We start from the raw sequence: 1153433 nt of genomic DNA, 5'->3' as shown, positions 1-1153433 counted from the left end.
AGAAATTACGAGAAAACAATGGACGATAATGTTTAGCGCAGAACAGGAAAGGGTACAACCACGAAAGAATAATATGTCAGCGCTTGGGGAGTTTTCATCCAAAAGTTGTGAAGGCAGCGTCAATGGTTGTAGAACTTTATTTCGTTTAACCAAATGCAGCCAATCGGGGAGAAGGACGTTTTGGTTCGCAACTGAGAATATTTGGGAGAAAGTTTCCAATTGAAACGTTCCCCTGGAAGACAAAGGTAGTTTATAGTAAACCACGATCAAAACAGAGAGGTTGGAATTATTTTTTGTCGAAACAAAAATTAAAAATGCATATGTGTCAGTGCAATTCAGTGTAAACAGACAGCTATCTGAAACTGCAGTAAGAATGGCTCTTTGTTTCAGTTCATGAGTAAGTCTCATGGTACGGAATTAGTTAGTCATAACTGTGATTTTTTTCTTATTTTAATAAAATAAATATTGGAACTGATTATCTCGTTATACTAAAAGTCATAATCCGCATCAAAGTTCTATAGGCCTACCCTGTCAACGTGGTCTACTCTTCTTAGAAGATCACAGAATGAGCATCGGTGTTCTGATTTGAACGGACTTACAATTATAGTGCGATGAATGAGGTTCTGAACAGATTCAAAGATGTAAGGGAAGCAAACGGTCGCTGGGGAAATCCTGAGTTTAGGTTTCAGTGTTATGAAATTCCGACGAGGTCCGCTAATATGAAACATGTAAGAGAAAGAATGTTGCGCCAGAGGCTAACAGCAAGGCTTTCAAAACTTTGTTATGAATATTGCAGAACAGAAAGCGCCTGTATCCAACTGACAGTGTAGTACTTCCAGTTTGGGAAGCTGAAAAGCTATGTATAACTCGGACGCACTCTGGTATGCCATTGGGAGTGGCCGAGATACCGAACGGGTGGAGCAGCTACAAGCAGCCGTAAATCACGTGACTAGAAAGCGGGCTCCCGTGGGTCTCAACGTCTAACTGGCGCCAAAAACGACTAACGCGAGATTTCCAACAATCCACAATTTAATGTACACTCCAAAAAAAAGCTAAAGTGCGTTATTTATTAAACTTACTTAACATTTAATAAATGCAGAAAATTTATGTTTCAGGTTTGCAAAAAACAAATATTCACGATAATATAATATTTTAAGACTTTACTCGTTTTTAATACGTATTACTTTATGTCTTTCGATATGCATTTCAGCATGTGTATGTGTGTGTGTGTTTCACATCTCTTTCTGAACCAAAAAACTACTGGATTGCTTTCAATTAAATTTCGTACATCTACTGCTTATTGCTTGGAAAGAAGTACTGTGGGGAAAGAACTACCTACCTCTCATAGAGGAGCCGGTGGTGGTTAAAAAGTTTGGTAAGATATGAGACATTTAGGCTACCCTGCACAACTAGCATGTTGAGTAGGTAGTGTTAGAATGTGTTTCCAGAGGATATGCTTGGGTGTGGCTGATCAAAGTTGGACAGAGAGGGGAGGGAGTTGGACAGAGAGGGGAGGGAGTTGGACAGAGAGGGGAGGAAGTTTGAGATGGACAGAGGAGGGAGTTTGGACAGAGAGGGGAGGGAGTTTTAGATGGATAGAGAGGGGAGGGAGTTGGAGATGAAAAGAGAGGAAATGGAGGAGATGAACAGAGGGGGCAGAGGAGATGGTCAGAGAGGGGAGGGAGAGATTTGCGCAGTTTATCTCCAATACATGTAAAAGGACAAAGCTGCAATGAAAAACGTAATTGAGTGAAATTTTCACACTGCAGCCGAGTGTGTGGTGATACGAAACATCCTGGCATATTAAAAGTGATTGCCAAACCTAGACTAGCTCGGGACCCAAGTTAGTCTCTGTCTGACAAACAGTTGCAATCTGGCAGGAAGTTTCAAAATCCTAGTTGTAAATATAATGCTCGTCACTAGGACAGAGAACCATGGTCAGCAGGAGACGAAAGTGGCAGCCAGTAGGAAGTAAAATGAGAGGTAAGTAGTGGGGGAAAAGGAAAATAATCTACGATTGATTAGAAGGACAAGAGAGTAACTTGTGCTGGGAAAGCGGAAGAGTGGGGAACTTTGTTTACCGTCGAGAGAATCAGCTCTGTCTCGTAGACGTGATTTGATCAATTGTATAGATTTTGGTTTCTGGACGGCAAGCAGCCACACATGAGAACTTGTGCTTTAGACTCAAATGGGTGAGAAACTCTGTGTTCACGATGAGTTATTGTGAAGTTTTCGTATTTGATTTCTTCGTTGCAAGTGGCCAGGTATAAAACTGAGAGTCCACTGTGACATAGAATTTTTCCTAAAGTGTGAAGTTCGATTTTATGAAGGCAACTTTGAAATATTTCACACGAAGTTCAGATTTGGAGTAAGTTATATGAATCAGAAACATGGTGGGAAATGTTTAAAATAATTATTCCAGTTTCCGTGGCACTGCAGTCGCTTACTGCCACTAGTCTTCCACACCATCCACTAATCTGGAAAATTCAGCACACGTGTTTAGTACACCTTAGTGAAAGGCTGATCTCCATGAAATATCATCAGAGGTCCAGAATCCTCAAGCAGAACAAAATTGTCTTGCACAGTCGAATGTAAGCATTAATCCCCTCTCAATGCTTATTATTATTACACATTGTATTTATTTGTATGTTTTTCCATAGTTTTTGTTTATAATTTCTATCTCAGTGGAACAGCCGCTTTTGTAGACGATGCAGGGTCTGACATAAATGAGCAGTTGTAGAAATCAAGTCACCACACAGACCACGTGATACAGCTCTTGATATGTCGGAGCAGTACACATAATTGTTTCCAGACTTCGAGTTTCCTCTATATGCAACATCTGCACCTATTCCCGAGCCACCAAAATTGCAAAGTGCACCTGATATATTGGAGCATAAATCAATTCATCATGCAGAATCGCATAAATCTGAGTTTTCACTATCGCCAAAGTCTGTACCAATCATCAAGTAATTAGCATTGCTTAGTGCATCAACAAATGTGATGTTAATCTCTGCAACGTTCGTCATGAATGCGAATGACAGCAAATGTGATGTTATAGGCTTGTCATCTGATCAAGTGATCAGTGTTGTAACTTGAGAAAAACCATGATTTAGTGACATGAAAATAGCACTATCCGATTATGAATAGCATCAATTATTCCAGAATTCAGCACAAATAGCTACAATGTTCAGTTGTGAAATTTCAGCTATGTTACTGGATTTCCATACAGTAAGTGTTGGAGACTACACAAAAACACTGAAAATATGCAACAACGAGAATACTACGCGCTCACTTTAAGGAATCTACATTCAAGACAGCGAGTTAGCAGGAATGGTGACCTATTTTAGTATGAATCTATTTGGATCAATTATAGTTACTTGGAGGGGTTGTAATAGAGGGAACCTCTTTCCGATGTATGTATCACCGTAATGGACTAGCTAGAACTCTCACACATATGACCCTAAACGAGTGTGTTTTTCCTTCATAGGTGGGTAGTGATCTACAAGCAAATCGATTACTATACAGTTAGCAAATTAGAGTTTCGCTATGCATTCATCGCCCCTGAGGTAAGCAATCAGAAACTGTATACAATCATTGCAAATTCTAACAGCAGGAAACCAAAGAACAGGCAGATGAACCATACAAGAGATCTGTGAGTCAGGTTCTAACGCGCCGTAACATTTCCTGTAGTAAAGCCATAACTGCCATTCCGTACATCCACAACAGGGAAGATTTTATATGCAGTGTGGTTTCCTGTCAGAAATTGTTATAATAAGTAATATCAATCTTCTCATACTGAGAAGGTGGGGCATTACCGAAACTGGTAGCAGTAATAAAGGATTAATATAGTTATTTCATAAAATAAAATAAATCATTTGGAAACTTTCCAACACAGTATCAGTTTGTGCAAAATTCAGATACTTTTCAAGGTCACATACGGCATTACTCCTCGCCAGCTCGTCGGCAATGGCGTTGAGGCAGTACGCTGCATCTCGCTGTGTGTTTTCAGCAACCGGAATGTGCCTGCCTGTCAGTTTCCATTTAAAAAGAAATCTCAACCAGCGCTTGCCTCATTGCGCACTGTTAAGACGGAGTCTAGTCTTAGCCATGCATTCATTCAGTCATCTTGAAGACGGCTTGTTTACATACATTTTCCTGGGAATGTGTTTTGTTTTTCCTATTGTATACCGTCAACTTTTTGACCAATAATTAATACTATTCCAAATGATTCACTGAATGCGAATTTCATGACAAGTGAAATGAATATAGACGTATTACCCAGTTGCGACATATGAAAATTTGTGCCAGACTGGGACTCGAAACCAGATTACCCACTATCTGTGTCCGCTTCTCAGCCCTACCCAAACCTTCATATGTCACAGTCCTCGTACTTATCCTTCGTACGTCTTGCTTCGAGCTCGAGACATTATTCAGTGCATTGTTGACCAGCTTGGTATGGCAGGTGAAGACAGCAAAACGAAATACAGTTTTATTTCACGTTCAGGAAATCGTTCACCCAAGGGAATCGTGCAGTCAGTCATTTGATCATCGGACAGACTCCCATATGGACGACATAAAACTAAGCATCCCTAGCGTAGAAAAACAGCTGAAATATTTGAAAGCAAAAAAAAAATCACCAGGTCCAGATGGAATCCCAATTCGATATTAAAAGAGTGCTCTACGGCAATGACCCCTTACCTAGCCTGCTTTTATCGCGGATCTCTCACCTGGCACAGAGCCCCAAGTGACTGTAAAAAAAAGCAGGTGACTCCCATACATATTAGAAGGGTAGAAGAACTACCCGCAGAATTACAGACCAATATCTTTAATTTAGGTTTGCTGCAGAATCATTTAACATATTCTCACTTCCAATACACACACATCAAAAACAGTTTTGCATCAACCTGGTTCCCAGAACTAATGAAGATAGGTGTTGCCTGTGGATGTTGTATCACAGACACTGTCCCTTTGCCTGGACCAAATCCGCCCAAGGATGTAAACAACCATGCATGAGCAGCGCCTATCAGACGGATGGTGTGCGACAGCCGATCGGTTCCAGTCATTCCACCAGGAAGGAGGTACATGGCTCGTGTTGTCTGTAGTTATCCATGTCTAGACGGTCGATACCGCGGTTCGATTGCGTCCGAGTTGTTACTTTGTGCCAGGAAGGGCTCTTAAGAAGAGAAGGATCCAGACGTCTCGGAGTGAACCAAAGCAATGTTGGGACATGAATGAGATACAGAGAGACCGCAACTGTCTATGGCATGCCTCGCTCAGGTCGCCCAAGGGCTACTACTGCAGTGGATGACCGATACCGACGGATTATAGCTCGGAGGAACCCTGACAGCAACTCCAGCATGTTGAATAATGCTTTTCGTGCAGTCACAGGACGTCGTGTTACGACTCAGACTGTGAGCAATAGGTTGCATGATGTACAACTTCAGCCCCGACGTCCATGGTGAGGACCAGCCTTGCAATCACGAACCATGCAGCGCGGTACTGATGGATCCAACAACATGCCCAATTCACTGCTCATTATTGGCACGTTCTCTTCACCAATGAGTGCCGCACATGCCTTCAACCAGACAATCATCGGAGACGGTTTTGGAGGCAACCCGGTCAGGCTGAACGCCTTACACACACCGTCCAGGGAGTGCAGCAAGTTGGAGATCCCCTGCTGTTTTGGGATGGCATTATGTGTGGCCTACGTACGTCGCTGGTGGTCATGGATGGCGCCGTAACGGCTGTACGATACGTTAATGCCATCCTCCGAGCGACAGTGCAGCCATATCGGCAGCATACTGACGAGGCATTCATCTTTATGGACGACAATCCACGCCTCATCGTGCACATCTTGTGAAGACTTCCTTCAGGATAACGACTAAAGTGACCAGCACGTTCCCCAGACATTAACCCTATTAACCCCTAGGTTGAATAGAGCTGTTTAAGGACGACGTGTGCCACCAACCACCCTAAGGGATCCACGGCGAAACACCGTTGAGAAGTGAGTCAATCTGGGCTGACAATGCCTTGATGGGCTTGTGGGTAGTATGCCACGACGAATACAGGCATGCATCAATGCAAGAGGACGTGATACTGGATATTAGAGCTACCGGTGTGTACAGCAATCTGGACCACCACCTGTGAAGCTCTCGCTGTATAGTGGTACAACATGCAATGTGCGGTTTTCATAAGCAATAACAAGGGCGGAACTCTCGGAACCGAGGTGATGCAAAACTATTTTTCATGTGTATTAAACTTTCTTGAGACTGAGAAGTTTACTGTATGTCCACGAATCAGCATAGTTTTAGAACGCATCGCTCGTGCGAAACTTAGCTTACCGTTATCTCACATGATATACATAGAACTATGGATGAAGGGCAGCAGGCAGATTGTTTATCTCTAGATTTTACGAAAGCATCTGACGCGTTGCACCATTGTACTCTGTTAATGAAGGTACGAGCATATGGAAGAAGTTCACAGATATGTGAATGGCTCGAAGACATATGTAGCACAACTCTGTATGTGGTCCTCGACGGCGACTGTTCATCAGAGACAATGGTATCGTCAGGAGTGACCCAGGAAAGTGTTCTCTATATATACAAATGATTTGGTGGACAGGGTGGCAGCAATCTGTGGTTGTTTGCTGATGATGCTGTGGTGCACGGTAAGGTGTCGAATTTTCAAATGTGTGTAAATTCCTAAGGGACAAAACAGCTGAGGTCATCGGTCTGTAGACTTACACAGTATTTAAACTAACTTAAACTAACATGTTAAGAACAATACACACACATACCTCCGGCGGAAGGGTCCGCGTAATACGTGGCATAGCGCCTCAAACCGCGCTGCCACTCCGTGTGGCTGAGGTGTCGAAGTTGAGTGACTATAGGAAGAAACAAGATGACTTAGACAAAATTTCTAGTTGGCATGATGAATGGCAGCTAGCCCTGAATCTGTAAAAATGTCAGTTAATGTTGATGAGTAGGAAGAACAAACCTGTAACGTTCGGCTACAGTATCACTAGTGTCCTGCTTGACGCAAATCAATCGTTTGAATATCTGGGCGTAATGTTTCGAAGCGATATGAAGTGGAACGATCGTGTGAGAACTGTGATAAGGAAGTCGAAAGGTAGACTTCGGTTTATTGGGAGAGGAGATAGCATACAGGATAGAGGAGATAGCATAGAGGAGATAGCATACAGGACGCTGCTGCTACCTATTCTTGAGTACTGCTCGCGAGTTTGGGATCCGTACCAGGTAGGACTGAAGGAATATAGCGAAGGAGTTCAGATGCGGGTTGCTAGATTTGTTGCCGGCATGAAAAAATTTCTTTTTTTAGTTTCTGATACAGTCTCTTAAATCTTCGTTCATAGGCAAAATACGATATTATTCACACAAAATCATTCTCTAGTTCATAGCTACTGGAGCTACAAATTACTTCTGTAAATAGTTTTCAATAAACACTACGGTTTGGAGAGCTGTGTAATCGGGAGGAAATAATTTGCATTATCGTATACATATTATCTGCGGTTGAAAATTGCTCAGAATGAGTATTCATTTAACGAATTGACTCCCAAGTTTATCTAGGCAGCATTTGCCTTGCAAATACAGTACATGGTCACACTAAAACATGTGTTAGACATATGGTATCAACCCTTTGTCTCCTTATTTGACAGTCCCTCTCACTAATTTGAAAACATAATTAAATCTTTCTGTCTCATATGTATGGAAAGTAACTTCTTATCCACTGACATATTTCGATTTTCATCACTTCTACTCTCAATAAATGAATAGGTACACATGTGAGTTTACAGTTGAGTTGTTAGCAAAAAAGACAAACAAACAGTGTTATTTAAAGCTCACGTAACAATCCCAGTTCATTGTTGGAGATGCGCATAGAAGACTAAGCTTGTTCGATACATATTCCGTCTGTATAATTTCATTTACTTTTTCATTTATGGTTTAAACTCTGTACCGCTTCCAACTCTGCCCCCACCCCCACCAGGGGACATCATCCCATAACCTAACAAACTAGTAATCTCACAACAAATTTAAGTGATTTTATAAGGAACACCTCCTATAGCTGACACCCACTGCACATACACAGCCAGTTTCTGGCACTGCCACACACTATAGTATTCAGGGTAGTGGCAATCACCCTGTAAATTGACCATCATTGGCCCACCTAATATTATCAGGGGTTACCATGATGAGGGTAAATCCAGGTACCATCTGAACTGACAATCATAACCTCAATAATACCCACAATCATATCCACAAAGCATCTGTGGTAACAGTAGTCATCATGTCAACTGACCATCATTACCCCCAATAATATCCACCATACATTCAGAACACTGGTCTCCATGATTGGGGTAACAGCTGTCACCGTGTCAACTGACCGTCATTCTCCCAATAGTCTCCACCATGTGTCTGAGGTAGTGGCAGTAACCGTGATCGGTATAGTGGCAGTCACAGTCTTAACTGACGATCATCACCCTAATAGAATCGACCATGCATTCAGGGTAATCGCAGTCACCCTCCAAACTGTTTGGAGTAGTGCAGGGTAGTGGTGGTCCCCCCATAAGCTGACCATCATTCGCATTGGTGAGTGCAGCCCAGCAGCTTTCTCAGTTTAAGTGGCAAAATGCGAGCCATCTTGATACTTTTTATTTGAATGTTGAGCAAGATAGACTGGTTTTCTGTTGTAAAGAAAGCAACAGCACAGAATACAATTAATTATCAAATTATCTATTTCACTGTTCCTCATGGCATACGAATGACTACACAGCATCATTGCAAGCCCCACATTTGTGTCTCAAACACCATCTGGTAAGTTATCTGGATTACCTATGTAATTTCGGAACTGGCAACTACATGTCATGGGAGGTGAACTCGCCATTATGAAAAGAGGCGGAGAAAATTGCATTGTCAGTAGTGAAGCAGTAACAGTAGACTGGAGCGGTCAGGAGATCTCAATGACGTCAGTGCTAATCGACGCTTGAGGTGGTGTACAGAGAAGCGCCACTGAACAGTGGATGACTGGAAACGAGTGATGTGGAGTGGTGAATCACGCTACATCTTGCTCAATCCAATGGAAAATGCTGGCTGTCATCACGTATAGTGCCAACAGCGAAGTACAGAGGGGACGGTGGTATGGGGTTATTTTTTGTGGTCAGGGCCTCATTCCCTCACTGCTCTTAAGCAATCACTAAATGAGGATATGATCACATTTTACAGCATTGTGCGCTGCGTACAGCAGGGGGAGAGTTAGGAGGCGATAGTTTAATCAGTATGACAATGCACCATGTTATAAGCCAACATCGGTGAGGCAAGGCTTTGTGGACTAACATTCCTGAAAGGTACTAGCCTGCGAGCTGAATTAAATAGAACACCTGTCGGATAAGTTAGAACGTTGACTTCGCTTCAGATTTTAGCGTCATACATAACTACATACTCTGGTTTCCGCTGTTGAGGAAGAATGGACTAACATTTCACCAAACATTGACAACTCGTTCAAAGCATTCTCAGCAGATTTGAAGCCATCTTATATGTGGTCAACAGACCTGCTAATGTCCACTATTAGCTAATTTTGGCTCGATGTTGTTTCTTGTAGAGGATATTAAGCATGTTGATTTATAATTATTGAATAAAACCATGCATCTGGGGTAATGATTGTCATCATGAGCGACGGGTGGTGGCACTCATTCTATAATTTATCAAGCAATGCCCTAATAGTAACCATTTCTACACATTTATTTTAATTTTTTACGTGGAAAAAATGTGTAAGGACGTCAGAAAAAGCTAAATGGCGTTCATATTTTAAAAATGCAAAACAAGTTGTTACTGAAGGTTTACGCTACAACATTTTAGAGCACCTTTTAGCTCACCTCAAGTCAGATTAAAGAATGCATGTGAATTAGATCTGATCTTACAAAGGAAGTGTGGTCTCCTCCTACACTGACACAAGAATACCTGTTGTTGTTGTTGTTGTTGTTGTTGTGTTTTTCAGTCCTGAGACTGATTTGATGCAGCTCTCCATGCTACTCTATCCTGTGCAAGCTTCTTCATCTCCCAGTACCTACTGCAGTCTACGTCCTTCTAAATCTGCTTAGTGTATTCATCTCTTGGTCTCCCTCTACGATTTTTACCCTCCACGCTCCCCTCCAACCATAAATTCGTGATCCCTCGATGTCTCAGAACATGTCCTAACAACCGATCCCTTCTTCTAGTCAAGTTGTTTCACAAGCTCTTCTTCTCCCCAATTCTATTCCATACCTCCTCATTAGTTATGTGATCTACCCATCTAATCTTCAGCATTCTTCTTGTCTAAACTATTTATCGTCCACATCTCACTTCCATCCACGGCTACACTCCGTACAAATATTTTCAGAACGATTTCCTGACATTTAAATCTATACTCGATATTAACAACTTTTTCTTCTTCAAAAACGCTTTCCTTACCATTGCCAGTCTACATTTTATATCCTCTCTACTTCGACCATCACCAGATATTTTTCTCCCCAAATAGCAAAACTCTTTTACTACTTTAAGTGTCTCATTTCCTAATCCAATTCCCTCAGAATCGCCCGACTTAATTCGACTACATTCCATCATCCTCGTTTTGCTTTTGTTGATGTTCATCTTATACCCTCCTTTCAAGACACTGTCCATTCCGTTCAAGCGCTCTTCCAAGTCCTTTGCTGACTCGGACAAAATTACAATGTCATCGGCGAACCTCAAAGTTTTTATTTCTTCTGCATTGATTTTAATACCTACTTTTCTTTTGTTTCCTTTATTGCTTGCTCAATATACACATTGAATAACATCGGGGATAGGCTACAACCCTGTCTCACTCCCTTCCCAACCACTGCTTCCCTTCATACCCCTCGACTCTTATAACAGCTATCTGCTTTCTGTACAAATTGTAAATAGCCTTTCGTCTCCTGTATTTAACCCCTGCCACCTTCAGAATTTGAAAGACAGTATTCCAATCAACATTGTCAAAAGCTTTCTGTAAGTCTACAACTGCTAGAAACGTAGGTTTGCCTTTCCTTAATCTTTCTTCTAAGATACGTCGTAGGGTCAGTATTGCTTCAAGTGTTCCAACATTTCTATGGATTCCAAACTGATCTTTCCCAAGCCGGCTTCTATCAGTTTTTTCCATTCGTCTGTAAAGAATTCGCGTTAGCATTTTGCAACCGTGACTTACTAACTGATAGTTCGGTAATTTTCACATCTGTCAACACCTGCTTTCTTTGGGATTGGAACTATTATATTCTTCTTGAAGTCTGAGGGTATTTCGCCTGTCTCAAACACCTTGCTCACCAGATGGTAGAGTTTTGTCAGGACTGGATCTCCCAAGGCTGTCAGTAGTTCTAATGGAATGCTGTCTACCCCGGGGGCCTTGTTTCGACTCAGGTCTTTCAGTGCTCTGTCAAACTCTTCACATAGTATCATACCTCCCATTTCATCTTCATCTACATCCTCTTCCATTTCCGTAATGTTGTCCTCAAGTACAATGCCCTTGTATAGACCCTCTATATACTCCTTCCACCTTTCTGCTTTCCCTTCCTTGCTAAGAACTGGGTTTCCATCAAAGCTCTTGATATTCATGCAAGTGTTTCTCCTTTCTCCAAAGGTCTCTTTCATTTTCCTATAGGCAGTATCTAGCTTACCCCTAGTGAGATAAGTCTCTACATCCTTACATTTGTCCTCTAGCCATCCCTGCTTAGCCATTTTGCATTTCCTGTCGATATCATTTTTGAGACGTTTGTATTCCTTTTTGCCTGCTTCAGTTATTGCATTTTTATATTTTCACCTTTCATCAATTAAATTCAATGTTTCTTCTGTTACCAAAGGGTTTCTACTATGCCCTCGTCTTTTTACCTCTTTGATCCTCTGCTGCCTTCACTACTTCATCTCTCAAAGCTACCCATTCTTCTTCTATTGTATTTCTTTCACCATTCCTGTCAATTGTTCCCTTATGCTCTCCCCGAAACTCTGTACAGCCTCTGGTTTTTCAGTTTATCCAGGTCCCATCTCCTTAAATTCCCACCTTTTTGCAGTTTCTTCAGTTTTAATCTACTGGGTGTTACAGAAAGGTACGGTCAAACTTTCAGGAAACATTCCTCATACACAAATAAAGAAAAGATGTTATGCAGATATGTGTCCGGAAACGCATAATTTCCATGTTAGAGGTCATTTTAGTTTCTTCCACCTACGCTCAATGACGCACGTTAGCATGATCTCATACGGGATACTTCACCTGTGCTGCTAGAACATGTGCCTTTACAAGTACGACACAACATGTGGTTCATTCACGATGAAGCTCCTGCGCATTTCAGTCGAAGTGTTCGTACGCTTCTCAACAACAGATTTGTTGACCGATGGATTGTTACAGGCGGACCAATTCCATGGCCTACACGCTCTCCTGACCTCAACCCTCTTGACTTTCATTTATGGGGGCATTTGAAAGCTCTTGTCTACGCAACCTCGGTACCAAATGTAGAGACTCTTCGTGCTCGTGTTGTGGACGGTTGTGATACAATACGCCATTCTCCAGGGCTGCATCAGCACATCAGGGATTCCATGCGACGGACGACATTTTGAACATTTCCTGTAACAAAGTATTTGAAGTCACGCTGGTACGTTCTGTTGCTATGTGTTTCCATTCCATGATAATGTGATTTGAAGAGAAGTTATAAAATGAGCTCTAACATGGAAAGTAAGCGTTTCCGGACACATGTTCGCATAACATGTTTTCTTTCTTTGTGTGTAAGGAATGTTTCCTGAATGTTCGGCCGTACCTTTTTGTAACGCCCTGTATAGTTCATAACCAATTGATTGTGGTCAGAGTCCACATCTGCCCCTGGAAATGTCTTACAATTTAAAACCAGGTTCCTAAATATGTCTCACCATTATATAATCTCTCTGAAACCTTTTAGTATCTCCAGGATTCTTCCATGTATACAACCTTCTTTCATGATTCTTAAACCAAGTGTTAGCTATGATTAAGTTATACTCTGCGCAAAATTCTACCAGGCGGCTTCCTCTTTTATTTCTTAGCCCCAATCCATATTCACCTACTATGTTTCCTTCTTTCCCTTTTCCTACTCTCGAATTCCAGTCACCCATGGCTATTGAATTTTCGTCTCCATTCACTACCTGAATAATTTCTTTTATCTCATCATACATTTCATCAATTTCTTCGTCATCTGCAGAGCTAGTTGGCATATAAACTTGTACTACTGTAGTAGGCGTGGGCTTCGTGTCTATCTTGGGCACAATAATACGTTCACTATGCTGTTTGTAGTACCTTATCCGTACTCTTGTTTTTTATTCATTATTAAACATACTCCTCCATTACCCCTATTTGGTTTTGTATTTATAACCGTGTATTCACCTGACCAAAAGTGTTGTTCCTCCTGCCACCGAACTTCACTAATTCCCACTATATCTAACTTTAACCTATCCATTTCCCTTTTTAAATTTTCTAACCTGCCTGCCCGATTAAGGGATCTGACATTTCTGCTCTGATCCGTAGAACGCCAGTTTTCTTTCTCCTGATAACAACGTCCTCTTGAGTAGTTCCCGCCCGGAGATCCGAATGGAGGATTATTTTACCCCCGGAATATTTTACCCAAGAGTACGCCATCATCATTTAATCATACAGTAAAGCTGCATGCCCTCGGGAAAAATTACGGCTGTAGTTTCCCCTTGCTTTCAGCCGTTCGCAGTACCACAACAGCAAGGCCGTTTTGGTTAGTGTCACAGGGCCAGATCAGTCAATCAACCAGACTGTTGCCCCTGCAACTACTGAAAAGGCTGCTGCCCCTCTTCAGGAACCACACGTTTGTCTGGCCTCTCAACAGATACCCCTCCGTTGTGGTTGCACCTACAGTACGGCTATCTGTATCGTTGAGGCACGCAAGCCTCCCCACCAACGTCAAGCTCTATAGTTCATGGGGTGAGGCAAGAAGCCCTAGCACATGTTAAAACACCTGAAGCTACAGTGTGTTTGGAAACGGATTCAATAATCATGCACTTAAACTTCCCATTAAGACACATTTCCAAACATAGTAAGTAAAAGAACAATTATTTACGTGGTCTTTGCCATTGCTATATAGGGATATTATTCTCAACTGGAGACAATTATCCAGTTGAACCTTGTGTAATATATTTAAAAAAATCTCACCACTTTTTGTTGAAATCTTGACAAAATACCTACAAAAAGCCAAGCCGAAACAGAGTTTGTGCTGGGAAAAGCGTTTAAACTCGTTTCTCAACCACAGCTATTCCAAAAGAAGTCAGACCAAGATGAAGACGTTAAAGCTAAAGAACACAAAATGTTTATTAAACCAAAAGGTGCAGATATTGAAGGAGGAGGAGCAGGAGAAGGAGGAGAATTACGATGAGGAATATTACGGTGATGAAGAAGAGGATAGTTACAATGCAGAGGACAACGATGATCAAGAAGAGAGGATGATTATTACGAGGAAGATGGTCATCTCTGGAAGGTATTGTCTAACAAATCATCAAGACACATAGACTATTTGCATTGGACTAATCTGATTAAATTCCAAGAGTGATTAACTTTCTTGCCAGCTTTGGAAGCAGTAGTCAGTAATTCACATGACAATGAAATGTTTTAAAGAGGAATGGTGAGAAGCATCGCTTACTGCTTGAAGTTCACAATGTCTGCAGAAAATAAAGTGAAAGACTCAACTGCTGAACAGGAAAGTAGCATTTGAGAACATTCCGACAATTTAGACATCCACAAAAGGTTCAGTCCGCAAATTCGAAAAATATTTAAACAGCACGTAATTAGTGAATACATTTTTGCATGTCGAACAGCATGCTCTGGATCTTGGGAACAGATGGCGAGAGATCGTATTTCATTACAAAGGAGAACTGAACTATAGGGAGAATTATAGTGCCAATATTACGAGCTGGTTGTGACCGAAAGTGAGTCTTTAGCAGGTTCACGTGTGCTCGTATTATATACGCTTCGCTCACAAAATGCAGCTCTATGACATTTAGGTTTTCTTAAGGCAGATACAGTTGTCAAAACTTGGTTAGCTACGGAGATCTCAAATATTAAATCATAATGATCTACTGTTTACAGTAGATGATGTTCTAAAAAGTTGTGAATATTAATTATAATGTTTATTAAATTAGTTCCCACTGTGTGACAGCATAAAATTACAAACTATTATGCTACAAGTCAGTATTTTTGATTTTACTGTGTGTGTAAATCACGTATAACGATACAAAAGTAACACTGAAAAAATTATAGTGAAACTCCTATAGGGAATACTTGTTGTGGCTTTTTCTCCTTCCCATCCCTCTCTGTAGCATGTTATAATGTAGACATCTCATTCAAGTCACCATTACAGAGAAAGAAGAAGTACATTATAGACAGAAGTTTACTGATGAAGCAGGTGAGTATATTGTTTCCATGACAGGAGTGTCGCTTGACGAATTACCGAACAGTTTTGAACGTGGCGCCAGCTCAGGGGAAGAAACTGAAGGAAATAGTGTAGTGTAATTGGATACATTTGAGTATGGCGCAGAAATAGAATTAAGATTCTTTTGAACACAGCAGGCTATACATACTGATTGGCAAAAGATGCTACGCTGTCATTGCTTGTTTCATTTAAATGAAAATTTTTCCTCTCTCACTATCATGCACATTTAAGCGATGTGACTGGTCGAAAAATTTTTTTCCCACCAACGCCGTCTTGGAATTTTTTAAATTTCCCACCAACGTGACTCCACTGAGGAAGTGGGCGGTTTACTTGTGACTTCACAGATAAGGGAGAGTGACTTGATGTCACAAATGTGTACGAACTAAAACTTTTTTTACTTGTGATCAAAGTGTACCAGGTACTTAATGGATGTACTACCCCCTGTCCAACAATGTTAGCTACTATCTTCGTAATAAACTGATTTATTACGTAACACAAACGACGATTCGTAAAGTCTCATATTGCACTGGCAGTTATGTCAAACACATGGCTTGCAATATTCGAGCGAATCGTTTCCGGACCAAGTTTCTTTGTCAGAGAGCAGTACATTTGCTCTTCTTCATGTCCTTTGACAGCCTGAATTATCCAAATTTTGGAAATTTATAGACTGTGAGGTGTAAGATTTTTTTATGGTATCAGGAAGGTAGGAACTATTCATTGGATGTTTTCCTTACTTCAAAAACTACAAATTATCTGCAAAATAATATGAAATCTTCATCCAGGAAAAAAGATGTCCAGATACTACTGAGAAGCTTTGTTTTTAAGCAAAAGATAGTATCATATTACTTGAAAGATACTGTAGGCCCGTTTATACAAAGTACTTTAATTTGTAGAATGCAGATCGCTAGTCAATATAGCCAAACAATTTAAGTGGTAGTAAGAGTGGCTTATTCCTGCACTTCGAAGTTAGTAATAGTCTGATAAGCTGCACATGAACTCCAGTCTTGTAAATGAAGTGTTGCAACCGCATAAACTGGACATAATTTCCATACACGACCTCTGACTTTCCTGCAAGTAAGGAACCCGAAGTACCATGAGGACCACATAGACCATTCCATTTTGGCCACAATGCTCTTCCTGAGTCAGTGCACCACCTCTACCGGATTGGAAAACTAAGCTGACTGCGCCTCTTCACTCCTCTTCTAAGTTCCAGCCTCTACTTCATGTCTTGAAGGACTGCTACACCTGGGAGAAAGGATACAGAGGAGATTAACTCACAGGTTAATGGTTCTTTACCGAAAAAATATTTTTCTCTGCAACACAATGACACTTCTTTTCGTATTAAATTTTGTGATGGCGTGATTCAAAATCTGGCCCTTCTGTTCCACATCCAGCTATGTTACAGAAGCCAACGAAAAGAAAGGATCTTCGTTCGAGTCCCTTTGACAACACATTCGATTCATAAAATCACAAACATCCATCTGTTGTTGGAGTATTACATGTTATTTAGAATATTATGTCGCTGTACTTATATTTTCTATCATTGTGATCCTATTATAATAGTTATTGTTTGGATATCATTGTCATGTGATCCGTACGAATTATTGCAGTTTGTGTAATTTTCGCAAGAGATATATCATGTGCACTATACAAATACAAGAGGTTGTTTAATTTGTTAGCAAAAGCCTCGGAAAGTCCTCGACCGATGTACTTAAAACTTCAACACGATGATCTAATAAGCACTCGGAAGAACGTAGACTCCATATTTGTTTCATATATGTAACACATGAAGGGGAAGAGTTATTACCAAAAATCTCGGAGAGTTCTAGACCGATTTACTTCTTATTTTTACACGATACTCTAACAAACATTTAGGGGGACATAGGCCATATATTTTTCTAAACGGTGCAGAGGTGTTCTGTGAAAATAAATTTTGTGAAAGAAAATGTGCTGCCGTGTTCTGAAAATAAGTGGTTTAATTCTCTCTCGCATTCAATTTTAACATAAAACAGGACAGCTGTATTTATGGTTTATTGGTTTATGGTTAGAATACTACTGTGGCATCTGAATCGTCCAAAACTTTTAATTCTACCCATCTGCAGGTTAAAAACTAAGCGACATACTGTTTCCGCAATGTATGAAAACTCAATGAGACTAGTTATATTGTAGAATATGCAATAAGACATCTGGTTAGACACATTCATCCAGAACGCTGTACCATAAATTTTCGTTCCATGGAGGAAGTTAATGATATTCAGCTCAGTGTCAACAATTTTCCTACGAACACAAAGAAACTGCAGACTATATTTGACGTCGTCATTAAGAGGAGGCAGAAGACACTTGATATTGAGCATCTGTATAGGCAATTAGTGAAGACACAAGGCCGAATTGTATATGATTACATGTCAGATTGGCCTCATTTCCGTTCAAATCGCACCCCAACGATAATTGAACAGAGAAAAATGATTAAAGTCTGCCAGATAAACGGAAGCGCAGTGCCCGGTGATTCAAGAACTCAGAGAAGTTTAGAGAAATCGGACTTAACGCATACTATGTATACAGAGCTATATTCTAGAAACGGGACATTACCCAACATACAAGTTACAGCTCAGATCATAACATCAGGTCATCATCAAGGGCCGCAATAATGATGCAAGATAAAGACGTTACGGTGACAGAGGTATAGCAACTCTGTGACGAACGCCACGAGGTGACAATACAAATAGATTGCCTCTACATCACATCATATCCGCAAGCCACCTAATGGTGTGTGGCGGAGGGTAGTGCGTGGGAAGAATGATTGTCGGTAAGCCTCTGTACTGGCTCTAGTTTCTCGAATTTTCTCCTCGTGCTCAATACGCGAGATGTATGCGTGGGGAAGTAATATGTTGTCTGACTCCTCCTGAAAAGTGCTGTCCCGAAATTTGAATAGTAAATCTCTCCGTGATGCACAGCGCCTATCTTGTAATGTCTGCCAGTGGAGTTTGTTTAGCATCTCCTTAACGCTCTCCGCTAGCTAAACGATTCCGTGGCGAAACGCACCGCTCTTGTTGGATCTCCTCTATCTCCTTTATCAGTCCTACACGACAGGGATCCCAGATAGATGAACAATACCCATGCGCCTTGTAAGCCACTTCTTTCGTAGATGAGTATATTTCCTTAAGATTCTTCCGATGAATATGAGTCTGGTGTCTGCTTTTCCCACTATGTGTTTTGTATGGTCAATCCACTTAAGGTCTCTCTGGATGGTTAAGCCTAGATATTTTACAGTTGTCTCCAGCTGTTGGTCATCTATAGCTGTACAGCAGTGGATTTCTTTTCCTATGTACGCGGTACATGTTACATTTATATACGTTCGGGGTCAACTGCCAGAGTCTGCACCATTCTTCAGTTCTCTGCAGGTCGTTCTGCGAATTATTACTATCTTCTGGCGTTGCTACTTTGGTATAGACAACTGCATCATCTGCGAATAGCCTTAAAGAACATCCGACGCTTTCTGCTACATCATTTACATACAGGGTGATCATAAAAGTCAGTATAAATTTGAAAAAAACTGAATAAATCACGGAATAATCTAGATAGAGAGGTAAAAATTGACACAAATGCTTGGAATGACACGTGGTTTCATTAGAACCAAAAAAATAAAAAGTTCAAAAAATGTCCGACAGATGACGCTTCATCTGATCAGAATAGCAATAATTAGCATAACAAAGTAAGACATAGAAAAGATGATGTTCTTTACAGGAAATGCTCAATATGTCGACCATCATTCCTCAACAATAGCTGTAGTCGAGGAATAATGTTGTGAGCAGCACTGTAAAGCATGTCTGGAGTTATGGTGAGGCACTGGCGTCGGATGTTGACTTTCAGCATCCCTAGAGATGTCGGTCGATCACGATACACTTGCGACTTCAGGTAACCCCAAAGCCAATAATCGCACGGACTGAGGTCTGGGGACCTGGGAGACCAAGCATGACGAAAGTGGCGGCTGAGCACACAATCATCACCAAACGACGCGCGCAAGAGATCTTTCACGTGTCTAGCAATATGGGATGGAGCGCCATCCTGCATAAACTTCGTACGTTCCAGCAGGTGTTTATCAGCCAGGCTGGGGATGATGCGACTCTGTAACATGTCGGCGTGCCTCTCACCCTTCACAATAGCAGTTACCTGCTGTTCAGCGCCATCTGTCGGACATTTTGTGAACTTTGTTTTATTTTTTTTTTTTTTTTTTTTTTTTTGTTCTAATGTAACCCCATGTCATTCCAAGCATGTGTGTCAATTTTTACCTCTCTATCTACATTATTCCGTGGTTTATTAAGTTTTCAAATTTATACTGACTTTTTGATCATCCGGTATATTGTATACAGCAAGGGTCCTATCACACTTACCTGTGGTACTCCGGATATTACCTTTACATCTGTCGATTTAGTTCCGTTAAGAGCGACGTGTCTGCAAGAAAGTCATGTTTGCTCCGATACTCCGTAAGCTCGTTTTTCTTTTTTTCCATTAAATGCCAATGAGTGACGGAGTCAAATGCCTTACTGAACTAAAGGAACATGGCATCAAACTGAATGCCGTTGTCCACTCCATTGTGTATCTCATGGATGAACAGAGCGAGCTGAGTTTCGCAGGATCTATGTTTGCGGAATCCATGTTGATTTTCTATAGAGGAGATGTTCATTTTCAGAAAAATAATTTTTGAGCGTAAAACATGTTCCATAATTCTACAACAGATTGATGTCAACGATATAGGTCTATAACTGTATGGATCTGTCTTACGGCCTTTCTTAAAAACGGGAATGTTCTGCGCTTTTTTCCCAGTCGTTAGGTACCTTTCGTTGCTCAAGCGATCTACGATAAATTATTGCTACAAGGGGAGCAAGTTCTTTCGCATAATCTTTATAGAATCTTATAGGTATCTCATATGGTCCTGAAGCCTTTCCATTACTAAGCGATTGAAGCTGATTTTCAGTTCCGCGATCGGCTATCTCAATATCTGTCATTCAGACGTTCGCACGACGGTTAAAATGAGGGACAGTGTTACGATCAATATTTTCAGTACAGTAAGGAGATACAACCACATATGGAAAACATAAACACAGCAGTAATACTAGGTCGGCATGACAGACACATTTTCGTAATGGATACAAACACGAAATCAACATCGCGGCATAGCGGAATACTAGATGAAGGAGGACTCTGCCTTCTGTACGCTATAGAAGAACTTGGCCGTCAAATCATTAACAGGCCTCTCAATCCACCTACTTTCCTAAATCGTGCAGGTGCTGCAACAAATACGGATATCCCCCTTACAAAATTGAAAGTCAGTGATCACATTGCCAGCTGGATCGTCTGTGGTGGACTTACAGGTGGCCATAATCTCATTTAGTTCACAATTACAAATGCAGAAAATGCCATAGACGCTAACATCCAGCCCGAGTGACTATACAATCCACGGAAAGCCAATTGGGAACTTCTAAAGGTAGAATTCAAGACATAACGACTGCAAGGTTGATGCGAACGTTGCAGACGGCGCTAGACAGGGCTACCCCAACGTTTGTTAGGAAGTCAAAAGACACAGATCAAGGCAGGTGACATCACACCACCAAAGATCCTTTAGGGAAATAGAACGACAAAGAAGGCTGCATTTGTATGGTAAAGTCAACGAACAACAATATAAAGAACTACTTCACCAGTAGAAAAACGGGAGCCGTAAAATAAGGAGCAACGTAACAGATGTTCGAGGTTTTCCATACAAACATGCATCAAATAAGGTTCGATCACTCGCTGTATTATCAACATAAGAGACTTGAAGGCACGGTGACGAGAGATGGGAGACATCAGTGCAGCACCTACTCAGAACAATGTTGCCGAATGATAAAACGATGGAAGACGCAGAGTACCATCAGCTTCTTCGGATTGACTTACTAGAGTAGCATGTGGATAGCAACGTTTTCATTCCATTTGCCCAGGAGGAAGTTAAAGTCATTTATAAAATACTGGCGGAAGTGCTGCATCAGCTAGTTGATAAATTATGTTATTAAACGAATACCTTTTGTAGGGTCGGGTGCCCAGAATCTAGAAAATCTTGAATAGCATTATACGAAAAAATACTGGTCGATTTGCTTGGTATATGATGTAACCAAGTACAGGAAAAGTTCTGTGCCGTCCACTGGGAGACCACAGGCAATTGATAGGCATTAGGCCCCTGCAGTACGGTTCTAGTAAAGGTAAATCCACAGAGGATGCGATAAATCACGCAAAGAATATTGTGGACACCTCAGACATGAACGTTATAAGCATCATGTTTGATGTAACTGGGGCGTTTGCCCTATTCAAAAGCTGAAACAGATGGACTGGCCCAGGTGTCTCTATAATATTTTACAACATTATTGCACAAACAGTCACGTGCAGTTAGAATGTCCACGAAAGGAAATTGTAAAAGTCATCACCAAACACTGCCCACAGAGCTCTGTTTGTGGTAGAGTTCTGCGATGTTGGCACGGAGTAATCACTGAACAAGCTTCAGAATATAGAAAACACTAGTGGTTGCATCGCCTACGCATACGATCTGCTAATTATTTCGTCTGCTAACATAAGGGCTAAATTAGAGGAAAATAGTGAGGTGGGTCTTGAAAGACAAAGCAACTGTGTGCAGAAAACAAACGATAGCAACGCACAAAATAGTTTACTTGTTACTAAATGAAACATTCTCAAGAACGAGAAATCGCACAATCAGAACAAACGACAAACCGGTGAAAAGTATATAGGTACCTTGGAATTAACGTCGACGAAAAGCGAAACTTTCACATGTAGAAGTCTTCTGCGCGAAAGGCACTAACATCCACAGCAAAATAGCAACAATTGGCCAAAAATGTTTTCAGCCCGTACTAAGTGCAAGAAGAGCGTACCACAAAGAAATCTGTCCCGCTATTGTGAGTTACAGATTGACCGTTTGGGTTCATATAGCCTCAAAAATAAGGTCAGCACAGGCTCTACGAGGCGCACAGAGAGGTGTACCCCTGCTGCTGAAGGCGCGTGTAGAACGACAGAAATGCTGCTGGTGATATTAGGTTTACTGCCTCTAGAACTACAAGTAAGAAAGAGAAGTGCACGACATTGGCTCAAAAAGCGCGAATATTGCGAACAAGGGCTGTTTCAAATAAGGAAATGAAGGCACGCATTGATAGAGAATGACTGGAAATGTGGGACAGGATCGAAATATGGAGGCGAAGCTACCATTGTGCCTTCTAGGCTCCTAATGAATAGACTTCTGAGAGCCAAATGGTAATATATCATTATTCCTCTTCTGTATTCTACATATATTTCCCTCCCCCCCCCCCCCCCCGTAAACAGTTATTACTAGCACACCTGAAATTATGTTAACATAGAAACACCAAAAAAAGGTTGCATCACCCCGATGCACAGAACTCCTGAAGATAGACGTTGACTGTGGATATTGTATCACAGTCCCTTTGACTTTTCAGAGATGTCACTAAACCCGCCCAAAGATGTAAACAACCATGCATGAGCAGCGCTTATTAGACGGAGGGGGTCTGACAGCCGATCAGTTCCAGTCATTCCATCAGCAAGGGGGAATACGGCTCATGTTGTCTGTAGTACAAATATGCCTAGACGGTCAATACCGCGGTTCGATCGCGTCGGTATTGTTAATTTGTGCCAGGAATGGTTCTCAACAAGGAAAGTGTCCAGACGTCTCGGACATGGAGGAAAAATGAAATGATCGTATGGCATTGTTGACTGGGCTGTCCCAGTCGGGTTCGGCCGCCAAGAGCAAGTCTTATTTCAGTCGCTGCCACATTGGGTGACTTGCGGCCGATGATGAGAATGAAATGATAATGAGCACAACATAACACTCAGTCCACGAGCGGAAAAAATCTCCGATCCTCCCGGGAATCGAACCTGGGTACAGTGCAGGGCAGGCAAGCACGTTATCACCCAGCTAAGCAGGCGGACGGAGATGGAGGAGATACAGAGAGACAGAAATTGTTGATGACATGACTCGCTCGGGCCTCCCAAGGGCTATTACTGCAATGGATGACCGTTACCTACGGATAATGGCTCGGAGGAACCCTGACATCAACGCCACCATGTCGAGTAATGCTTTTAGTGCCGCCACAGGACGTCGTGTTACTACTCAAAATGTGCGCAGAGGCTGCATGATGCGCAACTTCACTCCCGACGTCCATGGCGAGGTCCAGCTTTGCAACCACGACACCATGAAGCGCAGTGCAGTTGGGTCCAACAACATGCCGAATGGACCGCTCAGGATTAGCGTCACGTTCTCTTCACCGATGAGTGTGTGAGATAACGAGCATTGCGCTCTCATTTAAATATAGGGCCGAAAGAGTCAGCCTACATCAATTGTGAAAAGAACCTGACGTCCAGGACCGCATGCCAAAAATGGTGCAGATTCACCACGAGCCGGGGAAACTCACAGGCGTCTATTATCTATTGAGGCCTAAGCGCTGTACTGTGCGAGTGAGACAGACGAGAACCTACGTCATAGGGAAACCCAGTAGAAGGCTTTTGTCGCCAAGGAGACGTAGCAGTGTTAAATATGGCGGACGCAAGATCGGCCATAGAGGGAAACATTTATGAAAACTATTTAATTCTGTAGTGGTTCAGATGGCTCTGAGCACTATGGGACTTAACATCTGAAGTCATCAGTCCCCTAGAACTTAGAACCACTTAAACCTAACTAACCTAAGGACATTACACACATCCATGCCCGAGGCAGGATTCGAACCTGCGACCGTAGCAGCAGTGCGGTTCCGGACTGAAGCACGAATTCCTTCGAATGAGTCCAGACAGTTTCCAGTTTTTTTAACAACTAGTGGCAACTACTATGACATATCAGAACACAAATTTTCGACTTTCTGCTCCTCTTGCTGCAAAGCTACTCACTTGCAATAAGATAAGTTGGAGCAAGTCTGAGTGATATTAAAAATGCCACTAAGAAAAGTTTTTTGTTTTTGGAAGTTTGTGGAACATCTTATGGGACCAAACTGCTGAGGGCATCGGTCCCTAAGTTTACACACTACTATATCTAACTTAAACTAACTTACGCTATGGGTGACACACACACCCATGCCCGAGGGAGGACTCGGAACTCCGATGGGGGAAGACACGCAGACCGTGACGACGTGGCCTAGACCGCGCGGCTAGCCTGCGTCGCACGAAAAAATTATGTTTAGTCAGAACACCTAGTAAAATATGTAAATAAGGATTAAGAATGAATAAAGCGGATAGTATTTTTACACCTGTTGACTTTCGCAAAGTAGAATGTGATTAAGACGATTCAGATGAAACGTTGTTGGATTTGGGAATCAGACACTATCGACTGTGTAGCAGTAAGTAATGAATTCTGCAAGGGAGTAGACAACGTGTCTGAAGAAACGGATAAAGCCTATGATTATAAGGGAAATCCTGACGTGTCCTTCTCGGCTTCGTCCAGCTGCTCATTCAGAACCACAGGAATATAGGTTCCAATTCTCCTTCACATTTGTCGCTAAGTTTCCTGATATCTCGGAGCACAGACTGAAAGAACATCCAGTCAGCACAATCAGCAGATGGTTCCCGGTCTCTCTTCATCTTCATTTCATTTCCGGCTCTAGACTGTATCGGCAGAATACGAAAAACACAAACGCTAGGCAGCTCCACACTCCGGATAGCCTCTCATGTGGTGTACACCCGTCAACCTCCAATACATCCCACCTACTTTCTCGAGAAAGGGAACAGGTATCGCTCTCCCTGCACCATTAAAAACAATTTCTATATGCTACTTATGTTTTGTGTGCAGCAATACAGGGCGTAAAACATGCCACATGTGAACTGTTCAGTGACTAAATTCAAAATTCCAAACTTTTCAGAATATGCTGGGTGTTTTACTCATGTTCCAAATATCAAAAGAACGATCAGTAGTAGCGAAAAGAAAACCAGTTTAGTATCAATTTGCGATGTAGTACTAGAAGATGCAAAAAATCAATTTTTTTACAGAATAGTTTCCTTAGAATCGAATGAGAAAGACTGCGTATTGGAGAACACATGCAAATCTAAAATCTTCGATTTTTAATTTTTTACGAAAGTAAAATCTGTATCTAGAAACTAAGTAGAGATATGGATGTAGGTTTGCTTCATTTGCATAAAACATTTTTTTTTTCGAATCACATGTCGTGACTCGAAATTTTTATTGTATGACGAAGTTATGCGGAGCAATCAGCAGTTACTTCAACGCTGGACAATACAGTAGAGATACACTGATCAGTTAGAACATTACGTCCACCAACCTATTAACGTTATAAACCTATGCAGGTGACAGAAGTGACACCTGTTGAGGAATGGCTGGTAATTAGACACATGCATTTAATATCAATGACTCTGTTGTTCGTGTGTAGAATGGGAAAGGTAGTGCTGTGGTGAGTGTTACAACACGTGGCGAAAGCAACGTGAAACTGCAGCCAGATGTTGAGCACTGGGCGGCCACCCCTCATTAAAGATGTCGGATGTCTCAGGCTCGGCAGTCTGGTAAAACAGGACAGGTAGCGAACTGTGGCGGAACTGACATCAGACATTAACGCTGGGCAGAGTGTCTGAACCCACAGTGCACCGAACACTCCTAACGATGGCCTCCGCAGCCAACGATCCATGGATGCGGCAATGTTAACACCACGTCATTGACAGCTACGACTGAAACGGACGCTTGACTATTGGCACTAGACGTTGGGGCAGTGGCAGAACGTTGCATTGTCTGATGAATGCCAATACTTCTTCATCTTGCCGATGGGAGGGAGCGAATCCGACGTCTTCCAGGAGAACAGCTCCTTGACATCTGTACTGTGCGACAAGATAACGGCGGCTCCATTACTCTCTGGGAAACAGCCATGAGTCCAGTGGAGCTCGTGCAAGGCACCATAACGGCCAAGGAATATTGTACACTGGTTGCAGACCAAGTACAACCCTTCATCACGATCATGTTTCCCAACGCCAGTGGCATTTCTGAATAAGATATTGCGCCATGTTGCATGGCCAGGAGTGGCATGGAGTGGTTCGTGGAACACAGTACCGAGTTCCAATTGACGTGCTGGCCCCACAACTCGCCAGATCTCAACCCGACCGAACATGTCTCGGATCTGATTGAACGTACCGTCAGAGCTCATCGCCCTCCTCCCGGAATTTACCGGTATTAGGTGACTTGTGTCTACAGATGTGCAAGGAGCTATACACCTCCATCTAGCGTACTACCAAGGCCTCATTCCTTCCACGCCACGACGCGTCGCTGCTGTTATCTGTGCGGAAGGTGAACATACTGGCTATTAGGTATGGGGTCGTAATGTTCTGGCTGGTCAGCGTACACGTGTGTGTAGTATTGCCGTCGTCCCAGTGTGAAGCAGTTAGGTCGCTTCTGCCACTTTCCTATGCAATCCACCAATGTTGGTTGCTTCTGTGTCATATCGTGAATCACATTGCATATCATGCCGCATATAACATCGCCTCAGTGAGAAAGGCGTGTAGTAGCCTCTCCCCAACCAGATATCACCAACCTTTATTTTAACATACCATTATAGCTCATCTCATTCCTTCACCACCAGTCTTTCTAATTCGTAACATGATTATATCACGAGACCAAAAGACTTGACTCGGCGTTTTGTTTATTTCTTGTGACGCCAGCTAAGTAACTAAAATCATTTTATCTTCAAGGAACGTTTACTACATAGTAGTGGGACATGGAATGTGTTTAAGCCCTCCTCATGCATACTGACTGATAGAGATATTGGCTGCAAGCAAACTGGCATGCAACGGGAGCTACGGACGGTGATTAAAGCCGTGCCCTTCGTCAATACCAATCACTCTGTAATCCCCAAGACATGCAACCATTGCTATTTTCTCGTATTATACGGAATTTTCCTTTAGTTGTACACAGTTAAGTCTCTGTAATGTCCGCAGAAGTGAGTAAATTACTTTGCTTCGTTCTAAAGCCCCTTACTGTTATCCAAGAACAACATTTTTCTGTTACTAACTGAGCGTGTTACAAGTAATTTGAATATTCTTTAGACTCCGTTTGTTCATTATTGCCTTTTAAAGGGAATTCTCTGGTCCAGTCTTCAGTTTTAATTCATTACCAACAATCCTAATAGCTAATAATCTGCTTAGGCTAATAGAACTAATTGTTGACTAGTTGATCCATGCAAATAATTTGCACTCTGTTCTGATCAGTTATCGATAGGTAATATACTTGTAGTAATTGAGAAATAAGTAAATGCAATTACCTATTAAGAAACGGTGTTATATTTTCAACAGTAGGAGCAAATATGATGTCATTGTACAATTCGATGCAAGGTACATCGTGAGCTACATCTTTTGTGTATTTAAAGAACTGTGCATACGGGTTCAGTGTACCAAGCATTGATTGCAATATAAACATTACTTCCCTGCAGCATGTTCTATTGGCTGTATTTTCGATACGATGGTGTAATGCAGTACGAAACTTTATAATGAAGTGCCCAGAGTAGACTGGCGCAACTCCTGCAAGAGGTTGCAAACTTCCTACCGTGTGATACATTTTCCCATGTATTTAAAACAATGTGGACCACTACCAGGAATATCAACAGAGTTATATAGAAATGACGCAAATCCTGAGCATTGTTAAATTATCTAATATATTCTAGGCAGTTCTTAGTAACGTCATTGTTCTGCGCTATGAGGTTTCGTAGCTTTTCACAAACTTTTGTGGGATCCAAGTTAACCTTTTGCTTTGTGGCAACACTTGACAGTTTATGTGTCACTGAACTGCCCTGCAGTCAACCTTGCAGATCAATGTACGCACGTTTGGTCCATATTATCAACACTGTGTTTACACTTTGTCTTTTGGGAAAAGACGGGAAAAACTAAATGTTTTTGGAAGTCTATGTATTTGTCTTCTTTAGCTGATGTTTTGATGGAGGTGAAGCAGGTGAGCTGATTGCATGAAGTCGCTGTCTTGCACAAATTGTTGCCGTTGATCGTTGAATCGTTTCGTATCTGTTATTGCACAGTGCTTCTTCATCTTTCTGATGTCAATGAGCCGTGCACGGCTTGTGTTCGTGCCACTTATTGTTTGTCATCTTCTATTACGGTACTGCCACCTTGTTTTCTTATTCCATTTGCTGGCGCCACTAACTTGTCCGAGAGCGGCAGCAGCAGCGCGTATCGATAAGTATACTGTCGTACCATCTTTGGGGCGACTGATTATATTTCCGGGTCGTGTGTGTCTGGCAGTCGGTTGGAGACGGACCAGCAGTGCAGTCGAGACGCAGCAGCAACGAAGTCGGGACGGAGCGCCGGTGAGGCAAGGACAGCCAGTGCTCGCCGACCGCTGGCGACACACGTGATCTGTCCGACGGAGGGAGATTGGAGCGCGACGACCGTTGGTTGGTCGTTCGGTTGATCGTCTCATCGGCCGACGTATATTTGGTCCTTTCACCGTTTCCGGGCCAGGGCCTCGGCAATCGGTCGGTTGGCTTGGAGCAACAAGGAAGTCGCCGTCGTGCGTACACTGGCCAGAGCCACTGGTGGTGTGCACGCGCGGTTGCAGTGTGAGGTGCTACGGTCGCACTGGACATGAAAGTTGAGTCCTCACTTAACCTACTATCGAGCCTCAACTGTTTACATTTCTTCGCTTGGTCCTGGTTGTCGCTTTTGGGTCATTCCCGTGTGTGTATTTAAATCACCCAAGATTGCAGCCGTCTTCATGTGAAATTTAACCTAACTTATTCCCTGTTATGGAAGTTCACCAGCGGTATCTTCTGCCTTGTGACCGTTGACGTTCCGGTTACCTGCCATGATCGTTGACATAATTTTCAACAGTGCATTTTCCTCGTCGTGTTGTTCTCGTCTAGTTCGACCACTGAGGTGGTGTTGGTCGCTTTGGGAGCCAATATTCGGTGTGTCGTTGTATTGAAATCTTGTGGTCGTTTTGCTGGTTGCGTGGAACGGTACTGATCTTGTTGATTGGTCGGTCAGCTGTCTGTCGGTTGGGTTGCCTTCAGTCGTTGGACAGGCTGCCTGTCTCACCTAAACGGGCGTTAGTGTTACAATCCCAGGCCGACCCTTGGAAACTTCTGAGCGCCGTTCCTTGTGTGTTATGTAGTAATTTCCCTGTTTGGGCTTTAGTAATTCGGGTGATGTGTGGCCTTCAGCAGAGTATCAGTATCTGTTAAATTCATGTCTTGCCCTTAAGGCAAGAAATTGTTATTCTTTATAGGGGCCTTCAGCCGAATTTTGTATGAAACGTTTTAAGATGCGGCCTTCTGCCTTTTAAAATTGAAACTCTTCGTTCTAGGGCTTAAGCCGTTAAACTATTTGCTGATGTGCGGCCTTCAGCCGAGTTTTAATATCTCTTTAATTAATATTCTTGTCTGCCCTTAAGGCATAATATTGTTATGCTTTTGTATGGAGCCTCCAGTCCAATTTTGCATGAAATGTTTTAAGATAAGGCCTTCTTCCTTTTGATTGAAACTCTTCTCATTGGTTAATATGCGGTCTCCAGCCAAGTTCCATTAAAATTAAATTTCTAAGGCCTTCAACCGGTTCGGATTGAAAATTTAGAAAATATTTTTGGGTGAAGCCTCCAGAAGAACCTCGTATTTCAATTTCTTGCTTAGGCCTTGTGTCTTGGATCTTGAGTGTGGCCTACAGCCGATGTGAACTTATTCGAAGGAGGTCGATTAAAGTTTTGAGTGATTTGCAGCCTTGTTGTAATACTGTTTGTTGATAAATAAAGTTGTATGTTGAGTGCAACTGACAGCAACTTATTTTGGCCCCTTTCCACAATCTAATCCGCTCTGTCCTGCTAGCCCAGGCATTTCAGTCGAAGTTGCCTTTGTTTGTCACAATGTCTGGCATTTATTCTTCTGCTTTGTGTGGCACGGTTCAGTGATGTGGAGCGTCTTCTGGTTGAAGGTCTCCCTGACAGTCTACAAGTTGAGCACCATGGTAACTTGGGACCCTGAATTACAAATGAAAAAAGTGTTAACAGGCATTTTGCAGTTTTTAGTTTTTCAAATGACTCATTTGGTAAGAACAACCCGTAAGAAGTAAATATTCCCGGCAGTAATTTTTTGTTTTAACCTTGCTGGTGATTCAGATTAATGGTACTGAAGTTAGGAAAACTGTAACATAACGTTGCAACGCTGTAAATGTAATGATGAACAAAATGTTAAATGACGTTATAAAAGTACACGATACTTACATGTGATGATGAACGTTGATGTAATTCAATTCATTCGGACAGTACACAACGCTGGTTTAAAGCAAGTACACAACTCCAGCCGTTGTTGTGCATAATAGTAAAATTAGATTGTCGATAGACGCTGTCTCCTAAATTATTTACATCGACGTGTATGATCAGAGTGGCGTGACAGACTACGCTTCGTAAGTCCCGGATTATAGGGAAGCGGCCCAGCAGAGTAGGGCGGGCCGCGTCTAGCAGCTGCCGCGTCGCTAGGTCGCGCCCACGTGTAATGTGTGGCCAGCGGGCGGCGCGCCAGCAGGCAGCTGCGCGTGACTGAGTGGGCGGCAGGAGCGCAGGCCGGCCCATCTGCGGTCTTTCTCAAACGATTTTAAGAAAACTACCAGGTAAAAGAATTTGATCCTCGCGCATATCAAAACTTTACGCTTTATGATGAACTGCTTATCATTTCGTTGAAATGAAATGATCGTACGGCATTGTTGGCCGAGAGACACCATGCGGGGTGTTTGGGCGCCAAAATTGCAAGTCCTTCTTAGCTGACGCCACTTTAGCGACTTTCGAGTCAATCATGACACACAACACGCAGTCATCTCGAGGCAGAGAAAATCCCTGACCCCGCCAGGAATCGAACCCGGGACCCCGTGCGCGGGAAGCGAGAACGCTACCGCAGGAGCATGAGCTGCGGACACCTTTTCGTTAATCGCCATAGTTACTGTGATATTTCAAAATTAAGCAAGCAACGCAAAAAAGAAAAAAAATCGTTTGCAATGAAAAATAGAGATCGAAATGAATTTATGTTTGGTATGCGTTAGATCGAATGTTGCTGCGTACCAAATGCAGTTAACTAATTAAAATAATCTATAAACTTGTGATGCGACATATACTGAAGAGTTGAAGAAACTGGTACACCTGTCTAATATCGTGTTGGGCCCCCGCTAGAACGCAGAAGTGCCGCAACACGCCGTAGCAAGGACACGACTAATGTCTGAAGTAGTGCTGGAGAGAAATGACACCATGAATCTTGCAGGGCTGTCCATAAATCCGTAAGAGTACGAGGGGGTGGAGATCTCTTCTAAACAGCACGTTGCAAGGTAATATACTCAATAATATTCACATCTGGGGAGTTTTGTGGCCGTCGGAAGTGTTCTTGGAGCCACTTTGTAGAATTCTCGACGTGTGGGGTGTCGCATGGTCCTGCTAGAATTTCCCAAGTTCATCGGAATGTACAATAGGCATGAATGCATGCACGTGATCAACCAGGATGGTTATGTACGTGTCACCTGTCCAAGTCGTATCTAAACCTTCAAATGGCTCTAAGCACTATGGGACTTAACATCTGAAGTCATCAGTCCCCTAGACTTGGAACTACTTAAACCTAACTAACCTAAGGACATCACACACATCCATGCCCGAGGCAGGATTCGAACTTGCGACCATAGCAGCAGCGCGGTTCCGGACTGAAGCACCTAGAACCGCTCGGCCACAGCGGCCGGCCCAGATATGCTCAATAATATTCACGTCTGGGGAGTTGCGTGGCCGTCAGAAGTGTTTAAACTGAGAAGAGTGTTCCTGGAGCCATTCTGTAGCAATTCTGGACGTTGGGGTGCCGCATTTTGCTGCTAGAATTTCCCAAGTCCATCGGAATGCTCAATGGACGTGAATGGATGCAGGTGATCAGACAGGATGCTTATGTACGTTTCACCTGTCAAAGTCGTATCTAAACATATCAGGAGTGCCATATCACTCCTACTGCACATGACACATATCATTACAGAGCCTCCACCTGCTATAGCAGTCTCCTGCTGGCATGCAGGGTCCATGGATTCATGAGGTTGTCTCCATAATAGTACACATCCATCCACTCAATACAATGTAAAACAAGACTCGTCCGACTAGGCAACATGTTTCCATTAAAATGGAAATGCCTCCTATCGGGTAGACCGAGCGACAGGTGCCAGTCTTTCGAGTTGGCGCCACTTAGGCGACTTGCATGTGCTTCGGTAGCTCAGATGGTAGAGCACTTGCCCGCGAAAGGCAAAGGTCCCGAGTTCGAGTCTCGGTCGGGCACACAGTTTTAATCTGCCAGGAAGTTTCATATCAGCGTACACTCCGCTGCAGAGTGGAAATCTCATTCTGGAGAGGCATTATGTTCTAATTTCACTTTCTTTTCCAATCTGAGTAGAATGTAGAACCACATCTGAGTGACGCTGTAAGAGATGAATGAAGATAGATAAGGGTTTAATGTGTTGGTAACATCAAGATCATCAGAGACGCTGTAATCACTCAATTGGATGAAGATGTGAAAGGGAATCTGCCATGTTATTGTTCAATAAAAAACCCAGAGGAACTGTACGAGATGCGTTTCGGAACTTCAACACCATTATAATACAAGTTCTAGAGATTACACATTACCATAGACTGTTTTCTATAATAACGAGTATTTTCTTAATTTTCGTAACAGGCAAACAGAACGTATCAAATTCGTATGCCGGTTAACCTTTTGCCAATTTGATATATCTGCTAGAGTCTAATTTACGATTCTTCCAGACAACTGTGAGTAGTGTAACAGAATAGGTATGACATTTGACCCATTGTTCTTCTCACGCCATTAAATTGGCGACTTTTCTTAGCCTCCTTATGTAAAAATAGTAATTATAAACACTCGCTTGTGCTCTTAGGTTATGGTTATGTAAATTAATATGCCTTAATGTAAAAAAACTTTTCACTTGGCCACCAAATGTTTTCAGTCTTATGTAAACAAATAACGTAACTTGGGCTCTTACGTTCTGTTTATGTAAGTCAAATATATCCTTTTAGCCTCACTCAACGACCATAATTTATGCCACAAGAACTGGCCACCTGCATTTCGCCCCTTTCTCAAACTGGGTTCTGTATAAATGGTGGGGTGAGGTGAATCATTATAATTTATAACTCAAAAATGGCGTCATGGCGTAAGATGCACTTTGACATTGGCACTCCTTCCAGTGCTGTTCACAGCTCTCGGCAATTTGTTACAGGTTTTGCTGAAAACTGCCGATTTTTCCCAGTATTCCAAATACTCACATTCAACTACCTTCCAAATTCTTCATCCCTGGACTTACTTGGATTATGATAAATCCTATACTTATAACTTTTTTTTACATTTTTCACAGTGCATTATTTAAATGAGAGATACTTGACAATACTGTACTTATAACTATTTAATAATTATGGACAAATTATAACATTACAGTAATGTGTAAAAACGTTCATCTAATACTTCCCCCCCCCCCCCACTTCTGTAGGTCAGCTGGGTGAATGATTTGGCATCACCATATTGGATGATGCATAATACCATAGCACATACAGTGGCGTTATCGTAATTACTGTAATATAGGAGCAATAAAGTGGCTAACGCTAAGGTATCACTATCAGGCTTCCCAGAGTATGTTAGACACTACGTCATAGTAGCAAACTTGTACTAGCGTCGTTCAATAAATAACGCCCCACATTTCTTTCTCAGAACGTATTTATTGTTAAGAGTCAGAATTTGGTGACATTATATACACATCAAAAAATGTTTTGCATCACCCTGGTTACCAGAACTCCTGAAGATAGACGTTGACTGTGGATTTTGTATCACAGACAAAGTCCCTTTGACTGTTCAGAGATGTCACTAACCCCGCCCAGAGATGTAAAAAACCATGCATTATCAGCGCCTATTACACGGAGGGGGTCCGAAAGCCGATCAGTTCGAGTCATTCCACCAGGAAGGAGGTACACGGCTCGTGTTGTCTGTTGTTCATCCACGCCTAGACGGTCAATATCGCGGTTCGATCGTGTTCGCATTGTTTTGTGCCAGGAAGGGAAGTGTCCAGGCGTCTCGGAGTGAACCAAAGCGATGTTGTTCGGACATGGAGGAGATGCAGAGAGGCATGAACTGTAGATAACATGTTTCGCTCAGGCCGCCCAACAGCTACTACTGCAGTGGATGACCGCTGTCTAAGGATTACGGCTCGGAGGGAGCCTGACAGCAACGCCACCACGTTGAATAATGCTTCTCGTGCAGCAATAGGAAGTCGTGTTATGACTCCAACTGTGCGCAACAGGCTGCATTATGCGCAACTTCACTCTCGGCGTCCAGGGCGAGGTCCATCTTTGCAACCACGACACCATGCAGTGCTTTACAGATGGGACGAACAACATGCAGAAAGGACCGCTCAGGATTGGCATCACGTTCTCTTCACCGATGAGTGTCACATATGCATTCAACCAGACAATCGTCTATGTGTTTGGAGGCAACCCGGTGAGGCTGAACGCTTTGCACACTCTGTCTAGTGAGTGCAACGAGGTGGAGGTTCCCTGTTGGTTTGGGGTGGCATTATGTGGGGCCGACGTACGCCGCTAGTGGTCATGGAAGGCGCCATAATTTCTGTTTGATACGTGAATGTCATCCTCCGACCGATAGTGCAACCATATTGGCAGCATATTGGCGAGGCACTCGTCTTCATGGACGACAAATCGCGTTACTTGTGAATGACTTCCTTCAGGATAACGACATCGCTCGACTAGAGGAACCAGCATGTTCTCCAGACGTGAACCGTGTCGAACATGCCTGGGCTATGAAACTTACTGGCAGGTTTAAACTGTGTGCTGGATCGAGACTAGAACTCGGGACTTTTGCCTCTCATGGGCACGTGCTCTAAATTCTGAGCTACCCAAGCACGACTCACGCCCCGCCCTCACAGCTTTACTTCCGCCAGTACCTCATCTCCAACCTTTCAAACTTTACAGAAGATCTCCTGCGAACCATGCAGAACTAGCACTCCTGAAAGACAGGATATTGCGTAGACATGGCTTAGCCACAGCCTAGGGGATGTTTCCAGAATGAGATTTTCACTCTGCAGCGGAGTGTGCGCTGATATGAAACTTCCTGGCAGATTAAAACTGTACTGGTGGAAGTAAAGCAGTGAGGAGGAAGCGTGAGTCGTGCTTTGGTAGGCCAGTTGGTAAAGCACTTGCCCGCCAAAGGCAAAGGTCCCGAGCTCGAGTCTCAGTCCGGCACACAGTTTTAATCTTCCAGGAAGTTTCAAGTTATTGATTGGCTAAGCAACTAACAGGTGGTTTAAGACTACAATGGACAAGGATCCTGGGTGGCAGAAGTGAGTCAAGTATGAGGGCTTAACGGGTATATTCCTGATGCCCTAAATCCGTTTTCTGCTACCTCCACAGTCTGTGACTTGTAGCAGGCCATCCCAAACTGTTCGGCGCTCTCCATGTTTGCATTTCCCTCATCCATATCTGCTCGATGTAATAGGCTTTCAAAGGAGTCATGAAAGTTCTATCCAGCGGTTGCATCTCGTGGCAGGCACGAGCAGGCAGACACAAAATGCTGACTTAGTTTTTTCGGGCAAGATTTATAACATCGATTTATGGAGTGGCTATAATGCGCATCTAGAATCAGAAGCACCGGTGACTTCTGTTGGCGTCACCTTTCTGAGGAAATGTTGAAACCGATCGGTGGAGAACTGGCGTTGAATCCATCCAGATGTATGGCATGCAAAGATAGGTGTGGCATCTCTCATTAGCTGATTATTCCAGTCTCACGAGGGAGTATTATCACTGGTGGGACAAAATTTCCTGTAGCACGCATGCCGATGCCAACGGTCACAAGTGATACACGCTCTGCAGACGAGATGGCTGCTACTTCTCGCTTTCCCTTTCTTGCAACGACGTGGGGAACTTTGCTCTGCACAATGCTTAGACCAGTTTCGTCGACACTGTGTGTTCTGAGCGATGGAAAGCTATTTTTCGCCACCCTTGTGAAAGCTGACAGAAAAGGATTGCCACATTTTGTCTTGTGAAACTTATAGATCTATTAAATGAGGTTGTTGTGGGTTTTCGAATCGAAATATCCTCTTTGTGCCACTTCAAGAAAAGGCATAACCAGCTTATTCACCCAAAAACTGATTCTGGATATTATTGGATTTGTCAAATTAAAATTTCATCTGTTGGAGAACCTTTCGGGTAAGACAAAAACGTTTACTTTTCATTTTCATGCTATATTCAACCAGCTATTATTCTTGTTCGGGAGACAGGACCGTTTTTCGCCAAAGTTTGGCCTTCCTTGGCTAAATTAGCTGGTAAACCTGATTTTACTTGCGTAAATAGTGTTCCTGGGAACTTGGAATGTTTTTGCCACGTTTACTACTCTGACATTTTTAACTGCTGTGTACACAGCAGACTCAGCCCACTGCTTTCTAACTCGTGAAGTCATTTCTCAAGCAATACCTATAAATAAAGCAAATTGTGAAATTTCGGTACAAATATGGAATACAAGGGCACAAAATGGAGTACTAGTATTTCATATTAATGACACAGCCATCTTGAAATTCAGAAACGAAAGTAAAATCGGAAATTAAATTTAAATAGGTAATAACCACGTCCTTTTACAGCTTAATGTGTTAGCTAAACGTCTGTTTCGAAAATGCATTAATCATTTAATCATTTACGTGTTATATACACAATGAAACTGAAAACCACCAACCGGCAACAATTATTCCTACCACTGAATTCGTTAAAACAGCTTCACCCACTCGCAATGGTTACTGTATGTACTCAAGTCGATTATAGACCCACACAACCAGTTTCGCAACTTTTAAGCTGCATCTTCTGCTGTTCACCTGTACAGAATAATTTGTTTTCAATTAACGCTTTGATAATGAGGAATTGAAGTTAACTCTGATATCTTAAAGTACGAATCATTATATTGAAGTATGGAAAAAAACTATCATGCATCAAGTTAGAAAATTACGTGTGAATCACATACGCCCCACAAGGAATGGGCCTATACATATTTAGTAAATGCGGTTTGTAATTTAATTCCAGAAGACGATTACTTACAAATGCCATGTCATATGGTGTGGGGAGTAGCTACAGAATGCCGCAGAGTAATAGTTGGCGTGGCTAGGATCTCCTCAGTTGATCATCATTAAATATGAACGTCCCGTCTAAAAACGAAAGAACAGAGTTAGGAGTCACAACTGATCCTTGACTAAAAAGCAGTGAAGCAGTAACTCAAATTAAAAATAGATGGGGACCGTCTCCATGTGACGTGGAAGAACTCCCAAAAACGGACCTGACCTGTGTTGAAATCACGAACTGTCATCACTTTACCGATTTAAACAGCCTTTGCACATCATTAAAGTTTTACAATATATCCATATTGACACTTATTTTTTGGTAGGATCTACCATTTAAATAATGCCTGCTGTAATTGTCAAAAATTAAAAGTCTACGGTGATCTACAAGTGTCTTTGTATGATGAGCTTGAAAAGTAGTTGAAATGTGGTATTTGGCGAGCAGTCCTAAAGCATCGGCTCCACACCGACAAGCGCAGCGGCGCGAAATGGCATCAGGAAGGTGCTGACCCGGGCACCAATGTAAGAGTTTAGCGCCCCCTGTCAGCGTCCTCTGGTTTAACCAGCCAGCCATAGCTGGTCACCCCAGTTCGGTAGAAGATTGTATTTGTTCGAAGGAGGCACAGGAGGTATCAAGAGAAGTTAATTTTATTTCATTTTTAGAAATAGAGAGTTCAAGTAATCTTCAAGTGATTTGTACAGGCGATTTTGGATTCCTGCCCCCGGCCATCGCAACTTCTGCCTTGTTTGAGTCGGTGCTGACACCCACAGTAGCCGACGCAACAAACCGACAAGGTTTCAGCAAATATTCTAAAAAATTTCCCCAAAATCTGTAACAAATTACCCAAAATGGTACATTGCAGTCATATATTGTAGTGCCAATATCAAAGTACGTCATTTTCTCAGTCATAAATAATAGTATTTCAACCCATCTACCATTGTATATGACCCAATTGTACGTAAGGAGTGGAAGAGAAGGAGGTGGATAGTTTTATGCCCTAAATTATGATCATTAAAATTAAAATGAAAGTATCTGGTCACAAATTAGACTTACGTAAATGTAACATAAGAGCACTTGTGCCGGCCGCAGTGACAGAGTAGTTCTAGGCACTTCAGTCTGGAACCGCCCGACCGCTGCGGTCGCAGGTTCGAATCCTGCCTAGGGCATGGATGTGTGTGATATCCTTAGGTTAGTTAGCTTTAAGTAGTTCTAAGTCTAGGGGACTGATGACCTCAGACGTTAAGTCCCATAGTGCTCAGGGCCATTTCAACCATTTGATTTGAGCACTTGTGCACAGTTTGTTTACGTAAGGCTGAAAGCATCTGGTAGGCACTTTGTTTACATGAAGGCCACAGGCAAATGAGTGGTTTATTTACATTAGTATCAAATGAAACTTACATGACTTAAGAACACAGATGAGCAGTTTCTTTAAGTAGACCATTACATCATTTGAAACTGCACATCCCTAAGGTGGATTCCGGGTTATTGATGCAGAGGCAGATCAAAATGCTAAATTCTTTCACCCAAAATTGTTTCAGTGAGGAAGATCTTACTGCAGTTCTTTTAAACAGACGTCTGAGTGTGAAGATGACAGATATCGTACGAAATGACCAAGGGATGTCAACATCAACTGAAATCGCTCAACAGATGGTTTGAGACTGGATCTAATGATCTTATATACAGTATGCGAAAGAACTGGCTTCTTTTCTAGCAGCAGTGTACTGTACATATAAATGACGTAGCGGATGACGTCAGAATTTCCTTCAGGATTTCCAAGGATGATCTTATACATAGACTTCGCAATGCTAGAAAACGAAGCGAAATGCAGGCAGACCTGTAGAGGATCATCTGTTTTTGCAGTGATTATCAGTTGGCCCTCAACATAAACAAATGTGACGCACTGCTCGGCAGACGGTCAGAAAGACACATTACTGCATGATCACACCATTTCAGAACAATCATTGGAAGCAGTCACATCCACAAAATATCTGGCCTTATGCGTCGCTTAGAAGAGATTTTGCAGAGCTTGTTATATGAGGATCCACAGTCGCATTATTCTGCCCAACACCGCCGCCATAGCAGCCCAAATCGTTGATTACCTCCGGGTAATGCAGTGAACTAGAACTATATTACTACACTTGAATTAGTGTATCCTGGCGTTGTTCGGTATAAGTGTTGTGCTTCAGGTATCTCTTATCGGCATCACTTCACCTATCTTACGATCCTATTCATAGCCCATGAAAAGTTCCGAATGCTCATAAATGTGAAATTTGTTATTTAAGCAGTTCAGTAATTTATTTGCCAAAGTATGCTTAATATTAAGTGGAGCCACCTTTCTAATATGAACGGTTATTCTATCTTAAAGTGCTTCAAGTGTTCATCAGTTACTCTTAAACTTGCATATTGAAGTAATAGCGCATATTTTTGTATTTACTAAACAACTTCGAGCTTGAAAAGTGTTTTGCAAAGTAGGTTGTATACCTCACCGATTTAAGAGTCCCCCTCACATTCTAGATACTACGCAGATTTATAGACAGTGAACTTCACTACAAAGCAGCGTGTCTATATTTCACAAACCATTTCAGAGGAAAAATGTCTGTTGAAGAGCGTGTAGTATAGCATAATGGTTTGAGTATAATGGCCCTTTCACTTTCGACAGTGTGCATAGTATTACTCAGTGAAATTTCTGTAAAGACTATCTTGAATAGGCCTTAGACATTTGTATAAATCGAAAATTTGGCTAGAAGTGCAATTATGTACAATGACAGATTCATATTCCCATGTGTCAGTTACTGTGTGGCCGAATAGTCAGTTAACTTCCATATAACAACAGTTTGGTTAAGCTCTTTCTCTTTGTATGTAATAAAAAATTTGCTCAAAAGTGCAATGGTTCACCATAAGAGATTTGGCTTCCCCATGCTGAACATTTGACGACCATTAATGAATATAAAGGTTATCTAATGTGAAAGTTAGTACAATTAGTGTTACAGAGTTCATTGTTTTATTCATGCTCATCAACAGAGGAATGCAAGGTGATGGTAAATGATTGATGTTGCTAGTTTATTCTCATCAGATTCCAGTTTTGTTTTGCGTTCTCAGGTAGAGAATCTTACAGTCTTGAAGTATAAAGTTTCTAAGATTCGTTCTGAGATTATCTGCTCGACTTGCACTTCCAACAATATATGTTTATCTCGTCATATACAGTTACTGTTGTCTGAGGAACATTGGTGTGTATCCCATTATTGCTTCAGTTCATCCCTTTTAATACGAGGCTACATTAGGAAAAGGAATTCATAGTCCGACTGCTCAATCCCTTAAACGCATGTTCAGTCATTTACAATCCTTTAAAGGGATTAACATGAACTGAATTTACCGATGCACTGCTATAACTGTAATCAGCGAATGTTATGTTTGCCGTTACCGTGACAGAACTGTATTGTTTCTTGTGTTACCATGACAGAATCAGAAATATAGGTTAGTACTGTACGTAGAACAGGAAAGGGGAAAATGACGTGCTAGGCAAAGTACACATCACCCCACACCATAAGATAGCTAGCATAGTCTAGATGTTGATGCAGAAATACAAACACACACAAGATTTGGACGAGTCTCAGACTTGTAACTAATGTGAGTTCCCGTTCCGTCTTCAAGTAAATGATGTATTTACGGAGTTGGCATCGCTGGAGAAAATATGTAACAAATGCCATATGTTCAATGAACGACTTCTACTCGACTGCTAACGCTGGAAATGTAAACATTTCCAGCTAAGGGGGAGGCTGCAGGATCCTACGTGCTCTTAACTTCATATGCAGACTTTCCGAAACAGACGGAATGAAATGAATTGTACGTTCCAACTGTAGCTCATTTCGCAGCATACCTATCCTAAATAGAGTCCATTCTGTTAGAGACATATGAAGGGGAGAGAGCTAAAACTTTCCCTTAACCGTTAACGGGCTGGGGGCTTAATGAGAGCTCGATTTTTATCAACAAATTTCCGCTGGAGCTTGCGGTCTCCAGGAACCAAGGAACCATCAGCGGTCTGTTCTGTTCCCTACGTTACAGCTGTGCCAGTGCAATCTGCGGCTGTACTTTGCTGGTAAAGTAATTAGAAATTTTCGTTCATCTGTTACTTCCACTTCACCGCGCATTTGCCGACCGCTGTGCCAACAGGGAGGAAAGTTTCCCTTGCAGGAAATGGCGAGAACGCCATTGTCTGTCGTAGCCACGGCGTTTAATTCTCTGAAGCAGCGCAGTGCTACAGAGACGTGGCAACATCGTTACGTCGCCACCTCGAGTTTCCGAATAAGCAGTTAGAAACCGGTGGTAAAAACTTGCATAGTACAAGCACAGTTTCTAATGAAAGAAGTGACGGACGTTTATGATTGTAATAACGTCAGTAGTTTTCCGTGCTCCAGTTTTACTCACCTCAGGAGAAGAGTGCGTGACTGTCTTTTATAAGTAGCTAGAAGCGAAGTTTTGCAATTTTCTTCACGCTGCTTCAAGAAGTAGTAAATAGAAAGGTCAGAGTCACAGTGCATTCAGTCTAATGGTTCAATAACTTCGGTAGGTACATTATATAATCGATTATCAAGATATAATTTAATCACGGCATTTTCCAGACTCTGTTCAATAAGTTGGAAATAAAGTACGCTAGCTTCTGTGAGTGTGACAGTACTTAGATACTATTTTGCTATTGAGAATGAACTTTGTATAAAATATTACTTATCAGACCTACAATATTTCGTTCTACGTATTCTAGCACGCTTCAGATCCAAGCTGTGAAGAACCCTTCCCAATTCTTACTAGAAAGCAACATCCTCATATTTTCCTTTTGAGTCATCAGGCTTCTAAGCAGTTTCGATGTGTACCACCATACATTCCTCTCTTGTTCCAATTTCTGCACCTCAGAACAGCACTTGCAGCCGACGTACTCAATTATTTGTTAGGCACATTTCTGTCACTGTCTTCCCCTACTGTTTGTACTCTCTACGGCTGCCTCTACTACCATTAAAGCCTGAACACATGTCCTATAGTACTGTCACATGTTCTTTATTCACTACCATACAACGCTGTGCTCCAAATGTACGTTCTCAGAAATTTCTTCATCCAATTAAGGCCTATGTTTGATACTAGCACACTTCTCTTGGCCAGGAAAGTCTTCTTTGCCTGTGCTAGACTGCCGTCCTTTCCCTTTATGTCATCCTTGCTTCGTCCTTCATGTAACTTCGTCCACATCAGGGTCGCCAGTTTCAGTGTTAAGTTTATCGTTAATCACACTACCACTACTCGTTAATTTCATCTTTCGTTGGCTATTCTCAGTCCACATTCTGCACTCGGAGCAGATTTTTAATTCTGTTCTATCAATGTCATCAGCGATCCTTAAAATCCTTTCACCTTAAATTTTTATCAGAACCTTGAATCTTCCTTTTATTTCCTTCGTTGCTTCTTCGATGAATAGGTTGAGCAGCGCGGGCGAAACAGTGTATCTCCACCTTTCAACTCCGTTCTTAGTCTTCTTATCTTGTTTCCTCTTTGTTCTTGTACATATTGTATATTATCCATTTTTCCCTATAACTTACTCCCATTTTACACAGAATTCCGATCATCATTGACGAACGATTTCTCGAGGTCGACAAATCCTATGTAGGTATCTTCGTTATTCTTAAATCATGCTTCCATTATCAAATGCAACCACAGAACTAAGTCTCTGGCCCCTTTATCCTTCCGAGTGCAAAACTGATCGTCTTACAGCAGTTCCTCGATTATTTGCTTCCATTCTTCTCTATGTTATTCTTGTCAAACAAGTTCGGTGCATGACCCGCTAAGCTGACTGTACAGTATTTCCCGCACTTATCTGCCCTTTCTATCTCTGGTGCTGTGCGGATGATATTTTTCGAAAGTCTTAAGGTATTTCTCCAGTCTCAAATATTCTAGTCACAAACTTGAATAGTCGTTTAGTTCCGCTACTTTTAGGTATTCCGATGGTACGTTATCTATACCTTCCGCATTATTTGATGACAAGTCGTTCACAATTCTGTATTCTAATATTGGATTCTGCCCGCACCAACTTTTTCTATCAAGTCAATAGACAGTCACTGCTCCTCCCAGAGGCATTTAGTATACTCTTTCCACTACCCACTCTCGCTCCTCTGCGTTTAACAATCGAATTATCATTGCTCTTTTAATGCTGGCGCCCTAGCTTTTAATTTCTCGGGATTTTATGTAAATAAGTTATACAAAACTACAACCAGTCACTTTTTTGAATAATCATGTTTTATTCTATGACCCGGTTTTCGAACATTTTCAGGTTCAACTTCAGATGGTTTCAGGAAGTTACATCATTATTGCTAGCATAATGCTGGGTGCTGGGTGCTGGCTTGCGACAGTATAGGCAGCTTTTTTCGGTTAGTGTCCATCTGTCTGCCTCCATTTTGATGTCCAGTTCTTATATCACTACACACACTTCCACGCAAACTATATTAATTTACACTTTTACAGCGAGACTTTTCCAGCATCCAGCATGCTGTCGCAATCCAGCACCCAGCATTATGCCATTAATAATGATGTAAATTCCTGAAACCAGAAAAGGTTCGAAAACCGGTTCATGGAATAAAACATAATTATTCAAAAAAGTGACTGGTTGCAGTTTTGTATAACTTATTTACATTCAATATATAGTCACGGTTCTAAAAAATCCGTAATGGATAAGCATAATCTCTGGATTTTGGTGCGACTTTTCCATATGCTGAATCAGCTCTTACTACGACCATTTGTTTTTACACTTCTTCGCATTTTTCCTGTAGCCTTAGCTTCCCTGCACTTCTGATTATTTCATTCCTATATAACTTACATTGTCGTATTCTTGTCTTTTCCTGAGTAGTTTTGTACTTCCTTCCTTCATCGATCAAATGAACTTTTTCTGCTGTTATCCAAAATTTATTCACCATTGCCTTTCTGTACAACTTCTGCGATTGCCCTTTTTAGGGCTGTCCATACCTCTTCAACTTAACTGCCTACAGTGGTATTCATTACAGCAGTATCTAGAGCTTTAGAGAATTTCAAATGCATCTCATAATTTCTCTGTTCTTCAGTATCTCATTTCTTTCCTCATTGATTCTTCCTGACGATTTCTTAAACTTTAGGCCACTCTTCGTCAGCTATAAATTGATATCAGAGCCCATGCCGCTCCTTGGTAAAACTTATAACTCAGCTTGATCACGATGTAATTCAGCTGAAATCTTCCCTTGTCTCCGGGCTGTTTCCAAGTATACCACACATTCTTGTGATCCTTCAACAGTGTATTAGCTATTACTGGTTGACACTTACCACAAAACGTTGTTACTGTTTCTGCTCTCTCATTTCCAATCCCACCTATAATTCACCTTCTATTCCTTTCCCTACTACCGCGTTCCAATCCCTCACGATAATTTACATTTCCATCTCTCTTTACATACTGAACCGCCGTAAAATATCCTCACATACATCCGCCACTGCTTATCTTCTGCTCAGGACGTCAGCATACCTGAACTATTGTTATTGTCATCGGCTTGATGTCGAATCTGATAACAATCCTATCACTGAACTGTTCACAGTAACTCTCTGTTCTACCTTCCTATTCATAAGGAATCCTATTCTCCCTTTAATTTGCTAGTGCTATTGATATTACCCTATATTCCTCTTGTTTCCATTTCACTTCACTGACCACTACTATATATAGCCTGAACCTTTGCGTTTCACGGTCTGGCTAGAAGAAAATTACTCTTTCGTTCATTATTTAGTCTTTTTGTCATGGTTATCTCCTACTTAGCGGGACCTTCCCAGACATTAGAAAGGGGAACTAATCCAGAATCTTTTGCCAGTGGAGACACCATCATGACACGTTTTTAGCTATAGGCCACTTATCCTGTGGATACACATTGTGTGTCTTTAATTCAACGGATTCCATTGCCCTCTATATCCTATCCTGCCGTTAGTAACTGGTGATTATATCTGAATTTAGGGGCGGTTTACCATGCCAAGAGGATGCCCCAAACCTCTGTCAGCTTCGCCGCCCTCTTTGAGAAAGCTATTGGCAGAACGACGGTGACTACTTATGCCGGAAATCTTCGGCCGCCAATGCTGATGATTTTCATTCAAAATTTAAAAAGTGGCTGGAATCGAACCAGACACCTGCGACGTCTTGATTACTAGTCAATGAAGCTAACCTTGTCTCTTATAGAAAACGCTAAGCCTTTCCCTTTTTTAAAAGAATTGTTTACTTCTTTTACTACAAATGTATTTCCCAGGTATAGTTTACAGTGTATGCACAATAATGGAAATGCGCCGCACACTATGGCTTGTTCTTCCGTGTCCAGGTATTGCAAAGGGAGAATTAATCACATGAACGGTCAGTTACGTGTGACAATTTTGCGTTTGATAAGGATATACCACATTGATCACGCTGCCGCTGATAGCAGTGGTATAGTTGCCAGATATGAGCCAAGCTCTCGTTGGTTGTGTGATTTCCATGACAATGCTGTCGTGATAATTCACCAAGCAGCGACAGATCTCCTAAGTCGTGGGTGTTCTCATGGAAGATACTTCTGGACGAACGTAACTATAATCCACAAAAAAAAGGCTACATGTGCAATTCATCTATCAAAATTGGTGTTATGGTGTGTTTTCGCTGTTGCAAATTTGAAACCATCGCTCACAGATAAAGAGTCAAATCTTAGAAGCGAACGTTAGTAGCGTGCCACACTTGATCTTAAAATATTTCCCATTACTGACATAGCACCCAAAGGCAGCCATGAGGTGATCCGCGATAGCCTGCAGTGTCGGCAGGATCTGGGCTAAATGTGGCAGTCGTGATCTCGTTGGACCGTATCGAGGGCTCTCAACGAATTGTTACGTATAGGTAATCGAACATTCTGAAGCAGCCGCCGATAACTCGCCATCGATGACCGACACCAAGAACGAGTAAATGTTATTTCTAGGCAACGCAGCGTTTCCACCGTCTGTAACAGTTCCGGCACGTCTTCCAAACCTCACCCAGTGCGTATTATTCTGGGCTTCGTCATGTTAACGATACCACCTGCCGCCGTCCCTTTAGTATTGAGGTGCCCGATAGCCTGACGCACTTCACGTCAGCCTACGAGCAGTATCACGTCCCATGTAGCGTTATTCCAGTGACAGAGCGTCGCATAACATGCATCAGCGGCTCGAGTGCTATCGCAAAAAGGACCCATGAAAGCGATCACCCATGTCGAACCGAACTGTTAATGTCAATAAGACTACTTCTCGACCGTTTACCGTCACCTTTGATGTGATGACGTTTGGTTTGTGGGGCGCTCAACTGCCTGGTCATCAGCGTCTGTACAAAGTCCCAATTTTTACACAGTCCATATTCTTTTCACAATCCAATCTAGTCGACCTCACAAATGATGATGATGATGAAATGATGAGGACAACGCAAACACCCAGTCGCCGGGCATAGAAAATCCCCAACCCGGCCGGGAATCGAACGTGGAACCCCGTGATCCAGAGGCAGATGTAGACCGGTGAAACCACCGTACTGCTCATAACTGACGATAAAACATCACAATTTACGCTACCGAGTGCACGATTAAAGACCACCGACCTTAGAGCTGCTCGCATTCGAGACGTTTCTGCAAGGGCTATGACATCACGATATTCACTTAAAGCTGAGTGGATATTGTTTCTTACCCCTAGATATGCCTGATCAGGGGAGATAGTGCCAGATGTCGCTAATTTAAGGCGAGACACTAGCAGTCGTGCAAAAATTTTGTAGTCGTTATTTAGCATGGTGACCCCGAAGTTACCGATTCGCGCTGCGGTTACCCTCCGACTTCGGAATGGGAAGAATAAAACCCGTCACAAAATCCGGCGGCACGCGCACATCGTGATCCGTCAGCTCATTGTATACCGACACCTATTATGGCAACACCATTTCCGCGAATTCCCGACAAAACTCTAACGTTAGCCCATTCGGCGCTGGGGATTTCTGTGTCGCTCCTTTCTTAAGTGCGACTATTATTTCATCCTCTGTGAGTGGCTCCATTAGCGCAGCCTTATCCATCTGTCACTCGCGTTGGCAACTGCTGCAATATGTCTTCCCCCATAAGGTGGTCCCTCGGTGCGCCAGCAAGGAGGTGGCGGAAATGCACCGAAAATCCACCCTCAACAACTCTTTCGTCATCAGTTGACGACTCTCTGAGTCATGTAGCACTGTGACTATTGATTGGAGGCAACTTTTCTGATCTCGTGACACATGGTGCATCGAGGTCCGTTCAGAAGTGATGATGTCTAGACATCTTGTCCGGATCGGGATGCCTCACACTCGACGTCGCGTGGTCGATAGGATACTTGCCTTGACAAGATGAATATCTGCATGATTTCTGGAGATAGATCCCGAAATGACTAGGCACAAAACATCACGTAAAATAGCCAAGAGTGTTCCTTATACGTCTCGTCTTACCTCCTATTGTACATGGGCTCTTCACATCATCAGTTTAGCACATACTAATCACCAATGAAGCACCGAGGCGTAAGATGGAATGTGGCGTTGACTCGTCGCCCATGCATCCTCGACTCGCTGAGAACATTCAGTGTCCGCCAACAGTGATGAATTGAGTTTCCATGTGTTGCGGCGTCTCCACACATTTTGTCGAGGGAGGGATATGTTACACAGATAAGTTAGATGGTATGCAAAGACCGGGCACCATCGATCAGCATCGAGCGTCCTGTCTCGTAGGTCAACAGACACACATAACCGATCACGTGACTAGTAAAAAGCATATCCCTCTAAATTCCCATAAATTCTGTCTCATGTTGCGGAACAGTCTTTTTCCCGGCATATCGTTCGTAGTTCACGACAGGTATTGTAATGTGGAGTATGATTCCTTGGAGTTAATACACACTTGAAGTCTCCATCTATCATTCAGTGTTCGAATCCGTCAGTAAAAAAGGACAGATCTCTTCCGAATAGTACGTCGCACTTGCTCGTCTGTGTTTTTGTGCCGTATGAGGATCGAACGTTGACAATATAAATGCCATGAACTGTTATCACTAGTCGATGCCAGCGAGGCTCTGTATTATACTGGGGGCTGTACTGGTATGTAGTGTTCGTCAACTTCCCATAGCATCATCGTCTGCTGCTGAAGGGTCGATGGACGCCTGAGGGGACGGATCGTCGGAATGACCCGACATCTTTTCACTATCTGACCCCTCCACTTTTGTATGCATGCCTGGTGTTGTGAAGTAGTCCTCATGATCGGTCACCTTCAGTGTCTGGGGCTGGAGTGGAGTAGGAGCCATCTCATCGTTATGATGGCCCCATAGTCTCTCCGCCATTTGCCACCTGCTGTGTTGGTTCGAATATACGCTCTGTTCTGGTGTCACCTCCTTGCGTAGCTCCTACGCGTATGACAGCGGTAGTGACGTATGGGTGAGCTGCGTCAGTAGATGGACGAGTCTCTTCTTCATGCACTCAGATCGAAGATGTCCTTCACCACAACATGAAGAGTACATCTCGGGTTGCCCATCATAGATGACAATGGCTCTAAAAGGGCCTATATTTAAATAGGAGTGCATATGTTTTGCAAGAGCAATCTGCAGCTGACGAACCCTGTTAAGCATTGGATACTTGCTAAAACTTGCCCAAAGTTCGGTTACATAATTACTCTGTCGTATGCCTGGAGTGATTCAGTTATCAGTTATTCGAGCAGTTCAAAGAGGTGTGCAGCAGGGGAGTGTCGTAGGACCGTTGCTATTCATAATATACCTAAATGACCTTGTGGATAACATCGGAAGTTCACTGAGGCTTTTTGCGGATGATGCTGTAGTATATCGAGAGGTTGTTACAATGGAAAACTATACTGAAATGCAGGAAGATCTGCAACGAATTGAAGCATGGTGCAGGGAATGGCAATTTTATCTCAATGTAGACAAGTGTAATGTGCTGCGAATACATAGAAAGAAAGGTCCTTTCTCATTTAGCTACAATATAGCAGGTCAGCAACTGGAAGCATTAATTCCATAAATTATCTGGGAGTAGGCATTAGGTGTGATTTAAAATTGAATGACCACATAAAACTAATCGTCGGTAAAGCAGATGCCAGAATTGGATTCATTGGAAGAATCCTAAGGAATTGCAATCCGAAAACAAAGGAAGTAGGTTACAGTACACTTGTTTGCCCACTGCTTGAATGCTGCTCATCGCTATGGGATCCGTACCAGATAGGGTTGATAGAAGAGATAGAGAAGATCCAACGGAGAGCAACTCGCTTCGTTACAGGATCATTTAGCAATCTTGAAAGCGTTACAAAGATGACAGATAAACTTCAGTGGAAGACTCTGCAAGAGAGACGCTCAGTAGCTCGGTACGGGCTTTTGTTGAAGTTTCGAGAACATACCTTTACCGAGGAGTCAAGCAGTATATTGCTCTCTCCTACGTATACCTCGCGAAGAGACCACGAGGATAAAATCAGAGATATTAGAGCCCACACAGAGGCATACCGACAATCTTTCTTTCCACGAACAATACGAGACTGAATAGAAGGGAGAAACGATAGAGGTACTCAAAGTACCCTCTGCCGCACACTGTCAATTGGCTTGTGGAGTATGAATGTAGATGTAGATGTAGAAAGAGCACCTCGAAAATTCGAATAGTGCACATACTAAGATACACATGAGCCATTACACATCACTAATATGACTGTCAGAGTGTTGAAACAGGAGTCATCGCTTGGCGGCTTCTATAATCATATTACATGCTTCGTCTTCGACCATCTTGTTATAAACAGTGCTGCTCACGATTCCATGTAATCAATGTGCATCTCATTCCTCATGAAACGTTCGAATTCGAATGCTTTCGGTCTTGTGTACTCATAAGAGAATGCAAAGTGTGCTTTGGTTTTTTGAAACGTATGTGCCATTGCTATGGATTTAAGTAGTAACACACATGAATACCAGTGGTGTAAGCACTGCCGCTTGCTTGCCCCACATGCCTGCAGTGCGACCAGGTGGTATCCAGTGTCGCACTGATCATAATATTTCGGCTTATTAGCGTACATACATCCAACACTTAACACAACGGGTTAATATTTGTCTGAGACAATGGGCAACATTGTATACACGGTGAAGCGAAATTCGCCCACTCGGTCTTCGCAGCGGGACTCTTCACATGCCAGAGATAAAGAAATCTGTCACAAAATTTCGTCCAGCGAGTGCATCTAGCACAAAAAGGACATTAAAGAGTGGCAGTCTGGCAATATTGTAACCACATGTATGGCAACTACCTCTATCAGCACGTATTGGTAATACTATACAGCTGGTGCAGTGGACGAGTTTTGGGTAGCATTCAGGGGGGTCGAGTATTCGATACTTGGTTGGGACGCCTTTTTTTTATGTCCTAATTTCATTCCGAAATTTCATACTATAATATACACCTTTTCTTAGGTCACATGTATCATTCTAAGTTTACAACAGTTTGTAACAGTGGACATAACAAATACATGGTTAGACAATTAAGAAATAGATAATTGAAACAAATGACCTGTCATAGGACAGAATAACTACAAAAACAATATTAGTTTCGAGATGCTGAAGATGACAGCGCAGTACAGTAACACATCTACTTCTCATTTATACTACATGTAATATGGGCGCTCAGATGTCGCACATTAGTAACCAGTGACAATAATGATGTCCATATTAATGATTGCATGACCTCCACAACAGAACGCGTTGACCTCGAAACAGATGCTGAAAGGTACCTCTGTTCACGCCCAAACATTGCGCAACACGCTAGATCATACGGCTCTGGACCCTTCGCAACAAAGCTGTATCCACAGTAACAAGCGGAGCATAAACAGTTATTACCAGCTCTCCCACATTCGTAGGTGTGGTCGAGCACACATGCTCCTTCAGGTGTCCCCACAGGAAGAAATGCAGGGGATTTTGGTCGGGTGAACGCGGTGGCCATACAACTAGACCTCCACGTCCAAGCCATTTCATTGGAAATGTTCTGTCCAAATACTATCGCACATTAATTCCATAGTGTGGTGGAGCACCTTCATGCTGGAGCCATATACTCTACCGAACACATAGTAGAACATCTTCCAGCACATCAGGCAGATAGTTTGAGAGGAATGCATTATACCTTCGTGCAGTCAACTGCTCAGGCAACATGTACAGGCCAAAACACCTGTCGCCCAATATTTCGACCCAGACGTTGATATCAAAACGAATTCGATATCCACAGTCGCTGGTAACGTGCGGGTCAACCTCACACCAATGGTGGACATTGTGTATATTGAAGGCACCCTCACGAGTAAATGCTGCTTCATTCAACCGTATTGCAGTGTTCACAAAGTCGTCATTGACTTCCTGTTGTTGCTGGAACCAGTCACAGAATTGCATATGTTGATGGTGATCTGCAGATTTCAGACGTTGCGAGAAAGCACCATGATAGGCGTGCAGCCCATGCTCGTGCAGCACGTTAACGACTGTGCGTTCCGAGACACACAGCTACCTTGCTACGCAACGTGTACATTGCTGAGGTTCTTGGTGTATGATGAGCTCCAGAATAACTGGAATATGGTGGGTCCTTGGACAACCTCTGGCCCACGAGGGTGGAAGGAGAGAAATGACTCTCCAAGGCGCAGCTCCAGACGACGAAATACATTTTTATCTGGATGGCATCGACGAATATATCTAGCAGCATCCCGGTTATCAGATGTACCAAGGAACAGAAGCATAGCCACATATTCATCGTTTGTGTATGCCACTCGTCTGCCACAGTGGTTTAGAGGTTTCCAATGGGAAAATTCGACACGCGTACACATGTGCATTGGAGTCTCTCCTGGGCGTGTTACTCCGCTCGCAACTAGTCCCTGACTGGTGGACAGCACCTGTAGTATAATCACGCTGTCAGTCCTACACGTTAATCGACTGAACGTCCATTGCCACTCTGACAGATATTGTTCTGCATGATTCCTCCCGACACTGATAATTGTGAAATGTTCAGTTTCGAATTACACTGTTTCCCTAACGGTAACAGACGTGATGTTTCCACAGTCACATCGAGAGACTAATAATAATAATAATAATAATAATAATCATCATAATAATACACTGAGATATGTACTAAACAGCATGCAGTTCCCAGACTCAATGTTGAAAGGCGTAATTAGTGGGACCATGGTGATAAGGGCCCGCCCGGTTGTCCGTGCGGTCTAACGAACGGCTTTCCGGGCGGGAAGGAGCACCTGGTCCCCAGCACGAATCCGTCCGACAGATTTGTGTCGAGGTCCGGTGAACAGGCCAGTCTGTGGATGGTTTTTAGGCAGTTTTCCATCTGCCTCGGCGAATGCGGGCTGGTTCCCCTTATTCGGCCTCAGTTACGCTATGTTGGCGATTGCTGTGCAAACAAGTTCTCCACGTACGCATACACCACCATTACTCTGCCACGCAAACATAGGGGTTACATTAGTCTGGTGTGAGACGTTCCCTGGGGGGTACACCGGAGGCCGAACCGCACAGTAACCCTATGTTCGGTGTGTGGCAGCGGAGAGTTGAAGTGGACTGCGGTAGTCGTAGTGGGGTTGTGGACCACTGCGGCTGCGGCGGGGAGGAACCTCTCCGTCGTTTCCAGGTCCCCGGTTAACATACAATACAGTACACACAATGGTGATAAGACATACAAATAGTGACAGAGTTGGGACATTATTTGCAAAGCATGCTGCTAGTCCTACTGGTAACGTAAGGCCCTAACGAAATGTGATGGACCTGAACGAGACCAGACTAATAGTTGTTTATAGTCTGTGGGACCATTGGAGGAGGGTAGAAAGAAAAAAGGTTTCGCATCTAGTAGATGAAGTGGTAGGAATAAATTCACGGTCATGATGGGGAAAGGGCTTCTGTCAAAGCTGACCAATCTTCCATTTCTACGATTGTAGTATGTAAATGCAAATGTTTTCTAGAGGACCCACTGCAATTGTTGTTGACATGCCAGATATCGTACCACCTGAACAACATTTACCAAATAAAAAACATGTGCGTCAACCCAGAATCGAACCTTCAATCTCCTGCACGCTAACCCAAAACTACATCCACTGCACCAGCTGCACAGCACGACTAATAAGTGCCGACAGAGGTAATTACCATACATGTGGACAGTGTTGCCACACTGCCACTCTTTAACGTCCTTTTTCTGCTGGATGTACTTGTCGGATGAAATTTTGAGACAGACTTTTTTATCGCTGGCATGTGAGGAGTCGTGCTTCGAAGCCAGAGTGCACAAATTTCGCTTCACCCTGTATACACAGGCGAATACTCGCAGGACCTGCTGCCAGCAACCCTGCTGGTAGACTGCACATTTCGAAAAAAAGTTATCGACCGTAATTTGGATACACATACATGAATACTTCTACTTTTAAATTAGATTTTCATATTTTTATCTTAGACATGTCATTTTTCTAGCCTTTCATCCAAATTCAGGTTTGACGCATCTGTCCATACTAGCCAATTATGTGCCAGTCCACTATGCATAAGCTTCTTCATATCTGCATGACTATTGCAATGTTTCATCCATTTGGGCCTGTTACTGCATTCAAGACATGATCTCATCCTGTAGTTTTTAGCCAGCATACATCCCTTCATGACCAAACTGATGAGTCCTTGCCTTCTGAAGATATTTCCTTTCAACTGAGCCCTTTTTTATACTCAAGTTGTGCCATAAATTTGTTTTTCCCCAATTCGATTCAGTTAATTATTCAATCTACCTGTCTAATCTTCAACATTTGTCTGTAGCCCCACATTTCAAACTCTTCCATTCTCTTCTTGTCTCAACTGTTTATTGTCCACTTTTGACTTCCACACAAGGCTAAATTCCAGCTAACCACATTCCCCTGGCGCTACCTGATTTAACTCTCCTAAATTCCATTACCCTTCTTTTACCATTGTTGTTGTACATCTTATAATCTCTTTTGAAGACACTATCCATTCTGTTCAACTGCTCTTCCAAGTACTTTGCTGTATCTTGCATTACTACAGTGTCATTGCAAACCTAAAAGTTGTATCCCATTTCCAAATCCCAATTTAGATTTCTTTACTATTCGCTCAAAGCACAGATTCAGTAACATCATTGATGGACAACAACTGTGTCTCACTTCTTTTTGAACCATTACTTCCATTTTATATCTATCTACTCTCATAACTGAAGTGTCATTTCAGTGTAAGTAGGGTTTTAGCACTGCTGCCTTCAGAATTTAGAGTGTATTATAGTGTACAATGTTAAGAGCTTTCTCTCAATGTGCAAATGTTGTTATAAACATGCGTTTGCTTGTTTAACCTGTTTTCTGTAGGGTCAGTATTGCCTTGAGTGTTACTACATTTCTCAGGAACACAGACCGACATTCCCCGAGGTCAGCTTCTGCCACTTTTTCCCATTCTGGTGCAAATAATTCATGAGAGTTATTTGCAACCACGGTTTATTAAACTGCTAGTTAGATAATATTCACAACTTTCACCATCTTCCTTCTTTGTAATTGGAATTATTACATTGCTCCAAGTCTGCCTCAGATACCTTCCACGCCAGGTGGAGCATTTTTCTCATGGTCGGCTTTCCCAAGGATCTCAGTCATTTTCAGGGGACGTAGTCTACTCCAGGGTGGTTCTTACTACTTAGGTCTTCCATTACTCTGTCAAATTCTTCCCGCTGTGTCATATTTCCCATGATAAATACTTTGTCCTTTGTTTCTATAATATTGCCTTCGTTTCCCTTGTGTAGCCTTTGTATATATTACTTCCACCTTTCCGCTTTTCCCTTCTTTGCTTGGTGCTGGCTTGTCTACTGAGCTCTTGATATCCATACAGTTGCTTCTGCAAAGGTGTCTTTATTTCTGCTGTTGACGGTATCTATTTTTCCCCTACTCATGTATCGTTCTACAGCCTTGCACTTGACCTCCAACAATTCAAGATTAATCATTTTGCATAGCCTGTCAGCCTCGTTTATAGAATTCTCTGTTCCCTTCCACTTGCTTCTTTTGCTGAATTTTTATATTTCCTTCTGCCATCAAATTCAAAATCTTGTAAATAGATATTCATATAATGAGACTAATTTGTTTGAGTAATTTTCTCATTAATTTTAGCTGTACTGTATAATATCCATGATTTGTCACTGTTGTAGGTTAAAGCTGTTTGAATTACTGTTGTGTGTTCATATCTTACTTTGTATTAAATTTATATCACATTCATTTTTCTAGATTTAGAATGATGTTTTCATTTATATTATTTTAAAATGATGTGTGTGGTTTTAACGTGAATTCTAGAAGAATATCTATCGAGGACTAATTTAATTACTCATAAATTTAATTACTTTCATGCATAATCAACAAAACATATGCGAACAGTCCACTTTCCCTTGGGAATGCAAAGTACTGAAACAAGGGAATCCGCTACAATCTCTCGGTGACAAGTGACTGCTTCCGTGCACAGATGAGTGCGAATTCCGTATCAAAGTTGTCGACAGATTTGTATTTTGCGCTGCCCCCCTCAATAGTTCGAAGTTCAGGCTAAAAATCATGCTCCAAAAATAAGGCTATGTAAAGCTGTGTTCAACAACAGCAAGATTTTCTACATTTCTGTATTTGCCGGATTCTCACAGAGAAGTGCACCGAGAACAGTTAATATGACAAACACATAGTGAATGACTTCGTGGCTGCATTATTTGTTGATTGCCCACAGCAACGTAAAGTGCAAAACTGTGAGTAAGAATACGTTAATTTCCTGGTGTCAGCACTGTTGGCGGTTATTATATTACAAAAAAAGTCAACAGGGGAAGTAGTTGAACGCTAGTGCTACACTTTGGGTGGGGGCGAACCAATGTGCAGAAGGCAGTCTGCAGTCAGCGACGTGAGCCGCGAGAGCGCGGAAGAGGCTCTGTCACGCGGGTTGCCTGCACACCCGATTATCGCCCCCTGATTGGCTGCCGTATGTCCGCTCTCCCACCCTACTTGGGCAGCGCGTACCCGGGAATTCGCGGCTTAACTCCAGGCGGTGTTGCAAAACGCCTCTCCCTCCCTCCCTCCCTCCCTCTCTCCCTCCGCAACCCGACCAATCCCCTCTCTCTGCACTCCGCATGTCATTTGTCCTGTTATTCGGAAAATCCTGCGTGACGTGCGCCGCTGAGTGCTGATAGTATTATGTCGTCTGCTGCACACGCTTCTCGTTTTATTAATCTCTCACGGGACGAGCTCCAAATGCAGAGCCTCGACGTTTGGCGCTGCTGCCTGAATGAATGTAATCCTTCCGAAAACCGTTGAGCAGATTTATCAGGTTGAGCAAAAACAGGGCTGTTCACCTCTAAATCACCTTTTGCCGAGATGCGTTATGCGTGGGTTACGCAAAATGAAATGGACGATGAGCAAAGAGAAAACCCGCACGAGAATTCCATGAGTACCCGCCTCTCATAGCTACTTCGAAACCCTTTTCCACAATCTACAACGAATAACGGGGCCAATATCTGTAGCGTACTAATCAGCAAAAGAAAAGAGAAAACGAGAAAAAACTACATCTCAGATTCCACAATGTTATACACTATAACAGTCATCATACCAGAGTGTCTTTATGGTGCTGAACGTCATTTTAAATATAAAGAGAGAGAGTGAAGAAAGCCGGCCGGAGAGGCCGTGCGGTTCTAGGCGCTACAGTCTGGAGCCGAGCGACCGCTACGGTCTCAGGTTCGAATCCTGCCACGGGCATGGATGTGTGTGATGTCCTTAGGTTAGTTAGGTTTAAGGAGTTCTATATTCTAGGGGACTGATGACCTCAGAAGTTGAGTCCCATAGTGCTTAGAGCCATTTGAACCAGTGAAGAAGTCCAAAGGAGAGAGTGAAAACTAATCAACAAAATTGTAGGTCCATTTTATTCTAAAGAAACAACACACAGACTAATAACAAGTAAAGAAGCTGGAAAGTATGTCAACATTTGTTCAGATATGAAAAAAGGCAGGCTAAAATTCCATGGGTATATTAAGGAATGGAATCAAGCAGATTAATCTTATTATTTGACATCGTCAGTGGGGTATATATGCGATCTGTTGATTTAAAACATGTGTGGATAAAAATCCGACATCATATCGCACATTTTCCATACTGATTACCGGGTTTCGGCTCATTACCGAGTCATCTTCAGTGTTAAAAATACATAAAGTTGCGTATAAAAAGTGAACAATAAAAAATACATTCAATACTTGAATTTCCAGTATGTAATAAATACCGATTTAGAATGTTGTTCTGTGTCTGATACTTATTACACATCGTCGAATTTCACAGTTAAGTCACCCTAGTTAAATAAAAAATCTTATAGACATAAAGGAAAAATATTAAAACGTGTCAATAAAAGATGCAAAAATATGTGGTGAGTAATATGAAATACTTTATCTAAAGTGAAAATCTTACTTAGTTAAGCAAATTGACAACGTTCATCACTAATCAAATGTTATTAGAGTGCTCAGTTTGCGACACGTAAGTACAAACGATCGACAACAGTGGTAACTGCATCGCCCGTGAGTGGATGTAAACACGATATCTTTCCTGAGATTCATATCAGGAACAAGTAACTGTCTGACAACTGTCAGCCAACTGGATGAGATGTAGCGCCACGGCTGCATGAAAACTCTGCCTGCTAAACAGCGCTGCCATCTTAGTAGTATAATACAGACATGACTGTAATAACTCAAAGAATGTTAATATGTTTTTTCATAAATTTACGTTATATAAATGTAAGAAATTAAATTTGTCAGTTCGTTTGTAAGAGACAAACACCGAGTATTCCCGGTTCGTTAAATAACAAAAAAAATAAAGAATACAGGAAGCGCTACGGTCGCAGGTTCGAATCCTGCCTCGGGCATGGATGTGTGTGGTGTCCTTAGGTTAGTTAGGTTTAAGTAGTTCTAAGTTCTAAGGGACTGATAACCACAGCAGTTGAGTCCCATAGTGCTCAGAGCCATTTGAACCATTTGAACCAATACAGGAAGCACTGAATATCAGGGAATTACGTCCAAAAGTATGGCTTGAGATAGTGCATTATTTTAAATACAGGAAAATATAACATTATTACTGATCAAAAAACATAAATTCGTAATATTGAATGTTGGGACGAAATAATATGGTAACCCGAGGTCTGGGTACCAGATTCAACTAGCTCGATCAATGGCTGTGATGACCAATTAGTATATATGTGCCTAGCCAACAGTAATATAATTGAGCCACCAAGTGTTTTTCTATCTTGACATAAGATTTTTATCCACACACGTTCAAGCAGATTAACTACAGAGGTATTGTAATCCTAAGAAAGTCGCGGTAAAGCTAAAATCGAAACAATGAAATGAATCAGGGCTGTAACAGAAGATCTGAAGGAAACATTAATAACAGAACTTGGAAAAAAATTTAAGCAGAACGGTTACTATTGGACAGCCGACCTGGCTGAACTCACGAGCGGAAAATGGTGGCTCGTTCTGGGAGAGTGAATGTAATATGGACACAAGTGAAAACTGAAACAAAATTCTCAAATAACTCTTCAGTGTACTCCACGTCGTCCAGTCGGAACCAAATGTGAATAACAATAATAATAAACAAAGGGAAGGGAATAGATAAAGGAATTGGAAATTGCTTCCATAAGTCTTTTAGATTCCACAGAATGAAACATCATCAAACTGAGACAGCTAAGGTAGATAGTGTCTTTGATACACATTCGACCAAATTGCAAGTTTGACGAATATCCCCGTGCAGTGGTGGAGCAATTAGCATTTCAATAAAGTATGACCATAAGACCCCCATGATGACGTACCCACAGTGCTGTTACGATACCCTATTACACACCACAGAGTTCTCATTCCGTCCATTGGTTGGTCCGAATTGTTGTGTTAGTTGTCGTTCGGGTACGAGGTATTCCTACCTTTGTTACGCTTTAAATAAAAATCTAGAGATTCTTTCAGCTGTCTCGCAGCGTTTGTCGTCCACCGGTGTACCATTCTGTAGATCGTTCCGTCTATCGTCTTAGCAAAAACTTATTGAAATTTCGTAATGTAATGAAAAAGTTATAATACTTGGGTTTTCTTTGTCCAATAGTGTACTATCAAGGAGCTACTTTTAACGATCGTGTGTAGAGAATCTTATAGCATTATTCCATTGTTCAGTTTACTAAGCGTTAGTGACATACTGAGTAAATTTGAATTCATCTGTAATTTAACGTATTCGTGTTATATTAGCCTCTCAGATGTCCGTAAAGTTGTTTTACTGAAATTTACATAGATCATCGAAATCGAAACTGCATGCACGGATTTCGAAAACACCATTATCTTTAAAGAGATTAAAGGGATAATACGCTACTAACATGGCAGCTGTTAAAGACTCTATACTACAATATATACCTTCGCCCATTGCCTGTTTCATGAAAAAGAAATATTCCCACACAACTATGGAATCCACTGATTTCACTGGACATCCTTCGTAGGGAGCTGCTAGGAATTCACCTTAACTATTCGCCATAGTGCAAGCCAGAGTATAGCACATTGTTAAGACACACTATTTTTAGTGTGAGTACAATCGTAACTAAAATCGAGTCTCGGAATCCGTACGACAACATACGTATTACCACAATCACTACTGAATCCACTTTCATCTATTTTTCGTTTAATGTTACACGACAAATCACTCAAATCTAAAGGCCGTAAATTCAACTAAATACCTAGGACTTACAGTTACGAACAACTTAAAATGGAAAAAGTGCACAGAAGATGTTGAGGGGGAAGGCGAACTAAATACTGCGATTTATTGTCGAAGCACTTAGAAGATGCTTGTGCGTCCTCTTTTGGGGTACTGCTGCGCTGTGTGGGATCCTTACCAGATAGTATCGAGAAAACTCAAAGAAGAGCAGCACATTTTTTACAATCGAGAAATAGGGGGGAGAGTGTCAAGGACATGATCCAGGATTTGGGATGAACATCATTAAAAAACAGGCATTCCTAGTAGCGGCGGGATCTTCTCACAAAATTTCTATCACAAACTTTCTCCTCTGCATGCGAAAATATTTTGTTGTCGCCGACCTACATCGTAATAAAATAAGTGAAATCAGAGCTATCATCTAAAGATATTGGTGCTCGTTTTTAACGAGCGCTTTTCGAGAGTGGAGTAGTATAGAGTTATTGTGAAGGTGATTCGATAAACCCTCTGCCAGGAACTTCAGTGTGATTTTCAGAGTATCCAAGTAGATGTAGATGAAGAATGTTGATCATAATACGTCTTTCACAATAATTTATGGTAATTCACGTGCTAATATGACGATATGACGTACATACATTGACGAATTTTAGACTTCATGGTGTTCAAAGTGCCTAATTGTAATAATTGATATATGCCTTGACGAAATTTTTTATTGCATCTGAAGATGGCAGCTAGGTGCCGAAATCAGTAATGTGAACGTTACTTATTTTAAGTGATCATGACATCATAAACTATTATTCAAACATATATGAAGATCTCATGCTTCAGTTTGGCAGCATGTCAGTTTTTAAATAATAGTCTTGGTCTGGTAAATTTCTCCGTTGTAGACACCCCTGTAGAACAGGAGCATCCTGGCACACAGGAGAGGTGAAGGCAAACTCTGTCCCTTAAGCTTCGTCCGTTCCTGTGGTTAGCCAACTACACTCATTGTTTAGATTCAGATGTCGACTGACTCAGCGCCGTCCCCACCACATTGTGCCAATGGACGTCACTGTAGTGAGGAGTGAACTTGTTACGGCGCTTACCGCTCCGTTAATGAGGAAACCGCTACTCCCTTATAGTATGTCCATTTATCTTCAAGGGAAATAAACGTTCCCGCAGGCACTCCTTTGTTTATTTATTCCATCAGAAGCCGTTTATAGATTAAAAGTCGTTATCAGCCGTATGCCGACGGTCACGTAACGGCTCTGAACGACACCTATGTCCGTCCTTTGCAGACGTTGTGCACTCCTGTGTGCTCGCTTGACATTCTAGCCGTGAAGTTACAGCGGCAGCTCTGTGCATTTGTTTAAATGTGCACTTCATTGTGAGTGTGGTCCTACAATAGCACCATTTTGGCCTCTAGTACGACTTTATTAAGGCATGTTTCGTTCATTTCGATTATTTATTTAGCACTGAGTGAGCGTTTATACAATATAATGTTGCTAGTTTTTGACTAGGTCTCTGCGGTTTCATCCGATTCGACGCGTACCTCAATGTAACACAGAGCCGTTTTATTGGTTTTAGCACGTCGTAAAAGGAAAGGTCAGTAACAATTCCTTACTCACATTTAGATTCGTGCAAGCTATGAAGATACCCTAATTTATACTTATTTTGTTATTCCTATAGATAATCTGAAAATGCCTCACGAAGACGAAACGCGTTGTTAATAAAAGAATAAGTTTCCATCAAGCCTGTTTCTTAATTCAGATATTCTTCATACGGTTACTGTATCAGACAGCCTATTGAAGTGAAAGAAATTTTTTGTTCTTTTTCTTCATCATACAGCCCTAAAGATTGTAAAAGCCTAAATATGAGTATGATTGACAGTTATATTTGGTGCGACACATTCTTCGCTATCTTCTGCAGTCTCACATGGAAAATCATTGTAGTTCTGCACCTGAGAATGACATTTCAGAAATTTGACAGCTACAGTTGACTTCTTTCTTTATTTATCGTTTGGTAACCAGTTTCTAGGTCAAAGTCTCATTACAAGATGACAATGATGATGACCATCATCATTTATCATTAACCTTTGTAAAGAGGCCACAAGGCACCGAAATGAAAAGCCAAAATCTTCTCGTACAAAGTTACTTCTGCAGCACAGGGTTGATATCACATTTTAATGGACCTCCCACTAATGGAAACAATGTTGGCCCGTCTGCCTCAGCAATTATAGTTATTGAATTTATTATGGGACCAGATCCCAGAACTGACTCACGAGGAACACTGAGCTTCCAAACAGACAACACCTTACAAAACCGCCTACATTATTGTCCTGTCACTGCATCTGTAATTACAAAGTCTACAGACAGATTACGAATGACATTCGTCTTGGTTAGCCGGACCGCCTCCACATCCCCCTCCCTTCGAAAACTCTGTACATATTTTCCCCTAAAAAACATGCTCCAGGTGGTAAAGGGAGCACTGATGCTGACGTCAGATGACGGCGACTACTGCTTGTCAAACCTTCTGGATGCTGACCACTGGGGTATGACTCGCTTGGAGGCACTCGCAAGGCGGCGCAACTACTGGCCCGGCATCACGGAGGGCTTCGTCGTACATTCCTGCGAGACCTGCCCGTCAACCCAGTCAGCGCCCCTCAACGGTTCCACACCTGGCCAAGACCGCAGCGACCTTGAGAACACGTCCATATGGATTTCGCGGTCTCATTTCTCAGGTCGTATACTTATTTTACACGTTTCCTTGTGAAATTCGAATGCCAAATTCTACAGCAAGGCAGACAACAAGTGCCTTGCAAATAATACTTGCCATAGAAGTGGCCCCAGAAATAACCGCTTCGGTTAGTGGAACTCAATTTTATTCCAGTATAAATCGCTTTCTGCTGAGGGCAAGCGCAGCTGAAGTAATCCATGTTTCTCAAACAGACCGCTTTCAGCTGTATATGAATTCAGGTTCAAATGGCTCTAAGCACTATGGGACCTAACATCTGAGGTCATCAGTCCCCTAGACTTAGAACTACTTGAACGTCACTAATCTAAGGACATCACACACATCCATGCCCGAGGCAGGATTCGAACCTGCGACCGTAGCAGCCGCGTGTTGCCGGACTGAAGCGCCTAAATCCGCTCGACCACAGCGGCTGGCATGAATTCAAGATTTCTGCTCTCAGAAAGGTGTAACGCACCTGTCAACGGCACCGTTCCACTCAACCTCCAGGGCCGACTGGAGTGGCCGAGCGGTTCTAGGCGCTACAGTCTGGAACCGCGCGACTGCTACGGTCGCAGGTTCGAATCCTGCCTCTGGCATGGGTGTGTGTGATGTCCTTAGGTTAGTAAGTTTTTAGTAGTTCTAATTTCTAGGGGACTGATGACCACAAAAGTTAAGTCCCATAGTGCTCAGAGCCATTCAATGTCCAGGGTGAAGCCGAGCAGGTCGTCTGCAACAAAGAAGCTAGCAGCTGTACACAGGATCGACGTCCTGACCCAGTTCCTGGCATCCAACAGAACCTCACCGATACAGGGGTGCACTCCAGCTGAGCTGAAGCAAGACCACCGACACCAGACCCTCTGAAGCCTCCTGAGGCCACGGACAATGCCAGGCCAGCCGTTGTGGCCACTATTCACTTAGCACAAGAGTTTTTGCCTTGCTTCTTTGGCTCATCCTCGTACAGACACTAGTCGTCAATGGAACCGCTAGGGGACGACAAATGTAGACAGTGGAGGACAACGGCGTGGGGTTGGCAAGACGCACCAACCAACCAGCTTCGCTCATGTTTAACGACATCCACCTCAAGACAACCACCTGTAGCCAACTCTATACATTTTCAGAGACGTGGCACACCCACATCCTCGGATTCAGCTGTTGGAGTTGTCCCCCCATGGAATGTGACCCTGCTTCACCTCTGCAAGAGTGACTTCCAGCAAAGATCCGGAAACCGGGACAACAGCTCCAGCCGTCACCAGCATCGGCACCACGCCTCTGCTTCAAGTAGAGCAAACAGCAACACCAGGTGTCGAGATGGACAGCAAATATTTACTTTTTTATTTAAGATTAAACTCCTCCAGCTGTACTTAGGATGTCATATTCATTTAGCTACTAATTTCGAAGTTGCGTCTACGCCATCTTCAGACCTGTACACTCTGATGATATCAATTGTGTGCGGCTGAGTACGAGACGTCCGCGGTGAAACCAAAACCTGCTCCACATGGATGGCGGGCAATAACTAGTTACTAGTTACTAGCGACTAGTGACTAGTAACGTGACACTAGTTACTGCTCGGCATCCATGTGGTCTAGACGCGGACTTCTAGTACTGAGCCGCACACAACTGATATCATCAAAGTGTACGTGCCTGAAGATGGCGGTGACGCAACGTCGTAACAAGTACCCAAATAAATGTGAAATCCTAAGTAAAGCTGGAAAAGTTTTATTTTTAATTAAATTATACCAGCTGATGTTATACCAGCTGATGTCCCACCATCATCCAATTTAAATATGGATGTACGAAGAACTTTTACTTTGGTTGCCCACTAACACCTCCCCCCCCCCCCCCGCCCCCTCCCCCCCCCCCAAGTATTATAATGATGATACTGACAGGGTCAAATCTAACCCTAAACGCCGATTAGACGGTGGAAAGATACTATATACAGGGTGTTACAAAAAGGTACCGCCAAACTTTCAGGAAACATTCCTCACACACAAAGAAAGAAAATATGTTATGTGGACATGTGCCCGGAAACGCTTACTTTCCATGTTAGAGCTCATTTTATTACTTCTCTTCAAATCTCATTAATCATGGAATGGAAACACACAGCAACAGAACGTATCAGCGTGACTTCAAACACTTTGTTACAGGAAATGTTCAAAATGTCCTCCATTAGAGAGGATACATGCATCCACCCTCCTTCGCATGGAATCCCTGATGCGGCGATGCAGCCCTGGAGAATGGCGTATTGTATCACAGCCGTCCACAATACGAGCACGAAGAGTCTCTACATTTGGTACCGGTGTTGCGTAGACAAGAGCTTTCAAATGCCCCCATAAATGAAAGTCAAGAGGGTTGAGGTCAGGAGAGCGTGGAGGCCATGGAATTGGTCCGCCTGTAGTAATCCATCGGTCACCGAATCTGTTGTTGAGAAGCGTGCGAACACTTCGACTGAAAGGTGCAGGAGCTCCATCGTGCATGAACCACATGTTGTGCCGCACTTGTAAAGGCACATGTTATCATGTTCTAGCAACACAGGTAGAGTATCCCGTATGAAATCAAGATAACGTGCTCCATTGAGCGTAGGTGGAAGAACAAACTAAGATGAGCTCTAACATGGAAATTAAGCGTTTCCGAACACATGACCACACAACATCTTTTTTTTATTTGTGTGTGAGGAATTTTTCCTGAAAGTTTGGCCGTACCTTTTTGTAAAACCCTGTATATCTACCATGCGATAGCGGGTGTCACATTGACCTGGCTGCTTACGTCAAAACAAAGACGAAACTCAGCCACCTATTTGCTGAAAGGCACTTCGAATCGCGTTGTGCCAAAGTTTCTATCTCGCTTGTACCATACTTTCGCGGCCTCGCTGTTAACTGGGTTTCAATTTTGAATTGTCGTTCCACAACTGACGTAGTTCATTGACCCAGCAATATCTGGATTTTGCTCTTGCTGTGTTTTACAATTTGCGATGATTCGACGCGGACTGAAATTGCGAACTTTATAGTGATTACAGTGGTTCAGTCTTTTCTGTGTAATAGTCTCTGTTGCACAGTAGAAAAGGTAAACGTTTGCTTCACCAATATTCTAGGACAGATAGTACAACTGTTTTATTAACATACTCGTTTGAGGACATTCTATTTCCCCGGTATCTTACCAATGAACCGAAGTCTGCCGCCTACTTTAACTGCGACTGAGGATATGTGATCATTTCATGTTGTTGTTGTCTTCAGTCCTGAGACTTGTTTGATGCAGCTCTCCATGCTATTCTATCCTGTGCAAGCATCTTCATCTCCCAGAACTTCCTGCAACCTACGTCCTTCTGCATCTGCTTAGTGTATTCCTCTCTTGGTCTCCCTCTATGATTTTTACCCTCCCCGCTGCCCTCCAATGCTAAATTTGTGATTCCTTGATGCCTCAGAACATGTCCTACCAACCGGTCCCTCCTTCTTGTCAAGTTGTGCCACAAACTCTTCATCTCCCCAATTCTGTTCAATACCTCCTCATTAGTTATGTGATCTACCCATCTAATCTTCAGCATTCTTCTGTAGCACCACATTTCGAAAGCTTCTATTCTCTTCTTGCCCACACTATTTATCGTCCATGTTTCACTTCCATACATGGTACACTCCATACAAATACTTTCAGAAACGATTTCCTGACACTTAAATCAATACTCGATGTTAACAAATTTCTGTTCTTCAGAAACGCTTTCCTTGCCATTGCCAGTCTACATTTTATATCCTCTCTACTTCGACCATCATCGGTTATTTTGCTCCCCAAATAGCGAAATTCTTTTACTACTTTAAGTGTCTCATTTCCTAATCCAATTACCTCAGCATCACCCGACTTAATTCGACGACATTCCATTATCCTCGTTTTGCTTTTGTTGATGTTCGTCTTGTATCCTCCTTTCAAGACACTATCCATTCCTTTCAACTGCTCTTCCAAGTCCTTTGCTGTCTCTGACAGAATTACAATGTCATCGGCGAACCTCAACGTTTTTATTTCTTCTCCATCGACTTAAATACCTACTCCGAATTTTTCTTTTGTTTCCTTCACTGCTTGCTCAATATACAGATTGAATAACATCGGGGACAGGCTACAACCCTGTCTCACTCCCTTCCTAACCGCTGCTTCCCTTTCATGCCCCTTTCGGTCCCTGTATTTTACCCCTGCCACCTTTAGAATTTGAAAGAGAGTATTCCAGTCAACATTGTCAAAAGCTTTCTCTAAGTCTACAAATGCTAGAAATGTAGGTTTGCCCTTCCTTAATCTATTTACTAAGATAATTTGATGACTTTGTTATTTAAGTCGACAGCTCGCTGTGGAGGAATTTGCTGTACGAATTCGACGGACATGGCGCAGTAGTCAATATAATGGACTGATATGTGAGTAGAGTGGAGTTCAAATGTCGTATGTGCGTTTGGTGTCCAGCCACCTCTGTAACGCTTGAAGATACTTAGCCTACCAGAGGAGAGGAATACCGAGTGTATGTGAACCAATTAAGGAAATTTTCTTTTCGGAGATAATTTCATTGTAGCTTGCCTGTGGCAACAGATGACTTTTAATCTCGTGAGACGTCGGAACCTTTTACCGTCAAACATCAACGACAGGGACTCCATCGATAGTGTTACAATGTGTTGTAGCAGATCTTTAGCTACCTTGAAATGTTTCCATATGGTATTGTTACTAAGAAGGTCATGATAACATGATAATTTACGCCCTTATGCCTGAGAAGTACTAATTTTTGCCTTCTACACACTAACGGTTTACTACGTAAATAGGGGTAACTACTCAAGAGCCAATGTCTTCAATAAGACTTCATATGTCTCTCGTGGTGTGAGTTTCTTCGTAAATTGTTATTCCTAACTAGCATTAATTTCCTTCATTTACATTCCCATCATCTTGGCAGGCTTCGAAAAGGGGCGAGTTTTGTCATGTGGCGACACATTTTCGTGTTGTCATATTAATTATCGGCAAAATTTTCAGATAGTATGTAAGAGTCAGAATTTAAAAGAGCTTTGGATGACTTGAAATTAAATGAAGCAGAAGGGAATTCCGTCGAACTTTCTAAAATCAGTGCATGAAGTGGCAACCAGACGACTGTTGCAGTTGGTGAGTAGAACGTATGAGACTTTCGGAGAAATATCATCCACACAATTCCTGAAGTAGCAAGGGTAGATAAGTGAGAAAACTGTCGCACAATCAGTATAAATGCTCATGCATTCAAGTTTCTGCAAATAATAATTGCATGAAAAAGAAAACTGGGGATCCGTTAGATGACGACTGGTTTGGCGTTAGGAAAGGTAAAAGCACCAAAGAGGTTGTTACGGCGTTTCGCTTGATACTGGAAGCAAGACAGGAAAAATCGAGACACGTTCATAGCATTTGTTGATCTAGAAAAAGCGTTCGACAATGTAAAATTCTGAGAAAAACAGGAAGATGTCATAGGGGAGGAACAGTAATTTTAATATTTACAACAAACAATAGGGAACATGAAGCCTGAAAGACCAGGAACAGAGTGATCTAATTAAAAATGGTGTAAGACGAGGATGCAGTCTTTCGGTCTTATTGTTCAATCTGTTAGTTGGCTGAATTGGGGCAGGGGACCAAACAGCGAGATCATCGGTCCCATCGGATCGGATTAGGAAAGGATGGGGAATGAAGGTGGCGGCGCGCTTTCAAAGGAAACATCCCGGCATTTGTCTGAAGCGACTTAGGAAAATCACAGAAATCCTAAATCAGGATGGCCGGACGCGGGTTTGAATCGTCGTCCTCCCGAATGCCAATCCAGTGTGCTATTCACTGCGCCACCTCGCTCGTTACTGTTTAGTCCGTACACTGACGAAATAATGAAGGAAATAAAAGAAAAGGTCACTAGTTGGATAATAATTCAGGGTGAAAGGATATCGATGACAAACTTCGTTGACGACAAAGTTCCTGTCAGTGAAGGTGAAAAAGAATTGAGAGATCTGTTGAATGGAATGGTTGGTCTAATGAGTCTAGAATGTGGTATGAGGGTACACCTAAGAAGACGAAAGTAAAGAGATTACCGATAAACTTACATCATGATGTAGATGAAATTAAGGAACTCTGCTACCTTGAAAGTAAAAATAGCAAATGACGGACGAAGGAAGGAGGCCTAAGAACGAGACTAGCACAAGCAAAGAGAGCATTTCTGCCAAGAGAAGTTTACTAGTATTAAACATAGGCCTTAATTTGAAGAAGAAAATTATGAGAGGTACATTTGGAGCACAGCTTTGTATAGTAGTGAATGATGGATTACGGAAAAATGAAAAAAGAGAGCTGAAGCGTTTGAGATGTGATCCTGTAGAAGGATGTCAAAAATGAGGTGAACTGATAAAATAAGGAATGAGGAGCTTCTCCTCAGAAGAAAGGAACATAAAAACCCCAGAAGAAGGGAGAGAATGACAGGACACGTTTTAAGACACAACGGGATAGCTTACGCAGTACTAGTAGGAGCTGTAGAAGGTAAAACCGTAGGGAAAGACGAAGATTGGGAAATAGCCAAGAAATAATTGTGGACGTAGGATGCAGGTGTCACTGGGAGATGAAGAGATTGGGGGAGGATAGGAATTCAAACGAGTCAGAGAAACAAGCAAACAAAAGTGTAATAATATATTACTGTAGCGACATTAGGAATAAAAGTAAGCAAGAAATGTAAATACTCCTTAATGACAACGTCTTTTGTTATTGAAAGACTGTTACTGAGTCCTGAACATCTCAAGAAGGGCCGATAGCTAATTTTCCTTTCTGGCAGCCATGTCGTCACAAGTCTTGTTTTTCAAGACAGAACACAAGTGGACCGTGCTCTTGGAATTAGTCTGTGCGTCACTGCTTTCTTGCCCTGAATGCGACGTCTACGTTCAGATATTCGCCAGACGCCTAAGCTGCTGCCAGGTTATTTGCAGGGTTACCCGCCCCTCGCATGCTTCGCAGAACGTCGGCATGTGCGTCACCTCCTGGCGACGCTGTTTCCCACCACGGCTGCCGGCATAATGCCGCCCAGAGACGGCAACCAGCACGACTAATTACAGAACTGCGCGCAGACAAACAGCCGAAAGCCTCGCTGCGCCTCCTAACACCAGCGCACAGCACACAGCCGCGGCGGGCAGCAGGCGTCTCGCACGTTATTGCGGGGGTTCCATGTTGCTGCCGCGACGCTGAGGAGTCAGCACGCCACGGCACGGCTGTCCTTCCCGTCAGTGCTTTCGCCGCTGCCTTTAACCCTCATGCTGTGCATCATGAAGGTGATGATTGTGTTTATCGTGTATGAAGTACCACTGGGCTGTGCCCGACTGACTTCAGAATGGTTAAAATGGCTTAAGGGGGGAGGGGGGCAGGACGTCAAACTGGCCGACTTGGAGCAGGAGAGGCCCCACAGGACATTTTAATTTCCACTGTCTATACTTTTACAAATAAATTCATAAAACTTTGTCAGCATCACCAGGGAGTAACCAGGATTCACGCTCATAGCAGTGGAAGTTCAAAAATATAACAAAATATATATTTTTTACATGTGAAATGTCATCATTTTTTCACTTACTATTGTCTGCATTCATTGCTATAGGTACACTTTTCTTCATATAAAAGGGAGATTCTTCGATTAATTTTGCACAGCGTACAAACCATACTTAGAGGTGTATGAAACTCTAGAATTTTCCGCATCTATTAAAAACTGTGCTAAAAACTGAGATAATTAACCATGAAATTTGATTTTTTTCTAAACATGAAGTTTAAAATGTAACAGCTCATTCATTTTTTCATTAATTAAATAAATTCTAGAGTTTCATACACTTGTAGGTATGGTTTGTATGCTGTGCAAAATTCATTGAAGAATCTCTCTTACTTGTGAAGAAAAGTGTACCTATAGCAGCAAATGCAGCCAATAGTAAGTGAAAAAATGATGAAATTTCACACGTAAAAAAAATAATTTTCTTATGATTTTCAACTTACATTGCTATGCGTTTGAATCCTGAATCCTTCCTGGTTGTGTTCAAAAAGTTTTATGAATTTATTTGTAAAACTATAGACAGTGGAAATTAAAATGTCTTGTGGTGCCTCTCCTGCTCAAAGTCGGCCCATTTGAAGTTCAAAATGGCTCAAATGGCTCTGAGCACTATGGGCCTTAACATCTGAGGTCATCAGTCCCCTAGACATAGAACTACTTAAACCTAACTAACCTAAGGACATGACACAAGTCCATGCCCGACGCAGGATTCGAACCTGCGACCATAGCAGCAGCGTGGTTCCGGACAGAAGCGCCTAGAACCGCTCGGACACATCGGCCGGCACTGACTTCAGAATGCTCTTGGGGATTTCGTGAAGGTCAGGGATTGGGATTGTGTGTGTGTGTGTGTGTGTGTGTGTTTGTGTGTGTGTGTGTGTGTGTGTGTGTGTGTGCTTTCAGTGCGTAATCTTGTGTCTGATATTTTGTCTGTGTGTGTTATTGCTCTCTTAAGTGGCGCGTAAGGATTAATTTTAGGCGTTTGTGAGAAGCTTCTGCTGGCTCGTGTCCTAAATTTTGAATGAGCGAAGTTTGTGTTGTTTCGTAAAATTTTGTGGATTTGACAAACTGCCTATTTGTATTTTGTGGATTTGTCCTGAATGAGTGTGTAAATGGTGGGTTGGCCTGAGAGGTCTCTTATGTGTGTGTTGGGACTTACCTGCCAGCTCCTGAGACGACTCGGAAAACTTTGCTTTGAAGACGGTGTAGTCGTTTTAGCGCTGTGTCTGAAGCCATAGACCACACTTCCGAGCCATATAAAACGACCGGAAGTATGAGCTGGCGCCAGAGGAGGAGTTTACACTGAACGGTTAATTCGTCACCTTTCAGGAGGGGACACAGCCAACAGAAACGTGTGAAGAGTTTGTTTTTGCATTGTTGCGTCGTCGATCTATTTCGAAGAGAAGGTAGATTATTGAGTTTCTCCAGGTCAAGTCTCTGCCATTACTTGTGAGTTCGTCAATTCAGGGAGCCTGATTTTGGAGGTTATCTTTATCTTCTGTCTATCACACCACTTTGTAATCTTATATGGATATTGTGCCCGTTCTTTCGGACATGACCGAAAGGACATAGACCATGTAAGTATATAGTTCTGGCAATACCGGCCATGCCCTTCTTCTCCTGTGCGGGTGCCCACATATTCTCCGAACTCTTACGGGACTTGGTAAGAATGTCTTCCACGAGTAATGAGTGTGTTGGGATGGTACACTACGAATGTGGTGTGTGCACATACAAGGTGAGAATGTGGGTCTCGCGGGAGGCGTGCGCGAGATAGTCCTTGCAGGTGCACTATCCGCTGTGCCTTCGGTGGCTCAGATGTAAGCAGGAGATCCCGGGTTCGAGCCCCGGTCGGGACACACATTAACCTGTCCCCGTTAATATGTATCAACGCCCGTCAGCAGCTGAAGGTGTTAATATAATTCTAAATTTGTAATCTTGTCCACGCGTTGCTGTAGGTGGCGGCGTGTGTGGAGGAAGCTGCGACTACATTTTCAATGCCGGTTTCATCGGCACAGAGAGCAATCTCTCCACCCATCTACTTAGGAATATCATTTGTGTATATGGTAGAAGAATTATCGTCCTGTAAGGAAGGTGTCAATGATCCAGATAATGTTACTGAGCACCCCATCTGATCTACATTATAACACGGTGTCGTTTAACCCTTAAAGTCCCAAGGACGGTCTCGCAGACCGCTAGAGTTAATTGTTACTCTGTTGCTAATGCATAATGGTGGGGTAGGAGGTCACAGCGCAGTGTAGTTGCTCTTTCCCGAAGCTGCCGCGGTTTCCTTTGTCAGTAGCCGCTTGAATATGAGGTGGTCCTATACTATTACTGCTTATTTCGTGATAGCGGTCCCTGGGACTTAGCGTTAAGAGTTCATGTTTAACGGGCCCTGACTTTGGGGATACTGTTTTGACCCTTAGCTTCCCAGGTCGTTTTCTGGTCGCACACTGTCACAGGCGCGGTCTGAGTGACCGCTACATTTAAATAGCCATAAAAATTGCATTCAGCGATTTTATTGGAACAGTTCAGATTTTACGTAAAAGGTTACATTAATAGCACAGAAAAAATATATATTCAAATAAATTTTAAAAATTTACTTTTACAAAACAAATGCATTTAAACAGAGAACTACACAAAATAAAGATAATGCTATGAAAACTCAAGTACTCTGTACCCTAAATTTTACTTTTTGCTACATTTTCATTGTTTATTGCACATTTAATAATAAAAACATTAAAAAATCCCACGAAACATAAAAAAAGAATATTGCACTGGTACATTTTAGGTGTTTAGTTTCTCCTCAGAGGTTTTCTTTGCACTCGCTGGAAATTTCTGTAGAAATTTCTAGTCAGATCGGCTTCTTCCAAAGACGGCAAGTATAAGATGTCCTTCTCTTCTGTTTTGGGTCACAGATGGAAAATGTTCTGCGTTTTTCCAATAATTCTACAACGACTTCTTTTTTTCTGCTACACCCAAAACACGATGAAGGATGCATGAAGTACACACGTTGCATGATACTCGTCGACTCTCTATTTATCTGTGGTGTCACTATCGAGTTTACAAGCTTCTTCAAATATTAAAACGGTTAACTTGATTATTGTCTTCGCAGGAACTGCCAAGGACAAACGCATTCACCCCACTTACGTCCAGCATGCGGGAAAACAATCCCATTGGCCTTCGTTGAAAAAGCTTCGACGAGCAGTGATATTTTTTTTCGACCTAATGTATTTCTAGCGGAAACTGCATCTAAAGGTTCAGTCTCAACACTTCTGTCTTCGTCACTGTGATCTCTTGTTTTATTCAAGGAATTCACAGGTGGCAAAATAAATTCACAGGTGAGAAAATAAATTCACTATCTGATTCAACATCACTTCCTAAACTGTCCCAAAACCATTTGAACTACAAAGAAGCAGTTTTAGTTTGGATGCAGATTTATAAACCTCCACATATGCTTTTTATGGACTTTGCATTATAACTGGGTAAAATATTTATGGTTATATCTTTGTGTGTAATACAATAATTTGAAATTTTTATAATGGGGGTCCTAAAATATCACAGGTATACAACATGTGATTTTCAATTTCAAACTTCAGTTTCGTTACGAAAATAAAAAAAACTTGGCAACAATACATTTTCTAAACCGACTTTAATAAGTCTGCTTTGTAAACTACACGTAGAAAATACGTACATGTGCATTATTAAAACAAATTCACAGTTATAAAATGCTTTACATTGCTTGAAACGAGGTGTTACGTTTTATTCGTCATGGATAACGATGCACGTTTTGAAAGGGGCTACATTCTCCAGCAGGATTTAGCAGATTTTACAGTAGAGTGATACTAATGAGCCCGCCGTGGTGGCCGTGCGGTTCTGGCGCTGCAGTCCGGAACCGCGGGGCTGCTACGGTCGCAGGTTCGAATCCTGCCTCGGGCATGGATGTATGTGATGTCCTTAGGTTAGTTAGGTTTAAGTAGTTCTAAGTTCTAGGGGACTTATGACCTAAGATGTTGAGTCCCATAGTGCTCAGAGCCATTTTTTTTATACTAATGATGATTCACCTTTTGGAAATGAGGATGAGAGTGACCTGATGTAGATATGATGGAGTAAGATATACAGGTTGGAGACGAATTGGATGTGAGCGAATGTGAAGAAGATGATTATGGTATCATAAAAATAGGTCTCCTACTCGTGTCTCTAGAAGGGGATGGATAACATACTACATAGAACTACTTGAAGTGCGTAAGAAGATGTCAAGGAATGTGATACACAGAACTGATATATTCCACGTTACCTTAGACCACAATTACAGACAAGGGCAGATTGTCTCCCTCTTTGTATCACCAATCACATGCAGAGTGTAATGGTAATGTACACCTATAATCGTGCGAACGACAGTAAAATACTACAGCCATATCATGAACGCTAGATGGAACTTGATTCTACAGACCTGCAGGCGTTCTTTGGTCTACTAATAATAGCTGGCTCACACAAGGCGCATGGGAAACCTTCGAGTGAAGTTTGGTCGGATGAGAATGGCATACCTATTTTTCGAGCCACAATGAGACTTTCAAGATTAATTAATAACAATATTGTTACATTTTGTGTGGTACATGAATACACTCATGCTCATAAATTAAGGATAATTCCGACACATGATGAAACAACGCTCAGGTGGCCAGTTTGCTGCTTTAAATCAACACGGGGTATGAACATGCGGTGCATTTGACCTGTGGTTGTCGCACGGTGGCGCTGGCAGCAGTCCACACACGCAGAGGTGTGTTGGTGCATGTCAGAATATGGTGCAGACGTTTTCAGAAGTGTTAATGGTGACTGTGTCTTGAAAGTGGCTCATAGAACATACATTGATGACGTTATGAGGGGTAGAGCACTAGGGCGACTGGAGACTGGTCAAACACAGCAGGTAGTAGCACGGGCCCTCCGTGTGCCACAAAGTGTAATCTGAAGATTGTGGCAACGATTCCAGCAGACAGCAAACGTGTCCAAGCACTACAGTATGCGACATCCACAGTGTACAACACCACAAGAAGACCGATATCTCATCATCAGTGCCCGCAGACAGCCACGGAGTACTGCAGATAGCCTTGTTCGGGACCGTACTGTAGCCCTTGGAACAGTTGTCTCCATACACACAGTCTACAGACGACTGAGCAGACATGGTTTATTCGCCTGGAGACCTTCCAGGTGCATTCCACTGACCACTGGTCACAGGAGAGCACCTAAAGCTTGGTATCAAGAACACAGTACATGGTCATTGGGACAGTGGTCCCATGTTATGTTCATGGATGAGTCCAAGTATAGTTTGAACAGTGATTCTCGCCGGGTTTTCATCTGGCGTGAAAAAGGAAACAGATACCATCCTCTTAATGTCCTTGAAAGGGATCTGTATGGAGATTGTGGTTTGGTGGTGTAGGGTGGGATTATGATTGGTTCACACACACCCCTGCATGTCTTTGACAAAGGAACTGTAACAGGTCAGGTATATTGGGACATCATTTTGCACCAATATGACCGCCTTTTCAGAGGGGCAGTGGGTCCCACCTTCCTCCTGATGGATGATAACGCATGGCCCCACCGAGCTGCCATTGTGGAGGAGTACCTTGAAACAGAAGATATTAATCGAATGGAATGGCCTGCCTGTTCTCCAGACCTAAACCCCACCGAGCACGTCTGGGATGCTCTAGGTCGGCGTATCGCTGCATATCTTCAAACCCGTTGAACACTTCAGGAACTCTGACAGGCACTGGTGCAAGAATGGGAGGCTATACCCCAGCAGCTGCTAGAGCACCTGATCCAGACTATGCAAACCCGTAGTGCGGCCTGTGTATATGTGCATCCTGATCATATCCCATATTGATGTCGGGGTACATGCGCAGGAAACAGTGGCATTTTGTAGCACATGTGTTTCGGCACGGTTTTCTCAACTTGTCACCAGTTCTGTGGACTTACAGATCTGTGTCGTGTGTGTTTCCTATGTGCCTATGCTTTTAGCGCCAGTGGAACCACATTCTGCAATTATCCGTAATTTATGAGCATGAGTGAATTTGTGCTAAAATAACTTTTGGAACTAAACGAACTAAACAATGCATATGTTTCCATAATTCAAACATAGCTAGTATATAATTACAATTTATATGTAACTTGTAATATCGACATTGTGCATGGGTCTATCAATATATCATTATTATTTTTCTGGACATATTTTACGTTTTGTCGACATAAAGTTACCAGAATCACTCTGCAGTCGAAAGAGACCCCAGGTGTATAATGTTTTTCCATAGCCGCACCACGTAAGAGTTAACACGCTGACTGCCACGAGCCCGCCGGCGGTCACAGCAGAACTTCACGTCTAGCAGCGCGTGTCGTGTCTGGCCTCGCCTGGCTGTGAAACATCCGTCACTATGCGTGCGGCAGTTAACGTGTTAAAAGCGTCATCGCCCAGGGAAGAACGATGAGTGCTGTTCCCAACGCCCAACAGAGACTAAAAAGAGGTATTTTGACCAGCAGAGAGGTAACGCATGTCCTATCTGGTCAATAATTGATGGTGTACAGTCGAATCAAATCAGGTGAAGCTGACGGATCTACAGGGTGATTCGACTGCTCCTATCGCTGTCGTTTTATGCAACCCACAATGTTATATCTAGATTTCATAAACCAGGCGTGAAATGTTCATATTATCTCGTTCGCTACGTGCAAACTATTAGTTCTACAGAAAAATAATGAGCAGGGAGTTTTTGTAGCAAATTTAATGTAATTAATTTTCGTATTGGGATATGGTCCACAGCTTGTGGTTTCGCGGTAGCGTTTTCGCTTCCCGAGCACGAGGTCCCGGGTTCGATTCGCGGTGGGGTCAGGGATTTTCACCTGCCTCGAGATGACTGGGTATTGTTGTGTCGTCTTCATCATCATCATTCATCCCCATTACGGTCGGAGGAAGGTAATGGCAAACCACTTCCACTAGTTCCTTGCCTAGTAAGGCGGTGCGGGTCTCCCGCATCGTTCCCCTATGCTCTGTCAAGGAGTATGGGACTTCATCACCATCATTGGAATATAATTTCGATGAGTCCCCGCTTTTCGACTTATTCAAGAAAAAATTACAAATGTGACCTTCAATACCACCTCCGTCCCACATTGATCCGTGACCAGTCAGGATTTCTCGTATAGTGTTGATAGGACTCCCTCCCACCACCGACTAGACGAACTATTACCGAACTTCGACCTTTCTCGACCTCAAATGTTTGGACTATTAAGCCACCAGCAAAGTCGGTTATTTCGTTAACGTTATTAAATTAAACTTTCCTGTGAAGGTAATGAAAGAAAAACTACTTTTGCAAACGTTGCTCTAAAGCCAATTACGTTGAAAATTCGATCCAAACTTCACCCTTACAAGCACAGATGTTTCGTAGTCAGAAAATCTGACGAATACAACGATGTAATAGTTTATTTTATGCTGTTAAAATTCAGAAAATTATCAGATAAAATTTACAGAAACAACAAGTTTACAAGAAATGATAATTAAATTAAAACCCTAAGCTGTCGCCAGGCGTTAATATACATCAACGGAGACAGTTACAAATGTGTGCCCCGACGGGGACTCGAACCTGGGATCTCCTGCTTGCATGGTAGACGCTCTATCCAACTTTTTTTTTCTTTTTTTTCCATTTTGTTCGGTATTGTTCGCTGCGTTTGGTCTGGGTGGACGTCACAAGACATCCTTTCAAGTTGATCGTTGATTCCTTAACTCAGTTTCTTTGTTACAGAGGGCGAGCACCCCTCTGGCCGAACACGCTGAGCTACCCAGCTACCGTGCCGGCAATCCATCTGAGCCACCGAGGGCACAGAACATAGTGCGATTGCGGGGATTTATCCCTTGCACACACACTACATTCGTAGTACCCCTGCCCATTACACTCATTACTCGCGACAGACAATCTGAACGATCCCGTAAGCAGGAGATCCCGGGTTTAAGTCCCGGTTGGGGCACACATTTTGAACAGTCCCTTTTGATGTATATCTACGCCTGTCGACAGCTTAGGGTATTGATTTAATTATCATTTCATTCTAAGAGAGCTGCATGGTCACCGATGGCATTTGTTATTTTGGACATGTCCGAAAGAACAGATACCATCTTCATATAGATAAGGCTAACCGGCCATTGACCTTCTTCTCTTGTGCTGCATGCACACGCATTGCCCGAACTGTTACTGGACTCGGTAAGATTGTCTGCCGCGAGTAACGAGTGTAATGGGCAGAGGCATTACGAATGTAGTGTGTGGACATGTTGGGATTGTGGGTCACACGGGAAGCGTGCAAGAGATAAAACCCTGCAGTCGCGCTATGCTCTGAGCCCTCGGCGGCTCAGATTGATAGTGTCTGCCATGTAAGCAGGAGATATCGGATTCGAGACCCGATCAGGGCATACATTTTCAACTGTCGCCGTTGATGTATATCAACACCTGTCGACAGCTTAGGGTGTTCATTTAATCATCATTTCATTCTAAGAGATCAGCATGATCACCGATGGTATCTGTCCGAAAGAACGGATAGTGCAGTGGTAGGAGATAGTGCTATGAACAACATACTATAAATCATGATCGGTGGGGACTGAATGTGGGAGTGGGGAGGCATCTGAAGGTCACATTTGTACGTTTTTGTTGAATAACTGGAAAACTACGGCGTTTAGATAAAATGTATCCCAGTACAAAATTTAACTACATTAAATGTACTACCAAAAGATCTCATTCCTTTCTCTGTAGAAGTAATACATCGTGCATTGCGATTGAGAGAATATGAGAATCTCGCGCCTGATTTATTGCAGATAGTTTATTGCAGGTTGTATAAAACGGCAGCGGTAGGGGCAGCTGAATCAAGCTGTATGTTGAGAAATGAGACCCTAAAGGTGACACAGTTGACTGCAATAGTCGGGCGCTCACTAATCAGGTAGATCCGACAGTCCGATACGCATCAGACATTTTCGTGTATTTTTGCCTTCACGCAATTGGCAGTACAGTCGGACGCCTTCGAGAAACTGCAGAACCGTTCGGCACGTCGCCTCGTCAGCATCAATTTTCTGCCTCTCTGGGCGATTATATTCTCAGCAAGATAAGCAATGTTCATTGTTAGCTTTTCGTTAGTATCAACAATTCTTCATTCACTTGACTTAAGTTTGCAGTACTTCATTTGCATCAGTGTGGTTTCATTTAATTTTTTTAAATAATCTGCTATCAGTATTGAGATACTTGTTCTACTGTCAAATCAACTACAGCAGAGAAAAAAGTACGTCGTGGGCTGAGGCTTCTGAAGCCCGAAACACTTTTGTGAAATTCGTAAGAGTAGCCAGCTACACAACGTTTCTGACGAATCTGCACATCATAGAAGATAATTTTGGTCGAAAAGGAGTTCAATCCAAGAAACAGTTTAGCATTTCTGCCAAAGAAACAGCTACACCTGCCTAATGTCGTGTAGGATCCACGCGAGCACGCAGGAGTGCCGCAATACACGTGACATGGACTCGACTAATGTCTGATGTAGTGCTGAGGGAATTGACACCATGAATCGTGCAAGGTTGTCAATAAATCGGTCAGAGTACGAGGGGGTGGAGATATCGTGTGAAGAGCAAGTTGCAAGGCATATGCTCAAGTGAGTCTTAAATCTCAGAAGAGTGTTCCTGGAGCCACTCTGTAGCAATCCTGGACGTGTGGGGTGTCGCATTGTCATGCTGGAATTTCCCAAGTCCGTCGGAATGCACAATGGACCTTTATGGATGCAGTAGATCAGACACATTGCTTACGGACGTGTCACCTATCAGTCGTATCTAGACATATCAGGGGTCTCATATCATTCTAACTGCACTGGTCCCACACCATTACAGAGCCTCTGCCAGTTTAAGGCCCCTGCTGACATGCGCTCGATACAATTTGAAAGGAGACTCGTCCGACAGGCAATATGTTTCCAGTCATCAACAGTCCAATGTCGGTGTTGACGGGTCCAGGCGAGGCGTAAGACTTCGTGTCGTGCAGTCATCAAGGGTACACGAGTTGACCTTCGGCTCCGAAAGCCCACACCGATGAATTTTCGTTAAATGGTTCTCAGGCCAACACTATTTGATGGCCCAGCATTTAAATCTGCGAAAATTTGCGGAAGGGTTGCACTTTCGTCACGTTGAACTATTCTCTGCAGTCGTCGTTGGTCCCGTTCTTGCATGATCTTTCTCCGGCCGCAACGATGTCGGCGATGTGATGTTTTACCGGATTCGTAGTATTCACGGTATGCTCGTGAAATGGTCATACGGTAAAATTCTCATTTCACTGCTACATAGGTGCTGTGTCCCATCGCTCATGCGTTGAGTATAACACCACGTTCAAACTCGCTTAAATCTTGATAACCTGCCATTGTAGAAGCAGGAACCGCTCTAATAACTGCGCCCGACATTTTTCTTATATACGCGTTGCCGACCGCAGCGCCGTATTCTGCTTGTTTACTTATCTCTGTATTTGAATACGCATGCCAATGCCAGTTTCTTTGCTGCTTTAGTGTCTTTTTCCTTTAATTAATTCTCTTTCTAAAGTCTTCTTTTCTCTTTGTTTAGTCAGTATTGGCTTTTCTTTAGGTGGCTAGGCTCAGATTTTACTTAATTTATGTCTGTTTAGTAGACACTATAGTCAGTCATTTTCGCCATGACGGGTCCACTCCTTCCTTGCCCCTCGCAAACGGCGAAGCGCTCTGGGTTTTTCCAGCCACCAAGCACAAGCAAGTGTTTACCCGCCGCTCTCCCGCAGCCATGGCATTTCTCATACCCTGTTTCCGCCAGTCACTGAGTCTGAATAGCTATTGCCTACTTCGTCGTCCTGACAAACGCTATAGCTCTGACTCGCCACTGAGCCCAGCCTAGTGAGACCGGCAAACTCCCTCAGACACTCGTGTGTACTCGTATCTCTCTATAAAAGTTCTGGCCTTCAGACGTATCGGTCTACAGGGTGAACAGTTCTGGGAGGTTGTAGGGGACATCAAAACAAATATTTTCCCTAATGTCATTTTTTTCTATCTGGATTATTTAAACACTTCATCGCTACCTCGGAGATGGTGTACCCCATCGCTCATGCGCCGACTGTAACACCACGTTCAAACTCACTTAAATCTTGATAATCTGCCTCAACAGTAACCGATGTAACAACTGCGCCAGACGCTTGTTGCCTTATACAGACGTTGCCGACCGCAGCACCGTATTCTGCCTGTTTACACATCTCTGTTTTTGAATATGCATGCCTATACCAGTATCTTCGGCGCTTCTATGTGTAATCGGCAGCAGTTAACGCACCATCACCCAGTTGTTCACAACTCTGTACCTCGACTGGAACTCCAACAGCAATCTTGTTATGCTCGTCATCTGCTGAAGCTGTTCCTCGAATTCACTGCAGTGCACCGCGTGTCGCCAAAGGATAGATCACGTGCTCCCTCCACACGACAGCCATCCGCGCACACCGTCGTCCACCCCGTATCACCCGGCACCAAATCCGTGCGGCCCGTGGACTGGACTCTAACAGACTGACCTTGTTCGTGTCTCTCCAGGAATTAACCACCCCTGCGGCAACTCAGCCATGCCGACAGCAAACAAGTATGGCCCTTTCGCAGTGAAAGGCCCCGGCGCCGGCTCTCAGCTTGTCAGACACTACCTGCAGTGGCCTCCTGCACTGGTTAAAGGAGAAGTTGTTGCTTTCTCTCGGTACAGCATAATGACCACCCCATCTGTCCGCTCTCCTAGCTGTCCCGTAGCAACTGCACTCTGGCAGCACCACTGTCACATCTCCAGCCGGCTGGTGTGGCCATGCGGTTCTAGGGGCTTCAGTCTGGAACCGCGTGCCCGTACGGTCACAGGTTCGAATCCTGCTTCGGGCATGGATGTGTGTGATGTACTTAGGTTAGTTAAGTTTAAGTAGTTCTGCGTCCTAGGGTACTAATGACCACAGATGTTAAGTCCCATAGTGGTCAGAGCCATTTGAACCATATCACATCTCCAAAAGCAGGACCGCTGGCGCCGTGGAAAACAGCCGTGGCATTCGACACGGCATACTTTGACACCACTGCTCACTGAGGCTCAAAAACATCCCCCGCTGATCTCATGTCCGCCTTTAAGCCAAATTATCCACTGGAGAATTTACGGCTTAGAAATAATCTTCTCCCACAGAAAATTTATGCAAACACTTGAAAGTTGGATGTAGGCAGACGTCATGTTAAGCAAGTTCAGAGATAGAATGATGGCAGGAGGCCGATCTCATTCAAGCCGGGTGGCCAATTATTTGGAATGTTGGAATAACGAGCAACACAGTGGTGAAGGTAATAAGACCCAATGAAAATTTTCAGTTCTAACAAACCTGCCACCGTCCTCCTTATAAATTCTGAAGCAAAGGTATATTTCGTTATGAGGAGCAGTCAAATGAAAACCAAACACCCACTACAACGGGATCATGGCATAAATCCATTGAAAAGTAATCAGCACACGCGTTAAGACACCTCTAGCACTGCGAGAGGAGACGATCAATACCTGTTTTGCAGAGCGCTGTCGGCCGCTGACGTATCGACATCCGCACCCATTCTTGCACTCTCTCGTTCGACTGAAATAGACATCCGCGCATGTCTTTCTTCAGATCGCCAGAAATGTCATACTCAGAAGGTAAAAGATCCGGGCTGCAAGGAGGGTGTTGCAATGTTTCCCAATTGCTGAAGCGTAGTCCTCGTCCGATTGACTGTGTGAGGGTGGGCATTACCGTGCAACGCGATGATTCCGTCTTAGAGCATTCCTTGGCATTTTTTCTTTGTGGCAAGTCGAAGTTTTTGAAAAGTGTCTCCATAGCGCTGCGTTTTGATTGTGGTTCCACACTCGAGGAACTAGACGAGCAGACCGCCCCTGCAGTCGAAGGTCATCATAATCTTGCCGGAACCATACCATGGTTCTGTTGTGGCGGGTGTTCTGTTTTCATTTGACTGTCACATATAGTACTAGGTAGCGTATTTCTGTTTTCAAGGCGTATCCTTTTTTTTCTGGTCATCAGTCTACTGACTGGTTTGATGCGGCCCGCCACGAATTCCTTTCCTGTGCTAACCTCTTCATCGCAGAGTAGCACTTGCAACCTACGTCCTCAATTATTTGCTTGACGTATTCCAATCTCTGTCTTCCTCTACAATTTTTGCCCTCTACAGCTCCCTCTAGTACCATGGAAGTCATTCCTGTGACCCATCGCACGTTGGCTAGGGCGAGGCAGCACACACAGTTAAGTAGTGTTATTGACTTGGTACGGATGTAACGTGTAATGTTAATAAATTTTATGGGGACCTGCCGTTGTGGGTGTTCATTTTAGAAATTGACTATGCCCATTTAGGCAAGCTGTTTTTTATTTTGTTCTGAAGAAGGCGTGGTTATCCACGTTGAAACCTGGGTAAACACCGGGAATTTTCGCAATCGAGGCGGATTATTCATAATTTATTTAGATAATTACGATTGCTGACGCGCTGCAATGCTGAAAGGAGCGTTATGGCCTGGGAATGTTTCCGTGGCATTCCCTGGCTGATCTTGTCATTGAGGAAAGTACTATGAATCGATACAAGTATGCATATATCCATGTCAGCCCTTATGTTATTTATTTCTTTCTCAACGCAAGAGCATTTCCAGCACGACAACGCGACATATCACACAGCAAGCAGTGCACATGCGTCGTTCGACTACCACAGGGTGAGTTTACCGTACTTCTCTGGTCACCAAACTCTCTGTATTTAAACCCAGTTATGGTTCTTTGGGACCAACTCGATAGGGCTGTACACGCCATTGTTGTGTCCCGAGAGGGAGTTACATCAACACGTGTTATACTCAGGGGTCTTACCTCGTTCGTTCTGCTCGAAGAGTGGAAGGAGGCGCGGGCAGCTTCTGAAACTCAGACATCTAGAAGGAGTAAGCTACTGCTAAGGTGCAGGATACGGAATTCGGTGAGGAGAGGTTACTCATTCATAAGTTTCCTAGAGCTTGACAACTGAATAACCCTACTGGTACTGCCGGCATTAATTTTACCAGTTAAACCCCTTGATCTGGAATCTACCTACCTGAATGCTACGAAGCCGAGGATGGCGAATCGTACTAAGTTCCCACGTCTGCCGTAGAACGACACGGAGCTTGCGTCGTTATACTCCGCAGATCCCGACTGACCACTGGGTTCTCCTGATCCCCTATTTATACTTCTTTCGTGAGTCACAGCCTCTAGAATATTCTATATCTCCTGCCGAGAGACTGACCACATACTTGGTGTATTTTCATCATAATGTGATGTGTGAAAGCTGCTTGGATCTCTGTTTTGAGTCCGGCCACAGTGGTCATTTAGTCCCGTAATGTTATTTGTCTCCTGGCGCCGCTTCGTCGCCGCTGGTCAGCATCATCTACAAATACTGTTGCAATGCTTCGAGATTGAGCTTAGCTGCTTTTCCAGCTGAATAAGTCTTAATACACTTAATTTATAATTGTCGCTGATTGAGATTCGCAACACCATGACTCCTCAACCGAGAAACCTAGCGCAGCTTGCCACGGCACTGGAAGCAACAGGGTTCCACAACGCTATCGGTGCCTTCCAGAACACTGTTGATTCACTTCGTGCGCGTCTGCGCTGCAAAAGTAGGTTACTCAGGCATTTCTTAGGCCATCACATTAATGTGACTGGACAGCGGGATACCTTCTAACACACAGTGGTGACAGGTCATGGTACACCTCCTAGTATAGCGTTCAACATCCTTTTGCCCGAAGTGGAGCAGTAACACGACGTGGCATGAATTCAATAAGTCGTTGGAAGTCCCCTGCAGAAACACTAAGCAACGCACCCGCTATAGCCCTCCATAACTGCTAAAGTGTTGCCAGTGCAGGATTTTGCGCAAGAATAGATCTCTCGATTAAGTCCGATAAATGTTAGATACGATTCATGTTGGGCGATCTGGATGGCCAAATAATTCAGTCGAACTGAGCAGAAAGTTCTTCAATCCAGTTGTGACCGGTTGTGGCTCGGTGGCATGGCGCATCGTCATTCACAGAAATTCCATCGTTGTTTGAGAACTTAAGACCCATGAATGGCTGCAAGCGTTCTCCACGTACCAGACATAACCATTTCCAGTCAATGATCGGTTCAGGTGGATCAAAGAGCTCAGCCCATTCCACGCAAACACAGCTCACACCATTATGGAAGCCCCACTGGCTTTCACAATGTTTTGTTGATAGCGTGGATCCATGGCCTCGTGGGAGCTGCGGCACATCTAACCGCACTATAAGCTCTTACCAACTGAAATCGGAACTCATCTGTCCACGCCAGGTTTATTGTCGTCTCTGATCCAACCAGTATGGTCACGAGCTCTGGGAGACGCTGGAAGTCGTGTCCTGCTATTAGCAAACGCAGTCGCATTGGACGTCTACTACCATAGCCCATTAACACCAAATTTCGCTTCATTGTCCCAACGGATATGTTCGTCTTAAGTCCAACACCGATTTCCACGGTTATTTCACTCTGCATTTCCTGTCTGTTAGCTCTGAAAGCTCCAGACGCGGCTCGACCGTTAAGTGAAGGCAGCCGAGCACTGCGTTATCCGTGATGCGAGGCAATACCTGAAATTTGGAGTTCCCAGCATACTCTTGAGACCGTGGATCTCTGAATACTGGATTTCTTAACCATTTCCGTAATGGAATATCCCATGCGTCCAACCCCACTACCATCCCGCTTTCAAAAGTCTTAATTCCCTTCGTGCTGCCATAGCGGTCGTAACATAAGTTGACTGGGCTATGTATGTATATGACACCAGGTTTTGATTTCTCAAAAGCAAAAGAGATCCAAATACGTAACCTAAAAGAATCACAAATGCCATTTAACAATAAACAATGCTGCAAATTGTTTTGAAAATCAGAAACTACAGATGACATAAAAATATCAGTAGGGATGTGAAAAAGTATCGAGCAACGGGATATTAAATCAAGGAACCGCTACCGAAAGCCAGACTGTAACTGGTGCTTTTGGTGACAGTGAAACGGCTCATCCTATCAGATTCCATAAGACTACAACCGACCCTTGTTGTAGTCGTCTTCAGTCCTGAGACTGGTTTCATGCAGCTCTCCATGCTACTCTATCCTGTGCAAGCTTCTTCATCTCCCAGTACCTACTGCGACCTACATCCTTCTGGATCTGCTTAGTGTATTCATCTCTTGCTCTCCCTCTACGATTTTTACCCTCCACGCTGCCCTCCAATGCTAAATTTGTGATCCCTTGATGCCTCAAAACATGTCCTACCAACCGATCCCTTCTTCTGGTCAAGTTGTGCCACAAACTTCTCTTCTCCCCAATCCTATTCAATACCTCCTCATTAGTTACGTGATCTATCCACCTTATCTTCAGCATTCTTCTGTAGCACCACATTTCGAAAGCTTCTATTCTCTTCTTGTCCAAACTGGTTATCGTCCATGTTTCACCGACCCTGAGTACATGTAACTGCCATCGGAGGATACCAACAACATTAACGTCTCCACCGATGACTTATGGGCGTCCACAAGCCAAATCAGCCAGTGCCCCCCGCTCCACCGCAGCCACGCGCTGTCAGTATTCCAGCCTACTGCTTGCTGCCCAGTGGAACTCTGGCAATGGGCGGTGCGTACTTCTGCACCTCGGACAAGGCGATGACAGCAGCGCCCTCTACATCGCCAGCGTCCTGGGTGGGCAGCGTCGATGGGAAATTCAAGTCGAACTGAACTGTGCCCTGCCCACTACGCAGTATCGCTCTTTCTCTCACAGCCACAGTTCGCCCCCTTAAACTATTCGACCGACGAACCATTCCTGGAGAAACACAAGGAAACATTTTGGAAGATTATCTCTTGATTCATGAATAGTTTAGTTACAGATCCGTCAGCACACGTGGAGGCCATTGCGTGTGCCTGACCGATTCTCAGGTACCCTGTCAGCTACAGTTGTCGAAATTTTATGAATAGTAAGGTATACTTCATGAAAACAGAAATAGGCTATCTAGTGAAGACACTTATTAAGAAACTTCGACTTTGCCACAAAGTGAAAACGCCAAGGAATGCTCTCAGATGGAATCATCGTCTTCCACGGTAATGCCCACCCTCACACTGCGAATTGGAGGAAGTCGGGAACCCTTTCACATGAATCACTTTAGTACAAATGATATCTCCGCCATTGCACTGCCTTACAATACCTATTGTACGTGATACTACCGCCATCTGCATATGTGCATACATGTATGCTATGACTTTACACTCTCAGTGTATTTGATACTGGACAAATTATTATCAGGTGTATTGCACGCTTTCATCGTAGTTCTCCCACTCCTCTCCGCTTGCTGTCACTCACTGTACCTGCACGATAAAAGAAACTTCGTTATTTTCTCTCCTTTCTGGTGTTGCGGTTTTAAAGGCCGTCAGTGCAGATATCGCTTGCAATATGTTAATAGTACACTTACGTTTACCGCAACTGAAGTGACTCTTAATGCAGCCAGGTGTACGCACTTCAGTGCGTTAGATCTTTGCCCTGGGATGCAACATAATCTCTTTCAGCGTCCGTAACGCCAATAATGACATTTCTATCGTGGCAGTGGTGGCGTGTTCGCAACACAATCCAATGGTAAGCTGCTTTCGTGACACTTACACCCTTAGCACGGAGAGACCGTAGACGCCTTTGTTGTTCCTTCCACGCCGAGTCTGCAATGCTCAGCATCGAGTAACACAGCAATGAAGCGCTCTGCATCGCTCACGCTAAGCCATGCTGATTAATTCCCGCCTCCGGATTGTTCCTATTACCTGCCGCCCTTTATACAGCAACGCTTCCTGCGCGCCCTTGCGTGTGGCATTGGTCTCAGACAGCGGCGTCGTGAGCCGCTTTATTGTGTTCCGTTCCGTTCTGTTCTGTTCTGTTCTGTTCTGTTCTGGGGAGCCAGCGGCTGCGCAGCCGACACCGTGAGGTCCCCTCAACCACAGCCACGGCCGTCAACTAAACGCCGCCTGTCTCCTCTCGCGTCAAACGCTTTAATCACGGTTTCATGTGGCGTTTTCCGGCAAAGAATGTCGCCAGGCACCAACGATGTCGTAACTAGCGCGTAGTGTCATAGTCATGGAAATATATCTCCACCGCTCACTCGCTTGCGTATTTAGTATTTGCTAGCAGTTTGCTACACATATTTGGTGAACACACTGAATGTCTCAACTAAGCGGGAGAAAAGCACAACTTGATGTAAAATATCGACTGAGCATCTAGCCACTTCGACTGACAAAGACGCTCCAGTCCAATTTTCTGTTTGATTGATTCAAAAAGAACCGCCAGTTCCGAGGTCTACAACGCTTCCCGTCAATCACCTAAGTTAAGCAGTGGCAGGTGTGGAGAGTACTAGCGTGGGTGACCGCCTGGGTAAGAGGCGCGCTGGTTACTATTTTCCCCTTTGCAGCAGAGGGGACGGGAGACGTCGTGACGTGAAGTGCCTGATCACGAGTCCTTACGTCAGTGTGCGGCATTAAAATCCAAACCTCTCGGCACTGCCTCATGATGTGAGGGCATGCGACATTGTTGGTGGTGATCCGTCCGTCAATTGGTTACGCTAAACTAGGCGTCCCCACTACCACTCTTTGCAAGGAGTAGGATATGTGCCGGCACCGGGTTTCACAATCTCCCTTCTCTCAACGTCTTCAAAACGATCATGACACTACACCTCACATACAATCAGAGACCATGAAACTTTGTGATATTTGGACAGTAGCACTACAGAATTGCTAGAAAGTTTTATCTGAGACGAGATTCCGATCGATAGTTAAGTTTTATCTCTAACAAAGATTATCTCTGCATATCACGTGTAACTCTGGCCACGCCCACTTTCTATGATATATAGGTCGCTCACAGACGTCCGACCCGTCAGTCGGCAAGACTCACCGGAGGAGAAACACCCCTCTGAAGACGTCCAGCGCAGCTCTGGACGAAACGTTAGGAGCTGAAGAGTTTCATGGACCACGACCTTACATCCCGGAAGGTTTACCAGAAGATATACGAGAAACATTTTCCAACACACATGTGCAAAGCTTCATCGGATTTTCACAGTGGTTTCCATTTCGTGACCGATCGGAACTTTCCTAATAGCCCTCGTATCACATATATGGAGTCCGGTGCCCAAACTAATAAAGTAGCGAGTGCTTTGATCTTTCTTGTATAGTACAGTATTAATACAGAAATTACTGCCTGTTACTGAGCTTAGAAAAACTGTACAGACGGTCAGCGTCACGACGCCAAAATAGCAGCTCTGCAGACATTAGAGAACTGGCGGAACATTTTTAGAATGGAATGTTGGCTGCTTATCATAAGTGCCTTAATGTTGATGGAAATTATATGTTGGAAAGTAAGTATACATTCACTTGGCTCTAAAATTGTTTTAAAAATGCTCTTCCGTTTATTTAATAAATAACCATACCGCGTCGCTACAATACGTTACGAGGCAGGTTTAATAAAAAATAAAGAAAAGTTAATGGGGTGGTTTTACCGCATCAGAAGTTCAACATAGTTTCCCAACACTTGAGTAAAACGCACACAATGTTCACACACTCATATCAGACTTTCACAAAACTCCTCCTTTGGAGTAGGATTCCACCGCCAGTGTTATCTTGACTAAAATAGTTTTGCATATTAGGCTGCGACGTTATAAAACATTGAAGCAGCCAAACGGCTGATGTTTCGACCGCCCTGAAGAGGACCGCAGAATGTCGGTCGAAACTTCTCCAATTAAGTTGCATTAGTGTTTTACGCTGGGTGATAAAAGCCATGGAATAGTGACATGAAAATACACAGATGGCGGTAGTATAGCTTAGGTTTAAAAGGGCGGTGTATTGGCGGAATTGTCATTGATAATCAGTTGATTCACGTGAAACAATTTCCGACATCGTTCTGGCAGCACGACGGGAATTACAGACATTGTATGCGGAATTGTAGTTGTAGCTGGACGCACGGGACGTTCCATTTCGGAAATCTTTAGCGAATTCAATATTCAGAGATCCACAGTGTGAAGAGTGTACCGAGAATACCATGGACAACGCAGTGGCCAACGGCCTTCACTTAACGACGGAGAGCACTGGCTTTTGACCAGAGTTGTCAGTGCTAACAGACAAGAAACACTGCGCGAAATAGCCGTGAAAACGATGTGGGACGTACGACGAACGTATTAGTTCGGACGGTAGGGCGAAATATGGCGTGAATGGGCTATGGCAGTAGACGACCGACCTGAGTGCCTTCGGTAACAGCACGACGTGGCCTGCTACGTCTCTCCTGGGCTCGTGATCATGTCGATTGGACCCTAGACGATTGGAAAACCGCGGTCCTGTCAGATGAGTCCCGATATCAGTTGGTAAGCTGTGATAGTAGGGATCGGGTGTGGCCCCTACCCCACGAAGCCCTGGACCCAAGTTGTCCACAAAGCACTGTGCAAGCTGGTGGTGACTTCATAATGGTGTGGACTGTGGTTACATGGAATGGTATGGGTCCTCTGGTCCAACTGAACGGATTATGTTCACTTCATGTTCTAAAACAAAGGTGGAATTTTTATGGATCACAATGTACCCTATCAGCGGGCAGCAAGTGTTCGCGACTGGTTTGAAGGACATTGTGAACAATTCGAACGAATGATTTGTCCATCCAGATCACCCGACATGAATCTCATCGAACATTTGTGCGGAATAACGCAGAGGCCTGTTCATGCACAAAATTCTGCACCGCAACAATTTCTCAATTGTGGACAGCTATAGAGGCAGCATGGCTTAATATTTCTGCAGTGGACTTCCAACGAGTTGTTGAGTCCATGCCACGCCGAGTTGCTGCAGTAAACCGGGCAGGAGGAGGTCCGGCACGATATTAGGAGGTGTCCCATGACTTATGTCACCTCCGTGCATAATGACGCGGCCTGATACGAAAAAATTATTTCCTTATTTGGCATGTTGCTCACTTGGCTTACCTTCAGAGACTCATTCTGCACTGTGTTATGTTGTAGTAGATTCGTATAGATTACACTAAGTCCCGCCATCCCTACTGTCTTTTTTCCAGAAAAGAACTGTCCACCTTTTTCACCAGTCAAGTTGCTGCACGCATCCACGCGTTTCTGTTGGAGGTCAAGGTGTGCAGCCAAACTTTGCATACGCTTTTCTCTTCTTCAAAACGTTGTGGAGAATGTCCTAAACACTTGATTTAGAACTGTTTAGCTCAATGCTACATTGAGATTTGAGAGACAATAACGTTGTAACGGCAAAGGATAGTAACGGGTAGAAATTAGAAAATTTTATTAAAATTCTTCAACATTGCCACAGTCAAACTCAAGTCATGCCAAAGACAGAGGCGGGAGCAGGAAGGGAGTGGCTATGATTGCAAGTGGGTCACGTCGACGATATACTACGACACTGTCAGCCGAGTGAAGATCTGCATGAAGCAGAAACGAGACTATGACAGAAAACCAACGTAAGCGAGGCAAGCATATTCGTTAGCTCGTAAAACATGCTGCAAGGACTCTATCTCTCTCAAAAGAGCGCACAGTGAGGAAACGACACAGCAGTCAACAGCCTGTTAAATGTAAATAGCAGAATAAGGAGGACACATGCGGTCATTACAAGCCGACCCTTGCGTTATAGCCTTACGCCAAAATCAAATGGCTCTGAGCACTATGGGACTTAACTGCTGAGGTCTTCAGTCCCCTATAACGTAGAAGTACTTAAACCTACCTAACCTAAGGACATCACACACATCCATTCCCGAAGCGGGATTCCAACCAACAGTTCCAGACTGTAGCTCCTAGAAACGCTCGGCCACTGCGGCCGGCGTCTTACGCCAGTTACCTCTAAATGCTCCAGCTCTCGTCATGAGTTGTTCATTTGGATCGATGGCATTCACAGTAATAGCACTCGATTCAATGATTACGATAATGTAGTGAATCTATGTCCTAGACGCTTCCCCTCAGTCTGTAAACTAGCCGAAGATGTACTGAAGATGATGGCATTTACCTGATGAACCTAATGTGCCTCGCCTCCTACCATCTATTGATGGAAAAATTGTCTTTCGACAACACAACATCGCAGAGAGCTGTCAGTACCACACTTCGGCGTGGAAGCCAGCAACATGGCACCATAAGGTCCACGTTCCTGTTCAGCACTCAGGGGCCTGACACCTGCCAGGGGACAGAGGAGATCAGCTGACCACACCAACACAGAAACCTGGAACATCGCAGGTGGATTATCAGAGGTCATCGTAGAATTGCAGTGGGACCGAGTACACTTAAACAGCCAGCTCCAGTACCACTCTGACCTGGGCAATAGTCGCCCCTGTTCACGGGTACTCCGTTGCGACACCTGAGTCGTTTACATTATCTCCGGGGCTATCCCACCTTCACCCAGAGGTGTCTGCGCTTAGCCCTCTGTAGCGTTGACACACTACAGCTGCACCCTATTTACGCTGCCTGCTCACAACTGCTTGGTCGAATTCATACCTGTTGTTTACAGTTGCTAGTTCAAACTGCAGTCGCCTACGTCGCTTCTACGCCAGGAATAAAACAAGTCTTGGAACTTCTTGGATGGACGGTGTTCTTACTTAAAAAGTATGTTTCGTAGTTAGGTTTTCAGACAGAAAAAAAGAAATCACAATAGTGATGTATTCACGTCTTATAAATGGTTATTTATCAGTAGATATTAAGATAGCAAAAATAACAATTTTGTCAAGGTCCGATCACTCACGAAATTAATAACATCATGTAAATCTGATGATGCTTTGCGCAGATGTGTTGCGCGGGGTCTCTTGTATATTTCGATCGCATCACGTAGCACTTTTCCGTTCTGAGCATACACACTGAGCGCGTGGAGTTGCGTAGAACAATAGTGTCTCCTGTGAAATGTGAAGCATGTGCCCTCTTTAGATTTCTTCTTGCTGAAGAATTCCGCCGGATTTCGTGCACCCACATAACGTAACTACAATGCTCAGCAATGGTCCTGGAACTCTGAAGTACGACGTACAGACATTCATGATGGAGGCGGTCAGGGAAGGAAGCGAATGTCAACCGATGATATTGTTCAGCAAGTTCAGCAGGCGATTCGAGATGATCATCTACGAAGAGCAATTCAGAGCAAGCGAAGAGGAATGTAGGAATGTTGCCATCAGACATTGCCCTTCTTCATGAAAATGCTCGGCACACACAGCAGCTGCAATAAAGACGCTCCCGCATCGTTTTCTATGGGAATTGCCATACAGCCCAGGCTTCGCTCCCGCTGATATTCATGGCTCAAATGGCTCTGAGCACTATGGAGCACTTACGACTAATTAAACCTAACTAACCTAAGGACATCACACACATCCATGCCCGAGGCAGGATTCGAACCGGCGACCGTAGCGGTCGCGCGGTTCCGGACTGTAGCGCCTAGAACCACTCTGCCACCCCGGCCGTCCCGCTGATATTCATCGCTTTGCTTACGCGCACCGGTGGACATGAGGATAGCATATTCGCACAGACAAGAAGCTGCAGACCAGCGTACAGAATTGGTGGAAAGCACAAGCGGCTGCCTTCTATAACGACGGTTTTGGAAAGTTCGTACAACGCTTCGACAGATGGCTAAGTGGGAGCGGCTACTATGCAGTTATGTTTATACAAGGTGTAACCAAATTATTTCAGATAAAACATTTTTGATTTTCACTCTATTTTCCCTTTTTGCGACCGATCGGACTTAAACGCGCGCGTTTGCAAAAGCTACAGTCACTGCAAAACAGCACCTTGTGCAGTGTAACCACAAGCACAATCGGGACATCTTCATTATGTAAAATCATTTTAAATAAGTCAAAAAAATTGGTTTTGCATTTCGCCCAAAGAACCATTTCATTCTTTACGTGCACAGCACCTCGACACTTCAAACAGTCTGAAAGATAAATCACACTGCAAGTAGGAGCCACATCTAGCTAAGCTGTGATTCTGACGGGTGCAACTCAGTAGTGTTACGGCGAGAAGGAACTAAACATTTGAGACTGCTGTTTTGCAATGAAGCTATTTTTTTTTTCAGCTGTTATGCAGTACAACAGTGCATTTTCGCCTTACATCGTGTTTCACACTGAGGTGAATAAAACTATTGGATAGCAACCTCATCATCTATAAACGACTGTAATATCGCGTACACTAGGTATAAAAGGGCAATGTACTGGCAGAGCTATCAGTTGTACTCTGGTGATTCGTGTCAAAAAATTTCCGACGCGGTTATTGCGGGAATTAGAAAACTTTGAACTTGGGATGGTAGAGCTAGATGCATGGGACATTCCATTTCGGAAATTGTTAGGGAATTCAGTACTGCCAGATCCACAGGACAGAAAATTTCTAGCATTACCTCTCACCACAGGCAAGGCATTGGCCGACGGTCTGCACTTAACAACCGAGAGCAGGGGTGTTTGCAAAGAGTTGACAGCGCTAATAGATAAGCAAAATTGTGTGATAATCACGGAAAACCATCTGGGATATACAACAACAAAAAATGTTCAAATGTGTGAGAAATCTTATGGGACTTAACTGCTTAGATCATCAGTCCCTAAGCTTACACACTACTTAACCTAAATTATCCTAAGGACAAACACACATACACACATACACACACACACACACACACACACACACACACACACACACACACACACACACACACACACACGCCCGAGGGAGGACTCGAACCTCTGCCGGGACCAGCCGCACAATCCATGATTGCAGCGCCCTAGACCGCTCGGCTAATCCCGCTCGGCGGACGTACAACAAACGCATCCGTTAGATAGCACGTAGATTGGCGTTAATGCACTGAGACATCAGACGATCGAGTCTTTGCTAAATCACGACATCGCCTACAGCGCCTCTTCTAGGCTCGTAACCACAGATGACTGCCAAACCGTGCCCTGGTCAGATGAGTCCCGATATCAGTTCGTAAGAACTGATGGTAGCGATAGACTATGGCGCAGACCCCACGAAGCCATGGACCGATGTTGTAAACAAGGTACTTTGCATGTTGGCGATGGCTCCATAATGGTTAGTGCTTTCTTTAAACAGGATGGACTGGATCCCATCGAAAATTTCTGGGACATAATCAAGAGGTCATTCAGATTAAAACTGTGTGCCTGACCGAGACTCGAACTCGGGACCTTTGCCTTTATAACGTCCCCTTTGTAAAATTTATACAAGACTGTGCTCAAACTGACACACAATATTTTTAGTGCAAAGCAATCTGACTTCCAAAAATCCCTACGAAAGAATGGCCCTGACTAACATTAACCTATACGTTTCACAAATCACTTACCTCACAAAAATCTTCGTTACTCAAGCTACTGCAATACAGCGAGCGCCACTACTGCCAGCTAAATAAAAGATTCAAACTATGGAAGTCACTAACTACTGATAGGCACAGTTAGCAAATGAAAGATTTTAATGGAGAACAAACAATGTATTTACCTTTATAGTCATAATATATATATCAGTTCACAATACGAATTCTTACAAATTTCAAAACTCCGCCACCTCTCTCCCCACGTCCACCACTGCTGGCGGCTCACCTCCAACTGCCCAACGCTACGCGCTGTTAACATCCAGCTGCCGCTGCCCAACACTACAATGGCAGACAACAATGCAAACTAGCCACAGACTGCGCACAGCACAGCCAGTGATTTTTCATACAGAGCGCTATGTGGCGTTACCAATAAGAAAACCTAAACAGCCTACTTACATAGCCCCCATGCTCCCCACAAAAAAATTTACAAATTGTTTTGGGCAGTGGCCAATACAGATTTGAAATTTTTTTCATAATTACAATAACAAAGAAATGAAATGCACACACTTATCGATACAATGTTGGTCAAAAGCTAAAATTTTCTCACAGTCCATAAAGACAGTCCTGATCATTCATCAAAGTAAAATTGCAGTGTTTTTCTCAAAGTCTGAGTAGTAAAAGAAAATGCACACGGAAGTAGTGAATTTCCATGCAGTCTTGAAGAAGTAGTGTTGTCCTTCCAACGGAACGACAGTGCTGGCTCTTGACATGCAGACAGGTAATTGGCCACAACAGAGCAAACCCACAGCAGAGTCAGTCGAAGTTGAAGACTATTAGTACTTAGGTCATCACAGAGGAGACCCATTGTAGTCCTGGTAGAGATTAGGGTATTGGTGGGCCATCAGAGATGCAGACCCATTGCAGTCCTTGTAGAAATAATGGTATTGGTGGGCCATCAAAGATGCAGACCCACTGTAGTCCTTGTAGAGATGGCCAGCAGCCATCTGTTGCGACTGCGCAGGTGCACAATCACCATCGAAGAGTCTTGCAGAGAATACAGCAAGTCCATAAACCACCACGTGTGCACTCACAATTTTGTTATATGTCCTTAGAACCAGCAATGCTTTTATCCAGTCCCTTGCTGAATTATTAACGCACGTGGAAACACTATCAGTCCCTACTTCTCACATATTGTCAATATACTATGACCAACAGAAACGTGTGCAGTGAAATGTAATTTACAAGTTACTTAATTTGATGAACTGGTGTCAATTACAATTTTATAACATAAGAATACAATAACAAAGGTACAAAATACATCTTTAAAGAACATAACACTACAGATAACATTTGCAGTAGTACCGGCTTTACAAAAGAATCGAAATAGCAAATACATCAGTATTACAAAAATTACGACATAAGTACATACATAAAAGATCAGAATAACTTTTGAAACATCGACTTCACACTTGAGCATTAGAACAAAACAGAATAAATAATGTTTAAACATCTTTACAAAGTAAATAGCATGTTATTAATGCAAATTATATTTGAGGATAACAGTATTTCTCATCATAGTCAATGTAGCTTAGTATTAGAAGAGAAAAAATTCTATGAAACAGTACACAGAGACAGGAAGAAAAGAAATACACAAGGGTACACAAACAAATAGCAGGATAACACAAAAGGAAAGGACAGTGTTTGTTTTCAGTGTAACATTTGGTACTGCAGTCAAACCCAAAACGTCATTCTGTAGATCTTACGTCTTATCTCAACATTTGTTTCCACCAAAAATATCCTATCCAAGCATGCTTTCTGTATTTTGTTCACATCCTCTTTCAAAAATAGTTTTTCTCCACTGTACACTACTTTTTTGGCAAAACCATTTTCTCATAGCTTCTCAATGCTTCTCTTCCAATTCATCATAGTTAGTTTCTTATATAGTCTACCCCCTCTTAAGCTAACTTAAATCTACTGAGCTCAGATGCTTAACTAAGGGACGAGGCAATGCAGCAGCACAAAACAATTAATCCAAATAGCAATGATAAAAAAATGCAAGTAAGCAAAGCAAGCAGCAATAAATGTAATAACTTGTACCTAAACATGACAAAGCTGAAGCAGAAAAAATATTACAGTAAAAATGTGTAATACCTATGTCACATCTTAACACTAGAGTGATGCATCACTAGAACATACGCTAGCAGATAAGTTACCAAATCGTAAAAAAAATTATTTTTGTAAGTCCTGTGAAGGGAAATGTCTATTTGTGCTCTCTTTTCTAAGGAAGTACATCATAAAATGATTCTTTACTGGGTCTGTAGACAGAAAGTAGTTATATTAGTACATGTATTAAATTTCAATTTAAACAATGCTGCGTTGCAACAAGAAACTAGATATTAAACAAAATAGGCAAAGCAAGGCGTGAAACGTCATTCGCTAGCCATAAGGCATTTCATAATGCAGTAAACAATCTTCCAGCTAGCAAGACAATAGACATGAAACGTTTCTCATCATTTCATTTCAGTAAATATCATAAATTAAGAACTCTACAGTGTAATCATGTTTTCAAGTTTGAGGGTGTCGTATTTACGATGCTTTCTACAAAGGAATGTCAATAGCGAGGATAATGGCCTCTTTTTTTTCTCCACCTGTGCCTCTGACAGGCACACACTAATGGCTTTTTTTCCAGGCGCCTGTCGCGCAGCTGGGTGCCCACGACGCATTACGTGCAGGTGGTCACTTACCTTTCTTACTGAAAAATTTACGACAGCAGTTTCCGCTACAGTGACAGTCTCTTATAAAAATATTTTCACAGGTTAAGAATTTGCGTTATAAATGTGTAGAAAATAAAATCCTATAAATATAAGAGTGTCCAAAAAATTTTCGTCGGCATTGTAATACATTCACGCATTTACATACATTTCATAACTCTTAAAGTACAATTCTTGGTTTCCAACCACCTTTTTCACAAACCAGAGTCCCTAACCACTACTCATTATTCCTTACCTTATTCGTCGACACTTCTTCAATATTTCATCATAACAGATACGTAGCATAATCAAATAACTCATATAGCATCAGCTTATTGATCATAAACATACCGCAACAGCATAATACACATAGTCATCGTAATAATGTCATAACACCTCAGTCAACTCTCCAATAATTTCAAAACCTAAAAAAAAATTCTCTGCTCATGTCAAGTGTCATCTGCCTCAAACGTACTTTAAAAATCATGATCCCATACCAAATACATCATTCCAAGCTCTTATAGTATCACAATGGTTCTGAAAAAATATAAACAGTTCACAAAGTACAGACAAAATACAATTTCGTAAGTGTGAAGTTATCCAACTGTGTAATTACGTAAACATCTGTCACTGATGTAGTATAATAAATGTTTGTTTCTCTCACTTAAATGATCAGATAGCTGGGTAATTTATGTGTTAGAGAAATATGGTACCGATGTGTAAAGTTGTAGAAGCAAATACCATATTAGCTAGGGCTCCTTGTGCTTGCCACACACATGGTATACCAAGTAAGCGTGTACCCCCCTGAGGATTAATGTAATTATATCCTCAGATGTTACAGATTACAGCAATGGAATGAAATGTATCACGGAAAACCTTTGTATCATTGTATTTCAAATATCTTTAAAAATAAATGTTTTAAGTAAAAAATTAGTCACTCAAATACGCGTACTGTAGCGCTAAACTGTGCGTCGTGTTGTAAGATAATCTCTGTAGAAGTGTCGTAGTTATCGTCCTCCGAAAGCTAAGTTCTACAGAAGTCAATGTACTTACCTCATGATAAACAAAAGTGAAATGCTTTGCGTATAGATATCGTAGTTACTACGCTTATTGCCGTGATGAAGTAAGTACTGTACTGTAACGTACTGTTGTGCTACAGAAAAGGCTGTCTCATTGTAGCTATACCACAAAGTTACTACTAAAACATGTTTTATTTTCCAGAATAATACAGAAAAACTGTGCAGATATAAAACAGATACAGTGCAACAGCAACATTGTAAATTGTCACTCATTAGTAGCGTCGTGATAAAATCGTGTAGCTGTCACATAAACTAACCACTGAGTCATCTGGTATCTCACAGAAAGTACTTTAAATCCAGAATTTATTTTCAAGTAAACCAAAATGTTGCATTAAAATCTCATTAGCAGTACTGCTAACTGTTCTAAGTATGTCAGCCTTATAGTCGTTACGTAATCGTGCAACTAACAAGCAAGAATGTACACGCACAATAACACTGTGACGTCTGTTCACTATAACAATGCATTCGTAATTTCTGTTTAAATAAGTTCTCTTGGTTCTTGACTGGATATTTAACTTCAAACATGGTTGCATGTTAACAGATTCTAAGTCTGACAAATTGTACTAGTAGCGTGAAGTGAAACATTTTATGGCAAAGACAAAGTTAAAAAACAGATTATCTATCAATAAACGGTTTTACATGTGAAATGTGGTGTAAGCCTTTACTCTTCCTAGTACGCAGAGTTTCAACTTCAACGCAATTATCATGTGGTATACGTCGAATTCTGTAAGGTCCATTGTAAACTAGAAAGAATTTGTGACTCAAGTGTTTCTTCTTATGTGACAATGAATGAGCTTTAATGAGAACTTTCTGACCAATATATAATTTCTTTGCATTTGCTTTAGCGTGTAATTTTCTCCTTTTGTCTGCAGCAGAATTTATATTTTTAATAGCCAAATCAATTATGCCTTTGTGTCGAAGTTTACGTGTATTCGGAAAAGGTACAAGCTCTCTGATTCTGTTCGGTGGTTCTTTATTCTTCAGTACAAGAACAGGTGGTAAAGCAGTGGAGTCATGAGGCATTTCATTCAACACGTTTTGAAATATGTGTAAATATCTGTCCCATTGCTGATGCTTTCTGTGACAATAAAGTCTGCAAAGCTTATTGATTTCTTTCATAATCCGTTCAGACGGGTTACAATGTGGTGAGTACAATGAAATAAAAACAGATTTGATTTTATGGTTACGAAGCATGCGTGACCAAACAGCAGATCTGAATTGCGGTCCGTTATCTGAAATTACTTTACTAACGTGTCTAACTTCACGTAAGAAATTTTTAACAAAGGCGTTGGATATAGACCGTCCAGTGGCTTTACGTAACGGAGTGAAAGAAACAAATTTTGAACTAGAACGTACGAAAATCCATTCGATGTTCTGACAAGCGGTCCCAAGAGATCAACAGCAGCAAATTCTTTTAATTTAGAAGGAATGATAGGAAACAATGGAGCACGATGCGACAAAGTTTACAAATAGACAAGACTCTTCGAATTCTCTTTTGCATATTGTTAAAATGACAAGTCGTTCGAAGAATATGATAACATTTTCGTGGACCAAAATGTGCATAGCTGAAATGAATGTACCAAATCAGCTTATTAACGAAATCGTCTGGAATGCAAAGTACCCATAGCTTTTCATCAACAGTGCAGCGTTTGAACAGTATGTTGTTCCTAACCAGATAATAATGCCGAATCTGTGTATGTGTCTTTTCATGCCATTTACTTTTGATGTCTTTCCAAATCGGATCTTTATCTTGTTCATGAGCAATGTCCTTTAAAGATGTGGTGATGAAGTTTTCAAAGGCGACTTTCTGAATGTAAAGAATACTGAAATTTTTATCGAGGTTGCTTTCTGTGCTACTTTTCTCGAGCCCAGCCGATGCTCGTGACAGTGAGTCCGCAACAATGTTCTCCTTGCCGGGAATGTAGACTATTGTGAAGTGGAATTCTTGCAGAAACAATGTCCAACGTTTTAACCTGTCATGATTTAATTTTGAAGACATAAGAAATTGTAATGAACGATGGTCACTGTATACTTTTACGTGCTTACCATAAAGAAAGAAACGGAATTTGTTAAATGCCCAAACGATAGCTAAAGCTTCTTATTCAGTAACGGAATAATTTGTTTCAGATTTTGTTAGCACTCGGCTAGCTAAAGCAATGGTTTTCTGAATAGTAATGTCATTTTCTGTGGTTTCTAGAAATAAATGGGTACCAAGACCGACTTTAGAAGAATCCGTGCTAAGGCAAAAATCTTGTGAGAGATCTGGATGAGCTAGTATTGGCGCGTTAAGTAGCGATTCTTTCAAAGAATTGAATTCCAACTGTGCTTGTTCGTCCCAGTTCCAAATAGTATTTTTTCCAGTGAGAGAACAAAGTTTTGGTGTAACTAGAATTTGCATATTCAGAAAACGACGGTAAAAATTTACGAGGCCTAGAAAACTGCGGACTTGTTTTTTTGTGGATGGAACTGGAATGGCTCTGATTGCTTCTAACTTTTCAGAATCCGGCTGAATGCCTTCAGAAGAAATAATATGTCCCAAAAACTTCACCTTTGTCCTACCGAATTCAGACTTTTCCAAGTTAACTGTAATTCCAGATTTTGCAAAAATACGTTCACGCTGTTGAGGATGCGATTATGTTGTTCCGATGAGGCTTCTGCTATCAGAATATCGTCCACATATAAGGTGATGTGACGTTTTAAGAACTCAGGTAATATGGAATTTAGCCCGCGAATGAATGCTGCCCAGGAAATGTTCAAACCAAAAGGAAGTTTCCGAAACTGATAACAAACGCCGAAACAAAGGAAAGCTGTGTATTTTCTACATTCTGGATGAAGTTCGATCTGATAAAAGCTGGATCTGAGATCAATGGAAGACAACACTTTTACACCATTAAAATTTTGAAGTAGTTCTTCCAACGTTTGCGGCCTGTCTGTTTCAGGAATAATGATAGTATTGATTTGTCTCGAATCTAAGACAAGCCTGATCGATCCATTTTTCTTCTCAACAACATGTAATGGATTGTTGTATGAGCTTACTGCTGGCTCAATAATGCCTTCGTCAAGCATAGATTGTATTTCTGTTCTAACACGGTCCCTATAATGTGCTGGAATTACGTATGGTCTAACACAAAATTTAGTATGCTCACGAACACGAAATTGGTACTGAAATCCTTTGATTGTTCCTGTATTGTGTGTAAAAACTGTGGAATGTGCTTGTAAAATCTCAAAAAGGTCCTGCCTATCAGTGTCATTACAATTCTCAATTGTTTGAATTTTATTCTGAATTAACTCATTAGTTTCAAATATGCCGTCGATATCATCTGTGTCAGTACTTGCAGAGTGATTATTAGTGTCTAGTTCCGTAGAAAATTCCGAACTGTTGTCTAACAGAAGGTACAGCCCATTAATTTCCTCGTCATGGTTTGAGAGCCAATCTTCAAATTTCAAAGCTATTGACTTACCTTCTTTCTCTAAACTTATTTCAGCATCGTGAAAGTTTAAGATTGCTTTGTATTCATTCAAAAAGTCTACTCCCAGTATAATTTCCGTCGACAATAATGGAACAATAAGAAAGTTCATAGGGAAGCTGTGGCTTTGACAAAAGAATTCTAAGTTGGTTTGTTGACGTACATCTACACTTTTTCCAATGACTGCACCTTGGAATTTAATCTTGCGTAACGGAAGCGTGGGGCAATCGTTCGATTTGTTGCATTTGCTAAATGCTGTTTCACTAATTACTGAAATGGGACTGCCTGAGTCAAGTACTGCCGTAAATTTTACGTCATTTACAGTAATGTGAATCACAGGATATGCAATGTTGTTATGTTTTACGTCGTGTTCCTGGAGTAAGATGTCCCTAATGTCTTCCATTTTTACGTAATTACTAGCTACGGCAGCTGAGTCGTCAGTTTCATGCGTACGTTTTGTGGCTGCCAGCGGTATGAGTCATTGCCTATTGTGTCTTTGTTGGCGCGCGTCGTTATTGGGATTTGGAGACCTAACTTCTACAAATTCACCTTGTCGAGAGGGCACTGCTCTGTTTGAATCCCGCCAGTTCTGCTGCAATTCAGGTCTGTCGTTACGATCATATCGTGTGTCGTCATGTCGGTAGATTCCATAGTTTCTTTCTTGTCGGTCACGTGGTGGAGAATTTCTCCCTAAATCGTAACTGCGCGCTGGACCGTTGCGTCTTAAGTTATTCTGTCTCGCTTGATAATAATTATTTTGGTTTCCATATTGTCTGTTTCTCTGATTGTCTCTGTGATAGTCATTACTATGGAAATGCGATCTTTCTCTGTAACTATTATTACTCCGCCAGTGGTTGTCATATGGGTGGTGTCTATTTTGGTCACTATTTGCGTTGTAAGAATAGACTTTTCGTATCCAGTTATTGTTTCTGTCGTCACGGAATTGTGACGGATGTGAACTATAGTGATTGTTTTCCTGTTTTCGCAACCCGCGACTGTCTGTGTCAATTTCTAATTCTTGTAAGAGTCCCTGAAAAGCTTCAGTGTCGTCTTTGCAACGCCCTGCCAAAATAATATTCCTTAAATGTTCAGGCAATTTCATTATGCAAATGCGGATGAGTTCTGAAGGGCTATAAGGGTTTGAAAGATATTGGTTCTTATGCAACATGTCTTATGATGAAGCCACGCTTGTGGATGAATGTCGTTGCCAGAATTCTTAAATGTGTTGAATTTACGTGTACTAATGAACAGCTCATAGTCAAAATCATCATGTGGGCGAGTCGCATGTCGGTCATTGTTACGTCGTTTCGGCGGTTCCATCTCAAAATTCGGTGTACCTTGCCAATTTCTTTCATAATTTCCGAAGTGCCCAGTGTTATTATTTTGTGGCTGTTCCGTATTTCTATGTCCCTCTTCCCGTATTGGAGCGCGAGTGTCCTCTGAAATACGTAATTGTTGTATTACCTGTGTCAGCTGATCTTTTACTTCCAGGATTTCTCTTTGGTGTTGCGTACTAATTTGATTCAGACTTTGTTTGAATTTCCTAATTTGTTTGCACTCTTCTGTGTCATTAAAGACTACCGGTTTTGTGCCATTCAGATTATCATCTACCTTCGTAGATAAATTAGTGAACTGATCCGAAACTTCGGCTACTTTCTCCGATAGTGAACACATTTCCTCAGTGTGTTTTTCTGAACCAAGTTTCAGAGTGTCTATTTGTGTTGAAATCGAATTTACTGTGTCCTTTAAGTTTTCCTGAGTTCTTGCAAATTGCGTAACCGAATCGGTGGATGCAACTGAGTCCATTTTAGTTTGCAAGGTGTCGTGATTTTCACGAACAACAGTTTGCAATTCTTTTATGGCTCCTTCGTGATTCTGTAATGCGTTTTCATGCCGCAAAAAAATAGGTTGAAAATGCTCACAAATTTGTGTTTTTACGTCATTACAGATTTTTTGACATTTCGATTCAATGTTATGTAACTCGGTAGTTAAATCTTCACGTGTTTGATGAAGTGTGGTGTCTAACTTCCGAAGATTTTGTTCCATTGTGTCTAACTTTTGAAGATTATGTTCCATTGTGTCCAACTGTTGCTGTGTTTGTGTCTGATTTTGTTCCATTGTGTCTAACTTTTCAAGATTTTGTCCCATTTGTTTCTGATTTTGTTCAAGCGTTGTGTCTAACTTTTGTAGCCTTTGTCCCATTTGTTGCATTAACTGTAATAACAGTGCACTGGTGTCTGAAACATGTTCCTCAGTGCTTTTCGGCAGTGCATTTGAAACGGCAATATTCGCATTTTGAAAAGCAGAAAATGTGTCTTGATTTATTTGAGAAAACGGTGAGGACGTAAAATCTGAATCTACAGTATTTGCAAGATTGTGTCCTGTCATTGCGGAATCCTGAGGCGAGCTGTTGCCGACTGATCGATCGATAATGCTTCCCTGTTCACTACCTGTTTCACTGTCTACACCATTATTTGCAGCCCGCTCCATTTCCCTATGCACAACTACCAAATTACTACTTTGAACATTAGTTAATTCATTACATGGTGGCGCTAACACACTGCTTTCGTCTTCACTGTCATTTCTCAGTTTACTTTAGAGCCTAGTATTACGTTTTTCACACGCCATTATTGTCACAATTTTTCACACGACAACACAGAAAAGCACAATTTGAAGAACAAATATAAGAGAACACATTAACATAGCACTGAAAATAATATCTAGTTAATTGCAAGCGCAGCTGCGAAATACTTCGTGCAAAACTACATGCATGCCACAACTATTTTACTGTACAACAATGAAAGACTGCAACTACAAAGGAAATTCTCTCTATGATTACGCGCTAGCAATAAACAAAAGCTACACTAATTACACAAACTACAAGAAAAAATCAGAAGATTCCAGTGAGGTATCCTTGGCTAAGGGTCGACAAATGAAACGTCCCCTTAGAAAAATTGTACATGACTGTGCTTAAACTGACACACAACAATTGTTCGCGCAACGCAATCTGACTTCCAAAAATCCCTACAAAAGAATGGCCCTGACTAACATTAACCTATACCTTTCACAAATCACTTACCTCACCAAAAATCTTCTTTACTCGAACTACTGCAATACAGCGAGCGCCACTAAAAAAATGGTAGAGCACTTGCCCGCGAAAGGCAAGGTCCCGAGTTCAAGTCTCGGTCGGGCACACAGGTTTAATCTGCCAGGAAGTTTCATATCAGCGCACACTCCGCTGCAGAGTGAAAATCTCATTCTGGAAGAGGTCATTTCCTGCCCAAAATCCTGCATCAGCAATACTTTTGTAATTATGGACTGCTATAGAGGCATTATGAGTAATTATTTATGCAGGGCAATTTAAAATACTTGTTGCCACGTCGAGTTGTTGCACTACGCCAGGCAATAGGAGATCTAGCACGGTGTTAGGCGATATCCCATGACTTCTGCCATCTCAGTGTATTATTTTATGGGAATGAACCACTGTTTTTAATCTAGAATTAGTATGGATCACAACATGTCTATTATTTGACACGCCCTGTATCTGCACTGCGTTGAGTGGTTGCCGTCTCTTCCAGTGCATTGCTTTCCCATGGCTAGAGAATTATTACCTGTTAGGAAACGCGATGTACGTCGAAATTAGCTGATGTATTACCTCATGAGATACAGTGCTTTTCAAAATCTTTTGAGGCCAAAAACAGTATAAACCCGTAATCATTATGAGGCGTGTGCGGCTCGTGTTCGTGCCGTTTATTGCTTGACATCCTGTCTTTGCGGTACTATCGTCCCGTTTCTTATTCGATTTACTGGCGTCACTAAGTTTCTGGCTTGCCTGCCCATGAGTGGCAGCAGCAGCACTTATCTGTAAGAGCACTCATACTATCTTTGGAGCGACCGCTTGTATTTCCAGGTCGTCGTGTGTCTTGAGTCGGGACGGAGCAGCAGTGAGGTCCGAACGGCCATGACTCGCCCGACCGTTGCCGACACACAACTGGTGTGGGGACGACCTTGGTTGGTTGGTCGGTCTGTCGGTCTGTCGGTCGTCTCATCGGACGTCGTGTATTTGGTCGCCGACCGCTTCTGGTTTCTCCGTGTGTGTCGACTTGTGATTCGTGCTTGTTCTTCCACGGTCACTGGTTTCAGTGTTGTTCGAGTTGTTTGTGGAAGTGTTTCGTGGAATCGTTTGTAGTTTGTGTGGTTTGACTGAGCAGCTATTTTAATGCTGTCTGCGTGCTGCAGGCACTCGAGCGGTTGGGACAGAGAGGCAAGAAGTCAGGCAGAGACTGTTGGTGGTGTGCACGCGCGGTCGCATTTGTGAGGCGCTGCCTGCGAGAGCTACGAAGTTCGTTGCCCACCAGACCTGGACACTGAAGTTCAGTGATCAGTTAACCTGTTATGAAACCTCAACCGATATGACATCTCTTCATTCATGCCAGTTGTTGCTACCTGGGCCGTTCTGGCTAGCAGCCATGTGTGCTGTGTTGAGGTCAGCGAAATTTTGCAGCCGTCTTCCTGTATGGTTAACTGGTTGTTGCTTATCAGTGAAGTGCACCAGCGGTATTTTCTGCCTTGTGGCCGTTGACGCCCCCGTTACCTGCCCTGGCCGTTAGCGTAGTTTTCCGGCAGTGTGTTTTCCCTCGCCATGTTTATGCTGTTTGGCACGACATGTAATTGGACAGCCTTTTAGTTGTTCATTCATAGTACTGCTGGTATCTTCGTCATCGCCTGATACTTTCCATTGCCGTGCCGTTGGTCGGGCGGAATGGAAGTGATTAGATTGTTGGTTGGTCCTTCAGCCGTCCCTGGGTCGGTTTGCCATCTGGTTGTTTAACCTTACTTTTGGCTGCCTGTCTCACCTCATCTTACATTAGAACTACCTCCTCAGGCCAAACCTTGGAACACTTCTGAGTACCGCTGTTCTATTGGTTTTAGATTGTGATTTTCATTTTAGTCCGAAGCACTGATCGAGCCCTTCAACCGCCTTAAATTAAAATTTGAAAATTGCTTAGTTGAAAACTGAGTTGTTCAGTGTCCTGTATGTGGCCTTCAGCCAATTATTTATTTTCTCTTTTAAAGGCCTTCAGCTGCGTGTATTCTTTAAATCAAATTTTAATAACTCATGTTCAGGCTTTAGCCGCTCTTGTTTTTGGTGTGGTTTTGGGCCTTCAACCCAGGAAGTATGGCAAGTTTTCTTAACTAGGCATTCAGCCGTATCGTTTTAATTTGATCCTTTTAATGCAATGTGTAATTAAGTCGTTCTTAGGAAAATAAAAGTTTGTTTGTGCAACTAACAGCAACTCATTACAGCCCCCTTTCCACAACCATAACCTGATCCGCTCTACCCTGAAAAACCAAATTTCACATTAAATACGACGACAAAACGCGTTACAGTCGTGTTGAAAACCATTTCGGTGTACCGAGAATGAACACTGTGTTTATTTTTAGAAGATGGGCTAGCAGTAACCGTGAAAGAGGTATAAAGCATATGATACTTTTGTGGATCTATAAAAAAACACTCTACAAGATCGAAAAGCAACAGATAAAAGTGCAAAATTATTAATTACTATTGACTGCAGAGGCGTGTAATTCACCGAAGTACCTAGTAAGAACCAGAACGTTTTTTGTCAAAGAGTGATGTAAATAGACTTTCAACCTAATACAAATGGTAAATGACCACAACTGTCTTTTAAAATGCTGTCGGCGAAAGAGGCGCACTTTTCCGCTTATGAAAGTGTACATGATCGCAGCTGTTCTCGTTGTTACTTCAACACACGAATCACTGACTAAACAAACGCCGGCTGTGAAAGAAAAACTAATTTTGCTGACGGCAATGTACAACGTAATAAAATGCGCCGTATCTGCCCGGGATTCTGTGAAACCTGCATCGCGCAACTGTCTGTATTTTTCCAATTATTCCCGGCAGATAGCACAGTGACTAATACACAGGGCTCAATATTCGGTAGGACAACGGTTCAAATTCCTGTCCGGACATCCTGATTTGCATTTCTGTACTATCCCTAAACCCCTTAAGTCAATACCGGACTGACTGCTTTGAATGGACTCGGCTTGTGCTCTGTCCCTAGTAGGACTTTAAACCTTAATTTTTCTTTCCTTCCTTGTTCTAATTATTGATTCTTCAATTTCATTATGTTCATATCTTAAAATGGTTCAGTTAAAATTAAAGGAGAAAACTAGGGTTAGCAGTTTTTGTAAGGTACCTGTCGTTTTTTAAAAAGAAAAGGTTTATTCTCCTTTCTTCGCCACACAGTAATCTACAAGCTTCCATAGCTCGTCAGTAGATCGTAATGTTACTCCATTTCGAGCTGAGAGAATCAGAGAACAGTAGGTAAACTCGGAGGTATATGTAAGAGCTCTTCGATCCATCATAACTGAACTGCATCCAAACAAGGAATTTAAAAACTATATTTTCAAAATTTAGTAGCTAGAGTTCAAGGAAGGCAATCAAAGAACTAATAACTCAAGCATAAAGCCAACACAACGCCTAATGAATTTATTTGACTTCCTTGGAAGTACCAGAAATAACTGGAAACTGGCGGACCACATGGTGCAAAGGTCTGGACATTGGTGCACCACGTTGAACTACCTTAATGAAATGAACGCTTATGTATACTACTGGCCATTAAAATTGCTATGCCACGAAGATGACGTGCTACAGACGCGAAATTTGACCGACAGGAACAAGATGCTGTGATATGCAAATGATTAGTTATTCAGAGCATTCACGCAAGTTTCGCGCCGGTGGCGACACCTACAACGTGCTGACATGAGGAAAGTTTCAAACCGATTTCTCATACACAAACAGCAGTTGACCGGCGTTGCTTGGTGAGACGTTGTTGTGATGCCTCGTGTAAGGAGGAGAAATGCGTACCATCACGTTTCCTACTTTGATGAAGGTCGGATTGTAGCCTAACGCGATTGCGGTTTATCGTATCGCGACATTGCTGCTCGCGTTGGTCAAGATCCAATGACTGTTAGCAGAATATGGAATCGGTGTGTTCAGGAGAGTAATACGGCACGCCGTGTTAGATCCCAACGGCCTCGTATCACTAGCAATCGAAATGACAGGCATGTTATCCGCAAGGCTATAACGTATCGTGCAGCCACATCTCAATCCCTGAGTCAACATATAGGGACGTTTGCAAGACAACAACCATCTGCACGAATAGTTAGACGACGTTTGCAGCAGCAGGGACTATCAGCTCGGAGACCGTGGCTGCGGTTACCCTTGACGCTGCATCACAGGCAGGAGCGCATGCGATGGTGTACTCAACAACGAACCTGGGTGCACGAATGCCAAAACCTCTTTATTTAGGATGAATCCAGGTTCTGTTTACAGCATCATGATGGTCGCATGCGTGTTTCGCGACATCGCGGTGAGCCCACATTGGAAGAGTGTATTCGTCATCGTCATACTGGCATATGACCCGGCGTGATGGTATGGGGTGCCATTGGTAAAACGTCTCTGTCACCTCTTGTTCGCACTGACGGCACTTTGAAATGTGGACGTTACATTTCAGATGTGTTACCACCCGTGGCTTTACCCTTCATTCGATCCCTGCGAAACCCTACATGTCAGCAGGATAATGCACTACCGCATGTTGCAGGTCCTGTACAGGCCTTTCTGGATACAGAAAAAGTTCGATTGCTGCCCTGGCCAGCACATTCTCCAGATCTCTTACCAACTGAAAACGTCTGGTTAATGGTGGCCTAGCAACTAGCTCGTCAAAATACGCCAGTCACAACGCTTGATGAACTGTGGTATCGTGTTGAAGCTGCATGGGCAGCAGTACCTTTACACGCCATCCAAGCCCTGTTTGACTCAATGCCTAGGCGTGCCAACGCCGTCATTACGGCCAGAGGTGGTTGTTCTGGGTACTGATTTCTCAGGATCTATGCACCCAAATTGCGTGAAAATGTAATCACATGTCGGTTCTAGTATAATATATTTGTCCAATGAATACCCGTTTATCGTCTGCATTTCTTCTTGGTGTAGCAATTTTAATGGCCAGTAGTGTATTTATCCCACTTCATTTGTCTTCTCGGACCAGTTTCACAATTTTAACCAATAAATTACCAAGAATAATACCAACAAGCGCTTGGACATCGAGCTAGTGTAAACAACGGCTTCGATTTACTTTAATTTCGAGCTGCTTGAGGATAGAATTTTATTTAGAGTTCCTCTTCACTTTTTGTTTTTCAAAATTAGAACACATACATTTCTGATGATTCCAGTAAAACACTGAGGATGCCTCTATAAAAATGTATCTTAACAAATTATGTTTTTAGGCTATAAGACACAAATTTCTCTTTAATTTTGTAAGATGGAGAAATTGTTAGAGAGCTACACGAAGAATAATTAATATTTAGAGGAAGGAGAGGAACAAAGAGTGCTACTGGACTGTTAAGAATGCCTGGGGAAATATTTCTTGAAAAATCAAATGTGTATGCGTGTGTTCATTTAATAGAGTGAAATGCATGTATCATATAGGGAATACTGCAAACCACTGGAAAGAAGAGACATTATTGGATGATTTCCATGAGCAATAATAAAAACAAGATCGCAGAAGAAATAAAGGTACTGCTAATCATAAGTAACCTTTTTCAACACTTATGTGTAAAATGCCGGGATAGTTCCTCTGAAAGGGCACACCAGATTTCCTTCCACAACCTTCTCTAATCCAAGCTTGAGTTCTGTCTCTAATGGCTTCGTTGTAGACAGTATGCTAACTCCTGATCTGCCTTTCCTTTCTTTTTCTAAATATTGGTTCTTCACATTCATTATTTTCAATTCTTAGGAAGGATTTAAAGGAGAAAATTAGGTTCAGAATTTTTCGTAAGTTAACTCTCATTATTTACAGTAGAGAATTTTTTTTTCCTTTCTTCGTCACACTAAAATTCCTCTACGAGCTTACACAACTCATCACTTGGTGGTAGTGTTACTCCCTTTAGAGTTGACAGAATCAGAGAACTAAAGAGAAAATTGAAAGAATTTGTAGAAGCTCTCCCATAATGCATGTAAACAACTAATGTAAAGGAAGGCGAAGGATTATTCTCTTAGTTGTGTTCTCAATAGCAACGTATTTTGAAGTATCAAAGATAACAAGAGGAAACTGGGGTAGCAAATGGTGCAAAAATTTGGACAACGGCACTTCACGTAGATCTGCCTTTAGAAAAATTTTCTGTAATCAATAGTTATTAATTTTTACCTAATTCCTTTGTGTTATTGGATACAGTTCCACAATTTTAACCAGTAATTTTTTGAAAAATAATGCCAGCAAACGTTAGGGACAAACAACGACTTCCCTTTGCTAAAATCTGCCCATTTCGAGCTGTTTACAGGGTACAATCTAATTTTACATTTCCAACTCACTTTTTGTGTTTCACAATGGCAATACCTATTTACATTTATGAGCAGGGATATTAGTCCCATGATTTCACCGAAACACTGATGATGCGTCTGTAAAATAAGGAATTTTTAAAAAAATTATTGTCTGTTACTAGACACAACTTCCAATGAATTTTTGGTGCTAAAGCTGAAAGATAGCTACACGAAGAACGATCAACATTTAGAGAAAGAGAGAAAGGAGAGGAAAGAGGAGTGCAAGTGGACTGTGGAAATACTTTATTTCTTGATGCGAATGTTTGTGAGCAGTATTTCTGGATTTGTAAAAGCATCCAATAGAGCGAAAGGTATGAAAATCCAGGAGACCATAAGAGAGAAGGGACGCTATTAGGCTTCTTTTATGGGCCACAATAAAACCAAGAGCAGAAAACAAATAACGGTACTGCTAATTACAAGTAAAGTTTTTTAACATTTGTTTGGAAAAAGTATCACAAATGTCTCTTGGTAAAGAGAGACAAGGCAGTAAATGCAAAGGTCGGGTATAACAACACATAATATTCTGATAGTGCTGAAAATCAGCTTAAGAGGAGCCGTTCATAAAAAATAAAAATTTAATTTACTCTTTGACATTGCGAGAAATGATACAGAATGAATCTTACAGCAGCGTTTAGAACCTTTTGAGAGGTCAGCCTCCAGGAACTTACGAAAAATTAATTTATGAAAAAGACAGTGAGAGAAAAGTACTAATAGCATTTTAAGAGTACGCAAATACAATGGCTGGCGTACTAGACGTAATCAACACACGGAGAAAAAAACGTGTGCAAAAGCTCATTAGGGAAAAGGTATCACATTACAGAAGATAATAAATTCGTCGTACTATGAGACGGAAAGGAACAGTGAAATCGAGAAAGACTAAAAAATTAAAAGCTTGAAAAGTATGCCTTTCTCGTACGCTACTGTATTTGAGTAAATCGAGAACTTTGAATTCTTTGCAAAATGCATCCTCCAAGATTTCTCATTCAATTTGGAAACATTGTGTCACAGCTCAAATTGATGTATTTTGACATGCTGTTATATCATTTATTTACAGACCTTTCCTGGGCATATGAGTATAGTTTGCGATATGACCGAGTGAGGTGACAAGAGTCATGGGATACTTCTTAATAGCGTGTCCAATCACGTTTCCCCGACGTAGAGCAGCAACTTCACGTGGTATGTACTCAACAAGTCTTTGGAGGTACCCTGCAGAAATATTGAGCCATACTACAATTGCGGAAGTGTCACCTCTCGATTATGTTCCATAAACGTTCGTCGGGATTCATCTTGAGAGATGTGTGTGGCCAAATCATTTGCTCGAATTGTCCACAATGTTCTTCAAACCCATCGCGAACAACTGTGATCCAGCGATATGGTGCATTACCAGCGTAAAAATGAAGTCCATCAATGGTTGCAAATGATTCCCAGTCAATGATCGGTTGAGGTGGACCAGAGGAACCACTTTATTCCAAGTAAACTTAGTCCACACCATTCTGGAGCCACAACCGGCTTTCACAGTGGTTTGTCGACAAATTTGGCCCATGGCTTCTGGGGTCTGTGCCGCACTCAACCCTATCAACTGCTCACACCAACTGAAATCGAGACTCATCTAACTAACCCACGATTTTCCTGTCGTCTAGGGTCCAACAGATGTGGTCACGAGCACAGTAGAGGCGCTGCAGGGGATCAGGTGCTGTCCACATGTGCACTCGCGTCGGTCGTCTGCTGCCATAGCCTGTTAAAGCCAAATTTCGCGTCACTGACTTAACAACTACGTTCCTTGAACGTCCCACGATGATTCCTGCAGTATTCCTTGTCTCCTAGCACTGACACCTCTACGCAAACGCTGCTGTTCTCGGTCGTTAAGTGAAGGCCACAAGGATGTGCGTTGTACGGGTTAATGCCGAAACTTGGTATTTCGGCACACTCTTGACACTGTGGGTCTCGGAATATTGAATCTAACGATTTCAGCGTTTAGAGTCTGTTAATTCCCGTCGTGCGGCCATAACCACGTCGGAAATTTCTTCACATGAATCATCTGAGTACAGATGGTGGCTCCCTCAACGCAATGCCCTTTCATATCTTGCGTACGCGATGCTACTGCAATCTGTTTGTGCATATAGCTATCCCATGACTTTTGTCACCTTGGTGTACATCGCTGCACAAACTACAGTTACCTGGGACGTCATGTGGCGCAGTGGTTACATACAGAACCGTCTATTCGAAGCGGGTTTGCACCGAATATCTGTAGTTCCTCTACCAAATTGAGTTAATGTTTCGCAAAACTGAACAGCATTTCTCAGCCACTTCTTAGTTTCATATTTCAGACTAAACTGAAAATTCTCAGTCCTGAAAGGTTTTACTTTATCCTGTAAGTTCATAAACGACCATGACCCCTTTTTGCAATGCCCTGAACTTCACACCTTTACGGGAAATATAACCTATAAGTGAACAAAGGCAATCTGACTAATTTATTTTAGATTTCGCAGTTACAAAGAACATTCTCATAGCACAATGCAATAATTTGGGGGGGGGGGCGGGAATTAACATAATCTAAACCAAGTAATAACCGCAACTACAATCTTTACAACAGATCTCGTGCACCTGCTCACTAACTATGGATGTGAAGGACACATAGCTACAGTTCGTGCAATGAAAATGTATTTTATCTCTATGTTCTACACCTACTAAACTGAAAATATTTGAGCTAGTGTGATAGCCAAATATCGAAATTCCCTTCACCGCAACCAAGTGCCTCAAAGTTCCACTATGCAAGAATGTACATGGCTCTCTGAAACTTTTATTCAAAAATAAGGAAGTGCCATAAGTGCTGAAGTAATAAAGAAGATGTAATAATCCACATTCGCCCAACATGTAGCAGAAGAAGAACATCAAGTAACAGACATATCCCATAACCTACAAGTTCTCCACTTAGCCAACAAAGGAAAAAGAATGAACCTCCTAGAAGAAATCGAAATTTATTCACATAAACATGCATCCCCTTCTGACATACTTAACGACCAAACAGAGCTGCCAAACCGAATATTTCTAAAAAACTTCCACACTCTACTTATCAAACCACTTACTAAGCACAATCAACAAACAACATAATATGTTATAAACCCAGCAAATGCATGTAAAAAACATAAAAATCTTAATTCTAATATCTTAATTATATCTTTGTTATATTGTAAATGTATGAATTACTGCTTTGTATAAATGTGTTATGTTAGACTACTTCTATCAGCCAAGTCAATATTTAGAAAACAATAGCTTATCTTAGAACCTCAAAACTTTCGTAAAAATATAACTCTGTCCATAGATAAACCATTTGTATGTAAACAAAAACTGTCAGTCGACAACATGGCGGATAACGCAGTGCGCCTGTGCAAAATACGTGATAAAAAGTGTTTGTGTCGTTGCAATAAAGAAGAAAAGCCAGGAAAAAACAAGGAGAGGAGAAAGTAAGTAAAATGAACAGCTGATAGTGTGTGACTTTAAACTCGCGAAATTGAAGTAACTGATTGGAGTCGTTGCTTTGCACAGGCTTGCTGCAGCATCCAAACTGCTGTCGAGATTGTACTACTGTAGTAACTGAAGATCCATGTAATTTGCCAGCTGAAGATGGGTGCAAACCCGAAATGCATATTGGCGTAAATAAAAAACGCATTAAAAAGTGGCTGGTTGCCGTATTTTTTCAGTGAAATACTATTATCCACGGCCACGGAGCTCAACAGTCCAAATAAAATGGACAAATTGTTATTGACACTACCTAGCCAGGTACTAAGAGCTTTACATGACTTCAGAAAGTACAAAATTAAGTTAGAAAGAACAATTCTTAGTATCAAGTTCAATAAAATGTGTTTAAGTGCGAATGTAACTCCAAAATATGTGAAAGTGAACATCAACAGTCAAAGCAAAGCAGCGAAAATAGCTAAAGAAAGAAGTGAAATTATATGGCTCCAATCTGAAATCCGAAACCAACACAGAAAGAAGCAGTTTTTAAACCACCAGTTATATAGATTACATTTAGAGCTAGGTAAACAACTTACTCCTACACAATTCAACCATGCATTAGATTTTGTCACTATAATAGCTATGAAAGAACAGCATAAAGTCAGATGTAGGCATAACAATAAGTTGAAAAAGCTTATGTCACAAATTCCTAAGGTGAATGACAAATTACCTCCCACTAATCATAAATTCTCCAAACGTCTAGTAAATTCAACTAACATCATCTTCAGTGATAAAGAAGTAAGTTTGCTGAATAAAGGGCTTCAACATAATATCACCCCATCTCTGACTGAAAATAATATTAAAGAATTAATAGTAGGCACCAAAATAGCCTGTGATACTGCAAATCTAACTCAGAATGATCAGATTGCCATAGGCCACAAAGTTAACAATTTTATCACCAAACAAATAGAGAAAGCAAATAATAATAATAGTATAAAGCACCATGACAGAACAATACTTAAAAGTGTTAATAAGAAACTAAGTGACAGTAAAGCTTTAGTAGTAAAAGCAGATAAAAGCAATGCTATTGTTGTAATGTATGAAAGTGAATATGTAAGAAAAACCATTGAATTTTTCAGTAATAATAATATAGTAGAAATTAAGTCTGATCCCACTCTTAAGTTACAGAATAAACTTAAAAATATGATGAAAAAAAGTAATTTCCTCTTAAATGCAAAAGATATACATGAATGCACTGTTATGAACCCTTATGCACCACGTCTACGAGCACAACCTAAGACCCATAAAGTTAACTGTCCCATACGTCCAATTGTTAATTCTCGGAGCAGCCCAACTTATAAAATCAGCAAGAAACTGAATGAGGTCCTTAGCAACACATTCAATTTGAAGAGACATACTCAGTAAAGAACAGTTATGAACTTATTAATTGTCTAAAGGAAATTCAGATTCCTGATACTGCTAGGTTTGCATCACTTGACATCACAAACCTCTACACAAACATACCCGACAAAGAAACAATACAAATAATTAAAAACAATTTACTTAAACATAAAAATTTGGCATTACCAGACATATATGAATTCATTGATCTATTAACACTAGTACTATCACACAACTATTTTTCTTTTAATAACAAAATGTACCAGCAGAAAGAGGGCCTGGCTATGGGTAGCTGCCTTGCCAGTTTGCTAGCAGATATTTTCATCAATAACTTAGAATGTAAATTTTTTAAAGAAAACCCCCAGATGGTAAACAAGATAATTTATTACAGAAGGTATGTTGATGATATAATAGTCTTATTTGATGGCACAGCAGAAGAAATTGATAACCTTGCAAAAGAAATGAATAAAATGCATCAGAACATCATCTTCACTGTAGAACACCAAACAGAAGTAGGTTTAAATTTTCTGGATCTCTGCATAAGTAGCTCCAACAACAAACACAAATTTCAAGTATACAGGAAACCAACATACACAGATAACACAATTAATAAGTCATCCTGCCACCCGGATCAACATAAGACGGCTTCATACAGAGCAATGCTAAACAGAATGCACAAAATACCACTACAACCAGCTGACCAAATAGAAGAACTAAACACCATCAAAGCAATTGCTTACAATAATGGTTACAATGCAAAATTAATAGATGAACTAAACTATAAGATAAATCCCCACATAAACAAACACAATAACAAAACTACATTAAAGAATACCACAACACAGGCAAAAGAAAAATATGTAAGCTTGCCATTTGTAGGAAAGCTGTCATATAAAATAGCAAACTTGTTCCGAGGAACAGATATCGAAATCAGCTACTATACAAATAACAAAATAAAGGACAAAGCTATCCATAACATTAAAAATAATACCAAACCGTACAATCAATCAGGAATATACAAACTTAACTGCAACTCATGTCCAAAAACATACATAGGTCAAACAGGGAGAAACTTCAGCATACGGTTTCGAGAACACATGGATGCTCTTCGTTTAAAAAACTTACATAAATCCACATTCGCCCAACATGTAGCAGAAGAAGAACATCAAGTAACAGACATATCCCATAACCTACAAGTTCTCCACTTAGCCAACAAAGGAAAAAGAATGAACCTCCTAGAAGAAATCGAAATTTATTCACATAAACATGCATCCCCTTCTGACATACTTAACGACCAAACAGAGCTGCCAAACCGAATATTTCTAAAAAACTTCCACACTCTACTTATCAAACCACTTACTAAGCACAATCAACAAACAACATAATCTGTTATAAACCCAGCAAATGCATGTAAAAAACATAAAAATCTTAATTCTAATATCTTAATTATATCTTTGTTATATTGTAAATGTATGAATTACTGCTTTGTATAAATGTGTTATGTTAGACTACTTCTATCAGCCAAGTCAATATTTAGAAAACAATAGCTTATCTTAGAACCTCAAAACTTTCGTAAAAATATAACTCTGTCCATAGATAAACCATTTGTATGTAAACAAAAACTGTCAGTCGACAACATGGCGGATAACGCAGTGCGCCTGTGCAAAATACGTGATAAAAAGTGTTTGTGTCGTTGCAATAAAGAAGAAAAGCCAGGAAAAAACAAGGAGAGGAGAAAGTAAGTAAAATGAACAGCTGATAGTGTGTGACTTTAAACTCGCGAAATTGAAGTAACTGATTGGAGTCGTTGCTTTGCACAGGCTTGCTGCAGCATCCAAACTGCTGTCGAGATTGTACTACTGTAGTAACTGAAGATCCATGTAATTTGCCAGCTGAAGATGGGTGCAAACCCGAAATGCATATTGGCGTAAATAAAAAACGCATTAAAAAGTGGCTGGTTGCCGTATTTTTTCAGTGAAATACTATTATCCACGGCCACGGAGCTCAACAGTCCAAATAAAATGGACAAATTGTTAATAAAGAACTGAAGAGTGAAAAATAAGTTCGTAAGAATGCTAAATTATGTGGTTACTGAATATGCATTTAAGTGCCAAAGAAACTGGTACAGATATGCGTATTCAAATAGAGATATATGGAAACAGGCAGAATATGGCACTGTGGTCGGCAACGCCTATATAAGACACCTATGATCATCGGCAGCCATAGGTGGCTTCCACCAGTTCCCCCTCCCTGATGACGCCCTCATCCCGTCCATCTACTCCTCCTATCAACTTTGATACTCCCCTTCCACTTCCTGTGTTTCTTCCTTAGGGCACCCTCTCTCCCTTCTCTCCCTCCTCCCTTCCTCCCCCCTCCTCGCCCTGGCTCCACCTACCCCCCCCCATACCTTCTTTCCTCTCCCCATCTCCTCTGCCTCTGGCATCTCCACTCTCCCCTCTTCCTCCTCCCCCCTTTTCCCCTTTTGGCAGGTCCCCAGACTCGCACACGTCACGTGAACATTAGCGCGCCGGAAGATCATCGCCATCGGTTTTTGTGTGTTTGCCGTCATGTTTGTGCTTCCGTGTTTTCGCCGCCCACGCTCCATCGTTCATGTGTGTCCTCTCACTCATCAGTGTTTGTATACAGTGCTGACAGTTTCTTTGTTTTTCTTGAAAAAGGAAAGGCAGAGGAGGGGTATACAAATGGACTCCAGGGGGGGAGGGGAGGAAGAGAGAGGTTAGGTGGGGAGAAAACAGTATGGAAAGGGGGGAAGAGGGAGCCCAGGGAAAGGACAGGAAAGGAGGGGGATGAGGATCAGGGTTGATAGGAGGGATAAATGAAGGGAGAGAGGGCATTATCCAGGAGGGGGAGTTGACAGAAGCACCTTGGGAAAGGAGATGAAGGGTGCAGAGATGTAGGGTAGAGGGGGACACAACAGTAAAGGCATGGCAGGGGGCGGGGATTGGAGAGGGGAGGAGCAACCAGGGGGTGAGGGGGATCAAGGCGGCGGGAGGTGCAGAGTATGCGGATATGTTCGAGGAATAGGAGCAGATGGGGGAAAGGAATCAGGTTGTAGAGGATCTGCGTGGGGGACAGGAGGCGTATACAGAAGGCGAGGCAGAGTGCATGATGCTCGAGGATCTCGAGGGACTTATAGAATTTGGGTGGAGGGGGGGGGGGGGGTGGGAGAGGGTCGGATACCCAGGTGGGACTGGCATAACAAAGGACTAAAATGTGCTTTGGTCTTACCTTAAAATATGTATTTGTAAATTAGACAAACAACTTATTGCCTGATGTGTAGGCGTTTTTTTTAAATTTGCGCAACTGTTATTTTTATGATTTTTTGCAATAAATAAGGGCAATTTTATTCTGTAAAGGTATTCAGTAATTCTTTGTAAAAATTGCCAATGATCCAGACTGAAGACGACTGCGTAATTTCAAATTGTTGTATTCGTGTATGCTAAGTTGCTTACTTAAGCCACGTAAGCCACACAAAGCCGTGGCTCTCGGCACACATATTTGTGCTCCAACGCCCTCTAGTGAGCGCCATGTCTTTTGCAGCGCAGACAGATCAGCTTAGCACTAATGTTCTAGCCTCAAGCCAGTGAGGTTCCTTGTTGCCATTAAATTTTTGATTGATAAAGCTTAACCTTCAATTGGCGATACACGACTACACGACTAATCTGTCAAGGTCGTGAAGCGCGGGATTAGCCGAGCGGTCTAGGGCGCTGCAGTCTGGTCCCGGCGGAGGTTCGAGTCCTCCCTCGAGCATGGGTGTATGTATCTGTCCTTAGGATAATTTAGGTTAAGTAGTGTGTAAGCGTAGGGACTGATGACCTTAGCTGTTAAGTCCCATACAATTTCACACAAATTTGATTTTTTTTTGTCAAAGTCGTGGCATGTATTAGAGATTCGCTTGTTATTACTCTCGACTGTTATTTTATTGCAATGACTATTACAAGATACATGTAATATATGTCATATGTAAAAAGAAATGTTGCTTATTTATCGGGTCATAAGATATTGGGATAATCCCGAAACACGTCATAACACAAAACAATAAATAAATTCACAAAAGAAACAGTGATTTTTTTCTTTGCAACTTCATACCGTTTCAGATACTCTTTCATAATTATTGCGATAATTGTTTCATTATTCTTTAAGGATTTTCAATTCAATTTAAATTTGTTACTTCCTGTTAGGTGGTAAATTAATCCCATTCTGTTCCTTGAATTCAAAGCCTGTTTGTGTTTACACGCAGTGTTTTGTTACAATGTCACTTCTTTATAACGCAAAAAGTTAACAAAACACGTGAGTCAGTCACATACGGGACGGTGCATCGGCCGACATCTTTTCCCTTGCACCTTTAGCATCATGTTCATATTTCTGTTGTAGTTTATTCATACGGACTTTGGAAAGTAAGTACACATGTCCCACTTTAGGACCATTGCGCAACAAGAGTGTTGCATTGTCAGAAAAGAGTACATGTTCCCGGTTTCCTACAGAGACAGTTCTGCTGCGGCACGGATAACAGGCGCATCACAGTGTGCGAGTGAAATGGCGTGGCAACTGGGAACGTACTCCAAAGCTGAAGCCCGTGGGGCAGTACTGTTATTGTGGGCAAATATTAAAAGTGCACACTGATTCACCGTGAAATTCTGGCATTGCTGTGTCCAGCCGTAGTGAAATGGTGACAACAATTTCACGAACGCAGCGTAGACGTGGGTGACACTGATCCGCAGCACAGTCCAGATGCTGCACCACGAGAATTCCGCCTTTTCTGTAAAACCGAAAGGAAGAAGAGGACGTTCACACAGCGGTTCTCGAATGGCTCCGTGACCAACGACCAGATTTTTATTCGCTGAACACTTCGACTGCTGTTTACTGCGACTTGGTGACTATGTCGACAAACAGTGACAAGTATCTGTGTCACTTTCAAGAGTATTAACAGAATTCAATAAAAGTTACGTCTCCTGCCAGAGTAATGTTTAACTTACTTCTTGAAATCCCGTTGTACTTTAGGACATTTTAGTCAGAAACACAAGAGTAGTGGACATCCAGAAGTTTCAGCTAGTACACGCGTATAGTTAAAATGTTCAAGAAATCAGTTACCACGAACCCAATCAATCTGAATTTGGCCAGTGCATGACGCTGTACGCCTTGTACTAGTGAAACTGCCGTGCACCTCTGTCAAGCAGGTTGCCGCTCCTCGAGTTAGTAGGCGTTATTCAGTTCCGCAAATATACGAAAGTAAGAGCCAATCGGTCGCTTTATGAAAACAACTGTGAAAATTAAATTGCAACCGTCAGCTACACCTTCCTGCTGCTTCTATACGTAGTCGTCGCTACGACTTAAACATCAGTCGTAGTCTTGTAGTAACTTTCCGGTGCCCTCGTCATAGAAGACAATCGCCTGTGCTTTCCGCCAATTCTCTATGCTGGTCTCCAGCTCGTTGTCTGTGCCAAAATGGTATCTCCGTAGTCAGCGGACCACGTGAGCAGCGATGAAACTCAGGGAGAGCCAAGTACGGGCTGTGTGGTGGGTAATCACACACTTTTCACCGAAAACGGTCCTGGAGTGTCTTCACTGCCCCTACAGTGTGCGGCAGAGAACTGGCATGGAAAAGGAGGCATATCAGGTACGTACGCTATGTGGGCTGCGTAACATAAGGCGGAATCTTTAAACAGGCGCTAATACTTGGTGGGATACATTCCTACGTGCACACTGTAGGGTCAGAACTAAAAACAGCGACGTGCAGTGATCGACGGGCATTGTGGAGGCACTGCCCGACACATCGGTACAAGCTTCATCGGATTTTCACTGTAGTTTTCTTTTTGCATCAGATCGGCTCCTAATTTCCGAACAGCTCTAGTAACATTGTTGGACTTCCGTTAACAATAGATTTACGTTTACGTAAACGACGGTTCGGTGGTTTTGCTAGACTACATCTACATCTACATCCATACTCCGCAAGACACCTGACGGTGTGTGGCGGAGGGTACCCTGAGTACCTCTATCGGTTCTCCCTTCTATTCCAGTCTCGTATTGTACGTGGAAAGAAGGATTGTCGGTATGCTTCTGTGTGGGCTCTAATCTCTCTGATTTTATCCTCATGGTCTCTTCGCGAGATATACGTAGGAGGGAGCAATATACTGCTTGACTCTTCGGTGAAGGTATGTTCTCGAAACTTTAACAAAAGCCCGTACCGAGCTAATGACAGTAAATGGTAGGATGACCGGCAGTATTTGTAGCATTGGTAGGGAAAGAAACATCAATGAATTGTGAGAGAGGAATTGGGAGCCTACAGCTTCTCTTAGTTTTCTTTTTGTTTGATTGTTTTGCACATAATTAGAACCGACAATTTTTCAGTGATAGCCCATTGTGTATTCTATAACCTTATAGCATATAAATTGCATTTTATAAGTAAAAACATTAGATTCTCGCGTAACTTCTGCACTTTTGTGTAATAAAAACCACAACTTTCGAGATAAGAACAGTTTACACGCAAAACACAATAAGCCTGTATAATTATTGTTGTTCTTTTATATTCAATAGAACGTTCTCCATCATGGACAAAAGCAAAAGCAAGAGTTTCCTGTTATAAGTATCAAAGTTGTTTAGCAGTATCAGTAAAATGTTTCATACACTGAAGCGCCAAACCAACTGGTTTAGGCACGCGTATTCGAATACAGAGATATGTAAACGGGCAGAAAGAGCGCTGCGGTCGGCAACGCCTATACAAGTCAACGAGAATCTGGCGAACTTGTTAGATCTGTTACTGCTGCTACAAAGGTAGGTTATCAAGATTGAAGAAAGCTTGAAACTGATGTTATAGTCTGCGGAGGAGCTATGGGACACGGCATTTCCAAGATAGCGATGAATCGGGAGTTTCCCCATACGATCATTTCATGAGCAGCAGCTGGAAAAAAACTCCTGCAAAAACGGGACCAACGACGACTGAAGAGAATCGTTCAACGTGACAGAAGTGCAACCCTTTCGAAAATTGCTGCAGATTTCAATGGTGGGTCATCAAAAAACATTCAACGAAACATCATCGATATGGGCTTTCGGATCCGAAGGCCCACTGGTGTTCCCTCCGTGACTCCACGACACAAAACTTTATTCCTCGTTTGGGCCGTCAACACCGACATTGGACTGGTGATCAGTGGAAACATGTTGCCTGGTAAGACGCGTCTCTTTTCAAATTCTATCGAGCGGGTGGGCGTGTACGGGTATGGAGAGAGCCTCATGAATCCATGGACCCTACATGTCAGCAGGGGACTGTTCAAGTTCATAGAGACTCTGTAATGGCGTGGGACGCGTGCAGTTCTAGTGATATGGGCCCCTGATACGTCTAGATACGACTCTGACATGTGACAGCTACGTAAGCATCCTGTCTAATCCCCTGCATCCGTCCATGTCCATTGTACATTGTACTTGGGCAATTCCAACAAGACAATACGACACCCCACCCCTCCATAATTTGCTACAGAGTGAATCTAGGAACACTCTCCCGAGTTTAAACACTTCCGCTGGCCAACAAGCCTCATTGAGCATATCTGGGATGCCTCGCAACGTGCTGTTCAGAAAAGACCTCCACTTACGGATTTATGGACACCCCTGCAGGATTCGTGGTGTCAGTTCAGAACTACTTCAGACATTAGTCGAGTCCGTGCCACATCTCGCTGTAGCACTTCTGCGTGCTCGCGAGCTCCCTACACAACATTAGACAGCTGTACCAGTTTCTTGAGCTCTTCACTGTATAACCTCGACGAAGTGTTCGATATTTTTGTTTAGTATTTTCCTTTAATTTTACCTTTTCTTGGGATAATTGCGTTTTGTAGCGTTATATGGTAAATCTATATTTTTTAATTATTTTTAGCTCAACATCCCACTGTTTCACGCTACAAATCAAAAAATTTCGAATGTAACTTTAAGTATAAAATGACAATATCAGTTTTGCTACAAATACTGTTTATTTTTAACTAACAGACAGGACAATAACTATGTAGAACAAACATATTTGGTAGGTTACGCGGAGCTCTATATATCCTCACTCCTCACTCCGGTTTCTAATGGAATTTACTAAGAGTCTGTTGTTGTGGACTTCAGTCCAGAGAGTGGTTTGATGCAGCTCTCCATGTTACTCTATCCTGTGCAAACCTCTTCGTCTCCCAGTACCTACTGCAGCCTACATCCTTCTGAATCTGCTTACTATATTCACCTCTTAGTCTCCCTCTACGATTATTCCCCTCCAATCTGCTCTCCAATACAAAACTGGCAATCCCTTGATGCCTCATAATATGTCCTACCAACCGATCCCTTCTTCTAGTCAAGTTGTGCCACAAATTTCTCTTCTTCCCAGTTCTATTAAATACCTCCTCATTAGTTATGTGATCTATCCATCTACCCATCTAATCTTCAGCATTCTTTTGTAGCACCACATTTCGAAAGCTTCTATTCTCTTCTTGTCTAAACTATTAATCGTCCAAGTTTCACTTCAATACATGGCTACACTCCATACAAATACTTTCAGAAACGACTTCCTGACACTTAAATCTGTACTCAATGTTAACAAATTTCTCTTCTTCAGAAACGCTTTCCTTGCCTTTGCTACTATGCATTTTATATCCTCTCTACTTCGACCATCATCAGTTATTTTGCACATCAAATAGCAAAATTCATTTACTTCTTTAAGTGTCTCATTTCCTAGTCTAAATCACTCAGCATCACCCGATTTAATTCGACTTCATTCCATTATCCTCGTTTAGCTTTTGTTGATGTTCATCTTATATCCTCCTCTAAAGATGCTCTCCATTCCGTTCAACTGCTCTTCCAGGTCCTTCCTCTGTCTGGCAGAATTACAGTATCATCGGTAAACCACAAAGTTTTTGTTTTTTGTCCATGGATTTTGTTTCGTTTACTGCTTGCTCATTATACAGATTGAATAACACAGAGGTAGGCTACAAACCTGTCTGACTCCCTTCCCAACCACTGCTTCCCTTTCATGCCCTCGACTCTTATAACTGTCGTCTGGTTTCTGTACAAATTGTAAATAGCTAGAATTAAATTTTCACTCTACAGCGGAGTGTGCGCTGATATGAAACTTCCCGGCAGATTAAAACTGTGTGCCGGACCGAGACTCGAACTCGGGATCTCTGCCTTTCGCGGGCAAACGCTCTACCGACTGAGCTACCCAAGCACGACTCACGCCCCGTCCTCACAGCTTTAATTCCGCCAGTACCTCGTCTCCTACCTTCCAAACTTTACAGAAGCTCTCCTGCAAACCTTGCAGAACTAGCACTCCTGGAAGTAACGATATCGCGGAGACATGGCTTAGTTCGAGTCTCGGTCCGGCACACAGTTTTAATCTGCCAGGAAGTTTGTAAATAGCTTTTCGCTCCCCATATTTTACCCCTGCTACCTTCAGAATTTGAAAGAGAGTATTCCAGTCAACATTGCCAAAACCTTTCTCCAAGTCTATAAATTCTAGAAACGTATGTTTGCCTTTCCTTAATCTATCTTCCAAGGTAAGTCGTAGGGTCAGTATTGCCTCACGTCTTCCAACATTTCTACGGAATCCGAACTGATCTTCAGCGAGGTTGGCTTCTACCAGTTTTTCCATTCGTCTGTAAAGAATTCTTGTTAGTATTTTGCATCTGTGACTTATTAAACTGATACTTCGGTAATTTTCACATCTGTCAACACATGCGTTCTTTGGGATTGGAATTATTATATTCCTCGTGTAGTCTGAGGGTACTTCGCCTGTCTCATACATCTTGCTCACCAGATGGTAGAATTTTGTCAGGGCTGGCTCTCCCAAGGCTATCAGTAGTTCTAATGGAAAATTGTCTACTCCCGGAGCCTTGTTTCGACTTAGGTCTTTCAGTGCTCTCTCAAACTCTTCACGCAGTATCACATCTCCCATTTCATCTTCATCTACATCCTTTCCCATTTTCATAATATAGTCCTCAAGTGCATCGTCCTTGTATAGACCCTCTATATATTCCTTCCATCTTTCTGCTTTCACTTCTTTGCTTAGAACTGGGCTGCCATCTGAACTCTTGATAGTCACACAAGCGTTTTGTCCTTCTTCCAAAGGTCTCTTTAATTTTCCTGTTGGCAGTACCTATCTTACCCCCTATTCCTCTACATCCTTACATTTGTCCTCTAGCCATCCCTGCTTAGCCATTTTACACTTCCCGTCCATCTCATTTTTGAAAAGTTTGTATTACTTTTTGCCTGCTTCATTTACTTCATAATTATATTGTCTCCTTTCATCAATTAAATTCAATATTTCTTCTGTTACCCAAGGATTTCTACTAGCCCTCGTCTTTTTACCTACTTGATCCTCTGCTGCCTTCACTATTTCATCTCTCAAAGCTACCCATTCTTCTGCTACTGTATTTCTTTCCCTCACTCCTGTCAATCGTTCCCTAATGCTCTCTCTGAAACTTTCTACAGACTTTGGTTCTGTCAGTCTATCCAAGACCCATCTCCTTAAATTCCCACCATTTTGCAGTTTCTTCAGTTTAAATCTACAGTTCATAACCAATAGATTGTGGTCAGAGTCCACATCTGCCCCTGGAAATGTCTTACAATTTAAAAACTATTTCCTAAATCTCTGTCTTACCATTATATAATCTATCTGATACCTTTTAGTGTCTTCAGGCCTTTTCCCTGTATACAACCTTCTTTCATGATTCTTCAACCAAGTGTTAACTATGATCAATTTATGTTCCATGCAAAATTATACCAGGCGGCTTCGTCTTTCATTCCTTACACCCATTACATATTCACCTACCACGTTTCCTTCTCTTCCTTTCCGTATCATCGAATTCCAGTCACCCATGACTATTAAATTTTCGTCTCCCTTCACTATCTGAATAATTTCTTTTATCTCATCATACATTTCATCAATCTCTTAGTCCTCTGCGGAGCTAGTTGGCATATAAACTTGTACTACTGTAGTAGGCATGGGCTTCGTGTCTATCTTGGTCGCAATAATGCGTTCACTATGCTGTTGGTAGTAGCTTACCCGCACTCCTATTTTTTTATTCATTATTAAACCTACTCCTGTATTACCCCTACTTGATTTTGTATTTATAACCCTGTATTCACCTGACCAGATGTCTTGTTCCTCCTGCCACCGAACTTCACTAATTCCCACTATATCTAACTTCAACCTATCCATTTCCCTTTTTAAATTTTCTAACCTAACTGCCCGATTAAGGGATCTGACATTCCACGCTTCGATCCTTAGAACGCCAGTTTTCTTTCTCCTGATAACGACATCCTCCTGAGTAGTCCGCGCTCGGAGATCCGAATGAGGGACTACTTTACCTCCGGAATATTTTACCCAAGAGGACGCCATCATCATTTAATCATACAGTAAAGCTGCATGTCCTCGGGAAAAATTACGGCTGTAGTTTCCCCTTGCTTTCAGCCGTTCGCAGTACCAGCACATCAAGGCCGTTTTGGTTAGTGTTACAAGGCGAGATCAGTCAATCATCCAGACTGTTACCCCTGTAAATACTGAAAAGGCTGCTGCCCCTCTTCAGGAACCACACACGGTCTCCTATGGAGTCCGAGGAATATAAGAGATTCGTGAATCCTTTATGTCGACTACAGCCGTAATTCCCTATTCATGACAACTGTGCTCTGCTAACCAATGTGAAGTCCGTGGCACAGGGAACTCCGCATTTCATCTCGTAAGAGGGTTTCTCCCCACTCGAATCGTGAATTGAGCTCGCCACTGGAAGCGCGCTAATTAGCCTAATCCAATTAGTCTAATCTCGTCATCGTGGTTCCTACCGAGTACTGTAAGTATTCTTATACTCCTCACTAAATACTAGTTAGTTAAACTACGTAAGTAGTCTTTTACGGGATAAGTTTCACGAGCGACTTCAGGTGTTTCAACATTTTGTTTACTCTCTGCATTGGACAAACGTGTGACTATTCGTGCTGCCCTTGTTTGTATATGTTCAACATCCCCTGACAGTTCTATGTGGTTTGGATCCCACACAAAAGGGTAGTATTCTACTTTTCGCTCGACTGCGTTGTAAATAATCTCCTTCGTAAAAACGTATTTCTCCTGTATCCTACTAATGAACCCAAGTCTGCCAACTGCTTTACCCGCTGCAAAGTCTATTTGATCTTGTCATTTGGTACCACTTCATATTGTTACAACCCGATATTTCCAACAGATGACTGTGCTCGTAATATACTACATTTTCAGGTTTCAAAAGTACAATTTTGCATTTCATATTCAAAGATCTGTTTGAATATTTATGCAGCTTCTTTCGTACATACTTTCATTACAAATAAGTACATGATCTACAAAATATCTGAGATTAATGTTACTGTCTGCCAGTCCTTAATATGATAAATGAATACCAAGAATCCTAACGGAATGTCAGCGTTCTTTGAAGCGTTAGTCACAGCTGTTTTTCTTTTTCTCGGAATCTACGATAGATTTTGGTCAAAAGAGAGGTACCTCCACTGCAATGTCTGTATACAATGTGACTGGGTCTGCTAGCTAAGTGGTCTGACTGCTATGCCAGTAACTACGGAGCACTTGGTCACAATTCCCGTACCTCCACGGAGTTTTCTTGGTGGGAGGTCTGAAATTGGGAGCTATTTGGATGAGAAGCAGCTGCTGTAAGATTTGGGGAACTGACAGCGGCCTGGAGAGTGGCACGCTCCTCCATACCGCATCTGAGTGACGCCGGTGGTAAAGGATGACACGGCAATCGGTCGGTGCTAATGAGCACGGCAGGGCTAGGACACATAATACTCCTGTATCTTCCTTTGGAAAAAAACTTTTAAAACGGCGTTGACCTTTTCTTCCCTACTCTAAATTTCAGTTTTTGTGTCTGGAGCCTATCTTTGGTGCCAGTGATGACCAAAATCTATTTGGGTTTTGTGACACGTCTTTCGATAAGATCCTGCCACAGTAGTCGAAGGCTTTGAGTATTACCCTTTTGACGGCCTGAATCGTTTCATTTAACGTATGTAGCAATAGTTTTGTGATTTATTTTACACGTGCTGTGCAGTATTTCTTGTTACATATCTCTCCAGTGCTTGTTCACCTGTTCCTCTAAGCTTGAGCTTCAGTTTCTAAACTCACTCCTGCCCGCAGCCTATTTTTTCATGTTCATCTTTGAGACATAGCATTATTGTCTCTTTATCTAATTTATTGAAAGTACACCCATTCGTTTTCGTTGCCTTTTCTACTTTTTTAATTATTATTGCTGTAACTGCCCATAGTGTCTGATGCTAAATTCAATGTGACATCCTCTAACGTCTGCGTTACCTTGAGCCACATTATGTTTCACCGGTGGGCTGACATTCACGATTTTACAATGAATGAATAAAAACGTCATATATTTTTGGAGGTAATTGCCTTTGTTTATAGAGTACAACTCTTTCCATGCAAACAGCCACGCCTATTAAACATCTGTGTCAATCTCGTTAAGTTGGACGACACGTGAAAAATACTCAACGCCAAACATAGTCGAATGACTATAGCGCATCCTCCAACTTTTATCATTTTTTAATAAGTAAATAGAATTAATGAGTATACTCTTTCGAGTATAAAGCTGTTTTGTGCTTATATTTATTAATTCTATTAATAAATATAAGCGTAAAACAGCTTGATACTCGAAAGAGCTTATTATCTACCGTGGCACAATGCCGGAAATGTGCACAAAACAGAAGACACTCGCTCCAGAGAGATATTTCCTCTATCTTACGTGAACACTAAACAGCAAGAAAATTTAATGTTGTAGAAAACAATACTGCCTAGGTAAATATCCATGGAAGTAGACGTAGAGGAAACGCATGTTAAAGACAGTGCACTTAGCAACACATTATCTTTTCTATCGGTGTTTCAATCTAGTGATTGGTTTTAGAATCAGATAAAGGAACACGCACTAGAGACCGCCATAAATAGTTTCCAATATTTTCTACTGTTTTTGTTCCTACAAGAAATGGGGCTGTGATTTGTGGATCCTTTGTAAATATTTTTGGTTGAACACATTTAAGTGCTGTACAGTATTTTAAAGCTGTTTGGAATGTATTGTTAGTTCTTCAGTTACAGAATTGTACAGTGAGTAAATTTCTATAAATTTTGAGAGATAGTTATACATAGGGCGTTCAAAAAGGTTTGCACAGTCGTCTCTAATTCTTTTATTTTTTGCAGGAGGAGAATGAAATTTTTGTGAATATACTTGGGACATTTAGCTACCCGTTGGTGTATAAAAGTATTTTATTTACAGGCGACTGTGAAGTAGATGTCAGGTTGCGACAACGGTCGATGATGGAGTTCCTCTTCGAGACCTGCGGTGATTCTGCCACATTGATTCACAGGAAGTTGCTCCCTGTTTATGGGGAGGACATAATGGATCGCAGCAGTATCCAGCGGTAGCTGCAGAGGTTTAAAGAAGGTGATTTCTCTCTACTGGACAATCCATGATGCGGTAGACTATCGACGGCAGTGAGTGATGTGAATAAGGAGACCATTAATCTTCCAAAATGACAGATGTGTGACGATACGACAGATTGCTGCAATGATTCGTCCGTCATTGGGTAGTGTGAATAAAAACGTTAGAGTCACCAGGGTACAGTAAAATCTGTGCATATTGAATGCCTAGATTATTGACAAGAGAAATGAAAATTATAGGGAAGAAGGTGTGCGAGGTCTAATCAAGACTTTTACTGAAGAGTGAAAACAGTGTTTTGACGGCGTCATTACCCAGGCTGAAACTGGGTTGTTTTTGTCCGAACCTGAGAGCCAAACCCAATCCATGGAGTGGCGTCATCCGGGTTCTCCTTGGAAGAAGAAACCAAGACTTTCTTGAACAGCAGGCCGCAAGGTCATGGCCTCATTCTTCTGGGTTCAGTGTGGTGTCATTTTCATTGACTTTTTGGAACCTGGTTCCACAATCAACCAGGACCGTTACTGCTTGTCATTGGACAAGTTGCGAAGTGCCATCAAGACCCACACACCACAGCTTCAGGGTCAGCTCATCAGACTACACCTTGACAATGCCAAACCCAATACAGCCATTATGACGCAGGAGAAAATCAGGAAAATGGATTGGAAAATTGTTCCTCATCCTCCCTACAGTCCAGACTTGGCTCCGTCTGATCTTTACCTCTTTGATAGTCTGAAGATCCACCTGCGCGGTAAAACAAAATAGTGAGAAAGACCTTAATTACTGTGTCAAGCAATGGTGTAAAAGTCGATCCCCAGAATTTTACCAAAGTGCATTTACATCATGGAAAGAACGTTGAACCAGATGCTACATTGAGCAGGCTCAATGTATGGCTAAATGTTCCAAGTATGTTCACAAAAATTTTCATTGTCCTCCTACAAAAAATAAAAACATTAGACGACTGTGCAAAAATGTTTGAACGCCCTTTGTATAAAGTGTAGAACATTAAGCCACATTTCATCGATAATGTATCATCTTGTAGCTTAAAACAGATCATTAAACGCCAAATATTTGCAACTGAAGTAAGTTTCTTTATTCTCTCAATAGTTTTACCTCTCTTGAAAAAGAAAATCTGTATTGGTATGCAGCAGCTTATGTTTCAAAATGTATTTAAGCATTAACTGGTTTCTGATAATACTTCTACCCAATTTAATGTCACTTACTGATTATTGGTGTGTAGTATAGAAATAACGTAGAAGAAGGTCATTAAATTCAGTACTGAAAAGATTTTCTCGATGGCAACGCTTTTAAATTCCAGTAGCGTATTTGTTGCTAGATACATGATCATGTTGTACCCTAGAACACTTTTTCACATTTGGCGTAATTTTTGTAATTTCAAAAAAACACTGCAGCGCACATTAAGTAAATGGCGTCGTTTAAAAATGTAATAAGAAAATACATTAAATTTTTGATATAGAGGCAAAAGTTGGGAAAGTGTTTCAAGTTACAACATTCTCCCCTACTTCAAACCTTAGAATGTGGCCGATACCGACAGCCAAGATATTCTTCTTCCCATGTCCATGTCTCGCGTTGCTCGAAATTTCTATCTATCTATCTATCGCTTGTGCCTTATCCCATGGTTGCGCAAGGTCGGCCATGGTTAATCGGATTTGGCATGTTAATTTAAGGGGTGGTCGGATGCCTTTCCTGCCGCCACCAGATACCCCACCCCCTCCCAGGACGGAATTAGTGCACCCCAACTGTCTGCATTTAAAGTAACCCATGGAATAGTGTGAATGTGTTCAGATATCTATGAGCTGTGTAACTGAGGCGGAACGTGGGGACCAGCCCACCATTCACCTAGTGGGATGTGGAAAAACGCTTAAAAACCACATCCAGGCTGGCCGGCACACGGCCCTCGTCGTTAATCCGCCAGGCGGATTCAACCGGGTCCGGCGCGCCTACCCGAATCCACGAAGCAGCGCATTAGCGCTGTCAGCTACCTTGGGGCGCCTCACGCGTTGCCTCGAAATACTTCTACGTTATGCTGCTTACTGCCTATTACTTTTGCCCATCCTGTAGCATACTGTGTTAGATTCATTTACCCAAGTACTCCTGGGTGTCCCTCTCGGTCTCTTACCAAAATAAACAGGATGGGCCGTAATAAAACCGACCGGCTGCAGGGACAGTTCCTGACTGGAAGTGGACGAAAAAAGTTCCTGTGGACATGCGTCCTGTGTTTCTACGGTAGATGGCGCTCACGAATGAAAGTTCTTCGGACCACGTGCCGATTGTTCCTTGTGAGTTGCAGGGTGTGTGATGATGCAGCGCACTGTAAGCAGGAGAGTAGTCCCGTATTCATGTTGGGAACAAGCTGAGATGGTGTTTGTGTTGGCCAAGCAGATGGAAGCGGTCGAGATATAGCACGGCTATGCCAAAACAGTACCTTCACAGACACCAGTCACATCACACAATATCTGAAGGCCTTTTTGGGCGTTTGTATGATCATCGGTCCTTTCAGACAGCCAAAAGTGCAGAGAGGCGGCGGCCTGTGCGCACACTAGATTTGGAGGACCAGGTTGTATGGAATGTTGAGACGAACCCTAGTACAAGCTACAGGCAAGTGGCTCGCCAACATCGTGTAAACCAAAGTACTGTCATGGTTATCCTGCATGACAATCGCTACTATCCCTGTGACCTGCAATCCCGTGGAGGCCACTCTGAAGATCTCTTGTGACGTGGATGCTATGAAGCTCTGCACTGTGTTCCGGGATTCTAGTCAGAAATGCGTCCCTGTAGTTTGTCGGTGTCACGGTTCACCCTGTTTAAATATTCTTAAAACGTATATCATCAAACAAAGCCCATCCTTCATAATGTGTCATAGTGCGAAGGCTTGTGGCGTTGAGACAGCTTGCCTTCTCCACACACATCTTACTCTCATTTCTTTTTATAGCTCCGAAAGACGTTCGACAATATACCACGTGATCGACTGCTAACCATGTTCGTTATTTTCACAGATATGCGACTCAACCCACTACGCTATACTGGGCGTCGAAAGTTCTAACAAACGGAATTAATAGGTAAGAGTAATAGTGCCTCTAGTGGCCCGTATACATAAACGATTTATCAGGCAGGGTCAACAGTACTACGGGACTGTTTATTGACGATGTTCATTCCTACACGAAAGTATCGCCGTTAAATGATAGTAATGAAATCCAGAATGAACTGAACAAAATTTCCGCTTACTATCAAGTATTGCACTTTAAGACGTACGCTGCAAATTACCTCGCTAAGTATTGTTGCCACCAAACCCGACCAACTATACGCAACGTTCTTGTTGTAAATTGTTGATCTCGAGCCCAGTTTATAAATTGAAACAATAATCAATAATACGAACACTGGTTTAAATTATTCCTGTTACTTTTAAAATGTGTGGTTTGATTTCACTTGTTTGGCTACGTTGATGGGTGGGGGCTGACCAAACGCGTTTGTCGCATTACGCTGATGATAAGTTACACAAAAGTTCAATAATTCAAAAATGTACAACCAGAATTTGGTATACGGTGAAAATTAAATAATGTTCTCAAACCTTAATAGTTTTTTGTTTCCTTTTTTAATCAGAGTCAAGATAACAGCTGTGCTAAAGAGTTAAAATAAAAGAAACCAGGGCAGTATGACACGCCAACTAACGAGTATTGCTAGCGAACTGCTGAAAACTGCTTTAAGGTAAATAAGACGGTTCAAAATTAACGTTCCACAATGGAAAACAACTTAAAATCGAAAGTTCACAACGCTCAGAATCTCGCAAAAATGTTTCATAAGTCTACCCTTCTCCTCATGTGAATTATTCTAAGCTCGAACTCTTGCTAATTCACCGAAATAATCCTAAGTCCACACGACCATATGACCGCACATTTTCCAAGTATTCACCGCCGCCACGCGCGAAATTTAACAAGTCCACGACTCGCACTTACAAAATTTCTGAAAGCTGAGGAACGCACGACTGAACTCGGCCATAGGCTATTTATGCCTTCGCATTGTCGTTATGAAATTTCGCACCCTTCCGTACATAAAAACCACTAACCTTACTCTACGCATGTGTATGATATAACAGATAAAGTGTAAATTTTCCCAGATTTCCGCTGACGTCATTTTTTTACTGAGTTCACTTGTTCGCTACATTTTATTCTACACTGGAGAGCCTTAGAAAATGGTACACCTGTCTAATACCGTTCAGGGCCCCCGAGAGCATGCACAAGCGCTGCAACAAGACTTGGTATGGACTCGACTGATACCTAAAGTAGTACTGAAGGGCATTGACATCATGAATACTGCAGGGCTGTCCATAAATCTGTAAGAGTACGAAGGGGTGGCGATCTCTTCTGAAAAGCACGTTGCAAGGCATCCCAGATATGCTCAATAGTGTTGTGTCTGGGGAGTCTGGTGGGTAGTGAAATTGTTTAAAGCCAGAAGACTGCTCCTGGAGCCACTCTGTAGCAACTCTGAACGTGTGGGGCGTTGTATTGTCCTGCTGGAAATGCCCAAATCTGTCGGAATGTACAATGGACAAGAACGGATGCAGGTGATCGGACATGAAGCTTACGTACGTGTCACCTGTCAGAGTCGTATCTAGACGTATCAGGGGCTCATGTCATTCCAATTGCACACGCACTACATATTACAGGGTCTCCACCATCTTGAACACTTCCCAGGTGACGCGCAGGGTCCATGGATTCATGAGGTTGTCTCCATATCCGTGCACGTCCATCCGCTCGATAGAATTTGAAAGGAGACTCGTCCGACCAGGCTAGATGTTCCCAGTCATCAGTAGTCCAGTGTCGGTGTTGACGGCCCAGGCGAGGCGTAAAGCTTTGTGTCATGGAGTCATCAAGAGAACACGAATGGGCCTTTGGCTCCGAAAGTCCATATCGATGATATTTCGTTGAATGGTTCGCACGCTGGCATCTCTTGATGGCCCAGCTTTGAAATCTGCAGTAATTTTCGGAAGGGTTGCACTTCTGTCACCGTGAACAATTCTCTTCAGTCGTCGCAGGTCCCGTTCTTGCATGATCTTTCTCCGGCCGCAACGATGTCGGAGATTTGATGTTTTACCGGATTCGTAGTATTCACGGTATGCTCGTGAAATGGTCATACGGTAAAATTCTCATTTCACTGCTACATAGATGCTGTGTTCCATCGCTCATGCGTTGAGTATAACACCACGTTCAAACTCGCTTAAATCTTGATAACCTGTCATTGTAGCAGCAGGAACCGCTCTAATAACTGCGCCCGACATTTTTCTTATATACGCGTTGCCGACCGCAGCGCCGTATTCTGCTTGTTTACTTATCTCTGTATTTGAATACGCTTGCCAATGTCAGTTTCTTTGTTGCTTTAGTGTCTTTTTCCTTTAATTAATTCTCTTTTTAAAGTCTTCTTTTCTCTTTGTTTAGTCAGTATTGGCTTTTCTTTAGGTGGCTAGGCTCAGATTTTATTTAATTTATGTCTGTTTAGTAGACACTATAGTCACTCATTTTCGCCATGACGGGTCCACTCCTTCCTTGCCTCTCGCAAACGGCGAAGCGCTCTGGGTTTTTCCAGCCGCCAAGCACAAGCAAGTGTTTACCCGCCGCTCTCCCACAGCCATGGCATTTCTCATACCCTGTTTCCGCCAGTCACTGAGTCTGAATAGCTATTGCCTACTTCGCCCTGCTGACAAACGCTATAGCTCTGACTCGCCACTGAGCCCACCCTAGTGAGACCGGCAAACTCCCTCAGCCACTCGAGTGTACTCGTATCTCTCTATAAAAGTTCTGGCCTTCAGACGTATCGGTCTACAGGGTGAACAGTTCTGGGAGGTTGTAGGGGACATCAAAACAAATATTTTCCCTAATGTCATTTTTTTCTATCGGGATTATTTAAACAAGTCGGGGCCGTATTGCGCTCTTCAGTTGCTAGGGGCCATATTACGACCTTTAGTTGTTAGAGGGCGTATTACGCTCTTCAGTTGTAGGCAACTGCTATCCACCAGTATAATAGTGCATTGCCTCTGTTTACTAATGGAGCGATACACCTGGAGTGAGTACACTGATATGGTTGGTGCGTACTACGTTGCGCACCACAACGGACGAGCTGCACAGCGGGTTTATCAACAACCATATCCTAATCGCCGTATCCCGCATCATACGACCTTTGCTGCTATGTACCAACGTCTGCGTAAGACCGGGTCATTTAGCAAATTACCTAGACAGGGACGCCATCGCACGGTAAGAACGCTGCAATTTAAGAAAGCTGTCTTGCAGCATGTGGAGCGGGATCCTTCAATCAGCGCTCGTGCAACTGCACGTAACATGGGGACGAATCAGACGAACGTAAGAACAGTCCTTCGAGAGGAATTGTTACGTGCATTTCACTTACAGCGTGTCCACAACCTGGAACCAGTTGATATCCTTTTAACTTACAGCGTGTCCACAACCTTGAAGCAGTTGATTATCCACCCAGAGCACAGTTTTCGCAGTGGTACCTGGAACAGTGTGAAGTGCATTCTACATTTCCATCCTCTGTGTTGTTTACCGATGAATCAACGTTCGGGCGTGATGAACTCTTCAACATGCACAATTCTCTTGTTTGGAGTGACGATAACCCACATGCCACAGTTACTAGCCCTTATCAAGTGCGGTTCTCCGTTAGTGTGTAGGTCGGTGTCGTTGGGGACTGTTTAAATGGGCCGTATCTGCTACCTAGGCCATTACATGGCAGGCACTATTACAATTTTCTCTCCAGAGCATTGCCAGAATTGTTAGAATACGTCCCGCTCCCTACAAGTCAACCAATGTGGTTCCAACATGACGGGACGCCGGCACATTTCAGTCGTCGTGTACGCCGATTCCTGGACCGACAGTTCCCAGAAACGTGGATTGGCAGAGGTGGTCCTGTACCGTGGCCAGCTCGATCCCCAGATATGTCCCCTCTGGACTTTTCTTCGTGGGGAGAGATGTACAATCTTGTTTACGCAACTCCTGTAGCATCAGAAAAGGATGTGGTTGCCCGGATAGTAGCAGCAGCACGAACAATTCAGGATACTCCTGTGGTTTCTGCCCGTGTCAGAACATGATCCGACAGTGTAACCTTTGTTTACGTGTCAATGGAGGCATCTTTGAAAATCTACTGTAATTGAAATTTGGTTGTATTAATGTGTTGGCTCTTGGTCACAAAAAATGGAAAAGTATTTATTGGTTTAATTAATTTGCCGCCAGAGAAATCTTCCTCTACCGGTTTAAATACTTCTCAGAGGAAAAAAATAACATTAGGGAAAAATATTTGTTTTGATCTCCCCTACAATCTACCAGAGTTTGTCGGTTTAAATACTTTTCACCCTGCATATCCTCAAAACCTCTAAATATGATTATATAAAAGATAATGCCCACAAATAGGAAAAGCAAGTGGTATCTGATTACTGCATTAATGACAAATATCCAGACTACGTCACAGCGTTCAAATAAACTCCTGGAAATTGGAATAAGAACACCGTGAATTCATTGTCCCAGGAAGGGGAAACTTTATTGACACATTCCTGGGGTCAGATACATCACATGATCACACTGACAGAACCACAGGCACATAGACACAGGCAACAGAACATGCACAATGTCGGCACTAGTACAGTGTATATCCTCCTTTCGCAGCAATGCAGGCTGCTATTCTCCCATGGAGACGATCGTAGAGATGCTGGATGTAGTCCTGTGGAACGGCTTGCCATGCCTTTTCCACCTGGCGCCTCAGTTGGACCAGCGTTCGTGCTGGACGTGCAGACCGCGTGAGACGACGCTTCATCCAGTCCCAAACATGCTCAATGGGGGACAGATCCGGAGATCTTGCTGGCCAGGGTAGTTGACTTACACCTTCTAGAGCACGTTGGGTGGCACGGGATACATGCGGACGTGCATTGACCTGTTGGAACAGCAAGTTCCCTTGCCGGTCTAGGAATGGTAGAACGATGGGTTCGATGACGGTTTGGATGTACCGTGCACTATTCAGTATCCCCTCGACGATCACCAGAGGTGTACGGCCAGTGTAGGAGATTGCTCCCCACACCATGATGCCGGGTGTTGGCCCTGTGTGCCTCGGTCGTATGCAGTCCTGATTGTGGCGCTCACCTGCACGGCGCCAAACACGCATACGACCATCATTGGCACCAAGGCAGAAGCGACTCTCATCGCTGAAGACGACACGTCTCCATTCGTCCCTCCATTCACGTCTGTCGCGACACCACTGGAGACGGGCTGCACGATGTTGGGACGTGAGCGGAAGACGGCCTAACGGTGTGCGGGACCGTAGCCCAGCTTCATGGAGACGGTTGCGAATGGTCCTCGCCGATACCCCAGGAGCAACAGTGTCCCTAATTTGCTGGGAAGTGGCGGTGCGGTCCCCTACGGCACTGCGTAGGATGCTACGGTCTTGGCGTGCATCCGTGCGTCGCTGCGGTCCGGTCCCAGGTCGACGGGCACGTGCACCTTCCGCCGACCACTGGCGACAACATCGATGTACTGTGGAGACCTCACGTGTTGAGCAATTCGGCGGTACGTCCACCCGGCCTCCCGCATGCCCACTATACGCCCTCGCTCAAAGTCCGTCAACTGCACATACGGTTCACGTCCACGCTGTCGCGGCATGCTACCAGTGTTAAAGACTGCGATGGAGCTCCGTATGCCACGGCAAACTGGCTGACACTGACGCCGGCGGTGCACAAATGCTGCGCAGCTAGCGCCATTCGACGGCCAACACCGCGGTTCCTGGTGTGTCCGCTGTGCCGTGCGTGTGATCATTGCTTGTACAGCCCTCTCGCAGTGTCCGGAGCAAGTATGGTGGGTCTGACACACCGGTGTCAATGTGTTCTTTTTTCCATTTCTAGGAGTGTATTTAGCGGTAATGCTAAGAAGTGATATGAAATGCAATGAACACGTAAATTCAGAGAGGCGCTATTAGTATCGCTAACATCGCAATTGGTCCTTGTAGACTACTGTATCTCCGACCGAACAGGATTCGGAAGGCCGAGCAGTACTGACCGGCCGCCGTGTCGATCTCAGCCGATACGCATCACTGGATGCGGATAAGGAGAGGCATGTGGTCACTACGCCACTCTCCCAGCCGTTACGAGTTTTCGTGAGCAGAGCCGCTACTTTTCAGTGGCTCTTCTGTTGGGCTCTCATTGATTGAGTGCACAACGCTCGCCAACACTGCTCGGATGACTCGGACAGGCGCCATCCAAGTGCCAGCCAATCCCGACGGGACTTAACTTCGGTGATCTGGCGGGAACCGGTGGAACCACTGCGACGAGGCCGTTAGCAATCAGTGTAGCCCATACGAAAATGTAACTCACCTGGTCTGTAGCCTGTTAATTTACTTTTGTTACAAACAGAAATGATCCGCCCTGTTTTTGTTTCATGAAACTATGCACAGCAGGAGAGGTTCTCCATTAACTGATCTAGGAAAGGGGCTAATTCTGCAGCCTAGTCATTGTAAAATCTGTCTTAATTTTCCTAAAATACTGGGGATGTTGGTATCAATATTTCTTACACACACTTCGCAACAAAATTAAAGGGTCACTTTTCGAAAAAATGTAATTGTCTTCCTTTGCGATGCAAAAGTTTACATTTGGCTCAAATGTGTCTACAAACTTACTCTGTAATGGTGCAAAAGCGTGCTGCCCTCCGACCCCACATTCGGGTTTGGTAATGCTTGGATCATCCAGGTATCGACAGTTGCAAAGAAATGGCCGAAGCCCAGAATTTCATGTGAGGTGTAAGGTAGGTCAATGACGTCACATTGGTACAAAATTTCACCACCTTCGACGTGTCATAGAATGGAAAGATCCTCATTCCCCGCTCCGCCCCCGCCCTCCTCCTCTTACCCATGTATCATCATTCTTTCAGTGCCTCTAGGATGGGGATTAGAACCGCAAAGCCCAGCCATGTTGTCGTACGTCCTACCTTTGTATCTGCACATGGAGTGTACTAATGTGTGCAAACTTAGCTTACCACTTAGCGCGCAAAAGGACAAAACATCTGACACAGTCTTCTCAGGCCCAAGGTGTCAAACAGATAATCCAAATAAATATGAACCTGGCCCTGTAAGGCAGCTAATATCAGGTGCGGATTGTGACAAGAATCATTGAAAATATTTCTGTCAATAACTTCAATGCATGAATTAATAAAAGTGCAAGTTTAGGGTCTATTCTAGAAAGACAACACAGCTATTCCCTTGTTTAGTCTTCACATAATTTATCAACTGTTGCAGTGGTCAAGCGATAAACAACAATCAATTTCAATTACTTTTTTCACTCAATAACAAAATATTTAATTCTTGGACATACTGAAATGACAATTATTAAAATCGTTATCTCTACAGATGAAAAATTTTTATAAGAGGAAAGAATGATTATTAAAATTCCTCATCAGCTCCTCTAAAATTATGTTGCCATAGCTGGTCAAAGCACTGAGTTGGTGGAAAATAAATTTACTTTTTGAACCAATTAAAAAAAACTCTCATGTACTTAATGTGGGGGTAGGTTAGTATCCTTGCTTTTAATATTCAATGGTCAAAGCATACACGAGTTGGAGTGAGCAAAATCTAGAGTCAATCTTTACTGTGGCCTAATGCATGATGGTACTTTATCAAGTGACATCTGCAACGATGTTTTCTCCATGCTGGATCTGAAATGCTAATTCCCTACTCTGGCCTTGACTGAAGTCACTCACTTTCCTGCATTCAATAGAATGTTTATCTTTCCCTAGTCGAAATAATGGCCATTGCACACTCACTGTGGGTTGGAGCGATGTACACAATTTCTTTGCCCACAAAAATTCCTGCAGGAATAATTAACTACTGCTTTGCTATCTGTTGGCACGATACTTTAAGGGTATTGTCCCCACTTCACAGAAAGCAAAGCTCTCAAGGCCCTCACTTATTTCCACACACTTGCGCAGTCTGTCGCGAGACAAGAGCGAGAGAGATAGTAATTTTAGGTCTCAAAATGGTTGTATATAACGGGGATCTCCCCACCGTGTCGCATCTGCTTCGCCAAGTATGGCTTCAGCCTAACGCCATCTCGCTAGAGGTGAATACATTTTAATTTTTCTTGCTGGGTCACAGCCTGGCCCCATTAATGATGTGCACTTACCCACAGTCCCAGCCTTATTTACATTAAAAGGAATAATGTATTGTTCTAGCCTTATCCCTTTCTGCACTGAAACTCGCCGTTTTCTTGGTAAATGGGAGTTTTACGATATCATTAAACACCTGCTAGGTTCGTCTCCAAAATGTTCCATGCCATTGTCCATTGGTAGATATTGTTTTGTTAGTTTTCGCTACATGAAATTAACTGCAGTTGCCTTTCGTTGATATAATTACTATTTTCTGAGGATCTCATACTGTATTCTCCTGTTATGGATCAAGCTCATGTAAGGTCCATAAAATCCGGACACCTTACACATACCGTCCCTTCCAAATTAATTTTGTGTTGCTGTGATTAATCGTTGAGCAATTTCTCATTGCAGTGCAAAATTATAAATTCAAATTATTTAATTATTGTCCAGCTACTTGTCTGTCTCATGCTATATGATGTCGTTTTAACATTGTATTTTGATTGGAAATGTATTGCTTTACATGGCATTTTCTATTTAGATGATTATTATATGGCTTTCCAGTCCTTTATAGTAGTTATTTGACTAATCTTACAACATTTTTCTCTAGTATTTGTGGTTAACTCCTATTACAATGGTTCATCCACCCTTTAGATTCTCTCTTTACAGAAACTTCAGGCATTCCTAATACTCAAACATTCATGATACTGATGCTTGTGAAAGATGAGTGAAGTTAAGGAAGTGTTTGTTTCTCTTATACCTACTCTCAACATTTAAATGCTACATCACTATTGAAAATTGCCATAAACATACCTTTATATACTTAAGTGGACATAACATATTTAGAATATTTAATTTTTTTGCGTATTTCCATACACATTAACACAAACTTTATATTCATTGACATTATTTTGTCATTAAAAACATAAGTTTTCAAAAAATACACAAATTTTTATTAACATATATTTAGATTGAATGAACATTTACAAATTCCACATGAAATACAAAATATAAAACATGGTAAATTTATGAATATACGTTAACAACTTACAAATCGAATTACGGAATACAAATGAAACACATAAAGTATTAATTCTCAGTGGTACAGGTGCGAATGAATATTTACAGGCATCACAACTCCTTGCTGAAGTGATTATCTTATGCATTCTTTAATACAAAACTATTAATTTGTCACATGCATCACTTTCTTTCTTGACACACTTTACACTTTAAAATTTGAGTTGGTTTTGGTTCTCGATGCTGATGTCAATCAGTGGTGGTTGATGCTGTTAGTCAATTGTAGACGCTGTACGATGTTGATGAAGATTATCGACATTAATAGTTCTGAGTGCTCGAGAACGAATGCCATTACATGGTCGATCTAGGTTGCAATGTTTTGACGACAAACTGGTCGTCCAAGGCAATGCCATGATGTGACAACATAGGTGGCATAGTCCTTTATTGGTGTAGTTCCCATCGTGGTTGAAAATGTAGCCCCTCAATCGTTGCTCCATTTTGATGTCCCCATTATGCGTTCTCTGTTCGATGGTTTGACCGCCTTTGGTTGGTTTGATAGTTAGAATGAAATAACTGTCATGGATATATTGATCCTGCCAAATCTCACACTGGGTTAAGTTAGATGATTTAGAAAGGAATCTTGCTGTCTTCTGCCCTCATCTCGGGACCCTTTCTTTTCTTCGTTACTTGCTGTGTCTTCATGTCTTCTTTCTTGGAAATTGGAACTTCTTGGGCATAGGGGTAGGATATGTTATTCAACAAAAGTTATTCGGAAGGACTACCAGTTATGTTGTTATGAGATATGGTCAAGTCTGAATCGATAATTTCTGAAGTTCTGTATCTGTTTTCAGTTATCAGCTTCTGGTTCTGGAATATTAAGAGAAATATTCTAAGTTTATTTTTCTAGGTGGTTGTACTAATAAGCTGTTGTAGACGGTTTGTTTGAAACGTCCCCTTATAACAATTGTACAAGACTGTGCTTAAACTGACACACAATATTTTTTAGCGCAACGCAATCTGACTTCCAAAAATCCCTACAAACGAATGGCCCTGACTAACATTAACCTATACGTTTCACAAATCACTTACCTCACAAAAATCTTCGTTACTCAAGCTACTGCAATACAGCGAGCGCCACTACTGCCAGCTAAATAAAAGATTCAAACTATGGAAGTCACTAACTACTGATAGGCACAGTTAGCAAATAAAAGATTTTAATGGAGAACAAACAATGTATTTACCTTTATATTCATAATATATATATCAGTTCATAATACCAATTCTTACAAATTTCAAAACTCCGCCATCTCTCTCCCCACGTCCACCACTGCTGGCGGCTCACCTCCAACTGCCCAACGCTACGCGCTGTTAACATCCAGCTGCCTCTGCCCAACACTACAATGGCAGACAACAATGCAAACTAGCCACAGACTGCGCACAGCACAGCCAGTGATTTTTCATACAGAGCGCTATGTGGCGTTACCAATAAGAAAACCTAAACAGCCTACTTACATAGCCCCCATGCTCCCCACAAAAAATTTACAAATTGTTTTGGGCAGTGGCCAATACAGATTTGAAAAATTTTTTCATAATTACAATAACAAAGAAATGAAATGCACACACTTATCGATACAATGTTGGTCAAAAGCTAAAATTTTCTCACAGTCCATAAAGACAGTCCTGATCATTCATCAAAGTAAAATTGCAGTGTTTTTCTCAAAGTGTGAGTAGTAAAAGAAAATGCACATGGAAGTAGTGGATTTCCATGCAGTCTTGAAGAAGTAGTGTTGTCCTTCCAACGGAAAGACAGTGCTGGCTCTTGACATGCAGACAGGTAATGGGCCACAACAGAGCAAACCCACAGCAGAGTCAGTCGAAGTTTTAAAGAATATTGGTAGGTAGGTCATCACAGAGCAGACCCATTGTAGTCCTGGTAGATATTATGGTATTGGTGGGCCACCAGAGCTGCAGACCCAGTGCAGTCCTTGTAGAAATAATGGTAGTGGTGGGCCATCAAAGATGCAGACCCACTGCAGTCCTTGTAGAAATAATAGTATTGGTGGGTCATCAAAGGTGTAGACCCACTGTAGTCCTTGTAGAGATGGCCAGCATAACAATAACATCATAACACCTCAGTCAAATTCTCAAAAACGTCATAGCTTTCTGCAATAATTTCAAACCCTAAAAAAAAATTCTCTGCTCATTTCAAAAGTGTCATCTACCTCAAACGTACTTTAAAAATCATGATCCCATACCAAATACATCATTCAAAGGTCTCATAATATCACAATGGTTCCGAAAAAATATGAACTGTTCACAAAGTACAGACAAAATACAATTTCATAAGTGTGAAGTTATGCAACGGTGCAATTACGTAAACATCTGTCAGTGATGTAGTAAAATAAATGTTTGTCTCTCTCAGTTAAATAACCAGATAGCTGTGTAATTTATGTGTTAGAGAAATATGGTACCGATGTGTAAAGTTGTATAAGCAAATACCATATTAGCTAGGGCTCCTTGTGCTTGCCAAACACATGGTACACAAAGTAGGCATGTACCCCCGTGAGGATTAATGTAATTATATCCTCATGTGTTACAGATTACAGCAATGGAATGAAATGTATCACGGAAAACCTTTGTATCATTGTAGTTCAAATATCTTTAAAAATAAATGTTTTAAGTACAAAATTAATCACTCAAATACGTGTACTGTAGCGCTAAACTGTGCGTCTTATTGTAAGATAATTCTGTGGAACTGTCGTAGTTATCGTCCTCTGTAAGCAAAGTTCTGCTGAAGTCAATGTACTTACCTCATCATAAACGAAGGTGAAATGCTTTCCGTATAGATATCGTAGTTATTACGTACCTTACCGTGATCAAGAAAGTACTATAATGTAACGTATTGTTGTGCTACGAAAAAGGCTGTCTCATTGTAGCTATACCACAAAAGTTACTACTAAAACATGTTTTACTTTCCAGAATAATACAGAAAAACTGTGCAGATATAAAACACATACACCGCAAAAGCAACAATGTAAATCGTGTCACATATTAGTAGCGTCGTGATAAAATCGTGTAGCTATTAGAGAAACCAAATGCTAAGTCATCTTTAATCTCACCGAATGAACTTCAAATAAAGAATGTGTTTTCAAGTAAACCAAAATGTTGCATTAAAATCTCATTAGCAGTACTGGTAAATGTTCTAAGTATGTAAGCCTTATAGTCGTTACGTAATCGTGCAACTAACAAGCAAGAATGTACACACACAATAACACTGTGACGTCTGTTCACTATAACAATGCACTCGTAAATACTGTCTAAATAAGTTCCTTAGGTTCTAGACTGGATAGTTGACTTCAAACATTGTTGCATGTTAACAGTTTCTCAGTGTGACAAAGCATACTAGAAATGTGAAGTGAAATCTTTTATGGCAAAGACAAAGTTAAAAAGCAGATTATCTTTCAATAAACGATTTTACATGTGATATGTAGTACAATCCTTTACTCTTCCTAGTGTTCAGAGTTAACTTGAACGCAATTATCATGCGGTATACGTCGGCAAAGAATACTGGAATTTTTGTCAAGGTTAGCGCCTATGTTATTTTTCTCTGAGGCCGCCGGCGCACGCGGCTGCCTGCGGTGGGAGTCATTGTCTGTCCTCTTTGTTGGCGCGGGCCGTTATTGGGATTAGGAGACCTAACTTCTACAAATTCACCTTGTTTGAAGCTCGCCAGTTCTGATGGAATTCAGGTCTGTCGTTTTGTCGGTAGTTTCTGTAATTCTTTCTTGTCGGTAAAGTGGTGGAGAATTTCTCCCTGAATCGTAACTGCGCGCTGAACTGTTGCGTCTGAAGTTATTCTATCTCCCTTGATAGTAATTGTTTTGGCTCCCATATTGTCTATTTCTACGATTGTCTCTGTTATAATCATTACTACGGAAATGCGATCTTTCTCTGTAATTATTATTACTCCGCCAGTGGTTGTCATATGGGTGGTGTCTGTTTTGGTCACGATTTGCGTTGTAAGAATAGACCTGTCGAGTCCAGTTATTGTTTCTGTCGTCACGGAATTGTGACGGATGTGAACTGTAGTGATTGTTTTCCTGTTTTCGCATTCCGCGACTGTCTGTGTCAATTTCTAATTCTTGTAAGAGTCCCTGAAAAGCTTCAATCTCGTCTTTGCAACGCCCTGCCAAAATAATATTCCTTAAATGTTCAGGCAATTTCATTGTGTAAATGCGGATGAATTCTGAAGGGCTATATGGGTTTGAAAGATATTGATTCTTATGTAACATGTCTTCAAAATATTTTACGAGACAGGAAAATTCAGATTGTTCAAAGTGTTTCATCATCATGATGCTATGTTTTACTCGGCCTTGTGTAGCTTGAGACCAATATGCTGAGAGGAAAGCATGATAAAATTCTCCTTCACTATGACAATCGTGAATGACCGATCGCATTCTTACAGCTGGTTCATTCTCCAAGTAGCCACACATAAATTCTAATCTGTGCTCTAATGACCAGTTGGGAGGAAAACAATGAGAAAATTGATGGAGCCACGCTTGTGGATGAATGTCGTTGCCAGAATTCTTAAATGTTTTGAATTTACGTGCAGTAATGAACAGCTTATAGTCAAAATCATCGTGTCGGCGGGTAGCATATCGTTCATTGTTACGTCGTGTCGGCAGTCCATCTCAAAATTCGGTGCACCTTGCCAATTTCTTTCACAATTTCCGAAATGCCCTGTGTTATTATTTTGTGGCTTTTCCGTATTTATAAGTCCCTCTTCCCGTGTTGGAGCGCGACTGTCCTCTGAAATACGTAATTCTTGTATTACCTGTGTCAGCTGATCTTGCACTTCCCGGATTTCTCTTTGGTGTTGCGTATTAATTTGATTCTGATTTTGTTTGAATTTCCTAATTTGTTCGCACTCTTCTGTATCATTCAGATCATCATCTACCTTTGTAGATAAGTTAGTGAACTGATCTGAAAGTTCGGCTACTTTCTCCTATAGTGAACACATTTCCTCAGTGTGTTTTTCTGAACCAAGTTTCAGAGTGTCTATTTGTGTTGAAATCGAATTTACTGTGTCCTTTAAGTTTTCCTGAGTTCTTGCAAGTTGCGTAACCGAATCGGTGGATGCAACTGAGTCCATTTTAGTTTGCAAGGTGTCGTGATTTTCACGAACAACAGTTTGCAATTCTTTTATAGCTGCTTCGTGATTCTGTAATGCATTTTCATGCCGCGAAAAAATAGGTTGAAAATGCTCACAAATTTGTGTTTTTACGTCATTACAGATTTTTTGACATTTCGATTCAATGTTATGTAACTCAGTAGTTAAATCTTCACGTGTTTGTGGTGTCTAACTTCCGAAGATTTTGTTCCATTGTGTCTAACTTTTGAAGCTTTTGCTGTGTTTGTCTTTGATTTTGTTCCATTGTGTCTAACTTTTGAAGCTTTTGCTGTGTTTGTCTCTGATTTTGTTCCATTGTGTCTAACTTTTGAAGATTATGTTCCATTGTGTCTAACTTTTGAAGCTTTTGCTGTGTTTGTCTCTGATTTTGTTCCATTGTGTCTAACTTTTGAAGATTTTGTCCCATTTGTTTCTGATTTTATTCAAGTGTTGTGTCTAACTTTTGTAGCCTTTGTCCCATTTGTCGCATTAACTGTAATAACAGTGCACTGGTGTCTGAAACATGTTCCTCAGTGCTTTTCGGCAGTGCATTTGAACCGGCAATATTCGCATTTTGAAAAGCAGAAAATGTGTCTTGATTTATTTGAGAAAACGGTGAGGACGCAAAATCTGAATCTACAGTATTTGCAAGATTGTGTCCTGTCATTTCGGATTCCTGAGGCGAGCTGTTGCCGACCGATCGATCGATAATGCTTCCCTGTTCACTAATTGTTTCACTGCCTACACCATTATTTGCAGCCCGCTCCATTTCCCTATGCGCTATTACCAAATTACTACTTTGAACGATAGTGAATTCATTACATGGTGACGCTAACACACTGCTTTCGTCTTCACTGTCATTTCTCAGTTTACTTTGGAGCCTAGTATTACGTTTTTCACACGCCATTATTGTCACAATTTTTCACACGACAACACAGAAAAACACAATTTGAAGAACAAAAATAAGAGAACACATTAACATAGCACTGAAAATAATATGTAGTTAATTGCAAGCGCAGCTGCGAAATACTTCGTGCAAATCTACATGCATGCCACAACTGTTTTACTGTACAACAATGAAAGACTGCAACTACAAAGGAAATTCTCTCTATGAGTACGCTCTAGCAATAAACAAAGGCTACACTAACTACACTAACTACACAAACTACAAGAAAAGATCAGAAGATTCCAGTGAGGTATCCTCGGCTAAGGGTCGACATATGAAACGTCCCCTTATAACAATTGTACAAGACTGTGCTTAAACTGACACACAATATTTTTTAGCGCAACGCAATCTGACTTCCAAAAATCCCTACAAACGAATGGCCCGGACTAACATTAATCTATACCTTTCACAAATCACTTACCTCAGAAAAATCTTCGTTACTCAAGCTACTGCAATACAGCGAGCGCCACTACTGCCAGCTAAATAAAAGATTCAAACTACTGAAGGCACTAACTACTGATAGGTATAGTTAGCAAATGAAAGATTTTAATACAGAACAGACAATGTATTTACCTTAATAGTCATAATATATATGATAGTTCATGACAACCAGTCTTACAAATTACAAAACTCCGCCATCTCTCTCCCCACGTCCACCACTGCTGGCGCCTCACCTCCAACTTCCCAATGCTACGCGCTGTTAGCATCCAGCTGCCGCAGCTCAACACTACAATGGCAGACAACAATGCAAACTAAACACAGACTGCGCACAGCACAGCCAGTGATTTTCATACAGAGCGGTACGTGGCGGCGGCGTTACCAATAAAAAAACCTAAACAGCCTACTTACATGTTACTGTGTATCGCTGTTAATGGGTTTGCTTGACTTTACTCGTAGGTGTGTGGCCTTTGTGTCCATCCCTGCTACTGGGTTTTCCCGTCCTCTCGCTATTGGGGTGAAGCGTGGGACAATATTTTTCCAAATACACCTGGCTCGGTCTCCATACTAATATGAAGTATGAGACATTTTATTCCTTACTTATGTCTTTAGTTTGCCACCAATGCCATATTGTGCAAACATATAAACTCTCACTTTCAGACCATAGCTACCCATCGACTTCCTGCTTCTGTCGTCAGTTTGGCTCCCTTCCCCCAGACGACTGTAGTGATGTTGTGTTGTGTGCCTTCTTTGTTTCATTTGTTTTACAGTGACTTTTGCTTAGTGCTACTACTTAAAAGTTTCTTTACCTAAATTTACTAAGAGCTTTACATTTGAACATTGGCATGAATGAGGCAAAATCAACCTATAAGTAGTTTATTCAGTACTTTACATAAGAAATTAAAATATATTTCTGACACATTGAGTTACTTCATTCTAAAACGGTCCCTCTACTTCTCAAATGAGCATGGATTGATGATGTGTAGGTTAGTTAATTAGTACAACATGCAATTAGTTTTCTTTTATTTTTTCTAACCTACTTTAATAATTTAAATGATTAATATTATTGTGCCTATATTTGAATACTTACATGTTTGTAGCTCATCCTGTCTGCTTCTTGAGATCTGCTGCAACCTGAAATGTATCTACTTTTTTGCTGTATCATCTGTGATCCATTTATATTTTAGTTTTCGTGTCTAATTCCCATATGGCCACTGCAAGAATTATCATTCATTATAAGCCTTAAGGTGGCTGACATGATGTAGACCTATATTTTTTCCCACTCCTGGGTTCACCAATTCTACTGCATTTGCATAACCACTTTACTAATTTTCGTGGGTCCCTTATAAATTAGATAAAATCTATGTCAAACCTGTTTTCCTTTATTACAGAATAAGTGAGTTCCAACAAGAACCAACTGTCCCACAGTGAATAACCCATTTGGATGCACCTTTGTCTGCTCTGTGCTTTCTTTTTGCAGCTCCTCGTTGAATGTTTTCGAGTGCTAATTTTATTATGTGCTGATGTGATGGCCTTCTGGGTGGAGGGAACTGTACAACTTGTCTTACCCTGTCCAATGCGTCTGTAGAACAGCACATTCTTCAGCAACCGATTTCTTGTCTTTCCAATTATGTTTGACCATTAGTACCTCTGGGTCTTTGTTCCGTTAGTTTGAAATGTTTCAGAAAACTGTTGTTACGTAGTTTTCAAAAGGAACTCCTCTTATGTAATATATACCAATTTAGTCTTCATCGCCGGCCTTAAGTGGCCGTGCGGTTCTGGGAGCTGCAGTCTGGAACCGCGAGACCGCTACGGTCGCAGGTTCGAATCCTGCCTAGGGCATGGATGTGTGTGATATCCTTAGGTTAGTTAGGTTTAACTAGTTCTAAGTTCTAGGGGACTAATGAGTCCCATAGTGCTCAGAGCCATTTGAACCAAACTTCGTGTTACTTGGGGTTGCACCTTATGGACACTGGGAAAGATAATCTGCTAAGGTGTTTGCCGGTACTGGGATATGTTTTACACAGAAACCATACTCTTGCAAGATGAAAATCCACCTTGCTACTTCCTTTAAGTTTGTCTGCTCGTCACACATCTGTGTAATCGTGTTTAATTTGGATTTTAGAGCCTGGCAAGTATTCTTTAAGTGTGACAATACTTAACATTTAGTTTCTAGGGAGTCGGCAGATTCTACGTTAAGTGTGACTGTATTCGCACCGTGATTCAACTCGTATATTTGTTATCTGCCACGGAGAGTTGCAGATTCGAATTTTCAGCTGTGTCGTCATTTATTACGACGCTGTTTTCTGTGTATGGTGTGATGATTACATAGTCTCGGTAATACTGTCGTACTATGTCCTCGTATGTGCCAAAATGGTATACACTTGAATCTGATTTATCAGACTGTTCACATACTTTATAATCTGGTTCGCTTTCCCATCCCAACGGGATATTTTTCCCTGTTATTTTCCTCTCCATTATCAACTCGTTCTTCCCGATTTTGTTCTATTCCTGCAATCCACAATGCTTCAGACTCTTTCTGCTTCTTTTTTTTTTCAATGTTCTGGAAGGATTTCTTTCTATAACCTGTATTAGCCGTTTTTGTCGATTAATACTATGGTTTTGATGCTTCATCATAATCAAATGGTTCCAGAGTTCATCCTCATCCTATTTCAGTTGTGACTTCGTCCCTATTTGTAGTATCTGTGCGGACCTTTGATGATCTTTCTCTCTTTCCTGTTTCCAGTTCCGACTCTTGTACGTCACACCTTAACCTACTTATTGCTGCGGACGCCTCGTCATCCGTTTTTGCAGAATGTGTGTTATCTGCCAATACCTAACGTCAGTCAATCCTCACGCTTCCCAGGATTTGGTGGTCGTAATTCAACCTCTATCTACGGTTCGTGTCAGCGTTCTCGCACCACCTCACCATCTGTTTCCTCTCCATTGACCTGGGGATTCCTGATTAAAGTCAGTCTGTCAGTTATTCTGAGTTCTCCAGTTTCCATTCCTGTTTTCGTCTATATTCCGCCAGTTCCAACCACTATTAAAACCATATCCATTACTCTGTGGTCTAGTGTTTCCACTACTCACATTGCCGTAATTATTCCCATATCGTGCAAAATTCAATCACGATACTGGCCTACCATCGCTTCCATTATTATTATTCTCCTTACTATTACGTGTTCATTAATAATTACGCTGTCCTGAATCGCGACGTCTTTGAGAGTCGTTTTCATACATGAATTCTACTTCTCTCAGAACGTCTTTGAAAGTTTCTACATTATCGGCCCCACGTCCTATCAAGGCTTGTTGATACTTCATTGGCAGTTTCGTTTTGCATATTTGAATCAATTTTACGTAGCTGTATGGGTTAACTAAGTATTGGTTCCTTTTAGCCATATTCTCAAAGAATCTGACTGCTGTTTTCTTACGCAAATTTTTGAATGAGACATTTTGTAATAATCCCTGTTTTATTCTCATCTGAGCCTCAGGAGACCAGTACCTTGCTATAAAGGCGGCTCTAAACGAACCATACGAATCGCAAGTTTCTGCTGTCTTCTGCATAGTTTCAGCAACACTTCCATCCATATGTGCGCAAATAAAATCTAACTTATGTTTCAATGGCCAATGTATCGGTATTCCTTCTTAAAATTGGTCAATAAACGTGCGAGGGTGGAGAATATTTGCATCTTCCTCATAGTGCTAGTATTTCCGCACTGTAAGAAAGTGGTTGTCATCAAAACCTCTCTCTTCTCTTTGTGATGTATCTGCTGGGTTTTGAAGAGTTGAATTCTGCCCTTGGTTTGCGTCAAATCTACACAAACGTGTGTAACTTGGTACATTCTGTGTGACATTTGTGCCGTAGAGTCACATGCAGGTCTCACTGCGCAATATACGTGCATAACGCTCGCTACCGGCTCTGTATCTTGACGTGTAAGCAATTCTGGCTCGTTAGACGCCGTACTGTAACCCGTCGGTATTCGTCCCATAGGTTGTGGAGCTGCGTAACGCGCCCCTATGGTTTGATCAACGTATATCACGCTTTGTCCTTGACGTACTGAACCTTGCTGCAAGCCACGCTCTCGTATTCCAGATTCATCTGCTATTCTTTCTTGAACAAGTGGTCGTAATCCCAACTGTTCCCTGCCGTTACCGTGATGTTCTGGCATACGCTGGTTTGGACTAATTTCCCGTTAGCGGTTTGCGGTTTCGGACTGGCATCCAAATGTGCCTTTCGCCTACCCTTTCAGTCGTATTATCGACAACTGTTTATTACCGAGCGAGGTGGCGCAGTGGTTAGCACACTGGACTCGCATTCGGGAGGACGACGATTCAATCCCGTCTCCGACCGTCCTGATTTAGGTTTTCCGTGATTTCCCTAAATCGTTCAGGCAAATGCTGGGATGGTTCCTTTGAAAGGGCACGGCCGATTTCCTTCCCAATCCTTCCCTAACCAGAGCTTGCGCTCCGTCTCTAATGACCTCGTTGTCGACGGGACGTTAAACACTAACGACCACCACCACCACCACCACAACTGTTTATTTTGCACTATTCACAATAGTATCTACCGACACTAGAGTGGATTCTGTCGTCGTCTTCAAATCCTCACTAACGCTTACAACGTCACCACGACTTTCGATCGAACGTAAAACTTCCGATCTCAGCCGTTAAAATTGGTGTTCATTTTTCTCTTGTATTTTTAAAATACGAGCATAGAATTTCTTTAATGCTGCTTTTGTCGATCTTTTATGAGACTTCGTCTCAGCAATGACATGTTTCGCTTTAGTCGTCGCTTTGATGGCAAAAGCTTCGCTTTTGTTTAACCTTTTGGACGGTTTGTTGCGTATCTTCACGCATCTGTTTGGACAGTTTCAATGTCTCTTCTCAATTGTTTGTGCCCTGTGTTGAGCGTCTGCAGCGTGTTTGCGCTTCCTTAACTTCAGCTCGCATTTGATCTAATTGGCCTTTAATATTATCACACTTTTTTTTTATTTCCTTGTTAGTTTCTTTCAGCCTCAATGTTATGCGCCCTTCTAATTCATTTTGCCCTTGTGTTATGCATCTTCTACACGCTTTTCTGATTCTTGAAACTGTGTTGTTTGATGTGTTACGCGCCTCTATACGCTTTTCTGATTCCTGAGATTGTTGAAATAAACCCTGCAACATTCCAAATATGTTGGCGTTTTCATTGACACCATTTTCGCCACTTGCCATCTGACGCAACCGTTCCCTATCTCGTTTTTCGTGAACTGTTTCCTTCACGTCCGGACGTAGTGTAGGAGCACTAACACTCTTTCTTTCATAAAATTGAAAGTCTGACTGATGCAATATGATTAAGTTTCGTTCAGTATACTGCAAAGCACCATCTACACACCCAGCGTCTGATTCCTTAGCAACGCCGTTCTCATGTCCATTCTTTGGACTGTGTTGAAGAACACGTGTTGCATTTTCGATCTCATAGGGTATTTCTACTTGTTCTGTCTCGTGTTGTTCACGCTAATCTACCTGTTGCGTGTCCAACTCGATCCTATCCAGATCTTCCATGACTTCTGTTTGTGTTAATAGATTATTCTCTGTCTTTTTTGAGCCTTCCACTAAGCGTTGCTGTTCGCGAATTTTCCTAACCTGACCACGCTTTAACATCTGATCATAAGACTTGATTCTACCCCAAAATATCATCCACGGTCGTATATTCAATATTTGAACCTATTTCCTCGTCTTTTATATAGCCTTTTGTTATCTGGAGTTGAATCAGATCTCAACAACCCAATTCAATGATGTGGTAAGCCAGAAAATAAGAAATACATGCACGAAATTGTATCTACACTTACTACACAGCTGAATCACATTTACGTTTACTTTTTTTTTTTTTTTGCTCCAGTTTGGGTAAGCTTATTATTTGGGAGGTTCATGTGTTTTGTACCAATTAAAAGCAAACCCTCAATCTATCACAATGCTGTAATTGGCAGCGTCGCCATTTTGTCATACATCCGACCTTTGTATCTGCACAGAGAGTGTACTAATGTGTGCAAACTTAGCTTACCACTTAGCGCGCAAATGGACAAAACATCTGAACTATCTTCTCAAACCCAGGGTGTCACACAGACATCCTAAATAAATATGAACCTGGCCCTGTAAGGCAGCTAATATCAGGTGCAGATCAAAAACCATAACAAATGCTGCTGTCACGTAACTATAATGCAAGAACTAATATAACTGCAAGTTTGGCGTCTACTCTAGAAAGACAACACAGCTATTCCCTTTTTTATTCTACATATAATTTATGAACCGTTGCTTTCAGTGGTCAAGTTATAAACAATGATCATGTTCAATTGCTTTTGTCACTCAATAAGGAAACATTTATTTCTTGGACATATTGAAATGGCGATTATTAAAATCGTTTTCTCTACACGTGAAAAATTTTTATCACAGAAAGAATGATTATTAAAGATCTTCATGAGCACCTTTACAACAATGTTGTCATAGCTGGTCAATCCACTGAGTTGGTGGAGAATAAATTTACTTTCTGAACCAATGAAAAAAAACCTCATGTACTAAATGTGAGGGTAGGTTAGTATCCTAGCTTTCGATATTCAATGGTCAAAGTACACGTAAGTTGGAGTGAGCAAAATCTAGACTCAACCTTTATTGTGGCCTAATGCACGATGGTACTTTATCAAGCAGCATCTACAATGGCGTTGTCTCCATGCTAGATCTGAAATGCTGATTCCCTAATCTCTGGTAATATTTCCCTAGTTGAAATAATGGCTATTGCACACTCGCTATAGGTTGGAGCGACGTACACAATTTCTTTGCACATAAAAATTCGCACAGGAATAATTGATTACCACTTTCCTATCTGCCTGAAGCGTATCGTCCTCACTTCGCAGGAAACGTAGCTCTCAATACCCTCATTTATTTCCACACACTTATGTGGTCCGCGAGAGAGAGAGAGAGAGAGAGAGAGAGAGATAAAAATTTTAGGTCTCAAAATGCTTTTATATATTGGGGATCTCCCTACCCTGTCGTGTCTTCATCGCCAAGTATGGCTTCAGCCAATCACCGTCCCGCTAGAGGTGAAGACATTTTTATTTTTCTTGCCGACCCTCAGCCTAGCCCTGTAAATGACCTGCTGCCACTTACCCTCGGTCCTGACCTTATTTACGTGAAAAGGAATTATTGTTCTGGCCTTATCCCTTTCTACGATGACGCTCGCAGTGCTCTTGCTAAATGGGAGTTTAGTGATAACATAAACCACCTGCTCGGTTCGTCTCCAAAATGTCTTTCGTTTAACTTGTTTCTTCCATACCAATGTCCATTTATTGGTAGATATTGTTTTGTTAGTTTTCGGTTCATGAGATTAACTGCAATTGCCTTTTGTTGACATAATGTAACTATTATTTTCTGAAGATCTCATACTGTATCGCCCTGTCGTCATGGATGAAGCTCGTGTTGGGTCCATAAGATCCGAGTGCCCTACATTGTAATCAATTGGTTTTCCAGTGAGTAGCCAAGGAAAACATTTCAGGCACACCTCAACTTATAACTGAAACATGCCACATGGAGTGGCATAAAAGACGACACTGAAACCACCCCTTTCCTAGGGTCGTTGATTTCCACACATTTCATGTTCGAAAGATATTTCACAGTGCGACGGGCAACAGGATGTCGTTCTTGTCAACCTTTGGCGCTAGTGACACTTCCGGGACAAATCAAGCATTCCCCAATTACATGATTACTTTTCAACTCACAATGAAGTAATGGCAGAGGGTTCATCGAACCACCTTCAAACCATTTCTGTGCCGTTCCATTCTCGAACAGCGCGCGGGAAAAAGAACACTTAAATATTTCTGTACGAGTTCTGATTCCTCGTACTTTATTATTGTAATCATTCCTCGCTATGAAGGTGGGCGACAACGAAAATTTTCACGCTCTGAGGAAAAAATTAGTACCTGAAATTTCGTGAGATCCTGCCGCAACGAAAAACGCCTTTGTTCTAATGACTGATGCCCCAATCCCTGTGTCCATCATGATGCTCCCTATCTGCTCAGAATTATTCGTGCTGAGAGAAGAAAAAGTAATCCGTGGACTAGCAGTAGCGTCTTTGATTCGTAATCGCCCTCGGTCCCGGGTACGAACCCCGCCGCTGCCTAAATTTTGAATAAAAACCATCAGCAGTGGCCGCCGAAGACTTGTGGCGTAAGTCACCCTCATTCAACCAACAGCCTTCTCCCTGTATCCATCATGACGCTCCCTATCTGCTCAGGATTATTTGTGCTCAAAAAACAAAGTGATTGTGGACTTATGCCGGAAGTCTTTGGCCGCCTCAGCTAATGATTTATATTCCAAATTTACGCAGTGGCGGGGTTCGAACGCGGGACCGAGAGCGATTACGAATCAAAGACGCTACCGCTAGTCCACAGGCAACCTCCCCCCCCCCCCCCCCCCTAATAGGGAGCATCATGATGGATACAGGGACAGGGACAATCAACCACAAGGTTTTTGTGGCAAGGGCGGAGGAGCGGACAGAGATTGAGGGCACTCTCTTGCCCTTGAGGTGGGGAACTGCTTCTAAAGGCGGAAGAGCCAGCAATTATCAGCGGCATGAGGATGCAGAAGGTAATGGGAACCATTGCATTGAAGACACATAATCTGTACCCAGAGGACATGTGGCCTGCAAGGGAAAAAAAGGAAAAAAAAATGTGTGATGACGATTTCTCCATTGATAAAATATACCGGAACAGTGCACCATTCGGATCTACGGGGAGGACTGCCAAGCGGGAGGATGACCATGACAACCGATCAACGAAAGAATAACGTTCTACAAGTCGGGGCTGCAATGCCAGAAGTTTGAACGTGGTTGGGAAGCTAAAAAATACAAATGCTAAGGCTCAATCTATATTGGAGACCAGTAAAATGTATTGGAAAAAAGACAAGGATTTATGGTCAGATGGTGGTGCTGGTTAGTGTTTAACGTCCCGTCGACAACGAGGTCATTAGAGACGGAGCACAAGCTCGGGTTAGGGAAGGATTGGGAAGGAAATCGGCCGTGCCCTTCTCAAAGGAACCATCCCGGCGTTTGCCTGAAACGATTTAGGGAAATCACGGAAAACCTAAATCAGGATGGCCGGAGACGGGATTGAACCGTCGTCCTCCCGAATGCGAGTCCAGTGTGCTAACCACTGCGCCACCTCGCTCGGTTTTTGGCCAGATGAGCGCAGAGTAATATCAATAGCGGCAGAAAATAGTGTAACGGAACTAAGATTCATTATGAATGGGAAGGTAGGGCATAGGGTAAGTTACTGTGAACAGTTCAGTGATAGACTTCTTCTCACCAGAATCGATAGCATACCAACACCGACAGCAATAGTTCAGGTATACATGCCGACGTCGCAAGCCGAAATGAAGAGATAGAGAAATTACATGAGGGTATTGAAAAGTAAACGCAGTACGTAAAAGGAGATGAAAATCTAATAGTCATGGCGCACTGTAATGCGATTGTGGGGGAAAAAAGTAGAAGAAAGGGTCACGGGAGAATATGGGCTTGATGCTAGGAATTAGAAGAAATACATTGGCTTCTGTAATAAATTTCAGTTAGTAATAGCGAATACTCTGTTCAAGAATTGCAGTAGGAGGAGATATACTTGGAAAAAGTCGAAAGAGATGCGAAAATTTCAGTTAGATTACGTCATGCTCAGGCAGATACCGGATTGTAAGGCGTACCAGGAGCAGATATGGAATCAGATCACAATTTACTAGTGATGAAGAGTAGACTGAAGTTAATCATTTCTCACAACGCATGCTGTTACAGCGTGAGTACCTGTAAATACCACATTCCTGCAATAAATGCTCAAAATGATGTCCGTCGACCTCAATGCATTTGGAAATACGGGTAACGACGTTCGTCTCAACAGCGAGTAGTTCGCCTTCGTAATGTTCGTGTTCGCACATGCATCGACAATGCGCTGACGCATGTTGTCAGGCGTTGTCGGTGGATCACGATAGCACATATACTTCAACTTTCCCCACAGAAAGAAATCCGGGGACGTCAGTCCGGTGAACGTGCGGGCCATGGTATGGTGCTTCGACGACCAATCCACCTCTCATGAAATATGCTATTCAACACCGCTTGAACCGCACGCGAGCTATGTGCCGGACATCCATCATGTTGGAAGTACCTCGCCATTCTGTCATGCAGTGAATCATCTTGTAGTAACATCGGTAGAACATTACGTAGGAAATCAGCATACATTGCACCATTTAGATTGCCATCGATGAAATGGGGGCCAATTATCCTTCCTGCAATAATGTCGTACCATACATTAACCCGCCAACGTCGCTGATGTTCCACTTGTCGCAGCCATAGTGGATTTTCTGTTGCCCAATAGTGCATATTATGCCGGTTTGCGTTACCGCTGTTGGTGAATGACGCTTCGTCGCTCAATAGAACGCGTGCAAAAAAAATCTTGTCTTCGTCCCGTTATTTCTCTTGTGCCCAGATGCAGAACTGTACACGGTATTCGAAGTCGTAGACATTCAATTCCTGGTGCATAGAAATATGGTACGGGTGCAATCGATATTGATGTAGCATTCTCAACACCGACGTTTTTGAGATTCCCCATTCTCGCGCAATTTGTCTGCTACTGATGTGCGGATTCGCCGGGACAGCAGCTAAAACATGTACTTGGGCATCATCATTTGTTGCAGGTCGTGGTTGACGTTTCACATGTGGCTGAACACTTCCTGTTTCCTTAAATAACGTAACTATCCGGCGATTGGTACGGATACTTGGATGATGTCGTCCAGGATACCGAGCAGCATACATAGCACACGTCGATTGGGCATTTTGATCACAACAGCCACACATCAACACGATATCGATCTTTTCCGCAGTTGGTAAACGGTCCATTTTAACACGGGTAATATATCACGAAGCAAATACCGACCGCACTGGCGAAATGTTACGTGATACCACGTACTTATACGTTTGTGACTATTACAGCGCCATCTGTCACTAAGCGAAAAAAGTTGTCCAACTAAAACATTCATATTTCTTTACGTACTACACGATTATGTAATAGAAAATGGGGGTTCCTATTTTTAAAAAAACACAGTTGATATCCGTTTGATGTATGGCAGCGCCATCTAGCGGGCCAACCATAGCACCATCTGGTTTCCCCCATCAAGCTAGACGAGTTTCGTGCTTTGTAGTTTTTTTCGTTTGACGCTTATTTCGTGAGATATTTGGCCCGGTCACTATCAATGGACCACCCTGTATACATATAATATATATGTACAAGAACCAAGAGAGAACAATAAGAAGGAAAGACAAAGAACGAAGTGCTCGGATTAAAAAGTGTGTAAGACAGGGATGTAGTCTTTCACCCCTACTGTTCAATCTACACATCGAAGAAGCATTGAACGAAATAGAAGTTCGAGGCGGGAATTAACATTCAAGGTGAAAGGATATCAACGACAAGATTTGCTAATGACATTGCTGTCATTAGTGAAAGTGAAGAAGATTTACATTATCTGTTTAATTGAATGAACAGTCTAATGAGTGCCGAATATGGATTAAATTAAACCAAAGAAAGACGAAAGTAATGAGAAATAGCAGAAACGAGAACAGCGAGAAACTTACTAGGATTGGTGATCGCAAAGTAGACGAAGTGCCTGCTATCTAGGCAGAAAAATAAGCTATGAAGGGCGGAGCAAGAAGGACATAAAAAGTGGGCTATCACTGGCAAGAAGGCCATTCCTAGTATCGTACATAGGGTTCAATATGAGGAATAAATTTCTGAGAATGCACATTTGGAGCGCAGCATTGTGTGGTAGTGGAACGTGGACTCTGCGAAAACTGGAAAAGAAGAGAATTTAAACATCTGTGGTAATACAGAACAATGTTGAAAATTAAGTAGATTGATTAGGTAAGAAATGAGGAAGTTCTCTGCAGAATCGGAGGAAAGGAACACATGGGAATAATTGACAAGAAGAAGGGATAAAATGGTAGGACATCTGTTAAGACATCAGGGAATAACTTACTTGGTACTAGATGGAGCTACAGAAGATAAAAATTGTAGAGGAAGACAGAGATTGTAATACAGCAAATAATTGAGGACGTAGGTTGCAAGTGCTACTCTGAGATGAAGAGATTGGCACAGGAGAGGAATTCGTGGCGGGCCGCATCAGATCAGTCAGAAGACTGATGAGTCAAAAAAAGAAGCCAAGTATGTTTTCACAACCATTTACACTTCTGGTGGGCTCCTGAACTAATTGTTCAAAATACTTTACTGAGAACGCATGCAGAACGATTTCGGAAGACGTTTCATGCCTACCTCCGACTTTAAGCATGTATTTTCGTCAACACAAAGCAGGTACAATAATTTTATCTTGGAACTCTTCCGTTTGGTCCGTGTTTGCATAGAAAACAGTAATATCAGAAATTGAGTCCGCCTTGATTCAAAACACCTTGTTATTCGTTTATTTTTTTATTCTCACAAACTAGTTTCGGCAACAAATATCACTATCATCAGAAACTGCGAAAGGAAAATGAATAAAATTATGGAAGTATTCTCCAAATTAGCCTACAGCGTATGGACTTTTCTGGTCACTGTTGATTCCATCGAATCTTCGTTTTCATGCAAGTTGAATAAATACAAGTCTGAGATTTGAAGACGTGGAAAGTATTTTATTCACATACAACTTTAAGGCGCTAGCGCTCTCTTCTGGTACCTAATGTCAGCTTCTTAAGCTTAATTCTGGCCTCATCTGTTCATGACGATTAACGCCGGCCAGTGTGACCGAGCGGTTCTAGGCGCTTCAGTCTGTAACCACGCGATCGCTACGGTCGCAGGTTCGAATCGTGCCTCGGCCATGTATGTGTGTGATGTCCTTAGGTTAGTTAGGTTTAATTAGTTCTAAGTCTAGGGGACTGACGACCACAGATGTTAAGTCCCGCAGTGCTCAGAGCCATTACAACCATCTGAAATTGATTAACGCTGTCTTATCTGAGATACTGTTAATGCGCACAGTCGTGGCAGTGACGAAACTGTTTCGCACTCCGTGCATCTAATTATTTCGCTTATGTTAGTACTCTGTCTTCTTAGTCAGTGCTTACACCCTTCATTTCACTCCCAGTTCATATGGCGTTACCAACATATGCGCCATTTATCGTTACTCTAAAAAGACAAATTGTCTGTGTTCTTCCATCTTGTGTGTGTTACCATACTTCTTACCACTATCTGGTCCGTATAAGAGAAACGTCATAGCAATACGAGCATCATTCTTCGGCGGAACTCGTGAGAGTTGCGCCCTTCGAGGATTGATTTCCGCAATCGTCGAAGCGATAGGTTTAGCAGCAGTAGCAGTTCCAGTAGCGGTTCCCGTCGCAGTTCCAGCAGTTCCAGCAGTTCCGGCAGCGCAGGCACCAGTGTCAGCAGCAGCAGCAGCAGCAGCCGCCGCCCCCGCAGCGCGACTCCTGTCGCCGGTGCAGCCCTTCCTGCTCGCCGTCTCGTCGCCGGCTGACGCAGTCTGCCCCGTTCGTCGTCATCGCCGCCGCCGCCGCCTCCGCCAGCCCGCCGCCGAGCCCGTCCTCCTCCGCCGCCGCAGCAGCAGGGCGGGGCCCCGGACCCCGCTCCCCGCCGTCGCAGCAGCAGCCGCCGCCGCCGTCTTCGCCTTCCCGGACTTGTGCAGTGTAGTGTAGTGTTCGTCTTCATCTTCGTCTTCGCTGTCTGTCATCCTTAGTGTTTCTTTTTCACAGCCATAACTTACACCTCCCCCTCAGCAGCTGCCACCACCATTACTTGGTGTGCTCAAACACCCCCCCGCCCCCTACATCCCACCCCTCCTCACCCTTCCCTCCCCAGCTCCCTTTGTCGCTCCTTCTCCCCCAGCCACCTCACCTGACCCCTTCCCTCCAATCCCCCACGCCACTTCATCCGCTCATGCAGCCCCCGCCAGGGTTGTGGCTCGGAGAGCCACCACCCGTGCCGCACCTTCACCAGCACCTGCGCCCGCACCTGCATCATCTGCAGCACCGGCCCCAGCACCACTGCCGGGACCTGCCTCCCCCCACCATCTCACGGTTGCTCCTGTACCCCGCCCCTCTTCCCATCCTGTAAAACGTCCAAGTGGCACCCCTGGCCACTCCACTCCCAAGAAATCACAGCCCCTTCCCCTTCCTCCCCCCAAAGATGAAATGGATGTCTCCCCGCCCGCCCCTTCTACCGCTTCCTCTACCACCCCCTCCTACAGATACCTCCTTTCCCATCCGGATCCCTCTCTCCTGGAGGCCCGCTACCTCACCTTGCTCCTCCGCCAACACTTTCCTGGCGCCCCTATCTCCCTTCTCACCCCCCGTAGGGACTCCGTCCTTATCACCTCCTATAGCCCCACCCTCCACACCGACATCGTATCCCGCATCCCCATTACCCACTTCGGCCCCAATGCCTCTCTCGCCCCTGCTCCTTCCCCTTCCTCCTCCCATCAACCCCAACCCCTGCGTCGCCCTCCAACCCTCACCGCCGTGATCACTCGGCTTGGTCCGACCATCACGGAGGAGGAGGTGTTGGCAGAGCTTAAGGCGCATCCCTGCCTCGATGTTCGTGCCGTTCGCCGGATCCACAACCCTGCCGGCCCCGCCCGCCTTATGCGGGTTTTTTCTGAGCACGCTCCTTCGATCGACCTTCTCCTTAAGGAGGGTGCCCTCCTCTTCAACCGCCGCTACAAGGTCGACCCTTCCCGCTCCCCTCCCCAGTCCATCCGATGCCAGAGGTGCCTGCGCTATAATGCACACCTAACATCTGAGTGCCGCGAGGCCCCTGTCTGCCCGCACTGCAAGCAAGCGCACTTCCTCCGGCAGTGCCCCAACCTTCAGTCCCCTCCATCCTGCAACACCTGTAACCTCCCTCACCCCACATACTCCCAGAAATGCAAGGCTCGACCAGCCCCTTCCACTCCTGAACTCACCGTCCCTGTCCGCCCTCTGGATGACCCTACCCCCCTGGTAACTCCCTTCATCCCCCCCCCCCCACTGCTGAGGACATCATCCGCTTTGTCACCATTGTCCTCCAAAACGTCCATCCTTTTCAGCGCCCCCACACCCTCCAGCAGATATCCCTCACCGCACGCTCCGTGTTCCATCTCAATACCTATGCCACCTACTCCCATAACCAGGCCCACTTCACCTTCTCCCGTCTTGACACCCTCGTCTAAATTCCCATCATGGCGCGACAGCACCGTATCTTGTTCAATAACATCCGCTCCCTTCCTGTCAACAAGAACCTCCTTCTGCATACCCTCACGACCCACCGCGTGGATGCATTCCTCCTGAACGAAACCTTTCTCCAGCCCCACATCACCGTCCACACCTCCCCCTACCTCGTTCATCACTCCAACAATCCCCTCCCAATAGCGCGTGGTGGAGTCGCCATTGGCCACCACCGCCAGATCCCTGTTCGGCTCAAACCCCTCCTTCCTGACCCCACAGAACATCTGATCCTCAGCCTCTTCTTCCCCGGCCTCACCATTACCTGTGCCACCATTTATGTCCGCTCCACTGCCCCTATTCCTTTCGACTTCCTTTCCCACATCGACCGTACCTTCTCCTCCTACGTGATTGCCGCCGACCTTAACATCCATAGTCGCTCTGCTGCCCAGCTACGGCGGTGGCATCGGTCCCTCGCCACCCTCCAAGGAGATGTCCTTCCTCTTCCCCAACACACCTGCCCTGAATCCAATACCACTCCCGATGTTGTCCTGGCCACCCCCAACCTCCTTGGCCGCATAGCGGTGGACGTCCTTGATCCTATTGGCAGTGACCATCTCCCTGCCCTCCTTACCATATCTGACGGTCGTCGCCCCCGTCCCGACCCTCGCCTTGACCCACCCCCCCAAGTATGTCCATGATTACTCCCGTGCCGACTGGAATGCCTACCGGGATACCCTTACTGCCCGAGTCGATAGCCATCCCCTCACCTACCACCAACCTGATGACATCACCCATGCCGCGTCCTTTCTCCAGCAGACCTTGTCTGAGGCCATGGAGGCCCACATCCCTACCGTCGCTATCCACCCGCACCGTCCCACTTTACCCCCACAGGCCGTTCTCCTCCTTCGAGAATCCCGTCGTCTTTACCGTGCCTTCCTTCACACGCCTGACCGGGACACACTACGACGCCACCGGCAACTCCTGAGACACATCCGGAACTTGCTTGCGGCTAAGGAACGCCGGGACTGGCGACAGACATGCACCCGTCTTAATGCTACCCTACCTCTTAACTCGTCCAAGTACTGGTCTGCCTTCCGCCGCCTTACCGGATCTAAACCCCCCCCCCCCTTACTATCCTCTCCTCCATAATGACCGTCCCTTTCCTGACAACCTTAGTAAGGCCAACCATTTTGCCTCCTACCTCACGGATATCTTTACCGTCCCTGACGATCCCCAGTTCGATTATTCCCTCTTCCCCGATGTCCGCGATCGAACTGACACCTCTGTCCCTCCACTCGCTCCTGGCTTCCAATACTTGGACAACACTACACACACCGAACTCAATACCCCTATCACTACTCAAGACATCCTAGCTATACTCCGCACCAAACGCAACACCACTCCTGGTCACGACCGTGTTACTTACCATCACCTCCGTGAAGCTCCCGCCTCCTTCCTCTCCACCCTGGCCAGACTGTACACTGTGGTCTTGTCCACCGGCTTCTACCCCGACCTGTGGAAAACCTCCCGGATCCTACTGTTCCTCAAACCTGATAAACCACCTTCCACTGTCTCCTCCTACCATCCTATAAGCCTTACCTCGGTCTTCAGCAAGGTCCTGGAATCCATTCTTACCCGCCACATCCACCAGCACCGCTTCCTTCCCTCCACCCAATGTGGCTTTCGGCCATCCTTCTCTGCCGATGACCTTCTCCTTCACCTCACTCACCTCCTCTCAGAACAACTCAACTCCCATTGCTCTGCCATCTTCCTCTCCCTCGACCTTGAACGCGCATATGACCGTATATGGCATTCTGGTCTCCTCTTCAAGCTCCAAACCTTTGCCCTTCCCATAAACTACGTCCGTCTGGTCGCCTCCTTCATTTCCCACTGTCCTTCCTATGTCACCATCCACAACACGGATTCCTACACCTTCGACCCCTCCGCCGGTGTGCCCCAAGGCTCCGTCCTTTCCCCTCTTCTTTACCTTCTTTATACGGCGGACATGCCTCTGGCTGCACCCCCCCCCCCCTACACCTTCTCCAGTACGCCGATGACACCGCCTTCCTAGCCCTCGCCCCCACCCTGCAACGCTCCCAGCACCTTCTCCAATCCCATCTTGACCGGTTCACCTCTTGGTGTAACCAGTGGTTGCTCAAGGTCAATCCTTCCAAGACCCAGGCAATCATCGTAGGCAAAACCATCCCTTCCTTCCGTCTCCTTGATTTCTATCTTACCATTTATGGCCGTCCTATTCACCTCACCCTCACCCTCAAGTACCTTGGCGTCACCCTTGATCGTCGCCTCTCCTGGACCCCTCATCTCCGGACAATCCAAGCCAAGGCACGCTCCCGACTCCGCCTCCTCAAGCTCCACTGTCCTCCACACCTATAAATCCCTCATCCGTCCTATCCTTTGTTATGCCCATCCCGCCTGGATCTCCACCCCTCCAACCTTTTACCAATCCCTTCAAATCCTTGAACGCCATGCACTCCACCTCGCCTATCGCATCCGCCTCTCTTCCCCCACGTGGATCCTCTATGCCCTCATCCCCTTCCCACACCTCCTCCTTTTCCTCGAACGGATACGGATCCTCTACACCTCCCGCAAGCTCGATCCTCCCCACCCGCTTGTCTCTCCCATCCTCTCCCACCCCAACCCGCTGCCTCGCCTGTACTCCTGTATCCCACCTGCTCTCCATCTTCACACTCTCCACACCCTCTCCCAAGGTGGCTTCCGCCAACTCCCCCTCCCGGATGGTGCCCTCCTCCCCTCCATCTACCCCTCCTACCAACTTTGAGCCTTGCCTTCCCTCTCCTCTCCATATCCTGTGGGCACCCTCTCTCCCTTCTCTCCCTCCCTCCTTCCCTCCCCTCCCCCTCTCCCTGGGCTTCCGCACACCACCCCTCCCTCTCCCATCCTCTCCCCATTGGCATCAACCCCTCCCCCATTCCCTCCTACCCTCACCCCTTCCCTCTGGCAGGTCCCCGGCCTTACTCGTGTGACAAGTACATCACCAACCGCCGGAGATTGTCACCGCAGTGCTTATGTGTTTTGTCGTCCCGCTAGTGCATCCGTGTCTCTTGTTCCGTGCTCCATCTTTCACGTGTGCTACTTTGTATCTCTCCGTTATGTGCTGTGTGAATCACTTTTAACTTGACTGCTCCACAGTGAACGGCTTCTGTTATTTTACTCTGTTTTGTCTACTGTTTTTTAACCTCCATGTCTCTGTGTGTCTATTACTGCTTGTACTATGTTCATATCTGTGGCCGAAGAGCGGATTAGTTACGCCGCTGCTGGCCTACCTATGTATAGGTTTAAAATAACAATAAAGAAAAAAAAAATACGAGCATATGTATGTGGAAAGATGGAGGATAGTATTGATACTACTATTGGAAAAGAAAGAAATAAGTAAATAAGAATAGGAACGTCAGGACCGAAAGAGAAAAGATAACAATTCCTAAAGACAGCAAAATAGCTCTGCGAATGTCTCTCAGTCCATGATATTCTGATGTCCTACGAAGGCGAAATACTTCATTATAGCAATATTTTCGCGACCTACACTGTCTTACTAAAAAATACATGTACATCCACATATACATACATAAAATCCACCATACGGTGCGTGGCGGAGGGTACCTCGTACCACAACTAGCACCTTCTCTTCCTGTTCCACTCCCAAACAGAACGAGGGAAAAATGATTGCCTATATGCCTCTGTACGAGCCCTAATCTCTCTTACCTTTGCGGTCTTTCCGCGAAATATAAGTAGGCGGCAGTAAAACTGTACTGCAGTCAGCCTCAAATGCTGGTTCTCTAAATTTCCTCAGTAGCGATTCACGAAAAGAACGCCTCCTTTCCTCCAGAGACTCCCACCCGAGTTCCTGAAGCATTTCCGTAACACTCGCGTGATGATCAAACCTACCAGTAACAAATCCAGCAGTCCGCCTCTGAATTGCTTCTATGTCCTCCTTCAATCCGACCTGATAGGGATCCCAAACGCTCGAGCAGTACTCAATAATAGGTCGTATTAGTGTTTTATAAGCGGTGTCCTTTACAGATGTGCCACATCTTCCCAAAATTCTACCAATGAACCGAAGACGACTATCCGCCTTCCCCACAACTGCCATTACATGCTTGTCCCACTTCATATCGCTCTACAATGTTACGCCCAAATATTTAATCGATGTGACTGTGTGAAGTGCTACACTACTAATGGAGTATTCAAACATTACGGGATTCTTTTTCCTATTCATCTGCATTAATTTACATTTATCTATATTTAGAGTTAGCTCCCATTCTTTACACCAATCACACATCCCGTCCAAGTCATCTTGTATCCTCCGATAGTCACTCAATGACTACACCTACCTGTACACGACTGCATCATCAGCAAACAGCCGCACATTGCTATCCACCCTATCCAAAAGATCATTTATGTAGATAGAAAACAACAGCGAACCTACCACACTTCCCTGTGGCACTCCAGATGATACCCTCACCTCCGATGAGTACTCACCATCGAGGACAACGTACTGGGTTCTATTACTTAAGAAGTCTTCGAGCCACTCACACATTTGGGAACCAATCCCAAATGCTCGTACCTTAGTTAGGAGTCTGTAGTGGGGCACCGAGTCAAACGCTTTTTGGAAATCAAGGAATATCGCACCCATCTGATACCCTTCATCCATGGTTCGCAAGATATCTTGTGAAAAAAGGGCGAGTTGCGTTTCGCAGGGGCGATGCTTTCTAAAGCCGTGCTGATGCATGGACAGCAACTTCTGTGTCCCAAGAAAATTCATTATATTCGAATTGAAAATATGTTCGAGAATCCTGCAACAAACCGATGTTAAGGATATTGGTCTGTAATTTTGAGGATCCGTCCTTCTATCCCTCTTATATACAGGCGTCACCTGCGCTTTTTTCCAGTCGCTCGATACTTTACGTTGGGCAAGGGATTCGCGATAAATGCAAACTAAGTAAGGAGCCAATGCAGTAGAGTACTGTCTGTAAAACCGAATTGGAATCTCATCAGGACCTGGCGATTTATTTATTTTCAACCCATTCAGCTGCTTCACAACCCCAGGGATGTCTATCACTATGTCCTCCATACGGGAATCTGTACGAGACTCAAACGGCGGTATGTTTGTACGATCCTCCTGCGTTAAAGGTTTCTCAAAAGCTAAATTTAATATTTCAGCTTTCGTTTTGCTGTCTTCCGTTGCCAGGCCAGACTGATCAGTGAGTGACTGGATGGAAGCCTTCGACCCGCTTATCGATTTTACGTAAGACTAGAATTTCCTCGGGTTTTCAGCAAGATCTTTTGCTAAGGTATGACGGTGGTAGTGGTTGTATGCTTCGCGCATCGCTCTTTTTATAGCACCACGAATCTCTACTAACTTTTGCCTGTCCTCATTCTCCCGATCTTTCTTGTACCGCGAGTGCAACTGCCTTTGCTTCCTGAGCAGTCTCCGAATTGCGCTGATAAACCACGGTGGGTCTTTTCCGTCCGTAACACACTTTTTTCGGCACATACTTTTCCAATGTCTGATTAACAATGTGTTTAAAATTTGCCCATAATTCTTCCACGTCCATCGTACCGGAAGTAAATGAAGTCGATTCATTTACTAAGTGGGACGCTAACAACTGCTTATCTGGTCTTTCTAGTAAAAATACACTCCTAGCCTTCTTGAGCTACTTTTTAACTTTCGTAACCATGGTCGTAATGACAACATCATGATCACTAATCCCTGTCTCAGAACTGACACCGTCGATGAGGTCTGGTCTGTTCGTGGCTACCAGATCAAAAATATTTCCATTACGCGTTGGCTGTCGATTTAGCTGCTCGAGACAGTTTTCGGATAATGTATTCAAAAGTACTTCACACGACGGCTTGTCTGTACCACCCGTGATGAATCCATAGACATCCCAGTCTATACAAGGTAGGTTGAAGTCGCCTCCGACTAATATAGCATGATCCGGGTACTTCTGCGATACAGAGTGTAGACTCCCTATCAATGATTCTAGAACTGTCACTGTGGAACCTGGTGGCCGATAATAACACTCAACAATTAACTTAATGTCTCCTAGCCCTGTTAAACGTGTCCAGATAACTTCACAATCACACTACTTCGACCTCAGTAGACACAATATTTTTGCCTACTGCAATAAAGCCACCACCTCCTGCGGCGTCTAAGCTGTCTTTCCGATACACGTTCCAGCCCTCACTAAATATTTCAGAACTTCTTATCTCAGGGTTCAGGCAGGTCTCAGTCCCGAGAATAACTTACGCGCCACACGCTTCCTGGAGCGCAGTAAATTCAGGAACTGTATTCCGAACATTCTCAAATTTTACTGCTAATATCTTGATAGCTAAAGTGTCTTTACACTGAGCGCGTCCTGATTTCCCTGCCTGCACGTCGACTGTTGAGTGTTCATCAGGACACCTCGCACTACTGTCTAGTCTAAAAAAGAAAGCCACGTGCACGCCACAAGTACTCTGCTACCCGAGTAGCCGCTTCCTTTGCGTAGTGCACCCCTAACCTATCTAGGGGCGTCCTACAATTCCCTACCCAATAGTGCAAGTCTAGAAATCCGCAGCCAAGACCGTCACAGAGTCGACGAAGCTTCTGGTAGAGACCCTCCACTCGGCTCCAAACCAAAAGACCCAGATCCACTCAGGGAACGATGCTGCAAACAGAGAGCTCTGCTTGAACCCCGCGTGCGAGGCCAGCGGTCTTCACCAAATCCGCCAGCCGCCTGTACGAACTGAGGATCGCCTCAGAACCCAAGCGACAGGCATCATTGGTGCCAACGTGAGCAACTACTTGCAGACGACTGCACCCCGTACGCTCGATAGCCGCAGGCAAGGCCGCCTCCACATCTTGGATGAGGCCCCCCGGCAGACAAACCCAGTGCACGTTGGAATTTTTTCCAGCCCTGTACGCTATTTTCCTAAGGGGTTCCATCACCCGCCTAACGTTGGAGCTACCAATAACTAACAAGCCTTTGCCCTCATGCGCCTGCTCGGGCCCTGCTGAAGGAGCGGCCACCTGCCCACTGACAGCAGGATGAACGAGCGAGGCCAGCCGGCCAGCCTCCACATTGACCCTCCGCCTCGAGCGACGCGAACGCGCTGCAGACCGCACTCAACCTTAGGTACACTAGAAGGTGCCTCGGTGGCCGAGTCAGCGAACGCAGCAAGCGACACCTGGGGTGTCTCAAGCGACGCGCCAGACCCTCCGCCGTCGCTGTACTTCGAGGCAGCAGCCTGAAGGCGGCTGACGGTGGCTCAACTGCTCGCGAACCGCGGCCAGTTGTATAGAGTTGCGACAAATAAAACAGCAATATGCGACTACACAGTTGCGTCAGCAGCGCCAGATTGAGCTGCGATATATGAACAATTACTTACGAACCAAGCAATCAAATGAACACGACTACGCCACTATACAGATATTACTATGCGACCCTACCCCTGTCTTAGTACAAATGAAAACCGCCTTCGCGATGTTACATTCTACCGTTATTAAATTTGATACTACCCCTTTCGATCGAAAATACGCAAAGATACGAAAAATTTCACCGCGCAAGCACGCAAACACACAAAGTAAGTTGAATTAAACCTGCGGAACTAATACGAAAAACTGAATATACGACTAGTTTCTGCTACTGCTGCTCGCACACGTCACTCTGCCAGCACAGATGAAACTGCACTGGCCTCTGTCTGCTGCTAACTGACTCTACGAAATAAACAGAAAGCACTGGCTGTCCAAAACAAACAACTGACTAATGACTCCGCGAATTTATGCTTTACAGCTATCAATAAGCAATATTACTCCTCTCAAATACGAGAATGCGCAAGGATTTTACGTAATTAAATATGCAAGCGCACAGACACTCGGAAAGAAATTGAGAATCAAACTACAAAACAAATATGAAAGCTAAATATGCGACTCGCTACTGCATTGCTGCATATAATCTTTATATGGCTGCCATACCAATCGGGCACATGCAGTAGGAAATGTTGTATAATTAATTCTGTTCAGCAACTCGATAGCAGCAATTGTCTTAAATCGCAAGTGCATAATGTATCACAGTCAACAATAGTGATCATATGATTACGTAGCTAGACACCAATGTAGGGTAACACTTTTTGAATGAAATCACTAAATTGAAATGGCACCCAGATCGAAACACGAGCAAAGTACGAGGAAACAGAAGCTACGCCACATGCCTTTATTTTCTTTATAGGTGTCTGAGTATATTAACGTATATAGAGCACGATTTTATAGAATTAAAACACGCGTTAGTTTCACAAAATCCCGAACATTAGTTTCTCATAACGTTTAGCACTGAGCTGATAGTAAGTCTCGACAGTGTTACCACTGACATGCTTTGTTTTCCGATAATCTCAGACTCAGTTAAAGTCATTCTTCTGCAGGTTTATTGCATCCTGAAAAAATAACTTTCACTGCCGCACTCTCTGCTAAAGGCAGGAACCATCAGCGCCACCGGAATTTTAATTCCCCCATGATAGGGTCCACGACTGAGGCAAGCATCTGAATTATAAATTCGGGGAATACTAGAATATAGTGTCTTTATCATGACTTTGGCACTTTGGTTCTTCTGTCACAATAATTTCTTTATTCTTCGTCCAACCATCGTACTTCTTGTCCAACGTAAACGATGAACTCCAGCACATAACTAACGGCGTGAGTAACATTTCGCCTGACCTGTTACTCATAGCTTCAGCGTTTTCATGACGCCCTTCATGCTGTCATCTCAACTGAAGGTGCCGTTTTGTGTCCACCAACTATGGTGGTGATAAGTTCCTATGGGACCAAACTGCTGAGGTCATCGCTCCCTAGGCTTTCACACTACTTAATCTAACTTAAGCTAACTTACGCTAAGGGCAACACACGCACCCATGCCCGAGGGAAGACTCGAACCTCCGACGGGGAACGCCGCGCGAACCGTGGCAAGACGCAGAGACAGCGCGCGGCCACTAATAATGCCGATCCTACAACCACATGGTGCTCGCGCCGGATCCGTTTACCTGATTGCCTCTACGGCTAGACGTTGCACTTGGTTTTTAAATATCGAGCTCTTTTCTAGTAAAGTATTTGACTTTTGCATTTCCTGGAGTGGATAAACCCTCTTTCCCCAGACATGTGTCATTGAATGTTTATGATATGAAATTCACATTTCCTGTACGCCATCTATTAATTTATCTGAATTATTACCCAACGGGGGTGCGATAAGATACGTTACTGCAATTAATAGTTTACTAATCATAAAAATAACTGTTAAATATTTTTACACTTTGATTTTAAAATACATATTTCATTATTCAATTTTTCTCTGCGCAACACATTAGCCAGACATGCTCCAGCAGTTGTGATGCTACGATTTAAATTGGAACAATCAATTGGAACAATCAAACAAGCAATGTTGCCATACAGGCTAGTGTAAACAATTTTATGGTACCTGATGGTAAGTTGATCGAAGTTGCTAGTTGAAGATGATTTATCTCAAAGGCAGCTCTTCATGCTTGTGAAGCATGGCTTATCACCCGCTTACTGAAAAATATGTGGTACCAGAAAACAGCGAGAAGTTACCAGAGAACAAACTCCGCATTCGGGAGGACGATTTGCCTAAATCACTTCAGTAAAATGCCTAGATAGTTCCTTTGAAAGGGCACTGCCGACTTCCTTCCCCATCCTCCCTTCAACCTATGGGACCGGTGACCTCGATGTTTGGTCCCTTCCCTCAAATCAACCAGCCAACCAACAAACAAACTCAGCGCATTTCGATTGAAATCTTCCTATCTCCTCCTTCTGAAGTCCAATGAACGTGCCCTCACATCAAGAAGCATATTGGCAATTGGATACTCTCTCTAAAATCCTATTCTTCAGTAACTGTTTTTATGTGAATGATAGTCCCTCTTAATCTAACGAGACGGGATTAAATAAGGCAATTCCTACATCGCTAATGAGATCCCTTTTCCTGTCTGGACTGGGCAGGAAGAAAAACCAGCTCCAATCACTTGACGTTTCCAGCAGTCCTCACTTAATCTTCCAAGCTTGTGCGGCGGGTTAAAGTAGTCTCGTTATAACAATTGAAACGTTTCAGTACCAAGAAGTCGCACAGAAACAAAACACTTAATTTAAATCCAGTCAATTCGACTAAAATCTATGCTTTTTTCTCCAGAAACTAATATATACTCTCTGCCGAAACGTATTACACCCCTGAAGTAAATCACACCTTCTGCTCTAGATGTCGTGCATGATGCCAAGCATGTGCGTTACACTCCACAAGGATCTGTTGTCCAACTCTCAATTTGTTAGAACTCTAGGAAAGTGCGTCTCGTCCAGAAAGGAGACCGTGTACAGATCACATCTGTGTCCAGTTCTTGAGCACTACTCGAGTGTTTGGGATCCCAGCTAGGTCGGATTAAAGGAAGACAACGAAATATTTCAGAGGCGTACTGCTACATTTGTCACCGGTAGGTTCGATCAATACGCATTACGTAAATGCTCCATGAACCCAAATGGGAATCCATGGAAGGAAGACGACGTTCTTTCCACTAAAATCTATTTAGAAATTTAGAGAACGGACGTTTGCGACAGACTACAGAGTCATTCTACTGTCACCAACGCAAATCTCGCTTAAGGATAGCGAATATATACGCAGGAGAAATCAGGACTCTTTCCGAAGTATAGTCAGACGTTTTTCCCTCGCTCCACTTGCAAGTGTAACCCGAAAGGGAATCAAAAGCGTGCTAGAAGGTACCTTACACCATGGACTTCATGGCAGCTTACGGTATGTTTATGTAGCCGCAAATTTGGAAAAATATTTAGTTCAGTGCAATCCTACAAAATCGTTTCACGTAGCAGTTAACACTGCAGTTACAGATCACATTTAGTAACGGACATTTCCTTTCGTTCCCTTGCTCCCCGCTCCCCTCCCGCCCTCCCCATTTCACTGTCTTATCCACTTCCATGTAATGTTAATTCTCTGGTTGATGCCGCCCCAGGCATGACCTGGCACTACTAATATTTACATTCAAACGTTTCATCTAGCCGCCCAGATAGCTGAAACCGTTAAGGTGCTGTCCAGATCGAATCCTCCACGTGGATTAACGATAAAGTCTGGTGAGTCGGCCAGCCTGGATGTGGTATCCATATCCATCTAAGGTGAATACCTGACGGTACCCACATCTAGCCTCAGATTCACGCTACGCAAACATATAGAAAACGTTCTCGCTTCTGTACATGACATTTACTCTAGATAATGCCGACACCGTACAGCAACATTTCATTTGATACCATTAAAGTAGTGTGGTAGTCTGGCCACTTGAGTTAAGGTTGCAGGAAGACTATATAAATACAGAAAACCTTTACCGTGTGTCAAATTTACCCTCCGAGTGACGCATCTCGCAACAATGCATTCCAGAAAAGACTGCTGCGGCCTCAATGACAAGAAACGTTGTCCGCACTAGGGTAGCCTCTCTACAACACTGTTCCCTCAACAGCAGAACTAGTCCTGGCACGGTAAAAGCCATCATAACACTACAGGCTAATATTAAAATAGTATTGTGCCGATAATGTTATTCCTGTGAAAGGATACTTCTTTGACCGTATCGTGCTTCATGGAAAGACACCGGTCTAATTTTGCTTCTCTAAAGAATTCTGCTGAAATCAAGCAGTAGCAAGATAAACGGGAATCGAAACAAGTTTCTATTAGTAATCAAGTAAATTGTAATTACGCAAAACAAAACGGTCGCCAGCCTAATTAGGTAAAGTTATACTCAGTACTAACATGGTTCAGAAAGAAAGTTAGCTATTGGGACTGACTACTTCATACTGAATTTCTGCTTTATTGATAAGATGCAAGACAGCACAATTTAGTAAGTACTGTACCAGTGATTTGACCTGAATAGACAGGAGGAGTATTAAGGCGTTTAGGTAACAACAGGCTCTCAATAACACTTACTGTCTGTACAGCACAGTAGGAAGATAATGATAATTAACGGTAAATGCTAATGGTGGAGCGCTACTGGCTTGGACAAGAGGTTCTTTTATCAGTTTAACTATATGAAATTATGCTATTGAAATAGTTATGAAGTAATTTTATTTTTGTACTGATTATTATTTTCATTATCAAGGAACATTCATTTCGTTATTTATCTAGCTCAAGTGGAATGTGTGATACATGAATCTATTATAGTTCGAACATTTGTAGCCATTGCTTATGTTTGATTTCTGTTATTGTAATATGACATTTAAAGCTGGCCCAACTATTAGCTTGGGGACCCATAAACTAATCTATCTTAAGACGCAGATCGAGGCTGAACACTTAAGATACAACACAAAATGGGAAACACTGTAAACTACGCAACACATGAAATTGTGTGCACTATTATTTCAATAAGAATAATTTTTGAACTGAATACTTTAAATATTCTCTTTGTACTTGTACTTTGATGAAACTTTAACTGTCCATTTATGAAAACTATGTGGAGTATTTCAGAACGCATGCTCACTAAATAAGTATTTACTTTACAACTCCACAAAAATTATAAATTTTTGTTAAGGAAGATAATTGCTCTTCAGTTCAGTAAATTATGATACTTGGATTTATCGTAGCACTTGGGAGAGGACCCTGTCTGGGTAAACGATTACGGATAAAATACGGTGGCTCAAAAGAATGTTTACATGAAAAAATTATCACTGAAAATTAACCACATAAATGGTCTACGCAGTTATGCAGTACTTAACCGATAGTTTGAAATGATGGTAGTGGCAGCGTCCATCTCCTGTGCTATTAAAAAAGACGGCGAATGTATTCATGGCTCGCCTAACAAGCTCTGAAAATTCTCTTCTTAGCGGATTTTCATAGTGCAGAGCTAACCAAAGTATGCCATGATTAACAAGCGAAATTACTTCATCACCAGAGGGTATATTATATAATCTTGCAGTTCTTCTCGCCTCTTTCTGTTCACAAGATGCGCACCTATTGCCTGCTATCTACCGACTGACTCATGCCACAAAGGAGCTTCGCAATTCGACCGCCAGATCCACCTTTCAAATTCCTGCCTAGCTAGTGCCGTTGCGGAGGGACTTCTCGCCAAGTTTCACATGATCACAAACCTACTTTCACTATGCGTGAACTAGCATTACAATCAAAGTTTCAACTTTTACATTCATAGGTTACAATTACATAAATTATCATAAATAATTAATAAAACATTTTCGTGTTACATCAAAGAGCATGGTTATACAGAAGTCACATTAAGTAAAAATTTACAATGAAGTTAGATAAGACCATTATAAGTAATATCAATAACACTGTTACACCTCGCCGAACTATAAATGTAAGTACAACCACTCCTAATTAAAGACACATTGGATACTTTACTATTTCCATGGGGGTGATTCAAATGAATATTTCGGTTATTTATTGCTATACAAATCAGGTAATACAGAAAAATTACAGACATATTATTTTCCGATGGAGAAACCATGATCTATAAGGCACGCATTTCACCATTTCGGAAGAGCAGTGATACGTCGTGAAAAAAGTTCTTTTGTTCGAGAATGCAGCCATTTTTGTATTGCGGTTATCACTTCATCATCGTTCTATACCCTGTCTCCTTTATAGATGAGATACATTTGCCTAAAATTCCCCCAACAAACTGAAGTCGACCGTTCACCTACCCTGCTAACGTCCTTACGTACTCGTTTCATTTTATATCGCTATGCAACGTTTCACCTAGATATTTAGTCGGCGTGACTGTATCAAAACATCACACTACTACTATATTCAGACGTACTGGATTGTTTTCCCACTCATTGGTATAAAGTTAGTTTTCTGCATTTAAAGCAAGCTGTCATTAGCCAGATTAACTAGAAATTCTACAGTCACTGGCACCGAAGCAGAATCAGCTCTCATAAGAAAACACAACAGACCTCCAACTAGCCCTCCAGCGAGCTCTCGCTAGACACCACTGAAGTCGCAAATGATTGCCGTCTGTGGAATGAATGCTACAGGGCATCCAGCTCAGAGCCGTCCTTGAAGTAATCGGTCTATAACAGTTCGTCATGCCACAGTGGTGTCAACGTCTGCTCAGACTGCTGCTGCGATTGCAGTATGAGAGCCAGAGTCATACACAGAACACTATGGTCTTCCCTCTCGGTAGAGCCACGTCGCCGTCCGGAGCCCGGTCTTCTTGCGACCGTACACTCTTGTACGAGTAACAACTGCTGCCAGCAGTCATGTACAGCAACTACAGCCAGCCAGGTCTTTCTGCATTATCGCAGAGGGAATGTCAAGCTTCTGGAAGTCCTGTTATACTATCATCATAGTGACGCTACTAGCGCCATCTTATGCAGCTGGCGTGAAGTTTCAATAGACATCATCTTTAAAATGTACAAACACGCCTACCAACTTCCTTTATTTGCTTTTTTTTTTCATCAATATACACTCATGCTCATAAATTAAGAATAATGCTGATGCATGGTGAAACAACGCCGTGGTGGGCGGTTTGCGGCTTTAATTCACCTCGGGGTATGACCAACGGTGCATTTGACCTGCGGTCGTCGCACGGTGGCGTTGACAGCAGTCCACTACGAACAGGTGTGTTGGTGCATGTCAGAGTAGCGAGTAAGTTTGCAGGCGTTTTAAGACGTTCTGTTGGTGACTGTGTGTTAAAAGTGGCTCAAAAAACACATAGTGATGACGTTATGACTGTTAGAATACTAGGGCGACTGTAGGCTGGTCAAACATAGCAGGTCGTAGCACGGGCCCTCCGCGTGCCAAAAAGTGTGATCTTAAGATTATGGCAACGATTCCAGCAGGAAGGAAACGGTCCAGCCGCTACAGTACGGAAAGTCCATAGTGTAAAACACCACAGGAAGACCGATATTTCACCATCAGTGCCCGCAGACGGCTACGGAGTACTGCAGGTAGCCTTGCTCGAGACCTTACAGCAGCCACTGGAACAGTTGTCTCCACAGTCTACAGACGACTGAACAGACATGGCTTATTCACCCGGAGACCTGCAAGGTGCATTCCACTGACCCTTGGTCACAAGAGAGCCCGTAAAGCCTGGTGTCAAGAACACAGTAAATGATGTTCACGGACGAGTCCAGGTATAGTCTGAACAGTGATTCTCGCCGGGTTTTCACCTGGCGTGAACCAAGAACAAGATACCAACCCCTTGGTGTCTTTGAAAGGGACCTGTATGGAGGTCGTGGTTTGATGGTGTGGGGTGGGGTTATGATTGGTGCACGTTCACCCCTGCATGTCTTTGACAGAGAAACTGTAACAGGTCAGGTGTATCGGGACGTCGTTTTGCACCAGTATGTCCTCCTTTTCAGGGGTGCAGTCGGTCCCACTTTCCTCGTGATGGATAACTCACGGCCCCAACGAGCTGCCATCGTGGAGGAGTACCTTGAAACAGAAAATATCAGGCGAATGGAGTGGCCTGTCTGTTCTCCAGACCTAAACCCCATCGAGCACGTCTGGGATGCTCAAGGTCGACGTATCGCTGCACGTCTTCAAACCACTACGACACTTCAGGAGCTCCGACAGGCACCGGTGCAAGAATGGGAAGCTACATCCCAGCAGCGGCTCGACCACCTGATCCAGAGCGTGCCAACCCGTTGCGCGGCCTGTTTACTTGTGCATGATGATCACATCCCATATTCATGCCGGGGTACATGCGCAGGAAACAGTCGCAGTTTGTAGCACATGTGTTTCAGGACTGTTTTCTCAACTTATCACTTACTGATCTGTGTCGTGTGTTTTCCCTATGTGCCTATGCTATTAGCGCCAGTTTTGTGTAGTGCCACCTTGTGTGGCACCACATTCTTCAATTATCCTTAATTTGTGAGCATGAGTGTAGTTAGTACTTTAGCTGTTGCAGTACGGACAGTGTATGTACCACCAAAGTTGATTGGTGTAAACTGTGTGTTGTGTGACAGTTAGGCATTAACAAACGTGTAACCGAACAACTTCCAATTTGTAATGTGTGATATAAGGGTACAAGCAACACGTTTATGTGTTCTAATAGTACAGTACTATATCAGCACATAATCTCTTAACGTATGAAAAGACAGGAGACAAAGGAAGTTCCCATTTTTTCCTGACTCGGTATATATAGTGTAAGCTATAAAATGATGACAGCGAAAGACAAAATTATATCTTGAATATGCAAGCCGGTCATCGTTAAATCACTTAGAACAAACGAAAAAAAGAGATGCAGTATTTTCAGAATTCTGTGGCGGAATCTCAGTTTTAAGACATGAGGTGTTTGTTTGTGTGATTGAGAGGAACATGCTGTGGTACAGTGTCTGTGGTAAGTCCATATAGAGTGGTGGACAGGCGAGGTTTGGAGCGCGACGCTCATAAAGCAGGCTGTCACTGCCGTCCCCAGACCGGCGTTCCAATAGCCACCCAAATGGAAGATTCTCCGATGACGTTTGCAGCTTAACCTTCAGCTTCTGGAACAACTAAATCCAGCAGATTACGGCCAGCGAGTGGAATTTTTAGTCACAGGGCAGAAAGTATTAAGACATCAATGTGATTTTCAGCCATGGAGTGACATTTCGCTCGTGGAAAGAGAGTTAAACTGCGAAACTGGGAGGATAAATGAAACTGAAGCGACTCATCATTCTGTGCGGTTGAACATGATTTACGGAAATAAAAGATTTTGTATGATATTGCAAGTGAGGTTAATTTTTTGTTTCATCGAAAACAGTACAGCGTCACTGTTCTTTGCAGTCACAGTAGTATCATTATGTCCGATGTCAAATACTGAGGCGAAGAATTACGTCATCCAGTGGGATAGGCAACTTTTCTTTATGAATCAATGTCCATTGTATAATTGTATGACAATAGGAAGAATGTCTGCATTTGACGTATGCAGTTATCGAAGACGATAATTAAATTCTTTGCATGCACGCTTTCCGCTTCGGTCTTGTTGCTTGATTCTCTAACAATAATAATAAGAAGAATTTTTTTCAAAATTTGCGAGAAATCCATTCCCTCTAACGCCTTTGCAAAGCGCGAAACTTCACCAGCCTTTAGTTCCAGCATTGTTCTGCTGAAAAAGTGAGTTCATTACGGATGTCAATTTTAAAAACAGCAGATTGCAAAGTTCGTGATGTGGTAGAACGGAGAGAGAAATTTCTAGCCTGCTTTGTGTCAAGTGACGCATATTGAACAGCTCACTATACACCGGAGAAAAAGTACCAAGTAATGGATGGTGCCTCATGAATGGCGGTGGAATACCTACACTAATAACATAACTGTAAATCCGTCGTGTTTGTATGTTTTTGAACACTTTAATCGCCAAAACTATCAGACGATTTTCTGTGGTGTTTTCACTGATACCTTCAAAGTAGCTTGGGGCAACGTATAGGCTTTATGTAATGAAAATCAGACCACTAAAAACTCTCTGTCTATCAGTTTGAACACGAAAAGCTTCAAACCTACTACATGAATTTTCATGGCGTTTTCTCAGATAAGTAGAATACAGCTTCGGGCACCGTAAAAGCTATATTGCAGCAAAATCGGATAACTGAACAAAAGATTATAAAAATGTATGTTTGCATGTATGTGTCTGTACCTATGTTCCACATCTCCTTCAAAACCAATGGACTGATTTCAACCAAACTTGTTAAACATATTACTTATTATCTGGGAAGAATCACTGTGGGGGTAAGAACCACCTACCCATCAAAAGGGTACGGGTGAAGCTGAAAAAGAAGTGTAGGCCACGACGTACGAATACCCAGATTTTATTCACCCAGTATTTGAGAATGAAAGCACTTAGTGGCTTACAACAAACTTTATACATAATTTCAAAACTTTACGTAACTTTTTCTCGCTACCATCCTACGCAATATGGTGAAAGTAAAAAAAAATTAACGCTTCTACATTTTCGCTGTTCATATTCGTTATCCGCGTGACACTTAAATTTATTACTCCTTTACTACTAACTTTAGTTGTGACACCTTTTGCAGACAATCTTCACATATATGACTGAACGTAGCTACAAAATTGTATCGTTGTACGACACATAGTTCAAGATACATGACGTCATAAGCACTGAGATGAGTGAAGAATTGCCGCATTGTGCATGACGTTTATTTATCATTACTAACCCGCTAAACCAACTTCTATTAAATGTGGTGACGAGTTTGCTTGAATCCTGGGGAAGAACGTTGGCTACTTTAGGAAGTGAGTAGTACGAGATACTTATTGATTTGAATATTCATCCAGTATTTGAGAATGAGAGGACTTAGTGACCTGCAACAAACTTTACACATAATTTGAAACTTTTACCTAACTGCTTGTCGTTTGCACGCCCCAAAAATTATGATATGCTGTAAAACTCTCGCATCAGGCATGACATCATGACATTTAAATTTGTTGCTTTTTTGCTGCCAAGTCTGTTCGCAACACATTTAGCAGACAGTATCTATATATGCTGCTGAATGTACCTACAAAATTGTATCATTCTACGACGCAGAGAGAGAGGGGAAAGAAAATGGACAGACAAAAGAGAGAGAAGGAAATGAACAGAGAGGAGGCAGAGGAGATGGGCGGAAAGACGGGAAAGGAAGAGATGGACTACTATAATTGAAATAAGTAAATATCTGGGCAGCGCCGTTCTAAATAAACGAAGAGGCCTGTTATCACCAGTAACTTGCTTACTGCACAGTAAATCCCGCTCGCACATTATTTTCGTGCACAGAAACAGTTTTAGTCATTCGGGCATTCATTGTGCAGTCCACATGTCGTGCGATGCCAACGGGACTAGCACCTAGGCTTGCAAAGTATATGTAAGGCGAGCATGTCGAAGTGTGCTGCAGCCACTCATCCCCTCGAGGGTTAACGGCTGGCTGCTCCGCTTCGTAAGATTCACAAGATTACGTTTTATCCAGGCGGGTGTGACTTTCCTGGTTTATGTTAGGCTACAATATAAAAGTAAATCATATGAAATGCACAGGTATCCTTCTGCAAATACACTCCTGGAAATTGAAATAAGAACACCGTGAATTCATTGTCCCAGGAAGGGGAAACTTTATTGACACATTCCTAGGGTCAGATACATCACATGATCACACTGACAGAACAACAGGCACATAGACACAGGCAACAGAGCATGCACAATGTCGGCACTAGTACAGTGTATATCCACCTTTCGCAGCAATGCAGGCTGCTATTCTCCCATGGAGACGATCGTAGAGATGCTGGATGTAGTCCTGTGGAACGGCTTGCCATGCCATTTCCACCTGGCGCCTCAGTTGGACCAGCGTTCGTGCTGGACGTGCAGACCGCGTGAGACGACGCTTCATCCAGTCCCAAACATGCTCAATGGGGGACAGATCCGGAGATCTTGCTGGCCAGGGTAGTTGACTTACACCTTCTAGAGCACGTTGGGTGGCACGGGATACATGCGGACGTGCATTGTCCTGTTGGAACAGCAAGTTCCCTTGCCGGTCTAGGAATGGTAGAACGATGGGTTCGATGACGATTTGGATGTACCGTGCACTATTCAGTGTCCCCTCGACGAAAACCAGAGGTATACGGCCAGTGCAGGAGATCGCTCCCCACACCATGATGCCGGGTGTTGGCCCTGTGTGCCTCGGTCGTATGCAGTCCTGATTGTGGCGCTCACCTGCACGGCGCCAAACACGCATACGACCATCATTGGCCCCAAGGCAGAAGCGACTCTCATCGCTGAAGACGACACGTCTCCATTCGTCCCTCCATTCACGCCTTCGCGACACCACTGGAGGCGGGCTGCACGATGTTGGGGCTTGAGCGGAAGACGGCCTAACGGTGTGCGGGACCGTAGCCCAGCTTCATGGAGACGGTTCGAATGGTCCTCGCCGATACCCCAGGAGCAAGTGTCCCTAATTTGTTGGGAACTGGCGGTGCGGTCTCCTACGGCACTGCGTAGGATCCTACGGTCTTGGCGTGCATCCGTGCGTCGCTGCGGTCCGGTCCCAGGTCGACGGGCACGTGCACCTTCCGCCGACCACTGGCGATAACATCGATGTACTGTGGAGACCTCACGCCCCACGTGTTGAGCAATTCGGCGGTACGTCCACCCGGCCTCCCGCATGCCCACTATACGCCCTCGCTCAAAGTCCGTCAACTGCACATACGGTTCACGTCCACGCTGTCGCGGCATGCTACCAGTGTTAAAGACTGCGATGGAGCTCCGTATGCCACGGCAAATTGGCTGACACTGACGGCGGCGGTGCACAAATGCTGCGCAGCTAGCGCCATTCGACGGCCATCACGGCGGTTCCTGGTGTGTCCACTGTGCCGTGCGTGTGATCATTTGCTTGTACAGCCCTCTCGCAGTGTCCGGAGCAAGTATGGTGGGTCTGACACACCGGTGTCAATGTGTTCTTTTTTCCATTTCCAGGAGGGTAGGTCACGTAGTGGAACACCTATTTTAGCCCTTCACATGCAAAATCTAAAAGTTTATGTATACTAATTTTAAATACCCTCAATGAACCATAGACCTTGCCGTTGGTGGGGAGGCTTGCTTGCCTCAGCTATACATCTGAAAGTGTTTGTAGTAGTGGAATGTAGTCGAATTAAGTCGGGTGATGCTGAGGGAATTAGATTAGGAAATGAGACACTTAAAGTAGTAAAGGAGTTTTGCTATTTGGGAAGCAAAATAACTGATGATGGTCGAAATAGAGAGGATAAAAAATGTAGAATGGCAATGGCAAGGAAAGCGTTTCTTAAGAAGAGAAATTTGTTAACATCGAGTATAGTTTTAGGTGTCAGGAAGTCGATTCTGAAAGTATTTGTATGGAGCGTAGCCATGTATGCAAGTGAAACATGGACGATAAATAGTTCGGACGGGAGGAGAATAGAAGCTTTCGAAATGTGGTGCTATAGAAGAATGCTTTAGATTATATGGGTAGATCATATAACTAATGAGGAGGTATTGAACAGTATTGAGGAGGAGTTTGTGGCACAACTTGACTAGAAGAAGGGATCGGTTGGTAGGACATGTTCTGAGGCATCAAGGGATCACCAATTTAGTATTGGAGATCAGCGTGGAGGGTAAAAGTCGTAGAGGGAGACCAAGAGATGAATACACTAGACACATTCAGAAGGATGTAGGCTGCAGAACGTACTGGGTGATGAAGAAGCTTGCACAGGATGGAGTAGCATGGAGTCTCAGGATTGAAGACCACAACAACAACAACAACAACAACAACATTTTTAAATATTCGGTTCGCTTAATTTTATTGGTGGAAAACTTAAGGCAGTGACGTAAACCACTGTTTTTCAGGTAGTATAAACGATAAATGAATTTAATTGCTCGTATGTCACTCGAATATCGATGATATTCTGGACATTTTCAACCTGGAAATGTTCGTACAGTTACTACGTTATCATATAACCCAAAAGCATTTAATGCACTCATGGCACTCTCAGTCACACATTGGGTATATTTAACATACAGTACTTCCACGATGAATCCTAACGCTACGTAATTTTTACCTTATTGTACGACGGCGCTCGCAGCCATCCAGCGTAATAGAACTGCGGGTAGCCTACGCCATAAACCGCAGGGGCTATTTGCCTATCAGAGCGCACACGCCTCGCGTGCAGGCAGCAGTGGTATTGCTAAGAAAGGGCGCATTCAGCTCGGACCTATTCGCTGCCGCAGGTTCAGGAGTTCAAAAATGGTCTTACCTTATCCTTCCGATTCAGCAGCATTTATTTAGGCCAGTACACGGCTACGGAGAGTCAGTTCGCCACGGACGAGCTCTCTAGGCCATCAGCCTGACCACTGCAGCAGTTCCTCAATCACAAGTTATTCTCGAGTTATCCAGCGACGTGTCGTCCGACGTCATCTTACTACCGGGAATCTCCTCCAACGCTGTGACTTGTTTAGTTTAGTTATGTCATGTTCCGTAGAGCATTTTCACGATTATTTTATCGATATCATGTGGAACAAGTCAGATTACAAGATATACACACACACACACACACATGAATAGTGCTAATATTAACATTACTGAAATTTTTACTTCACACATGCAACTACATTTAGATGTACAAATTAAAAAAAAAAGCAGCCAGCTGCCGTCTTCGAGCTACCTCTACACCATGGACCCTCTGGACTGGGTATTTTTGGCCGACACAGTGTTTCTGTGTAACCTGACATTCCGTTCCTCGTGAAACAATAAACTGTCTCTAGAAACTGGGATTAAGTTTTCTGTGGTTTACATTCCGCTGGACTTACAATTCTTGTCACTTCAAAGACAGCGACTTAATTGAGAACTGCAAGTTGTGTTGTAAATACACTCCGAAGGAGGTGGACTGACGTTTATATTCGTTTTAATAAACATACGTTCCATTGTTTAGCTGAGCGTTAATTTCTCTGCGCCACAACAGATGTGGGCCACTTCTTTTCATACGTTCTGTTCCCTGTGCCGGAAATACTTCAAGATTTCTCGGTGGTAACCATCTTACAAGACAAAACGAAATTATTTTGGTGAATTATCATTTCACCTTGATTCCGTAACCAGTATGTAAAGCACACTGCAAATGCGGAGTATGAAGCCAGTTGTCATGCTGTACTCTCCCATTCGTGGGTGGACTGACCGTCATTTCTCGTCCTCGCTTTTGCGCCCGCACAGGGGCCAATGAAGTTGCGAACTGCTGCGTCGCCCTGTTTATCGTTCCTGGTAAGCCGCCATAGCCCCGGCGGTACGCGACCAAACAGTTTTGCAACTGATGTAGCTCGTGCGCTTTAGTTTAACCTCATTCGGTTGCTTCCATTGGCAGAGCAGCACATCCTGAGGCTTCCAGTGATCCTCTCTCTCCGGTCATCTCATGGCCGTGGTTGTGTGCCGGTCCCTTTCACTGTTCTACAGCTACATGTACAGGGTGACTCAAAAGTCATTTGAATATGCACTAATCCACAAAATAATGTAGGTATATGTAAAATTTAACACACATATCTGAAATGCTATATGCTTTAATTGAAACCGAATATGAGTGCAGAAACCGGCCAACATATAGCGTTGGACAGCAATATGTCAGTAAAGCCGCGTGGGAATCGTGTGTAAAATGAGTTGTAATGAGAGGTGGAATCAGATGCGCCAGCGATGGCGGCGTATTGACTTTGCCAGAAAAGTCACTACCCGTAGTGTGCGACCAGTCTCAAGGGCTACTACTGCTGCTTAGAAAGTTTCCTTCTTTGTTTTTTAGTCATCTGTGTCCTGACCCATTTGATGCCACGAATTCCTCTCCAGTGCCAACCTCTCCATCTCAAAGTAACACTTGCAACCTACATCCTTAATTATTTGTAGGATGCATTCCAATCTCTGTGTTCTTCTGCAGTTTTTACCCTCTGAAACTGCCTCTAATATCATTCCCTGATATCTTAACAGAGGTCCTATCTTTCTGACCCTTCTTCTTGTCAGTGTTTCCTTTCCGATTCTGCGGGCAAGCTCCCCATTACCTACCTTATCACTTCACCAAGTTTTTTCTAGAGCACTACAACGAAGACGTTTCGATTCTCTTTTGTTCTGGTTTTCCCGCAGTCCATATTTCATTACCGTACAATGATATGCTCCAAACGTACGTTCTCATAAATTTCCTCTTCGAATTAAGACCTATGTATGATATTAGCAGCCTTCTCTCGACCGGTAATGCACTTTCTTTCCGCTCCTAGTCTGCTTTTTACGTCCCCCTTACTCCGTCCGTCGCGGATTGCTGCCTAGGTAGAAGAGTAATGACCAATTCTGATGTTAATTTTCACGCTGTCCTCATTTTTTGCTACTTCTCATTACTTTCGACTTTCTTCGATTTGGTCTCAATCCATTTCTGTACTCGTTAGACTGTCCATTCCTTTCAGCAGATCATGTAATACTACACATTCCCTGAGGATAGCAATGTCATCAGCGAATGTTATCACTGATATCCTTCCACCCTAAACTCTTGAACCTTTCTTTCATTTCCCTTCTTCGATGTATAGATGGAACAGAAGGAGCGAAAGACTACACCCTGGCCTTACAAACTTTTTAATCTGAGCACTTGGTTCTTTGGTCGTCCCCTCTTATTACTCCCTCTTGGTTCATGTATGTATTGTATGTTACCCGTTCTTCCCCCTACCTTTTTCAGAAATACGAACAAATTTGCATCATTTGTCGGAAGCTTTTTCCAGGTAGACAGTCTAATTAACGTGTCCCGACTTTTCTTCAGTCTTGGTTCCATTATCAGCCGCAAGGTCAGAACTGCAAATCTGTTGCCTTTACCTTCTCTAAAGCCAAACTGACCGACATCTAACACGTCCTCAATTTTCTTCTCCATTCTTCTGTATGTTATTCTTGTCAGCAACTTGAATTCAAACGCTGACAGTGGGATAATTCTCGCATTTGTCAGCTCTTTCTGTCTTTGATTGTGTGGATGATGTTTTCCTATCTCCACTCTCATATCCTACACATGAACGTGATTACTCGTTTTGCTGCCACTTCCTCCAATGATTTCAGAAATTCCAATGAAAGGCTATCGACCCCTTCCGCCTTATTTGATCATAAGTCGTCCAAAGCTCTTTTAAATTCTGATTCTAATACTGGATCCCCTATTCTTCCTTCTCGACTCCTGTTTCTTCTTGCATCACGTCATCAGACAAGTATCCCCCCTCATAGACCATTTCAATGTTATCTTTCCATCTATCCGCTCTCTCGTTCGGATGTAACAGTGGAATTTCAACTGCACTCTTAGTGTTATCCCCCTTGCTTTTAATTGCATTGAATCTTGTTTTGACTGTCTTGTATGCTGAGTCTGTCTATCTGATAATCGCTTGTTTTCCGATTTCTTTACATTCTTCACGCAGTCATTTTCTCCTAGTTTCCCTGTGTGGCGCGGCAGGTTAATAATGATTAGTACTCAGTCAATAATCATAAATAGTAGGAAACTGGAAATATTGTTCGCCGTCTTTTACGATAGCCTGAAAGGTATTTCTGTGGTCAACCAGAAAGCAATGGAGAACATACTAACCATAGTTCCCAGTCTGCAAGTCCACATTCTCGTCCAGCCCACTGAAAGAAATGTTTCTATTCTCTATTTGCTCAGCGGAATCAGGACTATAAGTAGAGATTTTGAGTTCTAATTGACACATTGCTACAGAAGAATGCTGAAGATTAGATGGATAGATCACATAACTAATGAGGAGGTACTGAATGGAATTGGGGAGAAGAGGAGTTTGTGGCACAACTTGACAAGAAGAAGGGACCGTTTGGTAGAACATGTTCTGAGGCATCAAGGGATCACAAATTTAGCATTAGAGGGCAACGTGAAGGGTAAAAATCATAGAGGGAGACCAAGAGACGAATACACTAAGCAGATTCAGAAAAATGTAGGTTGCTGTAAGTACTTGGAGATGAAGAAGCTTGCACAGGATAGAGTAGCATGGAGAGCTGCATCAAACCGGTCTCGGGACTGAAGACCACTACAACAACAACAACAACAATTGACACATATATTTGGTGAAGTTTCACAGGCACAACATCGTAATATTCATTATGTAAATACTAACAATAAATCTCTCTATCTGAAACAGCACTATGAACAGTCCAGAGTTCCTATTCAGTTGTCCTTCGCCCTGACTTCAGATAATCAAAATAGTGTTCGCCACAAAAGTGGAAAATAGCTGTCACCACTTGCTTCACGGATTTGTTAACCTTACGGGCGGCACACTAAGTTACTTCTGCGAAATCTAAGCGGTCCAGGACTGTGCACACTCCTCGCGAGTTTACTTCCTATTATTACTGAAAAACATGAACTTATTTGCAGTCTGGCTGTGACGTTATCTGAGGCATCGCGTACTCCGGCGTTTGAGTGACGTGGATCGTACGGTGGCTGGATGCTAGTCTCACCTCTCGGGCTGAATTTATATACTGACGCAGAAGACGGCCAAGACAACATCCTGCTGTTATCCGCTCTATGCCCACGGTATCAGCCTCTAAATGGCCGCTTTCTCGTTTAAACATTAATATATTAAATAATATATTAAATAATATATTAAATAACGTGCTGACAGAGTTTGGAAAAGCAACTTTAACTTTCAGTTCCATGGTGCAATACACGTTGTGGTGACGTGGCGCTACTAGCAGAGGACTGGTGTAAGTCCCGGCACAATCGCTCGCCTCTGTATCTTTCAAATGATACAGCGCTTGTTTCGCCACACCTGCGCTTCTTATTTATTTCGTTCCTATATGATTTGTATTTATGTATTCCTGAATTTCCTGAACATTTTTGTACTAACTTCTTTCGTCTATCGACTGAAGTATTTCTTCTGTTATCCACGTTTTATTCGCAGTTTCTTTCCTTGTACCTACAGTTTTCATTCCAAGTTCTGTAACTGCCCTTTTTAGAGATGTCCATTTCTCTTCAACGGAACTGCTTACTGTGGTATTCATTATCACAATACCTACAGCCTCAAAGAACTTCAAGCTTGTTTCTTCATTCTTTAGTACTTTCGTATCCCAGTAATTGTGCACTGATTAATTCTGACTAGTGTCTTAAATTTCAGCCTACTCTTCATCATCAATAAATTGCGATATGCTCCTAGGTACGCCTTACAATCTAATACCTGATTTCGTAATCTGTGCCTGAACATTATGTAATCTAACAGGAATCTTCTCGTATCTCTCAGCCTTTCCCAAATATAACTCCTTCTCTTGTGATTCTCCTACAACCACATTCCATTCCTGCATGACTATAAGTACTGAATTATCCGTTCAGTATCCTCATATCTCCTAATCCTCTGCTTGCGACGTCGGCATGTATTCCTGAACTGTTGTTGTCGACGTTGGTTTGTAGTTGATTCTGATGAGAACCATCCTGTCGCTGAACTGTTCGCAGTAACTCATTCTCTTACCTACCTTCCTATTCAAAACAAAACCTACTACCGTTACACCATTTTCTGCTGCTGTTGATATTACCCTATACTCATCTGACCAGAAATCCTTGTCTTCGTTCCATTTCACTTCACTGACCCCCATGATAGCTAAATCGAGCCTCTGCATTTCTCTTTTCAGATTTTCTAGCTTCCCTAGCACATTCAAACTTCTGATATTCCATGCCCCAACTCGTAAAACGTTACCATACCGTTGGTTATTCGGTGCCAGTGATATTCGTCAGTGATAAAATCGACCGTCATTACGCTCTGTTAGCCACCGATTTATCGACGCGGAGAGCATTTGCCACGTAGACTCTTCACTGGTTGTGTAACATGTTGTGGACAGACGAAGCCCATTTCACTGCGTGGATATGTCAAAATCTAAAATTCAAGTATCTGCGCTACCGAAAATCTTAGAACTGGCGTGGAAACCCCATTACATGACGAGAAAGTCAATGTGTAATGTGGATTAATCTTGGCAGTCGTGATGGGATTCTTTTTCTTCGAGGAAATGCTGGGTCCAGCTTTTCAAAATGTCAGTGTGAGAGCGCAAGGTACGCTGGGAGGCCGGCCGTGGTGGCCAAGCTGTTCTAAGCGCTTCAGTCTGGAACTGCATGACGGCTACGGTCGCAGGTTCGAATTCTGCCTCGGGCATGGATGTGTATGTTGTCCTTAGGTTAGTTAGGTTTAAGTAGTTCTAAGTTCTAGGCGACTGATGACCTCAGATGTTAAGTCGCATAGTGCTCAGAGCCATTTGAACCATACGCTGGGTACGTTACAGAACAGCAGCATCCCTCCCCTGACTGATAAACGCTTGCTGGATGGCACGACCATTATGCAGGATGACGAAACAGCCCACATTCCTACACGTGTGAAATATCTCTTGCACATATCGTTTGGTAAGAATCGCGTGCTGAGCTGCCACTTCCGTCGTGCTTGGTCTCCCAGGGCCCCAGACTTTAACCTGTGTGATTGTTGTTTGTGGGGTTACCGCAAGTCGCAAGTCTACCGCGATATTCCAACCCCATTAGGAATGCTATAAGACACCCGTGGTCCTGGGATGCCGGCATCGTAGCTCAGCGTTTTCGGTTGAAGGGTTATCTGAGTGACTGGATCAAAGATGAACATGATGGTTGTCATGGGACGTCCGCCCCGAACAAATGCAATGACAAAATGACGCCAACACAAAAAGGGGGTAGCACTTCTAATTAGTAATCAAAACGTAGCAAAATAACTGATGATGGTCGAAGTAGAGAGGATGTAAAATGTAGACTGGCATTGGCAAGGAAACAGTTCCTGAAGAAGAGAAATTCGTTAACATCGAGTATAGATTTAAGTGTCAGGGAGTCGTTTCTGAAAGTATTTGTATGGAGTATAGCCATGTATGGAGGTGAAACGTGGACGATAGACAGTTTGGACAAGAAGAGAATAGAAGCTTTCTAAATGTGGTGCTACAGAAGAATGCTGAAAATTAGATGGGTAGACTACGTAACTAATGAGGAGGTATTGAATAGAACTAGGGACAAGAGAAATTGGTGGCACACTTTGATTGGAAGAAGGGATCGGTTGGTAGGACATGTTCTGAGGCATCAAGGCATCACTAATTTAGCATTGGAGGGTAGCGTGGAGGGTAAAAATCGTAGAGGGAGACCAAGAGAAGAATACACTAAGCAGATTCAGAAGGATGTAGATTGCAGTAGGTACTGGGAGATGAAGAAGCTTGCACAGGATAGAGTAGCATGGAGAACTGCATCAAACCAGTCTCAGGACTGAAGACCACAACAACAACCAAAACGTCCTCGGTCTCGCGTTCGAACGCCGTCCCCGCTTAAATTCTGAATACAAATCATGGCGGTCGAAGACTTCGGGTATAAAAATCATCCTCATTCTGCCAACAACATTGTCAAAGAGGGCAGAGGAGTAGACAGAGGTTCAGGACACTTTGTTGCCCTTGGGGTGGGAAACCGCCCATAAAGGCGGAAGAACGAGCAATGATCAACCTTATGAGGATGCAGAATGCAATGGAAACCACTGCATTAAAGACGCATAACGTGTTTCCGCAGGACATGTGGCATGTAACTGAAAAAGTGTCATGATGACATCTCCATTAGCAAAAGATTCTAGACGAGTCCTCCATTTGGATCCTCGTGAGGGGACGGCCAAGGGGTAGGTGACCACGAGAAAAAGATTTAATAACCAACGAAAGAATATCGTTTACGAGACAGGGCGTGGAATATCATAAGTCTGTTCGAGGCATAACAGAAATCTGAAAAGGGAAATGAAAAGGCTGCGTCTAGATACAGTGGAGATCAGGAAAGTGAATTGGTTAAGGATGTCTGGTCAGATGAGTATAGAATAATATCAACAGTAGCAGGAAATGGTATTACAGGGGTAGAATTCGTTCTGAATACGAAGGTGGGGCAAAGAGTGTGTTACTGGAACAGTTCGGTGGTAGGGTTGTTCCCTTCAGAATCGACAGCAATCCAACACCTACAACGATATTTCAGGTTACATGCCAACGTCGAAAGCTGTAGGTGAAGGGACAGAGAAAGGAAGATGTAAATCTAATAGTCATGGGGGACTGGAATACGGTTGCACAGCAGGATGGTTCAAATGGCTCTGAGCAATATGCGACTTACCTTCTGAGGTCATCAGTCGCCTAGAACTTAGAACTAATTAAACCTAACCAACCTAAGGACATCACACACATCCATGCCCGAGGCAGGATTCGAACCTGCAACCGTAGCGGTCGCTCGGCTCCAGACTGTAGCGCATAGAACCGCACGGCCACTCCGGCCGGCGGTGTACAGAAGGAAGTAGAAGAAAGGGTTACGGTAGAATGAGGACATAGTAGTAGGAAAGAGAAGGGAGAAAGACTAATTAACTTCTGTAATAAATTTCGGCTGATGATAGCGAATACTCTGTTCAAAAACCACAAAACGAGGTAGTATACTTGAAAAAGGTTGGGAGGTACGGGAAGATTCCAGTTAGGTTACATCTTGGCAGGCAAAGATTCCGAAATCAGATACTGGATTGTAAGGTGTACCCAGGAGCAAATATAGTATCAGACCTCAATTTAGTAGTGATAAAGAGCAAGCTGAAGTTTAAGAGATTAGTCAGGAAGAATCGTCACACAAAGCAGGGGGACACGGTGGTGCTAAGAAATGAAGACATACGCTTGAAGTTTTCTAGGGCTATAAAAATTGCAGTAAGGAACAGTTCAGTAGGCAGTGTAGTTGAACAGAGATGGACATCTCCAAATGGGCTATCACTGAAGCTGGAAGGTACAAAGAAGGTAACTGCGAAGAAACCATTGGTAATAGAAAAAATAATCGATGAAAGAAGTAAGTCCAAAAATGTTCAGAGAAATACAGGAACACAGATATACAATTCGCTGAGGAATGAAATAAATAGGAAGTTCGGGGAAGCTAAGGTGAAATGGATACATGAAAAATGAGAAGAAATCGAAAAAAATTACTGTCGGAAGGACTGACTCGGCACAAAAAGCGAAAATAACCTTTTGTAAAATTAAAAGCAAGGGTGGTAACATTAAGAGTGCTACGGGAATTCCACTGTTAAATACAGAGCATATAACAGATAGGTGGACAGCGTACATTGAAGGGCTCTGAAGGGAAGATTTGTCTTATGTGACATAAGACGAAATAGTAGTCGATTTAAAGGAGACAGGGGATCTAGTACTAGAATCAGAATTTTAAAAAGCTTTGGACAACTTAAGGTCAAATAAGACACAAGGCATAGATACCATTCCATCAGAATTTTTCAAATAACTGGAAGAAGTTGCAACTAAAGGACTGTTCATGTTGGTGCGTAGAAAGTATGAGTCTGGCGACATACCATCCGACTTTCATAGAAGTAGAATCCACACAATTCCGAAGACTGTAAGAGCTGACAAGCGTGAGAATTATCGCACAATCAGCTTAACAGCTCATGCAACCAAGTTACTGATAAGAATAATAATTATAATGGAACCAAGACTGAAGAAAAATCAAGATACGCTAATTAGATTCGTCGACCTGGGAAAAGCGTCCAACAACGTAAAACGAAGGAAATTTGTTACAAATTCTTAGAGAAATAAGTACAGGGAAAGAAGGGTAATGTACAATATATACATGAACCAAGAGGGAACAATGAAACTGGTAGACTAAGAAGGAAGCGCTCAGATAAAAAGGGTATAAGGCCGGGGTGTACTTTTTCACCCCTACTGTTCCATCTACACACCGAAGAAGGGAAATAAAAGAAAGGTTCAAGTGTGGGATAAAGGAGAAGGAGAAAGGATATCAATGATAAGATTCGCTGATGACATTGCGATCCTCGGGGAAAATGAAGAGTTACATGATTTGGTGAATGGAATGAACTGTCTAATAAGTGAAGAATATGGATTAAAAGTCAGTCGAAGAAAGAAGAAAGTAGTGAGAAGTAGCAGAAAAGATAACCGCGAGAAACTAACATCAGCACTGATTGTCACGAAGTAGATGGAGTTAATCAATTCTGTTATCCGAGCAGTTCAATAACCAATGACAGTTGGAGCAAGGAGGACATCAAAGGAAACTAGCACTGGCAAGGGTATTTCTGAGAAAGAGAAATCTGCTAGTATCAAACATACGCCTTAATTTAAGGAAGAAGTTTCTGGGAGTGTACGTTTCGAGCCGGCCGCTGTGGCCGAGCGGTTCTAGGTGCTTCAGTCCGGAACTGCGCTGCTGCTATGGTCGCGGGTTCGAATCATGCCTCGGGCAGGTTTGGTAGGTTTAAGTAGTTCTACGTCTAGGGGACTGATGACCTCAGATGTTAAGTCCCATAGTGCTTAGAGTCATCTGAACCATTTTTGTACGTTTGGAGCACAGCATTGTACATGGAGTGTGGGAAAACCAGAACAGAAGAGAATCGAAACATTTGTGATGCGGTGCTACAGAACCTACCCTACAGTTTTCGGCTGAAACGACAACGAGGGACGTTTTACATGACTCTCCGGTAGCCAACTACCAGAAATGAAGTTAATTTTACTATAAGTTCTTTACAAAGAAATGAGTAATTTTGACAAAATATATTTGTTTTCCAAAAGAAGACACTGAAGAAATTGATAGCAACGTAGAGACTGATTTTAATGATAACGATAATGTTGCTGAGTCTGACAGCTATTAGAAACGTACATTCTTTTATCTTTCGATCAACTATATTTTTTGAAATTGATCCCACTTCATTTTTGTGCCATTTACTTAAAAAATCATTCGGTGCGATTGTTCCGAGTAAGACTTCAAGTGCTGCAGGTTATTCATTGGCTTGCTAGGTAAATTCTCATAAATCACAATATGATCTTGTAACGTTTATTGAGTACCTCAAAGTTGTCTGATTAGTCAGGTCCTGCACTGAATTTGTCTGATACCAATTTTTTCTGCATCTTATTTTGTCATATCCAACGATTTTCTGACGCAACGCTTTGTTACCGATCGGTAAAATTTTTTAACATATTCATAACGACATCGTATTTTCTTCTGACAAATTATTTTTGCGCGTTAATTGACGCAAATCTACTAGTAGGAGAAATTTTCAGACTGTCTGTTATGATTTTGTTTTTGGTTCAATTTTTTATTGTTTTAAATGGTACCCTAGGTTTCTGCTACTCTACAGGCATCTGAAACACATGTTTTTGGTGTTTTAAAGCTATCGTTCAACTACATTCCAGAAATAGAACGTTTTTCTGTGACACATTTCGATAAAATTTTTTGACATTTTTGAAAATGTGTTCAGATCAGACGTGAAATTTCTGAAATTACTGTAGAATTTTTGTTTTGTTTACGATGATCTAATATATCGATTTTATATGGTTTTGGCCGTATTGCTATAAGGTAAAATTTTCGTCCTGTACTATGATATGAGACTTCGAGCAACGCCACGGAATCTAGATGACCGAATGGAAAGTTTCACTCATATGACTGAGTCCGAAAGACCAGTCATCACGCGTAATCCGCAACTATGGTAAATGCTGTGTAAATTGAATGTAGGGGATAGAGCGAAAAAGGAAAAGCAAGAGACAATTTATGTCAGCTGTTCCGGGACTTTAAGCGGAATCAGCGGCGACGAGTGAACATATGTGCCGGATCGGAACTCGAACACGGGGCTTCCTGCTTACTTAGCAGTTGCGTTAATCATTGCGCTACCCGGGCACTGTGTTCAACACAACTGCGCGGACTTTCTCGGCATGCTAGGCGGGAGTGTCGATAGGCCAGGAAGTGTACCGAGATAGTTCGCGGAATTACGATAAACACTGTGCCTGTACGGCGCGGTGGTTAACACAGCCGGCCAGATAGCAGGAGATACCGGGTTCCCAATCCCGGCCTTCCACGTATTTTCACACGCCGACACTAATTCTACATAAACTCCCAATACAGCTGACAACAATAGTTCCTTCCCTTTCCTTCCTTCTCTCCTTCCTCCATCTTCAGTTTACATAACATGTAAGTTTCACTACCACAAATAAGAAACGAAAGATATACGTGTCACTCCCACTATGAACTATTGTTTCACTTTAAGGGTTGTAACGTTACTAGTTATAAAAGAACAAAAATGCCACCAAAAATGTTTGTTTGTTCCTTAAGTCCCATGTGAGACTGCACGAATCGGCTTAGGGGGCCAATCAAACGCATTTATCGCTATTACTCTTGATAATTCTTCACAGACGTTAAATGCTTGAAATATGAAGGTATGATAGAGCGGAGAAAAATGATCAATGTACGCAGCTCACATTTACCTTTCAGTTACATAGGACTGATTTTATTAATTTCTTTTCAACACCAAATAAAGGTAACGACTGTCCGATGTATGAATGCTTAAAACAATGGAAAAGATCTTGGAAATAGGAGTTAATTCAGAGAATGATTTAAAGTTAGTTCCAACTGGTTTGTCCACATAAAACCAAGCCGGCCGCGGTGGTCTCGCGGTTCTAGGGGCGCAGTCCAGAACCGTGCGACTGCTACGGTCGCAGGTTCGAATCCTGCCTCGGGCATGGATGTGTGTGATGTCCTTAGGTTAGTTAGGTTTAAGTAGTTCTAAGTTCTAGGGGACTGATGACCACAGCAGTTGAGTCCCATAGTGCTCAGAGCCATTTGAACAATAAAACCAAAAGCTCAATTCATTCACAAAATAAACCCCGGAAACATTTTTAAAGTTCTGTCCTCTTCATCTAGCGTGAATTAGTTCAGTTCACGCGCTGTCTCAACGCGCTGAAATATCTCGAAGTATTCGTAGCCAACGTGAGCGAAAACACAAATTCCCCAGTTACCACTTATAATTTTTTTGTAGACTACCGAAAGGCGATCTAATCGCCGCACATACGTAGGTGTTCATCGCTCTGTCTCTGGCAAACAAATAACGCTAGGCAAAATGGCCGCCAGTAGTTTACGCACCGTCGCGAGTAAAGTCAACATCCTTCCGATTTCCAATACAAACTTATAAACTACTAGATTAGCGCCCGCTGCTTCACTTGGGTAGACTGTATGGTGCGTACAATTTTTTTTTCTTTTAATGGATTTTTATATTGTTGAAAGATCTTCAAAACTGTGCACGGTAATCAGGATCATAGAACCATGGTCTATTCCGAACGTACTTCTGGCCAAAACACGTTTCTGGTAGCTGGAGTCGGAGTCTTTTTTAATCCCGCCTTTTAAGTCCTTGTAGAGATATTTCTGCTGGGCGATGATGTGTCAGTCAGTCAGGGCATTTCCTTTTATATCCACTGAGAAAGGTCAAGCACATAGCGATATGCACATACACAAGTGGCGGTAGCATTGCGTACACAAGGTATATAAAGACAGTGCATTGGCGGAGCTGTCATTTTTACTCAAGTGATTCATGTGGACGGTTTCCGACATGATAAGCGCCACACGAAAGGAATTAATGGACTTTGAAGCGAAACGCATAGGCCATTCCATCTCGGGTATCGTTAGGAAATTAAAATTTGTGCTAAGGTCTTATGAGACCAAACTGCTGAGGTCATCGGTGTCTAAGCTAACGCACTACTTAATCTAACTCAAACTACCTTACGCTAAGGACAACATACACACCTATGCTCGAGGGAGGATTCGAACCTCCGACGGGAGGACCAGCGAGGACTCTGACAAGGCCCCTAGAACAAGCGGCTACCCCGCGCGGGGTATCATTAGGGAATTCTATATTCCGACGTCCACAGTGTCAGGGGTGTACTGAAAACACCAAATTTCAGGCGTTATCTCCCATCACGAACAACGCAATGGCCGACGGCTTTCACTTAACAACAGCTAGCAGCTGTTTTTGGGTACAGTTGTCAGTGCTAACAGGCAAGCAACACTGTGTGACATAATCGCAGAAATCAATGTGTGAAGAACGACGAACGTATCCGTTAAGGCAGTGCGGCGAAATTTGCTGTTAATGTGCTCTGGAAACAGGCGACCGACGTCAGTGCCTTTGCTAACTGTACGACGTCGCATGAACTCCTCTTCTGGGCTCGTGACCATATCGGTTGAATGCTAGACGACTGGAACGGCGTGGCCTGGTCAGATGACTGCCTACTTCAGTTAGTAGGAGATGACGGTAGGCTTCAAATGTGGCGCATACGCCACGAAGTCATGGACTCAAGATGTCAACAAGGCACTGTGCAAGCTGGTAGTGGTTCCATAGTGGTGTGGGTTGTGTTTATATGGAATTGACTGGACCTCTAGTCCAACTGAACCGATCGTTGGCTGTAAATGGATATCTTCGCCTAGCTGGAGACCATTAGCCACCCATGGACTCCATTTCCCCCAACAATGATGGAATTTTATGGATGACAGTGCTCCATGTCACCGGACCACAATTGTTCGCGACTGGTTTGAAGAACATTCTGGACAATTCGAGCGAATGATTCGTCTACCCAGATCTGCAGACATGAATCCAATCGAACATTTATGGTACGTAATCAGGAGGTCAATTTGTGTCAAAATCCTGCACAGGCAATACTTTCCCAATTATGGACGACTATGGAGGCAGCAATGCTCAATATTTCTGTAGGGGACTCCCAGCGATTTGTTGAGTCTATGCCACTTCTAGTTGCTGCATTATGCCGGAAAAAGGAGATCCGACACAATATTAGGAGATATTCCATGACTTTTGTCACCTCAGTGTATATAGAGATCTACTCTACAATACATAAACTCCATGCTTTCGACTGCAACCAACGCTGAAAAAAAATAGTTCAGGTATACATGCCAGCTTAGCAAGCAGAAGATGAAGAGAATGACGAAGTATACGAGGATGCTGAACGGGTAATTAAGTACGCAAAGGGAGAGTACTGGAAGCCATTTTCAGGAGAAGCAGTAGAAGAGAATTACGGGAGAAAATGATCATCTTAGAGGGTTTAGAGCGGAGAGAGATTGAGTTCTGTAAAAGATTTCAGCTAGTAACAGTGAATACTCTCTTCAAGGATCACAAGAGGAAGAGGTGTACTTGGATCAGACCAGGGGCAGTAAAAGCTTCCAGCTGGATTATATCATGGTCAAACAGAAATACTGGAATCAATTATTAGATTGTAAGGCTTATCCAGGAGTAGATATAGACTCAGATCATAATTTAGTGATGATGAAGAGTAAATCGAAGTTTAAGAGAATCATGCAGAAGAAGCAGTATGAGAGGAAGTGGTGATGTGGATATTACGATAAGGAATATTTCAGTAGGCAGTTCAATTGAAGTGGACATCTGTAAAAAGAACAATCACAGATGTTGGTCAGAAAACCATAGGTACAAGGAAGATTACTGGAGAAATACTTCAACTGGTCGACGAAAGAAAGAAGTATAAGAGTATTTAAGGAAAGGCAGTAATGTTGAAACATAGGAATAAAGTGCAGGAAAGCCAAGGCAAAATGCCTGCAGGAAAAGTGTGAAGAAATAAAAACAGATAATCGTCGAAGGTATTGGTTTAGCAGACAGAAAAGTCGGAACAACCTCCGGTGAAACTAAAAGCAAGTCGGGGAAGAAGGCCAGTGTTCACTCTGTCTGCTTGCCGGGGGGTCTCATCCGAGATGTGGAGGAGGCCCTACCGGCGGCAATAGAGAGCACTGGGTGCACCCGACTGCAAATTGTTGCTCATGTCGGCACCAATGACTCTTGCCGTCTGGGTTCAGAGGTCATCCTCAGTTCGTACAGGCGGTTGGCGGAGTTGGTGAAGGTGGAAAGCCTCGCTCGCGGGGTGGAATCAGAGCTAACTATTTGTAGTATCGTTCCGAGAACCGATCGCGGTCCTCTGGTTTGGAGCCGAGTGGAAGGCTTAAACCAGAGGCTCAGACGATTCTGCGGAGAGCTGGGGTGCAAATTTCTCGACCTCCGCTATCGGGTGGAGAAATGTAGGGTCCCCCTGAATAGGTCAGGCGTGCACTACACGCCGGAAGCGGCTACGAGGGTAGCGGAGTACGTGTGGAGTGCACATGGGGTTTTTTTAGGTTAGAGAATTCCCTCCCTAGGCCCGACAAGACGCCTCCTGAGACGCGGCAAGGCAGGAGTAGGCAAAATGCAACAAGGAATAACAATATTAATGTGCTAATAGTAAACTGCAGAAGCGTCTATAGAAAGGTCCCAGAACTGCTCTCATTAATAAACGGTCACAACGCCCATATAGTACTAGGAACAGAAAGTTGGCTGAAACCAGACGTAAACAGTAATGAAATCCTAAACTCTGATTGGAATGTATACCGCAGAGATAGGCTGGACAGTGAAGGGGGAGGCGTGTTTATAGCGATAAGAAGTGCAATAGTATCGAAGGAAATTGACGGAGATTCGAATTGTGAAATGATTTGGGTGAAGGTCACGGTTAAAGCAGTCTCAGACATGGTAATTGGATGTCTCTATAGGCCCCCGGGCTCAGCAGCTGTTGTGGCTCAGCACCTGAAGAATAATTTGGAAAATATTTCGAGTAGATTTCCCCACCATGTTATAGTTCTGGGTGGAGATTTTAATTTGCCGGATATAGACTGGGAGACTCAAACGTTCATAACGGGTGGCAGGGACAAAGAATCCAGTGAAATATTTTTAAGTGCTTTATCTGAAAACTACCTTGAGCAGTTAAACAGAAAACCGACTCGTGGCGATAATATATTAGACCTTCTGGTGACAAACAGACCCGAACTATTTGAATCAGTTAATGCAGAACAGGGAATCAGCGATCATAAAGCAGTTACTGCGTCGATGATTTCAGCCGTAAATAGAAATATTAAAAAAGGTAGGAAGATTTTTCTGTTTAGCAAAAGTGACAAAAAGCAGATTACAGAGTACCTGACGGCTCAACACAAAAGTTTTGTCTCAAGTGCAGATAGTGTTGAGGATCAGTGGACAAAGTTCAAAACCATGGTACAATATGCGTTAGATGAGTATGTGCCAAGCAAGATCGTAAGAGATGGAAAAGAGCCACCGTGGTACAACAACCGAGTTAGAAAACTGCTGCGGAAGCAAAGGGAACTTCACAGCAAACATAAACATAGCCAAAGCCTTGCAGACAAACAAAAATTACGCGAAGCGAAATGTAGTGTGAGGAGGGCTATGCGAGAGGCTTTCAATGAATTCGAAAGTAACGTTCTATGTACTGACTTGGCAGAAAATCCTAAGAAATTTTGGTCCTATGTCAAAGCGGTAGGTGGATCAAAACAAAATGTCCAGACACTCTGTGACCAAAATGGTACTGAAACAGAGGATGACAGACTAAAGGCCGAATTACTAAATGTCTTCTTCCAAAGCTGTTTCACAGAGGAAGACTGCACTGTGCTTCCTTCTCTAGATTGTCGCACAGTTGACAAAATGGTAGATATCGAAGTAGACGACAGAGGGATAGAGAAACAATTAAAATCGCTCAAAAGAGGAAAGGCCGCTGGTCCTGATGGGATACCAGTTCGATTTTACACAGAGTACGCGAAGGAACTTGCCCCCCTTCTTGCAGCGGTGTACCGTAGGTCTCTAGAAGAGCGAAGCGTTCCAAAGGATTGGAAAAGGGCACAGGTCATCCCCGTTCTCAAGAAGGGACGTCGAACAGATGTGCAGAACTATAGACCTATATCTCTAACGTCGATCAGTTGTAGAATTTTGGAACACGTATTATGTTCGAGTATAATGTCTTTTCTGGAGACTAGAAATCTACTCTGTAGGAATCAGCATGGGTTTCGAAAAAGACGATCGTGTGAAACCCAGCTCGCGCTATTCGTCCACGAGACTCAGAGGGCCTTAGACACGGGTTCACAGGTAGATGCCGTGTTTCTTGACTTCCGCAAGGCGTTTGACACAGTTCCCCATAGTCGTTTAATGAACAAAGTAAGAGCATACGGACTATCAGATCAATTGTGTGATTGGATTGAGGAGTTCCTAGATAACAGAACGCAGCACGTCATTCTCAATGGAGAGAAGTCTTCCGAAGTAAGAGTGATTTCAGGTGTGCCGCAGGGGAGTGTCATAGGACCGTTGCTATTCACAATATACATAAATGACCTGGTGGATGACATCGGAAGTTCACTGAGGCTTTTTGCAGATGATGCTGTGGTGTATCGAGAGGTTGCAACAATGGAAAATTGTACTGAAATGCAGGAGGATCTGCAGCGAATTGACGCATGGTGCACGGAATGGCAATTGAATCTCAATGTAGCGAAGTGTAATGTGATGCGAATACATAGAAAGATAGGTCCCTTATCATTTAGCTACAAAATAGCAGGTCAGCAACTGGAAGCAGTTAATTCCATAAATTATCTGGGAGTACGCATTAGGAGTGATTTAAAATGGAATGATCATATAAAGTTGATCGTCGGTAAAGCAGATGCCAGACTGAGATTCATTGGAAGAATCCTAAGGAAATGCAATCCGACAACAAAGGAAGTAGGTTACAGTACGCTTGTTCGCCCAATGCTTGAATACTGCTCAGCAGTGTGGGATCCGCACCAGGTAGGGTTGATAGAAGAGATAGAGAAGATCCAACGGAGAGCAGCGCGCTTCGTTACAGGATCATTTAGTAATTGCGAAAGCGTTACGGAGATGATAGATAAACTCCAGTGGAAGACTCTGCAGGAGAGACGCTCAGTAGCTCGGTACGGGCTTTTGTTGAAGTTTCGAGAACATACCTTCACCGAAGAGTCAAGCAGTATATTGCTCCCTCCTACGTATATCTCGCGAAGAGACCATGAGGATAAAATCAGAGAGATTAGAGCCCACACAGAAGCATACCGACAATCCTTCTTTCCACGTACAATACGAGACTGGAATAGAAGGGAGAACCGATAGAGGTACTCAGGGTACCCTCCGCCACACACCGTCAGGTGGCTTGCGGAGTACGGATGTAGATGTAGATGTAGAAGTGTGACAACATTAAGTGTGAAATGGGAATCCCACTGTTAAACGCAGAGGAGATATAGGATAGGTCGAAGGAGTACATTGAACGACTATATGAGGGGAGGAATTGTTTGATAATAAAATAGAAGAAGGAAGAGATAGTGAATCCAATATTGGAGTCGGAATTTAAAAGATCCATGGAAGACATGAGATCAAATAAAGTAGAAGGGATGGATTATGTTCCTTCGGTATTTCTAAAATCATTAGGGGAAGTGGCAACCAAACAACTATTCGAGGTGAAGTGTCGAATGAATGAGAATGTGTGACAAACCATGAGACTTCCGGAAAAATATCATCCATAAAATCCTGAAGACATCAATAGCATATAAGTGTAAGAAGTATCGTACAATCAGCTTAACAGCTCATGAATTCGAGTTGCTGACAAGAATAATACAGAGAAGAATGGAAAAGAAAATTAAGGATCTATTAGATGGCTATCAGTATGGCTTTAGGAAATGTAAAGGCACCGGACAGACAGTCCTAAAGTTGCGACTGATGTCGAAAAATTTAGGAAACCTAGGACAGTCTGTAAGATTTTTCGAGATAGAAAAAGCATTAGATGATGTAAAATGGTGCAAGATGTTCGAATTTCTGAGAAGAATGGGAGAATAAGCCATAGGGAACGACGGCTAATATACAATATGTTCAAGAATCAAGAAGAGACAAAATACAGGAAGACCAAGAATGAAGTAATCGTATTAAAAAGCGTGTAAGACAGAGATGCAGTCTTTCAGTGGGAACGGATGTCAGTCATAAGATTCGATATGGAATTGCTACCCTCATTGAAGGCGAAGAATTAGATAATCTGTTGACTGATGTGAACACTCTGAGTACAGAATAAGGATTAAGAGTAAACTGAAGAAAGAGGAAAGTAATGAAAAGTAGCAGAAATGAGAACAGCGAGAAACTTAAAGTCAGCATAAGTGATGACGAAGTAGACAAAGTTAACGATTTCTGACACCATGGAAACAACATACATCATGACGGAGTAAGCAAGGACGACATAAAAAGCAGACCATCACATGCAAACAAGTCATTCCTCACTAAAAGAACTCTGTTTCAAACACAGGCATTAATTTGAGGAGGAAATTTATGAGAACTTACGTTTGAAGCACAACATTGTGTATAGTGAAACATGGACTGTGGGAAAATCACAACAAAAGAGTACAGAAGCATTTGAGGTATGGTGCTACAGACTAATGTTGAAAACTGGGTGGACTTATAAGGAAGGAGGAGGTTCTGAGCAGAGTCTGAGAGGAAAGGAATATGTGGGAAACACTGATAAGAAGAAGGAACAGGATGCTAGGAAATGTGTTAAAGCTTCATGGTACTAGAGGGAGGTGTAGAGTGCAAAAGCTATGAGGAAGACAGAGATTAGAATACATCCAGCAAATAATTGAGGGTGTAGGCTACAAGTAGTACTCTGAAATGAAGAGGTTGGCAAAGGAGGTGAATTAGTGGCGGGCCGCATCAAACCAGTCAGACTGTTGACAAAATCCGACGTCAGTTTCTCACCATACCTGCTGCTATCTTGTACAGGGCTGTTCATAACAATTTCCCTAGTGATAGCTGATGAATGACGTCGAACATGTTGAGAATTTGTTATAAACAAATCAATTTTTATGCTAGTTATTGCTGTTGTAAGGTATGAAGCGCCATCTGTTGGTCATTTTGTGCACTTTTTCCTGGTTTCAGTAAAACCCCATGTCATTTCAGGCGTGTGTGTCAATTTTTATCTATGTACTTGCTTTATTCCGCGAGTACTGAATTTTCAAAAGTTAACAAATTTTTAAGTGACTGTGTACACTCGTCGAGCCACATTACGAAGTCTAGTGGAGAGTACAATTTTTACCAGTGTCACTTTCCCCTTACCCTGTTCCAGTCTCGCATGGTTCGCGGGAAGAACGGTTGCAGCAAGCCTCCGTATGAGAACGAATCTCTCTAATTTTATCGTTGTTGTCTTACAGCGAGATTTACGTAGGAGGAAGTAATGCATTGGTTGACTCTTCTAGGAACGCATGCTCTCGGAACTTTAACAGTAGAGCATGCTGTAACGCAGAGCGACGCCCTTGCAGCGCTTGCCACTGGATTTGTTCGAGCACCTCTGTGACGCTTTCGCGCTTACTAAATGAATCTGTAACGCAACGTGATGCTCTTCTTTGGATCTTCTTCATTTCCTCTGCCGGTCCTGTCTGGCACAGATCCCGTAATAACGAACAATATTCAATTATTTGTCGAACGACTGTTTGGTATGCTACTATCTATGTTGATGGGCAACACTTCTTGAGTATTCTTCCAGTGAATCTGACTGGCAGCTGCCTTTCCTACTATTAGTTTTATATCGTCGTTCAACTTCAAATCGTTCGGTATGCAGTTATGGAAGTAACTGCTTCCGGTAATTGTTCTGCAATTCTGTTATCAGACAATTAAGGCTCTTTCTGTCTACGTATTCACAATACTTTACACTTATTTATGTTTAGGGTCAACTGCCGCTCCCTGCACCAATCTCTGTAGGTCTCTCTGAGTTTCGCTACGATTGTCCAGAATCGCTTCTTCCCTATATGCAACAGCATGGATCATCCGACGTTATCTACAATGTAATTGCATATGCTTCGAAAAATAATGTTCCAATAACACTCCCCTGAGTACGCCCAATGTTACTGTTACGTCTGAAGGCTTCTTTCAATTCAGAATGACATGGCGTGTTCTGTTTGTTAGAAACTTTTCAATCCCATCACTCAGCTGGTCTGATATTCCGTACGCTTGTATTCTGTTCACTACACGTCAGTGCGAAACTTGCCTTCCGGAAATCAAGAAACCTGGCATCTGTTGCTTTCTGGGTCTAGTGGGCGAATAGAACGAGCTAGGTTTCAAGCGATCGTTACGTGCTCCATACAGAGGAGATTTTCGAACTCCAGAAATTCCATAAGAAGAGAGCATAAAAACATGCTGGATTCAAAAACTTTTGGAAGCCCTGGCAGGAAGCAGCACTTTTGCACGATAGCGCTAGTAGTAGTGCAGGGTATTGTCAACTGAAGCCCTGGGTGTAAAATTATTTCGTGGATTTCACAAAATGGAGTAATTGGCCGGCGCCCCTTGTGGGATGAGGGAGACAGGTTTCTTGTCCTCTTAGAACGGAGCGTATTCCGAAAATCGGTAGTCAATGATCAATAAAGTTGTTCTGCCCGTACGGAGAGTTTTGAAAGCGTTCTCTGGCATGAAACTTCCTGGCAGATTAAAACTGTGTGCCCGACCGAGACTCGAACTCGGGACCTTTGCCTTTCGCGGGCAAGTGCTCTACCATCTGAGCTACCGAAGCACGACTCACGCCCGGTACTCACAGCTTTACTTCTGCCAGTATCCGTCTCCTACCTTCTAAACTTTACAGAAGGTGACTGGAATTCGACAGAAGGAAAAGGGAGAGAAGAAAACATAGTAGGTGATAATGGATTGGGGATAAGAAATGAAAGAGGAAGCCGTCTGTTAGAATTTTGCACAGAGCATAACTTAATCATAGCTAACACTTGGTTCAAGAATCATAAAAGAAGGTTGTGTACATGGAAGAATCATGGCGATACTAAAAGGTATGAGATAGATTATACAATGGTAAGACAGACATTCAGGAACCAGATTTCAAATTGTAGGACATTTCCAGGGGCAGATGTGAACTCTGACCACAATCTATAGGTTATGAACTGCAGACTAAAACTGAAGAAATTGCAAAAAGGTGGGAATTTAAGGACCTGGATATGCTGACTAAAGCAGAGGTTGTACAGAGTTTCAGGGAGAGCATAAGGGAACAATTGACAGGAATGGTGGAGAGAAACACAGTAGAAGACGAAAGGTAAAAAGACGAGGGCTAGTAGAAATCCTTGGGTAACAGAAGAAATATTGAATTTAATTGATGAAAGGAGAAAATATAAAAATGCAGTAAATGAAGCAGGCAAAAAGGAATACAAACGTCTCAAAAATGAGATCGACAGGAAGTGCAAAATGGCTAAGCAGGCATGGCTAGAAGACAAATGTAAGGATGTAAAGGCTTATCTGAAGAGGGGTAAGATAGATACTGCCTACAGGAAAATTAAAGAGACCTTTGTAGAAAATAGAGCCACTTGTATGAATATCAAGAGCTCAGATGGAAACCCAGTTCTAAGCAAAGAGGGGAAAGCAGATAGGTGGAAGGAGTATATAGAGGGTCTAGACGAGGGCGATGTACTTGAAGACAATGTTATGGAAATGGAAGAGGATGTAGATGAAGATGAAATGGAAGATACGATACTGCGTGAAGAGTTTTACAGAGCACTGAAAAACCTGAGTTGAAACAAGACCCCGGGAGTAGACAACATTCCATTAGAACTACTGACGGCCTTGGGAGAGCCAGTCCTGACAAAACTCTACCATCTGGTGAGCAAGATGTATGAGACACGTGATATACCCTCAGACTTCAAGAAGAATAGAATAATTCCAATCCCAAAGAAAGCAGGTGTTGACAGATGTGAATATTACCGAACTATCAGTTTAATATGTCACAGCTGCAAAATACTAACACGAATTATTTACAGACGAATGGAAAAACTGGTAGAAGCCGACCTCGGGGAAGATCAGTTTGGATTCCATAGAAATGTTGGAACACGTGAGGCAATACTGACCTTACGACTTATCTTAGAAGAAATATTAAGGAAAGGCAAACCTACATTTCTAGCATTTGTAGACTTAGAGAAAGCTTTTGACAATGTTGACGGGAATACTCTCTTTCAAAGTCTGAAGGTGGCAGGGGTAAAATACAGGGAGCGAAAGGCTATTTACAATTTGTACAGAAACCAGATGGCAGTTATGTCGAGGGGCATGAAAGGGAAGCAGTGGTTGGGAAGGAAGTGAGACAGGGTTGTAGCCTCTCCCCGATGTTATTCAATCTGTATATTGAGCAAGCAGTAAAGGAAACAAAAGAAAAATTCGGAGTAGGTATTAATATCCAGGGAGAAGAAATAAAAACTTTGAGGTACGCCGATGACATTGTAATTCTGACAGAGACAGCAAAGGACTTGGAAGAGCAGTTGAATGGAATGGACACTGTCTTGAAAGGAGGATATACAGGGTGTTTCAAAAATGACCGGTATATATGAAACGGCAATACAAACCAAACGAGCAGCGATAGAAATACACCGTTTGTTGCAATATGCTTGGGACAACAGTACATTTTCAGGCAGACAAACTTTCGAAATTACAGTAGTTACAATTGTCAACAACAGATCTCGCTGCGGTCTGGGACACTCTATAGTACGATATTTTCCACATCTCCACCATGCGTAGCAATAATATGGCGTAGTCTCTGAATGAAATTACCCGAAACCTTTGACAACGTGTCTGGCGGAATGGCTTCACATGCAGATGAGATGTACTGCTTCAGCTGTTCAATTGTTTCTGGATTCTGGCGGTACACCTGGTCTTTCAAGTGTCCCCACAGAAAGAAGTCACAGGGGTTCATGTCTGGCGAATAGAAAGGCCAATCCACGCCGCCTCCTGTATATTTCGTATAGCCCAAAGCAATCACACGATCATCGAAATATTCATTCAGGAAATTAAAGACGTCGGCCGTGCGATGTGGCCGGGCACCATCTTCCATAAACCACGAGGTGTTCGCAGTGTCGTCTAAGGCAGTTTGTACAGCCACAAATTCACGAAGAATGTCCAGATAGCGTGATGCAGTAATCGTTTCGGATCTGAAAAATGGGCCAATGATTCCTTTGGAAGAAATGGCGGCCCAGACCAGTACAGGATGCAGGGACGATGGGACTGCAACATGGGGCTTTTCGGTTCCCCATATGCGCCAGTTCTGTTTGTTGACGAAGCCGTCCAGGTAAAAATAAGCTTCGTCAGTAAACCAAATGCTGCCCACATGCATATCGCCGTCATCAATCCTGTGCACTATATCGTTAGCGAATGTCTCTTGTGCAGCAATGGTAGCGGCGCTGAGGGGTTGCCGCGTTTGAATTTTGTATGGATAGAGGTGTAAACTCTGGCGCATGAGACGATACATGGACGTTGGCGTCATTTGGACCGCAGCTGCAACACGGTGAACGGAAACCCGAGGCCGCTGTTGGATCACCTGCTGCACTAGCTGCGCGTTGTCCTCTGTGGTTGCCGTACGCGATCGCCCTACCTTTCCAGCATGTTCATCTGCCACGTTCCCAGTCCGTTGAAATTTTTCAAACAGATCCTTTATTGTATCGCTTTTCGGTCCTTTGGTTACATTAAACCTCCGTTGAAAACTTCGTCTTGTTGCAGTAACACTGTGTTCTAGGCGGTGGAATTCCAACACCAGAAAAATCCTCTGTTCTAAGGAATAAACCATGTTGTCCACAGCACACTTGCACGTTGTGAATAGCACACGCTTACAGCAGAAAGACGACGTACAGAATGGCGCACCCACAGACTGCGTTGTCTTCTATATCTTTCACATCCCTTGCAGCGCCATCTGTTGTTGAAAATTGTAACTACTGTAATTTCGAAAGTTTGTCCGCCTGAAAATGTACTGTTGTTCCAAGCATATTACAACAAACGGTGTATTTCTATCGCTGCTTGTTTAGTTTTTATTGCCGTTTCAAATCTACCCGTCATTTTTGAAACACCCTGTAAGATGAACATCAACAAAAGCAAAACAAGGATAATGGAATGTAGTCGAATTAAGTCGGGTGATGCTGAGGGAATTAGATTAGGAAATGAGACACTTAAAGTAGTAAAGGAGTTTTGCTATTTGGGGAGCAAAATAACTGATGATGGTCAAAGTAGAGAGGATATAAAATGTAGACTGGCAATGGTAAGGAAAGCGTTTCTGAAGAAGAGAAATTTGTTAACATCGAGTATAGATTTAAATGTCAGGAAGTCGTTTCTGAAAGTATTTGTATGGAGTGTAGCCAAGTATGGAAGTGAAACATGGACAATAAATAGTTTGGACAAGAAGAGAATAGAACCTTTCCAAAAGTGGTGCTACAGAAGAATGTTGAAGATTAGGTGGGTAGATCACGTAACTAATGAGGAACTATTGAATAGGATTGGGGAGAAGAGAAGTTTGTGGCACGACTTGACTAGAAGAAGGGATTGGCTGGTAGGACATGTCTTGAACCATCAAGGGATCACAAATTTAGCACTGGAGCGTGGAGGGTAAAAATCTTAGAGGGAGACCAAGAGATGAATACACTAAGCAGATTCAGAAGGATGTAGGTTGCAGTAGGTACTGGGAGATGAAGGAGCTTGCACAGAATACATTAGCATGGAGAGCTGCATCAAACCAGTCTCAGGACTGAAGACCACAACAACAACAATTCCATTGAGTGCCTTTTGCTCTTAGCTGGAAATGAAATAGCCGGATTTGGTGATGGACTGATGACTTTCTGAGACAGCTGTGAATAGCTTCCATAGAAACTTTGTTGATGAACGTTACGTAAAATTTTTTCATCTTCCCTATCAAAAGTTGTGGAACCTACCGACAACAATTTTTCCTGTGTCACAATAGTTCATTCATAGTTAAAAAAGACTCCTTATCATATCAACGATATGGTGCTTGATGCTCCTCTTATCAGTATACTCATAATTCTGTATGAGTTTGTCGGTGCCTGGTATTTGAAATGATTAGGCGTTGTCTGAAGTCTTTACATAATACTGCAAACAGTAATCTAAATGTGTGATTGCTTTATCTTCCTATAGCACAGAAGAATAATTGGCATCCTATTATCTGTACTTAAGAAAATATATAGTTTTTTTCCTCTTTCCGCCCTTCTCAGTACACTTAAGTTAAACTTTTTCTTTATTGATAATATAGTTTCAATGTGATGCAACAAGGCATGTCTTGTTAAGCGCTTTTACCCTCAACGGCTTTTCAACCAAGTCTTAATGAGTTTCAATGTCGTGGAAGATATTTCTGCTGTTACAATTGACACAGGAAGAGCAGATCCAATTGAAGGGAAAATTTCTGTAGTGGAAAACTGCCATACTCATAGCCTGGCAGAACAGTTGCATTTGCAGCAACGAAAAACGTTTTGCCATCCAGAGTTTGATCTCTGCCTTAGATTAGGAATGCAGTCACTTTCGTACTCCGTAATTACTTCCCAGTAATTTGTAGCCAGAGTTTTTGCATCCCTAGCCACTGGCCCCATGGACTTTGTTGATGGTGAGCAGATCTTTTCGTAGAACTGTGTAGAGACTGTGGAGACAAAGTCTTTAGAGAATCTTTTTTCTAGATTGGTATGTATTAAGTCAAGAATAGTGATAAAGACATTCATCGTTAAAGAAGTTTCCGTATCTGATGTAGCAGCGTTAGGACTGTTAATTTGTCGACAAGCGATCCTGAGTGTTTGAATGGTGCTTTCTATAATATGTGGCAATTTTTTGCTTGATCGTACAGCAGCCTGAATTTCGAACCACATTATCTCTCTTTGTTTTCAAAGCTGAGAAACTATCGGTGAAGACCTTAGTTGCCTTGCTAACATCAGTAATCTCTTTTTAGAAAAACCTATCGAGAGGTAATGTTTCGATGAGCATATCAGCAAGACACGCGAGAGTTACGATGAATTCTTCATTACTGATGGCATATAAAATCATCCTAGTTGTTACGCTAGATGTTGTTGTTGTTGTCTTCAGTCCTGAGACTGGTTTGATGCAGCTCTCCATGCTACTCTATCCTGTGCAAGCTGCTTCATCTCCCAGTACCTACTGCAACCTACATCCTTCTGAATCTGTTTAGTGTACTCATCTCTCGGTCTCCCTCTACGATTTTTACCCTCCACGCTGCCCTCCAATGCTAAATTTGTGATCCCTTGATGCCTCAAAACATGTCCTACCAACCGATCCCTTCTTCTAGTCAAGTTGTGCCACAAACTTCTCTTCTCCCCAATCCTATTCAATACCTCCTCATTAGTTACGTGATCTATGCACCTTATCTTCAGTATTCTTCTGTAGCACCACATTTCGAAAGCTTCTATTCTCTTCTTGTCCAAACTAGTTATCGTCCATGTTTCACTTCCATACATGGCTACACTCCAAACAAATACTTTCAGAAACGACTTCCTAATACATAAATCTATATTCGATGTTAACAAATTTCTCTTCTTCAGAAACGCTTTCCTTGCCATTGCCAGTCTACATTTTATATCCTCTCTACTTCGACCATCATCAGTTATTTTACTTCCTAAATAGCAAAACTCCTTTACTACTTTAAGTGTCTCATTTCCTAATCTAATTCCCTCAGCATCACCCGATTTAATTTGACTACATTCCATTATCCTCGTTTTGCTTTTGTTAATGCTCATCTTATATCCTCCTTTCAAGACACTGTCCATTCCGTTCAACTGCTCTTCCAAGTCCTTTGCCGTCTCTGACAGAATTACAACGTCATCGGCGAACCTCAAAGTTTTTACTTCGTCTCCATGAATTTTAATACCTACTCCGAATTTTTCTTTTGTTTCCTTTACTGCTTGCTCAATATACAGATTGAATAACATCGGGGAGAGGCTACAACCCTGTCTCACTCCTTTCCCAACCACTGCTTCCCTTTCATGCCCCTCGACTCTTATTACTGCCATCTGGTTTCTGTACAAATTATAAATAGCCTTTCGCTCCCTGTATTTTACCCCTGCCACCTTTAGAATTTGAAAAAGAGTATTCCAGTCAACATTGTCAAAAGCTCTCTCTAAGTCTACAAATGCTAGAAATGTAGGTTTGCCTTTTCTTAATATTTCTTCTAAGATAAGTCGTAAGGTCAGTATTGCCTCACGTGTTCCAACATTTCTATGGAATCCAAACTGATCTTCCCCGAGGTCGGCTTCTACCAGTTTTTCCATTCGTCTGTAAATAATTCGTGTTACTATTTTGCAGCTGTGACATATTAAACTGATAGTTCGGTAATATTCACATCTGTCAACACCTGCTTTCTTTGGGATTGGAATTATTCTATTCTTCTTGAAGTCTGAGGGTATTTCGCCTGTCTCATATATCTTGCTCACCAGCTGGTAGAGTTTTGTCATGACTGGCTCTCCCAAGGCCGTCAGTAGTTCTAATGGAATGTTGTCTACTCCGGGGGCCTTGTTTCGACTCAGGTCTTTCAGTGCTCTGTCAAACTCTTCACGCAGTATCGTATCTCCCATTTCGTCTTCATCTACATCCTCTTCTATTTCCATAATATTGTCCTCAAGTACATCGCCCTTGTATAAACCTTCTATATACTCCTTCCACCTTTCTGCCTTCCCTTCTTTGCTTAGAACTGGGCTGCCATCTGAGCTCTTGATATTCATACACGTGGTTCTCTTCTCTCCAAAGGTCTCTTTAATTTTCCTGTAGGCTGTATCTATCTTACCCCTAGTGAGATAAGGCTCTACATCCTTACATTTGTCCTCTAGCCATCCCTGTTTAGCCATTTTGCACTTCCTGTCGATCTCATTTTTGAGACGTTTGTATTCCTTTTTGCCTACTTCATTTACTGCATTTTTATATTTTCTCCTTTCATCAATTAAATTAAATATTTCTTCTGTTACCCAAGGATTTCTACTAGCCCTCGTCTTTGTACCTACTTTATCCTCTGCTGCCTTCACTACTACATCCCTCAGAGCTACCCATTCTTCTTCTACTGTATTTCTTTCCCCTATTCCTGTCAATTTTTCCCTTATGCTCTCTCTGAAACTCTGTACAACCTCTGGTTCTTTCAGTTTATCCAGGTCCCATCTCCTTAATTTCCCACATTTTTGCAGTTTCTTCAGTTTTAATCTACAGGTCATAACCAATAGATTGTGGTCAGAGTCCACATCTGCCCCTGGAAATGTCTTACAACTTAAAACCTGGTTCCTAAATCTCTGTCTTACCATTATATAATCTATCTGATACCTTTTAGTATCTCCAGGGTTCTTCCACGTATACAACCTTCTTTCATGATTCTTAAATCAAGTGTTAGCTATGATTAAGTTGTGCTCTGTGCAAAATTCTACTAGGCGGCTTCCTCTTTCATTTCTTAGCCGCAATCCATATTCACCTACTATGTTTCCTTCTCTCCCTTTTCCTACACTCGAATTCCAGTCACCCATTACTATTAAATTTTCGTCTCCCTTCACTATCTGAATAATTTCTTTTATTTCATCGTACATTTCTTCAATTTCTTCATCATCTGCAGAGCTAGTTGGCATATAAACTTGTACTACTGTAGTAGGTGTGGGCTTCGTATCTATCTTGGCCACAATAATGCGTTCACTATGCTGTTTGTAGTAGCTTACCCGCATTCCTATTTTCCTATTCATTATTAAACCTACTCCTGCATTACCCCTATTTGATTTTGTGTTTATAACCCTGTAGTCACCTGACCAGAAGTCTTGTTCCTCCTGCCACCGAACTTCACTAATTCCCACTATATCTAACTTTAACCTATCCATTTCCCTTTTTAAATTTTCTAACCTACCTGCCCGATTAAGGGATCTGACATTCCACGCTCCGATCCGTAGAACGCCAGTTTTCTTTCTCCTGATAACGACATCCTCCTGAGTAGTCCCCGCCCGGAGATCCGAATGGGCTAGATATGCCACTCGAAAAACATGACCAATGTGAAATTTCCTCAAGGCATGATACGATTATATCAATGATTCTTTAAAAAAAAGAAAGAAAGGAAAGAAAAAACCAATTACAGACACAAACCTTTCTATACACCTTGTTTCACACTTCGAGACTAGCTGGTTCCCTACATGCTTAATGAGTATACCATTTCTTTTTGGCGAAGCTGAAGGAAAACTGGCAACTTATTTTACGAACCCAATTCAGTTTCGCTCTAACAATACGTCAGAGCTTCATTCGAGGCCTTTGTCGTCTTCATCTGCTTTATCTTTGTCTCAAATGTTGTCATCTTTCTTCTAAAGATTCCTATGGATTACTATCACTTTCAGAAGATGAAGAGAAATCTTCCTTTTTTTCTGGCTCTCGACGTCTAATGAAACCTATGAAATTTTCTCTGATCACATCTCGGTAAGTAAATATATCTCAAAGAAAATCAGTGGTCTCGTCAAACCCAATACTGTAGAATCCGTTTTCTTGGGTTTTGTGGAATATTTGCGAAATAATTTCTTCGCAGTAGCATTCAGTCAAGTCAGTTTGCACAGTTTTACTAAAAAATGTACTTCTTTTAGTATCAGTGCTGCTGGCTCAGTATCTGCACATTCTTCGACATGAAATTTCACTAGTTCTCTAAAGTTACCTTTATTTGATAGACTGGGATCTTTTGAGATAACAAAGCCATCACCACGATACCCTGTACAAGGTATGTTCTGTCCCTCAGGAAATATGTTTTGCAAAGAAAATGACAACTTTTTTTCGGTTTTCTGTACGCGTCCACTTGACTTTCAACCGATATCTCGGTGGTTTTCTACAAAACTAGAAAGTCATTAGCTGTTTCTAAAGTTTGCTCATGATGCAGGGTTTTGCTGAGGCATTCAGAATCACAGTCTTTTCCTAGTGACTTAGAGAATTTTGTGAGGGGTTCGATCACTAGCGTGGTTAGCTTCATTCCTCAATGACGATCTCCCTTAAGAACAGGGACAGAAAAAGGACAGTTTTCAAAATACGTCCTTTTTTGATGATGAAAAAATTAAATATGATTTGTATCTACCTAAATGTTCTTGTTTCAAATGTCTTCTTTCAACCTTCTATCTCTTGTTGTGGTCAGAATATGGAAATTCGTATTCAGCAGGGGGTTCCCAGTGACTGAAGTATGGTGGCAAGTACTCCGTCTGGAGGTTTACGAGGAGAACACGACAAGTACCACAACCCGTTTTCTCAGAAACTTCGCTCTGTGAAAGAGCAGTGTGAATAAGTGATACGTTCCTCGGCTTATCCGCAGATATTCGACCGTTTCTGAGAAAACGATGGTCGAAGTTTTCGGCACAATTTAGATGCCTTTCACTGTGCGATACTCTCAGCCGAAATGGTGACGGAGTGGCTAGCGTTGCAATCTCCCACTCATGCGTCTCGTGTTCGAAATCCGATTATTATTTTTATTTATTTCTTATTTACCTACCATGTCCGTAGAAGGCTACTACACGAATATTTCTCACGATATTAGGGGCGTTTTACTAATTGTAAAATTACTACTTGGTTTCACTAAAAGTGTCGTACGCGTATTACACAACCTGTGTTTGGGATTTTAAAGGGTTTCAATCTTTTTAAATTTTCGTATTCCTACATTTCATTCTTATACAAATTCTTACGTTAATTCTTATATTTTATTCTTCTGTGTATTCTTCAGGAAGACCTGTGCATACCCATGGGTAATACCGATCGTAGAAACGTTAGAAAAGTAGAAGTTCTGAACACTACAAACATCGGGCGAAGGCAAGTTTTCCGTAGTAACGTTCTTCGTATGAAACTCTCTATGGAAAGAAACGTCGTTCAAACTGCCGAAGATTTCAGGCGTTGGAAAAACTTTGCGGCAAACAACGCAGAATGGATCGTTTTACCGAAAAGTGGAGCTTGCAAGTGATTATGAATCAAGATACACTACAGGAATTTCACTGAAAACAATTTGAAATGATTTTCTCATTCATTTATTGTCTTTACTTTCCATTCATTAATTTATTCATCAACGTGCGATTAGTAGATGAAAATGAGAACCTTATTCCAATATACACTGGAAAACATTCATGTAATGATCTTCTACAGACGTGAATAGATGATTGAAAACCTAAAATAAAAATAATAATTAGGTTTCAAACACAGGGCACAAATTTGTGAAGCCGCGATGCTAGCCAATGTGCCACTACCTCAGCTGAACTGTGTCGTCGCTCAAAGACACGTAAAGTACCTCGAAAACTTTGAGTGTCTCAGAAACGGTCGAGTATCTACGGATAGGCCGAGACACGTGTTCGCTTAGATAGACCCCTTTTCCACTGAGGGAAATCAGGTTATAGCACTACTCTTGTTCTCCTCGTTAGTCTCAATATGTGTTCATAATTCATGCTTGAGGCTGAAGTATAATCCGTAGTTAATGAAGCTGAGGAACAGCTGATCTGACCATCTTGGGCCTGAGATTGGTCGCCCATTGGAAGGTCCGAATCCTGAACATGCTCATTTGGTCTGCAATCTAAAATGCGTATGTAGCTCCAAAATCATAAAAGTTGTGTGTTTAATGCTTTTGCCACATAGGGATAGACGTGCAACGAAAAGTTAGTGCATGCATATATGCGCTGTAACAGTTCGTTGTACATTTTTGACACGATTTTTGCATCTTCGGAAATACTATTTTTGATTATGTTACGATGATTTGAAAATGGGTCTAGGCCCGAAACTAGTCATCGAGTGAATAAAAAATGTAAAGTTTGCAACTCTGGTCTGATTTTTTTGTTGTGATGAGTAACAGAAGCTGCTGCCCACAACTATTCCAGCATGCTGAAAGTTCGAAAATATTTTATATATTACACACACGCAACACTGCAGATACTACTCATAGTTCCATGTAGGCCATGATGTAAATTACCCTCTTACTCACATGCCCCATTTCCTTTATTTCGGTTACCATAATGTCTCTCGTCGTTTTTAAGAAAATGTTACTTCGTATAATCACCGCTGCTTCACTCACTTGCTTAATATAGCTGTTATATCTTATCTGTTTGCAATTTAGAACCTATTAAAGACAAGATTACTTTGTTCACTCACACCTTTGGAGTATGTACAAGTGATGTAATTTGTCTACATTCCAGTAGTTAATGTGTCGCATAGTTTCTTAGTTAAATGATCTTACATTATATTTAGATTGTTGTTTTATTCCTAATTCTAACATTAACACTTTTCATCTTTGTAAATAGAGATTCTCTGTACATGCACCAGTTTGAAATCTTTGATCCAACAAAATTTCACTGGCCCACATAGTTATCTTTGTATCTGATGATGGCGCACCAGCCGAAAACCGGTTCGTGTAATAAATAATAAATACTGTAGAATATTACACCAGTGTTGTGTGCGTTTCATTCACAAAACTGATTTGGTTTGATCAATTCATCTGATCCATTTATTACCTTAAGATGATGGATGACCATCAAAATACTTTGTGCGTTTATCAAAATACTCTCTACTTCCTAATTTAGCTTTAAAGCCGCAGTCTCAGAAACAGTCCACTAACAATGAGAACTGTTGAGTAATCTCATAAAACTAATATTAGTTTGAAATAATGTTATTTTAGTAACCTAAATTCCGAAATTAGGTAAAACAAGAACGAAACACACTGGTCCATATAATGCATCAGGAGACACTCTATAGACTTTTAGAGAAGAAAGATGCTATTTTTTAAACTCTTTTCACGACACACGAAACTGAAAAGCTCGACACTGTCAAGATGGACTGTTTGGAAAGGCAACTGAATGCTGGGCGAGCAATCCAACAATAGTACCAACGACAACAACAGGGGCAAAATAGACAGTGCCGTATGGACGACGTCAGTCCTTGCCGGCGCTCGCAGTTTGATCAGGACGGGGATCAGAAGACACTGGTACGTTCTCCCAAGCACTCATAGCGGCGTGACTCGAGGAATACGGAAGGAAATGACTAAATCAAGTTACCTACACTCTAAATTTGCTTGCTGATCTTTGACGTAGATTACAACACTGTTGGTATTTGATTTAATTTACCTTTACCTCTCGGTGGGAGAAGGGGGGAAGGGCACCTTTTAATCCGCCCTTGGTGATATCCAACGAAACAAAAATTACGCATTTGCCTACTTCTCACCATTAACAGGCTGCAGTGACTGTAGCGTTATAGGCTGACTTTTATTGCATTCATAGTGTGGAACTGATGCCTCATGGAAACCGGATTTCGTTATGTAGTATCACACAATGCATAAAGGCTTGCGCTGCTGCCCATTAGCAAGCAGACAAGATCAGTAGAGCACCCCTTCCCACAAACAACAGATGGCCGGAGATCTTGGGAACAAGGTCGAATAGTGGTGAAGTTCACACAGATAAAGCTGTGCTACACGCATTATTCATATTTATTAATTCATATTTACTGTTATTCATATTTTGACTATCCATATTTACTGTTCAAATGTTTGCGTAGAGTTCCAGGTAGGCGGATCACTTATCCACACTGCTGGCTGTCTAATTATGCTTTCAATAACTCTAATTTCGCGTGCGAAAAGTAGTTAGAGGTTTAATTTAATTTCATTAAATAAACCGACCAGCCGTGAGTGGGCTGGCATGAAGCTCAAACTACTTCACTAAAGTAGTCTAAAAAATACTTTCAGGGAGGCATTATGTGTGTGCGGAGAATGCAGTTCATCACGCACTTTGTGACTAACTTTCAAGATAATGGTATGTGTGCATTACATGTTCTAGTATCACGTACTTAAAAGTGACTTAAGGGTTAAACCAGTCTCCGAATGTGTTCGTACATGCAGTGAATTGCTAGTTAAAATGTCTTCGGGAACATTCTCGTGCTGTTTCCACATGTAGATAAACTCCTATGATGACTGTTGTAACATATTATTAGGGTGCACTATAAGTGATAATCGGGTTGTGCGGTCTCTTACGCAAACTTTGATGGTAAACTGGTTATTAAGAGATGAAAGCTATTTCAAGTTTTCTGATTTTGTTCAAAAATGACTCTGAGCACTATGGCACTCAACTGCTGTGGTCATCAGTCCCCTAGAAATTAGAACTACTTAAACCTAACTAACCTAAGGACATCACACACATCCATGCCCGAGGCAGGATTCGAACCTGCGACCGCAGCAGTCGCACGGTTCCGGACTGCGCGCCTAGAACCGCGAGACCACCGCGGCCGGCCTTTCTGATTTTGTAATAAAAAGTAGTAATTAGGTGACACACAGGAACTGTTAAATTGCATTGTCGTTGTATTGAATACTCCCCCACACTACTCCAAAGATTCAGTGTCCAAAGCGTGCACGTCTGGATCTGCGACCGACGGAGATGAAAAGTGGGGACAACGAGACAGCAACACAAGACTCAAGGTACGCGTATCACCCCAAACTCCCGCTAGGAGATGATCTGGGGAAAATACTGGAGGTTATCTTACTAATTACTCAGCGTAGCCGTCCACACACGAAACGACTCGCAAGGAAAAACTCGCGCAGTAAGTAATGTGACACTGCGGGAACATTCCGTATCTCATGCTAATTAGTTAATTAGTCATGCAAGGAACCGCTACACTTGGAATCCTTCAGGCAGGGAAAACTGCCGTTAAGCAGTGCATATTTGGTGGAGCAGAAAATATTCTCAACATTGAATGTAAACTACTACGCTTCACATTCTTTTGGAGAAAAATAGCCGTTAAATAGTTCATAATTGGTGTAGTTAAAATTATTCCAAACGTTGATACTGCGTGTGAACTTTGAAAGAGTCACTAAGCAGTACATTTCGGCATGAAATATTATGAGATAACGATTAAAGCATGTGAGCTTTGGAAACGATTACCAAATAGTGAACATTCAACATGAAAAAAAAATCCATTCTGTGTAACTGATACTGAACATTAAAAAAGAATAGTGATTTTTCATTGTCGTCGTGGAATGTTTCATGATCAGTAAATGTGTGGATGTCCATGGCCAAAAATAACGGTAAAGGCTATTATTTTATCCATTTTGGTTGGAGAACATCGCAGATTTTTTCGTAAATTAAGCTGTAGCAAATACTGCAACCAGCCACAAATATTTTTGAGATGATTATATTATACCATTAATAGTTTCGGGTCTGAGCCCATCGTCAGATGGTAGCTTTGACTTCTTTTACATTTGTGTCCGAAAAAATATAAAATTTGTATGACGCAAAAGATTTTATATTTGCGTCTCAAAAATTTAACCTTTTTTCGACTTACATATTTTTGCGCTGTATAGGTTGTACTTACATCCTGAAAAGCTCTCCTTTACATATTATAGGGCAAGGATCACTTTCCTTTTCAAATCCACGTTGATCAAGGTACTGAACTAAAAACAAGATGACGGACATGTTTGTTTAAATCGGCTGCTGATTTGATGTGACAAAGGACGTAATATGTGTACAGATATGTTGTACTTCCAGAGTTACCAATAAAAGAAACAATCTCAGTAATTAAAAATAACTTCCTCAAATATAAAAGAATCAGTCTACTAAAAATTTATGAGCTTGCTGAACTGCTAACTTTAATGCTATCACATAAGTGTTTCAGCATTAACAAAAAAAATTATGAGCTCGAAGATGGCATTGCAATGGCAGTTGCCTAGCTAGCCTGCTAGCCACCATTTACATAAATCACATAGAAATATCCTTTGTCAATGTCAATTTGACAATAAAGAAAAAGTGTATTACAAATGCTATGGGGATTACACACTTATCTTGTTTGATGGAACGGAGAAGAAATTGATCAGTTTGCAAAAGAGATTAACAAACTCCACAAAAAAAATTACTGTTGATAATGGCAAAAATTTCTTAGATCTAAAACTTAGTAAATACAATGATAAGCATACAACTACAATATACAGAAAATCCACTACAACAGATATCACAATGGCATCATATGGGACAATGCTTAACAGAATTGAAAAAATCCCTTTGGGCACTGAAGATAAACTGCAAGAACTAAAAACAATCAAAATAATAACCAACACTAATGTTTGCAGCTCTGACACCATCACTAAACTTCACAATAGAATTAAGAAGAAGTATAGAAACAAAGACAGCTCTGAGTCCAAATAAACAGCACTTTAGCACAAATAGCTCCTCAAAATTCTGTGAACTGTCTGCGTACCATTCACTGGTAAAGTGTCATATCAGACTGCAAACCTATTCTGTGCCTAGAATAGCAAAATTAGTTTTTCCACAAACAACAAAATGAAAAACAAAACTGTTCAAAGCATAAATTTAAAAACTAAAGTAAATCACATATCTGACATTTATAAACTAAATTGTTCTGAGTGCCGCAAATTTTACATTGGCCACACTGGTCGGAGTTCCAACGTACGATTCCATGAACATATGGGTGCTCTCAGGCTCAACAAGTTAAATAAGTTAACTTTCACTACTCTCTTGGTCCAACACAGACGTAATCATGGAAGAAAACTTAAAAATATTACAGTTGGCCGAAAAAGAGTATAGATGAATTTGCTAGGAGAATTAGAAATATGCGACCACATCCACAATAAACCTCACTGCTAACTGAATGATCAACTAGAATTGAAAAACCATAGGTGCCTTCAAAATTTTCTACAACTCCTATAATTTGAAACGATAGAAACAATAATTAATGACAGGGTGAAAATTCTTAATTGGCCATTACCAGCGTCTTTCAAACCTACATTATTAAATGTCTAACTACATAAAATTATCTGTAACTTGTAGAAGTATCCTTGAAGTAACTCCAGAAGTATAACACATCTGTACGTAATTACGTTCTTTAGCATGTCAGATCAACAGCCGACGTAAAAAAACGTATCAGCCATCTTCTTTTTAGTTCAGGAAAAAGGAAATCAATCGCCTGTCCTATGGTATGTAAAGGAGGATTTTTCAGTATGTAAGTACAATGTATAGAGCGTATATAAATGTAAAACTATGTAATCACTAAAATTGTTAAATTTTAGAACGTAAATATAAGCTCTTTTATAAATTACTAATCGCAAAAAATTTGTGTATTTTAGGACAGAGGTGTAAAGAAGTCAACACTATCATCTGACGATTGGCTCAGATCAGAAACAAGTAATGGTATAATAAAATCATTTCAAGAAAACTTGTGGATCGTTGTACTATTTCCTACAGTGTAATTAGCGTAAAACCTATTTTTATAGTGGAGTAGAATCGCGTTTTTGCGAACTTTTGGCTTCTGAGTGACTCTTAAAATACATAGGCATCATCCACAGAACACAGGATTTAAAGAACTGCCTGACCATGAGTATGGGCCACCTCTGCGATAAAATACAGGGTGGTTGTTGGACTGCCAGACACTCCTGCCTTGTTTTATTTTCGAAGCATTGCCAGCGACCTGTAAACATATTTTGCTTCTTACTGTATGTATGTACTATATCTGTGATGAAATAATTTCGAACATTTTTATATATCGCAGTTTATGGTGTAAATCTCCTTCTGTTAAGGTTAAAAAGGACTTTTCAAAGGTCAGGTTTTAAAAAATTTTGATTCCACTTACAACTTTATGGGGCGCTTACATCACGTATGGGCCGCGATGGAACTGCATTGGTTATCATGTACACATATATGGATGTGTACTCTACATTTCTGTGCGCGTTTCACTAAATGCACTTTGCTTGTGATGTATTGGTGTTGATGGGGAGAATGGATAAATTATACTTTAGTATGACGCTGTTCTATATCTCATTTTGTTCTTGTTTCACTAGCCCATATGATCATTTGTTTGTTATTTACACTACTCTCTCATTCACTGCAAGGCGTTTTTGTAGATTATACTTCTTTAATGTTAACAGCTTTCTGTTGTTGTTGTTCATTCTGATAACTTTCACATCGTTTTCCATGTTAGGTGGATCAATACCATGCTTTTTCTTTATTCGTACTTCCAGTTCCTCACATGTTCTTTGTTCCTTGTTTTCATATTTCTGTATGTCGTGTCCAGATTACTGATTTCACATCGCTCAACTGGTAAATACTTACTCCGTGATACATGTTTGGTTCTGCTATAGATGTGTGGAAATTTGACTCCAGTATGTTTCTCATTCTGCGTGCTATGTGAAAACCTCCTTTCTTTAATGTATGTACTGTCCTATGTCTTGATTTGTGTGTGTATTGTATCCAGGACTATTTATTTTTGTTACTCTTGTCATTAGCATATAAACTGCTCTCGGTGCACTTGTCTCATGAATTCACTATCAAAATCCAAACTTTCGATAACAACCACTACTGTCTTCCTCAAGAAAGTAACTGATTACCGAAGCAGTAACAGAATCACGCAGATATAGTGGCTCCCATTGATATCAGAGATTAAATTGTCTCCAACGATGAAATGTAACTTAATAGCGCCTTTGTCTCTGTTTGAATAACGAGCTAAAGTGGTCAAAAGAAATGTAGCGTATTGTTTTATTATCAATTCTGGACGTAATAGGAAACAAAATTGATTTTTTTTCTGTCAGATATAGTCGTAAGAAAACATAAATAAAGAAGATAAACATATTTCCATTCCATAAACACAAAGAAAATAACAGACGTTGTTTATGAACGAATTGGCCCTACTAGTAATTGGACATACTTCCGAATTCGGTTAGGAGCACTCTTTACCAAACTGTCCTGATAAGCCTCTATGATGCCCCGTAACGTCTCTGACGGGACTGGACGATTGCAAACCGTTCGTTTTACTATGGTCCGAGCATTCTTAGTGCAGCTGAGATCTGAAAAATATGGAGACTATTCAAACTGACAGACTCTGTGCTCCACTAGGAAAGTTTTACAAAATTGTGATGATCGGGGCGTCCATTGTCATCCATCAGTGGGTATCCCACTCCAATATGCTCACCAAGTGGAGCCACAGTGCGTGCAAGGATGGCGTCCCGATACTTCACACCATTCATCCTCCCATGTACTGGCACAAGGGGTGTGCTGCAGCCCTACATGTCTCCATACTAAACGTGACTGGACCACCTCGATAAGGGTGGCGGTCTACGTCACAGTTAGGGAGTACAACTGTCTTTGTTGCCTCCACACACGAATATCACTGTTGTCAGGACGCAGACTGATGCAGGTTTCGTCAGCTAAGAGCGTCTTGTTCCGTTGCTGCGTAGTCCACGAAGAAAGGTTTCTCTCCCATATGATAAGGGTGCCGCTGTCTAATTTAGAAGTAGCAGCTTTGAGAGGTGTTCTGGCACAAGTCTTGGAGCCCGTTCCGTATCGTTTATGTTGACTCCTGCACTCCTGCAGCTGTTTGGAACTGCCATCACACAAGTGTAGCATCAGCAAAGCGTCTTGCTGTTAAACTCAGATATCAGTCTTGCACACCCATTGTTTCCCTTCCGCGACCACTTCTGTGACGAACCTTAACTTTCGCCAGAAACTTAGTCCAGGTTCTAGAGACACCACTTTGACTCACAGCGATATTTTTTGCGACGTCCACATGACTCATTCCTTGCCCCATTAGAATGGCTATACGTAGTCTCTGATCGTATATTTTTTGCGACGTCCACATGACTCATTCCTTGCCCCATTAGAATGGCTATACGTAGTGTCTGATCGTATATTTATTGTTATCTGAACCATCCGGAAGCATCGAAACTCTCGTAATGACACACAGTAGAAGTACTGCAATGTCTATGGGTGACGCAGTTCGTATAGACTGCACATGCAGCCCCCTCACAGTAGAAACGTGAACTGTTACCGCTAGAATTAAATTACTATCAAGCCAATGTATTGATCCCATAACGTATTTATGGATCACAACGATCAGTATTGTAGTTTCATCTATATGTAACATTTATTTTGACCACTGTATAGTACGGGACACACTCTTATGCTATCTCTCGGTGTTAAGCTCTTGCCTTCATGCAGCGCGCTGTGTGATTGCCGTTTGTTGACACGCATTTTGAATTCCACAGTCATGTTCATGACTGAGTCTCAGTACATGTAAGCCTGGTCTAGAAACAAAGCGACTGCAAACGACATGTTGGACACCACCTCATCTGTGGTATTCCGTTACTTCTTAGACATCAAGTCGCTTTGCTGATAAGATTAGCCATACTCCTCATTATAAAATATCCGTAATAAGGAGATCCTCTGGAATGTACAATATGCCAGAAAACAAGAATACGCGATAAACATTTACAAAGAAAAGTAAATGTCCTGAAGTACTGTGGCCCCACATTATGAAAAAAATTATTAAATTTATAGGATCATTTTGTTGCCCGTCTGTCTGTCTGCCTGCCCCCTTTTTCTCAGGTATTGGTAGGGTTGGAATTTATAACACACGCCAAGGTGCACATCTCAAAAGTCTTAAACATATTTTCATTTACAAGGTAAAAGCAAAAATGTCAAAAAATGTGTAAATGTTCATCTCATTAAGGTGCATGCGATAATTCTTAGGCTGTTGTAGCCATGCAACATCGAATAGAAAAATAATTTTACAGCACTTATTTACAGTGGTCACATTACCCCGCTGAATTTGTACATAATTCAGATTGAACTAACATTAAAGTAAGGGACTTTGAATCTTTTTGAAGATTATTTTCATTTTTAGTATTGATTCCATGAGCTGACCTGTTACTTTGAAAAAAAGATATCTTTAATGGCATATTTTATTTAGGAATAAATGTATTCGAAAGCAGTAATTAGTACTTCCAATTACCTAAACAGGTCTCTGCACGAGACAATGGTGGATATTGTCGAATTCTCTAATTTTCGTAGAGAATTAATACGATAAGTGCACCAAGAACAGTTTATACAACAAATCCGTCACGAAAGACGTGTTTCTGTCGCTGATTGTGAGTTCTGTAGTGTCATTGTTACGTCTGTAGTTTTTTTTTTGTTTTTTTGTTTTTTAGTTCACTTGATCCCCTTATGTGGGTGCTGTACTAACTGTTTTTCTGTGTGTATTGTATTGTTTCTATTTGCTCATAGTTAAGTCTGTTAGAGGGATCACATTTAGTATTTGTGCAATGTCCATGCAGAAGGCGATATACAATAAGAAGGCACTAATAATCCATTTCGAAACTAAGGAACGACAGAAGACATATAAAGTTAATATAAATATTTACTTATGGAGATTAGATACGGCAAAATTTAACGAGTGTCACAATTTAAATAAGTCAGTAAAACAATTCACGAAGAAACCGGGAAAGTGCGAGTAGGAGTCGCACTTCGAGGGTTCCATATAAACATAGCTATGTGTTTAGATAGTTCATGCGCCCCTGGTGTCTAGAACATCGAAGATTTTTCCCTGTTATCAACTGTGAAACTGGCAAGATATAGGAATTCTAAGACTTTCAAGAATGTTTTAATTTCAGTTTTAAATTTTAAATTATGTGTGTAATTTCACATTCGCTTTTGTAGTTTTTCATTTATTTTATTAATTTTGAAGTTATACTAATGTGTTATGATAACAGGCAGTGGCAGAGTCATTGATTTAGATTGTTTTCGTTCCTATTGTGATTACTGGCAAGATTTTATGGAAGTCTCCAGAAGTAAAACCATATAGCTGGCCACATGGCTATTGTTACTACGCTAATGACGAATTGTTCTGCGGAATGTTTCTCTGTATAATTTATGGGATATTGGAACTTCATCCCAAACAATGGAAGCGCAATCCTGCATCAGTTGCTAATGCAATGTAAGGAATTTAAGTCAAAAAATTAACAAATTTCGGTTTTTCCGTTACTTGTACGGTGAAATCTTGCTTCTTGCCAAGTTTTATAACTGCTGGTCGACAGGAAGTACAATACAGGTTTTTATTGCATTGACTTAGGAACTTAATTTTTTAGCACCGTCAAAAGCCCATGAACATTAATGTGTGATATAAATTCCAACTCTACCAATTCCCGAGAAAAAGTGGGCAGGCAGACAGACAGACGGGCAACAAAATGATCCTATAATTGTTCCGTTCTTACCGATTGAAGTATGGAACACTAAAAGTGGAATCCAAACAAAAGCAAACAGAGTTAGATGCCAAGACCTAGAAACCGTATAAGACTTACCCAAAATGTCTACAGTGAGAGCTACGTCTCCAAGCACACTGATCCGCGGACGTGCTCATACCGATTCCGGCCGTTGGTTGAACGTCTCTGGTTCATTCCCTAGCGACAACCTTCCTGGCGTTACTTTAGGGGGCTGCCTTGCTGCTTGAAAAGATTTTTACAACATGCTTAGCTTTCTGGAGAGTCTTGTCTTGCAGACTGTTCCACTCGCAAAGAGGGCTCGCTCGTCGAGGACAGAGGAGAGGTCGCCTTGGTTTGATTGGTGTCTGTTTACTGTGGAATGTATGGCGACGCTATCTGAAGAATTAATGCTCCTCAGCTTTCGTGAATGAGGGTTGCGTCTTCTTAGTCGGTCAGTTCCCACTTCTAGTGCCTTGATTTATGGGTGTGGTCCTTTCAGTGTTCCTTTTTGCCTGCAGAGTACGGTGTTTAAATAAATGGTGATCACTTGTTTGCTTATATTATGTGTTGAATGCGATTTGCGGAAGCCCCCCCTCTTTGCTGCGCCCTGCTAAATGAGACGTGTTTGTTTCACTTCTATAGCGTGCATAGCTCTCCTTGTATCTGTTATTTGACCTCGATTTTAAAGGTTGATGAGCATCCTTGGTAACTGAAACATGTCAGATTTATTTTTCAGACAGTTGCAAAGGGGGTTTCTTTTGGCTGACGCTGGTTCAATTATTATCTGATTAAATTTCAGGCTTTCAAGAAAATTAATGGTGGCCCTCAACTACGTACCCTCAGACTTCGTTGTCTAGGGGCTGGGATACGTAGCTGCCGCATTACAAGCCATATATTGCTGTGTCTACAGTATACAATATGAATATACAAATGAATCGAATGGTCAAAGGTTCCTATGATTAGGCAATTGCGAATTTTGAATGTGACGTAGAAATTTATAAATGAAAGATAGCAATTACAAAAAATTGCACGTACTATTTTTAACGACTTTAAATGATGAGTATGATAGCAGAAGTACCTTTAAGAATGTCGCTTACTACTGCAAAACACTTATTGTTATCGATGGTCCAGCAATTAAATAAAATATAAGTTGAATAACTGGAAAACAATACATTCCTTCTGTCGCGTCCCAAGCGTGGGTTTTGCGAGGGATTGAGCGACACGGTTCGTAAACGGGAATTAGCCGGTTGACCTAATTGAGAGGGAGACTTTTGATCTGGCTAAGATGTTAAATTCCCTAGTGTGAAGGTACAAGGCTAGGATGTTGGTAGAAGTAAACTCGTATGGACGTTATAAAAGTTCTAATTTATTCATAAAGAATACAGATCACCCTAACTGCGTAGTGATTGTACCTACAGAATAGCCAAGCCCATTACAGAGACGGTGACAGACTTCCACCGTTCTGGCTGCCTGATAGAACTTTCCAGCACTTTGCTGCCCACACTAGCACCCTACGTCAGAGTCCCGCGGTCGCTGCCTAAACGCTCATCGGCGACTATCTCCAACTGTCTGCCTGCAGCCCGCCCTCAGCCCAAGTCGGCTGCTACTCACGCTGACTGCCGTCGCTGCCTAAACCCGAGAGAGAGAGATCCCCGGAGCGGCGTGCCTCCGAGTTTTGTTAGCTCTTCCCCTTCGACCCCGCCAGCGCTTGGCATGACGTAGCGTCGAGTGCAACTTTTCCTTATTAGGGATTGTTTTAGTATTAACTTCAGTACTTTTCTTCAGAAGCTGGGTGGAGGGGTAGAGGGGCCTCTCCCTATATGGTCACGCACTGCGTCCTGAGCCCTTCATTGGCTCCTCATGACGTAGTGCGGTCCCCACCTAGGGCCCTCTTTCTTTCTCTCTCCGCTCCCAGACTTCTCCCTCTAGCCAAGAGTGTTGATACTGTAAGTTATTGCTTATTAAGGGACCTGCCCAGAGCGCCCTTTTTATCTTAATAGCTGAGTCTGATTCCTTGCTTATCACGCGCAGCTGCCTGGCCGCTTGGACCGCCGCCTCGGCTATCTGGCTGCGTCGTTATCTTTTGTGACCCCTCTGACACGCCTGGCGTCCCCTGTTAACTCTATCTCCCCGTATGATTTCTGGTGTATCGTCTGAGAACAACTGCATTTAGACTTGGCTTTTCTGTGGTTACAACACTACTTCACATAATTAGTTATGAGCAACAACATATCTCACGAGATATACACTTGCAAACGCATACCACGTCTTCACTGCAGAAGCCACGGAAATCTGACAAGTGCACAAGTCGGCACTACGAAATATTTCTGTCTCCCGCAAATTCGCGCAAACTGCTCAAATGGCTCTGAGCACTGTGGGACTTAACAGCTCTGGTCACCAGTCCGCAAACTGCCCAACACTCTCCAAGTATTTTCTGCGGCCGTCCGTCGCATCTTCCCGTCCAGCAGTCCCACGTGTTCGTGTCCTCTGCAACACGATGCTCCCGCGGTAGAGCGGCCTGAGGTGGCGAGGCGAGCGCATCGCTGCCGTTGCGCGCTACGCTAACTCGGCCGTTGAGAGCTCGTGAAGAGGTTTCTGTGCTGTGGGAGCCGCGCAGAGCAAATTGTCGTGCGTTGTTTTCACAACGCGTGCAGATTGTCGTGTTCCGCGCCTCACAGCATGGGAAAGAAGGGTGCGCAGAGGAAACCTGCCGTTACGAAGGGTCCTTCGGTTGCGCAACTCACTGAGTCCGCCGACCATGCAAGGAACTCCCGAGAAGACGAGTCGCGGCCTGTCCCCCCTTTATACATCAAGTGTAAAGGTGGGTGGACAGCGCTGTTCGACACCATGACGAACTGCGCACGGAACGAAGTGGTCTACGAGTCTGTCGATACAGACTCGCTGATCTGCGTTCGAGCTGCAAACGTGGCCGACCACAGGGCGATCAAGGTCGCAGTGGCCGACCACATCGTCGACGCGCCGCCGGCGCGTGAGAAGGCACCTTCCGTAGGAAGGATGAAGACGACCGAGGCACTCCTCAGGGGGCTACCTTGGTGCTGTGACGAGGCAGCAGTGCGGGAAGGGTTGCTGCGAGCCGGGTTTGGTGGTGTAGCCGCAAGGCTGCACAACCGGACCAACAAGAAGAGGGCGCCGCTCTATGCCGTGACCGTGCATACGGTCGACGGCGGGAGCGACATCTTCGACTTGCGGAAGCTGCTGGGCTTCCCGGTGACGTCAGAGGCTCTCCCGACCGCCATGCACCCCCAGCCCCAGTGCTTCAGGTGCCAGGGCGAGGGCCATGTTGCGAAGTATTGCGGCAACGCGGTGCGGTGCGTCAAGTGCTCAGGGGAGCACGACAGCCGCGCCTGCGACCGCGGCAGCAACGTTCTGCCGACCTGTGTCCGGTGTGGCGGCCCGCACGTCGCCAGCTGGCGCGGTTGTGCTGCTTTCGCAAGCCGCAGCCGTGTCGGGGGCGGCGAGGCGGCCGCGGCCGCACCGACGCAGCGGAAGAAGCGGAGACGACGTCAGAAACGGAGTAGGGCGCAGAACAGCCCGGCGCAGCAGACGGACGGCGCAGCAGCAGCTCCACCTGCCAGGAGCAGGGAAGACCGCTTGGAAACGGGCGGCCAGGACGCAGCCCGCGCTCCCGAGAAGATACGTGACCTCGAACTCGGCACCGCCGTGAAGGAGGCCACTGCAGCCCTCAGAGCCGTCATTGCGACAGAGAGGGCTGCCTTCGCAGCCGCCGTGGCTGCAGAGAAAGAAGAGGCCTTAAGGCAGCTGCGAGCAGTCTTCGCCCGAGGCCCCGGCGCAGTAGTACCTGCGAACACTCCTGCGACCTCGCAGAAGGACGTCCGCGCGCCTGAGCCAGCGGTTGCCCCAGCAGCACCGCAGGTGAAAGGTGCTGAGAAGAAAACCGCCGCCCCAGCTGAACCGGTGGCAACGCCGATCGCTATGGGAGCGGATCCCCCATGGGATCTAGAAGCCAAAAGGGCAGCCTTTATCGCCCAGGCGCGAGCGAACGGCAAAACTTCCTCGGACGCTGAACTGTCGCAGCTCTTCGAACAATCGGAGCTCATTGCGAAAGGGCTGCGGCGTGCAGTAGAGAAGGACGCTGAACGGCGGCCGATCGCTGCCGTTCTGCACCAGCCTGATGAAGCTGCACCAAGTCACCGACGACAAGGCGCAGCAGAGGGCCTAACAGCAACGCATGCGTTGCCGCGCCGAACTCTTATGTTACAGGGAGGAAGCCACTGCAGCCGGCCCAGGGGACTACAAGCGAGCCCAGCCGCAGCACCCGGACTGACCCAGCTAACGGACACGCAGCACATAGGTAACGATGCACGATACCTCACGCTAACCTGACCTCACCTTGCATGCTCTATCGCAGCTAGCAAGCCGCTACTGCCCTTACTACCCGTCCTACTGTCGCAGAGGTTTTTTTCCCTTGGCGCTGGCCTTGGCACTTTTTTTTCCTCTGCCCTTACAACCGCTACCCTTCGATCGCTTTCGACCACTTCTATCTCCTGATGAACCATGTAAATGAGTAATCTTACCCAGACGCATGGACAACATCACAGCCTGCATCCTGTGACGCCTGATTCAAAACTTACATGCTTACGGAGGTGACAGTAGAACTTTTGGTTTGGTCACCACGTTGGTGCGGGCGTGGAGGGGCCCCATCCTATAAAAAAAAACGATGCTCCCCCACTTCCATACAGTCTCTCCACTGAGAGCGCTCCCACCGTGTCTCCAAGCCAATGCACACTCACAAACATCTTGAAACACAAACTAAATACTGGATTTACATTTAAATAACATGAAATTAAATAAATATTCCTACGGCTGGACCATAAACACGCTGTAACACAGATTAAATAAACATATATCATACGAATAGAAACAAAAGTAGGCCAGTAGCCTAATGCCTCTGTGCTTTCTAAAACACAGTAAATATTTGACAAATTTCTTCATGAATAGTATATATCGGATATTAACAAAGACATAGACGAATAAATATATTTATAAACATGCTGCTACCGTTTTTTAGTACAACTGTGGAGTACTTATGGACTGACGTGATCAATAGTAATCGGCCACTTTGACCTCCAAAACGCATGTACTATTCAAGTCACATGTCTGTAATTCATACCAGTATAGGTTTATACTAATAGCTTTCTAAACATACGTCGATCGACAAAATCGGATGAACCGTTTAGATTTAGGAAATTCTTTGCTGGGTGTTACTTGTATAACTTATAGTCAGATACTAAACTTTCAACTAATAAAGATATTGAAAATCTGATTACATCATCAGAATTACTGTGCAAATAATGGTAATGCACACGTTTCTTTATAATGTATCGTGATTCCTCTGGCTATTATTAATTTCTACATGAACTGTGAAATGACTGCCACTATGGTTCCAGACGTCCGCCATCTTTGGCGCTCCTGGCATACAAATACGCTACTGGCCATTAAAATTGCTACACCACGAAGGTGACGTGCTACAGACGCGGAATCTAACCGACAGGAAGAAGATGCTGTCATATGCAAATGATTAGCTTTTCAGAGCATTCACACACAAGGTTGGCGCCGGTTGTGACACCTACAACTTGTTGACATGAGGAAAGCTTCCAACCGATTTCTCATACACAAACAGCAGTTGACCGGCGTTGCCTGGTGAAACGTTGTTGTGATGCCTCGTGTAAGGAGGGTGAATGCGTACCAACACGTTTCCGACTTTGATAAAGGTAGGATTGTAGCCTATCGCGATTGCGGTTTATCGTATCGCGCCATTGCTGCTCGCGTTGGTCGAGATCCAATGACTCTTAGCACAATATGGAATCGATGGGTTCAGGAGGGTAATACGGAACGCCGTGCTAGATCTCAACGGCATCTTACCACTAGCAGTCGAGATGACAGGCATCTTATCCGCATGGCTGTAACGTTTCGTGCAGCCACCTCTCGATCCCTGAGTCAACAGATGCGGACGTTTGCAAGACAACAACCATTTGCACGAACAGTTCGACGACGTTTGCAGCAGCATGGACCATCAGCTCGGAGACCATGGCTGCAGTTACCCTTGACGCTGCATCACAGACAGGAGCGCCTGCGATGGTGTACTCAACGACGAACCTGGGTGCACGAATGGCGAAATGTTATTTTTTCGGATGAATCCAGGTTCTGTTTACATGATCATGATGGTCGCAACCGTGTTTGGCGACATCGCCATGAACGCACATTGGAAGAGCGTATTCGTCGTCGCCATACTGGGGTATCACCCGGCGTGATGGTATGGGGTGCCATTGGTTACACGTCTCGGTCACCTCTTGTTCGCATTGACGGCACTTTGAACAGTGGACGTTACATTTCAGATGTGTTACCACCCGTGGCTCTACCCTTCATTCGATCCCTGCGAAACCCTTCATTTCAGCAGGATAATGCACGAACGCATGTTGCAGGTCCTGTACGGGTCTTTCTGGATACAGAAAATGTTCGACTGCTGCCCTGGCCAGCACATTCTCCAGATCTCTCACCAATTGAAAACGTCTTTTCAATGGTGGCCGAACAATAGGCACTTCACAATACGCCAGTCACCACGCTTGATGAACTCTGGTATCGTGTTAAAGCTGCATGGGCAGCTGTACCTGTACACGCCATTCAAGCTCTGTTTGACTCAATGCCCAGGCGTATCAAGGCCGTTATTATGGCCAGAGGTGGTTGTTCTGACTACTGATTTCTCAGGATCTATGCACCTAAACTGCGTGAAAATGTAATCACAAGTCAGTTCTAGTATAATATATTTGTCCAATGAATATCAGTTTTCATCTGCATTTCTTCTCGGTGTAGCAATTTTAATGGCCAGTAGTGTACTTCATTGACAGAAAGTCCATTCCTGGACACAGCATCAACATGGAATTCCCAGCCATGCAGTCGGCCTGAACCATGCGCTGTGGCTACCCCTCTTGCTCCAGTTAATGTTCGTCACCAGGCGGTTGCTGAGGGCCCTGGCTTACCGAGCGTCGCGTGTGGCCATGCCAATTCAGAACTTAGAATATTTTCAGGGTGCCACAGCTCACCCATTACCTCACAAAGTACAGACATTGTTTCTTTAGAATCTGTACCTGTGCCTTATTTTGAATGCGCAATGGTTCAACCTGGAAATATCTTTTGTATTTCAAGCACTAGTGAGTAGTGGCACAAGGAGAGAATGATCCCAAAGATCGCTAACATCAACATCAGCATTCCAGGAATTTATGACATTTACAGTTTTCTCAGAATTGGTGACACCAGCATCCAACCCTCGGGCAATGATATTACTCCTGGATTTACCTCCACCCACCCTCTCACAAATAACAATATATATATATATATATATATATATATATATATATATATATATATATATATATATATATATATAAGACAGTAATCTTTTGGCACAAAAGTTCTTGTAAGGTGGAAACACTCTTAAGATTAGTGTAATTGTAGTGTGTATGATGAATTGTGGTAAACACTGGAGTTTCTTCTGAGTGGTTCTAGGTAAGTAGGAATATGTGTTATAATGTATTATAGACTGTATATGAATTGTTGCACTAAAAATGTTTGTTTTGTGTCTGTTTCATGATCCACAATCGACTTCAGCTTGCTGTTCCAGTGCTGTTCTGTCAACACAGCAGAGGGTGTACCAGATACTATTGGACGTCAACCGATGGACAGCAGGTAGCAGACGACCTGGAAAATATTAATGACACCAAATTTAATTACAAAAAGTCTTGCTAATGAATGAAATGATGAATTGTGTTCAGTTTTCTATCTGAGAGCTGACTGGAAGCCTTAAATAGTTATGATATATTGGATATGTATATGTTGGTAATTCATGTATGTAGTAAGAGCTCGGAATGTATGTTTAGGTCTCTTTTGTGAGAGTTACTTAATATGAGAATCTTTGATTCTGAGATTGTGAGTTGCAGAAAGTTTAGCCAAACAACTTTAAATAGAGGTTTTATAACTCAGAAGAAGTAAATTACAAATTTAAATTTATGTTTAAATGACAGTAAATGTTCTTATGCATTATATAGGATTGGAAGTATAGCAAAATCTCTGACAGTTAATATTGCAAAGATTTAGGTTGATTCTTTTGCTCTTCACTAACCAATACACATAGAAGTGTAAGGAAACTTTATAAACCATTATGGTAATGGATATTTAAATAAAAATCAATCAACAGTATCACAATGGTTGTTAATTCAGTGCATATGAGTTGCACTGACTGAATGAACTTAAGAACAGGTCTTTCATTGGCACCAGAGATTAACATATTGTGGGGACATGTATGGAATCTTCGTTTGTTCCAAAATATCGCACCTTTGCCTATGACCATCGTACATCCAAATTATCTATGAATTTTTCCTTGTTTGAGAAAAATTAAAGAATATTATTGCATGTTTGTCTGAATCCTGGTTAAACTAAAATTTGCACCTGTGCTGTTCTTACACATGGCCACAACAGCAGCTACACGAGAAATAAAAGTCATTATCCATTAATTAATTCATTGCATTGACATCAGGAGAAGAGGGACAGTGCATGATGTATCCACAAAATCAGATACTGCATGTCATGTATAAAAACAATAAATTGCCTGAGTGTGTGTATCTATGCATATAAGCATTCTCTTTTTTAAAAAAAGAATAATTGTCAAAAAAGTATCGTAAATAAATTTAAAACATTTGTTGTTAATGATAATAAACCACAAGTTAATTTGTTATATAAGTGTTATTATCTATAAACTATAAATTAGTTCTTTATATCTGTGTTGTTATTTGTAAAAGCCTATAATCTTATATACACAGGGTGTCCCATTTATCTTGACCACCCTAAATAGCTGTTTGTCTAGATGCAAATTACTAAATGTTTCAAGCAAAAGTTCTTTAGCTGTCAGGAGGACATCAATCAGCATGATATCCTTCGTTGCAGTTTCGTTTTCTACAAAGATTTGAACAGTGGTATGACGTTTTTAAATGGAACCCTGTATTTTTTATTCGGTAATTCATTTGCTCTCCTAAGGACCTATTCAAAAATGTATCACAGTGTACCATTCACTGAAAAACAACGTTATTAATTACATAACACAGCATTGGCTTTGAGCACAAACTCGTCCACTTGCTGGAGTTGTCAGGAAACAAAAGAAAACCAAGTAAGTACATAACAAAAATTGACTTTGACTTTCCTGTACCATTGCCCAGAAGTAGGACATTCAAAGGTGTTCCAAGTGGTGATCCTGGACACCGATACACCGGTGCATTCGTTCAATGAAGTTTGCTGAAGAGAATTACAAGCAAGCACAATACGTTCCTGTATGTCCTCTGGAGTTGTTGGAATTTCGCTATAGACAACGCGCTTAACGCATCCCCAAAGAAAAGAGGATTTAAATCAGGAGACCTAGAAGGCCAAGTAACTGTTCCTCCTCAATCCATCTGGCAGGACACATTCGGTTCAGAACACGACGTGCACGCTAAGCATTATGTGGTGGACATCCATCGTGTTGATACCAAATAAGCATTCTGGTTCTTAGCGGCACTTCATCCAGAAGAGAAGGAATAATTTGTCTGAGGAAGTTGACATAAGCTGTGCCGTTTAGACTACCACTGATTAAAATGAGCCAATAATTATAATACCAAGTATCCCACACCAGGAGTTAACTCTCCATTGACGTTGATATTCCACCTGTCTAGGCCATCTTGGGTTGTCGCTGGACCAATAATGCATGTTCCTTTGTTTGAGAAGGAAAGTTCATCGGTAAATAAAACATTGGAAAGAAGTTCGAGTTGGCGAGGATTTGCTTCTGCACCCACTGACAAACTCTACACGATTCTGGAAATCATTCCCATGCAATTCTTGATGTAGGTGTACATGGTAAGGATGGAGCCGGTGACGGGTAATAATACGATGTACACTGGTTTTAGGAATGCCAGTCTCGTGTTCAAGTTTCATTCATTCATAGCAACGGAAGCGAGGACAGTAAATTCGGCAGCTTCGTCTGTGCGAGTGCTATGATGATTGCGTTGTCGTGGGTTGAAACTTCCTATTTCCTGAAGCATCGCAACAAGACGAGAAAACATCAGTCAGGAAGGTGGGTTCTTGTCAGGATATGGCTCTCTGCACAGTTCCGCTGAATGCGTAGCATTTCGCCTACCTACAACAACAATAATATAAGAAACGTTATGTCGATGTTGTTTGTAGGAACTACAGCCTTTACTGTATGGCTACTCTACACAACAGTATTTAAAAGGACTAAGCTACTGTACTAAATGTACCTGTACATAAGAAAACAGTATTGCAAGTACTGTTCTGCTAACTTACATTCCCCAAAGATGAGTAGCATTTCTACCTACTCTTCGTTGGTGTACATTCTTCTCACACAACTCTTCGACTGACGACGGTTAACGGAATGACGGATGTGCATTCTACACTTGTCCTCTGTCAACGTCAGCACGTGGATGTGTTCCATTACCCTGAGTACCAGCACTAAGTTCTGGGAGCGTCAACGTCACTGTTGTGTTATGTAATTAATAACTTGTTTTTCAGTGACTGGTACACTGTGATACATTTTTGAATATGTCTCTAGGGGAGGAAATGAATTACCGAATAAAAAATACAAGGTGCGATTTAAAAAAGTCATAGCACGTTCATATCCTCATAAAAAACAAAGCTACAACGAAGGCAGTCATGCTGATTGATGTCTCCCTTAAGGCTAAAGAACATTTTCTTGAAACATTTTGTAATTTGCATCTGGGCAAACAGTTATTTAGGGTGGTCAAGATAAATGGGACAAGTGTGTGAGAAAAAATGTTTACATGGTACATACAATAACGATACATAAAATTTGCAAGCACACATAGTGTGCAGTCATTCGCATGCATACACATGTACACACAGCGAGTCAAATGCCTCATCTAGCTATTTTGCATACAAATACATGAAGGCACTCTCACATGAATGCAGACACATCAAATGGTTCAAACGGCTCTGAGCACTATGGGACTCAACTGCTGAGGTCATAAGTCCCCTAGAACTTAGAACTAATCTAAGGACATCACACACATCCATTCCCGAGGCAGGATTCGAACCTGCGACCGTAGCGATCGCTCGATTCCAGACTGTAGCGCCTAGAACCGCTCGGCCACTCTGGCCGGCTGCAGACACATCAATCATTCTTGAGTGTATAGTTTGAGAACAAAAGGGTCCCAGTCCCATCCAGGCAGATGAAGCATTTCTTCTCATGGTGTAACAGACCAACTTTCATTTGTAGTGCAGCATACAGCTTACAGCCCCATAACCAAAGAATTACTTGACACATAATATGCAGAGATACATTGCACTTATCCAGCCACTCCTTGTAGTCTACATCTACATCTGCATCTACGTGGATACTCTGAAAATCACATTTAAGTCCCTGGCAGAGGGTTCATAGAACCATCTTCACAATTTTCTATTATTCCAATGTCGTATAGCACGCGGAAAGAATGAACACCTATACCTTTCCGTCCGAGCTCTGACTTGCGTTATTTTATCGCGGTAATCGTTCCGCCATATGTAGGTCGGTGTCAACAAAATATTTTCGCATTCGGAGGAGAAAGTTGGTGAATGGAACTTTTTCGATGTACTCCGTCAGTCCTATCTGGTAAGGATCCAACACCTCGCAGCAGTATTTTTGATCATGAGAGGCTGTGAGGCTGCACAATGCTCAACCTTAGACTTAGCATGTATGTGGCATGCATACATGTTGGATTTGAGCCTTACAAAACCCACAATATGCGAAATATTCGCTTAATTTTTTGTCAGACCGATAATCTTCTTCCTCTGTCGTGTTAGTAATAAAAATTATAAGCTTCAATGTCGAATACCTTGGGATTGTACCTAATTACTTCATAGGATCATAGCATTTCATCTAATAGAAGGAACTGTCCGTATCCATATAAACTAACTTGACATCAGTGAAGTTTGGTGCTGCAGCTACTTGTGGCGTTTGGGTAGGTCCAGAATACACATACCGATATAGGTAGGCTTCATGAGCTCCACAGAAACCTTAGCCATCTCTGTAGCAACTACTTAAAATTTGGCTTGGTGATGTAAAGCTCATCCCAATGGTAAAATAAATTATGTGGTGGGTTCAAACGTTCTTCGTGGTTTTGCCGAAAGGAGAATTATTCATTAATTTACAAAAATCTTTTTCAGAATCCTACATAGCAATAGCCCTCTGTTCGGTATTGAGATTAATGTGCTCCTTCAACCAGGGATGTTGGTTGAAGGGGGTACTGCCCATGATTCCAACAAGTTTCATCCCCAACCTGAGACATGTCTGCAAGTTTTTATAGTGTAGAATGTGTCTCTGCTTATTCCCCAGCGTTGTCATCAGCCTGGGAACGAAACTGTTTCATTGGACTAGGCGCTCTGGACACAATGGCAAGTTTTTTTTATATGAAACGTATTTTAACAATGGACCGTTTATTGCCCATTTAGCAGTTATACAGAACAGTAATCATTATGGATACTATTGACATCCATTCCTAAGGTGCCAATGTAGAAACAGCATACAATCATATAATACTTCACCAGTGATGTGTTATACGTTTGGTGTTGTTTCTAGCTTGGCATCTTAGAAATGGATGTCAGTAATATGTCATAATCACTATTGTTCTATATATCCATCACAGTTAATAAAGATGTTTTGTAACCTAATGCCTAGGCAGTTTTTGGTTCTGTTTTTGTACCACATAGAGCAACACATTGGTTTTGACCTTAATGTTTGTTAATTTAATAATTATTTCTTATATATGGATCACTAGCCTCCTAAGAACCATTCTAGTAATTGGTTTTATGTGTAACCATAGTAATCTCTATTTACTGATCTGATGATTGTTCTTGGACTTCTAAGAATAGCTCTTACAATTTGAATTGTAGATGATTTTAGGGTTGCAGCTGGATAATTACACATTGTTGTTGCATTACCTGGGACTATATAACTGATCGTCTTCTAACGATGTTCACAATTATATAGCACTGTTTGTTTTAATTTAATACGTTAGATGCAACCTCTTTTGAAAAATATCATCTAGTTAAAAGATACTAGGTGTTTCTAAATTCGCACCCTGTCACATGTGTATTATCGCATAGAGGGTGTTGCAATTGGAGCAGATATGATGCTCACTTTCTTGTTAAGCACTAATGTGATTTCGGCTTGGAGAATGATAAGGCCACTGTCATATGTGACACTGGAGAAAAAACACATTTCATTCTCCAAGCAAATCACATCAAGAATATTACCCTGTTTCCTGGATTCACTATGATTCATGCACCCGCCTCTTCAGGAAGGTGCTGAGACAATGGATTGGGAGGAATGAATATAACAAAATTGATGATGCAAAGTTTCAACTTGTGACAAAGAAGGTGGTCTTTCGTATACATCTCACACTACATACTCCCGTACCCCGCCCCCAGCAGTTGGGAAACGGAATACATGTGATCTTACTTCATCTGTATGTTATTGTTAGTATCTTATTTCCTCTGTCATGGCAGCTACACTATATCTAGATGCCTCCGAGACCACCATTGTCAGTGGGTGAACATGCAATGGTTCTAAGTTCTGTTTGTTCCTTCGAAATTGGGGGAAGGGGAGGAGAGGAGTCAGTAGGTTTCCTGTGTATCCGAAAGTGGCACACTGTCTTGGAATATCATTATCATCAGTGAAGAGAGTAGAAGCTGCTTCAAAGTAAAATGATGAAAATATAGCACCCAGGTCAAGAAAAAAACAGTGTGTTTGTCCAGAGTATACGAAAATTCAACTCAGTGATTTTACTTTGTGCACAATATGAACAACTATTCACGATTTTTACACAAATAAGGTGTTCCCCGTAGTCAGAAACCTCCACCTGAAACTGATATGGCAGACTTTTACCAATATTTAATTCTCTTCCCTTTTAAAGCAGTTAACAGATTCGGACTGCGTTTCAAATACTTAACAGAAAACCAGTGCTAATGGTGTCGTGACAGCTGCTGCATCTGTACATACCTTCCTTCGAAGAATGAGAGAGCAATGAACACAACGCTACCAGATCTTCTTTACAGGAGTGGACACACACAATGAAGTATGGGTGGCAAGAAGATGTGGTTCAACTTTTTTTTGGAAAATAGCGTTGACAGCTGTAATCAGTAATGAGGATATGTTCAGAAAATTTAAGGATGGTGTAGTGTGTTCAAGACACCGCCTGGAGTTGAAAAATGCATCATAATTTTATACATTGTAAATTAGGAAAGACTTTTTGTCGGTCCAGAACTTCTTCTTATTGGGAAGAAAGAAACCGAAGATTATTACAACGAAATGAATTCGGCTCACTATCATGAACGCTTCAAGAATGTCCGCAATTGAGCCTCAAAGATCAGTCGTTGTTATAGATCGGGCGCTATACCATACGATGGTCGATTCTTCAATTAAAATCCGAGCTTGTCATGGCTGAAAGGTGAAATCATGATAATTTTAATAAATTCACTAAAGTACAGCTGATACTACTGTTGTTGTTGTGGTCTTCAGTCCTGAGACTGGTTTGATGCAGCTCTCCATGCTACTCTATCCTGTGCAAGCCTCTTCATCTCCCAGTACCTAATGCAACCTACATCCTTCTGAATCTGCTTAGTGTATTCATCTCTTGGTCTCCCTCTACGACTTTAAACCTCCACACTGCCCTCCAATGCTAAATTTGTGATCCCTTGATGCCTCAGAACATGTCCTACTAACCGGTCCCTTCTTGCCAATTCTATTCATTACTTCCTCATTAATTATGTGATCTACCAATCTAATCATCAGCATTCTTCTGTAGCATCACATTTCGAAAGCTTCTATTCTCTTCTTGTCCAAACTATTTATCGTCCATGTTTCGCTTCCATTAATGGCTACACTCCATACAAATACTTTCAAAAACGACTTCCTGAGACTTAAATCTATACTCGATGTTAACAAATTTCTCTTCTTCAGAAACGCTTTCCTTGCCATTGCCAGTCTACATTTTATATCCTCTCTACTTCGACCATCATCAGTTATTTTCCTCCCCAAATAGTAAAACTCCTTTACTACTTTAAGTGTCTCATTTCCTAATCTAATTCCCTCAGCATCACCTGACTTAATTTGACCTTAATTTGACTACATTCCATTATCCTCGTTTTGCTTTTGTTGATGTTCATCTTATATCCTCCTTTCAAGACACTGTCCATTCCGTTCAACTGCTCGTCCAAGTCCTTTGCTGTCTCTGGCAGAATTACAATGTCATCGGCGAACCTCAAAGTTTTTATTTCTTCTCTATGGATTTTAATACCTACTCCGAATTTTTCTTTTGTTTCCTTTACTGCTTGCTCAATATACAGATTGAATAGCATCGGGGAGAGGCTACAGCCCTTTCTCACTCCCTTCCCAACCACTGCTTCCCTTTCATGTCCCTCGACTCTTATAACTGCCATCTGGTTTCTGTACAAATTGTAAATAGCCTTTCGCTCCCTGTATTTTACCCTGCCACCTTCAGAATTTGAAGGAGATTATTCCAGTCAACATTGTCAAAAGCTTTCTCTAAGTCTGCAAATGCTAGAAACGTAGGTTTGCCTTCCCTTAATCTTTCTTCTAAGATAAGTCTTAGGGTCAGTATTGCCTCACGTGTTCCAATATTTCTACGGAATCCAAATTGATCTTCCCCGAGGTCGGCTTCTACCAGTGTTTCCATTCATCTGTAAATAATTCGCGTTAGTATTTTGCAGCTGTGACTTATTAAACTGATAGTTCGGTAATTTTCACATCTGTCAGCACCTGCTTTCTTTGGGATTGGAATTATTATATTCTTCTTGAAGTCTGAGGGTATTTTGCCTGTCTCATACATCTTGCTCACCAGATGGTAGAGTTTTGTCAGGACTGGCTCTCCCAAGGCCGTCAGTAGTTCTAATGGAATGTTGTCTACCCCAGGGGCCTTGTTTCGAATCAGGTCTTTCAGTGCTCTGTCAAACTCTTCACGCAGTATCGTATCTCCCATTTAATCTTCATCTACATCCTCTTCCATTTCCATAATATTGTCCTCAAGTACATCGCCCTTGTATAGACCCTCTATATACTCCTTCCACATTTCTGCTTTCCCTTCTTTGCTTAGAACTGGGTTTCCATCTGAGCTCTTAATATTCATACAAGTGGTCGTCTTTTCTCCAAAGATCTCTTTAATTTTCCTGTAGGTAGTATCTATCTTACCCCTAGTGAGATAAGCCTCCACGTCCTTACATTTGTCCTCTAGCCATGCCTACTTAGCCATTTTGCACTTCCTGTCGATCTCATTTTGAGACGTTTGTATTCCTTTTTGCCTGCTTCATTTACTGCATTTTTATATTTTCTCCTTTCATCAATTAAATTCAATATTTCTTCTGTTACCCAAGGATTTCTACTAGCCCTCGTCTTTTTACCTACTTGATCGTCTGCTGCCTTTACTACTTCATCCCTCGGAGCTACCCATTCGTCTTCTACTGTGTTTCTCTCCCCCATTCCTGTCAATTGTTCCCTTATGCTCTCCCTGAAACTCTGTACAACCTCTGGTTTAGTCAGTTTGTCCAGGTTCCATCTCCTTAAATTTCCACCTTTTTGCAGTTTTTTCAGTTTTAATCTACAGTTCATAACCAACAGATTGAGTTCAGAGTCCACATCTGCCCCTGGAAATGTCTTACAATTTAAAACCTGGTTCCTAAATATCTATCTTGCCATTATATAATCTATCTTCCATGTATACAACCTTCTTTTATGGTTCTTGAACCAAGTGTTAGCTATGATTAAGTTATGCTCTGTGCAAAATTCTGAAAGACGGCTTCCTCTTTCATTTCTCTCCCCCAATCCATATTCACCCACTATGTTTCCTTCTCTCCCTATTCCTACTCTCGAATTCCAGTCACCCATGACTATGAAATTTTCGTCTCCCTTCACTACCTGAATAGTTCCTTTTATCTCATCATACATTTCATCAATTTCTTCGTCATCTGCAGAGCTAGTTGGCATATAAACTTGTACTACTGTAGTAGGCATGGGCTTCGTGTCTATCTTGGCCACAATAATGCGTTCACTATGCTGTTGGTAGTAGCTTACCTGCACTCCTATTTTTTTTTTATTCATTATTAAACCTACTCCTGCATTACCCCTATTTGATTTTGTATTTATAACCCTGTATTCACCTGACCAGATGTCTTGTTCGTCCTGCCACCGAACTTCACTAATTCCCACTATATCTAACTTCAACCTATCCATTTCTCTTTTTAAATCTTCTAACATACCTGCTCGATTAAGGGAACTGACATGCCAAGCTCCGATCCGTAGAAAGCCAGTTTTCTTTCTCCTGATAACGACGTCCTTTTGAGTAGTCCTCGCCTGGAGATCCGTATGGCGAACTATTTTACCTCCGGAATATTTTACCCAAGAGGACGCCATCATCATTTAACCATACAGTAAAGCTGCATGCCATCGGGAAAAATTACGGCTGTAGTTTCCCCCTTGCTTTCAGCCGTTTGCAGTACCAGCACAGTCAGACCGTTTTGGTTAGTGTTGCATGGCCAGATCAGTCAATCATCCAGACTGTTGCCCCTGCAACTACTGAAAAGGCTGCTGCCCCTCTTCAGAGACCACACGTTTGTCTGGCCTCTCAACAGATACCCCTCCGTTGTGGTTGCACCTACGGTACGGCCATCTGTATCGCTGAGGCACGGAAGTCTCCCCACCAACGGCAAGATCCATGGTTCATGGGATAGTCAGCCCTTATTTTCAAACACTAATAAAGAAACAGGAAAAAGTAATTAAATAACTTCGACCAGACGTAAAACTTGTTTTGTTTGCAGAGGCTCACTGCCAGCTTAACCCACTCTAGCTCATATGAGCTTATGTAAAGGGAAAAGTAGCAAAATTAAATACGAATAACATATTAGGAAATGGTAGAAGTAGGGAAGCATTTAACGCTTCGTGCTTAAAAAGGCTTACATGCTCTGGACAATGTGTAGTGGACATGCCAGGGAAACTAATTACTGGGAGAAATTTGAACTGTTTGAAAATGTTCCTCATATCAAGCCTTTCATAATCAACATGAATGACAGCAGTTCTTAAACTTAAAGAACTGGAACATTGTGATTCTTCAGATGAAAAATATTGATAGATATAAGTAATTAATTACCTTAAAATGCGTATATAATGTAAATAGCTTTTATAAAAATTGTACAGTATGACATTTGAAATTGGAAGGAAAAAATTTTAAACCTACTACAGGAGGTCCAAACCCTCATGAGAAGAGGTGATGGAAAATGGATTTTATAATACGACAAAACAGAATCAGTCTGAAAGTAAAAATAAAACTATGTTCCTTCCGAGACGCAGTTGTTCGTGGCAACATAGCACCTGTTTCTTCTACGCACCCACACCTAATTGCACAATCAAACATGGACACAGTGACTCTTCGATTTTGCTATCACACTGTATGTATGGTAACAGTGGTTGTTGCTTTTGCAGCCACGAAAGAGACATTCAAGCCGGCCGCGGTAGCCGAGCGGTTCTAGGCACTTCAGTCCGGAACCACGCGGCTGCTACAGTCGCAGGTTCGAATCCTACCTCGGGCATGGATGTGTGTGATGTCCTTAGGTTAGTTAGGTATAAGTAGTTTCTAAGTCTAGGGGACTGATGACCTTAGATGTTAAGTCCCATAGTGCTTAGAGCCATTTGAACCATTTTTTGAGACATTCAAAACAAACCCTTGCTTTCGGTTATATGTTTAACCTGGGCTGAGAACAAGTTACTTTAGAAAAATCATAAGAACTTTTTTTGGGTAATTGAAAAATTCTGTAACTAGAGATTTTTACTACCAGTATATATGCCTATAACCTATTAAAATTTCATTAACAATGAACTAATGCATTTCAAGCTACTGTTCCTAGCGAAAACATCCAAAATTGGACGATCATTTCTACAATCTAAAAGAAAAATATTGAACGTTAAAACCAGCCTAATGCAGAGTAAAACAAGAAAAATATTGGAATATCTCATTTTTGAATGGGCCTATTGGCTCACTTGAAATTGAAGCCTAAACTCGAGCCTCCACAGTAAAAAAGTCATTTAGTAGTATACACTCAAAGTCAGCGCATTCAACAAAGGAACAGCGTTCCTGGTGGTGTGCATTCTTCAGCTTAAAGAACGTCTTACCCCCAGAGGGGGAAGGAGCAATCAATCAGATATCTTTCTAAATACTCAAGCGTAGCAGAAGAGTTGAATTTTGGTCGGAAAGTAAGCGGGACAGTTTCTTCATCCAGACATAGTGATGCTTCCCGCTTTCAGAAAATAATTGTAAATATACATATTTGGATTGAGGACCTTCCGCTTTAGAAAAGGAGAGAGATCAAACTACGTTGTGCTTGACATCCCCTGGCCTGGTATTTTTTTTTCTTTTTTTCTGGTCTATAGCCATACTGTAAACGTGAACCAATTAATTATGGCCCTGCATCCGGAATGTTGGTAGGTGTGAGATTGTTTTGGGGAATAAAATGCCTTTGAAGTTATAGTACTACTCTGCAATTGACTTACTCCGCAACACGACACCATTTTTCCCCCAAATTTTGATGATGCTCTTCTCTTCGACAGTACTGCCTTTGTTTGAGAGGATGCGTCAGCTAACAGAAGAAAACTGCTTTGCACTTGATGACGTGATACCACTGCGTGTTGATGATTTCACGGAGCTCCCTTTCCAAAAATGAATGAAAACACGAAGGAAGGCAGCCGGATCTTGATATCCCACGTTGCTGTCGTCAATGTGGGACTGCAAGAGCCAATCACTGAAAGCACCGGCTAATTTAATGGTTCAAATAGCTCTGATCACTACAGGACTTAACATCTGAGGTCATCAGACCCCTAGAACTTAGAACTACTTAAACCTAACTAACGTAAGGACATCACACACATCCATGCCCGAGGCAGAATTCGAACCTGCGACCGTAGCGGTTAGCACCTAGAACCGCTCGTCCACATTAATTTAATGATTTACCTGGTTTTCATTAATAAGAAAGGGTGGATGAGCCGTACTGCTGCTAGACCAAGGACGTTACCATGATGATCGGTTGCAAAATGAATACATTATGCAGGACTATCCAGACCAGGGTGATAGGTTCGCATGTGGTGGTGATCACGGCAAATGTGCTGGAGTCGATGCTCCAGGCGTTGGTGCTTAAGGCCGCTAATTTGAGGAACCAAGCCTGAAAGGTGGTGACGATGATGATGGGCACATCGTAGGCCCAGGTTGCAGCAATGGGGTACATGCGGAGAGCGTAGCGAGTGTGATGATGTGGATTCTGATGCTTGCGGGTGCCAATTTGAGGGACAGGCTGAGCTGATGTATACATCAAATACGAGTAGCATGTTTAGACCACCTCCAGATAGCTGCAGTGCTTTTGCAAACGAAGAAATGAGACTGTTAAGTGTCAGGCAAACACACACGTCAATAATAATAATTTCTGATACACTGTGCTTCACAAAGTGGCTTTAACTGCTATTCCCATTTACGTCATTCACAATGTTATTAGACATATGTTCGGATATTTTCTCATTCAATAAAACACTCACACTACCAGCTATGTTGTCATCAGGTGCATCTAAAAGAAAATACTCATCATGAGCACTCTATGCAAGTGTCAATTATTATTGGTAGATCGATGACATCGGCCACAAACTTTAGGTAGAGAATGGGGTTATGGCCCACAGCAGTTCAATGTCGGTAGCTAAAATAGAAAGAAATGGGAGCACATAAGCAGTGTATGCAAGAATCGGGGAAAAATTAAGAGAAAGACATACAAATTAGGTGTACTTACACTCGCCCTTCTGCAGATCACCCATTAGGAAAGCCATAGCTTCGCCATCAAGCTGTAGTAACGGCATGTTACTGTCTTGCTCACTCTTACGTATGAGAGAATTCAGATCATCTAGGGAAAAACAGCGTCTTATAAGTACTGTCCACAGTTTTTTTTTAAGAAAACGCATAATTGTGTAGTAGTAGTAGTAGTAGCAGCAGCAGCAGCAGCAGCAGCAGCTTTATTCATCCGTACATCTCTTTTTACAGGGCTATAGGACATGTCAAAGTATTTACAAGTTTAGATCAATTTAAAATAAGCTAATTCATATACACATATATTTACAGACTTTTAGTTAGACATATTCATTAGATTTACTCCTGGTATAGAATACTTTTTTTTTTTCAAATAACTTATTAAAATAATGTAATGCCATACCGTTCACTCATAACTCACTATCAGTCACTGCACACACTACACACACTGTTGTGGCTGGCAGGAGAGCCAACCCCTTGGTACTAAAGGAGGCCGAAATGCACGCGTTTTAGCTCACGCAGGCTGGCGTGAGGTCTGGAACATGACAAGGGAATTAGAATTGAGAAAAACGGATGTAGCTAGTGGAATACTTAACTTTAATCCATTAATGGAGAACGTCGCTCTTTATGGTACATGATTCACAATATCAATAGTACGGATACTGGCGCCTTGCTAGGTCGTATCAAATAACGTAGCTGAAGGCTATGCTAACTATGGTCTCGGCAAATGAGAGCGTGGAAGTCAGTGATCCATCGGTAGCAAAGTCGGCTTTACAACTGGGACGAGTGCTAGGAAGTCTCTCTAGACCTGCCGTGTGGCGGCGCTCGGTCTGCAATCACTGATATTGGCGACACGCTGGTCAGACGTATACTACCGGGCCGCGGCCGATTTAAAGGCTACCACCTGGCAAGTGTGGTGTCTGGCGGTGAAACCACACACACACTGTTCATTGTTCCATAACACTTAACTTACTACACACACACACTCACACACAGACACACAGACACACACACATTCCTGGTGAAGAGCCGTCAAAGATTGGTGCTGGCATATCTTTGTCGCCAGATAAGCAAGGATACTTATCTGCACCATCGTCATTGGCAGTGCCAGACTGAAGCTTCATGCTCATACAGTGGTTGACGATGATAATCGTCTGGAAGAGGGGCTGCTCAGCCGTCATATTCGTATCCAGCACGGCCATGCATTTCCCATCCTGCGCTGGCTGATGTTGCACTCATCTACTTGCTCGTATCATATATTATCGAACGTTCTACAAAGGAAAAAGTGCGAATCTGCGATAGTATTTTTCGTGGTACGAAAGTAGACGGCCTGCATATGTGCAATTTCAAGAATTCAAATCACATCACCAATGCTAGTCTTCAGTCAGCTTGCGGATACCGCATATTTCACATCTTGACATGTCCTCAAAGTACGACAGCAGTCGGTGCAGATAAGCGAGAACTCGGCGTTGTTCTTTTTCCGCGCTGTTGCTAGCTGTGTGCGTGCGCGCGGTTACAGGAAGTCGATTCCGGCACGGCGCCCTCACGTGGCTGTCGCGGCGCGACCAATTTCTGGCAGCTGAGCGGCCCTGGCTGGCCGCTGTTGGCTACCGATGCTCGCCCCGTGCAGCGCGCCTGTCAGCGAGGTACGTGGAGAAAGAGTTCACTCCTCACATGAGGTGTGTGCATCGATTCATGTATTGGATGCCTGACATTCTACCATGTACAGAGAGGGCTGTGTTTGAATACAGCAGCAGGCTGCCGTCGCCCGCCTCCGATTTCAGTGCAGTATAGACTAGTGTTTGTCAACCTGAATCGTACCGCACACTAGAATGCGTTTCAGCTATCGTCTGGGGCTATAGGTGGTAGTGGTTTTAAAAAAATTCATTAGATTTCCAAAAAATTTGACTCTGCAGGAGAGACACTCAGTAGCACGCTACGGGCTTTTGTTGATGTTTCGGCAACATACCTTCACCGAGGAGTCAAGCAGTATATTGCTCCCTCCTTCGTATATCTCGCGAAGAGACAACGAGGATAATATCAGAGAGATTAGAGCCCACACACAGGCATACCGACAATCCTTTCCACGAACAATACGAGACTGGAATAGAAGGGAGAACCGATAGAGGTACTCAAGGTACCCTCCGCCACACACCGTCAGGTGGCTTGCGCACTATGGATATAGATGTAGATGTATATGTAGAAGTACTTGATAAGTAATTATTGTTATTTACTTCAACTTTCTGTAGCTTTTCATCATAAATTTTACAATAATTATTGTAGTTTACTTTAACTTTCTGTAACTTTCTATGATAAATTTTACAATGTAAATTTAGTTTCCTATTTATAAAGCACCATTAGAGTCGAACAAGTGGATGGTTATAAAGTTTTACTGCGAACAGAGATACGGAAGTTGTTCATAGGTAAAAAAGATTACTGCCCTTGCTCTAAGCTTATTTTCCCCCATGCTCTTCAAGAGAAGTATAGGCAGCATATGTTAAATATTTACATGAAGCCTGAAAGTGATTGATAAGCCGACTTAGAAGTATCTGTACATTTTCTGAAGCACGCATATAACTGCTGCTGCTGTTGTTGTTGTTGTTGTATCAGATCAACATTTACACCGGAAGACGCAAGTACCAGCTGTCAGGCTTTCCTTTTTTCCCAGCCCACTTTCTAGGATCAGATACTCGCTATTCAGTCGATCGGTACAACAACGTTTTTATTTGCAATGATGCACTGACAATGGCTCTATCTTTCCTATTCTACATAAGAATCATTTTTTTATTAATCCGATGTTGCTCTATCACACTTGAATAGTCATTCAAGGGTACTTTTTTGTGTGAGAATATTATGAAAACACCTATTTCATGAAGCGTTTCTCTATGTGTCGAATAATAATCGATCTGATTTGTCTTATGTGCTGCTGTCACACATAAGCCACTGGCGGACCTCCTGCCACTCTGACCATGCTTGAGAAACAGGAAATCAGGAGTTTCAGTAATTCTCGACGTCCAGAGTCTAGGACATCCTTATAATGGCGACACAGCACACACACACACACACACACACACACACACACACACACACACACACACACACACGCACGCAGTGTAGTTGAACAAAAATTTTATTTACGTACGTCTGGTTTAGACGTAACAGTGAAGGCTACGACCAGCAGGGTAGTGGTATAGAGTGGGTTGCGGCATGCTTTGTCTAAGTGGTTTACTGTGTTGGAATGTTGCATCTGCATAACAAGCTAGAGACTTCATCTGCATTGCATAGAGTAACACCAAATTCTCTGGCGCATTCTGCAATGCTAGAGGCATTCACGAAACGCCCTATGTTACAGCAATATCACACGCAAAGACACAATGGATATAAATTCTTCTAGTTATGGAGTATTTTCAGTGTGCGGCTCGCCTCTTTTGCTTCGTCACGTCAGTCATACACTTTGTTTGATAATGTAGATTCTATGTCGCTGATTAACTATATTTCCAGCAACATTTAAAATATAAACTCGTTTATACATCGACGACACCGACAGCTTACTAGCAAGTTTTAGTAAAGATGCTAACTTCTTTTTTAATACGATGGGCGGTAGTTACGAGTTTATATTTATCACGTATAGTTAGTCTAATTTTCTTATTAGTTGCTGTATCTGAGCCGTATGGATCATGGTCCAGCGAATTTTTTTGCAACAATTTGTGGACTAAAAATACCGCATAGTTTATGTTTGGTTATCTACCTTGGCCAATAATTTGAATCAACAGGGCGCCTATTATCTTCCAGGAGACAGTGAGCATATACTTTTTCAAGGTAATCGTCTAGTGAAATTCACTCCACAGACTCCTGATTTTTACTCGAGGTTCACTTTCGAATTCAGTGTGTGACAATTCAGGTGATTCAGTGGCTACCACACTGGATTCGATTTCGGGAAGATGATGCTTCGGCCTGTGTCTGTAAGTGTTCTTTAGAGAGACGAATACGTTCTTAAGGTCTATCTTAAGCCACGAAAGGTGGTACAGACGGAACATATACTGCTGAACGGAAATGCAAAGTTTTTGAAACTGATCTGTTCTACTGTCAGAAAAAATGCACCGAACTTGCAGCAGCAGCAGCAGCTCTTCACACCACGTCCTATGTGTTGCTTTCTTTGATATATTTCATAAGGCTCGAACACGATATGTGTTTCGAATTCTTACAGCAAATTTGATTCAGTGATACTTTCATATGTACTGAACAAATCTCCAGTCTTTAGCTATAGACCTTCAGTTTAGCGACAGGGTGTATATGATTATTTAATGTTAACGAATTTCATCAGTGGACCTCCGAAAACACTTACGTCGTATGCGGTCCCGACTATAGAACTTGACGCAACCGCTGTCAGCTTGCTGTTTACATGGATATACGGTTAAAACACCGATTAGAAATCATGTGTAGCGTACTGTGGGAAATGCCTTCTAGCCAGTTTACAGGATGCACTGTTGCGAACGGCAGATGTTCAATACATTGCAAGTATAGGTATGTTTCAGGAGGCTTTCTCGTTAATTTAAATATCTGTGGATAAGTAGGAATAGTTCATTTGCCATACAGTCTCGATATATGCGACGTGCTTACAGAAAAATGCCAAATATTTGGTGCTAGATAGGAAAGCCATTAATTATAGTAATATTATCGGAGATTTTTAAGCAGTCAGAAACAATTCACCTAGAGGAGTGATTCGACTAGCATTGAAATTATATGTGCAAGGGTCTGGTATTAATTGACTGAAGCTAGAAGTGTAATAGGACTGGTCTACACAAGGCAATAGGCAGAATGTTCATCCTAACAAGCTGGGGATAGAAAAAATACCTGGTCAGTACTTCTATCATTTTTTGTATACATCACACATTAATTGCGCTTAGATTCTCATAGTATCTTATGTTAATATTTATCACACATTTACAGGATATGCTATGATGTCATACACATTACAGTGTCAAAGTCTCTCATCTCGCCATTTTTTTTAACTCATCGACTCTTTGTGGGGTAGTAAAAATTAGTCTTTCTTTCTAGTGCATGTAGAGGCCTTAATCGTGCTATCGGAATGTAAAGTAGTTAATTCTACGATCTTTAGTATATTCCACGACATTTTACGGCTGGTTACACTTGACAAGTTCCACTTTCAAATTCGTATAGCCTAGGAAACATGTTTATTATTTAAGATGATTCGTAAAAACACCATCATCCCAGCTGTTTTCTTTGCTAGCGTAAGAATAAGGACACAACCTAATAAGAGGAATGCAAAGAATGACTACTCATCTCTTGAGACCTGACTGGTTCGCTGAGAGACACAGATATCTAAAGGAGCCAATGTGCCGAGCAGACTTAACATAATACCTATTATGCGCTCGTAAGCTGGATACACGACCATAACGTCGCCTTTAGTTCCTTAATGGTTGTTGTCTACACCATATACTTCAGTTTTCGTTCTTGACTTCGATGCCCCACTTTTTTAGTTTTCGTTTGATTGGTAGTAAAAGTTTGTCTTTCTTTTTAGCCGAGGCAGTGCCCTAATCGTTTTATCTTAACGTCTGGCAGCTAATTCTAAAAATTTGTTTTTACGCTTCCATTTTCGTCTGTTCCACCACTTATTTTACTGCTTGTTACACTTGAGGAGGGGGAGGATATTGGTGTTTAACGTCCCGTCGACAACGAGGTCATTAGAGACGGAGCGCAAGCTCGGGTGAGGTAAGGATGGGGAAGGAAATCGGCCGTGCTATTTCAAAGGAACCATCCCGGCATTTGCGTGAAGTGATCTAGGGAAATCACGGAAAACCTAAATCAGGATGGCCGGACGCGGGATGGTTACACTTGAAAAGGATGACATTTGGTCATGCTAACGTCATAATGACATGTGGTCATTATTGTGAACTACGTTCTTTCTGCATACAGTTTTAATTAATTACACTGTCACAGAGGTGCTACATTAAAGCAGGAGAAATATATTATTTTTACCACACTACCTGCAAACAACATCTTTCCACCGGTACTGCCTTTCCTATGTACGTAATTTCGTCATCTAGACATGTTCTATAAGAGTCAATACTTTTTTTAACAGTCACAGACTCGGTAGAAATGTGTGTATGTAGGGACGGACTGTGACTTGCAGAAATATGAGTTCAGTTAAATATTTTAATGTAGATATGCACAGAGGGCAGTGCAAAACGTTTTTCTTCGATATCCATACCCTAATCCGCTCACCAAAGACCAGTGGAGCAACAGCATATGATTGATAAATAATTTAGATAATTTTGTGGGCTACGTTGTGACAATGTAATAAACTCCTGCTCAAGTGCTGTTTTTGCTGAAGGCCTACGCTTAATATTAGGCAGCTAATTATTTACAATGCACGAACCTTTTTTGTGGATTTACACAGTAGACATATAAGCATACATCCACACACAGGTCTTTTTTATGGAAAGGTGGGGGGGAGGAATGGGCTGGTACATCTGCATTTTGGCGTATCCTACGAATTTTTCCACCTGTTTCCGAATTTGCTGCCACTTGATTAACATTTTGCAGACCACACTATGATATCATTATTTTTTAATACTCAACAAGTACCTGAGCACAACATTGTTCAAAAACAGTGGGAGCCTCTTCATTCTCGTTATTTATAAAAGAACCTGATTTTAAAGACCATGCTACGAAGTCCTTTCATACTGTCAAAGTATCTTACCACAGTGACGATTGCTAAATATGCATGTCTAAATTCCAACAAAAAAACATTGTTTACAGTATGTTCTCTGTACTGTGTACCAGTCACCTCCATCTTGTGCTGTAAATTATAATGCAGTCACCAACATAGAAGAATAGGGTTACAGGCAGTTGTCATAACAGCATCTCAGTAGTACCAATTCTGAAACTGCACGTTATGTATGTTTAAAGAGAGCGTTTCTATGTTGCTACTAATAAATCAGATTATCTGGATAGGACATCAGGGAAATAACAAAAATATTTTGGTGTTGAAGTGTCATTCGAAAATTTTTAAAACCGTTGTCAGTAGTCTTGAGCACCTGTGGGTTAATTTACTAAATGTTTGCTACATTTGAGAACTTGAGCTTCTTAAAAATTGAAAATAAAAAAAATCAAAGTATGAAATGTTTGATTCTTGTATGCCCAGCACCTTGCCACTCGCCGATTCAGGATTTCTGGCATTTATCAAACAAAACTCAGACACTGCAGTACATCAAGTAAATTAGAAAGCGTCTGTGGATCACAAACACTAATATTTTGAGCGGGAAAACATCAACAAGAAGAAAGCCACAACCGTAAAAAAAATGGTGTCCAAAATTTGTAGACGAGCAATACCGTCTCAGAAGCAGTAAGGAAACCCAACAATACACAAATATCCCTACCGACATTAAAAAAAGGAGGTTAAGGTTCTATGATTACATTAAAAGAATAAACCAGGCAATATCCTTTCTGTGCTGGTTCTGCAAGGTTTTCAGGAGAGCTTCTGTGAAGTCTGGAAGGTTGGAGAGGAGGTGCTCGGGGAATTAAAGTTGGGAGGGCGGGGAGTGAGTCGTGCTTGGGTAGCTCACTTCGTAGAGCACTTGCCCGCTAAAGGCAAAGGTCCCGAGTTAGAGTTTTAATCTGCCAGGAAGTTTCAACCACTCAAGTTTTTTGACAATTGTAGTAACGAAAGCAGGCACGATGAAATGAGTTGGCGAGATGAAAATTTATCTGAAATTGGGTGGAATTACTCCAAAAGATGTCCAAAACTGCGAATTCTTTAGGTCAAAAATTTACAGATAGCAAGATGACCAAAGAAGAAAACTAGAACCCAACATGCTCTGAAGAGAGAAAAGTAGCCCACAGAAAGTAAATGAAAGAAATATGGGCAGAAACGAATGCAAATTTCGCACCTGTAAGTACTCTGTGTATTCCTCATGGACGTATTCGCAAATAATAAATACACTGCCGGAAAACAGTCAGTACGACGTCGATTTTGGTGCGATGACAGCGTATGCCACCTGGGGGATAGTACATGTACTAATAAAGGTTTCAAAGTCGTCCGAGTAGTGGAATAGCTACCAGGGGGCCATTTGTGTCTACACTTTAATAGGGAACGCTCACAGCCAGAGGGCTCAGTGTGCTGCAAACGTGTGGAGCAAGGAGGAAACCATGCCACCGAGAGGCACTCGTGCTTTCGACAGCCAACTGAGCGAGTGGTGGGATGGCCCTTTCGAAGAAATGCAACGCAACTTGGAAGTGCTGCACCAGTTGTGCAACGATGCTTGTAACAGAGGCCGCGTGAACATCTCACACCCCTAGAAGAGGTTCTGGACACCCACGATCGTCTATTATAAGGGCAGAAGTGGCAGATCGTGCAGCTATCACAGCACAGATAAGAAGGCTTGTGAGCCCAAACGTGTCAACACGAACTGTTGCGAACCGGTTACGAGGGCCGTTTGAAAAGTCCATGTAAAGTCCGAGAGATGGCACCATCGGCAAGTATCGAGGTCATGTTTAGTTATTAGCATCTTTGGAAAGAACGCACACCAAGTTTCAGCCGTATTGCTCTATTTCTTTGTGTTTGGCATTCGTGTCATTGTCAAAAAATGGACGAAAAAGAATTTCTTGTGGTGGTTAAACATAACTTTATGAAAGGCAAAATTCCTCAGGAAACTAAAGAGAAGCTTCATAAACATTACGGTGACTCTGCACCTTCGATTAAAACAGTTTATAAGTGTTTCTGGACACCCTGAGGAGGTTACAACTCCAGAAATCATTGATAAAATCCATGATATGGTGATGGATGACGGAAGAGTTAAGGTGCTTGAGATTGTTCGTTCTGTGGACATATCGAATGAACCGGTACATAATATTTTGCATGAATATTTGGACATGAGTAAGCTATCCGCAAGTGCTCACATTTGACCAAAAACGGAATCGTGTGAGGTGTTGCAAGGATGTTTTGCAGCTGTTCAAAAAGAATCTGCAGGACTTTAAGCGTCGTTTCGTTACTGTGGATGAAACATGGATACATTACTATACTCCTAACACCAAACAACAATCTAAACAATGGGTTACCAAGGGAGAATCTGCACCAAAAAAGGCGAAGACTATTCCTTCGGTCGGAAAGGTTATAGTGACTGTCTTTTGGGATTCGCAAGGGACAATCCTCATCGCTTATCAGGACAAGGGTAAAACTATTACAGGTGCATATTATTCATCGTTATTGGACCGTTTGAAACCGAGCTGCAAGAAGAACGCCAGCGACTGGACCGCAAAACGTCCTTTTCCATCACGACAATGCACCAGCACACACCTCAGCAGTTGTGGTCGTAAAATTAATGCAAATAGGAGTCCAACTCGTTTCACATCACCCTTATTCTCCAGACTTGGCTCCCTCGCACTACTATTTGCTCCCCAATTTGAGGAAATGGCTGGCGGGACAAAGATTGTATTCAAACGAGGAGGGGATTGCAGCAACAAATAATATTTTGCAGACTTGGACAATTCCTATTCTTCGGAAGGGATCAACAAATTAGAACAGCGTTGGATGAAGTGTGTAAGTCTAAAAGGAGACTATGTCGAAAAATAAAAGAGGTTTACTCCAAACACGTAAGTAGTTTTTATTTTTGTACTGACTTTTCAAACGCCCCTCGCATATTAGCAGTGGGACTACAGGAACGCAAACCTCCAGCCCGTCTTCCATTCTCTCCATGGCATCGACCGTGGTCTTCAGTAATGAAAGCTGATTCTGCCTGCATGCATGTGATGATCGTCTGCCCGTATGACGTAGACCTGGTGAGCACTGTCTCGCAGAGGACATTCGTCCGAGGCACAGTGGCCCAACCGTAGGCCTCATGGCCTGGAGTACGATAAGCTACAGTTCTCTTTCACCTTTGGTGTTCTGGGAGGCCACGCTGAGCACCGTGCGCTCGGTGCAGAGTGTTGTGAGGCCCATTCTTTTCCCTTTGTTTCAACAGGAAGATGAGATGTTGTTCCGGTAGGATAATGCTCGCTCACACACTGTCGATGAAACTCGACGTGTTCTCCAACACGGGCAGCAACTGTCCTGGCCAGCACGATCTCCAGACTTGTCTCCAGTCGAGCAAGTGTTGTAATGTGACAGGACTCGTGAGGCTCATTGAACCGTACAATTACTGCTGTTCACCAAAGGATATTAATCAGAATTAATGCACAAAATGTAAAGGGGAAGTAGGTGCCAAGGAATAACTGGTGAAATTACACACAATTTTCAGTAACACTCTTTATTCGCATTTGGTACAAGACTTCACGATATTTAAAAAAAAAACAACAATCATTTAACGAATAAGTCACAATTTACGATAGGAAAGGACTTTTAAGTTATTAAATTATTATAAAAAATTTCACGCCAGTAAAAGGCAAGTACAGGCAAGCAGTTTAACATATACAACGCGACAATGTATAATATTTCAAGCTCAGCTAAATTACAATCTGAATATATAACTTCACCTTTGGGCAGACAAATTTCCCATTTGGTTACAACAGCCGTAGCTACGGCCGCCCGTAACAGCCTCACTCAGGTTCATTAAATGGTGCAAAATCTGACTTGTCTGCAACATATAAAGACAATCCTGTTTACTAAAGTTCTCAAAATAGAAAAACCAAAAACATTAAAAAACGAATTATACAAATTTATGCCAGTTAACTTACGGCAGTCACACACGCTCGCAAGGTAGGGCTTGAGAACTTTTACAATATTCTCTTTTCAAGACAACAATTTCTACCCGCAATGAAATGGCAAACTTTTGCATGGCAAAAAAACACACTAATAACCAACTACCTGTATAAAACACATAAGCACTTTGAGTAAAAGCCTTAAAAGGTATTAAATTGGAAAAACAAACAACAGTTTTTGCTGACTAGAGACAATATTTTAAAAAATCCATTACGTCGTACATTAACAACCTTGCTTGATTACAGCCAAATATACATAAACACAAATTTACGTAAGTTACAGCTTCCAGATGAGCAGGAATTCGTATGCAGTTGATTAGTTCTTACCACGAGGCAAAAGGGGTTGTTCTTCTTTCTTAGAGTAGCTTTTACACGTGAGTCTAGTAATACTAATTATGGCAGGCGAGAGAAAGCATCAGGTCTTAGTGCCTTGCATTGTAAACAGTACAGCCATTGGTGCCTTAGACTTTCACAGACATGGCGGAGGCTAACAGTCGAATAACCCGTAGGTAAGCTGGGAGGGGAAAGAAGCAATCCGAACCACAGATTGAATCCCCCCCCCCCCCCCCTTTCGTTCTCAAAAGGGGACAAACGGACCACCCATTCTGATATTACCACCTTCCCGCGGTGGGCAGACGAGAAAGAATGGCGGGAAACCTGCAAAATATACGGCTGGTATAATTAAGAAGAATAAGTAAATCAAATTCAGTTAAACTTCATAAAATCTGTTAACGATCAATACTCAACTTCTGGTGCGTTACGACTCCCAGGGCTGAACCAACGCAGCACCTCCAAATGCTCTGCCGAGCCGCCCGCTGCCAGCCGTTTCAACAGACGCAGGAAGGCGCGCCGATTTTCAGAATCTCGACGAGCAGTTAACGCCCCATACCACGGAGCCGCTGCTCGCGTCGCTTACGCTGAAGCCGCGGTCTGCCTGCTGTCCCTCTAGCATCGGCAGAGAAGTCGCTTCTTTGCTCCGACTGCCAACTCCCCACGAGAGCCCATACAGCCACTTTTTAAACCCACGCGAACAGCCCATTTTTCCTCTTTCCCGCTAGAGGGAGACACCGAAGTCTTCAATTACGACAACGGCGCCACCGCCAGAAAATGGAGGGAGACTGCTTCACGCTTCGCGCTGCGGCGCGCTTTTCAAAGCTAACTTTACTACGGCTCACTCCCAAAGAAAGCAGGTGTTGACAGATGTGAAAATTACCGAACTATCAGTGTAATAAGTCACAGCTGCAAAATACTAACGCGAATTATTTACAGGCGAATGGAAAAACTGGTAGAAGCGGACCTCGGGGAAGATCAGTTTGGATTCCGTAGAAATGTTGGAACACGTGAGGCAATACTGACCCTACCACTTATCTTAGAAGAAAGATTAAGGAAAGGCAAACTTACGTTTCTAGCATTTGTAGACTTAGAGAAAGCTTATGACAATGTTGACTGGAATAATCTCCTTCAAATTCTGAAGGTGGCAGGGTAAAATACAGGGAGCGAAAGGCTATTTACAATTTGTACAGAAACCAGATGGCAGTAATAAGAGTCGAGGGACATGAAAGGGAAGCAGTGGTTGGGAAGGGAGTGAAACAGGGTTGTAGCCTCTCCCCGATGCTATTCAATCTGTATATTGAGCAAGCAGTAAAGGAAAGAAAAGAAAAATTCGGAGTAGGTATTAAAATCCATGGAGAAGAAATAAAAACTTTGAGGTTCGCCGATGACATTGTAATTCTGCCAGAGACAGGAAAGGACTTGGAAGAGCAGTTGAACGGAATGGACAGTGTCTTGAAAGGAGGATATAAGATGAACATCAACAAAAGCAAAACGAGGATAATGGAATGTAGTGAAATTAAGTCGGGTGATGCTGAGGGAATTAGATTAGGAAATGAGACACTTAAAGTAGTAAAGAAGTTTTGCAATTTGGGGAGCAAAATAACTGATGATGGTCGAAGTAGAGAGGATATAAAATGTAGACTGGCAATGGCAAGGAAAGCGTTTCTGAAGAAGAGAAATTTGTTAACATCGAGTATAGATTTAAGTGACATGAAGTCATTTCTGAAAGTATTTGTATGGAGTGTAGCCATGTATGGAAGTGAAACATGGACGATAAATAGTTTGCACAAGAAGAGAATAGAAACTTCCGAAATGTGGTGCTACAGAAGAATGCTGAAGATTATATGGGTAGATCACATAACTAATGAGGAGTTGTTGAATAGAATTGGGGAGAGGATAAGTTTGTGGCAAAACTTGACCAGAAGAAGGGATCGGTTGGTAGGACATGTTCTGAGGCATCAAGGGATCACCAATTTAGAACTGGAGGGCAGCGTGGAAGGTAAAAATCGTAAGGGAGACCTAGAGGTGAATACACTAAGCAGATTGAGAAGGATGTAGGCTGCAGTAGGTACTGGGAGATGAAGAACCTTGCACAGGATAGAGTAGCATGGAGAGCTGCATCAAACCAGTCTCAGCACTGAAGACCACAACAACAACAACTCATCATGCAATAACGCCTACAGATATATGTATACAGGTCGATGAAGAGTGGCATAATGTATCCCAGGACAAATTCGCCTTCTGTACGATCGATTAGATGTCAAAGTCAGTGCATGCATTTCCACTCATGGAGGTTGCGCCACGTAGTAATATGGGTGTTTCACCATGGTTGGATACCTGGTACGTCAGAGTCGTTTGTGCCATTAATCTGTAAATATAATTTCATTTACTCCTTATGCACTGTTGCAACAATAAAACTTGCGGAACTGGAAACCTCTAAAAGGATGCTTTTTTTCAGCAGTGTATTTGCCGAGAAATGTTTTTATGTAATGTATTGTTTCGAGCGATTTTGAAGTGGTAATCAAGTGCCAGTGAGGCTACCGTTTCGCCTTTGGTCATGCTGTCGGAAGCAGCGCTATACTCGGTAAGACCTCGGCACGCCCACCTGCTGGCTGCCGGCGGCTGCGGCCACTGCCGCCCCCTCGCCGCGGCCTCCCGCTGGGCAGCGCACTCCAGCGGCCGAGCACTGCGCATGCGCGCCCGCTGCTCCCTCGCCGCCACCAACGCCGCCGCTGGAGTCGCCAGTAGGTTGCCGCCTTGCGGTCGAGCTGGTGATGTGAAGTGTAGCTGTGGAGCAGGCCGACACTGCCCGACTCCGAGCGTCTCGTCTCGCCTACGAGTCTGACATGTGACAACTACCGTCGCCCGACACGACGCTTCAGCTGTTACGTCATCGAAAAGGTAAGTGTCAAATGAGCGACTGCGTTAGCTAATAGTGCACTCTCTGGAGACTACTGTCTCAGCGAGTGTGCTACCTGTGTCTTGGGCTGTGAAGGCCACGTCAGGCTCTAGGCACGAGGAAAAGACACGCCACTTGACAGCAGGCAGTGCTTCACAGTGTAGACTCCGACAGTGGATACGTATTTACACCATACAGCTCGCTTATCTTGTACACAGCAACCGTCGATGCAGACAATACACTTCTTTTTATGTCCTATGCCGGATCTTTAGACTTCTCACTATTTTGACCAATAGTGCCGTAAAAAGTTTATCGTATAAAATTTCTTGTGTTTTAGCAAAATTAGAACATATTCTGAAAGCCATACTTTATTGGCCGATGCTGTAATAACTTGAAACATAAAAGCTTTTTGTTTTCCTCTACACATAGGTAGCTGTTACCACCATCACAGTTCGATAACACGACAATACCAATGAGAACTTTTTCTGGCTTCTATTGTTCTACCTCACTTTCTTTTCGTTACGTGACACACACTTATTTTTCAGAGCACACCTGCACCTGTTTCCGCTTACATAAAATGCCCAACTTAGAACAATCGCAATTATCTACCAACACAAAGCCAAGCACCTATGTTGATGAAATGAAAGCAAGTAATGTACAACCGATAGACTACGTGTGGATATTACCTGAGAGTGAAACATAGGCTCAGAAACGCGTGGTAATATATAAGACGAGGTGAAACAGTGACATCTGCTTGATCCTACCCTTCATTATCTAATTTTTCAATGCATTTCACTCTACTGAAATAAATGTGAACTTTGATTTGAAGTTAGTCTATTTGCATTAGATTATTATTAGATTTTGTACAGTGGGTACCGCTTAATGTCTTTCGTTGTCAATCTGAGTAAAGTGCATGTTGTTGTTGGATACCATATGATACACTATATGATACAAATTTTCTAAAGCCAAGATCACATAAATATTTCTGTATTTACAACAACCGATTTCCACAGGCATTGGCGTTATCTTCAGGACTTCAAAAAGCTTTTTTGTAAAACGGGTTCATTTCGATGTGGAACTTCATGCCTAGTTGTCATGTTAGTGGCGTGAGGTTCCAACTCAAAATAAACCCGCGTTATAACAAAAATTTTGAAGACGTGAAGATGATAGCAATGTCTGTCGAAACCGGTTGTTGTAAATAATGAAATATTTATGCGATTTTGCCGTTAAAAAGTTTTTACCAAGTAAATCAGATAGCTCCTTCTGATTTCTCAACATGAGAAAATTCGATGGGAGTTCAAGGTCTATGTTTGACACACCGTATCCTCGAAGCAGAGGAAACAAAGATCACGTGTGATTTATTACTTGAATCTGGTTAGTATAATTATTCTGTATTGTGATACTTTATAGAAACGGAAGAATAAAAAGCTAAGATGTTGAGATTGTTTCTCTTCGCCTGCCCCACTACAGAAGAAATAATCAACTTACGCTGTCATAATCCGATCCATGATAGCGCATTATTTTGCGTTTGAATGCCTGCCCGGCTCGTGCTAGCGCATACAGATGACATTAAGAAAGGACTGACAGGATCGTCAATGAGAGAACCTGAGAATGGCTGCGGCGAATGAAGAAACTAAACCTTGTATACTCTGTTATTCAAAAGCTTTACCACTAGCAGTTTTTCCATTGTAATCGAAAGGCGTATGATGTTGGATGTCCCGTCTAACCTTGAATCATACCCACTTTCTGCTTTTTGTGAGTTGTTTACAGGAGAAAGTGACACTAATTAAGTTGACGAGGCCCTTTTTCTTCTCTTGTTGGAGTTTTAATAAGTGACCACGAGAAGAGGTGTTTTGGATTCAGACCTATTCCGGGACACACCCGAAACTAATCAAGATCAACACTCAAGACTGAACACCATCACGCGATGCTTGGTTAATTACTGCGTGGATACCAGACATTGTACAACAGCTCACGAATCAGATGTCACGATTCGGCGGATCGCTTGTCTGGAATATTATTGTGAATATTACTGTGCTTGCCGTTGCGCTCGCCAGCGCTTTCCACCGTGCTGCCAGTCGGGACTGTGGTCCCGTTAGACGGCAGGTCTGTTCTGGTCAGAACGCCGACCCCCGTGGCCACCTCTCCTCTCCTCCCCCCCCCCCCTCAAGTCCCCCTTCCCACCGCCCCCCCCCCCCTCCACCTCCCCACCGCACCTGACGCGGCCTCCTCAAGAGATCCGCGCCGCGCGTCCGGGAGTGCCGTGACGCCACGCTTTCTTACGCGCTGATATCACCGCCTCTGAAATGTCGCTGTGGCTCAGTGCAGTGTTTTACGTCTGAGTAATAGCAGCAAAATGTTGAGTGGTGCGGAAAAACGAAACAGTTGCGCAGGAGAAGAAACAAATCCGCAGGTAGCCGTGGGGGAAAAGTGTGGTAACACGAGAGGCAACATTGACCCTACGAATTTTAGTAGGGTATAGCTTGGAGAGAGAGACAAGTCTACCTTTGAAACTTCCTGGCAGATTAAAACTGTGTGCCGGACAATGACTCGAACTCGGGACCTTTGCCTTTCGCTACAATCTGAGCTACCCAAGCACCACTTATGCCCCGTCCTCAGCTTTACTTCCGCCAGTAAGGCTGTGAGGACGGGGCGTGAGTCGTGCTTGGGTAACTCATAGGGTGCCGGCACGGTAGCTCAGAGTGTTCGGTCAGAGGGCTGCTAGCCCTCTGTAATAAAAAAAACTGACTAAAGAAATCAACGATCAACTTAAACGGATGTCTTGCTACGTCCGCCTAGACCAAACACAAAGAGCAACACCAAACAAAATGAAAAAAAAAGATGGTAGAGCATTTGCCCGCGAAAGGCAAAGGTCCTGAGTTCGAGTCTCGGTTCGGCACACAGTTTTATTCTACCAGGAAGTTTTAAATCAGCGCACACTCCGCTGCAGAGTGAAAATCTCATTCTGCAAGCCTACCTTTGTAGATTTAGAAAACGCTTTTTACAACGTTGACCTCTGTTCGCGAGAACTACTATACTCGGAAAGAATTATATGAATCTTTTCACTGTCAGGGCATTTGTTCAACAGTTTATTCATTAGAAGTGATTAAGATAACAGACAGATTGCGTACATGTAGGGTCAACAGTGCCCTCTTTTGTATGTCCCTACAAGTAACTGTTACGTCAGGATCAGTCGGTGGGGAGAGCAGTCAAACGAAGTGGAAATGTGCGAGCAAGTGCCGTCATGCCTGATCGATGTCAGAGGGCGCAATATCAGCACTAAGTTCAAACGGGTAGAATTATTGGTTTCAGACAACGGCTCGTACAGGGCAAATTGCTAAGATAGGGATGCGTATGTGGAACCAGAGAGTGGAAGAGGAAGAGGGTGGTGCACTGTGACGAGAAGATACCGAACCATACGATGTGACCACAGCGCGGATGACAGCCTTGCCCACAGAGTTGAGTTGACGTGGGAGTACTGCAACGAGTGTGGACATGGCTACATTGACGGTTCGACGCCTTTATGAGGAATGAACAGTAACACGCATGCCATTGTGTCGGCTTTTACTGACCGAAAGTTATCAATGGCTCAGAGTGCGATGGGTACGTCAGCGCCGTCACTGGCGTTCTGAGTGGCTTCAACTTGTGCTACAGAGACTGGCAGCGTGCATGTTAGACGCTACCGTTATGACAGTTACCGAGCTGACTGTATCACTGAGCGACTCAGTGTACAAAAGTCAAGTGCGGCGGTTTGGGGCGCCGTTACGTACTGAGTGCAATCTTAACGGCTACCGCCATATCAGTGACGTCTTACAGCCGAGGCAATGCCCTCCCTGCAGGCAGACCCCACATGCAATATTTCCTCAGAACAATGTCCAGCCACGTGTGTGTGGGGGGGGGGGGGGGTAAGTGACGTGCAAACCTTCATCGAAGAACAACGGTTACCACTCTTCTCTGGCATGCCTGCCTGACATACCACCCATGGAACCTGACTAGCGAATGCTCAGCTGGCAACTTTTAGGTTCTGGTCCTGCTGCAAACACTGCCAACGCTTTGTGGACATACCTACAAAATACGTAGCAGTGTTTTCGACAAGTGCATACCAAGGCCCTCTCTGATTGCGTGCCATGAAATTGGGAAGACCACATAGATAATATGGTGGGGAAGGTGAAATAAAGACTGCGCCTTGTTGGCAGAACACTTAGATGATGCGACAAACCCACTAAAGAGACAGCCTACATAACATTTCTCCGTCTGCTGGAATATTGCTGCGCGGTGTGCGATCCTTACCAAGTAGGATTGACGGAGGACCACGAAAAAGTACAGAGAAGGGCAGCTCGTTTCGTGTTATCGCGCAATAGGAGTGAGAGTGTCACTGACGTAATACGCGAGTTGGGGTGGCAGTCACTGAAACAAAGGCGGTTTTCTTTGAGGCGATATCTGTTTACGAAATTTCAATCACCAACTTTCTCTTCCGAATGAGAAAATATTTTGTTGACACCCACCCGCGAAGGGAGAAATTATTATTATAATAAAATAAGCGAAATCAGAGCTGGAAAGGAAAGATTTAGGTGTTCCTTTTTTCCCACGCGCCATTCGAGAGTGGAATGGTAGAGAAGTAGTATGAAAATGGTTTGATGAACCCTCTGCCAGGCACTTAATGTGAATTGCAGAGTAACCATGTAGATGTAGATGAGTAGGCACGACCTTTAGAGGCTGTGATGGCAGTATCTGTGGGCTGCGCACTCTACTGAATCTGAGTATTCGTCAAACCAGGAAAGTGCGCGTTCTACCCTGTTAAACTGGATGTTACCGGGGACAATGGGTGTGTCCACAGCATGCTCGGCATGTGGAATTTAAGGTCACCACTACGTCATCGAGAACGTAGAGATATACATCCTGGTTCATGTTTACAGTAACCTAAATCAGCGGCTCAATGGTGTGAAGAACACACCGAAAACATCACAGAAGCACCTTCCGTCTGTAGTACACACCCTCCATTCACTGCGAGTTAAACGCCTTCTATGGCGTTGGGCTGTCGGTGTACTCAGCACATTGCTCGATTCGCAAAGAGACAAAATAACGACTCCTCCAACTACACTACACGCCTCCAGCCAGCTACAGCCCGTTTACTATACTTTACCCACTGAAGAGGTGCAGCTTTAGGCGCTGCTGTGAGCAGTGGCCTTTTTCGAGGTACCCGACATCAAATGTCCACTGCTCTTGCAAACTGGTTAAGAAGGCCTTGAATTCGGCACATGTAGCAATTCCTGTCGGATTTGAAACCAATTTTCATTGACAAGACGTGACATTCGATTCCCACATATGTCGTTTAGGACCTTTTTATGACCACTGTTCATCCTCCGTATTACTTGTTCGCAGTTGCAGAGGATACGCCGTTCCTTGTAGACATGCCGGACTGCCCGTCCAAAATCCATAGAAGTTCATTCTTGGTGTTCTCATGGGCATATTCAAACGCGATGTCTCCTTTTGCCTGCGTAATGCAGCAATTCGACCTGGCGTGGACTCCACATGTCGTCGGGATTTCCGTGCAGAAGCATTGAGCCATGTTGCCTCTATAGCTGTCCATATTTACGGAAGTGTTGCCGGTGCAGCATCCCACGCACGAAGTGACCGCTTGATTGTGTCCCATTTCGGACGATCTGGGTGCCCAGATCTTTCGCTCGAACTCTCCAGAATGTTCTTCAACCAAATCGTGTGCAATAGTGGCCCTGTGACATGGCGCATTGTCATCCATAAAAATTCTATCATTGTTTGGGAACGTCAATGGCTATAAATGGTCTACAGCTAGCCGAACGTAACCATTTCCAGTCGATGTTCGGTTCAGTTGGACCAGAGGACCCAGTTCCTTCCATGTAAACACAGCCGACAAGCCGACATCATTATGGAGCCACGATCGGCGTGCACAGTACCTTGTTCACAACTTGCGTCCATGGGTTCGTGGGTTCTGCGCCACACTCGAAACGTACCATCAGCTCGTCCCAAGTGAACTAGATTCTCACCTAACCAGGCCACGGTTTTCCAGTCGTCTATATTTTAACGGATATGGTCGTGAGCTCAGGAGAGGTGCTGCAGCTGCTTACATGCTGTTAGCACAGGAACTCGCGTCGGTCGCCTGCTGCCACAGCTCATTACCGCCAAATTTCGCCACACTTTTCTGACGGTTAGTACTGCGTTCGTCGTAATCGTACGTTGATTTCTGAGGTTATTTCGCGCACAGAAAACTCTACGCAAACGTCGCTGTTCGCGGCTATAACTGACCACGTCACGTTGTGCCGACTCCACTGTAGCTTGAATGGATTCTTAAGTTTGTTTTATATGCCCGACTTCTAATTTCACCACACAAGTCTCCAGGATTGAGCAGTTATTGCCCAATGACGACACGCAATACAGTTTGTTAAAGAGGAGTTCGCCGTTATTAATTACGTATTTAGATTTAATTTTATTACCTGTACAGAGACTCAACGTTCCTTTGTTTAACAGCGCGTCGTCAAAATAAGTATGAAATGCTCATGTATTTGCAACACATACTGTCGACTATTGAGTTAAAGTTCGTACCTATTTTGCCATTTTAGAGAAGAGAAACCTTAAGCGCTTCTGCTTCTATAGTCTCAGTATCAAATGTTCACTAATTTCAATTTACTTCCTACCTCAGTTCAGTATTTAACACAAATTATATATCAATATCATTTCAGAGATATTACGTCGGTTTCACACTAAGGGAATAACACGTAATTGTCATTTAACATCACTTTTATTACTAATCCTTTTTCTTATGACATAAGGCCGGCCCTTGTGGCCGTGCAGTTCTAGGCGCTTCAGTCTGGAACCGCGTGACCGCTACGGTCGCAGGTTCGAATCCTGCCTCGGGCATGGATGTGTGTGATGTCCTTAGGTTAGTTAGATTTAAGTAGTTCTAAGTTCTAGGGGACTGATGACCACAGATGTTAAGTCCCATAGTGCTCAGAGCTATTTGAACCATTTTTTTCTTATGACGTAAATGTTAATGAATGATCACTACATCTACATCTACATTTATGGTGTGTGGCGGAGGGCACTTTACGTGCCACTGTCATTACCTCCCTTTTCTCTTCCAGTCGTGTATGGTTCGCGCGCTCGAATCTCTCTAATTTTACATTCGTTATCTCCTCGGGAGATATAAGTAGGGGGAAGCAATATATTCGATACCTCATCCAGAAACGCACCCTCTCGAAACCTGGCGAGCAAGCTACACCGCGATGCAGAGCGCCTCTCTTGCAGAGTCTGCCACTTGAGTTTACTAAACATCTCCGTAACGCTATCACGGTTACCAAATAACCCTGTGACGAAGCGCGCCGCTCTTCTTTGGATCTTCTCTATCTCCTCCGTCAACCCGATCTGGTACGGATCCCACACTGATGAGCAATACTCAAGTATAGGTCGAACGAGTGTTTTGTAAGCCACCTCCTTTGTTGACGGACTACATTTTCTAAGGACTCTCTCAATGAATCTCAACCTCGTACCCGTCTTACAAACAATTAATTTTATATGATCATTCCACTTCAAATCGTTCCCCACGCATACTCCCAGATATTTTACAGAAGTAACTGCTACCAGTGTTTGTTCCGCCATCATATAATCATACAATAAAGGATCCTTCTTTCTATGTATTCACAATACATTTCATTTGTCTATGTTAAGGGTCAGTTGCCACTCCCAGCACCAAGTGCCTGTCCGCTGCAGATCTTCCTGCATTTCGCTACAATTTTCTAATGCTGCAACTTCTCTGTATACTACAGCATCATCCGCGAAAAGCCGCATGGAACTACCGACATTATCTACTAGGTCATTTATATATATTGCGAAAAGCAATGGTCCCATAACACTCCCCTGTGGCACGCCAGAGGTTACTTTAACGTCTGTAGACGTCTCTCCATTGATAACAACATGCTGTGTTCTGTTTGCTAAAAACTCTTCAATCCAGCCACACAGCTGGTCTGATATTCCGTATGCTCCTACTTTGTTTATCAAGCTACAGTGCGGAACTGTATCGAACGCCTTCCGGAAATCAAGAAAAATAGCAACTACCTGGGAGCCTGTATCTAATATTTTCTGTGTCTCATGAACAAAAAAAGCGAGTTGGGTCTCACACGATCGCTGTTTCCGGAATCCATGTTGATTCCTACAGAGTAGATTCTGGGTTTCCAAAAACGACATGATACTCGAGCAAATTAAAGTTTATCTAGGAGGAAAGAGGGATTGATCCTAATCATGAGATAATAGCTTTTAATGAGCCCGCAATCGTTAATTGAATAAAAAGTCACGTTCAAGGATGATATGCGAACAACTTTCGTTACATCCGTTTTCACGTATCTGTCAAAACTAATCCTGTCGCCCACAATTCAAATTAACTCTGAGGTTAACCCGTTTTGTCGGAACAGCGAATCGTAACTATTATGTGAAAGTTTATTCTAGTCCCCGAATTAATTCCTTTCAGATACGCGCACGACCGAACAGCAGAACGGAACACAAACGACTTTTTTTTAACAACCGAGTAATGCAATGACGTTACATTACGACAATGTCCGCCTAATGAACATCTCTTTGACTTTATCTTTCGTACTCCGCTTAGTTAAATTATTCCTAATTGCAATTTATTCAGCTATTTAACGAAGACATCTAACAAAAATTAAAATTTATCCCAACGTAAAAGATCCGTTATACGGCCATTAAGTGGATACCGTCGGCCACTATGTTGTTCATGGTGACAGGTAATGCATGAAATTTGGTATTCTCAGCACACTCTTGACACTGTAAATATCGGAATATTTATTTCTCTTAACGATTTCCGAAATGGAATATCCCATATCCAAGTACTATTTCGCGTTCAAAGCCCGTTAATTCCGGTCTTACGGCCATAATCACTTCGGAAACCTTCTCACATGAATCATACAAATGAGAGCTCCGCCATTGCACTACCCTTACACACTTTGAGTACGCGATACTACCGCCATCTATATATGTGCATATCGCTATACCGTGAACTTTGCCGCCTCATTGTATCTACAAAGCTTTAAGGCGACCCGAGAGTTATTGTACGGAGCGGTTAATATATGGAGCGATCTATTTAAAGCGACCAGCGTGTTATTGTACGGTGGGGTTAATATATGAAGCGATCAAAAAGTTTCTGGTTGAGGGGGCTGCAGCAGCATATACGCAACGTAGTGTGATTTCGATGAGAGATAGAAGCACAGACTTGTAGGAAAGCGATTAGTGTGGCATTCGTGTCTTTCCGACGTTTGTGTGGTAAATACGGAAGCGTGAGTTGTCCGCGACGTTATTACCAAATGCATCGAAATAGGACTGACGTGTTGTTATTCTCTTCTTGGTTACCGAAGGACGAGCACTGGTAGATATCCATCGGAGAATGAAAAATGTGTGTGGGGACAGCATGTTCATGGAAAGGGTCCTGTTTCATGGTAATGTACGTCTCCGTTAACGTATAAGTTACATCTCAACTGGGATACCTTCCAGCACAAGTCCTGTAGTCCTGGTCTGCCCCCATGCGATTATCACATCCTTGGTCCCTTAAAAAAAGCTTTGAAGGGCCACGATTCCTATCGGACGCGAATGTGAAGCAGGTAGTTACGGACTTCTTCCCGCAGATTGACAAGTTACCAGTGCTGTAACGCTGTTGCGTCGATGGGATGATTGCCTCAGTGCTCACAGCGATTTTAACAGATCGGCACACCGGTTCTGGACCGTACGGCCTTCGACCGGAAAGCTTTTGATCACTTCTTGTATTTTATCGGGTAAGCTTGGGGTGTTCGGAAACATCAGTTTGTATACAGCAGATATTTGATTCAGGACACATCTGAATACAGTTCAAGTGTATATGCAGCACATTAAGTCGCTCTAACACGGTCCATTAAGCGTATACAAACAAGGGAGGAGCAAACGATCGTAAGCGTTCTTAAGTGGCAAGAGAGAGTAACAAAACTGCTGGAGGACCACGGTTCAATCCCGTGTCCGGCCATCCTGATTTAGGTTTTCCGTGATTTCCCTCAATCGCTCCAGGCAGATTCCAGGATGGTTCCATCGAAAGAGCACGGCTGGCTTCCTTTCCTAATCCGATCAGACCGATGACCTCGCTGTCTGGTCTCCTCCCCCAAAACGACCCAACCCAACCTCTGGTGGCAGACACTCGGAATCTACTCGCGAGATTCTGCTCATAAGACGTCATAACTGCCTCACAGGGTAGAAAAAGGGAATATTCTTCAGCAGCCACGTGTTCATCAAGCAGACAATACTGGTCGTTCATCGCCCAGTATACAGGGTGACCCAGAATTCCAGCGACAAATTTTAAAACCTGTTCAGGGATATCTTCTGAGTATTTTGGCATAAGGGATCCACGGTCACCGGTGGCTCGGTACTGAGTAGCAATGTAATTATGATTTTAATGTTTTGAACATGGCTGTGATCAGCAACCGTAATTAATTACAATGTCACAAATTTCCAGCCAACCGGTTGCAAATATAAATTAAAATTCTTTAACTAGTTTCCAACCCCTACTAGAGGCGCCTTCTTCAGAAGAAACTGTTACCTTACCTAACAATATCACAGGAAGGTACATTAATAGGCGGTAGGCATTATAACAAACACTTAATTTTTACAAATTAAATTGCATAAAAATACTCACATGTGGTTAAAAGGAAATTTGATCGACATCGCTCTAGTCAAAACATTAAAACCATAATTAAAACATTTTCCAACTGAATACAAAACAGGTATAGTCAAAATTTTTAAACAATGTATAAATATGCCACTGCGGGCACTACAGTGGTACAGGACACCAGTGAGTAACAGCGACTGCGCCAGCGGGCCGTAGCAAATGACGACGTGAACAAGATACAGCTCGCGCCACCTAGTAGCAGAATTTACAAAGGTTTAACAACATCTATACCAAATTAATATAATAGTGATTTACAGATTAACAGGATGTAAATGATAAAAGGAAGGGAGAGGAAAACAGTATTTAAGGGTCTAACAGGGAAGCGGATAACCAACATTAGCTATCAGACATCTTTAAGTAACGGCTTTAAGCCACTGAAAAATTTTTTATTACGCGACTGCAGTTGTTGTTCTGTATGACAACGAGGCAACGAGGTAAGAACTCAGAACGGCATTACTGTAGTCATCAGCGGATAATGCGAGCGAATGGAAGCAAGAGTACAGAGTTGCGTTCTACCAAAACCATGGTTCGGTAGTTTTGGTACCGTACATAAATGACGTAGCAAATAGTAGGATTATCGGCAATATTGTTAGCATTGGTAGGAAAGAAACGTAAATGGATGTGTAATAGAGGAGCTCGGAGCCGATGGATCTTTTTTTTTTTTTTTTTTTTTTTTTTTTTTTTTTTTTTTTTTTTACATAACTAGAACCGCACATCTTTCAGTCCATTGTGTATTTTATATATCTATTGAACATAAATTACATTTTACAGTTAATAAAAATTAGTTGACAGCGTAACTTCTGGGCTTTTATGTAACCAAAGCAATTACTTTTGAAGCAAATACGGCTCACACGCACAAAATAAAAAAATCTATATAATTATTGCTATTTTGTACTCAATAGCACGTTCTTCATCATGATGAAAGGCAAGAGTTTCCTGTTATTATTGGTAAACGCGAAAGCTGTATATGAATAACAGAATCACGATTTATGTACACTCTACGAAGTATTGAAGCGGTGTTTGATTTATTCTTATTGTGCGGTTTTTTTTAATGTTATCTCTTTCTGAGGAAATTGCGTTTTCTAGCGCTATATGATAAATTTGTGTTGTTTTCTTTAATTTTTACTACAACGTCCTCAGTTTCACGTTACAAATCAACAATTTTCGAATAAAAACCTGAATGAAATATTGACAATTTCAGTTTTGCTATGAATACTGTTTATTTTTAAGCAACAGACAGGAGGATTACTATGCAAAACAAAAATGTTCTGTGGTTTACGCGGCCTTTTATATACCGTAGCTCAGTTTCTAGACGGTTCACTGCTTCCCGTTTCTAGAGAATATATTAAGATAGTGATCGCATACGTAAAGAAAGTGATCGATGCGAGGTAAGGATCCAATAGGTATGCAACACGCCTAGCGTAACACGGGTTCGATCTTAACTTGCGAGGAATACTCAAAATGGTTCAAATGGCTCTGAGCACTATGGGACTTAACATCTGTGGTCATCGGTCCCCTAGAACTTAGAACTACTTAAACCTAACTAACCTAAGGACATCACACACATCCATACCCGAGGCACGATTCGAACCTGCGACCGTAGCAGTCGCGCAGTTCCGGACTGAGCCCCTAGAACCGCTAGACCACCGCGGACTGCTAAGGGACTTATCATCTGAGGGACTTGTCATCTGAGGGACTTGTCATCTGAGGGACTTATCATCTGAGGGACTTAACATCTGAGGTCATCAGTCCCCTGGAACTTAGAACTACTTAAACCTGACTAATCTAAGGACATCACACATATCCATGCCCGAGGCAGGATTCGAACCTGCGACCGTAGCGGTCGCGCGGTTCTAGGCTGAAGCGCCTGGAACTGCTCGGCCACACGGCCGGCGCGAGGTCTACTGGGGAAACTACCGTAGTCCACAGTTACTTATGATTACGGGAGCCTACGGTAGTTTTGTAACACAAAAAAAGTCACACGGCGCATACCTTCGACATTTGCACTGTTTTGCACTATTTTCAGTGATTTACAGATACAAAGCTAACTGGGGTAAGAAGCCAAATGAAATGCGATAACCCTGTAACGAGCTTCCCGAGACCATCGGTTCCTTATACCAGAATACCCAAAAGCTACCCCTGAACAACCTCTGAGAGTCTGTCGGTAAAGTTCTGGTTCACCCTGTATAATGGCTTTCGGAGTAGAACAATAAAAGCATAGTGGTACCACATAACTGTGGGTATGGTGGCGCCATCTATTGGTAGAAGGACTGACACGTGCGCACCGTTTGATGTTGCATACCGCCAGTGTGGCTTCACGCCGAAGAGAAGGTGGTCACACAAGTTATCGTCCACTACCGAACATGCGGGCGAGTAAGCAGGAACAACGAGGAGCGATTCGACTTTTGGTGGCGGAGGGAGTTGGAGGCCGTGAAATGTACCGACGGGTGAAGGCTGTGTACGGTGGATACAGTCTGAGTAGCTCAAGTGTTGTGGAATGGCGCAAACGATTCCTTGAAGGGCGCGAGTCACTGGAAGACGATGCTCGTCCTGGACAGGCTCACCGTGTCATCACTCCGGAAATGGTTGCGGAAGTAAATGCTTTAGTGTTCGACAACCGCAGAATCATCGTGGACGAGATCCATTGGTTACTGGGTATTACTGTGGCCACCGACCACGCCGTAATACATCAACACTTGAACTTTCGAAAAGCCTGTGCGCAGTGATTTCTCCACCAACTGGCCGCCGAACAGCGCAATACTCGAATGGCGTTGTCTCTGAGTCAGGTGCAACGTTATCGTGAGGAGGAATACGGCTTCCTGTAGCGTATTGTCACAGGTGACGTAACATGGTGTCATGGTTTTCAACCGGAAAGCAAGCGCTAGAACAGGCAGTGGAAACATGCGACCCCACCAGCTCCAAAGAAATGAAAGGTCGTGCACACCAGTTCTGGTGAGGTCATGATGTCCTTTTTTGACCACAAGGGCCTACTGCTTGTCGAGTTCCTGGAACGGGGAACACCATCAACGACCAGCCTTATTAACCCATCTTACATAACCTTAGACGAGCCATCAAGTCCATACGCCGAGGCATGTTGTCCAGTGGCGTTATCCTCCTGCATGATAAGGGCCGCCCATACACGGCCAGTGCGGAGAAGACGACATTGCAGCAGTTTCGGTGGGAAACGCTGGAACATCCACTTTATGTGTCTGAACCTCCAAAACGAGTTATTCGCGGACATCGGTTCGCAACGGACGACGAAGTGTGTGACTGCGTCCAAGCCTGGAACCGACAGCAGCCTACTAACTTCTTTAAGGATGGAATCGACCGGCTTGTGTCGCAATGGGTTAAATGTGCCAACAGTTCTGGATACTATATTTGACTATGTGTACTGTGTATAAGTACATTTTCGAGTTAATAAAATCTTCACGGTAAATGATGACAGCCAAAACAGATGCAGGATAAAGATTTATTAAAATTCTTGACGACGGTTTCGGTATATCTAAATATACCGTCATCAGAAGTAAAATACACTAAAATCACATCCTGCAATGGAGATTCAAAAAACAATTGTGCCAAAGGCGTCGTCAGTAGTTAAAATATCATCTCCATTTATACAACATAATTATGGACAATTGTTTTATGAATCTGCATTGCAGGATGTGATTTTAGTGTATTTTACTTCTGATGAAGGTATATTTAGATATACCGAAATCGTGGTCAAGAATTTTAAGAAATCTTTATCCTGCAACTGTTTTGGCTGTCATCATTTACCGTGAAGAATTTCAACAGCTGCTGTTTCAGCCATGTTTAAAATCTTGTTAATAAAATCGTTACCGTTACTTTATACAAATGACCGGGTTTCATTTGAATGCTGCATATAATTTTGGTATAATCTTCCCGTAAGTGAACATTTTCAATTGTTAATACAGTATTTTTCGATATTGTTTGTAATGGAAGCAATCAGATGAGATTTAAAAACGCTTAAATACAACATTAGTGTGCCGACATAAATGTGTGAAGGGCAGTAATACATTATCCTATTATTCACATTTAAATACCATTATGTTCGTAATGACAGACGAAACGCGTTAGTCTTGAGAGAGAGCTACACATCTACGTGAAACGAGAGTAAAATTGCTCACAATTGGAGTGGCCTGCACGTCACTACCCAACCACCTTTACGCCCTGCATTCAAACCGTGAAGTCGTGAACTCATTTAAGGGATCGCCGCGCTAACGATGTTAACGAGCGTGGACTTCATATCTGACTCATTAAATTTCCTGTGGCAAAGATGAACAGAAGGCAACACGACTCTCTCATCTCGCCTCTGAATTCGTGTAGAAAGATTACGGGTGGGCGATGTGAAAGAGTTAAGCTAGTGTTCTTGACGAGCAGTGGCGACACAATTTCTCCGCGATATCCCTCCTTTTAGCAAAGTATGCAGAACAACTTCTGTGAAGTTTGGAAAATAGGAGAGAGATAGTGACAGAATTCATCCGAAAGATTCGTTGTGGCGAGTTGCATTGTCAGAATAGGCTCGAGAACTTGTACGGATGTTGAGCAGTCAAGCAGGCGATTGCATCTGTCGCTCATCTTTGTAATTGTTTTTGTCTCTGACGATCAACGTGCCGACGGGAAGTTAAACAATAACAATTCCTCCTCTTTGGATGAATTTCTTTCTACTGTACAAAGAAGCGCACGCTACGATGAACATTTGAGACAAAGTAAATCTGTGTAACGGTCTGAGATCCCTGCCTTTTCGTAGGCAGTGCGCAACCAATTAGTACATCTGTGTATACATCTCTGACCGATCCGTAGTTTTGTTCCTTGTCTCCTTCGCTTGCAACGAATGAACAGGTCACAAGAGATACTTTAAGTTCGTCTGCGGACTAAAATTGGAATGCAAAAGGGTGCACAAATTCTAAGAATTTAAAAAAATCCTAAAACACGGGCGAATGTATCAAGCTAAAATTTTTGCTCCCCTGATGGCGAGTATGAATGAGCAAACGTGTAGAGCTGCAGCGTCATTTCTGGTATTGATTCATGTTATATGACGTAATCCTGCAAACTCGTTTTTCACTTACGTATTGTCGATATTTGTCTCTGGTTTTGAACACTGTGTGTTGGGGCGCAGCAGCTGATGTCGTGACGCCAAAGCAAGTGCAAAGAGACCACATCAACAGCCGCAGCTCCGAGGAATACATGAGACTGAAGATTCCTTGCACCCTAATGAACAAGGGTAACTTTCTGCAAACGTGATGTCATTTTGACGGCATGTGCAATATCGACGATCGCATGATCGGCTATCAACTATGTCACAAGAAATAGTGTAATATGAATGTTATTGCTCCTAGAGTCACTCGAAACAATTTAAGCTGCCCACTTAACGTTTCGGCCTAAAAAAAGCTTGGAAATCGCTACATCCTTCATTCTGAAATGAGACGGAAATGTAAATAACATCTAATATTGCAGAAAATACTCGTATTACATTCATAAGAAAGTCCCAGTATGTGTTAACAACCCTAACATGAACAAAAAACAGAGTGTGGCTAGATGCGAACCTATATCTGTTTAACTCCAGGAGTCACGACGTTATACATTGCGCTAGCACTTATTCGTTCCACCTTTATGTAATGTCTTGGATATCATAGTATCTTTTGAAGGCTAATAATTATCATTAAGTGTCACTTAATAACGCATTAACGATGTGACTTCTGCGACTAACTTTCAGTGATTGGTTATTTTGAAACGGCATACTGAAAATTATAATAGTCTTGTTTCATTATAAATTATTGACGACAGCAAATCTCTCCTGAGAGAGCACTCATAAGAGTGAACGCATTGCCGGTAGGTAAATCATTATGCTACATTTAATTAAAGCAATAATTATAATAAATAACTCCAATAATGATGTGTTTTTATAAATCTCCCATACGCTTGCATGAAGTCTTGTGAGACTCGCATTCGGAAGGACGACGTTTCAATCCCGCGTCCGGCCATCCTGATTTAGGTTTCGGGATGGTTCCTTTGAAAAGGCACGGTCGATTTCCTTCCCCGTCCTTCCCTAATCCGATGAGACCGATGACCTCGCAGTTTGGTCTCTTCTCACAAACAACCAAACCATCTTGTGAGAGGCCCGTATCGAACGCTAACGAAAGTCCATAGCTGTGCCTGCGGTCGTCGATATTGTGCGTGACGTCATGTTAAAATGAGTGTTACCCAATGAACAATACTGAAAAAGAAAACCTCGAGTTTGGAAGCATATTTTAAGTAGTTTCTTGTGTGAAGTCTCGAGATGGACCTTTCTTGTGGTAGCATCGCAAGCGCAAACACATCATACATCACAAATAAATTTGCTAACTAGAACTCCAGTGTACCCATTTAAGTGGAAAAGGTGATTAACTGTTTTGCGCAGCGCTCTACGGCTCAAGAGCGGTACGGAGTACTGCACTGTCGTCACGGGCAGTAATGCAGTATCACCAACAAATGCGAGCGGCATCCCCGCAGATGATACACAGGAGATTCGCCTGCCCCTACGGAAAAGCAACACGTAGAATCGTAAAAGAACGAAATGAATGGGGATAGTGCAATTGGTATCGGACTACTCGAAGAAAGACAAGGATCTAACAACGGGAGGCCACGACGTTTGGAACGCGGATTTACTGCAAACTTCGTACACTCGTAGTACTCCACGAGGACAGCAAAATGTGTAAGCAGTAGCGCGTACTTCTCAAGCGTTACTGAGGAAATCGTAAGATAGTTTCGGTCTTCAAATACACACCTGTGCGTGGCCATTTTTACCACGAAGCGGCGGCAGCCGAGTGGAGCCGGCGCGGTAGCTCAGCATGTTCGGTGTGTGGGCTGGTTGGCCTCTGTAATAAAGAACTAAGTGGACGGGTCAACAAACGAACTTGACCGGATGTCATGTGGCGTCCGCAACGACCAAACACAACAATCAACTACGAACAAAATGGGGAAAAAATGGTTAGCGTTCAAGCCCCGTATTCGCTGGATCGAGTCCCGTTCGTAATTTTTTTATTTGCAACACAGTCATTTTCTTTACTATTTATATTACAATTGATATAATGGGAAAAATACGCGCAATCGGCCGAACTCTTATTAAATTCATAATGATATTTGGCAGTCTACAAATTTTTTTATCACAAATAATATAATATTCGTAACTATCGACTAGTAAACGACCAAACGCATAAAGTGATACTGAAAATGTATGCTTGTCCGTGTCTTCAAAATTGTTCGTATTTAATCGAAAGAGAACGAGAAATAGCTTCTCGTGAAGACGCTATTAAAATACACTCGATACTGCAGGACCAATTATCAGCGCCGATATTTAAGGAAATGGTGCGTTATGCATGGTTTGCTTCCAAAGTATCGGCTGAAAGAAAAGTTTTTGAAAATGTTGACGAAGTTGGTTTTTCCACGGAAAACCTCAAAAGACCTTGCGTATGCGGAAACATAGCATTTATTCAATGCAGCTGGTGACGTTTAACTTTATACTTTCCATGCTATTACGGAAAATACCATCCTGCAACTTGTACTCGTAATGCCGAAAGCGACGATTAATTGCACATCTTTCGAATGCCGTCTCTGCCGGTCAAAACTTGGAGGTAACAAGTCGTTTCGGGCTCCTTCCAGGTATAAGGGATTTCTCAAATCACGGACAAGCGTACATTTTCAGTATCTCTTTATGCGTTTGGTTGTTTACCAGTCGATAGTTACTAGTATTCTATTATTTGTGATAATAAAAATTTGTAATAACATTGTAAATTTAATAAAAGTTCAGCCAATTGCACGTATTTTTCCCATTATATCAATTGTAATATAAATAGTAAAGAAAATGACTGTGTTGTAAATTAAAAAAAAAGTGACGAACGCGACTCGATCCAGCGATTACGGGGCTTGAACGCTAACCACTTTTTCGTTCGATGTAGTTCGTTGCTTTTGGTCCTGGCGGACGTCACAAGACATTCGTTCAAGTTGATCATTGAATCCGTGACTCAGTTTCTTTATTACAGAGGCCAACTAGCCCTATGACCGACAACCTTTTTTTATCTCATTTTGTTCACTTTCGTTCGTTGGATGTGCTCGGGGCGGACGTCGTACGACACCCGTTTAAGTTCGTCGTTGATCGGTTAACTCAGTTTTTTTATTATTATTATTACAGAGGGCAACTAACCCCTGACCGAACACGCTGAGCTATCGTGCCGGCATACCACTTGGCTGCCGCCGCTTCATGGTAAAAATGGCCACGCACAGGTGTGTATTTGACGACCGAAATTATCTTGCGATTTTCTCAATAACACTTGAGAAGTACGCACTGCTGTTTACACATTTTGCTGTCCTCGTGGAGTACTACGATTGCACGGAGTTTGCAGTAAATCCGCGTTCCAAACGTCGTGGCCTCCCCTTGTCAGTTCGAGGTCCGGCCCGGCAGATAATTTTAACTTGTCACAGATTATTATTTTTTTCACATTTATTATGCTTTTTTGGATTGCAATATAGATTTTAAAAATTATATTCCTTTCGTGCAGCAAATGCCAACTTAAACGGTGTTGATCCCTAATTAGCCTATGAAATATGCTCTAATTGAACGTCTACGGTATGACAGATACTTGTTTTCACGAATTTTATAAAGCGTTGTGGAACTGAAACCTGCACGCTTTTTACACATTAGACGTGAACTTTATACCCATCGACCGTCGCCACCATTCACCTTCAGCTGACCGTTGCCATGTCAGATGTGTTGCTAGTAACGAAACAGAACGATCGGTAAAGCTTTTCAAAAATTAATGGGACCGACGGCCTGGAAACATCACTGACTCATTTTTTTTTTTGTCTGAATCATCTGTCATGCTCCACTAACTTGTTTCATTAGATGGTGGCAGTGCGTTAAAACCTAAGACACTCATCAATCACAGGTGCCTCGTTTGACATTAATACGAAAAAAGTGGGACGCGTGCAATAGATAACAGTAAGGAGGTGAAATATTCATGGATCAGTTATGTATTGCAGGTGCCCCACGTTGTTTGTTTTAAATTCTATAACTATTTTCGTAACTACTATAAATTCACGAGCACAAATTTTCAAGACTACCAGTACGCAGTAAGGAATCTGGACGGGGCTACGATAAATTATTTAATACTCTTTAGTTCGCTTTAAAAACGTGCTATATTACAAATTTTTATAGAAACAGTTATTTTCGTCTTTTTAGTCTTGTGTGCGTCAAATTTTCAATCGATTTCGAACGTTTCGATGAGATTACAATAGAGACCTGTGATAAATTCCAGGATTCTTTCAGTTTCTCTTCCCTGAGCCAACCAATAAAATGCTTCCTATTACGATTATGTCACGAAAAGACCTCGAAGAAACATAACAAGAGGGAAATAGCAGTAGTACACAAAGCTCCCTTCGCTGCAAACCAGACACGAAAGCGAATTAATACTGCATTGTTCATTCAGTTCTGAGCATGATGAAAATTTCAATTATCTATCTCTTGGGGAAGTTAGTTAAAAATCAGTTGCAAAAATTTCACCGAAAACAAACAGACAAGAAAGCGATCTAATAAAAACACCTTAAAAAATAAAACAGAGATACCGGTACGTGCCGTTTCATATTTGAAAGAGTCCACAAGTTTCAAAAGAGAAACAGCGGCGTGAAGCTCTTCTGAACCAAATCAGCAGTAGAGGCGAAGAAGTAAACTCAATCAGTCAGTGAAAATAAAAATAAATTGTCTGAGGAACCTGTGCAACTGCATTCAAAAATTTCAAAAGGTGTTCCTGGGGAGAAATAAGACCTTCAAAGTCCAATTAAAACAGTATTCCAGAAGCATGATTCATGATGGGGCACACATCGTTTATGGAATTGGAAGAAAAAACTTGCAATGTATTCCTTTGTCTAATTTTTTACCATCTGGCACAATTATCCACATATCATCTGATAATGAGACTGAATATCTCGAGATAAAATACAAAACAAAAGAGCCCTAATTTTGCCTGTAAAAGCGTTATTCAGCATCTTACAGGTTTAACAGAGAATTCTTTTTAGTAAAATACTAGCCGACAATGACACGACTTGAGATGTAATGTCATACACAAAAAAACGCTTCACGCCAGACAATTAATGTAATGCAGAAATACATAGTACAACGTTCTGATCCTACAGTTGTGACTCACAGTATGTAAAGTTATACTGGACTGTGAATGATTACACTCTCGTAATAAATGTATCAATACGTATCACATAAGGGAAAGTGGAAGTGAACGGGGACACAGTGCGCATGTAAGCAGAAAATTATTCTTTTGACAAATTCATAGTCAGTAATCCTAAGCCACCTGCATGTGAAATTGCTGTAGTTTCTCTACTTTTACTATAGTAGAACGTATTACACGTAAAAAAAATCAGTACAAGTGAAGTTTAACTGAAAATATCAACAAGATGCGATTGTGCACGATTCCCCACAGCGAGAGGTAATTATCAGCGGCAGTTAGGACACTGTGCTAAGCTTGTATTAAAAACTAGCTGACAAACGCGGCATTCCCAGGTCTTCATTTTGCCAATTTTCTGGTAGAAACGGAAGCAAAAAATGAACTCTGTTACCGAAAAAACTTAATTTCTACGTTTTCGTGGAAACACCTTAGAAATTATGAAACAATCGTACAAAGAAATGCGCACAATGCACAAATGTATAACTACGGCTGCTTCGCGTGTCTACAACGCGATTTTGTAAAAGTCTCTATGATAACGCATCTTCATAGCCCTATAGCCAGCTATTATTTTCGCCTAAAGCCGTTCGCGCTTCGCAGATGAAAGCCATTAAAAGCGCTGCCAGGTGTCAGGGATTTCCGTAAGGTGGCTCTACGGCAGGAGTGTCTTAGTAGTAAAGAATAAATATCTCGGAACTTCATGCATGATGTGGCTGTATTAAAACTTCACACACGATGCGACATTTTTTCACGCTTCTCAGTGTTTGACGTCATATCTCTTGAATTAAATGTCGAACAATGATGATTTGTGGAGGTACATTCAGCGGCATAAGTGGTTACTGTCTGCGAAATGTGTTGCGAATAAAATTAATAACAAACAAATAAATAATGTAAAGGTCGTGCATGATGCGGCTGTTTTTCATGCATCGCACTGTTTAAGACTTCATATCTTCTCATCGCACTGTTTAAGACTTCATATCTTCTGATCTGTGTGTGATACAATGATATAATTTTTAGGTACATTCAGCGGTATGTGTGGATACTGTCTGCAAAATGTGTTGCAAATAGATTTATTAGCAAATAAACAACAAATTTAAACGTCATGCACAAAGCGGTTTTTCATGTCTCACACTATTTATGACATCATATCTCCTGACCTACAATAAGTAGGTGGCTTTTGTCCCGACAGCGATTGTTGCCTGATAGTAAGGGACATTGTTCCAAATATTGTTGAAATCGGTGGTTTCGGAGCAAACGTGCAGCGCGCGCACACACATACACACAATATATATATGGATACCAAAGTGAAAACACTGTCAGTTAAAAGTATATGGCATTATCTGTTAGGACATTAGAATGGATGTGGACTTGTTTAAACAGTAATATGGAATGTGTAATCACTTTCATTTTCACATTTCCTCAATTTTTAGAATTTTAATTTCTCGTTTAAGTAATTATGACAGACATACTCTTTTTGAATTCTTCCCTCTCCAGTAAATGCAGCATGATTTCAATTAGAGCACACATCGCACCTGTTCCATAATTCTTTGCCTTTACCAGATTCTCCACAGATGCAACCTAACTCATTAGGTTGTTTACTACTTGCTGGTTGTAAGCGAAAGGTGGTATCTGCATTACACATTAACAAACTTCTCTTCGACAGACACGCTTTTGTTTGATACAGTTTACAATTCTGTGCTCAATCTGAGTGGATTCTTGAATCCCTGTATTTTACCAGGGTTGCTATAAAAAAAACTGTAAATTTGTTTGTGAACGTGTGCAGAACATTGGTTTGCGCAGCTATAAATAGTGACTTCTAAATGTTAGTTCAAATGGTTCAAATGGCTCTGAGCACTATGGGACTTAACTTCTGAGGTCATCAGTCCCCTAGAACTTAGAACTACTTAAACCTAACTAACCTAAGGACATCACACACATCCATGCCCAAGGCAGGATTCGAACCTGCGACCGTAGCGGTCGCGCAGTTACAAACTGTAGCGCCTAGAACCGCTCGGCCACTGCGGCCGGCCTCAATGTTAGTAAATGTAACAGCGAGGCGACACGCTTTCGTTGCTGATGTATGTGCTCTTATTTCAGTAGTTTCCGCAAACTGTATTCGCTTTGCTTGTTCTAATTGTTTTATAATGCATTAGAAGTTTCTGAGAAACAGTGATGACTTTTCAATCATTTCACAAAATTTTCCCAACGTTCACGTGTTACAAATCATGTTTGCAGTTGACGTGATTTAATTAACGTATATATATATATATATATATATATATATATATATATATATATATATATATATATACTGACAATAACTAATTGATTATTCATGACGTCCTCCTATGCAACTGGTGGCCTGTTTTCTGTGCAATTATTTGGTTTTCCTTTGTTTACCGTAATTTTTACGACTTATTGTGTGATTCTTATCTAATTTTTTCGCCTTTATTTAGCTATTTCTTTGATGAAACTAGTCAATTTTGGTAACATGTTGCACACTTTCACTCTCTGATTAGGCTTTATATTTCCAAAACGTTAGCCTTAATTTTCGAACTCTTAGGTATACACATATACGGTCATAAGAACAGTCGATCGGAATGGGAGCTCTGTTTTGCCAATGTAAAGGGAAGAAATGAGAGTGAACAAAAGGAAACAGAGGATAATATCATAACGGTGGACAGACTACAGGTAACAAGCAAATAAATAACTTAGAGGACGCCGTGCATTGTAGCCGCGTGGTTTAGAGCGCCTTGCCACGGTTCGCGCGGCTACCCCCGTCGAAGATACGAGTCCTTCCTCGGCCATGAGTGTGTGTGTTGTCCTTAGGATAAGTTATGTTAAGTAGTGTGTAAGCCTAGGGACCGATGACCTCAGCAGTTTGGTCCCATAGGAACTTACCATAACTTAGAGAGCGAATGTTGTGTGTAAATACCTGGGGAGCAATTCGTGGGGGGGATCAGAATGCCGTAGAAACATTTTATTTCACGTATGTACTGACAATTACTGCACTGGCGGAACTGCGTTTCCCCCATTCAGTGGGTATCAGTGCCCAATTGTCCAGATTCACGACTATTTTATTTCGCTCGCAGTCTGTTCCGCTGTTCTGACAGCCGCCTCCAACCGGCATTTCCACTCCAAATTAGATCCGGCCACACTTCGGATTTATAAAAAAAGAAGAATAAAACAAATTGTGACTGACACGGGAGATACTTTTTCTTTATTTGGCGCGAGCTGCCAATCACTACGCGGCAATTCGTGTGTGTGAAAAATTGTGTTCCATGACAATTTTCATGAGAATTATTTTTTGTCGCCTCTGGGGCTTTGTGTCCATAGCTTGCCGCCTTTGAGTGATGGAACCAATTTCCTGCGTTTGATGTCCTTGCCTGTAGCACTTCGGTCCCAGTACACACTACAGCCTCGCCGTGAGGACTATTATGGGAATATTTTCCTGTCTATTTTCTCGCGGTTCCAGTCATACATAGTTGAAATATGTTAGTAGTTTCTCGCAAACAACTCGACCTCTTCACATTCGTGAGCTTTAAAAGAATAAAATTAGGCGATTACATTTTATTTCCTTGTTTTTTTTTTCTTTTTTTTACGTCTGTGTCAGTGACGCAATGTCATAATATGCACGGAACTCACTAAATCTAAATAAAGCGGACCAATAAAACGCTGGACTAAGAAATTCCAGAACAAAAAAGTACCAGTATAATGTACATACAAATAGGTATCATACGGTTGCTTGCAGAGTACGAACGTGTGAAAATCATGGAAAGCAAAAATAGGAATGTCCGGACCAAATTAGTGAATCTGTATCCTCAGTATTGTTCACTGTTCCACTTTTTTCAATGATTTACGTCGCCATAAGACGGTTATACGGACCTGACGAGGACAATAAATTTTTGAAGAGAAAAGCTTCCAACATGGGTTTTAAAATTTCCGGTTTCTCAACAACTACTTTCAACTCTCGCAAGATGAAGATTTTTCCTGTGAGTTATATTCACTAATTGTTCGCCGCTGTTCTGTTTAAAACATTTCACTGCCCCAACCATAGATCTGATAAGCGAGAACATGTATGCGATGTCCATCTAAGAATCTCCAGCTCGATAGATATAGTTCTTTCTACACGATCTTCGTGAATTAACACCACGTAGGTAAGGACGATTCGCTTTCTAGTTACGAAAGCCATTTATTGGAAATAAATGACATTCTCTCGAAGCGGGTCAGTGATTCACGTATTGCGAGCTTGCGTGCTTTTTTTTTTCAGACAGTCATGTCCTATGAAAGTACCGGTTCTATGACATTACCGGTTTTGGTGAATGTAAGCCAAAATCGATTATGATTGTGTTACAAATTAAATTAAGTTCTCTCTACGCTGAGTTGCCTCGAAGTATTATTCCATATATAAGGCATGAGTGTATGCAGAGTAAACAATATTTAGAGTGTCATCTGTGCCGACAGTGGACAATATTTTGATCGGACAGGTATCTGAATTCAGCTATTGAAGTCCGTGGAGAATATGTGATCTTACTATCGCCAGAAATCTGACGTCTTCGGCTTTGCAACTTGTGTCACCATTATAATGAAGTTAAACATCGACACGAACAGAACTGTGTGTAAATGGTAGTTCTTTATTTTACTGAAATTAAAACTCGGCATATTAACTCTGAACCAAGAGCTGCTTCATTCCAAAGCATAATTTGCTACATCATTTTGCTTTTGAATTGAGTCTGTAACAGTTAGCTTCTATCACCCACAAACGAAACAGTTTTAGGGATTTCTGCTCCAGTTAAAAGCAAGACGTTAATACATAGGTGATGTTTGTGCTTAGAAAGTATTGACATTACAACACCCTAATTGGCTGTTACCTTATTCCCCATTAAGTGGGAGTTAAAAACAACCTTCTGTTACGCACTGCAAAAGATAAGATCGAAACCACCTAAATATCTTTTCCTGTATCCACAGCATTGTCATACTTTTAGCAATATACTGTAATCAACACAATGAAAATCATTTCTTGTGCTTATGGCGTATAAACTGGTGATATACTTGTCAGGTGTGCAGCTGGATCATACAGTTATCTAGACACAACAATTCCCGGCCTATCTGGCTACCATCTTCAGGCGAGAAAGCTGTTTGCAATTCTCATCGGAACTTACTCGTCCCGTGCATGGTCGATGTTGTGATACGCAAACAGAAGGACAACAGCGCTCCTGCTGTCCTTCCAGTCAACGTCTCATTGTTGGGGTTCACAGTAATGTGATACCTTGCAAATGACGTCGTGGTCGTCTCTTGACTGGCAAATTATTTATTTGTAAAATCCAATACTGCAGTTTCGATCGTGTGGCCATTGTCATGCGGAAATAATCGTGCTTTAGCACACGTCGAAAATTAAAAATCGTCTGACATGAAGTGACACAGAACTATTTCCGTCGCATTCTGTTCCTGACCACGACCTTCTTGTGAGTATTGCACTCTTTGAATTGCTTTGTAAATACGTTGCTTGTATTCTGCTTAATTTTTACTCACGCCCGTAATACTGCGTGTAGTAAATGATTCCACATTTTTCTTTCATAAAAAACAGTAGCTGATTTAGTCGGCGGTATTCTGTGGACTCATACCTGTTGTTACTACTTACGAATCCATGTGTGAACTGCTCGATTTAAGTGCATTGCTCGTAATCTACGTTATTTATGTTCTCGCCCGTTTTTCGTTCTTTCTCGCACTTAACGTGGGCCTCCAAAATGTACATCCACTGTAAACCACTGTGAAAAGCATGGCAACAGTGGCAAGAAGCATTTAAAAATCGAGCAGTTTTCACACAAGAGTCAAAGCAGTAACAATTATACATACGTTCACAAAACACCATGCGACAAAATCAATTTCTGTTTTAGAAACGAAAGCAAGTACAGAATAGTTTACTCCGCCCAATATTACGGATGCGTGCAGAAATCAAGCAAGATACGAGCAATATATTTACAATGCAATTCAAAGAGTGCAGTACACACCTGTCGTAAACACAAATAGAATATGTTGAAAAATTGGAAATTTGCGGTAAGATCTTACGGGACCAAACTTAATCTAACTTAAACTAACTTACGCTAAAGTACAACAAACACAACACACACACACACACACACACACACACACACACACACACACACACACACACACACACACGCGCGCGCGCGCCCGAGGGAGGACTCGAACCTCTGACGGGGGGGGGGGGGGGGGGGGGCGCAGACGGTGAGAAGTTCCCCTACCCCGCGCGGCCAGGATATGTTGAAACTATCTTCGGCGGACCACGAGAGGAGAACAAATATGGAGGACTTCAAATCACCCCATAAGAAAACAGGATTATTAAGGAACGATAAGCTTGCAGTGCTCCAAGTGGGCTGGGAGCGCGAACAAAGCCGTGTTATCGGAAGTCCCTACATGAGTTTCACACCCGGGTGGACCATACTTTTTTTTTTTTTTTTTTCTCTCCTGGTAGCGAAATGGGCGGTTCGAGATTCGCCCCATGAAGAGACGAGGTTTTATTCAGTCAATTATCAGACAAGCTGATAGTGGAGCAAATGGGGGATCCCAGCCGGCCGTTGTGGCCGAGCGCTTCTAGGCACTTCAGTCCGGAACTGCGCTGCTGCTACGGTCGCAGGTTCGAACCCTGCCTCGGGCAGGGATGTGTGTGATGACCGTAGGTTAGTTAGGATTAAGTAGTTCTATGTCTAGGGGACTGATGACCTCAGATGTTAAGTCCCATAGTGCTTAGAACCATTTGAACCACCATTTTTGGATCCCAGTTGGAAATAAATGAGAGGTTTAATTTGTACATCACAGCACTGAAGAAGATAACTATGTGATTAAAAATCGTTTTGCTGTCAATAAACCATCAATACTACGGCCCACGCTGACCTTCCGTCTAATGAAATGGGAAGTGCTTGCCGGTTTTACAACAAAAGGAAACCTGCCGAAAACCTACTTCATACTGCGTGCGGCGGCTCTCTTATACGCCGCGGTAGATGAACTGCTCGTCCGCCAAAAATTGTCGCTGCTGCCCCCTAACGCAAGCGAAGGTACAGCACCAAAGTGTTGAAAGCTGGAAAAATCAATGAACCGCTATCGAGTATCGCTGTCAATAGTTTCTGCTAGTCGAGTAAAAGAAACTTGTTTATTAATATCAGCATACAACTATACATATAGTGACAAAACTGGCAAACACTGAAGTGACAAAAGTCACGGAACAATGATAGTTACATGTACAGATGGCAGTGGTATCGCGTACACAAGGTATCAAAGGACAGTGCATTGCCGGAGATCTCGTTTTTACTCAGATGATCCACGTCAAAAGTTTCCCACGTGATTATGGCCGCACGATGGGAATTAACTGACTTTGAACTCTGAATTGTAGTTGAAGCTAGACGCACGGGACATTCCGTTTTGGAAATCGTTAGGGTCTCCAATATTCCGATACCTACAGTGTCAAGAGGGTACCGAAAATAACGAATTTCAAGCATTACTTTACACCACGAACAACACAGTGGGCGACGGGCTTCATTAAACGACTCAGAGGAATGGCGTTTGCATAGAGTTGTCAGTGCCAACAGACAAGCAACACTGTGTGAAATAATCGCAGAAATCAATGTGGGACGTACGACGAACGTATCCGTTAGAACAGTGCGGCGAAATTTGGTGTTAATGGGCTACGGCAGCAGACGACCGATTCGAATGCCTTTGTAACAGCACGACATAGTCGACAAAGCCTTTCCTGGGCTTGTGACTATATCCGTTGGACCCTAGGGGACTGGAAAACCGTAGCCTGGCCAGTTGAGTCCAAGCTGTAGTTGGTAAGGGCTGATGGTAGGGTTCGAGTGTGGCTCAGACACCACGAAGCCATGGATCCAAGTTGTCAGCATGGGGCCCATGCAAGTTGGTGGTGGCTCCGTAACGGCGTGAGCTGTGGTTTCGTGGAACAGACTGGATTCTCTGGTCCAACTAACCGATCACTTATTCAAAATGGTTATGTTCGGCTGCTTGCAGACCACTTTCAGCCATTTATGTTCCCAAACAAGAGCGCGCCTTGTCACCAGCCCACAATTGTTCAAAAAATGGTTCAAATGGCTCTGAGCGCTATGGGACTTAACTACTGTGGTCATCTGTCTCCTAGAACTTAGAACTACTTAAACCTAACTAACCTAAGGACATCACACACATCCATGCCCGAGGCAGGATTCGAACCTGCGACCGTAGCAGTCGCGCGGTTCCGGACTGCGCGCCTAGAACCGCTAGACCACCGCGGCCGGCAGACAATTGTATGCGAGGTGTTTGAAGAACATTATAGATATATCGAGCAAATGATTTGGCCATCCAGATTGCCCTACATTAATTCCACCGTTCATTTACGGGAAGTAAACGAGAGATCAGTTAGTGCACAAAATCCTGCACCGCAATTATGGACGGCTACAGAGGCAGCGTGGCTCAGTATTCCTGCAGGGGACTTCCAACGACCTGTTGAGTTCATGCCATGTCGAGATGCTGCACTGCGCAGGGCAAAGGGTGTCCAACACGATACGGTACTCAGAGTATCGCGATGGTACGTTTAGAGTGTAATCTATGCAACCAATGGATCACCGATAGCTTTTTTTCTGTTCTTGTGTCGAATGACAGGCTCTGAAGGACGTAGTGACCCTGCGCTACTCATATTTCTCTTTTTTTTTGCGCTGACGTGATTGCGTGTCTGTGGGCGTAATGCATTGAGCGTTTCAACGCGGAACTGAGCGAGATAAAGAAGCTGTTCCCTCCCGGCCATCTGGTGGCTCACAAGTGGTACAAGGTCGGCCGCGGTAGACGCCGAGCCTCAAAGGAGATGAAAACTCGCTGGCGAGATGAAACCAGAGAACTGCTCTCAAACTACAAATTTCTTTAGCGACGGCCCATAGAGACGGGCCCACGGCCAGTGGCTGAGCGTAAATCTTGTAAGTAGGATGTTTAGGTTTTTTTATTGGTAACGCCAACGCCATGTAGCGCTCTGTAAGAAAATCACTGGCTGTGCTGTGTGCAGTCTGTGGCTGGTTTGCATTGTTGTCTGCCATTGTAGTGTTGGGCAGCTGGATGTAAACAGCGCGTAGCGTTGCGCAGTTGGAGGTGAGCCGCCAGCAGTGGTGGACGTGGGGAGAGAGATGGCGGAGTTTTGAAATTTGTAAGAATTGGTTTCATGAACTGCTATATATATTATGACTATTAAGGTAAATACATTGTTTGTTCTGTATTAAAATCTTTCGTTTGCTAACTATGCCTATCAGTAGTTAGTGCCTTCAGTAGTTTGAATCTTTTAGTTAGCTGGCAGTAGTGGCGCTCGCTGTATTGCAGTAGTTCGAGTAACGAAGATTTTTGTGAGGTAAGTGATTTGTGAAACGTATAGGTTAATGTTTGTCAGAGCCATTCTTTCGTAGGGATTTTTGGAAGTCAGATTGCGTTGCGCTAAAAATATTGTGTGTCAGTTTAAGCACAGTCGTGTATAATTTTTCAAAGGGGACGTTTCAATCTGCAGGGTGGGGAATGAAATAAATTCGTTACGATGCTGCAATTCTCATGCAGGTACATAAGCGCCGACATTTACGCAAGGAATCGGCGTGGCATTCGTGTCTTGACGGTGTGTGTGCAACAAGTGCAAAAACGTTGAGTATGACGACTTTACTGCCAAAACATCCAAACAGAACCAACGTACTGTTAGTCTTTTCTTCATGGTTCAAATGACTCTGAGCACTATGGGACTTAACATCTATGCTCATCAGTCCCCTAGAACTTAGAACTATTTAAATCTAACTAAATTAAGGACATCACACAACACCCAGCCATCACGAGGCAGAAAAAATCCCTGACCCCGCCGGGAATCGAACCCGGGAACCTGGGCGTGAGAAGCGAGAATGCTACCGCACGACCACGAGATGCGGGCTCTTTCCTTGACTGCCGAAAGAATATACAGGGTGAGTCACTAACTATTGCCATCCACAATACCCCTTTTTTTGCTAGGTGGGTTCATGTCGAAGATAAGAGGCGAAACTTTGTCTTTTTAAATGGGATGCTATAGTTTGGTACTTATTTTCTGATAGCGGCTATCAAGACGAATCCAATGATGTGTAACGGTAAGGTCTTTGAAGGTCAACAAAGGTCACAAAGGTGGCATGAACGTCCATTTACAGAAGGTGTTCGAAGTGATGACCATTGGTATCAATGCTCTGATGATTCTCTCTTGTATATCGTGCAAACACTAAACATTCGCGTATGGTTCAAATGGCTCTGAGCACTATCAAACTTAACATCTGAGGTCATTAGTCCCCTAGAACTTAGAACTACTTAAACCCAACTAACCTAAGGACGTCACACACATCCATGCCCGAGGCAGCATTTGAACCTGCGACCGTAGCGGTCGCTCGATTCGGGACTGAAGCGCCTAGAATCGCTCGTCCACAGCGGCCGGCCATTCGCGTATGCATCTAACGTCCCATTGACATGTAAACACCATTCAACGGTTTCGCGATAGAACCCTAATAGGAATGGTAAGACGAGTACCGTCGAATCAAGCGAATGTGAATGATGTATTCCTTCGAAGATCAAATCGATATGCTTCTCATTCACGGAGAATGCCAACGAAATTCAGTGGCAGGTAGAGACTTACACACTGAAAGATATCCTCAACGTATTCACCCTACACGCCGTACGCTGGGTCTTTAACGCATCTGGAACATATCCGGTGAAGGAAAGTTACTAGCGAGGAAACGGAAATTGGCACTCTTACGACTGTGGTTCGAGATCCTTGTGTTAGTTCGCGTCAAATCGCAAAGGAATCTGGCATGCGCCAGAGAAGTGTTGTTCGTGTTCTGCATCACAACTAATATCATTGTACGTGTCGCACTGAATTCTGCCGATGGGCTCAACTTCAGGTTCAGAGGGATGACACATTTATTAATTTTATTTTATTTACGGCCGAGACTACACTCATGAACGACGGAAACGTTAAATTTGCATAACATTCGTTATTGGGCCACCGAAAATCCCTGTTAGCTGCGGTAAGATGCACACCAAAAACCGTGGTCGGTGAATGTATAGTGTGGGGTTCTCGAGGACTGAATTATAGGCCCGTATTGAATCGAAGGAAATCATAATAGCATGAAGTACACTACATTCCTGCAAGAAACATTAGGTGTGTTATTGGAAGAAATACCTTTAGGATCACGAAACAGAATGTGGTATCAACACGGTGGGTGTCCGGCACATTTTTCGCTGAGGGCTCTAAATGAGTTGCCGAAACAATTCATAAATCGTTGGATTGGACGTGGAGGAGATGTCGTGGCCGGCTCGTTTGCCAGACGTGTGGGGATTCGTAAAAGATATTGTTTATAAAGACGTTCCAACTACACCTCAGAGAATTATCAGAGCATGTGCTTCGATAAGTGCCGATGTGATAAGAAATACAACTCAATCCATGATAAGAAGATTGCAGCACTGCATTGATACCAATTGTGATCACTTCGAACACCTTCTGTAAATCGACGTTCATGGCACCTTCGTAACCTTCGTTGACCTTCAAAGATCTTGCTGTTATACATCACTGGATTCGTCTCAACAGCCACTATCAGAAAATAAGTACCAAGCTACAGCATCCCATTTAAAAAAACAACCCACCTAGCAACAAAAAAACCAACGTCATATTATGGTCCCCATTGTACCGTGCAGCTTTCGTCCCATAAGCCGGCCGGTGTGGCCGAGCGGTTCTAGGCGCTTCAGTCTGGAACCCCGAGACCGCTACGGTCGCAGGTTCGCATCCTGCCTCGGGCATGAATGTGTGTGGTTAGGTTTAAGTAGTTGTAAGTTCTAGGGGACTAATGACCTCAGATGTTAAGTCCCATAGTGCACAGAGCCATTTGAACCATTTCGTCCCATAAACTTTTTAGCTCCTGTCATATTTTCGGAGTTATGCTTGGTGGCAGTAGTTAGAGACTCGCCCTGTATATAGGACAGCATATTTGTCGAAAGCCACCGTTGTGGAAACTCTCAGAATGTGTGCTGCAAGTTCGTGGCAACTCACGTCCACACATTGCAAATACAACGCAGGAGCTACGCCAACTCAAGTGCGAGACACTGTAGCACCCGCCCTATAGTCCTCATGTCTCCCCATATGATTATGACGCCTCCGGTTCACTAAGAAAAGCTTTGAAGAGTCGACGACTCCTGTCGGATACGGGTGTGCAGCAGGCAGTTACGGACTTCTCCTCGCGGCAGAACACGCTGTTTTTAGCAAAGGCGATTCTCCAACCTGGTGCGCCGGTGTGATGATTGCCTCAGTGCTCAGAGCAGTTTTGCCTGATTGCCTGGACTGTAGTGTCCCTTATTATGGGTCTATATCGCTGACGTCAGTTTGTTATAGAATTATGGAACATATTCTGTGCTCACGCATTAAGATGTTTCTGGAGAAAGCGAATCTCCAGTATGAAAATGGACACGGATTCCGTAAACAGAGATCTTGCGAAACACTGTTCACTCTGTTCGTGAGTGAAATCTTGAGCGCCGTAAGCAAAGGCGCCCAAGTTGATGCTGCGTTCCTCGACTTCTTGAAGGCGTTCGATGTAGTACTGCTCTGTCGTTTAGTGAAGAAAACACCGACTATGAGAGCTGATTTGTGACTCGATTCAGATCTTCCGAAGAGATAAGGCTCCATACGTTACTCTTAACGGAATTGTCCGCAGCTCGTGGTCGTGCGGTAGCGTTCTCGCTTCCCGCGCCCGAGTTCACGGGTTCGATTCCCGGAGGGATCAGGGATTTTCTCTGCCTCGTGATGACTAGGTGTTGTCTGATGTCCTTAGGTTAGTTAGGTTTAAGTAGTTCTAAGTTCTAGGGGACTGATGACCATAGATGTTAAGTCCCATGGTGCTCAGAGCCATTTCTTAACGGAATTAAATCTAAAGGTAAGTTTGTGGTGTACCCCGGAGGAGTGTTAGAGTCGTTACCACAATCTCCAGCCACATTGTGAGCACCTGTAAAAAATCTGAATAACCAGCTTTTGCAATGTGGAACACTGCGAGACGTGCACGAAGACAGTCAGTGAGGGGGGATGCATGGCGCGAACACTCGCCTACCATCACACACTCTTCTCTCGGCTGGACCCGATTAATGTTGCAGGGCCGTACACGTCAACGACCATCTGTCGTATGGAGCAAAAACCCCACATGTCACCACTCAGTGGACGTCCAGTTGTGATCTAACATGCAAATTCCAGCGTTCATCGGCGAAGAAAAGCGGGCAGACTGAGTCCTTGAACCAGGCGCCTGGTGCGGAGGCCCGTACACAGAAACGTTTGCTGAAAGGTCGTTGAGAAGACACTTTTGGTACCCCCTTGGTTCATCTGGCCGGCCATTTGCTCGACAGTTGCATTTCTATTCGCCCGTACACATCTCTGTAGCCTACGTTCACCCCTGTCGCCTATACATGAAATTCACTGTTGCGACCATGAACAACCATCAGCTATATGACAGAATGAGAGCGAAAATTTGTGTCGGACCGGGACAGAACCCCGATTTCCCGGTTATCGCGAACGGTCGATTGACCGGTAGGCTATCCGAGCCCGAGTCACAGCCAGAATCAAACTTCCATATGTCGCCTTCCATGTGTCTACAACCTGCACTCGTACATTCATTAAGTATATTTTCGAAAAGTGAAGTCGTGCCCGGATAGTCTAATGGTGACCGCTCGCAAGAAACGGGAAATCCGGATTCGAGTTCCAGTTAGGCACAAATTTTCACTGTCGTCATTCCATTATTCAGCTGATGGTTGTGCCTGTTCGCAACTGCAAATACTTTACATATTTGGCATAACGGCTGGCCGGCAGCCGTGGCCGAGTGGTTCTAGGCGCTTCAATCCGGAACCGCGCTACTGCTACGGTCTCAGGTTCGAATCCTGCCTCGGGCATGGATGTGTGTGATGTCCTTAGGTTATTTAGGTTTAAGTAGTTCTAAGTCTGTGGGACTGATGACCTCAGATGTTAAGTCCCATAGTGCTCAGAGCCATTTGATTTGAACCATAACGGCCTTAGTCACCGCAGTGCAAGTTCCTTTGGACATGCATGCACGTCTGAAGGAACATTGCGTCGCACTTCTGAACAACGCAGTACTGCAATATCGTACCTGCCATCCATACCCCGTGATGGAGCACAGTTTCCTCGGTGCCGGTTTCGGATAGCGCCAAATTTCACCGCACGGTATAATTTAACCACGGCGGCGCGCTAAAGTTTACAAACTTAGCTATTTCGGAAATGCTTACACCCATGATCACAAAGCCAACTGTCATGCCCTTGTAGACGTCAGATAAACCGCTCCGTTGCCGCGTTATGACAACGATTGCATTTTTTTCCGCGGTCGGCTGACACGCTTTATATACCGTCCATTGCTACTGCTGCCACCTGTCCCCTATGAATCGTTGTGACAAGTTGACGTCGAACTTAGGCAGTGGTCACATTTATGCGAATCGACCGAGTATATAAGTGATCAAGTGGATAATGACAGAATCTGAGTGACGCCTGTCTACAGAGAGGTTGCGACGCCAGATAACTGTAGCGGAATGCAGGAAAACTTGCAGAGGATCGATGATTGGCGCACAGACTAACAGTTGAACCCGTTACACAAATGAATGTAACATATTGCGCGTTAATAGGCCAAGAGGTATATTACTGCCCGATTACAGTATTGGTGGAAAGTCACTGGAAACGGCAACAACTGCTAAGTAGATAGTGATAACCATCGTGAGTGAACTAAAGGGGAATGAGCACATGAAACCAATATTAGGAAAAAGCAGATGCCTGGCTGAGATTCAGAGGGAGGTTCAAATGGTTCAAATGGCTCTGAGCACTTTGGGACTTAACATCTGGGGTCATGTCCCCTAGAACTTAGAACTACTTAAACCTAACTAACCTAAGGATATCACACCCATCCATGCCCGAGGCAGGATTCGAACCTACGACCGTATGTCTCAGTGGAATGTAATTCACCCACCGATGGAAGTAGCTTACAAAATGACCGCTTCTTGAGTATAGTTCATCAGTCTGCGACCCTTAACAAATAGGAGTATCAGAAAAGCTAGACAAGGTCCAACGAAGAACGGCACGTCTTACCACGTTGTTGTTTAGAGCGCCACGAAGATGCTCTACTAACACCTGTGGCATGCGCCACAAGAGAGACATCACGGAGGAGGTTCGTTACTGTTTAAATTCTGAGACGCTACGTCCGAAGAAGAATTGAGCAATATATTACTGCTTCCCGCTACATCCCGCGAATTTACCACAACGATAAAATCAGAGAAATTAGAGCTAATACGAAAGTTTTCCGACAGTCTTTCTTCCCTAGCGCCACTCGCGAATGGAACAAAGAAGCGGGGATCAGTTAGTGGTAGAGGAGATGCTCTCTGCCGTACGCCGTAACATGGCCTGCGGAATACCTAAGGGACGATCAAAACGTTTCCGTACGAATGCGTTGCTGCAACTTACATGCAACGTAGCGCGACTGCGATGCTGGTATATAAGCACCGACATGTAGGCAAAAGATTAAGTGCAGCATTCGTGTCATTCCGACGAGCGTCTTGTGAATGCGAAAACGTGAGCTATAGTGACTTTATTACCAAACGCATCCAGACTGGTGCCGTAATCATCCTTCGGAGAATGAAGAATGCGTATGTGACATCATGTCTGTCGGAAACCAGCGTTGTGGAATGGTGCGCAAAGTTCCGTTCTGGTCGCAGTACGACACAAAACGCAGGTCGATATGGGAGGCCAGCTTCAGGCATTAACGAAGACTGGTGAGAGACACTCGAGCACACGCCCTTTTCCTGACCTCTTCCCATGTGATTATCACGTCTTCGGCCCCTCAAAAAAGGCCTTGAGGAGTCGACGATTCATGTCGGACGAAGATGTGCAGCAGGCATTTGCGGACTTCACTCAGCTGGACACCCGTTTTACTAAACGCTTATCTTCAACCTGGTGCTCGGTTGGATGATTGCCTCACTGCTCACGGCGACTTTTTCTGATTGGCATACCGATCCTGGACTGTACGGCTTTCAAACGGAAACTTTTTGATCGGCCCTTATATAATAGCGTCAGGCATTACGTTTTAATTTATTACTTCCTTACTATCGATGTATGGTATGGGAAACGTGGAGAGACGGTGAGTTGGGAAACGAACAATTGAAGCCCTTCGAGCAATGCATGGCAGAAGCTTGAGCGGTGTCCAGATCCAACTAGGAAGAACTGATCAGTTTAGTTAGGAATGCTACGTGTTTGGACAAGGAAGTCAGTAGTCAGCATTATTATTTATGACAATGCTGGAAGAAATTGTGAAAGAGACAAAAGAGGCTACAGAGGAAGGCAGACATTGTTATTGCTATTTACCGACGATACTGTGATGTGGGGAACGAACACCATGGAAGTAAAAAAACAAATAGACATCTTAAATAAAAAAATCGAGAGATATGGATTGAAATGTAGTGTAGATAAGAGCAAGAATACATGGTACCAGAGGAAACAGAGAAGGCAGAACAAAAAATAACATTGAAGGACAGGTTACTGCAAATGATAACTTTTATTTAAATAACTAGGGAATGCGACGATGGAAAAATGTCTTAATGGAGGAAGAAATTGGCAGAAGGGTACATCAGAGCAATGTACCGGATGATCAGAATGTCAGTATAAATTTGAAAACTGAATAAATCACGGAATAATGTAGATAGAGAGGTACAAATTGACACACATGTTTGGAATGACATGGGGTTTTATTAGAACCAAAAAATACAAAAGTTCAAAAAATGTCCGACAGATGGCGCTTCATCTGATCAGAATAGCAATAATTAGCATAACAAAGTAAGGCAAAGATGATGTTCTTTACAGGAAATGTTCAATATGTCCACCATCATTCCTCAACAATAGCTGTAGTCAAGGAATAATGCTATGAACAGCACTGTAAAGCATGTCCTGAGTTATGGTGAGGCTTCGGAGTCGGATCTTGTCTTTTAGCATCCCTAGAGATGTCAGTCGGTCACGATACTTGCGACTTCAGGTAACCCCAAAGCCAATAATCGCACGGACTGAGGTCTGTGGACCTGGGAGCATGACGAAAGTGGCGGCTGAGCACACGATCATCACCAAACTATGCGCAAGAGACCTTTCACGCGTCTAGCAATATGGGGTGGTTCTAATAAAACCCCATGTCAGTTCAAGCTTGTGTGTCAATTTTTACCTCTTTATCTACATTATTCCGTGGTTTATTAAGTTTTCAAATTTATACTGACTTTTTGATCACCCGGTATTTCACCAGTGTGTGAGAGGCTTAGTTCAGGTAAGGGAGGTGCCAGCGAAATGTAATGGAGTGCAGTACAAGACGTGCTTAACACCTGTGCTAGCATATGCATGGCAGACCTGAATAATGTCTGTAACGGAGGATACCAGAATCCAAGCCACTGAAAAGAAATTCCTAAGAAGTATATTAGGAGAAACGAGTAGACAAAGAATAGGAAATGAAGATATTAGGAACGAAATTCGAATAGAAAAGGTGAATGAGAGAATTGAGAAGAACAGGTTAAAATGGCCTGAGCATGTAAGGAGAATGGAACAATACCAAAACGAACAATAGAGGCAAAGTTTGAAGGCAAGAGGGAGACCAACAACTAGATGGATTGGTTCAATAAAGATGTGTTTAATAAGAAGGGATCTCGACTGAAACAAAACAGTTACAGAATAAGAATGATGGAAACACAGAAGAAAGTGGAGAAGTACCATAAATGTCCCAAATCAGCCTGATGCTGGATAAAGGGGTAATCAAGATGATGGTGATGACGTAGACCCTATTCGCAACGCCGGTTGCAGGCAGTATCTATACATGCAAAATTAAGGTCACCATACGACAGAGTTCATGTTAAACATTGACATAAGGGAATAAGTTGCTTTTGCTTCAAATGAAGCTCAAATTACTGGACGATATTCATACAGTTTTTCATAACGATGGCACTTAGCGATTCCGAACAAACTCTGAGTACAATTTCAAACCTTTCCTAAACTTTTTGTCGCTTATATCCTGGAAATCAAATCTTAACACATTCACTCATTCGCTACCCCGCTTTTGGAAGCTCTTTTATACACGTAACTTCGATTCTGTAAGGAACCAGGGGTTTACCATTTGATGGAGATGTAGTAAAATTTTGGGCAATAGATCTGCCCGAACAGAATCCATGAGTGCCGTGAAACGTTCTTAATAACAAGTTGACACTATCAATTGAAGCCATAAAGTCTGAAAATGAGTCTGTGATCATATTTTTAGCACTTTATTTTACAGGTTCGTCTTGATCACACAAACTTTTGCACTTCAATATTACCGGTTTCGGCTACTGCCATCTTCAGCACTTACTATATACCTACAGTTTATTTTGACGTTGATACTATACCAGAATATTTTATGATCTGAAGATGGCAGTGGCCGAAACTGGTAATAGTGAAGTGTTAAAGTTGGTGATCAAGACGAATCTGTAAAATAAATTTGACACTATTTTTAAATAATGTACGAGTAGTCTCGTTATTCAGATCTACATTGAAACTCACAATGTCTTTCCAATCGAACGGCAGATTACAATATCTGTATTGAAAATGTCGATTTCAAGTACAATGAAGTGAAAAAGGTATGGAATACTTCCTTTTCTCTGGCGTAGCGCAGCAGCTCGACACGGCATAGGTCCAACAAGTCGTTCGAAGTCCCCTGCAGTAATACTGAGTCATGCTGTCTATACAGCGGCCCATAATTGGGAAAGTGTTGCCAGTGCAGGATTTTGTCCTCGAACTGATGTCTCCATTATACCACGTAAATGTTCCATGGGATTTTCTTCGGGCGATTCTGGGTGGCCAAATCATTCGCTCGAATTGTCCTCAAGGTTCATCAAACTAGTCACGAACAATGGTGGCCCGGTGACAGGGCTCACTGTCATCGATAAAAAGTCCATCGTTGTATGGGAACATGAAGTCGATGACGCTGAGAACGGTCTCCAAGTAGCCGAACCATATCCAATCAATAATCTGTTCAGATGGACTATCCGGCCGGAGTGGCCCAGTGGCTCTAGGGGCTCTAGGGGCTTGAGTCTGGAAGCGCGCGACCTCTACGGTCGCAGGTTCGAATCCTGCCTCGGGCATGGATGTCTGTGATGGCCTTAGGTTGGTTAGGTTTAAGTAGTTCTAAGATCTAGGGGACTGATGACCTCATAGTGCTCAGAGCCATTTGAACCATTTCAGATGGACTAGAGGACCGAGTTCATTCCGTGTAATACAGCTCACACCATTATCAGGCCACTACCAGCTTGCGCAGTGCCTGGCTCACGACTTGGGTCCCTGACTTCGTAGCGTGTGCGCCATGCTCGTTAAGTGAAGGCCGTCGGCCACTGCGTTATCCGCGGTGAGATGTAATACTTGAAATTTGGTATTTCCGGCACGCTCTTGACGCAGTGGCTCACGGAATATTGAACTCCCTAACGATTTCCGAAATGGAATGTCCTACGCGTCTGGCACCAACTATCGTTCCGCATTCAATGTCTCTTAATTCCCTTGATGCAGGCCGGCCGCGGTGGTCTCGCGGTTCTAGGCGCGCAGTCCGGAACCGTGCGACTGCTACGGTCGCAGGTTCGAATCCTGCCTCGGGCATGGATGTGTGTGATGTTCTTAGGTTAGTTAGGTTTAAGTAGTTCTCAGTTCTAGGGGACTAATGACCACAGCAGTTGAGTCCCATAGTGCTCAGAACCATTTGAACCAGCCTTCGTGCAGCCGCAATCATGTAGGAAAAAAATTGGGATGAATCGCCTCAGTACAAATGACAAGCCGTCCGCCAGGGCCGAGCGGTTGTAGGCGCTTCAGTCCGGAACCACGCGGTTGCTACGGTCGCAGATTCGACTCCTGCCTCGGTCATGGATGTTTGTGATGTCCTTCGGTTAGTTAGGTTTACGTAGTTGTAAGTCTAGGGGACTGACGACCTCAGAAGTTAAGTCCCATTATGCTTAGAGCCATTTGAACCATTTAGTACAAATGACATCTTCGCCAGTGCATTGCCCTTTTATGTGAACGCAATCCTGCCGCCGTCTGTAAATATGGCTATCGCTATCCCATGACTGTTGTCGCCTTATATTACGCGAAAGCTGCAATAGTGTCTAATTCCCTGCTCGGTTAACTACATTTGTTGCGCACTTGAAAGGCAATAAATAGAAAAGAGGTTCGAAGTAACATCAACTCAATGGTTCTGTATTTGGCAGGTACTTTCGTGGGCGGCATATCATTGAATGACGGACATGTACGAAGAAAAATACTGGGCCGTAGTTTCTCCTCACTGGTCGTGCTTCCCTGAAATAACACCAGTCTCTTTCATGTTGTGCAATGGCCAACAGCTGGTGACGTGCCGCTAAACCCTGGAAGTCTTTGCTCACCCACACACCACGCCACGCCACAGCGCGCCTCGTGGCTTGCATGACTGGGCCAGCCGGTATCGGCTTGGGCCTGCCGTTACTACCGGGGCCGGCGAACGGCGGACCGCTAGCTGCCTGCCTGGCTGGCGCAAGGACGGCGCGCCTGGCCCACATTCTGCTACACGTAAGCCTCAGCCCACGTCCGCCGTGCACACGGAACTCCAGCCTCTATGGCACAGCTGGTGGTGTCGCGGCCGGCCACTGGCGGCGAGCTGTAGCTAAACTCCCCCTTGCTTGCATTACTGCAAGCCACTTTACGGTCTCACTTTTCTCCACTCCTGTTCAGTCGCAAATGTTTCAAGAGAAGGACGAGTACTGGCAAACGTCAATGTACATTCTCTCTAATTTTACCGTCATATTAAACTGATAGTTCGGTAATTGTTACATCTGTCAACACCTGATTTCTTTGGTATTGGAATTATTATATTCGTCTTGAAGTCTGAGGGTATTTCGCCTGTCTCATACACCTTGCTCACTAGATGGTAGAGTTTTGTTGGGCCTGTCTCTTCCCAAGGCTGTTAGTAGTTCTAATGGAATGTTGTCTACTCCTGGGGCCTTGTTTCGACTTAGGTCCTTCAGTGCTCTGTGGAACTCTTCACGCAGTATCGTATCTCCTATTTCATCTTCATCTATATTATTTTCCATTTCTATGATATTATCCTTAAGAGCATTGCCGTTGTATAGACCCTCTATATAATCCTTCCACGTTTCTGCTTTCCCTTCTTTGCTTGAACTGAGTTTCAATCTGAGCTCTTGATATTCATGCAAGTGGCTCTCTTTTCCCCAAACGTCTCTTTAATTTTCCTGTAGGCAGTATCTATCTTACCCCTCGTGAGATAAGCCTTTACATCCTTACATTTGTCCTCTAGCCATGCCTGCTTAGCCATTTTGCACTTCCTGTCGATCTCATTTTTGAGACGTTTGTATTCCTTTTTACCTGCTTCATTTACTGCATTTTTGTATTTTCTCTTTTCATCAGTTAAATTCAATATATCTTCTGTTACCCAAGGATTTCTAATAGCCCTCGACTTTTTACCTATTTATCCTCTGCTACCTTCACCATTTCATCTCTCAAAGCTACACATTCTTCTTCTACTGTATTTCTTTCCCCCACTCTTGTCAATCGTTCCCTAATGCTTTCACTGAAGCTCTCTACAACGTCTCGTTCTCTCAGTTTATCCACCTGTTTGCAGTTTCTTCAGTTTTAATCTACAGTTCATAACCAATATATTTGGGTCAGAGTCCACATCTGCCCCTGGAAGTTTCTTACAATTTAAAATCTGGTTCCTAAATCTCTTTCTTACCATTATGTAATCTATCTGAAACCTTCGAGTATCTCCAGGCCTTTTCCATGTATACAACCTTCTTTTATGATCCTTGAACCGAGTGTTAGCTATGATTAAGTTATGCTCTGTGCAAAATTCTACTAGGCGGCTTCCTCTGAAACGTCCCCTTAGAAAAACTACTGAATTACTGTGCTGATAAACCTCTTACATTATTTGATTTTCAAACAGCTGAGCAAAACTGAACGTACTCAGACATTTCGCTCTTCACCTGTTCTGATCAACACTAAACTGACACACAATATTTTTAGCGCAACGCAATCTGACTTTCAATAATCCCTACAAAAGAATGGTCCTGACTAACATTAACCTATACCTTTCACAAATCACTTACCTCACAAAAATCTTCGTTACTCGAACTACTGCAATACAGCGAGCGCCACTACTGCCAGCTAAATAAAAGATTCAAACTACTGAAGGCACTAACTACTGATAGGCATAGTTAGCAAATGAAAGATTTTGATGGAGAACAAACAATGTATTTACCTTAATAGTGTTCAAAAGTCATAATATATATAGCAGTTCATGACATCCATTCTTACAAATGTACTGTTTCTGATGGACACACGTCCAGATCATCCGCTCTCAAAAATCCGCCATCTCACTTCCCCACATCCACCACTGTTGGCGGCTCACCTCCAACTGCGCAACGCTACGCACTGTTAACAGCCAACAGCCCAACACTACAATAGCGAATATTACAACAATGCCACCCAGCCACAGACTGCACACAGCACCACCAGTGATTTTCATACAGAGCGCTACGTGGCGTTACCAATACAAAAACCTAAACAGCTTACTTACAATGTTATCGGTCAGTTCCAGTCTTCCCTTACTATTAAATTTTCGTCTCCCTTCACTACCTGAATAATTTATTTTATCTCATCAAACATTTCATCAATTTCTTCATCATCTGCAGAGCTAGTAGGCATATAAATTTGTACTATTGTGGTAGGCGTGGGCTTCGTATCTATCTTGGCCACAATAATGCGTTCACTACACTGTTTGTAGTAGCTCACCCGCATTCCTATTTTCCTATTCATTGTTAAACCGAACTTCACTAATTCCCACTATATCTAACTTTAACCTATACATTTCTCTTTTTAAATCTTCTAACCTACCTGCCCGAATAAGGGATCTGACATTCCAAGCTCCGATCCTTAGAACGCCATTTTTATTTCTCCTGATAATAACGTCCTCTTGAGTAGTCCCCGCCCGGAGATCAGAATGGGGGACTAGTTTACCTCCGGAATCTTTCACCCAAGAGGACGCCATTTAACCATACAGTAAAGCTGCATGCCCTCGGGAAAAATTACGGCTGTAGTTTCCCCTTGCTTTCAGCCGTTCGCAGTACCAGCACAGCAAGTCCGTTTTGGCTAGTGTTACAAGGCCAGATCAGTCAATCATCCAGATGGTTGCCCCTGCAACTACTGAAAAGGCTGCTTGCCCCTCTTCAGGAACCACACGTTTGTCTGGCCTCTCAAGAGATACCCCTCCGTTGTGGTTGCACCTACGGTACGGCTATCTGTATGCTGAGGCACGCAAGCCTTCCCACCAACGGCAAGGTCCATGGTTCATGAGAGGGGGGGGGGGGGGGGGCTTCATAGAATAAGTCGGGGGATTGAGTAGGCCAGTCCATTCACCGAATATCACCTCGTTCCATCTGCGCCGTTCGACGGCGTCGTGCATTGTCATCCATAAATATGAAGTCAGGACCGAATGCATCAGTGAGAAGGCGCTCCTGGGGAAGGAGTAGGAGTACAGGGCCACAATAACGTTGACTGATGAGTGTACCGTGTTCAGAGATTTGGAAGAGAGCACCCCCATGCTACATTATGCCTCCACATACCCTAACACCTGGACCACCAACAACTATCACGTCCGACAATGTGTGCATTACATGTTCTCTCTCTAGTGGCCTATGTCGTGGTCTAGAAAACATCCAAGGTAGCCGTAGCTATGCAGTAACAAAACTAAATAAGCGCTCGTATTTTTGTATCTCGCTAGTAACTCTTCGCATTGTTTCCCTACAGTGCTCAAGTAATGAATGCTATAAACGGAGAAATTATGGCACCCTTAAAAGACAGTCATTAAGCTTGCTAGGCAGCAATGAACTTGTTAAACGACTGGAAATAACTAAAGGTTTGTATCCTTTATTTTCGGGAGTTAAAGCTTTACGGCTTCCTCATCGTCGAGTATCGTTTACACAAGTACGATCTTGCATATACTGCTATGTAGCCAGTGACAAAAATTGCAAGGTATGAAGGAAACTAGTCTAACAGCTTTATTTCACGGGCACAACTAAGAACCAAAAGTGATGTGAGTCATACAACAAGTTAGACTAATGTAAATCGCTGGAGACCAACAACTGTGGCAATATAACTCACTAGGAGTCTTTCTTTTATTTATTTATTGAAAATAACTTCCGGGTATAATCGATGCAACCCTTTTCAGACATGATTGTCTTTTCAAACTTATAATGTTGTCGCATACACAAAAATAATTCGTACAGTAAAATGAGAGTCCAGTATAAAAATAGAATCCACCACCACACGCCCGCAGATACACTGCCTACTCGCGTTATTTTGATTGCCAGTTGGTAGCTAGAGTAACCACCACAGTAGCTGGACGAGTTGTTGAGTCTTCACGCATATCTGGAGCAACTCTGTTCAGAGCTACTTCCGCCGCTATAGGAGGCATTGTGACGGAGGACAGACCGCGAAAAGTTCACGATCGACACGCCGCCACAAATATTTAATTGCTGAAATTTACATGAAAATGCTGTGAGACGAGGCAGCCATTTGGATGAACTTTTAATAACTTTTCTTATGTCTTTACCATACTTTTATTTTTCCAAAAACCTTACGCGTTTCGGAATCCCGTCATTTTCAAAGGCAGTGTTACGTCAGTCATATAAAATTGTTCATTAGATACATTATATCACATAAACATTCTCGATTACGAGACAAGTGGAATATTTAATTCTGTTTGAAGTAATCTGTTGGCCAGAGATGTACTACGAAGTCCTTCCTTTCACCGGTGACAGTCCCAGACGCTCCTTGCACTACTGAGCAATTGGGTAAGCGATAACAATAATGAGTTGGTGCCGAAGTTTACAGCATTTTTGTCTTACACACGTACTATGAGGGTACTTTCCCTTTTTTCACGGTACGATTGGCCAAGAAATTAAATCCACAGTGAAAATCCGGTGAACCTTCTCTGCGGATGTGATGGATGGTGTCTCTAGGACGTCTGTCGGTCGTGTCATGTCCCAGTTTTCAAATCTGAGCACCCAATGAGTTCGTGAAGATGCCTAGCACGTGAAGACGTCTATAACGATAATGCCTCCTGCCGAATGTGCAGTGCGTGATGTCATTCGCTCTCTTCTTGTTGAGCGATTGTGCCTGATTTCATGCAGCACACATAACGTGCGTGCCTGACAGCGAAGTGCGGCAGTGGTGCAGGAAATTTAAATTATGATGTACAGACGTTCCTGATGCAGGCAGTCAGGGAAGGGAGCGAGTGTCAACCGACAGAGTCTTGTTCAGCGAGTGGATCAAGTGATTCGAGAAAATTGGCCACAGAAGAGGTAAAGAGGCTCTGAGCACTATGGGACTTAACATCCGAGGTCATCAGCCCCCTAGAACTTAGAACTACTAAAAAACTAACTAATCTAAGGACATCACACACATCCATGCTCGAGGCAGGATTCGAACCTGCGACCGTAGAGGTCGTGCGGTTCCAGACTGAAGCGCCTAGAACCGCTCGGCCGGCTAGGCCACGTAAGGCGGTTCAGAATAAACGGAGAGGAGTGTTGTCATCAGGCATTGCCCATCTTCATAACAATGCTTGGCCGAACACGGCAGCCGCAACAAGGACGCTCCCACCAAAGTTTCAGTGACAAGTGTTTGATCACCCACCAGACAGCCCGGACGTGGCTACCTGTGATGTTTATCCGAATGCTCACATGAATCACTGGCAAAGAGCACAGCGTTTTGGCAGAAACAATGAGCCGCAGACCACTACAGAGAATTGACGGAAAACACAGACACCTGCTGTCTATGACGAACGTACTAGAAAGTTGGTGCAATACTACAATAAATGTGTAAGACGGAGAAGCGACTATGTCGAGAAGTAGCTAAAAGTTGTAAATAAAACATTTTCAATTTTCATTTTGGTTTCCATTTCTCGACTGATGGGACTCTGAAAAAAATAGCACTCGTGCTTCCAACAAGGTGGGTCATATTCTAAAGAAACGCTATGTGAAATGAGCTTTTCAACTTCTGTGTAAATTTAGGGCCTTTATAGGTTTGTAGAATAAAATAATGGTTTCCAAAAGCCCGGTGTTCATCATATCCCCTGCAGTTGTCGCCTGTCATACATCAGCCGGGACTGTGAAGGACTGTTACATAGAGCATAAGCATACACGCTTATAGTATCGGGGCAAATCCGCGACTGCATGGTACGTCACAGTATGGAGTACAAAAATACATGTATTCTGGCGTTTACTTCGAGGTATTGTGACAGGGTTATTAGGAAGCTCTAGAGATTAAACTGAAAAGAGATTTTTATAAACAGACACGTAGGTTCCTGCATAAATTATGCTTACAGTCCGGCTCTCTTCCAGCTTAAACAATATACAGTGCCTGACAGAGCGAGAAGACGTGGTCAGACGTTAATGTAATTTCGTACTCCACCACTGTCGATGGGTATGTAAATGCTTATTGTTGCAATTCTCTGCTACAGGTAGAGCAGTCACCAGAGTGCATCAGTGTTGTTCGTATTTAGTGTGGTTACCAGGTAAGGTATGTAAGAAATGTGAACAGCGTCAGTGGTCACTGTGAAGGACACGGAGGTGCCGTGTACTCGTGTGGGACAGCTTTATCAGTTCCTAACGAGAGTTAAAAATGGGTCTCATTGTGCATCTCCATTTCACCGACTGTTCCAGTCGTGCATTATCCAGGTTTGTGGGGCATTCGGATGTAACAGTGGCCTGGTTTGCATGGAAATATGAGGCAGACAAACTCCAGTCGACTACGTCTGGCAACCACAAGGAAGGATAGACGTATTCTGCACCAAGCGCTTCGTAACCCCGTCACATCTGCACCTACCATCCGAAAGCTAATGGTATCTCTGGAACGTAATGTGACATCCACATCTTTGGTCAGAGACTAGGCGCAGCAGGACCAGGGAATAACCGTTCTAAGCGTTGGCTGCCGTGTACACCACAACACAGACGGCTTCGTTTGGAGTGATGCCGAGAGCACGAAGCATGCACTGTTGGTGTATATGTTAGAATGTGTTCAGCGATGAATCGTGGTTCTGCACTACCACTGATGAGCCTCATCGCAGAGCGACCTGGGGAGAGATCTCGTTCTTTCAATGTATTGGAGAAGCACAGCGTTGTTACTCACGCGTCACGGTGTGGGGAACCATAGGGTATGACTTCAGGTTTTGGCTGGTAGTGACTGTGGGTACTGTGATAGCACAAAAGTACATCAGTAGCATCTCGCAGCCTCGCGTGTTACCTCTTATATGACAGTATCGTGGTGCCATTTTTCAGCAGGACGATGCTTGTCCGCACACGGCACGCATCTCTATAAACTGTCTACGTGATGATTAAAACTGTGTGCCGGACTGAGACTCGAACTCGGGACCTTTGCCCTTCGCGGGCAAGTGCTCTACCAACTGAGCTACCCAAGCACGACTCACGCCCCGTCTTCACAGCTTTACGTCTACCAGTACCTCGTCTCCTACCTTCCAAACTTTACAGAAGTTCTCCTGCGAACCTTGCAGAACAAGCACTCCTGAAAGAAAGCATATTGCGGAGACATGGCTTAGCCACAGCCTGGGGGATGTTTCTAGAATGAAATTTTTACTTTACAGCGGAGTGTGAGCTGATATGAAACTTCCTGGCAGATTAAAACTGTGTGCCGGACCTAGACTCGAACTCGGGACCTTTGTCTTTCGCGGGTAAGAACCATCTTATCCCGAGTTGGGGTCTCGGTCCGGTACACAGCTTTATTCTGTCCGGAAGCTTCAGAGTTGGTGCTGCATGCTCATTATATGTAAATTGAAGGTGGAGGGGGGGGGGGGCAAGCGAAAGGAAAGGAACGAGATTACTGATGTCAACTGAACCGGGACGTTATCAGCGGCGACGAGTGAAAATTTGCACTGGTCCGGGATTCGAAATCGGGATCTCCTGTTTACTCGTTTAACTACTGCGCTGTCAGGCACACAGTGTTATCGCAACTGCACAGACTGTCTCGGCACGCCTCATTGCCGACCCACTATCCGTAGTCCCTGTCCCTTTCGGACATGTCCAAAAGAACAGACAGCCTGCATTTATACACTCCTGGAAATGGAAAAAAGAACACATTGACACCGGTGTGTCAGACCCACCATACTTGTTCCGGACACTGCGAGAGGGCTGTACAAGCAATGATCACACGCACGGCACAGCGGACACACCAGGAACCGCGGTGTTGGCCGTCGAATGGCGCTAGCTGCGCAGCATTTGTGCACCGCCGCCGTCAGTGTCAGCCAGTTTGCCGTGGCATACGGAGCTCCATCGCAGTCTTCAACACTGGTAGCATGCCGCGACAGCGTGGACGTGAACCGTATGTGCAGTTAACGGACTTTGAGCGAGGGCGTATAGTGGGAATGCGGGAGGCCGGGTGGACGTACCGCCGAATTGTTCAACACGTGGGGCGTGAGGTCTCCACAGTACATCGATGTTGTCGCCAGTGGTCGGCGGAAGGTGCACGTGCCCGTCGACCTGGGACCGGACCGTAGCGACGCACGGATGCACTCCAAGACCGTAGGATCCTACGCAGTGCCGTAGGGGACCGCACCGCCACTTCCCAGCAAATTAGGGATACTGTTGCTCCTGGGGTATCGGCGAGGACTATTCGCAACCGTCTCCATGAAGCTGGGCTACGGTCCCGCACACCGTTAGGCCGTCTTCCGCTCACGCCCCAACATCGTGCACCCGCCTCCAGTGGTGTCGCGACAGGCGTGAATGGAGGGACGGATGGAGACGTGTCGTCTTCAGCGATGAGAGTCGCTTCTGCCTTGGTGCCAATGATGGTCGTATGCGTGTTTGGCGCCGTGCAGGTGAGCGCCACAATCAGGACTGCATACGACCGAGGCACACAGGGCCAACACCCGGCATCATGGCGTGGGGAGCGATCTCCTACACTGGCCGTACACCTCTGTTGATCGTCGAGGGGACACTGAATAGTGCACGGTACATCCAAACCGTGATCGGACCCATCGTTCTACCATTCCTAGACCGGCAAGGGAACTTGCTGTTCCAACAGGACAATGCACGTCGGCATGTATCCCGTGCCACCCAACGTGCTCTACAAGGTGTAAGTCAACTACCCTGGCCAGCAAGATCTCCGGATCTGTCTCCCATTGAGCATGTTTGGGACTGGATGAAGCGTCGTCTCATGCGGTCTGCACGTCCAGCACGAACGCTGGTCCAACTGAGGCGCCAGGCGGAAATGGCATGGCAAGCCGTTCCACAGGACTACATCCAGCATCGCTACGATCGTCTCCATGGGAGAATAGCAGCCTGCATTGCTGCGAAAGGTGGATATACACTGTACTAGTGCCGACATTGTGCATGCTCTGTTGCCTGTGTCTATGTGCCTGTGGTTCTGTCAGTGTGATCATGTGATGTATCTGACCCCAGGAATGCGTCAATAAAGTTTCCCCTTCCTGGGACAATGAATTCACGGTGTTCTTATTTCAATTTCCAGGAGTGTATAACTACTTACTCACCTTTTCACTAATATTTCACAATCGATAAAAATCTGACGTTGGCCTCTTTGGTCGTGTGGTGATGCCAGTCGTTTACTGTGGGTGTTGTCTTTCTACAAGTGCCTCTTCGGTTTTCCCGTCGGTGCAGCTTCGCGGGACTCAGGTTTTCAACTGCCACGCGCTATCGTTGCATTTGTGCCATGAAAGAGATAGGGCATTCGGCAGCTGAACTATCGGCGGTTGTCGAAGATGCTGTCCGATTGTATTCCCGTAAGTTATTTGAACATTCGATTCATCGGGAGACGCTCTAAGTTGTATTGTACCACGTACATCTACGGGATGTCGTTTCTACATCCAGCAACTTTTACTGCTTAAAGTGACACCCTGTGGCGGCGCGGTTCCTTCCGTCCCTTTACGACGAACCTGCACCTACCTGTGAACATTGTCTCAGCAGATCATCTGTAGCGAAGCCGAGAGAAACCTACTGTACTTCGACGTGAATCAGGCTGCAATTAAAGTCACTAATCTACGTTTCGGGAGAAAGTTTTCACACGAAATGAAAGGTTGGAAATTTTGTCCTTAATATATTCTGAAACTTAGATGAACAAGTATCATTGTCAAGCCCGTACTAGTCTTAACACAGTCACTCACAATCCCTTTCACTCGCGTTAGCAAGTTTATGGTGTTGCATTTCCCGAAAACCTAATAGCTACAAAAATACGGAATATTTTTGATTGAGAATGCTCGACAAATATTAAGTCTGTCGGTACCTAATGCAGTCACAGTTTTTAGCCACCGACCTGCTCAATACGCCACGCGGAATTTGTATCTTTTCTCGTCACAAAATTCACTTAAAAATTCTAAAATTTCTACACACCCATCGGAATAATTATGCCATCCCTTTATAACACTTTTGATGCATGAAACACTGCTAGATCCGGCAACTTATCATTTCCATCGGAACTACTACTATACACGTTCGAGCTGTTTCTTGGCTAGGCTCCCGACTCCTCTCTACAATACTCCAAGTCTTCTCTACCAGCAGCGAAAGGCGAGCGAAGAATATTGCTTTACCATTGGTCAGTTTACTCAACAGCCAATAGCAAAATAACATTCTCCCGCGTCAGCCCGAGCTTTTCATCCATAACCAACCGCAAAATAGTAAACCTAACGACTGCACTTTTTACCGGCGTAATTACCTAATATGCTGAAGTTTTGTTTATGCATAAAGTTATTTACTATTTGATTAACTTCTCATGGTTGGGATTCACAGTCATATAATATTTCTAAATGACATCATAGTCGCCGTTGACTGTATAATACAGGCAACGGCGACTATGATGTCTTTTAAGAATTATTTTCTATTGTTATTTATACCTGAATTAACTTTCCCTGTACCATAAATTTACTTTACAAATTTATTCTACAAAAATCCCCTTTGTCCACATCCACACTTCTTCGAAATGTTCCCACACTAAATCCCACTACATAACTCGTTAAAAAATCATCTTCATATTAACCTTAAACCACACTCACGCATCATTCAAACTGCAAAAACACATTTATAACATTTTACATACACAAAAAGACATAATAACACTTTATGGAAATACTAGAACAGTTTATGAAAAACAATCTATTACTTTAGTGCACTCTAGTGGGCACAATCGAAACTAAATCACAGTCCCCCATCCAATACTGTCCTCTATCGGCTGATAAATAAACTACATCTACATCTACATTTACACTCTGCAAGCCACCCAACAATGTGAGGCGGAGGGCACTTTACGTGCCACTGTCATTACCTCCCTTTTCTGTTCCAGTCGCCTATTGTTCGCGGGAAGAACGACTGTCTGAAATCCTCCGTGCACGCTCGAATCTCTCTAATTTTACATTCGTGATCTCCTCGGGAGGTATAAGTAGGGGGAAACAATATATACGATACCTCATCCAGAAACGCACCCTCTCGAAACCTGGCGAGCAAGCTACACCGCGATACAGAGCGCCTCTCTTGCAGAGTCTGCCACTTGAGTTTGTTAAACATCTCCGTAACGCTATCACGCTTACCAAATAACCCTGTGACGAAGCGCGCCGCTCTTCTTTGGATCTTCTCTATCTCATCCGTCAACCCGATCTGGTACGGATCCCACACTGATGAGCAGTATTCAAGTATAGGTCGAACGAGTGTTTTGTAAGCCACCTCCTTTGTTGGTGGACTACATTTTCTAAGGACTGTCCCAATGAATTCAACCTGGTAGCCGCCTTACCAACAATTAATTTTATATGACCATTCCACTTCAAATCGTTCCGCACGCATACTCCCAGATATTTTACAGAAGTAACTGCTACCAGTGTTTGTTCCGTTATCATATAATCATACAATAAAGGATCCTTCTTTCTACGTATTCACAATACATTTCATTTGCCTATGTTAATGGTCAGTTGCCACTCCCTGCACCAAGTGCCTGTCCGCTGCAGATCTTCCTGCATTTTGCTACAATTTTCTAATGCTGCAACTTCTCTGTTTACTACAGCATCATCCGCGAAAAGCCGCATGGATGTAGTGCGCGTCCAGTCTCGCGTCTCCATCTGTCACCATGCAGCTCTGAGACACATCTCCCACTTAACCGCCTCCAAGGCAGGATCGGTATACGGCGCTACGCCTCAACCCAAAGTCTTTAAAAGCACTCGTTTGTTAAATATTTAGTCCGTTCGTGACGATCTGTGGTATCCAATCCTCGAAATACCACCATTTTAGTTCCCCTTGTTAAAATTATCGTTCTACATTTAGCGGCAACGTAGCCTAAGCTGTTATCTGAACAGCACATCTGATTACTGCTGTAATTTTAGCAGGCCATGCAGGAGGCTTCAATAGAACGCAAAGTAATTGCAGATGCCAGCCGTAGTTCGCGAAGTGCAGACAGCAGCAGACGTCCTCGAGACGAAGCGGTGGCACACCACCACTACAGGGCAGCCTTTAGCCGCACGATCACGTGACCAGATTCCTGAGGCGGCGAGGCGGCCGGTACAGATCGGCGCAATGCCAGCTGCAGCCACCGCCTGCCCGCTTGCCTGGGTGACTTCCCGGCCCCGTGCGTCACGGTGCTCACAACACGCTCACTCTATAGGCTCCAGTCCTGCCCTACCGCAGAACTCAGCTTACACCGCGGCCCGGTGTTCATATGTCCAGTTCAACGGCTGCTGCTGTGTCACGCCACTGACTGCGCTCTGCGTACATTAATGATAACGCGACCTGCAAATGGAGTGGCAATTTCCCCGGAGGACAGTGACGCACGTAAAGCTGTGACCTCTGTTACTGTGATAGATTAACTGTTCCAGTCAAATAAGCTCTGGGAACTCACGACCTACCTTCCAGAACCTCTAGGAAGTCATGACCTACCTTCCGAGTGCAGCTACCCAACCGCTCGTTATGACCTCAAACAAGCTTACATCGCTTAAGCAGCGTCAAAATTGCGACTGTTTCTTCGTGCTGTATACGTAGAATGCGCAAAAATAAATTATAAACGCAATAAACCCCTATTCTGAAAGTTACCTGTTACCAGCCGCACAGTGCAATTCTGCAAAGCAGAGATCTACACTAGAGTCGGCCAAAGATCCCTGACAGGTTTCGTTAGGAGAAGCTCAAACGGCTGCAGGCGAAATAGTCGTCTACAGTTCAGCAGCCTCCATACAGCGAAGGTCAGTACGCAGCGCTGCACCCACATAGTGCAAGTATGACAGCCGAGACGTATATTTTCACATCAGTAAGGCCGAACGAAGATTCATTAATTTTAGAAGCGTTTCAGTATTGTTTGTTAGTAAAAAGAAGGACGCAACAGCTAATCGCAATACATACGAGGGTGAGTCAAATGAAAACCTTAAATATTTTTAAAAAATATCATTTCGCGTGCAGAAGTGGTACAAAGTTGTATCACTTTTCAACATAATCTCCCCCACGCTCAATGCAAGTTCTCTAGCGCTTACAAAGTGCATAAATTCCTTTAGAAAAAAAATCTTTTGGTAGTCTGCGCAACCACTCATGCACCGCATGGCGTACCTCTTCATCAGAACGGAACTTCTTTCCTCCCATTGCGTCTCTGAGTGGTCCAAACATATGGAAATCACTTGGGGCAATGTCTGATGAGTATGATGGATGAGGAATACACTCAAAATGTAGGTCTGTGATTGTTGCAACTGTTGTACGAGCTGTGTGGGGCCTTGCTTTGTCATTTTGCAAAAGGGCACCTTCTCACAGCAATCCAAGTCGCTTTGATTTGACTGCAGGCCGTAGATGATTTTTAGGCGATCTGTTTATGATGCACTGGTGACAGTGGTCCCTCTAGGCATGTAATGCTCCAAAATGACGCCTTTCTCGTCCCAAAAGAGAGCTATTCGTTTCCGGTTGGTGGAAGAGAACCCAGGTTTCGTCCCCAGTAACGATTCTTGCAAGGACGCCATCGCCTTCTCCTTCAAAGCGCCGAAGAAGTTCTTCACAAGCATCAATAAGTCATTCTCTCATGTCAGGAGTCTGCTACCATGGCACCCATCTTGCAGACACTTTGTGAAACTGGAGCACATCACGCACAATGTGGTATGCTGACCCATGACTAATCTGAAAACATGCTCCAATGTCCTTCAGTGTCACTCGGCGGTTTTCCTTCACTATGACTTCAATTGCTGCAATGTTCTGTGGAGTCACAACTCGTTGTGCCTGACCTGGACGAGGAGCAGCTTCCACTGCAGTCACACCATTTGCGAACTTCCTACTCAATTCGTAGACTTGCTGCTGTGACAAACATGCATCACCGTACTGAACTTCATTCGTCAATGAATTTCAATAGGTTTCACACCTTCACTACACAAAAACCGAATATCACAACTCTGTTCTTCCCTGGTCCAAGTCGCAAGTGGGGCGGCCATCTTTACACTGATACTGCGCGGTATGTGTGCATCTGCACTATGCTACCACCTAAGGGGCATTTTGCATGCTGTTTGTAGCACGCTTACAAACTTACAGGATAACGGCGTCCAATTTCGATTTGTTATTACAAAATTAAGGTTTTCAAAAAAAAAAGGTTTAAATGTCTCTGAGCACTATGGGACTTAACTTCTGAGGTCATCAGTCCCCTAGAACTTAGAACTACTTAAACCTAACTAACCTAAGGACATTACACACATCCATGCCCCAGCAGGATCGAACCTGCGACCGTAGCGTTCACGCGGTTCCAGACTGAAGCGCCTAGAATCGCACGGCCCGGCCACACCGGCCGGCTAAGGTTTTCATTTCATTCACCCTCGTATATATACATATATATTCGATTTTACCTTCCAAAGAGGTGCCTGGTTGACAGAAGACTGAGTCGAGCAGTAAGCTGAGATCGGTTGGCTGAGTGTGTTAAAATTGCTACACCGCGAAGATGACGTGCTACACACACGAAATTTAACCGACAGGAAGAAGATGCTGTGATATGCAAATGATTAGCTTTTCAGAGCATTCACACAAGGTTGGCACCGGTGGCGACACCTACAAAATGCTGACATGAGCAAAGTTTTCAACCGATTTCTCATACACAAACAGCAGTTGATCGGGGTTGCCTGGTGAAACGTTGTTGTGATGCCTCGCGCACGGAGGAAGAATGCTTACCGTCACGTTTCCGACTTTGATAAAGGTCGGATTGTAGCCTATCGCGATTACGGTTTATAGTATCGCGACATTGCTGTTCGCGTTGGTCAAGATCCAATGACTGTGGGCAGAATACGGAATCGGTTGGTTCAGGAGGGTAATACAGAACGTCGTGCTCGATCGCAACGTCCTAATACACCAGCAGTCGAGATGACAGGCATCTTATCAGCATGGCTGTAACGGATCGTGCAGCCACGTCTCGATCCCCGAGTCAATAGATGGGGACGTTTGCAAGACGACAACCATCTGCACGAACAGTTCGACGACGTTTGCAGTAGCATGGACTATCAGCTCGGAGACCATGGCTGCGGTTACCCTTGACGCTGCATCACAGACAGGAGCACCTGCGATGGTATACTCAACGACGAACCTGGGGGCACGAATGGCGAAATGTTATTTTTTCGGATGAATCCAGGTTCTGTTTACATGATCATGATGGTCACATCCGAGTTTGGCGACATCGCGGTGAACGCACATTGAAAGCGTGCATTCGTCATCGCCATACTGGCGTATCACCCGACGTGATGGTATGGGGTGCCATTGGTTACATGTCTCGGTCACCTCTTGTTCGTATTGACGGCATTTTTAAGAGTGGACGTTACATTTCAGATGTGTTACAACCCGTGGCTCTACCCTTCATTCGATCCCTGCGAAACCCTTCATTTCAGCAGGATAGTGCACGACCGCATGTTGCAAGTCCTGTACGGGCCTTTCTGGACACAGAAAATGTTCAACTGCTGCCGTGGCCAGGACATTCTCCAGATCTCTCACCAATTGAAAACGTCTGGTCAATGGTGGCCTAGCAACTGGCTCGTCATAATACGGCAGTCACTACTCTTGATGAACTGTGGTATCGTGTTGAAGCTGCATGGGCAACTGTACCTGTACACGCCATCCAAGCTGTGTTTGACTCAATGCCCAGGCGTATCAAGGCCGTTATTACGGCCAGAGGTGGTTGTTCTGGGTACTGATTTCTCTGGATGTATGCACCCAAATTGCGAGAAAATGTAATCACATGTCACATGTCAGTTCTAGTATAATATATTTGTCTAATGAACCCGCGTTTATCATCTGCATTTCTTGTTGGTGTAGCAAATTTTAATGGCCGGTAGTACATATATACGATTTTACCTTTCAAAGTCTTGCCTGGGTGACAGAAGACTGAGTCGAGCCGTGAGCTGAGATCGGTTGGCTCAATGTGTTACGTACATGTACAGTGACTGCACATTTAATTAATTATAAGCAAGCTCCAAGAAATTACAGAAAATATTAAGCTCTGATAACAAATGTTGCCCCCCATGAACCATGGACCTTGCCGTTGGTGGGAAGGCTTGCGTGCCTCAGCGATACAGATGGCCGTACCGTAGGTGCAACCACAACGGAGGGGTATCTGTTGAGAGGCCAGACAAACGTGTGGTTCCTGAAGAGGGGCAGCAGCCTTTTCAGTAGTTGCAGGGGCAACAGTCTGGATGATTGACTGATCTGGCCTTGCAACATTAACCAAAACGGCCTTGCTGTGCTGGTACTGCGAACGGCTGAAAGCAAGGGGAAACTACAGCCGTAATTTTTCCCGAGGACATGCAGCTTTACTGTATGATTAAATGATGATGGCATCCTCTTGGGTAAAATATTCCGGAGGTAAAATAGTCCCCCATTCGGATCTCCGGGCGGGGACTACTCAGGAGGATGTCGTTATCAGGAGAAAGAAAACTGGCGTTCTACGGATCGGAGCGTGGAATGTCAGATCCCTTAATCGGGCAGGTAGGTTAGAAAATTTAAAAAGGGAAATGGATAGGTTAAAGTTAGATATAGTGGGAATTAGTGAAGTTCGGTGGCAGGAGGAACAAGACTTCTGGTCAGGTGACTACAGGGTTATAAACACAAAATCAAATAGGGGTAATGCAGGAGTATGTTTAATAATGAATAGGAAAATAGGAATGCGGGTAAGCTACTACAAACAGCATAGTGAACGCATTATTGTGGCCAAGATAGATACGAAGCCCACACCTACTACAGTAGTACAAGTTTATATGCCAACTAGCTCTGCAGATGACGAAGAAATTGAAGAAATGTACGATGAAATAAAAGAAATTATTCAGATAGTGAAGGGAGACGAAAATTTAATAGTAATGGGTGACTGGAATTCGAGTGTAGGAAAAGGGAGAGAAGGAAACATAGTAGGGGAATATGGATTGGGGCTAAGAAATGAAAGAGGAAGCCGCCTAGTAGAATTTTGTATAGAGCACAACTTAATCATAGGTAACACTTGGTTTAAGAATCATGAAAGGAGGTTGTATACGTGGAAGAACCCTGGAGATACTAAAAGGTATCAGATAGATTATATAATGGTAAGACAGAGATTTAGGAACCAGGTTTTAAGTTGTAAGACATTTCCAGGGGCAGATGTGGACTCTGACCACAATCTATTGGTTATGACCTGTAGATTAAAACTGAAGGAACTGCAAAAATGTGGGAAATTAAGGAGATGGGACCTGGATAAACTGAAAGAACCAGAGGTTGTACAGAGTTTCAGGGAGAGCATAAGGGAACAATTGACAGGAATAGGGGAAAGAAATACAGTAGAAGAAGAATGGGTAGCTCTGAGGGATGAAGTAGTGAGGGCAGCAGAGGATAAAGTAGGTAAAAAGACGAGGGCTGCTAGAAATCCTTGGGTAACAGAAGAAATATTGAATTTAATTGATGAAAGGAGAAAATATAAAAATGCAGTAAATGAAGCAGGCAAAAAGGAATACAAACGTCTCAAAAATGAGATCGACAGGAAGTGCAAAATGGCTAAGCAGGCATGGCTAGAGGACAGATGTAAGGATGTGGAGGCTTATCTCACTAGGGGTAAGATAGATACTGCCTACAGGAAAATTAAAGAGACCTTTGTAGAAAATAGAGCCACTTGTATGAATATCAAGAGCTCAGATGGAAACCCAGTTCTAAGCAAAGAGGGGAAAGCAGAAAGGTGGAAGGAGTATATAGAGGGTCTAGACGAGGGCGATGTACTTGAAGACAATGTTATGGAAATGGAAGAGGATGTAGATGAAGATGAAATGGAAGATACGATACTGCGTGAAGAGTTTGACAGAGCACTGAAAGACCTGAGTCGAAACAAGGCTCCGGGAGTAGACAATTTTCCATTAGAACTACTGATAGCCTTGGGAGAGCCAGTCATGACAAAACTCTACCAGCTGGTGAGCAAGATGTATGAGACAGGCGAAATACCCTCAGAATTCAAGAAGAATATAATAATTCCAATCCCAAAGAAAGCAGGTGCTGACAGATGTGAAAATTACCGAACTATCAGTTTAATAAGTCACAGCTGCAAAATACTAACGCGAATTCTTTACAGACGAATGGAAAAACTGGTAGATGCGGTCCTCGGGGAGGATCAGTTTGGATTCCGTCAAAATGTTGGAACACGTGAGGCAATACTGACCTTACGACTTATCTTAGAAGAAAGATTAAGAAAAGGCAAACCTACGTTTCTAGCATTTGTAGACTTAGAGAAAGCTTTTGACAATGTTGACTGGAATACTCTTTTTCAAATTCTAAAGGTGGCAGGGGTAAAATACAGGGAGCGAAAGGCTATTTACAATTTGTACAGAAACCAGATGGCAGTCATAAGAGTCGAGGGACATGAAAGGGAAGCAGTGGTTGGGAAAGGAGTGAGACAGGGTTGTAGCCTCTCCCCGATGTTATTCAATCTGTATATTGAGCAAGCAGTAAAGGAAACAAAAGAAAAATTTGGAGTAGGTATTAAAATTCATGGAGACGAAGTAAAAACTTTGAGGTTCGCCGATGACATTGTAATTCTGTCAGAGACGGCAAAGGACTTGGAAGAGCAGTTGAACGGAATGGACAGTGTCTTGAAAGGAGGATATAAGATGAACATCAACAAAAGCAAAACGAGGATAATGGAATGTAGTCAAATTAAATCGGGTGATGCTGAGGGAATTAGATTAGGAAATGAGACAGTTAAAGTAGTAAAGGAGTTTTGCTATTTAGGAAGTAAAATAACTGATGATGGTCGAAGTAGAGAGGATATAAAATGTAGACTGGCAATGGCAAGGAAAGCGTTTCTGAAGAAGAGAAATTTGTTAACATCGAATATAGATTTAAGTGTCAGGAAGTCATTTCTGAAAATATTTGTTTGGAGTGTAGCCATGTATGGAAGTGAAACATGGACGATAACTAGTTTGGACAAGAAGAGAATAGAAGCTTTCGAAATGTGGTGCTACAGAAGAATACTGAAGATAAGGTGGATAGATCACGTAACTAATGAGGAGGTATTGAAAAGGATTGGCGAGAAGAGAAGTTTGTGGCACAACTTGACTAGAAGAAGGGATCGGTTGGTAGGACATGTTTTGAGGCATCAAGGGATCACAAATTTAGCATTGGAGGGCAGTGTGGAGGGTAAAAATCGTAGAGGGAGACCGAGAGATGAGTACACTAAGCAGATTCAGAAGGATGTAGGTTGTAGTAGGTACTGGGAGATGAAGCAGCTTGCAGAGGATAGAGTAGCATGGAGAGCTGCATCAAACCAGTCTCAGGACTGAAGACAACAACAACAACAACAAATGTTGTGCTTGACAAACTTGAGAAAGCAGAAGCTAAATCCCTCTTATCTAACCATATTTCACGTTACATGCTGGGTCGAAGAACTTCATTAGGACGTAAATTTCAGAATAATAATTCATGGTTTGATACGCGTTTCTTATTTTAGCTAACAGCTCCAATCACATACACTGAAGGTGACAGCAATCAAGGGATATCTCCTAATAGCGTGTCAGACCTCCTTTTGCTGGCGTAGTGCAGCAAACCCGACGTAGCACGGACTACACAGGTAGATGGAAGACCCCTGCAGAAATGTTGCTGCATGCCCCCTCTATAGCCTTTCATATATGCGGATGTCTTCCCGGTGCAGGATTGTATGCATGAACGCACCTCTCGATCATGTCCAGTGTCGGGCGATCTGGGTGATCAAATATATCGCTCGAGTTGTCCAGAATGTTCTTCAAACCAATTGTGAACAGTTCTGGCTTGGCGACAGGGCGCATTGTCGTACATAAAAAATGAATAACTGTTTGGGATCGTGAAGGCCATGAATGGCTGCAAATGGTCACCAAGTAGGCGAACATAGCCATTTACAGTCAATGATCGGTTCAGTTGGACCAGAGGATCCAGTCCTTTCCATGTAAACATAGCCCACACCGTTATAGAGCCATCATCAGCTTGCACAGTGCCTTGTTGACAACTTGGGTCCATGGCTACGTTGGGTTTGCAACACACTAGATCTTACAAATTGAAATCAGATCTTACCATCTGAAACCGGGACTCATCTGACCAAGCCACCGCTTTCCTGCCGCCTAGGGTACAACCGATGTGGTCACGAGCCCAGGAGAGTCGCTGCACGCGATGTCGCGCTGTTAGCAAGGCACTCGCATCGATCGTCTGCCGCCATAGTCCATTAACGCCAAATTTCAGCCCACTGTTCCAACGGACGCGTTCGTCGTACGTCCCACATTGATTTCTGCGTTTATTTCAGGCAGTGTTGCTCGTCTGTTGTCACTGACAACTCTATGCAAACGCCATTCCTTTCAGTCGTTTAGTGGAGGCCGTCGGCCACTGCGTTGTCTATGGTGACAGGTGATGCCTGAAATTCGATATTTTCGGCACACTCTTGACGCTGTGTGCCTCGGAATACTGAATTCCCTAAAGATTTCCGCAATGGAATGTCCCGTGCATCTAGCGCCAACTACCTACCATTCCGCGTTCAAAGTCTGTTACCTACCGCGGTGTCGACATAATAACGTCGGACACCTTTTCACATGATTCAACTGAATACAAATAACAGCTGCCTTTTTGTTCCTTGCGTACGCGGTATTACTGCCATGTGTATATGTGCGCATAGCTAGCCCGTGACTTTTGCCTCCTCGGTATACATCTCTCGGCCTCAATGCACCAATCTTCATTTTAATTCAGAATTTCGCTAAACCGGCGGACAGCGCCATGAGAGGATAAGGGAGTTGGGGTTCTGATCCTCTGTGTCGTGACCTATAAGAGCCTAACTGACGCGACTGTTAAACATTTTTTAATGGCGCAACATAGATTAAATAAAAATAGTACTTGCTGTACATTCGACTTTGGTTCGTAAGTCAAACTTTGAATGTTATGAAGGGCAGTTCGTCAATCGTGCTTAGATAAGCTCAGTCGACAGAGCACTTTTTTCGGGAAAGGAAAAGTTCCCTGGTTCGAGTCCTGGTCCGACACACAGTTTTAATATACCAAGAAGCTTCATACCAATGCAAATTCATTCTGCATTTAATGCTAAAAAATGACAAATCTCCCAACAAAGGGGGCAAGGAAAGCTGTTTTATGTGCTTGGCGATTTATTACGTATATAACTCTATTGTATTCATTCATAAGAGTGCATAACAATATGTTAAGTTTGTTAGAAACTGTACATCACTCTACCTTCCAATGAAATGTAGTGTAGACGCCGCATTATAAATGCTTTCCCAATGTGTAAGTAGTTCCCTGCGTATGGACTGTTACACTGACAGAAAAATAATCGGGACAATAAAAAATAACTAATGTTGAGTAATGAAATTTCGCGAATACATTTGTCTAGATGACATACTGAAGTGATTAATATTACAAGATGACAGGTTAACGTAAGCACGAGATAAGCCATTGCAAATGTGAAATGCTGATACATTAATAACGGATGCAATCGTCAGGATGCTTGCTGCAAGCATTCAAACGTGCATGCATTGCGTTGTATGGATGCCGGATGTCAGTTTGTGAGATGGCGTTCGATGCCTGTTGCACATGATCGGTCAATGCAAGGGCGGTTAATGCTGGTTGTGGATGGCGCTGGAGTTGTCGTCCGATGATGTTCCACCTGTGCTCGATCGGAGACAGACATGGCGGTAGAGCAGTCGAAGGCACCATTTCGACACCTAGTAGAGCATGTTGGGTCACAACAGCGTTATGTATGCGAGCGTTATCCAATTGGAAAATAGACCCTGAACTGCTGATCATGAATGGCAGTACAACAGGTCGAATCACCAGACTGACGTACAAATTTGCAGTCAGCGTACATGGGATAACCTCGAAGCTACTCCTTCTGTCATACGGCATCCCACCCCAGACCATCACTCCAGGTGTAGATCCACCGCGGTTAGTAAGCAAACAGGTTGGCTACAGGCCCTCAACTGGCATCCTTCTTACGGACCTACTAGCATCACTGGGACCGAGGCAGAACCAGTTTACATCGGAAAACATAACGATCTCCACCCTGCTCTCCAGTGAACTCTCGCTTGGCACCATTGCAAATGGCGGTAGTTCGGGGTCAGTGGAATGCACGCTACGCGGCGTCTGGCTCGGAGTCCTTGAAGCAACCTATTTGTAGCAGTTCGTTGTGTCACTACAGTGACAACTGCTGCACAGACTGCTGCTGCTGATGTTGTGCGATGTGCCAGAGCCATACGCCGAACACGATTGTCCCCCCTCTCGGTCGTGTCACGTAGCAAACCGGAACATAGTCTTCCTGCCACTGTACATCTGCATCCCTATCAAGTCTTTCTCCAATATCACAGAAGGAACACCCATCATCTCGTAGCCTTATTACACGGCTTCGCTCAAAATCAAGAGGTGTTGACGCTCACGACCGTTACAGCGAGTATTTAACCTGATCTCCATTCTCATGATGGCGCTACTAGTACCATTGTTATGGTGCGGATTTTGAACAGACATCGTCTTCCAGATCTAGAAACACGTCTACCAACTTTTGTTTGTGTCGCACAACTCCTTCTCTTTCTCGTTAGCGTTGATTCAAATGCTATAATATGGTACTACCTATGTTGAAATTATTTTTGTTTTTGTTTTCGTAGTCCACTTAGAAGCCTTTAAATAAATTTTGTGATGACTTTTTCTAAGAAATTTTTGTAACGAAATGGACGACCTCGAAGAGTTCTACGACAGGAATCGTCCTGCTCCTGCAAGGGACTGACTGCACATTAAACTTCCGCCCACATCCTTTTTGACACGTGACAGTTCACAGCAGCTGCCGACAACACGCCGCTCTCCGTTCCGCCCCAGCACTATCGCGCATTGTCGAAAACGCTCTACAGCGTATGCTGTGGTGCCCGGAAGGTCTGTGCGTCAGCCTTAGGCGTTGCGAATTGCTGTAAGGTTAAAGCCGACAGTAAAGGTGGCTATGTATCCTATGGCAGGGGCACATGTATGGTTAATAGAGGAACCCTTCGGAAAAAGGGAATTCTCACGGAACCAACAACGAAGTTGAGTAATTATACATCTTCTGTCTTCGAGCATAAGCATCCGTACTAGAAGTACGTAAGTGGTGCAGAGTCAAGTCCTACGAGTGGTTTAGTCCTACCAGTGGTAATTGCGAAGACGCGAGACGCGAAAACATCACTGGTCGGAGGTGGAGCGTCATAGGTTTGGCGCATCTCTGACTCAAGTCGAAACAACTGTGTTTAAAAACCCTTAACGTTTCATAGGCTAGGACTCGCTTCTCTACCTTCCTCTGAGGTGGGTAGAGGCGGCGAAACCCTCGTGTCTGATTTCGGTTGGCGTCACAGGACTATCCCAAGTGTGCTCGTCGCCTTAGTGTGGCGCCGCGAGGGATAGTTCCTCGTCATTTTTGGTGCACGTAATATTAGCAACTGTCACCTGTACGACGTTTCGTGGGGACGAGGCTGACTTTCGTTGCTTCACCGTTGCCGTATTGCGAATCCCCTGCTTGAAGCCTTTGTTCAACGTTCCCCAGCCTACAAGACTGTGGTTTATGATTTCGCATTAGTGGAAGTTAGCAACCATGTGCTTACAGCAGGCCTGATAGGAGTGTCGCTGTTATTATTATTATTATTATTATTATTATTATTATTATTATTGTTTCGTGTCAAGGACGGTACAGTACAGCTATTTACAAATTCAAAATACTACAATATCTACAATTTACACATTAGATTTTGCATTTGTTAAATTGACTTTGAGGTCAAAAATTTTGCAGTCTTGGTTGCTGAAACATTAGCTGAAGCTAGTCCTCCTTCTGGCAACTTCGGGTAAACCAAGAACTATTTACTAAGTTCTCCACATCTGCAGTAATGTAGACCCACCGCTTCAGTTGCCTTGCTTCGCCACCTATTCGGCGAGTGGAAGTTGTCGATGTACTAGCTTGGGTTGTTTCAAGAAAGCTCTTTCTCGACTTCAGTCTAGGACGTGATGCTTCGTTTCCATACATGGTATGTCTGGAATCATTTTCCTGTTTCTGCTTCTCAACCTCTGTCGCTGTTGCTCGTCTAATATCCGGGGGCGCTAAGCCTATAAGTGGTATATTCTGTCAAATGGAGTTGGGTCGCGATGTGCCGTCGACTCCAACTAGCGTGCGAAGTCCTGAAGGCGTGGTCCACCAAGTGGCGGCTCAAATTTAACGCCGCAGGGAGCCAGGCGGTCGTCTTCACTTGGAGATGGCTGCCTCCTGCCCGCCGCCTGTCACGATCTCGGGAGGCCTCATCCCGTGGTCACCATCCGGCAAATACCTCGGTGTGACGCTGGACAGGCATCTCACCTGGATGCCGCACATCCGAAACATCAGGGGAGGAGCGATTGGGCGTCTCCTGGCGCTTTACCCGCTGCTGAATCCCGCATCCACCCTCCCACCTCGGCACGGCCTGACTGTGTACTTGGCCCTCATCCGGCCGGTACTCGAGTACGCCGCCGTAGTGTGGGGGAATGCAGCCCCGTCACACGTTGCGATGCTCCAGCGTGTCCAGAAACGGGCGCTACGACTCGCTCTCCACAGCCACCTCGTTACTCGACGAGGCTCCTTCATGAGGAAGCAGGAGTCCCGCTGCTGCGGGATCGCTTCAGGCAGTCCGCCAGGGTGTTCTATGCCTCTGCAGAACACTCTGGCAGTCGTCTTATACGCGGACTGGGACGTCAAGTCCACCACAGGCCGACCACGCGTTGGCCTGATCTGCTGCGGGAGTAGTTTCTTCCGCAGCCCCGATGAGCTTTTGACGAAGCGTCCGCACCCATGCGGCCGCTCACATAGGCCAATCCTACCCGTGAGGCCAGAAATAGTTCTTGAAGTATACGCAGGAACAGCAGCTCCGCTGCATAGCCTGTCTCACTCCTGGTAGATGTAACCAGAGATTTGCAGTGCAGTGCAGTGCAGTGCAGATGGAGTTGGTCGTAGACAACTAGTTATAATGCAGCCAGTCTCCTTAAGAGTGGTGTCAAGGTGCCTGGTGTGTGGAGTTCTACCAGGCTGGTGCAGCCTACTCTGCCCAGATAAGCAGAGAAAGAGAGAGAGAGAGAGAGAGAGAGAGAGAGAGAGAGAGAGAGAGAGAGAGCAGACATACGTAGAACATTTACTTAAGGGGCACCCCCCCCCCCTCCCCCTGTGTGTTGTTTAGTGAGCTTGCTTATAATATTATTTCTGCTACAGCCTGAGATTCAAGTCTCGCAATGGTCTTTGAAAGTAAGTGGGCGGCCGACCTTTACTCCGAGGTATGTAGTGGTATCCGTGTGTTGTAGTTGCTTCCCCCTCAGAGTTACTTCCAGTTTCTCAAAGTTACTTCCAGTTTTCTCGTAGCTTGTCTGTTTCTCAGGTGAAACACATGGACCTTGTTTTGGAAGGATTAGGCTTTAGGTGGATATTGTCATAGTATTCAGCCAGATCTTCGAAGACTGCAGTGCAGTAAGTTTCATTCCTACCTCCTCCAAGTTCTTCTTTGGGCTGCAACCGCTGTGTCGTCGACATATACGACAGATCTTGTATCTGGTCCGACAGGCTGGTCTCCGGTGTAAATATTGCACAATGGCTGTGCTGACACATTGCCTAGAAGACCGTTCTTCTGCATTCTCCACCGGATATTCTTATTGTTCATGGTGACAAAGAACCGCCTGTTTTGCAGTAGGTTTTGAATTAATTGCGTTAGTCAGCAGTGCTTGACGATTGTATAAACCTTCCTTTCGAGCTTGTTACGATTTACTGTGTCATTCGCCGCAGTTAGGTCCACAAATGCCAGGCCTATAATCTGCCCTCGTTTGTCTCCGTTGTCAATATGATGAGTTAGGTTGAGGTTCCGGCTACAGCATGATTTTGTTGGGTGGAATCCTGACTGTTGTGTAATAAGGGTCTGGTCTACATATCCAGATATGTGGTTCAGACTCATTCTTTCCAACAGTTTATATAGCTACCAGAGAATCGAGACTAGTCGAAAGTTCTTGGGGTCTATAGGTTCTTTCCCAGTTTTCGATAAGGCTACCACTTCAGCTTAACGCTAGATTTATGATATTTGTAATTTCGAGACGCAGTTGTCAATCAGACTTAAATCTACTTTTTAATACCTGACCCGACTCTCTTTATTTTGTGTAATTCGTAGGTCATCTAAGCCAGGAGCTTTGTTATTCTTCATGCAGCATATGGGTTTTGCAAAAACAGACATAATGTCTGATAGGATAGCCGCAATCAGTGATTTTACAATGTTACTTATAAACCGTCTTGATTGCAAAATGTTTTTTTCATATTGAAACGTCCCCTTAGAAAAATTGTGCAAGACTGTGCTTAATCTGACACACAATATTTTTAGCGCAACGCAATCTGACTATCAAAAATCCCTATAAAAGAATGGCCCTGACTAACATTAAACCATACCTTTCACAAGTCACTTACCTCACAAAAATCTTCGTTACTCGAACTACTGCAATACAGCGGGCGCCACTACTGCCAGCTAAATAAAGGATTCAAACTACTGAAGGCACTAACTACTGATAGGCGTAGTTAGCAAATGAAAGATTTTAATAGAGAACAAACAATGTATTTACCTCAATAGTGCTAAAAAGTCATAATTTATATAGCAGTTCATGGCATCCCGTCTTACAAATTTCAAAACTCCGACATCTCTCTCCCCACATCCACCACTGCTGGCGGCTCACCTCCAACTGCGCAACGATACGCGCTGTTAACATCCAGCTGCCCAACACTACAATGGCGAGTATTACAACAATGCCAACCAGCCACTGACTGCACACAGCACAGCCTGTGATTTTCATACAGAGCGCTACGTGGCGTTACCACTATAAAAAACCTAAACAGCCTACTGACAGTATGACCGGTTTCGGTTCCTCTAGAACCATCTTCAGATCTGATATTTCGCTGACGCAGCATGTGAAAGTTGCTCTGTTCGGACGGGTTACTCCTGAATCCGAAATATCAGATCTGAAGATGGCTCTAGAGGAACCGAAACCGGTCATATGAATAAACATTTTGCAATCAAGGCGGTTTATAAGTAACATTGCATATGGATTTCTCTAGTTCTATTGAAGTGAAAGGCTAAAGTCATTTTCTTCAGCACTGGAAGCCTTAATAACATAGAAGGACGTTTTCAAACGCAGAAAAACATCGGGCGACGTATCGCTTCCGGTGATAACGTAATCGGTAAGCAGTGGGTTATCAGTGTGAATTCTGGGACAGATAACAATCTCATCTCAGGTCGCTGATAAGTACATCCGATGTCAGATTACAAACTTGGTGACCCCCCCCCCCCCCCCCGCCTTCCGCAGGGAGCTAGGGGCAAGAATATACAGGGGAGCTTCCATACAAACCAAACCAATTCATCACTAAGTGTGATCGACCAACGGGTCGGCAATTAACTAATGGTCGGCCTTCCTGCCCGCCACGGCTACAAACACATTATTATGTCCAGTGGAAACTGCCAGTTCATGCATGATCTCCTTGACGTAATAAAAAATCAACCTGTTTACTCGGAATCGCATATTGAAGTTGCTTAAGCACCTGCAGCCATGTTCGTTTTATTCTAACGCTACTGATTAAGTTTAAGGTGGTACACTGCAAACATAACGAATTAGCGCGATGACTGTTTTCGGGTCCACGTATCGCGTTTTCAAAATGAGTGGAACAGTACCAAATGTTTATGAATAGCAAACTGATGAGCAAAATTACAAATAGACCAGACAGCATCTTCAGTGCATTTCTCAGTATTTCTTTATTTTTTGCAGAACTTCAGGGAGGTACAGTGAAAGCTAAATAGCGGATATGACCAGAGCCATGTGACAGAGAAGCACTGGCCCCCTCTTCTTCCTCCCCCTTCCCACCCTCTCCACCCCCCCCCCCCCTCACCCCCACCCCCCAGTTTGATCGACCAGCGGGTCGGCAATTAGCTAATGGTAGGGTAGGCCTTCCTGTCCGGCACGGGCTACAAACACACACACACACACACACACCAGCTGCGTCCAATGTTTTCGCCCTGCCTGCCGGTACAAGATAAACGAGGCCGATCGTATAGGTCAGCTGACTAGCGTGTTTCATAGCGAGTGTCGCTGCAATTTCCTACCAGAAGCCATCAGGGCCGCCGCCAACTCGTGTCACCGTGGTGCGTTTAGATAACTACGACGTCGCTGCATGGCCCGGCAATGATGAAACAAGTCCACTCTAGCTTACCGGTGCACTTAACCTGCACCATCACTCTCGCTGTCATCCTCGGAAGCGAGGATATCAAGCTGGTTTGTCGTGTGGTGTCCATCCTTTCGGACATGCCCGAAAGAACAGAAATCACACGTATAATAATAATAGCTATTCCTTGATAGTTTTTTTTTATATCCTCAGTGTGGATGCGCACTAGGTCCGACCCCTTGAGGGAATCATGCAAGATGCTGTGAATAATGTGGAAAATGGACAGGGGGCGTTACGGGAGTACTCTACTGGCCATTACAATTGCTACACCAAGAATAAATGCAGATAATAAACGGGTATTCATTGAACAAATATATTATACTAGAACTGACATGTGATTACACTTTCACACAATTCCGGTGCATAGATTCTGAGAAATCAGTACCCAGAACAACCACCTCTGGCCGTAATAACGGCCTTGATACGCCTGGGCATTGAGTCAGACAGAGCTTGGATGGCGTGTACAAGTACAGCTGTCCATGCAGCTTCAAAACGATACCACAGTTCATCAAGAGTAGTGACTGACGTATTGTGACGAGCCAGTTGCTCGGCCACCATTGACCAGACGCTTTCAGTTGGTGAGAGATCTGGAGAATATGCTGGCCAGGGCAGCAGTCGAACATTTTCTGTATCCAGAAAGGCCCGTAAATGCGGTCGTGCATTATCCTGCTGAAATGTAGGGTTTCGCAGGTATAGAATGAAGGGTAGAGCCACGGATCGCAAGACATCTGAAATGTAACGTCCACTGTTCAGAGTGCCGTCAATGCGAACAAGAGGTGACCGAGATGTGTTAACCCATGGCACCCCATACCAACACGCCGGGTGATACGCCAGTATGGCGATGACGAATACACGCTTCCACTCTGCGTTCACCGCGATGTCGCCAAACTCGGATGTGACCATCATGATGCTGTAAACTGAACATGGATTCATCCGAAAAAATGATGTTTTGCCATTCGTGCAGTCAGGTTCGTCGTTGAATATACCATCGCAGGCACTCCTGTCTGCGGCGCAGCGTCAAGGGTAACTGCAGCCATGGTCTCCGAGCTGATAGTCCATGCAGCTGCAAACATCGTCGAACTGTTCGTGCAGATGGTTGTTGTTTTGGAAACGTCCCCATCTGTTGACTCAGTGATCAAGACGTGGCTGCACGATCCGTTACAGCCATGTGAATAAGACGCCTGCCATCTCGACTTTTAGTGATACGAGGCCGTTAGGATCCAGCACGGTGTTCCGTATTACCCTCCTGAACCCACCGATTCCATATTCTGATAACAGTCATTGGATCTCGACCAACGCGAGCAGCAATGTCGCGATACGATAAACCGCAATCGCGATAGGCTACGATCCTGCCTTTATCAAAGTCAGAAACGTGATGGTACGCATTTCTCCTCCTTACACGAGGTATCACAACAACGTTTCACCAGACAACGCCGGTCAACTGCCGTTTGTGTATGAGAAATCGGTTGGAAACTTTCCTCATGTCAGCACGATGTAGGTGTCGCCACCGGTGCCAACTTTGCGTGAATGTTCTGAAAAGCTAATCATTTGCATATCGCAGCATCTTCTTACTGTCGGTCATATTTCGCGTCTGTAGCACGTCATTTTCCTTTTGTAGCAATTTTAAAGGTCAGTAGTATATGTGCGACATGTTGCGAATTTAAGGTGGATGGGTAGCGTGCACTTTTACGGCCACCGCTGGCGTAAAGCGGAAAATCCTGTTTCGAATCCAGGTTCCGGCACAAATGTTCACTTTTCGCCACTGAATTATTTCAATGCCCTCATGCGGCTGACGTCAGCATTTCTCATTCATCAAGTTGGTTTATATTTGGAGAAGCGCTGTCGTGAACTTTCCGAACAGGGGCTCAGCGACCCGTGGCGCCAACGTTGTGTTTCCGAGCAGAAATGTTTTAGCGTGATTTTTACGACCGTCAAACGAAGCCGCAAGAGTGGGGTAGGCTCTAGTCGGAAATGCGACAGTACTAAACTGGTTGGTGTTTGCCACGGCTTTTTTTCACATTTTATCTAGGCTTATAATTGGCTACGCGCAAAGTACATAGGCATCTTTAAATGTTCCTTTTACTTTTTTATTTTTCTTCTGATTGAAAAAGGCATTAATGACTTTTATATTATTGCTTCTCATAGACTTAGAACTAATTAAACCTAACTAACCTAAGGACATCACACACATCCATGCCCGAGGCAGGATTCGAACCTGCGACCGTTAGCAGCCGCGTGGTTCCGGACTGAAGCGTCTAGAACCGCTCGGCCACCTCGCCCGGCAATAAGTTATATATCCGAGGTGTTGTTAGACAGATACCTAGCAATACAGCTTAATGTGAGTGAAACAAACAGCAATGCCGCGCGGGATTAACCGAGCGGTCTGGGGCGCTGTAGTCATGGACTGCGCGACTGGTCCCGGCGGAGGTTCGAGTCCTCCCTCGGGCATGTGTGTGTGTTTGTCCTTAGTATAATTTAGGTTAATTAGTGTGTAAGCTTAGGGACTGATGACCTTGGCAGTTAAATCCCTTAAGATTTCACACAAAAAAATGGTGCAAATGGCTCTGAGCGCTATCGGACTTAACATCTGAGGTCATCAGTCCCCTAGAACTTAGAACTACTTAAACCTAACTAACCTAAGGACATCACACACATCCATGCCCGAGGCAGGATTCGAACCTGCGACCGTAGCGGTCGCGCAGTTCCAGACTGCAGCGCCAATAACCGCTCAGCCATTCAGGCCGGCGATTTCACACATATTTGAACATTTTTGAACAAGCAGCAATGACATTTATATTCTTACTTTTCAGAAATACTTGTCTGTTCTTTTTCGAAAAGTCGCGATTTACGAGGGTGTAATTAGGCAGGAACCTAATAACACAGCTCAAATTTCTGGGAGTGAAATGGGAAGCAATGACGGTATATCTCTCTGTTGCCGCGTCAAAAGAACTGTGGAGGAAACTCTGGACGGAAAAGCCACGGTGCAAAAGTAGGTAGTCGGAAGTGCCACGGTACCTGCGGCACCCACAAGAAAGGGTCAGATATGCTACGGTCGGAAAGTCCACAGAGCCGGAGCAGCGATCGTCGCGGCGTTTCTGCAATCTGAGCTGCGACTGGCTGCTTGAGGCCGACTCTAGCAGCGCCGTTTTTTAGTGAACTGGTCCGCATCCACACGGTTTCTCGTGCACCACACATCTACATCTAAACCGCTCAGTGCATGATGAACGGTGCTTCCCCTTCTACCACATGCACCGTGCAGTCACATTAATGTGTCGACCACCTATGTTGGACTTCGACATGTAAAACAACTCTCAGACGACGGTGGTGGTACTAGTAATGGAGGGTGTATAAAGCGTGTCTGGGGGACGCCGGTAACAGTGTAGTCGTTGTCGTAATGCGGAAACAGAGCGATTTATCTAACTTCTAAAAGGGCATTATCATTTGCATTCGGGTTAAGGGTGGAAGCATTTCCGAAAAGGTTAAATCTGTAAAGTGTTCATATGCCGCCGTGGTTAAAGTATACAGTGCACGGCAAAATGGCTCTTTCCCAAAAGGGCGCCGAGGCAAATGTGGTGCATCAGAGACCATAGATGACAGGGGTGAATGTCAGCCGCTGAGATGTATACAGGTGAATAAACGTGCAGCTGTTGAGCAACTTACCGCGCAGATGAACCAAGAGGCTACCACCAGAGTCTCCAACAGTGCCTCCTCAATTACCCTGTAGCGCACGTTTCTGCGTCGGGACCTCCTAGCATGCAGTCATTTGACGACGAAGGCCGGAATTTGCAAGCCAATACCGCATCTGCAAGACAGGTGGCCTTTCACGTGACAGATGGCTGTTGGCGTGTGTGGCGTGGAATGTCTGAAAGCAAACACGCTGCAGAATCTGTCGGAAGGGTCAATACCGGATGAGGGAGCGTAATTGTGTGTAGAATTTTTTGTACTATTCCCTGGATACTCTCGACGTTCTGAAAGGCACAGCCGGCCGCGGTGGCCGTGCCGTTCTAGGCGCTTCAGTCCGGAACCGCGGGACTGCTACGGTCGCAGGTTCGAATCCTGCCTCGGGCATGGATGTCTGTGATGTCCTTAGGTTAGTTAGGTTTAAGTAGTTCTAAGTTCTAGGGGACTGATGACCTAAGATGTTAAGTCCCATAGTGCTCAGAGCCATTTGAACCATTTTAAAAGGCACAGTGGACTAAAACAAGTATGCAAGTGTGCATCTATACTTGGTGACCAATGAAGACTATCCTGTGTTAAACGTGGCTTGTAAGTTATAAAATTCCTCGAAATTTTCAAGACAGTTCAGTTTCAGGCTACTTCGGTCTCGAAAAGAGAACAGAGAAATTTGGAAACTGTAAAGTCTTCGACCAAAATGGTGTTTGGAACGAGGGCGGGGGTGGGGAGGGGGGCGGGTGCAGGATAGCGCCAGAAATACACTTCTCTTTTGTGGAAGCTCGCCATATATCTTCACAGGTATCTCACACAAAATGAAGAATTAAAAATGGCTCTGAGCACTATGGGACTTAACATCTATGGCCATCAGTCCCCTAGAACTACTTAAACCTAACTAACCTAAGGATATCACACACATCCATGCCCGAGGCAGGGTTTGAACCTGCGACCGTAGCGGTCACGCGGTTCCAGACTGAAGTCCCTAGAACCGCACGGCCACACTGGCCGGCAGTGAAGAAATAGCCCTTCATCATCAGTTGCTAATGAAATACTCTTCCATTTTTCTATTGCACAGATTAAAATAAACAGCAAAAATACAAAATGTAACTCATATGTTGAAGTTTTCCTTTATTTTTGTTTTGAAATAAATTTTCGACGAGCTAGTGAGATGATTTTTATTTATTTTCCGAAAATTTTGACTCTTGCCAGTGTTACTACTCTGTATATTGTGAAAATACCAACTGTAACTATATTTCTGATTACACATTAAACTGTAGCTTATGTGCCCACATAGCTCCCTCAGTGCGTGGTGGTTCACAACCCAAAGCAAGTCAAAATCATTTAGACGTAAAGAGGGTTCAGCTTCTGTCTCGTCGAGTTCCTTACAAAGATAGAGCGATTACTTACCTGCAAACGATATTTACGAACAAGGATCCACCCTCACAGCTAAATTTCAAATCCAGTCGTACTATTCACAGGTCAACTGCGTTAATATTTAACGAGTCAGAAAACTTAATAAACACATTTATATAATATTATCAGTTCTCCTCAAATTTGAGAAGCCAAATTTGTGTTACCTAAAAACAGAACAACCAGATGTTGGGGACGAAGTATTTTAAAATCAACCGAACAACTAATTTAAGAAAGCCACGAGATCGTCTAAGCCGGTAAAGAACAGGGACGGTTGATTACACATCGTAGCCGCAGGCAAATGAGAGCAGGAGACGTTTTGCTGGCGAAGTCGCATTTCTGGCGACACCACAGCACCAGGACGTCCAACTATGCGCCAGAGGGTCTTCCAGTCCCGCTGACCAAAAAACTGCAGCAACAACAGTCAAGAGTGTCCCCCCCCCCCCCCCCCCCCCCCCCCGCGCGCGCTTGGTTAGGATGAGTACAGGAACAACTTTTTCTCAGAGTAGGCACTCCGCTGTGTTTCCTCCGAGACAATAAAACTACGGAAAGCGGCAGCTTTTTGACGGAGCCACTCTTACGCAGACTTACGCAAAATATTGTCAGTGCTGTATAAGCGTTGTTGTGGAAGCCAGCGCCAGCAGTAATTAACTTGACATGGTTTCCATTACTTGGGAATCAGGCCTGTGTAAAATGACATCGGTCGAATTGCAGTTGGACCTCTAAAGTTGTAGGCGTGCACATCATCCGCCGTAACTGCGCGAGCATGCACCGTGCTCACACTGATGCTAATGGGACAAGAATTGCTTTCAGCGCCGTTTTTCTTCGTGTCTTGTATCTCAGATCATAAGTTGGTAATGGTGAAGAGTAGGCTAAAGAGTAGGCTAGTCAGGAAGAATAAGTGCGTAGAGAAGTCGGTTACGGAAGCTCTGAGGAATGAAGAGATATGCTTGAAGTTCTCTGAGACTGAATTGCTAAGGGACCAAACTGCTGAGGTCATCGGTTCCTGGACTTACACACTACTTAAACTAAGTTAAGCAAACTTATACTAAGAACAACACACACACCCATACCCGAGGAAGGATTCGAACCTCCGGCGGGAGGGGCCGCGCAATCAGTGGCATGGCGCCTCAAACCATGCGGCAACTCCGCCCGGCATCCAGGTTGCTGACAAGCATAATATACAGAAGAATGGGGAAAAAATTGAGGCTCTGTTAGATAACGACACGTTTGGCTTTAATAAGACGCCAGAGAGGCGGTTCTGACGTTGCGGTTGGTAATAGAAGCAAGACTGAACAACAATCAAGAGACATTCTTAGGATTTGTTGACCTGGAAAAAGCGTTCGACAATGTAAAATGGAGCACGATATTCCAAATCCTGAGAAACATAGAGGTAAGGTGGAGGGAAAGACGGGTAATATACAAAACGTACAAGAACCAAGAAGGAACTCTAAGCCGGCCGGAGTGGCCAAGCGGTTCTAGGCGCTGCAGTCTGGAACCGCGCTGCTGCTACGGTCGCAGGTTCGAATCGTGCCTCGGGCATGGATGTGTGTGATGTCCTTAGGTTAGTTAGGTTTAAGTAGTTCTAAGTTCTAGGGGACTGATGACCACAGCAGTTAAGTCCCATAGTGCTCAGAGCCATTTGAACCATTTGAAGGAATTCTGAGAATGGAAAAACAAGAACGAAGTGCACGGATTGAAGAGGTTGTAAGACAAGAACGTAGCCTTTCGCCCCTTCTGTTCAATCTATATGTCGAAGAAGCAGTGACGGAAATAAAAAGAAAGATTCAAAAGTGGAATTAAAATTAATGGAGAAAGGAATCAGTGTTAAAATTCGCTGATGACGTAGCTGTACTCAGTAAAAGTGTAGAAGACTTACAGATCCTGTTTAATTGAATGAACAGTCTAATGAGTACGGAATGAGAAGTGATATTAAATCGAAGACATAAAAGGCAGTTTAGCACTGGCAAAAAGGGCATTCCTTGCCAAGAGAAGTGTATTAGTGTCAACATAGTCTTAATTTGAGGGAGAAATTTCTGAGAATGTGCGTTTGGAGCACAGCATTATATAGCAGTGAGACACGACTGTGGGAAAACCGGAACAGAAGAGAAGCATTTCAGATGTGGCGCTACAGGAGACGGTTGAAAATTAGGTTTCCTGATAAGCTAGGGAATGAGGAGGTACTCCGCAGAATCGGCGAGGAAAGAAATATATGGAGAAACACTGAGAAGAAGAAGAGACAGGGTGATAGGACATCTCGCAAGCTGCGACATGGTCGCGAATAAAACAGTGACCAGGATATAGAATAAATTTCTTTACTTAACGTCTATGCTCGGATAACTTCCATAGTACTAGAGGCAGCGGTAGAAGATAGAAACGGTAACGGAAGACAGAAATTGGGATACAGCCAGCAGATAATTGAGGTCGTAGGCTGCTAGTGCTACTGTGAAGTGAAAAGGTTGCCACAGGAGGGGAAATCGTGGCTGGCCACATCAAACCAGTCAGGAGACTCATGATTAAAAAAAAAAAAAAAAAAAAAAAAAGGTCGTGGTCAACAACTCTACCTCATGTACGTTACTCCTGATCTTTAGATCTCCTTATGTACTGGATGATGTGTTATTTCTTGTTCCATTCTTTTTACCGCCGGTCGTTGTGGTCGAGCGATTCTAGGCGCTTCAGTCTGGAATCGCGCGACCGCTACGGTCGCAGATTCTAATCCTGCCTCGGGCATGGATGTGTGTGATGTCCTTAGGTTAGTTAGGTTTAAGTAGATCTAAGTTCTAGGGGACTGCTGACCTCAGAAGTTAAGTCACATAGTGCTGAGAGCCGTTTGAACCATAACTTATTTGCCCTACGCGGGACCCGCTATCCGGCGAGTAATCCAAAACTGTTGATTCAGGTATTCACATGGTGAAGCAAGGCTGTTTCGTATTCACATGTTTTGAAAGTTGTGATCACTGTCTTAAGGTTCGTTTGACGTAGTATCACGAATCAACACAAAGACAAGTGATAGACCAAGGGGAAATCGAAAATTCTCTCTGGTCAAGAAACAAATCTATAATTGTACAAGACGAGCGAGTGCAATGCTCGTTCCGTCTTCGAATTTTTAAGTAAATGATTGGTGAGTTTGGCCCCTGTGGACAACGAAAACTCTGTCACTGTGAGGTCAATAGCTTAGAAATAAGTAGGCTATATTTATTATTTCTGGGTCGGCTAACGATGGAAAAGTTGTAAGACAGTAGGGGATCTTGAAATCTAAGTGAAGACTGTAACACATTTATTTCGTCTTAACGACTAGCGTAATTCACATAATATTGACACATAGCCAAGTTCTCTAAAAGCTACAAATGAAATTACAAAATTACGCTAATACTCTGTGGAGATATCAAATTAGATGGAAGACTGTACGGAGCAAACACAAGATCTCCTCATGAGGGTAACTCGTGAACTGAGAGTTAGTGAGATATAACAACGAATTAAGCAACAGAAGTTGCGTGGCAAAAGTAAATAACGCGCTACTGAGAACCTGGATCGTGCTACAGCAATAGCGACGCTTACATGTCCCGAAAAATTTAGGTAGAGTGCGTCGATCAGCACCAGTCGATGACGAGGAGACGAATAGCCAAAAATCATAGATCAAAACCTTCAATTCGTCACTTTCAGGACGGTTCGTTGCTGTGGACAATGTGACGAACGACAATACTGCTTAGTTTAAAAAAATGTAGGGGGAACACAGCAGAAACTACCAACTCTTGCACTCATGGTGTACAAAATGCACATTAACAAACTCGTGGTTGGTACTGCTCTGGAACAGTATTCCTCTATTGGCCTGCCTCTTTGTCCCAGTCAGAGCTGCGGAGTGACTCATTCGATTGCATATACAATCATTTTCGAGTGAAAGCAACAGAATTTCCCATGCTGGTCGGGCTGCGCCGCGGCGTCCTGCCCTTTGATGTACGCACAGAACAGGCGTACATGTCATGCGCAATTATTCTCTGGGAACGGCAGTGGTGGCACGGCGTCCTCTTCCCTGAATGAGGGCAGGCTCCGTCTCCGCCAACAAAAGCACGGAGCCGGCCACAGCCTAACTTCCGCACAAACTGAATATCTCCCCGGCGATGCTCGCCACTCCTAATGAGAGCCCGGAGCCGGTTTGAGGGCCAAGTGAAACAAGCCGCAGTTTGGGGCGCCGAGGTGCTGAGGGAGACGCCACGAGGTCCCAAATTCAAAATTAATATGCAGCTGCGAAAACTGACATAGGTGAAAGTCTACCAGGGAAAATAATGGGACGAGGGCGGCCAAATGGTAAGCCGCTTATGTGGAAATATGTCACCGAACCAGCCCTGTGAGACTCACTAACTGCTTCCTGCCTGCAAACGGGAACTGAAAATATATCGGGAGTGCAACTTCCTAGCGAGAAAAATGCAAAGTTTTCCTCCCAAACACACGTGTCCACTCAGTAAAATAACAAGGAAATAGTGGCAGCAATTGAAACAATATCGCATAGCGGTATGTAACAGTCATGTCACAGTGTTTGCAAAAATTGTATGTATAATTATTCCATTAATTTACTATTTTGTCTGTTACAGGTTTGTGACCTTCTCGTATCATTCTGGTGGGAAAACCTCCTTAAGTTCGTCACGGTCAAGAACAGAAGATCTGAAATCCTTCATCTGCTGGTAAGGAAGTGATGTCAGATAGGACAGCTAGTTCTATGCAGTTAATGTCTCTTACACAGTCGATTTTATCTCGCGCACAGTACACTGTGGTGAAACCAAGTTTAGTGCCAATGATTGGTTCACACCACCTGTCTGTACCGAATACTGGAAATATTTAAACATTGCCAGAAATAATGAAACTAATACGTGGGGACACAGTCTCTAGTTGCATTACATCTACATCTACATAGTTACTCTGCAATTCACACTTAAGTGCCTGGAAGAGGGTTCATCGAACCATTTTAATACTACTTCTCTACCATTCCACTCTCGAATGGCGCGTGGGAAAAAGGGACACCTAAATCTTTCCTTTCGAGCTTTCTCTTATTTTATTATGATAATCATTTCTCCCTTCGTAGTTGGGTGTGAACAACATATTTTCGCATTCGGAAGAGAGCTGCTGATTGAAATTTCGTAAATAGATCTCGCCGCAAAGAAAACCGCCTTTGTTTCAGTGATTACCACCCCAGCTAGCGTATCATATCTGTGACACTCTCACCCCCATTTCGCGGTAATACGAAACGAGCTGCCCTTCTTTGCACTTTTTCGATGTCCTCCGTCAATCCTATCTGGTAAGGATCCGTTACCGAGCATCAATATTCCAGCAGAGGACGGCCAAGTGTAATGTAGGCTGTCTCTTTAGTGGGTTTGTCACATCTTCTAAATGTTCTGCCAACAAAGGGCAGTCTTTGTTTCGCCTACCCCACAATGTTATCTATGTGGTCTTTCCAATTTAAGTTGCTCTCCCGGTGAAAGAATCTTCCACGCACGTTTTCGTACACTGCTCTACGTTTGATATATATATATATATATATATATATATATATATATATATATATATAATGACGAAATATTTTGTACAGACACGAATCGTCAAAAGTGTCTGTTCTCCGAGACATGGATCTAAGTACAAAACCCTAGGCAGGCACACGACGATAACAACAATTGTTGCGATTCGACGTTATCTCATTCTCCCTGTTGCAAGAATGCAAGTAATGTTGCGAGCGTTAGGTGAAGAATTTAGTGGACTACTGGATGTAGGCGGGGTGATATGTGGAAGTTTGGGTCGAACCGGAGAGCGTGCACGGATAGCCGAAGTGGTTAAGGCGACCGCTCGCGATAAGCGAGAAATACGGTTTCGAGTACCTGTCCGGCACAAATCTTCATGTCACTACTGATTAGTAGATTTACTGCTAATGCAGCTGATATCAAGGAATTCGCAATCAGCGAATTAATTTCGAAATAAAGTTTTAACACCGTGAGGGCGATATCGAATAAAAACTACCATGAACTGATCTACACGCTTAGATACATAAATGATTAGTGTTGCAGCGCAACCTCATACCATGTATATTCTGTACATAAGAAAAGATTAACAACGGGTTTCTAGTTCAGAAATCTCATTTGAATGGTGATTCAGAATGGTTCAAATGGCTCTGAACACTATGAGACTTAACATCTTAGGTCATCAGTCCCCTAGAACTTAGAACTACTTAAACCTAACTAACCTAAGGACGTCACACACATCCATGCCCGAGGCAGGATTCGAACGTGCGACCGTAGCGGCCGCGCGGTTCCAGACTGAAGCGCCAAGAACCGCTCGGCCACAACGGCCGGCGAATGTTGATTGTTTATGAGAAGATCGGGTTATGCCTCGTGTAAGAAGAAAGAACGTCTTTGAGGACGTGTCAGAATTCGTCAGCGGCAGTATCTTGGCCTATCGTTCTGAGATATTGCTGCTCTTCTTGGTCTGAAACCCCTCACTGTCTCGCGAATATGGGACGTATGGGTTCAGGAGGACCATACTCAACGACACGAAAAATGTCAAAGGTCCCACGCAATTAGCCCCATGCAACTAGCGCTCGTTCGTTCAACCTTGCTGGTTGTTTAGGCTGTGGCACATACCTTGAGTCACGGAATAAGCTTGATTGCTACAGGAGAAGTACCAACGCGGACAGTGTGGCCGCTGTCAGCAAGGCGACCACCGCTCGGCCTCCCTTGACGAGGCAGTAGAGAATGGGACGTCAGCAGTGGTGCGCCCTACGACAACATTGGACAGAGGAGCGCTTCCGTGTCATCTGTTCAGACGAGTTTATGTCCAGCTTACAGCATAACGACGGACGCATCCGTGTGGGGAGGCTCAGCAGGTGGAGGGGAGAGCACGTGGCCGTATTGCGTCAGTCATTGTTATGGTGACTAAGCACCCGGCGTGTTCGTGTGGAATGCCATTAGGTACACAACTCGATCACCTGTGGCTTGCACAGCTGGTAATTTGGGCACTTGTCGTTATTTTTATGGCCTCTTAAGACCGTTGATGATAAGAGCATTGACTGTGACCTATCTTCGAGGTTCCGTGTAGTTATTTTCCAAGGTGTCGCAAGACGGTATGTTGTACTCGTGTCTTGGCCTACAGAGTTTGTTCGATTATTGCTCTGGCCAGTACGTCCTACACATATCTCACCCACTGGAGACATCACGTCATGGGCTGCTGACAGACTGGCTTGCCACCGCCTGCTCGTCACAATGCTAATGAACTCCGGGGTACAGTTAAAGCAGCACCGAATGACGTACCGGGTGTGCTGCTACTAACAGAGGTCCAGTGTGGGCTGTAATTATCGTGTGGCAGCGAAACTTGGTAGATTTGCTAACGCGTTAATGTAGAACCGATTTATGAGGAAAAGCCAATTAGTTCTAATTGTGGCCACGAGGTGCAAATCTGGCCCTGTACACTGTTTGTATGAATGTATCACAACCATTCCACGCCATAACATGACTAAACGGTGTGACTGTCGAGAAGAGACAGTGCGCTGTTAGTGAAACTGTTTCGTGTGAACGGCAGCAACTACAGTGCTCCATTGAGACAGTATCGCCGATTGAAAAGTCTTAGGAGAGGCCCGATGTCATTAAATGTTTTAAAGAGGATGATAAAGAAATTCGAAAATACGGTTGAAGCTGGTATGGCACCTGGAAGAGGAAAGCGTCCTATCTCGGTGGGAGTTATTAACGAGATTGTTGTTCCTGTAACTGACCATGCAGCAAGCACCCCACGTACACACTCAGCATTTGCAGGTCAACCGTGAGAATTACATCATGTCGTCTCAGGGTGTTAGCACCAGAGCATCCCACTGTGCAGAGTGAATAAGACGGCTTCGCTACATTGAAGATGGGGTGCTTGCTCGTGCAGTGTCACGGGAAGTTTGCAACCCGTGATCAACAATACGGGATGCTTTTCGATCTATTTTATAATAGCTCCCGAACAAGATCCAAACGGTGCAGAACCGAAACCTCATGATCCGCAACAGCGTTCTGAACTTGTTCTTCGGTTTCTGTCACGGATCGAAGCTGATGAAAACACAGAACTGTCGATTTTGGGATATTGTTAAACCACGAAGAGCTGTTGCAGTCGCCGTATGTGACTGTCTGGTGTGAATTCACAAGCACCTTTTTCATCGGTCCGTTCTCCTTTCAAGAGACCACATCCGGAAGACCTGTTAGGTGTAGAGCGGCGTCTGTACTTATCGAGACCCCCTTGTACAGCATGTGATTCCTGCTTTGGAAGAGCGCAACGGTGTGGAAACCACTGTTTTCATGCAAGATGGCGGCAACTCCTTATGTCGCTCGCACAGTGACAGATCTGCTTAATGCCACCTTCCACGAACATGTTATCTGCGGAAATTTTCCAGATGGACGGCTTGCAACATCACCTGATCTGAATCCACGCGAGTTTTGGGTTTTGGAATACCTAAAAGGACACGTTTACGAGGGCCTGCACCTGATCTGAAGGCCAAACCACGTTGTTCCGATTCCACCGGAACTGCTGAGAGCAACTGTTGATTACGTCGTTTTACGGATGCAGCATCTCGACGACGTCTCCGCTGCTCATATCGAAAAAACTGTGTAAGCAGTAGTTAATAATAAAATCAACATTATGCCTTTCTTACCTGTCTGACATTTCCTGCCCACGTCTCGTTCCTAATTCATTCACATATAGAAACATTTCTATACGTCTTTATTGCATTGACAGCGCCAGAGTTGCATCTGGTGGCCAAAATTGGAACTAAATTTTTTTCCAGCGAGAGTCGGTTCCACATTAACGAATTAGAATATCTGCCAAGTTTCTCCCCCACACGATAATTACAGCCCACATTGGGCCTCTGTGGTAGCTGCTTCGATTATAACCATACAATCGGTACCTATCTGTTTTCCTTGCTCACTTCGATGCGATGTACACCCGCATTAGAGCCATTGTTCCTCTGCCTACTAAATTTCGTGCCCTGCGTAACCCCAAATCACCTACAAATTTAACCGTGTATTCTTCGTGCTGTACTGTGTACGTGCCAAGAGTAAAATTTCGTCGCCTCCTATCCTTCCTAATGTTGCCAATTTTAATGGCCAGCAGTGTAATTGGAGTGGGCGACTCCGATGTAGTGAGGGACTTACCCGGTGCTCACGTTTCCAGCCTACCTCCTTTAGCGGGTACAGAAGGGAGACGTGCCTGCGGCTACCCACTGCCGGGCTTCGTCTGCTGCGAGTGACGCAATCGATAGGTTGCCGACACCTGCCGGAAGACTCGCGGTCCCGACTGCTCTTCCAGCACGTAGCGCCTCGGCCGGACAAGGGCCCTCTAACGGGAGCGGCCAACACTATCCACTGACCACCAAGTGAAGCATTCGCAACGGGAACCTTCCGCGTGGGATTGCCAGGTCCAAAAGTAGAAAAGCAGTAATATTTAGCAGAAAAGCTGTTATATTTAGGCGGACATTTAGCCCTAAAAACCGGTTTACTTATTTTCAATGTAATTAAAGTCAGATGGGTAATTTTTATCGTTTGTGAATAATCAATTACAGCTAGTTTTTTGCGAGATCAGCCTTGCCTTTAATAGGACAGTTATGACAGCAACAAAGTGCTCAGATTTCTTAATTACTCAGGCTTCTTCGTAAGATCATCTTATGTTAAAAAATTACTCAGTCATCTTACTAAGATAATCGTATGTCAATAAAAAAGTTCTTAATTACACAAAATAAGAATAATCTAATCTTCTGGGATGGAAAAGGAAAAGATTTTCAATAAATTTGGCCATGTCAATTAGATTTATAGATGATGATTATTTCTATAGCTTGTGACGAGGGCCTCCCGTCGGGTAGACCGCTCGCCTGTTGCAAGTCTTTCGATCTGACGCCACTTCGACGACTTGCGTGTCGATGGGGATGAAATGATGATAATTAGGACAACACAGTACCCAGTCCCTGAACGGAGAAATTCTCCGACCCAGCCGGGACTCGAACCCAGGCACACTGACCACTCAGCTACCGGGGGCGAACATAGATGATGAGGTCCCATACTCCGAGGAGCGTAGGTAACGATGCGGGAGACCCGCACCGCCGACTAGGCAAGGTCCTAGAGGAGGTGGTTTGCCATTGTCTTCCTCCGACCGTAATGGGGATGAATGGTGATGATGAAGACGACACAGCAACACCCAAACGTGTCGAGGAAGGGAAAAATCCCGGAGACCGCTGGGAATCGAACCCGGGATCCCGTGCGCGGGAAGCGAGAGCGCTACCGCAAGACTACGAGGTGCGGACAGATTTATAGAAAATGACAATAATTCGTAGCCAAGTATGTAACTTTTCTAAACACAAATTAATGTTTATTTGTTGTGAACTAAGCTTGGGCTGGACTGGTTTTGTATTCTGTATAACTTCGTGTTTGTGTCTATGTCGTAATGATGAACAGTGCAAGCGTTACAGTATCGGAAATTCTGTATGATTAAATGAGTCATCAAAGCTATCTATTGTTGTGTGTATAACTGTATTTCAATAGACTTTTAACAATGTAGCGAGAAAACTGGAAACCGTATGCTAAAGAAACAGTCCTGTGAAATTTTGTATCGTGCGGTGCAGTGAACAATGACTACAGTGGGTGACGTCACAATACGTGACTTGCAGTTTTACCACGTGTAACGAACACAATAAAAATCCCATTTTGAAAGAATTCCAATGTTTCTATAAAAAATCATTGCGATACTAGGTAGGCAAACTGTCTACATAAAATTCCAAACGTTAATAACGCACACACGAATGTAACACTGCACCGTAAGAATGTAATAGTCTGCATAAGAAGTGAAATCTGGACTAATTTTTACTTAAACTGAACCTGATAATAATTCTGAAAAGCAACGACTCACTTCGAATGATCTTACTATATTCTGTTGTTATGTAAAAATGGCCGTAACTAATTTTTTGGCTTACCTGCGGCACTGTTAGAAATTGATGAACGTTGAAATACAGCACAACAGCAAACCAGCTAAACAGGAAAGAAAGCCCAGTGCAGTGCAAGGATGTCCAACTATGTTAAGCAGATCGCTTCGCTAACTGTGTTGTGCCAAGTGCATTGCAGACACACAATTTGTGAGGCAAGGGTGGCAAAATTTATATTTGTTGAATGATTGAAAGGGAGCTAACTTTTAGAAACTATGAACTCTCATACCTCCCTTAACAATTATAATCATCACTACGAAAATTATCTTTTATTAAAAATATGACTATGCCATGAAATTAATTATTGAAATGGTAAAGTACTGGTAAATCTGTAACTTCTGAATGCAAACCATGTGTCTGACAACTTTACTTAATTACATCTCAACAAGGAAGGTAACTAACCCGAACCAATAAAGAAAAATCCCACTAAAACTTTCCGTTTTCCAAACACATCATAAATTATGCGCAGGCAAGCAACGCAGCTATAAATCAATCTTAACTCAACCATATTCCAAAGTTCAACATTCTCTTTATCTTTATCTCTGTGGTCCGGAATCTAGTTCCAGACCCACCTGACTCACTCACACCTTCTCACTTTCTTACATGTCATATATCACGCCACAGATGAATGCCACACTACAGGGTGTATTATGATAAACGTTTACAGCTAGCAGTGAAACATTGCGACTCATTCAGCTGAGATACAGAGACTCCTTACTAGCTTCTCTCAGAATGCTACAGTAACGACGATGCTACCAGCAAGAGAAGGTCACAGTGCTTGTTCTCAAGACCTCTGTGGCGTAACATATCGACTGTTGAAAACTACTATTTGAAAAATGTCCAGAGTACAAATATGAAGTATGACATATCGCATGAAAACACAAGGTCATATCACTTTTCTTGAATACCAGAATAAACTAGTATCCTTAAAGTATTATTATTTCTCATTTGAACCAAGCTTATCAAGAACGTTATTTTTCAGGGAAATAATTTCCTGAAACTCTTGGCTGGATAATTTTAAGTTCTTAGGCTTCCACATCCAGTGTCGTTTTGAATAAAATAATTTTGGTACTAGGCCACATTATTGGTTCAAATGGCTCTGAGCACTATGGGACTTAACAGCTATGGTCATCAGTCCCCTAGAACTTAGAACTACTTAAACCTAACTAACCTAAGGACATCACACAACACCCAGCCATCACGAGGCAGAGAAAATCCCTAACCCCGCCGGGAATCGGACCCGGAAGGCCACATTATTATAACAATTAGTTGCTTTAGTATTTTATGGCGTGGCACAGTTCCCAAAGTTACTTTACTGAGAAGAATAATTTTCAATTACAAAACAATATTATTATCTTTGTGATAGTGTCGGTTTGCAGTTTATTGCGTTCCGCTCTCCTTTGGGTGTTTATGAAAGAGAACGTCCTCTCAGCGTTAGCACTATGGCATGAAATGACAAAGTAATATTTTGCCAGTGTCAATAATTCTGAATAAAATTCATCATTATGAGGTGATCTGAAATAAGCTGTCCATTTTTCACGAGCCAAAGTCTTTCTCTTGTCCCATGAATTTCGTGGAATTTTGCCGCTGATCAAAGAATTTACTGTAATCCAACTTTGTTTTTTTCTAAAATAGTACTGATTGGTATATCTGTATATCATTGTAATATACCTCCTTATCCTTCCTTATGCATCTTGTTTACGTCGTTATCTTAGAATGGGCATTAGTTGTGCGTTATCAGTTCCATCGCCAAAAATCCTTACGAAAACTCGGCAGGTGGCACATGACCGTGAAACGTCGGACGCCTGATTACCCTATTTTAGTCTTCTTTTGCGCCGCCCTCGCTTTAATTATCGGTAATTGGCTACAGCCTCAATGTTCTTTGGTATCTGTGCCAGTTATTCAACTTCGCACTTTCCTTTTAAATGTTGCAATGTATTAGCCCATAATTATTGTCAGACTAGCTACGCTTGACTAGCAACCAAACGTGTAATTTGCCTTTCACTCTCTGGATAGTATGTTAATATCCTTGGCGATTGGGGAAGAGTAGAGTGCACATATTCGTCCGATTATCTTGATTCAGGTTTTTATGGTATCCATAAATCACTTCAGACGATTGCCAGTACCTTCAAAACAGAGAGTAGGGCCGATGTCTTAACTGTCTCCTTGTCCATCTGCTTCTCTGATTGGTTACTCCATTTTCCATAGCGTTGACGGCGATTTAAACTTCACCTTTATCTTCCCATACAGCTGTCCATTAATCATCAATACGCTCTTATTTAGTACCACAATCAAATGACTGCATCGTAAAGAGGGAAACAGCGCGCGTTTACGGATACAGTTAGTAGAGCGCTGACACAGGGAAAACTACTATCACCAACAACAAACCTAAATTTTACACACTAAGGAGTTAAAGTCCATCAAACATGTTTCTCATCCAAGCGCCAGACACATTTCAATGCAAAAAGAAACCTTAGAGAAGACGAGCAAAATAATGAGCCGAGGAGTGTTGTAACAGTAGTAGTATTTAAATAAAAATAACAAAGTGGAAAACAGCCCAAAGAGTGGTAATCTTATTTTAGACCTAAATTTTCGAACCATACAAAACTAAGCACTGTAAAGAAACTATTATTAGTTGCAGATTGCGAACTGTGCTGAAGATAGATCCAACGTAAACATTAAAATATGGTGTTACGGCTTGAGTTTATGTTTAAACACTCTTTATGAATACGGTGATCACAATGCCAGCTCGTATGTTATTACGAGGGTCAGTCAAAAAGTAATGCCTCCTATTTTTTTTCTACGTTTAATTGTCAGGAAATTTAAATGCAATTACATAGGTTGAAAACCACAACATTGAGGATCATTTTGTCATTTTTCAATGTAATCTCCGCCCATCTCTACAGTTTTGGTCCATCTTTGAACAAGGGCATGTATCCCAGCATGGTAAAAATCACAGCTCTGCTTCCTAAGCCATTGACGCACGGATGTTTTGACGGCCTCCTCATCTTCAAAATGAATCCCACGATGAGCTTCTTTTAGTGGCCTGAACAGATGGAAGTCTGATGGTGCCAGGTCAGGGCTGTACGGGGGATGAGGCAAAACTTCCCATCCAATTTTGACAATCTCGTCAGAGGTGTGACGACTGGTGTGTGGTCTTGCATTGTCATGCAAAAGAAGAACATCTGCCATTGATTTTGTTGGGCGAACTCGCTGAAGACGTGCTTTAAGTTTTTTGAGGGTTGTGACGTATTGAACAGAATTTATTGTGCATCCCTGCTCCAAAAAATCAACCAGAATCACACCCTCTGTATCCCAGAAAACTGTTGCCATAACTTTCCCTGCCGATCGCACAGTTTTGAATTTTTTCTTCCTCGGCGAGCTTGTGTGACACCACTCCATTGACTGCCTCTTTGATTCGGGTTCAAAAAAATGCACCCATGTTTCGTCCCCGGTCACAATTTTTTTCAGAAACTCATCTCCCTCCAAACGGAAGCGCTGCAAGTGTTGGGAGGCTATTGTTTTCCTTGCCTCTTTATTCTGATCGGTTAACATTCTTGGAACCCACCGTGCACAAACTTTTGAGTACCCCAATTGCTTAATAATCGTGATCACACTGCCTTTACTAAGAGAAATAATACGACACACTTCATCTGCAGTCACCCGACGGTCACCACGAATGATGTCATCAACTTGCTGAATGTTGTGTGGAGTCACTGCACTCACCGGCCTGCCGCTCCGCTTTTCGTCAGTCAACGGTGTTTGCCCTTCAGCTTCCTTACAACGACGAACCCATCGTCTAACAGTGCTGACATCCACTGTCACAACACCATACACCTTCTTCAGTCTTTCATGAATGCGTATGGGCGTTTCACCTTCTGCATTCAAGAATTCAATCACACAACGCTGTCTCAAACGAACATCGATGTCGGCCATCTTACAAACTTCTGCTGTGCTGCCACCTGTTGACACAGAAAGTTACTACTGCAGTGGATTGCAGAAGAAGGTTTGAGGAATGGCGCCAAATTCAAATTTTTCACTTAACTTAATTTTTTTAAGTAGAAAAAAAATGGGAGGCATTACTTTTTGACCGACCCTCGTATTATTACTGTTCAAATTATTATTTCTATAGGAATCTCAATTATGACTAATTAATATCATGGAAACTATTTGGTTCGCTCGAGGTGATTTTTCAGAGTTTCTTTACAATTAAAATTGTTTTAATTCCTTCGCCACGTTAAAATGGTTCAAATGGCTCTAAGCACTATGCAACTTAACACCTGAGATCATCAGTCCCCTAGACTTAGAACTACTTAAACCTAACTAACCTAAGGACATCACACACATCCATGCCCGAGGCAGGATTCGAACCTGCGACCGTAGCAGCAGCGCGGTTCCGGACTGAAGCGCCTAGAACCACTCGGCCACAACGGCTGGCTCGCCACGTTATCAAGGCTCATAGCTCATTTATAAATAGTGTTGTGATCCGGTCATATTGATTTCGCAAGTCCTCGTAGAGTTTTGGACCAGAGCCGGCGATCGTTAGATTTCATCTGCTTAAGGTGGCCTTCAGCGCCTGCACTGTTTCGTTCCTACCTTGATTCCTAGTTAGTAGAACTTCATCAAGTTTTCGTTTCCCATATTAGTTCCTTAGCAGGTTTCTTTCTCGTAGCTTTTTCTGTTTTGTCTGTACGGTGCCTTAAACAGTTTCTTCCATTAGATCGTAGAAGTGCAGGGGTTTCACTCCATCGTAAAGACGCGTTGAACGAGGGTATCAACGCACGGCCATACCATTTTCTTTCGTACTGTATTTGAGCTTTTAAGAGCAGCCTATACCCTAGGTAAAGCTTGCAAAAAAAGGGTTGTTTCAGTACTCAGAATAATGGTCAGTAAAACACTATGGCGATCAAATTAATAATTTGAAAATGGACTCATTACTTTTGTTACATTTAACAGTGTGCTACATTTTTAACACTGCAGTGGAATGTGCGTCTTTCGCACGCAAGTACTGAGCTGTCCGCTTACGACTCACTATTTGCCCTTACAGCTTTACTTTCGCCACTACTTTATCTTATTTACTAGCGGAGAAATATGGCGTCGCCCAATTATTTATTTATACGAGAGACGTTCAATAAGTAATGTTACAAATTTTTTCTTCGGTCAGTTTCAAAAATTCGGATTTGTTGTGGGACATAGTGAAATATTCCTGCTTTCCCCCCTATAGTTTCATGAAGTACAGATTGATGGCAGCGCTTTACGTATCCTTCTAAACGGCTTCTCTGAGATGCGTTCGAAGCAAAGAGTTACCATTCAGTTTATTTCGGTGAAAACCAGAGCATCACAGATATTCATACAGAATGTCTACGGAGAATTGGCGTTGAAAAAAGCACGGTGAGTCGTTGGGCGAGGCGTGTGTCATCGTCACAACAAGGTCGCGCAAACCTGACGGATTTCCCGAGAGCCGGCCGGCCGCACATACACTCAGGAAACTGAGGGAACGACTTCATCGTGTTCGTCGAGACAACAAGTGAAACGAACTTCTCCTTCCCCATAACACTAGTCACACTAGTCTGCGCACCCGCGATGAGCTCACAAAACTTCACTGGACAATTTTTCCTCATCTACCCTATACTTCGGATCACGCACCTTGCGACTTCCGTCTGTCTGACCCAGTGAAGAACACACTCCGCCTGAAGCAGTACGTGAATAATGAGGACCTTATTGATGCACCAAGACGTTGGCTCCGACATCGATCAGTGGAGTCTAATCAATGGCACAGTTCCCTTAGCAAAATGTTGTGCCATTCCTAGGTGTATAATGAAATCCACATTGTACAATGTATTGATAATGTGAGGCGTCATTACAAGAAACCGCATATGCCAGGCGAATTAAACTGTAACCACACGGTCCAGTCACATTTACATGACCACCTGTCAAAAGCCCGAATAACCGCCTTTCGCAGGGCGGACATTCAGGTAGAGTGTCAATGAGGTTCTGGACTCGATTGAGGCGAACAAACGGATAGAGGTGGTCCCGCAGATTCTCGACCGGCTTCAAATCTGGGAAATATGGCGTCCAGGGGAATATGGTTAACTCATCCTGATGCTCTTTGAACTGCGACCGTACACTGCGAGCTCTATGACACGTTGCATTGCCTTCCTGGCAGATTCCATCGTGCAGGGGTGGACATGGTCCTCGAGGATATATACGTTTTTTTTATCCATTGTGTCTTTCAGAATGTCGAGATCACCCAGGGAATGGCATCAAAATATTCTATAATGCTCCCTCACCCGGAATGGATCCTTCCGACGATTGTTACAGGGTTTTACTCTCAGATGTTTCATACCGAAGATGCCAGCGGCCATTGTCCGATGTAACACAAAACGTGATTCGTCTGAAAAAAAACCCGTGTCGCCTGTCTGCTGCGATACTGGCGAGCAAATTCTAGCCTTTGTCGCCGATGAACAGCGATCATCATGGGTGCATGAACCAGGGGCCTGCAGCGGAGGCTAATACGCAGCAAAATGCGCTGCACGATCTTCGAAGAGACACTGTGCGTAGTCCCTAGGTTTATCTCGGTGGTCATTTGCTCAACAGTTGCACGTCTGTTCTGCTGTACACATCCACATCCGTCGTGGCCTGTTGTCCAGCACAGTTGCCTTGCCGGTGGTTTTCGTTAGCGCCGTTTTCGTCACGCACGGTGTACTTCAACCACAGCGGCACGTGAATGGTTCACAAACTTGGCCGTTTCGAAAATGCTTCCACCCTTCGCCCGAAAGTCAACGGTCATGCCCACTTTGACGGTAGGTAAATCGCTACGTTTCCGCTTTACGACAACGACTGTAGAGTTTCGTGCCTGCCTGCAACAAGCTTTATATAACTTTCGCTGCTAGAATTGCCACCTGCCGTATGTGAGTTGTTGTTGCACGTTGGCGTCGAACATAGGCGGTAATCGCAGTAATGTGACAGGGCCGTGTATATCTACATGTACATGGATACCCTGCAGATCACATTTAAGTGCCTGGCACAGGGTTCATCGAACCACCTTCACAATTCTCTATTATTCCAATCTCGGAAAGAATGAACTCCTCTGTCTTTCCATACGAGCTCTGTTTTCCCTTATTTTTATCTTGGTGATCATTCCTCTCTATGTAGGTCGGTGTCAAGAAAATATTTTCGCATTCGGAAGAGAAAGTTGGTGATTGGGATTTCGTGAGAAGATTCCGTCGCAACGAAAAACACCTTTATTTTAATGATGTCCATTCCAAATCCTGTATCATTTCTGTGACACTCTCTCCCATATTTCGCGATAATACAAAACGTGCTGCCTTTCGATGTCCTATCTGGTAAGGATCCCACACCGCGCAGCAGTATTCTAAAAGGACGGACAAGTGTAGTGTAGGCAGTCTCCTTAGTAGGTCTGTTACATTTTCTAAGTGTCCTGCCAATAAAACGCAGTCTTTGGTTAGCCTTCCCCACAACATTTTCTATGTGTTATTTCCAATTTAAGTAGTTCGTAATTGTAATAGCTACGTATTAAGCTGAATTTACGGCTTTTAGATTAGACTGATTTATCGTGTAACCGAAGTTTAACGGATTCCTTTTAGCACTCACGTGGATGACCTCACACTTTTCGTTATTTAGGGTCAACTGCCACTTTTCGCACCATTCAGATATCTTTTCTAAATCGTTTTGCAGTTTGTTTTGGTCTTCTCATGACTTTATTAGTCGATAAACGACAGCGTCATCTGCAAACAGCCGAAGACGGCTGCTCAGGTTGTGTCCAAAATCGTTTATATAGATAAGGAACAGCAAAGGGCTTTTAACACTACCTCGGGGAACGCCAGAAATCACTTCTGTTTTACTCGATGACTTTCCGTCAATTATTACGAACTGTGACCTCTCTGACAGGAAATCCAGTCACATAACTGGGACGATATTCCAACTAACTCCAGATGATACAAATATATGGACAGGTAGCGTTAAGAACCGATGTCGCCAACTTGTTATCATAAATCAGTACCCTGTTTATATATATTTTGTGACAAGTTGGTTATTACCTCTTCAAGGGATAAATGCTTAAGATTTTTTTACTTATTTCACATGAGTTAGGAACGCTTTCTTATATAAATATATTCATGTATTATAACAAGTTCTACATATCGTTAGTTGTACCACCGCCAAGGCAGTGACAGGGGTGATAACGGCTGTGGATGCCTACAGCCGAACAGACGTGCAACCGTAGATATAATGTAAAAAAGAAATCTAACGATTATAAAAAACACGAACGTGATACCTCTCTTCACAAAATTCGTATGAATTAAGAGTTATCCGCCAATCCCAAGTTGTCCACTTCAGATCGATAGCGAGGTAATGTTTGCTGCCCATTTAGCTAGATATTGCCGTTGTAGCCTCCAAGTATCAGGAGACACCACAAGAAGATGGGATGAGATGGGATGGAACACGGCTGGCCTGCAGTGGACGCGGCGTTTGCCGAGATTCCTCGAGGCGCCCCTATTTTGTCGTCAGGAGACCCCCTGGGGGCTGCACACCCTGCAGCTTGTTGCAGCCCGCCACGCGCGTTTTGTTTCCTTTGCTCGCAGCACCACCTCTGGGAGTCCCCCTTCTCATTCTCTTCCCATGAGCGGATCACCTCTTTCTGCGCGATACTGCTCTTCGGTTCATACTTTCCGCGGTAATTTTGTCTGCAGTTTCCTCCTGCTACAGAAACGAGGAAATCCTCGGGGCTGTTGGAAGAAATTTTCTTCTAAACTATTTCGCAGTTCAGCTTTTCTTTCGTTTCATAAACTACAAAAATTGAAATACGGTTAAGCTGTTACGCATAATACTGAAGTATTCATTGCTTGTATCGCAAACTCAATAATTCTGCATGCTACCGAAATGTGGGAATAAATGTAGAGTCGCGTAACTCAGTTGTAGTGAGTCGTGCTTAATTCTTCATGTATCAACCCTGTGCGGATAGTAGTAAATGAAAAATCAAATATTTAAACAGTAAATGACACTTTGAAGGTGTCAACATTTTAGGAGAAGTTAAAACTACTTCGTGAATTTGATATTCTTATTTTGGATGCCTGTCTGCCTGTTCTGGCAGCGCTGTGTTTAGTCGACGTGGCTTGGCTGGAAGAAAACTAGATATTGGTTTAACGCCGCGTCAATAATTTGGTGAGTATGGATAAAAGAGTTTGACCATTGGGTAGGTTGTCTTTTAGTATAGCAACCATATCTACGATTTAACTGTGTTCTTGTGTCTTTCTGTTCTGAGTTTTTAATAGACGTGACTCAAAAAAAAAAAAAAAAAAAGGTTCAAATGGCTCTGAGCACTATGGGACTTAACATCTATGGTCATCAGTCCCCTAGAACTTAGAACTACTTTAACCCTAACTAACCTAAGGACATCACACAACACCCAGCCATCACGAGGCAGAGAAAATCCCTGACCCCGCCAGGAATCGAACCCGGGAACCCAGGCGTGGGAAGCGAGAACGCTACCGCACGACCACGAGATGTGGGCGACGTGACTCCGTAACAGGTTCAAATTCCAATGGCTCTAAGCACTATAAAAGGGCAATGCACTGGCGAAGCTGTCATTTGTACTAAATGGTTAAAATGGCTCTAAGCATTATGGGACTTAACGTCTGACGTCATCAGTCCCCTAGACTTAGAACTCCTTAAACCTAAATAACCTAAGGACATCACACACATCCATGCCCGAGGCAGGAATCGAACTTGCGGCCGTACCAGCAGCGCCTAGAACCGCTCTGTCACAACAGCCTGCTCTTAATAGATGTGACTTCGAGTTTAGTGTTCAGTCAATAAGTTGGTCATTATGTACGTAACATTAATACAAAAAGACAGTGAAATGAGAGGGAGAAGAAGAAGACGTATAAGAAAAAGAAGAACAAGCACGAGGAGGAGGAGGAGGAGCACAAGGAACAATAAGAGCCAGATGCAGAAAACGACGAAATCTGCAAATCTACGAACGGCGTTTCATAAGTAATGTAACACTTTACTTCTCGACCAATTTCGATTGAAAAAATGCGGAATTTTTTGCTTCAGGCCCTGTAGTTTCATGAAATTCCGATAGGTGGCTGCGCTACACGTAGCCTTCAAAATGGCGTCTGTAATGGAGGTGCGTTCTAAGTAGAGGGCTGTCATTGAGTTTCTTGTAGCGCAAAACCAGAGCGTCGCAGATATTCACAGGCGCTTGCTGGGAGTAAACAAAAGCACGGTGAGTCGTTGGCGAGGCGTCCATCACCATCACAACAACGTCCCCCAATCTTGCCCGATCACCCGCATTCTGTCCGGCCGAGTACAGGAGTACAGTTGTGACTCCTGCAGCGTTGGAACGTGCGGACACATTCTTTCTAGGAGATCTACAGGTCACAGGCAAATACCTCGCTACACAACTGGACGTCTCTGTTGGTAGTGCTGACACACTTGTCCACCATTTGAGGTACCCAAAGGTGTCTGTCTGCCCGCTGGGTTCCTGGCCACCTAACAGAAGACCACTAACAGCAACGAAGGACCATACGTGCGGAATCGCGTGCTCTTTACAAAGCTGATTATGACAATTTACTGTCGAACATCGTCGTAGGCGATGAAACACGGGTTCATCACTCCGAACCAGCAACGAAACGGTAGTCCATCGAGGGGCGCCGTACCGCCTCTCCTCCGAAGAAAAAGTTCAAAGTCACACCCTCAGCCGATAAAGTCATGCCAACGATCTTCTGGGACTCTCAAGGGGTTATTCTGTTTGGTGTCTTCCCTCATGATGCAACGATCAACTCTGAAGCCTACTGTGCTACCCTCAGCAAACTCAAGACACGACTTCAGCGTGTTCCTCGCCATAAAAATACAAACGACTTCTCGTAATCCCTGGCTACGCAAGGCCTCACAGAAGTCTGCGCACCCGAGAGGAGTTCACAAAACTTCACTGGACTGTTCTCCCTGACCCACCCTACAGCCCAGATCTCTTACCTCGCCACTTCCATCTGTTTGGCCCTACGAAGGATGCACTCCGCGAGAAGCGGTACGTGAATGAGGGGGAGGTTACTGATGCAGCAAGTCATTGACTCCGGCGTCGATGAGCAGAGTGGTACCGTGCGAGCATACAGGCGCTCCCAGTAGGGTGGCGTAAGGCTGCCGCATTAAATGGGTATTATGCTGAAAAGTGGGGTTTTGCAGCCAAAAGTGTGGGGAATAATATGGTGTATTGGAATTTTGAATAAAACCAACCTACTAAAAAAACTGTTGTATTACTCGTTGAACTGCCCAAGAATTATGCTACATGACTGAATGACCAACACCGGTTATGGAGAATGAATATAATGAAGACTGAAAAAACTGCATCGACAGTGAAAAAGATTTTGTGTGAACTGTGGACCTCAGAGGCGGTCGTGCAATTAAATTCGGACAAAGGTAGAGAAACGCATCGTACTGGGAAGTCATATTTATTGCAGTTCTGCTAGGGAAAAAACTTAAATTGCGGAGCAGTGGTATTTCTAAGACAGTGGCCAAGAATGTTTCCCGCAACGGAACCGTTTGAATTGACGGCTTCCGCCGCGTGCCTGCACGTTGAGGCCGCATCCGGAGTAGCAATAAGAACTGCATGGACAGAGCGTTCTGGGATGATGACGTCACCCAACAACGGCGGCGGGCCTCGACACCAGGAATGAAGCCGAGGTTGCTCGTCATGTCAGGTGCAAGAGGGAAGGTTCAGCATGGAGAAGGGATAGCAGAGGCTGGCTTTGTCACTTTACATCATTCCCAGTCATTACTACAAATTTTCACATCCTGTGTTCGCCGTGTCAGTTGAAGGTGAACATCGTAAAAACCAAGACAGTGGTTTTACATTGAAATATGTTTTTCGTATTTGCACTTGTGGTTTATCGAATCTATTTCTGTTGCGAAACTGAATTAAATCCAGTAACGCCGGCCGCGGTGGTCTAGCGGTTCTAGGCGCTCAGTCCGGAGCCGCGCGACAGCTACAATCGCAGGTTCGAATCCTGCCTCGGGCATGGACGTGTGTGATGTCCTTAGGTTAGTTAGGTTTACGTAGTTCTAGGCGACTGATGACCATAGATGTTAAGTCCCATAGTGCTCATAGCCATTTGAACCATTTTGAAATCCAGTAACAATATGGCAAACCAAGATTTACACTTCAAGATCACATGAGTCAAATGACAGTGATGTTGATATCGAGTGTGGTTCTTGTGATGATTACGTGCGATCCTCTGGTCAGTCAGTTAGTGAAGTTACGTTTTAAACTTAAAACATATAAACTTGAGTAAAAAATGTTATATAATGTTCCCTAAACGCGTGCGATTGTGCGAAGTTAAGGTCATACGTGAAAATTGACTAACTGCAAGTGAGAACTATATAGTGGAACGCATACTATGTACATCCATTCCTAAGTGATTATTAAGCCGATTAATATCAAGAATATCATGAGCGTCCTGAACATGTGAGAACAGCAGAAGGTTTTTAATCGCTGCCAACAGTTATCTGCCCGATTACATTAATTTCAACCACATTCACAGCAAGCTGAAATGTAACCCACACCTTAACCACCCAGAAGATATTAAGAAAATTATCAAATCCGAAAATTCGATATGATCGAAATGAACCAGATGATTTCTTTAGCTACACAGTTTAACATCAGTTAAAAAAGTAAAAACATCGCTGGACAAATTGCACCTTGCATGAACACAAGAAGCATCACAATCAGTTGGATATAAGCCGAATGTACTGCACACACACACACACACACACACACACACACACACATGCGCACGCGCGGGCGATGCTGATGTGAAATATTGCTGCTACGGTCGCAGGTTCTAATCCTGCCTCGGGCATGGATGTGTGTGATGTCCTTAGGTTAGTTAGGTTTAAGCAGTTCTAAGATTAGTGGACTGATGACCTCAGATGGTAAGTCCCATAATGCTTGGAGCCATTTGAATCAGATCGTACCTCTGCGACGTGATACCTTTTGACGAAGGGGCCACGGGATCGCAGGCTGCTTCAATCTGTTAAAGCATAGAAGAAAGTCATATCCGCCATATCACGTGTGGGGTAGTCGGCTTCCATTTGCGAACAAGTAGCGGACTTAACCATTCGTACGTACAAGCAGCAGAATAACAGTAAACAAGAAAGGAAGGCCATTTATGTAAGAGAGAGTTGGATAATCGTGTGCAATGGCTAATCGTACTGGTTCAGTATTTGAAGCTGGCAATGAACATGACGACTTTCGATGACTGCTGCCATTGCTGCTATAAGCGACGTTGATTGAACACTTCTATGATTGGTGAGAGATTTGGTACTGTTTCTCATGTTCATTTAATTTCAGTTTTCCTTTTGATATGCCCACGGTAAATACAGGGTAGCGCAAAATGGTTGTTGTCGTTTAATAGCTCCGAAAGTTTTTTAGCTCACTCGACAATCTTTCATTTCACTTTCCAAAGTGGAATCACGAACGTTGGAACGGTGTTTGTTCATCGTAAGGAAATTTTACACAAATTCTGGATGTAGTGTTATGGTGTGGCACACATTCAACAGCACATTTGATCCAAGAACAGCACCATCCAGAATGGTCTCTTCTCTGTGATATTACAGTACTGAAAGCAAGTCCGGTTGCGATGAGCAAAATTTAAGCATCCTCTTACGTTGATTTTTGTGCAACGTTTTCCCTGTCGTTTTACAGGTTGATAAACGTTCTGAATAGACTGGACCCTTACACGACTTAAGGAAGCGCCACTCAGGACGACCAGCCTCGGCTGAAACCATGGGGAATGCGAAACAAGTGCGAACCCTATTCAGTGAGAAGCCCACTACATCAAAGAGACATTCAACACGGCAGATCAGAGCGTCACGAATGTCTCTCCTAAGGATAAAGGAACAGAAACCAAACTTTTTCCCTAAAAAATTCAAATGTGCCAACCTTTGGAGGACAGTGACGTGGAGCAGCGGTATTCTTTTGCAAATGAGATGACTGAGGGCTCTGAAAATCGAACAGGTTTTAGGGACCAGGTTTAGTGGTCAGGCGCAATTCCACCTGTTAAAGCATAGTAGAGTCAACAAACGAAGCTGGATCGATTGGGGTACTGTGAATCCACAGGTTCAAGCTGCTGGACGTAGTGTGCAATGACCCATTGTACTTTGATTTTATCCATACTGGATGAGAGGTTGAGGTTGTGAATGTCAATGTTAAAAAATATATCGGCTCAACCACTTATTCATAGCGTAAAACACTAAGATTGACGCGTTTTGGAAGTCAAGCTTCCATCATAAGAATAATAAAAAGTAAAAGAACCTGTTAAAACTCGCTAAAATAGAACATGACGTGTTTGGCTACGTGGTGTGGTATCAACGAAGACGCACGGGCGGTTTAAGACGATAGAGGAGGGAGCCATGTGGTTAGATGTTGAACACCATAGGCGACACCATTTTAAAGTTTTTTATACTTTGACGACTACGTGGAGATGCACCTTGGAAGACATGACTGCAACAAGGGAAGTAGCCACGATGTTTAAATTTCATTATCAGTTTTATTGCGGCTGCAGCATGTTCCATTTTAGCAAGTTTTAACAGGTTCTTTTACTTTTTATTATTCTGATGATAGAAGCTTGGCTTCCGAAACGCGTCAATCTGAGTGTTTTACACTGCCGATATATTTTTTAACATTGGCCCCATTATAGTCCCAATCTCATCCCATAGTCTTGGAAGATGCAACTGCAACATCTCAGGACTTTTGTACTACAACTTCCAGAAATATCCATGCAGTCAAAAATGGTGACTCAGTTCACGACTCTGCATACTCGCTGCAGCAGAAGGAAAGCACTTCTCTATTAAATTTCAGGATTTCACGCTCTTTGCTATAGCATAAATGTGATAACAAGAAGCTATCACTCCACGTTATGTTATAGTAGATAAAAACTTTCCAAAACCGACTTTGCGCCACCCTGTAGTGGTGCTATGCAATAAAATGTAAGTGTTCATTGTGTAGGTAATGCTCTACAAACTCTTTCCAAATGGTTCAAATGGCTCTGAGCACTATGGGACTTAACTTCGAAGGCCATCAGTCCCCTAGAACTTAGAGCTACTTAAACCTAACTAGCCTAAGGACATCAAACACATCCATGCCCTAGGCAGGATTCGAACCTTCGACCGTAGCGGTCGCGCTGTTCCAGATTGTAGCGCCTAGAACCGCTCGGCCACCTCAGCCGGACAAACTCTTTCCAGTTAGTAAGTTTGATTCACAGTTCGATATTTTCCATACGAGACGGCATTTTTCTTAAATGAGAACGTATTCGGCTTTACTTTTGCAAACCTAGCGAGAACGCTAGAACCTTATAACACAATTTACAGCACTTTGTTTAACGTCAAATACTGTTAGTTCACGCCAAGTAACGTAGAGGAGTGTGATCAGGTGAGCCAGCGATGAGGTCTAACCACCTCTAAAGTCTCTGGGAGGCCGGAGCGAGAAACTGTGGAAGACAGGTGAAAGTTTTCTTCGCAGTCTTCGGAGGCGTGGCAGAAGTTGGCAACTCCGGTCGCAGAGCAAACTGTTCCTGTCAGCTCCGTCTTTGTCACAGCCAAGTGGCCGCCAACTTGGGTAAAACCGCTCAAAAACGCCCCTCCCGTGCGGCACTAGGCAAACTGCGCCGGTAGTGTGTGTCGCTGGCGGCAATAAGGGGGGGGGGGGGGGGGGGCGGGCGCTGGGTGGCGCAACTTGGCGGAAGGCGTTGTGTGCGCGGCAGGCAGGCAGCTGGCTGTGGCAGCTCTGCCGGTTACTGACCCTATGCAGGCGCCAAAGGCACCACTTCCCAAGTTCCGCCGTCCGCCGACAACTCCGCTCCGGCTGTACCAACGACCCCCCCCCCCCCCCCTCTCACCTTGCCTCCCACTCTCTCACAGAGTATTAGCTCACTAATATTACAGCGCAGAAACGCATTGGGAACAGAACACTGAGGAACGTGCGACTGTGTAGAGTTATCCTGCGTAATGACTCTTTCTAGTCTTGCGGCTTGCTGCCGGACGCTGAAATCAACCTGATTCGATATCTGGGCCATCGACCTGTCGGCCGTCTTCAGGAGAGACGCAGCTGCCGTTCAGTCCCCCTGAAAATTGATGCCAAAGCGGGAAACCGACCATCTACACACACGGGGGAAAAATCCGAAGAAGAACTTGTGCGAGATAATGAAAGTTGGTACGCGTATTTCAGCATCTGAGAGAAGCGCCTATTCAAATTTTACGAAAGCCGCGTAAGAGTGGCGCTAGTGGTGCCACTATGAGAATGCAAATCAGGCTCGCTTTAAATACGAGCTAGCCGCGCTGTCTGGGGGACCTGCCACGGTTCGCACGGCTCCCCCCGTTGGAGGTTCGAGTCCTCCCTCGTGCACGGATGTGTGTTGGCCATAGTGGTCCAGTATCACTAGCAGTCTAGATGACAGGCATATTATCAGCATGGCTGGAAAGGATCGTGCAGGCACGTCTCGATCCCTGAGTCAACAGATGGGGACGTTTCCAAAACAACAACCATCTGCACGAACAGTTCGACGACGTTTGCAGCAACATGGACTATCAGCTCAGAGACCATGGCTGCGGTTACCCTTGACGCTGCACCACAGACAGGAGCGCCTGCGATGGTGTACTCAACGACGAACTTGGGTGCACGAATGGCACAAAACGTCATTTTTTCGGATGAATCCAGGTTCTGTTTACGGCATCATGATGGTCGCATCCGTGTTTGACGACATCGCGGTGAACGCACATTGGACGCGTGTATTCGTCATCGCTATACTGGCGTATCACCCGGCGTGATGGTATGGGGTGCCATTGGTTACACGTCTCAGGTCATGTACGGTCCTTTCCGGATACAGAAAATGTTCCAATGCTGCCCTGACCAGCACATTCTCCAGATCTCTCACCAATTGAAAACGTCTGGTCAATGGTGGCCGAGCAACTGGTTCGTCACAATACGCCAGTCACTACTCTTGATGAACTGTGGTATCGTGTTGAAGCTGCAGGGGCAGCTGTACCTGTACACGCCATCCAATCCTTGTTTGACTCAATGCCCAGGCGTATCAAGGCCGTTATTTCGGCCAAAGGTGGTTGTTCTGGGTACTGATTTCTCAGGATCTATGCACCCAAATTGCGTGAAAATGTAATCACATGTCAGTTCTAATATAATATATTTGTCCAATGAATACCCATTTATCATCTCCATTTCTTCTTGATGTAGCAATTTTAATGGCCAGTAGGGTATACACGCGGGTGAGTCAAATGAAAACCTTAAATTTGTGATAACAAATCGAAATTTCGCGCCGATATCCTGTGAGTTGGTAAGCGTGCTACAAACGGCGTACAGAATGGCCTGTATGTGGCCGCATAGTGCAGATGCACGCATACCGTCGGTGTATCAGTATAAAGATGGCCGCCCCACTTGCGACTTGCACCAGGGAAGAACAATTTTGTGTTATTCGGTTTTTGTGTCGTGAAGGTGTCAAACCTATTGAAATTCATCGATGAATGAAGGTTCAGTACGGTGATGCAAGTTTGTCATAGCAGCAAGTCTACGAATGAAGTAGGAAGTTCGTAAATGGTATGACTTCAATGGAAGATGCTCCTCATCCAGGTCAGGCACAACAAGTTGTGACTCCACAGAACATTGCAGCAGTTGAGACCATAATGAAGGAAAACCGCCGAGTGACACTGAATGACATTGCAGCATGTTTACAGATTAGTCATGGGTCAGCACACCACATTGTGCGTGATGTGCTCCAGTTTTACAAAGTGCCTGCAAGGTTGGTGCCACTGCAGCTGACTCCTGAAATGAGAGAACGACCTTTTGATGCTTGTGAAGAACTTTTTCGGCGCTTAGAACGAGAAGGTGATGGCTTCCTTGCAAGAATCGTTACTGGGGACGAAGCCTGAGTTCACTTTCACCAACCGGAAACGAAGAGAGCGAGCAAAACCAAAGAAGTTTCGAACAGAACCATTAGCAGGGAAGGTTGTGCTGACTCTCTTTTGGAACGAAAAAGGCGTCATTTTGTAGCATTACATGCCTAGAGGGACCACTGTCCCATCTTACACAAATCTCCAAAAGAATCATCTGCGGCCTGCAAACAAATCAAAGCGACGTGGATTGCTGTCAGCAGCTGTCCTTTTGCAACATGACAATGCAAGGCCCCACACTGCCCATACAACAGTTGCAACAATCACAGACCATACTCACCAGACCTTGCCCCCAAGTGATTTCCTTTTGCCTGGACCACTCGAAGACGCAAGGGGAGGAAAGAAGTTCTGGTGAAGAGGTATACCACGCGGTGCATGAGTGGTTACACGGTCTACCAAAAGAATTTTTTCTAAGGGAATTTATGCACTTTGTAATTGCTGGAGGACTTGCGTTGAGCATGGGGGAGATTATGTTGAAAAGTGACACAGCTGTGTACTACTTCTACACAATAAATAATATTTAAAAAATATTTAAGATTTTCATTTGACTTACCCTCGTGGTTAAGTTAGGTTAAGTAGTGTGTAAGCCCAGGGACTGATTACCTCAGCAGTTTGGTCCCACAGGAGCTTACCACAAATTTTCAACAAATTTAGATACGAGCTGTAGCGGACGTGAGCGATAGCTACCTTTGAGGTGGGACGTAGTGAATTGATATTAGTCGAGAATACCTGTAAGATGGTGAAGACGCCATTATCAACTGCTCACTGCGTTTGAGCCAGGTCGCCTAATAGGGCTACGAGATGATCGATGTTCCTTCTGCGTTGCTGCAGAATGACTGAGCAGGATTGCAGACTCGTTACATGACTGCTGGCAGTGGTGGTCACGGGAAGCTACGGTCTCTGGCAGTGACGCATCGTACTACATCTGCAGCAGCAATTAGAGCAGCAGTTGTCACCACAGTGACACAATGAACTGTCACAAATCGGTTATTCAAGGACAAATGTTCAAATGGCTCTGAGCACTATGGGACTTAACTTCTGATTTCATCAGTCCCCTAGAACTTAGAACTACTTCAACCTAACTAACCTAAGGACATCACACACGCCTTGCCCGAGGCAGGACTGAAGCGCCTAGAATCGCTCGGCCACACCGGCTGGCATTCAAGGACAGTCCCGAGCCAGAAATACTGAAGCGTGCATTCCGCTGACCCCAAAGCATTCGCGAGTTCAGTAGTATGAAGCGAGAGCTCTTTGGAGGGCACAGTGCGGTCTCTTTTGTTTCCTGATGAAAGGCCAGTCGAGCATTCCAGAACAGCATTCCAGGGGGTATTTTCCAAGAGGATAACGTTCGCCCACTTACCGCTGTTGTGACCCAACATGCACTACAGGGTGTCGACACGTTGTTTTCGGCTGGTCGATCACCAGCTCTGTCCCCATTTGAGCACATGTGGGACATCATCGGACGACACATACAGCGCCATCCACAACCAGAATTATCCGTCCCTGTATTGGCAGACCAAGTGCAACAGGCGTGGAACTCCATCCCACAAACTGACATCAGACACCCGTACAACACAATGCCTGCACGTTTGCATGCTTGCAGTCAACATCCTGGCGGCTACATCTGTTATTAATGTACCAGTATTTCATATTCGTAATCGCTTTAATCGCGCCTACATTAACCTGTGATCTTGCAATGTTAATCACTTAAATATATTATCTAGACCAATGTAGTCCCGAAGTTTCATCACTCTTTATGGATCTCTATCTTATTTCAAGGACTACGGACTTTAGCCAATAATACATATGAGAAAAAAGTACCACCACAACTGTATCTTGGGAATTTCTTTATTCTATCAGACGACTGGATTCGGCGGCACATTACTGCCATCCTCAGGCCCCACCACTGCTAAAAGAGTAATTTGTTTACTTGGCGGATTTACTGTGGGATCCTTATTACTAGCGGCAATGGCCTTGCCGCAGTGGATACACCGGTTCCCATCAGATCACCGAAGTTAAGCGCTGTTGGGCGTGGCCGGCACTGGGATGGGTGACCGTCCGGGCCGCGATGCGCTGCTGCCATTTTTCGGGGTGCACTCAGCCTCGTGATGCCAGTTGAGGAGCTACTCGATCGAATAGTAGCGGCTCCGGTCACAGACAACCATTATAACGACCGGGAGAGCGGTGTGCTGACCACACGCCCCTCCTATCCGCATCCCCCTCTGAGGATCTTACGGCGGTCGGATGGTTCCGATGGGCCACTTGTGGCCTGACGACGGAGAGCTTGTTACCAGCACATGTTGGCTAGCTTTCATCAGGAGTCTGTATTATACATAGTGCCAATGCCATTGCAGACAACACGGTGTGTCTTATAGACTCCTCATGAAAGCTAGCCCACGTGTGCTAGTAACGAGGATCCCACAGTAAATGCGCCAAGGAAATGCGGTAACCTGCCGCCGAAGCTTGTCGTGTGATAGATTAAAGACATTCTCAACATACAGCTACGGTGGTACATTTTCTCATTACTCTGCATTAATTATTTCTTGATTAGTCAATTATTTTTCCTGTACCGTGTACCGTGCACCGTGCTGCAGTCATCATAGGTGCTGACCCCAAGACTGAGCTTGTGGGGCCGCCCGTAATACATAGAACACCGGCGACAACGACGGACCACACTCAGAGTCTATCGTTAAACCCTTGACCCCAGCGCACCAGAGAACGTAGTGGTTCAAATGGCTCTGAGCACTATGGGACTTAACATCTGAGGTCATCAGTCCCATAGAACTTAGAAATACTTAAACCTAACTAACCTAATGACATCAAACACATCCATGCCCTAGGCAGGACTCGAACCTGCGACCGTAACGGTCGCGTGGTTCCAGACTGAAGCGCCTACAACCGCTCGGCCACTGCGGCCGGCAAGATCGTTGTGCTTTGATGCCGTATAACAAGGGTTTTCACAGCACACTAAGAGGAAAACCATTGTCTTTGTTAATCACGGTATCTTGCCATCCTAATTTCAATTACTCCTTATAGACTGTGCCAAAATACGTACGTGTCCCTCGTTAAAAAATGTGCCGAGTGTTTAGATTGTTGCAGTGACGACTGTGTTCCAGGTGCCTGCTCTGAACTATCCGAATCGACCGGGCAATATAAGCCTTTCCACATAGACACAGTTTTGCTCCCTGAGCCCCGACTCATTGATGACAGAACCGATTAGCCCTATAAACTTTGCAGGTGAACAGAACACATTTCCCCGTCCGCAGCTCATGGTCGAATGGCTAGCTTTTCTGCCTGTGGATCACGGGGTCCCGGGTTCGATTACCGGCGGGTTTAGGGATTTTCTCTGCTCGGGGACTGGGTGTTTGTGTTGTCCTCATCATATCATCATCATTCGTGTTAGAAGCTAGATTGGACTGTGTAGAAATTGGGCTGTGTTAAAATTGGGAATTTTGTAGGGCAATGATGACACCCAGATGAGGGCCACACAAACCAAACATCATCAGAACATTCCTAGTATAAGATTTTGACGACGTGCCTCCAGCAGAAGGAATAAAGGCCACAGATCAATGCGCCTCTGCATGCGCTCCGGGGAGGCTGCAAACTCCATGGCCGGACGAATCTCCTTCTCGGAGAGTTCCATTTCCCTTACACATTAGACGCCAAGTGTGCGAGTTCCTGCAGACAATCTGCGCAGGAAATAGTATATTACGCTGAGCCTTCCAAAGTCCTAAGGACGCCACAGTGTCCGCACGCTAAATGGCAATTCTTTTCATGCAGATATCGATAGGTACGAGTATGTACATGTTTTCGATGAATATCGTATCCCAGAGTACGATCATGTAATTATAAGCATTTAAGTCCAAAAACGGAAGCTTCCCATCGCTTCTAACCTTCGTAGTAAATTTATTGCTGGGACGAAGACAGTTGAAGTCAGCCTACTAACGAACGTGCTTCTGGAGAACACGTCCCAACAACTTTTTAGTCTGGCCCCCATGGGTGACATTCTGTTAACCAACTTCTGGACCACTTCAGCTTTCCATTTTGATTATAATAGTCATTACCAGCAATATTTTAACTGCAATGGGGTCCACAGCTGAAATAATTTTTTTTTATGACAATAATCTGCCGCTGTGATTTCTTTGCAAGTAGAGCATCATTTTCTTTATTCCTTTTCACTACTGCAAGTGGTATGACATGCCAAAGCTATTCAGGAAACCTGTTGTCATGCTGTTTATTTTAAATTCTGGTCCCTTAGCTGCACTGTACCAATGTGTGACTGTAACCTAAATATACCTGTTTGATGGGTTAAACCATACCCTAAAAATAGATACACAACCGCAGACAACAAAATAAAAGGATATTGTAATCCAAGTTACGACAGGTAGCGCAGCAATTAATGTCATTCAAAAAATTAGCGGAGAATTCTGCTGGCGTGAGTAATGTTTCTTGAGTACTGTTTGCATTTTAAGGTTAAGCATTTCACCGAAACTTAACATATTTGTAGTAACTTTTCATGCTTTCCCGACGGATCTGTTGCAAATACAGTTCTCGGGTTTGCCGCCGGATCGTATTGTGTAACTAGCACGATATTTCATCGATGCAACTGCTCGACATCATCAGCAGGTACCACCATCTGATGATGTCGAGCAGTCGATGAAATATTGTGCGAATTACATAATACGACCCGGCGACAAACCCGAGAAGTGTATTTGCATATAGTTTCTTTCACAGAATTCGACCATTATTATATCGCTGTCAGTCGACTGACGAAGCTGGCGAAGAAACAATAAGCTGTTCTGTAGTTTTACGTTAATCTGATTTGATAAGGCCAGCCGACCGAAAAATGGCACTGGGGTTTTTCAAGTGACTTTCTTCTTGGATGTTCTTACGGATCATTCTGCCGGGTACCTATATATCTGTCATCTGCTTTCGTCACAACTTGGTCTACATGTTGGAAATATGTCAGTAACAGATAAGATATTTTATTCATCTGTTTATGTCGAATGCGTTCCAGATCTGCAAACCCACTTATAAGGACAGACAAAATTTCGCGAAGTATGAGTGTGATTGCTGAAGTTTTTACACATTCTGGAGCCGAACATGGCTGAAGAACTGAAACGGATATACACTACGTGATCAAAAGTATTTGGACACATGGCTGAAAATGGCTTAAAAGTTCGTGGTGCCCTCCATCGGTAATGCTGGAGTTCAGTATGGTGTTGGCCCACCCTTAGCCTTGATGACAGCTTTCACTGTAGCAGGCATACGTTCAATCAGGTGATGGAAGGTTTCTGGGGGAATGGCAGACAGTTCTTCACGGAGTGCTGCACTGAGAAGATAGGTATCGATGTCGGTCGGTAACACTTGGCACTAAGTTGCGTTCCAAAACATCCCAAAGGTGTTCTATAGGATTCAGGTCAGGACTCTGTGCAGGCCAGTCCATTACAAGGATGTTAATGTCGTGTAATCACTCCGCCACAGGCAGTGCATTATGAACAGATGCTAGTTTGTGTTGAAAGATACAATCGCCATCCCCGAATTTGTTCTTCAACAGTGGGAAGCAAGAAGGTGCTTAAAACATCAATGCAGGCATGTGCTGTGATAGTGACACGCAAAACAAGGGGTGCAAGCCCCCTCCATGAAAAACATGACCACACCATTACACCACCGCCTCCGAATTTTACTGTTGGCGTTACACACGCTGGCAGAGGATGTTCACCGGGCATTCGCCATAGCCACACCCTGCCATCGGATCGTCACATTGTGTATCGTGATTAGTCACTCCACACAAAGTTTTTCCACTGTTCAATCGTCCAATGTTTACGCTCCTTACACTAAGCGAGGGGTCGTTTGGCATTTACCGGCGTGATGTGTGGTTTATGAGCAGCCGCTGGACCATGAAATTCAAGTTTTCTCACCTCCCGCTTAACAGTCATAGTACTTGCAGTGGATTCTGACGCAGTTTGGAATTCCTGCGTGATGGCCTGGATAGATGTCTGCCTATTACACATTACGGCCCTCTTCAACTGTCGGCGGCCTCTGCCAGTCAACAGACGAGGTCGGCCTTTACGCTTTTGTGCTGTATGTGTCCCTTCTCGTTTCCACTTCATTATCAGATCGAAAACGGTGGACTTAGGGATGTTTAGGAGTCTGGAAATCTCGCTTACAGGCGTATGACACAAGTTACACCCAATCGCCTGACTACGTTCGAAGTTCGTGAGTTCTGCGTAGCGCCCCATTCTGCTCTCTCAAAATGTCTAATGACTAATGAGGTCGCTGATATGGAGTACTGCTATGGAGTACTTGGCAGTAGGTGACAGCACAACGCACCTAACACAAAAAACGTATGTTTTTTGGGGTGTTGGATACTTTTGATCACATAGTGTAAGTCTCAAAATCATATCAGTCGTTAAAAATGGAACTGGACCTAAATGATGAATTAAACGTTGTTATTGCACACTGTGTATTGTTACTGATAATAACGTTTCTAGCAAATAGTCAGGGTCAGCCCTTTGTACGTCACCCGGGTAAAAGTATCGATTCCGCTTCGGATGATATCGACATCATCCAGCGACTGGGGCTGCGGTCCCTGTGAATCACCTGGTCCCGTCACCTAGAAGTCGAAATGCCTTTATAACAGCGGCGAGGAGCTCCACAGTCATATCGTTCTACGAGTGTAGACTGTATACATCATCCTGGTGACTCGTTGTTGGAGCCTGCCTGCCTTCTACTGGATTGGACTACCTACTGTTATACGAACTATTTATCGTTGTGCTGATAACGACTCTGCGTGGACTTCACGGATTTTCTGGTGTTATTCTTCCACCATGAAGTTCGCTCGCTTACGGCTTCCAGTTAATCTAGGTTTTTGTGAACTTAAACTTGTTCTGTGTTTAGCTATGAATTAACACAAACTGTGCACTTTGGTACTCAGGAACCAAAAAGAGTGTACAAAACAGCCCACAACGAGAAAAATCTACTTGTAACGCAGACCTATAAAAATCGTTACACCCTTTTTCGCTGTGGATATACCCTACGTATGTGAGGGCGGCGAGTATTTTCCGATAACGTAATCAAACGATGTCTGCCATTCTCGCCTGTTTTTTATGTACGGCGCCAGCCGCCGCATGAACCGTCGTTTCATATTCTGGTTTTCCTTAATTTTTCGAAAATGTTAGAAATATGTGACCCCTCCATAAGCAACTGCGTCTCATTTTCTAAGAAACCTTAGAGCCACGTATTTTTGTTGCAATACGGATACTTCCAGAAGGTCAGCGTCAACAAAACGGGAAAGCTAGATTTCACTCGACTGGTAACTCGGTGTCACTGTCAGTCGTTATGGAGCTGGGAATGGATTGAATATGCGGTTAGACGCAAACAGAATCAGTGTAGGCGTGCAAGGCTCGAGTGGTTTGTGGACCGGCGGTCGGGTCGGCTTTGTCCGTCACACGTGGGTTGGCACCGGCGCCCTCTGGTGTCGCCGCGTTGTTGCGGAAGTGGCGTGAATGCAGCGCGCGGGGCGTGAAACCGCCGCTAACTGCGCCATCCGTCACAGCCCCTGACGTCACACCGCTGGCCGCTTTGACGCGCACCGCGCCAACTGCCCGCTGCCGTCACAGACACAGGGCATTAATCTCTCTCTGCGTATCTGAACACAGCTCGTTGTACGGCAGCCACCAGCCTAACGTGATACAATTCTCACCCTACCTTCACATTTTGACTGGTATCGCGTTGTTCTCGTCTCTTCCCGTGCTAATCTCATCTCTACGTATCTACTACACTTAATAATTCGCACACAGGGAATCACAAGTGTTAGCGAATGACCTTGATGTAACTTGACGGGTATGAAAACGAGGCAAAATAATGCGATTCAAATTTTTTTGTTTGTGCCCAGTTTCACTTTTAGGAGGTAAAACACACCCCGAAAGGTAATTTGGCATGTTAGGTATGGATGGAATATCCTCGAAACTGTGGTATGTGAAAGATGTTTCTCGCATACTAGTTGATATGTAATTAACGGTCTTGAAAACTGTATAGTCAGATTTTGTAATAATTTGAAATTTTGAAAAATACCCCTCTACCATTAATTACTTTTTGAAGATGGAAGCTTTTGTTACAGCATAAATTAAAGTAGTTTTCGAGCTACGTACTTCGACGTGTAAGTAAGGTGATTTCTGAAACACCATTTTTGGAAAATTAGCTGTACACAATGTGCTGCCAGAGTATTTTCAACATACCTAACTAAAACATCTAAACATTCATTGTTAGTCTAGTTATATATTCTTATATTTGTTGTACATTTAAATTGTTATTTTATGTCTTACATTCATTATTATTGTTTGTTTATTTAGTTTACGGTTTCATATTCGAGTATTTTGTTAATTACAAATAATAAGTAGTTCATTATTATGGTACAAAATCATTACTGAACCGTGATTTATTTTCAAGGAATATTCGTAAGAATTTATTTTATTTACTAGTGATTCATCAAGAACATTAACACATTTAATCGCACTATGTGAGCGTGGAAGTAGTTGCCAGGGAGTAACTGATGGAATCCTAAGCAAATTCCTTTTTAACAAATGGTAATTTATTCACTTTAATGGTGCCTAAAGCATTTTTTTAAAAAGAAACAGATTTAAAATTATAATTAGAAAGCACCCTGTAAATATCAAGTTACAATTTATTTAGAGGCAGAAAGAGCTTTTGGGCTGAGAACCTTGCCGCTCCCTTTTGACACGGCCGTATTTACGACCGGTTACAACAACCTCTGAAAGACTACACTGGTGCAAATCTGCAACACACCAGATAACTTAAAATTAAGAGTTTTAACAATTTACACAAGCACGCAAACTATGAACCCCCTCCCAGTAGGAGGGATGGAAATGGTACAAAACACTAACAGTTAAATTATTAACCTTGTCACCGAAGGTGCAACTTGATTTTAACTTCTAAGAAAAGTCTTACGGTGAAAGGGTGGCAACTTTATATACTAAAATGATCATTTAAGTAAAAGCCCATGAAATTTAATCTTATATAAAATTCTACAAGGTTGGCCAAACAATAGTTAACATTCTCTACAGTACACAGATACCGCCTCTCAAGATCATAGGCAATAATATCAAAGTTTGCAAAGATAAAAACATATTTCAGGTATTAGGCCGTTACACTACAAGCAATAAATTCGTTAACACACCGAATCCGACAAACAGGACACAGGCAGCTACTAACGTACAGCAGATTGATAGGGAGATTACTAAACAACCCGAACAGCAAATTGCTCTAACCCGCCCCTACTCCACAAGGGAAAAACGGACCACCCAATTCATAAATACCCATCTTCCCGCGGGTGGGCAAACGGAGAAGAATGGTGGGACGACCCCAAAACAAACCGGCTGCTGACCTCACCAAGAAAACAAGTACAATTTAACAAGTAAATGAAACAAGATATCACCAATCGCTTCTAATAAACTGCGATTTCTGGAAAAGACCTGGCGCAGCACCCCCAAATCGCTCTCCCGAACCGCCCGCTGCCAGCCGCTTCAACGGACGCAGGAAGGCGCGCCGATCTCCCGTCTCACGGCGTCGCAGCTCGCACCGGCCAGACTGATGTCGTGGGTTGACTCCTGTTGCTCTCGTGTCGGCCGCGAAGCCACTATATCTCGCTATACGCGACCTCACATGCGCCGACGCTCAAGGCGGACAAGTCATCTCATTGCGCGACCGACCAACCGATGGATCCAACCGCCAATGACCATTGCCTGAGCAACTCGAGCAGACTGGCGGCCTAACTCGCAGACTCAGATGCAGGAACTAAGGCCCGACCGGGCGACGGCTCGCTGAGTTCTCTTACTGGCAGAGTGGAAAGACTCATTTATCCGGCTTTAAAGATTGATCCGGAAGAAAGACATACTAGCACTCCGGACGACAGACCGACTGCGCCACAAATTCGGAAGAGAGACAAACAAGCTGGGGACGAGAGACTGACCCAGATTGCCTGACTAACCCAGACTGACCGACTGACCCAGACTGACCGACTGACCCAGACTGACCCCTCCCCCCACTGACTCCTGGCGAGCTCATAGCGCCCCTTAAACGCAAGTGAACAGGCAACCTTTCCCCTTTCCCACCCAAAACGTCTTCCGAGATTGTCCTAAATGCATTCTCCGAAAATTATTTCGAGCAGTTAGTCCACGAACCCACGCGAATTGTAAATGGTTGCGAAAACACACTTGACCTCTTGGCAACAAACAATCCAGAGCTGATAGAGAGCATCATGACTGATACAGGGATTAGTGATCACAAGGTCATTGTAGCTAGGCTCAATACCATTTCTTCCAAACCCATCAGAAACAAACGCAAAATAATTTTATTTAAAAAAGCGGATAAAGTGCCACTAGAAGCCTTCCTAAAAGACAATTTCCATTCCTTCCGAACTGACTATGCGATTGTAGACGAGATGTGGCTCAAATTCAAAGATATAGTAGCAACAGGAATTGAGAGATTCATACCTCATAAATTGGTAAGAGATGGAACGGATCCCCCGTGGTACACAAAAAAGGTCCGAACGCTGTTGCAGAGGCAACGGAAAAAGCATGCGAAGTTCAGAAGAACGCGAAATCCCGAAGATGGGCTAAAATTTACAGACGCGCGAAATGTGGCACGTACTTCGATGCGAGATGCCTTTAATAGGTTCCACAACGAAACATTGTCTCGAAATTTGGTAGAAAATCCGAAGAAATTCTGGTCGTATGTAAAGTACACAAGCGGCAAGACGCAGTCAATACCTTCGCTGCGCAGTGCCGATGGTACTGTTATCGACGACTGTGCCGCTAAAGCGGAGTTATTGAACGCAGTTTTCCGAAATTCCTTCACCAGGGAAGACGAATGGAATATTCCAGACTTTGAAACACGAACATCTGCTAGCATGAGTTTCTTAGAAGTAGATACCTTAGGGGTTGCGAAGCAACTCAAATCGCTTGATACGGGCAAGTCTTCAGGTCCAGATTGTATACCGATTAGGTTCCTTTCAGATTACGCTGATACTATAGCTCCCTACTTAGCACTCATATACAACCCCCCCCAGGGGGCTCGCGGTCCTTTCGTGAGTACGTGCGTGGCGAGCACGGGGCCCCGAGCTATTGCAGCCTTCCTTCTTTTTCCGGGCTGCATTTCCTTTCCCTTCCCCTCCTTTCCTGTCCTTCATCCTTCCCTCCGACCTCTCCTCTCCCTCTCTTGGTGCCCCTACTTATGGTGTCCCTCCTTATGTTGGCCCTGCTATTCTCCTGGTTCTGCTGACCTTGCAATTCGGCCTTGTTCTGTAATTCCTTCATCCTTTTGGTATTCTCTGGTCCCCTCTGGGGTTTGACCTCCATCACTAAATTTTCTTCCGTAGTGTGAGCCATTTGGGGAAGAGCACCTTACCTAGTGTCTCCGGCGTGTGCCATCATCATTGATTCCATCGTTTCCTTTACGTCGTTGTTTGACGCTAGGGTCCATAGCCAGCACGGTAGCCAGCCCGTGTGGTGGGGTCGCTATGTACCCTTTTGGTTGAGCCCCCTGAAAACACAGGGATCACACGTCTGATACCTGAGCTGTGACCTCCTCATGTAAGCCTAGGAGTGGTTGCTTGTCGTCCTGGAGCATCGGAACTCCCAGCAATGGCCGCCGTGCCAGACGGCCCTTGCTGTGGCTGGGTGGCGCCCATGAGGAGAGCCCCTGATCGGAGTGGGTGGTATCAGGGCGGACACTATGCTCATGAAACGCATAAGAGTCCACAACTCTGGCCGTTCTCCGGCCGTCTCTTTGACTGGAAAAGATTCTTCACGTGCTGCTTCCTCTGCCCCTTCCGCCTTCCCTTCCGTGGCTACCCCCTGGGAGGAGGGCCAGGCTCGTCGGCTGGGGGCGAAACCTTTCCCTCGCTATCTGGTTTGCGCCAGAACTGATGGGGATACTTTTACTCATACGAAACCTATGTTTTTTGTTGAACATATCGAAGACAAGTTTGGCGAGGTGGACTCTATCAGCAAGATGCGGTCTGGGTCGCTGTTGATTAAAACCGCTTCAGCTACCCAGTCTGCAGCCCTCCGTGCCTGTACCCATCTTGGTACGATTCCTGTGTCAATTACCCCACACCAGTCCTTGAACATGGTGCAAGGTGTAATTTTCCATAGAGACCTCCTCCTTCAATCTGATGAGGAACTTCGGGACAATCTAAGCCGGCGGGGGGTTCACTTTGTTCGGCGGGTTCAGAGGGGTCCGAAGGACAACCGCGTTGACACTGGTGCCTTTATCTTGGCCTTTGAAGGGGACACCCTCCCTGAGAAGGTCAAGATTATGGTCTATCGGTGTGACGTGAAGCCATACATCCCACCACCTATGCGATGTTTCAAGTGTTTGCGTTTTGGCCACATGTCTTCGCGCTGTTCGCAGGCCCCCCTCTGTGGTGACTGTGGACATCCGTTCCATGAGGGAAGTTCCTGTGTTCCCCCTCCTGTGTGCGTAAATTGTCGTGGGAATCATTCTTCACGGTCACTGGATTGCCCAGTGTATCAGAAAGAGAAAAAGATACAGGAGTATAAGACTCTTGATCGTCTCACCTATACCGAGGCCCGTAAAAAGTATACACGCCTTCATCCAGTGACCCTGACAACTAGTTATGCTTCAGTAGTATCTTCACCCCCTCCTCCTCATTCCTTACCCCAGTCCCGAACCCCTTTCCTCCCCCCTCCCCCTGCGGTTCCCACACCATCCCCTCCGGGCACCGCTTCCTCTCCCCGGCTGGAGAAGTGTCCTGCTTCTTCGGCGTCTGCCGGTCATGGGCGCCCCTCGCGGGATCCCCCTTCCCGGCACCTTCCAGGCCAAAGGTCTGCTGCCACGCGGCCACCACGAGAACCACGGTCTGCGGGCCCCCAGATCGCCCGCTCTCTTTCTGTTCCCGATATTGCTGTGGCTGGCTCCATTTTGTTGCACAGCCCTCCACGATCCCAAACAGAAAGAAAGAAGAAGCACAAGTCCCGGGACAAGGAGTCTCTGGTGTCGCCAGAGGTCTCGTCCCCATCTTCACAACCTGACTCTGACCTGTTATTCATGGATGTCGCCCCCTCCTTGTCGGTGATGGGTGGTGACCCACCGGCATGACTGACATTAGCCTGTTCACCCCCCAATTGACTCATCGTTCTTTGGCTATCCAATGGAACTGTAATGGCTATTACCGTCACCTACCGGAGTTGCAATCCCTTCTTTCGTTTTACTCTGCGGCTTGTGTGGTTCTACAAGAAACTCATTTTACTGGTGGTCACTCACCAACCCTCCGTGGCTTCCGTGCTTTCTGTCGAAATCGGGTCGGCCCCCTACGGGCGTCTGGCGGAGTTTGCACGTTGGTCCGAACGGACATTGCCAGCACGTGGATTCCTCTCCAAACTACATTGGAAGCAGTTGCTGTTAGGATCCACCTGGACTCTGGGGTCACAATTTGCAATCTGTATCTCCCTCCTGACAGAACTCCTACACCTGCCTCCTTAAGTGCCCTCCTTCAGCAACTTCCTCCTCCCTTCCTTATACTTGGCGATTTTAATGCACATCATCCCTTGTGGGGCAGTGCATTTCCATCTAGTCGGGGTCATCTCATTGACCAGTTTATTACCGACCACGACTTGTGCCTTCTTAACGATGGCTCCCCTACCCATTTCAGTGCCGGTCATGGTAGCTTTTCTGCCATTGATCTTTCTCTCTCTTCTCCCTCCCTCCTCCCTTCCCTACAATGGTCACCGCACGACGACCTTTGCGATAGTGACCACTTCCCGTTGATTCTCTCGCTCCCTTCCCGCTCCCCTATGGACAGATCACCTCGTTGGTCCTTCAAACGTGCCAATTGGCCTCTGTATACTGCACAGGTCGTTTTTTCTCCCTCATTGTCGGATGGTATTGATGATGTCATACGTGACATGTCTGACGCGATTGTTCACGCTGCTAGCCTTGCTATCCCGCGCTCATCTGGACCATTTCGCCGCCGGCAGGTCCCTTGGTGGAGTTCGGACATTGCCGTTGCCATCCGTGATCGCCGTCGAGCTTTGCAACACCTTAAGAGGCATCCATCCGTTGCCAATCTTATTACCTTTAAACGCCTTCGCGCAAAAGCCCGTTACTTAATCAAACGGAGCAAACGGATGTGTTGGGAACGCTTTGTTTCTTCCCTCGGTTCTGCTGTCCCTCTGTCGCGGGTATGGGCTACACTTCGCTCTCTCCAAGGTTGCCATCGGCAGTCTACCCTCCCGGGTCTTCACCTCCCGGATGGCCTTTGCACGGACCCGTTGATTCTCGCGGAACACCTTGCGACCCATTTTGCAACAGCGTCGGCATCAGCCTCCTATCCGGCTGCTTTCCTTCCCCAGAAACAGCGGGCCGAAGCTTCCGCCTTATGTTTTACCCCCAGCCAGTCAGAATCATACAACGACGCTTTTACTGAATGAGAACTTCTTTCCGCACTCTCCTCTTCTCATGATACGGCCCCTGGCCCAGACTCCATTCATAACCAACTGCTTCAACATCTCAGTGCTCCACAACAGCGACATCTTCTCCGGGTATTTAACCGTATTTGGCTCCAGGGTGACTTCCCTTCTCAATGGAGGGATAGCATCGTGGTTCCCGTCATTAAGCCCGGTAAGAACCCCCTGTTCGTCGACAGCTATCGGCCAATTAGTCTGACGAACGTTGTTTGTAAGTTACTTGAACGGATGGTAGCCCGTCGGCTCACTTGGGTCCTCGAATCTCGGCGTCTGTTGTCCCCTTACCAGTGTGGCTTCCGAGAGGGACGGTCTCCGATCGATCATTTACTTCGCTTGGAATCCGCAGTTCGGCAGGCCTTTTCCCAGCGCCGCCATTTGGTTGCTGTATTTTTCGACCTTCGCAAGGCCTATGATACGGCTTGGCGCCATCATATCTTACTTACACTTCATGAGTGGGGTCTTCGGGGCCCACTTCCGATTTTTATCCGCCAGTTCTTGTTTCATCGTTCGTTTAGGGTTAGGGTTGGTACAGTTTTAAGTTCTCCGCGAACCCAGGAGAATGGCATCCCTCAGGGTTCCGTATTGAGTGTACTTCTGTTCCTCATTGCTATATATGGACTTGAGGCCTCCGTCGGTCCTTTGGTCACTCCTGCTCTGTATGTGGATGATTTCTGCATTTGGGTTAGTTCCTCTTCGATGGCCGCTGCAGAGCGGCAGCTCCAGGGTGCTATACGGCGTGCCTCTGCATGGACCATCTCACACGGATTTCAGTTTTCTCCTTTAAAATCGCGAGTGGTCCACTTTTGTCGCCGTGTGACAGTCCACCCCGATCCAGAGCTCTATCTCAATGCACAACGATTACCTGTGGTCCCACAGTTTCGTTTCCTTGGCCTTCTTTTCGACAACAAGCTCACTTGGCTGCCTCATATCAGACGCCTGAAGATAGGATGTTTCCGTAAACTAAACGTCCTTCGCTTCCTTGCCCACACCTCTTGGGGTGCTGACCGTTCCACTCTCCTCCACCTTTATCGGGCCTTAGTGTTGTCTCGCTTGGACTATGGTTGTCAAGTTTACGGTTCAGCTGCCCCTTCTACATTGCGCCTCTTGGATCCGGTCCACCATCGTGGTATCCGTTTGGCCATCGGTGCCTTCCCGACTAGCCCTGTTGATAGTCTCCTGGTTGAGGCTGGGATCCCCCCCCTTTCCGTTCGGCGCTCCCAGCTTCTGGTTTCGTATGCAATCGCTGTCCGTTCCTCTCCCACTCATCCTTCCTATTCTATCCTGTTCCCTGCCCAGGGAAGTCGCCCACCTGACTCCCGCCCTCGGGCGGGTTTACCGGTTGGGCTCCGCCTAGCGTCTCTTCGCCGTGATTTTCAGCTTCCTTCCTTTTCCTGTATCCCACGTTCCCTCCCCAACACACCTCCTTGGTTAGTTCCTCGGCCCCGAGTTCGGATGGATCTCTGCCGAGGTCCGAAAGATTCCGTTCCCCCGATGGTGTTCCGTTGTTTTTTCCGCCGCATTTTATCTGAGTTTCGGGATGCTGTTGTTTTTTACACTGATGGCTCTTAATCTGCTGATCGTGTGGGCTATGCCTTCACCTCCTCTGTAGGCATGGAAAATCATCTCCTGCCAAATGCATGTGGGGTGTTCACTGCGGAATTGATGGCGGTCTCCCGGGCCCTGGCCTTTATTAAACAGTCCAAGCTCAATCGCGTTTTGTTATGTACAGACTCAATGAGTGGCCTTCAGGCACTTGACCAGTGTTTCTCCCGTCATCCCTTGGTCTCCTCCATCCGTGACCATCTCGCTGATCTCCACCATGCTGCTTGTTCTGTTAGCTTCCTTTGGGTCCCTGGCCATGTGGGCATCCAAGGAAATGAGCTTGCTGATCGTTTGGCTGGGGGAGCAGTCACTTACCCCCCATTCCCTGTCACCCCTCCTGTGGCGGATTTACGGCTTCATCTCAAATCCCACTTTGCGCAATCATGGGCCACATCCTGGGAGGCTACCTCCTTGTCTAATAAACTTCGTGCGATTAAGGTGACACCTGTCCCATGGCGTTCTTCCTTACGCCTCTCGCGAAAGGACTCAACCACCCTCTGTCGTCTTCGCATCGGCCATACCAGGCTGACCCATGGTTTTCTTTTGCGTGGTGAGCCACCCCCACTTTGTGGTTGTGGAGCTTTCCAGTCAGTGGCCCACATTTTGCTGGAATGCCCCCTTCTTTTAGCTCTGCGTACTAAGTACAGACTTCCCTGCACTTTACCCTTAATATTAGCAGACGATTCCCGGATGGTTGAACTGGTTCTCAGTTTCCTCCGTGAAAGTGGTTTTTATTCTCAGTTTTAAGGATTTTCATCTCCCTCTGGAGTAGGGGCAGGGCGGTGAGGGTTGGGATGTCTCCCACTGTAGGCTGTGCTTGGAGATTCCTGACTCCCCTCCCTGGCCATGTTCCTTCTTTTTTCCCTTTTACTGTTTTTATCGCCTTTTAGGTTTGTTTAATCCCTTTTACAATCCGCCCTTTTACACTCTGGCGGTTGAACGCTTTTAAATAGCATGTGGTCTTGCTTGTACTGCATCACAGGTGGGATATTTCCTCTCTTGAGGTTGCCCATTTACTGACTTCCCTCCTTGTGTTTTTATCATTGACGACACAACTGCACTTTTTTAGCCTTTTACCTTTTACCTTTTACCTTTTATCGTTTTTGACTCTTCTGAGCTGTCCCTCTGTCGGAACTGACCGCCTTTGTAACAAGGGACTGATGACCTTGCTGTTTGGTCCCTTCAACCCCAATCAACCAACCAACCAACTCATATACAACCGCTCGCTCACCGATAGATCTGTACCTACAGATTGGAAAATTGCGCAGGTCGCACCGGTGTTCAAGAAGGGTAGTAGGAGTAATCCATTTAACTACAGACCTATATCATTGACGTCGGTTTGCAGTAGGGTTTTGGAGCATATACTGTATTCAAACATTATGAACCACCTCGAAGGGAACGATCTATTGACACGTAATCAGCATGGCTTCAGAAAACATCGCTCTTGTGCAACGCAGCTAGCTCTTTATTCGCACGAAGTAATGGCCGCTATCGACAGGGGATCTCAGGTTGATTCCGTATTTCTAGATTTCCGGAAAGCTTTTGACACCGTTCCTCACAAGCGACTTCTAATCAAGTTGCGGAGCTATGGGGTATCGTCTCAGTTGTGCGACTGGATTCGTGATTTCCTGTCAGGAAGGTCGCACTTCGTAGTAATAGACGGCAAATCATCGAGTAAAACTTTAGTGATATCAGGTGTTCCCCAGGGAAGCGTCCTGGGACCTCTACTGTTCCTGATCTATATAAATGACCTGGGTGACAATCGGAGCAGTTCTCTTAGACTGTTCGCAGATGATGCTGTAATTTACCGTCTAGTAAGGTCATCCGAAGACCAGTATCAGCTGCAAAGCGATTTAGAAAAGATTGCTGTATGGTGTGTCAGGTGGCAGTTGACGCTAAATAACGAAAAGTGTGAGACGATCCACATGAGTTCCAAAAGAACTCCGTTGGAATTCGATTACTCGATAAATAGTACAATTCTCAAGGCTGTCAATTCAACTAAGTACCTGGGTGTTAAAATTACGAACAACTTCAGTTGGAAGGACCACATAGATAATATTGTCGGGAAGGCGAGCCAAAGGTTGCGTTTCATTGGCAGGACACTTAGCAGATGCAACAAGTCCACTAAAGAGACAGCTTACACTACACTCGTTCGTCCTCTGTTAGAATATTGCTGCGTGGTGTGGGATCCTTACCAGGTGGGATTGACGGAGGACATCGAAAGGGTGCAAAAAAGGGCAGCTCGTTTTGTATTATCGCGTTATAGGGGAGAGAGTGTGGCAGATATGATACACGAGTTGGGATGGAAGTCATTACAGCATAGACGTTTTTCGTCGCGGCGAGACCTTTTTACGAAATTTCAGTCACCAACTTTCTCTTCCGAATGCGAAAATATTTTGTTGAGCCCAACCTACATAGGTAGGAATGATCATCAAAATAAAATAAGAGAAATCAGAGCTCGAACAGAAAGGTTTAGGTGTTCGTTTTTCCCGCTCGCTGTTCGGGAGTGGAATAGTAGAGAGATAGTATGATTGTGGTTCGATGAACCCTCTGCCAAACACTTAAATGTGAATTGCAGAGTAGTCATGTAGATGTAGATGTAGATGTAGAACCTGCGATTGCCACAGCGGCGGCACCGCCAGAAACGGAGGGCGACTGCTTCACACTACGCGCTGCGGCGCGTTCTTCAAAACAGCAAATTTTTACCACGGCTCAATTACTATAATGATAATCTGTAGGCATATGCTCAAAAAAATTGATTATGTACTAGTGACTGCAGCTTAATTATATTGTTTATCAAGTGGAGATTAACATCAAAATCATTCAACAAACTAGATCTGAAAATCTCACCAAGTTGTTTCAACGTCAAAGGCTGTTGCCGCATCACTTCGATACCTGTGCCGACGAGTCCTTTGCGCAGCTGTCTAAATGCGGAATGAAGTTTATCAAGTACCATAAATCTGTCATTGACGGCTAGAATAAATGTTGAGACACAATTGCAGTTTCCCATGTGCACCTGCTATAATTTCGTACTGCTTGTTCAGGCCTGTTACGATCGTAGCAGCATGGCTCTGAATTCGTTCCAGGTCTGTTGTCACGCCTACTTGTGAAGGACTACATATTCTGGAACAGTACTCTAGAGATGGTCGTGCTTGCATCTTGTATTCCACTTCCTTTACAGATGAATTGCCCTTTCCCAGAGCGCTTCCAACAAATCTGGGTCTTTCATGCACCTTCGCTAGTACTGATTTCGTACCATTCCGTATCACTTCTTAGTATTGCACCTAAATACTCAGACGATGGCTTGCTTGAGGTGTTCGCCAGTAACCTTGTAGTGTAACACGGTGAGTTCCCTCTCTTTCTTGCCGGTGTTACTTGCATTTATCCACACTTAGAAAGAGCTGCAGTACGTTAAGTCAAGTGAAAATTCTGTCGAAGTCAACATTTCCTTATGGTCGTCCAATCACAATACTTCCCCGTAGGTGGCGTTGTCAGGTCCAAAAATAGAAAAGCCGGACTGTGTTCTGTTTAGCCGGACACTTTGTTCTAAAAGCCGGAATCAATTACTGGCAGTTTTTGCGGGATCAGCTTTAAACGAGCACCATTGGTTTGATACCCTCTTTCGCCACAGACATCTTGAAGCCCAACACCTGCCTTGTAATTTGGCAGTTATAACAGCAACTAAGTGCTCAGTCTTATACCTAGGATAATCTTATGTCAACATAAACTCAGAGTTCTTCATTAAACAAAATAAACAATTAATTATTCATCTGGGACTGGAAATGAAAAAATACTAACTTTGGCCATTTCAGTTGGGTTCTAGGCGCGCAGTCCGGAACCGTGCGACTGCTACGGTCGCAGGTTCGAATCCTGCCTCGGGCATGGATGTGTGTGATGTCCTTAGGTTAGTTAGGTTTAAGTAGTTCTAAGTTCTAGGGGACTGATGACTACAGCAGTTGAGTCCCATAGTGCTCAGAGCCATTTGAACCATTTCAGTTGGTCTTACAAAGCAACAACAACAAACTGTAGTAATGATGGCAAGAGTGGGTATTTTAGTTATGAATAACGGTATTTCTTTGGTCTTGGTTATAACAGTTGTTATTATTATTTACTAATAACCGGTAAAACTGAAGCATCAAATACATTGCGTAAGAACTGGTGCAGCATTGCCTGGACAGTAGTACCTGTTTGCATGTGGAGTGGCCTATTAGATGGTACGCGTATACAAGCGGTGTGCAACACTTGTCATATCTGACCTATTTTGTAGTTTCTCATCTCATTACAGGACATAATTGTATTAGTCCTGAGGATATAACAGAAAACCGGTTGTTCCGCCGTCCCTAACCTGCAGTTGCGTATTAATATCTCTCTTTGAAGCCCACTTTACTAAGAACGTAATACTTTTTGAAATCATTTCTTGGAAAGTTGTAAACTTCGTTCTTTTCATCATCTTATGTGAGCTGTCAGCGAAAGGAAGCTTCGCAGAAGTTTGAAATTATGTGCATGAGGACATGCAAACAGTTTACAACTGTAATACTTATCTTCCTGTGTTGAATGCTTCACAGAAAATTATACATCTTAATGAGTATATTATGTCAGCATTTTAAATTTAGTCAATTTGGACACTATTTATATGACATGTTGAAAATCAAATTTTTGTTGCCCCAGGAGGCCGTCAAACTGATGATCACTCATTGTAGAAGGAACGTAGTAGATTTAATGTGTTAAGAACAAATCAGTTACGTAATTTGAAAAGTTAATCATTGTATATGATCATATCATAATTATCCGTCGACGTGTTGTGTGGCTTAAAGAACATTTCTGAACTGTGGGAATAGGTACCTTCGCGTTTACGGTCTCGTAAGAATATATTGAATGTTTTTAGCCCACAGTGTTTCACGCGATTGTTGTAGAGAACAGAATAGGTCCTGCACCTTTACACTGCTATCTATACAATAATAACAGCCAAAAGATCATTCAATTATTGAGGAAGCGGTAAATTCGCATTCGGCAATGGTAATTGTAATTGTCCTATTTGACAGCTCGCGTAAAAAGACATTTCCTCGTACTCCTTTCATCGGGTGAGCGTTCGTGCGTTATTTTGAAGGGAAGAAAACGTACCAGTTACGTATTTTGTATGGACAGAACCGTAATGAGCAGCTTTCTCAGAATTTTGCAGATCAGTGGTGTGCACGGGAGAGCAATTGTCTGTGCTCTGCAGCAAGTGTCAATGTCCGTCTGTTCGAAAACGTTCAGTCCCTACTGTGTGTGTGTGTGTGTGTGTGTGTGTGTGTGTGTGTGTGTGTGTGTGTGTGGCTTGTTTTTTATTTCGTACTTTCTTCTGTGACAGAATTTTATCAACATTTAGCAGTTTCTCTCTTCCATCTATGATTTTTTTGCGTTGGAGTTCTCCCCAGTGAATGTGACTTCTTACTCCTTTATGCCCGTATGTGGTCTGTGTATCTGATGTTAAAATTCCTGTATGGCTGGCCACTATACTACAAGGGATGATCAAAACGTTTCCGTTTCAGGGCGTCATTGCACCGTATTAGCAACATAGCGCGACTCCGAGGTTTGTATAGAAGCACCGACATACAGGGTGTTACAAAAAAGTACGGCCAAACTTTCAGGAAATATTTCTCACATACAAAGAAAGAAAATATGTTATGTGGACATGTGTCCGGAAACGCTTACTTTCCATGTTAGAGCTCATTTTACTATTTCTCTTCAAATCACATTAATCATGGAATGGAAACACACAGCAACAGAACGTACCAGCGTGACTACAAACACTTTGTTACAGGAAATGTTCAAAACGCCCTTTACCAATCCATCGGTCACCGAATCTGTTGTTGAGAAGCCTACGAACACTTTGACTGAAATGTGCAGGAGCTCCATCGTGCATGAACCACATGTTGTGACGTACTTGTAAAGGCACATGTTCTAGCGGCACAGGTAGAGTATCCCGTATGAAATCATGATAACGTGCTCCATTGAGCGTAGGTGGAAGAACATGGGGCCCAATCAAGACATCACCAACAATGCCTGCCCAAACGTTCACAGAAAATCTGTGTTGATGACGTGATCGCACAATTGCGTGCGGATTCTCGCTAGCCCACACATGCTGATTGTGAAAATTTACAATTTGATCACGTTGGAATGAAGCCTCATCCGTAAAGAGAACATTTGCACTGAAATGAGGATTGACACATTGTTGGATGAACCATTCGCAGAAGTGTACCCGTGGAGGCCAATCAGCTGCTGATAGTGCCTGCACACGCTGTACATGGAAACAACTGGTTCTCCCGTAGCACTCTCCATACAGTGACGTGGTCAACGTTACCTTGTAAAGCAGCAACTTCTCTGACGCTGACATTAGGGTTATCGTCAACTGCACGAAGAATTGCTTCGTCCATTGCAGGTGTCCACGTCGTTCTAGGTCTTCCCCAGTCGCGAGTAATGGGCTGGAATGTTCCGTGCTCCCTAAGACGCCGATCAATTGCTTCGAACGTCTTCCTGTCGGGACACCTTCGTTCTGGAAATCTGTCTCGTTACAAACGTACCGCGTCACGGCTATTTCCCCGTTCTAATCCATACATCAAATGGGCATCTGCCAACTCCGCATTTGTAAACATTGCACTGACTGCAAAACCACGTTCGTGATGAACACTAACCTGTTGATGCTACGTACTGATGTGCTTGATGCTAGTGCTGTAGAGCAATGAGTCGCATGTCAACACAAGCACCGAAGTCAACATTACCTTCCTTCAAATGGACCAACTGGCGGTGAATCGAGGAAGTACAGTACATACTGACGAAACTAAAATGAGCTCTAACATGGAAATTAAGCGTTCCTGACACATGTCCACATAACATCTTTTCTTTATTTGTATGTGATGAATGTTTCCTGAAAGTTTGGCCGTACCTTTTTGTAACATCCTGTATACGCCAGAGATTAATGTGGCGTTCGTATTTTTCCATCGTGCATGCTGTAAATGGGGTGACGTGCAATATGGTGATGTTATTGGTTGCCGAGGGAGAAACAGCGGCAGACATCCATCGAAGAATGGAGAATATGTATGAAGCAGTATGTCTGTCGAAAACCACCTTGTGGAATGTTGCGCCAAGGGGTGCTGTTGCTTCGTGATAACACACGTGCCGATATCGCAAATGTTGTAAGGCGGAAGTTACCTAAGTGGGAGACACTGGAGCACCAACACTATAGTCGTGATCTCTTCCCACGCCATTACCACGCCTTCGGTCCTTTAAAAAAGCCCTTGAAAGATCGACGATTCTTCTCGTACGAGGTTGAGCAAGAGGTAGTTACAGACTTCTTCACGCACCAGGGCAGCTTCACATTGTTCTTTATCAACTACATTATGTAGCAGCGGTTGCACTTGGAGGAAACACTTTCAGAAGTGGAGAAGCATCATAGACAAATCAGACAAATCACCCACGGTACGACACCCAACCCTGAAACAAACGAGTAAAGTAAGCTGTCATCGACCGTCACATCGGTTTGAGAACCATAGTTCTGTTCTAGGTATGGTGCTATTGCAGATAGCTGTTACCTTCCTCCAATCTTTGAACTCACGTACTACAGAAGGCTGACAGAAAGTTGGCTGGTTCTCCGCAGATCGGTCCAGAGGACGCGGGCCCACGATTATGAAACATCTGCCCATTTGGGGTCTTCGGTTAAGCCCGTGTAGATTGGTTGGTTGGTTTGGGGGAGGGAACCAAACAGCGAGGTCATGGGTCCCATTGGATTAGGGAGTGATGCGGAAGGAAGTTGGCCGTTCCCGTGCATACCGGCATTTGCCTGAAGCGATTTAGAAGGCCCTGGATCTGCAGCTAGCTCGGTACAAAATAGCGCGCAGAGTCGTGTGCCGCGGGAGAAAGCGGCCGCTAGCCGCGCAGCGGGGCCGCTTTGTCTCGGCAGCTAACAGCCGCCCCACCCACTCCTCCCCCCCTATCCCCACCACCCACCCACACCGTGGCTTGAGTAACCGGCGCGGGCCTTCATTTAGGCACGCAGACCGCAGTAAATAACCGCTGTCTCGCTGCGCGGCGGGCCTGGTGCCGTGCCTTCAGTGCTACAACACGCACTGAGTGACAGATGTCTCCATCGCGTTCTCCTGTCTGCGTTATGTATTGACAACAGTCGTGGTTGATTTGTCTTTCTTGTACAACATACCTTGGTCTTTCCTTGATAAGCAAGCACGCCAGATAAAAAAATGTCACACCAAAGGGCGAACGCGCCAATACAATGTAACACCGCCCATAGACCTGGTAATAAGTTCCATCGAGTTTCTAGGCGCGCAGTCCGGAACCGTGCGACTGCTACGGTAGCAGGTTCGAATCCTGCCTCGGGCATGGATGTGTGTGATGTCCTTAGGTTAGTTAGGTTTAAGTAGTTCTAAGTTCTATGAGACTGATGACCACATCAGTTGAGTCCCATAGTGCTCAGAACCATTTGAACCATTTTTTGAACTTCCATCGACCGAGGAAAAGCGTCCACAAATTTCCTCAGGTATGCCATATCCAGCTGATAATTTATTCCTTAGAACTACCGAACTACGGGGACGTTCATAGCTCCGTCACACCCACCGTTCCAAACAATCATTTCTACAGGATTTAATGAGAGGAATCAGCTGGCCATTCGAGATAAGATAGGGTGCCTGAGTGTTCTGTCCACAAATCAGCATGGACTTATGGGAAAGTCATCTTGTCCTTTTCCCAAGCCGGCCGCTGTGGCCGAGTGGTTCACGGCGCTTCAGTCCAGAAACGCACTGCTTCTACGGTCGCAGGGTCCAATTCTGCCTCGGCCATGGATGTGTGTGCTGTCCTTAGGTTAGTTAGGTTTAAGTAGTTCTAAGTCTAGGGGACTGATGACCTCAGATGTTAAGGCCCATAGTGCTTGGAGCCATTTGAACCTTTCCCCAAAAGATATCCGGCGGACAAGGACAAATGGCAACAGGAAGCTTCCACATTCCTAGATTTCCGGAAAGCGTTACACACGATGCCCCTATGCAGACTGTTAATGAGAGCCCGAGCATAAGGATTTAGGTTGTCCCATATATATGAATGGCTCTAAGACCTGTAAAGTATTAGAACCCAGTACATTGTACACAAATGGTCTGATGGACAGGAAGAGCGAGCACCAATCTGCAGTTGTTTGCTGATGACGCTGCGGTGTGCGGCAATATGTTGTCGTCGAGTGACTGTAGGAGGATGCGAGAGGACTTAGAATTTCTAGTTGGTGGAATGAACGATAGCTTTCTCTAAATCTAGAAAACTACAAGTTAATGCAGATGAGTACGAGAAACAATCCCGTAATGTTCACATACAGCATCAGTAGTGTGCTGCATGAGGCAGTCATGTCAGTTAAGTTGCAAACCTATATAAAACGGAACGAGCACGTAAGAACGATTGCAGGGACGTTAAAAATGGTTCAAAAGGCTCTAAGCACTATGGGACTTAACATTTGAGGTCATCAGTCGCCTAGACTTAGAACTACTTAGACCTAACTAACCTAAGAACATCACACACACTCATGCCCGAGGCAGGATTTGAACCTGCTGCTGCTGCGGTTCCGGACTGAAGCGCCTAGAAGCGGTCGGCCACAGCGGCCGGCGACGGTAACCGGTAGACTTCCGTTTACTGGGAGAATTTTCGGAACGTGTAGCTGATTTACAAAGGAGACAGCATGCACAACATTTGTGTGACTTATTTTTGAGTGCTAGTCAAGTGTTTGAGAGCCCCAACAAATAGTATTAAAGAAGGACATCGAGGCAATTCAGAGACGTGTTGCTATATTTGTTACCGGTATGTCCGATCAGCAGGCAATTATTATGGAGTTGCTTCGTGGACTCGAATGGGAATCCTGGAGGAATTAGGACGTTCTCTTCGCTAAGCACTATTAAGGGAATTTAGAGAATTGGCATTTGAAACTGGCTGCAGAACGATTCTACTGCAGCCGACCATTTCGCTTAACTATCACGGAGATAAGAGAAATAAGGGCTCGTTAGAGGCGTATAGACAGTCACTTTTCCCTTCTTTTACTTGCGAGTAGCCGGCCCGAGTGGCCGAGCGGTTCTAGCCGCTACAGTCTGGAACCGCGCCACCGCTACGGTCGCAGGTTCGAATCCTGCCTCGGGCATGGATGTGTGTGATGTCCTTAGGTTAGTTAGGTTTAAGTAGTTCTAAGTTCTAGGGGACTGATGACCTCAGATGTTAAGTCCCATAGTGCTCAGAGCCATTTGAAGTTGCGAGTAGAACAGAAAAAGTAATGGTACAAGGAACCGTCTTCCACGCACCATCTGGTGAGGTATGTGTGTAGATGTAGATGTTAGTCGAACCACGGACGTATAGGTGCAGCTTTGTGAACACGGCTGTTGTATCAAGCCGCCACAACACATACACAGAAGCGCCAAAGAAACTGGTACAGGCATGCGTATTCAAATACACAGGCACGTAAACAAGCAGAATACGTCTCTGTGGTCGGCAGCGCCTATATAAGACAACAAGTGTTTGGCGCAGTTGTTAGGTCGGCTACTGCGGTTACAACGGCAAGTTATCAAGATTTAAGTGAGTTTAAACGTGGTGTTATAATCGGCGCACGAGCGATGGGACACGGCATCTCCGAGGTTGAGACGAAGTGGGGATTTTCCGTACGACCAGTCACGAGTGTACCGTGGATATCAGAACATGAAACCCCCGACATCGCTGCGACCGGAAAAAGGTCCTGCAAGAACGGGACCAACGAGGACTGAAGAGAATCGTTCAACGTGACAGAAGTGCAACCTTTCCGCAAATTGCTGCAGATTTCTGCGCTTGGCCATCAACAAGTGTCAGCGTGGAAACCATTCAAAGAAACTTCATCGATATGTGCCTACAGAAAGCTTTATGTCCGTCAACACCGACATTGGACTATTGATGACTGGAAACATGTTGCCTGGTCGGACGAGTCTCGTTTCACATTGTATCGAGCGGATGGACTTGTACGGGTATGGACACAACCTGATGAATCCATTGACCCTGCATGTAGCAGGGGTTTGTTCACACTGGTGGAAGCTCTGTAATGGTCTGGAGCGTGTGCAGTTGGAGTGATGTGGGACCCCTGATACCTCTAGATATGACTGTAACAGGTCACACGAACGTAAGCATCCTGTCTGATCACCTGCATCCATTCATGCCCATTGCGAAATCCATCGTACTTGGGCAATTCCAGCAGGACAACGCGACATCCCACATGTCCAGAATTGTTATAGGGTAGCTCCAGGAACACTCTTCTGAGTTTAAACACTTCCGCTGGCCACCAAGTTCCCCAGACATGAACATTATTGAGCATATCTGGGATGCCTTGCAACGTGCTGTTCAGAAGAGAATTCCATTCCCTCGTATTCTTATGGATTTATGGACAGCCCTGCAGGATTCATGATGTCAGTTCGCCCCAGCACTACTTTTGATGTTAGTCGAGTCCATGCTACGACTTGCTGGCGCACTTCTGCGTGCTCGCGGGCGCCCTACACGATATCAGGTAGGTGTCCCAGTTTATTTGGCTCTTCAGTGTATAATTGCTTGTGAAATTCATCATGGATAATCCATCACCCTTTGAGAAGAACAGTATTGTCCATGTCGACAACATTAGGGGACGAAACGACCTATATTACCCATTGTTAAAGCTGTCAGCGGCTCAGAAAGGAGTATAAAATGCAGCAACAAAAATTTCTGATCATTTGCCCAATAACAAAATGTCTTACAGGTTGAGAAGCACGTTTTAAATCTGATTTACAATCATTTCTCCTGGGCAACTATTTCTACCCCATTGACGAATTTCTACTTAGAAACTCGTAGCTAGTAAAAAAAATTTATGTAGTTGCATTAGTAAGACTAAAAACAATGTGTTCATTAATGTTAACACATATAATGTATACATACCCTGTAAACTGACTCTTTCCCAATTCATTTCGATAAAACAATCATTCAAATAATCTACGGACAACTAACTACGCTGATTCCACACACACCACTGCACTGCCACGATTTACGTCAGTTGAGGATCACATGACCGCCTGGTACCAGTTCTACACTATACAAAGTGACCACTGACCTCTTGTAAGAGGGCGATTAATAATTTTTAAAAATTTCTCTCTGAGCACTATTGGACATCTGAGGCAATCAGTCCCCTAGAACTTAGAATTACTTAAACCTAACTAACCTAAGGACATCACACACATCCATGCCCGAGGCAGGATTCGAACCACGACCGTAGCGGTAGCGCGGGACTGATAATTTGTCCGATGATCACATTATATACCTCCGAAACAGCACGTAAGCATCGACCATGCACGTAACGAGACGAGGGTGACGTCCCAAAAACCTCAAAGTGAGTCCGTAGCTCGTGGTCGTGCGGTAGCGTTCTCGCTTCCCACGCCCGGGTTCCCGGGTTCGATTCCCGGCGGGGTCAGGGATTTTATCTGCCTCGTGATGACTGGGAATTGTGTGGTGACCTTAGGTTAGTTACGTTTAAGTAGTTCTAAGTTCTAGCGGACTGATGACCATAGATGTTTAGTCCCGTAGTGCTCAGAGCCATTTGAACCTCAAAGTGACATGAGTTGTTTTCGCAAGACCAACGCACACTCCGGAACCGTGCGACTGCTACGGTCGCAGGTTCGAATCCTGCCTGGGGCATGGATGTGTGTGATGTCCTTAGGTTAGTTAGGTTTAAGTAGTTCTAAGTTCTAGGGGACTGATGACCACAGCAGTTGAGTCACATAGTGCTCAGAGCCATTTGAACCAACGCACACGCTGTGGTATTAAATTGCGTACCTGGGTAGTTAAAACGTTAATCATTTATGTGTGTGCTCTTTAGCAAAAACTGCGAACACTCAGGTTGCGCGCGTTTGACCGGGTATTGCACAACATGAATTGTTTACGGGCGACTTTCACCCTTTTAACAAAAAGCGCGAACGGTTGCGGGTCGGCTGCAGTAAAATTATCAGATTATGCGCTCGTCCGTCAACGCTGGTATGGGCAGCACTTTTTAATCAGGAGCACGATAGGAGTGTCTAAATATATGCGCTTTAACTGGAACATTAAATCTTGCGAATGAAATACTGTTATTTCCATACGTGAATTGTCACTACGCACTCGTAACAAGGGACATATGCAACAGCGAATGAGACTAATATACTTACACAGGTTAAGTGCCGCCCTGTCAGAATTTGAATGCTTACGTGCTTAAGTAACATAAATAACAGCATTTAGTGTAAATTACTGTTCCATCTGGTTGTATTTTCGTACATGTTATGAAACGTCCCCTTTGAACAATTATACATGACTGTGCTTAAACTGACATACAATATTTTCTTTTAGCGCAACGCAATCTGACTTTCAAAAATCTCTACAAAAAATGGCCTTGACTAACATTAACCTATACGTTTCACAAATCGCTTACCTCACAAAAATCTTGGTTACTCAAGCTACTGCAATACAGCGAGCGTCACTACTGCCAGCTAAATAAAAGATTCGAACTACTGAAGGCACTAACTACTGATAGGCATAGTTAGCAAATGAAAGATTTTAATAGAGGACAAACAATGTATTTACCTCAATAGTGTTCAAAAGTCATAATGTGTATAGCAGTTCATGGCATCCAGTTTACAAATTTCAAAACTCCGCCATTTCTCTCCCCACATCCACCACTGCTGGCGGCTCACTTCCAACTGCGCAACTCTACGCGCTGTTAGCATCCAGCTGCCCAACACTACAATGGCGAGTATTACAACAATGCCAACCAGCCAGTGACTGCACACAGCAGAGCCAGTGATTTTCATACAGAGCGCTACGTGGCGTTACCAATAAAAAAACCTAAACAGCCTACTTACAGTGTGTCCGAGTGCTTTTTCGCAATTCTTTCATATTTATAAGTCTAACTGATGTTTAAAGTAGTAAATCATGAATAGAGTTAAACACTGCCATGCCAATATGGAACAAATGGATTCGTGACCGCCTTAGTCAACGGTATGCAGGGTTTCAATGGCCACACGCGACTGGCGCCCGAGAGGATGTTACTCTCTCGTCCATATAGGACCGGACCGTCATGTCACGTACCTTGAGTCACGAAGTAGACTTGCTTGAAGCAAGACAAATATCCAGACTGACGGTGTGACGACATTTGCAGTACCGTGGACTGTTAGCGCGGCGATCTTTACTGCTATTTCCCCTGTCACGGCGTCTAAGAGAGCCGCGCCGACAGTGAGGCGCCTAACAGCAAGGGAAATCACGAGGTTTTTTCATAAGTCTCGGTTCTGCGGACAGCATCATGATGGACATATCCAGAGTTAGGCTGCGAGGGGAACGAACCATGGGTGATTGCAATCCATATGTGCACAGAACTGGTCTAGTGGTATGAGCTGCCTTCGGTTACACACCTCACAATCCTACACCGCCGAGCAAGTAACATACTCTCGGGCGCCAGTCGCGTGGGACCTACGAAACTCTGCATGCCGTTGAAGTAAGGCCATCAAGAACCCACTGATTCTATATTTGTATGGCAGAGCTTGTCTTTATTCTTGATTTACTATTTTGACCATCAGTTTGATTGATAAACACGAAATATTTACGGAAAAAACCCTCAGATACATTTTCGAAAATACAAATAAAAGGGAAGGTAATTTTAACAAACGCTCCTACATTTCTGACATGGTGCCCTCTCGCCGGATACTAATCATGTTCCGTGCCTATGGAGTATCGTCTTAGTTGTGCAACTGAGTGATTTTCTCTCAGAAAGGACATAGTTCGCTGTAATTGACGGAAAGTCATCGAGCAAATCGGAAATGGTATCTGGAGTTCCACGAGGAAGTGTTGTAGGACATCTGCTGGTCCGAATCTGTGTAAATAATGTAGGAGAAAATCTTCAGCAGCCATCTTAAAGTGTTTGCAGGTGATGGTGTCATTTACCGTCAAGTAAAGTCATCAGAAAACCAAAGCACATTACAAAATGATTTAGACGAAATACGAGAGCGTATTGAAAAGTGATGTCCGAGAATTTTTATGTAAAAACTCTTAAAGCTGTTTGAATAAAACAAACGTTATCAACATTCTACATCGTTATTTTTCCTGTCTATATTTTTGCGCCCATTGCCGCCGGATTGCATCGAGTTGTAGAGTGCAACATGGCGTGTGTAACGCAACTAAGTCGGTGCATGAGAAAGAGCGTGCTGTTATCGGGTTTCGAATTCGAAGAGTTCGTCCACTCATGGAGCACTCCCTCCATGAGCTTGACAATGCCAGACCACCCTCGAGCTTACCCGCATCTGCAGCAGTCCGATGTCTCGGGTTCGTCGTCATCGGTCATCCTCCATACAGTCCCGACTTGGCCCAATCCGATTTTCATCTTTTAAAAAACTCCTTCACTTTGATGATGATGAAGCGATCCAATCAGATGTGACGTTGTGGCTGCGTCAACAAAGTCTGCCGTGACGATACCAACAAACTGGTCTCTCTTTGGGAAAAAATGTTCGACGCCAGGCTGATTATATTGACAAACAAACATGTAGGCGTGAATAAAAGATGTAGAATGTTAGTGTTGTGTACATATGTAGTTCCGCATAGTCAGCGCGTACACAACTTTCCCACTAGAGCGCGCCCCGCTAAGTACAACAGCGCAAGCGCAGCGCTCGTCCGTCTCCGCACTACGAGATGGCGCTGTCTTAGAGACGGAACAAATTCTGCTTCCGCCGATCCGCGTATTAATATGTAATGCAGCCAATGAGATTGCTGCTAACGTAGAACCTTTTCCCCTAGCGGATCACACTCGAGCAGTGATACCTGAACGCGCGAGGTATTACAACGATTGTACAGACCTCCGATTAGTCAGTGTGCATCAGTCTGCATGAGTCTGCATTTATCTGCACCAGTCCATAGTCAAGTTTCAGTCTGCACTTAATAAGATTACCATATTCCTGTACATAGCCATGAAGATAAATGAATAGATACTTTGTCAAGTATCAGAGATATGTGAGAATAAGATTAACGTACCAAGACCAAAGAAACTTCAGATTGTCAATTGTAAATAGCATCCAGAATCAAGTTAAGTAAGGTTTATGATAGTTGTTATTTTAATAAATGTGTGTGAAAATTAATCAAGTTCTGTTTAAAGTTGGTAACCATCAATCTGCTACTCTAAGCGTGCAAGTGGCATTTCAATCGTCTGACCTAACGGCAGAAGATAAACATGCCACGATAAGACCACGAGACATATTGCTGACACTCGCCTACTTCGTCAAATAATCTAATGGTGTGTGTACCGAAGGTCTTACAGTACGCACACCACAGTTAGTAACTTTTGTTTTATTAAAACAGTTTTAAGAGTTTTCACGTCAAAAATTGGGAGGCATTACTTTCCAGCAGGCCTTCGTAACTGTATGGTGCTAGAAGTGGCAATTGACACTAAACAATGTAAAGTGGGAGGAATCCGTTAAATTTCGGTTACACGATAAATCACACTAATCTGAAGGCTGTCAGATCAACTAAATACGTAGGGATAACAATTGCGAACAAGTTAAACTGGAACGAACACATAGATAATGTTGTGGTGAAGGCCAACCAAAGACTGCGTTTCATTGGAAGGACACTTGCATTATCAACGAATTCACTAAAGAGTCTGCGTACACTAAGCTTGTCCATCCTCTGCTAGAGGATCCTTACCAGGTAGGATCTAAAGAGTTCAAAGAAGGACAGCTCGTTTTGTACTATCCCGAAATAGGGGAGAGAACGCTACCACGCATATGATATGCGGGTTAAGGTGGCAATCATTAAAACAAAGGCGCTTTTACTAATTTCTAGCATGTTGCACATGTTGCACATTTTTGACATGTTCTGAAATGCCATTTTCGACTTTGTTACCATGATTTGAAAATGGGCCTCGTTTTTCGTTCTACTGAAAGGTATTTTTCGCCTTGGCGAAATCTTGTCATGGCATCTCCAACTTTTTTCTCTAGATGCGAAAATATTTTGTTGACGCCGGTCTACGTAAGGGGAAGTGATCATCGGGATAAATTAAAGCTCGCACATAAGATTTTAAGCGTTCGTTTCTCCCTCGCGGTGTTCGAGGATTCGAGAGAGTAACGGTAGAGAACTAGTATGAAAGTGATTCTATAAACCCCCCGGCACTTAAGAGTGAACTGCGGAGTTACATAGATGATGTCACCATGACGTTATCTTTGTACAAGATCGCGCAATACCACATGTTGCCCGTGCTGTCCTCACGTATCCTAGATACAAAGGCAGGTCGACCATTGTCCTTGCCAGCATGTTCACCTGATCTCTCACTCACATCTGACCCTAGGTTCCCGAGGAACCATCATTCATCAGCCACTATGATTGATAAATTCTGGCACAGAGTTGAGGAGGCACGGAATGACGTACCCGTATCTGTCATTCAGTTCAGTTCGACTCGATAGACAGGCAGTTCGGAGAATTGTTGTTACTAGACGTGGCAGCTCTGTGCTCTAAATTTTAGAATCCGTCCAAATCACCTACAAATTTCCGCCCCTGGTAGCTGAGTGGTCAGCTTGACGGAATATCATACCCAACGGCCCGGGCTCGATTCCCGGCTGGGCCGAAGATTTTTTTTCCTCTCGGACTGGGTGTTGTGTTGTTCTAATCATCATCATTTCATCCCCATCGTCACGCAAGTCGCCGAAGTGGCGTCATCTCGAAAGACTTGCACCAGACGAACGGTCTACCCGACGGGAGGCCCTAGCCATACGGCATTTCCATTTACCCACAAATTCATCTATTTTTCCTGCTATAGCATATAAACACTATAGGAGGCGTTATTTGATATCCTTCTTGGCCATACATTTTTAATAGGTGCAGGGAAATTTTGAAATCTTATAAAATAGTACGCCAGAAAGTGTTGTATGCTTTTTTTAAACAAAATTATGTATGGTTATTCTACTGATTCAATGAATCCATACATCCATATCCACGTCCATGTCCATCTATCTTATTATAAAAGTGGAGAGTGTGTGTATTTTCCACATTTCCTAAGCCTCTTGGTGATTTCAACCGAAGTTGATAAACTTATCAGTTGCTATCTGGAAGGAAACACTATGGAGGTAATAACCACCTACCTCTCAAAGGGGCTGAAAAAGAAGCGTAGCTCACGACTCACATATAGCCAAGCTATATTCATTCAGTACTTGAGAGTGAGAGCACTCAACACACAATTTCAAACCTCTGACACTCCCAACAAAATGATGAAAGTTTATCGCTTACTACGTTTTCGTTGTTCATGCACTAAAACTGTTGCATCAGGCATGACCTCTTAATTTATCACTTCTTTACTGCTACCTCTATTCCAAACACATTTCGCAGCAGTGTCCATGCGTACAATTGGATGTACGTGCAAAATTATATCATTGTATTACACATATTTCAGGAGATATTTCGCCCCCCGATAGCTGAGTGGTCAGCGCGACAGAATGTCAATCTTAAGGGCCCGGGTTCGATTCCCGGCTGGGTCAGCGATTTTCTCCGCTCAGGGACTGGGTGTTGTGTTGTCCTAATCATCATCATTTCATCCCCATCGAGGTGCAAGTCGCCGAAGTGGCGTCAGATCGAAAGACTTGCACTTGGCGAACGGTCTACCCGATGGGAGGTCATAGTCACACATTTACATTTATTCATTTCAGGAGATATTACGTCCCAAACACAGATGTGTGAAACCGAAACTGCAGGGCGAAATTCACTAGATATACAGATGAAATACGTGTACAAACGTTTGTGAAATATACGTGACTTGTGCGTAGGCGCGCAAAGCCAGGAGTAAAAGTCTCCCCGTAAAGCCCTGTCTCGATTTCAACCAACTTACAGTCTGGAAATCAATACTGTGAGGATAAGCCACCTCCTAATGGGGTGGGCGTGATAACATGGAAAGGGGGAGACAGAGAGAGAGAGAGAGAGAGAGAGAGAGAGAGAGAGAGAGAGAGAGAGAGAGAGAGAGAGGGGGGGGGGGGGGATGGACAGAAAGGGAAAAGCAGAAGATAGAAAGAAGGAGTAGGGGGAGATTGACTTATAGAAGTTGCGGTGAAGATAGAGGGGGCATGAACAGATGACAGAAGGGAGAGAATCATATGAACAGAGGGGGAGGCGTAGGAGAAGATAGACAGAAGACAGAGGGGGGGGAAACAAATGAACAGAGTGAGGATGGAGGAGCAGATTGACGAAGAGAGGGACCGGAGGAGGTGGACAAGAGTGAGGGCGAGCGGAAGATGAAGTAATAGGAGATTGGAATAAATGCGTACCCGGACAATGAAGGGTTCTCAGTATGCTATAAAATGTTGACCCGTTAATAGGTCCTCATGTTTTCCCTCGTCATCACCCCATTGTACTGTGTCAGCGCGCTACATATGGGCACTGGATGCGTCTCTTCTGAACAGTTTCTGTAGTCTCCCGTACGTTTTGCTATTTCTCCTCCCTTCACTCAACGGACCGTCACGGCAGTTAAGTAAGTCATATTACTGTGATCATTTCCTCTTAGGTACACTTCCTCTCCCAGTGGCAACTTCTTTCTTGCTAAATTGCATATCGTTCCTCCATACGTGGATAGAATACAGTCGGCAGTGATTAAGGGTTACCATCTTTCACGCACAGTGTAGTGATTTAAGTACGTAGGCATAGGAGTAAGCCTATGCGAGTCAGCTTTTGTGCAGTTGCCCGAGGCTGTTTGGAATGGGAGTGCACAGAGCGGAAATGAACTACTGCCCAATCTTCCGGATCTGGTGCAGACGGTAGCAAATTGTGGCCGCCAGAGGCGCCTGACGCTTCGGCCGAGGAAACAGCCTGCGGCGTCTCCGGGGCGCCACTTGACGCGCTCTGCCAGAAGCAGAAGCAGCGGCAGTTGTGAGGGCGCCGAGATCGTAAAGCGGGCGGTATGCCGGGGACGGCGTCGCGACGTCAAGGCAGAGGTGACGGTGGAGGGGGCTCGAGCTGGGGAGGGGGAGCGGGAGGGGTGGAGTCGACGGCGCCGGGACGGCTGGCGCCGCAGACGGGCGTCTGTTGTCTTCTCTTCATGCACGACGGTAGGTGGAGGGGCGCTGAAGCACGCAGACACTTGCTCCGCTGAAACAACGGAACCTAGAAACTCTGTTACAGTACCGAAGGGGACTTCGTATTATCTAGCTGAACAGTGAAAGAAGAAATCGTACAGTAGCCAAACTTTGCACTACAGCTAGAGCCGAAGCAGGTCATTACTCATTTCCGCCTGAAAATAAAATGGCATCATAAGATAACACGTTACTACCAAAGTATATGGTTAGATACGCCTAGGAGTGGACTAAATAAAAATGGTGTAGAAACTCGTCGTAACTGGTACTAATTCAGTAAGTACAAATCACAAAATTGAAAATCACCAACGGACACAGTCGACAACTGTCCACAATTATAAGGGTTTGGACAGTCACTATGCAATTTTAAAACTGTATGGAATATCTATGATGTATGTGTAATCATGGGTGTCCATGGTGTACTTTCTAGCCAGAAAGTACACTGTCCCTCTACACATACTGTGCCAGTCCTTCGCTGCAGTCTGGAACCGCGAGACCACTACGGTCGCATGTTCGAATCCTGCCTCGGGCATGGATGTGTGTGATGTCCTTAGGTTAGCTAGGTTTAACTAGTTCTACGTTTCTAGGGGACTAATGACCTCAGAAGTTGAGTCCCATAGTGCTCAGAGCCATTTGAACCGTTTTGCCAGTCCTTCCTGACTTTCAGGACGCTGAAAGCTACCTTGTTTCCTGCTTGGTTGCCTTGTGGCACAATAAATCTGTTTCTGGTATAGCAGTCGCCTAGCGAGATGGTTCTTCCCAATGCTGCCTATTTCTTCCCGATGGAGATTTTCGAAGCCGTAGGACTGCAATGCAGTTGCAGGGAAACGAGTAGGAGACAATGATGCTTATCTCAGCCAGATAAGCATCAGACACACATCACATTCGACTGATGAGATAAGGAATTCCGGTGAAAAGACAAGGGGGGGGGGGGGGGAGGGTTCATGTTGCACCTGACGCAATTAGACTTGTTATCTCCAAAGTTAACACTCAGTCCCCTCCCCCTCCTGGGGATTCCAAGGAGGATCAGGGGCGGGGGATGGTGACCTTGAAGATAACAAGCCCAGTTGCCTCAGATGCAACATGATACCCCCTCATCTTGTCACTGGAAGTCCTCACCAATGGAATGTGATGTGTCGCAGGATGGTTATCTCGACGAGAAGTACTCTGCCCCTTAACTACTGGATTTTTTAGGTTGCGGAGGTGGAAGAAAGGTGTCCATTAAACCATTTCTTATTCTTCTAGAATAACTTGGAGGGAGCAGAAGAGCGGGAGGGGGCGGGGGGGGGGGGGGGGGGGAGAAGTGCACTCGGAACCTTAATCAAGACGTGTGACCAAGGGTTAGAACCGACTCTTCAGCCAAAAATGAGTGCACTGTGACACCTCAACACCAGGGCTGCACTTAGTACGATGCAATTGCCACTATTCGCCCGCGCTGTAGACAGCGTAAGAGCTAGTGATCCACAGCTCACGCGAAGGTGACACAATAATGATCGATAATCTTGATTGGAAGACGCTGAGATAAATATGATGTATCTTCTCTCTCAGACGAACAAAGAAACACCGGGTTGAAAATAGAGAAACTCAACTCTTACTGATGTGCACCAACGACCCTACCCGCGTACCACCTGTGCACGCAATAGCAGCTGCGGGGAACTAAACGCACCCTGTAAACTGTGCGAGATTCAGTCACAGAAGCTTTTCGATGCGCCTCCACCGTATCGGGATTACTCTACTCCTGCTCTGTGACTGTGGTAACACTACAGCAGGTGATATCAATCATATCGTCTTTGCACGTGCAAAATGGGAGAGGCGCAGACAATATTTTTTACAAAAGTTGAGTTGTCTGAAAGTACAGTTTCCTGATAGTATCATCATTCTACTTTCTTTGAATAATGCTGCAAATTCCATAGAGCTTTTCAAAGTTTCACAAGCTTCCAAGATATCTTTGTAATGAAATGAAATGATCGTATGGCAGTGATGGCTGGGAATCCCCAGTCTTTGCAGTTGACGCCATGTTGGGCGACTTACGTGTCGATGACGATGAAATGATGATGAGGACAACACAACACTAGTCCCCGAACGGAAAAATTTCCGACCCGGCCGGGAATCGAATCCGGGCCCGCTGCATGGCAGCCAGACACTCTGACCAATCAGCTAAGGGGCGAACGACTTTGTAATAATAACGCAGCACTGAACTACGCTAAATATCTTGCTAATATGCATTTCATGTATATACTTATTTCAATTTAGGCTCTGAACAGTTGTGTTAATAGTGCTCCTACTTTTTCTCCGTGTGGTGCCATGTAAAACTGGTACACAGCATATTAAACACCTTTGTTAATTGTATACGTATTTCTTTATTTATATTTGTGCCGCTACAGCAACGTTCATGTTTTATATCAATCTATCGTTTGTACTACAGTCTCTTATTTAACTTTTACGGCTAGATGGCCGTAAGCAGCCGGAGGCTACATAAATAAATAAATACAAATAAATGTACCCTCGGTCACCCACGTTGAGGAGTTTCAGCGCATATGTTATCTGTCCATTATTGACTGATTGGTGCGGCCTGTGTCTGATAAATAATGCAGAGATTTAAAACTGTGTTCCGCATAAACCACGCTTTTATTCGACGTCCACGTGTTTCATTGATCACCTACCAGTATCAGGTTGACTACTTCTTGTTTTCCGTTCTGAAGTCCGTCACTGACATGTACAAGTGCTGTTTCTCAGGCAACAAAGGACGTTACAAAAACATCAGGTGACGTCTTGCGTGATGCCAATGTTGCTCTCAGTTATGGTACTAAAGGGTTTCACATTTCCTCGTTATCCATTAGGAGTTACAGATATGCTGCAGGCAGGAGTTTGCACGGATGTGGATATTTACTTTGGGGATAGAAGCTTGAGCCGGCGCGCAAAATAACTGTTGTGAAGTTAAAAGTTAAAGGACAGCGTCAACATGAAGATTTTCGTCTACTTGAACTAAATGCACAAAAAAAAGGTTTGTTGTAAAGTCAGTGAAGCTGTCAACGTTCCTCTTGATGATATTTACAGATAATACTGTAAAGGTGTTTAAACTGAGAGTTGAGACACGTCAATATGATTTTACAATATGCGAGATGTGAGAATTTACAACAAGACTTCATCTGACTTCCCAGTGTTGCTGAAATCCTCCGAAAACTTTTTACAAAATAGTACGATAGAAAGTTATAACTTGCGAACATGACAGGCTAGGTTGTGTTAAAATGAGGCTGTGATCGGCATAAGCGTCCTTCGTCAGTGACGAGGTCCGACTTCAGCAAGCGAAACTTTAGGCTAGTCACAAGCTTACCGTCAGAGCTGCGGTGTCCTAAATGGGTTAAAGTGGTTCGCAAAATTTTAATGTCCGCGGCTGTGGATGCCGATGAAAGAATTGCGGATGGGTATTAGGATTTTTCCGGATGCTGTGCGAATAGCATTTCTCTTTGGCTAGCTTTAAGCGATCACTAAAACTAAATTCCACCCGAACAGGCCATGAAGGCCCAACCGTACCGACCGGCCGCCGTGTCATCCTCAGCCAACAGCCGTCACTGGATGCTGATATGGAGGGGCATCTGGTAAGCCCACCGTGTGTCAGTTTACAAGACCGGAGTCGCTACCTCTCAGTCAGGTAGCTCTTCAGTTTGCCTCACAAGGGCTGAATGGACCCTACTTGCCAACAGCGCTCTGCAAACCAGATAGTCATCCTTCCAAGAACCAGCCCGGCAGCGCTTAACTTCGGTGATCTGACGGGAGCCGGTTTTACCACTGCGGCAAGGCCGTAGGCTTTAAGCCGTCACAGCATTCAAAAAGTGTTACATTGTGGGCTGCATGTTTGAAGCAACATGAACCGCTGCTGGATTTAAAGGTTGCATTCTATGATTGGCACAAAATAGCACTTAACTTTACCTCGTATAATATCTCCTAAAACAAATCGCATGTGAATGCCGAAGATTGAATGGGTAAGTCGAGGAACTAACGGAATGGTACTGGGTCACATTGTAAAGAAAATAACGTGATGACACAGCTTGACGTAAAGATGGGATATATTGACAGTACACTGCCTGAGGCATCAAGGAGTGGCTAATTTGGTAAGGGAGCAAAATGCTGGGCGTAAAAATTGTAGAGGGAGACCAAGATTTGATCACAGTAAGCAGGTTCAGATGGGTGTGGGTTGAGCTAGTTATGCAGGGGTGAGGGGGCTTGACACCATATAGTAGCGTCGAGAGGTGCATAAATAAGTATGCTATAAAAAATCTTCCCTTGAGAAAAAAGTTTTCCTCCGTCAGTATACGTTTCAGTGATGTTTCACGTTATCTGTGGATTTCCCTTTAGCTTTCTGTCAGACAATAATTAAATTTTGCATGAGAATGCATTCAGTTATGAAATGTGGTCATCATATTCGAAAAGCCTTCAGAGAAATATACAGGATGACTTACCTAAATTTGCCGCCTCACTTGTATCCGAAGTGAAACAAAATGTGAAAAAAGGAATTGGTCAGGGATGCATCTATGTCAGGGGCCCATACAATGGGCAGGAATGCAAAATCAGTACAAGTAATCAAACATCACTATGAAAACTAAGTTACGTTTTTGTTAATGACACATGTGTGTTTTTTCTACTGAAAAGGAAATTAGAGATACAGCTTGTGAAGATAGACTTTGTTTCACTGCTCTAAACCGTATACTTTCTGGAATACGTAGACTATAAATAATGGAATCCGTGCCAGAGTATCTGCCATAATGCGGTTTGCCTCTGCTGTCTTGAAGCCTACTGTAGGCAGCTCTTGCTGTGCTCATTACGGCAGAAACTGTGGCCCCGATTCCAACCTTTAAGTCTACATGTTTCAGAAGTTATGAGGTTTAGAACAGAGAAAACAAGTTTGGCTTTCCTAATTGCACCTCTAGTTTACATTTCCGTAGAAATAATATACACGTGCTATTAAACAACCTAGCTTTGTGTTGAAAGTCATGTTTTTTAACATTAATGGATTTTGCCCTCCTTACCATTGTTTGAGCCCTTTGCAAAGGTATATCCTGGCCGACTGCATTTTTCACATTTTGTTTCGCTTCAGCAATGTGTGAGGTGTACAGCTCGCACAGTACAGCAGATATTTTTATACATTTCGTCCTCTGCAATTTATAGAGACTTCTTTACTGTACATCGTTTATATAAAATCAAAATATTTACGTCTTAAATGAAAATTACTAATGTCTAAGTTATTTTGCGCTTTGATAATTGTTATTCGTCTTATTGTTTGTAACTTCTTCTGTCAGTACTGCTGTACAAAGAATATTTATCATTTGTTTGGTAATTTATTGTAATTATTTGTGAAAAAGTTTGCTTGTTTGTTAGTTTAGAGGATGTGATGTGTTACTCGTGCTGGACTTCGTTAATTTATTGAGTATATGAGGTAGTCGTAATTTGTTTTAGTTCAATTTTTGTGACATCCAGGTTGTCAAAATGTATTCGCAACAGGCATTGTGCAACTGTTTACGATACGTTCATTTGTTCCGCTATCCTGTTTTCTGAGCTCTGGACGGGTATTTCGAACTTCGTTTTGGCAACAGACTTCGAAGAATTCTCTCTTTCCCTCTCCCCCCCCCCCCCCCCCCGCCCCTCTCTCACCCTCTCGCTGTGTGTGTGTGTGTGTGTGTGTGTGTGTGTGTGTGTGTGTGTGTGTGTGTATGTGTTTGAGAGAGAGAAAGAGAGAAAATTTGAATTTTCTGGCAGTGACTTCATTTCAGGGAACATAGATCCACTGCAGAGAGCTTTTCCTTCTACTATGGTTTTATGTAAGTAGCAGCATTCTTCAATTATTTGTTTATTTGGAGGGCTGTAACAGCTTTTAAGACTTTTTGCGTCAGTCTTGATGTCTGTTCGCTTAAGCATTAAACCATTCGTCAAACAACGCCACAGCAAGACGTGAATGTACTCACGCAGCTCAGGATGTGGAACCCAAAATAATCCACCTACTGAAGCGTCGTACTATCTAAGTGCGTAATGCACTGAGCTGACGGAAATATTGGGAAGTGATATGCACATATGCAGATGGCGGTAGTATTGCGTACACGAAGTTCAAAAGGGAGTACGTGGTGAAGCTGTCATTTGTTCTCAGGAGATTAATGTGAAAAGATTTCCTACGTGATTATGGCCGCACGACTATAATTAACAGACTTTCAACGCGGAATGGTACTTGGAGCTAGACGCATGTAACATTTCATCTCGGAAATCGTTAGGTAATTCGATATTCCGAGATCCTCAGTGTTAAGAATGTGTCAAGAATACCATATTTCAGACATTACCTCTCACCACGGACACAGCAGTGGTGAGCAGCCTTTACTTAACGACCGAGAGCAGCAGTGTTAGCGTAAAGTTGGCAGTGCTTACAGACAAGCTACATTGCGTGGAATAACCGCAAAAATCAATGTGGAACGTATGAAGAACGTATCCGTTGAGGCAGTGTGGCGAAATTTGGTGTTAATGGGCTCTGCAGTAGACCACTGACGCGAGTGCCTTTGTTAACAGACGACATCTCCTGCAACTTCTCTTCTGGACTCTTGGCCATATCGGTTGGGCCCTAGTCAACTGGAAAGCCGTGGCCTGGTAAGATGAGGCCCGATTTCAGTTGGTAAGAGCTGATGGTAGGGTGCGAGTGTAGCGCAGACACCAGGAAACCATGGGCTCAAATTGTTCAAAATGGTTCAAATGGCTCTGAGCACTATGGGATTCAACATCTATGGTCATAAGTCCCCTAGAACTTAGAACTACTTACACCTAACTAACCAAAGGACATCACACACATCCATGCCCGAGGCAGGATTCGACAGCATCAGTCGCGCGGTTCCTGACTGAGCGCCTGAACCGCTAGACCACCGCGGCCGGCGGGCTCAAATTCTCAACTAGGTACTGTGCAGGCTGGTGGTGGCTCCATAACGGTGTGGGCTGTGTTTACATGGAATGGACTGGGTTCTCTGGTCCAACTGAACCGATCAGTGACTGGAAATGGTTAGCTCGGATACTTGGAGACCATTTGCAGGCATTCGTGCAAATCATATAAACATGGAATTTTTATGGATGACAATGCGCCATGTCACCGGTTCACAATTATTCACGACCGGTTTGAAGAATCTTGTGCACAACTCGAGCGAATGATTTGGCCACCTAGATCATCCGGCAAGAATCCCCGTGGAACATTTATGGAACATAATCGAGTGATCAGTTCGTGCACAAAATCCTAAACCGGCAACACTTTGGCAGTTATGCATGGTTTTACAGGGTGAGTCACCTACTATTGGCACCTAGAATAACTCCAAAAGTGTGATAGTAGCTGAAAAGTTTGTGGGACAAATGTTACATGAGACAACTGGTCAACTTTGTTCTTTTAAATGGGATGTTACAGTTTGGTACTTATTTTCTGATAGCGGCTGTCGAGACGAATCCAATGCTGTGTACCAGTAAGGTCTTTGAAGGTCACAAAGGTGGCATGAACGTAAATGTACAGAAGGTGATCGAAGTGACACCACTGGTATCAATGTAGTGGTGCAATCATCTTATCATGGATTGGATGGTATTCCTTATCACTTCGGCTCTTATCCAAGCGCATGCTGTGACAGTTCTCTCTCGTATATCGTGCAAATAGTAAATATTCTCCGAATACGGCGTATCCATCTAAGTGCCATTGACATGCAAACGCCATTCGATGGTTCAGTAATACAACACTAATAGGAACGGTAAGACTAGGATCATCGAATCAAGCGAATGTGAATGATGTATTCCTTCGAAGAACAAGTCGATATCCTTATCATTTACGAAGAATGCCGACGAAAATTGTGATAGCTAGAGACATAGTCTGAAAGATATCCTCAACGTACTCACGATACACGTCGTACATTTAAATATGTGTATGATAAATTGAGAACAACTGGATGTTTAACGCGTCAGAAACATATCTAGCAAAGGAAAATGACTAACGAGGAAACGGAAATTGGTGCTCTTACCACTTTGGTTCGAAATCCTTGTGTTAGTTCGTGTCAAATCGCAAGGGAATCTGGCATGAGCCAGAGTAGTGTTGTTCGTGTTCTGCAATGCCATAAATATCATCCTTACCATATCAGTCTCCATCAAGAATTAACTGGTACGGATTGAATGCATCGCATTGAATTCTGCCGACGGGCTCAACTTCAGATTCAGAGGGATGACACATTTATTAATTTGATTTCATGTACTGAGACGCTACATTCAGGAACCATGGAAATGTTCATTTGCATAACATGCATTATTGGGCGACTGAAAATCCGTGTTGGCTGCGACAAGTTGCACACCAGAAACCATGGTCGGTTGATGTATGGTGTGGAATTATGGAAGACAGAATTGTAGGCTCCTATTTCATCAAAGGAAATCATAAGAAGTACACCACATTCCTACAATAAGCATTAGGTCTGTTATTGGAAGAAATACCTTTAGGAACAAGGAACAGAATGTGGTATCAACACGATGGGTGTCCGGCAAATTTTTCGCTGATGGTTAGAAATGAGTTGGATAGGATGTGGAGGAGATGTGTCGTAGACGGCTCGTTCGCCAGGTTGATGCCTCTGCATTTTTTTCTTGTGGAGATTCGTAAAAGACATTGGTTGTAAAGACATTCCAACTACATCTGAAGAAATCCGAGAGAGAATTGTCAGAGCATGTCCTTCGATAAGTGCCCATGAGATAAGTAATACTCAATCCGTGATTAGAAGATTGCAGCACTGCATTGATACCAATGGTGATCACTTCGAACACCTTCTGTAAATTTATTTATTTATTTATTTTATTTTCATTTACACGTCAAGTTCCGTAGGACCAAATGGAGGAGCAAGTCTCCAAGGTCTTTTAACGTGTCAGTACATGCACTTACAACATAAAAGTAATAACAAATAAAAATAAATGTTGATGAACCTGAAAAAAAGTCAGTCCATAAGTTTAAGTAAACGCTGTCAGCAATACAGTAAGAATCAGCTTAATCTTTCAAGGAAATCCTCGACAAAACAGAAGGAGTGACCCATGAGGAAACTCTTCAGTTTCGATTTGAAAGCGTGTGGTGTACTCCTAAGATTTTTGAATTCGAGTGGCAGCTTATTGAAAATCGATGCAGCAGTATACTGCACACCTTTCTGCACAAGCGTTAAGGAAGTCCGATTCTAAAGGAGGTTTGATTTCTGCCGAGTATTAACCGAGTGAAAGCTGCTTATTCTTGGGAATAAACTAATATTGGTAACAAGAAACGACAATAAGGAATATACATATTGACAGGCCAATGTCAAAATACCCAGACTCGTGAACAGAGGTCGACAAGTGGTTCGTGAACTCACACCACTTATTGCCCGAACCGCCCGTTTCTGAGCCAAAAATAGCCTTCTGAAATGGGAAGAGTTACCCCAAAACATAATACCATACGACATAAGTGAATGAAAATAAGCAAAGTAGTATAATTTACCTGTCGAAGTATCGCTCACTTTTGATACCGTTCGAATAGTAAAAATGGCAGTATTAAGTCTTTTAACAAGGTCCTGAATGTGGGCTTTCCACGACACCTTACTGTGTATCTGAACACCTAGAAATTTGAACTGTTCAGTTTCACTAATCATATGCCCGTTCTATGAGATTAAAACGTCAGGTTCTGTTGAATTGTGTGTTAGAAACTGTAAAAAACTGAGTCTTACTGTGATTTAACGTTAGTTTATTTTCTACAAGCCATGAACTGAGGTCATGTAGTGCACTATTTGAAACCGAATCAATGTTGCACACATCCTTTACTACCAAGCTAGTGTAATCAGCAAACAGAAATATTGTAGAGTTACCCATAATACTAGAGGGCATACCATTTATAAAGGGTGTTACAAAGAGGTACGGCCAAACTTTCAGGTAACGTTCCTCGCACACAAATAAAGAAAAGATGTTATGTGGACATGTGTCCGGAAATGCTTAATTTCCATGTTAGAGCTCATTTTAGTTTCGTCAGTATTCACCGCCATGATTTCATACGGGATACTCTAACTGTGCTGCTAGAACATGTGCCTTTACAAGTAAGACACAACATGTGGTTCATGCACGATGGAGCTCCTGCACATTTCAGTCGAAGTGTTCGTACGCTTCTCGACAACACATTCGGTGACCGATGGATTGGTAGAGGCGGACCAATTCCGTGGCCTCCACGCTCTCCTGACCTCAACCCTCTTGACATTCATTTATGGGGGCATTTGAAAGCTCTTGTCTACGCAACCCCGGTACCAAATGTAGAGACTCTTCGTGCTCGTATTGTGGACGGCAGTGATACAATACGCCATTCTCCAGGGCTGCATTAGCGCATCAGGGATTCCATGCGAGGGAGGGTGGATGCATGTATCCTCGCTAACGGAGAACATTTTGAACATTTCTTGTAACAAAGTGTTTGAAGTCTCGCTGGTACGTTCTGTTGGTGTGTGTTTCCATTCCATGATTAATGTGATTTGAAGAGAAGTAATAAAATGAGCTCTAACATGGAAAGTAAGGTTTCCGGACACATGCCCACACAACATATTTTCTTTCTTTTTGTATGAGGAATGTTTCATGAAAGTTTGGCCGTACCTTTTTGTAACACCCTGTAAAAATAATATCATTGGATTCGTCTCGACAGCCGCTATCAGAAAATAAGTACCAAACTATAGCATCCCATTTAAAAAATAATGCGACCCCACCCAGCAACAAAAACCCAACGTCATATTATGCCCCCTGTTGTCCCATGCAACTTTTGTCCCACAAACGTTTCAGTTCCTACCATACTTGCAGAGTTATTCTTTGTGGCAATAGTTAGTGACTCACCCTGTATAGGGTGCAAGGCTCATCATTTCTGCAGAGGAGTTCCAACGACTTGACGAGTCCGTGCCACGTCGAGTTTCTGCACTACGCCGGGCAAAAGGAAGCCCGACACGGTATTAGGCGCTATCCCACGACTTTCATCACGTCACTGCAAATGGAGTAAAAGCGTAACTGGCAGAGAACGTACTTAGATGAAAAAGAGGTCCAAAATGAAGGTGACTCCACTGTGTAAAAACGTGCGGTGTGCGAGACGTAAAAGAGCCCGTAAGAGCTGACGTGTGGACGGCAAAGCGTCAGGAGTCCTGTGGAACGGGTGCGAGATGGCTGGCGGGTGGCACGAGTGTAGCGCTCATGTGAGCGCAGCAGCAGGGCAGGGCAGGAGAGGACAGAGTAGCAAGACCCGGCACGTCTCTGCGCTGTGGGCGGCCGGAGCGGGCGCGCCAAACAAAAGTTTTAATTAATACCCGCGTCCCCGCCCCTGCCTCCGGGGCGGGCAGCGGCTTGTCGCCACGCAGTCGCGGCCGTGTCGCCCGCAGGGCCGCCGCTGTAATTTTAATCTGACCTCGAAACGGCGCCGGCCCGGTAGCCACCCTACAATCGATGCGGCCCACAAAAGCACTTCGTGCGGCTCAGCTGTCCGAGACAGCGCCGCGCAGTCGCCTGCCCTTTACGCTACAGTTTCTGCGTTTTCGCCCGGCAACAGGTACAAAGCCGCGATCTAGCGCTGCGTAATCCTAATGGAGAGTGCCACCACACAATGGAGCTCAGCGGAGGTTTCCAACGAGACCCAGAAGGATGGCGCAGCGATAAAGCGTTCGGACCGTTGTCTAGACAAACCGGCTTTGTTACAATGTTTCGTCACATTTCTGCAGCGGAAGGCTTAAATACTCTCTCCTGAAAAGCGCCAACTACAATCAAAATGTTGGTTCACTCTTCGTTTCTTTTTATTCATCCAGACCTGTTCCGTCCCCTACGTGTCATCTTCTGTGGGCGAAATCATTTCTTGTAAAACATGACACAAATTTTATGGTCGTCTGACTATTGTATGCCTAAACAAATAAAATGTGAATTTTCTTTTGTTTGGATTGCTCCCTCCTTCGGCTCATTGTTGTGGCTAATTAATTATCCTTTATACCTGTAGCAGGCTTCTCACCTTCATATCCGTTTTTGAGGCAATAATATTACATAGGATTTTACAGTGTCAGTGCTGTCCTTAAGAACAATGCCTAGTTCTTCTTAACAACACAGGAACTGCAATATCGTATGTATCCGCCAATATCAGGCAGTAACTTTCGATTAAAACGTCTCCCCACACTTTAAGGGAATTACAAAAAATGGTTCAAATAGCTCTGAACACTATGGGACTTACCTTCTGAGGTCATCAGTCCCCTAGACTTAGAACTACTTAAACCTAACAAACCTAAGGACATCACACACATCCATGTTCGAGGCAGGTTTCGAACCTGCGACCTTAGCGGGCGCGCGGTTCCGGGCTGAAGCGCCTAGAACCGCTCGGACACTCGGGCCGGCTAAAGGAATTACATATTTGGGTACGAGTACATGTTGTAACACGGGAACAACGACTTTTCGGAGTTTGCGATGGCCGTGAGTCGTGCACGGATAACCAAAGCGGTTAAGGCGACCGCTGGCGTAAAGCAGGAAATATACACTCCTGGAAATGGAAAAAAGAACACATTGACACCGGTGTGTCAGACCCACCATACTTGCTCCGGACACTGCGAGAGGGCTGTGCACGCAATGATCACACGCACGGCACAGCGGACACACCAGGAACCGCGGTGTTGGCCGTCGAATGGCGCTAGCTGCGCAGCATTTGTGCACCGCCGCCGTCAGTGTCAGCCAGTTTGCCGTGGCATACGGAGCTCCATCGCAGTCTTTAACAATGGTAGCATGCCGCGACAGCGTGGACGTGCACCGTATGTGCAGTTGACGGACTTTGAGCGAGGGCGTATAGTGGGCATGCGGGAGGCCGGGTGGACGTACCGCCGAATTGCTCAACACGTGGGGCGTGAGGTCTCCACAGTACATCGATGTTGTCGCCAGTGGTCGGCGGAAGGTGCACGTGCCCGTCGACCTGGGACCCGACCGCAGCGACGCACGGATGCACGCCAAGACCGTAGTATCCTACGCAGTGCCGTAGGGGACCGCACCGCCACTTCCCAGCAAATTAGGGACACTGTTGCTCCTGGGGTATCGGCGAGGACCATTCGCAACCGTCTCCATGAAGCTGGGCTACGGTCCCGCACACCGTTAGGCCGTCTTCCGCTTACGCCCCAACATCGTGCAGCCCGCCTCCAGTGGTGTCGTGACAGGCGTGGATGGAGGGACGAATGGAGACGTGTCGTCTTCAGCGATGAGAGTCGCTACTGCGTTGGTGCCAACGATGGTCGTATGCGTGTTTGGCGCCGTGCAGGTGAGCGCCACAATCAGGACTGCATACGACCGAGGCACACAGGGCCAACACCCGGCATCATGGTGTGGGGAGCGATCTCCTACACTGGCCTTACACCTCTGGTGATCGTCGAGGGGACACTGAATAGTGCACGATACATCCAAACCGTCATCGAACCCATCGTTTTACCATTCCTAGACCGGCAAGGGAACTTGCTATTCCAACAGGACAATGCACGTCCGCATGTATCCCGTGCCACCCAACGTGCTCTAGAAGGTGTAAGTCAACTACCCTGGCCAGCAAGATCTCCGGATCTGTCCCCCATTGAGCATGTTTGGGACTGGATGAAGCGTCGTCTCACGCGGTCTGCACGTCCAGCACGGATGCTGGTCCAACTGAAGCGCCAGGCGGAAATGGCATGGCAAGCCGTTCCACAGGACTACATCCAGCATCTCTACGATCGTTTCCATGGGAGAATAGCAGCCTGCATTGCTGCGAAAGGTGGATATACACTGTACTAGTGCCGACATTGTACATGCTCTGTTGTCTGTGCCTATGTGCCTGTGGTTCTGTCAGTGTGATCATGTGATGTATCTGACCCCAGGGAATGTATCAATAAAGTTTCCCCTTCCTGGGACAATGAATTCACAGTGTTCTTATTTCAATTTCCAGGAGTATAGGTTCAAGTCCCGGTACGGCGCCGGCCGGTGTGGCCGAGCGGTTCTAGGCGCTTCAGTCTGGAACCGCGAGACCTCTACGGTCGCAGGTTCGAATCCTACCTCGGGCATGGGTGTGTGTGCTGTCCTTAGGTTGGTTAGGTTTAAGTAGTTCTAAGTCTAGGGGACTGATGACCTCAGATGTTAACTCGCATAGTGCCTAGAGCCATGTGCTGGGGCAGAAAAGGCTTTACTGTATGGCTCCTCATATTCGTAACTGCGAATGCACTTCAAATATTACATAGAGTTCAATGTTGTGTAGTCTTGCTACGTGCAACATTTCTTCTTTCTCACTTTAGCAAGCTCTTGTCGTCTTTTCTACAAATATCCATCCCTTTCGTTTCTTACTCAGTTTTAAATAAGTGGCCTTAGCCATGTAACACATCTGTTGATAGTTTTCGTTGAAATTAACAAGGACTTTAAAGTACTATCTCAGTGTCATAGCCCGCATCTCGTGGGTGTGCGGTAGCGTTCTCGCTTCCCACGCCCGGGTTCCAAGGTTCGATTCCCGACGGGGTCAGGGATTTTCTCTGCCTCGTGATGGCTGGGTGTTGTGTGATGTCCTTAGGTTAGTTAGGTTTAAGTAGTTCTAAGTTCTAGGGGACTGATGACCATAGATGTTAAATCCCATAGTGCTCAGAGCCATTTGAACCATTTCAGTGTCATACTGAATCATTAGAAGGATGAGTAGTGTGAGAAGAGTTTTAGCGGAACACGGCAGACAAAAATTAGAATACGTAAAACATTGCCTACGCTGAATGCATTCGGTATGTATAGACTTAGAAAGTTGGGAAACGCGAGTCACACTGCAGAAATGATAGATCGATCCAAACGGTGAGATCTGAAGAAAAATGTACCACATTTCTGCTCAGACGAGGTTGGGACTAAAGACAAGTACGGCAGAACTCTTGTATCTCTCGTACAGACATACCCAGGATCATTTATCGCAATAACCAAAACACTGATAGAAACCATTAACATATAGAAAAACATTTGCAGTACTATCATGTTGTTACATTGTTTACATAGACACTTAGAATGCACCATAGCTGAAACAGTAGGTGCTATACACTTTTGCATTATGCAGTTGGTAAAGTCTCAAAATGGTTCAAATGGCTCTGAGAACTATGGGACTTAACTTCTGAGGTCATCAGTCCTCTAGAACTTAGAACTACGTAAACCTAACTAACCTAAGGACATCACACACACCCAAGCCCGAAGCAGGATTCGAACCTGCGACCGTAGCAGTAGCGCGGTTCCAGGCTGTAGCGCCTAGAATCGCTCGGCACACCGGCCGGCTGTAAGGTCTCACACGGTAATTATGTTTCCTTTAACTCTCTCACACATGAAGTTCTAGCCGTTAACAGAGTGATTGTCATACAATGTCAGAGGCGATTGACACGGACTCATATTACGCCCGTTTTCTAAATGAATTTCTGGGTTTCATTTTAAGCTGAGAAGGTGCAATTTCTTAACCCTTGAATGAAATCTCTATTATACTTAAGAAGTTACGAATGAGCCAGAACAAAAGAAACTATTAAGCAGTAATCACGGAATTTGAATTCAAATTGCGTCGGCGTGACACAATAACAGAAGACGCGCGATGCGGCACGCGACAGAAACAGCACACTGCCCCCCCCCCCCCCCCCTCCCGTCCCTGCAGCATGGAGAGGCAGCAAACGCCGCTTGCCACACCGGACAGGCGCCGTAAACAGCTGTCACTGTGCCTGATATTGGAATAGTTCTAACTGCCTCGCCAGCATTGGCTAACTCGTTTTGCTTCGGACACATAAAGCGCCTAAGTGGCGTTCATTTGAAACTTTTGCAGCTGCTTTGAGCGACAATGAATTTAACTTGCTTTTATGTTCAATTACACGAAAGTCAGTTTAAACGTTACATGAAATCCAATCCCATTTTCCACACTCTAATGCTTATTTCACATTTTTGTCATAAGATATGTATTGTATGCAGCTGCAAAATCAACTCGCAAGTGTCCCGTGAGAAAGCATATTAGTATTTCTGCTCTACCCCGAATGTCTGAATGGCGCAATTGAGAATATATTCGCAACAAATACACTGCTAAACGAAAAATAAATCTCATAAATTCTCTGTCACCTAGGATAATCTTTCTTTCGCAATGTAGAGCGGAGAATATTATTTCGACACTTTCAATGAGACAAGTTGGAAGTATTAAAGTAAGATCATTTACATATTACTCACTGAAGTAATCTCTGAGTGTTGCGTAATTATGCAAAATCGCCTGGGAAGAGCAACTGTTGACCCTTATGTCTAGTACTGCAGTTGATTTTAGTGTCTGAGCGGTGCACTACACACCAATTCGGCTGGCAATATCTGGTTTACGCATGAGAGCTCATAACTATGGACAGCAAAATTTCGCGAAAGATACCGCGAAATTAGCGGGTTTTAGCGAAATAACACAAAATATCCTAGTTTTATGAGGTATGGCGAAATTTATGATTTTACCGTATAAAAGTTATAGATCTGAGAACAGCAGGTTACTAATATTCGTTACTGATAGTTACTGAAAGTTAAAATTACAGTTTGCCTTATAGTCGCCTCAAGTCGTTCTGTATAATTTTAAAATAACAGTTCATTTCCCAATAAATGTACTTTCCTTCGCACCGAGCTCGGCAAAAAAATAAAAAAAGGATTCGGCAAAAAAATAACACTGCTTTCGGCAGAAAATATACACCGATTTGGCAAAAAAATAACAACTAATTCGGCAAAAATAGCGCCGACTTCGGCAAAAATAATAAAGAATTCGACAGATGAAAACACCCAATTCGGCAGAAAAAAACTCCGAATTTGTCTGAAAATAACACAGAATTCGGCAGAAAATAGGACCGAATTCGGCAGAAAATATTACCGAATTTGGCCCCAAATAGCACCGAATATGGCATAAAATAGCGCCAAATTCGGAGAAAAATAACACCGAATCCAGCAGAAAAAACACCGAATTCAGCAGAAAAAGCACTGAATCCAGCAGTAGAAACACCGAATCTGGCAGTAGAAACATCGAATCTGGCAGAAAAAAAACACCGAATCTGGCAGAAAAAACACCTAATTTGGCCAAAAAATGTTGTTGTTGTTGTGGTCTTCAGTCCTGAGACTGGTTTGATGCAGCTCTCCATGCTACTCTATCCTGCGCAAGCTTCTTCATCTCCCAGTACCTACTGCAACCTACATGCTTCTGAATCTGCTTGGTGTATTCATCTCTTGGTCTCCCTCTACGATTTTTACCCTCAATACTTAATTGATGATCCCTTGATGCCTCAGAACATGCCCTACCAACCGATCCCTTCTTCTAGTCAAGTTGTGGCACGTACTTTTCTTCTCCCCAATCCTATAACATCGATTATTGGCAAAAAATAACATCGATTATTGGCAAAAAATAACATCGATGTTTGGCAAAAAATAAATCCGATTTTTGGTAAAAATGACACCGATTTTTGCCAAAAAATACACCAATTTTTGGCAGAAAATAACACCGAAACCGGTAAAAAATACACCGAATTTGACAAAAATAACATCGAATTTACCAGAAAAATAACACCGTTTTTTTTTTGTTGCGAAAAACACCAAATTTGACCATAAAGCGCTACGGTTGCAGGATCGAATCCTGCCTCGGACATGGATGTGTGTGATGTCCTTAGGTTAGTTCTAGGGGAGTGATGACCTCAGATGTTAAGTCTCATAGTGGTCAGAGCCATTTTTTTTTACCATAAAGTAAAAAGATTTTGTCGTGTCCCCTCTTATAACTGACTGGACAATACATAAGTCATTTTGAAGTGCTGTAGATAGTGTAGACCTAGTACCAGGCGCTTAAGTGACTCTCCATCCACACGTTAGTCATGGCAGTGAAGTGTTGTGATTGTACCAGTCGGTTGTATGGAATCAGCGCTGTAAGACTCGTCGAGTTGGTGACGTGACACACTGACAGAACGGAGCCCATGAGAAGCTGCCAGATTTGTCGTATCAACGCATATTGTCCAACGGTTCTACAAGGATTAGTGTACCACTGATAGTGATTTAACATAGCGTAAGAACAGTAGTGAGAAATTGTGTCTTTATGCTAACACGATGAAAAGACAGGAATGGCTGAGGCCAGGAAAAACGGCAACTCCCCATGCAAAGCCTTGCACACAACCACAAAAGATATTGTTATGCATTTGATGGAACAGTGACGGCGTGGTGTGCTACGAATTCCTTCCCCTAGGTTTAACCATCACTACCGGCATTTATAGTCAACAATTGAGACGTGGCGCCCAAAGTTTGTATCAAGAGATCTCCAGAACGATTCGCCGACAGAAGAACGTTTCAAGCAATCGATCATCGTCTTAGAGAGCATGGGACGTTTAAGCCCTCTACTCACGACTGGGGCGGGTAGAGAAGAACGAGAACTCCTCAACTGGAGGAGGAACTACTTCGTTGAGTTGTCGACAGCCCTAGCGCCAGCGTTAGACAACTACCCGCAACAAGTAATGTTGCCCACATGACTTTCTGGAGAGCGCTGCATGCTGTATCTTTACCATGTACATCATATGCTGGCACTATCAGAAACTGACTTTCCCGCACGGTCGCCCCTGTGTGAATGTTTCATTCAGCAATGTGTCAACCCTTACTTTAGCGCAAATGTGCTGTTCGTGGATGTTCGTTTCAGTAATTGTAGACCCTGAGCTCTGACGTGGGAGTAATGCGTTTCCGGACCCATATCTATATAACATATTCTTTCCTGAACGTGTCGCAAATGCTTCGTGAGAGTATGCCCATGTCTTTTTGTTACTCCATGATTTGCTATCTGCCAAGATCGCAACACCCGTGTTCACACTGTTTGACGAACATTCGGGCACCTTATAAAATATAGAAAGTCAGGGATATTTTGGAACAAGGGTTGAGACCAAAATCGCCGTAACTTGGTAGCTCCACATGATTCAATCATCAATGAGATACTCCAGCTGAATATGCATGCGTGCGGAAACTTGCAAGTCTTTTACGTCGAACTGAGTCCATTATCGAGTCTAGAGGCTGTATTACTCAGTATTAGCATGATGACAATAGGGGTGATTAATTTTTCGTCCGTACTTATTTGAAGAACAAGGGGCTGTAGCTGTACATTGCTGTGCAGAAACTTCATTTCTCATCGAGGAACTTGCTGCAGCAAATTAAGAGACCTTGAAGTTGGAAAGAGCGTTCCTAGCCACATTTAACAGACCTGTCGCCTGTCACAACAGTTCCGGTGTTTATCGAACCCGCCTACGAGTTTTTTTTTTCGCTCCGCCTTTGTACTCGAGTGCGGCACTTCGCGTAATTAGGAGTAGCACACAACAACAGGACAAGTTAGCAGCTGCGAAACTCAGCAGTGCGCGGGACTCTGAATACCGCTTCAAGACTTCTTCACAGAACAATTGCTGGAACGCACAGTAAAATGAGACTCGACAATTTCTGAATTTTTGTTCTTCCATTTATTTTGCTCTGTTACTGTTACCGATGAATTATCGCTTGCAACAGCGTTATTACGGGAAGTAAGATAAATCCCTGTGTCTCGGTCTTTTGTCTATCGCTCTTTTCTCTTTATTTTAAAAAAAGTGACTAATTACCGGGCGATAAAAAAGTCAGTATCAATTTGAAAACTGAATAAATCACGGAATAATGTAGATAGAGAGGTACAAACTGACACACATGCTTGGAATGACGTGGGGTTTTATTAGAAACAAAAAATACAAAGTTCAAAAAATGTCCGACAGATGGCGCTTCATCTGATCAGAATAGCAATAATTAGCATAACAAAGTAAGGCAAAGCAAAGATGATGTTCTTTACAGGAAATGTTCAATATGTCCACCATCATTCCTCAACAATAGCTGTAGTCGAGGAATAATGTTGTGAACAGCACTGTAAACATGTCCGGAGTTATGGTGAGGCATTGGCGTCGGATGTTGTCTTTCAGCATCCCAAGAGATGTCGGTCGATCACGATACACTTGCGACTTCAGGTAACCCCAAAGCCAATAATCGCACAGACTGAGGTCTGGGGACCTGGGAGGCCAAGCATGACGAAAGTGGTGACTGACCACACGATCATCACCAAACGACGCGCAAGAGATCTTTCACGCATCTAGCAATACTTTTTTTTGTTCTAATAAAACCCCATGTCATTCCAAGCATGTGTGTCAATTTTTACCTCTCTAGCTATATTATTCCGTGGTTTATTAAGTTTTCAAATTTATACTGACTTTTTGATCACCCGGTATATACTAATAATGCCTTCGGCTCAAGATACATAGTCGTGGTTCCTGTTTTTCGCTTTTAAAAATTGTTGTTTCATTGCTTAACAGAGACTTATCCCAAAACATTTCGAAACGTCGTTAAGTCAAATACTCAAATTTTATCAGGTTAGTTCCTTATCATCCTGCTCGCTACTGGCAATCGGACAAATACGTAAAAATAGCCTTTCTTTCCAAGCTGGCAACACAAAATCAATACATATTATGCAATTTACATATGTACGTATGTTTCATGTCTGCTCCTAAACTACTGGACCGATTTCAACCAAACTTGGTACAAGTATCACTTACTGTCTGGAAAGAATCGATGTGGAGGAACCAACCACCTACACATCAAAGGGGTTCGGGTGGCAGTGCAAAAGAAGTGCAACCCACGATGCGTTAATACTCAGAGTCATTCATCAAATATATTGAGAATGAGAGCTCTTAACTACTTCCAACAAACTTTACACATCATTTCAAGCCATTACATTTTTTCCTCGCTTACACACCGCCGCCCCCCCCCCCCACCCCCCCCCTCACCCCTACAAAAAAAATGATGAAAGGATAACAGTTTATCGCTTACTAGCTTTCAGTTTTGCTGTTCATGCAATAAAACTCCAGCATCAGACACGGCGTTTTAATTTATTATTGCTTTACTACTAACTTTATTCGCAATACACTTTGCAGACAGTGTCCACGTATACTCAAGAATACACCTGCACAATTATACCATTGTACAACATATAATTTAGGAGATATAATGTCATAAACACTGAGGTACATGAAAAACTGCTGCACCATGCATGACGTTTAAATCTGTTATACTTCTTTGCTACTAATTGTATTCGGAACACATTTCGCATACAGTGTCCACATATAGTGCTGAATCCACCTACAAAATGATTTCATTATGCAAGACGTAACTCAGAAGTTACGAAGTCATAGACATTGAGCTGCATGAAACCGAAACTCCAGGTCGAAATTCGCTAGAAATAGAAATGAAATATGTGTAGAAATATAAATGAAATATGTTAAAAATATGTGACACTTGCGTATGCCGATAAAGCCACGCTTACATATCTCCTCATAAGTGTATGGACCGATTTCACCAAACCTGGTACACATCTTACTTACTATCTGCAAAGAAATACTGTGGGATTAAGAACCAACAACCTCCAATTTGGGGGGGGGGGGGGGGGGGGAGCGGTAGCGTGAAGAGAGAAGGAGGGGAGGAAGAGACAGGTAGATATGGAAAAGCAGGAGATCGACAGAGAGATGGGGAGGGGAAATGGACGGTGAAAGAGAAGAGGAGATGGACAGAGAGAGAAGAGGGGGAAATGGACAGAGAAAGGAAACAGGAGGAGATGGGCAGAGAAAGGGGTGGAAGAGATGACAGAGAGGGGAGGGCGGGGCTAGAAGGAGAAAGACAGAGCGGGGGGAAGAAGGAGATAGACAGGAGAGTGGAGGAGACCAACGAATACAAGTGTGATAGATACAAAACAGGGCAACACCGGGTACTCAGCCGGTTACATGCACTGAAGCGCCAAAGAACCTGGTACAGGCATGCGTGTTCAAATACAGAGATAAGTAAACAGGCAGAATACGACACTACGGTCGGCAACGCCTAAATAAGACAACGACTGTCTGGCGCAGTTGTTAGATCGGTTACTGCTGCTACAATGGCTGGTTTTCAAGATTTAAGTGAGTCTGAACGTGATGTTACAGTCGGCGAGCGAGCGATGGGACACAGCATCTCCGAGGTAGCGATGAACTGGGAATTTCCCAGTACGACCATTTCACGAATGTACCGTGAATGTCAGGAATCCGGTAAAGCATCAAATCTCCGACTTCTGCGGCCAGAAAAAGGTACTGCAAGAACGGGACCTACCCTTCCGCAAATTGCTGCAGATTTCAGTGCTGGGCATCAACAAGCGTCAGCATGCGAACCATTCAACGAAACATCATCGATATGGGCTTTTGGAGCTGAAGGCACACTCGTGTACCCTTGATGACTGCACGACACAAAGCTTTACGCCTCGTCTGCGCCCACCAACAGCGATATTGGACTATTTGTTGATGACTGGAAACATGTTGCCTGGTCAGACGAGTCTCGTTTAAAATTGTATCGAGTGGATGGGCGTGTATGCATATGGAGACAACCTCATGAATCCATGGATTCTGCATGTCAGCAGGGGACTGTTCAAAATGGTGGAGGCTCTGTAATACTGCGGGGCGTGCGAAGTTGGAGTGATATGGGACCCATGATATGTCTAGATGCGACTCTGACAAGTGAGACGTACGTAAGCGTCCTGTCTGATGATCTACATCCATCCATGTCAATTGTGCATTCTGACGGACTTGGGCAATTCCAGCAGGACAACGCGAAGTGGATAATAAACTCCTCAGACATGGACATTACTGAGCGTATATGGGATGCCTTACAAGGTAATTTTCAGAGGAGATCTCCACCTCCTCATACTCTTACGGAATTATGGACTGCCCTGCAGGATTCATGGTGTCAATTCCCTCCAGCACTACTTCAGACGTTGGTCGAGTCCATGCCACGTTGTGTTGCGGCACTTCCGCGTGTTCACGGGGGCTCTACACGATATTAGGCAGGGGTACTAGTTTCTTTGGCTTCTCAGTTTATAAACATAAAGATTCTAAGAGAAAAGAGGAAGTATTGAAACTTGATTATATAAGCAGTGGACAGCAGCTGTATGGAATCGATATATAAGTTTTATGTTTGACAGAAGACAGTTAGTTTTATTTCTGAGAAGCATTATCTCTTCCGATCACGTGTAAAGTTCTGGTACGCTCCGTTTTTCATGATATTTATTTCATTCTCCGTCGTCATTCGGCAAGACTCATCTGAACAACGAATACTTCTGAAGACGTTCAGCACAGATCTGGACGGAACGTGAGGAACGGAAAAGTTTCATAGACCACGACCGTACAACCTGGAAGATTTACGAGCGGCAACGAATTATTGGATCGATATTTTTCACCAAACCGTAACTTCTAATAGATGGAAGAACAATATGTTGCAACCGTGAAAACAGATAAATCGCCTGCCACACTGTTCCAGCAACGCACTGGAGTGTAACTGGCGATCGCAGCCCTACGCATAATCTGCGTCGCGTATGGAACGCCCTGGATGTTCAAACATGGAAGTACCTTAGAGTTTTCGCAGAAAGTGGCATCATATTCGTTTAGCGCACGTCGAATGGAACAGCATTGTTTCGGTTGCCGGGGAACCGTTAAAAAAATACTCCCGGCTACGTGTAGGAGGCAGCGGACCGGAGCGGAGAAAGCCAGGCGGCGAAAGCAGCCCAGTTGTGCGTTTCCTACCCGCGGCTCCGGAATCGCCGCCACCCGTGTGCGGTCGGATAAACCACTCTGCTTACGACCATGACGCCACTGGCTTCGGTAAAGATTGCGTCATTGTGATGCCGTCGAGGCCTACGAGAGAGACAGACTGCGGCGCCTACGTCACGAGAGTGGGCCCGAGCTAGCTAGCTCGCTCAGCTGAGCAGACGAAATGCGTTTCTACCCGTGTAACTCGTAACTGCTTGTTTCCGTTCTAACGAGAATGGCATACTCTACTGAAATCTGCTTTATAGTGTATTTCTGATCACTAGTACTACAAAAAAATACACAACTGTGCAGTAGCTGTAATTTAAGACCTATGCTCTGCATAAATGGTACAACGTCTTGTTTATAACATTTAGTCTATACTGCTTAAAAGTCCTCATTTAATACAAGATGTGGTGCCTCATCCAACCAATAAAATTTTATTATACCCAGTATATCCGTAACAATTTATTAGTAGGCAAATGGACATTCGATCGTTGTTGGACAAATAAGAACTAAGACTCCATAAGAGTAGAAAATCTCGTACGTAAACAGGCTATTACGAGCTCACAGGTGCAGAAGCGTAGTTCGTCAGCTCAGCTGAGCGAGCGAGCGAGTCAGGCCTACCTTTAGGACGTACGCGCCGCGGTCTGTCTTTCTCGTGGGCCTCGGATGCAGTGTGCATACGGGGCTACTCAAAGGTAACTCGTTTACAACGCGAGTCACCTGAGAGTTTCTTCCAGTCTGAGTCAATGGTATCCCACTTAACGACACTATCAGCTAGAAACCCACAAGAAACCAGTTTGTAACCAGTTCCGAATAACTCGCAGTATCGGCTGCTAGTGCCTGTAATTCCGAAAAATTAAATGCGATGTTAATACAGTTTGTGAACAACTTTTTAGTATTACATTTTTCTGGCGCCATTCCAACTGCCCATCCAACCGATTTTCTTTCACTTCATCATCTACGTCATCTAACGGTGTGTGGCAGAGGGTACTTCTGGTACCACTAACTAATCCCCCTTTCCGTGTTCTACTCGCGAATGGCGCGTGGGAATAATGAGTGTCGGTAATCCTCTGTATTAGCTCTTAACTGTTTAATATGGTGTTAAATTTTTTTTCAAATCATCCAGTATTTTCTGGTTAGCGCTTTCATCAAATATCGTGGCAAAGGGAGTGCTTAATACTCTACAAAATAATAGAGAAAACGACTATCTACCTCATAGTACACTAATTTGGAAGGTATAGGAATATCAAGGTCTGCACGTCCTGTCCAATTCTATCACAGAAATTAGTCCACAGCACCGCAGCTTACCATTAACAATGAGGAGTGGTATGAATTGTATTGTTATGTTGAATAATCAGTTGCCAATTTATGTTTTTACAGCCTCAGCTACGAACATCCAATAGCGGTCTCTTCTCGAGTAAAATACAGTCAAAGAGAAAGAAATGCGCAGCTCGCACCCAAGCATCTGTAAGATTACACTATTCGTTTAACTCGCAACTGTCTAAATTGTATTCCAATTTGAGTTCCTAAGAGTGATGTCAATTCTTTGCTGGAATTCATATAAAAATGGAAGCACTTACGAACTGCCTTCGTTTGGAACCTGAACGCTTACATTTCTTACTGCGGGTATAAATTAAATCAACGCAATGTAAGCCCAGAGTGATTAATGTCCCTTTCCTGGAGTAAAACATTTTCTCGTGTGGGTATTACGATGCATTCTGATGACGAGAGAAATAGACTGTACTAAATTCTGTTGCGCTGTTTAGTCGTTCTATAAAAAGCTAGGCCTGTTGCAAATGGCCTGCAGTTTAGGTTTTTCTGAATGTTTAGATGAATTATTAACCTGAACTTGAAAATGTACTGGGCATACCAGATGTTGCAGTGCAAAAGCAAGCAGTCATCAGTGTCTACATCTACATTTACATGAATACTCTGCAAATCACACTTTTAAGTGTCTGGCAGAAGGTTCATCGAACGACCTTCACAATAATTATCTATTATTCCACTCTCGAACGGTGCACGGAGAAAAAGAATAAGCATATATTTCCGTGCGAGCTCTGATTTCTCTTATTTTATTACGATGATCGCTTCTCGCTGTGCAAGTCGGCGTCAACAAAATATTTTCGCACTCGGAGCAGAAAGCTGATTGTAATTTCATGAGAAGATCTCGCTGCAACGAAAAACGCCTTTGTTTTAATGATTTCAACCCCAAACCTTGTATTATGTCCCCGACATTCTCACCCCTGTTTCTCGACCGTACAAAACGTGCTACACTTCTTTGAATTTTCTCGGTGTACTCCGTTAATCCTATCTGGTAAGAAATGTAAAAACAACCAACTCTCACTCACTCAGTGACATAACCTGTAACTTATTCATGAAGAAATGCTTTCGAATAACTGTGTAATTGCAGCTTACTCCCCAGAAAACAAGAGAATGTAAACATATATTTCGTTCCTGGGAAACACATATTTCTGTTGTCTGTTCTTACCATGATGTGGACTACCCTTGACACGTAAAAACTTTTTATGTAGTCTAACGATTCGTCCGTTCTTACACTTCACTCGAGTTTCTAATATATGAATATTTTTGTAAATGTTTGTACTTTTGCTTCAAAAGATTTTTGCCTTTTGTGGTTCAGATGTAAAAATTATTGTCTAATTGGTTTTCTCATGTATGGGAGTTTTATTTCCTCTGATGTTTTATCATCACGTCTGTGTGATTTTCCCTTCAGCTACAGGCTCGGTGGCTTATTGTTTACGTTAAGTAAAGTAAATATTATACTCTTCAGAGGTTCCTTAGTTCAACATTCACTGATCTGAAGTGTAGCGAACAAAACTTCGCGTTGCAAGGTAGATACACGACGTCTTTTTGCAAAAGGTCAGGTCCTCTGACTTACACTAGCAATTTTTTGTTATTTAAGGAGAACGACATTCTTCAGTAAATATCTGTAAGTTACAGGAGAATCAGAAATGAACTGTCCTGTAAGGTTTCGTTTCCTTCGGAAACTAAATAACGATAAATGTGCTGTCTTTTTCTGTTATTGTCTATTTTTATTGCACTACATATGCTGACTATTGTGTAAACTACGTTATAAATCAACATAAACGATAGTATTCGTGCTCAAGCGATACTGCGTACAGAAGTACCGCATGCTCACTGCTTGGCGCGCTGCTGCCATATTGGTTAATAAAAACAGACAGGTGTCGCGACTGTTATGCTAGACTGTGATAGTATCTTACTATTTTGATAACGCGTGAGGAAAAATTCACGAAAGTCAAGGAATAAGTCACTTTTTTAGAAAAAATGAAATGTAACTTGTAAAATAATCACTACTACAGTTACCACAACTAAATTCATCAGAACCGCATTGAACGAGCCCTAATGTAACATATCATGTCACTCGGCCAGTCCAATCCGTACTATCCACACTATTAAGTCACCTCCAAAGGTAAGTAACAATAACACAATTACACTTTCACATAAGCCATACAAGTGCTCCGTCAAATCGCTGTCTGCTCTGAAAATCATTAACCACAATCAGAATGAAGTTAAAGAAAGCTCGACGCTGTAAGATCGTTACAAGAATCATGAGGTAATAGAACTGTCTCTCTATTTTTTTGATGTTTTATATTAATTTTCAGGAGGGACTGTCAATAATCTTTCTCTCTGGCGTCACTACCATTCTTGACCGCCACAGTTTATACTCGTGCGTCGCCAGTGGCCAAGTGCTCAATCCTCTGGTCGTAGCAGGCAACTTTGATCGCAAGTATCCCTCCACTCTGTAACATATTTCTTAATGCTAAAACAAGAAAATTCCTCCTCTAGGACCAAGTTTGTACAATCGGTTTCCCGTTTGCAATTTATATCATTCAACTGATCCCTTCACTAAAATGTAACGTGAAACGTAGTAACACCTTGGCAATAGGCGAACCCTTACGTAGAGAACGCCTTCTTTATCCTACCAGTTGCGTGCCATGTTCCTTTATATGAGTGGCCAGAACCTAATGTAAAGGATGTCTCTTGTTACGTTAGGTCTCAGGCTGTTTCGATGTCAATATACTCGTAATACATTTGTTAACTCTCTGGGTGACTAACATGGATCGTCACAGATTAAAATAGTGAGACGATATTCGTTCAAGTCCAGTGCTCATCCAGAAAGAAGAGAGTATGCCTCCTGGAATCGTCAGAACCATTTTCGTGCCCTTACTTCCATCAATAGTAGCCTGCCCGTAGGTATCAAAAATGCTTTAGAGTCACCCCGATGTTTTTTTTGTAGGTCATAAGTTGTACTCTAAACGAACACTTTCAAAGAGGTTCATTTTATTTCCGATTGACGTACTTTTTTCCCCTAACATCGCATACAGCACAATCCGGAAACGTAAAGGCGCACTTACAAGCTCCACACTCCAAATAACGATTGATAGAATGTCCTAGCAACGCTGTGTTATGTTAACGAGTACAAATGCTGCGAAAGTATGTAAGAATATAAAAGGCCCGTGGTTATATATATAAAATCATGTCACAGTTCCATTACGCTGATTATGTCTGATAGTAGAACTTTCTGATGGGCATCAGAAGATTTATAGCTCATGACATTAATATTTCAGCGTCCATTTAATGCGTTGTTTGTTGCCCTATGCTGCAATTTCTTCTATCTGACGTTTCTTTTTTTACATTAGTCACACTAGACTGCTCGTAGCTTTCAGGAATATAGTTGGCAGCGGACTGGTTTGTGTGTTTACTCAGGAAATGTAAAGGGCTTTGCATAAAGGAGGTATCCCGGATTCCAGATCTGGAGGCCCTTTTGAAATCGTTAATGTTATTTGGAAACAACTTTTTTTTTAGCTCAGATGATAGAACGAGCGATTTGAGATACGGCCATCGTAGAATTCGGAAGAAGGTTATAAGTTCCACTATTTATTTTGCAACCAAGGGAAATCTCACAAAAACCTTGGTCAAAACTGCGGTATCAGAAGTACTTTTATTTTGTTTCCAGACAAAAATATGAAGGCTTAAGTGTGAGAATGCGCATCTATAAGAGTGTGTAATACAGTCGATGGCTTGTTTCAGATGTGCCGCATTATACCCACCACGATCTCCACAATTTTTGGAAATGTAATTCCTATCCGAATGAATGGACGCAAATTTCTCATCGCTGAGCGAACCAGCACGTCACACAATCTTAGTGTGTGAAATGTACCGCTCAGCTAAAAGACAGCTAGCGTGAAGGCCTAGGCGTCCAAAAGGTGGGTGTGAGGCGATGGGGAATGGGGTTGGGGTGTATGCTTTTGATCACTGCAAATTTCTCAAACGTTTCTTGAAACGTCTGTCTCTCTGGCAAAGCGTAGTTTTCCCGTAATTTGGAATTACGTAGCCGAAAACAATGGAAAACGTTGTGGATTTACCAGTTGTGTTTTTTAGGCTTCATTGGAGTTCGCGGCAAATTATGTCGTTCCCTTGGTGAGGTGGTGGTTTCGCCGCCCTGTGACCAACGCGGATGAGAAACTTCACAGAACAATGTTAAAATGGAGTACCTGACTTTCTCTGTCGCCTGTTGACGTGTCGAATTGAAGGAAAGGATGGGCAAAACGCAGCCCCCGATGTCTGCTATAGAATCCCAGGACACTCCCGTTCTGCCTAAACAGTGGAGCAGAAATGCGGCCTCTAGTGCATCTGGCCGACGTTCGAAGCCAATGCCCACAGTAAACACCGCTGCAAAATGAGCACGATGGCACTTTCTGTCCGAAACAGAAACGAAATCAGAGGCGGCGTAATGCGACTATATTCAGGGCCCTTTTAGTGGATCCTGGGGAAATTGATCAATTACACTGCAAGTGTGCTGCATTATAGGTCTAACTGCACCAGCAAACATCTCATTTTTATAAAATCAAACTCCCAAGTACAAAACAACTCCAAACATCTGATTGCTATACAAATGAGTTAATGTATTAAATATTTGACGTTCAGCATGTAAGCAAGAAAAAGTTTAGAAGAGGTTTGAAATAATGCTTAAAGTCTGTGAAAAGTCGATAAGTGCTCTCATGATGAAAAAAATGGATGAATATAGTGTGGGTAATTTGCGCTCCATATTAAGCAAAAACTAGTTTTTCGCACTTCAATGTTTATGACGTCATACCTCCTGAAACATGTGTCGTACAATGATACAATTTTGTAGGTACATTCGCTGGTATATATAGGTACCGTCTGAAAGTTGTGCTGCGAATAGAGTCGGTAATAGAGAAGTAATAAATTAAAACGTCGTGCCTGATCAAGTTTTACTGCATGAACAGTGAAAATTTAGTAAGCGATAAACATTTTTCCTCTCTTCATATTGTAGGGGTAGGGGGGGGGGGCGAGCGGGATGAGCGAGAAAAAATTTTGGAAAAATTTGAAATTATGTGTAAAGATTGTTCAGAGTCGGCAAGTGCTCACATTCTCAGATACTGAATGAATAAAGTCTGGGTATTTGCGCGCCTCAGTTACGCTGCCTTAATACAAACCACATAGCTTCTAGCTACAATACTTGCCTTAATGTGTTAAACTTTTAGTACAGGATTATACCTCTGAATAAGTAGACTATGATAGCATTTTAAATTTTTAAATTTTTCCAATAATTACGAGACATATTGAAAGTCAAACTTTTGTTGAACCTGGGAACGGTGAGGAATTAAGGGGAAGGGACCTGGATAAGTGGGTTGTTGAGAGTTCAGAGGGAGCATTAGTTAACGTTGAACAGAACTAGCAGAAAGGAATAAAACAAAACAAGACTGGGCAGCTTTGAGGAATGAAATGGGGAAGGCATCAGAGGATCACACATATGAAAAAAACAAGGCCTCCTAGAAGTCCTTATATAGCACAGGAGGCACTCTTTGTGCAAAATGAGGACATGAAAATGCATCAAATGAATCAGGCGAAATGACGGAACATGCAAAATGTCTAGGCAGGAATAGCTAGAAGCAAAATGAACGGCAGTAGAAGCATGCGTGGCTACGGGAAAGTTAGATGCTGCCTACGAGAAAATTAAAAATAACTTTGGAAAAAAGAGAAGAAGCTGTAAAAATATCAAGAGCTCAGATGTCAAGCCAGTACTAAGCAAAGAATGGAAACCTGAAAGGTGAAAGGAATTTTTAGTGGGTTTGTATGGAGAAAAGAAATTTGAGGACAACAATATGTAAAGACAAGAGGAAGTAAATGAATATGAGATGGGAGAGAGGGTACTGCGAGTAGAATCAGAGATAGCTCAGTCTCTAATGACGCAAAACTTAATCTTTCGTTCTCATCTTCTTCCTTCTGATAGAGCACTGAGAGACTTAAGCGGACGTAAGGCCACTGGATCAAGGCGAAATTTCCTCAGAATTACTGAGAAACTTGGAAGAGTCAGCTCAGTCAAAACTATTCCACCTGGTGTGCATGATATATGAGACAGAAGACTTAAAGGAGGATTTAATAATTACAATTCCAAAGAAAACTGGTGCTGACAAATACGAATACTAGCAGAGCATTACTTCACTAAGCCTCGGTTGCAAAATATTGACACGAATTATTTACAGAAGAATGGAATAACTGGTTGGAACCGATATCGGGCTCTGGAGAAGTGTAGGAACACGCGAAGAAGGCAGGTTAAAGAAAGGCAAACAGACGTTTTTAATGTCTCTCTAGTTAGGAAAGGCTTTTGACAGTTTTAACTGGAATACATTCCGTCATACTCTTAAAGCATCTAGGACAAAATACAGGGCTCGAAAGGTTATCTACAGCTTGTACAGAAACCGGATTGCAGTTATAAAGTCGAAGGACATGAAAAGGAAGCTGTAGATGAGAAGGGCATTAAGTAAGGGCTGTAGCCTATCCACGACGTTAAGCTCAAGGAGAAGAAATAAAAGCTTTGCGCATCGCTATTCGACACTTCAGCACTTCATCTTTGGAAAAATAGAGGAATATATGAAGTAACTTTTAACTGTGGCGAATTCTATATAGGTGAGTCTGGCAAGGCAATATCCACCCGCTTGAAGGAAAACCATAGAAAAGATGCACAAGCTTACACTTCGATCACTTTATTCCTTTGTGCGATGCGCTGTAGCTTTCAGGAAGATATTTTGTTATTTACAAGAACGCTTACTACTTACCAGTAGTGAAGACGTGTGTGCAGGAGCGCATACGCGCGCTCGTTTGTGTGTGTGTGTGTGTGTGTGTGTGTGTGTGCACGAGCAGTTGCATGGTGTGTGTGGTGTAGAACAATTGAAAGTCTTCATTTGAAATATTAACTACACAGCTACGAACATTCGAATACGCATTTCCAGTTATTAGAACACATTCACACCTCAGTAACGAAATGATGGTTTGATTTGACATTGCTGTTATTGGGTTATCTACTTCATTAAGAGCCTGATAGCTGTAAATGCGGCCATATTGTTCTGCAACACAAGGTAGTGATCCGAACTCTGGTATTTTTTTTTCATTGCAGTTTAGAGTTCTGTTTCTCTCTTTTTGTATTTATAAAACTTGCATGCTAAACTAACAGATCTACGACTGTTAATGACATTTAGGTCTTTCCACAAAACTATGAGGAATTATTTTTCTGAAATAAGTACACACATCTAGAGATAAACTCTTTGGAGACAACCTCTTCGTCTCCAAAACATTGTGACGTCGCTGACGGAAAAACAGAAGTGTATTAACGCGTTACCCTAACTGACACAGTACGTTGTTTGAACGCTCCAGGTGCTGGTTGCTTCACAATTAGATCCTCCGCGGCGGAAGAGAAATGTAGCAAAGCTTTAATCTGGTGCAGTTTTGAATTTCAGATTCAAACTCTTATCACAAAATCGATAACGGTTTTCAGCGAGTCTGGAGTAGAAAGAAGGAATAGATGATATGTAAAATGCAGTTTGAGCTGCATTTTTATGTGAAACAAGTATTCTGTTTACTGAAAGAATCCTTCACGCTGCAGTGGAATGTGATTTGTTACAAAACTTTTGTGATTCGCTATTCATAAACTTTCAACCATTTCTTCTATAATTTTGCTCATCTACTGCACACATGACACTCTGATAACAACAATAATTCAGTCCAAAACAACGCGTTACCAGTTTAAAGGTTCTGAATATTTGATGCGTTTCACAATTGCAGTTGAATTTTTGTATGTACCTTATCTAAAAGTAAAATAAAAAAAAAACAAAAACAGAAAAAGAGTGTAACTTATCATTCGTCAGAAAAGTAAATAGCCCACAATCTAATGAAACAAAATCGCTATACTTCAAGTAATTTTAATTTCATAAGTTAACCAACAGTTTCTTTGTTTCCAATTTTCAATTTTCAGTTTTTTGTCTCCTTACCGTTGGAATCTATTACACAACTGGTTCATTGGATGATAACTGGGAGCAACGAGTAGCTAATCTCAAAATGGAGTCCAACATTGATGAGAAGGTTTTGAGAGAAGGTGCCTTACTTTCGAAAAAATATAAGTTGCGGAAAACAAATCCACAGAAAAGGAGCAACTTTCTCATTATATTTAAAACTTCGCCCTCAATCATGCCTTTGCTTATGGTGTTTTTTTTTCTTGTCACTCCTGCTTCTTTTTCTGAATACATCGTCTCCTTCTTTTCTCTCTGGCGGCCTCAATACACTTACGTTCACTTTATTTAAATGATATAACATCTTGGTTTTGCAGCGATGCAGTACACCAACCCCCTGCTTCCATGCCCATTGCCTCCACAATTAATTTGTAAGATATATAGCCATCACTGCAAGCAGAGATCGTATCCAGCTTACGAATATACAGGATGTGACAATTGACAGAGCCTCTTGTTACACTCCCTACCGCCCACACTTCCCAAAAATGTATTCATAACAAGTGCACTAGTGCGGGTAATATAGCGAACTTTCTGACCAACATAAGTAATTTTTAACGTATGTAGTTGCAGAATTATGACACCGAAATTTGTTAAATGGAATTACTTATTGAAAGGAGTGTTCAGAGAGATCTTCACCAAACATAATGTGTGTAACCTTATGAAACGGTAACAAGACAACAGCGCCACAAAACGAATTTCCACCATCAGGAGTAGAGTTCCCGTAAATGCCTGACCCTTCGTATACAGAATATTTTGAAAATAATTTTATTGTAGGGCTTCTTTCCCATGTAACCGTAAGGGGCAATCAGATTAAACGAGACAGATGGAAAAAAGTAAGTAGACTGTTTATTGTTTTAATAGTAACCGCCATAACGTTGATACATTTATCTCACTGTGAGACAAAAAGTTCAGTGCCTTCATGGAAACATGTCTGCGGTTGCATCTCTTCCTCCGAAGCAAATCGACGGCCACGGATGCTTACCTTCAGGGCGCCAAAAATATGGAAATCGAACGAAGAGAGTTTGAGACTGTATGGACAGTCCACATATCGCCAAGATTGCTCCGAGTACCCTGCAGAAGTTCCACTGGCTAGCCTTTACACATTCTCCTTACAGTCCCGATATCTCCCCATGCGATTCTCATATGTTTGCAGCTCCGAAGAAAGATATTTGGGCTGTCGATTTGCTTCGTACGAGGAGGTACAGGCAAAGGTTCATTCATGGTTCTTCAGGTGATCGCAAACATGTGCATCTTCATATTTTCGTGGCACAATGATTGTTCCATAAAATTTCGGGCGTCCAGCCGTATAAATTTCGCTTGTTGTTCTGATATTTCGGCTGTACACCGTCCAGCCATCTTCAGAATGAGACGGCTCACCGTGAAGGTGGCTGGATAGAATACAGCTGAAATATCAGAAGAAGAAGTGAAATTCATGCGGCTGGACGCCCGAAATTTTATGAAACAATAGCAAACATTTTATCCATGAATGCATGGAGCGTCTAGCCTAACAGTGGGAGTGTAATAAATGTATTAACAGTTATGAAGATTACTTTTGAAACAGTAAACATGTAACTTATTTTTTCGATTTGTCTCGGTTCCTCTCTCTGAAAATTCTACATTGTGCGAATCAGTTGTGTTCTGAACGGAAGCCAGACAGATATGTGGAGAAACAATTCGTGAATCCAGAACAGAATTTAGAGAACATCTGAGCTAAACCTACTCGAGCACTTCATAACTCAGAAAGTTTAAAAGATATTTGTTTCAAACTATTTTTCTTGGCAGTTATAATCTCTGCTTTACACAAAATTGAATAGTGAAACTCAATTCTTTATCATCAAACGTGGCTATTGCTAACCCTCCATAGGGGTTACGTGCAGCGACGACCAAAGACAGGCTCGAGTCAGTTAGATATCTCTGATTTAACACGCCCCAAAATTACTTCAGTATTTAAAACTTTGGTAGAAAAACATACGACATTTCTTATTATGTTAAATAGTCTCGAGACGGAGATGTATACTATACGTAGGAACGGAAACAATCCAGTAGTTGTCTGTTCTCATGTTGCATTTTTTCCATGTAGGACAGGCAAAATAAGATTAGAAACATTACAGCCACGTACAGGCACTTTCGTATACTTGTCGCGGAACTGTGTCCGCAATAAGAGATAATGTGAAACCTACTGCCCGGAAATATTATGTCCGCGTAATAGCATTAGGTATAGTTCCAAATATTTACGATTGTTTCTTCTTTCTTTCATAAAATATTTGCTTTCTGACGATTTATTGATTCATGTCTTGATTTTTGTTAGCTCTAAAAACATATGTCGCTTGTTAACGAGTATCCTTTCTCCATAGACATCGTTGGTAAATTATTCTAATTCAAATGAAATTCGTGGTCGTCTCATTGAAACGAAAAACTGTAACAAAGATATAAAGAAAAATAGTAGTCGCTGGACTCTACCGTGGGGCGAAGGAATGAGGTAAATGAAACACAGAAATGATACACTCATGGAGAACCTTATACCAGACAACTCAGAAGTTTTATTATAAGGTCTGATGAGAGTTGTTAAACTGAGACAGCTGAAATAAGTTTTCAGTAATTATGATGAATAGCGAAGCTCTGAGAAAGTTTCATCGGACTTCCACCGTTCATCCTTCCCATTACTAAATGTATACCGCTACATCAGCTTTTCCGTAAACTGTGACGGGGCGAAGTAATTGAAAGAACAAGAACAGACTCAGCTTTTAGAAACAGTTACGGTACAGTGGAAAAATACCAGAATAGTGAGACCGTATGCAAAATAAAAAGAGTAGATGGATAGCAGTATATCGGGACAAATTGTTAACTGAAGTGAGACAGGTGTAAGATTTTCCTGAAGAAGAATAGCGGAGAGACACCGTTAGCTGGAAGAGTATAGAGCAAACGGTAACTTATACTGCGAGATCGAGGAAAGTGTATTTTTATCTGGCAGGTGTCTACGATATTTCGTAAAGATACAGATGAGAAGAAAGAATCGGCTTCATCTGTCAGTCATTACATGTCACTATCCATCTGTATATTTCCAGAGACGATCAGTGACTACATCCTCTTTATGGTTTTTTTTTTTTTTTTTTTTTTTAGTCTTATTATTGTATTCACGAATGGAACGTGAACAGCGGGTATCTCCTCTTCACCGTCTTGCCCAGCCTCCGATCTGTTTTCTTAACAAAGTATTCATTGAATCGTGAGTCGCATCAAATGCTAATTCCATGTTAGAATTTAGTGTAACTTATCGCTTATTTAATGGTTGAAGAGAAGATGTAGTACAGAACAATTTTTTCCCATCCACATTATCTTCAGGAGACAGCTCGGAAGAAAATAGAAACACGCAGTCAGACAAGATAAACATTTTGTATTCTTAATAGCTGACAAACCCAGAATTGTCCGAACTGAGTTTGTAGTGTGATATCGAAAAAAATTTCATTTTCATGTAGGCCTATTCGTGAAAATATTTTGAAGTTATGAAACAGCCGCACAGGCAAATATGTATAAGGTACAAATTTAGATATAAGTACAGTATCCATATTAAGAAACACGGTATTACTGTAAACGAGGCACAGCTTTTTCGCGATTTTGTAAACGTCTCCAAGGCCACGCCGCCCCGTAGCTCTATAGACGGCTATTGTCTTCGGCAACAGCAGCTTGCACTTAGCAGTTGAAAGCTGTCCAAAACGTTGCTAAGTAGCTGGGATTTCCGTAGGTTGACTCGTCGGTAGGAGTGTCTAAGGACTTATGAATAAATGTATTAAAACTTCATGCAAGATGCGACATTTTTCACGCATCCTACTGTGTATGTCGTCATATCTCATAATCTATGTGTCAAAAAAAAAAATGGTTCAAATGGCTCTGAGCACTATGGGACTCAACTTCTGTGGTCATAAGTCCCCTAGAACTTAGAACTACTTAAGCCTAACTAACCTAAGGACATCACACACATCCATGCCCGAGGCAGGATTCGAACCTGCAACCGTAGCAGTCGCGCGGTTCCGGACTGAGCGCCTAGAACTGCTAGACCACCGCTGCCGGCATCTATGTGTCATACAATGATATAATTTCATAGCTACATTCAGCGTCATATGTGGATACTGTGCGAATTGAGTTAGCAGCAAAGAACCAATAAATTTAAGCGTCATATACAGGGTGTTTCAAAAATGACCAGTATATTTGAAATGGCAATAAAAACTAAACGAGCAGCGATAGAAATACACCGTTTGTTGCAATATGCTTGAGACAACAGTACATTTTCAGGCGGACAAACTTTCGAAATTACAGTAGTTACAATTTTCAACAACAGATGGAGCTGCAAGTGATGTGAAAGATATAGAAGACAACGCAGTCTGTGGGTGCGTCATTCTGTACGTCGTCTTTCTGCTGTAAGCGTGTGCTGTTCACAACGTGCAAGTGTGCTGTGGACAACATAGTTTATTCCTTAGAACAGAGGATTTTTCTGGTGTTGGAATTCCACCGCCTAGAACACAGTGTTGTTGCAACAAGACGAAGTTTTCAACGGAGGTTTAATGTAACCAAAGGACCGAAAAGCGATACAATAAAGGATCTGTTTGAAAAATTTCAACGGACTGGGAACGTGACGGATGAACATGCTGGAAAGGTAGGGCGACCGCGTATGGCAACCACAGAGGGCAACGCGCAGCTAGTGCAGCAGGTGATCCAACAGCGGCCTCGGGTTTCCGTTCACCATGTTGCAGCTGCGGTCCAAATGACGCCAACGTCCATGTATCGTCTCATGCGCCAGAATTTACACCTCTATCCATACAAAATTCAAACGTGGCAACCCCTCAGAACCGCTACCATTGCTGCACGAGAGACATTCGCTAACGATACAGTGCACAGGATTGATGACGGCGATATGCATGTGGGCAGCATTTGGTTTACTGACGAAGCTTATTTTTACCTGGACGGCTTCGTCAATAAACAGAACTGGCGCATATGGGGAACCGAAAAGCCCCATGTCGCAGTCCCATCGTCCCTGCATCCTCAAAAAGTATTGGTCTGGGCCGCCATTTCTTCCAAAGGAATCATTGGCCCATTTTTCAGATCCAAAACGTTTACTACATCACGCTATCTGGACATTCTTCGTGAATTTGTGGCGGTACAAACTGCCTTAGACGACACTGCGAACACCTCGTGGTTTATGCAAGATGGTGCCCGGCCACATCGCACGGCCGACGTCTTTAATTTCCTGAATGAATATTTCGATGATCGTGTGATTGCTTTGGGCTATCCGAAACATACAGGAGGCGGCGTGGATTGGCCTCCCTATTCGCCAGACATGAACCCCTGTGACTTCTTTATGTGGGGCAACTTGAAAGACCAGGTGTACCGCCAGAATCCAGAAACAATTGAACAGCTGAAGCAGTACATCTCATCTGCATGTGAAGCCATTCCGCCAGACACGTTGTCAAAGGTTTCGGGTAATTTCATTCAGAGACTACGCCATATTGCTACGCATGGTGGATATGTGGAAAATATCGTACTATAGAGTTTCCCAGACCGCAGCGCCATCTGTTGTTGACAATTGTAACTACTATAATTTCGAAAGTTTGTCTGCCTGAAAATGTACTGTTGTCCCAAGCATATTGCAACAAACGGTGTATTTCTATCGCTGCTCGTTTAGTTTGTATTGCCGTTTCAAATATACCGGTCATTTTTGAAACATCCTGTATGATGCGACAGCCTTTCACGCATCTCATTGTTTGTGACGTCATATGTCCTGAACTATGATAGGTAGGTAGTTCCTACACTCACAGCGATTGTTGTCTGATAGAAAAGGGTATGTGCACAAAGTTTGGTTGAAATCGGTGGAGGAGATGTGGAACATATGTACAGTTAGCGAGTGTGTTTTCTGTAAAGTTGGCAGGATCAGCTTTGCCTCGTGCGTTAGAAAGATACTGCTGTCACGACAAATTCGTCAGTCTGCGCTCCGCATTCTTAAGTCGACATGGCGCCTACTGCGCTCGGTATAAGTAAATAGTATTTTATTGGTTTTCTTCGGAGACTGCAAATATTTGCTAAAAGAAGGCAATTTATTGAAAAAGTCAATGTTTAACTGCTAAAGTGTAAATAAATAAACAATCAAACATAAGGTGGCATTAGACATTCTGGATTTGGAAAGCGGTGCATCAGGTAGAAAAGATTGGAACACAGAATAAAAAGATACATATAAATATATTGAAGTTGAAAAATCGTTTGTTAAAAAGGCAGATGTCGATCGGACCGAATTTTCGGCATGAAGAAAAAATTTATTTTTTACTATATTTCATGAGTTTTCTCCGAATTTTCCAGTTCAGGACACAGTACTACCGCCTTTAATGGGGATGGTTGATCTGTAATCTCTTATATTGAGCAGAATAATAGTGTTATTACATTTCAAAAACTCCGGCTTGTGTCATTTTAACAAATTTTGAAAAAGTAGTAAACATAAATTAAAAAATAATTATTTTATTAGCAATTTAATGCATCTACATGACGCCACTTTTTATTACGCTTGGGAAGGAAATTAAAAAGAAAAACATGTGTAACCAATTCATATTAGTCCTCTAATTCGATATTTTCTTCATCAAAAGGGGCATTCAGAGCGTCCGCATAACAGTCACTGCAGCTGTCTTCCACATACTGAATGAATTTATGAATGTTCTCCATCTTTTGTTTTTTATGGGCACTTTACGAGAAGGATATCATACATTTCTAGGTAGTTCAACATGCTGGCTTAGGCCAATATTACTGGTATGTTTGAACAGACCATTGACGAATGGCATTCCAGCAACATAGCCCGGATGTCTGAGTCGTAAATGAAGTGATGTAGTCAACGATGCTAAAATGAATACCATCATTCTTCTGTTTGAATGACGTTTCAACGGAGACAGCTCTTGCAGAAATGATTTAACTTAAGAGACAAAAATACTAAGCAATATGAGATTACTTGCACTCTTCACCAATTATTTTGAAATCTATATTCTTTGCAGAGTACTCTTATAAGATGCTCCTCTGAGTCTTGCTTCCTTTATTATAAACTGAGGAGACAGAAGTCGTGAGATGTCTCAAAATGGTTTAAAAGGTTCTGAGCACATTGGGACTTAACATCTGAGGTCATCAGTCCCCTAGCCTTAGAACTACTTAAACCTAACTAACCTAAGGACAGCACACACATCCATGCCCGAGATAGGATTCGAACCTGCGACCGTAGCAGCAGTGCGCTTCCGGACGGAAGCGCCTAGAACCGCTCGGCCACAGCGGCCGGCTGGAATGTCTCCTACCATCTGGTCCTACCTCCTGCCCGGCGTAGTGCAGCAACTCGAGATATTGAGACATGCTAGCCTCTATAGCCGTCCATAATTGCGAAAGTGTTGCGGTGCATTATTTTGTGCGTGAACTGAGCTCTCGATTATGTTACACTACTGCTCGGTGGGATTCATGTCGGGCGATTAGGGGAGCAAAATCATTCGCTCGGATTGTCCAGAATGTTCTTCAAACCAATTGCAAACAACGGTGGCCCAGTGACATGGTGCATTGTCATCCATAAAAATTGTATCGTTGTTTGGGAATATGAAGCCCAAGAACTGCTCCAGATTGTCCCCAAGTAGCCGAACATAACCATTTGCAGTAAATTTTCAATTGGAACAGAGGACACAGTCCATTCCATATAAACACAGTCCACAGCATTATGGAACCACCATCAGCTTGCACAGTGCCTTGTTGACAACTTGGGTCCATGGCTTCGTGGGATCTGTACCCACAAGACCACTACCATTAACTCCAGCCAACTGAAATCGGGATTAATTTGACCTGGTCACGGTTTTCCAGTCATCTAGAGTACAACCGATATCGTCTCAAGCCCAGCAGAGGCTCTCAGGTGATGACGTGCTGTAAGCAAAAGCACTCTCTTCAGTCGTCTGCTGTCATAGCCCATTAACGCCAAATTTAGCTGCACTGACCTAAGGGATACTTTCGTCGTACGTCCCACATTGAATTCTGCGCTTATTTCACACAATGCTGCCTGTTTGTTAGCAGTGGCAACTCTACGCAAACGCTGCTGCTCTCGGTCGCTAAGAGAAGGCCGTCTGCCACTGCGTTGTACTTGGTGAGAGGTATTCGCAGCACACTGTTGAAACTGTAGATCTCGGAACATTGAATTCCCCAACGATCTCCGAAAGTTCCAACTACCATTCCGCGTTTAAAAACTGTTAATTCACATTGTGCTGCCATAATCACCTCATAATCACCTGAGTACAAATGACAACTCCGTCAATGCACTGCCCTTTGATAGCTTTCGTACGGGAGAAATCGCCATTTGTATACGTGCATATCGCGTGACTTTTGTCACCTCAAGTGTATTTATCTTATAACTTTAGGGGTTAGATTTTCTTTTCCCTCCAAGAAAACCTTTATCTTCCTCTGAGGAAACCATGGTACTTAATGAGGTTCCAGTCAGTAAAATATTACACTGATTAGCCAGAACATTATGACCGCCTACCTGATAGCCGGCATGTCCACCTTTAGCACGGATAACAGCGGCGACGCGTCGTGGCATGGAAGCAGTGTGACCTTTTTAGGTTACTGGAGGGCATTGCCATCACATATGCACACACAAGTCACGTAATTCCCGCAAATTCCGGGAAGAGGGGCGCTGAACTGTGACTCAATCACATCCCAGATGTGATCGATCGGCGAGTTGGTGGGCCAGCGCACCAACTGGAACTCGCCACCGTGTTTCTCGAACCACTCCATCACATTCCTGGTCTTGTGACATGGCGCATTGTCTTCATGAAAAGTGTGACTGCGTCGGGAAACATGACCGTCATGAAGCGGTGTAGATGATCTGCAGTGTGCGATACTTTTTGCCCGTCATGATGGCTTACACGAGCTTCATCGGACCCACGGATGTCCACATGAATATTCCGCAGAGCACGGTGGAACCACTGCCAATTTGTCCCCGTCCCACAGTACAGGTGTCAAGGAGCTGTTCCCCAGGAAGACGACGGATCCGCGCCCTCTCATGGGCATGACGAAGAAAATATCGGGATTCATCAGACCATGCAACGCTCTGCCACTGCGTCAACGTTCGGTGCCGATGGTCACGTGCCCATTTCAGTCGTAGTTGCCGTTTCCAGTCATCCACTGTCGAGTGGCGTCGCCCTTTACTCCGTCTCAAGTATCGTTTAGCATTGACTATAGACATGTGTGCCTATGAGGAGCTGCTCGACCATTCTACCCCACTATTTCCAAGTCCCTTCGCACATTCATTAGCACATGCATGTGTCGTCGACTGCGGACGCCCATCGTTAGGAGTGTTCAAGGCACTGTCTGTTCAGAAACACTCGTACTCAGCCCAGCATTAAAGTTAGTTCCGCAACTGTTCGCCGCCTGTCCAGTTTTACCAGTCTGCCCATCCTACGACGTCCGACGTCTGTCATGAGGGGTGGCCGCTCAAGCCCACGACGTCTGGACGTGGTTTCACCTTGGTTTCGCCACGATTTGAAGACTTGCACCATAGCACTCCGCGAACACCCGATGAGGAGTGCGGTTTCCGAAACGCTCGTGTTGAGCTCCGGGCCATCACGACCTGCTGTCCGTCACACTCACAAGGGGAGGCCAGGACGTTGGGATCAAAGAATTGGCTTCAAACTTTGCACCCCTTTTGTAGGCCAATAAAAGAACATAATGTGCAAATAGTAAGACGCACTACTCTGGTAATTCCGAGAAAAACTTAAGCGAAGTTTTACGCGTGTATTATGTGACTTACGTATCTGTGCGTAGGGGACGGACATTAAGAGTTCATGGAGGTCAAAGTGGTTAGCGTCTGAGCATCATAAGACTGAGTGTGTGAGGCGACGGTTCGACTCGCGCTCAATCTTAATTTTTAATCTAGATTTTTTCATTCTATCCTATGAGTAATTGTACATTACTTTTGTGGTCTGGCGCACAAAAACTTTCTACATAATTGAATAACATGAGTATCATTATTTATCGAGGTTTGACTTGGATTTTCCAAGCCTGTCTCTCGTCCTTGAAAATTTAATTAAAATAGTATATAGTCAAATAATACATGAAATTCACTACAGCTTTATGAAAAAAAAATTTTTCATTATATTACCTCTCAAATGTCATATAAATTATATAATTTAAACAGTGATGAGAGAAATATAAATTTAAAAAATGAGTGTAAGCGGGATCAGAACCGTCGTCTCGGTCACGACCTTCCTGTATTGCGCGTACGTAACTACTTCACCACAATAGCTTTTTTATTACCGGCACTTTCGGACACAAAGATCAGTTACGTAACAGAACGTAAAACTTCTCTTCCTATTTTCTCGGTGTTGCCAGAGTAGTGCACCTTACTGCATGCACATTATATAGTTTTAATGGCCTGCTAAAGGTGTAGAAAGTTTGAAGTAAATCCGTGATCCCAACGTCCTGGCCTACCGTTGTCAGATAGATCGCGCGTCTTTCCCATTCTTCACATGGACAGCACGTTCACTGATACTTCATGATGAGGATGATGATTGGTTTGTGGGGCACTCAACTGCGCGGTCATTAGCGCCCGTTCGAAGTCCCAATTTTTACACAGTTCAATCTAGCCGCTGTTACGAATGATGATGATAATGATAATGATGATGGAATGATGAGGACAATACTAACACCCAGTGCCCGGTCAGAGAAAATCCCCAACCCGGCCGGGAATCGAACCCAGTACCCAGTGATCCACAGGTAGCAATGCTAACCACTAGACCACGTGCTGCGGATTGATGATACATGCACCATGCGTGTGTCTGACTAGCAGTAATTCCTCGCCAGGTGACGCTGCTGACGCCTGCACGGTTTTATCTCGATACTAGGTCGGTTGTCATAGTGTCCTAGCTGATCAGTGTACACAATAACGCAGATTTTATAATGAATTGTTGTGAAACTTCCTGGCAGATTAAAGCTGTGTGCCGGACCGAGACTCGAACTCGGGACCTTTGCCTTTCGCTGGCAGGTGATCTACCATCTGAGCTACCCAAGCATGACTCACGCCCCGTCCTCACAGCTTTACTTCTGCCACCAGTATCTCGTCTCCTACCTCATATCAGCGCACACTCCGCTGTAGAGTGAAAATTTCATTCTAGAAACATACTCCAGGCTCAGATGGTAGAGCACTTGCCCGCGAAAGGCAAAGGTCCCGAGTTCGAGTCTCGGCCCGGCACACAGTTTTAATCCGCCAGGAAGTTTCATATCAGCGCACACTCTGCTGCAGAGTGAAAATCTCATTCTGAATGCATTATTATGTTCTCCACTTACAGGTGCCAAAATATCTTGTCAACTCAACAACAAGGTAATATTTTGTTAAAAAGGCCGATGTCCAGGACATTTGACCTTTTAACAAAATACGAAGGAATGACAGCATTTTAAACTTTTTGCAATAATAATATTGCTGCCCTTGTAACATAGAACGAAGGGCCTGCCTTTGGGATGAAAAAGTGAAAATCGTAAAAAGTCGACATTTGACATTTTAGCAAATGGCTATTCATTTATTCTTGACCTCACAGAGCGAAGGTTATAGCACACAACTTTAGCTTGCTCCTTTTTCCATTTTCTGTGGTATGAAAGTCGTATAGTGTATTCAGGATTGTGCTTCGTGTTCAGAATCGCGTGGTTTGCTGTTCTCAGACGACCAGCTCCCTCTCTGTGTTTCACCCGGCGCCGTAAATCCTCGCTCCGGGCTAGCTGTGAGTTGCGCGCCTCGCGCTCGGATTCGGTAAAGCTGTGAACTCCGAGCAGGAGGTGGCGCGCCGCCTCTGTGTGTGAGACGCAGCGTGCGTCGGCCGCACGCCGCCCGCCGGCGCTAAAAGCCCTTTCAGCCCGCGTCTCATTTCTCTCCTGTTGAGCAGTTTTGAGCTAAGCCTGCTGAAAATATATCTGCTTAAGCGCTTCTCGAAACGTACCGTCTAGCTGTAACAAAGTTTGCTCTACCCTTTCACCATCTTAGAGGTTCACTTTGGCCCTTTTTCCTCTATCCTTTGCTCCCGAAAGTAGAGTAAAGGTGCCTTCTCGCCAACTCTGAACTACTACGAATAAAACCAGAGCCCCGCTAACACAGGTTTCGAAATCGCTTACGACAGGCTGTTTCTCAGCAGATTAAGTGACTTTGCTACAAGTTATTCACGTAACTCGCTGAACCTATACAAACAGGCCTACGTATATTTTCGCTTTGCACCACGATAGTTGTCTATATATTGTTGACTGTAATCCAGTTAACACAACTGCGAAGTTAAATCAATTTCTCAGTTGAGAGAGACAGTGGTCAAAGATAGAAGAAACGTTTGATCTTTAAGGAATATCTGTCAGATAAGTTCGGATGAGGAACTATGTTTGGATTGAAGTGATCCTCTTTTTAAGCCATAAGAATTCCCCTAACTCCCGGAATCGACGACTCGTTTATTGTGCAAATCCTGAGGCATTTATACGGAGCGAGGTGACGAAGTGGTTAGCACACTGGACTCGCATTCAATCCCGCGTCCGGCCATCCTGATTTAGGTTTTCCGTGATTTCCCTAAATCGCTCCAGGCAAATCCCGGGATGGTTCCTTTGAAAGGGCACCGCCGGCTTCCTTCTCCGTCCTTCCCTAATTCGATGAGACCGATGACCTCGCACTTTGGTCTCTTCCCCCCAAACCACCCAACCCCCCTGAGGCATTTAGTGGTAGCGTTCCAATGCTGAAACTGTTGTTGTTGTTGTTGTTGTTGTTGTGGTGGTGGTGGTGGTCTTCAGTCGGTGTTCAGTTCAAAGGCTGGTTTGATGCAGCTCTCCATTCTACTCTATCCTGTGCAATACTTTCATCGCCCAGTAACTACCACAACCTACATTCTTCTGAGTCTGCTTTTTCTATTCATCTCTTGGTCTCCCTCTACGATTTTTACCTCCAAGCTTCCCTCCAGTACTAAACTGGTGGTCCCTTAGTGCCTCAGAACATGACCTACCAAACGATATCTTCTTCTAGTGGAGTTGTGCCACAAATTCTTCTTCTCTCCAATTCTGTTCAGTATCTCCTCATTAGTTACGTGATCTACCCATTTGGTCTTCAGTATTCTCCTGTAGCATCACATTTCAAAAGCATCTATTGTCTTCTTATCTAAACTGTTTATCGTCCATGTTTCACATCCATACATGGCTACACTTCATACAAATGCTTTCAGAAAAGACTTCGTGACACTTAATCTACTCGATGTTAACAAATCTGTCTTCTTCAGAAACGCTTTCCTTCTCATCGCCAGTCTACATTTTATATCCTCCCTACTACGAGCATCCTCAGTTATTTTGCTGTCCTAATAGCAAAACTCATCTACTACTTTAAGTTTCCCAGTTTCTAATCTAATTCCCTCAGCATTACCTGATTTAATGCGACTACATTCTACTATCCTCGTTTTGCTTTTATTGACGTTCGTGTCATATCCTCCATTCAAGACTCTGTCCATTGCGTTCAACTGTTCTTCAGAGTCCTTTGCTGTCTCTGACAGAATTACAATGTCATCGAAAAACCTCAAGATTTTTATTTCTTTTCTCTGAATTTTAATTTCTACTCCATTTTTTTTTTGTTTCCTTTACTGCTTGTTCAATGTACAGACTGAATAACATCGGTGATATGCTACAGCCCTCTCTCACTCCCTTCTCAATTGTTGCTTCCCTCTCGTGCTCCTTTTATCCTTATCTTTACGCGTTTGTGGAATACATAAATTTTGAAGTGCATTTACAACTCATGTACATAATGTCCTCGATCTCCTACATGACAATAGTGCCAAAAGACACTTGATGTTAAAAAAGGCGTATGAAAAAATCAAGACTGTTGAGAACTAACTTCAGAAATGTACAAGGTTGACCATCACCAAAGATTCTGTTATTGTAATATGTCACCATGCAATTAATCCATAGTTATATTATAAGGGGCAGTGAAATGAAAACCGAATACCCTCCACAACGGGATGATGGAATGGTTTCATTCAAAAGTAATCACCACACGTGTTAAGACATTTATCGCACTGGGTGAGGAGATGATCAGTTCTTGTTTCGTGTAATACTGTCGCACGCTGACTTACCCACAACCGCACCCACTCGTGCGACTGAAACCGATGTCCACGCATGTCTTTCTTCAGTTGGCCAAAGATACGAAAATCACACGGTGAACGATCTGTACGTGCAGTCTTTCCCAACCAAATCGCTGAAAAGTAGCCTTCGTCCGACTGGCAGTGTGGGGGCGGGCGTCATCGTGTAGCAGGATGATTCCGTCCATGGTGGTGGTGGTTAGTGTTTAACGTCCCGTCGACAGCGAGGTCGTTAGAGACGGAGCGCAAGCTCGGGTTAGGAAAGGATTGGGAAGGAAATCGGCCGTGTCCTTTCAAAGGAACCATCCCGGCATTTGCCTGAAGCGATTTAGGGAAATCACGGAAAGCCTAAATCAGGATGGCTGGAGACGGGATTGAACCGTCGTCCTCCCGAATGCGAATCCAGGGTGCTAACCACTGCGCCACCTCGCTCGGTGATTCCGTCCAACACCATTCCTGAGCGTTTTGACTTTATGGCGAGCAGCAGTTTCTACAAAGTGTCTTATAGCACTGCGCATTGATTGCGGTTCCACTTCGTAGGAGCAGAGGGCCCCTGCAGTCAGAGAAGAGTGCCATCGCGGCTTGGTTGAATAGCTTTGGATTTCTTTGGCGGGGGAAATGTGGGATGCTTCCATTGATGGCTTTGCTGTTTGCCCTCGGGCTGTCGTACTGCTGTCAGATGGAATCATCCTGTTTCACAATAACGCCCGACCCCAAGCTGCCAGTCGGAGAAAGGCTACGCTTCAACGATTTGGTTGGAAACACTGCAACATCCTCCGTACAGCTCGGATCTTTCACTGTGAAATTTTCAAATCTTTGGCGACTTGAAGAAAGATGCGTGGACGTCAATCATTAACTGTTGCTCCCACGTGGTGCCAGCAGCACAACTTCCTCAGCATGACGCCTTCACTGTGGAGGGATCTTTTGCTGGGTACCTTCCCACATCGGGATACAGGGCAACGACATGGCCGACAAAGCCGCCAAGGATGGTGGTGTCCATCAATGTCCTATCCCGTTGCACGCAATCATCTCATTTTCTGACAGATACATCGTGCGTCAGTGGGAGACTGAATGGTTGCTGGTGACAGAAAACAAACTGCGGTCGCTCAAATCGACCACAAAGGTATGGCGGACTTTATGTCACGCTTGAAGGAGGTTCTGCTTACCAGACTGCGTATCAGACATGGCTTCCTATTCCAGCAGGAGGGCCCACCACTCTCAAGTTTGTGGCGTGCCACTTTCAGTTTAGCATATTTTGGCAACGTGTGTCCTGTATTCTGGTATTACGGCAGCCCTCCGTCTCGATGGAGATCTGCTCACCATCCTCGCAGATACTGATTCCAGTCTTACAAAGGTAGTAAAATTTTGTCAACTGCCAGTCCTCATCCCCCATTTTGTGGGGAAGGAAGGGGGACTTTAATACATTATAAAATGTTCCTGATTTGGGGACAGCCTCCGTTCCCATCTGTGAGAAGAGCATGCTGACTTATCGTGAGGGCGCTGATGACCATGATGTCGAGCGCCCCTCACCTCAAATCATCATAAACGGTAGGGTCAAGTAGCATGAAGTCTACTGTGCCACTTATGTGTTTAGACTGCAAAACAAGCTGGATCCCAGTGAGGCTCAGCTCCTGCCGCAGGTTGTTTCGAAAAAAACGGCGGACTGTACAGAGGTCTCTGCTTTTCATAACAGCCTAACCTTGTGCGTTTAAAATGTTTCGGGCAGGCCACTTGTTACGTTAGGTTGCCAGGCACTGACTTATTGTAACGGCCAGAACCGCTTCTGTGGCGCCTCTCCAGTGTATTCATGCGCGAAGGGCCATTGAAACTTAGCACAAAGGCGTCCCTTCCAACGGGAAACGCCATTTTGGCGAAAATTACTAACTTCTGACTCAATTTCAATAAAGACCAGCAAAAATTGTGGACAACACCTGCATATCAGCGCGTCATTATTGTATAATTGTAACCTCTAGTCCCTCGTTGCAACACACAAAAAACCTCGATTGAAATTATAGTCAGAATTAATTCGTTTTGTAATACCATCGCTTCCTTTTTCTCTCTTTCCATCCCTATGAGTGGAGCGGGCCGTTATAAATCCGGCCCATTGAAGAGTCGCGTTTCTGTTCAGTCAGTTATAAGACAAGCTAATGGTGAGGAAAATGGGGGATCCCAATTGAAAACAAATGGGAGGAGCTTACCAGTTCCTGTGTACGCCTTGCAACCCGAAAACCTTTGTCGGAACCGGGGAACTGAATACATATTAATTTATTTCTGGTACAAAGTTCTTCTGCAAGAACGTAATTGCTCACACAACTTTTTAATTTTTGGCTGGGATAACGTTCTCACCGAAGGACGTTGTCCCACCCAAACATTAAAAGCTGTTTATGTGTAACGTATATATATATATATATATATATATATATATATATATATATATATATATATATATATATATATATATATTATACCAGCGTTTATATATTACTGAAAGCAAGAATTAGTCTCAAGGGCTATTCAATCTGTAATTAACCTAATTCTGCTTTGAGAATAATAATTTGCCGCCGCGCGGGATTAGCCGAGAGGTCTGAAGCGCTGCAGTCAAGGACTGTGCTGCTGGTCCTGGAGGAGGTTCGAGTCCGCCCTCGGGCATGGGTGTGTGTGTTTGTCCTTAGCATAATTTAGGTCACGTAGTGTGTAAGCTTAGGGACTGATGACCTTAGCAGTTAAGTCCCATACGATTTCACACACACAATAATTGCCAGCACTGGAGAATATGGCATCACAACCTGTCATACTGATGCAGCACATAAGGAGTGTACTGGGTACTCCGTTTTTGGCGAATGACTGGCAGCCTTTCCCATCACTGGTAGCTCATAAATTTTTAGTTCCCGCACACTACGTTTACACGGAGAGCCCAAAACCAACTTCCCATTACCGCTTCTTGTTGGTTATGTAAACACTCGAATACTGATTGGAAAAATCACACAATCGAGTTTGGCTCCCATGTAAACGCACCAACTGCTTCTGAAACGCGCTTGGTTTTTCAGGTTACGTCTAAAAATTTTCCGCTAATCTGGACAGTGTGACTTTTTGTCCAGTGAAGAAGAAGGACAAATAGAAATATTACACTGAGCATGAAGTTGTTTACCTCCGATATTTAACTGGAGAGAAACAGCCATTGTGCTGACTACGTCTGAAAGCGGAACAACATATTTTCAGTGGACATGTGAGTAAAAGACAATAGGAAAATCAGTACTCATCTGTCTAGCTAAACTGCTTCGGGCTTTAATATTTAAACACGCTACCTAGAAACGGTTTCTGAAATTGGGCTTTCATCTTCCGAAAGTTGTACGCTATTTAAACGTAGATACAGTGACCACCGCTAAAGAAAAGTCAGCAGAGGTGTGTTTATCGTGAACTGGCGCGCACAGTTTTCCATCTCCTGTAAACATGAAAAGGAAACAAAAGACCCTGCACGCGCACCTTGGAGGCTTGTAACTTCGTATTTCCATGAACTGTTTTATCGAATTAGTGCCCGTTTTACTTTCCAGGATAATACGCTTGCGTCCCTTACTGGCTTCTTCCCTGTTTAAACGTGTGTTGTGTTACTGGTCTGATATTTCCAATGCTTCATGTTTTCTGCTTCAGTTGATTTCCATGATCAATTTAGCGAGTATGTCCGTACTCTTTGTCTTAAGGAGCTCACTGTGAGTGGCTCACGAATGTCGTTACGCAGTGCACAGGCCGCACACTGACGCATCGCCGTCTTTCTGCTGTTTTAGGTGAGTGCTGCCAAGAAGCTCAGACAGAACCGCCACCATCGCCTGTGCTGTTGCTTCTGACACACACGCCACGCATCGCCAAGTCTCCAGTTGAATTCCGAGAGCAGCAGACCTACCTATACCACTACATCCACAACTGCTGTGTAAGTGCACGTATACAGTTACAGCGATTGGACAGAATATGGAAACACATTCTTCGACTTAAATACACATGCTAGCCAAGCCTACACGTTGCGGTGCTGCATTTGACCACGAACGGCCTCTGAGCAATGTCCTCAATACGTTGCAGTTGTTAACCTTGGGAGTGTTCTGTGTAGCTGTGATTGCTTTATACCAGAGCTAGCTTAGTTCGAAGGTGGGAAAATTGTCGGTGCTCGTATGGTGGATTGGTGGATGCTCCGGTAACCATGTTAGCCGGAATGCGTGGTGTTTCACGACGTAATGTATCGAAGATTTATACCGCATGTAGATAAAGCGGAAAGACGTTATCCGCTAAGTAAAAACGTGGACGGAAGTATGAGTTAAGTGATCGTGACACACGGCCATTGAAGAGGATTGTGATGAAAACTAATAAAATATAGTGGCGAACGCCACTGCAGAACCAAATGTCGCACTCGCGAACTCTGACAGCATCAAAATAACACAGAGATCCACAAGCAGCGAATTCTACTATAATACACTACAGCATAATTCCGAAACCATTAATCAATGATGCGCGTAACAAGAAAACGAAGTGCCGAAGCCATAACACCTGGACTATGGATCAACGGAAGAAAGTAATTTGGTGCGATGAGTCTTTTACAGCGGGGATCCGCTGATGATTTGGGTAACCATATCGCGGTATTTCATGGGCCCCACGGTTACTCTGCAAGGTCGCGTTATGTGGAGTATGTGGCCATTTTGGCTGATTCATCTTTCTCTCTCTCTCTCTCTCTCTCTCTCTCTCTCTCTCTCTCTCTCTCTCTATCTATCTATCTATCTATCTATCTATCTATCTCTATCTCGAAAACTACACATTGGACACCACCCTGTGGGCGGGTGGCGCGGGCCAACTTTGAAATCTTCAATGCTACCCCCATTAATTGCATATTACGATTCTTCGGCAAAATCTACATACGTCTTCGCCACAGATGGCGCTGTATTCGAAGATATAGAATGGGTACACAATCGAAATTTACGACATGCTACACAATAGCCCCTGAATATCCATCTCCATGCTGCGGTGTAGGACAGGCCAGTATTTCATAAATTCTAATTGTAAATCCCAGTCACAACGTTGTTTTCCTCCGACTTGTCGAATAAGGAACTACTCGACAAACAACCTTAGCCGTGTAGCGAACTACGACGTATCATAACACCCCACGTCACATAATAAAGTGATCCGGGATAACAGAGAGTACACAGCTACCGGAGCTCACGTATGGCGCAGGCGTAGAACAGATGGAGGCTCTAAGCATTACAATACCTGTGCAGTGCTTATTGCGTGCACACCTACCTATCATCCGGAGAACAGACGTGCAAGTGGACGATGAATGTTGCAACCATAGAACAAAGAACTGAAATGATCGTGATTTACAGAGAATGTAGGAGGATCGTTGAGGCTGCTGTTGCTTTGTATGGCAAGCGTTTTCCTCAGACACATATCTTTCTTTCGTTTTTATTACAAGTTTGTGAACGCCATTATGTCTGATGGTGGCATACAGACCGTCAAAAGGAAACGAAACAAACGTGTTACAGGGGAAGGTAATGAAATAGCCGTACTAGCGACCGTACGCCACAACGCACACATAAACGCCCGGTTATTACACCATGATTCCGGTATGTTCGTAGTTAGTATTGTCACAATGCTGCATCGTCCTAAGTATCGTCCATACCACGTGTTACTGCATCAAGAAGTATCATTAATACCACGTGTCACTGCATCAAGGACTTCGTGGCGCCGGTTTCCATAACGGGGTAGTGACTTGTGAACGGGCACATCAAAAAATGCAAACGACCCCCATGTTACTAGCTTCCGATGAATCGACTTTCACAAACCTTGGCATCGTTAACCGGCATGACAAGCGTTACTGGAGTGTAGACGATCCCCACAAGTTATGCAAGGTAATCATCAATGTCATAGGTCGGCTAACGTATGGTGCCGCATCTTGGAGAACAATGGTCCGTATATTATCAACGGCACTTTGAATGGGCGCAAATAATGAAGTTTTTGGAACAGGAAGTATCGGTACTACTGCAGAATGCTGCCCTGGACATTCGACAGCGTACGTGGCTTCAGCATGATGCTTGCCCAGTCCATTACGCAATTGAAGCTCCGGAGGTATTAAACAGTGTTTATAGTGGTCGGTGAACAGGCAGAGTTGGCCCTATCAATTGGCCCTCCAGGTAGCCGGATTTGGCATAGCTAGAATTCTTTCTGTAGCGATATTTAAAAGATAAGGTGTGCCAATAGGCCATGACGACAAGGTCGAATGCATCAGAAACGCCTGTGTGGCATTCCCGCAGATATGCTTCTGTCCTGTTTATGTTTATCTGAAAAGCTGATCACTAAGTGTATTGAAGGTGGCCTTACTATCTTTGAAGACTTATTCTAATTTTAAAACTAGAGTGGTGTTCGCCTCGAACCACGGCCACAGTGGCGCATCGAGTAGTCCTCGATACGTCGGAGGAATACAACGTTACGAATGGGGTTCCCAATTAGAAGTTATGAAATCCTGGCCTTTCCTACCCTCGAGGCATGGAGGTGGAGTCCCACGTGCCATTGGATATCCAAGGGGCATTGAGTAGCATGGTGTAAATTACGATTGCTTATTCGTTTCTATTACTCTTGCTACAGCGCCATCTCTAGCGGATACGTCGGAGGAATACAACGTTACGAATGGGGTTCCCAATTAGAAGTTATGAAATACCGGCCTGTCGTACCCTCGAGGCATGGAGGTGGAGTCCCACGTGCCATTGGATATCCAAGGGGCATTGAGTAGCATGGTGTACATTACGATTGCTTATTCGTTTCTATTACTCTTGCTAAAGCGCCATCTGTAGTGTAAGAAGAAAATTTTTGCCATAGAATCGTAGTCTGCAACATAAAGACTAGATTCCCATTGAAGATTTCTAAGTTGCCTCGCCACCTACGCATGGGGTTGGATAGTGGATCGAGTGTGGTATCATTCGATGTCCCCCGGCAAGACATGAATTGGAATTACAGCTTTATTTTCTCTGATGTGTAGTTTCCGAGACATTTCAATGTCTTCAGGTAATATAAACACCCTATATATAAATATACACTACTGGCCATTAAAATTGCTACACCAAGAAAAAATACAGATGATACACGGGTATTCATTGGACAAATATATTATAATAGAACTGACATGTGATTACATTTTCACTCAATTTGGGTGCATAGACCCTGAGAAATCAGTACCCAGAACAACCACATCTGGCCGTATTCTGGGCGCGCAGTCCGGAAGCGTGCGACTGCTACGGTCGCAGATTCGAATCCTGCCTCGGGCATGGATGTGTGTGATGTCCTTAGGTTAGTTAGGTTTAAGTAGTTCTAAGCTCTAGGGGACTGATTACCACAGTAGTTGAGTCCCATAGTGCTCAGAGCCATTTTTTCTGGCCGTAATAACGGCCTTGATACGCCTGGGCATTGAGTCAAACAGAGCTTGGATGGCGTGTACAGGTACAGCTGCCCATGCAGCTTCAACACGATACCACACTTCATCAAGAGTAGTGACTGGCGTATTGTGACGAGCCAGTTGCTCGTCGACCATTGACCAGACGGTTTCAATTGATGAGAGATCTGGAGAATGTGCCGGCCAGAGCAGCACTCGAACATTTTCTGTATCCAGAAAAACCTGTACAGGACCTGCAACATGCGGTCGTGCATTATCCTGCTGAAATGTAGGGTTTCGCAGGGATCAAATGAAGGGCAGTGCCACGGGTGGTAACACATCTGAAATGTAACATCCACTGCTCAAAGTGCCGTCAATCGGAACAAGGGGTGACCCAGACGCGTAACCGATGGCACCCCATACCATCACGCCGGGTGATACGCCAGTATGGCGATGACGAATACACGATTCCAATGTGCGTTCACCGCAATGTTGCCAAACACGGATGCGACCATCATAATGCTGTTAACAGAACCTGGATTCATCCGAAAAAATGACGTTTTGCCATTCATACAGTCAGGTTCGTCGTTGAGTACACCATCGCAGGCGCTCCTGTCTGCGGCGCAGCGTCAAGGGTAACCGCAGCCACTGTCTCCGAGCTGATAGTCCATGCTGCTGCAAACGTAGTCGAACTGTTCGTGCAGATGGTTGTTGTCTTTCAAACGTCCCGATCTGTTGACTGAGGGATCGAGATGTGGCTGCACGATCCGTTACAGCCATGCGGATTAGATGCCTGTCATCTCGACTGCTAGTGATACGAGGCCGTTGGGATCCAGCACGACGTCCCGTATTACCCTCCTGAACACACAGATTCCATATTCTGCTAACAGTCACTGGATCTCGACCAATGTGAGCAGCAATGTCGCAATACGATAAACTACAATCGCGATAGGCTACAATCCGACCTTTCTCAAAGTCGGAAACGTGATGATACGTATTTTTCCTCCTTACACAATGCATCACAAGAGCGTTTTACGAGGCAACGCCGGTCAACTGCTGTTTGTGTATGAGACATCGGTTGGAAACTTTCCTCATGTCTGAACGTTGTAGGTGTCGCCTCCGGTGCCAACCTTGTGTGAATGCTCTGAAAAGCTTATCACTTGCATATCACAGCATTTTCTTCCTGTCGTTTAAATTTCGCGTCTGTAGCACGACATCTTCGTGGTGTAGCAATTCTAATGGCCATTAGTGTATATACACTGACCAGCCATAGCATTATGACCACCGACCTACTATCGACATAAACTCGTCCAGGCGATAGCAGCGTCACCTGGCGAGGAACGACTGCTGGTCAGACACACGCACGGGGCACGTAGTATCCGTGGGCGTGCTGTGCGTGAGTAGAATGGGGAAGACGCTATCTATTCGACGTTGAGGCCAGATTGTGATGGCCCGGAGACTAGGCACGAGCATTTAGGAAACTGCACGACTTGTCGGTGTTCGAGGAGTGCTGTGGTGAGTGTCTTCAACACGTGGCGAAACCAATGTGAAACCACGTCCAGTCATCGTGGGGCTGGGCTTTCAAACCCTCATTTCAGCTGTCGGACGTCGTAGGATGGGCAGATGGTAAACCGGGTCAGGAGGCGAACTGTGGCGGAACCAACACCAGACTTCAATGCTGAGTAGAGTACAAGTGTGTCTGAACAGATAGTGCACTGAACACTCCTAACGATGGGCGTCCCAACAGCCGACGGCCCGCGCATGTGCCAATGTTAACGCCACGACATCGGCAACTACAACTGAAATGAGCATTTGACCATCGGCACTGGACGTTGACGGAGTGGCAGATGGTTGCATCGTCTGATAAATCCCGATACCTTCTTAATCATACCTCTGGGAGGGTGGGAATCAGTCATCTTCCAGGGAACGGGTCCTTGAAATCTGTACTGTGGGACAGGAATAAGCTGGCGGCGGCTGTATTATTCTGTGGGGAACATTTACGTGGTCATCCAAGGGTCTAGTGGCGCTCGTGCAAGGCACCATGACGGCCAAAGAGTACGCTGGTTGCAGACCACGGACACCCCTGCATGACGCTCATGTTTCCCGACGGCAGTGACAATTTTAGCGAGATAATGCGCCATTTCACAAGGCCAGACGTGTGATGGATTGGTTTCAGGAACACAGCGGCGAATTCCAATTGATGTACTGGCCCCCCAACTCGCCAGATCGGAATCCAATCGAACACTTTTGGGATGTGATTTAACGTGCCGTCAGAGCTCATCGCCCCTTCCATCCACCCGGAATTTACGGGAATCAGGTGACTTGTCTGTGTGCAGGTGTTGCGCCAAACCTCCCCCCCCCCCCCCCCCACACGAACCCCCCCCCCCCCTCCCGCCGCCAGCGACCTACCAAGGCCTCATTGCTTTCATGCCACGACTCGTTGTTGCTGTTATCCGAGATAAGTGTGGGGATACCTGTGTTATTAGGTAGGTTGTCATAATGTCTGGCTGATCAGTGTACATCATGTTTCGTGCATACTATGGTCAAGAGTGGTAGAAAAAGCAAACAGCCTTATTAAGCCGAAAGCTGTCCTTCAACTTTAGGATCTGTCAAATACAGTGGCAAAGAAAAGCATTCCCAATGCCTTTGCTTATGATGTACCTTCTCTTCTGTATTTATGTTTGCGGCAAATGTGTGTGAAATCTTATGGGACTTAACTGCTAAGGTCATCAGTCCCTAAGCTTACACGCTACTTAACCTAAATTATCCTAAGGACAAACACACACACCCATGCTCGAGGGAGGACTCGAACCTCTCCGGGACCAGCCGCACAGTCCATGACTGCAGCGCCTTAGACCGCTCGGCTAATCCTGCGCGGCTCTGTTCGCCAAATCGCGAGCAAATAAAGCACTACACTTACGTTCCCACCATCTAAGCGAATAAGTGAGATGAAGCAGCACATATGCCTGCAATGGCAACATCAAGAAGGCGTGCACAGTGCACCAGCCGGAAATGCCACACATGTTTCCTTGGACTCTGCATGAATAATAGTAAGTTATTTGCAAACTACCACAAGATGTGAACAATTTTTGCTTTGCCAGTGGCTGCGTTGTGAAACAACATACAATAAAGATCAGGTAAACCTCTTAAAACCGCTTTTATGAATCGTGATTTGCGTTCTTGACTGCACCTATGTTAATAAATAAGAATTCTGACAAAGAATTTATTGCTCGTCAAGGAGAATCAACCTGATCCATTAGAATTCGATACACGAAGTGTCTCAAAACTTGCATCGGCCAGAACTTCCGTTTCACTTTTCAACACTACACTGACAGGCTATTGCACATTTCACCGGACTAGCACTCCTGGGAATGATTCAGCCACAGAAAATAATTTTGTGCTCTTAATAAATGCAGTGTTTGCTCTATCGGTAGAATAGTGTACAAGTCACTACAGCGTCCCTATATGGCAATAGTAAGAGACTACTAACAGTAGCAAATGGCAGCCACTCACATCTCACATGCGTAAGACTAATGTCAGTCAGAAGACGACGCTCTGGCCTAAAAATTAACGCTGCGGGAAGGAGTTCATTCGACTCTCCAATCTGCGTCAATTTGTTTCTTGAAAATGTCTACTGAGAAACGGCGTTGCTCGGTTCCCTTCGTTAGTGTACATTACCTACAGTAGTCCAAAGATCGGAGAAAACTGCAACTGCGATAAAGATAAATCTATTCGAAATGAATTTAACATCCAAACTCAGGCGCATGACAGGATTTTAATGACTGTAGTGTCAGAACAGTAGGCGTGGCTCGCTGGCTAAGTAGATGACTTACACATCTAAACGTCCGGGTTCAGCCCTCAGTGTGTCCTACCACTTACCTCTTCTTTCGTGTCTGGCAGTCTCTTGAGTATGTGAAAAGTGTTACGTTCTACCACCCAGTGCCTCTCAATTCGTACTGAAAAGAGCAGCACTTTAAAAATTGTAAACTTAGTTTGTATCCTCATAGAGTGGCGCGAGTAGAGGCCAGTTTCCAGACGAAGAAACATGCCTACCAATTTTCATTTGTCTCGCACAACTCCTTCTTGGTGTAGAGATTTTTTCCGTCAGTATATAAAAAGATTTGTTTTAAATTTAAGAAACCGTTATTTTTGGTAGAATGTGTCCACAATGAGATGACTGCATTCCTCTATTTCAGTGGGCTTTTGAGGTGAGAGCATTTACCTGTCCTTCTGCAGAGAAGTTCAAATGGTTCTGAACACTATGGGACCTAACATCTGAGGTCATCAATACCCTAGAACTCAGAACTACTTAGACCTAACTAACCTAAGGACATCACACACATCCATGCCCGAGGCAGGATTCGAACCTGCGACCGTAGCGGTCGCACGGTTAGAGACTGAAGCGCCTTGAACCGCTCGGCCACAGCGGCCGGCGCAGTGATAATCACTTAAGTAAGTTACCTAGAGATATGCGTTCCCAAAATTTTATTACGCTACATTTATTATTTCTTGATGTTCGGATTTTTTCCGTTAGTGTATAATGGGTGGCTGTTGGCAGCCTATTTCAACCATTTTTACACTGTAAAAAGCTCTGAGGAACTCGTTTATATAAGCACTTCATACAGAGAAAAACATATCGCTATGACATCCACCTATTCGGCTGTGTAAATTCAATGCTTCAGTAATGCATGGTTACGAGATCGCTCATTCATCTGCGATACAAAAGAACGATCGGTATGTCATCCGATTTGGCACTGTTTTGCGTTTGTTCGCAGGTAACGGGCATGATAAATTCCAACAGCATATCATTGATAATGTAGTCAAAGTAAAACGAATTCTGTGAGTTCATTTCGGAAAATACCTTGTATTCACCGGCTTTCAAAACAGTTTTCAGTTATGTAGTAGAGTGAAGTGTTCGTCGTGGCTGAATCGATATCGGAGGAATGTTCCCTCCCTAACACCATGATGGAATTTGTTTCGCGCTATACGTGATAATGAATTCCTACTGGGAAGGTCATGTAAGTCGCAGCTTGGAACGCCAACCAGCAAAAACCGATACTGCATACGAGCAAACGGCCAATAATAACACTTGCTGGTAATGGAGCGAGTAAATACCGAATGCAGAACTCAATTTCAGCTTAACGCTGCCGGTCGTTAAAGTCATAAACGAAGACAAAATACGTGAGCATAATTTAATGAGAAGTACTTCCATAATCGCACCTCAACTGAAAACCGAGAGACCCACTCTCTGAGCAGAGCCACAGATAGCTTTCCGCTGGGACCCGAACTTGAGAAATGGAGCTGCCATAGTCTCGTCTGGTAAATTGCTTTAACCTGCTCGCGAACACTGTCTTCTTCTTACAGAAAGAGTCCAGTCACTGATGTAGTCCACTCGGTTAGACATTTGTATCGTTAGGTAAAAATTAATGTTATGTAAGCTGTCAGTTAATCTACTGGTTCGACGCCGTTTTCTGTTTCTTCCTATTGTGATCGCATGTCTGCACAGGATTTTTTTTTTTTTTAAGGAAAGGTCACATATTGCTCAAATCCTGTTGAGATATAGGCCAATCTGTGCCCTCATTCTCATGTATTTATTGCGTAGAAGTAGACACCATACGCAGTGCTTCATTTGGTTACTACACATCCTAATACATAATTCAGCCTTTTCTCGGTGTGGATCACCCACTTTTTGAAATACACCAGGCTCCATTCGTCACACGCATTGGTCACGTACTCCTGTAATCCCAGCACAGTGGCGATCGGCTGCGCAAACACCAATGCTTCCATAGCCAGAAATCCAACGGATTCAGGTCGAGTGAACGGGGCGGCCGTGCTACGGCTCCTCCTGTATAAGTCGATTTCCCATGAAACGCTATGATGAGTTACTGTCAGACAGTTCGTAGAAGATCGGGTGGTTCCTCGTCGTGCACACGCCTCAGTCGTCGTCTTTCTGCAACGGCAACATTTTTCAATAGCGCTGGTAATTTATCGTACAGAAATCGGTGGTACACAGCACAGGATAATCTGTTTGGTAAAGCGGATGGCCCAGTGAGACTGTCACTGGTTATTCCTGTCCAAACACTAAAACTGAAGCGATCGTGATATCTCACCTCTATGACTGCTCGATGGTTTGCATCTGTCCAAACGTATTGTCGTAATCCGCTATGCCGTCACTTGTCAATCCAGTAAATAAAATGCAGTCTGCGAACTACGAATCTTCAACGGTCCATATCTCGACAGGTATTACTTCTCGGACGTATCATTGTAGAAACTTTTCTCGTAGTTTTGTCCAGTTTTTCCTCCTGCAGGAATATGTGCTATTGGTTTTTAAACAACCTGTGTATCACCTGCTCGATAGAGTATGTTTACATATTGTATTCTTTATTTGCTTCATATTTCGTGTTCCAACCAGTAGTCGCAACCCCGATTTTTATTTAAAGAATTGAACTTCCATCTACATAACAGCTTCAAATGACTGGTTATAAAAAGTTAATGCGTTAAATATTGGACGTTACGCATTACTTATGTTAGTTTCATTAGTTTCGTACTAGTACGTTTCAACAAAAGCTAATTTTTCACGCATCTCAATGCTTATGACGTCACATCTGCTGAACTATGTATCTTACGATTATACAATTTTGCAGGAACATTCAGGGATATATGTGGATACTGCCTGAAAAATGTTGCGAATAGAGGTAGTAGTAAAAAATAAATAAAATAAATAAAAATAAAACGTCATGCCTGATGCTGAAGATTTACTGCGTGAACAGCGGAAATGACGTAAACGATAAACATTTTTCCTTCCATTATCTTTTCTTCGGTGGGGGGGGGGGGGGGGGGGGGGTCAGATGTCAGCGAGGAAAAATTCTCAAATACTGGATGAATATAGGCTGCGAAATTTGCGCGCCATGAGTTACACTGGCTAAGACGTAAACACAATTTCCAACATTAATACTTGACTTATTGTGTTAAACCTTTAACGCAAAATTATACCTCTTAATGAGTAGTTTATACACCCAATCCCCCATTTCCAAGGAAATGAAAAGTAGGATTCGGATTCTGGGGGAAGCAAAGGATGAGTCAGAGCACTCTGAAACCTGCTTTAAACAACAAACCCCTAAAATAAATCACAGAAACATAAATTACCTGGCCACTTTTAATGTGATTTCTCTCTCAAAAATAGGTAAACTTAAAACTTTAATAAACTTTCTGAAGGAAAAAAGTATAATGATGACAGCACCACAAGAAACAAGATTTACTGGTGAACAGCGTTTCGATTCAGAAGGATTCAGGATATTTAAGGAAAGCCAGGAAAAAGAGTTATGAAATACGTACCCCAATTTGGAACAGGTTTTATTGTAAACAAGAACATATTAAACTCAATAGCAGAATTTAAATCAATTAATGAAAGACTATCCACACTAAAATTTAAATAACCAAATAAAGTTGACACTATTTTAAATACACATGCACCAACAAATGAGAATGAGAGGAACAGAACAAAGAGAGGGTAAACAGAAAATGTTTGGTAAACTATGTCAAACAGCCTAGTTCACATTCCATCGAAAAACACAGTTATAGCCCGCATCTCGTGGTCGTGCGGTAGCGTTCTCGCTTCCCACGCCTGGGTTCTCGGGTTCGATTCCCGGCGGGGTCAGGGATTTTCTCTGCCTCGTGATGGCTGGGTGTTGTGTGATGTCCTTAGGTTAGTTAGGTTTAAGTAGTTCTAAGTTCTAGGGGACTGATGGCCATAGGTGTTAAGTCTCATAGTGCTCAGAGCCATTTGAACCATTTTTTTAAATACAGTTATACTATTTGGAGGCTTTAATGCCCAAATTGGTGGAGAACGACAGATGAGATCAATAGCAGGAAAATTCCTGCACGTTAAAGATCCAACGCAGATGCAGAAAGACTCTTCAGCCTATGCAAGCACCATAACATAGTACTAAACTATACGTTCTTCAAAACACTTGCCGGCCGCGGTGGTCTCGCGGTTCTAGGCGCGCAGTCCGGAACCGTGCGAGTGCTACGGTCGCAGGTTCGAATCCTGCCTCGAGCATGGATATGTGTGATGTCCTTAGGTTAGTTAGGTTTAAGTAGTTCTAAGTTCTAGGGGACTAATGACCACAGCAGTTGAGTCCCATAGTGCTCAGAGCCATTTGAACCATTTTCAAAACACTTCCTAGAAAACAAATCCGATTTGTGATGAAAAACAACTCTATCACGTTGCTATAACCAGACACTTTGCACTGGAGCTACTCAATGCGAAAGTTGCAAGAGCACAGCGTTAAATTCAGACCACTACCTATTCATCGTTAAATTCAAGCTTAGACCGATACTAAGAAAAAAGAACCAATACCAACCCAGAAAGTTTGACATGCAGAAATTATCTGTAGAAAATGATTACAAAATTTAGTTGGAAAAAAGAATATCTACATGTTGGGAACAACTTCAAAAAGACATTATTGACACTATAGAAGAAACCATACCCCTTAAAAAGAAATGGAAACATGCTTCGTGGTATGACGATTGTAATGACTTATTTATAAAAAGACAACGAGATTAGAATAGCTGTAACGCAAATAAAAATGATAAGAACAGAAAAAAACTATAGAAGCAAGGAAACATGCATCAAACGGTCTCAAAAACATCAGAGTACAACGTATAAAAGATTAACTAACGTCAACTGAAACGTACTTTAAAGAGAAAAACGCAAGGAACTCTTATAAAACATTCAAAAATAGTTTAAAGATACATACACCACCAAGCTTACATTTTATAAAATCAAATACGTGAAAGACTAGAAATAATAACACGGAGAACTGCGTAATACTTGCAGACTACTTCTAGTAATTACACAACTGCAATCCACCAGAATATAGAGAAACAAAGAAATCATAAAACAACTTAAAAATAACAAGGCTTCAGAAGAAGACAATGTTATTTCTGTACTATGGACACACTCTATTGGCAACAATATTCTATATATAACAGAACTCATTAATAAAATCTGGACCATCAGAATGGACAACGGCATTAACACATCCATTACATAAAAAAGGAAAGGAAGCTAATCCCAACAATTATAGAGGGATCTCCCTCTTACCAACGTCATATAAGATCTTGTTCATGGTACTTTTAAAGAGAGATGTGCAGAGCAGATAGTAAATCTGAAGAATGTAGTAGAAATGAGGAAACTGAGAAACCTAACATACATGATAACTTCCGTGGAATTTATTAAAAGCATATGACTCAGTTGATATAAATTCACTGATCAATATCAGCATCTTAAAAACCGACAGGCAGCTAGAGCCCTCAAAATCACCTAGGAAGATCCCAGATACCTAGAGGTCACCCTTGACCGTGCATTAACATATAAGAGGTAGTGCCTAAATACCAAGCAAAAAGTGGCAGCCAGGAACAATATTATCAGAAAGCTAACAGGCACAACGTGGGGAGCACGCGACAACACTGTGAGAACCTCTTCCCTTGCATTGTGTTACTCTGCCGGAGAATACGCAAGCCCAGTGTGGTTCAATTCTTGCCATGGCAAAACAGTAGATGTCGCTCTTAATGATACTTGTTGTATCATCACCGGGTGCCTAAAGCCTACTCCTCTGGATAAACCGCGAACTGTACCGCCCGATTTCCGCCGAGAGGTAGTAGCAAAAAGTGAGAAGAAAAAGTCAAATATCTGAAGATACCCCCCTATATGGCTATCAACCAGCAAATCCACGACTAAAATCCAGAAAGAGCTTCCTCAGATCTACCGAGGCTCTAACTGGATCACCACAGCAATGCCGAATTGAACTATGGCGTGCAAGGCTTACCAGTACTGTGTGATGGATTGCACCAAGCGAAAGACTACCACCCGGCTACACAGAGAATTGGACTACATGGGATGCCTCAACAGACTACGCTCGGGTGTCACGAAATTAAGAGGAATTTGACTTAATGGGGTTCCCTAGAGGAGCCGCAGACGACCTTCCACCTGCTCCAGTGTACCCAATGTCCAGCAACATGCACAACAGAAGACCTGCTACATGCAACGCTAAATGCAATAGAGATCGCTAACTTCTGGGCGGCAGAAGTATAAATAATTGTCTTGTAAATATATATACACTCGGCATGTAAACATTGTACATTATTTTATACATCGTAAATGCTTCTGACACTAATAAATAAATAAACTGATCAACATTTTAAAAGAATTCAGACTCGACAATGAAACAACAGATATAATTAAAGGAACATTAACAAACACAACATCAAAGGTAAAATTTATGAGGGAACTGTCAAAACATTTCGAAATAAAATCAAGAGTAAGACAGGGAGGCTTTTTAACTGCGCATTAGAGAAGGCAGTGAGAGAATGGAGAAAATCCATCAATACTATGGGTGTTCAACTAGGAAGAAACCCAAATAAAATCACCATAGATTGTCTGGCTTTTGCAGAAGACATGGCGTTAATTAATGACTCACTGGGCAGTGCTAAATAACAAATCACAGAACTACAAGCAGACAAAGTGGGACTAAAAGAATCATTTGAAAAAGTAGTGTGTAAGCCTAGGGACCGAAGACCTCAGTTCGCAGCTCGTGGTCGTGCGGTAGCGTTCTCGATTCCCGTCGGGGTCAGGGATTTTCTCTGCCTCGTGATGACAGGGTGTTGTGTGATGTCCTTAGGTTAGTTAGGTTTAAGTAGTTCTAAGTTCTAGGGGACTGATGACCTTAGATGTTAATTCCCATAGTGCTCAGAGCCATTTTTTCGAAGACCTCAGCAATCTGGTCCCATAGGAACTAACCACAAATTTCCATTTCCGGAATGCTTCTCGTGTTTTCTTCTTTACTTCAGTTTACATTTCGCTACGATACAGCGTTGTACGCCAGACGCACATTTCCTTTCACAACTGCATGGCACATCTAATGAGCACATATCTCTTCGCCTACGCCTCTTCTGACATGCTTCGACCATCTTGTGTAATCAGGTGCTTCCAAGTTGGTAAAATTATTTCACTTTGTACAGCGTATGCAATCCATTTTGCGTGCTTAACAGATACGCAGTCGTATTAGTGATCATTTTATTTTTATCTTGCTTTATTCTTCTCCCTAATTCTTTTCTAAGGTGAATGGCCTTTACTTCCGTCAGTTCTGATTCCTCCTTATTTCCGCGCAGCTGGTATACGTCAGCGCAAACCCTCTGTTTTCCTGCTGTTATAGACAATAGACGCGCCATTTCGTATGATGTTGACCTTGTTGACACCTTCTTGAGCAGCCCCACCCGGAGGTCGGTAAGAGCTACTAGGAATTTTTTTGCTAAGCAAAAGTTCATTACGATAATACTCTACTGGCCATTAAAATTACTACACCACAAAGATGATGTGCTACAGACACGAAATTTAACCGTGTAAGGAGGAGAAATGCGTACCATCACGTTTCCAACATCGATAAAGGTTGGATTGTAGCCTATCCCGATTGCGGTTAATTGTATCGCGACATTGCTGCTCGCATTGGTCGAGATCCAAAGACTGTCAGCAGAATATGGAATCGGTGGCCTCAGGAGGGTAATACGGAACGCCGCCCTGGATCCCGACGCCCTCGTATCACTAGCAGTCGAGATGACAGTCATCTTATCCGCATGGCTGTAACGGATGGTGCAGCCACGTCTCGATCCCTGAGTCAACAGATGGGGACGTTTGCTAGACAAAACCATCTGCACGAAAAGTTCGACTAAGTTTGCAGCAGCATGGACTATCAGGTCGGAGACCATGGCTGCGGTTACCCTCAACGCTGCATCACAGACAGGAGCGCCTGCGATGGTGTACTCAACGACGAACCTGGGTGCACGAATGGCAAAACGTCATTTTTTCGGATGAATCCAGGTTCTGTTTACAGCATCATGATGGTTGCATCCGTGTTTGGCGACATCGCGGTGAACGCACATTGGAAGCGTGTATTCGTCATCGCCATACTGGCGTATCACCCGGCGTGATGGTATAGGGTGTCATTGGTTACATGTCTCGGTCACCTCTTGTTCCGATTGACGGCACTTTGAGCAGTGGATGCTACATTTCAGATGTGTTACCACCCGTGGCACTGCCCTTCATTCGATCCCTGCGAAACCCTACATTTCAGCAGGATAATGCACGACCGCATGTTGCAGGTCCTGTACGGACGTTTCTGGATACAGAAAATGTTCGACTGCTGCCCTGGTCAGCACATTCTCCAGATCTCTCACCAATTGAAAACGTCTGGTCAATGGTGGCCGAACAACTGGCTCGTCACAATACACCAGTCACTACTCTTGATGAACTGTGGTATCGTGTTGAAGGAGCATGGGCAGCTGTACCTGTACGCGCCATCCAAGCCCTGTTTGACTCAATGCCCAGGCGCATCAAGGCCGTTATTACGGCCAGAGGTGGTTGTTCTGGGTACTGATTTCTCAGAATCTATGCACCGGAATTGCGTGAAAATGTAATCACATGTCAGTGCTAAGATAATATGTTTGTACAATGAATACCCGTGTATCATCTGCATTTCTACTTGGTGTAGCAACTTTAATGGCCACTAGTGTAATTTTAGAAGACTGCGTGTTCTGTGAATATTTCTTTGTGTTGTGAAAACAGTACTTATCCTTGTTTTGTTTGTGGTATTTGATGGTTGTAGATTCTCCTACCTTAAAGGCACATTCGCAGCAGAAGAGTAAGAGAATACTCTGAATTACTATCCGCTCGTCCGAACGTTGCCTGTAGGTTGTTGACTGAATGGGGGTGAGACCTCCAGTCGCACATGGTTCACGATATTTAATTCGGAGCCTTAACAAGGCTGGGGATTAGTAGGTTCATACTTAATAGTCACTGTCGCTAACTACTATGACACTAGGCAGAACTGAACGTTTAATCAAAATCAATAGATTTTTTAAGCATCACACGTTCTGGCAATTTGAATGAATGAATGTCGTGTGACGAGGGCCTCACGTTGGGTAGACCGCTCGCCTGGTGCAAGTCTTTCGATTTGACGCCACTTCGGCGACTTGCGCGTCGATGGAGGTGAAATGATGATGATTGCTCGCAATTTATTTTGTTCATTCGTTGTCGACTATATTTCCAAAGCTGAAATCCGCTTCGGTACTTGCAGATCAAACTTTCAGCCAGTATCCGATAATCTCACTCACGAAGAGCAGTACAATGTAGTTAACAGCAACAGACATCAACGCTGAATACATTCACCATAAACTCTGCTGTGTGTAACCTTGCAGTTAGCTCCACGATGACGACGCCGTTTTGCATGGAAGTTACCAGCGAAAGGACGGCCGGCAGCTACGTTCCGCTCATGAATCTGTAATGGACAAACATGACTTGGCTCTTCAGCAAATGCAGCGACGGCTGCACAAAGGAATCTCTTAGCGAAAGAGAATCAAAGCCTGGAAGCACTGTTATTAAAAACTAATACGAGCTTCCTGGAGAAAATTGTTCCGCCTATCACGAACGGCGGGCATCGAGTTCCTTTGCGCGATATGTCAAAGAGTGAGCGGACTAGAAGATAAACAAGAATTATGTAGCAGGCCGTCACTGTCGCTAATAGCAGGACAGGATTTTTTTGTTCTTTTGCGTTGCTTTTGGATTGGTAAATTATCACTTTGTGACAAAAGAAAATTGTTGTTCGGAAACACAAAAGAGGAATAGAGGGTGAAAAGTATTTAAACCGACAAACTCTGAAAGGTTGTAGGGGACATAAAAACAAATATTTTTCCCTAATGTCATTTTCCTATGAGGAGTATTTAAAACGGCAGAGGAAGATTTCTCTGGCGGCAAATTAATTAAACCAACAAACACTCTGCCTCTGCCAATCCGCGTCTCTGGGAACCGTCGGTCCAGGAATTGATGCACATGATGACTGAAATGTGCCGGCGCCCCGTCATGTTGGAACCACATGCGTTGTCTTGTAGGGAGCGGGACATTTTCCAGCAATTTTGGCAATGCTCTGGCGAGAAAATTTCAATAGTGCCTGCCATTTAATGGCCTATTTAGCAGTTGTTGTTGTTGTTGTTGTTGTTGTTGTGGTCTTCAGTCCTGACACTGGTTTGATGCAACTCTCCATGCCACTCTATCCCGTGCAAGCTTCTGCATTTCCCAGTAACTACTGCAACCTACATCCTTCTGAATCTGCTTAGTATATTCATTTCTTGTTCTCCCTCTACGATTTTTACCCTACACGCTGCCCTCCAGTACTAAATTGGTGATCCCTTGATGCCTCAGAACATGTCCTACCAACTGATCCCTTCTTCTAGTCAAGTTGTGCCACAAACTCCTCTTCTCCCCAATTCTATTCAATACCTCCTCATTAGTTATGTGATGTACCCATCTAATCCTCAGCATTCTTCTGTAGCATCACATTTCAAAAGCTTCTATTCTCTTCTTGTCTAAACTATTTATCGTCCATGATCCCTTCCATACATGGCTACACTCCATACAAATACTTTCAGAAACGACTTCCTGACACTTAAATCTACACTCGATGTTAACGAATTTCTCTTCTTCAGGAACTGTTTCCTTGCCAGTGCCAGTCTACATTTTATATCCTCTGTACTTCGACCATCATCAGTTATTTTGCTCCCCAAGTAGCAAAATTCCTTTACTACTTTCAGTGTCCCATTTCCTAATCTAATTCCCTCAGCATCACCCGACTTAATTCGACTACATTCCATTATCCTCGTTTTGCTTTTGTTAATGTTCATCTTATAGCCTCCTTTCAACACACTATCCATTCCGTTCAACTGCTCTTCCAAGTCCTTTACTGTCTCTGACAGAATTACAATGTCATCAGCGAACCTCAAAGTTTTCATTTCTTCTCCATGGATTTTAATACCTACTCCGAATTTTTTTTTGTTTCCTTCACTGCTTTGCTCAATACACAGATTGAATAATGTCGGGGAGAGGCTACAACCCTGTCTCACTCCCTTCCCAACCTCATAAAAAGAGAAGGTGTACAGATCAAACCCACACACTTTAGATGAACTTAACTGCCGAGAGTAATGAGCAATTTCCTAAGCAGGTGTCAGTAACGCTTGATCAACGAAGGAAGGCCGTTCCAGCACTCATAGCTTAACATATATAACTAATTTACTATTCTTTTTAAGTGTTTATGTTTTGTATATTAGAAATAACTAACACGACAAATTGTACCTACCACGTTCCGCGCCATGGGTACAGCAGCCGTCCTCGTTGGCCGGCGTCATAACGCAAAAGCGGTTGCGTTAACGATTGATCACCCCTGTACTTTTATCATAGATAAAGTGAAGTTATCTTAATAAATGAAGAACATAAAGAAGATTACGTGAATGCCCATCTCTTCATTTTACTTCTGAATTGTATCTTTCTAAATATATAGTCTGTTTATGCATGTTAAGTTGTTGCATTCATAAAAAGAGAAATGAATTCCAGTCATAAATGACAAATAAATGCATAAGCTAACCTCAGTTTTACAGTTAAATACTAAATCTGAATGTGAGAATGTAAATGAAACATGCCCTTTCTGAACCAACACAGTCTGTTGCAAAAGCAAAAAGAAGACTCTGAACTTTATTGAGAACAATTGAACTCAACACTGTTAACTGACCCTGTGAAACTGGAATGTCTCTTGTACTTGGCTTACCCGTGCCGCAATCGAAAACGCCGTGCTACTGCTCTCGTAGAAAAAGAAGAGGAGGCGCGTCTCAATTTCTGAGCTGCTACTAATTACAGAGAATCGCCGTAGTGCAATGTCATCTCTTAAATACATGCAATACAAACTTGATTCTCATTAAATTGATCTCTCATAAAAAGAATGTTCATCAGGTAATAGGAGCTAGATCAAGATGTAAGATAATCTGGGTTACTGTCTAAACAAACAATTATTCTTCTCAAGAAACTATATTTAAAAAAAATCATTTAAAAAACGTTCTTAACATTATTCCATTTACAAAATTTGACCATTGGAGGCTTAGCAAGCAATAAACAATATTTCATTACAAATTACAATTGCGTTAGATCAACATGGAGAAATACAAATATGTAACTCAACATGAACATTTATTCTAACACAGAAGTCTTCGTACTTATGATTAAATTCTTTTCGTCTTTTCAAATCCATTGACAGTGACTTTGACAAAACTTTATAAAATTAGCAAGAATTTCCTGATTTGGATGTATGTGTCGAATCAAGAATGCCTAACTGAATGGTGCAGCAATGAAGTAAAACATCATACTACTTCATTACCTTAAATCCCAACGTTCTCAAAATAGTATCTATCTTAGTAAGTCCATCTCATTCTATGCGAAATGACACCATTCTTTTCGTAATACCATCTTCCATCAGATCAGTATAGCAATTTGAGCACAATGTTCTTCGTCCTTCCCGTACAAGCTCACAGCCACGTCAGCCATTTTCGGAGAGCAAAGATGACCTAACTAGTACCCGGGCAGCGGAGCGTCTCTGACGAGGCTGCACGCGCGTAACTAAACGATACAAGTATTACATGCGCATCCTAAGACATACAAAAACAAGAAAATTACCTGTAAAATCATATACGAAAACCTTTCAAAAGTGTGAATTGAAAAGATAAGTCGATCATCTGCAAATGTTACTATTTGTTACTATCAATATGGTCTACCAGATCAGAACGAGTATCCAGGTACACTTCCCTGGGGCTCGCCTGACATATCCCTTCGATGACCATCTAAGATTACAAACTGCGGTCTCGCTAACGAGAAATTCTGAATCCAATGAAAAAATTTTTGATACCCCTATGTTATTCTACTTTTGTTAAATACGTTAGTGTGGCTAAGAGAAAATACTATACGAAAGTCAAGGAACACAGTATCATCTCGATAACTTCGTCCGATGGCTTTCAGGATGACACGCGAGAAAAGTGCGAGGTGACCATTGTTACCTCACCAGCTGGTGAGAAACAAAATAACTCCCAGAGTCCCATGCAGCGGGCGCAGCTACGGTGGCTGCTTAGGGCTGATAAACAGAAGAAGGAACGACTTCCGCGCTGGGCGCAACGCCAGCTAAGGCCAGGGTCCCTCTGACGTCATCCACGCACAGTATATTGCTCCCCCCGCCTATAAGACTCGCTGAGGGGGACCAAGATTTTATGAAAGTGTTTTCGTGCGACTTCCACTTCCACATAAATTGTCAGAGTTGCCGCCCCCCTCCGCTTCCCAAGAGCTCAAACTGTCTTGTCAGACTTGGGGTTGTTTTGCCAGTGACTGCATCACTGGAGTGGATTACGTCCAATGAAGGGCAGAAAAAAGTGCGAAGATCCTCCAACTGTTTCTCTCTTTCTTGCAGTCTTCATTCTTCCATATACAGGGTGAAAAGTATTTAAACCGACAAACTCTGACAGCATGAAGGGGACATCAAAACAAATATTTTTCCCTAATGTCATTTTTTCCTATGAGGATTATTTAAACCGGTGGAGGACGTATTACGCTCTTCAATTGTTAGAGGCCGTATTAGGATCTTCAGTTGTTAGAGGCCGTATTACGCTCTTCAGTTGTAGGTAACTGCTGTGCATCACTGTAGTAGTGCATTGTCTCTGTTTACAAATGGAGCGATACACCTGGAGTGAGTACACTGATAGGGTTGGTGCGTACTGCGTAGCGCACCACAACGGACGAGCTGCACAGCGGGTTTATCAACAATAATATCCTAATCGCCTTATCCCGCATCATACGACCTTTGCTGCTGTGTACCAACGTCTGCGTGAGACCACGTCATTTAGCAGATTACCTGGACAGGGACGCCGTCGCACGGTAAGAACGCTGCAATTTGAGGGTGCTGTCTTGGAGCATGTGAAGGGGCATCTTTCAATCAGCACTCGTGCAATTGCACGTAACATGGGGACGAATCGGACGAATGTAAGAACAGTCCTTCGAGAGCAATTGTTACGTCCATTTCACTTACAGCGTGTTCACAACCTGGAACCAGTTGATTATCCACCCAGAGCATAGTTTTCGCAGTGGAGCTGGAACAGTGTGAGATGCATTCTACATTTCCATCCTCTGTGTTGTTTACCGAGGAAGCAACGTTCGAGCGTGATGGAGTCCTCAACACGCACAATTCGCATGTTTGGAGTGAGGATAACCCACACGTCACAGTGACTAGCGCTCATCAAGTGTGATTCTTCGTTAATGTGTGGGCCGGTGTTGTTGGGGACTGTTTAATTGGACCTTAGTCGAAACAAGGCCCCGGGAGTAGACAACATTCCAATAGAACAACTGACAGCCTTGGGAGAGCCAGTCCTGACAAAACTCTACCATCTGGTGAGCAAGGTATATTAACAGTCGAAATACCCTCAGACTTCAATAAGAATATAATAATTCCAATCCCAAAGAATGCAGGTGTTGACAGATGCGAAAATTACCGAACTATAAGTTTAATAAGTCACGGCTGCAAAATACTAATGCGAATTCTTTACAGACGAATGGAAAAACTAGTAGAAGCCGGCGTCGGGGAAGATCAGTTTGGATTTCGTAGAAATATTGGAACACGTGAGGCAATACTGACCCTACGACTTATCTTAGAAGCTAGATTAAGGAAAGGCAAACCTACGTTACTAACATTTGTAGACTTAGAGACTGACTGGAATACTCTCTTTCAAATTCTGAAAGTGGCAGGGGTAAAATACAGGGAGCGAAAGGCTATTTACAACTTGTATAGAAACCAGATGGCAGTTATAAGAGTCAAGGGACACGAAAGGGAAGCAGAGGTTGGGAAGGGAGTGAGACAGGGTTGTAGCCTCTCCCCGATATCAAGCGATATAGCTGTCAACGTTTTTTTAATTTAATTTAAAATGGCTCTGAGGTCATCAGTCCCCTAGAACTTAGAACTACTTAAAACTAACTAACCTAAGGACATCACACACACCCATGCCCGAGGCATGATTCGAACCTCCGACCGTAGCGGTCGCGCGGTTCCAGACTGTAGCGCCTAGAATCGCTCGGCCACCCCGGCCGACAGCTGTCAACTGCAGCACTCCTTAGCGATATGCCGTCCATCGGACACTCAAGTGGAATATCTCGCAACGTGACTGCTGTATCTCATAGTAAGAAGGCTTGCTGAAAAGCAACGCCCCAAAATTTTTTAATTCTGTTCTCAACATCGGTTGAGGTATTACATGTCATGCATATTACTCGGTAGACTTTCCTGCATCGCTGACGCAAGTTGCAACTCTCTGTCGCTACAGGGCTCCGCATTGTAGCGTGTAACGTGGCGGTTTGTTACACAACTGTGTCCAGACGTGAGAATCGGCTCGCTGCAACCAATTTCAGAATTCGAAGGTTCGTCAGCACATGGATAACCCCCTCGTTCAGTATGACAGTGCCAGACCACACACGAGTACTGCGACATCTGCAGCAATCCGACGCCTGTCCATCGACCATCCTCCATATAGCCCCGGCTTGGCCGCATCCGATTTTCATCTATTTCCAAAACTTAAAGAACACATTTGAGGACATCACGCTGATAGTTATGATGAAGCGGCGCAAGCAGAAGTGAGGCCGTGGCTCTGTCAAGGAAGTCAAACGTTCTAACCTGACGGTATCAACAAACTGCCCTCCCGTTCAGAGAAATGTGTTCGTCACCAGGTTGCATGTTGAGAAATAAACATGTGGACATGAAAAATAAAGATGTAGAATGTTAATAACGGTTATTTCATTCAAAAAATTTTAATAGTTCTCACGCAAATTCGAAGAGACTTCTTTTCAGCACGTCCTCGTAGTTTTACTCAGCGTCATAGAAAACCGAGCGATGTACTTTACGAATTCGGTGGAGCCATAGTGTATTCCCAGCAAAGTGAAGCTGCTCTCAACGGCAACCACTACATTTGGGAACCGTTTAGACTATGATGTCCTACCCTCATTTCAGATAGTTTATAGATCTATACACCAACTAGATCGAGTTCATTCATCTGTTGAGAGCACTCTCGGTAGTTATAGCCTACTCACCTAGTATATTGGCTCACGAGATTGGACTTCCATCGGTTTGTGATATATTTATGCCGCTGAATAAGCAGCCAAACAAGCTGGCCTGGTAGGCATCGCTTAGGACTGAAGTCATCGCCGGTTTCTTTAGACAGAGCAACGTGAAGAAGATGATGTTTGGAGTGTGAGGCGCTCAACTGCGCGGTCATCAGCGCCCGTTCGAAGTCCCAATTTTTACACAGTTCAATCTAGCCACTGTTTCGAATGATGATGATAATGATGATGCAATAATGAGGACAACGCAAACACCCAGTCCCCTGGCAGAGAAAACCCCCAACCCAACCGAGAATCAAACCCGGGACTCCGTGATCCAGGGGCAGCAACGCTACCCACTAGACCACGAGCGCATCATGTCGTTTTTGGAAACCCAGAATCTACTTTGTAGGAATCAACATGGATTCCGGAAACAGCGATCGTGTGAGACCCAACTCGCTTTATTTGTTCATGAAACCCAGAAAATATTAGATACAGGCTCCCAGGTGGATGCTATTTTCCTTGACTTCCGGAAGGCGTTCGATACAGTTCCGCACTGTCGCCTGATAAACAAAGTAAGAGCCTACGGAATATCAGACCAGCTGTGTGGCTGGAATGAATAGTTTTTAGCAAACAGAACACAGCATGTTGTTCTCAATGGGCAGACGTCTACAGACGTTCAACTAACCTCTGGCGTGCCACAGGGGAGTGTTACGGGACCATTGCTTTTCACAATATATATGAATGACCTAGTAGATAGTGTCGGAAGTTCCACGCGGCTTTTCGCGGATGATGCTGTAGTATACAGAAAAGTTGCAGCATTAGAAAATTGTAGCGAAATGCAGGAAGATCTGCAGCGGATAGGCACTTGGTGCAGGGAGTGATAACTGACGCTTAACATAGGCAAATGTAATGTATTGCGAATACATAGAAAGAAGGATCCTTTATTGTATGATTATATGATAGCGGAACAAACACTGGTAGCAGGTACTTCTGTTAAATATCTGGGAGTATGCGTGCGGAACGATTTGAAGTGGAATGATCATATAAAATTAATTGTTGGTAAGGCGGGTACCAGGTTGAGATTCATTGGGAGAGTCCGTAGAAAATGTAGTCTGTCAACAAAGGAGGTGGCTTACAAAACACTCGTTCGACCTATACTTGAGTATTGCTCATCATTGTGGGATCCGTACCGGATCGGGTTGACGGAGGAGATAGAGAAGGTCCAAAGAAGAGCGGCGAGTTTCTTCACGGGGTTATTTGGTAACCGTGATAGCGTTACGGAAATGTTTAGCAAACTCAAGTGGCAGACTCTCTGCAAGAGAGGCGCTCTGCATCATGGTGTAGCTTGCTCGCCAGGTTTCGAGAGGGTGCGTTTCTGGATGAGGTATCGAATATATTGCTCCCCCTACTTATACCTGACGAGGAGATCACTAATGTAAAATTAGAGAGATTCGAGCGTGCACGGAGGCTTTCAGACAGTCGTTCTTACCGCGAACCATACGCCACTGGAACATGTAAGGAAGGTATGACAGTGGTACGTAAAGTGCCCTCCGCCACACACTGTTGGGTGGCTTGCGGAGTATAATGTAGATGTAGATGCAAGGTGCAGAAGTAGCCATCGCTGCACGAGGCGGTTTCAGGATTTCTGGCTTGATATCCATTTATTGATCATATACTTGTGTCACTCTAATATTTGGACGAAATGTCGTTCATTTGTGATAATTCCTTGATTGTATTTCGATTTTCACAATCCCCAGGGTATTAAATGCACCAGTTAATCTTTTGTGTGTCTGTATGTGCGTGTGTTTTAACACACTCATTTATCATTTGTATATCCGTTTAATTTAATCATTCAGTGTCCGAAAAGCGGATAAATCGATGCACGCCCGGCTCGTTCTAGAAATTAAGAGAACAATAGCCCGGAAAAAAGTAGCTTCGTTTGTTGCTTCGAGAGACAGCTATTACCACACCCCTGTCCGCGTTCTCGTGACTGATCCGGAAAGCACGGTTTTCCGTTCTGCATGTCCTGTAAAACAAGCAGCCACGTTCTGTCGAAGACATTTAAGCTTTTAATAACATATCATGTATCGCTATGTGAGTTATTTGAATCTGTATCATTTCCCAACGAATGATAACCTAATATCTCAATACATATAAAAGTACGTCTGCACTATAGACCATTATATATCAATTTTAGGGTCTGATCTGTAGCAACAGTGGATCTTCCAAAACATTTACAACGTTGTCCACCAGATGAAACGTACGAAGTGCTCTTTCCGCAAAAAGAAATTGCAAAACATCTGTATGCAGTAGAACCCCTCTAATCCGACCTTGGATGGTCCGTCACTCCGGTTAGTCCGACCATGCTGAAGCTCGCCAGCCTGTGTCGACTTGACACTGACTGGACGCCTGTTGGGCCATTGTTGTGGTGTCTATCGCTGTGCATGTTGTTATACTGCATGTTATTGTGCAGTTTTATCCTTTGTTGGGATTAAAAAACGTCGTTGTTTGCTTTATTCCGTGTTCTCTACAGTACTTATTATGTAGTTTCATTGTGTGTACAGTTGTTGGTTTTTAAACATGTCTGGATTCAAACGTAAACACGTAACTCTTTCACTAAATGAAAAATTAGCAGTGCTATAAAGACTGGACGAAGGAGAATCCCTCCAAAAAATTGCAAAGGAACTGAATGTGAATGTTACGACAATTAAGAATTGGAGGAAGGATAGGAAAGATATTGAATCCTATACAGTTACGATTGATGGTGAAAACACTCTGGAGAATAGCAAAACATTAAAAAAGCCTAAACTTGAACTGCTTAATAACACATTGTGGATGTAGTTTTGTCAAGAAACAAGGAAAGGAACTCCAATATCCGGGCCAATTCTCAAAGAAAAAGCGGTAGTTTTGCGCAAAAAAGTGGAAGCCGAAAGTAAATTTGCTGCCATTGAAGGCTGGATTGATCGTTGGAAAACTCGTCATGATGTCCGATTTGTTTCTATTTCCTGTGAAAAACTATCTGCCGATGCCGCAGCTGCTAAGTTTTCTGTTAAGTTTCAAGAAATTGTAGAAGAAAATGAACTGTTACCCTGCCAAGTGTCTAACATCGACGAGGCAGGGCTGAACTTTAAAATGTTGCCAACAAAAACGCTCGCAGTTTCAAATGAATCCGTGCTAGGAACGAAACCTATAAGAGATAGAATAACAGTCATTCCTTTTAGCAACGCAGATGATACCCACAAGCTGCCCTTGTTCGTCATTGGCAAATATAAGAAGCCAAGGACATTCAAAAGTATAAACTTATCTTCCTTGCCAGTTTATTACCGCAATTAAAAATCTGCTTGGATGGACTGAAACCTTTTTAAAACTTGTTTTTTCGAAGAGTTTGTGCCATCGGTCGAAAAAGACTTGAAGCAAAAAAATCTGCCTGTTCGTGCTCTACTGCTTTTGGATAACGCACCATCACATCCATCTGACCGAGCGAGGTGGCGCAGTGGTTAGTACACTGGACTCGCATTCGGGAGGACGACGGTTCAATCCCGTCTCCGGCCATCCTAATTTAGGTTTTCCGTGATTTCCCTAAATCGTTTCAGGCAAATGCCGGGATGGTTCCTTTGAAAGGGCACGGCCGATTTCCTTCCCAATCCTTCCCTAACCCGAGCTTGCGCTCCGTCTCTAATGACCTCGTTGTCGACGGGACGTTAAACACTAACCACCACCACCACCATCCATCTGAGGAAGATTTGGTGAAAGGGGACATAAAAGCTCTCTTTCTGCCTCCTATTGTGACCGCACTTATCCAACCAATGGATCAGGGCGATATCGAATGGTTAAAAAGGCGATATCGCAGAAAGTATATCAGCTTAATCGTGGAAAAATCTGAAGGAGGTCATAACTTATTTGAGGCAATGAAATCCCTGAACATCGAAGATGCTATCTACACAATCGCTGCAGCACTGAATGAACTGTTGACACACTGCGGAAATAATGGCGTAAAATTTTGCCACAAGTCATGACTGAAAATGAGCATACCGAAGATGAGCAGAACAACGAAACACTGGAAATCGTTGAAGATCTACAAACTCTGGAGCCGAAAGCCCCTGCCAATGAAGTTGAAGAGTGGATCAACGAATGTGACGCTTTTGAAGAGCTCAGTGACGACCAGATGGTTGCCGCTGTTAGCCAGGAAACTGTGAATGGGGACTCGGACGGCGAAGACCAACCCCCCACCCGGGCTTCACACAACGACGCAAAAAAACGCTTTTGACATTGCCCTTCAATACATCGAACAGAACACAACTTCAACTCCAATGGACGTTTTGTGGATAAAAAAGTAGGGACATTGCAGCTAAATCTAGAATAACATATGCTAAACAAAAATGTATCACTGACTTTTTTTCCAAGCAATTTGTTTTCGTTTTTACTGTAAAAACAATGCATACAGTACAATCATGTCTTAGTTTATACATACAGTAGTTTATTTCTTTGTATAAAAATCCTTTTTTTTACACAGTGGTATAAACATTTTTTAGTTTACAGTATATATCGTTTATACATTATTAAGTACAGTTCAGTAGTATAATTTCTTTGTCGTTTTTCCTTTTAAAACCAATACATATTAAAGTGTGTGTAGACGTTTTTTTTAGTTAATATATCGTTTAACACTGTGTAAAAAAATATCATTTTATATTACTGTAGACGTTTTTTAGTTCTTAAATCGTTTAATTTTTTGTACTTAATGTCTTTTTATACTTTTTTCCAATAAATAATAGATTTTTAGGATAATCCGACCTCTTTTTCGTTCCAACCATGGTCCCGGTCCCGAAGGTGACGGATTAGAGGGGTTCTACTGTGGTTCAAATGACTCTGAGCACTATGGGACTTAACATCTGAGGTCATCAGTCCCCTAGAACTTAGAACTACTTAAACCTATCCAACCTAAGGACATCACACACATCCATGCCCTAGGCAGGATTCGAACCTGCGACCGTAGCGGTCGCGCGGTTCCAGACTGAAGCGCCTAGAAACGCTCGGCCACACCAGCCGGCAAAACATCTATATGAAAAAATACTAAAGTTGTACCTGTAGGAAATATCATATGAAAACGATTTGCAGACGGAATGGCAAAATGTTTGTCGCTGCAAAGAAAAAGCAATAGATTCCCTTGAGAAAAAGAAGAGAACGAGGAAAAGGATATATCGAGGCATATGGGACGACAAAATTGAAAGAGCTGTGAACGTTGCTTAAGTGAATAAAAAGTGACTGTAAAGGATATAGTGATAATAGATTTGATTAATAAAGATCAGTCTGTGGAGCACTGCAAAAACTTATGGTATCAGCACAGAGAATAGAAAGACCGACAAAAAGAAGACAACGAAGTTGATACGGAAGAATAGACCCAGAAACTTAACCGATGCTTTCCGATGAGCAGTAACTGGAAGGTGTCGTACACTTAATGAAGGCGGATAAAACCGAGAACCCACAGGATAACTCCACAACAGTTACAGACCGAAATAATGCACTCTATAAGTAAAATTGCAGTGAGACATTTAGTATTGTGTAGAGATTGGTAATGAAGTAAAAAGTGAATTATGATCTCTACATAAATACCAACGACGAAAAAGAAAAATGGGAAGTGGAGATGGATTTAGACGTTTTCCAACTCTTCCTTGCAGGTTGCCATCCAAGCTGTTTGTTTTGTTAATCGAGAAGACAATGGCAGAACCGACAGAAAGATAACTCACGAATCACATTGTTGTCTGCATTAAGCTAAACTTAGTTTACGTTAAACACAATCCAAAGAAAAACATAATTCTTGCAAACTAAGAGGACGAAGAATAACAACCAGGAAAACTTTAGTATTGTGGGAGATGTGCTACAAGAAGCGAAAGCAGTTAGTTAGCTAGCAAGGGGTATCGTACGGAATGGGTGTAACGTTTCAGTACTGGGCAAGCCAACATTCGGTAAAAGAAAATCGATGATATCAGACATTTAGCTAGAATCAGGAATAAAGTGAGGAAATATTAAGCTGTCGTAATCACCCGATCGCTTTGACCCATGATATCATCAAACATGGTGGACATGAAATACTCATCGAAGCACAATATGCATAAATACGCATCAAAACAAGAATTATAGTTATGCTCATGGGGTCACATTCGTTGGCATTACGAACTCAGTCACATTTCAACCTATCCTAGACTTCGAGCGAAGCTACATACCACATTTAAGATTTCATTTAGAAATTTGTTGTTTTCACCAAATCATAACAAAACTGTGTTTCCAACCTATCGTTCACATGATTCTGTTATCTTACTTTTTTTTTTGTCATCAGTCTCCCGCCACGAATTCCTCTTCCTCTCAGAGTAGCACTTGCAACCTACGTCCTACGTCCTCAATTATTTGCTGCATGTATTCCAATCTCTGTCTTCCTCTACAGTTTTTGCCTCTACAGCTCCCTCTAGTGCCATGGAAGTCATTCCCTCATGTCTTAACAGATGTCCTATCATCCTGTCCCTTCTCCTTATCAGTGTTTTTCACATGTTCCCTTCCTCTCAGATTCTGCGCAGAACCTCCTCATTCCTTCACTTATCGATTCACCTAATTTTCAATATTCGTCTGTAGCACCACATCTCAAATGCTTCGATTCTCTTCTGTTCCGGTTTTCTCACAGCCCATGTTTCACTACCATACAATGCCCTACTCCAGACGTACATTCTCACAAATTTCCTCCTCAAATTAAGGCCGGTATTTGATACTAGTAGACTTTTCTTGACCAGGAATGCCCTTTCTGCCAGTGTTAGTCTGCTTTTGATGTCCTCCGTGCTCCGTCCGTCACTGGGTATTTTACTGCCTAGGTAGAAGAATTCCTTAACTTCACCTACTTCGTCACCTTCAATCCTGATGTTACGTTTATCGCTGGTATCATTTCTACTACTTCTCATTACCTTCGTCATTCTTCGATTTACTATCAACCCATATTCTGTACTCATTAGACTGTTCATTCCGTTCAGCAGATCATGTAATTCTTCTTCACTTACACTCAGGACAGCAATGATACGTTTCGTATCATTGATATCCTTTCACCATGTATTTTAATTCCACTCCTGAACCTTTCTTTTATTTCCATCATTGCTTCCTCGATGTACAGATTGAAGAGTAGGGGCGAAAGGCTACAGCCTTATCTTACACCCTTTTTAAAACGAGCACTTCGTTCTTGGTCGTCCACTCTTATTACTCCCTCGTGGTTGTTGTATACAGGGTGTTCCATTGATAGTGACCGGGCCAAATATCTAACGAAATAAGCATCAAACGGAAGAAATGCAAAGAACGAAACTCGTCTAGCTTGAAGGGGGAAATCAGATGGCGATATGGTTGGCCCGCTAGATGGCGCTGCCATAGGGTGAACGGATGTCAACTGCGTTTTTTTTTTTTTTTCTAATAGGACCCCCCCCCCCCCCCCATTTCTATTGGATATTCGTGTAGTACGTAAAGAAATATGAATGTTTTAGTTGGACCCTTTTTTCGCTTTGTGATAGATGGCGCTGTAATAGTCACAAACGTATAAGTACGTGGTATCACGTAATATTCCGCCAGTGCGGACGGTATTTGCTTCGTGATACATTACCCGTGTTAAAATGGACCGTTTAGCAATTGCGGGAAAGGTTGATATCGTGTTGATGTGTGGCTACGGTGATCAAAATACCCAACGGGCGTGTGCTGTGTATGCTGCCCGGTATCCTGGACGACATCATCTAAGTGTCCGGTCCGTTCGCGGGATAGTTACTTTATTTAAGGAAACAGGAAGTGAAACGTCAACCACGACCTGCAACAAATGATGATGCCCAAGTAGGTGTCTTAACTACTGTCGCGGCTAATCCGCACATCAGTAGCAGACAAGCTGCGCGAGAATCGGGAATCTCAAAAACGTCGGTGTGGAGAGAATGCTACATCAACATCGTTTGCACCCGCACCATATTTCTATGCACCAGGAATTGCATGGCGACGACTTTGAACGTCGTGTACAGTTCTGCTACTGGGAACAAGAGAAATTACGGGACGATGACAGATTTTTTCACGCGTTCTATTTAGCGAGGAAGCGTCATTCACCAACAGCGGTAACGTAAGCCGGCATAATATGCACTATTGGGCAACGGAAAACCCACGATGGCTGCGACAAGTGGAACATCAGCGATCTTGGCTGTTTATGTATGGTGTGGCATTATGGGAGGAAGGCTTAATTGGCCCCCATTTTCTCGATGGAAATCTAAATGGTGCAATGTATACTGATTTCCTACGTAATGTTCTACCGAAGTTACTACAACGTGTTTCACTGCATGACAGAATGGCGATGTTCTTGCAACATGATAGATGTCCGGCACATAGCTCACATGCGGTTGAAGCGGTATTGAATAGCATATTTCATGACAGGCGGATTGATCGTCAAAGCACCATACCATGGCCCGCTCCTTCACCGGATCTGACGTCCCCAGATTTCTTTATGTGGGGAAAGTTGAAGGATATTTGCTTTCGTGATCCACCGACAACGCCTAACATGCGTCAGCGCATTGTCAATGCATGTGCGAACAATACGGAAGGCGAACTATTCCCTGTTGAGAGGAATGTCGTTACACGTATTGCCAAATGCATTGAGGTTGACGGACATCATTTTGAGCATTTATTGCATTAATGTGGTAATCACGCTGTAACAACATGCGTTCTCAGAAATGATAAGTTCACAAACTTATATGTAACCCACTGGAACAACCGAAATAAAATGTTCAAACATACCTACGTTCTGTATTTTAATTTAAAAAAACCTATCTGTTACCAACTGTTCGTTTAAAATTGTGAGCCACATGTGTGTGACTATTACAGCGCCATCTGTCACAAAGCGAAAAAAGTGGTCCAACTAAAACATTCATATTTCTTTACGTTCTACTCGAATATGTAATAAAAAATGAGGGTTTCTATTTTTTAAAAAAACGCAATTGATTACCGCTTGACCTATGGCAGGGCCATCTAGCGGGCCAACCATAGTGCCATCTGGTTTCCCCCTTCAAGCTTGACAAGTTTCGTTCTTTGTAGTTTATTCGTTTGAAGCTTATTTCGTGAGATATTTGGACCGCTCACGATCAATGGACCACCCTGTATATTGTATATGACCCGTCTCTCCCTATAGCTTACCCCAACCTTTTTCAGAAGTTAGAATATCTTGCATCCTCATTTTTTTTTTTTTCATTCTCCTGCATATTATTCCTGTAAGCAACTTAGATGAATGAGCCGTTAAGCTGATTGTGTAATAATTCTCGCACTTGCCAGCTGTTGCCGTCTTCGGATTTGTGTGGATGATGTTTTTTCGAAAGTCAGATGATATGTCACCAGACTCATACATTCTACATACCAACGTGAATAGTCGTTTTGTTACCACTTCCCCCCAATGATTTTAGACCATTACAGAGCTTCCATCAGTTTGCACAGTCTCCTGCAGACATCATGGTCCATGGATTCATAAGTTTGTCTCCATTCCTGTGTACACGTCCATCTGCTCGATACAATTTGAAACGAGACTCGTCCAACCAGTCATCATGTTTCCAGTCATCAACAATCCAATGTCGACCCTGGCAAGGCGTAAGGCCTTGTGTCGTTCAGTTAAAAAACGTGAGGTCATCAGCCCCTTGACTTAATACTAACCTAAGGACATCACACACGTCCATGCCCGAGGCAGGATTCGAACCTACGACCGCTGCAGTAGCGCGGTTCCGGACTGAAGCGCCTAGAACCGCTCGGCCTCAGCGGCCTGTCGTGCAGTCATTAAGAGTACATGAGTGGGCCTTCGGCTCCGAAAGCCCATATCGATGTTTCGTTGAATGGTTCGCACCCTTATTGATGGCCCAGCATTTAAATCTGAGTAATTTCCCGAATGGTTGCACTTCCATCACGTTGAACAATTCTCTCGTGAAGTCCCCACTTCATCGTTACCTCGGAGATGCTGTGCCCCATCGCTCGTGTGGCGACTATAACACGGCGTTCAAACTCACTTAAATATTACCTGCCATTGTAGCAAACAGTAACCGATCTGACAACTGCGCCAGACACTTTTCGTCTTATATAGGCGTTGCCGACCGCAGTGCCGTATACTGCCTGTTTACAGATCTCTGTATTTGAATACGCATGTCTATATCAGTTTCTTTGGCGCTTCATTGTATATACTCTTGTATATACTCCGCGGACGTCTTCCTGTCTGCATAAATAGTGTCGCCACACATACACAAGATGCTCTGCTGAAGAGCCAACGTAAACCCTGTTGAAGTTCCTTGTGACGCTGCTAGGTAAAGGGAATGGGATTTGTATTCTGTCTCAGTCTTGAGGCTGCCAACAGACTGTAACACAGGCTTCAGTGAAAACAGTAGTGCCGATCGTGACGATGTTCTCCATCATCGAACAATTTATAGCGTGACAGAGCACTGGTTTCGTTCCAGAGTCCCGTGCACTTTGGACAGGCGCCTGCGGAACACTTTACCCCCGAGATGACGAAAGGCGCCCTCAAAAGACGTCCATTCGACGGTGGAAGAGATTAAAGAAAGTTTCTTCTGGCGTAGGCACGTCCGCTAGTCGAGAAAGATAAAAGTAATTTCTCTGTTTCTCGTTAAATTTAATAATTCTGCCGTCTTAGCACCTTCCTACTGCAGAGTGTTAATTTAAAGAACGGCGTCTGCAGTGGGTATAGGAAAGCTTGCAGAACTTGTTACTATGAGGAACGTGGGCTGGTTCGCTTTATTACTGCGGAATTTCTGAATTTATCTGACGGTGACAGCGCTTCTTCAGCAATGAGTGGAAAAAAGGAAGACTTCTGTCACCTTACCAGAGACCTATTACCGGGGAGTTGATCAGGGAGCGAGAAACAGCTTTCCGCCACCCGGTTTGGAATGACTAATCTCCGGCTGTCTGGGAGCGCTGAAATAGCAGTTCATGAGCAGCAGCCAGAAATAGGACCAGTGCAGAACTCTGCTGCATCTATATTGATGCACCCTCATCGAGCCATATACTCTCTCTTATAACGCACACCGTATACAGAGCATACACACACACACACACACACACACACACACACACACAGAAAAGCGCGCTCGCACACAAGCACGCAAGGGCGCGCGCAGTGTCTGTATGAATCCTTACATCATGCCCAACTCAAAATTGTGAATAGTTTACTGTTATGATGTATGTATCACAAATATCAGAGGTAACGGAAGAAAATCAAATCAAAAGTTTCAATGTAACGGTATTGGTTAATCTACGAAAAGACTAGCTTGCTGACTCAGTCAGATACAGTAACGTGAGCACACCAGTATGGGAGAGATGTGTACTTTAGGTGTACTTCATCTAGGAAAACGTGATGTTACGTGGTCGATTTTAGAATCACATGAAGGAATGCGCACTGGAACCGCAAGCACTTTCCGGTGTTTTCTACCGTTTTTATTGCTAGGAACATGAGGTTGTGTTTTGTGCAGCATTTGTAAATATTTTGAGTCCTACACGTTTAAGTTCCATATAATATATTAAAGCTGTTTGGAAGATATTGTTAATTGCTCCTAGCTACAACACTCTCCCCTACGTATTTTTTGCTTTGAGGAATTTCAGAGCTGCCAAAATTATTCTTACTAACTGTAAGTATTTCGATCTAAAAATTGGCATATTTGGCGGGAAAGGGATATTTTAATAACTCAGCCGTACCTCATTTCTTGATCTGCCGGTCACGTTTCACTTTTGTAGCGAACAAGCTACATGCTGTTAGTTTCATGATTTGCATATGTTTCGTTGTTGAATTTTATATTCTTCTACTCCACATGCCACCCTACGGTTTGTGGTGAAGAATACTTAGAGACAACTGTAATACGCCTTTTCAATGCTGCATATTCAATGACTCTCCTCAGATGAGGAATTAGAAATTATTTTGAAGTGAGTTCTATGCAACATACAGAGAACTTCTAACATTGCAGCGCATCAGCAATCGTGAATAATTTAATGATTGTCAAGAATCCGCCTCGACTATAAATAGAAACCGGATGTTGACCTAGTTTCAGTGTGTTCCAAAGAAGGTGTGGTTATCCGCACCGAAACCTAGGTCAACATCCGGTTTCTATTTGCAATCGAGGTGGATTCTTTATAATCATTAAAACATACAGCCGTCGAATAGTGTTACCACATAGTAAAACATACAGCCTTTACTTAGCTGATTGACTTGATGTTAGCGTCGTTGTCTTTTTCAGATGCACGATACAGTCGCAGGCTGGCCTAGTACACAGAAAATTAACTGCTGAAAGAATCGTCAAAATCTCGTAATTGCGAAATGAAATAAAGTTCCTGAACTATTAAACGTTTGTATTCTGAAACTTTTCACACATTGTAATGACCCAGTACGAATTAAAATTACGCAAAATACGTCTGCTTTCTACAGCCTCACACAAAGACTTGTCCATCATTCATCCCAACTTTTCGCGAAGCTTTGTAGGCGATGATGAAGAGCAGAGATGCTATACAAGGCAAAGAGTTTACATCTTTGACAAAAACAATCGCTGATACATATTTAGCAAACATTTGTGTTAAAATATCAGTATTGTTTTAAATGAATGGAACATAAATATTTAGGTGTGACATAATTAATGTTAATGGCCACAGTTATTATGTAAACTTTTCTTTTTGTAAACAAAATGCCGATACCCGATGGTATCGTACTATTCCTAACTTGTCATTAACTTAATTACATTACACTACTTATCATATTCTCGCTCTTCTCCTCATTTCCTTTGTCGTTGACGAACAGTGCGTGGGAAGAAATGGTGTCGGTAGACGCCATGTTGTTGTAGTAGTCTTCAGTCCTGAGACTGGTTTGATGCAGCTCTCCATGCTACTCTATCCTGTGCAAGCTTCTTCATCTCCCAGTACCTACTGCAACCTACATTCTTCTGAATCTGTTTAGTGTATTCATCTCTTGGTCTCCCTCTATGATTTTTACCCACCACCGTGCCCTCCAGTACTAAATTGGTGATCCCTTGATGCCTCAGAACATATCCTACCAACCAATCCCTTCTTTTAGTTAAGTTGTGCCACAAACTTCTCTTCCCCCCAATCCTGTTCAGTACCTCCTCATCTAATCTTCGGCATTCTTCTGTAGCACCACATTTCTAAAGCTTCTATTCTCTTCTTGTCCAAACTACTTATCGTCCATGTTTCACTTCCATACGCTCCATACAAATATTTTCAGAAACGACTTCCTGACACCTAAATCAATACACGATGTTAACAAATTTCTCTTCTTCAGAAACGCTTTCCTTGCCATTGCCAGTCTACATTTGATATACGTAAACCCCATACGAGCAAGAATTTCACTGATTATTCCCGTCAGCCTCACCTCGCGATCTTTGAATGGAAAGAAGTATGTTTTGCTTTACCTACTGCTAGTTCTGTGCCGTCGTCTCTCTGTATGTGGCTTGTTAATATCTCCAATGATTTACGGCTAATCTTATAGTCGATTAATAACGGGTCTACCTTTTTATCCGGTCTACATTAAATTTATTTCTGGTGAGGCTCGCATGAAATGTTGATCCTCTGCAGGTCTTCTTACATTTTGCTACACTTATCTGGTTTTATAACTTTCCCAGTTACGGCACCATCATCGACGAACAACCTCAGGGAGTTCCCAATGTTTTGCACCGAACCATTTACGTATAAGCAACGGCCCTGTACCTCTGCATTATGTCCAAAGTTCCTTTGACAAGTAAAGTATATGTACAGATATTAAGGTTTACGTCTTTAGTTCTAACTACTGCAGTCCAAAAAGCAAACAAATTTGTGGAAGAGCGTGGATTTGACTGCTAGCACAGTATTTTTGAAACACACAGCCTCCATCTTTGCAGAGTTTGTCCTTAACGTTACCGACATTTCAAATTATTTGACGGGTTTATTTTATGCTCTGGATTACTAGACTCGCAATCGAATGATGAATATTCGGGAGCAACTCAAATACACCGCTAATGTTAGATTACGTAACGAACGTAGCTCCTGTCAGCACGAAGCGAACGTCAAGTTATCCAACTCTTACCAGTTCCCAGGTTTCGAACTAAATGTTTGAAACGTCCCCTTAGAAAAATTTATACAAGACTGGTCTATATGAAACGTCCCCTTGGAAAAATTATACAACACTGTGCGTAAACTGACACACAATATTTTTAGCGCAACGCAATCTGACTACCAAAAATCCCTACGAAAGAATGGCCCTGACTAACATTAACCTATACGTTTCACAAATCACCTTACAAAAATCTTCGTTACTCAAGCTACTGCAATACAGCGAGCGCCACTACTGCCAGCTAAATAAAAGATTCAAACTACGGAAGGCACTAACTACTGACAGGTATAGTTAGCAAATGAAAGATTTTAATAGAGAACAAACAATGTATTTACCTTAGTAGTCATAATATATATATCACTTCATGACACCAATTCTTACAAATTTCAAAACTCCGCCATCTCTCTACTCACGTCCACCACTGCTGGCGGCTCACCTCCAACTGCGCAACGCTACGCGCTGTTAGCATCCAGCTGCCGCTGCTCAACACTACAATGGCAGACAACAATGCAAACTAAACACAGACTGCGCACAGCACAGCCAGTGATTTTTCATACCGAGCGCTAAGCGGCGTTACCAATTAAAAAAAAAAAAAAAAAACCTAAACATCCTACTTACATGTTATACGTTGGAAGTACCAAACCTGAATAACGTGTAGCGAAACAATACGTAAAATCGAATCTCGTTGTCGAGAACTTGCGCATAATATCAGATTCACATTGAATGACGTACTGTATTTCTTGTGAAGATGGTGCGTTTTACTAAATCGCTTGTTAAAGTTTATGTTTTCAAGAATTGCATTTTCTCTAATCTTTCACCACTTATGTTGTCCAGTTTTATTATGTGATTTGGACATAGTGTAGGCATGCATTTGGTCGATATGCAAGCTTTCTTTCATATTTCATAGGAAACATAAATTTCTTCACCATGCATAACACGACTCTCCAATGGTCTCGTCGTTAAACCGGCCGGCCGAAGTGGCCGTGCGGTTCTAGGCGCTACAGTCTGGAGCCGAGCGACCGCTACGGTCGCAGGTTCGAATCCTGCCTCGGCATGGATGTGTGTGATGTCCTTAGGTTAGTGAGGTTTAATTAGTTCTAAGTTCTAGGGGACTGATGGCCTCAGAAGTTAAGTCGCATAGTGCTCAGAGCCATTTTTTTATGTTAAACCCTTACCTTCCTCTTGTCCTTTTACTTAAAGCTGCTCAGCGATGACTGTTGGAGAAATCTGCTATGTATTCTGTGCTCGAGAACTGACTACAGTTATTTTAATAAAATTCTTCTGGGAGTATGACTGCTTGTGGTTTCCAGCTGCGAAAACCTGCGCTCTTATAAGGCTACAGGTATTCGATCATTTTAATTTGGGTGATGAGCTGGGCTGCCGGTGTAGCCGAGCGGTTCTAGGCACTCCAGTCTGGAACCGCGCTGCCGCTACGGTCGCAGGTTCGAATCCTGCCTCGGGCATGTATGTGTGTGATGTCCTTAGGTTACTTAGGTTTAAGTAGTTCTAAGTTGTAGGGAACTGACGACCTCAGAGGCTACGTCCCATAGTGCTCAGAGCCATTTGAACCATTTGAACTAGCGTGTCTCAGTTAATTTTTAGTGACACCAGTATAAGTGTAGCTGTCGATATTTGACAATAACATTTAACATAGCTCTTTCATTAGTTACAATCTAAATGTAATACGATAGTAGAAAAAAATTTTCGCTCAGTATTAGTGTTTCAGTGGCACCAGTATAAGTGCAGCTTCCGATATTTGACAATAACATTTGTAGACAAATTTTACAAAGCTCTTTCATTCGTTTCAGTCTAAATGTAATTCGACAGTAGAAAAAAATGTTTCGCTCAGTATCCACCGAGTTCTTTAAAATGTTTCTAAAATTAATAAAAGTGGTTTTAAGATTTTCTGAAGTTCATAAAAGACGCTTTAACAATACTTATTCTACTTTGTACTACCCACAACCTCAAGCGCTGTTGTGCGCGTTTACAGCCCACAGTGCACTGCGTAGTGCTACTGTTTATGTACTTTAGTATTTGGGTTGGGTTGTTTGTGGGAGATCAGACAGCGAGGTCATCGGTCTCATCGGATTAGGGAAGGACGGGGAAGGAAGTCGGCCGTGCCCTTTTCAAAGGAACCATCCCGGCATTTTCGTGGAGCGATTTAGGGAAATCACGGAAAACCTAAATCAGGATGGCCGGACGCGGGATTGAACCGTCGTCCTCCCGAATGCGAGTCCTGTGCTAGCCACTGCGCCACCTCGCTCGTATTTAGTATTTGTATTTTACCTTTTGGCTAGTGATGTATTCAAACGTGATGATTTGAAACTAGTCACCGATAATTTAAAAAAAATCAGAAAAATAAAGAAAGAATAAGATTAAATAACGTTGTTGGTCATTGTGCCAGTGCAACGTTGCAATGGTCATCAACAAGTTGCACGAAAGACTCTCTTTCTCCCCTTCTCTTGCCTGCCCTAGACTTGCCCCCGCCTCCACTCCCAGTCGATAGCAATACAGGAACAGCGAGCGGTATGCAGCGGTCGCAGTGCAGGGCTGTGATCGCGATGGCGGGTCCACGGTCTGCAGCCGCTGCCACTTGACCCTTTGGCCGCAGCTTTAGTGGCGTGGGTAGCGTTACGTCTACCTCACAGACGCTCTCAGCATGTCAAGTGTGCATTGCCGGAGGCAAAATGTCCCACTACAACTACACTGGAACACTGCACTTCCAGTTTGCCTGTTTACCATGAGTTAAACAGAGGTGCCCGATTAGCACTTCGATCGTTTATCGCGAGGCGCCTCAGGCTACCCGAAAGGAAGAGTCTATTGTTTCTAAAATAAAAATAAAAACTGCAGTAATCATCTTGTGCAAACATTAGACCCTTACCTTTCTCGTATTGTAGTTGCTTGCTTGCTTTTTATGTGAGGCGATTGAAATTTACTGCGAAAATAAAGTTTCCTGTCGCAGATAAACTATGATCCGTAATTTTGCTTCTCCATGCATAAACACCCAGTGCGTCTAAGATACGCAGCTAACCGATAGACGTCCCGAACAACGTTTTCTGGATGTTTTCCTTGGTTATCAAGAGAGTGACGTAACGGGAAACCGTTTAAATAATACTGATCATGTCCAGTCAAAAGTCGTCGATGACATTTATAGCAACTGTGTTTCGGTTTCCGTCACAAGCAGGTGTGCTTTTGGTTAATTTCACGGAGCGATGAAAGGTTAGGGTTTAACGTCCCGTCGTCGATGAGTTCATTACAAACGAAGCACATACTCAGACTGGGCAATTATGGGGGAGGAACCATCCCGGCATTCGCCATAAACTACAGTGACTGAAAAAAATTGCAACACCAAGAAGGTGTTATGTGACATAATCGACATTTGGTAGGTGTGTTTCTACGTCTGAAAGACAATATCTGTTCCAATTTAGCGCCAGTGGTAGAAGACTAGAGCCCTATGAGGAGATTGAAAATCAAGTTTGGTTTGAATATACGCTGTAACGATCATGAGCGTCAATAACCTTTGAAACTGAACGTGGTGAGTTGATGTTAGTCAAGACTGTATTTAAGGCGACAAAGGCGCAATTTTCAACACCTCACTGAGTTTGAACGAGGTGATGCATTACAGCTTCCAGTAGCTTGATGTTCCTTTTGCGATAATGCAGAAAAACGTGGCAGGAATGTAGCCACTGTACATGATTGCTGTCTGCTGTGGTCACGAGAATTTAAGTTCACGAGAAGACCGTGCTCCGGCCGGTCACATGGCGCTACCAAAGGGGAAAACAGAACTTGTAAGGGGTGTCCCACGAGTATATGCCTAACATACGATGACAAGCAGATAGAAGAAGTGGACAGTGTTAAATTCTTGGGATTACAGCTTGATAAAAAATTCAACTGGGAGGAGCGCACCCCAGAACTTCTGAAGCGTCTTAACTAATCTTTATTTGCAATGCGAATTGTGTAGACATAGGGGACATAAAAATTAAGAAGCTGGCATACTATGCTTACTTTCATTCCATAATGTCATATGGGATTATTTTTTTGGGCTAATTCATCAAGCCAGGCTAAAGTTTTCCGGGCGCAAAAACATGCAGTAAGAGTTATATGTGGTGTAAACTCAAGAACATCTGGCAGAAGCCTGTTTAGGGAACTAGGGATACTAACTACTGCTTCCCAATATATATTTATTCCTTAATGAAATTTGTCATTAAAAATATATCACTTTTTCAAATCAACAACTCAATTCATAGAATCAATACTAGAAATAAGAATAATCTTCACAAGGATTTAAAGTCACTTAGTCTTGTGCAAAAAGGTGTGCATTATTCAGGAACACACATTTTCAATAACTTGCCAGCAGCCATAAAAAGCTTAACAACCCATGAAATTAGTTTAAAATAAGCCTAAAGGATTTATTGGTGGCCAACTCCTTCTACTCCATTGATGAATTTCTCAGTAGAACCAACTGATTTGTATATACACTCCTGGAAATTGAAATAAGAACACCGTGAATTCATTGTCCCAGGAAGGGGAAACTTTATTGACACATTCCTGGGGTCAGATACATCACATGATCACACTGACAGAACCACAGGCACATAGACACAGGCAACAGAGCATGCACAATATCGGCACTAGTACAGCGTATATCCACCTTTCGCAGCAATGCAGGCTGCTATTCTCCCATGGAGACGATCGTAGAGATGCTGGATGTAGTCCTATGGAACGGCTTGCCATGCCATTTCCACCTGGCGCCTCACTTGGACCAGCGTTCGTGCTGGACGTGCTGACCGCGTGAGACGACGCTTCATCCAGTCCCAAACATGCTCAATGGGGGACAGATCCGGAGATCTTGCTGGCCAGGGTAGTTGACTTACACCTTCTAGAGCACGTTGGGTGCCACGGGATACATGCGGACGTGCATTGTCCTGTTGGAACAGCAAGTTCCCTTGCCGGTCTAGGAATGGTACAACGATGGGTTCTATGACGGTTTGGATGTACCGTGCACTATTCAGTGTCCCCTCGACGATCACCAGAGGTGTACGGCCAGTGTAGGAGATCGCTCCCAACGCCATGATGCCGGGTGTTGGCCCTGTGTGCCTCGGTCGAATGCAGTCCTGATTGTGGCGCTCACCTGCACGGCACCAAACACGCATACGACCATCATTGGCACCTAGCAGAAGCGACTCTCATCGCTGAAGACGACACGTCTCAATTCGTCCCTCCATTCACGCCTGTCGCGACACCACTGCAGGCGGGCTGCACGATGTTGGGGCGTGAGCGGAAGACGGCCTAACGGTGTGCGGGACCGTAGCCCAGCTTCATGGAGACGGTTGCGAATGGTCCTCGCCGATACCCCAGGAGCAACAGTGTCCCTAATTTGCTGGGAAGTGGCGGTGCGGTCCCCTACGGCACTGCGTAGGATCCTATGGTCTTGGCGTGCATCCGTGCGTCGCTGCGGTCCGGTCCCAGGTCGACGGGCACGTGCACCTTCCGCCGACCACTGGCGACAACATCGATGTACTGTGGAGACCTCACGCCCCACGTGTTGAGCAATTCGGCGGTACGTCCACCCTGCCTCCCGCATGCCCACTATACGCCCTCGCTCAAAGTCCGTCACCTGCACATACGGTTCACGTCCACGCTGTCGCGGCATGCTACCAGTGTTAAAGACTGCGATGGAGCTCCGTATGCCACGGCAAACTGGCTAACACTGACGGCGGCGGTGCACAAATGCTGCGCAGCTAGCGCCGTTCGACGGCCAACACCGCGGTTCCTGGTGTGTCCGCTGTGCCGTGCGTGTGATCATTGCTTGTACAGCCCTCTGGCAGTGTCCGGAGCAAGTATGGTGGGTCTGACCCACCGGTGTCAATGTGTTCTTTTTTCCATTTCCAGGAGTGTATATATAACGTCTGCACAATTTCAGTGCAGTAATGTGTTCATTGTAAATAAGTGTGTGGTGTGTGTGTGTGCCGCGCGGGATTAGCCGAGCGATCTAAGGCGCTGCAGTCATGGACTGCGCGGCGGGTCCCGGCGGAGGTTCGAGTCCTCCCTCGGGCATGGGTGTGTGTGTGTTGTCCTTAGGATAATTTAGGTTAAGTATTGTGTAAGCTTAGGGACTGATGACCTTAGCAGTTAAGTCCCATAAGATTTCACACACATTTGAACATAAGTGTGTGTGTGTGTGTGTGTGTGTGTGTGTGTGTGTGTGTGTGTGTGTGTGTAAGCACAATCTAACTTCTGCACCAGTTCAGTGGAGTAATTTGTTCATTGTAAATAAGTATTTAGTAGTCATATTACACGTTTATTACCTTATAAATAAATAAAAAACATTTTTATTCTAAATTCAGTGCATTTGTATTTGTAAAATGACTCTTTCATACAGCGTTCATTAAAAAATGACGACCATGCCACTTGGGACCTGTGGAATGGTACATTAGCTAATGTGTTTGAGTTGTAAATATTTGTCATGTATTGTTGTTTTTCTGATATGCTGTACATCCTGGAGGACCTCCTGACTACATATGAATTGGAATGAAAGCAAATATAACCTATATCTAATCTAAAACCATAATTTCGGCATATGGCTCTGCCGCATCGTACTGCATCTGCAGCAGCAATTTGAGTAGCTCTTGGCACCACAGTAAGTCAAAGAATCCGTTGCTTCAAGGACTGCTCCGAGCCAGACGCCTTCTAGCGTCCACCGACCCCAAATCACTGCCTTTTGCCACTTCAGTGGATGTCAAACGAGAGCTCATTAGAGGGCAGGGTGGAGGTCTGTTATGTTTTCCGAGGAAAGCTGGTTCTGCCTCGGCGCCAGTGATGGCTGAGTGTTGTTTCGAATGAGGTCAGTTGAGGCCAGCAACCAACCCGTCTGCGTACTAGAGACACTGTACCTACACCTCGAGTTATGAGCTGAGGGGCGATTTCGTACGATAGCCGGAGCACTCTCGTGCTTATCCCACGCACTGCGACTGTAATTTTGTACGTTAGTCTGGTGACTCGACCAGTTACCTGGCATTCATGGACAACATTTCAAGATGTGCTTTCCAACAGGATAATGCTGGCCCACGTACCGCTACTGTCGCCCGACATACACTACAGACTGAGGACGTGTCGCCTTGGCCTGTTCGATCACCAGATCTGTCTCTAATCGAGCAAGTATGCAACATCATCGAACGACAACTACAGCGTCATCGACAAACAGCATTAACCGTTCCTGTAATGACGGACCACGCGCAGCAGGCACGAAATCCCATCCAGCACCGACATGTACGTTTGCATGTTTGATCCAAAGCTCGTGGTCGTGCGGAAGAGTCCTCGCATCCCGCACCCGTGTTCCCGGGTTCGATTCCCGGCGGGGTCAGGAATTTTCTCTGCCTCGTGATGACTGGGTGTTGTGTGATGTCCTTAGGTTAGTTAGGTTTAAGTAGTTCTAAGTTCTAGGGGACTGACAACCTCTGCTATTAAATCCCACAGTGCTCAGAGCCATTTGAACCATGTTGTGGGAAGTCGTGGAATATTCCCGCTTCAGCTGCAGTAGTTTCATGAAGTTCCGATAGGTGGCATCGCTATACCTAGCCTTCGAAGGGCGTCGGTAACGGATATGGTTTCCAGGTAAATAGATGTCACAGAGTTACTTTTGGCAGAAAACCAGAGCATCGCAGATATCCATAGGCACTTGCAAAATATCTACGGTACGGAGACCTGACATTCAACGAAAGCACGGTGAGTCGTTGGGCAAGGCACCTCATCATCGCAACGAGGTCACGCGCGTGTCGGTCGGCCGCACACAGCTGTGATTCACCCAATGTTCTCCTGCGAATAAAAGGTTCAAGGCCGCACCGTCAGCTGGTAAAACAGTGACGATGGTCTTCTGGGACTCACGTTCCTCCTCACGGTGCAACAATCAACTCTTGAAGTGTTTGTGCTACGCTCATGAAATCGAAGAAAGGACTTCCGCTTTTTCGTCACCACAAAAATGCAGACAAGCTTCTGCTTCTCGATGACAACGCAAGACCTCACACAAGTCTACACACCCGAGAAGAGGTCACAAAATTTCATTGGACTGTTCTTCCTCATCCATCTTACAGCTCGGATCTCTAACCTTCCGAGCGGAAACGCGTCTTGTCTTGTATTGTAGTACGTAACCACAACACACACTGAGTGATCACTGGTTTATTAGCTTCTCACCACGTTGTACGCTGACCCCCTCCAGTCAATCACATTTACGTTACCGATAGTCTCACTGCATTGATTCTTTATCGTATGATGATACAGATCTTGGATCCAATACATAATTTTAAGAGTATACAGTGTAAGAAATGACAACCAAAATACATGTACAGAATCAAACGTTCAAAGTATTATGCTAAATTATCTACACATTACACAAGTTCTTAGATTTCTAAGTCCAAGCTGTTAATCCAGTTGAGCCCTTCAGGTGATGCATGGTGGATGTCATTTATTGATTCCCCAAAAGCTCGTTTCGGGCATTCACCAACAATGTGATTAATTGTTTGCAGGGCAGCTCTACTGTCACAATCTGGAGATGTTGCCCAGCCCCATTTGTGCTTAAGATATCCACAGCTCCCTTGTCCTGTTCGGATGCGGTTGATGGTTCTCCACTGTCGTCTGGGGAGTGTCAAACCTGGAACTCGCATGGAAGGCTCTTCAACTAGATGACAGTTGAACACTGACGATTCTTCCCACTGACTTCTCCATACTTCGTTGATGTTAAAGTCGGAGGCTACAAGATGTTGTGCAGTTCGCCAAGGTGGTTTTCTTGACCTCAGATGCTGATGTTCTGCTATTAATATATCGCTGTGTACGGGTAGCTGGGGGTTCTTCTGAATGTTTCTCCAGGCCTTCAGGAGAGCATCCGATCTTCGTAGAGCTGGAAGTTGGATGTTACTTAAGACTGATAGCCATGCAGTTTGAGTGCTACGTATGTATCCTGTGATAAGTCGCATTGTCTGGTTGAGTTGCGTATCTATCTTGCTACAGTAAGCACTGTCCATCCAAGTTGGACAGCAGTATTCAGCAATAGAGTATGATAGTGCCAAAGCAGTTGATCTTAGGGTTTGAGCGCTGCAACCCCAGGAGGTACCAGCAAGCTTCTGAATGATATTATTACGGGTCTTCACTTTTGTGGCGACGTTCGAGAGATGTTGTCGGAAAGTTATTGCATTGATGATTCCTTTGAAAACCACACTGCAGTTTTCCAACCCCATGACTGTCAAAGTTCAGTTCCGATTTCGTCTTTAATTGTCTTCGATGGGACGTCAAACTTCTTTGTATGTCAAACTTCTTTGTACATTCGCTGTATTGCATTCTTCCTGGCAGATGATCGCAAAAGCCTAATGCATAGCAATGCAATTATTCAGGCGCTGTATGTAAGCGTCCGAGTGTGATAGGATAAGAAGGCATTTATGAATATTTGATCGAATACACTCCTTGACCTTTTCGTGTAGCTTAACGCGTAGCCTGCAAGCTTGGGGGACAGCGAGGTGAAGGAGACGCGGATCGAAGCCGCACAACTGTTGGTCTGGTAAGGTACATCAGCTAGCTTGAGTGTGTCTGTTAGGTGGATTTCAGTGCTCGTTTAGCCAATGCTGGGCTGGGGACCATGCTGTAAACCAAAAACATTAAACTTAGCTGGTGGTCATATGTGCGTCTCTTTCATTACACTGCTCTTCCTCATCCATCCTACAGCCCGGATCTCTGACGTTCCGATCGGAAACGCGTCTTGTATTATAGTACATTATCACAACATACACTGAGTGGTCACTGGTGTGTTAGCTTCTCACTGCATTGTACGTTGATCCCCTACAGCCAGTCACATCTACGTTTCCGGTGGTCTCACAGCATTGATGGTTCCTTTGAAAAGCACACTGCAGTTTTCCATCGCCATAACTGTCAAAATTCAGTTCCGATTTCGTCTTTAACCGTCTTCTTGGAAGTGTATGGGTTGAAGCGAGAATATTCGACAATTTTTCACAATAAATTACGCAGTTTTTCAACCAAAATTCATCGAGAAAAATAAATGTGTTGCATTACTTATTGGACGACTCTCCTAATAACCATGTTTCTTTTAATTTCATCAGCATCGCCTTACAGCTGATGTCTAAGTGGCTTTGGGCAACATTTCTATAAAGTAAACTAGGCTTGCGCTTCTTTTCAACAGTCACTTCAGTTAGACTGAGTGGGTGGCAAAGGACTTAAGAAACACGTTCGTATTCGTAATGAGCAGAGTACACTCTTGCCTTCCATATGCATTTAAGTGGTTACACGTCTCCGTTCGTAGACCATATACAAAGTCAAAAAATAAAATAAACCATAACACATTGACAACTATTACTGAATATTTGATAACGACCATGATGTTAAAATAAGTTACAGCAAATAAAGATATTCGACCTCAGCGGAAATACGTCTTTATTTAAATGTTAATTATTATTGCTAACTTAACTATATTTGTAATGTTCATTGATACCCAGTTCTAGAGATACTGTAAATGTCACATTGATGGGTATCCTACTGTTTTCTTTGTTTGCATTTTCCCTAGCCTTTTCAGACATTTTGGGAGGATTGAGGCTGCTGTGTGAGCAACAGGCACTAGTAGACACCTCTCATAATACAATACTGACACTCGAAAATAATGTCCCATTGTGTTTGCTCTGTTTTCGTATGAAGTACCTACTAAAGTTTAAGTAGTTCTAAGTTCTAGGGGACTGATGACCTCAAATGTTAAGTCCCATAGTGTTCAGAGTCTTTTTTTTTTACCATAACTCGCCTCCAGAGGTAACAATAAGTTGAATGATTCGCGTAATCTGAAGCCATAATACTAAGCACAAAATTATGACACTACAGACGACTTTCAACAGTAACAGCACTAAAGATGTTACTTCGTCATCACAGCTGCCAAAACCACGAACACTTGCGGCTTTTCCCAACTCAGATATAGGAAGCCAAGTGCTGAAATTAAGTGAAAAAATGATACAGTTGTTCGGTGGTAGGTTGTGTCGCTGGATTGGCTCTATTTCTTCCTGGCTCTGAGAAATATCGTGCATACCAGTTCGTCAATCGGATGCAGTAAATATTTGTTATGCATCATGTGTGAGACAGTTACGTCTCTGAAGTCCGTCAGTTGTTCGTAGGTAGGTCATCCTCACAGCGTGTGTTCCGCTACGCCACTTAATACTGCTCTGCGGGTGGATGTCTGACATGTTCATTGTTGTTTCCAAATATTTCAAATTCATAGCTTTTTCAGTATTTATATTACATTTACATCTATATCTTACTCGGTGTGTCGCGGAGTGTACTTCTGGTGCCTCTTCCTTTTCTGTCCTTCTCTGTTCTATTCGTGAATTATGGGCCGCAGTATGTGCTGCAATTTCTAATTTTTTTAACACCTCTCTTGTAACTTTGTTGAACATCTCCGAAATGCTGGCGCGTCGACAACACGACACAGTGAATAAACGTGCCACTCTTTTAGCGTCTTCTACTAATCCCACTAAGAATCCCAAACTAAGCCGCCGGCCGGGGTGGCCGAGCGTTTCTAGGCGCTACAGTCTGGAACCGCGCGTCCGCTACTGTCGCAGGTTCGAATCCTGCCTCGGCCATGGATGTGTGTGATGTCCTTAGATTAGTTAGGTTTAAGTAGTTCTAAGTTCTAGGGGACTGATGACCTCAGAAGTTAAGTCCCATTGTGCTCAGAGCCATTTGAACCATTTTCAACCCAAACTAAGCCACTGCTTTCGCGGTTGGAAGAACTCCTTTTCCTGCAATTTTTTTATGTGGTCATTCCACTTTAGGTTATTCCGGATGATTGCTCTTAGATATTCGCTGTATTCGAATTACCAACTCTACTTGTTAAAACAATAACAAAATGATTAAAAATATAAATGCGAATCGCGTAGTGCGGAGTTTTGCGAAGACGCAACACAACCGACGAACTCTCGCAGGCAAGCAAACAGGGATCATCTGTAAGCGGATAAGCAGTCAGGTCAAGTCAGGACAGCTCCTATGGCCCGCTAGCTCCCCACGGCGCTCTGCCTACTAACAACGCCGCAGGTCGCTCTCCAGTTCACAGCGACGTGACTCGACGCCCCGCCGCAGGCTCAGCGTTGCTTCGCAGTGTGCGGCGTATTCAGGCTCGTTGCGTGAGTGGCCGTACCGACTCGAGTGTAGCTTTGCTTTCCACCGACTGAGGTACTTTCACGTCGGTATCAGCCAGTGTGCGACACGTGTGAAAGCGGTATACTTACACCCAAACCTTAGATGTTAGTCAGATCGGTATCAAACGTACGTACGATGGAGTATCAGCCAAAACTCCCATGTATTAGGTTGGCGCATAACTTCATAACGTTTTTCCGTAAGTTTAATAAATACAGCACACGCATAACAGAGACGTCAGTCATCAATAATATGTTCTCCTTCACTATTTACAACTGTCAGCCAACGCCGGGTAAATATTCGATTCCGTGACTGTAGAGACCACGTGGTTTTGAGACGAAGAACTCGTCGAGCCATTTTCAATGCTCATTTTCATCTGGAAAGAAATTCCTTGAAGGTTGTTCGACATAGAGCGGAAGAGGTGAAAATCCGAGAGCGAAAAATCAGGTGAGTCAAGTGCGTGCGAAATGGCTTCCCAACCAAACTAATGTATAGTGTTTTTTTTCTTTCTTTCTTTTTTGTGAGTCTATCAGAATGCAAGTAAGCGTTATTGTGGAGAGCATCGCTTTCCGCAGTCTTCCTGGCCGTTGTTCTTGCAAGAATGGTTCAAAAGGCTCTAAGCACTATGAGACTTAACATCGGAGGTCATGAGCCCCACAGACTTAGAACTACTTCAACCAAACTAACGTAAGGACATCACACACATCCATGCCCGAGGCAGGATTCGAACCTGCAACCGTAGTAGAAGTGCGGTTCCGGACTGAAGAATTCTGCCAGACGTCTCAATTCTGAGTGATCGTTAAACCTCGGGGAAGCAATTCGAAACAGCACACAGTCGCTTTTCCTCCAGATGGATGCCGGCAGGTCTTTGCACGGGCACTTGCTTCTTTGTGTAGGCTCAACCATTCCTTTCTTTTCCTGACACAGGATAGAAATGGTCGCTATTGTTCACTAGCCAATTGACGACGAAGAAAGAGACGCACATATGACCAGCTAATTTTAATGTTTTTGGTTTAGAGGATGGTCCCCAGCCCAGCATTTGCCTAAACGAGCACTGAAATCCACCTAACAGACACACTCACGCTAGCTGATGTACCTTACCAGACCAACAGTTGTGCGGCTTCGATCCGCGTCTCCTTCACCTCGCTGTCCCCCAAGCTAGCACGCTGCGCGTTAAGCTACACGTAAAGGTCAAAGTGTGTTCGCGATCAAATATTCATAAATGCCTTCTTTTCCTGTCACACACGGACGCTTACATGCAGCACCTGAATAATCGCATTTTGTGATCATCTGCCACATAGCAATACAGCTAATGTACAAAGAAGTTTGACACTCCATCGAAGACTATGGGACTTAACATCTGAGGTCATCAATCCCCTAAAACTTAGAACTACTTAATCCTAACTAACCTAAGGACATCACACACATCCATGGCCGAGGCAAGATTCGAACCGTAGCGATCGCGCGGTTCCAGACTGAAGCGTCTAGAACCGCTCGGCCACACTGGCCGGCTCTCCATCATCCATGACTCCTTCCCATGGAGTGCCAAACAGATGAAAGTTGGAAGGCGCGATGTAAGAAGGAATGTGGGAAAACCGGACTGTAGGGTGGATGAGGAAGAACAGTCCAATGAAGTTTGGTGAGCTGCTCTCTGGTGTGCAGACTTGTGTCAAGCCTTGCGAGGAGGAGAACTGTACTTTTTTGTGGCGACGAACATGCTAAAGTCGTTTCTTCAGTTTCCTCAACGTAGCACCAGACACTTCAGAGTTGAAAGTTGTACCATAAGGGAGGACATGAAACAGGGTAGCCCCTTCACAGTCCCAGAAGAACGTCGCCATGACTTCAGCGGCTGAGGGTACGGCTTTGAACTCTTTCTTCGCAGGGAAGGTGTTGTGGCGCTCCATGACATCCGTTTTGTTTCCAATTCGAAGTGATGAACCCATGCTTCATTGCCTGTGATGATGTTCTACAAAACTGTCACGATCAGCCTCATAACGCGCAAGCAATCTCGCACGCATGGTCCTTCGTTGCTCTTTATGGTCTTCTGTTAGGCGGTGAGAAACGCAGCGGGCACACACCTTTGAGTATCCCAACTGGTGGACGAGTGTGTCAGCACTAACAACAGAGACGTCCATCTGAGCAGCGAGGTGTTTGTGATCCGTCGGTCACCTCGAATGTGACTACCCGCACGTTCCAGCATTGGAGTCACAGTTGTATGCAGCCGGCGTGCACGCGGGAGAGCGGACTTATTTGCGCGATCTTGTTGCAATGAAGATAGATGCCTCGCCCAACGACTCACCGTGCCTTTGTTCACTGCCACTTCTCCGAAAACACTCCGCAAGCGCCTATGAATATCTGCGATGCTCTGGTTTTCCGCCAGAATAAACTCATTGACAACTCTATGCTTGGAACGCCCCTCCGTTACAGACGCCATTTGTAAGTCTGTGTATGGCGCAACAACCTATCGGTGTGCTCGGAGCCATTTTTTGGTGATGGGGAGGTTATTGTTGCAGCAAGACGTTGGCTCCAACGTCGACCAGTAGAGTCTTACTATGCGCAAATACAGGCTGTTCCAGTAGGGTGGCATTAGGCCTTCACATGGAACGGAGACTATGTTGAAAAAAAAATGATTTTGTATCCAAAAGAATGGGAAATAAAATGGTGTATTACAGTCATGAATAAAACCAATCTGCTTTCAGAAAAAATGTGTTGCATTACCTTTTGTGCGCCCCTCGAACAAGTAGCACCAAAATTATCTTGCACTAAATAAGAAAACGACAGTTAGCTGCGACATAGTTTATTGTACTGTTGTACAAATAGCTGAGTGTAACAGTTAGTAGAGATGTAAAAATGGGACGGTCACTTAGTCACAGGAAAAGCAATAACTTCGGTTCAGTGGTAGAATACGAGGAGAATGCAATCAGTATACAAAAGACAATGCGTAAAAAACACTCGTGTGACCCATATAGCTCAGCTGCGTGGAAACCTCACCAAATAAGACCAACAGTCGACATTAAATAGACACAACGAAGAGCAGTACGAAAGGTCACAGGCTTATATGACCCATCCGAGTGTGTCACGAAGATGTTGAAAAGACTGAACTGTCAGACGCTTAAAGGCAGGCGCAAATGTATTACATGAAAGCCTACTTAGAAAGTCTCTAGAAACAGCTTTAACTGATAAATCTAAGAATATACAACAGGCCCCTACGTATCGCTCCCGTAGAGATTGCGAGGCTAAGAATAACGTAGTTACAGTGTGCTCAGAGGCTCTTACACAATCGTTTCGACGCTCCGTATGCGAATGGAACGGTAAAAGGTCCTAATAACTGATACAGTGGGACGTACCGTCTTTGATGCACATCACAGTGGTTTACAGAATACAGATGTACATGTAGATTTCATGTTACTACATGTTTCGAGTGAGATATTCTTCAACAAGCAGCAAGTACTCGTTTTGGGACTGTACATTATGCATTAAAGGTACGCTAGGTATGTTGTACCGATATCCAACAAAATTTTAGGGCTTGATTTCCTTCCTGACGTCATCAGCAATGTGCTCCATATAGCATCACGGGCCAAGTGTAACTGTCGCTGACAGCACTATGTTTAAAAAAAAACACACAGGGATAAAGTGTGTCAAAAACGGAAGTGGGTGAATAGAGAGTTTAAATTCCGCCCGGCATCAGCAGACGACTGTAACGCAGTGCGAGCACTTCCGAAGAGCTCGGTCACAGGTAGAGCAGTGTTCAGCACACTTTTTTTGGTCAAGAGCCAGTACTGAAATTGTGGGGCGGCGCCTCCGCCGCATATACAAGGTGGTCCATTGATAGTGACCGGGCCAGATATCCCACTAAACAAGCATCAAACGGAAAAACTACAAAAAACGAAACTTGTCTCTAGCTTGAAGGGGTAACCACAAGGCGCTATGATTGGCCCGCTAGAAGCTAGATCAAACGGATATCAACTGCGTATTTTTAAAAAAATAGGAATCTCCGTTTTTATTACGTATTCGTGTAGTACGTAAAGAAGTATGAAGTTTTAGTTGGACCACTTTTTTCGCTTTGTGATAGATGGCGCTGTAATAGTCACAAACGTGTAAGTACATGGTATCACGCAACATTCTGCCAGTGCACACTACGCTTTATTGTTTGGTCTCATGTTCAAAATGGTATATTTAAGTTTCATGAACAGTGTTTACCGCCGGCCGGGGTGACCGAGCAGTACTAGGCGCTCCAGTCTGGAGCTGCGCGACCACTACGGTCACAGGTTCGAATCTTGCCTCGGGCATGGATGTGTGTGATGTCCTTAGATTAGTTAGGTTTAAGTAGTTCTAAGTTCTAGGGGACTGATGACCTCGGAAGTTAAGGCCCATAGTGCTCAGAGCCATTTTGAACCCAACGGGCGTGTTCTAGTATGCTGCTCGGTATCCGGGACGACATCATCCAAGTGTACGGACCGTTCGCCGGATAGTTACGTTATTGAAAGAAACAGGAAGTGTTCAGCCACATGTGAAACGTCAACCATGACCTGCAACAAATGATGACGCCCAAGTAGGTGTTTTAGCTGCTGTCGCGGATAATCTGCACATCAGTAGCAGACAAATTACGCCAGAATCGGGAATCTCAAAAACGTCGGTGTTGGGAATGCTACATCAACATCGATTGCACCCGTATCATATTTCTATGCACCAGTAATTGCATGGCGACGACTCTGAACGTCGTGTACAGTTCTGCCACTGGGAACAAGAGAAATTACGGGACGATGACAGATTTTTTCATGCGTTCTATTTAGCGAGGAAGCGTCATTCACCAACAGCGGTAACGTAAACCGGTATAATATGCATTATTGGGCAACGGAAAATGCACGATGGCTGCGACAAGTGGAACATCAGCGACGTTGGCGGGTTAATGTATGCTGCGGCATTATGGGAGGAAGGATAGTTGGGCCCCATTTTATCGATGACAATCTAAATGGTGCAATGTATGCTGATTTCCTACGTAACGTTCTACCGATTTTACTACAACATGTTTCACTGCATGACAGAATGGCGATGTTCTTCCAACATGATGGATGTCCGGCACATAGCTCACATGCGGTTGAAGCGGTATTGAATAGCATATTTCATGACAGGTGGATTGGTCGTCGAATCACCATACTATGGCCCGCACTTTCACCGGATCTGACGTCCCCGGATTTCTTTCTGTGGGGAAAGTTGAAGGATATGTGTTATCGTGATCCATCGACAACGCCTGACAGCATGCGTCAGCGCATTGTCAATGCATGTGCGAACATTACGGAAGACGAATTACTCGCTGTTGAGAGGAATGTCGTTACACGTATTGCCTAATGCGTTGAGGTTGACGGACATCACTTTGAGCATTTATTGCATTAATGTGGTATTTACAAGTAATAACGCTGTAACAGCATGCGTTCTCAGAAATGATAAGTTTACAAAGGTACATGTATCACATTGGAACAACCGAAATAAAATGTTCAAACGCACCTACGTTCTGTATTTTAATTTATAAAACCTACCTGTTACCAACTGTTCGTCTATAATTGTGAGCCATATGTTTGTGATTATTACAGCGCCATCTATCACAAAGTGAAAAAAGTGGTCCAACTAATACATTCATATTTCTTTACGAATATGTAATAAAAAATCGGGGTTCCTATTTTTAAAAAAAACGCAGTTGATATCCGTTTGACCTATGGCAGCGCCATCTAACGGGCCAACTATAGCGCCATCTTGTTTCCCCCTTCAAGCTAGACTAGTTTCGTTCTTTGTAGTTTTTTTCGTTTGACGCTTATTTCGTGAGATATTTGCCCCGATCACGATCAATGGACCACCCTGTATGCTGATGTTATTATTGATTGTTTTGTCGATGTGAGGGGAAGATGAAATGAACCACAGACATGAAATAAGAAAGATTCGAGTGTACACGGAGGCCTACCAGTAATCTTTCTTCCCGTGAGTCACACTCGACCGGAACAGGAAAAGGGGGGAGGGACACTGGTGCATAAAGTATGGTTTGCGGAGTGTAGTTGTAGATTAATAACAATAATTGTACTTATACTCAAACGCCTTATGCAATACGAGACACGATCACAAACGTTTACTAAATGCTTCGAATGTCATTTTTATTTTACTTATTGTGTTGTTTTACAACAGCCTTAATTTGATTTCGTGTTCCTTCCTATAAATATGTACCACATTTGAAGATGTGAGTGCCTGTAAATCGCGTTGACGAATCCAGGTACTTCCGTGTCGAAATTTATACCAAGGCAGTTGATCGGTATGACTCGCTCACGCCCCGAGTTGTCAGTACTGGAAAACAAACGGTAAACAAACGGTAAAACATTCCCCATCTCACATCAGCTAAGCCCCCAGTGGACTCGCTATTTATCTCACTGCACCTGAGGTAAGCGGCCAACTTCACGCAGCCCACGTCCGAATTCACCAAATTCAATTAAAATTAAGCACGTCTTAAAATACTGTCTCTGTAAGTATTTATATAAGTACTTTTCTACATCTACATCTACATCCATACTCCGCAAGCCACCTGACGGTGTGTGGCGGAGGGTACCTTGAGTACCTCTATCGGTTCTCCCTTCTATTCCAGTCTCGTATTGTTCGTGGAAAGAAGGATTGTCGGTATGCTTCTGTGTGGGCTCTAATCTCTCTGATTTTATCTTCATGGTCTCTTCACGAGATGTACGTAGGAGGGAGCAATATTCTGCTTGACTCTTCGGTGAAGGTGTGTTCTCGAAACTTTAACAAAAGCCCGTACCGAGCTACTGAGCGTCTCTCCTGCAGAGTCTTCCACGGGAATTTATCTATCATCTCCGTAACGCTTTCGCGTAAACAAACGGTAAAACATTCCCCATCTCACATCAGCTAAGCCCGCAGTGGACTCGCTATTTGTCTCACTGCACCTGAGGTAAGCGGCCAACTTCACGCAGCCCACGTCCGAATTCACCAAATTCAATTAAAATTAAGCACGTCTTAAAATACTGTCTCTGTAAGTATTTATATAAGTACTTTTCTACATCTACATCTACATCCATACTCCGCAAGCCACCTGACGGTGTGTGGCGGAGGGTACCTTGAGTACCTCTATCGGTTCTCCCTTCTATTCCAGTCTCGTATTGTTCGTGGAAAGAAGGATTGTCGGTATGCTCCTGTGTGGGCTCTAATCTCTCTGATTTTATCTTCATGGTCTCTTCACGAGATGTACGTAGGAGGGAGCAATATTCTGCTTGACTCTTCGGTGAAGGTGTGTTCTCGAAACTTTAACAAAAGCCCGTACCGAGCTACTGAGCGTCTCTCCTGCAGAGTCTTCCACGGAAGTTTATCTATCATCTCCGTAACGCTTTCGCGACTACTAAATGATCCTGTAACGAAGCGCGCTGCTCTGTGTTGGATCTTCTCTATCTCTTCTATCAACCCTATCTGGTACGGATCCCACACTGCCGAGCAGTATTCAAGCCGGCGAACAAGCGTACTGTAACCTACTCTCTTTGTTTTTCGATTGCATTTCCTTAGGATTCTTCCAATGAATCTCAGTCTGGTATCTGCTTTACCAATGATCAACTTTATATGATCATTCCATTTTAAATCACTCCTAATGCGTACTCCCAGATAATTTATGGAATTAACTGCTTCCAGTTGCTGACCTGCTATTTTGTTGCTAAATGATAAGGGATCTATCTTTCTATGTATTCGCAGCACATTACACTTGTCTACATTGAGATTCAATTGCCATTCCCTGCACCATGCGTCAATTCGCTGCAGATCCTTCTGCATTTCAGTACAATTTTCCATTGTTACAACCTCTCGATATACCACATCATCATCCACAAAAAGCCTCAGTGAACTTCCGATGTCATCCACAAGGTCATTTATGTATATTGTGAATAGCAACGGTCCTACGACACTCCCCTGCGGCACAACTGAAATCACTCTTACTTCGGAAGACTTCTCTCCATTGAGAATGACATGCTGCGTTCTGTTATCTAGGAAACCTTCAATCCAATCACACAATTGGTCTAATAGTCCATATGCTCTTACTTTGTTCATTAAACGACTGTGGGGAACTGTATCGAACGCCCTGCGGAAGTCAAGAAACAGGGCATCTACCTGGGAACCCGTGTCTATGGCCCTCTGAGTCTCGTGGACGAATAGCGTGAGCTAGGTTTCACACGAGCGTCTTTTTCGAAACCCATGCTGATTCCTACAGAGTAGATTTCTAGTCTCCAGAAAAGTCATTATACTCGAACATAATACGTGTTCCAAAATTCTACAACTGATCGACGTTAGAGATATAGGTCTATAGTTCTGCACATCTGTTCGAGGTCCCTTCTTGAAAACGGGGATGTCCTGTGCTCTTTTCCAATCCTTTGGAACGCTACGCTCTTCTAGAGACCTACGGTACACCGCTGCAAGAAGGGGAGCAAGTTCCTTCGCGTACTCTGTGTAAAATCGAACTGGTATCCCATCAGGTCCCGGCCTTTCTTCTTTTGAGCGATTTTGATTGTTTCTCTATCCCTCTGTCGTCTATTTCGATATCTACCATTTTGTCATCTGTGCGACATTCTAGAGAAGGAACTTTTGTTTGTTACTGGACAGAAAAATTACATTCTCAAGAAGCTCTTAACGTTAAATGACGTTTTCGGATTGAATTAATCGTTGCTATATGTATATTATTACAAAATATGGCTGAGAAGCACGGGGTCGCTCGAATACTTGACTCGAACAGCATGCGGCCTGAGGGCCACGGTTTGACGACCATTGATGTAAAGGGTAGCATAATATTTGCGCCTGTCTGGCTGTGAGTTTTTGACAGCAATCTTATAGTTACACGAAGAAAAAAAAACCGTACAACCAGTTGCTGCGATTATTTTCCTTTAAGTAAGTTGAAAGTAAGACTGCAACATAAAAAGAATCTGTTACAAGTCCCTGATGGCACGTACACGACACGGCCGCCTGTCAGTTTCTATGCTCGCGGCTCCGTACTAAACGCTCGGCGCTTGCTATTGTAGGATCTCGCCTTGGAGCTGCTGCTTCGTCCTTGAGTCAGCCCACACGGTACAGCGCAGACCTCAGAGGCTGTCTGGAGTGAAAGCTCTGCGCACGGCTGCCAACCTGACAGCCAGGTACCTCTATACGGACGGCGAGAGCCGTATACAGTATACAGCAGGTATGCGGGTACCAACTGGGGCACTTGTAAGGCTCTGCTCTCTGCTTTACGTGGAGATTTCCCGAGCCCCCTACCCCAACTTCCTCAGTTTCCTTCATCACCTAAGTCGACAGCACCGCTTCATTGGCCCTCTGCCGGCGCCGTTGCCTTATGACTGCTGTAAACCTGAGTGTGACAATTGGTAGGCATATGGAACGGAGTGATTCAGCCCAGTCGTAGGTAAAGCAGTTGGCAGTCTTCGGTTCGTAATATGATACTGCAAAGTATATTGCTTAGCAAACACTTGTGAGACCCATCGTAGAATGCTGTTCAACTCCGTAGGACTCGTGGCAGACATGACTAACAGGGTATACTGCACGAATGATCACAGATTTGCTTGACTCGCGGTAGAACGACGCTTGAAAGCTGAGAAACCTGAGGAAGCAGGTACCTGAAGATAGAAGCTATCGCCCCAATGCCCATTTTTCTTTAAAAACCAGTATTAAGTGAAGAATACGGGAATGTATTGCTACCACCTAAGTATCACAGCCATTAGAATATTTTTCCCGCTTCTGCTTGCAAAGTATGTATATAGATGCACGTCTATGAATTTTGAGGTGAAAATGTATCATCGATACCCGCGGCGTGGAAAACTCTCCAAAATTAAGCAAAAATAGGAAAAGGTGAAGGTTGTCGTTATAATGTTTTAAGTGTCCTACGTAGTCCCCCGCCCCCTCCCCACATTAACGTACAACGCAGAGAACGTTCATAGAACCATGTGAAACAGTCAGAAAAGTTCTCCTTTTGGATATAGCTCAACCCGCGCATCATATCGCCTTGAATGTCGTTTATGACGTCAAAGCGTTGCCTCTTCATGCGAACTTCTGCTCTTCGTCGTTTTGTGGTAGCTTCGTGTTGATAAAGCCAGGCCTTGTCACACGTGATGAATTTTTTCTAAGAAAAGAATTGCTTGCGTTTTGCATTTCAATCGAGTCGCGGCAGGCGTCCACGTGTCGTCGTTTTTATTCGGGAGTAAATGTGTGCGGGATGAACTTTGCACACATTTTCCTTTTCTTCAAAACATGCTGGAGAATGTTTTGAACACTTGATTTAGAGATGTTTACTCATTCCGATTTGAAAAGGAACAATCCACATAACAACTCTGACACACTACGGCCGCACGTCCACTAGTTAACTTGTTCACAACTGACTGATCGAATACACATTCTGTTGTTCACAGTTGTTTGTTCAAGCTGCCTCCGTAGTTACTACACTGACGTCGCGTGTACGCCAGGAACGAAACCAGTCTCGGAACGTTTTAGACGGACGCTGTAAGCAAAACATGAAAACATAAATGTAACAAATGGCGAATTTTGCTCGAAAACTTCTTCGTGTCACCTCTTACCGAAACCCTCTTCTTATTAACCTGCGGTGCGCCGTGCCCAGTGCTGTGGACAGCTGTTAACGGTCGTTTGAATCAGTCCTGAGGCTGCAGTGGGCACTATCTACTGGTGTTATTCCCTGCATGCATTTACAAGCTCCGTAACTGATTGAAAAAGCTAAAGAAGTGACCATTAAAAGCTTCCCACTGCAGGGAAAATGTTGCCTCGCGGGACTAATACCGAAATAAGGTTTTTGCCAAGTTACAGAGGGCAAAAGAGCTCTCATTTTGCTGCGTGATTAACAGTCGTTACTTTTTAATTGGAACAGGATATTTTTTAAAAAATTTTTCGTGGTTTCAGCGGCAATAGCTAGATCTGTGAAAGTGGAAGTCTTATCAGCACTGGATGCGATGTTTACATGGCAGTCAAGGTGAAACTGAGCTCTCATGTCTTGGACCTCATGTTTTAGACGCTTTTTTTTATTTATTGTATTTAAATTCCCCCAGGGCGGGGGGCGGCGGGCTGGCAGTAGCGTAATACGCAGCTCTGCAGCCTACAGATACGGTTAAAAAACATGATGAGCAGATATAATAACTAAAACAGGTGATGAAACGGTGGCTGCTTGAAACGAACATGCTGAAAAGTTGCGAAGAAAATATAAAAAAACAAAGGATGAGCGATGCTGATTAAAACACATAGTAATTGAACAGGAACAGTTAAAAAACACGGCGAGAGTCTGGCTTCTGTTCACACCACTTACAAATGCAGATAGGGGGGGGGGGGGGGGAGGGAAAGGAAATCAAAAAAGGGGGGAAAGCCGACGGAGGGAGAGGACAATGTAGAGGCATACTCTTTTTTCGTAGCTGTCAGAGACTACTAAAAAGAGTGCACCTTCTATTATAATAAGCTCAGCTCTAGTAAATAAAACTGTTTCCTAACAAAATAATCTGTAGTTTGCACTTTACCACGTGGACAAAATCTTATTTCTAAATGAAGAACTGTTCATGAGAAATTATTAATGTCATGTTCTGTGCACAAACTCGCGCACGATACACAGCTGTAACCAGTGGGCGATAGCAGCCAGGCATTCTCCATAGTGGGAGCAATATTGTTCCGATCAGCCGTCACACTGGTGGCCCACATGACCATGAACCTTATTATGCTCCCATCAAAAGACAGTAGAGTAGACCTGTCAGCTGATAGTTAAATTTGGTGCCAAAGAGAGCTCTGAAAGCAAGAACTATTTTGTACATCCGCCAAATACAGCGCGGATTACGATGCTTCCGCTAATCGCCGATATGCAGATAAAAGCCCCAGCACACCTTCGTTCGGCCAGTTACCGATGAAATGTTCCAGTTGCCGAGTAGTTACATATACAGCTATTTTCTTCTTTCGTTCTTTCATTATTTTTTGCTTTGGGCAGCAAAGACCATACAGCCGATTATAGTTACAGAAGTGCAATGTTAACATAATTGCAATTTCCACAGTACAACAATAAAAAGAGGTCGATATACAAACATAAGTACTTAATTAAAATAAAAACAGTAAAAGACGAACACCAGACAGCCAGCAGTAGTTACAATACTACCAAGTGAATGTTAGTGCAATTTTCACAACAGAACAATGGTAAGAGTGTGAAGTTAGTTGGTTGCTTGATTCTGGAGAGGTGACAAAACGAGTGTGAAGTACAAAGAAAAGTATATAAATGAAAGAACACAGAATTACGACCCAGGCTTAGAACAGTGCCGATTCCAGAGGAGAAAGGAGTCCACAGCAACTTATAACTGAAACCTGGATAACAGCTCGTTTACAAAGATACGTTCTTAATGCAATGTAAAACACAGACGTCCCACCGCCTATGCGGCCGAGTGGTTCAGATTTGTGACCTCCGTTGTTTCCTGATCACAATGTCCGTAAGCAGTGATTTTCAGCAGCCTCATGCTGCACCGAGGTTAACCACGGCCGAGAAGAGAAGTTCGGCTGTTTGATCGCCAGATGGCCACCCTTACAATGCTGGGATACGTGCGCCATTCACGATTCCAGTCGTGATAAGCAGCTCTTCTTCTTCAGTTGAAATCCCTATAGGGGACTGCTGTTGGGCAGAACTGTCATTCCGTAATGCTCTTCTTAGCGAGGCGGTCAACAGTTTCATTATGGAAAATGCCTTGATGCCCTTTTATCCAAAGTAAGCGGGCGTCAACGGTCGTTTTCCGTGCGTCTGTTATGGCTTCCAAGACATCCAAGACATATCTGTTAGTCTGTTTATCAAACGCCGGATGTTGTTTCTTTGGGAGTCCGTGAAGATCAATGCGAGTCGGAAAGTATGTGTGCCATAATATAGCCTCCCTGATGGCTGGTAATTCCGCCGCGTAGATAGACGATTCAGGTGACTGTGCAAACATTTCATATGTATCGCTATAGAGGGTGAAGAAGGCATGCCCCACACCCGTCTCAGTTTTTGATTCATACTTGTAGATGTAAGCATACTGTGGCCATTGTCGGGTAAGGAAGTGCTCCAGGTAGTGATAAATGTTCGTTCCTGTTCTGAAATCGGATGGCAAGTATGAAACGGCTGGGGTTTGCTGCCGCGATCAATGAGTGATTATTGGCCAGTTACCGCCGAGATTCAAAGTTTTTATCTTATTTCGAGCTTGAACTCTGAACTGTGTAACAGCAATCCGGACTAAAGTATTAGATGAGTTAGTCATCACAAGTAGGTTCAGAGGTTTTACTACAGTGCTATACCTGTTAATCACACAAAGATGAGTGTTTATTTTCCCCGTATTACAAATGTAGTTGCAAGCGTGCTAACCCGCCACTAAATACAGTAAGCCGGCTGCGTGGCCGAGCGGTTGTAGACGCTTCAGTCTGGAACCGCGTTGCTGCTATGGTCGCAGTTTCGAATCCTGTCTCGGGCATGGATGTGTGTGATGTCCTTAGGTTAGTTAGGTTTAAGTAGTTCTAAGTCTAGGGGACTGATGACCTCAGATGTTAAGTCCCATAGTGCTTAGAGCCATTTCAACCATTTCTTACAGCAACTACTTTTCAGTGGTAGCTATTATGTTCAGCGCCAGATTTATTTAGTGAATAAAATGTCATGTTATATGTGAAATGCAACAGTGAGAGCATTGCTAACCCCTGACAAGCTTTCTTGTTATGCACGCGACGTTTACTCTTCTTCTTGACGATCGTAAGTAATCAGTGGCATTCGGGACGGGCTTTGCCCTGCTACACGACAAATGAATAGAAAAAGAAGTATATCCTTTCCAGGTGTACTGGGAGCTCAGTTAGAATGTTGAGGTTGTGATGGTCCTTGAGGTTGTAATGGTCCTTCAATTACAGAATAATCATTACGGCAGCTCACCTGAACTTCTCGATACCAGCAATATTCTACTGTGTTTCTGTAAAGTAGTTAACATATTTCTGAGACAACATTCAGATTTGACTTCCTTAATGTAGAGGTACTTTAATACATCGATATGTTCATGTTGAAATGACATTATTCTTATGTGTATTCTTTCTTTTATCACTATGATCTTTGACGTACTTGTAACTCGGAATTTTTGGGCGCGTAAGCAGTTAGAGTCGGACCTTGAAAAAAGTCAAGTCTTGGACGTCATGTTGGAAAGACGTATATTGTAGTCAGCTTATAAAATGTGAACTTTAACAGTGAGGAAGATGTTTTCAAGTATGTTTTGTATTGTGAAGTGATGTTTTGTGTGTTACGTGATATTGCAACAAAAGCAATAAAAAGGGAGTGTAACTTAAATTCGGAGTGCTGATTATTTTTTACATCACCATTTTTCAAAGGTCTAATCTCCAAGAATGGTTTGTGATACACATCTATAAAACTTTTTGAGTATAGCAGAATAAAACCTAGGCCTCTTTGGATCCGAGCTTGGAATCATCACCACCTATATTTTCGACGATTGAGCCATGATTTTACAACGAGACCAGCGTGGGAAACACGAAAAGATGAGTGCCTAGTTTATTCTTTATTACATGAAATGACTTTATTAACTGTGCTCTAATGACACCTGCCACATAATAACTTTGTTGTCGCCCGAAAATGCATTATTTATCAGCGTGAGCAACTCCACAATCATTATTAAATTTTGCCCTTTGTTGTGGTAGGGTTGTTAGAAGGTACAGTGAATTACATGACGAAAGAACGAAACTCTGCAGATTAAGTGAAGTGCATAGCAGAACTGCGGGCTGCAGCTGTGCCGTTACAGGCGTAGGCACAGGTGAAAACCCCACTCGTTGATTAGTAATGGACGCAGTCGGACGTATGGTGACCTTTACGAGGTCAGGAGGCTACACGTCACATCACATCGTGGTAAGGCGAAGTGGAAAGGCCGCGGCAGGAATAGTAGCGCTCTGGGCCGTGGACCGCCCCGCAGACAGCAGACAGCAGACAGCGCTGCTCTCGGCCGCCCGTCTGTCTTATGTCTCTGATACGAGTGTGGGTGGCGGAGGGGGGGGGGGGGGTGTTTCCCTTGAGAGACGGCGCTGACGAGAAACAGCGGTCGCCGCTACGTAAGCTTTTCCAACATTAACTTCATTAACTTCTTGCTGCTCCCTGGCCTTTGTTTTGCGTTTCCTTCTCTTTCTCGTATCGTGCGATTTACACTTTCAGTGTCTGCCAATTTTCCCACTCTTTCCTCTGCGTTACATGTTAGTGCTACCGCATTCGGTGCTTTTTTTATAATCTTCGCAAGGCCTATTCGCTGATTAGTTCTCTGCGTCCTTTTCTTTTTTCTTAAGGTCTTACGTTCCGCCGCCCACGTTTTTTTTTTAGGTCGACCTCGCTATACAATGAGGCGAAATTAAACACTGGTGCTTCTCTTGTACTCTTTAGAGGAGCAGTAAGATGTCTCATTTATGTTATTGTCGTCTCTTCATATCTTACCGCCAAATATTAAGCGCACAAGCTATAATATAGAAATGTTCATTGTCACAATATTTGGTCACCTCCACAAAAGTACCAATTACATTTCTCGTTAGCCTTTTCTTCCCGTTTTTCAAATAGTTGACATAAAAACATCACCGAAAGACAACGACACAAGGCTATTTTATAGAACGCTTGGCTGTACAGTGTTCCGACGTCTGACTGCTGCATGTCTCATACTGGTTAACGCAATGAAGAAGTCCCACAGTGCAGCCGTAGTCACTCTTCTGCAACTTGGCTCATAGTCTTCCTTCCCTGTACTTTATCTATATGTAGGAGTTCCTTAACATTCACATAAGCTCTGCATCGCTTCTGGCCAATTAAGATATGAAACCAGGTTCTGAAACTTCCCATTTCCGTGCAACAGAAACAAAACTGTAAAATTCTGTATTCCATGTTTTCAGAGAAAAAAATGGCGGTAATTTACGGAGACTGGCAGTAATTTCACATTTAGCGAATTACGTAAGGTAGAAGAGTGCATCACGCAAACCCCTGTGTCATTAGTTAAACGGTTTACGGTTTTATTATTAATCAAATGGTTCAAATGGCTCTAAGCACTATGGGTCTTAACAACGTTTAGAGTTGCGCTCTACCAAGGCTACGATTCGAGGGTTTTGATGCAGTACGTAAATGACATTCTAAATACACTCCTGGAAATGGAAAAAAGAACACATTGACACCGGTGTGTCAGACCCACCATACTTGCTCCAGACACTGCGAGAGGGCTGTATAAGCAATGATCACACGCACGGCACAGCGGTCACACCAGGAACCGCGGTGTTGGCCGTCGAATGGCGCTAGCTGCGCAGCATTTGTGCACCGCCGCCGTCAGTGTCAGCCAGTTTGCCGTGGCATACGGAGCTCCATCGCAGTCTTTAACACTGGTAGCATGCCGCGACAGGGTGGACGTGAACCGTATGTGCAGTTGACGGACTTTGAGCGAGGGCGTATAGTGGGCATGCGGGAGGCCGGGTGGACGTACCGCCGAATTGCTCAACACGTGGGGCGTGAGGTCTCCACAGTACATCGATGTTGTCGCCAGTGGTCGGCGGAAGGTGCACGTGCCCGTCGACCTGGGACCGGACCGCAGCGACGCACGGATGCACGCCAAGACCTTAGGATCCTACGCAGTGCCGTAGGGGACCGCACCGCCACTTCCCAGCAAATTAGGGACACTGTTGCTCCTGGGGTATCGGCGAGGACCATTCGCAACCGTCTCCATGAAGCTGGGCTACGGTCCCGCACACCGTTAGGCCGTCTTCCGCTCACGCCCCAACATCGTGCAGCCCGCCTGCAGTGGTGTCGCGACAGGCGTGAATGGAGGGACGAATGGAGACGTGTCGTCTTCAGCGATGAGAGTCGCTTCTGCCTTGGTGCCAATGATGGTCGTATGCGTGTTTGGTGCCGTGCAGGTGAGCCCCACAATCAGGACTGCATACGACCAAGGCACACAGGGCCAACACCCGGCACCATGGTGTGGGGAGCGATCTCCTACACTGGCCGTACACCTCTGGTGATCGTCGAGGGGACACTGAATAGTGCACGGTACATCCAAACCGTCATCGAACCCATCGTTCTACCATTCCTAGACCGGCAAGGGAACTTGCTGTTCCAACAGGACAATGCACGTCCGCATGTATCCCGTGCCACCCAACGTGCTCTAGAAGGTGTAAGTCAACTACCCTGCCCAGCAAGATCTCCGGATCTGTCCCCCATTGAGCATGTTTGGGACTGGATGAAGCGTCGTCTCACGCGGTCTGCACGTCCAGCACGAACGCTGGTCCAACTGAGGCGCCAGGTGGAAATGGCATGGCAAGCCGTTCCACAGGACTACATCCAGCATCTCTACGATCGTCTCCATGGGAGAATAGCAGCCTGCATTGCTGCGAAAGATGGATATACACTGTACTAGTGCCGACATTGTGCATGCTCTGTTGCCTGTGTCTGTGTGCCTGTGGTTCTGTCAGTGTGATCATGTGATGTATCTGACCCCAGGAATGTGTCAATAAAATTTCCCCTTCCTGGGACAATGAATTCACGGTGTTCTTATTTCAATTTCCAGGAGTGTAGTAGGATTACCGACAGTATTGGTAGCGTCGGTAGGAAAGAAACATAAATGAATGTGAGAGAGGTACTGGGAGCCGAGGTTTGTTTTTTGTTTGTTGTTAGAACCGCACTAGGTTCAGTGTTAAAACATAAATTCCATTTTATAAGTTAAAAAATTTGCTCCTCAGGTAACTTATACTCTTTTTATGTAATCAAAACAATTACTTTAGATGCAAGTACATTCATAATAACCAAAAAAATTGTAATAATGTTGTTGTTATTTTGTATCTAACTGAACTTTCATCATGATCAAAGACAAGAGTCTCCTGTTATAACTGATGATTGCGAAATCTGTTTAGCAAGAACAGAAAGATGTGTTACAGCTCAACGAAGTACTGAAGCTATTTTTGATATGTTTTCGGTTTGCTTTTTTTTAAATACATTTCTTTAGGAAATAGCGTTTTCTATTTGTGTTGTTTTTACTACAAAATTCCTCCAAATCAGGAATTTTCGAATAAAACCTGAACAAACAATGACAGTTTCAGTTTTGTTACAAATGCTATTTATTTTTAAGTAGACCTAACAAACAGGAGGATAATTGTGTAGAACAAAAATGTTCTGTAGGTTACGAGGTCCTCTATTCATCCACACTCAGTTTCTAGACGGTTCACCGCTTCCGGTTTCTAAGGGAATCTAGTAAGACACTAACCGCACATGCAAATAAAGCGATCGAAATAAGGTAACACCCGATAGGTATGCAACACACCTGACGCACATCTAACGCGATTACGATCTTAATGCTTACTTACGATGGTCTACGGTAGCCTACAGTAGCTATAGACCTCTAGCTACGTGTGACCCCTTAAAAATTTTCACACTCATATTCTGGCGAAAGATTTGTCACAAAATTTTGCAACGCTCTGGTCATACGTAAGTCAAGAAACGGGTCGAAACGTTCCATTCCATGTTTCGTGGATCGTCTGGTATTGATGACACAACAGATAGAAATAAGAAGTATTAAATTCCGCATTTAGAAACGAATTCACGATAATGTTATTACTGTACCAAATTTCAACTGCCGCAAAAACTCGCAAATGAACATGAGCGATCGGCATTGTGGGCCGGGCGTCCCCCATTCGGTGGAGTTCGGCAGCCGAGGGCAAGTACTTGTTGCATTTGACGCCACACTGGGCGACTTGCGCGTCTGAGACATAGTTATTAACACCCCTGGTATGGAAAATTAGTAAGAGTACTTAAACAGGGCACCAGGCCTTGAAGGAATAAGTTAGATTTCAAACTGAATACACCGCGGAATTCGCTCATATTATTTGATAATCTGTTCCACAGCGAATAGTCCCCTGAGACGACCAAAGCGCGTCTGTTTACAAAAAGGATAAAAGATCGGATGAACAGAATAAGAGGCCAACCGCTGATACTGGTACGATGTACCCTCTGCCACACACCGCACATTGGATTGCAGAATATACAAGCAGGTGTAGGCATATATTTCGTTCCACTAGGAACACCGGGTGTGGCGTTTCCGTACGCTCGGGACCCGTCTACAGTCTTTATGCGGAGTTGTGATTGTGGCGAGCAGAGCGCGTCTTTTGCTGGGCGTGGCAGGGTGTGGGCGGCGGAGGGATGAAACGGAAGCCGGCCTATTGGAGGGGCGTCGCGGCGCCACTTTCGCCGGCAGACTCGATGAGATCGCAAGTGCACCGGCCCCACATCGGCTCGCTTCGCCTCGCCTTTCACCGGCCGGCCGACACGCACTTCCGAACCGCCGCGTAACACTCCACGTCAGCTGCCGCAGGCAGTCATCGTATCTGGCCGTGGCGCTGTCTCGTAACGCTGACGAAACGCCCCGTGTCAGATGCAATTTCACAGCGCGTCTTCCGTCACGGCATTGGCCTACACCAGTACCAGTACGCTGACACTTGAAACATTCCTTCGACTCCTCCTCAGGGATAGCGTGGCGTTGTGCGAGACAAATCACACCACCCTTTTGCTCTGTTAATTAACATGGAAACGTTTATCGGCGAACTCGGATCAATATTCTGCACTGACATTTTTTTCGTTGTCTATTGAAAGGAAGAGATCCAGCCCATAATAGAGTCATGGTTCTTTTCGCCCAATGGAACCATGCAAAACCGGCAGTCCCCGTTGAGAATATTTAAAAGAGGATTTCCAATTCGAACATTAGCCATATTACCAAAGGAAACGCTTCGATCGATAACCTTGGTCGGAACAGGTGAGGGTGAGGGGGCATGAAACTGTTTTTATTTTTTTCTGGGACAATGTGTTACCGATGAAAGCTGAAAGATAAAAAAGCTTTCTCTCTTAATGTGTGTGGAACACTGCGACTTTGATGAACAAAGATTATCAGAAATAACTGGTACTGTAGGGCCGGCAGACGTACCAGCAGAAGCTCGTGGGAGCGGCTCTGCTAGCTGAGCTATAATACCACACTGAGACAGATGCCAGGTGCGGCGGGCACCATTGTGTCGCAGGCGTTGTGTCTGGTGTCTCTGTCAGTAGAACTGCAGTCGCGTCCCACTGCGGTAACGTCCTCAGCCTCGAGAGGACTAGAATTCGTGCCACAAGTGAAATTCTAAAAGGATAATTATTTATCCAAGGCCTCTTTTCAACAAACTATGTTATAAAATCGGTGTGAATGTCAGAGACGTATTGAAATTGGAGGTATTTATGTTCCACTGGCACGATTTTATTTTAGTTTTAGAACAATGAGACACATGCTACACTGAATGAACGACTTTTTTCTCATACTAATTTAGAATCAAAGGCTGCCTTCAGATAGTTGCATATGTCCCACGTGGAATTTTGGACGTTCCATTTTGCATGTCTTCTGTAAGCTCTTTTTTGTACAGTTTCCGCCGTGTCTCTTATACGACGAATGTGTGCGGTGCTCGATGTTAGAACTGGAAATAGGCGGAAGTGCAAGCAACATAGACTTCCGCGCCGGTTGAAGAAATGAGACCCAGTTGTAGCATTGTAGCCGGCCGGGGTGGCCGAGCGGTTCTAGATGCTACAGTCTGGAACCGCGTGACCGCTACGGTCGCAGGTTCTTATCTTGCCTCGGGCATGGCTGTGTGAGATGTCCTTAGGTTAGTAAGGTTTAAGTAGTTCTAAATTCTAGGAGACTCATGACCTCAGAAGTTAAGTCCCATAGTGCTCAGAGCCATTTGAAGCTTTTTTTTTTTTTTTTTTCAAAATGTGAAGGCAGATTTCTCAGAAGCTACCTCGAAATAAATATCGGGAATTAACATTTCTGAGTCAACTACAAGTTTCGTCAACGTGTTCAAAAGTTAACGACGATGTACAGGGTGATTCAATGATGATGGTACAAACTTTGAGGGATGATGGAGAAGCGTAAATTTATCTGTTTGAGGTAAGGGACCCTTGTTTAGAGACGAAATAGTAAAAAGTTTTAAACGAAAATTGTTCTGATACCTCTGAGAGTGGAATACATGTACCGGTACTGTTCTCGTTGAGATTTTAGGGTAAAGAACTTTTAGAGGTGCCAGTATGAACCAAAACAGGAAAGCAAATTGTAGTAAACATCTGCTCTGAAATAATATGCCTTAAGGATTATAAGCACTTGTTCGTCTCCCCTACTTTCAAACCTATCTGTCCTACTGAACAAGTGCCCATAGCTCTTAAGCTGTGCATTTTAGAGTCCATATTTACTGCATTTTTTATTGGGTTGATCCCTCCTACCTTCTCCAAAAATATAGAAACCAAAGAGTTTGCAGCAGAAGATATGTATTTCACAGTCTCGAACATTTACAGGAGCGCATCACTCTCAGGATATGCATTTTAGAGCCCAGAATTACTACATATATTTTTCTTGTTTTGATTAACATTACCACCTCTGAACTTCACCTACGCGGAAATCTTAGTAACAACAGTACTGGTACATGTATTCCACTGTCAGAGGTATTAGAACAACTTTCGCTCATAACTTTCGACTCTGGCGTTTCCGGAGCGTCAAAAAGGAAAGTTCATAGTTCTCCGTCCCATCTACGATATCATCAGGGACGAAGCACAAGCGCGCACGGAGAAGGATATCGGCCATTGTCAAAGCACTGTCCCATCATTTCAGTAAACTTAGTGAGGTAAACCGCTCGAACAAGGCAGCCGCACTTATTTTGCAGTAACTAATATCACTGAACTGACGAAATTAATCGAAGCACCGGCAAAGGTGACAACAAATTTGAACTTCGTGATTATTTCACTTAGAACAAGTTCAACTACAACACCTACAAGCCAAAACGGTTCACGACAGTGTAGCCTAGTCGTTTCTGACTGTAGTGTAAGAAGTGTAAACAGGCTGCGTTTAACATCACGTGGAACGTTACATAGTGATTAGTGCATCAGAACAACCGGAACAGTGTCAATTTTCAGCATTTGCGATGTTTTAAGTCGGGTGCAGCAGACAGTTTCAACTTTTCACACTACACTGCAAATTTCATTGCTGTAGGTGTACAGTATTTACAGGATTCGAGGCTGTTTATTATGAAAAAACGCACTCCGTCTGTTGCATAAGCATTTACTGGCGATGACACTGGCAGCAGCACACAGTCCCAGAAGCACCGCTGTCAAAACAGGTCCTTCGGCAATATACAGGCGCACGGTTAAATATAGTTGATTGTTCTCTTATTTCTTGGTGGGTATCTTGTGTGTTAATACATTTTACATGGGGGCGTACCGGCGTTTATTACGTACAAGAACAAAAATGGAGTACCATAAGCCTTCCATAAATTTGAGCTTTGCTTATTTGCGTAAATTAGCCATGTGATAGAGAAGTGTCAGTGATTGTTAGTTACCACACTATAAATTTGTTAATGTGTGTTGTTTTGTATTTCACCCTAATGTCACACTAACAGTATCAGTGCCGAGTTCTACTCCTTCGTAAGTCATCATTACGGTAGTAGTGGTAAGTTCCTATGGGACCAAACTGCTGAGGTCATCGGTCCCTAGGCTTACACTTAATATAACTTAAACTAATTTACGCTAAGGACAACACACACACACACACACACACACACACACACACACACACACACATACACTCCTGGAAATGGAAAAAAGAACACATTGACACCGGTGTGTCAGACCCACCATACTTGCTCCGGACACTGCTAGAGGGCTGTACAAGCAATGATCACACGCACGGCACAGCGGACACACCAGGAACCGCGGTGTTGGCCGTCGAATGGCGCTAGCTGCGCAGCATTTGTGCACCGCCGCCGTCAGTGTCAGCCAGTTTGCCGTGGCATACGGAGCTCCATCGCAATCTTTAACACTGGTAGCATGCCGCGACAGCGTGGAAGTGAACCGTATGTGCAGCTGACGGACTTTGAGCGAGGGCGTATAGTGGGCATGCCAGAGGCCGGGTGGACGTACCGCCGAATTGCTCAACACGTGGGGCGTGAGGTCTCCACAGTACATCGATGTTGTTGCCAGTGGTCGGCGGAAGGTGCACGTGCCCGTCGACCTGGGACCGGACCGCAGCGACGCACGGATGCACGCCAAGACCGTAGGATCCTACGCAGTGCCGTAGGGGACCGCACCGCTACTTCCCAGAAAATTAGGGACACTGTTGCTCCTGGGGTATCGGCGAGGACCATTCGCAACCGTCTCCATGAAGCTGGGCTACGGTCCCGCACACCGTTAGGCCGTCTTCCGCTCACGCCCCAACATCGTGCAGCCCGCCTCCAGTGGTGTCGCGACAGGCGTGAATGGAGGGACGAATGGAGACGTGTCGTCTTCAGCGATGAGAGTCGCTTCTGCCTTGGTGCCAATGATGGTCGTATGCGTGTTTGGCGCCGTGCGGGTGAGCGCCACAATCAGGACTGCATACGACCGAGGCACACAGGGCCAACACCCGGCATCATGGTGTGGGGAGCGATCTCCTACACTGGCCGTAGACCTCTGGTGATCGTCGAGGGGACACTGAATAGTGCACGGTACATCCAAACCGTCATCGAACAAATCGTTCTACCATTCCTAGACCGGCAAGGGAACTTGCTGTTCCAACAGGACAATGCACGTCCGCATGTATCCCGTGCCTCCCAACGTGCTCTAGAAGGTGTAAGTCAACTACCCTGGCCAGCAAGATCTCCGGATCTGTCCCCCATTGGGCATGTTTGGGACTGGATGAAGCGTCGCCTCACGCGATCTGCACGTCCAGCACGAACGCTGGTCCAACTGAGGCGCCAGGTGGAAATGGCATGGCAAGCCGTTCCACAGGACTACATCCAGCATTTCTACGATCGTCTCCATGGGAGAATAGCAGCCTGCATTGCTGCGAAAGGTGGATATACACTGTACTAGTGCCGACATTGTGCATGCTCTGTTGCCTGTGTCTATGTGCCTGTGGTTCTGTCAGTGTGATCATGTGATGTATCTGACCCCAGGAATGTGTCAATAAAGTTTCCCCTACCTGGGACAATGAATTCACGGTGTTCTTATTTCAATTTCCAGGAGTGTATGTCTGAGGGAGGACTCGAACCTCCGACGGGGGCAGCCGCGCGAACCGTGCAAGGCACCCAAGAGCGTGCGGCTTCCCCCCACGGCAGTCATCAGCAGATGACGCGTTTAAATAGAAAGGAAAAAAAGATAATAGTTTTTCACTATGAAACTAAATCACAAAGTCAAGTTAATTTCTACATAGCCACTCGCACTTCAAAACGTTACTGCATTACCATGTAACATGTTCAAGAGGACGGTATGGCGTACTGTCTTTAGATACCAGTGGATTTGGATAAAGATGCTGAAGCAGAATAAATATTTTCGGTTCTGTAAGAAGTGTCTGCAAAAGAAGTTATACCAAGATACATAATTGTAAAAATAAAGTGCAAATCAACGGCAGCTATGTAAGTGAAGGCGTACAGTGAAAAACTTTGGATCAAATAGGCGCTATGTACGCAGAAAGTGTGACCATCTTCCACGTTGGTTTTACAGATGCTTGAAAGTGATTTATGATAGAAATTAGCTACTCGCACGATTTGAATAAAGAATGTTTACGTTACAACCTACTACCGACAAGAATGTTTCACTGTATGTAGAAAGTAGTTTAATTTTGTAATTTAATTTCCTAGTACTTTAATATTCCCTTTTTCCTTTCTATTTAAACACTTACGAAGAAGTGGAAACCGGTAATGATACTATTTGTGAAACCTAAGGGTGAAACACTCAACAAAAAATATTTAAAAATCATAATGTAATTACTAACATTTGTTGGCGCTTCCCATCACATGATTAATCGAGACAAATAAGCAAAGCGTAAATGATTGAAGGCTTATGATACTCCAATTTTGCTAATGTAGATTCTAAATGTTTTTTCCTAGTCTACGTAAGTGTCTTTGGTGATGAAGAGAAACTGTTGCATTAGCCGTAAAAGTTGTTTGTGATTGTAGCGGAGCACTGAAATACTTTATTTATTCGTGCAAATAAGCCCCTTTACTTTTTTAATAATCCATGTAAAACGCAGAACTTTATGAGAGGAGTATGTTACCATCTGAAGGGCTTGAGCCTGTAATTAGGTTGCTTTGTCTTCATGTCGTTATAGATTTAATATTGTTGTTCGATATTATTTCAATGATTCCCCAAGTCGTCTTCGTCTGTGGCTTCAAGATGCGGTTTCAGATGTTTTCGCAGTCTCATGGTGCGTCCACTGTGTTCTTGCAGCGGAGGCGAAGAGATGGGCGGTGGAAAGGGAGTAACAAGGGAACTGTAAATCCGATTAGACTTACGTGAATTTTTCATTTACCTCCGGGAGAGCTGCAAAATCAAAGGTCATCTCGTTCCTTTCCTCCTTTCTGGCTTCACCCCGCCATTAAAGGACCCACACCTGCCAGGCATTATTACTCCTGATACTTGTACCTGCCGTTTCTTCCTAAAGTCAAAGTATCACTTTGACCTATCAGCAGAAATGCCCGTGTTTACTGTTACATCCTTTACACAATTCGATTGTGTTTGACATCGTCAGATCCTCTAACCTCGTTCACACATGGAGTATGAAAGGGATGGCTATTACATGCTTTGCTGGATGTAGAATTTGATCCGATTTTCTCTTAGCGACTAGCGTGTGGTGGTCCAAGTGAAGATCCAGGATATGTCAAGACTTGTGACTAATACTTAAAGTGCTAGCCCTGCGAGTTTCACAGGAAAACTTCTGTGAAGTTTGCTAGGTAGAAGATAAGCTACGGACGGAATTAAAGCTCTGAGGACAGGTTTTCATCCGTGCTTGGGTAGCTCAGTCGGTGGAGCACTTGGCCGCGAAACGTAGAGGTCCCGATTTCGAGTCTCGGTCTGGCACACAGATTTCACCTGCCAGGAAGTTTATAACAACAGTTCTGCTGCAGAGTGAAAATTTCATTTAGGAGGGAATCAGTAAGGCATTGTCTATGGCAGTCTAGTTATACCGTCCATGACGTGAATATGTATTGAAAACGAGTACTTCATTTTATCGAAGAAAATAATTTATAGTTTAATTTTGAAAAATTAAAAGGTACTTTGAACTGAAGAAACAGGGAAACAGATACTGTACCATATTTTGTGAATATTGTGGTGTTCGAAGTGTTTTAACCAGGTTTTGCGATTGTTACCGTGGATGAGGAGTTTAGATTAGCTCTGACATGGGACTGTCTGTGATTATTATTTTCCTCATTTTAGTTGAGACAATACTATAGCGCCGTAGTAGCATCCCCAAAAGCTACTCCAGACTTTGCTGTTCGGCATTGCATGTTAGAATCCACAGCCTACAGATAAGAAATTAAATGGGGACACCGAAACAGCTTTACAAAATACGAGGTATACAAGCCTCCACTTGGACATCTAGGGAAGAAACGAGTGCAATTTGCTTGAATTTCCCTTGGCTGTTCTTTCAACGTAGCCCTCCACATGCAATCTTGCTCAAGCAACTTGGCGCGTTAGGAAGTCCGACGAAGTTTATGCGTCAGGGCAGGAACATCTCGTTTTCAGTGTAGCAATTTTTCAAAGAGAGGAAGCGCTACAGCGTTTCAGGACGTGCCCTTATCGTCCTCAAAGAGGCAAGAAAGCGCTTTTCGCAATGTGACTTCATAGGAAGACAGGAACTGCAAACTACATAAACTTGAACTTTCAGCTGCACGTCGTGTGAATCACCCGAATTTCCCACAAAGACATCTGTAATAGTCTTACAAACATACCACTTATTTTTACATATGCAATGTTGTGGACGAGGGTGATCCTAGAATTAACGATCGTTTGGCTTTATAAAAACAGGAAACTAGAAATATGTCATCTCCAATGTAGAAGCGCATTTTATTTTTCCAAACAATCATCTCCATTATATAACCGTTTGTTATGAACTTAAAATTTCCTGTGTTGTCAGCTACAGCTATCCATTAAGCATTCTTCCACTCGACAGCACTTTGAAAAACGTGTTCCCATCGAGAAAGTGTTTGAGCTTCGTGAAGAGGTGTATTAACTCTTAGGGTCATCTGTGATCGGTGATGGACGTTAGAGACAAGTTTGGTTTTGTCCTTTTGTGGGTGATTTACTCATTATTTCATCCCAGCTTCTCACATTTCCTTCATTCGCTACTATATCACCAGGAACGTGCTTCAGTTGATGTTAATAGCTTTCAGCTTCTGAGCGTTAAAAAGGAATAACTTCTCTGACCCTACAGTGTGTGGGAATTTGTATTAGTTCATTTTAAACAATCATAGAATATACAATAGCAACTTCTTTCGACCTGTATTCACACAACATTGCCTGAGTCAAAATGTCGAGGAAACCAGTTGACGTAGGATATATGCAGCAAGGCTGCACAATAGGTTGATATGTATGTATTAGCCCATTAACCCACAGCTTCACTATCATGTACATTCAGCACGTATATTGAACACATCACCTCCTCTGCAGCTCTGTGTCCACCACCTCCTGCCTCTGAGCCCACCTCATCCTCCTCCTGTCTCCACCTCATCTTCCCACATCTACTTATCTTTTCATCTCCATCTCCACCTCTTCTCGCTGCCTCTCTACACCTCCCACCTGCCTCATTCATCTCCACCTCACCTCTCTCTGAACATTTCCTCCTCCCCCTCACACTATCCGTCTGCTTCTCTATCCATCTCGTCCCCAGCCATGCTAACCGGCACATATAGTCCCTGCAATACAGTTCAATAAATCAGGCTAATGCTACCCCAAAACGCCTGTCATGCAAGGCAGCCTACATGCCAGGGCCCAGAAAATTTATTGTTCCCCTAACATGTAGGCTGACATGCAAAGCAGGTTGACGTGGCAGGCCGATACTGTTTCCACACAACATACCTGTCATGCAGGGCACCCTATATGTCAGGGGCTGGAGAAAAAACATTGTTGCTCATTTCTCTGCACCTATTGGAGCTAGAAAGTTATTAACCCCAAAGTGTTGTCACTCATGCTGCTTGCTTATTGGGTGCCAACTGTAGTTGAAATCGATCCAGGGGTTTGGGAGAGTATCCCAGGAATACACACATACAGTATATATATATATATATATATATATATATATATATATATATATATATATATATATATGGATTTATGTGGAGTTGTGACAGATTGGCAAAAAGGAGCTATTGCATTTGCATGCGCCCACAATCCCACAATGACTGCAGTGCCGAATTTGTTGTTGTACTAATGCACACTATTCATTCTGTCTACAAGGATTGGTGTATCACTCCAAGCCAGGACACATGGCATAAGAACAGTGGTCCTAAAAATATTCTAACCAATAGGAACTAGAGAGGTGAGTCATGCCTGGTCAATGGCAATTGGTTTCAAGCCTGACAGGAAATTGTCGTTGTCAGTGATTGCAAGTCCATGTCATCCAGTTCCCCGGCGATTAGTGGGAAGAGAAATGCGCAGGCAATGGACGTTCAAAGCTGGGTATCTCACAAAAGACCACAGCACACAGCAGGACACTTTTGCACCTCTTCAGTAGGCCAAACAACATACAAACTGGGGGGTATCTGCGTGGAGGTATGCAGTGAGGTCCAATATGTCGCATTTGGTCTCTTTTCCAATGATAAAAGCCGTTTGGTGCACCAACGGCACAGTGAGCTTAACTCACTGTGTGTGTGTGTGTGTGTGTGTGTGTGTGTGTGTGTGTGAAGGGTGTGGTTCAGGGCAGTGATGGTTCTATTATAATTTGGGGCCACGACTTGGGCCCTCTCATTATCGTGAACATGAAGCTAGATGTTTATCTCAACACTGCCCATGCTCAATATTGCTCTTTCTTCTATCTCGTCATAATAATTATATTGAGGACAGCTCCATCATCCCAAATGACAACAGTTGCGTCAACAGAGCTGGAAGCATACATTCCTGGTTTGGCGAATATTCAGGCACCCTTTCCAGTCTTTACTGATCTGCTGATTCTCCTGACCGTAATCTCATAAAAAATACTTGAGAATATTTGAAACAGCGGATAAAACTTACAAATTAATATCCTCCTGATCTGATAGCTCTATACTCTACCGAATGTGATAATAAATGAGACGCTACAACTGGATATTGCATACCTGAACAAATTTGTGAACTCGCTGACTCTAAAAATTTAAGCTGTTGTCAATGCTAGAGGCCGAACAGCACGGCCTTAGCGTAATGTCTCATCGGTGTGGCTAGTATTCTATCCGCTGGAGCACCGTGCTGCTGCAGTTATATCTTTGGGTAGAACAGATACGCTAAGGAAGGAAGATCACTGTTTGAGCCGAAACTACTTTACAGCCCCGAGGAAACGCGGCGTTTACGACGCGACCCGTAACGCCATTAAAACGCAAATAAATTAGGGAAAATCGCCCCGGGGTCGGGAAATTTGCCCCGTAATACGCTTAGCAGCTCGTTAGCCCCGCGGGGGCAGTATAAGGGCGCGCTCTGCCATCCCCCTCTCCGGACAGAAGCCGAGCGGCGGTAACTCAGCAGCGTGGGAAGCGACGCACGCGCCACCGCTGAATTATTCGCTACGCGTCTGTGTGCAATGGTGCTCGCCACGTCCCAAGCACGCTCCAGCATACGCAGGAGTAACCAGGAATTTCGGCTACACGCTACAAGTGATCACTGCTTAGAAGTTGGTCTGTATGTAGCTCTCAGACTTACGAACACAGTGCTACTTCTGTAGAAATTTTGTAAATTTAGTTTCCTTCCAGCAGCCGAATCCTTCGCGTATGTAACTGCACTGTGTGTAGCAGCTGTTAGATGCAAAATAACAACCCTCTAGTTCACCAAAGAAAACGAAATGAATATTACAGAATTCGAATCAATAATTGCTGTCAACATGAATAACTTAGAAGTAGCAAAGCAGCTTACATCGATTAATGAAGGTAAGTCCTCCAGTCCACGTTCTGTACTAGTTAGATTCCTTTCAGTGTATTCTGATATAATAGCTCCGTACTTAATCATCACGCACATCCGCTCGCTCGACGTAAGATACTAACCAAAATAATGGAAAGTTGCACAGGTGCACCCTTACTCAAGAAAGTAAATAGGAATAATCCGCTGAATTAAAGACTGATGTCACTACCGTTGATTTGTAGTAGAATTTTGGAACATATACTCTGTTCGAACATTTTGAATTACCTCGACGATTTGTTGACAAATAGCCAACATGGATTCAGAAAATATCGTTTCTGCTAAACACGACTAACTCTTTATTCACATCAGGTAAAAAGTTCTATCAACAGGAAATATTACATTGATTCCATAGTTCTAGATTTCCAGAGGCTTTTGGCGAAGTTCTTAACAAGCGATTTCTAATAAAATTGCATGGGTATGAAGTATCGTTTCAGTTGTGCAACTGTATTCGTCATTTTCTGTCAGAAAGATCACAGTTGGTATTAATTGACAGAAAGTCAGCAAGTAAAACAGAAGTGATATCTAGCGCTCTCCAAGGAAATGTTATTGGCCCTCAGCTCCTCCTGATCTATACAAAAAATTTTGGGGACAGTATGAGCAGCCTTCTTAGATTGTTTACAGATGATACTGTCATTTACTGTCTAGTAAAGTCATCAGAAGATGACTCGCAAAATGATTCAGGTAAGATATCTGTCTGGTGCGAAAAGTGGCAATTGATGCTAAATAATGAAAAGTATGAAGTCATCCACATGAGTAATTCGTTAAACTTCTGTTTCACAATAAATCGTACAAATCTAAAGAGTATCGTTTCAAGTAAATACCTATGAATAACAAATACGAAAAACTTAAAATGGAACTGTCACGCAAATCATGTTTTGGGGAAGGTGAGCCAAATACTGCGTTCTTTTCGTAGAACACTTATAAACTGGAACAAGTGGTCTAAAGACTACTCTTGTCCGTTCTCTGCCAGAGTACTGATGTGGAGTATGGGATCCTTACCAGACAGCTTTAAGGAGGACATCCAAGAACTTCAAAGCAAAGGCAGCTCGTTTTGAAATAAAGGAGAGAGTGTCACGGACGTGAGACGTGACTTGGGAGTGTGTCATTAAAACAAAGGCGTTTTCCGTTGCAGCGATATCTTTTGACGAAATTTCAATCTCCAACTTTCTACTCGGAATACGAAAATATTTTGTTTAGCGCCCACCTATACAGAGAGAAATGATGGTTTTAATAAAATAAGAGAAATCGGAGCTCGCGCGGAAAGATTTAAATGTTTGTTTTTCCCGTGCGCTTTTTGAGAGTGGAACGGTAGAGAAATGGAGTAAAAGTGGTTCGAAGAACCATCTGCAGGCACTTAAAGTGTGAACTGCAAAGCAGTCAAGTAGTTGTAGAAGTAGATATAAAACATGTATAAGCAACTGTTTTGTTGTAGGTGGTAGGGTCTATAAAATTGATCAGTGGAGGTTATATTAATAGTGCCATCCCCAATATTATAATCGCTATCCCTAATGTTATTGATGGTGGTGGTGGTTAGTGTTTTAACGTCCCGTCGACAACGAGGTCATTAGAGACGGAGCGGAGCTCTGCCAAATGAGCGTGAGTCGTGCTCGCGGAGCTCAGTTGGTTGAGCACTTGCCCGCGAAAGGCAAAGGTCCGGAGTTCGAGTCTCGGTCCGGCACACAGTTTTAATCTGCCAGGAAGTTTCTTATCAGCGCACACTCCGCTGCAGAGTGAAAATCTCATTCTAAAAACTTTGAGGTTTGCCGATGGGGTAATAATTCTGTCAAAGATAGCAAAAGACTTGGAAGAGTTGTTGTATTGAATGGATAGTGTTTTAAAAAGAGGTTTATAATATTAGAATGAACAAATGTAAAACAAGTGTAATGGAATGTAATGGAATTAAATCATGTGATGCTGAAGGAATTTGAGTAGAAACGCAGACACTAAATGTAATAGTGAGTTTCTATATTCGGGCAGCAAAATAATTAATCATGGGCAATGCAGAGAGGATATAAAATGCAGACTGGCTATAGAATGAAAAGTATTTCTAAAAAAGAGGAATTCGTTAACGTCTAATACAAATTTAAATCTCTGCAACTCTCCTCCGAGGGTTTTTGTCGGGAGTGTAGTCTTGTTATAAAGAGACTGCCTATATTACGTTTGTCCGTACTCTGCATCCTTGCCAGATGGGATTGACGGACATCAAAAATTGTTCAGTCAAGGGTAGCTCGTTTCTTGCTATCACGAATAAGAGGAGAGAATGTCACGAAGATGATACATGAGCTAGAGTGGCAATGATTATAACAAACGCGTTTCTCGTTGTGGAGATATCTTTTCACGAAATTTCAATCACGGACTTTCACCTCCGAATTCGAAAATATTTTGGTGATTCCCAACCTCATAGGGAGATATGACCTTCGTAACAAAATAACTGAAATCAGAACTCGCACGGAACGATTCTGCGTTTGCTTTCCCCACGCATCATGAGGCATCAAGGTTTCGTCGATTTCGTTATGGAGGAAAGTATGAGGGGCAGCGGGTAAAAATAAAGTAAGTAGGTTCAGATATATGTATCTTTCAGTAGTTATTAGGAGCTGGACGGAAAAATTCGCAACATCATGAAGGAGTTGTGCGATATCACCTGAAAGATGATGTGTGTTCACATTTCACAGCAGCCGCTTAAGAGTGGCGGTAATACTGCCACTATGAGGATGAGAAGCAGATTTGCCTTAAATAGACGCTGTAACGGTCGTGAGCATTAGTTACATTTGATATTGGACGTAGTGTGTTGATGTTAGTCAAAATACATTGAAGGAGGCGAACACGCCATTATTAACGAGGTCGTGTAATATCGGTACGAGAGGCTGGATGTTCCTTTGCGATGTTGCAGAAAGACTTGGCAGGAATACTTCCACTGTCCATGACTGATGGCTGTAGTGGTCAAGAGAATTTTCGGTCGCAGGAAGAGCGGGCTCCGGACGGCCACATGGCACTACCGGGAGGTAAAGCCATCATGTTCGGCGTATGAATATAGCTCATCGTACTGCACCTGCAACAGCAATTTGAGCAGCAGTTGGCACCACAGTGACAAAACAAACTGTTATCAGTTATTTCAAGGACAGCACTGAGCCAGACACCCTGTAGCGTGTGTTCCACTGACCACAAACCATCACCGTTAGCGACGTTAGTGGTGTCAAAGGAGGACTCACTGGAGGGCAGTGTGGAGGTCTGTCGGGTTTTTTGAGGGAGGCTGTTTCTGCCTCGGTGCCAGTGATGGCCGTGTGTTGGTTAGAAGGAAGCCAGTTGAGGGCCAGCAACTAACCTGTCTCTTTGCTAGACACACACTGGACCTCCACCTGGAGGTGTGGTCTGGGGTGCGACTTGGTATGACAGCAGGATCTCTTTGTGATTATCCCACGCACCCCGACTGCAAACCTATAGGTCAGTCTAGTGATTCGACGTGTTATGCTGCATTCCAGGGAGTGTTTTTGAACAGGATATCGCTCGCCCACATATCTCTGCTCTAATCGAACATGCTCTACAGAGTGTCTATATGTTGCCTTCGCCTGTTCCATCAGCAGATCTGTCTCCAGTCGAGTACATAGGGGACATCATGGGACGACAAACCCAGCATCATCCACAAACAGCATTAACCATCCCTGTATTGACCAACCACGTGCAGCAGGCATTGAACTCCATCCCACAAACTGACATCCGGCACCTGTAGCACGCAATGCATACACTTTCCCATGCTTACATTCAACATTCTGGACATTACATCGGTTGTGAATGTACGAACATTCCACATTTGTAATGGCTTATCTCTCACTCACATTAATCTTTGACCTTGCAATGTTAATTACCTCAATATGTTATCTAGGTAAATGTATTCTAGAAATTTCATTACCCTATATTACTTATTTTTTGGGATTGCGATTTTTCTCCGTCAGTGTACACTTCTGTGTGTGCGGGAAAATGAAAGCGTTTGTGATAATTTCTTACGTCAACAATGACAGTTCTCTAGACATTTTCTAAGTATAGTATCCCTCTAGCAACCGCATTCATCATAAACATTTATAAAAACTTTGTACTATTTTACGTAAAGAATCCCTATCCATGTTTTGTATGTTGGCGAGCAGGTCGGTAGCAAAGTGCGTGTTGCAGACTACAGAACCAGAGGTTCGGGGTACACTGCTCAGCCGTCCAAAGCAATTTTTATGTCACTTATGTCTTCATTCACCCCTGGCAATGTTTGTTGATGTGAAAAATGGCTAGTATCACCGTCAGTCAGAGTCCACGCGAAACTGTAGGACCATCTATTACTTACTCGCTAGGTCAGACCAAAGAACGTACCACCCCAAACATCTCCTTTTCTAGTAAAGTTATGTGGTGTTCAACTCAGCTTTATGGTTGGTGACAGCTGCTAACTACCTCACAGAACGGATTTTTTTTTTTTTTTTTTGGGATTCACAGTCATACAATATTTCTTAAAAGACATCATACTCGCCGTTGTCTGTATGAAATATTAATCATTACGATTGCAATCTTGGCCTTAGGGCTATTTTCAAGTAACACTGCAAAAGTTACATTCTGTCAGAATGTAAGACTATCTGATATCGTAAAATGTTGTTAAATATGTGCTGTATTGTCAATGTTACCATGTTGTCAGTGCACCTGAGCTTTTATTTGTGACAGATTATTAGAACGTTGGTAACATTGACAATACAGCACATATTTAATAACATTTTACGATGTAATAAGTGTCGTACTCATCGGATCCTGTGGGACTCTCGCAATCAACTTTATTTATGTCAGTCTTATATTTTGACAGAATGTGACTTTTGCAGTGTTATTTGAAAATGTCCCTAAGGCCGAAATTGCAATCGTAATAATAAATATTTCATACAGTCAACTGCGACTATGATGCCTTTTATGCAATTTTTTTTCTCCCCTCTGATCCCTCTCTCTCTCTCTCTCTCTCTCTCTCTCTCTCTCTCTCTCTCTCTCTTTCTCTCGCCCTCCCTATCTCCGCTCCCCCTCTCTCCCTCTGAAACACACACATATTCGCACTTTGTCTCTCTCAGAAGAAACAAGCACTGAATGGATACCTTTCATGTGGAGTCTTTAGAAGGAATTTTTCCGACCGAAATTAAAAGAAACCACACACGACGTTCAATTTGTTGTCTAATCAAGTAAACAAAATTACTTTAGAAGATGAAGTGGTCGTTAATCTCGTCGTTTCATAGTACAGTTAGTCATATTTAGTCCAGAATCAAAGCAGTAAAAAGTTGTAGGATTTGCACTGTTCAGAGTTAGTGATCCATATGAATAAGATATTTAAAAAAATTGTAATTACGTTGTTAGAATTGCCAAGACGCATACTAAAAAGTCTTGTTTGTTAGCAGATCCGGGTCCGATAGGATGAGGTTTATTTCAAACTAAAATCAATGAGTTCATTTTCTTACTTGGCTTTACTGGATTCAAATCGAATGGCAAATAGATGAAGTGGGAAGTCAGGTGCGAATCATGTGGGTATACAAGGTGGTCCACTGATCGTGACCGGGCCAAATATCTCACGAAATAAGCGTTAAACGAAAAAACTACAAAGAAGGAAACTTGTCTAGCTAGAAGGGGGAAACCAGATGGCGCTATGGTTGGCCCGCTAGATGGCGCTGCCATAGGTCAAACGGATATCAACTGCGATTTTTGAAATAGGAATCCCCATGTTTTATTAGAAATATGAATGTTTTAGTTGGACCACTTTTTGCGCTTTGTGATAGATGGCGCTGTAATAGTCACAAACATATGCCTCACAAGACGAACAGTTGGTAACAGGTAGGTTTTTTAAATTAAAATACAGAACGCAGGTACGTTTGAACATTTTATTTCGGTTGTTCCAATGTGATACATGTACCTTTGTAAACTCATCATTTCTGGGAACGCATGCTGTTACAGTGTGATTACCTGTAAATACCACATTAATGCAATAAATGCTGAAAGTGATGTCCGTCAACCTCAATGAATTTGGCAATACGTGTAACGACATTCCTCTCAACAGTGAGTAGTTCGCCTTCCGTAATCTTCGCACATACATTGACAATGCGGTGACGCATGTTGTCGGTGGATCACGATAGCAAATATCCTTCAACTTTCCCCACAGAAAGAAATCCGGGGACGTCAGATCCGGTGAACGTGCGGGCCAATGCTTCGACGACCAATCCATCTGTCATTAAATAAGCTGTTAAATATCGCTTCAACCGCATGTGAGCTATGTGCCGGACATACATCATGTTGGAAGTACATCGCCATTCTGTCATGCAGTGAAACATCTTGTAGTAACATCGGTAGAACATTACGTAGGAAATCAGCATACATTGCACGATTTAGATTGCCATCGATAAAATGGGGGCCAATTATCCATCCTCCCATTATGCCGCTCCATACATTAACTCCCCAAGGTCGCTGATGTTCCACTTGTCGCAGCCATCTTGGATTTTCCTTTGCCCAATAGTGCATATTATGCCGGTTACGTTACCGGTGTTGGTGAATGACGCTTCTTCGCTAAATAGAACGCGTTCAGAAATTCTGTCATCTTCCCGTAATTTCTCTTGTGCTCAGTGGCAGAACTGTACACGACGTTCAAAGTCGTTGCCATGCAATTCCTGGTGCATAGAAATATGGTACCGAGCAGCATACATAGCACACGCCCGTTGGACATTTGGATCACAGTAGCCATACATCAACACGATATCGACCTTTTCCGCAATTGGTAAACGGTCCATTTTAACACGGGTAATGTATCACGAAGCAAATGCCGTCCGCACTGGCGGAATGTTACGTGATACCACGTACTTATACGTTTTGACTATTACAGCGCCATCTATCACAAAGCGAAAAAAGTGGTCCAACTAAAACATTCATATTTCTTTACGTACTAGACGAATATGTAATAAAAATGGGGGTTCCTAATTAAAAAAAAAAAACGCAGATGATATCCATTTGACCTATAGCAGCGCCATCTAGCGGGCCAATCATAGCGCCATCTGGTTTCCCCCTTCAAGCTAGACGAGTTTCGTTCTTTGTAGTTTTCTCATTTGACGCTTATTTCGTAAGATATTTGGCCCGGACACAATCAATGGACCACCATGTATATGAAAATGATAATTTGGTCTCATGTTAGTACTGTTCGGAGATACAGTCTCAGAAACATTTATCATAGAATTAGTCATAATTTTTATTAGTAATCAGTCTATAGTTATTAATTCACTCAATGAACTGAAAGTGTACAACTTATTTTCTTAAAGCTTCAACTTCATTCAGCAGCATGTGGTTTTTGAATCTAATTGAACACGTTTCAGGAGTATACCGTCTCAAATATTGCTAATTTCAAAGTGTAGGGAATGCCATCCTGTTGAGAGGACCGTAGCTGGAAAAACCGATTGTGTCATAATTTGAAACAGATGAGTCGCGAAATAACATGCGTAGCAGCCGTCTCAACAGCCCTGTCATTTCCGTTTAGCTGCGGTAATGCTCGGCTTCTGTTGCGCCGCAGGACTTGGCATGAGCACTGTAAGCACTGCATTGAATCGTAAATGTCAGCACTGGCGATAATATACGGCGTGTGATGCTCCGTCTTTAATTTCCGAGTAGATGACTTAACTCTATAAAATTTCTTACTTGGCTGAAAGGGATCCGGTGTTCTGTGTTGATGGGTGCTTGCGGGCGCTCAAAGGCGAGGTTATCAGAGCCGCCCTTCGAATGGGGAAGATATTCACATGGGGTAGGCTTGTGCCAGCACCGTCCTTTTGCTTCTCCTTCTTTCTGACCATCAGCATAATCATCGTCATCATCATCATCATCATCTTAAGCAACAACAACACAAAGCAGTACGACACTACCCTCTGCACGCATTCATTACAGATGACTACACCAATTACTGTTCACAAAGTATGTAAACGACTTAGTGATCTACATCGGAAAGACCACGAGGCTTTTCGCAGATCAATCTGTTGATTACAGAGAAGTAATCGTAACGAAGTGAAGGAAGGCCTGAAGTGGATCAACGCTTGTTGCAGTTATTGGCAGCTGACGCTCACCTTCAACAATTGTTAACGTTTTTAGAACAAATGGAGAAAAAGACTCATTACAATATGATTATAAGACTGCAAAATAATCATTGGAGGACGTCACAGCCATTGAGTATGTGTTAGTATGCGTGTGTAATGATTTAATGTGAAATGGCAACATGAAACTAATACCAATAGAGGCATGTACCATACCAATATTTATTGGAAGGGTTCTTAGGAAGTGCAGTCCGCCCCCAAACGAGGTAGCTTTACCGGAATATGGCTCGTCTGTCTGGGGCACATACCAAATGAGATTAATAGAGGAAATAGAGAAGATCGGAAAAAGAGCAGTGCTTTTCGTCATGGGTTTATTTAGTAAGCACGAAAGGGTCACGGAGGAGGGGCTCTGCCAACTTGTTGCAGACACTATAAGACAGGCGTTGTGGATCACGTTGTGGTTTGCTGTTAAAATTCCGACAGTGTATGTTCCTCGAAGTGCCAAACAATATATTTCTCCCATGCATGCGTATCTCGTGAAAAGATCACAAAGGTAAAATTTAGAGAGATTCGAGATCTTCCCATGCGCCATTCACTACTGGGACAGAGAAAGTAGGGAAGTGACCCGGGTACACAAAGTACCCTGTGCCACACACCGTAAAGTGACTTGCGGAGTATAGGTGTACACTTAAAACATGCAAATCATATTTATATGTCAGGTCAATTGCTGTCACCGTACACTGCCGTTTCATTCAACATTAATTATTACTGGCAAGCTATACATTTCCCTTTTTAACGTCACAATGCCTCTTTTCTTTTTATCTTTGAAGTTTATTATCTGTCATTTTTCATTTTCATGTAAGATACACATTTCTAAAGTAACCTGAAATGGTCTTTTAGCAGAGATAGGTGGTGCTGTACTTATGCTTTCGACGTCGCTGGTCCCATCGACGGTGATTAGATTAAAGATCGAATAGGGCTTGAATGAGGAAGCAAGTCGATCGCATTCGTTTCAGAAGAGCAGTTCTGGACAGTCGGATGGAATTTGCACGCCGCTTCTCCTGCACGTGAATCCAGTGTCTTGGACGCCTACCTCTCTTTCTGTAAAGAACAGTCCTAAGGCAATGAACAGACGCTGTCCAGAGGGGAGACAAGTGGAAAGTTCAGAGCAACAAAGAAGTCTTAAGAACACGAAGAGAATGTCGGCCGCCACAAGAAGCAACAGCTAAAGTTTTTCTGTGACTCGTCGGAAAGAATCTGAAAGAGACCAGCCATACACTCAACTACCACTGAAAGAAGTGGCCTATCGCAGTACTGATTAAGGGGGCTCAGGAAGCCAAAGTCTGATATGAAAAAAATGCTGTATTATAATCGAAAGTTCTCAACTCATTTGTCAAAAAAGCACCGATGTAAGACTGTTAGCTATAACGTCTCACACTTTCCATTACATCCAGTTTCACAGCACTGTGGTGCAGACGCAGAGAGCGTTGTGTGAGAGTGTTTCAGTATCTTCCTGAAGAGTGTAACAAAATTCGAAGCCAATCATTTTGATTTAAACTTTTCGCTTCCAGTGAATGCTGTAATAGATCCTGCTACAAAGCTAGCGCGGAACCCATTCCTAATCCTTTTGCGTATCAGCTACATGAACATGGTATCGACTTGCAAGGCGAAACTATGGATGGTTCAAAAGAATCATTCGACTGCACAAGAAATCTCCTAAATGAGTGAAGATGACGACTCCAGTTAAACTTTCTATTCCAGAAGAATACGTACAATTAGAGATACTTTGTACAATTCTTTTACGATCAAAGTTTGCATTTATCTTTCAAAAATGTTCGATGTGCCCTCCAGCGAAAGCACGAAAACTGTCCAGGCAATAGTCAAAATTGTCCCATACTTTTGCGAGCATGTCTGGAATTATTGCATTCGCTGCTGTTGATACGCACCGTCGCAGGTCAGCCAGAGTTGTTGGAAGGGGAGGCACATAAACATAACGTTTGTAAAACACTCATAAGAAAAAACACCACATACCGTTAGATCAAGTGATCATGGTGGACATTGGCGCAGCGCGGCATCCGCATACCACTTACCCCAAACCATCGTTGAGGCTACTGACCTTTAGGACATGTTCTTACCAGGAGGCGCCAGTGCGACGGTGCTCCGTCCTTTCGAAAATGGAATTTCCCAACATGTCTCGTAAGTGTGGAAGGAGCCAGGTGTCCAACATACCCTGCTACAAGGGCGTCCATAACCGATGGCAAGGTTGAGCGGGGCGCTCTCCACCCCCACCACTCCCGCACCCCACCCTTACCACTCCCTCCAGGCTCAGGGAAATGAAAAAAAAATAGCATGTTCTACTGTTTTCCTTTCAAGATAATTATTTAAAAGTCCGTACTGTGCAGGTTTATAACAGGGTCGGAACTGGAACTATTTTGTGGCTGGAATGAGATTTTCACTCTGCAGCGGAGTGTGCGCTGATATGAAACTTCCTGGCAGATTAAAACTGTGTGTCCGACCGAGACTCGAACTCGGGACTTTTGCCTTTCGCGGGCAAGTGCTCTACCATCTGAGCTACCGAAGCACGACTCACGCCCGCTACTCACAGCTTTACTTCTGCCAGTACCTCGTCTCCTACCTTCCAAACTTTACAGAAGCTCTCCTGTGAACCTTGCAGAACTAGCACCCCTGAAGAAAGGATATAGCGGAGACATGGCTTAGCCACAGCCTGGGGGATGTTTCCAGAATGAGATTTTCACTCTGCAGCGGAGTGTGCGCTGATATGAAAAGCCATGTCTCCGCTATATCCTTTCTTTCAGGGGTGCTAGTTCTGCAAGCTTCATAGGAGAGCTTCTGTAAAGTTTGGAAGGTAGGAGACGAGGTACTGGCAGAAGTAAAGCTGTGAGTACCGGGCGTGAGTCGTGCTTCGGTAGCACAGATGGTAGAGCACTTGCCCGCGAAAGGCAAAGGTCCCGAGTTCGAGTCTCGGTCGGGCACACAGTTTTAATCTGCCAGGAAGTTTCATATTTTGTGGCTACTTATAAGCCGCGATTCGTTTTCTACCCCTTCCCCCCCCCCTCTCCCCGCGTGAAAACTGTCGCCTATAGGTGTCCTTGCCCAGATATGTAATTCCGCGTGCGAGAGTCCGAAGAAGCTAGCTCCACCTGTGAAAGCCCAACACCAACTACGAAGACTTCATAATAAAGAATGATCATAATTTTTGTACGGTCATAAGATTTCGCGCTAGAAATTAATCTTATGGTATTCTGTACATAACAAACACGTCGTACTATTAAAAATGGCATTCCGGTTTCCGCCTGTGACATGCGGACAAACTAGGACGTGCTGAATATCGCCTGCTGGAGCAAAGGAGGTGACGAGCAGTGAAGAGTAAGCGCCTTCGAATTTCTGCTTTCGTCTCAACAAATCTTCAGCTAAGACCTATGAAGTGTTGCAGGCAGCTAATGGAGAATGTGTTCGTTCCTACAGCGCAGCATGTGAGATGATATAAACTGTTTAAAGAGGGGAAGCAGTTAGTTTCGAATCAACAAATAACCTTAAGAACGCTTCCTGAAATTTTCAAAATTGTATTGGGTGCCATCCACAAACTGTTGGCAGATAATTTACATATGACACGTGTCGGTACGCGGTGGGTTCCAAGAATGCTGGTTCCCGATCAAAATAACATTCGCGTGCAGTCTGCATATAGCTGAAATTTATGTTAGAGGAAGATCCGAAGTTTCTTTCAAAGGTAATCACTGGCTGGCTCTGAGCACTGTGGGACTTAACATCTGAGGTCATCAGTCCCCTAGAACTTAGAACTACTTAAACCTAACTAACCTAAGGACACACACACACATCCATGCCCGAGGCACGATTCGAACCTGCGACCGTAGCGGTAGCGCGGTTCCAGACTGTAGCGCCTAGAACTGCTCGGTCACCCCGGCCGACGGTAATCACTGTTCATGAAACTTAAATATACCATTTTGATCATGAGACCAAACAATAAAGCTTAGTGTGTTTTCCTCCTTCACCGAAAGTGGCTGCTTCAGCAGGGAGAGTTATGCTCACTTCATTTTTTGATATTCAGGGAACGGTTTATCAGCATGTTGTACCTGCACACAAATCAATAACTGGACAGTGCTATAGGGATGAACTGAAAACTTAACGAGTCCATACCAGGCACAAAAGACCACTTATCAGTGAAACAGTCGGGATGTCGCATCACGATAATGCACAGCCGTATATTGCAAACGTTGTTACTCATACCTTCCAAAACGTAATGTGAAGTGCATCCTCGTCCTTCCTACAGCCCATATTTGAACCCGTGTGACTTTTTTGCATTCCCTAACTTGAAAAAAACACTTCCCTGAGAATCATTTTCTATTATTAGTGAAGGTTGTGAAGATGATTCTGAAGGACCTTTCAAAATTAATTTCCAGCATGTCTTTGCAGACTGTCAGAAACGATTGTCCTGTGCATCGCATACAAAGGACACTATTTTGAAAACGACCATCAAAATTATGAGGATGACTCAAGCTATTGTAAGTTCCCCCTATGTGTTTCTTTATGAAAGTAAGCCGAAATTTACCTCTCACTCTGTAAAAAGTACGTAACCAAAAATTATCATCCAACTTGATCTTGTGTGCTAAGCTTTGACTAACTGGTCTGAATACAACTTGTGTTTATACTAATGCGCAACTGAAGTAAAGCAATTATCTGGTCCTAATCGCCGTCCGCGGTAGTCTCGCGGTTCTAGGCGCGCAGTCCGGAACCGTGCGACTGCTACGGTCGCAGGTTCGAATCCTGCCTCGGGCATGGATGTGTGTGATGTCCTTAGGTTAGTTAGGTTTAAGTAGTTCTAAGTTCTAGGGGACTGATGACCACAGCAGTTGAGTCCCATAGTGCTCAGAGCCATTTGAACCATTTTGGTCCTAATCAAAATATCTTTTTATCCCGCGTCTTTATAACATAGTTGTATATTTCTCTCAAACAGAAAATCAAGCAGCAAGCAGCCAACGGCTAAGCTAGATTTCTGTTTTTAAATAAATTTTACAAACAGAAAAGCAAGTATTGTGAATGTGTCGTTCGGTGTTACTTACGATTGCCAGCGCTGTTAACACATGTATGTGTTCCTGGAGATGTATTTGTCTTCATACTCCAACTTGCTGGTTTCTGGCGCTGTTTATCGACATACACTCCTGGAAATGGAAAAAAGAACACATTGACACAGGTGTGTCAGACCCACCATACTTGCTCCGGACACTGCGAGAGGGCTGTACAAGCAATGATCACACGCACGGCACAGCGGACACACCAGGAACCGCGGTGTTGGCCGTCGAATGGCGCTAGCTGCGCAGCATTTGTGCACCGCCGCCGTCGGTGTCAGCCAGTTTGCCGAGGCATACGGAGCTCCATCGCAGTCTTAACACTGGTAGCATGCCGCGACAGCGTGGACGTGAACCGTATGTGCAGTTGACGGACTTTGAGCGAGTGCGTATAGTGGGCATGCGGGAGGCCGGGTGGACGTACCGCCGAATTGCTCAACACGTGGGGCGTGAGGTCTCCACAGTACATCGATGTTGTCGCCAGTGGTCGGCGGAAGGTGCACGTGCCCGTCGACCTGGGACCGGACCGCAGCGACGCACGGATGCACGCCAAGACCGTAGGATCCTACGCAGTGCCGTAGGGGACAGCACCGCCACTTCCCAGCAAATTAGGGACACTGTTGCTCCTGGGGTATCGGCGAGGACCATTCGCAATCGTCTCCATGAAGCTGGGCTACGGTCCTGCACACCGTTAGGCCGTCTTCCGCTCACGCCCCAACATCGTGCAGCCCGACTGCAGTGGTGTCGCGACAGGCGTGAATGGAGGGACGAATGGAGACGTGTCGTCTTCAGCGATGAGAGTCGCTTCTGCCTTGGTGCCAATGATGGTCGTATGCGTGTTTGGCGCCGTGCAGGTGAGCGCCACAATCAGGACTGCATACGACCGAGGCACACAGGGCCAACACCCTGCATCATGGTGTGGGGAGCGATCTCCTACACTGGCCGTACACCTCTGGTGATCGTCGAGGGGACACTGAATAGTGCACAGTACATCCAAACCGTCATCGAACCCATCGTTCTACCATTCCTAGACGGGCAAGGGAACTTGTTGTGCCAGCAGGACAATGCACGTCTGCATGTATCCCGTGCCACCCAACGTGCTCTAGAAGATGTAAGTCAACTACCCTGGCCAGCAAGATCTCCGGATCTGTCCCCCATTGAGCATGTTTGGGACTGGATGAAGCGTCGTCTCACGCGGTCTGCACGTCCAGCACGAACGCTGGTCCAACTGAGGCGCCAGGTGGAAATGGCATGGCAAGCCGTTCCACAGGACTACATCCAGCATCTCTACGATCGTCTCCATGGGCGAATAGCAGCCTGCATTGCTGCGAAAGATGGATATACACTGTACTAGTGCCGACATTGTGCATGCTCTGTTGCCTGTGTCTATGTGCCTGTGGTTCTGTCAGTGTTATCATGTGATGTATCTGACCCCAGGAATGTGTCAATAAAGTTTCCCCTTCCTGGGACAATGAATTCACGGTGTTCTTATTTCAATTTCCAGGAGTGTATATGTGTGTTTCCGGTGTGTAGTGTTTCCAACTGTTGTGTGTTTGTCTGTCTTTTGTTTCTGTTATGTTTGGTGTTTTTCATTTGTTGTAGTTGTTGTTTGTGAGTGTTGTGTGTGTGTGTGTGTATGTGTGTGTGTGTGTGTGTGTGTGTGTGTGTGTGTGTGTTGTGTGTCTGAATTGCTGTGTGCAAATGTAATTTTTTTTAGAATAAACATGAGTTTGTGTTTGAGTATGTGTGTGTGGGGAGGGGGGGGGGGGCGGTATCTTGTTGTGTGCAAATGATTTTTCTTGCAATGTCAGAATGTCAGGAGCTTTATGTTGTGATTATTCACTCTGATAACTGCCATGTCACATTTCACGTTGGATGGTTGATGTATATGTTTTATCAGGTGTTCAGCGAAGGTAGAGTGCCTGTTTTCATATTTCCAACTTCTTATATGTTCTTTATATCTAGTTTTAAATTTTGTGGTTGTCATCCGCAGATATAATGATTTACATTCTTGGTAACAAATAAACTGCCTTTATTTAGTTACATAGACGTTACATACCTCCTCGAATAGAAGAAACAAGTTCATAATAACGAAATGAAAGAATTTCAATCATGTTTACATATCTAAATGTACACACTCGTCTCAGATAACGCAGCTTTTCTCGTTGCAAACTGGTGACGGCAGGACCAGCAGTCTTTTCTTGCTCTTTTGGTCCCCTTTCCTACTGCAAAGGACACATCGCATCAGATTTGGCAGATCAGTGTGCTCAAGATTTTTATCAACAACAATATACTTTTTTTCTAAATTTTTACTGCACACCTCTCCTCCAAGTACGGTGTATACCACACGAAATAATTTTTTCGTCTCAATGGATACCCTCTTGCACGAGAACTTTCGAGGAGCTTCTTCAAACTAGCTCCCTCCATTTCAGTATCTCCATCTGTATGCTCTTCCTCTCCTGTGTTATGTGTAGAACCTTCTTCTTCAGTAGGAAAATTCTCCTCATCGCTTTTCAACAAACTCCTCACGATTTTCGTCCACTTTGAGCAACTCCTCGCATATACATCGAGTTCGCAGATTGTTCACATCTAATTATATGCATAACATGTTTCCTATCGCACAAAAAATGGACAACATAAAACATAGTATACTTACTTTATTTTTCACTCTGATGCCAAAATATACTTCAAATGAAATGCACTTAAATGTCACACATTCCACCTACTTGACAGTCTCGGCTGTCGGCAGGTTCAGTCGAATGTGGACGGTTACCGTAGATGGACTGACGCTTCCACTGTAATTCCACGGGTTATCGAACTCATAACAGATGGCGTCATAGACCTGATTTTCTCAGATTTAAACTCAGCGAAAAGGGAGGTTGAGGTGTGCTGCACCCGTGTGTGTCAAACAACAGACCTTATATTACACTAGATCGCGTGTTTATATTTGGTAGAAGTAGAGTACAAATCGCTGGCCGACCATCTAGATACAGGTATCACACGTGTTCCTGAAATACTCATCGCGAACGTCGGAGCGCTTCCTTTTTCAACACCACCACCAGTTCCAATTCTAGTGGTTGTCGAGTACGAGCAACTGCCCTGTTTCCAGCGACCTCGCTGTAACCTTCGGCCCTTCCACTTCTTCACTAACGCCATCAGGCATCAGACTGTGCGCGCAGTAAGCGCCCTATCTCACGCAACTTGTGTTGTGATCTAAAGCAAGAGTGATGGGATTGATGCACCTCTTACGATTATCGAATCGATTTTAGGAGATATGACTCTCACTGTGTCCTACTTTATATCGATAAAATTTCTATTTGTTGACTGCGTGATAAACAGAATAAGGTAATTTCAGGGCCGTGTCGGAATACAACATGGTTGTTAAGCTCGTACAGCTATGTAGACGGCTGTCGTGTGGCTGCTCTCTCCTTGAAGGCGGAAGCGAGCAGCACGCGCGGTTTTGTAACGACCTCAGTCACTTTTTGAATTCCTCCGTCAGCTCCCACACGTGTAGACCAAGACAGCGCCTGCTTTCCGTTTCCCAAGCTTTCCACATCCCCTCTTCCATTCTGCTAACTGTTCCCAAATTACGACAACGTGCAGCATGTTCTCGTTAGTGAAAGCAAGTTGTCGCAAAAAATTCTGTTATTATAGCTACGAAATTCAACTCCACTTAGCCAAGTTCTCATAATGTATAGTGTTTTCTAACCTTTTATGTCAATTATATTACCCAGTCTGATGAAAAACAGTCCACTAAAGGTAAAATATGTCTGATAAATGCTCGCTTCTCAGTATCTGTAAAGTAATCCATGACCGAGACATGCACTTCGTATCGCAACCGACCTTCAGCGAAGGGTAGAACACAATTACCGTAGATAATCTAATATGTCTGGGTAAGAAAAAAAATGGTTCAAATGGCTCTAAGCACTATGGGACTTAACATCTGTCATCAGTCCCCTAGACTTATAACTACTTAAACCTAACTAAGGACATCACACACATCGATGCTCGAGGCAGGATTCGAACCTGCGACCGCAGCAGCAGTACGGTTCCGGACTGAAGCGCCTAGAACCGCTCGACCACAGCGGCCGGCATGTCTGAGTAACCATCTCTTGATTTTTTTATCAGAACAGTGAAACCTGTGTCTGAAAACTACGTTCCTGGTTCAAAATTTTACATCTGCAACGAAATCATTGTGCGTCACAGCTGTTTAACAGCCACACAAACGCCAAAATAAAACCTGAATATGCATAACAAATTGCAAGATTCTTGCATGTGCAGTATAAATAGAAGGAATGACTTCTTTTTATTTCATGCATTTCGTGCTGAATGTACTTCCAAATAATCGGCAAGGAAGACAGAATCCTCTCAACGACAACTAAAGTAGCGCCTGTGGACGGTAAACTATACGTTTACCCGCGCGAAAATAGTGTTGCTCCTTCTTTTCAATGGATTTAGAAACAAATATTCGCTAGTGCTACGCTCTAAATTATACAACGTGTACATATAAATATGGTTAATCCTCGTTTTCCCACCAGCCACGAATTCCTTTCTTGTACCAACCTCTTCATCTCCTAGTAGCATTTGTACCCTACGTCCTCAATTATTTGTTGGATGTATTGTAATCTCTGTGTTCCCCTACAGTTTTCTTCCTCTGGAGTTCCCTGTAATGCAATGGAGGTTATTCCCTGATGTCTTAACACATCTCTACAAACCTATCTCTACTTCTTGTCAGCGTTTTCCGTATGTTCCTTTCTTCGCCAGTTCTTCGGAGAATCTCCTCATTCCTATCGTTGCACCTAATTTTCAACATCCTGGTATAGCTTCAGATCTCAAATGCTTCGTTCGTATTCTTTTGAGGTTTTCCCAAGGTCTATTATTTACTATCATAGAATGCTGTGCTCCAAACATACGAGAAATTTCGTCCTCAAATTAAGACCAATGCTTGATATTAGTGGAATTCTCTTGGCCTGTGCTAGTCTGTCTTTTACGTCCTCTTTGCTCCGGCCGTCATATATTATTTCGCTCCCAAGATAGCAGAATTCCTGAACTCCCTATACGTCATGGTCACCAAGTTCGCTGTTCTCGTATCTGCCGCACTTCTTAATTTACATCTTTCCTTGGTTTACTCTCAATCCATAATGTGTGTTCATTAGACTGTTTGTTCCATTCATTAGGTCCCGTAATTCTTCCTCAGTGCCACTGAGGTTTGCAATGTCATAAGCGAATCTTATCATTAATAAGATCATCCTGAATTTTAATTCCACAATTCAAACTTTCTTTTATTTCCGTCATTGCTTCTTTGGTGTATCGATTGAACAGTAGGGGGCGAAAGACTGCATCCCTGCCTTACGACCTTTTTAATCTGAACATTTTGTTCTTGGTCTCCCATTCTTATTGTACCCTCTTGGTTCTTCTACACATTGTATGTTACCTGTCTTTCCTTACAGCTTACCCCTATTTCTCTCAGAATTTCGAACTTCTTGCACCACTTTCAAGTCGAGAAATCCTATGAACGTGCCTTGGTTTTTCTAGCCTTCGTTCCATTATCAGTCGCAACATAATAACGGCTCCTCTGGTGCCTTTACCTTTCCTAAAGCCAAACTGATCGTCCTCTAACAGATCCTCAGTTTTCTTTTACATTCTCCTGCATATTATTCTTGTGAATAACCTGGATGCAAGAGATAGGTTTGATTGTGCGACAGTTCGCACACTTAACTGCCCTTTCTGTCATGGGGATCGTGCGAATAATTTTTTTTCCCGAAAGTCCGATGATATCCCTGCACACTTATAGAGTCTATACACGTCCTTGGTTACCACATCCCCCAATGATTTCAGAAATTCCGAAGGGATGTTACCTCTTCCTTCTGCCTTATTCGGTGGCAAGTCTTCCAGAGCTCTGCTAAACGCCGGGTCGGATGTTGGGTCCCTTATGTCTTCTATATTGACTCCTACTTTTTCCTCAATGACGTCATCAGACAAGTCTTCCCCCTCACACAGGCCTTCAATGTACTCGCTTCATTTACCTGCTCTCTCCTCTGTGTTTAATAGTGGAATTCCCATTGCACTCTTAAAAGTTGCTGTCCCTGCTTTTAATTTCGCCGTAGGTTTGACTTTTCTACACGCTGAATCAGTCCTTCCGACGAGCATTTCTTTTGCGATTTCCTCGCTTTTTTCCTGTACCCATTTCGCCGTGGCTTCCCTGTACTTCCTATGTATCTCATTCCTAAGTGATTTGTGTTGATGTATTCCTGTCTTTTCCTGAACGTGTCTCCACTTTCTTCTTTCGTCGATCAGTTGAAGTGGTTGGTCTGTTAGCCAAGGCTTCTCCGCCGTTACCACTCTTGTATCTATGTTTGATTGCCCAACTTCTGTAATGTCCTTTTTGCTGATGTCCATTGCTCTGCAACTGAACTACCTACTGTGATATTCATTACCGCAGTATCTTCAGCGTTTGAAAACTCCAAACGCTTCTCATCGCTGGCAACAATGCAGTACCTCACTTCTTTCCATATGGATTGGTCACGACGATTCTCTTAAACTAACTTCAGTCTACTTTTCATCATTACTAAATTATAATTCAATATCGTATCCGCTCCTGGTATTTGCGGTTAACACCTGAATTTTATTACAGAACTCAGTTAGTATTTCTCTTCTCTCATTTCTACTGTCAAGGCCATATTGTTCCGTAACTCTTCCTCAGTCGCTTCCCCTACTACCACTAACCAATCCCCCATGACTATCAGATTTTCTTCTCATTCTATATACTGAATTACCCTTTCAGAATGTGCCGGCGAGTACTTGTCATTGTTTGACCTAAGAATCAGCTTCCTTGCTGATAGTAATAACGACAATGTTGCAGAGTTGGTAAGGGTGTCTCCTTAGTTTGTATAGAGTTGGGGGCACAGCTATTGATATCAGTTTTAGCTAATCGCAAAATTGTAAAATAACGTATACTTGCTACCGAAGAAAGACAGTGTAAGCACACACGTGATCATCTGAGTGAGCGACATAGCGATGCGGCAGGCATGGCATCGCACGCCCAGACCAGAGTGTATAGAAGCCCCGACTCGCACAAGGGACCGGTTTCGCTTCCAGGAAACTTGGAACCCGAGCGCTGGAGGAGGCGCCCCTAGCCACCTGCTCCCGCCTGGCGCAGCTGCTGCCTTGTTGGTGCGCACTACAGGCACCCAAGCTACCGAAACTTCTGCTGTGAACCTCATAACACACCATCTGCTGGTGTCAGTGGTAAACTAGCACTCCCATCGCCGCTGCTGGTAAACGCTACGTCCATTTATCCTTGCGGTTACAGTGTCGTTGATGACTGTAAAAACTGAATGCTTAGCTTTCAGTCATCGACGACATTATAACTGCAACTCGATATAATCAGTATCATCGTTCGCCTGTTTGACATACACTCATGGGAAAAATCTCCTCCAGAGTTCTCCGCGACCTTTAATAATGCACACTGTTCCAATAGGTCGTCGTCTCGACATTTACGTAGCAATTGGAATTCAACAAACAACTTCCTGTTCTCCAACTACTGCCCAATAGCCTGGCTATATGCTCCGCCGACCTTTGTTTGACTTCCATTACGATGAGTGCGTCCTCCAATCCACTTGTCCCTCGATACATTTGTTCGTTTCCTGCCCCTTCTAGTTATTACCATAACCCATTTCTCCGTTGCTCACTGAGCAATCCTTACTTTACATACGCTTTTTGAACTAAAAGTCTATGCCTCATTATCATTTGTCGGAATTGATCGTTTGTACGAATTGTAAACTTTTCGATTCTGGCACATAGGAACCTTCGTTTCTAGAACCGTTTAGTTTCGGTTTATGGGAAATGATTCCCATTTCCAGATGCGTTTTTCAAGCGTTATGCCACTTACTCATGATGGTTTCGATGTGTGAGGTACTGCATAGTTCTGTTGCCTTTACCGTAACATATAGACGCGTGAAATCTTGCAATTAAGGCTCGATCTTCATATAGAGTTAATGATTAATTTCGATAAAAACTGTTACATACTGCTTTCCTGTTCTCCACTTACGCAGAAACTCATACGTATTTAACATCTCACACAATATACTGCGCACAACTCGCGTTGAAGACAGCAAATAAACAAAAACAAAATAGTACGTTAACTTAAAACTTTCTCAGTTGAATCCATATCGTTCAATTTTGCTCAGTTCATAAGGAAAACAAATTTCACTATTGTTATTAACTGCAGCTCACAAAATCATAATTTTATAACTGTCAATCCAGATTGCCATAAATGTGACGTAAATATGCTTGCAACTTCGTGAGCGTTCTCTCAAAAGAATGTCTTCTAATTCAGCTCTGCATTCGCCATTTCCTACAATTTATTGCCTAGCTACGGGCAGTCAGTCGATAAGGATTAAATACTGACCGACAATTTAAGCACTACAATTAAGTTTAAATTGGTGCTGACTTATAATAAATTAAACTGTACGACTTCCGTAATTTTCCCTTGCTGATTATCTTTCTTGTTTGCCGTGGCCCCCTTTCTTCTTTGTTGGAAGTACTCTTGTCGTTTATTATAGAAAGAGTATACATGAAATATAAATATGCATGCATTAGTTTTCATATAAATAAATTACAGTTATTACTTTAAATTTATTCTATCCCAAATACCGAAACCAAACATTCAGAATTCCGTCTTAGTGTACGCCGCCATACTGCTTCTCAGTGACAGAGAGTGGCGGAAGAAAACTTTAGATTGCTTAGTTCGTATTATCAGATTGTCATCTTGTTTTTGAACGTAGGTTTAAAATGATACAACAGGTAAATAACTGGTGTCGTTTATACCAATGCATTTTGACACTCGTCGCTCATTTTTGCAAAAATATTACAAAAACTTGAGGGGGCTCTCTCTGCATCCGCTCAACTCCACAGCTACCAGGAGAAAACCAATAAACTGCTGCCTCTAGCTCCTCTCATTTATTTCAAGACAACTGAAAGTGAGAATGCAGCATAGACAAAATCTGCTCAAAAGAGAGCCTAATCGACGATAAAAGATTTTTGACGAGAAGAAAAGGACGGAAACTTTACACAAACTAAACGTAAAGAATTATGCAGCAACCAGGGGAGGTGTGATACTCTGAGGTGACAAAAGTCATGGTATAGCGATATGAACATATATAGATGGCGGTGGAATCGCATACACAAGATACAACATGGCAGTGCATTGGCGGAGCTGTCATTTGTATTCAGGTGATTCATTTGAAAAGGTTTCCCACGTTATTATAGCAGCACGAAGGGAATGGTAGTTGCAGCTAGATGCTTGGGGAATTCCAATTCGGAAATTCCAAGATCCACAATGTCTAGAGCGTGCATGGATCACTATATTTCAGGCATCACCTCGTTCGAGAGCAGCGACATTTGCGTAGAGTTGTCAGTGCTAACAGATAAGCAACACTGCGTGAAATAATCGTAGAAATCAGTGTGGGACGTACGACGAATGTATGATTTAGGACAGTGCGGCGAATTTTTGCCGTTGTGGGTTGTGGCAGCAGACGAACAACGCGAGTGCCATCGCCTGCAGCGCATCTCCTCGACTCGTGACCGTATCGGTTGGGCCATAGGCGACTGGAAAACCGTGACCTGGTCGGATGAGTCCCAATTTCAGTTAGTATTGGCTGGTGGTAGGAGTCGAGCGTGGCGCAGACCCCACGAAGCCATGGACCCGAATTGTCAATAAGGCATTGTGCAAGCTGTTGGTGCTTCATAATGCTGTGTGATGTATTTATAAGGAATGGGTGTGACCTCTGGTCCCACTGACTGACCATAAGTGGAAATGGTTACTTCATTTTCCCCAACAACGATATTATGTCACCGGGCCTCAGTTGCTCTCGGCTGGTTTGAAGAACGTTCTGGGCAGTTCGAGCGAATGATTTGGCCACCCAGATGAACTGACGTGGATCTCATTGAACTTTTATGGAACATAATCGAGATGTCAGTTCTCGCACAACATCCTGCAACGGCAACGCTTCCGCAATTATGGTGGCTATCGAGGCAGAGTGGCTCAGTATTTTTGCAGGGGACTTCCAACGACTTGCTGAGTCCAGAGCACGCCCAGTTGCTGCTCTGCGCCAGGCAAAAGGAGGTACGACACAATATTAGAAGTTTTCCCATGACCTCAGTGTATATTACACGTGTTACTTGGCCTGTAGGCCGTCGCCATCTTCCCGTGTTACGCAAACGTTGGCCTTTGGTTGCCTTCCGATAGCGTGAACCCCATAGATCATCGATGTTCCGCGAATAGTAAACGTCATACTCGATTTTCGAAGGCTTTCACTTTCAGCACATAACGCCCATCACGTCGTCCTCTGTGACCGACCTTGACTACGCGTATGCTGTGTTGACCATTCCAGAACATCGACAATAGTGGGGCTGAGTGACCCTGCTGGGTCCTGTTCCAAAACCCTGTCCCAACAGGATAACACCATATTGTCAGGGTAGGCACTACATTCTTTTTCCATTCTAAACGACCGGTCCTACAAAAGCCGTTGCCCGTCATACAAACGAGTTCTGAAGGAACTCTTCAGACCTGTTAGGATGCCATTATCTGGCTCGTCCTAATCGCCGACTGCCCCCCCCCCCCCTTTCAGGAAGGTATCACTGCGCTCATAGCGTCCTAATTCAAACCAGGGAGCCTCGCTTACGGCCACCGCCATCTTGGCGACCACCAACGATTATAGTTTCAAAAGTGGTTAAAATGTCCCTAAGCACTATGGGACTTAACATCTGAGGCCATCAGTCCCCTAGATTTGGAACTACTTAAACCTAACTAACCTGAGGACATCACACACATCCAAGCCCGAGGTAGGATTCAAACCTGCGACTGTAACAGCAGCGGGGTTCCGGACTAAAGCGCCTAGAACCGCTAAGGCTACAGCGGCCGGCTAGTTACAGTTTGAAAGGCGTTGACCTAAAATTAATTTGACCCAAAATTACTCCTGTGCTGAGGGAAAGGTGATTTATAATGTCCCCCTCCCTCGTCTGAGTCATGGACGTCTGCAGAAATTCTAAGACGGCCATTTTTTATATAATTGCTTCGGCAGTTTTGAAAAGATACCATGCGTCAAGAACTAGAAGTGCCAGGCAGTCCAGAAAACGCACTGCCTCTCAAACGAGTAATAGGTCTCGACTTTATGTTGTTGAAGTAGTTTACTTCGATACTTAAATGGTAAGCACATTCCTTAATATGCAGGGTGGTTTTTTGATAGTGATCAGGGGAATATCTCACGAAATAAGCATCAAACGAAAAGCTACAAAGAACGAAACTCTTCTAGCTTCAAGGGGGAAACCAGATGGCGCTATACAACGGTCCGGACACTTGGATGATGTCGTCCAGGATACCGAGCAGCATACATAGCGCACGCCCGTTGGGCATTTTGATCACAATAGCCATACATCAACACAATATCGACCTTTTCCGTAATTGGTAAACGGTCCATTTTAACACGGGTAATGTATCACCAAGCAAATACCATCCGCACTGGCGGAATGTTACGTGATACCACGTACTTGTACGTTTGTATTACAGCGCCATCTATCACAAAGCGAAAAAAATGGTCCAACTAAAACATTAATATTTCTTTTCGTACAACACTAATATTTAATAAAAAATGGGGGTTCCTATTTTAAAAAAAAAAAAAAAACGTTGTTGACACCCGTTTGACCTATGGCAGTGCCATCTAGCGAGCCAACCATAGCGCCATCTAGTTTTCCCCTTCAAGCCAGGCAAGTTTCGTTCTTTGTAGTTTTTTCGTTTGATGCTTATTTCGTGAGATATTTGGTCCGGTCACGATCAATGGACCACCCTGTATATGAAGTACATCTTGTTACATTATTAGAATGCCGACTTTTTTTATTCATTGTTTTGAAATGAAATTTTTCGTATAATTAAATCCAGGGTACCATTCAAGTTATTCACAGAGAAAAAAACCATCGACTTGCTTTGAATGACTCTAGAACTGTCACAGCAGACTCGAGCGACCAGTAAAAACATCCGACAATTAGTTTACTTTCAGATAGACCTGTCATACGCGAACAGTTAGTTTCACTGTCACACCCATTTTCGACCTCAATAGAGAAAATATTTTTGCCAATGGCGGTGGACACTTCCCCTCCCTGGCCTCTGCTCTGTCTTTCTGATACACGTTCCATGACTCACAAAATATATCAGAGCTTCCCACTTCGAGTTTCAGGCAGCTCTCGTTGCCGAGAACAATTTGAGCGAGAAGAGTTTCCTGGAGGGCAGTAAGTTCGGGAACTTCGTTACGAAAATTTCGACAATTTACTGATAAAATTATGATAGTCGAAGTGTCTTTACTCTGAACGCGGCCTGACTTTAATTGCTGCTTATCGACTGGTGAGTATTCATCAGAGTACCTCAAACTACTGCCGGCCGCTGTGGCCAAGCGGTTCTAGGCGCTTCAGTTCGGAACTGCGCTGCTGCTACGGTCGCAGGTTCGAATCCTGCCTCGGGCATGGATGTCTGTGCTGTCCTTAGTTAGGTTTAAGTAGTTCTAAGTCTAGGGGACTGATGACCTCAGACGTTAAGTCCCATAGTGCTTAGCCATAAAAAACATCAAATACGGCCTAGCCTAAAAAAAAACCTCATATGCACTCCACAGGAACTGTGTTACAAGAGTAGCTGCTTCCTGATCTATCAAGGGGAGTCCTACAAATCCTCAAGCGATAACGCCTGTCAAGAAATCTGCAGCCAAGACTTACACAGAGTCGTCGAATCCTTTGGTTGAGACACTCCTCTCTGCTCCTAACCAAATGGCTCCAATCAACTCTGGAAATAAAGTTACAAATCGCGACCTCTACTTGCACCCCACGCGTGAGGCTTGCGCCCTTCACCACTTTCGCAATCCGCCTGTATGAACGGAGGATAGTCTTAGAACCCATGGCACAGGCGTCGTTGGAGCCGACATGAGCCACAACTTGCAGACGACTGCACCTTCTACGCGTGGTAGCCACAGGCAGCGCAACCTCCACATCCCGAATGAGGCCACCCCGGCAGACATACCAAGTGTAGGTTGTCATTCATTCCAGCTCTGAAGGCTATCTGCCTAAGGAGCTCCATAACGCGCCTAAGCTCCCGATAACTGGTAATCCCGTCCCCCCACTTGCTTCCTCGGACCCTACTAAAGGAGCGGCCACCTGTCGACTCTGAGTGAATGGGCGAGGCCAGATGGCCAGTCTCCACATTAGCCCTCTGCCTCGAGCGGCGCGAACGATCACCCACCACTTACACTGCTATGAGGATGGATCCACAGAGTCACGTATTCTAGTAGGTGTCCCCATAGCAGAGCTCGTGGATGAAACAAGCGACACCTGAGGTGTCCGATACACCGCGCCACACTCTCCGCCACCGCTACACCCCAAGGCAGCAGGCTGAAGGTGACTGACCGTAGCCAAAAGCGCGTTCAGCTGTTGGCAAACTGCGGCCAGCTCCTTCTGAGTCCGCCCACAGCATGCACACATCGTATCATCATAGTAAGACTAACTGAAGAATTAGAGTGTAAAAATAGACAGAATGCTAGGTATGGAACTTGCTACTTTCCTGATGTGTCACCAAAGGACGCTGACGCCTTACTGAGCTATGTAGCTGGCTGTTTAGAAGAAATTAAAGTTGCGCTACAGTCTGCCCGAATTTACACTTACAAAAAGCGAGCTTACACCTCGTACACGCAAACATGCACGAAATTTGAGAAATATACTACGAGGGAAAGACAGGAAAAGATAAAAACTTAGCTAGCTGCTCTGTAGATCAGTATCAGCCGCGAGCTGGGGCCTCACTGACTGGTTTACTAACCGCTCGGACGCTTGTCTTCCAAACAAAACAAATAAGCAACTGCTACGCCACAATGTGAATGAATTTGCACTTACAAAAACGCGAGATTAAAACTCTTATTAAAGCCGGCGGGTGTGGCCGAGCGATTCTAGGCGCTTCAGTCTGGAAGTGCGCGACCGCTACGGCCGCAGGTTCGAATCCAGCCTCAGGCATGGATGTGTGTGATGTCCTTAGGTTAGTTATGTTTAAGTAGTTCTAAGTCTGTGGGACTGATGACCTCAGATTATAAGTCCTATAGTGCTCAGAGCCATTTAAACCATTTTTTGAAACCTGGTAAACAGAAAAACGCGCACCCTGGTAATGGTTTGTATATGAGAAATATTTCACCGAATTATAGACAGAAAGTTAACTGCAGGCATGCGGCCCCAGCCCAGGTTCTCCATTCTCTCTCTCCCGCCCCCCCCCCCCCCATTTCCCGTCCATCCCCCGCCCCCTACCCCCTCTACACACACCAGTAATGGACAACTTTGGAAGTTCATGAAATGTATTCGCAGTTGCGAATATGGACAACCATCAGCTGTATAATAGAACAAAATTGTGCCGTACCGGGATTCGAACCCTGATTTCTCGCTTATCAGGAGCGACTTTAGAAGTCGGACTAAACTAGTTGTTTAGTACTGCAAATACTGAAGAATTCTGACATCAGTACTAAGCTCCAGAACGACAGCTAATTTATTTACGTTGATACAAAATTAAAACACAAAGAAGGTAAGCTACGTATCTGAAGGAAAGCGCCGATTTGGAGCAGTCAGGCTCATCTTCACATTGCTTCACAGGTCTACGTCGTGACTTCGTACTAAATTTATCGAACGAAGAATTTATAAAACGCTACTACTGTTCAAATATTTCCCATTGGTCTCATCAGCTACGTGCAGGTAAGTGTGTTCATCCGAGAGAACGTTTTATCCTCTTGATTAAAGTGACTTGGTGGCCACTACAAGTTCAAAATGGTTCAAATGGCTCTGAGCACTATGCGACTTAACATCTGAGGTCATCAGTCCCCTAGAACTTAGAACTACTTAATCCTAACTAACCTAAGGACAGCACACAACACCCAGCCATCACGAGGAAGAGAAAATCCCTGACCCCGCAGGGAATCGAACCCGGGAACCCGGGCGTGGGAAGCGAGAACGCTACTGCACGACCACGAGATGCGGACCACTACAAGTTCAAGTGGGCCCCTAGTACAGCTTATCGAACGAAAACCGGAAGAGCTGTAAATTACCGTCTGATTTGCGGATTTAAGCAGTTTCCGTGTCCTACTATAATCGGGAACAACATCATGAAAATTATGTCTAATGGCGCATCTCATTTGCTTGTCAGACCGCACGTGCCTCAGTTTAGTTCGCAGATCACGAAACCCGTAGTTGTTTAACTGGTTTACGTTTCCAGTACGAGAGATAAAGACTGTTAATGTGTCAAATGAAATTCACTAAATCTCAAAGATGCTGTAAAACACCCTTTGTTTTCTGTTGCAGACTTCTGCTGAGAACACCCACTGCCTAACGTGCGAGGTCTGTTGAATGCGTAAGTTAACCTTCCACTTTTCTTTACCAGTCGGCACCTCTTCAGTTACCCTAGGCCGGCTCATGCTGAAGTTTTATCGGCCTAGTCCTATGCCGTGATTTATTATCCACCCTTAGACCGCTACTTATAAATGCTTTTATCCATTCTTCGTCCAGACAGGTTCGCCTGAAGCTTTCCATTTAACGTTCTAATTCTCACGGCGACGCGTGATCTTGCCTCGTTCTCTACAGTCGCTTTCCTGAGAGAGCGTAGCATCTTTTTTCGTCCGGATGATGGAGAAGAAGCATCAGTATGGATTTCACTCGGCGTCCGTAGCGTTGTAGAGCCGCGCTGATCCATGAGCTCATAACGGCCGGCAACAACTCAGGGTGACGAAGCGGTACAGAGTCCAAGAGGCACTCCCGTGCCTCGAACGTGTCCCAGGGCGCCACAGCGGGCTTGAGCTCATGTGACTCAACGACCGGGCCAGTACTGTTATGTCCGAGTAGTGTTTATGGAATCATTGTGCACAGTTCTGAAGTAACGTCTCTCTGAATATACACTTAATTACACAAAAGCCGACCGCACCTGAAAATTGAGCTACCCCAAGTTTTACACTACTGGCCATTAAAATTGCTACACCACGAAGATGACGTGCTACAGACGCGAAATTTAACCGACAGGAAGAAAATGCTGTGATATGCAAATGATTAGCTTTTCAGAGCATTCACACAAGGTTGGCGCCGGTGGCGACACCTACAACGTGCTGACATGAGGGAACTTTCCAACCGATTAGAATGCACAAACAGCAGTTAACCGCCATTGCCCGGTGAAGCGTTGTTGTGATGCCTCGTGTAAGGAGGAGAAATACGTACCATCACGTTTCCGACGTTGATAAAGGTCGGATTGTAGCCTATCGCGGTTGCGGTTTATCGTATCGCGACATTGCTGCTCGCGTTGGTCGAGATCCAATGACTGTTAGCAGAATATGGAATCGGTGGGTTCAGGAGGGTAATACGGAACGCCGTGCTGGATCCCAACGGCCTCGAGATGACAGGCATGTATTCCGCAAGGCTGTAACGGATCGTGCAGCCACGTCTCGATCCCTGAATCAACAGATGGGGACGTTTGCAAGACAACAACCGACTGCACGAACAGTTCGCCAACGTTTGCAGCAGCATGGACTATCAACTCGGAGACCATGGCTGCGGTTACCCTCGACGCTGCAGCCCAGACAGGAGCGCCTGCGATGGTGTACTCAACGACAAACCTGGGTGCACGAATGGCAAAACGTTATTTTTTCGGATGAATCCATGTTCTGTTTACAGCATCATGATGGTCACATCCGTGTTTGGCGACATCGCGGTGAACTCACATTGGAAGCGTGTATTCGTCATCACCATACTGGAGTATCATCCGGCGTGATGGTATGGGGTGCCATTCTTTACATGTCTCGGTCACCTCTTGTTCGCACTGACGGCACTTTGAACAGTGAACGTTACATTTCAGATGTGTTACGACCCGCGGCCTTACCCTTTATTCGATCCCTGCGAAACCCTACATTTCAACAGGATAATGTACGACCGCATGTTGCAGGTCCCGTACGGGCTTTTATGGATACAGAAAACGTTCGACTGCTGCCCTGGCCAGCACTTTCTCCAGATCTCTTACCAACTGAATCGTCTGGTCAATGGTGGCCGAGCAACTGGCTCGTCACAATACGCCAGTCACTGCTCTTGATGAACTGTGGTATCGTGTTGAAGCTGCATGGCCAGCTGTACCTGTACACGCCATCCAAGCTCTGTTTGACTCAATGCGCAGGTGTATCAAGGCCATTATTACGGCCAGAGGTGGTTGTTCTGGGTACTGATTTCTCAGGATCTGTGCATCCAAATTGCGTGAAAATGTAATCACATGTCAGTTCTAGTATAATATACTTGTCCAGTGAATACCCGTGTATCATCTGCATTTCTTCTTGGAGTAGCAATTTTAATGGCCAGTTGTGTACGTAGGCGCCATCTGATTACATAACGTACAGTATTGCTCGCAAAAGAAAAATACACAAAAAAAGCTGAACTGTCTCATTCCTAGATTACAGACGCAGTGAGGTGCAGTCATGGATGGAACAGCGGCAACAAATAAGTGCCCGATGTTTGTATTACCAGCGTGACGTCTTCGTAGCTCAGCGTGTTAAATTATCGCTGGAATGTGTCCGCAAGGCTAATGCTTAATTGGCTCCCAACTGAGGCATAAATCCTTTTAAACAAATTGTACCTCAAAGACCGCAATACGTGATATTTTGCCACTTGCTATGTGGTCCAGAACCAGTTGACTTCAGTAATCATCCATATCCGGCGAGAATAGAGGATATTAACAATAAATCGTTCACATATCTAAACTTTCCACCGTTGGCGGAACCACGGAAACGAAGTCGAATGATAGGTTACGAGTAAGAACGAATTGCCCTCAGATTGCAGTTAAATTATCTCCAATTTTTAATTTTAACATGATCGACTTCAAGGCTTCTAGTCTCATCCTCAAATGTACCTGTTCATACTAAAAAATTACAAAAATCTAGTGCTTGTATAATAAAATTGAATTACTTATTGACTATGTATTGACAACTTCCTTGATCACTTTCCGTAGTGACATTAATTAATGACCTTATAGTCGAGTTAAAAATGTAAGTAAAATTACAATTTCATGTAGTCGTGGGCAGGAAATATTATACAATGACACTGTCTAATTTACGTATGTTGAGTATCACCTCATGATCTTGGAAATTAGTTTATACCTTAAATTATGGAACGTTTACAAGGAGAGTTTGTTAGTCACGCACCACTGTCATTGCGCCTTTCTGCGTTACAAACGAAGTCAAAACATACTAAAAGGTAAACAAATCTAAAAATCGTGGCAACTCAGTTTCCAAATGCCATGGTGGAGTTGTACTACTAAAATGTTGTGGAAATATATCCAATAGCCCCGATTATACGCTGCAGGCATCCTATTTACAACATGCTATTCTACCACGTAAGACACCGTACTTGTGGGACGTTCCACCCGTCTTCATGTTTCTTCTTTTTCCTCACAATGTCCCGTGTCTTTATAGGTACGGCATGTCAATTCGGATTTTTCAATGTTTGTAGTAGAGAGTACGACGACTACTCAGGGACTGAAATTGTTTGCCCCCGCCTGTTTGCGTCTAGTGTTGTCCATGTGAAAGTGTGAGAACGTTTTCAAAATGTTTGCTGGGGCGGGACGTGGGTGCCAGGTTGGTATCACCTAGTCGCATATGGGAAACAAGACGTTCCATCCGTGACAGTTGAAAACTGATACTATTTTATATTACATGAGCTACAAGATCATAGATAAACTTACGTGTTTGTTCATTTATGACTAACAGAATGAATAACAGTCGCTAAACCCAACCAAGCTCTGTAATATTGTGTATTAAGCATAATAGTCGGGCTTATTGAAATTCTTTAATTTGAACAGGTTTATCTAAATATTGGGCTAGAAACTTCGAAATAAATTAAGTTAAAATAAAAATTAATCATTTAATTTCAGTCTAAGGCAAATTCATTCCTATCCTCAATATATATCTTTCGTTTTCTGCCGCCGCCTCCTAGGCAATTTGTGTGACGATTGAAACATCAGCTCTGATTTTTGTTCAGTTTTCTCACATCGTCAATTTCGCTTCCGTTCAAAAGTTTTCGAAGACGCTGAGGTTGACAACCATTAGAGAACATCAGTTTAGTTCTGCCATGCAAAGCAGTCCGTATATCATCGCTAACTAGTGTGTTAGAGACTGGTCCTGTTGGAAACTAATGTCTCTTCACGATACTGTAGTACTGTACGATACTGCAGTGGTACTGACGGAATCACAACGTTACTCATAGATCAAGCACACTAAGCAGCATCAACATAAATCCGAATTCCTCTCCCGTGTAGCATCTGATTTGTCTACGTACCAGAAGATTCGTACCGAAACAGCACCAGTCGATTTATAATGTTTATTTAAAAACATGTATTTGTTCATTAGCCAGCTTTCCAGCCACTGCAGCCGGCCGCTGTGGCTGAGCGGTCCTAGGTGCTTCAGTCTGGAACCGCGCTGCTGCTGCTGCAGTCGCAGGTTCGAATCCTACCTCGGGCATGAATATGTGTGATGTCCTTAGGTTAGTTAGATTTAAGTAGTTCTAAGTTATAGGGGACTGATGACCTCAGATGTTAAGTCACATAGTGCTTAGAACCATTTGAACCGTTTTTTTTTTTTTTTTTTTTTTTTTTTTTTTTTTTTTTTTTTTTTTTTTTTTTTAGCCACTGCAGTCTCATCACCAGGTGGTAGGTGTTTACAGGCACTTTGTTTTGCACCAAGTACAGCTAGTCGCTAGGATCGTAGTGATGGTGAAAACTGTGGGGTTTTGTACCAATTTTACCGAATTACGCACAGAAATGAATATTTTACGATAGGGACGCAATAGGACGTTAACTTAGCAAGTGAGAGCGGACAAATTATAAGATTTTCGACTCACTCATATCAAAACAAAACTCTATAAGTAAAACCTTGATCGTTCGTGTTTGGAGAACTAACGATGGCGCTCATCTAGCTACTCCTGTCTTTTTGTTGTTCGACGTGTGGCTACAGAACTGCCACGAAGAGCGGAGTGGTCTCAACCTTATAGCGAGGAGATTACGCTGCATAGCAGAGTTGCTTAAACCATACCATCGTGAAATTTCGGAGCTAGTGTGTGATGTGCTAGACTGTGCTCTCTTTAGCCCTTGTTAATTGGAAGTAATTGACGACCTGTCCGGTCGTCCACGTGTCACATAAGGCATTTTTTTCCCGGCGATGATTTCATTGCGCGGCAGATTAGTTAGTTACCTTTGATGCAGTGGCACCTAATGAAGCTAATATTCAACTGATTGTGTGTAGAGCTTTCTACGAATCATGCACCGGTGACGTGAACATGCGACCAGTCCAAGAACTCGCTACATCACCTGTGATCAGGCTGGAGAGCTATCACCCACTTGGGTCTTGCTTTGAGCATCACACACACACACACACACACAAACACACACCTTGTATGTATGTTCTTTATTGCCTAACTGGTCTTACCCCTGTGGCATCACATCTCTTTCCCTTCTTACACCTATTCCTCCCTCTGTCTATCTCCTCCCCCCCCCCTCTTCGTTTATTTCCTCCCCCTCCCTCTGACCATATCTTTCTTCCCCTCTCTCTTTCCATTTCTACCTCCCCTGTTCCTTTTCCACCTGCCCACTACCTCTCTACATCTTCCAACTGTCGTATGCATCTCCCTCTAGCCCCTTATATCAACCGCTCTCCAGTCATGCTCATCGGCACATGTAGCCTCTGCAATACAGCTCACTGAAGCAGGCCAATACTACTCCAACACACACCTGTTACGCTGGGCAGGCTGCATATCAGGGGCTTATAAATCGTGTATACAAACATCTCTGCAAAATACCTCCTAACACTTAATATTTATCTTAAATGATTACAAATTTCTGTTTTTCAGAAATGATTTGTTTCTAATAGTAAGTCTATATTTTATATCCTCTCTAACATTCAGCTCTCATCTCTTATATTGCTGCCTAAATAGCAAAACTCACCTACTGCTTTAAATGTCTCATTTCCTAATGTAATTCCCTCGGCATCACCTGTGTTGATTCGTTTACACGTTATTACCATTGCTTTATTTTTGTTGATTTTCATCTAACAACCTCCTTTTCCTTGAGAGCGTGGATGGCGCAGAAGAATGCTGCCTTTGACTACTTTATCCGTCTTCGGCGCTCTTTGAATGGCACGTAAATAATAAAATACAAAAAACAGGACTTGTCATCTAATAAGTCTTCTTAAAAAATAATTAAAACTTTATATTCTGAAGGATTATTCAGGAAAGCAAAAAAGTGTACATAATTCTACCGATAAAGCTTGTTATTATATATCCAAAATTAGTACGACATTACACCTACACGCTCGACTAAATTATTTGTTTCCAAACTTTGGGTTCAAAGTACCCTCACACCCTGGAGGAAACATTTAGTGAATGTGAGAAAATATGTAAAAACAATGTAGTTAACGTTCCATGTTCTGGCCGTGGACGGGCCAATCGGGTTCCGACCAACCACCGTGCCATGTTCTACTCCTGACGTCATCTGACGCGGTACGGAAGGTCACGTGGTCAGCACACCGCTCTCCCTATTGTTGTCGGGTTTCTTGACCGTGGAACCGCTACTAATCGGTCGGGTTGCTTCTCCGATAGCTTGACGGGGAAGAGTGCACCTCGTACCAGTCCTCCAGAGAAGAAAAATACCTGGCAGTCTCCAACATGTCAGTCAGCCGCGTTGGCCCCGCGGCTAAGGAGGCGAACGTTGAACGTGTGTATGCGGAATGAATCTTCCATTCTACAGTGACGTGCTCGCTGTTCTGAAATTTACTAGACCAAAGCTGTGTTCCGAACCGGGACTCGAAAGCGAACCTAGCCCTCTGCGGACAAAGCTCTTACCGACGGAGCTATTCAAATACGACTCAAGACACGCCCTTGCAACTTCATTTCTGCCAGTACCACTCTCCTGCTTTTCAAATTTTATGCAATTTGCAGTAGCAACCACCGTAAGAAAGATTAGCAATATTGCTTACGCAAAATAACCGGCGGGATAGGCCAAGGGCAGATTTCCTGACTGGGTAGAAAATGGAATACTCCGATTAAGACTTATGTTACGGAATTGAAGATTTTTAGATGCTTGGTGAGGTTAGCCTCGACATGACACATGGTTACATGTGCCTGGAGATAATAATCAGTCTTCCATGTTTTAAGGAGTGTCTGAAAGCCATAAATAATCAATTATTGTACAAAGGTGACGTAATCCTGAAAAGTTGTCGTAAAGTGGGCAATATTGTTAAGCATTAATTAATTTTAAATGCAAGAATGGCTTCTTATAATTTGCAAATGAGATGAGCTGATAAAGATTATACTATAAACAGGACTCACTAAAGTACAGATAATATTTTTCGCTGTAAAAAATCTTAACTAGTCTCAAAATACTCCTGTAAATAAGTTGGTCGGCTTAGCAACAGATGCATCTCTTGCGATAGTAGGCGGGGAAGAGGGATTTATAACTTGTGTCGTAAAGACCACAGCTTTCCGAAATTTCTAACTTACTATTGTGTAATACACTAGCACTCACTGTGCGGAGGGTTTTTAACTACGAACAATGTAGTGAAAACCGTCATCACAGTAGTGAACAAAGAGCACGTGCAATTCATAGTTCGTAGCACTGACTGATGAATTAGATTGCTGATACGGTGATCTACTGCTTCATACGGAACTTCGTCGCCTTCTAAGATGCGGAGTTTTACATCGTTTTGAAGAAATGCTTCCTGACTTAGTGGAACTTAGCAAAGAACGAAGCGAATCCTTCCATGAAATAGAAGATGCGGTTTTGTTGCGGGATTTTGCTTTTCTCGTGGGCAACACTTCAAAGTTAAAAACCGTTGACATGTAGCTTAGAGGTAAGGACAAAGATTTTGGCTGAGCAATTTCAGATGTTAGTTTATTCTCAAAGAAACTGGAACTGTGGGGGGAAAATCTCATCCAGTGGGAATACAAACACTTTTCCTGCTATAAACAAACACTTGACAAGCAAGGCTCATTAATCCCTCGTGATAACAACAAAAAACACTGTTAAATTCTTTCACATGTGAGAAATTAGTTCAGCAAGTGCTTCCAAGATTTCAAAAGCATTTCAGTTGTTGCACAGTTTCTCTAATGGCCTTTTATGAAGATTGATGCTGAAGAGTTCTGTACGTGTGCCATTAAGCATTTTGATTTTCAGGAAGACAATGTTGCAGTGGCGTTAGAACTGATTGATTTTCAAAATGACGGATCTTTGAAATAGCTTTCTTCAAGCTCTGAAAATATTTGACCTCTTGTTCCTAAAGAAAACACCGAATTTTGGCCCAGGTCGATCTCAAAGTGAAGTTCAGCTCTACATATCTGTGCGAGGTTGTGAGGTTTCTTCTTCCAGGATGAAATTTACAAAAAGCAAGTACAGAAACAGCCTGCATCATAAACTGAACAACTGTATTCGAATGGCAGCCATTAGCTAATCTCCCAATATTGAAAAATTTGTTGTAACAAGAAAGAGTGCCATCCTTCTCACTGAAATTAATAAATCTGATAAAAACTCTCTTCACACACTTGAAATTTATTACTAACTGCCGGCCGAAGTGGCCTTTGCGGTTCTAGACGCTGCAGTCTGGAACCGCTAGAACGCTACGGCCGCAGGTTCGAATCTTGCCTCGGGCATGGATGTGTATGATGTCCTTAGGTTAGTTAGGTTTAACTAGTTCTAAGTTCTAGGGGACTAATGACCTCAGAAGTTAAGTCCCATAGTGCTCAGAGCCATTTGAACCATTTGTATTACTAACTACACTTCAGTTTTCTTTCTTATGTTCAATTTCAGTTCCTTTCTCTTGTACACAGTTTAATTAAAAATCATATGATATTTAACAGAAATGTAAGTTTATGGGCAATAAAAATGTAAGGTTTTTTAAAGGTTCTTATTTGTGCTCTAGTTTCTTTCGGTAGTTCACAGTAAGATGTAAAAACGATACGGTACGTTAGAATCCTCATGAGTTTAGGGACAGCTAGTGTAAGATAATTTAAATCTAATATTCCGAACGGAACTGTAAAAAGAACCTCAAGATTGTGTATGAGCATGCAATAAAAAATATTCCGATGTTTTAATCTGATAGCTCTGTTGAAAATAGAAAATTCGCAGTTTTTAGCATAAGCTAGAATTTGCCCGTGGTTTCTGTTGTCCTTCATGTAGAAGCTATAGCCTTGTGAAATCGGATCAATCTTTTTGTAATAGCCTGTCTTCTCCCTTTAGAATGCCCGTATTATCAGCTATCGTATGTACGTTCTCTCATGAAATGCGCAGTACACTCTCAACCGTGCTGCTAGTCCACAAGTGGTTTGATGCATTCAGTGGCTGGCTTTAATTACGCGGACGCAGAAGCAGTGACCGCAAGCCGCACATCTGCTAGCTACCTCGGAGGATACGGCCGAAGTTGGAAGCTTCCCTGCAACAGGTAGAATCATGCTGCCTGCTGCTCTCTCTCTCTCTCTCTCTCTCTCTCTCTCTCTCTCTCTCTCTCTGTCTCTCTCTGTTTTCTTCCCCCCCTCCCCTCCCTCTCTCCGCCCCTGCCTCACCCACACGCGCACAGACCGTGTGTTGCGTCGCTACTGCTGCTTTCCGGCCTATACAGGGTCGAGAGCCGTCCACGTTACGTTAAAACACCAGAGGCTGACGCACGAGGCACGTCGCGGAACCGTAAACACGGACGCGGTCGCTTCTCGTAGCTGAGCCAGGTCGCACAAAGCAGCTCCCAGGTACTGCGGCCACTCTCCATTCATTCTGCATGCACGGAGGGAGGAAAAGAGAGAAGCGCAAAACAAGGTACCTAACTAGCGCGGGAGCCCGGTTCCTTGCTTCCCGGAGTTTATTTCGGACTTCTGCCCTGTTCTTGTTCTACTCTGCTTAATGATGTCTTCGTGCCTTGTCAAACTCATTTCAGTAAAACCGTTGTACGAGGGTAATTTGGAAAGTTCTCGGACTAGAATAGAGACGACATAACATCACTGAAACTTTATTTTTCAATGTAGTCTCACTGTACATTAATGCACTTCGTCCAGAGATTTCCCAGTGCCTTGATACCATCTCGAAAATTAGATTCCTCCAGGCTTGCAAAATACCCGTCAACGTAGGATGCCAGTTCTTCGTTTGAAGAGAATCTCCGTCCACTGAAGAAAATTTTGAGCTTGGGGAAGAGATGGAAGTCCGGTGGAGCCAAACTGGGCGAATAAAGCAAGTGTGGCGAAAATTCGTATCTTAGCTCATGTTGTCATGGCAACGACACTTTTGTGTGGGTGCACATTTCCTTGCTAGACTTGGCCTTTTTCACGTATCTTTTGCTGTAGTTGGTTCTGGGGTTAGTGTAGTATTGTCTCGTAATTGGTTGACCAGTGGGAAAATAATCTATCAGCAGAAATCCTTACGCATCACGCAAGATTGATACTACGACCTTTCCAGTCGACCTTTGCTTTCTTTAATGGTGGTGAATTTTTCATTGCTCTGACTGTTGTTTTGTCTCTGGCGCATAAAAAAAAAGTTCAAATGTGTGTGAAATCTTATGGGACTTAACTGCTAAGGTCATCAGTCCCTAAGCTTAGACACTACTTAACCTAAATTAACCTAAGGAAAAACACACACACCCATGCCCGAGGGAGGACTCAAACCTCCGCCGGGACCAGCCGCACAATCCATGACTGCAGCGCCTTAGTCTGGGGTATAGCAGTGGACTCAGATTTCATCTGTGGCGACAAACCGGTGATTAAAATCGTTTGGTTGCCCTGAAAACGGATCAAACATTGTTCGGACATTTCCATTCTGAAGCGTTTCTGATCCTGCGTCAAGAGTCACGGCACTTGTCTAGCAGATCATTTTCTCATTTCCTATTTCACTGCTAAAATGTGGTATCTCCGTTCAGTTGACAACCTTACAGCTGCGGCAACTTCTCGCACCTTCAGTTGACCATCCTCGATGACCATTTTACGCACTTTTGTAATGATTTCTGGTGCAGTGACTCATCTTGACCGATTACTATGCGGATCATCACCTAAGCTATCCCGGTCCAGGTTAAATTCCTTAGTCCACTTGGCCACAGTTGAATATCAAGGAGCAAAGTTTCTCAATATGTTCTACATCTACATTTACTCTGTAAATCACATTTAAGTGCCTGGCAGAGGCTTCATTGAACCACCTTCACAACCCTCCATTATTCCAATCTCGTATAGCGCGCGGAAAAAAACTAACACCTATATTTTCAGTGCATGCTCTGATTTCCCTTATTTTATCATGGTGATCGTCTCTTCCTATGCAGGTCGGCGTTAGCAAAATGTTTTCACATTCGGAGGAAAAAGTAGGTGATTGGAATTTCGTGAGATGATTCCGTCACAACGAAAAACGCCTTTCTTTTGATGATGTCCACCTCAAATCCTGTATCATTTCAGTTACACTCTCTCCCTGTTTCGCAATAATACAAAACGTGCTGCCTTTCTTTCAACTTTTTCGATGTACTCCGTTAATCCTACCTGGTAAGGATCCCACACCGAGCAGGAGTATTCTAAAAGAGGACGGACAAGCGTAGTGTTGGCTGTCTCCTTAGTAGATTTCCTAAGTGTTCTGCCAATAAAACGCAGTCTTTGGTTAGAATTCCCCACAACATTTTTTGTGTATCGCTTCCAATTTGCCGGTCGGATTGGCCGTCGAATGGCGCTAGCTGCGCAGCATTTGTGCACCGCCGCCGTCAGTGTCAGACAGTTTGCCGTGGCATACGGAGCTCCATCGCAGTCTTTAACACTGGTAGCATGCCGCGACAGCGTGGACGTGAACCTATGTGCAGTTGACGGACTTTGAGCGAGGACGTATAGTGGGCATGCGGGAGGCCGGGTGGACGTACCGCCGAATTGCTTGACACGTGGGGCGTGAGGTCTCCACAGTACATCGATGTTGTCGCCAGTGGTTGGCGGAAGATGCACGTGCCCGTCGACCTGGGACCGGACCGCAGCGACGCACGGATGCACGCCAAGACCGTAGGATCCTACGCAGTGTCGTAGGGGACCGCACCGCCACTTCTCAGCAAATTAGGGACACTGTTGCTCCTGGGGTATCGGCGAGGACCATTCGCAACCGTCTCATCTCTTCATCCCTTTCAGATATCAATAACGTATCTGCTCTTTCCTGGAAACTGTGTACTACAGCCAACACGGTCACACTACGTCCCGAATGGGTAATAAAAGTGTCTTAAGACAGTAATAATTATCACTGCCTGTCATATGTAGCCAAACAGACGAAAATGGTAGTGCTGACATTATGTTTTAAGTTATAAACACAAAATAATTATTATTGAAGATATCCGCAGATATATTCGTTGATATTCTCTCCGCACAGTTCTCTAGCAATGGGTATATCCGTAAGTCTCTTGAGGAAAAACTGACAACTATTTCTGAAAAAAAAATGTTGAAATGTGTGTGAAATCTTATGGGACTCAACTGCTAAGCTTACACACTACTTAGTCTAAATTATCCTAAGGGCAAACACACACACCCATGGCCGAGGGAGGACTCGAACCTCCGCCGGGACCAACCGCACAGTCCATGACTGTAGCGCCTTAGACCGCTACTATTTTCAATGACTTATGAGCAAAGGTGCGTGGTGAATTATAATACCAGTGAAGTTACATACATATTCAACTTTGTAATAAATAAAGTTTTCTCCCCTTATATTTTGCCCTACTGCTTTTTTATTTTACTTTCTGGATAAACCTCGCTCTGCTGTTTTAGTAATACCCACACTTTTTATGGAGGAATTCTTATCTTGCAACCGAATACCAGGTAAAACCGAAAAGCCCGATAATTACAATAAGTAGGCGGCCGCTTTCGGTTTATCGTAGCGCCATGGGACCACTTCATTTAAGGCGGATGCTCTTTATCGCAGAATGGAATTACTCTCAGTTAACGAGACTGCGTTTGGGGCGAGAATCTACATTAAGGTACTTCGAGTCGCTTCAGATTCAGATGCGCATTTATATACAACGATTCGAGATAGTGCAGCAGGATAGCGTTCCGTTTTATTGTGGCTGCTGCTGTGGTCATATTCTGCCTTCGGAGTTTTATCGGTTCGAATTCCGCGGTGGCTTAAGGCCATTCAGCGTCGCCGTAGCTTCTGCCATAGAACTGTGTTAGTTTCCAGAACACCTGGACGCGCAAGTAGACGCTCTAGGCCAAGAATGCAGAACTTGACATCTATTCCGTTTCACACCTTCCATAAATAAATGTTCACTTCGTTTTCCCGTTCAACGATAGGGATCGACCGTAGTTCATCATTCTAGCGATGAATGTGTTGAGCAAAAGTTGCATAGTGTCAAGATAGGAAAATATTACGACCATAAAAAGAAGAGTAGAGACAATTGTTCGTATTGCCATCAAGGAAGAAAGAAGCAATCTGAGATTGTACGCGCATTTAAAAATAGCTAATTGATTGCATCCAGGAAAAAGAAGAGGACCAATAAGGACATGGGACAATCAGTAAAAGAAGCATACATAGCAGGGAGCCAAAGGAGGATCAAACCCACAACAGTTCTTTTTGTGATATCAGATATAAATTCCTTTACCGAATTTCATTAATTATTTGCATATTTATTTACATCTATTAGCCGTTTATTGTGTTTCTGCACATCTCCTTTATTGCTATTTTAGTTACCTTATGCTGTACTTATTCTTAGTGTCCTACCTTCTTGAACTTTTTTTTAAACTAAGGATCTCGTGCCAATTTCAGTTCCTTGATCGTTGTTGTCTTCTGTTCTACCAGTACTCTTTCATCTGTTCGCTGTGTTTTTTCTTCACGTCTTCTGATAATTTCATATCAGATTTTTTCTCTTCTGTCTTGGAATCCTTCCATAATCAATAATTTTCCCCTTATACTTCTCAATAAGTTGCTTCTTCAGCTTTTTTATTATTTTTCTCTAAATCATTTCTTGTATTGTATTGTATGTTAACCGGGAACCTAGAAACGACGGAGAGGCTCCGTCCACGCCGCAGTCGCAGTGGTCAAAACCTCATGACGACTACCGCAGTCCACTTCACCCCTCCGCCGCCCTACACCGAACCCAGGGTTATTGAGCGGTTCGGCCCTCGGTGGACCCACCAGGGAACGTCTCACACCAGACGAGTGTAACCCCTAAGTTTGCGTGGTAGAGTAATTGTGGTGTACGCGTACGTGGAGAACTTGTTTACACAGCAATCGCCGACATAGTGTGACTGAGGCGGAATAAGCGGAAGGAGCCAGCATTAGCCGAGGCAGATGGAAAACCGCTTAAAAACCATCCACAGACTGGCCGGTTCATCGGACCTCGACACAAATCCACCGGGTGGTTTCTTGCCGGGGACCTTCCCGCCCGGAAAGCCGTGCATTAGACCGCACGGCCAACCGGGCGGGCCTAAATCATTTCTTACTTCATGGATCGAGCTTGCTGTCAACTTCTTATTCCACAAATATTTGAAGATCCTTTTGATCAAGCTACTGTCTCGCATTCGATATAAATGTCCGAAAAATGCCAGTCGTCTCTTTCTCATTACTTTTCATATGTTTTCAATCTCTCGACAAATTTCATCATTACTACGTAATTTCCAACCGTCCTTAGTCTTTTGTAGACCTAATATTTTCCTAATGATTCACCTTTCTACTATTTCTTGTTCATCTGAGCTACAGTTTAATGCTAGACATTCGGTTGGATGTTAACATTCTGGCTTTACTTCTGTACTGTAATGCCTTATTTTTGCAGTTTTATGCAGGCGATTTTTTGTTGTAAAAGTCTTTCTTTATACCATATGATCGATCCATTTTATGTATGCTTTCCTCCGTAGCAGCTTTCGCCAAACCATTTTCTTGGATTATTTCCACAAATATTTAATTTCGGTGCATTTTTAAGGTTTTTACAGAATTAGTTACTTCGTTTTAATTATTTTTATTTTCCTGATTAACGTTGGTTAATCTGTATGTTATATTATAGTTCATGGGACTTATGGGTAGAGTCAAATAAGGTATTATAGTCTCCATGCTGGCCGTTGTGACCGAGAGGTTCTAGTCGCTTCAGTCCGGAACCACGTTGCTGCTACGGTCGCAAGTTCGAATCCTGCCTCGGGCATGGATGTGTGTGATGTCCTTAGGTTAGTTAGGCTGAAGTAGTTCTAAGCCTAGGGGACGGATGATCTCAGATGTAAAGTCCCATAGTGCTTAGAGCCATCGGTACCATAGTCTCCATATCTTGCCGAATCCTTACATTATCTCTCATTTGAGTTAACTTACAGTACACTTTAGTTGTTGGTTTCATAACTGTATCTCTAATATCTACATCCTCGCTGACTGCCCTAATTGACATCCACGAGGAGATGCAGAGCATCCATCGCAACCTTGTTATCCTCAACATGGATATCCACAGGTTGTATTTCCTCTTCAAAAGTAGCTCGTCGGATACGAAGAAGGGGCTGTGGGCTTCCAAGAGGCTATGAGTCTTCTTTCCCCAGAGATGTTTCTCAAACAGCCAGTTAGTATTTTTTGCGATCTTGTGTATATTTTATTACTCTCTTAGAAAAGCGTACGTTTAATGGAATTGATAGCTTTACATGCAAGCCATATTTAACAGATGGAATGCACGAAGTTATGCTGAATAGTTCAAACAATGTTGAAAAGAGAGAACATTTTAGTGACCCAAAATAAATCACGAAGGAAATCGCACAGGATTCAGTTATGGCTTCAATCCTATACCTAATATATGTGAATAACCTTCCACTTAACATTGAACAAGCAGAATTGGAACTTCTTACTAAAGGTACTAAAGGTGTTGTAATAAATCCTAACTGAGTGGAGCAACAGAAGAGATGGTTAATGATGTTTCCCAAAGAATTATTAAGTGGCTCTCTAAAAATGGCCTCACTCTGAATATTGAGGGAAACAAATTATATTCAGTTCAAGTCTTACCAACAATTGATGTAGGACTTGAACAGGAGTCAGTAACCAGGGTAGAACGCTTCAGTTTTTTGGACGTACATACTGTTGAAATTTGAACTGAAAGAAGCATATTACTGACAATCTGAAACAAAAAAGTTTAGCTACTTTTGATCTTCGTATGATTGTCAGTCTTCGACTGACATATTTTGCGTATTTCGATTCAATAATGCTTTATGAAATAATTTTCTGGGAAAATTCATCACTTACAAAGAAAATACTGATTGCACAAAAGCTAACATTAAGATTAATTCGTTCCTTTTCCGTGGTCGTCATGTAGTTACCTCATCAAGGAGTTGATCATTTTAATTGGACCGTCACAATTCAGTAAATGTATTCTCTAATGAAATTCGACACAAACAATTAAGCACAATTTGAGAAGAATGATTGTATCCATGTCATCAACAATACAAGAAAAATGACATTTATTACCCATTATTGCAGATGTCAGTGGCATAGAAAGGAATTCATATGCAGCAACAAACATTTTGTATCATTTGCCCCACAACATAAAATGACGGACAGGCAACAAAGCACGTTTCAACTATGACCTAAAATCGCCTTTCCTGGACAAATCGTTATATTCCATGGACGAATTTTTATTTAAAAACTGACAACCTGTAGAAAAACGTTTTTTAAATGTAGTTGCAGAAATAAGACTATACAATATGTTTGTTAGTGTTGCAACTAGTCATGTATACATATCCTGTTAACTGACTCGTTCCACATCATTTCGATTAAGGAATCGTTCAAATGATCTGTACGACTTGCAGCTAACTGGCTACAGTAGCTTTCTTGTCTCTGTTCAAAGAGCACCACGGCGTTACGGTGGAAATTCTGACCGTGAACTGGTGTTCACCGAATAATACATATCTATGGTCTTTCCTGTATTCAGTTCCATTTTGATGCACTGACGTAATCTTCAACATTATCCATATTGCTTTACAGACAGTCTATGTTGCGTCTGCGTGGTTCAGAAGGTGATTCGAATGCGTGGTTCAGAAGGTGTTTCGTCTGAAAACTGGGCAATCCTGTTCTTTCGTGTAGGCCGAATGTTCGCGTATATGGAATGAGACTCCCACTTCAAGCAACTTTTGGCTCAATAATGATACTTGTAATCATTATTCATCAAGACCAACAGAGGCCAAAGACCGACGCGTTTTTATAACTTCTTTTACTGCCAAGATACAGGCATTAACTTTTTTTTAAAAAAAAAAATGAAACTTCAGTATTTTATTCGCCAAAATAACAGTTCTCCATGGCGCAAATTAAGCGCTATAACTCTTTTTTAGGTCTGACAAGAAATTACCAAGTACAACAAGGCGCTTTTAATGCTTAAATATTACCTTTTTGTGCCAACATTGGGTCGTTACAACGGCGCACAGCCGGTAAGCTCCCTGTCCCCTCCACAGAAACTGGAGCCGCGGCGTCAGCGTCACGTGATGTTTACACTTTCTTGACGGAAACTTAGGTTGTCCAGCCTATAAATGCGGCTGAATGACTTCCGATGAATACAATTTCATCTCTCCATCAAAAATTTCTGAAACATTGTTTTGTCTAAAAAAAAAAGGTTCAAATGGCTCTGAGCACTATGGGACTTAACTTCTGAGGTCATCAGTCCCTAGAACTTAGAACTACTTAAACATAACTAACCTAAGGACATCACACACATCCATGCCCGATGCAGGATTCGAACCTGCGACCGCAGCGGTCGCGCGGTTCCAGACTGTAGCGCCTAGAACCGCTCGGCCACCCCGGCCGGCTTTGTTTTGCCTCAACGATGAACCAGGTCTCTGCACTTCATCCTGACGGAGGAGTTTGTCATGGGAAGTAGTATGACATTCGGGATGCAGTGCAAACGGCCGCAACATCAGCACAAAAATCAGTTTAGTTTCATTCCTTTATTTCTTGTCAGACCTGCAAAACAGTTATGTCATTGAATTTGTTTAACACAGATGCGCTATTGTGGCACAAAGAATACCGCCCATTAATTTAAAAAAATTTGCTTCTCTCCTAGCGATTAACAAAGACGCGAAAACCCATTAACATTTGTTCCGTGAACAATTGGTTGCTATTCGTCTAGGCGAAAAGATGTTATAAATACCTTTATCGACTGAAAAATCCCTTTTTCGCAACCTCGGTATTCTCCTCCATTGCGTCGCAGAAGTTTGAATTTTGTCTCAGGAGCGCTTATAGTCTTATTCTGTAATGGGGCAAAAGCGTGACACCCTACAAAATCACGCTTGGTCACGGCGACGCTTCAAACAGCTCAGAAAATGAGGTGTAATGTGGCATAATGAGGTCACATTAGCACCAAATTTCATCAACATTTGTCCCAACGCCACCGTGGACGCATCACATGATAGGAAGGACGCCACACCTCCTTTTAAACACGTTTCACCGCTTCCCTGGGCTGTTCTGCGATGGAGCTCAGAACCGCGACGCCGAGCATTTTCTTATGGGTGCCTGAGAAAAATCCGTTTCAGACATACCGTAGCTCAGAACTGACATGAAAATCTCAATAGGTGGCATAAATGGTGTGAACGAAGTGCATTGTGCGTCAGAACGATATACTTGACAGCTTCGACACTGCTGACACCCACTGGATGATTCAGCCCTTTCCTAAGGATACTGTAGGGCTGCAACCCCATTGAACGTGATCAGAGTGTAGTGCAACTGCAGTTTTTGCCCTGATATATAGGGTGGAACCACTAGAGAGTGTTGAACCATTCGCCGAAATTTGTGTGCAGTCCGAAGCAACTCAGGGTGTTCATGCTATTTCAGGCCTCCTGTTTAGCACCTTCCAGTGGCGTGATCACAGGGGAATGTGACATTTACATGTGCATGAATAAAACAGCATAGGGTCAAAGGGTCCCTTAAACCCCCCCTCCTTTCCTCCCCCACCACCCCACCCCGAGCGCGATTCGTCAACACCGACACTACCACACACCTTCGTTGAGCACTTTAAGAAAGCAAGCAGCTGCACGGAGACAACCGTTGATCGATTCCTAGGCGCCTGTGGTCGGGAATGCCCCTCGACACACCCGATTCCACATGCCCACAAGCGAGCGCTAGGGCAGCAGTGTGGCGCCACTCAGCTGTAGGTTGGCGAAGGGGTTGCCTGCCCGCAGATGCCTAGGAATCAGCCAAAGTTTTCTCTGCAAAAGTATATTTCTAAAGTGCTTAATATAGGAGCGCGAGTTGCACTGAGGGTCCCTTTGTCATTTTATTCATACGCGTGTCAACGTTGCAGCCTCCACCCACAGCCATAGGAGAGCGCGGAAACAGAGTGCTGAAACAGCATAAAGACCCTATGCTGCTTCGGATCAAGTTCAAATTTCACGCTTTGAAGTGACCCTAGCAGTTCCTCTCTGTATACCAGAGCAAAAAATGGGGTTGTGGTACACTCGGAAGTGGTCAGACCGTGTTCAATGGAGATGCAGCCCACCATATGCATAGAGAAGGGGTGAATCGACCGGGGATGTCGGCAGTGTCAAAGATTGTCGAGAACGGCGTTCTGTTGCACAACACACAGCAAACTATCGTTTCTGGCTGCGAAATGTGCGTAAACGAACGCTCCAAGTGAACGGGTGGTTTCATTGACACCGTCTGTACCACCTATTGCGACCTTTCCATGTCAGTTCTGAGCGGATGTGTGCAATACTCTCGCAATACACAAGGTGGGGGTGGGGGTATTCACGGCGTTGGGTTATTTGGGAAAGGAGTCCAAACAGCGAGGTCATCAGTCTCATCGGATTAGGGAAGGATGGGGAAGGAAGTCGGCCGTGCCCTTTCAAAGGAACCATCCCGGCATTTGCCTGGAGCGATTTAGCGAAATCATGGGGCGGGACTGAACCGTCGTCCTCTAGTGTGCTAACCACTGCGCCACCTCGCTCGGTAGCAGGGGTGTGTCTGAAATGTTTTCCTCAGCCACCCAGAAGAAAATCGCGTGACTTCAACGCTAGGCTCAAAATTGCTCTGAGCACTATGGGACTTAACATCTATGGTCATCAGTCCCCTAGAACTTAGAACTACTTAAACCTAACTAACCTAAGTTACAGCACACAACACCCAGTCATCACGAGGCAGAGAAAATCCCTGACCCCGCCGGGAATCGAACCCGGGAACCCGGGCGCGGGAAGCGAGAACGCTACCGCACGACCACGAGCTGCGGACTCAACGCTAGGCCTCGCGGCTCTACGCTCTATCACAGAAGCCTCAGGAGAAGGGGCGAGATGTGATTAGAGGGAGAGTGATGTAAGGACATTCCCGTTGTGGGACGCACCGATGGTAGCGTTGGGCAGAATTGTGGTGAAGTTTGGTGCCAGTGTGACCTCATTAAGCCACCTTCTACCTCACATGAACTTCTAAGCTCTCGCCTTTTTTTCGTGTATGTCGATTTCTTGCTGTCTGAAGCGTCACCAAGCCCGAGGGTGACGTCGCAGGACGCCAAGCGTCTGCACCGTCTCAGAGAAAGGTTGTAGGGACCTTTGAGACAATTACAAACCTCTGCATCGAACGGGGGGGGGGGTTTCAGAAAAGTAACTTTTTAATTCTTTTGCGCACTGTATTTGAAGTGAAAAATTTTAGCGCCTGATCCTGTACATTTAACAGAGAAGGCCAGAATATCGATCCTTGCGGGGTTTCCTCGTCTTGACGCTAGCCTACTGCTCACAGCATCTACTTTTGTGTTATGAGGCTGCACTTGGAACGCTGGCAAGCGATGCGTTTTGAGGATGAGCCATCAGTCAGTCGTCAGCCATTTGGTCAGAGCTCGTCTGCGCCGTAGGTATTTTGGCAATATACTTGCCCAGCCGTACGAAGCACGTACGAAATGTGGCTCTTTACCAAGAAAATAGCTAGTGGCTGGATTTTTCCTGAAGTCTTCAATTCTTTTTCAAACCATTTTTTACATGAAACGTGACTGATTTCACTGCAAAATAACATTTAGTCAAGTGTAACCAATACAAGAGAGCGAACACAGTAAGCGCTAAAACAATAGCCAGCCGGTGTGACCGACCGGTTCTAGGCGCTACAGTCTGAAACAGCGCAACCGCTACGGTCGCAGGTTCGAATACTGCCTCGGGCATAGATGTGTGTGATGTCCTTAGGTTAGCTGGGTTTAAGTAGTTCTAAGTTCTATGGGACTGATGACATCAGAAGTTAAGTCGCATAGTGCTCAGAGCCATTTTTGAGCTAAAATAATAACAGCCTGTGACCGGCAAGTCGCTCATGCGGCGTGCTGCAGACTGAGGTCATACCTTACCTGCTAGAAGTGGCGGAAGCTGCCTGCTGTCATCGTACCTTCTCAGCGGTTAAAATAACTAAGTTTTCTATTAGAGCTCGGCGATGTTAAACATAATTATTAAACTAACGCTTGTTCTCAGTCGTACGTGTTAAACGAATGATACATTCCATGCTGGACTCTAAATTGTTAACGGGGTAGGGGTTTGGCCGACAGAAAAGAGTTTTCACCATTTATCACCATTCACCGCGATTTTGGATAGCGTGACGAAGCTATTCAGTTTTTATCTGAATTGTTTTCTTCGCGCTGTTGAAATTTCAGTAAACAAGTTACTTTCGTGCAGTGTCGCTGTAACAAGCAGCTTCAGATTTCGCCTCTCTAGCTATTACGTACACATAGCTCGGTGGAGTCAGGCTGTTATTTGCGCGACTGCAGCGTATTCCATCGAACGTTCCACCGCAGGCATTCCGCACTGCAGCCGTGACTCATTAATAGCTTACTGTGGTCAGGACGCTACTCGTAGTTGGATCGTATACGTTCCTTCCAAACAGTTAACAGTGCCGATTCGCTTTAGCACGCAAACAGTGTTCGCATTCCACCGTGGAAGCTGTGGCACGTTTACTACAGTTCAAAGGGTGTTGCTTGTTCTTCACTGCAGTTCGCTACTCACGTGCTATGCAGATTTGATATCTTATAGGAAAGTCAAATATACAAACTTTACATTGTTCAGTATGTTGATTTGTGTGGTTATCGACAATGAATAAACACCTTTTTATTTGTGGTGTTATTTTCATCTCCAAGACGAAATTAACAAAATTTCACAATAATATAAATGTGGTCAAACATTAGTTTTCGAAACGATTGTGGGTAACATTAGAAAGCTATCGGAGTGAGGGGATGAGGCAATAAGTTTAACAATTCACAATTATCCGTTGTGTCGGCCAGCCTCGTGTACCAGATATGCAAGCACGCTGGAATCCGTGCGGAATACCGTAAGCAGGCGGGTGCACAGACGACAGGGCACCCGTGGAGAGAGCGATAATGATGAGGGTTACGAACAGGCGTTGTTGGGGAAACGCGGAGCGCTGGACAGGAAATGCCGTTCTAAACTGATGCCTACGCTAACATGTTTTGTAAATATTAAGTGGGACCCTTCCAGACCTACACTTGCATGGAGACCATTCAAAAAGATGTCACCTCCGCTTTGGTTAGTACCTAACAAGAATTCCGCCGAAAATGCTGCGATTCATTTTCACTTGGCTTGTAACTCTCAGAGAATCGTCACGAGTGGCGAATTTTGAGTAAAACCTACACATTTCTCTGGATGACACGTTAAAATTTGCATTGTTTGCCAAAGCACAGCAGCATTAACACAGTCTCACCTCACAAACATGTTGTGCAGATACAATTTCGAGAGAATTCTGAAACAGTGGTTTATAAAGTTTATTGAGTGAGGAACTTGGGAAAAGTAAAGTCAGTAGCTTATGAAAAGTACATCCTCGGTACAGAAAAACGTGTAACGTCTTTATTTATGGTGTTCCAAAACCCACATCATTTCTCATTTCACCAGTTATAGATGGTCCTTAAAAAAGTACATTGTTTTGTCGAAAAAAGTCGTAGTTAGTGGAATAACACGGTGGATAATAAAGTTTTGCATAATAATGATTTGGTAAAATACTTTCGTCTTTGTATGCTATCATTAGCCAAAAACTCATTTCGATATCTGTAACCGTCTATGAAATATGAAGAATGTGAATATTTCACTCTGGCTTTATCGCTGGCACTGCACGATCGCAAATGAATGTTCTACATCAGATCAATTTTCCCGAGATAAGTGTCAGACAGACGCCTCTAACAAAGTCTAAAGAAAAGTCCTAACTGATACGTTCGTCGTACGTCTCCCATTCATTTCTGCAGTTATTTCAAGCAGTGTTGCTTGTCTGTTAGCACTGAAAACTGTAACACCACTGCTCTCGGCCATTAAGTGGAGGCCGTCGGCCAATGCCTTGTCCGTAATGAGAGACAATTCCTGAAATTTGGTATCCTCGGCACGCTCTTGACACTGTGGATTTCGGAATGTAACAATAATAATTGCATTGCGACTATTCGGGAGTTTTTTTTTGTCTAATATGTGTAACGCTGTGCGTTTATTTAATTTCTCGAACTCTACTGAACGGGAAGGACCAATAAAGCCGTGGGTGGCAGTGGTTCGCCTCATAAGTATTTACAAACAGGAATCGTCACTTCAATTTCGTTCCATTCAGTAGAAACGGATCGAGGCCTAGCTGATATTATTACCATACAGATCTGAACCGGCAGCAATCAAGTTTACAGGATTTCGGGGGAAACTGAGTGTGACGGAAGTGGTCGGAACAGGGGCTGTCCGGTCCCAGACCCCGCGCTCTGTGCCCGAGCCGCCTGCTCCGCTCTGGGTTATCGACATGGTCGCCGCTCACTCGCCACAGCGCACTTTGTTCGCCGTTGAAATTTGTTTGCTCAGCGAAATCGAAACCGGTGTGGGGACAGAACTGTAAGGAAACAGATCTCGCCGCGGGAAACAGAACCATAGTAAGAAACAAGATCTCCCGGAGTGGACTGCGACTACCGAAATGTCTGACGCAGTGCAGTACAAAATTTGATTCCATTGTAAAATTTATCTACATTAAATTCCCAACAAAAAGGTCCTGTTCATTTTTTTTCTGTAGGACTAATAGTCTGAGCGTAGTGAGTGAGAGAATATGAAAATTTTGCGGGTGGTTTTTGCAAGTCCAGATGTAGCACTGCAGGTTGCAGAAAACGACATCGGTAGGGGCAGCTGTATTGGCTCTGAGCACTATGGGACTCAACTGCTGTGGTCATCAGTCCCCTAGAACTAGGAACTATTTAAACCTAACTAATCTAAGGACATCACACACATCCATGCCCGAGGCAGGATTCGAACCCGCGACCGTAGCAGTCGCACGGTTCCGGACTGCGCGCCTAGAACCGCGAGACCACCGCGGGCGGCGGGCAGCTGTATTGCCCTGTGTATCCGTATTATAGTCGCTCTAGGTAACTTTTTGATTACTGCTTGTAGCAGAGAGAGATGTTCGAGATATGACCCATTACAGAGTTACTTTCAGTCGAATAGCAAGCGAGCTGGTACTAGGGCAGAGGGGGTCGCAATTGGGACAACGGGTAACATTTGGTCAGGTATTTCCAATTCCAGCATTTGCCTTGCAGCCTAGACAGACACCCCGAAGATCTTAGTAAGCTCGGGAAAATTTTAGCTGTTTGTAATTTATTTCTGTGAAAATTTGTCCCAGACAAAAATTTGAAGAGCATGTAGACATTACTTTCTTCATATGTGGACCAACATCCTCGACGTAATTTTTGAAGGATAAAACCATTTTAAAGCTTCACTGTACACTGGCAGACTGTTTGTACATTCTGACATTTATTTCATTGTGTATTACATTGCATTACTGACCAGTTTCGGCCTGTGGCCATTTTCAAATGCCTGTACTAAAAATATCAACAAACCAAAGATGTAAACTATTCATTTAACATTGCTACACTATTCATACTGTGATATCGTCAGGTCATACGACCACACCGCCGCCTGAGAGATCGATCCACCGGATGCGATTCTCTCGATAAACGGAACAGAAGAACGGCTGTGCTACCCAAAGAGTACACAGCCAGTCGCAGTACTAATGCTCGCCGGGAGGCGCAGCTAGGCCACTTCATGTGTCAATTTTTAGAGTGAACAATAATCAAACCTTATTATTATTTTGGAGGATTTATGTGTCCTGGAATCCGGCGGCTGTGGCCGAGCGGTTCTAGACGCTTCAGTCCGGAACCGCGCTGCTGTTACGGTCGCAGGTTCGAATCCTGCCTCGGGCATGGATGTGTGTGAAGTCCTTAGGTTAGTTAGGTTTAAGTAGTTCTAAGCTCTAGGCGAGTGATGACCTCAGATGTTAAGTTTCATAGTGCTTTGAGACATTTGAACCATTTTTCTATTCTGAAACCGGTAGACTAGTTATCGGACGTGGTGCTGTGGTTTGTTCATGAAGATCCACCTCACACAAACACTAGAGAGAACTGAATAACTACGATAGTCGTATGGCTTGTATATTTCATCAGTGGTGCTTTACGCTTTGTGGGCGAATGTATCCAGCTATTCGGCACGCGGCGATGAAAGGGCAATATGCCACTGCTCAACAATGATAATCGGTTATTCATCTTCCACACTGCCGACGCCTGTCACTGGCCAGTGTCATTGCGTGTGTGTGGAAGGAATGCAGGGTTCTTAATACTGCTAACAGAAATGTTCCACCAAATATACCATTTGGAATTATCTTCGTGGAAACTGTGGCAACACCTGGCGCGGGCGACAGGTATTCACTCCATGTGCAAACAGAAGAAGAATCTTCTGGATTAAGGGCTCCACTCGACCCCAGATTTGTCCTTAACGCATAGTGTTCCGCCATAAGCATTATGACCAGTGCCCACCATAAACTTGAAAGCCGCCCGGTGGCCTTGCGGGCAAGGGACGCGGTAGCAAAGGTATACAAACGGCCCAAAAACAAGTCAGAGACCATTCTAGCGACGATACGGAACGCGAATGGAGAAAACCACTGACAGAAATAACTTCATATTAAACCATATGGTTCTAAAGGCCTTTCCAAGCCTCAGACATGATGTACTTATTCAGGCTGGGACGAAGAATGAAAATTTGTACTAAGGTCGGGGTTCGAACCTGGGTCTTCTGTTCACTAGGCAGATGCGCTAACCACTACTCCACCTGGCACAGTGGCTTTACGCAACTACACAGCCTACCCTAACACACCTTCCTTCTCAATCCAAATTCCCATTCACGCCTCACCCCCCTTTGATGGAGGAGAGAAGTGTCCCATGGTAGTCTGTGCAGTTGTGCATAGCCGCTGTGCCAGGCTAGTGTAGTGGTTATCGCATCTGCCTGGTGAATAGGACACCCAGTTCGAATCCCGACCTTAGTACAGGTTTTCATTCGCCGCTTTCACATTCATATATACATCAAAATAACCTCAAGTAAGGGCACATTCTTAAGGTCCAGCACCTGGAATGAGCATCTACGATATGGCGAAGCTGATCGGCTGTTTCGTGTGCTACTATGGTGAGCATATGTGGAGAGTGGCTGAAGGACGACGAAATCACGAGTAGGCGATAAGGTGCTGCACGTCCACGCCTCATCACAGAACATGGAGATCTGAGGCTTGCACGCTCTGTAACGCAGGATAGACAACCATCTGTGGCAGAGTACAGTGCTGGTGCAGGCTCAGGGTTCATCGAGATCAATTGGATGAGTCACGTTTCTTGTTACACCAGGTTGATACGTGTCTCAGGATACGCGTCGTTCAGGCGAACGGCTGATGACCCCAGGCCGATGGGGCTGTATTATCATATGGGAGACAGTCACCTGGGTTTCCATGGGACCTTTGATAGTAACTGAAGTAGCACCTGTAGTCTACGAGAACATTATTGCGGAATAACTCCATCCCTTTATGCTTGATGTTTTCCTGAGCGAAGGTACCTTCTAGCAGGATAAATATGCATGTCAAAAGGTCATAATCTTGCCACAGTGGTTTGAGTAATACTGAGCTCAGATTGATGCCTTGGCCACTCAGTTCGCCTGAAGTGAATCCGATGGAACGCGTATGTGACGCTATCAGGCGCCAGCTCCTCTCCCACAAACCTCAGATGCGAAATTTACGGAAACCGCGTGACCTGTGAGTAAACATGTGGTGCCACGTACCTTCTGAAACTCCGCAACGATTTGTCGAATCCATACGACTTGGCGTCGCTGCTGCATTTCGTTCAAAAGGTTTACGCTGGGCATAATAGGAGGGGTATCCAATAAGTTACGCAACATATTTTTTTCCTAAAAGCAGCTAGGTTTTATTCAAAATTCCAATATACCATATTACTCCCCGCTCATCTGGCTTAAAAACCCTATTTTCCAACGCTATCCCCGTTCAATACGACGGCCTTACGCCACCTTACTGGAAGGGCCTGTATGGCCGCGTGGTATCTCTTTACTGGTCTACGTCAGAGCCGACGTCATCCGGCATCAATAACCTCCCCATCATCCACGTACCGCGCGTTGTTGAGCCAGACTCAGTGAAGTCGGAAGGTGCGAGATCCAGACTGTAAGGTTCAAAACGTGATGGCTGGGTGTTGTGTGACGTCCTTAGGTTAGATAGGTTTAAGTAGCTCTAAGTTCTAGGGGACTGATGACCATAGATGTTAAGTCCCATAGTGCTCAGAACCATTTTTAAAAAGGTTCAAAAAAGGGCTCTGAGCGCTATGGGACTTAACATCTGAGGTCATCAGTCCCCTAGAACTTAGAACTACTTAAACCTAACTAACCTAAGGACATCACACACATCCTTGCCCGAGGCACGATTCGTACCTGCGACCGTAGCTGTCCCGCGGTTCCAGACTGAAGGGCTTAGAACCGCTCGGCCACCAACGGCCGGCAGACTGTAAGGTGGATGAAAAACAAAACTCTAAAGTTTTGTGAGTACTACCAACAGAGACGACCAGTTGAGCATCGCAGTGTTAGGTTGTGATCCGTCGATGACTTCGAATGTGTATGGCCGCCCGCCTTGCAGGAGATTGGACAGACTTGCGCGAACTTGTTGCGATGATGATAGACTCCTCGCCCAACGATTCACCGTGCTTTTCTTCACTGCCAGGTCTCCGTAGACATTAGCAAGCACCTGTGTATATCTGTGATGCTCTGGTTTACTGCCAAAGAAACACAATGACAGTTCTCTTGGTGAAACGCAACTACGTTAGGTACCGTATTGCGTTTTGAAGACGACATAGATCGCCGCCACCTATCGGAACTTCATGAAACAATAGGGCCTAAAGCGGTAACATTCCACGTTGTCCCAAAACAAATACCTCATTTTTTCAGCCGACACTGGCCGAGAAAAGAAAGTGTTCCATTATTTATTGAATCCCCCTCGTATCAGAATGGATGTACTCAACAAAGTCTTGCACATTGTAACAGCTGAAACAAAATATTTCGGAGAAATTATTTCTGGATCTCTTGGCCAATGCGTTCCACACTGAGGCATTCCGCCTCCCCTTATTTATGGCAGCGAAGGATGACGACTTATAAGACTGCTTATGATGCATTGCCGGAACAGTTAATGTGGTATCTAAGGAAAGAAGGAAGATTATGTATCCACGTCCGGTCGAAGATGAGATCATTAGAGATGGAGCACATGTCTGACCTGGGAAGGAATAGGGAATTCTGTCCACCTCGTTTTCAAGGAATTATCAAATCAAATGGTTCAAATGGCTCTGAGCACTATGGGACTTAACATCTGTGGTCATCAGTCCCCTAGAACTTAGAACTACTTAAACCTAACTAACCTAAGGACATCACACACATCCATGCCCGAGGCAGGATTAGAACCTGCGACCGTAGCAGTCGCGCGGTTCCGGACTGAGCGCCTAGAACCGCTAGACCACCGCGGCCGGCAAGGAATTATCCCAAATGTGTTAACTGACTTCGGAAAACCACGGAAAACCTAAATGTGAATGACCGGACGGCGATTTAAACCACCGTCCTCCCGAATACGAGTCCAGTGCCTTCATCACTGCGCCACCTTTCTCAATGGATTATATTGAATTAACATTGCTAGGACCAGCTTATAATACTGTACTCAGGTATATCATACGGCAAGAATAGGATTCAGTTTCCCGTTTCTGAATGGAGTATACCGGTTGCACCCTCACACACACACACACACACACACACACACACACACACACACACACACAGAGAGAGAGAGAGAGAGAGAGAGAGAGAGAGAGAGAGAGAGAGAGAGAGAGCTTTCCAAATATTATGAATACCGTATCGATACTGAGACGCAATCAAACCAAAAAATAACGAACTACTTAGTGTTCTCACTTAATATGAGGTCGCAACTTATAAACCATCTGAAAAATGTAAGCCGGTGAGTGAACGTAGTGTGAGTGCATCAGTTAACTAGATTGTTTTCCACCATCAAGCAACAGTATTTACAGCCTTATGTTTAGCAACAGTAATTTCTTTCTTTTTTTTTCCTATTGCTGTTTGTGACTGGCCACGGTTTTTCGTGTTACGTTCTTTCATGTCCAGAGAAATTAAAAAGGATAAAATTCGCACAAAGCAATGTCAGTCAATTATATGTAACACTGCTATCATTAGTGTGAAATACAGGATGTACCTTGGTCAAATTCGTGCACACAGGCATCGCCACTGCGTAAATTAAAACATATCAACGACGGCAAACGTATCGGCCCAGTCCACTTGAAAAAACAACCCGTAATGAAAGCGTTACATTACCGCGAAAGTCATCGTAATTTTCGTTCCATTATGCTGTCGACAATTCAGTAATAACCGAGTACTCGACAGCTGATGGAACGATCTTTTCCTATGCTCAGTAAACGAAATTAAATTTTTAAACTGGTTGTGACCGATTTTTCGGTAAGTGCAAGTGACAGCCTCAGATTTCTGATTTCACGAGGTTTAATTTAAATTTTCTGCCTCAAAATTACGGACATCTTATTTCATATCAACTGCTTGCTTGCTTTTTAAGAAATATGTTTCATTCGTTAACGCACAACTGAGACAGGATGTAAGCAGCTGTTGAAAGCTATTTCTTATTTAATAACCAGTATTTTGAACAAATGGACCTTGTCTCATTGGAAGTTCCCTGTCTCTCGTGGTGGCCAACTATTTTCAACTATTTTACGGAAAGTTTTGAGGAAACAGCACTGCGATCGACAACCAAAATGTTCAAATGTTTGTGTATTTCTAAGGGACCAAACTGCTGAGGTTATCGGTCCCTAGACTTACACACTATTTAAACTAACTATTTCTGAACGCTTTGGTTAGAAGAAAAGCTGCCTGCCATTTAGGAATAATGTTCCAACAGAACGGATTTTTCTGATAAACAGAAACGTAATAGATTTCAATGTAAGCGACTTCATGTAGGGATGTGAATGGAGATGGCAAAGGCAACAGCTGCAACGGACTTCTTGCCGTATTTGGGTAGCGTGTCTTCAGGAATCGCAGGGACCCACAATAAATACGATGTTAAATGCGTTTTTCGCCCACCGGCAAAATTGAGGAACTTGTCATGTTCACTCAAAGACGACATTTGACCTTAGAAAATGCTTTGACAGCGTGGAAGTCTTATATTGGGCACTATGTCTCACAATGGAAGAACGTAGTGCTGAAGACCAGTGACACACACACCTGCGCCAACCTGACGAATCAACTGTGGCGGAACACTGCCTGAACCAGGGCATCGCACGTTCCGTGAAATTTTATCCTCATAGTCACTATTCTGAGATTGTGCCTTTAAGGCCAAACATTTTTACTTATTTCTACGGCAGACAATCTTATCAACAAGAAGGTAGAGTTTCAACTAAACACTGCCTTGAAACCAGCACTGGCCGCCTTTACGCTGAAACGGCAGAAACAAGAACGTCCAATTTCTGACCCGTCGCAGAGCACTGCTGAGAATTAAGTCAGCTTTTAACTAGAGAAGCATCCGCCAGCACAGCGATTGCCTACCACGAACGCGCAGAAGGCCTCTCTTCGGGTCCCGGCAGGGCACTACTGTATCAGCAATACTTTAATCACACCGTGAGCGTCTACTCCTGTCACACATAATGCCTGCTCCCGGGGCCCTGTTCTATATCGTTCGTTCCGATCGGTGCTGAGGTTAGTCTCGGTAGTGAAGTTATTTTCGGTTCTTTATCCGAATTTCCTATTCAGTAAGTTTCTGAGACCTGTTACCGATTTCCGAGAGTGTGGTCAGACAGCAGTCTAAGAGCACAACGTAAATACTCTAGCTTGTCACACGTATTTATCTGCGATCAAATCGTTAACAACAATAGACAGAGGTGAAAGGTTCCTGCCAAAATATTTTCAGACTATACTACCATATATGACACATTTTGATTCATCGGATGCATGTTATAAACTACAACGAACTTCTATAGCTGCACTCGCCACACGCTCTTGAGAAGGCGATTTTTTAAATTTTGTTTTTATGAACCAAATCGTTGATGTATCATACAGGGAAGTAGGCTTCATCATCATTTGGATCTCTAGGAGCGAGCTATAACCATATTCAATGCATTTTCTTATTCTTTGACACTCTCTTAAACAATTTTTCGGGTTCATGGAGATGTGTTCCGTCTATGCAACAAATTGAAGGTAGTTTAATCCCATACGCGTTTCGCTTCTTTTATTTGTGAAGCATCGTCACGAATAAAGGAAGCGAAACGCGTATGACAGTAAACAAACTGCCTTCAATTAGTTGCATAGACGGAACGTACCTCCATGAAGTTTGAAGCCACTAAAGAGCTACGGAAAACAGAAAAAAATGACGAGTTTTTCGGGTGTTTCTATAGATGTATTTGTACAATGTGGTACTACACTCCGTTCCTAACTCATATTCCGAAACGTAAAATCCAAAACAAGACGTCGATGTGAATGAGAATAAAATGACATAATGTGACATTTATTCTATCGTTATCATGCATTCATGGAAGTCCATCGTCAGCGAGATTGTGAAGAATGGCAGGCCTGTGTCGGCTGCCAGCAACTCCCGAGTTCCTGCCGCTGTGGCGGTGCAGTGCGCATGCGCGGATCTGAGGCAGATTGGTTCTCATTGGTTGACACGAGGAGAACTGAGAACAGCGTTTCGGTTCCCTAGGACTGTTCGGGCATCGCTTTCGAAATGCTTACTGAATAATTTTGGGGCTCTGCATCGTAAAAAAAGACCGTTTGGTGCGCTCGCGTACCGAACCGATCTGTAAAATGGCGGAAAGATACAGAATAGGGCCCCTGGCTGCGATAGATTTCGACGCCGAGTTTCACCAGTCGCATCCAGCAGTCGTGACCACAGATACAGCCATCACCTGAAGATGTCGAACAGTTGTTTCGATGAACTAACAGCATCATCTGGCAACATACGCGAAAAGTGTATTTGCAACAGATCCATCAGGAACACCTAAGAAACTAAAAATATTCTATTGTGCATCTGATTAGGTCAGTTGGGACGAAATATGTAATAATGGTGAAATTTTCTCTCAGAGTATCCAAAGTATAGATATACTGTTTATTTTTATTTGGAGGTCTAGAGATGCCATGAACAAATAGATCACAGGTAATGAACACACAACATGTACACTGGACTACAAACGAGTACAGCTCCTCTCATATAGGAACCCCCTTGCTTAGCATGAAGGGCGACAGCGGTCTACATTTGATGTGGTGAGAAGCTGGAAGTGAGGCTGGCCACTTTCGAAAAGTAGGGTAGAGTAGAAGAGGTTCAGGTAGACTCTCATGACTCATCATCTTTAATGTGACTGTACTGATCTATACAGATATCTTCACTCATTTCAGAATGAATTTTCACTCTGCAATGAAGTGTGCACTGATCTGAAATTTCCTGTCGGATTAAAACTGTATGCTGAACCAAGACTTGAACTCGTAAACTTTGCCTTTTGGCTTCACCACGTTGCTAAAGTGAGCGACATTTATATTGGCGGCCGAGTTTAGGTTCGTTCTGCGCATCTGACGTCATAAAACACAGTCAGCCAATGAACAGATAAGACGTTGCCAGATCTCGACGGCAGTGCAGAGCACGGACGAGTGTCCTCAGTTTTAGAAATGTTCAGTCATAATTAAAGTAATAGAACAAAAGCAATGTCTTGATAGCGGACTTTCTTTTATAGAATGTTTGGAAAAAGCATTCTTTATACCAATTGCTTCATATTCTATTAATTAATTAAACCAAACAAGCAATAAGACTCCTAATTCAGGCAATAGCAAGGAAAGGTGTTTCTATTAATCTCACGAACCGCTTTTTCGCAATAAAGAACAGCGGTAATTGTTTATTTCCTATTGTACTTCGACGAAGCGTGAGTAATTCATGGTCATACCAACAGTGTTTGGCAGTGTTTTGCGTGACGTGTTACAATCCTCATGGAGTTTAGTTTTCAGAGGAGTTGCGTTAGTGTAACGTTTTAGGTGTTGGGATGCTAAGCAACAGTTTAAGAGTTCAATCCTTGCGCGGTGATTAATATTTTCATTATTTAAAAACAATATTGAAGTGCCTTACTTCACGAATTTTAATCGTTGAATGCAATTTTTTGAAATTTCTAGTGCTTTGTCTCTTCATTAACCCTTTCGCTCCCCGCATTCCGCGCTGTGCGCGATTTTGTCATTACTACACTGTTCGCCTGTGCAGACATATGGTGTTCCCACTGCTTTGACACACTTATCATTCGATTTCACAAAAACTGTTTGGCACCAAAAATTTGATTTTTTACACGTCTTTTTTACTGATACCTTCCCCCCATAAATGATTTAATTTTGTTTCGATCTTCAACGCAGTTATTGTGCAGCATTAAATGTAGTAAACCATTGCACGAAATTTTGAAGAGTTTGCAGGTGAAAGTCCATAGCGTATACTTTCCGCATGGTCGATTTTAGTTGCCACAATGTTGAGAATGAAATGTGGACAAGATACCTAAATTTCATATAAAATTTGCTGTATAAGAATATCATTTAATTTAAATACCACATAAGTGTCGTATGTAATATTGAGAAATATTCTGTCTTTCGTGACTGTAATAAAAGTTTTATTTACAACAGGCGCGTTTGGCTTTATTTTAAAGCACTTCAATTAATGAAAGGTATGGCACATACACAGTGGTATTCATGTTCTCTTTCTTGTTTTTGTTCCACAGTCGCAGTTTTACCAATGGTATTGAAATATATTCCTCTTCTGCAACTGTAATACGCGACTTACTTAGACCAGATGCTTTTCTCTCTTTTGAAGCTTCATCAGTGGACAGTATTTTGTCTCCTCCATTGCCAAGTCACCTTTCGTAGTTTTGTGCAGAGGTAACACAATATTCAACGTTTTTGTTGGCTGATGAGTGTGTTAGCAAATAAATGCTGTTTGTGTGTGCCACACACAAAAATTGTATTTGACAGCTCAGAGCACTTCATTGATAGATGGTATTTCAAGTCCTAATGTTTTTGTAAGTCCACAGTTTTGTTTAATGTATTTTGTCTACTTCCTTTTGATTGATTGAAGTGCTTTAAAATAAAGCCAAACATGCCCAGTGTAAATAAAACTTTTGTTACAGTCGCGAAAGATGGAATATTTCTCAATATTACATATGACACCTATGTGGTACTTAAATTAAATGAGATGTTGTTATACAGTAAATTTTATATGAAATATTGGTATCTTGTCCACATTTCATTCTCAACATTGTGGCAACTAAAATCGAACATACGGAAAGTGTACTCTATGGACTTTTATCTCTGCAAACTCTTCAAAATTTCGTGCAATGGTTTACTATATTTAATGCTGCATAATAACTGCGTTGAATATCGAAACAAAATTAAGTCATTTATGGGGGGAAGGTATCAGTCAAGAAGATGTGTAAAAATCTAATTTTTGGGCCAAATAGTTTTTGTGGAATCGAATGATAAGAGTGTCAAAGCAGTCGGAACACCATATGTATGCAGAGGCGAGCAGCGCAGTGACAAAATCTCGCGGGGAGCACGTCTGTGTAGGAGCGAAAGGGTTAATGCGGCTGTGGTGGCTGTACTTCATAAACTGCGCGCTCCCCCCTAAACTTAAGCTTGCGAACTATGCTATACTATGGCGCTGCTTCTCTTGGCGCGTGCGTCGTGTGCAACTGGCAACGCAGCAATCTCCCGCGTCTGGGCGGGCAGGCGCGAGCCGCCAAGATAAAAGAATTGAACTATAGTACCCCTCTCCTACACATTCCACTGCAGAGTGCAAATTCATTCTGGAAACGATCCGTAAGATTGTGGCCCAGATATTTCTTTGCAATGTCCTTCCTTCAAGGAGACCCACCCGGATGCTGTGCATATTAATCTACATCTACATCGATATTCCGCAATCCACCTTACGGCGCGCGGCGGAGGATACCGCGTACCGCTACTACTCATTTCCTTTCCTCTTCCACTCGCAGATAGAACGAGGGAAAAACAACTGTTTATATGCGTCCATATGAGCCCTAATTTCTCGTATCTTATCTTCATGGTCCTTACGCCCAATGTATGCTGTACGCAACACAATCGTTTTGCAGTCACCTTCAAATGCCGGTTCTCTAAATTTTCTCAACATTGGTTTCCGAATAGAACGTCGCCTTCTCCCCAGTGATACCCATTTGAGTAACTGAAGCATCTCTGTAACACTTGCATGTTGTTTGAACCAACTAGTAACAAATCTGGCAGCCCGCATCGATGTCGTGCTTCAATCCAACCTGGTACAGATCCCAAACACTCGAGCAGTACTCAGGAATAGGTTGAACTAACGTCGTATATGTGGTCGCAATTAATTGAAGTCGACCATTTGCCTTTCCTATCACACTCCTCACATGTTCGTTCCATTTCATATAGCTTTGCAACATTATGCCCAGATATTGAAACGAAATGACTATGTCAAGCAGGACACTATTAATGCTGTGTCCGAAAATTATTCGCTCGAAATTACAATGAAATGATTACCCCTGGCTGCATACTGGCGTTGATATAAGTCAACGGGGACAGGTGAAAATGTGTGCCCCGACCTGGACTCGAACCCAGGATCCCCTGCTTACATGGCAGACACTCTATCCATCTGAACCACCGAGGACTCAGAGGATAGTGCGAATGCAGGGACCCACATTCCCAACTTATTGTCCCGCACTAAATACGTAGTGCCCCTGCCCATTATACTCATTACTCGCGGCTTTACTGCCGATTCCAGTAAGAGTTCGGGCACCGTTTGTGCATCTGCACAGAAGAAGATGGTAAAATGGAAGCTGAGCCTTAACTATACATTTTTCTACATTTAGAGCTAGTTGCCATTCATCATACCAACTAGAAAGTTTGTTCAAGTCATCTTGTAGCCTCCTATAAAATGTTGACCAGTGGGAAAATAATCTATCAGCAGAAATCCTTACGCATCACGCAAAATTGATACTATGACCTTTCCAGTCGAATTTTGCTTTCTTTAATGGTGGTGAATTTTCCACTGCTCTGACTGTTGTTTTGTCTCTGGCGTATAAAAAAAAAAGTTCAAATGTGTGTGATATCTTATGGGACTTAACTGCTAAGGTCATCAGTCCCTAAGCTTACACGCTACTTAACCTAAATTATCCTAAGGACAAACACACACATCCATTCCCGAGGGAGGACTCGAACCTCCGCCGGGACCAGCCGCACGGTCCGTGACTGCAGCGCCTCAGACTACTCGGCTAATCCCGCGCGGAGTAGCCTCCTATAGTCACTCAACTTGGACACCTTTCTGCACATCACAGCATCATCAGATAACAACAGCAAATTGCTTCCCACCTTGTCATTTATGTATATTCAGGGTGTTTCAAAAATGACCGGTGTATTTGAAACGGCAATACAAACTAAACGAGCAGCGATAGAAATACACCGTTCGTTGCAATATGCTTGGGACAACAGTATATTTTCAGGCAGACAAACTTTCGAAATTACAGTAGTTACAACTGTCAACAACAGATGGCGCTGCGGTCTGGGAAACTCTATAGTACGATATTTTCCACATATCCACCATGCGTAGCAATAATATGGCGTAGTCTCTGAATGAAAGTACCCGAAACCTTTGACAACGTGTCTGGCGGAATGGCTTCACATGCAGATGAGATGTACTGCTTCAGCTGTTCAATTGTTTCTGGATTCTGGCGGTACACCTGGTCTTTCAAGTGTCCCCACATAAAGAAGTCACAGGGGTTCATGTCTGGCGAATAGGGAGGCCAATCCACGCCGCCTCCTGTATGTTTCGGATAGCCCAAAGCAATCACACGATCATCGAAATATTCATTCAGGAAATTAAAGACGTCGGCCGTGCGATGTGGCCGGGCACCATCTTGCATAAACCACGAGGTGTTCGCAGTGTCGTCTAAGGCAGTTTGTACCGCCACAAATTCACGAAGAATGTCCAGACAGCGTGATGCAGTAATCGTTTTGGATCTGAAAAATGGACCAATGATTCCTTTGGAAGAAATGGCGTCCCAGACCAGTACTTTTTGAGGATGCAGGGACGATGGGACTGCAACATGGGGCTTTTCGGTTCCCCATATGCGCCAGTTCTGTTTATTGACGAAGCCGTCCAGGTAAAAATAAGCTTCGTCAGTAAACCAAATGCTGCCCACATGCATATCGCCGTCATCAATCCTGTGCACTATATCGTTAGCAAATGTCTCTCGTGCAGCAATGGTAGCGGCGCTGAGGGGTTGCCGCGTTTGAATTTTGTATGGATAGAGGTGTAAACTCTGGCGCATGAGACGATACGTGGACGTTGGCGTCATTTGGACCGCAGCTGCAACACGGCGAACGGAAACCCGACGCCGCTGTTGGATCACCTGCTGCACTAGCTGCGCGTTGCCCTCTGTGGTTACCGTACGCGGTCGCCCTACCTTTCCAGCATGTTCATCCGTCACGTTCCCAGTCCGTTGAAATTTTTCAAACAGATCCTTTATTGTATCGCTTTCGGGTCCTTTGGTTACATTAAACCTCCGTTGAAAACATCGTCTTGTTGCAACAACACTGTGTTCTAGATGGTGGAATTCCAACACCAGAAAAATCCTCTATTCTAAGGAATATACCATGTTGTCCACAGCACACTTGCACGTTGTGAACAGCACACGCTTACAGCAGAAAGAAGACGTACAGAATGGCGCACCCACAGACTGCGTTGTCTTCTATATCTTTCACATCACTTGCAGCGCCATCTGTTGCTGAAAATTGTAACTACTGTAATTTCGAAAGTTTGTCCGCCTGAAAATGTACTGTTGTCCCAAGCATATTGCAACAAATGGTGTATTTCTATCGCTGCTCGTTTAGTTTTTATTGCCGTTTGAAATATACCGGTCATTTTTTAAACACCCTGTAGAAATTAATAGCGGTCCTATCACACATCTCTGGGGCACTCCTGACGATGCCCTAGTCTCCGATGAACACTCGTCGTAGAGGACAACATACTGGGTTCTGTTACTTAAGAAGTCTTCGAGCCACTCACATATCTGTGAACCTGTTCCATATCCTTGTACCTCCTTTAACAACCTGTATGGTGCACTGTGTCAACCGGAAATCTAGAAATATGGAATCTCCCCGTTGCCCTTTATCCATAGTTCGTAGTATGTTAAAGGGCAAGCTGAGTTTCGCATGCTCGATGCTTTCGAAAACCATTCGTGGACGTAATCTTCTCGGTCTCAGGAAAATTTTTTATATTCCAGCGGAGAATACGTTCAAGGGTACTGCAGCAAACCGATGTTAGGGATATTGGTCTGTAATTTTGCGGATCCTTTCTTTTTTCCCTTCCTATAGTCACCTGCGCATACAACTACTATCACCGTCACACCTTAGTGAAACATCTAGCAGAGAATCCGGTCCTATGTAAAATCGATTGGTGAGTCTAAGGCTTCCATCCTGTCACTTGTTGATCAGTCTGGTGTGCCAGCTGAAGATAGCAAAACGAAAGCCGGAGATTTAAATTTCGCATTCAGGAAATCGTTCACGTAGGAGAATCGTACAAACATGCTGTCGTTTGACCATCGAACAGACTCCCTTATCGACAACACTGTAATGAGCATTCCTCGTACAAAGAAACAACTGAAAGAGTTGAAAGCAAATAAATCACCAGGTCCGGATGGAATCCAAATTCGGTTTTCTAACAGTACTCTACGGCATCGGCCCCTTACTTGACTTGTATTTATCGTGAATCTCTAGACCATCGCAAAGTCCTGTGCGAGTGAGTCTGGCTTCAGCTGCCAGAGACTGTAATCATGTGTGTGTGAGTAGCGTTTGCGTGTGTGAGTGTGTGTGTCTTGTTTATTTTCGACTAAGGCCTTGTTGACCGAAAGCTCAGCTTCCAACAGTCTTTTCGTTGCGCATATCTGCGACTCAGCATCTCCGCTGAGCAACTATCCTTTTCATAATATTGTTACATTCCATCCTGGATTTTCCATTGTTTAATATTAATGTTGAAAGATCCTTAAGACATATTTCAAACAAATTCTAAGCATGAACGTAGAATCGTGAAATGTAAGCTTTAACGGACAGAAATGTCATAATTATTAAAATATGCCAGACTTTGTGAGTTGGTTAAATGAGTTCCTTGGAGAAACATAGCGTTTTGTTATCATCTGCGAAGTACAACTTCAAGAGGTTTAGTAGCTCCTACGAAGATTCTTTTCACATCCCGGTGTCGTCCGAAAAAAAGTATGTCCTTTACAGATTTCTCCATGAAATTCAATAGACCACAACCATGGCACAACAGCATGGAATGTTTCAATATGTATAAATGTAGAATATTCATCTGAAACTGCGTTGATGGGCAGTATTTGAGATGTAGTACCGTACATTTATCAGACTCAAATTCGACAAATTTCTTACTTAGCTGTAATTACTTTGTATTTTTCTTTTATGTATAGAAACAATTTCATTTAGGTGCAATTTTCTCTCTCTTAAGACGTTAGATAGCTGTAGGTTAAAGATAAATTTGTAGAACTACGTACCTTTTTTTGGTGTCATTTTCTAAAATCAAAGTTTTCGTTTCATTTGGAGCCAGAACAATTCATTTACATTGTACTGCAACTGCTTCGTAGTTAGTTATGGTAAGACAAGTATACTACTACTCGTGAATCTCGTGCATAGCTAATTGTAGTCGTATTATCGATTGCACCACTTTTGAATGTTTATTTTGAAGTCTAACAACTGTCTATTAATGTTGACGGACTTATAAGGGTCAGTTTTTTCTTTCATTTGTGCAGCGGTTTTAATTTTTGTATGATTTATTCTGACTGGACAAGGAAATGTCAGCGAAAGAGTTTGCAACGTGCAATACTTATGTTTAAGCACAGTCTCCCGTAGTCTTCATATACAAACTGTGTTGTCATCCACCTTACGGGCTTGAAAAGATAGTTTTCGAAGCATGACAATACTGTGCTTTGTTTTACCATCAAGATGGAAGTGAGCTCCTTGCGTGGTGATGTTTTGTTTCAGAATGATTAAATGAGAGTATTTGCTTTTTGAGGCGTAAATTACTATTTTCCACTTTGTTTGTGAGCACCAACAGTTGATATCTCCTAATCAATTTCTTTACGGTCCTATTATAATCAAACAACTGCATCGGAGGTGCACCGAGTGCATAGGCAACCTAAGATTTTCGTTTACAAATAAACAATTGTAACCAACTGTGCAAGAATAAAACTGTGAAGTTATATCTGAGACAAGATGATTTACAGAATCTTTTAAAAACTAAACGACAGGTCGAATTACGGATACCAGGCTCAATTGCGGCGAATCATTGATGGTTTCGCTTTTACTTGTCGGATCAGGTACCTGGTGCCCTTGTTAGTGTGTAACACGCCTCTTGTATATCGAATTTCCTTGCCGTACATGTTCGGATTTCGCTGAAAGCTTTTGTTCCCCAGCACAATGGCGAACCGCAGCTCGCCGTTCTGAGCTCAACAGCGGCTGCTTGCAACAAAGGAGAGCAGCCGTAGCTACTGCGTAGTCGCTAGCTGGTCGGTTAGCGAGCAGCTCTGTCAGTCAGACTGCTCTTTGTGACGCTGCCGAGCTGTGTCTGCAGAGCGGGGATCGCTAACAAGCTGACACGTGGATAGCCCAGACAATAATCGGCGCTTCACGGTGTCCATACCAGGTCAAGGGAGAGGACTTTATGCGAAACTTCTATCTGTACTTCATTATAATACAACCAGATGCTCAAACATAAATTTAAATAGTATATGTGACTGTATAATCACGTGGTGACTCAATCTTGTTATGTTATAATGAACAACCTTAAGTGTGTTGATTAATTCCATATCTGTCATTCCGAGGAGAAATTAATGAAATTAAATACGCGGTGTGACAATAAAGTAATGAGACTGATATGAAAAAAAAAATTGCTTACCGTTTTAATCAAGTTAAATGTTGAAACCTCTTGGCAGATTAAAACTGTGTGCCCGACCGAGGCTCGAACTCGGGACCTTTGCCTTTCGCGGGCAAGTGCTCTACCAACTGAGCTACCGAAGCACGACTCACGCCCGGTACTCACAGCTTTACTTCTGCCAGTATCTCATCTCCTACCTTCCAAACTTTACAGAAGCTCTTCTGCGAACCTTGCAGAACTAGCACTCCTGAAAGAAAGGATACTGCGGAGACATGGCTTAACCACAGCCTGGGGGATGTTTCCAGAATGAGATTTTCACTCTGCAGCGGAGTGTGCGCTGATATGAAAAGCCATGTCTCCGCTATATCCTTTCTTTCAGGGGTGCTAGTTCTGCAAGGTTCGCAGGAGAGCTTCTGTAAAGTTTGGAAGGTAGGAGACGAGGTACTGGCAGAAGTAAAGCTGTGAGTACCGGGCGTGAGTCGTGCTTCGGTAGCTCAGATGGTAGAGCACTTGCCCGCGAAAGGCAAAGGTCCCGATTTCGAGTCTCGGTCGGGCACACAGTTTTAATCTGCCAGGAAGTTTCATATCAGCGCACACTCCGCTGCAGAGTGAAAATCTCATTGTGGTAAGTTAAATGTTGTCTCCTTCAAAGTAATTCCCTTCTGATTGCACACACCTTTTACAGCGCTTCTGCCATTGATGGTAACATTTCTGGAACGCATCTTCTGTAATATCCTCCAAGACCCTGGTCACAGTTTTATGGACATCTTAATTGTTTGAAAATGGTGTCCCTTGACAGCCGTTTTGACTAAAAAGGTCGCACGGAGCGATATCTGGTGAATAAGGTGGCTATGGTAGTACTGAAATTTGTTTTGTGATTAAAAAAAAAATTGCTGTATTGACAGAGCAATATGGGATTGTGCATTATCGTGATGCAGATTGCAATTATCAGCAATGTTGGCACGCACACGAAGAACTCTTTTACAAAGTCTTTCTAGAATGTCTCTGTATTAATATTGGTTAACGGTTTGTCCAGGAGGTAGCCACTCTTTATGTACAATTCCCTTGGAATTAAATCCGTCCATGAAGTTGATGGAAGTCCACTGCAGTCTTCATCTTCAACATTCGTTCTGCCTTCACTAAACACAAACGAAAAACTTGAGCTCTTGAAATAACCTCCTCTCCAAAAGCCTTCTGAAGCTTACCGTAAGCTGTCGTCGCGTTTTCACCCAATTTCACACAAAAAGAAATGGCATACCGTTGCGCAATATTACGCGGTTCCATTTCCATAACGAGACACACAAACACGTGTTAACTTATTACAGCACAGCTCACGTCTGAGCAGTTGCATCGATGTGCCACTTGGACTAGAAGCAGCTTATAGACCAAGGTCAAAGATATTGTGCCTACGCAAGCCAGCAGGGTTGCCACATCTTGCAAAGAAAATCAGTCTCATTACTTTATTGTCGCACTTCGTATTCTATCCAACTCAAAATCATGTACACGCTCTGCACCCTTACCACAGAGTACAAAAGCAGGATCCAGAATATTAAATAAACATCTTTCTCTGATATTAACCCTTAAAATGATTCTGGTAAGTATACACTGACGGAAAAAATTGCAACGCCAAGAAGAAGTTGTCCGATGTAAATGAAATTTGGTAGGCGTGTTTCTACACCTGAAAGATTATGTCTACTTCGTTTTCGCGCCAGTCACATAAGAATGGCGCTAGTAGCATTCTATGAATATGCAAACCATGTTTGCTTTAAATAAATGCTATAACGATCGTGAGCATTAGTTACCTTTGATATTGGACGTGGTGAATGAATATTAGTCATGAATGTCTTTAAGGCGACAGTACTTCACAGAGTTGGAACAAGGGCGTGTAATAGGACTACCAGAAGCTGGGTGTTCTATCATGCAGAAAGCCTTGGCAGGAATGTAGCCACTGTACATGACTGCTGGAAGCAGGGTCACAATAATTTACGGTCGCAAGAAGGCCGGGCTCCGGACGGCCACGTGACACTACCGAAAGGGAAGACCATCGTGTTCGGCGTATGGCTCTGGCGCGTCGTGCTGCACCTGCAGCAGTTGGCACCACAGTGCCACAAAGAACTGTTACAAATCGGTTGCTTCAAGGACAGCTCCGAGCCAGACGCTGTGTATGACACAAAAGCCGCTGTTTGCGACTTCAGTGATGTCAAACGAGAGTTCATTAGAGAGCAGAGTGGAGCTCAAGTGCGTTTTCTGCCTCGGTGCAAGTGACCGTTGTGTGCTGGTTGGGAGGCCAGCTCAGGGCCTGCAACCAACCTGTCTTCGCCCTTTACACACTGGACCTACGCCTGGAGTTGTTGCCTGGGGTGCGATTTCGTATGACAGCAGGAGCACTCTCGTCGTCACCTCACGCACCCTGACTGCAAATTTGTTCGTCAGTCTGGTGATTCGACCTGTTGTGCTGCCATTCATGAACAGCTTTCAAAACATGGTTCAAATGGCTCTAAGCACTATGGGACTTAACATCTGAGGTCATCAGTCCCCTAGACTTAGAACTACTTGAACCTAACTATCCTAAGGACATCACACACATCCATGACCGAGGCAGGATTCGAACCTGCGACCGGAGTGGTCGCACGCTTCCAGACTGTAGCGCCTACAACCGCTCGTCCACAACGGTCAGCTGTGAACAGCTTTCCAGGGGATGTTTGCCAAGACGATAAGGCTCGCCCACATACCGCTGTTGTAACTCAATATGCTCTACAGAGTATCGACATGTTGCCTTGGGCTATTCAGTCACCAGATATGACCGTGGAACAAGCTGAAGTTTTGAGTCATTCCTTTTCGAGTGCTCGGGTGGCCTAACTGGAACGACTTTGACTTGAAATGGGAGTGTCATTGTTCCAATAGTGCTCCAATATGTAACTACAATTTGTAGCGCTGTGCCCACTTATATTTTCATTTAACAGTAGGAAGAAAGTGTAGGGATTAACTGCAGTGTAGTGTCTCAACAGCCGCAATTAAAAATTAACTCGCAAACTGCGATTATGGTTCCACATTTCATGTAGAATATTTAAGAAAATTTAAAATTGTGCCGGACCTGGGCTCGGATCAGGAATTAACACTTGTCGGGAGCGGTCGCCTTAATCACTTTGGCTATCCGAGCACGCTTCCAGGAGCGGCCCAAATCTCCATTTAGGAGTTAAGATCTAGGTCATTGGCGTTCTCCCTCAGTTGATCAAGAGTGGGGAGAGGGAATCATGTATGGCCTTGTTCAAGGAACCACCCTTGAAATTCTATTAAGTGGTTCAGAAAAATTGTGGAAATCCCAATTGACCGTGTATGCGCGTGAATTTTCAAATCATATGAGTTAGAACACAAACAGTACTGGCCATTAAACTTGCAAAACCAGGAAAGCGGCTTGAAAGAAACGGAAAACTGGCGAGAAATGTTCCAAATGCTTGGATATGCAAATAATTAGCGTTCAACGCAGTCACACAAAGGAGGTAGGAGAAACGTCATTTACATTCCGTACAAAAAGAAAGATTACGAAGCAGCGCACCTAAACGGACGTTGAGACGAAATGTGGAGCACCGCCTACTATCAGTATGGCGACAGTTACCTGCGGCTTCTATTGACGCGGCAGCAGAGGCAGGTTTGGCATCAATGATACGCCCAACGAGAACGCTGAATACAAGAGTCACATCACGTCACACACATCGGACATGCCCGTGTCCGTACAACATCTCGATGGATGTGTCCGTGTCGTGAGGTTTCGAAAGGAAATAAAGTTGCCAGATTACGTTCGTCATCGTCATATCCTGACACGTTCCATATAATTACCAAGTGTCTGATTCATGATCTATGGAACAAGTACTAATCTAATCTAATCTAACCAGCGCACTACCATAATGGTAAACGGCGCCTTTTGGTACACAACAGGATCACTCCTGGTTCGCACAGCTTTGTAAATTGGACAGCAGCATTTACATTCCTGACATGCTAAGGACTTTGGCGGCACCATATCTTCGAGGTCTTTAATACCATATCACCGACATCTTTCATCAAGAACGTCTGTTGACCGCGCTACTCTGATCTACCACGATGCATAGGGTGTTAGACTCTTGTCTTTTCTTCCGGTCTCTCACCTCTTGATAACGTTTGGTCGTGGCACGAAACCATTCGCCACCCATTACGAATATTGAACTCCTGGCCAGAGTTGAAGCAGAGTGGAGTGGCGAACCAGTATCTGTCATCCAAGCTCAGTTCGACTCGACACACAGGCGCGTTAGAGCTTCTGTTGCTCCTAGAGATTGCTGCTCTGCCTACTATACTTCACACTCCATATCATCTACAAATTTCAAAAATGGTCAAATGGATCTAAGCAATGGGACTTAACATCTGAGGTCATCAGTCCCCTGGACTTAGAACTATTTAAACCTAAGGACAGCACACACATCCATGCCCGAGGCAGGATTCGAACCTGCAACCGTAGCAGCAGAGTGGTTCCGGACTGAGGGGCCTAGAACCGCTCGGCCACAACGGCCGGCATCTACAAATTTAATCATCTTTTTTCCCTACTGTGCTGATTCAATAAATAATGTGTTTCATGACATTAATTGAAAATCATGCCCGCCATTATAAATTACAGTTCTGGTTCCTGGCTGTTTATGTTGTTGTCTTCTTCTCAGAGGTATGATGGTCTCGGACATTTTTCTGTACGACGAAACATAATATATTTAGGTTTATCGAATTGGTGGTTTCATAGCTACGAAATAAAACAATTTTTTCATTGAATCCGCTGGAGATTTAAACTTTCAGATGTTTCGTTCACGAAGATAACAGGACTTCCACATTCAGATAACGTTTAAATGTTCACAAAAGCTAGTGATTGCAATCAGTAAACATAGACCAGTCTACCTTAAAATCCAACGCAACTCCGCGTTTACAACTCGACATGCCAAGTGCGAGCATCAGGGCCAAATATTCTATTATATATGCAAATGAAAGAATTTAGTGATGGTGACAGATACGCAATAGCATGTTCAACATTGTTCTTACAAAAAAAAAAATGGCTCTGAGCACTATGGGACTTAATTGCTGAGGTCATCAGTCTCCTAGAACTTAGAACTACGTGAACCTAACTAGAATCAGACTGAAGCGCCTAGAACCGCTCGGCCACTCCGACCGGCATTGTTCTTACATAAATCGGTATGTACGTATTATGAAGTTTCCTTAAATATTTATGCAGATAGCTTTCCAAGTTCAGGAAATTTGGGTTTTAGTCAAGTTAATAACGTAAGTGTTAAATATGTATTGAATGAAATGACAGTTTACAAGCTGTAAGAATTGTTTTATTCAAAGTTTCTTTTGAATTTGTATGAAGAGATCGATACCGGCTGGTATCGTAGATTTCATAATATGCGTAAGTCTTGATTACATCACAATAATCTCGATAAATAAAATATCGTTATTTGCTATTTTTCCTGGTGTTGCACTCTTAATGGACAGTAGTGTATTATACGATTAACTTGTCTTCATATTTCTTTCGTGGAGGCTGTGCTGGTGTGGAGGTTCTCTGCGGGCCGGGCACCACGCCCTGCACTCGTCGGTGCTCACGCAGCGTTAGCCGCCTTCTTTGCAGCGCGCTGTCCCTATTAGGGCAGGGAAAATACGAGTGTGGAACGGCAACTACCACAATTCCGCCGCTGGCGCCCCGTACGTCCGGAGCGCAATGCGGCGCATAAAGCGAAGTAACACGGCAGAGCGGCGCACCGCTCCGTAGCTACGTGCGTCCCCGTCTGCGCCGCCGTACGGAAATTGCAAATTAGCCGGCGCTGTGCGGGCGTGGGTGCGGGCTGTCACGATAGCGGCCGCTCTGCCCGCCTGGCTGCGCGCGCCTATCTGTACGACCACACTCGTCCTCCCTCTCCCGTACCGCTCCTCTCTACTCCGATCGGCGGTGGCCACATGTCACCATACGACAACCAGCTTCTCGTAGCCTTATTATACGCCTTGTTCCAACTCAGTGAGGAATTATCGCCTTAAAGGCATTCGTGATTAATATCCATTCACCACGTCCAATCTCAAAGGTACATCTACATCTTCATCTACATGGTTACTCTGCAATTCACACTTAAGTGTCTGGCAGAGGGTTCATCGAACCATTTTCATACTACTTCTCTACCATTCCAATCTCGAATGGCGCGTTGGAAAAATGAACACCTAAATCTTTCCTTTCGAGCTCCGATTTCTCTTATTTTATTATGATGATCATTTCTCCGTACGTGTGTGGGTGTCAACACGGACTGAGGCCTGATAGTCAAGGGAAGGCAGAATTCGGTTACGATTGTAGACGGGCCCGTAATCAGTTACTATTGGTTCCTTTTTACAGTTACACACAATTTATTGTAAACTAGTTATTCCAGACTCAACAATAAATGAAATACCACAGGTTATTAATGAAGGAATAAACAACTGTGCAAATAATAGTTTTCAGTGAGCTACAATTTAGCAAATCACCATTAAATAGCGCGGGATTAGCCGAGCGGTCTCAGGCGCTGCAGTCATGGACTGTGCGGCTGGTCCCGGTAGAGGTTCGAGTCCTCCCTCGGACATGGGTGTGTGTGTTTGTCTTTAGGATAATTTAGGTTAAGTAGTGTCTAAGCTTAGGGACTGATGACCTTAGCAGTTAAGTCCCACAAGATTTCACACACATTTGAACATTTTTGAACCATTAAATACTGTTGTTGTTGTTGTGGTCTTCAGTCCTGAGACTGGTTTGATGCAGCTCTCCATGCTACTCTATCCTCTGCAAGCTTCTTCATCTCCCAGTACCTACTGCAACCTACGTCCTTCTGAATCTGCTTAGCGTATTCATCTCTTGGTCTCCCTATACGATTTTTACCCTCCAAGCTGCCCTCCAATACTAAGTTGGTGATCCCTTGATGCCTCAAAACATGTCCTACCAACCGATCCCTTCTTCTAGTTAAGTTGAGCCACAAACTCCTCTTCTCCCGAATCCTATCCAATACCTCCTAATTAGTTATGTGATCTACCCATCTAATCTTCAGCATTCTTCTGTAGCACCACATTTCGAAAGCTTCTATTCTCTTCTTGTCCAAACTATTTATCGTCCGTGTTTCACTTCCATACATGGCTACACTCCATACAAATACTTTCAGAAATGACTTCCTGACGCTTAAATCTATACTCGATGTTAACAAATTTCTCTTCTTCAGAAACGCTTTCCTTGCCGTTGCCAGTCTACATTTTATATCCTCTCTACCTCGCCATCATCAGTTATTTTGCTCCCCAAATAACAAAACTCCTTTACTACTTTAAGCGTCTCATTTCCTAATCTAATTCTCTCAGCATGACCCGACTAATTCGACTGCATTCCATTATCCTCGTATTAAATGCTGATACAACAGATAATGTTATAGAAACAAGAGACTGTGATCTGGGCAGAAGGCCTTACACGCTGCAACTTACAAATTACAGGTATTGAAATATTAAAGGCAAGTCGCCACAAACACAGAAGAAGGCATCAGACGCCAGGAATGGCAGTAAATAAGATTTTAAAGGTTACTATGTAAAAACAAATACCAAATTAGAATTTTAAGACAAGTGACCACAATCACAGCTGAAGGGCTTACACGCCAGAAATGGCAATAATATAAAAAATTTAGAAACCTGCTGTAAAATATATACAATAGCAAAGATTAATTGAGAAAACAAGTAACTGATCACCAAACGGGTGAGATAAGATGATGGTAAACTTTGTAACACAAGGGGCTACAGACGGTGCTCCAGGACTGGACCTCTGAGAAGGTCCGGCAACAAACACTTTCGCGAGCGATGAGATAGACAGCCAAGAGTTGCATTCACTTCACAAGATGATAATTCAGACTAGTGGCAGTCTAACGACTGACTAATGATAGTCTTGCTGAAGCAGGCAGACGTCCGATAAACCAAATGCAACGGTGGAACAATACGCGAAAGCCGGAACGCAGCAAATAGTAATAAGAAGTCAAGGAAAGCTAATCAGATCCGCCTTCCCCAAGCACTCCACTCGCTGTTCTTCGCCTCGGCGACACTACGAGCAGCAACACGAACCCAAGTCAATGGAGAATCGCGAGATATCGCAGTGGTGGAGGTTTCTCTACTTGGACTGAAATGCACTCACCTTAAAGCTTGCTGGATCCGGTTTACGAGGAGGAGGTGCACCCTCGTGACCACAGCCCTTCCACCCGGCAGTCCATGCGTGCCGCCAGCGGTCCCGGCGTGTTCGCGCACTGCTCGGACCTGGCTCCTCCTGATTCCCCAACCAAACTCGCCACTCACACGACCCGGCAAAACAACGACGTCGCCCCAAACATAGGGCAACAGTTACTACATATCAATAACAGCCGCTGCTGCCACTAACGGACAAGCAAAGCTTGCGGAACCGAGTGGCGCCAGTCAACATGAGAAGAAGACAAACAACCGCAACCATGCCACCTGACTAATAGATGTCAGAGACATTGCAACCCTCCTAAAGCCGACCAAGTCAACTGTTGGTGATGTGGTTGTTGTGGTGTCAACGTTAGATACCACGCTAGAGGTTGCGATAATCGATAGCGGTCCAGCACTTGCAACCTCTCTGGTCTCGCTGGCGCTTGCAGCGCCGCCGTATGGCACGGACAGAGACTTGCAGATCGCACCGGCCGAGTCAGCGACAGGTCGTGAGCGAAGTCAGATTAGGATAGCCTTCAGCTCGCTAGATTCGTAGCCTCTAGTTCACGCATGTATTACGCATAATACCAGAATCGGTTGTTTGCAGATGACGCTGTCGTTTATCGACTAATAAAGTCATCAGAAGATCAAAACAAACTACAAAACGATTAAAAAAAATATACGAATTGTGCGAAAAGTGGCAGTTGACCCTAAATAACGAAAAGTGTGAGGTCACCCACATGAGTGCTAAAAGGAACTCGTTAACTTCGGTTACACGATAAATCAGTCTAATCTAAAAGCCATAACTTCAATTAAATACCTAGGTATTACAATTGCGAACCACTTAAATTGGAAAGAACACATAGAAAATGTTGTAGGGAAGGCCAACCAAAGGTTCCGTTTCATTGGCAGGACACTTAGAAAATGGAATAGACTTACCAAGGAGACTGCCTATACTACGCTTGTCCGTCCACTTTTACAATACTGCTGCAGAACGGCAGCATGTTTTGTATTATCGCGAAATATGGGAGAGTGTGTCACAGAAGTGATACAGGATTTGGGCTGGAAATCATTAAAAGAAAGGCGTTTTTTGTTGCGACAGAATCTTCTCACGAAATTCTGATCACCAACTTTCTCCTCCGAGCGCGAAAATATTTTCTTGACACCGACCTACATAGGAAGGAACGATCACCACGATAAAATAAGAGAAATCAGAGCTCGTACGGAAAGTTTTAGGTGTTCATTCTTTCCGCGCGCTATACGAGATTGGAATAATAGGGAATTGTGAAGGTGGTTCGATAAACCCTCTGCCAGGCACTTAAATGTGATTTGCAGAGTATCCATGTAGATGTAGATGTGTTATCTTGCTTGTTGTATAATCCAGTTAATGATTGTTAATGAGTCATTTGTGTTCAAGAAAGGTAGATGTTATTAGTTAGCCGGCCGAAGTGGCCGAGCGGTTCTAGGCGCTACAGTCTGGAACCGCGCGACCGCTACGGTCGCAGGTTCGAATCCTGCCTCGAGCATGGATGTGTGTGAAGTCCTTAGGTTAGTTAGGTTTAAGTAGTTCTAAGTTCTATGGGACTGATGAACTCAGCAGTTAAGTCCCATAGTGCTCAGACCCATTTGTTATTAGTTATGTTCCTGGAGTGCAGTAGCAGGACAAAGTTAAGTAAAAGTTATTTATATTCCAGTACTAATCATTATAGAATGTCCCAGATTCCTACAGCCACCCCACTCGTGCTAGCCTCTATCGTCCCAATGCAAATTCCGGGGGTACCGATCAAAAGCATCCTGCATTTGTGAGAGGTCGTGACTTGCTGCCATCGACCTTCACAACAATTGTGAAGCGGAAACGCGAAGAAACATTCATAACAAAACCTAGACCGGGCCGACCGCACGTACTGACGGATAGAAACTGTCGAGCATTTCGGAGTTCGGGTTGTTAAAAATTGCGTGAAATGAACGGAAGAAATCACTCAGGAGTTCCAAAGTACTTCAGCAGTCCAGTTACCACAGTCAATGAGCGTAAGGAGTAAATGAGCATAAGGAGTAAAGGCTAGGCGACACTTCATTTGGAAGGAAGAGCGTAGCCACTGGACTGTGGATGACTGGAAACTAGTGATTTGGAGTAGTGAGTCCCATAACACTGCGGCACTTCGACGGAAGGGCTTGGGTCTGGCGAATTCCTGGAGAACGTTTCCTGCCATCGTATGCAGTGCCAAAAGTGGGGTACGCGGCGGTAGTGTTGCAGTATGGGGTGTTTTGCGTTCTCAGGGTGCTGTGTAGTTATTGTGCTTAAAAAAAAGGCTAAATGAACATATGCTACAGCACTGTGTACTGCATACTGTTGAGGAACAGTTCGGAGACAATGATTATGCTAGAATGACAATAGACTCTGTCACAAAGCAGCATCTGTGAGGCAATGGTACCTGGTCAATAACGTTCCTGAAATGGATTGGCCTTCCTAGAATCCCGACCTGAACCCACCTTTGGGGTAAGTTAGAACGTTCACTTCGCTCCAGACCCCAGCATTCAACATTACTGCTTTCTGCGCTTTGGTCTCCTGAGGACGTCTGGGCTGCCATTCCTCAACAGACATTCAGACACATTGAAAGTGTCTGCAGCAGAGTTCAAATCGTCATAAGGGCAAAATGTTGACGCACTCAATACGTCGACTATGTTTCTGCTGTGTCCATAATAAATAATGGCATTTACTCCGAGTAAATTTATTTTATTGACAGTTACCACACGTTCTGATGTAGTCATCGACATATTTTTTTCATTTCCTTCTTCGAGCCATATCTCTTTGGCGATCCTGTGTTCGGTTAATTCCCTGATGTCTATCCAGTGGATTGTCGTGTACTTACTTCATAATTTCGGCCTTCCGTTCGTCGCTTATCTCTGCATGGTCTTCACTTATTTCATTAGTCTCTATTATTCCTTGTATGGGCTCTTGGTTTTTCCGTCACCTATACCTGTACATCACTTTGTCGCATTCTACTTAATGCACCTACATTGGCATTCAGCCTGCCCGGTTTATGTATAATACCGATTGAATATTCTTCTAGTTTCAGTCCCCATTTTAATAAACCTGGGGAGGGGTATTTTAAACTTAAAATCCAGATTAATGGCTTATGGTCTGTTACGATTGTGAACTTCTCTCTGTACACATTTGGTCGAAATTGTTTCGTTGCCCTATTAACGCCAAACACTGCAGCTCGGTGGCTGAACAATTTCCCTCCGCTTTATTCGGTGACATAGACACTTACGTTTCTGACCTTGCTTTGCGTTAATATCACATCAAGTGCCAGTCCACGTGCGTCCATCACAATAAAAAAAATTCTCAGAATCAAGATACTGAGGTATGCGGGACTGATTAACTTCTTAGTTATTCAAATGTCTCTTGCTGTTTGCTTTCCCACTCATAATTTTTGGTGTGCTTTAGCGACTTATGCAAAGGTGCTGCAATTTTACTGAAATCTTTTAGGAAGTTACTGTAGTATCCTACTAAACTTAAGTATCCTTTTAATCCTTTCTTTGTCTTTGGTACTGGAAATCACTTCGACTTGTCTTCGTTCCACCCATCCGGTAGTACTTGTGTAGCAATTATTCTATGTCCTAAAAATATTACTTCCTTCCTTAAAAATTCACACTTGTGTGGCTGTAAATTTCGACAATGTTCCCTGAGTTGGTCGAAAATATATCATAATTTATCATAAGGCTCTCATAAAGAATTTCCATAACAGATAATATCGTCCACATATACTAAGGAATTTCCCTGTAATCCTGACAGTGCAACGTTCATTAGTCTCTGAAATGTACTTGGTGCCCCTTTTAATCCCACCGGCATCTTCTTGTACTCATAGTTCTGATAATTAGCTCTAAATGCAGTTTTATCCCTGTCCTGGAGTTAATTAGTATCTGGTGGTATCCGATGGCAAATCCAATATCGCAAAATACTTAGCTTTTCCTAGCTGGGATTGGAAATGCATCCCCAACTCAAATATCTTTTATTTTACGATAGAAAATCAACAGACTGTATTAGACTTTCCCACTTGCATCTGCACACTTTCTTCCGAATTAGCAAATCTGACGGCTTTTTGGATGCGGTAGCTTTTTTCTGTTGTTTCAAAGTTGTACAGATGATTACAGTGTCTTATTTTCTGGAGGCTTTCATCTATGCCTTTGGGGTGATAGTTGTTTTTACTTGGGTACTATCCTAATGTAGAATGTATGCTGTCGCTTTTCAGTGCTCTTAAATATTCGGTATATCTTATTCTGAAATTTACATGTCTTTCCGCTCTGTGTTGACTATAGTCTTTGCAGATTAGGTGCTACGTGCCTGCTTTGTTGAATTTATCTATTTTGGTGTTGTATGTTTGTAATCTTTTCATGAACAGTAAAATAAAAATCCACTGAGGGCGTCACAGCCGTGCTGAAAAGTGATTGGGTATTAAATCAAAACAATAATTGTGTACTTGCGTCGTTATTACCTCCGAACTATATGACGTGGTTGCCGTTTTAAGCACCTCAGTTATGGATAAAATTAAGCATAGAATTTTAGCTGACGGAGCCACTACGGCAACTTATTGATGAGCTGTTTGATTTGTTGTCGTAATGTTCTACATCGCCAGTGAACATGTGCATTACCGCCTACAACTGCTGTGCTGACTTATCGGCTCTTTTGTGTGTTGCAGGCGCGGCGGCGCACTCGCGCCCAGGCAGAAGAGGATCACCCAGTGACGTGGCTTCTGGCAGCCTTTGAACGTAAGTACCGCAGCAGGGCGCAAGGCGCGTCTGATATGCTTGATTTGGGGCTTATCATTCCAGAATCGGGATAGCTCCACCGAGTTTCTGTAAACGATATCATCTATACACAGGGTCGATCAGCTAAAACTTGCATCGTAAAGATTGCGGAAATTGAAACCGCTGTTTACATGCGGTTTTCACTGAATGGATTGGTAGTCAGCGGCTCGTACTGTTAGCCTATCAACACATTGCAATAACACTTAGAAAGCGAATTTTTTGTGCACACATACACTTTCATAAATGGAAAAACGTCTGTTGACATTAAAAAATTAAAATTAGGGTAAATTAGATTGTCAGTGGTATTTGTTGTAGGATTCTAATGGGAGTTGTTGAAGAGATATCGTATTTTGAAAAGTTCCCACACTGAGACTTGTACAGTATCTGTTGTAGCACACACCGAAAAACAACAAAATGGTATACACCATTTATGTGGATTCTGACCAGTAACGAGACAATTGGCCATCATAGATTGTGTTCTAAACGACAACCCGCAGCAGCAGTACACACTGTCAGTCTGGCACGGAACGACTGCTGAATACGTACTAGGATTTCAGCGAAGATGCCCGAGCAGGGTGCAGTAAAACGTCGCTGCATGTAATCGGGTGTAGTTGGTATGTCGTCCTTCAGCTTTTTCCACAGAAAAAAGTCTACAGTCGTCAAATGCAGGGAATGGGTCGGCCAAGGTACAGATCCCCTGTGTCCAGTCCAACGACTTGAAAACAATTCCTAAAGATGTGCTTTAGTCCTTCGTGCAGTACGGGTTGCACACCCATCATGTTGGTACCACAGGTTCCTAGTATGCAGGGGAACGTCTTCTAGCATCCGTGGAAGGTAGTCTGTTATGAGCCTGCAATACTTGCGTGCGTTCTGTAGACAATAATAAGATGGTCTGTGAAAGGCGGGCCTACGAGCTTTTGATTCACTATCCTGCACCATGGACGCTGACGTTCCACCTGATGAATCAAACAGGGAATGTCAACAGACCAGTAGTTCATATTTCGCCGCTTTACCTGGCAATGATTGGTAAATGTGGCTTCATCGCTAAAAAAGATACATGATGCATATGGAGTAGCCTGTCTTAATGCATATGTACAGAAGTTAACACGATTCTCATATCATTTCGTCCGCCCCGTTAGCTGAATGGTCAGCGTGACGGACTGCCGTCCTAAGGGGCCCGGATTCTACACTCCTGGAAATGGAAAAAAGAACACATTGACACCGGTGTGTCAGACCCACCATACTTGCTCCGGACACTGTGAGAGGGCTGTACAAGCAATGATCACACGCACGGCACATCGGACACACCAGGAACCGCGGTGATGGCCGTCGAATGGCGCTAGCTGCGCAGCATTTGTGCACCGCCGCCGTCAGTGTCAGCCAGTTTGCCGTGGCATACGGAGCTCCATCGCAGTCTTTAACACTGGTAGCATGCCGCGACAGTGTGGACGTGAACCGTATGTGCAGTTGACGGACTTTGAGCGAGGGCATATAGTGGGCATGCGGGAGGCCGGCTGGACGTACCGCCGAATTGCTCAACACGTGGGGCGTGAGGTCTCCACAGTACATCGATGTTGTCGCCAGTGGTCGGCGGAAGGTGCACGTGCCCGTCGACCTGGGACCGGACCGCAGCGACGCACGGATGCACGCCAAGACCGTAGGATCCTACGCAGTGCCGTAGGGGACCGCACCGCCACTTCCCAGCAAATTAGGGACACTGTTGCTCCTGGGGTATCGGCGAGGACCATTCGCAACCGTCTCCATGAAGCTGGGCTACGGTCCCGCACACCGTTAGGCCGTCTTCCGCTCACGCCCCAACATCGTGCAGCCCGCCTCCAGTGGTGTCGCGACAGGCGTGAATGGAGGGACGAATGGAGACGTGTCGTCTTCAGCGATGAGAGTCGCTTCTGCCTTGGTGCCAATGATGGTCGTATGCGTGTTTGGCGCCGTGCAGGTGAGCGCCACAATCAGGACTGCATACGACCGAGGCACACAGGGCCAACACCCGGCATCATGGTGTGGGGAGCGATCTCCTACACTGGCCGTACACCTCTGGTGATCGTCGAGGGGACACTGAATAGTGCACTGTACATCCAAACCGTCATCGAACCCGTCGTTCTACCATTCCTAGACCGGCAAGGGAACTTACTGTTCCAACAGGACAATGCACGTCCGCATGTATCCCGTGCCACCCAACGTGCTCTAGAAGGTGTAAGTCAACTACCCTGGCCAGCAAGATCTCCGGATCTGTCCCCCATTGAGCATGTTTGGGACTGAATGAAGCGTCGTCTCACGCGGTCTGCACGTCCAGCACGAACGCTGGTCCAACTGAGGCGCCAGGTGGAAATGACATGGCAAGCCGTTCACAGGACTACATCCAGCATCTCTACGATCGTCTCCATGGGAGAATAGCAGCCTGCATTGCTGCGAAAGGTGGATATACACTGTACTAGTGCCGACATTGTGCATGCTCTGTTGCCTATGTCTATGTGCCTGTGGTTCTGTCAGTGTGATCATGTGATGTATCTGACCCCAGGAATGTGTCAATAAAGTTTCCCCTTCCTGGGACAATGAATTCACGGTGTTCTTATTTCAATTTCCAGGAGTGTAATTCTGAGAAACCAGCAGCAATGAGATAACAGTAATCTTGATCATTTTACGCTCCTCTGATGTCAATGGAAAACCACCACTGCAGGATTTCTGGTACATATATTACGTCGTAATCTGTTTGATCTAAGTGAGCATTTGAACTTGACCAGAAATTCACGAAGTGGCAGAAACGGGCCGGTTGTAAGAATTAGTTGCAAAGACGTTTGGTGAATTTTTGGTCACCTAGAGACGTTTTCTTAGGAGAAAACAGACTGCGGCGTACTAATCGTACCTGAAACATAGCTGTGCCGTTTTTTATTACAGTAAATGGAGAATGCTTCAAAACAATCCGTTTCGCCGGTGAAATTGCCTTAGTGGGAGTAAATGGAGAGGAGCTACAGAAGTAGCTTCACCAGATGAATTACATCGTCATATAGGAGTGCAAGACAAAGATTAAAAGAAGCAAATCTTCTGGTAACTAGGAATCTGTATCATAACGGATGGTAGAAATACAACGGATATTAAAGCGCGGACAGCCCGAGCAAAAGAAACGCTTATCTGTAAAAGAACTCTATTGTTTCCTTGACTAATAGGAAACGATTTTTTGAGCATATTTGTATTTGGTCGCTGAGGAAGAGGGAAAAGAAAGGACTACAACTTTCGAGGTGTGGTGTTGGAGGAGAACGGAATTACAGAAACTCAAAGGAAGAAGTGCTGAGAAGAGCAGGAGTGGCAAGGAGCCTAATCAAAAAAAGTCACTGCTAGGAATAACAACACGGTTAGCTACCTAATCTGCAGTTCATCGCATTTGACTACTCTGTTTGAAGGAATAGCGGAGGGAAGAAGACAGAGAGCACGGTCGGGACATCGGTGTATGGATGAAATGAAAACTGCAGAAGATACGAGAACACCGAGAGACTAGCATCTGGAAGGGAGGAAGTATGTGCGAGCCAACTGACTTCCAAGCTGCTTAGAAAAAGGTCACTTTAATAAATACGGTACTCCTTTTTAACTTCATTTGTGTCAAGTCTGTATTCGTGTTCTGCACGTTGTCAAAAGGATCAGTATAGTTACATATTTACGTCATTTTGTTTATTAAGTTTTAACTGCTGCAGCTGCCTTGTGCAAAATAACAGTTTCTTTAGCCATCTTGTTTTTCGAGCTGCTTATTATTGTCTACACGACTTTTGAGATGTACTTACTTTCATGTTGCGATCAACATCCCTTTATTTTTCTAGCCTTATGTAAATATTGTGTGTACTTTCTTCGTGAGCTACTATTCATACTTCGAACAGTATACGCAGTTATACTGCTAGATGCGTCACGTACCCGTCATAAACGTTCATTGTAATCGGGATTAATGTGTTCGAAAATCACCTCTGAAGTCAGTTGTGATATGTAAATCAATGCTGGAAAAAATCAAACTTCGCATTAGTATGTATATGAATGGAAATGTGAAGCTCTATACGATGTCAGATTCATTATCTGATGATTTCTTTTTTTATGTGTGGCTAAGGTGTGTTCACCTGCGTAGCTGAGTGGTTACTCTAGATGTTTGCCGTTCGACACTTGGTACTACCAAGGAGTTTTCCTTGGTGGTAGGACTAGACCGGGGAGCACTCAGTATTGAGATTTAGCGACTCCAAGGTCTGAACGTTGACCCCATGCCCCACCATACCGCATCCCGCATGACCGCACGTAGTACAGGACTACACAGCGGCCGATAGACATCGCATAGTCATCAGGGCCCGATCGCGGAGTTTCGTTTCTTCGTGACTACGGTGTGAGCCGATTTGAGGTAAGCGATTAAGAACAAGGAAAAACTAAAACACAGTTTTACTTAAACAAATAAATGTAAATACAAACACCCAATGATAAATTTGTGTACTTACAAGTAGTTTACAGCTAATGTCGTTTCCCACTTTTCAGCTTCCCCGGTTTACGGCGTTCCTTAACACCTTCTTAGCGATTGCTGAAGTCCACAGCCTCCTTAACATCTGTGAGCCATCTTCTAGGCCTTCGATGTCGTTTCTCTTTGTTTCTTCTGGTATCCTCTTCCATACTTTCTTTAGCCATCTAATACGGCCCGTTCTTTCTAAAAGAACCTCTTCATGACATCGTATAGAGCTTCACCTTTCCATTCATACACATAGTTATGCGAAGTTTGCAACCTCTTCATTTCAGTAGCATACATGATACTCCCCTCTATTTTCATAATTTTTCTTATTTCTTCCTTTCTCGTGTGGTATTACTTTAAGACCATAACGAGAGCTAATTTTACGTTTGTTTGTGTGGCCATCTTCCGCAGCAAGCGTATAAATACTTGTTTTGCAAATCAAACTGTCTTTTCCTGTTGCTATTTATTAGCAGCAGGAAAGGCAGTTTGATTTACAAAAGAGAGCTAATTTGTTTTAAAGCTAGATTGTTGATGATTATGAAGACAATTTTCGATTGCTCGAATAGAAAAATAACAGATTGCATAGATAACTCAAAAGTTATACCATATATTCTACATCAAGCTACTGAACTGGATATCGGACAGGAAAAACAGAAGAAAATTTATTTAAATTTGTCAAATCTGTACTTGGTGAGTAAATGTTATTGATAATTTTTGTTAGGGACACTTTTTTGGATAGCTCTGTTTTATACCCCAGGATGTCATCGGAGATACACGCTTGTGAGAATGAATTTCTGTTTCTTCGAGTAGATCATCCTTTCACCTTCATTGGCCAGACGTAGAATTTGATGACTGCTGAGGGCAGTGATTCAATTCACAGCCGCGTTCTTATCCACTATTTTCAGTCAAAAAATAAATCAGAATGTGCACATCGTTTAGCTCAGAAATATTTGCAATGTAAAAGAAAATTCGAACACTGAAGAAAGAGTTTTTCTAAGATTTTGAGGGATGTAGGGCACGTCCAAGTACTTGGATAAAAGAGCATCTGAAAGATTTAGCATATTAAGTGGAAGTTATTGAAGACCTTATACACAGAGGCTATCCTGGCGTGGTGAGCTCAGCACAGTGAGAACTGTTCGGTAACGCGTCCATAGAGATAGTTGAGGAGTGGAAAAAGAGGAAAATCTGGAGGAATAGAATCCAAACTGTCTGCAGTCGAAAATTTGGCATGGTCACAGAAAAAAGCCGGCATGACTATGCGTTGTTTAGCAGGACTCCTTCCTGCTCCTTTGCACCGTGGTAATTAGTACAGAAAGTATTTACCCTGCCAATGCGCAGAAAAATCGAGAAATCGAAGGCGTATTGTGCAGAACTCCATGAAACGTCCGATATTCATACGAATTTGCAGGTAAATGTGAAGCCTGCCCTATGGCCTGTGTTAATTAATGAAATGTCAGAAACAACAGTCCTAAAGCAAAAAGAACTGCAACGCACGTAGAGAAGGGTTAATTACTCAGCGAGGAAGCTATATAATACATGATATGTGCGAGGATTAATCACCTAAGCATCTCAAAACTTTCAATGGAAATTAATTCTTTCGTAATCCAGATACCTCGAAATTAGTCCACATTAAGTTCATTTGTACCAGTTTGTATGTAATAATACGGAAACTTTTACGGCGAATGTACAGACGTCTTTGCTTTTCTAAAAATGTAAGAAAACTACAGACTGTTAGAAGATTTATAGAGAACAAAGCTCAACGGCCCCTCTCTAATCACCAAATAGCAGTGAAATAACAGTCCGAAATCAATTTCATACGGTGAGACCATCCGAAACATACCCAAGAACGTAGTACGCTTTATAACCGCCCTATTAAATTGTTAAAAACTTAGTCAGCCGGTGTCGCAATTTTGAAATGAGAGTTCGTATGAATGTCGCTTGATAAATATTTCGTGTCAAGCGCCGTTGCGACAGAAGGAAAGGTCAACTGTAGAAACTAAGCCACTGAATGTTATAAATAACGTTATTAAGGAATAAGCCCGACTGACTACACAAAATAAGAGGGCATGTACATTCGCGAGTGTGTGGTTCAAAATAAGAGTTAATACTGTGAAGAAAATGGGTCATAAGTATAGTTACGTCTGTACACACTCAGTTGTATGCGAACGTACGATTGGGGGTAGAGGCACGTTCGTATTATCGTTCCCCGTGACATGGGTAAAAAGAATTGTGGTTAAAATACATTTATTCACCTAAGAAAGAAAATAATCGGACTTCGTAATTAAATGAAAAGAAAGTTTGCAGGTCCTGAATGTCGTGCAAGTATGACCTAAATATTGAAACTGACATTGGCCACCACGAAGGGAAAGATGTTAACACATTCACGTACCTCTATTGTTGAGCAGCGCCGTCGTGTAAATCGTCGCCTCCATCTAAGTTCTCCATACAAAATTGAAATAATAACCACCTTCCAGAGTTACAGGAGCTGGGATCCATGGTATCGCAAATGAGAAAGTCATATTGTTTCAGAAACTGCTTTCATTATTTAGCACAATTTCACTAGAAATTACACAACACTTCGCTTGTACATCTTCTCACCAGGACATGCGAACAACGAGAGGTAAGTATTACAAAAACTAATAAACGAAGAGCGTAAATTTTCTTTTGTCCGTCAGTGTTAAATACTTTTCAAATTAACCTTTGGTACGAGAGTCAAATATTTATATACACATTTATCAATAAGAAAAAAATTAAGTTCCTTTATAACTTGATACCAATTTGACGTTCACTACTGCATGTCGCCTAGAAAGGAATGTGCGCGCGAAAAAAAAAAAAAAAAAAAAAAAACCTCCCCGGTCGTCGTAGCTAGGTGCCCGGAGGAAGCAGACGTGTGGTGACAGCTTTAAGGTAGGATTCGCGCTAGGCATTTTTCAGGTTGTACACTGAGCAAACTTTAGCACGTTAATGGGAGAAGCTATAAAATGATTTCAAAATGGTTTTTGTTAGACAATGTTCAGAGTTAGGATTTGTAGTTGCTCATCAAATGAAAGAACGTAACGAAAATGAGGTCTCTATGAAATATGTATGTGCAGTTCATGGTTTGAAATCGATTTTGGTATAACTAAGGTTATCAGAGCAAAGTTGTTTCAAATAACTAATTTTATGCCATTGCACAACTCGCATTATTCAAGTCAAGATATAATTTAATTAAGTAAACATCAGGGCCAAAAGTTAATTTTTCAGTACCACCTTAATGCCATTGCAGAAACGGCATTATTCTCTTGAACTTGATTGCTGAGTCAAATACATGTTTCATTACTGGCAAAATGGAGGAGTGGACGAAACAAGTTCCAAAATGGAGAAGTGGATGAAACAAGTTCGCACATGTAGTCAGATGCAGGTTTGTTGAGTAATTATTTTGGAACAATTTTATCTTTGATACTTTCAGCCTTCATGAGTTTGCAATTTTATTGACCTGCAATACATAATAGTGAATCACCAAGAAGCCACGATCGGATATCAATGTAACTTCGTATACGTACCTACCATCAGCAGGTATGTAAATAATTATAGTTGATATTCTCTGTAACAGCTAGTGGCTTTTTTATTTTTTTAGTTTTATTATTATTATTATTTTACCAGGCGTGGTAGGATATATGAAAGACGTGAACAGCGTCAGATATTGAGTGATCGCTGATGGACAAGGGAGATGCCGTGTAGTCGTGCGTGGCAGCGTTGGCAGTACCTTACAGAGTTGGAAACGGACCTCATTGGGGGTATTCGTTAGGTCGGTTGCTCGAATTGTGCAATATCCACATTTGTGGGGCATTCGGATGTGACAGTGGCCCGATGCTTGGGGGCGTGAGGGCAGGCATACTCCTCGTCAAGGTTTCAGTCGAGCACATCCTACAACCACTTGGGGAGGAACACCGTACTGTGCACCAAGCACATCGCAGAGACTTCAAATGTGTGCCAGTAATACGAGAACAAGTAATGGAATCCGTTTCCTGCAACACTGTGCGTCATCCCACACCTTTGGTGGCAGACAACTGGACTATGGAATTACCGCCCCGAGCATAGGCTACCGTCAACATCGCAACACAAACGACTGCCTTTGGAATGTTGCCGCGACCAGAAAATATAGACTGCTGATAAATGGCACCACACTGTGTACAGCTATGAATCTTGGCTCTGCAGTACCAGGGATGGTCATTATCGGCGAGTATGGCGGCGGCCTGGGGAGAGGTCCAATGCTTCCAGTACCTTGGAGCGGCGCAGCTATGTTACTCCTGGCATCATGGTCTGTGGAGCAATCGGATATTACTTCAGGTCTTGGTTAGCAGAGATTTCGGAAACTCTGACCTTACAACGGACGCCTCGGACATCTGCGTCCTCACGTGTCACATCCCATGCGGTAGTATCGTTGTTCCATTTTTCAACAGGACAGTGCTGCAGCACACTAGGCTACGAGTTTATGAATGGTCTGCGCGATGTACAGGTACGCTCGTGTCCAGCAAGATCCCCAGATCTGTCCCCGACAGAACATGAGCAGGATCAGCTCAGACATCAACTACGTGCCAGTGCCAGTATCCAAGACACGAAGTACAAATGATAATAGTTGTGGTCCACCTTGCCTCAGGTGCGGTATGCAGATGCATGTGGTCAGCATGCGGTTCTCCCGGTCGTTGTCGGGCTTCTTGAACTTGGAGCCGCTTCTGATTGCTCGAGTAGCTCGTCAGTTGGCCTTCAAGAGGCTGAGTGCAGCCCGCACTAACTTTGCAGCCAAGGAAAAATCTCTGGCTGTACAGGGTATCTAAACCGGATGCTGCCCCCCCCCCCCCCGCCCCCTTTCCCTCCAGGCAGTCAGCTGTGCTGATCACTAAGCTACGGAGGTGAATTTTTACGTAGGCTATATAGGTTTTTTTATTGGTAACGCCACGTAGCGCTCTGTATGAAAATCACTGGCTGAACTGTGTGCAGTCTGTGGCTGGTTTGCATTGTTGTTGGCTATTGTAGTGTTGGGCAGTTTGCTGTTAACTGCCCATAGCGTTGTGCAGTTGGAGGTGAGCCGCCAGCAGTGGTGGATGTGGGGAGAGAGATGTCGGAGTTTTAAGAGCGGATGATCTGGACGTGTGTCCATCAGAGACAGTAAATTTGTAAGACTGGATGTCATGAACTGATATATATTATGACTTTTGAACACTATTAAGGTAAATAAATTGTTTGTTCTCTATTAAAATCTTTCATTTGCTAACTACGCCTATCAGTAGTTAGTGCCTTCAGTAGTGATCTTTATTTAGCTGGCAGTAGTGGGGCTCGCTGTATTGCAGTAGTTTGAATAACGATGATTTTTGTGAGGTAAGTGATTCATGAAAGGTATAGTTTAATGTTAGTCAGGGCCATTCTTTTGTAGGGATTATTGAAGGTCAGATTCCGTTGCGCTAAAAATATTGTGTGTCATTTTAAGCACAGTGATTTATAATTTTTCTAAGGGGACGTTTCAGATTCTCATTGTTGACAGTTATTGGATGAAAAAAGTCCAGGTATTTGCTCGCCATCAGTTACATTGCCACAAGTCACACACATATCCTCAAACTGTAATACTTTTAACATCAGATTACGAGGTGCGTAAGAAAAGTAATGAGAGTGACAATCCAGCGAGCGATCTGGCAACGCTGTGTCGCTCTACTTGCGCAGACCGGTGTCTTCATCACTTCCAGATGCTCAGTTCGAGTTGCAGATCGATACAGCCATCATGTGACTTTTGGGAGCGCCGTCATGGAAATTGTGTCTTTGCTGTTGTGTTACGAAAATGGAACAGCGAAACTTAGAGCAACTTTAGGGCATCAAGTTCTCTGTTAAACTCGGGGAATTCGAGAGTGTGGCTTTTGCAACATTGGAAACAGGCCTATGGGGAACATTCCTTGTGAAGAGCACAGGTTTTTTTGCTGGCACAAATTATTTTTGGAAAGCCGAGACCAAGCTGAATACGAACCTCGCTCAGAGAGACCTTCAACTTCAAAAACCGACGAAAACTTTGAAAGTATGCGTTGTCTTGTGAGATCAGACCGGCGTTTAACAATAAGGATGACGGCTGACCTGTTAAACACTTTTGCCGTACATGAAATTTTGACCTTAAGAGTTGCACAAGCAAAAATCTCACAACTGAGAAGGCCAAATGAAGAAACGTGAGCGTTGGTCTTCTTGAGAGGATTGCCAGTGATCACCAATGGTTGAGTCGTGTGATCACAGACGGATAAATTCTAGATTTTTGAGTACGACCCTGAGACAAAGTGGCTAAGTAAGGAGTGACACTTTGAGACATCTTCTTGTCCAAAACAAAAATTCGAATGAGTAAATCAGACATCAAAACGATACTGATTTGCTATTTTTACAGTAGGGGAATCGTGCATAAAGAATATTTTCCTCCAGGACAAACTGTCAACTAAGTGTTTTACAAAGATATCTTTGAAAGGCTCAGGAGAGGGCGAATCAAATGAGACCGTACATTGCAGACAAGTGGATGCTACATCATGAGAGCGCCTCATGTCGCACGGAATGTTCCACAACCCCATTATTCACCTGATCTGAGTTCTTGTAGGTTTTTTTTTCTTTTCCCGAACTTTAAAGTCTTAACATGACGTCATTTTGGGACTCTGGAGAACATTGAAAGACAAGGGACCGACATTTTAAAGGTTCTACTAGTTGTAACCTCTCAGCGCTGCTAGCAAGACTGGGAAAAACACTCCGCCAATGATAGTTATTTGACACAAATATAAACTTTGGTAGTTGGAAAATCAGTCTCATTAATTTTCATACACAACTCATTTACGTCTTGATGAGTCGATTATGACAGCATTTTCAGATTTTTAAATTCGGTCGTAACTAAGCGAAATACTCAATATCAATTTTTTGTTACCCTTAATAGTCGGTAAATAGACAAGCTACAACTGATACTGGGTTCCAAGATTGTCATTTAGTAATTTAGATGTAGATACATAGTTGGGACAAATTTTACCTAATATAGTGGTTGTCACTATTGGCTAAAACAGCCATTTACTAATTTAATTTTAATTAATTTGTGGTAAGGTCCTGTGGGACCTAACTGCTGAGGTCATCGGTCCCTAGGCTTTCACACTACTTAACCTAGCTTAAACTAACTTACGCTTACACACACCCATTCCCGAGGGAAGACTCGACCCTCCGACGGGGGCAGCCGCGCGAAGTCATTTATTACTTGCGTAAGCAGTTACATGTACGTAGTTACAACAGCATCATTTTTTGACAACATTAAAACGCGACGCATTTCGATTGCGTGTCACTTAACAGCAGGCGTATACCGTGTAGTTACCATTTTTGCTACTAAACGGAGACCTAAGCTACGGATTAGCCCTATACAGAATTACATTGCTTGGGTAGGGAAGTGATGTTCGCAGTTTCACTTTCTTTACTTGTGTGCTGTCATACAGTATCGATATAACACCAGCAGAATGCATCCCGAGGTTGGCAGTAAACCATATAACGGCCTCGCCAATCTGCCGGCAGCTTGCAGGCACACCTTCGGCTGTACGCACACGTGGCGCCACCATCGTGCAGGGACGGGAAAACTTCCAGACAACTCTACAAGCAGTTTACGAGCTGAGTCAGCCGAAGCCTCAGCAGTTATAGTAGTCTGTCTGTGAATGTATTTGATTACGACAACTTTACCTGTATAACGCACTCTCTCTCTCTCTCTCTCTCTCTCTCTCTCTCTCTCTCTCTCTCTCTCACACACACACACACACACACACACACACACACACACTTGGGTTTGCTGTTGTAGCTGACTAAAGACAGCGCTATTCCGTTTACTCGTACTTCTGTTCATTTCCGCTTTCTGTCTAAGTGCTCACCTATTCCTTGCACTCACTTCCGGCGGAACTACAATTTGCGTATCGGCTTTGTGCCTTCTACGACGTGGCCAGTAAGCCCGTATTAAATGGCAGACTGATATTAGCATTAAGGAATTGAGTATGTGGGTGCGTAATCTCTTCACGAAACACTTAACATCGTAACTTAGGCTTTTATGTTCAAAGTTCCCGTCATTTTGTACACTTCGCTCATTTTTTTAAACCACAGTGCACAACGTGTTGTTTCTATGTTCGATACTGCTTTAGATTCCAACGCCGGCCGGAGTGGCCGAGCGGTTCTAGGCGCTACAGTCTGGAACCGCGCTACCGCTACGGTCGCAGGTTCGAATCCTGCCTCGGGAATGGATGGTGTGATGTCCTTAGGTTAGTTAGGTTTAAGTAGTTCTAAGTTCTAGGGGACTGATGACCTAAGAAGTTAAGTCCCATAGTGCTCAGAGCCATTTGAACCAGCCAACTGCTATTTTCATTGTGATACGCCTCACACTCAACGTTCTTAACCATTAATCCGTCATGTATGGAATTCTTATCGTTCAAAGCTTACACGCTTTTAAACACATCAATAGAGTGGTATATATTTCAGTATAACACAGCTCCAAAGAGTTTCTCTACAGAATATAGTGACTAGTCTTTTATCGTTAATTTTTGCTTTGCTGTAACGTATACTTATAGTGAATGATAGGAGAGGTGGACCTGAGACAAATGCGTTCTCGAGACCGAAGATATTCAACTGAAATTACGGGGGTTACCCAGAAAGTAATGCATCGGTTTTTTTTCTGAGCCGAAAACAATACTACGAATGCGAAATGTTATATGTGTACTGTTTCAAGTCCCCTGAGTGAGCGCCCCAAGTGTCCGTCACTTCCGACAGGTAGCGTAGCTACAGGACAGTTTCAAAATGGCGTGTACGTTAGAAGCAACGTGCCGTCATTGCGTTTCTCACTGCAGAGAAAGAAAATATTCACAAATGCTTGTGCAAAGTCTGTGGAGCACCTGCTGTTGACAGAAGTACAGTTAGTCTCTGGGCGCGGAGGGTGAGGTCATCAGAAAGCGGTTCGGCGGAACTCCACGATTTGCAGCGGTCGGGGAGACCATCCACGGCTGTCACACCTGACCTAGGACCAGTCTCGCCATAGTGAGACAGCGGCTACGACAGACATGATACGAGCTTGATCATAATGCCAGGAACCTGCTGGTGTGTCATCTGTCCTTGTCTTCAACATTGCCACCATTCGATTGGGAGTTGGTGGATGTAGCTACGGCAGCGCAACAACATACAAGTTTCTCCAAGGCAACGTCGAAGCAATGTGCCAAGTTCGACCGACTAGATCACGGAAGAACTGTTGTGAAACCCGATAAGGCCCATAGAACGGTTGTTAATCTTTCCAACCAAGAACTGGACGACGGCTCTCTATCGGCGCTGAGTAAAGACCTCAACTTTTCTCCAGCTCCACGACGTCTGCCAATATTGGACATATGATCCACATGAGTTCCAAAAGAAATCCGTTGGAATTCGATTACTCGATAAATAGTACAATTCTCAAGGCTGTCAATTCAACTAAGTACCTGGGTGTTAAAATTACGAACAACTTCAGTTGGAAGGACCACATAGATAATATTGTCGGGGAGGCGAGCCAAAGGTTGCGTTTCATTGGCAGGACACTTAGAAGATGCAACAAGTCCACTAAAGAGACAGCTTACACTATACTCGTTCGTCCTCTGTTAGAATATTGCTGCGCGGTGTGGGATCCTTACCAGGTGGGATTGACGGAGGACATCGAAAGGGTGCAAAAAAGGGCAGCTCGTTTTGTATTATCGCGTTATAGGGGAGAGAGTGTGGCAGATATGATACACGAGTTGGGATGGAAGTCATTACAGCATAGACGTTTTTCGTCGCGGCGAGAGCTTTTTACGAAATTTCAGTCACCAACTTTCTCTTCCGAATGCGAAAATATTTTGTTGAGCCCAACCTACATAGGTAGGAATGATCATCAAAATAAAATAAGAGAAATCAGAGCTCGAACAGAAAGGTTTAGGTGTTCGTTTTTCCCGCTCGCTGTTCGGGAGTGGAATAGTAGAGAGATAGTATGATTGTGGTTCGATAAACCCTCTGCCAAGCACTTAAATGTGAATTGCAGAGTAGTCATGTAGATGTAGATGTAGATGTAATTAGTGGAATAGAGCAGTGCATTAGGAATCTTTCGCAGGATGCAGCTGAGGACGTCAGGCTAACTACCAGCCATATTCTGGCGAAAGCTAAGCTACCAAAATCTAATATAAGCCAGGAGGAACAACGTTGCTTACGGTTATTACGTGAGAATGAAGAATGAATGCGGCAGATTACCACCTGAAGATGCTGCATTTATTAGAAGACACCACGTACCGCAAGCTTAGTCGTGATCCCACACAGGCCATTGTCAGAAAGACGGGTAAGTCATTGAAGGATTCTGGCTTACCAGATGAAGTGGTGAAGAAAGTAAGGCCTGTGAAGAAATTAAGGCCTCGTGCCGCCAGACCTCCCAGGCTTTATGGATTACCAAAAATACACAAGGAAAATGTTCCCCTGAGGCCCATTGTTAGAGCAATCAGTTCGCCTGCCTACAGACTTGCTAAACATCTTGCAGGATTATTAGCACCAAAATTGGGACATTGCGAACACCATGTTGTCAACTCGCAGAAATTTGTTGAGACACGCAAGAGACTGAAGATAGGCCCAAACGACCTAATGGTTAGCCTGGATGTTGTGTCACTTTTTACGAGGGTGCCAATACAAGATACGCTAGATCTTTTGGCCCAACATTTTCCTTCTGGAATCAATAAGTTGTTCCATCACGTCCTAACGACAATGTACTTTTTGTACTGCGATGAATATTATGAGATGACTGACGGCACAGCCATGGGATCACCACCATCTCCAGCAGTCCCAAATTTCTTCATGGAGCACTTTGAGGAGCAGGCCCTGCAAACTGCGACATTACGGCCATCTTGCTTTCTACGATACGTTGATGACACCTTCGTGATATGGCCTCATGGTGAAGATACACTACAGCAGTTCGTCGATCATATGAATGGTGTGGTCGAACATATGAATGGTGTCCATCCCAACATTAAAATTACTGTCGAGATGGAGAAGCACGGCAAGCTACCATTCTTGGATGTTTTGGTTGAGAGGAAGGCAGGAGGCCAGCTTGGTCACTCAGTGTATCGGAAACCTACACACACTGATCGGTACTTGAATGCCAATAGTTTCCACCACCCTGTTCACAAGAAAGCTGTCCTTAACACGTTGGTTCATAGACCCAAGATTATCTCTGACGACGACCACCTACAGTCTGAATCGCAGAACTTAAAACGTGTGTTCGGGGGAAATGGATATAGCAAAAAAGACATAGCAAACGCTTTCAAGAGCCGCCGATCAAAGACAGCTGGTGAATCAGAAGAAGAGGCCAAATGGACTGTATTCCTGCCATACCGTGGAGCAACTAGCAGTAAGTTAGGACGTCTGTTACAGAAACATGGGCTAAAACCAGTGTTCCGGCCCGCCCCCAAGTTACGAGATATGTTGCGCCCTGTTAAGGACGACATTGCTCTCCGAGTGTCCGGTGTGTATGGTGTACCGTGTGAATGTGGCAGCATGTTCATTGGACAGACAATTCGCAGGGTTGCGGAGCGTTGTACTGAGCACAATCTCCATATAAAACAAAGGGAGCTTGCCAAGTCGGCCATAGCGGAGCATTGCCTAGAAAACGGACATAAGATACAGTTCGATAATACAAAAGTGCTGGCTCATGCTTCTACATATTGCGACTCCGTTATAAAGGAAACGGCCGAGATTCGCTTGAACAGAAACAAATTCAACAGAGACCAAGGATACACACTCAGCAGGGCATGGGGACGAGCGTTGGACATCGAAAGAAAGCAGAGACAGATGCGCGACGCGGGAGCGGCAGTTTCAAACGTGGCGCCTCCCCCTGGCGCCACCTGACGTCACCGGTGCTGCCACGAGCTGCTCGAATTACGCGCGCGCGCCACATTGGATCGATCTGATTGGCTGCTGATGATGTCATCATGCCTTTACAAGCGAGAGACTGTAACAGCCCCGGCAGTCAGTGAACTACTGACGACGATGGAGGAGATGGCCATCGAAAGCTCGAGCATTTTATTTGAATTGACGCGGCTGGAAAACCGAGAACGTTTTATTCATGTATGCCGTTGCGATAGACTGCGAGGACACTGACCTAGCCCCCTCGTACTTTCATTTGTTTTTACCATTAAAGGATGCCATTCGTGAAAGACATTTTGAGGACGATGCGGAGGTGATTCACACAGGGATGCACCGGCTCCGCCGCGATGACAAGGACTGTGGATAAAACACCATTCTTTCGTGCGTGTAATTCTCATTGTGTTCAGTAAAGAATTGTTGAAGATAAAATGCCATGCTTTACTTTCTGGGCAATCCTCGTATCTAAACCATTTGAACGCAGTACAGTGAAATGGACAGTCCTCTCCAAGCGCTGGAAATATTACTACGAAGCCCAGATTTACTTAAAAATGGTGGCAGCAAATTACTACACTAAATTAATGGCCATTAAAATTGTTACACCACGAAGATGTGCTACAACGCGAAACTTAACCGACAGGAAGAAGATGCTGTGATATGCAAATGATTAGCTTTTCAGAGCATTGACGCAACGTTGGCGCCGGCCACGACACCTACCACGTGCTGACATGAGGAAAGTTTCCAACCCCGATTAGAATACACAAACAGCAGTCGACCGCCATTTCCTGGTGAAACGTTGTTGTGATGCCTCGTGTAAGGAGGAGAAATGCGTACCATCACGTTTCCTCCTTTGATAAACGTCGGGTTGTAGCCTATCGCGATTGTGGTTTATCGTATCGCAACATTGCTCCTCGCGTTGGTCGAGATCCAATTACTGTGGAATCGGTGGGTTCAGGAGGATAATACGAAACACAGTGCTGGATCCCAACGGCCTCGTATCACTAGCAGTCGAGATGACAGGCATCTTATCCGCATGGCTGTAACGGATCGTGCAGCCACGTCTCGATCCCTGAGTCAACAGATAGGGACGTTTGCAAGACAACAACCATCTGCACGAACAGTTCGACGACGTTTGGAGCAGCCTGGACTATCAGCTCGGAGACCATGGCTGCGGTTACCCTTGAAGCTGCATCATAAACAGGAGCGCCTGCGATGGTGTACTCAACGACGAACCTGGATGCGCGAATTCCATAACGTTATTTTTTCGGATGAATCCAGGTTCTGTTTACAGCATCATGAATGTCGCATCCGTGTTTGGCGACATCGCGGTGAACGCACATTGGAAGCGTGCCATACTGGCGTATCACCCGGCGTGATAGTATGGGGTGCCATCGGTTACACGTCTCTGTCACCTCTTGTTCGCATTGATGGCACTTTGAACAGTGGACGTTACATTTCAGATGTGTTGCGACCCGTGGCTCTACCCTTTATTTGATCCCTGCGAAACCCTACATTTCAGCAGTACAATGCACGACCGCATGTTGCAGGTCTTGTACGGGCCTTTCTGGATACAGAAAATGTTCGACTGCTGCCATGGACAGCACATTGTCCAGATCTCTCACCAAATGAAAACGTTTGGTCAATGCTGGCCGAGGAACTGGCTCGTCACAATACGCCAGTCACTACTCTGAGGAACTGTGGTATCGTGTTGAAGCTGCATGTGCAGCTGTGACTGTACACGCCGTCCAAGCTCTGTTTGACTCAATGGTTCAAATGGCTCTGAGCACTATGGGACTTAACTTCTGAGGTCATCAGTCCCCCAGAACGTAGAACTACTTAAACCTAATTAACCTAAGGACATCACAAACATCCACGCCCGAGGCAGGATTCGAACCTGCGACCGTAGCGGTCGTGCTGATCCAGACTGTAGCGCCTAGAACCGCTTGGCCACTCCGGCCGGCTTTGACTCAATTCCCAGGCGTATCAAGGCTTTATTACGGCCAGAGGTGGTTGTTCTGGGTGCTGATTTCTCAGGATCTATACACCCAAATTGCGCGAAAATGTAATATGTCAGATCTAGTATAATATATTTTCCCAATGAATACCCGTTTTTCATCTTCATTTCTTCTTGGTGTAGCAATTTTAATGGCCAGTAGTGTAGCTGCTCTTGTTTCTTAGAGAGCAACGTTTCTTCAAGCTGTGAGTTGTTTAACAACTATGGCGAATGTAATGATAGAGTTCGCACAAAGAAACTCGGACTGTGTGATGTCCTTATGTTGGTTAGGTTTAAGTAGTTCTAAGTTCTAGGGGACTGATGACCATAGCTGTTAAGTCCCATAGCGCTCAGAGCCATTTGAACCATTTAACTCGGCCTGCACATGCGCAGACATCACTGTAGGGGAAGGGACAACGGTGGTGGTGGTAGCGGTGTACGAGCAGCACCCAGCAGACAAGGTGCAATTTGAGAGCTCAGGCCTATGCTCCAACATATATCACGAATGACATGAGGTCTACAGCTAGCGAGTCTGCAAGCTACTGTCGTTCAGAGTCAATTTATGGCTTACCTGTTTATGATCAGAATACTACTACGGAATCTGGGTCGACTGGAACTTCATAATTCTATTAGTTCGCAGCTTAAGAGTGCGAAATACTGTCATAGAGGCTACTATCCTCGCATATGCGCAGGAGGAGAGGTCTCTCATACCCTACGTACCGATGATCCCAACCAAGTTACTATTTTTAAGGTACAGACAAAGTTTCGTTGCAAATAACATGGCTCAGTCAAGGTCAGAGAGAGGAAGGGGAGCGGAATAAACGGACACAGAGAGGCGGAAGAAGAACACGGACGGAGAGAGGGGAAGGGGAGGTTGAAAGAGCGGGGTGGGAGGAGGAAGTGGAAATTCAAATGGTTCAAATGGCTCTGAGCGCTATGGGACTTAACTTCTGAGGTCATCAGCCCCCTAGAACTTAGAACTAGTTAAACCTAACTAACCTAAGGACATCACACACATCCACGCCCGAGGCAGGATTCGAACCTGCGATCGTATCGATCGCACGGCTCCAGACTGTAGCGCCTAGAACCGCTCGGCCACCAGGAGACATACAAAGACAGAGGATGACATTGACAGAGAGAGAACGAAGAAAGGAATTAGAACGTGTGTCCAATACCGACGCATATTTAGCAATTGCAAAGCACTGCCAGGTTCGCAAGTGTTAAGTAATCAAATGTGTCACATGGTAGTTATGTGCCAGTGTCTTGATAAGCTGTTCGGCAGTATTACATTTCTGAAATAGTGAGGCCTTTAGGAAGCACCTTTAGCTGCCCCCACCCCCTCCAACCTGCTTTTCTCTATTCTCTGTAGTGAACGACTGGAATTGCTGGCAGTTCACGCAACACCGTCACGCACAGTATTTAATGAGATTTTCGTTTGCTCATTAGCCTTTGCCGACAAAAATTTAATGGCATTGCATATAATCACACGTTGCTGATTATAGAGAATTTTCCCTGCACCAAATCTGCATGAAAACAGTGGTATCACGCTACGCAGCAAAGAGATAGGAATGTGGAACTTCGAAGAGTGCAATTTGGCAGGCGACAGTCAATTTAGGCCGTCGCCCCTTTCGAACACTGGAAAGGAAACGCCAGGCGTTCACAACGAGAAAGCGTTTCTGCGCAAATGTCGTGTAACTTTGTGCAAACTATGGCACAGTTCCTGACTGTAGCGCTTGTAGGTAAAGATTTTAACTAGCTTACACGCAGGTTGTGATTTGTTCGCCTGAAACCTTTCGATATGGACGCCATATTATAGTGGCGTCAGTGAAGATTATAACATCATAATTACCACAGTATTTCTCAAAACGTGTGTTCTAGTTCACCACTGGTCCAGTATGCCTATGCTCATAGTTCGTAGCGTTATTCCAGAATTTAAAAAAAATTGTATGTGGAAAACTTGTTACGAACCCACGTTTTTGTTGTAAATTTGTTGCACTCCAATACGTATTTCAGAAATTTTGTGTAGCAGCGTCCATGCCTCACACTGTGAAAAGAGAAAAAGCTGTGTCTAAAGATCTGAAAGCGAAGTGTCATCAACCACTAATAAAAGATCAAGCAACTGATAATGCAGTTTTTTTATAGTATGTGAACTATGAACAGAAACACAGCGAGCGAATGGGGGAAGTTTGGGCAGCAGAGAAGGCAGCAAAAGGAACTGGCCATGTAGTTTAGTTTAAATGCGCTCTTTAAGGGCAAAACACCAATAATAATAATAATAATGTGAACTATGAACTTGCTGTGAGAGATATAGATTTGAAATGGAAGACACTTTTCCAAATGCAGTGATACTTTGTTAACGTAATTTTAATGGAATTTTTTTGTACACTACTTTTTCCAGTAAATGGGAAAACACTCTTAGAAACTTTCATCCAGCGCCACGTTTTTTTCTCACACCTCTACATCTACATCTACATCCATACTCCGCAAGCCACCTGACGGTGTGTGGCAGAGGGTACCCTGAGTACCTCTATCGGTTCTCCCTTCTATTCCAGTCTCCTATTGTTCGTGGAAAGAAGGACTGTCGGTATACTTCTGTGTGGGCTCTAATCTCTCTGATTTTATCCTCATGGTCTCTTCGCGAGATATACGTAATAGGGAGAAATATACTGCTTGACTCTTCGGTGAAGGTATGTTCTCGAAACTTTAACAGCAGTCCGTACCGAGCTACTGAGCGTCTCTCCTGCAGAGTCTTCCACTGGAGTTTATCTATCATCTCCGTAACGCTTTCGCGATTACTAAATGATCCTGTAACGAAGCGCGCTGCTCTGTGTTGGATCTTCTCTATCTCTTCTATCAACCCTATCTGGTACGGATCCCACACTGCTGAGCAGTATTCAAGCTTTGGGCGAACAAGCGTACTGTAATCTACTTCCTTTGTTTTCGGATTGCATGTCCTTAGGATTCTTCCAATGAATCTCAGTCTGGCATCTGCTTTATCGACGATCAACTTTATATGATCATTCCATTTTAAATCACTCCTAATGCGTTCTCCCAGATAATTTATGGAATTAACTGCTTCCAGCTGCTGACCTGCTATTTTGTAGCTAAATGATAAGGGATCTATCTTTCTATGTATTCGCAGCACATTACACTTGTCTACAGTGAGATTCGATTGCCATTCCCTGCCCCATGCGTCAATTCGCTGCAGATCCTCAAAGGCTGGACCATTCGGTATGTCCGAATTTCAGGTCTGTGCAGACTGACTCGGCATGGTGGAGGGAAGCACCGTATTTCACCCGAAAGGTGAAAGTCGCCTCGCGCCACGTGCTCACCCGGCTGGAATGCTCGGCCGCTCCGGGCGGGTACTTTTACTCACGAGCCAGCGTTTAACTATGCCTGACGTCACGCGAGGCCTACGAGAAAGACAGGCCGCGGCGCGTCACGAAGGTAGTCCTGCGCTCAGTAGCAGACAAACTACGTTTCTACACCTGTTAACTCGCAGCTAGGCATCTCTGTACAAACGAAAACTGAATCTCCTACTGGAATCCGCTATTGTGGAATCTTACTGTTGTTGTTCTTGTGGTCTCCAGTCCTGAGAATGGTTTGATGCAGCTCTCCGTGCTGCTCTATCCTGTGCAAGCTTCTTCATCTCCCAGTACCTACTGCAACCTACATCCTTCTCAATCTGCTTAGTGTATTCATCTCTTGGTCTCCCTCTACGATTTTTACCCTCCACGCTGCCCTCCAATGCTAAATTGGTGATCCCCTGATGCCTCAGAACATGTCCTACCCTTCTTCTAGTCAAGTTGTGCCACAAACCTCTCTTCTCCCCAATCCTATTCAGTACTTCCTCATTAGTTATGTGATCTACCCATCTAATCTTCATCATTCTTCTGTAGCACCACATTTCAAAAGTTTCTATTTTCTTCTTGTCCAAACTATTTATCGTCCATGTTTCACTTCCATACATGGCTACACTCCATACAAATACTTTCAGAAATGACTTCCAGTCACTTAAATCTATACTCGATGTTAACAAATTGCTCTTCTTTGGAAACTCTTTCCTTACTATTGCCAGTCTACATTTTATATCCTCTCTACTTCGACCATAATCAGTTATTTTGCTCCCTAAATAGCAAAACTCCTTTACTACTTTAAGTGTCTCATTTCCTAACCTAATTCCCTCAGCATCACCCGACTTAATTCGACTACATTCCATTATCCTCATTTTGCTTTTGTTGATGTTCATCTTATAACCTCCTTTCAAGACTATGTCAATTCCGTTCAACTGCTCTTCCAAGTCTTTTGCTGTCCCTGGCAGAATTACAATGTCATCGGCGAACCTCAAACTTTTTATTTCTTCTCCATGGATTTTAATACCTACTCCGAATTTTTCTTTTGTTTCCTTTACTGCTTGCTCAGTATACAGATTGAATAACATCGGGGACAGGCTACAACCCTGTCTCACTCCCTTCCCAACCGCTGCTTCCCTTTCATGCCCCTCGACTCTTATAACTGCCATCTGGTTTCTGTACAAATTGTAAGTAGCCTTTCGCTCCCTGTATTTTACCCCGGCCACCTTCAGAATTTGAAAGAGAGTATTCCAGTCAACATTGTCAAAAGCTTTCTCTAAGTCTAAAAATGCTAGAAAAGTAGTTTTGCCCTTCCTTAATCTATCTTCTAAGATAAGTGGTAGGGTCTGTATTGCCTCACGTGTTCCAACATTTCAACGGAATCCAAACTGATCTTCCCCGAGGTCGGCTCCTACTAGTTTTTCCATCTTACTGTTATTAGTCCTATAATGATGTGAAGTCCATGGGCCTACTTATAATTTGTTACGGCTGTGCTGGCGTACAATAAAATAAAATCGTGTTAAAATGAATAGCAGATTCCAGTGGAAGATGCAATTCTCGTTAGTACTTAAACGCCCAGCTGCGAGTTAACAGGTTGAGAAACGCATTTTGTCTGCTGAACTGACGTACGCTCCGCAGCCTGTCTTCTCGTGGGTCTCGGACGTCACGCGGATGATCCCAAACGTCGCTACATACTGTATGTACCTGACTCCTACGAACTTCTCGAGTTATAGAATTTGTATGTAATTAAAATACGTTGCATTTTAAAAAGAATAAAATACACTAACGGAAAAAATCGCAACAGCTAGAAGGACTTGAGCAATAAAGCAGAAGTTGGTAGGCGTGTTTCTACATCTGAAGGATGATGTCTAATGTAACTTCGCGCCAGTCGCATTAGAGTGGCGCCAATGGCTTCACTATAAGGATGCAGGTCTGGTTCGCTTTAAGTACACGGTGTAACGGTCGTGAGCGTTAGTTACCTTTGAGACTGGACGTGGTGATTTGATGTTTGTCAAGAACGCCTTTAAGCTCTAAGGCGACAAAAACATCACACTAAATTTGAACTAGGTCGTGTAATAGGGCTACGAGAAGATGAATGTTCCTTCGGTGACATTGCGGAAAGATCTGTCAGGAATGTACCCACAGCACATGATTGCTCGGCCGCGAGAAGGCGGGAATACCATAGAGTTCGGCGTATGGCTCTGGCGCATCGTACTGCGACTGCAGCAGCTACTTGAGCAGCAGTTAGCACCACAGTAACACAACGAACTGTTACAAATAGGTTACTTCGAGGACAGCTCTGAATCAGGAGCCCTGTAGCGTGCATTTCACTGATTCCAAACCACCACCACTTGCGACTTCAGTGATGTGAAGCGAGATCTCATTGGAGGGCAGAGTGGAGGTCTGTTGTGTTTTGTATGTAAGCTGCTTCTGCGACGGTACCAATTATGGCTGTGTGTTGGTTAGAAAGAGACCAGTTGAAGACCTGCAATCCATCTGTCTTTGTCCTAGACACACTGGCCCTACAGGTCTGGGCTGAAATTACATATGAATGCAGGAGCACTTTCGCAGCTATCCCACGCACCCCGATTGCAAATTTGTTCGTCAGTCTGGTGAAATGAAATGTCGTGTGACGTGGGCCTCCCGTCGGGTAGACCGTTCGCCTGGTGCAAGTCTTTCGATCTGACGCCACTTCGGCGACTTGCGCGTCGATGGGGATGAAATGATGATGATTAGGACAACACAACACCCAGTCCCTGTGTGGAGAAAATCTCCGACCCAGCCGGGAATCGAACCCGGGACCTTTGGATTGACAGTCTGTCGCGCTGACCACTCAGTTACCGGGGCGGACCGTCAGTCTGGTGATTCGACTTTTTGTGCTGCCATTCGGGAACAGCATTTCAGTGGGTATTTTCAAACAGGATTACGCTCGCCCGCATACCGCTGTTGTAACCCAGCATGCTCTACAGAGTGTCGACATATTGCCTCGGCCTGCTCGATCACCAGATGTGTCTCAACCCGTAAATTTGGAACATGATCGGACTACAATCCAGCATCATCCCCAACCAGCATTAACCGTCCCTGTACTGACCGACAAACTGCATCAGGCATGGAACTCCATCCAACAAACTGACATCCGGCACCTGTACAACACAAAGCATGCACATTTGTGTACTTCCATTCAACATTGTGGCGGTTACACTGGTTATTAATGAACGGTACTTCACATTTGCAATGACTTATCTCGTTCTTTCATTAACCTGTGATTTTTCAATGTTAATATCTTAAATATGTTGCCTATACAAATGTATTCTCAAAATTTCGTTACTCTACATTAATCTTTTTGGTATTGCTATTTTTTCGTCAACGCCTATACAAATAAGCTACATAGCAATTAACAGTTAGTAAATCGCTTCAGAGAACACTGCAGCCCTGATTTTTACCTTCTTCATTGTATGTGACGTTGGCTTCAGCAACCTGAAACTCATATGATATTAAAACATATCATGCTATTACAACAATGGTTTATCGTTTATGTTTTATTCGCAACGCTCCTGCTCAATTTTGACGAAGTAGGTGACGAAGACAGTGACTTTGAAGTAGTGTATTTCTTTGGTAAATGCAAAACGGTTCTACTGCCGGCTACTTACATTTCGCAGAAGGTCCTCGAAGAAAAGATGTAAGAAATTAGCCCTCTTGTAAAGGCATGCAGATAATCGTTTCTCCCGTGCTCTATTTGTGAATGTTACAGGAAAGAAATGGCCAGTACTGGTAGAAGATACCCTCGGTCATGCACCTTATGGTGCCTTGCGGAGTACGTAAATGTAGACTATTAGATAAATATTTTCGCATCTCGTGAAGAGAATTATGATGAATATCAGCAATGTTGTGCACAAGTTTTGTAAACAGTGGCTAAGGCAGAGTGGACTGTAAGGGACAGTGAAACCAGCGAGTTGTCCCGACGACTCGTCAGCTTCCAGAAGCCTTTGCCTTACATTGCCGGAGTCGCGAATCAGAATACTGAAACAACTCACGAGGCCGGATTTCTCCTGAAATAAACGTCAAAAAAAGGAGGGGAAATGTCATTGTGGCACACTCCTGAGCTGTAATCCTAATCGAATTAAGGGTATAACAAATTCCTACAAAAACAGTACAAGTTTTTACAGGCTTTGAACTTCTTAAACTGTTTCTATACTTTCTGATGTTACAAAAATAAATATGCAACTATTACTATAAGCAACTGAATGTCAAAAAATAGAGACCACAATGAAAGTAGTCACATGTAGTTGAGAAAAACATGACACAATGTCGCTAACTCTGAAGAACTGTGATTCGTGGAAACGTTCAAAACTGAAAAATAGTCACCAATACCAATACTCGACATGTTATGTACAGAACTTCGTCGTGTAAACAATTACAACTAAGTTAACTTTCTGTTTGAGCTATGGAAATTAAATAAATTTACCAAATACTAATACTTGATCATGATCATTAATCGGCGATTATTAATCGGTGCACTCAAGTAGTATGCTGAAAAAACGATAGTTCTACTTTCTGGCACCAGGGGAAAATATGACGCTGTAAGCAGTCAGAATGCAGTATGGGAGCAGTAAGTAAAATGCCGCATCTGTAACATGGCACTGTCGACAGCACCATATACGAAGTAATTAAGAGCGATATGTTGTATGCATCCTTCAGATCGGGAAGAGTCCAGATACACTCCTGGAAATTGAAATAAGAACACCGTGAATTCATTGTGCCAGGAAGGGGAAACTTTATTGACACATTCCTGGGGTCAGATACATCACATGATCACACTGACAGAACCACAGGCACATAGACACAGGCAACAGAGCATGCACAATGTCGGCACTAGTACAGTGTATATCCACCTTTCGCAGCAATGCAGGCTGCTATTCTCCCATGGAGACGTCGTAGAGATGCTGGATGTAGTCCTGTGGAACGGCTTGCCATGCCATTTCCACCTGGCGCCTCAGTTGGACCAGCGTTCGTGCTGGACGTGCAGACCGCGTGAGACGACGCTTCATCCAGTCCCAAACATGCTCAATGGGGGACAGATCCGGAGATCTTGCTGGCCAGGGTAGTTGACTTACACCTTCTAGAGCACGTTGGGTGGCACGGGATACATGCGGACGTGCATTGTCCTGTTGGAACAGCAAGTTCCCTTGCCGGTCTCAATGGTAGAACGACGGGTTCGATGACGGTTTGGATGTACCGTGCACTATTCAGTGACCCCTCGACGATCACCAGAGGTGTACGGCCAGTGTAGGAGATCGCTCCTCACACCATGATGCCGGGTGTTGGCCCTGTGTGCCTCGGTCGTATGCAGTCCTGATTGTGGCGCTCACCTGCACGGCGTCAAACACGCATACGACCATCATTGGCACCAAGGCAGAAGCGACTCTCATCGCTGAAGACGACACGTCTCCATTCGTCCCTCCATTCACGCCTGTCGCGACACCACTGGAGGCGGGCTGCACGATGTTGGGGCGTGAGCGGAAGACGGCCTAACGGTGTGCGGGACCGTAGCCCAGCTTCATGGAGACGGTTGCGAATGGTCCTCGCCGATACCCCAGGAGCAACAGTGTCCCTAATTTGCTGGGAAGTGGCAGTGCGGTCCCCTACGGCACTGCGTAGGATCCTACGGTCTTGGCGTGCATCCGTGCGTCGCTGCGGTCCGGTCCCAGGTCGACGGGCACGTGCACGTGTTGAGCAATTCGGCGGTACGTCCAGCCGGCCTCCCGCATGTCCACTATACGCCCTCGCTCAAAGTCCGTCAACTGCACATACGGTCCACGTCCACGCTGTCGTGGCATGCTACCAGTGTTAAAGACTGCGATGGAGCTCCGTATGCCACGGCAAACTGGCTGACACTGACGGCGGCGGTGCACAAATGCTGCGCAGCTAGCGCCATTCGACGGCCAACACCGCGGTTCCTGGTGTGCCCGCTGTGCCGTGCGTGTGATCATTGCTTGTACAGCCCTCTCGCAGTGTCCGGTGCAAGTATGGTGGGTCTGACACACCGGTGTCAATGTGTTCTTTTTTCCATTTCCAGGAGTGTATATCCCTGATAGACACTTGTCTTTCAGATAGCCTCACAACCAGAAGCCACATGGATTTCGGTCGGGGTATCTGGAAGGTCATACGTCTTGAAATTGTCTGGAGATGACGCGGTCTTTGCCGCAGGTCACTCAAAGCAAATCGTTCACCGGGAAAGCGACATGTTTACGAAGCTGAAATCATGTGTTGCACATGGAGGTCCTTATAACGCACAGATGTCACTGTACAGCAATCAGGTCCGTGAGATGTCATCTCCTCGCCGGCCGCTGTGGTCGAGCGGTTATAGGCGCTTCAGTCCGGAACCGCGCTGCTGCTACGGTCGCAGGTTCGAACCCTGCCTCGGGAATGGATGTGTGTGATGTCCTTACGTTGGTTAGGTTTAAGTAGTTCTGAGTATAGGGGACTGATGACCTCAGATGTTAAGTCCCATAGTGCTTAGAGCCACTTGAATTTTCATCTCCTCGAGGAAAAACGGGCTGAGAATAAAATTGCTTGTGAAACCACACCACACAGTCAGGGAGTGAGCCGAGTGCAGCGGATGTTCCTGCACAACGTGTGGCGGAGTAGAACACAGTACGTACCGTGCAGAATAAAATGTACTTCGTCCATCCAAGGAATATTCCCCGGCCACATATCTTCCATTCCCATCAATGCCAAAGAACGAAAGGCAATATCACGGCGTCGTAGCCCGTCTTGGTTTTTGATCAGATGAACATTCCTAATAACCTTGTAGGGATACCAGTGTTAAATGCGCCATAAAATATTTTGAATTGTTGACACAGCTTGAGCACTGGCTGCAGAATTTGAGGCGTGTGTTGCACGGTCGGCTATAGCTACAGTAACTTCATCAACAACTGCCATGGAAATGGGCCGTCTCCCTCTCCCTGTGGCACCACATAATTCACCTGTGTTTTCAAATTTTTTGATCATAAAAACTTTACCACCAGTGCTGAGGTTTTCTACTCGGTAGCCATAGCGTCTCGTACGGAAACCTTCAAGCTTCTTCAACTTGTACACCATCACAAAAGAAGCCAACACGCGTCGCCAAGAGATAAAAAGCATACTGACATCACCGCGGGAAACATTTCACATTCTGATTGCTTACAGCGTCATGTTCTCTCCTGGTGGCAGAAAGTGAAACTATTATTCTTTTCAGCATACCGCACGAGCACACCATTTAATGAGCATACCTACGATGCTTCAGTGTCCTGTGCTGCATACAGCGCGCGTAGCAGCACTCGGAACACCGTCTGTTTAATTATAACCACCAGGTAGATACTTATTCTGAGTACAGGAAACAAAGTGGTTCGTTTCGCAATTAAGTGAATTCATTCTTCAAAACTGGAGGAATCATTTTCGTAAAGGTGCGGTCAGTATTAACAATTTGTAGATGTGTCACGGTCACAAACGCTGTTGGTGAGCAAATCTTTTCGAAATTAAAATGCCTGAAATTTTTTATGGATTTTCAGTTATACACGAACTACAGGAATCACTTGTCGTAACAACTGCTGAAAACGCGGCTTTATAGAAAATAATCTTCAAAGATGTCATGAAATATTTTATTCTGAAATAATTGAGGTAAGCGAGTGTATAATATACATAATACAATAGTATTTAGTTTCGAGTTTGTAACAACACATAGAAACCTTAAGCAGTAATTCTAATGCATTTTTTGTAACAGCGTAACTAATTGTTGACATTTATTTTGCTAAACGAAATTTGTTTGCTAAACGTATTTTTTGCCTATATTAAAGAGTTACTAAGAAATAATTTTGGAGGAGGGCTTCTGATTCGAATATCACATGGTTTAATCCGGCTCAGTAAACATGGAATCCAAGTGCATCCCGATATTCACACCATTTCCATCCGCAACTCTTACTTCGTCAACGCAAACCTTGGTTGAATGATTAATGAAATAATTTCTTTTCTAGAATCAATCTAGTAATTTAATTATCCTACCTCATCTGATCCGGTATAGTCGACACTGAGAAACTGAGTTAGGAACGGCTACAGAAATTCAGTGAAATTTAAACTCTGCCCTGGGCTTAATAAATTTTATCACGTTCACCTCGCAGGAAGCGAGAAACGGTAGAAAGACAAACAGAGAAAAACCTGCGAAGTCTTTCTTGTACAGCTCAAGAGAGTCTCTAATTGAAATTGCTGGCTGATTAATATTCATACTCTGTCATCTTCCGACCGGAGCGCTGTGGAGATGTCCGCAGGAGGGGCAGACCGCTCGTTTTGCAACCGCAGAATACAAGACGGTCACAAATTATGGGCGTTATTCAGAAGGCTATATTTCCGCCTACACCTGACGTAGCGCCGGACGGAGTGGCCGTGCGGTTCTAGGCGCTACAGTCTGAAACCGAGCGACCGCTACGGTCGCAGGTTCGAATCCTGCCTCGGGCATGGATGTGTGTGATGTACTTAGGTTAGTTAGGTTTAATTAGTTCTAAGTTATAGGCGACTGATGACCTCAGAAGTGAAGTCGCATAGTGCTCAGAGCCATTTGAACATTTTGAACCTGACGTAGCCTTGTCACTCTCTCAGAAAGTATGAAGTGTTATTGTCTCCTCAGATGCACCCCACTCGAATCAGTTGTCCAAGCGGTAGTAGCATTCTCGTCGGGATCTCTGAAGTACGCCTCGTGCAATACTCTCGATGGTGAAGTAACGGACCTTCTCAATGTTGGCAATGTCCACCTCGCTAGTGCCGGCACGGTAGCTCATCGTTTTCCGTCAGGAGGCTGATTGCTCTCTGCAATAAAAGTAAAAAAAAAAAAAATGAATGAAGCTTTCAACGATGGAATTTGAGAGGTATCATGCGACATCTGTCGCACTGTATACTTAACGAAAAGTAACAAAGACACAGACTGAACGAAAAAACAGAAAAAGAAGCAAAAAAAGGTAGCTACGTGGTCAGTGCGGCAGATTACTAACCGAAGGGACCCGGGTTCGATTTCCATCCGCGGCAGAGTTTTTCTCAGCTTGTTGACTGTGTGTCTTCGTATCGTCATAATTAGCACGGAAGTCGCCTGCATGGCGTTACGTGACAAGTATGGGCCTATGTAATTTCGTTCCAGGTTACGGCCTGACGCTAACATTCCGAATTATAGAAGTGCATTGTCGTATCGTCTTTCCACTGGCTCCATGGGCACTTACCGAAAGCAATATATTTTTTAAAAAATCCGACAACATAATCGCAAGTTCTTGGTATTATGTCAAGTATTCCCACTGAGAGATGAGGCTTATCATGTATAGGTCTGCTGCTTAGGAAAAAAAGGGCAAAGCTGCTGTCAATTCGCATATTGGTTGCAACAGGGTAGTGCTTCACTAGACTCGATTCCGCTTAGGGATATGCGATACTGTTAGGAGTTTAAACATCGATGTTGCAATAACGATACTGAAGTACTCGTAACATTGTTAACATCGGTGTTAAAGATAAAATATCAATCTTCGATGTTGAGGAGGGAAAAAAACAAATTGCTTCTTACCACGGTCAATAATTCTTTCTTCATTTAAACGAATATATTTCTGATCGTATAACGGCATCAGTGCAATGGATAAAGCAGCAGAAATAGCATGTGGTGGAAACAGTCATATATTGTGTTTTGCTCACATGCTCTAGTTGGTAGAAAACGTTCTATTGAAAGACTGACAAATTGCCTGAATGAAAAAGGTTCAATGTAGTTTAAATAAAGTACACCGGATCCCGTCAGATGACCGAAGTTAAGCACCGTCAGGCGTGGTTGGCACGTGGTGGATGACCATTCGGGCCGTCACGTGCTGCTGACCTATCAGGGTACACTCATCCTCGTGATGCCAGTTAACTCAGTGGTAGCGGCGTGAGGTCACGTAAACTGACAACGGTCATGAGAACGGTGTGCTGACCCCACGCCCCGCCAAATCCACATCAGATGATGCCAGTCGTCTGAGGAGGATACGGCGGTCGGTCGATACTGTTCTTCCTTCTGAGGCCTATTCGGGCGGAGAGAGAGAGAGAGAGAGAGAGAGAGAGAGAGAGAGAGAGAGAGTAAAGAACATAGAGTAGCAAATGATAACCTAAGGTAAGTATTAGACTTCACACTAATTCAAGAGGTATCCACTAGAAACAGTTCAAATTACAGACTAGAAAGATTTTTGACCGTCTGGATTAGATATTCTACAGTTTCGCTACATCGCTTAAAGCTATAAGTTGGTCACAGACAGTGGCAGTCGAGTTTATCTTGTTCTCCGCGTCTGTATCTCATATTCTCCGACAGCCCATGAGCGTTCAGTGGTGTTCTGAACACTCTGTTGTGAATTCCGTGGTCACTGCAAGCATTGACCATGATCGTAGTAAGTTATTTCGTGAAATGTTATTCCATTTGTTGCAAGTTGTCATCGCAGATAGTGGTAGTAAGCTACGAATCCTTCCGAATACACTGTCCAGTCGCATTAATGTGACCATCGCATACGTTCGAGGTCAACATGCAATAACAACCCATAGGACGGTAGGTGGCAGCCTAGTAGCGGAGGGTGTATAAAGCGTTTCGGGAGGACGCGGAAAATGGTGCAGTCATTGGCCTAATGTGAAAGTGGCGAGATTTATCTGACGTCCAGAGGAGCATGATCATTGGTTTTAGGGCCAAAGGTGTAAGCATTTCCGGAACGGCTAAGTTTGTAAGCTCTTCGGATGTCACTGTGGTTAGGGTATACCGTGCATGCCAAAATCACGCTATCCTAAGCTGATGCTGTGGCAACTGCGGCGCACCACAGCCATAGATGACAAGGTTGAACGACTTCTGCGGAGATTTTTACGGGCGAATGGACGTGCAGCTGCTGAACAACTGACCGCCCAGATGAACCAAGGGTGCACCAACAGTGTCTCCACAACGACTGTTCAGCCTACTTTGCTGCGTATTGGCCTCCACAACAGGAGCCTGTTTCATGCAACGATGCTGACTGCCGTTCATCGGCGACCGCAGTTGGAAGTTGACTGTGCGGCGGCAGGTGGCGTTTTCACACGAAGCACGTAAAGCTCTATCGAACTGAAAACAAACGCACTATAATAATCATCGGAAGGCTCCAGGCCGGAGGAGGGAGACTTCTGGTCTAGTAAATGTTTTCGTGGCATTCCCTGGTTGATCTCGTTTTCTTGGACAACCTAGGTAACGTGTGGGCGGACTGATGTTTCGACTACGCTGCAGAAGATTCGCTGCGAATCCCTTACACATCAGCGCCGACGTCTCCCCATGCTCAGTCCATATTTTTGAAGCCATGAAGAAAGCCCTTTCGTAGCTGTAGATTTGCTTCGGACGAAGAGGTGCATGACTGGGTATAATGATGGTTCCATAGGCAACCGCAAATTTAATTTTGAACCAACAGCCTCAGTTGCAAGGATTTCTAGATTTACCTAGGTTTCAGTCGGGGTAACCCAACCTTCTTCAAAATAAAAGTAACTACCGTTTGTCCAAGTTGACATCGTCAAGCTAAAACTACAAATCCATAAATTATCGCCAGATTGTAAAAACTTATCTGAAACTGCTTCGGACCCGCTTCGCGGCCGACCAGGGTGGCCGAGCGGTTCTAGGCCCTACAGTCTGGAACCGCGCGAACCGCTGCAGTCGCACGTTCGAATCCTGCCTCGGGCATGGGTGTGTGTGATGTCCTTAGGTTAGTTAGGTTTAAGTAGTTCTAAGTTCTAGGGTACTGATGACTTCAGAAGTTAAGTCCTATAGTGCTCAGAGGCATTTGAACCATTTTTGAACCAACTTCGCGACCGCGACGCGGCAGCCACGAGTGCTGTACTGGAACAGTCCCAGTCGCGAAGTGGGGCCGAGGCAGTTTCAGATAAGTTTATATTGTATTACACAGAAGTTTATATTATGTTGCACAGGGTGAATCACTATTGCCACCAAGAATAACTCCGAAAATATGATAGGGGCTGAAAAGTTTGTGGGACAAAAGTTGCATGGGACAACTGGGGCCATGATATGACGTTGATTTTTTGTTGCTAGCTGGTGTCGCTTCAGAGATATGAAGGTCAACTTTTGCTTTTTATATGGGATCCTATATTCATTATGGGATGCTGTATTCATTTCTTGGTCTCTCTCTCTACGATTTTTACCTCCCACACTTCCCTCCATTACTAAATTGGTGATCCCTTGAAATCTCAGAATATGTCACACCAACTGATCTTCTAGTCGGATTGGGCTAAAAATTTCTTTGCTCTTCAATTCTGTTCAGTACCACCTCGTTAGTTACATGACCTACCCATCTAATTTTCAGCATTCTTCTGCAGCACCACATTTCAACAGCTTCTATTCTCTTCTTGTCTAAACTGTTTCACTTCCATTAACGGCTATAACCGATGCAGATACTTTAAAAAAAAGGATGCAAATACTTTCAAAAAAAGACTTCCTGATACTTAAATCTAGACTCGACTAAATTTCTCTTCGTCAGAAACTCTATTCTTGCCATTGTCAGTGTAAATTTTATATCCTCTCTACTTCGTCCATCATCAGTTATTTTGCTGATTAAATACCAAAACTCATCTACTATTTTAAGTGTCTCGTTTCCTAATCTAATTTCCTCTGTGTCATCTAAATTAATTCGACTACATTCCATTGTTCTCTTTTTGCTTTTGTTGATGTTCATCTTATATCCTCCTTTCACGATACTGTCCATTCCGTTCAACTGCTGATCCAAGTCTTTTGCTGTCTCTGATAGAATTACAGTGTCATCGCAAACCTAAAAGTTTTTATTTATTCTTCCTGAACTTTAAATTCCTACTCCACATTTTTCGTTTCCTTTATTGCTTGTTCAGTGTTACAGACTGAACAACATAGTGGATCATTAAGCTGCAACCCTGTCTCACTCCCTCCTCAATCACTGCTTCCCTATCCTGTCCCCCGACTCTTGCAGTTGCCGCCTGTTTTCTGTGCTACCACTGCTGCCCTCAGAATTTCAAAGAGAATATTGCAGCCAATATTCTCAAAAGCTTTACAAATGCTATAAACATAGGTTTCTCTTTCCTTTACCTATCATCTTAGACAAGTCGAGGGTTCAGTATTGCCTCGCATGTTCCTACATGATTTGTAAAGAATTCGCGCCAGTATTGTGCAACATTGACTTATTAAACATACAAACAGCTGTGTTCCACGGAAAATTGGCCGCAGCTGTACCTGACGTCAGCTGTATATGAGACTGTTTGGAGGGAGATGTGAATTCTATTTCTTCCGAGTATGAATCCAGCACTGATAGCTGACTCCGATTGTTTTCTGTCTCTCGTGTCATTTGTCCAGAACGATTTCGCCAGAACGATTTCGTCTTGCAGCTTTGCCAAGGAAATGCAATTCATCTACGGAGGAGATAGCTTTAAAAACATTTGCACGATCGGTTCTTAAGTGTTGTTCGTCAGTATGCGACTCTTAGCAGGAATTAGAGAAGATCCAACAAAGAACAGCCCGTATCGTTACTGGTTCGTTTAGTAAGCGCGAGAGCGTTACGGTCATGCTCAGAGAACTCTAGTGGCAGATGCAGAAGTAGACCGTGTACGAACTGACGCCTGTATGCATATAAATGGCGGTGGGACTTTCATCTGGAGGTTCCTAAATTTCTTGTGGGAGTTCAATAGGTCCGTTACTATAATCACACAGTTCCTTGTTGTGTTTATTTTGCAAAACATTGCATTCTCCTGTGGCGGGTAATACGCGATCTGTCGGCTAAGCGCGCAACGTCGTGTTAGCAGTACATCCGTCACAAGTGCATCCGAGTAGCACACGCAGCCCCACACACCGTTATTCAACTACCATTTTCACTAGACAGAGTCTCCAGCCTTAGCTTCTGCCCAGTAACAGCTACCGACGATCCATATATCACTCTGAACGCCATAGATGATTCCAGTCCTGTTCACTGATGGGCATTTTCTAATCGCAAGCTCAATCTACTTCACAGTCCCAGAGCTACTAAAATGCTTAACATTTATCGTAAAACTAATCAATAGTTTGTGACGTCTCTGGAATACAAAAACATTTCATAATTTATTATTCGTACGTCTGCTCTTAAATCACCTAACTGATTACTCCCGACAGTCGTGGATTCGAATATCCTTTCCCAATTATCATATGCTCAGATGCATTGCAGTACGTACAGGAAATACACACATCAAAAGAAGTTTTGCATCACCTCGGTTCCTAGAGTTTCGGAACCTGTACAAAAAACTGGAATAGAGATCAACATAAAACCGAGCGAGGTGGCGCAGTGGTTAACACACTGGACTCGCATTCGGGAGGACGACGGTTCAATCGCGCGTCCGGCCATCCTGATTTAGGTTTTCCGTGATTTCCCTAAATCGCTCCAGGCAAATGCCGGGATGGTTCCTTTGAAAGGGGACGGCCGACTTCCTTCCCCGTCCTTCCCTAATCCGATGAGACCGATGACCATGCTGTCTGGTCTCCTTCCCCAAACAACCCAGCCCAACGCAAATCAACGTAAACATCATTTCGGCCCTTTTTATTGCTCATGAAAACCACACATTGCATGTTGTACCACAACACAGCGAGGCCTTCTTGGTGGTGGTCCAGATTGCTGTACACACCTATACCTCTAATACCCTGTAGCACGTCCTCTTGCATCGACGCATGCCTGTATTCATCGTGGCATACTATCTATAAGTTCATGAAGACACTGTTGGTCCAGATTGTCCCACTCCTCAACGGCGATTCGGCATAGATCCCTCAGAGTGAAATGTTCGATAGGGTTTATGTCTGGAGAACATGCTGGCCACTCTAGTCGAGCGATGTCGTTATGCTGAAGGAAGTCATTCACAAGACGTGCACCATGGGGGAGCGAACTGTCATCCATGAAAACGAATGCCTCGCCAATGTGCTGCCGATATAGTTGCACTGTCGGTCGGAGGATGGCATTCACGTATCGTACAGAGACATGTAAACAGGCAGAAGACTGCGCTGCGATGGGCAATGCCTATATAAGAAAAGTGTCTGCAGCAGTTGCTAGATCGGCGACTACTGCTACAATGGCAGGTTATGAAGATTTAAGTGACTTTGAACGTGGTGTGATGGTCGATGCACGAGCGATGGGACACACCATCTCCGAGGTACCGGAGGTACGGCCAAACTTTCAGGAAACATCCTCATACACAAATAAAGAAAAGATGTTGTGTGGCCATGTGTCCGGAAACGCTCAATTTCCATGTTAGAGCACATTTTAGTTTCGTCAGTATGTACTGCACTTTCTCGATTCACCGCCAGTTGGCCCAACTGAAGGAAGGTAATGTTGACTTCGGTGCTTGTGTTGACATGCGATTCATTGCTCTACAGTACTAGCATCAAGCACATCAGTACGTAGCATCAACAGGTTAGTGTTCATCACGAACGTGGTTTTGCAGTCAGTGCAATGTTTACAAATGCGGAGTTGGCAGATGCCCATTTGATGTATGGATTAGCACGGGCAATAGCCGTGGCGCGTTACGTTTGTATCGAGACAGATTTCCAGGAAGACGTTCGAAGCAATTGATCGGCGTCTTAGGGAGCATGGAACATTCCAACCTATGACTCGCGACTGGGGAAGACCTAGAACGACGAGGACACCTGCAATGGACGAGGCAATTCTTGGTGAAGTTGACGATAACCCTAATGTCAGCGTCAGAGAAGTTGCTGCTGTACAAGGTGACGTTGACCACGCCACTGTATGGAGAGTGCTACGGGAGAACCAGTTGTTTCCGTACCATGTACAGCGTGTGCAGGCACTATCAGCAGCTGATTGACCTCCACAGGTACACTTATGCGAATTATTCATTCAACAATGTGTTAATCCTCATTTCAGTGCAAACGTTCTCTTTACAGATGAGAATTCATTCCAACGTGAACAAATTGTAAATTTTCACAATCAACATGTGTGGGCTGACGAGAATCCGCACGCAATTGTGCAATCACGTCATCAACACGGATTTTCTGTGAACGTTTGGGCAGGCGTTGTTGGTGATGTCTCGATTGGGCCCCGTGTTCTTCCACCTACGCTCAATGGAGCACGTTATCATGATTTCATACTGGATACTCTACCTGTGCTGCTAGAACATGTGCCTTTACAAGTACGACACAACATGTGGTTCATGCAAGATGGAGCCCCTGCACATTTAAGTCGAAGTGTTCGTACGCTTCTCAACAACAGATTCGGTAACCGATGGATTAGTAGAAGCGGACCAATTCCATTTCCTCCACGCTCTCCTCACCTCAACCCTCTTGACTTTCAGTTGTGGGGGCATTTGAAAGCTCCTGTCTACGCAACCCTGGTACCAAATGTAGAGACTCTTCATGCTCGTATTGTGGAGGGCTGTCATACAATACGCCATTCTCCAGGGCTGCATCCGCGCATCAGGGATTCCATGCAGTGGAGGGTGGATGCATGTATCCTCGCTAATGGAGGACATTTTGAACATTTCCAGTAACAAAGTGTTTGAAGTCACACTGGTACGTTCTGTTGGTGTGTGTTTCCATTCCATGATTAATGTGATTTGAAGAGAAGTAATAAAATGAGCTCCGACATGGAAAGTAAACGTTTCCGGACACATGTCCACATAACATATTTTATTTGTATGCGAGGAATGTTTCCTGAAAGTCTGGCCGTATCTTTTTGTAACACCATATATATATATATATATATATATATATAGAGTTGATTGACATCGTTTGTACAGACATGCCACAGCTGATGATAACAATTACGACACAATGAGACGAGAAATGATTTGGAAAGTGATATTAAGGGCACCTGCTTGTCATATAAAACGAAATACGTTTTCGCACACTTCGTGTATGAAGTGATGCAGTGTTGCCTCCCAGCATCCACGTTCTCACTGAGTGTCAGAGTCACCCATTGCGCCGCTGAAAATATATTTCTATCAACAATACATTAAATATCCACTTTTTAGGATAATTATGTGCAGTTCTGGGTATTACACTTGGTCTACTTTGTACTTGTCTTAGAAGAAAGGTTAAGGAAAGGCAAACCTACGTTTCTTGCATTTGTAGACTTAGAGAAAGCCTTTGACAATGTTGACTGGAATACTCTCCTTCAAATTCTAAAGGTGGCAGGGGTAAAATACAGGGAGCGAAAGGCTATTTAGAATTTGTGCAGAAACCAGATGGCAGTTATAAGAGTCGAAGGGCATGAAAGGGAAGCAGTGGTTGGGAAGGGAGTGAGACATGATTGTAGCCTCTCCCGGATGTTATTCAATCTGTATATTGAGCAAGCAGTAAAGGAAACGAAAGAAAAATTCGGAGTAGGTATTAAAATCCATGGAGAAGAAATAAAAACTTTGAGGTTCGCCGATGACATTGTAACTCTTGAAACGTCCCCTTAGAAAAATTGTACATGACTGTGCTTAAACTGACACACAACAATTTTTAGCGCAACGCAATCTGACTTTCAAAAATCCCTACAAAAGAATGGCCCTGACTAACATTTACCTATACCTTTCACAAATCACTTACCTCACCAAAAATCTTCGTTACTCGAACTACTGCAATACAGAGAGCGCCACTACTGCCAGCTAAATAAAAGATTCAACCTACTGAAGGCACTAACTATTGATAGGCATAGTTAACAAATGAAAGATTTTCATACAGAACAAACAATGTATTTACCTTAATAGTCATATATAGCAGTTCATGACATCCAGTCTTACAAATTTCAAAACTCCTCCATCTCTTTCCCCACGTCCACCACTGCTGGCGGCTCACATCCAAGTGCACAACGCTATGCGCTGTTAGCATCCAGATGCCGCTGCCCAACACTACAATTGCAGACAACAATGCAAACCAGCCACAGACTGCACACGGCACAGCCAGTGATTTTCATACAGAGCGCTACGTGGCGTTACCAATAAAAAAACCTAAACAGCCTACTTACATAGCCCCCATACTCCCCACAAAAAATTTTACAAATTGTTTTGGGCACTGGCCAATACAGATTTGAAATAAATTTTCATAATTACAATAACAAAGAAATGAAATGCACACACTTCAATACAATGTCGGTGAAAAGCTAAAATTTTCTCACAGTCTATAAAGACAGTCATAGTCATTCATCAATGTAAAATTGCAGTGTTTTTCTCAAAGTCTGAGTAGTAAAAGGAAATGTACACAGAAGTAGTGGATTTCCATGCAGTCTTGATGAAGTAGTGTTGTCCTTCCAACGGAAAGACAGTGCTGACTCTTGACATACAGACAGGTAATGGGCCACAACAGAGCAAACCCACAGCAGAGTCAGTCGAAGTTTTGAAGAATATTTGTAGGTAGGTCAACAAGAGTAGACCCATTGTAGTCCTGGTAGAGATTACGGTATTGGTGGGCCACCAGAGGTGCAGACCCACTGCAGTCCTTGTAGAAATAATGGTATTGGTTGGTCATCAAAGGTTCAGACCCACTGTAATCCTTGTAGAGACGGCCAGCAGCCATCTGTTGCGACTGTGCAGGTGCACAATCACCATCGAAGAGTCTTGCAGAGAATATAGCAAGTCCAGAAACCACCACTTGTCCACTCACAAAGAATTTGTTTGATATGTCCTTAGAACCAGGAATGCTGTTATCCAGTCCCTTACTGAATTATTAACACACGTGCATACACTATCAGTCCCTACTTCTCACATATTGTCCATATACTATGACCAACAGAAACATGTGCAGTGAAATGTAACTTACAAGTTACTTAATTTGATGAACTGGGGTCAATTACAATTTTATAACATAAGAATACAATAACAAAGGTACAAAATACATCATTAAAGAACGTAACAATACAGATAACATTTGTAGTAAAACAGGCTTTACAAAAGAATAGAAATAAACATCCACATCAGTGTTACAAAAATTATGACATAAGTACATACATAAAGATCAGAATAACTTTTGAAACATAAACTTCACACATGAGCATTAAAACAAACAATGGCTAAACATCTTTACGAAGTAAATAACATATTATTAATGCAAGTTATACTTGAGGATAACAGTATTCCTCATCATAGTGAATGTAGCTTAGTATTAGAAGAGAAAAAATTCTATGAAACAGTACACAGAGACAGGGAGAAAACAAATACACAAGGGTATACAAACACATAGTGGGAGAACACAAGAATAAAGGGCAGGGTTTGTTTTCAGTGTAACATTTGGTACTGCAGTCCAACCCAGAACTTCATTCCATAGATCTTCCGTCTTATTTCAACATCTGTTTCCACCAAAAAAATTCTATCCAAGCATGCTTTCTGTATTTATATGTTCACATATTTCTTACCTCATTATTTATTTTTCAGTATCTTACCTCATCATTTATTTCCAAGAAAATCCTACCTAACCCTGTTTTCCCTAAAACCTACTGTTTTTGTTCCTATCCCCTTTCAAAATACTTTTTTGGCCAAACCATTTTCTTATAGCTTCTCAATGCATTCCTTCCAATTCATCGCTACTCATTCTCTTATATAGTCTACCCCCTCTTAAGCTAACTTAAATCTACTGAGCTCAGATGCTTAACTAAGGGACGAGGCAATGCAGCAGCACAAAACAATTAATACAAACAGCAATGACAAAAAAATGCAAGTAAGCAAAGCAAGCAGCAATAAATGTAATAACTTATACCTAAACATGACAAACCCACAAGCAGAAAAAAATAGTACACTAAAGACAACAATGCAGATAAGGGAAATGTATATTCACATCTTAATGTCTATATAATTAAAGTGGTGCACAACAAAAAAACTATTTTTGCAAAAGATATTACCAAGTAGTTGAAAAGAAAATTAAGTATGCAGTTACTGTTATTAATCCCTTCTTATTGTTCTTTCCTTTCAAAGTGCTCCTTTTTCGAAGAACGTGGATCATAAAATGATTATTTAATAGATCTGTTGACAGAAAGTGTTCACATTAGCAAATGCATTTAATTTTATTTTATAAAACCAATGCTGCAACACAGCTGGAAACCAGATATCAAATGAAATAAGCAACTATGAAAGGCAAAGTATAAAAACATCATTCAATAGTCATGTGACACTTCATAAGTTAGTACAAATACTCTCAGCTCTCATAGAAAGACGCTTGTCGTTATCAGGTGTGCAGATGTAAGAAAGTATCTTTTCCAAGTAATGAGCGTGTCGTTTTTGCGATGCTTTCTACAAAGTAATGTCAATAGCGTGGATAATGGCCTCTTTTTTTTTTCTTGTGCCTCTGAAAGGCACACACTAATGGCTTGTTTCCAGGTGGCTGTCGCGCAGCTGGGTGCCCACGACGCATTACGTGCAGGTGGTTACTTAACTGTCTTACCGAAATATTTACGACACAAGTTTCCGCTACAGTGGCAGTCTCATATAAAAAATTTCACAGGTCAAGAATTGGCGTTACAAATCTGTAGAAACAAAATCCTATTGATATAACAGTGTTCAAAAAATTTTCGTCGGCATTGTAATACATTCACGCATTTACATACATTTCATAGCTCTTAAAGTACGATTCTTGGTTTCCAACAACCTTTGTCACAAACCAGAGTCCCTAACCACTACTCATTATTCCTTACCTTGTTCGTCGACACTTCTTCAATATTTCATCATAACAGATACGTAGCATAATCAAATAACTCATATAGCATCTGCTTATTGATCATAAACATACCGCAACAGCATAATACATAACGTCATCATAACATCATAAAACCTCAGACAAATCTCAAAATCATCGTAGCTTTCTGCAATAACTTCAAAACCTAAAAAAAATTCTCTGCTGATGTCAAAAGTGTCATCTACCTCAAACGTACTTTAAAAATCATGATCCCATACCAAATATGTCATTCAAAGCTCTCATAGTATCACAATGGTTCTGAAAAAATATGAACAGTTCACAAAGTACAGACAAAATACAATTTCGTAAGTGTGAAGTAATCCAACTGTGTAATTGCGTAAACAATGTGTAACTGATGTAGAAAAAAATTTGTTTCTTAGTTAAATAATCAGATAGCTGTGTAATTCTGTGTTAGAGAAATATGGTACGGATGTGTAAAGTTGTATAAGCAAATACCATATTAGCTAGGGCTCCTTGTGCTTGCCAAACACATGGTACACAAAGTAAGCGTGTACCCCCCCTGAGGATTAATGTAATTATATCCTCAGGTGTTACAGATTACAGCAATGGAATGAAATGTATCACGGAAAGCCTTTGTATCATTGTAGTTCAAATATCTTTAAAAATAAATGCTTTAAGTACAAAATTAATCACTCAAATACGTGTACTGTAGCGCTAAACTGTGCGTCTTGTTGTAAGATAATCTCTGTGGACGTGTCGTAGTTATCGTCCTCCGAAAGCTAAGTTTTGCAGAAGTCAATGTACTCACCTCATGATAAACAAAAGTGAAATGCTTTGCGTATAGATATCGTAGTTACTACGCTTATTGCCGTGATGATGTAAGTACTGTACTGTAACGTATTGTTGTGCTACAGAAAAGGCTGTCTCATTGTAGCTATACCACAAAGTTACTACTAAAACATGTTTTCCTTTTCAGAAGAATTCAGAAAAACTGTGCAGATATAAAACAGATACACCGCAAAAGCACAATGTAAATTGTGTCACACATTAGTAGCGTCGTGATATAATCGTGTAGCTATCAAAGAAACCAAATGCTAAGTCATCTTTAATCTCACAGAAAGTACTTCAAATAAAGAATGTCTTTTCAACTAAACCAATCTCATTAGCAGTACTGGTAAATGTTCTAAGTATGTAAGCCTTATAGTCGTTACGTAATCGTGCAACTAACAAGCAAGAATGTACACACACAATAACACTGTGACGTCTGTTCACTATAACAATGCACTCTTAAATACTGTCTAAATATGTTCCGTAGGTTCTTGACTGGATATTCCACTTCAAAACATTGTTGCATGTTAACAGTTTCTCAGTGTGACAAATTGTACTAGTAGCGTGAAGTGAAAAATTTTATGGCCAAGACTAAGTTAAAAAGCAGATTATCTCTCAATAAACGGTTTTACATGTGAAATGTAGTACAATCCTTTACTCTTCCTAGTACGCAGACTGTCAACTGAAAAGCAATTATCATGTTTTATACGTCGGTAAGGAATGCTAAATCTTTTTTCAAGGTCAGTGTCTGTTATTTTTCTCTGAGCCAGCAGGCGCAGGTGGCTGCCTGTTTCTTTGTTGGCGCGCGCCGTTATTGGGATTAGGAGACCTAACTTCTACAAATTCACCTTGCCGAGAGGGCCCAGCTCTGTTTGAATCCCGCCAGTTCTGATGAATTTCCCGTCTGTCGTTACGATCATATCGTCTGTCGATATGTTGGTATTTCCTGTAGTTTCTTTCTTGTCGGTTAAGTGGTGGAGAATTTCTCTCTGAATTGTAACTGCGCGCTGGACCGTTGCGTCTAAAGTTATTCTGTCTCCCTTGATAATAATTATTTTGGTTCCCATATTGTCTGTTTCTCTGATTGTCTCTGTGATAGTCACTACCGCGGAGAGGTGATCTTTCCCTGTAATTATTACTACTCTGCCAACGGTTGTCATACGGGTGGTGTCTGTTTTGATCACGATTTGTGCTGTGAGAATAGCCTTGTCGTGTCCAGTTATTATTTCTTTCATCGCGGAATTGCGACGGATGTGACCTGTAATTGTTGAGTTCCTGTTTTCGCGTTCCGCGATTGTCAGTGTCAATTTCTAATTCTTGTAAGAGTCCCTGAAAAGCTTCAATGTCGTCTTTGCAACGTCCTGCCAAAATAATATGCCGTAAATGTTCAGGCAATTTGATTAAGCAAATGCGGATGAGTTCTGAGGGGCTGTATGGGTTTGAGAGGTACTGATTCTTGTGCAACATGTCTTCAAAATATTTCACAAGACTGGAGAATTCAGATTGTTCGAAATGTTTCATCATTATGATGCTATGTTTTACTCGATCTTGTGTAGCTTGAAACCAATATGCTGAGAGGAAGGCACGGTAAAATTCTCCTTCACTGTGGCAATCGTGAATGACCGATCGCATTCTTACAGCTGGTTCATTCTCTAAGTAGCCACACATAAATTCTAATCTGTGCTCCAATGACCAGTTAGGAGGAAAACAATGAGAGAATGGATGGAGCCACGCTTGTGGATTAATGTCGTTGCCAGAATTCTTAAATGTTTTGAATTGACGTGCAGTAATGAACAGCTTAAAGTCAATATCATCATGTAGGCGAGTAGCGTATCAGTCATTGTTACGTCGTGTCGGCGGTTCCATCTCAAAATTCGGTGCACCTTGCCAATTTCTTTCATGATTTCCAAAATGTCCTGTGTTATTATTTTGTGGTTGTTCTGTATTTCTTTGTCCCTCTTCCCATACTGGAGCGCGAGTGTCCTCTGAAATATGTAATTCTTGTATTACTTGAGCCAACTGATCTTGTACTACCCGCATTTCTCTTTTGTACTGTGTGTTGATTTGATTTTGATTCTGTTTGAATTTTGTAATTTGCTCATACTCTTCAGTGTCAGTGAAGGCTACAGGTTTTGTGTCATTCAGATCATCATCTACCTTTGTAGATAAGTTAGTGAACTGATCTGAAAGTTTGGCTACTTTATCCGATAGTGAAATTATTTCCTCTGTGTGTTTTTCTGAACCAAGTTTCAGAGTGTCCATTTGTGTTGAAATCGTATCTACTGCGTCATTTAAGTTTTCCTGAGTTTTTGCAAGTTGCGTAACAGAATCGGTAGATGCAACTGAGTCAATTTTAGCTTGCAAGGTCTCCTGATTTTCATGAACAATAGTTTGCAGTTCGTGATTCTGTAATGCATTTTAATGCCGCGAAAAAAAGGTTGAAAATGCTCACAAATTTGTGTTTTTACGTCATTACAGACTTTTTGACATTTCGATTCAATGTTATGTAACTCATTAGTTAAATCTTCACGTGTTTGTTCAAGCGTGGTGTCTAACTTTTGAAGCTTTTGTTCCATTGTGTCTAACTTTTGAAGATTTTGTTCCATTGTGTCTAACTTTTGAAGCTTTTGCTGTGTTTGTCTCTGATTTTGTTCCATTGCGTCTAACTTTTGAAGATTTTGTCCCATTTGTTTCTGATTCTGTTCCATTTGTTGCATTAGTTGCAATAATAATGTATTATTGTCTGGAATCTGTTTCTCTATGCTTTTTGTCAGTGCATTTTCACCAGCAACATTCACATTTTGACAGGGAGAAAATGTGTCTTGACTCATTTGAGAAAACGGCGAGGACCCAAAACCTAAGTCTACAGTGTTTGCAATATTGTGTTCTGTCATTTCGGATTCCTGAGGCGAGCTGTTGCCGACTGATCGATCGATAATGCTTCCCTGTTCACTACCTGTTTCACTGTCTACACCATTATTTGCAGCCCGCTCCATTTCCCTATGCACAATTACCAAATTACTACTTTGAACATTAGTTAATTCATTACATGGTGGCGCTAACACACTGCTTTCGTCTTCACTGTCATTTGTCAGTTTACTTTAGAGCCTAGTATTACGTTTTTCACACGCCATTATTGTCACAATATTTCACACGATATCACAGAAAAGCACAATTTGAAGAGCAAAAATAAGAGAACACATTAACGTAGCACTGACAATAATATCTAGTTAATTGCAAGCGCAGCTGTGAAATACTTCGTGCAAAACTAGATGCATGCCACAACTGTTTTACTGTACAACAATGAAAGACTGCAACTACAAAGGAAATTCTCTCTATGATTACGCGCTAGCAATAAACAAAAGCTACACTAATTACACAAACTACAAGAAAAAAAATCAGAAGATTCCAGTGAGGTATCCTCGGCTAAGGGTCGACATATGAAACGTCCCCTTAGAAAAATTGTACATGACTGTGCTTAAACTGACACACAACAATTATTCGCGCAACGCAATCTGACTTTCAAAAATCCCTACAAAAGAATGGCCCTGACTAACATTTACCTATACCTTTCACAAATCACTTACCTCACCAAAAATCTTCGTTACTCGAACTACTGCAATACAGCGAGCGCCACTACTGCCAGCTAAATAAAAGATTCAATCTACTGAAGGGACTAACTACTCATAGACATAGTTAGCAAATGAAAGATTTTAATAGAGAACAAACAATGTATTTACCTTAATAGTCATATATAGCAGTTCAAGACATCCAGTCTTACAAATTTCAAAACTCCGCCATTTCTCTCCCCACGTCCACCACTGCTGGCGGCTCACCTCCAACTGCGCAACGCTACGCGCTGTTAGCATCCAGCTGCCGCTGCCCAACACTACAATTGCAGACAACAATGCAAACCAGCCACAGACTGCACACGGCACAGCCAGTGATTTTCATACAGAGTGCTACGTGGCGTTACCAATAATAAAACCTAAACAGCCTACTTACATTCTGTCAGAGACAGCAAAGGACTAGGAAGAGCAGTTCAATGGAATGACCATGAAAGGAGGATATCAGATGAACATCAACAAAAGCAAAACGAGTATCATGGAATGTAGTCGAATTAAGTCAGGTGATAATGAGGGAATTAGATTAGCAAATGAGACACTTAAAGTAGTAAAGGGGTTTTGCTATTTGGGGAGCAAAATAGCTGATGATGGTCGAAGTAGAGAGGATATAAAATGTAGACAGGCAATGGCAATGAAAGCGTTTCTGAAGAAGAGAAATTTGTTAACATCGAGTATAGATTTAAGTGACAGGAATTCGTTTCTGAAAGTATTTGTATGGAGTTTAGCCATGTATGGAGGTGAAACATGGACGATAAATAGTTTGGACAAGAAGAGATTAGAAGCTTTCAAAATGTGGTGCTACAGAAGAATGCTGAAGATTAGATGGGTAGATCACATAACTAACGACGAAGTATTGAATAGAATTGGGGAGAAGAGGAGTTTGTGGTACAACTTGACAAGAAGAAGGGACCCGTTGGTAGGACATGTTCTGAGGCATCAAGGGATCACAAATTTAGCATTGGAGGGCACTGTGGAGGGTAAAAATCGTAGACGGAGACCAAGAGATGATTACACTAATCAGATTAAGAAGGATGTAGGTTGCAGTAAGTACTGGGGGATGAAGAAGCTTGCACAGCATAGAGTAGCATGGAGAGCTGCATCAAACAAGTCTCAGGACTAAAGACCACAACAACAACAACAAATCAGCTTTGACAGTTTTATTTTAATAATTTATGCACCTTTTGCAGAAACGAAACCAGAGAGACAGTAAAACTTTCAGCATATCTAAAGGAAGGAATGTTTCCATTTACATGGTGCGGTCATCTTATAATGTATTGAAATATTGTGTTTCTCTGGTAGTAGGGTATTTCAACCAATGTTACAATCAATGGCTTTAGGTTAATAACTAGAAATGCGTAAACAGTCCTTGTCCACAGCTGGCGGTCTAGTGGCTGGCGTTGCTGCCTTTGGATCACGCACGATCCCAAGCCGAGTTGGGAATTTTCTCTGCCAAGCGACCGGGTGTTTGTGTTGTCCTCATCATTTCATTATCATCATCATTCGTGACTGGCTAGATTGGACTGTGTCAAAATCGCACTGTGTAGAAGTTGGGACTTTATACGGGCGCTGATGACCGCGCAGTTGAGCACCCCAAAAACCAAACGTCATCTACATCTACATCTACATCCATACTCCGCAAGCCACCTGACGGTGTGTGGCGGAGGGTACCCTGAGTACCTCTATCGGTTCTCCCTTCTATTCCAGTCTCGTATTGTACGTGGAAAGTAGGATTGTCGGTATGCTTCTGTGTGGGCTCTAATCTCTCTGATTTTATCCTCATGGTCTCTTCGCGAGATATACGTAGGAGGGAGCAATATACTGCTTGACTCTTCGGTGAAGGTATGTTCTCGAAACTTTAACAAAAGCCCGTACCGAGCTACTGAGCATCTCTCCTGCAGAGTCTTCCACTGGAGTTTATCTATCATCTCCGTAACGCTTTCGCAATTACTAAATGATCCTATAACGAAGCGCGCTGCTCTCCGTTGGATCTTCTCTATCTCTTCTATCAACCCTACCTGGTGCGGATCCCACACTGCTGAGCAGTATTCAAGCATTGGGCGAACAAGCGTTCTGTAACGTACTTCCTTTGTTGTCGGATTGCATTTCCTTAGGATTCTTCCAATGAATCTCAGTCTGGCATCTGCTTTACCGACGATCAACTTTATATGATCATTCCATTTTAAATCACTCCTAATGCGTACTCCCAGATAATTTATGGAATTAACTGCTTCCAGTTGCTGACCTGCTATTTTGTAGCTAAATGATAAGGGACCTATCTTTCTATGTATTCGCATCACATTACACTTGTCTACATTGAGATTCAATTGCCATTCCGTGCACCATGCGTCAATTCGCTGCAGATCCTCCTGCATTTCAGTACAATTTTCCATTGTTGCAACCTCTCGACACACCACAGCATCATCTGCAAAAAGCCTCAGTGAACTTCCGATGTCATCCACCAGGTCATTTACGTATATTGTGAATAGCAACGGTCCTATGACACTCCCCTGCGGCACACCTGAAATCACTCTTACTTCGGAAGACTTCTCTCCATTGAGAATGACATGCTGCGTTCTGTTATCTAGGAACTCCTCAATCCAATCACACAATTGATCTGATAGTCCGTATGCTCTTACTTTGTTCATTAAACGACTGTGGGGAACTGTGTCAAACGCCTTGAGGAAGTCAAGAAACACGGCATCTACCTGTGAACCCGTGTCTAAGGCCCTCTGAGTCTCGTGGACGAATAGCGCGAGCTGGGTTTCACACGACCGTCTTTTTCGAAACCCAGGCTGATTCCTACAGAGTAGATTTCTAGTCTCCAGAAAAGACATTATACTCGAACATAATACGTGTTCCAAAATTCTACAACTGATCGACGTTAGAGATATAGGTCTATAGTTCTGCACATCTGTTCGACGTCCCTTCTTGAAAACGGGGATGACCTGTGCCCTTTTCCAATCCTTTGGAACGCTTCGCTCTTCTAGAGACCTACGGTACACTGCTGCAAGAAGGGGGGCAAGTTCCTTCGCGTACTCTGTGTAAAATCGAACTGGTATCCCATCAGGACCAGCGGCCTTTCCTCTTTTGAGCGATTTTAATTGTTTCTCTATCCCTCTGTCGTCTACTTCGATATCTACCATTTTGTCAACTGTGCGACAATCTAGAGAAGGAAGCACAGTGCAGTTTTCCTCTGTGAAACAGCTTTGGAAGAAGCATCATCATCACATAAACAGTCCTTAGTTACACACAGGTCGATAGAAACCTTTCGTCTGGCTGCAATACGGATGACGTGAAGTTGCCGGCACGAGGAAGTTCTGTGCTCCAAATGTGAGTGTTCTCCATCCACATAGTATACAGATCACTGACCGGTGGGTTCCTCCGCCGACACGCCAAACGCTCCAAGTCCAAACTACTCTATGTCACAATACGACCCAGCAATATTCTACCCGCAGTCGTAAGTAGCCTGAACTTGCGAAACGTTCTTCGGACGTAAGAGTGCATCCATCAAGCTGAGGACTGCTTTACTTGTAATAGTGTTATCAGAGATGATACGTCCTTGCCTTCCTCAGACCTGGGAAAGTCAATTCCTGTCTTCTGCAACCTTACTACGATTGTTTCCAATTCTGGTACATCTCGCGATGTGAATACTATTACATGGATACCGCATTGAGGGATCTCTGCAGCGTGGAAGGGTGTTCATTTCATTTAAGTGCAATATCGTGAAATTACTTAACTTTGTTAAATATAGTATTACAGTCGTAATTAATTTCAAGACTTTCTTTCCACTGAATAGAAGGAGTTACGCAAAAGAAATTCCTTCATTCAGTTTCAAACTACAGTATATTGTAAGGGTTATATATATCGATACTACTACGGCGTATCAAATCTTACCCTTACCCATATCTGCTGGAACCAACATCACAGGTGACGCAGGGTTGCCTCCCGTCAACTAGGGAGTGGGCTGAGCTTTTGACGCCTACAGAGAAGGCGCGTAGGCTCTTAGTATGAGAGATTGGCTCATGGATTGTAGAAGTACGAATCTGATCACGAATCCGTTGGCCCGAACAGGAGCCCGAGATATTTCTTCAATGGTTAGTATTCAAGCAATAGGGAACAGTATATTTCTCTTTACGAGGAACGAAGTCTTACAGGGTAGTGAGTGTGTTCATGTAAGATGAGTGAACTTTAGATCGACATAGAGCCTTCTTATGAACTCAAATTTAAGAAGTCCACTGGTTATCATAAACTGTTTAATTTCAAGGTTCCTTCTCATCATAGTATGTTTACTCAGCTACATATATTAAACACTGTCAGTAGCAGATTGAGAGGACACGTGTCGCATAGCCACAGTAGTATCATTCACACTTCGCATTACTTTTAGGGAAAAATAAATGTTGGTAATGGCGAAAGATCTTGATAAATATATACGATCTTATCAAAAGTATCCGGATACTCTTACTGTATGTAACGAAGAACTGATCACTAAGTGTCATCAAAGGTGGACTTACCAGTATAAAAGTAGGCAGTCCCTATGGAAAATTTTTGGGAACACAATATTTCGTCAAAGCAATCACAGAAACATATTATGGAAGGCTCAGACATGGTTCTGTGTAAACAGATTCAAGGGACTATGTATGCAGCAAATGAAATTTACTCTGTGACTGAATGTTCGTTCCAAAAAACACGATGTACACTGCTCAACAAAAGTTCGAAATACTACCGTCAAATGTGGTTAACGACACTAGAGGTCTCATTGACCTAGGTACTACGTGCATTATCCAGTTAGAGCCCATATGGTATTGTATGTTAACTGGGGGCCTATAAACGACGGAGAGGCTCCGTCCCCGCCGCAGCCGCACTGGTCACAACCACACGACGACTACCGCAGTCCACTTCACCTCTCCGCCGTCCCACACCGAACCACTCTTTCAGGGTTATTGTGCGGTTCGGCCCTCGGTGGACCCCCCCTTCCCTCCCCACCCTCCCCCCTCGCCCCAGGGAACATCTCATACCAGACGAGTGTAGCCCCTATGTTTGCGTGGTAATGGTGGTGTACGCGTACGTAGAGAACTTGTCTGCGCAGCAATCGCCGACGTAATGTAGCTGAGGCGGAATAAGGGGAACCAGTCCACATTCGCCAAGGCAGATGCAGAACCGCCTAAAAGCCATCCACAGACTGGCCGGCTCACCGGACCTCGACACAAGTCCGCCGGGCGGATTGGTGCCTGGGACCAGGCGCTTCTTTCCATTCCGGAAAGCCGTGCGTTAGACCGCACGGCTAACCGGGCGAGAGCTCATATAGTAAAGCGTGCTTTGTGGCTGTTTCCCAGTCATGTAAACATACCGCTGCCGCAACGACACACCACGAGGAGTCCAGTATCAACAATAGCTTCATTCAGTTTGTGTCCAGCACTGCAGTAACACCCCACATAGGGGCATGCAACACTCTGACAAGGTCAGGATAGTGGCTTTACTTTCTGCAGGTCATACACAGCAAGACGTTGCCGATCGGTTACGTGTCAGCCAAAGCGATGTGTCTAATGTGTGGAGAAAGTATAGAGAAATGAGAAATGTGAACGACAGGCCTCGCAGTGATCATCCTCGCATGACAACACCAATGCAGGATCGTTTCCTCCAACTGTCGGCTCGCAGGCGCCCAGCATCAGCTGCCAGAAGTATTGGAAATGACTTCTACCTGGCAGCAGGGATTCGTATCTCAGTGTGTAAAAGATTGCATCAGGGGGTTATTTTGCACTGAACCAGTGGAACCGATGCAGTCGAAGGACCTGGCTCTCGCACATCAACACTGGACCATTGGAGAATGAAGTAATGTCATGTTTGCTGATGAGACCAGGATTGATTGGCGACCGGACACTAGACGTGCTAAGGTTTGGAGCAGCGCTACACGACACCAGAAACGCCGATACTTTCAGGAAGTCCACCCGTTTGCAGGTGGAAGTGTAATGTTCCGGGCGGCAATGAGGATGGGACAGCGGACCCCTTTATCCCGACTACGGCAGTTAGACTGGTCCCCGATACCTCCAACAGGTCCTACAAACGATTATAAGGCCCTAAAGTCGTGAAGTGGGCGACAACACCAGCCTTGTCGATGGAAATGAAAGAGCGCACCGTACTCTAGCCATGTCTCGGTATCTTCATATATGCAGCGTCAACCGAATGCTTTGACCAGCATAGTCTCCAGACATGAATGCAATTGAGCATGCATGGGATCTGTCGAAGGTGGCTTTGGCATAGCGTCCGAATCCACCTGACAATTTTCAGGACCTCAGTGAAGCTGCCACTGAGGAGAAGGACCTCATACGCCAAGATAAACTTGATTGTCTCATCCAGAGCACGCCTCGCAGAGTGGCAGAACTCACCCGTCTGCGAGGAGGACATAATGACTACTAAAGACTGACAATCATCATCATGCCCTCGGCTCGTGGTTTTGCGGTACCGTTCTCGCTTCCTGCGCACGGGGTCCCGGGTTCGATTCCTGGTAGGGTCAGGGATTTTCTCTGCCTCGAGATGACTGGGTGTTGTGTGTCTTTCATCATCATTTCATCCCCATTCACTCGCAACTCGCCGTAGGGGCGTTAAAGAACTTGTGGAGCGGCGGCCGAACCGCCCCGCGATGGGTCTCCCGGCCACCAATGCGATACGCTCCTTATTATTATCATCATCATGAGATAAAGATTTTCACTGTTTTTGTTTTCAAGATGTACACTTAGAAGGGAGCCGGCCTTGTTTTGTAACTAACCAAAATAGTTCTTGTTTTCAGAAGGAATTATGTTTATTTTGCCAACAACGCATTGCACAAAGCTTAATTGGGGTACTATAAGAAGTAATTGCAGTAAACTTTTGTTCAGGTGTGTACTTATTGAGTACAAATCAGTGATAGCATAAGCTGTAAGAAAGCACTCCTGTTTGTACCGGGTGATCAAAAAGTCAGTATAAATTTGAAAACTGAATAAATAACGGAATAATGTAGATAGAGGGGGACAAATGGACACACATGCTTGGAATGACATGGGGTTTTATTAGAACCAAAAAAATACAAACGTTCGAAAAATGTCCGACCGATGGCGCTTCATCTGATCAGAATAGCAATAATTAGCATAACAAAGTAAGAAAAAGTAAAGATGATGTTCTTTACAGGAAATGCTCAATATGTGCACCATCATTCAAATGGTTCAAATGGCTCTGAGCACTATGGGGCTTAACTGTTGTGGTCATCAGTCCCCTAGAACTCAGAACTACTTAAACCTAACTAACCTAAGGACAGCACACACATCGATGCCCGGGGCAGGATTCGAATCTGCGACCGTAGCGGTCGCGCGGTTCCAGACTGTAGCGCCTACGCCGGTAGCGGTGGTCTCGCGGTTCTAGGCGCGCAGTCCGGAACCGTGCGACTGCTACGGTCGCATTTTCGAATCCTGCCTCGGGCATGGATGTGTGTGATGTCCTTAGGTTAGTTAGGTTTAAGTAGTTCTAAGTTCTAGGGGACTAATGACCACAGCAGTTGAGTCCCATAGTGCTCAGAGCCATTTGAACCATTTTTTGTAGCGCCTAGAACCGTTCGGCCACTCCGGCCGGCCACCATCATTCCTCAACAGTAGCTGTAGTCGAGGAATAATGTTGTGAACAGCACTGTAAAGCATGTCCGGAGTTATGGTGAGGCATTGGTGTCGGATGTTGTCTTTCAGCATTCCTAGAGATGTCGGTCTACCACGATACACTTGCGACTTCAGATAACCCCAAAGCCAATAATCGCACGGACTGAGGTCTGGGGACCTGGGAGGCCAAGCATGACGAAAGTGGCGGTTGAGCACGGGATCATCACCAAACGACGCGCGCAAGAAATCTTTCACGCATCTTGCAATCTACATTATTCCGTGCTTTATTAAGTTTTCAAATTTATACTGACTTTTTGATCACCCTGTATTTGCGTGTGTGTGTGTGTGTGTGTGTGTGTGTGTGTGTGTGTGTGTAAGAGAGAGAGAGAGAGAGAGAGAGAGAGAGAGAGAGAGAGAGACCTCTCAGAGAAAAATGTTAAATATGTCTAATATTTGTTACAATATCTTACTCCACACCCAGCGTGGCCCACGCTGCCTCAGCACTGTGGGAACTCTGTTAGGATGCAGAAGCGTTTGACTGTGCGCCGAGGCCAGAGCCCGGGCTTTGGCGGCGCCATTCGCGGTGGCTTCGGCTAATCCGCCGCCAGGCAGGACCCACACCCGGCCGCCACGTTAATGTGAACACGCCGTGACAAGCCGCCTCTTTCCTTTGTTGCAGAGTGCCGGCAGATGGAGCGCGCGACGCTGCTGGCTGTGCTGCTGCTGGCGTGTGCGGCTGCGCCATGCGCTGGTGAGTACTGCCACGAACGGATCCTACTTCTGCAACAACGCTACTTTGCTGTGCCGACTGATTCGTAGTTGTTCGAGCAGCGCATCTGATTTCACATTAAAATAAACTGACCAAAAAATATTTTGCACCATCCCCCCGAGTGTGTTTCTTAATTGGAAATGACTTTCATGATGCTCTGCACTGCGGACAGGCCGCCCGTGTAATGACTTTAAAAGTAATCCTTTGGTTAAATAGAGTGCCCTGTGTCTCCATTCGTGAACGGAACAATGCGGCACGTGTCAACACGCCTCAAAGGGCCATCTCAAATTCACACCGTACATGCATTTGATGGCTTAATGATGTCCAATATTTGACCAAATCTAGGACCTCGCTGTAGATTTGATCAAAGAAGTCGCTTGTCTTCTGTTCACTGCAATGTGACATGTTACCACATGGAGCGCTAGCATCGCTGCAGCGTTCTGCCGTCTGTAGTGTTTTTTAAACATTGCCGGTTAATACAATTGGTGTGTGCCGACAACTACAAAATTAGGAGAGATGTATGAAGCTGATGAGGCACTTTACAATGCCAGTCACCCTGAACACAAAAATAGATTAAGAAGATTGGAGACCTGACCTGACCTAACCTAATCTGACCTGACCTGACCTGACCTGACCTAACCTAACCCTCTCCTGTAGCAAGGAATCAGAGTGTTACAGTGAGCTAGTCTTCTGCAGATGTAGAAGTTCTCAAGTGAATATTGTGCCTTGTGATATGAGAATACACTTCACTGAGCACATACAGAAATGTATGCTCATCCATTCTTAAGTAATTGATGTACGACTTGACGTCCTCCACTATAAGCTCGCATAACAAGTTTTGTTCAGTGCTTTTATCGTATCGTCGTAAAACCCACGGCTTCAGCCAGGTATGTTTTCCTTCTTTCTTCCGCTTCTCTTCCGCATGTGCACACAGTGCAATTGTGGTACATGCAACTGCTGCGGTTAATAACAAGTTGTTGTTGTCAGCCATCTTGAACTTTGACGAAAAATATGATGACAGTGGAATTCCCCTTCTAGCGCTACGTCAAAGATCTTTGTCAAATATATTTGATCACATCTTTGATCAAATCTTTGACAAAGAAATTTGATAGTGTAATACCGGCCTTAGTGTTGTCAGTAGGGAGGTGAACCACGGAATAAGCGTATAACAGAGCGACGTCGCTCGATCGTTGAACAGCTGCTGTCAGCCACTGAACTGAAAAGAACCTCGTACCGATAGCAGCCGACCAAGAGTTAAGGTCTCTACAAATCATACCTTTTAGGCATCACGAGTCGGGCCTAGTTGTCAGATCTGTTTGAGCGAGCACATGACGAATCTGGGTCCCGCAACGAACTTGTGACGTCACACTAGTCGCCTTGTCCGCAATGCGTCACGAGTGCTCGGTTGTGTACAGACCCCACGGGAAATCGGTATGTCAATGAAAGGTACCCACTAAAGGTCTTAACTTGGGCATGTGCTATCAAGAGCTCGAATGCATTGAAACAGGCAGTTAAGGATTATTAAACCCATCTGAAATACACTGCAGGAAAAAATTGGTACATACGGAGAGAGGACGTCAATTTTGATCAGATGACAGTACCTGTAGATGTACAGATAATGTTTTCATCTTCGTTTTTCAGCAGATAGCGTAGTGGCACAGCTACAAGAGCGTCATCTGTGTCTGAACTATAATGGGGAACGCTCACAGCCAGAAGGCTCAGTACGGTGCAAACGTGTGAAGCAAGCAGCAACCAATCCATGGAGACGCACTCGTGCTTCCTAAAGCCAAGTGAATTAGTTATAATGGGTTAATCTGGGACCTTCCGAGTGGCGGTATGGTCCTTTCGGAGAACTGCCACACAAGCTGGATGTACCGAGTCAGTTGTGCAACGATGCTGGTGTCAGCCGTCACACGAACGTTCTCACACCCTTCTGGAAGTCCGCTACTGCTATACCATAACCTCAAAGCTGGAGGCAGTTTGTATAATGAAATTATTTTTATTCAAGCAATTATAGTATAAAGAAACAGAGCAGTGTTACCCTCTGAGAGGAATTTTGTTATTTTGACCGTGTTGTACCTGACGGGGGTGGCTTATCGGAAGTGAAAGTGAAAATTACGTAAATACAAACAATGTTTTACCTATCTACACTATTCGAAGAATAAAGAAAACGGTCGCCAGCCTAATTAGGCATGAGAATGATTAACATTCTTGTTTAAGAAAGTAGGTATGAGTAACTTTAACGGACAAACACACGCGAGTGCAATGAACTCTGACACCTGCATATGTTAATGTTAAGTTTGGAGTTGACAGATAGAGCAGAACAAACTATTTGAATAAATATAACAGATAACGATGCACACTACTATCTTCAGGGCTTAGTCAAACTGAGTGGTTTCAATAAAATTACTATACAGTGCACTTTAGAATAAAAAAATATTACTTTACAAACATATTCCTATCTGACATGAAATATAGATATGGCGTACTGCAAAATTAGTTATTGTGCATAGATTAAGTCTCTCACTACTAAACACCTTTTTAGTTACAATGAAAATTAAATGGAATTCGCTAACAGATTACTTCTCACTGTATTTTGAATAAAGAAGTTACCTTTCTCATAGATAGTTGCCTTTGTATTGAACGTTATGTAGTATGAGCACAATAGTCAAACTATGGATCCTGTTACAACATTAATATGCACTTTTAATACACAAGAGGAACCCAATATTGCACAGAATTTGACTTGAATAGCAAGAGTAATTGAACCTTTCTATAATTAAGTAACTTTCAATGGAGGGGGGGGGGGGGGCTTAATCTTGACCTCCGTAGGAGAGCAAACTAAACACACTTTCATTACATCAGTGAACCACTTAGCAAGCATGAACGTATAACTCTCAACAGTTGCAGTTCTGAACTTTTACTGCAGTGAAACAATTTGAGGTATTTGTAAGATCCTTTCAACAAACAATATTAATTTTAGCACACTCTATTTCCATATTAATTTCAATATACCTTCAATAAAGGACACTCGGTAAACACTTTAGCGTGGGAGGGACCCTAAGTGGATATGTCAGAGGATAAATTTTGGTAGGTACAAGAGTTCAGTCAAATTTCGCCTTATATTTGGGTACACTATAACATCCTATGAGCTGATCCTTCACTGTGCATTACTATAGTGTTCCATTACAGTGACTGCGCAATGTGATGGCGATTGCATGTTGGTAGGTGGATTTGCAGGTAGAATTGCTGGACTCTGTCATTTCTTGGTGCCGATGATAGATACCAATTCCAGAATAGTTCCATCTCTTCATCCATCCATCCGAAGCATTGGAAAGCGCCAGAAAAAGTCTCTGTCTCGGAACCAGCCCAATATACAACTTTTACATGAGCAGTTGATATTTTGGTACCTCGTCCCCAACTGAATCTTGGTCCACCTCTTCTACCTATGCTAACCACAATTTGCGCGCTACTAATTCCGTTCCGGAGGGGAACCACAGCACCTTTTACATACAAAAGTGAGGATCAGCAATTACATAATAATAACCAAACATATTAATTAAAGCAGAACATTTGCAATATTTATATTTCTACAAAAAAATTATCTAAACAAAACTATTCAACCTCAAAGATAACCAAAGAGATTATATGAGGAAGACAAAACATCATCAGCTCATATTGTCATATTACAGAGATTACTCTTCATTACAGTATTGAATTAATCATATACTAATTACAGAAATTCAACGATGGGATGTTGAACAAAATAGAAAGCTACATGAATCAACAAAAGGTATGTAGTGTCTAAGCTATGGTGTTACACACGCAGCACAGACATCCGCTAGGATCGTCATATTTTGAGGCCAGCAGTGACAGAACGCACAGCTACCGCACCACAGATAAGAGGTCTTGTGAGCCAAGACGTGTCAACACGAACTGTTTTGAACCGGGTATTGTCTTGGGACTACGGACAAGTCCGTCTCTAGCCACTCAAGCTACAGCATCAACCTGCGCGACTCGGTTGGTGTCGTCAGAAGATCACTTAGAAAACGGCATCGCACGCCGTGGTCTTCAGTGATGGAAACAGTATCTGCCTGCACACAAGTGATGTTTTAGCGCCCGACACATCTACATCTGTAGAATGCATTCGTCCAAGAGACACTGGCGCCAGCCCATTCCTTATGATCTGGCGTCCGATAAGCTACAACTCTCGTTCAACTTTGGTCTTTCTGGAGGGGTCGCTAACCAGCGCTCGGCACGCACAGAATCTTGTTAGAGCCATTCTTTTGCCGTTCCTGCAGCAGGGAGGTGACGTGTTGTTCCAACAGGATAATGCTCGCTCGGGAAAGTCAACGTGCTCTGCAAGACGTGCCGCAACTTCTCTGGCCAGCACTGTTTCCCGACTTGTCTCCAATCGAGTACGTGTGGGATATAATGGAACTCGTGCTACTCGTGAACCAACAACTCTTACAGAACTATGTGAACAAGTCGACCTGGCGTGGCATAGCGTATCCCAGAATAGAATTCGCCTTTTGTACGATCCACCGAGTGAGATAGCGCAGTGCTTAGTCACTGGACTCGCACTTGGGAGGACGACGGTTCAAACCTGTGTCCGGCCATCCAGATTTAGATTTTTCCGTGATTTATCTGAGTCGCACTAGACAGGTACCGGGATGGTTCCTCTGAGAGAGCACGGCCTATTTCCTTCCCCATTCCTTGACACAACCCGATATTTTGCTTTGTCTCTAATGACCTCGATGTCGACAGTACGTTAAACTCAATCTTCCTTTCACCTGTACTGTCGACTGGTCGACAGAGTCGGCGCCTACAGTACGGCCCGTGGAGGCTACACCAGATTTTAAAATAAAAAAATATTCTAATTTAATTAAATACCATAGAGGAGAGAATTGCCTTTGTAACAGTACATGCCGAAGTGGTAAACTTTTGCTTTACTGCAAGAAAAGAAGATTATTGTTTTGTAATTACACCCAAAAAGGACTTTCAGGTATGAATGTTTCTCAAAGAAGATTCACTTTATGCCCAGAAGAAGTAGCGTTTTTATTTGTGTTTGCAACAAAAACGGAATTAAGAATGATTTAGCAGTAAAGCGTGTGCGTGGAAATGAAAGATCGCGGGATCGAATACCTATGGGACTACGGAATTTTCAGTTTAAACTACACTTCTGGCCATTAAAATTGCTACACCACGAAGATGACGTGCTACAGATGCGAAATTTAACCGACAGGAAGAAGATGCTGTGATATGCGAATGATTAACTTTTCAGAGCATTCACACAAGGTTGGCGCCGGTGGCGACACCTACAACGTGCTGACATGAGGAAAGTTTCCAACCGATTTCTCATATACAAACAGCAGTTGACCGGCGTTGCGTAGTGAAACGTTGTCGTGATGCCTTGTGTAAGGAGGAGAAATGCGTACCATCACGTTTCCGACTTTGATGAAGATCGGATTGTAGCCTATCGCGATTGCGGTTTATCGTATCGCGGCACTGCTGCTCGCGTTGGTCGAAATCCAATGACTATTAGCAGAATATGGAATCGGAGGGTTCAGGAGCGTAGTACGGAACGCCTTGCTGGATCCCAACGCCCTCGTATAACTAGCAGTCGAGATGACAGGCATCTTATACGCATGGCCGTAACGGATCGTGCAGCCACGTCTCGATGCCTGAGTCAGCTGGTGGTGACGTTTGCAAGATAACAACCATCTGCAAAAACAGTTCGATGACGTTTGCAGCAGCATGGACTATCAGCTCGGAGACCATGGCTGCAGTTACCCTTGACGCTGCATCACAGGCAGGAGCGCCTCGATGGTGAACTCAACGACGAACCTGGGTGCACGAATGGCAAAACGTCATTTTTTCGGATGAATCCAGGTTCTGTTTAGAGCGTCATGATGGTCACATCCGTGTTTGGCGACATCGCGGTGAACGCACATTGGAAGCGTACCATACTGGCGTATCACCCGGCGTGATAGTGTGGGGTGCCATCGGTTACACGTCTCGGTCATCTCTTGTTCGCATTGCCGGCACTTTGAACGGTGGACGTTACGTTTCAGATGTGTTACGACCCGTGGCTCTACCCTTCATTCGAACCCTGCGAAACCATACATTTCTGCAGGATAATGCACGACCGCATGTTGCAGGTCCTGTACGGGCCTTTCTGGATACAGAAAATGTTCGACTGCTGCCCTGGACCACACATTCTCCAGATCTCTCACTAACTGAAAACGTCTGGTCATTGGTGGCCGAGCAATTGGCTCGTCACAATACGCCAGTCACTACTCTTGATGAACTGTGGTATCGTGTTGAAGCTGCATGTGCAGCTGTATCTGTACACGCCATCCAAGCTCTGTTTGACTCAGTGCCCAGGTGTATCAAGGCCGTTATTACTGCCAGAGGTGGTTGTTATGGGTACTGATTTCTCAGCCGGCCTGTGTGGCCGAGCGGTTCTAGGCGCTTCAGTCTGGAACCGTGCGATCGCTACGGTCGCAAGTTCGAATCCTGCCTCGGGCATAGATGTATGTGAAGTCCTTAGGTTAGTTAGGTTTAAGTAGTTGTAAGTTCTAGGGGACTGATGACCTCAGATATGAAGTCCCATAGTGCTCAGAGCCATTTGAATCATTTTTGAACTGATTTCGCAGGTTCTATGCACCCAAATTGCGTGAAAATGTAATCAGATGTCAGTCCTTGTATAATATATTTGTCCAATGAATACCCGTTTTCCTCTGCATTTCTTCTTGGTGTAGCAATTTTAATGGCCAGTAGTGTAGAATTCACTTCCCAGTGCTGTGAATATTCGACAGAAACGACATGAGGTCCGGATTCGACGTCAACGGATGGATAGCTCTGATAGGTCAAGGACACGCAAGTAGTCGAAACAGCGTGCTGTTGGAAGACTGGCACCAGGCCACTGAGCCACACGACATTCAGATACCGCGAGGAGAATGCGAAAAGTAAAAGTCCGCTAAAACGAAGCAGGCATGCAAACCCGTCGGGTTTTCATGGCTGACGAGTGCAAGATTTGTCTGATGCCTGATTAACATCGTTGGGAAGATTGTAGACTACCAGATACAAAGGCACGTTTCTGTCACGGTGTCCCGCTGGTTCAGCAGGAAACGGGACAGTAAACTATTGGTGCTAATAGTACACACGGACGCCGAACATCTCTCTTCGCCACCTATGAGAAATTTTAGGACTGTGCAACAACGGAAAAGGATTCACGAACTATTGTTCAGCTGCAGCCAACACATCCGAGATGATTTCGGCTTCCAAGTCGATAAAGCACTATCCCTCAACCACGCCGCCTCCTGTCCACCTTTGTCCAGGAGACAGAAATCAACTGAACGGCATGGCCAGGGGCATATGATGGCAAGAACCCAACTGAGCGTTCTTCGGGTTTGTTGAAATTTGCGGTGTGTCGTTGCGGAAACCCCTCTGATTTACTGCATGTGCCCAGGAGTGTCGCTGTGGAAGTGTCAAACAGACTTGAGGAGCAGTGTCTGGATGACTGTGGGACAGCATGCCAAGGAAGAGCCAACCGCGTCACAGTGTACGGGGAGGAGTAACGCGATACTCTGTATTACCCAGCAGCAGATGTTGATTTAAGAGGAGAACAAACAGCCTTTATTTCAGTTACTGTTTTGTTTTATTTATAACGCTTTATGTTGATTTTCATACAAATTACACTTTTATTTTCTGATCTCTTCGAACAAAAGATCACAAACGTTCACGGATGTACAAGTAGTGCATATACGGGGTGGACCATTTTAATCCATAATGGAGAGCTCGGGATGGAGATCAGATACAGCAAAATGCTTTAGATAAAAGTTGTTGGTGGCGAAGAGAGTCACGCATACCGAAGGTTAATTTCAAGAGGTTTTGTTGGTTAATGTATTGTTTTTTTTTGGGGGGGGGGGGGGAGGACCCTAATATTTGATTCAAAATTTGAAAAGACCGGCAAATTTTACGTAAAAGATGACGCATTATTCTAAGTCATGGCTAGTTCAACGAAAGTCAAATAAGCAAGTATGTTTTAGTTCTAATAGAGATTAGATAGGAGGAATATAGCAAAGTACTCGTACAATGCTAGATACAAATTGGAAGGGGTATTCCGAGGAGTAAGAGGTGTGGGGACTCATCCAACAATTTGTAAATCAATGGTCTCGTTTTATTGATGTTTGTTCAGTCTTGCAAATGCCGCAATAACATTTATACGCTGTGATGTATTTATTTTTGCAAATAAACACGTTAATTAAAACTAAAGCTCCAATCTATGTTTTCTCTTACCAGATCCGATATCAGAAATAGGAGTTTCCATGAAACAAAACTCAGTCTTTGGATGACCTTCGATAATTATACCCCTTCCAATCTGCGTCTAACATTATATTTTCTGTATCCTTACTCTATTCCGAGTTAATCCCTACTAGAACTAAAAACGTTGTCATTTGATTGAACCTTGTCATGACCCTGAATAAGAATCGTTTCATACGTAAAACTTGCCGCTCTCTCGAACTGTAAATCAAATCACCTTGAAAATAACGTTCAAGTTCACGGCCATTAGTAGCAATGTGTGATCCTCTTCGTCACTTACAACTTTTATTTTGCTGTATCTTACCTCTATCCCGATTTATTCTCCATTATGGATAAAAATGATCCATCCTGTATGCCTACTCAATACGCTTATTATAAGAGTGAGTAACATTCATGATAAGGACATATAATGAGTGATCTTAGAATTACTTGGTTTCCATACAAGAAAAAAATTACAAAAACCGAAACATGACTGAAGGTAGATCAACTGACAGGGTAGGCTACTGCCACAAGTTTGTATTTCTGTGTAACTGATTCTTTTTTAGTCCGAATGGGCAGTTCTAAACACATTCCTCAGAAGCCCGCTGCCCAAATTGCTACGCAAACTGTTGGATAGCCTGTAATCAAGTTATAACAGCTTATTAAGAACAAGTTTTATTTCTTGAGCAAAACTATATTTAAACGCAGCACACAGAAACCTAGCAATTAACAATGCTAATAGAAAAACGGTGTGCAGGGAATCATGTGTCAGTTAGAAGTGCCAAAGATAAAAATTACATCAGATGTGACTTATATGTATAACGGACAGTCAAAAGAATAAGAGAAACTTGGGAAAAAATAAATAAACTATTTATTATTTCAAAAGTAATCGCCAAAACTGTTAATACATTTATTCCACTGTGAGACATGACGGTCAACGACTTCACGGAAAAATGTTTCCAGTTGTCTAAGGAATCATGATAGTACCCTGGTGTGCTCTTCGTCCGAAGCGGATGTCTTTCTTAAGGGCTTCAAAAATATGGAAAGCCTGTGGGGAGGGATCGGGGCTGTATGGGCAATATCTACGGGCTTTCCAGCGGAACTTCCGCACTGTAGCCGTAATAGCCATGGAAATATGTCGGCGGGCGTTACTCTGCAACATAATGATCTCGTCTGTCAACATACCTGGGCCTTTGGACTATACAGAAATTTCTTTCGGAAGCTCTTACATATACCTACACACAGGCAGGTCAAGGATAATCAGCACAATAAGCTGTTCTACGCAACAATCCTACTCTTACTTTCTAATTTTAAAGACTCAATTCATAATGATTTGCAATTACTTTAAAACTTTTATTTTGAAAGTGCTTTGGTGAACATGTCTGCCAACTTATCCCGTCTTGTAACACTGGAAAAAGAATGGGACCATCTTTTATTTTCTCGCGAACGTAATAAACTTTAAGTCAGAGTGTTGTGTCATTTTGTGTTGTTCATTGTTTTTCATTAATTTTAAGGCATACTAGTGGTTCACAGAAAGTTGGGATGGTTGCTCCATGTTGGCACTAAGTTCCTGTAAGGACGTACGAACCCAGGGGATTTCAACAGCTGTATCAGATGCTGCGACAACGATGGGTCTTCGTCGGGATTTCTTCTTCCCTGGTGTTTTATGGAGTTTAAATCTTCCAATTATTCTTGTCTTTCTTTTTACGCTTGTTCTTGTTATTCGTTATTGTTTATTTGTCGTCTTGCTGACCTATTTTCTTCACTCTCTTCTGGTGCTGGCTAGAATGACGCTAGGAAACATATTTTGTGCTCAAACCCCTGGATCCTTCGGGTTTCACGAGGCCTGCGTTTTTCTGTAGAATGATCATCCAGTCACGCGGTAACGTTCAGACAGATATTGAACGTTAGCAGTTTGGTGTACGATGTCTGATGGGACATGGTGCTCCACATGCACCGTTATCCTTAGCACTCGATTCTGCATAGTTTGGAGCCTTTGACATTTTCTGCTGTGTTGTTTCATGCTGTTTCAGCTTTCTCGAGTAGAGGACGAAACAGCGTCTTGGACAGTATAACGCAGAGATCTGGAGGCGATTCCGACTTTGGATTGAGCACTGGGTACAAGGTGATGAGCCTTTCAGTAGCCTTTATTCTGATGTCGACAATATGCTGATGCCCCCTTAGGCCCCTGTGCAGCGTGATGCCAAGGTAACATGCTGTATAGCCTTGGAGAACTCTGCTGCCAACGATGCTGATCTGCCGAAGGTCCGCTAGAACTGGTCGGCAGGTTATTATGATGCACTGGGTTCTGCCGCCTTCAAACCTGAGCCATCTCTTGACTGCCCAACTGGCTGTCTCACTAAAGGCGCTCTACAGTCGAAGCTGGAGAATGTACGTACCCATGCTATGGGCGACCATATCCGTAACATTCCGATATAGCGCCAGCTGTATGCAGTCGGTCCTGGATGAGTCGGTAGTGTACATATTGTACAGGATCGACCAGAGAACCGATTCTTGTGGTACATCTACATGGATTCTGCGTTCGGTGGACGCGCCGTTTTGTACTCTTGCGTGGAACATCTGGGCTGTCAAGTAACCTTGGAGCATAAAAACGTACGAGAGCCGTCATGTCACTGTCGAAAGCTCTGGAGGTGTCCATGAAAACGGCTCCAAAGTACTCCTGGCGATCCACGGCATCGAAGGATTCCTCTACCAACCGTAGAACTGATATTCCTTCGAGTGGCTCCACTGCAACCCGGATTGTTCTCCAGCTGTAAGAGCCACATCTTCGATGCGGCACAGGAGACGACGGATTCCTTCAAAGGTCTTCCATATTGTACGCGAAGATACTTGCCATCATTTGGTATGACTACTGATGGCTCTGAGCACTATGGGACTTAACATCTGAGGTCATCAGTCCCCTAGAACTTAGAACTACTTAAACCTAACTAACCTAAGGACATCTCACACATCCATGCCCGAGGCAGGATTCGAACCTGCAACCGTAGCGGTCGCGCGGTCCCCGACTAAAGCTCCTAGAACCGCTCGGCCACACCGGCCGGCGGTATGGCTATTACCTCAGTACATTTCCCCACCACAGAATAGCAACCGACCCTGTCAGTAAAAATATCTGCCCACTGTGCAGTGGCAATAGAGGATTGCTGATTCAGGATAGTGTTAGGAATGCCGTTCAGTGCTCCTGCATTCTTGGTGTTGACGTGACGCAGTGAAGGTGCAACTTATTCAGCGGTAACAGGCTGAATCTCGTCGCCATGATCACGGTCTGCGAGATACACGGGCCAGCCACATTAATGTGACCACAGCCTGTGTTCGACATCAACGCAGACGTCAGGTGGCAGCATTAACAGTGGAAGGTATATAAATAGTGTCGGAGAACGCGGAAAACAATGTAGCCACTATTGTAATGCAGAAATGGAATGATTTATCTGAAGTCCAAAAGGGAATGATTATTGCCTTTCTGAAACGGCTAAGTTTGTAAACTATTCATACGCTGCCTTGATTAAAGTGTATTGTGCATTGCAAAATTGTACTATCCAAAACGCACGCCAATACCGCAACTGGAAGTCAACTGAGTGACGACAGGTGGCCTTCTCAGGTGGATAACGTTTTTTGCTTCATCAGACAGATGGCCGTTGGCGTGCACGGCGTGAAACGTATGAAAGCAAACACCTTGCAACAGTTGTCAGGCGAGACAGAACGGAGGGCATTCCCTGGGTGATCTCGTCATTTTAGAACGCTCACACACATACATCTATCTTTGGGGCCAATGTCCACCCCTACATGCCATTTGTTGTTCCTCGGCACTGTCCCACCATCAGCAGGACAATGCAATGTGTCACACAGCTCGCAGTGTACGTGTGTGGTTCGGAGAGCAAGAGCACCAGGATCAGTTTTCTGTACTCCATGACCACCAAACTCCCCGGATTTAAAGCCAATCAAGAATCTGTGGGACCACCTGGGTCGGGCTGTTCGCGCCATGAATCCTCAACCGAGAAACCTAGTGGGGTGGCAGCAGCACTTAGCATGGCTCCATTCCCTGTCGGTACCTTCCGAACCTCACTGACTGTCTTCCTGCGCGTCTTGCAGCGATCACCGCTGCAGAAGATGCTTGTTCAGGCCTTTGACAGGTAATCACATTTGTGTGGCCGGTCAGTGTGTATGGGCGGCCTTCTACGTCTACATACATACTCCACAATCCACCATACGGTGCGTGGCGGAGGGTACCTCGTACAACAACTAGCATCTTATCTCCCTGTTCCACTCCCAAACAGAACGAAGGAAAAATGACTGCCTATATGCCTCTGTACGAGCCCTAATCTCTCTTATCTTATCTTTGAGTTCTTTCCGCGAAATGTAAGTCGGCGGCAGTAAAATTGTACTGCAGTCAGCCTCAAATGCTGGTTCTCTAAATTTCCTCAGTAGCGATTCACGAAAAGAACGCCTCCTTTCCTCCATAGACTCCCACCCGAGTTCCTGAAGCATTCTCGTAACTCTCGCGTGATGATCAAACCTACCAGTAACAAATCTAGCAGCCCGCCTCTGAATTGCTTCTATGTCCTCCCTCAATCCGACCTGATAGGGATCCCAAACGCTCGAGCAGTACTCAAGAATAGGTCGTATTAGTGTTTTATGTGCTGTCTCCTTTACAGATGAACCACATCTTCCCAAAATTCTACCAATGAACCGAAGACGATTATCCGCCTTCCCCACAACTGCCATTACACGCTTGTCCCGCTTCATATCGCTCTGCAATGTTATGTCCAAATATTTAATCGACGCGACCGAGCGAGGTGGCGCAGTGGTTAGTACACTGGACTGGCAGTCAGGAGGACGACGGTTCAATCCCGTCTCGAGCGATTGTGATTTAGGTTTTCCGTGATTTCCCTAAATCGTTCCAGGCAAATGCCTTGATGGTTCCTTTGAAAGGGCACGGCCGATTTCCTTCCCAATCCTTGCCTAACCCGAGCTTGGGCTCCGTCTCTAATGACCTCGTTGTCGACGGGACGTTAAACACTAACCACCACCACCATTTAATCGACGTGACTGTGTCAAGCGCTACACTACTAATGGAGTATTCAAACATCACGAGATTCTTTTTCCTAATCATCTGCATTAATTTACATTTATATATATTTAGAGTTAGCTGTCATTCTTTACACCAATCACAAATCCTGTCCAAGTCATCTTGTATCCTCCTACAGTCATTCAACGACGACACCTTCCCGTACACCACAGCAGCATCGGCCTTGTGGCTACCGTGGCAATGGTATTGTCCACAGGATCTTCATATGGTCGGAAGTTATCAGTAAATGTGTCTGCGAGGATGTTGGCTTTCTCATCAGGACCGCAAACGGTTCGTTGGCCGTCATGTGGAATTCGCTGGGCGCTAACGTGTTCAAATGTCATAGAGTGGCTATACGTCCGCCTTCCTTGAAACAAACTGAATTCCCGTCCGCCATTCTTTCTGAAGTCAAGAACGTTGTCTGCTTTGTCACGCCCCCTTGGCATTAGCTTTAACTAACTTTGTGTAGTTCATGCTAGCTTTACTTTTTTGTCGAAAAACAGTAAACATCGGTGATTTCTATGCAGGTTGGCAGCGACAAGTAAAATATGGATAAACGTTTCGACTTAGTCAGAACCACAAGACGACTCAAAACATGTTGTTCTGCTAGCGATAACTTCCTGTTGCTCTCAGACTGAAAGTAAATCAATGCAATATCATCAGGTACTACCTGAAGATTATATAGTAAACTTCGAAACGCATTATGGTAGCTAATAGAAACTGCGACTGACACAGAAATTCTGTATTTTTGATTGTATTTTAAGCTTCTAAAACCAGTCCACTATGGACGAGAATATTTTTAAAAAATTATTTGCTACTAGTGATTAACACAAGTAGTAAATAATAATAATAATGATTTATAAGACAGTAGAATACTTTATTCAATTTCATTCTCACAGTGTTTTATTATACTTCACTTCTAGAATGTTTTCACTGGCTTTTCATTTTTACAATATTTTCATTGACATTCTATTTTTTTAACGTTTTCACTGACCTTTAAATAAAATAAGCTCGATCAATACTTATCTTGCAACTTTAACTTTCTCTTAAAAACATTTAAATTTAAACAAATGATTTATCCTGCATATAAAATAGTGCTTGTTGTGCAGGTTTATGTTTCACGTAACGAGCTTCTTCCCCAAACTAAGTTGCTGTAAAAAGATGGACACTGTTTATAAATAAGGAACTTCTCAATAATAGCAGTGAAGTGTTCATGGTTGAGATAATTTAATAAACTTTCGCAAGTAGCTCTACGCCCTCGTAGAATAAATATGAAGGGTCAGAGCCAATTTCCTTACTTGCTGAGATTATTGTAATACATTGACATCACCCTGAAGTTCCAAATGCTCCTTCAACAAATCCGTTACGTTTTCACTATTTAAAATATCAGAAACTGAATTATATAGTCTTAAAAAAATAACAATTCAAGTTTCTAACTGCAATAATGTTCTTTTGTCTCGGACACTAATTTGCTTTATATACTTCTCCAGTAGCAGATTCTCCGCTTGTACTGTGCCATATTGCACTTTCAGCTTTTTTGGACTTGGAAGCTCGTAACTGTGACCATCATAACAGGTGTACTAGGTGCCAATTCCACCAGAAGATTATATTACTACTTGTACCGTACAAAAAATAGAAGTTATCAGGATCCGTCGGTATCTACAGACAATCAATCCGGGAATTGTAGAACCTGATTTTTAACTCGTTGGACTGCTCTTAACCTTCTGACCACCGTGGAGTTAACGTTGGTTGCTGCAAGGACTGGTGTAACTCGCATTAGCCGCTCTGTGAAACTGAAGTTTTAACTCGTTGCTGGGTGCACCTAAGGAAGCTTTTAGAAAGAGGCCACTAAATTGCCTGTCTGCTTCCATCACTGAATTTATTTCGCGGCGATGGCGGTTTAGCGACCTCTTTGTCGTAGGTTGTCTCGTGAGCTGCCATTGCCTGAAGACACGATTCTTGTCCGTAATGGATGTCAGGCGGCAGCTGTCGCGTATTGTCTCGTGCTTTGAGGCGGGCTTTACGAGGCTGAGTCTGCCACTCTCAGCGTTGCCTCCGTGAAGTGTTCACTGGCTGTTTCAGTGACGTTGCCAGCTGGGGCTCGTGCTGACAAATTGTTTCGGAAAGATAGTCTAGAAATGTGGCTCATTGCTGTTCTTCAGGTTGGCGCCTTTATTGGAAAGCTACACTTCTCTTCTATTGCTCAGGTGATAACGTGTAAACTGTGTTCTGTCGTGGAGACAGACGTAAAGGTGCTTTGCCCCTATCGCGGCGGCAGACGTAAGTCGTCTCACTTCTTTTTTTATTAATGTCTCTTTTTTTGTTTATTTCAGTTACTGATTATCGGACTCAAGTATGGGACCTTTACGTAAAGATCACGCTTCGTTACGTAAATAACCTGACCTTGTGCCTAATACAAACATGTGTCTCTTATACTTTTCAAATATTGAAGATGTCTGTGGATTCAGTACAGGTGGTACAGACAAGCTGTCGTGTGAATTACTTTTGAACACATTATCCGAAAACTGTCTTGAGCAGCTAAATCGACAGCCAATGCGTAACGAAAATATTTTTGATCTGGTAGCCACGAACAGACCAGACCTCATCGACGGTCTCAGTGTTGAGACAGGGATTAGTGATCATGATGTTGCCATTACGACCATGGTTACGAAAGTTAAAAAGTCGGTCAAGAGGGCTAGGAGAGTATTCTTACTAGAAAGACCAGATAAGCAGTTGTTAGTATCTCACTTAGTAACTGAATCGACTTCATTTACTTCCGGTACGATGGACGTGGATGAATTATGGGCAAATTTTAAACACATTGTAAATCACGCATTGGACAAGTATGTGCCGAAAAAGTGGGTTACGGACAGAAAAGACCCATCGTGGTTTAACAACGCAATTCGGAGAATGCTCAGGAAGCAATGGCAGTTGCACTCGCGGTACAAGAAAGATCGGGAGAATGAGGACAGGCAAAAGTTAGTAGAGATTCGTGGTGCTATAAAAAGAGCGATGCGCGAAGCATTCAACCACTACCACCGTCATACCTTAGCAAAAGATCTTGCAGAAAACCTAAGGAAATTCTGGTCTTACGTAAAATCGGTAAGCGGGTCGAAGGCTTCCATCCAGTCACTCACTGATCAGTCTGGCTTGGCAACAGAAGACAGCAGAACGAAAGATGAAATTTTAAATTTAGCCTTTGAGAAATCTTTCCACGCAGGAGGATCGTACAAACATACCGCCGTTTGAGTCACGTATAGATTCCCGTATGGAGGACATAGACATCCCTGGGTTTGTGAAGCAGCTGAATGGGTTGAAAATAAATAAATCGCCAGGTCCTGATGGGATCCAATTCGGTTTTACAGAGAGTACTCTGCTGCATTGGCTCCTCACTTAGCTTGCATTTATCGCGAATCTCTTGCTCAACGTAAAGTCCCGAGCGATTGGAAAAAAGCGCAGGTGACGCCTGTATATAAGAAGGGTAGAAGGACGGATCCTCAAAATTACAGACCAATATCCTTAACATCGGTTTCTTGCAGGATCTCGAATATATTCTCAGTTCGAATATAATGAATTTCCTTGAGACAGAGAGGTTGCTGCCCATGCACCAGCATGGCTTTAGAAAGCATCACTCCTGTGAAACGCAACGCACCCTTTTTTCACATGATATCTTGCGAACCATAGATGAAGGGTGTCAGACGGATGTCATATTCCTTGACTTCCGGAAAGCGTTTGACTCGGTGCCCCATTGCAGACTCCTAACTAAGGTACGAGTATATGGAATTGGTTCCCAAGTATGTGAGTGGCTCGAAGACTTCGTAAGTAAAAGAACCCAGTACGTTGTCCTCTATAGTGGGTGTTCATCGGAGTTAAAGGTATCATCTGGAGTGCCCCGGGAAGTGTGGTAGGTCCGCTGTTGTTTTCTATCTACATAAATGATCTTTTGGATAGGGTGGATAGCAATGTGCGGCTGTTTGCTGATGATGCTGTGGTGTACGGGAAGGTGTCGTGGTTGAGTGACTGTAGGAGGATACAAGATGACTTGGACAGGATTCGTGATTGGTGTAAAGAATGGCAGCTAACTTTAAATATAGATAAATGTAAATTAATTCAGATGAATAGGAAAAATAATCCTGTAATGTTTGAATACTCCATTAGTAGTGTAGCGTTTGACACTGTCACGTCGATTAAATATTTGGGCGTAACACTGCAAAGCGATATGAAGTGGGACAAGCATGTAATGGCAGTTGTAGGGAAGGCGGATAGTTGCCTTCGGTTCGTTGGTAGAATTTTTGGAAGATGTGGTTTATCTGTAAAGGAGACAGCTTATAAAACACTAATACGACCTATTCTTGAGTACTGCTCGAGCGTTTGGGATCCCTATCAGGTCGGATTGAGGGAGGCTATAGAAGCAATTCAAAGGCGGGCTGCTAGATTTGTTACTGGTAGGTTTTATCATCACGCGAGTGTTACGGAAATGCTTCAGGAACTCGGGTGGGAGTCTCTAGAGGAAAGGAGGCGTTCTTTTCGTGAATCGCTACTGAGGAAATTTAGAGAACCAGCATTTGAGGCTGACTGCAGTACAATTTTACTGCCGCCGACTTACATTTCGCGGAAAGACCTCAAAGATAAGATAAGAGAGATTAGGGCTCGTACAGAGGCATATAGGCAGTCATTTTTCCCTCTTTCTGTTTGGGAGTGGAACAGGGAGATAAGATGCTAGTTGTGGTACGAGGTACCCTCCGCCACGCACCGTATGGTGAATTGCGGAGTATGTATGTAGATGTAGATGTTATTCAGTTAAAGACTGAAAAATGTCACTTTGAAATGATAACAGTTCAAACCACTTGTGTTTATTGTTCCTTATACACAACATACTTCCGTAAAAATGCCTGCTTTCATCGAGTCTCGTTTCCGCACTAGTCCCGTTGGCAGTATCCTCGCAGAAGCGGGGATTCCCCCTCTACAGATACACGGAGCCAACTCCTGGTTTCTTACGCAATCGCCAGTGGCCAACTCCCTGAGCATCTCGTGTACTCTGTCCTCTTTGCAAACGAGGGATGTCTCCCTCCTGACAACCGCCCACGGGTGGGATTGCCGGTTGGCGTGTGTCTCACTTCCCCTATCGGGATCTCCACATCCAATCACTGGAATGCGCCCTTTGTATTTTCTCTCCGCTCCCCCCCCCCCCCCCCCCCCCCCCCCCACCACCGTTCGATGGTGCCTAGACCACGGTTTAGGACCGACGTATTCCAGGGTCCTGAGGTCTCTGTCGCCCCTACGGTTATCCAGCGTCTTGTGTGTGCCATCCTTACAGAGTTCCAGACTAGCACCATCTTCTATACTGATGGTTCTAAGACAATCGATAAGGTGGGAAATGTTTTCACGTCCTATACTGGCTTAGAACACCATTTATTGCCGGGATCACGTAGCGTGTTGACAGCAGAGCTTCTAGCCATTCACAGAGCCCTCCATTTGTTTCTCTGACCTCCCTCCACAGTGTTTTAATTTGTACTGACTCGATGAGCAGCCTGCGGGCTATCGACTGATGCTACTCTGTCACCCTTTGGTCTCTGCTATCCATGACCTCTCTGCCCTTGACTGTGCCGCCTGCTCAGTTGTCTTTCTCTGTGTCCCAAGCTATGTGGCTTCCCAGAGAATGAACTGGCTGACCATTCGGCTAGAGAAGCAGATGCTTACCCCATTTCCCTTTCATGATGCCAGCTGCAGATATGTGGCTCTACGGCACATCTCTCTTTGCCCAAAAGTGGAATGACGTCCGGTGTACTACTGTTCCTAGTAATGAACTCCGTACAGTCAAGGAGTCTACTGCAGTTTGGCGCTGTTCCTTCCGCTCGTCTTGGAAGAATTCCACTGTTTTATGCCGTCTACGCATTAATCATACCGGGATTACCCATTGTTTCCTCCTGCGTAACGAGCTACCTCCACACTGTGGTTGTGGAACCAGACTGACGGTATCCCACATATTAGTGGAATGTCCCCTTCTTTTGGCCCTTCGTGCTATGTATCGTCTTCCAGATTCCTTAAATTCACGGATGGTTGAACTGGTCCTCAGTTTCCTCCGTCAAAGTGGTTTTTATTTCCAGATATAAAGTTTTGCTTTACTCCTGGAACAGGAACAGGGTGGTTGTGGTTGAGACCTCTCTTCATGTCTTCCCCGTCTGGGGCTCCATGGCCACTCCCCCATGGAAAGACCGCCCTTTTTTCCAGTTTTTAGATTTGGTTTCACCATTCAAGCCGTTTACAGTGTGTGTTTTAACTTCATTATTTTATAATTTGATTCCCATGACTGGATCCGTCTACTTTTAGTGGACCCCATTTCTTCTGGGAGTAATTTCGGAATCGCGGGACTGATGACCCATTTATCCTCTCAGTTAATCAATCAATCGTTTAACAGTTACGTTGGTTTCTTATTCACACCGATGTACCCATTGCTACGTTGCGTTTTCACATTAATTAAACAGGTAATCACTGATCACGGTAGCTCCACAACAATGACTGATTCTCAGACACGACACTTATCAACAATAAATCTCTTACTTAATCTCTCCGAAGAATAACTGAAATACTTTTCTCCTATAGACCGACGTAGCTCTTTTTTTAGCTGTTAACTCCACTTTCTACCCAAATTCTGCACGTTACTTATCTGCGGCGCGCAGCCGCTCCGCGGGAAATCTCAACACCGACTCTCCTCCCCAGGCGAGGAGGGCGTGGCCACTAGCACTACTGAGTCCGGAACTGCGCTGCTGCTACGGTCGTAGGTTCGAATCCTGCCTCGGGCACGGGTGTCTGTGATGTCCTTGGGTTATTTAGGTTTAAGTAGTTCTAAGTCTAGGGGACTGATGACCTCAGGTGTTACGTCCCATAGTGCTTAGAACCATTTTGAAACTAGCACTAGACCATTGTTGTCATTATACGGCAAGATCTCTTGGAAAAGGCGTTCTAGGCTCCGAAAGTTCCAGAAGTCAGCGGTTAGTAAGGAATTGTGAAATCAAAGTTAGCAGTGCTCCTTGCAGCATCGATCCTGTGAAACACAGGCGAGTCGTCAGTCGCTAAAGCATTGCGCAGTGAAGTGTAAACACTCTCTCCTACGCCACTGATAACTGTTATGTGATCGATGTGATCAGGCCTTCCCCCGTTTTATGGACAAATAGTTGGGTAATAGCGAAAAAATGGTTCAAATGGCTCTGAACACTATGGAACTTAACATCTGAGGTCATCAGTGTCCTAGAACTTAGAACTACTTAAACCTAACTAACCTAATAACATCACACACATCCATGCCAGAGGCAGGATTCGAACCTGACCTTAATTGTCTCGTGGCGTTCAGCGACGCGAAGGTGCCGCCGGCCGCTTGTGTCGAGCTTGAGTTTCCAAGCCGTATGTTTGACATTCAAATCTCATTCAGATCTCCGCCAGAAAGATTTTGCAGCGGTATGACAGCTGTGCGGGAGAAACATCAGGGTCCATTGAAGTGGATGCATCCCATTGATGTTTTCACAACCATTCCAGTGGCTTTCAGTAGCCATAACGCTGGTAAAGCGGTATGAAAGCAGCAAAGGGAGCTGCACATGAGGCAACATACCCTGCTTCTGTTGTAGATCTGACAAGGTGGCAGGTTGGCTGGTCAATGCACAAACGTAGCCCGCTGGGTGAACGACGAGTACCTGTTATCTCCAGCAACACTTGAATCTTAAGTGCACATAAAATTTAAGATTACTTACCGCTGTATTTAATACTTTTGTCTCTTATAGCTTCAAGATATTTTATCATGTGTTTTACAGCAATCCAATGTTCAGGTCGAGTGTTGAGAAATCAATTTACTTCACTGAGTGAAAATGTTAGGTCAGGTCTGCCAGATTGGCAGCAAAAATCAACCCGTCTACAGCCCATCGAAATGAGCATTTTTCACGGATTTATTGTCTTTATTAACTAGACACTGTCTCAGCTGATACCGTAAACTGCAATCAGTAGGTGTTGTATTGAGCTTGCAGTTGTTGCTGTTGAGTTTTCCTCGGACACAACGAATATAGCCCTCTTGACGGATTCAAATGGCTCTGAGCACTATGGGTCTTAACATCTAAGGTCATCAGTCCCCTAGAATTTAGAACTACTTAAACCTAACTAACTTAAGGACATCATGCATATCCATGCCCGAGGCAGGATTAGAACCTGTGACAGAAGTGGTCGCGCGGTTCCAGACTGAAGCGCGTAGAACCAGTCGGCCACTGCGACGGGCTCTTGACGGATGAACAGTTCTTTACTTTCATTCTCTCTGCTCAAAACAATTGGGATCACTAACGATTAATGCAATATGGATTCTCAATTCTTCAAGAGTTTTATTTATGATTGTACACTGTCAAGTCACATTAATGTAACCACCCGTCAAAAGGCTGTGTAACCACCTTCTGCAGTGCGGACTGCAGGTTCTGGAAGATACTGGCTTGGATTTGGAGCGATTCCAACTCGAGTACCATGGCCAGCTGTGCTAGGTTTCTCGGGTGAGGATTCGTGGTGTGAACAGCCCGAAAAAGGTGGTCCTACAAATTCTCTGTTTGGTTTAAAGCCGGGGACCTTGGTGGCCAGGGAAATACGGTAAACTCGTCCTGGTGCTCTTCGACCCCTCACGTACACTGTGAGTTGTGCCGAGGAAAAACAAGCTGAATGTAGAGCTGGATATGGTCCCCAATGGTAGATGCCTACTTGTGTGCTATTGACAAGGAATTTCAGATCGATTCTGTATTTCCAGAAGGCTTTTCACAACGCGAAATCCTGAAGATGGGCTAAAATTTACAGACGCGCGAAATTTGGCACGTACTTCGATGCGAGATGCCTTTAATAGGTTCCACAACGAAACATTGTCTCGAAATTTGGTAGAAAATCCGAAGAAATTCTGGTCGTATGTAAAATACACAAGCGGCAAGACGCAGTCAATACCTTCGCTGCGCAGTGCCGATGGTACTGTTGTCGACGACTGCGCCGCTAAAGCGGAGTTATTGAACGCAGTTTTCCGAAATTCCTTCACCAGGGAAGACGAATGGAATATTCCAGAATTTGAAACACGAACATCTGCTAGCATGAGTTTCTTAGAAGTAGATACCTTAGGGGTTGCGAAGCAACTCAAATCGCTTGATACGGGCAAGTCTTCAGGTCCAGATTGTATACCGATTAGGTTCCTTTCAGATTACGCTGATACTATAGCTCCCTACTTAGCACTCATATACAACCGCTCGCTCACCGATAGATCTGTACCTACAGATTGGAAAATTGCGCAGGTCGCACCAGTGTTCAAGAAGGGTAGTAGGAGTAATCCATTTAACTACAGACCTATATCATTGACGTCGGTTTGCAGTAGGGTTTTGGAGCATATACTGTATTCAAACATTATGAATCACCTTGAAGGGAACGATCTATTGACACGTAATCAGCATGGCTTCAGAAAACATCGCTCTTGTGCAACGCAGCTAGCTCTTTATTCGCACGAAGTAATGGCCGCTATCGACAGGGGATCTCAAGTTGATTCCGTATTTCTAGATTTCCGGAAAGCTTTTGACACCGTTCCTCACAAGCGACTTCTAATCAAGCTGCGGAGCTATGGGGTATCGTCTCAGTTGTGCGACTGGATTCGTGATTTCCTGTCAGGAAGGTCGCAGTTCGTAGTAATAGACGGCAAATCATCGAGTAAAACTGAAGTGATATCAGGTGTTCCCCAGGGAAGCGTCCTGGGACCTCTACTGTTCCTGATCTATATAAATGACCTGGGTGACAATCTGAGCAGTTCTCTTAGGTTGTTCGCAGATGATGCTGTAATTTACCGTCTAGTAAGGTCATCCGAAGACCAGTATCAGCTGCAAAGCGATTTAGAAAAGATTGCTGTATGGTGTGTCAGGTGGCAGTTGACGCTAAATAACGAAAAGTGTGAGATGATCCACATGAGTTCCAAAAGAAATCCGTTGAAATTCGATTACTCGATAAATAGTACAATTCTCAAGGCTGTCAATTCAACTAAGTACCTGGGTGTTAAAATTACAAACAACTTCAGTTGGAAGGACCACATAGATAATATTGTCGGGAAGGCGAGCCAAAGGTTGCGTTTCATTGGCAGGACACTTAGAAGATGCAACAAGTCCACTAAAGAGACAGCTTACACTACACTCGTTCGTCCTCTGTTAGAATATTGCTGCGCGGTGTGGGATCCTTACCAGGTGGGATTGACGGAGGACATCGAGAGGGTGCAAAGAAGGGCAGCTCGTTTTGTATTATCGCGTTATAGGGGAGAGAGTGTGGCAGATATGATACACGAGTTGGGATGGAAGTCATTACAGCATAGACGTTTTTCGTCGCGGCGAGACCTTTTTACGAAATTTCAGTCACCAACTTTCTCTTCCGAATGCGAAAATATTTTGTTGAGCCCAACCTACATAGGTAGGAATGATCATCAAAATAAAATAAGAGAAATCAGAGCTCGAACAGAAAGGTTTAGGTGTTCGTTTTTCCCGCTCGCTGTTCGGGAGTGGAATAGTAGAGAGATAGTATGATTGTGGTTCGATGAACCCTCTGCCAAGCACTTAAATGTGAATTGCAGAGTAGTCATGTAGATGTAGATGTACCACACAAGCGGCTCGTAGTGAAATCGCCTGCTTATGGAACATCGTCTCAGTTATGTGACTGGATCTGTGATGTCCGGTCAGAGAGGTCACAGTTTGTGTTAATTGACGGAAAGTCATCGAGTAAAACAGAAGTGATCTCTGGCGTTCCCCAAGGCAGTGTTATAGGCCCTTTGCTCTTTCTATCTATATAAACGATTTGGGAGACAAGCTGAGCAGCCGTCTTCGGTTGTTTGCAGATGACGCTGTGGTTTATCGACTAATAAAGTCATCAGAAGATCAAAACAAACTACAAAACGATTTAGAAAAAAATATCTGAATGGTGCGAAAAGTGACAGTTGACCTTAAATAACGAAAAGTGTGAGGTCATCCACGTGAGTGCTAAAAGGAACGCGTTAAATTCCGGTTACACGATAATTCAGTCTAATCTAAAAGCCGTAAATTCAACTAAATACCTAGGTATTACAATTACGAACAATTTAAATTGGAAGGAACACAGAAAATGTTGTGGGGAAAGCTAACCAAAGACTGCGCTTTATTGGCAGGACACTTAGAAAATGTAACATACCTACTAAGGAGACTGCCTACACTACGTTTGTCGGTCCACTTTTAGAATACTGTTGCGCGGTGTGGGATCCTTACCAGAAAGGACTGACTGGGTACATCGAAAAGTTCAAAGAAAGGCAGCACGTTTTGTATTATCGCGAAATATGGGAGAGAGTATCACAGAAATGATACAAGATTTGAGCTGGAAATCATTAAAAGAAAGGCTTTTTCGTGGCGACGGAATCTTCTCACGAAATTCCAATCACCAACTTTCTCCTCCGAATGCGAAAATATTTTGTTGAGACCGCGTTACATAGGGATGGACGATCACCAAGATAAAATAAGGGAAATGAGAGCTCGTTCGGAAAGCTACAGGTGTTAATTCTTCCCGCGCGCTATACGATATTGGAATAATGGAGAATTGCAAAGGTGGTTCGATGAATCCTCATCCAGGCACTTACATGTGATTTGCAGAGTATCGATGTAGATGTAGATGTGTTGGTCCAGTGCGCCTTCCATAATGACGAGGCCACTCAGGGAATGGCACGGAAACATTTCGCAGAACATAAGACTCTCTCCTCTGGTCGGGAACCTTCCGACGATTGCTGCAGGATGTTTGCCATCTGTCCGATTGAGCACAAAACATGATTCATCTGAAAAATCCAACAGTCGCTACTCAGTGGACGTCCATTTGCGGTATCGGCGTGCAAATTCCAGCCTTCGTCTCCGATGAATGGCAGTCAGCACGGGTGCAAGAACCAGCGCCTTCTGCAGAGGCTCAGACGGACCACCGCCCTCTCAACAATCGTTGAGGAGACACTGTTGGTAGCTCCTTGTTTCATCCGGGCGGGCAGCTGCTCAACAGCTGAATGTCTGTTCGCCCGTACACATCTCTGCAACTGTCGTTCACCCCTTTCATCTATGACGCATGGCTCTGAGCACTATGGGACTTGACATTTGAGGTCATCAGTCCCCTAAACTTAGAACTACTTAAACCTAACTAAATTAAGCACATCACACACAGCCATGCCCGAGGCAGGATTCGAACCTGCGACCGTAGCGGTTTCAGGCTGAAGCGCCTAGAACCGCTCGGTCACAACGGCCGGCACGCTTAGTGCACCACAGTTGACTCCACGCCGGTTTTGGACAGCACCATTTTGTCACTCACTGTATCCTTTAACCACGCAGCGGAATGTTTATACAAACTTAGCCGTTTTGGAAATACTTCTACTCTTGGCCCGAAAGCCAATGATCACGCCGCTTTGGACATCAATCTCTCCGTTTACGCATTACGGCTACGACCGAACTGTTTTCTCTTCCCGCTACACGCTCTATGCACTCTCCACTGCTAGTGCTGACACCTGCCGTCTGTGTGTGTTCATTGCGCATTGACGTCAAACATAGACGGTGGGCGTATAAATGTGACTGGACCGTGTACCCATAGCTGTTATTGTCTCAGCTACTGCGATATCATATATATTTCTGAATAAAATTCAGTCTACAGTTGTACAGTATATATTATTTATGTCGGCGATTGATTTACTCAGAATTAGTCCATCATCAACAAAAATAGCTAAAGACTGTTCTTGGGCATCAATTTCTGCGGGAAAAATGCAATTATCTGCATAAAGAAACTGAAATCAAAAAACGCAATAAACTGAACAAACTTTTAATTCTAACAACGAGGAGATTGCTTGAGTCCATAAAGGCATTTTCTTTTTTTAATTTGCTGTGTCAGGAAAATATTTTCCTGCCATTACCGTTCAGAAAGACATTTTTCACATCAAACTGCTTGATGCCCATATTATTATCTTTGATCACAGTCAAAAGAACTTAACAAGAGTGAAAAAGTTTCTCCTTAATCAAGCCCAGGTTTCTAGGAATATACTTTTGCAGATACTCTAGCTTTATATCTCATTACTCTACCATCTGGTTTTCTTTTAATTCTGTACAACCAGTTCAGAAAAGGCAGCCTGGCAGTCTGGAAGTAGATTCACTGAATGCCAAGTATTATTTGGTGTCAATAAGGACATTTCACCTCCCTTACCTTCGCAGCATTACTCACAATCTATGGATGCTGTCGCCGCCTTGATAATTCTACATCTACGTCTACATCCACACTCCGCAATCCACATGACGGTGTGTGGCGGAGGGTACCTTGATTACCTCTATCAGCTCTTCCTTCTATTGAAGTCTCGTATTGTTCGTGGAAAGAAAGATTGTCGGTATGCCTCTGTGTGGGATCTAATCTCCCTGATTTTATCCTCGTGTTCGCTTGGCGAGATATACGTAGGAGGGAGTAATATACTGCTCGACTCCTCGGTGAAGGTATGTTCTCGAAACTTCAACAAAAGCCCATACCGAGCTACTGAGCGTCTCTCTTGCAGATTCTTCCACTGGAGTTTATCTATCATCTCCGTAACGCTTTCGCGGCTACTAAATGATCCTGTAACGAAGCGTGGTGCTCTCCGTTGGATCTTCTCTATCTCTTCTATCAATCCTATCTGGTACGGATCCCACACTGGTGAGCAATATTCAAGCAGTGGGCGAACAAGTATACTGTAACCTATTTCCTTTGTTTTCGGACTGCATTTCCTTAGGATTCTTCCAATGAATCTCAGTATGGTATCTGCTGTACCGACGATCAACTTTATATGGTCATTCCATTTTAAATCACTCCTAATGCTTACTCGCAGATAATTTATGGAATTAACTGCTTCCAGTTGCTGACCTGCTATATTGTGGCTAAATGATAAAGGATCTTTCTTTTTATGTATTCGCAGCACATTACACTTGTCTACATTGAGATTCAATTGGCATTCCCTGCACCATGCGTAAATTCGTTGCAGATCCTCCTGCATTTCAGTATAATTTTCAATTGTTACAACCTCTCGATATACTACAGCATCATCCTCAGAAAGCCTCAGTGAACTTCCGATGTTATCCACAACGTCATTTATACACTCCTGGAAATGGAAAAAAAGAACACATTGACACCGGTGTGTCAGACCCACCATACTTGCTCCGGACACTGCGAGAGGGCTGTACAAGCAATGATCACACGCACGGCACAGCGGACACACCAGGAACCGCGGTGTTGGCCGTCGAATGGCGCTAGCTGCGCAGCATTTGTGCACCGCCGCCGTCAGTGTCAGCCAGTTTGCCGTGGCATACGGAGCTCCATCGCAGTCTTTAACATTGGTAGCATGCCGCGACAGCGTGGACGTGAACCGTATGTGCAGTTGACGGACTTTGAGCAAGGGCGTATAGTGGGCATGCGGGAGGCCGGGTGGACGTACCGCCGAATTGCTCAACACGTGGGGCGTGAGGTCTCCGCAGTACATCGATGTTGTCGGCGGAAGGTGCACGTGCCCGTCGACCTGGGACCGGACCGCAGCGAAGCACGGATGCACGCCAAGACCGTAGGATCCTACGCAGTGCCGTAGGGGACCGCACCACCACTTCCCAGCAAATTAGGGACACTGTTGCTCCTGGGGTATCGGCGAGGACCATTCGCAACCGTCTCCATGAAGCTGGGCTACGGTCCCGCACACCGTTAGGCCGTCTTCCGCACACCCCCCAACATCGCGCAGCCCGCCTCCAGTGGTGTCGCGACAGGCGTGAATGGAGGGACGAATGGAGACGTGTCGTCTTCAGCTTTGAGAGTCGCTTCTGCCTTGGTGCCAATGATGATCGTATGCGTGTTTGGCGCCGTGCAGGTGAGCGCCACAATCAGGACTGCATACGACCGAGGCACACAGGGCCAACACCCGGCATCATGGTGTGAGGAGCGATCTCCTACACTGGCCGTACACCTCTGGTGATCGTCGAGGGGACACTGAATAGTGCACGGTACATCCAAACCGTCATCGAACCCATCGTTCTACCATTCCTAGACCGGCAAGGGAACTTGCTGTTCCAACAGGACAATGCACGTCCACATGTATCCCGTGCCACCCAACGTGCTCTAGAAGGTGTAAGTCAACTACCCTGGCCAGCAAGATCTCCGGATCTGTCCCCCATTGAGCATGTTTGGGTCTGGATGAAGCGTCGTCTCACGCGGTCTGCACGTCCAGCACGAACGCTGGTCCAACTGAGGCGCCAGGTGGAAATGGCATGGCAAGCCGTTCCACAGGACTACATCCAGCATCTCTACGATCGTCTCCATGGGAGAATAGCAGCCTGCATTGCTGCGAAAGGTGGATATACACTGTACTAGTGCCGAAATTGTGCGTGCTCTGTTGCCTGTGTCTATGTGCCTGTGGTTCTGTCAGTGTGATCATGTGATGTATCTGACCCCAGGAATGTGTCAATAAAGTTTCCCCTTCCTGGGACAATGAATTCACGGTGTTCTTATTTCAATTTCCAGGAGTGTATATATTGTGAATAGCAACGGTCCTACGACACTCCCCTGCAGCACACCTGAAATCACTCTTACTTCGTGGCACATCAATGACTGCTGTGCAAGTCAGATACACTACCTGACACAGTGAAGCGCCCACAAGACATGGTCCGAGGTCACTGTAATTTCGTACAAGTGCACATCATCTACGGGTTTGTAAATTATGAGTAGAAATCCCCTGTGACAGGTAGAATGGTCGCCAGAATGCGTTGGTGTTGTTCTTGTTTAGTGTTGTTGCCAGACCTGGTACGCTATATAAGGCACGTGAACCGCATCAGATGTAGAGCTACCACTGTGGAGGACAAGGAGATGCCGCTTACTCGTGTGAGTTGGCACCTGGCAGAATTTAAAAGTGGCCTCATTGTGGGTCACCATTTGCCCGACTGGTCGACTCGTGCAAAATCCAGAGTTTTGGGGGCAATCGGATGTGGCAGTGTCCAGATGTTGACTGCAGTGAACATGACGACAAGTACACTCATCATCAAGGATACAGCCGACCACATCTGATCGCCACAGGGGAGAATCGCCCAATGACGCACCAAGTACACCATAACCCCTTCTCATCGGCGCCTGCCATCAGAGAACAAGTAACGGACTAGCAGCAGGTGTCATCCTATACCACTGGTCGAAGATTACCATCAGCTGGCCCGGGGAATTACTGTCCCATGCGTAGGTCACAACACAAAAGGCTACATTTAGCGGGAAGCATAGACTGTAGACGGCCGGCCCGCATTGTGCTCACTGTGAAGCTAGCATCTACGTTACCTCGAAGGACCAACACCGGCGAATAGGGCGGCGACCTAGGGAGCGTTCCCATTCCTCCAGTATTTTGGAGAGGCAAAGCGATGTTACTCGTGGCATTATGGTGTAAGGCAATTGGGTGTGACTTCAGTTCAAAGGTGGTAGTGATTGACGGTACTCTGACGGCACAATGGTACGTCACAGACATCCTGCATCCTCATGTGTTATCTCTTATATGACAGTATCGTGCTGGCAATTTTCAACAGGACAGTGCTCGTCCACAAATTTCATATGTTTCTATGAACTGTCGGTGTGGTGTCGAGGTAGTTCCTGTAGAACTTGTTTGTGCTCAGCTCGAACGTCAACTCAGTCCTTGTGCCACTTTACAGGATATCAAGGGCCAGTTACAACAGGTATGGCCAGCTCTCCCCAGGAGATGGTATAACGGCCTTATGACAAGATTCCCAAACCGAATCACTGCATGCTTCCACGCCAGAGGTGATGTAACGTCGTATTCATAAGCGGGCTTACACTGCCAAGTTCTTTGTGAATCTGAATAGATTTTGTAATAGCTCAAATGCCATCACATACCCTCTCTACCCGTGAAGTTTCCTTTCCTTTGCTACTCCCCTTCTGGATATTTCACTTTTTTTGTTAGTTCATCACGATTTCTATGATTGATTCCGAAATGAGCAACCTTCTCGGTAGCTCAGGGTTCTTGGTGTTGCGCAACTTCGTCTCCATTTTCAACAGGCTGCATCTCCTTCTCCATCTTTTGCTAAGTCGGATGTTTACGTAATGTTACTAATCAAGAGTTCTGTGAGATACCTTGTGGTACTTTTGTTGAAGATAACGGGTCGTGGTACAGTTATCCTTTGATTATTCATCCTAAAATGGTTACTATAACCTTCCACTACAATCCTCTTCGAATTGCTTTGAATTTTGGACGGAAACAGTTTTGGAGTGTGCATAAGATGGTTCAAATGGCTCTGAGCACTATGGGACTCAACTGCTGTGGTCATTAGTCCCCTAGAACTTAGAACTACTTAAACCTAACTAACCTAAGGACATCACACACATCCATGCCAGAGGCAGGATTCGAACCTGCGACCGTAGCAGTCGCACGGTTCCGGACTGCGCGCCTAGAACCGCAAGACCACCGCGGCCGGCCGGAGTGTGCATAAGACATTCGGCTGCAGACATACTTATATGCTTTAGTGATATTTCCTCCCCAAACCAATTCTCATAAGATACCTTACATGGACGGCGATTTAATATATAGACTGGCGTGTTGACAGTTTCTTCTTCAAAGTGTCTCGAGAAGGCCACAATCGAGAAGCATTGTCCAACCACTTTACATCTGATTTCACACCAAAAAATGGTTCAAATGGCTCTGAGCACTATGGCACTTAACATCTGTGGTCATCAGTCCCCCTAGGATTTAGAACTACTTAAACCTAACTAACCTAAGGACATCACACACATCCATGCCCGAGACAGGATTCGAACCTGCGACCGTAGCGGTCACGCGGTTCCAGACTGAAGCGCCTAGAACCGCACGGCCACACTGGCCGGCCTGATTCACATTCAGCTTTACCAATCTGGTCAGTTGCAACGGTGAAATGGTATCATGAATGATCCTAGTCTTCTGGAAATGATTTTGAAGTTAGTCATTAACAAACTCCGTCCCCTTGTCATCTAATAACGTTAAGTCTGTTCCCTGTCTGCCTTTCCACCAACGGTGAAACTCTAAGAACACAGGAACATCACTTTTGTTCCTAACGAAATATGCAGATCTATATGAACTTCGGTCGTCTTTACAAACAACTAAGGAGTAGGCTCCACCTAATATGTGTGGCATCTCCCACAAACATCAGTATGAACAAATTCTCCTGGAGCACATACAGAAGTTTGAAAATTTGTTCTAAATCACTTCCTATGAGTTTAACCCACTGACTTGATTCACAAATGAATTTCCTTGAAATATTTGATTTTAAAACTGGAATAGAGATGAGCCAGACGATGCGAAGTCTGCTTGTTCAAAATTCTTCACATAAAACAGCATTCTGTAACACTAATTTTCAGCTTTTATACCAATTACCACTAGCCTCTCACTAAAGTCCTCAATATTGTTGTTGTCAAACAATGTGATTTTTAAATCTTTACTGGCTGCTGCTCCCACGCTAAACACATTTTTTTTTCTCAACCCAGGTACGTACAATGTATCCTCCAGTCCCCAAGGTTACCATACACGGTTTAATAATGCATTTACCTTGACTGATACAATACCTTCAGCACAGACAATTCAATTATTACCTATCAAGACAGGAACTTTCCAAATTTTCTATTGTTTTAAATATTGAAAACTATTCCTTGCGCGAAGTAATGTGCTTTCACGTAGTGCTATTACCAAGCCAAACATTATCACAAATAGTAGCCAAAATGTTTCTATTTCTGCGCTCAGAGCTTGATGCTTCAGTTCTTGACTTTCTCTTGACAATTTAAACGGCCTTTTACGGGTCACAGTCGTATAATGACTTCTTGTGACAATAATAGAACTCAACATTCATATTCACAGAACTTTTGCTAACTTTTTATCCATTTTGTGATTAACCTTAACAGCGGCAAATGAAGTTGGTGTTTCTTTAATCTGCGTCAAAAGCTGCACTTTTTTCATTAACTTTGCTGTTTAAAAGTATCGAAAGTAGGCTACCGCCTGGTTTCATCACCGTCGTTCCAATTGAACCATACATCACAGGAAGTCCAACTAAAACTTTATCTTCTTCTGTATCTCCTACTGGTTCACCTACATCAGCTTTACTAATATGTTGCCGAATAATATCATAGTGTGACGTTTTGTAATTGAAGAACTGTTGTTTCAGTGTAACTTTATTTACTGCAGATCGCTGTTCATGAATTATCTTAAGCCGATTCCACATACGATTTGCTGGCTTAATAATATCTGGTCAAATTCCACAACAGATGAAATAAAATGCATTGCTTGCATTAACCTCATCCTAAAGTTCTGTGGCAGCTCTGCTTTCAACTGGCCTGGCTTTACATCCGTCAGTACAGGCGCGAAAGGTAATTTCCCTTTGATGTACCCGTAAATGAAAATTACCTATGTCGCATATGTGGATACTGACAAGCTTCTTTCGATCCATATTTTACCGTTTCTTCACTTTATAAGTAAAAATGCATCGATGTAACTGAACTCGCTTCAGAGACTTGTTTGACGCGCAAGAAATGAAACGCTGCTCTAGTAAATAAATACGTTTTCCTAGGTTCAAAATGGTTCTGAGCACTATGGGACTCAACATCTTAGGTCATAAGTCCCCTAGAACTTAGAACTACTTAAACCTAACTAACCTAAGGACATCACAAACATCCATGCCCGAGGCAGGATTCGAACCTGCGACCGTAGCAGTTCCGCGGTTCCGGACTGCAGCGCCAGAACCGCACGGCCACCGCGGCCGGCTTTTCCTAGGTCCATAACCTGTTGGACAGACTATAATAAAATTATAACTGTCTATGATGAATGAGTTTTATTTCGATAATAAAAGGCCACTTAAACACAAGCCACAGAGCAGTAGCAGTAAACAGTGCTAACAGGACAAGTTACCCTACGCAACATAAACCGACAAAAATATTGCGTAATTTCAAACTCATAATAATCACAAAGCAAATCACAAGTTATTACAAAGGTGCTCCTGTAAGTGCAGCTACTGTATGGCCTTTGAGCTTTTACTTGAGATTCAAAAGAAAAAGATCATTGCGACTAAGTTGATGAACAAACGTTTCAAAGTGTTTAAATGTCACATACCGCTTTGACGACAGGGCCCGTTAATAGATTTGTACATCATGACCTGCTCGACATTGAACAGCCTCGTTCACAAACTGGTGTCCGGGACCAACTGCATAAAAAACTTCGTTCTTCGAGTATAAAATTTCACACAAATGATCTGTTATTTTATGTACATTTTTGATCGTTCAGTAACTGTAGCAATGTATCCCTCATCTCCGACTGGTCACTTACTAAAGCAGAAGTTGGCAGTCATAGTTGGCCACCAAAAAGCCCCACTTCTGAAAGAAAAGGTTGTGTTTTATTTGCTGATACATCTGCTTTTTGAAGCGTCAGCCACAGAGAATTCGTTGTATTCCCTGCATGATTCAGACTGCTGAAGTTTCTGTGGTTAATTTACAGAACATCAGCGTCTGTAATTCACAGACAGCTTCAAAAAAATAAAAAATAAAACTCTAATATCACTAAACTATGGCAAATAACCTCCGCTTTTTGAGGCTTCCACACATAAAAGCCAAAAAATATACATGGTTATTAAAATAATTTTAAACATACATAGTAAAATTATAATTGCCACGTTTGCAGTCGTTAATACACAAGCCGGCCGCTATGGCCGAGCGGTTCTGGGCGCTTCAGTCCGGAACCGCGCGACTGCTACGGTCGCGGGTACGAATCTTGCCTCGGGCATGGTTGTGTGTGCTGTCCTTACGTTAGGTAGGTTTAAGTAGTTCTAAGTTCTAGGCGACTAATGACCTCAGATGTTAAGTCCCATAGTGCTCAGAGCCATTCGTTAATACACATATCATATATATATATATAGGTTACTAATGGCATTAAAACTGATCTATTTTAACATAGATTAAACGTAGATTCAGATGTAGTGGCACGATTCCTCTTGCACATACAATTATTGGAGTGCAATATATGGAGAGGAAGATATTTACAACTTACGTATTTATTTACAAAGCAAGTATTTGGTACATATACATATTTACTTATGATACTCACGAAGTTAACAAATTTCAAACTGCATGGAACTTTCGTGTTTAAATCAGACGGCAATTAGGAAGGCCATTCATGTTGGTTCTGCTGCGGTTATAAACATGGTAAAGAGTCGCCGCCTTTACGAACATGGAAATATTTCTATGATCCATAACTGTTTATAAACCATTTTTAAATTAACGTAAAAAAGACATTGAAATTGCCGTTTTTTAGGCGTTGATGTACGCATGTCGTCCTTATAAATGTTCATTAAAATCATTAAAAACCACCTACAACTAAATGTATACAGGGTGTTACGAAAAGGTACGGCCAAACTTTCAGGAAACATTCCTCACACACAAATAAAGAAAAGATGTTATATGCACATGTGTCCGGAAACGCTTAATTTCCATGTTAGAGCTCATTTTAGTTTCGTCAGTATGTACCGTACTTCCTCGGTTCACCGCCAGTTGGCCCAATTGAAGGAAGGTAATGTTGACTTCGGTGCTTGTGTTGACATGCGATTCATTGCTCTACAGTACTAGCATGAAGCACATCAGTACGTAGCATCAACAGGTTAGTGTTCATCACGAACGTGGTTTTGCAGTCAGTGCAATGTTTACAAATGCGGAGTTGGCAGATGCTCATTTGATGTATGGATTAGCACGGGGCAATAGCCGTGACGCGATACGTTTGTAACGAGACAGATTTCCAGAACGAAGGTGTCCCGACAGGAAGACGTTCGAAGCAATTGATCGGCGTCTTAGGGAGCACGGAACATTCCAGCCCATTACTCGCGACTGGGGAAGACCTAGAACGACGAGGACACCTGCAATGGACGAAGCAATTCTTCGTGCAGTTGACGATAACCCTAACGTCAGCGTCAGAGAAGTTGCTGTTGTACAAGGTGACGTTGACCACGTCACTGTGTGGAGAGTGCTACGGGAGAACCAGTTGTTTCCGAACCATGTACAGCGTGTGCAGGCACTATCAGCAGCTTATTGGCATCCACGGGTACACTTCTGCGAATGGTTCATCCAACAATGTGTCAATCCTCATTTTAATGCAAATGTTCTCTTTACGGATGAGGCTTCATTCCAACGTGACCAAATTGTAAATTTTCACAATCAACATGTTTGGCCTTACGAGAAACCGCACGCAATTGTGTAATCACGTCATCAACACAGATTTTCTGTGAACGTTTGGGCAGGCATTGTTGGTGATGTCTTGATTGGGCCCCATGTTCTTCCACCTACGCTCAATGGAGCACGTTATCATGATTTCATACGCGATACTCTACCTGTGCTGCTAGAACACGTGCCTTTACAAGTACGGCACAAAATGTGGTTCATGCACGATGGAGCTCCTGCACATTTCAGTCGAAGTGTTCGTACGCTTCTCAACAACAGATTTGGTGACCGATGGATTGGTAGAGGCGGACCAATTCCATGGCCTCCACGCTCTCCTGACCTCAACCCTCTTGACTTTCATTTATGGGGGCATTTGAAAGCTCCTATCTACGCAACCCTGGTACCAAATGTAGAGACTCTTCGTGCTCGTATTGTGGAGGGCTGTGATACAATACGCCTTTCTCCAGGGCTGCATCAGCGCATCAGGGATTCCATGCGACGGAGGGTGGATGCATGTATCCTCGCTAACGGAGGACATTTTGAACATTTCCTGTAACAAAGTGTTTGAAGTCACGCTGGTACGTTCTGTTGCTGTGTGTTTCCATTCCATGATTAATGTGTTTTGAAGAGAAGTAATAAAATGAGCTCTAACATGGAAAGTGAGCGTTTCCGGACACATGTCCCCATAACATATTTTCTTTCTTTGTGTGTGAGGAATGTTTCCTGAAAGTTTGGACGTACCTTTTTGTAACACCCTGTATAATTGCAGAAGTCGAACATAGCGTCATTATTCGTCTAAAGATTACATTTTATTAAGGTGGCAAAACGGAATGTTTTCCCAATTGCGCCATACGAAATGTTTGCGTTTAAGCGAGAGAGCAAATACACCACTAAGAGTGGCAGTGTTAACAGCACTGTGATGGTAATGAATCACAGCTTTTACGGGCATGAGTGCAAATATCGAAAATTAACCCTTATTCGAGAATGACATAGTGAAAAACAAATTAAAACTGTAATTGCCGTTTTAACAGGAGATATGGTGGTAATCACAAAAAGCAGTCATGGTGTCATTAACAAACTGGCACTATCATATTTTTCAATTTTTATGATTATAGTGTGAAGATGATCACATTTACTGAGATACTTCGTTCCCATTGTAGTTCAGTGTGGGACAGGCATAGAAGTAAGTTTTCTCCCTTGTGAATCTTCTCTTTTAACTTCTCACAGTGATTGGTATGCTCTTGCTCTCATCCTACTTTTGAATAGATTTACCCACCAAGTAATAGGAGGCAAGTGACGTGTCGCGGGTTTTACCCAGTTAGGTTGGTAAGTTAATAGTGGACATCTATTTAAGGCGATGCTTAGTTTCTTTCCAGCATCTTGACACTTGCAGTTTTGATGAACTGATTATTTTTGTAGTAGTCGTGGGAGCTTCCAGCGGCACCCACTAGAGGCTTTTCTACCCATTCCAATTAGTCTTACTGTGGAGCCGGAACAAGATCGACAGCGTGCAGAGAAGACATGGTGTTCTGAGGCCTAGGCCAAGTTTATCCATTTAGCATTTGCTACAGACCCCAGGCTATCAGGGTCTCACAGCCTCACTGCCGAGTTCTTACCAGAGGAAAATTTACCGTCATTAGCTCCAAACTGAAGATAATAAATTTATTATTAACAGCTTCCTGGAGATGTGGTTCGTCTATGCAATTAAGTAATAATGACAATCTGTTTGTTTTTGTGTCATACATGTTTCCCTTCTTTTTATTTGTGAAACATCCTCAGTGAGCTGCAACAGATGTTGTTGTGTGTATTCAGGGTGTTAAGAAACAGTCTGAAAAGCTTGTAAGAGAGTTCCAGGGGAAGTTGTGCTCAGAAACAATTGTTAAGAAAAAATCTATACGTTGCGCCGTTTCCGAATCAATTAGCCAATTGAAGTTAGCCAATCAGGCAGTTGCGCTCGCAAATTCAAGCGGCCCGCCAAATACAGTTAGCGTCAGATGTTCTCATAGCGTAGCAGTAGATGATAGTGCACGACACGGCTCACCCTTTGGCTCGGGTTAGGACCTTACCATCGTCCCTTCTCCAATTTTAGTATCTCTCCCTTGTTCGATTTTAGGAAACCAAACGAATACTTTGGCGACACCATGTCTGGTTGGCCGCTTGAATTCGCGCGCGCAACGGCCTGATTGTCTAACTTCAATACTAATTAACTCGGAAATGGCGCAAAGTACCGAATTTTTTGAGAACAACTATAACATCCTTACAACCTTTTGAGATTGTTTCTGGACACCTATATTAAATGTGTTTCCCGGTTATACTATGCTGACGTTTTTTCGTTAAGAGAATATTCTCTTGTTGTTATACGAGGGGGGGACTCAAAAGAAACCGGATTGTTGTCATAAAAGATTTATCGATGAAACTTTTTACAAAATTATTTCAGTCATCTTCAAAATACTCTCCATTACATGCGATGCACTTGTCATGTCTCTTTTCCCACTGTTGGAAGCATGTTTGCAACTCTTAAAGTTTGATATTGTCCAGTGCCCTTTGCGAAACTGTTTTTACCGCCTCCACATCGTCATAACGGCCCCCTTTAGCGTGTTTTTCATTCGTGGAAATAGGAAGAAGTGGTACGGGGCTAGGTCCGGCGAATACGGGGCGTGGGGAACGACAGAGCACCTCCGCGATGCCAAATAGTGGGTCACTCGTACGGCCGTGTGTGCTGGAGCGTTGTCGTGATGCAGAAACCAGTCATCTGATAGCCAAAGTTCCGGGCGTTTCCTCCTCACATCCTCTTGCAGACGCCTTAATACATCCAAGTAAAAGTGCTGGTTAACGGTCTGGCCAGGGGGTACGAATTCCCGATGCACAATTCCACGAATGTCAAAAAAGACAATGATCATCGTCTTCACATTTGACCTCACTTGCCTTGCTTTTGGTCTGGGAGATTTGGAAGTCCTCCACTGGCTTGACGCATGCTTGGTTTCTGGGTCATACCCGTAACACCAACTCTCATCCCCTGTAATGACTTTGTTCAAGAAGTTTGGATCACGTGCAATCTCTGTTTTCAAGTCCTGATACACATTCATGCGGATTGTTTTTTGCTCCTGTGTGAGAAGGCGCCGAACAAATTTCGCAGCAACACGTCTCATATGCAAATCCTCACTCAAAATCCGCTGGCACGAGCTCCAACTAATTCCTATTTCAGCTCAAATTTGGTAGATCGTTTGGCGACGATCCTCGTTGATCTTTTGGCGGACCTTTTCAATGTTCTCATTTCGCGATGTTGAAGGGCGTCCAGAGCGACCTTGGTCTTCAACACACATCTCACCACGTTTAAAGCGCCCAAACCACAATAAAACCTGTGTGCGGGTCATAGCGTCCTCCCGGAAAGCTTCCTGAAGCATTTGGTGTGTCTCTGTTGCATTTTTTTTAAAGCAGGAAACAAAATTTCACACACTCTCTTTGTTCTTTTAAAGTTGCCGTAACGACTTCGCAGAGGTAACCCGCCAACAGTCAGAGAAACACAATACCACACTTGCTCGTTCAGCTCTACATTGACACCGTCTGCACAGCTGTTTCATGAAGGTCTCTACTAACACCATCTAGCGTGAGAACCGTGCACTACGTCTACGAGTGGCAGCGCTCTCGGAGTCCGGTTTCTTTTGGGGTCCTCCCCCCCCCCCCCCCTCGTATATGACACAACTTTTTAGAGTACGAGTTTCATAAGCTTAATTTGTTGTTTAGGTCTACTTACGACGTTTTGGAATCATTGTCACATATGTGTCGGCCTCGAACTGTGTCTCGTTGCCCTCTGTACACCAGGATATTCGATTTTCGGCGTGTTGCGTGCACACAGGGATTTTTTCTGCCTCGTGATGACTGGGTGTTGTGTGTTCTTGATCATCATTTCATCATCATTGACTCCCAAGTCGCCGAAGTGGCGTCAACTAAAAAGGACTTGCAATACGGCGGCCGAACTTCCCCACGTGGGACCTCCCGGCCAACAATGCCATACGATCATTTCATTTTCATCCGAACAATTCACTACAACTGTTTGCTTTGTTGAACACATGTGGTGGTTGTGTGTGTGTGCTGTTTACAGTGCTTTGTGCTTTTCGGTTGTGCGATATTCGTTTGTTATTCTGTTCGTGTGTGCGTTATTGCGTGTGGTCGGTGGCGCTCCGGGTGAAGAGTGGATGAGTGTGGGGGAGAGAGGGGACGAATGAGGGAATCACACCGCCTTACATTTTGTTGCATGTACGGATCGCAACTTCAAGAATATATAAATACAGAAGCAACTAAGAAACGAAGGAAAAATCGAAAATGACGATAAAAATATTGCCAGCCGTTGTGGCCGAGCGGTTCTAATCGCTTCAGTCTGGAACCGCGCGACCGCTACGGTCGCAGCTTCGAATCCTGCCTCGGGCATGGATGTGTGTGATGTTCTTAGGTTAGTTAGGTTTAAGTAGTTCTAAGTTCTAGGGGACTGATGACCTCAGATGTTAAGTCCCACAGTGCTCAGAGCCATTTGATAAAAACACTGCAAACTCCGAGGAATGTCCCATTGTCCTGTTGGAATTGCACAAGTTCGTCGGAATGCATAATGGATATGAATGGATTCAGGTGATCAGGCAGGATGCTTACTTACGTGTCACCTGTCACGAGTCATATGTAGACGTATCAGGAGTTTCATATCACTCCAACTGCACACGCCGCACGCCATTATAGAGCCTCCACCAGTTTGAACAATCCCCTGCTGACATGCAGGGGCCGCGGATTCATGATGTTGTCTCCATACCCCTACACGTCCATCCGCTCGATGCAATTTTAAATGAGACTCGTCTGACTGGTCAACATGTCCCCAGTCACCAACAGTCCAATGTCGTTGTTGACGGGCCAAGGCGAGGCCTAAAGCTTTGTGTCGTGCAGTCATCAAGGGTACAGGAGTGGGCCTTCGGCTCCGGAAGCCCATATCGATGATGTTTCATTGAAAGATTGCCCACTGGCACTTATTGATGGCCCAGCATTGAAATCTGCAGCAATTTGCGGAAGGGTTGCACTTATGTCACGTTGAACGATTCTCTTCAGTGGTCGTTGTCCCGTTCTTGCAGGATCTTTTTCCGGCCGCAGCGATGTCGGAAATTGGCGTTTCCCCAGATTCCTGATATTCACGGTACACTCGCGAAATGATAGTACGGAAAAATCCCCAGTTCATCGTTACATCAGAGACGCTGTGTCTCATCGCTCGTGCGCCGACTCTAACATCAGGTTCAAACTCACTTAAATCTTAATAACCTGCCATTGTAGCTGCAGTAACCGATCTAACAACTGCGCCAGACACTTGTCTTATATAGGCGTTGCCGACTGCAGCGCCATATTCTGCCTGTTTATCTCTGTATTTGAATACGCATATCTGTGCCAGTTTTTGTGGCGCTTCAGTGTATGACGGTATTGTTGGAACCTTGGTACAACGATGCGACTGATGCGTAAGTCGGAGCGTCAACTGTACAGAGAAGTAGCGAGAAGGTGTAGTTAACTGTTGCAAATAAAACAGTTTCGATTTTCATCGTGTTTTCCGTTTCGAGACCGGTCGTTCCTTACTTTCCGACTATCACTCGTATTTCTTTTTCTGGATACCTTGTTTAGCCATTGCAGTTTTAGATCTTATTTCTTTTTAATTCGTCCAGTTATCACTTAGTATCTTTCCCAAATATTTGCACTGTGCAACCTGTTCAGTTTAACCTTCTGTTGGTTTCGTTTTCGTGTCCTCTTTGTCGTGTACTCTAGTCATTTTTGTTTTCTTTGTTGATTCTCATTCCGTACTCTTGCCTTCTGTTTTCCAGTTTGGATAACGTTCTTAGAAGAGATATTGTTTTATCTCCAAGCAGTAACGTGTCACCGCCAAATCTGATGCAACTGATCTTTGGCCTCCTGTGTTTACTGTCCCTTTCTCTACTTCTAACGTTTTCACTACCAAGACTTCGATATACATGCTAAATAGAATGGTGAAAGACAACATCCCTGTCTTACTCCTCTTCCGATTTCATACCAGTCTGTTATACCATTTCTTAGATTCATTATTACTTTTTGTCTTTCGTATAACTGCTTACTCCTTCAATCCTTCCAGTTCACCTTCTTCAATTTTCGACCTTTCATCATGTTGTTTCACTTCACTTTGTCGAAGGCCTGTTCTAGATGTGTGAAGCGCAAACTCATTCCTTTTCCTCTGTCTATATATCTTCGATCGATTATTGTGATCAGTGCAGTAGAATATCTTGTACATCTCCCTTTTCTGGAACCAAAACTCTCTTTCCCTGCGTTCTCAACGATTACATGTACCAATTTACGATCCAGCACCCTCAATATAATTTTAGCAGCATGAGAGATTTGGGACACATGCACATCCCTCCAGTATTTAAACAATTAAATATGATGAGTTTAGATTAACCAATGCGGAGATAGGAAATCACGGGAACAACTAAATAGCGCATCACTTCACTGCAATTTGCATTTATTGTGACACTTGATAACAGACTAAGGAAATGTCGCCTGTTACACTTGACGGATAACAGCACTAGAACAATAATAAACACCTGATTCAGTAAAATTCGTGGCAAAATTGTTAGGAAAGCTCCAACCTATGTTATGCTTAATGGTGGAAGCTGGAAACCTGACGCTGTGACATTGGGTGGGAGAGAACGGGCACACTGGCCTCTGTGCAGTTTAGTTCAACAGGGGATCGCACTTTTAAATTCTCCCATAAATATAAATATGTCCGTAGGTGCGTTAAATAATTGGTTATGGAACGGTCACTTATAACGTCAAGGCAGGCACACTCCATGTAAAGAGAAAATAAAGAGCAAGTTTGCACATTGACTAGAAAATTAAAATAAATAACAGCAAAGTGCACCGTCCACAACACCTTACGGCGACAGTTAACCTCCACTAAGTTCTTTTCTTTACAATATGACAGTAAGTACAGTTCAATAGTAATAAAAAAATTAGATTCCACACACACACACACACACACAATTAAAAACTGGTGGAAAAACAATAAATTGGAAATTGACAAATCTATACTCAAAGGAGCCGCACTCCATCTAAACACCCCAAAACTGTCAACTTAATGGCTACCTAGAGTTACAAATTAAGAATAGCATGCTTATAGATTGACTAGAATAAAGGAAAAGATAACATATCATGGCTTTTGACGGCCGGCAAACTGTGTTGGGCTACTGAGTAGTGATTAATTTAAAATAGCCACAGCATGCGCTAACCAGGTTAGCGGCGTATTTAAAGACAAGCGTCGAGCAGGGATCCTGGTCAGAAGGTAATAAAAACTAGCAGGATTCCCTTACATGGCAGAGGCGCCAACACATCCGTTCATACCCCAGAATCAATTAGCGCAACATAAATCATTGACACATGTCAGATAATATTTTAAAACAACATACTTAAGTACCTTTGTTTACCACAAGCCTTAATTAGTTAACAGGTTATGCTCTGTTATTGAAGCCAAGCAAATGAGGTAGCAAGTTAAGATCTACAATTATATTTTGCCATTTAACACGCGTCGTGACGAGGAAAAGGAAGAATCCAGCTAATTGATTGAAAGTCACTACTTGGATCCAGTATTTGACAATGCGCTCAAAATCAACAGACAAAGGTGAGAGTCAAGTTCACACTCTATTTACCACGGTTGGGCGAATATTGGTAGAGTCACTGTATTCTTTCCATCACTTTCTAAATTCTTCCTCCTGTTTCTTACCATTTTCAGCCTCAGTGTATTTTTCCCTGCAGTATAAGGATATCTAACAAAGTGCGAGAATATGTCCCAGCAAGACAATGGCAAACAGTGTGACAGACGACATGGCATCTGCTACATAGTACTAATGCAATAGTGAGCATAGCGTACTGTGTATGCCAACATCAAACGGATAATGAGACTGTTACGCAATTTTCACAGGACTCTGTATGTTTACGATTTGCATGAAGACATAAATTTTAATATTACACGTATTTGGACTCTTTTAAACGTTTTTTTTTATTAGGAGCAGCAACGGTGAATAACTGTTTGCTGCTAAACCGAAATATGTCGTAAGAGAAAAAGCTACTAATATATACATGCCAAAAAGGTTTAATTACAGTTCACGCACTTGTAAGAGACGCTCTATGTGTTGAAAAATCTAGAGACTCACTGTAATTAAGCGTTAATACCGTATGGCTAATTTATGTGATTGCGTGGTCAAACATTTACGAAATAGTGCTAGATAAATTCAGTAGTGTGGAAGTTTGCTACAGTCAATCTGTTGAATGTGTACACGTTTTAAGCAATGTTCATCCGCAGATAAGATTTATGCATGACAGTCGTGAGTGAGTTTCTCCAGTTTATACAGATCTCCAAACCATTTTTCTTATGTAAAAGCAATCACAAGAGGAAACTAGGCTACTACTAGGTAGACAACCTATGACCTGGAGAAAGGACATTAGTAATTATGGGGGTGGTTTGGTAAGCACAGTAAATTTCCGTGAAAGAAAGGAACATTTTTGTTGCACCTTCATGGTTGACAAGCTCGAGAAGGAAAGACGTATGGATATATATGCCTTTCAATTTGGATGACCAAACAAGAAAAGAAAAATATATATTTTTTTCAAAGGTAGCCCAAAAACTTATAGTTAAGTCGGGAAATAGCATGAGAAAATGGTAAAAGTAGCTTAAATGATATAATTACTGATGAGATAATGCTCACATGAAAATGTGACTACATTTAAAGCTATTTCTTGTAGAGGTAAAGTGGAGATAAGGGATCAGAAATTTTTTTCTTGTATTTTGCAGCCAACCAGCCACCAGTACTGACGAGGGATATGGATGGGCTGGTGGTGTCAGAGGGTGTGCCATTGGGAGAAGAAGTGTACCAGTTGCAGGGCAGTGACCCCGAGGGATCACCACTTCGCTATGGCCTCTCTGGCACTGACCGCCTCGCCGTCAACCCCATCACAGGCTCCGTCCGTGTCGCTAAGCCTCTTGATCGTGAGGTGAGTACGTCCAATGATAATAACATAAGGTACAGCAGCAGTGAAGCCGTAATTCCCTACCTGGTTGTGTGCGAGTGCTTCCACACTGCTAATAGTCTGTAGACACCCATTGCTGTTTGTTTCAAAGATCCCAACCATTTAAGTGATACCATGTAGAACTCTCTTTGTTTACTGGTAGAATGTTTAAATCTTGATGAAGGCTTTTCATTGGGATCTTCTACATCAGATTCAGAGGTAGGCTATGGATCACATGCCAAACACAGTGAATTAAACAACCTGAGTTTCTCATTCCAATAGTTACATTTCACAACTTCCCATAGGATACTGTGTTCTTGTTGAAACAGTTTTTATGTATTCTGTGTTGGTTACTACTTAATCATAGAGTTGCCCATTATGTTACCGCCAGATGGTTCTGATCAAACAAATTACCTGAATTTGTTGCTAACAGTAATTCAATGGTAGAGAAGTTTGTTCTGCTACTGCTTGAATATTTAGTTCTGCACGGACATAGTTCTCCTTCAGTCAAATCATTGGAGCATCCATTATTGCACCCACCATCTGTGAAATGGTACAGAGTTTCCATTGTCAGTCAGTAAATTCCTTTCTCATCCAAGGATCATCTTGGAGCTGTTTCATTTGTTATGTATGACGTGACCAGTATGAGGTTTGATGTACAAGAACTCACTCCCAAATGAACAAGGAACAAAACATTTATTGATAATAACATAAGATCACAGTTCTGTAGCAAGCTGTTGTTTGAGTTGACACAAGTAAGTCCTAACAAATTATGTTTGTGAAGATAACAGTCTCTGCCTGAGCACTTCAGTAGCCTGATAAGGGATTGTAACTGTTTATCATAGCTGACAAATTCACTGACTCTAAAGAGGCAAAAGCCTGTCTGGAAGGACCACAGTTCCTTAACTGTGTTCAAGAACACAACACAGTAATACCAAAGTCCTGGTGCCAAGGCTAGTAAGCAGGCGTCAACTGTTGTACACTGGCTGTGCAGTGTCTTAAGTATAATCCTGGTGGGAGAATCTGTCGCAGACTATTTGCAGCCGCATAATAATGTGGAAGTAAATAGAGCTGCACCAGTTGCACATCCTAGGGATGATACAGCTGCTGCCTGTTGGCAAGGTGGGCACATTGGGTAACAGATGCCTTTACAACAAGCCATGATTGTTGTCATTCAGAACTCATGTTGTTTTGGCTCTGTTTGGTGGGACCCCTAAGAGCTTGTATATTGGCTACCTTGGATGCTCTCCCATTATGTTGGTGGGCTGTGTGCCCATACATGGCAATGCATGTATTTGATTATTGGAAATTATGTAAATTTACTTGAAGACTTAGTAATGCAACCCTACTTAAAACACTAATACTGATGTAGAATGGTTTCGCTCAGTTTCCTGTCACCACAGCAAGCCACATACAGGTATTCTGCAATGGAGCACTAAGATGATATTTGTGATATCAGAAGTAGTTTTGTTCTTAAAGGTTCATTAATGTGACTGCTCTGTATTAGGCAGAAAGCTTAGACATCTCATCTGGTCCTTCCAGAAATATCTTTGGCAAGCAGTTTTGTTGGTTGAGAGTGTGAAGTAAAGCATCTTTAGGAATGAGCAAGTATGGGGCAAGAATTATAAGTATTAGGAAGTGTACAAAATATTTCAGGGCACTGAAGGAAGAGACCAGGGGCTTTGCTTATTGCTTCAAAGTGACACCCTACTTGGCCTATTAAACTGATATATATTGGCTGAAAGAGCACATCTTAATTTTTTTATGACATTGCATAAAGAATAATGTTTTTTCACAAATGACAACGACATGTTAAACTGCCACTAAGTCCTTGAAGAAATTATGAAGTTCCTATATATTTGCATTTCTGGACTTATTTAAATGTCCAGTCAGTAATTTCACTGATGGTCATGATGCAAACTTTAGTGCCACAACAGCTTTTATGCAATGATCTAAGCTGTGACATTACAAACGAACATCAGTTCTAATGTAAGAAGTATACAAAGAATAAGTTTGAGACCAAATGTACTTATGTACATTTGTTGTTGTGTCATCAGTCTGAAGATGAGTTTAATGCAGCTCTCCATGCTAGTCTGTCCTGCGTGAGCTTCTTCATCTCTCTGTAACTACAACAGCCTACATTCATTTGATCCTGCTTACTACATCCAAGTCTTGGATTCCCACTGCAATTTTTACCGCCACACTTCTTTGCATTACCAAATTGATGATTCCTTGATTCCACAGGATGTGTCCTATCCACTGATAACTCCTTTTACTCAAGTTGTGCCATAAATTTCTTTTTCCTCAATTTGGTACAGTCTCCTCATTAGTTCCTTGATATACCCATCTTCTGTAGCACCATATTCCAAAAGCTTCTATTCTTTTCTTGTTTGAACTGCTTATCGCCCATGTTTCACTTCCGTACAAGGCTACGCTTCAGACAAGTACTTTCAGAAGGGACTTGTAATATTAAAATTTTTATTTTCTGTTAAAATTCACTTCTTTTGGAAATTTCTTTTTGCTATAATTAGTCTGCATTTTACACCCTCACCACTTATGTTGTGTCAGTTATTTTGCGGCCCAAATGGCAAAACTTATCTTTTACTTTTAGTGTCTCATTTCTCAACCTGATTCTATCAGAATCACCTGATATGATTTGACTGAATTCCGTTACTCTTTGTCGTACTTTTTTTTATGTTAATTTTATAACCTCTTTTCAAGACAGTATTCATTCCATTCAATGGCTCTTACAAGTCCTTTGCCATTCTTTTAGAATTACAGTGTAATCAGCAAACTGCGCAGTTTTTATTTCTTCACTCTGAACTTTAATTCCTTTTCCAAAGTTCTGCTTGGTTACTTTCACTCCTTGCTCAATACACAGATTAAATGCCATTGGGGAATTGATACCCATTTTTAAAGCTGTTTGTATCTATCATTAAAGTTGTGTGTTTTTTGTGTTATTGTAATGTTTTATGCCAATAATCCAGAAAAGGTTTATAATCTAATTAGAAATAAAAGACTTTTGTTTTAAATTTCTGATTTCTTGCATTAATATGCTCACTATCAGAATTTTGGAGAATTTGACTGTTGCCTCATGAATGTCAAACATCTAAGTGTACCCTTTGTTACAAAATATTCTCTTCGGTAATTTTTAGTAAAAGTTTGTTCTTATAACTGTTTAGGTAAATACTAGTATAAAATAATATGTGAAATTAACACATACACTTCTATGTATTAATTATTATACTCTTGATGATAGTACTTACACTGAGTGCCCTTCCTTGCGACAGGTAAATGACACCCTGAAGCTGTTTGTGACACTGGAAGATGAAGTGGAAGATGGGAATAACAACGTAGTTACAGTGCCAGTCACCATCATCATTGTTGATGAGAATGACAATCCGCCAGTTTTTAAAGGTGTAAGTAGATTTATGGATATATGTAGGCAAGACAGAAGACCATTGCCTGAAATTCTGTCTCAGAGAGAATATGCTTTTAAACTGTATTTCTATGAAAGTGATCAGTGGTCCAGGACACATGCAACATAAAGTGACCAGTGAATTTAAATATCAGTGATGTGGAAGGTAATATATCCACAGGTTGGGAGCAGATACATACATACATATGCCTGTACATGTACACATCCACATCCACTCACACACACGTGCACGCGCGCACACACACACACACACACACACACACACACACACACACACACACACACTAGGGGCTTCTGCTTCTTCTTCTTCTTCTGACACCAAAGAGAATAAAAGAGACTGGGAATGGTTAAGGAGACAGGGAAAGTCACCCATGACCCCTGGCCAAGGAAATTTATTGGAGGAGACGAAAGGGGATAACAGATGGCTGTTTAAATAACATATGTCATGACAAGTAACTGCCTGAAATTCAAATTCTTTAAATAAATTCTTCTGAAACTGTGCATGTTGAATTGACTGCTTCTTGAAGTAGGAAAACTTTATTTAGTTTACTCTTCACTAATTTTAAATTCTGTCAACTATAGCCAGACTGGAAGTTTACAAAGTACACTATGCTCATACTTGTGCAGTTTGAAGTTGTCCTTTATAAGTGATTTTTAACTGATCGTATGTAATCAGCATTAAAGTTTTCTTTTTATGCTTTTCATAAATGTTACATTAACACAGAACATAGAAAATGAAAAAAAAACTAATAACTAAACAATTAAAGTATCAGTCGCTTAGTTATTAGTTTTTTTCATTTTCTATGTTTCTCACAGGAGTGGTATACCAATTCTTATGTTTTACAGGAGCCCTATGAAGTGGTTGTTCCAGAAGACACACCTGTGGGTAACACTGTCTTCAGTGGAATTCAAGTTGAAGATCCTGATGTGATCGGTGAAGTGCTAGAAGTGACGTGCCACAATCTTCCACAGGTATAAAAATCTTGTAATTGTAAATGACTAAGTAATAATTTATTTATAATATTCTCTGTGATTAACATAACTATTAGAGTTTCCCCATACTGGAAGACTCTGAGATAAAAACATTAGATTCTATTTCAGAACTAATTATATTAGGCATAGCCTCTTTTGGCTTTATAGGAAATTACCAAGGCTCTCCACTAAAATGCTTGGAAATTTTAGAATTTTTATTATAAAATGTTCAGTATTTTTACAGACAACTGGCTTTCTCAACGAACACCACTGATAATACAGCTTTGTACATAGGTAAATGCTTAAATCAGTTCAGTAATTTTCACATCTGTCAACACCTGCTTTCTTTGGGATTGGAATTATTACATTCTTCTTGAAGTCTGAGGGTATTTCACCTGTCTCATACACCTTGCTCACCAGATGGTAGAGTTTTGTCAGAACTGGCTCTCCCAAGGCTGTCAGTAGTTCCAATGGAATGTTGTCTACTTGCGGGGCCTTGTTTTGCCTCAGGTCTTTCAGTGCTCTGTCAAATTCTTCACGCAGTATCATATCTCCCATTTCATCTTCATCTACATCCTCTTCCATTTCCATAATATTGTCCTCAAGATGGAAAAACTGGTAGAAGCTGACCTTGGGGAAGATCAGTTTGGATTCCGTAAAAATGTTGGAACACGTGAGGCAATACTGACCCTACGACTTATCTTAGAAGAAAGATTAAGGAAAGGCAAACCTACGTTTCTAGCATTTGTAGACTTAGAGAAAGCTTTTGACAATGTTGACTGGAATACTCTCTTTCAAATTCTAAAAGTGGCAGGGGTAAAATACAGGGAGCGAAAGGCTATTTACAATTTGTACAGAAATCAGATGGCAGTTATAAAGAGTCGAGGGGCATGAAAGGGAAGCAGCGGTTGGGAAGGGAGTGAGACAGGATTGTAGCCTGTCCCCGATGTTATTCAATCTGTATATTGAGCTAGCAGTAAAGGAAACAAAAGAAAAATTCGGAGTAGGTATTAAAATCCATGGAGAAGAAATAAAAATGTTGAGGTTCGCCGATGACATTGTAATTCTGCCAGGGACAGCAAAAGACTTGGAAGAGCAGTTGAACGGAATTGACATAGTCTTGAAAGGAGGCTATAAGATGAACATCAACAAAAGCAAAATGAGGATAATGGAATGTAGTCGAATTAAGTCGGGTGATGCTGAGGGAATTAGATTAGGAAATGAGACACTTAAAGTAGTAAAGGAGTTTTGCCATTTAGGGAGCAAAATAACTGATGATGGTCGCAGTAGAGAGGATAAAAAATGTAGACTGGCAATAGTAAGGAAAGCGTTTCCGAAGAAGAGCAATTTGTTAACATCGAGTATAGATTTAAGTGACAGGAAGTCATTTCTGAAAGTATTTGTATGGAGTGTAGCCATGTATGGAAGTGAAACATGGACCATAAATAGTTTGGACAAGAAGAAAATAGAAGCTTTTGAAATGTGGTGCTACAGAAGAATGATGAAGATTAGATGGGTAGATCACATAACTAATGAGGAGGTATTGAATAGAATTGGGGAGAAGAGGAGTTTGTGGCACAACTTGACTAGAAGAAGGGATCAGTTGGTAGGACATGTTCTGAGGCATCAAGGGATCACCAATTTAGTATTTGAGGGCAGCGTGGAGGGTAAAAATCGTAGAGGGAGACCAAGAGATGATTACACTAAGCAGATTCAGAAGGATGTAGGTTGCAGTAAGTACTGGGAGATGAAGAAGCTTGCACAGCATAGAGTAGCATGGAGAGCTGAATCAAACCAGTCTCAGGACTGAAGACAAGAACAACAACATATTAATTACGTACATTGCACATATACATGCACATTTACAAATATAAATACAGATATTTACACATACTTATGGCTACTCGAAGCACAGTTCTTGTACATCATTCTCCATGAATTTTTCCATTGAGTAGAATTCATGCTCTTTTCGTCAAGTTGCCAGAACTTTTTATATCTTTTGTAAGAGAGTCAAGGTAACTGTTTTTAGCAATTTGTTGAAGAATTTCAAGTTCATACATTTATGCCTATTTTGAGTGTGAGAAAATCTTGAGGGTGGTAAGTGTACCTTGTGGCTATTTCTTGTCTTAGCCAAATGAACATTATTTCTTAGTCTAAGTTTGTGTATTTTCTTTGATATAATTTAAAGGACTATAGAAGTAGAAGTTCGGACTATCATGATGTTAAGTGATATGAACAGATTTGCACACATTTCTCTAGGAGGCATACGTGGAATACACCTGATGGGTTTCTTCTGTTACTGGGAACAGTAAGCTGACTCTGATGCTTTTCCTTGCGATGGTATCCAATTGTTCAGGTGTGAGTGGGAGAAAGTGTAATAAGAGTACAACAGCAGCTTGTAACTGACATTTTGCTTTAATTTGTAACAGAAATAGTACTCTTGCTAGTTTGTTGCTTAAGTAGTTTATTTGTCCAGTCCATGCAGGGGTGCCTCCAGGTTTTCATGTCACTACACGCATTATTTAGTAAATTTGATGACATTGTTATCTGCTCATCATTTTCTCCTACTTGTTTCTACAGTACAGTTTTAGGATGCGGCTAGTGTTGTACAGATAAAAAAATGTAACAGAATAGTTACAGTAAAACCTGTTTTTTCATTCTCAGATTTTACATTTTCCTTCCCTGTATGTTATTTTCTGTTGGTCTTGTAGTGAGCACTGTTCTCTCAATTAACTGTTTTCCTGCCATCAAAAATTTTGTATGGATAACATTTACCACATTTTATACTTTTGAACCACTACCACAAGTTTCAACATTATTTTTCAAATCAATTTATGTGTAAACTACATCATGTTACCATCACGGATAAGCTGTAGGATATTGCAAAATATAGAACTGTACAGTTTGTATGAGAGTCTAAATCATTTTGGGTTGTCTGTGAAATGTAGGTGACATTTTTAGGGACACTTTCAAAATGTTTCTGCAATGTTTTATGTCTTACTGTATGCTATACTGCAATAAATCATTTAAAAAAACACCACTTTAATTTGTTCTTCTTTTTAAAGGGAAGTCATTCTGTTGGCATTACGAGATGTACTGAAGCTGTAAAAATTGAGTGATGGAATGAGTAGGAAAGCAGTGAGAAACTTCCTGGTAAATGTGCAGAAGAAAGCACCAAACACTATGCAAGAAAAACTGATTTCATCTTTGTGCAATCAGTTTTTACCACTTTTTCAAAAATTCTCACTGATGAGCTCTTTCACAGTCATATTTGGTTTGTCATAAAGCTAGAAAAATTAGGTGACTTTTCAATTGCATTTTGATGCCTTTTGAAAGGCATATATATTTTTGCAGTTTAATGAAACTTTTTGAAAAAGTTGCAAATTATAAATGCTCCGTGATGACCGTAATTCATTATAAGTGGCCACAGCACCACACACAATTTACAAAGCAAACAATTAACAGCTTTAGAATAAACCAGCCATGGATATAATCACAGCCAGTTAGATCAAAATGTTCACATTACAACATATGTGTTACTCTTGAAATTATAATGTTTGTCAGATTGCCATGAATTCAGTAAAATCTTTCAATAAAATCTTGTACTTTAGGGAATCATCCTTTTTTCCCAACATAATTTCTGACATCTGAAATTGTTTGGAGTGCACCCAAGAGATTTTTTAGATTAAGTGACTCTCCATCGAACACAGGTAACGTTAGCTCTAGGAAACCGAAAAGTATCAGTGTAAGACTGAAAAAAATGCCTCCCAGAGGTGAAAATATTAAAATCCTAATGATTAATTGCCGAAACATTTGCAACAAAGTGGCAGAATTTGAAGTGCTTATGAAAAGCAGTGAAGTTAACATAATACTAGGTACAGAAAGCTTGTGTAACCTGAAATTGATAGCAGTGAGATTTTTGCGGAAAATTTAAGTGTATATCGAAAACATAGACAGATGGGAAATGGAGGTGATGTATTTGTCACAGTAGACAAGAAACTCAAATCCACTGAGATAGAAATTGAAACTACATGTGAGATTGTATGGGCAAGAGTCAGTGTCAGGGTAGGCATAAAATGATAATTGGAACCTTTATTGCCCATCAGACTCATCTCCTGATGTAACTGAAAATTTTAGAGGAAACCTCAGTTCACTTGTATATAAGTTCCCCAATCATACTGTGATTGTCACTGGAGACTTTAATCATCCAACAAGTAATTGGAAAACTACAGTTTTGTTTGTGGTGGTTGTGATAAGACATCATGTGCAACATTACAAAGTGCTTTGTCTGAAAAAATGTTACAAAGTGCCTTGTCTGAAAACCACCTAGAACTGTGAGTTAGGAACCTCACTCATGATAAGAATATTTTGGACCTACTGCCAAAAATAGACCTGACCTCTTTGAGGATGTCCACGTCAAAACCGGTATCAGTGTTCACAATGTGATTGTGGCAACAATGATTAGTGAAGTACACAGGACACTAAAACAAGCAGAAAGATATATGTTCTTCAGTAAACTAGGTAAAGTATCAGCAGTGTCATATCTCAATGAGAAATTAGAAACTTTCAGCTCATGGCAGGAACATGTAGAGAAACTATGGCTCAACTTTGAAAGAATAGTTGATAATGCACTGGATAGAAAGGTACACAGTAGAACAGTTCATAATGGGTGGGACTCTCCATGGTATACAGTCACTGTAAAGAAACTTCTAAAGAAACGGAGGTTACTGCGTAATTGGTGTAAAACAAAGCATAGGGCTATAGATAGAGAGATAGTGAACGAAATTCATTAGTCTGTCAAGAGTGCAATGCATGATGCCTTCAGTAACCACCACAGCAGAATATTGTCAGAGGATATTCCACAAAATCCAAAGAAATTGTGGTCACACGTAAAGGCTCCTAGTGGCACCAAAGTTAGTATCCAGTCCCTAGCAAATGAAACTGAAGGTAGCAAAGCAAAAGCTGAAATGGTTAATCTCATTTCAAATGCTCCTTTACAAAGGAAAACACAGGAGAATTGCCCTATTTTATCCTTGCACCACTGAAAAGAGGAGTGAAATAACCGTTAGTGTCAGTGGTGTTGACAAACAGCTGAAATCGTTAAAATTGAACAAAGCTCCAGGGCCTGATGGAGTCTCTATCAGATTCTTTACTTAGTTTGCAGTTGAGCCAGCCCTTCTTCAAACTATAATCTATCATAGATCCCATGAGCAAAAATCCATGGACAGTTCTTGGAAAAAAAGCACAGGTCATATCTGTCTACACGAAGGGTAATACTAGTGATCCACAAAAGTACCACCAATATCCTTCACATTGATGTGCTATAGAATGTTAGAACATATTCTGAGCTCACACATAATGAGTTATCTTGAACACAATGACATCAATGCCAGCCAGCATGGATTCTGAAAACATCAATCATGTGAAACCCAACTTGCATTCACAGTTTTCTCACATAACATATTGAAAGCTTTGGATCAAGGCAGTCACGTAGCTGCAATATTTCTTGATTTCTTAAAAGCATTTTACTCAGTACCACACATACGCTTATTGTTAGGGAGGATGCAGCATGTTATCTTGGATGGAGAGTCATTGTCAGATGTAGAAGTAACTTCTGGTGTGCCCCAGGGAAGTGTATTAGGAGACTTCCTGTTCATGTTGTATATTAATGACTTTGGAGACAATATTAATAGTATCCCCAGACTTTTTGCTGATGGTGCAATTATTTGTGATGAAGTACTATTGATAGAAGCTGCATAATTATTCATTCAGGTCTTGATAGTATTTCAAAGTGTTGCAAAGATTGGTTACTTTCTTTAAATGTTCAGAAATGTAAAATTGTGCACTTCACAAAATGAAAAAAAAAAACAAACATAGTGTCCTAGGACTGTAATATCAATGAGCCACTGTTGGAATTGGCCAACTCATGTAAATACCTAGGTGTAACACTTTGTAGTGATATGAAATGGAATGATCATAGAGGCTCAGTTGTGGGTAAAGCAGTTGATGAACTTTAGTTTATTGCTAAAATACTGGGGAAGTGCAATCAGTCTACAGAGGAGATTGCTTACAAATCAGTCATGTGACTCATCCCACAATATTGCTCAAGTGTGTGGTAAGTGTACCAAATAGGAATAACTGTGGATATAGAATGTATACAGAGAAAAGGGCAGCACAAATGGTCACAGGTTTGTTTGATCCATGGGAGAGTGCCACAGAGATACTGAAGGAACTGAACTGGGCGACTCTTGAATATAGACTTAAAGTATCCCGAGAGAGTTTCAAGAAAAGGCTTTAAATGATGACTGTTGGAATATACTACAACCCTCTACGTATCGCTCACATAGAGATTGTGAAGATAAAATTAGAATAATTGTGCACACACAAAGGCAGTCAAACAATCATTTTTCCTGCACTGTGTATGTGAATGGAACGGGAAGAAACCCTAATAAATGATGCTGTGGGACGTAACTCTGCCACGCATGTCATGGTGATTTACAGAGTATAGCTATAGATGCAGACATAGATGTAGATCAGAAATGCTGACTAGGAGACCACTATCCTTTTCACGTAAGGACTGGAAGCATGCACAGATATTGGTGAGGCCTACATTTTCTTCTTAAGTCTAATTATTGAGATTTTTAATAGAGATGTTTGACTGATACTTTTCTTGTGATATTTTATCACAGTTAGTATATTTTTCAATTCTCTCACTTTCATTTTCAATAAATATTGGAAGATTTTCTAATTAGAAGCATGAGTTTTCTGACAAATGCACATTCCTCAGTTTAGAACCTCTGCTTAAAGACTGTGAAAAGGAAAGTTGCTACTGACCATATAGCGGAGATGCTATTGTCAAAATTAGATGACAAACACACACGTACACACTCCCACAAGTGCAGCTCACACACACATGACTGTAATCTCAGGCAAGAAAGTCTCAGGAAAGGTCTTGTTGGCCGAAAGCTATATTTGTGACTGTCTTATTGTTGTGCCTATCTGTGACTCAGCATCTCCTTTATATGGTGAGAAGCAACTTTTCTTTTCACGTTATTGTTACATTCCATCGTGGATTTTCCATTGCTTGATTTTTGCTTGAAGACTCTCATATACTGCAATAGCTCTAAGATGGTTATGCAACATTTTTCACACACATTCATACACTGAGATTTCTTGAATAAAAATGTAGTAATTTTAAATTATTATCCTTTTAGTAATTTCAGTTTCAGTATCTTATAAAGTTTTCCATTACTCTTGTAACTCTCTTTACATATGTTTTATATACTTTTTATGTACTTTTATTGATTTTTCAGGTCATTTTAGTAATAATGTTCCAGTATTTTAAGTCATAAAAGACACATCCCATGTGTTTACAGCTCTTTTTTCATATATGATTGATAAAATAAATTAATTCTCACTAACCACAGCCCGCAAGGTACAGCAAAGGGCACCAAAGCCCATAGCCTTGCTGCTGTGGAACACTATATTTTCCAATGCTCAACTGATCCCAAACCTACCCTCTCCTTCTGGTGATTACCAACCATATCCTCAGAGACTATTACTTCTCTTTTGAAGGCATCATTTACAAGCAGACTCATGATACAGCAATGAGTATGTATCCAACCTATGTGAACTTATTCATGGGCCATCTGGTTCAGATTCATTGATGACACCTTTATCTGAATTGCTGGAGAGGACACCGTATCTACATTCCTCCCAAACCTCAATGCCTCCACTGACTGCTTCACCTAATTCTCCTCAGCCCAACAAACCACTTCAGATGTGCCAGGGGCCTCACTGAGGCCTTCACAGAGCAAAATTATCCTTCCCGCCTTTTCCAGGAACAGATCTCCCATCTCTTGTCTCCCCAGTCAGCTACCATCAAGCACATACTCACTGTAAAGACACAAAATGGCCTCCATTACTCAGTTCTGTGCAGGACACAAGCAACTGAATCTTGTTCTCTACCACAGTTTTGAATACCTCTTGTCATGGCCCGAAATAAGAAATGTCCTTTCCACTACCCTCCCACCCTTCCCACAGATGTGTTCCACCACCCATCTCTCTTATGCTATATCCATGTCTACCCCTATTCTATTCCTGCTCCTGAACCTTTGCCCATGGACTATATCCCTGCAATAGACCTAAAGGCAAGTCCTGTCCAACACACCTTTCCATAACCACCTACTCTGTTCATGTTACAGGGATCTCCTGAAAGTGGCTGTGTGACCTATCAACTTAGCTGCAACCAGTGTTATGCATTCTGTGTGGGAATGACCACTAACAAACTATTTGTTCAAATTAATTGCCATTGGCAGACAGTGATCAAGAGACAGCTTGGCCACCCAGCTGTTAAGCCTGCCTGTGCCTGATTTCAACATCTGTTTCACAGCCTTTGCCATCTGGATTCTTCTCACCAACACCAGTTTTCTTGAATTGAGCAAGTAGGAGCTCTCTCTGCAACATATCCTTCCTTCCTGTAACAGTGCCCAGCCCTTCCCTGCTCCCACTCCAGCTCTAAATGTGCCTTGTGTCCCACCAGTGCACATCCATAGTCCTTTCACCTTCTCTACTTCTCTCCCCTACTCCTTGACACGCATAAATACTGAAAATCTTTGGTAATCATCAAAGAAATCAGAACTTGCAAGTGCAAATTACTTAGATGGTACAGTTAGGTACAAGTGTAGAATCAGATATTAATATTAGTTATGTTGAGATTTTGAAATTTTTTTTATTTTATTTTTTTAAATTTAATTCAATTTTTTTTTTTGAGGGGGGGGGGGGGTGAGTGAATGAGTGAAATAAATCTCAAAATATAATGCTCATAGTTTTATGGAAGTACCAGATCTGTGTACCAATTAGACAATCAGTTAAACAAACTCCCTGTTCTGGTAAGAGCAATGTAAGTTTTTGAAGGCTTATTTCATTGTTCTAATTGTCAGGCATTATCAACAGATTTCAGTGATCTTCCCCACACTTTAAATTCAGCTGAATATATGTGGCGATGATCTCCTTAGAAACACTGAACATTTCAACATTTCTTTTCAAGTTATGACCCAAGAGGGTTCCATTGTTGGATTCATCTTGAACAATGTACTAAATGTCATAGCCAGTTATTAGATGGATTTGAATCAACAAAACAGATGATGCCACTTGAACCGTCATGTATTCCTCACAAGTTGGTGCAAAAGTTTCACTCTACCAATATCTCTCTCACATATTTTCAAATTCTCAAAGACTGCCCTCTGTACTTTGTTGATATTGTATACCTGGATGAAATTTACTGAAAATGTATAGGTTAGCTACAGCTTAGGTAATATTTCCAAGCTTCATGCAGACTCTTTGTCAGAACTTGAGACAATTAATCCAACAACTATTCAGTTTTTGAGAGAAAGAAATTAGGGATATGAGAGTTAAAGAGATAACTTGCAACTATTGGAGTATTATATTTATTAATTTAAGCATTCTCTGTTTCATTAGTTGCAAACTGTGAAATGAACTTATTATAATAAGTTCATAATGCGAACATTCATTTTCCGTTTGCTAGCTGTTCTGCTCAACAGCAAGGATGAAAATTGTTACAATAAAAAATTGTCAGCCAATTGCTGTACAGCTGTGATACTTTATTCTTGTTGTATGTATCAAAGTGTGGTGCTGTGTAGCAGTTGTCATAAATCTTCACCATAATACAGACTTTTGAGACTGGTGAGATTGGGGGTGTAGATTAATTCAGTAATCATAACTAATGATCAGCTACATAAATCAATTTGGGGCAAGATTAAGTTAGCTTTCTTATCAGCAAAATCTAGCAAAGATTAATTTTTGTTCTGTTCTATTTCTTTTCAGTTTCCAGATTCCTGTACCAAGTTCAGAGTTCTGCCATTGAATGCAAGTGAGAGAAGTTTCAGTGGAGCCATCATCCTCCAGCAGGCACTGGATTATTCAGAGCAGCAAATCTACCAAATACTGCTAGTTGCTAAGGTATGATAAGTCGTATCCAGGCTAATTCCTAATCACTATTTTAGTTTGAGCCTAGTAAGGTGATATTTAATGTGTAATGAGTCACCTGTTGTATGAGTGTCTTTAACATGCTAACTGCTGACTATTAATTATCTTGTAGCCTACCTTAATGTGTGGCTGCAAGTGCCAACTGTGAGTCAACTCAAATGAAATGAGTTTCTGTCTACAGCCATTGTGATCAAAAATCAAGTCATTTTATTGATGGTGGGCCTTAAAGCATTTTTCTTTATAAAGAATCAGCTGTTCATCACAATTTAGGCAGTAGTAATGTGATTAATGAGATTTCTTCTGTCAAATGCTAACTATGAACTATTTTGTTAGCCTTGTTTATTTCTCATGGACTACTATTGCCTCTGAATTCTCGCATAAGTGACTAGCATTAGTGACTATGAGGCAGTTGTAACAGCAATTATTGCCAGACCTCCAAGGGGCAACTAAAACAAGTAGAAAGATTTACTGTATATTCTCACTTAACTAGATAAAGAGGCAATAATGTCTTGTCTCTAAGAAGAAATTGAACATTTAGCTCTGGACAGGAGCATGTAAAAAGCCTGTGATGCTAGCTTTGAGGACCAAGCACTAGACGTGCAAGTACCTAATAAAACAGTTCATGCTTCCAGAGGTGCTCCATGATATACAGCCTCCATACAGAAACTTTTAAAGAAATAATGAACACTGCACAATAGGTGTAAAACAAAACATAGGATTCTGAGAGAGATCCTAAATGAAACACATTTGAATGTAAAAAAAATGCAATATGTTACCAGCAACTACTGTAATGGCATTTTATTGAAAGACCTCTCACAAAACATCGTATGAAAGCCCATTAGTGACACAAAAGTTAGTGTCCAGACACTCACAGGTAATGCAGGAACCAAAAATGAGGGTTGCAAAGGAAAAATAGAAATTCGGAGCTATGTTTCAAATGGTCCTTTACAAGGTAGACACAGAAGGGCTGCCCAATTTAATACTCGTACCACTGAAGAATGAGTGATAGGGCAATTAGTGTTAGTAGTGTTGAGAAACCGCTGAAATAACTGACTTGAATGAAGCCCCATGACATGATGAAATCCTTCTCAGATAGTATATAGAATTTTCAGCTGAGTGAGCCCTTCCCTTAACCATAATAAACTGTAGATTCCTTGACAAAAATCTGTGCTCAGTTGCTGGAAAAGAACACAGGCTACACCCATTCACAAGAAGTAGCTTAAACAAAATGACATAATCCAGGCCAAGCACCATGGATACTAGAATCAATAGATATGCAAACCCAACTAACTTTTCTCTAACATGACATCCAGAAAGATGGATTAAGACCATCAGGTGGATGCAATGTTTCTTGACTACTGGAAAGCATTTGACTCAATACCATACCAACACTTAATAATGAAAATGTGATCGTATGTGGTATGTAATAAATTTTTCACTGGACTGAAGCTTTCCGGGTAGGTTCTACAGATGTAGGTGCAAATTCAGATATCCTAAGGGATGTTCACAATTTATACTGTTATTAGTGATCCCAGAGAAAACGTGACCAGTAACCTCAAACTTTTTTCCAGATGATACAGTTATTTAATGAAGTATTCAGTTAGATCTTGATGAAATTTCAAATGGGTGTAAGACTAGCAACTTGTTTTAAATGTTCAGAAATATGAAACTGTGCAGACCACAAAATGCAAAAACATAATATCCTTCAGTTTCAGAATCAATAAGTCACAATTGTAATGAGTCAGTGCTTAAAAATAACTGATTGTACATAATATCTTTCCCAGAATATTGCTAAATTATGTGTGGTCAGTGTCATACAAGGGTAACTGTGGTAACACATATACAAAAAATGGAGCAGGGTTTTTTGACTCAGGGGACAGCAACACAAAAATGCTAAAAATTCTAGCTGACAGATGAATGACAAGAGACAGTACCCTACGAAAGCCTACTTGTGAGTTTGAACAATTGACAAAAAGTTAGGAGTTTAGGAATATATTACATATATAACATTTCAGTAGGGTCCATGAAGACAATAGTGGACTAATTCAGCATACACTCAGGCATTTAAGCAGTCATTCTTCCCACAATTGATATGCAAATGGAACTGTAAAATACCTAAAATGTAGTACAGTGGGAATTACCCTTTGCCATTCACTTTACAGTACTTTGTAGAGAATGGATGTAGTTGGTAGGTGAACAAAGAAACCTGCTTTCTGTTCATTTTTCTTCAGAGTGACCAATGTCTTGTCCCTTATTCTTTCCTGAGTGAACTTTTTCTCTAAACGACGGAGATCTGATGGAGCCACCACTTGTTTGTGTGTAATACTGTGTAAATATTTTTCCATAATATATATAATAAGCATTTTCAACAATTTAACAGTGTTTTGCAGAACTAAACAATGGGAAAGGATTTGGCAGACTAATCAGTTCCACTTATGGTGTTGCAATAGTCTGACTCTGCATTAGGTTTTGAGGAAACTTTGTTATTTTGATTAATAACTTTGACAATTTCATCATGGTGTGTGTTAGAAGTGGTGAGACTTCACTTTTGTCATTCCACTTGAAAACATCTAAATTGTAATTTCTTTTCTGTGAGAGAACATATTTGGCAGTGCTACAAAATTATAAAAAAAAATATTTTATGTGAAGCCCATATCATTTTTCAAATAGGTTTATATCAAGTACAAAACAATTCCAGATGCTCAGCTTGTCTCTCCTTTTTGTTTTTTCCTCTGATTTGTTGCAGCAAATTTTTATTGTCAGAGCTGCTCTGTTAACTTCACAAAATTCACAAATTTTCACATCATACTTGTGATTCTAGTGTTTGATATACTGCCTGAAAACAGATTTGTTGATGCAGGGCTTCTTAGCTGGAACATAATTATTGCTTATAATGACACAGAAATGGAACATAACTTTTCTAATTTTATAGTCAGTCACAGGTTGAAATGAGTTGAATGAAAAGTAAAGATATCTCAATAACCGGTAAAATCAACTCCTTCTCATAACAGATCACAAAAATATAAAGGGCAGGAAGAACCTGTATTTCAGTAAGTTTCTATTAATGACAAACAATAAGGCCACATGTGCAGGTACACACCTTCATAAATACATCAACCGTATCCCTCAATCTTAAGAGTCTGATTGATCTTCCTCTCTCACATTTTTATATTTCCTGTCTTGCATGTAGAGCTGTTTGTTCAACTAATAATGCTAATAATGCAAGGAACTCTTCAGGGGGAAAAATCAACAAATACATCAATGACACCTATTAGCTGAACATAAATACTGATGGATTGTTAAGAACTTCTCTCTGTTTGTATAACCTGTTACTGGACCAACATAATCATCTTTTTCACTGTATTCACTGTCATCTGGTTCTGAATACTTGTCATAATGCTTGTTTGAAGATGGTTTGTAGACACTCATTGCAATCTGATTCATTCATATTAAATATCTGTTCAAGTTCTACTTCATGTAGCTTTTATTATGACGGGCTGTTTTTTTAGTAAAACTGACCAAAACAACTATAAACATCAGTGAACCACCTGCAATGAAGACTAGAACAACTACTGATGCATAGCAACAAATACATGTAGTGCAGACCTGTTCTCAAATACATCTAAAAAGAACAAGCTGGGAATGAATTGTTATTGGATGGACTTTGAACTCCCTGTACTGATTATGAGATAATATTACAAGTTTTACTATCCCACCAAAAGAGAACTTTTTACTCACAACTACGCAAATTGACTGCAAATGATATGATGAATAAAACAGTATAAACTGCTTAACAGTTCTGTTAATTTCACTGAAGGTTGCCAGTGCTACCTCTAGTTGCTTACATTTTCGTGAAATTATATTTTCAACATCTCCCCTTACTTGTTCAATAGACTAATCCCACCTTATTTCTGATACTCTACTTAAGTGAAATGATTATTAAAAATCTTCAGAATTTCTGAATTATCAGTCACAGTGTAGTCACTCTACTTAGTTTCAGTACCATCTTATCACTGTTTTCTTGCCTCTCATTGTACTATACTCTATCATTTTAATTTTATTATCAGCAATATTAAAATGTATCAGTATGTGCATATGTGTGAACCTTTCCATATCCCTTATTAATATATTGCAGTAATTTTTTTTAGAAACATGCTCAAGAGGGTTGTTCACCTAACAATTTTAAGCTAACATCTATCATTCTCATTGTATCAAGATAGTTTTCATCGTTCCCTCACTCACAGTTCCATTTATATTTGTGAAACAGGTGAACAAATTTGAGAACTTCAGAACAGTTATTCTGTAAACTTCCTTTCTCTTTTCTTAATATATGGAAAAATTTTCATGCAGCTCTTTTCAACTGTGAAGTTTACAACTCCACAAATATCTCTTCTACACATACACTGAAACACTGAGGCATGCTGAAGCTTGTACTATTCACTTTCTTTCTTATGTTCTCCTCTTTAATGAATTTATTTATTTGTTTATTTACTCATTCTCCAAAGACGAATGCAAGATTTGTTTTTGAGCCCCATGTTTCAGTAATTTGTAAACAATATTATCTTCAAAACTGATAAGAGTCACTAATAAACTTCCTCACTGGTGACCGGAACTGATTAACTGGAATCAAACTATTATCAGCTCTTTTCATCCTACCATTTGCCCTGTGTCACATTCCATTTTTAGATTCAAAATTTTGTGGAATATATTGGTGCTATATTTTCCCAGTTAGATGTTCTATGCTTTCACACCCTCTCACAGTTGCGTTTCTGTTACTTGACAATCATAATTAAAGTTTATTTTTTTATGTTCTGTAAAACACATACGCAAAGGGGCACTAAATTTCTCAACTCTTTGTTTGTGTATCTGTACACTGTCAAAAACTTCTTATAGGTTGTAAATATTTTGTCTTTCTGTATACCATTTTATATTTCACCAACAACTTTCAAGCTATATATATCATTTACTGTGTGCTTGCAGGATGGTCATTTCAAGAGCAGTACAGGAATGGAACTGAGAGTTGGTGATGTCCAGAACACTCCACCAGTGTTTCTTGGCTCTCTCACAGGTGTGGTAAAAGAAGATGCTCCCATTGGAACTCTTGTAATGACAGTCCAGGCTCGAGATGGTGATCGAGGACAGCCTAGGAAGGTTGTTTATGAATTAGTGACAAGTATGTACAATGTGCCCATATATTTTATTTCCTTTGTTTATGGATAGTCAAAAATTGAATCTTTTGTTCTGCACAGGTGTACACACAATTATGAAATACATTCACCCTTGAAACAATTTGTGGCAAAATCATTACCCACCATAACCAGTCGAGCATAACTTGTGAAACGCAAGGATCATTTTTAGAGTCCCAATCTGGCACACAATTTTTGGTGTGTCAGAAAGTTTTATAACAATTTTCCATTTATTCAGATTCGTTTCATTTGTTATTATTACTGTCATACATCTATATGTTTGATAACTTTCTGTTCTTTTGCTACTATGCAAATAATGGATGCTGTTCATTACACTGAAGTTAGTTACATCTAATTTTAAGTCCTGATGCGGATGAACAATTTCATTTTGCTTACTATGTGCAAGGAGAGAATAATCTGTCTGTAGGTCACTAGTAAAAAAATGATCTGTTACAATTCTTGTAATGTAAATCTCTTCTAGAAATCTAAGTATCAGCTAAATAGCGCTTGCACAGCAGCTCTGCTTGAAGTTTTAGTGAATATACCAAGCAGTCGTCTGCTGAAGTTGCTAAGATGTGTGATGACAGAAAAAAATTAGCATATTGGAATCTTAATTATATTAGTTTTTATTCTTTGTTAAATACAATGATCACTTCTTTATGGAAGTAAAACATATTCCGGGATAAAATTTTCACTCTGCAGTAGAGTGTGTGCTGATACAAAAATTCTTGTCAGATTAAAGCTGTGTGCTGGACAAAAATTCAAACTGTGGATATTTTCCTTTTGTGAGCAAGTGCTCTACCAACTGAGCTACTGAAGCATGACTTATGACATGTCCTCACAGCTTTACTTTCACCAGTACCTCATCTTCTGCCTTTCAAACTTCACAAAAGTTCTCTTGCAAAACTTGTGGGACCATTACTCCTGGAGGAAAGGAAGTTTGAAAGGTAGGAGATGAGGTACTGGTGAAAGTAAAACTGTGAGGATGGGTCATAAAGCATCCTTGGGTAGTTCATTTGGTGTAGGGCTTGGCCATGAAAGGCAAAGGTTCTGATTTTGAGTCTCAATCTGGCACACATTTTTAATTTGCCAAGAACTTTCGTAAAACATATTGCATTCGCTAACAAAATACACATGCATTAGACTACTTTGGCAGATGCTGCACTCATGACCAGAAGACACTAGTTTCAAAAATGCAATCCCTAAAGAGATTCAATAAAAGGAAAAGGAAGAGAAGGAAATGTAGTAGGTGAATATGGAATGGGTGTAAGGAATGAAAGAGGAAGCCCCCTGTTAGAATTTTGCACAGATCATAACTTAATCGTAGCTAACACTTGGTTCAAGAATCATGAAAGAAGGTTGTATACATGGAAGAAGCCTGGAGATACTGGAAGGCACCAGAAAGATTATATAATGGTAAGACAGAGATTTAGGAACCAGGTTTTAAACTGTAAGACTTTTCCAGGGGCAGATGTGGACTCTAACCACAATCTGTTGGTTATGCACTGTAGATTAAAACTGAAGAAACTGCAAAAAGGTGGGAATTTAAGGAGAGGAAGGGTTGGAGGTTAAGGTGGTTAATGGCAGGGAGCAAGAAGCAGCAAGTGCGTGGAATAGGAATGTTGCACTGACGAGCTGTATGCATCATGATTTGGAATAGTGGCCTGGGTAGGAGAAAGAGATAGTGCAGAGAAAGAGAGAGACTGCAGAGAGGAGGGTGTGAGTATACAATTAATGAAGTAGAGAATGGGCTGATGGGGACAGTGATGGAGGGAGGTATTGGTCAGGCTCTAGCAGCTATTGAATCCAGTAGTATTGCTAGATAAAAGGATGCGCTGTAAGGATTGTCCTTACAGCACATCCTTTTGTCTACAAAGTTCAGAGAAACTGGGATTTGGAAGGAGGATCCAGATCACGTGACATGGGATGTGAGGCAGCCATTGAAGTCACAATTGTTGTGCTCAGCTGTGTGTTTCACCAGTGAGTTGTCATCAGTGCTATTGGTCATAATTTGCCTGTGGTCATTCAGTTAAGTAGACAGCTGATTTATTGGTGGTCATACTCATAAGAGGCTGTGAAGAAACTACAGCAGAGTGAGTGGTAACCAAGTAAGTTATCATTAAGTACAGCATCTGAAAACCACATAAAATGCTGATAATAGCATGTCATTTTGAAAAGCATGAACAGTACACTAGGTAAAATTGTAAGATAGAAAGAAATATCCCCTATATTGCCCTGCATACCTTTTCATCCACTGCCACTCCACAGCCTCCATGAATCTTCAGTCCCCCTCCACCACACACACACACACACACACACACACACACACACACACACACACACACACAAAAGCCTCTTCCTGGGCACCTGCTTGCAAACTGTCAGTGATGCCCTGGTCACATGGTAGTACAGTTGTGTGTGTGTGTGTGTGTGTGTATATGCATGTGGTAGTGTGTGAGCTAGAAAAAAGTAATAGAATTAAGTTTCTTTGACAACTGCCCAATAAAGTTTAGTTAGATTTGTCTATACACCACCAGTTAAATGTACTGTTGTGTCCCAGTGAAGATCCTAATGTATTTCTTTTATATTATAGATCCATTAAACTACTTCCTGCTGGACCCTGAAACAGGAGAGCTACGCACAGCAAAACCATTGGACAAAGAAGCTCTAGAGGATTCCACTGGTGTTCTGACACTTACTGTAAAAGTGAGCATATTTTCTTTTGTGTAAAATTTTAACTGGTATTAAAAATATTTATTTTAGAGTTTTCATAATAATAAAGATTATACTTATGAGTTTCTATATCTTCACTGCTCCTTAGTCGCATATAGCAAAAGAGTCATTTTCATCAACATTGAAACAGTTAAAGATGAAATTTGTACACTTTGCTTTTATTTTAGAATAACAATTAAACTTCTAATGTGGTTGTAAACATAGCTTTAATTCCTTACAGAGGTGTTAATATCATACAATTCAAGTATAAGTTGTTAAAGAAATACATAGGTAAAACATTTCAATGTAAAATGCACCTACTGAGATTTCACTGTATAGTGAAATCATATATAATTTGTAAATAGAACACAGAATACTATCATAACTACTGAAGCCACTTCGCAGCACAGCTGTGAGAATTGTCAGAAATAAAATTTTTCAGAGAGTATATTAAAGTTGGTCTAGATATGTTTCACCTTGTTTTGATCTTCAACTATATGGTGTGATTTGGGTTGTTAAGTCCAAAAAATTGTATTATTTGGTAGGTGATACCTAGTGTCAATTTTTTCCTGCACAGAATACTCATTTTGTGATGCAGATTCTAGTTTTGCAATAATTAATGATGATTATAATAACATTAGTAATAAACTGTATACAAGAAATTTAGATCTTATTTAGAGCTCTGGAATCATAGACCTGGTAATAAGTTTAAATACAGTGTTGATAAACTGGGATACTTATGTAACTAACTTATAATTTATGAATAATCATGTATTCTTTCACAGTATTTGATTTTTTGACCTTTGGTTACTATGTATATCTGAAGTGAATCAAAACTAAGATATGTCTTTTTCATTAAAAAGGCTCGAGAAGTTGTAAAGGATATAAGTGAAAATGATCCACTAACAGTTACCACGGCAAAAGTTACAGTCACTATAAAGGATGTTAATGATGAGGCTCCAAGGTTTAATAGCCGTGAATACAGCATTACAATCCCTGAAAATGTGCCAGAAGGAACACCGTTGCCGCACTTGGATATGAATGTGGAAGACCCTGACGTGGTAAGTGGGTTAAAAAAAAATAGTATATAGTTTCAAGTGTTGTGTAATAAAATAAGCAACTCAAAAAAAACTTTGTCCGTGCATTGTTTGAAATCTTGGTAATGTTTTCAGTCTTGTTTATTGCCTCTCACCTGCTCAGTGCCACAACTGTGCAGTGTAAATAACTACTGTTACTCTGTCCATCATTTGTACCCAGTACTTTCCATTATCATACTACTCTATAAAATATTTTTTTATCTTATCCAGTTGTTGTTACAGGAAGTAAAAACAATAATAATTTTTCCATAAATGACACACTAATTATTTTGTGTATTAAATTATGGCTGGTTCAAGGTATGAAAGCTTACTGGTTAGCACTCTCCTGACCTTACATCAGTGGTTTCTCATTCAGATTTGGCAGGTTTCTCAAGAAAACACAAAATAAAATGTTTATTCTGTCCATCTCATTTGAGTGTAAACATTGCCGAATTCTGTAAATAATAATCTCAGACTACGGGGACAATGAATACAAAAGGTTCCTTGTCAGTGTTGGGAATCATACGTCTGCTAAGTGTGTCGCAGTATTAAAGGTAGATGCAAAAAACACTGATGCATTGTAAGAGTAGGTTAGTCAGAAAAAGATATTGTTGCCAACTATTATCCAGGTACAGGGCACAACATGAAAAGCGTATAGACCAATGCTCTGTCAGTCACATCAAGTTATTGGGACTTCATTATTAAAGATGCATTCAGCTTTTATATATGCCTACATTGTAAAAAATCCAAACTTAGGACGTCTGCCTCCATCTGCTTCTCCTGAGTGAAAGATAAGATTAATAAAATACTCAAAACAGCAATTCAAATGAAGTGACAAGATGTGATTAAAAGATTCACCGAGACATTGGAAATATCTGATCAACCACCTGCAGGTTACCTTCATCTCCAAGCATGTAATATTCCCACCCTCATTTCATGTTAGTGTTTACTGCAGAGGCTGTGGCTCTCACACAAAGCCTTCAGTTCATCAAGCTTGGACTGTACAAAATATTGATCATATTTGACTTAAGTGTACTATCAGCTCTCAACTCCCCAGAAACTTGAAGGGACTAAGATGTTCATCTTATGAAAGTAATGCATAATGCATATGGTGGTTAAGCTACAAGGGTATGGAACCCCAGTAAACTTTCTAGTGATTCCTTAACACCAAGGCCTGCATCAAAGCAAGTATGTGAACCTCTTATAAGATATGTTGCTTAGCCTCCTTAATTATATTATAGCACAGGAGGACATATTCATTTGTATCAGTACTGTAGGAAGTAACTTGCGTTTTAACAATGCAGGTGTACATGGGCGGCACCTAGTGCTGTCCTCCAGTGACCCTTCTATCTGAGCTTTCTGGAATAAAATATAGCCAACTGTTATCTGGACTTGGCACACTCTTGGTGAATGTTGGAATCCCTCTTGTAATGTGGAAGGTTATTTGCTATCTCAACTGGAATTATCATGTGCCATCATGCCTTACGCGAGGCATCACTACTAACTCCATACTTTGTGGGAAAAAGCAAGCAAGCTGATATACTTAACTTAGTTCTCGATATTTTTGTTGGTGTTGAAACCACATGGTTGCCTTCTCCAAGTTCATAATCTCCGCCATGCAGTTCAGGGCATAATGGATCTATCTTATCACAAATAAAATGCTGGTCATAAATTTAGTAGAATTCTCTAATTTTTTCAGCCAGTGTGTTTACTTCAACTCAATATGATATATGTTCCACCATAATCATTACTACTATGCAATACTACAACTTAATGCATCTAACAAAAGTATGTCTGTGCTCTGTAACATCCAAATAATGTATCTTTGTCTGGCTTGTTCATACCAGATATGGCACATTTAGTCCAATGACTAATAAGTTTACAGTTTAACATCCATACATAGGTGACAAATGAAAAAGATGCGAAACAGACGTTGTTGGTTTTCACACAATACTTCTGCATTTATGTAATGATCAGTAATAATTTATCATTACTGTCTTTGACAGTACAATGAACATGAACTTAGAAATTGTTTATAAAACTTTATTGCAAAGTCACATTTTAATGTTTACTTTCCTTTGAAAGTGACTTTCTATGATTTGTATATTACATTTGTGTTGTAAAAATCCCAATAAAAATCTTTGATCAACATCTGTGAAAACTGTGTTTTGGTATTCTGAGTAACAAAGCAATTTAAATATTTCATGTTTCGATAATAGCTCAACACATTAAGTTTGACAAAATTTAAAGTGCACTTTAACTACACCATCACAATACATATAATCACTTATGAAATTAATCATAAATAATCCCTCACAGTTTTGGAAGAATAGTGTTGTCTGCATCTACAACACCAGAGGAAGCTATCAGTGGCTCAGAAAGGAGTTCAATATGCAGCAACAAATATTTCTGATCACTTGCCCAGTAACATAAAATGTCTTACAGCTAGCAAAGTAACTTTTAAACCTAAACTAAGCTCATTTCTCCTTCTATTCCATTGACAAATTTCTATTTAAAAACTGATAACCTGCAAACAAAATAATTTTTAAGTTTAGTTGCATGAGTAGGACTAAAAAAGAAAGTGTTCATGTATTCTACATCTATATCTATACTGTGCAAACCACTGTGAAGTGCATGGCAGAGGTTTTGTCCATTGTACCAGTTATTAGGGTTTCTTCCCTTCCATTCACATATGGAGTGTGGAAAGAATGATTATGCTTGCTGTAATTATACTACTCTTGTCCTCACGATCAACATGTGAGCAATACATAGAGGGTTGTAGTATGAGCGTTGGAACTTTAATAGAGGCAACTATTTAATTACAGCTTGTACAAAGTTGATACATGTTTCGAAGTTTGACTGACCTTCAGAGTAGTCACCAGCATTGTGTATAACCCGTTGCCAGCGATGTGGAAGTCGTAGGATACTCTTATCAATGCCAGTTGTGTTGACAGTTTGAGCAGTGCGGTATATTGCCCAACAAATTTGTAGCAGTTCTGAAGCGAATGCTGTGAAGTGTTTCCTTCAGTTTAGAAATGGAGTTCAACTTACAAGGGCTTAAGTCAGGGGAGTGCAGTAGGTGGCATTGCACTTAGCAGCCCCATCAGTCACACAAATCAGCAACAGCTTGCACTGTACGTGCTTGAGCAGTGTTCTGCAAAATGATGGTCAGGTCCTGCAGAAAGTGTCATCACTTCTGTCTCTATGCTGTTCATTTTTGCAACACAACCTACGACCAGCTTAGAGTCAGAAGTGATGACACTTTCTGCAGGTCCTGGCCATCATTTTGCAGAACAATGCTCAAGCACATACAGTGCAAGCTGTTACTGATTTGTTTGACTGGTGGGGCTGCTAAGTGCTATACCACCAACTGCACTCCCCTGACTTAAGGCCTCGTGAGTTCAACATGATTTCTAAACTGAAGGAAACACTTCACGGCATTCACTTCAGAACTGCTACAAATTCATCAGGCAATAGACTGTGACACTCGAACTGTCAACACAACTGGCACTGCTAAGAGTATCCTGTGACTTCCACATCGCTGGCAACGGGTTATACACAATGCTGGTGACTACTCTGAAGGTCAGTAAAACTTTGAAACACATTTCTATTTTGTACAAGCTGTAAATAAATAGTTGCCACTATTAAAGTTCCAACACTCGTATATGACTAGAGTCATCATTTAAAACCAGTTTATTTCTATCTTCAAGAGTCTACCAGTTCAGTTTCTTCAAGATCTCTGTGACACTCTTCCATAGGTCAAACTAACCTGTGACCATTTGTGCTGCCCTTTTTTGTATATGTTCATTATCTGCTATTAGTCCTATTTAGTATGAGTACCATACACTTGAGCAGTATTCTAGAATGGGTCACACAAGTGATTAATAAGCCTTGTAGAACCTTTGTAAGCCTTTGTAGACTGATTGCACTTCCCCAGTATTCTACCAACAGACTGAGGTCTTCCACTTGCTTTAACCATCGACTGGGCCCATGTGATCATTCCATTTCATATCCCTACAAAGCATTACCCTCAGATATTTGTATGCGTTAGTTATATTATAGATACAGGATACTCTTTTCTTCACTTTGTGAAGTGCAGAATTTTACATTTTTCAACTTTCAAAGCAAGTTGCCAATCTTTGCACTGTTTGAGATCTTATCAATATGAGACTGAATATTTATGTAGCTTCTTTCAGACAGCACTACATCATAGATAACTATGGCACACATGAAGTTACTTATACATCTGATGATGACTCTCCATCCAAGATAACGTGCTGTGTCCTCTATGAAAAAGTCCTCAGTCTGGTCACAAATTTCATGTGATATCCCATGTTATTGTACTCTTTACAATAATCATAAGCATGGTACTGAGTCAGACGCTTTTTGGAAATTGAGAAATACTACATCTACCTGCCTGCCTTGATCTAAAGTTTTCAGACCGATGTTTTTGGAATCCGTGCTGGTTGGCATGGAGCAGGTGATTCTGTTCAAGATACCTCATTATGTTTGAGCTCAGAATGTGTACTAAGATACTACAATAAATAAAAATCAAGTATATTGGATGGTAGTTTTGTGGATCACTTCTTTCACCCTCCTTCTAAACAAGTGTGACATGTGCGTTTTTCCAAGAACTGGGCATGGTTTTTTGTTCAAGAGATGTACAAGTTGCACCTTGGAGCTTTGTTCAGTTTTAAGGATTTCGGCTCTTTCTCAACTCCACTGGCACTAATACTTATTTCATTCATATTGACAACCAGGGTCCATGTCTTCATGGGGTCTGTACCACATACAAACCCTACAATGAGCTGTTACAAACTGTAATTGGGATTCATCTGGCCACAATTTTCCTGTTGTCTAGGGGCCAACCAAAATGGTACGAGAATTAAATCATGTCAATTCTTCTGGGTTTTCCTTTGTAATGGAACATTTGAAAACAGAGTGAAGGATTACAGCTTTTGCTTTGCTATTCTGTTTCATTTCCTTTATAGTTTTCTGTTGACTAGACAGTAACTTTGGTGCAACTAACAGCCTTTGGGTTTTGTGAAAGATCATTTGTCAATCTTCCACTACTGTAGGCATTGAAGGCTTCGTGCATTGTTCTCTTGATAGCCAAATGAGTTTTGTTGAGCATATCTCTATCTACCGTCTTTTACTGTGTTTTACACATATTATACAGTATTATCTGTTCAGATACTTTTAGTGTCTGTATACCATGGAGTGCCCCTCCCATTATTAACTGTTCTACTGGGTACACATCTATCCATTGCATGGCCAATTGTTCTTTTAAACTTGAGCCATATTTCCTCTTCATGCTCCTGCCATGTGCCTAAAGTTTAAAGTTCCTCATTTAGATGTGACACTACTGCTTTTTGTCTAGTTTACATGTATTTTTCTTCTTGATTTAGTTGTGCTTTGTACACTGGTAATTATTGTTGCCACTACTGCATCATGGCCACTGATAGCAGTTTCAATGTGTACATCCTCAAAGAAGTCAGGTTTGTTTATTGCCATCAGATCCAATATATTTCCATCATGAGTGGGATTCCAAACAATCTGTTCAAGGTAGTTTTCATAGAAGGCATTTAATAATGTTTCACTGCTTATCTTATCACAGCCATCACTAACAAAACTAATTTTTCTAGTTGATTGTTGGATGATTAAAGTCTTTGCTGATGATTACTTATGTAAAAGCAGACTGAGATTTTATCGAAAATTCTCAGTTGTGACATAGCGCATTGTAATCCATAAAAATTCTGTCATTATTTGGGAACACGAAGTCCATGAATGCCTGCAGATGGTCTTCAAGTAGCCAAATGTGACCAGTACCAGTACCAGTCAGTGATCAGTTCAATTGGACCAGAGGACCCTGTCCATTCCATGTAAATGCATCCCATACCATTATGGAGTGACAAACAACTTGCAAAGTGCTTTGTTGACAACTTGGGTCCATGTCTTCATGGGGTCTGTGCTACACTCAAACCCTACCATGATCTGTTACCAGTTGTAATTGGGATTCATCTGGCCACAATTTTCCTGTCGTATAGCGGCCAACCAATGTGGTTACGAGCCCAGGAGAGGTGCTGTAAGCAATGTCGTGCTGTTAGGAAGGTATTCGTATTGGTCGTCTGCTACCATGGCCCATTAATGCCAATTTTGCCTGACTGGCCTAATGGGTACATTCCCAATATGTCCAACATTGATTCCAGTGGTTATTTCACACAGTATTGCTTGTCTCTTAGCACTGACAAATCTATGCAAATGCCACTGCTCTTGGTCATTTAGTGAAGACCATTGGCCACTGCATTGTCCATGGTGATAGGTAATGCCTGAAATTTGGTGTTGTCAACACACTCTTGACATTGTGGAACTCAGAATATTGAATTCCCTAACAGTTCCTGAAATGGACTGCACATGTGTCTAGCTCCAACTACCATTCTGCGTTCAGAGTCTGTTCATTCCTGTCATGTGAACATGATAATTTCAGAAACTTTTTCACATGAATCACCTTCATAAAATGACAACTCTGCCAGTGCACTGCCCTTTTATACCTTGTGTATGCAATACTACCACCATCCGCAATTGTGCATATCGCTATCCCGTGACTTTTGTCAGCTCATTGTAAGAAATATCATGTTCAGAACCTACACCTGATGTTAGATCAGATTACCATTTAATATCTTGTAGTTAGTACTTAGCACTTTTTAAACTTACTTTTGCTACCTGGAACTATGACACTGGTAAATTGTATGAAAATGTATCAAGTTCACTACCATATGTGTAAAAGGTAGCAAGGCTTTGCTGATTAATATTAATAGGAAGATCTTTCAAATAAGAAGTTTTTAGACTTATACACTGCTCACCATTAAAATGACAACATTGTGAAGTCAGCATGCAGCTAGCATCAAATAAAGTGTGCAGTGCAATACTTGTGCAGCCTCACACCTCCAACTATGATGACCAACTACATAAAAAGGAGAGACATTCATGGAATTACCAACCTCAGTTACCAGTGCATCACCAACATTTACTCTGCTTACAATGACTGTACTGTGTTTACTCTCTTCTTACATCCCTTATTTCATCCATCATTTTCTGTCTTTTTTATGATCAGTATTTACATGTCCAACCTTATTTTACATTTCAAACCTTTTTTTTCTGATCTCTTTCCCCTATTTTTTCTTTCTTTCCTTTACTGCTGCCCATTTTTATATTTCTGTTCTGTTATTTCTTTCCAAATGACTCACAAGTGGACATATTTGCTTCATCAAACTTCTTTGATTTTCAGATCCTACATGTTGCCACCATTTCATTCATCAATTTCATTATTGTCTACACTTCTGTGTCTCCTGTGACTTAGAGTCCAGGGTTCTGTCATACTTTCGTATTTCATCTCTGGAATAGGAAACACATTCTCATCTCTTGCTGGGCAAGGAACCTCTGCTTTTGGGAGCTAATATGTAGGGTAAAGTACCCAAATTACGTACCCTTAAGATGTTCTGCCAGTACCTAGAATCTGATAAGGAGTAATAATGTGGGAAATTTCATAAAATAATATTGAAATATTAGGAAACGGGTTTTATAATCATTAGATTATAAGAAATGAATACAAAACAATTATTAATCAAAATCAAACATAGTTGCAATTTAATTTTTTTACAAAAGTATTCCTGATTTTGCCTCCATATATCATCTTAGTACCTTCAAATACAGAGAAAAACACTAAAAAATTATAACATAAATCACTGATCCATAAAAAAATCACATGAGAAATTCCTCTTCTTGGGCATGGATGTGCAGACTTCATGACACCAGTTAAAATGGCAAGAACATTGAAGCCATACCTCTCTTTGGTATCACTTGAAAATGGTTTACCACACATGGGACATTCTACATCCTCATCAGAATCCTCATCATATGTTGATACATAGGGGATGTCTGATTCATTCAATGAATCTTTTTCCAAGTCCTCCTTTTTTGAAGATGTGTCAATACTGGTGACTGTCCAATCCTCTTTTTCAACATTTCTTCAGGAGAATGAAAAGATTTGATATAGTCTTTCAGCATGCCTCTGTGTACATTGAAGGTTTTTGATGCAGTTTTGTAACCCATCTTCTTTGCTGTTACAACATTTACTGCTTCAACCATTGTTTTATGTTTCCAGTCTTTGCATGTTCCCATTGAAATATGCACAATAAATGAACAAATTACATCAGCTATAATTAGGTCCTAACAGATTTATAAAATGAAAGCTGTTCCAAATTTCAAAATTAGGACCCTTAAAGGGGACAAAATTAGATTAAATGTTCCTTTAAAACATTGTTGCCGATTCCAACAAAACCAAAAGAAAGACTATAATGCCACTAGACATTGTTAAAAAAAGAGAAAACAGACTATACATAGACATTTGGTACGCGGATAATTTTTACATCTTTATTTGCTCCATTATAGTTTTTACAAGAATATTTTTTGTTCATTGCCATTGTAGCTAAATCCAATGGATCCACCAAGAACCAGAGAACAGCTTCTTTCACCTTGAGTATAAATAATTTGTGTTTTTCTTGTGTTGCTCTCAGGGCAACAATTCTGTGTTCAGTTTACGACTGGAAGATGTCTCTGGAGCGTTTGATGTTGAGCCAAAATCAGCAACTGGATCCACTCCTGTAAGCATCCGAGTTTCCAATGGCTCACTGGATTACGAAAATCCAAATCAGAGAAAATTTATACTGCTGGTTAGTAGCAAATGCATTGAAGTTGCATCTTTTTTATTAATATATATTTTAAACAGCAAACAAGCTACAAATTAAGAAATGTGAATGCAGCATATCTTAACTATTGAAAAATGGAATATAAATGTCACGAACCTCATAATTAATTTTTTTCATTTTGCTGATCACAACAAATACTTGAAAACTATTCTGCTGATTATTTAGATCAATGTGTATACCTCAGCTCAATAAACAATTGTGAATAACTCTGACCATAATGATGGGTAACCTCACAGGTATCACTTAAACATTTTTTTTTTTTTTTCAATGCAGGTGATAGCTGAGGAGCAGCTTACTAACCCCAGACTCTCTTCAACTGCAACTGTCACTGTAACTATCACAGATGCTAATGACAATGACCCAACATTCGATCGTGAATCTTACACTGCATCTGTGTCTGAGACAAGTTCACCGGGCACTGTGGTCACAACTATTACAGCAAAGGACAGAGATAGTGGGCAGTTTGGCGAAAATGGCATTATTTATCAGCTGGATGGTACAGGGGCAGACAAGTAAGATATTTTATCATTTAATGAATTATTTATTAAAGTTGAAATAAATAAAAGAGAATTCAATAAGTTATCAAAAAATGCTGTGATATGAATCCCACATATATGTTTCTGTAAAATTAAATTATACATTCATCCACTGTGAATTCCCAAGCTGATTATCGAATCGAAGCAAAATATCTGCAACACTATAATTAACAGTATTACAGTGAAGACAATACATTTGTACAATAAGAAGAAAAAGGTCTCTGTAATGAACTTGGAGACAGAGCAAAAGTTTGGGTTATTTAGGGAACCCAAAGAAAATCTACATCTGTACAGTTGGATAGATAAGAAAATCTACTCACCAAGTGGCAGCAGGAGAAAACACTACAAAGAAAGGTTTTACGTATGCAAGCTTTCTGAGCCAGTGGCTCCTTCTTCTGGCAGAATGGTCAAAGGGGGATGAATAGGGGCAGAGGAAAAGGACTGAAGAGGCTTACGAAAAGGAGAAGGGTTCAGAAACATCACCCAGAACCCTGAGTCAGGGGAGATTTACTAGGCAAAATGAGAAGATTTTTTTCTCATCCTGTACAGTAAGTTTTCCCTGACCCAGAATTCTGGGTGCCTTTTTCCAAACTCTGTCCTTTCTCCTAAGCCTCTCCAGTCCTTTTCCTTCATTCCTCTTCTGTCCCCTTCAACCCTTCCTCCAGAAGAAGGAGCCATTAACTCCAAAAGATTGCAACGCAAAACCTTTTTATTATATGTGTGTTCTCCTGCTGCTGCATGGTGAGCAGATTTTTTGTGCATCCAATTACATTATATTGTTAAAAATTGATCATTTTCATCATTATACATCTGTATAATGTAAATTGGCTGACTGCTAGAGGGGGATTTGCAGTGCAGAGGAAGTGAGGCCCTCTCCCACTGTTACCAACAACTGCCTCCCACAGTGTGATGTGCTTCATACTTCTGCAGAAGCAGAAGTCACGCTGTGAGGTAAAGATTGCTTAACTGTTATTTGTAATCAAAACTAAATTATCTTATGTACTAACATGTTTAACCTTCTAACCAAAGGCAATTTTCCTATTTTGTATACAAAAGGCATTTCTATTGAATAATTAGAATAATTGTAAGGACAGAATTGTAGGAATTTAACAAGAAAACCAAAACAAACATTGGAGTTGATTTTTAATTCACATGTAATATAATTCACATTCAACATTATGAAAGAAGAATACACATATTGATAATATTTCTCATTAACATATTCTGTATTGGTGCCAACAAGGTCAGTGAATGACTGGACAAATGATTCAGATCCACTTACTGACCTTACATAGTACAGTTTTCAGAACACTTGTCTCACCAGTTCCTGACTATGGTAACTGTTTTAATTACATGACTCTACCATTATATTGCTAGAAACTTGAAGTCGTGCACTATTGGAAGAGCATGATTAGGAAACTTATGATATTCTCCAATGCGCTGTGAAGAGCACTGCTGCTGTTTTTCTGAGTAGGTGATCCATAAAATCATCAAATACCCATGTTTAATCCATCTTTGATGCTTATCTTTATCCAAACTGGTCCACATTCATAATCTCTAATAACTTTGCTATGTATTATTGAGTTCTTTTGTGGCAATAAATATGCTGCCCACAATTTACGTCTAGCATACACTTGTGATATACAGGGTGGTCCATTGATCGTGTCCGGGCCAAATATCTCACGAAATACGCATCAAACAAAAAAACTACAAAGAACGAAACTTGTCTACCTTGAAGGGGGGAACCAGATGGCGCTATGGTTGGCCCGCTAGATGGTGCTGCCATAGGTCAAACGGATATCAACTGTGTTTTTTAAAATAGGAACCCCCATTTTTTATTACATATTCGTGAAGTACGTAAAGAAATATGAATATTTTAGTTGGACCACTTTTTTCACTTTGTGAGGTGCTATAGTAGTCACAAACATATGGCTCACAATTTTAGATGAATAGTTGGTAACAGGTGGGTTTTTTAAATGAAAATACAGAACGTAGGTACATTTGAACATTTTATTTCAGTTGTTCCAATGTGATACATGTACCTTTGTGAACTTATCATTTCTGAGAATGCATGCTGTTACAGCGTGATTACCTGTAAATACCACATTAATGCAATAAATGCTCAAAATGATGTCCGTCAGCCTCAATGCATTTGGCAATACGTATAACGACATTCCTCTCAACAGCGAGTAGTTCGCCTTCCGTTATGTTCGCACATGCATTGACAATGCACTGACGCATGTTGTCAGGCGTTGCCGGTGGATCACAGTAGCAAATATCCTTCAACTTTCCCCACAGAAAGAAATCCGGGGACATCAGATCCGGTGAACGTGCGGGCCATGGTATGGTGCTGTGACGACAAATCCACCTGTCATGAAATATGCTATTCAATACCGCTTCAACCGCACGTGGGCTATGTGCCAGACATCCATCATGTTGGAAGTACATCGCCATTCTGTCATGCAGTGAAACATCGGTAGAACATTACGCAGGAAATCAACATACATTGCACCATTTAGATTGCCATCGATAAAATGGGGGCCAATTATCCTTCATCCCATAATGCCGCGTCATACTTTAACCCGCCAAGGTCGCTGATGTTCCACTTGTCACAGCCATCATGGATTTTCCGTTGCCAAATAGTGCATCATATTATGCCGGTTTATGTTACCACTGTTGGTGAATGACCCTTCGTCACTAAATAGAACGCGTGCAAAAAATCTGTCATCATCTCGTAATTTCTCTAGTGCCCAGTGATAGAACTGTACACGGTTTTCAAAGTCGTCGCCATGCAATTCCTGGTGCAATGAAATATGGTACGGGTGCAATTGATGTTGATGTAGCATTCTCAACACCGACGTTTTTGAGATTCCCGATTCTCACGCAATTTGACTGCTACTGATTTGCGGATTAGCCACAACAGCAGCTAAAACACGTACTTGGGCATCATCATTTGTTGCAGGTCGTGGTTGATGTTTCACATGTGGCTGAAAACTTCCTGTTTCCTTAAATAATGTAGCGAACGGTCCGGACACTTGTATGATGTCGTCCAGGATACCGAGCAGCATACATAGCATACACCTGTTGGGCATTTTGATCACAGTAGCCATACATCAACACGATATCGACCTTTGTCCGCAGTTGGCAAACGGTCCATTTTAACACAGGTAATGTATCATGAAGAAAATACCATCCGCACTGGCGGAATGTTACGTGATACCACGTACTTATACGTTTGTGACTATTACAGCACCATTTATCACAAAGCGAAAAAAGTGGTCCAACTAAAACATTCATATTTCTTTACATACTACATGAATATATAATAAAAAATGGGAGTTCCTGTTTTAAAAAATGCAGTTGATATCCGTTTGATCTATGGCAGCACCATCTAGCGGTACTATGTGAAATAAGAATTTTCATTCAACAGATCAATGAATTTAAACTATTTCAAATTCAGTTACAGTGGGTACTTGTTTAACTTGACTGACTTGTCGTATGTCATTCGAATTGTTGAAAGTCCAAGTAATTGAACATGTAAAAAAAAAAAAAAAAAGCAATTTTTGTATTGTTAACTCAAGAAAGATAACCTATGCTACCAGCATATAGTTATCTCTTAGATACATTGTCATACGGTTATCTTTCTTGGGTTAATACACAGTGTTAGGTGTTTATTAAAAACAACAAAAGCAAATTAAACTTATGAAAATCAACAAAATTAATGTTTGTTAAGAGAGTAGAGACACATTTTCATACAAAAGTACACATTTTCTTAAAATTAATAAAATACTGCAGCCTTAATCATGAACTACCTAACAAAGGTCACATTGGATAGTCACTGTAGTTTAATTTTGTTTAAAATATTTGATAATTGTCATTTGACATAAACAGTTTTTCTCTTCATTGCTGCTACAAAAGAATTCATTTTAACCATAGAAAACTTATGGTACCAAACTCTGTTTGTTTTTAGAACCATTTAAGAGCTGTTTTCAGGGTTTGAAATGTTTTCATGTAAGATGGTATTGCATCATTTTCTACATCTACGTTTTCTTCTGTTTCATCTTCTTGCATTTCCTGCTGTTCATTTGCTTGCAATATGTTTTCAGCAACTTTGTCAACAGACATGATCTGGAAACCTTGATCGTTACTGTCATAAGTGAGCCACTCTTTCATATCAATGGCATCACATTCCTAGCATATTTGTATGTTTGCAATTAGTCATTTATAGCCACTGAAACAGAATCATTATTGAACTTTTGTGTTCCCATTAAAGTGTTCTGTTGCAAGCTCTGTTCAAAGTCTTCCTTTCAGTCAAATCCTATGCATGTACAGGGGTGTAACAACTCTCCTTTAAACATACACAACATCACGCAGCCATTGGCAACAGTCTAACTCAAAAAATAATTAAATGCATGCTGCGTAACCCAAACAATAATGAAGCATGCAGTGCTTAACTCAAACAATAATGAAATGCATGGAGCAGACATCGCATGACATGTCCATGTGCATGCATGGACTAGACTACAAAAATATTTGATTGTGGTTGACAATCCAGATAACCACAAATCTGTTAATTGAAGTCTGGATAATTGAGTCGCCACTGTATGTGTAATATTTCTATGATCTCTAATTCAGTGTGTTATGCCTGTCTTTGTTTCTGAGTATGTATACTTAATGAACTTACTGACATCTCTTAACCATGATTGACTATGTTGGCTGTGTCAAAAAAGCGGTCATCGTCGAGACCAAGGCCATCTGACTTCTTTCAATATAGATATGCCCATCAGCCACTGCACTGTAGCTCTTCTTAGAGTGAATAATTAATACTGTGCTACCTGACTAGTCATTTCCTCTATGTAATGTGTGCCTGACTTACAGGAGGGAGGGACTCTACAGTTATGTATCTGCTACTGGAGGTCAGGAAATCACATCCAAAATCAACATAGAATCACCTGAGCCTCTAGCTTCCAATTTATATTCAGTTCTAAATGAGATGATTGTGATCAGTTCTGGATGGTGCAAACAATAAGCCATATCTCTATCCCATGTGTGATGCTAGCTATCTTCAGTAATTTTAACTACTATTTGTAGGAATTAAGAGTGCATTTCTGATGAGACCTCCCAGAAGACATATTGAGCTCACATTGGACTTCTCTCCAGGCCCATTACAATAACACATTAAAAATTGAAAAAAATAAATGCACAGTTCCCAAAAGTATCAGGTACTGTAGACATTAAGACATTATATTCTCTGTAATTTTTTGTTATGTGGTTGTCTGAGGACATTTGATACTTCCGACTTACTTCTCCTTGTATCATTTGTGTTTTATCTGTTTGCAGGAATAGCTGAAGGTGATGCTGTTCTATAAGTTGGACTGATTACATTTGATTTAAACATGATCTAACAAGATGTGATGTTATTAATATTTCTTGCCCTAGCTTATTTTGTAATATATTTTCTGAAAGCTATAATCAGAAGTGAAAACAATGTTGGTGTTACTAACACAGTGATTTTATTGATCAGCAGTCATTCCTGTGCCTTAAAAGCATACTGCAAGATCAAGAAAAGACTACTAGCAATGAAATATTTATATTTCTTTCCATGGTCATGCGTCACTTTATTAGAAGCAGACAAAAAATTGAACAAATCACATTTAACCATTTACCCAAGAGGGAGGAGGAATTATACCAACTTCTATTTCCCTGGGGGGCTCCATTTCCTGCCTAACAAAGCTCCTAATGAGCAACACATCCACCTTCTGTGCTTTCCCAGACTGGGGATGAAATTCAACTACTGTCCCAATAGACGAGGGATCCCATGCTGTTTCAGATGAATCTTCAACACAGGGCAGCAACTTGAACCTGGTATACTAAGGTATAAGAAGGTGGTCTTGTGACTAGTTCCTGCATTCACATTCATCCCAGAGTCACACAATCCCAACACTATTCACAAAACATCCTGAAGTGAGCAAAAAACTGTTGTGTATTGGAAGACACAATGACAGTAGGGTTTCCAAGGGACTCTATTGGCACGAGAGGCTTCACGTCTGTTACCGTTGGGTACCTTCACCTCACTGCAGCTTGTAGCCTATTGATCATGTTCAGCGCAGCTTGTAGTTGTTATGCAACTGTGGCCAGTTCAGTTTGTATCTGCACATATCAAGTGTTGTAACTTGGGCACACAACACAACCAAGTATGTTAGTACAACTTTATTAGACTGTGGGATATATGTCAATCACCATAACATACACTGAACACAATAAGATGTCCGCAGCTCGTGGTATTGCGGTAGCATTCTTACTTTCCATGCACGGGGTCCCGGGTTCAATTCCCAGTGGGGTCAGGTATTTTCTCTGCCTGGTGATGACTGGGTGTTGTGTGTTCTTCATCATCATTGATTCGCAAGTCGCCAAAGTGGCGTCAACTAAAAAGTACTTGCAATACGGCAGCCAAACTTCCCCACACGGGGCCTCCCGGCCAACATTGCCGTACGATCATTTAATTTCAACACAATAAGATAAGGCAAATGTATTCAAGCAGTAATAACATGATAATCGAGCATGAGGATAGTGCAGAAGGTTTTAAATAGGCACTAGCCTGTGGCAGGCTCTATTGGAAATCCACAGTATTGCTCTTTTGCAGTGCAATCTTGTGAATGACTACACACTGCTAAGGTGCACAGCTTTCAAGTGCGCGTACACTGCCTCATTCCTCTTCCCTTGGGGAACAGCTCAGATTTGTAAGATTTACACAGCATCTTCATCCACGTGGTTCTGACTGAGATGACATGCTGATAAAGAGGTATACGGCAGGAAGTACTTTGGGCATGAGCAGTGTTGCAAGCCACTGGCGGTAGTTGTACCCTGCAGTTGGTGGCTGAGACAGAGAAGGTGGCTCCAGTGTGGACAGCAACTACAACAGTATTGGTTGCAGTATTGGAGATGTTGTACCAGGTTCATCCACTGGAGGCAGGGACCCCTCAAATGTTGTGGCAGGGACACAGCCAAATCCAGTGATCCATCAAGCAACGCAAACAGGCATGGTGATGTTGGTGTCCTGGGTAGGGTTGTCTGGTCGGTTACATGCAGGTGCAACTGTTCGTATCATGTGCACAGAAGCCCTCTCCATACAGACATCACAGAGACAGAGCTTTAGCTATGGGAAATGATGGCAGTAATCCATTTTGGGAGAAGACCAAACCCATGTGTCCAAACAGCCACCCCAGGCTAGGAACGGGATGATGGCTACACAGGTTGGTGCCCCGGCTGGGCCCCTGAGATGCAGGAGCTTCCAGGGTTGACGCCTGTGGAGCAGTTCAGCGGGGCTGTTGTTGCCAAATGGTGTGAACCGATAGGAAGATAGAAATTCATCTAACATTGGATGGGGACCAAGTCAGACGCTTTTTCATCTGCGTTTTGGGATGTTCTGACTAACCTTTTGGTCTCACCATTGAACTGGAAGTTGTGAATCCTGTGTGCCTTTCAGAAGCAGGCGAATTCCTCCAAGACAAAGTCAGGGCCTTTATCAGAGACCAGAGTTGCCAAAAGTCCCTCAAAGGATATATATATATTTTTTTTTTTTTTTTTTTTTTTTTTTTTTTTTTTGACAGGGCTGCTGCAGTGACAGAGGCTGAAGTCGACAGGCAACTAACAACATATGGGAACCAAAAGAATGCATCAATTATTATTAGCCAGTATGCATTAAGGAAAGGGCCAGTGAAATCGATGTGGAGACGATCCCAGGCCTGCGAAGGTTGTGACCACCGAGAGAACATTGCCCGCAGGGTAGCTTGTTGCAATGCTCATTGAGAACATGCCATAACCAAATGAGTCATGTCACTGTTCAAACCAGGCCAAAACACATGACGGTGGGCTGACGCCGTGGTGTGTGACACTCCCCAGTTTTAAGCATGCAGTAGTTGCAAGATCTCTGAACGCAGAGCCGAGGGAATCATTAGGCGAGGAGCTGAATAGTCTGTATAGAGGAGTAGAACACCACCAGTGACAGAGAAATGATGCCAAATCACATATTAGTTATGGAGAGATCAGCTGTGTGTGATGGAGGTGCCTCAGGCCAGTCATGTTTAATGCAATGTATCCATAAAATCAGATTGGTAGGACTAGGCTGTATGATCTGAGGACTAGCAATTGGAAAACCATTGACAGTTTGTTGAGCACATTCATCAAAGTGGAATCAGATTAACTCCTACCAATCAAAAACTTGGTCTACAGCGGCCGGAAGAGGGGAGATTGCATCAGCATTCGCATGTTTAGCCATGGGGCAGAAGTAAATCTCTTAGTTGTACCAACAGAGGAACAGTGCTCACTGTTGAAGGCAATGTACTGCTTTGTCTGGTAATGACACTGAGAGGTTAAACAATGATACTAATGGTTTGTGATCCATGACGAGATGGAATTCTACACTGTGAAACTTCTTTTAGGCATAAACAATGGTGAAGGCTTCTTTCTCTATTTGTCAATATCAAGTGTGAGCCAAATTAAGCATCTTCCACATGTATGCAATAGGCCGCTTGGAACCATCAGAATATTTATGAGCTAAGACCGTCTCCAGCCCATGCTGGGCTACATCTGTTGCTAACACTAAATGTTTACTCGGTTGATAGATTATGAGGCAAGGTGCGTATTGCAACATAGACTTCAGTCTGGAAAGTGCCATTTCACTTGCCTGCGACCAGTGGAAAGATATCTCTTTATGCAGCAAGACATGTAACAGTTTTGCAACTGGCAAAAACTGATGATAACAAGCAATATTATCTAAAGAAACTTAGAGTTCCTTGACCGCCTTAAGATGTGGAAGAGCCACAATGGCTGAAACATTCTGACGAGGGGTTTGATACCAACAGTAGAAACCTCAAACCCAAGATAAACAATAGAATGCTGAAATAAGTGGCACTTTTCCAAATTGCGTGTTAACCTGGTGACCTGTAACATCAAAAAGATCGTAAGTAAGTTGTTGAAATGTTCAGAAGTGGAGGAGTCGGAGATCACAATATCATCAAGATAGTTGTCAAAGCCAGGCACAAACCTTGTAAAATTGTTTCATAAACTGTTGAAAAATCTCTGGGATGCTGGCTACATCAAATGGTAACCACAAGTATTGATACAAGCCACAAAACATGTTAACGACCAAGAGTTGTTGAGAGTCAGCATCAACTGGAAGTCGCAAATATGCATAAGAGAGTTGATTTTGGTAAAACATTGACCACGAGCAAGCTTAGCAAAGAGTTCATCAGAGTGCAACAAGGGATATGTGACAATGATTGAACATTGACAGAAACTTTGAAATCGCTGCTAAGGCATAGCCACCCTGAAGGCTTCTTGACAATTACTTAGGGGTTAACCCATTCACTGGATGCAATCAGTTGGACCACCCCAGATGCCTTAAAGTGATCAAGCTCTGCTTTGGCTTGGTCATGGAATGCCATTGGCAATGGGCAAGACCAAAAAAAAAAAAAAAGACAAGAGTCTAGCCAAAGATTTCATGGTGATATAGGCTTTGAGATTACTGGCACAACCCAAACTCGCAGAAAACAGTATGGAAAATTCAGAGCATAAAGAGTCGAGTTGTGTATAAGGCACTTGATCAGAGATGAGATTAACTTCATCAGAAATAGTAAATGCAAAAAAACAAACAGATTTTTGGTGTGGCATTGTTCAACACCAAAACAGTTGGCAGATAAACCACAGATTTATGTGACTGGAGCCAAGAAACTATGTAATATATGGGGCATTCAAAAAGAAATGAACCGGAAGCATAATTACAGAAACCAGTATCTGTATGTTAGAAGTATTGACCCTGGCTGTTGAGACACTTCTCTGACTGTTACACAAGGTGGTGAATGGTTGTCTCATAAAATTCCCGGGGCTGCGATGCTAACCAGTTCCGCACATACAGCTGGACATTGCCATCCACACGAGTGCAGGAAAGGTTATGCTGACATTCTTCTTTGACCAAGATGGCCCCCTTCTGATTCACTTCCAGCAGAATGAGACGACAGTGAATGCCCAGCATTACTCACATACCTTGACCACCTTTCGCAAAGCGATCAAATCAAAACGACCAGGCAATTTCAGCTGTGGGGTCATTGCGCTCCACAACAATGCAAAGCCTCATACACAGTCGCGGCACTCCTGCAGAAATTCAGATGAGAGGTTCTTGGCCATCCTCCATACAGTATGGACTTCTCTCCCTGTGATTACACCACTTTTGATCCCCTTACAAATGTTCTCAGGGACAAACAATTCACCTCGCACAACAATGTACAGCTGTACATGCGGAATTGGTTAACATCACAGCCCCTGGAATTTTATGAGACAGCCATTCACCACCTTGTGTCACAGTGAGAAAGGTGTCTCAACAGCAAGGGTCAATACTTCTAACATACAGGTATTGGTTTCTGTAATTATGCCTCTGGGTCATTTCTTTTTGAATGCCCCTATATCAGAATGTTTTGTTCATCGTAAGTAACTAATGTACATGATGCTGACACTAAAGGGGGAGAACCCACGTCCATTTATGTTTGCAGATTGTGTGGTGACATAGCAGCACTGTTGTTGACTTACATGTGCAAAACATTCTGATAAACCTTGACATCAGTAAATAGCTTATTGCTGATAAACGTTTGACATCCATTTAAGTATCTGCAACAGGCTGTTGGAATTTTGCATTACAAACAGGAGCAATGGGCCTGTCTTGTTGCACTGGCGGCAAATGCCCCACAACTTAGGACAATCCAGCCTATCATGAGTGATAAAACACGACAGACAAGAGGGAAGTGTGGAGTGCTTGCATTGTAGTTCGTTACCAGGTTTACTGTGCTGCTGCTGCTGTGGCCGTGGCTGCCACAGTGGGTTGGTCCAGCTGCCATGATGTTCTGCTCTCACGTGGACCACTGCCACCATATCATCCCCCTGTGAACCACCTGACAAATGGTGGGGGGAAGTGGGTTAACTTCTGCAACCTCACATCAAAATTCAATTTGAATACCTGCGGCCCTCAAAACCTCAAACAATTGTGCAATAGTCAGAACGTCGGAGAGAGAGGGGTTATCTCATTGAAGGGCTCACTCACGAACCTCACGGTTGGGGGCCAACCGCATGATTACATCACTAACCATTTGGTCAGCATATGAGCCCTTATGTACATCAGTGACAATGACAGCTTAAACCTTGAAGCTCATCTGCCCAAGTATTAGAGGAATGTTCCAGTTTCTTGTGACACCAATAGAACTGAACTCGAGCAACAGTGATGTGAGTCCATTCACCGTAGTATTTTGAAAGAAGGTTGCACACGTTATCAAAAGAGAGTGAAGATGGGTTCTGGAGGGTGGCCAGTTGGCAAAGGAGTTGATACATGCAATCAAACCAAAAAGAAAGCAAGGCATAAGATAACATCAGTCAGTCCAAATGCATGAAAGTGCTGGGGCAACCATTTTTCATAGGTTTCCCATTCTTCGACAGACTCACTGTAAGCCTGAAACAGTGGAGGATAAAGAACCAGGGGAGTGAAAGGCTAAACAAGACGTGCAAGGGGTGACACGGCAGGCAGCATAGATTGAGGAGGATGCAAACCGGCCAAAATAGAGGCAGGCGTTTGCAATACATGGGTTTGGTTTTCTTGCATTGTGGCGAACACCTCCTGCTATTGACTGAGATGTTGTAATGCCACAGTAAGAACCCCTCAATGATCAACCAGCCGGCATATAAACTCATCAGTAACTCCATCAGACATTATAGATGCAATGGAGGACCAACCAGAGACTGAAAAAGTTCAAATGGAGCAATCCCACATTTGTCATCACTTGTGTTGTAAGCTGGGCACACAACACAACCAACAATGTTAGTACAACTTCATTGGACTGTGGCATGTATGCCAGTCACCATAACATACACTGAACACAATGAAATAAGGCAAATGCATGCAAACAATAATAACATGATAACTGAGTGTGAATGTAGCATGGCAGGGTTTAAATAGGCACTCGCCCTTGGCAGGGTCTATTGGAAGTTTGCAGTATTGCCTTTCATGGCACACTCTCACAGATAACAACACGCTGCTAACACAAACAGCTTTCAAGTGTATAGAGGTCAAAATATCTAACTGTGCTACTTTAGGTAGCAGATACATATAAAACTAGCTCTAGAATCTACAGTACAAAGTGAACTTACACAACACTAATGATTGCAAAATACACACACTCAAAATTCAAAATTAATAATACTACCAAAAACAAGTAAATAAATAGTTACTCTTCACTTATTTCAGAAGCAAGCTACTAAATTAAATGATGTATATGAACTAACTACTGTTGCTGTTCCAACAAGTTCCTCTTACACTATGACTACCCAAATCTGCATGACCAAATGAGAATTTGAATTCCACTTCTGCTTGTGAGTCAAGTGCCTTAAGCACCGAGCCATTTCCATCTGTCAAAATGCTAGTGTTCACTTGATGTGAATATTTGCATGCAAGGTATACTGATAGAGACCCATCATCATGCCAGTGCCCACCAAAAGACACAACAATACCATTTTTTGATGGCTGTTTCCTTAGAATTATGGATATACTTTAAATGAAACAACTTCCAGACCTTTATCCTCTTTCTTGTTTTCATGATTATGTGTAGCTTTTCAGTGCAGTATCTTATTTGGTATGCCCAGTCAAATTGCAAATCTTAATTCCATGTATAGATTGCGTCCAAAATTGGAACAACCCACCTATTTTCAGGTTTGACTTTTTAATCATTAGTATGTGACATGAGGTAACAGCTCTTACTCTGTATGCCTATATATGTGCCAGTACTGTGGCTATTTACGTAGGCTTGAGAATTCTGTTTCAGTCTGCCATTGTTTTCTGCAGCAGTATACAAGGGTGTATTCAGCAGGACAGCCAAAAAGACTCAGTGTTTTGAAGGATAATTAGGCTCTTTAACAATTATTACATTTAGATTCTTAGAGATGGAGTATTAGCTGAGTTCGTTATGTATGAGTGAGGAAATTTGTAATGTACTGAAGGAACACTTTGGATATACTTGATGAAAATTGTTTAGAGAAATCACAAGAAACTTAAGTGAAGATTACAAGGTACTCACTCATGAATGTTAATCCACTTTCACTGTATCAGCATTACCTCACTTTTAGAGTTGTACTCTACTGAAACTATTGTTCAGTGGTTTTGGTACAGTATGTAAATGACATGGTAAATGTTAGGATTACTAGTAGTATTGCTAATGAAAGAATGTAAATGTGTGAGAGAAAAACTGGGAGCTGATATTGCAATGAATATTTCAGAACACAACATCCACAGCAGAATATGACACACTGTAAGGAATTTCAGTACAAAAGGTGTGGAATATTTTTGTTCTCTCCTAAGGGGTGAAAGTTGGAAATATGTAGTGACTGTAATGATACCAATGAGAAATATGATAAGTTTATGGCTACATTCAGACATGTTTTTAAAATGGCCTTTCCCAAGAAAATAGATACTTTAAATTCTACTCAAAAAACAAACAAGTGGATTACAAAAGGGATAAGGATATCATGTCAAAACAAAAGGAGATTGTATTAGTACTCCAAGCAAAATACTAATCCTTACTTTATTACATATTTCAAAAAACACAAAAGAATACTAACACGAGTTATTTCAAATGCAAAAAAAACTAAGAAATGACAAAATATTGTGTAATTAAAAGAATAAAACTAAAGCAACCTGGTAAATTATAAGGAAAGAAATTGGAACCAGGCCAGTTAACCACAGTAATATAGAGCAGATTATGAATAAAAGTAAACTGTCTGACCCCAAACATGTGGCTAGTGCTTTCAACAATTATTTCCCTATTATAACTTAGCAGTTAATAAATACACACTTTGACAACAGCCAGCCAGTCACTCAGGTAAAAAAATTCATCCAAACACATTTTTCATGACTCGAGCAACACCCGAGGAACTGTCAAGAATTCTAAAAGAACTACCTAATAAGTATTCAGTGGGTGTTGATGAGATACCACATGCTATTATAAAAATTAGAGCAACATTTATTGTGGAACCACTGACAGACATACCAAATTCATCTTTTGAGGGAGAGGTGTTTGCAAATAACCTAAAAATTGCAGAAGTAACACCTTTGCATAAGCAGGGTGCAAAAAGTGTTATTGCTAATTATAGGCCCAGTTTGAGTATTGTCAGGCTTCAGCAAAATTGTGTAAAAATTTTTCCTTGGAAGAATTTAAAAAAAATAAAAAAATAAAAGAGTGGTTGATAAGTGACTCCCAACATGGAAAAGTCAACTCAGACAGCAAATTTTTACCTTTTAAATGAAGTATTAAAAGGGGGGGGGGGGATGATAAGCAACATGTATCTGTGATATTTCTGGATCTAAGTAAAGCCTTCAGTGTAATTGATCATGGCATTCTCTTGTGTAAATTAAGTAATTATGAAATTAGAAGCCAGTCTGAAAGGTGGCTCCAGTCATACCTCAGTAATCAGATTACAGAAATAAAACACAAAGATAGTGAATCAAAAATTTTTTAGTTTTTACAGTGATGAGCAGAAAAATCAAGTATGGAGTCCCATAAGGGTCAGTTCTGGGACCTGTCCTGTTTGTGCTGTATATGAATGACTTGGCTAGTAAAATACATGATGGAACAACTGTACTGTTTGCAGATGAAACTAATACTCTAATTAAATCACAGATTGAGAAAAATCTGCAGGAGGCTGCAATACCAGTTATGCATACCTTAATGCACTGGTTCTTGACCAATAGGCTCATCATAAATTATGAAAAAACTGTGGCACTTAACTACCACACCACACAAAACCTACATCCTGCAAAACCTGTTTTCGCTATAGAAGGAAAAAAATGTGTCAAAGTCCAGTCATACAAAATTTCTAGGCATTCATGTTCAGTCAGGTCTTAAGTGGGAGGTGGACCTAAACGTTTAAATAAGAGACTGAATTTACTCGCATATGCTGTTAGGATCCACACTCAGAATACAAGCTGCTCATCAGTGCTGACAATGTACCATTGTAGTATACAGTTGCTACTTATGCAAAGAATAATTTTTTGGGGAATTCCACAAATTCTACAAAAATCCTGTAGATCCCTTTTTAAAACTCTCAAAATATTACCACTGCCTTGCTTGTATATATACGAAATATAAATTTTCACAAAAGGGAGCATCTTAAAAGAAGGAAAATCTACTCAGACACGACTATGGAGGAGGAGGAGATTAGTGTTTAACGTCCCGTCGACAACGAGGACATTAGAGACGGACTGCAAGCTCGGGTGAGGGAAGGGTGGGGAAGGAAATCGGCCGTGCCCTTTCAAAGGAACCATCCCGGCATTTGCCGGAAGCGATTTAGGGAAATCACGGAAAACCTAAATCAGGATGCCCAGAGACGGGATTGAACTGTTGTCCTCTCGAATGCGAGACACGACTATGACATACACATGTATGAAACTAGGAAGAAGATGAACCTACACATGAACATGGTAAATACAAACATATGCAAAAGAGGAATGTATCGTACTGCAGTTATGTTATATAACCATTTGCCTTCTTACCTCAAATGCATACCAACATTAAATGCATTTAAAATAAAGTAAAACAGTACTTGCTTGACCACAGCTTCTATTCATAACATTGTTTACATGTCATCTCACTAAATAACTGCTATTGTCACATGTAGAAGCAATGTAGGACACCAACCTACATCATTATGCATTTTGATAATGTCAACAATGTAGTTAAAATGGCTACCATGTTGTAAATTAACTAGGTTTACCACTGTCCTATATCACATGTACAAACAATGTACTAAAATGATTCTTGGGCAAATAAATAAAATAAATAAATAGGTATCTCCTCATTGTTTGTTCATTTGTTTTGCACACAATTAGAGCTACACACCATACAGTGTGAGCCCATTGTGTATTTTACATCCTTACAGGTATAAATTGCATTTTATAAACAATAAGAATTAGGTGATTGTGTAACTTATGCACTTTTATGCAAACAAAGCAATTACTTTGATGCAAGTGCAGCACAAATGTGAAAAATATCTTTGTAATTAATATTGATTTTTGTACTCAATAGAACATTCTTGATCATGGTCAAAGGAAAGAGTTTCCTGTTATTATCGATAAATGTGAAAGATTTTTATGAGCAACAAAAACATGTTTTAAATAAGATATTCCATAGGTTACACAGTCCTTCAAATATCCTCACTCAGATGGTTCATCCCTTCCAGTTTCTAGGGAATCTAGTAATACGTAAACAACACGATCAATATGAAGTAATACCTGATATTATGGCAATATGGATACAACTTTAACTGACTGTGGCTACTAGGAAAACAACCGTAGTGTACACTTACTTGTGATAGTGTACAGTAGCCTACAGTAGATTTAAAACTCTACTCACTTGACCAGATGACCATAAACATACTTTTCAGTTGTAAAACTTTCCAAAATGTTACTGACCATAACTGAAGAAGAATCAACTTTTTTCAAACCGGTGCATTTCCTGTTACACATTGACTTGTTTGACATCCTTGAACATTTTCCTTCAAGATAGGAACATAAAAAATAAATGAATTAATGCAGCACATGTGTTGATATGATATGGCAATGCTATTTTTGTGTGGTATCTCCTATTGCTTTCTATTGCTGGACAAAAAACAGTAGAATCACTAGAAACATCTGTTCGCATAGGTTTTAAATTTTTGTCATCACCCTGAAGCATTTTAAACAACACAGTTTTATGTAATTATAATCAGCTACAAGCTAGTTCAAATGAATGATGTTCAATTTATTTTATTTACAGATTTATGGTTAATAACCGAACAGGAGTGATAACAGTAGCAGATTGTGCAACTCCTGGTAAGGACCCATGTCTAGATTATGAATCAAGGCATGAGTACTTGCTGACGTACAAGGTAAGATGAATGCATTTTCTGATTGTGTTGTATGCAAATATGTAAAAAAATATTCAGCCCATGATGTATTGTTAAAAGGAGACTACCAACAAGAAATGCTTTCTCTGAAAATTATTTTGAACTATTAGTTCAGGAGGCCACTGAAAGTATAAATTGTTGCAAAAATATACTTGACATCTTAGCAACAAATAACTGTGAGCACATAAGAAGCATTATGACAGATACAAGGATTAATTATCACAAGATCATTGTAGTGAGACTGAAAACCACAGTACCCAAATGTACCAAAAATAAATGCAAAACACATCTAATTAAAAAATAAATAAAAAAACAGATAAAAATTCACTTGATGCCTTTCTAAGAGATAACCTCCATTTGTTCTGAACTAACTATGAAAGTGTAGTCCAGATGTGGTATAAATTCAAAGAAATAGTATCAGTAGCAATAAAGAGATTCATACCAGGTAAATTAATAACTGACAGAACTTACCCCTCCCGATGGTTCACAAAAAATGTCAGAACAATGTGGACAAGCAATGGAAAAAGAATGCAAAACCTCCAGATTGGCAGTTTTACAGAAGCTCAAAATTTAGTGCAAACTTCGATGTGATATGCAATTTAATAGTTTACATAACAAAACTCTGTCTTGAAATCTGGCAGAAAATTCAGAGGATTCTGGTCATATGTGAAGTTTCCTAGCATAGGAAATATTGTTGATGACAGTGTCACCAAAGCAGAGTTACTAAATACAGCTTCCAAAAGTTCTTCACCATATAAGATGAAGTAAATATTCTTGATTTTGAATCAAGAACCGCTGCCAGCATAAGGAACTTACAGAAAATTCAGAGGATTCTGGTCCTATGTGAAGTTTACTAGCATAGGAAATATTATTGATGACAGTGTCACCAAAGCAGAGTTACTAAATACAGCTTCCAAAAGTTCTTCACCATATAAGATGGAGTAAATATTCCTGATTTTGAATCAAGAACCGCTGCCACCATAAGGAACTTAGAAGTAGACACCCTCATTTTAGCAAAGCAGCTTAAATCGCTTAATGAAGGGAAGTTCTCTGGCCCAGGTTGTATACCAATTAGTTTCCTTTCAGAGTACACTGATATCATAGCTTCACACTTAAGAATTTTATACAACTGCTTGCTTGACAAAATATCTGTACATGAAGATTGGAAAGTTGCACAGGTCACACCAATACTCAAAATAGGGAGTAGGAGTAATCTGATGAACTATAGACCCATATCATTAGCATCGATTTGTATATGATTTTGGAACATCTACTGTGTTTTAACATTATGAATTACCTCGAGAAAAGTAATCTGTTGACACACAGTTGGCACAGATTCAGAAAATATTGTTCTTATGAAACACAACTAGCTTTTTATTCTCATTAAGTAATAATTGCTATCAACAGGGCATGTCAAATTCATTCCATATTTCTAGTTACACAGAAAGCTTTTGACACTATCCATCACAAATGGCTTACAATCAAGTTGTGTGCCTATGGAGCATCTTCTGAGTTGTGTAGCTGGATTCATGTTTTCCTGTCAGAAAGATGACAGTTCTTAGAATTTGATGGAAAGTTATTATGTAAAACCAAAATTATACCTGCAGTTCCCCAAGAAAGTGGTGTTAGTCTTATGCTATTCCAAATCTATACAAATGGTTTAGGAGCCAGTCTGAGCAATCACCTTAAATTTTTTGCTGATGATGCTGCCAGTTACCATCTAGTAAGGACAACAGGGCATCAAAACCAATTTGCCAAATGATTTAGACAAGATATCTATGGTGCAAATGTGGCAATTAACCCTAAATAATGAAAATTGCAAAGTCATCCACATGGAACTAAAAGGAACCCAATAAATTTTGGTTACATGATAAATCACACATATAGAAAGGCTGTCAGTTCAATTAAATGCCTAATCACACAAATCTAAAGGCTGTCAGTTCAATTAAATGCCTAGGAATTATGATTATAAACAACTTAAACTGGAACAATCATTTAGATACTGTTGTGAGGAAGGCTGAATACTTAGAAGTCTACTAAAGAAGTGGCCTACATGACACTTGTCTATTCTCTTCAGGAGTACTACTGTGCAAAATGGGATCCTTACCAGACTGGATTGATGGAGGACATCAAAAAAGTTCAAAGAAGAGCAGCTTGTTTTGTATTATCATAAAACGGGAGAGAGTGTCGTGGATATGATATGGGAGTTGTGGATGGCAGTAATTAAAAATAAGGCTTTTTCATTGCATTAAGATCTTATCATGACATTTTAATCTCTAACATTCTCCTCTGAATGCAGACTTATTTTGTTGACAACCACCTATATAGGGAGAAATGATCATTGTAATAAAGTAAGATAAACCAGAGCTCATGCAAAAAGGTTAAATGATAATTTTTCCTGCATGCTGTTAGAGAGTGGAACAGCAGAGAGATAGTGTGAAAGTGGTTCGATGAACCTTTTGCCAGGCACATAATTGTTAATTGCAGAGTAGTGATGTAGATAAAGGTATTCAGAAATCATTAAATTGTGATTTGTTATCCAGTTGCTGTTGCTTTGAGTTTAGAAGTACAGAGAAATCTAAATACTGTAATTTGATTCTGTTTTGTGCACATGTCACTATAAAGTGTGATGTGCTTCAATTAAGTTGTCAAGAACTGATTTTCCCAAATTGTCGTATGGGTTGTTTTTGTCTCAGATACTGTTATCAAAGGATAACATATATCCTCACCAAGTTTTATTAAATGGAGAATGAGCTGTTAATTTTGATCACATTTGTTCCTCTGTTGAATTACACATCAGCTACTGTTTTTAATTATTATTATATTACTTACCTTAGTGTGGGAGGATGTTTTTTAGAATACTGTCAATAAAAATATTGCACATCATCTATGAAAAAAGTATATACATTTTCATAGTATTGTAGTTCCTTTTAAGACCACAAGCCTGTGAATACTCATGTTCTGCTGTTATTCTTAGTTCAACTCCACATTTGCTTCTTTACTATCTACCATTCATGATTTTACTTATAAGCCTAGTCAACAGCTCATCACTCACTCTAAATATATGCCAGCAGAAATTCCTGAGTATGTGAGCTGTGATACTTTTATCAGACTGGAGAACAGACTTCGACATTCTGTATCTTGTTCCATTCCATTACTAGATGGCAAATTTTTATTCCAACACCTAAATAATTTAATTACTTAGAGGTGGTTTTGGTTTATTGTCTGTATTTTCTCTTTGATCTGCACTGGATATGTGAAAGACTTTTTCAGTAACTTTAAAATGTAGCTAGAAAAAAATGTTCATTCGCCATTTGGCATGTGGGATCAATATAACATAAGGCCATAGAAAATATTAGATTAGAAACCTCTAGAAACCAGAGGTTTCTTCATTTGAAGTGAGAGGAGGATAGGATTAAGGCTGCATGAAATGAGACTAAACACGAATTAGACCCTTAGGTAGGAAAAGTAAATGCCAATTATTAACATTAAAAAATGCACCAAAAAGCTAAATAATTGAAATTCCTTGGGAGATAAACCAAAAAAATAGTTTGTAAAAAAACTGCTGTATAAAAAAAGGATACATAAAATGGTAAAGCATATGGAATAACTACACTACAATCTTTACAATAAAAAATTAAAAACTAAACTCTGCCCAAGCAGGCCATGAAGGCCCAGTGGTACTGACCGTCCTCCGTGTCATCCTCAGCCCACAGGTGTCACTGGATGCCATTATATGATGGGCATGTGGTCAGCACACCACTCTCCCCGCTATATATCAGTTTTCGAGACTAGAGCTGCTACTTCTCAATGAAGTAGCTCCTCAGTTTGCCTCACAATGGCTGAGTGCAACCCGTTTGCCAACAGCACTCGGCATGTAGGATGGTCACCCATGAAAGTTATAGCCCAGTCCGACAGCACTTAACTTCGGTGATCTGAGGGGAACAGGTGTTACCACTGCTGCAAGGCCATTGGCTTACAATAAAAAAATGCCCATCTGTAAATGTAAAAATAAGGTATTACTTCCACGGGTCATGGGTAATATACTTACCACTAACTGTATTTCCATACTGCATTCATTTGGATAGGTCATATCACCACTGTGTGCTCCTGGCAGGCAGTGGCAGACCACTGCAACAGCTGTAGTTTCTGTTTGTTGTGAAATATAGCCATTTTGATTGTGAAATGTCTCTTGTGCCTTTCAGGGTCCTTGAGAAATATACGTACCATCAAATAATGTTGTTTTAAAGCACAATGGAAAGTATGCCTATCACCAAATTAATTTTCCCGTGAGACTTGGGAGCTATACTTACTACAAAACTAATATTTGTTTTGTGGCCTGCATAAAACCTACTTAGTTGTTTTATTGCATCGTGGGAATATACCTTGCCATCTGTGGATGTGGCTGACATCTTGTGGTAGTATGTAGTACTAGGTGTATAAAAACTGCTACAGTAATCAGTTTCTGTTTGTTATGAGATCATTACTGTTCTCACTTTTGAAATCAGAACACATTGCTCTGTTTCTACAGTGTGTGCTGTTGTGACCTGTATCAGCTCATTTCCAGGTGCTAAATATTTTTTTAACAAAGCAAAATAAAAACACCACATGTCATATTTTTTTTATTTTTTCACTTGTAATGGCAACTGATAGCAGCTCACAAAAGGGCAATGGGAAGTATATTTACCTCTGTAGTTTAACAGCTCACAAAAGGTGAGAGGGAACTATAATTACCACTGTAGCTTTGATTCTAAATCAGAAACACAAAATCATCAAAAATTAAATGTACTCAATTGATTATGATTCTGATGTGGTAAAAAATAAATAAATAAACTTCACTGAGCCAGTACAGATTAACTTTTTTAAATTGATAAGTTTTTTAAGCACTGTAATTTTATAGCTTAGTATTCCCCTGATTTATCTCTAACCTTGTAATTTACATTGAAATCTCTTCTTCTAGGTCCAAGGAATGTATATGCAACTTGCAGAAATGCAAAGAATTAGGTTCTCATTAGACTGTGGTGTTGAGCATCAAATGGATGACTTAGATTTCAATTTATCAGTTGTAAAAAACTGATGTAATCACTTTTGATGGCATATTTGAAAAGCTTTCAAAATTTATCAGCAGTTTCATTGACTTGAGCGATTATTACTTTGCTAGAGATGGAGGTGTAATTCAAGTTACAGTGTTAGGATTTGAAACAGTTAAATAACAGTTACTTGGATGCATGGAGAGAGTTTGAAATATGATTTTCACCACTTTGGAATTAAAAGTTTTCCTTTAAAAAAATCAATCATAATTATTGCAGGATTAAAGTTTTGTAACTTTACTCGCAATTAATACATCATTCATATATTTGTCCAAATGTTGTAACATATAAAAGAAATAAATTATTTTTTAGGCAACAGATGACAATGGAGAGGGCCATACCACAGCTGTTCCAGTCAGAATCCTACTCATTGACAGCAATGACAATGCACCACAGTTTACAAATAATAATTATCTTGTTGCCATTGATGAAGGCGCCAGTAATTTTGAACCACCACTGCAAGTTCAGGTACAGTAAAGCATGCAACAACAAAATAAAACCCAATACAAAATGAGAATTCTGTATCATTCACTATTGATGACTGTAAATTTAAAGTAAATGAAAAATATTGCTTGTTTCAGGCAAGAGACACTGATGTAACTTCTGAGATAACATACTCAATAGTAGAAGGAAATGTTAAGAACCTGTTTGAAATTAATCCTCATACAGGAGAAATTACAGTTCGTGCAGCTAGTGGCCTTGACATGACCAATGTTACAAGTGATGTAATTACATTAACAGTACAGGTACGGCAGATTAAACATTTTTCTTTTAGTATGTCTTAATTATTACAACAAGCTGGTGTACATTAGGTAATTATTATGTGAGGGATTGGACCAAGAATTGACATAATTTTGTGCTAATTGGTGAAAGGAATGGTGCAAGTAAGAGATATCAAATGCACATACATTCCTTCATTTTAGTTTAAAACTAGGGGATCAATCAGACAAATTCAAGTAAACCCATAGACAAATGTGTCAGATATTGTTGCCTGAGATATGGGTGAGTTAATAGCTCAGATCAGTAATGTAACAGTGAGTTGAATAGGTTAGGTAATTTGTTAAAGAGCTCCTGTAATTTGCAGCAAATGTCACAAGCTTTGTCAATAACCTTAGTAGAGTAGATGGTTACTATAAATTTTACAGCCTTCAATTTGAAAATAAATGCAAATGGCAAGCTTGTAAGTGCTTAGCTTGTTTGACAATCCATTTAGTCGTCTTTGTCATGTGCTATAGGCAACAAATTTGTGTGTTCACTGCCTGAACCTAAACTAGACTGCAACAGGGTGTTAGTGCTGAACGGCTGTTTATACTCAAGTTTGACACCTGACTACCCACTATGTATTTTGGTGACCATTTTAATTCAGAGATCACGTCTGTGTACCACTGAACTACATCCCTTTGATACTTTTGACTTCAGCAAGTGAAGTGGTAGTAAAGTCTTTATAAAAAGAGTGAAAAATCTCAAATTTGCTCAAACAGACATCACGATCCTTGTGTTTCATGCTATAGGAAGGATGTTGACAAACCTTATAATCTTGGCTGGAGAGTTCATTTTAAGGAAGTCTCTCTGTCAGTCAGGAATGGGAAAGAGCTGTATGCTTCATGGACTAAATCCAACAGTTCTAAACAATAAATGTACACAGTGAGGTATCAAACTTGGGTCTAAGTATCAATGTGATGACAACTATACTGAACAATATGGTTGAGGCACATGGAGTGAATTCACATAAGACAATAAATCACAGTGACTCATCTCTGGTATATTAATCCAATTAAGCATTGTATTACTGTAAAGATTTGAAGGATCACTGCCCATATCCCAAAAAATCAGGTAACCTACATTCATTAAGTGCTATAATACACGGATAAAGCACCAGCGCACTCCAAATTTTGTTACATCACAATGACCTTTAAGCCAAATGATAATCATCGGTATTTAACTCAAAGATAGACACAATGAAAAAGACTGCTAAAATAATTAAGATTTCTGATTTAGTCCTTCTGAAATAGAAAACACAGACACATTCACACAAAGTGCACTTCTGTAAATGTGTGTGTGTGTTTTGTATTTGGGAAGAAGAACTTTGTGCTTGTTTGAATGTGTTTGTGTTTTGTGTTTTGGAAGAAGAACTTTGTCCAAAAGCTTAATTAATTTAGCAATCTTCTTCATTTTTTCTGTCTGTGACTCAGTGCCTCCTCTCTGTGGTGAATAGCAATCTGTCCTATCCCATCCTGAACTTCACATTGTTTGAGCTCATCAGTATTTAATTTACACGCACTTCAAAAATTAATGCACAGTAGTTGCCAACACTTACAGCTGTGGAACCATTTACCTGAAAGCATCCACAAAACTACATTTAATTTTAGAGCTTTATAGACTATGGTGCCTCAAAGAGTTATCCTTTCTGTACTTGTTATCAAAGTCAACAGAACACCAGTGCATCAAACAGCTCAAGTAATTTAATTACCAAACAGATGTTCTTTATTGGTCGATGACATCAAGTTTGACTTTGAATTTTAATAGCATTAAAGTAGCTGGTGGTCAAACTTGGATTACCTTTGCTTTCAAACAGCGTGATGCAGTTTTGCTAGAAACTGCAAGTTTGCAAAGGATGCCTTCTTGATGTACCATGGCCTGCAGAACTGTAGTGTTACAGTATTCACTTTGATGGAAAGCTTCTGTAATTGATAGTGGTGACAAATCATTTTGTATTCATTCTTGGAATTTAATTCATGAAAGGAGAAAATATAAAATCGCAGTAAATGAACCAGGCAAAAAGGAATACAAACGTCTCAAAAATGGTATATGATATTGACAGGAAGTGCAAAATGGCTAAGCAGGGATGGCTAGAGGACAAATGTAAGGATGTAGAGGCTTGTCTCACTAGAGGTTAGATAGATACAGTCTACAGGAAAATTGAAGAGATCTTTGGAGAAAAGAGAGCCACTTGTATGAATATCAAGAGCTCAGATGGAAACCCAGTTCTAAGCAAAGAAGGGAAAGCAGAAAGGTGGAAGGAGTATATAGAGGGTCTATACAAGGGCGATGTACTTGAGGACAATATTATGGGAATTGAAGAGGATTTAGATGAAGATGAAATGGAAGACACGATACTGCATGAAGAGTTTGACAGAGCACTGAAAGACCTAAGTCGAAACAAGGCCCCGGGAGTAGACAACAATCCATTGGAACTACTGACGGCCTTGGGAGAGCCAGTCCTGACAAAACTCTACCAACCGGTGAGCAAGATGTATGAGACAGGTGAAATACCCTCAGACTTCAAGAAGAATATAATAATTCCAATCCCAAAGAAAGCAGGTGTTGACAGATGTGAAAATTACCGAACTATCAGTTTAATAAGGAACAGCAAAATACTAACGTGAATTCTTTACAGATGAATGGAAAAACTAGTAGAAGCCGACCTCGGGGAAGATCAGTTTGAATTCTGTAGAAATGTTGGTACACGTGAGGCAATACTGACCCTACGACTTATCTTAGAAGCTAGATTAAGGAAGGGCAAACCTACGTTTGTAGACTTAGAGAAAGCTTTTGACAATGTTGACTGGAATACTTTCTTTAAAATTCTGAAGGTGGCAGGGGTAAAATACAGAGAGCAAAAGGCTATTTACAATTTGTACAGAAACCAGTTGGCAGTTATTAGAGACGAGGGACATGAAAGGCAAGCAGTGGTTGGGAAGGGATTTAGACAGGGCTGTAGTCTCTCCCCCATGTTATTCAGTCTGTATATTGAGCAAGCAGTGAAGGAAACAAAAGAAAAATTCGGAGTAGGTATTAAAGTCCATGGAGAAGAAATAAAAACTTTGTGGTTCACCGATGACATCGTACTTCTGTCAGAGACAGCAAAGGACTTGGAAGAGCAGCTCTTTAAAGGAGGATATAAGATGAACATCAACAAAAGCAAAACGAGGATAATGGAATGTAGTTGAATTAAGTCGGGTAATGCTGAGGGAATTAGATTAGGAAATGAGACACTTAAAGTAGTAAAGGAGTTTTGCCATTTGGGGAGCAAAATAACTGATGATGGTCGAAGTAGAGAGGATATAAAATGTAGACTGGCAATAGCTAGGAAAGCGTTTCTGAAGAAGAGAAATTTGTTAACATCGAGTATAGATTTAAGTGTAAGGAAGTTGTTTCTGAAAGTATTTGTATGGAGTGTAGCCATGTATGGAAGTGAAATATGGGCGATAAATAGTTTGGACAAGAAGAGAATAGAAGCTGTCGAAATGTGATGCTACAGAAGAATGCTGAAGATTAGATGGGTAGATCACATAACTAATGAGGAGGTATTAAATAGAATTGGGGAGAAGAGGAGTTTGTGGCACAATTTGACAAGAAGAAGGTATTGGTTAGTAGGACATGTTCTGAAGCATCAGGGGCTCACAAATTTAGCATTGGAGGGCAGTGTGGAGGGTAAAAATCGTAGAGGGAGACCAAGAGATGAATACACTAAGCAGATTCAGAAGGATGTAGATTGCAGTAAGTACTGGGAGATGAAGAAGCTTGCACAGGATAGAGTAGTATGTAGAGCTGCATCAAACCAGTCTCAGGACTGAAGATAACAACAACAACATAACTTGAATGCTAATGACTTTCTGTAAAAGATTTTTTTATTATTTTATGATGTTACAGAATTTTGTTTTGTTGATCGTTTAATCAATATCTCAATGTGTGTTAAATGAAGGAAAGCATAGAAAAGCTTTTATTATGGTTATGGGTAGCAGCACACAAGAAATCAGTCATTAGAATATTATGTATAAAAACAAATTTGCCTACCTGCTTTGATATCCATAAAGACCTAAACTATCAATTGCACTAGAAAACATCAGAAATTGCAAACAGAATATTACTGAGGATAAAACTGTAATAATCTGTACAGCATTAGTCAATATTGCCATGAGCTGTGCTGCATGTAGTATGGTGCAGCAGTTAACATTGCTGGCTGGTGTGCTACGAGTTGCCAGTTCAAACCTGACCACAATCTATTTGTGATTTTAGTATTTATCATTTCTTGGAGCCTCTCAAAGTTTCTTATGTTTGCGATGTTTGTATGTTCTGAAATGTTTAATGTTTGTATAAATAGTAGCACTCTGCTCTCGGGAATTCACCTCTGTTTTATCTGTACATTAGAGTTTGTAATAAACATGCTTTCTGTGCTGATTGTTCTACTTCATTTATGATCCTGCTGTCAGAGTTTGACTTCATAGTGGTTGCCATGTGACAATATTTCTGTTTAGTTTAGTTCCATAATAAATTGCAAATTTAAGTCAAACACATAATGCTACAGCTGCTGGCTGATATTTCGTAACAAAATAATTTGCATCTAATTTTAAAATTTTCATATGTTGGATAAAAGTCTACGCAAGTGTAATGAATTTAAAATAAAAGTATTTTCAAAAATGGTTCAGATGGCTCTGAGCACTATGCGACTTAACATCTGTGGTCATCAGTCGCCTAGAACGAATTAAACCTAACTAACCTAAGGACATCACACACATCCATGCTCGAGGCAGGATTCAAACCTGTGACCGTAGCAGTTGCGCAGTTCCGGACTGAGCGCATGGAACCGCGAGACCACCTTGGCCGGTTAAAAGTATTTTCATTGGATAATTAGTAGCCTTATTTTACATAACAGTCTTAGTAAATAAATTATATTCTACAGTAGTGTAATCAGTTCATGCCAAGGGTATAAGTGTGTTAATCATTGCAGCTTGGTCTCTGTTTCCATAAATTGTCTTCCACAGTCACCCCATGCACAGTAGCTAAGATCTCTACTCAACCTAAGTAAAACCAAACCAATCAAAATGGCATGGTTGCTAATGCAGTCATTTTTGTTTTGGATGAGTGTATTTAAAACCTTTATGTGGCCATCCTACTTTTAGTTTTCTGCAATTTCCATAAATCATTTCAAGTGAATACTGAGAGAGTGCTTAAGAATTGCAATTGTCCATTTCTTTCCTCACCCCATTGTGACCTGAGTGTGTGTTCCATCTCTAATTACCTTGATAACAATATTATGTCAGACTGTAACATTACGTCCTTGCACACGCCAGCCTGCCAGCAACATTAAGAGTGAGTACGTATAAGAATGTACTCTGAAGAAGGATGTTACTTTGACCACAGGGATATAACAACCAACACTTGTTTAAATGCTTATCTACTTCTTGTACCCTCTGTTAAATAGTGACCAGTTGCCTTTTCTCAGGTCATTGTTTATATTCCATCCTGATTTTATCATAAACATAGTAATATAGATTGTGCATTTTTCAGTTTCCTTAACACATGTCAATGAGAGATCAGTAGATTAGATTAACTGTTGGAACAATAGAACCAAAGTGAGGAGAGCTTTGTGGTTGTGGAATATATTCATAACATAATTCTTAGGCTGTTGCAGCCTGGCATCAGTTAAAGAAGAATTGCAAAACTTACTCACATAGATCATATTGGTGCACTGAAACTGTGCTGAAGTCAGTTATCACTTAGTAACATTCATTTTATGTGATATCTACAGTTAATAATAAGTATGTTTTGGTTCTACTATCAAATTCATGAGTGGAGTAGAGGGATTTGGCACCAATAAACCATTTAGTCTCCTCTGAAACAGTACTTTATTTGTACATATTTTTTTGTGCTTGCTGATGAATTATTCAACGTGTGAGTTACTGGATAAGGGACACCTTTCTGGGTAAAGTGAATGATATTAAATCTTTGTGAAGACTGTTCTTATTCTTGACATTGATCCAATGAACTGAGCTATTGATTCAATGAACTGTGCTATTGCTTTGAGAGAGCTTGTATTACTTTCGACAAACTTAATTAAGGAATAAATGTTCTGACAATCAGTTGATATTATACCCAGTTCTTCAAACAGGCTGTGCAAGACACTCTTGATACTACAAGGAATTAACATTATGTGCTTTTGGAACAAGAAAACTTCAGTTTCATGTGATGAGTTATCCCCAAATATGATACCATATGAGAGCATGGAATGAACATAAGCAAAGTATGCCAGTTAAAAAATATATGTATCATTTGTGTCTTTCAACATTTGCATTGTGAATAGAGATTTATTAAAACAATGGAATCTCCTGGTTGGATATCAATAATATTAGATAAAGGAAACATTTCTACTCACTGTAAGAATGATGCATTAAGCTGCAGACAGGCACAATGAAAACACGGTTACAGTCGGAGCTGCCAGTGGTAGTGTTCATGTGTGTGTGAGGTTTGCTTGCTTGTGTGAATGTGTATGGGTGTGTGTTTTCTTTGCTGAAGAAGGCTTTGGCCAAAAGCTATAATGTGTAACAGTCTATTTGTTGTGCCTGTCCACAACTCAACAGGTCGTCTTTATGGTGAGTAGCGTCTATCCTTTCCTAATATTACAAATTTATTTAAGTGTTTCAGCAGTTCTGTTCTATGATCCCCAAGTTTTAATTCTAGGGTTTCATGTGGGAAATCTCTTCTACCTGCATATCCTCGTGTGTTATTCATGTGTCAAAATATGTGTGTGATTAGTTATGATGTATTAAGTAATTATGACAAATTATGTATTTCAGGCTAGTGATGGAGTATTTGCAAATACAGCGACAGTGCGTATTACAGTTCGTGATGTAAACAACAATAGCCCAGTGTTTGAGAGGGAGAGTTATGTTGCTTCAATACAGGAAGATTCCCCCATAGGTAAGAATACAAAAATTATGTATGCACATACAGAAATCCATTTACATGTTTCACTTCTCATATCTCAAAAACTATCGGTTCTTTTTTCTATCAGATCTTGTCTCACCCAATCCTCATTATATTTCCTCCAAAACTTTCTGTCTACAGTAGAATTCTTTTTTCATTTTCAAATGAAGTGAGGAATTACAACAATATGGAAAGAACAGATTGCTACTCACCACACAAAGCTTTCACTGAGTTGCATACAAGCATGGTGAAAAGAATACTAGAAATATTCAGCATTTGGACAAAGTCCTTCCTCAGATGTAGAAAACTCGCACACATTCACATAAGCTCAACTCACACACACACACACACACACACACACACACACACACACACACACACACACACATCCTGCATAACTGGATAACTGTGAGTGTAATTGAGCAGCAGTCTAGTTGGGGTGGATAGTGGAGGTACAGAAGGGGTGTGGGGCAGAGAAGGGGAGGGCTAACAGTGTAGTTGTGGGAGTGTGCAGAAATGTGGTGGGGCCAGTATAGGACTGTTACGAGCAGCATCAGGAGGTTGTACTTGGGATTGAGGATGAGAAGAGAGAAGTAGAGAATGGAGCGTGTGTTTGGAGGATACAAGTCATGTGTAGTACTAGAGTGGGTGTGGGGAAAGGGATAGAAAGGTGGAGGGCAAGGGATAGCAAAAGGTGAGGCCAGAAGGGATGAGGAGTTATTTCATTAATTTTGAAATAGTTGCAGTCCCCATTGACAGTTTGTAAACAACTAAATTATTTATTTCATTAGAGTCATTTATTTTTCACTATGATGCCAAACAAATTGTAAAATGGTAAAAAGATACATCATGAAGGAGTTACGCAAATGGTTCAAATCGATATTCGTACAGTTATTGAGGGAAAATGCAAAATCATAAACTTTGGCAGCTGATAGATGAATGTGTGATGGTGCAGTGCAATTTCACCACATAGGTGGCAAGGATAATAAACAGGGGACATGTTGATATGTAGGCATAACGTCTTTGTGAATTTCATTCTGTGTGCTCAGTTGGACAGCAATCACATCTCGCAGGCAAGTGCATGAACAATATACATAGATATCAGCATTTGAGAGGGTGGGCCCAAAAAGCCAGTAGGAGTAATTGACAATTTGTTCAACATTTGAGTAGGAACGATGCCACTATTCAACAAAGTTGGCAGGGATGGGTGTACCATGACTGAACACAGCATCAAGAAAGATGCGGTTGACCTACAGAGATGAGACGATGTGAGGATCAAGCAATCATCAGTGAGGTACTCAGGGTGAGTCTGACATGTGAACTGGAGCTTCAGTGACCACAAGGACCATCAATAGGTAGCTCACAAAAATGGGGCTGAGCTCATAGCACCTCTTGCTCTGACTACTATTCATCTTTGTACACCAGCAAGCCCATTTGCAATGTTCTTGGGCACATTTGACCTGGACTGTCATTGACGGAGTAGAATTGTCGTCAGTGATGAGTTCCACTATGAAGTGAGTCCTGATGACCTGTGAAGACATGTCTGGAGATGCCTGACAACCAGGAGTGATAGTTTGGGTGCCATTTCATTTCATAGTAAGATTCGGCCACACACTGAAAGAGTTTCTACAGCTTGCCTTTGCGCTTGCAAAAGCCTACCTTGACCAGCAAGGTCACCAGATCTCTCTCCAACTAAGTACATTTGAAGTGTTATGGGCAGGGCCTTCCAGCAAGCTTGGGATTTTGATGATCTAACACTCCAAATGGACAGAATTTGGCACAATATCCCTCAGGAGAACACCCAACAACTCATCTCCACTAAAGAGACAGCTTACACTACATTCGTTCGTCCTCTGTTAGAATATTGCTGCGCGGTGTGGGATCCTTACCAGGTGGGATTGACGGAGGACATCGAAAGGGTGCAAAAAAGGGCAGCTCGTTTTGTATTATCACGTTATAGGGGAGAGAGTGTGGCAGATATGATACACGAGTTGGGATGGAAGTCATTACAGCATAGACGTTTTTCGTCGCGGCGAGACCTTTTTACAAAATTTCAGTCACCAACTTTCTCTTCCGAATGCGAAAATATTTTGTTGAGCCCAACCTACATAGGTAGGAATGATCATCAAAATAAAATAAGAGAAATCAGAGCTCGAACAGAAAGGTTTAGGTGTTCGTTTTTCCCGCTCGCTGTTCGGGAGTGGAATAGTAGAGAGATAGTATGATTGTGGTTCGATGAACCCTCTGCCAAGCACTTAAATGTGAATTGCAGAGTAGTCATGTAAATGTAGATCTATCAATGCCAAGCTGAATAACTCATTGCGTAAGGCATGAGGACCAACACATTATTGACTTATTCAAGTTGTGAAGGCCTTTCTCTACAATAAATCATCCAATTTTTCTGAAATTATAATCATTTATTTTTCTGTGCATGCACATCACATCTACCAATTTCTGTTCCATTTGGATAATTCCTTCATGGTGGATCTTTTTTTTTATTTTTTTATTTAAAAGAGTCGATGTTTAATATTTAGTGTTTTTCCTGTCTCTGAGTGAGAGTAAGTTACTTCCACGTATCAGACAAAGCTCAGTACTTGATATCACAAATATGATTGTATCTGAATCATTGAGAACCATAAGGTTTTAAAGCACACCATTGTCAAATGGAAGATAGTTACATGTATGCATTTCTTGACATCTGTTGATTTATGGTGAACTATGTATAGTCTTCAGAACCCGTACTTGATATCACAAGTATGATTGTAACTGAATTATTGAGAACCATAAGGTTTCAAAGCACACCATTGTCAAATGGAAGACAGTAACATGTATATGTTCTCTTGACATCTGTTGATTTATGGTGAACTACATATAGTTTTCAGAACCCATAAGAGTGTTACCATCCTCACTACCAAACCAGAAGTTGATGTTCATGGTAACCATGTTCATTTCAGATATTTTCAATGATGAAGTTTGCAATAGGTGTCATAAACTGTTGTTGAAAGTAGCATATTCTTCATCGGAGTCATGGGAGGCCGCCATTCTCTTTAAGTCGCATTGAGGGAGACCACAATTTGTTATTTCCCCACAGTTTTAGATGCCTTGCAAAATCTAGTGCCCAAGTATATAGTTGGAAGGCAAACTTCAACTTGGAAACATAAAATTGCATCAAAACTACTAGATGAAGCTTGAATACATAGACTTAACAAAATTACTAGATTTCACACCTGAAGTGAATGGACAGTTTTATCTGAAACCAGAGAATCTGCTTAATAAAAATTATGGTAATGAGGACCATGAAGTGTTGGATATGTCATAATTGTGTAAGTGGTACATGTAGCATCTCTTCTTTATGTTCTGGTTTTAGTTTCACATTAATTACAAACCACCCAACAGTCAAAAAGACACTATTGCCACTAGCCTACACATGAAAATTTTGTGGATTAACATTAATAATATTAATCCTAGATATTAATTAAAGTTTCATAACATAACTTGGGTACATTATTCTTTTATAGGAAAGTAGGACATTGAGACTTGGGTAAAAAGCAAGTCAAACATATGAGACTGGTGGTTTGCTACAAATTTGATTTTCAAAAATAACTATTTTTCTCTAAACTTTGTGTCTGTGCTTTGGGCCCTTATGGTTCTAAGTGCCTCAATTTATTTTATTTTACCTTTGCCCTTTGGTACTTGTATGTGTTATCTACAAAAAAGCAATAAAAACTTTTTCAATTGCTTAGTGTATATAAAAGAGATTTTAGAAGGAAATTATGTGCAGCATTACCCCCTTGAGCACCTTTAATGTAGTTTCAAGGGAGGCTGTGAATAGACAGTCAAAGAACATCTGTTTATCAGCTTTAAAAACACTTGGAAGTCACTGCTTAATTCCATTAATCACTTTTGATATAAGATGTGAGAGGATTGAAACCGGATGAGAAAATTTTGTTGATGTCTTTGAAATACTGAGTCACTAGTGGTGTGCTCCGACACTGTTTTGTGGAGGGATCAGCAGTACCAGGATTGGTCACGATGGCTTGGGAAATCTGCTTTTTAACTAAGCTGGTGGGGTAATTACGCACAGTGAAGACGGAGGTGAGAATGGCGGTGTATCGCTATAAAGAGTCTGCATCTGAATGTCAAACGTTCCCTCCCATAAAGTGTTGGCATCTGAGGCAAACATATTATCCTGGTCTGGAATGTGTTAATCAGCTACTTTGACAGGGCTATGACTTCCTAAAACCATGCCCTGAAATGTGATCTATTCCTCCTGAAATTTTGTCCACCACACCTAGAATAGCTTTCCGTCGCCCTCACAATCTCTGGAATATTCTTGTCATACCCTACGCTCCTTCTGCACTCATCTCCCTAACCTATGGCTCCTAACCCTGTGACCATCCCCGCCTATGCCCTATGCACATGCCTACCACCACCTATAATAGCCCTATAAATTGCAAAACCCTTACTATCAAAGGGAGAGTCACCTGTGAAATGACACGTCATATATCAGCTATTATGTAAATGCTGTTCAGCCTTCTACATCGATGTGACTACCACCAAATTATCAGTTAGGATGGATGGGCCAAGGCAGAGGGTATGCACTGGCAATTATCAGTATCCTGTTGCAGAGCAAGCCCTAAAGCCCTGAAGACACCACATGTCGTTGAGAGTTTCAGATGGACCATTAGGCAATGTTGGAATGAAATAGGGAAAAGAAATAAAATAGAAGATGAATGGATAGTTTTGAGAGATGAAATAGGGAAGATAGTAGAAGATAATGTAGGTAAAAATCCAGAAACAACTGGATATCAAAGGAGATATTGGATTTAATTGACAAAAGTAGAAAATATAAAAATACAATAAACGAAGCAGATGAAAGGGAATACAAACATCCAAATAATTGGTTAGATTATCAGAAAATGTAAGTATGGCTAAGCAGGAATGGCTAGAGGACAAATGCAAGATTGTAGAAGTATGCATAATTATAAGAAAGATATATGCGACCTACAGGAAAATCAAACAGACCTTTGTTAAAAGGGAAGCAATTGTATGAATGTCCAGATCTCAGATGGCAACCCTATATTAAGTAGAAATCTGAAAGGTAGAAGGAACATATAGAGGATCTAGATAAGACAAACAAACTGGAGAATGATATTACAGAAAGAGAAGAGGAAGTAGGTGAAGATGAGATTGGAGATATGATATTGGAAGAAGAATCTGATAGAGCACTGGAAGACCTAAGTGAAAACAAAGTCCCTGGAGTAAGTGATTACTATAGAATTATTGAGATCCTTGGGAGATGCATCCATGACAATACTATTTCAATAAGTGTGCAAGATATGAGACAGACAAAATACCCTTAGATTTGAGGAAGAATGTAATAATTCCATTTCCAAAGAAGGCAGATGCCAACAGGTGAGAATATTGCTGAACCATAAGATGGCCATGGTTGCAAAATATTGACACATATATTCACAATATTGTTACAGTCCATCCTGGATTTTCCATTGAATGACACATAAATTATTTATGGAAGAATGGGAAAACTGGTATTGGCTGACCTTTGGGGATGATCAGCTTGTGTTCCAGAGAAATGTAAGAACACAGGAGGCAATACAGACCCAACGACTTATCATACAAGATTTAGCAAAAGAAAGTCAACCATACTTCTGTAATATTTGTAGGTTCAGAGGAAGGTTTTGACTATGTGGACTGGACAGCACTCTTTGAAATTTTGAAAGAACTAGAGACAAAATACAGGGACCAAAAGTTTCTTTATAACCAGACTGCAGATGAAAAGTTGAAGGGTAGCCATAGTTAAGAAGTGAGTGAGGCATGGTTGCAACCTATCTATGATGTCATTCAACCTTTAAATTCAACAGGCTGTGAGGAAACCAAGGAGAAATTAGGAAAGGGAACTAAAGTTCAGGGGCAAGAAATAAAATCTTTGAGGTTTGCCAATGGCATTGTAATATTGTCAGATACACTTAAGTACTTGGAAAAGCAGTTCAGTGGAATGTCTCAGATTGAAGGTAGGTTGTAAGATGAACATCAGCAAAAGATCAGCTGCAGATTAAATCAGATAAGACTGAGTGAATTACATTAGGAAATGAAATGCTAAAATTAGAACATGAGTTTTGCTGTTTGGGCAGCAAAATAACTGACGATGGGCAAAGAAGAATAGATATAAAATGCAGACTGGAAATAGCAAGAAAAGCATTTTTGAGAAAGAGGATTGTATTAATATATGTAGAAAATCTTTTCTGTAGGTATTTATAGAGAGCGTAGCCTTGCATGGAAGTGAAATATGGATGATAGGCAATTCAGACAAGAAGAAGATTTTCAATCTGTTGCTACTGAAGTATGCTGAAAATTAGGTGATTATATTGAGTAAAAACTTAGGAGATACTGAATCAAACAGGGGAGAAAAGAAATATATGACACAAATTGACTGTAAGAAAGGATTAGTTGAATAGTTTGGTAATGGAAGGAAGAGTGGCAGGTAAAAGTTGTAGAGAGAGGTCAAGGCTTGAATGCAGTGTGCAAGTTCAAATAGATGTATGTTACTTTAGTTATGCAGAGATGAAGAAGCCTGTATAGGATAGATTAGCATCAAGAGCTACATCAAACCAATATCATTTTGTTGAAGTTTGCTCATGTTGCTTCATTTTTGGCTCAGATTTCTAAGTATGCCAATCTTCCATTCAATCTTTAGTTCAACAATTGTTTTTAAATTACTCTTCAGCAGTCTGATCACTTTAATTCTTAATCAAAAATTTTAGAATGACTATAAACTGAAGCTCAGTTTATTCACTGGAATGGATGGAGAAGTCATCTCAAATCTACACAGGACTTTAAAGTTTGACTCTAAAGTTTATTTATCAGTAATGTGCGTCTTGTTGTTTCCAGTGCAGTACATGTTTATACTCTCATTGTAGATAAAATTAGAACTTATTCTTGAAGATTACAGTTGACTACCCTGGAACTCTTGTCACAGCACCAGTTACAAGTGTCTAACAGCTGCAAGGGGCAGCAAAACTTAGATTTTTCAATATTTTGCATAGTTACTGACCAAATCTGAAAATTCAATATATTGTCATTATCTACTCATTACGAGGTATAACCACATGTTAAAAGTTTAACACAATAAGACAGGTATTAAATTTAAAAACCATGTTTGTCTTGAGCTGCATATCTGACAGTCCACTAACACCTGGGCTTTATTCATCCAGTATTTGAGAATGAGAGCACTTATGAACTTCCAATAAACTTAAGACATAATTTCAAACCTTTATGAAACTTTTTCTCACTGACAATCTTTCTCACTGATTCCCCCCTCCCAGACGCACACACAAAATGTTGAAAGGAAAAAACTTATCAGACATTTTTGCTGTTATGCATCAGATGTGATAACTTAATACTTTTTTGTTACTGACACTATTTGCAACACAGTTTGCAGACAATATCCGAGTATATATTACTGAATGCAACTGCAAAATAATTTCACTGTATAACACATAGTTCAGGAAATATGACCTCATAAACATTTAGATGTGTGAAATCATTAGCTTTTACTTAAATTGGCATGCAGTAAAACTTCAACATCAGGCATGATGTTTTAATTTCTACTTCTTCACTACTACCTCTATTTCCAACACGCTGTACATATGGCTAAATATATCTGAAAAGTTATGTCATTGTATGATGCATTGTTCAGGATATATTAGGTCATAAACACTTAGATGCATAAAAAACTAGCTTTTACTTAAAATGAAATGCAAATTACCAACACTATATTATTCATCTAGTGTTTCATAATGAGAGCATTTAGTGACTTCCAACAAACTTAAAGCATAATTTCAAACCTTTTCTTAACCTTTTCTCGCTTAGATGCTTAAAGTCAAATATAGAATGCAGTAACTCATTTGTAATCAGATGCCTGAAGCTGTTTTATACATGTGAGTACAGTTCTTTAAGGAATCAGGGGTTATTTGCAAATTTATTAGTGGGATTGCCTTGCACATCAACATTCTACACAAATATTTATTCAAAGTATATGTATAATATCCTATAGCATCCATAATATCTTCATGTAGTTCTTTGATTTATCATACCTATTTTTCCAAGTACTCATGGAAGTCTACTGCTCACTAGGGATCAACATTTTATGAATCTAGCCCACAATGCAAATCTGCAAGGAATTTTTATTGAGTGAACCTTCTTCCATAGCTTACATGACACTAAATGATAATGAACAGGGAACCACTTCATAACTTTTTCCTACCTTTGATACCTTATGAACCTGCAAACAAATATTGCCTCCTAACCAATTGAACTGCTCACTATCACAAACACCACGCATATGCACTTTATTTAGTACCAATGTTGGTAGTTCTGAAAACTTCCACAGTCTCATAGTGGTCAGTGCCATTACAGTATTGATACTGCATCTTAGTCCCTAGAATTCATTTTTGTTTATTATTACATGTTACAGCTTGTGTGTCTTAAAAAATCTTTCAGTTCTTCATAACTTATTCTTTACATTAATCATATGTGATGTAAAGGACAACAGGTATGATGCACAGATGCTTTACAGTGCAGCACCAGCACTTTACTGGTTCGTATTCCATGTGAGCTGTCCAGATATTCCTCACAAATGTCAGAGTGAGAGTCACTCATTATATTCAAAACTGTAATTGATAGACACTAAAATGAAATGTTGTGCATCACAAAATGGAGTGCTTTCAAGGTTTCGAACCCCCTTTTCTGATAGGTGATTATTGTGGAATGATCATCATGATAAAATTAGAGAGATCTACTGCCCCTTACAGAGATATACTGACAGTCGTTTTTCCTGCCATTTGTAGACGGAATAAAAATGGGGCTAGGGCTATATAATGATACTGCTTTATTGTTAACCCTACATACCATAAAGCAATTTCAGAATAGAAATATAAAAGTAAATATATAAATAAGTTTCTTGATTAATGTTTCTCTAATATAAATTATCAAAATGTGGGAATATGTTTTAAGGAGTTTATTTCTTAACTCTGCTGCAATATATTTTCACACAGGAACAAGCATTGAGACCATACATGCAAGTGATGCAGACTCAGGTGTTAATGCACAGATAAAGTATCGTGTGCAGAAAGGAGCATTTGATGATTTTGAAATTGAAGAGGACAGTGGGCTGGTCAAAGTAACAAAGAAGTTAGATTATGATAGAAGAAGCCTATACAACATTGAAATAATAGCAATAGATGGAGGTAAGCGTAGTGATTAACTGAAATGCAGGGTTCTTGTTGTTTTTATCATACTATTCTTTAAACTATTTGCTGAAATGATAAAAACATAAATTTCTTATTCATATTTATTAAGCACAGAATATGATTTTTATAGGCACATTGTCAGCACATTAAGACTGGTAAATTTGTAATAAAGAACAATAGTTTACTTGTGGTTGTTTTAGAAGTTTTAATTTTGGTTTCTATCTTTGGCCTGAAACACGGTATTGAGTATAATGAGAAATTATAACCTTTCACTTTTCTTTTTTCCATGAATTTATGAATTCAAAGATTAATAGTTCATAAAAGTATTATAGCAGATTAAAAATAACATGCAAAATATATTTCTTTATGTCATAATAAGAATGTGTACATGTGTCTGAAAAATTATCAGTTTTTACTTGTCACTTGAAGAAACACAGCAACAGATTTTGAATCTTGTAGAAGCACACATTTAGAGTTATAAGCTTTCTGTATGTTGCTGTGTGAATATGTTGCACATTATGATCTGGTGTATGTACTGCCTCTACCATGTAATTTATCAGATTTGATTACATCTGTACAATGATTAGTTCTTGTGTAATAAATAATTGAAAGTGTTCCCGGGCTTTCTGTACACCATGTATAATAAGGTACTGTACATAGTCCCGTCCTCACAGATGTTTGAAAAATATATCAATAGATGACTGTTTCTTTTATCCTAATTTGAATATAGTGTTGTTCTTAGTTACTAATTTCATCACTTCTTTCATGACTTCAAAAATCAACACATAATGTGTAACTGTGTTCATTGCTTCAATGGCTTGTGATATTGTAAGAATGAGCAAAGGTTCTGATTCATTCTCATCTTTCTTTTTGTTCCTCTGCTATATGTTCCTGTAATACTTCACCAACAGTCATGGACTGACAGATGGCAACACTTGCATCACATTTGACAAGTGCATTGAACCTAAGGTAGTCAATGTTTTCTTCTTGCCACATCATTTGCTGCCATTGTTCAGCTGCATTTCCTTTGTTTTCTCATGTGATGTCTTCTGTAAGTATCTGATGAAAGTCAGCCTTCTTGAGCAGTTTGAGATTTTGGTTTCATGCACCAAATCCCAGCACTTCATACAAAATGTATAGCATCCAAAATTGTTACCTTTCTCATTGTAATATGAAGACAGACCAGTGTCTTCTGTACAGGAACCTTCTTGTTTTTTTTTCTGGCCTTTTGTAATACCTTGGTTGAGTGTGTGAAGGTGGCTGTAACAGTTAGGGGGGAAAAGCACTGTTTGTATTACATAGATATAATGTATTTTGAATATGTGCTTCACACTGGGCAATAAACAGGATGATTTTCCTATTTCTAACATCCAACTTAGCATCCCAGGCATGTAGAAGTTTTCCAGATCTAGTTGTTGTTGGCAATTCTTATGTATTAGACATATTTGCTTTTAATGTTTCAAACATGCTGCTTCAATTGTTTTTTGTTTGCTCACTATTGAATTGAATGTTTACCTTTCACTTATTGGGCATGGTCTCCTTCAAAATATTCTCCTCCACAGTTGATACACCACTCCCAATGCTGTTTCAACTTTAGTAGCAGTTTTGGTATGCCTCTTCCTGGACCATGTGAAGTGCTGTCTGCAAATTTTCTTTTGTCTCGGCCATTGTTGCAAATCTTCATCCTTTCAACAGGATTTTCAACTTAGGAAATAAAAAAAGTCCACAGGAGTCAGGTCTGCAGAGTATGGAGGATGGAGCAGCACAGGGATAAATGTGCGGGTGCATTATCGTGAGGCAAGAGCCATTAATTGTTTCAATACTTTTCAGGCCGTTTTCTTCTCACATTTTCAAACAGGTATTGCAACACATCAATATAGAACCATTGATTAACAGTTTGTCCCTGTGGCACGAATTCATGATGAACTAATCCTTCAAAGTCAAAGAAAACTATCATGTCTTTGACATTTGACCTGACCTGATGAGCTTTTTTTCTTTTATCTTTGAAAACCCTTCCCGACGAATTGTGAAGATTGAACCTTGGTCTCAACATCATAACTGTAGAACCACATCTCATTACCAGTTATGATTCTCTTAAGAAACACATCATTCTGTTTTGTGCGATCCTAAAGTTCATCACAGATTGCAAGGCAAAGGTCTTTCTGTTCCTGACTCAGGAGCTGTGGAAGGAACTTCGTGGAAACACAATGCATTCCAAGATGTTGTGTCAGGATTTCATAACATGATAAAACTGAAATGTTACATTTTTAAGCAGTCTCTCAGGCAGTCAGTCTTTCATTGGCATGCAAAATTTCATTGACATTTCTGACATGAGCATCTAGGTAGACATCGAAGAATGTTCTGAACGAGGGTCATCTTTAACTTCCTTCTGGTCATTTTTAACTGTGTGAATAATTTGTAACACCAAGTATGGTTTAAACACTCATCTCCATAGGCTTCTTGCATGATTTGGTATGCCTCCATAAAGGTTTTCTTGAGTTTTATGTAAAGTTTAATGCCAACACGTTGCTCCACTAACTCTGCGATCTCGAAATTCACACTGTGCAACACAACAGTCTCCTCAATACAGTACTGAACAATAACTAACAGACATACAACAATGAAACTTCCAGCAGTTACACATTAAACGCAGTTGTGTGCAGGGATGCCAACAACATTTCACTCCAGCTCACCATTGGCATGAAATTATGAATGTTTTGGAATTTTTTGAACTTAGCCCTTAGAGTAAATTCATCTACAGTACACTTGATTCTGGAATAAAATATTTATTATGACTTTCAGTATGCCTTGATACTGGGTTAGTAGTGTTTAATTTTCAGAATTATTAATGAAAAAGTACGTAAACAAGTAATACAGCATTAGTACCTATCTTCTAGAAGTTGTTTCCTTTTCTCTGCTGCAGATTTTCTTTTGTGTGAAGCTATGACTGATTTTTGTTTCATATATTTTAGGTACACCTGCACTTACAGGAACCACAACTCTGACCATCAGTATCATAAATAGTAATGATAGAGATCCATTTTTTGAACCTTCAACACAAAGGGCAGAGGTAAGTTATGTGTAAGCAGTTTCATATGTGCCGTAATACTGTTTCACTGGATATGAATCATACTCATCTCCAAGAAGAAAATGCAGAATTTCCTATTCCTTAACTATGACATATAAAGATGTAAAACAGATGGGTTTAAGAAAGAGGATAATGAAGAGAACTTTACAGGAAATCTACTAGAAGTTTATGTTCATTTCTGATTATAATGTGCCCTCTGATGGGTTTCATTGTTTCTGATTTTTCTCTAGCAATTCTAAAAACAATAATTTAAAAATTAAGGCAAGACCTCAGGTTTTTTACAGTTTTATCTCCTAGATGTGTAATAGTCTCTTCTCATAATCATTCCAGGCTAACTTGGACCCTAGGTGATATAGCCCTGCCTTTTGTACCTGTGATATCTTTGTATCTATGCAGTATTTCTCTCTTTTCTTTTAACCTTGTAACACTTGACTTAGGAATTTATATGTAAACAAATCTTGGGATTTGACTTTTAATGATTCCATGTTCTTGCCAGTTTTAATCCATTCTCTTTTAAGTGGTTTTCCCACCTTCTTAATGTAGCTCGTAATACTAATGTTTGTCTCCTGCATTCCAATTTATGCATTAATTTTTCAATTACTGTGTCATTTCAGATATCAGAAGATGCAGTTCCTGGTACTATATTTTACACCTTACAAGCTCGGGATCCAGACGTCAATAGCTCGGATGCACTCAATTTTGAAATTGCAGAGCCAATTACAGCTGTCGATTGGAATGGGAAACAAGTGGAGCAGAATAATGCTTTCAAGGTATCATAGAGGAGGGGTGCCCAAGTGTGAACTTTGAACAAGAGATAAGGATGGTACAATATTTTTATTGCCACACACAGTTGCCTTGTCTCTCAAATACACACTGATTAAAACAATTACTACTTCATCAACAATGAATTTGGTTAAAGAATGCTGATATGTTCTGGGTAGAATGTTTCTCAGGGATAAGAAACAAAATTTAATGGTCAGTACCACCACAGGTAAAAGAAAGTTATGGCTTACATAATCAGGTCAGCTAGGCTTGTGACTGATAACGGCTGGAATTACAGGAGTCATACATGTTCAGCAATATTGACCACTTCTATATGAGAAAGACAGAAGATGGTACACATTCTGAGAAATGAAATTCCTTACAGAAAACTTATGTGGCTCATCCCAGAATAGAACTTTTCATAAGTGATTGTCTACACCTGTCAGATATTTTGAAAGAAAAGCATATTTGTGCCATCAAATGTACAATTGTGTGTTTATTCTTTACCAGTTTTGGTTATTACAATTATCTTCACGGGAAAAAGTATACTGATTTTCTCCTGTGACCATGACTTTAATAGTTTAAACTGGTAGAGGATGAACACATTTGTACAACTGATAGCACAAATATGCTCTTTTTTAAAATAAAATAAAATCTGAGAATATTGCTCACATTTGTGAGACCTGTCCTAAATAGGTCACAGGTTTGTTTGACCCACAAGAGAGCATCACAAAAATGCTGAAAAATCCTCAGCTGGCAGATGCTTGAAAACAGACATCAGCCATCCCACAGAAACTAATTACAAGGTTTCAAGAACTGCTGTTGAGGATTATACTGCAGTCGCATATGTAACATTCCCACTGCGATCACAAAGAAGAGATTAGAGACACTGTTGCATGCGCAGCGGCATATAAAAAGTCATTCTTCCAATGGCCCACACATAAATGGAAGCGTAAGAAACCCTAATACATGATTCAGTTGGAAGTACCCTCTGCCATACACTTCAAAGTGTTTTGCATATTGTGGCTGCAGATGTGGAATAAGCCATCCAAACTTGTAATCACACCCTCTTTGGAACTGTTATGTCTTTCATGCAATATCTAAAAGCTGGAGGTAAGAACAACATATACAGAAAATTTTCAGTCATCATAAGTTTTACTCATTCTAATTCTTTAGTATTTTATTTTTCATAGTTTTCAACATATTAATAATCTAAGACATATGTAACAGCCCCTCTTCCTCATTGTTAATTTCATGTAACTGTCCAATACTGAGTTATTCCAATAAACTTTTCAATCACATAACTATCCTGAAAGTAATATTGTAGTTTTCTTCTCCTCTGCTCGGCTGTCTTCCATAGTCCAGTAATTTTTGATTCCATTTTAATAGTATGCTTCAGAATTTGTGAATTATGTCTGATATTATCTGAATGACTTATTTCGTTCTTTAAAATGCTTTCTGCTAATTTTTCCAAATTCTTATTTCCTTTCCCCTGCCCAAATAATGACCCATTGTTCCAAAAATTAAAATAAAGTGTTGCCTGTCATAAATGCACAACAGATAACACATGAATCCTGAGAATTTATTTATTTTTATTTGCATTTTCTTACATGGAACCATCAAATTGTTATAAATTTCAGAACTTACAAAATGTGTCATGTTCTACAGTTGTTGCATCTTATATCTCTTTTATACATTTATTAATCTACTGCTGATATATTACTGTTTCATATCCGAAGCTGTCTAAAACTTCATTGAATGATTTAATGTTCTTACCTATGTGATGAATTTATATATTCATTGGGTTTCTGAGGGAGTTCCCTACATAAAAACCTGTCTTGATTTCCTTCCTGATACTGAACAAGCCATGAAAACTGTTACATTTCTTACAATTATAAAATCAGATATTCAGCTTTAAATAAGAAGCAATGATGTAGATAAATGAGGTTCAGTAAATAACAAATACATAAAGCCCATAAAACAGTTCATGAAATGTTCTGTCAAGAGTCTTAAGAGGTTCTGTTGTAGAACTGGAACATAAACTCTATCTTTGATGGAAAAGTGCAAGAAAAAATCACAAGATCTCAAGCCCAGCGCCCATGGCTTCCACTTGAGTAGTGGTAGGTCAGTGGCCGCAGCATGGCTTATCCAATGATATGGCAATATAACATTCAGGTAATCTTGCACACAATTGTGGAAATATGGAGGAGTGTCATCTTGTTGAAAAATGAAATCCCAGCTAGCAATTCAAGTTGTGGTGTGAGTCACATTTGCAGCATGTAGAGATTGGTGATACCATTGACAGGTCTCTAAATGAAGAGAAAGGGTCCGTAGATTGTCTCACAGCATAGAACAGGTTAACTTTCTTGGAATTCCAGATGTATTTGACAGCTGCATGTGAATTCCCTGCCCTCAGTATGCATGTATTGTATTGATTGACATTTCCTGAAAGATGAAAAGTGGTTTAATCACTGGAGATTAACTTGCTTGTCAAGTTATCGTTTTCGAGATGGTCCTGCATGTTCATGCAGAACTGCAGGTGGTGCAATTTGTTGTCATGGCCTATAGCTTTCAGGAGCTACAATTTGTGTGACTACATTCTCAATTGTTCATGAAGAATTTTCTACATTGTTGACTGAGGACTATTCAATAAGTAGACCTTGTGGGTATTCAGAACATCTCAGATTTCTTGTGTCATATCACTACACTGTTGTAAACTGGCAGTGTCTTGTGAAACATGCCATGGAAGACTCTTTCCACACTCATTACAAAAACTCTTTGAACCCTCACTACCAGTTGGCAGTGGGCAAATTCTGGCACATCAGATGCTTTCTCTGTCTGGTTCACCACCATTTTCAGCAACTGTGGTCAGTGGTGCCCCTGTCAGCAATTTTCCAGTTAACTTATAAGATTATTAGATTAGATTGTTTATTTTATGGCCTTCATTGGACCACTCTAGTCAAAAATACAAAGTTGTAAACAAATTGTTACACAGGGATACAATTTGGCTCAACAATAACTTAATATGATATTTAGGTAATATAATTATTAGAGTCTATTCTCATATGAAAGGTGTTTTGCTCTTCTGTCTGCCCAACTTCTAAATTAAATTAAATACTAAAAATACTTTCAGAGTTTGTCTTTCACATTTTTACAATATGTTTAGGAATTTACCTACATCATTTTTTTAAACATCTGTCTTTAAAATTATGGCTTATAATACAGGGTGATTCATCTAAGCTGTCCACTTCAGGTATTTTCTGTATTGTTTAAGATATCATAACTCTGATTTACCCAAATTAATTGTGAAAAAGTCCTTACTAAGTGATACTGTAGCCCTCTTGCTTGATGCTTAACAAATGAATAAAACTATCATGCTACTATTCTGCAGTAACATTTTAATCTCTCTCAAAAACTTTACAACTGTAAGTTAGCAACAAACAAATAGTAATTAATTATCCCAAAGAGCAAACAACATTAACAGTGGTCTCTGACCCAAAGTGTACAAAAATCACTTTGCAGGTTTTTTTTTTCCCCCCACACAGCCCTTTAGCAGTAGAGTGGGGCTCCTGGAATGTGCAGGTATTTGAAATGCACACCTCCCCTTTCCCTGCTATGAATTATTGGAGTCTCTGTTGTTGCCTGTTGGCTTGTCTGGAGGGTCAGCAGCTATGTTTCCTCTGCTTGATTGTCTCCTTTTGCGCCCTGTACAGGGTGCCAGTTTTGTCTGATCCTCTTGAACTGCCTCATCATCTGATGTGAGAATATAAACTACTTTCACATGTTCTGTTGACACCATCTGCTGCTTGCTGTTACACTATACGCAAAAAGTATGCTCATCTTGTTGTAACACTTCATACAGCCTAATGTATGATGGTTGCAAAGGGAGGTGCACTGCGTTTGTCCATGGCATAATGTGCAAGCATGTTTACAAATCATTGTGGATGAAAATGTTGTTATCTCCATAATGTGATGCTGGAGTTGGGCAAACCTTGCAACATGACTCTTCACCTGTTGAGGCAAATATGGTAAATTTACATTTTCTGCTCCTCAGCATGCTGAAAGGAACTCTGATGGTAGATGTGAAGTCTCTCCATATACCATCTCTGCTATAGAACCTCCAACATCTGCTCTGCATGCAGTTCAGAGGCCTGACAAAACTAGCAGCAGCACAGAGGTCAATCTGTTTTCATGGCAGATGAGTGTGGTCTTTAATGTTCTGTGCCACCACTCCACCATCCTATTACCTAATGGATGGTAGATTGTGGTGCGATGGTGCTACAATCCAAACAGATTGGATAGCTCATGGAACATGGCTGAGTCAGACTGTGTGACAGGCAACCAAACTGCATTATCCATGTCAATAAAAACGTCTTTGTCATCATTTCTGCTGATACATCCGCAGCCAATACTGCTTTGCTCATTGAATATGCTTATCTATGGCAATCAGCAAGTAGTGGTATCCATCAGAGGTGGGCAGTGTTCCTTCAGTATCTTAATGTATGTGTGAGAATTGGTCTATTGTCTCTGGAGTCTCTGGAAACTGTCTGACCTGTTTATGCACATGTCTGCCCACCTTGCATTGCTGTCATGATATGTACTCCCTCACCCACCTACAGAAGTCCTTAATGCTGGATCTTGTGAATCCCTCAGTCATGACGTTCATGCTGTTCATTCCAGGGTGCACCAAGCTATGCACACTATCAAATAACTTTTTGTGCAATCCCTCAGGGTATGAAAGGTTTGGGTCAATCTTGAGAATATCACATCAAAGTTGAACCTTCACCCCCCTGCCTGCTGGCCAAATGTGTTTAATTACTGAAATAAATAATTTACTTTAATTTTTGACGCTACTTGGTTGTAATAGCCAAGAAACTAGCAAATGTCTGAATGATGGATTTAATGAAAGCAGATGTAAGAATTAAACCTGTAAATATTAGAAGTTTAAATTTAATTCATGTACATAATTTTACTGTTTATTGACTGAGGATCATTAAAATTAATGAAACTCAAGTTTTTCTAATTACATTTTTGTAATGTGTTTATCTGACATGTTCCCCACCCAGGAGGATTCCCTCTTTTATGGCTCTATGGAATGAATAATTAATGTAATCCAATCTAATCTTTGCAGTCTGGTAGAGCCGTTTTTTAAATGGTCCTGCAATTGTCCCTTAGTGGCCTGTGCTTTGACGAGTTACTCATAATCAACCTTATGTGTGATAGCTCCAATGCATGCAAAAGAAGGCCACTGCTTTCTCAGATCCTCTAATGTGCCTCAAATCTGTTGTGAATTGGCTGATGAACTCCAGCTGTTGGTATTGCCTCAAGGAGCTGTCTTTGTTTTTACCAAAAATGAAAGTTATTGGTTTATGATTCATATATACAGTGAATGGTTTTGCTTCCACATATGGTCAAAAATTTCTTATCACTTCATAAATTGCTAGCAACTTGTGGTCATATGTGATCCATCTGACCTGTGCTTCTGCAAGTTTGCACAGGAAAAACCCTATTGGCTGCCGCCACCCCCCCCCCCCCTTTTTTTTCGCCAACTGATGGAGTGTGCCTCCAGTTGCCTATTGGCTTTTTTTCTACCACCATTGCTAATAGTGCCTCATGGAATTGGTGGGCTAAAAGAGCTGTTTTTTCTAAGCTGGTTTTAAACTGGTCGAAAGACAATTGCACCTCTATCATCCATGGCAGCAGTCATCGTCCTGAGGTATATTTTCCTGCCAGTGTTGCTGTCAATGCTGCTTGCATCTTGGCTGCTTCTAGTATTGTTGAACAGTAGAACTTTACAACACCTAGAAATCTTATTAACTGATGATAATTAGTTGGGTGAGTTATGTGCTTTATGACATAAATCTTGTCTATCGTAGGATGAATGCCAGCCACTGACACTGCATGGTTGAGAAGTGTTAAGTGTTTATGTCGCAGATTACAACTTGCCTTGTTGACAACTATGCCATACTTGATAATCCATTCAAATACCATCTTGAGATGTTTCTCGGGTACCAGTGGCCTACCAGAGAATACCAAAATGTCATTGTAATACATGAAACAGCAGTGTAATCCCATAGGACTCATCTATAATATCCTGCCATATGTGTGTGACATTTGTAAGTATTCAAATAATTCAAATGGAGTTGTTACTGTGGTCTTTGTCACATATTCTTCTACTATGGTTCTTTGATTATAACCTCTTTTTGAAATCTGTGACTGAACATTTTGCCCCCACTAGCCCATTGGTAAAATGTTTAATATTCCACACTGGATACTGATCAAGAATTTTGTGTGCATTTAATTTGCAATAATTTCTGCTGGGCCTCTACATGTCATCCTTTTTCATGCCAGATCAAAAAAGTCAGGTGCTAACGTTTTGGCTATTGCAATATCGGTTGGACTGATACAGTCTTAATGAGGTGACCGTGTTATGTGTTGCACTTTTAAACCAACTCTCACTACTGTGGTCCTCTTGATGTATCTCCAGTGATGCCTCACATTCAACTACATGACCACTTTAGGAAGTTGTATTGATTACTTACTCACAGGGTGGCCGCAATGTCCTTGGCTCTTTTGTTGTGGCATTTCTGTTGCAGCGATGCCCACGGGCTATCTGACCTTTACACAACCCCTGCATGTAGCATATTCTCAAATTCCTGCTTTGCCAGAACAAAACCGTCAGGTGCTACCCTTTAGGCTATTGCAATGTTGGGTAGATTACTCTGCTATTCATAACAGAGTGCCTGGCAGAGGATTGAATGAACCACCTTCAGCATTAAGGAATTAGCTACGGCAATAGGAAGTTTTCATGACCAAAGCTAAACTCATAGTAAATTATGGGGCGTAATATGTATGGTGAATCCTCTACACTGTTGAAAACTCCATGAGTAGGAAAACTGTCGTCGAAATAAAACAAAAACCATTAGTTTACTCGAGTAAATAATGCACAGAAATACGTCATACAATATTTGGAAAACTGTTTGTGATGACCTACTTTTGTATTTGTGACCGTGTTATGTGTCGCACTTTTAAATCAATTCTCACTTCTGTGGTACTCTTGCTGTATCTCCGAATTTCAAAGTGGAGCCATTGTCCTCACAGCTGTCCATCCTAATGAACCTGTCACAATATCTCTGTCCATCTTAATTTTCCCTACACTGAGGTCTATCTTGAGCTGCTGGTGGCTGATGAAATAGGCACCTAATATGGGTTCCATTACATCCTGTAGCACAAACTTCCTTTTGCATTTTTTACTAAACCTGAAATACACTTCTACCTCAATCTCTCCATAAGTCAATAAGGAAGATTGGCATTATGCTGTTTCCTTGAGAGGGCAGCAATGTGCTTACACCTGATCCAGTATCGACCGAAAGGCAGTGATGCCTCACATACAACCTACATGACCACTTTAGTAAGTCGTATTGATTACTTACTCACAGGGTGGCTGCAATGTCCTTGGTTCTTTTGCTGTGGCATTTCTGTTGTCTTTTGTGAGCTGCTGTGCCTATTGCTGGCCACTGACTCTGGTTGGGTTGATACATGTGGATGTATATCTTGTGGTTTGTTCACCAAAACATTGGTATCATTCACCGAAATGTCATTGGTACCAACAAACTTGCTCTTGTTGCTTTCACTGAAATGGTTAATCTCTGTTGTTAGTGTCTCATTTGATCATACTCCTCTTATTTCACATCAACACTGTTATCTCCTTTTGCAGTAAATCTACCTGCTTTTTCAGACTGTCTATTTGCTTAGTGAAGTCTGTGTAATGTTATTTTCATATCAGTGTGGTCTCTTGGTTGTCACCTTCCTTAGTCGCTTTCATCATACTCGGTGTGGTAACTCAGTTCTGTGCTAGGTATGCTCTTTCAGCTATTGCAGTGAATGAAGTTATGTCTGTTTCTTAATATGTGACCACAGCCACTTTTACTGCTACTGGTACCTACCACAACATTACATCTGTCAATGCCATGTAAGTTGTGCCAGGTTTCCAAAGGTTTTCTGTTGCCCATCTGTTCACGATGTGTGATTAACTGTAGTCGTTGTTACACTCGCTTGCACAGCTGGCTGATCAGTGTTTTTCTCAGATGGTAATACTTTTGGTCTGCTGGCAGTCTCAGTATGACATCTGATGGTATACTTGCTTTTCTACCATCAAGACTGTTGGCTGTCACTGCAAATTTCATGCTCTCATTAGTCATGTCATTCTGCACAAACTGCAGATCTAGCATGGCAGACCATCACTCCACTTTATCTGATAAGAAGTATGGAACTTATACCTTCATCCATGGCTTGACTGTTACTGTGTCATCAAACCTAGTACTCATTGCATACCTGTTTTCTCCCATTAATTGTGGAACTTACTCTTTATTATTCTGCATATTTATTTGTGCTAGTAGCTCTGCCATTTGCTTCTGTAACTCCTCTTGCATCTACATCAGTTGTAATTCCACTTGCCTTCGATTTGTGTCTCAATACTATAGCGTCTGCTATGAAGTTTGTGCCAACCGGCATGTTTGTTGCGTTCAGTGGTGCTGTGTTATGTAACCAAAACATCGTAAATTTGTTCTCAAAGAGTCCAAATGGAGTGATTATTGCTGACTTAGGAATGTCCTCTCCAGCCACAGGTATCTGCATATATGGCTTGGCGCAGTTCAAAACTCTGAACATTCTTGCGCCCTGCAACATATAATTATAGTTGCACAACAAAGGCACAGGGTATCGATCAGGCACAGTTCCTTCGTTGAGTGTGTGGTAGTCACTGCACAGGCTAAAGGCTCTTCCTTTCTTCAGAACAAGGCACAATGCAGACAACCATGGACTACCTGATGGCTGGTTTATGCCTTGCCTAATCATTCCATTGAATTCTGCCTTAGAAATGGCCAAATGATCAGGTGCCAGTCTTCTGGGTGTAAAAGACACCAGTGGGATATCTGTGATTTTTATATGCTGTACCATGTCACGTGCCATGTTTATAAGGGCACCTGGTGACATGGTCAAGGTTTGATATTACCTGAAAGATGCAGCGTACTCCTTGTCACACAACTGCATTAGCTTGGCATTATACAACTACGGATCACAATGAAAACCCACTGCAGTCAGTCCAGTAACACTGCATTGGTTGCATCTTGTAAAAGATGGTAATGTGACAGAAGATCAACTCCTAATGTTGGTTCCATAACGTCAGTGACAGTTAAGTCCTGTACAATAATAAATAGAATGCAGTCGGTGGTCTGCAGCGGTGGACTGAAGTTGTTGGCAAGATGCTCAAGTCTGATACGGTGTCTATTAAATGATCATGTCTTGTACCTCTGCAGCATAGCAGTGTTAAAGTTGGCTCATGATGAGGGTGAATTTTGTAGAGTCAACCATAATGCCTATGTGACTAAAATTGGCTTCAACTTGAGCAAACCCTGAGATCGGGTTGTTCGACCAGAACGGAGGTAAACGGACTGCTAGTGTAGACACTGTTACCTCATCCATATCTTACATGATATTTAAGTTCCATGGTAGTTGCTCAACCTTTTTCTTCAGTTCAGATCACATCAAGGTCACTACTTGTTGGGATCAGCATGATTTGAGCTAACTAATGTTTGCTTGCTATGAACAAACTGAGTTTGGAGATTTCACAGAAGAAGTCTGCTGAACAGGTGTGGTTACTCCCTAAGCTGGGTAAGAATCCAAATGTTTAAATCACATGTGAAATGTTCTGATTGTGTATATAACTCAGGAAAAGGGGAAACAGAGAAACAGTCATTGACACTGTCTCCCTGAGAGACTGGAGAAAACATAAAAACATGGAATGAACAAAATTACATAAAAATCCAAAATTGTGGAACTGACTCTTTTTTATTCTGCATATTTATTTTTGCTAGTAGCTCTTCCATTTGCTTCTGTAACTCCTCTTGCATCTACATCAGTTGTATTTCCACTTGCCTTCGATTTGTGTCGCGATACTATAGCGTCTGCTACGAAGTTTGTGCCAACCGGCATGTTTATTGCGTTCAGTGGTGCTGTGTTATGTAACCAAAACATTGTAAATTTGTTCTCAAAGAGTCCAAATGGAGTGATTATTGCTGTACAAAGAATATGAAACATATTATGAAACACAGCACCCACGACAGGTGGAACAGAAGCTGTCTGACAGCTGTGACTCTTTTGTTAACACAGACCATGCACACACACAACGCTACATCACTGAACACATAACCACACCAGCTGACACAAACTTTGTAGCAGACACTACAATACAATGGCTTTGTACTATTTTGTACAGTTTGTTCTGCTCATACTGGCTTGCTTTATTATTATTATTATTATTATTATTATTATTATTGTGGGGTCACCAGTTTGTAACTCTTGTGCATGATGCTTAATATTGTGAGTTAAGCAATCACACTACTGCTCTACAGTAACATTTTAATCTCTCTGAAAAATATTACAGCTATAAGTTAGAAACAACCAAAGAGTAATTAAGTGCTCCATACAGCAAACAACATATAGGTGATCTCTGACTCAAAGCATACAAAAATCACTTTTCAGGTTTCTTTACTATGACATTTTCCACAATATATAGCCTATTTTCATAGCTTTATTAATTACAGAGAGGTCAGTATCAATTCTGTTTCGTTTTTCAAATGGACCTGTAGTAATTTCTGCAGCTTATCGCAGAGTCTGAAAAGCTAATAGCAAAGTTTGGAAAGAGATTAATCCAATGGCATGTCACTCTTCAAAATCCAGCTACAAGTTTCAGAGCGATTACAATATTTAGAACACAGGATTTATTTATTTTGAGCTGAAACCAATTGCTATCTTACACAGAAATTTATGATTTCATACCCTTATAAGGAAATGTGTCACAACAGATAAGGAGGAAACAGTGTTGCACTGCTGCAATACTGGTTTAAAATGGGCACCAGGGAAATCTAGCTTTCATTCTGTCTATGTCATTCACGTGTACCAAGTGTTCATTAGCTTGAAAAAATAAACACCTTTCACAGACCAAGAGAAAATAGGCATGCTACTACTTTACAGAGAATGCAGAAGGAATGTGAAGAGAGCAAGTGAATTGTACATAAAATAAGGAAATGGCAACACTCACCTATTGCAGACCAGGGCATGGAGCACAGGAACCTGTAATGGGAAACAGCATTCACAATAGCTTTTGAGGTTCTTGCTCTTTTTTTAGCAAAAATACACACATTCATACATACAATCGACAGACACACAAACATGCACTCTCATGACCACTGACAAGCTGTATGCACAAGTGTATTCCAGCAGAAAGTGTCCAACAAGAATGACAGTTCAGTAAATGTGCAAAAAATTGTTATATAAGGGTAGTGGATTACTGTGCAAGGTAAGTAACAAGCCTGCAATGAGCCGAGCAAACAAAATTGGTGTTCTGCCAGATGCATTATTGGGACACTGGGAGTCCATGCTGGGTGATGCAGGTTGAACATCAGAGGCAATGAAGTGTAAATGGTCAGTGGGCAATAACTGTAGACCTTGTGAGTGGTATTTTATTTTGGATAATCCTTAATATGTGAAAGATATGCAAAATTTCTTAATGGTGTGTTTCAGCACTCCTAAAGGAAGTACCATTTGAAGTATGCAGATATATGTGGTACTAACATGATGGGTTTATGGCTCACTACTCTCTTGTGGCCAGGAAATCACTCACACAACTTATTTTTGTTCACTGGATGAACATGAAGACATGATCAGTTGGCCTGAATGTTTACTGTATTTGATGCCACTGGAATGTTTCTGCAGAGAATGGTCTAAGATGGAATCTATACACAAATTTTGATTACTCAAGAGGTTTAAGGCTTGATGCAAAGAGTGATTTATTATCATGAGCACACAGCATTACTCCTTGCACATTTAGCAGAGTATGTGCAATAATGGAGCTGCACATGCTGCAGCATTGCGGCAGCTTCACCAATCACCACAAAACAGCAGTGACTGTTGGTGAATAGGGCAGTGCACACTTGATTGTAATGCTAGCAACACATGTCATCAGTCTGCCCTGGATACAGCTGGTGCTGACGTGGAATTGTTCATTAAAGAAGTGCAAAAATACCCAGGAATATGGAATGCATCTCACAAGAAGTACCATAGTTTGAATCAATAAGAGAGCCACTTCATTTCAGGTGTGCGAATAGTTTCGTGAGGGTTTAGCTGCAAAATTGGATCAGGAGAATAATGATATACAAAAGTATCACTGTTAAACTATTTTCCATTTGTGTTATAGTAGTGGCTTTTTTCCTCAAATGTAGCCATTCAGAACTTGAAATAGCACTAAGCAGCAAATTCCCTGCTCCCTCATGAGCACCCTTTCATTTAAATGAACAAATTTTCAGTTAATAAGAACATTTTAAAATAAAATCTGTTAGCCGCTTCAGTGTACTCAATGATTTATTGTATTTAAGGCCACAAAATACATAATTATGCACATTTCAATGGTGATGTAAATTAAACAGTCTTTCATGTTCAGCAGTACATGTTCAGCACTGCATTATTTCAGTGTTCACTATGATTGTTATGAACCATATTCAGGTACATATGTGTTGCCGTGGTTCTTTTTCACCACTGTCTGTAAAATAATCGGTGAAAACATTTCTTCTGTTGTTAAGTGAACTTTCCCCTTGGTTTGGGTGTGTAGTGCATTGAAGCGGGGACCCAGAAATGACGGAGAGGCTTCACCCCCCCCCCCCCCCCTCCCTCCCCCACTAACCCTCAGTGGTTCACAACCTCACAACAGGCCACAGCAGTCCATCCACCTCACCACAGCCCCACACTAAACCCAGGGTTATTGTGCAGTTTGGCCCCCTCCTCTCATACTAGGTGAGTGTAACCCACATGTTTGCTTTGTAGAGTAATTATGGTGTACATGCGCAGCAATCACTGACATAGTGTAACTGAGGCAGAATAAGGGGAACAAGCCCACATTCACTGAGGCAGATGGAAAACTGCCTTAAAAACCATTCACAGGCTGGCTGTCACACCAGACCTCGACACTAATTCATCGGGCGGATTCGTGCCGGGGACTGGCACACCTTCCCACTCACAAAGCAGCACATTACACCACGTGGCTCCTTGGTTTGATGAGATTTTATTGTCCTGATCATATAGCCCTTGTATACTTCAAGTGATTTCATGCTGAAATCCATCTCTGGAATGGCGGTAGTTGTGAAAGACATAGGAACGTTTCACAATGCTACCAATAAAGTACAGCTTAACACTGATATGATATTGTTGTAACGTCAAGTTTAACAAATATATTTCACAATGACACAACACATATAAGTTACAGAGTAAGTTGACAAGCAAGACATGTGTACACGTTAGCATTCGAATGAGCATTGAGTCCCAGTCTAGCGGTCGCTGCCCGGCTGGTCGCTCAGATGGCGCAGCTGCTGCATGGCTGGCAGACAGCGCCGCACATAGAGGACACGCGTGATTGCGCGGCGGCACTTTGAATGATCGGCAAGTCACAACACTTTTGCCCCCTTTGAAATTGTTGCACTGGTCCTGATGGAGGTGTCCTGGAGATGGCTAACGTACATAGGCATTGTTTGACTCGCCGTAAAGTCTCAAGGAGGAGGCTTCCCGTACGGACGGAAGTGTCCCCGATTATAATGGGTCGAGATGACAGGAGACATAGGGGTCAAATCTGCTGGGGCCCCATGCACCAATCTACCCGTTGCGGCAAGTCCAGCTGATATGACAGGAGACATGGGCGATGTGTCAGCATCCGTTGGAGGAGGAAGCGAGTAGATTTGCTCTGACAGAGGATAGTCATCCGGTTCCTGCATGGGCACGTCTCCTGGTGACGTCCATTCTTGTGCTGGCATCGCGATGATTGTGAGAGGGCTGCGTTGTGAGTATTGAGAGATGCCAAGATCCCGAGCGTCAGGTAGAGCCGAGGGTGGTGTAGCGGCATTCGGAACAGATGCTGCCGGCACACGAGGCCGAAGCTGGTCCAAATGACGCACTGCAACACCCGTGTCCGTCTGGATTTCATAGAGGTGTCTGCCACGGTGTCGTATGCTGCGGTCGGGGCTCCAGTTTGGCCACTTGCCATATCCCTGTACCCAGACGAGGTCATCGGCGGTGAACCGGCCAAGTGAAGTCACCCGTGGCCGTGAGGTGGAAGGCCGCAGATGATGAAGTAGCGTGTGGGGCCGTCGGCCATTTAAGAGCTCGGCCGGGCTGTGGTCGCCCATGGGGGTGAAATGGTAATATGCCAGAAACTGGAGTAGCGCATCATCAGCAGCAGAAGTAGTCAGAAGTTTCCGTATCTGAGCCTTAAATGTGCAGACCAGTCGTTCAGCCTCACCGTTTGATTGTGGATGGAACGGCGGGGCCGTGACATGCATAACGCCGTGACGAGCACAAAAATCCGCAAATTCGGAAGAGGCAAATTGCGGACCATTATCAATAACAAGAGTAGAGGGGAGGTCTTCCAAAGACAAAATGCGGGCGAGAGCACTGGTGGTTGCCGCGGTGGTAGGTGACGTGCAACGGACAATGAAAAGGAAGTTAGAGTAGACGTCAATTATGAGGAGCCCATAAGTACCTGAAAAGGGTCCCACAAAGTCAGCATGAATGCGCTCCCAGAGCTTCTCAGGCAAAGGCCACGGTGACAAAGATGACTTTGGGGCAGCGGCCTGTGACGCACAAGGGCCACAGGCAGCGAACATGTGTGCTATTTGAGAGTCGATGCCAGGCCAGTACACATGACAGCGCGCCAGAGATTTTGTGCGAGACACACCCCAGTGCCCTTGGTGAAGGAGGCGCAAGACCGAAGCATGCAAAGACTCAGGTACCACAACACACGGCGAAGAATTGTCAGTGGAAAGGAGGATAACATCATCCCTAGCCGTGAGGCGGTACCGCAAAGTGTAGTAGTTTCGTAACGGATCAGAAGTCTTAGCGGACGGGCGATCTCGCCAACCCTTCTGAATACACCTTAAAACCTGGGAGAGGGTAGGGTCAGAACCCGTAGCAGCCGCCAGCCTGTCCCCAGTGATGGGGAACCCGTCCACAACCCGCTGCTCAGCAACATCCAGGTGGAAACACAAAAGTTCGTCCCTATCGAATGCCAGATCAGGACCCATGGGAAGGCGAGACAGAGCATCAGCATTTGCATGTTGAGCCGTTGGCCGGAAATGAATCTCATAATTGAAACGAGACAAGTAAAGAGCCCAACGCTGGAGGCGGTGTGCAGCCTTGTCGGGAAGTGACGTTGATGGATGAAACAAGGAAACAAGTGGTTTGTGATCTGTAACAAGATGAAATTTTGAGCCAATGAGAAAAACACCAAACTTATGAAGAGCATAAATAATGGCCAAAGCTTCTTTTTCAATTTGAGAATACTTTTGTTGGGCATCCATGAGCGTTTTGGAGGCATAAGCAATGTGTTGTTCTGAACCGCCAGAAAAACGGTGTGCAAGGACTGCACCGACCCCGTATTGAGAGGCGTCTGTGGCAAGAACAAGATGTTGGCCAGATCGATAAGTAGCCAGGCACGGGGCCTGTTTCAGCATAGTCTTCAATTTCTGGAAAGCCGCATTGCATGACGTGGAGCAGTGAAAAGGCACGTTTTTATGCAACAGGCGATGCAACGGCTGAGCCACCGAAGCCGCAGACGGTAAAAACTTCTGATAGCATGCTATTTTCCCCAAGAAGGCCTGCAGTTCCTTAACAGAAGTAGGGCGACGAAGGGCATTGATCGCAGCGACAGTTTGCTGAAGCGGCGAATACCATCCCGATAGAGTTGGGAACCCCAAGTACGTGATAGATGCCTGAAAAAATTGTGATTTCTGAAGATTACACTTAAGACAGGCAGTCTGTAAGACATAAAAAAGTATGCGGAGATTTTGAAGATGTTCTTCAGTGGTGGAGCCAGTGACAACAATGTTGTCCATGTAATTGATACACCCAGGGACAGGGAGCAATAATTGTTCCAAGAATCGCTGAAAGAGAGCAGGGGCACTAGCAACCCCGAATGGCAAGCGTTGATATTGATAGAGGCCGAAAGGTGTGTTAAGGACCAGAAAATGCTGGGAAGCAGCGTCGAAAGGAAGTCGATGATAAGCTTCTGACAGGTCAATTTTAGAAAAATACTGTCCTCCAGCAAGTTTAGTGAACAGTTTTTCAGGACAGGGCGTAGGGTAAGTGTCAATTAGGCATTGAGCATTTATAGTGGCTTTGAAATCGCCACAGAGACGAAATGGTGATTTGATGTAGCAACAACAACGACAGGAGAGGACCACTCACTGGAAGTGAGAGGAAGCAAGACCCCTGAAGTAGTGAGATGATCCAGCTCCCGTTTTACCCAATCACGAAGGGCCACAGGAATGGGCCGAGCCCGAGAAAACTTGGGCTGAGCAGTGGGTTTGAGCATGATATGAGCTTCAAAGTTGTTTGCATGACCTAACCCAGGAGAAAAAAGGGACGAAAATGTCGTCGACAAGGAATCCAGTTGAGCACAAGGAATAGCATCAGAGACAATATTGACAGAGTCATCTATGGAGAACCCAAAAACGCGAAAGGCATCGAAACCAAAAAGATTCTCTGCATTACTCTGGTCGACCACAAATATGGGGACAGTGCGAACAATGGATTTGTAAGATACCTCAGCATTAAACTGTCCCAAGAGAGATATCTTCTGTTTATTGTACGTCCGTAATTGCCGAGTGACAGGTGACAGGAGTGGAGAACACAACTGAAGATACGTCCGAGAATTAATTATAGTGGCAGCAGAACCGGTATCCACCTGCATGCGAACAACTCGACCAAGGATTTGGACAGTGAGGAATAACTTCCCTGAAAGGGAAGAAGTGCAATTGACAGACAACACAGAATCAGAATCAGCGTCATGCTCATGAACATCATGTATGCGGTCGGATTAGCAAATGGAAGACACATGACCTTTCTTTTTGCAATTGTGACACACAGCCCAACGTTGGGGACAATCCTCGCGTGAATGTTTCGTAAAACACCGCGTACATGAAGGAAGTTGCCGGGGGTTTTGCTGCAGTTTCTTAGTGGGTTGTTTACGGTTAGGCCGAGGCTGCACGTGGGAGCGCACTGCGGCCACGTCGGCCGGCAGGGACGCGCTGCACGCGTCATCAACAGTGCACAGAGGTTGTATTTCCCCGACATCACCCCATGCCTCTATTTACGCCCCAGCGGTGCAAGAAATTTCAAAAGACTACGCAATGGAGAGAACTTCATCTAGAGTTGGATTTGCCAACTGAAGGGCACGTTACCAAACTTCTTTGTTGGGCGCCGACCAGATAATAGCATCCCGGACCATGGAATCGGCATAGGATTATTTGTGAATGTCAGTAACAAATTAACACTTTCGACTGAGGCCGTGAGGTTCAGCAGCCCAAGCGTGACAGGATTGATGTGGGTGTTTTTGACAACGATAGAAGGCAACACGAGAGGCTACCACATGCGTTTGCTTTTGAAAATAAACAGACAGAAGTTAGCATATTTCAGCAAAGGACAAAGACGCAGGATCCTTCAAAGGAGCCAATTGCGACAACAACCGATACATTTGAGGTGGAATCCAGGAAAGGAACAGAGATTACATGGTTGTTCATCCATGACATAAAATGCCAAGAAATGCTGTTGAAGGCCTTTTTTCATAATCAGACCAGTCTTCCTCCGTCTCGTCATAAGGAGGAAAAGGAGGTATAGCCAACGATGAGAAATGCCCCCCATTTGATGCCGCGACGAAATCGCGAATTGCCGCTGTTAGAAGCGTTTGCTCTTCAAGGAGATTTTGCAATAGTTGCTTGACAGTAGCCATGGAAACCTGTGGGTCAATGGTGAAAAGGAAAAGTCCACTACCTCGTTGCCAATTGTTGTAATGTCAAGTTTAACAAATATATTTCACAACGACATAACACATATAAGTCACAGAGTAAGTTGACAAGCAAGACATGTGTACACATTAGCATTCGAATGAGCACCGAGTCCCAGCCTAGCGGCCGCTGCTCGGCTGCCCTCTTAGGTGGCGCAGCTGCTGCACGGCTGGCAGACAGCGCCGCACGTAGAGGACGCGCGTAATTGCGCGGCGGCGCTTTGAATGATCGGCGAGTCACAACAGATACGTCTGTGAAATTCTCCATTTATTCATTAGAATTCCCAATGCAAACTCCACCTATCTCCAAGCACGACTTAAAATAGTAGGTAAAGATATATTTCTGGTAGGCATGATAAGTTCTGGTGTACAGTCACATGACAAAATTAGACAGATAAAATTATCCATCCCCCAATAAAGTAAAGGGCACAGTAGGTTTTATAGTTCCTTGTGGAGACTGTCCTGTTAGGCTTGCCTGGCCACTCTCTAGCATTTCATACAGCTTAGTGTTTTCAAAGGTAGTGCTATCGGATTGTCTACCACAAAATCCAACTGCCACATAGTTGAACAGATAGTTTGCATCTGTGAGCACCAATAGAACTACGGAATGTAATTTCTTGCTGTTGAGTAACTGAGAACCACTGAATTTTGGTTTACCTAATCTCATGTGCTTACAATTCAAGGCAACAGAGAACTTCAGTAGTTGAACTGCAAGTGCTTCATGAACTAACCATTGTGTGCGTCCAAAACCTTCTGTTGTGTTTTTCAATGTATTTACAAATAAAATAAACAAACACTGCCTGCTTTCTTCTGCCTGCATCCATAACGATTGTCTTCCAATCTAACTCTGCTGCATTATTGTCACAGCAATATTGCTATGTGTGCACTGAAGTAATTTTTGACAATGTGATCTCATTGCAAGCAAGGACAGTAGTTACTCACTCGTGTGCATCGTGGCATTGTTCTTCGCTCTGTCCAGGATAGTGTGCTGCTTGACACTGTCATATTGATTAAATATCTAGCCATAACATTGCAAAGCTACGTGGGATGGAACGAGCACTTAAGTTCAGTAGTAGGGAAGGCAAATGGTCGACTTTGGTTTATTGGGAGAATTGTGGGGAAGTATAGATCATCTATAAAGGGAACTGCACATGGAACACTACTGTGACCCATTTTGAGTAATGCCTGAGTGTTAGAGATCCCCCCTAGATCAGGTTAAAGGAAGATGTCAAAGTAATTCAGAGGCATACAGCTAGATTTGTTACCAGTAGGTCTGATCAACATGCAGGTGTTACACAGATGCTTTGTGAACTCAAATGGGAATCCCTGGAGGGAAGATAACATTATTGTTGAGAAACAATATTGAGAAAATTTAGGGAACCAGTAGTGATGGCTGACTGCAGAATTATTCTATTGCTGTCAAAGTACATTTTGCATAGGGACTGCAACAGCAAGATATGAGAAGTCAGGGCTTGTGTGCAGGCATGTACATAGTCATTTTTCCCTCACTCCATCCGTGAGCCAAACAGGAAAGAGAATGACATGCAGTGGGACGAGGTACCCTCTGCCTGGCACTGTATTGTGGAATGTGGAGTAAATCCTTGCATCAGTGAATGCTAGCATATATTGCAGTAGACAGTGGGCATTTATAACACTTGTTGACATAAACGAAATTTTGAGTGTGTGTTTAAGAGCACATTATCCTGTAATTTTCTCTTTGTTGCTGTTTCTGATGAAATATTGCAATGGAAGTGTGTATCTTGACATTAAATTCATGATGTGAAGTTATTGTTAATAGTCTTTATACCTCAATCCTCTGTTTTCCAAATCCATTAAGTTCTTTAAGTGCACCTTTCTTTCAAGACCCTGGCAGAAACAAGAGCAGAATTGTTACAATGCTTAACTGGGGAATCGTTCTTAGATGCCACGTACCTCACTTTCTAGTTTGTGTGTCAGTCCTGTCACATGTAGCCGGGTGTCCATTTCAAGTTACACTTTTCTCCACTATTCCAGTTTTGTAAGTAAGTAAGTCTCTTAGTTGCATCAAGCTGTAGCACTTTATCAACCTGACACAACAGTTCCTTATTACAATGATTGATTCATGTTCAAAAAAGATAAATCACTAGTTCTAAATATTGTAATTTCTCGTAAACGTCTAATCAGATTTTGGAAAGTAAAACACTGTTGAATTAGCATATTTTAGAACTAAAATGCTGGCAGCAAAAATTAGTATATTGCCTTTTGAAAAAGTAAAGTTTATACTGATACCTCCATAATTAATATACCCATGTAAAGAGAATGTACATCATTTATTGAGCACTTTTTCAAAATTAAAATGTATGACAACAGAATTATGATATCTTAAATGGTTCAGGAAATACGCTGGTGACCAAAATTAAAGCAGCAAACTGTTATTTCCCTGCCCTGTGTCTAACTCACATTACAGTCATACAAACAGTTAACAGATGCCCATTTGATCGTGTTCTGCACGGAAGATGTCATTCTGGTCAACGGACAACCATGCCAGCGGTGATGTCATGGCACCTACCAAACGGGCTAGCATTCGCCGAATAGTCCCACATCCACTGCTGTGTACACAGTCATAGTCAGTGTGGTATGACACAGAGAAGACACCTCCAGACTCTCTGTGGTGGAGGGCCATAAGAAGAATGGAAACAGGGCAGTCACAAAGTGATGTGGTCTGATGACTTAATGGGAATCATTCTGTCGTTTCTTGGATTTGGCGACAGTTTATAGAGATCGAAACTGAATTCCAAAGACTAGCACAGGGTTGACCACATGTGACATAAGAAGGAGAAGACTGTTATTTGGCTGTAAGGGCACAACAGTACTGCCTTACTACGCGAGGCATTTGACCTCACAGCATCTACTGGCCACATTGAATCAAGGCAAACAGTGTACAGAGGACTTCATCAGAGAGGCCTCTATTGTCAGAGACCTGCTGCATGTGTACCTCTAATGCATCACCACAGAAGGGAACGTCTAGAGTGGAGTCGTCAACATGCCGCCTATACGGTCAAACTGTGGGCCAATGTTCTTTTCACAAATGAGTCTCAGATTTGGTCTGGAGAGGTATTCTTGATGGATTCGCATCTGGAGGGAATGTGGAACACAATTTTACCACCTTGTGAAGAGGCCAATATCAAAGAGAGTCACTAATGGTGTAGGCAGGGATTATGATGACAACTCTTCATGAAATTGCATGGGTGAATCGACAAGACTTAACTGCTGTCAGGTATTGTGGAGAGATCTTGGGACCTCTTGTGCAGTTGTTGCAAGGTGCTGTAGCCCCAGACTTCATGTTGATGAACGATTATGCTCTACTTTATAGAGCACAGGTGATCAGTGTTGTCTTGGAAATGGAAGATATTGCAAGCAAGACGTGACCTGCTTGCTCTCCAGATTTGATCCCATAGAGATGTCTGGAAAGCACTAGGGAGACAAGTTTCATCCTATCAGCATCCACCAACCACTCTCCAACACTTGCGAGCAGCTCTGCAAGAAGAATGGGTGTTATTGCCTCAACATGAGGTTGATGACGACATTCACTGTATGCCCTGTCATTGTCAGACCTGATTTCTGCCAGAGGTGGTCACACCCCCTTCTGAGCACTTTAACCAGTTGTCAGAATGTGTGTGTAAATCTGTTAAGTTAGAAAAAATGAAGAACATTTTTGTCTTCAGTTATGTATGTTGCAAATGTTTACATTCTGTATTCTTTACATTGTTTCTACTTTACCATCTCCCATTTATACTGTTTTGTGGCAAAATAAATGCAACCTTGCAAAATTTCTGTTTGTCTCTTTAATTTTGATCACCAGTGTATTCAAGATAAATAGCTCGCTGTGGTACTCTATATATCAGTCAGCCCTCCTGTTTCAGTAGCATATAGAATACAGTCTTCAGAGTACATTGTAATCTGGTTGAGTGTATTTTCCCAAATACTACATTGCTATGACAGTGCAGAACACAAGTGCTTACATAACGTGCTCAGAATCAAAATCTTTGCATTTTATGATGAAGTAACAAAAGTAATAACAACTATAATTTATTTCATTGAACCATACTTCAACAAAATAATGCTTCACCATGTGATTCTGTTTTGACGTTTTCGATGGAAAGATATTTTCAGTTAATTTCAGATACTGCATTATTATAAGATATAAGTTTCTGTTTTTGTGTATTTACAAAGCTTTCACATTTCAGTCCTTCTTTGCCGTTGACCGAGAAACAGGTGAAGTGTCGGTTGCCAAAACACTTATGCGAGATATTGCATCTGTGGTTAGACTAACTGTTGTTGTCACTGATGTAACAGCTCCATCACTCCAGCAAGGGAAAGGTAGGATCTACATGTAACACATTTTATGAAAGCACTGTGTATAGATTAAGGCTTTTCCAAACTGTTGACACAATGAATGCTTCTTGGTATTCTATCTTCAGCTTCATCTGAAGTTTACAAGCTAAGAGGTATTTTTGAACACTTACTAAGATATGAAGAACTATATACCAAATTTTCAGCTGAGTAGCTCCTCTTTCAACCATCCATTGTAAATACCTTGAATAGGAAAATTGTGCCCTGTAGCTGGAAAAAAGCACATGTCACACCTGTCTACAAGAAGGGTAGCAGAAGTGATTCACAGAACTGCCACCCAGTATCCTCAATGTACATTCATTGTAAAATCTTAGAACATAATCTGAACTCAAACATAATGAGATATTGTGAACAGAATTACCTCCTCCATGCCATCCAGCATAGTTTCTGAAAACATCAGTCATGTGTAACCAAACTCACACTTTTCCCGCATGATATCCTGAGAGCCAAGGATCAGGACAGCCAAGTAAATATAGTATTTACCAATTTCCAAAATACATTTGACTCAGTACCACACCTATGTGTACTATCAAAAGTGCAATAATAAGTGGTGTCAATCAAAATTTGTGAGTGTATTGAGGATTTCTTAGTAAGGGGGATGTAGCATGCTATCTTGGATAGAGGGTCATCAACAGATGTAGAAGTAACTTTGATTGTCCTTCAGGGAAGGGAAGTGTTTTGGGACTCTTTCGGTTCGCATTGTATGTTAATGACATTGTAGGCAACCTCTGGCTTTTTGCATGTGATTCGGTTAGCTATAACAAAGTACTGTATAAAAAAAAGCTCCACAAATATTCAGAGACTAATAAGATTTCAAAATGGTGCAAAGATTGGCAGTTTGCTTTAAATGTTCAGAAATGTAGAACAGTGCACTTTACAAAAAAGAAAAATGTACTCTATGACTACAATGTCAGTGAGTCATAGTTGGAATCAGTCTACTCATAAAAACTGCTAGGTGTAACAGTTTGTAGGGATATGAAATGGAACAGTCACATAGACTCAGCCACAGGTAAAGCAGGTGGCAGACTTCGATTCATTGGTAGAATCTCAGTATAGAAATTTAGTTCCTACACATTACAGGGCAAGTCCCGGCAAATTCAGCTACAATGTACATTAGTAAGTGCAGTAGTGTATGCCACTTACAACACTGTCACAGGAAACAGAAAAATAGATAGTAGCTTTATCTGATGACATGAACTTCAGCAACCAGAAATTTGGGATTAAAACTGTCTTAAGTGGGTTTGATTTACTGAGTTTTGCTGAAAGACCTTATGCAGAAGTGGTGGAGTTTGTTCAAGATAACACAGCTGAACATCTACACCCAACATAAAAAGACAACCACAAACACAAGTATTCCACATTATAGGTGGTATCTGGACATGTAGGGTAATGTTTATTTAATAGGTACATACACCATCTAATACAGTCTTGTTGTGTGTGATTTGTCAAGAATACGAAGAGACATTACCTTACATTCAGAATGTTATATTTCGAATTATTATAATTTATGAGTTTGTCCACTGCCTCCACATAGTGTTGGTAGCAAATAATACTGACTTCTTGTGGATCTCTGCATTCCTTTTCTTCAGTATTATGTTTCCATTTTCTGCCTCATGTGGATCTTTTGTAGTTTCTTTTGTGCATGACAGTAAAGTCCTAGAAATATTATTTGAAGTACCAATGTCCTTTTGGAAAAAAGTTGTAGTTAAGTTTTCATATGAGTGTAATGTACACACATCAAAGAAACTTTTGCATCACCTCAGTTCCGGAACCTGTACAGAAAATTGGAGTAGAGATCAACATAAACATCATTTCCGCCCTTTTTATTGCTCATGAAAACCACACATTGCATGTTGCACCACCATACAGCGAGACCTTCAGAGGTGGTGGGCCAGATATGTCCTCTTGCATTGATGCATGCCTGTATTTGTCATTGAATACTATCCACAAGTTCATCAAGGCACTGTTAGTCCAGATTATCCCACTCTTCAACGTCGATTCGGCGTAGATCCCTCAAAGTGGTTGGTGGGTCACGTTGTCCATAAACAGCTCTTTTAAGTCCATCCCAGGCATGTTTGATAGGGTTCATGCCCAGAGAACATGTTGGCTACTCTAGTTGAGCAATGTCATTATCCTGAAGGAAGTCATTCACAAAATGTGCATGATAGGTGTGTGTGTTGCTCTTAGTATAAGTTAGTTTAAGTGGTGTTTAAGTTTAGGGACCAATGACCTCAGCAGTTTGGTCCATTAGGAATTCACACACATTTGAACATTTTTTCAACATGGTGACATTGCTGTCAGGGTTCTTCCAAGCCATAATCTGTAGGTAGCAGTTATCCACTGCAATAGTGGCCTTTGGGTAGCCTAAGCGAAGCATATCATTGACAGTTCCTGTCTCTCTGTATCTCTTCTGTGTCCAAACAACATTGCTTTGGTTCACTCCAAGACGCCTGGACACTTCCCTTGTTGAAAGCCCTTCCTGGACAAAGTAACAATGCAGACGCAATTGAACCACTGATTGACTGTCTAGGCATGGTTGAACTACAGACAACACGAGCTATGTACCTCCTTTTATGCGGAATGACTGGAACGGATCGGCTGTTGGATCCCATCCAGCTAATAGGCACTTCTCATGCATGGTTGTTTACATCTTTGGGCAGGTTTAGTGACATCTCTGAACAACCAAAGGGACTGTGTGTGTGATACAATATCCACAATCAATGTCTATCTTCAAGAGTTCTGGGTTGTTTACATCTTTGGGCAGGTTTAGTGACATCTCTGAACAACCAAAGGGACTGTGTGTGTGATACAATATCCACAATCAATGTCTATCTTCAAGAGTTCTGGAAACCGGGGTGATGCAAAACTTTTTTTGTTGTGTGTATGTTCTCTTTTCTCAGTATCATAGTTAGCTGTAATTTGTTTATTTGGATAATGTTACAGATATCTGAAGTTCTTCCCTTGCATGATAATAAATGTTGTAATTTACTTTTTACCGCAGTTTTCAGTTCTGTTTCTATTTAAAATTGCATAAGCTGTTTCCATGTACTAGCATTAAGACTTCAGTACCTGGTTGGGCTGTTTACTTCATATTATAAATTTTGATCAAACCTCAGAAATTCATACGGAAACTGTCTGTCAGTGTACTAATATTTATACCTCTGACCAGTATCATGTGAGAGAATTATATGCTAATTGTAGGTGCTTTTAATTCTTCCATAAACTGTCAATCTGTAAACTGGAAGCTCAGTAAAGATCCAGAATCAGACACTTTCTCCACAGTCATTGTTTCTGTATTATGAAATCAAACAGTTAATAAGCACTGCTGGAATCATGACAAAGTTGTCTTATGTTGTAGTTAAATGTTCCTGTAATTTAGATTTATGCTCTAACATACTGCAATTACTGTCCCAAAAGTTACAAAATCCACTATTTTGGAAGAAGTGCCCATGAGAACTGCCAGGTTGCAGTTTGTGAATTTGTGTGAAGTGTTTCATTTGCTTGTACACATTTTTAAAGTGCTGAAAGAGCTGTATGATCTAATTACTGTTAAAAACTTTGTGTTTCAAAGCTAATGTAAGTTGAAATATGATATATAGCCACATGTTACCTTACAGCTAAGTGGGCTTTACTTGTGACCTTTATCTGACATCAAAATCTTTGTGCAAGCAAGTTTTGTCTTTAATTACAGGTATATTGGTTATTACCATCATTGATGTGAATGACTATCCTCCAATATTTGCTAAACCATGGACTGTTCAAGATCCTCGTTACACTGTTGACATACTGGAAGAACAGCCTCCTGGAACTATAGTTGATACTTATACCGCAACTGATGTAGATTCAAAGATTGCTGCATATGCAATCGAACCGGAAAATGAATACTTTACAATTGACAATACGACTGGTAAGTTGGTTCAGGTTTACTGATGAGATTTTTCAGATTCTGCTGAAGAAATATTCAATCTGAGAGCATTATTAATGAGAAAGATGTTGAGTTAATCTGAGTTAGTTATTAATTCGAATGGGTCCTAGGACAATGTGTTACTGTCTGCAGTTGTTTGATACTGAATATGTCTGTGCCAAACACAGATAAGCAAACAGAAATATTGTAACATGTGTACAGGTGCACATTGTTGGGAAACAAAAATTATATAGAAACTTTCACACATTTGCTCCATAAATCTGACTGGATGGATGTATAAGGTACCTATGATGTTGACAGTAAGGTAGGTGAACTGATGGTTGCTTTGCAGTAGTGTTATGATGTAGCATTTTCAACGCCGATGGAAAAATCTAGTAACAATTGTTAACTTAAGGAATACAAATGTCTTACAGTAACTAAATATAACTGTTTGCATACAGCAGAAGCAGAGACAACAAGTTATTTCATGACTACTTCAGACTTTATAATATTTTCAGTGAAGTTATTCACCAAGCCGAGAAACTGTACAACCAGAAATTTATAATCAACTTGAAGAATAAATCAAAAGGTGTATGGGAAGTTATCAATGAGACAACTGGTAAGATAAAGCCAGGGTCACTTAATAACATACATTAAAAACAAAGACAGTGCTACCTCTCACCTGAAAGAAAAATATGAAATAGTCAATAACTACTTCATAAATTTTGGTAACAAGCTTTCTTCTCTAATAGGTGCTTCTGTGCTCTCTCCCTCTTCAGACCTAGAGTTATTACCTAAAAGATTGTTTCTTAACCCAGTTACACCAGGGGAAATCTGCAGTATTGTAATGCAAAAAATAAAGCTAATACTCATGTTGTTTTGATGGCATACCTGATTACCTTCTTAAACTTAATCTGCCAATGTGAAAAGTGTAGATGGTTATTCACAACATACAGAAGGCACTCAGTGACAGACTAGTACAGTGAAAAATACTGCTAGATTTGTTCAGTTATAAGACTAAGCCCTACACCAGATGTACACAAAATAAAACTCACATACATGTAAAGCAGATCAATGCATGGAGCACAGTAACACATAACAGAGAACAGCATTCACAGTAGCTTTTGAGCACTAGCTCTTTTTTCAACAACAGTATAAACATTCACACACATAATCACCCACACTCTCACTCTTGTGACCACAGCGAGAGTCTTGACTTTTCCCATTGTACTTACTGCACCATCCAAAAATTTCCATAATCGTTATAAAACTCACACACCCAGAAAAATAACCAGAAGACATCCTCAACTAACAAGCAGATGTCAAACATAAATAATGTCTTGAAAATTTTACTGACATCATAAAAGAAAAGGGGTAAATTATCATGATAACACAAAACAATGGAGCACTTATTATTTACATAAAAACCAAAAAATATTGTCTCTGAAAAATTATACATAATCACTGACTTTCTATTAATCAAAAATTGCACTGTAGACATATATCATTGCTCAAGGCAAAGTCGTCAAAAATAATGTTACAAGGTCACAAAAATAAAAAGTAAACATTTAAATAATATGATCATATCATAACAAAAAGACAACCAACATTTATGCTCCAATATACCACATGGACCACATCATGCCAGTTAAGAGGTAAGCATAAGGTGCCATATGTAGACAAGAGAACATAGGTTTAAGAAACAATACTGTACCTATTATAAAATCTTCACAGGTACACCCGATGATGCAAAATACCAATACTATGAGAAAAAATTAATAGTGCAATAAAAAAGCTTCTACTTAAAATAAAACAATCATATCTTATTGCAGCTGGGTGGTACAGCTGTCTCTTAGCCATAATTTGTTAGTGGCCATTCTTGCAGACAGACGACTTGTTAGTTGACATGCTCATGTAGAGTGCAGCCCAGTGGTTGCAATGAGGTTAGTAGATTATGTGGCTGCTTTCACAGGTAGCCTGCCTTTATGGAGTCAGGGAAACCTGTGGCATAACTAGAAGTAGATGATAGTGGAAGAATGTATGGGATAAGTATTTCATCTACGTCTGTTGCCGAGATGTGAGCCATGGGGTCAGTGGTTGTGTGAATGGGGGGGGGGGGGGGGGGGGGAGGGGGAGACAGGGGAAGTGTTGGGGAGGAGTTGTGGAATAGGGACATACAAGGATATTGTGTTTGTTGGATGGATAGTGGAATACCACTGTGGGGGGAGTGGGCAAGATCAGATTAGTGGGGGGAATATTTCTTGTTTCAGAGCATAATGAGAGGTAGTTGAAAGCCTGGTGGAGAATGTGATTCAGTTGTTCTAGTCATGTGTGATACTGAGTAATTCAAGTGATGCTGCTTTGTGGCTTGGCAGTGGATATGTGACAGATGTTAGGTGACTTGGGTGATAAGCTGTGCGAGATCTGTGAATAGGGTGTCCTCACCCTTTGTCAAGATCATGAAGATGTCATCTGTGAATCAGAACCAGATGAGATGTTTTGAATTCTGGGTGGTTGGGAAGGATTCCTCTATATGATGTATGAATAGCTTAGTATATGATGATGCCATGCATGTGCCACTGTGCACGTTATAAACAAAGCCATGATACAGCAGAGGGCACTCATTTCTGTTATGAGGAATGTACACAAAAGCTTGTACTACAATATGACAGGTGCTTGCAAATTGGTGGGAGCTACATAGAAAGGTAGTTTAAGATTTGTAGTTTTTTCCAATAAATAGTTTTTCCTTATTTGTTCTCGTTTTTGTTACTAAATGGCACTTATTTTCTGGAAATATCTTGTAATAAACTGCTCCTTGCTATCAGGCCAGACTCTAAAATTTTCAGATGAGCAAAAGTGGTTCTTCACTTTAAAAAAGAAGAAAGTAGTGATGTTAACAAGTAAAGAACTTTCTCTATCCTATCACATATATCTAAGGTTTTTTTAGAAAGTAGCTATTCATTGAAACCTTCCAAGTTTGGCTATTGTAAACAGAGGTCAATAAATCGGGCCCTATGTTAATTTCTAAATGAGGTTAGTGGTGCACTCAGTAATAGAAATCGTACCATAGGCATATTCCTTGAGCTCGCAAAGGACTTTGATCTTGTCGACTATGCATTACTCATGGACTGCTGCAATATGTACCTAGGGAAAAATGCAATGATTGGTTTAGATCATGTCTCTCAGACAGTGTACAGAGAGTTGCAGTCACTTAAGAAAAAGCTGAAAGCATAGAGTGAAAGAAAGAAGTTGCAAAACAAGACATTCTTCAAAGTTTCACACTTCATCCCCTTATGTTTATTATATTTATCAATAATCTGGTGCAAAGCATTCAGAAAGAGCTACCAGCAATATCTGCCGATGACACAAATAGCAGATGGTTATAATTAAATTGCAGTTACTCATAGAGGTCCAGTGGAGGCTGCAGTTATCATGTGTCTGTGAAACTTGGTAGATATTCTAATGTGTAACCAATTTATGCTAGGAAAAAATTAGTTTCAACCTTGGCCATTAGGTGCAAACCTGGTGCTGTGAATGCAAGAAAGACATAAAGGAATATTTATACATGAACGGATTAGGAACAGGATGTTGTCGGAAAAGGTCAAACAAGTGAGAAAGACATAATGTTAACTTTATTATCAACTACCACTTACACAATTTGTTCAGTATAAGCATTGGAGACATCAATGAGTTAACCAGATTTGCACCTGGTGGCCAAAACTGGAACTAATTTTTTTCCAGTATAAATTGGTTCCATATTAACACACTAGCATATCTACCAGATTTAGCTGCCATACAATAATTACAGCTCACACTGGACCTCCTTGAGTAGCTGCACTTTAATTGTAACCATCCAGTATAATTTATTCAAATTGCTCTGCTAATGAATTCCATAACACAATTTCTGTTACAAACTCCAAGAATGAAAATTGGTTAAACACAACTGTTTTTGAACAAAGACAGTGACTCAGTACTCATATAATGCGTTGCATTTTGAGGGATCTTTCATACCTAAGCTAAGTACTGGGACAAGTGCCTTTCTCCTCCGCCACTAAACATCTATTTCTGGAGCTCAGTGTTCTGCAAGTGCCTTGTATTTATATTCACAAAACAGTGTGTTTCATTCACAAAAATTTATATATTTTTACAAAAAATAGTCATCTGTCATCACCAGACCTGTCATTCCAATGAAATATATATATTTAGGGACAGCAGTGTAAGTCTCATGGGAGTTCTCCTGTGTAGTAAGATACAAGAAAAATTAAAAAGTCAAATAGAAAAGGATTCAGAGCAAAAAAAAAGAGGCTTTCTTCAAGTTTAATATTTTCTTATATACTATTCTAACACTCTGATGACTTAAAGTGTGAGTATGGGTCTGAGTTATACTGATTTATTTCCCCAAACCACATTCCACCACTTTACGAGGTGACTTACTTGGAATTTTGCTGCCCCTCTTCTTTATGGGATAGTCGGCTGCTGGAAAATCTCTCAACTTCTCTGTTGAATAGCGCTGGTACAGGAACTTTTAAGCCACTTTCTACTTATAAAATGAGTAGACATACAAAATTTCCTTTTTGTCAGTTAACGATGTATTTGACTTTCATGCACAATAAAATTCACACTTTCAACATATATATGTAACTTTCTGTAAGTACCTCGTACTGTCGAACATTAGAAACAAAATGAGTTACAGATAAAAGGTAGTTGGCTTGACTATAATGACTTTCTTAAAATGAATCAGAAAATACGTATTGCCTCTACCAAGGCTGAGTTAAGAGTCTACAAGAGTACTTTTTCAACTGTTCTTGTTTTAATGACAATAGTCAATGTCACAATAAGCACAGAGCAGCAAAAAAACTCCATGGTCATTCCTTACACACGCACTAAAACCTCAATGGATTGCCCGACAGGTACCTGTCGGTGCCATTCGACTGCCACATCTACTTTCTTCCCGCAACTGGTTTTAAACCTGCACACACAAACAGGTGACATGCAGTAGGTAGGATTTTAACATCCCACACTTGTATCTAGGATATCGTGTGTTCGAGGCGGTAGATGGCTGAATGGCTCTAGAATTTACACAGAAATTCTTGAGTTACTACACAATAAGTTTTTAGCTGATTTCTGTCATTTGTCATTCTACAGATGTCACTCTTGTTTTTTGTTAAAAATTAATCATAAAATTTATACAGATTGCAACTGTGGCTTGTCCCCTATCAGTGTGTAACAGCACACAACAGGATATTTTTAATTTATGTTCAGATATTTTGGCTGCTGACCTTTCAAAAGGTGAGTCACTTATTAGTTTTTAAATCACTTTAAACACTGTGAAGTAAACACTCACTCCACAATGTGTAAAGTGATTTAGAAACTTGCAAGCCAGTCAAGTTGAGAATGACTAAAAGGTTGGTAGCCAAAATATTGGAACATGAATTAAAAATAGCCTGGATGCACACTTGAAAAATGATGGAATATTTGACCTGCCAGGAAAACTTAAAGAAACACAACAGGATTTTTGAGATCGATAAAAATAAAATAAAAAATGTAGGGTTACAGAAGAAACTATTACAATCTGTAGATCTAGGGACAGGTATACACTCGCGCACACACACACACACACACACACACACACACACACACACATATCCATCCACACGTATACATATATGTGCGGATGGATCTGTGTGTGTGTGCGAGTGTATACCTGTCCCCTTTTCCCCCTAAGGTAAGTCTTTCCGCTCCCAGGATTGGAATGACTCCTTACCCTCTCCCACATCCTTTCGTCTTTCCCTCTCCTTGCCTCCTGATGAAGCAACTGTGGGTTGCAAAAGCTTGAATTTTGTGTGTGTGTTTGTGTTTGTCAGTGTCTCTATCAACACACCATTGCTTTTGTTTCGTAAGTTACATCATCTTTGTTTTTAGATATATGTAACTTACCAAATGAAAGCATTGGCATGTTGATAGACGCACAAACACACACACAAAATTCAAGCTTTCAAAACCAACGGTTGCTTCATCAGGAAGGAGGGAAGGAGAGGGAAAGACGAAAGGATGTGGGTTTTAAGGGAGAGGGTAAGGAGTCATTCCAATCATGGGAATGGAAAGACTTACCTTAGGGGGAAAGAAGGACAGGTATACACTCGCTCACACACACACACACACACACACACACACACACACACACACACATCCATCTGCACATATATAGACACAAGCAGACACTTGTAAAGGCAAAGAGTTTGGGCAGAGATGTACATAATATGTGGTTTTTGATGTCAGAAACTGTCATGACATGTAAGTAATATTAATCTTTTTGATACTGAGAAGATGGTACAATATCAAAACTGGTTGTAAGAAAGGAGTTTAAATACAGCTCTGTGTCATGCATTTCAAAAAATGCATTGCTACTGTTGGATGTCACCAGCAAGAAAGGTGGAGTAAATTTGGATGTACAGTACAAGCAACAATATTACCTCATATGTATAGATATTTTACATGTGCAGCCTGTTTTTTTCTGCAATCAGAGATTTCTGATTTGTGAAATAGGATATGGGGTAGATATTATGTTAATGACTTTCTATTCAGTATTGCACCTATAAAGCAAGAAACATAGCCTGCACATACATCTGAGACAATGTTTTATATAAGAAAATGTGTTACAGATGTTACAGTTGTTACTGTGAGGTGATAATTTATTGTGATGTAAATAAATCTGTTGCTCCGGTGAAGTGATAATTTGAATATTGATTCTCTATAAAAGATAATACAATAGAATGTATTTTTTTCTGTTTTAGGAACTGTGCGAACTAAAAAGAGGATTGATTATGAAAAAGTAAAGCAACTGAATTTTACCGTAGTTGCTTATGATTCAGGAATACCACAAATGTCATCAACAGCAGATGTAGTGGTGAATGTCATCAATGTTAATGACATGGATCCCGTGTTCTCAAAGGTAACTGTACATAATTGTTTACTAAATCTTTTGAGGAGTTAATTTTACTTCCAGATTCTTCATCATGTATTTAAAAAAAAAGTTGCTATACATTTGAAATGAATCACACGTAAACTGAGTTTAGAAAAAAAGTCCAAAATATGATTATATACCTGTACTGAATGAAGAAACTTGAGGTAACCCATTATAAATCAATGAAAATAATTAAGCACAGCACACAAAGAATTAAGCCAATAAATTAAAAGAGTTTGCAACAAAACGGGAATAAAAAGAAATTGTTCGACAGTGAACTGTCATGGGTGGTAACAGTATGAGAAGTAGAGGAGCGGCCTATTCACTGTAGTGATATTTTAAATACAAGACCAAAAACAGCAATGAAATTTCAAAAAAATTGTGGCACCGCTGTAAATACAGAGTAAGAATGTTTGAGATGCACTTCCCCACTATAACTATGCCAGTAAGCATACTTAATTGATGTTAAAATCAAGATTTTCCAAGAATGAGTGGGCAATTTTATTAATACACTACAGAAACAAATGTACAAACAACGGAGAATATTTCCAAATGCTGTGTGACACACATCATGACGTAGCAGTTATAGGAATTGTCTGGCGATGTGAGGATTGTTGGTTCAATTCAGGTTTCCGCAATTTCTTATGATTTGACATCTATGTTTTGTGTTAGGTTCTGGAAATAAGTTATTTATCTACTACATCTACATCTACCTCCATACTCTACAAACCACTGTAAAGTGCATAGAAGTGGGTACATCCTATTGTACCAGCTATTAAGGCTTTTTCTCATACCATTCAACTATGGAGCATGGGAAGAATGACTTTTTAAATGCCTCTATGATTAATCTGAGTGAGGTGGTGCAGTTGTTAGCACATAGGACTCTTACTCAGGTGAATGATGGTTCAAACTCATGTCCAGCCATCTAGATGTAGGTTTTTCATGATTTCGCTAAATCAATCCAGGCAAATGCCAGGATGGTTCCTTTGAAAGGACACGGCTGACTTCCTTCCACATCCTTGATGCAATCCAAGCTTGCGCTCCATCTCTAATGACCTGAATGTCTATGGGATATTAAACCCAATCTTCCTTTCTTCCTTCCTAATTAATCTAACCGTGTCATCAACCGTATTCCCATGGGAATGATGTAATAAATTCCTAGAATCATCATATAAGAAATCCCTAGAATCATCGTTTAAAGTTGGGTCTTGAAGCTACGTAAGTAGGCTTTCTTGAGATAGTTTGTGTCTATCTTCAAGGATCTGACAGTTCAGTTCTTTCAACATCTCTGTGACACTCTTCCACAGGTCAAACAAACCTGTTACCTTTAGTGCCACCTTTTTCTATATAACCTCAATATCCCCTGTTAGTCCTACTCTGCCAGTGGGGAAAAAGTGAAGTAATAAAAACTATTGATGCCCATCAGTGTGCCCCTGTCAGCATGCGAAGTTTTCTCTATTAGCTGAAATAAATCTGTGAGATTAACAGCTCTCCATGTGCTTTATTACTTTATGAACTTGTAAATTATATCCCGATGTCCTAGACATTTTCCTGTAAAACAATCTGTGTGCACATAATAAGACAACAGAAAAATTTCGTAATTGTTTCTGTTTGTTATTTCCAACAGACTTCATACGAGGCAGAGGTGCTGGAGAACTCGCCTACTGGTACTCATGTCATTACAGTCACAGCAAAAGATGGTGATGAAGGTGTATTTGGAAGAGTGACATACAGTCTGGCAGGTGAACACAGTGCTGATTTCAAAGTGGGTCAGGAGACTGGTGAGATCACAGTGGCAAATCCTCAGTTGCTGGATCGTGAGACGCTGCCCAGGGTTACAGTGCAGGTTATAGCCAGTGACAGTGCCCCACCAGATCAGAGGAGAACTGTTGCAGTTCCAGTGAGTGACATGAAAAATTATTTGTATTTCTATTTCTTCTTTATTATCCACTTACATCTTCCTGTGTCATGCTGGTCAATCAAGGGCCTCCATCATTGTCTGGATCATTGCCACTCCTCTCCTTTTTTAAATACATATTCTGATTTCCTTCCTCTTGTCTCTGTGGTTCCCTCACAGTATCTCCCATCTCTCTTTTGGTCCTCCTCGTGGTGTCTTTCTAATCAACCTTTCAGAAAATAAACCACCCTCCCCCCAACTCTCTTCTTTCCTTCTCATCCCATACAATAAGTCTTCCCTGACGCATGGTTCTGGGTGGCTTTCCTGAAATGTACCCCTTTTGCCTAGACCTCTCCAGTCCTTTTCCTTCACCCATCTTCCTTCCCCTTAAACCCTTCTGCCTGAAGAAGGAGCCACTACCTCAAAATGTATGTCTAATTATAAACATCTTTTATGTGTGTGTTCTGACACTGCTTCTTGGGAAGATTTTTTTGTCTTTCCATTTAAATTATTTTGCCATCATTTATGATTTTCATTTGTTTATTCTGCATTTGCCCATTAAGATGCAAGATTTTTCAACAATGTAGTCAGGACTGTCTGATAAGCACAAATTTATAGATATAAAAGATAAAGTATGAGTTGTAACAATACCAGAGAAGGAAAGTTGCTACTCACCATATAGCAGAGATGCTGAGTCGTGATAGGCACAATAAAAAGATTTACTCAGTCGTAGCTTTCGGCCATTAAGCCATTTGTCAGCAATAGACACACTTACACACATGCACACACACACACACACACACACACACACACACACACACACACACACACTCAACCAAATGCAACCTGCACATACGTCTGCAGTCTCAGAGAGCTGAAACTACACTGTGAGCAGCAGCACCAGTGCATGATGGGAGTGGCGATTGGGTAAGGATATGGAGGAGGCTGGGGCAGGGCGGGATGGCGTGGGGAGGGGGAGGGGGAGAGATAGTATGGTGGGAGTGAAGTGTTGCAGTTTGGACGGAGGGCAGGAGAGGAGGTGCAGAGGGGGGAGAGGGTAAGTAGTGGAAAGGAGAGAAATAAAAATAAAAAGAAATTAAAAGACTGCATGTGGTGGTGACATGACAGCTGTGTAGTGAAATGAAAGCTGTGTTGTGCTGGAATGGGAGCAAGGAGGGGGCTGGATTGGCGAGGACATTGACTGATGAAGGTTGAGGGTTATGGGAACATAGGATGTATTGCAGGGAAAGTTCCCGCCTGCACAATTCAGAAAAGCTGGTGTTGGTGGGAAGGATCCATATGGCACAGGCTGTGAAGCAGTCATTGAGATGAGGGGTATCATGTTTTACAGCATGTTCAGCAACTGGGTGGTCCACTTGTCTTTTGGCCACAGTTTGTCGGTGGCCATTTATGCGGACAGACAGCTTGTTGCTTGTCATGCCTACATAGAATGCAGCACAGTGGTTGCAGCTTAGCTTGTAAATTACATGACTGGTTTCACAGGTAACCCTGCCTTTGATGGGATAGGTGATGTTAGTGACCAGACTGGAGTAGGTGGTGGTAGGAGGATGTATAGGGCAGGTCTTGCATCTAGTCTATTGGGATATGAGCCATGAGGTAAGGGCTTGGGAGCAGGGGTTGTGTAAGGATGGACGAGTATATTGTGTAGGTTCGGTGGACGGCGGACTACCACGGTAGGAGGAGTGGGAAGGGTAGTGGGTAGGACATTTCTCATTTCAGGGCACGACGAGAAGAAATTGAAACCCTGGTGGAGAATGTAATTCAGTTGCTCCAGCCCCGGATGGTACTGAGTTATGAGGGGAATACTCCTCTGTGGCTGGACTGTGGGACGTTGGGAGGTGGTGGGGGTCTGGAAAGATAAGGCATGGGAGATATGTTTTTGTACAAGGATGGGAGGATAATTACAGTCAGTGAAGGCTTCAGTGAGATACTCGGTATTTTGGAGAAGGACTGCTCGTCAATGCAGATGCGACGACCACAGGTGGCTAGGCTGTACAGAAGGGACTTCTTGGTATGGAATGGGTGGCAGCTGTCGAAGTGGAGGTATTGCTGGTGGTTAGTAGGTTTGATATGGACGGAGGTACTGATGTAGCCATCTCTGACGCAGACGTCAACATCTAGAAGGTGGCTTGTTGGGTTGAGTAGGACCAGGTGAAGCAAATGGGGGAGAAGTTGTTGAGGGTCTGTAGGAATGTGAATAAGGTGTCCTCACCTTCAATCCAGATAGCAAAGATGTCATCAATGAATCTGAACCAGGTGAGGGGTTTAGGATTCTGGGTTTTTAGGAAGGATTCCTCTATGTGGCCCATGAATAGGTTAGCATAGGATGGAGCTGTGCAGGTGCCCATAGCCGTACCACAGATTTGTTTGTAGGTAATGCCTTCAAAGGAGAAGTGATTGTGGGTGAGGATATAGTTGGTCATGGAGAAGAGAACACAATACCCCTAATCTCAATGACTGCTTCCCTGTGCCATATGGATCCTGCCCACAAACAACAGCTTTTCTGAATTGCAGGTGGGAACTTTCCCTGCAAAACATCCTACGTTCCTGTAACCCTCCTGGCCTCAACCTTCGTTAGTCAATGTCCTCACCCATCCAGCCCCCTCCCTGTTCTCATTCCAGCACTACACAGCCATCATTTCAGTGCCACACCCAGCCTCCTCCATATCCCCACCCAGTCACCACTCCCATCATGCGCTGGAGCTGCTGCTCACAGTGTAGTTCAGCTCTCTGAGACTGCAGACGCGTGTGCAAGTTGCATTTGTGTGTGTGCTTGTGTGTATGTGTGTGAATCTTTTTATTGTGCCAATCGTGACTCAGCATCTCTGCTATATGGTGAGTAGATACTTTCCTTCTCTGGTATTGTTACATTCCATCCTGGATTTTCCAAAGTATGAGTTGTGTTTTAAAAAAGACTGAAATTCTGAAATAGGGCATCACCCAGCATAAAGAGAGTGCTGTGGCTACTAAGCATGCCTAGAAACAGGTTTCGACAACGAACTGTGATTACCTTCATTTCATTGTGACCATTAGTGCTTAGCTACAGCCACTGAATTGAGTATGTGCTCAAGCTGTTCCTTGAATTAGTGAAAAAGTGAGAGTTAAAGAGCTCGAAGAACAATGTGTGTGTGTGTGTGTGTGTGTGTGTGTGTGTGTGTGTGTGTGTGTGTGTGTGTGAAGTTTTGCTACAAACATGACAAAACTTCTACAGACACATTTTGATTGCTTAGTCAAGCATGCATCAAGAACTGGTAGCTCATTTGAGGGATGTTGTGTGCAGTAAGAGACCTGAATTGTGGAAAAGCCGGACTTGAATGTTGCATAATGAGAACATGCTGATTCATGAATTACTTCTTGTACATAGCTATCAGGCAAACGATCAGACTCTCATTGTGCCCCACCCACCCTATTCTTTGGACCTAACCCCACATACTTTTTCTTGTTTCTCTGATGTAAAACCAAGTTGAAAGTAAATTGTTTCCAAACCATAGATTCAGGATGATGCAACAAGAGAGCTGTATGCTATCCCAGAAAGTGCACCCCAGAGGATTTCCAAAAATGAAGAAATGTTGGGAATTGTTTATTACCAGTGGAGGGGACTACTTTGGGGGACAGTGCTTAAGATGTTGTACAATCAGCAAAAAAAATGTTGAAACAAAGTTTTTAACACACTTTTATGTACAACATTGTTTACACAATGCACATAATACACATTTTTCAACATTTGGGAGAAACGTTGATGCTCTTAAAATACAGACATAAGTCCATGCATGCATAAAGTATATAAAATAAGTAGTAGACAAATACACAATTCACAACCTCACTTCATGAAAGCATTGTGCTGCGCATACACTAAGGAGACAGAGGTTATGGGATACTCCTAATGTCATGTCGGACCTTATTTTATCTGGTGTAGTGCAGCAGGTCAACCTGGCATGGACTCAATGAGACGTTGGAAGTCTTGCAGAAATACTGAGCCAAGCTGACACCATAGGCATCTGTAATTGTCAAAGTGTTGTCAGTGCATGATTTTGTGCATGAACTGACCTCTTGATTCTGCCCCACATATGTTTGATGAGATTCAGGTGAGATGACCTGGTTTGTCATATCATTCCTTCAAATTGTCTAGAATATTCTTCAAGCCAGGTGTGAACAATTGTGGCATGGTGACATAGCCCATTGTCATCCATAAAAATTCCTGTCCCTGTTAGGGGATGTGAAGTCCATGAGTGGCTGAAAATGGTCTCCAAGTAGTCAAACATAACCATTTTCAGTCAATGATCGGTTCAGGTGGACCAGACGACCCTGTCCATTCCATGTAAATACAGCTCGACACAATTTTGCAGTCATCTAGGGTCCAACTGATATGGTCACGAACCCAGAAGAGGAGCTGCAGGTGATGTCATGCATTAGCAAAGGCACTGGTTTTGGTGATCTGCAGCCATAGCTCATTAGTGCCAAATCTTGCTGCACTGTCCTAATGGATATGTTCATCATCCCACATTGATTTCTGCAGTTATTTCACACAGCATTGCTTGTCTGTTAGCACTGACAACTCTACGCAAACACCGCTGCTCACAGTCGTTAAGTAAAAGCCCTCAGCCACTGCTCTGTTCATTGTGGGAGATAGTGCCTGAAATTTGGCGTACTCTTAACACTGTGCACTTCAGAATATGGAATTCCCTAACAATTTCCAAAATGGAATGTTCCATGCATCTAGCTCCAACTACCATTCCATGTTCAAATCTATTGATTCCTGTCATGTGCCCGTAATCATGTTGGAAATCTTTTCACATGAGTCACCTGAGTACAAATGACAGCTGCGTAAATCCACTGCCCTTTTATACATTGTATACATAATACTATTGCCATCTGTATATGTGCATATCACTATCCCATGACTTGACACCTCAGTGTATTACACACAGACTGTGTAGTGCATTGGTAGTCACACTTTTAACACTTTGTATCTAACAGGAAACAATGGGTCTATATTTGCTCACAATGAATGGTATGTTGAGGACATCAAAATTAAAATAATTGACACTATCCGTCTTAGATATTACTATACTTTCATTTACAATAAAACTTTATATGAACTTGTGCTCTGCTTGAATTAAATTGTGCTCTGCTTGATTTAAATTGTTATGTGCTGCGTACTAAGTGTTATTTTAAATATACATTTCAGATACCTCTTTAAATATGTTGATTTGACATAATGTATTTATCTCCTTAACTGTTCACTGCACAATTTTATTCTGTATTAGAGTCAGTAGTTCAGTTATCGTCAGTTTCATCTGTGAATGAGTTTAGTTCTTGTACTTGGTTGGACCAGTAAACAACAATGAAAAAAAAAAGAAATAAATATTTAAGAGGATAAATATTTAAAGTTAAAATATTATGATAATCTCAGACATTTGTTAACAGTGATACTTAACCCATTCAGTAAGTCACACACAATGAAATGGATAGTGACCAGTTTTAGACAAACATTAGCAGAATTTCTCAAATGAAGAAATTTGTATAGCATTTCATGTTGCTGTGGTGAAAGTGTGTTGTGATTGGACTAATAGCATCATTATCAGTGACTGTGCTAGTATTGTGGAGCACCATGCGCCATTGTTCTGGCAGAATTCTGTTATATTGGAGGTAAAAAAAAGTGTTGAAAAAATTGGTAAAATTATAAAAAGGCAGAAAGAATTACCAGTACCAAGATACAGAATTCTTAATATTGGAAATATAAACACATAGAGCAGAGAATAATAATCCTAGACTTCACAGCTGTATATGGGAGTTGTCTAGAAAGTAATGCACCAGATATATATATATATATATATATATATATATATATATATATATATATATATATATATATATTAAAAACAAAGATTCCAAGACTTACCAAGTGGGAAAGCGCCGGTAAATAGGCACAATGAATAAAACACACAAACACACACACAAGAATTTCGAGCTTTCGCAACCGGCGGCTGCTTTGTCAGGAAAGAGGGAAGGAAAAGGAAAGTTGAAAGGATGTGGGTTTTAAGGGAGAGGGTAAGGAGTCATTCCAATCCCGGGAGCGGAAAGACTTACCTTAGGGGGAAAAAAGGATAGGTATATACTCGCGCACATAAACACACACATATCCATACATACATACACAGACACAAGCAGACATATTTAAAGGCAAAGAGTAAGGGCAGAGATGTAAGTCGAGGCGGAAGTGTGGAGGCAAAGATGTTGTTGAAAGACAGGTGAGGTATGAGTGGCGGCAACTTGAAATTAGCGGAGATTGAGGCCTGGTGGATAACGAGAAGAGAGGATATATTGAAGGGCAAGTTCCCATCTCCGGAGTTCGGATAGGTTGGTATTGGTAGGAAGTATCCAGATAACTCGGACGGTGTAACACTGTGCCAAGATGTGCTGGCTGTGCACCAAGGCATGTTTAGCCACAGGGTGATCCTCATTACCAACAAACACTGTCTGCCTGTGTCCATTCATGCGAATGGACAGTTTGTTGCTGGTCATTCCCACATAGAAAGCGTCACAGTGTAGGCAAGTCAGTTGGTAAATCACGTGGGTGCTTTCACACGTGGCTCTGCCTTTGATCGTGTACACCTTCCGGGTTACAGGACTGGAGTAGGTGGTGGTAGGAGGGTGCATAGGACAGGTTTTTATACCGGGGGCGGTTGCAAGGGTAGGAGCCAGAGGGTATGGAAGGTGGTTTGGGGAGTTCATAGGGATGAACTAAGAGGTTACGAAGGTTAGGTGGACGGCAGAAAGACACTCTTGGTGGAGTGGGGAGGATTTCATGAAGGATGGATCTCATTTCGGGGCAGGATTTTAGGAAGTCGTACCCCTGCTGGAGAGCCACATTGAGAGTCTGATCCAGTCCCGGAAAGTATCCTGTCACAAGTGGGGCACTTTTGGGGTTCTTCTGTGAGAGGTTCTGGGTTTGAGGGGATGAGGAAGTAAGTGGCTCTGGTTATCTGCTTCTGTACCAGGTCGGGAGGGTAGTTGCGGGATGCGAAAGCTGATTTCAGGTTGTTGGTGTAATGGTCCAGGGATTCGGGACTGGAGCAGATTCGTTTGCCATGAAGGCCTAGGCTGTAGGGAAGTGACCCTTTGATATGGAATGGGTGGCAGCTGTCATAATGGAGGTACTGTTGCTTGTTGGTGGGTTTGATGTGGACGGATGTGTGAAGCTGGCCATTGGACAGATGGAGGTCAACGTCAAGGAAAGTGGCATGGGATTTGGAGTAGGACCAGGTGAATCTGATTGAACCAAAGGAGTTGAGGTTGGAGAGGAAATTCTGGAGTTGTTCTTCACTGTGAGTCCAGATCATGAAGTTTTCATCAATAAATCTGTACCAAACTTTGGGTTGGCAGGCTTGGGTAACCAAGAAGGCTTCCTCTAAGCAACCCATAAATAGGTTGGCATACGAGGGGGCCATCCTGGTACCCATGGCTGTTCCCTTTGTCAAAAGCGAAGAAGTTGTGGGTCAGGATGAAGCTGGCTAAGGTGACGAGGAAAGAGGTTTTAGGTATGGTGGCAGGTGATCGGCGTGAAAGGGAGTGCTCCATTGCAGCGAGGCCCCGGACGTGCGGGATATTTGTGTATAGGGAAGTGGCATCAATGGTTACAAGGATGGTTTCCGGGGGTAACAGACTGGGTACGGATTCGAGGCGTTCGAGAAAGTGGTTGGTGTCTTTGATGAAGGATGGGAGACTGCATGTAATGGGTTGAAGGTGTTGATCTACGTAGGCAGAGATATGTTCTGTGGAGGCTTGGTAACCAGCTACAATGGGGTGGCCAGGGTGTTTGGGTTTGTGAATTTTATGAAGTAGGTAGAAGGTAGGAGTGCGATGTGTCGGTGGGGTCAGGAGTTTGATGGAGTCAGGTGAAAGGTTTTTTAGGGGGCCTAAGGTTCTGAGGATTCCTTGAAGCTCCGCCTGGACATCAGGAATGGGATTACCTTGGCAAACTTTGTATGTAGAGTCGTCTGAAAGGTGACGCAGTCCCTCAGCCACATATTCCCGACGATCAAGTACCACGGTCGTGGAACCCTTGTCAGCCGGAAGAATGATGATGGATCGGTCAGCTTTCAGATCACGGATAGCCTGGGCTTCGGCTGTGGTGATGTTGGGAGTAGGATCAAGGTTTTTCAAGAAAGATTGAGAGGCAAGGCTGGAAGTGAGAAATTCCTGGAAGGTTTGGAGAGGGTGATTTTGAGGAAGAGGAGGTGGGTCCCGCTGTGATGGAGGACGGAACTGTTCAAGGCAGGGTTCAATTTGGATAGTGTCTTAGGGAGTTGGATCATTAGGAGTGGGATCAGGATTATTTTTCTTCGTGGCAAAGTGATATTTCCTGGCCGCCCCATTGTAGCTGGTTACCAAGCCCCCACAGAACATATCTCTGCCTACGTAGATCAACACCTTCAACCCATTACATGCAGTCTCCCATCCTTCATCAAAGACACCAACCACTTTCTCGAACGCCTCGAATCCGTACCCAGTCTGTTACCCCCGGAAACAATCCTTGTAACCATTGATGCCACTTCCCTATACACAAATATCCCGCACGTCCAGGGCCTCGCTGCAATGGAACACTTCCTTTCACGCCGATCACCTGCCACCCTACCTAAAACCTCTTTCCTTGTCACCTTAGCTAGCTTCATCCTGACCCACAACTTCTTCGCTTTTGAAGGCCAGACATACCAACAATTAAAGGGAACAGCCATGGGTACCAGGATGGCCCCCTCGTATGCCAACCTATTTATGGGTTGCTTAGAGGAAGCCTTCTTGGTTACCCAAGCCTGCCAACCCAAAGTTTGGTACAGATTTATTGATGAAATCTTCATGATCTGGACTCACAGTGAAGAACAACTCCAGAATTTCCTCTCCAACCTCAACTTCTTTGGTTCAATCAGATTCACCTGGTCCTACTCCAAATCCCATGCCACTTTCCTTGACGTTGACCTCCATCTGTCCAATGGCCAGCTTCACACATCCGTCCACATCAAACCCACCAACAAGCAACAGTACCTCCATTATGACAGCTGCCACCCATTCCATATCAAAGGGTCACTTCCCTACAGCCTAGGCCTTCATGGCAAACGAATCTGCTCCAGTCCCGAATCCCTGGACCATTACACCAACAACCTGAAATCAGCTTTCGCATCCCGCAACTACCCTCCCGACCTGGTACAGAAGCAGATAACCAGAGCCACTTCCTCATCCCCTCAAACCCAGAACCTCTCACAAAAGAACCCCAAAAGTGCCCCACTTGTGACAGGATACTTTCCGGGACTGGATCAGACTCTGAATGTGGCTCTCCAGCAGGGGTACGACTTCCTAAAATCCTGCCCCGAAATGAGATCCATCCTTCATGAAATCCTCCCCACTCCACCAAGAGTGTCTTTCTGCCTTCCACCTAACCTTCGTAACCTCTTGGTTCATCCCTATGAAATCCCCAAACCACCTTCCCTACCCTATGTCTCCTACCCTTGCAACCGCCCCCGGTGTAAAACCTGTCCTATGCACCCTCCCACCACCACCTACTCCAGTCCTGTAACCTGGAAGGTGTACACGATCAAAGGCAGAGCCATGTGTGAAAGCACCCACGTGATTTACCAACTGACCTGCCTACACTGTGACACTTTCTATGTGGGAATGACCAGCAACAAACTGTCCATTCGCATGAATGGACACAGGCAGACAGTGTTTGTTGGTAATGAGGATCACCCTGTGGCTAAACATGCCTTGGTGCACAGCCAGCACATCTTGGCACAGTGTTACACCGTCCGAGTTATCTGGATACTTCCTACCAATACCAACCTATCCGAACTCCGGAGATGGGAACTTGCCCTTCAATATATCCTCTCTTCTCGTTATCCACCAGGCCTCAATCTCCGCTAATTTCAAGTTGCCGCCACTCATACCTCACCTGTCTTTCAACAACATCTTTGCCTCCACACTTCCGCCTCGACTTACATCTCTGCCCTTACTCTTTGCCTTTAAATATGTCTGCTTGTGTCTGTGTATGTATGTATGGATATGTGTGTGTTTATGTGCGCGAGTATATACCTATCCTTTTTCCCCCCTAAGGTAAGTCTTTCCGCTCCCGGGATTGGAATGACTCCTTACCCTCTCCCTTAAAACCCACATCCTTTCATCTTTCCTTTTCCTTCCCTCTTTCCTGACGAAGCAGCCTCCAGTTGCGAAAGCTCGAAATTCTTGTGTGTGTGTTTTATTCATTGTGCCTATTTACTGGCGCTTTCCCGCTTGGTAAGTCTTGGAATCTTTGTTTTTAATATATTTTTCCCATGTGGAAGTTTCTTTCTATATATATATATATATAAAACGTAATTGTTGAGTTAAAATTAATGATGATGTAAATAAAATAGAAAGAAACTTCCACATGGGAAAAATATATTAAAAACAAAGATTCCAAGACTTACCAAGCGGGAAAGCGGCGGCAGACAGGCACATGAACGAAACACACAAACACACACACAGAATTACGAGCTTTCGCAACTGGCAGTTGCTTCGTCAGGAAAGAGGGAAGGAGAGGGAAAAATGAAAGGATGTGGGTTTTAAGGGAGAGGGTAAGGAGTCATTCCAATCCCGGGAGCGGAAAGACTTCCCTTAGGGGAAAAAAAGGACAGGTGTACACTCGCACACACACACCCACACACATATCCATCCGTACACACACAGACACAAGCAGACATATTTGCTTGTGTCTGTGTGTGTGCGGATGGATATGTGTGTGGGTGTGTGTGTGCGAGTGTACACCTGTCCTTTTTTTCCCCTAAGGGAAGTCTTTCCGCTCCCGGGATTGGAATGACTCCTTACCCTCTCCCTTAAAACCCACATCCTTTCATTTTTCCCTCTCCTTCCCTCTTTCCTGACGAAGCAACTGCCAGATGCGAAAGCTCGTAATTCTGTGTGTGTGTTTGTGTGTTTCGTTCATGTGCCTGTCTGCCGGCGCTTTCCCGCTTGGTAAGTCTTGGAATCTTTGTTTTTAATATATATATATTAAGATTCCAAGACTTACCAAGCGGGAAAGCGCCGGCAGACAGGCACATGAACAAAACACACAACACACACACAGAATTGCTAGCTTTCGCAACCGATGGTTGCTTCTTCAGGAAGGAGAGGGAAAGACGAAAGGATGTAGGTTTTAAGGGAGAGGGTAAGGAGTCATTCCAATCCCGGGAGCGGAAAGACTTCCAATATATTTTTTCCATGTGGAAGTTTCTTTCTATATATATATATATACAAGTTTCCGTCTCTTCTGTCAGATAGCATAGATGCAGGACAGTTCAAAATGCCATCTGAAGATGATGTACGTTTCAAGCAATGTACCGTCATTGTATTTCTCACTGCAGAGAAAGAAATTGGAGAATATTCATAAATGCTTGTGCAAAATCTATGGAGCATCTGCTGTCGACACAAGTACAGTTAGTCACTGGGCACGGAGGGTGAGGTCATCAGAAGGTGGTTCAGCAGAGCTCCACAATTTGCAGCAGTTGGGGGGAACATTCACGGCTGTCACACCTGACATGTTGCAGTGAGCTGACATGGCCATTCACGAAGAGACAGAGGCATTATGGCTTGACCATTCTTGTCATTCATGGAAGACATTTTGAGGATGATGAGTCGGTGATTCACACAGTGAAGCACTGGCTCCACCACGAGGACAAGGACTGGTTCCGACAGGGCATACTCGCCCTTGTTTTGTGCTGGAGGAATGACACAGAATGGGATGGACATTACTTGGAAAAATAGGGTGTGTAGAGAAAACACCATTCTTTCATGTGTGTAATGTTCAGTAAAGAAATGTTGAAGGAAAAAATGCAGTGCATTTCTTCCTGGGCAATCCTCATATTCCTTCTTTACGGAGAAAGAGAGATTTGTTGGAGGCAGTACATATCACTCAGACCCTAAGTTGTCGAGAATCTACCTGCTGTGAAAACAAAAGAAAGTAAATATGAATGAAAATGTGTCAGAGAGAGAGCAGGATGTCAAAGACAGTATATACTATGATGGTTTAAGGCTCAAGCAACAGAAGGAGCCACTTGGAGTACCAGGCTGAGACGGGCATCATAGGCCAGTGCAAAATTTGTACACAGGGTGTATCATAAGTAATAGTGAAAATAATCAGTTCCATGCTTTTTTCCTCAAGATATTACCAACAGTGCAAAGAACTGCAAGTAATGTATGAAAGATGGGTAGAGAGGTGGGACTCAAATGATATGTCAGTTTTGTGGGAAAATGTTCTCAAAATGGCCCTGAGTATATGGTAAGCACTGAGCCAACTTTAGTTAAGAGATGATATTAGTGAAAGAGTGAAAAGTAAAGAAAAATTAAAAGAAGAAAAGAAATGTAAAGTGGAAAGAAAGAAAAAAGAGAGAGACAAGATGACAATTTAAGAAAGTAATATCACCTTGTATCATTCACAGATCCTATGACATTCCCAGGCCATTATCCCTCTTGAAAGGTTTCTACCAGACCAATCATTCCCACCATAAAACATGCACCATGCATCCACACACTATGGCTCCACTTCTGGCAGTTTGCTTTGTTGTAGAGTTGGCATGTATTCACTGCATCACTTTTTATCTAATAATGATCACTACTAAACTGGCTTAATGCATGAATGGACAAAATGTCCATCTTGCTCATATCCATTGGCCAGTTGCTAAGTGTGATGTACAGTATGACTCAAGAAACCTTATTTTACCTTAACTGTGGAAATGGGGACCAACCTACCACAATTTTTTTAATTTTTTATTCACTCTCTCTCTTTTTCCCTTTTATTTCTGTTCAATAAGAACAGTACTATTTCCACTTTCCATTTTTCTTCTTCCTTCAATCCATTTTTACTTTTAGATATGTTCCTTATAATATTCAAGCAGGTGCAGTGCTTATCAATGTTCTGTCTTTGACACTGATGCCTTTTGTCTCTTCTCATCCTCACAATAAGTTGATCATTCAGAACCTCGGGGCTGAGTAAACGCACCCACAATAAAATGTTTCTTTGTGAACTAAATATACTATTGTCATCAGCAATAGGTAAACTATACTGTGAATAATTAACTTTAATGAAATGCTGCATGAATAAGAAGTGGGCAATTTTGTATATACATGGAATGGATAATGAGTATATTGGAATTAAAAAAGATTTAGTATATCCACAATGGATGATGAAGTGCAGCTGTGATTTAAATTTGTTATTTATTTGGGTATAAACACCCTAGCTGAAAAACTCCAAAGGAAATTTAAGCAACCACCATCACTATTACAAGCTAAAAAAGAAATCCTAAAATTAACCAGTCTTCTGTTCTTTGCCAAAGTATCTTATAACTTTGCAAATCCATTCCAACCATATAACATAAAAATGACCTTCCTAACAAAAAAGAAACTACAAAATAAAATGTTCACAATAATAAATGTGCTGGATGTTGGCGTCAAAAGTCTGGCACATGTTCCTGTAATTGCTTCTATATGTGACAAATAGGAAGAAACTACAAAGTTCCACAAAGAATGTATGGACGCAGTAAAACTAAATAACTCCAGCTTTGCATCATATAATGCTCCTCATGACTAAAAAATATAAATAACTCCAGCATTTGATCACATATTCCATAAACATTTTGTTACTGACAACTAAATTTCCGTCATTTTTACCAGCACCGTCTCAACAGCGTCTAGCTATACTTGGTACATGATATAATGATTCTCTAACTCCTCCATCTGATGATGAGCCTTCAGTAGATCAAAAATTAATTAATAGTTCAATAAACCATGTCAAAATCCAAAAAAGTTGATGGTTGCATATTTATATCGAAATAAACAAAAAAAAATTAATTAATGCGTGAACTGTGGTAAATTGAGCTATCCAACTTGTTATCAGGTCAATACATTTGAAATCACACAGGAAATGTTACTCAACATTTTTGATTTTCCTGTTGTTTTTTTTTTAATTGTAGGCAGACAGCCACAAAACACTGTTTGAAAAAATTTTATAAGTCAATGTTTTTTTTCTGGCAGCCATTTTTAAAATGGTGGTTGGACAAATTTTAATGGAAAACATGGTTTGAGGACAGTTTAATTGCCAAGTTATTTTAAAAGATATCAGAATAATTAAAAATAAAAATAAAAATTATCATACAAGATTGTCAGTCAAACTCTCTCTGTAAAGACTCGGAAAACATTTATCAATCGTTACTTTTTGAAGCCAAAAATTCATATGAAGGAAGCGAGACTCACTAATAATATGTTATTTCTGTGTCGAGTACTTACATAAGCACCTGAGGTATAAGTTTTAGTCCTGAGATGCGCTTTTCAGAAATGACCGAAAACCTTTCAATGTCATTTTTCACAGGTCAATGTCTAAAAAGAGGCTGCATTAAAAACAAGTGAAAATTTTACAGAATGTTCTATATACTCATAGGAATATCTAACAAAAAATTTGACTGAGACTCACCTACATTGAGACTAATAGGACACTGAATTTCAGTAAAAACGCAACTTTTTTACGCACTTGTTCAAAGCCAAATTAGCAAACAAAGGCTTGAAATTGGTTGAATAATGTTTTAATCATTGTATACAATAAATGATCAAATATTCCTAGTTTCAAATAACAACAGGCAGTGATAACAATAGGTAGGAGTTCTAATTCTTAAACTTAACTTACCAATACATTTGTTGTACTACACACAATAATGTTTCTCTATATGTTTAGATTGAAGCTTTAGTTGTAACTATTTGCCAGGTGGAATTTTCATTCAAGAATTATACAAACATGATATTTTATTGCATACTTTATTAGTTATATTGTGTGTTCTACTAGATACTATTATGAGTTCCAGTGGAGTCACTTTTTGTACTATTTTCTTTGCAGGCATCAAAGCCGTATATTTTTTGGAAAGTTGAAAGAAAGATTTTGATCTAGAAGGGTGAAAGAAATGCACTAAAACATCACTGTTACCTTCACTTTTGTCTTCAATTATTCCAAGCCATCACTTCTCCATACAAACAACAAAGCCATTATTTGTGAAAGACGATATGTTTGTAGAAAGTATTGAAGTTTGATAATTATCAAAGTTTGTGCCTTTGGAAGTAACAGTACGCCTTATTTTATTACCACTAATGAGGAAATATCTGTGATAGCTTCTTTTTTCTTTAACTGGTAAACAGCATTCAAATTTCTCAGTCAGTTTTGTTTTGATTTGTTCAATTTCAGGTAAAGAAACAAATATATATTTAACTTGAGTAATATGCTGTCGACAATATTTGAGCATATTTTTTGGAATCAGGATCTATTCTGTGTAAAGTCTTTGAATGGAAGTTTTTGTAACATCTTGTTTTGTTGTTCCACCTATGCCATTGGAAGAATTCTCTCCATGTGATGAAGCACACTACTAGTAAACCAAAATCATTTTTGTGTTGTCAAACATAAATGAAGTTTTTCATATTTTTTGAACTGGCTGCTTGCACCATTGCTAAATTTAATGACCATTTTGACATTACATCCATTTCAACATTACATATGATACCCATAATTTCCCTAATGAGGTGCTGCTGAAAGTGTACACTGTCATGGTCTGGTGAACAAGGTGCCCGCTATTATACATATAGATTTGCAACATACTTTGTTTTCTCTTTTAAAGTAGATGCCAAATGAATGCAGTGTCACTTGTGTATTAGTCCAGTTCATCCTGTAATGTTAAAGGTATAGTTTTCCGCAAAATCACCAAACAGTAGGTTCCTTTCAGGTTTTATTTCATTTTCTTGAAATAATGGACTTGAGCTTTCGAGATAAAGTGATGGGAATTGAAAAGTACCAGGTTGTCAACAACAGAATATAAAAATACAGCACTGGGCACTACCTCTGTAATGAGCTCTATTGGTTTGTACCCATTGTTTTCAAATTATTTCATCAGGCAAGATGCCATGTTCCTTTTTTAAGACATCAAGCAGAGTATCCGGTCCAGGACATTCTGCACAAAGGTCAACCATATGTTTTTCAGTATTAATGTCACATACTCTGGAAGCTATCATGTCTTTATAGTTTGCATTAAGCTTTCCTCCTCCTATCATAAGCTTTGTGTTTTGATGATGCTTGCAGATGCTTAAGAAGCACAAAAATACAACGCTGTCTGGTAGAGCACACAAATAACTGATAATGATAAACTATGCAATAAAATATCATGTGTGTATAATTCTCTAATGAAAATTCCACCTGGCAAGTAGTTACAACTAAAGTTTAAATCTAAACATATAGAGAAACATCATTGTGTGTACACTGAATGCAAGTGTAGTACAACTAACGTGTTGGCAAGTTAAGTTTAAGAATTAGAACTCCTACCTATTGTTATTACTACCTGTTGTTATTTGAAACTAGGAATATTTGATCATTTATTGTATGCAATGATTAAAACATCATTCAACCAATTTCAAGCCTTTGTTTGCTAGCTTGGCTTCAAACAAGTGTGTAGATAGGTTGCATTTTTACTGAAATTCTTTGTGAGATATTCCTGTGAGTATAAAAAACATTCTGTAAAATTTTCACTTGTTTTCATGCTGCATCTTTTTAGATATTGACCTGTGGAAATTGACACTGAAAGGTTTTTTAGCCATTTCTGAAAAGCTCTAGAAAAAACAGGAGTGCATCTCAAGAATAAAACTTATACCTCAGGTACTTATGTAAGTTATGTAAGCACTCAACACAGAAATAACATATTATTGTGAGTCTCTCTTCCGCCATAAAAATTTATGGCTTTAAAAAGTAATGATTGATTTATGTTTTTTGAGTCTTTAGAGAAAGAGTTTGGCTGACACACTTGTACGATATTTTTTTTTATGTATGCCTGAACTTCATTTCATGCTGAACACACTGGCTTTTTAATTATTCTGATATCTTTTAAAACAACTTGGCAGTTAAACTTTCCTCAAACTCCGTTTTTCCATTAAAATTTGTGCAACAGCCATTTTGAAAATAGCTGCCAGAAAAAACAATGGCTTTTAAAAAAATTTCAGTGTTTTATGACCGTCTACCTAAAGGAACCCAATGTTAAAATAATCAGGAAGATAAAAAATGATAGGCAAAAAATTGTATTTATTTTAAGTGATTTGAAATGGATTGATCCTATGCCTCAAATGACAATTGTGTTCTGGAGGAGTTTAAGGACAACCAAAATTTCATAACATTTCTTAGAACCTCAGAGCAACATTAATGGAATCATTGTAATCCGCATTTGGTCTATAGAACCTATGCTACATCATGCAGCTGCAGTTATAGTTGATAACTAACACAACCTCATTCAGTTAAATTCCAGCCTTTGTACATCTCACGGTCTTCAGAAAACCAATTTAGAAGTTAGATAGTGAATTTTTTGCTGTTAATTCTGGTAATACTAAAAAGATTCAATTTTGTAAGAATTAGGGTTGTCTAGTTTTAAAACTGAATTGAGTGCATATTTGTAAAGTTGTGAGACTGGTTTCATATAATTATGGGAAAATCAAGTTAAATAATTATTTGTGAGCATAATCTGATTACATACAATTTTTGAAAACTTTTGCAGGCCAATGTGATTACTTCCATCACATAATTCAAATTTTCCTGCAAATGTCTCCCTAAATCTGAAAAATAATACTATTTAAATGATTAATGGAAAATCTCGTATAAAGATGTGAAACAAATACTAACAAAGAGATAGAGGGGCTGGCCAGTACTTACCTTAGCTCAGTACAGCTGATAGATACACAAAAAACAGAACTGAAAATTTATGTTCCTAGCTTTCGGAACAAATGTTCCTTCATCAGGGTGGAGAGAGGGGAAAGAAAGGGAAGAAGGGAAAGTGGGTTCAGTTATTCACAACCCAGGTTATGAAGCAACAGGGAAAGGAAAACAGGGAGGGTAGCAAGGATGGAGGCATGGTTGTCAGAGGGAAGCCAAATCTGACAACCATGCCTCCATCCTTGCTACCCTCCCTGTTTTCCTTTCCCTGTTGCTTCATAACCTGGGTTGTGAGTAACTGAACCCACTTTCCCTTCTTCCCTTTCTTTACCCTCTCTCCTCCCTGATGAAGGAAAGCTGGGAACATAAATTTTTGGGTCTGTTTTTTGTGTATCTATCGGCTGTATTGAGTTGAAATAATACTATTTGTCAGCCTCGCTGTTTATTTCTCACCGGGAAACATTTTCCTACGCAACCAAATATATGGTATCCCAGAGATGGTAAATACACTATTGATGTTGTGCCTGCTGGTAACTCTGATTATTTGTTGGTGTTCAAAATATGGTGGTTTGAATATTTGGAACTAATGTGAAAGTTACTGTGTTGTGCAAGCTGAAACAATTTTTATATACAGACTTTTTTATGTGAACCCTGAATGACTCTAATTTTATTCCACCTCTAAGTCAGTAGTCAAATGACATCAATCTCATTCTGAATTAGGAGCAATATGTAAATTATAATTATAATTTGCCAAGTCTTCTTTGCTTGCCTGAAGTAAAGCAACAATACAACATCACAAAGTTTCTACATGTTAAAGTCAAGTCCACACACTAGTTGATGCAGCATCTTATACTTCACCATGCGGGAATACTGGTGTTAATCTTATAATACAATTTAACTATGTATTGTTATTAAAATTATAACAAGAGATGGATATTTCACTTGAGTTCTCATTTGCTATATTTTGTATATGTTTATTTTTCATGTAATATGTTTGGTTTTTTACTAATGTATTTAATCAGTTTAGGGTGCACATAAAAAAACTTGGTAAAAATCCTGTTTTTGCTAATAATTAATTTCAGGTATACATTAAACTACTTGATGAAAATGATAACCCACCAGTATTCAGTCAGAGAAATTACCCAGCACTGATAGTGGATAACCTACCACTCCAGCCACCACCACCAATTGTGAAGTGCCATGCAGAGGACCCTGATGAGGGAGTTAATGGAGCAGTTCGATACAAAATAATTTCTGGAAATGAGGGTGGTAAGTAAAAGTAACTGTTCACTTAAGACAAGTACTGGACAGAAATTGTGGCAAACATATGGAATCATAGCATCCTGTGCTAGTTAACATTAATTTAAAGGAACATCAGTTTCAAGGACAGACCCAGCTGAGAGTCTATAGGCATTGTCAGCTCAGCGAAATGTGACAATTCTTCTGTTTATGTAAGTTAACAAAAATTGTTTGGTGATTTGGTAGGAAAGTCAAGTTATACATTAAAAAACCCAAGACAGAATAAAAACAGTATATTCATATCACATTACATATTGATAGAGAGAAGCTGCATTTATAGTTTTCATGATAATAGTTACCTAGTTGGCTCAGAAACAGCTAAGTGAAAAATCTGTGCAATTCACAGATTTATTTATTTATAAAAGACGACTTCATAATTTTCCTTTGTGTGAGACCGCACGTACAAGATATGTGTGCCAATTTTAAATTCTAGAGTCTCATAGTAACCTGCCTTCATTGCTTCCACATAGTCTTTCATTGATTGTATCCATATCTGTTTGTATTTTGATATATTGTGAAATTTCAAACATTCACAAGTGCTGCAGTAAACTCAAAGTGTTATTGTCACTCGTAGACTTAAACTTATTTGTGTTCTTTTACAATTTTTGAGAACAGTAGGCCTACCTTCATTGAAAACAATATTTTCTAATTTCATGGTACAATTACAGGAGAAATAGTCATTTATGAGAATTTTTTTATGCTTACAAAACTATATTTTCAAAAGTTACTGGTACAAGTGTTTGGAATGCATAACTTATGTGATAGCGAACCAGCATTTGTGGTTAACACTTACTTCCAAAGAATGGGTTCCCCTCGAATTTCATTGGATATCAATACAAATAAATGTGCAATTTTGAGAATTTCCTGAAGCTATCATTGTCTTACGCATAATCTAATATTTAGTAAATCGGAATTTATGATTTATTTACTCAAGCAAACATTCCAACTACCAAATTGTATTGCATCTAGTTTTCCCTTAAAGAAAAGTACATACTAAATATTTTTATTGTAAATTGACTCTATTTTTGAGTTTGCTAATAACTATAATTAACCTCAAAATGCTGTATGAAATTAGTAATTTTTACCAAGGGCTTTTCTGTTGCCTTAATAGAAGTATCATTTTGCGTATTTGCTTCAGTTCTTATTGGAAATTAGCAGCTTCTAGCTCAAGAAATTGAAAGATTATCAGTGGGCTTAATTTAAAGTTATTTGTTCACTGTCCTGTAATACACCACACCAGCTAAAATGGAGCCGCACACTGAATGCTGTTCTCGAAAATGGAATGAGTTGGTTGAATTTTGGAAGCAGCCAGAAATCACCCTCACTACTGGCAGCTGCTGCAAGTTGTTTTGTTGGAAGAGCTCCCGAGAGTCATGTACCTGTGGTACTGGTACCAAAGGTACACCAAGTACTGTTTGCTCCTGTGGAGCCTGTCTCCTCTGCAGAAAATGCAGGATCTGTCATTACTTGTCCACTAGACTGCGAGTGGCATGTCAATGGTATATCTAGGTATCCAGTACAGGGTGGACGGGGACCAGAGATGACTTTGATTGTTGTACTGATCCCCTTATCTAAAAACTTTGAGATGCAATCTTTCACTGAAGCTGAAAGTTAGTTTATGGCACTCACTTCACCTGTTTTGTCCGTTGTCAAGAGGAGACAAACAAAAAAGGGTAGGGGTCTATTAATTGTCGGCAATTCTATTGTACTGCAAGTGATAATACCCCTTAGGGAAACAGTAGTGAGGGGCATGAAAGGACACCAGATAGACACAGTGTGTGCCAGAGGGCTTCAGTCAACATGTTGAAGAGGCTATTCCAGCAACCATTGAGGGAACAGGGTGCAACCAACTGCAGATTGTGGTGCATGTAGGAAGAAATGATGCCTTTCGTCTGGGCTTCGAGGTCATACTTGGATCATTCCAGTGACTAGCAGACAAGGTTGAAACGACCACCCTTGTGCATGGAGTATCAATGAAGCTCACAATTTTCAGCTTTGTCACCAGAATTTATCATGCCCCTTTGGTTCTGAGTCAACTGGAAGGACTGAACCAAAGACTTTGAAGCTGACTCTCCATCCAATCCAGACAACGGGATAGCTGTAGGAAACCCAGAAGTATCCATGTAAGATTGAAAGGAATACCTCTCACAGGTGACAGTATTAAAATCCTAATGGTTAACTGCCAAAGCATTTGCAACAAAGTGCCAGAGTTTGAAGCACTCCTGAAAAGTAGTGAAGCCCACATAATACTAGGTACAAAAGCTGGTTGAAGCCTATTACTGATAGCAGGGAGATTCTTGGGGAAAATTTAAGTGTATATCAAAAGCATAGGCAAATGGGGAATGGAGCTGTTGTAGTTGCTGCAGTAGACAAGAAACTCAAATTCACTAAGATAGAAACTGAAGCTGCATGTGAAAATGTTTGGATAAGACTCAGTATTAGGTGTGGGCATAAAACGATAATTGCCCACCAGGCTCATCTAGGCCATGCCTAGTGGAACCCCATCTGTTGATAGTCCCAACGAGCACCAGAGAAACATGAGAAAAGTTGGCTGTCCGCAGAGCCATCCCTAACCCCATATTGATTCGCCTCACAGCTCCATCGAGGTGTAGTCGATCATGATGCCGGAACAGCTCGACAAAGTGTATGTTGGTGCCATGAGTCAGGGAAGCTATCTTGTCCAGGTCACCACCTGTGTCATGTGCCCCACCCACTTCACATGACTTAGCCCTGCATTTGGCTTGAAGACACTGGTGGCCTGGTATGCTGCCCCTAAACTTTCCCTTAACTGAGGCCCTACGCCTCCTAAGTCATTATACAAGTAGTATCCATCCTATCCCTTTGTATGAACTGAGATAATCAGGAAATGAACTGAAAATGAAGTGAACATTACTTTATTAGGTTATCAAAACATAATTTTTCCAACTTTTGACAATAACATAATAATGAAATCTTTGGTTGTAGTATGAATAATGTCAGAAATAGAATGATGCAAAAGCCATTATTAATTCATTTGCTAAAAATAGAGTAACTTTCATAATAAAAAATTGATAATAAAACTTTATGTAACTTGGACACTGAATTTCATTGTCAAAGCACAATTCTAATTTATAGGTTGTGGCATAATTTTTAACTTTTATTACAAAAGAATAACAAAATAACCGCTAAATTTAAACAAAATCTCTGCTTGCTACAATTATGACAGTCAGAATTACAATGAATAATGTAACAAACAGTTTCTGTTTACAGCCAGTAAACAATCTTACTTTAATTGATCTTTGTTTGCTATTTGATTATTATTGGACTACTGTGACATGTGTGGTGTGAAGTACTTGAAAGTGTGTGTTAGGTACTGTTCCTATATCATGTTTCCAAGAACTAATCTTACGTAAGATTGCTTATGAGTATAAAGTTCAGTTTCAGTTTAATTATTCTCATTACCAGTTTAATTATTCTTGTTCCAGTGAGGAACTGGCAACCGTTGAATATTTCATTAATAACATACTTTGAAAACCTTTCTTCCAATTTTTCCACTAAATACAGTTAATTAAAAACTAGTTACATAATTAAAAATATATAAAATTAACTGAACTTTGTTTCTAATCATCATTGCTAAAATAATGAGCAGTGACGATTCAGTTAAAACTTCATCTACTTCTCTCAGTTTTGCATTATTCTTCAGAGTAGGTGCCTTTTCCCCACATGTTAGGGGCTTGGTACATGGTCATATAGAAAATCCTAATTAGCCAGAGAGGTAGGAGGGTCATACCTATCATGGTCACCACATATAACCCTCCTACCTCTCTGGCTAATTAGGCTTTTCTATATGACCATGTACCTAAAGTCCCTAACATGTGTTTCTTGCTTGAGGAACATGTGGTACATTATAATTGAAGAGGGGTTAACTCAGCCACAATTCTAGTACGTAATCTGATATGGATTCCATTGAGCACTGGAGCTTTGTTCAGTTTTAACAATTTCAGCTCTTTCTCAGTGCCACTGACACTAAAATATATTTCACTTATATTTTCAGTGATACAAGAATTACATCTCAGCAATACTCCCAGATTTTCCCTAGTAAAGAAACATTTGAAAATGGAGTTAAGCATTTCTGCTTCTGCTTTGCTATGCCATTACCTTACCTGCTTACTTCCCAACAGATATCTTGTGCACTGGGTAACGAATGACCTGTCTTGGAGGGGTTTCCAAGTTCACTGACCAACATAGTTCTACCTATAAGATGACTGCATTTCAAAGTGTAATGTAATTACCACTCTGGTAGTTAAATTACCATTTGTACATCACTGATAGTACAAAATATCCATGTTTAATGCTTTATACAAGGCAGTTAAACACATTTCAACACATTTTATATTTTTTTTCCTGCAAGTCTTTCATTTTGCACTAACTTAGAATAGATACTAAGATTCATATTGCCCATGAAAAGGACTTTCCTGGTTGATTTTAATGTAGAATGTGACCATAAACATCACACTATGACAGCACTGCAATTTCAGCTCCTTAGAGCCATCTTGTTGTGTGTTTGAGCATGTGAGATTTATCACTGCCATTAGCTCATGTTTAACCTCATCAACATAAATAATTCACATTTTTCAGCTTATGTTCAATTTTGAACTCATACCCTTTGAGAAATACCTATGAAACAGGAAAATGAAAATAAAGAGGTGAATTATTGTCTGTGCTGACAACTATTACACTGCTGGCTAAATTATTACTTGCACAATCACTGATAGTATAAGGAGCAATGTCACAATTTGGACTTTACAAAGATATTTCTTTTAGACACACTTTTCTTTTCTGGTCATTACTGACATTGGTGTGCACTTTACAAACAAATGGCAAGTGTGGTTTTTTTCCCACATTTGATGATATCTTTTTGACAGAACATTGCCACTAATTCTGCTCAGGCCAAGACCTGGAGATGAAACCGTTTCTTGGTGTTCATTGTATTACACTAAAAAATAATTTCCCAACTCTACAAGCAACTAGGAGAGGATTCATTTATTTTCTTTCACCAATATTTTGTGTCTCCTTATAAAGCAAGAATGCATTTGTAATGGCCATAATGCACTATTAGAAGAAGAATTTCTTCCTCCATTAGAATGAACATGATGCATGAATGACTAATTTAATGAAATGCATGTTTGTTTTTCTTGGAGATTAATTTTTTATTTCTTTCTACCAAATTTTATGGTAGCTGTCTGTAACATTGGGAACAGATTTTTGTCTTTCAAAAAGCAGTAAATTGAAAATCAGCAGAGATAAAATAATATTTTGTTTATTCTTTTATATTACTATTTAAAATTATTTATTTTTAGAAATACACAGAAAAAATACTGTAGGTGAATTACACCTTTTACATTATGATCCATTAATCATCATCTTTTGAGAAGAATTCTTATACTGAAATTGTTTGGAGCACATACTGCAGTGGTTTGAACATAAGAAGGCAAGTTGTGGTGCATTACGTGGGGTGGTAAGAGGCAGTTTACCACATGAGGCTGCAGCTAGTAGTACCGTTCTGTCATATCTGACTGTAGCGTGCTCGAGCATTTGATTTTCATGCTAGTGTAGATATGGTGAAGACAATTAACAACTGGCGTTTTCATAATGGGTAGCGTAGAGTAAATATGACAAATATTTTCTTAAGAAGTAATAGCAGAAGTTTTCTGAGCATATAACTTTATCTAGGGACAGTCAGAAGCAGGAGCAATGAGCCAATGTGGCAATTACACCAGCACTAGCAGAAACCAGGATAGGTAATGGTAGGAAATTGTAGCATGAGACAAGGACAGAGAGCACAAACATGATGCCACGAAGTTTGATCTCTCCCTCTCTGTGCAGACTGTATTAAACATACAGCCTTTTCTTGAAAAATGTTCAAACAATAAGTGAATGGTGTCAAATATTTAACTAAAAGAACAGGTGCCTTTTTATTTCTTATTCATTTGCAAATATATAAGGGGTAATTAATTATTAAGTAATCATATTCCGTATTTGTTGAGAAATAGCTTGCAACAGTTGTTCTCTTTTTGTATTCATGACAATTCTACAAAACATTGTGTCAGTTGATTTCTACAAGAGAAAAAATAATTACTTCTGGAAACAATGTATTTTATAACTGCAGTTGATGAAATCCATGTAAGACTACAATGCGACTGAGGCTAATGTTACTAGCTATATCAAAATATCCCAGCCAGTATGGAATTCATGGCAGTGCATCAGATATAATGGTCTTTTCATCCCATACATGAACAGAATGTGGAAAGAATGATAGCTGATATTCTTCTATGTGACTTATTACAAGGCTAATTTTCATCTAATCCTCCATTTAGTACTCAGTTTTATTCACCACCTCCCCCCCCCCCCCCCCCCCCACCTATCACACACTTTTTCTGTCAATAATTTGTATGATAACACAACCTTATTTCCAATGCCAATGATCTGATTTTACGTAGTTAATGTTCTTCTTTGTTGCAGATGTTTTCCACCTAGATCCAGTATCTGGAATATTATATGCTACAACATCACTTGTCGGGAAACCAAGGAAGTTCCACATAGTGGTAGAGGCAAGAGATGGTGATGGTCTCGGAAAACATGCGGATAATGCCACTGTGGAAATAAAAATACTTTCTGTGAATCAGAATAAACCAGAATTTATCATGCCTGCTCTTGCCAATGCCACAGTTGAGGTTCCTGAGGTAATTAATATTTCTGTACAAGTGCTCTTGAAGAAAAAGCGGAGAGGTATGGGTTTTATGTCTATTCATTTCTGTTATATTTGTTTGCAGAACGCTGGCATCGCAAATTATTTGGTCATGACAGTGAAAGCTGTTGATAAAGATTCTGGAGAAAATGGCCGAATTAGCTACCATCTCAGGGTTGGAAACAACATAACACAGGAAACTAATGAGTTCTCTATCAATGCTGACACTGGTGAACTAAGAACTAAAATAATTTTAGACAGAGAAGTTCAAGCTAAGTATGAAGTAAGTATTTTTTGCTCATAACACGTGTTGTTATATGCATGGGTAATGTCAACAAAGTATAAATTACAATATTATATTTTGTGCACACATAGAAATTATTTTTACAATATTTTAAAATTAAACAAATCAAATTGTTGGACAATAACTAATTCTGTATTGAACATTTGGTTTTATATGAAATTTAGTACTATACTTATTTCTAGAGTAGGACTGTTTGTTACATTATTATTCACGTTAAATCTAAAGTATACAGGCATTTATGGATAATCTGCTATTTAAATCACTTTTCAAAAATGTCTTCTGTCAAAATATTAAGATCATTTGGTAAACAAATATGAAAGGCAGCTCCTTTGACACACTGATTTTTTGTGTTAAGATTTGTCTTCTGTTAACCAAATGGAAGTCTGTTTTATGCATTGTACCATGGTTGTGAATTTGTATGTTCCAGTTTGTGACCTTAATGTCTTCTTTCACCAGAATAATGGTTTGTAGATTACACATGGCATTAACTGCGAGTTTATTGAAACTAGTAAACAAGTTTCTAAGTAATGTTCCTTGTTTCCCTTCCACTACTATACTCAAGGCTCTTACTTGCAATATGAAAACTCTTTACATATTAGTTTGGCAGGTCCCACCTCACAGTATTATTCCATAAGACAAGAAAGTATGCAGTTCAAAGTAGACAGTCCAGAGGGTTTCAGAATTAAGGTTTTGTGATCATCTCCCTTAACACATAAACAGGACATTACAATTTTGCAGGCATGGTCAGCCTGCAGCTTCCATGAAAGTCAGTCATCTGTGTAGAAACCCAAAAATTTACGTCCTGAACTGGTTTTTGCGAGAATCTCATCATTCACAATATTTTGTCTCTTTGAACCACTCAGTTTAAAGTGTACAGTATTTGTTTTTTCTATGTTGACTTTTAAGTTGTCTTCTTTAATGCGAGCTCTTGCCTTTTCAAAAATATTTGGATCAGTTCATCAAAGTTGGGCAAAGTGTGAGTACAAGAGACATGAGACATGTCACCAGATACATAACGATCACATGCCTATTATCTGGAGAACTTGACAAATCATTTACATAATGTATGAAGTGGAATGTAACTAAAATGGAGCACTAAAGGAGACCAAAATGTATAATTCTTATTCTTGGTCGGCTCCTCTCTAGTACTTTTCCATTGTTGTTGTTGTGCTCTTCAGTCCTGAGATTGGTTTGATGCAGCTCTCCATGCTACTCTATCCTGTGCAAGCTTCTTCATCTCCCAGTACCTACTGCAACCTACATCCTTCTGAATCTGCTTAGTGTATTCATCTCTTGGTCTCCCTCTACGATTTTTACCCTCGACGCTGCCCTCCAATACTAAATTGGTGATCCCTTGATGCCTCAGAACATGTCCTACCAACCGTTCCCTTCTTCTAGTTGTGCTGCAAACTTCTCTTCTCCCCAATCCTATTCAATACCTCCTGATTAGTTATATGATCTACCCATCTAATCTTCAGCATTCTCCTGTAGCACCACATTTCGAAAGCTTCTATTCTCTTCTTGTCCAAACTAGTTATTGTCCATGTTTCACTTCCATACATGGCTACGCTCCATACAAATACTTTCAGAAACGACTTCCTGACACTTAAATCTATACTCGATGTTAACAAATTTCTCTTCTTCAGAAACGCTTTCCTTGGCATTGCCCATCTACATTTTATATCCTCTCCACTTCAACCATCATCAGTTATTTTGCTTCCCAAATAGCGAAACTCCTTTACTACTTTAAGTATCTCATTTCCTAATCTAATTTCCTCAGCATCACCGCGACTTAATTCAACTACATTCCATTATCCTCGTTTTGCTTTTGTTGATGTTCATTTTGTATCCTCCTTTCAAGAAACTGTCCATTCCGTTCAACAGCTCTTCCAAGTCCTTTGCTGTCTCTGACAGAATTACAATGTCATCGGCGAACCTCAAAATTTTTATTTCTTCTCCATGGACTTTAATACCTACTCTGAATTTTTCTTTTGTTACCTTTACTGCTTGCTCAATATACAGATTGAATAACATTGGGGACAGGCTACAATCCTGTCTCACTCCCTTCCCAACCGCTGCTTCCCTTTCATGCCCCTCGACTCTTATAACTGCCATCTGGTTTCTGTACAAATTGTAAATAGCCTTTCACTCCCTGTATTTTACCCATGCCACCTTTAGAATTTGAAAGAGAGTATTCCAGTCAACATTGTCAAAAGCCTTCTCTAAGTCTACAAATGCTAGAAACATAGGTTTGCCTTTCCTTAATCTATTTTCTAAGAAAAGCCGTAGGGTCAGTATTGCCTCACATGTTCCAACATTTCTACGGAATCCAAACTGATTTTCGCCGAGGTCGGCTTCTACCAGTGTTTCCATTTGTCTGTAAAGAATTCGCGTTAGTATTTTGGAGCTGTTACTTATTAAACTGATAGTTCGGTAATTTTCACATCTGTCGACACCTGCTTTCTTTGGGATTGGAATTATTATATTCTTCTTGAAGTCTGAGGGTATTTCGCCTGTCTCATACATCTTGCTCACCAGATGGTAGAGTTTTGTCAGGACTGGCTCTCCCAAGGCCGTCAGTAGTTCTAATGGAATGTTGTCTACTTCCGGGGCCTTGTTTCGACTCAGGTCTTTCAGTGCTCTGTCTAACTCTTCATGCAGTATCCTATCTCAGATTTCATCTTCATCTACATTCTCTTCCATTTCCATAATATTGTCCTCAAGTACATCGCCCTTTAATAGACCCTCTATATACTCCTTCCACCTTTCCACCTTTGCTTAGAACTGGGTTTCCATATGAGCTCTTGATATTCATACAAGTGGTTCTCTTTTCTCCAAAGGTCTCTTTAATTTTCCTGTAGGCAGTATCTGTCTTACCCCTAGTGAGATAAGCCTCTACATCCTTACATTTGTCCTCTAGCCATCCCTGCTTAGCCATTTTGCACTTCCTGTCGATCTCGTTTTTGAGACTTTTGTATTTCTTTTTGGCTGCTTCATTTACTGCATTTTTATATTTTCTCCTTTCATCAATTAAATTCAATATTTCTTTTGTTACCCAAGGATTTCTACTAGCCCCTGTCTTTTTACCTACTTGATCCTCTGCTGCCTTCACTACTTCATCTCTCAGAGCTACCCATTCTTCTTCTACTGTATTTCTTTCCCCCATTCCTGTCAATTGTTCCCTTATGCTCTTCCTGAAACTCTGTACAACCTGTGGTTCTTTCAGTTTATCCAGGTCCCATCTCCTTAAATTCCCACCTTTTTGCAGTTTCTTTGGTTTTAATCTACAGTTCATAACCAATAGATTGTGGTCAGAGTCCACATCTGCCCCTGAAAATGTCTTAGAATTTAAAACCTGGTTCCTGAATCTCTGTCTTACCATTATGTAATCTATCTGAAACCTGTCTATATCTCCAGGCTTCTTCTATGTATACAACCTTCTTTTATGATTCTTGAACCAAGTGTTAGCTATGATTAAGTTGTGCTCTGTGCAAAATTCTATCAGCCGGCTTCCTCTTTCATGTCTTAGCCCAAATCCATATTCACCTACTACGTTTCCTTCTCTCCCTTTTCCTACTACCAAAATTCCAGTCACCCATGGCCATTAAATTTTCGTCTCCCTTCACTATCTGAATAATTTCTTTTATTTCATCATACATTTCTTCAATTTCTTCATCATCTGCAGAGCTAGTTGGCATATAAACTTGTACTACTGTAGTAGGTGTGGGCTTTGTGTCTATCTTGGCCACAATAATGCGTTCACTGTGCTGTTTGTCCACCCCCATGAACCATGGACCTTGCCGTCGGTGGGGAGGCTTGCGTGCCTCAGCGATACAGATGGCCATACCGTAGGTGCAACCACAACGGAGGGGTATCTGTTGAGAGGCCAGACAAATGTGTGGTTCCTGAAGAGGGGCAGCAGCCTTTTCAGTAGTTGCAGGGGCAACAGTCTGGATGATTGACTGATCTGGCCTTGTAACATTAACCAAAACGGCCCTGCTGTGCTGGTACTGCGAACGGCTGAAAGCAAGGGGAAACTACAGCCGTAATTTTTCCCGAGGGCATGCAGCTTTACTGTATGATTAAATGATGATGGCGTCCTCTTGGGTAAAATATTCCGGAGGTAAAATAGTCCCCCATTCGGATCTCCGGGCGGGGACTACTCAAGAGGACGCCGTTATCAGGAGAAAGAAAACTGGCATTCTACGGATCAGAGCGTGGAATATCAGATCCCTTAATCGGGCAGGTAGGTTAGAAAATTTAAAAAGGGAAATGGATAGGTTAAAGTTAGATATAGTGGGAATTAGTGAAGTTCGGTGGCAGGAGGAACAAGACTTTTGATCAGGTGAATACAGGGTTGTTGTTGTTGTGGTCTTCAGTCCTGAGACTGGTTTGATGCAGCTCTCCATGCTACTCTATCCTGTGCAAGCTTCTTCATCTCCCAGTACCTACTACAACCTACATCCTTCTGAATCTGCTTAGTGTACTCATCTCTCGGTCTCCCTCTACGATTTTTACCCTCCACACTGCCCTCCAATGCTAAATTTGTGATCCCTTGATGCCTCAAAACATGTCCTACCAACCGATCCCTTCTTCTAGTCAAGTTGTGCCACAAACTTCTCTTCTCCCCAATCCTATTCAATACCTCCTCATTACTTACGTGATCTATCCACCTTATCTTCAGTATTCTTCTGTAGCACCACATTTCGAAAGCTTCTATTCTCTTCTTGTCCAAACTAGTTATCGTCCATGTTTCACTTCCATACATGGCTACACTCCAAACAAATATTTTCAGAAATGACTTCCTGACACTTAAATCTATATTCGATGTTAACAAATTTCTCTTCTTCAGAAACGCTTTCCTTGCCATTGCCAGTCTACATTTTATATCCTCTCTACTTCGACCATCATCAGTTATTTTACTTCCTAAATAGCAAAACTCCTTTACTACTTAAAGTGTCTCATTTCCTAATCTAATTCCCTCAGCATCACCCGATTTAATTGGACTACATTCCATTATCCTCGTTTTGCTTTTGTTGATGTTCATCTTATATCCTCCTTTCAAGACACTGTCCATTCCGTTCAACTGCTCTTCCAAGTCCTTTGCCGTCTCTGACAGAATTACAATGTCATCGGCGAACCTCAAAGATTTTATTTCTTCTCCATGAATTTTAATACCTACTCCAAATTTTTCTTTTGTTTCCTTTACTGCTTGCTCAATATACAGATTGAATAACATCGGTGAGAGGCTACAACCCTGTCTCACTCCTTTCCCAACCACTGCTTCCCTTTCATGCCCCTCGACTCTTATGACTGCCATCTGGTTTCTGTACAAATTGTAAATAGCCTTTCGCTCCCTGTATTTTACCCCTGCCACCTTTAGAATTTGAAAAAGAGTATTCCAGTCAACATTGTCAAAAGCTTTCTCTAAGTCTACAAATGCTAGAAACGTAGGTTTGCCTTTTCTTAATCTTTCTTCTAAGATAAGTCGTAGGGTCAGTATTGCCTCACGTGTTCCAACATTTCGACGGAATCCAAACTGATCCTCCCCGAGGTCCGCATCTACCAGTTTTTCCATTCGTCTGTAAAGAATTCGCGTTAGTATTTTGCAGCTGTGACTTATTAAACTGATAGTTCGGTAATTTTCACATCTGTCAGCACCTGCTTTCTTTGGGATTGGAATTATTATATTCTTCTTGAAGTCTGAGGGTATTTGGCCTGTATCATACATCTTGCTCACCAGCTGGTAGAGTTTTGTCATGACTGGCTCTCCCAAGGCCGTCAGTAGTTCTAATGGAATGTTGTCTACTCCGGGAGCCTTGTTCCGACTCAGGTCTTTCAGTGCTCTGTCAAACTCTTCACACAATATCGTATCACCCATTTCGTCTTCATCTACATCCTCTTCCATTTCCATAATATTGTCCTCAAGTACATCACCCTTGTATAAACCTTCTATATACTCCTTCCACCTTTCTGCCTTCCCTTCTTTGCTTAGAACTGGGTTGCCATCTGAGCTCTTGATATTCATACACGTGGTTCTCTTCTCTCCAAAGGTCTCTTTAATTTTCCTGTAGGCAGTATCTATCTTACCCCTAGTGAGATAAGCCTCTACATCCTTACATTTATCCTCTAGCCATCCCTGTTTAGCCGTTTTGCACTTCCTCTCGATCTCATTTTTGAGACGTTTGTATTCCTTTTTGCCTGCTTCATTTACTGCATTTTTATATTTTCTCCTTTCATCAATTAAATTCAATATTTCTTCTGTTACCCAAGGATTTCTAGCAGCCCTTGTCTTTTTACCTACTTTATCCTCTGCTGCCATCACTACTTCATCCCTCAGAGCTACCCATTCTTCTTCTACTGTATTTCTTTCCCCTATTCCTGTCAATTGTTCCCTTATGCTCTCCCTGAAACTCTGTACAACCTGTGGTTCTTTCAGTTTATCCAGGTCCCATCTCCTTAATTTCCCACATTTTTGCAGTTTCTTCAGTTTTAATCTACAGGTCATAACCAATAGATTGTGGTCAGAGTCCACATCTGCCCCTGGAAATGTCTTACAACTTAAAACCTGGTTCCTAAATCTCTGTCTTACCATTATATAATCTATCTGATACCTTTTAGTATCTCCAGGGTTCTTCCACGTATACAACCTTCTTTCATGATTCTTAAACCAAGTGTTACCTATGACTAAGTTGTGCTCTGTACAAAATTCTACTAGGCGGCTTCCTCTTTCATTTCTTAGCCCCAATCCATATTCACCTACTATGTTTCCTTCTCTCCCTTTTCCTACACTCGAATTCCAGTCACCCATTACTATTAAATTTTCGTCTCCCTTCACTATCTGAATAATTTCTTTTATTTCATCGTACATTTCTTCAATTTCTTCGTCATCTGCAGAGCTAGTTGGCATATAAACTTGTACTACTGTAGTAGGTGTGGGCTTCGTATCTATCTTGGCCACAATAATGCGTTCACTATGCTGTTTGTAGTAGCTTACCCGCATTCCTATTTTCCTATTCATTATTAAACCTACTCCTGCATTACCCCTATTTGATTTTGTGTTTATAACCCTGTAATCACCTGACCAGAAGTCTTGTTCCTCCTGCCACCGAACTTCACTAATTCCCACTATATCTAACTTTAACCTATCCATTTCCCTTTTTAAATTTTCTAACCTACCTGCCCGATTAAGGGATCTGACATTCCACGCTCCGATCCGTAGAACGCCAGTTTTCTTTCTCCTGATAACGACATCCTCCTGAGTAGTCCCCGCCCGGAGATCCGAATGGGGGACTATTTTACCTCCGGAATATTTTACCCAAGAGGATGCCATCATCATTTAATCATACAGTAAAGCTGCATGTCCTCGGGAAAAATTACGGCTGTAGTTTCCCCTTGCTTTCAGCCGTTCGCAGTACCAGCACAGCAACGCCGTTTTGGTTAATGTTGCAAGGCCAGATCAGTCAATCATCCAGACTGTTGCCCCTGCAACTACTGAAAAGGCTGCTGCCCCTCTTCAGGAACCACACGTTTGTCTGGCCTCTCAACAGATACCCCTCCGTTGTGGTTGCACCTACGGTACGGCCATCTGTATCGCTGAGACACGCAAGCCTCCCCACCAACGGCAAGGTCCATGGTTCATGGGGGGGGGTATACAGGGTTATAAATACAAAATCAAATAGGGGTAATGCAGGAGTAGGTTTAATAATGAATGAAAAAATAGGAGTGCAGGTAAGCTACTACAAACAGCATAGTGAACGCATTATTGTGGCCAAGATAGACACAAAGCCCACGCCTACTACAGTAGCACAAGTTTATATGCCAACTAGCTCTGCAGATGATGAAATGTATGATGAGATAAAAGAAATTATTCAGGTAGTGAAGGGAGATGAAAATTTAATTGCCATGGGTGACTGGAATCCGTCAGTAGGAAAAGGGAGAGAAGGAAACATAGTAGGTGAATATGGATTGGCGGGAAGAAATGAAAGAGGAAGCCGTCTGGTAGAATTTTGCACAGAGCATAACTTAATCATAGCTAATACTTGGTTCAAGAATCATAAAAGAAGGTTGTATGCATGGAAGAATCCTGGAGATACTAAAAGGTATCCAATAGATTATACACTCCTGGAAATGGAAAAAAGAACACATTGACACCGGTGTGTCAGACCCACCATACTTGCTCCGGACACTGCGAGAGAGCTGTACAAGCAATGATCACACGCACGGCACAGCGGACACACCAGGAACCGCGGTGTTGGCCGTCGAATGGCGCTAGCTGCGCAGCATTTGTGCACCGCCGCCGTCAGTGTCAGCCACTTTGCCGTGGCATACGGAGCTCCATCGCAGTCTTTAACACTGGTAGCATGCCGCGACAGCGTGGACGTGAACCGTATGTGCAGTTGACGGACTTTGAGCGAGGGCGTATAGTGGGCATGCGGGAGGCCGGGTGGACGTACCGCCGAATTGCTCAACACGTGGGGCGTGAGGTCTCCACAGTACATCGATGTTGTCGCCAGTGGTCGGCGGAAGGTGCACGTGCCCGTCGACCTGGGACCGGACCGCAGTGACGCACGGATGCACGCTAAGACCGTAGGATCCTACGCAGTGCCGTAGGGGGCCGCACCGCCACTTCCCAGCAAATTAGGGACTCTGTTGCTCCTGGGGTATCGGCGAGCACCATTCGCAACTGCTCCATGAAGCTGGGCTACGGTCCCGCACACCGTTAGGCCGTCTTCCGCTCACGCCCCAACATCGTGCAGCCCGCCTCCAGTGGTGTCGCGACAAGCGTGAATGGAGGGACGAATGGAGACGTGTCGTCTTCAGCGATGAGAGTCGCTTCTGCCTTGGTGCCAATGATGGTCGTATGCGTGTTTGGCGCCGTGCAGGTGAGCGCCACAATCAGGGCTGCATACGACCGAGGCACACAGGGCCAACACCCGGTATCATGGTGTGGGGAGCGATCTCCTACACTGGCCGTACAACTCTGGTGATCGTCGAGGGGACACTGAACAGTGCACGGTACATCCAAACCGTCATCGAACCCATCGTTCTACCATTCCTAGACCGGCAAGGGAACTTGCTGTTCCAACAGGACAATGCACGTCCGCATGTATCCCGTGCCACCCAACGTGCTCTAGAAGGTGTAAGTCAACTACCCTGGCCAGCAAGATCTCCAGATCTGTCCCCCATTGAGCATGTTTGGGACTGGATGAAGCGTCGTCTCACGCGGTCTGCACGTCCAGCACGAACGCTGGTCCAACTGAGGCGCCAGGTGGAAATGGCATGGCAAGCCGTTCCACAGGACTACATCCAGCATCTCTACGATCGTCTCCATGGGAGAATAGCAGCCTGCATTGCTGCGAAAGGTGGATATACACTGTACTAGTGCCGACATTGTGCATGCTCTGTTTCCTGTGTCTATGTGCCTGTGGTTCTGTCAGTGTGATCATGTGATGTATCTGACCCCAGGAATGTGCCAATAAAGTTTCCCCTTCATGGGACAATGAATTCACGGTGTTCTTATTTCAATTTCCAGGAGTGTATAATGGTAAGACAGAGATTTAGGAATCAGGTTTAAAATTGTAAAACATTTCCAGGGGCAGATGTGGACTCTGACCACAATCTATTGGTTATGAACTGTAGATTAAAACTGAAGAAACTACAAAAAGGTGCTAATTTAAGGAGATGGGACCTGGATAAACTGAAAGAACCAGATGTTGTAGCGAGTTTCAGGGAGAGCATAAGGGAACAATTGAGAGGAATGGAGGAAAGAAATACAGTAGAAGAAGTATGGGCAGCTCTCATGGATGAAGTAGTGAAGACAGCAGAAGATCAAGTAGGTAAAAAGACGAGGGCTAATAGAAATCTGTGGGTGACAGAAGAAATATTGAATTTAATTGATGAAAGGAGAAAATGTAAAAATGCAGTAAATGAACCAGGCAAAAAGGAATACAAAAGTCTCAAAAATGAGATCGAAGTGCAAAATGGCTAAGCAGGGATGGCTAGAAGACAAATGTAAGGATGTAGAGGCTTATCTCACTAGATACTGCCTATAGGAAGATTAAAGAGGCCATTGGAGAAAAGAGAGCCACTTGTATCAATATCAAGAGCTCATATGGAAACCCAGTTCTAAGCAAAGGTGGAAAGGTGGAAGCAGTGTATAGAGGGTTTATACAAGGGCGATGTACTTGGGGACAATATTCTGGAAATGGAAGAGGATGCAGATGAAGATGAAATGGGAGATACGATACTGCGGGAAGAGTTTGACAGAGCACTGAAAGACCTGAGTCGAAACAAGGACCCGGGATTAGACAACATTCCATTGGAACTACTGACGGCCTTGGGAGAGCCAGTCCTGACAAAACTGGCGAGCAAAATGTATGAGATAGGAGAAATACCCTCAGACTTCAAGAAGAATATAATAATCCCATTCCCAAAGAAAGCAGGTGTTGACAGATGTGAAAATTACCGAACTCTCAGTTTAATAAGTCACAGCTGCAAAATACTAACGCTAATTCTTTACAGACGAATGGAAACACTGGTAGAAGCGGACCTTGGGGAAGATCAGTTTGGATTCTGCAGAAATGTTGGAACACGTGAGGCAATACTAACCTTACGACTTACCTTAGAAGAAACATTAAGAATAGGCAAACCTACGTTTCTAGCATTTGTAGACTTAGAGAAAGCTTTCGACAATGTTAACTGGAATACTCTCTTTCAAATTCTGAAGGTGGCAGGGGTAAAATACAGGGAGTGTAAGGCTATTTACAATTTGTACAGAAACCAGATGGCAGTTATAAGAGTCGAGGGGCATGAAAGGGAAGCAGCGGTTGGGAAGGGAGTGAGACAGGGTTGTAGCCTGTCCCCAATGTTATTCAATCTGTATATTGAGCAAGCAGTAAAGGAAACAAAAGAAAAATTCGAAGTAGGTATTAAAATTCATGGAGAAGAAATAAAAACTTTTAGGTTTGCCGATGACATTGTAATTCTGTCAGAGACAGCAAAGGACTTGGAAGAGCAGTCTAACGGAAGGGACAGTGTCTTGAAAGGAGGATATAAGAGTAAAATAACTGATGATGGTCAAAGTAGAGAGGATATAAAATGTAGACTGGCAATGGCAAGGAAAGGGTTTCTGAAGAAGAGAAATAAATTAACGTCGAGTATAGATTTAAGTGTCAGGAAGTCGTTTCTGAAAGTATTTGTATGGAGTGTAGCCATGTATGGAAGTGAAACATGGATGATAAATAGTTTGGACAAGAAGAGAATAGAAGCTTTCGAAATGTGGTGCTATAGAAGAATGCTGAAGATTAGATGGGTAGATCACATAACTAATGAGGAGGTATTGAATAGAATTGGGGAGAAGAGGAGTTTGTGGCACAACTTGACAAAAAGAAGGGACCGGTTGGTAGGACATGTTTTGAGGCATCAAGGGATCACAAGTTTAGCATTGGAGGGCAGCGTGGAGGGTAAAAATCATAGAGGGGGACAAAGAGATGAATACACTAAGCAGATTCAGAAGGATGTAGGTTGCAGTAAGTACTGGGAGACGAAGAAGCTTACACAGGATAGAGTAGCATGGAGAGCTGCATCAAACCAGTCTCAGGACTGAAGACCACAACAACAACAACATGCTGTTTGTAGTAGCTTACTCGCATTCATATTTTTTTATTCATTATTAAGCCTACTCCTGCATTACCCCTATTTGATTTAATATTTATAACCCGATATTCACCTGACCAAAAGTCTGCTGCCACCAAATTTTACTAATTCCCACTATATCTAACTTTAACCTATCCATTTCCCTTTTTAAATTTTCTAACCTATTTGCCCGATTAAGGGATCTGACATTCCACACTCCGATCCATAGAAGGCCAGTTTTCTTTCTCGTGATAACGACGACCTCTTGAGTAGTCCCCGCCCGGAGATCCGAATGGGGGACTATTTTACGTCCGGAATATTTTACCCAAGAGGACGCCATCATCATTTAATCATACAGTAAAGCTGCATGCCCTCGGGAAAAAATTACGGCTGTAGGTTGCCCTTGCTTTCAGCCATTCGCAGTACCAGCACAGCAAAGCCGTTTTGGTTAGTGTTACAAGGCCAGATCAGTCAATCATCCAGACCGTTGCCCGTGCAACTACTGAAAAGGCTGCTGCCCCTCTTCGGGAACCACTTGTCTGTCTGGCCTCTCAACAGATACCCCTCCATTGTCGTTGCACCTATGGTACGGCTATCTGTATCTCTGAGGCACGCAAGCCTCCCCACCAATGGCAAGGTCCACGGTTCACTGTTCATACTCACTCCACTCCAAACGGTGAGCGGATAAGGTTTGGAGTGGAGTGACTAAGAACAGTGAACATTCACACATTCCGTCCCATGTTCGACATAATTTCCCACACTGTGCTTCTGGACAGCCTGCATCTCCGCAGCCTTCCTACAGCACAGGTGGCCGCAGCTCTGATCATACATCAAGCTTTCTGCGGACTAAAAGGTGTTCTTAAAGTTTGAACTTTTTCTGACCTGACACCCCCGTGCCAGCTCCATCCGAGTTTCCACTACCGTTCTTGGCACATCTCGGTGCCTCATCCACATCGGTCTTCCACGACACGTCAATCCGAACACACCCACAACGTGTTGAGCTTCCGCAACCGCAATCGACACATTACGGTGTGTCACCGGCGTCGGCCTTCTGCGTCGCGACGGATCGCTCTCAGCCACAACGTGTCACCTTCACACTGCCACCCGAACCGCCATTGTTGCCACATCCACTGGAGGCACGCTCTCCTGCAATACTACAGCAATAACAGCACCCACCTGCACAACCAGGAGGACTTGATTGCTGACCTGGCCGATGCTCCAGACTCATCTGCTTTGTACACCCTAGCCAAAAACACAGTTTTTCGTTGGCTTGCATGCTCAACTGAGGCAGCAGTACGGAAAGTGCTCCATGTCGAGCAACTAGACAACGACAAACCTTCCCAGCTCTGGAAATGGCTACGTGCCCTGGTCACCGCCGATCTACACTCTGACACAGCTCTCCTTGCCATCTGGTCAGATAAACTATCTAATCCCACATCCACTTTGCTCTGGCTCAGAGGTCTCCCGAACCTGTCAATCAAAGAATGACAATTGCTCTCAAGTTACACGATGCATCACTGCTCCATTTCGCCAGCCACCGCCTATCTGACAAGTCTCAGGTTTAGGCTCATCGTCCTGCGGCCAGGCGCGGACGTGGCCGGGGCCGCACTGTGCTGATCGTTCGCTCACTCCAGGAAGCAGTAAACAAGCTAGTGGGACATCACCGGCCTCACCCATGGTCACACCTCCTGCTGCAACTGAGCCTGCTGTGGCCACTAAACCTCAGCCACCGCCACTGGCAACGAACATTCCGCAGGAAATGCAACCGCACTACCCGTACTGTTACTTCCACACACGGTTTGGTGAGGCAGCACGGAACTGCAGACCATCCTGCTACTTCCCAAACACCAATCGCAGGTAGGTCCAGGTGCCGCCTCCTGCGCACAACATGGCAGGCACCCCCCAGTGCTCCATTCTGTTCGGGAATGACCGGATAATTGCCGACGACTTTACATTAAAGACATTTTGTCGGGCTACCTTTTCCTAGTGGACACAGGTGCCGATGTTTCGCTGCTGCCTACATCCTTAGCGTTGTCGAACATCTGCCCTCATCGTACTTCACTGCAGGTCGTGAATTCAACTAAAATACAATGCTCAGGTTCATCTTCCCATGTCATCTCACTCTCCAAAAACTGCAAACTCCAGTGGACTTCTTTCGTGTGCGAAATTGACGAACCTATACTAGGCATTGACTTCTTGCGACACCACAAACTTTCACCGGACCTAGTGCGAAATACTGTGCTTCATCACCCGTCCAAGACTCACTTCGCCTGTGCTCCGATGTGCAAACCCCTTTGTGACACATTGGTTCGGGCTCATCTCATCCGTACATGCTCGTCTCTGTCGATGACATTACAAGAAACCACGCACAAGTGCCTTGTCTAGCTTGAAAATGTCGCTCACCTATGCAAGGAAAACTTCAAGCTCTCTCTCCAGCTCCACAAAACTCAGCTCCAGCTCTCCAATGCAGCAAGGAAATTACAGACACTACAGCAAGGTCAGTAAGTGTGCCGAATCTGCTTGCAATCCCAGCAATCGAGCCTCCATGTGTTTTCTTCCCACTACCCCTCACTACCGTGCTATCAAGCTGCCATAACGTGTACTGACAGTTACGCAGGACCACACCCTCCTAACATGGCAGCGTTTGAGACTCAGCCGGACACAAGTGCACATGAGCAGCGAGCGTCACGTGTTCCCTAACTAACGGCTCCTACCCTGCCCCTTGCAGACAGCACCTGAAACTATGCACCACCGTGTGACCGCCACTGACAACACCAACAGTGCACTCGCACCAAGCGTTTCGCACGCGACTGCTGCCACAGGCCGCGCCCTCGAATAATGGACTCACTAACGGCTCACGAGCTCTACCGAGCTCACCTGACCATGGTGCCACTGCTTCGGGCCGGCGGCCATCTTGTTGCATTTACTCCTAGAACACTTTGCCGCATCGGCTCCTGTCAGATCTGCCGAGTGGCTCCGAACTCCACAATCATGCCTTACCTGCCCCACCCGCCACAAATTGTAAACCAACCGCGTCCTGTGCCGCTGGCAACATTTCCATCATCACCAACGGCACGGTTCACAAGGTTCGCCTCAGTCCAGGTCCCCTGATACCCAGTAAACCTCGTCGACTTTGTCCCGAGTGCCTCTCCTACATTAAAAATCAGATTTTTTAACTAAGCTCCGGTGTCATTGTACTCTCTGCCAGTAGCTGGTCTACGCCCATACATATGGCACGCAAGAAAGACGGGTCCTTGCGCATGTGCGGAGACTACCGTCGACTAATCGCACAAACAATTATGGACACCTACCCCATATCCAACATTGCCGACTTTACCAGTTCCCTCGCAGGTCGACCACGTTCTCTGTCATTGATTGCAAACAGGCCTACCACCAGATCTCCATGGAACCTGAAGATATCGAGAAGACAGCAAGGTTATTTCAGTTTCGATTCATGCCCTTCGGTCTGAAAAACGCAACCCAGAACTGGCAACGCTTCATCGACGAAGTGATATTCGACCTAAATTCTGCTTTGCATATCTTGATGACATTCTTGTGTTCAGCTCCTCCATTGAGGCGGAAGCAGGCATTGAGACCAACCAGGACAAATTGCAGCTACATCAATCCGCTGTCACTTTTCTTGGTTTTCGGGTCTCTGCTGACGGCATTTCACCGCCCCCTGAGAAAGTACAAGCAATACTAAACCTACCCAGACCTTCGTCATTCAAAGAGCTCCGGCACTTTCTGGGGACAGTTAATTATTATTGCCGACATCTACCTCGGGCTGCGGAGATTCAGGCTCTGCTAACGGACGCCTTGGCAGACACCAACACTTCTGGATCTCAGCCCGTTCCATGGACCTCTGCTATGACTGACTCTTTCACTGCCCTCAAAAATCTTCTTGCCGAGGCCTGCACCATCATGCATCCTCATCCCAATGCGCAGCTTTTCCTCACCACAGACGTGAGTGATACTGCCATCGCCACTGCCCTTAGCCAGACAATCAACGGCCACGCTTCGCCTCTGCAGTTCTTCTCGCACAATCTCACCAATGCACAACGGAAATATTCTGCGTTTGACAGGAAGTTGCTCGCGGTCTACGATGCGATCAAGCATTTTAAGACTGATGTTGAGGGACTCCCTTTCTATGTTTTCACGGACCACAAACCCCTGGCTGCGTCCATTACAAACCCGCCAGCTGACCTGCCTCCTCGCCGCCTCAGATACATGTACTTCATATCACAGTTCACCACCGATGTCAGACACATAAAGGGTGCTGGCAATATAGTTGCTGTTTCCCTTCCACGAGGCGATGCCGTTCATTCGCTGTTAGACCTCTCTGAACTGCCTAACCTCCAACCCGCCGACAAGGAAACACAAAACCTGATTTCAGACTCACTACACTACGTCCGCACCACCTTCCCTGGCATTTCTGGTGAGATCTGGTGTGACAACAGTACGGGCATGTCACGCCCCCTCATCCCGACCACGCTCCGTCGAGCTGTCTTCAACGCATTGCATAATTTATCCCGCTCCGGTGTTCATGCATCCGCCCACCTCGTAGCGGAGCTCTTTTTGTGGAGAAACGTCAACAAGGACTGCCAGCAATGGGCAAGCTCCTGCGTCGCATGCTAACGATGCAAAGTACACAAGCACACTTCATCCCCCCCCCCCCCCCCCCTCGGTGTCTCTCTGATCCCTCCTGGGCATTTCCAGCATATTCATATTGACATTGTCAGCGCTTCCCCCCCCCCCCCCCCCCCCAAATGCTTTCATTATGTTCTCTCGCCTATCGACCGAACAACTCGCTGGGTCAAGGCTGTCCCCCTCCCCAATATTATGGTAGAAACTGTTGTTTGAGATTTCGTCGAGTCATGGGTATCGCGTTTCGGATGTCCAGCTATCATCATGACTGACCAGGGCAGACAATTTGAGTCAGCCCTATTCAACGAGATTTTTAACATTTGCGGCATCCAGCGCATCCATACCACAGCATATCATCCACAAAGTAACGAGCTAGTTGAGCACTGGCACCGCACTTTCAAGGTGGCTCTTCGATGCCATGACTCTCTATGGATGGAGGCCCTTCCCCTTGTGCTACTCGGCATTTGTGTGATCTATAAGCAAGACCTCAAAGGCACAATAGCCGAGTTCGTATACGGCCAGAACATTGCTCTCCCTAGCGAACTTGTGAGCATTTCCGCTTCTCTCCCTCAGTCTGACTTACCTTCCTTCGTGGACCGCATCAGATGCCACTTCATCAACCTCCATATCCCTCCACCCGCCAGCCACTCCTGCCCTAAGGGTCACGTCCCGAAATCTCTGGACAACTGCGAGTACGTCATGCTCCGAGATGACACTGTCTGTGCTCCCCTCCAACCTCCATATACCAACATGATATTCTGTCCTATTCTGAAACAATGCTGGATATAATCTGTCAGCATTGTTGTCTTTCTCCTAGATGCTTTTTAAAATTATTTTCTAAACCAGTTTACTGAATACCTAAATTAGGGAAATACTTCTGCCGTCATGAACCTACTTTATTTTCCATCTTTTGTGTAAGGGTTTCAAATAGACAGATAGTACTCAATCTTCAATAACAAAGTTTATTAGGTGAAGTAATGGTTTGTAGTAATTACAGAGATTCCTGACTTTTTACTGGGTAGCTATAATTAAAATGTAGCTACTCACTGAGGACCAGTGTGGGCTGTAATTATTTGTATGGTGGTGAAATTATGTTGATATTTTACTGCATTAATGCAAAATCAATTTATGCTGGAAAAATGTTAGTTCCAAATTTGGCCACCAGGTGCAAATCTGGCAATGTGAATGCAAGAAAGACATGTAGAAATGTTGTACATAATGGATTAGGAATGGGATCTGGGCATAAAAGGTCAAACAGGTGACGAATGCATAATGCTGATCTTATTATTAAATGCCACTTAAGCAAATTGTTTAATATGTGCTCTGGAGATGTTGATGAGATAGAGGACAGCACCTGGTGGTCAAAATTGGTACTTTTTTTCAGCATAAATCAGTTCAGCATTAATGCATTAGCATACCTACCAAGTTCTGCTGACATATGATAGTTACTGGACCTCCATGAGTAGATGCACTTTAATAATAATCATGCATTTTGTCTTATATCAAAGTTGTTTCCAAATAGTATGGTCTTGTGTTCTGACATTTTTTTGTTTAAATTTGGTACTACATTTTAGCACTAGTGTCTGACCTAAATGATCTGAGAGGTGACCATTTATAATGACCACTGAGATGACGTGTTCATAATTTGTTACCTACTGGACTACTGGGTGTATTAACTATTCTAGAAATTATTAGTTCAATTGAATCTTTAGCCCAGTAAGATAGAATACAATATGTAAAATGCTTGGGTTCTGGACAGTCACATAAAGTGTTGATATTAATATATATTAGTAGCCCACTTCTATAACCCAATATTAATTTACTCAAAAATCCATGAAGTGAAGTGATGCAGTAAGATGTTGCTAGGTGCTAGGTTATAGCCTTCGAATCTGGAATAATGAATTGTCTACTGATTTGTTGTGTAACAATTACGGAAGGAGTGAGGCCTGTGATAAATAATTCAACAACATCTATTTTTATTTCTTAAGCCTTGAACATTATAATGCAAATATGATCAATTACTCACGTGTAAATTGAAGTCTATGTGAAATCAAACAATGGAAATTCCAGGATGCAATAACAACAATATGAAAAAAGTAGACTCTTAGTCACTATATAGGGGAGATGTTGAGTCATAAACAGGTACAATGGAAAAAACAGCTATAACTTTTGCTTTCAGCCAGAAGACATCCTTCTGAAGTAGGAAACACACACACCTTCACACAAGTACAATTCACATACACATGACCACTTTGTCTGATAGCGACCAGAGACGGTGGTCATGAGTGTGTGTATTGTGTTTTATAAATGTGTGTTAGTTAGTTAGTTTCATGTTCCATGGATCATTTGCACAATGAATTGTAATGATGTGGAATGAGTCATTCCACATTCACATCGCAGATTAATTTGTGAATATGTTTTCTACTTTAAAAGCAGACCTTTTGGCCAGAAGTTAAAAAATATAGCAGTCTTTTTGTTGTGCCTGTCACTGACTCAATGTCTCCTCTATATGGTAAAAGGCAATCTATCCTTTTCATATTTAAGTCTGTGGAAGACATACACAAATCATAAACACACATTGTTTAGTGTAGCACTGATGGAGAGTTTATTTGTGAAATAATAATTAAATTTTGCATCTCTGTTTTCAGTTAGTTCTTGTTGCTAAGGACCATGGTTCACCAGTTCCTTATGAGACAATGCATTTCTTAACAGTACTTCTAGTTGATACAGATGACAACAAGCCAGAGTTTCCACTGGATGATACAGTGAATCCATACAAGTTTCGTGTAGTAGAAAACACACCGGCTCCACAACTTATTGGTATGTTTACAATTTTTAATTTGCCTTAATATTGGCAAGAACTGTTTCTAGAGAGACACATTACAAAATGATATGTCATATGCATTATGTTGTGTTACAGGCAGGGTAGAAGCTATTGACAGAGATGAAGGGCAACATGCACGCATATATTATTACATTATTTCTGGGAATGAAGAAGGAGGTTTCTATATTGATAAGACCGATGGTAGTCTCTATGCCAATAAATCATTTGACCGTGAAAAAGAAGAGTTATACGTATTGCACATCAAAGCTACAAATGATCCTGATTATTATACTACCCAGGTAATAAGAGATTACAGTCAACCAATTATTATGTATTGCCAGACTACACTGTATTTTATTATTCTCAGAGATTAATTATGAACCTCATCATGCTTACATTTAACTGATTTTGAACACGCATATTTTATGTGATAGAATTGGAGGTAGGCTTTTGCTTTCTACAAGTTACTTAAAATGTGCTTTGCTACATTAGCACATCTAAATGACAGAAAAGTTGTATATTCAACAGTCCCCCATCTAAATGACAGAAAAGTTGTATATTCAACAGTCCCCATATTATTTAAGTTATTTTTTTTTAAATAAGATTTTTCATATCAAGTGACCCTCATTTATATTGCTTTCTCTGTCTTTGAAACAATCTGACAATCCACAATGGATAAAGCAAACAAAAATGTGAGGAAAGGTAACTACTAATGTGCAGACACTCTTTACAAGTTGAAAAGCACGAGAAATTTTCTAATCTATTAAATATGTCTATGCACCAAACACCCTATTTGTCTACCGGTGAGAGGGTGCCATGCCTTAGTTTTGCTTTCTAGAATGAGTCTGAATGATCCACTCTGGCCAACATTGTCATGTAAACTTGGTTGAAAAGATGTCTTTATGAATTCAAACAACTGTGTTTATCTTTCACAGGAAGAGAAAGCAAAACTAGCCTTTGAGAGAGACACCAGTATAGCACAAGTACAAATAACTGTACTGGATGTAAATGACAATGCCCCACATTTCTTGCACAGTGATTATTATGCAGGTGAGTCCAAGCAAATATTTTTGAAATTATAAAGCTAAGTGAGAGATAAAGCTCCACCACACCAGATGTTTATATTTGCGAAGTCTAACTGCAATAGTAAAACACACACATGAGATTTCTGCTCACCATATGACAATCTTTTCAGTAATCACATCATAAGCTAACATTTTAAAAGATTGAAAGTCAAAATGACTACCATTGTTGAAAACAAAGTGTGCAGCATCTCAAGAATCCTTCAGGCAATTATAAAAACTCTTGGATAACACAATAGAGCAAAATCACATGAGGGAGGGATGGTGAGTGGTAGTTAAGTGAAAGTGAAGTATAATATGGCCCAGTGTGCGTTTCTTTTAATAAAGAAGAGCACAGAAACGTCAGTGACAACAATGTGACAATGATTTTGTTTGCACAAGGGACAACACCCTTGATATATTCATCACAAGAAAACATTCTCAATTTGGTCTGTACAATTTTTATTTTATTTGCCATTGGCCAATTTAGCAGTAATTATCAAGCAACGTTCAGATAACCTCTATACAACATGTGGCAATAGATTTGACATACAGATCAATCCACTTATAAATATTAATATGGTCTTTAAAAAAAAGGAACAGAAAGTTTGTAATAAATGTGAGATAACTATGTACTGTACTTAAATACATATTTGATGTGCCATCATTGAGAATCCATATCACTCCGTGGATGAATATTTTCATTTGATATGTATCCTGTTACTGTTAATAAGTGGCTCCACATGTGGGTCAATGGATTCATTTGTATCTGATGTCATATCTTGCAGAAAGGTTATCTGAATGTTGCTTGATAATGATTATAAAGTTGAACTTGGCCAGTAGTTAATAAACAGAAAATTGTACTCCTCATAACAGTCAAGGTTTTCTTTTGAAAAAATATGTGACAATAATTGAGAGAAGAATACAGAAAACACTAAAGCACCTGTCAATATTGACATTATTGTAATTCATATTAAGGCAGAATCATACAAAATGAAAGTATTAAATGAATATTAACAATATTTAAGACAGAAGGAAAACATATATTCAGCAGCCACTGGAGAGGAACAACTGGAAAGGGTCCCATCAACAGTGGGGTTATTAGATGTGGTGTACAAGCTTGGATTGTTTCAAGGATAGGGAAGAAAATCAGCTGTGCTCTTCAAAGGAACCATCCTATCACTTGCCTGTAGCAATTTAGGGAAATCATGGAAAATTAAATTTCAATGGGCAGATGCAGATTTGAACTGTTGTCCTCCTGAATTAGAGTCCAGTGTGCTGCACTGCACCACGTCACTCAGTGGAACAACTAGAGAGGGGTGACAGATACAGGGTGTTTCAAAAATGACCGGTATATTTGAAACGGCAATAAAAACTAAACGAGCAGCGATAGAAATACACCGTTTGTTGCAATATGCTTGGGACAACAGTAAATTTTCAGGCGGACAAACTTTCGAAATTACAGTAGTTACAATTTTCAACAACAGATGGCGCTGCAAGTGATGTGAAAGATATAGAAGACAATGCAGTCTGTGGGTGCGCCATTCTGTACATTGTCTTTCTGCTGTAAGCGTGTGCTGTTCACAACGTGCAAGTGTGCTGTGGACAACATGGTTTATTCCGTAGAATAGAGGATTTTTCTGGTGTTGGAAGTCCACCGCCTAGAACACAGTGTTGTTGCAACAAGACGAAGTTTTCAACGGAGGTTTAATGTAACCAAAGGACCGAAAAGTGATACAATAAAGGATCTGTTTGAAAAATTTCAACGGACTGGGAACGTGACGGATGAACATGCTGGAAAGGTAGGGCGTCCGCGTATGGCAACCACAGAGGGCAATGCACAGCTAGTGCAGCAGGTGCGGCCTCAGGTTTCCATTCGCCGTGTTGCAGCTGCGGTCCAAATGACGCCAACGTCCACGTATTGTCTCATGCGCCAGAGTTTACACCTCTATCCATACAAAATTCAAATGCGGCAACCCCTCAGCGCCGCTACCATTGCTGCACGAGAGACATTCACTAACGATATAGTGCACAGGATTGCTGATGGCGATATGCATGTGGGCAGCATTTGGTTTACTGACGAAGCTTATTTTTACCTGGACGGCTTCGTCAATAAACAGAACTGGCGCATATGGGGAACCGAAAAGCCCCATGTTGCAGTCCCATCGTCCCTGCATCCTCAAAAAGTACTGGTCTGGGCCGCCATTTCTTCCAAAGGAATCATTGGCCCATTTTTCAGATCCGAAACGATTACTGCATCACGCTATCTGGACATTCTTCGTGAATTTGTGGCGGTACAAACTGCCTTAGGCGACACTGAGAACACCTTGCGGTTTATGCAAGATGGTGCCCGGCCACATCGCATGGCCGACGTCTTTAATTTCCTGAATGAATATTTCTATGATTGTGTGATTGCTTTGGGCTATCTGAAACATACAGTAGGCGGCGTGGATTGGCCTCCCTATTCGCCAGACATGAACCCCTGTGACTTCTTTCTGTGGGGACACTTGAAAGACCAGGTGTACAGCCAGAATCCAGAAACAATTGAACAGCTGAAGCAGTACATCTCATCTGCATGTGAAGCCATTCCACCAGACACGTTGTCAAAGGTTTCGGGTAATTTCATTCAGAGACTACACCATATTATTGCTACGCATGGTGGATATGTGGAAAATATCGTACTATAGAGTTTCCCAACCGCAGCGCCATCTGTTGTTGACAATTGTAACTACTGTAATTTCGAAAGTTTGTCTGCCTGAAAATGTACTGTTGTCCCAAGCATATTGCAACAAACGGTGTATTTCTATTGCTGCTCGTTTAGTTTGTATTGCCGTTTCAAATATACCGGTCATTTTTGAAACACCCTGTATATACATTTAAAAATATAGCACTTTACAGAATTGTTTTGAGATTCCTTTTTAGAAAATAAGAAATAGAATAGCATAAGATCTGGACAAGTCAGTCTGAAACTAGGACCAATACAGTAAAGAAAGTGAATAAATTTTCTGTTCTTTTTTTTATATATTCATACCATTTGTTCAGATTTGTTTTCTTTGCCTGTTACCAAGGGAGAGTAATGTATATGCATTTGCGTATCTACAGCTACATACATACCCTGCTGGCCATCATATGGTGCATGGTGAAGGTTGCCTTGTATCACTATAAGTCATTCACTTCCCTGTCCACTCACAAAAGGACTACGCAAAAATTACAGTCCATATGCCTCTGAGCCTTAATTTCTCTTATCTAGCCTTCATGGCCCTTAAGCGAAATGTGCATTGGCAATGGCGGTTCTCTAAATTTTGTTAATTGTCTTTTACAAAATGGATGTCATTTCCCCTCTGAGGATACCCATTTGAATTCATGAAGCATCTCTGTAATACTTGCGTGTTGATCAAACCTAACCAGTAACAAATCCGGCAGCATGATTCTGAAGTGCTTTGATGTCTTCCTTTAACACGATCTGGTGAGGATCCCAAATACTCGAGCAGTACTCAAGAATAGGTCACACTAATGTTCTGTAAGCAGTCTCCTTTATAGATGACCTACACCTTCCTAGTATTCTCCCAGTAAACCGAAGTCGACGATTCGTGTACCCTACCACCAACCTCACATGCTTATTCCATTTCATACTGCTTTGAAATTTACATCTAGGTATTTAATTGACGTTACTGGGTCAGGCAGAACATCACTAGTACTGTATTTGAAAATTATAGTATTGTTTTTTCTACTCACCTGCATTAACTTACATTTCCCTGCATTTGTAGCAAGCTGCCATTCATTCCACCAAATACAAATTTTCACAGTCTGTGTCCTCCTCCAGTCATTCAGCAACAACAGTTTTCCATTCACTACAGCATCATCAGCAAACATTTGCATATGGCTGCTCATTCTGTCCATTGGTTTCCCTAATACCACTCCAAAACACTGTATTGATGTGTAATATCTATGGTATTCACATTAACTGAAATGTTTGTCAAACTGCTTGTTATCTTTGTATTTGCTATTTTATTGAAGACAATATCAGATAGATGGCAACTGCCCTGAGGCTGACCAATGGATGACACATGCAGTCACTGACCACCACAATCAATGATCTAGCAGTGGTAGCAAGAATTGCACTCACTCATAAATAATTAAGTATAAATGCCTTAGATTTACTTTGACAGTTACCGCATACAGCACCAAAAGATATTAGTTCCAAAATACAGTCTCAAAAAATATTTAAAAAATGTAATTCTGAAGGCTACAATGGTCTACCAAAGTACTAAAATTTTGTGTGGAATTGATAGGACTACACTTGACATATCTTTGTAATCAGCTAGTGACTCAAGATATATTTGCTGAGAGTCTTAAATATGCTGTAAAAACACTCCTCTATAAAACTGGAGATAAACAAGCCAAATAATTGATCCTTTCACTCCTTCCAGTGTTTTCAACAGTTCTGTGAAAAATAGCTATAATAGAACACTGCCTAAATTTTCTGCGGAGAACTTTTTGTCTGTCTTTCATTTTGACTTTAATAAAGTATTCACCACAGAGAAATAATTCAAGAAGTGTAGGCTATAACGCACCAAATAGTGGAAGCACTGAGTCACTGATATGTGTATAAACAGTACATTCAACTAGGTACGCACTTCCATTTTCATATGAACCACAGTTATACCAGATGTCATAAAGGAAATCCTGACAGAGTTGAATGAAAAAGAACTATCCTGTTGGTACATTCTGCGAGTCTGCCAAAACACTTGATTGGCTGGATTATAAAATTTTACTGGGAAAACTAAAATGATATTGGGATAAATTACATCCCCCCTGGCATGTATGAAGTATTATCTTCTTTTCTAAAATCAGACTGGCAGACTGTGTCACAGAAATGAAACCGACTGCAGATTGGAGTAATGTAACTTATTGGAGCCCACACAGATAAGTACTTTGTTGCTATTTTCTTTGAAAACAAACAGTGTAACTAACTAAATATTAAACCACCAATAGAAGATAAACAGCAGGTAGCTATTTAATGTAATGGAGGATGCAGCAGCTTTTTTGAGGTTAATAAATTTTGCTCTAATTTGTTATGTTGTATTTAGCTAGTATAAACATAAATAATGTTAAGAAGTAAAGAGATACAGTTGTTAATACAGTATGCACATTAAATTTCTACTACTTATTAGCCTTTTTTTTAAGTATACCTTGACTCATTCCACAACCCTCAATGTTTCCCATCTTGACGGGGTCTAGGGAACATCATCAATAGATGAATGAATGGATGTGTTATTAGATTTCAGTGCTTTTAGCTCCAACCTTATTTTCCTTTATTTTCAGCTTCTTTATATTTAGTTGTTTATCTGTCTACAGTCATTTTTTCCTTCAACATTTGTTATAATTCATGCCACTTCTGCTATATTTTTACAAGGCCTGATTAGCAGTCAACTTCCAAAAGGTAGCATTTTGTTTTCAGATTAACATTTCCTCTTGACTTTCTGTTTGGTTAATTTCATTCAGCAGAAAATTAAATGCTTTAAAGACGTAATGTATCCTCTTTCTACATTTTGTGCCCTGTGTAGTGTAGCACTCACTGCACATACTAGTATATCAACATATTTGTTTCATGCAGTTCTAGTTTGTTGTTGTTACTATTATTACCTCATTTTAATTGATGTCTTTTACTTCTCTTTGGCAGGCATAAATGCAATGGCAAACGTCAATGAATTTGTGTCAAAGCTGTCTGCAACAGATCCAGATTTGGGAGATAATGGCACTGTACTTTATTACATTGCTGCATCAAATCTATACAAATATGGAGCAAATAAATCATCAGGTTCTATTATACCTTCACCATTCAACATAAGCGAGGAAGGAAAATTAGTCACTGCAAATTACATGGCTGAATATAATCAGGACAGATTTGTGCTTAATATAGTTGCTAGAGAAAAGGCTCCACCAGAAAGAGAAGCAACAGCAAAGGTCCATGTAAGTATACTGAAAATGCTTCTCATTTATGTAAATATGGTTTTTTTTAGTGCTGCATGTGATAAAGAATTGAATCATAATATTCAATTATAGAAAAATTATAGAAAAACATATCCCACACATGCCCAAGCGTGCCAGCCCCCATCCCCCATGTACACACACACACACACACCCGGGCTGGGGGAGGCAGCAGTAAAATTATATTTTCATATTACTAAGAATAATAGTGAAATCAACAAATTGGACAATGTGATTCTGTTTCGTCAAAGCTATCAAAATTTCTTGAATTGAATGTTAAATACAGTTTCTGCTTTTGATGTATTAAATGAAGCCTTTTTGTAAATAATCTACTATTTGTATGACTGGAAAGCCAATGATTACAACAGATAATACAAGCATGCCTAAGAATAGACATATCATCATTACCTGAGCTGTTATATTGTCGGTTTGGTTTTCCATAAAGCTGGTACAAAGCCCCTACATCACTTAAATTGGACACAAAATGACATTTGAACTTGGCCCTTTGTGGCTCCTTGGTGGGGAGAAAGGGAAAGAAGAAAACAGCAGAAACAAAGATTGGCATAGGTAGTGAGAGAAGAAAACATAATTTGAAACTCTGAATATGCAAATACAACTAACAGGAAAGGAGTAGAATGATAAAACATTAAATTATAAGGGAACATGTACTTTAAAAAAATATTTAAAAGTAAGAGAAGGGATGGAGGAGCACGAAGTCTTGCCCTGATTATAACAATTTATTACAGAATGACCATTTGACATAATTATTTTCATTTGATGCCATTACATAGGTTAGTGTGTTACTAGTGGTGTTTTTTTTTAAGATCACTCACATTAGTAAACCTCAACATGTTCTCCCTTGGTAGCTCAGAGAATGTTGAGGCATAACATGTTCTGTCATAGTACCCATAGCAGCTTGTATCCTAGCCTTCAGTTCGTCGACGTCAGCAACTGGCGTAATGAAGACTCTGTCCTTGATATAGCCCCATAAAAAAATGTCAAGCGTCATAATGTCTGGAGAGTGGGGTGGCCAGGGTGTTGGACCATTCCCTCCAATCCACCGATCTGGAAATGTTTCATCCAGGAAATAAAGCACTATCAAAGCCCAAGGGGGGGGGGGGGGGGGGGGGTGCTCCACCTTGCTGGAAAAAAAAATATCCATGGTTGATATTCTTCTAACTGTGGGGCAATGAACTGTTGCAAAACATCTAAGTAAATGTTAGCGGTAATGGATACTTCTGCGAAGAAAAATGGTCCAAAAACCTTGTTATGCATGAGACCGCACCAAACATTCACTTTTTTTGCTGTCTCACTGTAACTGTATAGTAGCATATGGAGACTCTGAACCCCATATATGGACATTATGCCTATTTACCATTCCACTGACATGAAAGGTGGCTTCATTGGTAAAGCATATGTGATTTAAGTAATCGTTAGATGATCAGTCGTGTTGAGAATCTCAGTTGCATATTCAGCACATTGCAAGGCCTGCACGATTTGCTCTTTGTAAGCATGCAACTTAAGCCATTCATGACGATGCTTCACCACCCTTGCTTGCAGTATTTGGTGTTCATGTGATGCTTGACGAATTCATTTAGACGGACCCCGTTCAAATGATTGCCGAACACGATCAACAGTTGCATCACTCAAACGAGGCCTGCCACTTCGAGTATGATCTTCAATTCTGCCTGTTTTGTTAAACTTTGCATACCATCGCTTTATTGATGTAATGTCAGGAGGGCTGCGTCCATAAGATGCCCGAAATCTGCACTGAACACTGATGGGTGATTTTGTTTTATGAAACCAAAGCACACATTTCGCTTTCTCCTGCTTTGACACCATTTTGCCAGAAACTAACGTGACCTAACAGACCGCGTCAGTGTTGTGGAGCACTAATGCCATCTATTGGTCACAACTAGTAACACTAACCTATGAAACAGCATCAAATGTAACTTATTAAGTCAAACGGTTATTCTGTTATAAATTTTTATAATCAGGGCAAGGCTTTGTGCTTAACCTGTACTTTATTAGAAATTAACAGGAAAGATGATAAATATATGGCTTGTAGCAGACATTGAATGATACCTCTGTGAATAAGATGAAAGAATATGAACCTCTCCTATTCCCTCTCTCCACCTGCTTCTTCTCTCTCTCTCTCGTGAGTGTGTGTGTGTGTGTGTGTGTGTGTGTGTGTGTGTGTGTAACATAACATGACACAGGTGAGGAATAATTTTCTTTGGCACCTCAGTTAGAGCACAAGAAAATTTAATGAAGTAAGTAATTAATTTAATTAATTTCTGAAAATTTATGCCAACAAAAGATGTTTTTAAGATATGAATTTGTCATTGGTCATTTACAAATGACTAGAAAATATTTTTCCCATGTGGAAGTTTCTTTCTATTTTATTGACTAGAAAGTAATATTTATACAGCTAAAATGAGATTTCTTAGGGCTACAAAAGGCTGTACCAGCAGACAGATTAAGAAACAGTGACATCAGGGAAGAATTAAACATATATAATGTAAGAACTGATATTGAAGACAACAGAGAAAATGTAGTGAACATCCTGGCAGATTGAGACTGACTACCTTAAAACAAATAAACTAGCATCTGGCAGGCTAAAGAAGTCTGGGATGACCAATGAAGTAATAGGCACCACATATCATGCAAACAGCTAATATTCAAAGTTCAGAAGAGGAGGCTGAGGAAGAAGAAGAATATACCAGCAGCATTGGCAGTCTTTCACTTATGCAACTTTCAGTTGGAGTACACCCATATGTTAACCTGCTTATGTTCAATATATGCATACTGCAAATTAATTTTTATTGTCATGTTTGTCATGTGTGAATTTACAGCACACTGAGCAGAACTTCAAAATTGTCCTGGAGGCATATCAGTCCACCATACAGATAAATCAGTAACATAAATAACATAATCAAATTTAACACCCTCCACTATGAATGACAATAGGTAAAGTTAATTTACTCAATAGACAGATGCAAAATGATCATTTTCTTTGATTGATTTTGAGTCATGCTCCAAATCTTCCTGCCATCTCCCATCTTCACATTCATAGAACACTATATTGCAGACAAAATTTTTCTGAAACATTGATAACAATAGTATTCTTTTGTTCAGTAAAATCTTTATTTGTGAGTGCCAGTCTCTTTTTGATGTGTTCTTTGCTTTGGTCATATTGTGTATTCTTGCTACAGCAGAATTCTTTCAGTACTTCTGATGTGTCTACCCACCAAGGGGGCACAGTGGTTAAGCAAATGGATTCATATTTTAGAGGAGCAGGGTTCAAATTAATTACTGTCCTGCAAGATCTAGGACTTCTGTGAATCCTATTAATAACTTCAGGCAGTTGTCAAGATGGTTATTTGACTAGGTTATGGCCAATTGTAGCCTCCATCCCTCCCCAACTGAGCTACCACACAGCCTCTAAAATCCTCGATGCCAGTGGTAAGTTAAACTCCAAAATTTCTTCATGCTGTGCATTTCTCATCTTTGCAGTACTTTCCTTTCCATTCTTCTTCATAAATTTCATCTTTGCTGCTATGCACATCTAACTCAAAATCTGTCTTAAGTAGTTTCTCAAAGCTTTTCAACAGTTCTAGTAGGCCCACTGTACTTTTAGGCAGAATGGTTATTAGGAAGAATGGTTACATTCTCTGCAAATTTTAGAATGAGTGTCTGTTGTTCTTGATGAACTAGTTCATGAGTTTCTTTTTGCATTTATTTAACATACTCCTTGATATGGAACTCAAAAAGCATAGATAATGCTACAACTCTGCTTGCCCGGCTGTGAGATCCCATTTTTATAAGAATTTCAAATGTCTTGTTCCACCTAACATTGCGAAGAGACCTTCTCTAAAATGAACATCGTTAATGGACTGATACCACTAGACCATTAGATAAATTCCTACAACATTTGAACTCCCATCATAATAAATTTCAGTTCGCAATGGAGGTGGGATCTTCTGTAAATTTCTTGGACTTTAATATAGACCTTAGCACAAAGATACACATATTTATCATTTACATAAAATTAGTTACTGATAATACAATCCCTGCAAGCTCCCAGCACTCACAAAGTCACAAAATGTAGCTTTCCATTTCATGGGGCACCACCTCATACAAATTCCTTTATCTGAATCTGCAAATGAAACCTAGCTGTGGACTATCAAATTTATCACTTCCAGTAATAGCCATCTGTATCTGCATTTCTGCTGTGCAAACCACCATGAAGTACATGGTAGAGGATATGTACCATTGTACCAGTTTTAGGGTTTCTGCCTATTCCATTCATGTTTGGAGCATGGTATGAATGATTGTTTTAATGCCCCTGTGCCTGGTAATTATTGTAATCTTATCCTCATGCTCCCTTTGTGAGCAGTATGTAGGGGGTTGTAATATATCCCTAGAATTGTCACTTAAAGCCATTTCTTGAAACTTTGGTAACAGACTTTCTTGGGAAAGTTTACATCTGTCTTCAAGAGTCTGCCAGCTCAGCTTCAGTATCTCCATGACACTTTGATCACAGACCAAACAAACCTGTGATTATTTGTGCAGCCCTTCTCTATATACATTCAATACCCCCGTTAGTCCTATTTCGTATGGGTCCCACACACCTTAGGAATATTCTGGAACTGGTTGCATGAGTGATTTGTAAGCAATCTCCTTTGTAGACTGATAGCACTTCCCCAGTATTCTACCAATAAACCTGCTTTACCCATGACTGAGCCTATGTGAAAATTCTGATCTAAGTGATAATATTCTATGAAAAAGGAAATTACATACTATTATGTTGCTTCTTTACAGTGGCCCACAGGAACCCGACACTTGTTACAGAAAGCGGTGCTTTATTCCATATGTGAACAAAATTTCAGATGGACTAGAAAAAAATTAGCCCTATAACTACAGACTTACATTTTACAATACCAGTAGCATATCAAGTTATTATTTGATAGTACAGACAAAATGAAATCTTTGACACTGAGTGACATGTAATTGCTGCCAGTTAAGAAAAGCTATGGCAATTAGGCTATTAGAACTTCAGAGAATTTGGATGCTAGAAAAGACCAATTTCATCTTTATGGAACATATTTGAATCCCACCCCCAAATCCCTCTCCCCGCACGTGTGCGCACGCGCGGTGGCACACACACACACACACACACACACACACACACACACACACACACACAGAGAGAGAGAGAGAGAGAGAGAGAGAGAGAGAGAGAGAGAGAGACTGCTACATTGTGCTGGCTGTGGGTTTGTGTCAGATGGGGCGAGCAGAAGATGGAGAAAGATGGCTTGGGATTGGGAAGGGGTAGCTGGCAGCTCAGAGGGAGGCAGCTATCCTTCACACCACTGGTTACCTTTCCCCCAATCCCTCCTCCCACTTTGTTCAGCTGTCATAATGAAGCTGCACAGCTCTCTCTCTCTCTCTCTCTCTCTCTCTCTCTCTCTCTCTCTCTCTGTCACTCTCTTTGTGTGTGTGTATTCTAGCTTATTAAAGAAGGTTTTTCCAAAAGCTAGCAAGTTTTCATTCTTTTTTATGTGCTTGTTGATGACTCACTCCTACTAATCAGTAAGAAGTCTCCTTTACTCCAAATTATTGAAATAAATAAACATATTTTAGAGAGTGGCAGCTTAGTTGTAAGCAACCAAACACAATTTTCTTTTTCTACCTATGTTAAATTAAGTTCCATTTATGCAAATGTTAGATTACATTAGTAAATTCAAATTTATTTCTCATCTGTTTTTCAATGTAATGATTTCCACGAACAAAACTTCATTTTTTATAAATGTAGCAATTTCTGCATTTAAAAAGTAATGCTTTCCTTTGCAAGCACTGTCTCACCATTTTATGTATATTCTCTATTTGTACCAGTAAAATCTTTGTAGGTGCACATCATTTTATAAGCAAGAGTGATAATCCATTGTCACTTGACAATGGATCAAGAAGCTTTAAACTAATTTGTAAACAAATAAATAATGTTTTGCAGAACATAAGATTAATCTTTCATGTTCAGTTTTTTGTCAGGTTTTGTAAAGCACCAATGTAAAATGTAAAGTTAATGTAGAATAATTACTAACCTTTTATAGTCTAAGAAATGCGATCTTTCCCATGAACATTTTAAATCCTTCCAGATTTGGATCTTTGAGCCTGATCAGCTTATACGTGTGATACTTTCTCGACCACCAGAAGCTGTTAATGAAGACAGGGATGAAATAGTTGCAGAGTTGTCTAATATCACCAAAAGCTTGGTTGTTGTAGATGATATCAGATATCATGTAGACTCCAATGGACATATACATCATGACTGGTATGAATAACATCCAAGTACTATATTGATACCTTAGTGTCAGAAGTGTGTTTAGCCTTCACACGATTAAATGAAATATTATGTGAGCAATATTTGCAAACAGAGTCGTGTGACTACTAATTTTACATTGAAGAGCCACAGAAACTGGTACCCCTGCCTAATATTGTGTAGGGCCCTCGCAAGCAGGCAAAAGTGCCACAACACAACATGGTATGGACTCGACTAATGTCTGAAGTAGTGCTGGAAGGAACTGACACAATGGATCTGTAAGAGTATAACGGATTGGAGATCTCTTCTGAACAGTATGTTGTTAGGTATCCCAGATATGCTCAAGCAGAAGTGTTTTAACTCAGCAAAGTGTTCTTGGAGCCCTCCGTAGCAATCCTGGACATGTGAGGTGTTGTAGTGCCCTGCTGAAATTGCCCATGTCTGTCAGAATGCACAATGGACATAAATGGATGCAGGTGATCAGACAGGATCCTTAAGTAAATGTTACCTGTCAGAGTCGTATCTAGACGTATTAGGAGTCCCATATAACTCCAACTGCACACACCCCACAGCATTGCAGAGCCTCCACTTGCTTGAAAGTCCCCTGCTGACATGCAGGGTCCATGGATTTATGAGGTTGTCTCCATACCCGTACACATCCATCCACTCTATACAATTTGAAATGACACTCGTCTGACCAGGCAATATGTTTCCAGTCATCAGCAATCCAACATTGGTGCTGATGGATCCAGGCGAGGCATAAAGCTTTGTGTCATGCGATCATCTAGGGTACATGAGTGGGCCGGCTCCAAAACCCCAAATCCGTGATGTTTTGTTGAATGGTTCACATGCTGACACTTGTTGATGGCACAGTATTGAAATCTGCAGCAGTTTGCGGAAGGGTAGCCCATTCTTGCAGGATCTCTTTCCAGCCCAAGCGATGTTGGAGATTTGATGTTTTGCAGATTCCTGATATTCCCGGTACACTTGTGAAATGGTCGTATGGGAAAATCATCACTACATTGCTACCTCGGATATGGTGTGCCCCATCACTCATGCACTGACTGTAACACCACATTCAAACACACTTAACTCTCGATAGCCTGCCATCATAGCAGCAGTAACTGATCCAGCAAATGTGCCAGACACTTGATGTCTTATACAGGCATTGCTAACCTCTGCACTGTACTCTGCCTGTTTACATTTCTCTGTATTTGAATATGCACGCCTATACCAGTTTCTTTGGTGCTTCGGTGTAATTATTACTGCTAGCTGTGTGCTTGGAATAACTGTTTTTGTCACTTATCATTTCCTGACATGCTTGGGTGTGTAGACATGTTTCTTCAGTTGACTGCTTTTTTTACAGGTGTGACATGTATATGCATGTTGTTGATGAGAGTACTCAAACAATTGCACCAATAGCTGAGGTTTTAAAAGTGATTGATGCAAAATACGATTATTTGAAGAGCTACTATGCAGGAATTTCAATTCAGAATGTTGTGGTAAGGAACAAACAGATATAATTTAAGCACTATAGAATGTAAAATGATCCATGCACTAAGTAGAAATCGAAGATATTATTGAATGTGTAAAGCTAAGAATGCTGCCTCTCTCTCTTGTGATAACAAAGCTCTGCAGTGAAGGATCTGTGTAACACTGAATGCAGTTTAGTAAGACTAGAAAGAGACAGAAAAATCATAGCTCATTGTCGTGTACATGTCATCCATTCAGCATTTTACTCGCCATGCTGTATTGATTATACTGCCTTACAACATCAACATCAGAATGCTGATACACCAAAACTACAGAAACCTCTGCCAAATTCAAGTGTTCATTAAGTGGAAGCAGAAAAAAGATATCTTTTATTTTTTTAAGCACAAGTACTCAACATTTGTATCAGTTGTTCAGAATGAAATTTTCACTCTGCAGTGGAGTATGTACTTATATGAAACTTCTTGGCAGATAAAAATTGTGTTCTGGACTGAGACTCGAACCCGAGACTTTTGTCTTCCGCAGGCAAGTGCTCTACCGACTGAGCTACCGAAGCATGACTCACGAACCATCTACACAGTTTTCCTTCTGCCAATATCTCATCTTGAAAGGTAGGAGATGAGGTACTGGCAGAAGTAAAGCCATGTAGATGGTTCGTGAGTTGTGCTTTGGTAGTTTAGATGGTGGAGCACTTGACCATGAAGGCAAAGTTCCCAAGTTTGAGTCTCAGTCTGGCACGGAGTTTTAATCTGTCAGGAAGTTTCATGTTGCTAAAACATTACTTAGTTTTATAGAAGAAGATTTTTAAACATATGTCCAGTATCTGCAGCGAGGAGTCCTGTCATAATAAACTTGAAAAGTTTTTGACAGCTGCTCTCTTCCATTAGATGATGCAATGCAGAATTCCAAAAGTTACACAGGCCAATGATGAAAAACTTTTTTGCTGAAAATACCTTATTCTTATGGTTTTTAGGGTGGGATATCCAAATATGAGACTTAAAAAAAACTGTATCACCCACCATTTCTTCACATTTTACTGTTAAATTTATTAAATTACGCAATTTTTTAAAGAATTTAACAGCTTTTATATAGTTAAAGTAATTTAAAAAGGATGTGTAATGAATGTAGATGATATTGGTAACACTGCTGAAAAACATTTGCTGGCAAAAAAAAACGTTGATTCTATTTTTGTGTTAACAGATGGTGTTTTGTTCACTGTCAACCTAACCTCACTTTCCTGTTTCCTGTACATGTCCTCGGTACAATGTCTAACTGTGGTCGTAGAAACTCTGCTGACAGTTTTTGTTATATTTGTGGTGAATTTGTGATTAAAAATCACCAAAGTAACATTACAGCATTTGCGAAAAGGTTTATCTGTCATACTTTGGATCTAAACTTGGTGATCCAGATAAATCTTGTGTGCCACATAAGGTATGTTATGTGTGTGTTGAAGGTCTGAGAAAATGGTCCAAAAAGGAGAAAAAAAGCTTTTAGATTTGCTGTTCCTATGATATGGAGGAAGCCAAGAAATCATTCCTATGATTGCTACTTTTGCAGTGTTGATATTACTGGTCATAATTCGAAAAACAGGAAGGTAATAAGCTACTCTAACCTTCTGTCTGCCATCTGACCAGTACGGCATGGTGTAGATCTGCTGGTTCCTGAACCACCAGATGATTTAAATTCTGTTCCAACAGAAGTATTTTCTGATGTACAATCTAATTTACATGAACCAGATGATGATGAATTCCATTGTAATACAGAAAGTCTAGAGCCCAAATAGACTGAGCTTAACGATTTGGTTTGTGATCTGGACTTAATGAAAGAAAAAACTTAATGAAAGAAAAAACTATATTGCTTGGCTCTAGATTAAAAGAAAAGAACTTGTTGGCAGTTGGAACCAACATATACATGTATAGAAAGAGAGAGCAGCAGTTTTCCAAGTTTTTTCAATGAGAAGGTGATTTAGTATACTACTCAGACATTCTCGGTCTGATGAATGAGTTTGGTATTGAATACAAAAAGGAAGACTGGAGGCTGTTTACTGATTCATACAAAACTAGTTTAAAGGCTGTTTTACTACACAATGGTCACATGTATGCTTCTATACCTGTTGAACATTCTGTATATATGAAAGAAAGCTATGAAAACCTAGAGATAGTGCAAAATAAAATAGGCTGTTCTGCTCATGGTTGGATGATATGTGGTGATCTAAAAGTACCATGCATGCTCCTTGGTCACCAAGGTGGCTTTACCAAATTTCCATGTTTCTTGTGTGAATGGGACAGTACAGATAGGCATCAACACTGGTGCAGTAAAAACTGGCCTTTGAGAGGTCTTTAAAACCTGGTGACCTATGCAAAAACCTTGTAGATTCAAAAATTGTACTCCTACCACCTCTACATATAAAGTTAGGCCTAATGAAACAGTTTATGAAGGCTTTGCCTAAAGATGAACCATGTTTTAAGTATCTCTGTCAAAAGTTTCCACACCTTTCAGAAGCTAAACTAAAAGAAGGAGTCTTTGTCAGACCTGGCATTAGAAAATTGATGTTTGATGTTAACTTTGAATCCACAATGACCTTAAATGAGAAAGAAGTGTGGGTATCATTCAAGTAAGTCGTCACAAAGCTCTTATGACAGGAAATGACCCAGAATATATTTCTATTATAGCTACAATGTTAAAGAAGTTTAAAATTTTAGGATTTTTAATGAGCCTGAAAGTTCACTTTTTGAACAGTCACCTTGATTAGTTCCCCAACAATATGGGAGATGTTAGTGAGGAGCAAGGAAAGCATTTTCACCAGGACATTAAAGTGATGGAAAAACGCTACCAAGGCACCTGGAACACCAACTTGATGGGGGACTACTCTTGGTCATTTCACCGAGAAGTTCAGCAAGCGACTCATCATAGAAAAAGCTATGCAAGCAGTTTCAAAGAAAAAAAGAGAAATAAAATACAAACCAATTCCAGCTGATACGTGAAACCTCTATTAACACATATGATTGTTTTAAGTAGCTTACTCTAAATACAAACCATGCTTATGTTGTAACAAAGCATTTCATTAATTTCCCCATTTGCCGCATAGCATAGGATTTTTATACTATATAATAAAAAGCATATTGCTTGAAGACTATGGGTGATTAAAAAAACTAAGGCAAATCTGGATTCAGCTCATAAAAAATCTATAAAGATCAGCTACTAAAGTAAAAAACGTTTTTTAAAAAAAACTAATTTCTTTGGCCTGTGTTATTGATGCTGCTACATGGATGAATATGCATCTTGTGCAAAATTTGATTGCATTTTCTTTGGCATTGGATGAATGTGTCAACCTTTTTCACACAGTGCCTTATAGCTGGCACGTTGTTCTCACATATGTTACAACATTCCCATCAACCCACATGTCTTACTAGGCTTGGTCCAGAGACAATGCAATAGGTGCAGATGTTCTAGAATTTAAAAAGGAGCATACTGACAAAACAGTTTTTCAATTGAAGACTTTTGCTTCTGAAATTACATATGATACATTCATGCATGTGAGTTTCATTCAGTGGAGAAGTTCTTCAGTGATGTGGATGACATGGGACTGAATTTCAGTTAAAAATAGGTTCATAGTGTGGTGTACAACTGTGTTATATTATTTGTAATAAAATTAATTTATTTGATTGCTATAATATTTCTAAATTTCCTCAACTTGAAAAGCTAGCCATTCAAGATGTTATACCTGAGTGCACAGCACTTTCCCCCACGATTTAAAAGGGCTACATCTTGAGATAGTAAATACACATTTTCTAAAATGGATGTGAATTTCCAAGGAAAATTTATGGTATGCTTTGCATTTAGTATCTCAAATGGTGAATAGAATTTAGACTAAATACCGTTTTAGATGTTGCACATTCCAAACACATCACAGAGGATGGCAACCTGTTCTTATAGCACCCAAAAAGTGTATGGCATCATCTGAGGCTCTGCAGGAAGCACAGTATGATGAATGAGTTTGATTTATTTGAGTACTTAATTTATAATTCAATACTGGTTAATAGCTATCATGCATATCTCAGTGGAACATTAATGAATATATGCAAATCCCATTTATACATAGATGAATAATACCATGAACAAAGTGTAAGACACATTTTACTGTGCTATCTCAACAAGTTCAACTGCAGGAGCAATGCCACCTTCCTGCATTTATGAGATAGACCCCTAAAGCTGAAAAAAAGACTTTTGTTTCCTTGGCATGAAGAGTAGCTTCTCACCTCTCAACAAAATTCCACATATTTTTAAGAGACCACTGCCAACATTTTTGCTTCAGTTTAGAATTTTTAGCCGCAAGAGATCTGGGTAATGACAGTCATGTTTGCATGATGTCAGTGAGATGGTTCAGGCCATGACTTCTCACTTAGTTCTTCAAATTTATGTTTGGTTTTTTAATAATACAAATTCACTGCTCCTTTTGAGAAATTTTTTATTTTAGATTTGTAAGTGTGTCACCATCTGCATATCATTCACAACTGAAAAAAGATGGCCAAAATATATCCACTGCAGGCATCATTTTTATCTTTACTTTGATTATATTGTTTTATTGTTGACCATAGTAAATAAACAGAAACCACAGTACAAAATATTTCCTACATGTAGATTACTGATCCGGTTCATATGCCTCTGCCTTATAAGTCTTGTAGAATTTCTGCTATGATCTCCTTAATGTAGTTAATAATGATGGTGAATTGTTATTAAATGATGTATCCAACACTAAAGAATTTGGATTTCATTTCTCTTCACATTTATTAAGTTAATGTTTAGCTTAATGATAAACTTTGTAAACTATAGGACATCTATCCTTTGCATAGGTCAGTAACTTAAACAACTTGGAGAATGTTCAGGGAGTCCACAAGTGGCAGCAATAAATGAAATAACTGTACATGTTATGCAATTCACTGTGAATTTGAACAGCCTGATACATAGTAACTGCACACTTTTAAATGTCTATCTTTTGACTAGCAGGCACATACTGACATGGTTACTTCACATTGTAACTCCTTGGTGCCGATTGATAGAGGCTATTTACAGATGTGCATATTACAAAAAACTACACGTAGCTAAAATACTAAGCTACTCCAGTGTAGATATTAATATAAAAGGCAGCAAAATTAAAATGGACAAAGGTACAATAAGCAGTGAAGTAAGTTTGCTTAATAGTCAGCTGTATAATTTGAAAATGGCAAAATTAATGGCACTGTTTTATCAGTGAGAAGTATAGTGAGCATGGAATATTCCAAAATTTGACAAAAGCTTGTAATCTGAATTAACCAACTAAGAAGTTACTTTAGTGAAAGTATACATTTTTGGCAACAGAAAAATCAAAGCTACAAAACCATGGAACTGAATTTTAGAAATTACATTCTAGGATTCAGACATTCTGGAACATGAAAATCTTGAATACAAATGGCTTTTAAAATATTATGTTTTCCAAATAAAGTTAAGCATTTGTTGAGAAGAAGAGAATAAAAGCTTTTAAATCAGCTACGTTAATCTCTATGTTAATCTTGAAGTATACAATTTTATATGGAGTGTGGAGTTTTGAAATGCACATGGTCTCCAGGTATCATAATTTATGAATATTTCTTTAAATAAAATTTTTCCATAAGAACTAAATATACCACTATCATCAGTGGCCTGAAAACTACTATGGTTTCATGAAATATAGCAAGGAAAAAAATTTAAATGTTTTTGTTTAGTTTTTATCTATGTGTGTGTGTTTAACATATATGTATTTCTGTTGTATATGTACTAGTAATAAAGCAAAAATACCGGAAAGTAAATAATAATAATAATAATAATAATAATAATAATAATAATAATAATAATACTGTCCCTCAAGAGTGGCATACAGATGAGTAGCGTAATTCCACTTTGCTGTGTTACAAGCAAAGCCACAGTTTGACTAACTAAAACTGAAATAAATTACTTACCTATATGTATGACATTTACACTGGTAAATTATTTGTCTTTCTTCTTTGTTACAGCCAGCATTTGTTGGAGTGCAGGAGGAAGCATTTGATCCAGCACTTGCTGCACTCATTGCCCTTATAATTGTACTTTTTGTGGGCTCAATAACATTTGTTGTTGTTTGTTGCTGCCTGAGGCATTGGTATGTATGTGTTAATGATATTTTTACTTATGTTATTGATATTTTATGGACATACCATGCATTTGGCACCATATTACGTTAGCAGTATATCTGATGATAACAGCAGCTAAAACATTAAGAATTGTTAATTCACTAGTTTAATGTTTTTGCTCTTTTTTCTCTTAGGGTCATTACTGTACCAACAGATCTGAAGAAGAAAGAAGCATTGATTAAGAAAGAAATTCTGGATGAGCTTAACACAACAGAAAATCCGCTGTGGATAGAACAGTAAGTAGTGATGATTTTTTCCCCTTTTTGACAACATATATTATGACTAATTAAAATGACATAGATAATAAATTGTTGGAGGAAACTTATGTAATTAAATGAGGGCACCACCTGTTATGAGAAGGGAGGGCTTAAGTGACCTCCCTCCTCTGAAACCCCTTTCTAAACTCTCCCAACCAATTCCTATTTTCTCTCATCAAAAGAAGTCTGCTGTTTCAAAAGCTGGTAGCACTGTTTTCTATTTTAAGAGTTTCTGTCAGCAGTATTCAGAGTTGATTCAACAGAAAGTAAATATTACTAATAATTCTGTGATCTTATACATTATTAAACTGAATTTTTGTTTTTACACAGTAATCACTCTGCAAAACCTGTTGACACAAAAGTGGACATACACTACATTTTCAGCTCTTAACATTTGCTTTGACCTCTTGTGTGTATTTCCACCTGTTTTCTTCTCACAACACTGCCATTATTTCTGTAATTCAGTCCTTTCCATGTTTCACCAAATGTAAGTGTAAGCTTTTCAACAATTTATTAGTTAGACTTTTCTGGTTTTTTTCTGTAAGTATTTATGTTTGCATCATCTTCCTTAGTACCTACTCAGTTTTTACTGCTTCATGCAGTCCATATATTCACAATGTACAGATTACAGTTAGCTAATAAGTGCTCACTCTAATCCCCCCCCCCTCTCTCCCCCCCCCTGCCCGCCACATTTCCTACCTTGAAAAAAGTGTTCCATAGTGCTGCCATTTGGCTCTTAGCTCTTTTCTTGAATCATTTTTCCGTACTAGGGTAACCAGGTATTACAAATTGATGATCATCTTTTTTACCCAGCAAGGACTTTCCATTCCTTGATTTTGATAAATCCTCCTCCTATTCCTTTTGAACATCAAACCACCTATCATGTATTACAACTTTTGTTCTATAGAATATGTTATTAATATATTGATTACTTTATTCTGGCCTGCCATAATATTTTCTTTATTCTCTATGTGTAAGTATGAGATGTGATGAAAAATATATTAATCAGTGTTAAGTGGTCCAGTTTTAAAAATTGTCCCCACTATAACACCTCAGTTACTGCTGCTCATGTTTGGAGTGTGGCTATGAATACATGTTTTAGGTAGCTCCACAAATTCTTAGTTCACAATATTTAATACTTGAGTTTTAATATCCCTGTGAATAAGGGAGCATAGCCTCCTGATACCACATCCAGAAGTGGTATCCTGTTCCCGTCATGTCCCTATATGCTCTCACAGACAGCACTAACTTTGTCCCTGACCCCTTGTCTGTGTGAGTGGCACTTGTGTGTGTGTGTGTGTGTGTGCAACTCAACCTCCCTTTTGGGGTGAGTAGCAATTTATCCTTTCCATACTGTTGTTATTCCATCTTGGACTTTCCATTGTTTGGTCCAACACATTTATTTCGAGTAACATAGAAAAAAGTAAAATTTCATGATTGAAATAATATAAACATGCTATAACTGCTTTTAACATGTAGCGTAGGATTTGCTAAGTAATTAAGTTTTGCTTCTTTTTACCACTTTTATTAATGCATTCCTTGACAGTTTTGTTCTCTCTCATGCAAATGTTTACAGAACATGGTTCTTAGGTGAGTTAATGAATGTAAAATCTTTGCAGCTCTATTTGCTACTGTGCTTCAGTAAAAGGGAAATAAAACTATTCACAAAGTGGGCAGTTTATTTTCTGATCATAACTTTTAAAATGTATATCTTCATTTTACCGTTTACTTTGGACGGATGTACTCTTAACAGAACAAAGCCTATATTAATCCTCATTGTTGACAAAGCCTTTGTCAAAATTTGCTCATAAACAGTAGAAAATATTGATCAATGCACTTCGTTCATGACTGTAACCAGGTTGAATTAGTACCACATTTGTAAATTTTTCCTTCTGTAATCTGTACATATATTGGACACACTCTCAGAATTTTAGATTGGGTTCTTAACAGCTTTCTTCTTAGAATTTAGTCTTAACCTAATTCTTACAATATATACTGATAAGCCAAAACATTATGACCATCTGCTTAATAGCTTGTTTATATGTCTTTGGAACTAAATGCATCACTGATTCTACATATCAGGGATCTGACAGTTTGTTGATAGGTTTGTGGAGGTATGTAGCATTAGACATCTATGCAGAGGTCATGTAATTCACATAAATAATGGGCTGCTGATTTGCGTACATGGTGATTGTGACCCATGGTGACCCAGATGGATTTCACAATATTCACATTAGGCAAATTTAGTTGCTGAGACGTGAGTTCACTATAATGCTCCTCAGATCACTGTAACGTGGTCCTGGCTCTGGGACAGTGATAATTATACTGCTGAAAAATGACATCATTGTCAGGGAAGACATCAAGGATGAAGGGATGCAGGTGGTTCGCAGCTGTCAGTGTCTCTTTGATTACTACCACAGTCCCATGCCAGCACAGAAAAATGTCTCCCATAGCATAATATTGCTCCCACCAGCCTGCATCCATGGTGCATTGCACATTTTGAGCTGCTGTTCACTTCGATGGTGCCATTTGTGGAGATGACCATCAACTTAGTGTAGCAAGAATGTGATTCATCTGAAGAACTGACATCTTTCCATTGACCGACAGTTGAATTCTGATGGTCCCGTGCCCACTATAATCATAATTGATGATTTTATTGGGTCAACATTTGAACACGTAGGGGTGATCTGCTACTGATCTCCATGTTCAACAATGTGTGATGAACGGTGTGCTCCATAACACTTGTGCATGCATCAGCATTGTGCTCTTTACCCATTTGCAACACATATCTTTGCTAGAGTGATTCCCCATTCATGTCTGCTCTGCTTACATAATTTTGTTACTGTATCATGTGTCCAAAATGTCACCAGGCAGCATCCAACATCACGGTGGGCAGTAGTCGTACTGTTTTGGCTTGTCAGTGTCACTCATGTGTGAAGATGACTGTTGGCATATATAAGATTCCTGAGGGCATATACAAAATGTAAATAGAACAACATGTAATAATGTTTAAGTTCTAACATAGAAAGACTTGCTTCACTTCCTAAGTCATGTGCATTTGTTAAAACCAAAATAATTATTGGGAAGGAAGAAGGAGCTTGAAAAGTCTGATTAAAAAGTTCTCTATTATGCAGTATATGGTTGCGGTTCTAAAAGAGGGAATACATAATATTGTACACTAGAGATGAAATTTGTCACACTGTACCACAACATAACATTTTTTTAATTTTATCACTGGTCCCACTGTACAGTAAAAAGTAATTGCTACTGCTCTTCTGCTTGGCAAAATAATGATATGCTATTTGATCCTTACTTGCAGGAAACTGAAATTATATGAAGAGCAGGAATTGACAATGCAAGTGTTCAGTGAGCCAGATATGATGGCCTCACAACAACCTGGAGGTGATGGTGGAAACACAGGGCAGTTCCCACAGGTATGACTGATATTTATAAAAAAATGTGGTAGTCACCTTCATAATGAACAGTAGGTCAGGAATTTACAATTACTTACATGCATAGATGTAAAATCATTCCAAGAGTTTATAGATAATTCCTTTATTTATATTTATCACATCATCTCATAGTTTATGGTTACAGAAATGACATTTTAATTGATGGAAAAAGCTGTTTGACACGCTAGGCTTGTGTATATGATGGGATGTGTTTAAACAGAGACTTGTTCATCTTGATTTAGGCTTTCTGTTAATTTGCTAAATTGGTTTGAGCTGATGCTGAAATGGTTCTATTAACATGAGTGCATCATATCCTCCCAGCATGCTCGATTCTCATCTTTTGTATTCCATCTTGTTAACAAAGAGATAGAGGGGGGATGAAAGGATGTGCTGGAGTGCAAGTTCCCATCTCCGCAGTTCAGAGGGACTGGTATTGGGTGGGAGAAGCCAAATGGCACATACGGTGTAGCAGGTTCCTAGGTCTCTAGAATTATGCTGGAGGGCATGCTCTGCTACTGGGTATTGGACATCTCCCAGGCGGACAGTTCGTCTGTGTCCGTTCATGCGCTCAGCCAGTTTAGTTGTTGTCATACCACTGTAAAAGGCTGTGCAGTGCAGGCATGTCAGCTGATAAATGACATGTGTTTCTATTGGCTGTACTGACTGATGTAAGTACTGGACAGCCTCTCTATCTCTTTGTTAGTAATTGTTTCAAAATCTTGTGTTAGACTCTAACCAGTCATTTATGGATAAACGATAGAACATGTTCTTTCCCATATACCTTTCATGTCTGTATCAGTGCTGAAATAGTCTGCACCTATACTTTAAAAAATGATGTGAGGTGTGCTGGTATCACTAAATGAGCCTGTTCTTTAAGTCAAATGTTTACAGGCAATCGTCCTGGACAATATTAGAATTCTGCCAGATGTAATGAATCTCCAGGCAGAGACACAGTTTGTTCATGGCCACGTATAGATCAGATAGTCTGCAAACAAACTATGAACTTCCTCTCGAAGTTACATTTTTACTGGTCCAAAATAAGCTTAGCCTTTATTTCATTTTTCACTCTGTGTGTCTTATATTCCACTGTCTGTAGAATCTGCCCTATATTTGTGACAGTAAATGGTATCCCAGTTCCATATCAATGGGACTATTTAAACTACACACAGTTAAAACTATCCATGGTTGAACCATGCTACCTTTTGCTGATATGATATTGCCACACATAAACACAAATGATCATCTCATTGTTTTTTATTGCTGCCGCATAATAAACCAATTCTAACTCAAATAATTTTTTAACTTCTTTACATTCCTCTTTTAGACATTTTGTTTTCTTATATTCCTTGTAGAAATATCATCTTTTGAAACTTTCCTCTACACCAGTGAATGTGGTTATTTCATCTACCTGGATGAACAGATTTTCCTACAATATTTGCCAACAAACTTCAGAAAATCGTTTTAAAATTATTCTCCCTGTATTTAAGGCTGAAGATGTAGGCATTTGCAGTGTAGAATTTACACTTATTTTTTTCAGAATGGTTATTCACCATTATGAAATCGCTCTGACACAAATTAGTATGATCAGAATGTTAACAGATATTATTCAGTATTCAAACTGAAGGAAGATTAGTGAATAAAGTATCTTTTATCATGACCAATGGGCCTACCAGTCTAATGGTAAAGTGCATGGTTGGAAACCAAGAGGTTTCAGGATCAAATCCCATTCAGACCATGGAAATTTTTCAGTCAGCCTTTACACTAGCATTCACATCTTAGTGATATGGAACTATGTCAGAAGTGACATGTGGTTCAGATTCATGTTAAAAGGAGGTCCTCTCACTCTGGTAGGATTAGTGGAGTAGATTAAAGGCACAGAAGTCACTGAAGTGGTGTCCAATTGAAACAATGTGCAAATAGGTGGATGAAAACTCCTCTTTAGGCATTTCCAACCAATTAAGCCCTACAAATTTACTTTATCATCATTAGAGAAAAAACACCATTTTAGATGAAGCAGAATGGTGAAGTTCAGTATTGTGTTTGAAGAACCATTCCAAATAACACCTGAAGTAATTTCAGGAAACCTAAATGTGGATGGAAAAACAGAGATAGAGCACCACATCTACCAAACTGCTCCTTATCTCAAAATATTTTGTACAGCCAAAATATGAATCACTCCTTTTAGACAGAAAAGCCATTTAAAAACGTCACATAAATGTGCCAACAGTTCTTTCAGCTATGTACTTTATCTTGGGGGATAACTTGGGAAACACTATTCCATAAAGATGAAAAGATGAGTGCATCATATCCTCCCAGCATGCTTGATCTAATCTTTTGTATTCCATCCTGTGTTAGACTCTAACCAGTCACACACTGTTCCAATTATTTAAGAAATCATTTGTGAGCATGGATATGCTATTGTAGCTTCCACATTCACTTCATATGCTGTTTGGGAAACACACTTATCCTGGCACCAATCCATCAAGAATCTCCTCCAGTCAGTTTCAGTAAACATTGTACTTGCAGTTACTTATATGTTAAAATACTTATAATATGCAGGCATTTTAAAAATATGTGACCATTCACACAATTAAACCAAGTTGTATGTATCTTCAGTATTGCCGGCTTTCAGTTCATGTATTTGCAAAGCCTTATTAAGAAATATTATATGTTTGTAGGTGTCATCAAGCAAACGATGATAGGTTCAAATGTAATCATGGTCAACCTCAACGTGGGTTCCCTTTACACAAAAGTAACAGTAAAAGAGACATTAAGACTATGGCTGTCATTTCTCTCTTCAACTTTTAAAATTATTTTGACACACTTAGACAGCCATGTATAGTTTGTATGGTGGAATTTATTATGAAATGACTTACGTAATATCCATGATTTACCACTAACACCAGCATAGCTAATCTTTTCATGGAAGATTTTGAAGAATGGACATGGAATAGTGCCCTCCTCTGTGCATCCTGTTTCTCTGCTTCTTCAAAGATGATGAAACATTTGTAATCTGGCCGCATAGCAATGAAGTGTTGTAGGAGTTCATCAAGCATATTAACAGCACACATCCAAAAATAAGATTTACGTCAGAGATGGAGGAGGATGGAAAGCTGTCTTTCTTAGATGTGTTGGTCAAGCAGGTCTGTGATTCAATGGACATAGTTGTTACTATCCAGCTTGAAAAAGAGGTATGCTGAACACACCAAGACACAGATCCAGGACTGTTTTGGACAAGGAGCACCTCAGCTCCAAGATTAATCACCTGATGACAGTGTTTTGGAAGGAAAAAAACAGGTATTCTGTCCATGATATTATGTCAGTGCTGTTAAAAAAACCAAGATGGGATGCCGTACAATTAAACAGGGAGGATTGACGTACAATACGGCTTCCATTCTGTAGTGCAACAGCTAGTAAGATAGGTTGGGTCCTAAACAGGAAATCCATTCTGTAGTGCAACAGCTAGTAAGATAGGTTGTGTCCTAAACTGGAAAGGAATCAGATTAGTATTCCAGGTACCCAGGAAATCAAATGAAGATTGCCACTTGTTAAAGATGATCATCTTGACCTGAGAATACCAGGAATTTATAATATTCCTTGCAAGTATGGCAGCAGTTATGTGCAGCAGTCTGTACAGATTTTGCTGATCACTGCATTGAGTGTCAGTGTTGCCTTAAACACAGAAATTTTAAAAAACCGATGGTGGCCCAGCACAGCCTCTTAAATAAACACATGATTATGTTTGAACAAATGAGAAGCCTGAGTTACTCATTAAAGTATTGGGGCTCTTGTGATCAGGAAAACAGTTGAAATTAGACTGTGCAGACAACTTTAATAGAGACACTGGCTGTGCACGGAAGCATGCACTTAATAAAGAAATTGCACAGAAGAAGATTTATCACGGTTTACTGCATGTAAGTGATGGGGCTGCAAGCGATACCTGCTAGCAAGTGAAAATTTAACTTTTAATAGGAAGAATGAAGGTTTTTTAGTTAGCTAGAAATATGTGTGTGAGAGACACGGTAACAAGGGAAAAACTTTTACTTTTCTGACAAAAAGCACATTAATATATTGGTACAATAAAAAAAGTTGACAATGATTGACTAAACATCACCATCACGTTATGGATTGCAGTATGTATTACTTTCATGAATTCTCATGTAATGAAACTCGACAAAAATGTCAGGGATAACCTTCATATTCATAAATATTTTTAGTTGGTTGATCCATTAAGCAGTTCATACACATTTTTCTGGTATGTTCCTGCACACTTATCTATCACAATTCACATTCTTATGTACAGTGGTGTTGTTGTGGGGAGAACAAAGACGGTACTTCCTCTTACTTCCAGTTTTCCGCTCTTCACCCTCTCTTGTTCCTCTTCCTTCTTCTTTGAGTCTTGGCCAAGGAGATTCTGAATTATAATCTTCAAACTTTGTCTCAAATTGGAGATAAGTAGCCAATTTTCAAGAGGAGGTCTCTAAATTTATAGACAGATACTTGAAAATTCTGTACTTGGAGACACTTAGTGTTTCTAAGGCAAAAGTAGAGAATGCAGCTGTCCACTGCATTGATGTTTATTAATGTAAAAACAATACTGGACGCCAGCATCTACATTTTCTACTGGCTGAGCAGTTTGCTTATTTTTGGTCCAGTGTGTCTGTTCCACCCTTGGTGCTGTTGTAGAAGGGCAATTTCAGGTTTCCATGTCATTTCATCCACTACTACCTAGAAAGACATCTGCACAATAGTATTACAGCTTTTTTATTTTTCGGAACTACTGACAACAGCGTAATTCAGTCACTGAATTCATACAGAGAAGTGCTGACAACCCCATTCTTAGAAGGCAGGAATTCAATAGAAATTTCTGGTTTATTTTTCTCCAAGTACATACTTATGGTAACCCTATGCTTTGAAGTTGTCTCACAAGTTATGTGGAGAAAAATCAGTTGTCACCAGTTATGTTTCTATTGCTGCTTAAAACTGGCTGTGTAATCAAAGAAATTATTGCGTACGAACACAAACTTTTCCACCTTCATTGCTCAGTCCAGCACTTGTTAGAATCCTTATCAGTATACTCATAAATGTAGTCATTGTATAAGTATGAAATGTGGATATCTGTTAGACATTTACTGAAATAATGGTTCTAAATTTAGGTCTTCCAGTATTGTCAGTAGAGATGGCGTGTCTTTATGCTCAGATTGACAGATAGAAGTTAGATAAAGCAATTACAACCCTCCACCAAAAATTTAAGTTTTTTGACCAGATTTCAACACTTCTATGAGTGCCTTCATCAGAAATTAAATATTCAAATTGGCCTATAACATAAAATACAAATTTACGTGAAAATTTTTTATATAAAAGTGTAAGTAATGACCAACAGTGCTAGAAAGAAACAGTACTTACATGTCACATATAAGATAAATATCAAGCGAGAAAGGCTTTAGTCACAAAAATTTAAAAAGAATACATGGAAGGTGAGCCACTATGGGCTGCTCAAACCTATAAAGCCACAGGTAGCAACAGACTGAGGCACCCGTGTTAGCAACTGTGGCAGGTGAACATTACACCAGCAGACATGGTAACTTTTGTTTATGTTAAAGCTTAGAAATACAGTTTGAAGACTGATTAACAGTACAAAAAGAAACAGCACTTACATGTCACATATAAAATAAATATTAAGCACCTTAAATGCTTTTAGTTCACACAGATCAGTAGATCTTTTGTTACTTTGCTGATGTACTTAAATCCTGTTTCTGTAGTGTTCCAATGCTTGTCCATTTCACAATTAGTTCTATGAGTTCATTATCAAACATCAAAGAGCAAATATCTTCTATCTTAGGATTATCATCTAAATTTCTAATAGTCCTTGTTATACCTGGTATTCCACTGATTATACTATCACAAGATGCTCCTCTATCTTTAGTTGGTTCTTTTCATGCTCAACAAAATCCATTTTTCCCTTTGTAAACAAAAGGAACTGATACATCATCATTTTCTTGGTCACCTGTGCAGGAAAAGTCAACAACTACAACACAGTTTTGTTCATCACAGTAAGACCTGGATGTTGCTTTTTCAAGAGTAAATAATCAAAAATGGAATCATCAGAAAATAAATCCTCTACATCCATTTCCTCTCCCTCTAAGTTTCTCTTCCAAATTTGGATTGTCCCCCCTCAATACTTCAGTTCGTTTTCTTTTTTATGATGCAGATGGAACCAGCTACATTTTTCCCACCTGTGTAATAATTACAAAGATGGAGGCCTTGTAACTTTAAGGAATGTCTAAAAGAAAAGGAAATTAGCTGCATTAGTTCTATTCATCAAAAATAAAAGTATCACTTTTGGAAATATATGTCTAATAGACACACAACAAAACTTGCGTTACTGGAAATATATGTTTCACAGACACCATGATATTTCACAAAACAACTATTACTTCATGTGTAACAGTCATCACAACAATGACTCACACCAAAAGGCTGACAAAGATATTGTATGAAGCTATAGAGGCATTCCCATCAATAGCGCAAAAAGTATTGTCAGTCTAACAAATTAAAAATGCATGTGTGACCCTCAGGCACATACTTCCTTTTAAGGGTTAATCTGTAGATACAGATGGCACCACCCAGCATGCACCATCTCTATGATATAATCCAAGGAATCAGGCACTGTCCTTTCAGCATAAAAGCGGGAGCCTCAACAGTTTCATGTCGAGGCTCATCAGTTTCATGTCAGTCAGACTTATCCTCTGATGACAATGGTGTGCGGCCATAGTGAATGGTAATATGACAGTAGAATGCCTACATACATTCAAAAACAACAAATCTAAAGTAACTTAGTAGATCTAAAAAATCCTTTTATTGCTACTCATAATTTGTACTTACAAAAAAATTTTCATACAGCGAATAGTGATAATAACAATAAGAGTTTAAAAGTATCATGTTGTTGTTTTTGTTGTGGTCTTCAGTCCTGAGACTGGTTTCATGCAGCTCTCCGTGCTACTCTATCCTGTGCAAGCTTATTCATCTCTCAGTACCTGCTGCATCCTACATCCTTCTAAATCTGCTTAGTGTATTCATCTCTTGATCTCCCTCTACGATTTTTACCCTCCACACTGCCCTCCAATACTAAATTGGTGATCCCTGGATGCCTCAGAATATGTCCTACCAACCGATCCCTTCTTCTAGTCAAGTTGTGCCACAACTCCTCTTCTCCCCAGTTCTATTAAATACCTCCTCATTAGTTATATGATATACCCATCTAATCTTCAGCATTGTTCTGTAGCATAACATTTCGAAAGCCTCTATTCTCTTCCTGTCCAAACTATTTATCGTCCGTATCATAGCATGACTTAAATACTCAACACCATAACATATAATAAAACTGACCAACACTTACACAATCAATGTTTATGTGTATTACCTTTTCTTTTTGATTCTTCCTTTGGAAATCAGCTATTTCAACCAGAAATACTTCAATTAACTGATGATGAAAAAGTAGTTCAGGCAACAGAAACAGTGAGTGAACCTTTGCTTCCAGCTATTCGTATTTGTCATTATGTTCTTTGTTGTTCTTATTCTGGTTTTTCCGACCTGCTTTTTCCTTTTCCTCAGTTTAAAAAAATAGGCAAGCTAGAGCCTTGCAATCCTAATGAAAATTACTTCTACAGTTCCCTGCTCACTGTAACACTTGATTCATTAATACATAAGTCTGCTGGATAACAGTATTTTGTAAAAAGCATTTTGCACACTCTGCAGGCTGACAACACCTATGCAACAATCCGGCAGCCAGCTCGGCAGGGCTCCCCGAATGCATCACAGCCATTACCCAGCCATCAAGCCTCAACTGGGGAACTAGCTGACTATGCCACTTTGTCTGGTGGTGGCATAGAAGCTGCACGTGGTGGGAATAGTGCCCACGGGTCTTTGAGAGGAATGCCACAGCAGGTAAGTAACATGACATCACAGTTAACATTAGATTTCGTCTGACACCTTACATGCAAGGAAGCAGGCATCGTATTCTGGGTACTGTTGTGTTATAAACATTTCACTTGTCAATCAGTTTAGGCAATCCCAGAACCCCAGAAACCTGAAAAAACATACAGGAGGCATAACTACTTATATATCAGAACAAAAATTCAAATACATTAATTAAATGTATAATTATTTAATGGAAATGTGTGAGTCTAACATTCTTGTTTCAAATTATACCAAAAATTGTTTTATTTTACAATAACATTAAGTGGGGCAATCATGAAACAAATACAAAATGATTAGTACAGAGACTTTAGCCTTTGATCTGACAAAACAGTATCTCATCTGAGAAAATTGTAAAATCACTTACCTTCCAGAGGAACAATTCCATGTACTGCTAAAAGAATCATTTAAAAGTAGAAAAAAACACTACTTAGCTTTTGGAACTGTTAGTCTTTTCCTTAGGGAGAAAGTGGAGGGAGGTTGATGAAGGCTGTAAAAGAAAATCAGGTCACATGAACCTCAGGTTGAGGGAGACCCACCTGTAATGAGCTACTCTGCTGCTGCTGATTATGGGTTTAAGGGGACTTAAACATCTTAGGTCATCAGTCTCATATTCGCCTCCCCCCTCCCCTGCCCCTCCTCCCAGTGGAATCACTGCACCTGATCTTGCGGGCAACTTAGAAGGATGTATGTGAGGCAGGACGTGGAAACCAACCCGGTACTCACCTACTGTGATGTGAGAAACTGCCTAAAAACCACACCTGGGCTGGTCAGCACACCGGCCACTGACATCAAGCCAGTGGGCAGTCCTTGGATGAGGTGGGGGAGAGACAGAGATAAAGCAGAGGGGGTTGGGTACCAGAGAGAGTATGAGGTAAAAGATAGTACAGTGATAAGCACTGTCCCAGCTTCTATCCATAGATGATAGTAGGGCAAAGCAAGAATTAAGTATGGTTTTGAGGAAGAGAATTGAGAAGTGGAAGGAAAAGTTAAATTAAGAATGAGGAGTAGAGCAAGAAAAGTGAGGAAAAACTTGAAAGAGAGAGAGAGAAAGGGATGAGAAGACGGGGAGGGGGAAGTTAAAGATGAAGATAAAAAGCAATAAATAATGAAACTCTACCAAGCAGAAAAGTCTACAGATGATAAAAGGGGAGATGGAGTGAGTTGTTAATGGTGATTATGTTTAGGAGTGTGGTAGGATTCAACAGTATGATGAAGAAAAGGTTTAATTCTCTGGATTTCAGAGAAACAGGTACTGATGAGAGAATCCAAATGCCATTATGGTGTACTAGGCACAGGGTTTCTGGACTCATACCACAGAGCAGGCTGTCCTAATGCTGCCCCATGGGGCAAGGGCATCCCTACCTGCCCCTATTTAGCTTGTGGACAGGTGCAGGTAGTGTAGGCTACCAGTCAAATCATCATATTGCATGCATTCTGCACACTTCTAGGCCATCCATGCTCAGATGTGTTAGCCAGTGGGATACAACTGCATACACTATAGCATGGCTACAAGACTGCCTGTGCAACAGCTGTTTGCCCACCTCTGCCCACCTGTGCTTGTGCTGCCTAGCAGGCTGAACAGCCTGCTATAGAGGATGCACAACAACTGGCTGCTGGTCTCCCCAAAGCAGAAAATCCTACTGTGTTCATATATGCACTCAGTCAGTTTAGTCGTAGTCTCTCCTATATAAAAAGCTGTGCAGTGTTACTTTGCAAATAACTTTATAGTTTCACACATTGCTCTCCCATTGACATTGAAGCATTTAGCAGTGGTGAGGTTGGTGTGAGTGGAGCAGGTGTGTGGGCTTGATACAGTTTTACAGTGGAAATGATGGCAAGTAGGTTAGAAAATTTAAAAGTGGAAATAGATAGGTTAAAGTTAGATGTAATGGGAATTAGTGAAGTTCGGTGGCAGGAGGAACAAGACATACAGGGATATAAATACTAAATCAAATAGGGGCAATGCAGGACTAGGTCAGTAATGAATAAAAAAAATAGGAGTGTGGGTAAACTACTACAAACAGTATAGTGAACGCATTATTGTGGCCAAGATAGACACGAAACCCACGTCTATCACAGTACTACAAGTTTATATGCCAACTAGCTCTGCAGATGACGAAGAGATTGATGAAATGTATGATGAGATAAAAGAAATTATTCAGATAGTGAAGGTAGATGAAAATTTAAAAGTAATGGGTGACTGGAATTCTATAGTAGGGAAAGGAAGAGAAGGAAACATAGTAGGTGAATATGGAATGAGGGTAAGGAATGAAAAAGGAAGCCTCCTGGTAGAGTTTTGTACAGAGCATAACTTGATCATAGCCAACACTTGGTTCAAGAATAGTGAAAGAAGGTTGTATACATGGAAGAACCCTGGAGATACTGGAAGGTTTCAGATAGATTATATAATGGTAAGACAGAGATTTAGTAACCAGGTTTTAAATTGTAAGACATTTCTAGGGGCAGATGTGGGGTCTCGCCACAATCTATTGGTTGTGAACTGTAGATTTAAGCTGAAGAAACTGCAAAAAGGTGGGAATTTACGGAGATTGGACCTGGATAAACTGACAGAACGAGAGGTTGTAGAGAGTTTAAGGGAGAGCATTAGGGAACGATTGACAAGAATGGGGGAAAGACATACAGTAGAAGAAGAATGGGTAGCTTTGAGAGGTGAAATGGTGAAGGCAGAAGAGGATAAAGTAGGTAAAAAGATAAGGGCTAGTAGAAATCCTTGAGTAACAGAAGATATATTGAATTTAATTGATGAAAGGAGAAAATATAAAAATGCAGTAAATGAAGCAGGCAAAAAGGAATACAAACGTCTCAAAAATGAGATCGACAGGAAGTGCAAAATGGCTAATCAGGGATGGCTAGAAGACAAATGTAAGGATGTAGAGGCTTATCTCACAAAGGTTAAGATAGATACTGCCTACAGAAAAATTAAAGAGACCTTTGGAGAAAAGAGAACCACTTGTATGAATATCAAGAGCTCAGATTGAAACCAAGTTCTTTGCAAAGAAGGGAAAGCAGAAAGGTGGAAAGAGTATACAGAGGGTCTATACAAGGGCGATGTACTTCAGGACAATATTATGGAAATGGAAGAGGATGTAGATGAAGATGTAATGGGAGATAGGGTACTGCATGAATAGTTTGACAGAGCACTGAAAGACTTAAGTCAAACCAAGGTCCCGGGAGTAGACAACATTCCATTGTAACTTCTGATCGCCTCAGGAGAGCCAGCCCTGACAAAACTCTACCATCTGGTGAGCAAGATGTATGAGAAGGTGAATACCCTCAGACTTCAAGAAGAATATAATAATTCCAATCCCAAAGAAAGCAGGTGTTGACTGATCTGAAGATTACCGACCTCTCTGTTTAATACGTTACGGCTACAAAATACTAACACAAATTCTTTACAGATGAATGGAAAAAACTGGTAGAAGCCGACCTCAGAGAGATCAGTTTGGTTTCCGTAGAAATGTTGGAACACATGGGGCAATACTGACCCTATGACTTATCTTAGAAGATAGATTAAGGAAAGGCAAACGTACATTTTTAGCATTTGTAGACTTAGAGAAAGCTTTTGACAATGTTGACTGGAATATTCTCTTTCAAACTCTGAAAGTGGCAGGGGTAAAATACAGGGAGCGAAAGGCTATTTACAATTTGTACAGAAACCAGATGCCAGTTATGAGTCAAGTGGCATGAAAGGGAAGCAGTGGTTAGGAAGAGAGTCTGACAGGGTTGTAGCCTATTCTCCATGTTATTCAATCTGTATATTGAGCAAGCAGTAAAGGAAACAAAAGAAAAATTCAGAGTAGGAATTAAAATCCATGGAGAAGAAATAAAAACTATGAGGTTCGCCAGTGACATTGTAATTCTGTCAGAGTCAGCAAAACACTTGGAAGAGCAGTTGAATGGAATGGATAGTGTCTTGAAAGGAGGATATAAGATGAACATCAACAAAAGCAAAATGAGGATAATAGAATGTAGTTGAATTAAGTTGGGTGATGCTGAGGGAATTAGATTAGGAAATGAGACACTTAAAGTAGTAAATGAGTTTTGCTATTTGGGGGGAAAAAATAACTGATATGGTCGAAGTAGAGAGGACATAAAATGTAGACTGACAATGGCATGGAAAGCGTTTCTCAAGAACAGAAATTTGTTAACATTGAGTATAGATTTAAGTGTTAGGAAATCTTTTCTGAAAATATTTGTATGGAGCGTAGCCATGTATGGAAGTGAAATGTGGACGATAAATAGTTTCGACAAGAACAGAATAGAAGCTTTCGAAATGTGGTGCTACAAAAGAATGCTGAAGATTAGATGGGTAGATCACATAACTAATGAGGAGGTATTTAATAGAATTGGGGAGAAGAGGAGTTTGTGGCACAACTTGACTAGAAGTAGGGATTGGTAGGTAGGACATGTTCTGAGGCAGCAAGGGATAACCAATTTAGTATTGGAGGTCAGCGTAGAGGGTAAAAATCGTAGAGGGAGACCAAGAGATGAATACACTAAGCAGATTTAGAAAGATGTAGGTCGCAATAGGTACTGGAAGATGAAAAAGCTTGCACAGGAAAGAGTAGCATGGAGAGCTGTATCAAATCAGTCTCAGGACTGAAGACCACAACAACAACAACAACAACAACATGATGGCAGTGGTAGAAACTGTGGGCTAGGGATTATGAAATGAGAATGTCATGTGGGTTGACAAATATGTTATGTAGGTGGGTTGACAAGGATATTACAGAGGTTATCAGGGTCATATTGGGTGGTGCAGAAAGAATATCTTGGAGAAGTAGTCTCATATCAATTAAAAAGAAGCTGAACACCCTGAGTAGTATGTTTTCTATTGGCATGGAAAACACAATAACATCTTATCCAATGGCATTGATTTTAAACACATAAAAATACAAGATCTGAAAACTGTGCAGAGTCTCAATTCGTTAATTAGATCAATAAAATTTGAAGTTGCAAATATATATATATATATATATATATATATATATATATATATATATATATATATATATATATATATAATTTGTGCTGACAAATTACAACAGAGCATATTAGATAAGAAAGAAAATAAGAATTCAAGCCATGGAAAACAAACACAGAGTACCCAAAATAAAACTCACCCCCCCCCCCCCCCCCCTGCGCACCAAGAAACTTTTTGACATCTTGTGACAATGTAATCAAAACAGCCTATGATTAATAATTGGGACAGACAGTCCTGAGTCTCCATCTTCTGTAAACAGCAGTTCTTTAATTCATAAACTAGGGCAATTTTTTGTGAGACACACAGGTTTTCTTTTGACTGTCATGCTTGGGGTGAAGGAGGGAGGGAAAAAGAGAGAGAGAGAGAGAGAGAGAGAGAGAGAGAGATTTATATTGTGTCATTGTTACAATTGCTTGCTATTGTGTATCGAATATATGAAAGATATGGACAACAATAAATACAAATCAGATTTCTAACTCAATTATTTTCCTTATGTGAAGCATGAATCAGCCATGCCCTTTCCAAGGAACTGTCACAGAATTTACTTGTAGTGATTTACATGAACCATAGAAAACCTTAAGCTGAAAGACTGAATATACATCTGAAAACCCTTTCTGTCCCTCTAAAATACTGTTCCTGGGCCACATACAATGATGATAAAACCTTCATGATTGGGATTCTTGGCAAGGAGAGCCTGTGGTATTTCCTCCAAATCCTCAGTATCTACTCCCAGATCTGCTTCATTTGAACATATTCGCCTAAATGAGCTTCCTTTCTAGGAGATTCAAATGGCCTTGCAAAAACTTCTGTTGACGTCAACCAACAACAGTACGTCCATTTTAATGGCTATCACTTAGTCTGCATTAAGGTGCCCTACCATAGGGATTCGGCATTTGCATGTCCAGGGGGTAGCCTCAGTTAAACATGGTTGATAAACTTGCCAGAGCCTTTACAAATACACTATATCTTGCTCAAGTAGTCCAAAATCAAATTTCCAAGTCCACCTCTTCCTGGTATATTGGAAAACACACACCCACTATATACCAGTCACTGACCAACACTCCCCTCAATACCCAGTGTCACCCAGACCTTGAAAAGCTCAGGCACATCATTTTTCAGAGCTTCAAACATCTTGTTGCATCCTGAGATGAGGGATATTCTATCACACATCATCTCATACCATCTGATGTCATAGACCATCCCTATGCCACCCCTGTTCCTAATCTTGCATCACTTGGGTCGTACACAGATGAATGATCCAGGTGCAATACCGGCATCTGTGTGCACGCATGCACGGGCGCGTGCACACACACACACACACACACACACACACACACACACACACACACACACACACACACACACACTTCACCTGTGCCCCTACGTGCTGGCTGGATGAACAATGGACATTGGGCATTATGTGTCCAGCCGGCACCATGTAGGGCCATAGGCACCTACAGTATTTACATTCTACCTCAACTTTTCTACTATTATCAAGACTTCAAATAGCTTTTTCAGTAACTGTGCAATTTGGATAGCCCTGCTCACTCTCCCAGCACCAGCTCTTCTGAATTATATGAATGTAACTTCCATTTAGCAAATCCTCTGTCCTTACAATCCCCATCATCTAAAGCTCTACAAGTTCACTGACCATTCCTGTACCATCACATTTCCTCATTTTCCATAGCCATTGCCCCGTGTCCAAATCTCGTATGTATTCCCCCGCCCACTTTCTCATTACCTTCCATTGTCTTGTTGGCTTGTACAACTTATCCTCCTTCCCAGTTCTCACATGATGCACATTTTGTCCCCCCTCCCACTCTTTTTAGCCTGAGCATCCACTTACAAATAGTCAATGGGGATGAGTCCGTTTGTGTGTCTGTGTGGATTAGCTTGAAACCTTGTTAAATCTATATGTCACAGACCAGTCAGTTATAAGTAAGTGGTTATCTTCCCTCATTTTTATCTATTATTTGTTTTTAATCTCCTTTTTTTCAGATGTTTGAAGCTAGCCTTGGATTTCAAGGTTCAACTTTTCAAGTCCCTGAACAACATCAGAATTCAAATAGTAATTCTGATGGCTTCAGATCACGAACAGCATTGACTATAAATAAGGATGGACAACCTGAATTTGTTGCAGAACTCATATGAGGTAAATTCTAGGTGAACTAGTCTACTTATTTAACATCTCAGTGTACAGCAAACAATGATTTGTTTGTTGTTACTTATTACAGCTAATTTAGTATCTTTATCTAGCACTACTGAGAATGATTTGTTCCGGGAAGAGTTACAGATCAAAATCACAACCACAGAAGAAAAATGAGACATCTAATTATCAGTGTATATTGCTTCCATTGCTGTTGCTTCCATTTTGTTTTGTGGTAGAAATTAGGAATTTTAACTATCTGTATAGCGACGTAAAAGGAAGAAATATGTGAATAAAGGAGTCAAAACCACCAGTTTTGTGTGTGTATGTGGGGAGGGGGGGGGGGAGATATAGAGTCTGGGCAAGATGTGGTTAAAAATAAACTGGAACAAAAGGGCGCAAACATCAGTACGAAACTGATAGGACACATGACATAAGGTGTTGCAGCCAAAGGATACTTTTATGTAAAAGAACGTCAGATCTTTGGCTACTGAAGCTCAACTTAGCCATTATCAATCACAAAGAAATGGTTCTGTGTAAGTCATATGACTTTGTAGCCTGGTTTTCCAGCCTATCATAGTTGAAAGGTTCACTGATGTTACCTTCAAACATTCACAACAGCCAGCTCAAAACCACCCATCAGCACTAATTCAAATCTGTAAATCACTAAGGTTTCATAGTTGAAACTACTATGGTGCCACCACCAATACACTTCACCACAAAAAGTGAACAAAACTATCACGACTCTTCGCTGCAGTCCGCATAATGACTGTTGTTGTTTACAGTTGTTTATCAGTAGTCGTGTTATCCTAAGTGAGCTTAATAAAGTTATTAGTGAATAACTGAGAAATATCTATTTTGGACAGGAGGTAAAGCTTCAGTTCACATTGTGGTGACCCCAAAAAGAAAAGTAAAGGACAACAGTGGGAAACATAGTCAGAAATAATGGATCCATTGACGCAAGCAAGAAACTGGAATTAGCATGGAACAAGATCTACCAGTTGACCCAGGATCACCATCCGCAACTTTTAATTCACTACAAAATGTCATGATAGAAGTAAATATACAAGATGTGAGGACATACATGTGACATGGGAATGTTAAGCTTCTCTCATTCTGCCTGATGCGACCTCAGCTTTGGTTTGCACAAGCTGAATGAATATTTCAGCTGTGTCAGATGTTCAATAATACTGACAGATTTAATATTGTGGTTTTGCATCTGGATTTAGAAGTGGTAGAGGAAATAGAATAAACTTTCTCACAGCAAAGATACGCTGCACTATAGGAAGTTCTCGTGTGGCTATCATGAGAATGGCTATCACCAGAATGGCAGTTCAAAAAATTCACACATGAAAACATGAGTGACAAGACACTGTTACAAGTGCTCAAAGCTCTACACAAATTAGCAGGCCCAGAACTCCTGCCTGTACAGTCTTTACGCATATTATGGCTTCATAAACTTCCAGCCACCATCCAGGCCATCATTGCAGCACAGACAAGACTTGCCATTGAAAGTCTTGGCAAAGAAGGCAGACACCATTGTAAAAAGCTTAAGAGACATTTCTGTATGCGCAAAAACCAGCAACAGTCAAGACAAGGACTGAGGAATGGGCAGAGAGGTGGAAGCTGACACCATTGGTCCTTTAATGTGCATGAATACTTCTCCCCAGCATCAAGCATCAGTCAAACCCACCATGGACATCTAGCACCACAAGGGGCAAAACTAAACATGCAGGCAGCCACACACCAGCAGCAACTATGAAGTTGCAGTTGGAAAACAAGGAAAATTGCCATTCAACAAGCCTCCTGGAATAGTAGTGCTGGTGCCATAGGCATTTTAGCAACTCATCATTGTAATTACCCAAATTTCAAAGACAGGCATTAAGGGTTACTAACATCCATCAGCAACAGCACAAGTGCGTGGACTAGAGTGTGGTTAAAAAATATGCAAATACCACATTAGCAGCAGTCATCCAGACACACTGATTGTTCACACAAGACTATCCAGCAGGTGACAAGTTTCTTATTGATACATGTTTGGAAGTCAGTGTCTGTTCAAGAGGAACCAATGACACACTGATGGCAACAATGCAACAGGTGCTTACTGTGGGTACATCCAGTGAAAATGCTTAGCACTATACTTGGTGAACTTCCACCTGATATGGGCCTTAATGACTGCAGACATGCCTTGTCCAACAATCAGAGTGAACTTTTTACATCATTATCAGTTTATGCCCTACTTGATCAACTGCTGTTTAGTACCAGTACACACAGAAAGGCTATTGCCAACTGTGCTTTCTGTGTCGGGTCACATGCAGCGCAATGTGCCTATGGCTTTCCACAGGAAGATCCATCATCTCTTCCACATCATCCATGTTAGAGTATATTGATTCCATATTTGCAACAACACACTTATACATGTGTGCATCATTAAAGCAGAACCCCAGGAATTGTAACAATTCATATGCTGTTGGCAAAATCATAGCTGTTATTTCATAATCTACTTCTAGACCTTCCAGACTCACCATGCCCTTCTATGCTCACACAATGTCGCATATAACATCTGCATGACATGAAGTCAACACACTGCATTCTGTTCACAGTGTCTGCACACAGAGAAGCTACTTGTGGTGTAAATGGAGTTCGACCAACTTCTGAAAGCAGGTATTGTGACCATGTTGGATAGTAAGTGGGCCTCCCCAGTCTACATTTCGTAAGAAAGATGATTCCTGGAGAACATGTGGAAATTGTAGAGTGCTCAATAGAAATACAATTCCAGACTGCTACCCTGCACCTAACGTAATGGATTTACACAGCACCATTAGCATTTCCAAAATATTCAGTGTGATAGATTGCACCAAATTCCAGTGGTGCCAGCCAACAAAAAAAATCAGCAGTGATCAAACCATTTGGCTTGTATGATGTCATTTGGCCTCAGGAATGCCACCCAAACTTGGCAGTGGTTCGTGCACAATGTGCTTAGAGAATTACAGATCATTTTTGCTGCATGGCTGACATTCTTGTGTTTTCTACTTCAGTAGAATAGCATGCCATACACTTGCATCAGCTTTTCAGCCACCTACAACAATAGGGCATAATTATTAACATAGCAAAGTGTGCATTGGGAAAATGTGAAGTTAAATTTCTGGGAGACTTGATTTCCCCACAGGCCTGTCACCATTGCCTGAGTGGGTCAAAGCAGTATTACAGATGCCTCTTCCCACAACTTACAAGAGACATCACAGATTCTTAGGTATGCTAAACTATTATTGATGTCACCTGCCTCACTTAGCAGCCATCCAGTAGGCATTCACAGTGCTAATTGTGCAAGAGTACTGCAGGGAATTTTAAGATACTGTGGACTCCATATACTGAAATATCTTTCCACAAACTCAAGAAACATTTGTCACAGGCAACACAGCTGGAACACCAATATTGAGTGCCCCCTTGGTATATATGGTAGATGTGGGCCAAACAGCGGTGGGAGTGGCTCTGTAACAAAAAGTTGAGGGCATTTGACAGCCATTTGCCTTTTTCTAAAAGAACATGAGCCAACAATGGCAAAAATGGAGCACCACTGATCATGAGTTGTTTACTACTCATTTAGCAATAAAAAATTTCGGCCCATTGGTTGAAGGGAGACATTTTGCAGTTTATATTGACCACAAGCCCACTGGTACCTATTTTTCAGTGTGATGCTAATCTCAGCTCATCACATCAGTGCAGGCAGGTCAAGTATATTGCCCAGTTCTCAAGTGATGTGCAGCACATAGCAGGGAAAGACAATGTGGTTGCAGATAGCCTCTCTTGGAACTGTGCAAGTTTAAACTCCATTCATTGGGCAAAGATAATATTAAAACAACAGAACTGCATTGCATCTCAGATCTGTGCCAGCCATGGATGTGCTGGACTGTATTTGGTGTGAGGCAGCAAGAGCAAAGCAGTGCTATAATTTAGCACACCTGGGAGTTCAAGTGACAGCCAAGCTTGTCTCCACTGAAGTTGTGTGGATGGAAGTGCAGAAAGATTGTCATGCATGGGCATGCATATGCCTGACATGCCAGCATAATAAGATAAGCAGTCATGTCTTCACTCCTGTTGCTTACTTCCTGATGTTGTCAGCTAGATTTTTGCATACACATTTGGACAATGTATGGCTGTTACCACACTCTGTGCACCAACTTTATTTGCTGATGATCATTGATCATTTTACAATGTGGCCAGAGGTCATTGCGATATAAGATACTGTACATCCACTGAATCAGTTGGGAGAGCATTACTGCAAGCTTGGTTCTCCAGGTTTGGCATTCCGCAAGATGTAACTATAGATCGAGGGAGACAACTTGAAAGCCAACATTTCAGTGAACTTTTCCTCCTGTGTGGCCACAACCACATCCATGCTGCAAGCTACCATCCAGCTAGCAATGGAGTGGTAAAGCAGTTTTACCGTACTCTTAAAATGGCCCTAACGTGCAGTTCATCATGATGGTCAGAACCACTGCCACTGGTTCTACTCAAGTTGAAAATGGCAGTGGAGGGTATCCAATGCCCACCAGCACAGTTGGTCTAAGGCAAGCAGCTGAAGGTTCCAGGAGAATTGATCTTGCCAGCATCCACTCAACTAGTTGTCTTGGAGCTGAGCACACAGTTTGCATAAAAATCAGTCTCAGAATGAGGGCCATTCAGCCTACCACTCCTGTAATAAATGGAGACTGGCAGGTGTTTGTTCATAGAAACATAACAAAAACATCCCACATGTGGCACAAGGATGATACCGTGTGAGCACCTCTTGTTTCGCCATATTTAGAACTGTACTGAGAAATCACAAGGGAGAGAGACACTTTCAATGTTGGTAAATGGGAAGCAGTCTCAATAGAGTGACTCAGGCCTTTGTACACCGATGAAGAGATGCTCCCTTCTCATTCCTCGACATCGCACTCAAAGGAGGCTGATCCTTTGGCACCAATAGAAGAAACCGAAGCGTCTACCTTGGAACAGGAGCAATCATATTTGCAGATGACACTACAATTCTACTAAAAGGAGACGACGATGAACAGTTACAGCAGACAGTAAACACGGTCACAAAACAACTTAGCAGCTGGGCACAGAGTAATCAGCTTGTAATAAACAGTAAGAAAACCATTGCTCTAAAATTACACAATGTTCCTAACAAGGACATGTTTGTCCCGTCAGTCTCTATCAATGACAAACCAGTTGGTAACAGTACTGAAACCAAATTCTTAGGACTTTGGCTGCAGAGTAACATCAGATGGAATAAGCATATTGAATATCTCAATGCAGAACTGAGCAAAACATATTACCTTCTTTATTTGTTTATTAAAATCATGCTGTAGTGAGAAAACAGTATTGAATGCATATCATGCGTACTTTCATTCTCGTCTTAGATATGGGGTCACCTTCTGGGGAAACTCTAAAACAGCTAATAGGACTTTTAAACTACAAAAAAGGGCCATTAGAATCTTGTTTGGGTGCAGGCCTAGAGACTCTTGTAAACCCCTGTTTAAGAAATCTGGTATTCCTCCATTACCGTGTGTATACATTATGGAAACCCTTTTGTTCTTTAAATTTAATGTAATAGGCAAGGACCAGAGACTGCAAAAAAACTGTGATATACATGGGCACTTTACCAGACAAAACAGAAACTTACATATGACTCAAATCAGCACAGCACTGTGCCAAAAAGGTACTTTTCTCATGGAAGTTAAGCTTTATAACAAACTTCCTGAAAACATAAAAGCTATCACTGAGGTCCATACATTTGGAAAATCTCTAAAGTTATATTTACAGCATCACCGCTTTTACTCCATTGAAGAATATTTAAATTTATGAAATGTGTTATATAAATACTTACGTCTAAAGTGTATTACTGTAAGCTTATAAAACAGAAAGAAACTTCCACATGGGAAAAATATATTAAAAACAAAGATTCTAAGACTTACCAAGCGGGAAAGCGCCGGCAGACAGGCACATGAACAAAACACACACACAGAATTACGAGCTTTCGCAACTGGCAGTTGCTTCGTCAGGAAAGAGGGAGGGAGAGGGAGAAATGAAAGGATGTGGGTTTTAAGGGAGAGGGTAAGGAGTCATTCCAATCCCGGGAGCGGAAAGACTTCCCTTAGGGGAAAAAAAGGACAGGTGTACACTCGCACACACACACACACACATATCCATCCGCACATACACAGACACAAGCAGACATGTCTGCTTGTGTCTGTGTATGTGCGGATGGATATGTGTGTGTGTGTGTGTGCGAGTGTACACCTGTCCTTTTTTTCCCCTAAGGGAAGTCTTTCCGCTCCCGGGATTGGAATGACTCCTTACCCTCTCCCTTAAAACCCACATCCTTTCATTTCTCCCTCTCCCTCCCTCTTTCCTGACGAAGCAACTGCCAGTTGCGAAAGCTCGTAATTCTGTGTGTGTGTTTTGTTCATGTGCCTGTCTGCCGGCGCTTTCCCGCTTGGTAAGTCTTAGAATCTTTGTTTTTAATATATTACTGTAAGCTTAAATATGTATGCCTTGAAATGACTTTCATCCTGTATATTTATAACTTGACTTGTCCAATGTCTTATGCACAAGCTGCTATGTAGACAACAGGACCAATAAAATACAATCTACAATCGTTGCCTGCACCAGCCATTTTTTTGAGGACCAGCAGGCAGACAAAGTGCAATATCCCTCACTTACTGGGGGCACCCAGTTTCAATAAAGGGCAAGGTAGTTGATGTGGTGACACCTCCAATACACTCCGCCACAATAAGCAAACAAAACAACCACAGATTATTACAAGCATCTTTGATGCAGTCAGCAAATAGTGATTGTTGTTATTTACAGTTGTTTATCAGTTGTTTGTTGTTTTATCCTAAGCAAGCATAATGATGTTACTGGTGAATAAATGAGCAATATTTACAGTGGATGACAGACAAAGCTCAATTTACCATACTACCATCAACAATACCAGACCAAAACAACCAGAAACAGCCTAGGAAACAGAAATACAGACACATACACATTATACATTAAGGAAATTATATGTGAAAGTTCAATTAAGTATTAGATTGAATATAGGTAAATATTGTGGTATCGACTATGTTTGAATCTGTAGTAAACTCGCTAGTGTAGTGAGAAGCAGATATTAGAACTACTGCTGAAGAGTAACACTGTGAGGTTGGTCTCCTTATTAGCATTGTCTGCAGAACACATTAATGCTGTTTGAATGACAGTGCTTCATTCATGAACAGAAATTTGTGAAACACTGTAACTGTGTTGCTTAGCAAAGTACAGTACTGGAAGTAAATTAAAGGAAGGAAGGAAGGAAGGTTAAGGTTTAATGTCCCACTGATCATTAGATCATTAGAGATGGAGCACAAACTCGAAATGTTTCAAGGATCAGGGAGGAAATCACCCGTGCCCTTGGAAAGGAACCATATTGACATTTTCCTGGAGCGATTTAGGAAAATCACGAAAAACCTAAATGTGGATGGCCAGACGTTGGTTTGAACTATCATTCCTTAGAATGCGAGTCCAGTATACTAACCAATGATACCTTTCTTGGTGATTTAAATTTGGCCCTGTGATAGCTTTTTAATGACTTCCTACTTAACAGCCTTCTTTGGCTTTTACAATAACTACATGTGATGCTCTGCACTGATCACCTGGATTCTGTGGAGATTATCAGGCACAAATTCTCTGATGCATGCATGAAGTATCTTGTCTATTTTTGGATACCATTTGAACTGCCATTTCTTTTCCAATGTCAAAAGATATATCTAGGGTTTATTTTAAGTCAAGTGTGAGCTGTAATTCTTGTACGGCAGTGAAACATGGTAGATATTCTAATGCAAGAATGCGAAACCAATTTATGCCGGTAAAAAAAAAAAAAAAAAAAAAAAAAAGCTCTGATTCTAGCCACCAGGTGCTAATCTGTCACAGTGAATGCAAGAAAAGACATACAGAAATGGTTCCAATTATAATGGATTAGGAATGGGACATGTGCAGAAAATGTCAAAAAAGTGTTGATATTATTAAAGACTGCTTACATGATTTGTTCAGTATGAGCACCAGAGATGTTGACAAGATGCTTTACAGTTCCAAATTTGCACTTGGCTAAAATTAGAACTAATTTTTTCCAATGTAAATCGATTCCACATTAACACATTAGAATATGTACCAAATTTTGCTACCATATGATGATTACAGCCCAAACGGGCCTTTGTGAGCAGCTGCACTTTAATTTTTTTAACATACTGGGTAGTTATAATGAAAGTACACTATGGGAGGATAGTTCTGTTAGTAGGAAAAGCTAATCAATAGAGTCACCCTTTTTACAGGATTTCACCATTTGTTGTGTGTAATGGATAAGTAAATCAGACTATTCAATTCTTTTCCTACAATCTTACCCAGCAGTTAGAAAGAAATGCAGTATGAATAGAATAATACTGAAGCTAGGACAACTCAGTTCCAAATACATTTAGTGGTTTAAAATATGTACTAACAATCACCAGCCTATCCAGGCAATGAAACAGTGAAGTACTGGAAAAGCAGAAGTATGAATTTTGCCTATTTTCTTCTACTGTTGCTTCTTCAAATAAATATTACTCCACATAAACAAAGTTGGACTACACCCTTATACATTACGTTTTTAAAATAGAAAAAGCCCAGTAGATAATTTAAGGAACTAAAAAAATTTGACCAAGGGACACCTTTAGAAAAGCACTTTCCATAATCATCAAACTCAGATACTAAAATACTTAGATACTAAAGCATACACTTTTTATACTGAACATTTCAGTTCAAGAAAACCCTTTTTTTCTGGAAGTTACTTTCAAAAACTATTATTCTCTGAACTAACTCGGTATAGTCATTTAACAGATTCTACTAACTTGGCTTCACTCTGATTGAATTTTACGTAAGAAAACTTTTACGATAATAGTTTGTAATAGTTAAGAAAACTATCTCATTATTTACAAAAAACAATTTAAATGGTGCCTCTCTACATGAACTTGGCACTTCATTAATCTGTAAAACAGGGTACTCGGATTAATGAAAGACCAGAAAGGAATGCTATATAGGTGTATGATTAGGATGAAATAACAGGGTGAACTAGTTTCTTTAAAGTTCATGAGAGAGCGAGGGGGGGGGGGGGGGGGGGACTGTTTAAATTAATGGTTCATGCTTACAAAAGGAAAATACCAAAAAAATCTTGTCTGGTGGCTGTAGGCTTGGTTGTATGACGACCAAATATGCTGACTACACTACCCACAGTACAGCCTACAAGTATCTTGCTGTGTGGGCTCAATTTCTCTTCTTGGTATTGTTCAACCTTAAATACAGTAGCCCAACAACTTGCAGCCATGCCGTAAGCCATTTTCCATCTTCTTCTGAGGCATTTTTGTGCAAATTTGGAGGCAAAGCTTCTCCTGCTCCGCAATAACTGCTGCCTACAGACTGTGTGACTTACTTTCCACATTTACTCTAGGTAGCGTGCCAATTTGCCTTGCCACCTTTTCCAGTCCCCAAAGCCATTTTCATTTCAAACAACAGCACACTGGTTTTTACATAACACCTATTTCTAAATTGTTCCTAAGCGTGACCATTTCTTACAATTGTCTAATTTACATCACCTTGAATAGTTTATACACACAACTATTTTTAAATACAAATGTCAACAGAAAAATTTTAATTTAATAAATATAGTACCAATATGTGAAAATTTTAAAGCAAAAAAATTATAAAAAATATAGATGAACCATAAACAAATAGTGTTATAATATGAAACTTTGCACTGAGTTTGAAGATTTATTATTTAATGTCTACACAGTACATTATTATTTTCTGTATAACTTCACCGTAAAGTGATAATTAACTTAAAAGTGATTGGTCCTTGTGTATCTGCTCATTAATAATTTTATTTTTTATCCTTAGTGTTATTTGTGGAGAAAATGCCCCAGACAACAGACTAATGCCCATAAAATAAAAATCACCAGTGATATGAACACTGGCCATGACGGCCTACATTGTACAATTAGTAATTTGACTATCTTAAGTGATTATGCTGCTGTTATAAAATTGATCTCCACCTGTAGGAATGTGTGAAAATCATTTCACTGGAGAGAAGTTAAAGATGCGCTACTATACTATAGAGCGTGAAGCTAGGGGCTGGAGGGGCCAGTACTGAAGGCACCACCACCACAACCTTTTCCTCCCCCCCCCCCACTTGTGTTCTTGTCATATACTTCAGTCATCATAAGCCTCAGCCTGCAGACCCATTTATATTTAGCTGAAGTTGGTAAAATATGTCATTTAACAATGCTGTCTAACAAATATATACATAACACATCATACGGCACTCAACTGAAAGTGCCATGATTACCAAAATCGTCAGACAGCACACTGCAATAAAGATTCTAGTGCCAGAAGTGGACAATGAATTCTGTAGAACAGTTTATTATGGCTGTGAAATTATGTATCAAGAACTGTGTGAAAACGATGTAGTGAAATAGCAGCTATAGCTCCATTCTCTAACCATTCCCTGTTAACATATTCTTGTGTGACTTATAAGGTATATTGTAGCAAAATACATGAGTACTACTCATCTGTGAAATTATAAAGCTATTTCAGATCTGATTAAAGGACATCAACCATTCATTAGCTCCGCATGATAGTTTTAACCTTACTGCAAAGCAGAAAATAAATGTCTTCTACTCTCCACAACTAATACTGATAAAAATGGTATTGTGCACTCAATGACTGTTCTGACACCAATTAATAAATTTTTGGGAGGATAAAAGAAAGAGAATGATTACAGAATAGAAAGCAGAGAGAGAGAGAACAGTACTTATAACTTTGAGGATGAGAGAAAACAAGAAACATAAATTGTCCTGTTATGGAAGACTGAAAACTCAGTATGTGAGAAGACATTTGAAGAAATGACAATGCTTTCAAAGAAATTTTCTGGGATGCTTTCCTTCAGAAAGTCATTTTCTTGCAAATTTTCAGTGTGGCATACAGACACTACCCAGTCTTCCATATTAACATCATCGATGGTTCCCTCAAATAAGTTCTGCTGTTCTTTAATTCCGAATTTTCAATTTCTGCATGTGGCTTTCCTTTCAATAGTGCTCAAATATTTCTATTGGGTTCTATTGGCAGTTGCAAGGGGCAAGCCTCACAAACTTGGGGTTCATTTCTCCTGCTCGGGTGTCAAGATCTAATCGATTGTGAAGGTGCTTGTGGTCCCTGACTTCACCCAACAAACCCTCTTTTGTAAAGGATTCCAAAACAGGAGGTGAATCACTTATCACTAAGACATATGAAGGCATATTTTATTGCTATCATGATGGTAAAGGTAAGAAAGGTCCTAAGGAAGTGTACACCCTTATACATCATTACATTGAGAACTTGTCTCCAAATACATAACAAAACTCCATCTGTTCAGCAAAGCATGCTGAGACCAAAATAACAGTCATATGGTTATAATAATTTATGACTACCTTATGAAAAGGATACATTGCTACTCAACATATAGAAAGTCGTGACACAACATCTCCTTTGTATGTAGCAATCTATCCTTTTCAAAATATTTTGGCGTTATTCAATCCTGTATTTTCCATTTTTTTAATAAGAATGTTATTGTTATTAACAGACAGTGGCAGATTTGGCAATATATACCACTATTTCCTACTCTTATCTAAAATCTGATTGTGACTTTTGTGTCAGAAAAGAAAGTGGTGAATGTGCAGCTGAGTTCTTATTCCAGATCAGGTTATGTCACTTATTACTGAATCCAGCTTTCTTGGCCACTTTAAAATGACATGCAAAATAGTGGGCTCCAAAATGTGGTAAAGCCCTTTATATAAAAGGGTTATCATCTCAGCTGAAACAATGAGCAATGGGAGTACGGGAGTATCATGTGGTCCCCAAAAGTTCCTGCACTCTAAGTACAGTTCAAAAAAGAAAGAGCAAATAATTGTCAACTCCTTTATTGGATTCTTTAAGTCCATTGCTTTACATTAGTGAAAGCCAGGACACATTTTGCAAGCAAAAAGACTGAGATTCCTCAAACAGCAGCATAGATGGGAAAGTTCCCTTTAGCAACAAGAAGGAAGATGATACAGACTATTGAAGTGTATTACAAATCCACACGATCAAGCTTTCTGTAATCATCTGAAGATGAGGGCTACCATAGGATTAGGTGAAGATCTCTGAAAAGTGATTAGAACCAGTCATGTTTTGTATCAGTCTTGTATTCATTTTGTATAAACTTATGGCAGTTTTACAAACAAGTGACCAATCGTGTGCCCCAGCTGTAATCCATGTAGCATCATAAGAAGCAATGACTACCAAACGTACAAATACTGTTAACAGGGTTTATGTGGCAATAATGCACTTCATTCATACTACTGCTGGCATGGCTTTGCGACTTTTGCAACCATCAGTCACTTCTGCATTCACTGTATGGAAATGTTGCACATTTGTGAAGAGAGCTATGATTTTCCATAGTGTTCTATCTTTTTTTTGTTTGCAAATTAAGATGACTCAGTTGCCAGACATACAAATCCAAATAAAGGAGAGTGAATTTTTGATTGTATTTTTCATATACTTTTCACAGAGATAATGAGCACAGTCACACAATATCATCTTTCCTATATCTAAAAAACTGATAAGTATTTTTTTCTTGCTTGTGGATATTTTAATTCATCGCATTCCCTTCATATATAAAATAGAACACCCAGAATGTTTATAGGTAACTGTATCCACTTCATATCACATACAAACTCACAATTTTTGTTAAATAATTAAGGCAGCAACATTGCAGTGGCAGCATTTTCAAGTAGAACTTTTCAAGGAACACGTCATCACAATTTTTCATCCTTCATAACTAATTTTCCTGTAATAAAGGCTCCAGAGATTAGCAACTGAATACTATCACATAAATTTTAGTATGAACACATTTTCTGCACAATGTTTTGCTCAATAACAACAGAATAATAGTAAAAAATGTTAACTTTTGTTTCAGTCTGAGAAGACCTCTCCAGTGAAGTATGAATATGGTACTGGAAAGATTTCTGCCAAAGTTTTACTTTCTCGTGTTGACAGAAAACCACAAATGTGATAAGAGAATTGATGGACTGCCCAGAGAAACAGTAATACAAAACATGAATGTACATGTGTGTGTGTGTGTGTGTGTGTGTGTGTGTGTGTGTGTGTGTGTGTGTGTAGGCCTGGTACTCTTAATGAATGACATTCAGATTTTATACTGATCAATTGACTTAAGATGACACAGAATGGAAATTTTTTGAATGTTCATCCTTCTGATTGGAGGTGTCAGGGACTTTGACCATTCACTTATGCAATAAAATGGAACACCTACAGCCATCCTTTCGATGTTACTTATTATATGGCTACCAGTTTTGGTGCACTATCTTGGGGTCATAACTGATGCTGAGGGGGTTAACTCCAAACATCTATGAACTGGTTTTCACAGACTACCTGTAACAATGATGTTGTGTCTCCAGCAATTAACTTGGTAGTAGATGTTTAGAGACACAACATCGTTGTTATAGGTAATCTGCGAAAACCATTTCATAGATGTTGGCCACTGATGAATCGTGTATACAATTGGAGTTAATCCCTTCATTATCAGTTAAGGCCTGAAAATTGTACACTGAAGCACCAAAACTGGTAGCCATGTAACAAATAACAGCTTAAGGACAGCTGTAGGTGTTACATTTTATTACACAGAATAGTGATATCTGTAGCAGACCAACCTGATATGAAGTACAGAATTCTGATGCATACTGTAATATTTTTTATAAAATAAGTGCATCAACTGCACTGTAAAAATTAAGAAATTTTCACAAATGATGTCTTCATTTGTACCTCATAAGGAAAATGTGTGGATGTAATCAGTGCCAAAGTGAAACATACAAATGTATGGCAGGTTTATGCAACTGATAAATGTAATAGATTAAGTCCAGAAACAATGTGTTGTAACAAACTTTTAATAGCTGAGTAAAAGGAAGAATAATTTTCTGTACAACAATTACACTACAATATTAATAAGATTTAATTATTGTTGTAAATGTAAAAGTGTATATATAATGTTAATAGTGTTTTAAGCTACACTGTATCTTAGAACTATTTGTTTCATATCGTGAGAAATTTATACACTGTTAATTTAAGTTACAATGTCATGTGAAACTTATTTTTACAATTTAATATTGTGACAAACTGAACGTGTAAAATACAGTGAACAGTATGCCAAATGTTTTTACAAAATAACTTTTTTATTCACTTACACTAGAAATTTTCATCTTCCTGTCAACAAATCAACAATTACACTTTGTTTCCATGGAGTATTTAAAAGCCTATAATTTCCAAAATAATATATAGGGACACTAAACTGATTTGAATTTTCACAAATCGTTCAGGCTATCTACTTCAACCCTATACAAATAATACAGATTGTCATATTTGCACAGTTTGTATGATGATACTTACTGAAAATGGACAATTCTGCCCATGAACTTTCTCTCTCTCTCTCTCTCTCTCTCTCTCTCTCTCTCTCTCTCTCTCTGTGTGTGTGTGTGTGTGTGTGTGTGTGTGTGTGTGTGTGTGTGTGTGTGTGTGTGTGTGTGTTTTGCTCTCTTTCTAATACAATGAAAAGTTGTGAGGTTCCTGGGGTGCACTTGAAATTATCTGTGTCACTAACCCCAATTGCCTAGCAACATCTTCACTTCGGCAATGGACTGATTATGTTCAGGGAAGATTACAAGATGTTGGTATGGCTGGATTAGTAACCTGGAAACTAAGACTGGAGATACAGTTAACTATCACATGGATATAAGTACCAGATGCCCAGAAAATCCTAGATGTGCCATATATTTTAACCTCCTTTCCAGCATCTGGAATCAGTTTAAAAAAAATCTTAATTATCCTAAAATTTGAGAAATTTTATTTTGCAAATACGCTTCTCGGGTTTGCCGCGCCGGATCGTATTGTGTAAATCGCACAATATTTCTTCGATGCAACTGCTCGACATCATCAGGTGGTGGTAGCTGCTGCTGTCAGGCGCGACTGCAAGGCGTGACTGCAGCACTGACAGCAGCAGCTACCACCACCTGATGATGTCGAGCAGTTGCATCGAAGAAATATTGTGCGATGTACACAATACGATCCGGCGGCAAACCCAAGAAGCGTATTTGCAACAGATCCGTCGGGAAAGCATGAAAAGTCACATATTTTATTCTCATTAGTATTATTGGAAGTGCAAAAAACAAAAAGAATATGGAAATTACAACCAATTTTGATGATTATGTAGGGTATTGAAATTTACATCTAACTTTTATATTTGCATAGTGTTTTTTAGAAATTATACAGTACGTACATTGTTTTATGGGAATATGATTACATAAGTTGAAAAGTCCATTAAATTTCGATGTAGGCACCTGTGGAATCGATCAATCTCCTCAAATGACCTGGAATGGAATCCACAGGTTACTGAACATGGTTGTGTGGAATGTAAGAACTTCCCGAATCTGCTTCCAGTTCATCCAGGGCGCAAGGTAATTTGAATGGCCACAGGGTTTCAGGTCTGGATTTTATGCAGAAACTTTCCATCCAACCAGTTCCACATTATATTTGCAAAGTGAGACAGTGCACTGTCTTTCATGAAGATAATGTCGTCGGTATTTTCCCATCCAGATACTGTGGACCAAATGTAATCCTGAAGCACTTGGGCTGATGACATTTGTAGCCATTATTCCACACCACATGGTCACTTTCAAACAAAAGTGCATCTTCTCCACCTTTACTCCAGGATCGTGTCTGCCCAGTAATGGTAACTGTGCCACCTGATTGAAACCTCCCATATGGAATATGATCTCATCACTCCAGAGGAAGTTGTGAAACAACTGACGCCTGTCTTCGTGCCAACCGAACATCAGCTCCCCGTAATCCATTCCATGATCAGTCTTCTAGTGTCAGCTGCTGCACATAATGTAGTTTCCACAGTGTGCCTCATGTATACACTCTCACAAGCTGCCTGGTGTGTTGATTTCCCGAGGCTATGATTCAACACGTTCCGTACAATTGCCACATTCACAGGACACTGATACATGGACGGATGACCTGTTTTTGCTGCATCATTTACTGAAACTATGATCATTAGCTTCTTGTGACAATTCTTCCCTACACTGTACACCACCATCCCTGCATCGGAACGATCAAATTCCACAGCACATAGTGTGAAGCAAACAGGAATTTAGTGATACCTAGTTACTTCCTGTCCATCCTGTACATATATCCATGGTCATTCAGAATATGGCTACATACAGAGGATGTAAAAAAAACGATGTATACAAAATTTTGGAGTGTTTAGAGGAGATGATAATTACCGTATTTACTCGATTTACTCAAATGTAAGCCGCACCTGAAAAATGAGACCCGAAATCAGGGAAAAAAAATTTTCCCAAATCTAAGCCGCATCTGAAATTTGAGGCTCGAAATTCAAGGGAGAGAAAAGTTTTAGGCCGCACCTCCAAATCGAAACAAAGTTGGTCCATTGTAATATGAGAAACAATTTAGCTCGAATGAATGACGATAAAGCAACAGTAGTTTGGTTCGAGTCATAAGCTGAACAGTTAAGCTTTACCAGGTAGCCATTGCTATGCGTCAGGCGCTCCGTCCATATTTATTTGGGTATCCTTCCTTTTTCACGTGCTTCGTCTGGTTTGAATTGATTGCTTATTTTTCTGTGATCTGATAAGTGCTGTTCTCTTTGTTATAGGTATTTACGTCACTCTAAGCTGAAAATGCATTACTGTACTGTGTCATGCATTGTTTGTCGCATTCTTATAATGAGTGTCTACGGCCTGTCGTCGCTCATGGCATGGCTTGCTTTTGTGCACGCTACCGCCGCTTACAATTAAAAAGAGAGAGAGAGAGAGAGAGAGGAATTGTCTCATTAGCGAGACAATGGCCAGAGACTGCTATTTGTTGTTACTTACACTGCTGCTTTCTTTGATAATGATCAACAAGAACCAAATAACAGACTGTGTATGATAGATGATGATCTGAATGAGAGTTTAGCGAAAAATTTTCTCTGTTTGAAAATCTTTGCAGACGCCTCTTTAGTACATTACATTCTCCACAGAAATTAGAGTCATCTTAGATTTAAAAATCTAGTCAATTGCCGTGCATCATTTCCGACTGTATCACTATTAGAATAATAGAAATGGTGAAGAGAATACTGCATGTGATTCACACTTCATAAAAGTTCCTATTAGCAACCATCTCTTCTCACAGGTAGGAAAAAATTCGTAACATAGAGTTGGCCATATTGACAAACATACCAAACAGTCTAGCCAGTCGGATTTTCGTAGCACATTGAAATGCTGCTACATTCGAAGATGAACAATCCGGCATTTGTATTTACTTCATTGGATAACATATGAAAATGCAGTGGTCGAAACTTGGGGCAGACAAAAAAAAGCTCGTCTTCCACCTTTTTTTTTTATTTACTTACTGATGCAGAGATTTTGGCACCAGTCTTTATCTTTGTGCCTGCAAAGCATGCCTGTGTAGCGCTACATATATTCGACGTCAGAAGTTAGTTGTGGCGGCACCACCTACCAACATTTTTCAGAACTTCCGCTTACTTTGCACTCGATTCTAAGCCGCAGACAGTTTTTTGGATTACAAAAACCGGAAAAAAGTGCAGCTTAGATTCGAGTAAATATGGTAAAAACTTTATTCAGATTCTTAATCACATAAAGATACCCTTGAAAAATCATGCCTGTGAAATTTTAATTGCTAAACAACACTTGCACAACTTAGAACAAGTATCTCAAGTGGATGCAATAAGTAATTTATGCTTGAACAGCCCAGTTCTCATGAACCATGGATCATGCCATTGGTGTGCCTCAGCGATGCAGATAGCCACACTGTAGGTGCAGCCACAACCGGGGGGGTATCTATTTAGAGGCCAGACAAACATGTTTTTCCTGATTGACTGATCTGGCCTTGTAACATTAAGCAAAATGCCCTTGCTGTGCTGGTAATGTGAATGGCTGAAAGCAGTGGGAAACTGCAGCTGTAGTTCTTCCCAAGGTCATGCAGCTCCACTGTACATTAAATAGTGATGGCATCCTCTTGAGTAAAATATTCCAGAGGTAAAATAGCACCCTATTTGAACCTCTGGGTGGAGACTGCTGAGGAGGACATCATTATCAAGAGAAACAAAACTGGAATTCTGGGCATTGGAGTGTGGTATGTCAGGTTCCTTAATTGGTTAGGTAGGTTATAAAATTTAAAAAGGGAGATGGATAGTTAAAGTTACATATAGTGGGAATTAGTGAAGTTCAGCGGCAGGAGAAATAGGACTTCTAGTCAGGTGAATACAGTGTTATAATTAAAAAATCAAATAGGTCTAATGCAGGAGTAGGTTTAAAGTTGAATTAAAAAAATAGAAATGTAAGCAAGCTTCTATGAAAAGTATAGTGAACACATAACTGAAACCAAGATAGACACAAAGCCCATACCTACCACAGTAGCACAAGTTTATATGCCAACTAGTTCCGCAGACGACGAAGAGACTGAAGAAATGTATGAAGAGATAAAAGAAATTAATCAGATAGTTAAGGGACATGAAAATTTAATAGTCTGGGGTAACAGGATAATTTAATCATAGCTAAAACTTGGTTTAAGGATCTCAAAAGAAGGTTGTATATGTGGAAGAGACCTGGAAACACTGGAGAGTATCAGATTAATTATACAATGGTAAGACAGAGATTTTGGAACCAGGTTTTAAATTGTAAAACATTTCCAAGGGCAGAGGTGGACTCTGGCCACAATTTATTGGTTATGAATTGCAAGTTAAAACTGAAGAAACTGCAAAAAGGTATGAATTTAAGGAGATGGGACCTGGATAAACTGAAAGAATCAGAGGTTGTAGAGTGTTTCAAAGGGAGCTTTAGGGAACAGTTGACAAGAAGAGGGGGAAAGGAATCCAGTAGAAGAACAATAAAACAATGGAAACTACAGGCAGGAATATCAACAATGTAGGAAAAGACAGATTAATACTTACCATAAAGGAAACACGTCAAGTTGCAGACAGGCACAATTAAAAGACACTCACATACAGCACTCGGCCGCAGCCTTCATCAGTAAAACACACACACACACACGACGAATGCTATGGCCAAAAGCTATATGTGAGTGTCTTTTAATTGTGCATGTCTGCAACTTTACATGTCCTTCTTTACGGTAAGTGGCAATCTTTCTTTTTTTTACTTGTAGAAGAAGACTGGTTAGCTTTGAGAGATGAAATAGTGAAGGCAGCAGGGGTCAAGAAGGTAAAAAGATGAGGGCTCATATAAATCTTTGGGTAGCACAACAGGTACTGAATTTAATTGGGGAAAGGAGAAAATTTAAAAATGCAGCAAATCAAGCAGGTGAAAAGGAACTCAAATGTTTAAAAAATGAGATTGACAAGAAGTATAAAATTGCTAAGCACAAAAGGCTAGACGACAAATGTAAGGATTGAGAAGCATATTTCTCTAGGGGAAATATAGATACCACCTGCAGGAAATTTTAAGAGGCCTATGGAGAAAAAGAGACGTAGCTGTGTGACTGTCAAGAGTTCAGATGGTAAATCAGTCCTAAGCAGAGAAGGGAAAGCTAAAAGGTGGAAGGAGTATATGGTGGGTCTATACAAGGGAGATGTACTTGAGGGCAATATTACGGAAATGGAAGAGGACGTAGACGAAGATGAGTCAGGAGATATGATACTGCACGAAGAATTTTACAGAGCACTAAAAGAGCTAAGTCGAAACAAGGGCCCCAGGGGTAGAGAACTTTCTATTAGAACTACTTATAATCTCGGGAGAGCCAGCCATGACAAAACTCTTCCATCAATCTGGTGAGTATGTCCTTAGACTTCAAGAAGAATATAACAATTTCATTTCCAAGGAAAGTAGGTGCTGAAAGGTATTTAATAAGTCACAGTTGCAAAATACTAATATTAATCTTTTAGAGAAGAGTGGGAAAACAGACAAGCAAAAGACTTGGAAGAGCAGTTGAACAGAATGGAAAGTTTATTGAAAGAAGGATTAAGATTAATATCAGCAAAAGAAAACTGAGGATAATGGAATGAAATCAAATTAAATCAGGTGACACTGAGGGAATTAAATTAGGAAATGGGACACTTAAAGTAGTAGATGAGTTTTCCTGTTTGGGCAGCAAAATAACTAATGATGATTGAAGCAGAGAGAGATTGGCAATGGCAAGAAAAGTGTTTCCAAAGAAGAGAAATAGATTTAAGTGTCAGGAAATCTTTTCTGGAGGTATTCGTATGGAGTGTAGCCACGTATGGAAGTGAAACATACACGATAAACAGTTTAGACAAGACGAGAATACAAGCTTTTGAAATGTGCTACTATAGTAGAATTCTGAAGATTAGATGGGTAGATCACGTAACTAATAAGGAGGAACTGAATAGAATTGGGGAGAAGTTAAATTTGTGGCACAACCTGACTAGAAGAAGTGATCGGTTGGTAGGACATGTTCTGAGGCACCAAGGGATCACCAATTTAGTATTGGAGGGCAGCGTGGAGGGTAAAAATGGTAGAGGGAGACCAAGAGATGAATACACTAAGCAAATTCAGAAGGATGGAGGTTACAGTAAGTACTGGGATATGAAGAAGCTTGCACAGGGTAGAGTAGCATGGAGAGCTACATCAAACCAGTCTGAGGACTGAAGACCACAACAACAACAACAGTTCAGTTAAGTCACTTATAATTTTATTTTGCTGCAAATGATGTGAATTGTTCTGTGATTTTTTCAGTGTCAGCTATTCACTACACTCCTTACTACTATCTCCTGCATGCACTCCAATTTTTTGATTTACATTTTATAAGCATTGTCGTAGCTATTAAAAATTTGCAAGCACAAATTTTCAGGACTATGTGTATGGGCTTAGGCATCTGTATGGGAGAAATGACTTTATACTTGGTAGTTCATCTTAAAAACATATTGTATTAAAAAGTTTTTTTTATTTAAGAAATTGTTTTCTGCTTTTTAATCTTGTGTCTGTGAAATTTTTTATTCAATTTCGGCCATTTTGATGAGATTAAAACAGACGTGGTAAATTTCAGGTTTATTTCAGTTTCTACTCACTTGAATTAACCAGTATATTGATTCCTCTTACGTATTTCTGGCAAAAAAAAAAAAAAAATATGAAGGTAAAAATAAGAGAGAACTAAGCTTACAGGTGGGCTTACCAGCATTCTTACAGTGTAACATTTGCATCTAGAAAAATGAAAGAGGGAAACAGCGGTGGTATACAAAGTATACCTCCACCATAGAACAGACAAGAACGTGAGTTAATATTGCCTTGTCATCCAGTTCTGATCTATGTTGGAAGTTTCAGTTCTGTAGTTTATCAGGATGTTAGTTTAAAATCAACTGCAAAATTTGTACTGGACAGACAAACAGCCAAGAAAGCAACCTCATAAAAATATGTTAAGAAAGGAACACTTTTTTATGTGATAAAAATGTCAGGGGAGCACCACATTCTCGCTAGGGGAACATGAACATTTTGATGGAAATAATGTCCAGATGTTCAAACAGCTGTCTGATGAATATTGTTTCAGAGATACTGCTAAAAATATTGTCAATTTACATTAATGTACAACTGGCATCTGCATGCTAATGATTGTCTGACATGCTCAAAACAACACAGCATTTCATAAATAATGGAATGTAAAATGAATGTAGCTTCAGCCAAATAGACAATAAGCACTTCATGGGTGTCAGTTAGTGTCTCATACATCAAACACTTCATTTCCTCCCAGAAATCCATAAGTGTGAGATTGGGGGACCCAAGCATACTGGAGTCCCATCATGCTGGAACCATAAACGTTGCCCAGTTGCTAGCGGGATATTCACCAACATTGTTAGTAATACCTCATGGGGAAAGATACAGTAATTTCCTTCATTGAGCAGGTTAAGGGGAAGGCACAATCCAATCAGGTAGTTGTGAGTAGTATCAATATGGTAAATCTCTGTTGATAGTGAAACACACATGCTGTGAGTACCTGGCGTGAGTCGTGCTTCGGTAGCTCAGTTGGTAGAGCACTTGCCCGCGAAAGGCAAAGGTCCCGAGTTCGAGTCTCGGCCGGGCACACAGTTTTAATCTGCCAGGAAGTTTCATATCAGCGCACACTCCGCTGCAGAGTGAAAATCTCATTCTGGAAACATCCCCCAGGCTGTGGCTAAGCCATGTCTCCGCAATATCCTTTCTTTCAGGAGTGCTAGTTCTGCAAGGTTCGCAGGAAAGCTTCTGTAAAGTTTGGAAGGTAGGAGACGGATACTGGCAGAAGTAAAGCTGTGAGTACCGGGCGTGAGTCGTGCTTCGGTAGCTCAGTTGGTAGAGCACTTGCCCGCGAAAGGCAAAGGTCCCGAGTTCGAGTCTTGGCCGGGCACACAGTTTTAATCTGCCAGGAAGTTTCATATCAGTGCACACTCCGCTGCAGAGTGAAAATCTCATTCTGGAAACATCCCCCAGGCTGTGGCTAAGCCATGTCTCTGCAATATCCTTTCTTTCAGGAGTGCTAGTTCTGCAAGGTTCGCAGGAGAGCTTCTGTAAAGTTTGGAAGGTAGGAGATGGATACTGGCAGAAGTAAAGCTGTGAGTACCGGGCGTGAGTCGTGCTTCGGTAGCTCAGTTGGTAGAGCACTTGCCCGCGAAAGGCAAAGGTCCCGAGTTCGAGTCTCGGCCGGGCAAACAGTTTTAATCTGCCAGGAAGTTTCTTATCAGCGCACACTCCGCTGCAGAGTGAAAATCTCATTCTGGAAACATCCCCCAGGCTGTGGCTAAGCCATGTCTCCGCAATATCCTTTCTTTCAGGAGTGCTAGTCCTGCAAGGTTCGCAGGAGAGCTTCTGTAAAGTTTGGAAGGTAGGAGACGGATACTGGCAGAAGTAAAGCTGTGAGTACCGGGCGTGAGTCGTGCTTCGGTAGCTCAGTTGGTAGAGCACTTGCCCACGAAAGGCAAAGGTCCCGAGTTCGAGTCTCGGCCCGGGCACAAAGTTTTAATCTGCCAGGAAGTTTCATATCAGCGCACACTCTGCTGCAGAGTGAAAATCTCATTCTGGAAACATCCCCCAGGCTGTGGCTAAGCCATGTCTCCGCAATATCCTTTCTTTCAGGAGTGCTAGTTCTGCAAGGTTCGCAGGAGAGCTTCTGTAAAGTATGGAAGGTAGGAGACGGATACTGGCAGAAGCAAAGCTGTGAGTACCGGGTGTGAGTCGTGCTTCGGTAGCTCAGTTGGTAGAGCACTTGCCCGCGAAAGGCAAAGGTCCCGAGTTCGAGTCTCGGCCCGGGCACACAGTTTTAATCTGCCAGGAAGTTTCATATCAGCGCACACTCTGCTGCAGAGTGAAAATCTCATTCTGGAAACATCCCCCAGGCTGTGGCTAAGCCATGTCTCCGCAATATCCTTTCTTTCAGGAGTGCTAGTTCTGCAAGGTTCGCAGGAGAGCTTCTGTAAAGTATGGAAGGTAGGAGACGGATACTGGCAGAAGCAAAGCTGTGAGTACCGGGTGTGAGTCGTGCTTCGGTAGCTCAGTTGGTAGAGCACTTGCCCGCGAAAGGCAAAGGTCCCGAGTTCGAGTCTCGGCCGGGCAAACAGTTTTAATCTGCCAGGAAGTTTCTTATCAGCGCACACTCCGCTGCAGAGTGAAAATCTCATTCTGGAAACATCCCCCAGGCTGTGGCTAAGCCATGTCTCCGCAATATCCTTTCTTTCAGGAGTGCTAGTCCTGCAAGGTTCGCAGGAGAGCTTCTGTAAAGTTTGGAAGGTAGGAGACGGATACTGGCAGAAGTAAAGCTGTGAGTACTGGGCGTGAGTCGTGCTTCGGTAGCTCAGTTGGTAGAGCACTTGCCCGCGAAAGGCAAAGGTCCCGAGTTCGAGTCTCGGCCGGGCACACAGTTTTAATCTGCCAGGAAGTTTCATCATTGCTATGTTTTGTGATAAAATAAGTGTTTTGCAGAAAGAACTGTATGAACTTGATCCTGGAAGTGGATTACTTGATAACATTTTAGAACAGTAGAAAATTGTATAACTGCATAAATAATTCAACAAAACCTAAATAGCAAGCCAACTATACTTCAGGAATGTGTAAGTACGGAAAATAAATATATAAAAAACAGGCAAAAGTGTTCATCTTTTTTTTTAAAAAAAAAGAAAAGACAAAAAAGAAAGGGAGAGAGAATACACTGAAAATATCTGTATGACATGTTGCATTATCAAAAAAGTAGCAGGCGAAAGCAGAAACACAGATGAAAATGGCAATAAAAGAAACACATCCAACCCAGTACATCTTTTCACAACAAGCAACAGAAAATACTGAACACAGGTTCCTACTTGTGTAAGAAACCTACTATCGAGGGTATAATGTGCTTAAATTGTAGAATCATATGCTGTTTCACTTGTATTAATGTACATCCAAAAGAAAAAGAATTGTTTTGCACAAAAGTGAAGAACTGGGCCAAAAACTGAAGGAAAAGGACCACAAAGATGCAATTATTACATTGCTTTTAGAAGAGATAAACACTTTGAAACATAAACATTACACATATAAGCAATAAAACAGTAACTACAACAGTGAATCACATTGTGAGAAGATCGAAAACATGGAAAGTCTTTCAGTTTCACATCTCAACAGGATCCAAGAGCACAATGAAAAAGAAATATGTTAGTTAACCAATGTGAGGAAACTTCAAAACAACACTGGACCAAAGCTGAAAATAATGTAGGTAAAATATTAGTGTTATCAGCCATACATGGGCTAAGACTTGCTGAAATTATTAATCGGACTGGTCGGAGCTGCCAGTGGTAGTGGTCATGTTTGCATGAGGTGTGCTTGTTTGTGTGAATGTGTGTGTGTGTGTGTTCTTAGGTGAAGAAGTCTTTGATTAAATGTTATAATGTGTAACAGCCTTTTTGTTGGGCCTGTCTGCATCTCAATAAGTCATATTTATGGTAAGCAGCAATCCTTATACTACATCCTTATACTAAAAAATGATGTTGGCTGTATGTTGTCTACACATTGTGCAAACAACAGTAAACAAAACAACAGTAAACAACAGCCTAATGCTATGTTTCATATGCAAAACTACTTTCATCTTATGTGATTTTAAAATATTTTCATGGAGCATATTTGTAATATATATCACACCTTGCCCTTGCAAGAATAGAAAGAGTTATACACTGAATAACAGAAAACACAATAGATGCACGCAACAATAAATTAACAGCTCTACGGAGTAGAATTTTCATCAACAAACTCAATAAAAGCAAAAACAATGCTGCACGTGCAGTGTTGTCACTTAACTGAGCAGCTAATTCAACCAATGCAGGTAAGACAGCATCTATTGTAAATTACTTTATATTTACGATAGAAAGAAACTTCCACATGGGAAAAATATATTAAAAACAAAGATTCCAAGACTTACCAAGCGGGAAAGCGCCGGTAGATAGGCACAATAAATAAAACACACAAACACACACACACAATTTCTAGCTTTCGCAACCGACGGTTGCCTCTTCAGGAAAGAGGGAAGGAGAGGGAAAGGTGAAAGGATGTGGGTTTTAAGGGAGAGGGTAAGAAGTCATTCCAATCCCAGGAGTGGAAAGACTTACCTTAGGGGGAAAAAAGGACTGGTGTACACTTGCACACACACACATATCCATCTGCACATACACAGACACAAGCAGACATTTGTAAAGGCAAAGAGTTTGGGCAGAGATGTCAGTCAAGGCGGAAGTACAGAGGCAAAGAAGTTGTTGAAAGACAGGTGAGGTATGAGCGGCGGCAACTTGAAATTAGCGGAGGTTGAGGCCTGGCGGATATCGAGAAGACAGGATATACTGAAGGGCGAGTTCCCATCTCCGGAGTTCGGATAGGTTGGTGTTGGTGGGAAGTATCCAGATAACCCGTACGGTGTAACACTGTGCCAAGATGTGCTGGCCATGCACCAAGGCATGTTTAGCCACAGGGTGATCCTCATTACCAACAAACACTGTCTGCCTGTCTCCATTCATGCGAATGGACAGTTTGTTGCTGGTCATTCCCACATAGAAAGCGTCACAGTGTAGGCAGGTCAGTTGGTAAATCACGTGGGTGCTTTCACACGTGGCTCTTCCTTTAATCGTGTACACCTTCCGGGTGCCAATATGATTTTACATGGAATTTCTTCAAGCAGTAGCGTAAAAGTGGGTTGCCAGAAAAGAGACACATTCCTAACAATTGGTAAAACACAGGTCATTCCTGTTTTCAAGAAGAATCATCAAACTGGTGCACAAAACTTTACACCTGTACCTCTGATGGTACGCTGTAGAATTTTGCAACACATTTTGTATTTGCATATTAAGTCATTTTTAGAGACAAAAAATATGAGCTGTGTAAATCAAAATGCATTCTGAAAACAATAATCATATGAAACCCAATTCTCCCTGTTCAATCACAAGGCCCCAAAAGTGTTTTCCTTGACTTCAGGAAGGCATTGAATACATTTACAAACTGTCATCTAATGAACAAAATGCAAGCATACGAAATATCAGAGCAGTTGTGTGACCGGCCTGAAGAGATTCTCGCAAACAGGACACTGCATGTTATTATCAGTGGAGAGAAATTTTCAGATGTGAAATTAACTTTGAGCATACCTCAAGGAAGTATTATAGGACCATTACTTTTCACCATACATTTAGATGCCCTAGTGAGTAACATCATAAGTTACAGGAGGCTTTTCATAGATGATTCTGTTGTAAGCAGTGAAATAGCAATGTTAGGAAATTGTAGTGAAATGTTTGAAGACCTGCAGAGGATCGACACTTAGTGCAGGGATTGGCAATCAACCCTCAACATAAATAAATGTAACATGTTGCACATAAACAGGTAGAATGATCCATTATTGTAAGATTACATAATTTTAAAACAAACTGAAGGCGGTCACATGTATAAAATATTTAGGGGCAATTTAAAGTGGTACAATCACAGAAAATTAACTGATGGTAAGGCAGATGCTAGACTGTGATTCATTGGAAGAATCCTCAGGGAGTGTAATTCACCGGTAAAGGGGGTAGCTTACAAAACTTTCATTTGATCAATACTTGAATATTGCTGATCAGTCTGGAATCAGTACCATATAGGATTGACAGAGGAAATAAGGAAGAGCAGCACGTGTCATTACTAGTACATTTACTACCCAAGTTTCCTCCACCAACTCTCTATAGTTCCTGTTACTTTGCCACCTGCAGATTGTTCATCATTGTTGATGCCACCTCCCTCTACACTAACATCTGCAATTCCCAAGGCCTTGCCACTACTCGACACTACCTTTACTTCTGCTTTTAATATATCACAAATAAATAAATCTGTGGTACAGCAATTGGTACATGGGTGGCACCATTCTATGCTTACCTATTCATAGAACGTTTAGAGGAATCCTTCCTAACCACCCAGAATCCCAAACCACTCACACAGTTCAGATTCACCGATGGCATATTCATGATAAGGAAGAAGGGTGGGGGCACCTTATCCATTTTGATGCAGAGGTTCAACATATCACCCATTTGCTTCATCTTGTTCTCCTCAGCCCAACAAGTCTCCTTCCTCAATGTTGACCTACAGCTCTGGGATAGGTATATCAGTCTCTTCCATACACTCTAGCCAGCTGTGGTCCCTCACCAAATATGCTAAATGTCTCACTGAGGTCTTCAAAGACTTACATTATCCTACCTACCTTGCACCTTGTCTCACATCATCAACCACCTCCCCATGTACCTGCTGTCTGGCTATCATACCTCTTGTGACTCAATACCACCCAGGACTGGAGAAACCAAATCACAATCTCTACCAGGGTTTTCACTACCTCTAATACTGCCTTGAAGTGATAAATATCGTCCCCATTATCCTACCCGCCCCTCACACAGCGGTATTCTGCCACACACCCAATCTGCTGTGCAATACACTTGTCCATCCTTACTACAATACTGCTCCCATCCCCTTGTCCTATGGCTCATATCCCTGCAAAAGAACTAGATGCAGAACCTATCCTACACATCCTACCACTAAATCCTACCCGAGAAATATCATAGGCATCTCCTATACCATCAAAGGCAAGGCTACCTGTGAAAGCAATGTGATCTACCAGTTCAGCTGCAACCACTGTGCTGCATTCTACGTGGGCACAACATCTAACAAGCTGTCTGTTAACATGAATGGCTACTGCCAATGTGGCCAAGAGACAGATGGACCATCCAATTGCTGAGTATACTATACACCATGATGTGCTTTATTTCAACAATTGTTTCACAGTCCATCCCATTGTATTCTTCCCAACACCACCAGTTTTTGTGACCCGCACAGGTTGGAACCCTTCCTCCTGTAATGCCCTTTCTTCATTGTAGCCTTGCTTATCTCCTTTCCTACTCCCGCTCTAGCACTACACACACCTTCTATCCCACTGGAGCATGTGTATAGCCATTTCCCTTCTCTACTTCTCTTGTCTCCCCTCAGTGCCTCCTCCCCAGCTGTACCTAGCAACCCACTCTCCTGTCCCCACCACATCCCTGCACTCTCCCACAGGCAGCAGTAGCACCTTCCCCCACACCTATACTGTGAAACAGAGCATATCATAACTTTTCCACCTGCTATTGTTGCATTCTACTAATAATGGTATTTCTTTTCTCAGTTTTCATTTTGAGTCCACATAACCAAATCTTATATATGTAGTGTATGCCCAAATCAGTTTACAATGTAATTCAACCACACACTGTGCGAATTCATTATTAAGTTTATAATTTTCCATATGCTGATTAAACAACACAATGTCCTAGCCGAATGGTTAGAATTGTTACCTTGAGTACAGAAGGACCTGGGTTTGATTCCAGGTACCACCTTAGTTTCTTCTGAGGTAGGGGGGTCTGGTACAATGTCCACTCAGCCCTTGTGAGGCAAAATGAGGAGCTGCCTGAATAGAGAAGCAGTGGCATCATCAGGAATCATCTATTGGCAGTATCAGGTGGAGGGATTGGCAACATATCACATGTCCAAAGATAATAGACCATTCCTCATACTGCCTCGCAGGCAGCAGGCAGCCAGGTGGAACAGGTCTAAGGCCTAATGTGTGAGGGGTGTTTACGTATATGCTGATTACAGCAGTGGGTTTAATTTTATTGGAAATCATATTGATTACAAGAAATGAGAAATTGAAGTTATCATAATGGTGGGTAATGATAGATTGTGACTGAGCTGATCAGTGGTTTTGAAAAAAAAAATGAAGCATGTCATTAGAAACCTATGACTTCAGAATTTATAGTAACATGTTTTAATTTTCAGTAAACTAATTACTGTAATTCACAAAATAATTACTTTCAAGTTAAACCAGTTTAATTTCCAAGTATACCAGCACTCTTTTGTTATCCTACTATTTTGGGACCAAATGACACTGGTTCATCACCATATCCAGCTGGCTTCATCGTTATCAATGTCATTCTTACTGCAACCTTGAAGAGCTTCTGTACAAAACATTTTTGCTTCACACAAAGAGCTGTCAAAACTCTTGAATAGTTTTTGTCATCTTGGGCATTTTTCTCACTGACTTTTATTTTCTAATCTTAGTAATGGAATTTTGTCCATTCCTCTAAAGTTGGTGAAATTTCTTTCAGCACTTCAGCCAAGATTGGAGATCCGCAATACATGTTTTTGTTACTTTGAGCACACGCCTTCCCACCCAAAAATCCTCAGTCCCAGGTGATATTGTACATGCCTAACATCTCTGTGAGAGTTCACAACTAGCATTACCATGTTAACATCTATGTAACAAGTCTGAATAGAGCAAGTTCGCGAGCAAAATCTATGTACATAGAGTCCTGAGGGAGCTAGCACATGAGCAAAAACCATGTATAGAGTCCGCTTACTGCAAATCAGTGTGTTAAAATCTGTGTCGGTATCAGCAATCATGTAGTACAGTCTGTGCCTAGAAAGTACTTAGCTAACATTCAATTGCTAGTTTGCACTTGTTTGGATCAACTTAATGCAGTGAAAGACATCTGCCACCTGATGTGGAACAATTAACAGTCTCCTGTCATTTTTCTTGTCAACAACTATGTGTTTGTAAAATATCAGTGTGAACTACTTTGATCGAAACAAGTGTAACAGGTGTTTACCAATCTACACTTTGTAGTTGTGTCTTGTGAATCTGTGTTGCATTAAATGTTAATGGTGACCTGTGTAAAGAACTGTGCTCAACCATCTGTGTTTTGCGTAAACTATGATTTGTGGAATGAGTTTATGACAAGTACATTCACTGATTGTTGGCTCTAGCCTCATTCTTTTGATATGAGAGTAGAAGAGTTAGAACCTGGTCATCAACAGGTTAGTTTCAAGTTAATGAATACTGTGAACAAGTGGTAACAAAAAAACAACAGTATTGCATACAACAATATTAGAGAAGGAAAGTTGCTACTCACCATATAGAGGAGATTCTGAGTTGCAATAGGCACAACAAAAAGATTCATGCAGTGTGGTTTCAGTTATCTGAGACTGCAGACATGTGTGCAAGTTGTGTGTGTGTGTGTGTGTGTGTGTGTGTGTGTGTGTGTGTGTGTGTGTGTGTGTCTACTGCTGATAAAGGCCTTAATGTGTGTCTACTGCTGACAACGACCTTAATGGCCGAAAGCTATAGTGAGTAGCAACTTTCCTTCTCTAATATTGTGGCATTCCATCCTGGATTTTCCACTGTTTGAGTATTGCATACATCATTGTATAACATTGTTCAATACCCAAAAAGTTTTTGGTTATGAGACAATGAACTTACGTGCTTGCTAGGACAAGATGAGGCTCAAACCAAGTTAGAATCATCACAACTGTTATACTTCCCTCTCCCCAGCCCATGCCTACTCTGTACTTCCACTACCCATTCCGATAAATTTTGCTACTCGCCTCAGACACAGTTAAGAGTCAGGCTTCTGTGCACTGTAGCAAGCCTAGATTTACTTCAGGAGGAGGTCAAGTAGTTACTTCAACACACAAGAAATATTAGTTCAGCATAGTATAACCCTTTAACCCAAAATACTTGACTTACGAGCAGTTCATTTCCACATGAATGACAATAGATATTTATCACTGTCACTGAGTAAAAGACTTCTATTTATACCTGAACAGTAATGAAGTACAGTCACAGATCAAAGTACATTTAACTTTAAACTTTGGTACTCAGTTCTGACTAATACCACAAGCTCTGCCAGAACTGAGCTCTGCAAATGCTGATTATTACAGAGTAGGGTGAGCAGCACTGCGCTCTTCCACAAATGATATTTGGACAGCACCGGCATACAGAACCTCTTGAAGTGTGTTTTCGTTTACTTCTCTCATTTGTGGTTGTGCCTGGCTGCGACTGTTTTTAGCTTGTGGTGCTGCAATGAGGTACCAACTGCAACCAGAGACTTCACTCTTTAGATGACACCACATGGGCCTTAACACCTGGAGGCGAATGTCATAATGTGTGTGTTACTTTGTGTGTATTTTGACAATATTGTGAAACGGATAGTTGCTACACAAGATATAGAGGGGATGCTCAGTTAAAGACAGCCACAACAAAAAGACTGTCAAACAAAGCTTTAGGCCAAAGAGACCTTCATCAGAATTAGACAAATGTGAAGTCTGTTCAAAAAATTCTGGAACATTTGCAATTTCATGTCAATGGTGTGTTGGAGCAAAATGTGGTTGGCATCACTGCACAAGCCTGTGTTTAATGTGTAACTGACAGAAGTTTCATTGTTGGATGTCTGTTAGTTCCTGTTTAGTGCTGTACTTAGTAGAATGTTGTGTTGCACAGTTTGCAGATTCCAAGATGGCAGAGTTACTAGGTATTACAAATGGTTCACATGGTTTAAAAATGGCTGGACAGAAGCTAAAGATTACCCCCGTTCAGGATGCCCTTCAATGTCTATCGATGATGCTCATGTTAGGAATGTCAATAAAACTGTGTGTGGCAATCAAAGACTGACTGACTGAGAGATTGCAGAAGGATGTAACATTCCAGTTGGATCATGTCATTAAACAGTGACACAGCATCTTGGAATGCATCATGTTTTCGCCAAATTCGTCCCACGGCTCATGAATCCAGAAAGACCTTTGCCTTGCAATCTGTGAGGAGCTGTTGGATCATGCAAATGTGAATGGGATGTTCCTTAAGAGAATCATAACTGGTGATGACATATGGGTCTATGGTTATGATGTTGAGACCAAAGATCAACCTTCAGAACAGATCAGGAAAGGTTCTCCAAGACCAAAAAAAGCTCGTCAGGTCAGATCAAATGTCAAAGCCATGCTGATAGTTTTCTTTGGCTTTAAAGGATTAGTTCATCATGAAGTCATGACATGGGGATAAAATGTTAATCAATGGTACTATTAGGCTGTGTTGTGATGCCTGTGAGAAAATGCTAGAAGGAAATGGCTTGAAAAATGGCAAGATAATTCGTGGCTCTTCTATAACAATAATGCACCATCAGATGGCCCATGGAAAGGTTGGCATATGATGGTGCCATGTGGGGTGCCAATAGCTGTACCCTATCAACATTCCTCCAGAATCTCAACACATTCTCCCCCATTCCCTTCCCCTGGTGCTCCTCAACCCAACAAGCCACCTTCCTCAATGTCGACTGCCACCTCAAAGATGGCTACATCAGTACCTCCGTCCACATCAGACCTACCAACTAACAGCAATACCTCCACTTCGACAGCTGCTACCCATTCTATAGCATGCAGTCCATTCCATACAGCCTAGCCACCCATGACCGTCGTATCTGTAGTGACAAGCAGTCCCTCTTGAAATATACCAAGGGTCTCACTGAGGCCTTCACAGACTGTAATTATGCTCCCAGCCTTGTACAAAAACAGATTTCCCATGCCTTATCATTCTAGTCACCCACCACATCATAATGTACCACTGTCCGGCCACGGAGAAGCATTCTGCTCATGACTCAGTACCACCCATGACTGGAGCAACTGAATCATACTCTCTAAAAGGGTTGCAACTACATTTCATCATACCCTGATATGAGGAATGTCTCACCCACTATCCTTCCCACCTCTCCCACAGTGGTATTCCACCTTCCACCAAACTTACGCAATCACCTTGGCCATCCCAACCCCTTGCGTCATGACTCATACCCCTGTAATAAAACTAGATGCAAGCCCTGTCCCAAACATCCTCCCACCACCACCAATTCCAGTTCTATCACAAGCATCACCTATCCCACCAAAGGCAGGGCTACCTGTGAAACCAGTCATTTGATCTGCTAGCTAAGCTGCAACCACTATGATGCATTCTATGTTGGCATGATGACCACAAGTTTCTGTCTGCTTGAAGGCCACCAATAGACTGTGGCCAAGGAACAGCTAGATCACCATCTGCTGAGCACACTGCCCAACACAATATTCTTCATTTCAATGACTGCTTTGTAGCCTGTGGCATCTGACCAACATCAGCTTTTCTGAATTGCACAGATGGGAACTCTCCCTACGATATATCCTATGTTCTCATAACCCTCCTGGCCTCAACCTTTGTTAGCCATTGTCCTTTACCCACCTGTCCCCTTCCCTGTTCACATTCTAGCACTACACAGCCCTCTATTCCACCAGCAGCCCCAGTCTTTTTACTTCTCTCCTATTCCATTGTCCCTCTGCCCTTGTATAACTTCCTGACTTCTCCTAGCTGCCCCACCCCATCCCCATACCACCCTTGTATGCTCCGAGAAGCAGTACTTTACCATCCCCTACCCCTTCCCTGCTATGCCTACCACTCCCCACCTCAGCCTCCTCCTTATCCCCACCGCCCAGTTAGCTTCTTCCATGATGTGCTGAAGCTTGGCGTTGTCAGCCGGAGACTGTAGTCGTGTGTGTGTTTGTGGGGCGGGGCGGGGCGGGGGGGGGGGGGGGGGGGCTCTACTTTTGATAAAGGCCTGTTTGGCTGAAAACTTTGTTTGACAGTCTTTCTGTGTGCCGATCTGCGACTCAGCATCTCTGCTGTATTGTGAGTAGCACTATCCTTTTCATAATACTGTCATTATTCCTTCCTGGATTTTAAATTGCTTGGGTGTGTTTTGTCTGATGAAGGAGTAATATTTTTCAACAAGTCTGTCTGCAATCAATGACTCCTCTATGTGGTGAGTAGCACTCTATCCTCCATGTTGTTGTTAATCCATATAGGATTTTCTAATTAGTTATGAAGGGGCACACTGCCATAGATGATTTACTCTGTTTTCAGCAACTGATAGAACAATTTACAGGTAAGCTGCTTTAAAAGTTTATTTCTTATCCATGCCAAATCCACTTAAAATTTCAACAAATGATTTTGAAACTAGGGTTAGTAAGGCATATTTACTTCACTTCAATACAAGGTGGCACCCAAAAGTAATGAAAATATTTCTCTGGCAGGTGGTAAACACCAGTTCCCAAATTCTCACATTACATGCCTTCAATAGACATCATTTTGTATCAGTTGCCATAGTGACATTGGTAGGGAAACGTTATTGTAGTAGGTGTGACTGGTTTTGTAAGCTCTGTTTCATGTGTTTGACAGTTTTCAATGGTGGACACTGAATACCAACATGACATCATCATCAGGTTCTGCTTCCTCTCAGGAAACCAGAAACTGTTGGATTGCTTCGAACAGTATATGGTGAGGTAGTTTTGAGCCAGGCAAGGTTTTCCAAGTGGTTTTCTCATTTTAAAAGTGGTCAAATGTCAGAGACAAATCATGACTAGGCCATCAATCGACTTCCAGAATGAATGAAAAAAATCGATGTTGCTGTCATGTTTGAGTGTTGTAGAACAGTGATTGAACTGGTGGAAATGACTGGAATATTCTGGAGTTCATGACAATAAATTCTGACTGAAAATGAAATTGTGGCAGGATCATTTTATCCATGTGTACTTCCATAACCAGGGCCAACTGTTTGCATATGTGCCATCAATCGAAAGAACAGTTAGAAAGTGATCCAGATTTTGAGGGACAAGTCGTCACAGGTGACGAACCATGGTGTTACGGATATGACCCAAAATCCAGCCAGTGGGAGACTTCTTCATCACAAAGATAAAATAAAGCAAGATTGGTGAAATGTCATGTAAAGACAATGCTGTTTTCTTCTTCTTCTTCTCCTCTCCTTTTTTTTTTCCCATCCAGGGGATTGTGAATTTGTTCCACAACATACCACAGTTAATCAACATTACTACCTTCAAGTGGAGCAGTGAGACCATGACAATAGCCCTACATACGCAGTATTGAGTGTCAGAAAGTTTTTGGCCAAGACCAATGACAACAATTTCTCAAGCCCCCATGACATTTTTAATTCCCAATTATTTATTTTTTGCCCCTCCATCCACCTTATATTTCAACACAGTACGAAACAACTTTTAAGTAAGAAACCTCTATTGCCTTAATGACTAGTGTATACACGTATGTTCTCTGTTAAAGTATAGATCTAAAGTTTCTTTAATTCTTTAAAAATAATTAAAATAATGCTGACTGCTAGAGAAGAAGTATTCAGGAAGGAAGTACATAATTTTATCCATGATCTCTTTCAATGTATGATGCAAGCCTGAACTATTCCAAGTACTGAAGAGTACTAATTGTATATTTAAAATTTTTTAAATGGAAGAATATAAATTCAAGAGTGTTCATTAAGTTCTGATGCACATTCAAAGAATTAGGTGTGCTAACCACTCATACAATGCAGACTTCCAGAAACGATACTGATACCCTCGGTGATTTTTGTTTCGTGGATATTTGGCACTGGTCTAAGTCACATTGCCATACATAATGTTATGTCTCCTAATGCTCTCCTCTGAGGCTATAAAGATGTCACTTATGTTTGAACTTAGCAACCCAAACTGTTTATATGCAACTGCACGTTGGTCGAGCCACAATGTCATACAACTGGTGCAAAAGATAGCAGAGTTGCACTGACCTGTGTTCTGGAGCTTGTACTGCAAAAGACTCGGTGCTGTTTGATTTATTTAGCACTTTGGTTCACAACTCATCTGATTTCAGTCCTTTTCCTTTCCTGTTAAACAGTGTTTTTTTCTTTTTTATGTTTTTGAATTTCTATGGCCTGTTGGTACATCCTAGCATGGTAATAATTGGGTCTTGATAATGCTACAGTACCAGAGAGTTGAATTTTGATGTTCCCTGGACCCAGTGCATGATCTGCTACTGCTGATTTACTTGTGCTGTCCAGGCAACAATTGCTCTTCTTTCCTTCAAGCTGGACATTGATGCTTCTTTTGGCAGTTCCTATACACACTTGATAACAAGTGCAAGGAACTTTGTATACTCCTGTGGAGGCCAGCATTTCACAATATTCCAATATTCACGCACCTTTCTTGTTGATTTAAACACTGTGTCGATACAGTGTCTTCTTGGGACTCAGATAATACATCTGTTATTTTTCTAGTGGATGGGAGAAAAACTTACCCTTTAGCTGGTTATTTTGATCAGAAGCTGCAGACCTGTTTCAATGTAGTGCTTTATTTATCTCATTATGGAAGAAGTCATTCCATCTTTATGTAATTCTTGAATGACCCAACTCTCCTTCCAAGTACTGTGATCTACAGATCCAATTAGCCTGATTACCAATGCCTTAATTACTCCTTTCTCTGCTTGACATGGTGATATGAATACCCATGAAGGTATATGGCCATGTGAGTTGGTTTTATGCAGAATATGTGCCACGATGATCCATCAGCTGAAGTAGATGTACATCCAAAAATAAAATGTGATTTTCTTTCTCTCTTCCCAAAGTGAACTTTCTGATTATAATCAATATAATTCAGAAAAAGTAACTTTTCCACATATTAAATGCATTTTAATATGATCAGTATATGTAACCATTAGATATAAATAAAATAGAAAGAAACTTCCACATGGGAAAAATATATTAAAAACAAAGATTCCAAGACTTACCAAGCGGGAAAGCGCCGGTAGATAGGCACAATAAATAAAACACACACACAGAATTTCGAGCTTTCACAACCGGCGGCTGCTTCGTCAGGAAAGAGGGAAGGAAAAGGAAAGATGAAAGGATGTGGGTTTTAAGGGAGAGGGTAAGGAAGCGGAAAGACTTACCTTACGGGGAAAAAAGGATAGGTATATACTCGCACGCACACACACACACACACACACACACACACACACATATCCATCCATACATATACAGACACAAGCAGACATATTTAAAGGCAAAGAGTTTGGGCAGATATGTCAGTCGAGGCGGAAGTGCAGAAGTAAAGATGATGTTGAATGACAGGTGAGGTATGAGTGGCGGCAACTTGAAATTAGCGGAGATTGAGGCCTGGTGGATAACGAGAAGAGAGGATATATTGAAGGGCAAGTTCCCATCTCCGGAGTTCAGATAGGTTGGTGTTGGTGGGAAGTATCCAGATAACCCGGACGGTGTAACATTGTGCCAAGATGTGCTGGCTGTGCACCAAGGCATGTTTAGCCACAGGGTGATCCTCATTACCAACAAACACTGTCTGCTTGTGTCCATTCATGCGAATGGACAGTTTGTTGCTGGTCATTCCCACATAGTAAGCGTCACAGTGTAGGCAGGTCAGTTGGTAAATCACGTGGGTACTTTCACATGTGGCTCTTCCTTTGATCGTGTACACCTTCCGGGTTACAGGACTGGAGTACGTGGTGGTGGGAGGGTGCATAGGACAGGTTTTACACCGGGGGCGGTTACAAGGGTAGGAGCCAGAGGGTAGGGAAGGTGGTTTGGGGATTTCATAGGGATGAACCAAGAGGTTACGAAGGTTAGGTGGACGGCGGAAAAACACTCTTGGTGGAGTGGGGAGGATTTCATGAAGGATGGATCTCATTTCGGGGCAGGATTTTAGAAAGTCGTATCCCTGCTGGAGAGCCACATTCAGAGTCTGATCCAGTCCCGGGAAGTATCCTGTCACAAGTGGGGCACTTTTTGGTTTCTTCTGTGAGAGGTTCTGGGTTTGAGGGGATGAGGAAGTGACTCTGGTTATTTGCTTCTGTACCAGGTCGGGAGGGTAGTTGCGGGATGCGAAAGCTGTTTTCAGGTTGTTGGTGTAATGGTTCAGGGATTCAGGACTGGAGCAGATTCGTTTGCCACGAACGCCTAGGCTGTAGGGAAGGGACCGTCTGATATGGAATGGGTGGCAGCTGTCATAATGGAGGTACTGTTGCTTGTTGGTGGGTTTGATGTGGACGGATGTGTGAAGCTGGCCATTGGACAGATGGAGGTCAACGTCAAGGAAAGTGGCATGGGATTTGGAGTAGGACCAGGTGAATCTGATGGAACCAAAGGAGTTCAGGTTGGAGAGGAAATTCTGGAGTTGTTCTTCCCTGTGAGTCCAGATCATGAAGATGTCATCAATAAATCAATGGGTTGGCAGGATTGGGTAACCAAGAAGGCTTCCTCTAAGCGACCCATAAATAGGTTGGCATACGAGGGGGGCATCCTGGTACCCATGGCTGTTCCCTTTAATTGTTGGTATGTCTGGCCTTCAAAAGTGAAGAAGTTGTGGGTCAGGATGAAGCTGGCTAAGGTGACGAGGAAAGAGGTTTTAGGTAGGGTGGCAGGTGATCGGCGTGACAGGAAGGGCTCCATTGCAGAGAGGCCCTGGACGTGCGGGATATTTGTGTATAGGGAAGTGGCATCAATGGTTACAAGGATGGTTTCCGGGGGTAACAGACTGGGTAAGGATTCCAGGATGACCCCAGGCATCTTTCCTTTTCCTACCCTCTTTCCTGACGAAGCAGCCGCCGGTTGTGAAAGCTCGAAATTCTGTGTGTGTATTTGTGTGTTTTATTTATTGTGCCTATCTACCGGTGCTTTCCCGCTTGGTAAGTCTTGGAATCTTTGTTTTTAATATATAACCATTAGGTATGTTTGTTTGGCTGCAATATCACAGAAATCATTTCTGTGTGTGTGTGTGTGTGTGTGTGTGTGTGTGTGTGTGTGTGTGTATTTTATTGTGAGTACAGTATTACTCAATAAATGAGGGTGAATTGTAACTTCTTTTACTTTTTCAGCATCCTTGAGAACCACTTCATGAAGTATTTGTGAAATGAACATGACATATTAATTCTAATGTGCAATATGTATTCTCTATTATGTTTTTTTGATGTGTTAGACATCCAAAAGGATCTCCTCACCTTGAATCTAAGAAATAAACAACACATCTGATCTATATATCCAAGAACACATGTACTCAAACCAAAAACCTTGGTTAAGCTACATAATTCTGTTGGATTGTGTTATGCTTTGTCAGTATTGGTGTGACAGGAAAAGGCCAAATATAGAAGTCGATTGAACACTTAAATTCAGTTTTGACAAGGAGTTACAAATCAAATTTTCAACATACAAATAATTTTGTGGCAAATATTTAATAAACATGAAGTAACATGATTTCACTCATATTACATAAAAACATCGACTCAATGACAATTTCAATTTAAATATTTCCAGAAGCAGTATGTTTCAGTGACACCATTATTTATTAAGCATCTTAAAATTTAGTTACAGGCTGTATGACACAACACTTTTTTCAGTGTAGACATTCAAACTGATTTTGCTTCTCTTTGCTGGTAGCTGCAAAAGCCAAAGTTTAAACACTTAACAACTTACCCCCATACCTGCATAACCAGATGAATCCTAATTTCTTCTTTTTGATGACGAACAGTATGCTTTTGTAATAATGGCATCCTTGTTCTTGGACAGACAGCTAGACATCCTTTTAGAGATATATACAATCTAATATGGCTTACGGAATTTTACACACAAATGTGTATTTTTAAAGCACCTGTTTTTATTTTCAGTCGAGAGATTTTTTCTGTGTATTAACAGTGTGCTAATTTACACATGACACTTTCTCGCTTTTTGATTGCTGGACCATGGAGAAATGTGCAAGATGACATTAAAGGATTGGAAGAGTCTCAAAAAGTCAAATGAGTCATAATTTTGGTTGGCAAAACTCATCCTTCATGTAAGAGATGGAGGTATCAGTTTGCTAGTACTTATGGAATTACTCAGCAGTGTCATACTAATCATTCTGCCAGGAGCATTGACATAGTGACCAATAGTGTTATGGAGATTCCAGCAACCTCCGTTTCTGCCTGTATGAAAATATCTTGAGATTAAAATGATATGTGACTTTCTCTCAAACACTTTTTGAAATCTCATAATTACATCACTACACGACCCCATGGCAAATATTATAAGTAGTGTAACTAGGTAGCTAAGCAGATCATGTATCATATTTAAATCATAATTTAGGGTTCCAATCCCTGATCAGTAGCTGGATTACGTCTGTCACTGAAAACTTTAGGGAAAACCTCAGTTCACTTGTATGCAAGTTCCCCAATCAAACTGTAATCATCAGCGGAGACTTAAATGATCCAACAATTACTTGGGAAAATTACAGTTTTTTTAGTGATGGGTGTGATAAGACATCCCGTGAAACATATTACTAAATGCATTCTCAGGGAACTGCCTAGAACAGATAGTTAGGAACCCAGCTCATGATGAAAATACAGTGGATCTAATAGCAACAAGTAGACCTGTCTTCTTTGAGAATGTCTACATCGAAACTGATATCAGTGTCCATGACATGTTTGTGGCAACAATGATTACCAAAGTACGAAGGACAACTAAAACAAGCAGAAAGGTATATATTCAGTAAATTACATAAAAAATTATTAGTGTCATACTTGAATGAGAAACTTGAAACTTTCAGCACACAAGCATGTACAGGAACTATGGCTTATGTTTAAAAGAATAGTTGACTATGCACTGGGTAGATATGTACCAAGTAGAACACTCCATAATGCGAGGGAACTCCCATGTATACAGTCACTGTAAAGAAACTTCTAAAGAAACAGAGATCACTGCATAATAGGTGCAAAACAAAGTATAGAATTCTAGATACAGAGATGCTGGCTGAAACACGTTTGGCTGTCAAGAGAGCAATGCCTTCAATGACTACCATGGCAGAATATTCTCAAATGATCCTTCACAAAACTGAAAGAAATTCTGCTCGTATGTAATGCTTCTTAGTGGCACCAAAGTTAATGTCCAGTCCCTTGAGACAGAAACTGACACTGAGGGCAGCAATGCAAAATCTGAAATGCTTAACTCCAATTTCAAAAGTTCCTTTTCAAAGGAAAGCCCAGAGAATTGCTCCAATTTAATGCACGCACCACTGAATAGACAAATGAAATACGTATTAGTGTCAGTGGTATTGAGAAACAGCTGAAATCATTAAAATTGAACAAAGCTCCAGGGCCTGGTGGAATCCCTATCAGATTCTATACTGAATTTGCATCTGAGGTAGCCCCTCTTCTAGCCATAATCTATCATAGATCCCTTGAACAAAAAATTGTGCTCAGTTCTTGGAAAAAATGCAGGTCACACCAGTCTATAAGAAGGGTAGTAGAAGTGATCCACAAAACTACCATACACTATCCTTGATATTGATTTGTTATAGAATCTTAGAACATATTATGAGCTCAAACATAATGAGGTGTCTTGAACAGAATGACCTCTTCAGTGTCAACCAGCGTGGATTCTGAAAACATCAATCATGTGAAACCCAACTCACACTTTTCTCACAAGACATACTGAAAGCTTTGGATCAAGGCACTCAGGTAGATGCAGTATTTATTGATTTCTGAAAAGCATTTGACTCAGTACCACAGTTCAAAAGTATGATCATATGGGGTATCCACTGAAATTTGTGACTGGACTGAGGACTTTTTGATAGGGAGGACACAGCATGTTATCTTGTATGGAGAGTCATCATCAGATGTGTCCCACTGCAGTGTGTTGGGATCCTTGCTGTTCATGTTGTATATGAACAACCTCATAGACAATATCAATAGTAACATCAGGCTTTTTGCAGATGATGCATTTATCTATAATGAAGTACTACCTGAAGAAGCTGCATAAATATTCAGTCAGATCTTGACGAAATGGAATGACCACATAGGTTCAGTTGTGGGTAAAGCAAGTGGCAGACTTCAGTTTATAAGTAGAATACTGGAAAAGTGCAGTCAGTCTATAAAGGAGATTGCTTTCTACAAAGGAGACTGCTTACAAATCACTTGATCACATGTGAGACCAGTTCTAGAATACTGCTCAAGTATATGGGACCCATACCAAATAGGACAAAAAGAGGATACTGAATGTACACAGAGAAGGGCAGCATGAGTGGTCACAGGTTTGTTTAATTCATGGGAGAGTGTCACTGCCCACATAGGGATCATGAGAATAAGATTAGAATAACTGATGAATGCGCACAGGCATTCAAACAATCATTCTACCTGCACTCCACATGTGAATGGAACAGGAAGAAACCCAAATAACTGATACAATTGGGGCATACCCTCTGCCATATAACAGCTGAGCAAATTCTAGTCTTAGAAAAAAGTATGCTGTGACACATTATATCACAATAAAACTTATAAGGCAATACAACAATAAAAATGAATTATAAGTCAGAAATCAACACAGCAAAATGTAAAGCAAATGATGAACTCATTCTTAACAGACCAAAGAGCTGTAAGAGAGAACGGAAGGTCATTAAACCAGAGAGAAAGTGTCATAAGCCAGTGCTATTCCAGTCCCTCTGGATGTATTAAAACACATTTTATAAGTCCTACCCCATACATCAACTTATTGAAAGTTGTGAGCAAAACAGAAGCAGTACTGGACACAGAGCTTCTAGAATCTGGTAATGTTAGCTTCACTAAGGTACATAGTAAATAACTCAATGAATCAATAGAGAAACCCAGCAACTTGACAGCTGAAGATTAGTATGGTCTCTCAAACTTTGTAATTCAACAAATAAGAAAAAGATACCACAACGCCAGTGACAAATCTCATTAACACCAATAAGAACTTATTTAGCCTGGCCGGTAATGCGTAAATAGCTTTCTAAATTGTTAATTAATTTGTTTGACCCCTAACAGGGTTACCCATAGCTTCAGCATATGATAACTGCCAAGTCATAAATCGCACACACTCATGCTTTCCAATATCCAGCAGGGTATCCACTTTCAAAATGTGAACAATGTTTCACCATAGCATGATTGTCATAGGACAGCACTTGATACGTCTGTAATAAAGATTGACCTTGTTGTCAAAGACAACAAGGAACAAAAACATAACTGAAATTCACTCTAATATTTGAGTGTACAAATTAAGAAATGTGTTTTATATATGCCCATTCACAACTTACATTACACCACTCACTGTACCAGTATCTATTTCAACATATAGTAATATTTCTTCATGGGTGGGTTCTCTACCTCTCTCTGAAAACCTGTATCACAAAACAAGCGTGCTACTTCTCCTTTGACACTTGTGTTCCAAAAGTAAACAGTTTATCTACTTTCTCCCTTAAGCGCTTGTAAATATGCCTGTATGGATGTTTCAGTTGGGAAGGGGTTTCTGGTATTCTAAAGAATTTCTTGACACGTGGTGACATAAGAACTATGTTTTGTACCAAGCCGTAGAAACTGGACGTCACCCAATATACTGTTAAGCACTGAAACAAAGCAAAACAAAAATGTAAATTATACTAGTAATTCAAAGGTGAAAATTTCACACGTAAATGATAACAAAAATTGCCAAGAGCATATTTATTGTTTTTGGAGCTCAAAGGAGAGCAATGTATGCGTTCATGGGTCAGTAATTAAATAAATGATAATCATATTGTAAATTAAAGGTAAATTAAAAAATTAATTGCCAATAATCAATATCTAAGAGGAAATTTTTTAAAAAAATGACTGAGAGGAGAATTGTGTATCAAGGCTGACACAATTTGGAACAGACACACACCCACAGGTCGAGCATTAAGTGTTTCTTTCTATCTTTTACATTCAACATGGTTCCATTACTTCAATCATCTTTTCCATCTCACAGCTACAGAGTCAAATGCAACCACAGAATATATCTCAGCTCTGGTAAATCTTTCCCTACCATCTAAGCCCTGCAGTCATTCACACTATGGAAGCTCCATTGCAAAAGAACTGTTATACAATGCATCCCATTATACCGGAAAACACCCAATGCTGCCATGTTTTTATTGCTGGAACAGTGGAGCTTATAGTTTCCAATGTCTTTGTAGTGTCTCTCATACTTACTGTTTTTATATGGTATAAAATAATAGAAATTATGTAATAGATCAAACGTGATTTATCCACACTAACAGAACATGAGAGAAATTTCAGAGAAAAGGAAATGAGCATATAAATAGAAGTTAGTGGCAAACAAGGTTACAGTAATGAGACACGTCACAGTTCGTATAGAGTTTAAACCACTCAGCTCTTATTTGGAAGGTGCCTAGTAGAAACCCACGCCAGCTGAATTGATTAACAACCTGTTCTTACTGCTGATGTTCCTCCACAAACAGATACTGTTGTCTGCCACCGTATTAACATATCACACAGTGATTTTCTATAGAATATAGATGCTGTGTTAAGTTCAGTGTATTCAATGCAGTTGCACTTTTATTAATGTTTGTGTGCATTATTTTGAATTTACCCATAATTATGGTCAGCTGTCATTCACAAGCCCTAGAGAAAATTTTGCCCAACTGTTGAATTTCCTTACTTCTGCTAATGGTGGTATTTTCCCATACACAACAGCATTGTGAGCAAACAAGCTGAGGTCAGAATTGACAATATCACGAAGACTGTCGATATACAAACAAAAAATGGGAGGTCATATACTATCCCTAAATAAGATCTCACTTATCTAGTATCCTAACAGTAGCAATTTATAACTTAAAAACATTCTCATACTTCTCCATTGCAACTGTTTGGCTCTGGAACAAGGAATCCTGCACTCTGCACACACTTGAATACCCTGTCAAAACAAATAGCTGAAATATTTCCTTTTGTCATCCTTCAACAATAGTCATATATGGAGCTGGAACAACACTGATGCATTGCCATAAAGACAATCAGAAAATCACGTTACGTAATCCACTGAGATAAGTGTGCAAAGCTGCCACGTCTCTACCACTGCAATTGCCAGGATTCTTCTTATGCTGTTTCGACTATAAATGCAGCATGAGGAAGCTGTGCTGGGAGGGCAGGGAGAGGGGTAGAAAGAGAGATAGGAAAAGGACTATGCAGGTTTGCTGGTAGGCTAGAAGGCATGTGTAGGTCTGGAGTGGAAGCACAGAAGGGTACAAGCAGGTAGGGGACACAGATTAGTGAAGACTGAGCCCAGGTGGGGAGGAGGAGTGACAGGATGAAGGATGTGTTGCAAGGAGAACTCCCACTTTCGCAATTCAAAAAAGAAGTAGGTGTTGCTTGGAAGAACCCAGACAGCAAAGGCTGTGATGCAGTCATTGAAGTAAAGCATATTGTGTTGAGTGATATGTTCAGCTACTGACTCTCTCTTGGCCACAGTTTGACAGTGTCCTGTCAAACAGATGATATTTTGTCAGTTGCCATGTCCACATAGTACACAGCACATTGGTTGCAGCAAAGTTGGTAGATAATATAGCTACTTTCACAGGTCCCTGCCTTTCATGGGGTAAGAGATGCCTGTTACAGGACTGGAGTAGGTGGTAGTTGGAGGATGTATGGGACAGGTTTTGCACCTAGGTCTGTTCAGGGATTTGAGCTATGGGGCAACATGTTGGGAGCGGAAATGGAATAGGGATGGACAAAGGATATAGTGTAGGATGGGTGAATGGTAAAACACCACAGTGGGATGGGGGGAAGGGGGGGGGGGGAGATAGTGGGAGGATATTCCTCATTTCAGGAAACAACAAGAGGTAGTGGAAACCCTGACAGAGAATTTGATTCAGTTGTTCCAGTTCTGGTAATGAGTGATGAAAGGGATGCTCCTTCATGGCTGGACCATGGGTATGTGGAGGATGTGAGGTGGCTGGGCAGATAAGTCATGGGAAATCTGAGAAAATTGTGTCCTCGCCTCGGTAAAGATCATGAAGATGTCATTGATGAATCTGAGAATCTGATTCTGGGTGGTTGGGAAGGATTTCTCTAGATGACCTATGAATAGGTTACCATATCGTGGTGCCATGAGGATCCCCATTAGGCATCTTACAAACATATCTGTAGTACAGCAAAGGGCATCCATTTCTGTGTGGAAGCCACACAAAAACATGTGCAACAGCCTGGCAGAGAATGTGATTCAGTTGCTCTAGCCATTTGTGATACTAAGTCATGAGAAGGGTGCTCCTTTGTGGCCAGATAGTGTGTATGTAGAGAATGATAGGTGACTAGGGAGACAGGGGATAGGACATCTGTTCCTGGACAAGGTAGGGTGGGTAACTTCATTCTGTGAAGACCTTAGTGAGGAATCTAGCCTATTCAGAGAGATACTGCTTGTCACTGCAGCTGTGACCCCAATGCATGACTATGCTGAATGGAAGGGACTTCTTGGTGTAGAATGAGTGGCAGCTGTCTAAGTGGAGGTTTTATTTTGAAATGATCCAAATGGAAGTACTGACGTAGCCATACTTCAGGTGAAGGTAAAAATTGAGGAAGTGGCTTGTTGAGATGAGGAGGACCAGGATAAGTCGATGGGGGAGGTGGAGTTGAGGTTCTGAAAGAATGTGAATAGAGTGACTAAACTCCCTATCCTGATCACAATGATGTCATCAGTAAATCTGAATCAGGGGAAGGGCAGGGAGGGGGGGGGGGGGGGTCAGGACTCTGTCTGATTAGAAAGGATTCCTCTAGAAGGCCTATGAAAAGATTAGCTCAGTTTGGTGCCATATGGGGGCCATTTGCTATACCATGAATTGTTTGCAGGCCATGCCCTTAGATGAGAAGTAACTGTGGGTTAGGATACAGCTGCTCATGATGAAAAGGAAGGAGGGTTTAGGTTTGGAGTCAGTCAGGCACAGACAAAGGTAGTGTTGAATAGTGGCAAGGACATGGACATGGGGGATGTTAGTATAGAAGGAGGCAGACGCTAGCCAAGGGTGAGAGTTGTGCTTATCTGAAAATGTAAGGAGTTATGTTGTCTACGTCTTATTAAGGACTTAATCTGACAGCTGAATAATGTATAGTAGTCCTTTTCATGGTGTCCGTCTACCTCCTCTAAGTGGTGAGTAGCAATCCATCCTTTTGATAATATTGTTAGTATATCCTAGATTTTATAATGTTTATTTCACCTAGCAGCTTCCATTTTATCCTACAACCAGTGCTGTTTATCTTTATTACTGTTCTCTACTGCATTACATTACTCAGTGAGTGTCCTATTCTTTCTCTACTTTCCTTTGTCTCCTTGTCACCTTACAAACTGTGTATGCTGTCCACTCCTTACCACACACCCTGTGAAGCACTGACATCCAAGACATTCTGTATCAACAGTCTCATCCACACAATAAGTGCCCGCATCGACTGTAGTTGCAAAATATTATGTCCCACTTCCTTTGCATGGACATAATTATTCTATAATCTTAAAATTTGTACCTTCACCCAATAGCATTTACATGTTTTCTCAGCCCTGTCTGAATTAAGACGTACTTTCTTGCACCTTGCACCTAACATCAACACCCCTGTTCCTTCCATATTCAAGCACTCAACTTACTTACCTCACCTAATTGAATTACACCTGATGTCCCTCCCTTCCCATACATCCCACCCACTGATGTGCACCTCACTCTATTATTGTTTTTTTATTTGTAGTTTCAGTCTGATTTCATCCTGTTTCCGTGTTAATTGTATTTTGTTTTCATGTTATTTTTCAGTATACATACTCAGGTCTTCAGGTTTAATCTTTTATCACTTTACTACATCAGTTTCATCTTTTCTGTGACTTGCTGCTTCCATCTGTGCCCATACAGAAAAGTTTCCCTATTCATTGCCAGAATCCAGTCCCACATACTGTTCCTGTGTTACTGCCTAGCTTTTGGAATCCGCCCAAATGGCCTTGAGCATCAAATTACCTATCTCTATCTGCAACCTGTCCATCCACAATGACCTCACTAACCTAGCCTTGCTAAACCAATGACTCAGCTCCAAGGCCCTTACACTAACTTACTTTATCCATAAAATCCTCTTGCTATGTAGTCCCAAACTTCAGCATGTCATTTCCCAGCTTGAAACATTTGTCCTCCAAGAACTGGAGCAGCATGCACAATGTTGTTGTTGTTGTTGTGGTCTTCAGTCCTGAGATTGGTTTGATGCAGCTCTCCATGTTACTCTATCCTGTGCAAGCTTCTTCATCTCCCAGTACCTACTGCAACCTACATCCTTCTGAATCTGTTTAGTGTATTCATCTTTTGGTCTCCCTCTATGATTTTTAGCTTCCACGCTGCTCTCCAATACTAAATTGGTGATCCCTTGACGCCTCAGAACATGTCCTACCAACCGATCCCTTCTTCTAGTCAAGTTGTGCCACAAACTTCTCTTCTCCTCAATCCTATTCAATACCTCCTCATTAGTTATGTGATCAACCCATCTAATCTTCAGCATTCTTCTGTAGCACCACATTTCAAAAGCTTCCATTCTCTTCTTGTCCAAACTATTTATAGTCCATGTTTCACTTCCATACATGGCTACACTCCATACAAATACTTTCAGCAACGACTTCCTGACACCTAAATCTATACTCGATGTTAATAAATTTCTCTTCTTCAGAAACGCTTTCCTTGCCATTGCCAGTCTACATTTTATATCCTCTCTACTTCGACCATCATCAGTTATTTTGCTCCCCAAATAGCAAAACTCATTTACTACTTTAAGTGTCTCATTTCCTAACCTAATTCCCTCAGCATTACCCGACTTAATTCAACTACATTCCATTATCCTCGTTTTGCTTTTGTTGATGTTCATCTTAAATACTCCTTTCAAGACACTATCCATTCCACTCAACTGCTCTTCCAAGTCCTTTGCTATCTCTGACAGAATTACAATGTCATCGGCGAACCTCAAAGTTTTTATTTCTTCTCCATGGATTTTAATACCTACTCCAAATTTTTCTTTTGTTTCCTTCACTGCTTGCTCAATATACAGATTGAATAACATCAGGGAGAGACTAAAACCCTGTCTCACACCCTTCGCAACCACTGCTCCCTTTCGTGTCCCTCAACTCTTATAACTGCCATCTGGTTTCTGTACAAATTGTAAATAGACTTTCGCTCCCTGTATTTTACCCCTGCCGCCTTCAGAATTTGAAAGAGAGTATGCCAGTCAATGTTGTCAACAGCTTTTTCCAAGTCTGCAAATGCTAGAAATGGAGGTTTGCCTTTCCTTAATCTAGCTTCTAAGATAAGTCGTAGGGTCAGTATTGCCTCTCGTGTTCCAATATTTCTACGGTATCCAAACTGATCTTCCCCGAGGTCGGTTTCTACTAGTTTTTCCCTTCGTCTGTAAAGAATTTGTGTTAGCAGCCGTGACTTATTAAACTGATAGTTCGGTAATTTTCACATCTGTCAACACCTGCTTTCTTTGGGATTGGAATTATTATATTCTTCTTGAAGTCTGAGGGTATTTCACCTGTCTCGTATATCTTGCTCACCAGATGGTAGAGTTTTGTCAGGACTGACTCTCCCAAGGCTGTCAGTAGTTCTAATGGGTTGTTGTCTACTTCCGGGGCTTTGTTTAGACTCAGGTCTTTCAGTGCTCTGTCAAACTCTACACGCAGTATCATATCTCCCATTTCATCTTCATCTACATCCTCTTCCATTTCCATAATATTGTCCTCAAGTACATCGCCCTTATATAGACCTATATACCCTTCCACCTTTCTGCTTTCCCTTCTTTGCTTAGAACTGGATTCCCATCTGAGCTCTTGATATTCATACAAGTGGTTCTCTTTTCTCCAAAGGTCTCTTTAATTTTCCTGTAGGCAGTATCTATCTTACCCCTGGTGAGATAAGCCTCTACATCCTTACATTTGTCCTCTAGCTATCCCTGCTTAGCCATTTTGCACCTACTGTCGATCTCATACACAATATCACCTCAAAAAACTGTCCAATCTATTCACTTCATAGTCCCATCCATCACCACAACAAAAGCCTCCATTAAACATCTCCTTAGAGCTGTGAAACCTTGCCTTGCACAACTGACAGAACCCAGAGCCTAAATAGAACCTCAAACACAGTCATGAAGCAGTCCTCCAAAAACATCAGTCCTAAAAAAGTTTCCATTCTTTCCAAAGGCCTTACCTTCCTTCACATTCCCAAATTCAAACATGTTGGACTTGTTTAAGAACTTCTCTCCTTTCCCCAGCCCCTGGGAATTCAATCCAAGACCAATAACCAATATTGAACCCTGCCTTGCTCAATTTAGTCCTCTGTCTAACAGTGATCCATCCCACTACTCCATAACCTTCCCAAGTTAACTATCCAGGATTTCCTAATGTCAAACTTATTATTCTCCAAATTCTTCAACAGGGACCCAAAGTCACATTCTCAGAATGAACTGCAACCCATCACCTAAAAATAGATCCCGACCTCATAATCCCATCTGTTGACAAAGGCTCCAAGAAGTACAGGGATTAACTGGTGGAAGGACTCTACCAGTTGTCAGATACGTACACTAACAAGACTGCCATAGTGATCAATCCCAGAAAACCAGCAGAATCTACAGCCTCTCCTCAAAACTCTAGTGCCACCCAAGAACCTTTCCCCTGAATGTATCTCCCACCTCACCCCACCACTCCTTTGTGCTACTTCCTTCTACATGCTTCTTGAAGTACTTCAACCCAACCACCCATGATGTTCCACTGCGGCTGTTTACTGAACCCCCTGTAGTACACAAACCCAACCATCCCCGACATTCCACCGTAACTGTTTCCTGTGTCCCAGCAGGGAGAATTTTTCCCTTGGGGACGATCATCATCAGCCTATTACCTGTAACCTACCCTCTTATATAAATGACACCAACCATTTCCTCTACTTATTTTTCACATTTCCTTTTCATTTACCAACTTGTGCTTATGCCCATAGCCTACTCCATACTACCTTACCCAAAGCCCAAATGACCCCAAACATACAACCTCTCCCTCGTCACCATGACCAGGTATATACTAATCCACAATTACTTCTCCTCTGATGGTATCATGTACAAACAAATCCATGATACAGCAATGCACACCCACATGTCACCAACCCTTGCTAACCAACTTCTTGCCCCATGATAAATATTCCTGAAGAGCCACAGGTACAGGAATCTGTCCCATGCATCCTCCTGGGACTTTCAACCTACTCTACTCATGTATCATCATCTCCTATACCACTGAAGGAAGCACCAGGAGTCTCCCAATATTGCATCTAGCAGCACACTATGCTGTTCCTATCACGTCCCTGCATGTTCTATCCTTACCCTTCCCTCACTGGATCTACATAACTAAAATCAAGCCCTATCTAGTTGAGCTCTTCGAGGCACACACCATCTGGCATCCCAGTGTTTGACAGTGCTAGATTTTGAGCTTATTGAATGTTAGGGAGATGCTGAGCCACTTCTTTCAATCATGTATAGCCATATTTTACAATATCATGCCCTAAGGTCTTATTTTCACAACTGCAATCATGTAACCATAGCAAATCTTATGAACTATACCCTCATGAGCAACTGAATTGGAGATCACAGATATACTGGAGAGAGGGGGGGGGGGGGGGAGGGGGACGAGGAGGACGAGGAGGACGAGGAGGAGGAGGAGGAGGAGGAGGAGGGGAGAGGGGGAGGGGGAGGGGGAGAGAGAGAGAGAGAGAGAGAGAGAGAGAGAGAGAGAGAGAGAGAGAGAGAGAGAGAGAGAGAGAGAGAGCACTCCTGTCAAGAAGGTGACCAGAACAATTTGGCCTTTCATGGAAATGGTACAGGAAACTGGATACTGATGAGAAATCTGTGCACAGGATAGGCAAGGTGTGCTACACCACTGAAAGGTCACAGCCTTATCAAGGATGCCCAATACTTTAGATACTTTATCTTCGAGGCCATGCAGATACCTCAAATGCTACCTGCCAATAGCCTATGGTGAGCTCACTGACTTGGAGAAACTTTTCTGCCAGCTGGGTTAACTGCCATGATAACAGGCATCACTGTCAACTATAGTGAACTGTTAACAGGGGACACGCGGCCCATAAAGCAGCTATCCACCAGAAGATTCAACTGGTGAGCAATCATTGCATCCAGAAGCATCTCCTCACTATCCAGAAGCTACTGCCACACACATGTGGCTCTGCTTACCAAATGTCACAGTGATTAGAGACTGGTGCTCGCACAGGCACTGCCATTGGATTTCACATCATGTGCAAAGTTCACATGTACTGATGAGGTTCAGTAGAAGTTCATACATGCCAATGGCAAGTCATAGGTGTGTTGAAAACCATATGAGGCGGGGCATCCTCCTGGCCCACTAGCCAATTCAGGCAGGTGGTAGTAGTGGTACGAGGTCACACTGAAAAGTAATGGCTCCAAATTCTTTATTCTGTTGTCAATGTCAGTTCAGAAATACATGTCACGCATGTTACTTGGTCAACTTTCGCAGCCCTCTGCTACTACAGGGGTCCAAACTGTAGTTTGTAGCGTGTCACTGTGCAATGCTACTATGTTGGTGTGTACGAAACAGTGTGCAGTAATCAAGCTTCTAGCTTCATAAGAGTTTGTCCAAACATGGAGCATCCTCTCATTCAGCAAGACAATGCCAGACCACACATCCAAGCACTATGACATCTGTAATACTCCAATGCCTTTGGTTCATGTCATCGATCATCCTCCGTGAAGTCCCAACTTGGCCCCACCTGATTTTCATCTGTTTCCAAAACTTAAAGCACAACCAGAGGAGTAGTAAGTATGTGTAAATAAATATGTTTATGGAGCCACAATCTCACCTCTGCTTCCATCACTTCATCACTACCAAAGTAAAGTCCTGGCACTGTGCAATGCTACTATGTTGGTGTGTACGAAACAGTGTGCAGTAATCAAGCTTCTAGCTTCATAAGAGTTTGTCCACACACGGAGCATCCTCTCATTCAGCAAGACAATGCCAGACCACACATCCAAGCACTATGACATCTGTAACACTCCAATGCCTTTGGTTCATGTCATCGAACATCCTCCGTGAAGTCCCAACTTGGCCCCACCTGATTTTCATCTGTTTCCAAAACTTAAAGCACAACCAGAGGAGTAGTAAGTATGTGTAAATAAATATGTTTATGGAGCCACAATCTCACCTCTGCTTCCATCACTTCATCACTACCAAAGTAAAGTCCTTTAACGTGTTCCTTAACTTTTGGAAACAGATGGAAATTGGATGGAGCCAAGTCAGGACTGTATGGAAGGTGATTGATGACAGTGAACTCATGACATATTGTTGCAGTGTTGCAGTGCTCTTGTGTGTTGTCTGGCACTGTAATGCTGAAGGTGATGGTGCTCCACATATGGATGAACTACTCTGCAGTTAGAAACTCGATTACAGCATGCTGTTTCTCACACACTTCCATGTTACACACTACAATTCTGAGCCTTCTAGCAGCAAAAGCTTGCAGCTTAAGTCAGTAAAGAGGGAAAATCAATTGGTAATATGCATGACAAATTTTGAAAACAGAATAAAAATTTGGAGGACCACTTTTCAGCACACCCTCATAAATCTTATAACTTCCGCAACAAATCATCATCATTGCACTGCTAGAAATTAATCTTGTCACAGAAATTAGTAGTGTTTTTGAGATTCAGAAAAAATATGGTTCATTTTTATAAAACAATAAAATAGTGCAGAATAACACTAAATGCTTAATGGAAACTAAAAAATGCAAGAGCATAACATATTTCTTGCACAAGAATAAAATTTGTGCATTTTCATAATAAATTAGTAAGCTAAAGCTAAGTTTATTTTGCATATTCAAAGTTACTCACAGAAGGCACCTGTGTTGCTATTGCAGTCATTCCTATTGTAAGAACCCTGAAAAAATTTGTAATAAATTTCTGCAGTTTTCCAGGAGTTTTAACCTTTGAGAGTGACACAATCTGGAAAAAGATATGCACACCATTACTATGCAGAAATCTGCGTACAGTTAACACTCAATGAGGAGACAATATGAAGAGTGAGGAAGAGGAGGAAGAAGAACAAGTATAAGAAGATAGGAAGATGATTCACAAAAGTAAATATTTACTTTTTAAAGCACAGGTGACAGGGAGAAAACAAACAAGAGGCAGTAATACTATCAGCCGAATATAATGCTACTAATACCAGCACCCTAACATATTCTGCTCGCTGCACAAACCATAGCATATACACTATGTCGTCTACAGTAAAAAATTCTCATGTGCTGCATCAAAGAACTTGATCGACTTATAATCAAATTATATGGCAGGAGGAAAAGCTTGCAAAAACTAGGCAAACTGTGTGTTCATGCCAGCTACAATCACAACTCCAAAATAAAAACAATATGATTCCCATGCCCAAATAGAAGGAAAATGTAAGTAATACAACAAATGCTGCTGGAACAAAGAATTTATTTTTACTAGGTGATAGTCATCTTAGAGGTGTTGCCCTCAAAACAAAAAATAATGCTTACAACAAGGTAAGGGCCTCAGATTATATCAAGCTAGGTGCTCGCATTGACCAATGAACAGCACAGATAATGAAGGAAGAGTACATTGTGATCTGTGGTGCTTGAAATTAGATTAGATTAGATTAGATGTTGCATACAACAAAGGTCTGCATGCTGTTAAAGTCTAAAGAACAGCTCTAAACCACCTGAAGCATTCTAATGTAACTGTACTTATGTTCCACACAGACATGACTTAATACAATCCTCATGTGCAAACAAGGCAGTAATAGCTACAAATAGACATTATGCTGAAACCTGCGACAGTTTTGCAAATATTCACAGGACTGCAGTATACAAATTTGATAAAGAACTTTAGACCACTATAGCTTTCACCTCAACTAGAATGGGAAAAATTGTATAGCAACTATAATTTGTGTCATCATTGCAAATGCAAGGATAAGGTGAACTCAGGACAATCAGATTTGAACAAAGAGTGCACTAAAACACAATAAAATTGTAGGGATGGGTATAAACAGACTACATTTGACAACTGGCTGGTGAAAATTAAGATATGACTGCTTCTTCCCAATGTTTCAGTGTATGGAAACAGAACTCCTTGGAGAAATTGATAGTGAAAAATACCTAGCCCAGACCTTCAACTGAAATTTATGTTTTAGAGAAAAATCTGTAACTCTTTCTACGAAACAAAACTGGAAATTTATCATCGAACCATTAGAAGCCTCTGCAGTACTGTCAATGAATTTACAATCAGTGTCCATGAGCCACGAGGTTTAGGTCATGCCCATTTTCTGTGCTTTAGTGAGCACCATATTAATTCTCGCACAGAAAAAAACTTGTGATAAATAATTACTTAGCAATGTTATTCTGTAGAAAACATAAAGAAAAAGGTAGTGCTGCCATCTATATTAAAAACAATGTCAGGTTTAGGGCAATTTATGTGCAGAATTATTGCTTAGAACAAAATTTGGAAGTGTGTGCCATAGAAGATATGATTACAATAATTCTCACATATCAGTAATAACAGAATACAGAACACCTTCAGGGAACTTGAGTCTTTTTCATTTAGCAGTTAAGCACTCTCCTAATACACATGGTCTGACACTGAAGAGATGTGATAGTGCTTTAGGACATCAATGTAAACTTTCTAATGAATTCCAGAGACATATCAGATCTGGAAAATTTGATGTTCACATACAATCAACTTCTGTAGTTAGTTCCCCTGCTAGAATAACTTCATTTACAAGCATACTGACAATATATTTATAGACCAGACCAAAATAGGTGACACAATTACCAGATAAATCCTGAATGGTCTCTCTGAGGATGATGGATGAAGACTCACTATTAATAGTGCAAGAATCTATTAGAATAAAAGTGGCATCCACTGGAAAATAGCAAAGATGATTAATGATGAAACTATACAGCTTTTAAATCATCTCCAAGACATGGAGTGGAGAACTGTGTATAATTTAAATAATGCCAGTTCCAAGCACAATCTTTTCAGTAATGAATGGCACTGATAGTTCAAAGTAAATTCCCAAAAAGGATACATAAGACTCAGACCAAAAACTCATCAAAAGACCTGAAGAACCGCTGGTACTAAGATTTCATGCAAAAGGAAATGAGAGCTGTACATTGCTTCCAGAAATTCAGACAACCCCAATTAGTTAAACTGCTATAAAAATAATGTAAAATACTAAATACAATTACTCAGAAGTTGAAAAGTTTGTATGTATGTTCCGAAATTAATAAATCTAGTAACAAAATCAAAATGGGAAATGATAATGAGTGAGACTGGTGCAAATTGCCTCAATAGGATCCAAAACTGTTCTCAACAAGTACAAAATCAGGAGATTTTGGCAAAAAATTTTAATGAACATTTTTAAAGTGTTGCTGAGAAAACAGGACACAATGGCTCCTTAGAAAGGGCCATAAAAATACTAGTAGATAATTTCCCTAATTCTTTAGAGCAGACAGGCATGGGTCTATAACAGTACAGGATATAAGAAAAATCATAATTTATTGAAGTAGGAAAAATTCAACTGCTGTTGAAACTATTTCCTGCAAACAGCTAAAAGTCTTTTGCTGTGAGTTCAGTAAAGTTCTAACGCATATATTCAATTCCTCTCTCAAACAAGGTATCTTACCTGACAGAATGACTACTGTAAAGCCCCTCTACAAAAAAAAAAGTGATACCTCAGATGTTACAAATTATCACCCTATCTCTCTTTTGACTGCATTTTCTGAAGTCCTCTAAAAATTAATATACGTCAAGGATAATCAATCATCTAAAACACTTCACAATAATTAGTAAAAACCAGTTTCGATTCACAGAAGGTATCTCTACAACTGAAGCTATATTTTTGTTGACCAACAGCATTATGTAATGCTTTGACAAGGAGATATTGCCTGTTGGCATATTTTGCGACCTGTCTAAGGCCTTTGAATGTGTTGATCACAGAATACTTACGGAGAAATCCAATGACAAATGGGTAACTGGCTCAGATCCTATATACAGGGCAGACAGCAGAAAACAGTCAATAAAATTCTTATGGGTCTGCAACTGCATTGTCAGTGTGGAAAACTCCAACATTCTGGCCACTATTGTAAGTGGCCTTCCACAGGATATTTTTTTTCCTTACTACTGAATGATAAAAGTGTGGTTCTTTTATACTGGCAGAAGAGGCTGTTATCAAACTCCTTTATATTTCTTTATATCTTTCACTGGTGAGAGGAGACATTCCTGATTTGTGTGCCAAGTGCTGGCTGAGGCATGCCAGTACCTGAGACCGGTGTGGTTCCTCCCTGCATGTCTGTGTGTGTTGCTATGCATGAGCTGCCGTTCCATGGTGCTATTACTGCTGGCAACCAAGATGCCACAAGTCAGTAGACACCCTCTCCATTCATGTTGACAGGTTGCTTATCTCTTATAATTGCCTCTCTAATCTTCCACGTAAATTGATTTGCCAGTATGTGAGCTACTTGAAATTCTACCTGTTTGTTGCACTCATCCTGGTGTTCTGCGAGGATGAGTTAGGCAAACATATAGGATTTCGAGAACCCACATAATGGAGAAACAACCTCTTGCCCTCAAGAGGAAGACTAGAAAATTGATAGAAATAGCTAAGTGAGGTGCCAAAGTGAACAGAGAGGATGGGTACTGACTTCTGGTGTCTTGGTTGACAGCAGCAACAGTGCTACAGAACTGTAGGTCAGGCAAAGCAACATACACAGGCATGCAGCAGACCACAGCAGCCACAGATACATCAAGTACTGGCACATCTTAGCTGGCACTTGGCAGGAAGTAAACAATGCTATGTCACAACTGCCACCCAATTCTCATTTGCCTATTTCCATCCGTGGCAATTAACAAACTAAACACCAGTCAAAAACGTCTATTTCCACCAATGTTAGAAACAGTGAAAACACCAATAAAGGATGTCCAAAACCCCTACTCCTAATCATCAATAGCCAATCAGAGTCTGATAATAGCCTCTTCTGCCAGCATATAAGAACCACACTTTTCTCATTCAGCAGTATGGGAAAAAAGGCACCCTGAGGAACGTCACTTGCAATAGTGGCTGGAACATTGGAAGTTTCACTCATTGACAATGCAGTCACAGACCCAGAAGGATTTTACTGACTGTGACAGTTACCATGGATGCCTATGCTTTCAACAGAAAATAGTGTTAGATGGTAACAACATGCAGCTAGGAGGGGCAGAGTCCAACTGGGGAACAGTACATTATGGAGTTCCACAAGGTTCTGTCCTGGTCCCTTGCTATTTCTCACATATATTAACAACCTGCCTCTGTCCTCAAACAAACCAAGCAACTTCACAATGTTTGCAAATGACACAAATATTGTGACAGATAATAAAACATCCACTGACCCAGAGTTAGATGTCAACCAATTACTTGCAGATGTTCTCAACAAGTTCACAAAAAAGTCTCTATCAATAAACCTAAGCAAGATCCATTACATTCATTTCCATTCTGATCACAAAATAGCCAACAGGAGATAAACACTGCATGTGAGAGCCAGCAGATGCAGAGGGTACAGTGTCCAAAATTCTTAGGTGTCCATATAGATCACATGCTTAACTGTGAACACCACATCCACGAAGCCCAGAAAATGCTTAGCTCAGTAACATCTGCCACCTGGATAAGCACCAAAATTGGAGACACCAATATCTCAAAATCTGCCTATTTTGGTTACTTCCATTCACTTGTGTGTTATGGAATAAACTGGAGCAATTCACCGCTGTTGAAAAAAGCCTCTGCAAGTCATAAAAAGGTTTTCCAAATTTTGTGTAGAGCAACTCCAAGAGCCTCACATCATAATCTTTTTAAGCAATTAGGGATACCATCCAATACCTCACAATATCTCTTTTAAAAACTAAACTCCTTCCGAACAGGCCATGAAGGCCGAACGGTACCAACCGGCCGCCATGTCATCCTCAGCCCATAGGCATCACTGGGTGCGGATATGGAGGGGCATGTGGTCAGCACACTGCTCTCCTGGCCGTAAGTCAGTTTCCCAGACCAGAGCCACTACTTCTCAATCAAGTAGCTCCTCAGTTTACCTCATAAGGGCTGAGTACACCCCACTTGCCAACAGTGAATGGCAGACTGGATGGTCACCCATCCAAGTGCTAGCCCAGCCCAACAGTGCTTAACTTAAGTGATATGACGGGAACCAGTGTTATCGCAGCAGCTAGGCCGTTGGCCAATATCTCTTTTAAATCATGATATTCATGCTTCACAATCCTTCTCAATATTAAATGAATCATCATAACACCAGATGGAAATGTGATGTACATTGTGACCTGAAAAATTTGTCACTGAGGCAAAAAGATGTAAAATACACACGCACAGAAATCTTCAACACACTTAAAAATCTTCAGCACACTTACAAGTAATATTTGGTGTTACAATGTAATAAAATTCTATTTAAAAGTAAGCTAAAGGAGTTCTTTCTTGAAAAAAGTTTCTATTCTCTAGATGAATTCTTTAGCAGAGATAGATAAGATTATTCTCCATGTATTTCTGTGTATTCCTGCTTTAATGTAACTTGCTGCTTTAATTGAATTGTTCTCTGTAAATCAAGAAGATGGTCTTTTTTAATTGATAAATAACTGTTTAGATAATACCTGAAAATTTTTTCTTAACCTATGTTTGTGATTGTAATTAGAACCTACAGAGTGCTTTTTTTCATTATTATTATTTTCTAATTTATATTCTTAATCTTTGTTCATGGACCCCAATGATACAAACATATTAATGAATTATGTAAATGTGTTCACTAATTCCACATCCATGTTTTACCATGCAAAAATGGATTTATGGAATATGAATCGCAATAGCGCTGGTAACACAAGACTTTCTTGTAAATAACTGCTGTGCAATGGCTGTGCTTTGTGCAGCTTCCCTAACAATGAGTTAATATAAAGGCCATCCCAACATACTAAAATATAGAAAAAATTGTTTAAATAAAATTATATCTTAATAAGCTACTTGCTTCAAGCATTAGTTTTGCACTGGCAACATGTAAATCATCATATGGGGAAAAGAAAGCAAGGAATATGAGGGTTTAGCATACCATTGACAACAAGGTCATTAGAGATGGTGCGCAAGCTGAGACTGAGGAAGGACACAGAAGGAAACTGAGCACGTCCCTTTCCTAGAAACTATTATGGCATTGGTCTTAAACAATTTTGGAAATGGTTAGATGCAGATTTGAACCCCAGTTTCCATGAAAGCGAATCCATTGTCTGAATCAGTGTGCCACATCACTCAGTAATCATATTAACTTCATCTAATATGTCTCATTTGTTTTTATTACCACAGCAGATGATTACTATAAATACATTGGCTTAGTGATAAAGCTAACTTACATTTGATTATTTTAAAGTTGTATTTAAAAACTGACAAATGGCAGTGGCATTATCAAAAGAACCATCCCTGCAGCCACCTACAGTCATTTTGGAAAAAAACACAAAATCTAATACACGATAGCTCTCAATGACTTCATCTCCACTTATCTAAAACATGATTCCAGTACATCTGCAAGTGTGTCAGCTCATTTGTTCAGTTTGTGAGAAGAATGTAAAAAATTAAGAAAAACTTCTATTGTGAAAGGTATACAGTCAGGACATGGAAGTGTTAATAGAGCACTCGAGTAATCTAAAATATAACTGGAGTAAGATCTTAATACTAATATGGTGATGAAATTATGTACTATTTTTCCCAGAAATAAACATAGTTTAACATTTATGGATGTAGCGAATTACTCTCTCTCTCTCTCTCTCTCTCTCTCTCTGTGTGTGTGTGTGTGTGTGTGTGTATATATACACACACATAATGGATCTGGACCTCATATGTGAGCATGCCAGTAAAGAATTTTCTTAGAAATTGAAAAAAATTGTACTGATATGTCACAACAAATGTAAATAATTGATTATGTCAGTGAGAACAGAACTCCACAACTGAGAATTGAACGTATGTAACCAGAAGGCGCTAAAAATAGAACTTTAAGGACATAACATGCTGATGACATTCTCTTTCCAGGATCACTGCGTGTTAAATTCATGTCAACTGACAATCAATATTAATCTTTGAAAACTTAAATTTTTGTTACAAAGCCTACAGGTTTATCATTTATGATCAAAGTGACAGTTATTTTTCATCTTCAAGTTGAAATTCAGGCTATTAGCTTTCTTTACGTTCAATGCTAATTTATTACAACTGCCCAACTGTAGATATCTGTGAGGTTTCATTAGCCTTCTCAACTAGGTACGATATTTTATCAGTGACTGTAATGTTGCTGTCATCAATAAAGATAATTTTTTTTTCATAACTTCTATTTTTTGGAAAGTCACTGATATATATCAAAAACAGAACTGGTCCTGGTATATACCCATTTGACACACCTGTGATAATGTCTGTGGGGTCTGATAATGTTTCACTAAAAATCTAGCATCATCTGAAGTGCGGCTTATCTCTACCTTTTGCACTCTATTTTCCAAGTATGCATGGGGCCATTCTTTAACTATTCCTCTAAACATCCTCTTTAGTAATGTTTCATGGTTGATAGCACCAAACACCTTTCACAGGTCTAAAAATGTGACTGTTACACAATCTACCTTGTGAAAGTGCTGCTTTGTAGTTAGCATCAACATTGTTTTCTGTACATAACTCATCTCAGTTTGATTTGTCAATACCCCATTGAAAACATATTTATTTTAGTCTTAGAGATGATTCTCTTCTAAGCCTGCAGTTTTATGGGATTTTTCCAAACATGCCTTTACATCTACATCTACATCTACATCCATACTCCGCAAGCCACCTGACGGTGTGTGGCGGAGGGTACCCTGAGTACCTCTTTCGGTTCTCCCTTCTATTCCAATCTCGTATTGTACGTGGAAAGAAGGATTGTCGGTATGCTTCTGTGTGGGCTCTAATCTCTCTGATTTTATCCTCATGGTCTCTTCGCGAGATATACGAAGGAGGGAGCAATATACTGCTTGACTCTTCAGTGAAGATATGTCCTTGAAACTTTAACAAAAGCCCGTACTGGGCTTCTGAGCATCTCTCCTGCAGAGTCTTCCACTGGAGTTTATCTATCATCTCCGTAACGCTTTCGCGATTACTAAATGATCCTGTAACGAAGCGCGCTGCTCTCCGTTGGATCTTCTCTATCTCTTCTATCAACCCTATCTGGTGCGGATCCCACACTGCTGAGCAGTATTCAAGCAGTGGGCGAACAAGCGTACTGTAACCTACTTCCTTTGTTGTCGGATTGCATTTCCTTAGGATTCTTCCAATGAATCTCAGTCTGGCATCTGCTTTACCGACGATCAACTTTATATGATCATTCCATTTTAAATCACTCCTAATGCGTACTCTCAGATAATTTATGGAATTAACTGCTTCCAGTTGCTGACCTGCTATTTTGTAGCTAAATGATAAGGGATCTATCTTTCTATGTATTCGCAGCACATTACACTTCTCTACATTGAGATTCAATTGTCATTCCGTGCACCATGCATCAATTCGCTGCAGATCCTCCTGCATTTCAGTACAATTTCCCATTGTTGCAACCTCTCGATACATCGCAGCATCATCTGCAAAAAGCCTCAGTGAACTTCCGATGTCATCCACCAGGTCATTTATGTATATTGTGAATAGCAACGGTCCTATGACACTCCCCTGCGGCACACCTGAAATCACTCTTACTTCGGAAGACTTCTCTCCATTGAGAATGACATGCTGCGTTCTGTTATCTAGGAACTCCTCAATCCAATCACACAATTGATCTGATAGTCTGTATGCTCTTACTTTGTTCATTAAACGACTGTGGGGAACTGTGTCAAACGCCTTGCGGAAGTCAAGAAACACGGCATCTACCTGTGAACCCGTGTCTAAGGCCCTCTGAGTCTCGTGGATGAATAGCGCGAGCTGGGTTTCACACGACCGTCTTTTTCGAAACCCATACTGATTCCTACAGAGTAGATTTCTAGTCTCCAGAAAAGACATTATACTCGAACATAATACGTGTTCCAAAATTCTACAACTGATCGACGTTAGAGATATAGGTCTATAGTTCTGCACATCTGTTCGACGTCCCTTATTGAAAACGGGGATGACCTGTGCCCTTTTCCAATCCTTTGGAACGCTTCGCTCTTCTAGAGACCTACGGTACACTGCTGCAAGAAGGGGGGCAAGTTCCTTTGCGTACTCTGTGTAAAATCGAACTGGTATCCCATCAGGACCAGCGGCCTTTCCTCTTTTGAACGATTTTAATTGTTTCTCTATCCCTCTGTCGTCTATTTCGATATCTACCATTTTGTCAACTGTCCGACAATCTAGAGAAGGAAGCACAGTGCAGTCTTTCTCTGTGAAACAGCTTTGGAAGAAGACATTTAGTATTTCGGCCTTTAGTCTGTCATCCTGTTTCAGTACCATTTTGGTCACAGAGTGTCTGGACATTTTGTTTTGATCCACCTACCGCTTTGACATAGGACCAAAATTTCTTAGGATTTTCTGCCAAGTCAGTACATAGAACTTTACTTTCGAATTCATTGAAAGCCTCTCGCATAGCCCTCCTCACACTACATTTCGCTTCGCGTAATTTTTGTTTGTCTGCAAGGCTTTGGCTATGTTTATGTTTGCTGTGAAGTTCCCTTTGCTTCCGCAGCAGTTTTCTAACTCAGTTGTTGTTGTTAGCTTCATTACCTGGCCTTAATGATAGATCAAGGTCTTTTATATATACACCGCAAATTTCACTATTGATATCTGTAAGTACATGGTCTAAGACTGATGCTAAATTTTAGGTTACCCTCACACCATCACGTAACAATTAGGTGATGTCAAACATATTCAAAATACTCTCAAAATTGTTAATAATTTCATCCTTTCCACCTATATTTATGTTCACAACTGCACATAAAAAAGCTGAAATTCTGTCCAAAACTTCAGTTAGCGTGTTAGAAGTGTGGCCAACATCATTCAGTTCTACTGATCGTAAAATTTGGTGTACATTATTTCATATTGTTGCTGCTCCATTCATCACTGATTAAAAACAAACACACACACACACACACACACACACACACACACACACACACAGGCTGTACCATAATTTACACACACACATATAGGCTGTATCATAATTAATGGTGAAAAAGCATACAGTTGAAAGTACACAATACTAGATGCAAAATACCTCAGTAAACATAGGTCCACAAACAAACTATTTGTGAGATAATTGCAGTGTTGTGGTTACCAGCCACTAGTAATGTGAATCTGTGTAAACATTCCACACTGGTCTATGGTGTAGTGTACATTCACATTTTTGGGACATGGAGCTGTAAGCAGAATGGATACAACAGTACAGCACACAGAGTGCCACTCATGTCAGTTGTTTGCAGAGTGTCAGTTTTATTGTAAGGCATTGGTGGTGAAATGCAACATTACAATAACAAGGAGTATGTGGATATGCATTTCATGTATGGTAAGGCTAACAGCAATTCAATGCATACTTGTAACAAGACATTTACCCAGCCTGAAGGCACCTGAGAGTCAGAACATTTACAAGGATGCATCAGTGCCTCTAAGAAACTGAGTTTTGCACATGTTGCAGGAGCAGTTAGGCCTGCATGAATTACACCTATACTTGAAGATGTGGTATTGGAAGAAACTGGATATTCTCCAAGAATCTCGACAAGGAGACTTGCCACACAAATTCCTGAAATTAGCCACAGTACAGTTTGGAGATAATGCATCGCTATGCTATGTGTCCATACCACCCCCAACAAGTTCAGTGTCTAAGTGAGGCAGACTTCAGTTCTAGACAAATATTCTGTTAGCAGATGCAACAAGCTGTAGGCAACCCTATGTTTGACAATAACATTTTATTTAAACATGAAGCAACCTTCACACATGATAGTGTGTGTATCACAACTTCCACATTGGGAGTCATTCAGCTCCAAACTACATGCTGTGCATAAGTCTCCACATGAGCAATGTTTCTCATTGAATTTGTGGTTAGGGATACTAGATGATCATCTTACTGGGTTGTTCATATTACCAAGCAAACTCAATGATGGAATTACCTTTGGTTCCTGAGGCATTATCTTGCAAATTGTTTGAGGACATTCCCTTAGAGCATGGCTCACAGGCCACTACCCTTCTGTAAGTGCTTGCCCCTCCAACTTGACTTGTGCGGTGCTGTCATTGTCCTGCCACAACCAAGTCAGCCAACTGCATGGATGACTGCCAGTCATCATCGGTCGCAAGCCTTACCTATTTCCTGTATGCAAACATCATACACATATTCTGCTAAAACCTTGATTTTTGTTGGTTATTTGTCTCAAACTCTTGCACTTGCATTAATGAGATATATAACTACTTGGGTTAGTTTTATTTACTTGGTTCTGACAAGTTCTCCAATAATGATTTTAATTTGCATTATAGCAAAACTAAGTTGATGTTCTAGTGAGTCATTGGTCACTGCATTACACTGAACAGAATTTAATTCCACAAATGTGTGTTGCACTGGAAAAAGATTTTATTTTAAGAGGAAAGTCTGCAAGTTTTGGGTATTGAGCTTGTGGGCCGACTTCAAAATTTGTGACTTTTGTTTCTGTTCTGGATAACATTAACAGATCATTTGGTAAATTGCACACTTCTTCTTTAAGACCATTTCCAAGACTAAGTTTCATTGGATTATGAAAGAGAATAATATCTGGCTCTAGAGATTTAAAATCTTTAAAATGGCTATGAAATTCATTTGAGATTGATCAATGGAGGTAAATCTTGAAAATTTTACTTACTTGTATTCTTCTTTCAACTCACAGCAACTCAAGAAATTACATTAAATTTTTCCTTATTTAGATGTAACTTTAAAAAATATTAGTTTACATCAAAATCAGTTAATATCTGTAAACATATCAGAAATAGTGCATTCCTTTCCTAGCAAACACAAATTATTTAAATGATTTGCAAAGTCTGTTAAAAATGCTAATTGTGATTTTAAAAAAAGGTGAGTCCTTCAGCTTATTTTCAAATTACATAACAGGCAATTTTACTTCTTTATTTAAAACACTAAAGAGTTTTTGTAATGAAGAAATATGTCTCAGTATTCTGTCAGCTTCTTCTAAAAACGTTTAAATTTGCAATGAGATATTAATTGACTTTGTCCACATTTCATATCTGTAATTTTCTTTAGATCTTTTGCCGCAAATAGCACTCTTGACACTTTTCCGACACACTGCTTCCTGATGAATAGTGCATGAAAAGCTACAGCGTTTATTCCATTTCTTCTTAATTGACCGATGAAACCATTTTTGCTACCAACCACAAGTTCCAATTGCACAGCATTTTTTTTTAAACTCACCAACTTCATTAACACACTTTTTAACTGTATTACAAATATCCAAACCTACTGTTGTAAGCAACTAACAAGTGCGTAACTCTTCAGTCATTTATTATTGTACGAATAAAAGTTAGTAGTAGGCAAAGATCTGTTTGATCAGCACTCTCATAATAATACCAACAGTTTGGAGTTAACCTGTTATGCTATATCCCATATCAACAATTTGACTTTTTATGGTGTTACATGGCAAAAGAGTTGTTTTAAAATGTTCAATGACATTGTTGTAAACAAATGTTTTTGCCAGTTCTACTGCACTTACTTTCATGAGCACACTGTAGCTGAAACACCCATCACTCATTATGACAGAAATGCTTGCGTGTTGCTTCACGGAGCCAAGAGAAATGTCAAACGTCAAGCAAGATTAGTACCTTTGTTTTGATGTAACCACTTTCACACATTATAGACTGGGGATATTCATGGGAATTGCGTACAAAAAGTACTTAATCTCCTGCACCTCATAGAAACTATTGTTCTCCGTATTCTTTCTTTTCAACTGTCTTGAGAATCATAATACAAAAATGCCCATAGTAATAATCAGAATCAAACCAGAATAATAGCATCAGTGATGACCAAATTGACAACAAAAAGGTACTACGTGAAGTGTCAGGACCTCATCGAAATAATATTCACACTCCGCTTAGCACAGATGTTGTGGTCAAGATCATATCTGTCTAAAAGAGGCTTGCACCTATAACTCAATTGGATATATAAAAATAATTTACTCACTATGTGATGGCAGGAGAACACACATACGAAGGTATTAAAGTTTGCAATCTTTCAGAGCCAGTAGCTCCTTCTCCTGGCAGGGAGTTGAAACGGAAGGAAGAGGGGTTAAAGAAAAAGGACTGGTGAGGTTTAAGAAAAGGGGTCATTTTCAGAAAAGTTGCCCAGAACCTGGGATAGGGGAGACTTTCCACACAGGATGAGAAGGAGACTGAGATTGTTGGGGACTGCACTGGACAAGATATGAAAACTTGAAAGGTTAAAAGTGGAAGGCAGGGTAATATGGAACACAGAGATTTCTGCTAAAACATTAGGGAAGAGGTGTTGAAAGCTAAGTGCATTAAATGTGACAGAGGTGGGATGGGAGGCCACAAAAAATACACAGGTCAGAAAATGAAAGATGTAGAAAATTAAAACAGAGTGAAGAAAGAAATAGTTACTGTTAAAAATGCTGAGATTAAAGAAATTAACATAAATTTAAGGCCAGGAGAGTGGCCAGAACCATTGACATGTTTCAGTACCATTACCCACCTACAGAGTTTGGAGAACCTAGTGTCTGGAATTAGTATCCAGATCGCACATTTGGTGAAACAGCACCAGGGTCACGACTGCCGTGTTGTAGAGCATGCTCTGCAACAGGATATTGTGTGCTGCCAGTGTACACCCTCTACCTCTGCCTATACATTCTTACTGATAACTTGGTTGTAGTCATGCTGATGTAAAAGGCCGAACAGTGTTTGCATAATAGCTGGTACATGACGTATCATTTCACAGGTGGCTCTCCCTTTGATATTATATGTTTTGACAGTTACAAGTCTGGTATAGGTGGTGGTATGAGAGTGTATAGGGCAAGTCTTACAGAGGGGATGGTCACAGGGATAGAAGCTATAGGGCTGGGAGATGGGTGCAGAAGGAGCTTATGGTCTGACAAGGATACTGCGAAGATTGGGAGGGGGACAAAAAGCTATTCTGCATGTGGTAGGCAAAACGTCGGACAGAGTGGACTACATCTCAGGGCATGATTTTGGAAGTCATAGCCTTGAGGACTTAACAAATTAATACATTAAAGTCCAGGATAATAGTGAGTGACGAGTGGTGTACTTCTAAGTTGTTTTTTTAGAGGTCTCAGCAGTACATCTACATGACTACTCTGCAATTCACATTTAAGTGCTTGGCAGAGGGTTCATCGAACCACAATCATACTATCTCTCTACTATTCCACTCCCGAACAGCGAGCGGGAAAAACGAACACCTAAACCTTTCTGTTCGAGCTCTGATTTCTCTTATTTTATTTTGATGATCATTCCTACCTATGTAGGTTGGGCTCAACAAAATATTTTCGCATTCGGAAGAGAAAGTTGGTGACTGAAATTTCGTAAAAAGGTCTCGCCGCGACAAAAAACGTCTATGCTGTAATGACTTCCATCCCAACTCGTGTATCATATCTGCCACACTCTCTCCCCTATAACGCGATAATACAAAACAAGCTGCCCTTCTTTGCACCCTCTCGATGTCCTCCGTCAATCCCACCTGGTAAGGATCCCACACTGGGCAGCAATATTCTAACAGAGGACGAACGAGTGTAGTGTAAGCTGTCTCTTTAGTGGACTTGTTGCATCTTCTAAGTGTCCTGCCAATGAAACGCAACCTTTGGCTCGCCTTCCCGACAATATTATCTATCTGGTCCTTCCAACTGAAGTTGTTCGTAATTTTAACACCCAGGTACTTAGTTGAATTGACAGCCTTGAGAATTGTACTATTTATCGAGTAATCGAATTCCAACGGATTGGATGTGACAGTCCAGGAAATATGCTTTTGAACTAGGTGGGTGAGGTAATCACACCCCGTGAAGACTGAGGTGAGAGTGGTGGTCTATTGCTGCAAAGTCTCCTCTGAACAAATACACTTGCCTTGAATGCCAAGGCTGTGTGGCACGGAACATTTGACAGGGAAAGGATAGCAACTGTCAAAATGTGAGTACCGTTTAATCCAAATGGAAGAGTGTAGCTGATCTTTGCTGATGATGAGTTCAACATGGCATGGGACTGAAATAGGACCATGTGAAATTTAACCGGGAAAATTTATTTAGAGATTCCAAAAATTTTAACATGTCTGCCTCACCATTAGTCCACATGGTAATGTGTCACTGATGTATCTACATCAAACCAGGGGCTGAAGGTTTGTGAATCCCAGGAAACTCCCTTCTAAGCAACCCATGTAAAGGTTAACATAGGAAAGAGCTGTCCTGGTTCCCATGGGTGTGCCCTTATCTGTTTATATGAGACTTGGATCTGATGCACTACTGGCAAGATGCACTGATGACAAGACACAAAATGCAATTGAAAGTTTGCACAGTATTATTTAGTCCAAGTGTCCCAAATAAATTTTTGTGTCTAAGAAGAAGATACTTTTGGGTCTTGCAGAAGGGAGTTTCTCAATTCAATACGGCATGTTTGAAAACTGGAGAGAGCAGGAGTCCCAGTGCTCCTATATCATCCTTGCAGAAGAAGATCTGTTTGTGTGGAGATCAATGAAGCAATCTCCGAGATGATGCCTGGAGAAGATAAAGTCTACCCTGGTCTTGAAATTACAAAAAGAAGAAGCTTTGTAGGAGCAGGAAGGGAAGTCATATAGTGCTGGTGAATTTTAAAGAGTATATGCGTTGTACCAGCATTCATTTTTCAATAAAATTTTAAAATCCATTTTCCACATAGACCATGACAACACCGCATGATTACAGTTGGAGGACGAAGCAAGCACTAGAGAGGATAGCTTGCAAGTCACACTTTGCTGGGCTGCCATAGAGCAATTCCATAGGATGTGGCATGTGCATGATGGCACACTGGCACATTTTACTGCTATAGTGAGACAACATCTAATGCACCAATATGGTCATGGATGGAGTGGGTGAGGAGGACCTGTACCACGGCCTCCAAGATCACTTGATATGAACCTCATGTATTTCTGTGTTTGGGGCACCTTAATGGAGTAATGTACACCATTCCTGTTAACACGGTTGAAGAACTGGACCAGAGATTTGTCAATGCTTGCCATGATTTGTGAAATGATACATGCACATTTGGAAGAATTCGAAACTCATTGCAGCAATTGGTACATGCCAGCATCTGGGTACAAAGACGACACTTTGAACACTACTTTAACTACAAACACAGTCATGTAACTTTTATTGTGTTCATTCAAAATGCCTGCACTTCTAGCAAAGTATCTCTATTAACTTTTTGTGTAGTACTGATACCTTTTCCTAACTGGGATGACGCTTACACAGAATCAAGGCAGTGGTGGCCAGTAACCACAAAGTTGCAATTACCTTGCAAACAGTTCATTTGTAGGTCTATATTTACTGAGAATTTTTTGCTTCCAATGTTGTGTACCTTCAGCCGTATGCATTTATGCGTCAATTATGATTCAACCTGATTATGTTTTGGTGCCTGGTACTCTGTGCTCAGTGCACAACGAGCTAGGAAAAGCTTGCTGGACAAATAATATGGAAAAAGCCATTTGTCTCCCCTACATCAGAAGCTTAGCTATAAGGGCATAAATAATCAAAATTAGGGGCTCAAGGCATTCAGTCAGGCTCAGTTTTGCAATCTTGCAGAGCATCAAGAGCTGTGCACTAAAGTTGAAGCAGCCACAGGTTCTACTTGTAGACATGTTGGTCATTTGGGTTGCAATTGTTCGTAGAGTAGATGGATGACGATATGCTTCAAAAAGTAATTTATAAGATTTTGTAAGTACTGAGAGCATTAGTTACTTACCTTTGTTTCTGGTATTAATTTCATTAAGAGGTAAATTACATAAAATGGTAGAAACACTTGCTGGTATTATTACAGTCTCTTGTTGATCTACCAGAGCAAGTTCATGTGATAACAAATAAAAATTCTCACCAGAAGCAGGAGAATGAGGACTTCCTTCATAGACCTAAGGCTTTAGAAACCATTCAGGTGCAATCACAGCCTGAATCAGGGAAAAATAAAGTAACCCTTTGTGTGGTGAATTAACATTTTACAAGGGAAGCCAAGATATATGTGTTGTATCATTACACACTCAGTAAAGCACAGTCATTTAAGCACTTCATCACTGGACTACACCACTGTTAGCAATAACAGAACAGAACACAATGTTTTTGCAAGAAGCTCAGTACTTTGACTTTCAGATGTAATGAGCCAATGGAAGTACTTTCAGACAGAATTCACAAAGCCAATGCGCACACGTATGTGTCTACCCAGAATTCAGAGGTCAATTAGGTGTTACTGCAGGAAGAAGAAAACAGAACATAAGACTTTTCTTGCATGGAGTACCCACAGAAATGTCATGAAGGGATCACATTGAGAATCCTCATGATTTAACAGCAGCTCTTAGAATTTCAGTGTAATTGGAGGAGACATATTTTTCCATATGCAATGGGTAGATCACTGTGTATTTGCTTCAGAAGTCAGATATTACAGGTGTGGATGTAAGGGCCATATGCAGGAATAATGTAGGCAATCGAAGAGAGCCACAGAGCATTGGATCATCAGAATAGAAAGAATGCGGAGCACTATTGTAAGAAGCCGCCATTAAACTAAAGTGGAATGATCCGACCACTATAAAGCAGTCCTGATAGACTATAGCAAAGCATAAGTTAGTGAACAGATGAAACACTGCTTAGTGGCCTTAAAGGGGAGTGCAGAACAGAGAGTTTTAGTAGACACTAGGACGCACGTGTCCATTATCAGTCTGGACCTGGTGAGCAGGAGGAGACTTCGGTCCACATCATACAAGTTACATAGGTTGGTGATAATTGTGTGGAGTTATTGGGTATAATGGTACTTGAGTTTACTATTGGGAAAACTGAGTCCTTAAAGAGTACGGAAGTTTTGCCATATGTGGGTGAAGGCTAATTGGTGATTTTCAGGCTACCTTTTCTCAATGGACATCATGCTAAGATTAGTCTTTGGCAACACAAGGTTGAACCCAGTGGAACTTTGTTTCAACTGGGTGATACAGTTGCAAATGAAGGTGATGACAAACTGCAGATGAGTTATTTAAAGATTGATCAATAGGATAAAATATCAGCAGTTTCGGGAAAACTGGTGCGGGTTTCACTGTGTAACAATTTGTCTTGTGGGGCTTCGTAGTATATGGCTGAGCCACTCTCAAACAATGAGTCAGATGGTTCACACAGTTTTTTGCATGAAAGCATAGTGCATGCAATTAATGTTAATGGGGAATATATAGTTTCAGTTAGCATAAACAATTTTAGCAGAGATGAAGTTAGTCTGTCAAAAGGTACAGTTATAGCTCCCCTAGAAGTAAGAGAGGAAGCAGACCTTGGCAGATCAAATCTGGATATCACACATAAGTAAACCGTCAATGTAGCAGCATTACACAACAAAATGAGTCAGTTGAATGGCAGTGATCACACAGCTGTGGAAAACATTGTTGAAGTTTAGTGACTTGTTCCATAAAATGGGTGGGTATCAGAAACTCGGCAGCATATACCTAATAGTACACCAATTTATAGGTAACAGTATCACACAGCAAGATATTTACAGCTGCTAATAAAGGAGTTTACTGAACAGCATCTATGAGATGGAATCCCTGGAGCACTAACATTGATATTGTCCCTAATAAATCATTGGATGCAACAAAGAAATATAAGTTTTACTGTTATTATAGGTTTCTGAATGCACAGACATTACAGATGCTTATCCAATCCCAAACATTTTGGAAACCTTAGCTAATTTGGGTCAGTGTCATTATTTTAGTACAATGGATCTCAAAAGTGGTTATCATAACTTAGAAGTAGCACTTGAAGATGGACCACAGACAGCATTTACGGCACAATGTGGCTATTATGAATACTACTGGATGCCAGTGGGTTTAAAAATGCACTTGCTACTTCTCAGCGGTTACTGGATGGAGCTTCAAGAGGTTAAACTATCAGAAAACCCTATCGTTTATTTGGATAACATAATAATTTATTCAAAGGGTAAGCCAGAGCATGTAAGACAGTTGGAAGATGTGTTTACTAGATTGTGATAAGCACATTTGACACCGAGCATGGTAAAGCGTCATTTTTCTCTAACTAAAGTTAACTATCTGGGACACGCAATTAGTCACCATGGTGTGCAGACCAATCCTCATCTTACAGGAGCAATTAAAAATTTTCCAGCACCATGAACAACCAAACAGATACAGTCATTCACTGGTTTATGTAACTACTACCATATATTTGTAAAAGATTTTGCAAAAATATCCAAACCTCTGAACAGATTACTTAAAAAGTGTGTAAAGTTTCAATGGACACAGGAGTGTCAGTTAGTTTATGAGAAATTGAAGGAGGCATTGATTTCAGATCTGGTATTGGATTTGGAAAAATAGTTCAGCGTCTCATACACTTCTAACAAAGCAATGCACCACATTTTGGGTCAGACTGTTAATGGATGGGAACAGCCAGTAGCATATGCTTCAAGTCAGTTAAATAAAGCAGAAGGCAACTGTCGTCTCCTGCCTACTCGTCAAATATGGGCTGCCTAGGAAACCTGCTCCTCGGATCACCAGAGAAACAATTCAAGCAAATTGTATTAATGAAGTTTACTACAAAAGGAAATGATTACAATACTTAACTTCATGAAATACAGATGTGTCGCAGACAAAGGGTGACAGACAAAATGAGTCCTAAAACAAGTGAAGTAATACAGTGAATGCTCCTATCCAGGTCGCTGGTCTTGACACTTGTCACAGAACTCACAGAACTGAGCCACGGGCAAGCAGCTTGGCACTTATGTCCTCTTCTTATAGAGGGTGCTGCTGTTGCACTGGCGACCTGTAGAGGGGTCGGTCAGCATCTTACAGCCCTCTCTGCTCTAACATTCCCACCTGGCTTTATGCCGGAACAGTAACTACACAACAACTCAAAGGAAACATTAGCGACCATATGCAGTATTACACATTTCCAGTGTTACTAGTATGGTAGATTCAAGGTTGTGACTGATCATGGGTCACTGAAATGGTTGCTTGGTCTGAAAGACCCATCTAGTTGTCTAATGTGTACAGTTCTCAAGCTTAATTAATCTGATTATGAGGTAATCCATAAGCCAGGTAAGAAAAAACAAACACAGACATGTTAAGTTGCAAAGTGGTCATGTTGAGTACACTGGGCAAGAGTGTGTTTGAATGGCAACAAGCACAGACAGACAATAAAGACTCTCAGGCTTTTAAGTCATATCCACACTTTATGTACATGAGGATTTGTTGTACAGAATCATGAAATGCAGACAACATGTCATGGTTCCAGCAGATTTTCAAAAGGAGGTGTTACAACAGGCTCTTGACCATATGTTGTCAGGTCATGGTGGCTGATAATCAACAGATGGGAGTGTTGGGGAACAGTTTTGGTGGAGGAATAGGAAACACAATGTGGAGCAGGATGTCAGAGATTGCGTACCTTATGCACAAAAAGAGAAGATATTTCACATCAGAAAATCCCTTTGCAGACATCATCAGAGACGTCAAAGCCATTTCAAATGCTTGGCCTTGACATATGCGGGCCATTCAACAAAACACCTGCAGGGAATGGGTATGTGCTTATGATAATTGACCACTTTTCATGCTTTCTAGTAATAGTAGTAATTCCAGACCAATGGCAGCCAGTACTGTGGTACAGGAATTAGTTAACAGTTGGATATTCAAGTTTGAAGTGCATGATAGCTTACTCATGGATCAGGGCATGAGCTTCATTTCAGGACTTATGAAGTTCTTACAGCTATGCTATCTGTTACCGTATTTAGAAATTCAGAACGAGCCCATTCCACCATCAAACCAACGGTAAGACAGGGCATCTTCATAAGACCATTTTGAAGATGCTGAGCTTTATTGTGAATGTTTGACACAATGACTGGGATATCTATTTTCTGTATGTCTTTTGTGCATACAACTTAAAGACTGGTACGAGAACAGGCGTATCTCCATTTGAGGTTGTATGTGGGACAAAAATGATGTCTCAATTTGACATTTTAACCCTTTTGTGGGTGCATTTTTTGTAGCAACTCAGCAAAGGTAACTTTTTTGCTATCCTATTAGTACTGTGATCAACTGACTACATTTATTTTTTGATAATTTTATTTTTGTGCTTTAGGACCAAAAACTATGGTGGTACATATATCACCATGGCACCTTTGTGAGGTATTAAAGCTATGGTGGTCAATGGATTTCCCACTTCCCTTTTATGAGCTGTTATGTGTTGCCATAACATATAAAAAATAATGAACAGTGTTTTCTGTTTTTATTTTATGTTTTCTTTTACTTTATTCAAAAATACTTCTTGTAGATATTAAAGTTTACTTACCATAACATGAAAACATTCCTTGAAACTTTATCACACAATAAAGGTATGAACTGATACAGGTCACAATAATGTATGCTACAGAAGCAAAGCAATGTGTTTCGACAACTGTAGTGATCCCCCAACAACCACAAATTGGTTGTTGTAGCAGTTTTCGTACAGGTGGTGCAGTGTACTACCACAAGATGTTAGACATAGTCAGAAGAGGTAAGCTTTGGGATATCCTTAATTTGGTGGTAAGTATGCTTCCCAATGATCACAAATGTCAGATCAATTTTGTAGTAAGTATCCTTCCCTAGCTCCTTCCAGAAACTACTTTGGCGGTAGCCCTACTTCCCAGTAATCATTAACACACCATTGTTTAGTGGGATATAAACTTCCCATAGTCCTGAAGGCTATATTTTGTAACAAACAGAAGCTACAGCTGGTGCAGCCACTAGATGCCAGGAGCGTACAGAAGTGGTAATACATATTACATTAAACAATGTGAGAAAATACAGTTAGTTGGAAGTACATCCCACACAGCCTGCAAAAGGATTGTCCTAAATTGGCATAAGACTGCACATCAGTAAAGAAGTTTGCAAGATGAATAGGGGAAATATGGAGAAGCATTCAAAAAGCTAACACAAAAGCTCTGGAATGCCAGGAACAGCTGTATTAGTGCATGGGCAGCATCATATCGTATAGGGGAGTGATTATTGGTCACTAATTCCTATATACTGAAGGGAAAGATGAATAAATTCTTGGCCAAATATCATGGACCATATCAGGTCATGGAGATAATGTGACTGGTTAATGTAAAGTTGCTACTTTCCATCGAAACATGTATCAACACGGCAGTTGTATAAAACCATTTAAAGGTATGATAGATGTGGTACCACAAGTACCAGCGAATGACCTGGTATGCAAAGATGCAGCAGACAGAAAGTGGTTTGACAGCACAAGGCACATGACATTCCTTATGCTTTGAAGTCGCGTAATTAGCTATGCATTCTTCATGACATCATCAGCAATGGACATACGTTTCAGGAAATTAAACTGTTTTACTGCAGCCAAGTGTCACTAGTTACCTGTAATTAGTTATGTTGTTAGATTCTTTGAAATGTTTTAGTGGTTTTAGCTTTTTTCTTGTCATCTGAGTTTACGGATATGTTTTACATTGTGTTGTATTTGTATGGATTCAGTTTTTTCATGTCATTGCCATGCATATTTTTCTTTTACTGTTGCAGGATTATTTTCAGGTTTCTTTGATGTTGTTTCTTGTTTTCTATTAGTCGTTAGTTACTCATTTCAAAAAGAGGGATGTAATGATGAATGATTCCTTTACTCAGGCAGAAAGTTCTTGAGACAGCATGGCAACAGGGAAACGGACATGTATATGGATGTAGAAGGTGCTGTTGATTTCAGGTAATAGGGAAGCCCATGTACTTACGTTGGTAGTGGATGTGTAGATATGTACTCAAGGGAGTATTGTTGTAGGCCCAGAGAGACTGGTACAGACTGATGCATGGACATGTAAGGTGAGTATGTTTTTAGGGAAATGAATGAAACAAGTTACAAAAAGGAAAATTTACCCATACAATCCCACTTTGAAAAGATAGGGATGCAGTGGCTGTACTTGGTCTTCTCACCAGAAATTGTGTTGACAAATTGTTATGGAAAAGGGAGACATGAGGGATTGAGGAAATTAGAGCTGCAAGGAAACTCTGTTATCATTAATGGTACACATTGTGAAATAGTCAGGAGGGATTCCCTCCTTCAGGCTACATTCACTGGTACAACTATCATAACACTGATGCAGAATATGTTGTATTGGCCAGAAGGGGGTCACTAATAGTATTGCTCACCCAAAATTTAATGATATCCTCAACCCTGAATTAGGCATTCATTATACATATTTATTGAATCACAGCACGAGAAAATTTCAATGGACCAGAAGTTACTACAAGTTTAAATCATTAGGACGAGATTATATCATCAAACAGTTCAGCTGCCAGTTGTAGTGTGCTTCTACTAGGTATTTGCATATTTCATTTCTATAATAAGCACAGACGTGCACATACTATAGATCAAGTGATGCATCAATTGCCAGTCGAGTGGTTAGCCAGCATGGGCTGAGGGAACAGTTAATGGAAGTAAAGCCACTGTATTTAATAGTTTAAGTATTAGATTAAGGACCATATTGTAATAAGGATCTGGAAACCTCACTTCAAGAGTAAACTCACACAGTAGTAAATAAGGGAAAATCCATGAAGGATAGATAACGATTAAAGATGGGTGCTGCCATCAGCACGGCACAGAGTTCCATTAGTTAAGAGTAATTTTAAGGGAAGATTCACCTCGGAAGATTTGGGTTGAATCTTTGAAATGAGGGAAGTCATGCTCCAGACTGAAAAAGTTTGGTGCACGAACTCAAAATTTTAAATTGAAATCCAGGCAGTAGGGACAGCTCTGGCAATGTACTACTCAAGTAAGCCACTGTGGAGTACTGCTGACATTACGCCAAAACGTTCTGACCAGACGAGGTTGCTACACCAGTCAAGACCAAGATGCATACAACTGCGAACAGTGCAGCACAGTGCGACCCAGAGTGAAGTAATACTTTGTAACTCAGAGCACTTAGGTGCTACTGAGAAACTCACATGTTGCTAACTTAAATGGTGGTAGCCAAGGGGGGGGAGGGGGGGGGCACTCTGGCAAAAACGTTTGCTATTGGGTGGAGTGCCGTGACGTCATGATGAGGACCCTAACGCAGCACAGCCGTATGCTTACATGGCAAATGCGCCGCACCAGCAGACTCAGTGCCATGTTACTCGTTCATTTTACTTACGGTTTCGTTCGATACGCATCTGTACAAGTCCAAACAAAGGGCATGACAGGTTTTGTACACATTAAGAGTAAATAAATGATGATTAAGATGAAAAATAACTAACTCTTTGATGAAGAAGCAAATGTTAATGTAGTCTGTTTCTACTGCCGTTTACCAGACGACAATGTAATCCATAACTGCTTCCTCTTTGCGGCACATTTCTTCATTGCTTCCACCTTTGCTTCTTGATTGAGATGCCTAATCCTTATAAATGTCTCGTTTTTACGTAAAGGGTAATAACTGCTTCATGAACCTCAGGAAACTTTTTTTTTAAATGGAGCACAGAGGCTTTATCACATTTTTTTTGTTTACACAGTCCATTTCCGTGAAATGCAACAAATTCTTCTTCAAACTGCAACACTCTGTTTTCCCTTGCTGGCGTTGGAGTGTAAAGACCACCACGAGATATAATTATTATCCAGTCTGCAGCATGATCTCCTTCACTTTTTGCTGCTGGAAAGCCTAGTGATTTATCAATGTTGTGGCACTTAAATGCAATATAACCTGCAATGTATTTTACCGCATCTGGAAGAACATCTGAGATTACAGAGTCATCCCCCATTGTTACCACATCTGTCAGTCAATTTTCTTCCATGTTCACAGTTTCTGGGATTTCTTGCAGAGCGCTTCATCAACAATATTTACACAGAGCTCACTGGTAATGAAACTTAGGGATGCAGAATCCGGGTTGACGTCACACTGGGAAGACTCTGAGTTTAACGCTTTAGTAACTGGCATGATCCCAGAGAAAGAAATATCACTTGCATTACCCGTCAGTATAAGGAGACGTATCCTGTTCCTTACTTCAAAAGGTGTAGGATTGTTATAAAATATACCTAATCCTCATACCCCAGAAAAAAAGTTTTCCAGGCAATCTTGATTCAGTCTACAAGTTAATATATAGCTAACTTCCATACTTTTCAGACTTTCGAAAAGACCAAAGAGAGATTTTATTGAAATTATGAAACCTTTTTGGAAAGGCAACATCCACCACGTTCCCCAGACCTAACTCCTCTGAACTTTTACCTGTGGGGAACACTAAAGGACATTGTTTATTGACAAAAGCCATCCACATTGGATGAACTTTGAGAATCCATTGTACCTTAATGTTCAAATATCCAACAGAACACGTTGCAGTCAGTAGTTCACACTGCAGTTCGGTGGCATCATTTGTGTGTGGATGTTAATGGTGACCATTTCAAACACCTACAGTGATATACTTAAGTTGGACTTTAAGCTACACTTTCACCAAAAATGAGACAACTCTGTCAATTAGCTTCAAAGTTATGGACTTTTAAACAGTGGATACATTTTTTTGGACCCCTCTGTATGCTGATTTTGTCATTTGAACTATATACTAGCGTTAAAAAAGTTAACATATCAAGAATACGTAAAAATAATGGCTATTTCTATGACAAATGAAGCCATTATATCCAGGAGGAAAAGAAAATACACCTGAGCAACATTATTTATTGCCTGTACAATACAGCGAGTCATTCACTCCCATAAAGCAAGATAGAAATGCGTCAAAAAGCGTTGCATTTATGCGAATTCGTTTATATTACGGTAATTTTTCAGTTTCAATTATTTAAAGTGTTATCTATGTGCAGAGGTCTTACCCTTTCCTTTGCATCACCGCTTTCCGCAGTTTCTTCTCCATGCCGTTTCGGAATGTTTATGCAGGGGATTGCTGTTGGTAATAACTTCTTTCTTGAAGGTAACCCTAGAAGCTCGTTTCTCAGATCCCATTCATAGTCTTCAGGCCGAAAATGAGCTGAACACACACATGCAGTTTTCACATTCACTTTGTTCTTGTGTTTGCATCGAACTATCCATTCACCTTGCAAGTGCTCAACCTTGGGAAAAATGTGATAAATAACGTCCATCGTCGTTCGAGCAGTATTAATGCAATGTGCCACAGCACAGTTACAGTGACCCTTGCTCATGACTGTCTCAAAACAAATCACTTTTATTGGATGTACACTACCACTTCAGTGTTCCACTGAATGCACAGCACTGCAGTGTCCTCTCCGTGATGTCAAGGCGCGCAAGGGCGTCGGGGAGTTTTTACTCACTTTGGGCCAGAATGGCCTATCTGCTTTTTCTATATACCTTGGGTTGTAGCAACCCAAGCTTGGCTTGGAACGAACTAGGAAAAGCTGGTGGACCAAGTAATATGACAAACCCACTGTAGGGCTACATCAGAAGCATAGCTACTAGGGCATAAATAATTGAGCTTAAGGGTTCAAGGCACTTAGTCATGCTGCCATTCTGTCCCATTCTGTCTGAATCTTGAACTGGAGAGAATGACAGGCTTTTGAGTTTCAAAGAAACCACAGCTACCACTGGGTGATGAAGATCAGCTGTCTACTTGTCCACTGACTACCTCATCGAGCTCCAGCACAAGGCGAGCCATAGTAGTGGCATGATGCCTATGGGACTTAAGGTAGTTTCAGCAAAGCAGGGAGCTGGTATCCGGGCAGCCATCACCTTCCGAGGACCTCAGGCTGATGGACCACAAGCTGTCTATGATCTGTCTGGAGCAGGCATGCCCTCGCAGCCTCCTAGTCACCCATGTCATCAGCCACTATCCTGGTTTACCCCTGGGGTCATTTCTAATCAGCATCAGGACATCTAGTATCAGCTATCACACCTTAGTGCTCGACGTGGGGACAACAAACACACACGGGGTTCCTAGCCAACACAAATTCAGAGGGCTTGGGAGGAGGGGGGGGGGGGGGGGGGGGCAGCATTTCTTGTTTTCACCTGTTGGCAACAAGCACAGCACTACAGGAGCTGCCACCCATGATCCAGGACAACAGGCCATCAGCACATTCTGCAATCAGCTGTGTCTGCATGCACACAGTGCAATCCTGAGGCAGCCTGGAATGTTGTATAAGGCTGCTTGAAAAAACACATCTGTATAACCACTGTTTAATCGCACACTCCATCATGAATCTGTATCTCACTCACAATTTCCCTCACCCATCCTGGTGCATAGTAGTCCATTGCCATTTAGTCAAGGATTTCTTGACATCATCAAATAAAGTGAACTCCTCAGTCATCATATGTGGCTACCTTATTAAAGGTCTGAGAACCAGAATCTGGTCAAAATTAATGTCTCAAGATTTGAACAATGCCAGGTAAGCATGCCATCTGATTATGACTGTACAGGCAAAAAGCTGAGATTCCAATGAAAAATTATAATTTTAATAACTTACCTCAATAATGGCAAGATTTGTTATGCCAAAAATTAATGGCAGTATGAAAGTTGAATCAGGCAAAGTAAGATCTGAGAACCAGAGCAATCCCTCCTTAGTAAGTTGAACAAAATTTATCTCGGCACCTGAAAATGTGAAGCAGCACATTATTAGATTTTTTTGTTGGTCTGTTGATAGTACGCACCTAGATAATAAGTAAATAATAACTGAAATATGTTGAGCAAGCCAACCAAAACTAATATGTGTATATAATCCTGATGGAACTTCTCTGGATTATAATATACTCTCAGCTGTACCTTTCACTATCATATGATGTCCCATTATTTCAGTTAACACCTCCACCTTCATATTGACTTTGTCATAGTATTGATATAAGAGTAATTCTTTCATGAAATATAATAGAGAATATACATATTCAAACAAAACTAAGTACAGTTTCTAATCACTCAGCTCGTTGACTGTACTAGTGTATCATCAAGTATATAAATACACAATACGACAACCAACATCCTTAACAAAAGGCACAACTGAATTCTGTGCTCATCTCTTCAAAAGGTCTTTTGTACACATTTAGTCCCTGAAAAGGAACAGGACATAATGGCGAGAAAACTTAAGCTGAAAAACACTGGCAGTGACATGGGTTTACTAACAATGTGACTACAAACAATTTTTATGTAGTGTTATATTACAATGGTGTTAATAAACGAGTAAAATGGTGAAATTAAGAGTGAACAGAATAGAAAAGGTACATCTTATGAGAATTCTCTTTAACAACAGAGGTACATTATTGTGAAAGATACAAAGTGCTTTGCATAACTTAATGTAATCCTGGGAAATAGCAATGGGCAAAAAACGCTCAACAGGATCTAAAATTTCATTTTCTAAGAAGGAATGCAAAGAACTGGTAGTGACAGGCACAGTGTACAGGAAATAGATGGCCCACACAAATTTTTGGGGTTCTGACAACTTTTACAAATATACCGAACAAGAACACAACTTCATTATGGAAAAAAAAGGAAATACTGTCAGCGGAGATTAAGTGACTCACTAATTATCTTCTTTTATTTCCTTGTGACAACAACCACAAGTACATTGCAAAATCAGTTACTGGTTTTGATCAGTCATTTGTCGTCATACCTAATTCCATGTACGGTAAATGGTAACATTAGGTTTCCATTGTTTTGTCAGCACAAGTATAGACAGCAGAAGGGAGGAGTTAAGCCTTTATACTCCAGAGTTCAATCCTTTCTCTGTCTACTCATACATTTACACATGCATGAAAGAAACAGTCACTTTGGCCAACTTTATACTTCCATTAAAAAAAAAAAACATTTTTTATGAAGGAAAAATAATTATTTATTCAGATGTTATATTCATTAGTAGAAACACATATGTGTTGCACGCTGAAATCTATGGCATGCTCAATTTCTGTCATTGCTTGTAGCATGCAGCATCTTAAAGAATGGAACACAGTGGTTGAATATTGCAGTTGGAGGTGAGACACTTGTGCAGCGCCAAGAAGTTGGCACAGGGAATGTCGGATGAAAATTCAACACACAGCCACCCAGGGCATAAGCACAGTGGGGTACGAAAGCTGACTGTCAAAAAGAAATTTAAGAATTAGCAACAGGTATGTGAGGTTCCCTATCCTGAATTCTCTTATCTTCTACCAACAGGAAGAAGCCTTGCCCTCAGCGTGCAACTGTAAATTCAACCTGTTATCACAGTGTCATTTAATTCAAGTTGTATCATAAAGAAACAAGTAATAGTGAACAGATATCTACACTGATTTAGCAAATCTCATATGATAGTGGGCCACAGAGAGCTCAGGTATGCTGTATATGCGCCACACACCCACTGTGCCAGGTGCAGTTGTGTAGGACACCTGATAAGTAGCTGTGCAAGTGATCTGCGTAATATGTAACATCATGAGCTGATGACGTTCGAACAGTGTACAGTAGTTGGTGCCTGAGAGATGGGAAATTCTATTTCAGCAGTGGTGCTGGTATACAGGTTCACACATTCAACTGTGTTGAAGGTGTATTGTGAATGGTAGACAGTCCAAATCAGACAAACTACTGCTGTCCGGCCATCACAACAGACAAACTACCAACCGTCCAGCCATCCCCGATGACCGTGACTGGTAACATTTGAGACTGATCATCAATAGTGGCAATGCAGCAAATCAAGGCTCAATTCAACACAGGACATGCTACACACATTTCCCAGTGGACAATCTGTAGGAACAAGGGTTCCATGGGGTATGAGAGCTGACACCACAAACAGGTGTCACTGTTAACACGACAGCTGCATTTGTCACCAAGCACCACAGATGGACACTGAAACAATGGCATAGCATGATATGGTCAGACGAATCATGATTTCAACTGCACCATGCTGATAGGAGGCACCATGTGTGGCACAGACTACATGAACTGATGTATTCCATTTGAAAAGAAGATGTGGTCCAAGACAGTGGTGTCTCTGTTATGGTCTGGGGTGCATTTTCCTGCTGTAGAATTGGCCACCTAGTTGTATTGGAAAGGACTTTTAATGGTCCGCAGAACATTGAGCTACTCAGGGACAGTCTCCACCCATATTTGGCCTACCAACACCCTCAAGATTATGTAGTGCTTCAAGATGATAACATGGCACCAAATCCCTCCCACGTCACTCAGGAATCCTTCCAGGAACATGTAGAGGAAGTCCAAAGAATGAGATGGCCACCACAGAACCCAGATTTGAAATCTATCAAGCATATCTGGGACGTCAAGGAACACAGTAGCGCTGTTGATAAAATATCAATATTTACCCAGGAACTATCCATATATAAATCAGTGATATTTTCTTCCCTAATATATCGGTATGTCAATATCAAAATGGTAATATAGAGTGCTGATATTTTTATTTTATAATTTTTATATAATTGTATTAGAATTTTTATAGAATTTTCAGTAAATGTTTGAAATTGTTCTTTTGAAATTGTAGCAGAACATAATTTTACTTTCACTGTGTGAAGCAAGTATAGGTGGCAGAAAAGAAGAAATTCGATTGCACTGGGGAGTGGTGGTGTCAAGATTTCCAAGGTGAAGAAATAGCACATGAACTGCATTAAAAAACAATTTTTGGTGTAACTACTGTGCAATTTTGTCATATCAGCATACTTCAAAAACAGTTGCTAAAAATTATGAACAAAAATCTAAATGACGGGGTTGGTCTTTGCAGCAGGTGGAGACATGTGAGGGGAAATGCTGACATAATCGATGCTACCAACAGAAACTGCAATGCTTAGCTTCACCACACAATTTTCCTACATCAGCCTGAAGCAAGCTTTATTTCAACACAAATTAAGAACATAAGGCATGAGACATAAACTGGAATGAAATACTGCATGACAGTGCACCATGAGCACAGTTGTTAATTAACGACACAAGTCGACCAAAAAAGTATTGTAATAAAGTTTTTCATCTGCACAAAGTCCCATTATTAACTTACAAATTTTCGAATTAAGTGTTTTTCTTTCAGTTCTTGCTCTAAGGGGGATAGGCAGGCTGCTGCCATGATGATGTACAGAATATCAATAATAAATCAGTACTTAAATATACAACTCTAAAACTGTGAAGCCAATATTTTTATAGGCCAATAAGTTGATATTTTTTCCAATGCATTGCGAGCCGATAATGATATATTTTTTTTAGATATAAATATATTGGATTCTCGATATTTTTAAAATTATCAACAGTAGCAGTACCAGGGACTTGTAGATTCACTCCTGTGGTATCTCACTGCACTCTGCACAGGCAGATGCGGCCTCACTTCATATCAGGTACCTATCCCATGACATTTGCTAAGTATTGCAAATTAGTGAGAAGAATGTGAGACATTAACCAAAACTTGTGTAATGAAGGGTTAAATAGGAATTAAGCAAACATTTGTGTAGCAAATGGTTAAACTTGAATTAAAATCATGTGAATAAAGCTGGTGGAGATAAAACATTACATCTGAATAAACCAACAGTTTTGGAATATCAGTGACACAATGCTAATAATTAAGAATGAAGTTAACTGCTGAGTGGCATCTTAAACATTATACTATGGAATCCAGAAAAACCAAACTCAAAAGTCATACCAAAAACAGTGAAGACTGTCCATCTGAATCTGTCTATACTTTTTGATGTACTTTTGATTGCAATTCTCCTTCTCACACATGTACTTGGGCACACTGAGAAGTGATGTTTCCAAATTTTTTATGTGGGAACTCCTAAAGCTTTTTAAACAAAACACACATTTTTAGCATTCTACATATTTATTCTTAATGTCTACAGATTTATTTCTCAAACAATAGAAAGTCCAGTTTTGAATATCAACAATATTATGAAAGGGATTCATTGCTGTTTACCGTAAAGATGACACACTGAATTGAAACTCCCTGGCAGATTAAAACTGTGTGCTGGACCGAGACTCGAACTCGGGACCTTTGCCTTTCACGGGCAAGTGCTTTACCAACTGAGCTACCCAAGCACGACTCACGCCCCGTCCTCACAGCTTTACTTCTGGCAGTCTCGGTCCGGCACACAGTTTTAATCAGCCAGGAAGTTTCATATCAGCACACACTACGCTGCAGAGTGAAAGTCTCATTCTGGACACACTGAATTGCAGATAGGTCTGATGAAAAATCTGTTACATGTAATATCTTGGCTAAAGCCTTCTCCACAGGAGTGGGACTCAGCACACACTGACACAAGCAAGAACACCTAACACACACATGATCATCACTGTCACTTCTGGAAAGTAATCATCATTATATACAAAAGAAGTAATAGGTGTATAAAAAACTACGGGAACAGTTCAAAGTCAAAAACTGCAAGCCACACTTCTGTATCTTTAACTTCAAATCAGAACATACTGATCTTCATACTGTTACTATGGTTACTGGTTGTGTCTCTGTAAGAAGTTTTTGCACAACAGATGTCATACACAAATCCCCATAGAGGGTACTTTGGGTCTAGCTCAAATGTTGATCATTTATTTCCTCATTATGCCTCTTTTACATGTTCTTTCATTATATTTTATGCAACACTGTTTTTATATTTACATGACTCTTGTCGTGGCCCAAATATTTCATACTCAATTGTATTTTTATTGATTTTATTTGTATTTGATGGCCATTTGCCATCAATGTCATAACACACTATTTACGCAACACCAACTGCATGTCATGCAGCAGCTCCAGCCAACGGCAAGGGTATTTTTCTTTTCTTTTCTTTTCTTTTCTTTCTTTCTTTCTTTTATTTTTCTTCTTTTTTTAACAGCTTTTAACTGTTGTGGTTATCTTCAGAGAAGTTACAGTTATATAGCTTTTTGCTATTTTGTGTTTATCTTCATATGTCTTCTAATAACTTTCATGTCACTTCATTTACAGAGAATGTAATGATTTGAAGAAATAAAATACTTTTTTGCAATCTAGACTGTTTCTATTATACACTCCTGGAAATTGAAATAAGAACACCATGAATTCATTGTCCCAGGAAGGGGAAACTTTATTGACACATTCCTGGGGTCAGATACATCACATGATCACACTGACAGAACCACAGGCACATAGACACAGGCAACAGAGCATGCACAATGTCGGCACTAGTACAGTGTATATCCACCTTTCGCAGCAATGCAGGCTGCTATTCTGTCATGGAGACGATCGTAGAGATGCTGGATGTAGTCCTGTGGAACGGCTTGCCATGCCATTTCCACCTGGCATCTCAGTTGGACCAGCGTTCGTGCTGGACGTGCAGACCGCGTGAGACGACACTTCATCCAGTCCCAAACATGCTCAATGGGGGACAGATCCGGAGATCTTGCTGGCCAGGGTAGTTGACTTACACCTTCTAGAGCACTTTGGGTGGCACGGGATACATGCGGACGTGCATTGTCCTGTTGGAACAGCAAGTTCCCTTGCCGGTCTAGGAATGGTAGAACGATGGGTTTGATGACGGTTTGGATGTACCGTGCACTATTCAGTGTCCCCTCGACTATCACCAGAGGTGTACGGCCAGTGTAGGAGATCGCTCCCCACACCATGATGCCGGGTGTTGGCCCTGTGTGCCTCGGTCGTATGCAGTCCTGATTGTGGCGCTCACCTGCACGGCGCCAAACACGCATACGACCATCATTGGCACCAAGGCAGAAGCAACTCTCATCGCTGAAGACGACACATCTCCATTCGTCCCTCCATTCACGCCTGTCACGACACCACTGGAGGCGGGCTGCACGATGTTGGGGCGTGAGCGGACGACGGTCTAACGGTGTGCGGGACCGTAGCCCAGCTTCATGGAGACGGTTGCGAATGGTCCTCGCCGATACCCCAGGAACAACAGTGTCCCTAATTTGCTGGGAAGTGGCGGTGCGGTCCCCTACGGCACTGCGTAGGATCCTACGGTATTGGCGTGTATCTGTGCATCACTGCGGTCCGGTCCCAGGTCGACGGGCACGTACACCTTCCGCCGACCACTGGCGACAACAGCGATGTACTGTGGAGACCTCACGCCCCACATGTTGAGCAATTCGGCGGTACATCCACCCGGCCTCCCGCATGCCCACTATACGCCCTCGCTCAAAGTCCGTCAACTGCACATACGGTTCACGTCCACGCTGTCGCGGCATGCTACCAGTGTTAAAGACTGCGATGGAGCTCCATATGCCACGGCAAACTGGCTGACACTGATGGCGGCGGTGCACAAATGCTGCGCAGCTAGCGCCATTCGACGGCCAACACCGCGGTTCCTGGTGTGTCCGCTGTGCCGTGCGTGTGATCATTGCTTGTACAGCCCTCTCGCAGTGTCCGGAGCAAGTATGGTGGGTCTGACACACCGGTGTCAATGTGTTCTTTTTTCCATTTCCAGGAGTGTATTTTTAATAGTATTTCATAGCTGCTGACATTTCCTAAAACTATATTCCAAAGATTTTTAAAAATAAATATATAAAAGACATACTTGCAGCCAAGATAGCACCACCAAAAGTTTTAGAACATAACAAAACTTTTTGACCAGTAGCATAGGGTTGGTGTCAGGATAAAAGAAACAAATTCTGCAGTCAAAGACTGTTTTCAATTCCACAAGGATTAAACAATGGATTGCCGTGTCTTTCACTGTGACTGTGTCACATTTCATCCCTTAACTATGTTAACATTTGAGAGATATTGCTCACATAGGAAAGCCAAATGGATAACCACCTCCATCAGGACCAGTTTGTCAGTCAAAGAATGATTTCCTTGGATAATCACAGAAGTGACTAAGGAGCTTTCTTGATTCTAAGATTCAGACAAGGCACTGATTGACCATGTGCTTCTAGGTACTTTCCACACAGTTGGTCACAGAAACAACACCGTTCAACTTAGAGACAGATTTCAAAATCTGTATGATTATTCTGCTTGTTATTCATCAAATATAACTAGTGAAAAATCGCCTGATGGCTCTGGTGCTATTGTTTTATGCTTGATATTGGTCAAGGAGATGGAGATTACTCTTATTTTGTGATCTACTACTTCTGTTTTGTTTGTAAGGCTGCTGAATTAGTGTAACAATACTGATGATGTTCATTTCAATGTTGATTGTCACTCAGCAGTGCATGATGGTGTACATTTTTTCCAGGTACTGGAATTATGTTTGCCATTTCAGGTGCTAGTGTCAATAATGCCTGTCACCATTGCGTGCCAATACTGTTCTTCAGAAAGGGCTGCTTAAATGCTGAGAGAGACAACTTTCAGAAAGTGGGGAAAGGTTGGCCTTAAATTCCTTCTTTGCTTCAGAGTACGTAAAGTGTTTTAATACATTCTAGTTCCTGACTTTTCCATTCCTCAACAGAGTAACTGATAGAAGCAAGCAAAGGGGTACACTGAGTACCTGATTCCTGAGGTGATAAATCACAACTGCACCAGATCATTATGGTATGCCCAAATTATGGATACTTGTAATCTAGTGAGGGATTGGATACACAAGTGATAACTTTGTCAGATAAAATCAGCTGCAATGAACTCTGTAAACTTCAGTTTATGAAAAGTTAGCACAAAAACAGCATTCACTTGACATTCTCTTTTTCACTATTTTGGTAATACTTCTTACTTCAGTTAAATCATCTTACTTTTTCCACAGTAGATCTTTTGTGTGAAAGCATATGACCCCTTGCAGGTGACAAAGCTTCTTCAATAAATTAATACCATACATAGTTCACTGGTAAAAGCATACGGCTCCCTGCTCCTTTGGATTTAAGATCTTGTTTACTTGGACAGTTTTCACTGGTTCTACTAGAAGTGTCATTTTACAGTACCGATTGAAGTGACAGAATTTGTTGGTCTCTCTAATGATTTATGCATATAAAATGATGAAAATTTTCCAGCAGCTCCAGAATCTTGTTTAATAACAAGAAATACAATTTTCAGCATGTACATGACCTGTTTAATTATTTATTTTGGGTACAACTGTCTCCTCTAATGAACTAGCCATACAAACCCTTTTAATTGGCCACTGTGAAGATTATCTAACAAATCACCTGAGCTGCTGGGGGTGTTTGAATGTCAAATTGAAGACTCAATTCAATTACTATGAATAACTGAAAAAATAAATATCCATACAAAGTGATAATTTTTCTTTACTTTAATATAAATAGGTTTGTAGCGTTCTTGTGATCTATCGTCACTACCCGAGACACACAATGTCCTCCCATCATACCTAATGGTGGTTGCTGAAGGGGCAGGAGAGAGGAAGATGTGGGAGACAAGGATGGGTGGGATAGCGGGATGGACAGCACAGTAATTCCTTTGTGATGCTTGCTGTCTAAGTACAACAGTAGCAATGAGAATTCATGTCATTGCAGTTTACTGACTCCCATGACATTACTGACGAGGGAGATCATCCCCACATACATTCCAACACAATGATCCTGTCTCTAATTTCCATTTCCAATGTACTGTTTAGAGTTATTCAAAATTATAAATACTTTTATAAATTTTTGAGAAGTACCTACTGAATGCTGTGGTAACATGTACACCAAATTCCTCAGAGATGCCGACAAACAAATCCACATTGGAATCTGAACCCACACTAGTAATGATGCTTTGGCTGGATGACAGTTATCCCTTATAATTAACTTTTTTAACTGCTTCCGCAACTGTAAAAAAAGAAAGATAATACTATGAACATAATTCTTTGTAGGACACATACAGTTAGTGGCCACAAAATTATAAGCTTATTGTAGTGCTATATGGCTATACGCTGTCAAACTAAATCATTAAAAAGTTCAATAAAAGTAAACATTAGAATTTTACCCATATAATCTGAGCGAAGAGTTTAACAGCCTGGGTGTAATTAAAAAAAAAATATTGTGGGTTAACTGATCACTTCATGGTGTAAAATAAAACAACAACAAATGATTTGGTTAGACAAATCAAATTTTGTTTGGTGATATATTTTATTTCATGATAAAATCTCATAATCAAAAGTATTTTACTGAACCATTTCTCCATGTCAGTGTTTGTATAGGCTGACAGATAAACATCAGTACATGAAATGGAAACAAGCTTTTGATACTGTTCTCAGTCCGTCACTTCTCATGTTAATAGTAGGAAACTTACACTTTATTTGTGAGGTTGAAAGGGGAAAAAATTCTACTTAATGTAAAGTATAATGACAATCTAACAGCACCAACATTTACAAACAGTATAAAGCCAGGAAATCCATTTTTGAATGTTTCTTTATAAAGGAAAATAAAGGAGAATTGTGCCAATTTAATCCTCATACCACTGAAAAGATGACTGAAGTAAGTATTAATGCCAGTGGTGTTGAGAAACAGGTGAAATCATTATAACTGAACAAAGCTCTAGGGCCCGATGAAACCCTTGTCAAATGCTCTACAGAATAGGTGACTGAATTAGCCCCTCTTCTAACTGTAATCTGGCATATATCCCTCGAACAAAAAACCTTGCCCAGTTCTTTGAAAACAGCACGGTTCACACTTGTCTACAAGAGTGGCAGTAGAAGTAATCCACAAAAATATCATCCCATATCCTTGATATTGATTTGTTGTAGAATCTTAGAACATATTCTGAGCTCAAGCGTAAGGAGGTGATTTGAACAGAACGACTCCCTCAATGCCAACCAGCATGGATTCCGAAAACTTCGATCAAGTGAAACCCAGCACACAGTTATTTCACATGGCATGAGGCTTTGGATCAGTGCAGCCAGGTAGATGCAGTATTTCTTGATTTCCGAAAAGCATTTGACTCAGCATTACATCTACACTTACTGTCAAAACTACGATCACATAGGGTATCCAGTGAAATTTGTGCCTGGATTGAGGACATTTTTGTAGGGAGGGCGCAGCATGTTATCTCAGATGGACAGTCATCATCAGATGTAGGAGTAACTTTGGGTGTCCCCCAGGGAACTTTGTTGGGATCCTTGCTGTTTATGTTGTGTATTAATAACCTTACAAACAATATTAAGAGTAACATCAGGCCTTTCACAGATGATGCAGTTACCTGTAATTAGGTACTTCTGAAAGAAGCTACATAAATATTCAGTTAGATAATGACAAGGTTTCAAAGGGGTGCAAAGATTAGTAGCTTGCTTTTAATGTTCAAGGATGTAAAATTGTGCACTTCAATAAATAATAATATAAAAAATAGTGTTCTATGACTATAATATCAATGAGCCACTGCTGGAATTGAATAATTCTCACAAATACCTGGGTGCAACACTTTGTAGGGATATGAAATAGAATGATCACATTGGCTCAGTTGTGGGTAAAGCAAGTGGCAAACTTCAGTTTATTAGTAGAACATCGGAAAAGTGCAATCAGTCAACTAAAGGGATTGCTTATAAATCACTTGTGTGACCAGTTCTAGAATATTACTCAAGTGTTTGAGATCCATACCAAGTAGGACTAACAAGGGATATACAGAGAATGACATTCTGAATGGTCACAAGTTTGTTTAACCCATGGGAGAGTTCACAGAGATACTGAAGGAACTGAACTGCAGAACTCTTGAAGATAGGTGTAAACTATCCTGAGAAAGTCTATTAACAAAGTTTCAAGAAACGGCTCTAAATGATGACTCTAGGAATATACTACAACCCCCCCCCCAGTATTGCCAACATAAGGATAATGAGGATAAGATTAGAATAAATACTGCACGCACAGAGGCATTCAAACAATCATACTTCCTGCACTCCATCTGTGACTGGAGCGGGAAGAAAACCTGGTACTATGGGACGTACCCTCTGCCATGCAGCTGATGGTGGTTTGCTGAGTGTCGATGTAGATGTATTCAGAAAGACACTTTATAAGATATACTTAGCTCACTACACTAGTAGAAAATCCTGTTTAATATGAGCAATAGACTGTACAACGAATCAACAAAGTGAGTAGCGCACAGTTAAAAACAAATAAACTGTCTGCCTTTGTATTAGTCTCAATGAGGTCTATTCACAAAACGTATAGTGAGGGAAGTAACGTCATTTGCAAAGAAAGGTCTAGAATTTTTATGTGATGCATTACATATTTTGAATAAAGCCTCCCACTGTCACTTTCTCACTGTCTCTGTAGAGATTTCGTTCTGATAAGAATAGGTCTTGGAAATGATGTCATTTCAGTCTAACAGGAGACACCCATGATTGTTGAAATCCTTGTTTTGAAAATAATTTATTTCTTGGCACTACCATAATAACAGCAATATGAAATTACTGTTTTTGGCTGACAACAGCCACCTTCAGGTCATAAAACAGTAGTTCACTCCAACCACCGAGGAAATCACATAGTAGTTCTCAGAAAACTTAGGGGAATAATGGTTACAGCACCAGATTTTTATTCAGAAGCAATATAGATTAAATCATTACAGGGTCTGGATAAGATAAAAATACAGGATATGGCATTTTGTTCTTTTCATCTTTCTTCTACAACATATGAAAGTTTATTTTGTTCACTGACATTGTAATTGCAAGGTAGTTAAAAATGACATACTTTAACCACAAATTAAGTGGACACAGTTAGGTGAACAGTCAGAAATTTTTTAGCCTTATCTATATTTCTTGCAAAGAGATACAGATTAATGAGCCATAATTGCAATGAACTAACACACACACACACACACACACACACACACACACACACACACACACACACACAATTGTACTCGGGAATGAAAACCATACAAAAAGGTATCACATGTGAGGGCACAGATATAGTGTGTGTGTGTGTGTGTGTGTGTGTGTGTGTGTGTGTGTGTGTGTGTGTGTGAGTGAGTGAGTGAGAGAGAGAGAGAGAGAGAGAGAGAGAGAGAGAGAGAGAGAGCACCTATTACTTCATTTTTCATGGCACTACTTTGAAGAGGCTTACATTTTACTAATGTAAAAGGAATCAGAATGTCATTCAACAGTAATTAGAAATGTAGTGTTGAGTTTTTCCAAACAGCAATTATGAGGCTGTCAACTTAGTGGTCTATTGTAGCCTTTTGAGAGGGCACTGTCAAAAAATACAAAGAGGTGATAAAGTGTCTCCATGGGATAACAAACGTCCAATGAAGTAGAACATTACTGTACCCACAGGAGAATGCAGAACTGTGTGCCACCTTTCTGGTCACTGGAAGGGCTGTGTTGACCCAGATAGTATGCAACTCTCTCCACATGTTAAACATGGAATCTAGACATCCATTAAAAACAGTAATACAAACATATTGGCATTGTAGTGAATGAAAGGGAAAAGTGAACACCTAGATTGGAGGCAGTATCAATATTGTTTGGTTCTCTTCATTGGCAAATTTAGAGAACAGCATTTGAGGCTGACTGCCATAAACATACACTACACGTAGGGACCACGAAGGTAAGATACGAGAAATTAGAGCTCATACTGAAGCATACAGACAGTCATTTTTCTCTTGCTTTATTTGCGAGTGAAACAGGAAAGGAAATGACAAGTAGTGGTACAGGGTACCCTCCGCCACGCACTGTATGGTGGCTTGTGGAATGTCGATGTAGATGTAGAAGTGCAGTATTTGTCTGCTGCCTGATGGTCATCATGGTTCTGGTATTGGAAGAGGATCCTCCAACCTATTGTCCAGTTCTACAGGCAACATTTCAGCTATGGCCTTCTTTTGATAATGCACAGACACACTACATCCACCTAAAGCATACTTCTCATCAGGACACAGGACTCAAGTAACTGGAACAGTTGGCAGTATCTGTTATATGAACCCAACTAAGCATGCCTGGGACCACTTACAACTTGCAGAATGTCTTTACAGGAAATCTCCTCACACTGGATGACCTCATGCCATGAAATAGTGGGACAGGCTTGTGCAACAATGTGTCAACAGCATTATGGATAGAATGCAAAGAAATAATCATATTACAATAACCTAGCAGAGTGATATAGTCCTGAATGTGTACCCAGTGGCAGATTTCAACTTCACAGACTTGCACGTCAAAATAGGCTGTCTCTATTTTGGTTGTTGTTGTAATCTTCAGTCTGAAGACTGGTTTGACACAGCTCTCCAAGCTCTCTATCCTGAGCAAGCCTCTTCATCTACGAATAACTACTGCAATTTACATCCTTTTGAATCAGCTTCACAATTTTTACTCCCCAGACTTCCCTCTAATATTAAACTGGTGGTCCCTTGATGTCCCAGAATTTTTCCTGTCAACAAATTAATTCTTTTAGTCAAGTTGTGCCACAAATTTCTATTCAGTGTACCTTCATTAGTTAAGCGATCTACCCACCTAATCTTCAGCATTATTTTGTAACATCACATTTCAAAAGGCTTTATTCTCATCTTGGCTAAACTGTTTATCATCCATGCTTCACTTCCATACATGGTTACACTCCATACAAATGCTTTCAAAAAAGTCTTGCTAACACTTAAATCTATATATTCCTCTACCCATTCCTGATTAGCAATTTTGCTCTTTCTGTCAATCTCATTTTTTAAATGCTTGTAATCCTTTTCGCCTGCTTCATTTGATGATTTTTAAATTTTCTCTTTTCATCAATTAAATTTCTTTTGTGTCATCCAAGGATTCCTACTAGGCCTTGTCTGTTTTCCTATTTGATCCTCTGTTACCTTCACTATTTCATCTCTTAAAGCTATCCATTTGTCTTCTTCTGTATTCCTTTCCCATTGTATAAAACTCCTTGTGAAGCTCTCAGTAACCTCTGGTTCTTTCAACTTACCCATATCCAATCTCCTTAACTTGCAACCTGTTTACAATTTCTTCAATGTTAATCTACATTTCATAACAAATAAATTGTCGTCAGAGTCCCTTGAAATGTCTTACAATTTAAAATGTGGTTCCTAAATCTCTGCCTAACCATTACATAATCAATTTGAAACTTTTCGGCATCCCCAGGTCTCTTTCATGTACACAATCATTTCTTATAATTCTTAAACCAAGTGCTACGGACGATTAAATTATACTCTGTGCAAAATTCTTCTAGGTAGCTTCTTCTTTCACTCCTTTTCCCCACTCCATATTCACCAACTCTTTTTCCTTCCTTTAGTTTTCCTAAAATCAAATTCTAGTTTCCCATCACAAATAAATTTTCTTCTCCCTTAACTATCTGACTAATTTCTTTTATCTCATCAAACATTTCTTTCACTCATCATCTGTGGAGCTAGTGGTATATAAACTTGAACTACCATGGTGGGTGTGGGCCTAGTTTCTATCTTGGCTATGATAAACGATTCACGATGATGTTCACAATAGCTTACCCGCATTCCTTGGTAAACCTACTCCTGCATTACCCCTATCTGAATTTGTACTTATAACATTTTATTCACATGATTATATGTCCTGTTCCTACTGCCACTGAACTTTACTAATTCCCATTGTACCTAACTTCAACCTACCCATTTCCCTTTTTAAATTTTCCAGCGAACCTGCTTAATTAGGAGATCTCACACTCCATGCTCCGACCAGTGGAATGCATGTTTTGTGTCTCCTGATGACAACATTCCCCTGAGTAGTGTCTGTCTGTATACTGGAATATGGGGACTATTTTACCTCTGAAATATTTTACCCAAGAGGATGCCATCATCATTTAACCATACACTATAGCTGCATGCACTTGGGGAAAATAACAGATGTGATTTTCCATTGCTTTCAGCCGTTTGCAGTACTGGCATAGCAACACCATTTTGGTTGATGTTACAAGGTTCAGTCAATCATCCAGACTGTTGCCCTTGTAACTACTGAAAAGACTGCAGCCCCTCTTCTTCAGGAACCACACATTTTGCTGGCTTCTAAAGAGATATCCCTCCATTGTAGTTACACCTGCAGTACGGCTATCTGTATTGCTGAGCTATGCAAGCCATCCCACCAACAGCAACGTCCATGGTACTTTTTTTAAGTTTACATTCTAAAGTACAGTTATTTCTTATTCTTTCATTCACTGTTTCCCTACAATCAACGACCACAGATATTCGCATATATGCAGATGGTGCAAAACTTTTTTTGAGTAGTTTGCATGTTGCTACTTCAATTCAAAAGTGTTGTTATTTGAGCACACCTCATAGTGTAGACAGTTACAATTACTTTACCTAAAGTTAACTTTAACTAAAACTTCAAAGGATATTTTTTAAAGTGTCTAGAAAAAGGATTCACCTACTAGTACCAAGCAGACAACAAAATGAGTCAGCTGAATATTTTATCAGAGACATGCATACGATAAGATACAAATTATGTAAAACTATAATGTAATTGGACAGATAAAAAAGTCTACTCACCAAGTGGTGGCAGGAGAACACACATTTAAAAAAGAAAAAAGGTATTACGTATGCAAGTCTTCAGAGCCAAAGGCTCCTTCTTCTGGCAGAAGGGTTGAAGGGGAAGGAAGAGGGGTGAAGGAAAAGAACTGGAGAGATTTAGGAAAATGGGTACAGTTCAGAATAATAACCCAGAATTGTGGGTTACCAAACAGGATGAGATGAAAAGACTTATTGTTGGAGATGGCACCAGATGAGATTCGAAAACCTGAGACCTTAAAGGTGGAAGACCCGGTAATATGCAAGACACTGCTAAAACACTGTGAAAAGCTAAGCGCATTTTATGTAATAGAGGTGGGAGGGTGACAGCCAAAAATAGACAAGTCAGAAAATGAAAGGTGTAGAAAACTAAAATGGAGTAGTTACTGTGAAAAAATGCAAATGAAATTAATGTAAATTAAGACCAGGTGGGTGGCCAGAACCAAGGTCACGTTGTAGTGCTAGTTCCCTCCTGCAGAGTTCTGAAATTTAGTGTCTGGGGGGAAGAATCAAGATGGCGCGTGTGATGAAACAGGCACCGAGGTCACAACTGTCATGTTGTAGAGCAAGCTCTGCAACAGATATTGTGTTACCAATACATACCCTCTGCTTTTGCCCATTCATCGTAACTGATAACTTTGTGATAGGCATGCTAATGTAAAAGGTTGTAGAGTATTTACATAACAGTTTGTATACAAGTATGACGTCTCATTTCACAGGCAGCTCTCCCTTTGATAGTATATATTTTGCCAGATGCAGGGCTGGTATAGGTAGTCATAGCAGGGTGCATATGGTAAGTCTTGCAGCAGGGATGGTCACAGGGGTAGGAGTCAAATGGTAGAGAGATTGGTGCAGAAAGAGCATAGGTTCTGACAAGAATATTGCGGAGATTAAGAAAGCAGCAAAAAGCTATTCTGGATGTGGTGGGCAAAATCTCACACAATATGGACTGCATTTCAGGGCATGATTTTAGGAAGTCATGGCCTTGTCGAAGTGCTAATTAATACATTCAAGACTGGGATAATACTAAGTGACAAGTGATTTACTCCTATTTCAGAGGGCTCAGCAGTACCAGCATAGGATGACATCTGCTTTTGAACTATGGTGGTGGGGTAATTACATCCAGTGAAGGCTGAGGTGAGAATGATGGTGGGTGTACTGCTGTAAAGAGTCTTCGTCTGATCAAATACGTCTGCCTCGAATGCCAAGGTTGTATGGGAGGAAACATTTGACATGGAAAGGATGGCAGCTGTCAAAATGTAAGTACTGTTGTTTGTTCGTAGGTTCAATGTGGACAGAAGTGTGTAGGTGGCCTTCAGTGAGGATGAGATCAACAGCAAGGAAAGTGGCACGGGATTCGGAATAGGACCATATATAATTTAAATGGGAGAATGTATTTAGAGATTCCAGGAATTTTAACAGATCAATCTCAACATGAGTCCATATAGCAAAGATTTCTACACTTCTGCCAAACAAATGAGTCTTTGGCTCCGAAAGCTTGCATACGTAATACCTTTTTTCTTTTATATATGTGTGTTCTCCTGCCACCATTTGGAGAGCATATTTTTTATCTACCCAATTACATTAGACTTTTACATAATTACTAGCTCATAGCATACATGTCTCTGATAAAATATTCAGCTGACTCGTTTTGTTCTCTACTTCTTACTAGTAGATGAATCTTTTCTCTTGACATTTTAAAAATGATTCTTAATTTTAGCTAAAGGTAGCTTTAGATAAACTAATTTTAATTGCCTTCATTATAAGGTGCGCTCAAATAACAACACTTCTGCACTGAAGTAGCAACAGATAAACTACTCAAAACAAGTCAAACAACCACACCATCAATCACCACTCATCTCCTACAAACCAAGCTTGGTCAACCTCCTTAACATCCACACAGCCTTCACTGCTGCCTCCCAGAACAACAATAACTGAAAATTACAAGAACCAGTCACAAAAGTACAGCATTCTCAACCTCTTGTCTAAAGCAATGTCCCCCTCCTGAATTATCTGTATTAGCCAAGGGTCTCACTTTCAGTCCTAAATGTGCATTTAATCATGCTGCTTTGGTGAAGGACCCATTTTCCTTCACACATAATATCAGCTGGAAATATTACTTTGCAACCCAATCCCAAAACCTTTCCAACAGCAAACTTGACATTGAACCCTGTCTTGAACAGTTCTGACTATGATCCCAACTTGATCAACCACCACTACCTAAAAATCATCCCTTAAAAGCCTTCCAAGAATTCCTCACATCCAGTATTGATTCACAACCCTTCGACACCTTAGTGACACTCTCCCACAGGTCAAACACACCTGTGACCATTCGTGTTGCTCTTCTCTGTGTATGTTCAATACCTCCTGCTAGTCTTATTTGGTATGGGTCCCACATTTTTGATCAATATTCTAGGATGGGTTGCAAGAGGGATTTGTATGCAATCTCCCATGTAGACTGATAGCATTTCCTTAGTATTCTACCAATAAACCTAAGTCTGGTATCAGCTTTAGACACAACTGAGCCTATGTGATTGTTTCCTACTAAGTGTTACCTCGAGCATTTGTATGTGTTTACAGCTTCCAACTCTGACTAATTAATACTGCATTCAAAGAATATCAAGTTTTTTGTTTTTGTTTTTGAAGTGCACAATTTTACATTTTTCAACATTAAAAGCAAGTTGCCAATCACTGCACCACTTTGAAATCTTATAAAAGTCTGATTGAATATTTATATATCTTCACTCAGACTGTAATTCATTGTAGACATCTGCATCACCTGTGAAAAGTCTGAGGTTACAATTAGTATTGTCTGCAAAGTCATTAATGTAGAACTTTAACAGCAAGTGAACCAATATACTTCCGTGAGGTACACCTGAAGTTACTTCTACATACAATGATGTCCCTCCATCCAAAATAACAAGCTGCATCCTCTCTACCAAGAAATTCTCATTCCAGCCACATGTTTTGCCTGATACCCATGTGATTGTACTTCTGATAATAAGCATACGTGTGGTACTGAGTCAAATGCCTTTTGAAAATTGGGTCCTCAATCCCGTATCTGCCTTTTGGAAACTAAGACCTCAATATAGTCATAAATTTCACCTGATACCCCATATGATCATACTTTTGACAGTAAGTGTAGGTGTGGTACTGAGTCAAATGCTTTTCAGAAATCAAGAAATACTGAATATAACTGACTGCCTTGATCCAAAGCTTTCAGCACATCAAGTGATAAAAGTGCGAGTTGTGTTTCATGTGATCTGTTTTCGAAATCCATGCTGGTTGGGTCATGTTTGAAGACGTTGTGTTGTAGTATTTTTTGGTGCACTCTAGTGTTGTATATCAATTTTTCAAATTTGCTTTTGAGTGATGTTACTGTGTGAACAGACTGGGGTAGTGCTGTTTATCAGGCACTGTATGTTACTTATATATTTAGTATTGAAATTGAGCATTTGGAGCTTTATTACTGAATGATTGATGTGTCAATGATCATTGGCTACAGATTTATTTTTGGCTTTGGAGTTGTTAGTCTGGCATGTTGTTAATCACTGGAGATTTTATTTTTTCTTTGTATTTGTTTTGAGAAGGAAATTCACTACTATGATGTTGCATGCACAACAGACAGTGATATGGCGACAAAGATAAAAGTCCTCCAGTTGTGTGGTCTGGTGGCTGAGTATGTCAGTATGTCTGAATATGTATGTTATGTCATTAGCTGCAGTTTTTGTGTTACCAGTTATAGTTACCGGCAGACAGGCACATGAACAAAACACACAAACACACACACAGAATTACGAGCTTTCGCAACTGGCAGTTGCTTCGTCAGGAAAGAGGGAAGGAGAGGGAAAAATGAAAGGATGTGGGTTTTAAGGGAGAGGGTAAGGAGTCATTCCAATCCCAGGAGCGGAAAGACTTCCCTTAGGGGAAAAAAAGGACAGGTGTACACTCGCACACACACACACATATCCATCCGCACATACACAGACACAAGCAGACATATTTAAAGGCAAAGAGTAAGGGCAGAGATGTCAGTCGAGGCGGAAGTACAGAGGCAAAGAAGTTGTTGAAAGACATGTGAGGTATGAGCGGCGGCAACTTGAAATTAGCGGAGGTTGAGGCCTGGCGGATATCGAGAAGAGAGGATATACTGAAGGGCGAGTTCCCATCTCCGGAGTTCGGATAGGTTGGTGTTGGTGGGAAGTATCCAGATAACTCGGACGGTGTAACACTGTGCCAAGATGTGCTGGCCGTGCATCAAGGCATGTTTAGCCACAGGGTGATCCTCATTACCAACAAACACTGTCTGCCTGTGTCCATTCACGCGAATGGACAGTTTGTTGCTGGTCAATCCCACATAGAAAGCGTCACAGTGTAGGCAGGTCAGTTGGTAAATCACGTGGGTGCTTTCACATGTGGCTCTCCCTTTGATCGTGTACACCTTCCGGGTTACAGGACTGGAGTAGGTGGTGGTGGGAGGGTGCATAGGACAGGTTTTACACCGGGGGCGGTTGCAAGGGTAGGAGCCAGAGGGTAGGGGAGGTGGTTTGGGGATTTCATAGGGATGAACCAAGAGGTTACAAAGGTTAGGTGGACGGCGGAAAGACACTCTTGGTGGAGTGGGGAGGATTTCATGAAGGATGGATCTCATTTCGGGGCAGGATTTTAGGAAGTCGTATCCCTGCTGGAGAGCCACATTCAAGGTCTGATCCAGTCCCGGGAAGTATTCTGTTACAAGTGGGGCACTTTTGGGGTTCTTCTGTGAGAGGTTCTGGGTTTGAGGGGATGAGGAAGTGGCTCTGGTTATCTGCTTCTGTACCAGGTTGGGAGGGTAGTTGCGGGATGCGAAAGCTGTTTTCAGGTTGTTGGTGTAATGGTCGAGGGATTCAGGACTGGAGCAGATTCGTTTGCCACGAAGGCCTAGGCTGTAGGGAAGGGACCGTTTGATATGGAATGGGTGGCAGCTGTCATAATGGAGGTACTGTTGCTTGTTTGTGGGTTTGATGTGGACGGATGTGTGCAGCTGGCCATTGGACAGATGGAGGTCAACGTCTAGGAAAGTGGCATGGGATTTGGAGTAGGACCAGGTGAATCTGATGGAACCAAAGGAGTTGAGGTTGGAGAGGAAATTCTGGAGTTGTTCTTCACTGTGAGTCCAGATCATGAAGATGTCATCAATAAATCTGTACCAAACTTTGGGTTGGCAGGCTTGGGTAACCAAGAAGGCTTCCTCTAAGCGACCCATAAATAGGTTGGCATACGAGGGGGCCATCCTGGTACCCATGGCTGTTCCCTTTAATTGTTGGTATGTCTGGCCTTCAAAAGTGAAGAAGTTGTGGGTCAGGATGAAGCTGGCTAAGGTGACGAGGAAAGAGATTTTAGGTAGGGTGGCAGGTGATCGGCATGAAAGGAAGTGCTCCATTGCAGCGAGGCCCTGGACGTGCGGGATATTTGTGTATAGGGAAGTGGCATCAATGGTTACAAGGATGGTTTCCGGGGGTAACAGACTGGGTACGGCTTCCAGGCGTTCGAGAAAGTGGTTGGTGTCTTTGATGAAGGATGGGAGACTGCATGTAATGGGTTGAAGGTGTTGATCTACGTAGGCAGAGATACGTTCTGTTGGGGCTTGGTAACCAGCTACAATGGGGCGGCCAGGATGTTTGGGTTTGTGAATTTTAGGAAGTAGGTAGAAGGTAGGAGTGTGAGGTGTCGGTGGGGTGAGGAGTTTGATGGAGTCAGGTGAAAGGTTTTGTAGGGGGCCTAAGGTTCTGAGGATTCCTTGAAGCTCCGCCTGGACATCAGGAATGGGATTACCTCGGCAAACTTTGTATGTAGAGTTGTCTGAAAGCTTACGCAGTCCCTCAGCCACATACTCCTGACGATCAAGTACCACGGTCGTGGAACCCTTGTCAGCCGGAAGAATGATGATGGATCGGTCAGCTTTCAGATCACGGATAGCCTGGGATTCGGCTGTGGTGATGTTGGGAGTAGGATTAAGGTTTTTCAAGAAAGATTGAGAGGCAAGGCTGGAAGTGAGAAATTCCTGGAAGGTTTGGAGAGGGTGATTTTGAGGAAGAGGAGGTGGGTCCCGCTGTGATGGAGGACGGAATATTATATAATTAATTAATAATAATAATTAATTTAGTATCTGCAAGGGCATGAGAATGCCATGGAATCCTCACTGCCGGCACAAATGTAATGATGCTACTCAATGGTGGTTCGACACAAAGCCAGGAAACCGAACCCCAGAAGAGGTAACAGATCCCAATGTGTGAGCCAATCTATGGGGGACCAGTGAGCCTGAACATTGTTAGAGAACAAAAATCACAGAGGAAAAACACAACATGAACCAGTGTGAGCAACTGACAACTGAGCACACAGAAACAGAGCACTGCGTGAGGCTAAGGCTTGGCCCTTTGGTGCTGAAATCACTGTTAGAACTGCTGGGCCAGGTCCATTGTTGCCATATGTAAACACTGATTTCCTACCATTTCGTCATTTTATGTCTATTCTCTACATATGTGACTGGTTTGGTTATGTACTTTCCTAGCTTAGCCCTGACTTTGAAATACCTCTTTTCTTCAACTGTAGTGAAATATTACATAAATGGAGCATCCTGGTAAAGGGCCAGTCTAATTAGGGAAGTGGCAGACATCAGGCAACAATGTACATGATGAAACCCCCACAGGTCCCTCTTGTTGTACACAGCTCAACCTAGCATTGGATGGTACTGTTCCCATTAACATGACAAAACATCAAATGCTTCCTAAAAACATAAACATCATGGTTTTTAACACTAGTCACAGTTGCTTTTTGATTGCCATTGCTTTATTTACATTGTATGCACACAATGTGCGACAATATCTATAATAAGGCATCTGTTGAAGTACGCTCATAATTCTTGCTGCTTAAATTTTGTCAAGTAACTTTTTAGTACCTTTGCCTCTTATAAATTATTTATCAGAGATTAATAAATAATCATTTGAAACAAATAATCTTATTCTTCTGTTGTGCTGATCTGTGTATGATGGGTGGTGGTAAATACTGGTAACAACAGCTACTAATTTATTTAGTGGTGCTATTTTTTTTTATTTAACTTATAAACTAGTTTTGTCCACTACATCCAACTTCATGAATTTAATTCCTGCCTTTTCTAATGCACGGGAAAAGCCTGTAGTAGTGTGTTTGCATATTGATATGATCAATTCAAAGAAATATATCACTATGCTGATGGTATGAATACAATGTGAGGGATCAAAATATGATGTAGAGGCTAAAGTCTAGATCAGGGTCACTGGCAGTCACAGGAATGTTTCTCTACTGCTCGTAGGTTCGCAAAGAATCAGTTTTAATACAGCCAGTGGGTAAAGTAACCACTACCAGAATTGGATTTATAGTTCCAAAACAGACCATTCCCTTCTTCGCTGTTGTCACAAATATTGAAAAAAAAAATGTTACAAATTATAAGTTTGTGTTTATATTGGGAGTTAATAGCAGAGCTTTGATTGCAGCAAGACAATATTTGTTGCAAGCAAGATTATAAATTTCACTGCTGTGCACACGTGCATCAGTAAAATTATAATTTTTTTTTCCACATATATTCAGCTACTTTTCAGAATATGTTAGGATTTCCGAAGGCGTTGTTAGGCTGGGATCCAAGAGCACAGACTGGACGTATAATATTCTTTGTCACAAACATCTAAGCATTTTTCCCCCAAGGGGGGAAGAAAGAATTATGAGGTTGTGGTTAGCCTGGAATGTGACAGTCTGGTTGGGTGTCGGTGAAGTCAATGAATGTGGAATCTAAAAAACTGTGGTTGTGGTTAGAAACTGACCTTTAGCTTAGCCTGGCTTTAGTTTAGGTTGGAATGTAACACTTTTGTTGTGTGTTGGCTATATGAAAGCTAAAAATTCTGGTTGTGAGATTGATATGTATTTTAGCCAAAGGTTTAGATTATGTTGGAATGCCAGAACTTTCCAAACTATATAAATATTAAAATTATTTATTTATTTTGCTCTTCAATATGTGAGTTGTTGCAACTGTTCCCAGTGCAAACAAGGTAACCAATATGATTACTGTTTAATACTGTAAAATGTGATGGATCATATTATTTTTTCTTTCTTCGTCTTTTCCTTTTATACATGTAAAACTAAATGTAAATTAATGAATTGCTCTGTACCAGAGATAATGTTTTGATACGAAAAAAGAGAAGAGATACGCTCTTCAAGTGATTAATTTCTGTATATTCACCAGTTTGTTTTTGTAAGTGGTAGTGGGTGGACGTATGACTAGCTCCGCAGCACCAGTATTAATTAAAAAAGTGTATTGCAATCGTGTATTAAAAATTGTTATAAAAATTATTAGGAAGGCAAGTTCATTCACATATATTATATATTTACATCAATAACACCCATCTGTTCATCATTTCACCCGCACCGAGAATTCTGCATCACAAGATTTGAAGCAGACAAGAGGAATTTGCGTGAGCAGCATTGGGGCAATCCTGTAGTGGCATTGTCATAAGCAGTACTACGAACGATGGAATTAATGTGAAGAAGTACGAAACTTTAAATGATGAATATTGATCTTAAATGTATTGACACTGAAGGTCTGTTGACACTAGTACCAGTTACAGTTCACCCAGTATACGTTTACCGTACCTTCCAATTTCTGTCAGTTATTCTTTCCAATTATTTTTTAAATTATTAAAGCAGCAATTATTAATCAGTTTCCATTATTCTGTCCCCCCACTCATATGATACTATTCAATGGCATGGCAATCATTTAAAGGATGGTGCCAAGCGGAGTATGAACAGACCTTTCAATTGTAGAGACAAAAAAAATTCTTTTTGAGGTAAATGATTCATTTTATTGTAACAAGAAACTACTGAGACTTTTGTTGTATTTGTTACATGTCCATGAGACTATAAATAACAAAAACATTGAAGGAGCAAATTAAAATGAAATTCTGCCTACAAATGAGACTTTCTGGGAATGCTGGTTTCAGCAGCAAAGGTAGAAAGCTGCTACGCTGTAATGGCCGTACTTGGCACCATCTTTCTAGCACTAGATAACCTCTTTCCCTTCCAATTAATGTCCTTTATGGAAAGTGCATTCTATAGAAAACACGAAAATTTGTATAAAGTCATCATCAAAGTGCAAAATAAAACATTGAATTCTATAAGACTGTGTCAGATAATAATCAGGTTTATTAGTGAATACACAGCTAAATCTGCTTTAATTGAAAAGTACCAATACAGACAAAATTTCATTTTTGAATTTTTTTCAGAATTTTGTTAAACACTATTCACAATGGAGTCAAAGGAAATGGCTATTGTTGAAAACTCACTACAAAATGCACTATACCAAAATGGAAATCCGAGCTTGGCACAACAGTTGAAGGTAACGTGCCAAGTGGTGAACTGGCCAATGGCTACCAAAACAATAAGGTTGGCGTCCCACTGTCAAAAAATGATTACACAGGTAATCTTAAGTCTTTCCGCTCCCGGGATTGGAATGACTCCTTATCCTCTCCCTTAAAACCCACATCCTTTCGTCTTGCCCTCTCCTTCCCTCTTTCCTGAAGAAGCAACTGTCGGTTGCGAAAGCTAGAAATTCTGTGTGTGTGTTTGTGTGTTTGTGTGTTTTATTTATTGTGCCTGTCTACCGGCGCTTTCCCGCTTGGTAAGTCTTGGAATCTTTGTTTTTAATATAATCATGACGTCACTTTTATGATGACTGATGAGACAATTTCTCAGTTCTCACTGGGAAACATTTTTTCGAATAGTGAAACTGAAGCGCGCGACAGTGAAAATTACTTTGACTATTTGCTCACGACATTGCAAACACAAGAACAGTTGATAAAAGCAATGTAAATATTTGCGAGACATACAATTTGACACAACTCATGCAGCTAATAATACAACAGTTTACACAGCAGTTCACAAGACATCAGGAAAATATAGAACAACAGTTTGTGTGTGTGCGTGAAATCTTATGGGACTTAACTAGAACAACAGTTTACACAGCAGTAACTAAACACCAGGAAAATATGGGACAACAGCTCACACAACAAAATCAGACATTTAACGATTTCAAGAATAGTATTAGTCAACAGCTAAACTATTGGCACTGAATTATCTGACGAACTGTCCGGGAAGTTGACAGAGTTAGGTAAACAACTAAAGCAATAAATAATTACCAACATACCCTGCAATATTAATATGTTAACGGAAAAAGTACCATCTGTATACGATAAACAGCTACAATTTACAGGTGAGTTACAAAACCTTAGTAAAGCATATTCTCAAATTCAGGAGACGCAATCCCAAGTGAATGCTTCAGTAAAAAATGTGACGAATGCAGTCAGTGAGCTGCAAGACGTATGCAAAAACTCACCTACATAAATACAAAAGCTAAGTCTAAGAGTAGACCAGTTAAGTTTAGAGTCAAAATTTGCCAAAAAAACAGGGAGATAAGACATGTGCAGATATAAAGGAAATAACAGAAAAAGCTGAAGCCAGGATGCTGGATAAGGGCAGCACCCTTGCTGAAAAGATAGTGTCAGGGTGCAAAATTTATGTAGATACTGTAGAAGAATCTCTTAAGGAGAAAGAAAGTCAACTTCTAGCTAAAATAGATCCATGTTTAAAGGAAGCAGAGGAAAGGTTATGGGGTAGTATTGTTAAAACCACTGACATTCCAAAACAACATTTGACGGAAAACAAACCCATGCTTTTAGAGAAGTTAAATACTTTCGCTGAATACCCACAATAGCCTGTCAAAGGAAAATAGTGAAGGTTGCAGAATGCAACGACACTTGTTGGCAACTGTCCCTGTTAAGCAAGCACAATTGCCATGTGCTATGCCACAAGAGAACACAAACACGACTGTCACTGACAGCGGGGCGTGTTTGTTAACATTACTTGCAGATGACAGATTACTTAGGCATCGACAATTTCCTGTATTTACCTCTGAAGGGAAAAGAACAAACCCTGTGGTCTTTATTAGACAATTTCGAAATGTTTTACCTTGTCCCTGGACGGAAGCCCAGAAAATTAGATTTGTTGTTGGATACACACAAGGTGACATTCTGCTACGGGCTACTGACATGGCGGAATGTTGTCACTACTATGGACAGTTTGAGAGAGCTTTTCTGGATAAATATTGGACTGAGGCTGTACAAGAGAGGCTCAGACATGAAGTATTCAACCCAGCTCCATTCAATAACAAACATGGAAGCTTAAGGGGCTATTTTGAAAAATATTTGAATAAAACCAGATACTGAACAAACCCAGTATCTCAAGCAGATGTGCTGATTTTTTAAACAGCTGTCTTCCTGCTCATCTTAGGCAAGAACTTATTATAATTCCAGAAAGCAAGACCGAATACTGTATCTGTACTGGACTCAATAGATTTGATATACGAAAAGAAGCCAGTACAACCCAAGCCTGTTAATACGCAGATAGTGCCACCTAGATTTACAGACCAATAAGTAAACAACGGATTCATAGTACAACACAGATGGCAACCTTATCCCACACAGACCTATGGTAATGGTAATAGCAATCACGACGACAATACACAAAGCCATAAATTCAAGGGTGGATACGAAAGAAATAGGCTAAAATTTAACAAAAACAACTACAACGGGCGAGCAGGATATGGCCAGCCTGTCAATATGAACAGACACAAGCTACCGCCAATAATCAGCCAACCACTTGGCAAACACAAAACAATACTAAACAGTTGAATAAACCACAGACAGTGGGATTCGGCCAGCAAAATAGTGCACATATGCCACATAATGTGCAAAGGCAAAGAGAATTTCAGTAAAAAGCCTCACAGGATACTAATCAGCATAATCAAACACCAAGAGTCCATATAGAGGAAGTTACACCTAACCCAGAGACCGATGCCATCGTGAGGCCGGAAAACTTGAACTGGTCATGGTAGGCCCCCGTTCTGTGACCATTGAGGAGAGTGGGGGCACAAGCTTGATCGAGACTTGCTTTATAAGATACGATCAAGGTAGGTATATGCTCTAAGTTGTATATAAAAACAATAATATTATATTTAGAATTCTGGAAAATCACATTCCAGAATTTATGTTGTTAGTTGATAAGGAAAATTTTTGTTTGTGTTTTTTATTATATGTCAAATGTGTACACAATAAGCTGAATGGATGTAACAAGGAAGAATTTTACTTTTATGTGTCTAGAGACGACGATGCCATGTGCATGGCCCAGCTGTACACAAATAAATGAACTTGGGAAATGCATTGTAGCACACAATGCAATAAAAACTCACCACGACGTTAATACACTCATGCTCATAAATTAAGGATAATGCTGATACATGGTGAAACAGTGCTCAGGTGGGTGGTTTGCGAGTTTAAATCACCTTGAGGTATGACCTTGCGGTGCATTTGACCTGCGGTTGTCGCACGGTGGCACTGGCAGCAGTCCACATACGCAGAGGTGTGTTGGTGCATGTCAGAGTATGGTGCAGCGAGTAAGTGTGCAGACGTTTTCAGGCGTGCTAATGGTGACTGTATGTTGAAAATGGCTCAAAGAACACATATTGATGACGTTATGAGGGGTAGAGTACTAGGCGACTGGAGGCTGGTCAAACACAGCAAGTCATAGCACGGGCCCTCCGTGTGCCACAAAGTCTGATCTCAAGATTATGGCAATGATTCCAGCAGACAGGAAAAATGTCAGGGCGTTACAGTACAGGATGTCCACAGTGTACAACACCACAAGAAGACCCATATCTCACCATCAGTGCCCACAGACAGCCATGTAGTACTGCAGGTAGCCTTGCTCGGGACCTTGCCGCAGCCACTGGAACAGTTGTCTCCAGACACACAGTCTACAGACGACTGAACAGACATGGTTTATTTGCCTGGAGATCTGCAAGATGCGTTCCACTGATTTCAGTGATTCTCGCTGGGTTTTCATCTGGTGTGAACCAGGAAGCACATACCAACCCCTTAATGTCCTTGAAAGGAACCTGTATGGAGGTCATGGTTTGACGGTGTGGGGTGGGATTATGATTGGTGCACATACACCCCTGCATGTCTTTGACAGAGGAACTGTAACAGGTCAGGTGTTTTGGGATGTCATTTTGCACCAGTATGTTTGCCTTTTCAGGGGTGCAGTGGGTCCTACCTTCCTCCTGATGGATGATAATGCATGGCTGCACCAAACTGCCATCATGGAGAAGTACCTTGAAACAGAAGATATCAGGCGAATGGAGTGGTCTGCCTGTTCTCCAGATGTAACCTCCATCGAGCACGTCTCGGATGCTCTCGCTCGACATATCGCTGCATGTCTTCACACCCCTAGGACACTTCACTTCAGGAGCTTCGACAGGCGCTGGTGCAAGAATGGGAGGCTATACCCCAGCAGCTGCTCGAACACCTGATCCAGAGTATGCTAACCCGTTGTGCGGCCTGTGTATGTGTGCATGGTGATCATATCCCATATTGATGTCGGGGTACATCCACAGGAAACAGTGGCATTTTGTAGCACATTTGTTTCAGGATGGTTTTCTCAACTTATCACCAATACCATGGACTTACAGATCTGTGTCGTGTATGTTGCCTATGTGCTTACACTGTTAGTGCCAGTTTTGTGTAGTGCCACATTGTGTGGCACCACATTCTGCAATTATCCTTAATTTATGAGCATGAGTGTAAGTGCTATCAGAGAAACACAGTGCATACGCACAAAACAGACACAGCTAAGAGCGTTGGAGCACCCAAAACAAACAAACCGTATGAGCTACGGCCTTCACTAGCACTTGTAAAGCCTATTGCATAGACAGGGACATATAAAATTGAGGGAGAGTCTATACTACAAGTACGACTGTCTACATAATACACACATACAAAGATAAGCTAGGGAATCATACACATGGAAAGCGATAGTCTATACTACGACTATCTACACAATACACACACACAAGATAAGCTAGGGGATCATACACAAGGAGGGTGACCCTAAGGTATGAGATATTTACTTAAGTTACACTACTATATACATTATATCTATATATGTAGAATATTTACAAATTTAAGTATTGAAAGTACAGGCACTAATTACATTTGATGGACCAGAAAAGTCTTGCTGCAGGTAAACAAGTTTGGATAGTATAAGTAGCAAACCGAATAAGAGGTCACATCATGCCTATAATACACTTTATCTTTCAGATTTATGAGGTAAGTAGAGACGCACACATGACATTGAATAAGTTTTGTGAAAGCAAGACTGCACACTGAAGTGAATGAATATGTGGTTGAATTTATCGAAAGGTATAATTAGCAATTGAGCCACTATACACTTATCTATGAAGATTTAGTTTTAAGTTAGTATTAAGTTTTTCTTCCGGGGAACAATGCATCGATACATCCTAAAGTGAAGCAAGAAAAATGCTTGTAGAGTGTTAGGTACCATATAAAAATAAGAAAGGACCGCACCACAAGATAAATATAGTTATAAGTTTATGATACATAACAATGTAATAGTGTGAAAGAATGTGAAGAGGAAAACAGTTTCAGTACGTCACATTTCAGGTCTAGGTTGAGCACTACCAAATAATCAAGGGCTCGAAACCCAACTATCGTGAGCGTCGACTACCCATGAGAGAGTCAAACACCTGATTTACACTGAAATTTTCATGCACATTTGTTATTCGCATAAACACTGTTTTATGCTCATTGCTTGTTGCATGTAGTATTGATGATAATACTCCATTTACCTCAGCAATCCTTTACACAATGAACATAACAAGTAAATATTGAGCTGCACTTTTAAACACTGAATAAGTATTTGATACAATTGGTATCATCAGATCTGAGTTGTGTTTATAGACAACAAATTATTTTGCTCTTGGGATCAAAGTTAAGCCCAGTAACAAGAAGTAACCGAGCACATAAATGCCTTTCTGTGGAATTTCCTCAAGCCTGTAGCGTGTAGATCCTTCCTGGAGAATGCTAGAGAGGCGAGGCCATACGTAGTTATCTGAGGCGGTGCATTGTATCTATTTTAGCGACTATTGCTTACTTATTTAATTCTTTGGAACTGATAAATATGCTCCGACAAGAAGTCATTGTAAACTGAAATTAAATGTACATCAATTTACGTCATAAAGGAAAACAGAATCTATGATTGTATGAATGTTATAGGCAGAATGTATAACCAAACGAGAGTAAAAAGTGTACTCATATAATTGGAATTGAACAATGTAGAATGTTATAGGCACAATGTATAAACAAACGAGAGTAAAAGGTGTAATCATATAATTGGAATTGAACAATGTAATGAAATTGTAATTTAACAAAATGTACTAAAACAAAATGACAAGCAGACTGTAATGTATATAAGCAACAATAGTGGCATGTCAGCAAATGAATGGACTGAGTGTATTTTGTAATTGTATTTTTTTAATGTTATTTGTATAGTATGTGGAAAGGACACTACAGAAACTTTATGTAATGCAACTGTATGAAAGACGCTCAAAAACAAAGTGCAAAAACATATGAGACCTGGCTGCAAAGTGTTAAATCTGTGTACGATATAAGTGGGTGTGCACGTGATAAACTAAAGGTGGGAATACTTTGTGTGACATGAATTTTCTGTATTCGACAATGTAGTAAAAGCATCAAGAAACTTACCTTGTCAATGGATGTCGGATGAACGGCTCATGTCCCAACTGAATAAGTGAGAGCGAAAAGGTGAAATAAATTCCTCGGGCCACTGTTCTGGAAATTAGTTGTCACAGCATCGAAGATTTCACAGAGGATTATGCCACTGAACACGAGCTTCACGAATTTGTGCAGTGAAAGCTACTGTGAATGCATGAGATGGACACTCTGGCGTTGTACTAAACATGTGAGCACGAGATGGGACGATTTGCAAGCGAAACACAGGGCAGATACTGACTGACAAAAATGGGACTATGCGGTTACAGCAAGCACTTGTTCTGAAAGAAAACTTAAGTATGTAAGTGTTAAAAGAAGCTGACATGCCCGTACACATTGATAACCGAACAGGATAATTCCAATGGGCGAAAATAAACACTATGTCCATTCCGGCCAGGGCTATCAACCCTCAAAAAGAGAAACAAGCTAAGACACTGTGCACCTCCGTAAGATGCCAGTGCACAGTAGGGGGCAATTGTAGTGGATCACATTATTTTTCCTTTCTTTGTCTTTTCCTTTTATACATGTAAAAGTAAATGTAAATTAACAAATTGCTTTGTGCCACAGATAATGTTTTTATACAAAAAATGAGAAGAGATATCCTCTTCAGTTGATTAATTTCTGTATCTTTACCTGTTGGTTTCTGTAAGTGGGTAGCAGGCGCACATATGACTAGCTCCACCGTGCCAGTGTAGATTAAAAATGTGTCTTCCAACCATATATTAAAAGTGTTATAAAATTATTAGGAAGGTAAGTTTATTCATATATACTGTATATTTACACCAATAACACCCGCCTGTTCATCTTTTCACCCATGCTGAGAATCCTGCATCATGAGGTTCGAAGCAGACAAGATGAATTTACATGAGCAGCAGAGGGGCGATCCTGTAGCAGATTGTCTTAAGCATCACTATGCACAATGGAATTAATGAGAAGAAGTACGTAACTTGAAATGGAATATTGATCTTAAATGTATTGACATTGAAGGTATGATGATATTAGTACCAGTTAAAGTTCACCCAGGATATGTGTACCTTCCAATTACTTTCAATTATTCTTTCCAATTATTTTTTATACTTATTCATGCAGCAATTATTAATCAGTTTCCTATTTGCCCCCCCCCCCCCCTCCCCCGCCAACACACACACACACAAACACACACACACAAATGACACTATTCAAATAGGAGTCGGCCATCCCTCTCAACACATCTTATTTATGGCATGAAAACTGATAATAAAAGTAATACAGTACAACAAAAATAATTCAAATATCAATCGGTCAAAACACTGGTTAAGCAAAAAGAGTTCCAGTCAGCAAATTTAAATATGCACTCCACACACTTCCACTAGCAGATGATAGTTCTTTGGTACAGTAGCTCTATTCCTCTTTCTGCCTACAGCGAGTAATCGTGTGCTCGAACTTGAGCCTCTGATAGTCTCTAGGCAGAAGCATGTGAGCTTCACTTGCGACATCGTGCCGCAGTTGTAACATTCACATTGGTTCTCAGTGCTTCAGACTGACTGAAGAACAATACAAGTGAATCAAGTTTAGCAGTGGAATACTGAGTTCGGCATGACATAATATCGGATATTAAAATGAACAGTAGTAGCATTACAAAACTTGCGAGTCAACTTGACAGTGGAGATTGAACCTTTCACAGAAAAATGTTGAAAATGGCAGGAAACTGGGATTTAGACTCTGCAGTATACATTTGGTTCTCTCAGGTACATAGCCAAGGATAACCAATAAGTGGCCATTTGATCTGTGAAAAAGCCCTTGAAATGAATAAGAAACTTGGGGGGGCAACACCAGTTTCAAAGCAGCTATAAGCTGGCACGTGATTTTCAAATTTAAGCATGGAATTAGGGAAGTGGACATTCAAGGTGAAAAAAGTTAGCTGATACTAAAGCTGCTGAACGTTTTAATAAATATTGATAAATGAAGGCTATAACAAAGCAATGTCTACAACGCAGATAAAACTGGCCTACACTGGAAGAAAATGCGAAGTAAAGCCCAAGTTTCCACGAAAGAAATGTCAGCACCTGGTTATAAGATGAGGAAATCTTGCATCACTGTTGAGGTATGTGGAAATGTTACCAGAATGCATAGGTTACCCTCGCTGACCATATGGAAGTCTTAAGAATCTGTGGTGCTTTACAGGACAAAAAGTATTGTTGGTCATCTACAAGAATCAAAAGAATTTGTGGATGGATTCAAGCATTTTTACAGAATGATTTGACACTATTTATCTCTGAAGTCCAAATGCATCAGAATGCATTTCTGAAAATGTTTTGTTGTTGATCAATAATGCCCCAAGTCACCCCTCAAAGTTTTCAATGGAAAGAGAAAATGGCAAGATTAAAGTTCCTTCTCTGCCTCCCAATGCAACTTCAGTCCTCCACCCAATGAATCATGGGATCACTGAAAGCTTCAAATGGTATTATAGAAAGGCATTGCCGGGTATGGTTCTGTCTAGGACAGGATGTGGCACAGGGGAGGGGGGTTGAACTCAGGAAGTGTACACCCAAATTAATTTGAAGGTGCTGTGTATTTGGCAGCAGAAACTTGAACTACTGTGAAGGACACTACCCTAGGAATAGATTGGAATAAGCTCCTGCCATCAGATGAGCTGATGACTGTAACCGCAGACTCACTAAACAACCAATTTGTACCACATCTGGCTGGACTGATTAAAGACTCTTCCGGATTTGAAGATTGTGACCAAGAAAACATTCAAGCTGGTTGGAATGTGATGCCAATCAACCTGGTTATTTTTACTGATTGCTGAGCATTTTAAATGTAATCATGGTGAAAGCTTTGTGAGAGAACATTTTATTTCATGAAAACCATTACATGTACACTTATGACTACACACACGAACCCATTAACAACCACAGAGTAACAGTAACAACAAGGTGCTGCAAATATCGATTTAAATTTCCTAACACATCCCCTTACATTGACATTGACACACAATATGACGTTCTAATATACAGCTACTACTTCATTTATTTCACAAGGCCACAGTTTCATATGAATTTCCCTTTAATTACTTAAGGGTTTTGTAACAGTATGTGCTAAAATTTCTTCAGAAGTCAGATGTTTAATATTAATTACACCTGGCTCAACATGCCTCCTTATAAAGTGATACTTCATACCTATATGCTTGGATCTAGAATTTGACTCTAGATTCTTGGTTAACTGATTGGCTCCTTTATTATCATAATATACTTTAAGTGAATTTATGACACTACCTGTATCTATCTCTGACATAAGTTGTCTTAACTGGAGTAGATCTTGAATAGTTGATGGCCACACCATATATTCAGTATGACAAGTAGAAATTGCAATAGTTTTTTGTTTTCTAGTAGACCACAAAATTAACGAGTTTTCCATTTTTATGCACGAACAAGCTCTAGAGTATCTGCCATTGATTTTATTTCCCCAATCTGCATCACTGAAGGCCATAATTTCTCTACTGGCATCTCTAGAAAATTCTGGCTTATTGTCCATGGCTCTATTTAAATATCTAAACACTCTTTTTACTTATACACAACAGACCTTTCTGAAACAGTGATTATATCTGATGAGGAGATTAACAGCAAAACATATGTCAGGGATGGAGATTTGAGATAGGCATAGAAGACTTCCTATTACTTCCTGATAAGGTACATAGGTAGCTGATTCAACTGCCTCCAAGTCCAAATCGAGTTAAAGTGACGTTGGCACTGGTTTGGCTTCACTCATTCCAACTTTCACCTGAAATATTCTTGCAGAGGATTCATGCCAGATCTGAATCTTTCCTTTCTCATGATTTTGTGCAATTTCCATATCTAGGCATTTGCTCACTTGTCTTAAATCATTTATCTCAAAAAATCTCTTCAAAGAATTTTTGATGTGATCCAAAAGACTTCCGTCATTTGAGAATAACTGCATATCATCAACATATATAGGTGCCATCTCTATGAAAATACATACATGGATCAGTGTCTGATGTGGTCAGCTTCAGTTTTATTAACCCTTATCAATTTTTTGGGTCCAATTCTGATCAGCCGGTTTACATCCATAAACAGCTTTCTTCAGCCTCCATACTTTTCCAAGAGCTGCAAAATTTTCTGGCGGAATAGCATATGTTTCTTCATTCAAGTCTCCATAGAGATAAGGGATGATGATATTTATGCAATCACTCTACATAGGCAAGAGATACCGAATAGATGCATGACTGACCATCAGTGTGAAGGTTTTCTGATAATTATTACCTTGCACCTGAGAGCAATCTTTTACTACTTGGGGCGACATAAATTTTCTGGTGTACTGCTAGTCCCAAGCTCTATCTTTAATACCCACTTAGTCTTGAGAGGTTGGCATTCCCTGGGTACCTGTACCTCTTCAAACGTGTCATTACAGCCTAGAGTAGAGATTTCTTTTTTCCACTATTTTCATTCTTTGACATGAATGTGTTAATTTGGAAATCCTTCTTCTAAGTAGTAAGTAAAATGGTCAGGCATCTCTTGGGTTTTGGTTCTCCACTTGACATTTGAGATGTAGCCTCGTGTTGAACTCCAGAATCCATGTTCCAATTTTCATGCTCCTCATATTGAGATTGAGTCTATTGTATCACTGTCGAAACTGCAAAAAAAGTTCATTATGACAGAATTCAGAAATCTTTTTAGTTCGTCATTGGCATATACCTTTCACTTTAAGTCTGCAATTTCTCCATACTTCTGCCTATCTGCTTTTCCACCATAACTTTGAAGTTTTTAAATATATATGTGACCATAGACTTTTTCTTCAAAAAACAGACAAATTTATATTTGAAAAATAATCAATAAATGTGAGGAATTAATTATCACCACCAGTAGATGCTGTCTACATTGGCCCATGCAAATAAGAATGTACTAAATCCAAGATGTTTTTAGTATAAATTTTACTTGTTTTTAATGGAAGGTGTGACTGTTTTTCCATGATGAATAATTCCCAGGGATTTTTGCCACATTATCCTCATTTAGCGGCATTGAAATCTCAGCCAACTTCTGCATACTTCTGCAATTCACATGTCCTAGCCTGAGATGGCATAAGAATAAAATACCTTTTGTGTAGCAGCATTGTTTCAGTTCGCTTGAATTCAAGCAACAGATCCTATTCTTAGGTGATGCTTTGGCAATTAGTTCACCTTCTGCATCATAGATGAGTCCATCATTTTTTGTTAAACATCACTTTATGCCCTTTACTTACAATTTTACTAACTGAGACCAAATCTGTTGCTGAGTTAGGTATATGAATGATGCCAGACACTTCTACCTCCATTGTGTTATCACAAGTATAGAATGTCAGATAAACACTTCCAGAAGTATTTGCTACTAAACCACCACCACCCATGCTCCCTACTGAGCTATTGCATGGCTTGGTATTATGAAGCTTCCATCCATCATTAAAGTTGAGTCGAGGCAGAAGAATCTAAATACCACATCTCCCTTTCATGAGACTGTATAGAATCTGCTGCAAGAAAGGCTCTCTCTTTTCTGACCATTTCCTGGTTATATTTCCTTTATAGTTATTTTTGATGACCTTCCTTTTTCACTTGTGCTAGAACAATATTTAGCAATATGACTGGGTTAGTTGCACATTGGGTTAGTTGCACTTGAAGCATTTGATGATGTACTATACAGTTTGTTTATTTACACATAACGCCGATTCTTCATTTCCATCCACACCTTCAAGTTTGACATCTTGTAGTAGTTTTACTTTAATAGAATCTCCGGTGACATGTGTGGCACTGTTTTAATGACCCATAATCAAGGTTGATAATTATCAGGTAATCCAGCAAGGAGCAACGTTTCTATCAATTCTTCACTCACCAGAAACTTCATTTCATTTAACTTAAATGTGCTCATTGTGATTCGATTACATTAGACATCTTAGAAATTGACTTTGTCTAATTTGATTGTGATTAACGTTTTAAGCAAGTTCACTGTATGTTGAAGTCCAGAGCGTTTAAACGCTTTTCCGAGGCCATCCAAGCTTCTGCTACTATATTTTGTATCCCTTGTGTGGGAATAATTTGTTTTTTTCAATGAAGTGTACAATCCAGGAATGTGGTTCTCTGTCTCTTTTCTTCCAAGAATCATCAAGTTTCGTTGGATCCAAAGGAGAGTTCTCTATAACATCCCATAGTTCAATGTGAACTAAATACACCTTCATAGCAAATTTCCACATCAAATAATTTTCTTGGATGATCACCTTTTCAAGTACTGGAAGTCAAGATGTGGCTGAACTATTCACTTTTAGGCCTGAACATATAAAATAAATGGCAGTATATATGTGCAAACAATCAACTGACAAAAACAAAAAAGTGATCGGTCATGTGTCACTTATGAAAAAGACTTCGGATTTCCATGCACGACTTCTATTCCTTAACATTTATAAAAACATTGTTTTTATACCTGGTCCCTGGGCCCATACCTTTTTGTTGGGCATTTCAAATATTATTATGGTGAAAGCTCTGGGACAGAATGCTTTATTACACATGAGCACATCGCAACCAGAGTTAAAGTAACAAAAAAGAGTAAAGAGTATGCTTTTGATATCAATTTACTTATAATAACACTGATGGCTGATGGAATCATTGCTAGTGTCATTGATGACTAAGATCCTTGTCACAACAAGGAAAAACATGGTGACAGCCATATTGTAAAAGGACTATTAAGCGAGGAAGCTTCTCTCTGCCTTAAGATGTCTATTACGTGGTTTGCAAAACAAGAAGAGTGTTATATTTGCTACTTATTGTGTTTAAGAGGTATGCGAGATTTAGTAGCTAAAAAGCAAGTCTCAGTTCTGAAGCAAAAATCAATTTTGGACTTCTTTTATAAACTATAGGGCTGCTTCATATGTATAAAATATATGTAGTTTTGTGGTTAATACATATACCTGTCTCTCTGTTTCATATTGCTCTCATGATAGTGATACAATTTTTTTAAGCAATTGGTTATCCAAGAAATAAGTTAGCCAAACACACTCAGTCCCAAAATGTTCCAGTTAATTGATGTTCTACTTTAATATAAGAACCACCTACCCATCCTGAGGATTGAGTGAGGTGACAAACAGACTTAAAAGTCAGCAGAAAATTTCAGATTGGGCTGATAAACTCTATAAAAATGTTGCATCCACCTATGAAACAAAGCAAACATCACCCAATCAGAATTCAATCATGGCTACTTACTGAGCGGTTATATACTACTCTTGCTTGCTTTTCTGTCCACTGGAATTTTTTCACAGCGTACGCCGTCTCTGCTTTCAATTCCTTTACAATAGCAGGCATTTCTTGAAGTATGTTTTCATATCTGGCTAGTACATGATTCTGAAATCAAATTATTTAAATAAATTCTTGCTGAAAAATAGAGATATCAGTAAGACATCAATTATATAAAGTTACATTTGGATGGAGGAGGATAAAAAGGTGAGCAAAGTGACAGAGTGCACTATGAGCAGATACATGAGAAAAATAGCAAAGTGATGGCAATGGTGGGGACAGAGGGGGGAAGCAGTTGTTGGGTGGGGGAAAGTGTTGAAAAATGAAGAAATGATGTGGCTGAGAAGCGGTGAGCGTGGGGCTTCTGAGTGGGGGAAAGGGATGGAAGAATGAATATGGGAGAAACTGGGTGCACAAGAGCTGTCATGAGGGGGCAATGAGCACAGGATGAAGAAAATTGGTTAGGCTGGAGGAGAGAGGACGAGAAAAGGGGTAAGGGAGGGAGGGGTCAATGGAAGTGTCTGATTCCAGCCATATGATTTCACGTGACGTCACCACAGTGCAGAGTTTTTGAGTTGGTTGTGTTTGTAGATGTTGTGTTGTTGGGTTTGATGGTGCCCTCTGGTGGTGTATGTGTACATTCTAAGTTTAACATGCCATATTGGGTTCGTTTGAGTTTTGGTTTTGACCATGCTAACGTGGTTCTAAGTTTACACAATCTGCAAGGTTGTAGAAGTGTTTTCAGTGGGTTATTAAGGGTTTTTTTATTTGTGTGTTTGGCGTTTTTGTTAGGTCTTATTGGTTTTGTGTCTGTTGTGCAGAAAGAAGTTTAATTTGTTTTATTGCTGTGTTGTTAAGTATGGTTATGACAGCAAAATTTGCGAGCATATCACTATGTTCAGAGATAGGTGATGATGCAATGTCTGTCATAAAATTCCTGCAGATGTTTGAACTTATTGCAGAATATATTAGATGTCACATTTGTGGCAACAACATGAGACTGACAAGAGTTCTGGCAGCTTGGACCAGGGGCACGTTTATGTGGCATTGTCGGCATGATAATATCTGTCGGTCAATTAGATGCGATACCTGGTTTGAGAAATGAGGCAGATTGACTTGCTCATTTATTTTTTGGTTATAAGTCATCTATAAGTTTTTATGTGCATGAAACTGGCTTAAGTGAGAGAACTGCTTTGGACTGGTTTTCATTTTGTCGAGAGGTTTGTTCAGACTATGTCAAGTATAGGGGCAATTTGGATGGGCTAAGAATAGTTGTTGAAATTAATGAATTACACTTTGATAAAAGGAAGTATGGGAGGGGCAGTTCCTGTGTTGGTCTGTACATGTGGGGGGGGGGGGGGGGGGGGACTGTTATTTAGGGGAGTGGGTATGCCAATACTGTTTTTCAAGTTTTTCAGAATTGTAGTAAAACATAATTGACACATTTTATTGAGGAACCTATTGAGGAGGGTAGCACTATAGTTTCTGATGCATTTTCGTCTTAAAGTAGTTGGGGGAAGAGGGGCTATAATCATTTAGTAGTTAATAAAAGTATTGAGTTTAAGAATTATGAAACTGAGGCTTATACTAAAATAATAGAGGAGTTTTCGGAGGCAATTAAATCAGTTATAGGGAGGGAGGAGAGGCACTTCCAAACTGATATCTGATTTAGATGAGTATTGCTGGTGGAAGAGTGTCCCTGAGAATTATTGTATTTTTCACGATTTTTTAGTGCCATGGGAAGAATGTATTGGCCGAGGGTGGTGAGTTAAGGGGGTTGGGTGTTTATGGCAAGGTTGTTTTGAGATTATGTTGGAGAGGGCCAGTTTGGTTGCATAATTTTTTTTTTAAGTGTAATTGATGTTGTGCTCTTTTTTTGGGGTGGGGGGGGGGGGTGATTCAGGTGCACTGGGGTTGGTATATGTGTGGCAGGTTGTGGATGGTGCGTTAGGAATTTTTTTGTTTTGTTTTGTTGTATGCGGGTGGTGGCCAACTTATATAGCCGGAGGCTTCTGTTTGTAAGTAACTTTTGTTTTGGTTTTTTTTCTATGGTAATTGTGATGTTTTGTGTGTTGTATATTTCTGGTAGGTCAATTGTGTTTTAATTGATGTAGAGAATGTGGGGGGTTCTGAGGTGTTTGGATATCAGTTCCACTTTTTGGTGTTTTTGAATTGAGGACTCCGATAGAGCTATATGGGTCAATGGAAATGTCCAATTCCACTTTTTGGAGTTGTAGGTGTCGATCTTTTGATATCGACACCTGCTGAGCTATATAGATAAAGGGAAATGTCGGATTCCTGTGGTTTTCTTAGTGTAGCAGAATGCTGTAATTTATTTTTGGATATTGTTTGTTTCGGGATCGTATGGTGCTTTTTTATTGTATATTTAGCTTGTCCCTGCTCTAAACCACAGTTTTCCACAGCTGTCCCATCAGTTTTATTTTATTTTTGGAGTGAGGCATTATTATGTGGGTTTTTTTGTGTGTGTGTGTGTGAAATAACGTCACTTTGTATATGCTGAAAGTTACAATTTCTGCCACACTGGTGATGTCATGGGTCATAGGAGACAGGTGGAATCGGACACTACTCTAATGCCGGGAAGGAGTGCTGGGAGACGAGGGACAGGGGAGGAGAAGGTAATGGAAGGTGTTTAATACAACTTTTAGAAATTTTGTGTGCTTATGTATTACTGAGAAAAATCTTATTGCTTACTTTTTTGTCAGCATGTACCTGCACACAATACAAAGTAATAGATAAAACTCATTCTACAATGAGATAAAGGAGAAACCACATTTTGGGTAGATATTAACAGGTTGATACCAAAATGGATGAGCTACATACCACAATTGAGGATAATGTGGGATTTGCCAGGAAGTCATAGGCGACACATGGTGGCTTGTTCGTCTTGCAATCTAGACACAATACCATAAAATTTTGAGCTGTTTTCTAAGCTAATTGTGTACACACAAGGCAATCTGGAGAAGTTGTTCATTCATTTATAACTGATTCCATATTTTATTTTAGATCTGGAAAGCCACAGTGCCTTTAACAAAATGAACAGGCAAAATCACATTGAGCATTATTATGACAAAGTTGTCACATCCCCTTCTGATTCCAAGGCTATATCCTCCACCCACCCCCTCCCTCCCTATTCATTCAACATTTACATTAGCCCCTAATTATTTTAGCATGTATGTCACAAATTCAATATTGGTATCTCCTTCTCATCACCCTACATGGTCTTTAATGAGCTGTCCTCATCTATAGCGAAGACTTTACTTTTACTTTCAACGGTTGACACAGTTAGCAGTACATACTTTTTAGATGACTTATGTATTATAAAGCACTTTATAATGAACAACAGAATCAGCATTACCTGATACACAGCAAGTGGTAATGTTACTGCTGTGCGGAGTATGATAGTTGAAGAAATGATCGTAGCCCACCACGGTAGACATGTCAGATCGTGAAGAAAGACTAGGTTTTCTTGAGCAAAAAGCACTGGGCTGCTTTCGGACAGAAATTTTAAAACCATGGGCGGATGAGGCGCGATTTCCGGTGAAAATTGTGAGGAGAGGGACCTTCGCTGACAACATTTGTTTTTTCCCATACTAACCAAGAAGAGCCCACATTTTTTCTCGTTGTGTAAATAGTCCAACTCAAGGCCTGAATAAGATCTGTTTGTACAAACGCTGTATGCCCGACTTAACGCAGCGCTTTTAACATTAGAAACACAAAAATTCGAATATCGTGAAAACATTTTGTCCACGATAGGTGAGACAGGAAGTTTCATTGAATGGTGCATTGTAAGCACTATTGACCTATTACTTCACGTTCAATGCTGTTGACATATACTTTTCTGCGAAGTTCACAAACATACAACTAGAACAGCTAGGGTCCCATGTAAACAATAAATAAACAAATGCTTCTTTGAGCTAGAATCTTTGATATCTCCATTCTCCGATGTGATCTAAACATGTTCTGTTGGGTCAAATACTGATGTGAGAGGGCATTCTGTCATTGGCACTTGCGAAAAATGCTATTACGACTAATAATGAACAATAGAAGGATCCCTCAGAATGGACTACATCGAGGACTACGAAGATGGGTTAAAGAAAGAAAAAAAAAAAATGCTCAGTAGCGACAGGCAACTGTTCAGAATTCATTGTTTTGGTTTTCGTTAGCTTTGCCGCCAATTACGTATATGAGTTTACTCTGAGAGTTTTGCCGCCACATTTGGGAAGTGCTGAAGTATTGTTTATTATGGTAGGAAAAGCAGGCAGCGAGGAAACGACAAAAGAAAACTTGCCATGGTAAGATGTTCGACTGGAGAGTATCTAAATACGGAAGGAAACGTTCCCTTGTATTTGTTACATACGCACATACATACTCGACGGAATACGCAACCTTCAAATAAAGTAAATTAGTTATAGAAACAAGGTATAATAGAATTAGATTGCGGAGTAATGGTATATACACATAGATTTTTGCGAAACTGCACACCCTGTACGAAATTTATTTTTGAATCATCGCCTTAAGTCGTGGGCGACTCACTCATTGGATGAGTGACCAATTGATAGTTTGTTCTTGTAAACTGTTTTTGATTTTGTAGTTTGGGCTTACAGAATATGTAAAAGAGTCAAATTTCTGCATAGTGTCACTGGATCCCAACGATTCTAGGGAGACTTGCATCCGATTCAAAGGACGTCAGTGTTTTACTGACAATTCAGAAACCTCATTGTTTAGAAAACTCGGAATGCAGATGAGAGTTAGATATGAATCGTTGGCATTGACCGTTTTAACAGAACTCTGGCAAACGTAACATGACTTAACGAGGGATCTATTAAATCGTGTTATCATAGGGATAAAAGGTAGAACAGAAGTTACAAAAATTAATACAGGTTTAAATCAATCGTGTTAACACAATCTTGTTTCAATTTTTTAAATCTGCACTAGAATATTTTAAGTAACGTGGTTTCCTGTACAATGTGGTATAAAATGTTTGAGGTTGTGGGTGATTTATCTGATTGTCTGTACTTTCTATGTCACATTCTATAGTCTTCTGAATAATGTTGGCTGAGCTCTGTCCTGAGGAGAGTCAATAGGGTTTTCTTGGTTAGAATCATTGCTGCTGTAGGTTGAACAAGAGGTAGCCTGGATGCTGATCTACATTTTGATAAAGATTTACTTGGATGATTTTGCTTCCAACCTTTTTTTAGAATTCGTCGGAGGAAGACACTTTCGATGTTTTTAACTGAAAGTTAGTACTCTCCTAAACACTTTTACTGGATGGAAGTGGCTGGAGAGTAGAGACTGAGATAAAATGATTCGGTGAATTGGTTGAATTGTTCTGCCTTCTTTCATATTTGCAGAAGTGTTGGTTTGGTAAACTCCTTTTTTGAATATTGACAATTCTTGGTGCTTTCTGTTCATAATCTCCCCCCCCCCCCCAGGTCCCACAAGACAGAGACTTTAGTCGCAGGTTCTGATTTGTACATCACAACATTCTGGGATATTTCTTTAGCACTAGTCAGCAACTGCTTCTTCAATGCAGGAATCCAAGTAAGAGTGGTTGCATAATTACAGTATCGACTTTCCTGTTCCTCATAAATGTAATTTTCAGATCTCAGACAATGCAGATGAGCTTACGCTGTTTGCAGCTGGTACTTGAATAGTAGGGAACAACATACAAGAATCTTTGTTCACTTACTTGTTCACTGTCAACAGTTAAACAGAATATAACAGTGTATATTCATTTGGGGGTCAATCCATATGAAGTGGTCCAGTGATGGTTACTTGATCATTTTAAAATATTTTAATTTTTTATGTGTGATTGACCTGTATTTGAGAAGTTAAAAACATTTTTTTTAGTAATTTATGTTGCACATTTACTCGAAGCGGCCATTTTTATTTGTAGGCCCGTGATGATTTTTCAGTCTGGAGACATTAGGGCCTAGCGAAAATTTGAATATCTCTGCACTGGGTTAAGTTACAACATTGCAATTGCCATGATTGTTTTAGAAAAGTGTCTGCTACAACATTGTCTATTACACAAAATACCATATATTCAAAAACAATCTGTCAAAATTACCTCCATAGTTTAAAAACAAAGATTCCAATACTTACCAAGCGGGAAAGCGCCGGCAGACAGGCACATGAACAAAACACACAAACACACACACAGAATTACTAGCTTTCGCAACCAATGGTTGCTTCTTCAGGGAGAGGGAAAGACGAAAGGATGTGGGTTTTAAGGGAGAGGGTAAGGAGTCATTCCAATCCCGGGAGCGGAAATACTTCCCTTAGGGGTTTCCCCCCCCCCCCCCCCCCCTCCCAAGGGAAGTGTTTCCGCTCCCGGGATTGGAATGACTCCTTACCCTCTCACTTAAAACCCACATCCTTTCGTCTTTCCCTCTCCTTCCTGAAGAAGCAACCATCGGTTGCGAAAGCTAGTAATTCTGTTTGTGTGTTTTGTTCATGTGCCTGTCTGCCGGCGCTTTCCCGCTTGGTAAGTATTGGAATCTTTGTTTTTAATATATTTTTCCCATGTGGAAGTTTCTTTCTATTTTATTTACCTCCATAGTTTGATATCCAAGTTTTCAAAAATCCACTTTTTAATAACAAACAAGGAGTGATTTATGAGAGTCTATTTTTTCCTATATGTCATACACTACTAGCCTCATACAGAGCAAGAACACTTACAAATGTTTCCTTAATGTTTTATGAATTTTTGAAATTTGAAAAATTTTCATTTTTTGCTAAGGTTGGGGTTAGTTATCTCATGTGGGACTGAATAAAAAAATATTATTTTTCCACAGTTTGTACATCTGTATGATAGCAACGTACTGTAAAAATTTCAACTTTGATATCTTACTGTGAACAAAGATATGAATTTTAGACTTTTTATGAACTTTCAGTGGATCACAGCACTTTCTTCCAAAAATGTGGTTGTACTTCAGAATATATTTCTTCTCATGATATTCACACAATGATGGTACAGAAGAACTTACTCGAAATTTAAACAAAGTTTTTATAACTACATCAAATTAATCAATCAATCAATCTCTTTATTCATCTGTTAACAATATACATTGTATGGATGTAGTCAATTACAATATAGTTTCTTATCTTTAATTTGTTTCAAAAGCTTGGATAATAAATACAAATATTTTATATCAGTGTATATAAATAATATTACTTTTTCATATTCAGATATTCTTCAATGCTATAAAAACTATGTTTTAGTAAAAATTGTTTAAGATCTACCTTGAATTTATGCAATTCTTTAATTATTGTAGAAGGCAATGCACTAAAAAGTATTTTGGGCATTTATGGTAGAGTTCTCCTTTGTGGGTGTCTCTGTCAAAATCATCCGTGTTCCTTGTTTCATGGTTATGAACCTGATTATTTAATGTTGAAAATTCCTGGTGAGTTTTTAGAAAGCATACTCATTCATAGATGTATAAGCTAGGGAGAGTCATTATTTTAAATTATTTAAATATTTCCCTGCATGACACTCTGCAGTGAACCCTTTTCATTATTCTAATAGCCCTTTTTTGAAGTTTGAGAGCTTGTTTTGCTGTACGTGTATTTCCTCAGAAGATCACACCATACCTAACCAAACTGTTCATGTAAGCATAACAGGCACACAACAGTGATTCAGTGTTGCAGCATTCTCGAAGCATTCTTAGCTCATAGCAGCCGATTCCGCCCATCTGCTTTGACCCATGACGTCACAAATATGGCGAAACGACCATAAACCACGATTCCAATATGGCGCATATAAAGTCGGTATGTACACATTGAGGATGGAAATACATCGAAAAACAAACACATACACTTCCAACAAATAGTCCAATGACACTAACGGGACAAGCACAGGAAATGGGGTGTTTTTGGGTGGGGGCAAACTAAATATAAACAAATTTAAACACCCACCCCCGATAGAAAACCACACAAAACGACGAAAAAACAGACATCACAAAACTCCACAAATACCACTAAATACAATATCATCTGGAATCGGACACTTCCCTTGACCTATATAGCTCAACTGCAGCTCCCGATCCCATAAATTAGGATCAAACACTTCCCTTGGCCTGTATAGCTCAAAAACATCTCTTGATACCAATATCAACATACACAGCCACACATTGGGATCAAACACTTTCCTTGACCTGCGCACTGTTAATTTTATGCATCATATCCATTCCTGAACAACAACCGACTAATTTTACTAAAATTACCACGTGATGTACAGCGAACAACACTAAATTAACCTTCACACAAAATCATTAACTCACTGAAACGAGTTCCAGTAGAAACACAGCCGACACTCGAACAATTCTATATAATGAGCAAAAGCAAACTGAGCCCATTACACCACACAAACGAAAACCCTGAAAACACACACACAAACCAAACTCCGCACCGTCATGACGTGTCAAAGCCGACGCATGGGATCGAATGCTTCTGTCGACCCGCAGCATGTACTTAATTTTTTTACTCAAAACTTCTAGATGCTTTTCCCATCTCAAGTGCTCATCCACCCATATATTGAGGAATTTTGTGTATGGAGCTGATGCAATAACATAGTTCCCTAACTCAGCTTTTACTCTTTTTCTAGCTTTACTTTTAATATTACTGAAATTCATGAATACTGTTTTATCCTTATTTATGATCAAAGCATTATCACTCAACCATTTTCCTGTCTCATTTATTGCCCTAGAGACACTCTGCTGTAGATCATCCTCAGTGTACCCATTTATAAAAATGCTAGTGTCATCAGCGAACATCACCATTTCTGCAACTGTCAGTTGGTTTGGCAAATTGTTTCAAATGCTTTAGATAAATCTAAGAATATTCCACAGCTTAATTTGTTCTTGTTCAAGGGATTTAGAACCGTTTTCATGAATTGGAAGACTGTCATTGACATTTTTCAAGTTTTTAGTAACTGAACCGTAAACTGTTTTGTGACACACTTCACTTGCTATCTGTCCAACAGAGCAGTGTTCATCCATGTTATTGCATTCCAGTTAATCTCTCAAAATTAATTACAAATTACACACAGAACAAAGCGTATCAAAATTCTACACTCTCAATGAAGGATGTACATCCACTCTAATAGAGGTTTCAGAACAGACTGACTACAACAATGCCACTCCCAACAATAATGTACTTCTACAATGCCACACCATGCAATAATGTACTTGTTTGTTGACAATAAACCTAACTAACCCCAAACTTTACAAAAAATTAAAATTTTTCAAATTTCAAAAATTCATAAAAGGTTAAGGAAACATTTGTAAGTGTTCTTGCTCTGTATGAGGCTAGAAGTTTATGAAAGCTAGCAATAGGAAAAAAAATATACTCTCATAAATCACTCCTTGTTTGTTATTGAAAATTTGGATACAACATTTTGGAGGTCATTTTAACGGGTTATTTTTTAATTTATGGTATTTTGTATAATAGACAAGGTTGTAGAGAACACTTTCCTAAAAATGTCAATTGCAATGTTGTAACTTAACCCAGTGGAGAGATTTTCATATCTTTGCTAACATCTGTAAACTGAAACACCGTCACATGCTTACAAACGAAAATGGCAGTAATTCAGTAAAGGTGAAAGGCAATTTTTTTAAAAACCTGTTTTGATCTTCTCAGTTATAGCGTAATCACACACACAAAAATTAAAATATTTAAAAATGGTCTAGTGACCAACTTAATTTTTATGGGACCACTTTTTTTGGATTGACCCTTTGGCTGACAAAAATTTAGTGTATGCATTACAAAACTCATTCTTGTTCACCAAAGCATTAAATAAAAAGACTAGTACTGAAACAGAAATGAACTTTAACCAACTCAAGTATTAAATTAACTGCATGTGTAGCATAAAACCAAACAACATGACACAGTATCCAAAACATTTGACTAGTGCTTTGGAGGATTGGAGTTCAGATCCCCATTTGCTAAGCAGTTCTAAGATTTCCATCAGTACCATAATCACTTCAGCTGAATACCCGGGTGTTCCCTCCAACAAGACAGCTATCATTGCTTCCCTAATTCTTATTTAAACTGGGAAAGATAATTCACTTGTAAGAAACTGGGCTCATATTCAGGAAGAAGAAATTTCAAATTCGTGTCCAGCCACCAGACTTACATTTTCCCATATTTTGTCATTGTGCATAACATCTGTGTCAGTAGTAGTACACAGTGGGCTAAAAACTGGAAATGGAAACTTAAATCTCAAAAATTAAGTGAAACAGGTGCTATTAAAATCTGTTGATTCCTTTCCATTACCGGTATATATCTGTTGTGGTCATCATTCCAAATATCCGTTTGATGCATCTCTCCCTGCCAATTCATGCTGTGTAAGCTTCTTCGTCTCTGTATTACTACAGTTGACAGCCATTTGAACAATGCCACCAAGGAATAGGGCCTCTACACTCCGTGCATGTGTTAACAGTACAGGTTGTACTATTACAGAACACATTTTTAGCTGCTAGCCTATATTGAGCTCCACATATATCACATTCTTGCCTAAAATATAAAGGAAATTGTGATACTTTAAATAGGGTATTTTTGTTCTCTTGTTTTTATAGTATACTGTCTTTTTTTCCCCTTCATAAAATTGTCTTAAAACTTTTTAGAAATTAAGAGAAACTGTGCAATTTCGGTACAAATCTCTGTGTAGAGGAATTAAGAAAAGGTTTGGAGATTCAGTATGAATTTATATTTACATAGTTAGTAATTTTTTCTTTGTGCTTAAAAATGCAGAAAAAAACTTAAGTCCATTTCTCTTAATCTTGAGTATTGTAATGTTATTGATATTTATAATGCAATTAATCCTCTTGATATAATTATTCAAAAGAATATTGACTGCAGGACCAAGCATACCATCAGTGTCATCACTTTTAGTGTGATTTGCAGTACGCTACCCAACAAATATATCATACAAAGCAAGTTGCTATGACACACATAAAACAATACACTTCTTTGGCACCTTTTCTGAAAAAGCAACTCTTCTTTTACAGTAAGCAATTTTTGTGCAGTAAAAAAGAAAGGAAAAAAAGAAAATAATCTGCGCAGGCTATAACATCCTAAGTTAACACAGCCCATCTCTACTGTTAATGGGTGTTAAATGAATTCAGTCATCTTTCACTTCCTCGTCATCTGCCAGATACATTTTTCAATAATTGCTTTTACTTTTCTTAAAAGTCTTCGATGTGTCCAGTAGCCACTTAGGTAATGAAGTGCGGCCCACACATCCTCATCTAACACATAAATTTAACTTTCGTTGTATGTAACTTTTGAAAGGTCATTTTTGGGACTTCCATGTGAATGCCACATAGCTTTGTACCATTGGTTTATTGTGTCTCAAAAATCTATGTAATAGAGAAATGGTAATTACCACCTCCCATCTGATGATAATTACCAAATGTGCTTTTCATGTCATCAGTTTGAATCTTGCCTGTTAGAAAGTATCATTTATTTCTCTCAGTGAGACAGTACCAACCAGAACCGTCAAGGCAAGGGTGGTATATGAAGAGTTAAACCAGTTTGTTTACCAAGGGCAATTACACTCTGACAGTTTTCCTTCATTAACCAATTTGCAAACTGATGTAGGAACTGTAGCATGTGTTGAGAATTCATGGTTATTGGCTCTTGAAACTTATTAAATAATCTTTGACCTTTTAATAGAGTTTTAATGTTAACTGCATCCCACTACTTGCAAACTCTCTCATTGAAAGTTGTAGTATCATTTGAGTATTCAGTATTGTGTTTAGAACCTAATTCCCTCAGAACAATAACTGTTGTGTGGTCAAAAACATGAAGAGCAAGTGTTATTCTCTGCCTTTGTGTGGTTGATAGATACAGTGATTTAAGTCATTTTATTGGCAAATATCAACAAATTTGCCTCCCCCTGCAGGCCCGGGGATTAGAATAGGCCTGATGTATTCCTGCTTGTCGTAAGGGACGTCCATGAAAAGTCTCACTTTTCGGCCCTATAAGTTCAGGTCCCATTTTCTGGTTTGACCTGCCACTTTCTACATTCTACAGAAGTGCAGGCTATATGGGGAAGGACACCTTACGTGGTGCATGAGTTATCCATAGTGCTATTAGATTTGATCTCCTGAACCTCTTCTCGTCATGGCTTTGCATCTCCACCTGCAATTCAACTATTTGGGTGAGGACACTTTCCAAGGTATGTCATCCTCTTCCATTGTCTTCTGTCCAGACTGCACAGTACTCCAAAAGGAGCGGAAGATCATGGAGTACAAGATCCTGGACTGGTTTACTTACCAAGAGGCTAAACGTAAATTTGGACGATTACACCCCATTTGATTGACGTCCACATATGCTGCAGCTACATTAACATCGCCATCACAATTACCAGTCGTAGCACTCTCGGTGCCACGAACAGTGTGCCCTCCAGGCCACCAGAATACATCAGGCCCCTTGTTGCTCCCAAGTTACTTACTTTGGGAGCAAGGCGCCCCCCACCCACCCAAATGCAGGGGACTTTGGCCCCCTCTGCCATCCAGAGAAGCAACAGCCTCCTCCAGCTCCTCTCGTGCAGAAGGGGTCCCTTGGGACCCTCTCTCCCAAGGTCTCTACTAATGCCACAGTGGACACTCGCCAGTGGCTGAAGAGCCAAAAGATGCGGGATGAAGAGCTTGACTGTCTTCTTCCAAGTCTGAAGCTACTAGGGAGAAGTCCTCCCAGCACACCCCTAAACAGAAGTGAGAGAGCAAGCAAACAAGTAGTAGTTCGCAAAAAAAAAAAAAAAAAACACCGCCGGTGACCGGAACACCATCATTTCCTGCCAGTTCTGCATCTGAGAATGAGGTGGAGATCTTAGCGTGCCCTGAGGACCTGGATCTCACTCGTGCCTCATCCACAATAGGAATGGATACAAATAATCAATCGATGGAAGCAGGTGATCCTGAGACATAACATGCATCCTTGCATGCTTCATGCCTTCCCAACCTCACAATATCATCATCCTCCAGTGGAATTGCTGTGGTTTCTTCCACCACCTGGCTGAGCTACAGCAACTGTTAAGCTTTACACCTGCTTTCTGCATTGCTCTCCAGGAAAGCTGGTTCCCGGCAATGTGGACCCCTGCCCTCTGTGGCTATTGGGGGTATTACAAGAACTGTAGCGGCTATAATAAAGTGCCAGGTGGAGTTTGTGTCTATGTGCTGAACTCTGTATGTAGTGAACCTGTGCCCCTTCGAACTGCTCTTGAATCTGTGGCTGTCAGGATAAGGACGACACTGGAAATAAATGTCTCCAACGTATATCTTCCTCCAGATGGTGTAGTACCCTTGAATGCATTGGCTGCACTGATTCATCAACTCTCTAAACCTTTCCTACTTTTGGGATAACGCCCATAACCCCTTGTGGTGTGACACCATGCTTACTGGCCAAAGTAGAGATGTCGAAACTTTACTGTCTCAATCAACTCGACCGCTGCCTCATAAATACTGGGGCCCCCCACACATTTCAGTGTGGCTCATGGCACTTACGCAGCCACTGATTTATCCCTCTGTAGCCCAGGACTTCTGCCCTCTGTCCAGTGGAGAGACCACGATGACTTGGGTGATAGTGACCACTTTCCCATCTTCCTGTCACTCCCCTAGTTCCATTCCCCCAGGTATCTACCTAGATGGGCTTTAAACGAAGACTGGGAAGCTTACACCTCTGTTGTCACCATTGAATCTCCCCCACATGATATCTTCGATGTGGTGGTTGAGCGAGTCACTAGAACGATCATTTCTACAGCAAAAACATTACCCTTTGTTCTTTACGACCCCACTGGTGAAAGTTGATACCTTGGTGGTTGCCGGAAATCACTGGGGCCATTAAAGAGTGTTGGAGAGCTCCACAGCGACATAAGCGGCACTCTTCCTTCAAGCACCTAATAGCTTTTAAACAGTCCGTATCTGCATTCGCCAGCTTTTAAAAAGATGGAAACAGGAATGTTGGAGAGGATCGTCTCGACCATTGTGTGCCATACGTCACCTTCCCAGGTCTGGACAAAGATCAGACGTGTTTTTGGGTACCAGACCATGACAGGTATCACTGGCATTAATATCAGTGGTGTGTTATCTACTGACACAAACGCAATTGCTGAGCACTGTGCTCGAGCCTCCGCGTCGGAGAATTATCCCCCAGCCTTTTGCACCCTCAAACGGCAGGTGGAAAGGAAAGATCACTTGTTCGCTGTATGTCACAGTGAGCCCTATAATGGGTGGGAGCTCCTCAGCTCTCTTGCCCAATGCTCCTGGGCTAGATTGGATCCACTGTCGTTCAAACATCTGTCATCCGTCTACAAGTGGCATCTCTTCGTCATCTTCAACCGGATCTGGTGTGATGACGTCTTTGCATCGCATTGGCGGGAGTGTACCATCACTCCAATGCACAAATCTCGCCAATACCCACTTGATGTGGATAGCTATCAACCCATCAGCCTCACCAACGTTCTTTGTAAGCTGTTAGAACATACGCTAAGTCGGCAGATGTGCTGGGCCCTGGAGTCATGTGGCCTACTTGGTCCAGGCCAGGGTGGTTTCCACCAGTGTCACTCTACCACTGATAATCTAGTTTCCCTCAAGGCTGTCATCCGAACAGCATTTTCCAGACACCAGCACCTGATTGCCACCCTTTTTGATTTATAAAAGGCTTACGACACGGCCTGGCAACATCATATCCTTGTGACATTATATGAGTGGGGTATCCAGGGCTCGCTCCCGATTTTTATTCAAAATTTCCTATTGCTTCATACTTTCCATGTCCAAGTTGGTGCCTCCCATAGTGTCCCCCCCCCCCCAATCCCCCCCCCCACCCCAATATCAAGGAGAATAGGTTCCTGCAGGACTCTGTATTGTGTGTGTGTGTGTGTGTGTGTGTGTGTGTGTGTATTTTTAGTGGCCATTAACAGTCTAGCAGTAGCTGTCAGGCCGTCCGTCTCACCTTCTCTATTTGCAGACAATTTCTGCATTTTGTACTGCTCTTCCAGTACTGGTGTTGCTGAGCCGTGCCCACAGGGAGCCATCCGGAAGGTGCAGTCACGGACTCTAGCCCATGGCTTCCAGCTTTCAGCCACAAAGTCATGTGTCATGCATTTCTGTTGGTGTTGTACCGTTCATCTGGAATCAGAACTTTACATTAATTCTCCTTGTCTCCTGTAGTGGAGACATATCGATTCTTAGGACTGGTTTTCGATGCCTGATTGACGTGGATTCCTCATCTTGCCAGCTGAAGCGGAAGTGCCGTCAGCACCTAAACGCCCTCCATTGCCTGAGCAACACCAACTGGGGTGCATATCGCTTTATGCTGCGGCAGCTCTGCAGAGCCCTTCTTAAATCCCGCCTTGACTGTGGTCCAGCGGCACCCTCAGTGTTGCATTTACTCGACCCAGTGCACCACTGTGGCCTTTAGGACGGGTCCGGTGACCAGCGTCCTGGTGGAGGCTGGAGTTCATCCATTGAAGGTTAGACGTGCACAACTGCGCGCCAGTATTCCTATTTCCCCTGAGCATCCGAATTACCATCTCCTTTTCCCACCCACGGCAGTTCATCTTTCGCATCGGTGGCCCAGGTCAGAGCTCACAATTTCATTTTGCATCAGATCTCTTCTGTCTGGAGTCCTTGCCTTTACCACCTATACTCAAGGTCAATTCACATATACACCTTCATGGTGTACACCTAGGCCGAAGATTTGCCTGGACCTTTCATGTGGCCCTAAGGACTCAGTTAACCCCGCGGCCCTCCTGTGTCACTTCCTCTCGATTCTTGACATGTAATGGTGCCATGAAGTTGTTTACACCAATGGCTCAGTGGCTGATGGTCACATTGGCTTTGTGTATGGTCATCAAGGACATGTTGAACAGCACTCCTTTCCAGATTGTTGCAGTATTTTCACTGCAGAGCTGGCAGCCATTTGTCGCACTATTGAGTGCATCTGCTCATGCTCTGGCGAGTCATTTCTTCTCTGCACTGACTCCTTGAGCAGCCTACAAGCTATCGACCAGTGCTACCCCCCGCCATCCTTTGGTAGCGACCATCCAGGAGTTTATCTCTGCCCTGGAATTGTCCAGTTGTTCCGTGATGTTTGTGTGGACCCCAGGCCACATTGAAATCCCAGGAAATGAACTTGCCGACAGGTTGGCCAAACAGGCTACATGGAAACCGCTTCTGGACACCGGCATCACTATAACTGACCTGCGATCATTATAACGCCACAACATTTTTCAACTTAAGGAGATGGAATGGCATAATCTCAGTACGCACAACACACTGCGTGGCATTAAGGAGACTGGGTGGAAGTCGCCCATGCAGGCCTCTCGCAGGGTCTCTGTGATTCCCCGCCGGCTCTGCATTGGTCATACATGGCTAACATATGTTTCCCTCCTCTGTTGTGTGGACCCACCTCGGTGTCGCTGTGGCTCACAAATGACAGTCGTCCACCTCTTGCTGGACTGCCCACTTTTACCCGCTCTGTGGCGGACTTTTAACTTTCCCAGCACACTACCTTCAGTGTTGGGCGACAATGCCTCAACCACAGATTTAGTTTTAATTTTCATTTTTGAGGGGGATTTTTATCGTACCATCTAAGAGTGGGCGTTTGGCCTACTGTCGGAGACCTCCACACTCCCTCCATTTTAACTGTCTGTCACCCTTTCTCTGCATTTGTCTGTCTTGGTGTTCATCTTTTCCCTTCATGTGTTCATCTCACCTTGTCTTTTTCGACTGGACATTTTAATGTGTTGCAGAGTGGCTGGCTCCTTTCTATTCTTGTGTTCGGCCAGCCATGGTACTCTGCTTTCTTGGTTTAATATCCTCCACCTGTTTCTTGCATCTCTCTGTTGTTATTGTTGTTTTTTTGTTTTTCCTTCCAATCGGTATTGTGCTGTATGCCTCATTTGTTTTATTCTTTCTCTTGTGCAATTGTTTTAACAGGAACAAGGGAACGATGGCTAAGCAGCTTGGTCTTCTTCCCCCCCCCCTCTCTCCCCCTTTTAACCTACCAGCCAACAAATTTGCCTTTTCAAACAGGTGAAGAGATTTCAAATTATTGAAAGATGCAAAACCACCATCAATTTCATTACTAAAATCAGGAAACTCCACAAATTCTTCTTTTGTTTTTATCCAGTTGTTACGTATACACTTCAAAAGGTGCACACTATCAAGTAGAAAATACAAAGGTGAACATCCAACATCTGGAGAAGAGAGGAAATGTTTAATTTTAAGTTCTGGTGGATCACTGACATGTGATACAACTTTAAACCCAATGCTCTCCAATTTCAATATAATATCTTTATACATAAGCTGTAGATGCGCATTCTCCACTATAATAGGCCTGATCTACAAGAGTTCACTCCACTCCCCCCCCCCCCCCCCCCCCCCCCTCTTTGTAATCCATCTGTCCATCTGTGACTTTAAATGGATTTCATCCATCAGGAGGAGAACAATTCAGTCTTGTTCAGTTAAAAATGACTTTGATTCTTATGCACCCTAGAAAATGTGTAGAAATTTATTCAAGGGTAGGATGACTAGAAAATCCACCACACATATTCCAGTCAGAATAGCAAGCTTAGGCATAGTTATTATTCCACTGCTTCTTAAAAAACTATAATAATAAGGAGAAATGTAATAAACTAATGACCATAAAACTAAAATATCCTATCAATATCTTGCCCTGTTATTATGTTTTAACAACAAAACCTGTTCTCTCAAAAGTGTGGTCATTTTGTGTTTATCTGACAAGTTTTCAGATAAATGATTCAAAATAATACCTACAAAATCAGTGCTCTCATTAGTATTCTGATCTTTTATATTGCTAAATTTTAAATTGACTGTATGAAACACATTAGTTAGTTGTACTGAAAACTTGAAGTTCCCATTTCAGTCAATCTGTAGATCATTAACATGAACAGTGAGACTTAAGTTTTCACTAATTAAAAGGGAATATACACTAGTCTCCTTTTTATCACAAAGCCACTCATTCAAATTACAACTATCAACTTTATCAGATAATTTCTTCATGGAAGAGAATGATAGAGACTTCAGATGATCTTCATGACAATATACACTTTCCTTTAGGGCGTTACGGAGATGATAGATAAACTCCAGTGGAAGACTCTGCAGGAGAGACGCTCAGTAGCTCGGTATGGGCTTTTGTTAAAGTTTCGAGAACATACCTTCACCGAAGAGTCAAGCAGTATATTGCTCCCTCCTACGTATATCTCGCGAAGAGACCTTGAGGATAAAATCAGAGAGATTAGAGCCCACACAGAAGCATACCGACAATCCTTCTTTCCATGTACAATACGAGACTGGAATAGAAGGGAGAACCGATAGAGGTACTCAGGGTACCCTCCGCCACACACCGTCAGGTGGCTTGCGGAGTATGGATGTAGATGTAGCTGTAGAATTAACGTTAAATTCCCATTACCTCGCCTGGTAAGTCATAAAAGGGTAACAGATTCATTCAGTAATGACATGTCCTCACTCGAAGTCAGTAAATACCCAACTAACCTTTTCTTAGGCGTGGATGGTCGAGAAGTGCTGTAATTAATATTCCAGTCTTATTACTATATTCAAATACAGTTCTTTCTATGTTGTGTACATGAAAGAGCAGCTCCCTGACATCTTGAAAAGGTGGATGAGGTCACATTAAAATGATACAGCAATTTATGTACGTAGGTCCTGTTTATAAATTACAGTTAACACCCAAAGTAAATAAAAATATTTAATGAGTTTATTTACTAAAGCTGCTACTTACCACAGAATGATCTGAAGGTGTAAAATTGTCTCAATGAACTGTTCTTATCCATTCTATCGTCATATTTTCATCACATGAAAAAGAAAATGTACTGTTTCCTTAATAGTATAATTGCCTCTATGTGGCATATTTTAATGTTGAAGCAGTAATAATAATAACGATTATAATACCTTTTCCATATTTCAGTTTGTTCTTCATACCACAAGTCTGTGACAGAAAAGTAACAACCAACAGTGTTCTGTTTATCACCCCTAGCATTTGCGCCACAAGCAATTCCAGAGTGGAAAGGCCATATTCCTAGATGGCATTGATTTGAATGTGCTTATTGTAGACAAGCCGTGTTCTTGCTCTAGTTTTTACATCCTGTACTTCTGTCCATTACCAAATTGATGATTAATTGATTCCTTGGGATGTGTCCTATCAACTGATCCCTTCTTTTGGTCAAATTATGAGCTAAATTTCTTTTTGGCCCAGTTCATTTCAGTAACCAATCTTTAGAATTCTTCTGAAGCATCACATTTCAAAAACTTGTGACAGCGTAATCTGTATCACCTTCATAGTATCAGGTATTATTGAATATAGCATATGTTAAAATTCAGGAGTAATCACTATTTTGAAGATGCAAGTTTTGGAAAAAGTCTTTTACTGACACCTTTTCAATTTTTTTTATAATTGACTTTTTTTTCCCTCCAAAAATGCCAATTCAGAAAAGTTAATTTATTTTTCTATTGATTAGTACCATTCTCTGTAAAGGAGAGCTTCCACTTTGAAGTTGGACAGGTTTTATTTTTAAAAATAATTTTTTTAACGTTCAAGGTAATGTGTGTCACCACTGAAGTTGTTTCTTACTAATTTCTTTGTTACAATGTTTTATTTGGTCTCTGTTGCAGTTACTTCTTATCACTTTCTTTGTTGCAGTTACTTCTTTTCACTTTCATTGTTAAAGATATTTCTTACACTTTGTTGTAGTTTCTTGTCAGTTTCTTTGTCGTGGTTTTTCATTGCAAGTTTCTGTTTTGTAGTTGTTCAGTGCTAATTTGTTTACTGAAGAGGCTTCTAAGAAATCTGAGACCATGGAGTGATTTCTGTGTTTTCGTGAGGAATTTGCCAGTTGACACAGTTGTAGTGTGTTTTGTGAAAAGGACTGTTTGATATGTCTTCTGACTGGGGCCACAGGAGAGTGAATTGTGCTGAATATTTGCATACCTATCCTTAAGAGTGATATGTAAGACAAACAAAAAAACAGTCTTTGTTCAGGTTGGGAATAGTGTTCTCATTTGAAGACTGTTTCAAAGTGAAGATGTTTTCAATGCAGATTTGTGTTCTAAATGTTTTGACAGAACAACAACAATGATGGTATATGAACAAGATGAAGCCTCCCATGGTGCAGACTTTGCATCAATAGAGGAAGAATTAAATACCCTGAATCAGTCAACCACAGAGGTAGGCATTAGGCCGTGTCCTACGTGAGTGACAGAAGCGACCAACAGCGAGCGTCTTCTGGATTTGCGAGCAGCAGCATCGAACAAAAAGCTCAGGTGTCCTATGTGCAAGTGACCTTGTCACGCTACAGGATGCCTGTTTAGAGCCAACCTTCTGTTTCTATAAAACAGCGTCCCTAAACTATAGAATACTGTAACTGGAGAATAAGGCTACAAAATCAGGTTTGCTTAAGAAAATAAAGCGAAAAGGAATGCTGTGCTTGAAATTTACAAAGGGAGCGATCTCCATGGAGGATTTCATAACTATCACCAGCTACGAAGATCACCAGACAAATTCTTCGAATACATGTGAATTAGCAGAGGAGCTTTCGACTATCTCATCAATAAATTAAATACGAATATTTTTTTACATAATCAAGAACTTTAAACAGCCAATAAATGCGGAAGGATGATTACTACATGACTAACATTACTCATATAAATACGCAGATAGATACTATTTAAGAACAGGTACGTGTGGCGTATCGGTAGCGTTACAATTAGTGATTACATGCTACGGAAAGGTTCTGAGATTTTACAGATATTTGATGTTGCGAACGTAATTCATCGACAGTCACTGTTAAGTCCAAGCGTTTCAATTAATCTAAATAGTCTGTAAAACTAAAGCATACAAAATTTTTGAAAAGAAAGCCAAACTTTTGTGTGACGATTTGTCTAAAAGTGTGAAATAAGAAATATCAGAAAACGTTTGGTGCACCTCATTTTCTGTTCACGATTTCGAGCATCATTCAGAGGTGCGTAGAACGTTTCTCTGATCTACTTATTTCTTTTACACAAGTCATTTCATAAAATATTTAACTGTATTCTTTCATTTTTTATTTTCAAGTTTTATTCAGAAAGTATGATCTTACTGACTCCTCATTTGCCTTCCTAACGTACTTGATTCGAAGGAAGCCTTTTTGACATTTAAATACCGCACCAATGTATCTTTTTATGTGCGAAATAGCTAGGCCTTGAACAGATGAAATTTTTGTCACTTCATTTAAATATCTTGGCAGCAACTTTTCGTGACATATTTCAATTTTTCATCAGCTTATTAATTAAGTTGACATTAATTACACTTATTATTTTCAAGCAATGAAATATTTTCATGAAAACCTAGACCTCATGCTGGTCACTATGATACCCCTTTTCTCTCCCTTTGTTTGGCTATGAAAATTTGGACCAAACCTCGCGCTGTAATTTATAGGGAGTCTTGTTTTCGCACTGCTCGCGTGTTAAAAAGAAAAAAAGAAAAGAAAAAAATGTCTAGTGTTAATCATATGATAAAATAGTCCTTTCTGCGTGCTGTCATTTCCAGAAATCATAGTTTCGATACCTTGAACCGTTTATGAGATATGACGACTTTCACAGCCACTTGATTCCCAAAGTGCAGGAAAGGTTCGGGCGTGCTGCCTGCGAACTGTCCGCTGATGTAACAACCAATATCTCAAGAATGAAAAGAGAGATCATTCTGGTCTCAACTTAAAATACAATTTAGATATATTGTTTCCATTTCATACACAATAATGTATGCTCTTAAATGAACTATACGGAAAGTCTACGCAGTATGATTTCATCTCAGCAAATTCTTAAAAATTTCATGCAGCCATGTACTCAATTTCGTGCAGCACAGTAACTACGACAAATAACAAAAATAAATTCAGACCTTTATCGTTTAAAGATATCAAGGTATAAGATGCAGAAGAATCAAATTTTTTCACCGAATAGTTTTTTTAAAGTCGGATGATAAGTATTTCACAGCTGCCATCGCGTGCGCTCCACTGCTTCACCCAGAAGACAGGCGGCTGTCGCTATCTGGCACGTGTGCTGCAGTGACAAGATTCCAACATGTTTGAATTCAAATGTCGCCAGTTGCAGCGGGAGACAGGCAGCGACACAGATGCCGCTCATGTAGGACACTTCTGTAACTATATCTGCTGTTGTGTTATGATTACACTACAGCAAAACTGGCCACACTCTTCAAAGCAGAAATTCCATCTTCAGAAGAAAATGAACCAAAGCAGGAATTTTTCTCAAATATCAATTCAGCTGTTGAATATTGTGCATCCTATAGTGAAAAGGTGCAAGTTTTAACTATTATTCCAGAGACATTTTCAAAGAAAACAATTTTGAACCACATTCAATCAGTATCAAAGTATATGGTAGACAAGTCAAGAAATGTGAGGTCTGTAAAAGGAGTCTTTGGAAGACCAGATCCCTATTATGGTCATCCTGTAGAAGCAACTCAAGTTCAAATAGTACAGTCATTATATCTGGAAGATAAATGGGACTGTTCTTGCTAGAGTGCCAACAAAAAAGACATTATAACTGAAACAGTTGAAGGTAAATAAATTGTGAAAGTGAAGAGGTACATGAATTGCAATATTAAAGAAACTTTTGCAATTTATAAGAGCAACTAACTTCACATATTGGAAGTTCAAAATTTCTTCTTTCCTGCTCTTTAAAGTGCATGCAGTATGAGTTTGTCCATCACTCTGAGTCCAAAAATATGTCTTCTGAATTCCTTTCACTGGAGTAGTTTGTTCGGACCATTCTTCTTTTCTCTGCTCACAGAATTCTTCGACTTCCTCTTTGAACAAAACCGTTAGGGTTGTGGATGTGTAAGATTTTACGACCCTCATAAAATCCTCAGCATTCAGAATCACAGTTGCATTTGGTCTGGAAAGATTATGCTTTGTAGCATGGTGCTTCAGCAGGCCTCCAACACCATCACAAGACCCCTTCCCGTGATCAGTAGCACTGTATACCCTGTCAGTTGGCACAAGTGACTTCCTCAATTCAAACAGCTGGAAACGATTTTTAAAATGACTAGGAGCACTATCAGAAATAATGATGATCGCCCCTGTGTGCAGAAATTTTGTTTGTTTGGCCAACAACTCAGAAACAGCTGGATAACATTCAGATTCACAACTTGAGAAGGAGGATGTTTGTAGCATGTGTGTATGACTGTGACTGGTGGATTGCAGAAATTATAGACATCAGTTATGAGTTAAACGAAATTGTAGTGAACATGGACCAGCTGCTGGATATAGGTTTCCAGCTGAAGGACAGCAACACCACCACCACTGCTCACTTCCTGTTCACAATGTTTCAAAGATTGTAAGTGGTTCAACAGGAAGGCTTCACTCTATATCAAAGGAAGATACTGAAGCAGTGGAATACTTTTTTAGTTCACTGACTGGCCGATTTCAATACAAAACATAGTGCACAGAAGTTGTATAAAATCAGACCTTAAAGTCTTTGAACCTTTCACATACATTTTGGAACCATTTAAAATGCTTGAAAAATGAGCCTCTTACTGATCTTTCAAAACTAAAATCATGTTAAATAAGGCTAGGTTTTGATTTTTAAGAGCCTGTTATGTGATGATTAAACAGGTTTTAATGTATGGCAAGAACTTCAGTTGTTTTCCTTTTCAGGGAATATAGACCTATATGGTACTAAATAAACAAAACAAAAATCAAAAATTTATGGATTGGTATTTTTGGAAAAAGAAAGATTTACAGAAATTATAAAAAAAAGTTCAGAGCACTATAATAAAAGAACTTTGACGGGTAACTGCAAATGGATGATTTCTTTGTAATCATAAAGCAATTATCTTCAAATAAAAAAAACAACAAAATATCTAGAACCATTCCAGAAATATAGCATTATAAAAATTTGTGTAATATTCGCATCTTCAAAATAGTATGTGCACTGTCATCTTAAGAGGACTGTATGTTGGAGCAGCAATTTTCTTGGAGAAAAAAAAAAAAAAAGTGTTCCTTATACCTTCATTTTAACATATGCTAAGTTCATTAACATCCGTGACTATGAAGGTAAGATTTTTTCCTAGCCTGCCTGAATTGATATGGACTATGCTTTCTGCGTACTTCCCTTCTAATGACTCTTTCGTACTTGACACATATACAGTTGAGAGGCCAATGACCTTGTAGTTTGGTCCCTTTAACTTCATTAGTCCAATTGAATCCTTAACACTTTGAAGACCAGTCACTTAGAAGAATAAGAGGCTTAGGAAACTGGCCGTTTATGCCAGTTTTTAAAGCATAACTGGCACATATATAAGTGGTGTATCTTCCAGAGTAATACATGCTAAAAAAAGGGCCAGGCTTCAAGGTGCTCACTCAACAAACATGATTTATTTATAGCAGAATTACAGCTAACAGCAAAACCTAATGAGTACATGCATGAAAGTACACCAGTGTGATCATCTGCCATTCATGATAACAACTGACATTTCTTTAGAAATAATTCTAGAAATTGTCAGCATCACCAGTCAAGATAGGTCATGAGATGTCCATACATTGTTCTCATATGAAAGGAGTCCAGTTTTTGAGTGATAGGAGGCTCGCGCATCGAGAAACTCAGGATCTAACATATACTTGAGCACGAAATTTTTTACACAAATTTGTGGCCCGAGCTGTGCTCCGGCTTGGATTCTAACGCATTGACAGTTGGATCTAATAAGACCCCGACAATAATAAGTAATTTTAAAAACTGTTTGAGCTTGTGGCCAGAGCTGTGATATATTAATGGAAATTTCAGGTGTCTTATATTCATTTTTCCTTAATACTTTGAACAGTCAAATGTTTTTGTAGTTCTTATAGTGCACATTGATTCATGGAAAGCTTGGGAGGGAAGGTTGTTCTGGAGTACACTAGTGCGATTTCTAAATTTTTTTTTTTTCCTCACAAACAGTCTGTGATTCCATAATTCTTGCAGCAAATCAGTCCCCTCCACCATTTTATTTAATTTTTGGTGGTAATGCTGAGAACGTTCATCTTCTGATCTTCATGTAAGAAGTCATTTGTGGAGAAAAGACTAACATACTGTTATGGATTATTATGATATTTTTTGGTAAAAAAGTGATAATGGAGAGTGCTTGGTTAAATACAAATAATGGAAGGTGTAAAGGTACCAACTCACCATTTAGACAAGACGTTGAGATGTTGATAGGTACATAAACGAGACTGAGAATATTGCTAGGTTTCGGATGAACCCTGTTTTGGAGACACAAACATACCATTGTGTACCTGCATCATACTAGCTGACTACACTGTGAACATTGCAGCTTGGCCAGGGTGAGGGGTTGTGTCATTTGGCATGGGAAAAGGGAGAAAGGAGATAGGGAATGAGAGGCAGGGTTGGGGGGAGAATGGCTGAAGATTGGAATAGAGAGACAGCAGGTGCACTGAATACAAATGTGCAGTATGAATGAGTTAGGGTCATAGGGCAGGTGTGGAGGTGGCTATATGCATGAGCTAGAAATGATTGAGGCCAGGAGGATTATGAGATCAAAGGATGTATTTCAAAGACATTTCACATGTATAATACAAAGAAACTTGTTGGATCCAGATGGTATGGATTGTGAAGCAGCCATTGGAATGAAGCACTGGGTGGCCAGCTATGCTCTTGGGGACAGTTTATCACCAACTATCTGTTTTGATGAATAGCTGTTGGTAGTAATGGCTACATAAAGGCTGTATAAAAATTACAGTGGAGCTGGTATATATGACAAGATTGCTTTCACAGGTGGCCCTTTGTATGATAGAATTGAATATAACTGGAGTAGAATGTGCTGCATGGTTGCACGAGTCAATTCAAGCACCAGAGACTTGCACAGGAGAATGACCCATGTGGCAAGTGATTGGTAGTAGGTGCGGTATCGACATTTTTAGGTGCTATGACAAGTAGGCTGTCACTGTGATCTGCAGGTAGTCTCCTGGATCCCAGGTTTGGTTTCATCCAGTGTATAAATTTTGAATAAAACTCAGAAAATTTGATCAAAGGCTTGCTGTATAAGAAATCACATTCATTCTGCAAATGGCAAAGGCAAAAACAGAGATCTGGGTCATTATCTTGGTTTTTAAGTGCGAAACAGGCCCGAAAAGATGGAAGAATCAGCAACGGTCTATGGTATGAAGATGTAGAAGCAAATGGAAACTACTCTCTTAAAAACACACATTATGTATAAACAGGAGCTATGGCACGTAAGTAATTGAGAAAGTATCATGATAATCTCTCATTTGTCAGGAAATTCCGTATAAGTCCTCCATCCGAATCTCTGGCAGCAGACCCTGGGAAAAAGACTGAATAACCATCAAAAGGGTAACATTCTATAAGCCTGAGTGTGCAATGTCAGAATTATGAATGTGGTGGTGAAGCAATAGAATCTGAAAAGGGAAATGCGATGGTTTTACATAGATACAGTGAAGTGAAGGAGATGGAAATAAGGGTTACAGAAGTATAGGGTAATATTAGGAGCAGCAGAATGATTGTATAGCTGGAGTAGGATTCGTGTTGGGTAGGAAGGTAGGGCAGAGTGTGAGTTACTGTGAACAGTTAACTGAGAGGGCTATTCTCATAAGAATATACAGCAAACCAGTGTTACCAACAATAGTTAAAGTACATGTGCTGAGGTCAGAAGCTGAAGATCAAGATGAAAATGAAAATGCAGACAAAGTATGGTGGGCATTCAATAAGAAATGCAACACTTTTTTTCTGAAAGAAGGTTGGTTTTATTCAGGGTTTCAATACACCATACTATTTCTCACTCTATAGTCTAAAAAACTCTATTTTTCAACATAATCTCCGTTTAATGCAACAGCCTTACGCCATTTTACAGGGAGGTCCTGTATGCCCCCATCTTGTTTCATCAGTAACCTCCCCGTCGTCCATATACTGCTTCCCGTGGAGTGCATCCTTATAGGGCCAGACAGAAGGCAAGAGATCCGGACTGTAGGGTTGATATGGAAAAATAGTCCAATGAAGTTTCGTGAGCTTCTCTCAGGTGCACAGACATATGACGTCTTTCATTTTCGTGGAGCAGGAGTAGTTTGTTTGCATTTTGTTGTGACTAACAAGCTGAAGTTGCTGTTTTTTATTTTATTTATTTATTTATTTTTCAATTTGCTGAAGGCAGCACAATATACTTCAGAGTTGATCATTGCACCTTGAGGGATGACATTAAACAGATTAACCCTTACAGAGCCCCAGAAGACCATTGCCGTGACTTTACCAACAGAGGGTGCAGCTTTGAACTTTTTCTTTGGAGGAGAGGTGGTGTGGTGCAACTCCATGGATAACTGTTTTGTTTCCGGTTTGTCGTTATGAAACCATGTTTTGAAAGTTGGGTATAGTGTCGCCATGTAGTGGAACCTCGTGAAACTATAGGGGGTAAAATGCCAATATTCTGCAATTTCACACAACAAAATCCACATTTTTTCCAACCAAAATTGGCAGAGAAGAAAAAGGGGTTGCATTATTTTTGATGTTTGACAAAAAAATTATCAGATTAGGTTCATAAAGTGCAGGCAACTCCAGATGGTTCTCTATTGCTCGTTATGGTCTTCTGTAAGGTTACGAGGAATCCAGCAGGCTCAGAACTTTGAGTGCCGCAACTAGTGCACAAGTGAGTCAGCACTGCAAATGAAGACGTCTAGTTGGGCTGCGAGGTGTTTGTGATTTATCAGTCACCACAGACGTGAGTGTCCACACATTCCAACATTGCAGGAGTCACAACTGTGTGACTAACTAGCAAACAGGAGATTGAACAGGTTTGCATGATCTTGTTGGGATTATGACAGACACCTCACTCAACAATTCGCCTTGGTTTTGTTCATTGCCAGATGGCTGTAGACATTCTGCAAGGGCTTACAAATATTTTTGAAGCTCTGGTTTTCCACCAAAAGAAACTCAGTGGCAGCTCTCTGCTTGGAGCGCACGTCCATTCCAAACGCTGTTTTGAAAGTTGCATGTAGTGTCACCATGTAGCGGAACCTCGTGAAACTATAGGGGGTAAAATGCCAATATTCTACAATGTCACACAACAAAATCCACATTTTTTCCAACCAAAATTGGCTAAGAAGAAAAAAGGGGTTGCATTATTTATTGAACACCCTCATGTAGGACTATGTTGAATAGGTAATTAAGTATGTAAAGGAAAATGAAAATCTAGTAATCATGGATTATTGGAAAATTGTGGTAGGGGAAGGATACTATGGGCTTAGCAGTTGGAATGAGAGAAGGCTAATTGAGTTCTACAATAAATTTCAACTAATAATAATGAATACTCTGTACAACAATCACGAGAGGTGTAAATGTTTTTGGAAAAGGTCTGGAGACAGGAAGATTCCAGCTAGCTTAAATGATGGTCAAAACAAGATTCTGAAATCACGTACTGGTCTGCAAGGTATGCCCAGGAGCAGGTTTAGACTTGGATCACTGTTCATTAATGATGAAGAGTAGACTGAAATTGAAGTCAATCATTGAGAAGAATGAATGTGGAGAGAAGTGGGATACTAAACAGCTAAGGAACAATGAGGTGCATGTGAAGTTATCTAAGGCTGTAGATAATGTGGTAATGAATACCACAGTTGGCAATAACAGAAGTTGAACAGACAAATATAGGTACAAGAATGCTGTGAAGAAGCCTTGGATAGCAGCAGTAAGTACAAAAATGTTCAGGAAAAGAATGGAATACTTCAATATAAGTCAGTCAGAAATGAAATAAATACAAAGCGCAGGGAAGCCAAGGTAAAAGGGCTTCAAGAAAAATGCGAAGAAATAGAAAAAGAAATGGTTATCAAAAAGTCTGATTCTGCAAGTCAAAACAATCTTCAGTGAAATTAAAGGCAAAGGCACCAACATTAAGAGAACAAGAAAAAATGTGGCCTCGCGATAAGACCTGATAACGCACAATGTTACTTTTGAGATATTAAATAAAATGCAAATGTGATATTTTACAGGTTATGATTGAATTGTATTTTATTTATACTTGCCTTTTCAAAGTTAACCATATAAACTAATTATCCACAAATTTTTTACAGTATACCTTAATGTTTTGTCTTTGAAAAAGTTAAAATAAAAAAATTTGCCAAACAGATTTTAACTACCTAACTGCATGAACAATTCACCACAATAACTTTTTTTTAGTCATCTTCATCACCCAATGAATATTCTGACTCATTTTCAGGCTGAGAGTGTTGTCGTCATTGTTGCAGCTGCTCTTATGTTTTTGATCTGTTACTTGTCTACCCCATGGTTTGCATTGTGTAGGCCCTTTGCTCCTCAGTCTAGCATAAAATTCTCAATGTTCTTTGGATATAAATTGACACAGTTTCCTCAGATCCTTCAGTTTAGCTTCATTGATTAGAAGGCGGTGTTGGTGGAGAGGTGTTCGGCATGTTGTGGTTATCCTATTCCCTTGCAGCGTTTACTCTATGTATTTTTTTCCATTTCTGGATTGTGTGAATATGCAACACAGTATTTTCATGCTAAGCGTTGGGTAATCGTGATGTGTGCATGCTTTTGTACACACACAGTATTGTTGTCATTGTCTTTATTCCTAAATATTAGAGAGTTCTTCAAATTTTCAAGTGACGCAGTCTTCCTGTGCCATCTCTTTCACACCGAAATTACTGTCTCAAAATAAAAATGTATGCCCAGATATAGGTTATCTGTGTTCCACTGTATAGAATAATTTCCACGCAAGAACAGCAGAGCACAAGAAAGATACCAAATTCCCTTTTTTGTTTTGGCTTCCACAAGAGTCTCCCCCTGCGGGTTCGGGGGTAAGAATAGGCCCGCGGTATTCCTGCCTGTCGTAAGAGGCGACTAAAAGGAGTCTCCAAAGTTTCGGCCTTATGTGATGGTCCCCACTTGGGTTTGACCTGCCATTTTCAAAATTTCCGTTGTTAGTGCGTGCCATTTGGGGAAGGACGCCTTACGTGGTGTTTTTCTATTGGTCCATCGTGCACCTCCATCTTGCATGCTATCTATTGTCGTGTGGAGGGATTTACACCCCATGTCTTCTGGGTTGCCTCCTCGTCTTGTGCGCAATCCCCTTCTTAGCGCCCACGGCAACTGTGGACCCTTTCAACACCTAAAATCCAGCACGGTAGCCAGTCCGTTGTGGTGGGGTCGTCATGTACCCTCTTGGTGGTAGCCCCCTGACCACACAGGGATCGCACTACAGATGCCAGAGCTGTTTCCTCCCCATGCATGCCAAGGAGTATGTGCCCATGTGCCGGAGCCTTATGTACCACAATACTTTGTCTGCAGCAGGACTGATGGTGACTCCTTTCTTTCGACAAAGCCTATGTTTTTTGTGGAACACCTGGAGGATAAGTTTGGGGAAGTGGCGGGTTTGTCTAAAATGAGGAATGGGTCCATCCTCCTCAAGACGTCCTCCCCAGCCCAGTCACGGGCGTTGCTCTTGTGTGATAAGCTGGGAGACGTCCCTGTTACCGTCACTCCCCACAGTAGCTTAAATATGGTCCAGGGGATTATTTACCATCGCGACCTCTTGTTACAGTCCGTCCGTCGTGTGCACAGAGGACCCAAGACCAACAGGGTGGCCACCGGTGCCTTTATCTGGGCCTTCGAGGGTGCTGTATTGCCTGAGAAGGTCAAGGTAATGGTTTACCGTTGTGACGTCAAGCCATACGTCCCTCCCCCGATGCGGTGCTTCCAGTGCTGGAAGTTTGGGCATATGTCCTCCCGTTGCCCATCCAGCGCCACATGTCGAGATTGCGGACGCCCCTCTCATCCCGATTCTCCAAGGGCGCCTCCGCCTGTCTGTGTCAACTGTGGGGAACACCACTCTCCATGCTCGCCGGACTGCCCCGTTCTTCATAAGGAGCGGAAGATTATGGAATTTAAGACCATGGACCGGCTTACTTATCGCGAGGCAAAACTGAAATTTGAAAGGTTGCATCCTGTCCCTCTTCAAACTTCTTATGCTGCAGCTACGTTATCGTCGCCCTCGCGGGCGGCAGTTGTCGCCTCCTCTGTGCCGCCTTCAGTTGGCCCTCGGGGCCGTACATCTGTCTGCCCCCTCGTGTCTGGGGGCAAGCCTTCCTCTGTTGCCCCCTTAGCAGTTGGGGGCAAACCCCCTTCTGTCACTCCCCCCCCCCCCCCCCCCCGCACATGCTTCAGGAGTGACATCTGCTCCAAAACCAGGGGGCTCGATCCCTCCCCCTCCCCCTTCTCTGCCGGCGTCGTCTATGCCGGCTCCTCTCTCGCGGAAGGGGTCCCTCGGGGCCCTCCCTTCTTCCGTTTCTTCTGCTACCCCCCCGGATGTCAGCCAGTGGCTGAAGGTTCATCCACCTGCTGGTCGTAGGGCTTCTGCGTGGTCGTCAGCCTCCAACGCTCCTTCAGAGACTCTCTCCCAGCCCTCTAAGCCAAAGGACAGACGCGAGAAGAAAGAACGGAACGTGTCAAAGAAGAAGGACGCTCCGGCAGTTTCAGTACCGCCTGCTGTCAATAGCTCTGGCTCTGGGGATGCGGTGGAGATCCTCGCCTCTGCCGCGGATCTCACCCTCACGGAACCCTTGGGGACCTCTCCTATGGACAAAGCTGACTCTCGCTCAGTGGCGGCCGTTGACTCTGCGGCGCCGTCTGCCGTCTGCCTCTTAGTCGCCTTCACGCCCTCCCAGTCCCTTCCTGCTTCCATTCTCCAGTGGTCCAGTGGAATTGCGGCGGTTATTTCCGCCACCTGCATGAGCTCCGGATGCTTCTGAGTGTTTCCCCTGTTCTCTGCATTGCTCTTCAGGAAACTTGGTTTCCAGCAATGCGGACCCCTGCCCTTCGCGGTTATCGGGGATACTATAAGAACCGCGCTGACTGTCAACGAGCTTCAGGTGGAGTTTGCCTCTTTGTTCACCACTCTGTCTGTAGCTCACCAGTACCCCTTCTGACGCCTATAGAGGCAGTCGCTGTCAGGATTGAGCTCTCGCCGACTATTACTGTTTGCTCTGTTTACATTCCTCCGTATGGGCAACTCCCCCGACATGTCTTGGCTGCGCTGCTGGCTCAACTCCCGCCGCCATTGCTGCTTCTGGGCGATTTCAATGCCCACAACCCTCTATGGGGTGGGACTGTCTCCAATGACCGCGGTCGCGCTGTGGAGCATGTGTTGGCTCAGCTCGACCTTAGCCTCTTGAACACGGCTGCTCCCACGCATTTCAGTGTGGCCCATGGCTCGTTCTCGGCCATCGATCTCTCTCTTTGCAGCCTCGGACTTGTCCCATCCCTTCGCTGGAGAGTGCATCCTGATCTGTGTGGTAGTGACCATTTTCCCATCTATTTGTCACTGCCCCAGTGTCATTCTTCTGGGCGCCTGCCCCGCTGGGCTCTCAACAGGGCTGACTGGCCGGCTTTTACTTCCGCTGCCACCATTGCTTCTCTCCCACAGGGTGACATTGACGAGGTGGTCCGTGTCTTGACCTCGTCAATTATTTCTGCGGCCGAGACTGCCATCCCTCGCTCTTCTGGACTCCCTCGGAGGAAGTCTGTCCCCTGGTGGTCACCGGAGATTGCTGAGGCTATTCGCGACCGTAGGCGGGCTCTCCAGCGTCATAAGCGGCACCCGTCTCTGGAGACCCTCATCGCCTTTAAGAAGCTCCGTGCCTTGGCCCGTCGTCTTATTGCACGGCGTAAGCAGGAATGCTGGGAGAGATACATTTCATCCTTGGGCTCCCGTGTCTCCCCGTCGCTCGTGTGGTCCCGCATCCGGCGGATTTATGGATACCAGACCCCTATGGGTGTCCCTGGAATCTCCCTGGACGGCGCTGTCTGCACGGACGCTGCCACCATTGCTGACCACCTTGCCACGCACTTTGCGACTGCAACTTACCCTCCTGCCTTTCGCTCTCTAAAGGAGCGCGCCGAGCGGACGCCGTTATCGTTCCACACACGTCGTTCTGAAAAATACAATGCTCCTTTCAGCGAGAGGGAATTCCTCACTGCCCTTGCCAATTGCCCTGATACAGCGCCAGGACCGGACTGCATCCACACGCAGATGCTGAAGCATCTCTCCAGGGACTGCCAGAGACACATCCTCACCATCTTTAACCGCATTTGGAGCGAGGGCGTGTTCCCGTCGCAATGGCGAGAGGGTGTTATCGTTCCCATCTTGAAGCCCGGTGCGGACCCTCTGGCGGTGGACGGCTATCGTCCCATTACACTAACCAACGTTTTGTGCAAATTGCTCGAACGTATGGTGGGGCGGCGTTTGTGTTGGGTCCTTGAGTCGCGCGGTCTCCTCGCTCCATCCCAGGGTGGCTTTCGTCAGGGCCGGTCTGCTGCGGACAATTTGGTGCGGCTGGAATCTGCTATCCGTACGGCCTTTTCCCGCCGTCAGCATCTCGTTGCTGTATTTTTTGATCTGCGGAAGGCATATGACACAACATGGAGGCATCACATCCTTGCTACGTTGCGCGAGTGGGGTCTTCGTGGTCAGCTCCCAGCTTTTCTTCAAAACTTTTTATTGCGCCGCTCTTTCCGGGTGCAAGTCGGTGCCGCCTCTAGTTCATCTTATATACAGGAAAATGGGGTCCCGCAGGGCTCGGTGTTGAGCGTTTCCTTATTTCTAGTGGCCATTAATGGTCTGGCTGCAGCCGTGGGGTCGTCGGTGTCTCCTTCTTTGTATGCCGACGATTTCTGCATCTCATTTAGCTCAACGACTACGGGAGTCGCCGAACACAGGCTGCAAGCAGCCGTTTGCAAGGCGGCGTCATGGGCTCTGACTCATGGATTTCAGTTCTCTGCGGCCAAGACTCGAGTTATGCACTTCTGCAGGCATCGGACGGTCCACCCTCATCCGGAACTTTACCTTGACGGTCACCTACTTGAAGTGGTGGACACTAGCCGCTTCTTAGGACTCGTCTTTGATGCCCGGCTCATATGGGTTCCTCATATTACTCAGCTGAAGCAAAAGTGCTGGCAGCACCTCAACGCCCTCCGCTGCCTGAACCATGCGTCTTGGGGTGCAGATCGCAGCACGCTGTTGCGATTGTACAGAGCCCTTGTGCAGTCCAGGCTTGATTATGGGAGCCTGGTCTATGGGTCTGCATCGCCCTCAGTGTTGACGTTGTTGGACCCCATACACCATTGTGGGGTTCGGCTTGCAGCTGGCGCTTTCCGTACGAGCCCCGTGGATAGTCTACTGTTGTAGGCCGGGGTTCCCCCGCTGCGGATTCGCCGCCACCGACTGCTCGCCGACTATGCTGTCCACGTGCATTGCTCACCGGGCCATCCCAATCATCGTCTGCTTTTCCCTGCCAGGGTTCTCCCTCTGCCCGACCGGCGACCTAGGTCTGGGCTTTCCATTGCTGTCCGCGTCCAGTCCCTGCTGTCTGAAGGGGTCGTTCCCTCTTCTGCCGCCCTTCCGGGCCTGTGCACCCACGCCTCCCTGGTGTATGACCCGTCCGTCCGTCCGCCTGGACTTGGCACGGGAACCCAAGGACTCGGTTCCGCATGTGGCCCTCCGTCACCGTTTTCTTGCGCTCGTCGCCTCATTTTCAGGCTGTGAGCCTGTCTACACTGATGGTTCCCTGGTGGATGGTCGTTCTGCCTACGCTTTTGCTCACGCTGCCCATGTTGAACAGCGCTCCTTGCCGGCTGGCTGCAGTATTTTTACTGCAGAGCTGGTGGCCATATTGCGCGCTCTTGAGCATGTGTGTTCCTGCTCAGGTACGTCCATCGTCATCTGCAGTGACTCCCTGAGCAGCCTCCAGGCTATCGACCGCTGCTATACCTCTTCTCCTCTGGTATCCTTTATTCAGGAGTCTGTTTTTGCCATTACCCGCTCTGGTCGTTCGGTGGTCTTTGTTTGGACGCCAGGTCACGTTGGCATCCCAGGGAATGAACGTGTCGACAGGCTGGCCAAAGGGGCGGTCGACGCCCCCACCTTGGCGATCGGCCTCCCGGCTCGTGATTTGCAGCTGGCGTTGCGCCGTAAGGTGCTTCAGATGTGGCGTGACGAGTGGCGTAGCCTGACTTCTCCGAATAAACTGCGGGCTGTTAAGGAGACGACCGATGTGTGGCAGTCCTCCCTGCGGGCTTCTCGCAGGGAATCTGTCATCCTGTGTCGGCTCCGCATCGGCCATACCTACCTGACGCACGGACATCTTTTGCGTCAGGAGGATCCCCCCCTGTGTCGGTGTGGGTCCCGGTTGACGGTCGCCCATATTTTGTTGGAGTGTCCTCGCCTGCGCACCCTCCGGCAGACTTTTAATCTCCCGGGCACGTTGCCTTTGGTTTTATGCGATGATGCCTCTATGGCTGACGACGTTTTAAATTTTATCCGTGGTAGTCCTTTTTATGGTTCCATTTAGGGGGGACCTGTCCCTTTCCCTTTCTGTGTATCTTGTCCTCGAGTGTCTCATTGGTCGCAGATTTTAATGTGTGTATTCGGATGGTTGACTCTTTCCCAATTTTTGTTCCCATCGTCAGTCAACCAGTCTCCGACCCTCTTCTTTTCTTCCGTTTCTTTCTGTCCAGTGTTCGTCTGTGCTCTTCTTGTCTCTAGTGTTCGCTGCCACATTGGTGTTCTTTCAGTGACTGGGGGGAGGGGCGTCTCCTCCCCCCTTGGGGTTTTACTTGTTCCGTAAATTTTGTTTCGCCGGTTTTTGGAATGGGGGACTGATGACCTTAGCTGTTTAGTCCCCCTTAAACATCCCAACAACAACAACAACCACCACAAGAGTCTGACCAAGTGATTAAGTGTTTGGCTTCTGTTGAGCCCTGTGATCGTTTTAGGTGTGCATGTGATCCCCGACCAGCAACATTCTCTGACCACATATGCACATGAGATTCTCCTTTAGAGTCAGAGACTAAAAGCTTTTGTGTCCTGGAATAAAATGTGACTCTGGAATTTATGTGTAGAGTTGGTAGGCCTTGCTGCATCTCAAATGCTGTTGTGAAAAATATTTCACTTCCAGCAGAATTCTCAGAATCTACAGTAGACTCTCGCTAATCCAGCCATTCTTGGCACATATGGCTGCAGATTCCTTGACTTGCGCCATAGGGTGGTGGGGTTTCGGGTTCCGCTGAATAGATCAGGAGTTCACTACACTCAGCTGGCGGCTACACGGGTAGCGGAGGCTGTGTGGCGTGGACTGGGCGGTTTTTTAGGTTAGTAGGCCTCAGGAAAGTACGGGGTGGGCTGCAATCTCAAAGGGTGCATGGTAAATACAGGACATGCTTGGATCAAGGAACAGTCGGAATTGTAGTTGTAAATTGTTGTAGTTGTGCTGGGAAAGTCCCTGAGCTTCAAGCGCTAATAGAAAGCACAGAAGCTGAAATCGTTATAGGTACAGAAAGCTGGCTAAAGCTTGAAATAAGTTCTGCAGAAATTTTTACGAAGTCTCAGGCAGTGTTCAGGAAAGATAGATTAGGTAGAATTGGTGGTGGAGTGTTTGTGTCTGTCAGTAGTGATTTATCTTGTAGTGAAGTAGAAGTAGATACTCCGTGCGAATTGGTATGGGTGGAGGTTATACTTAACAGCCGAACTAAGTTAATAATTGGCTCCTTCTACCGACCCCAGACTCCGATGATATAGTTGCGGAACAGTTCAGAGAAAATTTGAGTCTCGTAACAAATAAATACCCCACTCATACGGTTATAGTTGGTGGGGACTTCAACCTTCCCTCGATATGTTGGCAAAAATACTTGTTCATAACCGGTGGTAGGCAGAAAACATCTTCCGAGATTGTCCTAAATGTTTTCTCCGAAAATTATTTCGAGCAGTTAGTCCACGAACCCACGCGAATTGTAAATGGTTGCGAAAACATACTTGACCTCTTAGCCACAAACAATCCAGAGCTGATAGAGAGCATCATGACTGATACAGGGATTAGTGATCACAAGGTCGTTGTAGCTGGGCTCAATACCGTTTCTTCCAAATCCACCAGAAACAAACGCAAAATAATTTTATTTAAAAAAGCGGATAAAGTGTCACTAGAAGCCTTCCTAAGAGACAATCTCCATTCCTTCCGAACTGACTATGCGAATGTAGACGAGATGTGGCTAAAATTCAAAGATATAGTAGCAACAGCAATTGATAGACTCATACCTCATAAATTGGTAAGAGATGGAACGGATCCCCCGTGGTACACAAAACAGGTCCGAAAGCTGTTGCAGAGGCAACAGAAAAAGCATGTGAAGTTCAGAAGAACGCGAAATTCCGAAGATTGGCTAACATTTACAGATCCGCGAAATTTGGCACAGACTTCAATTCGAGATGCCTTTAATAGGTTCCACAATGAAACATTGTCTCGAAATTTGGTAGAAAATGCGAAGAAATTCTGGTCATATGTAAAGTACACAAGCGGCAAGGCGCAGTCAATACCTTCGCTGCGCAGTGCCGATGGTACTGTTACAGACGACTGTGCCGCTAAAGCAAAGTTATTGAACGCAGTTTTCCGAAATTCCTTCACCAAAGAAGACGAATGGAATATTCCAGAATTTGAAACACGAACAGCTGCTAGCATGAGTTTTATAGAAGTAGATACCTTAGGGGTTGCGAAGCAACTCAAATCGCTTGATACGGGCAAGTCTTCAGGTCCAGATTGTATACCGATTAGGTTCCTTTCAGATTACGCTGATACAATAGCTCCCTACTTAGCACTCATATTTGTATATCGCACACCGATAGATCTGTACCTACAGATTGGAAAATTGCGCAGGTCGCACCAGTGTTTAAGAAGGGTAGTAGGAGTAATCCATCTAACTACAGACCTATATCATTGACGTCGGTTTGCAGAAGGGTTTTCGAGCATATACTGTATTCAAACATTATGAATCACCTCGAAGAAAACGAGCTATTGATATGTAATCAGCATGGTTTCAGAAAACATCGCTCTTGTGCAACGCAGCTAGCTCTTTATTCGCATGAAGTAATGGCCGCTATCAACAGGGGATCTCAAGTTGATTCCGTATTTCTTGATTTCCGGAAAGCTTTTGACACCGTTCCTCACAAGCGACTTCTAATCAAGCTGTGGGCCTATGGGGTATCGTCTCAGTTGTGCGACTGGATTCGTGATTTCCTGTCGGGAAGGTCGCAGTTCGTAGTAATAGACGGCAAATCATCGAGTAAAACTGAAGTGATATCAGGTGTTCCCCAGGGAAGCTTCCTGGGACCTCTGCTGTTCCTGATCTATATAAATGACCTGGGTGACAATCTGAGCAGTTCTCTTAGATTGTTCGCAGATGATGCTGTAATTTACCGTCTACTTTGGTCATCCGAAGACCAGTATCAGTTGCAAAGCGATTTAGAAAAGATTGCTGTATGGTGTGGCAGGTGGCAGTTGACGCTAAATAACGAAAAGTGTGAGGTGATCCACATGAGTCCCAAAAGAAATCCGTTGGAATTCGATTACTCTATAAATAGTACAATTCTCAAGGCTGTCAATTCAACTAAGTACCTGGGTGTTAAAATTACGAACAACTTCAGTTGGAAAGACCGCATAGATAATATTGTGGGGAAGGCGGCCAAAGGTTTGCATTTCATTGGCAGGACACACAGAAGATACAAGTCCACTAAAGAGACAGCTTACACTACACTCGTTCGTCCTCTGTTAGAATATTGCTGCGCGGTGTGGGATCCTTACCAGGTGGGATTGACGGAGGACATCGAAAGGGTGTAAAAAATGGCAGCTCGTTTTGTATTATCGCGTAATAGGGGAGAGAGTGTGGCAGATATAATACGCGAATTGGGATGGAAGTCGTTACAGCAAAGACGTTTTTCGTCGCGGCGAGATCTTTTTACGAAATTTCAGTCACCAACTTTCTCTTCTGAATGCGAAAATATTTTGTTGAGCCCAACCTACATAGGTAGGAATGATCATCAAAATAAAATACGAGAAATCAGAGCTCGAACAGAAAGGTTTAGTTGTTCGTTTTTCCCGCGCGCTGTTCGGGAGTGGAATGGTAGAGAGATAGTATGATTGTGGTTTGATGAACCCTCTGCCAAGCACTTAAATGTGAATCGCAGAGTAGTCATGTAGGTAGATGTAGAGATTGGTGCCAGATTAGTGGACGTGCTGAATTATTGAGTGTGTGTGTGAAATTTATTATATTCATTTTTTTATTTTTTTTATTTTATTTTGAAAACATAGGGTATGTAGTGCACTGTGATTTATTTAACCAAAGAATACTATTTTAAAACATGGAGGATGTTGTTGTTGTTGTTGTTGTTGTTGTTGTGGTCTTCAGTCCTGAGACTGGTAAGATGCAGCTCTCCATGCTACTCTACCATGTACAAGCTTCTTCATCTCCCAGTACTTACTGCAACCTACATCCTTCTGAATCTGCTTAGTGTATTCATCTCTTGGTCTCCCTCTACGATTTTTACCCTCCACACTGCCTTCCAATGCTAAATTTGTGATCCCCTGATGCCTCAGAACATGTCCTACCAACCGGTCCCTTCTTCTTGTCAAGTTGTGCCACAAACTCCTCTTCTCCCCAATTCTATTTAATACCACCTCATTAGTTATGTGATCTACCCATCTAATCTTCAGCATTCTTCTGTAGCACCACATTTAAAAAGCTTCTATTCTCTTCTTGTCTGAACTATTTATCGTCCATGTTTCACTTCCATACATGGCTACACTCCATACAAATACTTTCAGCAACGACTTCCTGACACCTAAATCTATACTCGATGTTAACAAATTTCTCTTCTTCAGAAACGCTTTCCTTGCCATTGCCAGTATACATTTTATATCCTCTCTACTTCGACCATCGTCAGTTATTTTTCTCCCCAAATAGCAAAACTCCTTTACTACCGTATTTACTCGAATTTAAGCCGCACCTGAAAAATGCGACTCGAAATCAAGGGAAAAAAAATTCCCGAATTTAAGCCGCACCTGAAATTTGAGACTCGAAATTCAAGGGAGAGAAAGTTTTAGGCCGCACCTCCAAATCGAAACAAAGTTGATCCATTGTAATATGAGACACAATTTAGGTCGAATGAATGACGATACAGCTACAGTAGTTTGGTTCGATTCGTAAGCTTAGCAGTTAAGCTTTACCAGGTAGCCATTGCTATGCGTCAGGCGCTCCGTCCGTATTTATACGGGTACCCTTCTTTTTTCACGTGCTTCGTTTGGTTTGAATCGATTGCTTATTTTTCTTTGATCTGATAACTGCCGTTCTCTTTGTTATAGGTTTTTACGTCGCTCTAAGCTGAAAATGCATCATTGTACTGTGTCATGCATTGTTTGTTGCATTCTGATAATGTGTGTTTACGACCTATCGCCGCTCGCGGCATGGCTTGCTTTTGTGCGCGCTACCGCTTCTCACAATAAAAAAAAGAGAGGAATTGTCTCATTATCGAAACAATGGCAAGAGACTGCTATTTGTTGTTACTTACACTGCTTGATAATGATCAGCAAGAACCAAATAATAGACTGTGTATGACAGACGTTGTTCTGAACGAGAGTTTAGCTAAAAATTTTCGCCGTTTGAAAATCTTTGCAGGCGTCTCATTTGTACATTACCTTCTGCACAGAAATTAGTCATCTTAGATTTAAAAATCTAGTCAATTGCCATGCTTCATTTCTGACTGTATCACTATTAGGCATAAGAATAATACGAATATAAACATGACGTGATACGTATATTCTTCCGCGTTTGCTGTTGTCTCACACCAATTTCGTAGTTTATTAGGCAGACAGGATTTAAATGAGATAGCAGCAAACACGAAAGAATACATGGCAAAATGTTTATATTCGTATTATTTTTATGGTGAAGAGAATACTGCATGTGATTCACAATTCATAAAACTCCTATTAGCAACCATCTCTTCTCACAGGTAGGAAAAAATTCAGAACGTAGAGTTGGCCATATTAACAAACATCCCAAACAGTCTTGCCAGTCGGATTTTCATACCACATTGAAATGCTGCTACATTCGAAGATGAACAATACGGAATTTGTATTTACTTCGTTTAATAATGTATGAAAATGCAGTGTTCGAAACTCGGGGCGGAGAAAATAGATCGTCTTCCACCTTTTTTTTAAGTTATTTACTGATTCGTAGGTTTTGCGTCAGTATTTACCTTCGTGCGCGTTAGATGAGTATGTGCCAAGCAAGATTGTAAGAGATGGAAAAGAGCCAGCGTGGTACAACAACCGAGTTAGAAAACTGCTGCGGAAGAAAAGGGAACTTCACAGCAAACATAAACATAGCCAAAGCCTTGCAGTCAAACAAAAATTATGCGAATCGAAATGTAGTATGAGGAGGGCTATGCGAGAGGCGTTCAATGAATTCGAAAGTAAAGTTCTATGTACTGACTTGGCAGAAAACGCTAAGAAATTTTGGTCTTATCTCAAAGCGGTAGGTGGATCAAAACAAAATGTCCAGACACTCTGTGACCAAAATGATACTGAAACAGAGGATGACAAACTAAAGGCTGAAGTACTAAATGTCTTTTTCCAAAGCTGTTTCACAGAGGAAGACTACTGCACTGCAGTTCCTTCTCTAGATGACTTTTCTGGAGACTAGGAATCTACTCTGTAGGAATCAGCATGGGTTTCGAAAAAGACCGTCGTGTGAAACCCAGCTCGTGCTATTCGTCCATGAGACTCAGAGGGCCATAGACACGGGTTCACAGGTAGATGCTGTGTTTCTTGACTTCCGCAAGTCATTCGATACAGTTCCCCACAGCCGTTTAATGAAAAAAGTAAGAGCATATGGACGATCAGACCAATTGTGTGATTGGATTGAGGAGTTCCTAGATAACTGAATGCAGCATGTCATTCTCAGTGGAGAGAAGTCTTCCGAAGTAGAGTGATTTCAGGTGTGCCGCAGGGAGTGTCATAGGACCGTTGCTATTCACAATATACATAAATGACCTTGTTGATGACATTGGAGGTTCACTGAGGCTTTTTGCGGATGATGCTGTGGTATATCGAGAGGTTGTAACAATGGAAAATTATGCTGAAATGCAGGAGGATCTGCAGCGAATTGACGCATGGTGCAGGGAATGGGAATTGAATCTCAATGTAGACAAGTGTAATGTGCTGCGAATACATAGAAAGATAGATCCCTTATCATTTAGCTACAAAATAGCAGGTCAGCAACTGGAAGCAGTTAATTCCATAAATTATCTGGGAGTATGCATTAGGAGTGATACAAAATGGAATGATCATATAAAGTTGATCATCGGTAAAGCAGATGCCAGACTGAGATTCATTGGAAGAATCCTAAGGAAATGCAATCCGAAAACAAAGGATATAGGTTACAGTACGCTTGTTCGCCCACTTGCTTGAATACTGCTCAGCAGTGTGGGGTTGGTACCAGATAGGGTTGATAGAAGAGATAGAAAAGATCCAACGGAGAGCAGCAAGCTACGTTACAGGATCATTTAGTAATCGCAAAAGCATTACGGAGATGATAGATAAATTCCAGTGGAAGACTCTGCAGGAGAGACGCTCAGTAGCTCTGTATGGGCTTTTGTTAAAGTTTTGAGGACATACCTTCACCGAAGAGTCAAGCAGTATATTGCTTCCTCCTATGTATATCTCGCGAAGAGACCACAAGGATAAAATCAGAGATATTATAGCCCACACAGAAGCATACCAATAATCCTTCTTGCCATGAACAATACGAGTCTGGAATAGAAGGGAGAACCGGAAGAGGTACTCAGGGTACCCTCCGCCACACACCGTCAGGTGGCTTGCGGAGTATGGATGTAGGTGTAGAAAGCATGCCTGTGTAGCGCTACATATATTCGACGGCAGAAGTTAGTTGTGGTGGCACCTACCAACATTTTTCAGAACTCCTGCTTACTCTGCACTCGATTCTAAGCCGCAGGCAGTTTTTCCGGATTACAAAATCCGGAAAAAAAGTGTGACTTAGATTCGAGTAAATACGGTACTTTAAGTGTCTCATTTCTTAATCTAATTCCCTCAGCACACCCAACTTAATTCAACTACATTTCATTATCCTCGTTTTGCTTTCGTTAATGTTCATCTTATATCCTCCATTCAAGACACTGTCCATTCCGTTTAACTGCCCTTCCAAGTCCTTTGCAGTCTGACATAATTACAATGTCATCGGCAAACCTCAGAGTTTTTATTTCTTCTCCATGGGTTTTAATATCTACACCAAATTTTTCTTTTGTTTTCTTTACTGCTGGCTCAATATACAGATTGAATAACATTGAGGAGAGGTTACAACCCTGTCTCACTCCCGTCCCAACCACTGCTTCCCTTTCATGCCCCTCGCCTCTTATAACTGCCATCTGGTTTCTGTAAAATTGTAAATAGCCTTTCACTCCCTGTATGTTACCCCTACCACCTTTAGAATTTGAAAGAGAGTATTCCAGTCAACATTGTCAAAAGCTTTCTCTAAGTCTACAAATGCTAGAACGTAGGTTTGCCCTGTTTCGACTCAGGTCTTTCGGTGTTCTGTCAAACTCTTCACGCAGTATCGTATCTCCCACTTAAAAACATCCTCATCATCAATTTCTTCTCCTCCAGGAAGGTTGTGGAACATGTCAGTGTGGAAAGTAATTGATAATTCCGAATTGAATAGCTCATTGCTGTCACTCACTACTGGAACCAACTCAGCATCAATGGATGGCCACAATTTTATCCAGCTCTTCATTATGGTAGTGCTTTCCACTTTATTGCATGCTTCGGCTGCTTTGAAAACAACATCACATAGTCTCGATAGAGTCGTTTTCACTTTCGTTCAGCAAGGGGATGAGAAGGGAATGTTAAAAATGATGTTTAATTGATTCCAAAATTCCCTGCTCCATGGGCTGACTTAGGGCTGTCACATCGGGTGTTTCACATAACCTTCCATTTTCCCAACTCCCTATCCATTTGTGTTGAGTACTGTCAGATAACAGCTTCTTTCTTTTTGATGTCATAAATAGTTGCTCGTCCAGCATTGAACTCAGCATCAATGGCTTTCTGTGAAGAACCCCGATTTAACTCGTCTAAAATTTTGAGTTTCTGCTTGAGGTCTAGCGTAACGTGTTTCCTTTTAGAAGATATGATTCTGAACTGTAAAGAAAGCTACAGTTTCAAATGCAGTATATATAAAGCATTGTTTAATTAAGCCCGATAATTCGTTGTGCATGTGGTTTTGGATGTGCGCCGAATTACTGAGAAGCCGGGGCCAGACTAGCGAGAGTTCAGTGTATTTCCATTTGTGTTTGGGCTTTTTCAGTTTTCTGAAGGTGCAGCTCTTCATCTCTTAGGATACTCGTTTCTCTGTTTCTGATTTCGTACTCCTTGCAATCATTTCTAGAACATCACACTGCTTATATTTGTCCAAACTGAGCTTGCCAAAATGGAAGTTAAATTATGTTCTGAAAATGTGTGTGATGATGGTGAATGTTGGTTCTTGTGCGTTACCAGTGCAACTCTCCATAAGTCATATCAGCTTCCTTTCAAAGAATTCTGGAGACAGGTATTTTGTATAAGGATTATGTCTCCTTGTGTAATGACTACTGTATTAGGGTGTTTTGTTATCTTGAATAACATTCATCCATTCCTCCTATTTTGTTCTGCCATTTCCTGAGTATTATCAGGTTCTTGCACAGGACAATGCTTAGTTACAAATACTCACAACCACTAGCGGTCTCCATGGAGTCGAAATGGAAACAGACATAAACTCCTTTATTTTACAAATGACTTGTGTTTTCCCTCTTTTGTCTTCTGTTGTTATTCCACTCACTTGCATCATCTTGCATGTATAATTAATTTTCAGTATTTCAATTCCAAGAACTCTGGCTAGTGCTTGTTTACAAATTACAGTGTTAACTTTACTTACAGATAAGCTATATTGTACTCTGAAGTTGCATTGCGCCTCTTTGGTGGCAAAGAGTAATACATTTAGAGAGAAATAATCTCTGAGCAATGGCATCAGGAAGGCTGTTGTATTGTGATCAGATACTGGATCTCATGTGATCTAGAATGTTCTGGAAGCATTTCTTCAAACAGCTATATGGTTTACCTTCTTTAATTTCAGCAACATATCTTCCTTTGTAGGTGATGTACTTCGTTTATCTACAATTCACTGCTTGTTGTTCCCGTGCTTAGAAGATTCATCATGCATACACTTTCTTCCTTTTCCTTTAGATGTTGTCTCACCTGAAATTAATACGGAAAATTGAATGTTAGCATCATTAATATTTAAATGTCACTAATTTATTCTCTTTAGCCACTAGTGATGAAACAGTACACACCTTCCGTTACATTAATTGAATCAGTGGATTTCACAATTAATAAATTTGTATGTTAATCCAATTAATAATATATTTCAATGTCTTAGATCCAGAGTACATTACCTGGTTCATTTGACTCAACTAACATTGAAAAGTCGAGCTTTCTTGCAGCAGAAAAGCTCTTATTATTTTGTTTTGACATTTCCTGAGGGTTATCAGGTTCTTGCACAAGACAATGCTTCGTTACAAATACGTACAACCACTAGCAGCCTCTGTGGAGTCAAAAACGAAACATAAATAAACTCATTTGTTTAGCAAATGGTAGCAGATGGCATTAGCAGTTACTCAGTTATATTAAGTCTTTTTTTTTTTTTAACGAGATTGTGGGGTATTGGTTTCATGCACCAGGCCAGACAGCTACTGTTGAATGCAGCCAGTATGAGGGGAAGAAATGGCGGACAGTGTGATACAAGAAGAAATAGGGGTTGATTTGGAAGACACAGTGAATCCAGTATTAGTCAGAATTTAAGTGCAGTGTGGAAGACTTGGGATCTGGTAAGATGGAATGTATAGTGTAGTGAAACAAAGGAGTCCCTATTTTTGCGGATAGTATTTAAGTCCTCACTTCTCAGTCTGTCTGTCATCCGAATGTCATTCATGAGCACTTTTGTCTTGTTGAAAATTTACAGTTACCTTCGCAGGTCGTCTTGATGCAGTAGACCTGCTGTGCATACCACTAGTTGTGCCATGTGACATTTTCTTTTCAGCTGCTGAGGGTCGAGGGCTGTAAGAGTGCTCACATCTATGACAACTCACAACAAAATGACATAATTGACCTTTTAGAAAACTCTTTTGTTTGGTTGTTCTCATATTGAACATTTACAGTGCTTGGTGACATTGCTGTTATTACTCAGCACATCATCTCTGAAGTGAGTCTCAGAACAGCATGTAAAAGAATGAGATTTCTCCCTAGCTTCCAGAAACTGTTTTCTGTGGCATTTACATTGTCAGCAGAAGTAATTGCTCTGTGCTTTCCAAAACACTGCCAAGCCATGATGCGAAAATATAAACACCACCTTCATAGTAGGTGGATACTCTTGACAGCATTGCACCATTATAGTGTCCTGTGCGCACACTTCTCCCATTGTTTCTGTACAAAACAAAATCGAAGCGTACATGGTGGAAAACTTGCAGGTGCTAACTAGCGAAACAAAATTTTTACATGAGCATCTTTCATGTGGTTGCGGGAAAGAGGTGGACCAGCCTGTTACACCACAATAGTAACATTCCTTTGGTATTTTTAAAATAGTTGAGAAAGTGCCAACCAAGCGACTGTTCAGATTGGAGACGTACTGCCAGACTTCTGGAAAACTGTTGTACACACAGTCTCAAAGATAACTAGGGCAGATACATGTGAGAACCTTTGCATAATCAGCTTAAAGACCACATAAAGAAAAATGAAAAATAAAATTTTGATCCCTTGGGTGACAACCAATTTGACTTTGGGAAAGACAAAAGCACCAGAGAAGCAATTATGACATTGTGCTTGATAATGTAAGCATTCATAAGAAAAATCAAGACATAGTCATAGAATTTATCTACCAAGAAAAGTATTCAAAAATATAAAATGGTGCAAGGTGTTAAACATGATCATGAAAATAGAAGTGAACTGTAGGGAAGGGCAGATAATATACAATATGTGCAAGAATCAAGAGAAGAAAAAATATGAATGGAAGACAAAGACATGTTCACCTTAGAAAGGGATGTAGTATTTTGTTCCTTATTTACAGTGAGGAAGTAAAAATGGAAATAAAATAAAAGTTCAGGAGTGGGATTAAGTTCAGGATGAAAGGATACTGATGATAAGATTCACCTATCATATTGCTATTATCAGTCAAAGTGAGGAAGAATTGCAGGAGCTGTTGAAGGGATCGAATAGTTTTAGCACAGAGTAAACTGGAGATAACTTCACTGAAGTGCCAAAGAAACTGGTATAGGCATGCATACTCAAATATAGAGATACGTAAACAGACAGAATACGGCACTGTGGCCAGTAACACCTATGTAAGAGAACAAGTGTCTGGCGCAGTTGTTAAATGGGTTACTGCGGCTACAATGGCATGTTATCAAGATTTTAAGTGAGTTTGAGTGTGGTGGTATAGTCTGCACACAGTGGGACACAGCATCTCCGAGGTAGCAATGAGTGGGGATCTTCCTGTACACAACCATCAATTATATTGTTGTAGACAACATTTAAAAAAAATGTGTTTCCATTGGAGGTATACCAGCTAGTACTTACATTCTGCGGTACTCACAATATTCCAAAGAGTTTACAAAACAAGAGAGCTTTCTTGACAGAAGAAGAATTTTCACCAGGTTATATCATTATTTTACAAATAAGTCCAGAAATAAATTTAATAAATATTGTCAGATTGTACAATTAACAATAGGGATTTTAAGTATACCAGATATTTTGTAATTTCAAATATTTTTAAAAGAAGGGTAATTTTAACTATACACACAGAATACTAACCAATTTCTTTTTATACATTTTAGCTTGAAATACAATACGCCATATACAAAATCAAATGAAATTCTTTCAGTGAAACAGCCAAGAATATTCACCTATACAAGATTTGGGATTAATCCTGGTATCGGCTATTTCTATAAAAAAAAAAGTTGTGTTAGAAAAGGGTATCCCATTACAGACCATTACACGAGTGTACCATGAATATCAGGAATCTGGTAAAATATCAAATCTCTGTCATTGCTGTGGACAGGAAAAGATACTGCAAAAACAGGACTGACGACGACTGCAGAGAATCGTTCAACTTGACAGAAGTGCAACCCTTACTCAGATTGCTGCAGATGTCAATACTGGGACCATCAACAAGTGTCAGCATATGAACCGTTCAATGAAACATCATCGATATGATGTGTACCATTGATGAGTGCACAACACAAAGCTTTACGCCTTTCCTGTGCCCATCAAGCTGGTGGAGGCTCTGTAATGGTGTGGGGCGTATGCAGTTGAGTCATATGGACCCCCTGATATGTCTGGATGTGACTCTGATAGGTGACACATACGTAAACATCCTGTCTGGTCACCTGCATCCATTCATGTTAATTCTGCATTCCGACTGACTTTGGCAATTCTAGCAGGACAGTGCGACACTACACACAAACAAAATTGCTACAGAGGAGCTCCAGGAACACTCTTGAGTTCAAAGATTTCTGCTGGCCATCAAACTCTCCAGACATGAACATTATTGAGGATATCTGGGATACCTTGCAGTGTACTGTTCAGACGAGACATCTACCCCTTGTGCTCTTAAGATTTATGGACAGCCGTGCAGGATTCATGGTGTCAATACCTCCAGCATACTTCAGACATTAGTAGTCAGTGCCACGTTGTGTTGCAACATGTCTGCGTGCTCACGGGAGTTCTACATGATATTGGGCAGACATACTAGTTTTTTTGGCTCTTCAGTGTTTAAGTATTGAGGAGTAGCAGAAATGAGAGGAGCAATAAACTTAATATCAAAATTGGGTATTACGAAATAGATGGAGGAAATTTTTTTACCTTGGAAACTAAATAATGGACTGTCGGAAAACCAGAGAATAAGAGAATCGAAGTGTTGCGATGTGCTGCTATAGAATGATGTTCAAAATTGGGTAGCATGATACGATAAGAAATAAGGAGGTTCTCCGCATAATCAGCAAAGAGGGGGATATGTGAAAAATGGTTATAAGGAGGAGGGACAGAATGAAAAGACATGTGTTAATACATCAAGGAATAACTTCTGTTGTACTTGAGGAAGATGTACAGGATAAAAGTTGCAGGCATGAGACTGGAATAAACTCAAAAAATAATTGAGGACTTAGTGTTTCACGCTGCTCTTAGATGAATATGTTGGCACAGGAGAGGAAAAAGCCCTGGGCTGCATCAAACTAGTCAGGAAAATGGTAACGGCAACCGCCATGTTACTACCCCCCCCCCCCCCCCCCCCACACACACACACACACACACACACACACACACACACACACACACAAATGTGTGTGCGGGTAGTCACAGCTCTGGTGGAGGATATTGGATATTGTTAAGTTGTTTCTGTTAGAGAGGATACTAAGTGACCTTTCTTTTTTGTGTGTGCCGCCCCCGCATTCAGTATGGTTAGGTTTATAGACTAGGGAAAAACATAAGGTGAGTGTGCAGGAGGTAGCCAGGGTAAGGACTGGGATGGTTGCAGGATATGCCCAAGATTTGAGTAGCAGTTGGCATAACCACCCACTAGCCACCAAACTGAATAAATGAGAATGTGTAACTGTCAAACAGCTGTCCACTTGAATGAATGTCCACCAGAAAACTATGGCTAAGATCAGAGTTGAGTATACAATGGCTAAACACACTACTGAATGGAACACACATGATTTCCTGTTGCTTCACGACCTCTACTGTGCGAATCTCCCCCCTCCTCCGCCCACCGACGTCTGCTTCTCTTATTTGCACAGATGGAAATTGTCTTTGAAACACATCATTTGATCTCATAATCCCTTTGCCTCAATCTGCACGAGTCCATTCCCTAAGCCCACCTACATCCTTGCCTCACCCTGCAGTGTCAGCAGCTTGAATAGACCCGTGGTAATTCCTTGCCTGCCGTAAGAGGCGTCTAAAAGATGTCTTATACACATTCAAGCTTTTACGTTAATGACTTGCTGTTATTGGGCCACTCGTAATTTTAAACTTATTTCACAATCTCTGCCTCAACCGTTTTGACTTCATTACTTAGTCTCCTTTTAGGGTTTAACCTCCACTTTGCTAAAATTTCAATGAATGGCAGGGGAAGAACAACTTACCTCTTAATGCCCGAGCTGTGGCCTCCCCATACATGTGTGGGCTAAGTACCTGTCCAGTCTTGGACTCAGAGATTGTGGAAACCAGTACTATGCCAGACAACCTTTTCCTTGGTGGGGTGGCCCCCACGAGGAGAGTCTAATCAGTGTCTGTGTCAACACAGTCCTTTCAGCCAATTGAATTCAAGATTTTAATGCAGAGGCTTAGAACTGCATAACTTTCCATCTTTGGGCGTGCTGTGGGATGAGAGTGGACAAGGAGAAATGGAGGTGGACAGTTTGCCCAGTTCTTGGTGTGCCCCAGAACTAACTGATGGAGAACGTTTTGCAACAACAAAGCCCTGTTTTTTGTTTGAAATATTGAGGATAGATTCGAAGAAGTTTCTGCGATGCAGAAAATGTGAAGTGAATCTCTGTTGATGAGAATTGTTGAATGTTAAACAGTCACAGGTACTTCAGGTCCGTGACAAATTCAGGAGCATACCAGTTACCATCTCTCTTAATAAACTGAACAAGATTCAAGGTGTCATCTTCCATCTGGACCAAACACTACAAATTTATGAAGTAGTGCATGCTGTCGTGGGGTGCTGCTTTAGAAAGTTAAGGTCATGATTTATATCTGTGATGTCAGCCCTGTATCCCTTCTCTGGGATGTTTTAGCTGCCAGAGGTTTGAACACATGGCCTCCCACTCTATTAATAAGGCTACTTGGGGGGACGTATGAAGGGACGATGCCTGAGTGCAACCCTTGCGAACAACACCTGCAAATGTAAACTATCCAACAACCCCCTCCCCCTCTCGCCACCACCTCTTGTTTGCTGATATTGTCAGTTTAAAAGAGGGAGAAGAAAATCCAGTAATATGATACACTTGACCACCCTTCTTATCAAGATGCTGTGAAAAAGTTCCTGACATTCCTTCAATGGATCCGTAACAACTGTCATTGCCACCTGGCCGAATTCCTACAGTTAATTGCTGCTTTGCAATTGGCGTGGCACTTCAGCTGTCTCAATTCTCAGAAACCCAATTCCCTACTATTAAAAATTACAAAACCTTTTAATGCCAGGAGGGCATCTGGAGGAGTCAGCATTCTCATCCTCTGACACTTTCAGTGAGCATGTGCTACTAAGCACTTTGTTAGAAGATGTTTCTGTTAGAGTCTATCTCTGTGTAATATCTGTCTATTCCCAAATGGATCTGTAGCATATCATGGGCTACTGTAGCTAGTGGAAAAGCTGCTTCCATGCACCCTTCTGATGGTTGACTTCAGTGCCCACAATCTTAATTGGATCAGGCAAACCACATCTAGTGGGGACCAAGTAATACAGCAATTAATTTCAAAAATGGAAGTCTCCCTAGTTAATGATGGAACTGCAACACAGTTCATTATGGCCTGTAGAACATACTGAACATAGATATTACAATCTGCAGCCCAGGTCTCTCACACTTGATCCTTCGATACGTTCGTGGCACCTCTGCAGCCGCGACCACTTTCCTATCACTATCTCTTTCCCAAACTACCGACCAAAGGAACATGCAACATATTGATCATTTTGGAAATCCAACTGGCAGGGTTTTACCTCCAAAGTAACTTTTGAAACCAGTTAAGAGATGAGTATTGAAAGAGTAGTAAAAGATACTGTTGACACAGCTATACACTCTACAAAAGCAGTGACATCCCATTCTTCAGGCCATCCGTGCCAGAAACCTATGCTGTGGTGGTCTGAAGAAGTTGTTGCAGCTATACATCTTTATACAGAACAATTAAATTATCAAGACTTTGAGAAAAGGCACAATTCTTTAAAAAAAAAAAAAAACCATAAAAGGACGCAGTAGTTTTTGGAACAGTATGTATCGTCTCTGAGAGCCCAGGCACTATTGTCTCAAGTATGGACTAAACTCCATTGCATTTTTGGCTGTCCACAGTTCCTGGTCTCTCTCTCTCTCTCTCTCTCTCTCTCTCTCTCTCTCTCTCTCTCTCTCTCTCTCTCTCTCTCTCTCTCTGTGGCGAGATCTGTACTAATCCATAGATCTTTGCTGAAGTACCATTTTGACTTCTTGATCCTGAAACGCTTGGCAGAGTGAAACTACTTATCCTTGTGTGCACATTCATGGGTTGTTTTTGTTCCCCCCCCCATTATATTTGGTGGGGAGCTTCTCATCCCCCCTTCCCCACCACCCAATGGCTGGAGGGCATTATTAGCCCTATCCTCAAAACTGGGAAAAGACTCTCAAAGTTTGACTCATTATCAGCCATACTATCTAATGAACAGGCTGTGTAAATTATTCAGAGGAGTGGTCAACAAACAACTTTGTTGATTCCTGGAAGCCAGAGGACTTTTTTTGCAATTTCAAAATGGCTTTCTGGCATTCCAGCCCACCACAAACCAACTGATTTGTCTGGAATCTGCAGTGTACAATGCTTTCAGGCATTGCCAACACCTGATCACCGTGTTTTTTGACCTGTGGAACGTGTAAAATACCACCTGGCATCATCACACCCTGTCTGCACTGCACGATTAGAGCTTTCCAGGCTGCTTATCAATTTTGATCCAGGATTTCATATTCCTCCAACTGTTCCACTTCCAGATAGACCCAACACTGAACAAGTAATACATTCAGGAAATTGCAGTCCTTCAGGGATTGGTTCTGAGTGTAACCCTCTTCACCATCACAACCTTTGTTATCATATTACAGCTTTACAACATTGCCCAATGCAGAGTGCCAACTTCAGGGGGCCTTACACAAAGATTTAGCTGGAATTTTGCTAAAGGGGAGACCAATTTGCTTAAAGGATATTAAAAAGGCTCCTGTTTTTCAGTTTCTGCTGATAGTTTACATAACAAAACATAAAAATGTGTTAAGTGGAGCTATAAGCTACTCTAAGAGAAAAATAAACCCTATTTGTTTTAAAATAGAGGTCTTATAGAGCATAATTTTTCCTGGATGATTTTATTTATCAATATCTGTTAGCATATGTTGGTTGTCCTCCTCAGTTAACAGTGACAATATCTTTTCTTGCGAGTGCTGGTAGAGAAACTGAATCGTCAATTTCGTGTGCCATTGATGTTACGATCCATGTTGACTAATAGTGTCCATTACATTCTTGCTTGTTGGGTGAGGATACTGTGTATCATATGTAAGTGGGAAGTACATGCTGCTCCATATTCACCCCTCCTCCCCCCCTCCCCCCTCCCCCCCCCCCCCACACACACACACACACCTCCCCGTTGCTCCTTATCGGAACCAGTTTTAATAACTTAGTATCGCCCAGGTGACCAGGATGGGCGATATTTTGCCATTTGGGCTGCTAATGGTAGAATTTTGAGCAAATTTTGTAAAGAAATGCAATCATCGCTGTCTGGGCAACATCTTTGTCGATTAGTACGATTTTTGGGCAACATTGGCAAATCCAAGTGCATTTTTATGCACTGATTTTAATTTGATGTTATTTGTAATGATCTTAACCGCAGCACTGCCTTGTGAAATGCTGAAATATTGCAATTCTAAAGTTCTACCCATCTCCAAATAATGACTCCAGTGTTAACATTAAACTGAAAATTGAACTGATTAATAAAACAACTGGACTCAAGGAAGTTCAACAGTGTACAATGGTTGGTATAAGTAAGGATAGGCAATAGCCGATAGTGGTTTCGATATATAGATATTTTAGCCAATTGATGGCCTTGTTGACAGTCGAATGTGCATATTCCTTTTTCGTTACATAATGAACATCAAAATACAAGGGGCATCAAAAAGTTTCCGTTCAGTGGCCGCACAGTCCACAATTGGTATGCCACTGTGGTAATATCACCATGGGCACTGAAGCAGCCATTCCATTAACACACCAGGTTGAAGTTATCAATTTGGTAAAACATTGTGTTCTGCTGCTTGAAGTAGTGTAACTATCTTCTGTACATCTTCGTCCAACAGGAATCTTCAAACCTTCGTTGCCTTTTTTAAGGGGCCATAGGTGTGATAATCACATGGGAAGAGAGCACGAGCATAGAGCGGATTCTCGAGTGTCTAACACCTGAATTGGCGTATTGTGCATTATGACATTTGTGATATGGGGATGTGTGTTATCGTGGAGCAGTAATACTCGTTTCACCATTCAACAATGGTGGGTTTCGACAGGCATGCTTCCCCGCGCACATTCTACATTCTCCAATGGATGTCTATCAGTGTTTGTCCTTCTGCAGCCAAGGAACGAATAACAGCACATTGGTCCTGTTCGGATGCATTTGTTAGTAATGTCGTCATAATTCATTTTTCCACATTTACCCCATGCATGTCAGAAAAGACATGAGTGCCCCACTAATCCCTTGCTCACATGTTGATGCTTATACACCCACATCAGAGTCACGCTGTGTCGCATGTATGCTGCAGCAACACCCTCAAATGGAAGATTTTATCTAACTTGTATATCTCAATTTGAGCACACGGTGCTAGGTTATGTGTAATTTCAAGCAGGTGGGAGGAGGGTGGGTGTCCGGACCCATAGACACTCCCCCCCTTTGGCTACATTCTTGCCTTACAGAAAGTACACAGCTGACCTCTGAATCACGGATATCAGTTCTGTCTCGTGAAAACTTGCATCATGCACTTTTGTCGACTCAGGTCTATGCAGCTGCACCCAGAATTTTACTTTTGTAACCAGTTACTTGAAGTCATTGAAACTTCCATGTTTTCAGGCCTATTATTTCACAAGTTAACATGGTTACCATGTGTACAGCAGCTGAAGGCAAATTACATGAAGAAACTTAATACTCTCAGATATGTCAGCGGCAGCACCACCTAGAGCACAGACTGTGCAGTTCTGTGATTTTAGAAAGCTTTGATTTTATCTCGCCTGGCTAATGGATGTGTGTTGCCTATGGGTCGGCAGAAGCATCAGTACTGACTTTGTTAGACCCTGTCTGCCACAGTACTGTGTGGTTGGCAGTCAGAGGTTTCCTTTGGAGTCCTTTTGACTGCCTTCTGGTGGAAGCTGGTATCCCACCACTGAGGGTCAGACACCAGCAGCTCGTGATGAGCTACCCCTCGGGGGCTCAACATTGATTTGCTCAGTACAGGTTTGATGACCCTGGGGTTCCTGAGCTGGGGTCTCTCCCCCCCCCCCCCCCCCCTCTCTCTCTCTCTCTCTCTCTCTCTCTCTCTCTCTCTCTATATATATATATATATATATATATATATATATATATATATATATTAAAACAAAGATTCAAAGACTTACCAAGCGGGAAAGCGCCGGCAGACTCGCGAGTGTACACCTGTCCTTTTTTTCCCCTAAGGGAAGTCTTTCCGCTCCCAGGATTGGAATGACTCCTTACCCTCTCCCTTAAAACCCACATCCTTTCATTTTTCCCTCTCCTTCCTTCCTTCCTGACGAAGCAACTGCCAGTTGCAAAAGCTCGTAATTCTGTGTGTGTGTTTGTGTGTTTTGTTCATGTGCCTGTCTGCCGGCACTTTCCCGCTTGGTAAGTCTTGGAATCTTTGTTTTTAATATATTTTTCCCATGTGGAAGTTTCTTTCTGTTTATATATGGAACCCTCGAAATCATCATCTTCTCCTCCCAGTGGGAAGGGTGTACTGGCTTGGAGTATTCACAACCATTCATCCAAAAGAATGAGAGAGTCTAGTCATCTTGATAATAAGAATACTTTGAACTGCAGTAACCGGGGTCATTGTTGTGAATAACAATGTGTTTCTGGTAATGAAGAAGGAGGGGACATTTGAAAAAGTGTCTTCCTTTTATATTCATAAGGCTTTGGAAGGCCTTGCTGGAACTTTAAAATCTATAAAACGATTATGTAATGGCTCATTGTTGGTATAGACTAACAGTTCAAAGCATGTAGACCTTCTTAAGAAATTGCAGAAGCTGGGTGACTATGATATCATTGTTGAGATGCACACCCCTCTCAACTCCAGTAATGGCGTTGTCACATGCCGAGACATCATGGACATGGACACAGCAGAACTGAAGCAAAAATGGGCTGTGATGTGGAGCAACGAATGCACAGGAATAATGGAGCAACTGGAAAGACTGCCACTTTCATTGTCACATTCAGTTCTCTGACTCTTCCTGAGCATCTTATGGCAGTTACTTCGACTTAATGTTTGGCCTTACATTCCAAACCTCACATGGTGCTAGAAATGCCAGCATTTCAGCCATACAACCATGAGTTGTGGAGGTGAAGTGAACTGCAGAAGAGCCGCTCATGACGCTGTGGCGGACTGCACATCTCCGGCAATCTCCATCGACTGATTTTGGAACCACCCAGTCTGGAGCAGCGGCTGCCCTGTTTTTGCTGAAGAACACAGAATACAGGAGATAAAAGTGACCAAGGAGATCCCCAACGCTAAAGCCAAAAAAATATGAGGCAACGAAACTCTGTCTTTGCCAACTCATATTCTTCCATGGTGCAGAAACTTATTCCCAAGGCAAACGCTTCAAAACAGGCATTGCCTAGTATGCCTGTATCCACCATAACACCTATACTTGCACATGTACATGTCAAGGGAAAAAAAAGACAGAGCAATCCAGGCAGCTGCACAAGGAAAGATCAACAACAGTTCTGCAGCGAGCATTCAGAAGGTACAAGAAAGGCAGAGTACCCCTCAACGCCCCCTTTCTCCCTCATCCTCAAAGGGACGGGAGCAGGGAAAGGCTCACGACATTCAGGTCAAAAGCTGCCCCATCAGACGTCATTCTTTCCCGTCTGACTGGTGAGGAGGATAATCATGGTGCTAGATGCCAGGCAACCCCTCCAATCCCCCTTGGTTATCAAGTTCTGCACCTCCCCAGTGCGACGATAGGGGTAAGTTAAAACCGCACCAATGACATGGCTTCCATACTACAGTGGAACATTAATGCGTTCAGGACTCATGTGGAGGAACTGAAACTCATAGCACAGGCATGTCCTTTGTGCTCTCCCCCCACCCCCCAAGAAACACGTTTTACGGATACAGATGTCCCTGTGCTACAGGGATACACGCTATACCGCAATAATGACCTACTGGGGGGAAAGTGCCGAGGGAGGTGTCCCAGTGTTTGTCATTAATGCGCACCACTCCTCTGCCCTCCCCTTGACTACTGACCTTCAAGCAGTTGCAGTTCAAATTTGTGTGTGTCGAAGGATCACTGTTTGCTTACTGTATTTACCTCCGCAAGATGCAATAGACTCTGAGGCTCTCACAGATCTTATCACACATTTCCCACGATCCTGGGAGACTTCAGTGCCCATCATGTCCTGTGGGGCTCGACCAATACTTGCCCTCGGTGTCAGGTTTTAGAGGGCTTCATGGTGTCTCATGAGCTGTGCATCCTCAACATGGGTACTCGCACACATTTCTCTATTCCTACTGAGTCATTTTCAGCCATCAACCTCTCTGTTCCCCCATGCTCGCTGACTGTTCAGTGGGAAGTCATTGACAACCTTCATTCCAGTGACCACTTCCCAATTTGCCTTCATCTACTAAATGGCTCATCACCTGAAGTTAAGCCCACAAAATGGATAGTCAGCAGGGCTCACTGGATGCATTTCGGACAGCTGGCTGTGTCTGAACACTGTGACAGCATCCTAGGATGAGTGGATCACACACTTAAGTGATCCTTCGTGTCGCTGACCTCTCCATCCCACAGTCCTCACATCATCTTAGGAGGGAACCAGTACCTTGGTGGACAGATGAGTGCCGTTCCACGATCCAGGAAAGGCGTGCGGCTCTTCAACATTTTAAATGCCGACCAACAGCAGACAACCTTTGGGCCTTTCAAGTAGGGAGGGCCAAGGCTTGACACAACATTAGGTAGTGTAAGAAAAGGTCGGGGCAAGTGTTTCTGGACTCCATCAATCGTTTCACTTCTTCTATAAAAATATGGGAAGCCATCTGGACGATTTTCGGTAAACACAACTGTCTACTAATAGCAGCAGTGCTGAAACAGGGGTGCCTCCAAACAACACCCATAGATGTTGCTCAGAAGCTGTCCGAATATTTTGCACAAACTACTGCCAATGCAAGCCAGGATCCAGTGTTTTGTCGCTACAGTGCGACTGTAGAGAGGGAAACAGTTCTGAGGCCTAAACTCCCCTTTCTCTATGTGGTATCTCGGATCGGCACTGACTGAGATTCATAACACTGCACACAGTCATGGCCAAATCCGGTATTGCATCAGTCAGCGGCATCAAAGAAAATCCTCCTTGAATGTTTTAATCTAATCCGTCAGACAGGCAGCTTCCCCAACTCATGGAGGGAGGCAACTCTGATCCCTCTCCTCAAACCAGGAAAGGACTGTACATGTCCCACTATCCCTGTAGCTATCGGAGTGTTGCCTTAATGTGCTGTGTGGAAAGACCCTGGAGCGAATGGTTAACCATCATCTGGCCAGAACCCTGAAGGCACTGATCATCATCATCAAGTGCCTTAGTCACAGGTCTTGGGGAGCAGACAAGGCACCTCTCCTTCAGTTTTATCAGGCTTTTGTGTGTTAGTGGCTGGACTATGGTTGAGCGGCCTATGGGTCAGCGAGGCCCTCTTACTTGCGGATCATTGATGCTGTCCATCATGAGGTAATTTGGCTGGCCACGGGTCTGATCGGACCAGTCCCATACCTAACATCTATACTGAGGTGGGGGAACCACCAGTTACCATCCGGCGCCAGCTCCTCGTGGTGCATCAGGCGTGTAAATTCCTTTAGACTTCACCCGCGCACCATGCCATTGCCCGTCCACCTCTGCAACACCTTTTTTTTCATCCGTCCACGAACCACGATGCCATTTGGGATCCATGTGCAACGTGTGCTGGAGTAACTTAGTGTGGAGCCAGTACGACCCCAAATCCAGGGTTTTAACCATCTGCCAGCCGGGTTCCGGGGGAGGCCCAGAGTGATTTTAGATTTGGTGCGGTACAGGAGAGAGAGCACTCCTGCTTCCATTTTAAATGTGGTATGCTCCGATATTTTATCGAGTACAATGACCGTGTAGCTGTTTTTATGGATGGGCCTAAGCAGGTGGACTCTCTTGGTTGCTCTGTCATTTTCCCGGATTATGTCCTCAAGGTCAGACTGCCTCTAGAATTTACCGTCTTGACGCAGAATTATATGCGGTCTTGCGAGCACAGGAGCAGATGAGACATTCTCCCAGTTCTCGTCTGTTCAGATTCTGTGAGTGTCCTTTACTCTCTCCAACATTTGTACCCAGCAGATACAGTACCCAGAATATCGAGGATGCCCACCTACAACTACAGTGACTGGGGTAGAAGATGTATTTCTGCTGGGTATCTGGGTACATTGGCATTGGGGGGAATGAAAGGGTGGATTGAGCAGCCAAGGAGGCGTGTCGTGATCCTCTGGTATTTCAGTGTGCTATCCCACTGCATGCTATCACCTCGCTGTTGAGGTGTAAATCATGTTTCGATGGGAAGATGAGTGGCTGGCAGTGACCAATAACAAGCTCTGTGTCATCAAGCCCACAACTCGGTCATGGAATACTTCCTTCCAGCCACATCGGCAAGACAATGTCCTTCTTACTTGTCTTCACATAGGTCACAGCCCTATGACACATGGATTCTTACTCCGGCGAGAGGACCTCCAATGTGTGGTGCTTGTGGCGTGCAGATAACGGTGTGCCACATTTTATTGGACTGCATGTTTTTAAAGTTTTGTGAATTGTCCAACATTTTTAACAAGATTTTAGGGAGATGTTCTTAATGCGTCAAAGAGTGGCAGGCACACCCTAAATTTTTGTAAGTGGTCAGCCAGTCACATATCTCTGTGCTTTTTTTAGTTCTTCTTTGTTTTGTTTTCTCTGTGTTTTAATTTCTTGATTAGCTCTCTTCCCTCCTAATTTGTTTTAGTGCATGTGATACAGAGTGATTGTGTGGTCATTTTGAGTGCATCAGTGTATAACGCTTTTAGTTCGTCTACACATTAGTTTGTTTTATAAGTGTAAGGGCGCTAATGACCTCGCCATTGGGCACCTATCAGATCTGTACTCGCGCGCGCGCACACACACATGCACACTCGCACTCTCACTCTTGACAAGCTATGCAGCCACCCTCTGTCAGAGTTGCTTACTCATCTGTTTTACTCAACTCTTTTCACAACTGACAGTTCAGACTGTTTTCGAATCACCCAGAAATGGGTAAATCAGCTGAGATAAGATTGGAGGCTCTATGCAAGGACCTCCAAATGTCCCCTGTTGTCTGTGTCCTGAGAATCAACTCTTAGTATCCTCCATTGTCCGTACCTGGTTCTATGATTTAGATAGACCTTTTTCTTTGGTCCAAAAGAAACTTAATCCTACCATTCTCAGACATGTATTTCGTTGACTTTTCCATGATTGCCCAAATTCAACATGCGTCTACAAAGATGGATTGAAAGTCAATGACAGGGTTGGCCATGTTTTTTCACATTGGGAGGGGGGGGGGGGGGGGATGAGAAATACTCTCTGCTCAGTGACACATTTGATAGACACTTAACCACAGGCAACAAACATGAATTTGAAGTACTGGCTGCAGACATATGATTGCGAGGGAGACATCAATTTTTGAAATGAAATGGTAGGCTACCACAATTCTCAGTAAGTTAAGGGCAATTATGGGGACCACCAAGGCATGGCATACTTCTCTCCAAGCCTCTCAGAAAGATGCCATCGTACTGTGCTGACTGTGGACACCATACTTACCAGTGAATTCCTTTCACATCACGAGGACTCCCCCCAATGCAGTTATGGTAATAATATCACAATGGCCTATATTCTCACAATGTGTGACCTGCTGGCTGTTCTGAGATGATCCATCAAACTGCCTAACTAATTTAAACGTATCTCACAAGGATAGGCAAATGGGAAATGGAGCTGGTGTATTTGTTGCAGTAGACAAGAAACTTGAATCCATTGAGATACAAACCGAAGCTTCATGTGAGATTGCTTGGCTAAGACTCGGGTATCAGGGATGGGCATAAAATGATAATTGGATACTTCTGTCACCCAACAGACTCGTCTTTTAATGTAAACCAAAAAATTTAGAGAAAACATTAGTTCACTTGTACATAAGTTCCCCAGTCATACTGTAATCATCAGTGGGGACTTTAATCCTCTGGTGGACGCGCCTTCTGATTTCACGTGAGTGACCGCGCTGCTCAATTTACACTGCAGTTTCGTCTTCACATTATCGTTTTTTGGCAAAACAGAGGGTAAAAACTGAAATAAGACAGCATGTCATTGCATTAAATATTTATTTCGGATAAAAGTAAAAAATTCAGTCAACTCTATTAAAATAGGTTACGTAAACAAACATCTTCAGTCAGAACAAATTTCCAGCTGCCGATCATTAGCATCACAAGAGAAACACACGACGTTTTGACAAGAATGCTTCTTGCAGACATTGTTTCCACAATTGTTGCACGATGTCTTCGTCCTGCCATTTTTGTGTCGTCCACATATGTGACATATTCTAGGTCTAAGTTCATCATGAACTGGGCCTCCTTTTCTGAATTTTTCAAGAAACATTTATATATTTTTCAGAAGGTTCGTTAGTTTCGCTCTTTGTCTTAGATGAGCGTTCATAACACTATACGTTAGGTTTTTTAGAAAAAGCCATCATCAGTCTTTATTGTCTGGATTGTATGGCGTTCAAATTTATTGCTGCAGTATCAAGATGTCGATAGAATAATGCCAGAGGCCATCTCCTGGTTGTTCTGGCTGTTGTATATGAAGCACTCCTCCCTTGGTTCTGGTACAGTCCAAATTTCTGCTAATTTCCCACTTTCAATGTCAATTTCATTTGTGTTGTGCATAGTAGAGATAACATCACAGCTTTGTTTTTTTAGTGACAGTTGAAGATAAACAGAAATCGTACTGAAAGCCATTGAGTGTTAATTTGCCTTCCCTTGTGTTACTAGCCTGAAATTTGGGTGGAATGCTTAAATGTGTAAGCATTAAGTGTCAGTGATATTGAGAAACAGTTGAAATCGTTAAAATTGAACAGAACTCCCGAACTCCCAATGAAACCCCTATTGGACTCCACACCGACTTTGCGGCTGAATTAGCCCCTCTTCTAACTATAATCTGTCATAGATCCCTTTGAACAAAAACCTGTGGGCACTTCTTTGAAAAAAAGCACATGTCACACCCATCTACAAGAAGGGTAGTAGGAGTGATCAACAGAACTACTGTCCAGTCTCCATGACATCAATTTGTTAAAGGATCTTAGTACATATTCTGAGCCCAAATGCAATTGAGGTATCTTGAACAGAATTACCTCCTCCATGCCAACCATCTTGGATTCCGGAAACATCAATCACGTGGAACGAAATTCAGACTTTTCTCATGTTACGTACTGTAAGCTTTGGAGCAAACATCCAGGTAGATGCAGTATTTCTTGATTTTTAAAAGAATTTGACTGTACCGCATCTACACTTACTGTCAAAAGTACGATCATACGTGGTATCAAATGAAATTTGTGACGGCATTGAGGACTTCCTGATTGGGAATGCGCAGCATATTATCTTGGCTGAAGAGTCATCATCAGATGGGAAAGTAACTTCAAGTATGCCCCAGATAAGTATGTTGGGACCTAACGCTGTTTGTGTTGTATGTTAATGACCATGCAGACATTATTAATAATAAACTGAGACTTTTTTGCTGATAAGGAGTTTCTATAATGAAGTCCTGTCTGATAGAAGCTGCATAAAAATTCAGTCAGATCTTGATAAGATTTCCAAGAGGTGCAAAGATTGGCATCATGCTTTAAATTTTCAAAAACTGTAAAATTGTGAATTTCACAAAACAAAACAAAACTTAGTATCCTATGACTACAATATCAATGAGTCACTGTTGGAATTGGCTGATTCATACAAATACCTGGATGTAACACTGTTTAGGGATTTGAAATGGAATGATCACATAGATTCAGTAATGGGTAAAGCAGCTGGTAGACTTCGATTTATTAGTAGATTATTGAAGAAGTGCAATTAGTCTTTTTAATGTAAATCAAGAACAGAACAGGTCCTAACATGGAGCATTCAGCCCTTCTATATTTGATATTAATAATTATTTGAATGACTCACTGTTTGTTTTAGCGTCATAAATGGTTTCTTGTCACTAATACATGATTTTTATCAATTGATAGCCAGTTCGTCTTACACCCAGATTTCATTGATTGTTAAGTAATATTGTGGTGAAAACAGAATCATTCTCAATGGCAGTTATCATTTAGTCTGTTAAATATGCTGCAGCTGCAGGGCTTTCCATAATGCCATTCCGATTGTTAGACATTAGACTCAGTTGACTAAGTAGGTCTATAGGCGTTAGTGTACTGTAGATAACATTCTAAATTGCCATAAAAATAGGTGTGGGATTGAGATGAATCAGTAGTTTTAAATTCTAGATTTATCACCTTCTTATCAATCGGAGCCACTTGAGCTGTTTTTAGGTTGTCTGGGAAACTACCAGTGCAACCTGTAAAGAGAGAGTCTTAAAACTACAAGAAGCAGTTACCATTAAAGATCTTAAAAATACACTGCTGCCTCACATTCATAGACTTTAGCAAATATGAATATAAAGTTAGAGAAATGAGATCATTTGAGGCATGGGGATAGTTTTGTGTGTGCAGTATACTGTAATATATTAATAAGGAGAACAGAATGTGATAATCACATGCCCTTTATTGCATATTGTGTTGTGACTTGTAATTTGTAGGCATAGCCTCATTACTTTGTGTTTTCTGCCATATAGTGTCTACCTGTTGCATATAGAATGTTACAATTTGTTTTTGTTACAGGGTTGAAAAATATCGACCAAAAACTCTTGATGATCTGATATCACATGATGATATTGTTAAAACAAGTAAGTATTTTTTCTCTTATTGATTTCAGAATTTATGGATTAATTTGTTTAATTAGTGTGCATAAATTTTATTCAAAACTCTAGTTATAGTTTGAGATGATGATGATGATGATGATGATGATGATGATGATGATGATGATGATGATGATTCCATGTTAGAAAAACAAACAAAACCAAGAAAATACACTCACCTACATAAGAAATGTTCTATTTTATTATGTACATTCATGTACTACACATCAGGCAATAGATTAAATTACCATAATAACCCAATTATAAAATGACCCAGATTATAACACGACCCCCTTTTCTAATAGGCTGCTTGAGAAAAATTTATTTTTTAACATGTTCTGACTAATCAAAATTAGAAACTTTCTCTGCGTAAACTGTTAACATACACCTATGCTGTTTATTGATTGTATACATTTTGATAATATAAGGAGAAACAAAACAAACAAAAAGAAACTGTGTACAATAATTTTTATCTTCAGTGCCTTTTTTTGTTTACTTAGATGGCTCGTCTGTGATATCACAATTTTTCATCATCATCACAGTCATCACCCTAACAGAACAGCTGTGAAACTTATATCTTCCTTGCCACAAATATTTGGCTGTTTCTTCCGAATATGTTGTAATTTTTGTGGTTGTGATTCCGGTAGAACCTGAGAACACATATTTTTTTAATTAATTTAGTTTTTCTTTTTTCCCCCTCTCTGAAACCCGAGTGTTTCACTTCTGTACTGAAGTGAGAATGTTACAATGTCTCATGCTTCCATATATATCGTCTGCCTGCCTCTCATTGGCTGTGTAGAACCAGCAGTTAACACACCTCCAATTATTCCTGTCATACTTCACGAGGGCCTTGACAACATTGATGCCCAAAACACGTATGTACACCACAGGCCCCAATCTTGATTGTTAGCGTATCCTGTGGAAATATATGTTGTTGTTGTTGAGTATTTGTCCAATTTTAATATCAATTTGATTCCAAAAAATGGATTTAAGCAAACTGCTGTTTAAATATGGTTGATGTGCATAAAAAGCCAGAAGTCGCAGTATACATTTCCACGGATGGCAACAAGGCGTAATTTCTGCTCACCCATAGCCAAGCTTGTTTCATAGTGCGTCTTCCAATGTTCCGTAATGTTGTTCTTGACTAACAATAAAATGTGGATGGCAGTATCTTACAGGGTGCAGGTCATACGTGGCAACAACACCTAATACATACTAAATAAAAGATTGCAATCACGACTCAGTCCAATTCTCGAAACCATGATGGGGATTTACTTCTATTGATACTATCTTGAAAACAGGTCTTTCCGCTGTAATCTATTCTTGCGATAGCTATTGCTGTCAGTTTAATGTGATTTATTTCATTTTTTAGACTTTTAATTCTGCGCAAATTCTATTTCTCGTTTCATCTTCTCCAAAGCCGGTAACGTTTTTCTGTGGTATTCTAATATGGTATGTGAACCCAAGTAGCATATCGTTACAGGTTCTCATAAACAAAATATTGACTTGAGTTCAGAATCGAGTAATGGTTTTTGATGGAGAAGCATTTCGCCATTGAATGTTACTTTTACTTTTACTTTTACTTAAAAAGCAGCATAAATGTGTGTATATGGTATCCATATGTTTGGGAACATTCATTACTAACCTGTTCAGATACAACAGAAGTCCGTAAGTTGACAGAATTTAATGTAATTTCCTCCGGTGTTTCACAAAATTGTCAATTTTTGAGCAGAGCATTACATTGTTGTACTCACTAGTACATAGTTTCTCACGTATCCCTTGCGCTAGCACCACGAGTCAAATTTGACGTGATTGGTCGAGCAAGGTCAATACTGTATTGAGTGCTTTGGCGTATCGAGAAACCTCGGGCCCATTGGAACATAAGTGTTGGGTATGACTTTTTTAAATGGCACCCTGTATTTTTTATTCTATAATTCATTTCCTCTCCTAAAGACCTATTCAAAAATGTATCACAGTGTACCAATCAGTGAAAAACAACATTATTAATTACATAACACAACATGGACGCTGACACTCCCAGCGCTTAGTGCAGGTACTCGGAGTAATGGAACGCATCGACATGCTGATTTTGACAGAGGACAAATGTAAACATAAGTAGAATGCTCACCCGTCATTCCATCAACCTGCGTCAGTTGAAGAGCTGTGTGAGTAGAATGTACACCAACGAAGAGAAATCAGAAATGCTAATCATCTGTGGGCAATTTAAGTTAGCAGAACAGTAATTGCCATACTGTTTTCTTAAGTATGCATACATTTAGTACAGTAGTTTAGTCCTTTTAAATACTGTTGTGTAGAGAAGGCATACAGTAAAGTCTGTCCTTCCTACAAACTGCATCAACATAATGTTTGTTGTTGTTGTTGTTGTTGTTGAAGGTAGCCGAAATGTTTCACAGGCAGCGGAACTGTACAGAGAGCGATATCCTGACAAGAACCCACTGCCCGACATGTTTTCTCATCTTGTTGCAACACTTCAGAAAATGGGAAGTTTCAACCCACAACAACACAATCGTCATAGCACTTGCACAGACAAAGCTGCTGAAGTTACTGTACTCGCTTCTGTTGCTATGAATCAACATGTGAGTACATGACAGCTTGAACATGAGATTGTCATTCCTAAAACCAGTGTACCTCATATTGTTACACGTCACCAGTTCCATCCTAACCATGTACACCTACATCAAGAGTTGCATGGGAATGATTTCCAGAATAGTGTACTTCTGGATGGCGCAGCTATGAACCAGAATGCTTATGTGGTATCAACACGATGGATGTCAAACACATAATGCCTTGTGTGGACAAATGTTCTGAACTGCAGGTATCCTGCCAGATGGATTGGTTGAGAAGGAGCAGTTACTTGGCCTGCTAGGTCTCCTGATTTAAATCCTCTGGACTTTTTTATTTGGGGACGCATTAAAGACATGGTCTATTGCAATATTCCAACAACTCCAGAGGACATGCAGGAAAGTATCGTGCTTGTTTGTAATTCTCTTCAGCAGGCAACACTGGAAGCAATAAATAATTCTTTCATTCAACAAGTGCACCAGTGAATCGGTGTCCAGGGTCACCACTTTGAGCACCTTTGGATGTTCTATTCCTGGGCAGTGCTAAAGAAGAGTCAAAGTTTATTTTGTGTTATGTTTTTACTTGGTTTTCATTTGTTTTCTGACAGCTCCAGCAAGTGGACGAGCTTATGATCGCGGGCTCAAAGTCAGTGTTGTGTTACACAGTTAATAACATTGTGTTTCAGTGAATGGTACACTGTGATATATTTTTGAATAGGTCTTTAGGAGAGGAAATGAATTACCGAATAAAAAAAATACGGGGTGCCATCTAAAAAAGTCTTACTGCTGTTCATAGCTTTGTACAAAACAATGTTACAATGAAGGCAATCATGCTTATTGATGTCCCCCTGGTGGCTAAAGAACATTTGCTTGAAACATTTTGTAATTGCATCTGGACGGACAGTTATTTAGGGTGGTCAAGATAAATGGGACATCCTGTGTGTGTGTGTGTGTGTGTGTGTGTGTGTGTGTGTGTGTGTGTGTGTGTGTGTGTGCGTGTGCGTGCGTGGGTGTGCGCGCGCTCTCTCTCTCTCCCCAGCAGAAGCTTCTGCATTTCTACTATAGAATATACTGCAGAATCTCATTATATTGGCAAACTATTGTACTTACATTGCTGTTTGAGAAAAATGGACCTGTTCATTTATGACAAGTTCTGTGATGTGTTGAATGGTACATGCAGTCAGAATTTGACCAATAAATATTCACCAAAGCAAAAAAATTTTTGTGTTACTGAATTAGCATTTACAGAATATTTCGTATATAGCTGATAAATATTTTAGTTTGGTAATGGAGTATATTGAATAATGCTTACTTTCTTTGTTGTCTAGTTAACAGATTCATTAAAGAGGACCAGCTCCCACATTTGCTCTTCTATGGCCCTCCTGGAACAGGCAAAACTAGTACCATTCTTGCTTGTGCCAGGCAACTGTACCCGCCTAAACAGTTTTCATCAATGGTATGTTGATTTTACTAAAAATGAACTGTCAGAACTAACTCATAGTACTTAATCTCAAGTAACTGATGATTTTTCCTATAAAAGTCAGTTTTTACGGGAGTTTTCAAAACTGGATGGGTATTTCATTTGTGAACTTAAGCCATTTATGTTTACTAGAAAACAAGAAAATGACAATAAACAATAGAATCACACATATGTTAGACATAAGATTACAGTGACACTACCAAAATCTAGGTTGTATAGGAATATTGTACTTTGAACATTGAATATAGACCACAGCACTCATAAAGTTCTCCAACAGTTTGGCAAACATTAAATGCCATCTGTCAAAACAGGTTTCATATTTATGTAATTCTCACTGTCTTCTTCCATGCAGTGGTTTGTGGATGATTCTATAAAGTTGATATCGCATAAAAGAAGTTTTTGAGTATTGAATTTGGTACAGTAATTCCCATCCACAATAGTTCACTATTTCCCATTGTAACACTTTTGTAATATATGCTTTTGTCTGGAGAGATGTACTGTAATCTGCAACAACATTTATGTGGACTAATATAAATGTATATACAGCAAATGCTAATAGTACGACACTCTCATTGTTGTCACGAAATTGACAAACATTCACTAATGCCACATTGTACATCCCATTCATCACATCATTATGAGAGAAGTGCGTTGCCAAAACGTCTTTTCCTGCAGTCTTTAAATGTTACACTGTTAACAGTCAATTTTTGACAAAATAATGTGATTGGATAAAAAAGTCTACTCGCCAAGTGGCAGCAAAACACACACATAAAAGAGGGTTATAATTAGGCAAGTTTTTGGAACCAGTGGCTCCTTCTTCAGGCAGAAGGGTTGAAGGGGAAGGAAGAGTGATGAAGGTGCGTTAAGTCACCCATAACCTTGGGTCAGGGGAGACTTACCGGACGGTAACACTAAGTCTCCCCTGACGTACAGTTCCCGGTGACTTTCCCGAGATCTACCTCTTTTTCTAGACCTTTTCAGACCTTTTCCTTCACCCCTCTTCCTTCGCCTTCAAACCTTCTGCCTGAAGGAGGCAGCACTGGCTCCAAAAGCTGGACTAATTACCACCTCATTTTAGGTGTGTGTTCTGTCACCGCTTGGTGAGTAAATGTTTATCTATCCAATTACAAGACTTAAAATGTTATGTTTTTTGCAGATTTGGTTCCACAGCTAGAGTGAACTTGTTTACTGCATAGACTCTGTTTAGTTGTAATTACACTTCCAACTGGCCAATTTTGACCCCACTATTCATTTATCAATCATCACCACCTAACGAATGCAGACATTATTACTGTAAGGTTTGATTATATAAAAAGTTGTTGACACAACACCAAGTGTAGTAGTCATCTGCCACACGTAGGATTATTTTTGGTGATGTTGCTTGATAATGACAAGTCAACATTATCCTGTTGAAGAGGTAATTACTATTACATACTGCCTATGTAGGAAAGATGTGCTTTTTTTAAATGTCACATTTCATTTCATTTGATTTACCTAGACCCAGAATTTATTTGATAGTACCTAGACCCAGAATTTATTAAATTGCATTTTAGCAAGCACATGTGATCCTTCTGGGTGGTAAATTATCAGTTGCATACTATGACCAAACTGAACCTAATTGAGTCCAAGCACTATCAACCTTACTACTGGGAGACAGTGAAGGGTGGATCAGTTACCCTAATTGCAAGTTTTTTATATTTGTGAATTAAGCTTGTGTATGGAGTGTTTGTAGAAAACATTTACCATATAAGAAAATTTGGTTTGAGAAGTACTCTCTTACATATTTGAAAATAAAATCATTGTGTAGATTCATTTCTGTTTCTTTCTTTGTTGGCCAGGTTTTGGAGTTAAATGCATCAGACGACAGAGGAATTGGGATTGTTCGTGGGCAGATCCTCAGTTTTGCTAGTACAAGAACTATTTTCAGTGCTGGGCACAAGCTTATTATCCTTGATGAAGCTGATGCAATGACAAATGATGCACAGAATGCTCTGAGACGAAGTGAGCTGTTGCTTTGGCTTCTGTTTTATACTGCTTAAACTTTATAACTGCTGTTTGATACCTCAAATTTAAGATTACATTAACTTTGGAAAAATTATTTGACAAGCACCTTCATCATTCTCCAGCACAAATTTTAATCAGTATTTAATTTTAGTTATAGTTTTGTTGCCATCTCTTTTTCACTAAACATAGAATTTTGATTGTTACAGTCATAGAAAAATTTACAGAAAATGTGAGATTCTGCATCATATGTAACTATCTCGGCAAAATAATCCCAGCCCTCCAGTCTCGATGTACAAGATTCAGGTTTGGTCCTCTGGATTCAAGTCAGGTCATGTCACGCCTTAATTTTGTCATTGAACAAGAGAAGTAAGTATTCATCTTATTACTCTCCATACTTTAAAAAAATAGGTGATTTAAGCACTTTATTTAACTTTTTACAGTAATGAATTTTTAATACAACTGCATTTTCGTTTTTGGTTGTGATTTTCAGATGAATTATAAATTAAAGAAAATTACTACTGACAGTTATAAGAGTAGTAGCACATCTGAGTAGACATAAATTGTTGTCATGCTTGCAGTTTGGCTCCAGCAAAAGAGAGCCACAGAAGATGCAATTTAGTGCCTCTTACTAGCAGGGCTGAAGTACAGGTTGAGGACAGCAGCTAATTTCTTTGATATAAAAAAGCATTTGATTATGAGTAACATGCAATACTTTGGCATGAATTATAAAATTATGGGAGCAGGGAAGCAGCTCAAGAATCGTTCACCTTGTAGCTGGATAGTATGTAGCAAAAGATTGTCCTCCATTGTCAACAAACCGGGAAGAGGTGTTAATATGTCTGGGAGTCATGTAAAGTGGGGATGCCACAAGGTTTTGTTGTCAATCCATTGCTTTTTCTTGATATGTATTAATGATCTCACGCAAAAAACTCTTTGCCGACAACTCAGTATTATTGTGAAAACCATGGAACATAATAATTATATGCTGTGCAGCTAATAGGGTAGTTGGTAATGTCAGCAAGTTACTTGCAGAGAACAGATGATTGTGTTAACAAAATGCAATGCATACAGTTTTTGAGGTGGGAGTCTTGTAAAAATGATTTTTTGTTCCAATGTATTCTTGCAGTCAGTAAAGTCACTATTTTGACTGATGGTAGATTGATTTTTTTTTTTAAAGTATCACATTCGAGATCTTGTGGAGAAACTGAATTCTACTGTCTTTACCATAAGAATAATCTCCACTCTGTCTGACGCTGGGAGCTTCTTTACTTTGCTTTTCTCTTCTATGGTGTTATATTTTGGGGCAACTTTGTGCACTGTCCAAGAATATTCTTAGCCTAGAAAAGGCACTTAGACTGAACTGCTGTGTCAGTTCACAAATTTTATGGTAGGCTGTCACTCAGACAATGTTTCCACCAGGTGAGAATCAACAGCCGTTAAGTACTTTAGAAAATACAGTGTATTTCCTTGTAACTTGTACTTTTTCAATTTTTGCTGTGCACAACTTTGATGTTGATAGACAAACAGTGGTGATGGTCTGTGGCGGAAACTGGTAGATAATATATTGGTTAAATATAATGGCTGATGGTTAAAATGCATTTTCTAATGTCATTTAGTTGTCTCAGAAGTCTTAACTCTGCCATCCCTGTATGTGCATTCCATCACAGGAGTTGGTGATAACATTGACTCATTCAGAAGAAGCTGCAATATCAATTCAGTGAATATTAAATGGGAAAAGATATGCATGAACTGCAATGAAATGAGGGTTCTGACACCGACTCCAGATAGTGGGACAGTGTTATGACAGAGTCTATAGATATACAGGTGACAAATAACCTAATGAATCGTCAATCTGAGTACCCACAATGAGGGCAGCAGTAGAGCTCCATAAAAAGAGCAACTATGGGTGTGTACATGAGAAACAAACTCCAGATAGAACACCAGGCGCACCAGTTTGAAGATGGAATGTCGCAGGGCAGTTACAGTGGGAGCAAACCACAAAGGGAACACCTGGAACCACACAAGACTGAAAATAGGATACCAGCACGCAAACAGGTGCATGGGAAGGAAGACAAAACACCAGTGCTTGGCCTGGTGCATCGAATCATGGAAGGAATGCCTAAGAATGTTTCTAGTGGGAACTTACTGCAGAGAGAATATCTGGAAATGCAGCAGACCGAAAACGGAATGCCTAACTGTAGACAAGTGTTCAGGACAAAGGGGAATGCCTAAGTATGCTGGGAGCAGACTGCAAATGGAACCCTTGGAGCTGACAATGGAGCAGTGGCCCATTCCACTGATAAGCAGTATCAGGTAGCACCTGACGAAGATAATGGGTCACATTGTTGTAAAATCATGCAAGAATGGCATTGATATCTGGCAGAACATCTGACACCTTGATTGAATTTAAATTGTGAGGTGACATTGAAGAATAGTATGATCAAAGAATGTGAACCAAAAATATTATTTATGTAACCAGATCCTAACCAATAAAACTGCCCAGTGTTACTCCATATGATGGTCTAATTTTGGACACGCGTTGAATTTCAAGCAATTGTTCCATATTTCGCTCTTAATATAATTTTGGACACTTAATTATCTTTTTAAGAAATTCAGATATTCAGAAATTTCGTTTACATGTGTAGAAAATACTTTATGTGCAGTTACAAAATATTTTACATGTCTTCAGGAAACATGTACCACATTAAAGACTTTGACAAACATATTTAGAAAATATTTGATTAGTAATGTCAGTCTACTCAAACTTTAAATCATTAGTTTTCAGTATGTTCTCTGTGAATAAAAACTTCTCGTTTTCTTCTCTAGGAGTTAGCAACACTCAGACAATTTGGTGTTTGAGTACCATATCATCATCATCTGGAATCTCAAGGAAAATAAATACAGATTTCCTGCCTTGATATGGACCCAGAAATCTGACTCCCACTTCTTTTGCACCCACGTCATTAATGATTCTAAAAAACTGCTTATTTTGCTGTTTCCTTCTAATCGTGTGTATCTCTGAAGTTCAGGCGGTATGTTAAATTTGCTGCATGCCTTTCTGTAAGACAGTTTTGTTGATCCTATAGTGGCAACTGCCTTTTCAGGATTTTGAAGGGTCATAATTGCACCTCAGAAGTGCAACAAGCCTCCTGTTCTAATGCTGTGGCATTATCCAAAATTCTCTCTATGTATGTAGATATCTGTAAACAGTACACCAGACATTAGTGCAAGTGGGATATGCAGCCATATTACATTCAGATTTCCTTCTCAACATTTAAATAAGGAAATTATGCTTACCTCTTTTTCCTCTTCTAGTACTGTGATGAAAGTATTCATGTAAAGATAACTAACAGTAATTGTACACAGCACTGAAAACTACAGACTGCAGTCTCAACTTACAAGTGCAACAATGTATGTTTGAATCTGCTTAACAATACATAAGATGTAAACAGCAAACTGCATGCACAAAGTAAAAGCTTGCGTTCAGTGACCTCTGAAGTTATCCCTGTTTCTGATATTTTCCTGTCTTACCATACATTAGTTTGTTGTTAATACAATTCACATATTAAGTTTCTGTGATTTGCTTATCTTTTGCTAATATGTAGTGTGACTCATTTCATATCCCTGAAGATTCTTCTCCTTAATGGGGTATATGGACAGGCTTCTGCGATTTGTTTCGTTATCAACAATTACTATATACTTCTATAGAACACTACTTAGTTGACCAGAAGATAGTGCCATAGGATAGATAGGATAGTATACTAGCAGCCTTATCAGTTAGTCAACATACAGAAAATTCTAAGTGCAAAGCAGGCATAATTACATTTTTCAGTTAACTTATGCATGTGCTGGTAACTTTATCATCCATCTGGTCGCGTAACAAATTCACACGTGGAGTTTTGTGTGATGTTCATCCATTGATCCCTACTTCTGGTACCAAGAAATCCCTTTTCTCTATTTAGAATTATGTAACACCAGTCTGTGTTTCAAGTTTGCAAAAAGTGAGGAATTTGAAGCACATGTGCTGTACACGTTAACCCTGTTTATCAGATTGGCTCTGACTTAAACATGTCCCTAAATCTAAAGAAATGAATGCTACAAAAATTGTTGGATTCAATTAAGAGTTTATGGAAGCCATAGATGGGTATTTTGCAGACGTTGCAGTTGAGTTACAGGATGTACTTACTTGGAAAACATTGGACAAAGTCTATTGATCTAACAGGATACTAAATTACAAAATAAGTGCAATTTTTACCTAAAGAAACAATCTTTCACTATAAATGAAAACACACGACATGGGTGTAATATTCTACAACATTTTAGTGTTGTGTGTCTTTTTCAGTTGTAATGTGTAAAACATTCTGCTAGAACCAGTGGAGCAGTCAGTTAATACAAACAATCTTTCACTTCCAGGCTTAGAAATTTTCTCCTTTACTTTTTATAAGTGTCTGTAGTTAATAAAATGTAAATGGAATGTCTCCTGTTAGTGCTAAGATCATTATTTGTTTGTGTGCTTTGAATTCACAGGGTTGACTGTACAGAGGATGGGAAGAAGGCATTATTAACACTTTCAGGAGGTGATATGCGAAAAGTTCTCAACATATTACAAAGCACCTCAATGGCATATGGGAAGGTAACCGAGGACAATGTCTATACATGTGTTGGCCATCCTCTCAAAAATGACATTGCAAATATTGTGAAATGGCTGCTTAATGATGAATTTGCAGACTGCTATAGGAGTATCCTTTTATCTGTGTTTCCATTAATGTTATAGTCTCTCTTGAAAGTTGACATAGATTGCGTTCAGCTATTGTTATGTGTAAGATGTACAGACCTCATGGAAGAACTGGGATTTTGCATGTTGTGCAGCTTAAAAGAAAAAAATTTGACTGATAATTTTCGGTAAGTGTGTTACAAAAATAATACTAGTCATGAGGACCAGTTGTTTGGAACAAAGTCTGCAACATTTACAGGTTAGCAATGTTTTACATTAACAGTTCTTCATGATTTCTTGAATATTTGTCTCCAGTTGGCTAACTAAATACCATTTATAAATATTAACATAAATAATATAGGAGAAAAGGTAACATCCCAACAAAAGCAGAGGTGTTGAGTCATTGACAAGCAAGTAAATATACAAAATTGAGAACTTTAGAGCCTTTCAGATGAAATCCGTTTTTGAGCTAGTACATGTGTGTGCCCACAGCTGCAGTGTGCTGGCTGAGTACATAGCTGAGTACACAATCACAGTTCTGTATGTAGAATGAGATGGGAGATTGTGTCAGGCACAGAATGGAGAAAAGGGAAGGTTTGGTGAAAGGTGACGGACATCTCTGAGGGAAGCAGCTGGTGTATGAGATAGGAATGTGCAGAGATTCACAATAACTCATAGTATAGGAATGTGACTCTTGAACCACATTACCAGTATGTGGGGCACATGAGACGAATACTTCAGGTAGTGAATTGGGAAGGGGTGATGGAAAACGGGAAGGAGAGGCTGGCACTCCAGGGTTAGTGGGAATTGAGGCCAGGAGAATTACAGGTATGGAGGATGAGTTGCAAGGATAATCCCCATCTACATAGTTCAGAAAAGCAGATTCTCTTGGTTCTATTGAACGAAGAGCATGTTTGTGAAATCTTTCTGTGACTATGAAGCAGTCATTGAAATCAAGCATTTTGCACGCAGTACCATGTCTTCCACTGTGCGGTTAACTCTGCTGTTGATAAGTATCCTCATGCTCAGAATTGAGGGACATCCTAGCCACAATCTCTCCCACCCATTCTGATGTACAAGGGGAGTTGGAAAATAAGTTTCCCCTGTCCACTGTGGGCAGAGTTGTGTGATATGGGCGAAAGATGACACGACAGGTGAACGCACACTTGCAAGACACCGATACACTATTGGTTAGAGGCTGACCACGATCAAGCAGATGGCACTGTTGCAGTGCCTGCACAAAGCATAGGCTAGCCGCTCGGTCTTTTCCTAGAGCTATGGAGAGAAGGTGCGTTTTGGAGTTAGAAGTGAGAGCTGTTATCCGCTATGAATGGGCACGTGGTGTATCGGGCACAGAAATTCATAACCGCCTTGTTGAGGTGTATGGGTCAGGTGTGATGTCGAGGCAAATGGTACGGAGATGGTGCCAGCAATTCAGTGATGGACGTCAGCAAGTGCATGACATACAGAGACCTGGACAGACGTGCACAGCCACTACAGATGCAAATGTCAGGAAGGTGGATGACATGATTAAAGCGAACCGGCATATCACCGTCAATGGAGTAGTGGCAGAACTTGGAGTTGGACATGAGAGAGCTCACAAGATCATCCCTGACATTCTTCGATACCTGAAGGTGTCAGCATGATGGGTGCCCCGCCAACTGACCTTGACACACATGCAACAGTTCAAAAGCACTCTGTCTGCAGGTAAAGTGCTACTTGCCGTTTTCTGTGATGCCAAAGGAGTTTTGCTGCCGGACTTTCTGGACGCTGCAACCATCAATGCTGCACGGTACTGTGTCACTCTATCAAAATTGACAGAGGTGATTCAGAAAAAGCGGCCTGGCCTTCTCAGATCTAGCGTTTTGCTGTTTGACGACAGTACGAGACCACACATGACGACGGCAACACAAAACCGTATTGCATCTCTTGGTTGGGAGTGCCTACACCATCCGCCTTATAGTCCGGATCTCGCACCAAGTGACTTCCATCTGTTTCCTGCTTTGAAGAACGCTCTCGGCAGAAGGCGCTTTGGCAGCAGTGCTGATGTCAAACAAGCAGTTAAACGCTTCTCCTGTATGCAAAGCCCTGATTTTTTCTTGGAAGGCTTTTTGAAACTTATAAAGCAATATGACAAATGTCTCAATGTACTTGGAAATTTTGTAGAAAATTAAAGATATGTCTGATCTTTAATGTCTCATTCTCTTTTTTCTTTTCACACACAACTCTGACCACAGTCGACAGGGGAAACTTATTTTCCAACTCCCCCATGTAATAATCACTGACCACCCAGCCTACTCAATATCTAGTTCCATCCTTGCCACAACCTCTCCCAACTCCTTGCCATATCACATGGGTCATATACCGGTGGAAGATCCAGGTACAAGACCTGCCCGATTCACTCGCCCAGCACATCCTACTCTACTCCTGTCACAGGCTTGTCCTATACCATCAGAGTCAAGGCCACATGTGAAAGCAGATGTTGCACATAACAGCTGTGTTGCTGTTCCTGTACAGCATTTTATGTGGGCATGACCACCAACCAACTATTCACCCGAGTGAATGGTCATTGTCGAACTGTGGCTAAAAACAAAGTTGCCCACCCAGTGCTGGAACACACTACCGAGCACAATATACTCACATCCCGTGGCTGTGTCACAAACTCATGCCATCTGGATCCATCCCCCCAGCACCACTGTGTATGAGTTTTGTAGTTTGGAGTTTCCTTAAAACATATCCTCTGTTCCTGTGACCCTCATGGCCTCAGTATCTGCTAAATCTCTGCACTCACACTCTCTTCTCCACATCTCCCCTTCTTCTGTTGTCACCCCTTCCCAGTTCATTCCCCCATATCATCATTATTGTGCACTGCACGAACTCACTGTGTCTGATGGATACTTCCCACCAACACCAACCTATCCAAACTCCGGAGATGGGAACTTGCCCTTCAATATATCCTCTCTTCTCGTTATCCACCAGGCCTCAATCTCCGCTAATTTCAAGTTGCCGCCACTCATACCTCACCTGTCATTCAACATCATCTTTGCCTCTGCACTTCCGCCTCGACTGACATCTCTGCCCAAACTCTTTGCCTTTAAATATGTCTGCTTGTGTTTGTATATGTATGTATGTATGGATGGATGTGTGTGTGTGTGTGTGTGTGTGCGCGCGCGAGAGAGTATATACCTACCCTTTTCCCCCCTAAGGTAAGTCTTTCCGCTCCCGGGATTGGAGAGGCTCCTTACTCTCTCCCTTAAAACCCACATCCTTTCATCTTTCCTTCTCCTTCCCTCTTTCCTGACGAAGCAACCGCAGGTTGCGAAAGCTCGAAATTTTTTGTGTGTTTTGGGTGTGTTATTTTATTGTGCCTGTCTACCGGCGCTTTCCCGCTTGGTAAGTCTTGGAATCTTTGTTTTTCCCATGTGGAAGTTTCTTTCTATTTTATTTACAAATAATTAATTTCTTTTACATTAAAACTTATTATTGTAATATCATTTTTCTATTGACTGTTAACTGACAACTATGTACTGTGTGGTGGTTTTTTTTTTACCAGGCTTGAAAATGAACCTGTAAGATTTGCAGCTAGTCGCCTAATATAGGTACTGCAGCTGTTGACAAAAGCATTAATTAAATGCTTTAAGGAAAAACAGCCTTAATATTACGTGGCAGACAGCATTCCTAATGCGGTTTGATCCCCTTTTACACTGCCACGGGGTGAATACATTGTGTGTAGTTCATCATACACAATCATCAGATTGCAGTTTACAAATAAATAAATGTAATTTACATATACATTTATACTCCGCAAACCACCCAACGGTGTGTGGCGGAGGGCACTTTACGTGCTACTGTCATTACCTCCCTTTCCTGTTCCAGTCGCATAAGGTTCACGGGAAGAACGATTGCTGGAAAGCCTCCGTGCACGCTCGAATCTCTCAAATTTTACATACGTGATCTCCTCGGGAGGTATAAGTAGGGGGAAGCAATATATTCGATACCTTATCCAGAAATGCACCCTCTCGAAACCTGGACAGCGTTGCAGAGCGCCTCTCTTACAGAGTCTGCCACTTGAGTTTACTAAACATCTCCGTAACGCTATCACGCTTACCAAATAACCCTGTGACTAAATGCGCCGCTCTTCTTTGGATCTTCTCTATCTCCTCTGTTAACCCGACCTTGTACGGATTGCACACTGATGAGCAATACTCAAGTATAGGTCGAACGAGTGTTTTGTAAGCCCGCTCCTTTGTTGATGGACTACATTTTCTAAGTACTCTCCCAATGAATCTCAACCTGGTACCCGCCTTACCAACAATTAATTTTATATGATCATTCCACTTCAAATCGTTCAGTACGCATACTCCCAGATATTTTACAGAAGTAACTGGTACCAGTGTTTGTTCCGCTATCATATAATCATACAATAAAGAATCCTCCTTTCTATGTATTCGCAGTACATAACATTTGTCTACGTTAAGGGTCAGTTGCCACTCCCTGCACCAAGTGCCTATCCGCTGCAGATCTTCCTGCATTTCACTGCAATTTTCGATGCTGCAACTTCTCTGTATACTACAGCATCATCCGCGAAAAGCCACATGGAACTTCTGACACTATCTACTAGGTCATTTATATATATTGTGAAAAGCAATGGTCCCATAACTCTCCCCTGTGGCATGTCTCTCCATTGAGAACAACATGCTAAGTTGTGTTTGCTAAAAACTCTTCAATCCAGCCACACAGCTGGTCTGACATTCCGTAGGTTCTTACTTTGTTTAACAGGCGACAGTGCGGAACTGTATCGAACGCCTTGCCGAAGTCAAGGAAAATGGCATCTACCTGGGAGCCTGTATCTAATCCTTTCTGGGTCTCGTGAACATATAATGCGTGTTGGCTCTCACACGATCGCTGTTTCTGGAATCCGTGTTGATTTCTACAGAGTAGATTCTGGGTTTCCAGAAATGACATGATACGCGAGCAACAAACATGTTCTAAAATTCTATAACAGATCGATGTCAGGGATATAGTCCTATAGTTTTGCGCATCTGCTCGACGACCCTTCTTGAAAACTGGAACTACCAGTGCTCTTTTCCAATCATTTGTAACCTTCCGTTCCTCTAGAGACTTGCGGTACACGGCTGTTAGAAGGGGGGCAAGTTCTTTCACGTACTCTGTGTAGAATCGAATTGGTATTCCGTCAGGTCCAGTGCACTTTCCTCTGTTGAGTGATTTCAGTTGCTTTTCTATTCCTTGGACACTTATTTCGATGTCAGCCATTTTTTCGTTCGTGTGATGATTTAGAGAAGGAACTGCAGTGTGGTCTTCCTCTGTGAAACAGCTTTGGAAAAAGGTATTTAGTATCTCAGCTTTACGTGTGTCATCCTCTGTTTCAATGCCGTCATCCCAGAGTGTCTGGATATGCTGTTTCAATCCACTTACTGATTTAACGTAAGACCAGAACTTCCTAGGATTTTCTGTCAAGTCGGTACATAGAATTTTACTTTTGAATTCACTGAACGCTTTACGCATAGCCCTCCTTACGCTAACTTTGAAATCGTTTAGCTTCTGTTTGCCTGAGAGGTTTTGGCTGCGTTTAAATTTACAGTGAAGCTCTCTTTGGTTTCGAAGTAGTTTCCTAACTTAGTTGTTGAACCACGCTGGGTTTTCCCGTCCCTCACAGTTTTACTCAGCACATACCTGTCTAAAACGCATTTCACGATTGCCTTGAACTTTTTCCATAAACATTCAACATTGTCTGTGCCGGAACAGAAATTTTCGTTTTGATCTGTTAGGTAGTCTGAAATTGGCCTCCTATTACTCTTGCTAAACAGATAAACCTTCCTCCCCTTTTTTTTCGTCCTCATGGGAATGGCTTGAGAATTGGCTCTAGGGAGACTCTGCAAAGGACACTGGATGGATTAAAACAATGAAATCAAGATCAAATTTACAGTATCTCAAATGAGATGGTGCAGAAAACAATGAGGAACCTCCATGGCAAATTAAATGATGCATAATAAAGATCAATACAGTATTCAACCATCCATGATTTTCGTTACTATTATGAATTTTCTTGTTTATAATTTTTTCATGAGTTCTGTCTTTTGTGTCATCCTAAACTTAAACTGAACTAAGTAACTTATGTTGTATGTGTCTCATCACCTTTCATACTGGACATTTCACATAAATCTTTCCTTAATTATCTCAGGACTTAAGGACATTAAAATGGCTAAGGGCTTGGCACTACAGGATATATTAACAGAAGTTCATCACTTTGTACATAGAAGTAAGTAACTTTAAGTTACCAATTTGGTGTGTGATCTGAGAGATGATGATGTTTTAGCACCTGTATACTAGCATGTACTTTAATTATATTAATAATATGAGGAGGAGATTAGTGTTTAATGTCCCATTGATAACGAGGTCGTTAGAGACAGAGCACACACTCAGATTGGGAAAGGCTGGAGAAGGAAATTGGCTGTGCCCTTTCAAAGGGACCATTCCAGCATTTGCCCCAATTGATTTAGGGAAATCAGGAAGATGCACCATCATGCTGAAACCATATTCATTGGATGATGTCTAGAGGTACATCATAAAGGAAACGAAACAGTTGATGTCTGAGAAAACTGTTGATACATTTTTCCAGTAAGATGTTGTGGAAAGAAGTAGGGGCCAGCGAAATGATCACGAATGATTCCATCCCACTTGTTGAGGCTGAACTTCTTTTGATAATTGTCTTGTCGAACTTCATTGCCCCAGTTTGATTGGTACAATACTTGAGGCTGGATTTTCTTATGATAGGACCTTGGTCAGTGTCAACAGAAAGTTATTGATGGCTGAACATCTGCCTCATGTAATCTTTGCACTCACTGAAGGTGTTTGGGTACAGAAGATTTACGTGCAAAATGTTTCAGATTGTCCTGTTATTAACTCCTTCCCCTCTTGCAGTTGTCCTTGTACTAATTGGTCAAGTTTCATTCACAGTAAGAAGAATCTGTTCATCAGACTAAGGAATTTGTACATTATATGGTCTCCCACAGTTTGCAAATTTCATCTCAAATGAGCTTCTGGCAGTAATGTTTATCATAAAGTTGATGTGCTGTGTATGCATTCCCACCTGTAGGCTGTACATATGGTGCTTACTGCCATGTCCAGGCTTACGTTGTAGGAAGCGTATTAGAACTTAAGGGGTGGGAGTCAGATTGGTCTGCTATTTCCACATGGGTAGGAGGAAATACAGAAAGACAAACTTCCAGTGATGGCAGGTGATTGCTTGGATCAGCACCAAACACTGTCGTAGAGCACCTATGAGAAGTGCAGATTTTGTGAATGGGTAAGGATACTTGTAGGAGGCTCAAGGAATTCAGTGTTAAGCCCCTATTATAGATGGTAACAACGTGCAAAATGCAAATAGAACTGTCTGATCTCTTGTGAAGTCGTTCATTCTACTGTGTGAAACTCAAGGGAGACCTTGTGATGTATTGGAACATCATTCGTTCAAATTAATTCTCTGAGCTCAGGTTTCTGTTGAACAAGATTTTTTTTTTTTCATTATTTATGTTGTAATTATTCTTTTATGATTGTTACTTCTGTTATGAATTACAGACTCAACAGTTTTGTATTTACAAAGGTATATGTGTATCTAAATTGATATTTATACAACATTTTGCACATGGAGGATCCACTCTGTTATGGAGCTATTGCCCTGACACTGACAGTAAACCTTCTGGTTAGAGTAGAACGAATACAAAAACGAAAAGCCATATGTTTTTGGTTTTTGACCTTGGCTGAAAAGAAGGGACAAAGACAGGGGACTGTATTCACTGCTAATGAAAGAACTGAGGCTCGAAGATTCGCAAGAATTTCGAGAAGCTGCTGCCTATGATAGAAGATGGAATTAGCAAGTGTGACACAGTCATGAGGGAGACTGTCTCACCTTCTCGAAAGTAAGAATTAAATCATATGTTTATACATTTTGTGACCATATCAGCCTTGATCGCTGATAAAATACCAGTTCAAGCCCTGTTCTGTTGCAGGCTGCTTACAACATTATGTTTCCTGGTGACTTGGGAATCTTTTACGAGTCTGGCTTGTAGCCACAGAATAGCAGCCCACCATTTTAAAAGTTTTCAGTTAAAACTTACAGGCTGAGAAGCCGTGGTCGATGTATAAAATTTCCACCTAACATTTCGTCTCCATCTGCGGGAGACATCATCTTCTGAGGTCGTCCAGCTACTGCCACTGAGGCTCCAGGTACTCTCGCATTTATAGAGCGCATAGAGGGCACCACCATTTGTCATGTGATGTCGACGGTATGTCTATCTTTGGAAGGCGTCATCATTCTCAATTAAGAGTAATCGATTGTCATTCTGCTGGCACAACGTCGACATGCATATGTCTATGCGCTCTATAAATGTGAGAGTACCTGGAGCCTCAGTGGCAGTAGCTGGACGACTGCAGACAATGTCTCTCGCAGATGGAGATGAAAAGTTAGGTGGAAATTTTATACATTGATCATGGCCTCTTAGCCCAGAAGTTTTAACTGAAGAGGACACCGGCCGTGAAAGCCTACATTGTATGATTTCAAAAGTTGTTGTGGCTGTATGCACAGCAATTTGCAACACTTTAGGGAACCTGTGCTTAAAGGTGTGCTTGTGTTCTGAGTTTGGAAAATATATGTATTATATTTGTATATCCAAATTTACTTTTATACAAACAACAGAAAATCCAGGATGTAATGTAACAATATTATGAAAAGGAATGTTTACACTCACCATATAGCGGAGAAACTGAGTTGCAGATAGTTACAACAAAAAGAATGTCACAAATAAATAAAGCTTTCAGCCATTAAGTCCTTCGTCAAGAATAGAATTACACACACACACACACACACACACACACACACACACACACACACACACACACTCTTATACAGAGTTTTGCATGTGGAAGGCCCACTCTTTTTTGAAGCTATTGCCCTGACAGTGACAGTAAATCTTCAGATTAGGGCAGAACAATAATGAAAAGCCAGTGCCTGGGTCACTAAACGTTTTACAGTCCTCTTCTGTTACACTGGGCAAAACTGCACAGACTTTCTCATCTATCAATGCCAGTTTCTCTTTCCTGGTATGCGGAAATAAAGCAAGAGATGCAATCAAATCAAACGTGAGCTTTCGTAAGCAAAGGCATTATGATATAAATCGAAAATCACTGTGTGAAGTTATATGCATATTACTCTGAAATAAACAATTGCGATTGCCAACATACGTTATTATGATAAGTGTCTCATGCAGGTCATACATACACCTTTCCTCGCTGTATGCCTGAGTTAAGATGCTTAATACCTCTTTGTTCCATCCCATTTCTACAGTGTGAAGCAATCAATATAAAACATGCTTTCACAAATAGTTAATGTAATAGGAAGTCTACTGGTAAAAAAAGTATTGCCTTTTTGTAGGAAAACCTACTTACTGAAAAAAATTCAGAAAATCACCAACACAAAAATCTGGTATTAGCCACTAGACACCTAATAATAGCAAAAAACAAGCAGGAAGTACTGCGGTACCACCTCCTGCACATGAACGAGGAGTTTTCGCTGTTTAGTGTGCGCGCGCAGGTTGATGGCAGTTTAGAACTGCTCTCTATTCTGGCGTGCTGATAATGCATCTGCTCATTTTCATAGTCACGCTAGACCAGTACCGTTTGCAGTAGATAGTTGTGTAATACCCCCTTTAGGAATAACACTTGTTTATTGCACTCAAACCTTCACTGAAGGTGATTTATATGCATTAGAAAAAGCAAAGATCTGATTGTTGGCACAACAGAAATTGGGTAGTGAGGGTATCAAAATTAAGACAATTATGCTCATATATAGACATACTACAATTGTGACATGTTGTAATGTAGATCTGAGCTACGTCTAAAGTTTGATGAATTAAATAAAAGCACCTGTGACATGTATATCCCAAATACAAAATACGCGACCTTTGAAAGTGAGCAAAGCCCAAAACTAGTGATTCAATAAGAGATTTGGGACCACCAATTACATATGTCTTTTCTTCATAAATTTTTTTTAAGTTTTTACCATTCATTTCTCAATAGTCTCAATGCCATCCAACAATATATGGCACAGTCCAGTTACAGTAATCTTTTCTGTATAGTTGATTAAAGTGGCATAGCACCTTACTGTCAAAATTGACACACTGTGATCTGTAGCAGGATTTTGTGGAAGAATCTGAAGTAGGGACATGTAAAAGATCCACAGTAATTTAATAACAGCATGACTGAGACACTAGACTTGCATTTCGAAAGAAAATGGTTCAGATCTGTCCAGACAAGTGTGATAGTGTGTCCATAATGTAATTAAATTGTCTCGGGGACATTCTGAGATGGCTCCTATGAAAAGGCTAAAAGTGATTTCCTTCTATAATCAGAGTGGGTGTACCATATGTAATGATCATGTAGAGCACACATTTATCCCTAATTTCCCATGTATTAATGCCAGGTAGGTGTCAAGGAAACAGAAAGAGTTGTGCCAGATGTAAAGTGATTACATTGTGAACAAGGATCTATGTGAAAATGAGTCACAGAATTTTAAACACAATATATTTGATAAATTTAATTTTATATAAAGAAATATCAGTGAATGTCGTAAGCTTTGGTCATGTCTGTACAGTACAAATGCATAAACAGACAAAAGCAGCTTCTTCTGTTTTTTAATACATTTTTGGCTGTATCAATCTGGAATTAAAGACCACTATAAAAACAGATGTTTCGAATGTCTTTCTGAGGTCCTCTTGAGGGCAACTGAACTGGAGTTTTTTGGGAATGATCTTTCCTGCACAGTGTGTCCCAGGAGGAATGGTGAATCTTCAGTAATATGACAGGAACACTAATTTGAAGCAAGAAACTTCTTATAGACATATACCCTATCCTGAAAAGTACTTTTGTTTTTGGGCTAGTGACACCCACCTTCGAATTTTATCCAACCAACCTCTTAACGTTTTATTTTAGCCCAACCTACTTTGTTGCTTTCAGTCTTTTAGCTTAGGTTGTCTTACTGCCATTAAAGTAACCCGTTTTAATGCACCATTCTTCATGGTGCGTTGTGAGTGAAGTAGTGCATGGGATTTAGCCTGTATCAGAGAGCATCGGTTTACTGAATTCATATATGCACTGGCTAAAATACCACACACATCAACACTAATGAAGACTGTGCATATATGGTGTATGTTTGTGGCTTCTGTGATGATAGCTCCTGCTGCTTTCGAAGAATACTGTTGGTACTTTCCGACACATCTAATTCCTGATCATAGAGTGTTTACCAGAGTTTTCAGCACATTGTATGAGACAGATATTCTTCCAAGTTCCCATTTTTCTTCTGAACATGTTGTTCAACAACTTCTACAGAGACAGCAAGACATTGTTGAAATGGTACACCCTGCACACAATGATTTTCTGCACATAATGCCCCACAAAATGTTATGAGTGGAAAACTTGTACCCATTTTACATATAGTGTATCCACGGTCTTCACATTGGCGACAATGTCACATGACTTGCGGTTTGTCACTGGTTAAATGAAAATCGTCCCTTATTTCCACTGATCACTATTGAAGCCATATACATTGGTTGGAGTCAACAATTCATCTAATAATCATCAATGGTTACAGGAAAGGCGACTCACTAAAGTGGAAACCAATTCCCGAGTTCGTTTTTCAAGCCATGTTTGGTACTGAACACCTTGATGGTTTTCCATTGCCACACAGACTGCAATGTATTTCCACCATGGTGGAGCTCCTCCACATTTTACGAGACACTTCCCCTAGTCGCTGGATTGGCCATGGTAGTACATTTAATTGGCCACCGAGATCACCAGACCTTACACCATTAGAGTTTCGTTTATGGTGTTGAATGAAGTCTCAGATATACTAATGAAAGGTGAATATGAAAGCTGAACTGCTTGGTCACACCTTGGATGCAACTCGTCTCATTAGGGAAAGTGTAGAGGCGCTCAGACAAGCAACATAACATGTTCTCCCAGCAGTTCACAAATGCATTGGAGGTGATAGTGGGATTTTTGAACAATTATTGTGAACTGTACAACAGCTGTAATGTGATGTATACTATAATTCTTAGAGGTGAATGTGATGAAAATACGTATTTTGCAGTTGATGCTTTGTAAAGTGCATATTGTTGTGTTTACTGTTTTTTATGTGACAATGTATTGAATAATGCAGAAAATAAATAACACTGTACATTAAATGTGCTCTATCTCAGAAATCATTCAGAATAGGGCATTGTCCATATGAAGTTTTTTGCTTCAAATGATCATTTCTGCTGTGTCACCGAATATTGACCATTCCTTCTGGGACACCCTGTCTATCATCCTGTTTTGGTTGTCATGTGACATGCATAGTCACAATAATGGAGTGTCACTGATCAGGTCAAAGTGTAAAAGCCTGTTGTAGAAGATTGGTCATATGGAACACCGTAGCAAAGATTGGTCATATGGAATACCGTAGCCTCTCCTATGATGGTAGATTGTCAGGAACAGTGAGTCTGCAACTTGTGTCCATGGTTGTGTGTGTAGAAATAGGTAGATGTTCCATTCCTCTACTCTAGTGGTTGATTGTTTACATGGGTGAGTCCACTTCATGAGGAGCTGCTAGTTAGCCAGAACACAAGGACTCATTGGACTGGGATTGCTGGCAGCTAGGCTGTCGGCATCTTTCAGTGGCCTCCATTATTTTCTGCTGCAGCAATCATGGCTGCCTGGCAATCATACAGACTTCTTGAAAATTTGTGGACCAGCAATAGTCCAGGTGGTGTTTCAGCTGTTGCTGGTGTGCTGTTTGGCTCCAGTTGCATGTAACATTGATCACAATGTGGAGAGCATCTATGGAATCCTTCATGGACTTCAGCAGATCTTTGATCTTATGACAGCTCTAAAATATTGCATTAATTCTTATGTGGTGCAGTACTTTACTTTACACACAATACCTGAACCTGGAAATGTAGGTGTCCTAAAGATCTCAAAGTTTGGTTTACAGAATCAATTTGCTAAAAGAATTTTATTTGTTTTTATTGACAGTTCAAGCTATGCCATGTTGAAAAAGGTAATTGTGTGTCTTGTGTAATACTCACATGAAAATTTGGTTTGTGTTTGTCACTCAGGCCATGTAATTGAAAAATGCCTTTGATTGACTGAGCTCGTAAAGACAAAATTGTCTAATTTCTCTTTAGAAATATGTAAAATAGGGGAAAGCTTACCACTCACCTAAATCATATTGATGCATGGAGCACAGAAACACATTACAGAAAACGGCATTTACACTAGCCTTCAAGCACTAGCTCTATTTACAGCAGTAGTACACACACACACACACACACACACACACACACACACACACACACACACACACACACACACACACACACACCAATACAGACACTAAAATGCACATTCCTGAGCCCATGACAAGACTAATTACTGATACTTGATTACTGAAAGCAGTTGCTTGAGCTGTTGGAGGTGTGGACAGGGCAGTGGGAAAGTGGCAGGTCCTTGGACAGATGACTCCACAGCCACACAACAAGATGAAAAAAATACAGAGTTAGGAACAAAGTATCTCTGAACTACACACATGGAGATTTTCTCTTACATCACATCCTGCTTTCTCGCAGTGCATCTGCCCTAAGCTCTGCGGATCTGTTCCCACTGCCTCACCTTGCCTTTTCCCTTCCCTCTTCTGTCCACACAACTCCTTTTCTGTACAGACCATGCTCTGCCTTCTCCGACAACTCTTCCCCTCCCACCCTCCTCGTGCAGGCATTCTCCCTCTCCTATCTCCTTTTTCAACCACTCCCCTCTCCCTTTCTACCTCTTCATGTTCATGTTACTCCTTCCCCCCCCCCCCCCCCCCCCCCCTTTACCGCCCTTTCTGAGCATCTGTGAGCTCATCTGACCAAAGAGCTGCCTCTTCCCTACTGCTCCCTCATTGCAGCCATCATTACCCTCTTACCACCGCGATCAGCTCAGGCAACTACTTCAATAATTAAGTACAAACAATTAGTCCTGCCAAGGCCACGGGAGGTTGCATTTGGGTGTCTGAGTGGTTGCGTATGTGGATTTGCATACTATTGCTGGAAAGCTCGAAAGCTAGTGTCAATGCTATTTCTTGTTTTGTGTTTCTGTGCTTCATGCAACAATCCACTCTAGGTGAGTGGGTTGCCTTTTCTTATTTTATGTATTGTTTTTTTTTTTTTTTTTCCTTTCAAAATAGTGTGGGAGAGATTCATTTGGGGTTATTCTCACAGATGAGGGGGGGGGGGGGGGGGGAGATAAGTTTTTAGGGAGAAGTCCGTCCAGCCAGTTCATAGTTCATGTCCCCTGAAGTCAGATCTGTGAAACTGTTTCACTTTTTTAGAATATTTTATAGCTGTATATGGATTACGTTTTCGTCAATTACAAAAAAGAAAAAAAAAACTGCGATACTGTCATCTGAGAATCATAGATTTCGTATGGTTGCACTGATAATCTGCTTATATTTATGTGATTCATGAATATTGTAGATGAAAAATTGTGCTCTGACTGCCCTTACAAATGTTTCCTAGGTTATAGGTCTAAGATCGCTGTATAGGTATTTAAGCTCTGTTTCTAATTTACAACTTATTTTGTTTCCAGTTGAACTTCCAGCTTCAGCACTAAACACTTTGCTAATAAAAATGGCAGATATTGAATACAGGCTAGCTACTGGCACAAGTGAAAATGTTCAAATCAGTGCTTTGATGGCAGCCTTCTTTGAAGCACGGGAAATTGTGCCATCTGAGGCTTCTTGAGAGTTTTATGGGTGAGATACCTGTGAAGCTATTGGATCCAGAGTCTCAGAAGGCTTGAGGAGATATTGATGAAGGAAAAATATGAGTTTGGCACCAAGCTGTTCCATGCTATTACCATTTACTATTTACTTTCGTATTGTTATTTGCTGTAATGTATACAATTTCAATGCTGTTAAATAAAAAGACTGTTTAAATTGTATTTACTTGACCTTGGAGAGCAAGACTTCCTCACATGTTGATTTTTATGATTAATATTGTAGAAGTGTAATACAGGATGAATATTGTAGAAGTGATGAATACAGGAAGTAATGATCTGTTTGCTCATTCCTACAGATTGATTTGTGCTTCTATCCTGTCTTGAATTCCTCCTGTGACATCTTGTCTCAGTCTAGTGTGACTGCCAGTTGAACAGGGTATTGTGCATTTTATGATTATTTAAAATGTAATGAAAGAACACCACATCTGAGGAGTTACTCAGTTTTTGAATGCTCTGAAGTTGACATCCGCTGAAATTTATTGTCGAATAAAGGAAGTATACAATGATATAGCAATGACTGAAGGAAAGGTGAGAAATTGATGTGAAATTTTTCAACAATGGATGAACAAATGTGAATGAAGAAGTCTGGATCAAGTTTCATCAGTCACTTTTCAAAGTCGATTTGAAGAATCAAGTGAAGAACAAAACTCATGCAAAACAGACAAATAACCTTTGATGAACTGCATATTTCTCAGACTTTTCTGGGTCAATTCATTTCCAAATAACTTGACTACAGCAAAAATCTACATTTTCATCTGTATTCTGCAAACCATCTTGGCCTGCATGGCAAAGGGTACATCCTATTGTACCCATTATTAGGGTTTCTTCCCATTCCAGTCAAGAATGGAGCACAGATAGAACGATTTCTGAGTGTCTATGTGTGCGCTGTAATTATTCTGATCTTATCCTCACAGTCCTATTCCCTTGCAGTCTGTCATTTCTGCACTCCACAAGAAGTGCATGAAGTTGTGCGAGGAAGAATGGCTGGTGGTGGCGGCCAATAAACTGCGGTTTGTGAAGTCAACAACTCGGCCGTGGCGTTCCTCCTGCCGGTTGCTGAGGCGGGAAGAAGTAACCCTCACACATCTTCGGATCGGGCGCTGCCCTCTCTCACATAGCTTTCTATTATGGCACGAGGATCCCCCATTTTGTGATGCTTGTGGTGTGCCCATCTCTGTCAGCCACAGACTGCATTTTATACTGTGATGCAAGGGCAGAAGCACAAGTTGATGGTGGATCCGCTCTGTATTTTAGCTAATGATGAGATGCATGTATCTAGAGTTTTAAAGTTTTGTGATGTGTCTGGACTCTGGCCTAAACTTTTAGGCTGCTGGTTTCAGTGCAGTGCAGAGTGGCTGGCTCCTCCCTTTCTTCCTTGCGGTCAGTCAGTCACTTCCATCTGCTATATTGTTTTAGCTCCCTCTACCGCTTTCTTCCAGTGTTGTCCGTGTTTTACTGCTGAGGGAATGCTTCATCCCACACTTCGGTGTGGGTAGGCACATATTTTTTCCAACCTTTTTACCAGTGTTTTACATTCTGTTTTATCTTCCTGTTCTGTGTATTTTCTTGACACCAGTCTCAATCTGTTATTGAGCGGGCGCTGAAGACCTTGCCATCTTGCACCCATGCAACCCTCTCCATCCATCCATCATCCTCACAGTCCCTATGTGAGTGATATATAGTGAGTTGTAGTGATCATTTTAAAGCTGGTGCTTCAAACTTTGTTAGACATAATCTGTCCCAAGAAAATTTACTATCTTCAAGAGCCTACCAGCTTAGTTTCTTCAGTATTTCTGTGAGACTCTCCCATGCATCAAACAAACCTGTGACCATCCATGCTGCCCTTTCTGTATATGTTCAATATCCCCCATTAGTCCTATTTGGTATGGGACCCACACACTTCAGCAATATTCTAGAACTGGTCACACAAGTGATTTTTAAGCAACCTCTATTCTAGACTGATTGCTCTTCCACAGTATTCGATCAATAAACTGAAGTCTGCTACCTGCCTTAGCCCCGAGTGGGCCTATGTGATAATTCCATTTTATATCCCTAAAAAGTGATACACCCAGGTATTTGTATGAGTTGGCTGCTTCCAGCTGTGACTCATTGATAGTATAGTCATAGGGTACTAAGATTTTCATTTTGTGAATATATATCTTTACATTTTTGAACATTTATAGCAAGTTGCCAACCTTTGCATCACTTGGAAATCTTACCAAAATCTGAGTGGATATTTATGCAGCTTCTTTCTGAGAGTACTTCATTATAGACAACTGCCTCATCTCCAAAAAGTTTGAAGTTACTATTAATATTGCCTGCAACATGATTAAAACACAACATAAACAGCAAGAGTCCCAACACAGTTCCTTGGGGCACACCCAAAGTGGCTTCAACAACTGACAATGACTCGTTCCAAGATAACATGCTGTGTCCTCCTTATCAAAAGGTCATCAATACATTCACAAATTCCACTCGAGACCCCATATGACCGTACTTCTGACAATAAGTGTGAGTGTGGTACTGAGTCTAATGCTTTTCAGAAATCAAGAAATATTGCATCTACTCGACTGCCTTCATCCAAAGCTTTCAGTATGGTGTGATGAAAGTGAGAGTTGGGTTTCATATGATTGATGTTACCAGAATCCATGCTGATTGGCATGGAGCATACTGATTCCACTAATGTTTTTAGTGGTATGAGGACTGAACTGGAGCAGTTCTCCTGGGTTTCCCTTTGCAAAGGAACATTTGATAACAGGGTTAAGCATTTCAGCTTTTGCTTTGCTATCCTCAAGTTCAGTTACTGTCTCATTCGATAAGGATTGGATACTTACTTTGGTACCACTAACAGCCTTCACATATGACCAGAATTTCTTTGGGTTTTGTGAAAGATTTGACAGCATTCTGCTATGGTAGTCATTGAAGGCTTCACACACTGTTCTCTTGATATCCAAGCGCATTTCACACAGCATCTTTCAATCAATAGCCCTACACTTAATTTTACACCTATTATACATTAGTATTTGTTTCTTTAGAAATTTCTTTACAATGTCTGTACACCATGGAGGTTCCCTCCCATGACAAACTGTTTTCTGTTGGGTACATACCTATCCAATGCATGGTCAACTATTCCTTTAAAGTTGAGCCTTAGTTCCTTTACATGCTCCTGCCCTGTTTCAGGTTCCTCATTGAGAAATGACATTACTAATTTTTTATGTAGTTTACTGAATATACATGTCTTTCTGCTTGTTTTAAGGTCTATTTATTGCCATTAGGTCCACTTATACTTCCGTCATGAGTGGAGTCCTGAACTACTTGTTCTTTGTAGTTTTCAGAGAAAGCATTTAGTAATGTTTCACAGGATATATTACCACACCCACCACTAACAAAGCTGTAATTTTCCCAATTGATTCTTGGATGAGTAAAGACTCCACTAATGATTACAGTGTGATTAGGGAACTTGCGTACAAGTGAACTGACGTTTTCTCTAAACTTTTGGTTACATCAGGAGAAGAGTCTGGTGGTCAATAGAAAGATCAATTACCATTTTATGCCCACCCCTGGTACTGTGTTTTGCCCAAACAATCTCACATGCAGCTTCAGTCTCTGTCTTGGTGGATTTGAGTTTCTTGTGTAGAGCAACAAATAAATCAGTTCCATTTCCCATTTGCCTATCCTTTTGATATACACTTAAATTATCTCCAAAAATATCACTGCTGTCCATTTCAGGTTTAAACCAACTCACTGTTCCTAGTATTATGTGAACTTCACTGCCTTTCAGGAGCACTTCAAACTCTGGCACTTTGTTTCAATTGCTTCAGCAGTTAACCATTAGGATTTTGATACTCTCGCCTGAAGGAGGTATTTCCTTTGATGTTACACTGAAACTTCTGGCTTTCCTACAGCTAATGTTACCTGGATTGGATGGCAAGTCACCTAATGTAAAAAAAAACTTGCGTGCACTCCACACACAGTCAGCTACCTGAGTAGCAGCCTCTGATGTTTAGTGCACACATGACCCATTTAGTGGGTCCCTAGACTTCTCTACCGTATGGCACAAGTCCAAGAAGGGTCACAGCCTAGCATGTCACAGAACCTTCAGTCTCCTGTACAGTCCTTCCATTCGATTCAGAACCAAAGGGCCATGATCAGTTCTGGAGACAATGCTTTTTTGAAACTCCATGCATAAAGATGGTCTTTTTAACCATCTCTGCCAGTCGTTTGTATGATCCAAGTATGACCTCGCAGCCCAGATGATAGATTTGTTCCAACATGTGTCACAATCTGCATTTGGTTGCACTCTGTTCCCTCAATGGTTGCACTCTGTTCCCTCAATGCTTGCTGGGATAGCCTGAACATATGTTGAATTAGGCACCCTCAACAACATGTTGAATTAGGCACAGACATACACACTGAGAGTACCTGGTGCCCTTTCCTGTCCCTTGCTGCCATTTCCTTAAGGGGTACCTTCGGTCCCCATACTTTTGAATTGCCAACAATTAATAGGCCCTCTACCCTTTTGCATTTGCCTTCTCTTGATACTCAAAACAGGTGTAGTAAGTCCTGCTGGCTCAGTTTCAGTGAAAGACAGCACCTCGGACTTGGTAATTAGGGGGATCAGTACCACATGCTGAGTCCTCTTTGGTCCCTGTCCAACCTGTACAGGATGCCTAGCTCTGCTATTGAAATACCACTTGCAGTCAAGTGGATGGGTAATAACAGATCCCGTACATTCTGCAGAGACAGGGACCACAGGAGCTGATAGTACTTTTGGTACAAGTTCCACAGGCACACAACAATTCATAGCAGCTGCCAGTCGTTTGACAGTAGTCAGGGCAATTTCCAGCTGCTCGTGAATGCCAACCAACTCATTCCATGTTTGAGAACAGCAGTGGCAATCGGCCTGAGTTTTAACTGATGCAACGTATTGCAGGACATTGAACAAATAACTTTAAATTAACCCACTAATTCTCCTTTAATCTGTTGAGCTCACAAGTTCCTACTTCCCTACAGTAATTGAAGCAAATACACAAAATGAGATTTCTAGCAAGGCAATGGAAAAACCTGTGGCACAAGTTACTTTTTTGCTAAAACTTTTTGAAGTTAATTATAGTTGTTAGCAAACCTGAAAACAGAGCTAATTTATGATAAATGTAGGGCTACTCCTTTTTAAGGGAAAACTAGATGTAACAGAGTATGTCTGTTAGAATACCTGTTACTGTAACTAAATGACAATTTACTAAAAATTAGATTATGCAAAGGGCAATGGTAGATTCTGAAAATTCTCAAAAATGCACCTTTATTTGTGTTGATATTCAATGAAATTTTGGGGTGATCTGTTCTTTGTTAATAACTGTTAACCACAAACACTGAAATTAGAGAACTGTTGTTTTGAATGAGGATAGGCCTACTGTTCTAAAAAATTTTAAAAGAACGGAATAGGTTTAAGACTAAAAGTGACAATAACAGTACAAATTTATTGTCATACTCGCAAATGTTTTAAATAGCACACTCAGTGAAAGATTATGCAGAAATGATGCGAACAGTAAAATATGCGAATTTCAAATTGGCACTCGAATTTTGTCACGCACAAAGGAAAATTTCAAAGTTGACTTTTATATATAAATAAATGTGTGAATTGCAGGTATTTTTCACTTAACTGTTTCCGTGCCAACTTCTTCACTGATGTGCCAAAGAAGAACACTGCAGTGTGGGTTTATCTCAATCAGAATTGGTAAAATGTGCAACACCAACAAACCATGTCTTCTGCCTTCTAGTTATGTACATAATGGTCTTCCTGGCGACCAAGGGACCAAGACGAAACACCCAGAATGGCTGATGCACTGACATTTTTGAATTGGTATCACACAGATGGAAATTCCTTTCTTGATTACATTCTTACTGATGGTGAGACATGGGTGTATCACAACACCCACAGATACCAAGTGCCATACCTTCAGTGTCATCATCACTCACCACCAAAAATCTGTGAAATTGCAGACAGTGCAAAACCTCATGGTAATGCTTTTTTTTTTTTTTTTTTTTTTTTTTTTTTTTTTTTTTTTTTTTTTTTTTTTTTTTTTTTTTAAAATTAAGTGTGTTCTCCCCTGCTGAAAGCCATAATTAATGCATTGTGACACTAACAAAGTTAGGAAGAACAATCCAAAATCAAAGGCATCAAAACAATTTTGGACCTTGCTTGCAGTGATATTCACATGAATTTGTCAGTAATTAAAACCTGATAGGAGTTTAGGTCCTGGGAATGTTGCCAGATCACATTGTGTAAGATCCAAATGTTTATTTGGAGCAAGTGTTTAGTATCTGAAGATGGTAGCTGCACTTGCACAACATCCAGCAACATGTTTGAAAGGTGATACTACATTGAAAGAGTAACAAATCAAATTACAAGTATGTAATACATTTATTGAGCTTCTGAAGTACAATGCTTACATTTTGAAACAAAAATAGAAATATCTAGCTTACAAAGTGTTTTCTGTGTTTTAGTAAGGAATGCTCTTCATTGTTGCACGCTGAGGGACTTATTTTTTTGTGCTTTTTACCCATTTCATTAAGAAAAAATAGTTATGTCATTCTGCAGACCCCAAAAAAATGAGAAACAATTCTTGCATTAATTAAAGACACCACCATTACAAATTCAGTATGTTGTAATGTCTGACTTTTGGCTAAGATACTCCTAACTGGGCTGATAGCTTTATGTCATTGAGTAAAGCTGGCGAGTGAGTGCTGAATACCTTTAATTTGAAAATTAGGGCAACCCCAGGTAATATACTTATACATCATTTATTGACCATTCATACAGTATAACACAGTTGTTGACATACAGGTGTTAAAACTTTTTAAATAGAAAAGCGGATGAAAATCCATTAGTTCACAATAGCTGTATTTATTGAAGTGGATTAGAGGCTTTAACAACCAATATCTTCTGGTGTATATAATGCTATGTTACATGGGACAGGGAGCTATTACAGAATGCCACAGCATAAATAACAGTAGACATGGCAAGGCAGATTTCTCAGCTTTCTTCAGTTGGTAAAACAACCATAGATAATGAATGTTCAGTCTATGTTAGAATCACGATAAACTAACTGTCACATGACTGATCAAAATATGTTCTTGTGGGCCCACATCAAGCAAAGGACGATGCCAATCGTAAACGTTATCCAAGAAAATACTGGGTCCAGAAATTGACACGCTTATGTGCGTTTGTCACCTACATAATAGTAACCATACTGTCTGATAAATCAAGCTACAAGGTTTCCAGTGTATTGACAGAGCATGCGCAGAGGCTGTTATCCGGTTATCCAGATAGCAGCCAAGCTTGTGTTGTCAGTTACTACAATTACTATTACGTAGGTGACAAACGCACGTAAGTATGTCAGCTTCTGAACCCAATATTTTTCTGGATAACATTTATGAGGGGCATTGTCCTTTGCTTGATATGGACCAACAGGAACATATTTCAATTGGTCAAGTGACAGACAGAATCTTGATGAAGTAACATAAGAGTGGACATTCTTCATCGATGATGATCTTACAAGTTGAGGAAGGCTGAGAACTATGTCAGTTATCATGATGCAACATTCTGTAATTGCTCCCTATGCCATATGACGTAGCATTATATACACCAGGAGAAGCCAGTTGTGAGAGCTTTAATCGATTTCAATAAATACAGCTGTTACAGACTATTGTACTTTTATTCCGTTTTCTGTTTTAAAAGTTTTAACACGTGTTTTTAAATATCTGTTTTATGCTATATGAATAGTCAATCAATTATGTACGAGTACCGTAAAATGGGGTAAATACAAGTAGGATCAATTCTGACGGAAAAACTTTAAAACAATAGAAACAGCACAGGATCACAATAAAATATGGAAACCAGTGCATCAGTCGGCAGTATTGCCCTTGAGGAACACATTCACGAACATTTTGTGTTTCAGTAGTGACTAACCTGGTTTATAGAGCACTGTAAACATGTGGCCGGGGATTCTCATGTCCGAAAACTTAGTATACAGTGGTGTGTGGTCGGCAGTTGTGTATCATCAAAATCAGTGCTTCTACCGAGAATTGTGTTTTGAATTTAAGTCCTCTGTTTTTGGTGAGTATTAAATATATTTCTTGATTTCATTTTATTTTGCTCAAACGAACGCACTTTTTTAAAAAAAATGGGGTGAATAGGATCAATATAAAATAACACTATTACCAGGCTTACATTTGGTTATGGGACACTACCTGCTTGTGTCTTGAATGTTTTGTTCTATTTAATTTCCAGACTGATTAAAATGCCCAGAAATTTCATTCCTGATCCTCGTGGGAAATCCTACACAAAGAGAAGCAAGAATGAATTGGCCCAAGCCATTGCTGCTGTTAAAGGAGGGAGCAGCATTATGCAAACTGCCAGAAATTTCAGCATTCCATACACAGTTCTCCACCGACATTTTAGGAATAAGAATGTGCACCCCCAAGGGGGACAAACTGCACTCTCCACAGATGAAGAGGCGTTTACTGTGGACAGGCTCCCTATTTGTGCCGAGTTGGGTGATCCCTTTGACCGGTTGACTGCGATTGTTTGTCAAAGGATTCTTGGACCGGAGAGGTGAAGTTGTTAGAAAATTCCAAAATAATTTACCTGTTCACGAATTCACTATTAGCTTTTTGAAGAGGCACAAAGAAAAATTGAGTCTAAGATTGTGCCAGAACATATAAAGAGCACGTGCTTCTGTGTCGAGAGCTGTCCTGTGGGAATATTTTGATAATTTAGAGAAGGATATTAAAGATGTTCCCCCAAGTAATATTGTGAATTTCAGTGAAACGAACTTAGCAGATGATCCGGGACATACGAAAAGAGGATCACAAAATATCCTGAGAGAGTCATAAATATCTCCAAAGCAATGTCAATTATGTTTGCTGCTGCAGTAAATGGAAAACTGCTGCCTTTGTATGTTGTTTATCGCTCAAAGCACTTGTATGCCTCATGGATGGATGGTGCTCCCAAAGCCACCAGATTTAATAGAAGTGAAAATGGGTGATTTTGATGCTGTGTTTTGATGACTGGATTACCACATTTGTTTTGCCTTATTATAGGAAGTTAGAAGGCCCCAAAATTTTAATCGGCGACAGCCTTTCCACTCATCTTTCAATGGCTTCACTCAAGGCTTGTGAAGAGAATGGTACAAGAATGATTTTTTTCCCAAAAACTAAGCATCTCACTCAGCCTCTTGATGTGGCACTTTTTCGTCCGTTGAAGACCAGCTGGCGAAGCATTCTCAAAATGGAAGTTGGGTTCTGGTCGTAAGGAGACCACCATTCCAAAGGAAATGTTCCCCTGATTACTAAACCAGCTTGTGAGGGCTCTGGAAGTAAATACCGCAACAAACATCGAGGCTGGTTTCGAGAAATGTGGGATTCTGCCATTCAGTCCTGAGACAGTAATTAGCAGAGATCTTGGTGTTGAAGATGATGGTGAAGGACCCACAAATCCACAGGATGTTGATCGAGCCCTCATAGAATTGCTCTAAGAATTTCAAGTGAGTGATGAAAGGCCTGAGAGACAACGGCGAACCAGGGTTCTAGTGCAGGCTGGTAAAAGTGTGTCAGTACATGATTTCCCTGATGATGAAAAGAGTGACGTCTCAGACAAAAGTCACGATGTTTCTGGAGATAACGGCTCACAAACTCTCTCCACCAATGAACATGAGAACCCAGGCGAGGGCACAAGCGCTATCGGTGAATCTGAAGAAGTCTTTTCGCCTTATGAACTTCAGCCTGGTGTCTTTGTCATTGTTACATTTGACACAAAAAAGGGACACAGGAGGTTCATAGGCACAATTGTCACTGTAACTGAGTAATCAATGACTGTTAAGTGCCTTCGAAAAAGGATTGGGAAAAAGAACACTGTCTTTGCTTTCCCAGACGTGGACGATATATGTGAAGTGACCCCAATACAAATGGAGAGGAAGATAAAAGTCGCTAACATTCAAAGGGGTCAACACACCTTTTATGTGGATTCCATGTTTTTAGAATTAGTTGTAGCAGTATTTCAAGTTTTCAACATAAAATTTATTTCTTTTTTTCAATAAAATAATTTTAATCGTGTGTAGACATCTTTATTCTATGTGGCAATCATCTTTTTTTTTTTTTTTTAATAATCCAGTGATCCTAATCACAAAATAAGCATCTTAATGGAATAATTTGGGAAAATACTATGGCTGATCCTATTCACCCCAGCCTTCAGAACAATAGGATCAGAGTATTTAAAAAATTATTAAAATTCGTCATATACAATAAAGAGAGAGACAAATATCGGATTCAAAACTACAGATGAAGACACACAAAATGGCTATTGTTTCATCAATTTACATCAGTTGCCTGAGGAGATACACATCTTTGAACATGAACATGAAAAGTTAACATATTCACCCCGTTTTACGGTACTGAATAATTTCATTCATATTTCCAAAGACTTCTGAGTTGTTTTATTTTAGCTTAGTAATAATTAAAATTGGTTATTTCAGGTAGTTTTAAAATAGCTTTCTTTGATGTAGTTTGCAAATTGCAACACCGTCTTACCTTTCACACTAATTAAAGCCGTAGAAACATCGTGATTTTCCTAATGTACTTCTGACCAAAACGTGGTTCTGGCTAGCTGAAGTCTTAGGTTTTTGTTAATACTGCCTTTTGAACTGTGGTGATATTTCCACTTAAACTCTCATTCCCTAACACCTGTTTCATTATTTCTAACTGAGAAGTCAATACCAGTTTTCAGAGACATAGATATAACTCTAAAAATGATTTAATAAACGGAAATATTTTCACTTCGTATTTCAGGCCCATAGGGGTTGAATTTCTAAAAATACTGAAACACTTATTCTTTTGTATTTCTGACAGGGAAATCATATATATATATATATATATATATATATGGTGGTTCTAGCTATTGCCTCTCCCTCCTCCTCCCCCCCCCCCCCCCCCCACCTTCGTGGTGGACTTTCGAAAAATCCCTTCTTAAACAATGTTTACAGAATAAGTTCAACACTGTCTCTGAATTTAGGTGTAAAAACTCTTCCATTTATTAATTCCTGTATTTTCACACTTTTGTTTTGATAAGGATAGCATACGGATGTATTTTGGGTCCGCCATACCAGCATCGTTAAAAATGTGTATTTCACCTGTACATTAAAAATGTTATAAAAAGTTATGAGAAAAGCAAAATTTATTCACACATTTAAGACGTCCACTGCTATCTGTTCGTCATTTCACTCACTGCCATGATCCTGCATCAAGAGGTTCAGAGCAGAGAAGAAGAATTTACACAATATCCGGAGGATATGATAATGTGAAACAGTATGCAATACAAATTACATTTATTGGCCTTGAATGTATTGATATTGAAGGTCTGTTGATATTGGTATCAATTAAAGTTCACCCAGGATTGTGTATAGATTACTAAAATAACCTTCAAATTTCTTTCAACTATTCTTTCCAATCAGTTTTTCCAATTATTCAAGCAATTATTATTTCCATTTTTCACCTGCCCACATGTACCTATTCAGCTTTCAACCAAATTTGGAAACTGGCACATTTTGTGTCGAGCAGTGGCAGATTACATGGGTGTAACATTGTGAAGGTATATAATGGAAAGATGAGAGGTTAAAGACTGACATCAAGAGCAGAAGATGGCAAAAATATGATATGGTACTTCACTTTGCAGACATGCAGAAGCAGGTGGCACAGTGTACATGCAGTAACGGTGAGCAGTGGGACACCTAGCACGGACAGTGATGCACACACTGGGGGCCTCACACAGCAGTGGGTGACCCTCTCAGCAGATGACGACAAAAATGAAAGTCATCCTTTGGAACACAACATAGCCCAGCAGAACACTGGGACTCCATTCCAACAAAAAGCTGTAAAGCAGAAACAAAAATCACACACCACAATAATCAAGCAGACCGCAAGTGGAAATAAGATATAATTTTAAATTTTCCTGTAAAAGTGTAGCAGAATTTGATCAGTTTGGCAATCCAAGGGTAGATAACTGGAATGACGAATCTTCAAATTTAAGTTCATAGGAAATTAATGATTATGACAATGGCAGCAAGGATGAGAGTGAAGAAAATACAAATACGGAACAGTAGGTAAGTTCTAGTTATGGTAACATAACACCTATAGACGAGAATATGGATTTAATTTGGAAAGTAATTCATGAAATGAGATTAGAGTTACAAAAGGAATAAAGTGAGTTCAATGATGAGCATGATATAATGAACAAAGTATATGTGGTCAACAAGACGCAACGGTCCCTAAGGTAAACGTGAATGGCAATACTACATAAACAAGGGAGAAAGACCCACAGTATGGAGCCGACAGTAAACAACCTTAGAGGACTTGCAGACCTTTGTGAGAAGGTAATTAGTGATTACAGGACCTCAAGCTACAATAGTGCTGTTTCCTCATTTAGATTTCTGCACTATTGTCTACTCTTCTACTGTCTATAAATCTATCAATTGTATTCTTTATCCATCAAATGGCAGGAGGACAGTGACAATTGTATAGCTACAGAAAAAAATACAGTAAAGACATTGTAGAGCCCAATAAGACATTCTTCAAGAAAATGGACACAAATAAGAATATATAATGAAAGAATGTGTGTCAAGGGTAATGAAAACAAAACACGACAAAAATATTATGGGTTAACAAGGATAATAAATTATTATAACGCTAGGCACACCCAAGCTGTATGAGCATTCAAACAACGCATGATGGGCATCATAATAAAACAGAAGCCAGCAAATAAGTAAACAATCTAGGGAAAGAGAAAAGAAACTGTGTAAGTGTATAATTAGCAAGGATAGGTTCTGATGGGAAACCACCTGAAGCAGCCTGCTCAAATTCTTAAGGTAAGGAAAAGTGAGAGAAGAAAGCATGTAAAGGAGAAAATAGTGAGTCTTTTTGCAAAGTTCTCGTTCCCCACATGTTGAACCAAGACCCAGTGAGCAAATCGTGTGCCTGTCCATGATCAGCAGGCTTCAACTCTTGTGTAAGTTGAATCTTGTATGCATGCATTTTCAGATCTTTTGAAAGGATTTCACGCAGTGAACTTGATGATAAATTCAGTAGTTGAACTCGTTGGTGAACCAGTTTTCTGGGGCTTACAGTCACATTGTCCATGCACAACAGCAATGTTCTCTTGCTTTCGAACAGAGACAGTTGTCCTGCCTTCTCAGTGTTTGAAACAAGACCTGCAGCCTCAAAATTCCGGATCAACTTCCGTACTGATGGTTCAGTTGGTGCAACATTACATCCAAGTGTCACACACAATTCACAGACAGTTGCTGTGGGACTTTCACTGTTCTTGTAATAACTTTTTATCACTTGGATATGCTACTCAGGTGTCATCTGCTCCATGACAAAAATAAACATCAAACAACAATGCTCACCACACAAAAGCGGTCAGGCTACTAACGGGAACAATCACAAATAACAAACATGAAAAAACCATGACTACCAACCATCATATGACAATATAGTGCAAAATTCAAATTTGTCCTTACTTCCCTGATTACCATTGTTCATCACTAATCTCTGTAAAATTTCATTCCATGTTGGCATAATCTATGAAGAGGTGGAGGAAATGGATGACGCATGCCAGCCTTGCAGGAACCACACTACAGATGAGGATTACATATTGGATTAACATTACTAGATAGAAAGCCATTAGCAGCATATGGTCAACCATATACTGATATGGAAATGAATGGCAGAGTGCTGAAAAGCCATATATAATGTGTCTGTTAGAATAAATATAATCATTTAAGTGCTTATATATGGCAAGCAATACACTGCGTTGATACAGTAAGCAAACGATAAATCATTCAAACTCAGATGGTACAGTTAGGCATATTCCAAGTAATTATTAGCAATACCTTAAAATATGACCTCTATGTATCTATAGCTCAGAAAGACGCAGACAAGAGATCTGCTACCTTCTTCATAGTTTTTGAAATTGTCACTGTTTTCTGAGAACTTCCCATTTTGAAAACAAATAATGGGCTCCTAATATTTCATAATGTTGTGCAATATGTTGCCAGCCTATTGAGTGAGAATGAGAGAGAGCCGGCAGGGGTGGAGAGTGAAGATATCTTCTTATGATGTGGAATTGGTGACATGGCTTGTCAGAGCTAGGTAGCAGTGTATATAGTCAAACAAAATTTCTGCAGTGCTGACTGGCTGAAACGAGGTGTCCCTACTGTGTGTTGCAGAATGTTAGAAGGAGTGGACATGTGTCAGTTGTAGCTCCTGCTGATTACTATAATTATTGAATGAAGTGCATTAAAGGTCGGATTATCATCATCATGCTTCTGTATTTATCAGAAGAGGTTTTTTGATGAGTATTGTCAAGTTCATGGTTCGTATTGCATATTTGCAGATTGTGAGATGTTTGCAATATAAGTGTCTTCTAGATAATCTGCCTATAGTTGCAGGCTGGAATGTAATTGTGTAAAGTGATATATAGGTATGTGACAACACCACAATATGATTAGTTAATCATATCACACCCCTTTTAAAATGTGCAGTGTTTACTGTTTAGGAATCCATTCACAATTTACCATTCCAGCCACATCTCTGTGTCCAGATCTGGCGAGTCCATGACTAGTGCTTGCACTGCAATGAAAGGAAAATCATTTGAAACAAGCAAGTCAGTGGAGAAACAACTGTGAGATGTGATGGAATTGCACATCTCCAGCAATGACCCCGTTATGTACAGTGGCATTAATACAAGCAGAAACTGTTACCAGTCTTGCTAATGCATGGCGAGTGTTGTACAGTGGCTATTCATCCAGGTGAGCACCTGGTTGGCAGTCATACCAATATAAAGCTGTGCAATGACTGCAGCAGAACTGATATATGGCATGGTTGCATTCACAGGCAGCCCAGCCTCTGATGGGACAGGGTATGCCTGTGAAAGAACTGGAATAGGAAATGCTGGTTGAGTGGACTGGGCAGGTCTTGCACATGGGTCTTTCACAGGAATATGATCGGTGTGTAAAGGTTGAAATGACATGGGGATGGATTAGAATTTTTGGGGAGGTTGAATGGATGATAAACCACCATTTTAGGAGGAGTAGGAAGGACCTTGGGTAGGACGTCCCTCATTTCAGTGCATGATGATAGATAATCAAAGCCCTGATGCAGGATGTGGTTCAGTTTTTCCAGTCGGGGGTAGTATTGGGTGATGAAAGGGGGTGCTCTGTTGTAGCTGGTTCTTCAGTGTGGGAATATGGCATGGGAAATCAGTTTGCCAGCTAAGTCTGGGGGGGGGGGGGGGGGGTGAGACTGCCTGTCTGTGAAGTGCAAAGGCCTTTGTGAAATCTTCAGCATACTGGACAAGGGTTCTTGTCACTGCAGATACACTGCCCCAGGGTGACTGGGCTGTATGGGAGGGATTTTTTGATGTGGGAGGGATGGCACCTGTGGTTGGTGGGTTTAAAGTAGACAGATGAGTGGCTGGACCCATCAGAAGGAGGGTGTCAACTTCCAAGGTGGTGGCACAGTGGATTAAGGATGACCAGGTGAATTAGGTATGAGAGAAGGTATTTAGGTTGTTGAAGAATGAGGACTGGGTGTCTGGTCCTGAGTCCAGATCATGAAGATATCATCAATAAACTTGAAGCAGACAAGGGGTTGGAATACGAGTGTGCCATGCAGGTGGCCGTGGTTGTGCTGCAGATTTTTTTGTACACTTTTCCTTCTTCAGCCTCACACCCAAATTCATCTTCGTTGGGCTTGTCAAAGACCTATTCCCCTTCTTCCAGTGCATGCAGTGGAAACACTTCTTTGCCATCAATCCCTTCAACCAAATCAAGCCTAATCCCAATATTGGACCCTGCCACTCCCAGTTCATTCCACCATCTAATCACAATCTTCCCCCTCGTGCCTAACCATTCTTTGGTTATCTTCCAACAATTTCCTTCCTCCAACACCAACATTTCTGCAGAAGAAAGGACAGCCATACACAGACTGAGAACAGATGCTGATCTAATCATTCTACCTGCAAACAAAGGTTCCACAACTGTCATTATGAATTATAGTGACTACCTGGCAGAAGGTCTCAGCCAGTTGTCTGACTCCTCTACCTATAAAATCTTCCATAGTGATCCCATCCCAGATGTCCAACATAACCTGCAAGCCCCATTTAAAGCCTTAAGCCATCATGCAAGGAAGGTGCTTTTGAACGTCAACATTGAGTGTGCCGAGTTCAACATTGAATGCTCAGAAACAATGCAACTTGTGAGTATGGTATGTGTGCCTCAACGTGGTATACATGATGACAGTGGACTCCATTCACTGTTGTCAGCTGTATGTATCTCACTTATTGCATTGTTTATGAAACGGGCAGTCTAAAATTTGCAAATAAACTCTGTTAAAACTCACATTTCCTTTCTTGTCCATATGCTAGTCAAGTTGTTTGGTGTGAAGTCTCATTGGTCTACATTCATATGCACATTCAGAATATCTGACATGCTATATATTGCTCTGCACTTTCAGGAAGACTCCCCAGTGTGGTGTGACATCAGAAACTATGCTTGTTTAACGTGCGAATGCAAGGCACGGGTGCCGACAGTTTTAGGTCCTTCCCTGAAGCTCTCCCATGAATCTATCTCTATCCTCCACCTGTGACACCCTGCACACCTGACTTCTACATGTGCCCCAAAATCCACAAACCCAGCAATCCTAAACATCCCATTGTATCTGGTTCTTTTTCTCCCACTGAAAGAATTTCGGCTCTCCTTGTCCAACACTTCCAACAAATTGTCCAAAATGTAGTCACCCAGTGCCAAAAATACTGATCACTTCCTTCACTGACTCACCACCATACCCATCCTTTTATCTCCTAGATTCCTACTGATCACAGTTGATGCCACTCTTCTATACACCAACATCACTTGTGTCCATGGTCTTTCCGCTACTGAACACACTCTCTCTCAATGTTCTTCAGATTCCAAACTCACTACCTAATTCCTCATATCCCTTATTAACTTTATCCTAGCAGACAACTACTACTCTTTTGAAGGTAAGGTATACAAACAAATCCACAGCACAGCCATGGGCAATCAAATGGCACCCTTCTATCCCAACCTGTTTGCCATCTAGACGAACCTTCCTAGCCTCCCAATCCCTAAGACTCATGGTCTGTTTCAGGTTCATTGATGATATCTTCATGATCAGGATTCAGGGCTAAGACACCCTACTCTCATTCTTCACAATCTCAACACCTTCTCTGCTGTCCACTTCACCTGGTCCTTCTGAACCCAGTGTGGCACCATCCTGGATGTAACCTCCTCCTCAAGACAGCTCCATCCACACCTCTGTTCCATTATACCGACAACCACTAACAGTACCTATATTTTGACAGCTGACATCCCTTCCACACTATAAAAATCCCTCCCATACAGCCTGCAGCCTGGCGTATTTGCCTTGAAAACAACTCTCTTACCCAGTATGCTGAAGGCCTTCATAGACACTGTCTCCACTCCCTCCCCCTCCTCCACTGACCTAGTCAGCAGTGTATCTGCAGCGACAAGAATGCTCTTGCCCAGTATGCTGAAAGTCTCACAAAGGCCTTCACAGACAGCTAGTACCGCCCAGAGCTAGTTGGCATTTCCCATGCCATACGCCTCCCCCTCCCCCCCTGCCCCACACTCCCAGTTTTCCCACCACCTCCAAGAACCAGCTTTGAGGGAGTGTCCCATTCATCACCTAATACTACTTCAGACTGAAACAATTGAACCTTTATCAGGGCTTAGTTATCTATCATTGTCCCCTGAAATGAAGCGTATCCTACCAAAGATCCTTCCTGCCATTCCTAAAGTGGTGGTCCATCACCCACCCAAGATCCTTCATACCCTTCCTAAAGTGGTGGTCCATTGCCCAACCCATCTCCACATCATCACTATGTCACTTCCAATCCCATCTCATTGGCACAGGAATATGTTCCCTAAGACCAAGATGCAAGGCATGCCCAACAACCCATCCAAAACTTTCTATTCCAGTCCTGTCACAGGCTTATCCTACACTATCAGAAGCTGAGCAACCTGTGAATGCAGCCATGCCACATACCAGTTCTACTGTAATCATTGCACAGTTTCTGTATTGGTATAACTACCAACCAGGGTGAATAATCCCCCACACCCCACCCGTCAAACTGTGGCCAAGAACAAAGTAGACCACACTGTGGCACAACATGCAGCTGAACATTACATGCTTAATTTCAATGGCTGCTTCACAACCTGGGCCACTTAACAGATGGGAATTATCCTTACAGCTCATTCTCTGCTTCCAAAATCATCCTGGCCTCCACCTGTGGTAAGCTACTGCTCCCACAACCTCTACCTAACAATTCCAGTGGTGCTGTGGTTATCACATTGGACTCGCATTTCGGGGGACAATGGTTCAAATCTGTGTCTAGCCATCCTGATTTATATTTTCCTCGATTTCCCTAAATTGCTTTTGGCAAATGCCAGGACAGTCCCTCTGAAAGGGCACAGCCAACTTCGTTCCACATTCTTCACTGATGACCTCACTGTTTGGTCCCCTTCCCCGAATCAACCAGCTAATAGTTCCCAGCCCTTTGTCCTAACACTGCCTCCCGATTCACATCCACACACCCTCATTATGCTCTGCTCTCTGCCAATGCACACTCTCTTCTTTTTCCACTTGTGTGCTCCTCTCCTTTACTGCTCCCCTCTCCCCCCACATGGCCTTTTATCCCTACCCCTTACCTAGCTCGGTACTTGTATTGAACTCAACACCACTGCACCAAGGTCAAAGCAGTCGGATAGGGCGGTAATGTGTGCTTGAGATGTGCTTGCTTGTATGAAAGTAAGTGTGTGTTTTTTTCTGAAGAAGGCTTTGGCCAAAAGCTCAATGTAACTGTCTTTTAATTGTGCCTGTCTGCAATTCATTGTATCAGCATTACAGTGAATAGCAATCTATACTTTTCATAATACTGTTGATATTCCAACCTGGACTTTGCATTTCTTAGTGTAAGGAAATACTTCCATAAAAACTTTCATCACCTATTTCACCCTTTTAGAGGTAGACTTTCAAAAACTTACCATGTTAAATGATGCTTACAGTATAAGATCAATACCTTCTCCAAATTTCAAGTTTCTATTCTCAGTGGTTTGGACTCGGTGATGATGACTCAGTGAATCAGTGAGGACATTTCTTTTTATATATGAAGATTAGCTGCTTTTCGGGGTGTAGTGACAAATACGAGTTCTTCAGATGCTTATTTGGGAAAATAAGCATGATGCTTACTTTTGATTTTACAGGCATGGTAACATTTACACCTTTATTTCAAGGAAAAACAGAGTTCCTCAAGAATGACAAAGAAAACATCACAAACTTTTCTCCAACTAAGCATTGGACCCCATTCTTCACTTGCGTATCTTTTGGAAATTCTTTGAACTGAGAGTGATTTATGCTGTAACTGCTCAAAATTTATAGAATTCTTAACTACTTCCATTATATGCTGTTTCGGCATATGATGCTTGAGTGAATAAAGTAACAAATACTCCAAATCATCTTCATAAATAAGAGAATTTTTTTTAATAGTGCACCATCATGGGTTGCAGAATGGAGCTTTTCCTATGGTTGTTTTTCACAGATTCACAAACAGCCTCTGAAATATCAAGGACTGTCATCTCTAGGTATTTCTCAGAAACATGCAGCTTCATATCAGCATGACACTCAACCAAACACGTTTGTGAGAATGAGAGGAGGGAGAGGGAGAGAGAGAGAGAGAGAGAGAGAGAGAGAGAGAGAGAGAGAGAGAGAGAGAGAGAGACTTGGGACTTCTGCAACTGTTTGAGCCTGTTGCTGACACTATTGGAAAACAGCACTGAAAGCAAAAATCTTATCTTGGCTGTGTAGTTCTTGTGATCAGGGTTCAGTGCGAACTGTAACACACACCTGTGCTTACATAATGTGTGACCAAAAGTGCTACAAACCTAAGCTCTTTGTCTCTGATATCCCTCCAAATTCACAGCATATCTTTTAATTCAGTAAGACATAGTCTGTTTCTAAAAAACAAAATTCTTCAAATGCTTTTAATTCCCTTGGAAACAAACATTCTGCAAGTGCTACCAAGCACATTTTATGAGAGGTATCACTGAGAAAGTTTATCACTCATAAGTGACATTGTAGTTTGCTCGAACTGTTTCTTGACCTGCATTTTTGTCATTGTCAGTTAATTGTAAATACACGTGCTCTAACTATTCCACCTTATTTCAAAGAGCTCCCTAGCAAGAATCATTCCTGTATTGACATTCTTACATGTGACGGTGAAAGCCATCCTCAAGATTGTCAACATTATTAGTCAGTAAAACCTTCTTATCTGAAATGGGATGACCATTAGCTTCCCTTAAATGTAATGTGGTTGACAATAATGATGATGGTGATAATGTTGTTGTTGTTGTGGTTTTCAGTCCTGAGACTGGTTTGATGCAGCTCTCCATGCTACTCTATCCTGTGCAAGTTTCTTCATCTCCCAGTACCTACTGCAACCTACGTCCTTCTGAATCTGCTTACTGTATTCATCTCTTGGTCTCCCTCTACGATTTTTACCCTCCACGGTGCCCTCCAATACTAAATTGGTGATTCCTTGATGCCTCAGAACATGTCCTACCAACCGATCCCTTCTTCTGGTCAAGTTGTGCCACAAACTTCTCTTCTCCCCAATCCTATTCAATACCTCCTCATTAGTTACGTGACCTACCCACCTAATCTTCAACATTCTTCTGTAGCACCACATTTCAAAAGCTTCTATTCTCTTCTTGTCCAAACTATTTATTGTCCATGTTTCACTTCCATACATGGCTACACTCCATACAAATACTTTCAGAAATGACTTCCTGACACTTAAATCTATACTCGATGTTAACAAATTTCTCTTTTTCAGAAACGCTTTCCTTGCCATTGCCAGTCTACATTTTATATCCTCTCTACTTCAACCATCATCAGTTATTTTGCTCCCCAAACAGCAAAACTCCTTTACTACTTTAAGTGTCTCATTTCCTAATCTAATTCCTTCAGCATCACCCAACTTAATTCGACTACATTCCATTATCCTCGTTTTGCTTTTGTTGATGTTCATTTTATATCCTCCTTTCAAGACACTATCCATTCCATTCAACTGCTCTTCCAAGTCCTTTGCTGTCTCTGACAGAATTACGATGTCATTGGCGAACCTCAAAGTTTTTATTTCTTCTTGATGGATTTTAATACCTACTCCAAATTTTTCTTTTGTTTCCTTTACTGCTTGCTCAATATACAGATTGAATAACATCAGGGAGAGGCTACAACCCTGTCTCACTCCCTTCCCAAACACTGCTTCCCTTTCATACCCCTCGATGCTTATAACTGCCATCTGGTTTCTGTACAAATTGTAAATAGCCTATCGCTCCCTGTATTTTACCCCTGCCACCTTCAGAATTTGAAGTAGAGTATTCCAGTCAACATTGTCAAAAGCTTTCTCTAAGTCTACAAATGCTAGAAACGTAGGTTTGCCTTTCCTTAATCTTTCTTCTAAGATAAGTTGTAGGGTCAGTATTGCCTCATGTGTTCCAACATTTCGAAGCCAAACTGATCTTCCCCGAGGTCGGCTTCTACTAGTTTTTCCATTCGTCTATAAAGAATTCGTGTTAACTAATTAATGGAAATTCTCATATAAAGATGTGAAACAATTACTAACAAAGAGATAGAGGGGCTGGCCAGTACTTACCTCAGCCCAGTACAGCCGATAGAGACACAAAAAAAAAAAAAAAAAAAAAAAACGAAAATTTAAGTTCCTAGCTTTCGGAATAAATGTTCCTTCATCAGGGAGGAGAGAGGGGAAAGAAAGGGAAGAAGGGAAAGTGGATTTAGTTACTCACAATCCAGGTTATGAAGCAACAGGGAAAGGAAAACGGGGAAGGTAGCAAGGATGGAGGCATGGTTGTTTTTTGTGTTTCTATCGGCTGTACTGAGCTGAGGTAAGTACTGGCCAGCCCCTCTATCTCTTTGTTAGTAAGAATTCGTGTTAGTATTTTGCAGCTCTAACTTATTAAACTGTCTGTCAACACCTGCTTTCTTTGGGATTGGAATTATTATATTCTTCTTGAACTCTGAGGGTATTTTGTCTGTCTCATACATCTTGCTCACCAGATGGTAGAGTTTTGTAAGGACTGGCTCTCCCGAGGCCGTCAGTAGTTCCAATGGAATGTTGTCTACTCCGGGGGCCTTGTTTCGACTCAGGTCTTTCAGTGCTCTGTCAAACTCTACACGCAGTATCGTATCTCCCATTTCATCTTCATCTACATCCTCTTCCAATTCCATAATATTGTCCTCAAGTACATCGGCCTTGTATAGACCCTCTATATACTCCTTCCACCTTTCTGCTTTATTTTCTTTGCTTAGAACTGGGTTTACATCTGAGCTCTTGATATTCACACAAGTGGTTCTCTTTTCTCCAAAGGTCTCTAATTTTCCTGTAGGCAGTATCTATCTTACCCCTAGTGAGGTAAGCCTCTACATCCTTACATTTTTCCTCTAGCCATCCCTGCTTAGCCATTTTGCACTTCCTGTCGATCTCATTTTTGAGACGTTTGTATTCCTTTTTGTCTGCTTCATTTACTGCATTTTTATATTTTCTCCTTTCACCAATTACGTTCAATATTTCTTCTGTTACCCAAGGAGTTCTACTAGCCCTCGTTTTCTTACCTACTTGATCCTCTGCTGCCTTCACTACTTCATCCCTCAAAGGTACCCATTCTTCTTCTACTGTACTTCTTTCCCCCATTCCTGTCAATTGTTCCTTTATGCTCTCCTTGAAACTCTGTACAACCTCTGGTTTACCCGGGTCCCATCTCCTTAAATTCCCACGTTTTTGCAGTTTCTTCAGCGTTAATCTACAGTTCATAACCAATAGATTGTGGTCAGATTCCACATCTGCCCCTGGAAATGTCTTACAATTTAAAACCTGGTTCCTAAATCTCTGTCTTACCACTATATAATCTATCTGATACCTTCTAGTATATCCAGGATTCTTTCATGTATACAACCTTCTTTCATGATTCTTGAACCAAGTGTTTGCTATGATTAAGTTATGCTCTGTGCAAAATTCTACCAGGCGGCTTCCTCTTTCATTTCTTAGCCCCAATCCATTTTCACCTACTATGTTTCCGTCTCTCCCTTTTCCTGCTTTCGAATTCCAGTCACCCATGACTATTAAATTTTCGCCTCCCTTCACAACCCGAATAATTTCTTTTATCTCACCATACATTTCTTCAATTTCTTCATCATCTGCAGAGCTAGTTGGCATATAAACTTGTACTACTGTAGTAGGCGTGGGCTTTGTGTCTATCTTGGCCATAATAATGCGTCCACTATGCTGTTTGTAGTAGCTTACCCGCACTCCTATTTTTTATTCATTATTAAACATACTCTTGCATTACCCCTATTTGATTTTGTGTTTATAACCCTGTATTCACCTGACCAAAAGTCTTGTTCCTCCTGCCACCGAACTTCACTAATTCCCACTATATCTAACTTTAACCTATCCATTTCCCTTTTTAAATTTTCTAATCTACCTGCTCGGTTAAGTGATTTGACGTTCCACGCTCCGATCCACAGAATGCCAATTTTCTTTTTTCCTGATAACAACGTTCTCTTGAGTAGTCCCCACCCGGAGATCCGAATGGGGGAGTATTTTACCTCCGGAATATTTTACCCAAGAGGACGCCATCATCATTTATCCATACAGTAAAGTTGCATGCCCTCGGGAAAAATTACGGCTGTAGTTTCCCCTTGCTTTCAGCCATTCGCATTCCCAGCACAGCAAGGCCATTTTGGTTAATGTCGCTAGGCCAGGTCAGTCAATCATCCAGACTGTTGCCTCTGCAACTACTGGAAAGGCTGCTGCCCCTCTTCAGGAACCACACGTTTGTCTGGCCTCTCTACAGATACCCTTCCGTTGTGGTTGCACCTACGGTACGGCCATCTGTATCGCTGAGGCACGCAAGACTTCCCACCAATGGCAAGGTCCATGGTTCATGGGGAAGGAACCAAGTGTTAACAATGATTACACTATGCTCTATGCACAATTATATAACAAACCTTCCCCTTTCATTGCTTTCCAGCAGTCGAGGTTTTCCTTCTCTTCCTCTTTCTGTTATTAAATACCACTCTCGAATAACAAATTTATATTTCCCTTGACAAACGAGATAATTATTTTGCCAGTCATTTATTCTTTCAATATCTTCTTGCGATGGGCTGTGATAAAGCATTCTCTGTGCTGTTCATAGTTACTTACCCACATTCCTATTTTTGTATTCGTTATTATACCTACTTCTGCATTACACCTATTTGACTGTGTTAATTACTCTGTATTTACCTGATCATATGTGCTCTTCTTGCTTTTTTAAAATCTGTATTCTACCTACCTTATTAAGGGATGCAATATGCAACAGTTTTGTTTTTCTTGGTGATGGCAACCACTGGAACAGGCCCCACTCAGAGATTCAAAGGGGGGGGGGGGGGGGTTATTTTACCCAGAATGATGCCAACATGATTAAGCCACAGTGCAGAGCTTCATGTCCTCAGAAAATATAAAGTCTGCAGTTTCCCCCCTTTCAAGTGTTCACAGTATTGGCACAGCAAAGCCGCTCTGGCTAACACTGTAATGCCAGATCAGGCAATCATCCAGACTGTTGCCCCTGCAACTACTGAAAGGTTTGTTGCCAGTCTTGAGAGACCATGTTAGTCTGGCCTTACCACAGATAGTCCACAAGTGTGATTGCACCTATGCTACAGCTATCTATGGCAAGGTCCATGGTTCAAGTAGGCAGGGAAAAAAAGGGGGATGGGGTATTTGCAGATAGTAGAGCAATTCATGGTGTAACCAGCTTGCATTTTCATGAAGGAATAATATTCTTTCATGCAGCTCTAGTGAATAGAAAATCCACTTCCTTCTGTTGTGTAATAATGTTATCTTTAATCTTATCTTGGATGAGTGTTGAACTGTTTTCATTCTTTGACACTGTTTTACCCAAGGGCATGATACAAGGAGAGCAATATGGTTTTCTGATTTTCCTTCCACTGTGGTCACCTGAAGAATATGCTTGTCACTTATGGTCACAAAAATATTATAGAAGAGTTCAGTTTCAAAATTGAATTTGATCAAAAACAAGCTTCGAGCCTCAATGCTTTAGGTTCAAAGTTTTGACTTTGCTTGTTATTGAAAGTGATGTAACTTAACGAAGAAATTATAAATTAGTACAAAGTGTAGGTGCAAACCAATGAACCAATAAGATTATCTGAAACTTTCATTTTCAGGCTGCTGTTTGGGGAAGTATGGTATTTAAATTAAACATAAATAAAATTGGTTACATCCCTTTTGCATTTGTCTAAAAACATGTTTGCTATTTTCAGTTGTATCTGAATATCAAATTTTTAACAATAATGGAAATTCCTGTATGGATTAATAAGTATAATAAGAGAAAGGCAAACAGTATTCACACTAGCTTTCGAGCAATAGCTCTTTTTCTAGTAGAAGTACACATATTCACACAGACAGCAAATCATAGTGTATGTTTGGCTGTCGTATGAATGTGTGTACATCTACTTGAGAAAGAAGAGTGCTCAAAAGCTAGTAAAATTCTGTTCTCCGTTACATGTTTCTGTGCGCCACACATCGATCTGCTACAGCTGAGTGATTGCCTTTCCCTTATTTTACATATCATTTTTTTTGTTATTTAAAAATAAATAGTTGGTCATAGTGTCAATAAACTGTGTTGACCGATTCAATTATTTTCATTTTATTTTTTTAAATCTCATTCATTAAACCATAAACTGTATGATCAACTTTCATATAATTAAGTAATAAACTTTAAATACGGAGTTAAGGCCTTTAATTTGAAAATTGCTCTAAAATGTTATTTTTGCACTTTAACAAAAAGTTTCATGTGTCACTGGTTCAGCTTAGGAGTCTACACATCATATGACTCTGGTCAGTGTAATAGACAGCACTGTATCATGTTCTCATATTAACATAAGTTCCAACTCAGGGTGAGGGGGGGGGGGGGGGGGGATCTTATATTTGCTACTAATCTCATCTCTGAAGATTGCACTGTTTCTCATATAAACATCATTGTCTAAGAAACAGTATCAACTGATATCCTATTTGGAAAAAATTACACTTGATTTTGAAAGAAAAACATGAAATGAGTACAACACAGAGGAAATGGTATGTAGTCTCGATGACAATGGACAAATGGGTACTGTATCAATTGTAGATTAGAAAAAGAACAACACACTATACTGTGTAGCGAACTCTCAGACGTCTTCTTCCTAGAAAAACTCAAATGTTAACAGTACATTATGCTTTAGTCCACAGAAATATGCCCTATACTTGTGGTTTGTTGACTACTTCTGAAGGCTGCAGTACTATGCTGCTGCTTCAAAAAGAAAGTCATAAGACCGCAATCTACGTTTTCAAATGGCAGTTTCATGCTACTGTGTCTTCAACTGTCTCTTTCACGTAAACCTCATAAAGAAATCTCCCACAGCAGATCTGTATGCAATATTCTGAGTAAGGACAGCATAGGAAGGCCAAGATGTTTATTACTGAAGACCCAGTGTACTGCCTATGGACATTTTACAATTATTTATGGAATGGACCACAGTGGTGTTAGACGAAAGATAGTGACTAATGAATGAAAAAAAGGTGGGGGTTCAAACATTTTTTATGACTAAGAGCGTGTGAAGTGTATGTGCAAATTTCCCACTCGTCTTATACGAGTCTACTTACTTGGTGTACACAACCAACCTTCTTCTCTGGATAGCCGGCTTCGGGAATCTCTATAAACTACTTCTCCGAAGAATGATGCTAGTTACAGGAACCTTAACGACTACTTTTCAACAACTACTGGTATATTTGAGCTTCATAAAGAACAAAATTCACACTTCTCACATAAACAATTGACTTCTTGTAACTCACCTCTGTCATCTCACATTAGAAACAATTAAGTTACATTTACAACAGAGTTGGCTAGATAACTATAACTATTACAAACAAATTGTAAAATACGTCTTGCCTCCAGCAAGCCCAAGATAAAGAGTTTTTTCACAATTCAGAATCTCAATTTTTTTTTGTCACTAACAATAGTCACAATTACAAACAGCACAGAATAACACAGAAGTTCCTTGGTTCTTCCGTGTGCTTTCACTACAACTTCCATGGATCGCCCAACAAGTACTTGCCGGTGCCATTCAACCGCCGTGTCGACCTTTTGCTTGCGACTGATTTCAAACCTGCACACACACACACACACACACACACACACACACACACACACACACACACACACACACACACAGGTGACGCACAGTAGATAGAGTTCCTTTCTCCCACTCACACCTAAAATATTGTGTGATCAAGATAGTGGAAGGCCGAGTGGTTCTAGAATTTATGCGGAAATTCTCGAAACACTACAGGATGTTTTCAGGGTTGCTACAAGTTTCCCCAAGTGAAATTCCCTGATATTTCCCTTATTTCCAGACAAGTTTTAGCAGTTTTCACTGACAAATTTTGAGATCTCAAGGGTAAGTAGAGACATAAGTTGACATGTATGGACTTCCTTATCTCTCTTCTGTTTCATTTTGTTTTGTTTTACGGCACAAAAACAACTAGGATCATACACGCCCATGTCAAAACTGTGAAACACAAAGACAAAAAGAGGCCTTAAAAATGACTAAATGCCAATCCCCAACAACAGAAGACAGCTAAAAACAGGACATGGAGAAAGGTTTGTGAAACATGCAATAGAGGAATGGATGTCCAGAACAAAAAATTAAATGGCCTTCGCCATATTGCTACGACGGATAAAAGTAAAATACAGTAAACAGCCTGCATGTCATTTGCTAACAGCCGATAACTCAAATGGCAAACCCAAACAGAAACGTAAACGGTCAAAAAAAGGGCATTCTGTCAGGAAATGGCAGAGGGTTAAAAGTTGGGTGCAATGTCCACAAAGTGGTGCAGGAGTGCCACTTAAGAAATCGCGTTGGCTAAAAAAGGTAGTGCCCAATACGCAACCTAGTTAAAATGACCTACTCACAGTGGGAGGGCTGAGGGGAGGTCGGTCAAGCTGCTGGGAGAGGAGCTTATTCCCATGAAGGGAGAACCAATGGTGGTGACAAACTGACACCGCTTCCTGACAGATGGCAACAGAGAGACCATCAGAGGGAATGTAAGAACTAGTGGGCTGAAGTACGAGAACTGCAGCATCAGCAGCCTCATTTCCTGCCAGACGGAAATGACTAGGAACCAACAAACATCACAGTGGCTCCATCAAGGGTCAGCAAGTGAAAGCTTTCCTGGACCCGTTTTACTAAATGATAGACATTGTACAGTGCACAGAGGCTTTGAAGGGCACTGAGAGAGAGTGTGCAGATGACACAATTGAAACACCTGTGTCGCTGGATGTATTCTGTGGCCTGATACAGGGCAAAGATCTCAGCTGTAAATAATGAGCAGTGTGCCGGAAGCCAATACCAAAAGACATCGGCGCCAATGACGAAGGCACTATCGACCCCACTGTCAATCCAGAGCCATCAGTGTACACAAGGGTACTATTGCAAAATTCTGTGGGAGGGTCGTGAAACTGAAGGCGATAGAATGAGGCTGGTGTAGTGTCCTTAGGAAGCAAATGAAGGCCAAGGTGAGCA

General features: G+C 42.0%; 3 protein-coding genes, 6 non-coding genes and 1 pseudogene across 11 annotated transcripts; 9 read left to right on the top strand and 1 right to left on the bottom strand.

Annotated features, from left to right (window-relative positions):
• The first annotated feature begins 265440 nt into the window (after window positions 1-265440).
• On the top strand, window positions 265441-928504 carry LOC126272689 (cadherin-87A). 3 transcript variants are annotated; one of them, XM_049975716.1, is made up of 39 exons: window positions 265441-265601; window positions 564975-565010; window positions 618810-618879; window positions 674060-674131; window positions 718606-718805; window positions 722111-722239; window positions 723106-723231; window positions 733078-733212; window positions 738220-738412; window positions 741019-741131; window positions 742001-742198; window positions 750790-750945; window positions 751255-751493; window positions 768362-768473; window positions 773894-774049; window positions 774163-774327; window positions 781159-781282; window positions 790363-790554; window positions 793530-793627; window positions 794260-794415; window positions 816518-816650; window positions 820375-820590; window positions 827382-827539; window positions 829179-829451; window positions 848298-848484; window positions 855016-855236; window positions 855327-855524; window positions 874475-874646; window positions 874747-874949; window positions 875586-875700; window positions 881395-881684; window positions 887861-888036; window positions 889391-889526; window positions 895545-895669; window positions 895835-895936; window positions 899277-899391; window positions 907168-907356; window positions 914393-914546; window positions 927580-928504. In XM_049975716.1, the coding sequence occupies exons 4-38, from the start codon at window positions 674071-674073 to the stop codon at window positions 914543-914545; spliced, it is 5715 nt and encodes a 1904-aa protein (XP_049831673.1). In that variant the 5' UTR covers window positions 265441-265601; window positions 564975-565010; window positions 618810-618879; window positions 674060-674070; the 3' UTR covers window position 914546; window positions 927580-928504. The 3 variants fall into 3 exon arrangements, with proteins under 3 accessions (XP_049831673.1, XP_049831681.1, XP_049831690.1); XM_049975724.1 differs by having other exon boundaries at window positions 265442-265601; window positions 564975-565023; XM_049975733.1 differs by lacking the exon at window positions 564975-565010 and having other exon boundaries at window positions 265444-265601.
• Window positions 371393-371510, top strand: LOC126289376 (5S ribosomal RNA; annotated as a pseudogene).
• An 8168-nt stretch (window positions 928505-936672) lies between the features above and the next one.
• Trnas-cga (transfer RNA serine (anticodon CGA)) lies at window positions 936673-936747 on the top strand. The gene has a single exon. It is a non-coding gene; the product is annotated as a tRNA-Ser (tRNA).
• A 525-nt stretch (window positions 936748-937272) lies between these two features.
• On the top strand, window positions 937273-937347 carry Trnas-cga (transfer RNA serine (anticodon CGA)). Its single transcript has one exon. It is a non-coding gene; the product is annotated as a tRNA-Ser (tRNA).
• Window positions 937348-937573: 226 nt separating this feature from the next.
• Window positions 937574-937647, top strand: Trnas-cga (transfer RNA serine (anticodon CGA)). The gene has a single exon. It is a non-coding gene; the product is annotated as a tRNA-Ser (tRNA).
• A 227-nt stretch (window positions 937648-937874) lies between these two features.
• On the top strand, window positions 937875-937948 carry Trnas-cga (transfer RNA serine (anticodon CGA)). Its single transcript has one exon. It is a non-coding gene; the product is annotated as a tRNA-Ser (tRNA).
• Window positions 937949-938174: 226 nt separating this feature from the next.
• Window positions 938175-938249, top strand: Trnas-cga (transfer RNA serine (anticodon CGA)). Its single transcript has one exon. It is a non-coding gene; the product is annotated as a tRNA-Ser (tRNA).
• A 225-nt stretch (window positions 938250-938474) lies between these two features.
• On the top strand, window positions 938475-938549 carry Trnas-cga (transfer RNA serine (anticodon CGA)). Its single transcript has one exon. It is a non-coding gene; the product is annotated as a tRNA-Ser (tRNA).
• Window positions 938550-954701: 16152 nt separating this feature from the next.
• Window positions 954702-1039112, bottom strand: LOC126272672 (cytochrome c oxidase assembly protein COX18, mitochondrial). Its single transcript, XM_049975693.1, has 6 exons — window positions 1038394-1039112; window positions 1034988-1035125; window positions 1005286-1005433; window positions 996273-996397; window positions 968517-968627; window positions 954702-958213 (listed from the first exon to the last, which is right to left on the bottom strand). The coding sequence occupies exons 1-6, from the start codon at window positions 1038820-1038822 to the stop codon at window positions 958010-958012; spliced, it is 1155 nt and encodes a 384-aa protein (XP_049831650.1). The 5' UTR covers window positions 1038823-1039112; the 3' UTR covers window positions 954702-958009.
• A 72-nt stretch (window positions 1039113-1039184) lies between these two features.
• Window positions 1039185-1124807, top strand: LOC126272682 (replication factor C subunit 5). The gene is made up of 8 exons (XM_049975703.1): window positions 1039185-1039330; window positions 1098918-1098982; window positions 1102905-1103032; window positions 1104895-1105057; window positions 1105267-1105426; window positions 1109588-1109799; window positions 1115977-1116054; window positions 1124454-1124807. The coding sequence occupies exons 1-8, from the start codon at window positions 1039281-1039283 to the stop codon at window positions 1124606-1124608; spliced, it is 1011 nt and encodes a 336-aa protein (XP_049831660.1). The 5' UTR covers window positions 1039185-1039280; the 3' UTR covers window positions 1124609-1124807.
• Window positions 1124808-1153433: the final 28626 nt, after the last annotated feature.

This window comes from Schistocerca gregaria, chromosome 1, assembly GCF_023897955.1.
Source record: "Schistocerca gregaria isolate iqSchGreg1 chromosome 1, iqSchGreg1.2, whole genome shotgun sequence".
In the NCBI taxonomy this organism is placed as follows: Eukaryota; Metazoa; Arthropoda; class Insecta; order Orthoptera; family Acrididae; genus Schistocerca; species Schistocerca gregaria.
This window is presented reverse-complemented; position numbering and strand designations above follow the sequence as displayed.

Coding starts and splice junctions, on each gene's coding strand:
- LOC126272689 (XM_049975716.1), top strand. CDS start 674,071: ATGGAGCGCGCGACGCTGCTGGCTGTGCTGCTGCTGGCGTGTGCGGCT. Junction 718,806..722,110: donor CTAAGCCTCTTGATCGTGAG/GTGAGTACGTCC, acceptor TCCTTGCGACAG/GTAAATGACACCCTGAAGCT. Junction 741,132..742,000: donor TTCTGACACTTACTGTAAAA/GTGAGCATATTT, acceptor TTCATTAAAAAG/GCTCGAGAAGTTGTAAAGGA.
- LOC126272672 (XM_049975693.1), bottom strand. CDS start 1,038,822: ATGCACCATTCAATGAAACTTCCTGTCTCACCTATCGTGGACAAAATG. Junction 1,035,126..1,038,393: donor TACCACTTGCTGTGTATCAG/GTAATGCTGATT, acceptor ATTTGATTTCAG/AATCATGTACTAGCCAGATA. Junction 958,214..968,516: donor TAGCAACACAGGTGCCTTCT/GTGAGTAACTTT, acceptor GCTTTGTTTCAG/TGCTTAACAGTATATTGGGT.
- LOC126272682 (XM_049975703.1), top strand. CDS start 1,039,281: ATGGTAGGAAAAGCAGGCAGCGAGGAAACGACAAAAGAAAACTTGCCA. Junction 1,105,427..1,109,587: donor TTTGTCATTGAACAAGAGAA/GTAAGTATTCAT, acceptor TTGAATTCACAG/GGTTGACTGTACAGAGGATG. Junction 1,116,055..1,124,453: donor TCATCACTTTGTACATAGAA/GTAAGTAACTTT, acceptor TTTTGTTTCCAG/TTGAACTTCCAGCTTCAGCA.